We start from the raw sequence: 1,153,433 nt of genomic DNA, 5'->3' as shown, positions 1-1,153,433 counted from the left end.
TATATAATGAGGGCATCTCTCTAATAATAGAACTTGAAAAGAGTCCTGGGCTCTTGCTTCTAGCCATTTTATTGGTTATTCCCTTTTGAACAAGCTGCTGAAAAATGATGATTCCATTCCATTTAATTTGATGTCCAAAGTCCTGTGTTAAGCACAGGCTGAAACACACTGATGTAGGAGCAAGTCTGGCACAATAAATTCAAAAGCCTTGTGTGTGTTCTGTGCTTTTAATGTTTCACCAATGCACTTGGATTAGTCATAGCCCTACAAATGAAGCTCCCTCTCTGTTTCTGTCACGCTCCTGACCCTGGTTTGGAGAGCTGGTACAGTCAACTTGAGCCTGCACTCTCTCTCTTCAAAATCCATAACAAAACCATGCAAGGACTCACATTTTATTTACTCTACCTAGCACTTAAGTAGCTACTCTCAGTGACTGAGTACGATCTGGCTTGACCTGCACATTTTCTTCCAAGCCCTGGACTGGGGTGCTTTCTTCCTCTTCCATGGCATCCATGGAAGAAGATTCTGGAACAGGCATTCTGGGCCCCACTACACCAAGGACCCTCAATGGCAGGCAGGATGATGAGGTGTCCCAATGAAGGCATTTGCAGAGCAGCCCTGTTTGGTGTGGTGCTGTGACTGATGTTCCTTTGCCTAATGGGGCTATCAGAACAGCAACGATGTTTAATTAACCTGGATTACCCTGTCTGGCAATTGAGCTCTGCACAGCCACTCTCACTCCTGCCTCCCCTGCATGGTTACAACAGGGCAGCTGTAAAGGGCTTTTTATTATCATTGTTTTTACTAAGTGCTCTTCTGTCAGTACTTTGTAAACAGGAAACTGCAAATACAACTGACAAACAAATATGCAGATTAAAAGAACGTGAAGCAATTTCTCTTCCCAAGAGAAAAGGCAGGTGATCTTGTGTCAATGTTTCTTGTTTTCTACATAATATGAAGTGCTGAGATGGGAGGAAGTATTTTTATGAACATTCAAATAAAACAGCTTTGGCTAAATTGCTGTGGTCTGGTGCTTCATGCTGGTGGATTTTGCTGGCTGAGAGAATGTGATAGAAGTTAGTTCCTTTTTTCCAAAGCAGAGTGTGTTGGCAGGGCTTGGCAATAAATTTTACAGCCAAAGCTGCCCTTCCTAACTTTCTTTCAGGAAGTATTCAACTCCACAGAGGTGGAGGAGTATAAAAAGGGTAAGGCAGACAGGCAACAAGTGCAGCATCTGTGTTAGGTATTATTAACGGACTTAGGACAGCCAGAGATCAGAGGTATAACTAAACAACTTAAGGGTTTGAAATCATAACAAGGAGCTGATGTACATTTGCTCTGAAATGTTGTCTTTTCTGTTATCTGCTGGTGTCCTTGTCTTGTCCTTGAATGCTCAGCTCCACAAGCCAGGAATGCTACATCTGTAAGTTGCCAGGCCTAACACAATTGCAGTCCATGGTTAGGGCTTCTGATACTGCTGTGGAAATAAATCATGATAGCAAGTAATAGGTGTTGCTCCCTCCTTTTCTTTATTGTTTTTCATTCTGGAGAGAGGAAAAAAGCCATAAGCTTCTCTAACAAAGAGAGCAGAAAATGGTCACGTAGGTAGGGTGAAAGACACTCCAAAAATACCTTTTTTTTTTCTCAGATAGAACTCTGATTTTTTCAGTTTAGCAGCTGTACAATATCAAAAAAATGTCATTTCAAGTTTCTTTTTAAATACAGACTATGCTTAATCTAAACTGTAGATTGAATCTCAAAGAGGACCAGCTATCAAGCAAGAAAGAAAATGGAAAGAGTAGTTACCATTTAATTCAAACTGATTGCCTCTGGGTAGGAAGAGTTGCAACTGCTTTCTCACCTCCCCTTCAGATGTGCAGTGTGTTAGCAGAGTTATGTGAGTGGTGTGTCTGGGTGCTGAGCACAAGGACATCACAGGTTGTTCCCAAGACACCATAACCAGTGTCCTGGCACAGAAATGTCTGCCCTAGTTAAGACATACCAGGTAGGACATCTAGATAGGTATGAGCACATTCAAAGGATACATTTTGGCCAAGATAATGGAGCTCCTGTCTTTGTATTTGTGACCACATTTCCTCAACACAGTCAAGCATCCTCTCTTTTAGGTGAAACTCTATTCTTGGTAGGATTCCCCTCTCCAAAGCAAGGATTCTCCCACTACTGTGCAGATCGTTTTTTATTTTCCTATTTGTTGAAAGCCTTCTCTTTTTCTGATAAGTGAAGTCTGAATTTGAATGATCTGTTACAAAAGCAGGCTCTATTTCCCACCCCTGCTTCCAGTATTTCTGAGCCCAGCGTTTCCTGCCCAGTTAGCAGTGACAGAAAAAGCCCCACTCTGTGATTGCTTTCAGGAAACTGAAACCAGCCCGCTCTGTAAAATGTGTGTGCCTGGGGAACTTCCACCCCATCAATTTGCCTTGTAAATCTTCCCGGTGGCATCTATGGATATCACCTCACTTTACACACAGTTCTGGGATAGTAGGTCAGTGCTACCCATATCCTCAGTGTGCATATAAATTAATATTTCAAAATTTTAAAAAAGTTTTTTTTAAAAAGAGGAATGCATAGGCATTTCTTTGATGTGTTTCCTGCATGGACACTCAGCTTTAAATAACTTTCTATTAGAGATTCCTTCCTCTCAGAAAAATTTTTTTGTACAATGAAGGAAAAAGTGTATTGCTTAATTCATGCTTAAGCATGACAGCTTAACAGAGCCAAAATATTCCTCCCTGCCTACAGAAGTCTCTTGAGAACTTTATTGGAAGTGGCTTATTCATTTTTGCATGTTGTACCTCTCTATATCAAATAGGAACTTCCTCTAAAAGCTTTACTCAATTGCTTTAAGTATTACAAAATAACCATCCTCCCTCATAGCTCTTTCTGACACTTTCTGATTTTTCTTTTTCTTTTCCATTTTCTTTCCCTCTTTGCTTTTCTTCTCCTTTCTCTTTTCTTCTTTTCCCCCTATTTTTTCTGACCATGTCATAGATCAACTTTTTACTATGCTCACCACAGCTCAGCAGGGTTTGCTGGTAGCCGAGTGGAATTTTACATAAGTGTTAAAGTAGAGCAAATGACACTTGGGCTGCTAGTGTGAGACTGGCTGAGGAATCATGGATTTAGAAACTACAGTACTTGTAGACAATATTCGGTTACCTTAGGATGTGACCTCTTTTGCTGTCATTACAACCAAAAATAAAAAGTATTCTTGCAAGCCTTAATATCAAGAACCTTAAAACTGAAGTATAAAAGAACCCTGCAAAGAATGGCATCCAGGAAATTATTCAAACAAGGAGTGAAAACTAGACAGAAGTATTTACCCAGCAAATATTAATTTATTGGCTGTAAATATATTCACTGATTTTACAGTCTAATGTGGGTATGTCTCGTGCACTAACAAATATGTTTGATTAGAGTCAATATGCAGTGCTGAAAGTGTGTTTCCCATGGCACAGTTTTGCCAGATGACAGTGTTATTACTCCAGCTCTCAACTCAGGAAATCACACAGCCAGTTAGCTCACCTTGATCTTGCCCATTTTACCTGCCTTTAAACTTCACTGAAATGGTATGTGAGCTTATTAATTGCATTTTTAAAATACATTTTAAGGATATTCTGAGAAGTAAATTATAATAAAGCAATGAAAACCAGTCTGTCTATAATTAACAGAACTGCACACTGTGCTTGTACGAACTCCTTTTCTGCCTATGCCCCACCAGTGCCTGTTTAGTCTGATCTTTTTTTTGCAAAGCAATGTAGTAATTCCATCCTTTGCTCACTAGACATAAAAAATTCACTGTGTATTGCAAAAATGAAATGACCTTTAAAAACTGTTAGCCAGAAAATTTTGAGAAACAGTGCAAAGTAAATGAAGTGTTCATACTTGAAATTCAACAGACTATCCAGGACACTGAAAAATTCGAGTTTGATAATTTTATCTCAATATGGAGAATGAAATGTTTGTTTATTGCTCAGATGTTACTCTCTCGCTAAGAGAAAAATAAATTTCTTTTCACACTGCTGCCAAGAAACAAGAAAAATAACAAGTTCATAATTTCAGGTTATGTTTTTTTTCCTCCTGTGCTTCTTCCACACAGATATGTAACAGATTTGTGGAAATTCTCAAAATGTCCTTCCCATGTAGCTTCCTTGTATTCCTTTAGGAATAAGAGAAGCTGTAAGGGATGAAAAGCTCTAGTAGAAGTTTACCATTTCAGCCATCCCATTTCAACTATTCATCTGGCTGTGACACAAATGGACCTTTACAGTAGAACTGATAAATCTATTTCTTCAGACTTTTCAGAGCAGACACTGCTGCAAAGAGTATGGAATAAAATTTATTCTCTAAGAGAATATCAGCACAGAGTCATACAAATCTCATGTAAGTCTGAATGGCCAAATGCCATAAAATTGGGGTACACCTGAATGGGTTTTGAAAATTGTGCGTGTGACAGTCCACATTTGTATCACATATAACTTAAACTTTTGGTCCAAGTTAGGGACAGCAAGACCTTATTCTGTATAAACATTCAGTAAATGCTCATCCAAACTGTTGCCTATACCGTTCTTCAAGGAAAGAAACCTGAAAGAAGCAAGTAATGAGTATTATTTACATTATAATTATGATACAAAATTAAACAAGCACACAGAAATGGCTTGTCTCACTGGGGAGCTGGACAGATGGGTTGGCATCAAAACACTGCCAGCTGTCCTAGGTGGGCCTTCTATTTGTACTCTGTTTTGGTTTTGCAAACAACTGTAACAGTCCGTGCTGTGTGCACAAAGCTGCTATTTTAAATGATAAACAAATCATAAGAAAATATTTAAACAGTACATAAAGTGTGAATTGAAAACTCTGAGCAGTGCTGATGTGTGTGCAGATGCATGAATACAAATAAAATACACATCGAAAATAAAGAAACCCAGCCAGGCAGCACTACCATGGTGACCTTTCTGTTACTAGAAATTCAAGCTCTGTGGTTTATTCTGCATTTTAGCACTTTTGCAGCCATATAATCAAAAACTGTGAGTCACCTGTGTTTGCAGAGGAAAATGTGTAAGAACACCTTTTCTGCCACATTAGGTGGCGGAGTTGTGGACATACTGACACATCCTGTTGACTGAAGCTGATCTGCCTTTCTGCCCTTTTGGGAATACTTTTTTCCTTCTGTATAGCTAACACTGATCTTCATGACTCAAAGTCATAAAAATGCATGAGATAAACATTTCAATTTTTATTTTTTTTTACTTTAGAGGGAGGAATAGATTTTTCTTTACTGGCCATGTTTAACATTCATGTTAAAGATACACATCAGAAAAGGACAAAGAAAAGTTCCTGGCATTTGACACACCAGTGACTGCCACTGTGTGTGTGTGCAAAGACCAGATCATGTTCATAGCTGACAAGGGCCAGTTGTTTGCTCTGTTCTTGTTTCTTCTTCTGAAGAAACCCCACAGGTTTCAACACCCACTTTAACATAAAAATTTTAATGTAAAACTTTACTGAAAACCTTTATCCCTGTAATGCAAATCAGTGGCAGCTATGTCATAAGGTTGAAGTCAAGAACAAATAATTCTCATGAACTCTTTGAATAAAGTATACAGCCTGAGCTGCTGCTGTGATTTTTTGGGAAATGCAAAATCACTTGTTGAAAAATGTAAGACGGAAAACCTTAGGGGTTTTGTTTCAGAACAGTTCTATGTTTCTACATACATGGGATGAGTAGTCTTGCTCTGAGATATTGTAGGTGTTAGAGGACAGATTTTACCTGGGGAATAGGTGGCTATAAGCCTTTGAGAGAAAGGAGTTTGTTTTTTAAAGTTTTGCTTAATTAAAAACCAATTCTTGTTAATTCATCTATGGCATATTATGAGTGGAAAGTTATCAGCAAGCATCTTCAGGGATGTCCAAAGACATCGAAATACAGGTTAAATTTTGGGAATCCATAGTCAGTGTCTTCTACAGAGAACACTGCACCCTGGGGTCCATCAGCATTATTCATGCATGATGCCCTAGTTTTGATTGGTTCCCCTAAACAATTTGCTCAGAGTGTGTCCATTTTGTACACTCTAGATATCACTCACCCCAAGTGAACTCCTCCAGGTCTGCTGAAGGCACCTGGAGTTGACAGAGACCAAATTACCCTGTGCTTGGCCAGAAATGAGAACTTGTTCAAAACTCATCATGGGTGTAGCTGATGGGCTTCCAGCAGCTGGGCTCCCACTGTCCAGGTGCCACCCAGCTCCCAGCACAGACCCTCAAACAGCTCTGCTCTGTGCAGGTGTGAGTCCAGCCAGTTTGGTGTCTAATGATGGGGGACCTCAGTTCACAAGCAAACCACAAAATTCATCAAAGGCCAGAGAGGGACACAGGACTTGAAAGTGACCTTTTGTTTTCAGCACAAGTCATTTTATTGCAAAATTTGTACTGCATAAAGTAAATAGCAAGTTATTTTACTGCAGATGAAGATGGATTTTGATACTGGCCGTTTGCTCAAGTATCAGAGATGTTGCTTCAGATAACTCTACCTGAGCAAGTTCTTTGTGGAGCAGCTCTGCAACGCTGCCTTTGCTGCCCCTGGACAGATGTAGGGCTCTCTTTGCTGGCCATGGAGAGATGCTGGTTTATAAGACCTGTTTGAGACATCTGCTATGGACTGAGCACAAGCCCAGGACTGTGTAAGCTTGTCTCCATGGCAGATGTCTACTTTTGATCCAGAGAACCTCACCCCAAGTATGTGCTAGTGATTTATATGGTTTGTAACAAGGTCCTCAGTGTGGAGAGAAGACAGTCCAAGTCTGCAGCCCCTCACAATCCCTAACTATGGTGGTGAGGGAGAGGTGAGATGCTCATCTTCCTCCAGAGCAGGCTGATACTGCACCAAAACTGGGTTGCCAACCCTTTGCTCCTACAGGGATATCTGAAAGAACAGATCTTGAGCAAACAGCCAATAACAAAATCTGATTTTCGTTTGTTAGTCACACTGTGTACCTTGAAGGAGAGGCTGGTTTCTACTGGTGAGCAACTGGTTGTACCAGTCACACCAAGACAATAAACGTTTAGTTTTGAAAAGGTGTTGGCACAGAGGTGTGTACTCCAGATAGAGGTGTTTGCTAATGGATAACTGTCCCCTGGGTATGCAGCCACTGATTGGAGGGGGCAGATGCATAAAGAACTCCAAAAGCAGAGCAGGCTCCATCCTTCGAGAGAGCCCTGAGGCTGTGCCTGTCCAGGAGAAAGCCAAGCTCCAGAGGCAACATGTCTCAGCTGGAAACTGCCATGGGAATGACCATTGCTGTCTTTGACCAGTATGCAAAGACTGATGGCAACAGGCAAACCCTCAGCAAAGCAGAACTAAAGACTCTGCTGGAAAAGGAGCTCCCAAATTTCCTAGCGGTAAGAGAACAGCGCGGCACTGTTTCTGTGTAGCAGGTGCAAGAGCAGCCTGCAGAAACAATTTTTAGTACATTTTCAGGGAAAAAACATCCAAAAATATGCAATAGTTTGTAGAAAATATGAAATTAAAAAAAGGCTTTGCACAAACTGTGTAAAACTGGTTTTAATATGCAGGGCCATTCCTGGTTGGCTAAATTCGTCACTCGAGTTATCAGGACAATTGGTTTGAAAAAGATTGGGTTTCAACTTCAGAATTCTTTCACTTCCGTTTATCCCTGGATTTATCATCTCACTTCATGTCACAACTTCTGTGAAGGTAGTTGTGTTGTCAGCAATTGAGGATCTTGACTGCAGATGGGGAATCTCTCTAAATATTTATACGTTCACCTTCTCTAGGTATTTATACTACCTACTCAGTATGTTCATCAAAATGATGCATAAACCAGAACAACAGATGAACTCAGAGCAAACTGTTTGGCATTTATCTTTAACGGCAAAAAAAAGACCTGGATATATATTGTACAACATAGATTTGGATTGATCATAAAGTGCATTTCAGTAGGTATTCAAAGTACTTAATATGTTCTAGTAAAAGCTTTAGCTGCCAGGGACACAATTTCAAATTGGTTTTTTGTTGTTCATTTGTTTCCCTTCACTAAAAATCCAGAAAACACTTTAAAATACATTGTTCCTTCCACACTGAAGCAATGTTTCCCAATTTACTGTTTTGTTAGTGTTCTTAATGGCAAAAGTCTAGAATCAAATGCTCCTTATGTGGCTCTCACTTTTTGTATCCATCATAGTTCAGTTTTATAACAACTATTTCAGGGCACTGCAGGAAGGGCACTTGATACAATTCAGTATCTTTCCATGGGAGCTATAGGAATTCACCATATGAAATCCATGCCTGCTGGAGTTATGTCTCACAAGTTGAAGAGATGCAATATTCAGAATAAGGATCTGGGTTGCTCAGGGGGAATATATTCCGAAGTTTCAGAGAAATCTGTGTAAGACAGATAAGTGCCCGTGACCCAACAGCACCACAGAAGGGTCCTGCTCCTGAGCATGGAGCTGTGTGGGACACACAGCCCTTTCATGTAAAGAGAAACTAAACCAAAACAAAACCACAATTCTATGACAGCGTGGGGATCCCCCAGACACTCAACATTTGGTCTAAATAAGGCTGGGGAGCCACTGCAGTAGGCAGCTGCCAAATGGGATGATGCTCAGAGGTCTGTCCTGACTGTGTTTGGTGGCCTGACACCACTTCTTCCAGTTCCCCACAGCTGCTCTTACTGGCTCTACATATTTCGTGCAACTGATGGGAAAACTGGAATTTTCCAGGAAGATAATTAACTAATCGTCCTCTTATATTCCAGTCTCCATCTCCTTTTCCTGCTTTACCTCTTCTAGCAAAAAGCAAACAAAAAAAAACCCAACATATTTTTATGCCAGTATTTGAAATAAATTTAAAGCAAAAAGGTTCCTTCTTCCTGTCTTGCCAGACTGATAACAGCAAGAAAAAAACTGAGAACACAAGTCTGACTTCAGAAAGAAGTTCTACCTGTATTTTCCTGCCATTTATATCTGTGTATTTTCATTTTCAAGAAATTCTAGGGAACAGTGTTTTCTAAATTCTCATGTATATTTTTGGCCATAGAATTGGTTACAGCTGACACAGATCACAACTGCCTGGAAAAGTCTTGAATCAATCAGGCATAAATACCACAGGACTGAAAAAGTGCACTCAGTTATAGAGTGCCAAAAAACAATTCCCATTTTTGCATCTCAGAAGTAATTCAGATGTTGATCATATAGCTCACTAAATAATTTGAAATATGCACTTAAAAAATTAAAACAATGTAATTTACAAAATGAAAATTAATTAAACTTTCCAGACACGTTAATCAGTCAAATCAAAGGAAACTGTTCAATTTTTAGTATTTTACATGCTCTGCATTTAAAGCAAAACATTAAATTTCAGAATGAGAAATTTTGTTAATTAGAACATTATCAAAAATTGCCTCCAGATTTAAATTTAGGTACTAATCGTTTTAAATTGGTGGATATTTCCCAAAAGTTTATATAATTTCTTTCTAGTATTATATCAGATTTTTTTATCTTCTACAAAATCCACACGCTTGTTTCCTAGATTTAACAAGTCTGTACTGCCATCTCCTGTTTAGTGTTAAAATTGCAGCTTCGGAGATCTCTGTAGATTATCAGAGCCAAAAGAAAGCCCTCCTGTGAACTCCTTTTCTTTTTAACACATTTTGGCAAAATGAAACAAAAAAACCCCAAAAAACAAAAAACAAAACAAAAAAAAACCACAAACAAACAAACAAACAAAAAAAAAACAAACAAAAAACCACACTTTTTAATTTGATGCTGCATTGATTAACATCAGCCTTGAGATGTAGTGGTTCACAGAGTCACAGAATGCACTGACATGGAAGGGACTCACAAAGACATTGAGCAAACCCTCAGTCACACTCTGTGCCCGAGAGCGTTGTCCGAATGCTTCTTGAGCTCTGTCAGGTTCGGTGCTGTGATCCCTTCCCTGGGAGCTGTTCCAATGCCCAGACACCCGCTAGGTGAAGAACCTTTTCCTGATATCCAACCTAAACCTCCCCGGTGACAACTCCAGGCCATTCCCTGGGGTCCTATCACTGTAATGAGATCAGTGTCTGCCCTGCTCTTCCCCTCATGGGGAAGTTACAGGCTGCACTGGGGTCTCCCCTCAGTCTCCTCCAGGCTGAACAGGCCGAGTGCCCTCAGCACTCCTCACACGGCTTCCCCTCAAGGCCCTTCACCATCCTCACTCCCCTTCTTGGACACTCTCTAACAGTTAACTATGTTTCTTACATTGCAGTGCCCCAAACTGCCCCCAGCACTGGAGGTGAGGCCTCCCCAGAGCAGAGCAGAGGGGACAATCCTCTCCCTGGCCTGGCCTGGCCATGCTGTGCCTGATGCCCCCAGGACAGGGCTGGCCCTCCTGGCTGCCAGGGCACTGCTGACTCAACTTGCCACTGATGAGGACCCCCAGGTCCCTTTCCCAAGGGACTGCTCTCTCTCCAGCATCGCATTCCCCATTATGTCTGTACATCCAAGATTGCCCCATCCCAGGCGCAGAATTCACAGCTTTCCCATGTTCCCTTCACATGGTTGGTGATTTCTCAGCCCTCCCGTGTGTTGAGGTGTCTCCACAGGGCCTCCCTGCCTTCAACAGAGTCAGCAGCTTTTCCTAGTTTTGTATCATCTGCAAACTTGCTCAGTCTCCCTTCCAGTCCTGTATCCACATGATTTATGAAGATGTTAAAGGGCACAGGGCCGTGGATGGAGCCCTGTGGAACTCCACTAGTGACAGGTCCCCAGTCTGATGTCCCCCCATCATGCCCCATGTGTGAGCCGGTTGCTCACCCATCCCATGATGTGTTTATCCAGCTGTGTGCTGGAGGTTTTGTCCAGAAGGATCCTGTGAGAGACAGTATTGAAAGCCTTACTGAAATCCAAAAGGAAGACATCAACTGCTTTCCCTTGGTCAGCTAGGTGGGTTACTTTGTCATAAAAGGAAATCAGGTTTGCTCAGCAGGACTTTCCTCTCATGAAGCCATGCTGGCTGTGACTGATGATGGTGTTCAGTCATTCTATCAGAATAATGGTGACTTAGAAGAATAATGACAACTTAGAAAAAGATTTGCTGTGCTAACCTAAGCTCAGCATCCCATAGGCTTCAAGAAGCACCTTCCCAGCCACCAGCTACTATGAGCAGCTTCTGCTGGGCCACGAGGCCACTGGCAGCACTCAAAGCACTTTTGAGGCTGTTTGCTTATTTTCTGGGGTGGAAGTATCCAATGAAGCTTAAATTTGACATTTGCCCCAGGAAAGCATCTTTTTGCAGAACTGCAAACTGCCTGAGCTGCAGCTGAGCCTTTCCAGGGGAATAGATGGGGAACTCATGGCATTTCATTTATCTGGGTAGTGTCCTCAGGGCTTTGTGCTACACAGCTTTAATGGTGATAAATGCTGTTTAAATGTAGCAAACATGCCTCTCTGTGACAGGGTACAACTGCAGCTCTCAGGTGTATTAAACCCAGGAGCACATGCTTTTGGTACTCATTGCTGCTGTGCAGACAGTGGGAACACACAGGATCTTTCCAAGTGCCCAGAGCCCAACCAAGGACCTTGTTTGGAGAAGTTGCTGCATTGGAGTTGTGCATCCTCTCACCTCAATCTGCTCTTTTTCTTTTGCAGTCAGGGAAGGACAAGAATGCTATTGATAAAGTCTTCAAGAACCTGGATGAAAATGGAGACTCCCAAGTGGACTTCAAAGAATTTGTCATCTTTGTGGCAGCTCTGACTTGCTGCTGTCACAAATATTTTGAGCAGAATGCAGCCAAATAGTTGTCAAATTACTCACATAAGCTGTCTTTGCATGTGCTCCATATGTTAGTGATATGGATCCCTTCACTCCTTCCATGTACTGCTGTGAAGTTTGCAAGCATGCTGGACTGTAAAAATAAACCCTACTGAGCTTATTCCCTATCCTGAATGCTAATTTCTTCTCATTTGTAGAACAGCCTGGGTTTAATGACTCCCACTAACTCACACTGAGTAGTTTCTCCCTTTCTCTGGTTTTAAAATTCTTTTCTTAGGCAAAAGATTCAATATTCATCCCAGTGCAGAAGCTGCACAAGAATAAGGGCTGCCAGAGCCATGAATCAGCTGGAGGCTGGTTTTATACATCAGCATCTCTGGGATGCATCCCAAATCCACACATGTGCCACCACAGCTGCACAGGACAGGCCTCATTGGCACTACCTTTAAGCCTGTTTGGTACCCTCAGCTGTGTGGTTTGTGTAGGGCTGCCTTTTAGATTCTTTCTTGGTTAAAACAACAAAGCAACCCCAAACATCTTTTCTGGATTTTTTCAGCATGGAGGATTCTGTGCAGTTTTGTGGGCTAGTGAGCCATCTCATCCAGATCACGTAGATTTATTTTCTATGACACCATAAGAGTTTTGTATCAATATATTGATATTACATTAATATAAATTTAAATACCCTCCCAAATAGTGTACCATCATATTTTTGCCTAAAGCAAAAATGGCAGCAATTGTTGCTTCCTTACCTGAAAAATGTCTGTGTGGGGAAATAGAAGAATTTACTTTCAGAAGAGCAGGCAACAGACATCATCTGCAACTGAAGCAAGACTGTATACAGAATCAAATCTATATTTTGAAGCACTTTGCCGGTGAGCATCCCAATACAATTGGCAAAAACATTAAATTTAGTTCCTTTATCTACAGAAGAGTACTGTTCAGTGCTATTCTTATGCCAGAAGCCAAATATTTCCCTGTCCTCCTGCATGTGCAAATGTGCTTGGTAGGTAGAGGTGCCACAAGTCCCTCTGGAGCCCCTGAAAGATCATGCAGCACAGCAAAAGCAGGAGCAGGGGCTCAGTTTCACTGTGTTTTGTGAGTCTGAAATTACACCACAGGTTTGACCCATTTATAACCCTATACAAACACACATTGTTTAGGTATATTCATGTTTTAGAGAGTTCAATGGGAAAATTTGGTCTTAATAGTTTATTTCAGCATGTTTTAACCATTACAGGTTTTGTTTCATCCAGCTTGCTCTGGTGCTGATGACTGGAGATGAATTGCAACACATCCATTACACTTGCAGAAGTACCATTACCTATCTTACTGACAACAGTAATATTTTTCTGCATTACCTGAGCAAGAAAACTACTCATCACCAAAATGTGGAAAAGTCTTCCAAATCCAGGGATTCCAAATTAGCCTTTTTTTCAGAGACTGCTCCATATTATTGCCATTTTTTGAGGTACCTTTACAGCTCTAATCCAGCATGGCTCTGCTCTGTGGCTGCTGTGCCACTTGCAAGGGCTGACTCCACTATCACATCCCTCACTATTTTGTCAAGGCTATAAATGAGTGAAATGCTCTGCTTGTTGCAAAGCAAGCTAATTCTAAATACAGAGTCAAAATTTTCCTATATTGCACATTTATCTAGCTAGTGGTATAAACCATCCTCAGACAATGAAATATTGGTAATACATAACAGAAATTGATTGGTATATCCTAATTTTTTGAAATGTATTTTTACTTTTATAAGTTTAGCATTAGCACCTAATGTTCTGCACTGCTTCAGAATACCCAGCCTCACTGAACATTTTGGTTTTTTACCACTACGTGGCACTAAATGCACCCCTTTTGTTGCTCAATGAGCCAACAAATCATGTCGTTCAAAAGTCCATGTGTCATTATTGAGACAGAATGGGAAGAATCTGTGTTAAGATTTGGGGGGGGGGTGTGCGGGAATCAGAAGTGCTCATAACACCATTTTATGTCAACGAAATGGCAATTTTATGTCTGGACAAATACCATGTGTCCCATCGAGAGCATTTTACCGATTGCAGTGGAAGCAGCAGGAGCTGAGGGGCAGGCAGAGGCTCCATCTCTTGAGCTTTTGGAAGGGGTTAGCTGTACCAGCCCAATCTCACCCTTGTGAAAGGGTTTCCCCTTAACTGTAAATTGCAACCCCCCTGGGCAATTTCTTGCTGTGTTGTTCTTCACAGCACTGAAATTGCTTTTAAAACATAGCTTTTAAAGAGAATGTTGGTGAAAAGCTCTACCTGTCCTGTGAGCCAAGGGATTCACCTTGTTACTCCATCTTATCTATCAGATTTTTAAAAGCACAAAATTGAGCAGTGACGGCTGTGACATAGCCCACATTTCACTCTTTTTTCATAAACTTCCTTCCCCCAGTCCAATACCCACATCATTTCACTCACTCATTAATGCCATTTTGTCCATTTTCCTGGAAATCTGTAGGTTTTTTCAGTGCTGGAGGACTGCTCACAGCAGTCCTGGTCACAGCAGTCCAAAGCTGCTTTGTAACTGTTCAACCTCCCAAAAGCTATTTGGACTGACCATCATGAGCTCAAGTACCTTCATCTCCTTGAGGGGAGCACCAGGGCTGCCCCTCACTGTTCTCATTGTTCCTGCAGCCCTCAACTCCCAAAACTCTTACATTTGTAGTGACCCCTCACTCCCACATGAGGGGACACCTGGCGAGCTCAAGGCCCATGCCCAGAAGCACATGGATGCTGTGTGATGCTTTGGTAACTCAAGGGAGCTGTGCATGTTTCAGAGCTGCATGAAGAGGGGGAAGAAAAGGGGTTCAGGGCTTTTTGTCTTTTTCCCTACAGGTTTTCCAAAAGCTGTAACTCTGTGATGAATATTCATTTCAATGTAGTACTGAAAACTCAACTTGATGACATCTCAGAGAGAAAATGATCCAGGAATAAAAGAAATTAACATATAGCTCCCACCTTACATAGAACAAAAATGACTTTTCAGAATATATTATTTAACCTAAAAGCATCTGAACAAAATCACTTTAGTATCTTTCAATCCACTAATTTTCTTTCCCAGTATTATTAATTTTCACCATGAACCTTCAGTTTACCCAGAATATACTGTGTATTTCCTTCCCTCAGTAAACTTTTGTAACTCAAAGTTCAAGCTACAGAAGTGGTAGACCTGATTTCATACCTGTCATTTAATTTCAACTTTTAGGCCTTAACGTCTTATGTACAATGAAATCATTTAAGAAACAGTATAGGTAGCTGTAGGAGAAAGGAAAAGAACATAAAAGGCAGCTTGGAATATATAAGCCAACAGTTGTGGCTTGTGCACATTTGACTTAGCTATCTGAAAGGAAAAAAAATATATAAGAGAAAATACATTACCAGCAAATGACAATATGGGAAATCATCATTTGTGGTGAGTTACAAAACAAGCAAGTCTTGAAGGCAGAGTTGAGATAGCCAGCTAAGCACCAAATCAGCCAATAGGTATTTTTATAATACAGAAAAAAAATATAAATTTATATTAACATCAGATCAATTCTATAGATCAAAATATTCTACTATCTATAGTTACCATTTTGAAATCTAGTGGGCTACTGTTAACACTCTTCAATTTTTAAAATGACATACTGAAATCTGATTTCTGAGTGTGTATACAGGAGAAAACAGGCATAATATTACTTAACCCTTAAGTCACTCATGGCCACTTATGCTGCAGTTTTGGCTGGAATATTCCTCATTATTTTACCTTTAAGTTTAATGAGGCTCATAAAAAAATAATTCATGCAGTCCAGTACACTGGTTATCTCCCTGGTAATCCCAGCTTGGGGCTGAAAACAAGATTTCTTTCCCCAAACCCTCTGAGCATCCTACACTAGCAATGTGCACTTTCAACACTTGACCTGGAGTGTCAAGATCAAGCTTTTCATATAATGCATTTTAGCTGCTGGTTTCCTTACAGAAGGCAGGCAGGGGAGGAGGAGGAGTTGTTACCTGTCTTTTATGTAACAGGTTCACTGTGAAACGCTCCTGTAAGAGCTGGAAAACCGTGTTCAAACCTTTCCTGGAGTGAAACCCACCCACGCCAGCTGCGTGCACCAAATAGCAGGAGGCCCAGGGCACCTGACACTGACTCCCTCCATCGTGGCAGAAGCTCGTGGGGCTGAGGAGGCCTGAAAAGGGGGGCATGAGAAGCAGCACATCTCTCTAGCCTGGTAGATGGAGGGCATGGCCAGTCCTGAAGGTGTCTGTGTCCCAGAGACACAGTAAGGGCACATTCTGTATTTTAGTCATTTAATACAGACTATTTAATACAAAACAAACAGCTGACATAATTGAAAAGATGTTTCTTGCCAGGTGAGTTCCCAAACCACTGAACAGTAGAAGTATGGTCACTGCTCTGGTCCTCTCTCTTGGACAATGTTCTCTGCACCAGGCTGAAAAGCAGAGGACAAGAGGGAGCATCTCCTCCATCATTTTCTTCTCCTCCTTTTCCTTCTCCTCCTCCTTCTTACCCTCATCTTCTTCCCTGAGGGAGTGTCTCCTCCCCCTGCCCTGTGAAACAGGAGGTGATGCTTAGCCCACCACCAGCAGAGTGAAAATCCTGCAGGCATATCTCCCCTGCCTTAACCACTCAGCAGTTCTCAGAGAAGCTTTTAAATAAAAACTTTTAAAAGCTGACTCCTGCTCAAGTACCTGGAGGGAAGGATTATGGTCTCTATTTTGCTGAAAAAAGGTCATGAGTGCAGCCCAGGAGAGGCTCAGAGTGTGCCTGGCCTCCTCTGGGCCATGCCCTATTGACTGTGTCACAAAGCTCCCCAGCAGATGTGCTCGTGCTTTGGGGCCCTTGCTGAGGTGCCTCTCCCACGTGCTGGGAGCAGAGCCTCGGGGCTTAACACAGGTTTTTGCAGCTGCTCAGATCCACCCACCTAGAAATTAGTCATTCCAGCAGCTAATTGACTATGCTTTTGTAGAGCTTTTACAGACCATTTTCTTCTCCAGATAAATTCTTTTCTTTTTCCTGCGTAGTCAATAACTTTTTCTTAATCCTATACCAGCCTCTAAACCTCTGGGTCACAGCTCCATTCTGGAAGCTGTTCATTATCTGAAAGGAGAGAAAATTCCATTTTTTTAAAGATACAGCTCTGCTACTCCCCAGCAGGCGATCAATAGATGTATACACTATATTATACTGCAGGACTAGGCACCAGAATATTTTATAAATGGGTTTGAGTTTGTCTTGTAAACCTTTCCATTGTATCCAAATAAATGTACTGATTTTCTTTTTCCCTTGATTTTATAATTTTTTTATTTAGATGCAGTTGCCAATAGTATTTTCTTTTGTTTCATGACAAGAAGAAGTAGGCCTCTGTAGTATTAAGTAACTATTGACTGTTGCCTTCAGAAAGAACAAAAGGATCCTGGAAAGAAATGGGTAAGAAAGCTGACAAAGATCTTCTGTGAGAGCCAGAAACCTCTTTTCCAGGAGGAAAGTACCTGAACACAGAGCAGCAACCTGCAGGCCCCTGCCACAGTTTTAGCCATGCTACCTGAAAGGGTTTAAACCTCATGAAGGCTTAAAAACCCAGGATTATGGGTTTGTTTTGGAAGCATTTTAATGTTCATGTATCTATTTCCCTTAGCCTACAAAATCCTTGTTGTAGTGATTATAACTCCTTTCCTTCTCCTCATTGCCAAACCCTACTCTGTAATTTATATCTGTGCTCCTTTGACCAAACAGTTTCAGATGGAGATGTTCTGGAAACTACCAATAAATCACAAAAGTAAATTTTGTGTTCCTGAATTAACATCCTCACCTGTGCTGACCTCAGTCTCCCCATACTCTCTGTGAGATTTCCTATCTGTCAGTGCCAAGTTAATATGTTTACAACACACTAAAATCTGCAGAACAAGCAGAAGGTCTAAGACCCAGTGCCCTCTGTGGCTCTTCCTGCAGGTGCTAAGAGGGCTGTCTGAAATTAATATTTAATTTTACATGAGAACATGAGAACAACTTCCAACTTCTTCCTTCCTACCACTGACTTCCCAAATTAAATGGATTAGAGAACGAGAAAACCCAGAGTTGAAGCTGTAGGGGAACTGGAAAGGATCTAAAGTAAATAAAAATCCCAAGTAAGGCATGTAATAAATAAATGGGCGGAGATAATATTAATCTCCTTAAAATGCCTTTATTAATCAGCTCTTACAATGGTTGTTCAAGGGGTGTGGCAGCCTGATGCGCCGTGGAGGAGGAGGGTCCTTGTCAGCTCTGCTGCAGGAAGTTCAACAGAGCTGGAGAACTCTTCCCTCGTCGAGAGTAATCCCAAAGTTCTGAATTTCCTTTGTTTTCCTCGGGGTCTCACTTCTGGCTTGGTACTTTCAAGTCACAGCGAGTCACAAAAACTGGAAAAATCAGTTCCCCTGATACTCTAGGGTTTACACGGCCTAGTATTGGTTTTTGTGTGTTTTAATTTTACTTAGTTTTATTTTTATAAGGGGTTTTTGGTGTTAAAAGACTCCCGAGATGCACCTGGGGTCTCTAATTTGCGTGTACAGGGTTGCCCTCGGGAAGCAGGGGCTGCGGGCTCTCATGGCAGTTTCGCAACAACCATGGCGTCTTGGAAGTTTTGATGGTGGGCAGCACCGGGGCTGTGAGTTGGGGATGGAACGTGGCGGGCGTGGGTTCCCTTTTTTTTGGAGCGGGGCGGCGGTCTGGGCGCGGGGACGTGGCACGGGAGCTCGTGGATGCGCCATCCAGCAGCGGTGGCTGGCCGCCCGGCGGCCGCGCCACGTGGTGGTTTTGCGGGCTTTGGGGTTTTCCACGCCGGGGCTCGGGCCGGGCGGCCAGCTGCTCGGTGGCGCCTGGCTGCCCTGCGGTCGCTCGAGGACAGGAGCTGCACCGGGGCGGGCGGCTCGGCAGCCTCGTCGGTTTGTGGTGGCTGCTGGCTGCCCGGCGGCCGCTCAGGAGCAGTTTGGGAGCCAGGAGCCCGCGGCGGTGGGCTTCTTTGAATGGAGCTCTCAAGGTCTGTTTTTAAGGTGGTCTGGGGGGGGTGCCACGGAGGTGGCTTTTTACTGTTACATTACAAGATAAACATTCCAAATTTCATTTTTATCAAGGCAGGGATGATGCTGGGCTTGTCTTGGAGGGCTCTGTAGTTGGAGGTAAACATGAGTGCCTTGCCTAAGGCTCAGCCTGGGAGTCAGCCTGGGCCTAGGGCTAGGAGAAAGGGAAAGCCCAGGCTGCAGTTTTATGGTGCTGGAAAGCACCTTCCAGACCTGACTTGGGGCTGCCCCTTGAATATTGAATACGTAGTCTGAACACGTAGCTGGGTGTCCAGTCATGTGCCATCTTACCTTCCAAATTCACAGGGGTGCTGAAAGACACACACTCCTCGGGCTGGTAGTGTTGCCAGCCATCACCTGGGGGGTATAGATTCTCTTTAGTCTAGTTTTGACAGGGGTAAGTGCAATTCCTGCAAACCCAGGTACTGGATCTTTCGCTCGGGAGGTTCTGTGGGCTCTCCCTTTTGCTGAGGCAGCGGCAGATCCCGGCTGACACCTGCCCCTGCACAGCAGAGGGCAGCATAAAGCCAGGGCAGGGGAGTGGGGTGAGGCAGACCTGCAGGACAGGATACTTCCCCTATGTTATAGGGAATGTACTGCATTTGATAACTCGTGCTGAAATAAAATACAAATAAAAATCATGAACAAACACCATCAGTCTCAAGAAAACTAGGCTTGCATTCCAGGATGGGTGTCTCCAGCAAGAGAATAATGGAAATCAATCAATGGAAAGAAAGTTCCTGGCCCTGGAGGTGGGCCATTGACGGTGATTAATCAAGGAGAGGAACCAGATAAGACTCAACAACTCGACCCACCCAATGCAGCCTTCCCAGAAAAATAATCAATTCACCAGGCTCTGCCTATTCAGAAAGGAGACTGCCTCAAAAGAAAACTCAAGAATACATCATCCCTGAATAGTGGACAAAGGATCTAGCCTTGGGGAAAACAAACTGTATAAAAACTGGACTCTTGGTGATTGGATTTGTGAATTGGGGAAGGATAGAGGCCTGTCCCTACGTTCACCCCGTCCCGATCCTGGGGTCGAGGCTGTCTTTTTATTGTGGCTTTCCAAAGTTATTGTTAAGCGAAAATAAACTTTGTGTTTTTATTTTATTTTTCAAATCTGGCTGTTTCATTTATAGCATTTTCCTTCCTATTTTCTTCCAGCTCTAATATGAAGGAGCCTTTCAGCAGAAAGCCACAAAGCCACTCTGTGGTTTCTTCCGCAAATTACAAACCCAAAGCATTTCTGTCCTGCAAAGTCCCCCAAAGACAAGCAAATGAGCTGTCCTCTTCTCCACAGAGGCGGCTGCTATTTTGGCTCACAGTCCAGCCTGCACAACGTAGTCCTTTCTGGTGAGTCCCACCCTGCTGCATAGGGTAGCTCAGTCTTTCAGCCCTCAGAGAATGAGCACATTACAAGCTGAATATAAGCAATGTGTGATTCCAATCTGCTCAGGCTATGCCCAATTACTTTATTAATGGACTGGTTTGCAGCAGGGTTCAGATAAAACAAAGCCGTGCTTTAGGCTGGGTTTTGCAGCCCTCTCAGTTTTAGAGCAATAAAAGTGAAGCAATGTTAACCTCTTTTCTGGGGGATATTGTCTACAGAAGCCTGAGCTAAAGATCTCTCTATGGGCAGCCTGTCCTCTGCAGAGCTCAGTGCTAATGACAGCAGAAGGACAAATAATTTTATTTTCCTGATACCTTTAATTAGGAGAGGATGGCGCTTCAAGAGACACTTCAACAGTACTAAATAACTGTTTAATCTTTATTTTGGGAAGTGCGGTGCCAAGCAAGTCCAGGGTCCATTTGGCTCCGTCTCCTCCTGCAATTATGCTTTTGGTTTAAGTTCTCCACAGGAATGTTTTAGGTAATCAGGAAAGCTGGGGAAAGGCATTTTAGAGAGTTCCAGGGAAGCTCTGGACCAGTTCTCTGAGGATTAGGAAGAGAGTTGCTGACAACGACATGCAGGTAGTGATAACCACGTGCTTCAGAAAAAGCTGAGCAAGGCTGGTCTGAGTTCAGACAGGATGACCGTTATAAATGAAACAGCCAGATTTGAAAAATAAAATAAAAAACAAGGTTTATTTTCACGTAACAATAAATTTGGAAAGCCACAATAAAAGGACAGCCTCGACCCCAGGATCGGGACGGGGTGAATGTAGGGACAGGCCTCTATCCTTCCCCATTCACAAATCCCACCATCAAGAGTCCAGTTTTTATACAGTTTATTTCCCCAAGGCTAGATCCTTTGTCCACTATTCTGGGATGATGTATTCTTGAGTTTTCCTTTTGAGGTAGTCTCCCTTCTGAATAGGTTTCCGGGCAGAGCCTGGTGAATTGATTATTTTTCTGGGAAGGCTGCATTGGGTGGGTCGAGTTGTTGAGTCTTATCTGGTTCCTCTCCTCCTTGCTTAATCACCATCAATGACCCATCTCCAGGGCCAGGAACTTCTTTTCAGGTGTTTATTTCCATTATTCTCTTGCTGGAGACACCCATCCTGGAATGCAAGCCTAGTTTTCCTGGGACTGGTGCTTGTTCATGATTTTTATTTGTATTTTATTTCAGCACGAGTTATCAAATGCAGTATATCCCCTATAACAATGACAATAAGAGGAGGTAGGTTTACATAGTTTTCTACTATTGCAAAGCATAATTTTGGCCACATTAATACTTTGCCTCTCAGACATGAGAGCACCTTTGGGCTTTCACATGAACTGGGCTTGGAAATGTTTCCTGTAGAATCAGTGCAGACAGAGCCATCTCATAGGGAGCAGTAGAAGACACAGAACTGTAGAATCACAGACACTCTGGAAGGCTACTGACCTCTCAGATCAGATGATGTCCAGAGCCTGCTGTAAACTGGCCCCATACCTGGACTGAGTTACAGGTGCTGCCCCACCTGTAACTCCAGGAGCTCATCAATAATCCAAAGGTTTTAATGGTGGTCAGTAGCTGCTGCACTCTGTAGATGCTGTATGACCTCACTCTTCCTTCTAAATCTACTTGTTCTTGGAAAGAATAATCTTCAAATGAAAATAACCCAATTATTAGTATATTTTACCATCCTGTGGAGTCTATTATTGTATTTTGGGTTTTTAAAAGTTTTTTTAGACTTCCAAAGTTTAAAATTTTTTTAAAAAAATCTGATTTTTTAAAATACTTGGGCTTCATATAGTGTTGTAAAATAAGTTAAAAAAATTTTTTTGAACTTTTTTTTTAATCTCTGAAAATGTACATAGTACTGAAGCACATCTAGAAAAGAACATGAAAAGGAAAACAGACATACAGGTCTGGTAAATGTGTCACAATTTATAGCCACATGATCTTTCCAAACAGCATCAAAAGTCAGCTGTACTTGGACCAGAAGTGGTGACCCTCCTCCTGCCTGGCTACAGGAATGCTGATATCTGGTCATCAAACTTTGGACCTTGGCATAAAGATGTGGGGATTAAGATTTTTGGTTGGAAAAGCCCTTAATGTGATTTGAAAAAAAAAAAAAAAAAGTGCTGGATCCCCAAATCCAGTGGATAGCAGAGAGTACTAAGTTTCACAGTTAGTCAACAATATGGGATGATAGAAGACAATTCATGATAACGCACAAAAGAGCCTTAAATACTTTGCTACAGGACATGGTTTGTTCTCTGTTTGCATAGTGCCTTTGTTTCAAAGTACAAGTGAAGGATACCAGTAGTGAAAGAGAAAGCAATACTTGACAATGAAAGCAAACAACTCATCAGCTCTGGACCTCAAGTGAGAACAATAGATTGGGTTTACAGAGGAAAAGAAGAGATAAAGACAGTGGGAGAAGCAGCATAAAATGAAGGAAATAGATTCCTATGACTGTCTTTAGAACTGAAATTGTGAATGACAAGGAAATACGCTTTTGCTGCATCTCCTTGAGGGAAGAAGCTGAGACTGTGTCTACCTTCCTTTTAGACCTCTTCTAGTGTTCTGCTTTGCTCACAATGGCGCCTAAGTCTGCAATACCCCATTGAAATGGACGCCACAAGTTTTGGATTATCTAGAGTCTGCCTACCTTGCACTGATTTATCTGACCTTCTGAGAAGCATTGCAATACTTAGAAAAATCATTTTAGCTTTGTTTTTGTCCCTCAAACAAATTGCCCATGCCCTTTGCCCTCCTTTTCCACAAAGAGATTCCACCTCACCCTTGTCATTATCCACCCTCCACCATGAGAGCTGGAACCCCTACTCTCCCCTCCATGCCCTCCCATGTGCCATTTAGTGCTTATCTGCCTCTGCTGGGCTGGGATAGCCTCAGCTGGGCTGGGAATCAGAGCAGCCCCAGGAAGACAGCAGAAGATGGTGTGGGAAAACCAAAAAGTGCTCTTCTAGAGAGTGTGGGGGAAAGGATGGAGATGGCAGAGAGCAAGGAAGGGGGTGTGGAGAAATCTCCTCTTAGGGCATTAAAGCAAGCCTGAAATTACTCTTTCAGTACAGGAAGGGTCCAAACCCCTCACTGTTATCCAAATAAAACCAGATGTATTAATTTCCATAGGCCATGGATAAAGAAATGCTATGAACAACCAACAGCTGAAGGACTAACAGTGGTGGCTGTGTTGTCCTGCAATCATTTCTAACCTGATGCACAGGACAGGAGCAGACTCTGTCTTCCCAGTCCAGCCTGGGAAATCTGGAAAGCAAGCAGACTTCTTGGGACATATGGAGAAATTTGAGGCCTGGAGATAAGTGAAGATTCTGCAAAAGACAGGCAATGTTAGCAGACACATCACAAGAAGGCTTTGACCTTCTAAAACCCAAGGAATTAAAATTATAATTAACAGCTGTGCCAACAGGTTTTGGCTCCACTTTATATGATCCCTCCAACCAAGGCTTGAGCCTTCATTTTCTTCCCAGACTGGCTTTTGCAAGAGCAAGAACTATTTGATCCAACAGGCTGGCCACTGACCTACATAGAGCAGCAAAGCTCAACAAAATAAAAGGAAAAGTCAAACTTCCTTTTTAAAAATAATCTAAGTTTAGAAACAATTTAGATGCTGATGTAGCTGTGTGACTCCAGAGGATGCAGAGCCTAAAGCTGGTGGTTTAATCTGTACCTGGCTCTTGGCAGATCCTGTTCTGCTGTTGATTTTCCAGCTAAAAATCCCTATTTAAGGAGTACTAGTTCTGAGTGCACAGACATAGATGGAGGCACAAAGAAACCATATTTCTTAATATGCAACAGTTTCTAAACATAGTATTTTATATTATTTTAAAGAGATTTGCTCTAATTTATGCATGATGCCCAGCTCAAAGGAGGTTCAAATTTCTGATCTAGGTCCAGAGGCAGTATAGCAATATAAGTAAAACGTGTTAATAATATCTCTTATTATGTGTCTAGTTGCTTAGAAGTCTTCTAACAATTTTCAGAGCTGCGATTTTCCAAACTCCTCAGTGTTGGTCTAACTCCAACATTGTTGCTTCCAGTGATTGAAGCATTCATTCAAAATAGATCCCAATATGAATATATAATTTGGGATGTGGAAGTAAATTTATTTCTATTCTTATGGAGTAATATTTTGATGCTTAAATCACATTAAGTCAATCTTCTGTCATCCTTCATATAATTTATCCTAGTAGATCCTATGTTCATCTTGCTCTTGTTGAAAGTGGTTCATGTTTGATGATCCAGGCACATAGTCAATTGTATAATTTCTTAATTTGTATCAGGAGATTTTAGAAGTGCAACTCATATCTCAGCAAAAAAGCCCTTATATGTGACATATTACTGGCCACCCATTTTGTGATCAAACACATACAGCAAGATTAGTTATCATCTGCAGCTCAGCTGTTATTTTTACTGGGTTTTCAAAGCCCTGGGGAGGATTTTGTAAAGCTATTTAGCCTGAAGGAAGGGATTAAGAGGTTTCTCCCCATGAAACATCTGTTGCAAATGTACTTTCTAATATTTGGAACGGAATGTTAAAATTAATCAGAAAGGGCAGGAGTCTCTTCCCTGACCAGTAGCTGTGCTCTCTGCTCAGCCATCCCACTGCTTCTTTCCCAACCCAAACCAGAAGCTGTTCCCGGCACTATGGACCACAGGACTCCTTTGAATGCTCTGGCTCCCAATGCCTTGATGGGATACTTCAACTTTTTCCTCAAGTTTTCTTCCCTTTTGTCAATGAGAAAAGAGGACTTGAAGTGACTGTTACAGCCAGAAAGTTCAACCATCCATGAGCTCCTTCTCTTCCTGCCGTAATTCCCAGACTCTACACTCATGTGATTTTGGTATATGCACTTGCATATGTTGTTTCTGTTGTTTGTTTGTTTGTTTCCAAACAGGTACCTCCTGGAACAGTGTGCAGTCATGCCTCCTTTGAGCAATAGCTGATGATTTTCCCAAGTAGAACCCATCATCTAGAATCCCCCTGTGTGATCTGTGTGATTTTAAAACCAAAAGAAAAGACGAGAGAACTAAACAAACTTGGGTACTAGCAGTTCTGATACTGATATGGCCCAAAAGCTGTCATCTGTACTTTTTTTCTCCTCACACAGTGCTCTCTCAAGCCCACTTATCTCAGCCCCAGAATAAAGTCTGTACTCCAGGGGCAAGGATAACTTTTTTCTCTAGTAGCAGACAGGACTAGACTGTGCTGTGCTTTTACTGCTCATAGAAAGCAATGGAGGGGGAAAGGCAATATCTGGTAACAAGCAGGCATATTCACTACAGAGCAATATATACTGAGTGAACTCTAGTGCTAAAAGAACTTGGATAAAAACAAATTCTCAGTTATTCTCCTGCTTCATGCAGAGGAGATTTCCAGAGAAATTGAGGAGACCCAACTCAGTCTTAGTGTTTTCATTCATTATTGAGTTTAAGAAAGAAGTCTGGGAATTTTTTTCAATATAAGTGGGGAAAGAATTACAAACCCATGCTTATAAATGCTGGGCTTAGTAAACTGAAGCCCTCAGGATGGTGAGGGAATGACTTACTGGTAGCATCACAGCAGTATTCTAGTCAGAGCCATAAGTTACAGTGATCACCCCACATTTCTGTCCTCAGTTCAGCCAGACAAGCTTTGGACCCCTTAAAAACACAATATCCTGCTGCTGCTGGTGCCTCATCAAACACAAGAACAGGTGTAGCACAGCTATGGAGGCTGCAAAAATGCTTAGCTAGACTTAACTGTCCTTGTCACTCCATGCCCCCAGCTCAGAGGAAAGGCACTGAAGTGTCTCCTTCCCTGGGCCAAGCTCACCTGCTGCAGGTGTGCTGCTGCCAAGAGATGGGAGTGCAGCAACAGTGCTGGAGCAGTGGGGGTGCACCTATAACACCTGTGCTAAGAAATAACAAAGCAAGGATACTAAGGCAACAAATCCTAAACCTGGATGCTTGGGTACCTCCCAGGAGGGCCCTGGACCTACACTCTGTAGTCATCTGGGAATGGAAGAGGTTTATTCTTCCATTCCCAGAGCCAGACTGTGCTAACAGAAAGCAGAACAGACATTTTTAAAGGACTTGTTTCAGGCTGATGTATGAAAGAGCCAGAGAGAGAATTTCCAGTGCTGAGCATGAGGACGAGTCATAAATAAGAAGGCAAACAGTAAAGCTCCAGTAAATGCCTCTACCTACTGATACAAATTTCAACTCAAAGATTAATTGGTATAGGTAGATCAGCCAAGCTTTTCTGTTATGGCTGTAAAAAGTCCTTAGGCACATCACCTGTTTGAAGTTGTACCAGAAATCCTGGTGAAGACATCCTGAAATCTGAGAGGATACAATAACCAAATGACCAGGATTTCTTTCCAAGACAATGAGGAAGGGACAACCAGTCTTTTCCCATCACTTATAGGCACAGGCCATGCTGTGGTGTTCTGGGAGTCCACCTTCAGTGCCTTTTCAGGCCTTGTGGTTGACAATAAAAAATAGTGAAACATGTGAGTTCTAGCCTACTAAAAACTGGAGAAAATCCAGAGCAATGTCACAACAGGTCATAAACTAGCCTGTAAATAACCACTGAAAACCTGGGCTCTATTAAAACTGGTGATATGTGACTAAAAAAGCTCTCATTCCCCTCAGACTATGTGCCCACAACCAGGTGACATGCTGCCCCCTCCCTGGGGATGGCTGGGACACAGCAATTGACTTGGCAACTGCTGCTGTAATAAAATACTTTCCCTCTTGATCAGAAAGTGATAAAAACATAGTGCCAAAATGCACATTGCATTTTTCTTCTCATGTAATAAATCTGCTTTTATATTTAAGGAATGTGCTTTTTCTCTTGGGAGGACACAACTATATAATATTTCTCTCCTCAGAATATGCTGTAGCAGCCTAACTTCTGTGTAAAGGGGTGATGCAGAAATGCAAAAGAGGGGAATTTTGCAGGTTGTTGCTGATGGAGGCACAGGATACATTCAAGGGACAGCCATGGGCTTTGCTGAGGATTCTGCAAGGAGCAAGCCATCATACAGCTTGCAGACTCAGATGGCTAATGCAGGACAGAGGTCTGCCCAAGCCTTCCTGACCCTCGGAGGACTGTCAAAGTCTCCCACTCTAACACATTTCTGAGCATAGCCCAAGGCAGGTGAGAGCACTTACTAGGGCTGTAAGAACCCTACAGAATATGTACAGCAGTTGTGACCTGCTCTTAAAGCCTTTTGACTCAAGATATTCAGATAATAGCTTCTGTTGAGGGGTGGGTGTATGAGAAAGGAGCTAAAGCAATTTCCAGGAACATCCTGCCTTAGGGGGGCCCTGCCTGGCTTTGGGAAACATGGAGATATTCCCTGAAAGGCATAACTAGAAATAACTGCAATCTTACATGGCATCTGCAGCCAAGTCTCAAACAGAGATGACAAATACTTTGCCCCCAATATATTCTTGGCTTTTCTATGTAATAGAGGTATTTATTAACTAATAATCAGCCAGGATTATACAGCCTTCCCAAGTACAGAAGAATCAGGATTTGCTGTGTGCGTGGTAGCTGCCTCCATTTCCTACATTTTTTTTGCAAAATAAAGGCATGCTGTGAGGCAAGCCTCTGAAACACATTTAATTAGATAAGCTGAATCTGCAATGTAGAATTTGGAAACTGTCCTGGTTCAGGATGGATAATTCAGTAATCTGGCTGGGTGATAGTGGACTCTGCTGATTTGTGTGTGAATCAGCTTAGTGCTCTTCCGGCTTTCCCCTCCATCCCAGTAACTCATTTGACCACCCCTTCTCCCCTCTACAGATTGTGGGGTTTTTCATATTGCCATGCCTCTGCCCTGAAACACAAACACACACACACACACAGAGGAGTAGAGAAGTGAAGGTGAGCAGATGAACTTGCACAATATTATAATCTGGAATTCAAGGTGCTTGTGGTCCTTGCCCAGGTAACTGCACTCAAACTATGGACTGTTCAGAGGTTGAAGTTAATTCACAATGATCCCAGCCACCATTATTTAACATTGTCTGAGAAGTGTTGGAAGTGAGTCACGTCCTCTTCATGGCCATTTTGGGGGCCAGAGACAAAACCCCATGGGGCAGAGGGCAGTGGGGAAAGGCAAAGCTCCCAGGGAGTACAGTGGTGGCTTTGGCTGATGAAGAAAAGAGGGAGACTGGGACCTGGGGAGGAACATCTTCAGTGGAGGACAGAAAGCTTCAATTCTTGAGGCTGCACAGCAAATTAAAAAGAGGAGTCATTGCCTGGCATTTTCTTTCTCAACAGCAAACTGCTGGCCAGCTGCTGTGAAAGGAAATTCATCAAATTGCTTCCAGTGTCACCTGGAGATCTAAAATAATTCTTAGGTAGCTAGAAAATATTTGGACTTAACTGACTGCGGTAGTGCTGGAACCCCATGGAAAAATATGGTGAAGAAGGGGAAGACAGGGCTGAAAATGCAAGAGATGTGCTGTGTTTGCACAGCAGGCTGCTGGTCCCTGGGCAGCCTGTCATCACTCCCTGCTGCTCTCAGAGCAGGTACTCGATGTGTGCCTGCAGGATACAGCAGAACAACACATCTGTGCTCCAGAGGATACTTCAACTTCACTGCTCTATGAGCAGGGATGGAGGTATGTCTGACAAATGAAGATTTTTTAAATGATAGATCATGTGAAGGTTGATTTCAGAGGGCTTTCTGTGCTTAGCTGGATTATTATGTGTGTAATAAGGGGCAGGCAGTGATTGAAACATTTCCTGCAGCTCTCTTCTCCCTCATGTGAGTTCTCTGGTACTCACAAACACATTTGCTTTCACAGTATAATCAGCCTTACTGTGTGGAGTGCTTATTTTCATCTGCCTCCCTGATGAAGTTTTCTAAGGCTGTGAAAGCAGACTATCTTTGAAACATCTAAATCTCAATTCCTTTAGGTTGAAAATTTTGGGGTTCCATTTTGGGAAAACAGTTGTGGTATAGCTCCATTGCAGGAGATCTTTTTAAAACCTTGATTCCTGAAAGTCTCTTTCAATCAATCATACTTTCCAAGGAAGATTATTTAATGTGTCAGCATTAAACAAAAGCGCACACATATCACACAGATGTAAATAAATTACCTGTTCAACTCCAACAGCATTCAAACCTCATGAAATTCCTTTGCTGGTAGCTGGATGAATTAGCTGAGAACATTCTGCATAAGTATAGCTCCTCAAATTAGAGCTAAACCCATTGTTTTTGATGACAGGCAGCAAGGAAGCCTGTGCTTTACCACTTTTAATAAAAGAACAAGAAGTAACAGCGTTTTCTTTTTCCAAGATTCCCAGTGAGTATTTTTCACAACCAATATATTTTCTTCCTTCAAGGTAAATATATTGCTCTTTTGCTGGTTGAAAAATTATGCCAAAGAATCTATATTAATCTCATCATTTTAAGATGGAAAAAGCCACCTGTGCTCTAAGAAGCTATCAAGAATAAATGGCTGACCAGCATCAAGGTTTCCACTCTGATTTGACTCTTGTTGTGTCTCCTGTCCAGACAATTCCTGAACTACAAAGGCCAGAGTCAAAGTGCTGCCTTTATACTGCACAAGAGCACTTCAGCTCAAAGCAGGTTTAGCTGTGGGCACATACCAACTCCATTTCTTCTAACAAAGATCTCCCCATTTGTCTCCCCAGCACACACCAGCATCTTTTCTGCAGAACAGTCACTATTGCTGCTGGTCCTGCATTCAATGTTCACATCTGTGCAACACAAAGAAAGAAACTGAGGAAGTCTCAAGCCAAATTAAATGGCATAGACTCCAGGTACTGTAGGGATATGGTGAGACTGGAATAATCTAATTTACAGTTAACAAACCAAATTCTGGTGAATTTCAAGCAAATCTTTTACACAGCTCCAGAAGTCAATAAGAACTGAGAGAGAGATGAGCAAGCTTGCTTTGACCTCTTAGGCCTCAGCTTAGAAAACATATACCACTCATATGAAAATTCCCAAAAGGGCAGGAAAGGCTTCTTTATCAGGTGGAAAGTCTTGCAGACATGCTGCCCTATGTGCATGTCTTATTGCACGCACAATTCTTTTCCAAAACACACTTTCCAGCTGTGTTCCTGTTTCTTTGTGGGACAGATGCTTGGCCAAAGCAGTATCTTTTGCATGAAAGTCCTATTCTCACCCCCCTGAATTTACCAAGGATTAGAGTTCCAAAGTGTGTAGGGGCAAAGGCAGCCCAAGACTTGATGTGGTAATTTTTCTCCTTTGGAAACAGCCAACTGTACAGGCAGAGTGGTCTTGCAATGTTCTACACACACAAAGTGTGACTTATAAAACAAAAATTTAGGATTTTTACAGGTTATAAAAGGCAGGTACTAAAAACAAATGAAATATTATTGAACAGGTATTTGTATTTCTTAAATCCTTCCCATAGTCTCTTCTGCACCAAGACCAATCTAAATGTTTAAGGCCACAAATATATTTCCCTTAAAGTGGAAAGGAAAATCCTTCTAACACATCTGATGTAAACATGAAATGAAGGGCAACATGTTGTCCTACACATTTTCAGGCACAAGCATCTCATTTACATTAAGATTCTGCTCAGTATCTCAAGGTTGCACCTCTAGCAGTGGCAGTGGCATATTCACTGGGTTTGAATAGTTCAGCATGACTTTTGAGAAATCACAGAGCTTTTAAGGAATATCAGCAAACCCTTATAATGGTAAAGGTAGTGTGGCATGAAGAGGCAACTGTGGAATTCAGCCTCAGAGGATCATTCTGGCCATGGATGTAATCCAGATTTAAAGGACAATCTATAAGATACCTAAGACCCATCAGAGTGAAATTAAAACTGACATGTACTTCAAAGGAATGAAGAGCTTAGTTAATTTAAAGAAATGCAAATTCTAGCCTGATACCATGAAAAAAAGAATATTAAGGTGTTCAAAAGTTCTCTGTTAAGAAGTACAAAGACACCTTAGTCGGAGGAAGCCCTGATGCCCTGGGAAGGCTGACCTGGAACAGAGCCTAAACGGAGCTAGAGAATAAAATAGATATTTAATGAAGGGCCTTTAAGGGTACACCTTGGGCAGGACAAGAGCCTGACCAGGGCTACACCCAAGGTGGACTTACAGTGGTCACAAAATGGGCGACTGGTCACAAGGTCTTACGGTTTCATAAGTTTTGAGCCATTTGCATATTGGGATTTAACTGTCCAATTACAGCTTCAGGTTGTGAGGTCTCATCCTTCTTGTTTCTCTTTTCAGTCCACCGTTGTTTATGCTGCTGGGCCTGAAAATTGTGCTCATTGTCCTTGGTCTTCAGCAGGAAAAGGATTTGTTTTGTCTACCTACTCTGTGAAGAGAGCTTGCTAGCATTTAATATGAAGCTCAGAACTACACCCCTAGGCAGCATAGAATCTGAAAAACATGAAAACTACAACTTAAGGCATCAGCCCAAGCTAATGTGTTATTAGTAGTCGGATGGTTACTATGTACTTCCACAGTAGGACAAAATTATGTTGAAAAGTTTCCAACAGTGTTTCCCAATATATTAGAACGGGGTTTAGAAGGAATTATTTATTTTTAAAAGCATCTAATGAGAAACAGAGCTGCTAGCCAAGGTGACGACCAGCCCCGGCTGTGTGACACCTTGTTTGGGTACTGTGCCAAGATAATTTTAAGATTACAGCCTTTCCTCCCAGGTTAAATCCACTGTCCACACAGACTGTCAGATTAACCCCATTCCTGAGCAGATTTGCCTTTCCCTTTTATCTCTCAGGTTTCACTACCTTCTGCCTTTCTTTATCTGATCAGATGAATTATCAAAGCATATTTTTGCTGAGCAGAAAACCCCATCCCAGTGCAGCATGGACAGATCTTTGAAAGAACCCAGTGTTGGTTTTGATGAACAAAGATGAAGCCTGATAGTCCATGCAGAGTCCACCAGGTACTCCTGGAGATCACCAATAGGTTTAATTTCTCTGAAAAGCATCTAAGATTTTAGTTTTTAAACACAGGCTCCATCACTGTCACCTCTGTCTCCACACTCTCCTCTGCACCTTCCTGCTGTGTTCTTGCCCTGAGCCACTTGCTGACATCTGCCACATTGCCTTGTCCCTCACCTCTCCTGCCCCCACCTGGATCTCCTGCAGTCAGGGCTGGAGCCAAGCCAGGCAGCCTTGGTGGAGTTTATCAGCTCAGGATGTGCCGGCAGCAGGTCTTGAATCCCTCTGGAGCTGGTGTTCCCTGCCACCAAGGCGTGCCTCTGCTGACTGAAGCAGTGCAGGCACTGAGGCAGGGCCAGCACTGAGGAGCCCCAGTGTCACCTAGAGCCAGCAGGGATCCGCAGCACTGTCCCCTCCAGCCACGCCATGCTGCACCAGGAGCCTGTGTGCAAATTACTGTGTCTGTGCACTGGGGAGATTTGCCTGCCCAAAACAGTCCCTTTGGTTTGCAGTGGGTACGAGGCTGCTGCTGCTCCCGGGCTAATGAGCACCACTCACTCTCAGCAGGGCCAATTAGTCTAAGGAGGATGGGGGGTTAATTTGGTTGCAGCACTGGCTTGTTTTCTAGTTGTGACTTTGTTTGCCTCTAATTTGGGTACCTTTACATGATGTCACACTACATCCTCAGACCTGGCAGCATCCATACTACTTCAGAAATGCCACTCAGTCCTCTAGTTCATGTGAGCTTTGTCATGCTCAGCAGAGCTATACATAAATACATTTTAAACATCAGGCACCAGCACACTGCTCAGGTGTTTCAGGAATCCAGCCCACACAGCCATTTAATGCCAACCTGGGAATGGCTAATTGCTGCTTCATGCAGAACCTGGACTGACACATTTTTTGCTGTATCTATCACAAAAGGAACCAAAATGCAACATAAAATACAATAATCAAATTAAAATTCTAGTGATCACCACACTACTAATTCACATGAGGAGGGGACAGCTAGAATGGGCATCTAGAAGGCTAAAAATCCACAGGAAAGTCTAAGTTTAGTAACAAGTCCTGAAAATGGATTATATTTATTTGAAGATTGAAATCCTGTTCTGTCTCCCTCACTTGCTCATGAGGGAGGAAACTAACACTTAAAAGTTGTTTATAAAGCCTTCAAGAAAACATTTTAAATGAGGTGACTCTCTCCAGTTTGACTTTCAAAATAAATTCCCTTACACAGGGCTCAAAGTTACAAGGCTCAAGCAAGTGGTAGAAAAAGATTTTAGTAGGCCTTTACCATAAAGACATAACTTAAACCAAGAAAGAGTTAAAATCTCAAGAAATCATATGAAAATTTCTCTTTAAACTTGCAATAACCTGAATTATTGTACCATACCCATATTTTAATTTTACCTACTCATAAGGTTGAAATATCATGTTATTGCCATAATTCTCCAAGTAGCAACTGTTTTGCTAAAGATATTAAAAAAAAAAACAAAAACACAAAAAACCACCAAAAAACCACCAAAAAGATTTTTCCTGATTAGTAGAAGCAGTGTAGCAGGACAAAAAAAAAAAAAAAAAAAAAAAAAAAAAAAAAAAAAAAAAAAAAAAATTATTCAGTATCTTTGAGGCATAGACAGAACCAAATTTCTGTAAAATTGTCTCTTTCATCTGTCAGAAAATTGAGCCTGTAATTACATTTTAGATCTTGGTAGAGACTTGGTATTTATATAATTGTTATCCAGTTCTTTAGATGTATGTTGATGTGCCATTTTTTGAGTTTTCATAATTTTCATGTACAGATGATTCATTTTCAGCAGCAGTAAAGGAATCTTGAAAATGTTCATCTCTTTTTTCCACACATTTTTGCAAATCCGGTCATAGCTCTGCACGGATGGGAGTTTGTAACCGAGTATTTTCAGGCTGCATATTTACAGAAACAGCCCTGCGCTAATGCAAAGTAACCACGAAAAGCTGTGACAGGCTTCATACCCCAGCAGCACTGTAAGGAGATATTGGAAACAGGCTGCTGTTGAGAATAACTCTGTTAAATAGCAAATACAGATGTCGTGGTTGCGGCAGCGTGGGGAGGCGTGATTAGCCAGGGCCCCCAGCAGGGACGGGGTTATCACTGGTGGGGACTCCTGCCAGGTCACGGGGCAATATTTCCCTGAAGTGCACAAGCTGCAGGAGTTTAGCCATAATAAAACAGGATAAAGCGTGTTTTTGTAAACACGGAAAGGACGCGGGCTAGCACTGCAAAAACAGCTGTGAAAACTGTCGGTGTTTTGTAGCCTGACTCTATCAGCTTCAACACTTTAGATATTTAAATCTTCATAGAACATTTGAAGAGGAATCAGAGGCCATGAGTAGAAATTAAAGATCTGATTGAGGGGGAAATATTTTCAAGGGAATATGGTGTTTGGGATTTTGTTTATGCAAAATCTGGTACAAGCAGAAGGAATTGAGGGGGGGAAAGGAAGTAAACTTTTTTATCAGGCACATTTTCCCACAGAATGATCAGGGAAGCACAGACGCTTGTTTCAATTTGTGCAATATCCAGTTTAGGGAAGCACATGATTATCACAGGGGGAGTTTCAGAATTAAGTGTCAGGATCTCTCAGACCTGGATTCTGCACAGAGAAACCAAAAGGAAAACCTCAGGCACTGCTGGCACTTCCAAGATTGCATCAATAAGTGTGTTGCTTCACTCATCGCATGCTTGCTGCAGGGTGGTATTTTTGTCTACAGTTACAATGCTGGAGCACACTGATAACTCACTGGTAAAGTGCGTGGGGCTTCACTGTGTAGTTTCCTCTCTGCTTGGGCTGATCTTCCAGCTTGAGCCCTACCAGGTGCCTTGGCAGGACTCTAGGTAGCTCTGTTTCAGACTGTGTCAATGCTATTTTTTTTTTCCTTGGGGGGGGCGGGGGGGGCTTGGTTTTTTTTGTTGTTGTTGTTATTGTTGGTTTTTGTTATAAAAGGGTTTCTCCATTTAATCCTTAATTCCTGCTCAAATTTTAGAGATTTGTCAACAAATAAAAAAGTTGCATGTGGAGGCACCTAAACGTTTAATCCAGCTCTGTGTCTACTGCTACATGACTTGGGCATTACTCATATACTCTTGTACAGCTCAGAAAGCTTGTGCTGGCAGTCCTTGCAGGACTAGGGCCATACTTCATGAGTTAAGAACAGCTCTCCATGCTCAGCCATGTTTGGCCTTGGCATGTTGCATTTGACAAGGCCAGCTGTACTCGTCAGGGTCTGGCTGTCTAATCAAGCAGAAAGAGCAAGCAGCTATCTCTGGCGGCCTCCCCCGTTCCCCAGCAGAACACATTTTTCCAGAGCCACTGATACCCTTGCAGCAAGTCTTACAGACTTTACAGCCTTACAGACTGATGACTAGTGCCCCCAGGAGCTACTGCAATCTTCCTACTTGATTTGGTAGTAATAGTTACAGTAGCACAAACTGATAACATTTACAGAGGAACTTTCTGTAAATTACTTGTATTTACAGAAAAAAAATCTATTAATATTTCATTTTTTCCCAACATTCCATTCTGCCAATACATGTGCTCCTGCATTTGTATAAAAATATCCTCAAGAAACTCACGCCCAAACATTATTAAAAAATGCACAAATATCTATATAGATGTACAAGAGAGTTACACTCAATATACTCTGTCAGAGAAATGCACTAAGTAAATACCTGTCTTAAATTGCCCATTCAGCCCACACACAGTCCAATAACTATGTTGTGCAGTGGGAAGGTCCCCTCCACTACTTTCAGCTGAAGTACACAAAGCTCAATTTAGCAATTAGATAAAAAGGTTCAGCTAGTTTCTAATTTCCACATGTTCAAGCACATGACTCAATTAGCAGAAACATTTTGTGGATTAGCTTTTGCAAGCCCTGCTAGAGGGGCCTCATGTTCTGAGCCTTGCTGGAACTGCCCACAGATGAGCTCATGCACAGGTGAAACCTGCACAGCCCCGTGCAGCTCACTGGAAACATTCTGCACGTGGGGGTAGGGTCTCTTCTATTAACTCCAAATGTTTTCAACATCTCAAAATTATTTGTTTGATAGAGGGCAGTAAAAAAAAGGTGAGAAGGGCTGTCCCTTTGACTCACAGTGTAGTGCTCTGCAGCAGCAGGCAGTAGCCTCGGGTGGTTTTTATGCCCAGGATTAACAGGGATTGGGAACGATGCCGAAGCAGCATGCTGAATGAAGGGTAGGAAATCGCTTTGCAGGGCAATTTTTCTGGTAAGATAAAAAACAACAACGATTTCCAAATGCAAACAAACACCCTAATGCCCTATTTTCAGAATTTGTTTATTTAATCTCAATTTTTGTGCAGTAAATGGTGCACCTAAGACTTTGTTTGGATGATCTGACAATGCTGTATTTCAAGGCAAAGAGGTTTGTCTGCAAGTGACAAAATTATCAGAAATTTTGGGAGAAGTGAATGCAAATAAGTTTGTTAGATTTTGACAGCAAAGGAGGAGAAAAGAGGACATATTTTCAATCACGGACATCATATTATGCCCCTTTTTTCCTTATCAGGGAAAGCAGTGAAGCATTTCTGTTTATGTTGAACTTGTTTCTGTGGATAACTGAATTTAACTGGATTAAAGTAACTGTGGATACAGTTACTTTAAAATATGCATTATTTTTAAAAATCTGGATCTTCCAACTATGTATTGAACTTCAACAACAACAACAATGAAGAAGAATCTCTTGGACCCATTCTCACTCAGATGGATTTCTACCTCTGGCTTTATTTTCCCCCTTACGTTGATTTGGGCATATGAAACATTTGGTATTAGGGAAGGTGAAACATTTCTTTTGCTGTCAAGTCCTTCCCTCATAAAAGCATCATGCCTTTTTTTTCCTCATGCATTTTTTTTTCCTCATTGATTCTCTGTGCCCTTTGTCCATTTCCTCTCCATGGTGTCCAAGCATCATAAAAGTCAAAATTCTTTTTCCCCTGGGTTTCTAAAAATTATCTCTTACTTGTTTCTACGAATTTTCTTCTAGTCCCCCTTAAGAAAATTGCTAATGCTCTACAAAATGCATATTGAATAACAAAGAACTATTATTGCAGGCATAGCTGTAAGCATACTCATGAATTATTATTTAAGTTTGATTATGAATGAAGATTTACAGATATACATATGTATTGAGAATATCAGTAGTATCTATTACAGATAGAAATGTCTCCAAGTTTTCTGGGACAAGAGAAAAAAAATACTGTCTTGATTTGCACTATAGCAGTCTCAAGAATATGACCGTGCAATAAAAATGCTTTTTTCTTTTCCCCTAACTGAAGGACAAATTCACATAGTTCATTATGCTGAGCTAATATATTTATGGTCCAAAGAGTTCTCCTCACTCCCAGACTTCAGGCTTACAGTGGAATCCAAGGTATGTGAGGATGATATGAACATGATATACTTTACTGTAACCTGTGCTTCAGGCAGCTGTTAATGCCAGTCCAGCTCTCTGTAGTCTTCAGCCAAAGGAAAGTTGTCTGCAGCATATGCACAGCTCCAGTCCCCAGCAGACGTCCTGTGAAGTCAATGGCATGCTGAAGTAGACGCCACAGAAGCAAGCAGGCATTTGTTGAAACTCAAATCTCAGATGTTAACATATATTTGGAATTATTTCCCTGCTTAAGAAAGAAATTGATTTCCTTCCTGCCAAATTATTATTGCTGCAGTGTCTAAAGTCTTGCACAAAGACCCAGAGACACATTCTACTAAACTTTCTGGAAACACTGGGAAAGATGGTCCCACTCCAAAGAGATAAAAGTCAAAGGTGACAAAAGGTGAAAACACAGAAAGAGAAACCAAGAACTTCAGTGGGAAGGGAAACAGAGATCTGTCTCTGAACACTGACCTCTTCACTCTGCTGAGCAGATCAAGAACAGAAGCTTTTGAACTCGGGCTGTTGGCTCCTAGTCTAGTCTTCTATTGTATGCTGCTGTTTGTCAGTCTTGGTCAGGAGGGACATGCCTTACTGTTTCAATATTGCCCCAAATAATCTCTTTTTAAGTTGTTTTTGCTATGCAGACCCTTATATATCCCTAATAAACTAAGTTTGCAGATGACACCAAATTGGGAAGAGCTGTTGATTACCACAAAGGCAGAGAGACTTCAAAAAATGACTGAGCAATCCCCAATCATATGAACAGAATAAGAAAATGTTCTGGATTCTGAACCTGGGATGGGGCAGCTCTGATTATACAGACAGCCTGGGGAATGAGATGCTGGAAAGCAGCACCATGGAAAGGGACCTTGGGGTTCTGGTCGACAGAAAGTTGAACAAGAGTAAGTAGTGCCTTGGTAGCCAGGAAGGACTCCCTGTCCTGGGGGGCATCAGGCACAGCATCACCAGCCAGGCCAGGGAGGGAATTCTCCAGCTCTGCTCTGCACTGGGGCAGTCTCACCTCAAATGGGGGAAGTTTTGGATGCCACAATAAAAGGAAGACATTAAACTATTAGAGAATGTCCAAAGGAGGGAAATGAAGATGGTGAAGGGCCTTGAGAGGAAACCATGTGAGGAGTTGCTAAGTTCACTTGGTCTGTTCAGCCTGGAGAAGAGGAGTCTGAGGGGAAACCTCATTGCAGTTACAGCTTTCTAGTGAGGGGAAGAGAAGGGGCAGACACTGATCTCTTCTCTGTGGTGACAGTGACAGGACTCCAGAGAATGGCCTGAAGTTGTGTCAGGGGAAGTTTAGGTTGGATATTAGAAAAAGTTCATCATTCAGAAGGTGGCTGGGCTCTGGAACAGTCTCCCAGGGAAGTGGTCACAGCACCAAGCCTGACAGAGTTCAAGAAGCTTCTGGACAGACAACGCTCTCAAGCACACAGCGTGACTCTTGGGGACAGTGCTGTGGAGAGCCAAAAGTTGGACTGGATGATCCTCGTGTGGGACCTTTCAATTCAGGATATTCTAGCATTTTATGATCCTAAATTTGCAGCCCCAGTTTATGCAAGTCATGTGTTGCTTTATTAAAAGGGAGATCATTATATATTTTGTGAGTGAAAATGCTTTCAGTAGCATTCAGGTCAAAAACATCCAACTCCCTTAGTTTATGAACATGCTGCACTTAGGTACATGATGTGGATCAAAAATGTGCACGGCGAGTTTCTCTGCAGTGTCTCTTAGTGGTTCTGGTCCTGAACTATCAAGGAAGAGAATCAATCAATCTTGTTGCTTGTCCTTGGACTCCTGCTCTCATTGAGCTGCAAAAAAACAACATGATCAATTTTTAAGTTTAAACATTCAGAAGGCTAGGTAGTGTGGAAGGATTACTTGGTTTTATTTACATACAACATTTCTCTTATGACATCCTCATAGGATGTTTATTTTTGTGCAGCAGTATGACATTGTTTACCTATATGTGCTCTTTTTCCCTTCTTGAAATATTTTTATACTGAACTATTGTTGGTAAGCAGTTTTAATGTTCAGATTATTAATTTTAATTTAATTACATTAAATTGTGTTTATCAGTACCTAAATGTAACACAGCTATGAAAATACCAGGTGAAGTATTATCAAAGGCTTCATTAAACTCATCACATGTATTACAGCTTCTTCCTATACTCTTATTTATGTGCATACATTAGTGAAAATAATGGCAACTTGTATTGATTCTACTGTGGAATAGATTTTAATTATTACAGTTCATAGAATAAAGACATAATTAAGTTCATGCAATGCACAACTGCTGTAGCAAAACTTTACCTTCTTTGCAAATTCTACAAATCCAGTTCCCTGGAAATGTGACTGGTTTTAATCACACTGCCAAAATATAGAACTGTGTTGATAATTCAGGTGCTGAGCATCAAGTACATCTTCAGTGTGGGGGTCTCAACAACTATTTGGAGTGGAGGGGCATCAACTATGCTTGCAAAGGGGTGAAGCTGAGGTATGGTTGCAGCTATCACTACATCCAAATTTCTCAATTACAGAGCCAGTTACTGAGGCTGCATTTGCATGTGCAGAGTAACAGGCAGGCTTTGTGGACAAGTGAAGATAAGAAGTAAGTGCAAAGTTTGCAGCTGATCAATGTGGACAGCATAGACATGCTATTTATCTTCCCAAAGCTCCTTGCAAAGGGCTCAAGGCACCTTCAAGGGCATTTCCTCTTACAAGAGAGAAAGTGAGCTCCTCTGTTGCTAAACTCCTTAGTGATCTATGAAGGATCAATTGTAGGGTAAAACAAGAAGAGCCAAAGTTGAGGAATTGATTTTTGGTTGAAAGGAGCATCCAAAAACACTACAGATTTTGTAGTAGCAGGCAAAACTGATTTCTTGGATCCAGTGATGCACTGAGTTATGGAAAGGGTGTAGACAGGAAAAGATGACAGCAAGACCACAGAGTAAAAACAGAGAGTAGGCGCCAGCTGCATGTTAAGAGGAGATGGAAAAGAAGGCAGAAAATATATTAATGTAAATTTTCTTTCCATAAAATTCACATATTCTACATTTTTTTTTCAATTAACCTACAATTTCCATGAAGGGTATCTGTTCATTCCAGTAATAAATCTAACCCACAGTTTCTAGATCCCATTATTTAATGGGATTTTGTAACATTGTGATTTGATTACTTCCACATCTGATTATTTGCATGTTTCTACTGAAGTATTTGTCTGTGTGACATTCTGACCACTATATTCATTACAAAACACACTTTGGAGTAAATGTAACAGTGGGGGTCTGCTTGCCAAAGCTTTTTAAAAATTGAAATGCAATTCCAAACCAGGACCCAACCTGCATGTGTGCATCATAAGACTATTTTAGCATCCTTCAGACACATCTGGAAAGAGAAAAATTAACCATTTGAGCATGCTGATTAAGGCATTGATTCTGCAAATACTACCAGGCTTAATCCCTTTGAAAGCACGGGGACTATTCACGGTCAGAAAAGCTGTGCCTGTGAGTAAACATTTGCCTCTCTCAGCCCTTGAAAGCAATTGCAGGCAATATTTTTGTTCTGGATGGACAGTGCTCTCTTGTTGGCAGCCCACAAGTATGAAATGACATATACTATAATTGTGAAAATTATACAGGACTGCCCCTAATAATAGTGTGCAGCCAGCAATTGGCTCGGCGGTGAGAGAGAAGCGCTTAGTCATTCTGTGAGAGGCAGGCAGGAAATGTCGAGATGAACTGTCGTAATTAGACACGTGTTATTAGTATTTATTAAAACACAACTAGTTACACTGGTTGGGCACATTCTGTAGGCAGACCTTGTGCAAACCCGAGTAATCTGGCCTTAGCTGTGCAATATAGACCTTGTTTACAATAGAGAGTTGTGCTGACCTAACTACATTAGTAGAGTTAAAGCTGTACATCTCCAGTTTAGGAGCTGTATAAGAATAGCTTATTTTTCCTCAGCAGAAGGAAAACCAGTGGCTGGCAGTGTAAAACACCTTCATACCAGTATATGTATACATCATTTTAAACAGTGTAATTAAATGGGATGTAAAATTAATGCAGCTGAGATAACATATTTAATTTGGTATATGATGTATGAAGAGACAAGGCTTTCTATTTCACAAATAAATGTCAGTGGATGAATCTCACTCCTCTTGCATGTGAGAAGGAGGAGAAGTGAAAATAGCCAGTGTTTACGATAGAACATTTTTGTCTGAGCAACTTGTGACCTAACCAGCATTTGCAAACTCAGTGAAATGCAATGTATTCATTTGGTGGCTGCCTGTAAAAGTACTTGAATCAGTCTAAACTGATTCTTTGCATAGGAATGAAGAGGGAATCACTATGGCTGGAAGCTGCTCATTTAAGAAAACACTAAAAGTTCACAGAGGGATGAATGTTTCTGGCAGCATAAATTTTACTATAATGTTCCAGTTTCTTATCTTGAAAATGGAAGGGATTTTCCTTCTATTTTTTCTTTGATTTTCATTTTTTCCAGTCAGATAAAGTAATGCCTATATATGAAAAAGAAAAAGTCTGTGCTATGGCTGGTTAATACTCTCTGAAGAAGATTTCTGTTTCCCAGAAATCACCAGATCACTGATGAGCACCATGGTGCTGGTGGACAGATGGCAGAACCAGGCAGCAGAGAATGGGCTTCTGCTTGGGCCCCTGCCTTTGGCCTGCTGTAAAACCTCTGGTAAACCACCTTCTCTCTCTGTGTCTCAGTTTTCTCCTTTACAAAATGAGAAAAAGTCAATTTGCAAAGCAATTTGAGAAACAGCAATGGCAAACAACTGCTCTATATTAGTTGGGTGAAATTTTAGCTTCTCTACCTTCTTTTCTTGTGCAAGAGCCACCATTATAGACAGAAACTTCTGTTTTGCTTATTAAATAATTTACTAATTTTGGATCTAAATCTGAATTCAGATTTCAAGAGAAACTCAAACTTTCAAATTATTGAATGTTTTTTCAGCTTCATGTTAAATAAAATGCAATTTTTCATACAGAATATTTCAATAAAACACATTTTGTTCCTACTTCTGATTATGAATATCAAAATGGAGACAATAAATCTGCTCAGCAATGCTACCTCTTTTTGAAAATTCCCCTCACTATGTATTTATAGAGAAATTGATCCAAACACTACCATTAGGTTGAATCACTGAGTAACCTTGTTTCTGACACTATAACCAGATATATCACGTGAAAGTAGTGAACTGAATGCATCATGTAGTGGGTGACTGCTGAGAAAGATGTACTGAAAGTTAGGAAAGAGCAAATAGCACACAAATACGGGATCTAACAAACTAAGCAAGGATTTGGAGCCCATTGTTCCTGCTGTATCTTACTAGTAAACTTACTACAATTACATTGACAACAGCAAAACAGTTTTGATTTGCATAACTACCTGTAATGTGGCACATCTGTTTTAATAAACTCTAGAATATGGAAATAAAACTATTCACAAGTCAAAATATTTTCAGGATGAGAAATTATATACAGTCATGGACTAGTTTGGGTTGGAAGAGACCCTTAAAGCTTGTCTAGTCCAACCGTCCTGCAGTGAGCAGGGACATCTTACATTAGACCAGGTTGCCCAGAGCCCCACCCAGCCTGACCTCGAATGTTTCCAGGGATGGGGCATCCACTGCCTTGCTGAGCAACCTGTCCCAGTGTTTCGCCCCCCTAATAATAAAAAATTCCTCCCTTACAACTAGTCTGAATCCCCCCTCCTTTAATTTCAAACCAACATGTCCATGGCTTTCTTCTGCTGAGGATCCCAAGCGGGATGCAGTACTCAAGGTGGAGTCTCACCAGAGTGGAGAGTACAGGGGCAGAATCAGCTCCCTTGACCTGCTGCCCACACTGCTCTGGATGCAGCCCAGGATACTTTCTAAGCTCCAAGCACACACTGCCAGCTCATGTCCAAATTTTCATCCCAGCAAGTTCACTCCCAAGTTCTTCTCCACGGGGCTTCTCTCAATCCATTCATCCCCCAGCCCATAATGATACCAGGGGCTGCCCCAAAGCAGGTGCAGGACCTTGCACTTGACCATGTTGAACTTCATGAAATCGCCATGTACCCACTTATTGTGATTGTCAGGGTCCCTCTTGCATAATTGAAATTGTCTCTATTTTGTTTTTACTGTTGTTCCTCTTTTGTGTATACTAGCTAAATTTATGCATATTGATCACACATTTTATGTTTGAAATATTTGTTTGTTGTTGTTTTTTTATTTTTAATATAGCACAGAAAATAATCTAAAGCATACATTTTAATACATTCTTTGTCAAATTATTGAATCTATTTCATAATGGGCCACTCCCTCACTTTTTTCATTTTCCGCGTTCTTGGTAAGCACAAGAAATTCTCTTTATGTGTCATCAAATCTATGCATTATAATAATATATTATTTTCTGTAATATAGAAACTTGGTTGGTATGGAAATGGTTCATTACACAATTCCTGGTAAATCTCTCCAATATTTAAAGGTATGATTCTGGACTCTGGTGACCCAGACCCCACTGGCTTTATCAGTATGAATTTTTGTTGAGCTGTTTGCCAGGATGCACATTGTGAAATATGTTAATAGCTTTTGTTTTACTAATAGTCTTTTGGCTATCATCCCAGCATCTTCTGCTCATTCCAAAACGTTTGCAAGAGATGGGTTTGAAGCAATTCTCCAATTCTCAGTTCAATTAAGTTCAGAGGCAGGCTCTGATATACTCCCTCCCAAGCCCTAATTCTGTCCAGATTTATATGAAAAATGGATTTGTAAACATGCATGTATGTATGACAAGAGCAGTATAGGAGCTAAACAGGTTGTATTCTTCCTGTCCTTTAGCTGGAAACTGTCTCTTTCTGGCTCTAACTCAGGAAACCACTTTAACCTGTGATTAAATCCCAGTGAAATCAAGACTTCAGCACACAGTTAAGGCTCAGCCTACACTTCAGTGCTTAAAAGGGCAGTTTAATGGCATGCATTTCTGAAAGAATATTTATCATGGTAAACCATTATTTCCCTGTGACTGGAAAACACAGGCAAACCACCAAAACAACTCTATGACATCATGAGACACTTGAAAATATATTAAATAACACTGAGACAACTTAAATATTCAATTTTTGTGAGGTCTGACGTAGTAAGTTTGGTGCTCCACCCTTTACATACCCTGCCGGTGACTCCTGGTGTTATCTCAGTCCTCCACAACCCCCACTCCCTTATCATGCACCTTCAAGAATTCAGTTGATCTCTTGAAACATGCATGGAAATGATGTACACTTATACTGAGAAATGCAGAGATGTACCATTCACCACTCCTTGCTGAAAAACCTGTATAATTTATAGACATGAATATAAAGTAGCATGTATATGTATGGTTTCTGCTTTCACTTTTATGCACCTCTGCAACAAATTTTGCAACACCTTCAGTATTTTCTTCTTTCTAGGGAAATAAGGACTTTGTATACATTAACCAAATAAACATAGATTAATCTCTGTGTAGCACCTTATCTGACATCTTTCTGAACTGCAATTTGGCTGCATCAATGTTATTCTGTGCTTTCTAGAAGTTCTCAGCTAGGCTGTCAGCATGCTGAAGGTGGGAGACTATTAGAACGTATATATGCTATACCCTGTTGAAATGTGGCAGAGCTCGCATGGTCCTTCCACAATGACCTTCCAGGTACAGGGATTTACAGGGTGCATTCTGATCTGACACAACCAAATGTTCACCACATTTTTTAATGCAACCTAAGTATTTTAACAAATGCTTAATCTTCAGAGGCAGGTTTTCCAATATCATATAAATGGAAATATTCTGTGGTGGGGCTTCTTGTGAAGTCCCTTATATTGTAGGTGTACAAATGGTTCTTCTGACTATCTTATGACTTAGAAAAGGGACTGAAAGTGAAAGAAACAACCCTGGTGCAAGATGAAAGTAGCATTCGCAGTTGTGTGTAATAAAACCTTCCCAAAGAGATAAATTCTGAAACTTATTCTTTTCATTGGCATTACATTAACTTCTTACCAAGACATTCAGCCACTACAAACAGCAACTGATACTGTCTGCAACTATTATACACTACCATGGGTGTTGTTCCAGCCAAATACAGCCCACAAGACAATTCCTGTCACCACCATTTCCACCTTGTACAATCTTGGACTGGAGATGAAAGGAAATTACTAACTCAGGAGGTGCATGAATCTCAGCAGAAGTGCTGCTCCCACATTACGGAATGATTTGCCATTGCTTGGCAAGGAGACACTGGCATATTTGTCCAGCAGCTCAAGGGTTAAAAAGGTGGAGCATGCAGGAGCATGAACCTCCACAAATCTTTTCACCTTCTAGGAACGGGTTGCTGCTGCAGTAATATTATCACAAGACCTTGTCTGTAGAGAGTTCTGCCACCGTTCCAGTGAGTGCAGAAACGTTTTGGTATAACCTCCCTGTTCAGCCCTGGGTAGTCTGAGAGCCTGGTAAGATCAGTGGAAAGACAGAGCTTTTACCAGCAGAGCAGCACCATACTGTCCACTGTGCCACGGATGACATACTCTTGACAAGTGATAAATCATGTCAATCTCTATAGCTGCCATAATGTTTCCATTGTGACTATATCTATGCATCTATTTATGGTGATGCTTTATCTTGCAGATTTTAAATATGATGTATTAAAACATGGTGCAGAGTAATCCAAATGCAATTAAGCAAGTAACCGTAAAAGCCAAAATTAGGATACAGCAAACAATGTATTTCAAGTTAAGTGGGAACAAGATTACTTGTTAGCTGAAAATAATGGGCACCTTCAGTGCCTTATATGTATACAAATGATAGGTGTGCCAAAGGAATATAATCTCAGTTGACATTACAAAATCTACCCCCCTGAAAAATAAGACCAGTGCACTGGGGAATCTAATAATTATGGAATTAAAAGAAAATCCTCCCCCTAAATCCACATCACAAGCAAAGAAGAATGTTAATTTAACATACAATTTCATAAAGTCAAAAGCTGCCTGCCCTCAGTGAGACATGACTCAGGTGAACTCCTGAAATGGGATGGTAAGCAATTAAAATGTTCTCTGTATCTACAGTTAAAAAAAAAAAAAAAAAAAAAAAAAAAAATCATGGGAGCTTGTTATCATCTGTATATCTGTATCATAACTGTATCTTATTCTGTACAAAGCAGAATGGCTAATGCAAACAATCACACACTCCAAATTCAAGACCAATCACAGAAAAAATGTGAGCACTTACCATTGACTTTGGATGAGGCCAGCAGCAGCAGTGAAACCAGGCAGTTATGAAATTTCAGCTGAGCTATTGCTAGGATTGTCTCTGTAAAACAAATGAGGCAGTACTTCTAATGTACATTTCTACTACTAGCTCATGTAGCAGCTTCCAAAACTCCCTTGTCACAAATAATGACAAGCAGTGACTGCCTAGAAAAGTCAGTTAACAAGTTTGCTCAAAAGAAATTGCAGCTGAATACCTCACTTTCACTGCATGATACATTACCAGGCAGTTGGTGGTGAATCTATGAAACAAGGAACATGGACTATAGTATCATATATATGGATAATTTAATTCACAGAAGGAAAACTGCACAAACACCCAGAAAATTAATCAAATACCTCAAGGAGTTGAATCCAACCTACAGGAATTCACTCCCTTATTTAAAATTGGGTGATTGTAAGCAGGGAAACTGCCTTCTTTACTTTTCCAAATGTGCATGTCTTAAAGATGAGAGGGCAGAAACCATGTTTCAGTTATAAGGGCCTATTTCTGCTCATTGGTCTTCCTGTCAGTTTTGTAATAGCTACAGTCTGCACGGTGTCTAAAATCCAAGAAAACCATTCTGGTCACTTAATATCCATGGAAGAGCTTAAATTTTACTAGAATCTCCATACTGGGTTTCAAAATTCTCTATATAGACCCCACCCCCTCAGATGCTTAAAAGTATCCCAAACTGAACTCTTAAAGCTGTAACTGAGAAAGAAATGCCTAAGTTCATCCCCAGAGAGGCCATTCCCACACCTAGCATCCATGAGTAGCTCTGAATTTAGCTCAAATTCCATTTAGTACTCCCAGCTGACATTAGCACTCTTATCCTGCATATGGAGTGAGCTCTTCCAGAAGACAGCTCTAAGCAGCACTGTAGAGAATAGCTTGGGGTGAGGTTCACATCTCCCTCCTTTCAACTCTCAGTAACTTGCTCATGAGATAGAGACAGTATTCACAGTTTGCACTGCAAAACCGGGTAAACTGCATACATATAAATGGAAACAGAGTTTGAATCCCAAAACTTTAAGACTTGTCATTTCAAAGGATCTTCAGCAACAAGATAAAGGGAGTTTGGGTCTGGCTTTATATTCTTTTTGGTTCTGTCTTTCCTTTCTGAACAATAACCTAGCTGCAACAAGAGGGATGCAGAGTAGCCTGTATCCTTAGGCATTCTACCATTTGCTCATTCCTTGGGAAAATCAGAATCCATGGGTTCAGCTCACTCAAGACTGAGAATGTCCTAGACCTAGAAAAAACACTTCTGTTTTCCAGGACAAACACCCAAATCAACAGGTACCTTTGCACAGGACCACATAGTACTTAACTGGTAGCACAACTGGCCAACAGCTGCCCAGCATCATCAGGAGGTAGTACAAGCCAAGAACCATCCCTGATAGGAAACCTGGATGGAGCCACACTGCTTCAAGGTGTGGGAAGAGAGAACAGTCATGTGGATGTGAAGTGGGAGCCTCTCACGGCTCCAACTTACTTGTAAAAACATCTTGGTGTCAAGAGTTCGTTCTGGCAAAATCAAACCTGCTGACTCTTCAGAGGGTTTTCAAAAATGTTTTGCACTGATGAGCTCTAAGCAGCACTCCATTTCAGCATGTGGGAGTGCTGGATCAGCTGGCAGACGTAGGCAGTTAGAGCAGAGAAGCTGGTGCCTCACACAGGTGCCCTGAATTCCTTTTTACAGGGCCTTAGAGTTTTTCATTGACTATGGAAGAAATGTTGTCCTAATATTTTTTGCCACAACAATACTTCAATTCCAAATACAGAAATCACTTATATGTGCAACAGTGAAGCATGGAATTTTCATCCTGTTTTTCAAGGATATGATTTCCTACCTGGAAAAGTTCAAAGTCAAATACTGTTCACTGTACAGAAGCACATGCATCTGTGAAAATATGCTCCTAGGAATAAAAATCTATAAAATCAAAACATTGCAATAAGCCAGAAAGCAATGCCTTTGGCTATCAATTCTTATTCCATGCCATGAATATTGACCTTTACATTTAGGAGGAAAATATTTATTCTGAGAAATAAACTATTCTCTTATTTAATGTTAGTGCATTCATTTTACCCCTTTAACAAATAATGTTCAAGCAATCCATCTTGTAGGATTATACTCCCATCTGTGATCTGTACTGGTGGCCCAATCCTGCCCTCTAATATTCTCCTCTGATATACCACTCTGCATGGCTTAATTAGCTCAGTCTTTAGTGCCTCCTCCCTATGTAATGTGAACACAGCATGGCCTGCATTCAGCCTCAGAGAGAGAAAAAAAAAATTCTTAGGGGAAATGACCCCTACAAATGAATGCTCTACACCTGGAAAAGCTGGCTGGGTTTAGGCATTTAAATGTTCCTTTATTTCGTGACCTCTTCTACTGCCAAAATGTGTGGGGGTGTTTTAACACCAAGACAGCAATTTTTGTTCAGCCGGTTAAAGCTATGCCTGCTTTTTTGTTTCTTCATTGTTGATATTGCAATAGTATCACACTCAAAAAACAACCCTATTTTAACAAAAAAAACCCAAACCAAAAGCAAACAAAAAACTAATGAAGCCAGAAAACAAGTAGTTTTCATCTCAACAGTGTTACCACTCTCTTGAGAGAAAACACTTTTTAGCATAAACAGATAAACTGGCCTTAGAAAGTGAGGTAGTTTTCTTCCCATTAATAAGTTCCAATGAGTAACTCTTTAAATGAGCATCTAATCTAATTCAGTTAGAATTCCAAGCCAAAATATCATGAAATATACTTTCGAGAGCATATCAGTCTAGTTGCAAAATATTGAAATATTAGCTTCTTCTTGACAGAAAAATACCCTCTCCTTCTCTCGTGCTGCTCAAATGGTTTCTATTTCAGGCTGACAGCCCTGTAGTCAATCACACCAGCTAGAAATCTCTTCCTAGAGCAGCTACAGCTTTGGAAATGCAGATACTAGAGCTCTGCATGTACTGCCAAAAAATTTTTTTCCCTCTAATATCAAAATAGTAGTACATTTGGTTGGGAATCAATACCTGTTTTTAAACGCTGCTTTTGTCAAACTTGAGTTTTTCTCCTATTGTGTATGAACTCTTTGTAATGGCTACTGCTATTAATCAATCACTCTTAACAGTCCTTTGATATCTATTCATTATTTCCAATGGCAGCACTACCCAGCCCATCAGTTCTATCAGAAAGCAACAATGGTCCTTTTGTCTTTTGCTCCCACACAGATAAAACAGTTATCTGTTTTAACAGTTTACACACATAAAAATATCAACATTTTTATTATTAAGAGCAACAATAATAATCTTATTACAGTCTGTAAGTCATGTATACAGATTCCTTCACTTTCAAGTCTCAGCTTTCAAACCAAGTTTGAGGGTATTTTTTTGGTATTTTAGGCATCTTAAACATGCAACCTTTTTGCTTTACTACAGAGTCAGGTAAGAAAACTTTCTGATCAGTCAAAACATGATGGTAAAGTTCCAGGACAATAAGCCATTAATACACAAAGGAATACTTTCCCATTACCAGGGTCTGCAACAGAGTATCTTGTTAAGAAAATGCTAAGGAAAAGAATAATACCTTTAGTGCAATTGCTTTAAGAACTCAATAAAATTTCAAATGTTTCTTTCACCTTTGATTTTATATAGATCATTAATAAAGATGGTAGTACATTCATTCCAAAACCTGTGGCCAGATTGTCAGCTATGAGAATACATTCAGCTCTGTTTTCAGCAGTTTCACTGACTGAGAATACGACCAATATCTGGGAAAAAAAAAGTTTTTTTTTTAAAAAAAAGGTGGAATTAGTGTAGGACGATATTGTGTATCTCTGATGAGCAAGGCAAGGATCGGATGCTGATGCTGCAGGCTACTCAAGGATGCTTAATTGCATTCATGAACTATTTGTAAGACAGTGAGCTGCCAAAACCTCAGACATTTCCAACAGAGTAATTCTGGAATGGCTGTAGTATATAGGAAAAAACAGATGTCATAATGTGTTTCATCTAGTTTAAAACTTAACATGTAATTAACTTAATAGCTTGACAATAGCTGATGTAGCAACAAATATAATTCAATTAAATTCATACCTCATTATGACATCAAATTCTTCCACATATGCATTACAAAAAATGATCAGATTTTGAGACACTGGTATATTTTATGGTGACTAACAGTCCTTAAAATGCAATTGCATGTAATACTTGCTTTGTATTTCATCACTTGTGAAAATGATTTCATTTTTGTAACACTGTACTTCCTGTGGTCCTTTCATTATGCCACAAGTGAAAGCTATTCCTTGGTCTATGGTTTCAAATGCTGTATCTAGGACTTGGACCTTTACATTCATCATGTAGTGTAACATTTTCATTTTTACAATCTTTTTGTAATGCTTGGCTGTTTGTCCAAATTGCTGCAGACAATTATCATGGTTCTTTATAATTTTCTCTGAGTACTTTTTACAATAGACCTCAGGTGGTCTGTTTTGTGCACACAGCACCAGGTTGAGACAGTGTCCTGTTCATGTATTACTTCGGGCTGCTCAAAGGTTTCTCAAGGTATTATTAGGGTTTCTCAATCGTTAGTGCTGCAGGACGAAAAGGTGTAAGAGTAACACTGAAGCAGAATAATTAAAAAAAAAAGTAGAGTCCTAAAGAAATACCAACACTGAGCCCAGACACTTGTTACAGAACAGCATTGCCTGACCTGCAGTTTCTGTGACAGTTTCCTCCATGCAGTTTGCGTTCAAAGAAAATAAAAATACATTTTGAGGTTATAGTGATCAAGTTGCATTAAAGAGAAAATAAATTTACTTTGAATTATGTAATTGATTTTTCAAGTGACTCAGATCTTCCAAGCTCACCACACTAGTGGGTTCCTGTTAAAGATATTGAAAATTCTTTGAGAGAAGTCTGAAAAGAAAAGGGCTGAACTGTGGCCTTATGAAAGCCCCACTAAAATTTAATGTCACATTCCATTCACTGCAGTAGATGAGGTCCTTGATGCTGACAACAGAGTGGTCCTCTGATCCTGTGGGTATGTACAGCTTGGTTTTTCACTGCACAGGGATATTATTAGGAAAGAGGGATCAGTAAAAAGGAATCTGAAACCTGATCTAGTGCTGAGGAATGCCTTTTGAATGTGTCATTTGAACCGAGTTATTACTTCTGGGAGGTGTGAACGTCTTCGCCCAAATCCTGAAATGGACCCTGAAAAGAAGTAAAAAAGTTAGGCAATCCTTCATGGAATTAAGAAAAGTAGTTTCAAAGAGATAATTATAAATTTGAATCTATGCATCAAGATTTCAAATAAAACTCGTCATGAGTCTGTTGGATATTCCCTGTCTCAGTTTACATTAATACATCCATTTTCTAGAATTTAAGAATACATTATGAATTTATGTGTATATTTAGATCCTGCATGCTTAGATGGTCTTTTAAGTTCCTAAACTCTATCTTCCCTCACGAATTGTACTATATCTCCATTTCTAAAATGCTGAATGGGCAGATTGTTTTTATCAAGCATTTCATATGAACAGTTTATGAACTGTGAACAAGTGGATTGTCTAATGATTGCTTATCACAACTTTCAAAGTAAAGGGATACATAATCCCTGCTCAGGGAAAATTAGGGGATTTTTATTGCACCTACAAGGAAATTTTAGGGAATATTATAAACTGACTGATTTTAAGGAAGAGGAATGGCTGACAATAAAATGATTACAAGCTGTGTCTATGTAATACTTAACTGTTGTGCAATTTCTCGTTCAGGAGGTTACTTAAAGGAAAAAGTACTATAGGATGAAATGGATACATTTTTAGAAAGTTATTGGAGACCCTTTCAGCGGGGATCACAATAAAAAAAGGGAAATGGTGCTACTTGCTGAGGCTGACAGCTAAAGGCACAAATTCATCAGTCACTCAGTTGTGGTTTAGCATTCTTTTCAACACAGATCATTTAGCCTTCATTTTCCAAACAAGTGCTGTCACCTAGAATGCACACCCACATAGTTGTTCTCACAGGGTGCAGGTTGTCACACAGAGGCAATAAACAGGGTCCCCATAGAAAACTTCCATCTCTGATAGCACTTTAGAAAGGAGAAACCACTGATTGCAGCTCATGTGCTCTGTCCCTACGGCTTTTTGTAGGAAAAGTTCATTAGCTGCTTTGCATGCCAAGGGACCAGCTGTCCTTCAGCACATGGAGCAACTCTGATTGACCAGGAGGACAAGTGGGAAATAAGCTCACAGCAGTGCCAGCACGGCATATGGTCATGTACCAGCTGTTTCTAAAATGCTTGCCAAATGGAGATCAGAACTGGGTTGGTTGTTAGGAAAATAAAAGCAAGCAAAAACCAACCAACAAACAAAAAAGTTCCGCTGTCAGGATTCCTGAGATCTGACCACAAAACCAGAACTGTCAATTTGAAATGTCACACAGCAACTACGTGAATATTTAGAATAATCTGTCATTGGCCTCCATGCTCTGACTTGCTCCATTAGGAGAACACCAGTGTTCTGAGCATCTGTTCCTTCTACAGAGCTTCCAGAGAAAAAAATGTTTAGAAAGGGTGAAATAGAGTAAGTGGATTCATATTGATGATATACATTAATAATACATTGAGGATATGTGCAGAAGACTGTATGGAGATTGAATTAAATAGGTGTCAATTGTTACTATAGACAAATCCCAGGTGCCCCATATTTTAGTATATTTTATTCTACCTTGAAAAGAGGAATTCAAATTCTGAGCTGCTGAACAAAAGGAGATTGGATTGTGATTGGCGCGAGTTGTGTTACAGTGGTGGTGAAATGCTTCTGATAAACCCGGGGAATGACTCAGCAGAAAACAGTCAGCAGGATTTTCCCCCCAAAGCTTTTCGGTTTCAGTTTTTCGTAACAAGAAAATAAATTGAACAGTAATTAAATGGTTCAGAGAACAAGCCTGTCCTTTTATCATACAGTTTAAAGCACTACTTTTTCTTAGATTTTTCCCAAAATACTCCTGCAAGGTTGGGAGAAAGTAACTGATTAACTGTATGTTCATACGACATCAATTACTGCCTCAGCAGCATTTAAGAGAATGCTGGTAGTTCATGTAGCTACACAATCCTGCATACTTAGCTTTTGGCTAGCCTAAATCAGATTTATGACCAAATTAGGCGCTAAGGATGGTCAAAATTGGCCTACCCTAGCTAAAACCAAAATAAGAATAATGTTGCTCTGTATCAGGAGATGAGCATACAGCCTGGGAGGCAGCGTTTGCATTCAGGTTTCCTATGAGATGTATTTTTTACATACAGACTTAACTTGCTGAAAGGCCTAAATGGGACGACATGCGGTACTGGGGGATCACGTTTTCAAGCACTCTTGGTCCCAGTGACTGAAGATGTTGTGCACAGAAGCAGCAGTGAGCCAGCATGGATGACATACTGCATTTTGGAACGCCAGGAGCCACACGTTGAGCAGTGAACAAAAGGAAGAAAAGCTCAGGATTACACAGACAGAAGACTTACTTTGACATCTTACATAATATTGACTTTCCTTAGGCCCATATGTGTTCACGTATTTGAGAAATGTGGGGTGGTAGTGTATACCTGAAAAGGGCATCATTATTTTCCCAGTTAAGAAGCTTAATGAGTACTTTGGTGTGTCTTGTCATATTTTCAGCCTTACAGTGACCCATTTTCACCCATCTACTATGCTAAAAATGTTGCCCTTTCATTACTCCACGGTTGTGGAAACAGTTGTGATTAAACTGGCATTTAATCAATTGGAACCCAATCTCTGCGGCTCCCGAGGAGCTCACCTAACTAAACCCGGCTTTCAACGGTAACAATCTCCCAACAGACGACTTCCCTTCCAGACGGGCTTCCATTGCGCAGTAAAATAAACTTTTATTTGTTAACCTTGCCCTCCGAGTCGCTCAGCATTTCAAAAGGAGCTCACATGACAAACCCCGCTACGCTCCATCATTATCCCCCGCTCCCGCCCTCGCATTCCTGCCGGCCCTGCCCGGCCCGGCCGTTCCCTGCGCGGCCCGAGGCCCTCCCGAGGCCCGGGGGAGGCTCCGGCCCCGGCCCTGGCCCTCCGTCAGCGCCGCTCCCGCCGCCCGCCCGGGGCCTGCCCAGCGCCTGGCCCGCCGCTCCGTCCTCAGCGGGAGCGGCTCCGGGAGCGGGCGGGAGGCTGAACAACCAGGGCAAAGGACACTTCCCCTCCTCCCCCCGCCCTTCCTGCGCCGCGGCCTGACATGAAGGCGGCTCGGCGGCGCGCGGGCCCTACGGCCAACGGCAGACACAGGGAAGAGGGATGGGTACGCGACGGACCGGTGCCGCCGCCCCTCGCACCCCGCCCACCGGCGCGATGCCGCCAGGCCCCTTCCCGCCCGCCCGGCGCGGCCCCGCGGCTCCGGGAGCGGCTCCGGGCCGCCCCCTGGGCGGAGGGATACGGGGCGGGGCCGGCGGCGCGCTCCGCCGGGCGCTGGGTGCCGTTGCCGGGTGACGGAGCGGCCGGGCCGGCCCGGCCCCCTCCCTCCCCCCTCCCCTCCCCTCCCCGTGGCGCTGGAACCGCCGCCGCCGCCGGTTTACGTAACGCCTCCCGGGGCAGGTCCCGGCTCCGTCCCGCCCGCCTCACTCGGGGACGGCAGCACCGGGACGGAGTCCGCCGCCTCCTCCGGCTGCCAGAGGCCCCAGGGCCCCGCTCTGCGCCGCCACGGCAGGTAAATGCCCGCCGCGGGCCCGGGGAGCGGAGGGAGGGGCAGGGCTGAAGGGAGGGAGGGAGACCGGCAGCCGCCCTGCCCGCGGAACGGGAGGACGGAGCCGGGAGGCGGCGGCGGGCGCCCTTCCCCCCCCCACCCGCTGCCTTCCCGCCGCTGCGCTGGGACGGGCGGGCCGGAGCCTCGGCAGCGCCGGCCGGCGGCTCTGGGCCCGGCCGGGAAGGCCCGCGCATCCCTGTCCTCTCCGCTAAGAGCCCGGGAAGAGGAGGAGTTGCGGGGCCGGGCCTGGTCCCTCCGGGAGGACGGTTTCCCGGTTTCCCGGGACGGCGCGTCCCGCTCCTGGGCTGCGCCGGGCGCAAGGCGGCGGGAGCGTGCCGGGGCCGCGGGAGGAAGGGGCCCGGAGGGGGTGACAGAGCGCCGGGGGCCGGGCGGGGGGCGGCTGCCGGCCGGCGGCGGGCAGGGCTCGGGGGCGGGGCCGGGGGCCCGGTCACAGCGCTGCCCGGGAGGGGAGCCGAGCCCTCCCCGCCTGCCGCCGCCGGCTCCGCGCTCTCCCATCCCGGCGGGACCCGGCGCCAGGTGAGCGGCTTTGCGCCGCGGCCGGGAGGGAGGGAGGGAGGCGCCAGCCTGGGGCGGGAGCCGCGGCTCGGTGCCCTCGGGCCGGGTCACGCCCGGGAGCAGAGCAGGAGAAGGAGGGAGGGGAAGGCGGCACCCGGTGCCGGCCCGCGCCGGTGTCACCCGGCGCCGGCAGATGGGAGAGCGGGGGATGCGGCGGTTCGGGTCGGAGTGGGGACATCCCGATCCGGGCAGCGCCTCGCCTGACCCCGAGGCTGAGGTGACGGGATTGTGCCGCTGCCGGGCCCGGCCGGTGCTCGCCCCGTGACCTTTCATCCTGTGCGAACGTTCGGAGCGCAGCAGCGGCCGCGCAGCGGGGAGGGGGAGCAGGGGGAGCTGGCTCCGGGCTGGGGCCGATGGAAACTGGAAACACCCCGGCTGAGCCGCGGCGGTACCGCTGCTGCTGCCCCGGGGGCCGACCGAGCTGCCGGGGCTCGCGCTTTTTTTTTTTTTTTTTTTTTTTTTTTTTTTTTTTTTTTTTTTTTTTCTCCTCCCCTTCCAGCAGCATTGTCCTTTAGGGCCTATTGAAGGCAAAAGGCGGATAGGGAGGCTGGGGCTGCCGCTGTTGCAGGAGGCGGAGCTGGGCCGATGGCAGACTGGCGGCAGCCGCAGCCTATGGGCGCCCGGCGCCGCTGGGGCGGGACCGCGGCCGCGGCCTCTGGCGGGCGATGGGCGGGGTGGGGACAAGGTTTGGCGAAGGTTACAGCTGAATGCAGAAGTGACACGAGCTGACACTTCGCTCCGGCAAACTCCTTTCCATCTTCTCCCTGTGTCGTTTCGATTAAAAGTATACACGTATTCAGTCGTCTTATGAAACTTTGAGAAAAGCGAAAGTGCGGTGCTTTTTTTTTCTGTCTTGCCTTTGTTTTAATTACTCATTGCAGTACCTGATACTGATCTGAAGGGTGAAAATAGTGTGATTTGATTGTCCTTTCATTTCAAATAAAACACATTCCTGTATTCTGATGTTTTCTGTATGTAAGTGATTTGGGCTGTAATTTATCAGCGTGGGATCAGAGGCCTCTGTGCAATGTGTAGTTGCTTTTCCTCATTCAAACCCTTTTAAATGTTTATGGTTTCTGTCGTACAACGTATATTTCTTCTGTGTTCCTGGAATGAAGTGGGAATTGCTGATTGGCTTTGGTTTCTCAGCTGTCAGAAGTGAACTCGTGATGATTCAGTAGACAATTGTGTAAAACAGAGAACTTCACTGCAGTGCTTAAGCCCTTGGTATTGCAACCTCCTCACAATCCATGGGAGTCCGTAATTGACATTTTTCTGTATTTATGACAAAACTACGCCTTATAAAAGTAAATAACACAGAACTTGATTGTTACTTGACATGTAACTGTACAGATTTTATTTTGTACTAATCCTCCATCTGCTGTTTCTTGTTAGTATGGATATGCTAAAGTGATAGTGTTACAATCATTCTCTTCCAGTCAATAAAGCATGTCATATAGGTATCAAAATCTTCTCTTTTCATCGTTGAGATATAAGAGGGGATGAATAAATGACTTAAATAAAATAGGTGACTTGAATAAAATTAGTAGTATGTTATATGTTCATAATGTTATTTATTTTCAAAGACTTGACAATTATAGGGGAAATCCTGAGACAGGCCATTAAAAGCCTCAGCAGTGTATATCCCCACCATGTTCTGCTTGACAGATATTAACACATGTACAGTAACAGAACTTTATCTGTCTGTTTGGGGCACCATTGGGATTAAGATTCTTTTAGTCCACAGACTCTGCAAATTTGGAGTGTGTATGTGACCCTCCAGCTTTTCTGCTCATGAGCAGTGGAATTGGAAGGAAAGTAAGGGTCAAAGAGATCTTAATGCGACCCAAGAAGAAAAAATGGAGGCCTTGAACTTCTCTTACCTTACTGTGCCTGTTTCGTGGGCATATTCCAGCATTCCCCACTGCTTTTGTTGTTGTTACTGTTTGTTATTCTTTGAAGTAAGAGAAATTCCATAGGGGTAAAATGATGTCAGCATTTTCCTTTGCTCCTTTGCTGTGCATTCCAGCAGGAATAGGGACAGAGGAAGATCTAGATACTGCTCAAAACTTCATTATTTGTCCATCTTGAGCATCTTGTTTCTAGCTAATAGGGGGAATGAAGCAACCAAGAGCTTGCACAGGTGAATTTTCTTGAGGGATTTTACTGGGTTTTAGGTATAGTGTTGTAGAGTCAGAATAGATACTTTATATACTTAGCTAGAATCCTAGCAAAATCATGTCTCTTTGCTGCTTCTTTAAACAATAGTTAATAACTAGAAGTAACAATTCAGTGATATAATAGGATAGGCAGCAATGTCTGGTAAAGCAGAAAGTGGTGAAGGTGGTAAGACTTAGAATTCCCATAGAGTTGGAGAGGCTGCAGAAAATATTCCCATTATCTGCATTGCTAATGGAGATTGGAATACAAATTATCTTGTAGAAGCTATTTAATATGTCCTGTTTGTTGGGATAGTCTGTTTTTAAGATATTCTTCTGTCTTGTGGAACAGAGATCGGAATCCATTTTTGTCCAAGAAAAGTGACAGGCTGATTGGACGATTTGTAAATGTGATTGCAGAAATGAGTTGTGTTGTTGATCCCCATAGTCCTGCCCTAAGATTTTTTTCCAACTAAGGTCAATCGCATGATGCAAAATAAAAATGTTCAAATGAGTATTGATGTGCTTAGTTACATTTCAATACACAGACAAAAAGAAAATTTTCTGATTGGAAGGGAAATTACGGTTTTTTATTAATTTTGGAAGTAATTTACCAGATTTTTCTAGTCAGAAGTACCATGTAACTGTGGGACTGTCAGAATGTTTTAGTAGAAAAAGACCTAGATGAGCTAGTTATAATATTTTAACAAAAAAAAATCTTGCCCTACTTTCCTGAAAGTTGGTTGGGTACATTTTTAATGGATGTTAAGAGATTGAATGTGTATTTTATTGGCCCCACAGAGGTGGGTGGGGGGAAGGGTTGAGTAGCTTAAACATTCAGTACAAAGATTATTCTTTCACAGACATCTTACTAGCAGCTATTTCTGTAGCTGTATTAGAAGCTACTGAGTATTTTAAATTTTTAATCATCTACTTCCTTTATAATATCATGTGCAGGATGTTTGGCTCTACCTGCATAATACTATATATTGTCTTGTTTCTGCATCTAAATTCTGTTCATACTTTGATACCAAAGAGGATATATGGAACCTGTCTTTCCAAGAGATTTATTTCTGAGGCAGTAGTGTGGAAATTTAAATAATGAAGTATTTAAATTAAATTTTGACTCTTGTGATATTACATGTAATAGTTTAATTATAATAGTGTGGAAATTTAACTTATGATGTATTTAAATTCATTTTTTCAATTCTGATATTACATGTAATAGTTTAATTATATCCTGCTAAGTCTGTGCTCAGACTTGCTGTAGTGATTTTCATTTTTAATATAATTTGGGGAATGTTTAAATTTCTGAGTTTTGCTGTATTGAGGAAGAAATATGCAGTCCATGCTAATGTTACTTGTGTCTGTAGCTTTCTAGGCCCTAATCTAGAAAGGATTGCATGTGAAAATATATACTCTGTGCAAAAAAGTTTGTTAATAAATAAAAATAAATTGTAACAGGGATGAAATCTGAATAATTTTGTGAGGTGTTTCTATCTTTTAAAGAATTTCCTCTAGTTGCTATTAAGTTACCAAAGGAACAAGGTCTGCTGGATAGAGTGCTGGGCTAGGATTGAGAAAAGAGACCTGCATGCAGTTTTCTATCCGCTGTACCACTGAGTGAATTCAAGTGAAATTTCATTTTCATGTGCTTGTGCTTAAGGTGCTGTATGGAAGGGAGTAGCTGTTATCCCTTTTTTAGGTTGTTAAATTGTGTGAGTTTGTTTTTACGATGTGGTTAAATGGAGTGGCTTGGTTGTAGAAGAATTCTGAAGGGAAATATGGTTGCAGTGCTGATGAGATTTTGCATATATAGACTGTGGAGGGAAGTAGAGAGAGACAGATAAGGGAGTAAGAGACTGGGAGTAGCTGAAGGCCAGAAAAAATAAAGCAACCTGTCATAAGATGGTACAGCTTTTACATCAGAGCAGCAGAGCGGAGTTGCGAGATCCATATCCTCTGCAGGGTTATTCCAGGTAGTGTAGTGTAGTCAGGACTTAGATTGAGATCATAATCATCAACAGTAAAATTGGAAAACATGCTAAAACGTACACAGATTGATTCAAGAAGTTATTTTGCTCATTTAGCATATGCCGTATGCACTTTTCAAGAAAACAAAGTGTTTTATTAGCCTAAAGGAAAAGGTCTGCTTGAGGAATCACTAATGAAGAAATCAGTAATGCACATTGCTGTCACTGGATGAGTAATTAATTCTCACTAGATCCCTGTGACACTATAATGTGTTATTATGAACTTGAAACAAATTTGAAGACTGTGGCTGAGTGGATGTGCAACTTTAAAACATTGTGTTGTGTTTAGGACACTGGAATATCCTGAAAGACATGGGGCCAGCTTCCAGTTATTTGTTGGGTTCATATCTTTACTTTTAAAAGTACTGGAAAAACTTTTACTGTTTCATTATATTTGATTCTGCTCTCTGAAGATTTTGAGCTAATTACTGTTACTAATTAGCTAAAGACTGCTGTTCAGTGAATTCTTCTTCTGGTTCTCCTTTCTGGGGTAGAAGTTCATTCCTGTGCATATTCAACTCTTGCATTTGACAGTGAAACTGAATTACCTTTAGTAATATTGTTTTATTGCTATTTTTATAGCAGTTTTGATGGAAGTCACATTGAATTGTGTGAGGTGACACAAAAGTTCTAAAATGTCTCTGTAAGTTGAGATATAGTTTATCATATGTAGATGATTTTTTCATCATCCCCTCTGAACTGAATATCTTAGTGACTTCAGAGAAACCTCACAGTTCCAGTTTTTAGTAACTTTGTTCTGGATTTATGAAAGAAATGCCTTGCTTAACAGTACAGTAACTTCCTTGAAGAGAATTAATGTAATGCTGACTTGCTGTTTTTGGAAGAGGTTTTCTGGTTGCATTTTAGTAAAAGGACCTTTTCAGCTGTCATTTGAAGTATCAAGCAGCAAATGTATTATTTTAAGAGCAATATTGAACTGTCCTACCTATTTGGTTAGTAATTTTTTTAAAATAAGTAGAGTTTTTAAACAACATACCTAATCATAAAAGTGGAGCTATGGTGACAAATATCATCACTGTTTTTATGGAAAGACAGCCTGGCAGCCTTACAACATAGACTGAACAATAAATGCCTATGCAAATACATTCTAATGCTAAAATATAAATTATTTTATGTTGACTTGCTGTTCTCTTCAAAATTGCAGAGTATCCTACTTCTGATCTCAATTTCATAAGTAGATAGAAGTTCATTTACTAATATTTTGGAATAAAAATTAGAGATAGTAGAGGGGCAGGGGATGAGTATTTGCAACTATTTCCTTTGTAGGTCTACCATATTTTATATGCTGTGAAGTCAGTATCTTTGCTGGTTAAGTTGTAGAGCCTTTAAATTCAACTTGTCAGAACTCTTTGCCTTTACTGAGCCTCCTGTGGCTGACACATCTCTTTAAGTTTTTACACCTATTAATGAAAACATTGTCTATATATGACTTCCGACTTAACTTATAGTAGCTTTTTAAAATTAAAATAACTGTTTAAAAGGCTGTATGGTTAGGTGAAGTTATATTTGTTTTCATACTCTTTATGAGGCTATTTAAAGCTTTTCAGCAAGATAGTAATTAACTCCCTGAGCTGCAGGCCAAGTATAGAAAACATCAGTAGTAAGTATTCAGAAAAGACCTTCATGCAAATTAAAGAAATTAATAAACCAGAGTAAAATATATAGCGTGGTCTTTAACTAGTTAGATGTTTATATACAGCTGGGTGATTAACCTTGGAAGTGTAAATAGCAGGACAAATATCATAGCCTTTAAATGAACACTGGTGGTTGGATCTTTGGCATTCATAATTCATTCTCTTCCTTGCTCGACTGAAAGATGCAGTGTGTGCCTAAGAGTAAATTGTATATTAATTGAAATTAATCTTATATGGTTGCACTACAAGAGTGCCCTCTGGATTCTGGCTGATATGAAGAGCACTGAATACTTTATCAGGGTGGTCCCACTGGTGGCCTGGGGGATGATTCCACCTGGTGGCTGCCTGTGCCTTGGAGGAGCCTGTAACACGTGTTGGGTACACGGGTGGGGGCTGTGTCTGCTCACTGGGTGTTCAGAGCTGGGGGCACGTCTGTTCTAATGCACACACGTGTCACTTGGGGCACATCAGCATCCCACTTGGGAATGGGGTTCAAACACAGGCAAGTACCTGTTGGTAGCAGATAGTTTGAACTGCTCTAAAAGTTGAGTAAATAAAGGACATCAGGAGGGCAGGAAGGAAAATGATCAAATAGTCAAGAGCATATATCTTGTCTTTACATTGCTTGATTGCATCTTGTATTGTGTTTTTAAGTCCTCTATAGATTCTAGGTGATACTAAGGCCAGTAAATATAGTGAGACACAAGAAGTAGAAAGATTACAGAGTTTACCTGCCAGAAATCCTGAAGATAAGTGTTTTGGTGAACTCAAAATATGTGCATCTGTGTGATCACAGTTGTATTTGGTTTTGTTTGTTAACTCCATTTATGTTTTCCTAAATCTGAGGAAGTGTTATTGAAGTATGATGATGGTAATCAATGATGTGTGATCTGTTGCTTGTTTATATAATAAAAGATACTGCTTTTGATAAATAGTTTCCATGTGAAGATTCTCATAGGACTGAACAGAAAAGACTGTAGCCATCTCCTTCTTGAAGTTCCATCTAGGCAAGCATTTCTCCCCAGGATCTCTCAGGCCCAGTAGCAGCCCATCCAGGCAATCTCTGTGTGATAGACTCGAGGTAAACAAGGGAGAGCACAATGTGTGTCTCTGGCACTGCTCTGGTATGCTGATAAGATCTACAAGTTTAAACTGAAAGACTTAAATCATACCACTGTCTTCAGTGTAAAAGAAACGTAGCAGAAAGGTCTGACAGCTGATGTTAGCGGTACTGGAATGACACTGGTGGTTGGAGGGTAAAGTATGAGATGAGGCAAAGCCTCAGTGTTTCTGAGCTCTACACATGCTGCCTTCTGCACTACCACACATTCTCCTGCATTCTCCACACTTGGGTGATCCATCCTGTTCTGGGTTAGTTGCAGGGCAACACCTGCCTCTCTCTCAGCAGATCTGAAGGAATCAATAATTTCTTTGTCATCACCAGGCTACTGTTTGAGACGGAATCTGCTGAATGTTACAAGTGCAGGGTATGGTTGCACGGGTGCCTAGTGAACTTCTGTAAAAATATTGGAAGTAAATATCATACCTGTTGAAGTACCTGGATTGGCTTCCACACTTCATGTTCCTAAGAATAATCGCTGTCTGAAAGACTTGGATTTGAATTAGCTAAAATGTAGCTTCTGCATTCTAATTTTTAATGTTTTCTTGTTATTCTTAAGTGGATCTAATACTGAGTTGCTGCTGAAAGGGGCAATACCACTTCTCTTATGCCACATGTAGAAATTTCGTGGCAAGAGAGCGAGTTGATCACTGATTTGTATTTTTTGAAGACTGTGTTACCAGAAATGAAATCTTTCTATTTGGAACAAAAAATCGATACAATTCATTTCTGCAACCACAGAGTGGATGTGTTGGGTACAAGGACAAGAGGGTGGGAACATGCAGGGGAGGATGAGAAGCAATGGAATGTCTTGTCCTCTTTTGGTGGTGCAGTTCCTGTTACACTAACTCACCTTCAAGTCATCCACACAGGTTTCTCTGTCAAAATGCTGCTGCTGTTGTTCTCCTGAAAGTTAGTCACTACTGCTATAGAAATGTTTGCTTCTGGTTTTTGCAAACTGGTACTTGTGCTGGCAGCAGTAGTAATTATTTTAAGTTTTAATGTGACATTGTTTTAATTAATTTTTAATGTGAAAAATATTTACCTCAATTCTTTGTCATTGGATGCTGATTTGTATTTTTAAACTTCTAAACAGTTACCATACATCTAAGTTATGCTACATGTGTACATTTTTACTTTTTTAGTTAAGTTAAAAAAAAATAAAAAAGTAGTCATGTTTAAACAAAGTAAAATTTAGTTCCAACACCAGTATAGACAGTAAACTAAATTGGAAAAATGTTTTTCATGTCAGTTTAAGTTTGTTGTTTTTTAAGGATCAGATGGACTTATTAGTACTCTGTTGGCAGCTGGGTAACCCTTTGGACAAATTTTTAAATAATGTAATAGTTGCTGTCATTAATGGCAGCTGAGCATTTGATAATAGTGAGGCAGCATTTCACTTGCCTAGATTCAGGCAATTTACAGATATCTTCCCATTTCTTAAATCTGATCAATCAGTATTTTTAACACTTTTAAATCCTTCTTAAATAGCAACATATTTGGAGATATAATTCTTTGGTTTGAGGTGGTTGCAGGTTACAGACGTGCTGCACTTAAACTTCTCTGATGCAATTGCATAATCTGTGGTACCAGAGATTGTTTCGTCATATTGGGGTTTTTTTGTCAGAAATGCTCTGAGCTTCATTCTGTTTATTGAAATACAAGTGGTATCTATGTGCTGCATTATGAAGTGCTTGCTTTTTGGTTTTTTTTAATGCCGCTTTAATACTGAGTTGACCTCCTGAAATAGTTTTTTGAGCGATGCTATGAAATAAAAACATTTCCATCTTGAAGATAAAATTTGCTTCCCAAATTATCAAGACTCCCACTGACCCATGATCTGCAAAACTTGCCAGCTATTAGGCTTATTAATGAATTTTTTAAGGCATATTAGATATACTGAAGGACCACTTCATAAGTTTCCACTCTGCAGAGATCATTCTTTACAAGCCTGTTGTACGTAATGAGAACTTTTCCAAAAGAGTCTTGTTTATGAAGGCACATTCAAACCTTGCAATTCTCTGAAATGATAAAGTTTTGGGGTGTACACAGTGTTTGCAGGTTTTATTGTTAGGTCATGCTTTTCCCCTTTCTGTCTTGCCTTTTTTTCTTAGCTTAAAAGTTTTACATTTTCCAGCTTACATACATATTTATTTTTCAGAAGTGAAGAATACAGATGCCAAGAATTTGGGGTCTTTCATATGCAACCAACCCCCTAGTGCAAGTGTCTCTCTCACCTGCTAATTCTGCCGTCCATTAACAGTTGCTTCCCATAGCTCAGGTTTTTCTCCTGACAGGACTGATGTTTTGACATCTTCTAACAAAGTTCGTGTGTGTTAATAATGTGCAACCTTGTGAGTGGATCAGCTTGTTGCACTCCTCCAGCAACTGTTTTTGAAGTGTTGCTCTTGTATGATGGTAAACATAAATGTTTTATGAGAACAGCTGTACTGGTTCAGACAAAGGCTTTGACAAACCCTGTACTTGTCTGCAATATCATCTCTAAAGGAGCACTTACGGACAAAAAAAGAACAGGGAGAGTGATACCTTTCCTAAATACTCCCTCAGCCATACTCTATTTTCAGCCTAGGGGATTTCCTGACCCTGATATGGTTTGTCTAGTTGAAAATTCTCAAGACATCTCTCTTACTCAATTCCATTGAAGGCCATCTAGTTTGGTTTTGTTTTGTTGTTTTTTTTTTTTTAATCTTTGATATCTTTCACAAGGAATTCTACTAGATTGTAGAATCTATTAGATTGTAGAATTCCTTGTTTTGTATGTAGATCTTACTAACTCATTAATACTTTCTAGTAACAGAAACCAAATGTTGAACAGTCAGAATCTATCCATGAAGAGACATGGATTAGTAGCTCACAACTCAATGATTTATGCATGAATAGCATCAGGTGGTTATTGTCCCTATGCCTCATTTCAAGTTTGCCTGTGCTGAATTTTGATTACCTTTTTATGGCCCAGTCCAGTTTCATAATGTCCTTCTGTATTTTTTCATTTGCTCTCTAGTCACTATCCTTGATCACTTGCTGTCCTTTGGTAGCTTCTAAACTGTGTCACCCATCTCATCTTCCAGGCCACTTAGGAATTTATCAGGTAATGAAGGTCCCAGAACAGAATCCTTCAGAACTGTGCTGGTGACTTCCCCTGGTGTCATCTTGATTATATCTGTTCTTTTTCCTTGCTAACCTAACTAACTGAGGCTTACATGGTAGCTCTTGAATCCTTTGAGTAATTCCATTAAGCTTTTATACAGGATTAGCAGCTTCAGATTTTCATTTGGATAAGTGTTATGATAATAAGATTGCAGATTTGCAAGGAAAAAGAATCCTGCAGTAACACCCACACACTGGTTTCTGTTTCCTCTATGGGTTCTTTGACTTGAACTACCCTAGAACCATAAACCCAGCCTCGTTAGACATCAGTGCCCTATAAAACATAAACCCATTAGAAATAAGACTGTATCACTTTTGCACTTCTTGGTAATGCTTCTTTTAAAAAGATGGTTCTGTGTATATCTAAAGTTGATTCACAGAGCTGTTTTTATGCTTCTGACCACTTTTAGTGCTGTGATTCCAGCAAGGTGTTTGATCTCCGTTTCTCGTGGCAGGACAATATTTCTGTAGTGTTTCAGTGCCTTGGTCATGAATCAAGCTGCTGCTCTTGCTGTTAGTTGTGCAATAACATCAAACATCACCATAAAAAAAGCTGTCCCTGCTCTGAAGACTACACAGCCAAATTTCTTAGATTATCAAGGAATGTGGTTAAAAAATAACAACTTCTCTTACTTCTGAATTCCCATGTCTTTTAAATACAATGTGAAATTTATTAAGCACACAGATTCCATTGTTTGCTAGACTTTAAATAGGCTTTGGTTTTGGGCTTTGACAGTGCCTTTCCCAGTGTGTAGCTGCTTGGCTTGCCTGTTAAGGATTTGTTCAGCGTTTTCGTGGAAAGAAACAACAAAAAAAATATCAGAGTAAATAAGAACAATTTGGAATTCTGTTGCCATCATACAATGTGGTCATACTTTTGACTATCAGTTTTCTAAAGGGAACTAAAATTAACTGCACTGTGTATGTGATTTTAGTATGTTGTTGACCAAAATTTTTACTTTTTTTAATACTGAGTAGGATTTCCACATTTTTTTCCTTCCTGTAGTTGCCAGAGAGATAACATATTGGTTGCTTTTAATAAAACTTTCTGGGAAACAAAACATTAGTTTGAAAAACATTATGGTGATTAAAAAATGTGGACACTTCTATTAACATTTTTTTAAAACGTATATACATATAATCTTTTTTTTTTTTTCTCTGTTCATTGGATAAATGTCATACACTGTCAAAGCAGAGAAAAAAATGAAATGAGAGCTGTTAATTTAAACTGTGTAATGCACTGCTGTATTTCAAAGAATAATAAAGGAAACTTTGTTAAAACAGCAGTTTTGACTTAACCATTGTGTGAGAATGTGTTTGGCCTAATTGTTAACATGCAGCAGTAGGCAGCACAAAACACTGGAAACACAGATGTTTTCTCTTTTGGGAACTGAAGGAGGGAAAAGTAGCATCTATAGATTATCCAAGAGATTGGCTTCTCTGTAGTAATGTGTCAAAATGTGTAAAGAGTAAATTTGAGTTTTTAGAGACTCACTTGCAGATTATGCAAATAAACATCATATTGGTTATCAACTTCTTTCAATATGTAATCCAGTAACTTTTTTTTTTTTTTTTTCCTAGTGATGGTATATAGCCCAGTGTAGTGAATTTAAGCCTGCAGACATTTTGCTTCCTTTTCAAGTTTTACGATCTCCAAGAGATTGTCTGTGGACCTTTTGTTTACCTGTTAGGAGAATTGTAAGGGGTATAGTTTTTACTCTCTTATTCCAATATCTTCTACTGTTTTTAAAGTTGATATTTAAGAAAACTTGAAAGATTGTTAAATTATTGTATTGTTTTGGGGTTTTTTAATTTACAAAAAATGTTGTTTTAGGACCTTGCTGCATGGATACACCATTTTCACAGGCCTCTTGATGCTCATTAATAGACATTAGGTTACCTTAGATTAATTCACTAGGTTTTGTGGTTTAGCTTGCCATGAATTTTAGTTAATATTTCTGTTGATAAGCTGTACATTAGCACTTTCTTGGTGTGCTTGTTTGTGTTATTTTCATTACTGTAGTACCAGGACACTTAAAAAAAAAATGTTCTGTGTATTTGTTGTATGACAGTACCCATATTACAGTTATTTTACAGGGAAGACTAGATTACTTAGTCTTCAAATGAGGTTATTTACCATGGAAAAGCAACTATGTTGTAGAGGACAAATCTGGAGAGCTCCAGCATCACTTTCTGTATTATTGATCCTCCTTTCTGTTGCTTGCTATAGGTTATTTAAAATTGTTGCTTTGCCATATCTGGATCTCAAGAGACTAAGGCTTAGTTATTTTCTTCTGGTGTGTATTGTAGATCAGAAAAGTATTTAGTGTCTATCACACTGAATAGAATTTTGAGAAATACACGTATTCTGAGACAGCCTAAGTTGAAAAATTGGAGTGTTTATACGGTATTGTGTTCTCACTCCTTTAGAAGACGCTTCCTAAATTGGCTCTTGTGCCTCTAGTGGTTAAGCTGCTGACAGTTCATCTGGTGTGACCTTGTTAAGGTCATTGATTAGTATTGCAAAAACTGAAGGTTACTTAAAAGGAAAAAATATACTAAGAAGTGGAGTAAGAAGAAATTATTTTGAAATAGTTTCAACACACTTTTTTATTTTGTAAATAAAAAGTAGTTTTCACAAAGTATTGATACAGATGTTTAAATTTTCATTTGGTAATCTTTGTTACAAGGCATGTCCATCTGTCATATTTTATAGCTGGAAATGGAGAATTCTTTCAGACTTAGTTAAAACAACTAGCCTTCCACTAATTATTTAGGCTGTAATGTGCTCCCTCTGTTCATATTAGCCCTGGCCTTGTGAGGATGGAAAAATTATTTTTAGTGAGACAGTGTGAAATAGATTTAAGAGGGATAATAACTTACTTGTCAGAAAGTGTTATCTCTAAAATCAAGCTTCACATCTATCAGCAGAAATGTTTGCTCTTTGAGTGACTTATTAATTTGATGTGGAAAGTCTCTCTAGTACTGGGATGGAAAAATACTCTGTATGAAATTTTGTTAATTCTAAAACATAATGGAAATGTTTAAGACCACCTGTGCAACAAAGTGCTTGAGAGTCAATTGAGAACTCTTAAATAATATTCAATAAATTGGTTTAGATTTCCAGGTTTTATATAATGTAACTGAATGTTAAAAGAGGTAATAGAATATTATGTTCAAAAAAGCTGGAGTGCAAAACATTAAAAAAAATTGTCTGATGTCATAATTCCTCTTATAATCTGTCTCTCTTGCTATCTTTTCCCTCTCCTCCCCATCTAATGAAAGCAAGACACATTTAACTGGTCAGCTGAAGTCAATCAGATTTTGTCAGCCTAGGTCTCTCAAGAACTGAATTTCTCAAATAAATGTTAAGATAGAAAAGAGAGACCCCATTTTCATCTCACTCAGGGAAAAGCTAAATCATAACCTCAGTCCTTGCTAGGTTTAGCTAAGAAGCAGAGCAATGTGTCAAAGTTTTGATTGAAGTGACTCAGTATCCAGAAGCTTTGTTGTATAGAATCAGAATGGTTTGAGTTGAAAGGAATCTTTCTGGATCATCAACGCGAACTTCTCTGGGCAGGGACATCCTTCATTAGATAAGGTTGCTCAAAGCCCTTCCCATCCTGACTTTGGATACTTGGAATAGATCATGCACAACTTCTCTGGACATGTTGTTCAGTGTCTCACCCCTTCAATGTAAAAAATATCTTCCTAATGTCCAATCTAAATGTACCAGTTTATAGTTTAAAACCCTGTCACTACAGACCCTCATAAAAGTCTGTCCCCATTTTTGTTCCAAGCACCTTTTAAGTTCCCTCAGTACCTGGGGATGCATTTCATCAGGTTCCATGGACTCATGTACCTTCAGATTCCTTAGATGGTGACAAATCTGACCTTGTGCTGCAGTGGGCAGTTCTTCATTATCCCAGTCCCCACATTTGCCTCCAATGAGTGGGGCAGTGTGTCTGGAGCACTTGCTGGTGAAGCCCAGGATGAAGAAGTCATTAAAAAAGTACAGTGGTTCAGCCTTGTCTGTGTCCTGGGTCTCCTTTGGGAGAAGGGCCCTTTTATCATTGATGTACCTATAGAAGCTTTTTCTTGTATAGAAGCTTCATCAATCTTGATGGGCTTGGCCAGATTTAATGCTATCACAGCTTTAGCTTTCCTAACATGATTCCTGTCTGCTTGGACAATTTCTCTGTATTCCTTCCAAGCTACCTGTCCTTGCTTCCACCCTCTGTAGGCTTCATTTTTCTCCTTGTGTTTGTCCAGGAGTTCCTTGTTCAACCATGCAGATGGGTGGTGTTTTGCCTGCCTTCCTTTGGTAGGCATACATCACTCCTGAGCCTGGAGGAGGTGATCCTTGAATATTCACCAGTTTTCTTGGGCCCCTCTACCAAGCAGATCCCTGAGAAGGCCAAACTGTGCTCTCCTGAAGTCCAGCACAGTGAGCTTGCTGTGCACCCTTGCTGCCCTGAGGATCTTGAACTCCACCATTTCATGGTCACTGCAGCCTAGGCTGCCCTTGAGCTTCACATTCCCCAGCAGCCCCAACATTTTTTGTGAGAGGGAGACCCAGGATAGCACCTCTCCTTGTTGGCTTCTCTAACTTGGGGAAGGAGGGTTATCACCATCATCACATTCCAGGCACCTCCTGGTCCTGGATTTCTTACGCTCTGCTGTGTTGTCTCTCTAACAGATGTGGGGATGATTGAAATCCCCCATGAGGACCAGGGCTTGTGGATGTGAGGCTGCTTCTATCTGTCTGAAGACTTCGTAGCTCGGCCTGCCTGAGCGGGGAGCCTGTATAACATGACCTGTCCCTGCCCTCCCTTTTGTCCTGACCCATAACCCTTCACTTGGCTCCTTTTCATTCTGAGGTAGAGCTCCATGCACTCCAGGCAATCACTGACATAGAGGGTGACATCCCCTCCTTGTCTCCCATGCCTGTCCTTCCTAAACACTGTGTATCCTTCCATTCCAACACTCCAGTCATAGGAATCATCCCACCATGTCTTAGTGATGCCAGTAAGATGATAGCCATGCAGGCACATGCATGTCTTTAACTACATTTTTTTTTTTTACTGTCTTTGCTATGTGTAGCTCCATAGGAGCATTTAGCTGGGCTCCCAGTAGAACCCACTGACTGGCTGGAGTGGCAGAAGTTCCTTTATGGTGCTCCTCAGGTGCTCTCCTGCTGACCTTCCAGGCTCTGAGCATCTTTTGCTAGCTCTGGCATCAAACTGGTAGCAGTGAGATGGATTGAGGCTCCCATTTCCTTGAACTTTGAGGTAGTTCTGCATCATGTCTCGCAAAAGATCAATTAAGAGTGTCAGCTTCCCTGTATCTATGAAATACAGGATTTGGGGGGCTGACAAGGACTGTGGCATTGACCTGGGGAGAGCATTCATCACATGCTGTGCTGTGGCAAGCCAACAGGACTAAACAGATTTTCTGGAATGTTGTTCTTCAACAGTTAAGATAGTAGGGACTTAATAAGAGAAGAGTTTGAACCTGTGGCTCTTGGATTTGGACTACCTTGGGTCACAATACTAGACTTTCCTTATACTTTCTATTCTCTAATTATGTGATGAAGCAGTAACCTCCAGTGCCTTGCAGCATGTTTCTACCTGCTGTTATTTGTGCTTTCTTAAAAGATTCTGATTAATTGAAACATGTTGCTGAGCAAGATTGAGTAATGTTGTGTTATCCCCTTTCTCAAAATTAACACTGCAACCAGAGCAGTAAGGTCACTTTAGGAGAGGGAAGGGGTTTCATGAACTCAGTAGCAACTGATCATAATGGGTTTCTTTTTGGTAATGTTACAATTGACTCAGAAAAATCTGGAATATACAGTTGTACCTGAGTGGTGGCGTAAATAAGGCTCCTAGAAACGATCATCTTTTGTTGTGTTGACATGTATCAACTTTCAGTTTTGTTTGGCCACAAAACACATGCTGCCCACATGAAATGCTGCCCCCAATATCTAGTTCAGATAGTTGTATTAGGTGATGTCTGTTGTGTGCTCGTTATCTTGCACTGGGGTTGAAACGAAACAGTAGATTTTGCTTAGTCACTTGAGTCTATTTTGTTTCCTTTCAGTGAAGGGATATTTCCTGCTTGGATTTGAGCTTTGTTTTCTCATGCTAAGAAGCTGGAGAGGAGAAAGAAGGCGTGTGGTTGATAAGTAGACCAATCCAAAAATGCCTTTTTTGGGCTGACATTTTCTGCATTTGAGAGCAGAATGCTGACATGTGTGGTGCTTGCACCTTCTGCCCCTTGCTTATCAAGATTGATTTGTGATTGTGAGTCGTATAAGTCTTAGGATAGTTTGGCTATTTTAGGACATGGTTTAGAGTTTAAGCTCTCAGGTAGGACAGGTGTATGCTTTGTGTAAAGAGGGTTAAATGTTAATTTTTGGCACAGCTAAATTACGTTGTGCTCAGATTTTTTGAAGTTATTCCAGGGATTTACGTTTTCATAAGGACACATTTTGAATGATAAAATGCTTTACTGTCCTGGAACAAGGCAAATAATCGAAACTAAGAAAAAACAAACCAAAACCCACCACCACCAAAAAACCTGAACCTGAAGGTAGTAGGAACTATTTAGTAGTAGGATTTATGAAACTCCTGATCTGATGAATTTCATTAATTCAGTGTTTTATAAACAAAACACTTCTATTCCAGAAATGGGTATCTCTGCAAAGCAGTAGGATTATATTGTCTTCTAGTGATGCAAAATATGCAGTCTTTATTCAAACTAACAGATTTTTTTTTTAATGGAAGTGGGGTTTTTTCAGCTGATAGTGAAAGTAATAAAATCTCAACTTTGCCATAAAGCTAGGTCAGATATATATTTCAATCGACAGATGAATTGTGAAGTCTTTGATGAAAGAGTCTCTCTTCCTACAGTAAAAAGTACCTTTTCTAAAAGTCACCTTTAAACTTGTAATAATTCCTGTCACTCTTCAAAATGACACTGAATAGATGTACAATATGTTTGGAGTAAGCAGTATGTAAATGACTGCTTTCTACTTTGGGTGCTTTTTTTTCACTGTTTAATATTATTCATGTATGGATACATATTGTCACAACTTATCATTTTTTCCTCTTTATAGGTCCTGCTGGGGACTTGCATCTGGCCTCAATGTGAAATTAAGGTAGAAAAACACATCTACATATGTGTTTGCTATTAGGATTTAGTTTATTCACTGGTCATGCCTGAAGAGTGATGTTCGTCTCTAGTCGGCTAACAGCCAGGAAATATAAATGATTGTCCTAGAAGTCAAGCCTCTCTCCTATTTACTGGAGTGAAAATCACCTCCAGATATCGACGGAAAATCAACTACAGAAAATGCTTCACGTTATAAGGATGCCAACCACCTAGATTCATGCGCCCTATCTGTACAGTTGTTGTGGATGGTTTGCCATCTGAAAGCTCCTCAAGCTCTTATCCAGGCCCTGTAGCTGTTTCTGAAATGTCTCTGCTACATGCTTTGGGTCCAGTGCAGACCTGGCTGGGACAAGAGCTAGAGAAGTGTGGCATTGATGCCATGATTTATACTCGGTATGTCCTCAGTCTTCTGCTGCATGATAGCTATGACTACGACCTGCAGGAACAGGTATTTACATATTTTAGATGTTGTCCAGTGAAAGTGAGTTTTTGTACCAGTTATGTTTTGTGTATTATACCTGGGTATGCCTCAGCTGGGGGATGGTTGTCTTTAAGTGTGTGGGTGGAAGGAGGGTATAAACCACACAGGAGTCAGATTTGATGGGTGAACTGAGATTACAGTAGTTAGGTTGCTGTATGGGCAACTACATTAAACAACCTTTTCACATGGCTAAAATTGATATCAGAATTGTTAACATTGGAATATCTGTGTCCTAAATGGAGACCATCACTCCTTGTGATTATAAGCTTCATTTAGTAGTAGTACACAAATGTAATTCTTGTAAACTTGTCCAATTGCCCAGCTCCACAGTAGTTTGTAGACCTCCCCTCCCCCACCCCCTCCATCACTTCTCATGGATTTCATATTGTGCTATTGTCAGTAAAGAATAAACACCCCCCAAAATTATTTTAGTGTTCAAGTATTTGAAATACATTATTTTACATACATTATTCATCTCTTCTAAAATAATATTAATGCTGATAAAAAGCATGCAAGAGAGTTGTGACCCTAAAACATATTGTTCAGTCTTGATAGCTTTTTTTTTTTTTTTTTTTTTTTTTTTTTTTCTCTGCATCATGAATCTATATGGAAATACTTTTAATAGTGGAGTTTTACGAATTCAGGACTCCGGGAAATCACAGTGCTTTCAGAAAAGGCTGATGATGCTGTTAAACATAGACGTCTTTGGAGGTGGCTGTGGTGACAGTGGGAAGGAAGGAAAGCAAATAATCTGTTATTTGATAGGTTAATTATTAGTCCTTTTTCATTACTTTTGTTTTGGTTATACTTCAAACATTGCTATCTAACTGCTTCAGAACTTCCATTGTCACCTACTTTATCTTTTTAAAAATCCAGCAAGAGTAGAGCAGGCCACTATGAGATAGATGTAAGTGTAACTGAGGCACAAAAAATTCATGTCAGATGCTGCCAGTTTTTGAGCTCTTAGCAGCCATTACTGTGCATAAAAGCCTTCATGCTTCCCTTGTGCAAACCAGAAAACTTGTATCTGTGTAAGTTTTTTTGTTCAAAAGTGTATCTGGCAGCAGTAGGTGACATCAGCAACAACCCCATGATTAATAATAATAATAATTTAAAAAACCTTGTGTAAGCACTTTCTGGAATGTACCTTAACGTGTAGGTCTTGGTCAGACATGAATAGCTGTATATTAGAGGGGAGCAGAAAAAGGTTCCAAAACCTGTGTGAAAGGAGCGTGTGGGATGAGGACATTAAAAACAAAACCAATTGAAACCACATGAGAACTTGAGGAGCTTTAGAGATAGGCCAGTGGCCTTGGGGGAAATGAAGACATGTTTCTTTTCAGACCACAGTCATAACTTTGAAGTTGCTACTGTGATATTTCAAATTACTGAAGTGCCAAAATTAGTTTTCTTTTTATCAGGCTTTGCAAGAAGCAGGGTAACTATATTATGAAAATCTCATTCAGTTTATTTCTCATTTTGATACCTTAACTGGATCCTTTGTGAGTTTGATAACAGAGCTTTAAGGAATGTGTCTGTTCTTTTTCCAAGTTGATTATCTGAACCTAATGAGCCAAAGGAGAAGAATACCACATGCTGAGAGAGTAGCCAAAACCTGTGTTGCTGAGCGGGTGCTGTGCTACCGATGTACAGGATGTGTTCTGAACAGCATTGGGCTTTGAAGCTGCAAGATTCTTTTTCCTACCTCCTCCAACTTGGTCCTGTTTATAATATACTTTTACTGCAGTTCACCCTACTTCAAATAACCGTTTCCTAAGTTTTGGGACCTAATATCAATTTCATTTTGAGATTGTATTCTGTAGTAATTACAGGTGATTAGATGCACCTGTTACAAAACACACTGCTCCCTAATTCCTTCTTCAAATAGCTTAGTCTGTAAAGCCTGCAAGTACAAATTTCTTTCATAGAAAGTTAAGGAAATCTTTAAACGCATCTGTTTTGTTATTTATTATTAATTTAAAATTTATTTTTAGTTTAGTTATTTCTTACTGGTTCTTCTTATTGCCTGACATTTTAAATTAGTTTCAGTTTAGTGAAGTTACTCAGAACAAGAAAATCTTTACTCTAAAACATGTATTTACATACAAGCAATTCCAGTCCAGTTTTGGTGATGGGTACAATGTTAAGACAAAGGGGAAAAACATATACTAGTGTTGTTTACAAATAGGAGTCAAAGAAGTGAACAGGAATTAAATACCTACATGAGAAGTAATTTAGGAGTAAAATACATAGAGTTACATAGTGTCTTTAACCCAGATTAATTCCCATTGAAGATTTGGCCCTTTGCATCTCAGGAATTTTTTCTCCCAGTTCCTTTAATTCCTTTCTTAATAAGATAAGAGAATTTCCACAGAAAGAACTATTCTCAGTAGTGGGCTTATTGCAATGATTTCTCTCCAACTTAGAGGACAGCTACAAAAAGGACTGAAGGACTCTATTCACACGGAGAAGACTGGGACAGTGGGTACATGTTGCACTGGGAGCAGTTTCATCTTGTTATGAGAATTTTTTTCTTTTTCTTTTTTCTTGTAGTGAGAACAGTCATTCACTGGAACAACCTCCTCAGGAATGTGATAGAATCCCTGTTGCTGGAGGTTTTTGAGATGCAGTAGGGTGCTAGATAGTCTTGTCTAGTCTCCTCTTCCCTTGGAAGCGTAGACCACGTCCCTTCCAGCCTGAGCTCTATCGTGATTCTGTGATTATTTGCTTTTAGAACTATTGTTTCTGGTGATAGTGAGTAGCCATCCCTTTTTCCTCAAAATACAGCAGTGACTTCTGTTTAGAGCAGGTTACAAGGAATGTGTGGTCTTACAGTGGGGTTATGCATAGGAACAATCCATTGCCGTTTGCTTTTTTGGGGGGTGGGAGTGAGGAAGACTAATTTAGGAAGTCCTAATCTTATGGATAGTGTCATCTTCATTAGAAATGTTACAGACTGAAGCTAAGATGATCATTAAAATCTTTCCACCTCAGAATGTTGATGGTATCATTAGCATTGTTTTAGTTGCTTCAGGGAGCCTCCTTCAGTGCTTTCTTTTTAGTGTTCTGGTGTCATCAAGTGTAGCAGGGAAATGGAACTCTGAAGTCTGCACTGAGGTTCTGTCAGGTAAGTACAAAAAGATTTAGTGTCAAAAATAAGTAAAAAAACCCCATTCCCAACCTTACTGGGCATACATAGCTATTTAAGATATCACTGTTGTCACATTATCAGTTATTTCTGCTTACAGTTAAAATAAGAATTTTGAAAGAATATGAGAGTCTTGATTAGATTTTCAGGCTTATTTTTGAGAAGAAGCAGTATGTTCCCTTCTGCTCTGTTAGTAATATTTAATATATGGGTTTTGATCTTGATTCTGATGCAGTCTTCTGTGGGTTTCTCCAGTGTTCCTCTGATTTGTGTGGCAGATTTGTGTGGCTTTCTCCAATGTTATCTGTTTTTGTACAGTGAGCTAGTTGGATGTCTGGATAGAAGATAAGACTGAGGATGTGTGTGTGTGGTGGGGGGTGTGTGCTGGTTTTCATTCCCCCTTTTTTAATGTATGTGAGGGTGGGGTTTTTGTGTTTTGTTTGGGTTTGTTACTTCTATGCCTTGCCCAATTAGAATGGTCTGTGTTGGGTATCATTATATGGATTCAGGCTCAGTATCACAAAATGTTAGATTGGTAAGTCATGAGTTTCCAGAGAATTCGTAGCAGATTTTTGCAAGCACAGAAAACAGGTGAAAGTAAAACCCTAACACACTGCAACCAAAATTTACTGGAATGTTTGCAGTTCCTATTTTGGCTTATTGGCTTAAACTGAAATAGCTATTAAAATATTGGGAAAATTTATAAGCCAGTATGTTTTGCCCAGCTGTATTTCAAAGGAAGAGAGAACTTCCAAGAAAGGAATCTTGTTTATGATGAATTGTGCTGTGGTACCAGGCAGGGTCTTCAGGACTGCTGTGGTTATACATGTGTTATACATACCTATCACAAATTGCTGATAATTCTCTAAATATACACATTTTAAATGCATGGTTGGTTGGTTTTTAAATATCCAAGTACTGAAGGTAACTTAGTTATTGTTGGCAGCTAGAGCACAATTCTTATCCAAGCATACTTGCTACTTTTGGAAGTGAGTCTAAGAGCTCAAGATGTAAAAGTTCATAGGAAGTCCTTCATTCTTACTGTATACTCTTTTTTCTTTTTTTAATTTCCCTCTCCCCTCAAGTTTTTTTGGCAGCAATGATATTGCTGGTGGGAAGGTTTAAGTGGGTGGAAGTAGGAAACTCTTAGGGATTTTTTTTTTCCCCAGTATTGAGTGATGGAATAGAAAATACAAAGATGGTATGAATTGGGTTTGCTCGTTTTCCTTGATTCCTGTGATACAGTTCATAGAAATAGTTTTAGGGGTTTTGTGGCTAGTTGAGGTTTGTCATATCAGAAGGCAAGTAAGGATTTCAGTGGTATATGTGCCCCTTTTTTTTCTATGCAGTCTTTCTAGAGAACAATTCTCAAATTGGGTTACACATATATTAGATGTCTACATGGCCTAAAAGATTACTAAAGAAGTTTCTTGAACCATGCTGTATAAGATATTCATTATTTAGTTGTGTTAGGGGGCTTATTTGGTTCAATTTGGTTTGGGTTTTTTTTAAGATTTGAGACCTGTCAATGGTCTCTTCAAAATGCTTGGAAATCACTGGTATCTTGTGCTGAGATAAATGGCATTTTAGTCACTTTCGGTCCACTAAGGAAACCTCATAAAATTTGGGTGGATTTACAGACCATTTAATATAAGTAAAGGGCAGAATGTTTCTACCAAGTATACATGCTTTTGTAATTTGCATTTTATTACTGAATTTACTTACTTTGGAATAAATTAAGCAGAAAATAATGAAATTGCTGTCAAGTTTTTAACTTGTGGGTACCCACAGAATTGCTGTTGATGGAGATCTGAACATTGTGAGCCTGCCTTTTGACTTCACACTAGACTGATTTTTAATCAGAATACCTTGTTCTTAGTTTCCTAGTGGCAAACTAACTTGGTACTTTTAAGATTTGATTGTTGTTTAAATTCTAATTAAAAATATATTTATAGATGCACGTGTTCTCAAACCAATTTGTGATACAGTAAATACTGCATTAAGATAGTATAATCTGTGTGAAGCAGAAGGCATTGCCTTAAAATATACTTTGTATGAAACACTATTTCATTGATCTTCCTTTATACAGTATTAAAATCAGTGTTCTATGTTGTATCTTTCACATTCTATTTGTAAGCCTAGCTGATTTTGAATGTAACAGATTTATGGTTTAGAGCTGTAGGCTTGTTCCTCTAGACTGTTCTCCCTTTTGAAGGGATAGAGCCTTTGTTTAAAAAACCCCAAAACCTAACCCCAACAGCTAGACACTCTGCGAGATAAAGGCTTTGTTTGTAAGCCTTTGGTCCTGCAGTAGGAAGATTGAAATGCATTTGTTATGCATACTTTCCGTAAAGTGTCTTCTGTTGCTTTTGATCTGCTTCTTTCAACTCATTTTTGGAAGTTAACAGTTTTTTTCTGAACCTCAAAAGTAAAAATCCTTTTTATTTTTTTAAAAAGATTTTATTTTTCAAACTCTCAGAATTAATTGGCTATTGCACTGCAAACTATGTACTTCCCTGACCAGGTTGAGATTTTTGCTTTTGGTTTTTCAATTTTTAACAGGGAGGCTTTTTTTGCTGGAAGACTAATTATTTGTAGATTGATTTGAAGTAGTTCCATTCAGGTAACTTTTATATGGAGGCTTAAAAAGTCTTCAGAATGGTAGTTACACTTCTCCTGACTCTGATCATAGTTTTTATTCTTGCTTTTTCATGATTTTCACTTACATATTTAAAGTCAAAAATGTATTTGTATTAAGAGAAGAGAGCAGCGGAAGAGACACCTCAGCCCACATGTGATATATTTTAGGGCTTTACCTTGTGGTTTTAAGTCCATAAATGATTTTGGCCTATCCCTCTGCCCTGGGATGGGGATATCATTGCCAGCTTTAGTCTATGTTTGGCTTGCATGTGCTAATGACAAGTCATTTGGTGACCGAACTTGGGATGCACTTCCTACGTTCCCAGATCCAGTGGCATGTGGGCTGTTTGTTCTCCTGCCATCCCATATTAACCCAGTAGAGGGACCTGATGTCTGGATTTATATTCTAGTAGTAGATACTAGTTTTTTGTATACATATTTTTGGGGGGAAGAGGATGTGGGGTTTTGTATGTGTCTTGTGTTTTTGTATGTCTCATCCATAACCTGAAGAGAGGAGGAGAAATGAGGATTTGGTCCTCTGCACTCCACTAAGCTTGTGTTAAATGTTAATCTGGCTGGTATGTCTGTTTGACAGAAATAACAGTGCTGCTTCTAGTATAATTACATCTATTCTTTTATCATCCCTAAGAAATACGTTTGGGTCACTCAAACACGTTTTTTCATAATGCATTATGAGGACATCCTACAATATGAGGACAGGGTTCAGCTACAGTAAGACAACACTGTGTGACTGCTATACACAAGTGTCAGTAAATTTCAACGTTTACCAGCAACATGTAGAAATAAATTCTTGAATGCAAGCATTTTCCATTTAGTTTGTATTTGTTACTGCTTATTAATTTGTATAACAGTCCTGTAGGAACAATTTTTAAAATTTTCTGGCCATAGTGTTTTAGTTGGTACCCCAAATAAGTACGTAAATTTCAAGTTGTGGGAATTAATGTATGAGGAAGAGAATAAGTAGGAGGAGGAACTGTGAGACCCAGACTTTTAGCTATACTTTTTTACATGACTAATTTGAAATCCTTAGATTACTCAAATGTGTATGTTTACAGCAATGGGAATAACCCCCTTCTTCTTCCCATACATAAATATGTAAACGGAAGAAAGGACCAATTAATCATATTTAGAAAATTATACCATATCTTGAAGCTAATATGCCCATAAAGCTTATTCATACAAAGGTTAAACCACTTTCAGAAAGCTCAGATAACTAAGTTTAAAAGTTCATAGAGGAAAACTTAACTGTGGTCCTGCCCTCCATTCCTTTCTAGGAGGGGGGACTATAGCTGAGGGCTATATAATTAAAATTTTGGGAAGTATTTTTTTTGTGTGTACAATGTTAGTTTTTTGAGAAAAATTAGGTGGATATGGATTCCTCTTCAATTAAGTAATGAAAGATGGCTGAAATGTTTTTACTGTAAAAGCATGTTGCTCAGGAAACTTATTTATTGATTTTTAGTTGACATTTAACTTGTTAATTGTGCAGTAACTGAGCTGTTCTGTATTTCTCTGTCCAGTGACTGTTAGATATGGGGCAGGTTTGGAGTATCATGGACTATGAGTTCGTATTCTGTATTCCATTTTAGGGGTGGGAATTGTGGTGGCAGGGATTAGAGCTCAGCAGTCGGCTCACAGGGGTTTTGTATTTGTGCAAACTGTATGAGTTCTAGGGCAGTCAGCTTCAGCTCGTGTGTTAGTGCAGAGGAAAAGCATTCATTCTCAAGGACTGGGCTTATCTGAGGAACTTTATTTCCACACTCTCCGCTGCATTTGTATTGGTGTGAGTGATCATGTTGAGCTGCTCGTTCCTTTTTTATTTGGTTGTGACTATAAATGTATTCTCACAAAGCCTTACATAATACAAAGCAGAGATGGAAGCTCCAGTGCCCAGTTGGTGGGTCCTCCTAACAGCCAGGATTTCTTTGCAGCCATCACTGTGCTGATACAATTGTACTGTTTGCATTTCTGTGGATAGCTGAGATACTTCCTTCGTGTTCTTCGGGTATAGACCATTGCATGACAGTACACCTGTCACATTTCTCCAAGCATGGATGTGTGCTGCCTGAAATTCTCTGAAATCAGATTGCAGTGATCTGTGGTACTTGCCACTCAACTTTATCTCTAAATCCAAGAAAGCAACCATAAATGCTATGAAATAACTTCTCCAGTAATGACATGCCCCTTTCAGACACCTTGACTCTGTAGTGACAGTTCCTGTTGAGTTCCTGGCTTTCTTTTCTGTAGTTTAAGTCAGACATGTAAGTAAAATGATGTCTTTATAGCTCTAGCTATAGCCTCGCTAAATTTTCTTCTTTTCTGCTTTTACTTTAATGGGAAAAGTCTAAAAGCAGTCTGCTCAACAAACATAAGATTTTAACAGATGCGGCATTTGCATGTTCTCTCATCCTTTGGAGTGGGTGTGACAAATTTCTTCTCCTTAGTTTTAGCCTAGAAGTAACTTCTAATTAGTGAACATTACATAGACTGCCCTTTCAAAGTGCTAGGATTATAAAAAAAAGTTTATAATAGACAAAAACTCAGATTACAGGATTTTATACTTGGATTGATTAATTTTGATAAGTAGAATTTCCCTGCCTGCCATCAGTCCCAAATACCCTGAGGTCATAGCAGTGCATGTTGTGATCTGCTACATTATCAGCTGTTCCCTTACAGTCAGGTTCCACAGGGATATAATGTTCTGGTTTTGACATCTGCAAAAGCAGTGGCTGTAGTGGCTAGATGGTTCCCTGGTTTTTCACAAGCCTAAGATGAATTCTTTTCCTGATAAACACCTGGCTTTGGACTTACTATCTAACGTTAAAGAACATTTCCCTGTCCTCTCTATTCTGTGTTTACCAATGTTTTTTTTTTTGCCATAGAGAAAACTTACGCTGCTTTCTGAAATGTACTCTTCATCTGCATTTCCTTTGGGGCATATTAGCTGAGTTTGAGCCGATGTTCTTGTGTTTTTCTTCTGAACAGTCTCACCTATGTATTATCTCTTTATCTTTGTCTCAGTCTGAGACAGCTTGTAAGGAATGCCTAAGCTGATCAGGCCCATCAGACCTTTCTCATTATTTATAATAAATTTAATTATGAAAAGGTATCCATCACTGTGGCCTTAAGCAATCTATGAGAATTTTTCCTGAATTTCTGTTTAGTGGAAGCATTTTTTCAGATCACTGAAGGTCTTTATACGTTGCTGAATAATAAGTAAAGGTTAAGTACACTTGGATCTGTTGCAATTTTCCCCAAATTCTCAATTGTGAAATCCTCCAAGAGGCAGTGATACTCAGTTTTGGATATAATTTGTAATGGAATCGTTGAATGGTTTGGTTTGGAAGGGATCTTTAAGACCACCTAGTTCCCAGTCCCCTGCCATGGGCAGGGATTGCTCAGAGCCCCATGACCTTGGCCCCAGCTTGGGCTTGAATCCCTCTGGGAAGGGGCAGCCACAATTTCTCTGGGTAACCTTTTGTGTGTCTTATAACCCTCAGAGTAAAGAATTTCTTTCTAATATCTGATCTAAACCTTTCCTCTTTCAGTTTAAAGACATCCTCCCTTGTGCTGTTACTCCATGCTCTTGTCAGAAGTCCCTCCTGAGCTCTCCTGTGAGGCCTTTCCTGTACTGGAGGGTGCTGTAAGGTCTCCCTGGAGCCTTCTCCTCTCTAGGCTGAACAACCTAGAGAACTCTGTCAGCCTGTGTTCATAGCAGAAGTGTTCCAGCCCTCTTGTGGCCCTTCTGTGGGCTCACTTCTACAGGTCCATATCCCTCTCGTGTTGGGAACAGACCTGGGGTGCAGTCTCATGAGAGTCTCATGGGTGGGGTCTCATGAGAGGGCCAGGATCACCTTCCTTTGCCTGCTGGCCACACTGCTTTGGATGCAGCCCAGGATACAATTGTCCTTCTGGGCTGTGACTGCACATTGCCAGCTCATGTTCAACTTCTTGTCAGCCAACAGCCCTAAGTCCTTTTCTCTGGGCTCCTCATGATCCTTTCTCTGCCCAGCCTGGATTTGTGTTTGGAGTTGCCTCAACTTGGGGGGAGTACCTTGCGCTTGGCCTTGTTGAACTTCATGAAGTTCACAGAGGCCCACCTCTCAAGCCTGTCCAGGTCCCTCTAGATGGCATCCCTTCCCTCCAGTGTGCCAACCACCCCACACAGTTTGGTGTCATTGATCCCACTGTCCATGTCGCTGAGAAAGGTGTTAAACAACATCAGTACCAAAACAGACCCAGAGGAACAATTGTCCCTGGCCTTCACTTGGACATCAAGCCATTGACTACAGCTCTTTGAGTGTGACCATCCAACCAGTTCCTTATCCACTGAGTGCTGAATAATAAATAAAGGTCGTGAGTGGTCCATCTGTCAAATCCATGTCTTTCCAGAGGCAAGGACGATGTGACAAGCTTTGCACAGGGCCAGATAGTAGACATCATTTACTCTTCCCTTACTCACCAAAGCTATTATCCTGTCACAGAAGGCCACCAAATTTGTCAGGCATGATCTGCTCCCAGTGAAGCCATGTTGGCTGTCACCAGTCACCTCCTTATTTTCCATGTGCTTTAGTACAGTTTCCAGGAGGATCTGGGCCATGACCTTGCCAGGTGCAGAGGTGACATTGACTGGCCTTGTAGTTCCCCTAGTCTCCCTTTATTTTCCTTTTTAAAAAGAGGTTATGTTTCCATTTCTAATGTTGCCATTTATGGGAACCATGAGCTTTGTAATGTTTTTATTTCAGTTGTATCTCAAGGTATCACATTTGGTTTTTTATGGATAGTAAATATTTCTTTACAGCAAATAAAGGAGAATCCCTATCAAACTTCTTTTTTTTTTTTTTTGCTTTTCCAGTTTCTTGGTAGTTCAGAGGGAAGTGGTGGAATTGCTGCTTTTGCATAGTTGAAGAGAATAAACCATTTCAAAATCTTTATAAAATTTGTGCCCATATCTTAATTTAAAATTGAATTAAGCACTCAAAATACTGGATTTCTTGAGGCACCATTGGTGTGAAGAATACAGACACTTCATCAATTTTTTTTAGCCATATTTATAGTTATTTAGTTATTCTTGTCAGGAAACTTTGTACTTTCAATGTCATCATGATTGAAAATCTCTAATGAAGTTATCCAGTTACATAGTAGGTAGGGGATAGTAGGACTCTGAAGAGTAGATGTTTAAATAGCAGTTTAGATATACAAACTTTGGGTTTTTTTCAGTATCCAGAGGGCATTGTCTTTCTGTTGATACCTCTTTAATATTGGATGATCGTCTCTTGAAAATTTAGGTAATGATAGTCTCATTTAAATATTTGAACTCTGTAAGCAAAATTTCGGTTTTTCTTCTATGTGTATGCACACTTTTAAAATCTGTAAGTTCAGAGTGGCATTGCTTTTGTGGAAAGTTCAGTGAGCAGTGTAAAGCTCTTGCGTTAAAATGAGCATTGTCTTATGATCTCTAGTTCTGTTAGGAAACAAGGTAAATGAAGGCATCTAGTAGGTGAAGAGATCAGAAGTCCTTGGTTATTCTTTCCTCTTGGAGTAGTTTACCTGTCTTCATGCATAAAGAATGTTTTGCTGAGCTGCTTTCTTTCCTGTTTGTTATGGACTTGATACTTTTCAGTCTAAGGACTAAACCTACTGATGGGCTCCTGACTGCTGAAGACAGAGAGAAAAAGAGAGGGGCAAAAATTTAAGAGACTAATTTCACTAATTTAAACCATTGGGAGCTACTGGCTTGTTTGTCTTTTTTTTTTTTTTTTTTTTTTTTTTTTTTTTTTTTTTTTTTTGAGATTTAATCATCATAAAATCATCCTGTGTCTCACTGTTTGACAAACTCACTCTCTAGAGTGTATTACATTTTCTTGTTTCTCAGGCATTTTACTGTAATGTTGGGCTTTGTAAAAAGTTTTGTCTTTGATCCAGAATGGTTCTGATACACAAGAATTATGCCTAAGGATTTTTTATTTTCTTCACTGTTTTGTGGGGTTTTATGAGTGTGGTGTTTGATTTGTGTACAGAAAGTGCAAGATCTGCTGTAATGTAGGCTATATCAAGTACATATACAGTGCTGATAAATACTGGAGTTTAGATGAGGATTTTAAACTGCAAAATTTTGCATGGGACAGCTGTAATCCATGATCTTTCCTAGTCTTGTAAAATCTGAGGCTATAAAACTTAAGAATTTGTCCAGAAAAAAAAAGTCCAAACCCAGGTTTTAAACTTGGCAGCCAGGTGTGACTGGAAACCATGTGTCTAAAAAAAATTTTAGTGTATATTGTAGAAAGAGGTAGAAAGAAAACAAGAATTCTGTCGGAGCTATGTCCTCAATTGCTGCATCCTTAAAGACAAGCAACAAAAATGTTGTTCCCAAAGTGCACTAACAACACTCACTCTGGAAGGAGGGATGAGACCATGATACCACAGCTCTGGGGTGGGCGCCTGAGAGAGAATTCTGTTTAGTTTCACTTCCCCCATTAAAAGTTGCATATCTCTTAAAAGAGATTTTTCAGTTTTTAGAAGTTGAAAACTGTCAAAATTTGTAGAAAAGTGTCAGATATTTTTCAAATTACATGTGTGAAGAACTGAATTAAATGCTTTATGAATTTCTGTGAGCATGAAGGTTCTTGCTGCTCTGCTGACAGTTGGTAAAGCTGTGATGTATCAGTACAAAGCAAACCTTTGTTAGCATAGAAAAAAACAGTAATACATAGCATTTTGGGAATGTCTTCCTACTGCAGATGTTGTCTTTGTGAACATGCCACAGAATAAATGAAGTTAACATGGTGCAAATTTGCTGGTGTACCTGGATTTTCACCCACACAAATGAGTCTGTATTTACTTATTTGCAGCTGTGCCCATGTAAATGAGCTGGAGGGGTTTTGTTGTTTGTTAGCTGGTGGAGGGTAGGTGGTTTTCATCAGTTTGTTTTCTTTCACATTAATATTGGGAAGAGTTAGAGTGCTCTACAGCCTTGTTGTATAAAGAAATATATAAACTGCAATTTAGGAAAAGATTTTAAAATTATTTTTTTAGAATAAATTGTAGATAAGCACAGTCTTTTAAACCTATTTGCTGGGTTTTTTTTCTTTTTTTTTTTTTCTATTATTTATTTTGGTAGTCCTTCTAATAACAGTACAGTAGCCTGTTGAAATTTTTTGTTATAAGTGAATCACTGGCACCTTGCACAAATGCTAGGAAAAACAGAGTGAGTGGTAGCTCTTTGTTCTTTTGGCACTAGATGTAATTCTCCAGTTTTGGTGCTCAAATAAGACTTTAAGCAGTAAATCCAGCAAGTTGCTGTGCTCCTTCATTGAAGTCACAAATGGCTGGTTCTGAAGATGACTGGTCTCTCTTGGCCTCCATTTTTTTCCCGTCTTGTTCTTTGATTGCACAGGGACAATTATTTGCACTGACAACTTGTTTTTACTTTGTTTTGAAACCATGGGGAATTAGGAATTCTTTTAAATGAGGGTAGGCCTTAGGCTGGTTTTCTTTGGAAACAGTAACAGATACATTGAAAGGGTTGAAACAGGTAGGCTGAAAAGCATCAGATGTTTGTGGATCTCTCTGAAGAAGATGATTTTAGACAAGCATACGTTTTAAGATGTTAAAGACTATTTTACTGATAGCCAAAATATTTCTTTCATGAGATGGATATGGGAAGTCATGTATATATATGTGAGCAGACAGTGCAGAACAAACAAGTCTGGTAATAAATTTTGTAAATTCTGCAAAGCCATATAAAAGGGATGCTACATATCTTCAGATAATTGCATATAATACGATAGCATTCTACTTTGGTTTTATTGTTCATCATTGTTCTTCCATCTCTTAGAAGCCAACCCCATCTACTCACCCTCACTTCTCAGTTATTTGAGTTTTCTTCTGAAATAGTTCAGGTTTATTTTATGATAGGTACTGCTATCTCTAGCTGTAATGGTGTTCATTTTAACACTGAGTTGAAGGCTTCAGGATCTAACACTGCATTTTCTTCTTCTGGCTTGTTTAACTTTCTCTTAAGTTTGATCTTAACTCAGAACTACTTACTTTTCATTCTTATTATTTCAGAGATCAGTGAAACTAACGTTGTTTGTGTAAATTACAGTAATACATTCAACCATAAGTTGGCCATAAAATTGCCTTTGTGGATATACTTTGCAATTGGAAAATATTACAGTGAAGTGTGAGTTGCCTCCATGTCCTGTGAAAGATGCATGTGCTTTTCTGAATAGTAAGTGCAAGTTTTATGTAATCAAACTAATCTTTAATTTGGCAAAAAGTAGTTTTTAGCAGATAGAAAGGGGTTGGTTTCATTTTGCACAGTATTTTATTTGTAGTCCTGTTCTGCTATAGTACCGAGATATTAAATGTATTTAAATAATGTAATTTCTTTATTTGATTTTAGGAGAATGACATCTTCCTGGGCTGGGAAAAGGGAGCTTACAAGAAATGGGGAAAGAGTAAGAAAAAGTGCTCTGATCTAACACTAGAGGAAATGAAAAAACAGGCTGCTGTCCAGTGTCTTCGCTCTGCTTCTGATGAAGTAAGTTTGGATTGTTTAATAAATTCTTAAGGCTTTATGTCCTTCATTTTGCTAGATATATTTGGCTTGTGATGCTTATATTTTAATTTATAGCATCTTAAAGTGCTAGTTCACCAAGAGTGCTCCAAGAATTCTTTATTTTTATTTATGAAATTATGAAAACCATGTATGTTAGACTAATTTCACAAGAGATTCTGTACTATGTGCTGTCATGCTTTCCTTTCATAAACCCTTGCCTGTTCTTGTCAGGGGCAGTTGCAATGCACCAGTTTGAGTTGAAATGACCACAAAGCATTGCATAAAGGTAATTCTAAAAATCCTAGGTTGACTTTGTGTTGTGTGTGAATAGAAAGGACTGGAATATGTGGGCAGAAAGCCATCTTGCTCTGTGTGTGCAGATTACATGTGTACATGTGTAATCCAGAATTCCTAAATGAAAAGCCATGTATAGCAGGAAATGTTCACTTTCTAGATTATATGACTGAGTGGAAGTGAAGTGCAGTGAGTAGAGCAGGTGAGGAGAGGTGAAGGCAGCAGGTTGAAGGAAGATAGCAGAGGTAGCAGATACTGTGTAGTTGAGCAGAAAAGTGGACTAAGGGAGACACAGTTGAAGGCAGTGTTTAAAAAAGAAAGAATGATCTGTAGCACAAGTCAAATGAAACTCTCCTGGAAGATTTTTCAAACAGCAAAATTGATAAACTGTTTTTAACTATAAATACTCTGATCTCGCACTGCTGTAAGAAGAAACTACCCCACCTATGCAGCCTGGTTGTGTTATTGCTCTACACGCCTTCCTAGTCATAGCTTGTGCTTGCACAAGCATTTGGGTGGTTATGTGGAGAACTGGTTTGGGAAAGTGAATCAGTTTCCTGAGATTAACCTGGCTGGTGCAGAGGAAATGTTAACCCAGCGAAGTCTCCTGGTCAGATTCGTGCCAACAAGGCTGTGGAAGAGTAACCAAGGAAGTGGGGATGATTTGGTGGGTATTCCCACCACCTTCAGCAGCATCACATTCTGGCTCACTGTGAAGCTACTTGAGTATTTGTTCAGTTACTAAATTGCTTATTGACTAGCTGGGGGATTTTTGAACTCCCATTTTCCCATTACTTATTATCCTAACAAAGTGATGCAAAGTACAGTTTTGTTGGTAATTTGCTCTGCTCTCATAGTTGCAGAATATTGAGGTCAGCACTGTAACTACCATAATAGTTAATTTGAATATGAAACAAAATACAGAGAAACAAATGCAAGAAGTAATGTCTTTCTTGAGGATATGTTTGTCTTGTATACTCATTTTATGAACAGTAAAATGTAGGACTAGTACACAGGCTACAGGAATACTGATGATTGCACTCTTGATGCATCTCCACATAGCTGAAAATCAAGAATCATCACTTAGAAATAAATTTATGTTTTATAGAGAAATTTAGTTGCAGAGCAGAAGGAAGGAGGTGAATTTATTTATAACCTATAACAGAGAAGGGAAGAAACTATTCAACTATGGTTTTGAAAGAATAAAAATACTTGGCATCTGAACAGTTGAAAAATAACTTCACCTTTGACCCTGTCAGCTTGTCAAATTTTAGTGTTCAACATTAACCTATAATCTGCAACCTGTAGACTTGAGTTATTTTGACTTCTGTTGCCTGCTCAGACAGTTAAGCTTCCACATTTGTTGTCATTAATGAAATTGCAGGTCATAATTTTTATAATGTATATTCAAACACGAATTGAACCTTTAAATCTTTTTTAAAAACTTAAATCTGCTTTGTAGGTAGTTTAACACATGCATTGCATGAAAGAATTAAGGGGAAGGGTGATCCTGCTTAAATGCTATAATACTTTAAAGTGACCTGTAAGATATCTTTTATTTCTGATTTTTTAAAACATGTTTCTTATGTTGTTAGGTTTTTCTATTTATGTGCTGATCTGATGGGAATAACGAATAGATTTTGGACTGTGAAAGATAATGTTAAAATACTATTTCTGCTGAAGCATTTAAGCTGCTCCATACAATGTTCATGGTTTTGTCTCTACAAAAAGATAAAAATACTTTGTGTACTGTAGTTGAAATTGTAGATCAATTGTATGTAAGGAGTATTTATAAAAATCATTGAGATATAAATAAATACTTTTTTTCCAGTGCCACTTGAATTTTTAAAAATAGTTTTCTGAATCATCTGAAAAATGTTTCCCTATGATTTTTTTGTTGTTGTTGTAGACAAAAAGTGATGAAGTAAATGTATTCATTATGATGTTCCCTTTTTGCAAGTGCCCTCATACATAGTCCATATGGGCAGTTATGGAGCTTGTTTATAGTTTTGCTCACCTTCTGTGATCCCTTTTTCAAAGTCAGTGGATGCAGAAATGCCAATCTGCTCACGCAGATGTGGAGCACTTACTCTTCCAGCCCAACCTCTTCTTTCAACCTTAGTATTGGAGCAAAATAGGCAAGTTTGGGCCCTTATTTGTGAGTAATTGGAAAAAAGTCTTAGTGGATTTCAACTTGAATATATTTAAATAAAATTATATTTAAGTGAAGTGATTGTAGTGTTTACTCTGTGTGTGTCTGTAGAGAGTATTTATACACGTGTGTATAGGCACACACATACAAACACACACAAAAGAGCCAAAACAGGGTGACAGTTCAATGAAGACTTTAGGATTTTTCAAGTTGACTGTTTTTGAGAGAAAAGTGTGCAGAGGATGAAAGGTAATGAGGGTCAGTAATCTGACCCTTTTCTAACTCTCATAGGAAATTACAAAGATACGGTTAATGTAATTTTGTTTTTTGCATTTAATTATTTAAACCAATAACATGTTAAGAAATGGCAGTCAGTCTGCCTCCTCCCTCTACCAATAACCAAAGGCCTTAAAATTGGGTGATCACTTCAGAAAGGTGCTTGATGGAGAGAGGAAATCATAAAATAGATGATATGAAAAATGGCTTGGTAGCAGTAAGTACTTCTTTGTCAAAGTTTCATTTAGTGGTTGAAACAAATATTTTGAAATCACGTTTTGTGGATTTTCATTTCCACAGTATTCATTCTTAGAGTGTGCTTCATTTGGTAGCTTAGTTTTGCTTGAATTCATTTCTTTCTCTCATATTAAAAAGAATAATACTGTAAAACACTAATTTGAGACAGAAATCCAAGGTTCTAGTTTTAATTTCACAGTGCTGAAAACAAACATCTGACTTGAAGAGGCCTAAATTTGGTGTTGTTTTCTAAAACATTTCCTACATTTTGGAGAACAATGGGTCAGAGAAGCTGCTCGGCCCCTCTGTGTCTTGGCCATGGCAGAGTCTGTTTTCGTCTAAGTGTGTTTGTGAGGGGAGGCCTGATTTTGACAGACACCTTCTGGTATATGTAAGAATGCAAATTGTTAATGTATGTATGTTCTAAGGACAGTATTTTTTGTGTGACAAGCATTTTGATGTCTCAAAGTGTCTATATTCGTATGAATGAGTCTTTGGCTGCAGATGCTCTTAATGCAGTCAGTAGCAGAGGAAGTTGTACATTGCAACTTGCCAGAAAATGGAGACTGAACGGTGGTGAGAAAGACTTTTAAGACAAGTACTTTAATGTAGCAATCAATTGCTATTCTTACTGTAGTTCTAAAGTGTTTTTTTCTGAAACACTTGAATAAATACCAGTTTAAAGACATCCTGAAGAATTGCTCAGATTTTTAAAAGCTTGTTAATATTGATCTTGAGTAGAGATTTTGTCTTAATTTTTATCCTGCCAAAGTATGGAAGAAATTTTAAAATGTTGGTTTGCAATTAACTGGTCAAGTAGGGATATCCATTCTAATGAAACATTGGGTAAAAACCCCTAGTGTTTAGGACTGGGGAATATTTATATGAAAATAAGAAATTATTATGAAATTACTGCCTCAAATTTTAAGTAAAAGCAGCTGAAATGTCAATGTTAAATAACTTGATGGTTAGTTTTGTTGTTGTTTGTATTTCCTATCTGAAAGTATCAGTTTGTTCACGTGCAAGTGGAGATTCTTTTTTTTCTTTTTTTTGAAAACCTCCTAATTCTGAAGGGACATTATTTTGTATTTGAATAATGAAACTTGTCTTTACTTTTCTTGTTTCTCTGTAAAAAGACAGAAAGCAGTATCTTTGAGACTCAGAAATTTATTAAATAAATAAGAGTGTGTTACTTTTTACAAAGTGGATATTGTGAACAAGGTTGGAATTAGAGGTTACTTACGGAGACCGAAACATGTAAGAATTTTCAATAGGTATATTTCCCAGTAATAATATTGAAATTACTTATGTGCCTGTCCATTGATCATGAATCTCAGCTTTTTTAGCTTATACCTGACTACTTTTCTGCCAAAATTTCCATTGCTCAATAGAGTGAGCAGGTCTCCAGCTGTGCTGCTGTGGTTCCTGTGGAGTGCAGTTCATTCACTGAACACTTGCAATGTGACACTTGAAGCTGCACCCCAAGATGGTGCCAGAGCTTCAGTTAAAGCAGTTGCTGTGTCCTGCTGAAATGTGTGAGGAATTCTTAAGAACGAGCACAGGAGACAGCTTTCTGTGGACCTTCCTTTCTGCACTGAAGAAACCAGTCCTCCAAGACCTTTCCTTCTCTCAGTGTAGGGGGCCACTTTACCTAAGCTGTTCCACAGCACATCCTGAGACATTCATAGTGTCCAGTGCTGCTGATTTCCCAAGGCCTGTCACAATGGGGTTCAGGCAATGTGGTCCATTCTGAACTAACCAAGCTCTCAAAATCTGCTGCCACGTGAAACTGCGTGCAACGTGTTAAAGCGGGAGCTAGTCTTGGCTGATAGATTCCATGATGAATTTTGAAAGACAACTGCTCTAATATATTTGACAAGAACACAGAGTGCCTTGCATCCCACTGTTCTAAGAAATTACTGCTTGGGGGTAACATGGAAACATAATTGGTGAAGCTTCATAACAGTAGTTTCTTTTAAATGTAGTCAGGTGTGGGCATGCTAACAGCGTAGAGCTTTGGCTTTGCTTACTTTGAGTCATGAGGGGGGAATATAACTCTTCTGATACTTGTGTTATCATATGGGACCACATAGAATAACAAGTGTGGCTCTAGTGAACAGTTTTGTTAAAAATTTAAAATTATAATTTTATTCTCAAATATGCCTTGCTTTCAGCACAAACTCGAGATGTGTCTAAAATAAGATTTTGTTGAAATTTTCTTAGTATTTGTCATCTTTCTTACTTGAAGTGCAGAACTGTCGAACTTTGATACAATCAGAGAATCTTAGAATGGTTTGAGTTGGAAGGAACCTTCAAGATCGTCTGGTTCCAACCTCCCAGTAGACCAATTTGCTTGGAGCCCCATCCAACCTGGCCTTCAACATTTGCAGGAGTGGGGCATCCACGCAGTTACTACAGTTCTGCACATAAACCTTCTTTGAAAAAATAATCTGCTAATCAGGCCAAATGAATAAATTGGTTATGATTGCACATCTGAGTATGTGTTTATTGATGGGTTACTCTGGCCAGCTATTGCTGCCTCCAGAGATTATGATATCTGTGTGCCTTTTAGACCAAGGCACTGTTGCATAATCTGCCTTGCACTTTGCAATAGGGATAGCCAAGAACTGAGGAAAAAGGACTCCTGGAGTTTGTAGCAAGGGAACAGTCCTTCTGTAGAATGGCACCTTAACTAGATGAAATCACTGATTTTTTTAATCACTGATTTATTCCTGCTGTTTCCTGCTTTTCTAATAGAAGCTAATATTAATTAACTAATACACACAGACCACTACACTGTGGTACCAAGGAATCAGGTTGTAAACATCAGGTGATTTCCTGAGTGATTTAAGTTATATATTTTTGTATAACTAGAAGTGACATGAATGAGAGTGTTAATGTAAAGGTATGGGACAGCACAAGGATGAATCAAGTTGTGTAAAAGCCATCTTAACAAATCAGAAGGGTAAAGTGCGAGTTGAAAATTTGAATTTATTAAAGCAAAAAAATTAAATTAAGATTTCAAAAGAGCCTTAATGGTTCTTGAAGAATATGTCCTGACTAGCTCAGTAGTAAGCATTTCTGTGTATCTGAGGGTGATTGTTCAGAGTCTTTTACTGGAAAATGCTAAAACACTTAACAAAGTCAATGAATACTATCTTTCTTTCAAGTTATATCCAATTACCCTTACTGAAAGGGATATGCTAACAGTTTCCAGAACATGCAGCATTATTTAAGAAAGAATTTTAAAAATAACTTCAGATACCATATAGAAAATGAAAGTCATTTGTCTTGCCAAGGTAACCATCACAGAATAAATTAATTACAATAAATCAATTTCTTTTTCTTTATGACTGTGGCATTAAACAGATATTCATAGTACTACATATCTGATTCATCATGTTACTGAAGCTGCTTTGCTCTCTGTAATAGTAACGTTAATTGAAGTTGACAAAAGTTTTAATTATTCCAATTTTTGTACATGTTTTCTCAATATAGAAAAGATACATACTGGAGTGAAAAAATTCCATGTGAGAGCTTAATCTACACAAAAGTCACTTCATAGCATTAAGTATTTCCAATAGTATGTATAGACTGTCTTGGAGGCTGAAAGTAGGTGTTCACTGTGATTGGAAGTTACTTCACCTTGTATGTGCTTCCAATGAAAACGGGAGCAAACTGGGGCAGGGCAGATCTTTCCCCCAGCAGCTTCTCTGATATGCCTGGGCCAGAAGCAAAGTTGGCCTGGCAATTCTTGCCTGGAGGAGCAGCACAAAGGAGTGGCCAGGAAAATGCCAGAGGAGTTGGTTACAGAGCTCTCCTCAATAATGCCTTGTGTTCCATCACAAAGCAGTGTTATTAAATTAAAATTTTCCTTAATGCAGAACAAAAATTTTCAAATTTTCACCAAAAATTTGAGTTGGGGCTCCATTATGAATTCTTATCATACACACAAGCAAACTTGAATGAATCTGGCAGAGCACCTGCTGAGGAAAATTCAAATGTCCTTTCTACATTTCACGTGATGCAGAAAAAAGCTTTTGCATAATTGGTAGGAGCATCCTTTAAAACTCTCCCACTTCACTGATAATACAGATACATTTTAGCATGAGCAAGCTGAAGGACTGTGATTAAGTGGAATCTCACAGCAGCACTGCTTACAAGGATAGCAAGTCTGTTGTGGCTTTGAAGTCAGCATGTTTGTTTATAAGTGATGAATAATGATCAGGAAGAATAGTTTCTAGTGAGGAATTATCCTTTCTTGGGGGGAAAACTTCTATTTCAGTGTAGCCTGCTATGGGAGGGATCTAAAAGAATTAAGTTTTAAATAACAGAAGTCAGATTAGCTGCTCTAGTAACCTACATTGAGGGATAGCGTGTTCATTTGAAGTTAATTTGAGCTGGCAGATGATCTCTTTTATCTAGAATTAGTAAATAACATGTGCTATTTATTATCTCTCTCTCTCCCTCTCTCTTAGAAGGTGTTGTAAGTGGTGAATCATAGTTCTGAAATTGGATCCTGATCCTAGCTATGTGCTAGATATGTAATTTACCTCTCCTAATGTTGTTTTAATACCAAAGACAGAATTAAGGGAGTTGCAAGGAAGTATTATTTCCTTGTTGGAGAGCTATTGCTCTCATATTTCTTAAAATGGCTTGGATTTTTGTGATAGTCAGTTTGCTTGGAAATTGGTATTCTGAGGTCACACATTGATTGAAAATTACTTTGGATCAGGTATTCATGAGCCCCAAAAAGAGAAATTAATAAATAGAATCTATTTTTCTGACTGGTCCAATATCTTTGATGTAAATAATTACGTATTCAAGTAAACAGATCAAGATTTAATTGTGTTCCTACTTCTAAAGGGTCAAAAAGGTTCACAAGTACATAGTCTTAAATGTTTCTTAGTGTCATCCACCCTATTATGAAGGAGGAAAATTCCGTAATGCAAGCTGGAACCTTATTTTATTCCTTTGAAGTCCACCTGGGTTGAACACCCCAGGGAAGCTGCTGTTTTAATGGATTGATTTGTTTATTCATTTATTCACATAGTGCTGATCTTGGGCCAAGATTTTTTTTCAGTCTGTCTTGAGCACCTCTTTAGAGAGTACTTGTAATCAGATGAATTATACTGTGTCAGAATGTTAAAAAATGAAAACCTAGTCTTCTAACTTTCTCTCATCATCCTACAAAATATAGAAATAGATGTGTGGTTGCAGTGAATCACATTTTGTGCCTTACTCGGTTCACGTGGCTTAACAGCTGATTCATGTAGAAAAGCTATCTAAATCCTGCACTTGGTGACAGGAGACATGCCAAGAAAATAGTCCTGGTACAGTCAGAATACCATCTTCTCTGGAGAGCCCTATGGCCTGTTATATCAATGACTTGAAACTGAATATATTGGTTTACTTTAATTTCTAGATTGTTTGAATTTGTGTTTCTTGAAAGGAGTGTCAATGTTCTCTAGTTTATCCTGTTTAAGCAGGGGTTTGGACTAGATGATCTCCAGAGGTACTTTCCAACCTAAACAAATTCTGTATGTTTGGGAAAGGAAAATGAGGATTTGTTTTGAAAGTGTAAGCTAGAAAGCTCTCAAAACCCTAATAGCAAATGAGTGATTATTTTAAATGTTCAAGTAAAAGGAAGTGTAGTGCTTTTGCTTTTCAAAAAGATTGAAGAGGGGCAAGGACCTTTCCCCATACCTTACAGGCCTGAAGTAACAAACCATATTTAGCAAATATTTACACTGAACAGTTCAAAGCGTCTGGAGGAAGCTTTTAACTCATGTTAGACAAGAAGCAAAAAACTTGAACCTGCCAAAAACCTAAAGCCAAACAACATCTCCCTAAAAGAACACTTCCCTTTGAGTTGTACAGTCTGACAGAATTTTTCAGTTTCTGTGTATATATTCATGGTCTGTCAGATGTGGAAAATCTCCTTCTAAGTACTGGCTATCAGAATTTTGTTTTCCTTTGTTTTGTCCAGAAGGCTTGGCTATTGCAGATGTGCAGACCTGTAAGACAGAGTATATGTTTGCATGGCATTTTTTTCTTGGAAAACTGAGACCCATCACCAGATATCATTACTGGGTGATGGAAAGAGATGAAACCTCAGTGAAAACGAAAAATTTTGTTGAACAATCCCCTTGTCAGTTCCATAGTATAACTATATGAAATAATAGTGGTGCTGTTTGTGATCAAATTCAGGAAAAACTTCTTAAATTTTCTGGATGGTGACTGTGCTATGCTTGTTTGCAACATTCAGAAGTAACCTGCTAGCAGAGGTAAATATCAGTTTAGAATCAGTTAAGAATTCAAGCAATTTGTCCAGCATATGAGAGGAGCTAATGTTTCACCACTTCTTACTCAAAACTGTGAAAACATAGAAGCCAGTGCCCACTGTTAACATAGGCAACAGGTTTTAATGAATTTCAGTTTGGTGCACATAATACAGGGTGGTTTCTCCATGGTTCACAATTTAACTGAATATTTTAAATTTATAAAAACATTTACATTTCAGAAGTAACTACACTTAGAGATTTAATATCTTCTTGGGAACATTTTCTGCAAGTATTCAGAGGTGTGAATGTACATATGAAAGCAAAAATTGGGCTGCTTTAGGCTAATGGGTTACCACTTGTCGTCTTTGACTGCTCTACTTGCAGAGTAGAGTGTGTTCAAAAGGTCTTTGATTTAATATTTGACATTATATATATGTATGTGCTTGTGTGTTTAGGAAAAAAAATCCAACCTCAAAAAGAAGTGAAAACTACCAAACATATTTACAAATATATAAAAATGTATGTGAGCTTTGCTGTTTGTTTGGGTTTTTTTTTTAATTGCTCTTATTCTTCATTATGCAGAACTGCATTAATTAGGTTCTGAACAGGGTCATGGTGGTCAGTAGGGAAGACAGTGGTTATCAGAGTCCTGTAACTCCAGCAGTCATTGACTGTTCTTGTTCATGCTGGGTGAGTTCAGAAGCTTAATTTATCTGTTAGCACCATCACTGCTATGCCAGTAACATGACACCTATCCTTTATGTAATCCTTTCCTTGCTGCAGCCAGCTGATAAAAAGCCAAAAAGAACAAGTTTTGGTGAAACTGGATATACTTTAAAAAAGGGGAAGGAAAGAGAAATATGTTAAAAATAGTAGAACAGAATAAAATGTGTTTGGTGTGCAGGAAATACAAATGAAATGAAAATGCAAAATGTAAAATATTAATTTAAAAATTATGCACTGTCCTTTGTAATTTGAATGAGAGAAATAGATTGGTAGAAATCTGGGCCAGACAATTTTGAGATTTCAGCCTTTCATGATGGAATTACAAAGGCAATAATTTGGCACTAAAACTTCCATAATTCAAAACTTCTATAAGGTATCCAGTATTTTGTAAGGCTCCAGCATTTGCACTGTATAGGGGCTGTCTTCAAATTTGAATGTAAGCAAAGTGCTTCAAACAGATCACCTGGTTTTGTTAGCTGTGTCCTATTGAACCAAGCCAGTGCCTGGAACATGTTACTTTCAAGCCACGGGGTTGTTAGAGCTACAAGGCGTTAAGGTAAACAATAAAGTAACTAAATCTCATATTCTGAGAACACCAGTGTCATGTATGAAAGAACTGCCATGACATTACATTGAGTCTGCAGCAGGTTTTCATGTGCTGCAGTAGGAAGCTGAGCAGGGGGTCTCCAGAGTCCTGGTGTTCTGCACGGTGGGTCCCACCCCCTTTTTTAAAGCGAGCGCTGTCTCCTTCAGCGCCGGGCAGGACAGCGGGCAGGACGCCGTCAGCTGACTCAAGTATTAGTTTCATGGTACAGGAGGAAATGAAGTGTTGATTCCAAAAGTTTTCGCTTCTTCGCTGTAATGGTAAGCATATTCTTGCTGGTTTGGGGCATTTTTTTAGCATGATGTTATAGTGAGTTAAGGAAGTGAATCTGTGTTCCTTGGAGTGTTTGCTACAGGTGTCTGTTCGATTAGACAGTTCGGAGAGCTAAGGAAAACCAAAGCCAGCTCCTCCTCTGTTGACCTTTTTGAGGGAGGAGGGGGGGAGTCAAGAGTGGTATAGGCATAAAGTGACAAATTATTACAACTACATAGCTTTGTCCATATTACTGTCCTGCTTGGTTCTTACTAAGTGATTTAATTTGTACTGGTAAATTTACTGATACAGAAGATGCCTTCTGAAATTTGATATTGCTAAGTCATCCTCAGTTAAGTATGTGGCATAAAGGTTTATATTTAGCACTTCAGTGCAGCAATACAATTAGGAATAGAACATTGCTTTCTTTCTCACTTGGCTGCAAATGATTAGAGTTAGCATATAAATCAAAGCTTCACCGTATGATTTTTCAAGTGTGTTTTTCTGACAGTGAATTAAACAAACTAGTCTGACTGTATAAATTAGTATTCTCTTTTTCATAATATTTGCTTGTGCTTTAGCAACATACATTCACATTTCTCAGAAATTTCTGGACAGCAATCAGGAGAGACGAAAAACTCTTAGATCTTGGAAAAATGAAATCTTTATACCACCAGGGTGACACAGCAAGTCAAACTCTCTTCTGTGCATTTCTGTAACTTGATATTTGATCAGCATTACCTTTGAAGAGAAAACATGTCCCATAACTATATGCACAACAAAATCACGTTAAATTCAGAAGATGAGATAATTTTCCTGGGGGGTTGTGTAAGTTTCTCCAAGTAGAATTTGAACTAGACTTCCAACAGTGATGGAGTTGATACTGAGGAAACTGTGCACAGGATACAATAAGCTGCATGGTCCTCCCTCATTACCACTCCCAGCTGTATGGTGATGTGCAGGGAACCTCTTGTATCCCCCTCACTAGTTCCAGATTGCTGTGTTTAGCTGTGATTCCAGCTCTGTCTGCTGTTATGGAAAGTGTGGAGTGCAATTCCCGAGCATTGAATAATGACAATACAAATATCCACACAGTACCCAGCTCACCTAGATTTCCTTCCAACAGGAAGTCATTTCAGGCTCTGAGTTGGTGTTTAGCATTTTATTGACTAGAATTCAAATTTTATTCCATTGGAATGGCATGGGGTTTTCCTCTGTGGGTAATATATTGGACTGTTTTGTGTGTATGTTTATTTTTAGTATTTCAATATTTATGTAGAGGAATAAAGGAGGAAAATAGAGGCTTATGGGAATATGAATAAAGTGATTATTTTTCTCTCTGCTGTCCCATGTTTTTAATAACGCAATGTTTAAAAAGAAAAAAATACCTGGTCATTTTAAATTGGCAAGACTGTGGGATGGGTTTTGCATACAGATGCTGTGGAAGCATTTCCTCTCCCTCTCTGCCATATATGTTCTTCCTACTGTTCTCCTTTCCATCTTCATACCTGATTTTCTGTATCCTTTTAACAGTCCCTTTCCCCCAGGTATAAATTGTGCAGCCAGAAGGGTCAGGCTTAGCTTTTTGAAATGCATCTTAGTGATCAGTGGGTCGTTGAACTTCTATCCTGAGACTCCTGGCTAAATCTGCAGCAATACCATGCAGTGAATGTGACATGCTGTGTTTGCAAAGCCTTGGGTATCCAATGGTGCAACAATGTGACCTGTAGTTTGAAACCTCTGTGTGAATGTATCTTCGTGTTCCAGTGAATCATTCTGACCTCTAACTAATGTATTTATAGGATTGAATTTATACTAGTAATAATCTTGGTTGATTTTTCATATGTAGTTACTGTGCAAAAAGAACAGTATGTCTGCTGAGATATGTTTACTGTGTTGGCATATTTTTATGACATTAAAATTCTTTTTAGTAAGTTATGTTTTCTTTTTTTTTTTTTCTTTTTTTTTCCCCCATGTGGTTTTGTTGTTGTGCAGAGCTCTGGGATTGAAACATTAGTGGAGGAGCTTTGCTCCAAACTGAAAGACCTTCAGAGTAAGCAAGGTGAGGAAAAAACATTTTCAACTTCTGAGGCCATGTATTGTATTTATCAACTCTGCAACATTCTGAGATGGGGGTGTGTGTGAGGGAGTAGGCTGTTATTTCAGTAGTGTTTTGTACAGGCCATGCAATTTTAAAATACATTTGAATAATTTCATTCAAATAATTGAAGCAATTTTGTATTGGTATGCTTTATTTACCTAAGAAATAGCCAGTCACAAATGGAGTTTTCTTCATGAGAAGCTATAACTATTCATATCCAGCTGTGCCTGCTTTTTTAGTAAATATTCCAAATTCAGGATCCCCTTCCCTACCAAAAGTAATGAAAATAAAGTAGGCTTGATTTTATTTCATTTGTGTAATGATGCTTGAAAAGAGCAGATTGGCCTCAAAATAATTATTTGCAAACTATTTGTGGGAAAAGCATCCAAATAACCATCACTACTTAAAATTTCTGGGCTATAGGGGAATGATAATGGGCACTTTATGATGTCAAGCTTAGAGGAGGGAACATAATGTAAAGTTGTGTCATCCCCAGTGAAAATTCATTGCGCATAAATGTTTGTTCAGGCACACAGCAGCACCTTTGGACACTTAGGGTAAAATTAGTATGCTTATTATGTAGTATAAGTAGCTGTAAATAAGAGATAAACATTTACCTGCTTAAAGCAGCTTTAGCTGTTTACATTCCCTTTTTTTTTCTTTAAACAATAATCATTAGTTAGCTCTTAGTATTTCATAATGCTGTGAATTTCTTCCTGAGCCAAGGTGATGTTGAGCATTTATTTTGAAAAACAATGCATTAAAAAAAAAGTATGTCTCACTTTTTTTTAATTTTAAAGGTTTTAATATAAAGATTTAGAAAATCTTCAGAGTCCCCTCTCACACAGGAAATATGCCTTTACATCCACTCAAAGCTCAGCAATTACTGCAAGGATATTTCCTTTAAGTGAAACACATGAGAAGTTAGACGTGGCCAACAATAAAAACATTTTGTTAAATAGTTGATTTTTTAAGAAATATGTTTTGTGTCTGTCGCAATGCAAGAATGAGATAAGGATTTGGACATGAGACAATTAAACATTCAGCAGGATTTCTCCCAGTGGGGCATTGCTAGCCATGAGGTTGCATGGAGATGCTGGCTGGTTGTGTTTGGTCAGATTTGCAGGACTGGACAGCTGTGAAAAACTTGAATCTTGGGTGGTAATTCATAATTTCTTAATGTTATTTCCACTGTTGTATGTAATTTTTACTACTATTACAGTTATACATCCTGGTGCTTTTTGTTAAATACTGTTATAAAGTACACTGGCTGTTTGAATTTTTCTGTTAAGAATTTGGAATTTTCTTCCAAAACAGAGGAGAAGATTCACAAAAAGTTAGAAGGCTCTTTGACTCCTGAGACTGATTTATCTCCCACAGCAAAGGATCAAGTAGAAATGTATGCATTTTTTTCTTATTATTATCTGAAATGCTTTTCTCTTTTTATTTCCATATTTTAACACAGTGAAGTTAACTTAGTGGGAAATCTGGAGTTTTCTAGATATTGAGAAATAAATTTTTTTTCATGCCATCTTCTTTTGTTAATCTTATATATTCAAATACTTGGTACCATGGGCTAGTTTAATTTCTGTCAATGCCCAGACTGCTTTCATTTGACTGTATACAGAACTCAAACCATACTTTATTTCAGTTTGCTGAAGACTAAGTCAACCAGACAAAAACTTTCAAACAATATTAATTGACATGTAGATTTGCAAGGAGGGAATTATCCATTTCCTGGATTCAGATCTCACAGTCTTCTATTGCAGAAATGGCAAACAAAGTCTTTTATAACCTTTAAACTCTTGATAACCAAAGTGATCTTTCAGTTAACAAGTACCTGAGTCCAGTGTTACTGAACTAACCAGGAGTTTTGTCATTGACCTCTCTTGGAGATACAACTGCTTCTGTATCTCTTAATAGCAGCAACAGCCTAGTAGAAATGTTACTAAATGGGTGATCCATCTGTCTTCAGGGACCTGATTGTGCTAATGTGTGTGCATTTCATTTAACTGATTCCTAAAATTTTTTAATAAGTTTTCATTGAAGTATATGTGATTCAGTATAAATCTCTCTGCCACCAAACACATACTACCATAACTGTTGCAAAAACCCATATTTTAATCGCATACCTCTTGCATAAAGCTGTTAAACATCTTAAATTATTTAAAAACTAATCTTTTTAAATAGCTTTTTCTTAATAACTGGATGATCAAACTACTATCAATCAATGAGATAGTGTCTCATTTTGTAAACTAGAATTTTAAAAACTGAAATGCAGGAATTCCTCATTTATAATCTAAATCATACATTTAAGAAGATTGTAGTGAATTGCCATATTATCTAATAAACCTAGAGCCACTGTTGTAAGCATTCACAATTTCTCTCATGATGTTTAGTAGTCTCTGAAAAGGAACTTGTTTGACTTGTGTGCAGTATATTTCTAAACATATATTAATAATTAAAGCACTTTTACAGCTCATGTTGATTTTCCTTTTGATATCATTCAAAGAGGGCAATGAGTGGCATGTGCATATGTGGTGCAAACTAGATTTTTAGCAATTAGACTGGTCGTGTTTTGCTGTGGTTTTAGTAATGCTTCTAATCTTAATGCTTATCTGAAGCTCTACAATCCAAATGTCCCTTTTGTTTTGCTTTCAGGTACTATGAAGCATTTCCTCCTCTTTCTGAAAAGCCAGTTTGCCTGCAGGAAATTATGACTGTATGGAATAAATCCAAAGTATGCTCTTACTCTAGCTCCTCATCTTCATCCACCGTTCCACCAACTAGCACGGATACATCTTCTCCAAAGGACTGCAATAGTGAAAGTGAAGTAACTAAAGATAGAAGTAATAAAGTATCTGGCACTGTACAGGAAAGAACCCAGCAGAAGAAGAGTAAAAACGAGAAAGAAAACAAGTTTAGTAACAACACTGTTGAAGAGAAGCCTGTTTTGTACAAAAAGCAAGTCCGGCATAAGTCTGAAGGAAAGATGCGTCCCCGCTCCTGGTCATCCGGATCCAGTGAGGCTGGCTCGAGTTCTAGTGGTAATCAAGGTGAATACAAGGCATCAATGAAATGTATTAAAGTAAGACACAAAACAAGAGAGGTTCGGAGTAAAAAAGGGCGTAATGGGCAGAGCAGGCTGTCAGTGAAATCTGCTGAAAAGGTTGATAGAAAAGTCCACAGCGGAAGCAGCAGCAGCAGCAGCAGCAGCGGGTCCATCAAACAACTGTGCAAAAGAGGTAAAAGGCCATTAAAAGAAATTGGAAGAAAAGAAGCTGGTGGTAGTGATGGAAAAGATTTGTATTTAGACAGTAGAAATGAAAAGGAATATAAAGAAGAGCCCTTGTGGTATACTGAGCCGATTACGGAGTACTTTGTTCCTCTTAGCAGAAAAAGCAAGCTGGAGACTACGTACCGCAACAGAGAAGATATATGTGGAGTAACATCAGAGGCTGTAGAAGAGTTGTCTGAATCAGTGCATGGTCTTTGTATTAGCAACAATAATACTCATAAAACATACCTCGCAGCAGGTACTTTCATCGATGGTCACTTTGTAGAAATGCCTGCAGTTCTAAATGAGGATATTGACCTCGCTGGGACCTCAATATGTTCTCAACCAGAGGACGACAAATATTTAGATGATGTTCATCTGTCAGAACTAACACACTTCTATGAAGTGGATATTGATCAATCCATGTTGGATCCTGGTGCCTCAGATACGATGCAAGGGGAGAGTCGGATTTTAAATATGATTCGACAGAAGAGTAAAGAAAAAACTGATTTTGAGGCAGAATGTTGCATAGTGTTAGATGGAATGGAGTTGCAAGGGGAAAGTGCAATATGGACTGATTCGACCAGCTCTGTTGGTGCTGAAGGGTGGTTCTTGCAAGATCTTAGTAATTTAGCTCAATTTTGGGAGTGCTGTTCATCTTCTAGTTCTGGTGATGCAGATGGGGAAAGTTTTGGAGGAGATTCTCCGATCAGATTCTCCCCCATCCTAGACAGCACAATGCTTAATTCACACATGCTTGCTGGCAATCAAGAGCTCTTTTCAGATATTAATGAAGGGTCTGGTATAAACTCTTGTTTTTCAGTGTTTGAAGTGCAATGCAGTAACTCTGTTTTACCATTTTCTTTTGAAACACTCAACTTGGGAAATGAAAATGCAGATTCTAGTAGCACTGCTAATATTCTTGGGAAAACACAGTCTAGATTGCTAATATGGACCAAAAATAGTGCCTTTGATGAAAATGAACACTGTTCTAATCTTTCAACAAGAACCTGTAGTCCATGGTCACACTCGGAAGAAACACGTTCAGACAATGAGACTATAAATATTCCATATGAAGAATCCACGCAATTTAATGCAGAAGATATTAATTATGTAGTTCCTAGAGTGTCTTCGAATTATGTAGATGAAGAAATTCTAGATTTTTTGCCAGAAGAAACCTGCCAGCAACAAGCTAGAAGTTTAGGAGAAATGCCCACTTTGATTTTCAAAAAGAAATCTAAGCTAGAATCTGTCTGTGGTATTCAGCTAGAACAAAAAACAGAAAGTAAAGACTATGAAACTACACAAGGGTGTAGGGAAAGCAGTCCACATGGAGATGGCTACAGCTCAGGGGTTATTAAAGATATTTGGACAAATATGACAGACAGAAATTCTGCAGCGATGGTAGAAATAGAAGGAATAGAAGATGAATTGTTTTCAACTGATGTAAATAACTATTGCTGCTGTTTGGATACAGAAGCAAAAGTTGAAACCCTTCAGGAACCCAATAAAGCAGTGCAAAGATCAGAGTATCACCTTTGGGAAGGTCAAAAGGAGAATGTAGAGAAGAGAGCCTTTGTCTCAAATGATTTATCAAAAGTAGATGGTGGTGACTATACCACACCATCAAAACCCTGGGATGTTAACCAGGATAAAGAAAACTCATTTATACTTGGTGGTGTATATGGGGAGCTCAAAACATTTAACAGTGATGGAGAATGGGCAGTGGTGCCACCTGGTCACTCAAAGGGGAGCTTACTGCAATGTGCAGCTTCCGATGTGGTGACAATAGCTGGTACAGATGTTTTTATGACTCCAGGTAATAGCTTTGCCCCTGGCCACAGGCAATTATGGAGGCCATTTGTATCATTTGAACAGAACGAGCAATCAAAGAGTGGAGATAACGGATTGAATAAGGGTTTTTCTTTTATCTTCCATGAAGACTTACTGGGGGCTTGTGGTAATTTTCAAGTCGAAGAACCAGGGCTTGAATACTCATTCTCTTCCTTTGACCTGAACAATCCATTTTCACAAGTTCTTCATGTAGAGTGTTCGTTTGAGCCAGAAGGAATTGCATCTTTCAGCCCTAGTTTTAAACCGAAGTCGATTCTGTGCTCTGATTCAGACAGTGAGGTTTTACACCCCAGGATATGTGGTGTTGATCGAACGCAGTACAGGGCTATACGGATTTCTCCAAGGACTCACTTTCGCCCAATTTCTGCATCTGAACTTTCTCCAGGTGGTGGAAGCGAGTCAGAATTTGAGTCAGAAAAAGATGAGGGAGGTATTACTGTCCCTCCTCAAGTAGATGTATTTGAGGATCCACAAGCAGATCTCAAACCTCTGGAAGAAGATGCAGAAAAAGAAGGGCATTATTACGGAAAATCGGAGCTTGAATCTGGAAAATTCCTTCCCAGATTAAAAAAGTCTGGAATGGAGAAGAGTGCACAGACATCATTGGATTCCCAAGAAGAGTCGGCCGGGATGTTGCCAGCGGGAAACCAAGATCCCTGTTTAGAATGCAGCATGAAAGAATCTCTAGAAGGGAGAGTGGTGGAGAGCTCTAAAATAAACTGCAGAATAGTGGAGCCACGTGAGGAGACTGGCAGGTTTTGCAGTTGTAAAGCAGGGTGTCATTTCCCCACGTACGAGGATAATCCTGTTTCTTCAGGAGAGCATGAAGAGGTATGTGGATATATAAAATTACAGAATTTGCAGCTAGCAGCTGATAACCAGCAGTTTGTCATGTGACAGTTCAGTTTAAATGTTTGTGATTGTATAGATCTCTAGAAAATACAGTTTTGTAGAGAAACTGGAGGTTCCATCTGAACATAAGAATAAACTTGCTTATTGTAAGGATGACCGAGTGCTGGCACTGGTTGCCCAGGAAGGCTGTAGAGTCTCCATCCTTGGAGATTTCAAAAGACATCTGGACAAGGTCCTGGGCAGCCTGCTCTGCTGGGCCCAGCTTCAGCAGGGGGAGTTGGATGTGGCGACCTCCAGAGTTCCTTTTGAACCTCAGTCGTTCTGTGATTCTGTGAAAAATTAACCATCTTCAGGTATTTTGGTGTCATCTTGCATACCTTTAGAAATATATGCATGTGTACACTCATGTGACTTTAAAAATCTGTTTACCTTAGGATTTTAGGTTATCTGATTTACATATAAAATGTTAAAATGTGCATAAATTTTGAGTAATGAAATATTACTGATTTTGATTCAAACATATTTTAAAATTCTGAAGAAAAAGATCTGAAGCCAGTCTTTTCAATATGGTTTCTTCCAAGTAGAAGAATTTGGAGTTGAACTACTGGATGTAAACTTCAGCAGAGAAAGACTTGTAAAAAGGCTTAATTATCTGGAAATGAATGCATCCTCTTGTCAGCATAGAGCCAAAAAGAAACAAAACATGGATGCAAAATATCTGTCACTACCTAAGTATCATAAGAAAGCCTCAGCATAACTGTGGGTTAAGCTCAGAGTTTTTTTTTCCAGTAATTGTAGCCATAAGTTAAGTAATAATCAAGATAAAAAGTCCTTTCTAGCCAAAAATACCCTGAGTTTTTCTTGCTGTGAGCTCCGTCTGTTCTTGAGTAGAAACATTTAACTATCAAAATGAATTAGATGTGCGGCCAGCCTAGAGATACTGTCTGGATAGGTATAAGTTACATCTTACATTTTCTTTTCCTTACATCTTATATTTTCTTTTCTTCTTCAGCTTCCTCCTCTTGCACATTCTCAGCACTTGTAGTATTTACATTTGGAGGAAGTTTTTCCATTTTCAACTGAAAAGTTGCACCCAGCTTGAGTTGTTCAATTGCTCATTTCTCTATTATAAGTTTGAAACACTAACTCATACATAGGCAAGCTAACCTTGCTCTTGCTAAAACTAAAGCTCACCTTTTTGTTGAACAAAATCAAACTTCCTTATTTTCCTTCTTCCTTATTTGTTTCTTCTCTCATCCTCCTTTAAATTAATTGTTTCTTTTCTCAGCATCAGTACGTTGATATCTGCTGCTTGCACAAGAGAATCAAGTTTGTGACTTTTCCAGACCCTTTCTAGACATCTTGGTTCCTGCTGCTCTGTTAACAGAGAAGAATTGGCTTCAAAAATCTTTACTGGAGTCTGGGAAGTTTCTATGTTTGTGCCAGGCCTTGCAGAAAGAGTAATCAAAAAAATTGATAAACTTAGACCGTAAGTCAGAACAGATTCTGGAATTGCCTTTTACCAGGAGTAAGTGAAATCTAACTTCATCATGCAGTAGGGCATAATGAGTGAACAAATGATTATACAGTTATTTGTGACAGCAAGAGCCTGAAGTTCCTTCCAGCCCTTGTTGGATCTTCTTTCTGGATGTGTAATGCTCTGTGAGGCTGCTTATTCTCATCTTCACTTCAACCACTTATCCATTCAAGAAAGTAGTAAGTGGCTGGTATATACAGTGGTACCATAGTTTGTGGTAGCTCTGAGGCTTGTAAAACGTCTTTTGGTAGTGAACAGTGCTCAGAAAGCTCTGGTATTTCCTTTTAAGTTCCTTAGTGCAAGAGGAGAACTTACTGCTTCCCTTGCTCAGGTAATGTGATTTTGTAGGCATTTTCATAGCTTCAAAGTGATAAAGCACTGAGAAGTACAAAGGGCCAAGAGCCCTCTCAGCAGTCTAGGCTCCACTTTGGTTTGCAGTTAAGCTCTTGTGGGGTGGGCTTGGGGAGCTTGTTTCCCCCCTAAGCACAGACAGCCTGGGTTAAGTATCCCCCTCTGTCTACCATGTCTCAAGAAGGTGTGTGCGCACTCCAGGCTTTTCTAAGCACCAGTACTTGGAGTCTGAAGGTAATTGGCTTTTTGGCTCAAGAGCATTTATTTAAATTTCTTACTGTGCTTAAATGTCTGTTAAAGATGTGTGTGAACTTCTTTTTTCTTTTTAAGAGTGATGTTATTTATTTTCATGAGCATTAAGCAAAATCAATATAAAATACCTAGAATTAGGACAGTCTAGGAGAAACTTTTTTCATGGACACCCCACACATACATGCATGGGGGGAAAGCAGGCACTATGGTCTGGACTGATTGTTAAGATTTTTTTTTTTAATGAAACTTTCTGGTTTTCTATGCTTGACTTTGGACAGAAATTAAAGTAATTGTTTAGCTCAGTCATCTAATGTAAAGTTTGAGTTGTGTTCTGAGGTACCTCCAGTATTTTTGCATAAATAATGCATGTGAAAATACTAATATAAACCATAGTGTAATAGTAACACATTCTGTTATGCATCACTTAAACTTGAGTTATATATGTGCTGTGGAAACACACATCTCTGAATACCTCCTATTTATAAACAAGATTGTAGGAGAATCTGTTTTAGTTTCCTCCCTCTTACCTTCTATACTAAAACACTTTTTTTAGAATTAGTGTATTTTGCAGCAGGAATTTGCAAATAGCTCCTGCAGAATTTTTTTCAAACGTGAATGATATTTATACATCAAGCCATAAGATTAAAAAAAATGTAAAATTAAGCCAACAACAAAATGAAACCAACAAAAACAATTTTTAAAAAGTCCAGACCAAACAACCCCTACAAAAAACCACCAGCACATGCCACCCAAACAACTACATAAAACCCCACAAACACAGCTTCCTTGCCCACCAAAGAACAGTCTTTTTTCTTGTGAGTAAATGCTCCTACCGTTTAGCTATGGAGTCATGGGTAAGTACACATCTGGACCAGTTAATGGCCTGTGAATGTACCAACACTGCATCTCCTGTCAGCAAATTTTACATGGGCTCCAGTCCAGCAGGTGTGTTAACACTGTTGGGTCCTTGAGATAGATAAAGGGACCTGTGGGGTTTTAAGGTCTGAACATGCCTAAGACGCTGGTTTTGGGGATGAGGAAATTTTACTGACAAAAACAGTGTTTGTGTATCTCATGACTGAATTGGCCTTGAGATTTGGTGAGGTTCTGTGCTGGACTGGAGTGATGCAGTGATAGTGCATAAACCTTTTAGAAAGGGCTGTCAAGAGAAGAAGGGAAGAGGGGGACTTTATTAACATTGGTTCTGAGGTCAGCAGTGTAGAAGGTAAGCTGTCATAAATCCAGGTAGTGATAGGAGGGAGACAAAATTTCGAGGTGTCTGCTGTGTGCCTTAAAATCAGAGAAATCAAGTGGAAAAGGAGCATGTAGAGTCATCCACATACAAAGCAAAGGACTGACTGTAAATAGTGAGTAATTTGGGGGGCTACCTAAGACAGGACTGGTGCCGATAGTCCTTGGTAAGTGCTGATCATGGCATGTGATGAAAACACCTACAAAGAAAACTCTAACCTTCTAATTAAGAAAACATTATTTTGCAGAGATATTGAAGGGCTTATGAAAGGACTTTAAAAAGTTAAGAGTTCACAGTAACAGTTTAAAAATCATGAGGGAAAACCCCCAAAGTTTAAACAAAGCAAATACAAAAGATTTGGGATACCTGAAAGTTCTAGAAGTAAATCAGAAACAGAAAGATGACAGAAAGATATTTTATAAACAGAAGTAACAAGCTTGTAAAGCTATGAAAATGTAATACCCAAGGCATTGATTAGTGCATGTATTGTCATTGTTAATGAAAATACAGATATTACACTGTTTAAGGTAGTCCCAGCAGTATTCACCTGAGTATCATGAAGAGCAGCAGCTAATCTGAGAAAAGCCTACTAGGATACTTGTTTGAGAACACATGGAGGATAGAAAAGATATAAAAAGCAAATCTAGTTTTTAAAGAGGAAAATGGAACTCAGGGAAAATGGAACCAATGACCCTCCTAAATTGCCTAAACTGTACTTTAAACTGTAAATGGCCCAAATGGGTGAGTAACAGGAAGTTTCCAAGTATTAGTTTAGTAGAAAAATTGCACTCTCAAAATAACAGTCAGTGGCTTACTGGAAGACAACAGAGATGATTATTTTTTTCTACTGTGTGGCATGTTTATGAAAATCTCTGATAATAACAAACTGGGAAGGTCTGTAGTTACACTGGAAGGCAAGATTAGAGTAAAATAGTTTTTAAATCTTGGCAGCATCTGAAACATAAAATGCAATCCTACAGGGACAACTAAATTTTCTACAGAAAATAGTAATCCTCTTTACAAACACTGTGGGAGGAATGACAGGTGAGGAAGTGATGTGAAACAAAAAAGCATCTTCAAATAGATCGTATTGGAGTGTAAATCGGGAATGATGCACTGCGAAAGACAGCAACATTGAGATCCATGAACAGGAATACCCTCCTGTAAGAGTGGAGTTGCTGTGCTGCAGTACCAGGCTCCTTGAATCAGAAAAGATGTCTTGAGCAGAAAATACGAAGGTCACTACTTAGAAAAACAGAGTGAAGGATCTGGGGGTGTTTTTTCCCAAATAAGAGAGACTTGGAGCAGAGCAGAAGTTTTGCAGAAGCCATGTTCATAGAGAGAAGGGAAAAGCTGTGTTCTCTGTAGGCTCTGGCAAACACAAAGGAAATGGACGTGATGACCTTAAATCACTTTAAGGGAAATTGAATAATAAAAATTCTAACCAGACAAGGACCATACTGTAAGGCTCAATTATTTTTTAGGGAAGCAGTGGAAATTCTGCCTTGATGAGACTGAATGTAAGAATAGTGCATTGTAGTTGATTCCAGCTTTGTGCTAGAGTAGAGGCTGGATTGTCTCATAGAGTCTCATATTTTCAGTGAATTTCAACAATGAGGTTACTGCCAAATAGGTTTTAAGAATATAAAGTCTAGACTCAGCTCCCTTTTTTCATTTGTGACTGCTTTTTGAGCTAAGTGTATTTTCACTGGATGGCTGATGAACTAAAATTAGGACCTGATCTTTTGGAATGGGACTCAGTGGATTCATTGCTGCTTTGACTTCTGAATTATTCAGGTGTTGTATTCTTCCTGATAGTAAAGGGTTGCAGAGCAGATTCAAAGAAATATGTGCTTACAGATTAATACGATTTTTTCTGTCAGTTGTAGCACTCCTGATAATACTCACTCAGACCATACTGAGGCTTCACTGCTTATTCTGTTCACATTCTGCAAGCCTCTTATTACCCTTGTCAGCTGTAATTCCTGTCAGCAAGTGTTCTGAAGCAGTACAACTGCAAGTGCTGGTGTTTCCAAATTAGTATCTAATAGTCTGGGAGAAGCCTCGGTGACCCTATGCCTGGCTGTAACGCCAGAAAGGAAACCCATCAGTGTTCTCTCTGACCTGCAGCAAAACTATGAGTGAAACAGCATTGCAGCTGATTTTGCCCTGCTGGCTATGAGTTCAATTTAAGAATAAAGTAAAATAAATATGAATAGTTTCAGAGAGGAGAGACTTCCAGTTACAATATTTAGTATCAGAACCATTCTAAATAATAGCTATTTAGATGGTTAGCTGGAAAATTTAATAAAACTTTTCATAAAACACAAAGTATTATATGTAAGTATGTGTGATAAAGGAGGAGAAGGAGACATAAATTGAAAATCCTGTTTTAAAAGGGAAAGATTGCCAACAAAGGAAGATAGACTCATGGTGCTATTCTGGAGTTGATATTTTGTATTTACTGATTGGGAGTGTCTCTTTAATTCACAAAAAAATTCACAGTGTGAGACTGTGCATTTCTAGGAAACACTTAAGCAACCGTAGGGGAAAAAAAGCCTTTTCTTCTGCAGATGTATAAAATGGACATTAGAAGTGTCCTCTATCCCCTCCCAAACAAAAATACAGCACTGAGCTGGGATCTGTCTGTGACCTGCTCCAGCTCTCAGGTGTTGGGGCTGAGGCAGCCAGTGGCAGTTCAGTCATGGAGCGGTCCCAGAGCAGGTGCTGAGCTCTGCCGGTGCCTCAGCACGGGAAGCAAGGCTGCTGCAGCTTGTTGTGCCCTGCCAGACTCAAGCTGGCTTTGCCTGTTCCTGCTGGGGTTCATCCAGCTTATCCCAAGTGCAGGTGTGACAGCAGCAGTGGGAGACTTTGAAGTTAATAACGCATTGTGCCTGTGGAGTTCAGATGCCTCAATCTCTAATCAGCACAGAGTGAGGCTTTCATGATTGAATGTATTTGTAAATGCACATATTTCTTACTATGTCCTGCTTATACCCTTGATCTGCTCCTTCTGTTTTTTTTCTTTTTATTTTTTTTTAATGTTAAAAAAGACACCAACTGATGGTTTAAGTTCCTAAGAACTCCTCTTTCTGGAATTGTTTGAATTTTTGGAGGGTGGTTCCAAAAAAACTGTTCCTGGATCTTATAACAGGAAATGAACATGGATAAGTTCAAATAAGTTGACTCTAGGACATGTTTCTAAATACAGCACTCTTGAGTTACTCCTTTGGTTTGGGAGGGGCTTCTCTTTATGGAATAAGTGTTTGTAAGTCTAAGTTCTATGGGTGTTTAGTTCTACAGCAGGTTAAGGAGGAACAAAAGGATGCTCATTGATCTTCCTTGTTTAAGCATTCTCAAGTTTACTAAGGAGAAAGCTGACTAGAAAGTCAGTGTTGAAGCTTATTTGGTAATGTTTGTTGTAGGCAGTTGCACTGTCGTTTGTTTTTTGAATCATTCTAATATCTATAGAGGATGTTACAAGGTGGAATAATTTTTTGAAGGCTAATGGGGTTACCTCAGGTGCAACCATGAAACTAGGGACATGTCTGTTGTGACAAGCCCTTGCTATTTTAGCCGTGTCCATCAATGTCATAGGGAAAGGCCTCTGGTAAAATTTAACTAGCATTAAAATATGGGGAAAGGGAGAGTATTTTGGCAGTCTTAGTGAGTGGATTACTTCTAGCATAAAGACAAGCCATTGATCACCCTCATAACCTCTTTTTCCTCATGTTGACACATAATTCTCTAACTTTGTCTTTTTCCATTGGGTAATGGTACTGCTAATTCATCCTCCCAAACTTTAAACATGAAATCTTGCCATTTTTTGTTTGCTGTCTTCTCTGTTTTTACACTGAACTGTTTGTCATGTTGGCTAACATTTCACTGTACTTTCATCTCTAGGGTAGCTCTCTCTAGATTATATAAAGTGTAGGGCTGGAATTAATTTTTTTTCTGGATTTATATAACTCCATATGGGCAAAGTCTGAACCCCACCATGGAGTTCGTATTGGCTGTAAGAGTTCAGAGAATGGATATTCCACTGTAGTTTGACAGTCATTTCCCATTAATGTTACAAATTGAGCAGTGTGACCTGTAAGACTTAGGAAAATTCACTGTAATACCAGAATTTCCTCCTTTACGTGTAAGTATATTATTTTTGGCAAAATGAAGTGTGATTATTGTCTAAACACTTTCCTATATTGAATACTAATCTGCAGAGAATGAGTGGCAGCCAGGAAAAGCAATGCTGGTGGGAAAAGGCGCTCTATTCTCCCCTTTTTCCTGCATCACAGTGTGAAGGTAAGCACCTCTGCCTGTCAGAGCTAACTTGCTATTGCAGCCATGTTAGAATGAAATGCTCCTTCTTACGGATTGGAATTGCTGCAGGGGAATTGGATTTTCTGTCTGTATTTTAAAAACCCACACCAGTAAGCTTCCATAAAAATCTGTAATCTGAGAGAGAACTGGGATGCTTCAGTTGCACTTAGAGTAGACCTCTAGCATGATTCTAAACTGGTTTTAAATGAAAGTGGGTTTAAAATAATCTTAACATTTACACAAATTTATTTAATGCCAAAGCTGCTATTAAAAAAACAAAATCTCTGATTATGAAAACACTTTATTACATTTTTTAATGTTTCATCCTGAAAAATACTTATTAGGTAGGTAAGTGTATAAGAATGTGAAAGCATGATGATTACCTTTTATGGGTGTGCATAAATAACATGCCAGTTATTCAGTGAATGTGTGGAATCTCTTTGAGACTGGGAAGGAGAGGGATTTGCCACTTGGCCACTTCTTTTATATTGACAGTCTGGGAATTTTTCTGTCCTGTCCAGAGAGCAAGTCCAGTCTTAGTAGGCAGGCTGCTTGTGATCAGAACAGGTGTGCTTCCAGCACTCCCAGGAATCTGTACCATCTGACAACTGACCAAAGCTCAGGTTTTCAGTGGACCGGCGAGAATCCAGGCAGCTTTTTTTGTCCGCATACCAATTCACCTTTTCTAGGGAGAAGGCAAGAAGCTAAACAAGACCATTGTGTATCCTGAATTCACAGGATGTCTGGTGCTTTCTGTTGGTACAAGCCCAGGGTGAGAAAGCTTTGATCAGAGACCTGGTTCCTTGCTAGTCTCAAAGTAGGTCAGCGAGTTACTATTTTTGAAGCACACCTTTAAGTGCAACCAACTAAATTGTGTTCTTGGTTGTGAAACAGCTTTACTTGGGTCACCATCAAGAACAGCTTAACTTTTACTTCACTCACACCTATAGAACTGTGCACGGTGCAAGAGCAGATTGGCGCTCGGAGCCTGCCACGTTAGCGAGAGCCATCAGTCTTCCCAAAGCGGGGGATTTGGGGTCCCCCTGCAGAGCCGCGGGGCCGGGGCCGTTTCCATTCCCATTGCCGGGGCCGTGCCCGTGCCGGGGCCGGTGCTGGCCCCTGGCGGCGAGGACGCGTCACTGCGGCAGCGCTTCCCCGGCGCGGGGGGAAGGCGGCCGGGCTCAGGAGCTGCTGGTGCAGAGCCGGGGTGTCTGTCAGGGACAACAGAGCCGGGGTTTGCTCTGTACCACTCCGTTTTTAAACAAAACCGGGACTTTATCCTCACAGCTGATGTTACTCTTCCAAAAACTTTTTTCTGTATCCAGTTTTCAGTATGGGTACTTTTTATATGTGGATGTTGATGCATGTGATCCATATGTACCTGTCTTCATGGTAGTTGTTGATATTATATACATACAAGTTTACTCTGGTAAGTAGAAATCACCGCCATTCACATCAACTGGGGTTTTGAGTTTCAGTGAGGATCAGGCTACTGTTTCAGTCTATACTGTATGGGTATAGAAATAGGAGTGAAGTGGAACACAATGCAATATCAGAATTGAAAAATGTACTGAACCATTTATCATTTAAAAAGTACTTCTTATTCTTTGGTGTTTTACGTGTTTTCATTAACTGAGTAGCTTCTTCTTTTACTATTAGTTATCCAGGTAGGATTTGATGAAGCTTCTTTGAGGTATTATGCTGATTTCTTTATGGGTGTCAGACCATAAAAACCCCCACAGGCACAGAGTTTACATGGCATAGAGTGTGAATTCCAACAATACTTCTCTGGATGCTTTAATTTATGGTAAATGTAAATAACAGTGTTCCTCAATTCTGTTTTTTCTTCCTTTGCATCTGAAACACCCCCACAAAAACAATATAAGAGTGCTATACAAATGCCAAGGGAGAGAATGGTGTAGGAGAACTTGCAGATATAAAGGAAGTATCCAATGATGATGAACATCTTTTAGATTTTAATATGGTAAGTTTGTCAATGGTTTTGGGGAGGAAGTTTTTTACTTATTTTATAAGGGTGGGCTACTGTATCTTTCCTTTCATCACAGTTCTCAGTCTACCCTCAAATGAAATTCCTGCAAAAACCTTCAAAAGCTTCTCTTCTCTTTCTTTGTTTTTAACCTCCATCTTGAGCATCCTTCTGAAAGTTCCTCAGGGTGTTGTACTTTGGGGAGTACAACCCTTTGTACAAACAGCTGTACTTCTAGTAGATAAGCAAAGCCAGTTTCCTTTGGGAATGCTTGCCATTTGCTTGTCATGAGTGTTAAACATGAGTCTTCTTTTCCTTCAACTTCTAATTTCAGTAAGTGTAGAATGAGCTGAAGTGCACTATGAGGGCAGAAAGGACCAGTAACTAAAAAGGCATAGAGATAATATATGCTGAATACTGTCCTCATTATAAGCAAAAAAACCCAGAATTTTTTTCTCTAGGGAAAAAATTTCATGTACACATGTATTTACTGATATCCTTTAAACTTCATAGTGATGAGAGTGCTTAGTTTAACATTGTGACATGCTTGCTATAGCTTTACTCGTTCAGATGAAATATATTTAAAATACATTTGCTTGAAGTTTAGTCACGTCTGTGCTGTGTTTTCTTACTATTTAATACTTATTACCAAGTTTTGGAGATAACTTTTACAGTAATTTTTCTGACATGAACTCTGATAAAGATACATCCTGAGTTCACTTTTAATTCTCTTGTTGTTTTGTGAAAATCCTAAAATTAAGCAACAGGAAAAAATAATAAAAGCCCCATCTTTTTTCCCTGCTGTTCTGCAGTCCTTTCTACATAGTGGACTAAGTCAGGAAAGAGGAGGACTTGCCCTGTAATCGTGGCATCTCTCTTGGACTACAAAACCATATAGCCTCCCATCCCAGAGAAAAGCATGTTCTTTATTGTTCCCCATCAACACTGTCAGTTTAAATCCTTAGGTTTCTTCTGTTTATGAAGCAAGATGTGCAGATGATATAAATGCTGAGGCAAAACCAAATGGCTTCAGGAAGAAGATCTACTCCAGTGATAGCTCCAGCTCTGAAGACACAGCTTCAGAAGGTGGAAGCGAATGGGCTGATCCGTGTGAGGAGGAGCTTTTTTCTCGAACTCAACTGTAAAAACTGCAGAGTAGAACAGATGTTTGAAAAGTAACATGAGATGGAAAACTATCTTTCTTGAGGGTCTGTAGCTCTAAAACAACAACTTGAGTTTCCTCTTCAGTTAATGGATTCAGATGTGTATTTATCTTTCTCTTCTTGCTTATTTTATAGATGAGGACACAGCTGTCCTGTTGAAGATTTTTTTCCCAAAAAATACTGTTAAATTCTTGGCTATTTGAACTAGACTAGATTGTGTTGTCAAATCAAGAATGGATGTGCATGTGCTTGTCTTAGTAGTACCACTGCTTTTTTGCATCTTAATTGCAGTTATTTTCTTTCGTAACTGTAGCCCTACCACTATTACGATCTTCTTAGCATCGCAGTGTCTACAACTACTTCTGCTATTCAGAGACTTCAGCTTTCTGCACATTAGGCTTTGTTCTTTAAGAACTGGGAGATAAATACTTAACACTGTAATCTATCAGTGCCTTTCTGAATGCAGGAGAAAAGCATGAATGACTTGTCCAGTCTTCATTCAATAAATCTCATAACTTTGAAGTAGGAACAACAGGGTTGTGCTTTAGAGACTTACAGAAACTGTGTTTTCTATCCTATGATTCCCCCCTCCCACAAACCAACACTGAGGATACCATGGTTTGTATTTTTGCTAACTGGAGAAGCCAAGGATTTTTTGTAGGTATGGAGGCAAGGTGGGTTTTTTTTCCTTTTTTTCTTTTTTTTTTTTTGTCCTTTTTAGCAATTTGCCAATGTGGGGCAGAAGTTCAAAAAGTAACACCAAAAATAATAAACCACTGGGGTGATGTGTGGATTGTTGTGAATTTTGTTAATGAGTAATGAGAATGTTGTCTTGTTGCAGATGAAGGCATTCATGTAACCTGCAAAAGCATCCTGTAACTGAACTTGAGCCTGAATGACTGAAACTCTCTTAAATGCTCAGAGTGTTCAATGTTTTAAATGCAAAGGGTCAGTGCTTCACTTGAAAGAAATCCTGTGGCTGCTGCAGTTAGCTGCTGTTGTGGCTGTAATTTAGTAAATCTCGTAGTTCATTTTGTGTTTCTGAGAGAATGTGTGGGGCAAGTTATGTGTGTGGTGGGTGGGGGTAGGGAAGGTGATGACTTAAAACATACATGTGTGATTGCAGTAGTGATTGTTGCTTTATGTGACTTGCTTTTAAATTTTCTTTTGTTAACTTAGAAAGTCAATACATCGTCAAGTTGCATCTGTACAAGACTATCAGCTCCTTCTGCTTTTAACACATTATGCAAAATGTATAAGCCAGGAGGAGCAATATTTGCAAAACTAAACATTCTAAGTTTTTACCAGCTCCTAGTTTAAAAAATGACAACTAACTAGTCTACATGATCGCAGCATGTCTATAACACCAGGAAGTGCAGAAAGTCCAATACGGACTTGAAAAGCTTCACCGTTATTTTTGACAGGCAATAAACCTCACAAGAAACATAAGCTGTTTGAAATGTGAGCTGAACTGCCTTTGAAATATGTTCTGCGCTAGAAATGCTTTCTGAGTAACTGGGTTTTGTTGCCTTTATTCAGTTGACAGTGTAAGAATTTAAATACGTGGTTGGGAAACCATGCCGGTCTTCATGCAACACACTTGGTGAGATCCTTACTGAAACTGGCTTGGTTGCCCTTATCCAAGGACTTTCTTTTGGTCCTCCTCTTAGACTATGTTTTAGGGTTTGTATTCATACAGCAAATCTTTCGACACTTTACAGTTTCTTTTCTTAATTTATTTGCAGACTTTGAATAGATTTTTATATATTTTACTTTCTTCTGGAGCTTCCTTGAGAGGTTGTTTAGCACCTGCACTGAAACTAGTTAACTGTAACATGAAAGGAAAAAAGAACTTTACACACAAACTCTTCAAATCACTACAGTGAAGAATGGAATAGAACTTCATTTGAGAACAGGAAATTACCAAGGGGACATATTTCAAACACAAACTTCAGCTCAGTTAATTCTGGCTAGAGCTTCTTTGTTGGTAAGAAAGGGCTCAAATGTAACAAAGGTGTTGCTCATAGTTACACTGTGGCACGTAATGATTCCAGCACCTTTGGGGAAAATAAAATCCTATATTGAGCTTGGGCAATAACAAATTGTCTTTACTTGTTTTCATAGTTTATTGGCTAAAGCTCTAAGGCTTTCAGTGAGAGTTGAAGTGTGGTTTTTAGTTTTTCTATATGGATAGAAACACACACCAACAACAATAACAACAACAACAGCATTAAAGTTGGCATACGCTGAACCGCACTGTGGGATGAAGCGCATTGCATATCCATAGCATTGAAGTATCAGTTTTCCATTCCTGGGCTGAAATTTGTTTCTACTTTTTGCTTCAAGTGGTTGTATTGTTCTGATTTCACGTACACCAGAGTAACTGATTTTGTTTTCTTGTGGAGTTACTTAACACCGAATAAAAATATAAAAGGACAATTGGATGGTGTGTGTGTGTGTCTTCTTTTTCTTCAGCTAACGTGTATGAGTTAGATACAACATGCAGTTAGGCATTAAATATTCTGGAGAAATAGCATGACATACCTAATTTGGGAGTCCTTTTCATTGCTGTAATTTTTAAACAATTTTTAGGATGTAGAAAAATTAAACACATTGCATATGTTCTTAAAAGAAAAAAAGTCAAAATGAGCTTTGTCCACACCTTATTTTGTAGAAATTAATTTATAGTGACAAATTCATGTTTAGAAAACATGAGACCTTTAAAAAAAAATCAAACCCAAGCAAACCCAGACCCACTCTCACATAAGTTACAGAACTTGCATGTAGTATGGGATTGGAGAATCTGCTTTCAACTTGTGTTCAGCCATCAAGAAACCAGTATCTCACTTCTACCTACAGAAAAACTGCATCTATAACAACAAAGTGCACTTTCCTAATTCCATGGCTGCATCTCCTTTCAGAGAAAAAAGCTCCAACATCTCACATTCTGCTTGGTGGAGCCTTGTGCATTGTTGTGCTTTAAGTGCAGCCAAAGTGACCTGGGATTCTGTGCAGAATGATTCCAACCTGTGCTGAATTAGAAGTTCAGTGAAAACAATATGGAAACACACACTTGGAAATAATGGAAGAGTCCCTCTGTAAGGTCCTTGGGTGAATACCTTTTTAAAAGTTAAAACTTTTAAAGCCATGCATTATTTTAATTTTTTTTCTTAAATACACCAGAAGTAGTATATTTTCATTGCATTTATAGAAGATACTTAATAAAAGAACTACATTTCATCAGCCAGGTTTTTCAGTTTCTGTATCTGAATTAATATTAAATACACATACTGTAAAGAATTAGCTTCCAGTGTAAGCAATGCTTCTGTTATGCAAAAACTACCACTGTATAGTTCTGGGCAGCAAGGGCATCTGTCAGTGGTAAGACAAGCTGGCTGTAAATCCATGTCACACTGTGCCTTCATGGGAGTGTCTGATGTGAAAATTCATGGGAAGGCAGTGAACCTTCTGGAAAGTCAGGATTCCTTCACAGTAACTCATTCTTTCCCTGCCAGGACCAGCAGAGTTAAGTATTATCCTCAATGGATTAGTCATTATCTTGCATGTACAGCATCTCACATAATTTTCTTTTATTACCTGTGAAACTAATAGCAAAAAGACTCCAGGGTTTTGGGACAAAGGACTCTTTACTGATACATTTTAGCTTCCTACTGTAAGACTTCTGTTCCATTGTTCAAGTTCCTCTCGAAATGTAGTATTACATGCAAATGCTTAAAAATTTTATGGTCTCTGCTCAAATGGGGTGATAATAGGATGAGCAGGAAAAATCAGCTGACAGAGCTAGCAGTGGGCCACCATACTGCTGAGAAAAAGCCACTGAGTGGCAAAACACGTGTCCTGCCCTGCTTCATCCGTGTGTAACAACTTCACCTATAAACAGTGAGGACAGAGGCTGAGGTGTGAGGCTGCCTTCTGCCTGGCAGCCTTCCTGTAGGGCAAATGATTCTGAAGGAGTCTGTTGTTACTGTATTTGCAGCTAATCCAAGAGTGAGGGGCTGTAAAAGCGGTACTAAGTCTCTGTGTCCCTCAGTAATGATACAGGGTCTCTTCTGTTAACAGCAGTACCAGCCATTGAATAGTGCTACAACTGGTTGTCACATAAAGATTCCAGGATTTGCTAATGAACTGCCAATCATTTCTGCACAGGCCTTATTTTACTCACTACAAGCAAACAGAGGCATAGGAGAAGCAGCAACTTTCCTTGTCTCAAAACTGAGAACTCTCATATTCTTGAATTCTAAAACCATTCTAAGCAATCACACCTGTTAAAAATACTGTTAAATGTATAGGTGAGCACATTTTCACATTCATCTCTGCTTTCCTGTTTGTAGCATGGAAATGCTCAAGCAAAGAACAGTACAGTAGCAGTACTGAAGGCAAATACATAATACACTGCCTAAAAAATGGGATGCCATTTCCACCACTGGAGATTTTTAGGAACGTATTAGACAAATGTGTCAGAAATTATGTAATGGCTCGTACAAAACTGTGTAGATTTTTTCCTTTACTGATCCCATGTTTGGAAAAAAGTACAACTTGTGTGTTGTTTAGGCCTATTGTCCAAAGAATAATTTGCCTCATGAATCTCTCCCTGCCCTTATGGGCCAGCCTGATCCCTTACATATATGGTACAGAAACTGGTGTTGAATTTTTCATTTTTGCAGTTACTTTATGTGTACAATAGTGAATATTAAGAGCACCCCTTATGTTTAATATCCTTTTAGTAGGATTTTGCCTTTTTCCTTTTTTAATTACATTTCATAACTTAATTTTTTTGATTGATATTTGGCTTCTAATTGTCCTCACTTTGCAGTGGAGTTCTATCATTTGACTCTGGAGCCCTCATCTATTTGACAACAAAGTCTTCTTCAGGAAGTCTAAGTTGTCATTCATTAAATATTTTTTCACCATCTTCCTGTAATTGTATTCAGTACAAAAATAATTAATTTCTTTGAAGCACTGCAAATCCATAGAAATATAATAATGGGATGTTACCAGCCCAAACTGAGTATTATTTAGTTTCATTCATCCTTACTAGGTCTGGACGACAATTGATTTTTAGTCCAGTACTTTTTTTCTTCATAGTGAGTTCCAACAGATGATGCCATGTTGGCAACTGCTACAGAATAGATCTGGGGTTTTTTGGAAATGTAATTTAAATTGTGCTTACTTAAGAGAATAAATCTGTTATAGAACTCCAGCTTTTCATTATGCAGCTGTGCATAATAACCATGTTTCCTTCTCTGGCATGATTTAATGATGAGTGAAGATCTGCAACAGAGGTACCATGGAGGCTTTGTTAGCAATTATTTATGAGCACTCAGGATTCTGCAATTCTGAGATATTATACAAAGAGCAATATTTTTAGTTGATATAGTTTTACTCCTTCACACCTTATTACTCATGTTGTCTTTCCTAAACAGCTTGTAGACAGCGATAGAAACAATCCTGTCACGCATCATGTTCCAGTAATATCAGTTCAAACATGCTGGAAAGTCTCACACACTCTTCCCCTGCCTTTCCTGCTCTTCATTTTCTTCCCATCTCTTGGAGGGGAACCATCTCAGTTTATTCTTACCCAGTGGTAACAGAAGGGTTAACAGTGATGATAGCTATAGACCAAGCTTCCTCATCCTTTATCAGGTCTCAGTTCCTATAGGAAGAGGCAGCCTTTTGGGATAATCAAATGGCACGTTCTCCAGTTGTTCTGATTCATCCCAATCCTATTAAAATGGCGTGGTGTACACATAGTCCACCTCTAGTAGGAATGCCCATGCAGGTGGTGGCCATGCTGAAAACGAACTGCTATCAAATAAAGGCAAAAATACTTTTGTGTGAACAAAATTAATTCCTGATGAATCTGAAGTAGAAGAGCATAATATTAATTTCTCAAAAGCATCACAATTTGCTTCTGAGGTATTAAATTTTTCACAGAATTATTACCTTTCTCATTGCTACAAGTCAGTAGAAACCTGAATTTATTCATTGTTCCCTTTCCTTGTGCCATGTAACATGCATGAGTTATTTCACTGTGCCTACAGGTAATTCTGTAAAGCAAGGAGGAAAAGGAGCAATGTCTTCTGTCTGTGTTAACATTTGCTTTCAAGAGAGAGCTTCTCTGTCTCAAGGTATGACGGATAATAACTCAGAGTCCAGCACTGCCACACTTGGTACCGTTGCTTGGATGAGCCAGAACTGCCTTAAATCACCGTGATGGCAAATGGAGGCAGGAGCTGTTGGTCAGCTCACATTCAGTAATGCACAACTGTTGTACCTTCTCAACATGCTGATCTTCGAAAAACTAAAGAAAAAATTTAAATTGTCCTAGCCTATGACAGAGAAATACTGACTTTCAAGAGCTGCCCAGCAGATTCAAATGAAGCTCAGTTTGGCTGGCTCTGAAAGCTGCTTGCATCACACTTGGCTTGTGATGAATGAAAATTCAATTTAGATGTTCTCATCTAGCTCATAAAAAAGTAAATTTGAAGTTGTATCAATTACAAAATTGCTGAAGCTTCAAAACAGCACTGAAAGCCTAAGCAGAGAATACTTTCCCACATCTACAGGCATAAGTATGACAGAAACTTGCATTTCTGTTCCTTGGCTCTAATGAAACAGAGGAAGGTCTGGTATTTGGTGTACTTTTATCATATGTACTGTATTTTGGAGAAATTACTGAGAACAGAGCACAGACTCTTCATGCTTTCTTGCAGAATAACCATAAAACTGGGATATCGAACTGCTGGCATGAATATGAGTCTGTATGACAGAGCTTTTGAACAGAATGTTTTTAAAATTAAATTCTCTAGCACCAGTCTATTATTAGACATGTAGAAATTTTTTTGCCCACTAGGTGAACACCGATTGCCAGTTTGAGGCTGCTCTATGTAACATTTCATTTCTACACAACACTCTTAAGCAAAACGTGATTTCATCCCAAGAATTTTATGAAATTAAGTGTTCTACAGGTTTACTTGACCCTGAATCAGTGGCAGAAAACTGATAATAACCATGCTGATTGAGTGCCACAATTAACTTATCACACTGCTGAGGATTTACTTACAACCCTCATGTTTAAACGGGAAGACTTGATTTCTGTGTGCCCTTCTGTGTGGACTTTAAATTTTGCACAGCTACTGCAAAAGGTGCTAAAGGTCCCCTTTGCACTGAGTTATGCTTTTATACTTCCTGTACCTGGCAGTACCTGTTCTGCTTCCTTTTAGTAATTAGCACATGCCACATTTCAGCAGAGCTAGTGGTGTGACACTGTACTTAGTCACAATGGGAACCCTTCAGCTTTTCCCCATACAGAGGAGAAATAATACACATTTGCAGACAGAAATTTACCTTATCTGGATGGAGGGGGCATGAATGGATTGATACTACTAATGCAAAACAAATCTGCATAGCTCAGGACAACCAGAAATGCTACTTCCCCTTTCCTGTGAGTTATACAGCCATTCACATGCAATAGAGGGGTGGTTTTTTAATAGTGACTAGGCTGCAATTTTCTGAGACTTTCCATATGCTCTGCTACTGCTCAAAGATTTTCTGCAGCAGGTTTTTCTAATCATTTCTTCAGCCTAAATTATATTAAGCTGGAAGAATCACTATTTCCTGAGCAGGCACTCTGCAAAATTAGAGAATTCCTGACTGTTTCCATTCTGTTATTTACCCTGGGAACCAAACAACTGACCTAAGTACAATGACACATCATGATGACAATACTCTCTTCTGGTTGCTCCAATAGAATCGATTCCCACTCTCAAAAATAGAAGAAAAAAAAATAATGCAGAAAAAGGAATTAGTGACAGTATATGCTCCAACAGTCTTTTGCATATAAACAAGTTCATAGTGCCTCAAAATTGGTTTGCTTTTATTTACATTTATTTACAATTAATATTGAAGCTGTCTTACAGATGGTAGTCATTTTCAAATGGATATGAGAAATTAGTGCCAATCTTAAATCATTTTATGTTGATACCCATCTTAGAAACACAGCAGACTAAGGACTGATCCAGTCACAGAAACAAACTATCTGCAAAGGTAAAATTTTTGACTGATGGTAGATTTTTTCAGAGCAGTTTCATGATGATCTAATTTTTATCTTTATGGTATGGAACTGGTGTCAACATGGTCACGATGACAGGTACTTTTGTACAGATTTACCTCTCACAATTCATTCAGGTGTAACTTGGCCATATCAAAGCTCGAATAATCATGGGTTTGCACTGCTCAATAGCGAACCAGGGACACCAACACAAGTTCAGGTATTTCTGTGTTTGCTGCCCTCACTCTTCCAGTTTCAGTGTAGACATGAGAGGTGATAAGAGTTCTTATATCCTCGGTTCAGATGGGGGACAGCTTTATCTTACCACCGTAGAGACATGATCACCGACTCTAGGTGTGAAACATATGACCTTTGCAGAAAAAAAAAAAAAAAAAAAAGCCGCGCGGAGTTTCACAGATTATGAGGAAACAGGCCATCTCTGCTCGGAATGTCAGTGTAGGGGCAGAGCAGGGTGTGCACACCTCCACCATGTGAACGGCAAAAGGGCGCACTTTGAGACGGAAAGTGAAGAGAATGAAAAGATAAATAAACAAAAATCCCAACTACCACCCTAGAGCCTCCACTCCTGGCATTACAGAACGTAATGCTAAAGCTCTACAGAGCTAAGGACACACCTGCACATGATGTCTCCACACGTTACAAGCCCACACTTGTAAACCACTGAATTTTGTTTTCCTCCTAAACGCAGGCGGCACCCCGAGCGCAGCCCGCCCGCCCATCTGCTCCCCCGGGATGGCCAGGGCCGCCCGCCGGGAACGCGGGACGGGCTGCCAAGAGCGCGGGGCCCCCGGAACCAGCGACCGAGCCACGGCCCCGCTCCCCTCCGCTCCAGGGGCTCCTCAGAGCCAGCTCCCCCAGCACAGCCCCGCTTCCCTCCGCTCCAGGGGCTCCTCAGAGCCAGCTCCCCCAGCACAGCCCCGCTTCCCTCCGCTCCAGGGGCTCCTCAGAGCCAGCTCCCCCAGCACAGCCCCGCTCCCCTCCGCTCCAGGGGTTCCCCGGAACCAGCGCCCCCAGCACAGCCCCGCTTCGCTCCGTTCCGGGGGCTCCTCGGAAACAGCTCCCCAGCACACCCCCGCTTCCTCCGTCCCGGGGACTCCTCGGAACCAGCTCCCCAGCGCAGCCCCGCTCCCGGCCGCCTCCCTTGCCGGGCCAAGGCGCACCCCCGCCCGCCCCGCGGCCCCTCGGCGGGCGCTGAGGCGATCCAAGATGGCGCCCGGCGGCCGCCCCCGGCCCCTCCGCGCAGGCGTTCCCTGTTCCCTGTTCCCTGCCCCGGCGGGCGGCGCTTCCCCCGGTGCCGGGCACGGGGAGCGGGGGCGGGCCGGGAGGAGTCCGAGCCGCGGGGGCCGGAGCATCGCCGGAGGAGCCCGGCACCTGTCCCGCAGCCAGGTGCGCGCCGCCGGCGCCATGGGAGGCCCCGCGCCACGCCGAGGGGGCGCCCGGCCAGGGGCAGCCGCTCCGCCTCAGCCGCGCTGAACCCGGCGCTGCCCCGCGGGGAGCGGAGAGCAGCGACATGGAGCAGCCGCCGGCCGCCTCCTAGTCCCGCAGCGGCGGCCGCGGGGCGGGTCGGGTATGGCCCAGCGTGACGGGAGCGGCGGAGAGCGGCGCTACCCCGGTGAGGTGTCCGGGCTCCTCGCGGCTTTTCCTGCTCGGGCGGCGGCGCAGCCCCGCGGGGCCGGGGTGGTACCTGTTGGTGTGAGGGGCAGAGCCCGGGGCAGGGGCAGAGCCCGGGGCGGGCGGGAGCGGCCGCGGTGCTGAGGGGCCGCGCCGGCCGCGAGTACCGACTGCCATGGCCACGTTAAAAAGTTGAGTAGCAGGTGGGCTGAGCCTTCGGAGTGTTCACCGAGTGGGTTAAAGACCGCAGAGAAGAGTGAGTGCTGCTTCCTCAAGGTTGTGGTTGTAGCTTTTTTTTTTTTTTTTTTTTTTTTTTTTTTTTTTTTTTTCCGGTTGTTTCAGTTTCTTTGGGTTATTTTGTAAGCGAAGGCCGCCAGCTCGGAAACCTTCGCAGAGCGAGGCGGGTTCATCGAAGCCTCCCAGGCAGTTCCCAAAGACCAAACAAAACTACATCTCACAGTAGCTGTAGTTCTCCTGACGTTGCTGCCAGTTTAATGTAGTTCACAGAGTTTTCAGCAATAGTGGTGTGGGGACGGTAAAAGCCCTGTAAAGCGGTTCTGGACAGAGGCTTTGGCAGAGCGCTGTGACTTGTTTGTGTTGCCTGCCCGGCGGAGCAAAAACAGTGGAAAAGCGGTGAAAGGCTCACTGATGATTACTCTCCGAGCACTGCCCTCAGAGCCAGATTTGTAAAGCTCACCATTCTAAAAGGTCACCAGCTGAGCGTTAGATAACAGTCGTCTTAATTAAAAAGAAACCACAACAAACCCCACTTGTTTATTTTGTTTTTGCCGGTGAAGTTTCGGCAGCACTTACACAGGTAGCCTTAATTGCTGTATCTCATGTTTAGTGTAAAGACAGGCTTCTTGTCGCTTCAGGAGTTCTTCGCTGTTGGCGATGCTGTGGTTGTTAGAGCGTGCACTTAAACAAATGGAAACAAGAAATCTTTAATAAACAAAACTGAGTTTGATGCTCTTGTGCACCAAGGTCACCCAAAGCTGCCCTTGATAACAGCAATGCCTTTCTTGGTACATGCAACAAAAATATTGTTAAACGCACAGAGAATATAAAGAGTTAATTAAAAAAAAATTCCTTTAAGAAGAAAAAAAAGTTGCAACTCTGTAATTGAAGAAATTCCTTGTTCTTAAAAACTTGAGAAAAACTGCTGGCGGAAGTGGGTGTTGAAGAGATAATATGTGATTATAACTCTTTGAGAACTGAGCTGTATATGCAATCATTCCTCTTCTAATTCCTGCAAGACAAAAAGTTAGAAAGCCTGTTCTGCAAATTGTTGTTTTACTCTCGTTGTTTGCCTAAGTTGCATCATAATTCCCAGCAAACTTGGAATAATGGGCCTTGAGTTGGCATCTTTCTGGTTGTGTTTTACTCTAATGGTTTCGCATTGCTGTTATCTTTAGTTTTTATATCAAACTGGGTTAAAAAGGCATTTTATTGTCGATCTTAGAAATTATAATCAAATATTACTTGTTCCCTCTGTATGGTTGAGTGATACGCAAAACCAGAATCTGTTTTAAAGCCTCTGGTTATTGTCAGAACATGCCTCCTTGCATGCTGTGATCAGAATTTGGGGAATGTGAGGCCACATGGACAGCCCTACTGAGACAGATCAAAACTCCACCTGTCAGAAAAGTATTTACCCAGGAGAGGTTCTGAAAGCAGAACTAATGTATGTTGATATTTTCATGAAGTTCTGATACTTGCGGTTTAGAGCCTTTCTGAGTTTCTTTTTGTTTAGGAATCACCAGTGATTTTTTATTCCCAAGTTTCATGTAAATTTCTGGCATCCACAGTGTTCTGTGACAGAGTCGTGCAGGTTGGCTGCCCTTCGTGTGAATAGTTGTGTCCTGATGTTAATTTTGAACCTGGTACAAAACTATCTTTATCAGGTGCTCCTTAGCACTTAAGTTGGAAGTGTTAATCAGTAAATAACATCTACCTGCTCTCTAATCACCACTTGTGACCCTGGCTGTATTTTCCTCTCTCTCTTTTCCTTGTTATTTCTTGTGGGATGTTCCCTCTTATGAGATCATGTTCTCTATAAGACATAGGATGTTAAGATTTTACAAATATTGATTTTATTTAGATCGTAATATATTTAAATAAACAATGGGATTATGACTCTTGTGCAAAATTGCATACTATTTCTCAATAGTTTATTGTACAGAGATGATGATGTTTCAATATAGTTATGTTAATAAATGCTTTATGGAAAGAAGTTAGCATTGGAGTACATGACAAAATATTTGACATCAATTGACAGATTTGGCACTTATCAGTGAGGCAGCTAAACCAGATTATAAATATCACTCCATCCTTAAAAACAACCCTACAACAACTTAACTCAAAATGAATCAAGGGGTTCCCATGTGTGTTCTTGACAGCTGATTGCATCTCAAGTTTTCATTTAAAGCCCTCGATGGGTACACTTCAAAGCCTCCCACAGTTTCGCTGAACTGTGTAAAACCTTTGTATCTTGCTGTTGCATAATTTGCTCCAGCAAGCTGTAGTGTTGTATATTTCTGCATTTCCTTGTTGCCTGTTCAAAGGATCTCTTCCTGTTAAATTTATTGCTTGAAAAAATACCAAGTCAAGTTAAAATAGCTTCAGTACCCGGTGTGGAATTTTATTTTCACTTTTCCTTTTAATTCTTTTTTTAATTCTTTTGTTTACAGTATTTGGCCTCTTGAGCTGCTGTAGTTACTGCCTCTGCCAAGGTCACTTGAATGCTTACCATTTGTAAGCTTGGTTGAGAAGAGCAACGCAATTAAGCTAAGGACTGGCTGCTACTTGGGAAAATCATTGAGCAGAAGTAAAGGCAGTCATGGGAGGAATTCATTATGGGAACATGCTTGTACTGTTTACCCAAACATCATCAAAGCTGTTCCTGACAGATTGCATTTCTGTGTTTTGTTTTCTGGACTGCAGTTTCTAGACGCATTTATAAGTTTGAATTCTTGTGAGTCAAACTTCGTTACACTGCTCTGAAGTGTGTATGTGTATATATACTTTATATATATATAATAAGTATATATATATATATAAATGCTTTAGAGTAACATTGGGGCTGGGTGGGCTGTGGATTTGAAGAGCAGTGTCATGTCTATGAAGGAATAGAGGTGAACACAGGGAGAAGAAAACTTGTTAGAAAAACAAGTGAATTCAAGAAGGTCTGAGAACAGGAGATTCCAGTATATACAACAGTAATTATATCTAATGCTCCATGTTATGTCTTATTTGTGCACTTGAACTATCACTGTTGACTTCTTGAGTATAGTTTGTTGCCTGCATTCAAGGATTGTTGTTTAGGCTTGTTTGGTTTTTTGCTGGCCCTTGCAATTTTAATTCAGTGAATTGAGAATTCATAATGTACACAGTTGGTGTGCCAGCTATTTCAAGACATCATTTTAATTGCAGGGGATGTAAACTTCTCAAACCATGGTAATATAAAAAAAAAGTTGCTATAGCAACTCTCTAAGGAAAGGGTTCACATATCTTCACAAGCTTTTGAGTCAAAACAATACACTTGAAACCTTGCTTAGGCAGAGGATCAGGCAATTGGTGCATTGGTTGATTTGGATGGGAAGTGTATAGTTGGCTGTTAACAAGTTCTGAAGAAGTCTAAATGCTGAGATATCCAGGGTTGTTTCTCCTTGACTTTTGTCTGTGCTTAAGAGTGGATTGAACTGCAGTTTCATATCTGCTAGCAAATACCATTTGGGTAGTAAGTTAAAGATTAGTGTAGCATACAAAGTACAGCTAGATTCCTGAAATTTCTACGTGACTGGAAAGTTGTCGGGGGAAAAAAAATTCTGTTTAGACCAGTGAAATATGTTTGAAATTAATTTTCTCTCATTCACTGCCTGTTGGTATCACGATGCCAAACTGTATTGATGTCCTCAGATCTAAGAATTAACTGTGTGTCAAACCCTGGTTTTTGGCAGGGCTCAGGTGACATTAACCAGGGGTTTAGAACTGCTGTGAGATAGCAGTTTTCACTGACATTTGAGATTGAGAAGTTTGGCTTTTCTTTTGGGGTGTGTGTGTGTGTGTGTTTCTTTTTAAAAATAAAATGTGGGGAGGACCTTGTAGAGAACAACTGGCACCTTTAATAAGTGCTCTACTTGAGAGAGGAGTTCAGAAGCAGGAGACCAGGCTTCAGGAACAGAAGAAAAATCTGTCTAGAAGGCAGTCTGTTTGCAAGATGGAAGGAGTGTTCACTCATTCACATTTATCCTAGAGTGTTTCAGAGAGAAGAAATTGAAGCAATATGTGCATATTTGTTCTGCCAACTGCTGCAGAGTAATTGCATTGCAAACTTCAGAAGAGCTGTAGACAATTTAACTACTTCTGTGGAAATAAAAGATCTGTGTAATGTCAGATTAATGATTGCATGGTGTTCAGAGGGTCAGTAGCAGTTCTGGAAGCCAGGGCAGTATTCCTGCTGGTGTTCCAAGTGTATGAAAGCTGCCATCGAGTTTGGTGCATCCAACCTGTAGCTCCTATTTGACAGCCCTTGCTTTGCAGGTCATTTTCAGACTGGAAGTGGGGCACTGACTGGATTAACTGACCTGCCGGCAGCCCTGGGGAGACAGAGCAGGGATGGATATTGCAAAGATGAAGGATCACAGTCCCTGAGTGCAGGAAATACAATGTATTTGCAAATGTCATTGTTACTGGATGTGCACTGATGAAGTGCGTAGTGTGTATTGTCAAAACATTGACTATATGACTAGCTTTATATCTCTTCAGATTTTGCATTTCTTCCTTAATGCAACAATGATTCATTATGCATTCTCTTCTGTGACAAATTTATTATCAGTTTTATGGTTTCCAGAAGAATGCTGAGAAATTCTGTTTAAGTGAACACTTCTGAATCTGGTCTAAGTGTATGGAAACAAGTTTTGTAGCCCTCTGATATCAGTAAATATGAACTTATGACTGTATAAAAATAAATTTCATGTATTTGCCTCAACATTGACAGGGAACATTAAAATACTGCAGGTTTTATAGTATGTAATTTCACTCTCAGGTGTAAGATGTGTAAGAAGCAAACATGGGTACACAAACTGCTTTTCATGCTTGACATTTTCTAGAAGCCTAAATTAAGTTGCAATTGTCCTGGTTGTTCATGCTGGGGGGGAAGGTACAGTAATCATGTGCAAGAGATGACAAATAATTTTTAATTAAAATCCTAAATTAGGACAGGACTGAGCGCATTAAAAAAACAAATAAGGAAACGATCATGAAAAAAACCCGAACAGTAAAGAACAGACCACAGCCTTCCTGCAAACTCGTAATATTTTCTTTCTTTTTAACCAGTTACCAGCTGGACCAAGACAACTGATGCAAATTTATCCAACTCTTTAAATGGTTTGACCTTCGTGGGAATTCTGGATGCCAGAGTGGGCAGCACTATCCAGGGCCTTCCAAACTTGAACTCTGGGACCCCGAGAGATATCTCATTGCCTGAGTATGGGCCTGGCCTGCTCTCCAGTGCTTTAGAAGATTGTCACAGCCTTAAATCAGTGGATTCTGGTATTCCGACTCTAGAAATAGGAAATCCAGAGCCCGTTCACTGCAGCGTGTTGAATGTGAAGAGGAAGCAGTCGGAGCCCGAGCTGGTGGCTGACAGGGCTTTCCCGAGCACGTGCACGCTGCCGCCATATGTGCCTCCGCACCCGCCGGCCGCCGAGCGCGACCGCGCCGTGCGCAAATCCTCCACCTTCCCCAGGACGGGCTACGACACCGTCAAGCTTTACAGTCCCACCTCAAAAACTCTAAACCGGAGCGATGATATCTCTGTTTGTAGTGTGTCTAGTCTTAGCACAGAACTGTCTACGACTTTATCAGTCAGCAACGAAGACATTTTGGACTTTGTGGTCACAAGCAGTTCAAGTGCCATTGTGAACCTGGAGACTGACGAGGCTCAATTCTCGGATGTGACCCTGAATTCCTCTCGAGACAGCAACGACCAGAGCCAGCAGCAGTGTTGTCACGAGACAGACGTGGACAGTAAACGGAAAATACTGGAACCTTTTACAAACTTCTTTGCCAGGTAACGTTTCCATAAAGTATGTTTTAAAGGATTGTGTAAGATCTTAGGAGAAAGGCAAAGGTGTAATAGCTTGGTGTTTTAATTTAGATCGGCATTAACTTATTTTTTTTCTGTTATGAGTAAATAGGCAAATATTGCTGGGGACTAAGGCTGTGCATCCTACTCTATATTATGTTTATGGTGTATGGAAGCATCTTAAATCTTGGAAGATCCCTTTTGTATCACCGTAAAAGGATTTCTGAACAGGGTCTTTTTTCTTCTGAGCAGTGGCTTCTCCAGTGGTATCTTTTGTCACATAAATAGGTAAATGTAGGCAGGATCCATAGCTGTATTAAAGAACTTTGACATCTGAGGATTCATAAGTAGTTTAGTAGTGATGAAATATTTTCATCATTCTGAGGTATAAAGCTTAAAATACAAATACTCCACAAACACTTGGTGTGACTACTCTGATCTTTCCAAATCTCAGTTACTTTTTTTTTTTAATATCCTTTTCCTTAATTTTTATATGGAATGAAAGCATCTGACATTGTGTCACCCACTTGTTGAAATGATAGCATTAGCTACCCAAAGCAGTTTCTAATTGTGGCCTTTGTAGGAACGATAAGGTTCTAAATGTAGATACCCCAGGGAAGTGGCGAATGAGGAAGAGGACTAATCTACTTTTGGGGGTTGAGCTGTTTGCTGATGGGTTCTTTTTTTTAAGTTATGTAAGGCCTTCATAATGTCTCTTACTTTTAAGTTATATCATCTGAAATTTGATATATTTTAGATAAATTGTTCTAGAAAGAAATTTTAGGCATCAAGCGGAGTTGGCTGTAAATAACCTGTTTTGCACAGAGCTTCAGCTAATATCTTTTTTCTCATGCAATTTTTTTTTTACATGAGACAAATAGGCTAATAAAATACATCAAGAGTTTGCAAAAATCATTCTTTGAAAGGCTGCCTTATTTGCAAAGCTTAGGAAAATCAATTTGTTTAGACCTACTGAGCTGGCTGAAGCCTTTGTTGATTTTTATTCTTAGGTTAAAGTGCTGTGCAGCAGAACTTCAGTCATCAGTCATGTTTGAGGTGCTGATGCTTTTATGGACCCTTGTCTCTTTGTTGCCATGGGACCAGACTTAATTCTGAAGCAGGAGGCTTCTCAGCGCTCCAAAGCATAAACTTTGTTACCCATTCTGGTAGCACAGCTGCTGACTCAAACAAGTGCTGTCCTCCAGCCTGGAGGGAGCACAGTGGAACGGGCACATTTAGACCCCATCAGAGTAGGATGTTTAACCACTTCTCAACTTTCCTTATCCAACACAGCAAAGCCATCTGTCCAAATTCTGTTCTAGTGTAGTCTGTGGTGGTTTTACCAGTGTTGCAGAAAGTGTAGTACTCACTAGACTGAGCTTTTTAACCTGAATCTTCGCAGGTATAATGAATGCCAGGAAACAAAGGTAGTCGTTACTGCCTTTTAAATGGGGAACAGATAATCTTGGTCACTGGGTGATGTCATTGTAAGAACATGAGGATTAAGTTCAAACTAGGTGATCAGCTTTGAAGTTCCAGGTGCTCAGTCTGTAACCTGACCTTGAATATCCTTCTCTTTGGCATCCACTTTCTGCTCTGTTTTGGAAACAAGAGTTGCCTACTTTCTGTCTGTACTCGCACACCACACCCCCATATTTTATGCATCTGCCTCATGTCATGAGACCTGGTGGTGAGTTTCACAGGTATTGAACGAGCAGGGAGCCTCATAGGTTGTTCTGTGCCACAGGGAGTACTATTTATATTTATGCTGTCACATTGTTAAGGTTCAAAACATGTTGTTGCTAGTTTTTGTTGGTATTTGTAATCTGCCATCCATGGGTTTGAAAACTCGCTGTTCCCTGGAGTTCCTGTGAGCTCCTTGAATTCCCAGAACTTAAACCAGTAGTGAAGTAAATGAATCTAGGCTTTGGAGTATTTTGTTTGAAAGTTACTGCTTTCTTGAGGCCTTTCTACCCAGCTCACCCTGTGCTCTGCACTGAGGTTTGTGTGCAGTGTGAGATGAGGAGGAGGTATTTTGAGTAGTATTGTTAAAGACCAGCTTGCTGAGAGGGAGCTTCCTAAAGCAGTTTGTTCCAAGTGCTGCAGTGGTGGGTACAAAGTCCCAGAGGGGAGTGTGTTCTTAGCACTTCACTCTGTGCTGAAAGCTGTGATTCAATCTTGCAGGTTGAGTGCATAAACTTCACTTTAGAGAACCAAGGGTGAGCCATGGCAGGAGAAAGTCAAATTGCCTTGGCTTTGATCAGTGGCTGGCACAGGTGTATACAACATGGAATAATGAGACCTGAGCGCTTTGTACACAGCCTTCCAGCAGTCTGATGGTCGTGGGCTAAGGCTGCAGTGCAGACACTCAGCCTTAATCTGCAGGTTTAGCTCTTTGAGGGCTTCTCTGGGTAATAGGATACAGGTTTGAACCACTGAGACCAAACATGAGTCAGCTTAATTTTTTGCACAGGTTGTTGATATTTGGTAAAAGGGAGAAACCTTGTTTCTTGAAATGGTATCTGTGCTTATATTGAACCCCATCTGGCCTTTGAAGATATGTTAGTTTCTCTGATCTTATCAGGGTAAACTTAGCCTTGACATGTCAGTTAAGATTTGTGGCTGCCTGTAGAGATAATACTGACAATAATCAGATGCCTCCAGTGCTTGGTCACATGTGCTTAAGCTACTTACATATCAGGGGTAAGTCTTGCAGTATCAAGAAAATGCTTAGAGAAGTAGTTGCTTTAGGATACAAGGTTATTTTTTTGGCACTCTGTACATTTATTTTTCCTTTTGAGACTATATGCGTGTGTGCACTGTGCATAAGGTTGCATGTTCCATTGCAGTTCTGTGGTGTGTTATGAAGTTTTGGTTTGAGACTGCATTTACAAAACGAGTTGTAGAAGAGATCAAAGAAAAAGGGAGCCCTGTTGACTCATTGCCTTCAGTCCTGGCACTTCAAGATCACTTGGGTATGGAGTGCTCCTGCCCGGCCTCTTGAGCACTGTGGTGAAGCAAGTTTCCGGGACTGCTTCTCTGGCTCAGTTTGTGTTTTCAGCAGTTTGAGTATCCATAAGGTCTGGTTGTTTCCTCAGGCTGCTGGAGGCATCTTTGGGTGTGGGCAGGAAGATCCAAGGTGAGAAAAAGGCCACTTACCTGCTTACTCACAGCTTTTCTATTGAAAGTGCTTAAGGTACAGTGCTCTCATTAGGGTCCAGGTTGGCATATGAAAATGAATTACTGCTTCTGAAAGCAGCTGTGATGCTGACTGTTGACAAAAATAACCCTGACATGTTGGTTGTTTTCAAGTGTCATTTGTATCAGCTTTAAAAGCCCAAAGGTCTTTCATGTAAGCATGAGTTGGAATTTCCTTCATTTGAATATATGCAGGAACTTGGTTTGAAATCTAGTGTGAGCAAATAACTGGGTGGGAGACTAAAGAGTCCATGGCTTGTCTGCTCCTTTGCCTTATTGACCCAGAGTAGTGTGGGTTAATGAGTTTTGCCTTTGGACTTTTGTAATGTACTGCTGAAACTTTTTAAATGTGTGGATCTTAAGCAGCTTTGCTGCATCAGGACTGTAGTGATCTTCCTGGAAAAGCTGCCCTTTTCATTTATAATTTTCAAATTTCATTTTGGAAAGTGATAATGAGGATTTTTGTGCTTACATGGAGAGTGACCATAAAGGGATTAGGACTGTGTACAGCTAAATAATATGCAGTTTGTTTCATTTTAATGGATTACAAGCAGCATAAGTCTTTACTTAGTCTACTGCCATGGATATTGTCTGTTTTCCCAAGAATCTGGATCTTCTTTCTTTTCAGGGTACTCCTAGAAGTTTTTGATCTGAGTGTTCTAAATATTGGGATCTCAGGAAACTCTAAGAAGCATAGGGACTGCACGTGAAATAAAAGGCTTTAAGAACATTGCATTTTACTATTTGCATAGAATCTCTGCATTCCTAGAAGAAAGCTTCTGGAGCAGGATTGATATCCTATACCATACACAGAAACACATACCTGTGAATTTACTTGTAATCTGATAAGAATAAGGTCTTTAATTTCAAAATAGTAGCTACTGCTTTCAGTGTTAAGTCTGAAATTGTAAATGTAATATGTTTATATCACATATGTACCACATCATATAAACCCATGTTTTGAGATTACTGGTTGCACGTAATTTGGAGTTCTGAATTTAGGAATTAGGTCCATTGATGGCAAAATTCAGTCATCTATATTAATGGATAGGACCCTTTCATAAGGCTTTTTTTTTCTTTTAATGACAGGACAGCTTATAATGCTTCTTTAATTTTGGTGTTAAAATGAAGGTAAAATTGTAGTGTTGTTTTCCCACTTTCATGTCTCCAAAAATGGGAATTCACTGACCACAGGAGGGAAGAAAAGTTATGAAAATAATTGCAATTACTAATCTGGGATATTAGGTATGATGTTGTCTCCTCTTCCATGCAAGTTTCTGTTCAGTGAAGCCTCTTGGAGTATTGGCTGTTCAGGAGATAGGTGAGACCAGGACTGAAGTGTGTGGGAGGAGGAACAGAAAGAGCTGGATGTGCTGTGGGGGCAGATATAAGTTCGCTGCCTCTGACCACAAACGAGCAAACCCAAGCTGAGCTGCAGGTGGAGTTGTCCAGAAGCTGATGGGATGGACTGCAGACACCCAGCCTCTGATGGAGGGAGCCTGCACGGCCCCCCAGCACAGGCTGCTGCCCTGCCCTGGGCTGGGCTGGGCTCCCAAGTGCTGTCGTTGCCTGGCCCCACAGGATTCACTGCCCTGTGGGAGGGAAGAGAATAATCTAGTGGCAGTTTTGTCTTTTTTTTTCCCTGCTACTTTATCTGGGTGCATTTCTAGCAAATGGTTGTCAATAACAGGCAGCTAAAAGGGCTGGGAAGAGAGGAGGGCAAAGAAGCTCATGTTTCAGTGATGTGGGAGGCAGCACAGGCACTGAGGATGTGTTTAGCACAGGGTGCTTTCAGCAGCGTTTCAGCAGCCTGTGAGGAGTCAGGTGTGCTCATCTGAAAGGTGCTGCAGTCTTCACAAGGTGGTTTGGGATAGTTCTTACTTGAAAGCTGTTCTGTCTACAGGAACTGGCAGACTAGAAGTCCACTCCCCACCTGTATTTACTACCATGGCTCTGTGTGGAACAGAGGAAATCAGCAGAGTTTTCTGAAATAAACATTCTCTCTCAAAGCAAGTCTTCCACAGGTGGAAAGTTGGAATTCTACAAAGGTAACTGCCTTTGCTTTTGATCAAGGTTGAAAATTGTACAATAGTTTTCAGGATTCCTGTCTTACTCAGAGAATGAAGTTTTAAACTTTGTCATGTGGCCCGTTCTCCACTAGGTGTTGAACTGAAACTGTCTAATTGCAATCCTTATTTTCCCTTTTTGTGTAGGATAATGTAACTCTACAATTACAGTTGGACCCGAGTGTTGGTTTTGTATGACAGTCCTTACTTGCCGAAACTCCAGTTTCTGAGAATTCTTCAGTATTTGCATGGTAGACCAGCACTGAGCATTATCCATGCACAAAATAGTTCTTGGCTCACTGCAGCCAGTCCTAAAGCCAAATTCACAGGGCTACTGCCCAATTTATCTTTGCATGTCTTGGATACTTCAGTGCAGTCAGCACTGCTTTGTTACCCTGTAAAATGAGGGGAACCTGTAAGAAGAAAGATAAATGCAAAATACTGTAGTTTTGATAAATAGTTTATTAAACTCTGGTGTTTTTCCCAGAAATCTAGAGAAATTTCAAAGTTACCCTGTTGTAAGCTATCAGGTATCCTATACTGCTAACTGACTGTATTACTGTTTCTCTCAACCGTGGAAGTCTTTTTTTTCCAGACCTGCAGATATCTGTTACACTGTAGAGTGTTATTGTTTTTGATTTTTACTGAACATAATGGAATGTTAGTGGCTGGAAAACTTTGTTTATAAAATGTGGTAGGAGTTTATAAAACATAGTTCTGTGATTAGTTACCTCTTTCATAGTTAAGTCAACTTGTAGGCTGTTTGGCTCTATTTCTGTTGATTTATTTATCCATAAACCAAGCATTGTTCTTCCTTTAGTCTGACCTTTGGCAATCTCCCAGAGACAAAATTCTGCAAACCCTGCTTTTGTATGTAATTTTGGAATCTTATTCAAAGCATAACTTCTGACTTGTTTATGGAGGTTCTTCACCATAGCCAATGTACTTGAACTCTTTTGATGATTTTCTGTCTGTTGGTTGTTTTGATGTATAGGTTGACTGAGAGGTGATCTTGGTTTGAGAGGAGGGAATGTAAGAACTGCTTCTAGTGAATTATTTCTAGAAACCAGTGTTACTGGGTCATGGCTACCAATTGTTGGCTGTTCCTTTTGGGGAATGTAGATTTAGGACATTTCAGGAGACTTTGGTGGGTCTCGTGACAGCTGTGCCTTCCCAGGTCCATCAGTTCTCCAGTGAACATGATTTATATGTCAGTCTTGTTCCTCCACTAATGAGGTAACAAAAATTCCTTTGATAGAATATGTTGCTGGTTTTTCAGGATTTATTTTCTCACTCTCTAGAAATTGTTTAAGTGAGCAAATTAGGAACATCCAGAGGTGAGAATCTTTCTTCTGTTTATTGGTAAGTTGCAAAAGTTATGATTAGTACAGAATGGAAAAGGTCATTGGAGGATGAGAAGAAAACAATGTTGTTGTTGGGAGCATTTCCTAGATAGTGTTAATTGCATTAATACCACATTGGATAAGGTGACTGGACATTTTTGCTGACAATCCAGCAAATACTTAATAAAATTTATCTTAATATATTTTTTGCTTAGTAGGTGCTGTAATAATTTAAAATGTCTTGTTTCAATGTAGTTTTCTGGATGGCTTGTGGAATGTCTGTGGAGACATCTGTTACAGTGCCTATGTCCTCAGTGTGAGTTTACTTGGTTCTTATGATTAATATCTGCTTATTTATCTAAAGTCTATGCATGGACTTAGCCTTGGATAGTCCGAGGGGCTCAAGACCTTGCTGCTCTCTCCTTGTGTTGTTTAGAGTTAGTTACAGAGGAGTTTGAGGGTCTTCCTTCAGAAGCAGCTGAAATGGACTTTGACTTGCCTCTGTTTCTTTCTTGCTTCTTAAGAACACATGCGAGTCTGATACTCATTTGAAAAATTGTCTTTCAAGATAAAATTGTTCTACAAAACTGAACCTTTTGAACTTTCTCCACTGTCATTATTTTGCATCTGTTCTGCTCATGAGACTGGTAAGTCCTTCCAGTAGTTAATTTGCATGACTATTCCACTTGTTTGGTCTTCTGAAAAATAACCTTAATTGAAAGACTAATTGAAATTTGGAGCATGCATCTTGAGAGTAGGAGATGATGTGTGTATTTTTAAAACTTGTAACAAAAATTTACTTGCATTTGCAAATTAGTGTTGGTTAAATGTAGATAAGAAATTGCATCAGTTTGCATGAGCTGGGTCAGTTTCTAGGCAATTTTCATACGTGTTTCTGTACACTAACTGTCTTTTATTTAAGAGTAAGGAACCCATTACTTGCAAATGTAATCTCTATGCTAGGTCAGTGTAAGTCTGCAGAGCAACCTATATCATCTCAGTTTTCTATTGCTAGCAGTTGTGATTCTGTGCTGCATGCCAGTAGTTCAAGTACTGCAGAACTTCATCTGGAGAAGGAGCCCTGGCAAAATAGTCACATCAGTAAAGTTGAAATTCAGCTTTTCTGAATAACCCAGATGCTCTAGTTGTAAAAACTCCTAAATCCTAAGCTCCTCTACCCTTTTGTTTCAGTAAACTGATATATCTTGGGCATTCTCGTAAAAAAATACTGCATGTTGCCAGTATTGTAATGTATTGTAATGTAGGAAATAGTTGGCTTCTGATTGTGATGGTGTGAATTGTGACATCTATATTGCCTCACGCTTCACATGAGACTGAAAATGGAATAAAAGTTTTTAAAACGCCTCTCAGTTGCCCCATCTCTGGGTCAAAAAAAGGGTATAATCCAACACCTGGAAGTCCAGAGGGGGGTGTGTGCCCCAACAGGTGTCAGTGGGTGTGTGTGTGCCCCAACAGGTGTCAGTGGGTGTGTGCGTGCCTGCCTTGCTCAGCTCCACCCCCTGACAGCCCCTGTGGAGCCCATCCTTTCTTCTGTCGTTTCAGTGACATGTGCCAGAGAAACACTTCCTTGATTCTGGTGGTACCAAACCACAGAGATATCTGAATGGGCTCAATGTTGAGCCTGCTTGGCTTGAGATGACTTTGAGACTTTTCAGGAGGGAGCTTTGCTGACTTCAAGACTTGGAGTAAATTGGCAGGAGAATCTGTGGCAGTGCTGTCTCTGCTGCTTTACTGGACAGGTTTGCATACTGAACAGGGTGGTGGAAAGGAATGACCTCTTAAGAGGTGACTTCACATAAGTGACTAACCTTGCTTGGGACAAAGCACAGCTGAAATGTGGAAACAAAGAGTAGCTGAATGTTTATGGAGCTGCTGCTCTCAACTCCTCACCGGGCAATAATTGCTGGCAGTTGTGTTGCAGACCTCCTGAATTTTTGTAAAGAGAGTTGGACAGAACCAGATTAACTCTCTGCTTCAGTGGTGATGCTGGATTTTTTTAAAAAGCAAAAGCTTGGATATGCTCTAACATATGCAATATGGATAGGTTTGACTTGATTACTTGTTATTGATGTGGTTCTAATATCTTTAGAACCACATTTTTTCAATTTGATGGAGGCTTCAGCCTGATCCTGAGTGTACACAAGGCTACATAAATAGCAGTAACATACACATGTGCAGTACACGTATATTAGCAGCTATTTTGTAAGTTTATTTTAGCAGTGCTTAAAGAACCAAAATGGAATTGTTTTTTAAGTTTTATTAAAAAACAAGGTTTTCCTGACACTGCTAAACTTGCCTCTTGGTATTAACTTCCTCTTTTCCCCACAGAAAAGGCAGCTGAGCAGATCAGTATAGAGTGGTGATGCAATATCTGTATGTTCAAGGAAAAAAATGTTCCATCTCTGTCCTCTACCACAGGATGTTTTTTGTATGTAAAAAGTAACTGGAATTAGAGTTCTCTTCAGGGAGGTAATCCTTCTCCACAGCTCAATTAAAATAATAGGGTTAAGCAGCTGTTTGGTGCCAAATACTGTTTTTAGGGGACTGTGCAAAAGCAGTTTTCTAATTGAAATTTCATCTCAATTGAACTTCTGTGCTTGGCTTTTGTAAAATAAGCAGCTGCAGATACTTAGTGTAAATAGTGAGCAGGTACAACAGGAGTGCAGCTGTAACCCATGACACTTTAATGACTCCACACTAATGAGAGTGCAGACATCATGCATCATGTCAGATGTTCTTGTCCCTATTGTATCCCGATAATATCCTTATTGTAAATCATCATGATGTGTTCTGATAGTTGTGAAGAGGACAGTGAGACTGAGCTAATGATTAGCATGTAATATTTTCTTTCAAGGCATGTCAGCCCTTTTTTTACATTCAAGATCTCAAATTCATTTTTGTTATCTTAAAACCCTTGTAATGAAGCTTTGACATTTTTTACCCTAGAATTTCTGGGCTCATCTTTGGAGTAAAGATCTGTTTGTTCAGGGGATTGTTTTTTCAAATAGAGAAGTTTTGCTTCTTGTTAACATGAATTTTCTGTTAGTAAGATCTCCTTAAGTTACCTTTAGTGTGGAATTTTTCTTAGTAAATTTGCTCAGAAGTGAAACGGCTTAGTGCTTTTCTTGAAAATCCAAGAGACCTGTATAAGAATAGGAGGAAAGTAATTCCTTTTTGTGCTGTAGCAGCAAGAAAATGAAAGGTTTTGCTGTGAGTTATTTGCTCTGACATATATGGCAGAAATTTCTCCTAAGGCAGTTGCATATTTTAAGGGTTTACTTTCAGTTCAGGAATCTCAAGTACTGGCTTTATCAGAACCCTGTGGTGTTGCCTTGATTTATTATAAAATTGTAGAAATTGAACCAAAGTACATTCCACAGTTCTTGTTGGTTGCTTGGTTTGTTTTGTTTTGTTGTTGTTTTTCTTTTTTTCCCCTTAAGTTTTCTCAAAATGGGTGCAAATTAGGTGGCATCTCTTCTGCTCCTTCCATTCCATCCTGTCATGTATTACCTTTGGTGTGTTTCAGTCTGGGGCAGATCAGGGTTTCATGCTGTGTGTCCTCAGTCCAAGCAAGAACAGATTGTAGTTGGCTGTTCTACTTCTGATTGTGCTGATTTGTGGCTGCTGATAATGTTAAGCTTTTGGGGGATTTTGAGACTTTTTGGAGTTTGTAGAGAGTGTGAACATCAACCACACACTGGGACTTGAGCCCAGAAAACAGGTTGAGGAAAAAGACAGTACAGGATGAAATTTGTATATTGACCATGCCTGCTGCCTTCAGTTCAATATGTATATACATTAAAAGTGAACTGGAAATCCCTGACAGAGCACAAAGGGAGGACGAGATGCCTGTGCCCTAGAATGTAGGGATAGAGAAGAATGAGCTGAACAAGTGCCGTGCCATCTGCTAGATAAGCTGCAGAACAGATTATTTATTGTGACGCTGCCTCTAAAGGGAAAGTAGAGAGTTGGGATTGTGGTATTGAATTGAGAGGAAGTGTGGGAGATTGGCTTTTCAGATTTAGTTCATCTTAGGCAGGCACTGGCAGCAGAGAGCTGTTACAATTTATCATTCCAATTCATCTTTATTTTGCTCTGAGGGTAAAGACCTACTGCTGTTCTTGAAATCCCTCAGAGGAGACTGTAGGAGTCGTTGCTTGTAAATACACTTGTGCTAGCAACCTCTAATGTGGATAGAGACAGATAAAATTGCCTTTAATTTTTGTGTTATTGCAGTGCTAATGAAGTGTGGTGAAAAGCTTTTACTTGCAGAAGGCTTTGAATGTGCACAGAGCTATCACAGAGATGTGCCTCCTTAGGAGGCTCTTCCAGTCACCCTGATGCTAGAAGTCCTTGTTTTCTTTGAAGATGATTTGGAGTCTGGAATTTGCTTGCTTCTGAAGTAGTAACAACCTGGAAAAAAAACCCTTTTGCAAGAACAGCCAGTCTGTCTTGCGTTGTGTATCCCTATTACATGCAGTAGATTTTATTATGTTATTTCTGTCATGCTTTCCTTTTTATTCTTAGATGTATTTTAGAACTTGCTTGGTATTTCTCCATTTTAAATGGAATATATATATATATATATATATATATATATAAATTAATCTCTTGTCTGTCTGTTTTTATGTTTTATTTCCCAGGTAGTACAGATGGTACAGATCCATCCTCTCAGGCTTTAGTTACCTTACCATCTCTGCATAGCTAAAGGGGCTTGGAGAAGTACAGTTACTGCTTAGCTTTGGCATCAGTTGTAATTGACTTGCATGGTTTCTGTACATAAACACTTTGTTCTTATCTTTTAATATGATAATCTGTTCTTGGTTTGAATTTCAAGGTAACTGTACCCTTGTGATACAGAAGCATGTGATAATTTGTATAAATATATGCATATTTAAGGATGGCAGTGCATACTGTTAACCTTATAATATATTTCAGCACACTTTGATGTTATAACCTCAGTTGTTTTTCACATATGAAATGTATCTCTTGTATTCCAGCAATGTTATCTCTGTTGGTATTACTGTGGTATTGTTCATGGCATCTGATACAAAGTGACCAGAAAAAAGCAACTTTTTAGTGCCTGAGTTGTTCCTGTTGCAGATGCGTTCAGATCTTCTAGAATGTAAAAGTCAATATAGTTTTATTTCCCAAACTATCACACTTTTTATGTAACAGACAGTCTGTACCTGATGGGCCAACACACAGGGCATTGAGGTGGTCACTGTAAGGAAAAGCAGTAATGTCAGAATGGAAGCTTCTGTGTCTTGAGGGTGCTGGAGCTGCCTGCTGATTGCAGTAGCAAAAATGCTTTTGTCTCAGTGGATTTTTTTTTTTTCTTTTAAATGAGGGGGAGCAAAAAAAATGATAGTCAGTTTCCAGAAAAACCTGCGTTGAGGTGGGTAAATAATGGAACCAACCTGGACATATTTGAATGTGTGAGAAACTTGATAGTGGGACAAAAGAAAATTTGTTACTTTAATAATGCAGGCATGCCATGGGGGTAGAATATCTGTGCTCTTGGAGGAGCCGAGTGCTATCAAGAGCATGAAGACTGGCCTGAACTGTGTGTCCAGTTTTGGAAAAAAGTAGATGTGGTGTGAAGATGCAAGTTTGGCAAATCGCTTTATGATTAAAAACTAACAATGTCAATAAAAGGAATCCAATTTTCAGTGGCTTTACATCTAGCTTTATAACTGTTCCTACAGTGTTTAAGCTACTAAATATTAGACATTTCAGAGAGACTTCAGAATTAATGTGTTTTGATAGTTGCTTCTAAGCTTATTTAGAAGAATGATCTTTTATGAAAGCAGATCAAATACAGTAAAAGGGTACTATGTCTCCAAAATTTTTGTGATTTTGGTCGTAATGTATTGTAACAGGTGGGTAAAGAATGTGCAGCAAGACCTTTAGTGTCTTAGTCTTTTTTTAAAAGAGTGAGGCTGAATGATCTCCAGGAACACTAACAAAAGGTGTCCACATTTAGAAAGTTGGAAGATGAACTTTTTTTTTTTAATCTACTAAAAGTTATAATGCAACAAAGTCGATTGCCTGGTATGGTGATAATACTGCATGATGTACCTTTTGAATGTGGGAAACTCAGTACAACCACAAGAGGAGTTGGAATATATGATTAGGATACATAAGGTTAGCGAATGTTCATCCTTTTTATTATAATTAATCAACTTTTTCTTAATAACACTTTTTTTTTTTTTTTTCTTTTTAGGAATTTGTTTACCAGAAAGCAGAGTGCAAGACTTGAAAAACAAAATGATGTGCGATGGAAGTTGTTTGGAAAAGTACCTCCTGGAGAAAACTTACAGAAAGACCCAAAGAAAATACAAAAGGTATTTTTTAAATTCTGTGTTAGGATTAATGGTGAATGAAGAAGCCAGTTAAGTTTATGATCTGTATATAGGACTGTGCAGCCTGTTTGTTTGAGTTCACACAATTTCAGTACCAGAAAAGGCTCTTCATTGAAATTTTACTTTTGTTACCACAGTGCTGTTCAGAAGAATGTGTTCTACTTTCTCATTACTCTGAGTACGTGAGGTATGAATTCCTTAATGTGTCCTAAGAGAATAAAAATCTAAATGAAACTTGCTTTTTTCCAACATTGTTGAAAGCAACATTTCAGAGAACTGGTTCTGCTACAGATGAACCCAAGCTCTTGGCTACTGAATCAAATAATTTGCCTTTCCAATGGGGAAAATCTTGTGAAATCCAGCTATGTGGTCAGTAGTTCATGAGCTGCTCTTTCAGTGACAAGAAAACAGCCTCTTTCAATCTGTCTGACTTGATCTGGGATTTCTGGATTGACTGTAGCCTTTTAATGTGTTTGGAGGGTTTTCTGTATTTCAGTTGTCACTTCCTTATTCAAACGACTGTGGAAATAGCTACGCTTGCATGGAAAGAGACCATGTAGTAAAACTTCAAAACCAGCTGCTGTGTGTGAAATGCAAATGTTGATTTGAAGGATTGTGCTGCTTAATTCAGGGTAGAATATTCTGGAAATGCATGTGTCATGTGGCTGTTCTTAGCTGTAGTTAGGCTGTTAAGGTGAAATTGAGACAGCTTTTTGAACTCATCACTGTACTCAACCATTCAGATTTTATCTACAGCTTGTCTTGACACAATTAATGTTTCTGAAGTGTTCACCAAAGATTTTTGATGACAAAATTGAAGAGGCATAATAAATACAGTACTCTGACATTTAGCAGTGTATTTTATTGTAGTGCCTGTTCCTTAATAAGTGGGTAAGTAATTTATTAACGTTTTGTGGTTGTTGCTGGTACTGTGAGTATTTTTCCTTTACATCCAAACTATCTTATTACATGTGCTTTGAATGGTTGTATGACATTTGTTACAAAACACTCACTATTAAATTATTATGTGGATGGCATCCAACCATTAGTGAGTTTCTGGAAAAATTGTAGTCTAAAACAATTGTCTCCAGTGCCTCTTGGGTAACAATAGCTAATCCTTCCTAAATGAATTGTTGCTTTTGTGAAATTATTTTTGACATGTAGGCGTTGAGTCATGAGTAGTGCTGTAAGTGACTAATTGAGCCTCACCATCTAAAGGCACAGGCTGATTTAGGTGACCCCTCACCAAAACAATGGTCAGACAGGCTTTTTGAGCTCATGAGCCTTTTCTCAAGCCCTGTAAAAACTCTTCTGACAGCACTCACTTGTTCAACAAGGGTATATACAACATAGCATCATACTCTATTTTGACAATGTAGGAATTAAAATCACTCCAGCTAAGATGTTGCTTGTCCTGTTTTTAGTGCTGAGAATATGTGGGAGTATTAGTCTTCTGATGAAGAAGCAATATTGGTACATGCCCAGGCTGGGTGGCTTTACTTGGTCACTGAGAGTTTTGTATAGTTTTTGTCCAGTTAAATGTTTTAAAACTTAGAAGCTGTCAGAATGAGTAATCTTGGGGAAGCTGGAAGTGCATTTGCAATGGAGGTTTGCATGATTAATCTTTTATATCAGTTCTCTTCAGGAATTCTGCTTGAGCAGAACTGGTTATGTGAGTTGCTTTTGCAATTGATGTTTGAAAATGCACTAAGTCAGATGACAGCACCTCACCAAGAATAACCACTGAAGTTAAATTCTCATCTCTCCCAGCAGACTGTAGAACTGAGCTAGGTTTTGCAGCCACTGTTTCTTTTAGAAACCCTTTTCAAGCATGGCAAGCAGAGAAGTGTATGTAAATACCATTTATTTGCAACAACTTCTCTCCCCCTGGTTTTGTTAGTGAATGCTCTTCAAAAGAAATTCCTTTAAAGATTCAAGAAGAGGTAACCAGTGTATCATTTGGTTGTCCCTCGTGATCTCTCTTCACAGAACTTGTTTGCATGTGGACTGTCAAGATTTTGTGTGTTAAAAGAATAAGGCATATAGAGAAAAGCCAGATTTTGGCTGTATCCTAGAGACATGTTACGGCTTTCTTCAGCAGTGAAATTAAATTACTTTTTAAAATAGTGTATTTATTTTCATTTTCTTTTCTATAATAGTTAAATTCATTTTTAATCAGCAAGTTTTGGGGTTTTTTCCCCTTCCAAGTGTGCTTTGACCCTAGGAGGGTTGTACAATTTAGCTTTCACTATATGAATTCAAATCAGAGCTGCATGGAATATCTTCATTTTTTAAAGTTTCAGTATTGGTAAAATTCAGCACATCTAACACTTGAGACCTTTTGATTACAATCTTTACTCAAAAATTCAGGTCTAAATATTTTATGATCTCATTTGCTGACATTCCATGTTGGAGTATTTAAAAATTTTAATGGCAGTTCCTTAATAATTAAAAATAACTATGATTTTAAACTTGGGGACTGTAATTTTCCCAAACATTTTTCTGTAATAAATCGAATATGGCTATATATGGGGGGGTCAACATTGCAGTCCATTAAAATCAGTTTTACTGAAGAGGCTCAGTCTGCAGCACATGATAAAGTGAAAATGAGCTCTTGAAGCAGGAAAATAAATTGCTTGCCTCACAGGTTATGGGATTAACAGTAAAGCTTTTAACATTACTGGGGGAAAAACTTTGTAAGTTGAATTGAGTTCATTATAATTTAATTTTTATTTGATTTAAGTTATAATCCTAGTTGATGAAGTAAAGTGATTTTATCGAAATGTGTTTTCTGGCTTGGATCTGTTAGATGGAAAAGAGTTTCAAAACAACAGCACCCAGCAAGAACTATGGAAAGAATTTACTACAGCCCCTGCTTTAGGCAGTGATAAAATCTCTGGTTATAAGCAGTGTTAAAAAAAGCCCAGAGCAGAGCCAAGTGCCCAGACTGCTGATGTGTGGCCGTCCCCGTGCAGCTCCATGTGCCCGAGCAGCGCGGGGAGCCGCCGCCTCGTGTTCCGCATCCACACATCTGCAGCCTCTGCTGATGGCCGGTGGTGGCTAAAAATACACAGCTTTTCTGAGCATCTGCCTGAGCTGTGCTTTCCTGCATTCACACGGCCCATCCGGGGCCTTTGCAAGGAACTGGTTGGTTCGAGCTGGCTGCTGGTTCTGGCAGGAGCTGGAGCTGCAGCTTTGGATAGAGCACTGTCTTCTGCTGGTATGGAGGTTGTCTTTGGGTAGCCTGGGTAAGTCATTGTGGCTGATGGCTACTGCTGCCAATAGGGTGATGTTGGCACATTGACTTCACTGCCACTTGGAAGCTAGAAACTGTGTAGTGCGTTTTTTGTGTTGTCTATGAGAAGTCCAAGGGTGTAAATGAGTCACTTCCGGTGTTCTTCACTGTTGGGTTCATTTCTATTTGTCAGCCTTCAGAAAGGCAGGATTTAGATCTATGTGGCAGAGTTCCTTTTTTTTTTTTTAACAGGAAGCAAGTGCAGTGTAAGAAGGTATAGTTACTGTGGTAGTCTAACCTATGCCTATTATTGTTACATTCTCTGGAAATAGAAGTGTAACTAACTTCCTCACTTAACTATAACCCAAAATTGTAATTTGCCTTAAGCACTGCTCTTTTATGTCTTTCATTCTGATTCAGTTACAAATACCTTTATTGTAATTATATGTAAAGGACATCTAACTTTTGTGAAGGTAAATAAAAATCAGTAAACAAAAGAAACATATCAGTGATGATGCCCTAAAAGGTCTTTTCTTTCCCCCCCAACAAGAGCAGTGCTAAATAGATCATTCAGCAATTTCAGTAGGCTGTATTAATCCACAAAGAGTGTGTTGCCCTTGTCCTGTCTTGAAAATCACCTGCCTCAAGCAGAAATGCTATTACATTTAAACAGATAAAGCAAGAGTAGTAGCTTCCATTCACAGTAAATGAAAGGGTGATTTAATACTCTGTCAGGATGATTGTTTCTGAGTATTTTAATAATAAAAGCATTTACTATGACCCAGTCAGGTATCATAATCTAGTGGAGTGTACCTGAAAACGTGCTGCTTTTGATGCTGTTGGTACTTCTTCCCATATGTAACAACGTGTGAAAGTACAGAATATCTTACAACCATCAGACTAATAGAAAACAGTAAGTTTTGAGTATTGGTTTGAGTAGCTATGATGGGCTGCAAAGTGTTTTTGAAAGGAAATGAAAGATTTTTTTCCTCCTTTTCCAGATTTAAAGCTTTTATTTTAGCTTTCTCATTCTCTAGAATGCCTAATAAATTGTGGGGATCAAAAGCCCTGGAAGCTGGAGGGATCCTAAAGAGGTGTAGCAGGCAGTGCTGGAGTATAAGTATCTGCTTTCAGGAGTAAAGATACGAAATAGAAGTGTAAGCTTGGTTAGTTGGTACTGCAGTTACGATGTCAGCTGCTGGTCTCTGCTGCAGGGTCTGTTTCAATGTTGGTGGTATATTTTGGGGGAAGTACAGTAGTTTTGAAATAGTTCTCTTTGTCTCAACAAGAACAGTTACTTTGTAGCCCAGGTTGATATTTAGCATTAACTGGAATTTGAATGCAGATAGCACAAGATTATTTTTAAATGCAGGAAACCACAAATTAATGGAAAAATAATTGACTTTTGCATATCAAGTACACAACTCTTTCTATCTCCAAAATGTCAAGGCCAGAGATTATAACTTTTCAGGACAGCTGATACATCAGTGGAAGCTTATTCTCGTTTGTGTTAAGTAAGAATTCATCATGCAACCGGTATTTGTGTGTCTTTCAGTGCTAATAGAAAAATACTTAAACACCTATTTCTTTGTGTAGTCAGTAAGCTTTTTTCCTTGTAGTAACCTATTGGCAACACACAGGAGGCTTTCAGATTCCCCCCTCCCTTCATGGGTTTTTGAATGAAAATAGATGTCTGTAGGGAGCAAGCCTGGAAATAACACCACGCGCCTTTGGCTGTTGCATTGCACAAACACTTGGCAAAGCACTGCTGTGAAGCAAAGTTGGCAATGAATTTTTGAAAGCAGATGTGTAGCCCCTTAATATTGTGGAACTGCCCATTCTAACTGGAGGCTGGAACATTTCCATTGCTGACATGTAAAATTGAGAAAGCTTTGCTAGACATCATTGTGGTAATTGTGTGTTAAGCAGAACGAAGCTCTCAAGAAACTCAAATCTTTGTCTGTCTTCAAGTTTATACATCTCAAACTTCATCTAAAATTAAAGAATGGGGGTAGATAGGGGTTTTGAAAGGCTAACTCTTAGCATGCTCACTTAGCAACAACAAACAAAGCTGATGTTCTTTAGCTCTGTAAAATGAATGGAGGTACTGTGGGTTACTGGAAACCCTGAAGATATGGATGTAAGGATTTTGAAAAGCCAGACTCGTGCTTTTTCCTGGAGGAAGACTAGCTAATTTTATGTTCTCATTCTCCTTCTCTCTCTGAGGACTCTTGATCCTATTTTTTGCCTTGATTTTATTACAAATTTTTCATGCCTGTTAGTATTTCCACATCATTTTCTTGTGCTCTATTGAGAAGTTGTCACTTGAGCATGACAAAGTTCCATGGAAACAGCTTCATGAATATTACAGCCTGAAAACAGTCATCACTTTAAGCCACGCTATGAAGGTATGTTGCCCTCCTTCATATATTATATATATATTCTTTTGTTTGTAGCTTTAAAAAACGACAATTTCTTCTTGTCAACTCTGAACCTTAAGTTGTGGAGATGATTGTATTCAGGAATATTTACATTTTGAAATAGTTCTTTTTTTGTAAAATTAAACAAAGAATGTACAAGGATCTGGACAAGTGATGAGAGAGAATATGGCACATACTATCAGTATGAGGACAAAAGAAGATTTTGTTAGCCATGTAAGAAATTGGCACCAGCTTCAAAGGTAATTTCAGGGACCAGAGAAGCAAACGTGGGTGGAAAAAACACTCAGAGGTTTTAATGCAGTGGATTTATTTCCTTATTTTTCTGTAATTTCCAGGGGTAGACAAGCATCAAACTTTAAGAGGCCGGAGACCCTTAAAGATACCCGAGTCTTGATGAGGAAGCAGAGAGGCAATTAGTAGAGAGATCTGAAAACAGGGGAGAAGTAGAATATGGTTAAAAGTATCAAGTGAAGTATCTTTCCCTACTCTAGTTTGGTGTGCATGCCGGAGTCATGGAGCTCGATACAAGTATGCACGTACTTCCCTACAAAAACAACTGTTTGCAAACAGTAACAGTGACTGTGTGCCATGGAGGGTGCAAAGCAGGTGGCATTCCTGGGTGACTTTTACACTATGTTGGAGATTACAAGTGTTGGTATTTGCAACTGATTTGAGAATTTGCAAGGTAAAATGTGATAGTCCTGTAACTCCTTTCCTCTATATCCTGGAGTTAACCTGGATTTTTGGCCATTTCAGAGTGGTGTCAGCATCAGGTTGATGTGGCATGGAGAGTCCTTTTATTTTAGTATCATGTTCTGGCATGACCTTCAGTTGCAGTAAAAAAGTGTTATTTGAGACTAGGTAAGAAAGGTGAGTTTTCTTCTGCAACATCAGCACTAATGTGAAATGTCAGAAGAAAAAGTTGCTGAGAGATTATTTGGAAGGATATGATGCTGAGACTATACAGATAATTAAGGTTAAGAGATCAGTGAGCAGGCATACAGATTTAGTAAAGTTATATTTTCACATGAAGTCCATATCCAATGGAATTCCAGTCCCTGGAAGTGATGTTTATGGGATATGCTGAAAGCAGGTGTTTATAGCATTTTATTCTGGCAGATGCTCACAAGAAAATAGCAGTAAAATAAAACAACCATTTAGCTTGTATTCTCTTGCTCAGACATTTCCCAGATGCTTGTCCTGCTGGAGGCCTTTCTTGCAGATGTTTCCATTTGATTAACACTGCAGTGTACCAGATAGTGTCAGTACCTAGGGAAACTGTGTACACTTCTGTATGTGCAGGTTGAATTGTGTCCTTTGCAGTGTTCTAAGCAGGAGGGTGTTGTTTTTTTGCTGTTACTGTGACTCATGTTGGAGTCACTCGTAACAGTACACTGCACAATCTGATTGAAGATCCTGCTTTTGACAGTAAAAAGCTGTTCTTAAGCAGCATGGTTCATGGTATGCTTTGTCTCTCAGTACTACAAACATTTTCCTTCCTTTTTTTTTTTTTTTTTTTTTTTTTTTTAACGAAGGATGTCACTCTATATAACCAAAACCCACTTAAATTATTTACATATAGTGCAAACGAAATGTGAACCCTAGGAGTGAGAACCATCTGATACATAGCACGCGGAATGATTAGAAGCAACAGACTTTGAAACAACAAACTGTTATTCTTTCTTGGAAGAACTAACCAGGCCTTGTCTATGCTTAGGTTTTAAATGTTCTTTAATCTAATGCCTCCATTGCTCAAAATATGGCATTATAAAAATATGTATATGGGAAAATTGTTAAAATAGTCCAGTGGCTGGAGCGCAGGACTGCAAAACAGAGTATGTGGCTTCTCACTCTTTTGCTTTAGTCATAACTTTCTGTAAGATGTATGAATTATTTTATTCATTTAACTTTAGTGTGATTGTGTGGGAGCACATCAGTTGCCAGCCCAGGTTCTGTATCCCCTGTAATCTGAAAGGAAAAGTAGATGCTTCCCAGAGGAAGAGAAGCAAATTTCAGAGCACTTGAAATGATACCTACAAATGGTGTGAGGTTTTCCTCACAGCCTGGCCATAGTATCTTATCTTTTACATTGCTTAGGCATTCCTAGTTTGTAAAGTATGGAACAGGAGAATACTGTGGTGCTAAAGATGAGAAAGATGTCCTGGTGGAAGATAAAACTTCACTTCTATAATGTTATTACAATCGAGTTCTGTCATGTCACTGCTATCTTCTGCTCAGGTATGCTTTCTTTAATGTAAGAGGATTAAACATATATACATACACATACAGAGACAGCTGTGTAAAGCAAGTAGGGCTGATGGTTCTTGAACCATTAATTATTTGTACAGCTTGGCAGATCACTAAAGTTTACAGGTTGAGCATGCAATTCTGATTTCTCGGGTTGTTAGATCAGTAACTATTAAATTAATTGCATTTCAGAATAGTTCTGTACTGGTTTTAAAGTTGTATAAAAAGCTTCTTAAGAAGTTGTTGGAAAGTATAATATCTGAACTCAGAAGCATGTATTATCTGTTAAGTTTTGAAGGATAGTATCATAATCTAATCTTTGCCTGAGGTTTCAGTCTCCTTAATTTCTCTTTGGTTACTGTATGTATAAGGCTCTTCATTATAACTATTACTTTATGGCCCGGTGCTATGTGAAGAGTCAGATCTTGGTTTCCCAACCCAAAGATCATCACAAATTTCATGATCTGGTAGTCCTGATGCATATTCCTTTCTTTTCCTTTTCCTTTCACGTTTACATTGCCCCACAGCAGGCACTGCAGAGTAACCAAACTAATGGAACAGAACAAAAGGTGTGATTTTGGTGGTATCATTTCTCCATTCCAGCATATAGAAAGTCTCATGGCTGTGTAATGGTGACAAATTACACACAAATGGTGTGAGGGGCCAGAAGGGGGGCTGGGGGCAGTGAAGTGCTGGGTGTGCACCACCTGAAATTTGTCTGGTAAACTATTTCATGTAGAAAAGGTAAGAGATTTCAGATGGACATGCATTAGACAGTCATGAAACAATGGAAGGGAACATTGAAACGTTGTTGAGGTAGTGGTAAGACTTAAAAATCAGGAAAAAAGTAGTTTTCTTTTTGCTTGTGCAATTCTGGTACAGTTCTTACTCCATATGCTGAGTGAGGCTAGTGGAAAAAATAAAATGTAATTAAATCTTGCACATAACCTGTTTAAGTAGTCTTAGGTATTGTTGTAAATGCAGCAACCTAAAAATAGTGACTGCTACCGACTGTAACATGTGGCCAGCTGTGGTCTGAGTTACAGGGAGTACTTTGACTCCACAGTATCTTCCTGTGTCACCAGGCATCCCTCTGTCCCAGGCAGTGCTTTGCAGAAGAGCTGCAATATCATTCTATTTTCAGTGTGAAAGGACAGGCATCTACTGCAGGAGTACTACTGCCCACCCAAGGGTGCTCTTCCTCAGGAGCTGCTTTTTGCCTTCTATGTTATAGCTATAATTTTACAGGAACAGGTTTTTGATATGTGTGATGGCTTAGTTTCAGCTAGTTCATGAGATAAAGCATTAGCACTGGAGCCTGTAGTGTTTTGTGTGAACTGTGTTGACTTGTGCTCTAACATGAGCTGTTTGGATGGCAGGTGTCTGTAACTAATTGGCTGTGGTGGGAATGAAGCCGAGATACTTTTAAACAGTGAACTGTTCTGTATTTGGCATTGTATCACTGCATCTGTGAAATAGAAATAGTCACAGGTTGAAAACAATAGCTGATATATAATATCTAGCAATTCTGAGAAAGTAAGTTAACTTCTGCAAAGCCACCCTTGGAAAGCAGAATATTTAAGTGACCAGTTGTTTTCATGTCAGTCCTTGCTGCTCCTTTTGGGATTGAGGATCAGACTTTGATAAAGATAATGAACAATTCACCCTGGCAGCTGCAAACCACAGTCAGTGATATTTAAGAATATGAAATCCTTAGTGCAGAGCTGAGAAAATGGCAACAGATGCAGGTCGATAGATAATATTTTAAAATGCAAGGCTACCAAAGATGGAGCCACAACAACTTGGGTGTCTCCACTGAGTTAAATAGCAGAGCTTTTGGACAAAGAAAAATTAAGGCTGATACTCTATCAGGATTGAGGCAAAATATTTAGCAAAAGGTAACATGAAAGTTTTCCGAACTGTAAAAGAGATTTATGTATCTATCTCTTAGAGCTGTCAGAGGTGGACAAAGCATGAGTGGTACTGAAAAGATGCTAATGCTGTAGGAAGCACAACACTGCTGCCGTTCCTCGGGCACTGATGTAGGGGTTGGTGAGTTTTAGCTGCTCTTGCACTTGGGGCGGTACCGAGGCTGCCTCAGCAAGGCACAGCAGCGGGACTCGGGGAGGGGAAGCGTCACCGTGGGAAACCAGTGGAGAGAGATGAGACTTTGAGGAATGCAGCCGCGTCCTAATCCCGCACCCGTAATGCTGAGCTGACAAGGACTGCGGCTAATGCAGAGGAGCTTGTGCGAGGTCTGGGTTGCCCGTCAGGGACGCGGATGCGCCCCGGGCCGGGCCGGGCCGGGCAGGGCTGCCGGGGCGGCGCGGGAGGCGGGCAGCGTGTGCCGGGCGGGGCCGTGCGTGCCCAGGCAGCGCTGGGCGAGGCGGAGAGAAGCGATGGTGTCGGCGGCTCCGCGGGTGATTAGCGCGGCTGGCGGGGCGGGGCGGGGCGGGCAGGCCGGACACACCCGCGGGAGGCGGCCCGGGCGGGGCGGGCGGGCGGCCCGCGAGGCCGTGCGGGCCCGGGCGGCGGGAGCCAGGCCCGCGGTGCGGGGCGGGCTATGGGGCTCCGGCACCGCCGCCCGTGAGGGACCGCAGCGTTCATGGTGAGCAGGGGGCTCGGGGCACTGCGGGGCTCCAGGCGGGCCGGGGCTGGAAGGCGTGCCGGTGAACCCGGCCTCGGCCGCCGCTCGGTCGCCTCGCCGAGTCCGGGGGAGAAGCGGCTGACAGCGAAAGGGGATTCTCTTTGTGCGAGGAGAGGCTCCCCGGGGTGGGAGGCGGCGGCACAGCCCTGGCGGTGTCGGGGTGCCGGGGCTGGGGCTGCGGGCTGTACCCCGGCGGTGCCGGCCGTCCCTCCCGCCCGCAGAGCCCCCGCGGGTCCCGCTCCCGCAGCCCCGGCACAGCGTGAGCCGTTCGTATTCGGCCTCGTCGGAAAGTGGCCGCCTTTAAACACGCAGGGCCAGAACTAGATGACCTTGATAGAGCAGTTTGTGTTATTGTACGTTCAGTTCTGCCGTGCTGCTGGTGCTTGGGAGGCTCGGGGCGTGTGGGAAGTCACACAGCGCTCTCCTGGGTGGAGCGGTTGTCTTTCAGCGCTCGCTGTGCTCTGGAGGGTTATTTGCGTCTCTCGGTAGAGATTGTTGAGGATCCCTTTGTAGGTTGGCTTGTCTTTCTTGAAGAATCGCAGAGGATCAGCACAGTTAGAGCTTCTTGCATCTTAACTGCAAAGCTGGCAGGTTCCACCCAGAATTAAACTTGGTTTTGGGAGGCGTGTTTCTGTGGGCTTTCTTTGTTTGGTTTGGATTATTTAAATCAGTGCTTTCATCTACAGTACGCTCTTGTAGCACATCTTCAAACCCTAGTTCAGCTCTTGTGAACAGCTAAAGGCGAAACCTGGAAGAAAGCCTAAGTGATCCCAGTGATAAGACTGTATTTTAAATCGTAAACGGTCAGCTCATCATAAGTTGATCCTAAAATTAACTGGCAACCGTGTCAGGTTAGTAACCCTTCATTGCAGCATAGCACTTAAACAGATCGTGAATTATTTTTACCTGCAAGAGATCTGAGTCTGGCTTTAAAGAAGAAAGCTTAAAATGAGCTATTGTGTAGCTCAGCCTATTGCAGTATTCCTGTATGTGCAAATACTTGTACTTGCTCAGTCAGCAGATACTCTTAATATGAGTTTGTGGAGGCTTCAGTGAGCTTCATTGCTGTATAATACATTGTGCTCTGTAATGGCTTTCTCTTCTCGTTGGAGTAAAAGATAATTTTCATGAGCTTTGTTTTCTGTAAATTTTGGGGTGTTTGGGGTTTGTGTTTTTTTTGGTGGGGGGAAACTGGAATGGGAGGTTTTGTTTGGTTAGGGTTTTTTAATTTTCCCTAAATAAAAATCAGTCTTGTAGATAATATCACCAAAGGACATTTTTGTTCTTTTTTGACTACCATTGAAAAGGATGAAATGCTACAAAGGAATCATATTTGTAATCTGATCAAATGTGCCACTCCCATTTTTGTGCTGGTCTGGCTTTTTTACTGTAGGGTAGTGCTGAGTAGAACACCAGTGAATACTTGCTGAAATGCAGGGTGGGCTTTGGCTCTTTTGAGAGGTTTGCGTAATTGTACTGATGTGCTGATACTGTAACTAGCCGTCCATGTTTAGAAATAAAACATTTTCTTAACAAAGAAATTTTTGTAAGGATGTGCACAGTAGTGGTCTGGAGAACTTTGTGCTTAGCTGAAAGGGATTTCCAAATCAGTTTGGGTGTAGAGAATAAAATTCTCATTGCAGCCCAGTGTGGATATTATTTTCTTGCTTTCCAAAAGCAATTTTGCTCTCCACTTGGCTTTCAGTGAAAGAAGACCCTGAATATAATGTTCATAAGTCAAAATTAAGCAGCTTTTCTGGAACTTCTACTATAATAAACATTGGGTGCATATGCTTTAATGTCAAATTCTGAGATGCTTTAGGGAGTAAGAGAGGTTAATATTTGACTATGTTAATTTGTGAAAAAGGACTCATTAAAAATCAGTCTGCTAATAGAAACTGTGGGAAAGAAAAGCCTTTTGCTTCATTCCTATCAGCACAGCAGATTTACTCTGCAGCTGGTGCAGCTGAAGCCCATTATGATGGTGCACTTACACACTGGTCACTCTCAGTTGTTTGTGAAAGTGACCAGTGTAAGATTACTGCCTGTGCTTTCTGAATATGCTCTTTATCTCAATACCTTTTTTAGAGTATTTTTTTTGCTTATTTTCTTTCTGGATTTTTTTTTTTTAGTGAATGGCTTTGTCAGCATAAGCACTGTCCCTTTACTTGACACAGCTAAGCACTAGTCTGTAGTTTAAATGCATTTTCCTTGGTTCTTTTCCTTGTTTTCAAACTGATGTCATGCATAGCAGTATTAGCTGGTATTAATGAGCCAGACATTCCAAATTCGTGACCATGTTTCCCATTACAGCAATGTAGTCATCATAGGATTGATTGTTGATGCAGTGCCCAGTTAATAGACAGGGAAAAATAGGGATTTTCTGTGTCCTGAGGGCTGCACAGACCTGTACCCATGAGTCCCACGGAAGTAGTTTGAACTGGAATTGAACTGTACAGCACAAAGTAGAGGACCAAGGCTGTGTTGGTCCACGTTCATTGCATCGTGTCTTGTTTTCATCTCTCCCCCTTTTTAAGGTGTTATTGAAGCTGTCATTTCTGGAAGGGATGGATCCCGTTTTAGTTGCTGAATGAACCTCATTGTGTTGGAAATGTTGTGTCTATTGCCCAAGGAAGTTTTAATGAAAAGCAGAGGTTAGATTGAGAGAAAGAAAGCAGTACCATTTGTGGAACTCTCTGTGCTAGCAGGAAAAGGTCTATGGCTGGAACACTCTTCATAGAGCTCATTGATAGGGTACATTTGTATTTTTCTAAATTTTATTTTAATAGAAACAGTATAAAAAAAGCTGTGCACGAAAGGAAAGCCTTTGAGTTTTGGAAGTGGCAAGAATCATTATAAAGTTGATTGCAGAAGTAACCATAATGTGGATGTGATTTTTCCATAGGATTGTTTGACCATGTTTATTGTGTATCACTGATACTTAATGTTTGCTGTAATACTTCAAGCACCTAAGTAGATGGAAGTTGTGTAAAGGTTGATTTATCCCATTAGGTCACAGTTTCAGTGTACTTCTTTTTAAACCAGTGTTTTTTGGGAAAGTAACAATAAAATGCTACCTGAATGCCAAGTCCTCTACTATAGATCAACGTGATGGAGTAATTAAGAGCAGAAGGACCTCTGAGGAGTTAACTCTCCTCTCAGGACAGAGTCTACTTAAGCCAGGTTCTCAGGGTTCATCCACCTGAGCTTTGAATGCTTTCAAGGTCGGGAGTTCTGTCACATCTCGGGCAACTTATCCCAGTGCTCCCTACAAAGCCTTTTCCTCTGGAGGCTGAGCAAGCCTGGTTCTCTTGGCCTCTCTTCATATGGCACTTGCTGTACACCCTGACATCTCAATCCTTCTTTGCTAGTCTTGCTCCAGTGTGTCAGTGTCTGATTATAGATACAGGTTAACATGTTATGCTCTATTGTAATCTAAGGTTGTGCAAGGCGTTGTAACAAGTGTGAACTTTCTGTTTAACACTGATTTTAACCTTTTTTTTCTCTCCCCATTGTTGAGCTGTTGAGTATGAAAACAGGTTGCATAGGAGAAATCTCATATTGAGATTTTAAGACATGGAGCTTGTAATTTTTGATTTTAATTTCAAAACCATGTAAATGAAAAAATGTAAATAAGTCCTATTTTTGTACCTCAAATAGTATCTGCTGTTTGTAAAGTCCTTCTTACTAATACTTTGTAAAAGCAGGCTGTCAGCCAGAGGAACTTAAGATGTTTGAAGACTTTGGTAGATCCCTTTTTAGATTCTCAAGTGCATAATCTTGTAAGTTTCTCTGTCTCTTTTTTCTCTAGGAATATGAAGAAAAAACTGGACGAGCTCAGAGACCACTCTCTCCTAAACAGAATGTGAGGAAGAATCTTGATTTTGAACCACTCTCCACTACAGCACTTATTTTAGAGGACCGACCAGCGTAAGTTTTGGAAATGTCACAATGAGGGTCTCTTTAAAATTAACCTGGCAAAGATTTTCTAACTCAGTATATTTGCTTACTCTAACTTCAACAGATTATTTAAAATCTAAGGTAGATTTTTTTCAGACTAGTGAATATGAAATTGAGTTGATTATGAGAAAAATTATTCAAACAGAAGGAACTTTATAAGGAGCAATGCCTTTTGTAAAGGGAGTTAATTAGAATAGTAGAGCTTTAGTTTTGAGTAATTTTACCTACTGAACACGATTAAAGGATTTTTATTTTCCATGAGAGAACCTAAGCATAGAAACAAAGCTGGTATATGCTAAAGAAATTGAGAAGCAAGAATACTGTGTCCTGTTTACACAGAGAAAGACCACACCTCCATAAATAATGAAACAGTATGATGATTGCTCTGCAGTGAGTTCAGCATCACATTTTAAGGGTTGCCAAGCACCTGATGAGCTGTTTCATACCTTTTGCTGCAAGGAGGTTTTTGCATATGCAGACTGACTCCAAAGTGACTTACCGGCAGCTGCTTTACCGTGTTTTTCTCCTGAATTACACAAATTCAGTTATGCTTAGTCAATTTATGATCATAAATGTGATCTGGCTTTATGGGCATGACATCTGCATTTTTAGTACAGCTGCACATTGGTGTGAGGAACTGGCATAACATTGTGTTTTTATCAACAAATCTTTATGAAAAATGCTCATATCAAAGTAGTCTAATTGTAGGATTACTTAAGTAACTTTCTGGCTTGGCTGATGGACTGTGTGTCAAGGCATTGGGAGATGCAGAGGTATATAGGAGTGTTTGTTTGTTATAGCAGGCTTTATTATGTACAACTGGAAAAAACACATACTAGCTTATCTATTTAGAACCTATTTAAAATCTGTCTGTTAAAAATCTCTTTTTTGTGGGATAAGCTGAGTAGTACAGTGTTCAGACAGATTGAATTAGTGTTGCAAGACAGGAGAATGTTAAGATTTTACTTTCTTTCCTGCTGTTGATAGAGTGAGGAACTCCTAGCAGAAAGGTATTTTTAAAATTGAAGACAATTGAATCATCACTTCTTTTGTCTAGTGGGAAAACGGCTCTGGACAGCAGTGCTGTCATCTGACTCTCACTAAGGGACCTTTTTTAATTGTTTACATACAGTTTGCATACTATTTTTTTATGTTTACCTATTAGGCTTCGAGTAGTTTATTTTTTTAAGACTTCAGACAGAAAAGTGGAGTGAGATTATTTTTTTTCAAAATACCTGCTCTTGATTTCACACTCATTTGTAGAGCTTAGATAAAACTTTGTAGTAAAAAATCAATAAATATGCCATAGTGCCTCTAGCTTCAACTGGACAAAGTATTAGTTGAATTTTAATAGACTAGGCATCATCTCACACGTGTGTTGGCAATGTTAAGACAGGGCAAATAGTTTGAGTGGTAGAGTTTAAGTTAGCAAAACTTGACTTGTTTCATCTGGCTTTCCTTTCTGAACTTCCCCTAATTTAAATAATTTCTAAAGACCTGGATTTAAAAAAAGGTGCAGATCAAAGTGAATCTGGAAAAAGAGTAGATTGGTCTCTGTGGTTAACAAACCAACATTTCACCAATGTGAAAATTTACTTTTGTTTTTCTAGTATTAATCTTGATATGGAAAAATACTCATAGGCCGGTATCACATGGGTATGTGTGCATTACAGGCACTGTGATGACATAAATAGTGATGCATGCTAACTGTTAATGGTGTTGGGGGCTGTCAGCTGCCTGATGTGTGACACCTGACAGGAACATGAAAGTGAATTTTTGGATAGATTTTCTATTAACTGAAGATATAAACTGTTCTAGGAATAAAATACAATGTTCTACAGTACAGAAGAACAAAATAGTTAGTCATTTCCTGTTTATATGTTTTGCTGATCCTGTACTTGTAAGAGATATGTATGGTTATGTTAATTGCAAATATGATTAGCTGAAAGGTCATATGTTCCAACACATGCATTTGTATGGCAGAGCCTTAATCACAAATCAAAATGTTTTGTTAGTATTAATAAGTGGAAAATATTGAGGATGACTCAAGTGCCACTCATTGCTCTAGAAGAGAGGGGAAGGAGTTAAGTCTTTAAAATAGAAATGGGATTTCAGAGAGCAGAGGGGAAAAGGCTGGGTTAGGGAGTCGTCATGTGTGGGTAGAAAAAGTTATGGATGTAACTCTTAGAAGATGAACAGTAAGAAAGAATACAGTCCTGTATCATACCAGTTCAAGTCAAAACCAGCCAGCTTTGTATATACCAGTACATTCTCTTTATGAAGATCAGCCTGTGGGTTCAGTTGGTTTAAGAATAAAAATGCTGAAATTTCCAAATGTAAGGAAATTACTCAGCGTGTTTTTTGTATAAACGTAGTCATAGCTGGTCAGTGTTCTTCCCTTCTGCTGACTCTGGCAAAAAAAGAAGATTATTTCCAGGGGTATGTTGTTCTGTTCTTTGACTGGATATTTTGACAAGAAGCAGAGTGTGCTTTTCATTTAGAAGTGTCTAGAATTTTATTTAGACAGTTATGCCAACTGTAAATATTGGTTTTTTTTAGGAACCTTCCTGCAAAACCAGCAGAAGAAGCTCAGAAACACAGGCAACAGTACGAAGAAATGGTGGTTCAAGCAAAAAAAAGAGGTGATGGAATTTTTGTCTTCAGAGGAGAAAGTATAGGGGTATTTGACCTGGAATGCACTTGTGTCAGTCTGTTGCTCTGTAGTGTGAGGGATCCATGCTTCCTCTCAAAGAAGGATCCACTCCCAAGAGAGAGGAGCAAGGGTGGTTGTGTTGAAAAGCCCAGCCCAAGCAAAAAAGAAAATGGTTCTAGAATCCAGCAGGAAATCATTTTTTAAACCATAACTCTTAATTGAGTGGCATCTATTTGTGTGTTTAAAAACTTGATAATACATTGAAGTAGATTGTTGGTAATATTAGTGAAGACTACACTTAAAACTGTAGGATATTTGTCAGTTTTATGCTGGAAACAGCCTGTTCAGGCTGTAGTTCATAAACACATAATTTTCCACATAGGGAAGTGTATGCAGTTATGTTCATTTGATAATCTCTCGCTTAAAATTTACAGCTTTCTCAAGGATTTGCTCATAATTTCTTGCCTGATATTTTTCACGAGGTGTCTTAGTAACACTGTACCATGAACATGAGGCAGAGATGATGGTAGTGGTTTCTTTTGGCTGATATTTTTGACCATCTGGGTTTTCTAATTAAAAACAAGCATTACAATAATAGGAGATTCGGACTGGGGTTTTGCATCCAGTGGGAGCTACTGGAAATACTTTTTCTAGCTGGCCAGACCCTTGAACCATATGAAACAGTGAAAAAAGTGGATGAACACAGGACTGAATTGCATTCTGCCGTTGACACACTAATAGAAGTATCCTCTTGTGATTTTGGACGTGATGAAGTTCTAACTTCATGTGATTCCTGTTCAATATATCTACTACTGTATGTGTAGTCTAAAGGAGTTTCCTTGTTCCTTCTTTGCATGTGGGGTGGGTGAGTTGGGAAAAATGGGATGGTTGTTAGGCAGTGGCCCAGGTTGATGTGACCAGGTCATTGAACTGGAGTATGTCACTCTGTCCAGATAAATACCACGACAAACCCATTTTCCCTAAAGCCACTCCAGATGAACAGCTTTGCAGAGCCATACATTGTCTAGAGGTCAGGAGATCAAAGATTGTAAACACCCTCTTGGTGGTTAGTGAAAAATTGAAAGCCTGCATTTCAGCAGGCTTATGAACTTGTATTGTATCAAGGCTGAAAACATCACAAGACAGTTGCTATGGTTCTGCTCAAACACAGCTTCTGTGGGGCTTTAAAATGGATCCATCAGATAGAATGTGTCCATTCCAAAGACCTTGTTCTTGGTACTGCTGTTCTTCAATGAGTTCTGCTTGCCAGGGGAGCACCTCCTCTTACTGTAGGCAGCATGTGAATACACACCCATGTCCTGCTGTAGAGACTGCCTGCATTTGTCTAACAAACTTGCCAGTGGAAAAAGAAGTAGTTGATAATGCAGGAGGAAATCCTGAATGATAATTCAGAACTGCAAAATACGTCTAAACTAGACATTAAATATGTTTTCTTGTTAATGAACTGAAGGTTTCCATTTGGGATGTGTAACATTTAGATTATCTATATGCAAAGCAGCATCAAAAATGTGACTCTTGTGATTTCTTGGCAGTAACAGAAGAAAGAGAACAAAATGAAAATTTGTATTCATTTGGCCTGTAGTTTTCAGTCTGCCATAAGAGGGGTGGGGCTTTATTAGGAAATACTCTGACTTGTTCTACTAGGTGAGGCTGTTGGCTGGCTGAGGTACTAATTCAAAGTTAATAGAGTGGTTAGATTTGAAGAGTCAAAGAAATCATACATTATCTAATTCCCTTTGTCCCTTCTGTTGAAAATGGAACTTACAGTTCCTGTTTATTCTTTACTCACATTTGCAGTCACTGCTCAGCTTGCCGTGTGCTTGGGAAATTTTCAGAATTTGAGCAGTCCACTGTACTTTAGGGTGAACAAAGTGTGCTTTACATGGTTGTGCTGCCATGACTAACTGAATATTTAGTTTCTGGTTTTAGTAACTTAAAAAGGAAATTCCTTTTTTGCAGAGCTTAAAGAAGCCCAGAAGAGAAAGAAACAACTGGAAGAACGCTGTAAACTGGAAGACAGCATTGGCAATGCTGTTTTAACTTGGAACAATGAAATCCTACCCAACTGGGAAACTATGTAAGACAGTATGTTATATTGAGTTTTAATTAAAAATTGCAGTCTATATCCCAAAGAGAAGTTGCAAAGTTGGGAAGCATAATTTTTCAGTGGTCTTGGAAGCTTTTGTTAGCAAATCATTCTTGGACAGCTAAAAAAGAAATAAGCAGCATCCTTATTTCTACAAGGTGGTTGGAAGTGAAGCAGTGCTAAGTCTTATTATGCATCTTTAATGAAGGCTCAAGATACTCAGAAACTGTGAAGTACTGAGGAGTGATCTGTGGTAGAAAATGTAAATAGTACTTGAACATCATTCATTTATCAGAAATGAGCTTTCTTTGACTGTTTGAGCTGTTAATGTAATATGTAGATTGAAGTATGTGAATGGTTTATGAAGCCTCTTTAATTCCAGAAAGTATATGTGCTGGGATAGTCAAATGATGGAAAAGAGAAATAGGGGAAAAGTTATTTATATTAAGTGTTAAAAGATTTCCTCCAAAGACATGGCACAGGCAGTTAATAAAGTACTTTGGTGGTCTTTGCTAGTCATCTTAAAAAAACCAACCCCCAGCGCTCCAAATACAACCACTACAACAACATAAACTATAAACCAACTGCACTCAGAATTGCAATTTACTCAACAATGAAATTCAGTTATCCTGAGGATATATATTAAAAACACAGACAGAATTTCTTGGAAAATATGTTTCTGGAGAATCAAAGTATAATAAAATAAGTCTAAACAAATTGTAGATTTACATGTTTGTCTTTAGTATTTGAAGATGCATCTGTTATGATTGCTATAAAAATTAGGATAATTTTTCCTTTATTGATTTATGAATTCAGAAGTTCCCCAATGTATTCACTGTTTTACATTTTAGTTTTCAGAATCTACTGAAAGATAAACAGATTGTTTTGGTTTTACCACTTTTCATTGGTGCTCAGTTGCTCTTTTGTTCCTTCTGCTGGGCTCTCAGATTGCTGAACATCAGCTGCATCCATTTCAAAGCCTGTTTTCTGTCAAAATGTCTTTCAAGCTCCCACCTAAAAAAGTTAGTCCTTGTCACATCTTCATGCATTTTTCCAGAGGCACAGAACTGCAAACATAGGTGGGAAGCTGTATGTCTGTTTGCATAGCAGGGTGATGACAGAGGGCAGACTTCCATAACTTGTCCCTGTATTTAGTCTTGTACGGAGCTGTCCAGTCTTTAGCACGTGAAGTGGCATAGGTGTGGACTTCCTTTCCATTTGCTTACTTTTTCCCTATGATTTTTACTAAGCAAGTGTGGCTGCAGATTATGTGTATTGTGATTGATGTGCTTGTGTCAATATAAAGCCATTGCATTGGAAGAAAGATTTCCTTTGCAGTTCAAAGCAAAATAGAACTAAAGAATGGGTATATGCAAATTGTATTTGATTTCTTGGGCTGTTGATGTTCATTTTGGTTTGAATCCCATCAGCAGTGGAAGAGGGATATATTTGCAATTCAGCTGGCAATGAAATATTTCTTAGAGCAATCTGTTTTACTTTAAACAGGTGTTGTTCCCGTAAAGTCCGAGAGCTGTGGTGGCAGGGCATCCCACCGAGTGTGAGAGGCAAAGTCTGGAGCTTGGCCATTGGAAATGAGTTAAACATCACCCATGGTGAGGCTGCTGTTTTGTCAACAGTTTTTATAAAGTGAAATGGCAAGGGCACATTCTGGTATCTGTTGTGGTGTGGGTGTGAGGAAATGTTATCTAGTTATGCTTTTTTGATGCTGCTTTGATGTGTTTTGTTCAAAAATACAGCATCTTTTAATCTTGGAGCTGTTCTAGGACTGCTGCTGTAAATTGTTTCTGAGTATTGCTGTCGTGTCTTGCTTTGATGTTGGATGGAGATGGTCAGAATTAATGACTCAAGTTTTTTGTTTTTCTTTATGAAAGATAAAATTGTTGTTAATTTTGAAATGCATATGAGTATGTGTATAGTGTCCTTCCTTTGGTTTGAAGCAAGACAACAGGTTTGTAAGAGATTAAAAGACTTCTGGCAAGATTGGTACTTCAATTTGTGAAAATAAAAATAATCTATTACTTCTGAGTACAGAAAAATTCAGCTCTGAAAGACTAACATATGTAATTAATTCCAGCATGGGAATGTGGTAGACTGCCTGTAGTCCTGCTGTATTGTGCTGCTTTTCTGTGCTTTGCTTAGTTACCTTGGCTGTAGTTCTTACATATAATTTGTCAAACTTTCCTAATTATCCATTTGGACTGTAATTTTGAACATCAGTGCTCTGCAAGAAAAAGCAAATATTTGAATGTAAAACGCAACTCGAATTGCCTTTCCTTTTCACTTAATATGAAGTTACAGGTGAGTGGAACACGTCCTTCAAAACTGTAATCCAATTAGAAGGTCTGCTACTGTTAATGCCTAGGGCAGCATTGCCTGTGTGGTGGGTGGTTAGTGGACCTGAGCATGTACAAATAGTGGACTTGGTTTTGTGATTTTCTTTTCCCAGAGCTGTATGATATTTGCCTGGCTCGTGCCAAAGAGAAGTGGCGATCGCTTAGTACAGGAGGGGCTGAAGTAGAATGTGAAGGTATGCTTTTTGTAAATGATTCATGCTGTGTCACAGAGTAAGACATTTTGTAAACTAGTTCCTTAAAATGAAATCACATATTTTAAACAACAACAACAACAAAAAAAATCAGCTATGAAGTTGTGTTTTGGTAAAAAGAAAATGTCTTTTTGTGAAAGCAAGGAATAGCTGTATTTTTCCCAGTGAAATTCTGGTGTCGTACAAAACACACTTGTTTGAGTTTTTTTTTAATAAACAGTCTCTTGGTACACTTCTTATTTTGATGCAAATTTGTAGGAAAACTACAAATACTAATTTGGGGATTATCATTTGAATTGCAACTAAAATACTTGTCTGTATCTATAATTTTGGGATTGCAGCTCAGGTTAGAGCAGAAAATTGCATTCTAGTCCTTTATTGCAGCTTTGAGCTCAAGTCATTGGTGTGTTCCAGAGAGCAGCGGTTTTTGTTGTTGCAAAGTGTTTAAGATTTACTAATTAACTGGAAGAGTTGACTGGTTTTGAGAGATTATGAAACTATATGCAAATTATTGAAATTGCCTTCAGTAAGTAATTATGCTGAGCAGAGGAGAAAAAAAAAGGAGAACACACATACTGGCATTTATAAGCAGAAAAATATTTTTGATTGGAAATTCCCACTTTGTTCCCTTAAGATTATCTTAAATAAGATAACATCTTAATAGTATGTTTAGTAGTATGTTAGTATGTTCAGTATGTTTCCAGCTTCCTCTTGCACTTTATTTTCTAGAGTGTTGGTGCTCGTGATTGATACAAGCATCGTCTAGGACAGCTTGCTCAGTAAACAGCAGTGGGTAATTCCCAACTATACAGAACAATCAGAATAAGACATCTTGATACCAGAAAGAAGACTAATGCTATAGAAATATACTTGGTATAAGATCTGTTTCAATTATGGAGAGTGTATTATAGTGTCAGTAACAAGATCTACAAAGACTAAACAAATGTGAATCTGAAAGGAGAACTTTCACAGTAGTAGAGATAGGTGGCATCCATGACAGGCTGCCACTTTAGGACTTCCCTCTCCACCACAGCTTTTCCACAGAGGCAGCTACTTCAGAATCCCCTGGGAAGCCTTGTTGGAATTGCAGGGGTCACAAGTTAACAGGCTTATATCTGTTCAATGATTTGTCAGCAGATACAGGAAAAGTGCCTGACCTGCCTTGCCCTGCATCTTTCCCCACTTTGCTTCAAAACATACTGAGGGTCACTGGGCACTGTAGGGTTGCTCTAGGTCAGGACTTACTTTCTGCTTAGCCTTTCTGCTGAATGTGGGGAATTGTTCTGTCTGTAGCCTTATTCCCTAGCATTCACATCAAAATAGATGAACTGTGCAAAAGGTAAACCTTACTGGAAAATAAAAACAAGAGTGAGTGTACACTGACCTTTGTAATAAATGTAGTAACTTTGCCTTTTGCAGATGCTGGGTTTTCTGCAGCTGACAGAGAAGCAAGCTTGGAGTTAATAAAACTGGATATCTCAAGAACTTTTCCTAGTCTCTGTATATTCCAACAAGTAAGCAGTGTTAACTTTTGTCTTGACGCCTCAGGGAAATTAAGTTTACATAATCTGGGCTGTCCCTTGGTTGGAGCAGGCCGTTGAGTTCTCAAGGAGCACACAGTTTGAGAGGATAAAGTTCCTAGAGATTTTGGAAAACTAGAAATAATCTCGAGGAGAGTAACATCAAGGTGCATATAAAACCCCAAACTGTTTGGTAATCATCATGATTTATCTAACCTAGTTCATCCTGGTCTCTGCCTGATGAAGTGATGCAGGGGAGTGTTCCAAAGTCAGTGAATCAACACTGCTGGTTATAAATACTCAGTGAGAGAGAACATCTCAAACAAATTGACCTTTTTTTGGTTTGATGCAAAACTGATTTAACTTGGATGGTTTTGGTGTGCTTTAGTGACTCAGTTTAATCAGATTTTGTCCTTTTACGTACAGATTTCAACAGCCCTGTAAAAGGTTTAGATTGTGATAAATCGACATTTTTAGGCAAAGAACTTTTCCCTCTGGAAATTCTCAGTTATTTACAGTACTCAGTGCAAGATATGGCAGCTGTTAATAGTCAGCAATGTGAAATTCCTTTTAGCTGTACGTGTCCTTCTCAATATGTTCTTTCTGTGTTATGGCATATTGTTGTTTTGACTGTTGTCTTCATGGTTGACTTTTGCCTCTAGTCTCAGAGACAATTGCATGGTTTGCATTATTGTTCTACTTCCTTGACACTATGGCAAAGTGCTGCTGAGCTGTAAGGAATCTCTGAGGCTTGCATTCCTATTATAAGTACTTAATATGTAATCAATGTATTGATGAACTGTATGTATTTATAATAAATGGGGTTTGGAGAGTTGTTTCATTCTGTTAAAGCTAAAATAATTTGGAATAGTTCAGTTGTTTTAAGCTACATTGGGAAAGAGTGTGTCCTTTAGAAGCAGTAATAGAGACCTTCTGTAGCACTGAAGTTTTTTAACATGCTTGTTGTATAATCAGATGTATTGTGCTCTTTTTGTTTAATTATAGGGTGGTCCCTACCATGACACGTTGCACAGTATTTTAGGAGCCTATACTTGTTACAGACCTGATGTAGGCTATGTAAGTGAAGAATTTATTTTTTCAGGGGTGGGGAGGGAGGTATTTTTAGGGAGAGGACAGATTTTGTTAATCTGTCATTTTTAGACCAGTATTAAATGGTTTGGGGGGGAGGGGGGAGGTTATGTGTGCCTTTTTTCTATTCCAGTGCATGCTTGAGAAGTGTGTATAACGTTAATTTTGCTAGATTTTAGCTTTTTATAGGTTAAGTAATTGAAAAACTCATATTTGTACTGCAGAGTACATAATTTCAGAATTGGAATCAAAGACAAGGTGTAGTTATGTCCTTATTGTTAGTATCAGTCTTACTGAGACTGCTGTTGAATTGAAATGATTGGCATTTCCGTGCCTTAGCACTGTGAGTTTCTGGACCAGTCTCCAAAGCAATTGAAGCTACATGAGCTCAGTCACAGTGTTTGAAGTAGTGATTATGAGAGACTGAGTAGATTTTATTTAGTCTCTGTATGCAGAGCAGGGTTATGCAGAGAGGCTTATTCTTTATTCAGGAGCAGTTTTAGACAAGGCAGTTGTAGAGAGGGATATTCCTAGTTCATAGGTAGCACAAAATGCTTGGCAAGAGCTGCCGAACATGACTGCTGGGAAATGAGACAAAGGGCAGATCAGCTGCTGTGCTTTATGTAGCACAGCAACAACCTGTTGTGTTGGGAAGGAGCTTGTTCCTCAGGTTTGCAGGAATGGCAGTCACACCTTGCCCCACATGACTCCAGTGGCAGCACTGCACCCTCGGGGTGAGAGAGGTTTGCCTGGATTCCACAACAGGTGTTGTAGAGAAAGGGAAACAATATCATGAGCTTATGGTAAATGAAATGAGAGTGTAATCTTAAAATGGTTTTGTTTATCAAATGAATCAGTGCAGTTATCTTTAACTGCTGGTAATTTATTGAAAAACAAAAGTACAGGCTTTGTCTATAGGATTCAAAGTCCAACTTTCTACAAATAAGGATCTAGATGACCCATCCCTGGGAGAAAAGGGATTACTTCAAAACACCTTATTCTTCAAAAAAATCTTTATTCTGTATATTTGAAAGTGTTGTCAACCTAGCCTGTCTTAGGAGTTCAACTTGGAGTCTTTGAAAGAAGGCAACATGGGAATTGTTAGCTTCCATGCACTGAGCATGTGATATCAAGGGGCACATGGGTTAAAAAATCCTACTTTTCTGAACATTTCTCAAGATGCAGCAGCTCAGTGTGTGCATCAAACATTAGTGAACACAAAGTGAGGCAATATAATACAGTTATTGCTAAAGGGTAACACTTCTCCTTTCTTCAGGTGCAGGGCATGTCATTCATTGCAGCTGTATTGATCTTGAACTTGGATACTGCAGATGCCTTCATTGCTTTTTCTAACCTTTTAAATAAGCCCTGTCAGATGGCATTTTTCCGTGTGGACCATGGCCTTGTAAGTATGCAAAAAACCTGTAATCAACGTGCTGTGGATAATGTGTAGCAAAAGTTTAAAAAAGTAAAAATCGATTATTTCAGCAGCTTGGAAAAGAAATTGGAATTTATTTTAAACCAACACACTTCATAAACAACAACAACAAAAAAACCCCAATACGCATATGCAGAACCCTCAAAAAAGTCAAACCCAACCAAAGATCACCCCATCAACCTTTTGGAAAAAGACATGTGAATGAAATAATTGAGTAGCTATTGTGTGATGCTCATAGAATAGTTATGAGGATATTACTGTGGGTGGTTTTCAACAGCGCTGCAGTTGAAAGCTGAAAACACCTTAAAATATAAGTGTCTTGAAAGTACTTTTTATCATAGGCTAATAGGTTGCTAAAAACAGACTGTTGCAGGGAGAACCAGCTTTTCCACATCTTCCTGTAGCAGCTGTGTTTGAGTCCCACAGGCTTCTTTTCAGAGAAAGAAACCTCTGACCCCTCAAGTTTTTACTGGGAGCTGATTGTCTGATTTTCCCTAGAGTCTCTAAAATTCACGTCAGTAGGTGTACTAGCAAATAAGACACATCTCTTCAAATGTGGTTTTAATTTACTTCAAAGGTATTCTTGTGTAAAATATATGGCATTCTGTATTTCTTTCTCACTTACCTCTTAGCACTATGAAAATAGGATCTGCCTCTTAAGAGTTCAGATGCAAGAAATAAAGCAAGGGAATGGATGATGACAACAGTCACTGTTGTCACTTAAAAAGTAGCCTCTAGAAACACGATTAGTATTCCTGCTGGAAAAGCATTCCCTGTTCAGTCCCTGAATTTCATCAGTTGTAAATACCATGGGAAAATGTGTCACAGGGCAGACAGCATTGTTAGGAGCAGTATCAGCTATCTCCATAGCAGTACTTGGAAAAAGAGGACATGCTCTTGCATTCAGTGTGTAAATACGTTTTTTGTGAAGATGGTTTTGGAATTGAATTGGATAGAATAAGATAAATATTTTTTTAGCTGAGCTGGTGGGGTTTGCAATTCTTTCAGATAGTGCTGTTCAGTTTTGTTAGTCTGGCCAAATAAGGACTATGGGATAAATGTGTGCTTACAGAGGGCAGAGATGGTGATACATGAAATATTAATGTCGTGAAAGCAAACCCATGATTTAACATTACAAGGAAAATGTCATCTAATATTTCAAAGGGACTAATGACACTTGAGTGAGACAGTTTTTGCTTTCTGTGGTGAACATACTAATCTGCAGTCTACCCTTATCTTTTTGTGTCACCTTAATAAGCAAATGCTGATTTCCTGTATAGTAAATGAATAAAAAAATACCACCATAAGTTAGTTGTGTGAATAATAGTAATTTATACATGTTTATCTTGACTTCTTTTGTTGGTTAATTTCATTAAACAATACTGGTTTTTTCATTACCACTAAGGAAATGTCTTATTGAATGTGGATTTGATCAAAATAGCTACTTGTACTGCTGCCCACATTGCTGTCAATATAAATGACTGTAGCAGTTATGTGTAAGGTCTTGCCTCTGCAGTGCTTTTGCAAGTAGGAACTTCAGTAGAACTGTCTTACAGTGGTGCCAGCAGATTATTCTGAAATTAGGACTGTCTCTGCATTATCTGCTTCCTTCTTTATACTCACAGGTCTCATAGTTGCTTGGATCTCATGCATTTAAAAACCCACACTGGGAGGCTGTTTCAGGGGTACAGTTCTCTCAAGTGGGTTCCTGGATTTCTGGTGTCATGTTTGACATGAACCTGTTTCTCAGGTTCAGAGATTTCGATGACTTGAGTTATTTTTCTAGCATACACCCATCTCTGATTGACTTAAAGCTTATATTCATACTGACTACCAGACTCAGGTGCTTGTCACTGTTAATGAAGGTTGTCCACCATCTGTCACTGCATTCAGAGGAAGTGGGAAATAGTTCTGTAAGGACATGAAAAAAACCTGGGAATTAAATTTTTCATCCTTTAAAAGGATTTCACACAGAGGTCTCCAAAAGGATCCCTTTCCTCTTTACTGTCCTGATGTTTTGGAGAGAAGTATCCTATTGCTTTGAAGAAATCACAGCCTTTTTTTATTGCTTTTATTGGGATTTGTATTACTGAATCATTAAAGGACTTTGCTTAACTTTTCTCCCTGTAGTATTAGGGAGGGTGATTAAATAACCCTTTGTTCTTAACTCTTATTTGAATTGGAAGATTTATTTTTAACATGCTCTCTGTTATGAAATTTGACTAAATATTCGAAGTCTAAAATAACATAAAAGTCTTTATGTTAAAAACAATGAAGTTCAGTGGTTATGATGTCAGAGAGTTACAAACTTTCTCTTGCATAGATGTTTTGTCCCAGTCTTTGAATTTTTTGTGTGAAACTTGGGTCTTCCTTTTTGCAAAAGAAATACCTATTATCCAAATGTGGAATATATGGTATTATGTTGGTATTAGACTTTTAGAATAGCTTTGGTATTAGAATGTGACTTATGACTGGAATATACTGGACTCTTCACTGTTGCTGTGGAGTATTAACATTATTTTAGTTTTGTATTTCATTATGTTCCATTGGGTCTTGGATTTTAGTCAGTGTAATATTAAATTACTGCCACAAGCATAAAACACCATTCTGTTATAATTATTTTGAGAAATCAGCAAAAAACTTCTCTCCTGCTGGTATTTTTCTTTCCAAAGGAAGCTGGCCAAGACCCAAAGGAAATGTTACATTTTTTAGTAGGAGAATTCTGTATAGAGTGGATCTTAAACTCTTAGTGCTTGCAGATGATGCTTTTATGTAAATGCTTAGCTTTTTATAGTATCATGTAATTCACTGATCCTATTTTTCAAGAGTGTTAATCCTACAACAGATAATACATTTAAGCTTGTTAATTACACAACTAACTGCTTGTTTTCTCCCTGTTACATTTTCCCAGATGTTGACTTACTTTGCTGCATTTGAGGTATTCTTTGAAGAAAATCTGCCAAAGTTATTTGCCCACTTCAAAAAAAATAACTTAACTCCAGACATCTATCTAATTGATTGGTAAGACATTGAAAGTGTAATTACTAATTTGTGTGACATACAGCTCCATGTCAGTATTCATCAGTATTCATGACAGAAACTGGAATGTTCTTACCTGGTTTAATATCCTTCTAAGATAAAGACTTTATTTTTTGTTCAGTACTTGAGTTGTCAATCCAAATCATTCCCATATACTTCTGTGATGTTTAACATTTGCCTAACCTTTATTACTGTACTTGTGTTAAGTTGGAAGTTTATTTTGAAATATTACTGGATAGCACTGTTCATCTGTATTTAGTGCCTGTTTGGATTGATTTTCTGACAAAATTTGTCTGTTGCATGTGCAGGTGTGTACCAGGGCTGTCTATACAGAAAGTATTCCCAGTCTTGCATTTGAAATGTGTACCTTGTCCTGCACTGATCAGGAAAAGCATATAATTAAAACATTTGTGCAACATAAAACTCAAAAGCTACAGAAAAGCTATTCCACTCAGCAGATGAGTAATTAGAGTATTTTTATTAGATGAAACTGTCTTCCCTTTAAGTTCTAGTATAATCAGAACATTTTCCTTAGAGAGGAAAAAAGACAATGATCTTATTTGCATTTCTGCCAAATTTCAGTGAGGTATTACGCATTACAAATTGAGTGTTTGCATTTCTGCCTATCAGACCTTGGTTTGGGGCAGTTAAGAAGTCTCTTTTCAGCAAGACTTCGTTGTCAGTTTTGGGATGACATGAAAGGTTTTTTGTGAAAAATTGGTTTGTCCTTACATTATTGACAATTTCTTTCTTCTCAGGTATCTGACGAATACCTTAGGTAAAAGAATAAATGCCTGGTGGTAACAGCAGGGTTTTTTCCTGAGATTAATAAACTGCTCTTTTGGAATGTTAATGCTATTTTACCTGAACATCTCTGGCAGTCCCCTGATCTGTTCAGTCTAATTGGTAGCACTCAACGTGTTCCCGAACTCTTAGACAAAAACACATTTAAAGTAAATTAGTCCAATGCAAGCTCGAAGTTTGAACACATTAATTTATATAGGATCATTGAATTTCTGAGGTATTGGAACAGTCCTCTGAGATCATCTAATCTAAACCCACTGCTCAAAGCACAATTAAAGCAGCTTGCTCAGGAACTTGTCCAGTTGAGTTTTGAATATCTTCAAGGAACAACACTTCAGAGTGTCTTCATGCAACTCTGTTCCAGTGTTCAACCACCCTTCTGGTTAACAAGATTTTTATTTTCTTATGTTTAAAATGGAATTTCCTGTATTTCATTTTGTGCTTGTTGGCTCTTGTCCTTTCACTGGATACAACCAGGGAAAGTGTGGTTCTGTCTTGTTTTCATCCTCCTATCAAGTGTTTTTAGATATTTAGGTCCAAGCTATCTCTTCTCCCAGCTAAACAGTACCAGCCTGCTCAGCCACTCCCTCTGTGTCACATGTCCAAGCCTTTCATCACATTCATGGTGAGCTGGACTTGCTCCAGTATAACCATGTCCCTCTTGCACTGGGAAGCCCAGAGCTGGCTTGTCACTGCTGAGCAGATGGCTGACCTGCCTTGGCATGCTGGCAGTGGTGGTTCTTCTGCAGCCCAGAAGTTCGTGAACAATCTTTGCTACACAGGCACCATTGCTGGCTTACATCCAGCTTGGTGTCCACCAGAACCTCCCTGTCTTTTTCTACAAAGCTGCTTTGCAGCCAGTTGGCTTCCCAGCTTGTACCTGGGCTTACTTCCTACCCAACTGCAGGACTTGGCATTTCCCTTTTGCTGAACTTCATGGGACTCCTGTTGGCTCATTTTTCCAAAGTCTCAAGGTCACTGTGGAGTGGCATCAGCTGCCTCTCCAAGTTTTATATCACCTGCAAACATGCTGTGGCCATGGTCTAACCCATCATCTGGGTCCCTGATGAAGACATTTAAAAGTGTTGGATGTGTATCAAACCCCAGAGTACACTACCAGTGGATTGGCTCGAAGCTATAGTTCATGCTATTTAAATGACAACCTTCTGAGCTTGACAGTTCCAGCCAGTTTTCAGTCCACCTCACTGTCTATCTAATCCATACTTTATCAGTTCATCAACAAGGATTTTATCAGATACAGTGCTGAAAGCCTTGCTAACATCAAGATACACAACGTCCATTCCTCTCCCCTCTTCCACCATGCCATCTTCTCATTAATAAGTTATCAAGTCTGGTTGGGCATGATTTTGCTTCCATAAATCCATCCTGACTTCTTACAATCACCTTTTTCCCCATAATATGCTGTTAAATAATCTCCAGGACTTTTTCTTACATTACTTTCTTGGGGATGGAGATGAAGCTGACCAGCCTGTAGTTCCCTGGATCCTGTCTCTTGAAGATAGGAGTGGCATTTGTTTCCTGCAGGTCCTCAGGAACTTCCCCTCATCACTGGGGATGATTCAAAGATAATTGAGAGTGGCCTCACAACAGCACTAAACAGTTTCCCCCCACACACTTGTGTATGCCCAATTTATTTAAATGTTCCCTAATGTGCTCCTCCTTCAGCTAGGGTAGGGTTTTCTTATATTGGGCTTTTCCACTGGTCTGGAGGACCTGAGATTCCTTAAGGCAAGCCTCAGTAAAGGCTGAGATAAAAGTGGCAGTCAGTACCCCAGCTGTCTGTATGTTCTTTGTCACCATGTTCCTTGCCCTGTTCAGCAGTGGACTAATGTTTTCCTGAGTCTTTTTTTTTTTTCCCTGCTGATGCAGGAAGGCCCTTCATGTTGCCCTTGACATCCGTTGGTTGATTCAGCTCCAAATGGACTTCTCGTGCTGCCTTTGCTTGATTTGCATGGTTTGTATATGCCTGTTGCACAGAGGGTGGTGTGACATAGCGTTGTGTGACTTGGCTGTTACACTGGGATTAAATTTTAATGCGTCATGTGTAGGGGAATTGTTTGGGGTTGTAATGAATAGGCTCATTTCTCCCAATGAGAAGAATTTTAGGACTGAAGGCTGAGAATATTAAACTGAAGTAGATCTGTGCACAGAGAATGGAAATAGTACTAGGAAGGGAAAAAAGACCAGAGGCTGGTGTGTTTAGTGATAAGAGAAAAGGTGTTGAAATTGTATTGCCTCAGTGTTGTGAAAGCCCGTGTGTAGAGAAAGCAATTGAATAAAAGGGACATCAGAATAAGATGACTGTGAACATGTGAGAGAGTAACTGGATAGACAACACTAAAATCACCAGGTTATTGTATTTTTAATGGACAATAATGTCAATAGCAGTCCAGAAATTACATCAGCCTGTCAGATGATTAGGATGGTCACCTTAGCAGCAGGGACACAGACAAGGCAGAGATATTTAATGCTGTCATCACTTTGGTTTTTAACCGTGATGATGTGCTTTGTGGGCCCAGAGCCTTTGGCTGGAAGACCAGCTGTGAGGATGATAAACTTCCATCGACGCTGAACTTGTGTGGGATTTGCTGCTCCAGCCTGATGGTCTATAGACCTCATGGGATTCATCCAAGGGCTGGCTGATTTCATCATCAGACCTCTCTCAATGATTTTTGAGCACTCTTGGGAATCTGGAGAGATTCCATTTGTCTGGAAGCTGGCAAACATTGTCCTGATTTTCAAGAAGGCTGTCTCTGGAAACTAAAGGCTTGTCAGAGTCACTAGAGTGACTGGTAAAATTATGGAGAAAGTTATTCTGGGACATATTGAAAGACACCTGGAGGATAGCACAGCCAACACAGGTTCATGAGGTGAAAGTCCTGCTTCACAAACTTAATTTCCTTTCATGACAAAGTTACCCACCTAGGTGGGTAGATGTGATATTTTTAAACTTCCGTAAAGATTTTGATACAATCTCTCACAGTAACCTATCCAGATTCTGCAGGTGGGATGGGGAAATCCTAGATGTACCAATAGACTGGGGAATAAGATGCTGGAAGGCAACACCACAGAAAGAAACCTGGGGGTCCTGGTCAGTGGCAAGTTGAGTCAGCCCTGCCCTGGCAGCCAGGAGGGCCAGCCCTGTCCTGGGGGCATCAGGCACAGCATGGCCAGGCCAGGGAGGGCATTGTCCTGCTCTGCTCTGGGGAGGCCTCACCTCCAGTGATGAGGGCAGTTTTGGGCACCACAATATAACAAGCATAGTTAACTGTTAGAGAATGTCCAAAGGAGAGCAATAAAGATGGCGAAGGGCCTTAAAAGGAAGCTGTGTGAGCAGTAGCTGTGGTCCCTTGGTCTGTTCAGCCTGGAGGAGACTGAGGGGAAACCTCATTGCAGTTACAGCTTCCCTGTGAGGGGAGGAGGAGGGGCAGGCACTAATATCTTCTCTGTGGTAACAGTGCCTGAAGCTGTGTCAGAGGAGATTCAAGTTAAATATTAGGAAAAGATTCTTCTTCCCAAAGGGTGGCTGGGCACTGGAACAGGCTCCCCAGGGCAGTGGTCAGAGCACCAAGGCTGGCAGAGTTCAAGAAGCTTTCAGACAATGCTCTCAGGCACTTGATGTGATTCTCGGGGTGGTTCCTGTGCAGGACCAGGAACTGGACTCAATAGTCTTTGTGGCTTCTTTCCAGGTCAGGGTATTCTGTAATACTCTGGATTACTAGTTGGATATAATGCTGTCATGAATAAGGTGATTGGTATGTAGGAGAAACTAAAATTGAGCATCCTTGTGGTACAGGCGTGTTAATATTATGCTGTTGCCTAACTTTACATTGTAAAGAAGAAATTCTGAGAAACAATACTAGAAATTAGATATTTAGAAAAAACCTGTTTTGACGGAAAGTTGAAGGTTTACACTCCCTTCATCAATTTTGCTTTGATAAAATACTCTTTATTGTATTTTCTTGAGTAAATATGATCAGTTGTTCTCTCTTAGTACATATATAGGGAAAAAAACCCCAATACAATACCAAACCAAAACAAAAATAAAAAATGATGGAGTGAAGTGAGTGAAGAACTGAAGTGATGAAGTCTGTGTTGAAGTATTACTGAAGTCTTCATGCTTACCAGATCCTACTTTTGTTACCTCTGTGGGTGTTGTTAAGAGCACTTGAAAGAGACTTCAGTGAGGAGTGACTGTGTATTGTGCTTCTCAAAGTCTTTGTATCAGTGAACTGACTAACATTTCTTGCTGACTACCTGCTTCCATATTCAAGCTGTTTATTTTAATTCCAAGGACAATTTGCTGTGTTCCTTCCCATCCCTAGAGAGTGAGAACACTGGTCCTGCACAGGAATGTAGGCTACTTGAGACAGACCAATACCGTATTAAACTTTTTTACACTTGAACTACACAGCTCATACCACTCTCTCCTCAATTTTCTTAGACAGTGCAGGTTGTATTTATGTAAAACATACGTATTTTACATACATATATATGTGAATGTATTTGTGTGTGTGTGTGCATACATACACGTGCTTTCTACTTCAAAATACTTAGATCCTGTAGGAAGCAGATTTAGATTTTTTTTTTTCTTTAAATTGCCATTAAGAGTGTGGCTGCAGTGTATTTAAAGTCAGGGAAGAACATGGTACAGCATTACTTTGAGTAGACAGACATGCTGGTTGTAGGTAAAAATCTCTGTGAAACAGCTTTGCTCTAACATTACTTTTATTTAAATTAGCATTTGTTCTGAGCTCCAAAGGGATGCCTGCTGCTATTCCAGTGGCTGGTATGGTTACTGTGCAGGCATGTCTGCAGTCAATCTCAGCTGGTGCCAGCCTCTGGGAGGCTCCAGTAGCCAGTGCTGCACAGACGAGTTGCTGGGAAACCTTCCTGCTCCTGCCACAATTAGAGTGGAGACAACTAGTCTGCTTTGTGCTTCTTCCTGTAACCCATGCTGCAGGGAACAGCAGTAAAATTGGTGTGCTTAAATCGTTTTTGAAGGGATGTGTTCCAAGAAAAAGAAATGCTGTAGGTGGGCCCAGCTGTGCAGGTTTTCTTGGAGCTGGTAGAGGACTTAGGGAGGAGACACCCCCCTGCCAGTTTAGTTCCACTGCTGCCTTCTATGATGAGAAAACTCCAAGGACTGAACAGTTTAATTAAAGGTACTCTGACATGATTATTGGAGGATACCTGCCACAAGTAAGGCATCTCATTTAAAAAGGACCCATGTGCTTTAAGCCTAAAATCCAACTGATAACTCTTGTCGAAAGAATTCAAAAACTATACAGGGTTTTACTTTTTTTGGTGCGCATAAACGGGATCAAGTGCGGAAAAAACACAAAGAGCAGTGTGCAGTCAGGTTCACTAAGAACAGAGGGGAAATAGTGTGTCTGAATAGCCCAGTTTTGGCCTCTCACTCTGTCAGCTGATGTTCTGCAGGCTCTTGTGAGCAGAGTAGAATGGTGATTTGCCAAGGACACATGCTATCTATTTATGGCCTGCTGCTGCTATACAAACACCTCTTTATCCCTACTCAGGAAAATGATTTTGACAATAATTATAGCTGAGGGCTGTGTTTGTACTGATGGATTGATCAGTGGTTCCTTAGTATTACATGGACTGTGATAGTGCTCTGTGAACACGAACTTTCTATTGACACCATGTGCTTGTTAGGATAAAAGTCCAAGCCACTTAGTGGGCACTTCCACTAACATATGTGTAAGTTTGCTTTCTGTTACTTTGAGAAAAGCATAGTCCATGCTCCCAAAAAATGCTCTCTTGCAGTCAGCATTTTATATTAAATAGTATTTACTTTTTTTCAAATAAGAAACTAAGTAAACACTTCTACTTTTTTTTTCGACTGTAATGATTTTAAAATTTAGACATGGGAAAGGAATGTGTAGTGCAAGAATACATAAGATCTGAGTTGCATCAGTGTTGTGTGTGAGTTGCCAGTCCAAAATCTGACCTACCTGTCTGCACTGCTCTTGCTAATATCTTATAAAGACTTTTTAATTAGAAAGAAAAGAGAAAAAAAGGAGAGGGGGAAAGAAAAAGCAAAGAAAAGAAGCATGGAGCTTATGATTATCATGGTAGCAGTGCTTTGCTTTCTTGATGACTTTATGGTCATATGCTTTTGCTGTGAGCAGCAAGTCAGCCAGGATTTCATGGTTCTACCTCAAAGTATACTTTCATCAGAAACAGGGCTAGGGAGGAGCAGGAGCATCTGGTGGTGCTTTTCTTCCTCTTCCAAACAGAAAGAGGCCAGGAGCCTGCACCTGCATTGCTCTGACACTGGACATCTCAATGTGCTGTGTTGTCTCATCTCCGACAGAGTGGATTGGAAGAGAGCTGCAGACAGAAATCACCCCGCAGTACAGCAACAGCAGGTCGTGCAAGGAGTGTGCCAGTGCTGCTGAAAGACACTGCTGGAACTGCCTCAGTCTGGCAGCTGCTTTATTACTCCAATAAATTCCAGCTGAGCTTCAGACCAGTAGCTCAGATGTCTAATAAAAAATGTTTTTCAGTAGGAAATGTTTGAAGGGATGAAATGCTATATTTGTTCTAAGCAGTGATTCCTACTGGCCTTTCATTGCTTATTCTAGGGGGCCCAGTCTCTGCTGTTAGGGGTTGATGCATCAATTCCATGCAGATATTAATGAAAGTTAATTGCCTTGTTAAGTTCCTGCAAATGGAACTTAACTTCCTTCCAAACTATGAAGAGCTCAATGACAAATACCTGACTTGATGTGACAGTTTTTTGGATGCGCGTAAATCCTTTCATACAAAAGAAGTGTTCTGATAAATTGTTCTTTCTTTTGACAGGTAATTTTCTGCATAGTTGGAGATTTAATACAAATGGGTTATTCGGGGGAGGTCTGAATCGTGGCAGAATAATGGCTTCTGTGAATAAAAACAGGTCCATAAAGTTGGCATTGTTACTTATCTTTAACCAGGACTTGTTTCTGGCTGGCCGTTTGCCTGCTACTTGGTGACCAGGAAAGGACTTAGTTGAATTGCTTCCTATTGCACTGTTCCTTTTAAATTGAAAACCTCTTGCTGTTTCCTCCCTCTCTCTCTCTCTGTGTGTGTGTATACAGACAAAAGTCCTAATTCTGCCATGTAGGTATTCTGTGGCAGTACAGTTTTATATGGTGTGTGACTGTACAAAAAGACTGAAAGAAAGAGTGTATAAAGTAAATGAAGTCTGCAGTGCCGGATTGGCCAGTAACCCAAAGAAAGAGTTTGTATCGTGCTCTTTTTACACATTCATGTATATGTGCTGAACAAGTGTGTGGTTTTTCCAAACCACACCTATACTTTTTATTAATTTATTTTTATAATTCTAACTTAGCTTTTTGGAAAACAGGATTGAAAGTTTTTCCATTTGTTTTAAGAAGATTGCAACGAGATGTAAAAGTAGGAAAACCAGTAAAATCCTAAGGATCATAAACCTGCAATTCACTTGTCACCTGAATTTGTGCAAACGTTAGTTTCATCAGGATGTTGATAAAATGAATATCTTTTCCCTTTTTTCTAAAGTGTGGTGATTCGCACAGAAGCCATATACTTAATGACACATCATTCAAATAAATTTTTATATAGTAAAAAGCAGATAATGCAGAAAACCTTTGATTATCAGACTTTGCTGTGAAAATACATTGGTTCATATTCTATACCTATATATGTGTGTGTATATATCTGTTCCATTTTATCATTTTTATGTGAATCCAGATTTCCCCAATAAAAAATTGGAGGAGACAGAGGGTAGTTTTAAATACATGAGAACTACTGTTCAATTCAGCATACTTGAAAAGGAGGTTTTGTTAAAAGCTGTGGGAAGGCTTGATTGAAATTTGATCCTTTGCTGACCTCTGCTGGGGAGAGAATTCTTTGCAGTTTTACAGCGATTTTTGTGCAGGGCATCTGTGGAAAAGTTATTTCTGAATTCTGAAGGAAAAGGCCACTGTAACTCTTTCCCCTTACATACTGTAAAATGATTCCAGGACACTTAATTCTTATTGCTTGCTGTTAGGTCATTGTTGGTAGCAATGCTCCTGCTCTGCTGTGCAGCGAGATGTTGGATAAAGGAGAGAGGAGGGAGCAACATTTGTTTCTGGCTGCAAGGCTGTCAGCATTTTGGTGAAGGAAATTTGCTCATGGTATTTTATGAGAATAGAGTTTTAGCAGCTCGGAGGAGGCTGTTGCTTCTGGTATTACCCCAAGAGAGAAAGCTCTTCGGGGATAACATCTGTACAGGCACACTGAGCCACTTATCACCACTATCTACACCTGCATACACCTGGACATCCTGCCTGGCCTGCTTCTCTCAACTCAAGGGACTTCAAGCTGATCCTTCCTCCAAAACTCATGCTATTATTCCTTATTATTATTGCCAGTCAATCAAGCCTGGAACACAAGAGTTAATTTTTCTCATCTCCTTTATCTGAACCACAAAATTCCCATTGCAGTTCGTCTTAAGGTTCCATCTTTTCAGTTTTTGCAGCTAAAACTAAAATTTTGCATCAATTCTCAGCTCTGAAGTGATGATTAAATAGGCCTTTGATTATAGCTGTGGTCATCACATGCCCGTTGTAAAACCATGCATATTGTTTCTTCTGTTATGATCCAAGAAAATCAAACTTAGAGGCCATGCCTTAATGGTTGTACAATTTTATATTGTTTCATGGATTGGTGTGCTGCAACTAACAGAAGAACTTCTGAAATATAAAAAGGAATATTCAATTACAAATATTTGAGATGTCTCAAACTTACTGATGTGTGTGTATTTCTGTGAGTATCCAAGACTTTTTGTCAAGAAAATTTTGTTCTGTCTTTCAGGATATTCACATTGTACAGCAAATCTTTGCCACTAGACTTGGCTTGTCGTGTCTGGGACGTGTTCTGCCGTGATGGAGAAGAGTTCTTATTCCGTACAGCACTGGGAATACTAAAACTTTTTGAGGATATTTTGACCAAAATGGACTTCATTCATATAGCTCAGTTTTTAACAAAGCTACCAGAGGACTTGCCTTCGGAAGAATTCTTCACATCCATTGCTGCCATTCAGATGCAAAGTAGAAACAAAAAATGGGCTCAGGTAAAGAGGGCGTCAGTCTTTGATAACTGATGATTTTACTGTACTCATGAAAATGGGGTTTGGCAACATCTGGAAGCGTGTTTTATCAGAGCTAGTGTTTGATTTTATGGGTAGCTAGGACTGTGTAGCTCACTCCATGCTTTTAGCATACATTGAGATGAGTGGATTCCCTCAGATTAATCTCTGGAAAGGGCGACCTTAGCCAACATTCAAAATTGAAATATTGAGTGAAATTTATGAAGTAAAAAGTCACACAACTTTGAAAATGTATTAATTACAAAGGCTGCTGACAATATTACAACTTGATACTTAAAAGCAGAAGTCCGCTCTTCGGGAGAAGATGACAGTTTGTCAGGACACACATCATACAGTCATTTTGATCTTCTTGAAGATCTCTACTCTGCCTGATTTTGGGCTCTGCAGAAGTGATTGTATCTCTGAATTTTTTATTAGGATATAGCATATGATTTCAGAAACTGTTTCATCGCTGAATTTCAACTAAATTCCAGCTTAAAGAAAAAAGATGTGTCATCTGAATGTGGAAATCATTAAGTGGCTGTAGCAGCCATTCATGTTGGAGAGCAGAAACTCCCTCTTTTTTTTTTCTTTGTTCAAAGCAATACAGCCTACTTTGTGAGTAATTCCATAGTAGAGGTCTGTCCATTTTATCCAATTGCTTTTTTGCAGAGAAAGTGAAAGGTGATTTTAGATGTGATGCTGTTAAACGTAGTGGTTGGGGCAATTCAGCTGCAGCTGGTGTTTCTGGTTCTTTCCTGGGGTAGCAGTGCCTGTAGTGCTAGGGATTGCCAGCTTCCTCTTGGAGATGAGGTTTTCTAACCTTCACAGCAGGAGTGGCTCCACAGGTTGTTCAGTTGTCTCACCTTCTTTGAAAATGTCATGTGTGCATGAGGATTGCATTCCAAATAAATTCCCAGCCTGCTGCTGCTTCCCTCGTGGGGAAGGAGAGATAGGGGTCCTCTTCTGCCAAGTACCCCAAATTACAAAATTCAAATTTAAATTAAAAAGTGTGTATTGGAGGGGAGATGGAGTTTAAACTTTGTAAAATCTGTTTCGATCCACCATGTCACAAGGACTTATGGGAGAGGTCTCTTGTCAATGGAGAGAGTCTCTAAATTTAATTACATTTGATAGTTAAAATAGTATTGCTCAGACATAATTGGAAGCTCTTTGGAATGAATTATTGAGTAATTTTTTTAAATCTAATGCTTTTCTTCTCTCTCATTTGTTGAAATGTCTAGATACTGGCTGCTCTGCAGAAAGATAACCGGGAAATGGAAAAAGGAAGTCCTTCACTCAAACGTTAATGTTGGGTTTGCCTCCAGTGACTCCCAGGAAAAGAGCTAAAGTGGCAAAAGTATTGATTACTGTTTGACATGTATGAGCCTGCAAATCAAAGTGTTAGTTCAGTTATATTTAGTAGTAGAATAGCCTTAAGGGGAAGAAAAATGAGGAGGAGGAGGAGTGGAAGAAAAAAGAAAGAAGAAAGGAAATTAGGGTATAAACCCCTTATAAATTAAACCTAGGCTTAGCCTTAAACTTTTAGTGGTATGAGCATATGCTGTGGAGAGCATTACACATTCTGTACTTCAGATGAGGGCAGTGAAACAAAACAGTATCAAGGGTTTGTGATTTTCTAAATTTTCTTCTTAGATGTTTTAAAAGACTGGACATTCAGCAATGGTTGGTTGCTTTGACAGCTATTCCCGTTTCATTCTTAGGCAGCATATATTTCCAATACCTGTGACAGTAGCTGGATCTGGATTTTAGATAACTGGTGCTGGAATTTTAAATGATCTAAGGACCATTTATTTAGAAATGCTTCTGATTTTATAGGCTGTGGGTCCCATTTAACCAAAGAAATCATGTAGACATAGAACTACATTCCTTTCTTTAATAAGAAAAAGTTAAGTAGAAAGTAAGCTTGGAAAAGAAGTCAGACTAGCAGTGCAAAACTAATTATTCTTCAAGATGCCTTGAGAATTTATTTTTCCAATCTAGATGCATATGGAGGAAATTCCATCTATCAGACTGGATTCCAAACTCACCAAGAGGGTTCTAGCACTAAGGTGGCATCATTTCCCAATTGTACTCTCTTTCCTCTCTTTAAAGCCAAGGTCACATACTACTAAATGCGTTTCCATGTGTCCCTCTCCTGGGGCACTGCTGTTTCAGGATGACCTTGCCTACCAGCTACTTACTCATGTGCCATGTGTCCAGTCATGGAGATAAAACTGGACTTAGCAGCTTAACTGAGAAATGGTGAAAAGCAATTTTGGTAACTCCTTTAAACCCTCTTTGCTCACTGGCAGAACTAAGGAGGAAAGGTGGTAGGGGAGCAGTTAATGTGTGCCAGGGTTGCTGCTGAAAAGGTTTTGTGGAATCTTCTGAAGCTGCTGCTGCTGCCACAGTGGGAAAGTTGTGTGGAGCTGATCCATAGAGTGACAAGTGAAAGAAGTTTATTGGGAATTGTGCCAGACACCATCAGGATAAGTACAAGCTGTCATTTCTGAGCATTCTATCAGACCTCTAATACATGAGAGTGAGTTACAGCGGCAACAAACTGCTGTTACATAAATCCCTCATATGTCTGAGATCATCCCTGCATTCAGGTGAATGTTGAAGGGCAAATCATGAGTGCCTCTGATTTACAAGAATGTTTATTGCATAGTGTACAGTGTAAAAGCCATTTTATACTAATGATGACCATTGAAAAGGGAAATGTAACTGAAGCAATATTTGTGTTAACTGTGAACAGGCGTTACTAAATCCTCCAGTTGTATGGTCAGCAGTTTCCCAGTGTTCTTCAGCTGGTTTATGCTGATTACTCTGGCATTGCCTGAATAAAAACAAGAAGAATAGTTGCACACTGCTCAACTCAACATAAAGACTGTGGGACATAATCAAAACACTGTCCTTTGGTACAGACGTTATTTCTATGAGGGATAATTTGATTGTAATATTAAGAAGAGTTAGAACAAGATTTCCTGGTGAAACTTTGAAAGATGTGTAATGCAAATGCAGCCTGCAAGTCTGATACCTCATTGACCTCTTCTCCTGTCCACTTTGTGTAGCTGAAGTAATGGATGTGTTTTTTTGTTGGTCATCTTAATTCCTCCACAAGGCATCACCTAGGTCATCACTTGAAAATAGACTTTTAAGATGTGATAGGAAACATGTTCATTCACTGAGAATTTGTACAGAATTTGTCCTCCTATGACTGGTACTTGTAGACTCCATTGCTTTGAAGTGCAATAGAAAGCAGGAAGGTCAGTAAGTGTTTTTTAATATTACTTTTTTCTATTACCACAACAAATCTGCCTTTCCATGAAGAATACGAGAGGCCTACCATCCAAAACATTTGCACTATGCTCTTAAACGGTTTATTGAACACAGATCACTTTTTCCTCAATACACATATTTAGGTGGTACTGTAACTGGCTTTGTGATTTAAGTCTTCATTGCAACTACATTTGTATTTTTTTTTAAAGCAAGTCTACAAGTGTGGCTCATTTGTCTGGTTAAAAATGCATTTTTTAGCTACTAGGTATCTTAGCAGCCATCACAGCCTGTTCTTTTTCTCTTCTCAATAAGATGTTGAATGTAACAGTGACAGTGGGCATAGTTGTGGGGAAAAGGCCTGCTGCAACACTTGTGCACTGTTTGTTACTTGCAAATGTAACTACTTTGTTTTGTGATTTGATCTGTTCTTAGAAGTTGTATATATTTTCTAAATGATTTCTTTGTGTATATAAGGTATGTTCTTTAATGAAGAAACAGCAATGCAATAAGGAGCTTTGCACAGTTTGTTTTCAAACAAAATACATGTGAAAAAAATTCACCTGCCTAAACATGCAATTATTTCAACTTCTCAATAACTTGATTTGAAGGTAATGCTTGAATTTTGATAAAAACACAGCTGAGTAGTAATGGCATAGAATTTCTTGCCACTGAGCTTTTCAAGTTTCTTGCAGTATACCAAATCTCTTAATTAGCTAGAACAGAAATCTTTAAGAAATTCAGGGAATTGCATAAAAAAATTTGACAATTTTATTGTTCAGGTACTTCAAGGTATCTGTAACAAGATGCATGAGATTTTCTTTCTTGAAGCAAATGTCCCCATTGAGCAAACTTTCTTTACTTCATGGGTTTAAAGAAACTGCTGCAATACATGAAAAGTACCACTGTACATGCAGCAGATCAGAGAAACAGAAAACTCCAACCAGCTTTGGGATTCTTTACAATCTGCACTTTATAATAAAGCAGTTTTGCAACTTCAGTCTGCAGTCAATCATTATTGTTATTTCATTTAGTAAACAATTTCATTTGGGGAAAAAAGGTACCTTGTAACAGCCTATTTTTGAATGTTTTAAACCAAGAATGATATATAGAGAAGTGTTGGTACATCTCTCGTACATCATGTTTAAATTGGGTTATGTAGTTACCACGTTTGTTTTGTTTAGATATGTGTACCAAACTGGAACTTTTTTCAACTGTAAATAGATGGTTTTGTTAAATAAAGTCATGTAAAGTTATCCTAATTGACTGTTGTCAGTGTAATTCAGATACTAAAATTCCAGTACTAGTTTTTATTCTTCACAGGGGCCTGTAGGAGATTTTGTCTGTTCAAAAAGAGGACTTTGGGCCATTTGTGAATTGAAGGTAGAGGACTTTTTGCTGATGTTTTCCAAGTTCTCATGTTAAAATACCTGTTAAATTCCCTGAGACATTTAGGTCTGATACTTGCTGTGCCTGTGGTTTTATCCCTTTTTCATATGTCATTCTCTGGACTAGGCCTGAGGTCTGATAATTGTATTATGAAAAACAGTTGTAAATGTATTTTTGTGACATGCACAGAACTCAGGAATTCTTAAATACTTTATCGTGGCTTTGTTTGAAAAGAAGAAATCTTCGTATATTGCAAGTTTCATAATCACAAAGCATTTTTGTGCTCAAGGCAGTATTGTTTTTCTTCTGACATGGGCATAACTTCAGGCCTTAAAGTGGAGAAGCTTCCTGTTGCTAAAGTGAAGAGAGGTTGAAGGACCAAATAAAAGAGGGGAGAGAAGGCAGGACCTGGGCAAAGCCATGGTTCTGGTTTATCCAGAACCTACTCTTCCTTGTGCTGAAGTGTCTCCTGATGTGCAGAATTAGAATGTGAAATCAGATTTGTTCTCTCTAACACTGATTTGATACTGAAAGAGATTTATATTGTATCTCTACAGGAGTTGCACACATTTGTTCAAAACTAGATTTTACTCCTCTTTACTTGTTTTCCCAAATAATAATGCCAAGTTCCTTCAGCCACGCTCAGCAAGGAAGGAGGAATTTGTTTTCTGGCCTTCTATAATCTGAATTCCCCGACAAGCAGGGGTCAGCCCAGCACAGTGACATTTCTGCATTTCCAGCTGCCGCCTCAGCAGCTCTGCAGTATCCACCTTTCCTCAGAGTCCTGCGGTGCTATCTCAGTTCCGAGCGCCCCACGTTTCTGCTGCAGTTCCCGGTTCTGTTGCAGTTCCCTCTGGCCGGCTGCGTGTTGTCAGGATCTCACTCTCCTCTGACTCCGTTCGCCGCCCGTCAGTTCAGCCTTAGTGCCTTGGTTTTTCCATAAAGTGGCTGAGAATATGGGCTGCTTTCAGTACCTTCTTTTTGACCTTCAGGATCTCATCACAGATGGTCGAGCTCTTTTTTCTCGTGCCCACAGTCCATAGAGTTATCCCTTATCCATAGAGTTATCCCTTATCCATAGCGTTAGCCGTAGAGTTGACCAGTTCTCTCTACAGAGAACAGTCAAGCTGGTTGCAAGCGTTTGGATTTCACGCCTCAGCCTGGATGTTTTCTGCGTGGCCGGGAGGAGCAGAGCACAAAGCAGAATCGCTCTATTTCTTTACTCCCCCCTGCCCGGGCAGAGGTGTTTCCGTTCGGAGTGTCAGGGCCCTCAGTGCCGAGGCTCCTCCCCGGCCCCGCCCCGCTTCCCCCGTTGCCAGGCACCCGCCCGGCCCCGCCCCCTGCCCGTGGGAGGCCCCGCCCCTTGGGGGCGGCTCTTGCGCGGCGGCTCCGCTCGGAGCGGCCCTTCCCATTGGCCGCGGGAAGGGCAGACGGGTCCGGCTCTGCCAATCGGAGCCGTCCCCTCGCGCCGGCACCCCCCGCGCCCGCCGGCCCCAGTCCCATTGGCCGGTGCTCGCCGAGGCCCCGCCCCCCGAGCGCGCTGCCATTGGCGGGGCGGGCGGCGGGGGCGCGGCCGCGCGCGCGCGCGGGCGGGGTAAGATGGCGGAACTGGGGAAGAAGTACTGCGTGTACTGCCTGGCCGAGGTGAGCCCGCTGCGCTTCCGCTGCACCGAGTGCGCCGACATCGAGCTCTGCCCCGAGTGCTTCTCGGCGGGCGCCGAGATCGGCCCGCACCGCCGATGGCACGGCTACCAGCTGGTGGACGGCGGCCGCTTCACCCTCTGGGGCGCCGAGGCCGAGGGCGGCTGGAGCAGCCGCGAGGAGCAGCTGCTGCTGGACGCCATCGAGCAGTTCGGCTTCGGCAACTGGGTAAGGGCGGAGGGGCGAGGGGCGGGAGCGATCCTCCTCCTGGGACAGCGGCCCGACGGCAGCCCCGGGGGCGCGCCCCGCGCTGCCCACCCCGCGCTGCCCCGTCCCTCCGGGCGGGTCCCGGGGCTGCACCGGCACCTCGGGCCTGCCGCTGCTCCAGGTCCTGGGTTTGCCTCCCGACAGCCCGTCGGGTCACGGATCTCAGAGCTGCCTCTTACCCGTGCTCGGCCTTTCCTTCAGCATGTCCCGGCTGCGGGCTGGCTGCTCCCTTCGGTGTCACTGCACAGCCAGACTCGGCTTTAAAAACCAGCAGTGTCATTTCACAGTCACAGAATGGGTCAGGTTGGAAAGGACTGCAGTGGGTCATCCCAGAGCACATGGCACAGCATTGAATCCAGACGGTTCTTGACCGTTTCCAGGGAGGGAGACTCCACAGCCTGTCCCAGGGCTCAGTCACCTGCACAGTGAAATCCTTCCTCATGTACATGTGGGACTTCCTGTGCATCAGTTTCTGCGTGTTGCCTCTTGTCCTATTGCTTGGCACACAGAGCAGAGCCTGGCCCCATCCTCTGACACCTCCCGTCAGATACTGATGGGCAGTGGTGATGTCCCCTCTCAGCTGTCCCTTCTTGAGGCTGAACAGCCTGTCCTTGTAAGAGACACAGTTCATTCCCTCAGTCATTCTCATTGCCCTCCACTGGATCTTTGATTAATTTTTGATTGATTTGATTTCTTGTTACTTATGTTTTGCTTCATTAAATATAAAGATTTTTTTCAAAATCCTAAAGTATACAATCATTGCAGCTTGCTTAGTTCTTAAATAACTAGAAAAGAATAAATACAGTGAACACTTTTTGTTTATTTCCATGTTTCTCCTCAGTTAATGTGATATAAAGAAGCAAAACCCAAGCTGTACAGTGCTAATGGTGTTGGCTTGGGACTTGGAAAGCTTCCTGGTCATGGTGATCTGGCCTTGTGGGAGTGCCATGGGAGCTCAGGAGTCACCATGTGGTGCTGTTTTCGTGGCTGACCTGCTTCTGTGCACTGTAAAAACACAGAGCCGAAATCACAGATCTGACAGACATACGGCCACTATTGCTAGGGAAGTTCAGGTACTGGGAGTTGGCTTTTGAGGGGCAAGGAGAAAGTCGTGCTCTTTCCTGAGTGCTCATTATGGCCGAGACGTAATGGGAATCATCCCTCCTCCTTTTTTCCCATTTAGGAGGACATGGCTGCTCACGTGGGAGCATCCCGAACACCTCAGGAGGTGATGGAACACTACGTGAGCATGTATATCCACGGCAACCTGGGCAAGGCCTGCATCCCTGACACCATTCCCAACAGGGTAACGGACCACACGTGTCCCAGCGGGGGCCCGCTGTCCCCCAGCCTGACGACGCCGCTGCCACCGCTGGACATCTCAGTGGCCGAGCAGCAGCAGCTGGGGTACATGCCCCTCCGCGACGACTACGAGATCGAGTACGACCAGGACGCCGAGACGCTCATCAGCGGCCTCTCGGTCAACTACGACGACGACGATGTGGAGATTGAGCTGAAAAGGGCTCACGTGGACATGTACGTGAGGAAACTCAAGGAGAGGCAGCGGCGCAAGAACATTGCGCGGGACTATAACTTGGTGCCCGCCTTCCTTGGGAAGGATAAAAAAGACAAGGAGAAGGCTCCCAAACGAAAGATCACAAAAGAAGAGAAGGAGCTGAGGCTGAAACTGAGGCCTTTGTACCAGTTCATGTCTTGTAAGGAGTTTGAAGACTTCTTTGAGAACATGCACAAGGAGAGGATACTTCGAGCGAAGATCCGGGAGCTGCAGCGGTATCGGCGAAACGGGATCACCAAAATGGAGGAGTCGGCAGAGTATGAGGCAGCCAGGCACAAACGGGAAAAGAGGAAGGAGAACAAGAACATAGCTAGTTCAAAGAGAGGGAAGGAAGAGGGTAAAGAAGGTGAATTTGCTGCCATTGAAAACCTGCCTGGCTTTGAACTCTTATCGGACAGGGAAAAGGTGCTCTGCAGCTCTCTGAACTTGAGTCCTGCACGTTACGTGACTGTAAAAACTATCATCATTAAAGACCATCTCCAAAAAAGACAAGGGATTCCTTCAAAGAGTCGCCTTCCCAGTTACTTAGATAAGGTACTGAAGAAAAGGATTTTAAACTTTCTGACAGAAAGTGGTTGGATATCCAGGGATGCTTCATGAAATTCAGCTGATCTGAAAAAACACAGCAGAGGCCCATACAGCCTCAAGGACTCCGTTATTTTTTCCTTCCCTCCCCAAAGATACAGAAACCATGTTGCTTAAAAACACAAAAGAGCAAATACATAAACCCCCACAGTCATCATGATCCATGGTGGTTCAAATAGACTTTTGCTTTGGATCATGGAAAATACTTGTGAAACTTCTACATTGGATTTCACTGCTTTTGGTACATGATTAGAACAGATTTTTTCATGTGAACTTACTCAAGTCCGGTAGTCCCAGAGTAGTTGCTTTAGTCCGTACTATTGGATAAACAAATACCAGTGTAATCCTTGCGTTTCTTTGAAGGTAGGAGATAGTTTCATTTGCTGGAAACTTTCTTCACCCTTTGTTTTGTTTTTCTTTTTTGGCATAATGCTGGCAGCAAAGTGAGGCTTACAAAAGTCCTGTGCTCAGGAGCAGGTGAGCAGGGACTTTAGTGACCATTGCTGAGCTTTCGGAACATTGTCCTTAGTAACTACAGCCGAGGCGTGGGAACACCGGGATGAGAGTTCCTGTCGAGAGTACAGCAGGAGGGAGCCGTGGCAGGGAGTGGAAGGAAGGAAGGAAGGAAATGTGGTAGGTGAGATGCCTCCAGGGACTTGTGCTGTGGAGGGGGGTTCTTGAAGAGCTCCCATCTGATCCAGGCATTGCTTTGACCTGAGTTTCCTGAAACAGACCCCTCTGAAGCTTTGACGTTTCCTGCTTGGTACTGGAGTGTCAGGAATCCCCAGCAGCTGTGGTGCTTTGCTCCAGAGGAGGGGTCAGCTACAGAGAGGTACCTGATTTGGGCCAGAAATGAGGTTTGGGAGAATAGGCAGTGAGGTGTTCGGCAGAAGTTGAGAGCCTCAGGCAGCAAAATCACTGTTTTTCCTTGTTGGGGGAGCCTGCTCCTCCTTCTTTGGGATCTTAACTGCTGAACTCATACAGGCTGAGGAGGTGTAGCTGCCTCCTGAATTTTACTGGGAAGTCAGGGAAAGGGAGTAAGATTCTCAAATGGGGCGTGATCGCTGAGATTGGTCTTTTAAAACAAAAATAACAATTGATGCAGATTTGGTCAGAATGCACAAAGTGTTCCTAAATTTGGAATGCTTAATCCAGGCACTGTAGGGTTCTAATTGCACATACCTTGAAATGTACCGGTCCAGGCACAGTGAATCTGAATTTACTGACAGGCAGAGAGACAGTGCACCTTGGGAGGGATCTCCTGCACTTCTGACAGCTGCAGCCTGGAGTGCTGCTGGAGCCGGCCACCAGCAGGAAACACAAATGCCAGACCCACAGTACCATCCTAGTAAAATCTATTGATTAAAGGAAAGATGCCAAAGGAGGATTAGAAAACTATTTTTATGCCCACTTCATCCTTCAGTTCCCATGCTGGTATTTAATGAAATGATTAAAAAATGGTGGTTGCCATGTGGAAGATGACAGAGTTACCTGTGCCTAAGCCTCTCTGCTGGTGTGGTCTGGAGCAGGAAGCTGTGACTGGAGGCAGGCTGGGCAGGTCTTTTAGAGTGCAAGTGTACCAAAATTTGGAACTTGACTGGCTTTACTATGAGTGCAAGATCTGGAAATGTCATCTTGCTTTGATGCTTTGGGCTGTAGTCAGTGAGGATACCACAAAATCTTAAAACAGTATTAATTCTGCAGTTTGGCAGAGGTATTCTGATCAGAGCTGGGTTTCATTTAATATATCCAGCATTACCAAACTAGTGTTACCAGTGAGTTTAGAATGAAAGGGGTACAATTACAAAGCCAGCATTTCTAAGGAAAAAAACCCAAAACTCTAGTGCCTTTTTCTTTTGAGCTTATGATGTTATGTCCTTTCAAAAAGGTAAGGGCTATGTTCTCTGGGATGTAATACTTTGTTTGGCTTATCTGTAAGTGGTTTGTTGTGGCATACTCGAGACAAAACTGTCTCTTCTTGGCAGCAGTAGAGCTAACTGCAATGTGCTGAGTAGCTTTAATAACCACTTCTACCCTATATGCATGTACAAGCAGCACACAAGTTCATAAGGTATAAACCCTTGGTTATTTTCTCTGTCCTATCCCTGTGGGAAGGAAGCTCAGTCTTTCTTTTCAGCATTCTAGTTTTGCAATTTGGTTCTTCATGTAACTTGTTACCTAACTGCCATAACATGCTGTTATGAAGCCTCAATTCTGCATGTGGTTGGGAGTTTAAAAGAATTGTTTTGGTTTGGTTTCTTTTGGGTTTTTTTTCCCTCAGATCTGATTTTCATATTTCTACACTGTTTTGGCATATCTACGTTAAACTGAAGCAATAGCGTAAAGCCCATCTGAACAATAACAGGAAAAAATCTAGGCACCAATGAGTCATTTAAATGTTGAAGTGAATTCTGCATTTACACTTTGTAGCTTCTTAATTCCTCAACCCCTCCAAAATGTTTCTTTGGTGCTAGATGTAACTTATTGAACATCAAAATGAATGTAAAATAAAGTATTTTTAATGTATGCAATATGGATATCAATATTTATTTTGTACTTGCAAGTTAACTCAAGGTGGTGAATGTTTGCTTTAGCAAATACTAGTCCCTTGGAAAGGGCTTCCCTAGAAGCAATGTCTCATTGTCAGCTATGCTTTTAATTTTAAAGGTGACTTGCACTAGAGGATGCTGCTGTTCCATATTTCACATGGAACTGATTTAGTCTAAGCATTCCTTTGTTATGAGCTGCTGGTTTTCTGTTTGATTGCTTATAAGTTGAGATGCAGTTAATCCAGCAATTTACTACAGCTATGCTGCTTCTCTTCTGTGGTGAAGGGGCTGAGATGGCAAAGAGCTCTTTCAGCTTGTATTTTGTGTTGATCTGGAAGTACTGTACAAATAACCCAGCCTTCATGTTGCTAATGCAAGGTGTTTTATATGCTTAATGCTCTTGACTTTTCAAATTAAAGTTATTACTAATGATAGTATCTGTCTTAACAGCATTGATGTAAGCCTATGAAAAAGCAACACTCTCTGAACTGTTCCAAACCCTGATCCTGTGCTCTGGGTGGGGCTGTGCTGTGTGTCCCATCCCAGTGCTGTTGGAGGGAGCCTCCACCTCAGTCCGTGTGCACTGCCCAGTGCTGGGCTGGGATGCTGCTGAGTGTTCTGGCTACAGCCCCTCCTGCCCCGTTCATGGCAGGCCCAGCACACAGTGAGAACAGTGTTTGTGGGTTTGCACCAGTCTGTGACCATGACCTGCCCTGGAAATCACCCCAGCTGAGCACTCTGCCATTATTCTCTCATGCAGCCTCTGCATTCGATCCCTTTGCAGCTGGAACTGGCTTCATGAGCCTTCTGGTTTACTCTTCTCACAAAATGTTTTTGTGTGTGCTCCAGTCACTCCTAAGTGATGACACATTAAAGACTGTGAAGCAAGATACCCCATGAGCATGTTCAGCTCATCAGCTTCTTTCTTCCTTAAAGGGAATGTTGCATTCATCTGAAGTTTACATTTGTAGCTGTGCCAGACACACGAACGCCTCTGCTGAAATCACACAAAGCCTAACTGATGTTGTGCACACAGCTTTTTACTAGATTTTTTCATTGTGTATTGGTAAATAAACTTACATGAAAGTTTCTTTCCATGATTGCTTTAACAGTAACATTGTTTGGGCAATGAGGAAAATGGCTTAAGTCTTTGCAATAACAAGTAGAGATGGAGTGTAGCTAAATGTGATGGGTGGAAATGTAGTTTTGGAGATAGCTCGTACTGGTGGTAGCTTTGTTGGGTGCTTAAATTACAGAATTACTTTCCTCTGTGTTCTTTGATTTCTTCAGTGCTCCTTCCTGGGGTGTGGCAGAGTGCACAGTGGTTGGAGCTCTTCAGAGACTGACCCACTCCATGCCAAAGGCTCTCTGAGGGCAGGCCAGGGAAGGGGAACCACTTAAATGAGACACTCAGTTACCAGCTTTAAAGATAAACCTTGTGCTGAAGATTTAATAGGACCTTGTGTTTAAGAACACCCCAAATGAATTAATGTAGTCCAAAAATGACAGTTTGTGGGAAGGACTGGGAAGACCATTAACAAAATCTGCTCTGCTAGGGAACAAGGTGTCCCTTTGTGTTAACGCCCTACTGGAAAAACTTCTGTATAGGGATGTTATTACTACATTTAGTTTAGATCCAGAGGGATGGGGAGGGGATAAAACAATACATGACAGGTCTTAAAGGTATATAAAATGGAACCTGATCCCTTTTTGACATCAGTTGTGAGAACAGGTCCCAATCAAAGTGCAACAAAACCATTTCTTCAATCCTTCTTCACACAACCCAGATGGAGGAAAGGTACTTTCAAATTCAACTTCAGTATATGGAATCCCTTTTTTTTCCCCTTGTATTTTAAACTCTATCTTTGCCTTTTTCTCCCTGTACTTGATTAGTTTTAAAAACCTAACAGTGTAGTTGTCTTGACACATCAAAAAATTGCTCTCCTTCCTCTGCCCAGTCAAGGCGTTCTTTCTCAGAGTTGAGAAAGAATGATTCCTTACATATGACTAACATGACTAACCTCCAAACAGTTTTATGCACTTAGGCTGTTCCTGGTTAACTGTTTAATTCCCGTGAGGGAAACCAGCACTGGGAAAATGTCTTAAGGAATGAGTTACCACTTCTCACCATGAGTAGGTCCAGTGTTCAGTAAGCTCTTGGCAACTCTGCATCTGAACCACAAAAAATGTAATCAATACCTTTCTTTAAGGTAAGAAGCTCCTTTTAATCCACAATAACCCGAACCATGGTAAAAATTTTAGAAGTACTTACTTTTTACAGGGCTTAATAACTTCCCTAAGTTTGAGGACTCTGTTATGTGTGTTAATAGTGTGAGCTTTCAGGATACAATAGGATGGATCCTTTGTCAGTTGTGTAATTTGCCAGATTCCACCCACTCCTATACAGGTGACCAGACAAGTGTCCTTCAGGTAGTCATTTGTTGTATGTTAGCCTGATTCTACAGGATTGGGAGCAGCAGGTGGAGTTAGAGATGGCAAGAGCTGCACGGGGTAAAGTTCTGGTGCAACATAAGAGCCAAGCTGAGTAAATGTAAGAAATAATGAAAATGAAACTAGGTTCACACTTTTGTTTGAGCCACTTCCATGCAATTATTTATGTAAGTCTAAAAGAAATCACATACCAAACTCTCAGCAACTCACTTCTTTGGGTGTTCTGGCTCTCAGCAGGACTGTAACTACAGTTTGCATAACAAACTGAGTGCAAAGCTGGAACTTACAAGACTATAAAAATTGTTTAAACCAATTTATACAACATTAAATTAAAAATCCAGACATAGGATAAATTCTATTGATTCTTCAATGCCATACAAGTATTGGATGGTTTTCTTGATTCTATGTTAGTACAGGACAAAAAGGTTGAACAATTACAAAATATATCTAATCTCCATTGCCATTTATTTACAGTTCAGAATTCACACAGGTTTCAGTTTCAGTTATTGAGAGATTATTTTTGAATAGACAAAACAGGGCATTTGTCACATCAGTGTGTAAAAGCTAATGGGTGCTTGCAGAAAGCAGGTTATTTGTACTACATCACCCACTTCTGCAATGTGGGATTCTGCAAAACCAAAGGAAGTGTTTGAACCACTATCTGTATTTTCAATCTACACACAGTGATAAATTTGATATTGCAACATTCTTGTGAGCATTTCATTCTTTCCAATTTAATTCACCTTTTCAGGAGCAATAGTTGTAAAAAACATTATCTAATCTAAAGCATTAGAGGGCTTAGTGGCTCTTGTAGCTCACACCAGAGAAGAGCTTATGGAACAGTGATGTTGAAGGCCACTAAGCAGGAGAATTTCATCAGTTACTTCATTTTCACGGGGAGACCTCAACCAACTCATTTAAACCTCTCAGGGAGCATAGGAACGAGGGAAGCATGGTGTGAGAGAAAAACCATCCGGCTGTTTAATAGTTGTATGGCATTTGGAGCTCTCAGCTGGAGCAGCTAAGCGTCCTTGACAACACCCACCAGGGCGGGCCGCAGCGTGCGCCCGTGCAGCTTGTAGCCGATCTTGGATACCAGCGCGATGGTGCCGGGCTCCTGCCCCTCCACGGGCGTGTGGAACAGCGCCTCGTGTTCGTACGGATCGAACTTGGCTCCCACAGGGTTCAGTCTCAGCAGCCCATGCTTTTTAAACACTTTCTGAATCTGCATTTCTGTCATGACAAGGCCTTCGTACAAGCTCTTCAAGTGAGGATTTTCATCTTTAATTTCTTCTTTTGGAACGCTTTCCGTTGCTTTCTCCAAAATGTCTGCGACTTCTAGTAAGTCCTTACAGAAGCTCTGGATCCCTGAAAATGTATAAAGGAGGGTAAAACAGGATTAGTCCACTGAGGGAAACAAGTGTTTAAAACCCCCAACCTCACAACCCCAAAAGCTACAGCAAAAATCTGCACTCTTAAGACTTTTAAGAAGGTGTGTGATACTGTAATCATTTGGGGGAAAGTATCCTTTCCAGTTTTGGAGGACAATAAAGAACTACTACACATACCTTGAAATCCACACCATCTCCTCTACTTCTACAGAAAAAAATATGTGATTTCAACTCAAAAGAGTTAAGTTATGCTAATGGCCTAACAATAATAGTTAAAATTCTTACCAAAGTTACCACAACCTTCAGATGACTTCATGTAATTTCCTCATGTCTCTCCCATCACCGAATGCTCAAAGCATTATGTTGCCCTATTCCTACTCTTTAAGCTGATGTCATAAAAACATTTGCAGAAGACAAACCATGATCAAATCAGACTGATGATGATTTCAAGAGATGAAAAAAGATTCAACTCTTCCTTGAATGAAAAGAACTTGCACCTCTCCCTTGCACTACAAACCTCTTTTACAGGGTCAGCAGCTGTGCCTTGCAAATAGTGAGCAATTTCCAAGTTAATCATAGTCCTTTTCCTGAAGCTGTTATCTGGCTCACAGTAAAGAGAACCTGGACTAATGTCACTTAAGGCATTAGCAATCAAGAAAAAAAATCAAAGCAGTTTAATAAAATAATACATTTCTACATAGAGGTAAGCAAAGTGCAACCAGCACTGGGTTTTGGTTTGGCATTTGGTTTGTCTTTTTTTAAGCCAGAGTCAGCCTTTTTAATCCTAGCTCACATTTTGGATTTTTTTTTCCTTACCAAGAAGTGATATGACCATTACCAGAGGCCAAGTCTGGTTTAAACAAAAAGCCCCCACAATTATGGAAACACAAGATCTGTGGGGATCAGCCAGTTCTCAGGAAAGTGTCTAACAACTGCACAGCTCTGTAGAGACTCAGGCTCTTTACACAACAGTAACTAACAACGTCCAAGTAGTTCCAAAAATCTGAGAAAAACATGTCATGGTTTTAAACTGAAAAATGGAGCTGTGGTTGGGGCTGAACTGTACCAAATATAGATAAATCAGCTGTCTAGTTATCTGGATCAAACCAAATAACCAAACTCTTCAGAAGGTGGTTTGGTTCTTTATTGCAGTTGTATTTGCAAATACCTTTGACTGCAACTCAGAATTTATGCAAGAAATGAGTTTCTCTTTTTTCAACAGAACAAGCAGTAATGTACAAGCAATAAAACTTACAGATTATATGTAATCTAGTTTTCCAGATAAATTCATTTCTATTGTAGCACCTCTGAGCTCAGACATGACTCCAAGTCCTTTGCAGTAAGTAGAACATTATTGGAACAATGCTTACTGCAAATCAACCTCAGGATGAAGCACTCAAACATCCATGAGAAAGAATGCAAGAGCACTATGTACTTTTTCTTACAGTACACATTAACTGAAGACCTGTATTCAGGAATTAGAAGTTAAATGCTGAGAATTAAACTATACACTTGTGTATGGTGCATGGTAAAGAAGAGCAACTCATTTTTTGAGGCAGAGTGGCAGTCAAACACCAGGATAAAACAGCACTCTGCTGCTGCAGCATGTGCACACAATTTCTGTTTCATAGATTTGTGTTGGAAATATCAAAAAGCTAAGTCAGGTGTTACTAGCCTGGCTCTTGAAGGAAGACGTGCTTCTACACTCCTCACAGCCAGTGAGTGTGCATTCCTAGCACTGAAAAGAATCCATTCATTTAGAGGTATTACTTCTATTTGGAAGCTATTGCCTTCAACGGAACAGTTATTCAAGTATAAAAGGCCAAAAAACCAAAAAAAACAAAAAACTCCTCAAAAACCCCCAACCAACAAAAAAAACCCCCAAACCCAAAAGCCTTAACCAACCCCAAAAAACCCCCAAGAAACCAACTTACCAACCAAAAAACCCCAAATTAACCCAGAAAAAACACCACCAATCAACCACACCCCCCCTCCAAAAAAAAAACCCAAAAAACAGCAACCAAAAAACAAACCAAAAACACAAACTAGAAGGCAAAACATTATTCCATGGCCTTGGTCAGATCTGAGACCAAAATATGTGAAAAAGGCAAACTTCAGGCTGCAAAACTTACTAAAAAATCTACTAATGGTGTACACATTGTAGGAAACCAGATACCAAATTTTAAGAAAATGACAGTTGTTGTCTTCAGCAGTTTAAGTCTTGCCCTTGGCTGAGGAGATGGTCACAATTCTGATGCAAGTTGAGAACTGTTCACACCTCTCTGCTTCAAATGCATTTTTAAGCAAGTAGTCAGAATCACTGGGAAGTACAACTTGTTAGTACTGCAAGGCCAGTCAGCTTAATTTTTCCAGGCTTTGCATTTCCTGGCTCTTACTGAGCAAACACCAGAGGAGCCTCCACTGACCGTATAACTTTGCCTCTTCTACCAGTTTCTGGCTTCTTTGCCTCACGTTTTCTGCATCTGCCAAGGCACGCTTGTACTTCTCCTAAAGAAGAAAAACCAGTAACAGAAGTTATTCCTCCTAGTCAGGCAGCCGACAATAATTCACTTCAGCATATTCAGTATCAAACAGCATTTTAAACAGTTTCATAGCCTAAATCCACCATTTAGGGTAACCTGAAATAACATGCCAATTACCACACCATCTCTCCTACCAAGACGGAAGTTTGCTTCACTTCACAAGGATAGGAATGAGGGAAAGGAAATCAGATGTTTTCCAAACTCCTAGTACTTGTCAACAGATTAGCTGAAAAAAAAATCACTCTACAGATATATAAAGTTCTATGAACCCAGTATTTCTGCTGTGTGCTCCCAGAAATCATCAGTCATGAGGTACATTGACACTACAGCAAATGAGATTCAACCCAGCCATGACTTTCAAACCATCTCTTCCCTCTCCATAAATACCAGAGAGTGCCTTCCAGTTTCCTCAGCCTTTACAAACTATGAAGCCTAACTCCCCTATTGTTTATAACAAGTTTTGGTCTGTTCCTAGATATATGGCCATTAACCAGCAGATGTACTAAGATGTGAAATACAACAAAATTAATAAAATAAAAATTCATGCTGACTGCTTCACCAACTAACCCTGAATGGCTTCCACCCTGAATATGCTTGAGCCTTGTATACCAGTGAAGAATCTAAAAACAGAATAAAAATAGTCAACAAGCTGCCTGAAGAGCTGCTTTAGGCAGCCAACAGCAAACAAAGACTTTAAATGACATCTTAAATTTTTCTTGTAGAGCTTTGGGAAGAACAACAGAAAGCACCTCAATCCATGTATGATCCACAGGTGCTGGTTCTATAGTAGGTTCTGGGCTACCTCTTGAAGTCTCAAATGCTCCAGAAAGCCATTTTATATAAAGCACTCATTAATGTCTTTGTTTAATGCCCACCTCCCATCCCTCAGGACATCCTTCAGCTGCTGGAACTGTGCACAGGAGAGAATGCAAGGTCCATGAGGCCACACAGAGGGATGTGACATTTCAGCCTCGAGTCTGAAGGGCTCCAAACAGACAAGGTTTGAAACTTCCTAACTACGGCCTAAGTACACTCCTGTATAAAAGCTAAGCATCATTAACTCTGACCTTTGGAAAGTCAGCAGCTGTTTCCATGAAGTCTACTCCTAACAACACCAATGCACCCACCAGAGACACACTCACACCCTTCCGTGGCTCCCAGAAATTACTTCTCCACTGAGCAAAACCCACACGAAAATCAGTAACAAAATTTCAGGCTGGAAGAGGAAAATTTCATCCAGAAATTGGAAAGAAATTTTCCAAGATTTTAATTTTGGACCAGGGATGCATCCCAGCTCTTGTAGTACGTGTACTCTAAAGTTTAAAGAAATTATCAAATTGTGGATTTTATACAACTAAACAGGAATCACATAACTGTATTCAGACTGTGCACTGAGAACCTACAGTGCAGGCTCTTAGGCACACAATTTGTAATGTGTGCATCCTAATAACCCAGAGACACTTACAGTAACTTCTTTTAGTTGTTCTTCCAGTTTGGCCTTTTCCTCAGCTAGCAGTTTTTCAGCAGAGCTGGGTTCCACCTTCTGCTCATTTTGGCTCTGACTCTGGTCCTCTTCCAAGTTCTGGCCAGGATTTTTCTGCTGTGTTGCTGCACAAAGCAGTCGTGGAGATGTTCTAAGGCAAAAAGATAGAAGTTATTATTCTGTTGCTTATATTGTAAGATATCAGCATTTTCTAGACGTACCAGACACTTTAACACATAATGTCCACAGAATTCTCACATCAAAGCACGAATTCATACAGTTCTAGGCCTGTGAATACTACGTGGAGAACCTTCCGTCAGAAGCAGCAAATCCCCGGCCATTTAAACTGTAGCAGAAAATAACTGCTGCCAGATATCAGCTTGTAAGCGTCCACTACATTCCGTTTACAGTCACAGAACTTTTAAGTGGAGTATGCGTTCTCAGCCCTGTGCTCTATCAGGAAACAAAATCCGTGATGCAATCGCCGGCAACAGCCTCCTGAAAACACGGGCACCGCAGGGCTCGGCACCCCCCGTGCCGCCGTCCCCGCTGCACGGGGAGCCCCGCGGGCCTGCCCGCACAAACAATGGCTCATATCCCTTCCTGCCGTCCCCAAGGCCGGGCGAGCTGAGCCGCCCAAGGACGAGGCTGCGCTCACACAGCGGCTCCTATCCCCGCCCGCCGCACGGACCCAGCGGGCCCGGAGCCCCGCAGGCTGCCCGCAGTGCCGGGCCGGGCCGGGCCGGGCCGCTCTCCCGGAGAAGGACAGGGGAGAGCGGCCAAGAGCGGCGGGGGATGGGGGCGGCCCCGGCCCGGCCCGGCTGTCGGACGGGGCTCCCCAGGGCTTGGGACCCCAGCGCGGCGGGACCGAGCCTCGCTCTCCTCCCGGCCCGGCGGTGAGCGCGGCCCGACCCGAGTGTCCGGGGTGGGGCGAGCGGCGCGGCGCGGCCCCCTCACCTCAGTGCCACGCTCAGCAGCGGGAGGCGCGGGCGCAGCGCTCCCCGCACGCACTGGGCCACGGCCGCCATAGCGCTTTCCTGCCCGCCGGCCGCCTCGGCCCGCCCCCCGGGCTCCGCCAATCAGCGGGCGGGCGGGCCCGGAGTGACGCGGCCGAGAGCCAATCAGCAGGGCGGACGCGGCGCTCCGGGCGGAACAGGCGGCGATTCCGGGGCGCGGCGGAGCGCCCAGAGCGGCGCGCGTGCCTGGCCCGAGTGTGACGCGCGGCGGGCGGGGCCGGGGGGCGGCCATTTTGGCCGTGACGGGAGGGGGCGGTGCCGCTCCCGCGATCCGCGTCCTGCCCGGCCCCGACGTGACGGGAAAAGTTTGAAGATTTTAGCTCATTTTAAGCGCTGGATAACCCCGTTACCAGCAACACCTTGTAGCACCCGTCAGCAGTTTGCAAACCTCCACGCAGAGGTTTCCGTCCGCACACGCTCGCTGTAACTGCTGTGTACGCTCTTGTTGGGCAATCATTTCATTTAATGAAATCCTGAGGTTTCATTAAATGGGATAATGTCGTTAATCCACTTGTTCCAGGTTTGGCCACCTGCTTGCTCAAGCTGTTTGTGCAAGTGTCCTGGGTAACTGGAGGCTGTGGGAACACTGCTCCGTGAACTCGGACAGTTTGTCAGCTGCCTTGTCAATATCTTGTTAAACGGGAGGGAGGAAAAAAACCAGGGTCGTGTATTTATTGTACAGCCGTGAAGTTGAGTGCTGGATTATGCACAGATGCCTGAACACCAGCTGTTGGCCTGATTCCTGCATGCGTTTGTGCGCTCTCCAAATGAAATCTGAAGGAAAAAGATGCAAATTCCATAATGCAAATTTAGTAGATTTTATATTCAAGTGAATAATTATACTGTACACTGAAAAAGAAAGTGTAGAAGACGTTTTTGGCTTGCTGTGTGAGAGCCCTGTGGGACCTTGCTCAGTACGGTGGAACTTTGCCAGGGCACACCGAGGCTCCGGCGTGGCCTTCATTTGGTTTTCCTGGGATGGGCTGTGCAGAAAGCGGGATAAATGGTGTGTGAGGTCAGTGGCCTCATACCATGGCAAGTTTAGAGACCATTTGTAGAGGTGTCTTTCTCTGCCTCGGCCAGCCCTGACACCTTGACAGTGAAGGGCACGGCTCGGTAGCAGGATGAACCTCACCGACCCTGTGAGTTCTTGTCTTGCTTGAAGGAGTGAAGCAACGACAGCAGGAAAAAAGAGGAGGCTGTTCTGGGTTAACTGCTGGCTTTATTCATCAGGGTATCTGCCCCAGCAGACACCCCTCAGCAGAAGCAGCGGGGGAAAAGTGAGGGGAAAAAAGCGGGAAACTCCCGAATGCAACATCTTTTATTGGGGGGAGGAACTCAGGGATGGGTTTAACTGGGGACAAATCAGGGGCCAAGGGGGCATGGCTCTCTAAGTAAACGACATACATTGTAACAAATTAATAGCTCAGGTGGGGAGACAGCTGAAGTCTTGTCCAATCACTTGGGGTCCTTACTGAAACTTTCCAGACTTTTGGGAGAGACCCCAAAGTGACAGACAAGACCCAGGGGCTGGATAACTTCTGATTGACATAGAACTGGGGTTGGGATGAAACCAATGAGGGTGGAACATGGGTGACATGGGGCAAACAATTATAACTTATAAAAATGAACTTAATACAAGGAACAAATACATACATAAAATTGATGAAACCAAAACCACACCACTACACCCATTGAGTCTGACTTTGCCCATGGCTGTTCTGTGATGTGACAATGCTTCAGTCCCATGGCTTGCCTGTGCGGAGCACAGCAAAGAGGAAGGTTGTATGCCGTGTCCTGTCCACATGGAGTGGTGGTCAGTATCTGCTTCCCAGAAAGTTGGTGAGCCACAGATTTCAAGTGTCATCCTCAGAAATACTGAAAAAAAAAAAAAAAAAAAAAAAAAAAAAAAAAAAAAAAAGAGAGAAAATTTGTTAAGATAATGCTGAGAAAGAATCAGAGTGAACGAGGAGGACAAAGTAACAGCCATAAAGAAACAGCCAAAAACGATGATACCCACAGAAGGCCATGAAGAAATGAGACAGAAAAAGCAATTGGATCTTTAGGTCTGATGCTTTTAAAATGTTTCCTGAAAAAATTATTCCTTACAAAACCTAGACAAGCAGTCTGTCTGCCTTATCTTTCTTGTCTGTTGTTTTTCCCCACATCTTTGGATGCAGATTCCTATTTCAGCTTGTCTCCGTTTCTTTGCTGCCCGCCACCTTTGGAAGTTGTGCTTGATTAATGATTGATCACAAAATCACAGAATTGATGACAAAAGGTTGAGAAGAACCCACTGCCAACATGTCTCAATAACACTGAGGATATATTAGACTTAATATGTCTGGAACAATATCCTTCTTGTATTAGAAGCCGTTTACCCCAAATGACACATCACTGGCCTTCTGCAGGTAACCTTTCAAGATAACACACAGTGAAAATGCATTTTATTGTGAGTCATGCAAGTTGAACAGCTGACATGAAAAACCTGCAGCTGGCTTAGATGCTGATGGGTCAAGACTAAACATCTGCAGCTTCAGAAGAAGAATATGCAAGTTTACTGGAGCTTGTTTGCATCATGGCTGATGTTGGCTGTAAGTACTGTCCCACTCAGGACTTTTTCATGTCTTGTTTTGACTCAGGCTATTGCAGGCTGTTCTGGTTTTATTGCAGTGTCAGCTCATGGGTTGGGTATTTTTAAACTCAGCTACTGAGCATTCAGCATCTGCTGCTGGACCTGGTAGCTGTCATAGTATTCAGGAACAGGCGTGGTTTTCCTCATCCAGTTTTCTCCATATCAAGCGGTCTTTAGTTCTGCACATAAATGCTGGGTTTTGAATTGAGGGTAAGTAATGCTTATGCTGAATTCTAAACAGTCAAGCATCATCCCTGTATAGGCCATTCACTTAAGAGTTGGACTCAATGCTTCTTGTGAGTTCCTTCCAACTCAGAACATTCTGTGTTTCTATGAACCAGCTGCTACTTTTCAACTTGTGGTTTGAAAGTGACTCTAACCTCTAATTTCTGTGAGCCAGTGATAGAATCAAATAGTCAGGATAGCATTCCCACTTTCTCTAGTGATTAACTTTGTGGTCTTGGGCAGTTACTCAACCTCTTTTCTGCATTTCTACAACCACAATTAAGGGCAGTAATCTTTCACTACCTTACAAGAAAGTTGTGTAGTGAGCACAAAGGAATTTCAATGATAACTTGAAAATTCAAAATATCAACTGAATGAGTCTCTCTTTCATTATTAATATTGTACTTGCAGTTAAAAAACCCCCATAATCCTTCAAGATTAACAATGCCACAAATGTAAGATTTGTGCTTGAAAACTTAAATGAAAAATAAAGTAATTTCTATTTCTCTTAAAAAAACACCCCAAACCTTGTTCTGTCTCCTAATGCTAAGATATAGTTTATTGTTATTCAAGCAGCAAACAGAATGTCATTATATTTGCGTTTCAGATATGAACTTTATTATTAATGTTTTGAGGGTAAAGGAAAAGATTATCTTATCTTCTCCAATCAAATGTTATATCCCAGCCAGAACCAAATATTGAGCTCTGGTGGGAGCAAGCTTGGGGTGAGGAGCAACCACCAAAAATATCTCTGTAAATATTCTAGCAGTGACCTTTCAGGCCAGTAACCAGGACACACCTAAATCAAATTAAAAAATATTAATGTAGCTGTAAGACTGATACTGAACTATATAGCAGTGAAGACAAACATTAGCACCTCTGCCCTTTAGAAAAGATCACGGATCAGACCACATAGCCACAGTATTCCATAGTCTGCCCTGAGAAGATGCCTGGTGGCAAATTAAGGGACTGATTCTTGTGTATAAAATAATAGCAATTTTTCTTCTGTAAGAGTTATCAAAACTGAGAATCAGATACTCCATGGATCCATTTCAGACGGAGGACAATAAAGATTAAATCAGTACTTGAATTCAGAAACTTTTAATCCTGAGATGCAGGTTGGGATTTGTGCGTGTAGGGAGACAACCTTATTTGCTTTTAATTAGAGCAGTACTAAAATAGTTAATCTGTACATTCAGGCTTTATCATTTTTAATGTAAACATTGTAAGAAAACTCTCCCAAGAGTGAATGGGTAATACTTACATTCTGCCTGGTTTCTCCTTAGGCTGAAAATACAGAACCATACATCTCGCTCTGATTATAACGAGCACTTTTGAGTTCCCGTAGCCTTTTGCTAACTAGTTTGAAGAGTGTATTTTGTAACCATCTTGTTGCCTGGAGAATGTTGTCGCTGTGTTGGAAAGCTAATAGCTCTAGCCACAGGGCTCTGAAGAGTGCTAATTAGAGCAATTTAGAATAACAAAAGTTCTGTTCCTGGGAGGACAATGAGGTGTTCCTTCCCCAAAGCAGCATGCCACAATTTCAGAGGCAATTTATTGTAGTATAATGCAAAAGTCATCTGGTATCCCAAGGATTTACAAATCTGGGCTATCTATTACAGTTCTCTTAGCCCTCATGTTAATGGGGACACTCGTGTATGCCTTGTAGCATTTCTGGAGATGTAAAAATGGAAAAACTCTATCGATCAGGCATTGTCTATATTTATTTATTTACCAGTCAGAACCAAGCTGTTCAAATGCACAGAAACAATATTGTCATGCTGATGTGGCTTTCCACCTTGAGACAAAATTTTTAAGCACTGAGAGTTGTCAAATACGTTGTGATTCTCCGAATGTGGTGTCTTGGATTTTCCTAAGATTTTTTTTTTCATAAAAATCAATTGTTGCCTCTTTCCCAGAACAGTTGGACAGAAGGGGAGAGCAGCTCTCTGGCCACATTCAAATTTGCCAAGAAGACAGCAGTTGTTGGTCTCTATTTCTGCACATAGACTAACAACGGAATGGTACCTTGACATTCAGATCTACGTTTTCCTCTCTTAATTTTTCTTTAAGGTTTGATGAATTAGTTGCTCTGGGCTTGTTCTGCTGCCCTTGTGTACAAGTGATTTGTATTAGTCAGAGGGAGCGCTGTACAGTGAAGGTTTGCCAGGCCAGATGCTGGCAAATAGGCTATGGGTAGCACCATAAAAGCCTGAGGTGGCTATTTATTGCTCAGGTGTGACTTTCTCTTTTGCTTGTGACAGATTTTTTGTGATGCCTGACAGGATGTTGAACGGCAGGGTTGGTTGGGCCGGTGCTCGGAGCTCTGTTTTGTTACAATGTTTTAGGGCTCAGAATCCCAGTGCAGTCCCATAGGCTGTTCTCTGAGCTCCCAGCTGGCTGACAAAGTTCATTCTGCTGACATTGTGCAGTGGTTTTGAAAAGCTATGAATGAAAGAAGTGTAAAGCAAATTTTAAAAAATACTGTCTTCTGCTTTTATTCAACTCTAGAAAGCAGCAAGTGCTTTTAATTGTATTTCTCTGCCTAATTAATGAGGGGTGAACACTCCTGTGGGACCACTGCTGTGCTCCATTTAATCCTAATCTGGCTAGAAGAGTCTGACCAGAATGGGGACAAGGAGTTCAGATAAAAATAGCTGTAGTTCAAGGGAATAAAAAGCTTTCAAAAATTTGCTATATAAAAAAATCTGCCTAACACATTTTTGATGCTTTGTGTGAAGATCAAAGTCTCTGAAGCTGGACTTGAACCTGTCCCTAAAATGAATCCTTCCCACTTTGTTTGCTTTCCACAAGCATCTCTGAAGGTGCAACTTCAATCATGTTATAGGAGCTCATATCATCATTAAAGCTAGGCCAATGGCATTTAAGGCAAATGTGTGTTTTTGTCAGATTTCCCTCAAAATCATTTGGGTTCTATTACTATGGTATAACTCCATGTTTTGGATATAAAATTTAAATGTAAATCTTATGCCAGGCAGGTACAGACAGAACTGAAGGAAAGCACTTAATTACATCCACAGCATTTGCACCTTGTTCAGAAAGCAAGAACATGGCTGTTTAAAGTTTTTTAACAGTTGTCACCCAAAGTACTTCCACTGCTGTTTTAAAGGTCACCTCAGACTCACGAATCACCTCAGGTTAATGTGTTATTAATCATCAGAAACTGGATGAAAATTACTGGTTCAGCATTGTGAATGCTTTTGTGATAGATGTTTAAAATAAAATAAAACAAAATAAAATAAAATAAAATACCAAGAAGGGAATCTGTAATTTAATTATTGATGTTAAGTAGGAATTCTTCTGCTGTACCTGAAGCCATGTAGTCTTCCCTTCTGACTCCATTACCAGCTCCTGATCTCTGCACTGTTCTCTAGTCTGATTGGATGAGCTGTTTGTCATCACCTCTGCAGCACATCACTGGTCCTTGGCTTTTGTCCTTATGTTGTTCTTTCTCCTTCCTCCTCTTTTAACTCCTGTTTTTCACTTTCCATCGCCACATCCTCTTTGTTTAGAGTGGAAGAATCTCTTTAACAGCTGTTTCCATCTCTGCTTACTCATCCCCAGGTTTGCTGAAGCTATCCTCCCTCCCTTTAGATCCCACTGTGATCAAGAGCAACTTCACCTTTTTGATACTGACCACTGCTTCAAGAGCCCTGTGCTCCTCCCTAGAGATGGTCCCCAGAGCAGCATCTCCTGCTCTGCTCCATGATATTGGTGTTGGGTGGTCATTATCCCTGTGCTGTGGGAAAGCAGGTGGAGAATCCCTGCCCCACTCTGGCTTCTCTTTCACTTCATCATAATCGCCAAACAAAGCAGGCTCTTCCATTTCAAAGAAATAACTTTTCTTACGACTAGTGTTGTCTGTATTTTTATTAGACCACCTTTCTTTGCTTGTTTAATTTGTATTTTGACACTTTAGGAAAAAAAAATTCTATTGTGTCTTTTTTCATTTGTGTTTAACTTTTTTTATGATTCCCCAAGTGCTTTGGCTGGCAAAGTCTTAATGAATAAAATTACTGTCATGTTACAGCTATAAAAATCTGCTCCCTCCTTGGAATGAGACGTACAAATTTGAAGATGCTGAGGAAAATAAGAATCATATAATCATAGAATGCTTCAAGAAAAATAGGAATACGTAGGGAAAATATTTGTAATATAATCTTGCAGTTTTGAACTGTTGAAGCATTGGTCTTCCTCATTCTGCATTAATCCCATATACTGAATATTTGTGCTATTTTTACACTGTTGTTGGCTCTGCAGGACAGATCCACCCAGACTAACTTGGTATAAATTGCAAGCTGACAGTAGTCAAGAAGTACGAAGTATTCTGTGCCAGCTAAATGTCCTGGTACATTGTCATGTTAATTAACTCAGAGCTGGTTGTGCTTTTGGAAAGCTGGAGTACCCGAGGCAACTTCTATCTCATGCAGCTCTACACTGCTCTGCAGATAAATTAGTATCTGTCTACACATTGATCTGACAGTTTTTCTGTTATTTAGGACAGAAGGAGCTGTTTGGGACTGTTGGTTGTTTTTCAATAACTATTATTAATGCTTTGGTACAAACCCAAGTGAATAAAATATGGATAAACAAGAAGTTGAGGATTCAGAGATAATTCTGAGAGCTGTAAAGTAGATGCTGTACTTTTCTGCCAGAAGACAGCATGACAAACTCAGAGGATCTGTTCTCGTGGTCTTCTGCATTGCAAATAACTGTATTTCAGAGCCAAGTTCTCCATAAACTCCAGCTAAACTATGTAGATCGTGTTAGCAGTTGGCCAGCACAGCTACAAGCAAAGTCAAGCAAGAGCATAGCACAGGAAACATTTATGCATTAATGGCAATTTCGTTGTTACAGCTTATGGTTTGTAAGGAATAATTTCCCAGCTGGGGGCAGTTCCAAGGCAGAATTACCCAGCTTTTTACTTTTCAGATATTACTTGCCTTTGTAAGGGCTCTGCAGATCATGAAGTGTGTGCAAAATGCTGATAAAAGTCAAGTGATGACTTAAAGTCAGTCTCAGCTTCTCAGCAGAGGCAGTGAATGGGAGGGACAGGATACATTTGTCTTCTTCTGGTGACTCAATGTGAGGGGTTGATCCCAGCCAGCAGCAAAGCACCCACCTCTTACACCCTCCCACAGCAGGGACAGGGGAGACAATTGGAAGGGCAAAAGCAAGAAAAACTTGTAGCTCAAGAAAAAGACATTTAGTGAATGAAGAAAAAAATGAAAAAGGCAATCACCACTGCTCACCTACAGGGTCATGCCCAGGCAGTGTCTGAGCCATGAGTGCCTTGGAAAGATTCCCTCCCAGTTTTGTTGCTGAGCAAGGCATATGGCATGGAAAAACCTTCTGGATAACCTGGGTCAGCTGTCCCAGCCATGTCTCCTCCCTCCTCCTGTCTGACCCCAGCCAGTTTGTTGCGAGATAGAGGGAAAACCAGAAGTGGGCTTTGCACACTGTAAGCACTGGTCAGCCTTAGCTAAAAACCAGTGTGTTATTAACACTGTTTTAACCATGAATCTAAGATACAGCATCTTACCAGTTGCTGTGAAGAAAATTAACTCCATCCCAGCCAGAGCCAGTACATAAAATAATAGCTAAGCCTGACCTTGAATGATATTAACACCCTACTAACTCTAAATATGACCTAATTCTATTTTTGTCTTCTTTTTAAAATTTTTTTTAGTCCATGTTAATGACATGTTTCCAGTTATCATAAAGAAATACCAGTATTTAAACTTCTAATACATTTTATGATGGCTATAAGCAAAATTTTCAAATGAAATAGCTGAATTTTTGCATCTGATCTCTATTTAAGCATGTAAATATTTTAGTCTTCAGATACGTTCTTCACTTATAGTTCCAGAAAATTTGTATTAGGCTTCATTTTACAGTGGTTGTGTATTCATTGGTTTTTGTTTAATGACATATTTTCATTGTATATTTATGTGAATTTCTAGTTAAGTAAATCTGTAACCTAGATAAATATAAACCTCTGGTTTAGAGAAGCTTGTTCCTGTAACTGTCTTGGTTTTCTTCTAGAAAAGCCTGTGCTGCCCTTTGGTGAAATATTGCCTTGTTTAGGGACTTTCTGGAATGTAATTTATAGCAATCCTCCATTTGACCTGTAAGCGCTCCTACTTCACTTGAACTCATGTTTTTATGTGAAATTTGTTACATTTATTTCTGGAACAAATGGAAGACTACTTGAAGCACAGAAGCTGTGATGACATACAATGTGAGATAGAGGTGGTATTAGGCTGGAAACAGTAATATTTTCAAAACCAAGCTGTGTTTTGACATACAAATGCTGAAAGGATAAGGGGAGCATCAGGTTTCATTTTGTTGGTCCGGTGAGACCACTGAGGAACTTCTGTATCTTTCCTTTGGGCTGACTGAGTTTTGTATCTTTTCTACCAGGTCAGTTACAAAGTAAGTGTTGCAGGTGCTAAGCCTGTGCCGTCCTGTTGTAGACAGTTCACACCCACCTGGCCTCCAGCCACTGTTCCAGAAGTGCACAAGTCTTACTTAGTAAGTCCTGTTCTATTTCCACCAATCCCATACTAATATCTTTACATATCTGTTTTTAGGCACCCAAATCACTTTTAAAACTTCAAAGATGTTTAAGATATCTAAGACCCAGCAAGTTGCTCTCTGTCTTGCACTCACCTTGCAGCTTTGCTTCATTTGGGTTTGTCTGCCTGTGCATCCCCTGTGTTTGTGTGTCTGCTTGGCTTTTGGCAGAATTATTTATGCCCTTTCCGGTCTGCCTTTCAGAATCATCCTGAGGTCTTTGGCTCAGTCTTCTGGTCTTCAGTCTGTTTTTCCTGGCTCTGCTCTCATTTGCTTCACAGCATTCTTGTGACTTTGACTCTTGTCAGTGTTTTACCCAGCTATTTCAGGAGGTGTTTTGAGTTTTGACTCTTTCATTTTATCTTGTGAGTTGGCCAGAAATGTGAGGGTCACAATAACCTGGATTTGAGTCATCTGAGTGCATCCTTATGTTGAATTCCTAAATACTTACCAGCACATTCTTCTTGCCTTGAACTCCAAGACACCATCAGAACATGGACTTTTAAACCAAACCGTTGGCTTAAGAAGGCTTTGGATGCTCCTTAAGATCTTCCTGTAGCTTTGGAAAACTCACTCCTTCACTTAACACTTGGTGCTTGGACCATATTGAAAATAAACCCCATTGCATTTCACAAGAAATGCTGCCCCAAGTGCCACAGAGAAGTGGCAGCCAGCTTACAGCAGATCAGAAAGATATTCTATTATTTTTCTGAAGTTCTGAAATGAAAAGAAAATGCCTGTGAATATATTTAAGCAATATATTCTTTTTATACTGCACGTTGTGTTCTGTAAATGACCCTGAAAATCAATAAAAACAAATTGTACCTAATGTATTCTGTGTTTTGCAAAGAGACCAAGCCTTTCCTCCTGATTTATTAATGTTTGGAAAAAAGTCATTGCACATAAAAATCTTGTATTAAAAATAGTAATTCATAATGTTTTAATATCTTTTTCCCATAGTTAAAGAAGACTAGGAAGTATAGGAGTATTTTTTTGGTTTTGCTCTGAAAATATTTCTATTTTTTGACAGTAACTGGCATCAAGAGCAACAACAAAAATAATAAACCATACTGAGTATTTTTCCCCTGATATTTTATGTCTACTCAGAAAAGATAGGATACAGACAATTGTTCAGCTGCAGTAAAGTTCTCATTTTTATTGTGCAGAGCTAAATTTATCCTTGCTGTAATTCTTCTGAAATCAGCAGAGTTATTTCAGCTAGGCAGGAGAGTGACCTGCTCTGATTGTGTTGCTGTTCTAGAAGGGGCCACACTCCAGCAGAGTTTCTTCTCGGTTGAATACACATATACAGGTAAATTGTGCTTTGCTGTACAACTGCCTGTATGATTGTAGCCAGCACAGCCAGGAGAGCACAGGGGCTTGAATCTGGGCCTTTCAGGTGCAGGAGGTGAGCTCCGTGTGTTTCAAGGGAAGGATGCTGCTCCTTATCACATGCTTCATCTGAAAAGCTTTACCACAGACATGGTTAGGCAGAAGCCTTCTTCAGAAAAAAACTGGGGTTAGTACTTATGAAATGTCCAGGTTTGATATTTTCTGGAGAGTTTCCTGAAATCAAGCGGGGGAAGCTTTGGTTTTTAAAATAAGCTTCTTGTGTTGTCACAAAATATTTTATTTATTTAATATTTTTTATTAAAAAACCCCAAAACAACAAAACCAAACCAACAGGAGGGACACAAAGAAAACAAACAAACAAAAAAACAAACAAACAAAACACAACCCCCCCCCCCCCCCCAAATAAATTAAAAAATAAAAATAAAATTTAAAGAATAGGACTTTTTCCAACGCTTCTATTTTAATAAAATAAATATGTCAGAAAATAACAGAGGAATATAAAGTTTAGACAGAAGAAGGATCAAACTATGATTTTAACATCCGAATTCTATTTTGATATTATTCATTTTCTCCCTGTTAAAACTGTACAGACCCAAGTTGGGGAAGTTCCTCACAAACTGAAGATTCAGAATTCACTCCTAACATTTCATTATCTTTGAGGTGGTCTTTGAGGTGGTTCCAGTCTCCCTTGCATTGATTTGAAAATCTGAATTTTTAGTAGAGCTGGTTAATTTTTTTCACCTTCTTTAGAGGTATCATGTTTCCAGAAATGTGTATGGTTCATTTCTGTGCTTATTTTTATTTATTTTTAATGGGTTCTTTCACTCTCATCAGGAGCATATGTATGATACAGGTTGCCATGGTAAACAATGAATTTTTTATTAACGTTGTAAATATTAATTTAAAACATGAGTAGCTGGTAACTGAGATGTTAACAGTGCTTTGGAGATTTTCCTGCTCCTGAGGTGACAGAAATTATGTATGGAGTTAAAAATGTGAAAAGCAACATATCTTGGGAAGGAGGTTCTTTGGTGATAGTACAGCAGCCTAAGGGCACAGAAATGTAGGATATTTGGACTGTGAAGCAAAGACAATAGAAGATCAGACATAAGCTGCTGAATGTTATTACTAGAGATGACATAGAACCAAGGTTCAAGTTTTAAATTCCTTCCTTACATTTCTGGACCTTTTGCTGTCAGTTCTTTGCATCAGAGTGTGAGCAAGTGGCTGAGCTGAATCCAGTATGAAAAAAAGAGGAGCGTGAGGTGATGTGATCAGCCTCAATGCAGAGATGGGCACAGGGCTGGCTCCCTGCAGTTTCATTTATGATGTTACATCTAACTTGCTGCTCTAATGAACTAATTTTAGGCACATTTTTGAACATTCCTTGTTACTCAAATTTCATTTTGCTCAATGGGAGCTATCTGCTAGGACATTCTTGAAAATTCACTTTCCTAGACACAGAATATCTCTTAAACTCATGCCCTTCATCCATTGTGAAATGGGTACAATGCTGCTTTCTTTCTTGGAAGATAAGGAAATGGAAGTATTTTTGAATAGGAGGTAGTTTTGTCCAATGACTTTTTTTGCATAACCTGTGGTTCCTGATGAGTTTCTGTTAATCCATTAAGTCCTTGGTGACAGTGTTAATTTTTCACTATACATTTGCTTTTGGAGCAGAAAGTTACAAGGTGGTTGTTGTATTGTCTTGGGACTTTGACTTGTATTTGATGCTGTCACTGAAGAGTGATTTTAGAAGGAGCTACATGATAAGAGGTACTATCTTTCAGCTGATATGTTAAATTGAGGTCGCTTCTGTCAATGGCCCTCTTAAAAATCACCTCTGTCTTGTCAGACATTCCATTTCCCAGTGAAATTAATTCTAAAAATCAAGGACTGTGTCTGAGATATTACAAAGCCCATAATAGTGGCTCTGTTTGCCCCCGTCTTTGGCACTACTGGTATTTCACTTACTATTTTTGTCAGGACTTATATTAGAAAACTCAATTTTACTCCGTTCTGTATCACAAAGCAGCATATGTCACCCTAACTCCACTGAGCAGAGTAAGATTACATGAAATCTTATATCATCCTGTGATATATATGTACACACAAGATTACTCAGAAAATAACTTGTCACTACTGTAGACACTTCATGGTTGCTGGAAAAAGCACTCCATACTGAAGGTCACATGTGTATATACACGGATTTAACAGCTCTATTCACCCTTTGTAGAGCAGTGCTGCTACCAGAATGACAAGAGACCAGTAAAGCTTCATCCTTCCAAGGAAAACTTCCTGATCCTTTCTGTTTGGAGAAATTAAGTTCATTATATTGGAAGGAAATAGAACTTAGTCACTACATTGTTTTGTGAAAGTAAAAGCACTTTCAAATCCATTTCACCTTGGACTTTATTGTAAGGACTCTGAATGTGTGACAGATGTTGCCATACAGAATACCTTATTGATTTCAGCATTAGATTTGACTTTCAGAGTGCTAATTAATTGATTTGAATCATGTTGGGGATTTTTTTTAAGTACTGATAAGCAGTTTAGGTAGTTCAGTGTCTCTTTTACCTGAGATGTTATAAAGCATAATTCCTTTCAGATTCCTTGTAGACTGTAATCTTATAACCCATTCACAAGAACAGGACTGGAAAGCTGGTTTTGGTGTATCTCTCTCCTCCATCCTTTCTTTGTTCACTGTCCTGTTTCTCTCCTTCCCACTCTTCAGTAGTGATTTCTAAGGCAAAAAGTCTTTTTTTCTGCTGGTCTCAAGAAAAGCCACTTAGATTTTGCCATATTGTAACCTACTGAAATGTAACATTTACCATTAGTGTCCTGCACCTTTGAGGTAGCTCCCGAAAGTCCAGTCTTTCTCTTGGTGTTCTCTTGGTGTTCTGACTTACTGTGTGTCTAGAACTAAAGTTCATTTTGCCTTTGTGATGTTTTGGTTGTCCTAAAACATTTCACAAAACCACTAAGTTTCTTTTATTTCTGTGGAATGTATTGGATAAGAATCAAAAACACTCAACATTTTGTTCTGTCCACAAAAATTATGTTCTGAGTGGTTTATTTAGCTTTCAACAGACCCACACTCAGTTTTTCACAAGGTTCTGATCTGGCTTTGTGTTAATTGATTTCATTAATGGTTCCAGTGTTATCTTGCAACAGAAGAATGTTACAAGTGACCCAGTAGTGTTGTGTTCTTTGCAGTCCATGGAAGACACCTGAAAAACTAAGCTCTAAATTAATTAGTTATAGATATAGGCAAAGGTCAAGGTCACTCACTGTCAGATTTCTCTCCCTGTCCTATTTCTTAAATAAATAAATTATAAAGCAGCATAACATTTATGATGTCTAGTGACAATGCTTATTTTTATATATAAATTAGACAGTACTTGTTCCATTTCGGAATTGTAATGGAAAAATTTCAGTGAGCAAAGTTTTCAACTTGTTTAATAAACATGGAGGTCTCTTTCTGTATTATGGAACAGCAACAACAAATCCAGAAACATGGTTGTGCTCACTGTCAGTATGTATGTGGAATTACTTCCTGATTGTTAAATGGCAGCAGAGTTTCTCAGCACTTTTACAGCAAGCAAGTTGGAACCTAAATTAATATTCTAGCTCTTTCATATAAATTTTAGCAATTATATAAAATAAATAGATAGACACCTTTTGATATTTATTCAAGTCCTGAATATTGAATTAAAATGCAGAACTTCCTAGTTATGTCAAATGCTGTCATGAAGAGTTCACTTGAAAGCAATTCAGCCATTACAGAAGAGTGTATGGCTTAGTCAGCTTTTTCTTTCACTTAACTTGAATTCTAATGTGAAATTGCTTTAAAAGTTTTGTTTCTTTTTAAAATGTTTTGTGGGCTTTCTTTCTCCACACAATTTTATTTTCTTATTTAATTTAGGAATCTTTCCTTAATGAAATTTGTATTTATAAAAGTTGGCAACCTTGAAGCCAAAATGGTGTGTTTATTCTCAGGTCAGATGTAGCATAGACAAGAATGCAGTGCTGTGGCTATCTGGGCATGGTGGGCATGGTAATTTGGGTTAAGCTGCAATTTTGGGCACCACCATATTAAAAAAGGCATTGAGCCATTAGATAGTGAGCAACAGAGGGACATGAGGATGGTGAAGGGCCTTGAGGGGAAGCCGTGTGAGGAGTGACTGAGGGCACTCGGCCTGTTCAGCCTGGAGGAGTCTGAGTCTCACTCTAGTCTCACTCCAGTCTGCAATTTCCTCATGAGGGGAAGAGAAGGGGTAGGTACCAGTCTCTTCACTTTTGTGAGCAGTGACAGGACTTGGGGAAATGGCCTGAAGTTGTGTCAGGGAAGTTTAGGTTGGATATCAGGAAAATGTTTTTCCCCCAGAGAGTGGCTGGGCACTGGCACAGGCTCCCCAGGGAAGGGATCACACCACAAGCCTGACAGAGCTCAAGAAGCATTTGGACAATGCTCTCAGGAACATGGTGTGATGGGCTGTGTGGGGCCAGGAGCTGGACTCAATGGTCCCTGTCAATCCCTTCCAACTCAGCATATTCTATGTTCCTGTTAATTAAAGTCATCCCTACAGCCCTTGGTAATGGCAGCACTGTGTCCAATGCTCTGCATTGTGCAGGTGCTCTCAAAGCATCTCCTGGAAAAGTCAGCTGAAACATCCAGCTTTGCATTGAAGGAAAGGAGGAACATTTGCTTGTTTGTTCTACTTGCAAAGATTTGGGGCAGCAGCGTGTGGCAAGGAATAGGAACAAGCCTCTGTAAATAATTGATAACTGAGACATTCTTCCTGCAACCATGAATGTGAACCTGAACTTCATTTCACTTGTTCAGTGATACTTTAGGTCTTATTTTGAAGTAGAAGAACAACTTCCAGTATTACAGATGTGCTCATTTTGTTCTGCAACTTTGCAGCATGGCTTGTGATGCAAGTTGCCTATGCCAGTGTAATGGAAATGAAAAGCACTTTTGCTTTGAGTTAATAACACTGAACACTTCTGCCTTATTTTAAACAGCTGAAAATTATGCAGAGCTATGATCTATAGTGCTTTAGGATCTTTCCACAGTAGGGAAAGGGACTTGTGCTAACGATATGATAACTAACGTAAAAATTGTAATGGTACGTGTTACCTGCTTTTCTATAGCCAATATAATTTTGTTTGTTTTTAAGGAAGTATTTACAAGTAATTATCATTCTACTTTTTGAAATGTTTACTTCTGCATAAGAACTGCTCTACCTGCTTATTTTTTTTAATTTTAGCATAAAGTTTTCTACCAAAACCTGCAATTTTGTTTTGAGCTAAAAGGGCACAGTTGAACTCCTGTTTGAATCTGCGCTGAGCCTTGTGTAGATGCTGATGAAGGGTGGGTAGACCTGCTGTCCAGAAGGTGGGGAAAGGGACAGACACTCTTCAGCTGGGTCTTCAGCATGGCTCATGCAGAGCATCAGATAGCTAACTGTGCAGTGTGGTGCAAAATCAGCCACTGGAGCCCCAGCCAAGACAGGTGTGGTTTAAGGTAAGTTTTGACCTTGTCCTGAGGAAATGAGGACTCACATATTCTCACTGCTTGGCTCTAATGCAAAGGGAGTAATTCCAGCCAAGCAATGGCAAGATGCAGCTCTAGGGCAGTGACACTGCCTAAGGCAATGCTGGGGCAGTAACTGCTCCAGACAGCTGCTAAAAATCTAGTTTTCATTTGTTAGTTTTGTACCATAAAAATATAAACTCTCAGAAACTCAGAGAAGCAGATGTAAACTACATAGGTGTTAACCAGATTAGATGTAGCACAAGAATGCCATAATATACATGCATAATACTTCAAAATAACATTCATTAATGCCATTCAAGACACAAAAGAGATTTGTCGGGAAGAAAGGGTACTACATTACAAAGATTAGGCCCCACTGTGTAAATCAACTTGGGCATTGAAAAGAATAAATGTCATGGAAAGTCAATAGTATTTGGCTCCTGGGTGACCCATATTATTTTAAATGTCATGCTCTGTACTAAATTGTGACTCCTTTTGTACATGTTACTGATTCTTTTTTTTTTTTTTTTTTTTAAAGTTATCTAGATTAGACTAATGTGAATTAGCCTGTGAAAGGAACAGTCACTCCCTGGCCATCCATTTCTGATTTTTTGATTCTTTAGTACAGATAGCCCTGCAGACGGTCTAAGAGAAAAAGTGGTTCATAAACTAAAGGTGACTGAAATGCAAGGAAAAGCTGAGAGCACTGTGGTTGTTTATGCTGGACAAATTATGGCTAAGGGAGGATCTAACTGCAGTCTGCCACAACCTCTAGGAGAGATAGAGAGAGAATGGAATTAGAAATGCACAGAAGAAAGGCCAGATGTAATGGATACAAGTATTTGCATAGGAATTCAAAGGCATTAGTGAAATTTCTTAGATATGATGTTTTATTTTACACGGAGGGGAGGGTATTTAAGTACTGGAATTGATTATCTGGAGAGGTTGTGGAGTCTCCATCCTTGCAGATACTGTAATTTGTTAAGTCCTTGGGCAACCCAGTTTCACTTTGGAATTCACCATGTTTTGAGGAAGAGGTTGATCTTAAGAGGTCCTTTTCAAACTGACTATTCTATAATTATCCCATTCTATAACAAGTCTTTACCTCTGGACATTACATCCTTCTGAAATGTAGGAGAGGTGTAAAATGGAGATGGGAAAGAAATGTGAGGCTTGGAAGTTATTCTGTGCACATTCACAGAAGATGTTTTAGATCTTGGGTTTGTCCTTGAGTCGTCTCTCCTCCTGATTTCCATGGGTGTGTCTATCCTTAGAAGTGTCACAGAGCTCAAGTAGTGCCTGAATAGCAGCATGGTCCCATGTGGAAGTCTGAGCTGGCTTCTGGACTTTACCATACTGCTGCCTTGATAATGTGTAAAAGTCACTGGTTTGTTTTCCTCTGCCATTCTTTCCCTATTTAGACTGCAAATCTTTTGGCTCAGGAAGTGAATTTTAACTAGCTGTTTAGCATACAGCACACCAGGGCCTCATATTGGGTAAGCCTCTAAGTAAAACAGCATCCGAAAGTGAACAATACTGTAAAAATGCAAAATGTTATAGCTGGAATTTCTGTCTGACTACATTGGTTGTTTAACACTGAGAGAAAATAAAAGTTCTCAGTGTTGTACTGCTCCCAGAGAGAGACTTAAATTAAGTTGTATTATAAATGGAAGTGCTAGCAATGGTGACTGGAAACTGGGATTGAATTAGAGTAATGTGGAGGAGAGAGTCTGAAGAGCCTTGTTACAGTTAATGGGGCAAGACAGGGGAGAAGAATCTGTATTTGCTTGTAAGACTCTGCTTGTATCTTGGCTCCCTTCCCTTCCCTCCTCCCAAAATAAAAATAAAACCACAGGGCTTTATTTGAGACTGAAATCCTTATGTTACTTGTGGAAGACTTTCTGTAGCTTCTGTAGTGTTAATTCCTGGAGGGGACTGTGAACCCTTGACTTCCAATTAATGTTGATGTAAAGTGCTCACAGGATTCATGAGCCATAATTAAGAAAAATAACTGATGTGGACTGCTGCCATAGTCTGTTGAGATACTTTTGTAGCCAACTTTGCTGCCACTGGAAGTGTTTCTGGCAAAGTACTGCAGCTTCCTTTGTTTCCTTTACCAAAACAAGGAAATGGCTGGTCATGCCTTTTCCCTGCAGCTTCTTACAAAGGCAGCTGGAACAACTGTTGAAATGAAGAGTTCAGAAGCCAGTGAATAGTTCTAAGTTGTGTTGCCACCCACGAGGCCACAGCAGAGCAACCATAATGCCCACTTCATGGGCAGGGGCAGATGAGCTCACTCATAGAAGAGCACTGTTACTACTTTCTCCTGGTCTGTGCCACTGTGGACACGCATCAGGACATGATGTGGTGCTCAGCAGCATTAAATGCCTGAAGAGCCTCTCTTTGGTCCTACACACAATATCTGCCACAGCAATTTCTGACCATTGAGTAAGGGAAGTGTGAACTGTCTGCTGATTTCTTCACCTTTCCCAAACTGAAAGCCTACATCTGAGACAGCTCAGGATGGGCTGAAATTTTTAAAAATATTAGTTCCCAGCAGTTATTTTTCATAATCCATCCCTCTCATTAAAACAACAACAACAACAAGGATTCTTATCTACTGAGAGTATAACAGTGTGATTTAAATTACTCTGGAGATAATATTTCTTTAAAAAAAAGCTATTTTCAGGTTTATATTAATGTAGCCTTTGCTCAGTTTTGCTCTGATAGAACTCCTATGAACATACAACAGGTATGTCGAAACTCAGAAAGCTTTAAATTTTGTTTTGTTACTGTCCCCAATTGTCTCATTATTCCTTGTGAAGTTCCAGGATGTGATCTATAAGTGATTTGTTATTATATGCAACTAGAAAGGTAATGTTGGTCTTGCAGAAAATCACAGGATTTGATGACAGGAGATATGGGTTTTTTCAGTTTTGTTATCTTTGTGGCCTCCAGCAAGTCCTTGGATTTTGGGTCTCACTGTACCCATCTGTGTAAGTCGGCCCTGTCAAGTGCAACAGAGACTCAGTATTTAGGGTGAACTTTTAATGGGCTGTCCTGTGAAAGTTAATTAAATGATTTTGTAAGTCTCAACCCAAAATTTAGAGCTCACTGGGCAGCACATGTTTGGTACAAACATTGCTGTTCTCAGCTCTGTTGTTTGGAAACTGGATTAAAGTGTGTGCAAGGGAAGAGAGCCAGCAACAATGTCTGAAGTCTATGAGGAGAGACTGCACAATGCAGCTTCTGCTTTTATGTGCAGCCACGTTGCTGTCTGTATTAACACTGTTTGTATGATAGTCAGTATCAGAGTGAGCTTCAGAAGAGGAACTTAAATCTTTCTGAAATTAATAGGCTAGATTTTGGGTATCTTCACTAAATACATAGGTGAAGAAAGATCTCTTCCAATAGCAAACTTTCTGACAGAAAATTCTTGATCTGTGATAATCCTGGGAAAACTGATTTATGGTGTTATCCTGCACACAAAATAGATTAATAGATGGCCAGCAGTAAACTGATGTCTATATCAAATACAACAGATTAGATTAAGGCTTTTTTTGATGGTTTATTTTGTTGTAGATTATGATAACTGTTGTGCTTGGTGACACCTGACAAAGAGCTAAGTAAAGAGAGACCATTCTATAATGTAATCTATCATCTTTAATTTTTTGTTGAAACACATTTGTGATAATAGCCTTTATTAGTTTTTTTGCTGAAAAGGAAATATCTATGCACATAATTCTGTAAAATTCAGTTTGGCTTCTATTACTATTTTCATGTGATAAAGAGAGGGAGATAAAGTTATAAAAGAGCCAGAAAAACCAGTCAAACCGTATTGATCTCAAACTATGTGCTGGAGTCATGAGTCTTTTTAACTGCAGCATGAAGAATTCTGATTCCTGAATACATTCTCTTTGGTCTGGTGATTTTTAGATAAGTCTTTAAAGTTTCTATATTTTTAAGGATTTAGTAGTTTTCTTTAGATTATATAGGGCTAATGGATTGACTTACAGCATAGAGAAGGCTGAGTAAAATTTTTCCTTAAGCTTATGATTCTGGTACCTAGAAACCTGTCCTTCCAGCTGGTTGAAATTTGCGTGGATAAAAATTTGATTTGAGAACAGATACTAGCCTTAGTGTCCTTGACATACTCACACTCTACAAGGACAACCCCCTACTCCTGTTTTTTGCAAGTGATCTAATTAATGTCAGTGGAACTTGACACAAGAATGAAGAATTCTTATGGGTTTGGGGACTTTTAAATTGATTCCAAATTAGACAGTTAGACACGAGTACTGTTCTACACTTTGACATCAAAAAACAAAGCTATGTGCTGCTAACCAGCTGCTGTGTTCCACTCCATTGTTTGTGATTCCTCTGTCTCCCTGTAACTGTTTGATTAACTGGGAGGTATTTTTGCTGTCTGTCAAGGGCTTTGAAATTCACATAATTGTGGTGTAAAAGTGAACAGCCATTCTTTGTAAATACCATAAAAAAAGGCATTGCTTTGAATGTGGCCCATGGAGTTATCCTCAGTCACTCCCTTATCATTACTTGGCTTTATGAAAAAATAAATAAAACAATGGGGTATGACTGTGCTCGTTAAAAACGTATTTTATTATTAGGGATCCTATAAAGAATATACTGTAATATCAATTTTTGGCTTCAGCAGTTTGGGAAAAGGGAGCATCAAAGTGCATGAAAACCAATATGCACCAATGGTATAGTCATTGATTTTCGTAGGATTACGGGAGTCAAAAATGGAAATTGATATTGCAGTGATGACCTGGGTAATTGACCATTTAAGTGAAGCAGGAGTAGTCCTGCAGGTAAGGGGAGAGATGTCCTTCTCTGGTGCCTGTTCCATATTAATGAGTTTCCTACTTAGTCTTTTATGCTTGTTTCATTCAGAGTAGAGCTCTAAGTACCTTATCTTGACTTGAGAGTACTTGGCATCTTGCAGGATCAGGAACTGTGCTTGCTGGAGCTTGCTGCATTTAATTTAATTGTATCATTTTATTCACTGTTACTCACTCCATCTGTCCCAAAGGGAACATAGAGAAAGGAAAAGAGAAAGGAAAGAGTGCCAGTAAACTATAATAGCAGAAAGAAGGAACTAATTTTAAATTGCTTTGAAACATTTTTTCTGTAAGCAATGTTGTCCTCCCAAGTGACAAAGTGCTTAATATAGAGGAGAACTGCAATAAACTTTGGTTTTCTTCCAACAGCATAACATAGTGTATTGATAACACCTGCTTATAAGCACTGTCTAAAATGTTTTTTTTTAGCCTAGGGAAATTGTCAAGTGGATAGGATGCAAAAACCCACAGAAATCCATGTTGTGATCATAAGTTATAGTCAGGATCATACAGAGGGTTAATAAAAGACTTCATAGATAGTCGGGTAAAAGGAAAATCAGCAATTACAATCGAGTAGGTTGTTTATGATCATTGTCTTTAACTAGAGATTAAATCTTGATATTGTCAGCCTTAGTATGTAAATCTTATATATAGAAATCTATACATCTTTATAACATTATGCTCATTTAACCTTTAAAAAATATTTGTAAGTGGAACCTTATTGTAAATGCAGCCCATATTTTGTGTTGTTGGTTTCCACCCTGCAGCATGCTGCTTATGTGGAGATCAATATTGTCTTACTGCTTCTGTGTATTCTCTCATCTACCTATGTGTAAGAAAAGAGGATTTTTATTTTTTTTAGATTAGTATCCCCTTGCTCCTGTGGAACTGTCTTTAATTATACACAGAAATATTATGAATGGCTTTCAACGGATCAGTTCAGGAAATGCCAGAATGAAAGTTACCTGTTCCAAAACAGGAACATACAGCCTTGATGTGAAGGGCTCCCATCTCACAGCAGTTGAAATGAGGAATTAAGGCTCTGTGTGGTGTTGTACATGAAGCAGTGTTCCTTCCCTTCTTCCTGTGCCATGACATCCTACCATGGCAGGACCAGCCTGACAGTCTGGGTGGAAGGAAGATCCAGGCTCCAGGTGTGTCAGTGGTGGATTCACTGTCAGCCCAGTTTGAAGCAGAAGAGTATTTTTGAAGCAGATCTCCGAGTTGTCAACACTTACTGTGCATTTCTTTGCATCATAAAGCAGTTGCAGTTTGAATGACCTAAATTGCTTTCAGAGGAAACTAAACCAGAAGATTTGCTGTGGGTATGTACCAAATATGTCTCAATCCTTAATGATGATGACTGAAACCATCAATTGTCCTCAGCACCTTGAAGGTCTCCAGTATGAACTGAATGCACACCATGAAAAAGCTCCTGGACATTTGGCACTTTGTGCAGCACCCAGAAAGCACATCCCACATGCTACACATACTGCACTGATTTTAGCTCAGTTGGTTAGAGCACGGTGCTGGGAATGCCAAGGTTGAGGGGTCAGTCCCTGTGTGGGTCATTCACTTAAGAGATGGACTAGATGATCCTTGTGGGTCCTTTCCAACTCAGAGAATTCTGTGATAAAGGCCCATGTGATGGGTGTGCCTTGATGTTTGACTGCTGTTGACCACCTTGAAATTTGCTCAATTTTTTTTTTTCTTTTCTGGAACTACTCCTTCAATATTGCTTGTGTTCTCCTTAATTAGCATTTTCTTGTATTGCAGTCTGTTTTTGCTGAACCTTGGTCCTTGCACCAATCTCTTTTTTTTCCCAGCTCGTTATTTTGGCCCACTCATGTCTTGCTGCTTCGGACTCCCAGAAGGTCCAACAAGGTACATGCTGAGGCCCCAGGAATAGAGTCATGTTTATTAAGTTATACTGTGTGAAAATGTTTTCTTCCTCTTTCTTGGCCTGTGTGATAATGAAAAATCAATTTTTATAAGTTATTTATCAAGCTAGCTTGTAATGATAAAGTAGAATAAACCCCAATTAATTTAAAATTATTTAAAAAATAAGTTAAAAGTATTTTCTTTTGAAAATACATCTTAACCCCCCCTACACTTAAAACATGAGTATATAAGTTATGATGTTAGTAAAAAATACTTTTAATTACTTTTTATTTATTTTTATTCCATAGAGGTTTATTATATTGTTAATAATTTTATTATTTCAATAATTTCAATAATTTCAGTAATTTCAATTTCAATATTTCAATACTTTCACTGTAGTCACTGAGTAAGTGTTTTAAACCATTGGTTACTGAGGCTAGAATACAGGTGTTGTTTTTTTTTTTTGTTCTGAGGATACAAAAAAATTCTGCCTTATTTTTGACTTTTCAAATAGTTCAGTTCAATAATTATTTAATGCCAAGCTGAGAAATTGACCTGGGCTGAAAGAGCTAAAGAGCTGAAAAAGTTGGTTTTCTCTCAAACTGTTGATAGAATGATCAGATCTTCCAATTAAACACTTGGTGACAACAGGAATAAGAGACAATCAGATTAGTTTGCTAATTTCAGATTAGGAAAGCCTTCCTTATCAATTAGGAAGTTTTGCAGAGAAAATATGAGTTGACATTTTTCTCCAGGTATACTGCAGACTGAAGATTTTTACTTTTCATAAAATAGCTTCAAATGCTGTGTTATGCATTTGGGATGAATCAGAATTTATAATCCTGATTCATTTTGACAGAAGTTACAAAGAAGCAGACATTTAACAAACAAGACAGATGCTGCTCACAGGAGTCTAAGACCCTGAAGAGTCCAAACAATTGTGTATTACTCAAATAAGTTCTTAATTGATTTTTGTCAGTTAGGAGAAAATTACAATGCATGCTAACAATGAAAATTAACTAAGTAAAGAATACCATTGCAAAACAAAAGTAATGATTCTTTAAGGTTTTCTACATGGTAACTCAAATTATCATTAAAATCTGGCAATCAGCATAGCTGCAAATTGTCAGTAGTTCAAAGACAACAGCATAGCTTTCTTTACTTTTTAGACAGTCTCGTTGTTCAAAGATAGAAATTTTGTGACAAGCTGGGAAATAGAAGAAAGATCCAGTGGCAGGAGCCTGACATTATGTTTTCAGTAATTCCTTAGTGGCACAAGGTTTACTCAGCAGTTAAAGCTCAATTGAAATGCTCTTCCCTATATTGAAATGGTAGGTTACTCTGCAGGAAATCCCATCCACTGCAGGCCGTGTTCAGTTACATGGTGGGTAACCATCTGTGAGTGTGGATGATCTCTTGCTTTTTTTGGTGTTTCTTTCTTCTTACTCCTGGTAACACCTTCTCTGTATTTTAAACTATAAGTGCATAAAAATAAACTGACCACCATGAGGAAATTGAGCCAACGAAAGCAGCTCACCTTCGGATATGAACAACAATGAAGAAATAACAACAAAAGCCCTCAGAAAACCATTAATTTGGACTGAAAATGCTGACCTCTGTTTTTAATTGTAACACTTTTAAATTCTGTGCTGTTACTTCAGGTTGTTTCACAATGGATTTAAATGGTTTGTGATGAATAAAATACTGATTGGTGGTTTTGGATGACAGATGCTTCTAAATCTGAACAAACATAACTAATATGAAATTCAAATTCGGATCAAACAAAAAATTAATATGAATTTATTATTTTCTTGCTTTTAATAAGCACAGATGTCTTGCCAGTGGCTCAGGCGCTTTCAAGCATCACTGCATCACTTTTTGTGGGCTCAGACACGAAGGTGTAGAGCTCTTTCTGTGTATGTGCCTTGCATGCAGAATCAAATTGATAGATATTCAAGCATAACTGATGTTGCCTTTCTTGAATGGAGAATGTGGCCCTTATGGAAAAATCCCAGAACACTTTGCTTTTCAGGTACAATACGTATTTAGTAATTTAAGACCACCAGGGTCCTGCCTCATCAGTGAATCCTGTCCTGGCCTTGCAGGCAGTTTGAACATAATCCCCTTAACAGGCTGATGCAGCTCTGGGCCTCTTACTGATTGACAATGGTTAAAAAAAGATTAAATTGCTGATATTTGTTTTATCTTCTGCCAGGTTGCTGAAGATAACTAATGCCCTAGTCTAAATGAACTATCATTTTAGTGAACAATGAAGTATATGAACACAAGAATTGCCATGTATGTCTAAATATTGTGTCTCTAGTCTGGTATCCCAGGTGTGACATTGACCTGTTCCACAGTCAGATTTGAGAAACCCTTTTCTAACATCACACAGTGACCTTCCTCTGAGAGAGGCATTTTTGTAATGGCTGTCAGTGAGAAATCCACCCAAACATCAAGTGATTTTTTTTTTACTCCTGTTTTAAAAATTGTGTGTTCATCCTGTTTATATAAACATTTAAGATTTGCTTTGAATGCCTAATGGTGATGAATTTCAGAGACTAACTGACAATTTTGTTATTTAAAATACTTCTGCCTTTTACCTTCACTACTTCTCTGAGTGAAGGTATACCAAGCCTTGACTGACTGTGCCTATACCATTGATTATATATGTCCATCATATGTCTCTTCTTGTTGACACCTTGCTGAAGCACTGATTTTCAAAGATAATAGAGGAAAGTAAGATTCTCAGAACCAAATGCACCATTTCAGCTGAAGACTTACTAATGACTAGAACAAGATGGCATGCTAAAATATTTTTATATCAATCCATTACAAAACATAAGTCTGAGAATCTCAAGAAATCATGTTTTCCCCTCCTTCTCCCAGAATCCTACACATTGTTTGCCTTTTTATTTGCAGTTGTGTGTTGATCAGAAGCTTTTGTATTCTGATACAAATCTGTTTACAGTAGTGCTCTTCTTTCCCAAAAGCTTCTAATTAATTTAGAATTTATCTGTGTCTAATTAATTCAGACAGGATTAATGTATAGTGAACTGTGTCTGGATTAAAACCCTCACGTGTTGGATTGCTGAGTGGACTGGTGAAAGCATGCAATGCCTTTCAGTTCTAGGGCATTTAGATACAGTAATGAACAAAAATTTTCACCAATGGGAACAGAATTTGTGGTGTTATCATCTTGGCATTTTTTTTCATAATTGATATGTTGTTAGGAAATCTTCACCAAGAGGCCAAGGCTGGCATGAAGCAGAGCCTGTGCAGATGTCTTTGAGTGGTGGGCTGGGAGTGAGAAAGCTGATACCGATGCTCACTCTGCATTATTGATTCTAAGAAGGCCCAGGGAAGGGCAGAGGAGTATTTTATTTTTTTGTCAGCCAGGGACTTGAAGATATTTCTGTTCTTCCCAAGCAGACGTCCTGACTGTGCTTTCATAGGAATTGTAGAATCCTAGAATGATTTGTGTTGGAAGGAATGGTAAAGACCATCTTGTTCCAAGCCCCCTGCCATGGGCAGGGACTCCTTCCACTAGACTGGGTTGCTCAGAGCCCCATCCACCCTGGTTGCCTTGAACACTTTTCAGGGATGGGGCATTCTCTGGGCAACCTGTGCCAGTGTCTCACCACCCTCACAGTAAAGACTTTTTTCCTAATACACAATCTAAACTTTGTCTCTTTCTACTTAAGGCCATTTCCCCTTGTGCTGTCATTTCATGCCCTTGTCAAAAGTGCCTCTTCCAGCTCTGTTAAAGGGCCCCCTTTAGGTACTGGAAGGTGCTGTAAGGTCTCCTCAGAACTGTCTTCTCCAGCCTGAACAACCCCAACTTTCTTAGCCTGTCTTCATAGCAGAGGTGCTCCAGCCCTCTGAGCATCTTCATTGTCGTTCTCTGGACAGGCTCCAATAAGTCGATGTTCCTTGGGTCAATGAGTCAGACAAATACGTTACATCATTCCCTTCACACCCTGAGCAAACTCGGCTAAAGATGGGCTGGTGACCACAGCCATGGCCAAAGGATCCAGCAGGGATAATACATCCTGATTAGGAAGTAACAGTGCCTGAGAATTGTAGCTTCATTAGCTGCAATTAGCATGAATAAGCAACATGCTGAGATATGTTCAAGAGTGCAGGATGAGAAAAATCTGAAGAAAATTACATCCCTTTTCCTCAAAACACTTGAAATGGACAAAAAATGTATGTCTGTGCAGGAGCAATACAGTGTCTAGCCTATTACCTGGTTGAGTCCTGATGTGCATATAGATATGAAAATCTCATTTCATGGCAAGAAGGTACACAGATGTTCAAAGAGTGAAAGAACACAATACACTGGGTACACAAATTAATAATATATGAGTAGTTACGTATCATTTTAGATTGATACAGAGAGTAGATATGTAGTAGATTGATATTTCTAGTATATGCACATATATATTAGATACAGGAATAAAATTTAAATTTTTTTTGCCTACTAGTATACATCTGTCATCTTATTAATTGCACACATTTTATCAAAACAGCTGGCTGATGGGATGGAAAAAAATGAAAGTTACTGTTTCCAGAACTTTCAAGTGAACAGCAATTAAAAAATCTGAGGGTTTATTATATGCTTTCTGTGATTATAAAAAAATCTTTACCTAATGAGTCAACCTGTCATGATAGGTCTTACCACAGATCATCAATTATTACAAATTCAGCATTCATGCCTGGTGTTCCCTTCTTGTGGCAGTCAGTCCATGCAGGACTCATCTGAGATATCCAGCACATGACTCTGTCTTGGTACTGACTTGTTCATGACCCTCGCCCTGATCACCACTATCAATAATGTCTGTTTTACTCAGAGAAGCTGGAGAGGGCCAGGGCTTTTCTCTGTTTAATGCTGCATGAGGCTGATAGCGAAGTGTCTGGCTTCTACAGTCTAAGGAGGCTGAAGTGGAGAAACAAAAACATCCAAAAGAAGTGACCATTCCATGTGTAAAGTACACATATGCACGTATCTGGGCACACATTATCTACACACATAGAGTAAGTAGAGAAACCAACCATTTAACTTAATTACATGTTAGCTCATTTCATCTAGGAATCATGGCAGAGGAGGATAATGATAAAAATCTCAGTTCAGGTAAATAAATTCTAAAGTGCAAAACCACTGATATTGAAAGAGATCTGCTGAGGTTAGGAGTGTCATTCTCTTGTCCCAGTCTTCTCTGGGTTAGAGTCCACAAAGGGACCTGGCTACAGTGATAGTCTTCATACAACACCAACCGGGATTTGTTCTTTCAGTGCTCATAACTTCAGGTATCCTGTTCACCTTCTATACTCTGTTCGTAATTAATTATTTGCATATTAATTATGCAAAGCACAGGTGCCCAAACTGGTAATTTTTCATGACACTGAAAGATTGATTTACTATACTGAATAAGCAAAATTCAGCTATCTTTCTGCATTTCTGCTCCTTACATTGTTTCTGTAGCTGGTGCATTATCTGCCCGCTAATACAGTTTTGTTTGTCATGTTTTTTGCCAGTTTGTCTTCAGATTGGCTCACTGCAGAGCAAATACTGTAGCTACAGTTTCTAGTGAGATATTTTAAAATTCTAATTCAGTCTTGCTGCTGCTCAATATGTCTGCAAACTGTCAGATTGATCATAGCATTCACATCACTCAGTGGTCCTCTGCGTAAGGACATGTTGCAGCACCTGAGCAGCTTTTATGATTTCAGACTACTTGTTTCTGCTTATATACATTCTACATGGAACTCAGATTTCACCAGCATTTTTAAAAGAAGGAAATAAAAATATTGAGAGAAATTTATTTTTGTTGTTTATTACCTCCTATTTTGTGATCATAAATTACAGAAGCTACTATTCCTTATATCGAGGACTGGAGATTTTAGGAAGTGTTTATCTGCAGTTTATAGAAAAACTTTTATTTTAAATGCATTTTCAGGTGGGTTTTTTTGTTTGCTTAGGTTTATTTATTTGTTTTTGTAGAATATGAGTTATTTATTACTTTTGTCTTTTCCTTATAGTGGAGTGTGAGGATCTCAAGGTCTTATGAGCTGTATTTCCACGGGGCACCTCCAACAAAGCTGCTTTTGATTTCAGTAAGTGTCATTGCAGCAAGAATTTTCCCTCTGATTTCAACACTACTGAAAATAATTAGCTTTTATTCAAAGATTTGAAAGTTAAGAGAATGTTACAAATGGACACAAAAAGAATTCCAGTACCAGATGAGCCATAATGTGAAAGAAGGGATTCTGCTGGATACATCTGACCAGTATTATGTGCTCCTCCTGGTCCACTGCTTTCCTTGCACCCACAGTACCTTTATGAAGTGTAGGGACAGAGAATGGAGTGAAGCACCGTGCCCTGTCCTTCTTCCACAACTGCTCTCACAACAGCAGGAGGCTCCTTCCTTTAGGGTCATATTCTGACGTATTAGAAATAATCCTTCCACCCCTGTTCCTTTTTTAAAATTATTATTTCTTGCAGCTATATTCTACTGTATTTTCCTAGACAATGGTGTGTTCTTGCAGATGGATGTTCCATTGTGGTTTTAGCTTCCTTTGTCCTTTGAGCAGCATCAATAAGTTTTTTCGAGTCACTTAGTGGCTATTAATAACAGCCTCTTTTCTAGAGAAAGACTCAGCCAGGACTGGTTTTACCAATAGTTATGCTTAAATCACCAGAATTTGAAAGGGAGTAGAAATATAATAGTCCTACATGTTTTCTGAGAACAGGTTGGCTGGTGAAGAAGGTGTAACCCGTTTGTGTTGGAATAGCTTTGATTCAAATGTGTTCAGTCATCGCTGTCAATCCATCTTGAGTTTTCTTAATGCTAGTAGTTGTTGAAGTACATACTTTAAATCAGGGAAGCTCATCAAAACATGGTTTATTATGATTGTAGTTTATAACTGGAAGGCTTTGTCTGGGAAAACCAGGACTTTCTGACACTTCTTCTGCATTGTTTAAACTAGACAACCTTTTGAATATGCAAGAAATAGTTGTTGAAATTGTAAAAGTTCTCAATGTCCTTAAAAAACGATTGAAAAAATATTTTCTAATTTATTTATTTGTAAAGGACAGTTTCTACTGCAAGAAGCTGAAGGCAGATATCTCAGCTTCCATAAGAATCCTGTGCTTATCACCTCCCACATATTTTAAGAGCATATTTTTAGATATAACACTCAGGTCCTTATGTTAGATCCATTTTTCAAACTCACAGAAATCAGGTACATCATGATGCTTTCAGAATGTAAATTTTTAGTACTTAGACTTTTTGCAGGAGATGGAACCATGTTCCTAATCTTTACAACTTTGTCATTTGTCTGACTGAAATTCGAAAGCTGTCCTTTCTGGGGTTTGGTGTTCTCTTTCCATTTGTGCTGAGCAACCTGACAATACCCCAAACTATTAGGACTTTAATTGTGTAATTCAGTTTCTCAGCTTTATTGGAACAGTGTGTTTAGGTTCATTATTGAAATAGACTGCATTACATAACCAAACTATGAGCTGAGTGTCCAAGTGTGAATGAAAAATTCCCAACTTCATACTCAGAAGGTGTAATTTTAACAACAAAGGAGATATTTTTCAGAAGTAGTCATTAAATAGAGTAAAATCAAAGCTTCCAACATTTTTTCTATGCTGAGATTGTAAGTTAGGATAATAAAAGTTTTACTAAAAAGAATTAATTAAATGAAGTTATATGCAGACCATAAGTAACAGAACATTCACAATGACTGTGGTGAGAGGGTACTTGATTTTAGTAGAAGCTGCTCTCTTTTTGTGAAATTAATTATATATGTTTTTCATGGCTTAGAGCTAGAATTTTAATAAATAACAATTACACCTTACTTCTATCCAGATTGATATTAATTTTATGATAGAAACCATAATTTCTGGTATTATCTGTTGGTGATAAGACTTTGCCCAATCAACATGGAATATGCTTTGCACCTTATTATAATGTAAAGGAGCAGGTAGGTGCCATGTAATGTTTTACAACAGCAGGCAATATAGAGGAGCTTGGTGTGAGTAAAAACTCTAAAACTGAAGTTGTCATCCTGCACGAGGCTAAAACTGAATGTTTAGAAATCTAATAATTTGCAGCTCCTTTTTCCTGGTGAGCATTACTAAAATTTTACCGTCACTGAGCATTTAGGAAGAGTTCAATAAATTTTAACCAAAATTGTTGCTGAAAATGTCTAGTAACTAATATTAATCTATCCAGCAGATACAGATTTCTTTCTGCAGTTCTGTTTTTGCCATTATGTCTTTAATCCTGTTTGTCCAGAATACATACTCCAGTCTACCCTCATAATTTCTGAGACACTAAATCATTTCATTTTCCTAAATCCCTCTGTGACTAGATGACGATTTCATACAATTCAGTAATCTTCCACCACTTCCTTCACTGAAATAACACATCACTTAAGAGGGAGACTTCAAGCTTGGTGCTTTTGCACCAAGTTTCTTGGGCCCCAGCTGTTCATATGGCTGACTTGCTTAATGTCTTGCAAAAGTCAATTAAAGGTCATGAAATTAATAGCATTTGGACAACATTCTGGTAGTTGTCTGGCTGGTTTGATAATGCCACCATGTCATTCATTGAATTTCACATGCCTTTGCTGTTATTTAGTTATTTAGTTATTATTGCTTCATATCTGAGTGCAGTTCATGGGAATAGAAAGGTGTTTGCTACTGTGCTCTCCTTTTATAATTTAGCTACTTTGCATTTAAAAAGTTAAAATGATAATACAAACAAAGCAGAAAGAGATAAATAGAACACTTTCTCTCAATATCCTGTAACAGATGTTTGGAGAAAAATAAAGGAAACAGGGCAAATACTGAATAATCTTTCCCAGGTGCCATCCAGCCTTTCTGTAAATGGCACTGGACTTTCAGACCTGGCTGGATGTTCCATCTGTATCATGATGCTCAAATGTTTTAATGAGCCATTACCTGTCTCTACTGTCTCTTTATACCTCTGGCTTCTACAACATCTCATGTGGAGTTTAATTGTACTAGGAAGTTTTCCTTGAAAAATGTTTCAGCTCTTCTGCGTGCCAAATTCATGAGCTACTTTCTCCCTAACAATTATTTCGTACAACTATATTGTGCTCCTCTTTAGTCATCCTTCAGCTAAGCTCAAGAGTCTGAGTAGCCTCTTCTCATACAGGTGTTGCTCATACTTTCAATCATCCTTGCTTGTTCCCTTCTTCAGGTTCTGTTACATCCTCTGTGAAATGTCAAGATCAGCACTGCACACAAAATTTCATAGAATCATAGAATGGTTTGGGTTGGAAAGGACCTTATCCACCCCTCCTGCCACAATCAGGGACATCTTTCACTAGAACAGATTGATCACAGCCCCATCCAACCCTGCCTTGAACACTTCCCAGAATGAGGAATCCACAACTTCTCTGGGTAAAGTATAAACACAACAGTGACAGCTGTGTTTGCATCTATTCCCAACTTCTTTTTAAAAAAACGTTACCATACTAGGGGAAAATAATGTTTGAGTACCTTGTCATGACATTTACAAGGTCTTTACAGGGCATTTACCTGACAATCAGCTGTGCAGTTCTTCCAGGAAGATGAGAATATGCCCCTTTAATCTCATCTAATGCACCATTTCCTACTTTTAAGGATTTTCAGAGCACCCAAGTGGCGAAATTCTCTTCACTGTATATGACAGGTTCTGTAGCAGACATTTCTTTGACCTATACTTCCTTTAGCCCTTTCACTTCTGAGCTCCACAGCTGCCTCTGGTTGCTACTTTGGTGTAACTGCTCCTCCCTAGGTTATGTATGCAAAAGTCCTCCCCAGATTATACATGCCAGTACCTGCCATGTATATGCCATATATGGTCTATGCAGTATATATATATATACATACATGTACTGTAAGTATAGAAATATACTGTATATGCTCCCTCATCATAACTTTGTTTATCAAGTGATAACACAATCCAAATGATATTTTCTTGTGCCTTAGACGCATCTTCAGGTGAAGGTGTCAAAATCCCCCAGGTCTCTGCAGCTACAATAATAAGCATATTAAATAAAAATGTTAAATACACAGTAAGGTTAATAACAAGCACTTCCCATCATAGTATTGTAGTCATGGTTTTATGTACAGGAAGTCTTTTGTACTCATGACATGATAAAAAGTTATTTTTGATAGTTGAAACATCTGCTTAAAAAAGCCACAAAATATTCCACTACTAAAAACTTCTACCTAAGATATATTTTTCTCCTCATAATCTTGGACCTGTATGTACAACATGTAAGGAGTTTTGAGAATAATAAATGAAAGTTGCTGTAGAAATAATACAAGAGTGGTTAAGAATGACTTTTAAATGGTTCGGTGAAGTAGATACTGGAAAAGCAATCTAAATTCTATCAGACAAGGTAATGGAGGGTAAAGAAGCTGGCAAGCAGAGTGACTGGAAAACTAAATGATAATATAAGCCTAAAGAATAGAAGAGCTTTGAAAATCTGTATGCAAATGGGCCAGGAGACCAAGGAATACAAGGACTGTAGCTTGAAAGGAGTAAAAGGAATATCTGGTTGAAAAGGGGTAGAGGACAGGCTGAGCTGAACGTATTGCTGAGTACTTGTGCTCTTTTGAGGGCTAAATTCTCATTTGTGGTGTTCTGGTTTAAAATAAAGCCTATGCACATTAAAATATAGCTGGTAATGGCCATCTGGTGAACCTACCTCAGCCCTTCTCCAGAATGCCTTGTTCTCCTGGTGCTCAAAAATGTCCACAGGGATCTGCAGTCACCAGAGGCATTCTCTTCCAAGTGTTGGCAATTCACCTTGTGGAATGCTTCCTGATGCCTCACCTGAACATTTCTTTCTGCATTTCAGACCCTTAACTTCTAGCCACCTCCTCAGCTGGTGAGAATGAGATCTTGCTGCCATATTAGCTTGAATCTCAAACTTCAGTTCTCTGCTCCTCGAATCATCCCTAATGCCTGTGTGTTATCATTGGGCTCTAGTCTGGAGTGATCTGATCACTTCTGGAGACAGGGAACGTGTCATCAACAAAATAGGAGAGATGCTGTATTTCTGTCTAGTGTATTTTACACAGAAATATTTCCATATTGGCATGGTAGCTACTTGTAGCTACTTTTTTGGCTGGATATCTAGCACCCAATTACAAATGTATGAATGCACCATATTAAGCCTGGAAGAAATGCCTGGCTTTAAAAGGAGAATGCTTCTTAGAGAAATCCATGGGAATACAGCCTGGAGGGGAAACATTCATAGCTGGTGAATTCTAATTTGAATATGTTTCATCAAAAATGTTGTGGCAATAGAGTGATTACTGATATTTTTTTGAGAAATACATAATAAAAATAGCAGAGAGACATTCATTTCTCATATGAAACAATTGCTGAGAAAGGTGTTCCCAGTGCTTTTCTAGAACTAGACAAGTATTCACAGGTTTCTTTAGCAATAAAAAGTGCTCTGGAAAGAAAGCTGAGCACTACAGTCCAGCCATATGACAAGGTATCCTGAGCGAGTGAATCAGTGTATCACATGCCTATCACAGGATGATCCTGTGGGAGTTTCAGAGATTTGATGGCCTTGCTGCTGTTGAATATGGTAAAATAACAGATGTTATGTTGAAATTTTGTGTGAGGAGAGGACTGTTTTTAACTGTCTTATCCAACATGGTTCTTTGAGGATTTGGAAAGAAGGATGTTCAGACAACATGCCAGATGCCCTTTCTGTATTGGTCAGTGCTACAGCTGCACTCAGTCTATAACCAAGCCTAAACTCAACACATATGCTGTTTGGAACAATTAAATTTTAACTTCAAACGGGGTAAGAATTTGATGTAATTTGCTCTATTTTCAGCCAGTTGGATAGTGTCACATATTATTTAGTTTTGATTAGTTTTGTCAATGCACAGAGCTAGTACTTATTAAACACTAAAATTAATCATACAGCAATGTCAGTTACCCACTCTCAGCATTCTGATGAGAAGAGCAGCCAAAGTGCAGATGTGCAGATGAGGAATGTTGTGGCATTAAGAACCAAACCTTTCTGCCTCTTATACCTGCACGTTTGGAAAATAAATAGAGCCAACAAAAGCTCTTCTAAAATATTATTGTCCAAGGATTCCCTACCCAAACCCTTGCGACACACATTTATCAAAGAAGCAGATGCTATTCTGAGAAGTGTAAAGGATGATATTGCACAGACGGTGATGTGATCTACTTATGCTCATCAGAACAGCAGGAGATATTTGATTACCTGCAGTGTCTGGCCCTGACTCAGTAGACTGCTGTATGGTTATCTAAAAAGCTTCCTCTTGCTCCCTGTTAAACCAACGACAGTGTTCTCATCTTGTTGTCATTAGTGGGTCAACACTTGGCAATATTTCATGAGATTGTATTCACATTCATGGGCTTTCAACTCAAATCTTTGCAAATATCTTCTATCTTGTTAATTTGTTTTAAGGGAGACACAAACTTTCCACCTGTCATCTATAATTTTTTTTTGGTTATCCTATTGTAGGTTCATTTATTTTAACACTCAGAATTGCAGGGTCAAGTGAATTACAGAAGTAAGTGGTGCATTTATTGATTCAGTGATAAATGCCTCATTCACAATCTGCAAAATCTGTTTTTCTGTAAGAAAACCTACTCTGACAACTCTTGCTCTACTTTTTTGAAGACATTGATGCAGAATGTTTTCAAAATTTGGTCAAATGAATTTGTGGAGACAATAAATCCCATAGGATAATATTCTCTGAAAGTTGCACAGACCCTCACAAAAGTTCTGCTGCTGAAAAATAAGGTCCCCTTTTAATATAGGATGCACAGATGCCTAATATGTACCTTCTGGAGGTCTGGAGGAGATAAGATAAAGAATGGTACAGAATATTCATAATCAGTAAATCTTTTATGAAGAAAAGTCAGATCCTGACTTGCCACTCCAGGAAGCTCCCTAAGAAAAAAGCAAACATGGGTGTGAATCTCTGCCTGGTTTCCAGTGAGATGTGTCTCAGGGAGGAGTCAGTGCAGTCTCTGCTGGAATCTCAGCTGGGTAAGTCAGCATGAGCCCAGCAGCCTTGGTAGCATGGCTGGGGCTGGCACAACTGAGCTTAAGCAGAGCTAGGTGGGTTATCTCTTCCAACCCTTATATGTGAATTACATTTAATGTGAAAAAATCAGGGAAACCACAATTACAAGATGACGGTGATGGGAAATACTGGCAGAACTCCTTAAAGTTAGTAACCTCCATAAAGAGAAACAGTTAAACTTTTTGGAGAGATTGGAAGGATGTCTAACTAACTGGAAATAATGGAACCTAGTGAAAAAAAAAAGGTTAGGAAACATATCTTACTTGCATTATGGCTCTAATGGAATCTTTCTTGGAACATTTGCTTACACTTGAGCTTATTTAAGGCTTACATCCACCTTAAAAAGATCCCTGTAGGCTTGGTTAGCATGTCAGTAAGACTATCTGTGGTTCAACCCCAACATTTATAGTAGGAGAAGCAGTAAGTGAATGGCTATAGCTGTTAAGACATTACTAAATTTGATGTTTATGTCAGAGGTGGTAAACTTCTCAGTGTCCAGAGGCTGCTTGTATTCTCTGGTAGGTGTTTGGTGGCCAAACCAAGAAGAAGTAGCAGCAGTGTTTCTGTTGCATTGCATGACCTGTCCTAGATCAGCATCCTCTGTACAACTCATACACTGAAATATCCTTTAACTTGGCTGGTCTGTTGACCTGATGGCATCCCTGAGATCCAGGTATCTCTATGGTGTCATCCCTCTAGGACCTAAAAACCTTAATTACTATGTGGCCTCTCCCTTTAACTGTTGGACATGGGTTTCCAACCTGGTTTAGGGGTCACAGCATGATTAAGGCTGTAGAGTAAGTTGGAAATAAAAGGTCCAGATGAGCGATATGACAGCCTTACACTGAGGTGTCATTAGTATGGGAAATACAACTATGAACCTTCTCTGAAATGCTAATGCTTAGTAGATGCAATGGACATGAAGTCAGCAGTTGCACCATTTTAACCCTTTAAAAAATAATTTAAAATGTTTTATTTCAAGGGATGCAAAGGAAGATTCCTAGTGAAATCAGTGGATCTATTTGCATGATTTAAGTTAAATGAGTTATGTATATGCTCAAGGTCTCTGCTGATTTGTGAGCCTTGATAAGGAGCTTCCTTTACCTTTTTTTAAATTGCAAAATCAGTGATGTATTCAATATATTTTCCATAATTTATAATCCAACAGTGAGAAGCCCTGTATCAAATGCTGCTGTGGTGACTGATTAAACTAATTAAGTCAAGGAGCCATATGCAATACTCCACAGTTGGACAAAGAAAAGTTAGACTGGTTTTGGAGATGGAAGGATACTTGGGCAATAATAAAAAAAAGATCAAGTATGCACCTGATTCACAGTAATACTCTTATCCCTAGGGATAACTACTAATACAGCTGGGGTGGAAAACCTAGAAAATTAAGGTGCTTTGAATATAAAGTGGTAGAAATAAACTGGGGATGAAAAAACTTCTGTATCAAGATAGCTAAAACTGAATCTCTTCACTAATATTTTCTGCTGACAACAGAGACCCCATGAGAAGTCTTTTTTTTTTTTCTTTCTTTCTTTTTTTTTTCTTTTTAAAAATTTTTTCTTCCCAAACCGGAAGATTTGTATCCTTTCATGCAGTTCTATCCAGGCTGAAACTACAAGAGCTGGAACTACTGCTGGAAAATTGCAGGAACAATGATTTATTCCTGTATCAAAAACTGAACAAGGGAAAACATATAAACACTGCACTATAGGCACAAAGGATGATTATTTTTGCCACATAAAACAGTTTTAAAATTCACAGGGAAAAGTAATTTTTGACAGTATGGTGTAGGTGGTTTCAGTCATAAAAATAGCTATGGATGGTTTATTTGCTTTTCAGACTGCTATTTTTGCTCTACCATTCAGGTATTTTTAATGGCTTTTCTTGAATAAGACTTAGTTATGTTTATTGATGGATGAATTTATATGATTATTGCAGACTAGAACTGCAGAATCTTTATAATAGCAGAAACAAATCTGTGGGCTTACTGTGTTTTACTTGAGCAAGGTGTCATGGAAGAAAAGATATGCTCATTCTCTTTGATTTTTTTAAAAATCATTGTATTTATTTTAAGTATTTTGGTGGATAAATGTGCTACTTCTCTGGCTACACTCTGAATCATATATGAAATTAGAAGGGAGGTGTGGGAATTTAGCGGTAGTGTTGTCACTAAAATATATATAGAAGTTATTCTCTGTTTCTTTGCCAATTTTTACAGTTTGGGTGATGCAAATTCAGATTTCAAACACTCTTTTATGAGCCCTAGGCAGATTTGTTTTGTCAGGTGTTTCAAATATCATTTTCCCCAGATTTCATGTTCTGCCTTCTGTAGTTCAGGGATACAGAATTATCAACCAAAGATTGAAAAAAAGGAATTCTAATAAAGTTCCTTTTTCATAAAAATGGTGGATGGTGCTTTGAGCAATCTGATCTAGTGGAAGGTTCTCTACCCATGGCATCTAGTCAGAACTAGATCATCTTTAAGATCCCTTCCAACCCAAGCCATTCTATGATTCTGTGATTTGAAGCATCATTTCAAAAGCAGAAGCAATCATCTCAAGTCCAGTTATGTGATAACCACCAAATGCTTTTGCAAGTTTAGTCAGGCAGGAAAAGATGATGAGAACATCATGCTAGACCCTTCTGCCACAGCATTGTGAAAGAAAAGCTAAAATGTTAGTGATGAGAATGTCTTAAATAATGTGAAATTAAAATGTTTTCCAACATCCTGAGTGTAGAGGATATTTTTATTCTGTGTTTTCAGTCTTTCTTTGAAGGCATGAGGACTGTCACACTTGCTAAGGCAGCACTGAGGCTTTTATGTAGTCTTCTGATCTTACAGCTGGAGCTCTATGGAAAATATTGTGACTCTATAAGCTGCTGTATAAGCTTTATGTATTAGAATCACAGAATGGTTTGGGTTGGAAGGGACCTTAAAGATCATTCAGTTCCACCCCCTGTCCTGGGCAGGGAACCTTCCACCAGGTTACTCAGAGCCCCGTTTAGCCTGTTCTTGAACACTTCCAGAGATGGAGAGTCCACAACCTCTCTGGGCAAGTGAATTGTTTCCTATGGATACACATTTGCTCTTACTTACCTCTCACATGTTACTTTTTGCAACATTCAAAGCAAACGATGTACCAGGCATATGGAAAAACATGGATGTTTGCCAGAAATTCCAAATGTAATAATTCCAAATGTAATAATTCCAAAGAAAACTGAAACAGCTACTAATGCCAGATTTATAAATGCATATGGGCTCATAGCTCCCATTGATCTTCCTAGAAATTAGGAACCAAGAGCATCATTTTTAGACATTTAGACCCTTTCAAGATTCTGGGGGAAAGGAAACTTCACAGTAGGTCACAAATGTTTGGGAGAGAAAATATCACATAGAAAACAAAGAAACAAAAAATAGATAAATACTTTATCTTTTCATCCTTTGTGTTTATATGAGGTACCAATGATGGGATTTATAGAGGGCTATTCAAAAGAGTATGATATTTATGCACCAGTTTGGTTTTTCTCAGGGTAGCTGGGTCATCTTGTGTTCATAGGACAATGATAAAAGGTACCTTTTCTTTGGGAAAAGCAGTATAGTGTCTTGATATAAGTAACCTGGCTTGGTGCATAAACCAAGTTTTTTAAGATGTTAAAAATATGGCAGATTTTTTTGTTGTTTTGCTGGCTCAAAAACAGAGCGGGAGCAGGAGTGGCTTAGAGGAAATAAATGCTTATGTGGAGAAATGGAATTGATAAGGGGTGTCTTGGAAAGTGTGAAGTGCTTTGTATTTCTCCAGCTCGTGATTCCAAAGCCCTCCAGCCTTTTACTTACATAAAACATCTGCCTCCAGCTGGTTTGCTTTTCAAAAACAATAGTTTGTAGGAGAGGAATTGGCACCAAATGTCTATTATGGTTCTATTACTTTAATTTTCACTATTACTCATACAGCTTTTTTTTTTTTTTTTTGAAAATGATCTTCTCCAAAATGTGTGGCAGTCAGGTTCCCTGGCATCTGATAGTACACATTTTTCAGAGTGCTACGTTATTTCAGTAACTTCCTTTTTTGGGGAAAGATTTATCTCTATCTATTCACTGAGACCACGCAAATTTTTATAGCAAGCAAACAAGGAGAAAAAAAAAGGACATGAAAAAGAATAAGGCAGCTCAGAAAAAAAAGGCACTATCTAAACATAATTCATGTACATTTCTGTTAATTATTAAAAGAAGACACTCCTAAAGGTTGTTATGTTAAGTAAATCTATTTCACAGCCTAAAAATAGTGTGGTTTTCTAAGATGTTTTAGTTGAATATGTCTTCTGCAGAAAACCCTCTCATTTTTCTTGGTTTGGCTTTGAACCAGCCAGCACTGTATCTGCAGACCTCAGCCATGAGACAAAATTTAGCACACTCCCTGGAAAACTCCGAGCAAAAGCCTTCCCTTGAAACAGGCACACAAGACCACACAGTTAGGTCCCAGTCCTACACCCACTTAAGCTTGCAGACTTGCAATAGAAAGGATTTGCTCAATGTTCAAAACCTATTAACCATAAATTGGAGCCTACTCACATCTGCATTCCTTGCTGAGCTCTTTCCATGAAGAGTTCAAGGGGATTGAGGTAGCTGTAAACATGTCACACTGACTTCCCACTGAACATCTACCAGATGGGAACATCTCCTCCTAGAAAAATGGTGCCTTTATGGAGTCTCCAGATCTTACAGCTGGAGCTCTGGCTACTTTGCAAAAGACTAAGACTAATTTAGAATGGTTTGGTTTTAGGTGAGCTTAATATTTATTTTTCTCACACCATTTTCTCAGAAATGTAACTGTATTAGCAAACTGTTTAGTAAAATGACACCGATAAAAGTACTGTTAAGATTAGATCAGAATTTAAGTGGTTTGTAGGACATTAACATTGTATTTGAAATAAAAGGAACTTAATAGGTAAATATTGAGCTGAATCCAAACCTGAGGATTGCAGTCTTCACATCACATTGCAATTATCTAAATAGCCAAATACTTCTCAACTTTCCATACTTTGCCAAATAAGTTCCATGAAATTTTAGGCAGAAAACGCATGAGTGCAAAGCTATTCTGGGAAAAATAAATTCCCACAGTCTATCTGGTCACATAAACAAAAAATGTTTTGTTCTCTTGTGAGCTCTTAAGGTGTAGACAATGAATCCAAATCTCATGTTTTCGGAACTCTGCTCATTAATTGATGATGAGAAATTATGCAGGTTGAAGACAGATAATCTAGCAATAACCACCACAACATTACACTTCATCTTTTATTTTCTATTTCAGACTAAGCAACTGTTCCAGGCTTTGTGGCATAGCAAATGTGTACAGGTTAGTTTTTTTTTTCTTTTGATTGATGAAAGAGAACACCTAAGAAGATCACGACAGCTTGTATTAATTGCCAGCCTGTTTTCTCAGTGACAGTGATTTTACAACTTGTTTCCTCTTTTATTTTATGAGCTAGAACTAAACAAAATTGTAATGTATATTTACCTGCTCACTAGTAAAAGTGCTGAGCTGTTCAATTACTTTCATTGAATCAGTGACAGCCTGTTTACAGGCTACTGGCCAAGGGGTGGTTGTGTCAGTTTTTTTTTTTTTTTTTTTTGTGTACATGCTGTTTGCTAACTTGCTACTGGTAAAATTGGAAACCATTTAGTTTTTCCTTAAGTCACTTACAGCTCTTCCAAATTTTTTCTCATAAGTGCATGTCAGCTAGTATACCCATACCTGGTGAGAGCTCTCTGTAACAATCAGAGATAATAAACTATGCTGAAATCCACTTTTATATTGTTCAAATTTGAACAGGATAATTGAACATGTACTTTGTAGCTTAGTCAGTTCTACATAGAACAAAGCCAGTTACTCACTTTTTTTGACTTCAGAACTTCCCACAGAGGTAGAGGTTTTTTTCTTTGTGACAAAGAATGCTACCTATTAATTAGGCTTTCTTCTGTGGGCATCTGGGCTGGCTGCTGACAGCAATCTATCAATGAATTAATGAGAATAAAACAACCTGACACCTGCTTCGTTTTTTATTCTATCAAATGGAGGAAGTACAGAGAAAAGTGTAAAGACACCTAGATTTGTTGATTATAGAAAGGTTTTTTTGAGGTTTTTTGGTAGTTGCAGTATACAAGTAAAAATTATTTTGGAAGCTCAGAGGCATAGCTAAATAAAAGCTCTGCTGTTTGGTCTAAGGGTATGGCATTCTGTATAATAATTTTCCTTTAACAGAAAATAAAGCATTTGGATTTTGTTAACTGAGTAGCAAGGAAGTAAAGCTTTGCTGTTTATTAATTTGTTATCTAATGATATTGTTGGAGTGAGTCATAAGGTGTTTTGGAGTTGGGCATTTGATAAACATGTGAGATTAAGTTGCTTTCATGCATTTTTTTTTTCAAAAAACCTGCAGGTCCCTGTGCTCTTAGTGATGTGGTCAACATGAACACAATGTAACTGGCAATTGTTTTGTATCTAATGAATAGAGTAAGGTATCCTAAATGCACCTTGATACGTTAAATCAACCTGTAAAAGAGGTGATCAATACACAAGGAGCATGCTTAAATGGGTAATTCTTCTGTGATTTTGCACCTTATTGTGCATCTGCAGTCATCTTGATTTATCAACCTAAGGCAGCTATGAGGGTGAAATATGTAAAAAATTGTTATCAATATTTTTATTGGCAAGCTAAGGACTATTAGCATGGCATTGTGGTTTCTGCCTGAGCAGAATTTAAAGCTTTTTGTAATATTTCTAGTATTTGATAAGAAATTAATGTGGCAAAAATAAAGTGGGTTAATTGAAGCCTTTTAATCTAATCTGACAGTCAGTAAAAATGTGAGTAAATGTTATTAGTATAGCACTAATAATTCTGCCATTAACAGGAAGAAATTTGCCTTGGATTTTGAGCCTTTTCTATTTCTATTCTGGAAATAGAAGAGCTTAGAGGTTTGTGATACTCAGTTATTTATCTTTTTGTCTGCCCCAGTGTATTTGCTGAGCCAGAGTTTATAAGAGACATAAAATATTACAGACATTTGGGAAAGTCTCTTTGTTTTAGGAATCCTTAAACTAAATCTAAACCTCCCTTTTGGCAATTCTTAAGAAGTTCCAGTTAAACAAGATTTGAAACTGGGAGAGCTCCTCACTTATCAGAGTTGATCTCTTAGCTTGCTTGAGCTTTCTAGACAAAAATATATTTTCTAGTCTGTCAATTATCTTTCTTCCTTTATTAGCAACCTTGATGCTAACAAACCTATAAAAATCAGTTGCACTTCTATTCTCTTGTGTTTGCATTTCACCTAGAATAATCACAACAGAATAAGAAGTAATTAAATATTCTGATCATGCTTTGGACTAGAAGTACATTGTTTTGATTGTCCTTTGCATAACCAAACATCGTGGATGGAAGCTGGATCAGCCTTTGTTTCTCTTTTTGTACAGTACCTGCCCAAGACAATTGAGCTCTGACCTGTGATGCAGTCACCTGACTTTGGACAAAATAAAGACATCATTTTATCTCTTGGGTGACTTAGCTACAGGACCCTGAATGCATTAATGAGGGTTATATAATGAAGTTTGTTTTCCAGTTTTGCAAACCTTAGCATTCTCATCCAATCTGCTCGATACTCATATTTTGAAACTCTAGTGTCATTAAGTGTGCACCACAGTGAAACAATGCCATATAGGTATTGTTTCTACAGCATCTCTTGTCTAGAGGTGCATTTTATTATTGTGAATTACTGATACATTAAATATGCATTATTTATTAGATTGCAGTATTCAGTAAGTATGTATTTATCTGCTTGATGTAAAACCAGCTTCAACTGCCATTGAAGAAGGCAAAAGCCTTTCACTAAGTGGTAGAGACAAGAGATGGTGCAAAGATTTTCATAGTGTTGCCCACACATTTGTCTTGGTTATGATAATCTCTAAAGAAAGGAAAATGGAGAAGTTACTTTGGGTTCCATTAAATCCTTGACCTCTTAAAAGCCTGATACTAAGGGATTCAATTAGTGACAAGTGCAGTTGTAGGTTGAGTGATTCATCCCCATGTACTCAAGTCTCACAATTCATACATAAGAATTACATTCATTTCTCTCAGCTTTAGCATTCTTTAGATGAAATATTTAATTAACTTGCCTAAGAATAAAAGGCTTGATTAGTCCTTGTCAGTGAGTGATTCACTGGGCAATGGATCTGTCCATCCACCTTGGTCAGAGTCTTCTGAACCCTTAAGACAATTTCAACTAAACAGGCAAACTGGGGGTGATCACAAAAAAATAAATGGCAAGTTTTGTGATTAGGCAGACAAGGAGAACTTTATTAGTGGGTTTGCTCGGTTCCTGTGAAAATCATGGAAAGGAGATTTTGACAATGGGGAAAGACTCGAGCAGACCTTGCAGTTGACCATAAGGTGCAAGGCTGGAGGAAACCAGGCTTCATTAGTTCTGCAACAACCGCTTGGTTTTCTTTTCCTTTTTAAGTCTCATTATGGGAAGTGTCAGTAACTGACAGATACAGAGAGCTTGACTCTTAGGAATGTGGATGTTACCATCTCTTTGTTGCTGCTCATGGGAGCCCAACCTGTCAAACACAGTGGTGAATGCAAAATGGATGAGCATGTCAGAGTCCAGCCACACTTATTCAGATGAAGTATTAGGTTTTGCATGCCAGTTCCCTAACATGTAGGGACTTGGGCCCTCCCATCTCTTCTGAATACTTTTAGGTTATTCTACAAACTGTGGGTAGTTGCCACAGTTACACAAGAGATAGACCATGATGTAAGAATCAAAATGATTGTATTCCTAATAATGAGCAAATGACCCCTTCATGTTGGTTGGTGCAGTTGTGTCTGGTCGATGTTTTTTTAACAATTTGGCATTGTGTTTTTTCTTTTGTTCCTCTTTGTGCAGAGGTGCAAAAGATGGAAGGTGACTTAGTATAGAACTGTTACTCCAACAGGAGTAATTTCTGCTTGTGTGTCTTCTGTGAACTGTTGAATCACTGCCCAACTTCTGTGTCCCTAAAGAACATGCCCAAACAGCAGTGATTCAAACAAGGTTTGACCACAGCTGCCACTGAGACCAGATTTTACAGGAGTCAAGAGGGTTTTGTCTGGAAAATTAACTTTCTGCTCACTTAAACCCAGGTGGTTTTTGCTTGACAAGGGTAGTGTTTCAGAGGGATAAGACACTATGAGAAAACTAAATGGATGCAAAATCAGTCTTGTCTCATGCTCCTGTTTCACCTTCCTTAGACAGCTCCCTATAGCTTCTCCTAGACTTCTGAGCTTTTCATATTGTCTCCAGAATCAACATCTGAGACCAAAAATTAACAAGATGTACTTCAGAAATGAATTTACTACGTGTCCCCTCCAAGAGTCCCAAAGGCAGCTACTGGTGACCTGGGTCTGTGGTGCTGCCTGCCTGAGTGTCTGTCACTGCCTGGGCTCCTGTTGGCAGGGGGTTTGGGACAGAATCTCCATAGCTGGCATCTGGAGACTCCTAGACAGGGGGCAATATCTTCTTTTGGTTCAGACACTGTGCTGGAGGAACAAGGGAGAAGGCTGCACAGAGGTTGTTTTGAGATTGTGGGGCTGTGCTTGGAACTCTGAAAGAGGATTGTATTGGGACCTGCAGAAAAAGCACACGTGATTTTTAAAAAATACTATTTTAATTTTTATTCTGCATTTCTTTTGAAATGGAGAGTCATCCTGAATTGGAAACTGCCTTCTAGTTCGAGCTATTACAGTAATAACAGGGCAGGTTACCATAGGTCTCCTAGAACTGAAGGTGTACAGCTAATACATAGTAATATAGCTTGCTGAAAGTAATTTTTACATGAATTTGGTATAACCAGGTCACTTAAGGTCACTGTGGTAGTCATCACAGGCCTGTAAATGGTACAGTTAAACCAGTGGATACTATTTTTTCTATTAATCTTCCTAGAAAAAGCCTTTGTAATCCTAATTTTCTAGGCTATTAGGGTAAAGGCAGATTACAACTAAAGCTGGTTTATTAACTTTACTCACCTTGGGTTCATCCAGCCCAGATCTTGTCTGTTGGGTGCCTATACCTGGAGTCAGTACTTTCCTCAATGGTCTTTCAAACTTGTTTTCTTACATTTAGGCCTGAGTATCCTTATTTTACCTTATCTAATCTGAAGTTAGATTCAGCTTCAGAGCTGGCCCTGGACTGAGCAGCAGGTTGAACCAGGACTTCTCCAAAGGTCCCTGCCAAACTCAGTTATTCTGGGTTTCTAACTTGTGTCCTCTTCACAGCATGTGAGGCAAACTGCTTCACAAGTTCCAATTTATTCACAGTTACACAGCACACTGCAGTGAAGCAGGAAGAGCACCCAAAGTGTGGTGGCTGAATCTTCTTCCACCACTTCATCTGTCAGTTGAGTGATGCCACCCTGCACAGGTCCAGTCAGCATCCCTGCTGCCTGTGACCACACCAGGTTAGCATTTCTTGGGGCTGCCATGGATCAATCCCAAATTACAAGGCACATGTCCCCAGAGTGGGCAACAACGGGTTAGCAGTTGGCTCTGAGCAATGCAGGTGAGGAGCCTGGTGCCTCCTAGGCTCTGAGGGGCAGAAGGTTCTTTTCCCCATGGAAAGACAGAGTCCTTTTCCCCATGGAAGCTCTTGTCTTAATGACAGGAATTGTATTTTTGCACCGGATTCATTTGCTCCTCGGCTCTCAGCTTCTGCCCACGAACCACTTCTGACCGTTTCCCTGCACCTCCTGGGACGGGCGGCCAGAGCAAGGCCGGGTATCCCTCGTGTCCAAAGCGGCAGCGGTGGGTGCTCCCCCCGGCGCCCCTCGGGATGCGGCCCCGAGAGGCTGCGTGAGTCTTGCTCGGGCGCTCTCGGAGAGCCTCTCCCTGGAGCCCTGCGGGAAAGTTCACAAGCCGGGGGGCTCCGCGGCTGCCGGGAGCGCCGTCCCCGCCGCGGCTCCCGCGGGGCGCGAGTGCCGTGTCGGTGAGCGCGGAGCCCGCCCGGCGTTTCGGCGCGGACCAGCAGATGGCGGCGCCGCCCCGGCTGGGCGCGCAGCCCCGCGCACGGCGCTGCCGCCGAGCCCCGCTCCGGTTACAGCCCTCCCCCGCCCCCGCCCTCCGCCGCGGTGTCTCCCTCCCTCCCCGCCACCTCCCCGCCTGTCACTACCACGCCGGAGAGCCACCATGGCGCACGGCGGGCCACGCGTGTCCGCCGCTGCCGCTCCGCGCGGGGCCGCCCGGCTGCCGCCGCCGCCGCTGCTGCTGCTGCTGCTGCTGCTGCTGCCGCCGCTGCTGGGCGCCGCTGCCGCGCCGCGCTGCGCGGAGCCCTGCGGCCGCCCGCACCCCGTAGCCCTGACCCGCGGGGCGCGCAGCCCTCCGGAGCCGCGGAGAGGCGGCGGGGCGGCGGCGGGGAGCGGCCGCTCCAGGAGAGCATCCTTGGCGGCCGGCCGGGAGCAGGTCTCCCTCATCAGTACCTCCTTCGTGCTGAAAGGGGACGCGTCTCACAACCAGGCGATGGTGCACTGGACGGGCGAGAACAGCAGCGTGAGTGAGAGGGGCGGTGCGGGCGGGGTTTGGGGTCCCTGCCCTTGCCGTCGCTTTTTGCTCTTCCAACTTGCGGGGAGCAACCTGCGCTCCGCCGGCCTCGCTGCGGCCGGAGCGCTGCTCCCGCTTCCCCCGGGCGGCCCGGGGCGCGGGAATCCCCGCGGGCAGCGCTCGGGGGGCTGCGGACGGGGAGGTGCCGCCGGGACATGAAGCGCCGCCGCGGTCCGGCCGACCCCGCGTACCCCTCGCCACTTCCCCAGAAGTTTGGAAAGTTTGCGAGCGCGCATCTCGCAGAGGCGCCGGGTGCGCGGTGCGCGCCGCGCCGCGAGGAGCGGGAGGAGGAGGAGGAGCGGGGCGGCTCAGCTCCCGACCGGCGGTGTCCGTGCCCGGCGGCGTGCCCCCGGGGCTGGGCCACGGTATCCCAGTAAAGGAGAGGCTCGGACCAACTGCGGTGCGGGGATTATCTCCTCCAGCCCCGCATGAAGTCTCAGATTAAATTGTCGAGGTTTAATCGATTCACCGCGATTCAGTCATCCCCGTGTAATCTCCCCCGCGCCGCGCTCTGCCTCCTAAAGCGCCGGGGAAAGAAAAACCCGAAACAAACCGAAAATGAAATAAAACGTAGCTCCGGGCTTGAGGTGATGTGAGCAGCAGGAGCCAGAGAGCGGGACGGCCCCGCCGGGCGCCGCAGGAGCGCAGGGACAAAGTCCCGCAAAGGTCCGGAGCAGCAGCAGCTCCCCGAGGGGGCTTTTACAGCCACATCCGTGGATAAAGATCGTGCACTGGGACCAGTGATACTGCATTAGAGCATCAGTGTTCACAACTTTTCACAGTTAAAGCAATGTGTCTTGCCTTTATTGTTTATCTATTTTAGACAGCAACTCTCATGGTGGGTGCCACTAGTATTTTTTTAAACTAATTTTCAATTTCGGCTAGTCTTCACTTCTTTATGTATTGATCCGTTGATGGTTGTGTATTTGCACGGGTGGTTTCAGGGATTTGCTGCTTCTAATTTATTCTTCACTGAAACATTATATCATAACAGTGGCCGTCGTGGGTAAATATTACATAGCACCTTGCACTGTCTGGGTAACTTCATAGTCAGGAAAATATCATTAGGAAAGCTTAAGATTAACTTTCTCCTGGAGGATTTTAGTGTTTCTGGAAAACTGAGTGTTTTTACTACAGTTCAGCTAAGCTCTGACTCTGCTTGAACTTTGTGAATTTAGTATAAAGTTTACTTAAACTTGGCTCAGTTCAGTGTGTGTGTGTTATACTTCTCATAAGCATGTGAATTGTCATCCTTTCTCTAGGACCTGAAGTCCTGGGTCTTTTGCCAGGGAGTCAGCCAGGATGTGGAGCTGCTAAGACTCCACTGATGAGGATGCAGTGATTCCCTGGAGCATGCTGAGTGCTTGTGTTAACAGTCTTGTATAATCAGGTGTCAGAGTTGAAGTCAGCATCATAAAGCTTGACAGTTTCAAAGACCGTTTTGATTTGCTCAGGAAGGAAGTGTAAGATGACGGTCATTTTCTATGAAAAGAAAGTGTTGCAAATCAGCAGCATCAGCTATTCTGATTCTATTCTACCTCCATTTCTCTGCTATTAGACTGCTGCTGTTGTTTGTGGACAGTGCTTGCGGGCTGTTAGGACAGCTTCCTTGATGAATTCAGTATTAAAAAGTTGGCATAAGTTCATTTTTTGACATAGAAGGCAAGTAACAGCTTTCATGCAAAGCATTCTGCACTCTAAAATGAATATAGTAGAACCTTGCTAATCCACAGTTATGACTAGCGGTCTCGCCTCGCCTCTCTGCAAAGATTTAATAACAGATGCTGCACTGAGGGCTTGTATTGCTAAAATGTTATTATTTCTTCACAGTATGCTACAGCTCACTTACTAGAATACTGCCACATAGTCTCTTCAAAAGCAAAGATAAATGGCAACTGTCAGAAGAAATGAAAGTGGTTACAGTCTTTGCTGCAACTTAGCTCTTTTTTTGTTTGCTTAGTTGCCATCTACTAATTCAGTATTGCAGAATGACGCACTCGTCATGAATGCCTGCAGACATTCTGTACATTATGTGTACATTCAACAAAATATACTTTTGCAGAGTTCCTTACAAAGTATGATCCTTACTCTGCCTGCCATCAGGTGATTACTGTCAAACAAGACTGTATTTGAATGAGTGACCTGTTAATGAAAGACTTTGCTGCCCTAACCCAAATGAAAGCAGCCAGTCTTTGCACCGGATGTTTTACAGTATGACTGTCAGCATTTTTTTCTGCTTCTTTTCTTGTTAGTTAGCTTTGTTTTATTGCATGCTTCCAGAAGAAGAGCTGATGTTAAACAAAGGCTTCCAGAGAAAAGTAATTTGTAAAGAGACTTCATAGAGGTGTTTTTTTTTTTTTTTTTTTTAAGGAGTGGAAGAAATGGATTAAGCTCAAAGGAAACAGGATGGACTCAAGGGGGTTGGAGAGAATTTTGCTGCATGTTTGTATGTTATATTCAGACAATTGAAAATGAGCACTTGATCCCAAACGTATTTAAAGTACTTGAATGTCTATTTATTTAAGTAGATATGTATGTATTTATTTATATTACTCTGATTTGTTTGGAGGCAGGAACACTAAGATCCACTGCTGCTCAAGCCTGCCAGCTTGTTCTGTGTTCTTAAATCTGTGGCAAGTTTTTCCTTGTCTTGGCAGCACAGGCTTGAGTCTTGAAGCTCTGTTCTGTCCCAGGCGCATTGCAGCCAAGGGGAGGGCTGTCATTCCTACAGTGGAGTTTTGGATCAGGCCCTGTGAACCTCAGGAGGCACTCAGCAATCTGAAAGTGTCACCACACACATTTGGCACCTCATTGGAGGTACTCAGCACTTTGTAAACCAAGGAGCTAAACTAGTTTCTTTACCCCTTACAGCTGTGGGGCTGAAAATTTGACAGTGATGAGCTCCAGACGACCACATATCCTCTTAAACACCTCACCTAGTAAAATAAATGAAGAAGAAATATGCAACAGGATTATTCCTTTGAGCTCCATGATGAAGAGACAACTATAAAAGCAGAGGGGGCAGCTGCATCTCTCAGGGATGTTCACCTGCATGAATAGTTCATTGAAAGTGCTGCCATGGGCTACTCATGTGTGGATTGAGGGCAAAAACATAAATGCTCATGAGAGGGGCAGAGGTTAGGTTGATGTGCACATGGAGTTTTAAAAAAATAATTTGCACCGTGTAAATCATCCTGTGCTGCAGTAGTAGGAGCATGAGGTTTTCAGTTGCATGAGATGTTTTGAAACAAACTAGAGAGTCTATAAATTAAATTGATCCTCTCTCTTCCCTCTTTTCTATACTGTAGAAGTCTGATGTTTAGTTATTATCCTCTTGTAATGCTGTTAGTTTGATGAGTTAGAGAAATGATGGCTTTGATGGCAAAGCAGAGGATGTGATTGCAAAGATTGTAAAGTGGGCTTGAATCACTGGGAAGATCAGGGTACAATTTCTTGCTTTGTCAAGAGAGAGCTATGCCAGGAGATAGGCAAATTGCTTCCTGCTTTGTGTCCTCATTACTTCATTTTGTAGTCTAATAATTATTTACAAATCCTATGAACAAGAAGCATGTCCCCAACCTTTCTTTGCTGTGTGATGTGTAGTCAAACCATCACTGGTGAGGCAGGACTTGCAAAGCCGGTACTTGTCACAGCAAGAATGTATCTGGTTAGTGAATTCCCGCCATTAGTATTTCTGCTCTCTGTCCCCTCTGCCCACAGAAAGCTGTTGTGTGGTCTTACTTTCAAACAAAGGCTCATGCAAGTGGAACTAATTTTCCTGCCAGTTTTAAAATATCATAAACCGAAGACATGGCAGGTGGGTGGTGCAACACACCATTTACTGAGGGAAGGATGAGTAGCTGCCACCTGTGTAACTGATTAATAACACTGACAATTGGAATATTTACAGGTAGCATGCTAAAAGAATAGCCCTTAGTGTGTTGAGCTACATATACATGTGTCAAGATTTACTAAAAATATGCAAGCCTTTCTGATTTGGGGGAAAAATAGTCAATTCATGACAGCTTTTAAAAATCCTACTTTTGGAGAGTCCTTAGTCATTCCAGAAAGGTTTTTTTTTTGGTGCTAGATAAATAACTTTGTTTGCAAAACTATATTCTTTTTGACTGTCCTGAAGAATTCCCATTCTGCATTCATACTAGCCAATTAAAAACAAACAAACAAACAAAAAATCAAAACCAAAAGCAGAAGTAGGGGGAGAATGAGACTCGTATTCACAATTGATTTTGATTCAGGGGCTGCTTTTCATGCTGTGTGCAGACTGCTCAAGTCGTGTGAACAGGACTTCGGCCAGCTGCTTCCAAGTCTGCAGTTTCATGGTGCCAGTATTTCCTTTTTTTGTTTGTTGTCAAAATATTAAGTCCTTGCAGGTGCTTATTTGTCCAGTAACTTGATGTCATGATCCTCCATAAACATATTTGTCATGGAAAGTAAATATAAATATACACATAATTTTTTCTGAGTCCTAAAAAGCAGTGACTTACCAGAAAGGTTTATTGCACATCTACAGATATTGCTACACACAAAAACTTTAGCTGGTCCAGACTTGTCTATATTTGATATACAGATCCTTTGTTTAATTTAGAAACTTTCTCTTTTTGATACAGTTTCACCATATATGATTTGTAGAGGCTATTGATCACTACATGTATTCCTCTGGCAGATATTTTATTTAATTGGTTTTCTGTTTTGTTCAGTTTGCAATCAATTGTGAGGAAAACTATAAAAAGCATTGACTTCATCATTACTGTAACACTACCTATAATGGTAAATGTAGTTATCTATGCAAACATGGGCTAAAGTCCATTTGTGGTAAGGTTCGGGTGGTGTTTTTGCAGAGTAGTCAGACTACATTTTATAAAAGTAAAGGGAGCATGAGGTCAAAAATACTGACAGCTCAGACCTTTGATAAATGGCAGATATATTGCAAAGTGAAAAGTAGATTTCCCATAGGGAGGGTTTTTCTTAAAATTCCTTGAGATGATAGTGTGATTATAAAAACAAACAGAAACCAAACCCAATAATCACATTTGAATGGAACAGCAGAATCCCACATGGAAAGCAGAATGATTTTAATCTGATTGAAGTAACTCAGGAGTTCAAAATTTCTTTTTCCTTTTTTTTTTTTTTTTTTTTTTTAATGGTATAAAGTTTCTGGCTTACTTCATCTATTTGCTTCTACCAGTCACTGTTTTCTGTGTCTTACCAGCCCTACATCTGGCTGTAAGTCATATTGCTGCCTGCTGAGTTCTATCCACATTTAAGCAAATTCCAACTGCTAAAGGAAAGAGAGACAATAGACACTTAAAATTGATACATACTTTAATTAGTAAATGTGTATTTCAAACATGCTTCAAAGTCCTCCTCCATGAACCCTCCACACCTGCAGCCATACCTGATTTGACCTGGTTTGCTGGTTTGACTGGCATTACCTGGCTTGCTTAGGAGTGAGCTGTTATAGTAATACTACTGTGCTGATGTTGGGACAAGCTCAGTTTAAATCTAAGAGGGAAATTTAGCACTGTACGCTCTAGAGAGACACCAGATTGAATTCCTCCCTCCCTCTGATGGTGTATTACATGATAAACAAAGCAATCATAAGGGCTGTGTTTAGGCTGGGGGTAGCAGTTCACGTATCACAGTGGGAACAAATGCATTCTTCCCAAGTTTGATGGTCTTAGAAATCTACTGATACAGATCTTTGGAGAAAGAATTGAAGACATCCCTTTTGACTTAATTAAAGCTCAATAGAATAGCAGATCTTTTTTTAAAGAACGGAAGGGGAAAATGGTGAGCTTTTTAAGAAAACAGTAATTGTTCTGCTAAACTGGGAAGCTCTGTAAGGTACGGACCACCTTATGTGAAACTGCCCAGATTACAGAAGCTTTTACACCAAGTCCTTTGCTTGTTCGAATATAATATTTTATGGTTGTGTCAGTTAAAACCAAAGGTTGTTCACATAAAGGAGAGAGAATCTGCAGTACAATCGAGTGGGATCCTTCTATGTTCTGAAAACTCCACTTCATGTATGCAAAAGCAGAAAGCATAGGTTGAAAGTATTCTGCAGTATGACTTCTTGCTGTCGCTTGGAATGAAACTCAATAACCTGCAACATCTTCAGAATTTTTTTTCTCAAAGTCTCACATTCCTTACCAAACATTCCCATCCTCAAACCCCTGTCCCAGTAATAATAATTTTAAACTCTAGCAAATCACCAGTAACAAAACTGCTCTAGAAGAAATAATGGGTGGGATCCTTTGCTGTGCTTTACTTCTTTAGGAAAGAGAAAATTCTCCACTGCAAGGGTGGTGACACGCTGGGAAAAGTTGCCTGGAGAAGCTGTGGGTGCCCCATCCCTGAAGCTGTCCAAGGCTTTGAGGTACCTGCTCTAGTGGAAGGTTTTCTACCTATGGCAGGGGGGTTGGAACTAGATGAACTTTATGGTCCCTTCCAAACCAAACCATTCTGTGATTCTATGATTCAGCCATTAGGTCTAAGCTTGGACTTCTGCAGTAGGAAGGAGATGGGTCTGGTCTCTGGATTGTTCCTTAACAATCTTAACAGAAATGCTTGAGAAAGCTGAGTACATCTGCTGGACTTGCTCACTTCAGTGCGATGAGTAGAGGAGTGCTGGGCTTACAAATCCTATTGAGTGGCATCAGCCCTGGGTGAGGCTGTTGTGGAAAGAGGAGAGATGCTGAGGTGCTGCTGTCTTGCAGGACTGAGAGCTCTTGGCAGAGCTGATGATGCTCTGTGCAGCCTCATCACCTTCTCTAAGCAAGACTTGAGGTGCAGTTGATGCCTGGGGGAAATGCAAGGCTTAGCCAGAGACAGAGCAAGAGGTTCCAAATGATCAGCTTTTGGATTAAATTGAAGCTGAATAGTAGTGCCAAAGAACTTTTGCCAGTTACCTCACCAGTATCTTCTGAAATGGCTTTGCAGTTTCCTACCTGCAAGGTGAGAATAACAGTACTTCTCTATCTCTTAGGATGACTTTTGCCTAAGACTTAGCTTTGCACTTTGATATTAAAGTAATGGTTATCACCATAACACCTAAAAGAGGCAGGACTATGGAAAATCACATCTATGATTTCTTTGTTCCCTTGACAGTACAGCCCTGGAATTAGAGAAGAAAAGACTCTCATAGGTCATGCAAACTTATCTGTTTGTTCTGATGTTTGCTTTGTTCAGGGCTCCTTTTAATGTGTAGTCCAGCTTAATTTAAATGCCTATAGACTCTGGCACTTCAAGATCATTGAACAGTCTTAAGATTATGTGACTTAAAACAGTATCAGTGAAACTTAACCTGTATTTAATACAATTTTCTGCCTTTGTTTAGCTGTTAAAAGAAACAACCATGTTTCTTTCTCAGTGTTTGTACTTTTTCTGCTCTTGTAGACTAATAATTATTTCTCTGAATAACATTTATCTTGACCTTCTAAGTTTTATTTTGTAGCTCACTTTTGCTAGCTCTTTAATTGTACCATCTGGATAGGGCAGTACCCAGATATAATAGTGCCTGTCTATTGTGTATCTGACAGGCACATTTTTAGAAATGTACTTGCACACAGAGATTATTGTTAATTTCTGGCATACTTGTAATTGCTCTCATAATTATCTGTTTTACTAAAAAGAAAATCACAGAACAGTAAATAGGTTTGGGTTTTTTTTAAGAGAAGTCATAAAAACACTTAAAATATTTGGTCTTTAGCAAAAAAAAGCTGTTTTTTGTGGTTTCTGTGCAGCAAGATTGTTAAAAGTTTGCTATAGTAGATGAAGTAGATGTATTGAATATTTTTTTCGATATTTACTTTATGAACTTGGTTTCTTTGTCACTGGAGGCACAGTAAAGCTGCATGAGTGTTGCAGCAGTGTATTTGGGAACACCAACCTGTGATGTGTCCCTACTCCTGTGGAGCAGTAGGCCCATGTTTAGTGGCCAGTGTGGTAAGTTTTAGCAGATGGCAAGCTACACTCTGTGAAAACACTTTTTTAAAATCAGTGACAGTAACTGTCTTTGCTCTGGCCCCTGGACTGAAAGTGCCCAGGGAAAGAGCAATCTTTCTTCCCCCTGCATGTGTATAAACAAGATGTGTACTGGGGTTCTGCTCTGAGTTGGTAGCATTTAGGTGCTGTGTAATACCAATAAATAATGATGATGATAATGATTGAGAATCGAGCTGTTCCACCTGTAATTTTTACCAGTGTGCAGCTTGGCCTCCCTAACTGAGCTGTGTTGGAGAAATGTTGCTTTTCTCAGGTGGTGAAGAAGAGCCTGTTCACGATTAATGCATTCACATGCTTCCTTCCCTCCACCAGCAATTGTCACTGCAAGACAGATGCCCAAGGGGATGGAGCTGGAGGGTTGAAGAGGAGTATGTTGGAATCACTCTTTGAGCTTTCAGCACTGTTTCACAGTGGAAAATGTGGCTGACTCTGAAGAAATAGTTGTTTCTTCATTGAAAACACAATTGTATTGGGATACTAGGTTGCCATAAAATCCTCAAGGGGTACAATAAGATATTCTTCCTGTGTTTGCTAGCAGAAAGATACTTGTAACTTGGTCTTTTCAGAGGATTGGAACTGTTTGTGATGTCTAACACATCTAAATCTGCAGCAGCGCTCGTTAAATCTCGCCATTTACAGAGAGTAGAATACACTTTTCTCAGCTCTTGTTTTATGTTCCCAGCAATTGTTTTGGTGTTCAGCCTAAGGAGGCACCAGTGTTAACATAGGTAGAGGTAAGAGTATAACCTCGAGGGAACTCGTGAGCCCCTTTAGTGTGAACAGCTCTATTTTATGCATGGTTTTTGAAGGGCTCCATGGATGAGATATGAAAACAGAAATAAACCAAACAAAAGCAGCATGTGGCAGGAACAGGTGGATCAGTGGATTACTTTCTTAGTGCAGAGATCTTAACTTCAATTAGCACCACAGTCACTGGGTATCCAAACAGATGTCATGCACATATGCAGTGCTCCAACAATCAGCCCAGTACAGAGCTCATGAGGTGAATTCTTGGGAGATTTGTGGCAGCAAATGCCTGGAGATTCCCACAGACCTGGCTGGTAGTGCTGGAGTGCATTGGACTGCTGGTGATGCTGGAGCAGTTGGATGTCATTGAATGACTAATGCTCTTGTGTGCACCTCACCTCAACCTGCAGTGATTTTCCCAGTGGAAAAGGAAGTCAAAATCAGATTATTAGGATCTACTATCTATTTGTGTGTTTGTACTTATAGGCTCTGATGATTATTAACTAAAGAAACCCCAGTATCCTACTCCATGGCAGGTTGGTATCAGTAAACTTCTGTCTCTAAGTTCCCAGCTGCTTTTGGGAGGGATCCCCACTTCGTGGGGCCCTGTTGAGAGTATTAAGGGTTCATGTTAGATGTGGCTGCCATACACTGCTCTGCACATGTGCTAAGTGAACTTCATTCCTTCTGACCTCTCTCATTTTAGTCTTGTAATCTGCACTAGTTTAATTGCTGTGCATACTGCTACAGTATTGTTGCATTTCATGAGTTTACAGCATAGAAAAAGCTTTCTTCTCCCAAGCACAGATGCCTCCTCATAGGCAGTAGGACTTCATCAAAGTTGCAGCTTTTGATGTAAAAGGCCATTTCTTATTTTGCTATTTGTTTAGCTTTTAATCAGTGGTTTCCTGTGTTTCCCTGCCTGTTACCCAACCACAAAATGGCAAGTATGTGGAAAGGTCTCAGCTGCCTTGAGAGCAGTCTTGAAACATGTTCTTTGCCCTGAGTGAGAAGTACCAGCTGAACAGAAACTATGCAAAACATTTTTGCTGGGAGTAGGGTGGCTTCAGAGTGAGAGCTGTGTCCTGAGCACCAGTGACAGATTACAGAGAACTGACAGTGAACTCTCTGGTTGGTGCTTGGGGTAGAAAATTGGGAAGCTGTTACTATTAGTGGCTCTGAGCTTTTCTCTCTCCCTGGATGAGGGAGCCAATACTGGCGGTGTCAGCTGAGATCTGATCCTCTTTGTAGTTTCCCAGCCTGATAGGAAAAACAAATATGAAAGAATCCAGAGCTTCTTCTTTCCTCTCTTGTATGTGACATCCACCAAGGTGCTGCTGAGCACATGCAGGAGGGAAGAGGATGTGTGGATAGAGCAAAAGTGTCCATATTTTTGGAGCAAGCATTCCACTATCAATGTAGTAAATTTCTCTCAGGTCAAGATACTATTATTTAACACTGTCTAAAACCACTGTAAAGAAAAGAAGCAAAAAGATGTTTTGCATGCCAGCTGAACAGCATTTTGATAACTCTGTGAAACCCACTTTCTGATTCACTGATTAATTTGTTGGTTCTGTCAGCTTCTGTGAAGTAAGATGCAGAAGGAACACATTCCCTGCATATAGGCTGAATCAGGCACCTTTGCTTAAAATTGTAGGATGTAGTCAATGGACACGTTTTCAGTTCATAATGAAATACATATGTTCATCTTCCTGCAGCATCTCTCATGGGCTGCTGGGCAGAGCACTGAGGGCCACTAGCAAGATCTTCTTTTCCTTCCTTCCTTCCTTCCTTCCTTCCTTCCTTCCTTCCTTCCTTCCTTCCTTCCTTCCTTCCTTCCTTCCTTCCTTCCTTCCTTCCTTCCTTCCTTCCTTCCTTCCTTCCTTCCTTCCTTCTCTTTCAACTGCTTTAAACCAGATGTTTTTTTCATAAAGTGGGCTTCATTTAGAAGGCTTTGAACCTTTTAATAATCTCATTGCTCCTGGAAACCCCTACAAGAATTTAAAAATAATATTATATAAGCACCTTGTGCCCTGGGTTCCATTTCTTGATTTAAAAACCCTTGGGAAGGAGATGACTGATAGCAGACTACCATATATAATCCATGTGAGAACTGGGTTGTTAGCTGGTAAATTATCAATATAAAATATTTTTGTGGTTTAAGTAACTGTAGAAAGGCTCTTCTTAAACTGACAGGAACTGCTACAACATAGGAATTGTATGAAAGACAAGTTTCTTCATCAGTGGGTGGACTTGGTTTAGTTTGATCAGACTGCAAGCATGCAGGAATGTTCAGGGTGCTTTTGATGTTTCTGAGGCAAGAGATGCTTTATGAACATTGGAGCTGCATGAAAAAAAGTTTCTCCACTTCCTGTTTGAATCAATGTCCATCTATTGTGAGGGATTACATCTTGGCTCTAATGTTTGTGACTGTGAAGAGGCTGTTCCTGAAGGTGGGAATGTAAAGCTACAGAAGAATGTAATTTTTATTTTGTTTGCAGAAACTGCCAGAAAGTCTGGTTATTGCATTGCTGTACTTTGTGAAGTACATCAAGGCTTCCCTGAGGGAGCAGAACTCAGCCCAGTGTGATGTTTCACAGGGGTCGGTAGCTCAGAAGTTGAGCCCATTGAGATGAGAGGACTGAAATTCACATTTAGGTGTAGACTTTGTGCCAGGGAATAATATAAAGAGTTCACAGTCTTTGATCCACAGTCTGTTGTATGTGAATGGTTTGAACAAAATAGACAAGCTTTTTTTTTTGTAGCCACTAAATAGACTTGTATTTATAAAGTAAACCTGATTGTCCCAGTCACTATCAGCCAGTCAGAAACTTTGCTCCCCTTTAGGCAAGTTCTGCAGTGATCCTTTGTTTCTGTTACTTTCCTGTCTGCTTTTTTTGTATGTCTCATTCCTCCTTCCTCCTTCCTTTGTCTCTGTATGTCTCCTTTGTTATTCTCCCTTCATTTCCTTCTCAGTATTAAATCACCTTTCTCACCCCCGAGGGCTTGAATAGCATCACCTTCTCCATTCCATCCGAAAAAAAGGATCTGGAAAGAATGGTTAGTTAGGACACTGACATGTCATCAGTTTGGGAGTCGCCATTCCAGTGAAAATAGATGTTCACACTTAGTCACAGGTTGTGTGTAGGATTGGACAGACTGCATGGCATTGCTTAAAAAAATCTTGTGTTCATGGCAGGATCTGTAGCTCCAGAGCATAGCATTAGCAGATGTTTAAAAAACAATCGTCCCCAAAATACATCATCTTAGTTGAAACTGGCTCAGGAGCAGCATATTTCACCTAACACCTCAGATTAAAAGCTGTGAAGAGATCCCTTAAACTTACCTAGGGGTACTTTTGGACTGGGGACATACTATGAAATACATTGCTTCTGTGTTAAGCTTCCAGGTGAGTTTAAATAATGATAATTAGAAATTAAATACTCAAAATTCCATTTCCAGTTCTGTGATCTGCACATGCCATCTAATAAGAATTTGAAATGACTTGGTCGCTCATCCAGGTGTAATTGAAAAATAATCATAATCTATTCAGTATTAGATTTAATATATAAAAGAGGTACTGTGAGCAAAACACACCTTCTGAAATGTCTATTACCATGGATTTTATTGTCTGGATTAAGTTCAGATATTAGTGTAGGTCATTCTCATACTTGGGTGATGTCATTCTGAGGTGGGACTTTGCCAAGTATGCCTCATTATTACTTTTTGCAGCTGATAGGCAATGAATTCTTTTTCCTTTAAATGAAATTAAATATTTACAAGCTGTTACTTATTGCAGGAATTTAAATGAATGAAGCTTCTTTTGAAAACAAACACAATCTGAGGAAACCAGAGACAGCAAATGAGTTTGAAGCTGTCACGGGAGGCAACTTTGAATCTCAAATATCCAAGCTGTCACTTTATCAGAGACCTGAAAACATGGGAGTCAAAAGCAGAAACATGTAAGGTCTTGGTTTCTGGCACAGCTTATTTCTCTGATGCAAGTGCACTTGCTGTGTAGTCACAGAGGTTCATGGATTGAAAGAAGATGAACAGATTTAGAGTGCTTTTATCTAACATGAAATTGATACTGTCTTATGGGAATGACTTCTAAGAAGAACATGAGAAAGTCTGTACCTAGGCTAGACCTGTGGATATTTAGGGAAGAGCATCAGACTCAGATGAAAATTTTGTGATCCTTCACCAGACAGCTTTTCTGGCCAACAGCAATTTGTGGCTCAGGGGTAACTTTAAAGTTTCTCAGGTGTAAGAATCACCTTGTTTGTAAACATGAAATGAGTGGGAAGATGAGCTTATGTACTTGCTAGTACTGGATTTCCATTATCCTTTCCATAAAGCTAAACAAGTTCAAATTTTGGGGGTATGTTCTCTAAGTGATTTGGATTTTGTGTATTTGTCTCTATATTTTAGAATTTAAAAAACATTTATTGATTCTATATTAATTTAAATAGTATTTAAATTCAGAAAAATATATAAAGAAACAAGTAGATCTAGCAAGACAATTTTAAAATTATGGGTTTTTTTCTATTTTACGTTTCTCACCAGTTTAGATACTTTAAAGAGTGTTATTTCTCTCTAGTGAATGTTGTTTCTGGAAAGAAAGATGCATGGCAAAAGCGATTTTAGATGTCTTTTTGTTTCTATGGAATTTATTAAAGCATCTTTTAAGATTTGTGGATGATGGTGCTGTCATGTGCAAAAAGTACAAAGTATCTCAAATGTTTTCCTTGGTTATTTGAAGTTGAATTAATGTTCATTAAATGGAAAACCTCATCTAAGCAGGATTAATTTTAAATTCAAGCCATTATTCTTTTGGTACATAACCAATACTGTGTATGTTCTTATCAACAAGTGAGTCTCATTTTTAATTTATGGAAGTTTATCTGAGAGTATTCGAGTGTCTCACCCTTTCCATGTATGAAAATATGCCTTTGATGTCTCAGCATTTGACTTTAAAACAGCTGATCTTCTGGTGTGCTGTATAATAAAGTTGTTTTGATACATACAAGAAATTCTGCTTGTTTGTTCCAAGTTTGCATGCCATAGTTAAGCTAGGTTTTTGTTCAGTAAAAATAGGTGATTCTTTTGAAATGGAAATCAATCCTTTTCTCTTAAGTTGCTTAAAAGGTTTATTAAACAGGCATGATCAAGTTTCTTGGATTTTAAGAAGCGCTGAAGGTGAATTTTGAAAATTTTGCTCATTCTAATTTACAAATAGTTCATGATTTTTAAATAGAGATTTCCAGTGCTCTCTTTCCATTTAAAATATTGTTTTGCAGGACATCAGTAAAAACATTCAATTATAGTGTTCTGTCTATAGACTCCCTGGGAACCCAGGCTGAGATTTCAACTAGAATGAAGCAGCACCATTTCATTGACTTGAATTTCATCCACTATGGAAGGAGCCTTGGCTTTTATTTGTCTCACAGGTAATGGAACGTTAACAGTAATGGAAAGAAAGAGGTGCAAGAGCCTACAAAATGGAGAAAAGTAAACAGAAACAAGTAATAACCCAAGAATTATATTTTAATTGTTGAATTAAACTGTTCTTTATTACTGTTCTTCTAAATTTTATTTTCTCTAAAATTCTATATTATTGAATTTATCTAGAAGAAACAAATCTCTTAGCATGAGCTGAAGGTTGTTTTTTGCTTTTCTTTATCTTCTTACTCTCTCATAGTCTTCTACCTTCCTTTCTGTGGATTGGTTAATTTAATCTTTCTAGCTGCTCTGTGTTCAGCATCACTAGGGTCAGCATGTTACATATGGAAGACACATCAGCTGAAGGAAACTAATATCCCAATCAACTTACTACCAGTGCAGATAGAGGGAAACCAGCTGGCATGAGTGAATTGATTTCTGCATCAATCTCCTTGCACAGGCAATCAATTCAGCAGAGAGAAACGAGACCTGAGTCCTCATCACTTCCCTGTAGGGGAGTTTCATAGTCCTGAGCTCACTGCTGCACTCACTGAACTGTGAGAGCAGGGCTTCTCCATAGGGTGTCACTGAGCCCAAAGCCTGTGGAAGGCCACAGCAGCTTCAGTGTGTTCTGGGTCAGATCTCTGGGCTAATGCTGCAGCCATACTAGTCACTGTGTTAGTTCACAGGTATTTAAGCTACCAAAGCATTGGGTGGCTCTCATCTCTCTTTGCTAACACCATGAGGCTCATCCTGACAACAAAAGCAGCACCAACTGTATTTGTAATTTTTTGTAGTTTCTGAATCACATGCTAATAATTCTGAGGAATGACATACAAGTAGGCATCGTTATTATATCTCCATGGGGAAAAAACATGGTTTTCTTTTTCACTTTTTTTCAGTGAAGGAGCAGCGGTGCAGCAAACCAAGTTTGTTCAGTACTAAAAATTTTCAGGGCGTTATACTGTGTAACTTAGGTAATTGCTTAAATAGTCAAGTTAAAGAGAAAATAATTAGAAGGCTAATTTGGATTCATCCTTCCCTATTACCACTTAAAGATGTTGACTGTAGAGTTCTGTTACTGCTTCATTTAGCTTGACTATTGCAATGAACTAACTCCTTGCATGTCAGACTGTCCTTATTCAGAGGTGAGGCAGGGGGTTTGTGTTGCAGGATCAGAACATGTAGCACTTGTGGCATTCCTGGTACCACAGAATTAGGAGCAAATGGGCTGACATTGGCTTACACAAGGGAACAGACTTGCTCTGCTTTGGTCCCAAAGGTGTCATTGATTCTATTTGCAGAACATGGTCAAATATTTGTCCATGGTGTCAGAGAGGTTAACAAAAGGTTGTCATAGGGCTGTGTTTGTCACAAATAGTGACAATAAGATAGTATAATGTCAGCATGTCATGGTGCAAATGTCATCATTTTGTGATGTGACAAATTGTCCCCAAGGACAGGATGTTGGAAAAATGAGTAAGTTTAGATTGATTTTATTTGTGTCATATTTAGGAACAATCTGAAGCTTAGAAAGCAAAGCTTGCAGCAATTTGTATCACTTTTCATTCTTGAAGGGTCTTTGCTAATGTCACAAACTTTAGTCATTATATATGTGATGCTTCCTTAGCAGGCAAAATTACTGATGTATCATGCTTCAAGACAGCTCCAGAGATGACAATTTTCCAGTAATAAATGTGTTTAATTGGACTGTTCTCCATTTGAAGCAGATTGGATATTCCTATTTTAACCACAAAATAGTAGGAGAATTTGGACAGTTTCCAGTCTGTTAAAATTTAAGTGCAATGGGAGGTAAGATAATTTTATTTGTGTTTGTTCTGCCCTTCATTCAAGCCTTGTTAGAGGCAACTATGAAGCATATTAAGCAGTGCTGCTTATACTTTATCTACAAGGCAAATTCAGCTGGGATGGCTGTGCAGTGTTAACACAACAAAACCCAACCACACTTACATTTAATATTGCAATGTATTCCTGGGCCACTCCCGTGTATGCCTGACACATATTGTGAGAAACTGGAGGAGCGGATGTTCAGTAGTTTCCAGAAGACATCTTAAATAAAATTAACACATGCAACTTGCACTGAAATCAGCACCTTTGAGAATGCTGATTGTGTTTCTTAAATATGAAGGAGATATTCTGGTGAGAATGGAAGGCTGCAGCTTTTTCTGTGGAAATAGTAGATTTCCTGTTCTGTAGAAATAGACTAGGTGGAAATTTTTTTTGTCCAAGCACAAAATAATTGAATCATACATTTGCTCTTTAGGTGAGTTGTTTCTGGATTTATTTATGAAATGTAGTTTTAGACAGGCCTAGTCATTCTTCAGGGTGGTGGCAGCATACAAGGCTGATTCCCTCAAAGGCGAATCAGAAAAGCAACATGTAACAGCACTAGCAGACTGTATCCTGGCCTCTCTTCCTGAAGAGTTTGTGCTCATTCTAAACTGGACTTCAGATGAGTGATCTTGTATGAAACTCCCTTCCCGTGTGTCCTGGTTCCAGCCAGGGCAGGGTTAGTTTGTTTTGCAGTATCCAGGAGGGGGCATGGCTAGGACACAGCAGTTATTCTATGCATAGACCTCTCGTCATTGCTGGGGTGGGGGGAAAGGGAATCCTTTCTGGGGAGAATGGATTCCTTCTGGTCAAGAAAACATGGTGGAGGGATCCATCTGATATTGTCTGTTCTTGAGAGTTTTTCTTTGTGAATAATTTCTTTTGTTATGAATATTTTTACTGTTATTGTTAATTTCTTATTTTTTTTTCTCATTGCTATTTCCAGGAAATTGTTCTTACCTCAACAGGTGCCAACTGGAGGGAGGAGGGGAGCAGCATGTGGTTTTAGAGGGAGTACTAAATTGGAGAATACCATTCCTAAACCACAACAGCCTTACTTGGCAACAAAAAGGACTGTCATGGTTTCACCCCAGCTGGCAACCAACCCCCACGCAGCCCTCACTCACTCACCCACCAGTGGGATTAGAGAGAGAATTGGAAGGGTGAAAGCAAGAAAACTCGTGGGTTGAGATAAAGACAGCTTGATAGGGAAAGGAAGAGCCACACACACAAACAAAGAAAAACAAAAAATTAATGCCCTGCTTCTCATATGCAGGCAGGTGTTAAGCCACCTCCAGGACAACAGGACCTATCATGGTAACAGTGATTTGAAATGCCCCCACTCCAAATATTCCCACCCCTTCCTCCTTCTTCACCTCACTTTATACACTGAGCGTGATGTCACACGGTCTGGAATGTCCCATTTGTCAGTTTGGGTCACCTATCCTGGCTGTGTCTCCTCCCAGCCTCCCATTCAGCTCCAACTTCCCTGCCAGAGTGGAGTGTGAAAAGCAGAAAAGGCCTTGTCTCTGTGTAAGCTCTGCTCAGCAATAACAAAAACATCTCTGTGTTATCAACCTTGTGTTAAGCACAAATCCAAAACACAGCTCCATACCAGCCACTGTGAAGAAATTACCCTGGCCAAAACCAGCACAGACTAGATATGAAAGATCTGTTGAAATTTGTGCTCTCCAAATCTGTATGTTCTCAATTTTCACACAGAAACACGTTTTATGTTAAACACTTACTTTGCCTATATAGTTTTCAAATTTAAAGTTTGAGCTGCTATTCATTGAAAACACAGATTGATGTAAGTAAAATATAGTATATTCTCTAAGTGAGGCTGGCATGGGCAGTCCTTGGACAGCTCCTCCCCAGGAGCTGGGGAAGCCTATCCACTCGTGTTGGTTTTAACTGTGACTCTTCTGTCAAGAGAACTGTGCTCCTATGAACTTTCCTTCCTGTACTTGTACTGTACTGAGCTAATTCTCTGTGATTACACCTGGCTGTAACTTCCTGTTGAGGAAGAGAAATTGAATAAAGAGAAAACATAGTGTTTGATGGATATGAACAGTGTTGAACAAACTTTTAATAGCTTTCTAATCAAGATATTTGGAAATTGGGCTCTTTTTTCAAACTATTTGGTCCAGAGCTGATGCGCAGCCTGTCTTTCTCCCCAGTAAGTTCCTAAAGTAGGAAATTTTTGCTCAGACTGCCAACATTGTAAGCCTCTGTTTCCATAGTTTCTGTCTCAAAAACAGACTTGAGGTGAGTTGTGATTTCTCTGCAGAGGACTGCCTGCCTGCACCTTGATGTGTTCCTGCAAAAATGGCAAATGAGGTGGGTCCAGTTGTTTTTGAATCTCTTGGGCTTCAGGAGAACCAATTTTGGTTTGCAGAGCTGCCAGAGGCTTTCTGTTCAACCTTGAGCAAGTAACTTGAATCTTTCTATATCTAAATGTCAAATATGGAAATCTCGTTCCGCCTCTTTGGTTATAAGGGCAACATCAAAGATCATTAAGTTGTTGGATACTTTTGAAATTTATGTGATCATGTTACCATAGGTAAACAGAAGGGAAAGAGTGGCAATCTACACAGGGAAGTTGTTTTTCTGATGTTAGTCTGATATAAGGGAATCTCATTTTACAGTCCTTTATCCTGAGCTTTTATGTGGCTTTACATACTCCATGGTATTGCTTTTTAAATGCTGTAGTGTACAAACAGTAGGGCATTGTGAATGGTTTTTCATTTTCATATATTTTTAATGTCTTATACTTAATGAAAAATCTTTCTTATTAAGCCACTTTTAAATTCAATATATAATATTTTCTCTCTTAATAACATCTATTTTAAAAATCCTTGGGAAATTTTAACTTCCTTAAGGAATGTTTGCTATTTTTTAAATTATTAAAATTGTTTTTCTCAGCTATATTTTAAAAAAAAAATTAGTTTGGTAAGAGTTATAAATTTCTTAGAGTAATTGCATACATAATAATTTGAAATGTGTCTGGCATTAGTTCTGTAAAAACAATCTGGATGTTCTCTGATCTGGATCTACAGAGTCATAAAATATATATGGCAAAGTATTAAGTTTTATAATGCTCATTACTTCACTGTTGTACCTGTTGGGTAGAAAATCACTGAAGCGAATGAAGAGTATTGCTCTTTGGACAGCAGAAATATTGGAAGTGGTTTTACATGGCCCCTTCTAGAGATGAGTTTCACTGCAGGGTTCAGCAAAGAAATAATTAGTATTTAAACTGTTTGTGAAAGAATATGACTTCTTCTCCCGAAGAGGAATTACAAATTAGTGAAGTGCTGCAGAAGTTTTATTTGGGCTAAAGATAATTGTCACATGAGGTCTTCGAGTTATAATGAGGGATATCTGTGATCTAGGAGAGTGAGCTTATAACTCATTATTGTAGGACCTCATTTTGATTCCTGAATCTTTCACACGACTGTCATTGCTATTTGGGGCAATGCTTTTTGTTCCTGTTCCACTTCTTAGAGCTGTATTAGCAATGTGATCTGTGTGTCTTTAATATTAACTGGGCCTTCATATTTAGTTACTTTCAGGGTCAATTGCTAAGCTACTTAAGCAACAAATTTAACCTACCTGCTTTGTAATCACTGTAACTCAATTCTGGAAGACCTGAGGGGACTACATGTGTTGTACAACACTGACCATTGCACTCTAGCAATGAACTCCAAAAGGTTAAATATTTAGATAATGCTAGCCAACCTTCTGCTTAGAGCTATAGCCCTAATAAACCTCAATATTGGTCTTGATAGCTTTCTATTTTTGAAATGGATTTTAACTTACGTTCTGTAGTAGATGTCCTTATTTGATATAATGAGGATTGCGTTAGCATTGCTAATGGTCATAATACATTTAATTCCAGAAGATACTTGCTTTGAAATTTACTGCAAAATATTTTAAGTGCAATTGTTTACTTGGGAGTGTCTAGAAGAAAGTCATGTTGATATTTTAATTTTAGAATATGTCATTGAAGCATTCCACTTTCATTACTGAAGAGCCAGTTATTTGTTCTCAGGGCATGAAACAGCCCTGTAAGCATGGTGGAGCAAAGCCATCAGAGGAGATGTAAGTTTGTGGTGGGTGTAAAATCCCAGTGCAGTTTTGTGTGATGGGAGCTTGCAGTCTAGATCTTGGATATAAGAAGTTCCTGACTGTCAAGCATGGCATGCAAGCCCCATTTATGTGAGTGGCTGAGGTTCACTTGTCTTTTGGTGGGTTTAGATGCTTTGCAATATGTTGAGTTTGCATTCTCCCAGGTTCTAGCCCTCTCAACCTCCAAACCCGAGATTGTTTTTCAGTGTACTGCTGCTTGGTGCAGCTCTGCAGCTGCTGTGCTGACACAACTGAGATAGATCTGACACAGGCAAGGGGCTGAGAAAATGTGGCCAAAGCAGTATGGAAACATGGATGCTGGGGGAGTAGCTTCACTGCTGAATCAGTGTGTTTTGAAACAGATTCCTTAATGTACAGTTTGCTTGCTACCTGTGTGTCTGGGTAGCAGTGCTGCCTTAAGCAGCTGCAGTGTATTTCCAGACTTACACAAACACTCCCAGCTGGTTTCACTGTAGTTGTTTGTGGAGAACTGGAGAGAATTTATTGTGATAACAAGAACCTGGACTGCTGAGTTTGACTGTTTTCTTTAATGTCTGATTTAAATCTGCTTTGCTTCAGTTTACTTCTTTCCCTATCTGCTCCATATGGAGAAAAGTTTATTTCCTGTCTGTTTTCATCAAGCTTTAATATCTCTGAAAGCCTTTATTAGACTTCTCCTATGTATTGTGTTCTTCAGATTTAATAACCTCAACTTTGTTATCCTTTCCTTGTTGCTCACTTGGTGCTGCTTTTCTAGACTGCTCATCATTTTTATGGTGCTCTTCCAGGCTCTTTCCAATTAATCATCATTAGTCCTGTGATGCTTTTGCAGGAACACACTCTTCTGACTGTGGTCCTCTAGGTAGCTTTGTTTATTTTATTGGTAAACTCCATGAATTTAATTCTTTTTCTTGCTGACTAAAATAACATGTAAGGAAATGAATCTTTTAGAAAAATAGGAACTTTTTGTATCTCTGTGGCTTTTACTTCTCATGGCAAACTCTGCTTTGAACTGGTGCATCTACTTTAAGTTTTGCATAGTGTCACTGGGTTTTGCATGCCATTGCCTGGATGTTCTTCCTTTCTGGAATATGAGCACACAGCGTATGTCCTCCCACATCTACTTTCACTTCTACCTCACTTCACTTTTTACTGCTGGGCAGTCTCCTGATCTCCTGTAATCTGGTTTTTTTTTTTTTTTTTTTTTTTTTTTTTTTTTTTCTTCATTTCTTCAATTTAGTCTCCTGCCGCTGCTGGAATTTTCTTTCTATCTCCCCCTGCATCCTTAATTTTTCAACCTACATGAACTTCATAATACATTTCTGAATTATAGACATTTATAGGTAAATTTTGTAGGAGCAAACTACACAAGTAAAAACAAATTCTGTTAAAATGAGAAGCTCTGTGTGCACGTATATATACTTATTTATGTCTCACTTGAAATATTTTGTAGGTTAACCTCTGATTTGTTTTCTCCACAGAAAATCATTGAAATGTTTACAAATAATGGCCTCTGTTACCTTGGTTGAATGTTCCCTTTTCTCTGACACTTTCCCCATGTGGCCAATGTGAAATCTGTGCTTCTGAAACACAGATTTGTGTGTCCCTTAGATTTAGGTTTTGGAGTAGGGCATATAGATGCTACGGTAAAGCAGGTAATAATATTCAGCAGATGTTAATGCATTAAACATGGGAGTTCAGAGGCAGGATTCTCACTTTTATTATTATTACTGCACAGCTTTTAAGAGTCCCTGCATCTTCCTAGGCAGATATCTGGAATTTATTGAGTGAAGTAAATTCCTTCAGGGTGTTTACAAGAAAAAGTGACAAATGTGATTTGATAACACTGATGATTGCACAATTCCCTTTCTGCTGATGAATTCAAAACATCTTATGAGAGCAATATAAAATTAAGTGTTACCAAGACCAGACATGGAATTAAAGTAAGACCATTGGTTAAACCCTCAGAATGGCAGAACTTCTTGCAGAGACCTTCGGAGAACGGAAGAAAAAAATAACAGAATACTAACAAGCTTTATCTATGAGAATTAAACTGATTTTTCAGATAAATAGAAGTGTATAGCTTGCTGAACAGAACAAAGAAGAAGTGTTGCTCGTGCTTCTACCAAGCCATGGCTACTGATAGGGTGAAGAAATCGTTGAGGAAAATCTATTGAAGAATAACCAGTGGAACACGGGACAGCAATGAGCAGAGTGTGTGTGCTCTGCACACAGGAGGGCTGTGATAACTAAACACAACATTAACTGAAGTTTCTGGTGCAGTTCATGTGTAGCAAAATGCCTCCCTGTCTTGCATGTTCTACACTGGGAGCTGAGTAGGTTTCACAGACTGTTACTGGCATCGGTTTAGGTAACAAGAGGGGTTGCCATTAATTGTGAGGAAACTGAAGGCTAAAGGCATGGAACTGTGTGTTTCCCAAGTATTTTTTCAGAGGTCAGTGAAGCTTTATCAGCAGTTATGTATGCTGTCCTGGGGGACTTGTGTTGTAAAGAAGCACTCTGAGTTGTAATATGAGAAATACCTCTGGTAGGGTCCAAGGCTTCTTTAGCTAAGAAGTCAGTACAAAGCCAGAGTGCTAAAGGAAGGCTTAGCATTCCAGAAGCAAGAGATCTTGGATCTTCAAAAGGTATTGTAAAAGATTTGGCATTTAGGTAGTTTCACTGAATATTAAAGATTGCTCTGGATTTGACATTTTTACTGCTTGGACTGTTTTTTAATGCAGACAGGAGGTTTTTGGAGCTCATGGTGCTCTTGTTGAAGGAAGAAACAAAGGTGAAATTTATAAATATGTAACAGAGGCTCTGAAAATATTTTGGGACCTGGAAACAGAGAGCGAAGGAGATTGGGCCAGTGGGAGTTGGTATTGCAGTTTGAAGTCTGCCACCTCTCTTGGGAGTCAGGAAGTTTAGCTCTGAGATAGCGTGGGCTCATGTTGAATGTGTGGGTATATTTAGAGATGTGGGAGTTTTGTGATGGGGAGTAGTTATGCTGTTGTCATCAGGCTCAGTTTCCCACTTTTGCTTTAATATGGCCAGGTTGGATTTTTGAACCCTGAAATCAGTCTCTTTCTTGACTTGGATAATATATATTTTATTTTGATTTTTTCTGCTTTTAATCTCTCAGATAAAACTTCAGGGAAAAAGCAGTTTCTTATCATGAATTTCTGTGGCACAACGTGCAGAGGAATCCCAAATTTGAACAGAGTTTTGAAGTTCTGCAATGTGGAAAGCAGAGTTCATCGAAAGCAGAGCTGATGCTCATTATTTTGCCTGCAGAGCTGTAGCAGATCTTTAGAAATAGTTTACAGAGTGAGCATTGGCTCCACTAGTCTAATAATCTATGCTTCAGTAGTTTGTGATCCCACATACGTTCTGCTTCAGGCTAGATAATTAGTGTTGCCAGTGGTTATCTCTTTCTGTGTAATAACTCATATCTGTCCTGGACTGCAGGATGATAAGCTTTTGTTGCATCCAAGAGTTGCTGTGCATCCTCATGCCACTGTATATACAGTACTTAATCAGTAATAGTCTCTCTGGGTTTCCTTGCTCTTGCTTTTCTGTGCCACTGAGCATCTTTCAGGGTTTGAGAGAGAGAGTGGGTGATATGTTTCACTGGGGAATGAGGACTGTTAAGAGCAGGTCATGCTGTATCATGCTATGGCATTTTGTTAACTTGGGCAGACAAAACTTCCTTTCACCAGGGACCATATTTTAAACCTCCAGGGTGAGAAAAAATGCCTGTGACTTTGCTTCCTGAGTGAGAGACATGTCATACAGGGCGGTGCAGCATGTAGAGCTTAACAGGAATATTTAGCCATTGGTCTGTATTAGCACACATGAGATCAGCCTTTAGAGTTTCTGGTTGTGATGGCAGCTTGCAGAGACCTTGTGTGAAGATGGTGCTCTCTGTCTCTGGAGAGCATCAGTGGCTTGGAGTGGGCACAAATTTGACTTTATGCTCCCAGTTTCCTTGGGAGAAATGTTACAGCGTCCAGTTATGACTAAGGAGTAGAGGAAAGAAGTGGGGAGCAGGAGACCATTGCCACAATTTCTGAATGTAAATACTCCTTCAGTTAGTCTTTACTCTGTACTGAATCTAAGTCAATAAGGAATAAGCAATGAGGAATAGACAGAAGTTACGAGTGAGATGTACAGTGTAACTGAGTCCCAAAATGTTTACAAGATTACACTTTGATTTTTAAACAATTGCTTAAACAGATAGTTTATTGATAGAAAGACGTTTCTTGAGTTTGAAAATGATTTACGGTTTATAAAGTAATTGAAGTGGCAGTCACTTCATCACACTTAAGTTTATTGATTCCATTAGTACATTGACCTTCTTTCTGCTGAATCACCAGCTTGAATGTCTGTGCTGTGTGGGATAAATTAAAAGGAAAAGATGTCATTTTTCCTAACTATGCAGGATGCAGTTTTCTGCAATAAATAAGGAAATGAAAACAAGGAAACTAGTGGAAAAATAAAACATTGCAGGAGAAACAATGTTTTGAATCTCTCTAATATTTGATGGATTTTTTGAAGTAACTTTGTGTCGATCACAGGATATCTGTTCTGCAGGTCAGTCATGGGTGTGCTGAGTTAGCTTGCTCTGGTGCAGAGGCCAGCATCTGTATTCTGGCAGCTTGAATACACAGAATTCCAGAAGAATATGAAAACTATCATATGAATGGGAGAACAAGGCCAGCTGGAAAATTATTTCTGTGTGATTCCACTTTGTATATTCTACATGTTAAATAACAGTTTCCACGCTTTTATTTTTCCCCAGAAAGATTGCTCATAGTTGGGTGACGCTCAAAGCTGCAAAAGTAAAATTGGAGAGCATTGGTGCATGTGAGCTGAAAGACAGAAATCACAAAAAGAAATTGCAGAAACACAGAAATCCCTCTTCTCTTATGTTCTGCTGGGGCAATAACTCCCTCCTCCTCTGGCCTTTTTAAGAGCAGGCTGCCTTCTGCAGTCTTGCTCAATCTTATCTTTCCTTTGGGAAGATAGTGGTTTTCTGCACCAAACTGCCTGTAAGAGCAGGAGTTACTACCTTGCCAGAAGCAAGGGATTCTTTGTGTCTGTCTGTCCTCCCTGAGTTCCTGGCATAGTTCAGCTTGTGGCAGGTCCCCAGGACAGAGTGAAAGGTGCTGCTCTGCCATGACACTGAGTGCTCTTCCAGCCTGAGCATAGCACTAAGGAGGGAACGTTTTGGCTTGTGCTGTGTGTCCCTTAAGTTTGATAGATTTTCTCTTTCTCCCCTTAATCACTGATGAAAGTCAGCCAGACTGGAAGGACATGTTTTGCTCTTTGTAGCTGGGAAACAGAACAAAACAAGGTAAAGATTTGGCCCTTGGGATAACTGAAATGAGAATAACCCATCATTCTGTGTCTGTTGGAAGGATAGGTAATATTTTTACCATTGATAGTATATGTTGGGCTAATGGATTTAAAGCTTCAAAAGCTCCTGTAGGATATTATGGCTATTTAATAGTGCAATTCTGAAAAATAAAAGACTTTGATTACAATCAAGGCTCCATATAACACTATCAAGCCAACGTTCAAGGTCTCTTAATGGTATTTAGTTAGTGGTAGAAGAGGTATTTAGCAAAGTCATCTTAGGAGCACAATATTTTTAACAGCATGATTTATGCCTGGGTTACCACAAAGTGGGTTTTGACATGATTCCAGGAGCACCTTTTCATTGGATTTGGCCCAGGTATGCTGTGCTTTCACTGGAATAAGCCTGGAAAAGCTAAAGGGGAGAAATAGAAATTGGGAGCTGTCATGCTCTTTCCAAAAGTATTTTTCAAGCAGATTTGTTTTCATCCTACTGTATCCTATTGCAAGAGGGAAACTTTTGGATGCAGAGTCTGATTCAAAAGGATCATATAATCTTGCCTTTATTAAATTGTGCTGTGAGTTGGGCCATATGGCACAGAAGTGTAACAGGGAGACTGTGAAGGGTTTTCTCCAGGCATCCAGGTCTCTTTCTGTGACTACAGTAGTAGAGTTATTGCCATTTTATGGTGCAGGCATGCTCAGGTGCTGTGCTGAGAAGAGCAGTGCAGGAGTCTGAACTGGACTGAATTAATTTCTCCTATATGACAAAAGTCTCTGGCCATATTTTGAGGCTGGTTATATTAGTGTTGTTGCTCAGAAGTTTACAAGCTTTCTAACAGCCAAGTGGAAAGGGCATTTCTCATTATTGTACTCATGCATGAGACATTAAATGCTTCATGTTGTGTTCACAAATGAGTGTACAGATTTTTGGCAAAACCTAAGAGTCAGATTCAGTTGTGCAGATTAAGGTCATATTACAGTATCTCCAAGGGGGTTATATACACCCAGGTTTAACCACTGTGTCTTTCATGTGAAATAAGGAGTTAATTTTTGCTAAATGATAAAATTGACATACTATTTTTTCAGGCCTTTCTTTCTTCCCTCCCCCCCCCCCCCCCCATTTGATTAAAGAAGAAAACAGGATTTAATTTCTCTTCCTGCTCCCTGTAAAAATCTGCTTTCCTGCAAATTAGAAAATCTGAAAATTTTATCGAGGAAATACTTTCCATCTGACAAGGCTGAAACTACAAAATGGCCAGGAAACCAAAGATCTAGTGAGATGTTAATTAGAGAAGATGGTCTTGCTTTTGCTTTTGCCATCTAACTCCATTTTTCTATATTTGCATGGTTTCACAAAGTTCAGTAACTATTTTAGGTTCAGTAGCCAGCTGATTGTCTTTTCTTTAATACTGCATAGCATGATTTAAAAAATAATTTATTTGCAGAAGTATCATGAAATAATTGTCTGTGCTACCTATGAAAATACAATACATTGTTCAGATTTTATGTGGCCTGTGCTTAAATGAGAAAAGGTGGAATAGTAACTAAAAGAGTAGGTAAGCACCTATAAACTGCAAGAAAAGCCTCCCACAAGCTCATTGTTTTCATTTTATTAGAATGATGATTAGGAACCAATATGAATACTTTGAATACAGAAAGGTTGTGCTTCCCACCTCCTGATTTAAGGAGATGCATAAGAATGAAATGAAAGCAAATATGCCAGTAATTTGCTGTGTTGCTGCATTCAGCATACTTACTCTTTGACAAGTATCCAGCTCTGTTCAGTGCCAGCTACTTCCTCACCAAGTAATAGATGAGGCTGGAAGGGGCTGCTCAGCATATTCTGGTTGAGTTTTGCTGCTGGGTAAAGAGGTTTGAGGGGGCCAGATGCAGAATAAGCAAGATGAGGCTGGATGCTATAGGAGCATGGATGCTGCTTCAGCTGCTTGTTGTAGATTTTAGTTACACTTTTTTTTTTTTTTTTTTTTTTTTTTTTTTTTTTTTTTATTGTCTACAGTTGTTTTGTGTATACTTGTGGCAAATGAAGTGATCCACTCTCTCCCTGGCTAAGGATTGCAGGACTTTCTAGTAGAGGTGATTTTGGATAGACCTATCTTGTCTTTGTTGCTAGCCTGAATATTAGTTACCTTTTTTGACATTTAGCTTTCACTGTAGTGGCCTCTCACTTTGTGAAATTTATAAATACCTGCTGTCAAAAATCCCAAACAACACATTAAGAAGTAAATATGAATTTAAACTGAAGCTTCTTTAGTCCTGGTATTAGGACAGGGACTGACCACAATAATCGATCGACAGTGTTGGATGTATTTGGACTGTATATTTTTCAGGAAGAATCAAACCAGATATTAGGGATGAGTTTTTACTATCTTGTGGAAATAGTACAGGATAATGTGAGTTTAGACTGTGCCATAAAGTATATCCATTTTTCCTGAAAGTATCTATATGTAATTTTTTGAGAATTTTGATTAGAAGCTTGACTTAAAGGGAATCCTTTAAGAAGTCACAGTAATAGAGATTCCTTTGCATTTGATGATGGATGTCATATTCTCAGATCCACAGAAGCCAAATCAAAGTGGCTGGTCCCTGGGATCTTGGGCATCTGCTTTGACTCTGTAAAGTGAGAACAGTGAAAACAGTGATGGTTCCTTACGTACATATAGTTACCCTGAAAATTAATTTATTAGCCTCCAGCTGCTGGTGGTGGTAGTGTTGGTATTGAGTATCATTACATGCACGCTATATCCATGGAATACACAGTAATATTTTTGAGGTTTTCTAAAGTTTGGTATGTTGTAGTACACTGGGACAAGGTCAGAAGTGGAATTGGAAGTTCTTATTTTTCTTGAATGCTACTCAGTTCATGTAACTGTTCTGAGATTCTGTTCTTTCCAATCAGGGAAGAGTTTAACTTTCCAAGTTAAAACAAAGGCAGAATAATGTTTTGTGTTGTCTTCCAGTAGGCATTGGACATGCACTGGATATGTGCATGCACCTCGAGTATGTTATAAAATCAAGAAATAGCAATAGCTCTGGTTTGTGTTAGAGAACTGAGTCCTGCAGTGTGCTGGACACTCCTACCAGTTCTCACTGCCCTTGCCTTGGAGTGTTCAGTGTGCCTCTCAGGACTGTGTAACCAAGCAGAAACACATTACATCCACAGTATTTATGTTTTCATTCTACTGTTTTTCTTTCTCTCTTAACTGTTCTCTTTGTCAGGCTTTGGGCTCTGAATATTCTCAGTTCCATGGATTGTTAACAAAATTTTCCACTACCTGTCTACTTCATATTCCCTAATGGGAACACTTCTATGTAATAGTAGAAACCTTCAATCTGTGAAGATCTGGTGAGTTAAGAAGACTTTTTGCAGCCAAATAAATTTTTAACAGTGTATTGATTCAGTGTCTAGCAGCTTACATGTCAGAGTGTATGAAAGTCACCCTTTGTCCCATCAGTGCATTTCCTTTGAGCAGTCGCTCTTTGTGCATCATTTTGGTTTTCATTTTTTAAATTCAGGACCTTGAAATGCCCTGGTGCTGCTTTGTTACCTTTTCTTTGGTAGGAGTGGACTGTGTGGGTGATCAGAGAAGCTGCTGAGTGCTGACGGTTCAGCGAAGCTCCGCACGCGCCTGGTGTGCTGTGCTGGGCACGATGCTGCTCCTGCTCTCCCTGCTGACGTGCCAACGTGCCAGACCCAACTGAACTTTCACTTTTAGTGTGGCATAACATAAAGCAGTCTATCATGGAGCAGGAGCTGACACTCCTGGGTTTGGCAGATTGGTGAGAAGCTGAGAGTGCAGACTTTGGGATGCTGGTGCTGGTTGTCCTGCTGATTTGTCATTGCTGTTCCTTACCAGAGTGTCTAAGCATCCCAGCCAGGGAGCTGAACATCTTTGTTTTGTGTGTTCAGTACACATAGCACAAAATGGGCTTTGGAGAGCACTTTACAAATTTGTATGAAGAAAATTAAATCTCTAAAATTTATGCTCCAAGTATTTAGATGAACTTGGCTGTTGGTTTGTTTCCAGAAGGGATATTCTACTTTTTCACTCTTATAAAGATGAGCTCTTCCAGTAACAAAAATAAGATAGCAAAACCAAGTGTTTTAGAAGTGGTTAATTATAATTATATATTTACAGCTATTTAATTATTTCACATATTTAAGATGTGAAATGTATACCCATTTTGAGTTTTTTTTTTTAAGATCATTTGAAAGGACTGAGAACACAATACTTTCTAAAAATCAGATCTAGTTAAGTTTGCTTAAAGTGGAGATGAGTGTGAGTCAGTTCACCCGTCATTACTGAAAATCTACATCTATCTAATGCTGAGGAGTCTAATTTAAGGTTCCTGTTTGGAAACAATGATGCCTTTTTTTCTTAGCTTCATTTAATCCCTCTGTGCAAGGGACTAAAGAGATGCACTTCATCATATTGCTGTCAGAGTTAATACTTTTGAAAGACTCTGAATGCTTCACAAATTGCAGCTCTTGAGTATTACTTTATATATTGGTGTGGCCCCTGGTGGACACATACTTTGCCTGTCTGTATCTCCCTAAAATGAGCACAGTGGGAGTATTTGGTATTAATTTTTTTTTTTTTCCTGTGGAGAATGGAAACCACTTGATGGAGATAGAGAATTTTCATGAGGACCCCCTTTGCATGTTTTGAAGCTTGAGAGTTCCCTGTGCCACACTGCCTGGCCCTTAAGCTGGAATTTTAAGCTCTTTCCATCTCTTGTTTTGATGCCTACTTTGAAAAATATTCCTATTAAAATCACATTTGTATCCTGCATTGTAGCTGGTGCTGCTTTGTAGCTGAGAGATGCAGGCATTTCAACCCAGAGTGAGTTTGTGGCTTGTATTCATATTCAAATTTGGGTATCATCTATCTATGAAATTATTCATCAGATTCCTGTGTGAATGCTTTTAATGGTTTAATATGTTCAGCTGATAACAAACTGCATGCTCAAACCTAATGTTGCTCTTTTTAGACTTGATTAGACTCTATCCTTGATTGTGATTTAATGGCTGTTCACAAGCTTGTTCACTCTTGCTGTTGCATATTAAGTACCAAAGTATCCAGCCAGGTCTGCCAAAGTCTTTCAAGAGACCATGGTTTCTCAAGGAGATGAAAAGCCCTAAGTAGGCTAACGTTTTGATTCAGGATTTGAATTGTTCTTGATCACCAAAGATTTTGTCCATAAATCCCTCTGGAAATGTTTGAAGTGTTCAAAGACCTGTCTCAGTGCTTAATTTTGCTCTCCTAAAATGCTACCTAAACAATCAAACAAAATCTTTTAAAAAGCAATTAGTAAATGCAGTAGCAGTCAAAACAATTCCAAATACAAGTTTTATTTACCTCCTTTTCCCAAATGCCTATCTGAGCTATTGTGCCAGAAAAAGCAGTGTATGATTAGAAGTCAGCTCCTTTTCATATGCTTTAGGGATCTTCTCTTAACATCTCATAATTGTGTATCATGGGTACTGGCCCTGGTTACCAGAATCTTTACTTTTTAGCAACTCAGGTATTTAATATACTGACCTGGTGCCACTCTGGCTGTCTACAAGCACTACATTCTATATTAATAGGATATTAATGCATGGAATTGGCCTAATGCTGGACCTGGGAAAAATACATGTCTTTTTCGATCAGCCAGTTGGGGTACACTAAGGCATCTGAAATTGCACTAAATACTTATTTTAATTCCAGTTTAAATGCCTGGAACTCTTCTGGTTCCATCTATGCACAGTTAGCTCACAGCTGGCTGCACACCTGTGCCTGGAAAAGATAGCAAGCCACCAGCCTTTCATTAGGCAGAGGCATACACTTAGAAATTAAATGCGAAATGTTGTACATAGAGGAATGATTTTGCAGTAATAAGTAATGTGGTAAATACCAGTTATAAGGGAAAAGCCATAGGAAAGATGGAATTTCAAGCCCTGGTGAGGTGCTATTGACTTTTGAGATTAATTTTACAAGGAGGCAAGTTCTTGTATCCTTTAAAACACTTCCAAAGAGTAAAACCTTCAACATGCCTGTTCCCATCCAAGGAGATCTTTTCTGCTTGTATTCAATCCCATGCCTTCATCACTGCCTACTAAAAGTCCTTCATTTTTCTATGGGGAAATAATCACCAGCTGAAGTGGATCAAGAATTACTTTTATATGGATCATACTGAGCAACAAGTTTAATTACAGTTGAAGTGGCAGATATTCCCCTTGTGACACATCCTCCCTTTATTGGCACCAGAAGAAACAGTCAGCAGTGGAGAAACTTTTGACTTCCAGGAGAATATTGTGCATTTCTGCTGCTCAGACCAAGTGGCTCTTACCTTATCCCAGCTGCCCATCTCAACTTCCTTTAAGGAGAGAAGCAATGTATATCTTGTGTTTTAATGTGTAGCCAGCACAAGGATAGGATATGGAATTTTAAAATCAGCAAAATATTCTTCATATTTTAATTGCATGCTAGTATTTTATTAATGCAGCAACTCTGAATTTTGTTATGATGTAGTGTAGACATTTTAATTTCTTATTAATCAAATCCCAGATATGTCAGGAACATGGTTTAGTTCCTACTTAATAATCCACTAAATGCAAATATTGGAACTCTTTAAACAAGCTAAATATTTTTTTCACTTGAGCTTGATGAAGCTGATTAAGAAATATCTGCAATAAGTTGTTTTATTTCCAGTGTAAACTATTGGTTTAATAAAATAAATTACCACCTCATGGGAGTGTAAAGAGAAACAGTGAAACATGCTAGGGCAAGGTTTTCAGAAGGCACTTTGTAGTGGCTTAACTCTGCTCTGTGAATTTTATCCGTCGCTTCAAACAGAGGAAGGTGAGGGATGTACCCAGTGTCCATCTTGCACAGAGTATGCATAAACATTTTTCCTCTGTGTTCTTTCTAAAATGTTTGTTCAGCATTGCTATGAAATCCTAGTTGTCTTGCTAAAATCAAAAGTCTTCTGCCAAAGGCAAGGACAGGTTAAACTAAGTGAGCTGAAAAACATCTGTTAAACTCACTGGCAGTACTTTATTGTCTGTGTCTTGTTAGCTTTTTGTTGGACTTGGCTCAGTTCCTTGAGAAACAATCCCATCTCTTGAAGAAATAAACCTCATGTTACCACCTTAAAATAATATGAAAAGTACTTGATTCTTCTTGCTAAATTCCTCCCATCTTCTCTTTTTAAAGCTGTGTTGTTTGACCTTTTTAATGTCAGACCCTTTCTGTACTGAACCTGATACCTGTAATATTTTACATTGCTATGTCCTAAAACCTTAAGCATATCACAGAGTTTGCCAAAAGCCATTCAAGCAAAACATTACCAGATTATGAAATATTTTTAATTAACATGCACATACTTATGAGAAATAGGCAGTATTAAAGACTGTTCAGCCAAACTAAGCAATGTGCGGATGTTTTTATCTACAGATCTTCCCTCCTTTCCCTGAATCTCTGTTGAATGATAGCATTAAACTGCAGGTCCTTCAGAGGGTGATGGATTTGGGTAGTTTGCCACGAGGCTGGGCCCCACCCTACCTTCTGGAGCCTGGGAAATGTTAGACTGTGCTAGGGAAACAATGTGGATCCAATTTGAAGTCTGAGAAGCAAAGATGTTCTGTGGCATATCAGAAATGTACAGCTTTTAACTCACTTTCTCAGGGCTGCTCTTGCCAACGTCCTTGAGAGCACAGCGATCCAACGTGACCCACAACACGCACCACCTCAGCTAAGCACACTGGAGTAGGGGTGGGCAGAGCTATGCTCTTAACGTTGAATTTCCCATGGTTTGGCAATAGATGGAGCATAGCTCGGTGTGGGTGCTGATTCACACATGCCTATTGTGCATTCTGAAAGGGAAGGCACCGGGGCTTCCCTGATGCTCCAGGTGGCTCTGGCCTCCTGGGCAGCAAGACAGGGTTGTCAGGCAGCAGCACTTTGCAAGCCTATGAACCAGCAGCTGTTCACAGCCACCTCCTCTGCAGAACACCCAGATTGCAGGTTTATTAGTTGTTGTTAATTGTCCTTCTGGATGGTGATGAAATACAGAGTGAAAAATATACTAAATGGTAACTGCAGTTTCTTTTGTGTGCTGGCATTGGATGCACCTTGTAATGTAAGTTGGACACTGTAGGAGTGTGTGGTGAGTAAAGTGTCCACTGAAAGTTCATTGCTGGAGAAACTGGATGTAATTGGCTTTGGGAAGTGGATGTATTTGTTTCAGGACTCTGCTTATTAAGCTTCCATAGAGAATAAAAGAGCTTTCTGTGCATGATTGTTTCCACACAGATTGTGAACACCTCTCTACAGCTCTGTCTTTCCTTTTAAATCTGTGCTATCTCACAGGTAATGCGTTTGCACACTGAGAAGGCTTTGGTTAGACAGAGGCCTAAGTGAGGTCCTCTGGTTCCATGTTCACTCCTTAACCCTGATTGTCTTTGCTGCCTTAAATAAGTCAGTTAGGCCAACAGTTTTTGAATGTTGATATCTGAAGTTAGACATTCAAATTTGTAGTTAGGCATGTAAGTAGGACTGCTCTCATTTTTATAGACGCTGACTCCCACTGTGTCTTTAAGTGTTATATTGTGTGGGGGTTTGCAGCATTACTGAAAAACTAAATGAGGATTCAGGAGTATAACATAAGTCAGCCAAGTTTGAGAATGTCAACCTTGACGTACACAATGTGATTTTTTGCTCCTCTGTTCAGCTAACCCAATGAAGCTTACCTTGCTAAAGAGGAATGCAGAAGGACTAATGGGCAGTGTGTTTTGATCAATGAGTAACTGATATTTTATAGTTTATAAATAAAGACAGTAATTATTACAACATAAGGAGGGAGATTTCTTCAGACTCATTGCCCAAATATAATGCAGTTGTCATGTGCAAATGTAGCAATCTAATATATTTCTGAATATCAAGACTGTGCTGTTAAACACAGCCTGGCTTGATCCACCCTCTACAAAAGCAGATGAACTGCAGTTTCTTAATGAGTAGTTAGACAGCTTCTTTGAGACCTGTGCAATATCATACTGATGAGATAAAAGCTCCTTTGTGGTACTCTGGATTCATAAGCATGCTGGCTTGATGGGCTGCAGCAGAATGTTGGCACATTTGATTGAAAAACCCCATAATTTCCACTGTTTTGGTAAAGGTTTGGGGCCACATTCCAATCTCATTTTCATGACATAACTCTGGCATAGAGAACAGAAGAGCTTACAGCTACACTGGGATCTAGCTTCCTTTTCATCACGTGGGGACCAAAGTGTAGAACTCTCCTTTTAAATTCCTCTGGTCAGGGTTTACAGTGGCGATGCCATGTTAATTTTGCTATTTTACTGTAAATATAAAGGGAGTGAGTTCTGTGGCACACTTCAAAGGGCTAGATTTGATGGTAGCATGTAAAGTTGTAGCTTTCAGCTTGTTACAGTTATGCTCCAGAGGGTGCATGTTAAAACAGAAGTTCCCAGTGAATATAATCTTGTTTTCAGGCAGAAGTGTCTCCAATTCCAGTATCCCTCTCCCTTCCATTTTCTGAGGGCTGTCACAACTCTGCCCCTTTTAGGGACAGACCAAAGTCTGATGCCAGTTTGTGTGGAACGTGTATCAAAGCCTACTTTTGTCTTGCTGAATTCAATGGGAATTTTGTCTTTAGATGTAGTGGCAGCCTTGCTGGATTTCTTCTGTTATAATTTATTCTTTAGGGAGTTTATGTCCAAAAGTACTGACTGCCTCTTGCTTCCAGTGACTTAAACATGAGCTGACTGCTCACTACTCTTGGAAGGTGCAGTTCTTCACTGCAGAAGATTCCAGTTTAAAAAAACAGATATAATTGCTCAGAAACAAATTTTCCCTGGACTCCTGAGAAGACTGTATTAAATCAGGCTTGGTTTGGTTTCCTTTGATGCAGAGGTGTGACAGTGCTTTTCCTGTAGTTGGGTTAACCCTGAAAGTTTTGTCTATTTTGGTTATCACAGTACAGTTTTTCTTTTAATGGGTGGAGAACAAATACAGAGAGTATAATTTTGATTGCCAGAAAAACATTCTTCAAGTAAATGGTTTTATCACATACTTGTTCAATCTTTAAAAATCCAGCTGTTGAGCAGAATCAGCACAGACAATTGTGTTTTTTATGGTTTTAAATAATGTACCAGAAAGGACCTTGACTGTTGAGAAATGTACCACCTATGTTGTTTTTTCATTCTGAAGCGATGAAGCTGCTTTGCTCCAATTTGGATTCAAGTGTCTTGTGCATCACAGGACTGTGCAGTACACAACTGCTGGAATTGTTTCTTTTTTTAACTAAGTGATTGGCAGCCACTTGGATGAGTCACAATTATGAGCCTAATTTTAGCTGGTATGTATATATTGGGAGAGTCTACCAGAGACAGTTGCATCTGAAGGGTTGAGAGAGGTGAAGTCAATTTAGTTTTGGGGCTTCTTAGAAATCAGCTTTTGTGTCTGAATTCTGTTTCTTCTCTCTTGGTTTTGTACAGTCATATTATATGACCTTTCTGTTGGAATACACCTAATTTGTTCACCTTCAAAGAGTTTATCAGAAGGAGACAATTTGGAGTGACAACATCAATACTTTGACTGATGCTTGTTTGGTATATGTTTGACTTGTGTTTGTGTTTTGAACATAATGAAGTGCAGGGTTTAAGCTGCCTGTATGTCACATTTGTTAATTTGTCTGTATGCAGCCTCTGCTAGTTTCCTCTAGGAAATAGCATCCAGGCAGGTGTATTAGTGTGGAGTTTGAGAAGAGTTTAGTATGTGCAGTCAGAGCCCTCCAGTCATGCAGGCTGCATAATCCGGCTGCCAGCACTTACACCACAGTTTAACAGCTGCTGCTGTTAGTTTAAGGCAGTTCTGTTGAATTCTGCATTTTGCTCTTTTAGTCCACCTGCATCAGAGTAATGCAACTTCTGGCAGGAACTGGTTCCTATTGTGGCAGCCTGTCAGGAAAGCAATGTACACAGTGGTGTCTTGCCTTTGAATGCTGTGTATATGAGAAAGAAAAGGTGTGTGTTTTTCATGTCACCTTGCTGTTTCCTAATGCATTATTCCTGTTTACTCTGAGGCAAAGGTGTCAGACTGGATTGTGCAAGGAGATGGAAGCCAAGTTGTCATTTACTGCCTGTGTTCTGAAAACAGCCATTAGTAGTACCCAGGTCCCTCCTCTGCTTTTTGTTCTGCTCAGCCTCTATGTGTGCCTAGGCAGTAAACTACCATATGTTGTTTATAGAGAATGCAGAGGCAGTGTATCGTTTTCCACTTAATCAGGGTGTTCCTAATCGGGAAATTGCCCAGAGAACTAATAAAGCCAAATGCACTCAATAACTACTGTTTAAGAGACACAGTAATTCTGCTTAGCAGGAACATCCTCAGGTGATTTACAGATACCTGGCTATGTCCCATTTTTAACTTGAACGTGGCCTGATTTCTCCTAGGAGAGCTTTTAACGTTTGTCTGAGTTATGATGTAGGGAGTGTCTGTACAAACAACTTCGCTCACTGTCTGATTGGTGTTGAAACTCTTATCTTTTCTAGACCAGGTAAGCAGGGTGCCCTCACAGTCAGTGCTGTGGCTGGGTAGCAAGCTGGGCTCTTGCTCATGGCAGAGACACTTCTTTCATTGCTCTGAGGACTCTCAGGCTGTGGGCTGGTGGTAGTGATGTGTTGGTCCTGCTTGAGCTTTGCTTATGCTGAGCATAAACATGTCCTGGCCCTGGACACGTGTTCCTGATTTGTGCTGCTTCTTGTGGAGTCGTGGCAAACTATTTGTTCAGCTGTGCAGCGCAGCTAAATCTGCAGCACAGCTAAATCTGCATACTGATCTGGCAGAAAAATAACTTGCAGAAAAGGGGAAGGAAAGAAGAGAGGTGTCTCATCCAAATGGTTTTCTAGCCTGGTTCACAACGTGGTTACACAGCTAAACAGCTGTACAAGCACAAAGAAAGGAGTGGTGGGAATAAATGGGTGAGGTCAGGGAGAAAGGAGGCTATTTAAGCCAGTACTGCTGCCAAAACATTACTTGCCAAATTACTTTTCAGCTCCTCTGTTTTCTTGAACATTTCCTCACATCTGTTCTGTCACAGTAAACTCTTATGGATGTTACTGCTTCTGCATAATAACAGCTGTACTGGTTCAGACGAAGACTTCATCTAACCCAATATCCTGTCTCCAACAGAGGCCACAGTAAGTAGACCCAGAGGGTAAGAAGGGGACAAGCCTGTCTGATGTTTCCATGAACGTTCTGTCAGCCTCAGACAATATTTAGCTCAGGGGATTTCTTGAACCTGATATGGCTCATTTACACAGTAACTGTCAATGGATCTCTTATGTACCTGCCCAATTCATGTTGAACACCATGTAAAATCATGTTTTCATGACATCTTTTGGCAAGGTGTCCCATGGGTTTCCTACTTGGAAGTGTGATCATGAGGTTCATAGGCAGGACAGACCTATCATTTTCAGTAATATGTCTTATAAATAATGTTGATACACCCTACAAGAGGTAAAAATATTGGAGAAAAGACTTCCCTGAAAATTTGGAAGAATCATGGGGTTGGTAACACCTGCTTACTCTTGCTCAGTGATGGTGAAATGTTTTGCTTGTCTTAGTCCAGTATGGGAAAGATGTGAAAGGATGGCTCCACAAGCCAGTGAAGGGCAATTAAGTTCTTGGTGTGCTAAGCCAAAATGACTGGAAAGGAGTATCAGGATGTGCATTACTGCTCTCTTCTGCTCTGAGATGAATGAGTTGCATTTGTATCTAAAATAAACGTGGAAATAAAATGTCAGTGGAAAAACTTGCAGCCTGCATCAGTCCTGTGGGCAAATGAATTTTTTTAACATCCCGATGCTTGTCTAATTCCATTTAGATTCATAATAGATTATAAACTAGATAACTCTGAATACCATCCTTCTCTGTGCGCATCTGTGCTTTGTGACCAAGTCAGTGAATTGCAGTGCTGCTTGGGAAGGGTGGGAACCACCGAGAGAAGGCTGTGCTGACAAACTTGGTTAAATTTTAAATATTTGTTTGGGGATATGTTTGCTGGAGATTATAATTCTTCCTAGAACATGCATACCCATTTACCAGGATGAGAGGGAAAATTATCCGTCTCTTTCCCCCGATGTTCATCGTGTTTCTCACAGTGACTGGGCCAGGGATGCAGTCCTGGTTGCTGCAGTGCTGAGCCACCTGAGTTGCTTTGTCAATGGTGACCACAGGGACAGGGAATGAAATTAGCTGGTATCGATTGACACAGTGAAATCTTTTTATGAATGGCATGTACATTCCTTTCTCCTGCCCCCTTGGGATGTGATTCCCGCTCTGTAAGGTGTTCACCATTTATGTAAATGATTGTGATTGCCAAACTAATCAAAGCAAGGACAAAAGCTATCACAGGCCCTCATCTAGCATCCAGCCCCCACATTAGTTTCTACTTCATTAAAATATATATGACCCAATTCAAGAGCTAATTTGGACGAAACCATTAGGCTTCTGTCCTCATCACTGGTAGAAGTCTGAGGTTCATTTTTACACATGAGTGAGCATTGCAGCTTTAAGATGCATGAAGGTTATTGCTGTGTATGTGATGCACATGAAAGGGTGTGGTGGTGCTTAAATTCAATTCCAATTGGGTTTTTCCTGCTCCAGTTTGGTTTTATAATTTGTGTTTTATAATTTTGTAATTATTACTGTTGTTTAAGATGGCCTCTCCTTCCCTCTCCTTCTCTCCTTCCCTCAGACTTTCCTTCCCCCCCCTCAAACCTTCCCGCCAAAACCTTGGTTGTCCTGGTAACCCTATCCCATAATAGTTGTTTACCACTTTTCGGTTACCTGTCAATCTTTAAGTTATATAACTTCCCCACCCCCTCATCATGTATTCCTCCTCCCCAAGTTACCTGTTACTGGTTCAAAAGTTGTGCATCCCCTCATTATACGTTGGCAAAAGGTTGTGATTGGTCCCACGCAATCCCACCCCTGTAACCCACTCAATAAAGAGCCGTGGCATTCCGAGGTCAGCGTCTCTCTTCGGAGCGCTGCCTCGGGGACACGCATCCCCTTGTTGCACCTTCTGAGAGTCCCGCCTTTCTATTCTGCGCACCATCCGCACCGTTGTCGAGTTTGCCCACGCCTCTGGCAAAGTGGCCCCTGGATGTAGTGGCGGCAGGGCTGGCCGGAGCTGCACCAATTGGAAAAAGCCGATCCACTGCAAGCTGGCTCCCAACGCGGGGCTGTCACGCGTGGGCGAACATCTGACAGCTCGACGGCGACGGCTCTGACGCTGTGCCCTCAATCTGAGAGCCACGTGCTCGAATCCAGTCCGTCAGGACCTTTTACGGATTTTTCATTGTCGTCGCGCCTCCTAGTGGAAGCAGCCTTCAGGTGCGCTCCCGGGAGGGAGAGGAGGGTAGCTTCGCAGCACCCAGCGAAGTCCTCTTCAGTGCGGATTTACCCCAGACCAAACCGCTGTACCCACGCAGGAACCAGGAAGGGTAAGCGTGTGAGCCCCATCGCCCTCACCCTACCCAAAAAAGGGGGATCCAGCCCAGGAGAGACTGTCCTGGGGGGATCGGCCGCGCGGCGCTCGGGGGGGGTTCGTTTTCCTCTCTCGGGTTTTTGTTTCGCGGTTCCTGTTTTTATTTCGTTTTGTTCGTTTGTATTTTGAGTTTTCGCGGCTCTGAGCTGGTGCCTGAGCCCAGCTATCGGGAAGCAGCTCGCTCGGGTATCGGGGGAAGCGACAGGGGCGCGCCGCGGCAGGTATCGGGAAGCCGCGAGATCGGGAGCAACACAGCAGAGCCTGTGGTGTAGTGGTTAGAGCTCTGCGCTTTCGCCGCGGCGACCCGAGTTCGAATCCCGGTCGGGGGACCGGGTTCGCGGGATCGCGGGAGCGGCGCCGTGCTCGTTTTTTTGCCGGCCCGGGCGCGGGAGACGTAGGTTCGAATCCCGGTCGGGACCGGGACCGCGGGAGGCGCGGAACCCCCGCTTTTTGTCTGCGCACGGGCACAGACGGGGTTTAAAGCGGGTTTTTTTTGTTTTACGAAGCACCTTCGGGGCGGAGGCAGTGGGGGGGGCTGCCTGACCGGAGTTTTTCGTGCTGGGTTTTGATTTTCAGTTTATTTTTTTTTGCGGAACGGTTTGGAAGGAAAAATGGGTGCCAGGCTCTCGGCAGAACAGAAAGACGTTTTTCGTTGTTTTGTTGGAGTTCTCAGTTTTAATAATGTTAAGTTTTCTAAAGGAGAACTGAAGCAGTTTGTGCGCACGCTCTATTTGCATTTCCCCGTAACGAACCCGGAAGTTGTGACGGAGCTCCGATATTGGGAGCCCGTGGTTTTAAAACTTACCAAATTGGCTGCGTCCGAGGACAAAAATGCGGCGAAATACCTGTTCTGGTCGCGGCAGATTCAAACTGCCGTGAAAAATATGAAAGGAGTGCAGAAAGAGCAGTTTCCTGGAGAAAGCTCTGTTTCCCCCTGTTTTTCCCGTTCTGTGTCCCCCTCCCCTTCTCCCCGCCGTGGCATTCTCAAGGGTGCAGCGGGCGCGCAGCCCGCCAGCCCTGGCCCCTTCAGGACGCCACCCCCCCGCCTGGGACAGACAGGGCAGTCTGCCCGGGATGTCCAACGGAGCACTGGCCACGTTCCCGAGGAATCTTCCCTTCCCCAAACCTCCCTAAAAAAACCCCGAGTTCAGTTCAGTGTTAGTGAAAACGCCGGCGCGGAGCCGCTCGGCGCCCGCGCGGGGGGCGCGGGGGAAAAGCCGCTCGGCGCCCGCGCGGCAGGCGCGGAGCCGCGCGGCGACCGCGTGGCAGGCGTCCATGCGGAAGAACCGCATGGCGACCGCGTGACACGGGCATGCGGCTTCCATGCGGCAAACGCACGCGGTGTCCATGAGGCAGGGGCACGCGCCGCCCATGCGACAAACGCACGCGGCTTCCATGCGGAAGGAGACCCCGCCGCCCATGCGACAGGCGCATGCGGCTTCCATGCCGCAGGCGCATGCGGCGTCCACGCGGAAGGCGCGCGCGGCGCGCGCGTGGAATACGCACGCGGTGCCCACGCGGAAGGAGCGCGTGGCAGCCATGCGGCAGAGGCGCAGGCACGCAGTGCCCGCGCGGCAGAGGCGCGGAATGGCGGCGGCCGCCTGACGCGGTCGTTCTCTTTGTCCGCCCTGCCCGCCAGCCCGCTGCCGGGGGCGCCGCTCGCCGCCGCCGCCGCCATGGCCCCGCTCCCGTTCCCTTCCCCTTCCCAGTCCCCCAAGTTTTCCCCCCCCGACCCTTTTCCGTCCCCTTCCACCCTTCCCCGAGGCTGTCACTGTTCTGAAACCCCTTCCTATGACCCCCCCACCTGCCGCTCCTCCCGAGTCTCCTCCCAAAACCACTCCTCCGAAGGCGTGCCTTTCCCAGACCCTGGCACGCCCCCCTCCCGTCTTCGGCCACTCCCCTCGGTGACGCCCAAGTCCCGCCCACTGCCTCCCGGTTCCCACGCCCCTTCTTTCGGTTCCCATGCTTGGGGCAAGGAGGGGGAGGGGTGGGATCCAGGAAGTGATGGTCCCCATGTCCCTTCTATCGCTCCAGTTACCTACAGGAGGGGTAGGGGAGGGCGTGAGGAGGCAAAGTGGCAGCAGTTGTCCCAGAATGTTGTCAGGGAACTCATGAAGGCCCTCAAGGAGTACGGCCGCATGAGTCCGTACTTCCTTGGTTTGTTAGATGGCCAGGTTACCGGGAGTGAGGTTGTCCCACATGACATCAAGTACCTATTCAAGTGCTTGCATTCCAGAACTGAGTATCAGCTCTGGTTTGCAACCTGGAAAAGGCACTTGCAGGACGCGCTCCCAGGGTGGTCAAATGACCCTGACACAGCTGTGGACAATGAAGGGAACATGATCACGCTGTCACATGTGATGGGTGAGGGAGAATGGGAGATGCCCCAGAAACAAGCTGAAAGCCTCCCAAAGCCGTTGTTAAGACAAGTTGCTAAGGTTGCTGTGAAAGCGTTTTCCACCATGCGGCCTTCCGGCCCCATGGAATCGTATTCAGATGTTTTTCAGGGACCTCAGGAAAACTTCCTGCTGTTTGTGGAAAGGCTAACGGTAGCCATAGAGCAGCAGGAAGAGGACGAAGTGGCAAGGGAGAGGCTGGTCACGTCGCTGGCGTTCAGGCACGCCAACGAAGTCTGCAAACAGGCCATGCTGACCCTTCCACGGATTCCCAAGCCGACATTACAGGACTATGTCGAGGTGGTAACTGAGGTGGTCCCGCTGATGACATCAGCAAAGCCAGAAAGGCCGGAACAGCGACGGAAAACCGTGAATGCAGCAACCGCAGAGAGCCCAACCTGCCATCAGGACAACGCGGCCGTGGTATCAAAAGGGAGGCGCCCATCTGGAAATTCAGCTGACAGGCCTTGCGCCTTATGTGGCAAGCAAGGACACTGGTGGCAGGCTTGTCCCCTGAGACGGGAGTTTCAGGAATTTAAACAAGCCAAAGAGGGAGGAGGAGGAAATGGGAGGGGAGGACGCTCCCAACAAAAAAACGAATAAGGGAGCGCGGAGCCACCCAGTGCGATGACCCCAATCGGGTGGCCCAAGCCGGGGGAGGAGGAATGGGGAATGTTGATTTGAGTTGTACCGGACATGACATTTTAACGGACTTGACTTTTTCTTCCCAGAGGCAGCAGAGGAGCCCTCTGAGAGGGAATTTGCCGGACGAGACAAGAGACTCCCCTTTGAGGAGTCCTTCACCTGATGATCCTGACCCGAATGTGCCTGTTCCTTTCACAGGAAAGTCCTTGACAACAACAAGCGAGGGAGTGCCCTTTCATCTTCAGTTGTCTGATGCCCTGTGGATCCGTGATGATGAATGGCACCGCGTGGCGGTATCTAAAAATAGAGGTACCTGGCACAAAATTGGCACAACATATGTAGTCGTGGGGGATTGTAAACATACCCCGCCAGAGATTGAGATTGTTCCACAAACCACTCCTGCGGATCCCAAGTGGTTTGAACTCTGGCTTCGCTGCACGACTCCACCCATTTATCTGTCAAAGGGACAGATAGTCGCCCAGGCAATACCATCACTCCCTGAAAGAGTGTGTCCTGAGGGCGACTGCAGGACCTGCCACCCCCAGATAAGCACGGTCGTGTACATTACACATGACAGACCTGAGGAGGTGTGCAAATTAAGGGTGGGCGGGGAGACCACCATCATTAAAGGTCTCCTTGACTCGGGGGCGGACGTAACGGTAATCCCGGAACACCTATGGCCGTCACGTTGGCCGTTGCAGACAGTGGTGGAGCAAGTTGAGGGTGTTGGAGGCCTTCAATTGGCAAAAAAATCAAAGCACATGGTGCAAATTAAGGGGTCCAATGGGCAATTGGCAAACATCCAGCCCTTTGTTTTGAATTACAAAGCACCCCTGTGGGGGAGAGATGTCCTGGCCCAGTGGGGGGCAACAATTGAATTCCCTGACCCTCCACAAAATTTTCAGGCTGCGGTCACTGAACTGCGCCCCACCCAAAAACTGAATTGGAAAACGGATTCTCCAGTTTGGGTGGAGCAGTGGCCGCTTTCTAAGGAAAAGTTAAAGGCGCTGAATGAGCTCGTGGAAGAGCAACTCCGGAAGGGTCACATAGAGGAGACCACCTCTCCTTGGAACACCCCGGTGTTCGTAATACAAAAATCGGATAAGACCCGATGGAGGCTTCTCCAGGACCTCAGACAAATTAATGAGGTCATCGAGGACATGGGATCTCTCCAACCAGGGATGCCTTCCCCAGCCATGTTGCCCCAAAATTACAATTTGGCCGTGATTGACATCAAAGATTGTTTCTTCCAAATTCCTCTCCACCCCGACGATGCTCCGCGGTTTGCGTTCTCGGTTCCTAACATCAACCGAGAGGCCCCAAGGAAGAGGTATCACTGGAGGGTTCTTCCCCAAGGAGTCAAAAATTCTCCTGCCATTTGCCAGTGGTACGTGTCTTCCTTGCTGACCCCCGTGCGTGCAGCTGCACACCAGGCCATCATCTTGCATTATAAGGATGATGTGCTCGTGTGCGCCCCCAGCGACGACCTGTTGACGCATGCGCTTGACCTGACAGTGGCTGCACTGGTTGCTGCAGGGTTTGAGTTGCAGGAAGCGAAAATTCAAAAGATGCCACCTTGGAAATATCTTGGCCTCGAAATTAATAAGCGGACCATTGTTCCGCAAAAATTGGCGATCCAAACCAAAATTAAGACCTTAGCGGATGTGCACCAGCTGTGTGGGGCTTTGAACTGGGTGAGGCCTTGGCTGGGTCTCACTACCGAGGACCTAGCACCTCTTTTCAATTTATTGAAAGGGGGAGAGGGGCTGAGTTCCCCCAGGTCACTCACCCCGGAGGCACAGAAAGCACTGGAAAAGGTTCAAGAGTTGATGTCCACCAGACAGGCAAATCGATGCCATGCTGATTTGCCTTTCCGATTTGTCATTCTAGGGAATCTGCCGCACCTCCATGGAATGATATTCCAATGGGACAACGGGGTGACCAGCATACCCCGGAAAGACCGAGGCGGGAGAGATCCTCTTCTTATTATAGAATGGGTCTTTCTCAGCCACCACAGGTCCAAGAGGATGACACGCCCACAGGAGTTGATGGCTGATCTAATTCGGAAAGCCAGAGTCCGTATTAGAGAACTGGCTGGTTGCGACTTTGAGGTGATCCACGTACCAATTCGGTTGAGTACGGGCCAAATTTCAAAGGCAATGTTAGAGCACTTGCTTCAAGAGAACGAAGCACTTCAGTTTGCCCTGGACAGTTACACTGGTCAAATTTCAATCCATCGGCCTGCCCACAAAATTTTTAATTCGGATGCTCAATTTAAATTAAATTTAAGGAGTGTTCAGAGCAAAAGACCGCTCGAAGCCTTGACAGTTTTCACAGACGCGTCCGGAGGGTCCCACAAGTCAGTGGTGACTTGGAAAGATCCTCAGACTCAGCAGTGGGAGTCTGATGTTGCTGAGGTGGAAGGATCCCCTCAGATTGCTGAGTTGGCCGCAGTCGTCAGGGCCTTCGAAAGGTTCTCTGAACCATTTAATTTGGTAACCGATTCGAGCTATGTAGCAGGTGTAGTGTCCAGAGCGGAGAACTCAGTTCTCCAAGAAGTGACTAACATTGCTCTGTTTAAGTTGCTCTCGAAGCTAATAAGGCTGATCTCCCACCGAGAGCAACCGTTTTACGTGATGCACACCAGGTCGCACACGGATTTGCCAGGGTTCATAGCGGAGGGAAACAGGAGGGCTGATGCTCTTGCTGCCCCTGTCGCGAAGGCCCCGCTGCCTGACGTTTTCCAGCAGGCAAAGCTCAGCCACCAACTGTTCCATCAGAATGTGCCAGGTTTGGTCCGAGGGTTCAAACTAACCCGAGATCAGGCCAAGGCCATTGTGGCGACGTGTCCCAGCTGCCAGCGACATGCAGTCCCAACCCTGCATGCCGGGGTAAACCCCCGAGGGCTGAGCAGCAACGAGGTATGGCAGATGGACGTTACTCATGTCCCTCAGTTTGGGAGGCTGAAGTATGTCCATGTGTCTGTGGACACCTTTTCTGGAGCAGTCTATGCATCCGCCCACACAGGGGAGAAAGCAGGGGATGTTATTAAACATCTTCTCCAAGCCTTCTCTTTCCTAGGCATCCCTAAGGTCATCAAATCGGATAACGGGCCAAGCTATATTTCCAAGGAGTTCCGCAACTTCCTGCAGCAATGGGGAGTAGAACACAAGACTGGCATCCCCTATTCCCCGACAGGCCAAGCAATTGTGGAGAGGACACACCAAAACATCAAAAGAGTCCTCAATCAACAGGGACAAATTCTAAAATTGGAGTCACCCCAAATTCGATTAGCCAGGGCCTTGTACACAATTAATTTTCTAAATTGTTCATTTGAATTGATGAATCCCCCAATAATTAGGCACTTTGGAGGGAACCCAAATTTGAAATTAGAATCCAAGCCGCCAGTTCTCGTCAAGGACCCGGAGACCATGAGAATGGAAGGTCCACACGGTTTAATCACTTGGGGTCGCGGGTACGCCTGCGTATCGACACCCACCGGACTTAAATGGGTGCCGGCCAAGTGGGTGAAACCTTACATTCCCAGGGCCTCCAAAGGATCGGATCATCAGGTGAAAAATGTCACTTGGCGAAGAAAAAGGAAGCCCGTTGGTCCGGAGGAAGAGAGGTCCGCTCCTTCCTTCCCCATTCCTCACTGGCTTTTTGTTGATTAATTTATTTTGTTATATTTTAAGTTACAGGAGAGACCAGTCAGATACCAACTGAGAGCCCCAGGAGGACTGGTTTGACCAATTGTTTGGGAACTGGGGACTCTCAGGCTGGGTCAATTCTGCTGTAAACACAGGACTCCTAATTTTGTTTTTGTTACTTATAATTGGAATTGCATTTGGCATCATCCGACGAGTCACTCAGCGTGAACAACGTCTGGGCCAGTGTTCCTCCCGTCGAGAAGATCGAGATGCAGCAGCTCCCGTCATGGGAAGATGAGGAATACCCTGACCCAGAGGACTTCTTCACCGGAGACTGATGACGAGAGGTGGCTCGCGGAACAGAACATCTATCCCCCAAGCAGACACTACCAAAAGCCATCACAAAAAAATAAAAAAGGGGGAGATGTGGTGGTGCTTAAATTCAATTCCAATTGGGTTTTTCCTGCTCCAGTTTGGTTTTATAATTTGTGTTTTATAATTTTGTAATTATTACTGTTGTTTAAGATGGCCTCTCCTTCCCTCTCCTTCTCTCCTTCCCTCAGACTTTCCTTCCCCCCCCTCAAACCTTCCCGCCAAAACCTTGGTTGTCCTGGTAACCCTATCCCATAATAGTTGTTTACCACTTTTCGGTTACCTGTCAATCTTTAAGTTATATAACTTCCCCACCCCCTCATCATGTATTCCTCCTCCCCAAGTTACCTGTTACTGGTTCAAAAGTTGTGCATCCCCTCATTATACGTTGGCAAAAGGTTGTGATTGGTCCCACGCAATCCCACCCCTGTAACCCACTCAATAAAGAGCCGTGGCATTCCGAGGTCAGCGTCTCTCTTCGGAGCGCTGCCTCGGGGACACGCATCCCCTTGTTGCACCTTCTGAGAGTCCCGCCTTTCTATTCTGCGCACCATCCGCACCGTTGTCGAGTTTGCCCACGCCTCTGGCAAAGTGGCCCCTGGATGTAGTGGCGGCAGGGCTGGCCGGAGCTGCACCAATTGGAAAAAGCCGATCCACTGCAAAAGGGAGAGGGAAAGCAGCAGACAGTGGACGTGCTCTTTACTTCTATGACTGTATAATTTTATAAGGTCTTATTTGTGCTCCACCTGTGGAATGCTAGACAATATAAAAAAATATATGGCCAAGTTAAATACAGGAAAGGAAAATGGAGCCTCTGAGAAGGGAGAGTGACAAGATGATCATATTGCAATGTAACTGTTGTGTACCTGATACAAAAATTGGTTGTGATCTCAATGGAGTCCCTGGTCGAAGATGTGTGGTTGGGTCTCCAGAGATGTTTAAACCAGATACAGAGAATCTTTACACACTCTGCAAAGTTGTTTGGTTTGGTTTGGATTTTTGGTTGGGTTTGTTTTTCTTTTTGGATATTATGTACCTGTTTTAACTGCCTTCACTTAAAAGAAGCCCTTAGCAGAGAGAGTTTGTGAAAATACTTTGGAAGTCCACAGATTCAGAATCTCATGATATTTTTTAATCCAGCAAACCCAAATAATTTATCCCCATAATATCCTAATCTTGGGAAGGATGCCATGACTAGATTGCGTCACTAATATCTGCCAGCGTGTGTGGCTGGCAGGGGTTGCTTTCCTGGAGCCACTATCTGGGGTATCAAGTCGCTCTCCAGACTGATGGATGAGTCACCAGAATCTCTGTTTTGTTTGTGGGTTTTATCAGAGCTCATCAGGTAGCCGTCAGTATGATTGACTAACTCTGCACCAAGTGTCAGGCAAAAGGAGCTGAAGTGAAGTAACACAAGTGACAGCTGAAGAATAAGCAACAATCTGTCTTTTCAAATGAGTTGTTCTGTTGGCAATTTGACAAATTGTACGGTGTAACTGAAAGTTCTAGTTAATGTTTTGCATTACTTTATTTCAAAATATTCTGTTATGAATTGCTTACATTTAAATTCTGGCAGATAGAATGCTTAATGAAATCAGTACAAATACAGTAAAATTGACATAAAAATACTGAGACAGTGCAAGTCTTCTGAGATTTATTCCTAAATATATTTGCAAAGTCCTGCTTCAGCATTTTTAAAAATAATTTGACATTTTTGTCTTCTACCAAATAAAATGTAATGGGATAGTTCTCAATATAAATGGACAAGAGGGAGAAAGGGTGGGATTGGAAATGATTTGTTTCCCTGCAGAAAACCTCCTGCAAACTTTAGCTCAGCTGATTTATTCGGGTGCCACACAACTGTTTGATCTAGTTTATCTGCCTTGCATGAGTAATTCATGTTTTTCTCATTCTAAAAAACATCTGACTTCTTTTTTTTTTTTTTTTCCTTCATCAAAATTACTCTGATTCCATGATATTAGGATGGAATTTTAATGGGACATGTAAATAAGGATATCTTCATGAAATCAAATTTTGTTGTACAAATATGCTAGGAATGTTAAAAGAATTTTCTCCCAAACCTTTGTTTTCCCTGTCTGGTAATGCCTTGGGAAAGCTCACAGCTCTTGTGAATGTCAGTGATTACCCATAGTTTTTTTTTAAATTACTCTCATTGTATAAGAAAGTGTGAATCATGGTGGATTGAGCACTGGCTGCATTATGACTGTGTTTTAAAGTCTTATAATTTATTTCTCACAGGCTGTCCAGTCAGTGTTGTTTTTACATGGCCAACTTGTAAAAAGCTTTACTGGAAAAATTTAAGTGTGATTTTAAACAATTCCAGATTTACTGGTATATGTCTCTGTGGGGATATCTGTATTCTACAGTGATCTTTTTTTTATTCCTTTTTTTTCCTAGACTGACAAACCAAATTTGTGACTAAATTGAAATATTTACTTCTGATTCCAGAGGAAGCATCCCCACATGAAGAGCTTCTTTCAAGCAATCAAGTGGTCATATATTAAAAACTTGCTGTGAAAGGACTTTATATGTCTTTGTTTTATTTTCTATTGCTCAGGACTGGGTGTGTACATTGTCAGCTACCATGCTTGACTGAGACTGCTGAGTCAATCACTTGATCGTTGAAAATATCCATTAAATTGCTGATACTCTGTTTTGGGTTAAGGTTGTTTGGTGGTTTGCAGCAGTTTGCAGTATCTAGGTGCTTTAGGTTTCCTATCATGCTTGTTATTCTGATACAGTGTGAAAACACACTGCTTCTGGTGGCAGGTTGCGGCTGAAGCACCATTTATATGGTAGCACATTTCTGGTTTGTCTTCCTCACAGCTACCTGCTCATGCTGTGGTGAAGATTTACCAGGAATCTATGAGAGCACAAGAGCAGACAGCAGGAACAGGTTTTCATGACTATCACTTCTTATATGAGACCTTGCAAACAGCAGGGTTTTTTTTTTTTTTTTTGCACATGGCATTGCCCAAGTGTTAATCTCATCCCTCCTGATGACTGCATGGTTGCAGGGAAGAAGCACAGAGTGCAGTTATCATCATGTTGAGGCTTGGGGTTAATGCAGAAGAGAAAGGAAAGCTACTTCCTAGTTCCCCTGGTGAAAGTAAGGCAGCATCTCCTCAGTGTCACTCTGCTGGGGCTGGTACTCTCCCTGCTGATGCAAAGGCTCTTGCTGATGTTTAGGTATGGTTTAAGCATCATTGGTATCAAAATGTATGACCCTCTTCTGACATAGCTGAGGTGACAAGTTTCTTCCTCAAAATATGTGATACTGGAGTTCTGGCTAGGGGGTCATGGCCTAAGCATGGATGAGAAGGAGCAGAGACCTTTTAAATAGAAGATTACCAGCAAGTTATTGCAGAGAATACAGCCACTACTTGCCCTGAAGATATTTATCTCTTCTCTAATAGCTGAATTTGCAGTGACATTTTAATGCCTGTGTAAACTAGAGCCACAAGAACCTTTTCTTTCATATACCAGCTTTGTATCTCAGCCTTTCAAAGGCAGAAGCTGGTGCAGTGTGTGCTGGAAGCAGCCAGGCTGAGCTAACTTTGGCAGCCCATGCTGCAGCTGCAGCCAGGACCATGGTGCCTCTGTGACCCATGGGCCCTCACTGGAGGGGTGGGGAGGGAAGAGAAGACAAAGGCTCTAAAACGTCCCTCTCCCCTACACTCCAGTCAGCTCATTTCTGTGCAGGGCTCTTCTCTGATAAGAGGATGGGATTTTTTGGAGGACATGTACCTGCTGGCATCACTCCAGAAAGTGTAAGACATGACAATGCTTTTGAGATCCATCATGGAGAGCTGTAGGTGGAATCTTTTGGCAAGAGTTTAAAAAAGTAAAAAAGACAGTTGTACTAACCTTGCTTCTGTATGCCAGTTTAAAAGAACTTGGATGTTGGCATTTTCTCTTCCATTTTCTTAAGGATAAACACTAACCCAGAGGTGATAATGGTAATGGTTGATGGGTTTACCTTTGTTATGTAGTGAGTGGTATTATCCTTTTGTTCCATGACTTATGATTAAAAGTAAAACTGCTGACTGTTCTGAGAATGCAGAGGAGGTTTGGCTAACACACATATCAAAATTTAAAAAAATTAGTCTGAAATAAAATCACATTCTTTATTAGTGAGAATATTTCTTTCAGCCTAGTTTTTCTAAGGCTGATAATAAATTATGTTATCTAGGTTCAAACAACTATATTTAAAATATTTTATTACTTTTTGTTGGCTGCCTTTTTTATTATATATCCCCAGACGTTTGAGGTCACAGAGGTCATCTTCTTAAAGAATCCCACCATTGCCTTAGTTTGAAAATTAGCTTCTTGAAAGATCAGCTGTACATACCTTGCATTTAATAAATTAATATATTAAAGAAGCTAGAAATTGATTATTCAATTACTGTGAATCAGGCACTAAACATCCTAGTATGTTAGATAAAGCATCAGTAGAAATCTATTTCATCAGCATTTCTTAGCGGTGAACTAGCTGTTTGGGAACAAAGGAGAGCACACACATGCAAACCTCTCTCTCTAAGTGTTTTCAGATGATATGACTGAAACACAAATGTCCTGTGCAGTAAATCTGTGTACAATCATGGAATTTGTTGTGTGTGAAATGCAATCTGCATTTCACTCCTGGAAGAAGGTTATATACATTTGTTTGTATTACGTGTGTCTGAGCAAGAGATACGGATCCCGCTAGCGAGAAACACATTGCAAAATCTACATACAGAGAAAAAAAATGTGTGTCTAAACAATAAAACTCTGCTGAGCACTGGCAACATTCCAGAATCAAAACTGTCAGGGTTTGTATGTGTCTGTCTGTTTCCTTCTTAAAGATTTTTAAATCTTTGCTTGAGAGCAGGCACTTCCAGATAGTTCATAGAGAGTGCTGCCAAACACTTCTCATATAGAAGCCACACAAAGCAAAACAAGTCTTGTCACTGGGAATTTATGTGTGGAGTGATTACTGAATACTTTGCAACCTTTTCTAGGGGGTGAGTATGTCAAAAATATTCCTGTTGAAGTTGATCATCATGTCTTACTATGTACTGTATGAGAATGACAATATATGTTTATTTTGAGATGTGGAAAATAGAATATAATGAGCTTGTCACCTTTAGCTTCCTGTTGCTCCATTTGTATTTTAAGCATGCAAGCACCAGGCCATTACTTGCCGTTTTAAATGTCTACAAAATAATGATTGGGCTGGGCAGTAGTGTAGTAATTGCACTTTTGTTGGCATATTTGTTTAATAATCTGCAATTTGGATTCTCCAGGCCAGGTTTTGTGTTCTAGGTAAGTTTCAGACCTCTGATCTTTGGCAAATGTTGACTGTGGTTTGTGTAGTGTGCTGAGATTAAGGTCATGACAGTGCTCTTTTTCTAGTGGCTTCAGTAGAGTTCCTTCCCATTTACACCTGAGTGACTAAGAGTCAAGTAATTGGTGTTTGGAGCCTTATTTTTACTTCGTTCTGTACTAAAATAAATCTAATGGTATTAATCTGCTTGACAAATTTTGGGAAACCAAAGTAAATATTGCGTTGTGGTATGAAAGTCTTTCCTATATTTGATAAGTTTTATTTTGAAAATAAAATGATGCAAACTTATTTTAATGCATTTTGCAAAACTCTGTTTGTTATCTATGGTTTGTGTTACTTGTATATTCTCTTCTAGCCCAAGATCTCTCAGATAGTCCTGGGAGATGTTATAAAAGTAGAAGAATCTTTATTCCTCCTTCTCTGAATCTGTAAAAACTATTACCACCGCCACAAATCTACGCAGATGAAGGAAGCAAAGCAAGTTAAACTTAAGGCAGATTTATGTCCCTCTTCAGCCGAATATTTCAGCACGCATTTGACTACAGACATGGCTTTAATTCATTTTTAGTCAACAAGTCACTTTAGCACATGACTAAGTCCCACTGCATTAGCATGAGAGGTGAGTGTGGGTGTGAGTTCTTTGCTGGAATCTATTTCAGTGTAACTGCAGGAGTCCGAAGGTGCCGAGTGTGTGACGTTTGTGCCATGGTTGTTCGGTATAAGGCCACAGACTAAGCGTGAATCATCAACATCACCACAGCAACAAATTTCTTAATACTCAAAACCTTTCTCTCTTGTGAGGCACAATCTCTTGCTACCCGACCTTGGGAGAATGGTAAGGAAATTTTTATTGGAGCAAGCTGAGCAGGAGGCTTGCATGTGATGAAGTTCAACCACCAACCCTGCTTTGCACAGGACGTCTCAGTAACTTCAAGTCCTGTAGTTGCCTTCTGGACACTGCCCCAGCCTCATCAAGCACTTGTGTACAGCTGGGGTGGTCCCCATGCTGATGGATGTGCAAGGAGGGGAGCACTGGAGACCCTGCTGCTCCCTGAACTGCTTCTGCCTCTAATCCAGAAAGGATCAGACTTGGTTAAACTCAGAAACAATTTTGTATCAGTGGAAAGTACATCCAACTGCACCATGTAGGGCCATCCATGAAATTGAATTATTTGATATACCAGATTGTCAACTGGTGAGATGCAGTGCCTGAATTAATTAGAGTGATGTAAACATGCCAAGGGGAGGACCCATCCTTCTTCCATTTAGAGAGTTTGCTCACTGAAGCAGACATCTGAAATGCTGTTTTGTTGGGGTTTTTTTTCTTAATAGAAGCATAAATTGATTATTTTGAGAGAATGCAAATGTTCAGAATGAACCATGTTTTACCTGTTTTGGGATTTGAATGATTATACTAGAAACTGAGGCTGGTATCTCTTCTAGTCTCCAGCAGGATGAGGAGTTTTGTAGGATGAATCTGGTGTTGTCCTCCTCTCACAAGCTAGGGTACAAATGTTTCTGTGAGGACTTAAAGAGAAAAGATACTGTTTCAACCTTTGCATCTGTTTTTCAACTTGATGCTTTAAAATGATTTAAAAACCATGATGAGTCAAATGTTTTATAAGGCTTTTTGGCTTCAGTATGTTTTTCTTCATATGGATGAAGGCACTTGAAGCTGAACTTAGAGCAAGAGTCAGAAGAGTGGCTACGATGAGGTGACTATCCTGGGAGTCCTTTTTACCCTCATAGTATTTATTTTGATAATAAAGCTCTTGATGGTGGCAGAGAAGAGATTCAGGTCTGCAGATGTCACAATGTTGGGTACCCATTTGAAGTTGGGTACCCATTTGAAGAGTTGGCAAATATTTCATTTGTTGTGATAGTTTGAGTTTTTTTTCCTCTTCCTGAAAAACAGCAGGAGGCAGAGAATCTTAAAAACTATACTGAAAAGACAGAATTATAGAGCTGTAGGATGGTTTGGGTTGGAAGTCTTTATCAAATAAAGACTATCTCTTGTTACAACCCTCCTCCTATAGACAGGTGCACCTTCCACTAGACCAGATTGCCCAAAACACCATCCAGCCTGGCCTTCCAGGGAAGAGCACTTCCAGGGATCAGACATCCACATCTTCTCTGGACAACCTGTGCCAGAGCCTCAACCACCCTCACAGTAAAGAATTTATTTTTCAATTTGAAATTAATTCCCCCTTGTCCTATCCCTCCATGCCCTTGTCAAAAGTCCCTCTCCAGCCCTTCTGCAAATCCCCTTAAAGCACCACAGTAAGTACTCCCCAGTTTCTGGCTCTTGCATCTGTATGCCTTATGTTGTTCACCACCTCAAGAAGTTTATTTGGAGATAGTAGTGACACTCTTAAATTAAAGAACACAACAAAACAAAATCACTAGAGCAATTTGTTGCTGAATGTGGAAGAGAGAACATAAATGTTTGGCCAGCTCATATCTGTCTCTTTTTTAATGACAGTCCTTGTCCTAGAAGTTGTCTTGTGGGTCTGACTATGCTCATTTCCCAAAATTTATATCCATCCTTAATCAGAAGTTAATGTGGTAGAGTAATTCTAGCCCTGCTTCTGTGCTCTGTCTCTGAATTAAATTATTTGAGACAATTTGAGGTGAATAGGGGAAGTGCTATCTGGAAGTTGAAACCTTCTATCCATCTTTGAAGAATTGAGCTATTTTTTTGGTATTCCCATCAAGAATAAGAAGCTTCCTTCCCAAATGAATATAGTTCAGTTTAATGATTTGCATAATTGTAATGATTTTTGATTTATGTTTACATCAGCATCTGTTAAACTAAGGTTTTGTGCCAGAAGTGTGCCAGCTAGGGCTGAAAAGCCTTTTCAAATGCTCTGCCCATCTCTTCCAAATGTGCATTGTTTTTAATATAATACTGTCTGTGGAGTTCACTGACTTAAAAGTGTCATCTGACTTTGGCCTGGTGGTACTGGTATAGTGTGTTAAGCACATATCAGCTCTGAGCTTTAGTTCTGGAAATTCTTAGGGTTTGCTTACTGACTATATTTACAGTTGATATTTTGAATTTTTAAGTGCTGCACTGGATGTGTTACACTCTGTGGTTGCTCACTATGACAAAATATTTTTAAAATTTGCTATCATACTTAGTATTTATCAGTTAAAGAAAAAGAGAGCACTTTCATTCCTGAGAACACTTTGTTCTATATTAATGCATGAGATAAAAAGGATAGAAAAGGCTGTATGGTATGAAGCTGTTAATACACAAATGCACAGGAGATTTAGAAAACCTGTAAGAAGGCATTTTCCCCAGGTAATATGTATCCTGTATCTTGTTGCACTGCAAAGCAGGTGATGTATTAAGTGTACAGCTCAAGAGACACATTTCCAGTGTAGTTTTTGATCATTTGAACTAGTCAAGACTCTTATGACTTCTCAGTTTTGAAACAGGTTACTTTTTTTTGTCTTGAATAAACCATTACATTTGCAATATTTAAATACTACATAAACTTTCAGAGCTTTCATTTCTCTTTTGGTATACAGATTATAGTAATTTTTGGAGACAGAGTAGTCCTTTCTAGTCACAATATAAGAGTTGCTGATTAGTTCACATTATTTCCTGAAATGTTTACATTTCTAGGTATATTCCTGGAGAGGAAGCAAATGTAACATAACATGATGGTTTTCTTTTCAGTCCACATGATTAATTTTTTTCTCATATTATGGATACAACCTAAGATTTATCAGTTTCAATTTATCAGGTCATAATGGCCTTCTCCCCAGATGTAATATATTGAGCTCAACAGACAGCAGCCTTTTAACATTTCAGTCTTTTAAATTGCTATTTATGTGGAGAAGACAAGTCAGTGGAATCAGCTGGATTCACATTTTCCCAAGTCCTCAGAATGGAAGACATGGTGGGGGGGAAATAAACTTCTGAGTGCCTTCTGGGTCTAACTGGCAGACATGGGTTATTCTCTGCCTACACTAATATATTGTAAGTTATTATTTGTGGTCCACAAACTAATAAATTGTGCTGTGTTCTAGCAGGGAGTGTAAAATATGACTTCAAGAATTTCATATCCTTTTATATTGAGGGCTAGATAAGACATGGATTCTTTATTTACCATGAAGATTCAGAAATAGTTTCATATTTAATGGCAGCTATTGATTTACTAGGGTTTGGAAAGAGGAGTTCTTTTGCTCATGTGTGAAGTCACAGCAAACAAATTATTCAAATCCTGGACACAACTAAAGATATATCCCTAAATCAGCATAAACTGTTAATCTTTGGATTTCTTGTATTGCTCTGTCTTTCCTTGAGAGGAAACAGAGGAGATGGGGATTAGCTCCCCCTGTCCATGGAAAGGCATTTAAATATGTCACTCCTGCATCAGCCTGGCCCATGAAAAGCCTCCTGACCCCAAATCTGGGATGTGTAGCCTATCTCATAGATGAGATTTCATCACTCCCTCTTAAATAACCAAGTGACCTGATCTGTGTCACTACTAAGCTCTCGTACCTTCTAATAACTTTAGTTAAAGTTTCATGGTGTTCATAATTTGGAAACAAATTACTTTGATAATTTTTTTCCAGCTTTAGGATGAAATTTTCAGTATTTTAGCATTTATTTTAAGGATTTGATCGTAGGTTTCAGTGCTGTTTTCTGGAATAGTCTTTTAGACGCATCATCTCTTTGGCTGCTCTTATCTTCCCTCCTGCCTTCTCCCGTCCCTCTCATCTGTGCTCCCCTGAGCAGTTACAGCTGCTGCTCCTGCACTGCTCTGGGTCAGCTGTCGTGAGTCCTGCCGAGTGAACACATAACCATCATTCCTTCCCACCACGGTATTATCCATTCTCTCATCCACAGCTGCCTCAAAGAGCAGGGATGATCTGAGCAGCCGTGTGTAGGTGCAGCTCAAGTGTCTAGCAGTGTTTGCCAGAGTTCTGGCAGATCCAGGCTGTCGTGGCTCTGTGTTCAGAGGCTGAAGAATTGCAGTCATGCTCGTTTTGCAGCTTCACAATGCAGCAATGTCTTTGCTGGATGCTTCTGCTCATGGACGCGTTGATCGCTTGTGTGACAACAGCACTTTGGATACTCTGGAGATTTCTGCTTGCAAGGACACCTTTCCATAGACAACCTCACTCATTCAGTCTTTCAAGGCAGAGAGCACAGGCTTTTTATATGTAAATTTGTTAATGAGGAATTTATATTGTACAAGTAATAGTGCAGGGATTCACGAAAGCAGATTTTATGTGGTTTTTGTGTGTACTAATGTTATTTATTGTCTTCTTGTCTTTTTATACATTTATATGCAAGCTGACAAAGTAAGTTGAAAAAATGAATTTATATAAAGTAATAATTGTTTGAACCAGTAATTTAGAGGACTAACTCATTGCCAAAAAAGGAATATTTCAAATACGGTAAACAAATTCTATGCAAACTTTGCAAAACAAACAGTTGAATATCTTTCGCTGAGTGTTGATGTTTTCTCTAGCTTTGCTTAAGTCATTGAAAGGATCTGCTTTGTGATGTACCTGAACTCTATAAACCTCTCTGGGAATTTAATCCACTCATGAAAGACATTTGTATTTATTAGGTAGCCTGGGGTATTCTTAGAAAGAAAACTTCAAGATGGTTGAGAAGGATTTGGTATGTATTGAATGAGTACATGATTTGTATACTGCAGAAGGGGAAGAACTGATTTATCTTGTGATCTCTTTCCTCTACAAAAGCTTGCAATATGTTAACAAATTTGGGTATTGTTGCTAGCACATACTGGAGGAAATTCAAGCTATTCACATTTGGCTTCAATTATAGTAAGTAATTTTTGATGATTTCAATTAAAATATTCAGTTCACAGAGGCCTGTGCTGCATACCTGCAATGTCAACTTCACATAATAGTTACTATTTGGGAGGAACATAATAGAAAGTAGTAGAATAAAAAAAAATATAAACTTACTAATTTTGCCTCTTGGTTACACTAGGAATTTTACAGCATTTTTGTTCTCTAATACATGTCTCATGTATTCTGCCAACACCCTCAAATAAACATAACATTTTTGAAGAATAAATGCTCAATTTCTACTTAAATAGCTCTTTGGGACATTTATTGTCTGATTCCATATTGGGGTGCTGGCCAAACTTAATGCAAAGCTGCAGCTGTTACCCCCAGAACTTCAGGACCGTGGTTTGTGGCATTTGGGATGTGGTACCATCCAAATGCAAAGGCACATGGCTAAGGATGAAACAATATTTGTAATACTAGTTTCAGAGCATAAGCATGAGTTGTCTTTTTTCTTTCTGTTTGGAAACATTGAGGTCTCTCAGTGGTGCCTGTTCATTCAAAATAACCCTATTCTTCAATGGACAGAGTTCTGTAATTACCATAATGCCCCTGCTGGGTCTGCTGACAGGGCTGGTGTATCTGTAAGGGCTGTGGCTGGAATTGCAGCTGCTTCTGTCTTGGGCAGAGAAGAAAGGAATTGTACTTCGTAGTGGAAATAGTGCATAGCTGTTCTTTAAAGGGAGATTTTTTTTTTTAGTGAGTCATAGATATTAATGTAGATACTGGTTTCTGGTAGGGTGCTACCCAACCAGACAGGCAGGCTGTTGCTTTCTAAGCTTAAGATACTTGCATTATTGGACTGTAAATATAAAGCTGTAATCAATAGGCTGATCAGTTTTCTGCAAGCAAAGAGAGCAATAGTGTATGCAATAATCACTTTGTGTATATGTACCTTGTTGAAGTGATTAGAAAAATGATGGCATCAGCCTTTTTATTACAGCAGTTGGATTACTTAGGGCTTTAGTTTGCGGTATTATCTCAGAGATAGCAAGCAGATAAAGCAGCTGTTAGGGAAGCTTTGCTTGTTCCCATTTACAAGGAGCTTGCACCTGTACTTGTTTGTTTTCCAGTGTGTGGGAAAAAACACTGAGAGCATAAAGCCACTAAGTGGCCAGAAATGATACCAGTCCATTACAATTTTCATGGTTCGTATTTTTTACTGTGCTATACGTAATTAATCCAAGCCACCCATGGAAACACACATAAACCGTGTGTGTCCCTTATAACAGAATATGGAAATATGATTGTTTGCCTTATTCTCTCGTGGGTGATGTATTCATCCTGATTGTGTAGCTTTCTTCCATGTTTAACATTCCTTTCTCAAAAATAATCCTGGTTCAGCAGGACCCTCCATAGAAGTACAGCTTTGTGTGTGGGAGAAGCTGCTGAGTCAGGCTGTGATTTCTGTTTTAATTCCCAGGTGCATGGATTTCTACTGCTTATTGATCAAAGGCAGTAGAAATAAACATAATCATGCCAGGATTAAGACATACAGATATCATGCAACCCTTCCTTTCTTTGGTCATATATGATTTGAAAGGTAGGTTTTCAAGTTTGTTTGGTTTTGGGGTGGGTGGGGTTTTTTCAAAATTTCTGCTTAAACCCTCTCTGGGCTTTGAAGTCCACAGTGTGATTTTCACCTGACATCAGACAATAAATACTTTCAAAGATCTATAGATGAAGATTTAGAAATCCAATTTAGTTTCCAATTTAGTTTCCAATTTAGGTATGAATCTCAATATGTTTATTAAGCTTTATTTAAAAATAAAAAAAAACCTATCAGTATGCATTCCAATGAAGACTGTTATTTCTCTGCATTCACAAGGACATGAATGAAACATGCTTTTTTCTCCTTGTGGGGATGATTTTTATCAATGTTTCATCTAGAGTAAGGTTTCCCCAAAATGTAGTTGCTATGTTTGGAGTAAAATATCAGTCTTCGGCAAATTTCTTTTGACAAGGACTTTAATATTTGGCATCCAGCCATTAAAAATACGTGGTCCTTGCTGCTTCACTCAAAGCTGCATTGTTTCTTGAGAGCAGAGCTATCCTGCAAGACCATGGAAAATGAGGGGATTGTAGAGGCAGCTTGGTTAAAGGATTTGAAAATTTAAGACAAGGCTTTAAAATATTTTTGAAATTAAAAAGAAGCATTCATGTACTGCAGAGTCTGTTTGTGCAGGCTCCTGTTTGCCTTGTGTGTCATCTTAGTCATCTGCCTTATCCTAAGCATAGACAAGGCATTAGATCTGTACAGAAACAATAGGCCACTGTTAAATTTGCCTCAATAAAAATGTCCTGATGATATTATTAATTAAAACTAGGAGGCTTCCTTTAACTATTAGAACATTCTGAGGAAGAAAGGTGATCTTAAAAATAGCTTAGACCTAACTTTTCATGGCTCGGCATCAAGATCCTGAGCTGTATTAGGGTTAACAGGGCAGATACACAGTCTGAAAAATTGTTGTGTTCCTTGATAGCTGCTTTCTCCATTGCTTGCAACTTTTAAGTGATCCACAACTGCCCCATGTAAAAATCAATACGGTAATCCAGTCTGGAGGTCCCAAGGTATAACAGCAGTGGCAATTATGCTTTGACAAATAGACTCCTTGCATGTGTGGTATGGCTTCATTACAGTGAATAGCTTTAAACACACTGCCAGGTTTCTCAGGCTACTCTGATCAGAGTTGAGCTGAAGGGGAGATCTTAAATCAAGACAGCTGCTCTGTCTAAGCAGTCCAAGCAAAGGGGTATTAATGGTGGCAGCTAGCATGGTATTGAAAATCTGTTTGCTTGGTGTAGCACCTATTGCTTGGTGCAGCAGGGCTTTGGATGCCCCAAAAGTTTATCTTCAGATGAGAGGAGGCATTATGATTTGTTTAGGGCAGCCAGGACAGATGGTTAAAGAAAATTACCCACCCTATATTTCAGGGGAATAGGAAGATTCACATTACTTTGTGCTGCCTTTGTTGCTCTTTTTTAATTGTAGACATTTGCAAAGATTACTTTGAATGTGTACATAGCTATAAAGAAACTTGTAGTTTATGCAAACAAGGAGTCTAACTAGCACATTTATCTGAGATACAGAAGATATTTAAAGCCATTGAGGAAATGAAAACATAATGATAAAAAAAGCCCATATGGATATGAAATTATTTTACTTGGTCTTCTGTCATTTACAGCCTTTAGAGTTGTAGTGTTTTGCTGTCTTTAATGTAGAGATGTGGCCACTGACTCAGGTGGTCAGAGCTGGAAGTTACTTAAATCAGAATTCAGTATTGCCTGTTGAGACTTGCAGTTGTAGGGGACTGTACTTGCATCGATCAGATCAAGATGGATGGCTGCAAAATTGGATCTCCAGCCTCGCTGAGCCACACTGGAGTGTGAAGGATGCAGGCAGAGGAATTAAGTTCTGGCTTGGCCGTACATCTCCAGCTGTAGCCCCAGGGCTGCTGCTGCCGTTCCAGCAGTGTCTCTTTTGGCCAAAGCCTAACTGCCCCACCCCTGAGGAATTCAAGATAAAGGAATGTGTGTTTTAGTATTAAGAAAAAGAAAGTGTTTCTAGCTGTCAGTACAGCATGTAGCAGGCCTCTTCTGCTCTAACTTCAGGTTCATATGGGAATTAAAAAGGTCAATCTCTTGCAAAGTAACTGACAAGACGAAGTTAAGTTGCTCAAACAGATACCCCTCTGTTTCTCTGAAGCATAATCTATCAATCATTTCTCAGCCTCTTTCTTTGCTGTCATGAGATGACGGAAAATTAATTGTGTGTCTGAACATCAAACTTCTAAGTGCATCTATGCACTCCTCTGCAAAAATATGTTGCAAATGGCCTGGCAATTATAATTCTAGTGAACACTGTCCTTCACCTTTCACCCATAACATTTGGAATCTTTAGACAATCATGAAGAAGAATTTAACCTGGTTTTAAAAGCCAGTTTTTAAAAACTAGTGATTATTAATAGAAAAGGATGACTCCTAAGTGGTCTTATCTGCAGGAAATGCAGCTATCTCTCCTAAGAACTGAAATCTCTTTGTTGCCCAGATTTCTCTAGCAAGCTGTCCTTATCAATGGGGAGGAAATTTCTATGGAATTGATTCCCTTGACAGTGTAGCAGGGGTGCTTAAAATAAGTCAAAATACAGTATTTCTCACCATTTTTGAAAGGGCAGTGAGTTCGTATGCCTCGCTGCAGCAAATGGGGGTCTTGGCTGCCTGTACATGTACTGTAGGATTGACCTATAGAGCCACATGAAAGGGTACGGCTGTAGTTTCATGAGAAAGTGAGCCTTAAAAACCCCATTCTTTATTGCTTAAACTGATTAGAAAGACCAGCAACTTTTGCAGGGCTTTTTGTAAATCCCAGTTCTGTTAAGATAAATATCTAGGTCAGAAGCTAGAGGTGCTGTCACCTGTTTTTTCAAAGGTATGGTATGTTTGAAAACTCTTTAATAAAGTTGGATTGCTATAAGGAATACAGTGGGTTTCTAAAGCCCTCATTGAATTTAACCTGTAAAACTCGACTTCCAGCAGGTTAGCTGAGGATTGTCAGCTGGTGCTTTCATCTTGGCTTAGCCTGACATGAAAATTTTGAGAAAAAGCAAAGGATAAATTCAGTGTTCTCTTTATCCTATTCACATGCTTTTGGAGCTCTTCTCATTTGCTTCACTTCCTTCATTATGTTGCAAAATTGAGCTTACCTGTCTGTCAGTGAGCGGCGCAGGGCACTTGGCCATGTGGCCCCATTCTGCTGCTAATGAGGGTATGGAGTGAGCCCCGTGCTGATGAGGCTGTGGCTGCTGGGGCGTTGCTGGCACTGGGGACATCCAGCAGAGCAGGAGCTGCCAGCAGCACGGCCAGTTGTGTTCACTCCATGGAGCTGAGCCTGGCTTTGCCTGGGTTGTGCAGAAACAGGACACCCAGTGGGTGCTCGCTAGAGCAGAGAACCTGTCATTCTGAAATGAGCACCTTTGTCCTCCAGGACTTTTTGGGACTGTAGGTACTTCACTGGTGACAGTGGCTTTTTTTATTATTATTTTTCATTTTTATATATTTTTTTTAATTTGGTTTTTTCTTTTGTTTTGTTTTGTTTTGTTATGAAGTGATACTTGTTACTTTGGAAGCCAATTTAGAGAATCAGCTGACTGTGACCTCTTCAGAAGATGTATCCTGCTGATATCAAAACACATGAATTCTTGTTTAGATTTTTTTTCTCTGACTTCAAGAAAAGAAGGTTTTTAAGAGCATCTAGTTGCTTAAATATTCAGACAGAGGCCTTATGAATTTTTTATAAACAAACCTGTTCTTAGCCTGCAGTTACTACAGGTGCTTAAATGCCTCTAAAATCTGCCTCATGACTTCTCTATCTAGACATTGCTTCAGTAAAATGAAGATATAACCAGGACTAATTCACTAATAGAAAGTGTGTGTGGCAGCTGGGCAGAGTGCTAAGGACAAAAACTAACTTCAAAGAATCCAAGATATCCAAGTGTGAAATTCTCACTGTGTCTTTATAAGACCAAAATCGAATAACAGGTCTGACATGGTGGAGGTAGTAGAAGAGGTTTTTTCACATATAGTCTTAAGAAACAACCCCCTTAATGGCAGAACTCTGGGGTCCTTCTTTTCAGAAAGCAGACTGACAGTGTTTGTAGATTAAATTAAATGAATTAGCGAACAAGTAATTATATTTGCATGTAACTTTGTTAAGATAATATCCTGTCCATCTTAGACCTGTCATATTAGACATATTTAATCTTTGTGACACATGGAGTGTTATATTGTGTTTGACACCTTCCAAAGGAAGAAGGACGAGAGCCTGTAATTGGAATGCTGCCATTGGATAATAATGATGAGCACTTCTCATCTTCAAAGGGCTTTCAGCCTTCCTACCTAATCCACATCTCCGCTGAGTTAGGAAGCCAAGTTTGATCCCTGTTTTACAGATGGGGAAGCTGAGATGGAAGGAGTCACTACATTAGAACTTGAAGTGCCTAGGTGCTAGTCCTCCTGTGTGAAATAAAAATTAATTTTATTTGTGAACTCAAATGAAGTAAATGCATTGTTTAAATTTGGATTACATGGCTGACATTGATCATCCTGACATTTGACCCTTCAAATATAAAATTGGTCTTGTGCTATACAAATTTTACAAGTGTTCTCTAGTAAGCATATTACTGTTGAGTTCAATAATCTTTACAAGTAAAATGTGTAGAGTTTCTGAATGTTTGCACTTGAAAGTGAAGATCCTGATCCTGAAAGCCTTCTGGATATAAAATCTGTAATTCTGGAACTTCAGACTCTGAAAATTGTGAGAATATCACCCATTGCACTGGCAAAGCTCTCACTAGAGTGGGGAGCTTCCTGAGCAATTTAGGTGTTGCATTGACACATTAACACAATTGGAGTTTGTTGGTTATTCAAATGGTAAAACTAACTCAGTTGCTGAAGTGGAATCATCTTCTCCCAAAAATGATTACTTTTGGTGTTAAACCACTAGTGGTTTAAAAGCAATATTTTCTTTTCAAGTCTTTAACTTACATGTAGAGTTACTTATGGTACCTTAAACTGGAAAATGTTTTAAATTAATTTTGCCTATTACTGTTCATGCTTTGTATTAGAATTTTTTTTAATATAAAAGGAGGAGGGTCAGTTATCGCACATATTATTTGCCTGTGGCACATTCTGTTGTCTGTCCAAATCACTAGTGAGTATGAAATAAACATTAGAAATATTTACAGAAAATCTTTCATGAAAAAATAAATACTAAACTATTTTCTCCCCATTTTCAATTTAGTAAAACTTTCCTAATTTTATTGCAGAGATGAGCCATAAACAAACATACTATTGTCCCTTATTGGAGCCCAGTGGATGAACTTTATGCAGCTGGTGAACAGAAATGGAAATATTTTGACTGATGACATTAGTAATTATTATCTACCTGGAGAATGCTTCATATATACAAAAACCACAAGCAAAATTTGCAACATTTAAAAAAACTCATTAATAAAACCTGAAATACTTGCTTTTCCTTTTTCTTATCACCTTCCCTCTTCGTGCAACCATCCCTTTTATTTTCTTTACCTTATTTCTGCAGAAATTCCTATGTGCATTTGTTAGTTCCCAAATAAAAGAAACCATTTTAGTCTTTACCTGAGTTCTATTGGCTGAAATGACAACACTGTTAAAAATCAATGTGTAGAAAGCTGGATCATTACTGAGGTTTCCCCCTGAACACTTCATAGACACAGAAAACTCAGGAAAACAGCCTGAGTACACTGCATCGTGATTGATTTCAAGTACATCTGATGGAGTATAATTGTCTACCCATTCATTTCTCTTCATTCTCCTCTCTACATGCTTCCTCTTTTGGCAACAGATGATCAGTAGCAATAATAAAAAGCAGTAAGAATAATTAAAAAAAAAAAAAAAAAAAACCCCACCACACAAAACTAAAAAAACACCAACCCCAAAAAACTCCACAAAAAGCAACAACAACAAAAAAACCCCACCCCCAAAATCCCCATAGAAATGATTGCCCATAAGGTGTGGCTGCAAAACTAAATAGCAGTAACTTCTTATTTAATTTATTCAATTATTTAATTTATTAATTCCTATATTCCACTATAATATAATCAGAATCATTGGGAAAGCCCTGACTCCACTTTAGGTTAATAAAAATGCACACTTAGGTTTATATTAATGGTTTACTGTTAGTGGCATTGAGACTAAATTTTCAAGCCTGTTAAAATCACCATCAACACTTTCTCCCTCTTAATTTCTTTTATAATATGGCAAGAGAATCAGTACTTTGAGGAGTTAGGATCCTAACATTTCTGGGGGTGTGTTTTTTTGTTTAGTTTTGTTTGCCGATAGGTTTTTTCTTAATTTTTTCATTTATGAAAACATTTTTGGCACTCAAAATGGAATCTCCAGATCCAGTTCAGAATGAATGACTCTTAACTGGCCTATTTGAACAGAACATTAATTGTGGGATATGATAAGTGGTACCTACTCAATATAAAACCAGATTATTGAATTTATATTAATAGTCTTCCTTCAATAGGAGTCCAAATTAAAAGAAATTGAGATTTTTCTTGTATTCTTAACCTTGTAAATTTACATAATCACAAATTCTACTAGAAACCTTTAATATGAGAATAAATTGTTCTTTTATGATTACCTACTATGCACCATAAATCTATTTAAAAAATCACACCCCGCTTAAAATATTATTCTAGAAATTATTTACAGATTGGTATTCTTGCTTTCAGGTACAAGCAAATATCATAAGGCAAAGTTTTGGTTTTCTAAAAAATATAAAATAACACTGTCATCTTACTTATGTACAGGTACAACATACGTGAAAATTGCTGTTACTGCACTTAAACATATAGTTAAAGTATATGGTTTCTCATATACTCCTTGCTGTAACTGCTTTCATGCCACTGAGGATATTGTCTGAGCACTGTGATTTCTTGATCTTTGCTCTGATGTTGTATGTTACTTTTGAGTTCTGTTTAGTTCTAAATTCTCTCTCAAATAATGCCTTTGTTGGTACATCCTGGGGTTCTATAGTTGGAACTTGTCAATATTTTAAGTATTAAGTTTGCCAGTGGAAAACTATGCTTTTTTTTTTTTTTCCTGCCAGACCCATAAACTCAATTTTGAATGGTGAGAATTAAGTTATGTCCTCTCTTTTTCTGTGTGTGTGCTTAAATCTATTTCCAGTAAGAGATAAGCTGCTTCTGGCAGAAGGTTCATTGACTGTCATCAGAAAAGAAAAACCTACTTTTTTCAGATTTATGCCTTCAGTGACCCCACTCACTGAAGGTGATGGAAGTGTGCAGTGAGAACAAGGTTATGAGGAATGAAAGTAGTAATATTTTGTTTGGTTCAGGTTCTGCAAGGAACAGATGCTATGGAAAAGAAGGTGTCAGAACAATACTTTCAAGTATCTGAAGAGTCATATCTGCTGTCATTTTTATAGGGTGATCATTATACACGCTCTGGGATTCAAATGGTTTCTCCATTTTGCTCTAAATTTTCAGTGTACCTAAATCCTTCCCTGTCTTCCCTTTTTACTTTTCACCCAGTTAGTTGTGAGCTACATTGATGTTTCCTTCTCTTCTTTGCATTTCATAGGTTTTGCTTCCTTTGCAGTTTCATTGTAAATGAGCTCCTCCATCACTGAGGACGTTTTGTTACTCTCTGTGGGAGCTCTCCAGTTTAAAACATCTTTCAAATAATACAATGCATAGAAGTGCTGGTTGGTCAAGGAGAAGTGTGTAATACAGCCTCTTAAGAAATGGTTTAAATGTTTACAGGTGTGTTAATATGCTGATACAGGTAAATTTGATCAGTAAAATATTGGCAAATATTTTCTAGTTCTATATTACACAAACTTTTCTACATTCTCTTCCTATTTTGTTTGTGGCTTTGGGAAGTGCTATTTGCTTTTGCCATTTTGGATGTATTCTTACATCTATTTACAAAAAGCATGAGAAGACTTTATGGTAGAGAAGGTCCTATCCCCACTGAGACCTTCACACTGAAGTTTTAAAGAAAACAGCAATGAAATGTTTTCTGATCAAAATTATAATTGCATTAATGAAATACTTAATTGTGTCAATTTTAGAATACAAGCTGACATTGTGCATTTTTTCATTGTCTCAAGATGTGTTTTCATTAATTAAGCAAAATAGCATAAGGCATAACTCCTCTCCAGTTTAAAATACAGGAAAACATTTGAGTCTACTCAAAAATGTGTAGATTGTGTGAGTTTGAGATCTACTTTCTTCTTGTATTCTCTTGTTTCTTGTATTTCAGGGAAGTTCAGATGTATTGGTATAGTCCATGAAAAGTGTTCAGCAAGGAAAATCTGTGGATTTTGACTGAGTTCAAGATAAAATTCCACATACAAATCTATTCCTATATTTGATGAGATTCCAGCTTCGCTTCTATTCTATTCTATTCTATTCTATTCTATTCTATTCTATTCTATTCTATTCTATTCATTATTACTAAAGTATAGATGATTAAATCACCTTGCTTTAGCTTATTCAAAACAAACAAACAAACAAAACCAAAAAACCCCACTGTGTGTCAGAAATAAACCTGCATTGGAGAAGAGACTTTAAGGTATGCTTCACAAAGTCAAAATTTTGGGCCATGATAAATCCCTTTAGTTAAAGATCCATAATCAAACAGCCAGTTGAATTCTTGGGAGAAAGATTCCTATAATGAATATAACAGCTCATGCTGCATTGTGTGACTAATTCACAGGTTTTTTCCAATTGCATATTAAGGCACAGGAACACACACTTCTGATTTCATCTGTTTCCCAGCACAAAATTACACACTGTTCCTCATTAATGATATTATTTTAAAAATAGTACAAGGATGAAGACAAAGCCTGGATTGTGACTAATAATGATATCCTGGAGCATTAGGGGTTCTACAAACTTCTGATCTTGATGTGAAAATAGTGAGCAAATAAAAAGTGTCTGTGTACCAGGAAGACAGTGGAGTCTTCCTGAATACTCTCCTGTACTTTTTTTTGTTTCAGTGAATTTGGATCTGTACCACTGTGGTTTAAATCTTGTCCAACATAATATATTAGTTTCTAATTACACTGCTCTTCAAACCAATATAGTTTTTCTGGCTGTTTTTACAGGCAATGGTTTGAGATATTAACACAGGTTATGAATTACAATAGTTATTTTTTACTGAAAATACAAAAGCTGTCCTGTTCATAGAGAGGGAAGACTACATTGTGCCTATGAAACTTGAGAGACTTATTTCATTATCTTCCACAGATTCCCTGTTATGGGAAAGGTTTCTTATTATGGGCAATTCTTTTAGCCTCCTGAAAGGACTTGGGTCCTAGTATTTACTTCTTGTGCTGCTTATTTTCCCTCTCATCTTTAATTTTTTTTCTTTTTGAGTTGTAAATACCTGAATACTTACTGCCCCTTATATGGGAGTAGAAGTGTTAGAAAGTATCCCTGTTCCAATCTCTTTAAGGATCATGTCAGTAGAAGATCTTCTATCAAACCAAGAGATGGATGTTTCACTGTAGGACCAGAATCTACTGGATGTTTCCTCCTTTGTATTAATAAATAGAATTGTGAGTAACTGGGAGTTGTGAATGACAGTAAAAACCTGAAATAATGAATGCAAGTACATGCATAACTGAATTCAGAATTAACTCCTTTGCCAGGAAGCTTTGCATTTTCCTTGTTGCTTTCAGTTATTTGAATTTCCCAAATAAAACTGTGTTGTTGTTCTGTGCAACTTCTAGTGAAGAGAGGAAGAGGAATTGGTTTGAACAAAAGTCTGTGCCATTGGGATGAAGTGCTCTCCTCAGAGTCCTTGAAAAAATGGCTTTGGGAAATCTACCTTTTGATAGAGCCAAAAAGAAACCATAGAGGGGCCATAGCAACAATGATAATATCAGTAGCAAACAGAAAGATATTTTTGGAAAGTAATGCAGGAGGACTGAAGAGGAGGATACTGGGGCAGCCTGTCAGAAGAATGATTCTCTTGCTGCCATTGTGATTGCATGCACTAGACAGAGAGGTGAAAGACTAAAACTGAGTCACCTGTAAGGAAGACAAAAAGGTGCAAATCTCTCTGGCAGGGACATCATAGCTGATATTTCTAAATTGATGCTTTCAGCTCTGAATACTGCAGAGCTGTCAGGGCAAGTGGCTAGGCTGGGACTAGCAAGACAGATCTTTGTAGGAGAAATATGTGTGTTTCTTACACTTGGGAAACTGCTACTAAGAAAAATGCCTTCAAAAAAGAAGCATCCCTGTTACAAAGCTGCTGTGCTTGTCACCAGTTTTAAAGACTGATCAAAACTCCTGGATTTCCTCTTCAGTTCCTTTTTCAGTTTTCTCCCTCTCTGTACCAAGGTTGTTTACGTTTCATTGCTGTGTCTGGCTTGTAGGCTATTTAGTCTCTATAAAGTCCCTGTAGCACAAAAAAGGTCTAATAATGTGAGGTGCTCAGTTCTTGTTAGTGCAGCTGCCAGTGGTGCTAAGGGAATTCTGCATGGGTGGCTATAGGTGCGAATTGAAAAAAATGGGGAGGTGTTGAAGAAATCGAAGGTGTTGTGAATGTGAATGGAAAAATTGGATTGTTGAACATTTCTTGTCCTGCAGCAAAAAACAATTATTGATGAAAGTTTTACTCTGCAAAAAATCTGTTTTGAGCTTTGTGCACACGAGTGTTTCCATTTGGCGTGCAGATTTAAATGATGCAGTCTTCTTAGAAAGTATCCACTGATGATAATGGCACTAACCTGGAATTTGTTTCTATTTCTTGTGAGTTTGGCGGAACTGGCTAGAAAAGCACTGAGCATCCTTTGCTATTCTCACAATGAAGAGGGCTGATCCTTCACACTGTGCTTTGGGTTCTTCTGACTCTGCCAAATAGATTATCTGTTGCTTTTTCAGGAAGAAGTTACAATAATTGTATTGATTGTCTTTCATTTGACTCTTGACTGAGAGGAATAAAAAGCTTCACGATTATTGATTTAGTTTGCACTCAAGTATGTTACTTTTGTTTTCACTTCCCATAGGACCTAATCCCAAGGCCATTTATGCAGTTGTGTAAGGCTTTAATGCAGTAGAGGTAATGCAGCCTGGCTGTGCAGAAGCCTGAATCAGCAGACATCCCGTGTGCCTATCTCCTTGCTCAGGCATTTATAAGAAAATCATCTCAAAAGATACCTAAAATAGATTAAGAGAAATTGAAACAAATAGATTTGTTTTGTGTTTTGTTTCTTTTTGTGAACTAGTCTTTTGTCATATGCACCCAAATGGCTTCTAGGTAGATCTTTGTTGTATCTACCCCTGTCAGTATCAGAGGGGCAGGAACTCAGGGCTAGAGGTTTTCAAGTGCCAAGCCTACCCTGATCTTATTGCTCCTAAAATACTGTATCTGTCAGTAGAAGTGGTCAGTGCATTGTGCTTTAGAACATGCACTAGCAGAACTTGGGCGATGTTATCACAGTCAGCACTTAAATTTTAGTGTTTAAATATTATTTTCTTCTCCTTACATCCTATTCTGCATCCTCAAACAAAGCAGATCTTAGATAATACTGATCCCAGTAATTCTGTATGAAAGGCTCTTGAACTCATGTGAGCTAGAAAGGTGATGCCCAGCTCAGAGGATGGAATTAAGAATAATTTTTTCAGTCTCTCAGTGCTTCAGTGCTTGTGCAAAATTGTCTCATGTAAATGACTTGAATTTTATGCTTAACACTGATTTCTCAGATTCTTTTACTTGAAAAAATAATTAAATAAACCTATAAATATAAGCAAATTTTGGTTGGGCATAAGTAGGCACAAACCACTGTAAAGCAAACAAGTAGCACAAGATAAACACAGAAATATGCCATTAAATATAAGTGAAACTTACCTCATGGATTAGGTTCTGTTGAACTTAAAGGCTTTGTGAATAAATGACCTCAGGTAGAATCAACACAAGTTCTTTATCTGGCAGCTTATGCACTGTGCCTATATATGTAGTGCCAGTAGGTGCATTACTAAAATCACACAATCCTGTAATGACGCAAGTTTGTCTTAGACCTCTTGGACACCTTTCTTCCATCACTTTCAAACATTTTCACAGCAGTTACATTGGTGCTATATCCCTCTGCCACCTCATTTCTTGATGTTGCAAGTAAGGTATCTTAAACAGTAGGAAATCCTTTGAGGTGAAAGGTGTGTGTGTTTTTAAACAGTTTTAGAATATTAATTCAGCTTCCACTCCAGTCTGAAATACTGCATTATGCACATCAGAATTTTAGGAAGGCAGTTAAATATATTTAAGTCTAAGTCAGGTATGGTCACATGAACAAAGTTCTTTCTTGTAGGATGGTTGGTACCTAATAACAGAATCAGGTTTTCTAGTCTTAGTTTTCATTTAGTGGATGGCCTTCACAAATCTTTTGTCTTGTCCTCATTTAAGGATAAGGAGGCAGAGATCCATTGCACAATGTTTTGTCATCTTCTGATGAAAAATGCCATTTAATTTCCATTTTTTTGTTGGTTTTGTTGTCATACAAGTGGAGTTGTTAGTATTGTGTTTCCTTGAGAACATTAAGCCCCTCCCCAGCCTGTGCTTTTTTCCAACAAAAAATTTGTGTATATCTACATAATGTCCAGGAACCTCCTGGTATTTTGGAAAGATTGGAGGATAGCATGTTCTCTGTTTTGCAGATATAACCATGAGGAATCTGTAAGGAACAAGATTCTCCTTGGATAATACACATCTTGCTCAGTGGTCCAGGTTCCTGTCTCCCAGCAGCTTTAATCACTAGACAACTTTGCTGCCCTTTGTAAGAAAGAGAGGGAGAGGAAAAAGCCCATCTGCTGCTTGTGGTTGCTAGGGAGTGACATGCTGCCCTCAGGTTAGACTGAGCCACTTTCTCTCACATTTGTATGGGTTTGGGCCACTGCTCTGTACTGAGCTGAAGTTAATTTAGCTCTTGTCTTTTAATTCCCCTGCCCCAGTAGCATGGCAGCTGGACAATTCAAGATGGGCTGCATGAATTTAAACGTATAAACTCTTAATACACACATGCAGAAAGGGAGGCAAAAGTAGATTATGTAAAGTGTTGCTCTTCTACTTGCTTGTTGTCTGAGGTATGCAGCATGGATGAGGAAGAAAAGTGGTTTTACTGAAGAATACTCTCACCCCAGACACTGGCAGAATACTGAGGTTTATAGAAATCTGTTCATTATGGCTCTGTGGGGAATTTCCAAACGTATTAGCATTTTTAGGTCCTCTTATCAGCACTTCAAAGATAAAGTGGCGTGAGGTGAACGCTTCTCCCTTTGTGTGCCGGGTTTTACATACACTGTGCACCCAAAATAGGTAGAAAAATCTAAAAGGGATTTATAAGCAGATGTTAAAAAATGCAATGAATGATTTTTCGGATGGTTTTTAATTATGGTTTGTCAGATGGCTTCTCATAGGAGCATAATCACAAGGCACATATTCACTGATGATTTATTTAAAGAAAAAAGAAGAGAAGGAAAGGCAGGCTGGGTTGTGTTTTTGTGAGGTACTGCTGTTGGGGGCTCTGTGTGTCTCCATAATGTTTATCTCTCTGCTCACTGTCGTCATGGAAGCTCAGAGCCAACTGGAAGATCCTGCTCTGCACGGGACTGGATTACTGACCCTAACACATGGAAAATTGAATGTATTAAGAAGCAGCCGCATTTTCAACCCTAAGGACTTCACAAGGAATTTGAAACAAAAGGCCAGAGACCTCTGAGGAGATTTTCATCCCAGGGGGGAGTCTCATTTTAAAAAAACAAATTAGCATCACCATAGAGAAGCAGCTTCCAATGACCAAAAATTAGAATACAAAATGAAAGATTTTTTTCATTCTCCTGGGTGTTGCTTTCTATCTTTTTTTGTCAGCTGAAGGAGCTCTCTTGTCTTAAATGTAGCTGAGGTGAGCTAAGCTCTGACCTCAATGCAGTCAGTTGCACTCGTATTGGAAGTGGGAAAACTAGTAACATCAAAATGTCTTGCCAATCCATGGGTGAAAGATAAAAGAGACTCATTCTTTTATAGAGGGTTAACAACAGCGCTCTCTTTATTTATATGTATATAAACTCACTAAGATCCATGAAAGAAGAAAACTACAGGAATTAATCTAGCAGGGGCAGATAGGTGGGTATTTTCCCTCCTTTTCCTCCTTGTGGCAAATACCACAGATGTCTAATAAAAGACAGAATTCTGAAAAGATCTGTGACAGAGAGCTCATGAGCTGTAAAATCTTGCTTTGCCTGCACTAGCAAATGGAAAATGTGGGTATCCTTCAGAACTGGGATAGCCAGGAGCTTTGGGAAAAGGCTTAAGGGTTTGTGTTTGGAAGTGCAAAGGGTGGAATTGCCAGATGTAAGGCATAGGCAATGACCACGCGTCCCCTTAACTGCAGTTTGCTGCTCTGCTGCACAGATTTGTGTTGCAACAACTGCTGCTGAGGTGCATGGAGAGGTCAATGGCAGATATGTGTCTGTGCGTGTGAAATGGAGGGCACAGGACAAGCCTGAGAGGCTTGTTTTGCCATTTTGCCCCCTGGGGCAGTGGCAGGATAGCGTCTGCCAAGGAATTCTGTGGGGACTGTGTGCTGAATTAATGCCAAATGTGTTTCACCTACCTTTTCCTATGACAGATGCTGTCCCCTGAGTTGATGGTATATGTTTTGAACTCCTCTAAGGAGCTGTTTTAGCCTTGTCATAACTGGTAGCAGATTTATAAGCTAACAAGATTATACTGATGAGTATTTTCACCTTAGGCCTGGCTATCCAAATGTAATAATACTCTGCAGATTTTCCCCTGAAGGGTGCCTGTGTAGCCTGTCACTTTGGAGGATGTGCATTAAGCCTGAAACAACACAAAGAATAAGCAGATTTTAATGATAGCTGTTGTCATATGAGATTTTGCAAGTGAAGCATGAATTTTTGGTGCAACCAAACCAAGACCAGACCCAGCAGTACTCACTGTTTTTTGATTCTTTGCCACAGAAAAATACTAAAAATATCTACAGCTATTGGTTTTTATATGCAAAACACTTTATAACTATTAAAGAGCTAATTCTCACGAAGTATACACTGAAAGCCAAATTTGTCAGAAGGTCTCCTCAACTCTCAGATTGTTTCTTAGTTTCTGTCACCCCACAGTTATTCATGCAGTACTCTGTGTTGATTTGGTTTTAATGGGATAGTACTGTAGTATAGTAATGAAATAGGCAACTACATAATTTATTTTAAAATATCAAATGCTACAGCATCCTTCAGTATACTTGTGTGTAAGTTTATGTGTGGGCATGTGTCTCTGTACAATTAACCATACTGACATAGCAGTTTTAACCATCAAAAGCCGTGCATTTGGACATTCTGTAGGAAATAGTAGAAATCATTTTTTGTAAAAGTGGCAGCAAAATATCCTTTTTTGGCTCTGTACCCTGAGGTCACACCTGTCACGAACAGCAACTTTATTTTTGCATCGTAAGTGAAGTGTTTTGTCCTGGTTTATGCATTGAACTTGGAGTGAGTTGTGGTGTTTGTAACGTGACTTTGCACTGTTCAAATTCAGTGAGTGTTGGGTGACACACTACACCCAATGGGGGCTCAGGCAGAGAGGCACCATTCACTCTGGTGTGATTCTGATAAAGAAAGATGCTGAAGCATTGTCTACTCTTAAGAAATCTCCTCCAGCAACACAGTTAAGATAAAAGGACAGTAACTTCTCAACTGTATTTATTAGTATGAACATGTAGTAATTAGTATGAACATGTAGGAAATGGGATAACCAAAACATTGCAGGGTAACAGAGTAAAGGTAAATCTTGATAGGGGAGAAAATTAAATAGAGATGTTTTCTCCAGTGCCAAAGGTATATAGGAACATGGCAGGGGGAGGGAGTGAGAAGGGACACCACACCCCGCCCCCGCAAAAAAAAAAAAAAGCAACCAAAAAAACCCAAACCCAAAACCACCAAACCCACACTATGATTAACATGGCAAAAAAGCAGAGATTCTGGCTTGCCTGTGTGTGCATGAGAAGACAGTAGTGACAAATGGACACACGACAGCCCCCCAGACATTTGCAGCTGATTAGAAGCACAAAAGATGAGCAGCTGTCATGCCAAGGAAATATTACAGAATAGAAATGAACTTACAGCTGGTTGGGGTGACACCCCTGGTACTTCACTTTTATCACTACAGCTCCAGGCTCCTACTCTTTACCCAGTCTCTATCTTCCTGCATGCATCCCATTTAATTAGGTTCACTTCAAATCAAAGTGGGGCTCAGTTCCAGCAAATATGTGTTTTATAAGGTGGTGTGGAGTAGACTTGAGCTGTTCTCCTCAAGCACAGCTGAGATTGGGTAGGTTATCACTGGTACAAGAATGATGCTGATCAGCTAATAGCTGTGAAGGTTTGGAGACCACTAGCTTTCAAAAAATTCTGGTATCACTCTGCTTTCTGCTCTTCATTTATCTTGTCCTTCTTTTCCATGCTCTTTTTCCTCCAGCACTGGACAGAAGGCTTGTTAATATTTTGTTCAGCTACCAGTTAACAGAATGAGGTTGCAAATAAGGGAAATACTTCTGAAGGAGCTGTGTCCTTAAAAATATATGCCTATATACTTAAAATGCTGAGCTTTGGTATAACATATGTAAAATATATTTGCGGATCATTTAGTTCAAGCCATGGTGTGAAAGGTAAGTCTAGTTGACCGCTGGGAAATAGGAAGTGTAGCCTCTAATTTTCTGCTTTCAGTGCTGAGCTATTCATGGAATCTGCAACTTTTTTTAAAAAAAAAGATAATTTTTTCTGTCTCTATTATTTTCCATTATTCTATAGATTTAGCAGCTTCTAAATCCAAAGGAATACTCTGGATTTAAAATATTGCCTCCAGGAACAGAAAGTCTGTTTTCCTGTAGGATGGATGTTTTGCTCTTGAGTCTATTAATTATGGCCTTTTCTTTCAACAGGAATAATTGTGTTATTAATAGTCTTTTCATGAATAGAAGAAAGGCCTCTTTGGAAGGGGAATGCTTTTACTTCACAAAAGGTTTCTGATTGCCTTAAGGTGGATTTATCTGGTGGAGCCTTGGCTAACCTTCATATTAAACAGACAGAAACAGTTTAGGGAATTTGGGGATGTGAAGCAAATTAGAAAATAAATTAAAAGCATTATAGCTCAATAGTATAAATTAATGCAGCTGCTGTAAGCTTCATCCTGAGAGAGTTGTCAATATCTGCAAAGCTCCTGCTATGGGGAAGAAAATTAATGTGTATTTTAACATTTGTGTTTTGCCCCACAAGAAGCAATTTGAAAGAGTCCCCTGTAGCTTTGATGGCTTTCCTTATCTTAACTCTTTCCACACCAGTGCTCTGGCTATCCCAGGGGACTGCAGAAGGAAGGGACTAATAGCCCATCCCTGGCAAAGCACTTTGTGAATAAAACTGTGCAAAACAGCTGCTGATGGCAACGCTGATGCCCAGGCTTCCCTCTGCAGATGCTTCTCTGGGCTCCTGGCTGTGCAGGTTGTGGCAGGCTTGGTCCAGCAATTTCTGTTTTGCAAATGAATATTTGTTGAGTCTCATGATTCTGCAGAGTAAAAATCTCTTCTGTTCTGCTAAGGTTTTCTCAGTGTTGGTGGGAGAAGAGCAGCAGCCTCCCTCCCCCTCCTGTATCCCAGCCCTCTGCGGTGCCTTCCCTCTGCAGCAACTCTTCGTGTCTGCTCTTCCCAACAGAGATTTTACTGTTGTGTTTTTCCTCCCTGATTCCTGGGACACCTGAATGGAGGCTCTGCCAAGAGATAAGAGAGGACAGTGGTGTGCGTTTTTTTACTTATAGAACAGAGTGAGGAGTGCTGGTCATCCTAAGCCTGCACGAGGCAAACCTTCCAAAGCAGAAAAAGTAAGATAGTGGGAATTCTGTCTGCAGCATGGGCAGAGTCATTCAGAGTGGTTACATGAGAATTGAGGAGAATAGAAAATACCTGCTTAATTGCTGATTATAAAGAAGACTTGTATGATGTTTATTTTGTCTGGTACTCTTAATATGAACAGCTAACAGAATGAGGTTGCAGATAAGGGAAATACTTCTGAAGTAGTTGTGTTCGGAAGGAACTGAAAACTGGTGATATTTATACTCCAGTTGTACTGGGCACTCTTAGTCAGATCTGGTCTGTGGTACTCAAAGAACTGTGCAAATACATAGTGGTAAATGAGAAATTATGTTTCAGGGAGCTTTTGATCTTGATCGAAATAAGATACTTCAAAACTTGTGAAGGGATGGAAAGTTGTGATGACAACCATGATGTGGCCCATTGTTGACTAGGCAAAAATCAGTCCCTAAGGGTAAGCAGAAGGAGATAGTGTCTGGCCACAGTTAACTGCTAACCTCTAAGAGAAATAGATTTGACAGAGGAACCTTTTGAGCTGTTCCTGAGACAGCATTTCTAGGGCTGGATGTATCAGAGTTGTAGGTGACAGGACAAAAAGCTATTTGAGGTTGCTGTTACTGGTGTGTTTGAGCATACTGGAGTGAGACAAGCAGTGGAAATGCAGGCTGTGCAAAGGCTTACTGCAGAGGCCAAGGAAGGTGTCCTTGAATGCAAGCCAGTTCAGGGAGTTCAAAGATAAGAATGATGTGTCAGAGCTTTATTATGGTCTCCGTGGAGATGAGTGTGGTGCTATGAAAATGTTGAGTTTGCATGCTCCTCCTCTGTGATGAGAAGGAGAAGGTGATCAGTGGCAGAATATGTCAGCAGCAAATCTGGAGAAAATTTGATAGATTTACCTAATTTGCTGATATCTATGAGGAGAGATCCTAGAGATCACATTCCATGGTTGTAGATAACACAGAACACATTTTTCTGAATTTCAGCTTGCAGAGTCTTTTTAGGGGTTCTTGTGTCCCTTAATTTTTAATAAAAAAATTACTTACTGTCTTTAATACATGCTGCTACTCTTTAAATTCTAATCCTAGCACTGTGAAATAGATTATATAGATTAAATAGATTATATAATAGTCATGTGGAACATGCTTCCAGAGCAAATGAGGAAACTCATAATCTTGAAAATCTGATGTTTGCTTAATTTCTTCATACTTCTTCTCTCTTGTTTCTCCTGTAATTTTATCTTTTTTTTTAAAACCATGAGAAAGTGTGAATATTGGCTTTGTCCTTCTGCCTTCTTTAAGGCATTCAGTGAACTTTAGATGACTTGTAATTTTCTGTGTAAGAAGAAGGATGTGCAGGGAAGACAAGGAATTGCACATATGTGGAGAAAGATAAAATAGAGTATTTGGAACAATGTTGGACTGAAAAATTCATGTTAAATGAAAGCTCAGCTAGGCATAACTTTGCATCTGGTATGAAGCCTAAACTTCTCACAGCCTCTGCTGTAAAACTAGAGAAATGCTGCCTGGGCAATTTGTGTGAGCTCCAAACAGTATGAATGGAGTAAGGAATCCCCACATGTGACAGCAGGTGCTAATATCTTTATTCTGCTGCACCTGAGACCCTGACGTTCCCCCTCTAATGCTTCTGAAAATGCAGGTCAATTATTAGAAGCAGAGTTCTCATTTTTGATCCTGTATTTAATTCCCTGAAGCTGTTACTGCCTTAAGGGAGTGGGGGAAAAGTGGAGAAGATAATTATACTTGACCTTGTGCTATGACTTGTGCAAACTCTTGGATTAGCAATGAACACTGTCAAAGCTTGGTTAGGAAGCAGTGGGGGACATGACACTTTGTAGAGCATGTTGCTGAATATGCAAGTGACCAAAATTGAAATGGAGAGGACAAGAGAGAAGCAGAAAACAAATATTGAAGCCAACTCTGAAAATGCAGTGCTGACAGGAGTCAATGTCTTTTTCTTTCTTCTTGTCAGAACATCAGTGATAATCAGAAAAAATGGTACTTTTTGTAGAGAAACAATTAAGTTGGGCTTTCACAACCTAAGTGATTAAAAAGAATTAGGAATTACACCACAGGAATATGTTAGAACTGAAGCTGTGATGGCTAAGCAGCAGCCATACATCAAGTAGATGGAGCAAAGAACTGATTCGTATCACCTTTGCTTTTCTTTACCATTTCCCACTGCACTTTCTCTCACATTATCCTCCTATTAGCATTGCCAGCTTCCATTTCGGTAAGGATTGCAATGTCTTGAATAAGCCCTTTTTGGGAACCATCTGGCCTCAGATGTCAAAGAACAGCTGTAGATAGAGCTGGCTTCTAATGTAGCTAAAGTTCACATCTCTCTGTAAAATAAAACAGAGCAGTGCCCACATTGATGCTGACATAGCAACACTGAGCCTTGGGGAGTTCTGTTTCTCCTTTTGGTTTTCTTTGCCTTCAGCCTCTTCCTCCACTAGGGATTCCCAGCCAAATCTTGTTCACCTTGCTTGTGTGAAAATAGTTTTTGTTATCAGTAGAATTATTCACTTGCATTTTTAGACCATACAGTCTGTGTCCTAAATGTAGACATTGTCTATCAAATAAGGATGAAAGGAAAAGAAGGTGATATGAAACCACACATAGATACAGAAATTTTGCTATGATTTAAATTCGGCTAAATAGTTTTTTTTTGGTTTGTCTGTGTCTTTGTGGCACTTGCAATCCAAAATCAAAAGCAGTTAGGCAAATTGAAACACACCAGAAAACACTTAAAAGAGTGAAATTATAGGGCTGGATTCTGCTCTCATTTCTTGTGGGTGTAAATCTGGTGCAATGTGGACATCTTACAGATTTATGTAGCTGTCACAAACTGTACCCAGCCTAGGAAGTGAAAGTGATTGTTGTTTTCAAGACTGGACTGTGTGCAGGAGGGAGAATTTGAGAACTTGACATGATTTATGAAAATGTAGTAATTTTCTGAATTCCTAGGACTTAGCAGTAGCATTACAGCTCAGCTGGAGCTTTGCGAGAAGTTAGAAAATTTCAAAGGCAGCATTAACAGCCAGACTGTGTCCAAGAATGGGCACGTGGTTGTTGCATTCCCTGTGTGTGGGTCCACAGAAAGGAGAGCCATGCCATGACCTTTCCTTTCTTTCCTGCCCCTGGGGCTTGGCACAGTGAGCGATGCTGATGTGACCCAGCCCACTGTGCAGGGGTGCAGAGAGTACATAAAAAGATATGTTGTCTTCATACCCTCCTCTGGCTTGTGAGAATCAAATAGAATCTGGAAATGACCTGGCTTGCTGATCATCCCTTTCTACTTCCATTGCAGTAAGTAAAAGTACCTGTGACTGCTGTGTACTGTGGAGCAAGCAGAATTGTATTTGTGTTATTGCTTTAATAATGGGCTGTGCTGTCAAAACAGAGCAAATGGGGAATGAGCAATGAGAGAGGAAAGTAATCCCCTGTTTATACCAAATCATTTTCCATAGCCCTCTCTGAAAGGAACAAAGAGTGAGTAAAGTCAAAGGAAGAGGGTACTGCAAAAACATGTTTTGATTGCTTTATGAAGAAGTATCTGTTAACATTTGTCTTTCAAATTCACTAAGCTTCATTGATTAACACTGCACTTAACGTGGGCATTTTCCTCCAGTGCAGCTAGATTACCCTACCTGACCTCTTTCCTTTGTTTGTTCTTTTTTTTTTTTTTTAGTGAATTTTTGATAATGAATTGCAAAACAAAAAATGATTCACTGCTATAAGTGCTCTCTTTACTTTTCTGTATTCTTTGGCCATTGAAGTAATTGCTTGTAGGAGACAAATATGTTCATGTTATGAAAGCCACTCCCTATGAGTATAGTATATATCCAAATTCATGTCCTTATCCTGATCGGATTTATTTTTTTAGATAAAGTGCCCTTAGACAAAGTGCCTTGACCAATAAATGTTCCAGTGAACATTAAAAGAAATAGAAATTAGGCTGGATGAGTTTCAATATTTTGTACTTCCTCCGTGGTGTCCCTGAAAGTTAATCCAAACCCTGCTTCTCTTGGGCTGCCAAGTAATGAGGAGCAGAAAAAAATGGGGGAAAAAAAGAAGAAAAAAAATCTCTAGCAAACTGCAGGGTAAAAGGCTGTTATAGGATGAACATAATACTAAAAGGAGAGGTTAAAAACACTGCCCAGCCATACCATAGGTTTATACCAGGATTATCTAATGAAAGCAGAATGAGAGGAGCATGTATGATGTATGTAAGTGTGATATAAATGTGAATTATATGATTATCACCCTACATCTAAGGACATAACAGTGCTTTAAATAAAGTTTATATACAAGATATATTTTGATTAAGGACTGCATAGGTGAATTATCTGAATTGCAGGGGCTTGGGTGATGTGCTGGAGCTACTGGGCCAATTGCAGAGCTGAGATTAACTTTGAGTAACCTCAGAGCAAAGGGACTGTGGTGTCTGGTGGATCTGAGAGCAGAGCTGGGATTGGAGCTTCCCTACATTAAACGAACATCAGGATAAAATTGCAGATCACGCACAATGTTCTTGTCAATTAAGGTTGAAAATAATCATCAACTGTTGAGGATTTTTTCACTCTTTTCTGTTTCAGTTGTTCTGGCATCTATGTGAGGACTTTCTCTTGCTGTGAGATCTCTCTGCATGTCTGTGCCCTGTGGTTAGACAGCAGTCAGTATTCAAGATGTATGCATGAGCTAACTTGATGCTGAGAAGCCAAGTTTCACACTTGTTCACTTCTTTCAAAAAGGAACAGGTTGTGATTCTGAATTACCTTTTGTAGGCTTTTATCTCCTGGAGACCTTGTCATCCATGAATTTATTTAAAATTGACTTTTTTCTCCAGGCCATAATTTGCTTTGTGAATGTCTGTCCAGGAGTCCTGCATCAGGACAAGGGAAGGATAGGTATTGCCTTAGCCATTTCATGTTCTTTTGCTGGTATCTAACCAATGACTTCCTGGATTTGGGCTTTCTGGGAATTGAGTCTCATTTTTCTTTGCACAGTAGTTCTTCAGAGGACTCAAACTCACCACAGGTGTTGTTGCTTAATCAGTAAATCAGCTGAGCCATGGTGACTTCCTGTGAGTGTGTGTTCATGAGGCTCATCCCTTAACTGTGCCCTGATTGTTCACAGAGATCTCCAGTGAGATGTCAGTGCTTTGACTGCCTGTAGTACCTTGCTATCTGCTCTCCTTGTTTCTCAATGGTGTATTAGTAATCCTAAATCAGAAAAATAATTGAAGTTTTAGTTCAGTTGCTAGTCTTTAAGAAAACTCATTTTTTATTCATCTTAAAATTCAGTTTACTGTCTTTTTCCCCCTCTTCTTTTAAATCAGGATGTGTATTACTTGATAATTTGATCAATTCTGCAGCAACAAAGGCCAGCCAGTGCCTCACTGCATGTTGTGCCCTCTGGTTTGAATAGTAACAGCACATTTTCATGCTGAGTTTAGATGAATTGGCTCCTGCCTGTGTGTGCTGGGTAATGTCCTTTCATATTCTTGGCATTGGTAATGAATAGGATTCTGAACACCACTTGTACATGTTAAGGCTTACTGTAGGAAAAATGCTCACAAAAATTCTAAGCTTCTAATAAGTGCCTAAAAGCCAAAAAAGTATTAGAATTATGGTACTAGTTCAGTTGCTATTGTTGGTTACTGGATTTCTAATTGCCTGTACAAGCACTTAAACTCGTTCACTCATAGAAGACTTCGCTTTACAGTTCTCAGTGTTTCTTTCCCTGTCCTTTTGCCCATACATAAGAGAACTGTCAATCTATTTGCTAATAGGTCTGCATTCATTTTAAAATCCCAAATATCTTCTTGAATTTTAATAGTATTCTGACATCTTAATTAAAAAGAAGTTTGACCTGGATTTTTTGGCCTGAAACAAACAAAAAAACCCCCAACAAACAACAACAACAACAACAACAACAACAACAACAACAACAAACCAAACCAAAACAAAAAAAACCCCCACACAAACAAACAAACAAAAAACCAAACCTCAAACCAAAAAACCAACCAACCAAACAAATAAAAAAACCAAACAAACAAACAAAAAAAAAAAAAATAAAGGAAGAGCTCTGTTACTGATACCGTGGTTTGCGATAGGGTAAAAACCCCTTTAAGAACCTTAATCAGAAACCTGATAAACCACCAAAACCCCAAGACTCTACTAAAATGTCTGTTGCCTGAAGATGGCCAGAGTCTTTGCCACCATGTGATTTATTGTTTGCAAAACCAGAAACTGTCAAAACTGTCCACTTCTTATTTAACAGAGTGAGTGTATTTCTGAACAGTAACATGAATTATAAGCAACTAACAAATAACAAATCACCATTTTTGAGGAATTACTGTGATTTGGAGATCCTATTTGATTTTACAGCAGAGTAATGCTATTGAAAAGCTGGATTTCACACAGACAGTAAAGAAAGACTCTGTATGTTGAGGGGGTTTTTTTTTGATTGTGTGTGGTTTTTTTTTTTTTTTTTTTTTTTTTTTTTCCCCAAGAGAGATGTTTATTTCAGCTGTGGATTTAATCCTTCCTTCGAAGAGAACTGGAGGATGAAGTGAGTGCCAGAGCAGCACTGTGGGTTCCTACAGTACTTTTGTTCTATGCTACCGCAGTGTTAAACCAGTTTCTGTTAATGTGGTAGTGCAGGTGAAAATGCTGGAACTTCATTAACAGTCCTGCTGACGAAGTGTGAGCCAGAACAAAATCCAGCTCCTCCTCTGTTCACTGAGTTAGATTTGTAGGACAAGCAGAGGCAGAAAGCAGCTTGCCCTGCTCGTGTTGTTCCACTGAACAGATTTCACTGAGACTCTACAGGGGCAGTAGGGTAAAAGAAAAATAGCAATAAAAAAGTGAAATCTTTATGCAGTCACATTTTGAGTAAAACCAAACATCTGAGACCTTCTGAGTGAGACTTTGCAGGCAAAGTACAATGGGTCACCTGAGCTGTAGCCAAAATATACTGAGAAAAATAACTGGAGAATGACACATTAACAAGGAAAAGGTAAGGAAATGAACACATCATTTTACCTTGCAGTCTGTGTAATTTAGCATAGTGTCAGAGAAGGGGCTCAGGCTCTGACACAGGCATCTGTGGTTCTACTGGTGCCTGATTTGCTACCTCCTTAACTCTAGCATGCATAAAATGGATGGTCTTGTGGCCAACAATCTCTCTAGGTCTTAGGAGTAAATCTGAATGAATAATAATGATTCTTCCAATTTCCTAGTCAGAACAAATTAAAAAAATTGGAAAAATTTTAAACCAGTTTAAAGCCATTGATTTTTTTTTTCTCCCAATTGTTCCCCAACTCTTATGTGAGAGTAAATTCAGTGCTGTATATGTACTGTTGCAATGGATAGTTTTTATAGACAGGCAGTGACAAAGCAAGTCCTGTCCAATTAAAAAAGTAGCCAGCTCACTGATGAATTACAGTAGATGCTAAAGGAAAACTTCATTCTGTTCTGTTTTTCATAATCTCTCTGGTAGGCTTATTTTCTAAACAATATTTTCCATAAACCAATTTAACTCATGTTAAAGGGTAGCTCAACATGTTTGTTAAGAGACATGAAAAAATAAAACCTTTTTCAACAATGGGAGTCCATCTAACAATTCACTGTTCCCAAGTATCACAATAGAGAAGAAAATGAAAAATAGAAAATCACAGTCAGGTGAAGATGGTAACAACAGAAATTCTTTAAAAAACAGTGCTTCTGGTCTCTTGGTAATGCAATCAATATATTCTCTAAAAGATTTAAGGCAGTAAGAGTTTCTTTAAATAGTAGAGTAGCTTTGAGATTCCCTTTTATACCTGGGTAGAGCAACATTAAATCAAGAGGCAGCATCATCAAAACTTGCTTTGACTGATGAAAGAAAAGGGGTCGTTTGGTTTTTTTTCCTCCAAGAGATCTTGCTAGCTGAAAGTAATATGTGACAAAAATCAGATTTTGTATCCCTATTACCTTCCTAGGGAGATCTTTGCAGTTCTAACCACTGTTTTGCCTTTCTCCCTACAAATCACCAGAATCTTTACTGGTTTTCACTCAGTCATATATACTGGAGGCTTTGCTTATTTCCCAGGGCACACTTCAGATGATGCATAAAACTTAGGTCATGAACACTGGTGGTAATTAAAGATCCGTGGTATGTATGTTCTAGGTTGTTAACTCGGGTATCTGGGCAAAATTCCAGCTTGGGTAATTATGTGCTGTCTCACTGACTTCTGTCATCAGCTGCCACTGGCTAAGGTATTGCATTCAGCTCCTGTCCTACATCAGTGTATAATATTATTGTGTGTTGGTTTATGAGATCCTCAACATGAGCCAGCCATGGGCACTCACAGCCCAGAAAGCCAAAGCTGTCCTGGGCTCATCCAGATCAGTGGGAGCAGCAGGTGAGGGAGGGGATTCTGTCCCTGTGCTCTGCTCTCCTGAGACCCCACCTGCATCAGCTCTGGGACCCCAGCACAGGAAGGACAGGGACCTGCTGGGGCCAGCCTAGAGGAGACCACAAGAAGGTTGGAGCTTCTCTGCTGTGAATGAAGGCTGAGAGTGTTGGGGTTGTTCAGCCTAGAGAAGAGAAGGCACCAGAAAGACTTTCCAGTATCTAAAGAGGACTACAAGAGAGGTATAGAAGGACTTTTGACATGGGCATGTAGTGACAGGACAAGGGGAAATGGCTTTGAACTGAAAGAGGGGCAGGTTTAGATTAGATATTAGGAGGAAACTCTTTACAGTGAGGGTGATGAGACACTGGAGCAAAGTGCTCAGAGAAATTGTTGCTGCCCCATCCGTGACAGTATTCAGGGCCAGGTTGGATGTGCCTTTGTGCAACATGCTGTGCACTGGAAGGTGCCTCTGGCCATGACAGGGCAGTTGGAACTAGATGATCTTGAAGGTCCCTTCCAGCCCAAACTATTCTATGATTTTGTGATTCTCTTGGTTGCTCAGTCTCTTGGGCATGTGTTCTAGGAACAAATTTACACTTTGAAAAATCACTAAGGATTTTATGTGTGTCTTGTCTCCTCATAAAAACATCCAATTCTGACAGAGCACATCCTCAACACTTACTGGAAGTCAAATTCCTTCAGTATTCCTTGTGATATTAAGCATGTGAAATCACCAGTTATTTTGGAAAAAATAAACTTTCATCAGAAATCCAGCAATTTCTGAGCAGGCTTTCTTCACTCCTTTTTTCCCCCTATTCCCTCCTCTCTCCCCAGTAACACTGAATTTGCCTGAGAATACATGTATCTTAGTGTCAGAGAAGAGTCAAGGAGAACTGCAGTTCATGCTGTCTTTATGGGAAAGAAGTCAATTAGTAGAAGAGATTTCTTGTTGCTATTGCCTTAATGTATTTGTATATTTATAAATATTGACATTATGTTCCACTGTGTTATCTGAATGTTAGTCGAAAGCTTTTGAATATCTAAATCATTAATACTGTAACAGATTCTAGTTCGAGGAAAATAATGCCACTTTTTATTCCATCAGATGCTTAGTGAGAATTGCATTTTGTCTTGTTCATGCTCTGCTGGCAATTACTGCTAAGCAGAGAATTCCTGAAGATATTGGAGGCGTAGTTCTAACAGCATCTTATGCTGCTTAGAACAGAAGGCTAAATATAGCTCTGGTCATTTTTATTTTTAAATTTGAGTTTTATCATAAGAATAAACTTCAGTAAAGTATCCCAAGGGACTACTGTGATGAAGTTAATGTAGCAGAGGTTTCATGTTTGATAACATCACCTGCAGCAAACTGTGCTGTCACCAAAAACATTCTGCCATTATGGAAATAACCTCCTCAGGCATAATTTCTGTGGCTTTTTTGAATAACAGGAATGGAACTCCAGAATGAAAATTTCAAAAAAAAAAATCAGAGACTAGATATTAGTGGGATTATATATATATATATGTAATGCCTCAGAGAATAGGATACTCACAGACAGCCTCACCATCTGTAAGCCTGATGAAGGGACTCTTGACTGCTTACACAGACTTTCCTTTCTGGTATTGGAGACAATCATAACAGTTGGTGTCATGGATTCTGAGATGTCAAAAAAAGCAGATTTTTTCCTTTTCCCCCTGCTTTTTTCTGCTGCATTTTTCCTGTTACAGAGGAGGAAAAAAATGGAGAGGATACAATATGTCATCAGATGTGATCAGAAACTAGCAGCAGTTCAGGAAAATTCTTGATCCTTTGCTGGTATAAAGAACATAAAAATATCATTAGATATTAGTAAAAACTTTTTCACTGTGAAAGCCATTGGTAGTTAAGCACTGGAACACTTGTCCAGACATGTGGGATCTTCACTGTTTCCTTTGGTACAACCCACTACAGCCTGCTCTGACTTGGAAATTGACCCTGCTTCCATCAGGACATTGGATCTTATGACCTTCAGAAATCCTTTCCCTTATATTTTATGCTTCTAAATATGCATCTGGATATTTGGAAGTGAATTTATAATTTGTTTTTCCACTACCTTCACTAAATTTTAACTAAAAGAACTGTCCATGTGCCATTACAGCAGGTGGAGATGTTAATTTTGACTTCAGTTGGAATTAGTACATGTTCCAAGTCTCGGTAGTCCTGTTCTAGTGCCCATTAAATCAGACCTTATGACTCTTACTCATTTCTCTAATTTCTCTAATCCATTTATATATGTGACATCTATAATAGTGTGTGGGAGGCAGTTCCACAGTATTACTGTATGAAAGAAACTATTTTGTAGCCTAAAAGTTTAGCTTCTGTTTTATTTGCATTCTTTCCCTTTACCTTCCCTCTGATGCTTGATAGGAGTTTGTCAGGCCATTTATATGAAGCAGAAACAGTAAAAAAACATCTTGAATAAAAGAGCTTAGTACATAACACTGGATTGGGAACTGTCAGCCATGACAGAAGATGAAAGTGTTGAAATTTAAATAAGCATCCTGGGCAGTGTATTTCTACCTCATCCTCAACACTAATGTGCTGTGGCTGTGATGGTAAGACATTCTGCATGCAGAAGTTACAGCCCCATCTCAGAGCAGGACTGGTGTGCCATTTCTCAAAGCTGACTGGCAGCAAGGGCTCGGCTGGTTGAGGAGCATCCTTCCACCCAGCTGAGGAGCAGCCTGCTAGTCTTGTTGCTTCTGAGAGGAGCCAGATTTGAGCTTGTGACCTGGAGGTGAAAAGCGCTGTATCCCATTAGCTTTCCTCTGAGGGATGTTCAGTCTTTCCATTTTTAAGTGTTTAAGGTTTGCTTGATTTTCTCTGATGGCTGCATTTGGCAGCAGTGAACCGTTGATAAAAAATGAGATCAGACCCGTTCCCCTGAGGTTTCCTCCCTCACCCTCTCCACTTGTAGCTCAACAGTTTGGATAGTGAAGAAATCAGTTATTTACCAACAATGTATAGTAGTTGAGTAGAAAAATGTCCTCACATCTCTCTGAGAGTCTTTAGCTCCAAATCATACAAGAACTGCTTGAAATGGCTGGAAATATTCATGACTGCAGCAAGAGAAAAATGGTAATGGCTTCGTAATCAAGTCAAGCTGGGTATTGGAGCCCTCTCAAATTTGCCTGTAAGAAAATTTGCTGGTAGGAATGGGATCCATCATGTTTGTACCTACTTCCCAGACTGCTCTTTAAAGCATCTAGCCAATGGCAGGACCTCCCTGGGAGGCATCTCTGTGTCTATGCAAGAGACAATTGAAACAGATAAAAATGTTGGCTGTAATAAGCAAATATGGACTTTCCCATGAGCTTAATTGTTTATTCCTGTAGGGTTTATATTATTTCAAGCATTCTCTCTTGAAAGATTGGTGAAAATGAGTGGTCCTACTGGAAAGAACATAAGATAAAAAATGAACAGTGATATTGATACTTTGTAACAAACCAACTGGGTTAAATTTTTCTCAGGCGCTTCTCAGTACAGCCATATTCAGCAGCCTGTTATAAAGAAGTCAAGGAAGATGTCTCATGCGGTGTATGGAGAATCGATTTGAGCAGATAAGCTGGAATATGGGAATCTGCCACTACAGCCATTATGCCACCAGTGAAGCTGGGTGACATTCCTTGTGGAGCCTGACAGGACGCCTCAGTGCAGTGCAGCCCTGCCAGCTGTCTCTCTTCCATGCAGTGTAGCACAGTCCATTTAGATTCAATTTTGTTTTTATTCTTTGATGAGTGTTTAATAACCATTTCCAAATCTCTGCACAGTTGGGAAGTGACGTTGTCAAGAACAGGTGCAGTCAGCTGCAGTCAGAAATTATGTGGTAATACCTATTGTAACAGCCCTGGGAAGATGTAAAGCAGCAAAGTTTTATTTCTATCAGGGCAGAGTTAGCTAGATGGAATTGAGTTATCCCAGGATAAAATAATTACCCGCTTGCTTTGTCTCACTTTTCATCATGAGAAGAATGGGATGGGATTTTTGGTTAGGGATAAAAATTCATATATTCTCATTCCAGCTTTGAGATCAGTTTGCTGGATGACATTTAAAAAATCACACGGACAAAATTTTGAGTTTATTTCTTCTACAACCAGGTGCTTATATAAGCCACCTAGTTTCCTAATATAAATCCACAACTTTGCTTCTCATTCTGGACACCCAACATTCCAAGCACTTGCTATTTCTGTAATTAACTGTGTATTTATACAGACGTTCGTGACTGAATGTTTCAGCTTTATGTTTGCTGCAGGAGCTCTCTGGGTTCCCAGGAAAATTAGTGGAACTTAGTGGAATGTAAAAGCATGCAGCATCTTCTGAAATAATTCTTTTATTTCTTTTAGAATATTCCTTTATTAGAATAAAGAATTATTCTAATAAATTTTTTTTCTGGTTAAATGGGAGGCAATAACATTGCATTGTTTTGAGGCTTTTAATCAATTAGAGTTGGGTTCTGCAAGATCCTGAACATCATTGGCTCTGGTGGATATTAACAGCTGATCATGAAGAAGTGCAAGAAGGAACCTTAATACTTACAACTGCTCTGAGATCTTTGCTTTGAGATGCTTTCCAAGTTCTCAGGCTTATTAAGCTCTATCTTAATTGTAGGAACACGCTCCTCTGTGGAGATGAACTGGTTGTGGCAATGTTCTTTTATTCTCTATATGTTTTACTGCTTTTTCTCTGATCTTTTCCACTGATTGCTTAGTATAAATGTTTTGGTGAACTCTGAGCACTCAAAAACCTTCCTTCTTGCAACACTCCCCTCTCCTTTTCTGTTTTCTTTTTCTGATACTCCACCTTTTTGCTTTGCTACTTCAGTGCACCAGAACAGCAGGCACAGAAATCTCTGTCCTTCAGAGGAAAAAGATTACAGGGGTTAGATGTTGCAAAAGTATACATTGAATGAATATTTCCCATTAGAAAATCAGTTTATTGACTAAGGGAAAGTAGCTGGGAAGGAAGGGTAGAGAAGAAAAATATTTACTTGAAATTATTGTTTCCTGTTAAAAGTCTTCGTTAGTGTGAACAGCTGATGTCTGTGGGAATTCTCTAAACTTCTTGCCTTAACCATGAATTCCCTCTTCAATGCATTAACTCCCTGTTTGCCAGTGGATGTGTTGCCTCAGTAGATGGCAGTCTCTTTCCTCAGTCGGGGCACAGGCCTGAGCCGGAGCTGCGGCCGGTCCTGCCCTCTTTGGTAGAAGACAAAGCCCACGGCTCAGTGCACTGGGCTCACTCAGGATTGTGTGCAGATCCCATGGAAATATGTGTGTTCCACCCCGGCGGCCTATAGCTCTCATTAATTACATCTCATCTTTCCAAGTTAACAGCTGCTCTTTTTTATCACCCCATAAAGTTTGGAAGCAACAGGGACACGGCATCCAAGCTCTGTCTCACTAACAGGAGCTTTGCTTGGCTGTTGAGCCTTGGAGCTGCTATTCATTCACACAGTGGAAGTGGAAGGTGTGTCAATCCCAAAATATTGTCTTTAGCAATGCATTTGTCCAAAAATATGAGAAAAAGGCAAGGAGGTAAGTAATATGGGTAAAACCCTAAGGCAAGTGACATATGAGGAGGTGTACTGCTCCCAAGCAAAGCTTCTCATAGAGACACATTTCCTAATGGAAGAGAAGGTATTTTTCATTTAATTCACATTATGATAGTTGCAGCAAAAACTGCACTGTTTTTAGAATAACAAAAATAATTTACTTTGTATTTTGTTAGTAATACTTATTAAATTAACATTTTATTAAAATATTTTAGGAAGAAATGAAATCTGCTATCCATTCACAGTTAAAATATTAAAAATCTTCAGTCCTAAATTAATGAATTATTTTTAAAAAGTCATTAATGAGACTTAAAAAGAATATAAAATGTAATTTGAAGTTGAGTTTTTTTGGCTACTGAGAGACGTTCAGCATGATTTAACTTAAATCCAAGAGAAACTGGTGTGATTTTAAACAGTGCTTTTGGTTTTGTTCTTGTTAGCTTTACAAGGCAAGTCAGCTTCCAGTCCCAGATATCATCATACAATGGCAGAAACTCAATCCTGGAGTTTCCAGTTGACAGTCAAATAGTAGGACAGATTTGAAGATAAAAACTCTGGTAGCTGTTTGGTGGTTTATGTGGTTTTTTAAAACTTTACTCTCATCAGCAAGTACAGTGTCCAGAGCACCAACATGTCTGTGAGACAGCAAACCCATTACTAATTGGGCAGCTGCCTGTTACACCAGCTGGAGTCTGTTAGACCTCTCCAGCTTTCAGTCAGGCTTGGAGGGCACAAATACATGAATGATCCTTGTCTTTCTTCCATTAGTACAGAAGGACATACAGGCCTGAATAGATCACTTACAGAGCTCACTCCAAAATGTCCTAGCTTATTATAACTTTTGCCCTTTGAGCTTGAAAAATAATTTTAAAACTTTAGCTACTAAATAATACTTCTAATTCTGGAGCCTCTGAATACATTTTAGTTAAGCATTTTGCACCCTGCATTTTGACATACTGTATGCTGTCGTAGTGTTACTACAACACCTGCCTTGAATTCTTCCGTCTCCTACCTGTCAGTGCATCATTTCATGCTCCACTAAGTGGTGCAAATAGCAAACCCATCTGTTCATTACTCATGTAGCCATTGTGTGAAATATGAATGAAACATCTCATGTCTGAAAAGAGTCATTGTCAGCTGAGTCCAGCTGGTTTGGCTGTATTCTGCCCAGAATCCAGAGTCCAGTTGCTTCCTGCAGTTGTGCTTAGTCTCAGCTCAGTACTATTCAAGCAAATGTCTAATATGTTACTCAAAATCCTCAGTTTATTCACCTTCTGCCCCTTGACGTGTACTTTGGGGTTGAGATCCTGGCTAGGACATTAACTGTGGCATGAGGTCATTCTTTGATTTACCTATCTTGGTAGGCACAGATCAGTGAATAATACATGTGTGTATGCTTACAGATGAGGGAAAGAGATGAACTTGTTATGTACTACAGGAAGTTAATGAATGTTTTAAAGATACTGTTTTTCCTCCCACACTATCTTTACTAAAATAACTTCCATTTCCATCAAAAGTTTCCTCGACCAGCTCTAAAATTCCATTTCCATCAATGCTATTTGTACTGTTCAATGGTTTGGCAGAAGGAATTGTTCCTTAGGAAGCCATCATTGTCAGTACTACAGATCAGATGGCAATGGCTTCTAAAATAGCAGGTTAATATCCCTGTCTGACAGGATTAAATGCCTAACAGTGATTCTTGCTTTTACAGCTATCAGGGTAAGTGATGCCATATGCAATGATAAAGATGTGACATTGTTCAGCTTGTCTTTTGGAGAATGATTAAATGACATGCTTAAATCCTTTGTGGCCTCACAGTCAACAGTGGAACAGAACAGCTAAACTGTAAGTGAGGAACAACGGCTAAGTTACCTACCTAAAACTTATTTTTTACTTACAAGTTGCAGGCAGAAGGAACAGCATGTACTATTTTCATTTGTTAACAAACTGATCTATTGTAAAATCTGTCTCTGGTTCTCAAAGTTCCCCACATTGCTCATGAAGCCACCCCTCTCTTTGGGGTGGAAAAATTTGCATGACAATAGATTCAGTAAAACCAGAGCCTGCATCATCCCTCTAGACTGTAGGGTAAGATTCTGTTTTTGAATTTAAATATCTGAATAGCGTTGTCTACACGTGAAGGAAACAGGAAGCAAAAATTCTTTTACTACATCACCAAAGGTCTCATTGTAGCAGTCTAAAAATTATCTAGCCTGTGAAGTAGCATAGTCTAGGGCTGTTAAGCATTGTGTGTGCTGGTTGCTGACATCAGATTTAAAAGTAGTGTTTGGAGTGGTAGTTTGATCTGCTTCCATATTTTTTTGTTTCTAGTATAGAATTGATCATTCATAATAGGATATTGAAGAAGACAGTGTTGGGAAAGAGAGATCTCAAGTGCTTAAATGGTCATCAAAACTCCAAAGTCAGGATTAGCTGTGCCAGTATATTTAGAGAAAGCCTTGGAAGGGTAGACCACTGCTGGTAGGTGCTTGGGAGCCTCACCCACCACTGACATGCTGATAGTTCTATTGATCTGGATTTGGTTACAGGTGTTTGAGGAGCTTCTCTTCATGCTTAAGTATGGAGGTAGGAAGAAAATACTTTAACTTTGGTGTCTTTTGGCTGTTAGTCTATAGTTCCTTAGTGTTCTTCTTTTGAGAATCATGTATTATTTCACATATAGAAATTACATCATTAATCAAAAATATTAGGAATTTGAGAATTGTTTGATTAAATTTTAATATAAGACTATGTGTTTCTTTTAAAATGAGAAGTAACTGTCTGGCATAAACCTTTACAAGAGCAAAACCTGTGATTCTTCAGTCTCTGTTGTCTAGCTTGAAGACATCCCCCGATGGTAAATTAACCCTTATATAATCAGGCAGCTAACAATTTACAGTAGGATAAAATACAACCAGGAGGGTTGCATTATGTACAGTTTCCAGGCTTGTAGGACATGAGCACGTTTGGGTCAGCCCTAATGGTAAAAAATGACTCAAAGTTCAGAAAGCTGGAAAGCTGACGGTGTTTGCTTTGCTTAATAAAGCAAACTGTAAGTCAAACATTTAATCACAGCACTCTGGTAACAGGGGCCCTGTTTTAATACAGCTCTTTTATTGGCCTCTTTGTACTTCAGAAATAATATAGGCGATCCTGATGGATAAGGTGTTTTCAATGCAAGTCTCATGTGGAACTTTTATTTTCAGGCACAGGCCTTCTATAACAATATGAATCACCAGTGTGAGAGCTGTTCTGATCTATGGTGGTTTTTCCAGTAGGGAAATAACCTGCTGAGTTTATTAATGTTTGTCTAATTTACATCATTAGAGTCATTTTTAAAATAGCTCTGACTGTTTGCTTTATTGCTGACACGTGTGTAGGGAGGAGGGATGCCAGAGTGTGAGGCTGCTCATTTCTGAGTGGGGTGGGAAGCTGAGACTCACATCCTCCTGGGTTCTCCCTGAGCGGGGGAAATTTTTGAGGCTTCAAGCTGTAAAGGCTTGCACACCCCTGCAGGTGTTCATGTTTCAGTGTGGTTTTCCTGGTTCAACAGACCCTTGTGGCATCGAGAGAAGAGCAGGGACAGGGGAGGCAGGAGAATGGGGCTTGTGTGCTCAGCAGGGAGACAACACAACACCCATTTGAGTTTCAAGATTTTAAAGGGTAGTTGGTGACATTCCTGTAACAGGTGTTGCCCATATCAGCTGGCAAAGGGGGATTTTTGCAGCTCTTTGTGTGCGGGTCATTTGGCAGTGCCTGCAGACCTCAGCAGGATTGTTCCTGTACTGCTGTGGTGGTGAGGGTGCTCAGCAGTGGCCCTGGGGAATGCTGTGGTGCTTCTGAAAGGCTTGCCTGGCTCCCACCTATTCTCTCAGGGGTGGATTGCAGAATACAGCACCATGTCTGTTACTAACACTGTTAGCAGTAATACAGGTGAGACTCTTTAGCTGGAAAGTCCTGATTTGCATCTCAGACTGAAATTCTGTTGGTTTTTTCCCCTCCTTGCTCATTCTCAAAGGGAAATAAAGGAAAGGAAAAGGTATAGTACAGTTGGACTCCAGCAGACCAAGTTGCCATCTTGGTTATTCTTTGTTAGTGAAAATCTGGAATCTCTCTTTGGTTTGCTAGTTACTCCAGATTTACTACAACGAGATAAGAGTTTGATGAAGCTCCTATAAATTTTGTGAACTGTTTGTAATTGGTATCTGCCTCTCTAGCTACACATATGTAGGCAATATGTGGACCCTTGTCTGCACTTCACTAAAATTGTACTTCATTGTTGTAGTGGCAGAGCTAATTGAATTCGTAGTTTCTGTGACTAAATTCTCTTTGCTTGAGTGGGAAAACTTCAATGAATTCTCCAGTCTGAGCTGTAATGCCTGTTGAGTTTGCCCCCAAGAAGCAGTGAGGTGCTCTGCCCCATAGCATCTAGCCAGGCAGGTAAAGCAGAGGCTGAGAGTTGGAAAAACTCTGATCATTTCTGGTTTTGAGTTCATATTAAGTTTCTGAGTTAAATTTAAATCTCTCACTCATACAGTGTTATAAAGATTGCTTGAAGAATTGTGTTTGAATGACTGATTCTCTTTGTGTAAATACATTGCAGAATTTAAGGTTTTGAGGTTATTTAGATTATGGATAAAAAGGAACTCTGAAGGAGCTGTTTAATCAGGTACACTGGCTGTACATAGTTCTGTATTTGTAGACTGTAAGGAAGAAGTTACAGGCAATGTATTTTCTTCTTTTTCCTGGGTAGGAAATTTTTTTCTTCACTTTGTGTGGACAGCTGCTCAGCTGCAGGTAAAAAATGTTATAGTTTATGGGACTGCCAGCTGGAGCCAATTAAAATCTAATGGACCAGAGTTGGCACTAAAATATCTTATTCTGCCCTAGCAATGTAGAGGTTTGTTCTGCTGCTTACACATGATTTAAAAGGTTTACAGTGTTGTAAAGGAACAAATTTGCTTACCATTTTGCAAACCAAATCATGTTTGAATTTAAAATCTAACACAGAAATATTATCATTTGGGTCCTTTCATGAGGTCATGGTTCTACCGAACATGAAGAGTTGTGATGGAGAGAACTGTCCTTGTCTGTCCTTGCCTGTCCTCTCCTAAATAGATGAGATAGAAACAGAGAGCTGAAAGACTTGCCTTGGTCACACCAAGGATCTGCTACATACCTAGGAAAAAAATATTGGTCTTAAAATAATTCTGACTGCCTCAAGCAAAAGAAACCTAGGGAAAGATGGAGGAGGAAAGAGGAGCTTGAGTTACAATATTGGGGAGTGAAAATCATCATTATTGAGAGGAACATGGGCAAAGGGAGACATGGACCAGGTGTGCCAGAGGGACAGAACAAGAGCTCAGCAAAAAGAATCGAATTTTTGACAAAGAGTTCCATTCATTTGAACTGGAAGGAGAGGTTCTTGAGAGGTATGATTCAAAATAGGTTCTTTGTGCAGATCTAAATGCTTAAAAGGCATTTTTTTGCCTTTTCAAAATTAAGTATTTTCAATTGAATTGAAACTTTTTCACTTATTTTTGAAGGTGGGAGAATTTGTTTTTCAAAACATACAGAATTCACCCACACTGTGAAAAATGGCTCATGTTTCTATCTCAGAAACCTTTCCATTTCTTTACTTAGTGGTAGTTTACATTAATTTAATTTCATGTTTTCAGTGAGAACATTTCATCCAAGGTTTGTGTGATAAGCAGGAACTCAATTGCACGGGATTGTTTCTCCATGTTCTAAAAGATTGCTCAGGGCACAAAACATACCCTGATAACAAGAACATTGGTAATCCTGTAGATGCATGAAAAAGGAAAGAGATTATTCTTGAGGCCTAATCCTGGAGTATATTGTCCCATGGTTTCTACAAACAAACTGGCGGTGCATTTGGAAGAATGAGAAATGTGAATAGTGGGCATTTGAAAGTGTCCAATTTCTCTGTTTTGCTATTCATGGGACAGATCTAAGCTGCTTTTTTAAGCATTTTGTCACTTATTTAAAGATTCATGTTTTCAAAGATTGGTCAACTGTTGCCATATTTAATCTTGAACTAATAATTTTTAACCCAGAAATGTGTTATTCCATGCCTGTGTTCTTATGTGCTGCAGGTGGACAAGCTGCTCTAGAGGGCAAAGAGAAAAGAGGATTGGGAGAAAAATAAAAGAGCATGAGAAAAAACTGAGTTTAGAGATAATTGTGTGGAACAGATTATAAAATGCCTGAAAAAAACTTGTCTTTAGATGAAGTGCTTCAAAATGTCCAAGGAGAGTCACAAAACCTAGAGTGCATCTAGTGTAATGGTATCTACAGTGTTGTTTGCCTTGCTTTAACTTGTCACAGTGTTTCACTTCTTCCTGGGTGGCCAGTCTGATTTCGAATTAAATACTTTCCACTCCTGTTGGGATACAGGCAGTTATTTAGTGTCTTGGTGGAATTCCAGCCTTGGATGGGTTTGTGTTGAGGAGCATTTATTGTTAGACCACTCTGATGTGAAGATGGGGAGCTCAGAGAAAACTGTCCTCAGACAAACGAGACTGGGGCCAGGCCTAATTCAATCTTAATTTTCATTTTTTCCAGTCTCCCTTTATTTCTTTGGGAACCATTTCTATGTATTTTTGAGACAGTAAGCTAATTAAAATACAGGTAATTTCTTAGGGCTTTACACAGTTAAAACTAGGTAGTTTTTCTCCTTATGATACATTCAGTTCTCCTCAATACTGAAACCAAGGATTCCGAGAGAAGTGGAGATCACAGAGCTACATTTTGGTTCTCAGGCACAGGATTGAGACACTCTCATGAAACCATTGAAAACACTCCATAGATGGTGTGTCATTATTGAGCCTCTGTCAAAGCCAGAACACTTCCTTCTCTGAACTTGTCAATGTGTCACTTAAAATAGACATTAGTATTTGAAGAGACGCAAAACTTCATAACATTAGTAACAGCTTCATAATGTTAAAGAGAAATATATAACCTAATTGGGGAATGAATGTAGAGTTTTTTGGCTGCTCTTCAGACAGGAGATTTATTAGAAACACTGTAGTGTTCTAATTTTCCCCTCAGTTTACAGTAAGGTTTTCCATTTGCCTCTCTCTCTTGAAATTGAATCTTTTTAGGTACCATTTTTTTAGTGAACATTGTGGAGGAAAAGGAAAAAGAAACCAATCCAAACCAGAATATGGATGATTCATAGTAAGAACTACTGAGGCTGTAAAAAACCCTGGTAGGGATTCTGACGAGTTGGCATATCTCCTTCCACATCGATAAATTTGTCACTGGTGAAGCTGTTTATTCCTTTGCAGTTGTATGATTTATGCTGGACCTTTTGTACTGCTTATGTGGACCTATAGCTCATCCTCAAACAGTAGAAGATGAACTCTGACTAATAGATCCCAGTGTCTGTCCTACAATTTATGCAGGATCAGTGTTTAAAAGGGTAGTGTGCATGATTTAAGTAGGATTTGAGTATATAGCCATGGTTTGTCCTTTGCTGTCAGCAAAACCATCCTAAGTTCATTTCTTTAAAGAAGCTCCAGGCCAAATGTCAGGAAAAATTAAATCAAGCAGTGATGTAGTCCCATAGGGAAAATGTATTTCAATTGTGAGGTATTCATGGGTATAATATGTCATCCTGTAGTCTGTGACTGTTGGGTGCACTTACAGGCAATGTGGCTTGGTAATTGCTACTTGTTAAGAAATTTGGGTATGATAAAAAATGACCTGCCAGGGAGAGAGACACTTTTGTTAATTTTATTTATGAGACTTTCATCAAAATTGGAATGATGTGTGTATGTACCAGAAAATCCTTTGAAACAGCATCTTTTATTAAAGAACATAGTTTTTGTCTTCAGCAAGGAGATACCATAATCTTTTAGAGCTTTGGTTTCTGCAGTCTGAGAAACAATTTGGACACAAGCTCCTTATTTTGCTCAACCAACATTCTGATAGGCAATTTGCCCTTCCTGAGGGCAAGTGTAAGCAAATTTTCCATCTTCACACAGATGTGGGACAAAACTAGGGTTGCTGGATCAGCCTGAATCCAAGCCTGGAAAGAATTAATTCTATCTTCTGTAGTTCTGTTTTTGTAGAAAGTTTCTTCTTTTTCCTGGCGTACTCTAAACAAACCAATCCAGAACCTACAGTTCATATTATTCTTTATGTGGATACCTGACCTGGGAGCAGGATTGAGGAGATCATAGTTGGAGGCTTGGTGAGCTGAGATGGAGCCACAAGCTGCCTGTCCATGAGACATTTCCCTGCCCATGCTTATTATTATTATAAATATTAGCTTATTCCCAGCTTTTCTGGGGGCATAGGGGAGGGCAGTGGTTTTCTAGATCATCTTTAATTGCAGATAGATAACTCTGTGGTATCAGTAACCATAAGCACTTATGTGTAGCACTGAAGCATCCATGTCATTCTTAGCCCTGTTATTTGATTATTGTGAAGCATTGTGTGTGGAGCACACATATAATTTAGTATCTTTTCAGATGCAAATGGATGTTTAAATCAGAGGAAGCTGGTGCACATTTGATAGCAGCATCCTTCCAGAATGGAAAGTTTTATCAGCTTCTAGATCCTTACAGAACAATAGACTTGATCTCTCAGCTGGGCAAAATCATGTATTGCTTTGGGCTTTAGCAACTCTCTGACATTAATGATCCAACCAGTATTGTTCCTGTATCTGGGGAAAAGGGTGATGAAGCCATATTTCACAGATTTATTTTAAGGATGTGAGAAGTGGAAGAGGACAGATTCTGCTTCAGCTTGTGTCAGCCTAAGTCCAGAAGAGGTGAATTAAAAACCCGAAGTAATTTTAATCAGAGCACTTGTGTTATTTCACAGTAACACTTTCCTAGCCAGCAGCCTAAAACCAGTGACAGAAAACGAATGAATCACAAGAATTTCTGAATACTTTCATTGTGCTCTAACACAATGCATGAGATGTTCCGGGTAAGGAAATAGGTTGCACAGAATTTTGAATAGGAAAAAACCCTCATGTACTTAACCCTTTAGAGTCTGCTGCAGGCAGGAAAATTAAGGATGGGCTGTTATCAGTTTCATCTGGCCCTTGCATGTCTGGCAAGCCAGTCCTTTTGGGGAACATTTTATAATTCATGGCCTATTTGAAAAATTAGGTCTTTTCACATCAGATTCAGCTTTATCGATTTTTTTGGTGTGGATTTGTTGAATTAAAAAACCCATCCAAAGGAAGACAAAGTTTTTGTTGCATTCTTTAGTATTCATTCTTTTGTGTCTTTTGAGAATCATGAACTACTTGAGTTCTCTTAGAACTAAAGTAGTTCAGGATACAGTTAACCAATGCCTCTTCACTGGAAAGGAACTTAGTTCACAGATCAAAGTCCGTCTTTTCAAAAATAGCGAGCAAAAGATTTTAATCAAGCTGCCCATATGACCATAAAGAGATGATGTCTTTTCCTGAGGAGTCAAGGATGATTGTGAATTCACTGACTCTTTCCAAAGTGCATTTCATTACAGCGGCTTTCCTTTGTTGTATTGCTGGAATTTGTTGTATTGCTTGGATTTAGGACTTTTTCCCAGATCATTTCAGTGTCCAGCTTCAGTGATGCTGTGCCACCCACAGACATTTGTTTTAACTGCTCAGATTTATAATAAAGATGTTACATAAACCATAGATTACTAACAAGATGGAAGCATGTTTGTTGATTCATTTGTTATAGAAATACTTTTCTAAACATTGCTGCTGTCTGTTTAGTCCAATACCCAATGTTCACAGCTCTTGGGTTGAGTGAGCATTCATTCCCATCCTTTCTTCCTCGGGGTCTCCTTTGTTTGTTTCATAGCAGTTTTCCTGTGTGCAGTATTTTTCTCCTTTGTTCTGTCTCCTTTCCAGTTACTTACCCATTCCTTCACTGGAACCATTATTACTAATTTTTTTCTAGATAATTGATCTTCTCAACTTTTTTCCTAGTTCTCTCTTTTAAATTCTTTTAGTGTATTCTCTCTGGTTTTGTTTATGGAGAAGTTCTTTCTTCCATCTTAATTATATTTTAGGCAGGTAGTTTAAATATATTTCCCCCTTCTACCTTCATTATATTGGACATGTGCTCTCATATTGGAGATTGTGCTCACAGTAGCTGTTACCTCTTGTGCAGTTGATCAGCAGCACCTGCAGCTATTTCCTTCCTTTTTAGAGACTCATTCATTGCCTACTGACCCTGACTGAGGCTTCTGAGAGGTGGAAGCGCCCACTGAAGTTATGAGAAAAGGTCTGTTAAGAGGCAAAGAAAGAGAATTCTCTAATTGGTAAATGAAGCAATCTCTGCTGAAGAAGATGGAAGACAGTACAGTTGTTAGAAATTGTGATTCCTAAGTCTTCTCCTTTGGCAAAGCAATTTGTGTAGATGTTAGGAATGATGTTCTAGTGAGGAGAGCACAGAGCCCAGAGCCCGCCTGTGCTGCAGATGGCAGTGATGGGACTGAACCAACTGCTCTGGGATCAGGGAGCCTGAGCTGCCCAGGCCTGCAGCTTTCTATTTCTTTGCATTTAACCTTCGAAAAGTGTGGTTAAATTTTTCAGACTCATTTATGTAGTTTGCTGCATAATGATAGATGTGCTTTTTTACAGAAGCCATTTGTAGCACAATGGTTATGTTACACTGTTATTTCTAAAGACTTCGGGGATTCTTTTCGGGCCATATGACTCACAACTTTGAAGTCACTGAGCAAAGGGTCAAACCCTTCCTCACTCAATAGATGCTTTCAGCTCCAAGTGCTACTAGTACATTCAGGGCTAAAACTCTTGTTATTGAAACAGCTGTAGCTTCAAAATGTCGTGAAGCTACACTAACGCTTCATTTCCTGCAGTGAATCATTTTACTTATGAAAGTATAACAGCCAGGGACATTTAGGGGAAAAAAAAAAAAGACAGAAACAGAAAGAAATAAACCTTCTGTGCTCTGCAATGGATCTTTTTTTTCCCCCATTGGATAAGTTTGTCCTATCACAGCAGTAAAATGCAATGATATGGAATAATTATATGCTCCTAAGCTTTTCCAATTGATCTACTGTTGTGAAAATGTATTCAGTAAATTCACCTAACTGACTTTGGACAGCAAAACACAAGGACATTATGAATAAAAGAAACACTAATTTGGCTGATACAATGGAGTATTGTGACCACAGGAACATCATTGTCAACCTCTATTCTGGATTAGAGTCGGTTTGTTGTCAGAAAAATCGGTGTGTAGTTCAGAAGGTGACCTCAGTGATTACAGTGGACTTTCATATTCATCCCCTCCTTATACTTTCTCTTCTTAAAATTTTGTTTTGATTGGAAAACCAAACTTACTTATTCCTGTTACTGATAACAGGAAAGTAATTTAATTAATTAATTCATTAATTAATTTAATCAATCATTTATTTATGCTTTTGGCAATTTTTCTGGGTGAAGAAACAGGAAAAATAAAGCCTAGATTTCTTCTTCTCATTGGCTTTCTAAAATTGTTCATATTCAAAGTAAAATTTAGTTTTAAAAATACTTAGATTTAAGAGAGGAGATGAAAAGAATGTGCCATTATTAGTGATTTGCATCTATCACTAACTGCATTGTGAAGCAGCACTGTATTATCACTGTGAACAATGAAAACAGAAAAATGCAATGTCATAGATACAAAATACACTCATTACTATTCCCCTGTTTTCCTGGAAGTATTCATCTTCTGCATTTGTCAGCCGTACTTTAAAATATGAGGTAAAAATTGTTTAAATGTTTGTCAGATGGGGATGTAGGAGTTAGGAAATGCTGTAATGAGAAGTTATTTCAACACATGAGATAATATATATCCTTTGTAATATACACAGTTTGATATTATTAAGACATTACTGCAGAATTAACAGATTTCAAAGGACACTGTGTAACAGCCAATGAATATGATATATTGCAAATAGGGTCATCTTGTTATACAGCTAGAAGTAATAAATTTATAGTGCTCATGGTTGTTTTTCTGTACACATTTATCCTTCAGTGGCATTTGAATGTTTTTCTTTGTGTCTTAAAACAGCAGAAGAACTTACAGTCAAACATCGAAGCAATGAAAATAGAAGGAAAATTAGGAAAAGAAAGGAGGCAAAGTGCATTTCAGAGGCTGGGTGGTAGAGGAGAATATACCAAAATCAAAAATACATGTTTATATATTTTTATTTCAAGAGCATAATTTTAACAAGAGATTGTAACTTGCCTGGATACAGAGCTGCTTTAACAAAGAGAAAAGCAATCTTTTCATGCTTTGAGTTTTTGTACTATTAAAAGTTTGAAAATTTCAAGAGAAAGTTTTAAATTTTGTGGGTTTATAATTAAGTGTTTGAATTTTAAATGCCATTTTCATCTATCTGCCTCCTACTTTTTGATTTGACTACAAGAAATGACAGCATCTGGGAAAAGAAGGAAAAAACCGAACTACAGAAAAAGGAAAAAAAGGAGACCATAAATTTTGTCAAAGTAACAAAATCTCCCAACTTCTCTTCCAAAATGTTGGGATTTCTTCCCCCTGTTTTTAATATGGAGAAGTCAAATTTTGTCTACAAACACCTACTTTGAAAAAGAAAAACCTGACTAGTTTTATTTGTTAAATTATTATGGTAGAAGTGAGCGCTTAGAAGGTTTTTGAATGGTGTGACAACTTTAATTACCCACACAGGGAATAATTTTTGAGAGTAGAGGGATCTTCAATCCTGTTGTCAAAGACATGGCAAGAACATTTGGCTGGAAACCAAAGCATGACAAATTCAAACAGAAGGTAAAAGCACAGGTTTTAATGTGTGTGTGTGTGGTTATCTATATGAACTTCTGCAGAGCTAATATTCTGAGTAGCTGAAGTGGGGTGATGGGAGAAGAACTTTACTTTTTCTTGGCTCTGTATCACTTTGAATGGAGTGACAAGAACTAGGGTATTGTTACAGATTGGTGGACTAGGATATATAGTTCCCATTCATTAAATAACACAGATCATGGCTATCCAGAGGATGAATCAAAGTAATTTTAGGTTTGCAGTGTAAAGCAGGGAGATTGAGATAATATTTGACCAAGACAGGGGCCTGTTTTATGCTGTGGTCAGCTGCAGTTGGCTCCAGCTCCTGGTTTGCCCAGACTTGTGCCTGGGTGATGGAACAGGCAGGGCAACATGCTGTCTGCTGGGTTCCAAGTCATTCCAAGGACAGGAGAAGGGCTGTTGGGTAGAGCTGGGGCTATGATTCTGTGCCTGCTCCAAACTTGCTCTTGGGAGGAGACAGGAGACAGTTTAGTGAATTTTTTGCAGTCTCAGTGGATGAGTGGAAAAGTAGCATCAGGTTCACATGTGTGCTCCAAAAGAATTCCTGAGTTGAATCATGATAGATCAGAGGGTCTGAGCAGGATTAGTCAGCATAGTACTGGGCCATTAGGAGTTAAATTGTTTTCCCAGAGTCTCAGAAAGGAGTGGAATTGGAGCCAGGACTTGAAGCCAGGATTTGAAGCCAGGTCCTGTGGATGGACAATGAAGCTTGGCTCTTTTTTTGTAGGGTACAGAGCAGCTGGGTAGAAACATATCTAATATATGAATTCAGAATATCTGCGCAATTAAATTGTAGCATTGATACTTAAGCAGTTGCATTTGAGACCTCTGTGGACTAAGGAAGTCAGATTTTAGTAGATTTTATATTTTCTAAATTGATATTGTAAGCATGTTTTCACTATTTAAAATTTTCCCCCTGAAATACCAACATTTGATATACTTCCTCCATCTGTCTCTGTCCAGATTTGAATGGTTTGTGAGGTAAATTTAATCTCTCTGTTGCATCATTAGATTCAACAGCTTCTCAAAATTTCCATTCTGAGCTGTGTTACAGAGGTCTTTGTAGCTCATCTGTGTACTAGTGAAATTTGGACTTAAATGGCTGAGATGTGAGTGGTTTTCCCCCCTGTTGCTTATGGGTAATTAAAATAAACTGGTATAGAGTGTATCTTTAAGTTTGAGGAAGACCTAATGTTAGACAGGGAATTGCTTAGGAGGTTGGTTTTTTTGCTGCTTACACTTAGGTAACACCCGCCTCATTAGTGCAGATTGCAATTATTGTTAATTAGTCCATGCAAAACAAACCAAGGAGATTGCCTAATTCTTTTCTAAATCTCACCTTTTTTTAAACTGGTGTTAATCCAGCTTCTGTTATAGAATTACTGTAGGTTTACACTAAATGAGTACTCTGACATCCTGAATAATGCTCTCCAAGTCAAATGTGTTTCTTGTTTGGTAAAACCTGAACTCTGTTTTTCATTTGCACCGAGTAGTACCTCAGGTCAAACAAAGGTATAGCTCATTCCTCCTGCATACTTCGGGCACTTCTGTTTTACTCCAGGTATTTAGTGCTGTAAGCACTCCATGCCCAGAGGGTGCAGATTTACACAGCTGTGTGCCCTCCTAGGTGCAATTCATTTAAACTCTTTGCTGCACTGACACACAGAGAGGTAAAGTGTTGACCCTGGGCTTGTGGCAGCATGATGTCTGAACTCCGGCTGGCACCTTACTCAAGGTATCCTCACTTGGAATAATTTCCAACTTTTGCTATGATTGACCTTATTTGTTCACCTCATTAGTCTTTTGAAATCCAGGTATGCACAGTGTGTACCTTAAGGACATTAAATCAGCTTTTGAAGTCACAGCTTAGCAATCCTGCCTTGTGTGTTCCATGTGTTCCCCATGCTCTAACCAACTCAGCTAGTTCACCAGGAATGAGTAGAACAGAGGTAAAAGATATGGAGACAAACAAACAAGTATGGTAATTTTAAATGTTTTGAAATAAATTGCTGCCTGCATTAGGTATAGCTGGGAGAGATCTGTGGTGTGCTGAGATGGGCAGAACCTGGACACATTGATACAGACTGCACAGTGTCTTGTACTATGCCTGGCATCCAAAAGGCAATGAAGGACCATTAGAAATTAAAATCAGAAATTAAAAGTATAATTAATACTCCTTATATGCTTCTGTTCACAATATAGAAGGAAGAGACCTAAAGGGAAATCTACTCTTTTTTTACCAGAAGGATTTTAAATGAGAGTAGCAGTAATAAGGAATAACCCCCAAACATTTGTTGTGTTGAAGCAGGAGCCAGCCTGTGGCATTTGTGCCATTCAGTTGCAGGGAGTGTCTCTGTTTCACCACTCTGGAGAGTCCTGCAGGCTCAGGAGGTCAGTTGTTAGCAATCATATTCTGAAACTGCAACTTCTTCAGTGGCTTTGTGCTGTGTGATGTTTGCTTACAAAAGAAATCTCCCATATTGGATGTTGGGTGAAATGTTGACTCATCTGAAATCACCAGAGCCAGCATTTGACTCCAGGTCTTTCCAGTGCTCATGTTTTCTTCTGCTCTGGGAAGGATTAGGGATACTTCCAAGCCTCTGTACAAGAACTGAAGATGAGCCCCCTCCCTTTCCACTCCAATTCCATGGGATGGTTATTCAGGAATAGTCCTGATATTGTCAGAAATATTTACTGTATATGCTTTTGATCTTATGCAAGCATAACTAATATTTTATTGTTTTTTCACTTGTCAGTCAGTTGTGTGCACATACTGTAATCCAGTACTCAGAGAAGTAGGAAGTCTCCAAAGTGATTTTGGCTTTTCAAGAATTTTAAGCTTTGCAAATAAAGTAACTTTTGGCATATGTCTAGTATGAAGGGCATGAGTAGAAAATAACAATCATTATGTATCTCCTGTCGTTGTTTCTGTGTTTGTTCAGAGCTTGGCAGTCAGTTATGTTCTGGTTTGCATTTTCGAGTGTATGCTTTGGTTAGGTTTGCTCTTAGGCAAGAGTTGCAAAAGCACATTGTTTGTTTCAAGTTTCAGAGGAGAGGTAGGAAAGGATTCTTGTTGAAAAATGAGATTGAAAAGGTGTATAGGCTGGGACCACAAACACAGTCCACTTGCTTAGACTGGTCCAGCCATTGCCCTGTGTGACTTGTAGGCACATGCACATCTATTGGATCCATGACATTGCACTTGTGTACAAAACTGGAAAAGGAAAAGGGCTGCTGCCTTTGGTGGTGGTCTTCCAGATGTGCTGAAGTATTGATAACTTTGCTTGCCAGAGTCCTTTTATTGAACTAACTGAATTAACAATGGGCTACACATAGTTGCTTTGTGCTTGACTTGGTCTGTTTTATGAGGGAATAAAAACTAGGGGCTGAATTAAATCAACCAATCCTCTGAAGAGGTATTCAGTATCTTCGATTAAAATCAGTGGTTTTGTAGTGCAGGCCTGCCTTATGCTGCATATCTTTTCAGTCAAATGAGTGGCATCTTTGTACAATAATTAAAAGGTAGAGCTGTGTGAAAGCTGTCTACCTGTTTAAGGAAGCTCTGCTTCCTTAAAGCATAAAGCAGAGAAGCAGAAAACTGTATTGGTGGTGATGTATCAGTTCATCTGCATTCTCTCCCTACAGGCTGAGAAATTATATTACATGACCTCCTGATGAGAGCAGTTATCATTAAAATAGTTAAATTCAATATGGCTCAAATCAAGATGGAGATTTTATGCAGTAGTCACAGAGAGTCTTTGCTGCTGCTGCTGCTGCTGCCGCTAGGTGTTTGTGACTAAATAGCTTTATATTTTAGATGACAACAAATCCAACAGTTCGGGCCCCCAAAATGCATGAAATAGAAATACAAAAACTATGGATATGATGTATTAAAAGTGACCAACATCTTATATTTAGGTAACTCAAATCCAGCTTGTATGTGTGTCAACAGACTGGTGCCAAAAAACCCAAAGCTGCACAAGCTTATCTTAGTTTCTTACTTGAATTGTTTTCCCTGTTTATCTTGAAAGCTGGCATATTTTTGTCATTGATATCTCTGTATTACCAAAATATTTTAGATAACAAGTTTAGATAAACACTCAATTTGTGGAACTTGACTGTATTTATTGGTTTTGCCACTTTGTGTGAAGCTTAAACTGCAGATAGATCAAAAATGAATGAAAAGGTATTCACTGTCCCTTAATATTAACCCTGCATATGGATGTTACTGGGGAATCCAGTGACAACTGTGGCTCTGGGGACTTTGGGTGGACTAGGAAATTGAAACCAAGAGATTCTGTAATTTGGCTTAGCCTAAGGCAGTAAGCTGTAATATTTCTGAAGTCTGCTGGAATGCTGCAGGAAATTGAAAGTGGGCTCAGTGCAGCAACGAAGGTGATGGGTGTCATTGTCTAAAACTTTCTAGCACTTTTAGGAGAGGTTTGAAAGAACTCAGACTCTGTAAAGGGCATGCCAATGGGGCAGTGATGGGAAAATGCTGCTTTCTTTCTATGCACTTTTAATTTGTCCTATGCCATTTGTTGGTATCACTATTTTGATATGGTGGAGCAAGTCTTTCAGCTTTATTCAGCCTTTCCCAGGCATCTTATTTCTAAATGTGTGCTTTCTGTCTGTGACAAATGCCACAAGTTAGCAGCCTAAAGGAAGAGGTAGCAGGAGGTAGAGGAGTTAGGTAAAGAAAATACAAGAACTTTACTTTCGTATGGAAAGAAGAACCAATAATATCTTGATAATTGCATTTTTGTAACTGGTTTAACACAGGTCATTGGCGACTGGAGCCTAATAAGGCAATGTGGTCACTTCACAGACATGATCAATATATAAATGCAAGACAGATAAGAGAGGCTTGGTTTTCTTGACTACTTTGCTGTTTCTTGACAAGTGCAATATGTAGTGGTCTGCAAGTGCCCTCCTTGCCATTTTTTCAGTGTGTGTATATGGGTGAGTGATACTGAGAGGTGAAAACAAACTGTTTCATTCTTTTCCTTACACATTTCTTTCTCTCTTTCTTTCTCATCTATTTTTCTTTTATTAATTCTCCTGTCACTGTTATATGACATCAGGGAATGGCATTCACATTGGAGGTTTTTGGGAGTATGGTTAAAAAACTGGGGAATATGCAGACAGAAGATGTGTCTGTGGCAGATGTTTCTTCTTCTGCCGGTGAGCTTGGCTCCGGAGGTTTGTATATATCAGAAATAAAAACCTGGATCTGAATTGGCAAAGAGCTCCTAGCTCTTGAGCAGCTGACTTAAAACCTCAGGACAGAAATCTTCTTGGTTTCCTATCAGCTACAGCTTTGAAATGTAAATTAGTTTTTATTGATTTTGTGTATTTGTGTGAATATGTTCATACCTACATACTTCCTTCCACCTCCCTGCCCTCCCCCAAGCACTTTAGAATTCTCTTTTCTGTAATTTTCCTTTCCTTCTGTTTTGTCCAAGGCCTTACTGCCACTTCAATACATACAGGATGCTGTGGAATAAAAATCTGTGTAGAGGTGACACCTTAAACTGGCAGTCAGCCCTTTGCCAGCTGTGTGGGCAGACACAGAGACCATTTGAAGGAATTCTAGTTTGAAGAGAAAGCCAGTTTCAGAGGAAAGATAATGTTCAAGAACTAAAACCCAACTTCCAAGGACTGGGCACAGGTTGGATGCCATTTGGATTTTTCTTCATCTTATCCTTTCTAAAATTTTCCAGTTTTAGGTCAAAACCATGCTTCTTGCAGAAATCCAGCAACTTCAAAGTCATTCTGCTGACAAAAGTTTCACAGCTTGGGCTGCAGTTGCTGATATGATGGAAACTGCTGTGGGCTCTGAGACCTCATGGGGTATTCTAGCCAAAATTCTCTTGTTCATTAAAAATTGAAGTTAAGAGCTAAAAGCAAATCATAGGAAAGAATACATAATGTTTTTAGAAGACTACAGTTTTAAAATGACTGTATTTTATTCTGTTTTCTCAATGTTAAAAGATGTCATGCAGCATTCAGAACAACCCATTTTACTGTTTCTGTAATTAGATCTTTTATACTGGTGGCATCTATCTGTTCCACCATCAGTTAGTACCTTGTCTGTTACAGAAATGAACTAAGAAACCATTGTGATGGAAAGGATTTGCATTCTAAATGTACAAGTGTTAGCAGTAGACAAAGGAAACATTAGTATCTTCTTTTGTAAATGGGGTATATGCATGGGGAAATTCAGTATTCTGAGTTTACATAATCTGCATTGCTCAAAACCTGGATCCCTAGGAACAGAGCCCACATTTTGCAAAATCTTTGAAGATATTAATCTGTTTTGTATGATTGGGTGTGCCATTGAACAGACCAGAATTATTTAGGAATCGCATAGAAAGTGGCCTCCCCAGTGGAAGTCTCCCCACAATGTAGTTTAATTGTTGTTTTCTAAGCCCCATTTCACTGAAAGAGAACTGATAGAGGAGTGAAGGATTTTCTATGGCATCCCCAAGCCAGATATCCCACAGAGGGGTTATAAGGCTGATGTAGGCTTTCACAGCAGTTCACCTGCTCAACTTTCACCAGTGAAGTATGAGCAGAATCACAGTCTCCATTACTAAATGCCACTGATTAGTTAAAAGGCAGGTATATGAAAGAGTGCTACTATGTGCTTATATATGATCAAAGCAATGATAAAATTCCACCACTATGCTGTATTAAAAAAAATAATTAAAAAAGAAGTTGTATCTTAGAACTGAGTTTGTTCACGTTCAGACTTTAATAGATTTAAAGTTTGGGTCCTATCTAGCCTTTAGTCCTATGTAGAGCTAAACCATATAATATTGTAATATGACAAATAAAGCATTATTTTACCTTGTGATTTTATTTAATCTTATCTGCTTGCAAAAATCGATTTTTTTCTGCTGTGAGCTCTGTTAATTGATCTCAGATTTTTATAAGTAGCTTCTGCTTCCTAATATTTCACTGAGTTGGTTTTGAGGCAAATTAAATTTACCTCTTTGAGAGCAGTTTTCCTTTTTAGTTAATAATCTTTGACAATATAGCAGGAATTGTCTGAATGCTGCTTTTTGCACTAAATGTTTAGTTCATTTAGTTTCTTATTAGAAAAGTACTTTTTGTAACAGGATTGGCATTTATTTCAACGGTACAAAAAGGTTCTGTATCATTATCAAAGTAACCACCTGGAGTGCTGTAAGAAATGCACATACATGGAACAAAACTGCACTTTGTTACAGATTTTCAAATGCAAAGTAGCTGCATGTCAATTTAAAATAACTTTTAACTTCAGTAGAGTTTCTCAAGATTTATACATGTGTAATTGAGAACAACATGCAGCTTCATGTATAGATCTAATAATGCAGCAGTATTGCAGGAGAAGTAAATCTAAACTTTATTGCTGTCTAATAAATTATCTGGTAAGCACTATAATTAAACTACAAACCAGTTCATTAGTTGCAGCGACATCACTAAATTGGGTCTAATAGAAGCTGTGTAGTTTCAGAATGTGAATGTCTGATTGTGAATATTATTGCTGCGACAGCAACAGTTAATTCAAATAATGATGGAACTTTAATGAATGAGGTTGTGTGACAGAATTAGCAAGAGCAGATTTGCTGAATAATTGGTTCTTTCTTGGTATAGTAAGTCATTGATTTCTATTCTCTTCCTTTTCCTCCTTCCTCTTACAGTTGTTATCATCAATCTGGTCATATGTGCACAATGTCCTGAGACCTCAGCTAGAGCTGCAGCAGCAGTCTGGCGCCTAGCACAACAGAGCAGGCCTGGCAGAAGAAATGCCAGAGCAAATCCAGCACCAAGCCCACAGGCGTGTTGTCCCAGGGGCACAGGTTGTGAAAGAAAGGGAGGGAGAGCTCTCAGTGTGAGGAACAAACTCACTGCTCTGCTGCAGCCAGAGCTGGGACAAGAGTACGCTTTCTGCTGCAAAGCTCTTCTACCTGTTCCTCATTGTTTTAAGAAATGAAGTTGCAGCCTAATGTAGTGGTTTCTGAGTGTAAAGTGATGTGTCTGCACTGCAGATCTGATGTATTTGTTTTCTTTGTTCACTTTTCCTTGATTTGATCTGTTGCTATTTCAGTTACAGATCAAAGCCATTGTCCTTTTCTCTTACTGTGTGGATACTCATCCATTTATATGTACATGAGCCATGGCAGTGTGTGTGCTTGCATAGGAGTATACATCTATACATAGCACATGCTACAGTGTTTGCAAAGCTATAATGTCACAGTTTCCCAGCAGATGCTCTCTGGGTGTGTAGCATCATCTGGTATATGATTCTGTTTAACATTTTTTTTCATAGCACCAGACTATGGCTTGTACTGCCACATTTAAATTGAAAGTAGTTACTGTAATAGTCATATTAAGGAGAAATGGAAAATATGAACTAAACCACTGGAGGCAGTTGGTTAAGATGTGGCTTGATAGGCAGGTGTACAAAGATCAGATGTAGCTCTAGACTCTGTATTAGAATAAGTCAATTTTCTTGTACATTTCATTTTTTCTTAACATTTCTCAGAAAGTTAAGATTTGGAGCTATATTTAGTCGCTCAAGGGGCCTGCTTTGATTTTGTTTTCACATGCTGAAAGCTTTGATTGGACCTGCGTGTTAACTTGCCATCACTTCAAGGAAGTGTTACATAGATTCATCAGTGCTCCTTTTCCCGTGCCCTGACTCCCTGACGTGTTCTGCAGCGGGCGTGTGGAATGACAGCTCCCTGCTGCTGATGCCACTGCAGCCTGTGCACTCCTCTCACTCACAGATTCTGGGTTTTAATGCCATGTAACTGCATTTAAGTGTTCAGAGATTTGGAACATCCACTTTGCAAACTTTGACAGTGCCGGAAAAAAGCTCCTAAATAATTTGTAAAAGTAACATGTTCCATAGGTCTTCACACACTGGAGTGACAGGTACAGGCTGTGCAGGCACAGAGAACTGTTCCTTTTCTATGTGCTCTGTGTCATATCCTCACCAATATTATACATTCTGAAATCAGAGATGATTCCACATGGATTCTAGAATTCCTCTAATTTTGGCTTAGCCTTTTGGGTTCTAATTTCATAGAATAATGAAATATTGACCCAAATGAGGGAAGTAAGTGTCCACGGAGCTGGAGGAGAGACAGAAATTATTTAAGTAATACACATATTTTGGTTCTTTTAGCATGCAAAATTTTTGTTGGATTCTGGAGAGTTGAGAAAGTTAGGCTTTTTGATCTGCTGTCTGTAGGATTCTTGCAGATGCTTTGCAAATACTTCTGTACTCCAAGAACTCTGGACTGATCTTCTGCCAAAATCCGGAAGGTGTTCTCCTGCTTTTTCTGATACAGCAGGCAGACTTTGGTATCCTGTCAACCTAGAGTAGCATAATGAAATATGTGCTGCTGTATTATAATCTTTAGTGATTACATAACATTTAAAAATATTTTTTCAAATGGTGAACTCAGTTCAGTTCATCATTATGGCCCCTAAAGATATAGGATTAGGTACAACAGGGTAAAAGCTCAAAACTTTGTTTAAATATTATAAAATCTGAAGACTTTCTAAATCTGTAACTTTAGGCCTTGATTCTGCAAATAATTGGGTGTGTAGTATTTATATTGTGTGCAGACATCTGAGATCTTTCCAGCTGAGTAAGATTTTTAAATGACGTGATTTTTGTTTTGTAATAATTTGTAATATACCAAACACAATCTGACATTTACCCTTTGGCAGCATTTGGATGCTACTAGAGAGCTTCAGCTTTGACCCTTGCTGTTTAAACAGGTGCTCAGTAAAAAAACAGTTTTCATCTACTTCCTTATGGACCTTTTCTTACCAGTGCTCACTGCAGCATCCTGTTGAGGAGTGCTGCCAGGAACCACTGACACTGTATTTTGATAGTTTATATACAAGCATTAGACAGTTCTTCATACCAAATTCTCTTCATCTTTCTACTTTTGCAGCTGTTTAAAGGAATGAGCAGATGTTCCCATTTCTTTTGAAGGTCATGGATTTGCCTATATTTTCTCTAAATTTAGTCTTTTCCTTCTGGAACAGTATCAGATGTAAATTCATTAACAAAAAGGTACCTGAAGGAGGTTGTGGCCAGGTGGGGATTGGTCCCGTCTCTCAGCCAGCAAGTGAGAGGACGAGAGGAAATGGCCTCAAATTCCACAAGGGAGGTTTAGGTTAGATACCAGGAAAAGCATTTTTATGAAAAGGTTGTCAAGCATCGGGACAGGGAGTCCAAAGAAGTGGTGAAATCACTATCCCCGGAGGGATTTAAAAAACGTGCACAATTGGTGCTTTGGGACATAGTTTAGTGGTGCTTTGGCACCTGGATTAATTGTTAGACTTGATAATATTAAAGGTCTTTTCCAACTTAAATGATTCAGTGATTCTATGAAATCATGGGATGGCATGTTATATACAAACTCTACAGCAATTCACTAATAGGAAGTTCCTGAAGGATATTTAAATTTTATTCAACATTTCCTTGCTAGATTAGCTTTCATCTCCTATATTAGTATAATGAAGGTTTACCTATAAAGTTGTATAGAAAATAATATCATATAAAGAATAATGTGTATGGTTGCTGTTTGACTCTTCAATAATTATTATCATTGGTAATCCTTAAAGATCCAAAAAGCTATGTGAAACAGGTATTTTAGAGCTCTACTATCCAACATACTCTAAATATAGTCTAAAATATACTTTATTTAAGAATGAGTAAAAAGACATAGATGTGCTTAAATGGATTCATAGTCTTTCATGCACAACTGTTTATTTCTTAAAAACAGTTACATCGGTTTAATTTGCATTTGAATGTTTACTTATGGAAATTAAATCTATCTGAGTTAGATTTTTTTAAGGGCAACTGCATGGTGTTCAATGATGCAGTTCGAAATTACATTGTATATGGTACAGACACAACTGAGTGTGGAATGACTAATTGGAAGTTAAATTGACTTAAACCACCTCTAGGGATGCTTCATGTAAGTACCCACACAGAATGGTTGGTAAGTGGTAACTTCTTAAGTGATTGTAACTCCATGACTCTCAGCAACTGCTGGTATCTTCAGGAACAGCTTAGGGCTCAGACTTGTAATCAGTTTATTAAAGCTTAATAAATGACCTTGCATCAGCTGAGGTACAACAGTGAAAGCCGAGCAACATAATCTACCTTAAATCTCAGTGTAAGAGGTTTGAGCTCCATGGGATTCCGGCTGTGGGCTGAGAGAGTGCATAAGGATATCAGAGTTATGGTAATGTGAATTTGAGTTGAGGATGAAGTGTGTTGGGATAAGTGTTTGTGTTTTTCCTGGTGCATTAAAATACCTCAATGGATTACAGCCACGAGTATGTAAATGAAGAATCTGTAGTAAGATTCTTCCAGTGGTACTGCCCAAGGTCTGTAAATTAATTGCATAGGTATTTATTAGAATTTTCTTTGCAAATTCCATCCTTGTGTTTAGATGTTTAAATTGTATACCTTCCAGTTTTTCAAAAATCTTGAGCTTTGAAATCCCTGCAAGTTGCTAAGGGTTCACTTTTAAAAACAAGCCATGTGTTTAGGCTCTTAACGAAATAGGTGGGACTGGTTTGAGCACTCTCAGGGTATGATCCACAGTCTATTACTTTAATAAGAAGCCTTCAATTTATCTTAAAAAATATTAACTTGATTTATAATCAATTCTGAGCTATTACTGCATATAAAAAAAATATTTTAAAGACTATCTCATTCTGCAATGGATGGACTTCTGGAGAGGTATTCATATACAGTGATCACATCTGTGTAGCTGTGCAAAACAGACCAGTGACTTGGCTTAGAAGGAATTGTTCAGGGACTGAAGTTTGCACAATTCAGGACAGCAGGTGAAAATGCAGACTCTATGTAATTGGTAGTGTTTTTGTTATTCACAGGTGTAATGTATCCTCTGAATTGTTCTAAAAGATAAAAGATGTTGAAAGCCAATATTTTGTCTTGGGTTCCTCTCTGCAAGGTGAAACAATGCTTCAACCTCACCTGCTTCCCAGGAATGTCAAAAAGGAGTCTGAAGTATGTTCCTTCACTAGTGCTTGATTTAAAAGAGGAAAAGAAATCAGGATGTCAGGACTGTGGGCATTGTCCCATTGACTTGAATCCAGTCATTCCAGTAAATACAACCCAAACTGCTGCAGCATACTAGTGTTTTCCCCATTGGATGGGTGGCAGGAGGTAGGCTTTAAGACCTGAGTACAATTCTTGTTGCACAAGCTTTTATCTCGCCTTACAGAGATGTGGCAATGGTACTGCACCAGCTGCAGGAGCCAAACCCAACCCTCTTCTGTTGAACACACTTCAAGTGGGTTCAGAGGGTGGTGGCTGGGCATGCTGGGCCTGCTAGCCCAAGGATGGCAGGCTGTTACTGTCATCTCTGTCCATCTGGATCTCTGGTGTCCTGACTGTCTGATTGGGGAAGCAAGTAAGTAAAAATCTAAAGCATTCTTTTGAGGCTTCATTAATTTAGGACAACACTCAGGTTTTCTGTTTCGTTTATTAAAATTCTTTCTACATTTAAATTCTATGGGTTTTTAAAATTAAGATGTATAAAATCAAGATGAAGTAATAAGCTGGAAGGATATTTTTTAGAAAATTAACCAAGTTAGAATCTTACTGTCATCTACTACAATATTTTTTATTAATGCATTTAATTTTGCAAATTGGATATGATCAATTAATGAGATTGCATTTGATGCAAATTTCAATTCATCATTACTGTCATCACATTCATGTATGTTGTAATAACATCTGTGTACTGAGCTAACTCTGCCATGGAATGCATTAATGAGCATGCAAAGTTGGGAAGAATCTTGCAATGAGTCAGAATTGTGTATTTAATACTGAAAGATTTCTGTGGTACGGCAGCGATCTGTAAACACTGAGCTTGAAACAGTAGCTCATTAATGCAAACCATGCTGTCTTATGAACAACAGTTTAGATAACAACCCCAGACTGGATAAAGAATAGGTTTTGATTTCATTCTTTATTTCCTTCCAGATTTCACTTTCTTCCATTAATTATTGAGCAGAAATATTAGACTGAGAAAACGTCATTGTTTACTTCACCTTTTCCAGAGCTGAAAATAATCTCAGGAAAAGAAATCCACATAAACAATATTACTCACTTCTTATTTTGAGGTTAAAAAATAAGAAAGAGATGGCAGAATATTAAAGAACTAGTAGTTTCTTAGCAATTCCTTACTCAGTTTTTGTTCTCTTTTCAGTTATACAAATAATTTTTACTTGAGGAGCCTCCATACGTATTTCACTTCTAACTCACATCTTCTCTGGCCTTTCTTGGGAAGACAAAAATGTGCTTGCATTTTTTTTTCTGTTGTAATCATTTTTTTTCCTCTTTCAAGGTATATGTTTTATATTAGCATTACAATCTGTAGGAGAAAGCATCCAAGGCACTACCTGAAAGCATAGGCTTAAGAATATGTGCTGCAAAAGTCATTATGTGACTTTGTTTGTTGATAGACAGTCTCTTTGTCATCCTTCCAAAAGGCTGATAGGCTTATTTGGATATTATTTGAAATGAAATTGAGTTAGGAGGAAACCCCATGTAAGTGTTAGTACTGGAAGTGTAAAGGAACCCTTTCAGGACCCCACCTTGAATAACAGTGTCAGCAATGGAAAGAGAAATAGGACTGCTCCTGATGTGTTTCCTTTCACCATTTATTGTCCTAGTTTTTCAGCAGCTAGAGGCTGGAGGCTGGTCAGTGACACTGTACAGTGCTGTGGCTCTCCTGACACGCCTTTCCCAATGTTATCCAGGTGTGAAAAAGCCTTTGAACATTTTCATAGATGTGACTGAGTGTGACCTTTTCTGGTAATTATTTTCCATGTTTTCTTACTCAGAAAGAGGGGCAACTGCCTCTTTTCTAGAAGGCAAGATCTGAGAGTGGGTAGCTTTAGTAGCTGTTTTTCATCATTCTGCTTGGAGGAAGAGGTCAGGCCACTTCACAATGATGAAGACTGATGTATCATGGACAGGGTCAGAAGCAGAATTTGCTTTATTCTCTTAGAATTACATTAACTCTTAAAGAGCTGGATTTTGCTCCAATTTATGTTCTGGAGGCAATATCTTCAGTGACTTTTGTGTACAGATAAAACATCTACTGTCAAGTTGAACAGATCATCTTAATCGCTGCTTATACAAATCTGATTTTACCCACCTATCATCACTTTGTGAACAACTGTCTTGCATTTTCCTGCTCCAGAGTTTTAGTTTTCTCTTCAGTCTGCTTTAGTTGCATAAAATGTTCTTCTTGTAGCCAAGGTAGGAATTATCATAAAATTCCAGTGCATAAAGTTTCCAACATTGCATAATGAGTCCATTTATATTGGCAAATTCAGTTGTGTGAAATACATGGTGTGGAGTCTGTTCTAAATTTGTCACTGATGGGAGGTTTGTCAACTGGCCCTTTCTGAATCCTTTGTAGACAGAAGCTGGCAAGGTCAGGATCACATAATGAGCATGGTGGACTGAATGCTTGGCTGAACGTGGATTTTGCTCGGAATTGTCAAGGTTTCAGAACTGCCATATGAGAGCTAAGCAGTGACCTATCTTACTGCTTAGTCTTTTCAAGTCCTTTTGAAGCCAGTGCCTTGAAGAGATGTGTCCTATAATGCCCACGTGCAAGACCAGGTTGAAACATTTTGCTGCTCTAAATACAGAAAGGTTGATGTTCCTACAGCTTTCTGTACCAGTGCCATGGCTGTTGAGACATTGTTGGTCTTTAATGTTGTTAATGTGTCATGTTTAATAAAAGTAGCTACTTCTGCTCTGATTTAATATCTTGACCCAGATCTGGCAATCTCAGAATCATCTGTCACACAGGCGTTTCCCTGTTCCTCCTCTTGACAGGTTGTGCTTTTGTTTCAGACTTGATCTCTCCTCTGATGCAAATACACAGCCACTTTCCAGACAGTGTATCTTGTGAAAAAGATTTAATTCCAAAAGTCCCTTTCCTTAATGACCCTCAACCAATTTGTACTAGCCCCATCTTTCTTATCCATTTCCTTCTGGAAAGGGTCATAAACTATCAGTGTAGTTAACGGTGAATTGACAATGAATGCATAGAAAGGTGAGTCCATGCAGGTCCAGAAGGTCCTAATAGTGGCACAGTGTTCTTGTTGCAAACATTTTGTTGTTTGTTGAAATCCAGTAAATAAAACTGGAGCTTTCAAACTGAATGTGACTCCTACTTACAACAGTTTCATCTTTTGTTTTCTCTAATAGGATAGCAAAAGAGTATTGAAAGCTTGCTTGTCATGCTCATACTCAGTTCATAATGAACCACAATGCAGCAAATTTTTGGGGTCCATCTGAGGTGGTAATTTTCATGACTTCTGATCATGTTTTTATTGGAGATCCTTTCCCAAGGATTCAGAAATTGTTCTTAATCCCTGTATATGTAGGATTATATTTTCAAAACTGTCAATATAGTCTGCTCCCATTGGATGCAGTCAAGGGCAGTTTTACTTCTGACTTCAGTGACAGAATTATGTGTCTATTCTACATGCTTTTAACAGTCAAGTTCCCTAGTTGTTTTAAATTTGGATGTACTTATCCCTGACAATTGTACTTTGCTTAATAAAATTCCTTCTGGACTTGGTTCTTGGCCATATCCCATGACCAGTATAATCTTGCTAATAAGCAATTATAAACTTGTAGGTGGTTTAATCTGACCCAACTTTCCTTGGCAATGCCTTTATACTCTCACTATTACTACTTGATAACCATTTGGTCTTCCTTGAGCAATGATTCTTTGAAACATTTCAAAGGAAATAGAAATGGAAATACAGGAATTTATAGGAAATTCAGTGGCAAGGGATTTGAAAAAGGTTTCTTGAACATCCCATTATCCAAAGAATATGTGAAGGGAATAGTTATGGTACCATGAGGCTTCATATAAGAGTAATTGATTGGAAGGTAGTATTTTAATGTTGAGATTAGTGCTCTATAAGAGACTTAATTGAGTATCGCCTTGCATTGAATACACCAGTAGGTGAGATCATCGTTTAGGTGGTCACCAAAATGACAGGGAATATCTGTCTGTTTCCTTGTTATTCTTCTCTCCTTCATTCTCTGCCATTCTTTTCCTCTAGGTCTTCCCATTCAAGTTCACCATGCAGAACATCTGCCCCGGGCCAGCTCCTGCTGAGCCAGGCTGATGGGAGAGCACAGATTTTTGTTGTTTTTCTGTGCTAAGTTGTGGGTGGGTGTTGCACATAATAAACCCAGACAAAAATCAAAAACCAAACAACAAAAAAAAACCCAAACCAAGCAAAAAACAAAACAAAAGAAAAAAAGAAAGTACTAAAACTGAAACAGAGCCTGAGCCCTTTTGGGGAGGGTGGGATGGTGTTCTGGGAGAATGCAGTTGCTGTGTATTCCATCTGTGCCGGCATCTGAGAGGAACGGTTATTAGAGCAGGACCCAGAGCATCACACCTGCAGTCCAGTCTCTGTGGGATCAGTAATTACACGTTAATTAACAAGTCTGGAATGAGTGAGAGTTTGCATGTCAGCAGATAATCTGTATAGTGACTAATAAACTGCAGAATGTTTTCAATTAGCAGGCTTGAAAAGGAAATCCCAGTGAGTGTTTTGCTTGGTTGGGAAAGGACGGAATGAATGCACTCTGTTGTTAGTTGCCCTCCAAATAGGAAAGTGGCAGATTTAAAAACTACATCGTAAAGATTAAGATCTGAGAACACAAATGCTTAAGTTACTTGCTACTACTGTGCACTGATGAAATCATAAAGAGTAAACTTCAGTGAAATGAAAATTTTCACTTGATTAAATAAGAACAAACATGGAAAAAGTCTATTCTTGCATAGATTATTTCAAGCTTTAAGGCATAAAATGTATTTTTTATTGCAAGTTTTTTAATGGACTGAAGCAGGGAGAACTCTAGAACCTGTTCACCAGGGAAACAAATGTTGCATTCTTTCTTTGGCCTGAATTCTGGGAATCATTGACTATATTCCACCTCTCTTAGGCTTTTCACTGTGATCTCCAGGTGTTAGATTCCCTTCATTATATGTTTACATAGTAATGTAAGGAGAACTTATTTCTTGGTGACCTGGCTTGTCTGTTTTACCTTGACTTTATTTCTGTTCTGTCCATGTTTGTGCTCAGGGTCAGCATTTGAAAAGGTAATTTCCAGAAGTGTTGGAGCAATTTTATAATTTTTAAATTGTTTTCCCCCTAGAATGATATTACAAGAGCAGGCAATTTGGGACCCTGCTTTTTAATTAGCTACAAGTAAGGAGAGGTTATACAAGGGAAGAATGATGAAAGAGTTGTTTGGGATTTACAATTTATAGAAATGAAACTTTATAAACTTTTGCATAAAGTGCTATAAACTTTTGCATTAAGTGCTTCAAGATATGTGGTACAGAAATTTGAACAACTTTCCAGCACTGCAGATGGATCAGAACCATTCAAATCAACCTGAAGTCATTCTTTTTAAGTTAATTCTTAATAAGTGAGTTGTATTCAAAATTAAAGTGAGTCATAAGATGTATATTGTGATTGCCATGATATATTTAGAATTACTGTTATGAAGATATACTCAAAATATGGATGATTTTCAGCCTTGTGAATATCCAGAACTACCTGTCTCTGACTCTATGTTGTGCAGGTGCTTTTACTGCTTTGTCTCAGAGAGGATGCTTTTGGGAAAGAAAAGCTGATTCGGATCTGCTTTGTACACTCTTCAACTGCATGGCTCATCTTCAGCTCCTCCCAAAGCAGGATTGGAGCTGTGTGGAGCCCTGGCAGGGCTGAGTTACAGAAGCAGGATTATAAACTCCACTCCTGTGCCATTGCCACATCATATATCTCTGATAATGGATATTTTGCAGCAAGAAATTTTTTTTTAAATCTTGGAACAAGTGCAGCTTGGATATAAATAATGTCAACAGTTGTAGCTTTTCTTCTTAATAATCATCAGTCTTCAGGTTGGCAGTGAACTGTTGGCCTGTCTGAAGTACAGAGTGTGGAATCCCCCTTTACATCCTGGGTGGTACATCTTACTCCATTTAACCACTGAACTAGTTGTGTTCAAGACATGAGTTACCCTTTTTGGACCTTCTGTCAACATCAATTTCCCTCCCTCGCCCCCATCCCTCAGATTGTGGCTGCCACTTGTAGGGAAGCAAGGCAAAGGCACTTGGGAAGGTGCTAGATCATTTCCACATGGTGAGATGTAGCAGAGTTGGGCCAGTCACTTGAAAAGTTCAGATGCTGTGAGAAGTTTTCCCCAGTTTCTCTTCTATGTTTTCCTGCAGATCCCTTCCTGGCTGCTACACTGAACTGATATTGGATACAAGGGATCTCGGTACAATCTAAGGCATCATTTCCTTCATTACCTTTAATTTAATTTGTATGGTTCTCTGTAGCATCTGTTAGGAAATCAAACTGGATTTGGCCAAGCCCCTTCTAGGGCAGGCAGGCAGGTTTTCTGCCATTCTAGATAAACTGTGATCCCTGACTTCAGGACTTTTTAGTTCTTACAGGGGCTTATCAGTGCTCACCTCCATCAAGTGCATGGTGGTAGGTTATCCTTAATTAAATTAATCTAGTTCAAGATCTTCCCCTCCACCCTTCCTCTTTCCCTCTCCTTTCCTCCCTGTATTTCTGAAGGATACCCAACTTTGTATCTCACTCACATCAGCTTGCAGATATTTTAGTTTTCTTGTCATGTTAAATCCAGGATTGGTTGGAGCACAAGAAATGAGTTGTGTTTTTCACTCTGAAAACAGTGTGCATCTAGAATTATGTCCTCACAGGTAATAGAAGTTGCAGCTGTTGTACCAGCCACCTCTTTTCACACTGTCAGGGAAAAGAAGTACTGTAGAAGATTACTAGAACTTCAAATCAGCAGTTGGTGTTTCTAACACATTCAGACCTTCATATGTATTAAATGTGACGATTTGTATTTACAAATGTTCAGGTTGAAATTAGAGGTTTCTTTGAATACAAAATGTTATTGTGGTCACCTTGTGTTGATCCTTTGGGTTTTCCACCAGTCTGACGGCAGTCCATAACTTACTGCTCAGAATGTTTGTAAAGGGATAGCGAGTTATTTTTCCTCCCTTACATGACTTGTTCCAGATTGAATTAATCTAATTTCATTATTTTTAAAGTAATTTCTCTCATAACTTTGGGTACATGTAGAAATTATCAAATTACTTGTGACTCCTCTTAGAAGTTTGTATTTTGACAGGTTATACTATACAAAAGGCTAAAATAAAAATATCAGTGAAACAATAACCGTGGGACAGGACTTTTCAATTGCTGTGAAATAAAACCACATGGAAGTGGAGTGTAAGGGACTTGACTTACGTTTTCAGGTGTTCAGCCAATCTCATGGAAGTAATTTAACCCTCTGTATCTGTTTGTCTCTTGTTTGCCATCACCCATGTGATTTACAGTTCCTAGAAATTCCTCTCAAAAGTGCCTCTAAAATGCTCTGAGACACCTGGAGGCCAAAGAACTATAAATATTACCAAGTAGTCTTCTGTTCGTATTGCTGTCTGAACTGGGGTCACCACCATAGCTTTAAAAACAGACTCTCAAACCATGCAGTCTCAAATTAGAAGTAGTTTTAAAAAGCTGACACTTTTCCCAAATAAAATCAGCTAATTCCAAAAAAAAAGCTGATGTCCTTAATTCATTTTGCTTTAATTTCTGCAATGTTAATGCCTCTTGTCCAGGCTGTCAGCGCGTCTCCACCATGAATCCCTCTGTATCCTGTTTGCAGGGGCTGCTGGAAATGCTGTGGGATTCCTGAGCTGAGTTGCCTGGCCAAAATCCTGTCCTGCTGTCTGCTGTGTGAGAGTGCATTACCCCACCAGGCAAGGGGCCATGCTGAACCTGCTGGGTTTTTAACTAGGCATCATGAGTCAGACACTTTACTGTTAAAAGTGCAGGGTTTGGGCTATTTAATTATTTGTTAGCCGTAAGAATCTGAGGACTCACGAACCGTCTCTTTTGAGGAATGCAGTGATTTCATCAGATAAATGTTTAAAGCAGGGCTAAGATAGCAGCCAACCACAGCAGAAAAATATTTTTTCCTTTGAGATAATCTCTTAAATATATACATATTTAAAACCATTTTATCTTTTCTGTCTGATTCTAAGCACCCCTTCTGTCAGCAGCAGACAGAATTAAAAAGAGAAAACCCTCAGTGGATCCCTTTCTTTTTTTTTTTTTTTTGTGAAATGTGTCAGATGATAAGCAAAATGTAACTGGGTATTTATTCTACTTTTCATGTGCCCTGCAAACTGTGGAAGGCAGCAAGAGATAGAGCAGCAACAGCCTGATAAGCCTGGCTTTTCTCTTTTTGCCGGCTTTCTATTTACTTTACTTCCTTTGAGGGAACACTGGGCTAGAGACCAAATGTCTTTACTCATCTGGGAGATTTTAGAGCTGCTGGGAATAGACTGGTGCGAAAAGCAACTCCTTGATTACAAGATTTGTAGGTAAATGTTACCCTTGCAATAATCACCATTTCCCCTTCACAGCACATTCTGTTCTAGCAGTCCTTAACAAACAATAATAGCAAAAATAAGCTGTATTTTTTTTTTACACTGGTTATTTTCTCTCTCCTTACTGAAAAGGACACATAATGGTATGAATCTGGCTTCCCATCTGTTGCTAGGTGCAATTCAAAGTGGCAGTTTTGACCTATAAAGATTTGGCTGTTTTGCGTCATGCGTACCCTAGAGACAGCCTCTCCCCTTTAATTTCTGTGTGTCTCCATTTTCCATCTGTGAAAAATCAGGATAACGCTACTTTTCTACTTCACAGGGATTTTACAAGGACACAGTTATTAACAGGCACAAAGCATAGGCTCTGTATTAGACATCATGCAAATATCTATGTCTAAAACTTGCTGCCATCCTCAGTCCCACAGAACCCGAGTGATTGACCTTCATTATGTGACAGAAGGTGATTTGTTGTCCTAGGCTGCATTATGGACGTCCATCTCTGAATCTTCCCATTTTTAAACACATTCATAATAGGATACTTGGAACTCATTCAGCTGAATTTGGTCTTTCCCATTAAATAGTTTGGGACATCCCAGAGGTAGGAAATTAACCTATCATTAGCCTATCATTAATTGTGTTTACGTGTTGCACTTGTGAGTCCCAAATAAAGTAAGGGCCAGTGGGAACCACCAACTATTGGAGTGGAGGACGTGTGTGTGAGATACTTACCTGTTTGGGAATGGTTTCCTCAGCATGTGTCTCCAGAGCTGTAGTTGCCTGTTGTATTAGAAGGGAAGTAGTTTTTCAGTCAGCTCCATAAATCAGTAGTTCTCAGGTGCATTTTTGCAGTCACATGCAGGTCAGGTTTAAGCAGTTCAACATGCCTGTTTGAGAGAAGACATCTCCAGGGCATGTTGGTTGATCAAAGAGATATTTTAGACTTGTATTAAATTATGGACTTAGTCCTGCATGAGTTTAGGGGTGTTTTGAGGAGCCGTGGCTTTACAGCAGCAATCCTTTAGTGCAGACTCAGGGTATGTCATACCTCTCCTATTTCTGATGAGACTGTTGGCATGACAAAATTCAAGCTCAGCAGTGAGCAGTGAGTGCAGACAGGGCAACAGCATTCCTTGTGGATGATTGCAAGGCATGGTCCATCAGCTAGATGGACTGACTTGCTCATTGATGTGGGCTCTGTGCCTACCAGCTCTTTATAACCCTTAGTAGAATCTTTGGAGTCTTATTTCCAGGCAGTGCTAAGCATGGCCGGCACATATGATGTTATCCCCCAGTGGAGATACTGGTAGCTATTCCCAGTCTCACAGCGACAGAAAAGATGCAGGCTGTGCCAAAGTAGCACATGGGAAACTGTTATAGGGCCTGTTAAAGATCATTGCAGTGTTTTAAGTTTTTCACCATATTACATCCAAATATTCTATTTTTTCATAATATGATCTTCATACGGTAATGAAAATTGACCTTGTTTAGTAAGAAACTGTTCTATTAAAACTCCATTGCCTTATGTGTGTAGGCAATAGGCTTTGCAGAAGATGTAAAAAATAAGAAAATTAAGCTTAAAAATAAGAAAATTGGAGCTGCCACTTTACCTCTCTAACTGCCCTTACTTTTATTCTTTGTGGTTATAATAAATGTAGAATTTTTTTCCTTTTTAGGTTTAGCTACCTTTTAAGAATCTGGTTGAAAAATTTAGAATAAATAGATAAAAGGAAACTGCAGCAGAGCTTTCTCCAACCTGTGTTTAGGAATATGTTACCATAAGTGCAAATAAGTGGTTAATTAAAATTTAGCTTAAAATGTATTCACTTTAGTTCACTAAACAAGACAGAAGCCCCTTCATGTGAACATCAATGACGTGGAGTTTTGAGGTTTGGCAGTGACACAGCTTTTGAGAACTGGAAAAGAGTATCACGGAAAGATAGAGACAGGGCCTCATCCTGCAAGGCTTTACTGATTTGATAGCTCTTCTTATTTCCTTAGGGCATGTTTGCCTGTAGCTCTGCATTCCAGTGGAAAGGCTCTTAATTTTGCTCAAAGGATGGGGTCAGGAGGAGGTGACATCTCCCTGAGTATGAGGGAGCAGGCAGGTCGAGCCTCCTCCCGCTCCTCCTGCAGAGGCAGGAGCAGCGCCTGGGCAGGACCGTGTGAGCTATCTCACAGCACCTCGTTAGCATGGGATGATGGCTTTATTGGAGGAGCAAGTCATAAAAAAGTTTCCTTTGGTTAAAAATGAGCAGTTTTATTTTAGTGTGATGACAGCCTGATACTGAGGATTGAATTTTTGAGTTGCAGCTAGTTCTGTGTGTGTGCAGGCAAGGGAAGGGAGATGTAGACATACATCTAAAAAGAAGCTGCTGCAGGAGGTGAAATCCAAAGAAGAAAAACCTGCAGTGATTTTTTTATTTTTATTTTTTAAACTTCTGAGGTTTTCATAGTCCTGTCAGCTGAATCTTTTCGAGTAACAAACTGCTTACATGGAAGTCCTGGCTCTGAATCTCACTTAAAGTTGATCATTTGCAACTGTAGGTGAGATAACTACCAAGGATGAAGGTTTCAGATGTATTTTTTTTTACTGCTAGTTGTAAAGCAAACATTTAATTGAGGTTTTGCACAGTCCTGTATCTTGTCATCATGGAAACACGGTCTACAAAAAGATTCAGTGTTACCTGTTCTAAGGAAAAAAGCTCTGTAAGACAATGTGTCAAAAAACCTCCCACATAATGTAATACTAGTGTTTAAAAATCCATGCTCACCTTCCATGTGAACATCCCGAGGTGCTTTTCAGATGGAGAAACTGGAACCCAAATTAATGACATTGTACTTCTGGTGCCCTATCACAAATTATTTATTTAATTTTCCTTCTGCATCTTGTTACCTTGGAAGGCCGAGCCTGGGTTTGTTAACAGTTCACATGAGAGAAGTGCCCCTGCTCTGCCCTGCCCTGCTCAGAGGGCTCCAGGTGCTCCTGCCATGTAAATAATGCATGTCAGTCACCTGCTGGGGCAGGAGCACTGCCAACACAGTCCCAGCTCCAGGGCAAGTTACCTGCACACTGACGAGACCGCCTCCCTAGTGTTGGTTTTCATCACTGATAGCATACTGAAGTCCTTGGAAAAATCCAGAGAAGGAGCCAAGTAGTTGCTGAAAACAGAGTCTGCACGATTGTTTGTGAATTTAGGACAGTACCTGCATAGCTCACCCCAAAATACACGTGAATATCTGCTGTCTGTCACAAGCTATTGATGGCTGTCACTGGATACCCTCAGACATGCACCATAAAGACTGTCGGAATTCTCCGGCAGGACGAGGACAGGCCCCTCCACCCGCCGGGCGGCGCGGGCCGGGGGAGCCGGGAGGGGGGGGACCGGCCCGACCCCCGAGCGGCGGCTGCGTGTCTGCCCGCCCGCCGCCAGCAGAGGGCGCCGGGGGACGCCGCTCGGCCCCGCCGCTCGCCCCGAGCCCGGGGGACCCGCGCCCGTCCCAAAGGAACCGCTCACATCCCAAAGGAACCTGCCCCATGCCCAAAGGAACCGCTCCCATCCCAAAGGAACCGTTCCCATCCCAAAGGAACCCGTGCCTGTCCCAAAGGAACCCGCCCCGACCCCAAAGGAGCCCGCGCCGATTGTGGGACCCGACAGCAACAATGTGTTGCTTTTGCTGCCGCGGTGCTTCACCCCCAGGCGCTCAGGGCTGCCCGAGCTGCCAGCGGGCAGATTGAGTTCTTCAGCGCGCACTGTAGACCTCGTGCCTCAGTCAGGAGGTCCTCACCTAACTCCACTGGCAAGCAGAGCGATAGTGATGGAGGGCTTTCTGCTGAAATAGCAAGTGATATATGCAGATAATGAGTTGGGATATGCATACACCTGTAATTCGGGTATCCCCATGTAATATCCATATTTAGAGAGTAGGAGGTGGGGAAGGGGAAAAAATGCTACAGATCTTGTATAGTTCAACCACCTTGAGTGGAGATGGACCTAACTGGAAATGCTCTATTTCTGTCCTCACTGATTAAGGTTTTAGGTGAAGCTGTTCTCTGTGATGTCCCTGCTTGCCTGGATGGTGTGATGTACAACTGACATACAGATATACTACCTGCAAGGGAGGAACTTATTTAAAAAGGAATTAATTTAAGAGTTCTTTAGTAATGTGGGCAGATGAACAAATAAATTGATCAGTTGTATGGACTCATCTCATGTGAGATGCTGTGACCCTGGTGCTCTGGCCCATTCTCTGTCAATATCTACCTATATATTTAATATTTTTTTTCATGTAATGGCTCCATTTACCTCTCATTCTTTGTAAAATAACTAACACAGTAGTGCTGGCATTATTATCATGTCATATCATACCCAGAGGCCCTGGGTATTATCCTGTCATGAATAACAGTAATGCCATTTCCACCTTTAAAACCTGTCCTGACCTCATCATGTTCTTTTATAAATATTGATCTTTTAAATGTTGTTCATTGTTACTCTTCAAAAAAAAAAAAAAAAAAAAAACAAAACACTGAAAGAGGACCATCAGCTTGCCACAGACAATACTGAATCTTAGAGCAAACAGATCAGTTATGACCATTTTGGGGTGTTTTGGTGCCTTTGAATTCTTCAGGGTAAAGTGCTGTATATTCTTAGTGCTGCTGACCTGATTTTAATCCTAGCTAATGTCTTGCAGCCACTGAATGGAATATATTGCATAGAATAATGAATTCAGTCTTACAGAATGATGCTATAAGAGCAGTTTAAAAAAGGTCAAAGATGGAATTTATTTTCTCTGTGTTGTTGGAACTCCTGTGTTTGAGTGTTTAGAAACTTGATATGCCTTTCTAGCAAGTGAATAAATCAGAGAGAGGCTAGAGCCTTATATTGGCAATTCCTGAGTAGCTTCTCTTTGGAGGTAAATCAGTGAAAGGTAAAAGGTGTTGAATGTCTTCAGCTATTTGTGGGTTTAGAAGAGATCAGAGCAGGATAAAATAGAATCCATCCATGAATTAAGCCACCACAAATGATTTTCAGTCAACACACAGTCTCTGCACATACTATAATAATAAAGAACAGGGGTGGCCCTATCAGAGGTCATAAGGAAAAGCTGAAGTGTGTTAAATGTTCACAACTGTCAATCCTGTTCTTTTTTAGGAGGGATGGAAAATAGCTGAAAAATCATGATGCCTGTCCCAAATTACTGTATGCATGCTATGGGAAGTCTCTAGGGATGGTATTTGATTTTAAACACTATCTTTTCTCCTCAGTCATCAAATTGGCGTTGCATGCTGTTATCAACCCATTACCCAGTTTTTTGTGAAACACACAGAATCTTCTCAACAAGATAAAGCTCTGGGCACAAATCTCCGTGGCACAAATACTTCCTGAACAAAGCAAAATTCATACTATAGTTTTCTTCTGATGATGTTCTGAGCCCTGCACATTTAGTACACAAACACAGCAGCAGTTGTTATCAAAATGATAGTAACAGAGAGCCCAGAGACATGAAAATATTTCATGAAGCCTACTCATGAAAGTGAGGATTTTGTAGATTGCTCCCTGGAACAGTAAGATGCACTTACATGTGAGCACTTACATATGATTCCAGTAACTTGACAGGATACGTGAAGCTGCTCTTACAGGAGAAGGAAAAAGGCTTCCTAGTGCAGTTTCTTAAAAGGATAATTGGTGATTATAATTATTTTTGACAAATGTTTTTGACTGTACAAAAGTACTTAATAATTTGTGGATTTAAACAAAACAGTGATAGGTATTGACTGAAGATAGGTATTTTTATTATCTTGGAGACTAGAAAGATTATAGGCTTAATACTAACTCAGATTTCCATTGACTGTGGTGGTATAGGACAAGAAAATATTTCTCTGTTTAAGAGGGAAACCGCTTTGGCTTTTTCTCTAGTGCTTATGGTGTTTAACTTACTAGACATACATTTGCTTTTTGGTTTGTAGATGTATATTGTTTATCTTGAATAGTTTTTTGATCAAACTGAATAGACCTTTAGCTTTATCTGCTGTTCTCTCAAAGTGAAAGAAGAAGCTTATTTTAAATATAGTATTTTTAATGGCATCTTTTAAAAAGTATCAGAAATACACAAATTTTTAGAAAATATTTGTTCTTTATTTTTTAAATATTATGTCTGCATTCTAAAATTATGGCACACATGCCTTTTAAATATAGACATAGACAAAATAGACACAGGGAAACACAGACAAGGAAGACAGAAATGATTCCATGTTTTCATTAAGTTTTTACACTGAAAGATATGATTCCTCTGGTGTTCAGTTTTCTACAGATGGTTTAGAGCATATATTAATGTACAGTGAAGGCACATGTATGTAAACCCTCAACATTTGGAAACAAAATAAATTTTCTTATAATCTGTACAGAGTTTTTGAAAAAGGATCAAATTCTCTTCCTTGCTGTTCAGTAGAAGGGGCTGTTTGCAACAGAACAACAGCATTTCTAGAACTTTGCCAGATGTGTAGTAATGCTTTTGTTTCAGTTTGAGAAGGCTTTTAAAATGGCTTTTCTAATTCAGGATATTTTGATATTCAATAAATAATTTAAAAGATTCTGGATTAGGATGAATGCCTTTAATAAATGTATTTTAAATTAAATAGGATTAAAGTATTATTTTTTTTCTGCCTAGCTCCAAGTTGCCAATCAAGGCATATTTTTTGGTTAGCTCCAGATTCTTCCCCATGTAAAGTCACAGGGGTCAGCAGAGTTAATATATGCAAGCGTTTTTGCCCAATGTCATTTTTGGTAACTAATTTATGCTTAATTGCTCTGCATAATTACAAAGAGTACTTTAATGGTAGTTTATGAGAAATAATCTCAATGAACCATTGCTAACACCATGGCTCCACAAATGAAACATTGCATCACAGTCTGCTAGTCCTGGTACCAATTTCTGTGTTAAATAAATGAAAGGTGACATGAGTAGCTCAGCTTGTAAAAAAGAGTAATTTCCCCCATACCACATGAAGATTTCTTGCTCCTTGTATAATTTCCCCGGCCTGAGTGTAATGGGATTCTGTATAAGCCATCTCTGCAGTCGAAGAGTACCTAGTCAGTTAGGCTGGTGTATTCCTGCTTGGTATCCCTGGGCTATGGAGGGGTTATAATAATGACACAGTGCTGAGCACTGGTGTTATGATTGTACTGGAGAGGCTGCTGCTTACAGTCTGCATTTCTCCAGTGCCTGTGTTGCAGGGGGCTGTGTGTTTTAACTTGGGAAACAGCATCTATTACAAAAGATTAGGCTGGCCTGAATTGATACTGCAACTCAGAACACTAAGCAGAATGACACCACCAGCAGCTGTGGAGTAACTCAGACCTACTTTGTAGGTTATTTAGAAATACATCTGTCTATTAGTACATAAACTTGCAGTAGATTCGTATTCTCTTTCTTCAGCTAATCACAATATCTTCCTTTATTTTTATGTATTGAATGGAGATTTCTTAGGTTTCTTTCAAGCTATTTCCTTAAATATTTCATTTATTAGTGTTAACTAGTGTTACCTTCCTAAAATAGTAGGAATCTGGGGCAAGATTCTGGTCTACTTTCATTTGCCCAGGTGTGGAGGAACTGCTCAGCTGAACTGTTCTAGACTTGTGTAGCAAGGGAGGTCACGGTCCGGTCCCTACCAGAAAATGTGAGTTGTAGTCTCCCACTTGATTCATGTGCATTGTTCTCATTATCCTTAATGGATGTTGCAGATATATATTAGGGGAATAGGCCCTATTAGGAACTGTCTAAGGAGTGAAATGAAAATGATAATCACTTTGTCTTGGATGAGGTAGTGTATTTATTCTATGGGATTTTAAAGGCTATTTTAGTGTTTAAATTATCTAGTGCATTAGAGAATGGTTTTAGATAGGCTTTGGTTAATTGACAGTGGTAGGTATGTTTTAGAAAATTATTATACACGTTGGGACTTTTTGCTGTGAATTATATTATTTTTGGAGATGTAAATTGCAGTCTCTCCCAGGAGACAGAAATAATGTGCTGCTTATTTGATTTTTAGCAATAATTAAAATGATGTGTTAAATTAGGCACAGGTATTGTCATGAAACAGGACAATACTACTTGTGTGTGGGATTTCAGAATCCTTGACAAAGTCGTGACTTTTTTGTAGTAAAATAAACTGTGTACCTTGTGGTTTGTATCCTAAAAATCATCCTTGTCCATGTATACCGTCACGTAAGAAGGCCAAGTGGTCTGGCAGAGAGACAAGGCAACAGAGCTGTTCACTGAGATGGAGGGTGGATGCACTCCAAATGGGAATTAAACTAATTGAAGTGGACTGGAGCTATTGCCTTGCCTGACACTTAGCTGACACACAAGACTGTAATTTTGAATGCTGTTGATCCTTTAATTTTCATCCCTTGCCATTCCGATCAGATGAGGCTGTGACTGAAGCAGTAAGTACCTACGAAAGGGCTTCAAGGGAGGATTCACTGCCAGCTGCACAGTGCAGAGATCTGCAGGTTACATCTCACTTCTCAGGTCACCAGGCTTTGTGGCAGGGCTGTAGGAAGGAACAAGGTTAAAAGAAAAATCATTTTGTCTCCGTGTTATTTGGACTTCATGGCTTCCTACCAGCAGCCCCAATTTAGTTAAGGTTGTTTTTCTCTCCCCTAGAGTAGAGAAATAAGTAAGGTTTGTTACAGCTGATGGGAAGCAAATTGAGTGCAGTGGAGTGGCTGATCTTTATTGAGAACTGGGGGGCAATGTCACATATCACCCTGTGTGCAGAACCTGGAAGCATAAAGCTCCTCTTTCCTTCCTAACCAGAGCAGGGAGCGTCGTGCTGGATGGATGGAGTGCATGTGTGAGGACTTGGAGAGTTCTTTTATGTTGTAATTGAGAAGAATCTTAGATAAACTGGTAATCTCCAAGGGACAGCAAAGAAAGTTTTATCAGCTAGTTGACAGCTTTGTTAAGAGAAAGAAAAAGACTTAAGGGTGAGTACTATCAGTGCAGAGTAAGTTGTTTCTGAATAGGGCTGTGTGTGTGTGTGTGTGTGTCTGCACATCCTGAAATCCTTCTAAGCATAAGGTGTTTGTCTGAAGCACAGGTGTGGGATTTGGAATAGCATTCACATAATTTCCTGAATTCCAGCAAAGACAAACCTACCGTATCAGGGATCTACAGAATTAAGACTTAATTTAGTTTCTGTTGTACAGCATTGTCTGCAGATGCTCTATTTATAGTGAAATGCTTTGCAATTTAACCATGCCACTTCTTAATGAGGTCATCCAGTGCTTTGAGACCACTTATTATTCAGATACTGGAAAGAGCACCAAGAATGATTCTGATTTTTTTCCCCATTTTTGTCCAGGCCCTTAGCACAGAAGGCTTTTATTTAACTTTAATTACAAATCACTTATGTATTCTTTAAACCTGTGAATGACAATGTGTACTCACACCTTAGGATGTTAAAATTCAGCTGTGCTAGGAACTTACAGTCTCTACATGGGGTTTCATGTTATATTTCTCAGTATTTGTGAAGTATTAGCAATGTTGTATTAAAATGTTGTGGAATTAAGGGCCATCAACTTGGGCATCTCTCTAGGCAAACTTTGAATGCAACTGTCAACAAAATACAGGGAGAATGCAAAACTTGCAGTGTTGCATCAAAAGGACTGTGTGACTCCTGCAGTCTCTGCTGCTAGGAAGTACTTGATTTTTCCAAAGACAGGGATAGAAAGTGGCCAGTAACATCTAACTGCCAAATAAATATAAATTTCTGGATTACTGAGGCTTATCATATGTGAACTGAAAAAAGTAAGTAGTATTATGTCCAAAACATTATTTATAACATTAGTGTATTGATTGGATATTCTCTCAACCATTGTTTTTATTGACTTTATGTTCATAGCTGTTCATCATAGCACTTATTCCTTTCCTCATTCCTTTTCTTTTTCATACTTAAAGGCAGAAGTGTCATTTCATCTCAATAACAATAGGACTTGATGATTTTCACATTCAAAAAAAAACAAACAAACAAAAAAAAAACTGGAGAGGTTCCCCAAATCTTCCACATTCTCAATTCATATTTTTCTCTCTCACTTTTCCCAGCTTCCTGTGCTTTCATCTTGATGACCACTTCCTTGGCAAATCAAAAAGTCTTCTTGCTGTCAGAGAAACTCCTTATTTCTTCTATCCTTTGGAACAATTTTTTTCACATCTCTCCAGCTCATCAATTCACATTATTGACAGTCCTCTGTGCTTCACATCTTGTCTATGAGTGTATCTTTCTTCCTTTTCTCTGTACCTTCATTTCTGTGTCATTCTGTTCTGTCTTGGTATTGCAGTCATTAAGTATATATTTTCAAAGTAAAAAAAAGAAAAAAAAAAGGGTAAATTTTGTTTGAAAAACTCAAAGTAAGATGAAATTTTATAATATTTCCTCTGCTCTGTCAATTCCCAAGGCTGCTCTCTGCAAAAATGTTCTGTAAATGTTCCCTATCAGTTCCCAGCTCTATCATGCCAAGTTGCATCTTGACATTGGTTTATCTGTGTTGTTTATGGCTGTGTAGAAAAGGAGGGTGAGCAGCATTATTTTCCTACTGTTTCTGCTAGACCAATTGAGAATCATTCCTTCTCAAAATCACAGGCAAATATTATGCAGCCATTTGCTGTGTAGCACATGTAAGGAAAAGCCATCAAACGGAAATATCTTGACCTTGAAATATTGATACCATTTTTCTGGAGCTGAAACTGTAAGACAGAATCACAGAATCATTTAGTTTGGAAAGAGATCATATCTGAGATCAGAGAGTCCAACCTTTGACTGATCTTGCCAACCTTGCCAACTAAACCATGGCACTGCATGCCACATCCAGTTGTTTCTTGGACACTCCCAGGGACAGTGACTCCACCACCTCCCTGGACAGTCCATTCCAATGTTTAGCAACTCTTGCCATGAAGAAATTCCTCTTGATGTCCAGTCTGACCTCTCCTGGCACAGCTTGAGGCTATACTTCTTGTCCTGTCAATAGTTGCCTGGGAGAAGAGACCAATTCTCATCTGGCTACAGCCTCCTTTCAGGTAGTTGTGAAGAGCAATAAGGTCTCCTCTGAGCCTCTTTTTCTGCAGACTAAACACCCCCAGCTCTCTCAGCCAACTCCTTGTAGAACTTGTGCTCCAGACCCTTCACCAGCTCCATTGCCCTTCTCTGGACTCGCTCCAGCACTTCAGTGTCTTTCTTGCAGTGAGGGGCCCAGAGCTGGACACACAAGTTGAGGTGTGGCCTCATCACTGCTGAGTACAAGGGTAAAATAACTTCCCTGGTCCTGCTGTACATGCTGTGCTGGATCCAAGACAGAAGGTCATTGGCCTTCTTGGCCTCCTGGGCACACTCTGGCTCATGTTCATCACTGTCAACCAGCACCCCCAGGTCCTTTTCCAGCCACTCTTCCCCAGCCTGTGTCACAGCCTGGTTGTTGTGATCCGAGCACAGGACCCAGCACTTGGCCTTGTTGAGCCTCTGGCCATTGGCCTCAGCCCATCGGTCCAGCCTGCCCAGATCCCTCTGCAGAGCCTTCCTGCCCTCCAGCCTGGCTTGGTGTAGTCCACAAATTTGCTGAGGGTGCACTCAATGCCCTCATCCAGTTCATCACAGCAGGACTAGGCCTAACACTGATCCCTGGGGAGCATGACTGATGATAGGATGCTTATTGGATGTTTTGCCGAAAGAGCAAATTAAGAACTAAAGGGAAATTAGAGCAGGAATAGACCCTGTTGATGAAAACATGTTTTTACCATGGTGAGAAATGTTTTGTACAGTATAACAATAAATGGCCAAAGTGATCAAAGAGACCAGGGTTTGCTCCAGCCACACCTGAGCTTGCTTTGTCTGTTAGCACCCTCATCTGTCCTAACTGCTCTGTAAACAGGAGCATTACTTGTCTGTCACCTCAAATGGCTTTGTGTTAAGGAGCTGTGCTGTCCTATAGGCAGGCTGCCTTTCAGACAGTCTTGGCACAGAGGAGCTGTCTGGTCTTGGGGAGTGATGTTTTCCTCTGCTTTTGAGTGTATCATATGTTTTTCACAACTGAATTTCTCAGTCTGAATGTGATGCCATGGCACGTGGATCAATAGTGTTCCTCTGTGGCAAGGTGTACTGAATGCCAAATGTCTTTGGCTGTCTGTTATTCTAAGACAACTTAGCAGAGCCAAGAAGCCTGCACCACCACTTTCATTAGGGGTAATTATCCTTGAGCAGCTGGAATAGGAGCCGGAGCCTGAATGGTAATTAGCTGCCATTGCTAGGAGATGCATTTGCAGGTTTCTGTACCATTTGACTCTCTGTTTAAAGAACAGACAGGGAATTGTGATAAATCTTCAGTCCTTGCTGTTGGAGAAGAGCTGCCTGCCTACAGATCAGCCTAAATTAGGATGTTCTTTGCATGCCCATCCATGTGGTCTTGCTGCAGTGAGAAATCATCCTGCACTTGGATGCTTTGGGTCTTTGCAGCAGCATGAACATTTTCTTGTATGTTTTCTCAACAGATGTGCTGCTTTATAATTTTTTTTAATGTTGTAGTAAAGTGACAACTAATGCAAATCTGTTTCAGTTTTGTTACAGAGGCAGAGATATGTATGCATGTCACCTGTGAACAGAATCAACAGACTGGTAGAACCAAACACAAACCTCAGTCCAATACAAGATTGATGTGTCTTTATCCAGTATTTTCGAAATGTGCATTTTCAGTAGATGTTTTGTGCTCAACTTAAATAGAAGAATAGCTTTTAAAAACATTTTCTTCCCCACAACCGTATTTGGTATTATGTTTGATATCTGCCAAATGGCACTGGAAGAGCTTGACGAGTAGTATGTCCTTCATGATATGGGAGAATTTTTAGAGAGATGGGAAAGAATTTGTTAAGCTTTTTTTATGCAGAACAAATCTGCTTGACATTTGACGATGTCTGCTTTGTTCTTTGATAATAACAACAGTCATCCCTATGTACTCATGTTCATCTTGAAAACTTTTTACAAGTATTAGTTAATTAACTTTTGGAGCACTATTTAACAAATAAAAAGAGGAGGTGCATAATGGAAAACTGAAGTAAAGATGTTAGGCAATACACACTTGTCCTGTATTGTATTTCTGTGTAGGCAACACTTCTTGTTAGATTGGAAGGAAAGAAAGGATTCAAAGCAAAGCTTCGTGTTTTGCTAAGAACCCCTGAAGAATCATGTCAGTGAAATCAAGGGCATTCAGCATGACACTGCTAGATACTGGGTCTGGTAGGATTTGTCCTAAATGTACAGTTGCAAAATTTTCTGGTTGCAAAATTAAATTCTCCATGACTGGCATTTTAGTGTACTATGTAATTATTGATTTCTGCTCACATTGCATATGAGAATAAACAATAACAATCTCTTTCTATTACAGATTTTTCTGTATACCCTAAGAAATACATTTTATGCTGCAACTTTGAACATTTGAGTTAAGGTTTTTCTGCTTTCTGTGGGAAATCTAAGGCCAAGTTCATTTCCTCCTTCAGTTATAGCAGAATTTCAATACACAGTACTTATGGCAGTATTGAGAATCAGTGATGCATTGCATTGGTGGGTGTGGAGAGGACTTCAGCAGAGACTGAAGTGTTTGAGAGGATAGACACAGGTTTGATTTTTGCTGTATGCCTTGAAGTGTGTTTTTCAACTTTCTGAAAGCCTTTGTGGAAATCTGCTGATCTCTGGAGGGGAGGCTGTGCTTGTCCATCTGTTAATCAGTAGCAGCAGTATTCATTGCCAGGTACATTTCTTCCTTTGATATTTTTGCTCTGGAAACCACAAAGTCCAGCAATTCACATTATGCTGTAAATGTGTTTTGTTAGTGCTGGTATTTGGCTGCTGCCTTTTTGTATAGAAAAGAATGTGGTACAAAGGCTTGATTATAGTGAAACTTAAAAGAGAAGAGTTCAGAGGATGGAGTAGAGACGTCCTGACTTTAAAATAATGATCCATTTATGAATAACAAAATCTTGTCACATACCTTCCCTTGCAGAAAATCTTCTTCCTGCCTTCTTGCCTTTTTTTTGGCTGGTCTTGGTGTCCAGAACCTTATTACTTGTAGATTCTGTGAAGTTACAATTTAATAATTGAAATGTCCTTATCGTCGGCCACGTACAGGCCCCCTGGTGCCTTGTTAAGTGCTGTGTTACCAGTGAATGTTCTTAATTATGTTAGGGAAGATGTTGTTCGAGTCACAAGTCATTTGCTCAAGCTTCGGGCCCAGCAGGTTAAACATTTTCAAATTAATTTCAGTTGCTAAACAGAAACAACGTAGATCTCCAGAATGCTGATAACTTGCACTTTCTACTGAATTCTGTGGGAGATTATTTTCTGTTTTTTAAAATCAGGGTAATTGGTGGTTAAATGACGGGATAGGCTGGCTCTAATCTCCCACTTTAGAATATGTTGAGTATGATTTTGCTAGAGAGAGGTGTCTATAAAGTCTCTGATTTGCATATTTGGATGGGACATTAATTATGTGCTAATGAAAACAGTCACCTATAAAGTTTTAGGAACAACTTCTAATCATAGATGACTAAACACGAAGATCTGGTGTTCTCTCTTACCAGTTTTACATGAAGTAAAACAGTAAAGCTGTCTAAGAATTTTGATCATTCCTTTGTGCATGCAGATATGTACTAAGCAAATGCTCTAAGCATTGTAGATACTAAAGGTATTTGTGTGTGAATGGCTTTTTTTTTAGATAATTTTATCTAAGGACATACTTGTTTTTATGAATCTTCACTTATATGTATTTTTTTCCTTTCGTTGGAAGCCATAGAATCTTTCTAATTTCTTTGATGTCATTATCATCAGCAGCTTTGTCCTCTGCCCTTTTTAATTAATGAATGACAGCCACTAGAAACCCAGACTCATAAGAATTGATGCAAGATTTTGTGTAGCATGTAGGACAGGGCTGCACTGCTGATAGACATGGAGCTCTGCAACAGCAGACTTACATCTGGCCAAAACTAGATGCTGAAAAATAATAGGGGAAACTGTTCCTCTGCCTCCCATATCCCGTTGTAAATAAATCAATAAATAAGGCCAGCAAACAAGTAAACTGAAAGTCTCTGAACAGATATAGATCTTCAGCCAAGCTTAAATAATGTCATTAATTTTTAGTAGAGAAGAGCATTACCATGTTCTGCTGACCAAGAAAGGAACATAGGGTTGGGAGTTGGTCATGAACATGGCTTCAGTTTATGATGGAAACATGCAACAGTTATGATTATACCTGAATTTCCATAACCATTGTTTCAACACATTTTGTTAGCAGAAGCATAGCTTGTATTAAGTGTTGTCATGGGTTTATGTAGCAAACTTTGGCCTGGGCATGTTATTACTTTTGTTGCTGGAATTGGGGATTCCTGTTGCTCTATCTTGAAGTAGATGCAGCTTTGTTTTTTATTCACTCTTACTGTTGATAACCTGTCCACCTTTGGGAGAACAAACCTGTTCACCTTTGGGAAAGCATGTTAGCTGTTTTAATCTGAACTACTAGTGGTGAATATCAATCACTTCTTAGAGCTATACTTCAGTTTCCATCTGTGACTTTGTTAGTATAGAACTTCTGACTTCCTATGACTAAGATCATGAAAGCATTGAATTCACAGAAAAACTGTCAGCCGTAGAATTTAATTTTATAAATAGCTTTAATGCTATACTCATTAAGATTACTTTGGGAAAATACCACTTTAACACACATCCACATCCACCCACAGTAAAAAAAGATTTTTTTTTTTTTTTTTAGCTAGGTAAAGCCAAAAAATTACTGTCAGATACTATTCAGGTTGTTTTGTCTGGGTTTATGAAGTAATATCTCTCTATATGTAAGTGGATTTATAATAAAAATCTGCATTTTTCATCAGTAAATCTTGCTTAAAATATTGTACATGTAGAGCAGGGATGGGAGACATCAGACCCTGTGAAGTGTACAAGAAATACAGCCCCTGACTGACCTCTCCTGCAAACAAGTGGGAGAGCTGAGAGGCATCTGACGGGAAAGCTATATGTGGATGGAGTTCTTAGTCATTGGGAGGTGGGTGGCTCTAAAAATGGGTTTGTGAGACTGGTTGTGTGTATTGAGTTCATACAGGTTGTGTGGGTGTTTGACAGTTGGGTGTTGGTGGAAATTCAGGAGCTCCTATTAGAAGAACCCATAAATAATGGGGATTTGGGCTACTTTGGACAGAAAAGCAAGTGCTTAGAAAAAAGGAGTACTGGGTGCTTGAGGAGTGTAAGGTACAGCTGGATTTGGATTTGAGACTGCTGAGTCGGCAATGGGGCCTTGAGGTGATGGTGGTGCTGCCAAACCCCTGTGGTCTCTGCTAGTGAGTACAAGGCAGCTGGAGGGGGGTCTTTGTCTGCCCTTTCTCCAGAGATGCCTGTGGCTTGAAGCTCTGACTTTGCACTTGCTGTGTTCAGCAGGACTTGAGCTGTGGGTCAGAAGTGGTCTGAGGTGTGGTGAGGACTTACTTCTCTTCTGGTCAGTGGGCAGTACACCAGATTTCCTCAAGAAAATGGGCCAGAAGGACAGGAGTTCTGCTTCAGTACCTACAGGCACTTGGATCCATGGTTAAAATGAAAAAAAATTACCTCAGTAGAGCTGGCAGGAAAAGGCAAAAACTACAGACATTGTTTTGGATAAAACAGTTACCAAAGTGGAAACTGATTGCTTGATCCTTGTAATAGGGACTTCAGCATCTTAGTTTTTAACATATAGGACACTCTCCTTAGTTCCCTTTCCTCTGAGAATAGAGAGATAATGTGTCTCAGTCAGGCTCTTCTGCCCTGCCTTCCTCCCAGGTCAATGTAGATAAGAACTTCTTTCTTCCTTCCCAGCCACTGCTGAAATCTGTTTTATAAATAGTTCCCAAAATTGTTGCTTCCATCTGAAGTTCTGTTTTCTTCTGAGCAGCCTGTCATAATGGAGTTATTCCTGTGTGCCAGATGCCTTCCTCTGTTGTTTTGTACCCAAAGAATTCCCACTCTTCCCTTTTGCTGCGGATGTGCCTCTGCCTTTCCTAAGTGACCCAGATCAAAAGGGACAGAGCTGACAAGAGTTATGGTAGCTCTTTCTCTGCACCATATTTCTCCTACTTGCCTGCTGATCTACACATTTTCTTCTTTTGCCAGCTTTTTTAGTCACTTCAGTGGAACAATGTCTCCTATAATATTCATACACTAGTATCAAAGGGTTTATTGGAATTCAAGAAGCAGCAGTTGCTGGTATGTATCAGCAGTAATTAACATTCTTTAACTCCTCATCCGTAACAATACAACATCAAAGACCTTGAAGATAAGCAGTAGCATCTAATGGTGCAGAGACCCTTTTCACCAGTTCATATATCTGCATTTTAAAGTAAGCATTTGAAAGCAAAAATAGAAGTTCTATTGCTTTTATTACTTATTACTTAAAGTATTATCCAACTACTTTAGCCCATCACACATGCAGGAGGTGTGTATATCTGCCCACTTGTATGAGGAAGAGCAAAGAGAGGTCTGGGTTTATTCTGCCAGTTCTTCATATCTGGTACCCCACTGCTGTGAATGAAATGTGCTGGGGAGTTACTGTACTTTCCTTCCTGTGTTCCTGTGCCCATGGTTCATCTCCTTCCTTTCAGAGAAACCTGAGATCACTTTTTGTTGTAGGAACTTCTCCATGTTTTTAATCACTAAGAATAATCTAATTACCTTCCACAGAACAACAACACACACCTGGTAACCATTCCCTGGATAACTGGAGATATGAGATCTGCACTATATCTGCATGGTGCTCTCCCCCAAAAAACCCTCTACTGTGTTATGGAAACTCCCCTGGACTGGGGTGACCTAACTGAGAACACAGTCCTGCAAAACCTGCAAACAGAAGCAAAAATTTTAACTAGATCAGTAGACTGAACTGCTATTGAACTATTCCAGGCTCAGCAGCATTGCTTTCCTTTGGTAGATATATTGATGAGCCAACACTAATTCCTCAGGCTCTTTGTACTTCATGTCGTCAGAAGATACCTAATGCTTTTTCACTCTCTTCTAGAGGCTGAGAGAACACTAAACTGCACTTTTCTTTCCAAGGTAGTATTACACTAAAAGACATGTATTCAGCTAGTTTCAGCTGCTCTCCTCGTATTTTAATCTCCCCAGCTGTCCTTACTGATCACTTGCACTGGTTTCCCTTGCTCAGCCTTTATCTTTGTCCACCTGGCATCAAAAATTGGTGGAAACAGCAGTGCCAGCTGGAGCTTTTTAGCTTAAAAATGTGCTTCCAGGTTTACTGCAACAATATCCTGGGGGATATGACATGATTAGGCTACATGGAGCCTATGTAAACCACCAAAGAAAGCAGTCGATCACTTAGTAAGCAACCTAAAAAGTCTGAGAATGAAAGGTGAGGCTTTGGAGGGACATCAGGTGGGATCACCTTCAACATCACTCAAAAGTAAGTTTGCTCTGTCAATATGCAATGAAGTCTTATGATGTGGTCATCAAGGGGTGAGCTTTACTTTTAGTACAGCAGCAATAGAAATACTGTTTTCAAAGTATGTGTGTATATACTATGACAGAGACTTCTTATTCCATTGCAAGTCAATTTTTCCTTGTTGCAAAGACTGGTGATGAATTATGGCTGTTCTTTAATTTTTGTGTAAGTAAAGGAAAAAAATCTCCATTCATAGTTCAGGAGTTTAATCTCATCTATAGAATTGCTTCAGGGCCTTGTGTCAGACCACATTGTGGTTCTGCAGCATCTCAGAGTGCTCAGCATCTCCATGTGTCTTTATACCAGATACCAACAGATATCAGGGCAACATCTTGTGTAGGCTGCTGTACTAACTGCTGCTGGTTACCCTTCTGCATCAGCCACTTCTCAGTTCCCTGGCACGACTGGACTCTGCAGTTCAATCCCTGGAGTTTGTTGACTTCATATTATTGTTCTATGTCATCTGGTTGGGAACTTGCCTTGTAAATGATCTTTCTCATCTGATCCTCCTGATGCCAGTAACTAACTTGCATATGGACCTTTTCAAATTTTTTTTAATCCACTTCCCTAGCAGTTGTTCCTTGAATTGTTACATCTGGTGTGAAGTAGTTGCCCCGTGGCTAAGAATTAGAGTTGATGTCTTTAGGAAAAACCCAGATTTGGCATCTACTTTATAGGCCTGCACACACCACGTTCTGTAGGTTTATGCAGTGTTTGCATTGCTCATCAGTGCGTTAGGAAGCTCCCTTAGGAATTGTTTGCAAACTGACTTTCCACAGACTATGTCTTATGTTTTACATCTGGGCACAGAACTCTGGCTGGGATGCCCTTGCCAGGCCTGGCACAGATGGCTTCACTTCACTTGAGCTGTCTCTTAAGACAACTGGCACGAGGAAAACTGCATGAATGTATCTGCAGTGCATACAAATAGGCATTCTGAATTACTCCTCCTGTCTGCCTTCTGGCTTGCCATCCCTTTCAGTGTTTCAGAAAGCCAGTCTTAAATTGCCTCTCCCCTCCCTGTAAGAGCTGCAAGCTTGCACAGCCATCTCTAAGACTCACTGAGAAAACACAAGCAACAGGTTTTGGTATTGCTGTTGAAAATTCTGGTAGATGCAATGCAGCTTTTTCTTCAGCATTTTCATATGCAGAAACAACAGCTTCAGAATTCAGGTACAGAGATGCTTGCTTTGATCAATATGATCAGTAAGTTTACTCTCCTGAAAATGCTTTTACCATCTGAATCTGTTGGCGGCACTTAGGATTATTTTGAAAGATCAGAAATTTTAAACACAAAAATCTACAATTTCAGACATAGATAGGATGCAACTATTTGTTATCTATGTAATAGAGAACCACTGTCTTGTTATCCAGCTTTAAGATGCAGATCTGGAAGGTTTTTTGGCTGGGTAGATATAGTATAGTTTTAGTTGGCAAATGTAGCTGGCTCGCTGTTCTAGTTCACCCAGAAGTGACACAGCAGATGATACTGGTTATCACAGCCAATGTGGCAGGGAAAAGGTAAAGAATTACAGAATGTAAAAGAAATAAGAGGGTAGAAGAGTAATTTTTATAAAATATTGCTGTTTACTTTAAAATGTGAACTGTCTGTATTGCAGAGGTGAAAAGGCAAAGAAGGGCCAAATCATCCTGGTGCTCATTCTGGCAGTACAATTCTGTCGCAGAATAAGTGTTTCCTCATTATATGAAGAGGTCACAGCCCAGTTGCATCCTTATTATACTATGTATAACCATATAGAATTAGAAATGCTGCACTTTAGGTTCAGGAATGAGCAAAAGAAATAAGCCAGGAAAGGCAAGGACAGAAATACATGTATTGGTGGTAACTGCATCATTAGCAGTAATCCCAGTTGCCCAGGCCATGTCTCATGTCAGGCAGATGAGATGCATAAAGCAGTTTTGTAACAAACGACACATCACCTTTTACACTCCTAAAAACAAACTAGCCATGGATGGAGTGTTATAGGGTAAAACTGCACCATATTCTCAAGGTTTGTACTGAACCCCAGTGCAGAAAATAAGAAAATCAGAAGGGTTTCTGCACCTCAGCAAAAGCAAAGTAGGCGTTTGGAGAGAAGGCTGATGGAGGTAACAAAATCACTGCAATATTCTGCCAGGTGCCATCATAATGTGGCATCGTGCCAAGCCTGAATGAGCTTCCTGGCCCCATGTCCCCACACATAACTGTGGCTCCTGCTGCTTAAGGACCCAGCTTGTCTGCACAGCCTGCCAGCGTCTCACTGCAGCAGTGGGCAGAGGCTGGCAGACAGAGGCTTTGCACAAAACAATTTAGCTTTGAAAAGCTTCATCCTGCCTACAGTAGCTCAGCTTTGGAGAGCAGAAGGTCTCACTGGTTCAGGATGCATTGCCAGTAGTGCACATGGCCTTGCACTTAGCTTAACTTCCTGTTTGTGAGAAAAGCATCCTGCAAACCTCATATGTTCAGAGAAAATAAAAACTCAAATGTGAGTGTGGTTTCAGTAGTGCACATCTTGATGCAATCTCTCTTCTCCTAAGCTCAGAAGCTGGTCCCACTTTGTGGGGTTAGCACTTGGGGAAATGTGGGCAATAGGAATTAGCAGAGGTCCAAACCACACCACTTGCATAGAAATTCCATCTTGACGTAGTTTGCCAACATCTTCTAAAAGGGGACCTGGCTCATGCGCTGAGAAAAACACATTGTTGTCCATATCCAGTGATTTACAGTCTCTTGAAATACTCTCTTTAAACAGTTCTTTCAAGCAAGCAGAGGCCAGTGACTTGAAGCTGTCACAAGCTATGGGAGCATGGGACAGGGGTCCAAAGAGCCTGCTTGTTTACAGACAAAAAGGAGCTGTGAAGGATTTTTTCCTTTTGTTGGGTGTGTTTTTATTTTTTTTTAACTCATCACATGCTGTAGGTCCTAAATATATTTTTATTCCTTAAACAATAGACTTAAACACATTTCTTTGTATTGCATGGCTACAGAGTAATTAGGTTGTTAAGGCACTTTTAAAGCATGTGTAGGAATTGAAAATAATTTTGGTTTTTCTTTTTACTTGTAAGGTTTTCTATATATATACACACACATGTGTATATATATGTGTATACACACAGAGAGGAAGAATCACTTAAGATTTCTGATTGCATTTTATTGACTGAAACTGTAATATTTGCAAGAACTTAGGTGGAATGAGAAGCTTTGAGAGGTTTTTTTGAAGTCTAAAGAGAACTGCTATTATTTTTCACTGGTTGGCTGAACAGTGTTTCCTGCACATGCAATGAGACCTCCTCCTCCTGTTGGTTTTATTTTAAACACTAAGAGCACTCAGCCTCTACACAGGGGATGGAGATCTTGACTCCTTTGAATGAGAAGTTTTGAAATCATACAAACAGCTCGTGCACACTGACTCCTATCAACCCAACTGGCCATGATCAAATCCTTTTCCCAGGAGAGACACCTTCTCCTGCTGGCCTTCAGTGCTTCTCATTTCAGCTGTGAAGTAAGATGCTCTGATGGGAGTGTCTTTAATGCAAGTTCCTTTCAAGATCATATCAACAGGAATCAAGGTTATTGGCATCCACTGCATTTGAGATAGAAACCAAATCTCATGATCTGGAATCAAAGAAAATGTTTCTTGGTTTTCACTTGAGAGCACTAATCCCTTGTTTTAATTGGGAGGCAAAACTTTAACAGGAAGATTTTTTTATGCTTCATGTTCCATGAACTAAAAGAGCAATTTGTACAGCAGCAGCTTTGCTTCCATTGGTAGTGAAAGAAATATTTGAAATGGACATAAATGTTGAATAGAGATTCAGTTTCAGTTCAAGTGTGTTAAACATCTTTTATGAAAGTGTTGCTGACATGCTGCGTTGTGGGGTGGTTTTTTTTTTTTTTTTTTTTTTTTTTTTTTTTTTTTTTTTTGTGAGTGTGTGTGTTGTTGTGTTTCTGTTATTGTTGTTTTTGGTTTGATTTTTAATGTACCTTTTCTGGAGGAAAAAAAAGAAATATACCTGATATGGTATAAGGATTATTTATTCCCTCTTGCTGGCTTCTTCATCGTTTTACTTAAAGCCATAGAGCTTCCATATTCAGAATGTATCTGGATAAATTGCCATGCAGATTTTTTTCTTATACAGAGAACCTACACTTCTTGAGGATTTTGATGGGCAAAGAAGTTCAGTTGCTGGAAATGAAAGATAGTCATTACAAGTGCAAACCAGAGTAACTTTGTCATCTTACTGCAGAGGAGAACAGTCTATTTTGGTTTTTAGTCTTGATCTGCAGGTTGGAAGGGTTGACATGAGCTTCTCATAGTCCATGCTGTCAATAAGTATCCTGCTAAGGCTGGCCTTGTTTACCCCAGTTTCCTTTCTAAATGCAGTTGTAGTGGGCTCTTAACTTTAGAGCTTGCAATCATTCTACCAAGCTTGTTGCAAAAGTGGAGAACTTTCAGCTGTGAAATTCTGAATGAAGGGTACTGCAGAGACACAAAACCCTGAGCTAATTTCCCCTCATTTTTCTTCCCAACCCCCTCCCCCCTCCAAAAAAAAAAAAAAAAAAAAAAAAAAAAAAAAAAAAAAAAAAAGGATGAAAGGCTTATCTCATATTTCTAATGACTTGTCCAGATTCTGGAGCTCCCACTACACCTTGCAATACAGAGTAAGCAGCTGGGACTGATTTTACTGTAATAGGACATATCTGTGTTTCCTGGGGAAAGGAGAATCTTGAATTTACTTAAATTCCTTAGTAGCTCTATTTGAGTAATTCAAGACCTAGCACATCCCCTGTAGATCTGATAGCTGAACCATGTGTCAGAGAAATGCAATTAAACGTAATAAAATGTAGATTTGAATCACAGTTTGGCCTGAATATAACCCTGAAGTATGTGCCTTATAGTAATATTTACAATAGATATAAATCATTCCAATTAGTAATAAAACTAATGAGACAGAAGCAAAATAGTAACCTTACTAAAATTCTCATTTCAGTAATGGAATGTGACTCAGACATTTGAAGTGAAAATGGATGCACGCTGATTAAATTTGAAAAATATTCTTCGAGTCTTTTTCTTAAAAAAATTCTTATTGCTTGATTGGTCACTAAGGTTTGCACTTACCTGTAGTTAAAATGCAGAGTTCTGTTAAAGTGAATGGAAGTCATCCCTGGGAATGTTCAAGGTCAGTCTGGATGGGGCTGTTGGCAACCTGTTGTAGTGGAAGGGGAATTAGAATGGGATGATCTTTAAGGCCCTCCCCAGCCCAAACTAGTGTGTGGTTCTGTGATCAGGAGAAATAATAGCTGGAAGGTCTAGTCTTGTAGCAGGGTCCTGCTGACTTTGATTATCATTTATCTCAGGGGTTATGTGTCTTGCATGTTAAACACCATTTGCATAACCTAAAGTTCTTAGGGATTAGGAATATTTATGGGAACCATAAAACATGTGATTGTGTTATCAGATGTATTCATAGCATCAAGTGTGGTAAAATATGTAGTGATCAAAATACTGGGTTTTCCTTTATTTAGCCTATTTTTATAATCAAAACAGCACTATAAAATTGAAGCCCTTAATTTCTTATTGCTTTTATGAATTTTTTGCTAACTCAGACAGTAAAAGGACAAATCCTTGTTACCACATCTTAGCCAAGAAATGCATATTTTAAAATGGATTTTAAAATATGAGTACTTTCTGCAGCTTTCTGTGTTCTCCTGCCAGGAATCCTGGGTTCTGATACTGATTATTATCAAGTTGCAGTTATGTTAGTCGTAATTATAATAAAAGATACTTGGTGCACTAAGAAAATATCATAAGCAAGAGAGTAGAAAATCATTTCAGTGCTGTCTTGGGTTTTGCAAGCTTAACAATGTGATGTGTCTCATGGCTGCAATTTTTTTGCAAAAACATTTTTTCTCACAGATTCTTTCCCAGCTTTTGATCTTAGAGAGTCTCTCTGTCTTCTTTTTTTCCTCTTCATTCCAGACTTTCTTAATTGCTACAAAACCTAGCTCACAAAAGTCTCATCTGAATGCATCATGCAAAATCTTCTTGGCAGTAGCTGAAATGTCCCTCCTGGTTTTGAGAGTTTTGTTTGTTAGTTTATTTTTAAAGCTTTATTATAGAAATTAGAGGCTCCCTTCTGTTAATATTGTAATGATTGCATACAAAGAAATTAATCAGCTTCTGTCTGTCAGTTGTAAGCCTGTCTTTTCTCTTATTAAAAACATTTTGTGTAGCAGGAAATGCTGCTGTTGCCTGATCCTGTCAGCTTTCCACATTTGCTAAGCATGGAGAATACAATTGGCAAAATTCTAGGTAAACTGGGATTTTTGAACCACTTCTTTTTGCTCTTTCCTGTGAAGAATCTCCATTATTCCATTATTCCTTGATTTTGGTGGGATTCTCCCTCTAACTCCCCATTCTGGTGTTTAGAGTCTTAGAGATTTTTTTAATTTTTTTGTTCAGTTTTGCACTTTCTTTGGCCAGTCAAAATTCCGAGAAGGGCTGGTAAATGCTGCTTTTTCATGTCACATCTGGGCTCAATATTTGATTTTGAGATTAGTCTTCTAGAAGGGTACTTTGTTTTGTTCAGACCATTAGCATGCTGGAATAATTGCTTATGGAATGAGGAAGAAGCCTGTCATCAGTCTTTGGGTGTTCCTGTCTCACTTTGCCAATTGGATCCATAGATATTTCTTATTCTCCATGTGGATATACAGGTGGTGGTTTCCCTGGGCCTGTGAATGCAGTGAACAAGAGCTGCTGTGCCTTTGGTGCCTTTTTCATAGCCAGTATAGAAAGGTTGCCTTGGCATTTCAGCAGAAGTTCCTGTGTCTGAAAAAGGGCATTTTTTTGACTTAGCAAAGACTGAATGATTCAAAGTTATTTCTGCATATGTGAAATGAATTTCTTTTCCATGCTGCCTCAGTTCATGGGTTAGGCACTCTGGCTCTAGGGTCCTCTAGTATAATTAAGTCTGCTGTATATACACTTTATATGGGCTTATTTAGACTCCTAAGTCCTTTGTGGTGGGGATCTTTTGGGTTTGGTGTTTGTGCAGCATCTAGCACCATGAGTTTAATGAGAGACTTATTGTGCAGTATCGTCATGAAGGCTAATGGTCTGGTAAAGCTCAGGAGACAGCTTAAACCAAGCTTGTACCAAACTTTAGTAGGTTCACCATCTTCTCAGGAAATCTTTGCCTTTAAATAATTTCTCTTAAATCAAGAGCAGAATGTACAGAGCAACTACAGAGGAGACAAAAGTCTCCATACTGCTCACCAGACTATCTACTCTGGTTCTCTTGCCTGCCGTTCCTATTTATTTTCACGTGCTTTCAGAATGCTTTCATCCTTTCTCACAATTTGAAAATCACTTATTTCCTTTTTGTTTTTTTTCTTGTCAAAACACTTCTGAGCTCTGAGCATGTTGTTACAGCCTTGTCATTGTTTTCTGGGGTTCAGGGCTATTTTCCTTACCCTTGATAGGACTTCCATTGCTAACTGGGAATTTGACTGACAGAAGAAATTGTATCATTTTCTTGCCTCTCTTGCTGGTGGTTTGGAAGAGTAATTTCTGACACATTGCACACAGGACAGATGTGTATATACCTCTGTCACATGAAAAGGAGCCTTTTCCTTGATCCTTAGGGAGGGATTTCTTCAGTCCTTAGTGTTTGGTTTGTCAGTGCCCCAGGAAAGCCGAGTCCCTTGTGCCCCAACCATTCTGCTGGTGTCCCATTTATAAAGTCCTTTCACTGAGCAGTGCTCCTGCATCAAAGGGGGGTTTGGCCAACTGAAGGACACTCCAACAGCATAAGGAGACCCCCCAGTGTGTTCTCCACCTTATTTCACTGTTAACCACTGCTGGTGACTATGAGTCCATGAAGGACTCACACCAACAGTCTGAGGAATAACACTTTATACATACAAAATTGTGACAGGTTAAGTTTTGAGGATTGCTGGTCATAGTATCTGAATTAAAAAACATATTCAAAGTCATACACAGACAAACTCTAATCCCCATTAAGAGTATTCAGCATCCACAGAGTAGGGTTCTTACCCAACGATGTCCCTATAAGGGAGAAGAGATTCAGTCCGTCGACCGATCCCAGCAGTTACGATGGAGTCTTCCCTGACTTTCCCCATTCTCGACTTACTTTTTTACTATTTCTTTGTTTAGGTGGAGCTCCAGTGACTCTAGTCCTGCACACCTTTGTTACTGCTTGGTCTAAAGTTCTCTCACGGCTCCTGAAGTCAATAAATTCATAGTGCATGCTCAGTGAGAGGTGGTTTGTACCTTGGAGGTGGGTAACTTTGGGATGGACATGTGTGTTAGTATTACAATTAGGTTTTAATGAACCAAGTTCATCTGAGGAGAGTAATTTCAGCCCTGAGTTGCTGGCTCAGCAGCAGGACATCTTCCCCCATCTCCCCTGGCTGACAGGCATGTGATTATCAGCTGCAAAGTACCATCGAGTTCCTCCCTGCAAAGATTTCGAAAGAGCCTGGCAGTGGTGCTTCACCCTCCATTCATCCCCCTAAGCAGGTGCCATGGTTGCAGGTCTGTGTATGGGGAAGCATCTGGCAGAGGTTTTGAGCTGCCAAATACATTCCATCCAGGGAGCAGCAGCTGCATTTTATCCTATAATTTCCTTAGTGTTGTAACTTCTGTTAGAATGTGAGTAACTTCTCAGTTTCCTCTAATTTTACCCCAAGCCATCTTTCCACACTCTCCCACTGGAGTTCCATATAAATTTGGTCTTATTACTGCAAGCTTTTGTTTCTTGATAGCTCCTGCAAGTCATTTCCTCATGGGAAATATTTTGGTACTTTAAATTTTATTTACATCTGGATATTGTGCCTGCAGACTTACCAAAGTGAGATGCTGACTGATTAGATGTAGTCTTTTTGTATTCCTGTTAAAGAATTTGCCATCTGTGATCTGTAATCAGACTTCTTACTAATTAGATGTAACAGAACTGCATAATACTAAGTTTGAGGAAAAATTTATTAGAAGTACAATGTACCATATGACTGATTTGTTTCTTTAAGTGCTTAACTGTAAATAAATATTCCTCTAATGTAACAAACATCTAGTTTCCCACCCCTGTAGGTTTAAAAGATTCCTTTCAACCATTCATGATACTATGTTGGTTGCTATAGTGATACCAATTTCCTGTCTCAAATTATTGTACTTCAGAGGTACATGAGGCCTTTTAATCTTCTTTACCCATTCCTCCCATTTCACTCTTTGATTTTACAGATGCTCTTACTCAAGGACTGGAATTCCTATACTGTTGGTATATTTTTTCCACTATGTGATGGAAACCAGAATAAATATATGCCTTTCCCCCACAGGACTAATGAAGATTCCTGCTGCTTTATTGGTACCCTCACTGAACATTGCTCTATATCAAAGCCTTACAAAATGTATATTTATTTTTGCTATGGATCACTAAGCTAGAGAAGCACAGGCTGTTCACCTTGACCAAATCAAGAACAGCTGCACCCAACCAAGTGAAATCTAAACACCTGGGGAAAAAAGCTTATCAGCCATGATGCTACTGAAAACCAGTATGAGAAATCCAGTTGGGCCAAGCCTCCATAAGGTGACTTAATGGGGACTGAACCCTGACTGAGACAGTTTGCTTTTCCTGTAATACATGTAATAGAAAGAAACTAACACAGTGTTAGCTGATCAATATTTCCTTTATCTACATATGACAAAGTTCATGTCATGGTTGAATTTTATGTAAGGTTTAGGGTCTTTCTGGGAGGTTGTCACTGTGTTGCTCTATATTGCTTCCCCTTCTCAGTGTACACCCCTGTGAGGGCTGCTTTGATCAGAGATGGATGTGCATTTGGCCTATTAGTCTTTTGATGCAATATTCTTGTTGATTATTTCATCTCAGTCCCTCTGAATTTTTGTTCTTACCACAGTATGTCATGGCCACTGTAACCTTGACCATCAGCATGTGCAGAATTTGGTGTGTTCTGTGAGATGTGTAGCCCCAAGTAGCCTCAGTTCAAAGGTCTGTATTGCTAAATGCCTTGCTGTTCAGGAATCACTCAAACAGATGGATGGTGCTGTTTCTGATGTAGATCACATCCTGAAAAATCTGTGGGATCAAATGCTAGAGTTTCTAAGCAGCAGAAAAAACACCAACTGAATAGATTCCAGATGAGATTACTGAATTTCCAAATGGGCAAAACCTGTGTGGGGACGGTGTGTGTAGAAAATATTTAGGAAAGTCATGAAGAGATCCATGTAGCTGGGAAGCAAGTGATGTATTTGTATTTTAGGAGGCAATACATGCTGAAACTGAAGGAGAAATAGGAAATGAAGATGATGGATATGTGTGGATCCTAGGATGAATTACAATCCCACAGAATTAAGCAGGTTGGCAATAGTGGTTGTATAACTGAGAGGGAATGTATAATATGCTCTTTATGAATGTCTTTCTCTTTAATATATATGCTATTCTACCCAATTTTCTTTCCAATTTAGGCTCTCTTCTGATTTTTGTCCCTTGAGTGGCTCTCTAGTATGGTGGATTTATGCTGTTTGTTCAGCAACATTCCTACTCTTCTGAATTCTGTCCCGTGTGCATTTAACATAATCTTCGTTTGCATTTCCACTTGCCTGCTTGTTTAGCTTTTTCTCCCAGGCCATTAGTTCAGTTCTGTTTTCTTGTGAGGAAAAAAACTTTCTTTATGTGGTAGAAGTAATTAAGTCTCCTATGCTAAAACCATCTTCTCCAGGATACTACAGATTTATTCTATTATCATTCCCTTGAAATCCATATATAGTGTTTTGAATTGATGATAGAAAAAACTTGGCTTCTCCTGCTGCTTTTCCTTATGATGGAAGTTCCTGTGGCTGAGCTGGTTGGCAGCAGGTGGGTCTCAAAGCAGTATCTGCACCACACCATTAACAGCTATTTGCTGTGGCTCCAGAAGCTTAGCCTGTGGTGTTGTCATCTTTTTATTTCTGCTACAGTTCTCGGTTAGCAGCTGCTCACATCACTATCTGTTTTCAGCTGCCTGTGTGTGGGCATAAAACCCATACAAGGATCACTGTCCTGTGCTTGTAATAGCAGAAAATAGATATATTTTTATCTCTCAAAAGATCTTTAGATCTTTTCAAACAGAAGTGAACTGTGATTGTGCAGGGTGAAAAGGGTCTTGTGCTTTTTAACTTCTATTTGATGACACAAGGGACAACTGCATTTCTTTCTTCTTTTTCTGCTCTTTTTATTGATGCTGGGAATTCAAGGCTTGTTTGGCTCAGGGGAATCCACAGGATTTATCTTTTCTCTCTCTTTTGTACTTATTTGACTTTTTGCCAGTGATTGGTTTAAAGGTATTTCTATTAGCTTTTTAACATTAATTGAATGATGGTGCCATTTCTCCATCTCAGCTGCCAGTGTGTGCTGTAACCACCTCTCTGAAAATGGAAGAATATTGTAAAACAAAGTAGAAAGAGCATCTCAACCAGGGTCTGAAAATTTGTAAACTTCTAATTTTTTCTTGCTTTTTAAGTTTGATCTGGATTAAAAATTACGTGGAAGGAGTATTTCCTTAGTTGCAGGAAAGGTATCAAGTCAGGTCCAAAGTCAAGCCGGATGATCTAAATATGGTTCAGGAGCCTCAGGGATTGGGATGGGGAAAGGCACACCCATGACACAGCTCAGGCCAGGACTCTGTGGCAGAGCTGAAATAAAAATGTCAGGCTTTGCACAAGGAAGTGCATGGGTTGGGGTCCAAGGGGAGACTGACCATGGCAAATAAAGCCCGTTGGTGCTCTCAGGACTCTGACAAATATAACTTGCTGGGAGATTCTTATGGCCAAAGTCACTGTGACAAATTAAGTGCCCAGGAGAGCTGAAAGGTGGATGATGGTGAGTGCATTGAGAATGAGTATGAGAATCTTGTGAGGAGTGAATGCTGGCTTTCAAATGGAACAATTATAAGGGAACATGGAGAGAAGACAAGATCATTGCAACATCAGGCTGGATGAAGCCCCCATGGACCTGTGATTCCAGTCCGTGCTCTTTTGTCACAAGACTTCTTGTACAGTAGAGGAAGAGGGAAGAGGACAATTGCATTTCTTAGAACAGATGAAAAAGATGATAATTGTAACTGATTTACTTTGAAAATAATCAATGTTCTTAGATGTCACTTATTACAAAAGCATATCTTTCAAAAATCTTTTTGTGCTTTTGTTCTGTGAAAGGATCTGCAGGGGATACTCAGGTCATGTTCATATCAAAATACCTGGTTTCAGAAAAAAATCCAGTACTTTAGAAATAATTCAGACTGTGGTAGTATAATTTCTGTAAAAGATATGGATGTAAAAAGCGAGACAGTGGGGAACCAAGGCCAAAAATCAGACTCTTAATATTATCTGACTAATATTTGGTTTCCCAAGGCACTTGTCTTTTAAGTAGAAGACTCTTATGGTAGGGGTATCTTCTATAGAATGCACTTGGCCTTCTGCCAACAAATGAGTGCTCCAGATGGATACTAATGAAAGAAATATTAATGCACCATAGCATGTCAATTATCCTGAAAAGGTCTCCAGCAACCATTTATCACCTAAATTTCACATCTTATAGCTTGGGACCAAATTGTGTTACATGTTAGAATACTTCTGCCAAATTTGATCCATCATTAACTTTCATTTGTTGATAATTTGAACATGAATTTTTATTTAAGTTATGCATCTTTGTCAACTTGATGGAAACATCCGGAGTTATCATGCTGTCATAGATGAGTGATGCTGTGTCTCAGCATCAGAGAATGGGACTGAGATTTGACTGTATTCTGAAAGGAATTTAAGGATATAACCCCCTAGCAAAAATCCCGAGGCCAGGGACTTTTTGTTCTATTTGAGAGAGATGGTGTAGGGAGGAAAGGAAAAAGAAAAACAGGAGAAAAGGAGAAAAATAGTTTTATGACTTCAATTTTATTCTCAGTTGCTGAATCATGCCCTGAAACTTACGGTTTTGGGTTGTTTTTTTTTTACGTTATCAGAATGGTGGCTTTCATTGGTAGGGTTACCAGGCTACCCCAGCAAGGCAGAATAGTTATAAAGCAGAAAGGTAACAGCAGAATACACATTATTTTTCTAGGTGGGTTTCCTGGATTGGATGATGTATCTCAGGTGCAAGAAAGCAAATGAAGCCATTGCAGAGGATGTGATGCAGTTACAAGCTTAAGCAATAAGGAATTTTAAGATCCGTAGTCTCTGACTTAAGATGAGGGCAACAACCCAGAGGGCCAACACAGAAGCATCTCTCCCCATGACATTGGAGGAAATCCTTTGGCTGAAGGAACGTGTTGGACCTTTGCAGTATGAGATGGCTATCCCTACCTTCTGCTATGGGATAGCATGTGGTAGGCTGTGGACATTTGTATCTTTCTGTAATATTTCTGTGCAATATAGACCACTGCAAAGCTCATCAACTTATTTTGCTTGTACCAGGCATGGTTCATCTGCTTGCCTTTTAAGACGCAAACATTGAGCAGGTTATATTTGTGCTATTTTATTAAAGCTCTTAAATTTTTTGGTGGCATGCAGAATTCTGGCCAAATGAAATCTTGGAGAAGGTTACATAGTAGTTTTTAATTGCTGCCTAGTATACTTCTGCAATGTGCAGATACTGTTCTCAGGAGTGTGACCTCTGTTGAATAAACAGAATAGAAATCAAAGAAAAAGTGCTTAAGTAGCCAGTAAATCATTTAACAAGCTCAGGTGACACCATCAGATTATATAAATTAAAATCAGCAAGAAAGGGATGACAGAGGGTTAAACAGAGTGTAGCTGTAAGCAGCACCTTGGAAATGGAAGTAAAGTCTTGGCATTGGGAATACACATGCTTTTTTTTTTTTTTGCAATTGCTGTGTCTGATCAGTATTGTTGCTTGTGTCTAAATGGATAATTGAAGTGAATTCTTCATGCAAAGCTCAGGATTCCTGCATGTGTTGTATTTGTGCCTGTGTTTGGTCTAATTTTCTCTTCCGAGAAACTGTAGCACTGTAAAGGCCTCAGGTGGCCTTTCTCTTCACTTGCTATAGTGATTAGATCCTTGCGTTGTAAGTCAAGAGATCATGGTTGTAGTCATTTCTCTATTATCCGGGGTATTGGGAGGTTGGTGTAGACTTTGGATAATATGTGTCATGCAGAATATGCTTGGAGTGCAGTTTAAAGACCCTTGAATCATTGTTCTAAGCCCCCCAGGATTTTTGGAAAGTCTAATTAGCTCAAGTTGTGAACATGAAATACCTCTGCTCTGCTTCTAGACAAAACCTAGGCGAGAAGGTAAAAACGAGTTGTTGCTGCCCCTGAGCTAATAAACCTTAGTTTGGTATGCTCTGTGTGGAGCTGCATCCATAACCCAGGGCAGTTAATTGGCAGCTTTGGTTTGACCACGGCTGGGCACAAGTGACGGAGTTGCCAGCATTTTGCACCTTTGTCACTGCATTTTGTGCCAGAATTTTTCACCTTTGTCACGTTGACCTGACTTTACTGTGACCAGCAGTTGGTTGTCACTGTATGAATTATTCTGACCCCTCTGCAGCAGCCCTTGTGTGTAGGGTTGGGTTTTGCTTCATTGTGTAAAGTCCTGGTGTCTGTCAAAAACCATTGTGCAGGTCAGAGAGTGTAGAAGTTACATTTGTCAGGCACCAGAATGAAAACTTGACTTTTTGTGGGGATTATGGTGATGTCTCTTTAGGGAATTGTGGTACTTCATGGGGGAGTTTTTTTGTGCTTCCTGTAGCCTCTAAAGTAGAGGGCAGCATTGTTAGGGCAGGCTGGGTTCAGAGGGAGCACTGCTGAGACATAGGGTCAGTTATGGGGCTGTCACAAATGCACAAATGTCAAGTCCCTTACATTGCCTCGTGTTAAGATCCACTGAACGCTTAATATAGCCAGTTTTAATTTTATATTGCTTTAAAAGCACCGTGATTCCTCAGTGGTGAAGAAAATCACTCAAATTTTCTTGTTTTGCAGCAAGTTGAGTAGTGCTCTGATGGTGAGAACACTTCTTTATCTAACAGCAAGTCAAAGACATCTGATACATTTCTTTCTTAGCATAAGAAAAGCTTTCACATTTTCTTAAGAGTTTGTTATATTCTGGTTTGTCTACATTATTCTAGAGCTTGTCTTACAAATTTTTAATGCATTACATATATATTTGGTACATCTTTTTTGGTCTCTTGATATTTACAGTTTATTACATCTTGGTGTTAGTATCTCATCTAAATCACTTTATCTCATCTACATAATAGCATTTAAAGCTGTGCTTCTTGTTTAGGTTTGTTGGGGAAAAAAACAAATGTGGGCTGTCAGAAGAATAATAACACACCAATCCTGGTAAAAATGTTTCTCCTCCCTCACTGAAGAAATTAAAAGAAAAAAATTAAGAATCAGATTGTATATTAAAAGTCTCTGCAATAGTGTATCTTGTATAAAGAATGGAGATGCTCCTTTAGTTCCTGTATGTCTTGGAAACAGGGAGGATTCAGTCTGGCAGTCACAAGAATGATCGTGAGGATTTTTTTCCTAGTGATGATGCATATATTTCATTTAAAGTAAGTGGAGAAGATTTTGGTGAAGCTTGTTTACTTGCTAGCAAAAAACTGTAGTCCTAATGTGAAAAACTTCATAGGAAGTAGGAATAATCTTTATAGGAGTAGTCTTTATATTAACAAGTGACTTAGCTCATCACTGCATTAAGTGATGTTGCTTGGTCACCCTCTTTCTTACTGTACCACGGAAAGCAAGTGGATGCAGAAACTTCTTGGAGGACAAATCATGGGCAGTCACCTTAGCAGCGAGATGTAGGGGAATTGTTGTGGAATTGATTTTACACAAAATACTCCGTAAGAAGGAATAACTTAAATTTCAGTTGTAATAAACTTTCTGCTTGTTGCTAATGTCAATAGATTTTGAGATGAAATTGGTCCCTAGGGAAAGCAAGAGTGACAACATTCACAACAAACTTTTGCTTCCCATATCCCCCATGGAGGTTCTGCTCTCTCCCATTACACACATTCATGGTTTGTAAGTTTGTTATTGATTCAGTGTTGCTTTTCCTGCCTAGGAGGCTTTTAGAAAAAAGAAATTAAAATGTTGGGGATCTTTGTTATCAGCATATAATACCACTAAATGGGATTCAGGGATGAGGTGCCAGGCTCACAATGTCTCAGTACTTTCCACTGAATGGCAAATAACCTGGGTGGCTTCTGAAATACACCTGCATTTTGCAGCCCTGTGTGACCCAGACTGGTCTGGTCAGAATTACACCTGCACACCTCTGCTCAGCTGAGGATGGCTGGGGAGCAATTCACCCACATCTGGGGCTGTGCAGTGTGGATCAGTTGCTGTGAGGCTGTTTCTTTGTCCCCATGTCCACTTTAGGTAAGAGAAATCTGACTGCTGGAGTTGCAAAGCAGTGAATGAGCTCTGACAACCTTCAGATCCTTGTGACCGAGGTTGTGCATGGCTGTGGGAGAAGGTTTTCCTGCGGGCCCTGGGCACGGCCGTGGGTGTTCTGTTCCCTTTGGTCCTGGGCTGTGCCATCCCACAGGCAGGAGGGGGCTGGTTCTCATGCTGTTCTGTCCTCCCCAGGAGAGACTGTTGCTTCTCCCAGGCTGGTGTGAATCAGAAATAAGAATCCAGCTCCATGGTAGTTTATCCCGGCCCGGGTGCTCCTTTATCATCCAGAAGTCCAAGTGTGATCTGGAGCACTGCTGTCAAATTAGCCAGGCAGCGCAGCGTGAAATTCGTGCTGGCTCTGTGCCTGATGCTGGAAGACAGATGTTACCTGATCCATAGGGGTGATTGGAGTGGTGCAGGCGGATAATACCTGAGCCAACATAAAGCTTGACAATAGCAAATTAACTTTTCAGCATTTGCCTGTCAGATTTGAACTGTCAATCCGAGTTAATACTGAAGCAGTGCTTTGGTGTTTTTTTTAGGAGCCTGAGGGGTAGCTCTGCAGTAGTGTCAAACAACAGCCTAACTCTGATTCAACAGCTATTTATGTAAAGCTGCTGGTGAAATGTTGAAAGAAAATGAGTGGTTGTGTTTCCTCAGCCGCTTTGGAAACCTTACTGTGAGAGAGGTTTGAACACAGTGAGCGCCACAGCTCTTCCTAAGCAGCAATCAGGTTCTGCTCATCTTAGTTTTAAATGTACAATAAGCAGTCTGAGCCTGGCTACCCATGTGCTGCTGGCGTGCAATGGCACTAAATGAAACCAACTGCAGATGAAGCACAATCAGGCATAGTGCTGAATACTTTTTATTTCTTAGCTCTAAGTTTTTAAGGACATTTTACTACTACTTTGGAGTCTTCCTATTTCTTTTCTTTTTTTCCACAGCAGGAGAAGGGGATTACAGTAAAATGAGTTTTTCCTTCTTGATTTGCTGTTTTAACAGAGATATTTGTAGTCTAGCAGTGTGTTAGATATATTATATGGGTTTCTATGTTTCTGTGAAAGAAAGGAATGCTTTGAAGTAAGTATTTTCACCAAAATAAAAAAAAAAATATCAGGAGTGCATAATATACTGATTTATGAGGAGAATTTGATTGTAAATTCATGCAACTTATTTGTGCAATTTTAAGAGCTGTTTAATAGTTTACAGCTAGTTAATACTCTCACTTTGAATTCCTGATCAGCTGCCATGAAGCATTGTTTCAACAGATGATAATTTTGCCATCTGAAGAAGAAGTTACTGAAAAGTCTTCTCTGTGAGATTGATGTTAGCAGGATCTTACTGGTGCAGATAATTTGTGTAAATTTGAAGACTTACTCTTTGCAAAATTAGTTCATTTTTCCATAATGAAACTACACCAACTATCAGAACATTGTCTTAAGGAAATAAATTGGTCTTAAAGGATGAATAGAGGAAGGCTTCCGTTTCCTGGTGCGGTGCACTATTGCAGAGTTATCCTAAGGGGAGAATTCCTGCTTTAACATATCTGGCATTATCCTGTTGGAAACAGGCTATTGTTCACTTTTTTCTAGTGTGATCTACAGTGCCTTGTAGTTACCAGATGTTACAACAGTAAAATAAACCATAATATTTAAGTTTATTTTAAAATATAATCTATAGGTTTCCTGAATGACTTTTTAAAGGTTTTATTTTCAAGCCATCAACATTTGCTTTTTAAAGTGAAATTATTTGGTTCAGAAAAAGAAATGCATCAGATATAGGGATTTTTATATATTCATGCAGGATCTAAGGGAACTTACTTTGATGTATCACAGTGGACTGTATTAAGTGATCACATTCATGTAACAGGAGATATCCATATAACACTGACTGAATCTGTAGAGAATGAAAAGAATTAGAATGGAACCAGACAATTCTGATTTTGTGGGAAGAATTTCATCCTACTGCAAGTCTTATTTTTCACACTGACACATTTTTGAGAGCAGAATTTCATTGGTCATGAACAGACAGTCATCCCTGTGGCATGAGAATTAGATGCTGAAATGAAATGTTTGGTTTTGTTGTTGGTTTTTCAATTTAAATTTTTAAAAATAAAGCCCATGACCACTGGTACTTACAGAAACAATATCACAGCTTATCCAGTTACATGTTAGTACTATAAATAGATTTGAAATATTGGGGGCTTCCAAGGTGCTACAGGTATGTAGGAAATCATCATAAAAGTTCTTGTGTTGTAGAAAAAAATAAATCTTACTCCAGCATCAATAGAATGGCACTATTCTTTATTACAGTAAAGTTCAGTCACATTCAAGGAATTGGTTCTTACAGGAAAAATATCAGAATTTAAAAATAAACTAATAAAACCTCCACTTTTTGCAGTGCAATTTTTTTCTTTAGTTCTAAATTGCAGTTGATCAATGACAGTCTCTATCCCATTGTATGAATGGAATGAAAGTTGGTCTGGAACAAATTGCTGCTTTCTAGGTCAGCAACACAGTTGTCCTTTAGAAAATGAGTGTTAGAAAGTTGAGGCCTAATTTGATGAATACTTGGTATGTGCCTGGGTGCATTGCTGAATCATGGTTTCTGTGCTGGAAGTACAGGCTTGACTCCTCCTAATTGAGTCCCCTTTGGGCTGCTCCCAGTGTTGGCTGGCGGGGATTTAGATCCTGGGAATCCTGCACACTTAGAGCTTTTTGAGTTGAGGGAACATCTTGTGCAGTAGGGAGCTATGTGAACTTGTCCCTTCTGTGGGACAACTAATACATTAAACTCCTCTTGTTAAATAGAAGTCTTGTGTTTCCATGCTTCCTAAGGTCATGATTTCTGTCCCTTTTGAGCACCCTGCACAGGGTAGTGGGGAAGGGTCATTTTAAGTTTATGATGAGTATTTGAGAAAGTCACCATTCAGGCTTGGAAATTGTTGCTCACACAACTGAACAAGTCCACGCTTGTTGCATTGAGCTGTGGCCACTTGCTGCAGCTGCACTGCTCTTATTTTTTTTCCTTAAGCTATGGGTCTTTTTTGCTCTGAAAGGTCCTGAGTTCTTTTCTGTGTGTTTGTGTGCACTTTAATGATAAAAAGTACTTTTGCAGTGGCTTTTTATTTTTTATTTTATTTTATTTTTTTAAATTTATTAGCAGCATTGATTAAGACAGCAATTCATGACAGTTTGGCCATTGGCCTCCATTGTGGTTTTCACAATACACCATTATTTTCTTTCTTCTTCATAGTGGGCTACTAGCCCAGAATCCTTCCACTTCTGCTGCAGTAACAGGATGGGCTTACGAGAAATCTGTGGGCTCAAAAAGGAAAAAAAAAAAAGTGACTCATCTCCCCTTGCTCATCTGCTCAAGTACATCTTATTAGAAAAGAAGTTTGTGTGATCCTTTTGTTATGAATGTCAGGTAGAGATTCAGTCTTCTCTTTGCAGTCTGTTAAATTTTTCACTGAAACAAATGTGTTCAAAGGAGTTAATGTTATCTCGGAGGGAAGGGAAGGGAGCGCTGGGGGCAGCCCCGCTCGCTGTCAGCCCCGCTGCCCGTTCCGGCTGCTGCCCCTCATTGCAGGAGCTGTGAGAGACGTGCTTTGCAGCTCCAGCCATGGTCGCTCTGGGAAACCAGGCACCCTCGCTAAAAATAGGCTCCTCTAAGTTAGCGGCTTTGCTTGTGAATGCACAGCCATGGGAAGCTGATTTGGGTAATAAGCGATTTCCATGGACAGGGAACCAGGGCTAGCTGGGAACAGACAGGCAGGAGAAAGAGTCGACAAAATGTAGTAGTTTTAATCCTAGCTTTGGCTATTTACAGAATGCTTGATGTTTCATCCTTTAATTTTGCTAACCACTGTGTATTTCCCTAAGAGCTCCTCAGAGTTTGAGCCCACTGAGTTCTTTACTGACATGAGAAAAAGTGTTTGTCTTGGAGACTGCAAAGTTTTAGCAAATCAAGAACTGTGTGAGGAAAACAAAGAATTATTGTATCAGTTCTCTGGTCATAGTTAAGTGAAGGAGACTTCCTTGAGGCTGAAAATTCACCATCAGAGGAGCTTGATCTGAATTGTCTGTGTTCAGGATGTGCACTTCCAGACTAGTTTCCCTGTTCTCCTTATTCCTGTTGGGCTTGGCTTCACCCCTCCCTCTGCAAAGCTCTCTGTAACCCCAGTTCTTTGCCCTGCTGCCAGGGATGATTCCTCTGCTGCAGGGTGAAGCTGCACACACCAGTGTTTCGTTTAGTAGTGTAAATGACTCATTTTATCAGCTGTGGAAGATTTTCAGCTAGCTAGTTTGTGGTACAAGGAGGAAAATAAAAATAGAGGTTGGGTAATGCAATAGATAAAGTCTTAAGTGGTCACAATTTAAATCTTAAATTGCCAATTGCATGACTGGCTAGAAAAAAGAAATGTGAGCAAAAAAAGAAGGCAGTAAACATGATGATTAAGTGGATCTTACTCAGAGTAAATTATAGCATTCCCAAATGTAAGTCTTCTCCTTTACAGAGAAATCATTAAATGTTAAACTCACACTATTATTTGCGTTTCATTGGGTAGGCTTGCATGTGCAATGCACATTGGAAATATCCATTTTAATTAGTCTTGAAAAGAAGTCTCGTGTACAGAGAACTGCCTGGTAGGTATTTTTATACTCTCTCTCCGTGAACTCATTTTAGATGATGATGATTTCTTCTAATTTTTAATTAACATGTCTAAGTTAGAGTTGGGGAAAATGATCAGTGTTTCATTAACTGCCTCACACTTGGAGATCTATGCAAAACTAATTGATGTGGTTGCTACAGGGTACTTTGTCGAAGTGAGCCATCCTGCCACTACTTTTCTCCCCTTGCTTTTCATGTCTGTGAATTTGAGTGAAAGGCATACTGCAATAACATATTGGAAAAAAACCTTGAGATGTGTGAAGGCTGCGTGGTCTAGTGGTGAAGGAGGTGTCCTTGGCTCTGGTCCCAGCTCTACCATCAACCTGTCCAATGACTGGCACCAAATCAGAGAATCTCAGAAGGGCTAAGGTTGGAAGGAACCCCAGTGGGATCATCTGATCCAACCTCAACTGAGGACAACTATTGGCATACTAGAGAAAATAATTTTTGTGGAGGAAGAGGCTCTTATAAACCGTACTTTTAGTGAGTGAGTATATTCGTATTTAGTATTATTATTGAACAGATTTAGGTTATTACAGCTGTAGTGTTACTGTTGCCATATTGTGATAATGAAAAAAGATAGGAAAACAGCAAAGGCAGAGAAGAGCTGAAACCCAGTGATGTACTCTGACCACAAATTACGCCTTGAAACTGAGTTAGATATTGTAAAATCTGAGTAGTGCTCCTATGTCTGAACTTTCTTTATCTAAGAAAACCAATACTTTTTACTGTATATATACTGTGATAACAGCTCGCTGCAACAGCAGAGAGAAAGTTGGTAAGTTATAAATTATTCAAATATTTTTATATGAAGCCATTATTAAAAGGATAGAAAAAATTGTTTTCCTCACAAAGTGGTGAAAGTGGTTGTGATATTAAAATATATTTTGCTTCCTATAAAGTTTTGGACTTAGGAATTTGATCAACAGATCTTTTAAAATATGATATTCACATAAGATATTAAGGCACATGAGATTAATTTAAGCCATCCGTATGACATGGAATTGCAGAGTAATTGAGGTTGGGAGGAACATCTGGAGGTCATCTGGCCCACCTCCCTGCTCAAAACTTATATCAGAAGTGAGACAAAACTCTTAAGGGTCTGTCTGGTTCAGGCATAATTTGAGAACACCAAGGTTAGAGATTCCTCAGCCTCACTGGGTGCCCTAGTACCTAACTACTCTCAGGGTGAAATTATTTTTCTTTTTATGTCCCCCTGGAGTTTACCCTCCAGCTTGTGGTTTTGTTTCTCTTGTTCTCAGGCCCTGGAAAGAGTCTGTCTCTTCTCTTTAGGTAGTGGAAGGTGCTGCCTTAGTCTTCTCTTCAGTGGACAAATGGAGCCACCTTACTTTTCCTTTTCTGACGCGTGCTTCAACTCTCTAATCGTGGTCCTCTACTGGAGTCGCTCCAGGCTGTCAGTCTTTGTTGCAGCAGGACCCAAAGATGGATACAGTATTCTAAATCTTGTATGTTGCTGTTGTAGGGAATTACTGAATGATAAATATCAATGACAGAATCCTCACACCTACCTGGATGTGAGGGGACATAGTTTATATGGCAGACTTGTCATGAGAAGCTGAATGCAACCGAGAAGGATGAGTTACACAGATCTTTGTCTTTGCACATTGTATTCCATTTCTGAGGAGGAAAAACCACCCAAAACAGGTAGGGAAGAAACCCAGTTTGAAAGAAAATAGTACTTGGTTATAGTGATATGCAATACAAATTCTAAAGCTTCCTTTTCCTGGAGAGGTGACAAAGAAGCAAGTTGCAGAAAGATGAGTGAGAGTGTCTTTTGGCACATTGCTCATTGAAACACTGGAGCCACTTTAGTGCTGAGCATGATGTAATGCAGTGAACAGTTTCCGTTTTTAACTGTTTCCAGTTCTGCAATTAGGAATGTAACCCATTGCGTTATGAGAATAAAATTTATTTCTCCTGGTAGGCTTTTTAGTGTTGGGTAAATATGACAGTTGAAACACATGGTGTTTCCTTAAAAGCTGTGAATTCAAATGATGGCTTAGTGCTGAAAAAAGGATATTGGGTGTTTACGATCCAAGGCAGGTCTGTCAGCTACAGAAGTCAGAGCATGTTTTCCACAAGCTGGAATAGTCCATTTGGGGCAAGTGCCAGGAAAAAGGTAAAATCTCCCTTGGGAAAGCAGTGGGGAATTCATGATTTTGTGAAAACTCATTAACTTAGTTTCTAAGCATTAGTTCTGAATCCAGTGCCAGTCAGTATTTCCATATTTTCAATCACCAATATGGATAGTGACATGAATTTGCTGATAAGTTTGTAGATAGCACAAAAATTGCTAAAATAATGAAGGCTGTTGCAAGCATAATCTGAAATGGTTGATTAGATGAAAATTCAAAAATTCGCTTTCATACAGACAGATGGAGAGCTGTACATGCAAAGATATGTCTTTCAGGATGGAAGGTTGCTTTGGGAATTAGCAACCCTGAAGTCAATGTAAGGTTTTTGCAGGTAGCTTCCTCAACGAGTACATCAACTGAATTGAAAGAGGAAGTCTTTCAAAGAGAGCTCAAGAGGTTTGTTCTTGGTGCTGATATTCTCCTGTATATGTATTTGTGGACTGAACCTGGAAGATGCTTTTGCTTTCATTTTTTTTTCTCCTTGTCTCCAGCTGCAGATATTTTCTTGAAAAACTTGCTTGCTCTTCTACAGAAAATCAGTTGAATTCTGCTGGCAATTAGCCCAGGGAAGCAGAAACTAGTTAGAGTAATTATTGCTGGAGGTATAGGTGTAGATCTACAAAGCCTAAGGCTAAACAAGAGGAGACAGATTAAAAACAGCTCTTTGGAGTCTGAGAGATTAATAATGTCTGGCCTTAGAAAGTTCTGAAATTCTTGGGGAGAACCTGGTAGAGTGGTTGAAAAAACGCTGACTATTTTTGTATATATATGCATTTATTTAGTCCCTCCTCTGCATGGCCTGATTTTATTAGGCATACTTGCCAAGTGATCTTTCACTGTTAGGGAAAGAAGAACAAAATGTTTTAACTTAGTTTTCCAATAGCAGCACGATGCTGGCTTATCCCAGAATCGCTATTCCTGGAAACCTGTGGTGAGGTTCCTGTAAGCTGTTTGTGGGCTGCCCATAAAGGGTATATCAGGAACAAGTGAGAAAATTGACTTGGCTTTGCCTTTGGTAGCTGCTGCTGCTCAGATCTGGTATCCTCACCTCAGAAATGTCTTCAATTCGGGAGAATATATTCTGAAGATAAGGGATGAGGGGTAGGGAGAGGACCCAAAAAAAGTAATTGAGAAAATCAGCTTTATGAGGTGAATTGCAGGGAAGGTCAGTCATTAATCTTATCAAAGAGAAAAGGCAAAAAGCAATGTGATTACTGTGTGTAAGTACTTATTTATGGAGAATGTATTTGTCAGCAGAGATCTTTTAATCTTTTATAAAAGGACATGACAAGATCCCATAGATAAACATCGAAGGTAGATAACTTTCCTTAAGAAATAAGTCATTATTACTTGCTTGGCTGCATAAATAAATGTAGAACTCATTGCTAGAAGAAGAGGTAGGAGCAGTATATTTTTTGAAGTGTAGATGGCTGCATTTTGTGCTATGTGCTTTAAGTATGTTTCAAGTTATGTGGATTTGGGTCTGGAAGTGTAGGAGGAGAGGAAAATGGACAGAGAAGACCAGGAGATCCTTTCTAGCTTTGGATTTAGCATCTGAGATTCCTTCAGTTTACTTCTTTCCCTGGAAGGTTATTTAGGTTTGTAATGGCTGCAAATCTAAAGCAACATGATAATTAATTGACACCACAGAATACCAGTCTGCAGGAGATCCCATTTTCTCCTGAATGTTGTTGGCTCCAGTTGCAGTCAGACCTGCCCACAAACGCCCCTCAACAAATTAATGTTCTTTCAGGGAGCTGAGGACAGCCCCAGCCTAGGAGGAGGCAGTGCCTGAGGTAATGCACACAAAGATCTGGATCTCTGGATTACCACCTCTTTATAAATGGAGCCTTTTTAGGAAATGCAATTGTGTTTTGTGCTTTTTGAGGGCCATTTGCTCTGTTCAGAATTGTTCCTACCTCACTGATTTATTGAGAAATAATCTTCTCCTTATGCCTGTGTCATGGCAATCTTGACTATGGGAATTTTGTCCCTGTCTTCCCATCCCAATGGAAGAGCAAAATATCAAATTGATCAGAATAAATCAGAATGTTTCTGACACAAAAACCTTAAGGAACAATCACCAGATCTTACACAAAATACCAGCAGTATTAGGGTAAGTTAGACTAAAGCTATATCTTAGGAGCTAGAACCTACAGTTTAGAGAATCTAAAAGCTGGACTACAAAATGCCTTACAAGCTCTCTAAGGTGCCAAAGTACAGAAATCCTTCACTTTATAGTAAAAAGGAACTGCTGCCAGGAAGCAAAAATACTTTTTTAGTTCAGGAAAGAATTCCATTCTCTGCCACCCTAGTATACACTTACTTTGTAGCCTTTATCCCCTTGGACTCATTATGAATTTAGCCATAAGACATTTGCCTTTGTGATCATTATCTGCCATGACCTGCTATGTGGACTGTTGCATTTCACTGTATCGAACACTATTGGAATTAAGGTTATAGTTGCAGAAATATCTATTTCCACACTTTGCAGCTCAATTCTAAGCGTTCTAAGTAGGAAACATTTAGCTCCAGGCTGTTATTTAATTTTTTATTTCTGTCTCTTTCCTTTGGTGTTGAAAATAAAATTTTCATAATCTTTGAAACTACAATAAACAAACTGTCGTGGAAGCTTGCCAATTCCCACCCTCGCTCTCCCTTTTGCTTTTGTCCATCCTCCTACCCCTCATCTAGCTGCAGTGGGGTGGACCCTTTTCTCTGGTCTGTCAGTGTGAAATAACCATAAGAGTCACAGCAGAGCTGAAATGTGATTAATAATTAAAGACGGATCCAGAGAAATGTATCTATAATGCATTGATTTATGGGGAGAGGAGTAAGTTGCCTTTTTTTTTTTTTTTAAGTAAAAGAATTAGCAACTAGTCTTTGTTTTGGACACAAATCCATTTTGCAAAATTCAGATTACACTTCTTATTATCCATAGTGCTGTTTCTGGGCCTGTGGAGTTGGGAATTAAGTTTGCAGGTCTCTGAGTGTCTTTGTATCAGCCAGTCATGCACAGCCACAGACTGTTAGTATTCTAATAAAAAGAATAAAAAGAAGGGGAGGGGAGGGGGGACACCTCTAGGTACCAGGATATTAAAACCAAAACAAAAACTTGCCTGAGCTGTGATCAGAGACCCTGCATGTTTCTCTAAGCTATTTTTCTTAAGGCACTGAGGAGTAAAAATTTCTTAGGGACTGACAGATCTCCAAATAGCTTAAGTCACTGATAAAATAGGCACTGCTCAAGTTAAGATAAAAACCAAGAAACTGAACTGAGTATCCATTTCCCCCTTCCTGGCTGATGTATTTCTCTGATAGTACATTTAAACTGTCTGTTTATTTTATTCATGGAGAACTTGCAATATTTCCAGATACTGGATAATTTTTACTTCTTCTTTAGTTCCCTGACCTTTACGTCCATACACTGTATCTCTTCTTTAATTTGTTAAAAATTTTTTGGATCATCATCTATTGGTACCTTAGTTAATAAGCACAACCGATTAAGAGCTGTATTAGGTCTCCTTTCTGAGAGATGTACTTCAGGCTGCTTGTGTTGTGATTTGGGGAAGGGACAGATAAGCTGTAGAGAATACCATTTGAGGTAAATTGTTGTCAATTAGTTGTCACAGAGATTAAAGAATGTTTTCACCTTCTCTGGACCAGGGAGTATGGAGAGGACTTGATTTCTTTCCCTGCTGATCTGGAATCAATCCCCCTGAAGTTGCTTAGGTGTCTGTGGGTAGTGCTCTGAGCTGGGCAGTTTGTGAACATAGAGAGAAAATCCCTGGACTGAACTAAAATCTCCAGCACTGAACTTTAACATTTGTAATTTCTCTCTTCACATAACAGTAATAAGGATGGTGTATTAACTAACTAATGTGATGTGTAATCCTGACTCATTTTGAGTCTCAGAAAGAAAATATAAAGCCACTTTGCTCTATATTTTTCCTGTATCATGCACAAACATTTTCCATTGGGTTACCATTCATACAACTGACTATTAAAAGTCAAATTTTAGCTTAAATAAACTTTAGTTTCCTTATTTTTAACACACTGTTTCCTGAAGCAATGTCATTGATCTTCTGTTTGGAAAAAGACAATTCATTGATGAATTGTCGGGAAGACAGAAATTTTTTTTTGGAATTTTTGATTTTCCTAAAACTTGGTCAGTTCTGACTTGCTTCTGTCTTCAGGAGGTGGCTGAGTAGTCCTGAACAGATATTTTATTCATTTTACTGTGCCTACAAAATAGTCTTCTACAGCTATTTCTTGGGCTGCATTGAAAGCTTCTTTTTTCTTCTCTTTGCTTTTGAAAAATACAGGCCTACTGCCTTGTCTAAGATGATGATGGGCTTGGGAGGCATTGGAAAATCATTTCTGCTGATGAAAAGATATTTCTTGTTCCAAAGTGGGGAAATTGAAGGAATTGAGTGTTGTTTTAGACATGTGGGTGATGCATTTTTCCTGTGGCCTCTAATCTTGTAAAATTTTTGCAAAATACGGTATTTAAAAAAATAACAACAAATGTATGTAGTTGATGAGTGATCAACATAATAGGTCTGAGGTAATTTCCAAGAGTTACTTCTGCTTCCTTTCTCTTGTACATTGTGAGTTTACTTCAAGAAATGTCTGTTTATAAAAAGCTTTGGCAGTGTAAGTTCACACTGTATGGTGAAAAAGCTTGCATCATTAAGTTTAGCTCTAGCTGTTCTCTTTCTGTAGTCTCACGTCCATTATAACTTGATATTTATAGTCATAAATTTGTACAATTACATGCATTTCATGGAAAATAGAGTATGATTGTTTTTCCTGTGCCCAGAATGTGTGAGACTTGCAAATACTGGTTTCATCAAAACTGAATCCTTCTCTTCACGTAAGAAATTTCAAGATCTGATTTAATTTTCCTGTGTTTAGAATGGGCTTCATCCAGATTCTAACTGGCTTAGACTTTGGATCAGACTGACTAAGTGCATGGGTATGGAAGGGGGAGGAGGGAGCAACAAAAACATCCATTTGCTAGACAACCTTGAGCTGAAAAGCTGCCATTGGTTTTGGCCTGTAGCTTCTGAGCTCTAGTTACTATTGTCTTTCTGTCATTAAACCCCTAACCTGAGAAAAAATAATTTGTAAGAATTTAAAGGTTCAGATTTTTTCTGTGTTTAGGGGTAAGTTAATTTCCATAAGAAAAAGACTGTTGACTGGGAAACAGAGAATATTGTACTCTAAGTTTCAGAAATAAAATATAAATAGAGACAGGCATTTACAATTCAAATATATAAAAAAACTCATTAGGAAAAATGTTTGGAAAATAAATAGCAGTTCCAGAGAGATGCTCAATATAATGGAGGACAACAGTAAATGTCATGTACACTGTATGGAAGTTTTAACTGTCTGATGAGTAATAGTTCTGATTAAAGAACCTTGGAATGAAGAATATCATGGTCATACCTGCCATTTAGAAGAAATGAAATATGAGGTTTTTTAATTGTTAAAAAATTTAGTCTGCTTCACCTTCTGAGATGATATATATAATTTTACAAATTTCTTCAACTCTCTCCTTAGTTTTTCTTTTATTCCTTGTGGAAAGGGAGGTAAGGGAAAAAGAAGAATTTTTCCCATAATGAAGATGTTGCCTCTTTGGCACAGTTTGTGTTACATGTCAGGACATTGGTGGTGCAGAAACACACAACTACTGCAGAGCTCCTGGCTCCACTGTGTGGGTGTGTTTCTGTCTGCTGTGGGTAGCTGGAGTGGGGAAAGGGTCTTGGGACTCTGAAAGCTTTTGGGAGATGTGGGAATTGGGACTGGGAACATCATGGATCAGAAAACAAGATCCGTGGGGTTAGTTATATGAAATTTAGATGTGTCTATTGATCCTGCTTCTCAGTTTGTTCTCATTTTATATGATGTTTTCTGCTCTGCTTGGGCTTCTCATGCAGCTTATTTAGCTTGGGATTCATCCAGTCTTTCTGAGGGGGTCAAGCTGGAAGTGTAAGTCTCAGTATGATAAATCACTAAGAAACAAAGTACTTCAAAGAACTGTTCACATCTAGATTGGCAAAACTGATCTCTAGAGGTATCTCTCTCTTTCCTATCCTAAAATTGGGATAAACCAGGGTGATCCATCTGTCTCCATTTCTCAGCTGTAAAATAGACATTATGTTTAAGGGGGTGCAAGAAGAGTGAAGTTACCACATTTCTACAGAAGAGAGCCATGAGGAGTGTAAGTGTCGAGATAACTGTTCAGAAGAGTTGTAGGCATGAATTAAAAATATTTTCCTTCCACTTCTTGTGTTGCTTAACTGTGGTACTTATCCTTAAATCCACAAAGACAGAAGAGAGTAGTGCTCATAACATGAAGAAAGAAGTACTTAGCGTATTTCTAAAACAATCTGTGATCACGGGGAGAGAGCAACCATAAAAAACATCCATCTTTGAGGGGGAGAATTTCACCTTAAGAGTTTGTTACTGAAACTGCTTTACAGCTCTAACTACAGCCAATTAAATGCTGACATGCAAAAACTGTCTCTAAAGAATCTGTTGAATACCCAAGTCTTTACTGGAGTAAAATAAAGAAATATAGGTCTCATTTTATCAGGGCCTACAATCTTTTCCTGCTTGTATCTATTTGCTCTGAGGGTCATTTTAAAATGTATTAGAGGTTTAAGATTGGAATGTGAGGCTAATTTGAAACCTGGCTCTAAGATGACTGATTATGTTATTATACTTCATACTGGTTAAACTAAAGCATAGTGTCTGTATGACAAGAGGGGTCCAAAATGATGTGGCATTGCCTGGTGAAAGAACTGTTCTTTTCACAGATAATGCTATATAATTCCACTTAGCTTTTTTATGTCCCCATGGCTCCTAAAGTAATGGACACCTAGGGCAGAGGCTGGGTGAGAAACGCAAAAGCTGGCAAAAACTCAGTGCTCACAGATTGGAAATCTCCTGGTTTGGCTTCAGACTGAATGTGGAGAACTTTCCAGCACTACCTCAGTTGCTTCCAATGTTTTCTTTGACGTATTTGGCCCTGACCAATTTTCCCAACTGCTCCCAAGCCCTTTCTAATAGTCTCCTAACCCACTTGGATGTTCCCTCAGCTCCTTTACGCCCTTTCCATTGGCACGGATATGAAGTTCTGCTGCTTCAGGAATAATGCTGAAGATAAATGTGCTTTCATCCTTCTTCTCAAAGGGGTTCATTCCCAGTGTTTTACAGTAGCTGAATTCTATTAATGTCATTTGAGGTGTTCCAAATTTATTGTGAATGGGGCCACAGGGAGCAGGCAGGCTTGGCATTTGGGTGGGAATGGTTCTCACATTACTCTAGGGCCAGTGTGTTGGTACTTCTGAAATGAATTACTTTAGCAAGGTAAGTAGAGTTGAAACAGTTAAAATGAAAGACAGTCCTAGAGAGACCAACTTCCACACAGGGTAAGTGGGTGGTGTTGGGCCATGTCTGTCCCTGTGTGAAACTGCAGAGAGTATGGTCCTTGTTTGGAGAGACACCCAGGCACTCCTCACTGAGAAGGTGATTGAGCTGGGGGACTAGATAACTTCTGTTAGACAGCAGCCTGGAGTATCAGCCCCAGATCTGTTCTGGGTTATTCCTGTTGTAGACAACCTGATTTTTTTTTTTTTTTTTTTTTTTTTTTTTTTTTTTTTTTTTTTTTTTTTGTCATTTTCCAGGCCTGATTTTTGACTTTGGACTAAGCAGAGTTAAAGTATTTCTGACCATGTAAATGCTGATTAGCGCAACCATACACTCTCCACATCACAAAAGGTGTGGAATAACTTTTGCATCTGCCTCTGGTTTGTCTCTGGTTTGTCTCTGGTCTTCTGGCTGAAATATTAATCAGCACCACTCTGTCACTGTAATGGGACTGCCTTGGTCTTTAGCATGTTTGTTCTGGCAGAATTCCTTTCAGGTGGGAGTGTGCCCATGTTCCACTCTGTAGACCATGTTTCCATGTTTAACTTTCTCATTCATACAGAACAAACTCAGGCACCTACAATATTCAGTTAATATAAATTTCAGTCCGTATTCATGATAAAGGAAGATATTAAGCAGTGTGGTTCTTTGACTGATCTTCATGAAGCAAAAAGGTGCTTGCTTCCATGTACAGTGTTTGTAAAGCCTTTTTTATGATAGACAATTAGGTCCCATTTGAACACCATTAGCCATTTCAGAGATAATTAAATGTTGTTTTGAGGTTGATAAAACCTCTGGTAAATATAATGTTATTTGGTACAATGATATTTAATCCTGTGGTTCTGGTGAAGACAGAGCAGCTGTGAGGAAGAGTAACCAATGTGAACATGTCTGCCAACAGCCCTGTGTCAAAGAATGCTTTGCCCAGCTTGTGGTATCCTCCTTTACAGCTATTTCCATATGTCTTGCATAGTAATTTCATTTTTGAAATAAAAAGCATAGTTATTTTTATATGTATTTTTTTCTTTTTTTAGAAAAAGCTGTGGCCTTGAGAAAGGATTCAGTGATGCAGATTAGAAGCTCATTTTCAATTTTAATATTTTACTATTGGGCAGTAGCACTACATGAGGACCGTGAATGTTTTACAAAATACACTTAAAATCTGATTTTTCTTTTCTGGTAGTGAATAGCTATATAATAGTGATGATTGAGGTAAACAGTTTATCCATAATTTTAGATTCCTGAAATAATTGGAAGAGACTAAAGATGTTTTACATATGCCATCTTTCGATGTTAGCTCTGCTTCCTCTTGAATTTTCATGGGAATGAAAAAGAATATTCACATAATAAGTTTGGTTCTGCAGGAAGGATTGTTAATTCAATTTAGAATACATTAGTAGGGAAGATAAGTAAAGCTGGGCTGTATTTAAAAAAGAATCACAATTAGGAGCCTAGAGAGACAGAAAAAAAATATTCTTGCTTCATGGTTTAGAAATTTGTTCTCTTGGCATGTTTGCAAATGTGGTTTTAAGAAGTTATCAAATGCTATGTTAAATATTTAAACCTAAAAATTTCTCTGGTTGTGTAGTAAAAGACAATGACAGAAAATTGGAGATTTTTGTGTCAGAGGTGACATTGTTTGGGGCTGTTTGAAAAGGATCAGGAAGTTTAATTGAACAAGTATTTAAAATGTTAGACAGTTTCCAAAGCTGCAAATTTGAGTCTAATAATTCTGTGGCCTTCAGAATGAGTTCCCTCCCATTTGCTTGAGCAAGCTCTGCATCTGCAGCATGCCCAGAAATCTTGGACCTGCATCTAATGGTTCTAGAAAGGAGCAGCAGTTGTGAGTATGTTGAAGTAGCAGCAGTCCAGATTGGCTGAGCAGTTGTACATTTGCTGTGATTTTTGGGGACTGACCATTAACAGTTACATAACAATAGACTCTGTTCCTGTGTGGGTGGGTCAGGCATAGAAACCTGTGCTTATCCAAGCAGCCAGCTGCTAACAACTGCAGTAGAGCCCAGCTGCCTGAGTTGCAAATTGCTGAAGATAGGAAAATATATTTGGGAAGCATCTTTATTTATATGCCTTCCCCATTCTTACATTTTTATACTTTTTTGTTTATTGCTGTTCTAGATGGATCTGTGCTATGGACTTGTGTTATAAACTGATTTGGCTACTTCAGCCATATGGCTCTCTACTTCTCTGTTAAATATAATGGAAATCAGCCAGTGGATTTAGAATTAAAAGCTACAGATGAGGAGCCAAACCCATACATACACAATGTCATAAATATGGAGTGGCATCATGTAAACTTAATTTTCTTAGGAGCTCGCATTGCAAATGTGGCATGAGTTGGTAATTGTTGATGGTGATGGCATTGAAGACTTCTTGTGTTCTGTACTTGAACTGTAGGCTCCTGGAAGCAGTAGGTTCTCTTTTTGTTCTGTGTTTGTACAAAACTAACAGTGTAAAATCCTGTTCTGTGCTAGATAGTAGAGTAAATATATTTGGTATCTTAAAGTTACTTTTCTGTATGAATGTTTTCAGAGTCAATGTGTGAACTACTATGTTTAAAATGATTTTGAATCTGGAAGCAATCACAACCACTGCTTTCAAGACTAGGCACTTATTCAGCTCTTGTGGATGGAAATACCTCTTAGAGAACAGGAATTGAGCCATTATTGTGTCTTACTTTGAATTATGAATTAATTCACTGTATGGAATTATTACTAATGTTTAAGACAAGTGCACTGGTACAGTCAGTGACTTAATACACAGTAAGTCCTCTTGTCTCCCAATACAATTTAGTTGGAAGAAATAGAAATCTAATTCTGTATGTATTTCATATTAAATCATGTATTGCTTTTATGAACTTTATTACCAGAGAGGAGTAGAAGCTTATACAGTGAATTCTTAGTAGCTTAAGTAATGGTTTAAATGTTTGCTTTTTTACCTTTTGTCATAGCGCTACAACAGAGTAAACCTAAATGCTCTTTTTCTGTTTAGTTTTCCCAGCATAATCAAATTATGATGTAGTTATTAATAGTAGTATAGTAGTTTGTCTGTATAATGGCCTTGTAGTAATGTACCTTCATATTAATAATTTCCTGAGTTTTATTTTTCTCATAAGAATCTTTGTTTTAAATAAGAAACGTGAAAATTAACATTGCTCTTAGCGTGGTGATTGAAGAGCCTGCTGCTGCAAAAGTGGAAATGGCTTAAGGGATTGGAGCAGTAGGTGGTTGCCTATAATTTGCTAGGGAGCTTTTTGATTATTAGTTGTCAAAAAATTTTTGGAATTGCAGGGGTTTGTAGTGAAAAATTAATAGGATGTGCTTAGAACCTCTTGATCTCCCCAAAATAGTTGTGGTGTACAGTGGAATAGTTAAATAGCTGAGAAGGTGAGTGAGGCTGTGTTCTTGAGCAAAACAGCAGCTTTGTTCCAGTAATACAGGGTATTAAGTGCCGGTTCAAGTGACTCTCATAAACACTTCTTTGGATTTCAGTGGGTTCATTCACATGAATTAAATTAGGCAGATGCTAAAAAGTTTGCAGAAACTTGAATCTGTCTGAGGAGTTTATTTTCCTGGTAGCTCTGGCTGCCCAGAAGTACTTACAGCATGCTCTCACTTTCTAAAAACTTGAGAAAAGACAAATACTTGTAATTGTGCATTTCAAAGTATGAGACTTTTGCTATGAAGCTTCTGAATAGATGCCGAAAACCCCTCCAAAACCTAAAATCACAAATTTCAGGGGTAAAATAAAACTTTACCTGTAAGAATATGCATGTAGATAGAAAAAGAGAGATCTTTGTTAAGAATGGTCCATGAAAGAAAACATCATGGAGGGAGCATGGGGAAAAAATAAAATAGCTTTCCAAAACTCAATGTTTATCAAAAAGAGAAGGATCTTAGCATATCCTCCACAGAAAGATAAAATATAAACACCAGGAAAAGTGATTGATCAAGAATTCATTCCCTTTTCCTTTCTCAGCCCTCTTAGTTGACATGGTGATGAAAAGAGAGGATTAAAACAGGCTTCTTAAAGCCAAAATTTTATTAGGAAATGATTAAAAGCACATTGTGTCTCATAAAGTGAAGTTGTGCTCTTTTCAACCCAGCCTTGCTGCAAAGCATTTTTGGAGAAGAGCAACAGAAGAGGGGATAAACATAGATCATTCTAACATTCATTATTCACGGGTAATAGTATCTGTGGAATTTTCCATTTGTTTTCCTGGTCTGTCATTCACTGAAAACCCAGTGCACCCTTGAAGACAGGTCTATCTCCAGAAATGATTTTGGATCAAAACTGCTTCAATTCCTTTGCTTGGAGAACAGTTTTGAGCTGTGACTACAGCAGTGAGAATTCACACAGTAATGGAAGCAGGAAAATGATGTGGAAGAATCAAAATTCCATCTGTGCACCCCACTGCCTCTCTCCCTGCCAAAAAGAAGGGGAAGGATGAGCTAGAGAAATTTCTGAAGGCTCAACATAGAGAAACTGACTGGAGCTAGTTATTTCTTTAATGGAAAACCAACTTCAAAAGCACATTGCATTTAATTCTTAGAATCCTAAGGGATTTATCTTCCATACCGTGGCACACAGAGAGAAATACTGGCTTTATGGCAAAGGCTTTGGTAAAAAAGCAGATAATAGAGTACCAATTCTGTAATAAAAGCTGAAAGTTTTCACTTTCTTTTTCCCTTTCAGTATTTTTGATGGTCCAGAAGCACCATCAGGAGTTCATAGGTCCCTAGTACACAACAGTAATCACTGTTGTCACCTCCGTAACTCTGGGAAAGAACTCAAAGAATTGTGGGTGAATTTAAGATGAAATGGTTTAAAATGGTTTCACAAGTGTCTGGAAGTCTGGATGGAGTGGAGATTTCTAGATAATCCCATAAATCCTCTTTAAAGTAAAAAATCTGATAAGTCTAATTTGCCTTCATTACCTAAATTTATTTTAGCTTTAAAATAATAACAGAAAAAAGTTAAATTTATTTTAGCTGACCATGACTGACTGATGGTAGTATGAGCTGGTTAAGAATCATATCCTTGATCATTGCTCAGTTGCTGCTGTGCCTCTCCCCAGCCACAGGCCACCCAAGCACTTTCACTAGGAGAACCGTGTGTATGAACCACTGGCTTCAGTCCAGCCTGTAAAATGCTCGTAATTGTGGAGTCTCATTAAAATGAAATCAGTGAAACAGGCTTCTGCTCTTAAAAATGATGGGTAGAATCCAGAGATCCTGAAGACCTTTACGCTTTCATTGTGAAAGAATTCCTTCTGTTCTTTGGATCTACCTATTAATTTAGAAAAAATACCGTTATGGTTAGCAGGATTGCCTGAAAAGAGGCTCACAGTCTAAAGGACTGTGCTGTAAAATCTGTTAAATAGCTGGCCTCCATTACTCAGACACTGGGATTTGGCATAGTTGGAATGATGGTCAGCCCCTCAGCAGCTTCATACTTGAGTCATGACAGGAATTGGCTAATGGTGTTTGAGAGCTCAAAGATGGCTTCTTATGGCTTTGTTTTTTCTTCTCAGTCATTCTCTCTACTTCCGAAGTGCAAAATAATTTTAATAAAAAATAATTATAATTTTAATTTTTACATTAATTTACCAGTCAGATTGGAAAGTACTGACGTCTATTTTTCAGAACTCTGACTCAGTTTAAAGCATCAATCCTGCAGCATCAAGATGATGTTTTACTGCTTATGGCTGCTCCCCACTGCAGTTTGCAGTTATCTGGAAGTCATTCAGCTGACGTGTGTGGAACCAGCAGTGGCTCTCTGGTTCAATGTGTGCATGCCCAGATGAGCTGCAGCCAGCCAGCAGTACCAGGAGTCTGACAGTCTTTAACATTTCTGACAGGTGCTGAGTTACAGAAATAGCTTATCTGGAAGGTTCTTTGTCGGTGCATTCATACAGGTTATGCTCAAAGCAGGTGGGCTGAGGGTGACCCAGTAGGACTTTCTGTGTATTTTAATCTGTTTATTTCAGGAATGGAATGTTGGGCTTAGCCTGTGGCAGGATGGCTCTGACACATGTTGCTGAAAATTATCTGACTTTTAGGATGTACAGGGAGGAAGAAAGTTGGATCGCCAAGTTCAGGATTCAGCCTCCATTTCTGCATAAATGGAAGGAAACAAAAGTATAATCTCTTGTATTTTTAGCTATTTCTTTTTTATTTTCATGTACCACATTTCCATTCTTGTATTTCTTAAAAAAAAATAAATTCCAGATCAGTTTTTGTGACTTAAGAGGAATTATACTTGTTTGGAAAAGCAGAGTCTGAAACTTTTTCCTTAACAGTTGGAGCCAATACATGCTCCGAGTAGTGAAGTTTTTTCTTTTTCTTCTTAATTGCAAGCAGCAGAAAAAGCTGTAGTTAAGACACTGACAATACAATAAATAGCTGACCTGGTGGAACGTGCTTGGGCTGTAGCCAGGAATCTCATCCATAGATTCACTCTCCTTTGGGAAATGATTCTTTCTCTTTGCTTTGTAAGTCTTGTAGTAACCTATCAATTTTTTTTTCTTTTCTTAAGCCAAACCTTTATTTTTATAAATAATCAAATTCCAAAAAAGTGATCTGGTAGATTGTGACTCTTTTGAGAATAGGAGTGAATAATACTACTTGTGAATTATGGATTGTTTCCACTTTTGCTTATATCAATATACATCCAGGAATATGTGTTGTGAATTTATTAGGTTTGGCTAAACTTAGTGAGACTGGTATTCAAACTCAGTTCTGTAAAACACTGCATTATTTCCATGTAATAACATCTTTGGTCTGGAATTCTGTTTTCTCACAAGCTCCAGCATAAAAGGAGTGCAGCATAAATGTATCATCAGCATATTAATTACCTGAATAATCAAATGGAATGCCTACAGTTGCTGTTTGCTGGAGATTTCATCTGGTGGTCAGGAGCAGAGCAGTGCCAGTTAAATAACAGCTTGCTCCAAACAGTTGGAGACTGGTGTTGACTTCACATTAAAGAAAGGCTCCAGCTGTGCAGGGAACCAGCCTGTTCTACCTCTGTGGGGTTGCTGTGGCCATGTGGCTCTAAGAGCCACTAATATGGACTGGCAGCAAGTGAAAGAAACCTGTAAAAAATCCAAACAAACCATAGTATTGAGCTTGATGCGCTGGTTGTGGATTAGTGATTTACATTTTTTGACCAGTGAATTTGTCACACGTTGAGCAGATGGGAAGTATTTCTTGCTGATTTTTTTTATAGGGGGAAGATGTTTTGTGGATGAAATTTGCTTGTGTATTTTGTTGGCTGTTGCTGATGTAGATAAGTAATTTACTGAGCACAGAGCTGGTTCATGAAGGGGAAAAAGTGATTCTTCAAAAAATGAAAAGTGATAGCTAAGAAAGTTGCATTGCTGATCTTGTAAGGAAGGCCAGAGCTCATTTTTTTCCTGATTTTTTTTTTCTGGATTATCAAAATTAATTACCATTGTTTAACACTTTGGATTAAAAAAATAATTGTGTCTGTAGAGTTGCCTCCTAAATTTAAACTAGAAACCAGATTGGTTTTTCCTAATCAGAAAGTCATGAAGATTGCTTGGGCAATGTCACGTGGTGATAGCATTTGTGACAGTTCCAACTCCACTGCTTATGTGGAATGGGCAAAGTTTCACCGTCACCAGGTTTGCAGAAAACTTCAAGTGCTGAAATAACTCTTCCCACCCAGAAAGAGAAATGAAAAAGCCAAGCTAAAAAGCAAAACTCTTAAGAATTAAAAGTGAGGCAAAATACTGTTCAGATTTTCAGAAGCCTCATTTTTGTATTTCCCCAAAGCATGCTGCCCACATCCGTTTCTGTTTCTTACATCAGTTTACAAATTTAAATCTTTTTATTCTCATTTTCTTTTAGGTGATCCTGATCCTTACCAAGTATTATCATACTGACATGGGGAAAGTTCTGGAGAGTTCTCTGTGGAGGTAAGTTCTCTGCTTTTTCTATAACCTTCTCTCCTGCCGTTCTTGGAATAGATCTATTGCTTCCTTTTCCAAACTGCTGCTGAGTTGAGTTGGTAGCTGACTGATGCTATTGTAGTAGGATTATCTGACTGTCATCAGCTCCTACTCCTTCTCTTCCTTGAATGCATTTCCTGTAGATGAATTAGAGTGTGTAATGAGTTTTAATGGTAGAAACAAAGAATGATGAAGAATATAAGGTACCTTCTTGATGCCACTTAGCAAGTTGCCATGTTTTTCCTTTTCCTAGAAATTCTGTATCAAATTTACTTAAAAGTTTTGAAATGCTTACTGTGTTTGGATGTGTCTTTTGGGAATTCTTGCTGCTTGAGTAGTGTACTGAGGTTAGTAAATAATCCTGCTTTGGAAGTAGTTAGGATTTTCTGGATGAAGTATACCAGCAGTGTAGGTTTTATTTTTATTTTATTTTATTTTATTTTTTTTTTTTTTTTTTTTTTTTGACAACTGGGAATAAATAGCAATAAAAAAATTTCTAAACTGATTCTCATTCCCATAATACTTGTGAATTAAGATACCAATATGCTTGTTGCCTGTGTGTGCACAGATTGTACGTTCAGGTGTACATCAGCACAAAAGCAGGGCTAAGGTAAGTCTATATTATACTAGTCACACTTGTTATCTTCTTGGGTCTTAGTTGTCCTTTGCTAAGGAGGCTATTTTGTGCTCTAATGTTTTTGTGTGTGTTTGTGTGGGTCTGTATAAATTTTCCACAGCAAATTTTTTGCTAGACACATCATGTACATTTGAAAAATAAAAGTTTTTCACTGTTATCAATAACTGTGATACTGCACCAGCATTTGCTCTGATAGTTTGTTGGTTATCTCTAGCAGTAGAAATAAATGACATGGAACTTAAGTAGTCATATATGAAATTCAAATGTAGCTCATCAGCTTTGGGTCTAGAAACAAATAGTTTATCTAAAACCTTGTGGGTTAGGTACTTGTAACCTTCATGCTGTCCCAAGAGCTTGTAGGGGACTCGACCCTCAGCTATGAGTGTAAGGACCTTTATTGAGACAATCCAAGGAAATGACCGGGTAAGGGAGCAGGGAGTGGGAAAAGTCTGTTTCCAGGACATGCTGTAAAACAGCCTTATTTATTTTGAAAGAGGTGGCATTGTTTTAACCATGTGGGGTTCCTCAGTGACAGTGCTTCTGCAATAACTCGTCCTACCAGTGTCTGACTAGTGCTCAGTCGGGCCAGGGCCAGTGTTCCATGCAGAGTAAGGATATTTCTAGAAATTTCTAGTTGTAAGAAGGAGGTATTCAGGAAAGAGAGTAAGATAAAATGGAGACTGCTTAGCATTGGCTCAAGATTGTCCTTTAGGGCGGCTATTACAGTTCATTTGTAACTATCCTTTAAACTTACAAGATCTAAAATTTATTGCACATTTGTTTCTGTTTTATTTTTTGTCTAACATCTTGTGCAAATGAGACAACCAAATGACAGTTTGGATAATCCCAACTGCGTAAGCACACACTGCTTTTCTATTATTTTGTCAGTGGCCCATACAACATGTGCAATATATTTCAAGTTTTCCAATCCATTCCTCAGGGTATCTATCATAGTCTTTTAAGCATTTTCAGTTGGATTCTTCAAAATAAACTCTTTGGTCTTTTAAAATAAACATAAACCAGAGTTCAAATAATGTTTCTTTCTTCGGAGAACACAAACACTTAAAACAAGGTCATCCAGACCTTGCTGACAGCTGGTGTAAAGAATTGGTGTGAAATGCATTCAAATAAAATCGATACTAGCGTGCATCATCTGGAAATCGTGCCTTTTTCCTTACAAGTAACAGATGTACCAGATCCTTTGGTACTGGCACAGGTCATGGTCCCGCCCCAAGGGCTGGACGCAGATGTCCTCAGGGCTCTCAGTGGTGCCAGGCTTTGGGAATGTGCTGTGTGCCCATGGCTCCACTTTGGTGTGGCAGGGATGGGGCCTTGGGTGTGCCTTGCAACTTCACAGGGCACAGCCCAGCCAGGGTCTGGACATCAGGGTGCCTTGGGCTGTCTACTTTGTCAAGAGCCCCTGGGAACTCACTCCTTGATGTGATGATGCCCACGACCTGCTGAGCCAGGGATAGGGATGAAGGCTGGCGCTTGTTGACCAGACATGCTTGGATGGGTTCTGAGTCACCTGGTCTAGTGGAAGGTTCTCTGCCCATGGTAGAGAGGTTGGAACTAGATGGTCTTTAAAGTCCCTTTCAACCCAAACGAAACCATTCCATGATTCTGTGGGTTCTAAAACCAGGATGGTAAAGCTGAAAGGAAGCGAGTGCTTATGATGACTGCTTGGGCCAGGGGTTTACTACCTGGATGATCCATGCCTGGATATGTTCTGGGCTCACCTCCTTCCTCCACCTCTGCCCACTGTGAAGTAGAAGATACACCACAGCTGTCAAACTGGTAGAGTAAAAAGTGCTTTGATCTGGAAAAGTGCAAATCAGACCAACTATTGCAAAGTATCAAATAGTGCCCCTCTCTGTTGAGATGTAGCTCACTATTTGTACTAAATAACTGAACAAAACTGAAGTCACTTTACAGTCAAGGGACTTCTGTGCTTCTCCCTGTGTTTAATGGTTGGAGTTTTACCAGTTTTCACCCATGTCTGATGGAACTGGGGTGTTGTATTCACATTGGCAGCCTGCCCAGAATACATAGTGTATATATTTTTCAACTTTTTTTTAAAAAATTCTTTTTTGCATTCTTTTTATTTGTATCAAACAACTATGCTGTAAAACAGGTGTGAAAAAATGATACAGGGTTTTTTTTTGTTAGCAGAGAAATGACATTAATCTGTTTCTGTTCCTAGTTCTATTCCTTTGGGAATAGATCCTCTCCAGTTATTTCCTGAATTGGCCCAATGTTTTTTGTTTCTATCTTGCCTGGCTAGATAATACCAGAAATCATATTGTCTAAGACACTAAGTGAAAATAAACTAGTTTTACTAACTGATCAATTCTGACTAGGGTAATTTTTTTAATGTTAATATCCCAATTTCTCTTTTTGGCTAGTAAATATTAACCTACATTAGTGTTTATCAGTTATTTTGTTCCTCGAAACTGTATCTTTTATCTTCTAAAACGTATTTCCACTTCATCGCTTTACTTTTCTCCCATCACTCAAAAGAATTTTTTTTCTTCTTGTTTAGCAGAACAAAGAATGAGAAAGGGTGTTCTAGTGGTACTTGTTTGTTCTTAGTGACCTTGGTGCTGCAGTCAGACTTTTAAGAGTGATGCAAATGGTGGTGAAAAACACCAGTCAGAGGTACCTGCCTCGGTGGGAGGACTGCATGTGAAGATGATTCGTGGGTGGATCTTGGTGACGCATTTTTGTACCTCTGCAGATCATTATCAGTTTGTGTAGGTAACTTATGCCTGCCCACATAAGTCAGGTTACAGGCTTGGGAGACCTAAATTTTAATTACTTTAGAATTTTTCATTGTTGAATAAATAGGGAAAATAGTGCTGTGTAGTGAAGTTCTTAACAAGGTTTTTACTCATAACAGCCATATCTGGTTACACCAAAGAGGTGAAGACAAAATCTTGATGGAATTAGGCAGTTAAAAAATACCAGACTGTGCTTCTTTAGTCTGCTATTTCTGATGCTTTTCTAATGTGCTTATTAAGTAATTGTCAAAGGGTAAATTGTATAATTATTTTACTCAAAATTAGGTAGGGAAATAAATAGAACATTGGTTGCCTCTTGAATATAAACTAAAATAATTTTTGAGAAGGAACGGAGGATTGTTTTCAGGTCTACTTTTAGAGTTTTTAAACTGTGGTACATATTGGGAATACAGGTTGGTTATTGTGTTAGAGCTCATTAGCACAATGAAAAAACTGAGAATTCAAATACTAAAATTATTGTCACGAGTTGTGCATACAAAGAAGATATTTTTCATACTTGAGGTTTTCATGTCAGAGTTCACACACATATTTATCCAACATATTTACTGTATGAAGGAGTTGAAACCAACTGACCATTTAGGTTGAGTGCGTGTTTTCGTATGCTTTAGGGATCCATTCGTGCACAAATATATAAGTGCACATATTTTACAACCTCTGGTACCTCCTTGCATCTGTTGAATGCCTACAACTTTAGATGTAAGTATTAAATTTTACAATCAAATAGTTTAACTTTGAATTAGTAACCACTATGAAATTAATGATAGTACTTATCTTAGTTAATTATTCCTAATAATATTTGAAATATAGATGATTATTATTATAATTCAATTTTATACATGGAACAACTGGGATGGCAATATTGCTGAAGGTTATGCTGTGGTGACTCAGCTGTATATGATCATGGAATTATCTTCCAACCCTGTGCTTGGACTGGCTCAGAGTCCTGTTACTGGTAGGCATGCAGCTTTCCTTTTCTTAGCCTGATCTAAGCAATGAATAATAGATGCTGCTGACGATTGCTAATAAAGTTTTGATTGCATATTATCAAGCTGTAATGATACAGTATTGCTAAAGTGGCTTGCTGTGTAATTGCCATTGTTCCCAATGGCATCACCATGTTGTTACTGCTTCAGCACAGCAAAACAAACGACATTACTTGATGTTAACTGCATTGTTGGATCCTCTTATCATTGCCTGCTGGAACAGGTAGCCCTATTTGCAGAGATGTTGGGTTGTTTGGCCCCATGTTATCAGTAAAGAAACACTAAATGAAGAAACAGACTTCCCCACCTCCTTAAATATTTTTTGGATATCCCAGCTGAGCTTTCTGGGACTCTTTACTCCAAAGGCAGGCTGAGGGGGAAGAAAAGTCAAAGTGCTGTGGGAGGTTCAAAGTCCAGATCACTGGCTGGGCAGGTGGAGGTGAGAATAGTTAGGAGACCCTCACAGACATCATTGTGCTTGCCAAATCCCAAGGAGTCAGGAATACCCTGTCTGTGGTGGCACAGCTCTTTCTATCTGTACCTATAACAAGCCACCTATTCAAGGACAGGACTGACTTGTGCAAGCGCGCTGGCTGTCAGGAGCCATCGGGGCACAGTGACTGCAGGGGGCTTTGGACATTTGCAGAGTGCAGGCCTACACTACAGCCAAAATCCAGACTGCAAAGAGCTGCAGATTCTTTTAAGGTGGGTACAGTGAACAACATACAGCTCAGGAAAGTAAAATTTCCAGGTGGCTCACAAAATGTGTGAAAATGAATATGTTCATTTGTTTCAAAAATCTTTGGACTCGTGGATGAAACTCATTTCAGCTGTTTCCTGAAATTAATTCAAAAAGGAAACCAAACCCCCCAAATATACAGTTTGGTGCCCCAGTGAAATTTTTGGTATTAAGTACTGCTTAATAAATGAGCAACAGTATTCTGAAACAACTTGCACTTCCAGATGGCCTTACATTGTGACTCTGCTTTGAAAAGTGACTTTGTAGAAATGGCCCCAAGGGATGGAGTTATTGAGTCTGTGATTTTCATATCAAATTTTGTCTTTCCAAGTTAAAAAAGAAAAATAAATGGCTTTCTAATTATTAGCCCAATGAACTCAGCTTGGGATCTAATGTCTAGCTGTGCTTTCTCTAGCTAATGCATCATCATGAGTAATGCAAGTTCTGTAATCAAAATAGAGTGTCCTCAATTATACCTGTGCAGCTCTTTTGTGCTCCTATTATATCCTTATTTACACCTGTTCCACTGTGCAAAGGTTTTGGGCAGTAGTGTTGAAAAGGCAGTCTTACAATTAGAGTTTTATTTCTCTTACTGAACAACAGATTTTTTTATGCTCTCTTTGATCATATTTCTATATTCATCTAATAGTATTACAAAAACTTTCATTGTCTTTGCTGCAACTTGCACTGTCTCACTAATACTCAGCAGCATGCCATTATGAGTTGAATTGTGCAGAAAAGTCTTTATTTTAAATTTCTTTTTGACATTTAAAATGTGCTGTAAAACCCTAGTTAAAAAGTGGATGTAGTGAGTTTCAGCATATCAGCAATGTTTTATTGTGGGTGTCAGGAGGAAAAATATGTAGAAGATAAAGGAAATGAAATAAACATATCTTAACAAACCTTGGAATGTGCAAGGTATTGAAGAGGTGATTATTGATGTTTTTGATGGGTAGTGGAATTGATTCTGGAGCACAGAGGTGCTGATGTTGCAGCGTATGCTCTGATGGACACATGACCCACCATCGACTCCCTGAGACCAAGGCCCAGCACGATGGGCTGGCAGTGACCTTGCTGTTGTTACCTTGGTGTTGCACTCATCCCACCACATGCTTTGGCTGCAGCTTTTGGCCATGCTATAGAGGAATGAAATTTGGCTGTGGATATTTGGGACTGTTCTCCAAGTCGTGACCTGTGGACTCTTCTGAAGGAGATGTCTTTTAAGAGGCTTTCCAGTGTATGGGATTAAGCTTAAGCAGGTACTTTTACGTCTGTGTTGCCATAATAGAATTTAAAGATTACTTTGATGTCTCAGTACATATGGAGGTCCAAATTGAAAAAATAAATATCTGACAAGCAAGTAAAAGCTACCAAATAAGTCTATCCACGTTTCTTTACTGAATATCTGTTAGTCACAGATGAGAGTGCTGTGTCATAACTACTTTTCCGTGTCTTCAACAACTTGGAATAGTGGAATTGATGATTTTGAATGTTTTTCTGCACTAGCTTGTGATCACATGGAGAACATATGACATACGACTTATGATACAGTTAGAAAGCTGTGATTTATGGAGTTAGGAAAGGGCTCTTGCAGTACACTTGTGCTTATTGAAGCTGATTGCAGCATGGCTGCTGAACATGTTAAATACATCTTGGAGAATGAGGATTTTGCTACTTTACAGGTTGATTTTTTTTTTCCCCCCACTTAATCCTCCTTCTGGAAAATGAATTAAGCCATTGCAAGATATAACTCATAATGAGTGAGTCAATTTATTGAGAAAGAATAACCATTTATTTTAAATGGCTTAAGAATCCTTTTCTCTTGTTTGAGAAACTTGAGCTTAAGTAATAGAATTTCTGATTGCTTTAACTAGTGCTGCAGACTTTGTGGGAATTGTTCTTGTTTTAAGTAGACTCTGTTTGGCCAGGACTGATGGCAACAGAATTGTTCTTTCCTTCCCAAATCCCATGCAGGTTGGTAGCAGTAGGATGTTTAGGAAAGTTGCTTCACTGGTGTTTCATCAGTTTTGTCATAATATTTTATTTAATAAGTCTCCCTATGAGAAATTATGCTCATCCCTGCCAGCCTCAGCAGACAAGTTTAAGGTGGGAAGCAGGAAATGCTGTCTTTCTATGCATTAGTCATCCATGGGGCTTGTGGTTTCCTTTTGCTCTCCCTCCCTGTGTAAAAGAGGGAAGTTTTGCCCATGATCCACACTTCTATATGAGCAAACTGAGACCAGCAATCTTGGAGCTTTTATTGCCGCATGAGTCCTCTGTACTAAGTTCCTATGAAAACAGACTGGCTAGCAGGAAGCTGCAGGGCCCATAACCTGGGGCAGATGACCCTATCTCTCTTTCTCTCTCTCTGTATCAGTGTTTCCTTTGCCACTCTTCAAAATTAAATAAATAAGAAACCACAATCAAAGCAGATAGTTTCATTGCTCATTGCATTTTCATGATGATGAATGAGGTATAAGATTGGGATAGGATATTTTTTAAAGTCTGAAAAGGGTGAAATAATGGTGTCAGGAAACTTGTGATAAATTACATGGGACGTTCCAGTCAGCAACTGGTGATGCTGCTGGTTCTACCTTCAGCCTATTATGTGACCTTTTTTGAGAACCTGCCATTACTCTGCTTTCCTCAGCTGGTTTTCGTTTCTTGGGAATATAGGTAATTTAGAGAACTGATTGTGAGATTCCCATCAGTGCTGGGGGCTGTAATGCTGCATTAATACAAATAATAGGAAGGAGCTGTAATGTTTATGGATGTGTAAGTTTGCGTCCTTAAAGTTTTTTGCTTGAGCCTGAGAAGGACAGGAATCCATCAGAGAGAATGGACACACCATGAGACTCACCTGAAAATACCCATATTTTCCCTATGGCACAGTGCCTCTTCATAGCTGATCTTTGATTTTGCCACCCCTGTTGCATCTCTTAGAGCTGAGCACCTTATGCACTGATGTGGTGTGTGAAATGTGAGCAGCTTCACTTCTGCAGTACATGCAGTCTGCTCCAGAGCATCCACTGTGAACTGATTGCAAATTAATTTGGTTGTTGGGACTGAATGAATGAACAGCTGCATGGTTAATTATGCAGAATGGTATAGAAAAATGTAGTGTTAATGTTTTATACCCTCATTATCTCTGCAGTGTGGAATATATTTTTCAGTGTGAAAATAACAGAGGCAGTATTTCCCACATAACTTATTTATTAAGACAATCGTATTGTTAGGCAGCTTTCTCTGCTTTAATTTGGTAAGAATCAGGACAATTAGAAACTCAATACAGGCCAGTTTCTAAAATGTAGGTATAATCTTAGATGCTGAAGAATTTGAGGGTGCAGGTAGTTGCCAAAAATGAAACACATTTTACAGTAAGATTTAAATGTCTTGATTTTTTTTCTTTTTGGCTTTGTGAAATACAAAATGTTAGTTGAGGGCTTTTCCTCCCTCTCCCTGCAGCTTCTCATTGAAAAGATGACTGATAATTTGTCAATTAGTCAATTGAATCTCTGTTCCAGCTAACTTTTTAAAAATTATTTGGGGGGGATTTATGTTTAAGTTGAGTTTGTCCTCTCCTACTTCTGCTCATTCTATTTCTACCTTGGTGTATTTAACTTCTATTGCAAATAGAATAGGGATAACAAGTTACTTTATTTTAACAAATGCCTATTCTCAAGCAAACCTTCAAAAAGGATATTTCACTTTCTCACTGATTTTCTCTCCTAGTGGCCTTTGTTCGCTGTTATCCTGCCTCTTTCATAGAACTGGTTTGTCTCTTCTGGGGCTGATTGCTTCAGTCCAGGCTGGAGAAGCTGCTGTTTAGATGAGGTGTTAAGTAAGTTTTGGTATTTTGGCCAAACATATCAGCTCCAAACGTGTTTTTTTGAAGCTGTTCCAAAGCTGATATCCTTCTGATGGTTGGGCTTTCTCCTCATAGTTGCTTTGACAGACTGTAGATATTTCAATGACTTGTGAATACATTTTATCCCAACTTTCTAGCATAGGATCTGTAATTGTCTTTTTGAGCAGGAGTGGGGCAATTCTTGTTATTACCTATTTGTTGAAAAGCATCTGTATGAGTTAAAAATTCTTTTTTTTCAAATCTGGTATGTACTTCCTTTACCAAATAGATATAATTTTTCTTGAAGAGTGTGCATGCATTTCAAATTACGCCCTTTGATAAAAAGACATCACAATATCAGTGAAATACAACCACCCCTGGGCAAAAGCCAGAGAAACAATTAAAAGGACATGTGGTAAAACGTGCTTTCTTAATACAAAAAAACCCCAAAACTTAAGAGTTGGGTTCAAAAGCATCTATGTCATTCAACCTTTTGGTAGCCTGACTTCCAAGCTTTCCCTTCTGGCAGGAAAAGGACGTATGGTTCTGCTTTCTCTATGATTTAGAATAGTTTTCTACAATGCTGATCTTTCCTCAGGATTCTTGGCTCTTCTGAAGACTTCAGTGTAAAATTATTTTAAATTTTACTCTCCTCCAAGAATTTGGAAACTTATCATTGTTTTATCTTAATTCTTACCATATGCTGTTCAGTCCCTAATTTTGGGATAGAATGTAAATATCAAGTTGTGCTGTTCTGAAGTGACTACAATTTGAGATTTCTTTCCCTCTACCCTACTGCTATGAAGTTTGTATGCTAAATACTGGTCTCTCAGATTTTATTAATTTTTGATTTTCTTCAGCCTGACATGTAAAATTAGAAAAATAATAGTATTTTACTTTTCATCCCCATTAAAAAATATTTGGAAGCAAAATATACATGTGATGGAGTTTTGCATATATGATGATTTCAAGTGCATAATACTTAAGCTCTTGATGCTATTTTAGTGCTGCTTTCAGTACAATTCAGACTGCTCAGTGCTAGTGAGGAGAATGTAACAGTAAAAGATTAAACCTCTGCACTGTGTAAGTGCAGCACGTTTGGGCACAGTGTGGAAGGCTAGAGTGAAAACTCCCATGCCTCAGCTTTCCATGTGCCCTCAGGTGAATATATTAATCTATTGGTATTCCAGAGTGAAAAGCATCCAAGAATCATCTTTAAATAAAATTGAAAAAGGAAGTAAAGAACAGAAAAGTATGTTACAAATATGCTTCATGGCCCATCATAGCGTTACCTTAACAGGTCCAGTTAGAGGAGATCTCTTAATGTGCCCTGATATGTCAAACGCAGGTTGGAGTTCTGAGATCTTCAATGTGATAATAGGACTTGGCTTCTCAAAAGGCTTGTAAACATTTGTAAGGTACATCAATAAATAAATATTAAATATCAAATTATATTTGATTTCCATGCTAACTGGTAGTCTTGGTACATCCAAATGCTTGAGTTCTTGAGATTTTTTTCTTTTTAATTTCATGTTTAGAATAGATACACAGCGTTGTTATAATAATAAAAAATAATTATAATATAATAAAAAATAATAAAAAAATATTGTTTATTTTTTCTTAAGCATATTTTTAGGGCTGGAAATAGGACATAAATTTTCTGATACCCAGTAGGTCACTTATATCACTGCAATATTTACTGGCACGTTTCTACTGTATTGCATCCATGCAGAGAAAAGATTTTGGTTGCAAGGGAGCACAATGGACATCAAGTAAAACCCCTGCTCAAAGCAGGAGTTGCTGCAGAAGTTTATCAGGTCACTCATGGCCTCATCCTGCCTAGTTCTGAAAAATGTCCAGGTCAGAAATCTCACAGCTTTGCTGGGCAATGCTTTGCTGCTGTCATTGTGGGGGTTATGTCAGCTGGCATTTCCCATCTTGCAGCCTGTGCTTGCCATCTATTACCTTTTCACTGCCTACCCTGACCCTGTCTTATTTAAAACTTCTCTTTAGATGCTGAAAGAGTGAAATGAGATTCCCATTAGCCTCATTTCCTAGAATGACCTAACCCAGCTCCCTCAGCCATTCATTGTACATTGTGTGCTCCAGTTCCCAGCATCTTAATGGCCCTCCACTGGACTGGCTTCACATTGCTGATCTCTTTCCTCCACGAAGCGACACAGGTTGGTTTTTTTTTTTTTTTTTTTTTTTTTTTTTTTTTTTTTTTCCCAATTCCATTTGCAGAACTGGGATTATCTATTTTCTGGAAGTTCCTTTTCTGGAAGTTCCTTTCTGCTGTTCTCCCAATATAAAATAGGTTGTTCTATGGTGAATTCTTTAGAATAGTTACCTTATTTATCTGAATGCAAAAATAAGTGTGAAATGCTGAAATCATTAGCAGGGGAAATTCAATTCTTTAGAAATTGCTTAGATACCCAAGTCACTTCATTACCTGTACAGAAAGATAACATTGGTCTTGTTTGCACTGAACTGCTCAGTGTAAAAACAGTGGGGAATGCCAGCATTAACTTTTTGTCCTCACTTTTGTTATGCACTATGAATTCTTGATAGGTTTTGATTTAGTTGCTGGTACATTATTTATGACATCTCTTGGCTGCAGCTGCTGTAATCCACAAACCAAAGCCAAGCCTATTATTTCTAGTAATAGAATTGTATTTTGTTGTAGAGCAACTCCCAGGTAATTAGGCAGGATGTGCTGTAATTGGTTGTAACATAGGCTCTTCTAAATAAAGCATTAGTCAGACTGAATGGCAGATTAAAGTATTTCTTTTCTTTTGAAGATTTGTCTACCGCAGGTAAACATCAGTGTGACCACAAACATTAGGTTTTGCTGGGAAAGGAAGGAGAACTTTTGTTTTAATGATCTTTAGAAGAATGTTCTTTTAATTGAGAATATTGAAAAGTGCAAAGCAGAATTTTCTGGAGCCTTTTGGGATGTAGGTAAATCTAAAGTCTTATTCAAAGAGTGGGTTTTGTACAGCAATTTTTATTGCTATTGGATTTGGGTTTTGGACAATTTTGAATCATCTTTAGCTTGACATATACTTTTGTATATGTATATTTTTAATTGACAGTGCTTCAAGGGTCAGTGTAGACACCTGAAATCTCTGGAGTAAAATCTGCTGATTTCTTTAAAATGTGGTTATAAGCCGAGAAGTAATTGTAAGAGGTGCAGTTTGGTGGATTTCTTGTCTCTTGGCATCTTCCCATCAAACCTGGATTTTTTTGTGGACTATGTGATGAATTCAGGTTAACTGGAAATAATTCAAAGGAAATGAAGTGAAATTCAGCATTAACTTTGAAAATCCAAATATACAGTAGCTACCCCAGAACCTCTGAGAAGCTTCAGAAGAGGATGGATTTGCTTCAATTCATGTAGCAAAATAGTGAAACAGTCTTTGTCACGAGAATATTCGGAACAGGGGATGGGAGACAAAAGGGAGTCAGGTTGCAATTGTTCTGCTGGAAGTTGTTCCCTTGAACGTGTAGTTTTGCCATAGTGTTTTGTTAGGAGAGAAATGAAAGAACAAAGGATCAAAACTTTTATGTGTTATGATTCTGTCCTTTTTTGAATCTATGTGTTCCATTTGGTTGGCTAATGGGGAATGGTGTTTATGAAAAGGCTCTAGTCTGTTCTCTTGTGGGTAGTGAAGCAAAGTGAATGATTGTGTTACACATTACAAAGAAAATGTTGGGATGACACTAAAGCAGAGCCTAGATCACACAGGGTTTGTTCCAGTTTTTGTTTTGGAACTCCACATTGTGCTATAAACTCACTGTTTAATTTTCCTTTGTACTCTGTAAAATTCCCTGGAGAAGTAGCTGCTGTTGGTGCTACTGTGCTCACAGTGAGTAGGATTTCCCCTTCAGCAAGTCACGGGTTGATTACCAGAGAACAGCCACTCCAGAAGAAGTGAACTGTGTGATCTTACCCTTGAGGCCAAGCTAACCTGCGTGACCCTCCATCTTCTCTCCTGCAAAACAAACTGTGTTTCAGGGTACAAATGCATGGGAGACATGAGAATAAAATGGCTGAATTGGCATAAAGCACTCCAGCACCTTTGGAACCACTGGGGCTCTATTGATTTGTATGGGTTACAAGTCAGGTCCTAAAATTGTACCAATTTTGGATTCTTTAGACTGAACATCTGCATGGTGAATTTCTTATGTTATTTCTTCTGGAAGTAGCAATCATCTGTTCCCATTCCATTTTCCCTCTTCTTGGCGGCTGCTGAGGAGGCATTTGTTTGATTGCTGGAATATGTGTTCCACAGATGAAGTCCTGCAGCAGAAAAAGGGTTAAACTTCGGCTCAACAGTAGGAATTTTCTCATCTTGTCTGTTTGCTCAGCAATTTTGGTTTTTTGCATCATAAAGAATTTTCAACTAGAGAGAAACTGTGTGATTTTCCTCAGGGTGGGAGAAAGGCAATATTGAATATATATAGGTTAGATTAATCTTAGTAAAAACTGTAGACTTGAAAGGCCTTGGGCTTCCTCTATGCATCTGACAATGATTGTGTCTGTTTGGACATCAAAATGAAGAGAATTGGTGTGTTAGAACTAATCCACTTTTTCTCATATCCCTGATCTGTTCTTTGCTCTGTCACAAGCAAGGATCTTTGTTGAGCCTCATACCTTATTACTCATTTTGTCATAGTGTGATAATGGGGCAGAAGGAGGCACACTGGAGGCCAAGTGGCTTGAGTAGATTCTTGGCTCCTAGTTTCCTTCTGCATTTGACAGCAAATGGCAAGAGTCCCAGTGTTGAACGGAGCCCCTCTCCCCCATTAAGCTAACCAGGCTTAACTCAGTCCTACCTGGACAGCTGAATGGCAGCAAGACAGCCAGCTGCAGAAAGGCAAGAGTGTCTTTCACAGTTTGCTCACAACACCTTGGCTTAGCTCCATATTTAAAATAAGCAAATGGATCAGTCTCACCTCTGCTGAGAGATGTGAATATCCAAATATGAGTGTAAGAAAACTGATTGCCTCCTGTTGAGGGGGGCCACTGTTCAGAATTTGGTCAGTGTTAGGGTGTACATGAGGTGTGGCTTCTGGTGGTCTCATTTTATTTTCAAATCAGCATGTGACTCACCAAGAGTATTGTAAGACTCACCGAAGCTGTTAGCATGTGTAAATGACAAGTACATTGGGGCATGTAGGAAAAGGGGGATAAAGTCATGGGAGAGTGTGGAAGCTGGAGAAAATGCAGAACCATCTTACCTGGTTTGACCAAAAATACCTTTCTGACTTCTTGCTCCTTAGCCAGATTTCTCTGTAAATTATTTTTTGGTGAGTTTCTTAAAAAAAAGAAAAGGAGGTAGTAACTGCTCAGTTGGATGGGCACTTTCATTGTCCAGTTGTTTTCCCACAGGTTGGGTGAAGGGAAGGTTGGTCAGAGAGTAGTAAGGGAAGTAAGAAAATAAGTACACGGAAGACGTTATCATGGTTTGTTACAAAAAGCTTTGTAACATTCTGACTTGTTATTGATGCTTTTAAAAAACATTAATGTAGTTTATAAATTTCATCCCATTTATAAATTAATGGTACATAGCATCAACTGTGCATTGGAAGGGTTGGTAATCTTCATCTGATTGCTCACAGCCAAGTTCCTAAAGTGGTCAGAAGCCCCAGTAGAGTCAATGATGATTTATGTTCCAGTAGGGTGCAGAAGGAACAGAAACTGATACAAATGCAACTGTGAAATTTGCTTGGGATTTGGATGATTCACACAGGAGCTTTGGCCATCAGCACAACATTCAGTTTTACTTCTTAAATGTTTAGTGTCTTGAATATTAAGTTTTGAAACTGTGAAATGTTGTTAGTCAGTTCTTTTAAAGCCTGTGTGACGTCAGAAGGCATCCTTACCTTTGTGCAATAGGGAGGGCAGAAGGCATCCAGACTCGTGCCTGGGTGTTCACTGAGAGCCTGATTTACTTGAATGTCTTAGCAAAGTGTGGTGTGTACAGACCAGGGCTGTGTGCCTTTGGATACCTGTGTGCTTTCAGGCTTTGGTATTTCCTTCTGAGAGCAGAGCAATGATATTATTCTGGTTTTCTGTGTTTCTCATCCACGTATTCTGTCACTTTGAATGGGAATGTTTTCCCCGGTGAGCATTAATTAAAAGGAAACAAGGTAGTTCAGATTGAAAGGTTATCAGGAAAAGCTGCATGAATCAAAACGTTAAATGAGCGAATCTTTAATGTGTCTTCTGTGTCAGTTCTGCTTAGAGGAACAATTCTGAAAAAGAGACAAAATACCCAATGCCTTAGATTGGTAGCATTTAACAATTTGAAATACTCAAATTACCCATGTACTCATTAGGAAAAGGGGTCGGTACTCAGAGGGAAAATGGATGACTTGCTAATTTATAGTGTTACTGAATCATGTAAATGAGGGTTTTCTTTAGCTTTAAATGGAGATGTTATGCAATGGTGTTAGACAGCTTGGATGTGGGGCATTTCTCTCACTGAAGATTGTATGTTTTTGGTAGATTTTAATGGTCAATTTGCATGGCATCCGTGCTGGGTAAGCAGTCTTGTATAATTTGAAAAATTATTCAAGTTTTGTTCTGAATTGCTCTATTAAATTTAGATGGATTGAATATTATTATAATTTAAAATAAATGGGTAGGAAAAGGAAAAATAAATCTAGGTGAAATCTCAGTTGGAGAATATGGTTTTGCAAATCTCTCCTATAAGTACCTTATACATGCAGAGGAAGCTGTTTAGGAGGTTATTGTTTTTGGAACTTCTTCTTTTATGTATTCCCTTCCTTGCCATTAATTTTTTTTTCCTCCTGTTTTTTTTCTATCAGATGAGGAGTGAGGGAAAGTGACATTAATCTCATTGAGTATGGTAGGAATCAGGATGATGTAGTGCAAAGCAATATTAAAGTTGTTCTCAGCTACACATTCAATCATTTTCTGCCCCATATTCTTTGGTTTGGGATAAGAAGGTTCTTACAAGTCAGTTCCAAGCACCTTTAGAAGGAAGATTAGGAGTAAAAATAGATTCTTCAAATAACATAACCTCCATTTATATCCTGGGGAAGTTATATGAAAAGGAGACTCTCTCCCTGGAAAGCTTTTGCAATGTGAGAATTGAATTTAATAGGCTAAGCTTTCTGTGATAATAATTGCACAGCTGAGGATGATGCAAATTTAATGGCTCTAATCAGTTGAGGTGAAAGAAAGCAAATATTAGGTTTATGCTTTAATTTGTAATTTGCTCTACTGTTGATTCTTCCATGCAAGAAGAAAGCTGAGTTGTATGCTCTTTTTTCTTTCCTTTTTTTTTTTTTAACCTTTGGAAAATATTAGTCGTATTGAGTAGTTTTCCTGAGCATAAATTGATTCCATCCTAAAATGATACACTTTACATATTTTAAATAAAAATATTTTCCTGAAAATTATTCAGAAAATCAGTATGACCATAGGTCACAACAGAGTATTGATATTGAGCTGGGCAGTCCTTTGTCTTTTCCATTTGCTTGTAGGAAATTCAACTGCCAGAAAAAAACAGAAGTTTGTAGTACAGTTTCACAGAATCCCATAATAATTGAGGCTGGAAGGAATCTCTCAAGATCATCCAGTCCAAGGCCCTCTCAAAGCACTGTCAACCCAGGACTGTGCTCAGCTAGTTTTTGAACAGTTTCAAGGATGGAGACTCTAAACCTGTCTGGGCCAGCAACCTGTGCCAGTGTTTGACCCTCCTCACATTCAAAGGTCTTTAGGTATTTACATGGAATTTCCTGTGTCCCATCATTGGACACCACAGAAAAAAGTCTGTCTCAGCTTCCTTAAAACTCCCCATCATATATTTATGAATATAAATAAAGGGCCCCTGAGTATTTTCTTCATCAGGATGAACACTCCCAGCTCTCTGTCTCTCAGTCAGGGATGAAGGTGATGTAGACGTGCTCATAGTTCCCTGGTTCCTGCTTTTAGCATTTCTTGAAGATAATGGGGGACATTCATTCTTGCACAAACACTCTCCTTGGCATTTTGAAAAATGTTGGTCTTAGGTGTATTTCTTATGCTTTCCTTATGTCCTTGTGGGAGTTTAGTACAGCAATGTTGAGCATGTTAAAGGTGAGGGCACAGTGAAGGGGCTAATACATTGCTATACTGGTGATTTCTAAACCTTTAGAAAAACCTGTTACTTCTCTAAATATTTCTGAGGTTGTGTTTTTTGAATCACTGCTGAATGGCACATTGGTGTTTTCATGGTACCCTGGATCATGTAACTCAAGCACCTTTAGGGTTTCTTCAAAAGGCTTCATTTTGTATGTAATGCTACAACTTCCCTTTTGATTTATGTGAATGTATTTTGCCATTTTAATGACTAGTCACTCAGCATCATGAGGTTCTTCTACAAATTTTCATATTTACTGTCTTACTTGATATTTACTTGCCTTTGTTTTACTTCTTTGAATAATACAGTGTTATCAGCATGTTTGTTATCATCTGCTTCATTTCTATAATTATGAAATGTTAAATACGGCTGATAAAGAACCTTGTGGGACTCCTTTGAGGACTTTTCTCAATAGCAAAAATTAATCACACCTAATCTTTCCTGATTTTAGAATAATTATTCTTCCAAATGAAGACCTGTCCTCCTATCCACTAGCAATGCAGCTTCTTGAGTGCATTTTGTGGGGGATCTTTCTGCAGGATTTAGAGAAGACAATTTGGTCGAGTTTTAGTTTTTATGTACTCATCGATTCTGTCAAAAAAAATGAGGACATTAATGAGCCATGCATTCCCTTCTCAAAGTCATGTGGACTTTCACTCAGTATCTTATATTTCTCTGTGTGTCAAATTACAGAGATGGAATAAGTTTTACTATTTTCAGACTTTAGCGCCTCTCTGAATTGCTCTTGGAGACCTTTAAAAAATTGGAACCCATATTTGCAATGTTTGTTTCTCTAATACAAACATTATTTTAAATGAGAAGACACTGCAATTAATGGCTTAGTGATTTCATCCTTGAGTTCCTTTAGAACATTTGGATGAATACCATCTGGTCTGGGCAGATGAGTAGTGTTGATTTGTGTAAAATTTCTTTCACTGACGCTTTAATGTGAGATATTTCTTAATACAATGACAGCGAAGAAGAGCTCTGACATGGGAACCTTCCAAAGCAGCTTTGGGATGAACAGAGATACAAATCATTAGATTGCTTTCTCTGCTGTAGCTTTGTCTCTGGATGCTCTTCTCTCACCTTGTTCACCTACTGGTTCCACGGATTGCTGTGGCAGACTTCTCATCTTTTGAGAGGTTGACAGAAGATTTATTGTTACAGTGTATACTTTTGCAAGTTGTGTTTCAAAGATTTTTATTTTGGCCTATTACATTATAGGGTTATCCTTCCAAGGATGTTTTCCCCCATTATACTGAGCAGGTCAAATTCAGCTCAATTAAGTTGTGTGTCTTTCTTTGAGTCATGTTTCTTTTCAATCCTGCCTTTTGTTTTCTGTGGTCCACTTTAGGTATCATGCACTTGCACTGAAATTCAATCTCATGCCTTTAAAAAGGTGTTTCTGAAATTTTACCTTTTGCATTCATTTTTAAAAATTTTTGGGGTTTTCTCTTTTTTTAAACCAAGCTTCCTCTCTTTTGTGCAAGAACCCTCTCCTTGTGGATATTTTGGCTTCCTCACTTATGCACAGATGTTGGATCTACGTCCGTGCTGCTCACGGGTGCAGTGACTCACTGACAGCCCTGCTGAGACCCAGTGAAGAGTTGCTTCCCCTCAGAGTTTCCTGGATAGCTGCTCACAAAGCAGGCTCTGAAAATTTGCTCTTGGCACTGTGCCCCAATATAACATTTAAGCAATCTACATGGGGTCGTTGAAATCTCCCATTACTGCTGTGTTTCCTCATCTGGCGTTGTTGAGTTTGTGGAGCAAATCCCACAGCTCCCATCCAGGCCAGCCCAGTGGTGATATGCTAAATGCTGCATGCTGTGCTCCCAGCCCTCTGTGGATGAACTGCCAGTCCATGGGGATTCCATGTTACTTCCTACACTTAACTCATTTATTAGATTTAGCTCTCAGATTTTTCTAATGGATAGTACCCTTGCTAGTTATTCTGGGGTTTTTTTCTGTATTCCCCCTTTGTTTCTGTAATAGCTAACATTTCTACATAGAAGGACATTGACTTTATTTGTCCTTTGGTATGTCCTTTTCTACTTTTTTCATGCTTGTTTAAATGGGAGTTTTTTTATCTGACTGCTTACTGTGATTTGCAGTTTCAGTTTTACCAATCTCTCCCCTATTCTTTGCTTAACATTAGTGTTTGCCTTCTTTTTTCAAATGTTGCACGTCCCAAGATGTGAGTTCTTCCATGCCTTTAAACATTCTTTTTCTGTATGTCTTTTCTTAATTTGCTTTCTCATCACATAGCTATCAATGTTAATGACTTCAAATGTAAGTAAGAAAGTAAGTAGAATTACTTTTCAGCATTATTATTTCCATTAAAAATATAGAAAACAAGTGATGCTAAAGACTATCACATCTATCCAATTTCTTTACTATCAATATATTTTTGAGGAGTTTCTTTATTTTCTTCTTTTCCTATGACTGTGAGTTTACACACTGGAGATGCAAAAAATGAGGCAGAACTGTTTCTTTTTAAGGAAGAGGGTCATTAACTCAAAAGAATTTCTTTCTTTCACCCTTACTCCAGCAGCTTCCCTGGGAAAATTCTCACTAAAGATTGAGGGTGCCTTTGTAAAATCCTTGGCCATGTGTTTTTTGTACATTTGTCATCTGGCTTTTTTTTTTTTTTTTTTTTTTTTTTTTTTTTTTTTTTTTTTTTTTAATACGTATTTGTTATAAAACTAAATTGAAACTAACCAGCATGCAGAGGCTTCGACTTTTCTGGTGAATCAAAACAGAGATAGTACACATGAATAAAACAGACTTTGCATGTCTGCAGCAGCTTCCCACACTACATCCACCAGGCAGCCAACACTTCCTGCTGGCTTTACAATTAAAGCTCTATACATTGGCCATCATTTGTGTCATTTAAAATAAAACTGCTGTTTAATGCTTCATGGACATTACCTCCAGAACATCATTATTTGTTAATTTTAGTGGCTATGAACAGTTTAGTCATCTGGATTGTAGTTTCTCTCACTACTACTTGTGCCTGCTGTAGATCCTGCCTGTCAGTGACATGAGCAGTGATGTTTTGGAGTCCCTTCTTCCCTGTCTGTGCCTCTTGCTTATGCCTTCTCCTTTACAGGGAGACATCTGTCATCTGCCACCTGAGAAAAGATCTCTCTTCATCCTCTGCCACCCATTTTTTCAGGGTGTTTTAAAATATAAACAGAAATGTTAATAACAGGAGATCAGTATTTCTAAGAAAAATGATCAAGAATTGTATTTATTAGGAAGATAATTGTGGATCACATTTCCTAGAAATTTCATTAGGTTTCCAAACCCTGCCAAATATGATTTCATATATTTTTATGATAAGAGCATTTGTTTTCTTTTGCAGTAGTAAAACTCTGCCTATGACCTTCCTGTACAACACAGGGTCCTTTCCTTGCTAAGGAGCCTATTACAAGAACAAGTCTTTATATCAGAGCTGTCAAGAAAAGAAAAGGAGGAAGCCTTGTGCTCTTGTCCTTGTATTTCTTTCATCTGGTCTATTCTGAGGAAGAGGAGAGTATACTAGGAAGGGAAAACTTGTAAAAAAGAAAAAGAGATGTGGGAGAAACTCCTAGGAGAGTATTTCATACTTTCTGTCTTTGCAGAAAAAAATAATGTACAAATAAATCCTGCATGCCATCTAAAACTATTAATGCTTCTGTCCTCATTACTTTGTCAGCCTGTGTGTGTGTCAGCTTGACTGTGTGTAGTTAGGGATATATCATTGCAGTGGAGCCTTAATCCTGGCAAGTTCAAACCTGGAGACGTGTGCTAAATGTGGTAAGGAAAAGGAAGTGGGCATCGAGTAGTTCCTAGTACTCAAATGATGCCTTTATGTCAGTGCTGTTTCTTTGATAACGTGCTAAATAAAATCATTATCTTTTGTTATTAGCAAAGCAGTCTTTATAAAAAGAGATGATTTAACCCTGTTATCCTGGACACATGTCAACTGCTACATGCACATTTTTGGACTCTGTTGCTCTCTGGTAATGGGGATGTGATAACTCTGTATTTGTAGCTTCTGTAGGAAGGCAGGTAGCCTGTTGAGAAATCCACTGTCCTCTCCAGCAGAGGAAACAGTGCTGGAGAGCTCTGAACTCTGACAAGAAAAAGGCATGAATAAAAGCAATGGCTGGGAATTGAAGCAAGACGATTTCAGATCAAAATTCAGACACACATTTTTAATTAGAAGCATAATTGTTTACTGAAACAAACCAGTCAGAGAAAGTGATAGATTCTTCTAAGACTGGGTGGCTTTTAGAAAGATGTGCATTGGTCTGATGAGTTGCTGTCCTCTCACGTAGCTGTACTTGAGCAAAATGTTCTGGCCAGTTCTATGCAGCACGTCAGGTTAGAGACTCTAATGCTTGTTTCAGATTAAAACCAAGGGAATTTAAATAATTACAGTATTGCTGTGAGGCTTGTGTGTTTAAAATTGGAAAACAGGAAACTCAGTAAAATGTAAAGGGGAAAGTGTTTAAGGAGGGCACATGATAAATTCCTAGTTTAAATTTCTAATTTCTAGCTCCATATTATGATTTTTTTTTCCCTTCTCATGGACGTGTTTTACATGTATTGACAAAAATTGAATGTAGAAAAGCTTTAAAATTTAGGATTTAACTGGATTTTATAATGAACTTCTGTCATTGGTTTGATTGGGGGATACTGAGATGCTTTCATTTTCCAATGGAGAGGAAAGAGCAGCAGTTTAAAGTAGAATTTATTTTCCTTCCTGTTTTTGGCACATTTGACCCTTTTAATGTGTAGACATAGGAATAATTTTCTCAGTGCTTTTTCTATTGTGCTGTGGGGACTGTATTCTTCTATTTATTATTCATTTGTGATTACTATGTCAATCAGAAGTGGAGTGAAAAATCTGACTTTCTATCAAAGTCTGACTCTGTATGTTTGAGGGTTATGACGGGAAGTAGGGTTTGAACAGGCATTTTAAACTTCTTTTCAGCTCCTTCTTGTACCACTCACTATTGTGCCCTGGCAGCCAGGGAATATTGGCATTCCCTGGAGGGGGAGGAGAAATCCTGCCTCGATGTTACGGGGATAAGATCAACTGTCAGCAGTTGCAGGATCTCAGCCACCCAAAGCTGCTATTGTCATCCACCTTCTTAGTTTCAAAGATTTGCTTTTGAGTGCATTTTCTTACAGCTATAGAAAGACATTATATAGCTCTTACAATAGTATGCAATAATCTATCTCTGCAATAATATGCAGTATTTTATATATGTGGTATTCTAGGAGACTAAGAAATGTACGAGATCTCTTGGAGAGCAGCTGTCTGTTTCTGTTTCTTTTTTCATTTTATTTTTTTCCCTGTAGTGTGAAAATTAAACAGGAATACCCATTCAGCTGCTTTCCCAAATTTTAAAAAGGTTTATATATTCCTATGAAGTCATCAGTCACCTAGTTACTACACATAAATGTGTTCTTAAATGTAACAGGCTTCAGATTTCTGGCTGAATTCCTCTTTGCCTGTGTCAGAAAAGCCCCACAAACTACAGACAGCTGAAGCTAAACAGAAATAATCATTCCCTGGAAGTGCCTTTACTGTGTTTGGCAAGTGGACTACAGTTACTTAAATGCTTTTTAGGTTTGTCTGTGCATTTTTGTCAAGACTGTACACAATATTAAGGAGGTTATAAATTTTAAATTGCCCTTTTTGCTACTTTTCTTACAGTCACGAGTAATTTGGAGTTGAGGAACTTATTAGTAAGGGCTTAAATCCATTTGTTCTGCCAAGCAGAAACTATCTAAAATATTTAGCACTGCTACTAGAAACAAAGAGGAAAACAAGGAAAATACAGATACTTAAGTTTTAATGAACAGAATTGTAACTAACTCCATTTCCCTCTTTTCCTTGTAGGTTTTATTTTTTAAAGGAATATCTCTTCTAAATTCATCAAGTGACTGTGAGCCCCAGATATTCCTATTAACTTAAATGGCTAAATTAGGTAGGTAGTTGCCTGAGGACCTATGTGTTGCTAATGGAGATGAATATAGGTCTCCAGAGGATGATTGGGAAGATAGGGGTGGTGACCTGACCATGGCAGAAATCATTGCAGTGGTTTCTGTAAGGTGAATGTTAAGTGGGATGAATCTGGATCATAAGAGTCCCATTGGGGAAACTAGGAGAAGTCAGTCGGTACCAGCTCTCTCCAATTCTCTTGTTTTGAATCTAAGATACATTTAGGGAAAAGAAGGGAACAAAAATACACCATGTACAGTTCTGGGTAAGTGGGATTGGTGAAGTTCAGCTTGATGCCTTGTTGATCAAGAGCCAGTAATGAAGGTGGGAGGAATACAACAGGAGAATGACTGAGTCTTAGGGTGAGGAAAACAGGAGCAGATGAAATTGATCTTTTCCAAACACTGTTGAGATGATGCTTGCGTCTGGTTCACTCCCATCCCTCAGTCCATTCAGGACAGCTCTGGAGTAGGGAAAGATTGCTGCTTGTATACTGTATACTCAGAGGCCTTCCTAGGTAGGTGAAGATAATCATAGTTTTAGGTTTTTTTATGGAATAGGAGTGTTGCTGCCATCACTTCCTGTCTTCTTCAGTGAGTTGTTAGACTTTTCCTTCTGAGAAGAATTATCCAAAAGAAATGGACACTATAGTCCTCCTCAACTACTTCCTGGCTGGCTTGGTTAGGAGATGGGCAGGGAGATTCTCTTTTCTTATGTAAGGAAACAGCTTAGTGGGGTACCTTCATTTGCTGGTTGAACAGATTGGCAGCAGGGGTATCTGAATGGATTTTAAAAAAAAAAAATAATTAACACATTGGAAAATATAAGTAGGAAGGTAGTGTAACATACACTTTAACCCTTATTGAAAAATGGGACTTAATCAGCAAGGGCTGAAAAATTACATCTGTCCCTTGGATGATTTAAATAATCTTTTATATTTTCATGGCAGGGATATAATTACATTGATTAATTGCATAAGATATTACTGTGGAATATAACTTGACTGATACAGGCATATCAGTATATTTATACTACTGAGAATATGATTAAATACACATCTTTACTTGGAGAAAGCATCATGATGTGTTCTAAAATGCAACCTTGTGTAAATCAATTAATTATATAAACTGTACATTTTACAGACTTCATGTTTAGTTTCTGACAATGTGTTTGATAATTTCCTTGTTATCCTTAGAGTGTAAAATGACTTAATTGTTAATTAAAATGTTAATTCCACCTGAAGAAATCTATTACCTAAGTAGTTCTAGTAAATCTATTCTGTTCTGTACAGAGCAGAGGGAAGTTTTCATTTCTAAACCGTTGGTCCTTTAAGTACTTTTACTGTTGCTACACTTCATCAGTTGGATTGTGCTTGGAGGAGGAACTTAAGAAATGTATTTTTCTTTTGAGAGCATACTACATAAAATACTCTGAGTAGCACACTGAGAACCTTCAGGGCAAAGGGATTTCTTTTGTGTCCCAATAATGGCGGTGCACATTCAAGGCTTTCCTGAAGCAAACAAGAAACCTTAGAAAGGGTAGAGGTGAGCCCTGTCAGCTGGCAAGTTTTCTTAGCAGAGTGACTAAAATAGTATCTTTATGGAGTCCTGATCTGTAACTTTGAAGTTTGATCATTAAAAGGTGCATATTTACATGTTTTTAATTTGTGTGTATATATTGCAAGTATGTTCCTAAAGTTTAACATTTGGATCTTCAGGATAATGTTATATTCTTGATGTTTCACTGCTGTTTCCTTGTAGAGGGAAAGAAAAAAAAAAAAGGAAAAAAAACCTCAACCAAAAAACCCACTCAACCCAGAAATACTCCTACTATCTTTCTTTATTTCCTGGGAATATGATTACCTTTATATACCTTGATACTGATCCATCTGTTTATTTAAATGTGATTTTTGCATGTGTGTGTGTGTGCATGTGATTCATAGAGACCAAGAGAGGCATGAATTTCTGAGCTGTACATTTCAATGGAAAGAAAACCAAAGTGATACAAGAGCAATTACTGTCAACATCTTCTCATGTCTGTATTTAGAGTCACAGTTTTGCATCTGGATATCATAGTGACTTTTTGATGGGAAAAACAGTGTGACTTAATCCTTTCTGAATTCATTGATTTGAAAGCACTGAGACTCCCGTGGGTTTCAAATGCAAACAAAATATATTAACCACCCAGCTGGGGACAGAATGTAATTATTATTATTATTATTTTTACTAGAGAGATAAATTAAAAAATAAGTCAAAACAGTGCGAGTGTTTTAGCATTTTGGAAAACACTTGAGGTAGAAGCCAAGCTTCCTAAGTAATAAACAAATTAGAAGATTATTCTTGTAGGTATAAATTCAAAATAAACCTTGTGCTTTGCTTTATGCACCTACTCTTGTAGAATGGCAGACAATATAACTAGCATTAAGTAATTGCAACATTAATAGTTCAGTATTACTATCAAACATTTCCTTATTACATGAAACTTTTGTAAAGTGTTTGGACTTGAAATCACTGATGCTTAGTTTTCAATGTATTGCCTATGAGAAGATCTTCCAAAGCAGCAGGGTATGGGAAGGAATTGGTGTAAGCCTAATCAGCTGTTCATTTCTTAAGAGCTGTTTATCATTGGAGTTCCTTTGTCTAATCTTTGGTAGTTTGTAAAGTGTGGCTGGCAAGAATATGAATCTAGTATCAGAAGGAATTGCATTTTTCATGGTCTCCCACATATGGTGTCTGATATGCATCCTATTACCCTACTTGAGTTTCTTTCCTTTGAGAGGAGACAGTTTTGCCTTCATGACAATTTTTTTCTCTCACAAACACACCTTCAATTAAGAGGACATTTCTATCTTAAAAAAAACCAGCCCAAATAGTGTTTGAATAACCATTAGCAGCTGTGCAACATTTCCATTTTTTCCTATTAGAATATGCAGTACATACTCTGGCACTGTAGGCAGGAGAGTATAATACACAAACGAACTTTGAAAAGTAATAGCAGTCAACCTTTTCAGAGAGAAGGTGATTATATATTCCCTGATAATGTACCATGACTAAGAACATCAAAACCTGTTATTTGTTGCTGCCTGGACTGGTGGAAAATATTTTAGGAATGGTAAAGTCTGTGAATGTTAGGTTAATGGGACTATTAGTGGCGTTTTGTGCTAGCTCCCACTTCAGAGACTGACTGATATTCCTTCTTCAGCCTTGCCAACAGGAAGCCCAATTAAAAAATGAGAGCTTGTTGTATTGCTTCAAGATTTCAAATCCAAAAAGCGGAAAATATACTCAAAGGGATCTGAAAGTATATGCTGGTATGTCTGCCACAGAAATGCCTGGGCTTGATGTCTTCCCTGAAATAGAATTCATTCTTGCAGTACCCCTCAGGCTTTTGAACTCTTAAGTCATTCTTCAAGATGAGATTATTTGAACAAATGACCCATATCTCTCTAGGTCCTTCCTACAGGGGTGATAACACTGGAGATTTTTTTCCTTTATCTTGGATTTGTTTTAAGTTAAGATATAGAGCTTTGATAGTCAAAAAGAGGTTCACTGTATTTCATGTACAATATAGCAGGTGCTTTTTGTAGACTCTTCTGAAGGGGAAGATCTAGCCCATATCAGGATTGCAACTGGAATTGCCCACTTGAATGGAATCTGATGTCACCTTGGCTGAGCAGGCCAGAGGTAGGATTCTCACCTTTGGAAATCATGATTAGAATGAAGCCTGAGCTCCAAAAATGAGAAGTCACCAGAGGATAATTGTGTTACCTGGCTGAGTTGCAGAGCTGATATATATAGAGGAGTGAAATTTCTGAATTTCTTTGTTCAATACCAGAACTGCTTGTACAATTCTCAAATTTCTCTTCTTATTGCTGCCTTTCTTTGGAAAGAATTGTGTCCTTGAAGAAGCATGTTTGAAACTGTCAGTGTTCCATTTTTAGCCTGTGAATCTTGGGGACCTGGACCTCCTACCAGATGAGAAAGAGACTTCTCTGTCCATACAAGGAGCACAGTGGAGGCAGCAGGGGCCAGGATAAAGTTGAGGTAAAGGTGCCTTCTGGTCCAATGTAGGTGGTTTAAGGGGAGATGGCATGGCACACAAGTTTTACACCAGATGAATCTGAATTCCCTTTGTAGGCAGTAGAAGCAGATTTGTTTGTTTGTTGTCTAGTCTCTGAGGTTTCATTGCTCACAGTTTAAAGCTCACAGGGAGGGGTGAGCTGTAGAAGCAGGATGGTGGGATCACAGGTGTGTTGGCTGGAAGTGACTATTGGAGATTGCGGTGCAGCCTCCTGTGATCTTTGCATTGGGCAATTTCACCATCAGCAGCTGTGCAAACTGAGGTGAGGGATTATTGCTGACACATCTTTGGGGCTGGGTATTTACCTTACACATATGCCTGTGTTTTTACAATTACTTCTTTTGGCACTGTTTCTTCTCTTTGTAATAAAGGTAACCCTTATAAATTTTGTATGAGAGGGATCAAACCATTGAGGTGCACTCATATAAATCAGAACCACTGGATGTTTGCATCCTTCCACCTTAGTAACAATGGTGCCTTAAACAAGAATTTCAGAACTTGGCTCCAAACATTTGACTTCAAACGAAACTGGATTTTGGGAGAATTTTTTTTTTTTTTTTTTGGACAATGGCAAAATTTCATCCACACATTAGACGAAGACAGGCTGTCTTTTAGTTTGGCCATTTAAGTGCATATATGACGTGATGAGGAAAATAATATGTAAGTGCAAGTCAGGCTTGCATTTTCATGGGTCGCTCCAGAGTGTATTAATTTCATACACATATTATTTCATACATATCTTATTATTATTTTGAAGATTGATTATAGCTGGAAACTTTGTCTTACCGTGTTTTAGAAATATCTTATGGTATCTAAAGGATAAATATTTAAGAAACACCTTGTGCTTTTGAAATTATGAATCATAGTATTGGGAAGTAAGGGTCACCTTTTATCTTCTGACCAAGTTTGATGAAGGTGTTGATAGGAGCCGTTTCTCAACTCCAAGCTCTGGGAAGGTCCATCTTTAGCAGAGGGACTGTGCAGCCTCCGTGGCTGTTGCCTGTTGAACCATTACCACCTAGTGTGTGATTGACAATTAGTGCTAATTGTGTCTGCAGCTTTTGTAAGTCTAACTAACTTTTTCAAGCCATTCATATTGCTTTCCTGGATCTTGCTGGAGTATTTAATGTTACCTACAGTCTGTAAGAAGGCATATGTTGTCCTGATGCCAAATTAGATGGTTTAATAGCTCTACCTTGTTGAAAAGTGATGGGTATGATTTAGGAATACCTGGGTGAAAATAAAACACTGACAGCATCTAGGAATAATAAATTGGTTTTCTCATTTTTAGTTGCGGGTTTTTGCACACAGATGAGATACACAGGTATTAATAAGCCCATCTGCTCTTCCAGCATTTGCCCACCAACTAAAATCTTATGAGCCAATTGAGTCCATGCCTTTGAAGATGTGTCTGCCTCCATCAGCTCTGATGTGTTTTACTTTAGTTTCTGTTTTCTAAGGGTTCATCTGGGCATGGTGTAAAGGGGGGGTGTTGATGTTTTTTGTACTTAGTGCACTTAGAGCTGAGAAGTTAAAGGACACAAAACCGAGATTCCAGAGAGGAGGATGCAAGTTATTCCTCTTCGGATTCTTATAGTTCAAGATTTTTCCTGAGTATTGGAGGGTTCCCCTCGCTGACAGGAGCATTTAGCTGAGTGCTCTGGCATATTGCCATTTACAAACTTTCATGTGAGTCTAATCTGCAGAGTAATACTGATTTCTCAAGTAAATGTTTTAAAGCAGCAGAATGTTCTCACACTGAAAGAAACCCCAGGGAATCATCCGTTTCCTCTTTCCTGCCACAACAGAGGAGATTATTTCTGCCTCTTTCTTTCCATAGTATTTTTTCCAAGAGTATCTCTTGTCCCAAGCCATGCAGTAACTTAGGTATCTGGCACTGCCAGTCAGAAGTGACCCAGGAACTCGGGGTGCAAGTTGTAAGCAGAATGAAATATTTCCTACCCTTGGCAATACAGGACTGGGCGGAAAGAAAAATGCTTTGCTATAGGAAGTTGAACTTTTATGCTCCATAGATTAATTTGCTGTGTATTCAGAACTTGATATATTCTGGCTTTATGTCCTTTATAGAATGAGGTGTAAAATTCTTATTCCATAAAAAGTTGTTACAGCAAGAAGTGACTAGCCAGTTAATCATTGAGAGAAGTTGTCATAAAAATATAAATACCCATTGGTGTTTATGTATGTACAATTTAAAAATTAATTAAGAAACTATAAAGCCGATGAAGTTTTTTGTTTGAATATGTTTTTAATAGAAGTTCCTGTAGCGCTTGTTCTTTCTGAGTAGTGATCTATTCAAGATGAAGAATTAACCTGGGGTCCAAATGCAATTTGTGAGCATCTTTTCTTATTCCTAAAAGTCAGCAACATGATACTGTGGCATTAAAAATGTGGTGTTTAAGAACTGTGGCATGTTCAGAACATGGGCTTGAACCCAGAAAAGTACTCCACTAATGTCAGATTTCTGACAACTTCTGAAAATTCTGGGGTTTTGCCTTGGTTAAGTTTTCTGTTTCTTAGACTTGAACACTGCTTTTGTGTCAGGGAAAAAGAGGGTTGAAAGAAATTTATTACTGAAATAAGGGAAGAAAATGAAATTCTGCTGGCTGCCACTAAAGAGTTATGGACAAAGAACACACAGACAATAATTACTTTTAAAGCCTCCCTGGAAAATATAAAATCTCTTGCTATTAGCTAAACTGCCTTTAAAACTGAAGAAGTCATGTGCAGGGCCTGCACAATTTCTTTGTGTGTGTCCATGTGTGATTCTTTGAAGGCTTTTCATTTCAAGTCTGCATTTGCAATATTCTCCATTTTCCTTTCATTCCATTAAAGAACTTCTAATGCCTGTTTTGACACACAAAATCCAGAATTCCACTATCTGGTTTGTTCAATTTTCACTTGACTATTATTTTTTATTATAAAATTGCATGGATATCTTGGTTAGCTAAATATATGTGTTAATTGATAAATTTACAGTGGGAGCATGTGAATTAATACAGGCAGTTCTTCCTTTGCAGAGACTTTTCTGATCACTTGCAGTCTATTTGTAGTTTCCTCAGTAGTATTTCCCAGAGTTGGGATTCAAGGAAGGAAATGGAGCAAATCTAGATTTGGACTTTACTTTTGGATCTCCTCTCTCTAGACGATCAGAACAAATCAGTGAATTTAATCAGGCACTCAAATGTGATGAAAATTTTGATATTAATCATCAGTGGGAACCAGTGTTCCATGCTCATTAAATAGCAAATTTTGGTGAGTGCTTCCCATTCCCTTATGAGTTACCAGAATTGCATGTAGACAACAAGCAATGTCAGGTCATAATGCAAATTTTCTTTGAAGCAGAGCACTGCATATTGTATTACTTATCAATGAAATCTCAGATTCCACTTTTACTCATGTAACTTTAACATCATAAATATGTAAAATTGCTTTGTCATATGCAACATAGCATTCTCATAACTTTTGTTAATGGAAGTCTGGACTATTTAGAAAGACAAGTTGTTAGAGTCAACATGAGAATTAGATTGAGAATCACATTTCAAGAGTGGGGAATAATAATTCAATTGGCATTAGAAACAAGTGAAATCTTCTGACTTACTGGTGACGCATATATATTTTTAATTAATTATATTTGCAGAAAAGAATAGAACATGACCTAAATACTTGGGGTCATAGAGGACTTTAGGCAATGTGAATCCTGTACATTCAGAATTCAGAAATAGGCTTGAGTTAATAAACTTTGAATTATTTTTGCTTGTCTTCTGGCATTTTTTTGTCTTTGGGGCTGGTATTTTTAAGAGTTTTTAGCAATGAACAGAAATTTTCTTTTGCATTACTTTAAGTAAGGGGAAAAAACGAAAGCCGGGATTTTTTTGTGATTATCTGTCTGAAAAGAAAGGCCACTTAAAGAAAAAAAAAAGATATCTGAAGTCTCAGGATGATACTGAGATTTGTCATAAGATTTCATAGTATGAAGGAAAGGATAATTCCCATGGCTAGACCTGTATCTTGCCTGTTCTAGAACAGGGTTCGTCTCTCTCTGTAATGCCCCACAGCTGGGGCCATCAAGGTATGTTGAGTTCTGGTGTAGGTATTTCCTATTCCCATGGGCTGTTTTGCAGCAGGGCTGTAGGAGGACACCTGCAATCCAGTACAGCTCGTGCTCCAGGTTGCTTTACCTGCTGCCATCCTCCTTCCTGACCCCAGACAGGCCTTGCACCATGAGCTGGTATGGGGCTGTCAAACAGACAGAGGCAGCACTTGCAGGGTTTAAACCACGGGGGCTCCCATGGATCTCATCCCATGGATGAGTGCTTCTGTGGAATGCAGTGTCCATGTGAGGGCTCTGCCACCAGGCAGGATGTCAGAGCTTTTCTTAGTCAGAGTGTGCATGTGGAGTTCCCCTCCAGTCATTTTTGGTTCACGCTATGGGAAGCTGATTGAAAAATGATTCAAGATCCCTGTGTAGCCTCAGAAGGAAATAAACCAAACAACAAAACAAGAACTTGAGGGATTTCAGGGCAATCAATTGACAGCACTTAGGAGCAAAGCAAATCCTACAGTGAGTTTGAATTGTGTTTTCTCAAACCAGTTTAAATATGGAAAAGCAGCGTCTATACTAACTCAAAGAATGTAACTGAAGCTGTGCAACATCTGAAATTATCAAGTGCTTCATTTTTAGAAAACAAGTATGAATTCACAAATACATATGTTTTAAAACATGCAAAAAGTCCCTAGATTGAGAAGGAGCAGTTGAATCCATGCTGTTGAATTCCCTGAAAACTGTAAAGATCACATGGGTAGGGTCTTTTCTCAAGCAGATCTGGGGCAGAATCTTGTTTTCCTTCATTCACCTGGCAAGTCAGATGTTCTAGGTTGGGAACAGAGCACTTTCCTGTGACAGCTGGTGAGTTGCATGCAAACACCACCTGCAGTCCCAAATTCAGAACGTATTTTTAGCTGTATTCTCATAAACAGAATAAGTCCATGCTTATATTTATAAGGTGAATTGCTCCAAATGTTAAAAAAGAAGTCAAGTTAAAACAGCATATTCCAGTTTTAATACATATCCTTTACCAGCTAATATTACTTCACAATAGATTTTATATGCATATATTATATGTAAGTTCTTTTTCTATTTATAGAACACAAAAATTAAGTTTAAACTTAATTATTTATTTAAGGACAAAGTACCATGTTTGTACTTAATTGTGTATTAGAACATCATGTATTTATACAATATATGTTATTAATTAAATGTGTATTAATACAATGTATGTTATTAAAAATGGTGCCTCAGAGGAGACTTTAACTTCTCATTGTTTGTTACTGATTTTATGCAGTTCTTATGCAGTTGAATATTCTTACTTCCCAATGCTGAATGGGAAGAGGTGAGATGGAATTAATTCACTAGTTGCATTTTCTAATAGTTTGCATCTTTTGACTCTTTTGATGTAAAAAAGCAATGCTTGTGGTGGAAATATTAGCTTTTTTTTTTTTTGTTTGCTGTGGGTGTTGAGCAGCTCTCCTTCTGAGACTGGTCCAAGCTTGGAGAACTGTCTAAACATTCTTATACTAATATAATAAATATAATAAATTTAATATTAGATTTTATACAGTCTGCTTAACAAAATCCAAATGGGAGCAGGCTATTTGAGATATCCTTCTAAATCCTATTCTCTTGTGCAGTTTCCTACTGATCTATGTAATTATTAAATGCAATTACTTGCTCAGTTTGCATTCTTTCCTAAATGCCATCTTTCTGTTTACTTGGTTTGTAGGCCAGGGAGGGCTTGGGCAGGCTGTGGCCTTATTTATTCTAACCTTATAATAACGCATTTTAGTTTACTTGTGTACATCAGCAAATGCATGCTCCACACATTAAAGGAAAATATGAAACCTCTTTTTCTAGTGGAGTTGTTTTAGTTGGGTCTAGCTTTAAAAACTGAGATCATCTGCCCTGTAAACCCATTTGTCTGTAATTTACTCAGTACAAAAGGCTGTTATTTTCTTGTTCTTCCTGTCCTGACTGGCTTGAATTTCAAGAGTAAATGAATTTGTGAGCAATAGTTTGTTCCATTCTGGCTTTAAGGCTTAATGAGACTGTAATGCATCCAGGCTGAGGTTTCTGTTTGATCTCATAATAGTAGGAAATGGACAAGTAGATTGCACTAATCATTAGAGATTGCCCATGCATTTGTTTCTCCCTGCTCTGACAGAATGGCCATTGAAGGCGTGGGTTGGAGTTGGGCACATGGTAAAACTGGAAGGGTTCTATTGTCTATCTTATGTAATGTCTCTGGCAAAAAATACACGGCTGGTTATGGAGAAGGCTGGGCATCTTTCATGTCTCCTTCTGCAGGAGCTGAAGATGGAAATGTCAGTGCTGTTTGAAAGAGCAGGATGGTTTTATTGGGAACTTCCTCCTCCTGTGACCTGCTCTGCAGGTGTGACAGCTGATCCTAATGCCAGTCATGGGGTTGGACACCTGCAGTCATGCCCCATGGGGGTTAATAGTCCAGAGCATTGTGATGGAACTGGTGGCAAAATTGTTGTTGCAAAAGAGTTCACTTCTAGTGTAGTGACTCTGGTGCTCTCTGAATTCACTCCCGAGACTCAGTCCTTTTGTTCTCTCACAGGTGTTGGAGTGAATTACCTGTCCTGCAAGAAAAGTCTGAAATTAACGTCCTTTAGGAAAATTGCAAAATTAAATTAAACTTTAAAGAAACCACAGAATGCCTTTTGAATATTTAACTTAAATCTTGACTTTTTTTTTTTTTTCTCTCACTTGGCCTGCCTTTGGATGGAATCAGAAATGAGGGCTGGAAATGCACAATGGGAGAGTAGCCCTAAGGTAGAAGCTGGGTTTTTGGATGGTGGCCCATTTTTGGAGAAAGCCAAACTGGAAAAATTGCAGAGGTGCTAAAGGCCCTGAGCCCATTATTTGAAAAACTGCTGACCTGAAAAGGTAATATGAAATGTGTTGTAAAACACATGGATGATGGAATAACATATGCAGTGAAATGAGAAACAATGTTGGCCTATACAGCAACATCTGGATATTCTGAGGGTTTTTTTTTGGTTTGTTGTCTTTTTTCCCTTCATGTTAAGTAGGACTTAAAGAATCTGCAATGTATGGGAGCTGCAAATTCTCACCATGTGTTGCTTCTAAGTATAAGGATATATGGTGTGTGCGACTAGTTCTGTTTACTTATTTATTTAGCAAAGTGTGTGAATTGGCTGTTTGCTTTGCTTTCCCTTCTACCTCAGTCAGTGAAGGCTGTCAGCTTGTGGCAGGAGAGATATTAAAGCCATTTCAGACAATGGCACAGTGATCTGGAGATGGACACAGAACCTGCCAGGAACAAACCCCAGGAGCCTGAAGTTTCCAGCCTAACTTGCTGCCCAGTTTGCTTTCCACAGCCCCTGTCAGCAAGACTTCACTGTGGTGCTGATAAGTACTGCAAAATGTCAGGGATATTGCCTAGACCCAAATCCAGATGGTGTTGCATTAGATTTGATCTTGGGAATATACATTCTCTTAGAAATAGTTGTGATACTAAAAATAATCTTTCTTGCACCAACAATTGTTTGGCAGCTCTATAGACACTTTACAGTAATTACAGAGATGACTTTATTTGCTTTTGGAAAGCTTTGCTGCCCAAGTCCACACTCCTTCTCTGCCTTTCCCCACCTGATTTTTTTTTTCCTATGACAGGACTAGATCAAGGCCCAGTGAGTTTTGCAAAAAACCTTATGTTTTTTGGTAACTAAACAGATAAGGAAGTCAAGTGTCTTTTTCTGCCATACAAATATTTATTGACTGAAAGAAACTGTGTGTGATGCATATTCAAACACTTGGAGAGAGAAGAATGGCCATAGCAGCTGGACTGTGTTTTCTAACTGTGATAAAGATAAAAACATTCTGGTGCTTTTTTGAACCTAAGAAACTTATTTACTTGAGGAAAAGAAAGACATATTCTGGTGTAAATGAAGGAAGCCATATGCACAGTACACTTAAATTCTAGTGCAATGATTCCAGGAAGTGGAGGAGCTGGGAGTGTTTTGCCTGCTGCACAATGTTCCCCAGGGACACGTGGAGCAGGACCTCGCAGCCCAGGGAGGCTGTACCAGGCTCTTGGGGATCCTTATGCCTTGTGATGTCTTTTTTTAAAGGGCTTGGGTGATCTGCTTTTCGGGAGTAAGTACTTAGCAATAGGCTACCTTCTTTCTCTGAAACTTTTTGGTGTTTGAAACACTGGGATTACTTCATAGCTCAGACTGTGTTATGCACACCTTAGGGGCATGGTGAAAGTATTGGAAGATGCCAGATGGGTGACATGATGCTGTGGACAGATGAGGGACTAAAACTAAGACTTGTGGACATCCAGTAATAACAGAGACCATCAATAACAAATGTTGTATAATTTTTTCGTGCAAATGTAATGAAGAATATCTCCCTGTAATTCAGAGCATTGTCATCTTGTTGAGTAAGCAGAGAGTTTTGGAAGCCACCAAATAACAGCATTGCCTACCTGTTGTATGTGTGACTCTTGCTCATAATGATGGTTTATTAGTCTTAGAAACAAGGCACAAATTTTGTTAGTTGTTTCTTTTGGAAGATTTCTTTACATCTGATAACTAAGGTGTTTTTTTTTTTTTTTTTTTTTTTTTGTGTGTGTGTATGACATTGTGTCTAGGCCTGACTAGTGAAGACTTATCAGGCAAGAACAAAATGCAGTCTTTGTGCCATATATTCTGGAACACAGAATAGATGGACAATCTAATTGAGGCATAAATCATAAATCTCGGATTTAGCTCTGTTATAAGGGTCATATGTGGTGCTCTCAGAGATTTTTCTAGGAGCTTTTTCTAGGCATCTACAAAGAATCTTGGTGACAGGTTTTGTGCATTTAGGAAACATGAGGCTTCAGGGTCAATTGTGGCTCTGGGAATGTGACTCCCTGGGCTGGGTACTCAGCTTGTTTCACTGACAAACACGTATACTGTGTTTCTCGAATCCCATGCAAAGTGCTCACAGCAATCCTATCTTTCTGGATGTTTATTCTCTATTTGTAATTGTCATAATCTCAGTGCAATTACCATCTCCACCAGGGCTACTCATTGCCTGTTTTCACCTTGTATCTTGGCATGCTGACAATCACTGTGAAAACTGTGGAAAATGCAAGCTTTACTTCACAGGGTTTCAGGCCCAAAGGAACCACTAGAGAATTTAGTTCTTATTTGGTTTAGAAAAAATAATAGTTTTGTTTTGTTTTGTTTTTTAACTCAAATACCCCTTTATTCAGATTAAAGCTCTCTTTTCTTCTGGAGACTATTCCACAGAACAGGAGAGATGACAAAACCTCTCAATACGTGATACTCTTGGAGTGACGGGGAATTTTTTAGGTATGATTACATGAGTTCATCAGAAAAGAAAGTTCATAGCACTATTTTCATAGTTCTAAGTTTTGATTGTGTTTAATCTCTAATGAAGTAGAATAAGCTAAATAGAGTCCTTTCTCTTCTGCCTTTGGAGTAAGTCTAGTTAGCTGATGAAAGGGAGAAGGTACTGTTTCTGACCTCAGTGGGTGATTTTGGAAGCCCTAGAATATCTTATTTCAGTAAAATCATCTTCTTAATAGAGAAGAGAATTCAACCTGACTCTTTGCAGAGAAAGGAAACTGTGAATGAAGACAAGAACTGTGAATGAAGAGAAATGAGTAGGCAAAGGGTTTGGAGTCTAACTTTTATAGTCTTTCTGCCCCTGAAATTCAAAGCATGATTTTTTCTGTTCAGTCCAAAGTGTGCTTACTACAGAGAATTTTTGCAGGGAAAAAAAAAAAAAAAAAAGAAAAAAAAAAAAGAAAAAAAAAAAAAAAAGAAAAAAAAATATATTCTAGAAGGATGGCATAATTTTCTTTTAAAGACTTCAAGCAATGCAGAATCCCTTGGTAAAATATTTCAATTTGATTTTCCCGGCTGTGAAAGTAATCAAAAGCTTCTTTCAAGGTTTAACTTGCTAATGAGATCCAGTGACTGGAAGTTAGCTATGCCATTGTCTGCATGATTAACTATTTCCATCCTGTTGTCAGATAGCTTTTATGTGTGAAAATACCTGTGTGGTGATGAAGCCAGCTTATAACCTTCTCTTTGATGATCCAAATATGTTGCACTTCTTAAGTCTCAGATCATAAATCATGTTTTCTAGACTGGAGTAATTTTTGTGGCCCTCCTTTTAATGTTTTCCAGTATATCCACATGTTTCTTAAATTGTGGATGTTATGCTGGTATTCTGCCAGAGGGCTCACAAATAATATAAAATGGGGATGATTTCTGTTTGTCTAAGCTTTATATAGTTATTTTTTCCCCAAAAAATGTAATAGATGCTTTTCACTAAGAAAGTATTTCAAGAGGTTTTCCTGAAGTTCTCATTTTTCTTTTTCCTTTGGCTTTTTTATTTTTTTTCATCTCACTTCCACTGAAGCTGTGCTCCAAGTTCCCGAAGTGGGTGGTTCTCATGGCAGTGACTGAAAACCTTCAGCCATACAATTCTGGAAGTGTCTATTTCTCTTCTGTAATTCTATAGGAATCATAGGCTCTTATTTAAAAAACCTTGACAAACATCTAAACGGAATTCCTTCAGTGGGCAAGTCAAGTCCAATTCTGGAGTTCCCATTTGGCACATAAAAACTCTATTCTGAATTGCCTTTGCATTGTCTTGCATTTGGTTCTATTAAAATGAATTTTGTTGAGTTCTCCATGTAGGCAGGAACTCAGTTTATTTCTCAGGCACCCCGTTTTCTTCCCTAACCCTGAGAAGCTGTCTCACCTACCACTGTGAACACAGGACAGTTCATATTTTTTTATAAAAATAACCTCAAATGAAAAATAAATTCCTTGTCGTTCCACTAGATGAGGAGTTGTTGTTATCAAGAACATTTTGAGACCTGTGAGTATAGTACAATTGAATCCAACTGAAGTACACTCTGTTAATTCCACATCATCATTTTTTAATTGAGTTGTCATGTTGTACTAAGTCAAATGCCATGGAGAAATCAAGTGCACTATAGCATACAATTGCCTTTGTCAAGCAGACCTGTTATCTCTTCACAAAAAGACAATAGGTTTGTTTTACAAGACCAGCCTTCCATTAAACTAACTGATTGACATTAATTAGATTTTTAGTCTCTAATTCTTTGTTGATGAAATTTCAAATTAATCACTCCTTTTACTGAATGCTAAATAACTGTTCTAGAGGTCTGTGGCCCATGTCTTTTATCCTTGTTTAAATATTAGGTCTCCTTTGGCAGTTCTTTTTCTTTGGAATTTCCCCATTTTTCAAAGGTTTGTTTAAAAATAATATTAGCAATTCAGGGAAGCTCCTCAACATGCCCTTTTAGCACTCAGGGGTATGTGTTATCCAGGCTTCTGATTTGAACATTGTTTCATTTTAGCAGATATTGCTTAACATCCTTTTTTATCACATATGGCAGACTTCCTATTCTATCCACATCTTTGCATGAGGTGAATGCATCCTCCTGCTTCATTCTGAATACAGAACAGGAAAAATTAGAGCATTTCTGTGTACTTTATGTACTTTACATCATATCTTTTGCAGTTTTGCCACTCACCTCTTGCAGATCTGCTGTATCTTTCCTGCCACCATTCCTTTTATGCTCTTTCACTGAACTTTCTTCAGCCTTATACATTCACATACTCACTTTTATTCTCATATGTATTTTATATGTTCTAGTTTCTCTTCTGTTTTCATTGTTAACTCCATGTCTCAATTTAAGCATGATACTTTCATGGCCTGTTTTTTGTCCATCTGAGTAATGATGTCTTCTTGGGAATTTAGAAGCTTGTAAAGACACCCTTGTATTTTGTTAAAACTTACAGCTTAATATTTTTTGTTTGCTTGTTTTCAGTTTTAATGTCAACTATTGTTTTAAATTTTGGAGAATTAATTCTTCAGACTTTTCAAATTTCCTGTGAAATACATGCTTGATTTTTAAAATAGAATTTTATTTTATGAAGTTGATTTGTTCAAGGTAAGCATAATGAAGTCATCATCACAAATATTACAGTTTGATGTTGAGCATATTTTTTTGAAGTGCTTCTCATTCAGATATATGAAACAGATTGTGGGTGAAGGTTTTGAGGATCTCATGTGTTGATTTTGTGAATGTATGAAGTCAAATATTTGTCTTTGCTAGGACTTCCTTTACTTTTCTCAGCGGAGCTGAACAAATCAGCTGGTGCAGAGCCCTTGGAAAGCTGTGCCAGCGCAGAGACTCAGTGCCATCGGCAAATTCCAGCAGCCAGTCTCTGCAAATATGACACACTTTTAACAATACTCAATGGTATTTGCACAGTCGTACAGTGAAAACCTTTCATTCCAGGCCTGTGGTGTGTGAGATGTTATGCCACATGCTGCATCTCCTGCTTGCTGTCCTTTCTTTCTGTGTTACAACTGCAGTAGTATTGCTATGTCTCCCTACTACCCCAGTGTTTGAGATGTGGTTTTGGGTTTTATTGAACTGTACTGGATACCTATGGCATCTTCCACGTGCTGTTCTGGCACCCACTCCTGCTCTCAACAGTGTTTGGTGTTTCGGCAGCAACGGGCTTTGTAGCCTCACAGATTTAGATTTACATGTAGGAAATTCTGCAGAGGGAAAACAGCCACCCAGAAGTGGTTGATGCCTGGTGTGAACCCAGGACAGGTGGTGTGGCCATTCTGGAACAGGCTATGTTCATGATGGGGTTCTGATTGCTCTTCTTGCCATCTCCTCTGTTGTTGAGTGAGCTCAGGTAGGCTCAGGGCGCTGCTGTGGTGACAAAGGGTTGTGGGCAGGAGGTTTTGTGAGGCTGACGAGGAAATCTCCTCAGACAAAGGACATCTGTTGACATTTTTTTAGGAAGCAGAGATGAGCTTAAGAACAGGGATGATAGCTGAAAGTAGAGGGCACAGGGTAGCTCACGTGCACATGAAAGCTCATCTTGCAAGTATTCCTGTAGCTTCCCAACAGGGTTGTTTCCACTATCTGAGTACATATCTTTAATATCTATTTCAGTTAGAAGTGTCTCACATATCTGTATGTCGCTGTTAGCCCCAAGAGAGGGGTTGGGGATAAAATCTGGGATTTGAAATGCAGAGACTTAAGACACTGCAGACTTGATGTCCTGAGTATAATTGTGTCCTTCAGAATTGGATGTGTTTACCACAGTATTTTCTATACATCTCATGCACCTCATCAGATTTTGACTCTGAGTCCTGTGCTTTGTTCCCTTGCTCATTAGTGCTCGGCAGATCTCGGAGCATCCTTAGCTGATCTGACTGCTGTGGTAAAGATAACTTTATTATGAATACAATTAAGGATGTTCTTTATGGTTTGTTTGACCCTTTTTAATCACTTTAATCACTTTGCTGGCTGCTTTGTCTTGCAGCTGCCACTGAATGTGTGAAGACTAAATAACCTTGTACTTCAATCATATCTTCAATGTTTGTGTCTCTAATAGAAAAGTGGTTGATCAACTAATTGATAAAACCCAGCTTGGAATTCCCTAAACTCCCTGTTGGCACCAAAGAGGTGAGGAAAAAATGGAAAACCTATTTATTCTAATTAACTCAGTAAAAAGCAAGTTTACAAAACAATGCCTGCCTCAGTGATGTAGAAAACTACAAATACAGGCAAAACAGCTCTATATAGTGTTTCTCATTTTATTAAGAGTATGTTTCTGATTTGCCAGACAGGGTCATTTTTGCTATAGAAGTAAGGCAGAAGAAAAAAAAAATTAAAACTAGATTCTTGGAAGCTTGAATGTGAAATGTACTCACCAGTTGTTTTTGTTCTTGCAGCCCCAAGCACAGAGTATCTCCTGTGCAGTTTCATTTCTTGCATATATTTGAAGTAAGCCTGAGACTCAAAGTCAGTGGAAAAATTCAGCATGTGAGACATGGGAGTAAAATGGAAAGGAGCTGCAAGACACCAGTGCATGATTCTAAATCTGATTGATTTTTATCTCCTTCCTGGTCTGTTAGAGTTCAGGAAAAGCTTTTGCCCCTGCCTCCTGTGTTCTCCATGAAAATGACTAAAGAGTTGTGTTGGCCTCTAAGTGCTTTGGTGTTGGAGTGCATGTGCATGGATGGATAACTGAGTCACTTTCTGCAGCTCTTTGTGCAAATCTTAATATGTTGCATTTTATTCTTTGGGTTAAATCTGGTCTTGTGGTTAAGCTTTTCTAAAGAAAAGCCCCAAACAAATCATCACCACTATCACCAAGGAGCATAAGACCCCCTAAATCTAACAACACCAACGAAGAAACCCAAAACAAATCAAGCTCCTCTTCCTTCAGTAACCTCTTTTGGTTGTTAGAAGTGCAAACCAGCAACTCTTTGCTTGTCTGTTTTTTACAGCCTGCCTGTAAGAAAAGTCATTAAGGGGTGCAAATATTTATTTCACTGAGATGCTAAAATTAAAGAAAAAAAAAAAGAAAAAAAAATCAAATTATACAGGTGTGGGTGCCAGCTCTTTGAAGTTTAGTTAATTGTTTCATTGCCTAGATTAGGATGTGGAATAATTAACTAAATAATGTGCTTGATTTTCACACCCAGACGGCTTCCTCATGTACCTAAACCTTGCAGTATTTCCTTTCCATCTGCCACATTTTCTGCTTTCCTTATAGCCTTTCCTGACAGGATTTATAATGTCCTTCTCCATTTTCAGAGCAAAACTTTATCCATTTTTGCTATTTAAATCTTCAGAACCATCCAAGTTAATCAAATATATTATAAAATAAAATACGGAAGTAAATGCAGACCAAACCATTTTAGTTCACTATAAAATTTTATTTTTCATTGTGCTACAAGGCTTTCCTATAAATTGCAGTAAATCCCTGACTCTTATCTTTGAATTGAGGCCTTTTTCCCACAGCAGGTGGTACTTGCGTGCAGGAAGGTTATTCTCCATGTGCAGGGCTGGAGTGGGCAGCACTGGACACTGGCAAACTTGAGCTGCCATTCACTTCTACCCCAAACAAGATTGTTGTTTTCTGCCTTTGGCATCTTTAGCAGATGTACTTTATAGATCAGATAGAAAAGATATAACCAAGGGGAGTGTAGGACATTTTTTTTCCTAAAAATCTCTGATTTCTCCTCTCCTTTATGAATAGTAGAGGGCTACTGCTGTTACTGCCAGTGCTGCATTTAGTGGCAAAGAAGGTACAATACACCTGCTGCCGATCTGAAAATGCTTTAATGGCTCTCTGGCCTGCTTTGGAAAGGCCTGGCTATTGCAAAAATGGGAGAGATGTATTGCTTTGACTAATATTTATTTAAGAAATGAGGGATTTCTAAATGAAATTAAAAACATATAATTTTTCACCAAATTATTTTGAATTTTCTACAAGAAGCATTACTATATTTTATAGCTATATTACAAGTATGAAACAGGAGTAGGTTTAATACAGAGAGACTGTGATATCTTTGAAGAGTTTGCCTCATTATGCTTCTATACCATGAGTTATATATTGTCAAGTGAGTCTATTGTGTTGTGGAAGTTACAAGTTTAGTTCAGGATGCCTTAGTTCAAATTGGTACAAACTAAATAGTTCTGGTTCAAGGGTCTAATAAGCTCCTCAAGCCTGAATGTTGTGGCTCAAGAGATTTATATCCCCTGTCTGTGTGAAGGCCTGCATAGTTTGCTTGTTCTGCAAAAAGAACAACTTGAGAGTTTCTCTCCTTTTCTACTTACTCCATATTGTGCTAGTGGTTTTGGTTTTTTTGAATTACAATTGTTTCTCTAGGTTTTTCTTACTTTGTGCACTCAAAATACTGTTAAATAAGCAAGTCACACAATCATGACTTCAGTTCAGTAGGAGTGGAAAAAACCATACACAAATATCAAGAAGCTGAAACTAATTTGATATCCAAATCTAATTTGACCCAAGTTGTCTCTGCAGTAAGATAATGGTTAACTTTGTACCATTGACTGCTTAGCAAACAATTAAATCCGTAGTAATTCTAAATTAATTCTAAATCGATAGCTCTAAAAAGTTAAATTATCAGATACATCATACTTTTGTCACAGGCTTTTACAGTAATATAAATACTAGTCAGTTTGTAAAATGTTTATATTCTTTAAAGTTACATACTGCAGACTTAGGGCCTTTAAAATAGCATTCATTTCTTACAACTGAAAACCTATCTGGTATGAATATTTAATGTAGGAAATTATATTTGATGTTTGGAATACATTATGAATACCTGATTATTTTAAGAAGAAAATTTCAAGTCGTGCTCAGGCTAACCTTGGAGAGTTGCTGTGAGATGTGGAGAGTCAGGTGAAAGCCAATCCTCTGGGGAAAGTGAGATAGGAGCCCTGAGGTCAGAGTGTTTGCAGCTCACAGAAGACCTTTAACTCCTGGCGCAGAAACCATTGTCCAAATACAGCACTGCCCCTTGTAAGGCAGCAGTAGTGGTGAAAGAAGGAATTGCTCTTCTGCATGAAATCTTTTGCCTCAAGGAAATCCTCGTCAAAAGTATGTCTTCTACAGCTCAGCATTTTCTGCCTTATTTGGGCATTTTGTGTAGCATTATTTACATGTGTCCATGTAATTAATTTTCCTGAATAAAGCTGACACATTTTCTTTCTTATTAGCTTTCTGATGCTGCTTTCCCTTCTTCCTCCCTATTCCATTAATAAAAAGAAATTAATGTTCTTGGGATTCAGACCCTAAAGGATGAAGTCAGTGTCATATCCTTGCACATTATCATTATGTATGCCCATATATAGATATAGATTTTTATTATGACTCAAGCTTTCTGATGTTCTAGCATTGTCACTGAGAGCTTTGGCTTAAAAAGGAAATAAAAGTAAGGGTGAAAATAGAAAGACAAAAGTTGGGCTTTGTCCTTTGATGTCTTACAAATAGGAAGAATGTATCTGGAAAATAACTGCCTTCTGAGGCCTCCCTCTGATACAACTAATCTTTTAAAATTGATGCTGATACTCACTTTTGTTCAAATCTGAGAATAAAACCTGTTCTCACAATGACCTGTGATCTGCTTCTGGTTTTCTCTGCTCTTTTCTCTGCCTCCTTCCCTTCACATAAAGCCTGCTTGTAGTGAAAAAATTGTCAGTATGCTATACACAGCTAGTTTTGAAAAAAATGTAGCCATGTAAAAATGAGTTTGCTGTGAGCAAACTTGCTCAAAGTTGCTCTATTTCTCCATTAATGCCATGCCAGCAACTTAGTTGCAAGTTCCTATGTTGCTGAGGGTCATACGTTATTTTTTATCTTAGGTTTATAGGTTGGAAACATATGAATGATCTAGTGAATGCACACATATTATCTGTGACAAAATATGAATTGGACACAGATTAAATGGAAATTTGTATATGTGAATTCTAGGCAGAATTCTGAGGTGCACACAAATGTGTGCAAAAATGAGCTGCAAGTGGTGGTTGCTATTTATTTTGATTTCTTTGCGGTTTGGCTACATGGTTTTACAGAATTTCAGGTGAAAAAGTTAGTTGGTGTTTAATGTAGTTGATGAAGGGTTTCTTCATTGTTCCTTCAGTACGTGACCTCATCATGGCAAACAGACCAAGGAGTAAACAATACAAGGCGATATGGCAACCATGCAAGGACTAAAAATACCCTCCAGTGCAGTCCACAACCTGAATGTGTGTGCTGGTGAATAATTCCCTTTTATTGGATTAAGTTTAAACAATCTTCTATAAGTAAGCCAAACATTTAATGGAAAGTTTTGCATTTTAATGTACAGATAAGGTAGCAGTGATGTTTTGTATTTAACAGAATTTAACACCACCTATTCCCCAAAAATTCTGCTAATTTAACTCTCAGGATGTTGTCCCTGTTTCTATTAGAGCGGGGAGTCCTGAAGGAGGCCCATGAGTAGTGTGAGCAGGGTGGCCTTGCAAAGCAAATGTCCTGAAGCTTGTGGAGCTGTTTTCCTTTTCCCCCACTTACAGTTGCGAATGCAGTGGCTACTTGAACAACCCAGACAGACTGTGCAATTCCTAAATGGATCAGTCTGGGAGACAATACTTAGAGAACTCACGGTCTGTGAAATTGCTCACTGTGAAGCCAGAGTACAAACGTTGAAGTGGTTGGATGTTGGCTGGATGCGTTCCTGGGAGGAGGGGAAGATGAAATGCTGTAGAGCAGTATGCACCTTGAGGTAAGCTCCCACTCACAGGCTTCCACAAAAACAAAAAACCCCAAAAAACCGTGCAAACAAAACCAAACAAACAGAAACAAAAAATGTGTGCTTTGCATAGTTCAGAAATAGCTGCCTTTGATAGCAGCTATTGAAGCAAGCAGAGTGTGAGGGAGATGGGAAAGTGGTGGCGCTGAATTCCAGGAGAATATTGCCTATGAGTGGAGCTGGGCAAGTGAGAGCAGAGAATCATCTGTTTGGGAATAGGTGCTTTTATGTTCTATAGCTTTGTATAGATAGTTTTGTTTCAGAAGTACCTATGCACGCTGTCAGCTCTGCAGGGAGGCAGAGTTCCATTAGAAAATTCAGCCAGATGTTAAGTTGAACACAGTCAGGTGGTGACCTTGAACACTTGTTTTCAGATGGATGTTTTGGCTTGTTATTTAGTGTGTTTGTACAAACACATAGCATTTAGCATAGTAGAGTCTTCATTTCCCAACATTTAAGACTTATATGCCACAGTCCTGATGCAGGTAATGACGACCATGGAAAAAGTACTTTCTGTGCTGCAAAAATTCCTCTTATGTCTAAAGGTAACTTTTTCCCAGGGGAAAAAAAAAATCAAAATCAGAAGATGTGTCTTTCTCAGAGTCATTTGCCATACAGCTAGTGGTACTCTTGCAGGAGGTAACACTGAATAACTGCAGATATGATCACAACCCTATCAATTTTGATCTGAAAAGGTGTCTTAAATTATTCTCAGCATATTTTCTGGATCATAGCCTCATTCCTTTTAACAGAATTTTTGTCCTCATGATACTGTCTCTAACTGGTCATAATATCTAAATGGTATTATATGGCAGAAATTGAGGTGGGTGCAGTTTGTGCCAGCAGTGTACAAGAGTTACAGTCTTAGTTTGAATTGTGCCCATTTTCGTAGGAAGTTTATTTTTACCAAACTAAGATACAAGAATTGTAAGTGATTGAAGAAACCTAAATCCTTGTCAAAACTGGAAAACGTTTAGCACATGGGCTTTTGAAGCTTGATGTCTTCTCACTGGCAAGGACTGACATAGGATGCTTAGGACAGAGTTTGAAAACATACACAGATTAGAGATTCAGAGACATCTCCTGCCTCTGTCAGCATTCAGAGTTTCAGATTCATGGAACCACAGGTTGCATCAGAATTACTGCAGCTATTCATGAGTTCTTCTTTGCTGATGAAATACTGAGGAAGATGACCTGCAAAGAACCAGTAAGGTTGGAGTCTGTTCTATGCACATCCAGGATTACTCACTGGCATAGGAATCTGCTGCCCCTGCTATGAGCATATCCTTTGGAAAACTGTCCACCTTTTTTTTTATAACCTACTTAGTTATCATCTTCTTGTCTGCATGTGAATTTTGCTGTACTACCTCAGTGGAAGCTCATCTTCCAAATCACATTTTTTAAGAGGATTTATCTTTTTTAAAAAGACAAAGGCTTGGCTCATACAGTTGTATCCCAAGTACTTCATTCCCAACTCTGCCTATTATTTCCTTTGATTTAAGACAAGACTCCTTATCCATTTTATGGAAGCAGAGGTAATATTTTTCTCTAGAGAGGAGTTTAAAGTTTTTAATATTTAAAGATACTGCACTAGTAGGTTCACACTATATCATAATATTTTATTCATCAACTGGACAAGTGAATGTAGCTTATAGGATAGTGAGATCATGAGGCATTGCTTGGGAGACAGCTTAAATTTACCTAGTGGTGAAAATTTGTGCACAACTAAATATCTCTAGCATTTCAGAAATATATACCTGAAATATACTGATTTTCTTCCTTAAACAACACTTTGTTATAATTTTTAAAAATTATTTTTAGTAGAGTAAGGACAATTTCTTTACCTCCTATTGGTACATGCAAAGAACTTGACTCCTATGCAATTGTGTTAATATTAATATATGTGGTTAAATATTCTCTGAATTTTCCTATGAGTTGTCAACGCCCCTTTTTTTCAGGGTTTTCTGACCATTCTTAAAATGTAAAAAGCCCTTTGGTTCCACCAGCCTTTACTGTCCACATTTGGCAAGCCAAAGTCAGTTTGCTGATTTTAGCTCTTCTAGAGATTGGTGAAAGAGCCAAGCTGTACTTTTGCCTCAGAACATGTAAGGAAAACAGTGATTTATTGCATTTTTTTCCAAGTTGAAGTACAGTGCAACAGGCTTATTTTTATCATGTTTTCTTCTGGTCTAAAGCACACACTAAAATGTGTGTGTGCTTGTGACGCAGAGAGAAAATTATTCCTTTTAAATGGTGTGACTGGCTACTTGCATGTGGGTAATGCTGAGCAAATGCTTCTGAAATTAACTACTGAAATGTAACAAGGAAAACCACTGTCATGCCATACGGTTCCTGTAGAAATCTATTCTCCCTGATCTGAAACGTGGAAAGAATGTTATCACTCTATAACTGCCTCTGCTTCTGCCTCACAGAGTGTTTCTCTTTTTTGATAAAAGCATTTTTTTGATGATTGTGAAAATATAGAATCAGAAAAGAAGGTCACTTGTTTGTCTGGATGTTTTTAAAGGGATATTTATCCTCTGTTGTGGTGTAAATTAACTGAGAAACAGCTGTGCTATAAGTAAATGGATTGCTGTGGTAAATTAGTCAAGAAGTACATTGTTCTCTATGTACTATTCTAAATTATGTGTTCTATCCAATCATTTCCTGTCCTACTCTAGCTTGTTCTTTAAAAAAAAATAATTATATTGCATTCCTTAAAGGATAATAGTGAGTTTAAATGTAGCAATCAAAAACAATGTGGTCAGGAATAGTGCAAAGCTGCTGCTAGGCCAGTTTCTCTATGCCAGATCAAGGCTGAACTACTCTGAACTGAACAGCCTCTGTTCTCAAGTTCTCCATGAACAAAACTGAGAAATGTTTTAATTGTTGACCCTCAGAGTGAAAAAGCTTGTCCATTAACTTATAATTTCTCTTACTATACTGTGTTTATTGATTCGCAAGGCCAGAAGTGCAGATAATAACGAACTGATGTGCTTTAACAGCAAATTACTATAATAATCATGATTGTTTGATGGCACCCATGCCCCTTTCCATTCTCTTCTGCAGCACTATCTCATTGTCTATATTATTGCTGCATTGTTGATCATCTGTCCTCCTTTTTAGTGTCAAATGCCAAGTTTTAATTCCTCATTAGACAATCAAAGAATTTTGTGTGTACCAGTGGTGTGTTTGCAGTTCTTCTCTGCATCAAGTTCAATAGCAAAACAGAATACATCCGGGATAGCTCGTTTTAGGAGTTGTTTTGTATCTTCAAAGTAGAGCAAATACTGTTCATCTAAGAAATGAAGAACTGATGTGGACTGACTTGTATGTATGTTAAACTGCCTCTCTTTTATTTGCATCTTTGCTCCTGATTTTGGTCTTGTCAAGTTCAGAGCTCTGCAGGGAAAACTTCATGAATGCTCTACAAATCTTCAGTAAATTAGGCTGTAAGGAACATCAAAGTAGCGTTCAATCTCATTATCTAGAAAAGGCATGGCTTTCTGCAGAATTTAATGGTGATTGTTGAATTAAGTAATGGGTTTTATGCAGGTTACTATAATCTCTGGTGATATAGATGGATAAGCTGTTATTCAACATGCAGCTTATAGACATAGTAGATAGCTTAAACTTGGATGGGAAAGTGCTGAAGATATTTGAGGGGGAGAGGGGAAAGAAGCTATTGATCAGTGAATACTTATGTTTGATGCATTTAATCTTTCTTATAATGTACATGGTATTAAATATATCTGGAAGGTTTTACTTTGCAGGTAAAATGTTTAAAGAGGAGAATGCTTAATTCATTAAAATATGAGGAGTGTAAACTCCCACTTAACAGGATGTACAAATGCTTGTGAACTAAAACCTTGAACAGGCACACATTGCGACAGGGAGTGACTGCAGCTGTAGGTGACTAAGCCACATTAGAAAACGGCTATAATTGTTGGGGTTTTTTTTGTAATTTCTTTTAGTTTTCCCCTCCTTACAACTGCTGATCAATTCAAGTTTTAAAGGTAGTTTTTTCCTGGTGTGGACAAATGCTTCTTTGTCTGGATTTGAAGCCAAGGCAAAGGAATGTCCTCCTTATCAATAATATGAAAAAACCCCACAAATTATTCTCTTCATTCCTTGAAGATAAGGAAAAAAGTATCTATAGATATGATAGATTAGAGTAGACCTGTAAAGTAATCAAGTGATTAAAAAGGTGATTTACTCACACTTTCAAAGAAAACATGACTTTCTGTATGTACAGCTTTTAGGCAAAGTTTGATGTGTGATTTTGGGAACTGAACATCAGTGTCATGATAGGCTAATGAAGAATTTAATTCAGATAGTAAAGAATGAATTTGAATTATCAGATTTCTGGCTGATTATTCCAACATTATGCAATAGGTTTCTCTGAAGCTCTGCAGTGAAGAGAATGAAATCAGCATGTCTTGTTCAAATATTACCGTTCATTACTTCTGGTACATGTGGTTGAGGGCAGGCTCTGGAACCTGTAGATGGTCATTGTGTGCCCATAGAGATGGATATTAAAGCTCTGCAGAGGTGAAATATGTTCCATCACCTGCTGGGCTCTAGTGAAATCTCACTAGCACAATATGGATTATGTTTCTAGTGCTGTGTGTAGCATGATTATGAATTGATTTATCACACGCCTGTGTCACTTCTTGGCTTCAATATATCACTCCAGATATAAAAATGGTCTGATGTGGCTTCTGGATCTTTTTTTATTTTTTTGCAGTTCTTTTATTGGCTTTTGAGTTATGCAGTGTACTAGAGATGATCTTCATTTTCCATGCATTACTGCAAAAGGAGATAATATTTTAGGACAGCTAAACTACCTGTTAAATTCCTTGATTGAAGATGTAAAGTAGTTTTGCAGACAGCAGAGAAGAAACTTCTGCTAATGGAAGTATTTGCATTCTGATTCCTTCTTTTAAAGACATATTCTACTAAGGCTGTAATTGTCTGTGCTTGGTCTGTGCCCAAAAGAATGAGGGTTTTGTTGGTGTGAGGGGGATTTTTATCTACTTTTCTTTTTAACCACAAGCCAAAATGCTTTAGTCATTATATGGAAACATGAGAAAATGTAACAATTTAATTGTCCCTGATGTCATCATGAAGAATTAGAAAAAAATAAAAGGCTAAATAAAAAAAGGGTGAAATCTAGAATTTGGGGTTGAAAAATCCTTCCCTTGGAAGAAAAATGATATATTTATTATGTTCAGCAGTGGGAAAATGTTATTTTTATGTTGACTCATACAGTTGGTTTTAACCTCACCTGTCAGTGTTCCTCATGAAATCTGACATGTCAACATGCTTGAATATTATTCTCTGTGAGATGTTGTGGATGTTTTGTGATGTATTTACTCCTGGTCATATATTTCTTTAATGCATATAGTGGGAGTTTCTCTTAGTCCAGGGGGAAGAAAAATTAAAATGAAAACTTTTGCTTGGCTGTTTGCCTGAATACAGGGCAATCACCTACTTTGTGTCTAGTTTTCCACGTGTTCTGTTCGGGATTGTGCTCAGGTGCACTTAGAAATGTTCTTGTTTGTGGTCCTGTGGCAGCAGGGTTTCATTGCAATAAGGGTGTTATTGGAAGATCAGGGTAGAAGGTCTGAAACATCTCTGCTCCTGAAGAGTCTAAAGAAAAGGACTGTCCAGGGAGATTTGAATAAACTCTTTAGAATTAGAAAACATTAAGTCTGAAGATTGCCTCTAGTATGACAGGCTTCTGGAGCTTTTCAAAATGTCAAAAATGTAGCAGGTTATTACAGTTAGTTCACTAAAGGCAACTACCTTCTGATTGCCTCAGTAATTTGCCTAATGGACAAAAATGAGACTGAAAAATATCCAAAAGAAGATCAAAACCAAAACATGCTTTGCATTAGCCCAGTATGTGTTTTCCTAACACAAAGCTTTGATTTTTGTGGAGGTCTGGGATGTTGTTTGCTTTGAGCTCAGTTTGAGAACAGTCAATTATTGACTAAATGTTTGAGAGAATTTAGACTTACAGCAACTTAGGAAGCCAAGGGATCATAAATGATAGCTTTCTAGTTTCTTCAAGCTATTCACAAAACTTTTTTAAAGATCTAATTGAAATCACAATATTATCCTTGTTCTCAAAATAATAATAATAATTTATAGTGCTAGCATGCAATTGTTACACTGTAACACTATGCTCTGGGTAGCATTTATCAATTGTTTTTAGTTGGAAGAACTTGAAGCATTTCCCAAAGAATTAATAATCCCTGTAACTGCCCTCCTAAAGGAAGTATTCATAGCCCCATTTTTCATATAAAAGGTGATAAAGACATTGAGTCATTTGCCTTTGGTTACAGACCAGTCAGTGTCAGAGTGAAAGTGATCCTGATCTCTGAGAACTGAAATCAGTCAGACACAGGCAAATGTTTTTCGCTGCGTGGAAATTCCTTTGTATGAGCAAGGGGAATAAGGATAGATGGGCACTTTTTATGAGTGAGGGCTTATGGAATTATGCACTAATTTTCTTTGACTCTTTCTCATAGCTTTTTCTTGAGTTTCTTTTTGGAAGAGTAGAAGTCATATTTGCAACAGTGCTAAATAAGAATGCTTGTCTTCAGTATGGTATTTTCACTATGGTATTACAATAAATAGAAGTGCATGCAGTGCTTTTGTGAGCATTTGAATTGTGGATTATTTTTTAGCTGCTCAGCTGCAATGGTATCAAGCACTACCTAACAGGGCTCACACAAGTGATATGGAAATATAGGACAAAGAAATTTTTGCATCTGTGAGGGGATTCAAATCATTAGACTGTGTAGAATAAAGAATATTTGAACAGGGATCAGCCATATGAGAATAGACACTTTTAATTGAATCAAGCTTATTCCTTGAATACAAAAATTCTTTATTTACATAACCAAAATTATGCTACTATAGCGTGTTTTTCTATGAGAAAATATCAATGTTTAGAGATATAAAAATATAAAAGTTTAAATTACTGTTATGCTTTTAGTAATTAACATTCTGTTGTAAATCAAGTGTTTAGCTTAGTTTGATGTCTTTATATCAGTTTCTTAAATAACAGCTTATAAATTAAGCTTCACATCAGAAGAAAAGAAATTCTATATTAAAAAGGAAATCGCTATAAATGAAGAGATTATGTGTCTGAAGTTTCTTTTTCCATTTCGTACAAGCCATCCTATTCTCAATTTTTATTCAAGTAAAAAGATGATTGCAATCCTTCCCATGGTCTGTGGTATATTAAAATAGTATTAATGGCTTTTTGTATTTTGGGAGATAACCCCACTGATTGTAGATCTTCTGCCTTCGCTGTTGAAGGAAGGGAGTCTGATGCTGTATTGGTTTCTAGCATAAATCGTTCACAAGTTCATTGCATTACATTTTATAGTGATACAGCAGGAAACACAGACTATCTTATAGCCCCTGTGGAGAAAATAGCCTACTCTGCTCTTCAGGTCCTCAGACCTGTGCTAGAACTAATCTTTTTTCTGCTGTTAGTGATTTTGGAAAAATTCTATTACTTTGTACTACTGTGATGCTTTGTAAAAGAAAAAATACTGAATTAAAAAAAAAAAAGTAATAATAAAAAATATACTTAGGGATGACTTTGGTCTTTTTATGTGGGGATGGGCACCTTACTGAAATGAATCTAACATACCTTGAGTGGTTCTGAGCTGACTTGGGCTGATGAGAAATGAGTTGTTGGTATTAGGATTTTCAAAATCAATATTGAGTCTGCATTGCTGTATAAAATTTTATAGATTGAATGTATTCTGAGTAAAGCTGTCAGATCTACTTCAGGAAAAATAATTATTACTAGTTGCAAGTCCCGCTGTTGTCACAACAAAATCCAAACATTCAGCTGAACACACCTGTCCTCCTGACCACTGATCTTCGTATATCACTTGGAAACTGTGGTACATCTGTGGCCCATGTCTGAATGGCAGCTGTTCTTTAATGGACAAAAGAACCAAACGTTAAAAAAAAATAAAAATCACTTAGAGATATGCCTGGGAAGAAAATTCAACTATTTAAAAGCAACAGATAAAGACAGTGGATAAGCAGAAGAAGAGAATGTAAAAGGGCAAATTTTTCAACAGTGCAGTTATACTGTCAGGTAACCAAATGACTTTGTCTTGCTGATGTAAGAGAATCTGTATGTTGATCTTCATGTAGCACATGGTTACTAGGGGACCAATGATGAAGTTAGTCCAGGGTGTAACATCTGAGTACCAAATGCTTAAAGGAAAGTGCAGAATGGATTGAGAGGTTTCTTTGGTATCTGAACTGCTTGAGACACTGAAGAATTGGGTTCAATAAGGTTTTCAAAATGTGATGGAAAACTTGCCAGTAACTCTAGAAATTCCTATTTCTCTAAATATCATTCCATGAGCTAAAAATCATTCTTCTCTACTTGATTTCTTTATGATGTGACAGAGAAATCCATGCATCAGTTGTTCAAGAAAGATTGTTTTGGTTGGTCAGGTTCTATTTGATACATTCTTTGTTTCATTCAGAATACCTTTGTCATGGAACTGCATTAAATAAAAAAGTCTTACATCAGCCCTCTGTAGAATGTGCTTTTGTTATACAGCATACTTATCAAGTTTCCTCAATTTTTATCTTTGTAAAATAATCTTTCAGCCTTTTAAGTCGCTCTTTTTGAGGGAATACTGGTATCACTTTATATATTTCCATCCCCAAACCCCTTTTAGCTCCTTTATAAATGGATTTAGCCCTTTGGATTAAGCATAAAGCAGACTTATTCAGCTAGAAATGGATTTAAACTTGTACTTTTATGTTTTGCTGAACCTTGGCCTAAAAGAATACATTGGTTAATTCAGAAGTCTTTCTTATTAGGATGCACACACTGCTGAATGAATATTAATTCCTTATTAGCTACTTTTGGATTAGGTTAATAAAATTACTGAGCATTTAATGAAGGACTGTTTTTAATATTTTTACTCTTGTGCACTGCTATATAAGTATGTGAAGATTTTTTCAGATCCTTAGTTTTCTTTTACTCTATAATAGGTTTACACCATATTTCAAAAACGCACTTGCATTTACTGTAGAACCCAAATAATACAGTGCTAAATTTTGGCATGTAAAGGGTTCAGCAGAATAAATCCTCTACTTATGAAAGGCTAGAAAATAAACCTTGACTGACCTCTAACTTTAATGTCATAATCATGACTATATAGCATAGAACACCATATAGGATTTCAGGTGAAATCACTGAATTTATTTTAAAACAGTTACAGGACATTGGAACAAATCTGTTCCCTTTGATTCCAACAAGCCACATGCTGTAGCAGCTTTGTTAATCTTCCAATATATGTAAGGCACACCACAGTTTAAATCTTTGTGAGGGATAGGTACACATACACAAACAATAAAATGATTGTATGAATTAGGTGAAAAAATTTTACAACATGGATTTGTTAGGATTAACTTCTTTCAAGGCCTGAGCTGTGGGAGTGCAGTGGGAAATGTAATATGGTTTGGCTGATGAGTCTCCTTCTCTCCCCCTCCCCCTGCCCTTTTTCTTCAGTTTCCAGCCCGAAACCTGAAGCTTTCCCAAATCCACGTCCAATCCACAGGGATAAGTTGCTGGAAGTCAGTTTAGCCTTCCAGTGAAATGTGGCTGGTCTGGGGCACTGACATCTGTGGCCGTGACCTTCCTGTGACCCCTCCAGCAAGTCTATCGCTGTTTTTCTGCATTTCACTCAATGTACAGGGCAAAGATTCACTAATTGCATTTATTGGGGTGATGCTACCTTTAAAACATTGCTTTTACAATGTCCTTTTCCCTTGGTCACTGGGGTTTTTTGACTTTTCTGCAGTATCTGGAGAGGATCAAACTGATAGTTGCAAACAGAAGATGAGATTTGCAGTCCAAATATTTGGAATATTGTTCAGTTTTAATGTTGAGAATAAGTATATTATTGAGCAATATTAAAGACAACTGGAGTGCTAATGATGTCATGCCTGAAAAAATGAATATTCTATCAGAACATTTAATTTCCAAAAATTAAATTATGCACTATTTCCAGATTTGTAATAAAATAATTAGTGCCTGCACTTTCTCATTATTGACTGATTTGCTCCAATCTCTTTGTATGAAAGGGGCTTTGTCATTGAGTGAGGAGTCATAATATAGTCAAGTTTTACACATTTTATTGTCTCGACTTCAGCTCCAAGAATTACATGTGTACTTGGGAAATGAATTCACAGTACCACAGAGGTTGGCTGGCTTCCAGATTTTAATTGCTTACCAGAGAGGCTCAGGGCAGATTGTTCTTCCTAGGATGGGAAAATGAAAAAAAGCAAACCTCAGTTGTGCTAAAGAAAATGGAAATTATCTTCTTGAGAAGAGTACTCACTGATATGTGAAAAAAAGAACTGCATTGAAGCTATCATTGCATATTGAGCTTGTTGGCTGAATTAACAAAACTGGAAAAAACTGAGGAAAGCTGGAGCTGTCATGGTATTTAGCCAAGTCCTACTTTTTTTGCAGCTCATTTGTAGCAAACCAGAGAAGTACCCTGAGCACGTCTGCTGCTACAAAAAGGTATTGCATGAGGAGGTCAAGTGATGAGATCCTGCTACTGAAAGCCAATAAATCTGGATTCCCATCTCTGCCTCCACAAGAGGCTCCACTCAAGAATTTGTTTCTGGTGTGTTCCCTCTGGAACAGGGAAAGCTTTTCACTTTTCGCCTAAAGATCTTTCTTTTTCAAAGAAACATTTTCCATTGTATAACTTCATGTCATTGCTTTCATATCTCTATCTTGTAAGTGTGCAACCATCATGATGCCAGAAAAGTAGTGAGAATAATGGAGTAAAAGAGTGAATGAAGGGTAAATATCTGAAGTGAAATAGTAACTATAAGTGTAAAATGATCTTTGCAATTTATAGCTATCAAGCTGTCTAGATATTATCACTAGATATTATCTATTTAATACTGCTTCAAAAGGTACTTTGAGAGGGAGAATGATGTTTTTCATTTGCTAACACTAGTGCAGCACCTATATAGGACTGCAAAGGGGGAAAAAGAAAGAAAGAAGAGACTGTTGGATAGGCTCAAGCCTGAGCACTGGTAGGCAGGCTGATCCTGATGTGAACTGAGTTTTGTATTGGCTACAAAATGGGTAGAGCAGCTTTACTGGGAAGAATCTTTATTGCACTGTGCATAATTAGATGAAAAATAACATACTTGAATTTGGGTATAAGCAGCTTGAAATACTGTGGAGGAGGTGAGATGGGGTAACCAACAGTTGTGGGCAAGCTTGATGGCTGGATTGCTGTGGCTGTGTCTTTGTTCCAGTATTGTTTACTTGGGGCATGGACAGCCTGGCATCTGATTGTCTTCTAGTGGGACTTTGAGTCTCAACTTCATTGCTTCTCCTGAGCTTTCCTTTCATAATTATTAATTGGCTTATACTAAAATTTGAGCAACCCTTGTATTTTCTCATTGTTCTTTTCATTGCCAGCCTGGTAAATTATAGGAATGTCAGTTCACTACAGCTGCAGGAAAGACATTTCCATGCAGTACAACATGGACTCTAAAACACACTCACCAAGCAAGAGGAAACTGCTTACATGACTTAAGATCTCTTTATCTGTCAACAATTACATGCTCCAGTAGATCTTGTTTAATCTCAGGATACTAATAATATGCATGCTAGAAAGAGTTCTAGTTCTATTTGTCAGAGCTGAAACTTTTTAAGCCTTGCTATTCATTCACTAATGTTCACACTCACCAATGTTCATGCTCATTAAATGTAACACTCATTAAAAATATATAATCCATATTCATCATTTTAGTTATCCATCACTAGATCAGATTAATAGATCACCATGCAATTTTACATTCTTTTTACAACTGAATGGAAATGATCCATTATTCAAATATTGAGCATTGCCCATCTGCACTCTTTATATTTTTTTCCTCCAGTTGAGTCACCCATTAATGAGTGATAAAATGAGAAAGGTTGACAAATGAGTTTGGATATCTGCAAGTTGTTGTTGCCAAGACCCCTTGAAGGGTTTGGTCAGCCTTCTGAGTTATTACTCTCTGCTTCTGGCTTCTTGTGCATCCTCCTGTACAGGGGTACTCCTGTTTTGGCTATGCCTCTGAAAGATGGCATCTCTGATTGGATTAATAGATTCCCTTATTATGTTTGATGACTTTTCATATTTCTCCTTTTAATCCATTTTTAAAAAATGGACTCATGCCTTGGTAGCTTCTTTCCCATGACAGGAGGTCTGTTTTAATCAGAACACTTATATTAAAGGGATTTTTTTGGCAAATACTGTATTTGTTTTGCCAGTACTGCCATCTAAATATGTGTATCATTGTGCATTTTAAAATTCTGTGTATCTGGGGTAGGCAGGATATTTTGTGCCTTTCTATTCCAGTCTGTGGTTTCTAAGTACATTAAGGAGGTAAAAGATAATGACATCATACTTAACTTCAATATTAATCATGACAATAAGTAACTACAAGCACATCTCTGATTTGTTTCATCTGGATTTAGCTCAAGCAAATTCTTCACTTTAAGGGATGTCTCCCTCAGGATTTCCCTACCTGTATCTGTTATTAATTCTAATTGGTTTTGTCTTGAGCATCACTTCCAGAGGAAGTGGTTGCTGAAAGCCAGTATGTAGCAGTTGGTCCTGAGACTGCAGCCTCTGTCTCTCAGACCTGTCACCATGAGGGTTGTGAATAGGGTCTGAGAGCTTCTGAAAGTGTTAGCAGCTTCTCAGCCACTGTCAGGGCTAAAAGATGCAATTGCAGGAGAGACTCTTGGCAATATGTTCTCCTCTTCGAAGCCAGCAGTCAACTAGCAGATACACAGTGGGCCTCAGGTTCTGGACAGTTCATGTCACTCAGTACACAGAGATGAGTGATAACCAGGCTTAAGAGTTGCATGAGAATTGCTGAGGGAAAGGGGTGAAAAAGGAGTGGAGGAGAGGTAAAGCTGGTTTTGGTCATTGCAGAAAAGAATTACTTTCCAGCACCTGTGAAAGCCTGTACAACTCATGATGAGTTTTCTCTCTATAATGTTTTTTATGTGTGTATGTAATTCCTTTGGATGGAGACTATTAGGTAGAACACATGATATATTCTTTTAAAAAACACAGTTTAGTAAATCCAGCACATTACCTTTTGTCTTCCTTTATCCCTAATTTTGCCTCTGTAGTTCATTCTATTTGAACTTACCAAAGAGCTGCTTGTTGAGGTTGCACTTGTTAGGAATGGCGGGCAGGTGATGTACTGGGGGAACAGTGGGAAACACCTTTTGTTTCTGGCCTTCCCTGACTCAGCCAGTGCCCAGGAGTGCTCCCAGAAGCAGCGTGGTGCCCTCTTGAACCTGTTTCCCACTGGGCTGGTGGCCTTGAAAGGCTGTGCACTAAGCCAGGTCTTTTCTGAACTTGCTCTGTTCCTCACAGCTTTCCTTTTTCTTTCTTACCTTGTTTTCCATGTCTGTTCTCTGCCTTTTCTCCCAAGCTGCCTCCTGAGGTCTGCTGTTAAAGGGAGTGGGTGCAAGCTGGGCTTGCTCTCTGTGAAGTGTTTTCAGAGAGGAACTTGTAAGAGGCTGAAAGGTGAGAATTGTTTTCTTTTTCCTTAGTAAACACTTGAAAAAAAAAAAAAAAAAAAAAAAAAAAAAAAAAAAAAAAAAAAAAAGCTTTGGCATTGAAATAAACCTTCAGAAGTGATACCAGAAGTAAAAGTGAAATTTTTTCACTGTGTAGAAAACATACTGTTCAATGTGTGTTTTAATTACAGGAGAACAATCAAAGAAACCTGTGAAGGCTGCAGTTTTTGTGATTTGATGATAGCAGCTCTGTGAATTGCTGAGAGAGAAATGTTGCCATGCTGTGAAATCATCAGATTCCACCATGCCTGCCCTATATCTGTAAGGCAAAGCAAACTCCACTGTATGTGCTTATCTAAGCCTTGCTTGCTGCTGCTGTAAGCTTCTTCACAAGCCAAGACTGGATCCAAGTTACTGATCGCTCCAGAGAGATGTTCTTTAATAAGATAAAGAAAACAATGGTAGATCCTACATCAATACTTTAAACATTAAGCAAATGTGTTGCATACACATCCTTTTCTAATCATGCATTTTACAGCAGATTTTTTTTTTAATTTTTTTGCATATAAGTCTACTGATGCAGTTTATTCACATCTTGTACAACAACATTGGATTTCACCTGTGTTTTTCCAGCTCAGGAAAAATGACCACATAGCCCTTACAGACAGGATGTGAGCTCTGTCCCACAACTAAAGCATGATGCACAGAGCTTTACTGACCTTTCTAATTATTTGGATAGGCTTTTAGCTTATGAACATTTTCTTCTAATGTTCAGTGATTTGCTAAGATTAGTATTTGCATTTCCTGTTCTCATCTGTCTGCCTGCTCTGCCTTTGTATTTTCTTCCCAGATATACTTTTTCTGTATGTCCTAGTGTCTTTTTCTTTTTCCCCTGTCCTTTCTAACTTGAATTCCTTTGATATTTTTCAGCATCAAATAGCTTCACCTGTATCCTTATCATGACTCTATAAAGCATTTCAGGGCACTCCTCCACTGAGATGCCCTAATGTCAGAAATTGAACAAAGAAACAGAAAAAAGAGCTCAGCTTAATGCATCTTTCTACATTTCAATATTTAGCCCATGTGTTTTGCTGGGGCTGTGGGCTTTGTTCATACAGTAGAAAAATTCCTTGGAGAGCATAAAGGCTGAAAAGAACCAGTGGAGAAAGCAGCTGGTTAAAGGGGTTGCTATCACATGCAAGCACAATGTGTTGGTTCAAAAAAACCTTACTAGAATTTTGTTTTGTTGTTGTTTGTTTGTGGTTTTTTTTGTTTTTGTTTTTGTTTTTTTCCTGTGTGTGTGTGTGTTTTGGTTTTGTGTGTTTGTTTGGTTTTTTGGGGGGTTTATTTTGGTTGGATTTTTTCTTTTAGTATAGTGTAAATGGCAGTAGGGGGTCTTCAGGACGGATTTGAGCAGTGAGAAATCTGAAGATGAATAATTTGCTTAACAGAGCTTCTCATGTGTAAAGGGGGCATTGGAAGGAGGGGTGGGAAGTCATGCTGTCTGTGGAGGAAAGAAGCAGAGAGGCAGGGGAGCGGCTTCATGAGAGATCAGGACAGTTTTGTGGACTTTGTGTTTCAAATTCAGTGGAGCTTCAAACTGGAACAAAGCATTTTGGATGACAATCTGGCCTTTTCAAAAGATGAAGGGGTTGTATCCTCCTTAAATATTTAAAGAACACAGGGAGCACTTTGAAAAGACTAAAGCATCAAACTAGGCAATTAAAAGAGTGAAGATTCTGCTGAGACCTTGTTTCTGAAGATGTACTGAAGAGGTAAAAAAGCAGTCCAAATGGTTAGTACACAGAAGACAGCAGACAGTAATTGCTTAAGTAAATGTGTGCTGTAAAAAAAAAAGAAGTGTGCAATGCAAAAAAGGCCAGTTTTCCCTGTCTGCTGTCGAGAACCTGAGCACAACTGTGCATGTTTGCAGTAGAAATCCATGCACTTACATGGAGTGTGTAATACCCCTCTGTACTGCTGGAATTAGGAGTCTTCCAGCATCATCCATCCCCAGAAGATTAGAAGGCTAGATTAGATGGGGCTTTGAGCAGCCTGGTGGAGTGGAAGATGTCCCTTCCCAGGGCAGGAGGTTTGGAACTGGATGTTCTTTAAAGACCCTTCTAACCAATACCATTCTATGAATCTATGATCCTTCTACCTGGGTAAAGTTCTTTCATTTGGCCTCTGCCCATTGAGAACTGATGGGATATCCCAGCATACAGATAGTTTCATAGGCATTTAAAAAATTATGGATTTTTTCATGGCTGAAAATCTCTTCAAAGGAGATAATGGTAAGATTTATCAATTAGCAAGAACCCCAACACCTCCAATCCCTGCTGCCACAAGGAATTCAATCCTGAATTAGAGAAATCTTGGATATGGCTAGTAGTACCTGTAATATGCTTTAGAGAAGCATAAATGAGGAAGGCATAGGTCATTCCACAGTGGATATTCACAATTGAAAGAATCCTAGGAAAATAATTGGCTTCAGAAGACTTTTGATTTCTGATTAATTATTCACAGCACAATTTCTCTAGCCTGTCTTGATCTTACACTTTAATCTCTTCAATTTGTCTGGCTTTCATTGGTTTTATTTGTAAGTTCATTAAAATTAATCTTTCTGAAAAAGAAGTCTGACTTTGAATATAATGTTGCTTGTGCAATGAATTTGGGCATTTTGCTTTGTTACATGCATATGTATTTTATGGAGCTGCATATGAAAGGGTGGTCATGTGGGTTAGATGAATGTGCAATCAGTTGTCTCTGAGCATAATATGTTACCCAGCTTCTGTTCTAGAGGATAGAGCATCTGCATGGACATGTGCCACAGAGCAGCACTGCCTTCACACTGCTGTACGTTTTTTGAAAAACATAAAAAACACTTCTGTGAATGACTTCAAATCATTTGTGAGTGGACAGCAAGTGCAAGGCTTGGGGTATTGTGGTTGTGTGCTGGGTTGGGTTTCTAAGTCCTCATTATGTCCAATGCATATATTAAGGTTGGAGTTGCACAGACAATTTAATGATCAGAAATTCCTCTGATACAGAAAGGGGCAGCTCCTTTCCCTGTCCTCCCCCAGGCAGAGGCCACCCATCCCCGTGTCAGGGGCTGGTGTTGGTGTGGCTGCAGGGAGAGTGGGCAGGGCGTGGGCTCTTGGGCACAGGAGGTGAGGACAAACAGGTGTTTTAGCAGCACTTTGTGTCTCTGACTCACTCCTCTTGCCCAGGGTTTTGGTAGGAATGTGGGAGCCATGGCCTGGGGCAGGGGAGCAGGGCTGGGGACAGCCTGTGCACCTACTGAAGGCATCAGCAAGCTCTGTTAGAGAGAAGTAGGGCAGCAGAGCAGTTTGTCAACTGCTCTGGAAGGGCAGAGAACAACAGTGTGTTTGGGACAGCATTAATGCTATCAAAGTTAGGCACTCATTAAGATTGGTGTGTCATTTGCTACAGTGGTATTTTAATGTATTGGTTGACAGAAAAAAAAAAGGTGAAATAATGCTTTAGCAAATTTGATAATCTCATTCCTACATCATCTTTGTTGTATTTGGCTGTGAAGTGGCTCAGGATCCCCTCTGATTTGGGTCTCTGTTTTATAACTGTTTGCTTGAATTTCATGTGCTTTCTTTTGATCTCTTCAGAAGTATTTCTGTACCCCTCAGCAGATACCTTCTTGATCAGGTAATAGTGTTTCATCTGAGCTTTTTTTCAAAATTATAATGATGGTCTGCTAGTTCCTATTCCAGAAGGAGTAAGTATCACGTTGCTTTAGTCTTTATGAAATTATTACTTGGATTTTGTCCTCTGTATAGATTTTAAACAGGCTTCACAACTCAGCTGAATACAGTTGAATTTGCTTAGCCCTCTTTTGTGAAAAAATAATAAGCCCGAATGAATATTTCTTAATTAGCTGTGCTTAGTCTTTGCTGATAAAAGTCACTTTGAAATGAATCCAGTCAAGGTTGCTACAGTGCTAGAGATACTCATTAGGTATCTCTGCCCATAAGACGGTTCCAGAGGCTCCCCTGGGTTTTACTGCTGCTGTTTGGAAGGGTTGGTAGCAGATGGGAGGAGACTGGGGAGTAAGTCCGCAAAATAGCAGATCTCCAGCTTTGCAGTTGGCCAGTTTGGACCAGAAGCCAGTGAAAACAGAATTTAAGTGACATTTAAATTTGAGCTGGGGTTTGAGACCTTTTCCCAGAAGAACTGTTCATCAATTTTTGCTGATAAATAGCACTTGGAGCTTTACATGTAGAATGTAGCACATAATTTCCTCCTCTTCCTGAAGTCAATGTCAAAGTTTGTAGCACCGAGAGGCTGAGGAGGAAACCCAAACCTGAAATCTTCTAGAATTAGACCAATATCTAACTCAGTATTAATTCTTGGTAAATGCAAATACCACCACAGTCATGTGGGACCACAGATTAATCTTAACATCTATTTAAATTTTTATTTTGATTTGGTTGTTTAGATACTGACTGTGTCTGGAATGCTGGCAGATTGTTCCTGGTATTTTGCTCTAGCAAGAGTAAAATTATTCACTTTTTCAGAGGTTTGGCTTAACTCTTAACATTTTAACTTCCAAAATCTTAGCTGAGCTTAAGGTTCAGAAAAGAGACATGCAACTATCAGGAAATTAATTACTTCGTTAAAAAAAACAGTTATCAATTCAGTCATTAGCATATTTCAAATGTAGTGTTTAGTAAATATTTAACTTCAGTCATACTTGCTCTGCCATCTGCCTTCATGGACAAACTTTTAAGCTTGTACATTCACAAATTTGTGGGGTTTTAATTTTTTTGGTTTTGTGTGAATATATGTCAGACTAAAGATTGCTTTAGAAGACCTCAGGAACCTCTGTCTGGAAAGCTAAACCTGCTTTGTGTGTGACTATGCAGCATTTCCTTCTAATAGCATGTTTGAAAAAAGATAGATACTGGAAATTCTTGACTATCCATACATTAATTTTCCTGACACTTTGGCCTTTAGGTAATGGGTGGTAGAAGAAGGGTGGCTGTTACTTTTCTGGTTGATGACATTGTCTCCACAAACACGTTGCATGTGAATTGCCTCTCACCATGTGTCCCAACCAATCCAGCCAAAATAATCTACTTCCAAATGGGCTGAAATTGGGCAGTCTAATGGAAAACTCCTATTCACAGTTTGTGATGAAAAAAAATAAATGAAATGCTCCATTAATCATTTACTTTGCCCTTCATTCCCAGTGCAATGAAGACCGAGAGGCAGCATTAGTCCATCTGAAAGGCTTAATCATTTAAGATTGATCTTGAATAGGATAAGACCATCAGTGCTATGATACAGGAGGATACTAAAGGCTTAAATAAATAACTCATGTCTTATAGTTGTGTTAACATAACAATCAGTCATAGACAGTACTTCTAGGTATTGTATTTAAATTTTGTTATTGAAATGCCTCACTGCTGGGAGTTTTGTGTGCTTGCTGAGAAGCTTGGTAAAGGCTGCTTATTTTGGCTATTCAAGATTTTATTTCACTACTTATTATGCTGTGAATGTTAATGGTCCTAAGTGAAGCAGGAATTACTTTTTAATACCTGTGAAATAAAAATACTGCTGCTTTGTGTAGAGTTTCCTCAGTCAGTGTTAGTAGTAGTCTTCTCTTTATGCCAGATGATCCCAGATTGAAATCCCACTTAGACGCACAGAGATCAATTGTCTCAACATCTTTACATGGGGTCTAGTGTTTTGTGTGAGATGTTGAGCCATATCCATGCCTGAAGTGCAAATTCTGAAATTACAGGCATGCAGTATGGAAACTGTAGGGGAATTTAGAGTACAGTGTAATTTATTTCTTTTTCCTCTTTTGTTATACTCCTTTTACAACCCTTAAAATTAGGAGAGAGCACCTATGGAAACAAGCATTGGTATTCAAAGGACTTTGCATTATAAGTGTCTCCATTAAGTAAATAAATGTAGGAGTCATAGCAAAGCAATTTGTTGTTTAGCTGTATAAAACACCAGTGATTTGTGCTTATTGAATTTTAAAGCAGTGCAAAAAAGTTAGAGGAAAATTTAGGAAATAGCTATGCAGTTCTTGTTCACTGTTACAAAAAGTTGAGTGATGCATACAAATAGCACTAATTAATTTTTCAGTAGGGAACCAACACTTTGTGCATACTGATTTTTCCAAGGCTGGCATGAAATTGGTTACACTATTGCTGTACTGGGAACAAGCAGCACTGCTGCAGGGGACTGTGTGTGTAGAAAGGTGCTGTGGAATCAGCACTGCTTGGATCCAGGGTCTCATTGACTGAAAGCATTACAAGTGGGAAAATGTATCATTCTGGTTTTACCAGTTACTTACTTTGAAAAGGTATGAAATTGAAATGCAATTTTCTGATTTTTTTACTTTAGGTAAATTAGGCTATGATCAGTCTGTAACAAATGGGAGGATTACCGTGGTGCTTGAGTCAGGGCTGATGGCAAGCTCTAAGCAACACTAGTCTTTAAATGAGCTGAACTTGTTCCTTGTCAAGCAGTATTTGTCAGTAGAGTAGGTTTAATGTGAGATTTTTCATAACAATAAGATTTTGTGGATTTGTAGAACATTGTTTAAAGATCTGTGGAGTCTCTTTTGTTTTATTAATGAAAAGGCCAATTTTTTTTCTTTTACCAGGTTGCAATATTCCAGATAATAAGCTTTTTAAAAATCTGAAAAGCTGCAGATGTTTGTTATTTCTTTACATTCAACTTTTCACATGCAGTGAACAGAAACATTTGTGAAATTTCTGTACAGGAGGAAGCTGAATGGAGAGAGTAAGAATAGGGAAAGTAAATTTTCTGGAATGTTTTTACAACAGAAAAATGTGTTAGAATAATAAGTGAGTCATGATAGCTAAAACTTCAGTCCATTGAGGTGATGCCTCTGCATATCCATATGGTCTTAGCCCATTTTCAGCTTTGGATGAAGAAGCAAAGAAGGTGGAAAAGCACTGTTAGTGTCATAGCATAGAGCACAAACTGTTGGTGCAGGGCTTCTCATGGTCACAGTCACTTTGCACTTCCCTTTGAAACGGCTCTACATACCTTTCCTAGGGAAAAAGTACAATCTACAGAATCAACAGATGAAGTTCTTGCTTCGTACCGAAGGAAATATTTCAGCAGCTCTTGTATTGAAGAAAAACTGAACTAATTTAGAGTGGGTATGTTTGTGGCTTTATGAATTGACCATATCATGCTTAAGTCTTTGCAAAATGTCTAAATTACAGTCCATGGCTTGGCTGCAGTGTCTGGGATGACTAGTCCAGACCTCAAACAACTAGAAGGTTGTTTGTTCTCCCCTGCCTATGTCAGTCCTTTACTCTTCAAACTGTAACTCATGTTTCCTAGAAAGGGGTGACTTGCTGTTGTATATACCACAGCAGACATTTGGCACAAAGACTTGAGGATATTGAAGAGTTCAACCGCAGAATGCATCAACAGCACTGTAAAATTTTGGGTACAAGATAATTTTTATAAATTTCACTGAACATTAGAAATTTAGAGCACAATACAAATATCAATGTTAACATTTGTACCTGTCTCTGGAAAACCAGTGATTTCTAGCTCCCAGCCTTTCTCTACGTCTTCTTTAGAAAGTTCCCTTAATCAGCTGATACAGAATGGTTTGGAATCTTTTGAAAGTTTCTTCTGTAATTGTCTCTGGCAATAGCACTTCATCCTGCCAGGCAAAGGGCTTGAACATTGTCACCAAGCTGATATATTTGGAACATTTGTAAGTACAGTGCTTCTGTGAAGCTCTGGAAGCCTCAGGGTATTTCATTTCACAGCTCCAGTGCTCTAATGCAGATCTGGTGCCATTTTAATAGGGAAAGACCTTTCTCCAACTGGAAAATTTGAGTCAATCTGAGGATTATCTAAGTGTTTCTAATGATTTTTCAGCCCTACTTTGTAACAAGACACCCAACTTACAGGCTTACTGGATAATATTACATTTCTTGTTCTGCTCTAGCAAATTTTGGGTGTGTTACATGATTAAATGACTCATTCAGTCTTCACACTACTCAGCGTGCAAAGTGCAAACTGCTCGGTGTTGGTGGGGCACTTTCTCCTGAGGTAAATAAAGTTTGGGGGAAGGGCAAGATTCAAGTCCCACCTTGAAGAGACAACAAAACATTATTGTTGCTTTTTAATTGGACTGTTTTAATATTAGAATGATACTAACTCAGTGTAGCACAATTTTTCTCTGAAAGAGGAAAAGGAAAGCACTCTGGAAAACCCAAACAAAAATTCATTGTCAGATGATAAGGATGGGCTAAGGTAACACTATTGAAAGTGGTATTTTATGGTTAATACTGGAGCCTTAATATGTATTGAACTTAAAGTAATCTCAAGAATTCACATCTGTTTTATAAATATAATTTTATTTTCTCCTAAACTTTTGGTGAAAATAATTATTACAATCAGGTAAAGGGGGGTACCATTTGTGAGCGATAGGCAGGTTTTGTCATTTCTCACTATACCAGGCATGAAAGTATGCAGAACAAAAGATTTATTTATTACAAAAGAAGTGAATGTGGCCTGATGGTTGCCCAGCTTCCCACCCCTCCCTGATTGAGCCGTATTGGTATTTTTATGCCCCAGTACATTTTCTGATACGTTTTACACCTCCCCCACCCATGAAATCCTGCTGCTACCTGACAGTGTGTTCTATATGCTGCACAGTCGAGTCTTTGTGTAGAATGAATCCCTCTAATGCCTTTTGTGGCCAGTTTTTCCCCTCCTTTCACAACATGTCTCCTTTTATTGAGGATGGCACTGATTCAGACTGTCTGATCTGTTCATTTCAGACTTTTGTCACTTAGATTCTTCTCCCCAGTGTCCTGTGGCAGATGATTACTAAGGTTATTCTTCCTTCTTTTTTATTCTTTTCTTTTATTTTTCTTTCTTTTTTTTTTTTTTTTTTTTTTTTAATTGTAACCTAGACTTTGTAGCTTGAATTTTTCTGTGTAGTGTAGTAGAATATCTGAAATACCTGTCTCACCATGTCTCTATTTCTAAGTAATTAACAATTTTGTTACTGATTCTCTTAATTTTAGGTTTATATTATAAGTAATTTTTTAAAAAAACTTTTTATCTTTTTCTGAGGCTTTAATGTTGACCGTTTTTAGATTCAAGCTATAACTCCTTTTAGATGTCTCTTCCTCATTATAAATAATCCCTTGTCAGAAGGAATTATTCTTGAAAAGTGTACTCTCACCTTTCCTGCCAGGTATAAACAAAGCATTTTCACACCTTCGCCTCTGAGCTTTATCTTTACAACCGTTCATTGTTTTGCTTGCCTACTTCAGATTTTCTCTAATTTATTAATGCCCTTTTTGTAATAAGTGCCCAAACTGGCATGCAGTACTTTAAAGCAGTGGTACTAAATAATTTATTTTCTATGAATAATTCAGTCTGTACTCTGGTAATGAACAATCCTGCCTCCACAGAAGCATCCATTGTTCATAAGCATGTGCCAAATTGTTTGTGCAAACAAATGTCAGGTGGTGTGATCTTGAGTAGTTCAGCTATTTGATTTTGGTGATATAAAACTATTAACATAAGGTCTTGTCTTAGCACAGTCTTCCTTAATGAAACAGGGGCAAAGGGCTTATGTCTTAAGAGGTCTTTAACCTGCTCGGAATGTTGGTAGTGTTACAGGTTCAGCTCACCAGCTCATTTTCATCAATGGAATTTATGCTCTTAGTCCATCACTAATGTGAGATGAGATTTGTCTCCCTTTTAGATAGGTTTATTCCAAGGTCCTGAGTACAGCTGTTACTGCTCACCAGTTTTCAGCGCATATTATTGCTTGCGTGTCTAAACTTCGTTTACCTTCAATGAGTTCCTTTGCAGCTTCAGCTAAATTGAAATAAATACTTGGCTAAAGCTGAAATGAGAGCAGATAAAAACACCTTGAAGAAGTGCAATGCAATGCTGCAATCCAGTCTTGTCCATGTGTCTGGATTCCAAGGGTGAAATTCGTCAGTGTAGGAAAATGTAATTATGGAGTGCCATTCAGTTCAAAGAAACCAAGTTAGGCCTGCTAAAACAGGCAAATACAGGTTGATGCCAGAATCCTTCATCTCTTCCAATACTCATAATAGTAATCATGTTCAAAGAACTAAACCAGAAGCAACATGTAATAACATAAGCACAATCTTTTGCAGATTATTAAGATTAAAATTTGGAGTGTTTTCATCCATGATTATATCATTTTTTAAGTCCAAGATTTAAAAATGTTATGTATGTGGGATCTCATCATTTGTCAGTGAAGGATAACAATGAAGGATAACAGTGCATTACGCTTTCAGTTATTAATCTGCTTGCCACAGTGTAGGACTGGAGACATGGAATTTTGACAGGAGCATTGAATCTTGTTACAAGAATATGCTAGGAAAGTATCACTTAAAATTATTAAATGAGCAATTTGTTATTTTGACTTCACATTCAATAGCATAATTGCCTACACTGTAAGGTGTTGTGTCAAGACCATCATCCTGTTCTCTGCTCTGCTGTCTGCCTCAGGTTGGAGGATACAGAAAATGCAGTGACACAGCTGCACAGTCATACTGACATTCCATATTAGTTTAGTTCTATGTTCGTTTGTGGGTTTTTTTTTAGTTCAGCCACTCTTTATAGATTTAAATATTCAACTATACATTTTAAACAATCTCACAGCATGTAATATATCTGACTTCAGAGATAAAGTACGTCTAATACTGTATGCTGAGAGGAAAAGGCAGCAGGCTTTGGTCCTGAATGTTACATTTCAACCAGGCAAACCAATTTTAATTCCTCTATCTGCAAATTGAAGCATCACTCCAATCTTGGTTGCTACGTCTGATTTTGGGATTTCCTAGCTAAGGAGCCTATCTTATCATGGACTTCAAAAGTAGTAAAAAATTCTATTCCATCCCTCACAAACTGTTATAGGAAATGGTATTTCTTTGACTGATGGGCTGATTTTGACTTATAATAAAAAAATGGATTGCAGCCATAACTATGAACTCTCTATTTCCAATTCCCATAAGTGCTCTTCATTGTATATTAAGGACATGAGATCTGAAAGAAGATTTAGGAAGGAGGGCTATCATTCAGAATTAATGGAGTATCTGGAGTTATATCAAAGTATTTGATTGGCTAGTGTACAGCATTACTTCTTAAGAGTTCATTTAAAACACATTGCTTCAAAATAACCATATGTCCATCTCATTTAATTTATTTTATGACAGCAATAAAGTGAGTACAAATAATTTTTGTGGAATCGATTGTCAGCAAAGGTTAAACATCCCAAGAAGTACCTTGTGTCTCAATTATTGTGCCTGAAAGAGGTGTGGATAGCTTAAAACTTTTTAGAAGTGTTGACAAGTACACAAAAGTCTGCTCTCAGCTGTAAAGATGAAAAACCATATCAACAAGAAGTGGGATGGAGCATAAAGAGCTATTCACATTGGAACAAGTAATAACTGAGAGCTGTTCTACAAATAATTCCTGGGAAACTTTAGGTCAGTGAATGAAGAGCAAGCACATCAACACTGAATTTTAGCACAAAAGTATGTCTTGGCTTTATCATGATTTGGCAACTAGAGAAAAGCACAGGAGGCTGCACAAGAAAAAAGGTGAAGCTTTTAAAGGACTTAGAGTAGTCAGAAATAAAACAGAGAGCAACATAAAAAACCCAAAAGAACATTTCAGAGATTTGCTTTAGCGTATATGTGGTGGCATGCAGCTCTCAGCACACTAAAATTTAGCTTTTATAAAAATTTGTGTTTGATGATGCTAAAAATACTTGCTGTTAATGCATAGATTTGTGAGGAGGATTATTTGGCAAACTGGTATAAGTAGGTGACAGCAAACTGGCTAATAGACTTGTGGCAAAGTTATTTTCTATTTTTTTGCCATCAGGCCCAATTCTGTAGTCTTTGTGGAGTGTAACTGATTCAGTGTCATTTGGAGAATCTTTCAAGGGCAGTTGAACATGGACTTTCAAATGTGAAATGGCATTAATGAAAGATTTTTCCTCCGATTAGAGCGAATATTTACCTAATACCCCATGATTATCTTTTAAAGGCCTATGGACATAAGGGTTATTTTCAGAGCAAAGTCTTGGAAATTTTGTACCAGTTATGTTAATAATGAATTGGCAATAACAAATAGTAGCATATTTTGTAGGAAAACACATATACCCTTTTTTCCCCTGAAAAATAATATATTCTAAAAGCTAAGCAAATGGAATCCTCCAGATTAGATGGGTGTTAAGAATTCAGCTAAGGAAAGCATTCAGAAGAGCTTAGGCATGATCCTCATTAGTTTTCAGTGGTTTTAAATTCAAAATCCAATTGACAACAAAACCCTTTCAATCCTCCTGGAAATGTGTGCCCTGAAGGCATCAATGGGCTTTGGTGGCCATGACCAAGCTCTTTGGCCTGAGCCACACCATGGGTGCAGCTGTCTCCAGCTCTGCTACCACGCCAGGTACGTCTGTCTGGCTATGTGGTCTGCACTCCAACATGAGCCTGATGTGTCTGGAGCTCAGACCTGGCTCATAACCAGGGCATTGCCTCATCCTCTGGACTCACAGCTGAACCAGGCCACCATCTCCAGCCTGCCCAGCTCACTTCACTTGATGTGCTGCAGTGGAGCACTGGTCAATGAGACTCTTGCCCTAGTGACCTTGGTCTCTGGGGACCAGTCACCCCTTGTTGCACCTTGACAAATTAAGGAGAATTCCATCTGTTTTACAACAGGAAAAATTACTTCTGCATGAATTCAAACACCACAGCCCACTGCGGTGAAACTACTGTTTCAGTAGTTGCTTTAGGTTCATTCCATTATAAATCCTGGTGAGGGAGGAAAGGAGAAAAAATATACAAACCTTATGCTCTGTTGCCTGCTTCAGAGAAACAGTTTAAAGGGAATGTCCTGTGTGAAAAGCTACTTTTCCTTATACTGGTAAAAAACTTCATCCTGGGAGAAGTGATGTATGTCCTGTTGATTTTTGGAACACAAATATGAGACCAAGGAGAGGTCAACCCATTCGGTGAGGGAGAATACACTGGGCTGAAGTCTTTCAGACCATCATAGTCAGACTTACTTTCCAAAACTGAAACTGCACTAAGTACAAAATTGTATCTGTTATGTATACATACTACCAGGGAGAATTGAGATTTTCTTTTTATTTTGGAAGGTATTATGCCTTTTAAAACTACCTGGATGGATGAAGGGTGAGCAGTGGATTATGTCTTGACTTCAGCAAGGCTTTTAAACACTACCTCTCATGAAGAGGCAAACTCAAGAGGTGTGGGTTGGGTGACTAGAGAGTGGGATGGATTGGGATGGCTGAGTGGCAGATCCCAAAGGGTTGTGATCAGTGGCACAAGGTCTAGATGTCCCCCAGGGTTCTATACTGGGCCCAGTATTTTTAACTTGTTTGTCAGTTACTTAGCTGAAGGGCCAGCTGTTTCCTCAGTAAGTTTGCTGATGACACAAGGCTGGGAAGAGTGGCCAGTACCCCAGAGGGCTGTGCAGCCCTTCAGAGGGACCTTCAGAGGCTGGAGAGATGGGCAGTGAGGAACCTTATGAAATTCAACCAGGACAAATGCAGGGTCCTGCACCCAGGGAGGAACAACCCCATGGACCAGCACAGGCTGGGGATGACCTGCTGGAAGGCAGCTCTGCAGAGAAGGACCTTGTCCCTGTGGCTAAGAAGGCAAATGGAATCCTTGGTTTTACTCTTTATTCTTGTATTGCTTTTTTAAAAAAAGGGGAAATTGGGCACTCGGGACACTGGCACAAGATGTGGTTGAGCTTTTCAGGGAGATGTGGCAGCTCTTCCTGGATGGATGTAGCTGCTGAACAACTTTGTGCTACCAGCATAACTTAATCAGTGTCACCCCTCAGCTGTTGCACTGATTCTCAGTGTGTGCTGCCACAACTCTAGTAATAACAAACACTGCTATTTTTCTGATGGAATTGTTTTACACTTTGGGCACTTTTCCTTTTCTGGTCATGAGATGGGCACACAAACACCTTCTCGTGCACAGTGCTGCCTGCCATGCATGGGCAGGGATAAGTGGCTGGGACTGTGGAAGATTAGGTAAGCTGGTGCAGTCAGTACTGCTAGTGAGTGTGTAATTGCAGCCTAGCTTCCATTGACTTTCAGCCCCTGTCACTTGTGCACATAGAAATCTGAATCATTGTGTACAGCACAGCAATATTTCCAATTGTAGACTTCCAGAGTATTTGATCTAAATACTTGGCATTTTTAAACTGAAAATCCTGACCTCTTTTTGGTTTATCTATTTTTAAGTGAGCCCCTGAGTTGACAACAACTTATTTCCTCTACTATGTGAAGACTGGGTTGCATCTGTAATAACTGGCTCACACAAACATTTTTGGAGGATCTGAGCTGTTGTAAACAATTGCATTAGATGAGCACTTTCCCAGCACGTGAAACCATATGCAGTCACTTATCACAGCCTGCTCTCATTTGTCTACCTTGGAAGAACTCAGTTCTTGCAGATTACTGCTGCCTAAAAATTCTGAATCTCCTTTTAGCTTCTTTGTCCCTGCTCCAGAGGGGCCATGATCCATAGTGTAAGATTACATTTGCATTCATGAACTGAATGGATGAAATGTGTAACTCCAAGTGAAATTGAAAAGAGGAATATGAATTTCGGAAAATGGGAAAAAAACCTTTCACAGTCATTTAATCTCTTTTGAACTTCATCATTATAGGAGAATACTTAGAAGAATATGTTTCTTTTATTAACCTGAAAACTATATTACTTGAACCTCATACTAAAAGTCATCCTCTTGCTTTCTCTGGGACTGTTTAAGAGAGTAATAAGAGTCAGTATAATGTTGTTTAAATATTGCTGTATGTAATACTTTAAATTGTATTTCCAAGGTGTTTTCCTTTGCATCTGACTTGGGGTGCTTTCTTTTGCATCTGATTTGGGCTGCTTTAAGAACATTTTTTAAAATTATAAATAAGCATTTAATGTGGTTTTCCGAAGCTGCTATGGAAGCTTGTCTTGTGTCTGTGACTGACCCATAAGCAGGCTTGAGACCACAGTCTGAAAGCCTATGAGAGTATGGAAATAACTTCCCATGTTTTGTTCAGAAACTCAAGGTGGGATTGCTTATCGTAACTATTTGAGTATTGCTGTTCTATGATTTACTTTATAATCTAAGATAGTTAAGAAGCAATATCTCAGATATCTGCACCAAATTAAAAAATGCATTTATAGTCTTAAATGAGTTCAGAACTTGTTTGTTAATATAGAGACAGCTTTTCCATCACTTGCTCACTGCCCATTGTGGGCAGAGGCTCTATGAGCCAGTAACAATTAGCTCTTGACTTTGCAAATTCAGTGTATTTGTACTTTGAGCTGGATAATGCTTTGGTTCTCCTTTCTTCAATTTCTTTTAATTGTAGAAACTGGATGGAATAAACATAAATTTATATAAACAAATATTATTCTAGAGATGTCTGGGCTTTAAGGGATCCAGCCAGTTCTTCATTATCACTTGCTCTTACATTACACTTAATGCCAATTAAATATGTCTATCAAGGCTTATCTTTCATGCTTTTAAATATACAGTTACACTTCGAAACATAGCACAGGGAGTTTCTCATGATCTGATCAGAGTGTGATGGCTCCCTGTTGACTCATGCAGGAGATGGGGATGGAAATCTTCACACTTTTGTCTTGAGCTTGGGCCAGGGCCTTCAGCCATAGCAGCCATGGACTGAGGCAGTGCATTCTGCCCAGTAGGTTAAACAAGCTCTCTAAAACTAAATAAGACTCTTTCCAAGACTTAATAAAGTCTGGACTCCATCCTAAATAAATATTAAAAGTTTTGAAACGTACGTAGTCCCAAGATGTACTTTATGTTTATGAGCCACAGATTTTCATATGGGCCAGAAGTAGATTTTGATTGAAGAAATGGCAGTAGTTCAGCTGGTGGTGCTAAGAAATACATTGGTAGCATGTAAGCAAATAAATATGAATAATATGTGGTTTAGTTGCTACATAGTGTCCTTCAAGGCTTTACATCAGTTACTGACAGAAATGTTTCATTCCTCTTGTATATTTTATCCTTCAGTTGGAAATGTATTTATTTGTGATCTAGTAATTAAGTATGCCGAAGTTGTCACATATATTTTGTCATTTTGAGGGGACATAAATATATGTGTGAAGGAAACAACTTGTTATGTTGTAGTAGAGAGGTAGATGAGTTCTTTAACTCTTATTTCTATAAAAATATTTTATGGGGTTTACAGCTGAAAGCCAGTCTCCACTGCTACTATGGAGTGATAGTTGCTCTGTAATAAACTTATGATGCTGTCACAGGGCGAAATAGATGTGGGCACAATTGTGATGTTGATATTTGATTCTGTGTTTTTCCAAAGACTCACAGCTTGAATTGCAGGCTTTGTTGAATTTCTTTGCAGATTGTATGAGATTAAGTCGATTCCACATTGTACAAAAAAAAAACAAACAAAAAAAAAAAAACCAACAACCCAAACAACCTTTGGAGGAGAAAAGAGAGTGACTGAATATCAAGCACAGAATGGTTTATAGCAAACAGTAAAAGGAAGACAAGCAAGAAAAGAAAAAAATTAAGATAGGGAGCTTGTGATAGTCACCTCATCAAACACTAAACCAGACTTGTTGTCCTCCAGCATGCCTGCTCAGTTAATGCTGTTGCAGGCTGCTGAATCCTGTACTCTGTCAAACTCCCAAGGTCTTTGGTTTTTTTCTTACCATTCACAGTAAAGAAATCTTCTCCAGAGCACCATTGTGATAAATGAATAAAAACAGGGACATCCATCTTAGTTATAATTATGACCTTGCAACTTTTAAGGAGTATTGGAAGGATTTTGTGCCCTAAAATTGCCTAGGTACTGCTTTTTCATAGTAACAGTATTACAAACAAAACTGGCAATGAACTGTTCATAACACAAGCTCAGAGAATCATCTAATGCTATTTAAGTGTGGAAAAAATTATTCTGTGATGTAGATGATGTTAGCATTTTATTAGTTTATATTTGTAAACAAGTCATTGAATGCCCAATATCCTCTGTGGATTATCATTTAACCTAAATGTAAGGGGGAGAAAAAGTCTTCCCTCACATTTGTCTTTGTATTAGTCATGGTCAATAGTGTCACTCAGCATTGGGAGGCTGACTAGGGCTGTGCAATATTGAAAAGCTGCATCACTTTATAGTGCCCGGTCCTTCAGAAAACTTTGTTTAGAATTGTGTGATACCTTATCTACAGCAGGAAGTATTTGTACAGGGAAGTTACATCCTCCTTGCTGTGCAGGAGTAGCCTCAAGGCCAGCCTAAGGTCCAGCTTCCTCACCAGTACACTTCAGTGTCTGCAGTGCCCTCAGGGTGCCTCCGAGCCCTGTTTCTGGGAGCTCCTGTTCCAGCCCACACTCGAGCCTGCATTGATTTGTGTGCAGCCTGGCAGTCCCCTGTGGCTCTGGAACATGTGCAACAGACATTCCTGGGGTACTTCTTAAATGGCCACCAAGTTTATTTGCCAAAAATGTAGATGGACTTCAACGGTAGCAGAGGTTCAAGATGTCCATATAGAAAATGTGGAAGGATGATGCAAGCCTGAGAATAGGAATAGCCAGAGCACCTCCGGAGGGGCCAGAGGCTTTGATGAGATAGGAACAACAGTAATAAAGAAGGAATTGGTCCAGGCCTTGGAGTATAGAGGAACTACAAAAAGGTTCAAGCTAGGCTATTGCTTCTCCTTCTTCTTCTTTTTCTTTTTTTGTTTTTAATTTTCAATATGACGTCTCCTGTGGATTTCCACATCCACTATCTCTCTGCCTTTGTAGAGTCTCCCCAGGTATATTGTCTCCAATAGTTTTTCTCTGTATTCTTCAGTGGAGCTTTCCTTGCTTCTTCTATTATTTGAACTACTTCTGGTCAAATATATTGGTCCAGATAAGGGAATTACTTCATGCCTCAAACACTAAAGTAATAACAAAAAAGGAGTACTGGAGAGGAAAATCAATCTTTTCCCTTACTCATCGTATCTGCTAACTCTTCTCCAAGCCATCTTTTCTTCGTAGGCATAGCCCTATATTGGAGTAACTGCCAGCAAGAAAAAAGAAAGCAAGCAAGAAAAATCCCCTAAAATAAAAAATCCAAACAGAACAACCTACAAAACCTTCTTGTTACTGATAAAAGTATCTCCAAATATATGGCATGTGTCTACCCCAACAATGCAAATATGGGTAATAGCACAAGAGTGAGAAAGCGAAATGTGGCAGCAGTTGTCTCTTGCACTGAAGCAACCAGGGGTCACATCACCTACCTTCCCTAAAATCATTCCAATAGCAGTAGGGCTGGCTTGGCTAATATGGCAGCAGTCCTTACATGTGCAAGGGTACAAGGACAGAGAGGAGAAACTTGTTAAGAAAATACATCTCTTAATTGAGCTGGGACTGAAAGTAAAGGAGTTTTTATGAAAAAACCCTGTGATTATATCTGCATCAGGTACAAAAAGTGACCTGGAGCACTTTGTGTTAGAAATATTTTCCACTGTTAGCATAAGCAAAGCAAACAACAGCACAGAACTCAGGCTGCAGATGTGCATTGGCAGTTTATGCAAATGCTCTAAAAAGAGGTTTCCCCTTATTTATATACACTGCCATCAGTATGGTAGGAATTGAAGCTAATAACATCTCAATTGTTTAGCTGTTTTCTGGATAAATGAAAAGCATCAAATGTCGGAATTTGATAATATATTTATATTAGTGTTTTAGATGGGGTAATTTTAAATTGGGCTTAGGTCTTGTATTCTAGAAGGTGCTTTGCCACTGAAGGCACTTGTTCTGTCTTCTGAAGAACTGCCATGCTAAATGAGGCTCTGTTTATTGAGATGTTATAATTTCTGTAATAGAATATGGGGTGTTCCTTTTATAGGTACTTGAAAGCTTTTTCTCTAAGGAAGGGTATCCATTACTCAGGTTAGCTGTCCCATTTCCAGCATCGTTTTCTTAATCTGAGAACAAGTCTTGAATTTTCAGGACAGAAAAAAAAAAGGATTGATGCAGCTCAAGCAAGACAAGAAGGAATTAAAGCTTGGCTGCTTTGAAAGATGGATGCCTCCCAGCAGGAGCTCAGAGAAGAATTGCCTGTAAGAATAGAAAGTGGGGATAGGTTGCTGGGAAACGGATTAATGAGCTGGAAGATAAATTGAGAGGAGAAATTAAACAGCAGATAGACCCTGCTTTTGGTGTCACAAAGACTGATGTCCAGTTCCATGTAAGAGAAGAAGCTGTGGGTAAAACTGCCACGTCAAACCCTCATGCTCTGGTTTCCAGACCAAAATGTTTCTGTAATCACCTCTGTTGGTGAGGCAAGCTGGGCTCTGCTGCCCTGCACGTGAATACTGTTGCCTGCTCACAGGGCCTTCAAGAGCTGCTCTATTGCTTGAGCAGTGGCTCTGATTAGCATTACATGGGAGAAAGGCCAAAAATTAAAAGAGTTGCCAAGGATGCTCTTTAAATCACATTTGTGTGCATGTACCTTACTTCTCTTGAGCAGAGGAGAAACCGTAATGTTTTCTGACATGTTTTTGAGGAGGGAAAAATGCTTTCTTACTTGATTTAATAGTGTGTCTCTAAAAATGAACAGAATACCTAAGTGATTGCCTTTGAAAACAGATTATTTAGGTGCCTGATGTGCATTCATTGGTACAGAATCAATTTATCATCATTTTACAATCCACACATTTGCATCTAAGGCTGAGTTGGCCTTAGATCACTAGGGACACCTTTTACAGTCACAAAAGTCCTTTGTATTTGGTAGAGTAATGGTGCTTGTATGTCACTATGAGTGAGCTAGTGGTGGAGCTTGTAAGTGAGAAGGAACATTTTGGATATGCATGGGAGACCTGCTGCAGATTCTCAGAGAAAAGAAGAACAGTTCCCATTTGGAGAGGCAACAGTGGAAAGGGCAGATTATGGAAATGGGTCACGCTCTGCAAGAAAATGTAGTGCCTGAGGGAGTATCCAAGAAGCATCTGAGAGCTGGAAATGTAGTGACACGGTTATGGATGAGGCAGCTCTGCTCATCCATTGGAGCAGAAAGCAAATACATCACTTTTCCAGAGCAAGTGAAGGCAGGTGCAACGAGAACTGAAGGCAATCACAAGTTACACACTGAGTAAGGCTCTCTCTCCTGTGCTAAGACCTTAATGTTGAGTCCATTTCCCAAAATATAAATCAAATAGATCTTTTGGGTAAAATCTTAAAGGTCTAGATTATGCCTTCAGTTAACCTGATGCAAATTTAGCATCATCCTGTTTAGTTTGGTAGAGTAACTTGGAATTTTTAATAAGGCAACTGAAGTCTGGTCTCAGTAGATTTTCCATTTGAATTCAGGAGAGAGCAGTGATGTGAAATGATGCTCTTGTTAGAGCCTGAGAACAAGAATGTTAACAGGAAGGAGGGTGTCCTTCAAAGTTTATAAAATTGCATTAGACTGTGTTTTCTAAAATTTTGGCCTTTAAACCAAGCAAAGACTAGCACAGGACTGAATTTTATAAGCAACCCATCTAAAAATAGGCTGAGATGACTGTGTACAGAATAATCTTACTGGGTTTTGACATAAATTAGATCACATTGATGTCACTGTTTCAGTGTCTAGCCTAGAGGAGGCTAGAGATGGAAATATTATGAAAAGTCTGGACAACAGCTAAGTTGCCAAATATTTAGGCCATATGGATCTGTAGCCAAAGAAAAACAAAAAGAGAGGGAAGCAAAACCTGAAGTATAGCATTTTGAGACAACATGAAATATTTTACTGTTCTATTTGCAAATCTAGGCAAGAGAAGGAGGGAAAATATGGGGAGTTAATTTTATTTATTGATCCTACATATATAAAAAGTAATTTTAGGTTTTTGTGATGCTTTGCCACTTGTCAAAATCTGTAGATGAGCCCTGCTTGTTCTCCTTGTCCTGATGATGGATTTACTACAGCAACTGCAGCCAAAGGTGGGTGATACAAGAAAGGTTGGCTTTGAAAATACAAAGGCAAAAACATCTTTGGTGTTTTGGCTCCCCCAGCCTCCTTCTGCAGTCCAGCAAAAGACTGGAGATAGCATCAACTTTTACAGGGTGCTCTCAGATTTCTACATTCTCATAATGTCTGCTAAGTTATGACAGTCATATGCCTGGTGAAGCATCTGCTTAATCTTTAATTCTGTAGTGAATAAATTCTCCTGCCTTTAGCACTGATGTGAAATAATGGATCTGACCTTTAATTTCAGACCCTGGTCTTGTGGGATAAAGTGAAGCATAAAGCTTTTTTCACAGCTCCAGGAGGTTCCCAGTTTAATATTGGCAGATGTACAGTAGGATCTCATGTCTCCTTTTCACTGGCCAGTTTTATGGATTTTAGTAGAATTATTTAGAACAGAAACTCTCCTGCTCTTCAACTGTTTCTGCTTGATTTGTTCTATTTTTTTTTTTTTTTTTTTTTTAATTATTATTTTTTGGAGGTGGAGTGGGGGATGTGTGGTGGTTTTATTTTTTGTTGTTTCTTATTTCTTTCCACTTTTTTTTTTTTTTTTTTTTTTTTTTTTTTTTTTTTGTTTGGTTTGTTTTGTTGTGGTTTTTCTTTTTTTTAACCAATAGTCCAATGTCAGTCACCATAGTCCAATGATTAATAAGTTTTTCTGATTCACCTTGAATCAGAGGTAAAAGAGAACCTAAGATTAATGTAAATTTACAGACAGAATTTAGAGTTCTAAGTTGTCAGATCTCCTATTATGAAGATGAAATTCCCCCAGTGCAGACTTAGGAAGTATTGTATTAGGAATAACTTCATTTGAAGAATATGAAAGAAATGCTCAAAGGAAGTATCACTGTGCTAGGATAGTAATAGGATAAGAAACATGGCCTATGACCTTGCTTTTGAACCTGTAATTATCCTAACAAGCTTCAAAAATGTGAGCCATTAAGAAATTTATTTTGAAAATTTCAAACTGCAGAGAATTTAAATATAAACTTGCCGTGTCTCTGTTGTACTGTTAGGCAAGAAAGTTTTGAGTTCTACTGATCTGTACAGATCGATTTTTTTTTTTAATTTTCTCTTCACACTAATTCACATTTTCAGATTTCCAGTTTCACATTTTTACTGTTGTGTAGCTTGTTACCTGTTAAAAATGCAGTCATTTTCAGTAATGCTGATACTGGTAATGTGAATCTCAAGTGTAACCTAATGTACTGATAAAATATCTTCATCTCTGCATCTCTGCTGTTGAGAAGTCACATTGCAATTATGTCTGTACCTGTAGTGTTTGTGAAGGTTTCTTTTGTTTTCTGAAATACACTATCAGGCATCAAATGAAAGAAGTACTCACAGTGCCCAACTCTGATGGCTGTGTCCTCACAGTGGTTATGGGAAAAAAGGCCACTTTCTTTCATTTGTGTTTTGTAGAAACAGCTTATTTCATGTCACAAAATACAGCCTTCAATTTTAATTAATTTTACTTAGGTTGTTGTTTTTTTTTTTTTTTTTTTTTTTTTTTTTTGCTTGCGAGATATATAAAAATAGAACTACCTTATATATATATATAAATATAGATATATATTTTTTCTATTCTATTGGAACTTGCTGTAGAAGGTCATCATAATTGCAGAAGTCCCATTGCTTTGAAAGATGCTGAAATGTCATGTTTATGGAAGCATTTGGGAGCAAACAGAGAAAGTTGTCTCAAAATATTTTGTTTCCTTTACTTCTGTTTTAAATGGCTTTTAAATAGAATTTTCAGTTTCAAATTTAAGAAAAGTTGGGAGAAGTGAAAATTAGTGAGGAAAATAAAACTCTACAGGATTTCTTCCTTGAAAATCAGTTTTAGTATGTGTAATCCATGAGCATGGATACAGGTGTATGGTCCTCTTTCATAATCCCCCAAGTGTCCATTATGAATAGAAGTTTAAAGACCATAGCTATAATAATTTAGTAAGAAACATTGATATTTCTCATTAATTTGAATGTAATTTCAAAAGAGTTTCTATCAGTGGGTATATTGCTAAGGCTTTGATAATTGATTAATTTGTTTTCAGTTACACTTATTCTCATTTATGGACGTTCCCATTTGTTTCACTGCCAAAACTGTGGGAGATGCAGTTTTTAAAATGCCTTGAAGTCTAAAATATATCTGTCCTTTTTAGAAGCTTAAATGAGATTCCTCATTAGTTTCAATAGGAATCAGGTTGATGCAAAAAATAGTTGGTTTAAGGCTAATTTCTACTCTCTTTTAGGTAGCACATATCATGAGTTATATATATTTTTTTTTCACACTTCTCTCATTAAAAACCTCACATTGTTGGGAGAGAGAAGCTCTAATCATTGTGTGGTTGGAAGACAGGAATTCTGCTTTTCAGCTCTTAGTAAGAAAAAAATTCTCTCTATTTGTCACCTGTGATGACATTTCAACTTTGTCACATTCAACAGTTTCAGTTAATATTGTTCATTCTATTGAATTTGTATTTCTTTTCAAGAAAGGAAGGATAACTATGGGATGTATAAAATTACAAGCTAGAAAGCAAAGAACTGAGAAAACAGCTGTAGAGTATTGGAGGAGGACTGCAGTGGACATTTAGAATTTTGGGTTCTTTTAAAAACATAAACAGGTAACTGATTTCTGACTTTATTGTTTCTGAAAAATGATTGTTCTCTACAGGAGTCTGCTTGCTTTAATCTAATTTGCACATGGGTTTAGATTCACAACACTCAAGTTTCAAATGAATACATAAATTGAACTAAAATCATATCTTGTCTTTTAAACAATGAAAATATAAATCACATTCACTCTGCCTTGGAGAGAAGGGAAAACTCCATGAAATGTGGGTGGTCAAAAGTCTGTGCAACAGATAAGAGCTCTAATTTATACAGGGGTCATGATTTTAAGGAATAAATGTTTATAATCCCAGATGGGAAAAGGTTTTAGAAAATAATTTCACAGTCATGGGACTGCCACTCAGAGAAGAATTACTTTCTTATGGACATATCTTCAGTTATAATTCAGTTAAATATGTGTATGTACACTAGTAATAATTTAACAAGTTCCTTCTGCTGTGTCTCACTATGATGAAGAAAGGCTTTAATTCATCAGTGAACTCTCTGTCTGTTTTCCCACCTCCACTGGTTCTTCCAGATGTCTGCTATAGATGCCATAAAATGATAAAAGGATTAAGGTTTTAAGCCATCTGTTGATGTAGGTCTTGCTAGAATTAGAAGTTCTAATTACACATCTCAGTGTAGCACACATTTTCAAGGCTCCCTTTATTCCATTATCAATGTCCTCCTTGTAGGATATTTTAAGACATAGTTTTACTCTTTTATCCATTTGAGAGATGAAGCAAGAATTCAGTACCTTGGTTATTTGGCAGCCAAATATATAATATTTTCACTGACATGTCCTTACAAATAATGGAATATTTCTCCTATACTTTTAATTTTAGTTGTGAAGCGTATTAATTTATTTCATATTTTAGATCTATTAACAGCATTTTAGGTTATCTGCCTTTTTACTAAAACATTCAAGGTTCTGAATTTTTAACTGCACTCCTTTGAGGGTCTCAGCACAATTCTCTGCAAGGTCCATAGAGCTTGTGCAATACAGTGTGATGGAAATGAAATGAGACTTAAGCTTCTTACACTGCACTTAGTACAGTTGCTTTAATAAGCCAAATTCTCTCAGTGTAACTGAATCATGCAGCTCACAAGTGGCTGAGAATTGTAATTGTAAAATTATCCAGTCCTTCAATGCAGATCTTCATTGCAACAGCTTCTGAGAGAAAAAGTGCCTGTGGCTGGACCCTGGAGAATTTGTGAACATGTACCAGGTTCCAATGGCTCTCTGTCAACACCTAGGCACAGCTTGCACCTGACTTTCAGATTGGTAAAATATCTCCTGGGTTGGGATGGTGCAGAAAGACATTGCAGGCACAGGAAGTTTCTAAGCATGAAATGCTCCAAGTTATTCAAGGCCTTTTTTTTTTTTTCTTTCTTTTTTTTTTTTTTTTCCCTCCAGCTAATTAATTAATTAATTTAAACAAGTAGGGGCAAGTTGGCAATATTGGCCAAAACCTGCTTTTTTTGGCAGAGGACTATTGCCCTAAGATACCAATTCATAATAGAAATGGGATTGACCTGCATGAAATTCAACTGCAGCTGGAATTTCTAAAGTTGAGAACAATGTTATGGGAAAAGCCAGATACAAAGGAGTTTTTGGAGGACCTTTACAAAAGAAATGAATGATTTTCCTTGCTTTACTAGAGCCAGTGTGCCATATAATGTCAGCTGCTATGTTCTGCACCTTGGCTCCATCTGACTTTTTCTGAAAACTGATAAAGTCCTAACCTGCAGCACCTGAAGTCAATTAACAGTGAATTTTCATCCCTTCTTTTAAAATTCAAGTGGAACTATTATCCTCTTAGACACATGAAATTCTTCCCACCTTTGTTAAAGGACTTCAACCAAGTTTTTGTTTTTGGAAGGCTGTCTTTTTCTTACCTAAGTTGTTCTTGTCTGTTCAGTATCTTTTTTACCCTTAGGATTTTAATCAGGAGCCTCTACTTTCGTTTTCAGCTTTAGAATATCATTCATTCTAAAAGACACAGGATATCTCATTGCTGTAATTAGAAAAACAAGGTCTGGGGCTGGGATTTACATGCAGCCCCAGGTGACTGTCAAAAACAGTCCATACCTTTTGGAATCTCTTTCCTTTTGGAAGGAGAAAAAAGTTTACAGCACCCCTGCTCAACTCCTCAAGAACAAGTCACTTCAGGAGTTTCTCCAGACGTAACACCCAAAAAGGAAAGCATAGACCTGCATAGGGTCTGTTTATTATAACACTGAAATAGTGGAAAACATGTTTTAGAAAACCATATTGGAAATGTGAATGACTTTTTAATTTTGCAGTTTCTAGCTCAGCTGACTCTGTGCCCTACACTGTTAGTTTCTTGAGCTCCCTTTTATGGCTAGAGAATTTGTATGCATTCATCAGGAGTAAACTGGGATCGGGCTTGGTGTCTGTTGTCTTGGCCTCAAATTTGCTTTTCTTTTGAATAACTGCTTTCTATGCATTTGCATGATCTATCTCTGTGCCTGATACATTTCAGTAAATTGCAAGATCACTAGCAAGGGCATTGGCCACATCCTCTGTCTCCTAATAAACCTGGAGGTTAACAAACTCTAAGCAGCCTTTGTCTTCAAAATGTGTCTTCTTTTTCCTTTGCACAGGATGTCCTGATTTTGCCCAAGAAAGAACAGAACAACTGCTGCTGTGATCAGGGCAAGGGTCCTGCCAGCCCAGTTTCCTTTTTTCAGGAAAGATCAGTACCTTATAGAGAAATAGAAAATATGTGACATTGAAAAGAATCTTTAGAATAGATTAATTTGTTGAATTTATTCTGGCCACTGATCCAACCAATATAATTCTCCCTTAGCAAATAGTACTCTCATATATGAAATAGACCTTTTCATGGTTTTAGCAGCCTTACACAGTCAATAGCTGTTTTATGTTCAAGTGTAATAGGTACTTATTAATTTTCTTGCTAGACTTATTTGCATTTCTGTATGAAATAGAAATTTTTGATAAAAATGCAAATATAGCACCTACACACTCCTCTGTTCATGGTTTTTAATTTATTAGCTCTGTGTACAATAAATCTTAATCTATTATGTGTACTACATACAGAAAATATTCTCTAGCTGTTGAAAACAAGTGTAAATAATGTCAGAGAAAGCAGAAACTGACATGGATTAAATGACCTTTCTAATAAAAGAAGCAATAATTGTAAATTAAAGTTTCAATTACTCAACATACCTATGGATCAATATTTACAGATGTGTCTTATGTTGAGGCAATAAATAGTGAGAGAAGGGACCTGTATAGAAAAAGAGTTTCTTTTTAAATCTCTTCCTTCAGCCTCTGGGCTGTGGTGGGTTTTTTTCGTTGTTTGTTGTTGGAGGTTTGGGGTTTTTTTAAAACTGTAGTTTCTTTTATAAAATTGTCTTTTTGTCCCCCAAACTAGCACTTCTTTTCCTTATTTTCATTTCCATGGATGTGCCCTTGGCCTCTTTGTTTTTTATCCCTCCTACTGCCTTCCCCACTGCTCACTTTTTTTTTCCCTGGATCTCTTCTCTGGCAAAACTAATGCCATCCATTTATATGCTGCTCTCTGATGCTGTTTACATTTCTGATTTTCTCACCTTCTATTTCCTTAGCATACTCTTCATATTCAATAATTTATTTTTGCTTTTGTTTTTTGTTTTTTATTCCAGTCTGAACTTTGATCTCTTATTTACACCTGGAAGATTTTCCCCATTCAGTGGGGAAATAAGCTCTCTTCGTGCATACCCTTTCCTGAGGATTCATCTCCTATGTGTGATTGATACTGATAGGTCATACAAATGATTTTAGGTCTTCTTAAAATGATTTACAGTTTAAGATAAAGTTGTCTTCAGCTCTGCAATGTCTTATGTGTCTATCTTGTGTGTGATTATAGCTGCCCTGGGGCAGGATTCCTGTCTTCTTTCTTTTGCATGCAGCTCTGAGCATGTTCCTGTCACTAAACGAGTCATGTTATTATTGACTAATAGATGGGGTGTTTCACTTCTCTGTTCTTTTAATTTGAACCTTCGTGAAACATGATTTCCCTTTTTGACCATTTAAAACCTACCTTACAGCTACTTTTATTCTCAGCCCAATGGAAACAAACAGGGTATTTTCTCAGCAGAAGCATCTTACTAAAATGTACTGTTGGCACAACTCCTAAATCTTGATTTAGAAGATTTAAGAACAGACATTTTGAATGATTTATAAGGGATTTGCAGGGACTGATGTGTTGTGTTTGCTTCAGAGATTGACTGACATGTAATCTAAAATTTCTTCACAGTTGTGTAGTTACTACTTTTGACTTTAATGGGAAATTCAAGTCTCCACTACCAATTTGATTAATGTGGTAATACAACTTGTGACATTAAAAAAAGTTAAACGTTGATAAAGATAGGAGTTTCCTAGGAAGTTGAAAATATATTCCAGTTGTTGCTGAAGAGTTATGAAGTTTGGTCACTTAAAAATGTGAGTATGATTTTTAAAGTTAGAACTTTAAATAATACTGGTCATCTGAATATTTGTGCCATTCTCCACTCCATAAGAATTTATGCTGAAATCTTAATGTCTGCAGAGATGAAAAACTTTGTTCCATAAACTACTTGGTTTTGAAGAAAGGAAAAGAGCATAAACTGACGTATGAATAAGCAGAAATGCCACTCTTTGAGATCCACTAAGTAGAAAAATTCTCGGAAAATTACATCTGCAATAAAAACATGCAAAAAAAGTGTGTTGGCCTTTTTAACATTTAATTTTTTTGTGTAATATTTCAATATGTAACATTCTGATTATTTTGATTATTAATCAGAATGTTACATACATCAAAATAATACCACACAAAATAATGTCCATTTATAGTCAGACACTCCATTTGCTGTGCAGGTAAAGTAAGAAAATGCAATTACAGAGGGAGAGAGTAGTGGCCATATGTAAATTAATTAATTTTATATTCTTTTGGTTGTGTAGTAGAGTAGAACTATATTCTGAGAAAAACCAGTTTTGTTAGCTGTGAAAACAGTGTTGATTCCCACGTGCCAAGTCAGTGCCTGTTAGTTAATATTTCTTGGTATACATTGACATGAAGCTCTTGTCTGTGGAGACAGAGTCCTCTCTGCCAGAGTGTGCAGGTGTGTGCAAGTATGATGTGTGTGTTTGTGTCTGTGTGCAACTGCAACTCTGATTTTGTATTCTCATTATGTCAAAAGGAGTTTTGTTGGGGCAAAAGCAAAATTTTACCCCCATTTACAGCTGTAAAGCTGGAGAATGGAGAAATTAAGCAATTTGGAGCTACAGAACTATGGTCAAGTGACAGAACTAGGACCTGCTGAATCCAGAACTTTTCTCCATAACAGGAGTGTTATTGCTGTTGTTCTTCCAGCTCTCCACTTGTAGAAGACTAGTCTTGTCCATGAGCCACAATACAGGGTTATTAAGATTCATATTGCAAAATACTTCAGCTTTTAGGAAACACCACTGTTGTCAGTTCTGCCATCTTGCCTCCCATCTCTTCAAGGACTTGATTAATCTAAGCCTGTCTTTAAGATTGGTATTCCTTACAGATTTTGTGTTTTTAATTACTCTTGGTTTAAGGAAGATTGGCTTGTTGTTTCAGCAATCATGTAAATTCTTAATGGAAAATAAGGATCCTCAAATGGCATAGAGTGTGTTTTATCATCCGTTTTTGTCAAGTAAATTGACAGTTTCAGACACTTAAATACTTACAGCTCTATTCTCAGTTAAGACTGTGAGCAGGCCCAAAGGGATTGATGACTATTTTTGAATAATAAGATATTGCACACAATGAATGAAAACAGCAAATGTAAGCCCTATGCTGTTATTAAAATGTTGATGCACCAGAGACATACAAAGTTATGGCTAAAAAGGAGATTTGAGAGAAAAGAAGGACAGGAACAGCTGTGAATGAAGCTTTAAAAGAAGAAAAAACATTACCTGAGAAGAGAGTACATTTAACATACATCTTGGAGAATTAAAATTTCATCCCTCCCCTTCTCTTCCCATTGGTATTTTGCTCACATGTTTTTGGAAATAAGCAGTGACAAGTTACCACTTTACACTAATTAACATTTTCTCTATAGAAGACTTTAAAGTTTCTGCATTCTTGAAGAAATCTAAATTGCATGATAAAATATTAAAATGATGTTTTTAAAATTCCGTCATCGTCTTCTGGTTGTGACAAATGAGAACCCATTTGCTTCTGTATTTTCACTCATTGGCTGTCAGTTCCCAGGCCTGGTGAACCTAGAGGGCTTTCATGTGGTATTTTGAATTTGGACTAGTCATATCAGGCCCTAAATCCAAAGTATTTTCCAAGGTTGAAGCAAAGATGTTGCATTAATTTGATGTATTTTTCTTCTGTCTGTACAACCACAATTCAATATCACATAAGGTGGATTTCCATCTTCTTGGTCCTGTATAAGAATTTCTCTGAGACCACTGAGTCTAGCATCTGTCCCCAGACGAAATCCATTCTTCAGAGAAGCTGTCAGTGAACTGACTGATGCCATGTGTATGTTCATGTCCACATGCTCCACATACTTATGCCCTGAAATACAAAAGTTTTCTTCATTATATAGATAAAATCAGGAGCAGAGATATGTGGAAATATATTGTTTTCTTTGTGTATATTATTCTAGTATAATGAATCTTTATTTTTGAGTTCACTAGCAGCTAGTGATAAAAAAAGCAAAAAATAAAGTTGAGCACAAGGATGTTTTAACATATCAGTGAATCAGGTTTTGCTACTGTATCTGTATCTAAACGATTTCTTCTTCCTATTTCTATTCTTGATGTTCTGCATTTTAATGTCCAGATGAACCAGTTTTATGGTTGAGAGGTTATTTTCTAAAGCAAATGATGAATGTAGCTTTACACAAGAATTTTAATGCAACAGATGCATTCACTTATAGAATAACATCAAAGCCTCTTTGACAGCAAATGAAAATATATTAGTTTGTCATTAAAGGAATTTTGAATTTCTTACTAACTTAGATAAATGCAACAAAATATATTTTTGACATCTCATTAGTTAAGTTGATTCCAATGGAGTCATACGTTGTTAAAGATGATAAAACAAACCATTAAGACCGTTGACTGGAAAATACCATACGGAACAAACTAGAATTGATTTGGGTTGTGAGTTTTTTTCTGCACCTTCATTTTAGATATGGTCCCCAAGACCCAGGGAATTTGAGTGTTGATTTTAAAGAGGTGGTCTGTTAACAAGAATGGTAGTACCAAATCTTTTTCTGACAGAAAAGAAACAATAAGATAAGCAGATAAGAGCACTTTTAGCAGGAAAAAAAGAGCAGTGGGAATGACCTGCCTGTCCCAGAACCCCATTTATTCACATACTGTGTTTTTGAACTTAGGAATTTGACTGACTTTATTTTACCTTCACCTATTCTTGTGTTCTTGAAACAATTTTACATCTATGCAGATGATTTCGACTTGCACCCTTCCAGAACTGTCTCCAGTCAGTCCTCTGTCTACCCAGTAGTTCCATCAGAAGGATCAAAGTAAAGTTAGGGCTTCTTGGGGTCTCCTTGCAAAAGATGTGCAGGGTTTAATCAGATACAGGGTTTAATCTGGTACATTCAAATATTTCATGCCAATTTCTGTTTGTAAATATAGAGTGTTACAGTTTGAACTGTTCTTTGTGAATATATGAACACATTGACCATATGTGGCTATTAATATTTTATGTTTTAGACTTTTGTCAAAGGTAAACCGAGAATAGGTCCAGCTCCAGACAACACTGCTTGAACACTTAAAAATATTCTGTTTTTCATCTGATGATTAGATATTCCTAGGTTCTTTTTGTTTTAAATCACAAGACATCCAATATCTGTTCCTTAATAATTACTGATAATGTTGTCCCCGAACATCTTTTCCCTCATTCATAAAAACTGGTTAGGGAAGAGGTTCGCACGTTCTCTCTTTCCAAGGTTGCCCATCCCACTGGGGATGAGCATCCATATTGCTTGAATATAGAGTTTCCTGAAGAGCTCGAGACTGGTGGGTGATGGATGTTATCTCCTGGAAGCTGGTTTTCTTCAGGGACAGCTCAGGGCAAAGTTTAGGACTTTAGAAACATATTGCACAAATGCACTAATAATTCTTGTTTTAGGAGAGGGGGATCACTGCAGGACGTGATGGATGCACATGATACCTAACTTCAAACTGGTTAAAGATAGATTGGAAACTCCACCTCAGTCCTGATCATACTGCTCAGAAGAATCCCTTGTGTGTGCCTCACATCCCTGACCTGGGGCCTTTGACAGGGCCTTTCATGAGCCTTTGCTTCTTGTCTTTTATGAGCTCTCCCTTTATGATGCATGAGCCAAATATCATGAAGCTGATACTTATCCAGGTCCTTTGTGATTGTTCCTGCATGCATTCCCCTGCTTCCGTTTCTAGGAGGATTTTCATTCATGATACTGTGCCTATGGTAATGTAATGCAAACACCTGAGCCAACTGGCTTCCTACAGACAGGTGCATTTATTACAGGAACAAGTCAAACATCCCACAGTGTCTGATTATTTGGGGCCTTGACCTTCTGGGGGGTGTCCCAGTCCTCTTCTTTGCCTTAGATGATAACAAACTCATTGAACAGATCTATTATCATGATAGACTAGGGACTCTTTCAGAGGTGATAAAAGCAATTTAAAAAAACTGATGCTGGAATTGATTTTTTTCCCATATTTTCCATTGAAACCTTGAGAGATGTGGAATGTGGCTAAGGAGGAATTTTGTGTGTGTATACTTTTATTTAGTGAAGAATATATGGGGACAAATTATAAAAGATGGTGTTGAAATGTTGTTTGATAGGATTTAGTCTTTCCACAATGCAGACAAGACTGAATGCTGCACCAAGTAAATTGTCGAATCTTCCCAAGATGATATAATATTCAACTAATCTTACTCATATGTCAAATCAGAAAATGTGCAGAATTACTGAAATGTCCATTGCTGAAACAAAGATTGTAATTCTGAGGCATGAGTAAAATGCAGATCAGTCCAAACTTTGTAGAAGTACTAAATTTATTTTTATTCCTATACAGTTTGCACTCAGTATAGCTAACGATGTGTGCAGGAGCATGGATCCAGTTCCCTATAATACAGTTCAGTGATCGTATAGTTGATGTTATCCATATCTATATATATATGTATATAGATATATATGTGAATGTTTCTAGAGGCAAGAAAAATGAAGAAATATAAAATAGCTCAGTCAACAAATTGGCCAAAAGAAAGAAATCAAACAAAGTAGAGATACATATGGATGCAGAAAGACAGCCACTGTATGGACACCACTATAGCAGTGACAGTGTTATGGCAAGAGAAATAATGATTAGGAAGAAATGAGGCAGCTAAATGATAAGGTGGGAAAAGTAAATGCGAAAAGATTTATGCAAAAAAAGTATGCTGTTTGGCAAGAAAGGAATTGCATGATGGTCTATGAAATTAGAGAGTAAAGAAAGATAAGATGAAGTGAAATTGGATTTAATGAGGTAGAAGAAAGGTGATTAGGGACAGAAAAAAAAATAGAAATTAGTGATGAGAAAATCCTGTTAAATTATCCAATATATCTTCTTTCCACTCAAGCATTTCCCTTTCTCCTCCTTCTCTCCAGGATAATTTCCAGGTTGATTGTATCAGTGTCTAACCATAGAGTAAATGCCCTTTTCATCATCTTTCCAGAGAACCAGAAAAATGATATATGTGTGCTCGTGGCACATAGTCATAGTCTCCAGGTTTGTAGTTTACATAGTGTGTTAGCTCTTTTCCAAGACCATGGTTAAAAAACTGCTATCACTTTTTCAACGGCTCCTTTGTTTAGGGTGGTTTTTGATGTGCATTAAATCCATTCATTATATGGGATGCTACATATGATACAACCTTCTTTCCCTTTATTTCATAATCTCTAGTGCATCAGTTAAATCTCTGGAATTTGTGCCATTTGCTTCTCTTTAATATTGTTTAGTTTCCTATTACAGTTTATTTAAATCCAAGTATAGCAGATAGAAGAAGCAATACTTGGTGCTCATGTGTCATCACCCGGGCAGCAGCCAAGTGCCACACTGCTGATTCCTCATACCTTCTACCTTCCTCTCCCATGGAAGGATGGGGAGGAGAATCTGGTGAAAAACCAAACAAATAAAACCTGTGGTTTGAGATAAGAATAGCTTTATAATTGAAATAAAGTCTAATAATGGTAATTATAATGAAAAGGGAGACAACAAAAAGAGAGAGAGAAATAAATCCCACGAAGAACGAGTACTGCACACTGCAGACGCTCACCATCTGCTGCTGACTGCCCAGTGAGTCCCTCAGCAGTGACTGGCACCTCCCAGCCAGCTCCCTGTTTATTTCCTGAGCATGTGTGGAATATCCCTTTGGGCTGAACAGGTTGGGTGTCTGGCTATGCTCCCTGCTAGCTTCTGGTGCAGCTCCTCACTGGCAGACACGAGGCACTGAAGAGTCCTTGACGTAGGGTGAGCACTACTGAGCAGCAGCCAAAACATCAGAGTATTATTAACATTATTCCCATCCTAAATCCAAAACACAGCGCTGTGCCAGCTTCTAAGGAGAAAATTAACACCACCCCAGCCAAAACCAGGACAGTACAGCAGATACCTTTCCATTAATTTAACTGAATTATATTCAGAAGGTAAAGTTCACAGATTTTGTGCAGTTTCCTTGTTTTCTTTCTTTCTTTTTTTTTTTTTTTTTTTTTTTTTAATTGATAAAGAGGAAAATTTAACACTTCATGCCTCATACATGCCTCATACTTCATACAACAGTCCATCAACACAAAAAATTCCACTATTACATTCTTAATGCATCACCTTTCTGCCTTGATGTCATGGCACTGGAACCTTGTTTGGTAAGAATTTGTCTGTAGGTTAAAATTCGATCTGTTTGGACAGTAGGATGGAAGTGACTACAAAATTACTTATTTCCCACAAAAAGTGGTTTAACAAAACAGCCCCGGACACCACACAGTTTGCTGTTCTGAAAAAGGGCTCTTTTCAAGTCAGTGAGCTAGTGGAGATGGAGGACTGTTCTGAAAATCTTAAACTACAAAGTTTCATTGCAAAAAGTACTTTAACTTGCATATAGAGAGTGTTCCTGTGCAGTTACAGTAGATCTGATGCACCAACTAAGCTTCAGTATTTAAATGGTGTGTTACAGAGTGGAAGGCAACTTCCACTGCAGGAGTTTTGGAGATCTGATATTTTAGTGATGACTAGTCACTTGTTCTTAAGTTTTTTGCTTTTTCCTTTCTTCGAAGACTATTTTAAGAAAAAAGAAGAAATCCACTAAACTAAAGCAAATGCAGTTGTCATAAAAAAAGCCCCAAATCGGTTTAGTCAAATCACAAAGCTATGAGAAGTGTACTGTTATGCTTTTCCTACAAACTGGGAATGCTGAGTGGAAATAAGTGTGTACTAATCAAGTCTTCCACCTCTATGTCCTTCATGGGAAAACATTCTGAGTGCTGCAGTTTCACAAGTCTATTTGTTCAGCTTGAGGTACATTTCAAAACTGTTCTGGTCAATTAGATAAGCCTGATAGTTGCTCAGCAAAGTTCTTAATTTTTAGTGCTGTAAAGTTGCAAGGAAGTTCCCTTAAGTGGTAGTCCCCTTGACATGGAAGGTGCTGAAATCCAATCTGTGCAAGCTGCTTTCCTTTCCTGTAGTCTCTGGCTGATCACCCTGTCTCCATGAATTTGTGTTACTTACCCATTGTCAACTGAAGCTGCAATTGGCAGTATTTTAGTGAAACAGAATTGTTAACCTCTTTTAAGAAGAGAAGCAATATCCAAACAAAGCCTGTGTACTGAGATTTTGGAAATCTCTGTGAATATAAAAGAGCATTCATAATGGCTATGAAAAAGAGAAAAATGCTGAAGTAATCACAACATTTAATGAGCGAAATAAGTATATACTTTTATCTTTGTGCTTTATCTATTTCTTAAACACTTGTTATTAACAGTTAGGACTCTGCATATTAATCCTAAAACCACTCTTTCTGGGGTGGATGGTGCACACAGCTGTTTTTCCAGCCGCATGAGTACAGTCTGTGTTCTAGTGATGGACCAAACAGCCATTCTTTTACTGGTGATTCTTGCGTCAGGCTCTGAGCAGGTTCCTGCTGTGTGCACCAGAGTCAAATTGTTTCTGAAGTGAAATTTGAAAGGAAGACGGCATGAAAGAATTTCATAAGGAATATAAAATAAAACAAGATAGTTGTTGAAAGCTACAGGAAGCTTGAACTGGCAAGAAGAGAGGAAGTATTCTAAATTTATAATGAAAATTAATTATGCATTCATTGCATTTGAAGAGGTCAGACATGATGAATTTAAATAGTACATGAGAATGAAGGCCATCTTTTATATTAAAGGCAGTACAACAGGGTGATGTGAGGAGAGGCAAAGAAATATAGGAAGCAAATGGGGAAATTTGCAAGACTGAGGCAGTAAGGAACAAGAACATTTAATGAAACAGATCTGCTTTGTGACTAGATTGATTCATGATTCTCAGACAATTCAAAACAATGATAATTTATTAGCCATAAAACTATACGGAAAAATGCTTAAAGCTGTTGAGAAAGTTAATAAAATAAGAAATTTCAAAGTGGATTCTCTCCAGCTTGCAACAACCTTTAAAAATTAAACAGAGTGGTGTAATTTTTTCTTAAAATTTTATTCCTTTCTTACATATAGTTGCTATGTATGCTTCTTGTTCTTATGGGGGGGAATGCTAATTTTTTTTCTGCTTTTTGCTATCTCCTGTCACATATATTGTGTTTCCACTACTCCATTAATTTGTGAATGTAGTTTCTAAGCAAAGGGATTCAGCACAAGCCTCAGTAAATGCCGTATGGGAGGACTGGCTGTAGGGCTAAAGCAGAGTATGTTGCTCCACTTTCTGGGTTACTGGAGCAGAGAGTTATTCTTAGCAGGGATAGAGTCTACTGAATAACAGGCAGAAATTCAGCAGACCCTTTCTGCTTAACACTGTTTAATTCATTTAATGTAGTCAGGGATCTATGAAGACACCACACTGCTCGGCCACCTTTCTGTTAGCAAGTCAGATACTTTGGAGCTGGGGACCATAAAATTTTCATATGAACTTGGACAATGTTTATATTGATAGCTAAACGCTGCTGTCAGACCCAATGGTTTTGTTTGAGCAAGGTATTGCTCTGGAGCTTGACCATACATAAATACTTTGTAGTGTGGAATGTGACTGGGAAGTCAGAAACTTGCTCTGATTTTCCTGGCCAAGGCATACCTTTAATCATTAAAATTCCATGTGAAATGAGTCCTTCAAGAGTTTAATTTCTATGGCCCTGAGCTAAGCACCATTAATGGCAAATGAAATCAGACAGGCTTGGTGGCTAAGAAGGGTGGAAAAAAGTTGGAACAGAAAACAGTAAATTGCCATCTAAGTCTTTTATATAACAACACATTAGAGAAGTAAAAACTTTTTCCCAGAGGGTGGTTTCATGTGCCTTATTGTCCATGGGGTGCCAGGTTACCAGAGCAGGAAAGTGTGCTGGATATTTCCATTATGGCAGTTGTTATGATTCACTGGTTTTAATAGTATCCCCAACTTTACTTGAGAGAATTCTCCAGGTAAGCTCCTAAAGTATTGCATGGAGCCTAGTAGCTTTATTGTTTTTATTTTTTTTTAATCACAGGCATATTCTTCATTTACTTATCGTCTGTGCTGAAAATGGCACCATAATTCCTCTGGCCACAATTAGATAACCACGGTTGGGTTTAATCAATACTTATTCTTCTGAAGAATATTATACTGACATTGAGGAGTAAATCTCTCTCTGTCCTGACAAATACAATTACCACTGGAACAACAGCCTAAAGTCCCCTTAATTAATGTAATTGGTTATTTCCAATTAAATATTTAACACATTTGTGCTGTCCTCATAATTTAGAATCCTAGAAGTTCAGTGTGATTATCTATTAATGACTAGTTATTGCACTGTGTTTGGTGATAATCCTAATAATGCTGGTGGTGGGCTTTTAGTGCGTAGGATTTTTGACGCTTTTTAAGGTGTGTTGGGTTTTCATGTTGTATTTCCTTTCTCCTTGTGTCTTCCTTATTCTTCACCCTAGAAATGAGTGTAGTTCTATGATAGTTTTATGATACTTCTTACCCTCACCAGGGTGCCTGGGGTTACTGTGCATTTGCCCAATGCACAAAGTTTGGGGCACTGAGTCACCAAATGGAGATAATTCTCTCTCTTCTCCATGAACCTCACAAGTATTAGATAGTTCTGGGAAAAGCTTGTAGATGTCCATGAGAAAGACACACTAACAAAAGTATGGTGGGTTGTCAGCACACCAGATCAAGCAAAAGTTTGTTTCTTAGAGAAGCAATAGTTAAAATAGGACAATCATCTCCTGTTTTCAAAACACCATTTTAATGATCTCCAAGGGCTTAATTCAATTTCAGTAATGACTTAAACTTTGCTTTAAATTTAAAATTAAAATTTTATGCTTTTAAAACTTCTTTGGAGTATTAAAGATTTTAACATATTTTCTCTCATTTTAATACCTCTGTCCTGAACCAAAAGTAGATTTTTAAATTTTTTTTATTTTTTTTTTAAGGCACAGCAGGGGAAAATCCTTCCCTGCTAGGATCCAGTCAAATTTTCCTCATCAGTTAGGCTGACAGCAGATTTAGTGCATTTATTAATTATGGTTGCAATTTGTTAGAACAAACAAGATTCCAACCCTTTAGGAGGCCTACCTAGATTATAAATAAATAAAAACCTTTGAAAAATTCTTCAGGGCAAAAGCTAAGCAAAGAAAAAGAAGGGATTCTACTTTGACACAATTCCAGTTAAGTGGAGAGTACCTTCTTTTGAAAAAATATTCTGGATAAGTTAGCAATATGTTAATAGCCTACAAGTGTGTGTGTATATATATATATATATATATATATATAAATTATTATTTTCTTTTTTAATTTCTTTTCTTGCTAGAGGTTAATCAAAACAAAATGTATCATGAGCTTGTATATGAATCTCCTTGTGAAAATCTGTCTTCAGGACTGGCAGTTGTTATCTCCTCTTTCTTGTGTATCTGATTGTATTTCCAGCTTTGGGGCACCTTGTTTTTATCTACTACTCAGCAGATAAAATTCTGCAACAGCAGTGATTACTGTGCATTGTGGGTTGGCACATGCTCCTCTTCTTTTTCAAGAGAATGGATGCTTGCCAGGTCCTTAAAGGGATCTCTGGTGGTCATCAGTCTAGTCAAACTCCCCTCAAGAAATGCAACCACCTTCTTCAAAATTGCCATCTAACAAAATTAACCAAAAGGGAAGGTTAATTTTCAGACATCATTTTCCATGTGGCATTTGTTACCTAGCAGACTTCTTTTTGAGCAGAACCCAAATACTAATCCTGGGGGTATAGCTGTTGTAAATTACTACAAGAGCTGCTCTTTGTGTGCCAACAGACACAAGAGATTTAGATGATTATCAGCTGTCATGGTCAACTACTGTATTTAGAAAGTCTAAGCTGATTTTGTGTTAGAGGCAGGCAGTTTGGCAATTTAGTTGGGTAGCACTAAGATTATTGATTTCAGATTTTGAGAGGCTTGTTAAATATATTGTGAAGGCCAGTATTCATTAATTATTTTTTTATGAATGGCTATCAACGCTGAAACCTTGAAAGTTGAGTGTACAGTAGTTATGTGAATAAACCTCATGTTAATGTCCTCAAAAGAAGCAAATAACTGTTCACAATGAGCAAAGTCGTATTTCCTGTGCTGACCTCACTTGTGTCTCCCTATTTATCAACACTTATGATTTTCACAATTTCCAGTTTTCTATACCTCATCCTGTGAACAGGGCTGAAGCCACTCCATTCCTTGATACAAAACCTGTATGAGCAGTTGTGTCTTGTCTCACTGCCTTGGGATCAGTATTTCAGATTTGTCTTCAATGGCAGGCATTTGCATCCAATAGTTAACATGCCTCTATCCTTTGTTGTACATTTGTCCATGAGAAGCAGAAAATAATATAATGCAAGCAAATAATCTGCTCATCGCTGGCACTAGAACTTCAGAAATGAAAATGTTTTCCATAACTAACCTGGATGACACTTTTTCAAGGAAGTGTAAGAGCTCTTGTGCTGTGAACTGGACTCACCTCTTTGTTACATTGATGATAAAAAGGGTTCTTCGGTTGCATTTCTGGGGCAGTTCCAATGAAAATCAGGGATCTATTCCAGCTACACATACTGTAAAACAGAGCTGAATTTGAGTCATTAATGTGTTTTTCTTCAGATGTAAGATTTGGTTTCACCAATGTGCTGCTATAGTGAGTGGGTTTTGTAACTACATTCATCTTTTGAAGTTGCAAATATGACAGAGATGTGCTGTCAAGGTAGGTCAGACCCACAGAAGTGTATGAGATAGTCAAGAGAAGGATATTGTGGTCTGTGAGAGTGTCTGTGACCCAGAAAGTGGCACAGAAGTACATTTACTCTGTGTGCTGATGACATATTCACTTTGTTTTTTCAAGAACTCAGTTACTCATTTTCCCACTCTATTATGTTTATTGGAAAAGTGCCACATAGTTCATGACCAGCAGAAAACTGAGGTCACACCATTAACATTTTTTGGAATTCATAGCTAGACATTTTTCCCCTTTTAGCAGAACACAACTTTGAAATAAATAAATTTAAAAACCTGAAAACTAATTGTAGTACTTTGTAGGTCAATGAGTTGGTTTTCCAAAAAAATGGCACTGCCTGACAATACCTGTTTGCAACTTTTCAGTCATTCTGAAAATCAAAGCATTTGCTTAGGTACATCAATGTAAATGCCACTGCCTGACTTAAGTGTTCTGTGTTATTTGGCTGGATTTTTTTCTGCAGTTTTTAAGTGGCTTATAGTGTCTTTTTCTTGACAAAAGTAGTTAACAGCCAAAGAAAACAGAATTGAAAGAGGCTCAGATTGTGGACATTCAATATCTGAACTGTTCATCTTTGTACATCTGGGAAGTGGCTGCTTTGATCCGAAGGTCTGTGGGATCAGTTGAAAGGCTGATCCTTAGGTCACTGTTTTACAGCCCTAAATGCTTTGTGCAGCCACTCCTGATTTTTCGGTAAGATATATTTTCTTTCTAAATGTTCCTGTCAAAATTCTTGAATGATCAGATGGCATTGGATTCACTTCATGGTTGACTTTTAGGTTGAGCCTGGATTTTATAATTTGGAATTTCAGTTCTGGTTTAGCTGTGAGCATCTATGGCTTTATCCCACCCCCAATTTCTCCCTCTCTGGCCTCTTCTTGCTTTCCAGTGACTTGTACTGACTTGACATGGGAAGGAGACTGTTCCACAGTTGGGTGATTGCAGCTTTTATTTTGGGTGTGCAGGCCAGGTGTGACCCTTTCCAGCTACAAATGATTGCTCCCCTCTGTCACCGACCCCACACAAGGGCTGTGCTTCAGGATGTGCCTCAGTCTGTACCAGGAGCTGCTCGTTTTCATTACCTTTTCTCTCATTGTGCCTCAAAGCAGAAAAGCATCATTTCAGCTTCTGTCTGCCCCTGGGTTTCAGGCAGTACAGCACTTAGGAAGGTTTCACCAGATTTGTCTGTGGACAGCTGTATTTAATGAAGATCTCCTGAGGATTTTTGAACACCATGGTATTTAAAATTACCAAAATTTAGTCTTTACAAATGCTTTTGTGAACATTTCATAGCCATGCCCAAACTGTTCTCCATGTTTTGTGCAGACAAGGAGAAATTATTTCAAAGGAAATGTATGCCATGCTGGATGACATCCTGCTGCTTCCAACCATTTTTTTGTTTGCCTTTTTTTTTTTTTTCCTTTCTGCTCCATCATGTATTAATTCCGTCTCTTCCTCCTTCAGAGACAGATGGTGAGCTGGTGGTACTAATGAGCTCCCTGCTGCCCAGGGAAGGCGGATTGAAATGCTTTGTGTTCTGAGAACTAACAGGCTGAGCACCCTCACTGAGGATGTAACACATGTGATGAAAGGTTTGATGCACAAATACTGTAGCAGACTTTTTTTTCACTGGCACCTATGAACCGTGTTTCCCCAAGAGAGCAACTTCCCAAAACAGCCTTCCTAATAGTCCAATCCTTACTGTGTTTATTGGACTATTGCTCTGAATGGTACAATAATCTCTCTCTTTTATGGAGATGGAGAGAGCATTAGGTTGTGGACACATGGCAATTGAATGCCCTGCTTCTCTGGCATGAGCACACTGAGAAATAAAAACAAAGAGCACCTGCTGTTCCTTGGAATGAGTCTTTGAACATTTTAAAAACTTTCTTGGCAGAAAGCCATTCTCTTCTAGGCTGACTTTAAAAGGAATGCAATTAATTATAGGAGCCACAGACCTCTAAGGTAACAAAATGTAATTATCCAGGGAGTCCTGATAGATTCTGTTATGTCTTGTTTAAAATGTAACAGGATTGTCAAAAGTGACTTGTACTGAGGATGCAATTAAAGACAGATTCAGTTGGCTGGGAAGTCTAATGGCTGTAGTCGTGTTACCAGTTCAAGGCTGCCTACAAATTTTGGAATGGTAGTTAAGTGGATTCAGCATGATCAGGAAGAATATTTCAAAACCTAATGAATTAAGATTCTGCAAACTTTTGAAATAGAATCATTAAATATGCTCTCTCCAGCAGAGACCACAAAGATGGATCCCTTTCCCCATGCTCATCAGAAAAACTTCAGTGAGACAAGATTTCTAATTCAGTAAATGCAACACATTTGGGTTTTTGTGTTAAAAACCAAATAGATACTAATATCAGAGTATCTGTCTTTTTATATGAGATGTCTCCTTAAGAGAGACCATTTTGCAACTAAAATGGAGAACATTAAAAAATCAAGGCTTTCTTTTAAATTACTACATAGAGATAGATCACATACTAGGAGATGGATAGTAAATCTAGCTCTAACCTGAACAACTATTATAGCTGATAAAGAAGTGTGTGACTCTTATCAAAGCAGGTGCTTTGATATCTTTTGATTCAGGATAGTTCCCAGTCCACATTTAAGTTAATTACTGTATAGTAGCAAGTAACAGATGTGTTACAGATGGCTAGGGTGATTAAAATAAAAAAGCTCATAAATAAAGATTTTACAGGTTTGGAAGCTAACAATAAATAAACAAGTTAAAAAGACTATATTAAAACTCAAATATTTTAGTAATTGAACTAAAACTGTATTTATTTATTTCTTATCTATCAGTTGCTGTGAATAGGATTAAAACAGAATATTGAGTTACACACTCATTCTTATATTTCTTCTACTCTGCCAGCAGTCACTCTGGAATAGAGTGTGTGTACTCTATTCCTGGGTCTGTGCTTTCACCAGCTTTCAGTAAGAGCATGAGGGTCAGTCTGGAAGTAGATGGTGGTCTTTGCATTTACAGAAATAAAGCTTTTTACAGACCTGTGCTGGTATCAGCAAGAATCCTTTTACCAAAATTTCTAGTTTGTGGCTGGAAATCCTATAGCAAAGGGAGAGGAAGCCCCACATAGACATATAAACACCTATCTCAGAAAAAGCAATGTGGTCATGTATGCAGTGCAGGGTCAAGAAGTTGAACCAAGGGTTCCCACAGGACCAGTGGATATATTGACAAAAGGCTTTTGTTGTTCTTTTAGCCTTTTTTTCATCCTAAGTCAAACCAATAGCAATATGGAGTCTCAAAAATTTTATATGACAAGAAAATGGTTTCCTGCCCAGCTGTGAAGGGCATCATTGTAAGGTGAGAAAGGTTATGAAATGTTAGTAGAGGAAATGATACAATTTCAGTAATATTAGTGTGTATGAATAGGCTTACCTAAATTCCAAATTAATTATAAAAATGTATAGCTCCACATACATATTTATGTGTGTGTAGATACACATATATGATATTTTATTTGCCAAAAGGTGTTGATCTGAGCACTGTTGTGTCATGTGAGAAGATTAGCACAAGATGCACTGCAGAAATATTTCCTTCTCTTATGTATTGCATTTGCCTCATATTAATGCTTTCTATTAGTTTGGATTTTTGAATATGGTAGAATATTGTCAAATATAATGCAATACTGTTCAGACGTATTTTACGTTTGCTTTGTCACAGACACACCCTTGGAAGGATTAGACAGGAAGAAATAATGTTGCTTTTACTTGGATTTGCATTATGAAGCACCTTCTTAGAAATCACTTTTCAATTTCTGTCATATCATATGAAAAAGTCTTTCCATTTAATTGTGAAGCAAATACCTCACCCCTCACTCAGATGTACAGGAGATGTAAGCCAAAAAAGTACTGAGAATTGATTAAACTTTCTCATTTCAGCATATGCTGCTGGCACTGGGGAAACCTGGGAAATTCTCTCCTAGTAAAGATAAATTGAGAGGAAATGCCTTTTCAGTGCTAAATAAACCATCTGTGCTTTAAGTATGGAAAAGCTTGGTTATTTTGCATCCAATGAAACCTAAACATGTTGATATTGGAGGCTGTTTCCTTTTGTTAAAAGTTGTCACACTATACTGGCTGTCATTGTTAAATTTGCTCTGCCCAAATCCTCTGCAACTGATCGTTTCCCAAACTATATGGATTCAGCTCTTCAGGTCTGTCTTCATATTGGGTTATTCTGTTCAGTTTTAGGATAAACTACATCTGCTCTCTTTTATTTTTTTCAGCATGTTTTGCTATTTCTTCTTTTACCCATCCTACATTGATATAGACAAATTATTGTGAGTAATTCTTTTGAATATAGTCAGCACAAGAAAAGTGATGTATTTGGATTGTGATCAGTGAGCAGTGGAAGTAGCACAAGTAGATACTCTACTGCATCCAGATCATGTTCAAAAATGGCTTCTGAATGTCCAACAGTACAATTCTTTCGACCAGGGACGCAAGGCTGTCATGCATATGGATCTGGATTTCTCTGCAGTCCCAAATCTGAAATCTTCTGACTTTGCACTATAAGGGATTATACTTGTTAAAAAAGACAACTCCATAATCCACTACCATTTTTCTCCTCAATAGTTCTAGTCACAAAGCCTACTCAAGTCAGTGTCTAAAATCAGTATTTTATCCCCTGTTGCTATAGTTTTTAGTTTTTCTTTTAGTGAGTAGCATGCAAAGGACTACAATAAATTATCTCCTTTGCTGTTGTATACCACATCTCACTTGTAAGTACAGTGCCAGAATTATGATGTGAGTTGTTAATATTCCAATACTGAGCACTGAAGCTGATGGAAATCTGGCATATAGGATGATGGGATTATCAGTATGAGTTCAATAAAAGGCCTGCACATTTTATTGCTTTAATTGGTCGCTTTCCATAAAGCAATTTTTGAGTATCCAGTTCTTTATTTATGGTCCAAAGATTTTGATGGTCTCATGAAAAACAAACCAGTATCTAGGGGTGAATAATTGAATGAAGTTGCTATGAGAGGGTGGAGAGCTGGTCTAAAGACTTCCTCGCAGTCAGCTTCACTGGAAAAACAGACAAGTGAGATGAAGGGAATTCTCTAGACAACTCTGTGTTTGGAGTCAATCAATTTTTATTACTGGTCTGGTTGATGGACTAGACAGTGCATATATTAAATTTGTATATCTTGGAATCTGAAAGTTTTCTAAGTGTTGTTGGAAGACAAAACTGGAGTTCAATATAATGTTGGCAAACTGAGGAAATTATGGGAAAACCAGAGGAGATTAATTGAGGCAAACTTTTGCACTTCAGCAGGAATTGACAGCTTCACAGCTACTGATTAAATGGAAATTTTACAGAAATAAAGCTTGAGTTTTAAAATTAACCATAAACTGAACTTTAGTACTGTTTTTGTGATGCAGAAAAGTCAAACTTCACACTGGAATGTATGTGTATCTTAATTTATGTGTAAAAGACACAGATTAGACCTTCTGGTCAATTTGACTTTGTAGGGCATCGGATGGGAGTGAGCCTAAAGGGCATCAGGGGTGAAGGAGGGTCTAACAATTGAACTGTGACAAAGATCAGAAGAATGTGGGGAGTTTATTTTGGAGAATAGCAGTCAGTGGGCAACGTGTTAATCAAATATAATAATAAAAATTACCAGCAAAGAGGATGCAGACTCTAAATGCATAATCCTAGATGGTGAATAGCAAGTTTACATGTTAGCAAAGAAAACACAAGTTAGAAAATAGGGAAAACTTTATAGTGATATACTATTTAGATTATTTGCCTGAGAAAGTGTTAAAATCTTCATTACTGGTGGTTAATAACTATACAAACAAACATGTGTTAGGGATAAAGTATAATTTACTTGCCTTGGCAGGGATGGAAATGAAGTAGGCATCTTTTGAAGAAACTTGCAGCCCTGATGTCTGGATTTCTCTGTGGGTTTGTTTGTTTGTTTGCTTTGATTCTAATGGAAAATTGATATTATCAAAAAAGAAATTTTGTGCTTTAGGACTACTTACTGCTTTGTGTACTTAATGCCTGAAAAATTTCCCACCTACAGGTAATGTTGCTTAAATGTAGGTGGTACGAGTTTCTTAAATTAGGCAGATCAATACTGTTATGTTGATTGATAATTATTTAATGTACCTGTGGTAGGGTAAAACCAAATTTTTTTTATCCTTTCACTATGTGGTAAATTGTGTCTTCCTTCTGAAAATCTTCTTTTATGACCATGCCTAAAATAAACACTTTTATCTGCTCTGATGTCTTGGTGGTAAATGAAACATGTTGTTAATATTTTGCCTTTTTAAAAAAGTGTCAGAGTTACTCTGATAACTCTTGGGACCTTTCTGAAAGTAATTTGGAAAGCAAAGTTATTAAGAAAGTTAATAGACTCCACTGGTACATTGCCCTGTGTGGCATTAGTGGTTTGTTACCAACTTCCATAGCAATGGTGCAATAAACCAAAATTTCCCTCCATGCCTGTGGTCTCATTGCTACTCTTTGCTCTTCTGCATGGCCTGATACTGTTGTGTAAAGTGGCATAAAGTCAGGTTGAAAGGCACTGTGAGATCTTTATCACCGAGAGGAATAACCTTCAGCAGGAGCTGATGAGATTTGAAAGGGGCAAAGGATTCAGTTTCTTGTATCCCTGTAAGTGCCTTTGCCAGGGTGGAGATGGGCGTGGCAGAGCAGGCAGGGTGCCCTGGGCTGCTCGAGGTGGGTTGGACACCTGAAGGAATCCTCTCTAGAGGTGAGTGGTTCACCAGTAATCCAAGACTCAGCAGCTGCTCTGCCTGCCCCCAGGATGTTTCATTTTTCATAGAGAAAACTTGTTTTTAATCCCGAGAGGTGCTTCTGTCAGTGTGGATTACAGGTGTGCTGGAAATTCATGTTTAGATCCAGTGTTCAATAATGGAAGGATTGAGGACTGAAACACTTTTGCTGAGTAGAAAGTTGTTTTTACAGTACTTGTATACAAAAAACCAAAAACAAAACAAAAAAAAACCCAAACAAAAAACAACAACAACAACAAAAATGTATACAAAATTTTAATATTTTTAGGCACTGTGACAAGAAATTGGCATTTGCTAATTATGAATTGTGCTCAAATCAAAAAGGTTCCTTTAGATTTTTTATGCTTTGCATATGTTCCTGCCCTAATGCATTTTCAATTCTCTTTGTTATCTGAAATATCTTCCAGATCTAGAAGAAGGAACAATTTCTACCAGGCTTGTTTGTTCTGAGTTGCAGCATTACCTCATGCTCTCAAATGCAGAGAGCAATTAACTCTGTTAGCTCTCCTGGATTCTCATGAAAAGTTCATAGAATCAGAATGGCTTGGGTTGGAAGGGACCTTAAAAATCATCTAGTTCCCAATCCTGTGCCATGGGCCAAGTTGTAAAGGAATTTGATATTGTACATAGATGTCAGCTCCATAGTAAAGGCAGAGCGCTGGAATCAGATCCATTTATTGCTGGATTCAACATCCATTTTTTTAAAAAAAGAAAATCCATTGATGTCTTTGCTATTAATAGTAGCCCACTGTCATTACTGGAGGATGTGAGCAGTGTCCATGGTAATGCCTTCAGGGCCTTAGCTGGAGGTTGGTTTATTTGTTACATGGCACAGCATTTTCCACCTGCCTACATTTTCAGACAAATATGAACACTCACCAAATGTAGAAATGTAGGTGAAGAAGAGGAGCTAAGAAATGTTTGTGGTACTGACTGATGGCATTTCTAATTTTCCATAGCAAAATCAAATCTTTATGAAAGCTGAAGTGTTCCAAAACATATTAACCAAGTAATTCAATGTTAATATTGAAAGAGGGATATTTTCTAGTGGCAAAACACTGCCAAAGAGGCAGAAGTGCAGACCAGCTAAAGAAGCACTTGTTCTGTGAATAGATTTGTTGGGACAGGTGTGGTGATGGCTCTGTATCTCCAGAACACAAAACACTTTTGTTTTACAGTTCTATTCAGTCAAATTACCTTTTATATTTCTGTTCAGCCACTATTTGTTTCAAAAAGAGGAGTGCTTAGGCAAGAGAGCATTATTGAAGGCATATGCAGTACACAAAGAATAATTGAGAGACTGGTTCAAGAGTACAAAATTCTGTTACAAGTGGTTCATGAAGTGAGCTAAAAAACCTCTTGAACTGCTCTCCCTGAAAATTCTGTTGAGATGGACTAAAGTTGGGGAGGAGAAACGGGAATTTTTGATTATGAAAATAACTTTTCTTTGGATGGGAACATGTTCTTAATTGAAATTATTTTTAACCACTTGGAATAAGCAGATTTCAAGATGAAATCATGTATTTATAAATGTTTTTCTGTAGTGAATGGCAGTAGGAAATTAACATTTACATTATGAAGGACTCTTTAGAGAAAGAATTGTTCAGCTAGAAAGTGGTGTTGTTTTTCATCAGTAGGGATAGTGGTAGAGAAATAGAAGGATAATGCTGGAATATTTACTTCTCTCTGGATGAGCAAGAGATTTTCCTCTTGAGCACAAGGTGACCAGGAGCTCTGGCTCCTGTGAAAACCCTCCATGATTGAGAAGGGCAGCTCTCATTAGATCTGGTCTTCTGCAAGTTCTGCCAAGCTCCTGTATGTATTTGGGAATCTCAGTGTAGCATATAAATGGGAATAATTTAATAATTGAGAATAATTGAGAATCAGCCCTGATAGTAATTGTTACCATGTGCTTCATGGCATATACACCCAATTCTATTTTTCATATCACTCTTTTTCTAAACCAGCTATTGTTCTCTAGGACCAGACTGGACCCAGTGTAGGTCCTCTGCTTCTGTCTGCAGGTGTTTATTCAGAGGGTAGGAGCTGGCATTGTTTTGTTCTGTGGATGCAATTTGATGGTCAGTATGGTGACATTACTCCCACAGTGAGGATTAACTGACAAGCCAATACCATCATGGAATCAGTGAAGGTGCAACCCAGGGGATGATTATGGCAGTTAATTTTCCCTCAGAAATCTTCTCTGTATTTGAGTGTGTTTGAGATTGCAGTTGAGTTTGGTTTAAAACAGGAAGCATAAGGCAGTAGGCTGGGGAGCCAAGTCTTGTTGGTGTCCTGTTGGGACACAGGACATCAAAGAAGCCACATGCCTAATTGAATCTCTTGTTCTGTTTAAATCAAGCACCAGAATATTGTTTTCTGTGAATATTAGCTCATATTTGAGAATTAATTTATTTCAGTCCTGTCTAGACAAGTCTTTCGTTCATCTTCCACAAATAGACTTCAGCAAATGGCAAAAGGATTTTCCAAATCAATAGATTTTTAACTATGCATTGTGGAAATTTGAGGATGGCAATCGGAATGTATAATCACAAATGCTAAGGGCAGAACTCTGATTCTCCAAGTCACAAGTTGATCAGGCAAAACTAAACTGACCCGAGCTCTGATGGGGCATAAGGAAACAATTCATTTTATACCAAACAAGATACAGGTCAAGAATTGCTTTGCAAATAATTTGAAGCAACTATCATTGATACCTTGCAGGCAGTAATTTGTCTGAATAACATAATACGGTGTTCTGTGATATAGTGGTGTATTGAGATGATTTTAGTGTTCATATATATAGAAATCACAGAGCTTGATTCTAGGTGATTTACTTAGGTAGGTGCCTTTTTAAAGGGGGTCTTAAAAGATGAACTGTTTTCTGTCTCTTAGCATCTCTTCCCTTCCTGTATACATCTTTGCAGAGTATTTACCCTTTTCAGGAAATGCTAATTGTCTCACCATTCTATTTCCCTTTTTCTCAGTTATAATGGAAACTAGGATGGTGGGAGTGGCAACTGAGGTCTGCAAGATCGTGGGCCAGTGTTTCACAGCTGAGCTGTGGAGCTGCATTGCAGGTGTGTTGTTTTCAATTTGGCAGTGTGTAGTGATATTTGAAATATTCTGACAGAGATCCCCTTATTTAACATTTTTGGAACCAGTTGCCTGCAGACGGCACACCTGATATTTAAGGAATTTGTCTTCTCCTTTCTGAGACAGGACAGTAAATTGACACCAAGTGTTCTAAAAGAAAAGATAATAGAAAATTCTAAAGCAAATGCAAATAGGCCTTCTCGACTGTGTCCATGCCTGACATTGCTATCAGTACTGTTAGTGATGCTGTACTGACAATTTAGATTAAATCTGTACCTAGCATGTCCAGTTTTCAAAGTAAGGACTAATGCATTTCTCTCTCCTTGCTGTGCTACACACTGGGTCTTGTGTAATCACTACCAAAAGATAAGAATGAAATGGGAAGAAAAAGTAGCAAAAAACAATGCTATTGTCATGGGGAAGGCAAAGAAGAGATAGGTAGAAAAGATTATATGTGCAATTAGTGCTATGATAATAATTGGAAATGCAGTTACTAAAGGTCAGCCATCTCCAAAGGCAGGTTTTGCTTTCCTGCTCATAGACTTGGAAGTGGTGGGGGAGAAGCTTGAGGGAATAACAAGCAGGGGTAGGGTGGGCAGCAGAGGATAACAGATCATGTTTCCCTCCCCAGGACCTAAGATATTCTAGTTATTCTGTCACATACATCTCTAGTGATTGTATGCTTTGCTGTATTGCTTGTTCACTACAAGGCATGGGAGATGCCTCTCTCTGCCTAGTTCAATTATACGCTGTGTTTGTGTATCTGCTGCTCAAGGGATTGAGGAACAGCAGAACTAATTTCCTCCCACATTCTTCTCTGCCTTTTGACACATTTACTAAAAAAGACAATGTATTTCTCCCCCCCCCCCCCTTAAAATCTGTACCTAAAGATTTGAAGAGAAAACCGCAAAGCATAAAACTAATAAAACTAAACCCTGGAAAATCTACCTACTATATGCATCACCCAAGCTGTATTTTCTTTAAGGCATTTCATTGAAAATATAACATAAATGTTCTTATTTTCTTTCCTTTTATACTTGACAGTATGTGTGTAAAGATCTGAGAGCCTGAATGTGGTGTTACTTATTGTTGTTATTTAGTAAAGCCACAGAGCTGAAATGATAAGTAATCCAAACCTCATAATAATAATAAGTAGGCATGACTCATGGATTACTCCTGAGGTATTTGTTCCATTAATCCAACTCTACTGTGTGGTTTGAAAGTAATTACATTTTAAATATCAGTGTGAATAACTTAAAGGTTTGGGATCACTTGAAGTTTCTTATCAATCATCAGCTAATACCCTTTACTTATAATTTGCATTCTTAACAGAATAAGTGACTCAAAGCTACTTCTTATTTTACTTCTTTTTATAATTATTTACAACTTCCTTTGATTGTATCGTAATATCCTTTACATTTACATCCTTTAGTGTTTTAGAGGTTACAAGTATCAAGTTTGTTCGATTTTAATGCTTTATTGAGACAAATCCAGAAGTTTTTCTGACCTTTTGTAATACTTGAGGGAATGCAAAGCATCTGAAGCACAGTTGTGTTGAATGCATATTTATTTATCTATGCAAAATATGCAAAATATTAGGACAATCTGACACAGATCCAAAAGCTATAACAACAACAACAAAAAATTATCAACTTTAAGTGCTAATCAAAATGCTATCCACACATAGCTGCTGAATAGCCCATATGTGGCCAATGCAAATAGGGATGTGATGTGACTGTTCCTTGTTATGCTAGATTAGTCTGTTCCTGAAGGCACAGTACTGATGTGGAGGACAATTTCTGTGGGATTTGATGGGTCATCTGATTATCATATTTTGTATTATTAATCTCAGAAGAGATGGATTTCTGAGTAGGTAAATAAAGAGACTGTAACTGTATTTACACCCAGAATATTCTGATTTGGAAGAGGGCCAAAAGGATCATCAAGTTCAACTCTTAAGTGAATGGCCCATACAGGGGTCAAAGCCACAACCTGGGCATCATTAGCACTCTGCTCTAATTGGAACAAAAGATCACTTTTCTTTCTGAGACAGTTATGCAGCTATGCAAATATTTAGGAAACACAAAAGAATAATACTGCCATATGTAATTTTTTAATGTAATAATGCTAATGAAGGAAGGAAAGTATTACCACTGGAAAATATTTCCATCTTCCATCACACTCCTTAAGTCTAGTCTCATTTTTGTGACTCTGAAGTGCAGGAATGCTGGCTCCATGTTAGTGGCAGACGGAAACATTCGATTCTGTACATTGTACATCATGATGAAAGAGCAAACCAGCTTTGAGGCTTCTTCTCAAACTTGCCCAGAGCTTGCTCAGTTAGAAGCAAGAAAAAAGCTTTTTTAGATTCTGTAAGTGTTTCTGGGAAGTGTTTTGCATCTGTCTTTGTGTCTTCATCTCATGTAATGTGGCCTATCTTGGTCTCAAAATATAATCTTCCTCAGTCCAAAAAAAACCCCAAAACAAAAAACAACTAAACAACACCACACACACACAAACACAAAGAAAAAAAAACCCAAAACCACAGCATAGTTTAAGAATGGTTTTACTTGTCTTTAACTATAAAGTGGAAGAATGGAAGAATGAAATTTGTCTCTCTTTCTTAAAGTACATCACAGATGACCTACTGTCCAAACTCATTTACTATTATTAGATCTTTCCAAACCTGAGATGTGCTGACATCCTGTCTTTAATGCTCTTGTAAATTCTGAAGTAAACAGATTTTAAAGACACTTGACTGTTAGTGTGAAGACAAGGTCAAAGAGTTGAATGACACATCCTCCTCGTACAATAAGACTACCTATCAATCAGTTTTACTAGCAAATTCTTAATAAAGAAAAGAGATCAGAATGTGACAAAAGTGTATCTTGGAGAATATATGTGCATGATGTCTATGTTGGTATCCTTGGAATAGTAGCTAATGATGAACAGCCATGACATATAACCTGGAAATATGGTTGTCTCCTGTAGGAGAATCTCCTCTGCAGTTTATTACTTCTGAAAATTAGAAAGAGAAAAAACCTATTATGTTGAAATGGTCTAAAAATTTTAAGTACCTAAATTTAAATGTGTACTGAGCACATTTAAGTAACTAAAATACGCAAGATGGTTAAATTTAATTTAAGAATTGTCACGTTTTAGTGTTGATAATTCAAGGATGGTAATGTACAGACATTAGAAAAGAAATTTCAGTTATTGCATTCACTGATGATGCATTTGGCAAATACACACTCAGAAGTTAGATCATTTTTGGTTTTCAATATGCTGAAAGACTTTGGCATTTTTTAGCATGTCCTGTGGTGCCACTATCTTTCATTTCCCTAAATTTTCTACAGGGTTAGATGTTAGAGATGGGTTAATAAATTATAATGTTAAATACAGTCAGTCTCCTGCTTTAATAGTAGGACACAGTCTAAAGTTAGACAGATGGCTCTGGAAGAAGGGATTCCCTTTACCTGCTAAGTAAATATATAGAAACAAGAAAATTGTTATTTGAATATCCTATTGTTACTAGCAAGGTTATTAAAAATCAGAGAAAATATAAAATGCTATGTGATAAAGCACTTCAGGTGCATTCAGCAATCAAGGAATTATATGTCTTTAAGATATATAGTGAAAGCATTTAGTCATTATCTCATGATTATAATGAGAGTTTGTCTCAGTAAAAACAATTCATACCTGGAGATCCAGTCTGATCCAGTCTACACACAAGATACATTTACATATAAATTTATACATATTTATATTACATTTAAATTTATACATATTTATGTATGTAAATTTATCGAGTGTGGTGAATTTGGCAGTGATGGGTTAATGGTTCATTGGTTGATAATCTTAGAGATCTTTTCCAACCTAAATGATTGTATGATTTTATGAGAAGGAGAGCAGATGGCACTCTGTGGTTTTCCATGGGATTTTCCACAAATGTAGGGCAGTAGGCACCGAATGACTCCTTCCGACCACCATACTGTTGTTTTCCCCAGTGACAGCTGGAATCTGGATTTCTTCAAAAAAACTGCCCTGGAGTGGATATAATTTGAAAATAAGAACAGCAAATGTATATTGATCTCTTCCCAAATGCTAACATGTTGGGTTTTAATTTACTGGAGTAAGATCAAGCTGGTTTCCAAGACATGTATAAAAGATATTTAATAAAACATGTGTGGTGGCACTAGTGGCTAGAATTTGGTACCTGTGTGTTCATTTGTAGAGTAGTTGTATCATACTGAACTTTCCCTGTGAACTGGAGGTTTGACCACATATACCAAAAGGTTTCCAAAAGCTTTTGTAGGTTAAATTCCCCAAAGTGGGGGTTTGGAGTGGAATCAACAGCAGAAAAGGAAAAAAAGAAAACTTTCCTTGGGAAAATCCTCTTTTTTTTTTTTTCCTTTTCATTTAAGCTTGGCTACTTTGGACAGTTGAATAAGACTGAGCTATATAACTGCAAAATGACATTTAGATAAAATACTTTTGTACCACTTTTCTGACTTCAAATGTAGAGTTTGGGATACAACTATAATTTCAGACTTCACATCCAAAGATTGTGCAGGCTCTGTGTTGTAAGCACTTTTCTTATCAGTAAATGTGAAGGTTTCTTTTATTGGCTTAACCAACAGTGCTGCCAGTTAGGAACTGCTTTGGAACAAGCACACCCTAAGCAGAGTTCAGTTCTGCTGAAATTAAAGCAAAATAACAAAGGTTTTGGTTTTAGTTTGTGAATTGTGGATTCCCTGGCAAATATGAAGTGAAATTCCTTCTATGTGATGCTATAACTGTGTTGGTCGTCTACAGTCATTGTCTACAATTACTTTTGATGCACAGTATCTTCAACAAAGTCAAATTATGTAACTTTCAGTAACTGCAGAATCACAAGTTGAAGGATGTTGGAAGGGACCTCTTTGGCATCATTGAATCCAGTCCGCTTGACTAAAGTATGATGATCTAGATCTTGTCCAGTTGACTTTCTCCAGTCCTGTCTCCAGGGATGGAGATGCCAGAAATTCACTGTTCAGCCACCCTCATGTTAAATATATATATATATATATATAAAAATATATTATTGTGTTTAAATGAAATTTAATGTATTTCAGTTTTTGTCCATTGCCTCTTGGCTTGTCATGAGCACTGCCAAGAAGAGTCTGGCTCCACCTTTACACACATCAATTATTTATATATATTGATAAGGTCTCCCCTGAGCCTTCTCCAGACTGACCAGCCCCAGGTCTCAGCCTTGCCCTTTGTGTTAGGTGCTCCAGTCTCTATTCATCCTTGTGGCCCTTTGCTGGGTGCACTCCAGTATGTCCATGCCTCTTTATTCTGAAAGGCCACATTACTGCAGCTGTATCTCAGCAGTGCTGAGTGGGAAGGGTTCACCTCCCTCAGCCTACTGGAAATGCTCTTCCTGATTCAGCTAGAGACTCTGTCAGCTGCCTTTGCTGCAATGGCACTTTGTTGGCTTAGGTTTGATTTGATGCCCACCAGGACCTCCAGGGTTTTTTCTGCCAAGCTGCCTTCCAGCCTGTTGGCCTCCAGTATGTCCTGGTGCATGTGGTTATTTCTTCCTGGGTGTAGTACTTTCTACCTCACCTTGTTGAGCTTTATGAGATTCCTATTTGCCTGTATCTCCACAAGATATATGACTGATATATCAGCCACTCCTCACAGTTTTGTATCGTCTATAAACTTGCCACCATCATCCCATGGATCTCCTTCCCATCTTCTTGGACATTGTGAATTTTGCTGGCCTCTATCTGCAGCTGTTCTCTTCTCACCACAAGTCTCATGCAAGGAAGGAGTCCATCTCCTGCTGTCCCAGCCTTAGTGAGGGAGCCCAGGGCCAAGGGCACCCCAAGGGCCTCAGAGCTGTATCTGCCACTGGCGCCTCCATCTGAGCTCGAGTAGTAGATGATAGGGGAAGAAGGAGAACAGGTAATAACCTTCATTCCTACAAGAGAGCTCCTTTTTATACACTGGATCACTTTTTTCTCTTCCTAGTTAGTCTCCTTTAATGTCAGACAAGAACGTGATTGAAGTTCTCAGTTCCTTCAGTGCTCTGGGTTATTTTGAATGCTGAGAACTATTCTTATCCTGTGAGGCTTGTTTTAGCTTGCATTTGAAATTACATGCCAATATTTTATAGTGGACCAGGCTTCTGTTAGGGGCAGTTAGTCATCACCAAATGAATGGATGTATTAGCATGTCACCCTGGTATATATCAACCTCCTCTCCCATAAAACACAGCGGCAGCTGTGAATACACTCTTAATGCAGCTTTTTAAAAAGAAAATAGATCCAGCAAGGCATGTATTCAGAAGATCCGTTCTACCAAGGATCATTGCCTTACTTTTTTATTTTTGGAATGTTCATTAACGTGGCATGGAAACACCACAGATCCATGTGGAGGTGTTAACAGCCATAAAATTGGCTGCTTCCTGTACTTGTTGCTATGAAGTGTGATCTTAGTTTGGAAACTCCTGTGTAAATGCATGTATTTGTCTTAGGATTCTGTTTCCTAGCAAACCGTGACATAGTGCAAAATGTGCTGCCTTTGCTGTGGCTGGCCCTCTTAACCTGTCAGCATAATTTATGGGAACGCTTCCCAACACCTTCTGCTGCTAATGGTCTCTCTAAGTCCTGCAGAAAAGGCTAGTTCTGCCTCCTCATTTTGAGCCATGATGGTGGCACTATTTGTCTCTTTTCTGGATCTATTTTGGATTTATGTCTGGCCAAGGGTTTAAAAGAGCTGCTATTAAAGCAGAAACATCTGCTGGGGCTTTATGTGCTGCTGGCTTGCCAAGTTCAGCAGCAGGCCAAACTACAGCTGATGGGCTCAGCCCTCCACAGGTGTCACTGCAGTTACAGGAGAATGACTGTAAGGGAAATTGGACTGCTGAAAGCTCTAAACAAAATAAATAAATAATTAACTAAACCCCCTTCAGCAACTGTAGAAGGCTGTTAGGAGATTATGGTAGGGACCATTAGCAAATAACAGAACAAATCCTGCTGAAGTGGTTGCGAGTATCTGAATTCCCCGGTGTCCCTGGTTGCTGCAGCACCCTGAGATGTGCCTCCTCCCATTCCTACCTGCAGGCTTCCCATCATGTTCTGCATGCTGCCAGCTCAGGCAGCAAGACACACAGTGATTTTAAATGCTGTTAGGAAAACCTGATTTTGTTGAACCATCTGAATATTTTCATGATTCAGACACATCAGGGCAATCTCTTTGTGTGCAGATATGGGTGAGGCAGATGATTGTTTTGACATGGACTGTTTTTGAAGGAGAGGAATTCAAAACAATGTTTTAAAATTCCTTGTAAAGGTTTTGTTCTGATGCAATTGTAATAATTTGAAATAATCACTCCTTTGACACTGGAGACATGGGAACTGACATCTTGGATGAACTTAAGCTCCATCTGAGCACTGCCCAGCCTCCATCCCGGATGTGTACTTGCAGTTTCAGAGAAGCATACCAGAAAACTCACAACAGGAAACAGTGGGTCTCTGATACATTTCCAGAGTCTATTTGTCTGTATTTACTTACTGTTTGGGATTTTTATTCTTTTTTAAAATGCCCGGTTGCTCCCTTTAGTTTTGCCAAACATTTGGCTTCAGGTGCAGAATACCACAGTCAAATTACTGACAAAACATTGACTTTGTTTACCTTTTAATAAAGGGCTACACCTGGCCCTATAGTTCATTTTCCCTCTCACCTCCCCCACAGCAATCATAAAATGGAGGTCAGCACTTCAGCAGCAAAAGCTAAAACTGCTGCAACTGGAGTTAAAGAAGAGGTCTGCTTACTGAAGAGTGAGTAGAAGACTGTTATAGTTGGCAGAGCCCATTGCTAGAGGAATAGATAATTGCATGTGAATGTGCATATGCAATTTGTTAAATTATTATCAGTTCTTTTCTTTAATTTTGTAAATGTTCTTATTCCAACCAGTTCTATCCAGTGATTACAAGAAAATTTGCTGTTCTGGTCAGAAAGCACAAGGCCAAATTCTCTCATACATCCCAACATGTTTCTTGCCTTCCAAGAAGCTGCCTGACTGAGAATGAAGTTGTTCAGAAATTTTTCAGCTGTATTTAGTGGTTTAAATAAAAAGCTTGGGCTGTGGGAAATGCCTAGCATTTTTTCCACGGTAGAAAATTTTAATGTTCCTTGCAAACCTCAAGAAAATATTCTTGAACCGTCTCCTTTCCCCAAAGAACACAAGTATGTGAGATAAGAAATAATTCCATTGTAATTACTCATTTCCCCTCACAACACTTGGAAAAGAGAAATCATACTGCAAGTGACATATATGTTTCCATTTCTGGCAATATAGTTAGTAAGCATAATTTTGGAAAATTGCATTTTAGCAACAAAGACTTCTTTTTCCTAAACTAAAAGAATAATAAGAACAAAAACAAAAAAACAACCAAACAAAAAATATCCCACCAAAATTAAACCCAGCTTTTTTTCCCAAAGATTTTTGTCTAAATAGGTGAAAGGAAGTTAGTATTACATAGGAAGTATTAATTTGTTTTGTAGGTAGTAATTGAGTAGTCTATTGAATAGTTAATTAAATAGTTAAGTCTCTCGATAGCAAACCTCCCAAATGCTCCATGATTCACTCTATTCCTTGTTGAGACCTACTAATGCAGTGCTGGACTTGCAGCTGCTGAAACTGAATCTACACAGGGCTGTTTCTTGGGATAAATGCTTGTATACGAACTGTTAGTTACACAATACATTGAATTCAGTGAAGGAAGTGTGGTAAGAAATTCATCTTTCCCTATTTCCCACAATTTCATTCTTGTTTTCTACTCCCTCACGTAGGTCACTGGAACGGTTTGTGGGAAGGGATTGTAAACAGCATTACTGAAATGATCAAAAAGCAAGGCTTCAAAACTGTAAATTTGACTGTGAATTATTTCAATGAGTTTGTTTTTAACAGGAACAAATGACTGGGGTTGAATGATTGTGGGTGAATTTTTGATTTGCCCCCAAGCACCTTAAGGTACCCCTGTGCCTCTTGAGGGCAGCGTGGTCCAGTGCATACCCCAGCTCTTCCATGGCTGCAAAGCTGAGGGAGAAATATCCCAGAGCTTTTACTTAATGCAAAAGTAAGACATAACCCTGTCTTGCTGGTGGTGTCTTGTCTGCTTTGTCAGTGTGACACTGCTTGTTTCATGGTTGAGCGGATTCATCACAAGTATCTGTGTACAGCAAGCCTGGCTACAGGCTGTACCTTCCAAGATGTACTGTCAGCAAGTGCTGTGTGTTGCTGATGGAATTAATGCACCAAGGCAGTAGTTTCGGAATAGGTGTCTAACCTAAATTAACACTTTCTGAGAGGGAAGGAGATGGCTGCAGCTAATAGAAGCTAATGTGATGTTTTGTCAGCCTGTAGAATATAAAAGCTCATTGTTGGAGCTATGCAGCAAAGTAATGAGGAGCTTGAAAATGTAACTGATAAGCAGAGTGATTATAGACTAATGAGCAGCATGTTTGTGGTATATTGAAGGACTAAGGAAGGGCTGCAAAAGATAACTGTGATGGTATACAGTGAGATATGCAGAGTAGGAATGTTTAAATACAGCACAGAAAGATTATGTAGTAGATACTAAAGACACAGTGCTGCTAACAATTGGAGTTTGAACATGTGTGTGTGTGCATTGTGCAGATGAAGCAATTAACCAAAACTGGTACTTGATAAATGCATGACAGAAGATACTAGCAAGGGAAAAAATGATACAGTAGGTAAATACATATTTATAATTCATGTATCTTCATCAAGTAACACCCCCATCTGTACAAAGAGCTCTGTCTATCACTGTCCATATTCTCTTGTAAGAAAATGTGAATGGTTGCTGTACTTGCACAAAGAATTGGGTCCAGACATCTCTGAGACAGGATGGTTCTTGGAAAACATGGACTTCAAAACACTTTCTTCAAGGGTAATTGCAACATCAGGGTAGAAGGTTGTAGCCTGACATGCCAGTCTGGGGCCCAGCCAGGCTTGGAACTGTGTGGTGTCAAGAGGACCCGGCTGTGTGTGTTGCAAAATAAGGTCATGTCTTGTTCATCACTGTGACATTAGCAGCCAGGGACCCTGAGGAAAGATCTGACTCCCTCAAGTCACCTGCCACAGTAATCCTGGCTTTTACTGTTGGCTACAGAGGACTGGTTTTCCCTCCACTGTGGCCAGTTGAATTTGAATGTTTAATGCTTTGAACAAAAGTCTAGACCTAGATCCTCCTTGATGTCAACCTCCTTGAGTCTTCACTTGATGCAAATGCAGTCTTTTGTTTTGGTTTGGTTTTTTTTCCCCCCTGTGGAAAATTTTAAGTAAGCAATTTACAATCAAATATATATGGGCATTAATACCTATAATTATTGAAAGGAGTCTCTATAACTGTATAAATGCAAAGTTGCACCATGTCCTGTACACAGCAGAGCATTATGGAACAGGTCACTTCAACTAAAAAGGCAGCTGGGATTACCAACTCTTAAAAATATCTTTTATCAGATATGTGATCAATATATGATATCAATAATTGATAAGTGAAAACAGGACATATTCATCGCTAGTAGTTTTGAGAAAAGAAGATAAACCCTCTACTGCTAAAAAAGAAGTTGCTAATATATGTATGTGTTACCCCTTGTCTACACCATTGATTCTTTAGTGTGAAACTGTATTAAGGAAGAAGCATTTCCATGTTTTTGGTTATGGGAGGAAAAACGTGTGATTTCCAAAAGGCTCAATTTTCTGGAAAGTAGTGAGAGAGGTATTTCCAAAAAGTACTCCAGCAAAGCTGATAGTTGATTAATAACCTGTTAATTGGATTGCTGGGTGTTAGTTGGATTGCTACGAGTCCTACTCTTTTACAGCCTTTGAAGAAACTTTCATCTGCATGAATTCCTCAATGTATGAGTTGGGTGTTGGATTCCAATGTTCAATGTGTTCGTACTCTGAAGAAGGGCTTTGGGGTTTTAGAGGTTTTTTGGTTTGAAAGGATTTTATTAAGCTAAACAAAGCCTCTGCAATTCTCATATTGAACATGTAAAAGCCCTTGAAGGCTTCTGTGCTGTTTAAGTGAAGATGATAAGTTAGTTTTCCACTTGGTTAATGTTTCTCTGGTTTCTTCTCTTTCAGTAGGTATTTGTTCTTGGAACCTCTCATATATCTGTTTTAGATACTCCATCAGCCAGTTCTTCATTACTCTCCTGTAGTTATCTACTTTCCTTGCAGACATTTGAGGTATAGTTGTGTTGTCTCTATTCTTCAAGTGAGGGACCAGAGCACAAAAGAAATCCTACTGTTAGATGTAAGTCTGTCGGAGAGCAAGAACCTAAAATAATTTCTCCTGCATTTTAAAGTTTATGCTGTAAATCTTGGACTGTTCTGCTGACTGAAAGGAGGGGAAGGTGGGAAGACAACATGTGCAATAGAGTCTGGAAAAAATTAAGTGGGAAGCAGAGTGAGTTTTATCTACAGATCCACTCTTCCTTGATTCTCTAATGTGCATCTCAATTGAATCTTTTTTGTTCCAACAATTTACCAATTATCTAAACCAGCAGATCTTTTGTATTCTTTTCTTTCAAAGACTTTTTTTTTTTTTTGTTTCATCAATTAAGTAATCAATGAGTCATTCGAAACCTCTTCATTGTTCTCTTCCAGGATTTAAGTTAATGGTGCTTGAAAAATATGACTCATTTGACTAGAATGGATCTTGAGTTAGTCTTTAAAAAGAAAAAGTAGAGGAAATCTGATGAACATGTGTGTTAAATGTTCCGAGCATTCTCTTTCTAGTGTGTCTCTTCAATTAAAAAAAAAAAGGAGGAAAGCATTTTTTTGCAGTTGATGTGTTCTTTGAGTATTAAATTTGATTTGGGAATGCAATATTAATATCTACAAATCTTCATTAACTTCTTATTATATTAATTTTAATTTTTCTTACATATTTTTAAATATCTATTTGTTAATATAACCTGGAAAAACAACTAACAATGAGCAATGTTGAATCATACGTGTGAGTCACCAGGGAGAGGTGTATAATGATAGTGAAGTTCAGAAAAGCAAAAATTTGTTTCATGTCTCTTTTGGTATCTGCTAAATTTCTTCTTTTCTCAATATTTCTGTTGGAAGAGTTCCAGATCCAATGTTTAGGTACATTTCCAAATTATGTTAGACATTTATTTTAGCTCAAATCTAAAAAAGTTACATTTTTGAGGATGAGACCCAAATTTACACAGAGCTCAGGGGTTTTGGGAGTTTTATTTCATCAAGGTGCATTTCTCTACCCCTTGGAAGTTTTCCCAACTATTTTTTTGTGATGGCAATATTAAGCTAAAAAGACCTAATTATGTCTGTAGTGTAATATCATTGTATGATTTTGGGGACTCTTATCTGAACGTGCTGTTCTTACAGTGAGAACTGATTTTTTTTTTTTTCTGTAAAGAAAAAAAAGAAAAAAAAAGAAAAAAAAAGAAAACTAGCTCAGTTTTCAGCAGAAATATGTATATTACTTCCAAAGGAGCTCCTACCCAGCCACAAGCTGTCAGGCTCAGGTTGTGTGATGTCTCCAGCAGTATGTGAGTAGTCATGTTGTCCCACCATCCAATGGTTCTATCACCTGACTACTGGAAGATGTGTTTCCTGTGAATCCTCCACTGAGTTTTGCTCAATGAAGAAACATCCTTGTAATCTGTAGCCTGTAGTGCACAGGTGGATACACAGCAGCAGGAAGCAGCCTCTGTATAGATTTCTGTTTCCCCTGCAATGTCTCACATTTAGCCAAAATTCTAGTTAACTGTGTCCAGATCACTTAGAATTGCAGGTCAGACCCTTCTTTACAAAGGTAGTCTGTACACTTCTTGCTCTGGTCTATGGAGTTCTGCTGTTGTGCTGCCACTTCAAATAAACCATGGTATAGGAGGAAGTTTTACTCATCAGGTTCATGTGTATCTTCTTTCCATTATAACTTGAAATAGCTTTTCATGATTTTTAGGGAAGAAAGAGATTATGTTTATCCTGATAAAAACAGATGACTCATGTGGGATTTTTCCATCTCCTTAACACTCTTGACACACTATGAGTTTGGATCCTAACAGAAAAAAAAAATCTCACGAAGACTGGAAAACGGTAAAGGGCTCCTCCTCTTCTTAATTTTGTACAATTTAAATTTTGAAACATATATTGAAATAGGCGTGCACTGGGATCATAGAATTCATCCTCCCCAAACATGTCTGTAGCTCAGTAGTGCAATTAAAGGATATTCTGTTCTAGCTACATGCTACAAAGTGTTGGTTCTTTATATATGCAGAGTCAGGAACTTGGATGTCATATCTTAAGTGAAAAAGTCGAGGTGACCTGTTTTCTCTGGACTGTAGTGGATTTGGAAAACCAATTATTTTGCACAGTGCCTCCCTTGAATGATGTCCTTGAACTATGTCCTCTTGTGCACGAATGTCTCAAAGAATTGTTGACATTCCTGAGCTCTCTCATATCTGGGCTATAGTAAAAAGGATTTGGAAGTCAGAATACATTTCTGCATAGATCCACAGATCTTCTTTCAATCATGGTCTTCCTGCTTAGGCAAGGGGTACTTTTCAGGAGATATAGTTGCCTATTTTCTCAGGCTGGAATTGGATTTTTTTTTTCCCCTTGAGGTTGCTTATTTTTACCTGAAAAAAAAATATATATACATATATTTTTTGACTGTATAGGTTTTTTTTTTTATATTTGTCTTAAAATACCATAGTTATATTAGTGCTGTCTTCTTGTTAAAACCTTGTTCTTTTTTTGCAGTACTTTTTGTAAGTCATGAGAATTAGAAGAGAAAGTTTTGAAGTGGAACTTTTTATCTTGGAACTTACTTATCTTTTTGGGCTTCCTGCCTGTACTCTTTTCACACATTGACACAGTTGCTGCGGTGTCCCTTGCACGGTGTCACTCTCCAATGGTCCCATTGTACTAATCCTAGAACTGCCTCTTCAAATAAATTGAATCATCTTTAAGGTTCAGAGAATTATTTCAGGATGTTATTACTGGGCTAGACACCAACCTGATATTCTTCCCTCAAAGAGAATAGTCTAGGTTATATTTCCATCATACATACTTGTTCTGCATGGTTTCATTACATCTGTCTGAAGTTGGTATTTTAAGTCTTTGCTTTAATTTCTTTCTGTCAAATGCCACTGGCAAATTAGGTTTAGCACTGTCCATCCTATTTCCCTTAGAATTTTAATTAGTTCTGTGCTGAACACCCACATGTATACTGCAATTGTATGCGTTTGATATCTACATATTTATTTGTCAAAATTGAATTGCTATGATTCAGTTAATTCTCTAATACATTGCTGTATATCTGCAAATAAAGCAACCTTATGAGGGAAAAAAAAACCCAGATCAAATCTATTCAGATAATATAAAATGGTTAAACTCTCAGCTTTAGGCTGTGAGGATGGCCTCAGTGTCAGAATCTTATGACCAGTTGGGTTTTTTAACTGGTGGAGAAAGAAGAGAAACAAGGTAAACGTGAACTTTTCTTGGTATTCCTTAGGACCCGTTCCAGGCATATCACTGTCTGCCCACTGTGCTTGGTGATGCCAAAGACATAGAAAGCTGCTCCATGACAGCAGCTGAAAGTTCCTGTGTCTTGTGGAAAGCTGGATTGGTGAAAGTACAGGAGGCGCCTCTGGCATCATACAACATGCCCTCTGACTTCAGTGACATTCTGGGTGACACTGGGAAATAGGTGGGATGCTCATGGCAGCCTTCTGTGGGCACCAGCCCTTCAGGGAATAACTTGCCTCACGGAGCTTGGAGGAGACTTCAGGCAGTGGGCTACTTCTCAACCTGTACACACCCAGGCAGGGATTTGATTTTTCACTGTTCTCTCTTGTTGTACTCAGTCATGCTCCTGCAAACTTCAGCAGTGACTGCCCTGGGTGAGGAGCATGAGGCAGCAGAGCCTCCTGGAGAACAATGAACATGGTAGAAAGGGGCTGTAGGGCAGAAACATTGCCCAGGCAGTGTAGTGTCACACTGTGGGAGGGACAGTGTTGTCTTGGTTCTCTTGGACATGAGAGCTTTTGAATGCTCCCAATTGTTTGAATGATGAAGAGTTCCTGGGCAGAGTGTCTTCAGCCCTGTCTGTTGTTCCAGGGAGAGAAAAGGGTGTATAGAGTGGAAGTCCTCACACCAACTTTCTGTCCTAGGGAGTGCTTCTTGGTGAAGAAGGGACAAGTGCCTTAAATGTGTCTGAGTCCCTTTCCAAATGCAAAATGAGTAACTGTAAATATAGAGAGGACATATGGTACAATTTGATCCTAAACAGAACAAGCAAGGTTTCATCCAAAGTGATTTAAATTTGGATGTGACTTGCTTTAAATTTCACTAACTTTGCCTTATACTAACATTTTACTTCTCTGATCTTTTTATAATTGACATTGGCAATACAATTGCAGAGCACAGATGCCATTTTTCACTGCTGGCTTTTCAGAAACATGGAACAAATTCTGCAGAGTGCCCACATTTGAAATACTCATGGAGACGTGTGTGTGACATACTGAGGGTGAAATACTGGATTTCATTTTTTTAATTCAAAATTTAGTGATCTTCTGGAGAGGAAGAGCTGGAGGAGTGTATGGGATGCCTTTATCCAGTACTAATTCCGATAGAGGTCTAATGTGAGTTTTCCAGATCTTGGGCCAAATTCTTCTCTTATGCAACAGCAAGCTCTGAAGTCAACTCTTCTTTTTCTGCATAGCTGAGGAGGTGCTGTTAGTACTTGCCAATGAGCCTCTGCTCTTTAAAACTCTTTTTTTCCACCTGGTGGGTGGTGATGGAAGGTGTACATGTCAGGCTTCTGTCACTGCACAGAAAAAAATAAAGTAACACTGCAGAGAACTTCAAAGTATAGACAGAACTAGCCAGTTTTTTTCAAACCTAGAACCGAGTTTTCTTAATAGTAGCAGGTTTCTTTTGGTAGCTAATGAGCACTGAAAAGAGCAAAAGGATGGCAGAGAAGCATTTGAAATGGACAGTTGGTGCACAGAGGGTTTTTCTTTGCAGAGATTCAATGCTGAAGGCTTTAGAAGAGAGCACTTATGGATGTTTGATTTCTTTCAGGTCTTCAGATTTTGGGACATTATACACAAAGTTGAATCTACAGCCTGGGATTGCCACTGTTATTGACAATTTCTACATTTGTTCCACCAACAAGAAGAAGGTATGTGGCAAAAAACCATTTTTGTAGTGCAGTGAGATTCTGCAACTATGTGAAGTGTATTTTACAGGTTTTCAAAATATAGGAAACTGATTTTTGTGATGGTGAAGATCACCTTTGATGCATTTGGAACATACAGAAGTGAGATATTTATTGTTCCCTAGTACAGACAGAAAAGAAATACCTTGATGGACACGGAAATGACCTTATGAGGTCATTGACTCACGTGACTCCTGGAAATCAAGCTTTCTTAGTGTTTTCCATGCAAATGAAAAAGGAAATTCTGTAGATTTTTACACATCCCAATGGATTCTGGGATGAACATTCAAACTCTTCATCCTTTATGCACAAGGTTCTTTGCATGTTCTTTAATATAAAGTATAGGAATTGGGCAGGCTGTCATTTATAATGATGTTTATCTTGTGTCAAACCTTAATTAAATACATTTTAAAAAGCCCTCTCCTTGAAGCTTTCTTAAGAAATGTTCCTGCATCATTACTAGAAAAAAAATGCTTTTCTTGGAACCTGGGAAGTTTAAGTGGACTTTATAAGTGCAAGTGAAATTCACCAGTGTATTTACAGTGGATGTTATATTCGAAGCAACAGGAAGCATGATTAGGAGAGAAAAAAAACACATTATCAGCCCTTCTTTGTCTTCAAAGTGCCTGTGATTTAAATGGCAAGAATTTTGAAGTACAATGTGAAACACAAACACAGTAGGTCTTTCATGAAATAAGAATTTTCTCTTGATAAGGGGCTTTTAAATCCAGTGTAATACAGAAACACTGATTTCAGGTAGAGGCCACTGATTGGAAGAACCAATGTTTGTTGTGTTTGTTTGTCTGTTTTGCTTAGTCAAATTCAGTGAAGTCAGGGAGGCTGCCTTGATGATTAAGTACATACTATATTTCGCTTGAAATTGTCACTGTAATTTTGTGCCCAAACTGTGCTATGTCTGAGCTTGGTAATGCATTTTTAATCTGCTGCAAGGCCAGAAATTATTTTTTTGTTTCTTGAAGTGGAACCACTAACAAGCGTGAAGTTTCTTCAGATTGTGTATCTCAGATACACAATCTACTGATGGTTTCAAGTTCAGAAGAATAAAACCAAAAATCTTTACCCATCTCAGTTTCTGGAATAATAGCTAGAAGGATGAGATGGATACAGCCCCATGGAGGATCTTTCCCAGCTGAGTCAGCTACAACATCAAAGACTGTCCAAGCACAAGGGTTCAGTGAAATACGGTTGTACCACTTGTGTGAAAAAATAAAAAGCAGTAAGATCACTGCTAAGTTTCAAACCTGAATGACATACCAGTGTTCTCAAGAGCCCTCATGTTAATCCTGTCTATATTCTACTAAATTTTGCAAGTTGAAGTTCTTAGTGATACAAACCCTGCTTAATAAATTATGATATTGAAATCTACCTGATGCAGAAAGTCCCTTTGAGTCAATATAAATATGCTATTTTATGTGGATATTTGCTTCTATGAAGATGCTGTTTATTATCAAATAAGAAAAACAGCAGAGCAGAAAGGATTTCTAGCACCTTTAAATGATACCATAGGGAGATATATTAATACATGCAAATATACATACATGCACATGTGGTACAAAATGATGAAAGCAGGGGTTACATGCTTTAGCCAACAGCTTCAGACTGTTCTTGGAGGTTTCGCAGTCGCATGTGGAAGGTAAGAGGGAAGTCTTTGCATTTTAAGATCTTTGTCTGTTGTAATGGGAAATTTTAGATGCTGGACTTTTGATAAGGGCACTAAGACTAAGTTGATCTCATACAAGTTATTTGGGATGATGGAAGAACATGTCTCCATGTCTATTTCAGCACAGTTGCACTGTGCTGGAATAGAATATTTAGAACTCTGACTCCCTTTTCTAAGCTGAGCAGTAGTCTCAGAGTTTCACTTGTTGTTGATGTTACTTCAGATCATTACAGTGTGGGTTTTCTTCAACCAGTTCACATCTTTTTATAAGTGCTGAAAATAGAAACTGGAGTGCTGACTGTGTATACTGAAACTGAATATGCACTTTAAATTTAAAGCATAAGTAGTCCCATGCTACCACTTAGCATTTAGTGACTGGGAAAATACATGAAAGCAAAGATAAAAGACATTTATAGGGATTTTTAATACTTAGCATATTAAAAAGTGTTCTATGATTTAATTTAATTTAGCCATTTTTGTCCTCATCTGTGGAAGAGCAGATACTGCCCATTTAAAGCTCATCATTCCCACCTCAGTGTCATCAGAGCATTAACCACACCTGATTTAAGTTTCATAGAATTAGGTATCTGGTCAAGCTCTCTCTGTCTACAATTAAAAAAAAAAAATCAAGGGAGAAATATTTGTATCTCCAGGCAGTTCATACTGTTAAAATCATAGCTCTTCATGAGAATTCTATGGCAGTAAAGTTGAATTATCTTGTGGAGGTCTCTGTAACTGACTTTGTGACTATTGTGGGTCTGAACAGAATCAAACTGTGGCTTCCTACAAAGACATACAAAGAGATGGGTTATGGTTTAACCCCAGCTGGCAATTAAGTTCCACACTGCCATTGGCTCACTTCATCCACCAGTTGCCCCAGGGCCTGTGGATTGCTCTCAAGTCCCGTGGACTTGTGCACCTTCAGGTTTCTTAGATGGTCTCCAACCTGTTCTCCTCCTGCTGTGGCAAGTTCTTCATTCTCCCAGTCCCAGCCTTTGCCTTCTACGGTTTGGGTGGTGTGACTAGAGCTCTTGTGGGTCAAGAAACAAACACAAAGTGGGTGATTGTTTGTTTTTTTCAGATGCAATTAAATGAAATATCTGCTAGAAGGCTCCAGTCTAGTTCTTTGGCTGCTGTCCTTTTTACAGTTCATAGCTTCCAGAATCCCAGCTCCTGGAGTTGCTTAGACTTTCACTCAACTTGCCTCCACTCTGTGAGCTGCGATTACATCAGACACATCAATGGACTTCTAAATGAGCTTTATACAGTAAATATGAAACTGTACTAGAATTTTTCTGTGAATTACTCTAATTTTCATTTTCTTAAGATGTATTGAAAATAATGCAGTTGATGAAGAAGTGCATTAGCAAACAGTACAACATCATCCATTTCACATAGCACCATAATGAAAAGGGATTGTATAAAAACCCCCACAAGGCTATAAGGTAAAATACAAGGTAAAATATATGTAGGGGATATATTATATATATATATAGGTAAAATATATATGTTGGGGACTGAATAAGCTGGAGGAAGTATGGAAATCATCATAGGCCTAAGTTAAGAATCAGGAAGGAGTTGTATCAAGGTCACGTCTACACAATCTTTTGATGGTTGAGGTAAATTCATTGGCTCTGTGTCTTTTTCTGGCTGAAGGCAGCAGAACTCTAATGCAGAAATTGTGTTGCTGCAGTTACCAGCGGACTCAAGCTATGAAACCCAGTTTTGACAAGAAATTATGCAAATCTCTGAGGGTAGAGCTTTAGAGGGCTGCTGCTCTGAATGGACCTTTCTGATGAAATCATGGGATGGAGGTGTAAACTGTGGCTGTGATGTTTGTGAGTCAGAGTCGAGTTGTGGTCAGCCACTTACACAAGTAGAAAACATTTTCACCTACCTGCAAATGACCAAGTAGGATCATAGATCATTACCCTAAGTGCTATGAAACAGCAGAGTAGTAGGCAAGGTCATACTCTAATTAAGAGCTCATGCTTCCTAAGGATGCATTAATATTTGCTTTGCACTCTATCTGGTTTTAGTGTAGTATAAACCAGCAGCCAAAGACACTGATATGGTTTTGCAAAGCTGTAGAGTAGTGAAGTAGCTGCTATGTAAGCTCTCTGATGCTAACTTTTCGATTTGAAGCACTTTTCATTGATCTATGTAATAAAATAGCCTTTCCCTGTGCAGCCTTGAGGTGTAGTGCAGTGATAAAGAGATGTCCCTGCACTTTAAACAACAGAATTTATGTAATTATCTCCTTTCCAGTAATTAGAACCTGCTAATAATGTCAAATGGTGCAGGAAACCCATCATGTACCCTGTGCAGGAAATAATTTGCTTTGTGTTCTTTGTTTTCCAAACCAACATTTTAATTGTGACTTGGAAGTGTGATGTACCTGGTTTATAGAGTATGAGATGAAGGCTTCCATAGTGCCAATCTGGAATTGGGTGAACAAAAGTAAAGTCTTTCTACAGAAGAAAAAAGTTAGCAGAATTTAGTTTCACTGAGCTAAATTATCAATAAAATATTTAACATTTTTGGGGGCATATATGCTGTTGGATGTAGAAATTACATATTTGATTTTATGGAGTGTTGCTGGGGAGGAATTGAATGAACACACTGATTTTTTTCCCTCACATTCAGTGCATATTTTAATTTTAATTCATGCTAATGCAATTGGTGCATCCATCCTTCCGTTTATATGCTTTTGGAAAACAGACAGCTAAGCAGTTTATATTCAGGCTTTTGATATTAAGAGAAAATAAATGTTGATTGTGCATACACTAACTTATTAGTTAAATGGGTTGAACACTTATATTTCCCAGCTGTCACAATAACCAATAGCTGCATGTTTTTCCAAACTGAAAGTCAAGGTGGCAAACATGTATTCTTGCTTTCCAAACAAGGCAGAACACTTAGGACAGTAATAAGGATATAGGCTATATACACTATTTTAGCTCCTGATAATTTAAATAGTATGCATTACACTTTGCAAAAGAATATTTGCCAGAGCTATAAAAGCATTTTGCAAGGTGCAGTTGTCTTGAGCAGTGTTTGTAAGCACTTACAGGTAAATGCAGTCCTACATCATTTTGACATTTGTCTTTCAGAGCAGAACAATTGGTTGTGGAATTTGTCAAAATGCAGTATGACAACATTTATTTGTAAGGAATTATTCTACTCAAGTATCAGTTTCCTTAGAGACCATGGCAGAACATGTGCAAATAGAGAGAGCAGAATTATCTTACACTTTTACTAGTAGTCAGCTAAGGAATATTCCTTTCAGTACGGTGAGTAATTACTTCAGGAACATTTCCCTGTGAAATTACAGGATATGAGTCTGTATGTGGAGATCTCTACCATGATGTGTTCTTGCCTTATAAGCAGTGTCACCATTCAGTTTTATTCCAGTGATGCACCATCAGAGCATTAATGTGACCTGACTGCATCATTTTGCTTAAGGCTTAAATCCATAACTGTTCAGTTTGTCTTCAGATATTCCAGATACTACCAGAAATATGACCAATAATTGACTCTTTTTTTTTTTTCCCACCCATATTTTGCTAGTTGGTAAATTGCTATGAGAGGCAGTCCTGGGCAGAAATCCCAGATTTTATTCACACACAACGGATGAGCAGTTGCTTCGTTGACAACCAGGAAGCTGCTAAATGCAACTGGAATTCAAAGAGTCAGAGCTTTCATTGGGCTGTTAGCTGGAGTCACAGTCCACAGCAGAGGTTCATCCAGCCACCACCAAACCCATGACATACATGGGGAGGATTTGATGGATGCTGTTTGATGGGGTGTGACTATGTATATGTGGAAAAAATCAGATAAAGCTTTGAGAAACAGAGTGGAACTGTTGAAAATTAAAGCTGTGGATGAAACAATGGCTTGGGATCTGGCTATTAAAGAAGTATTTGAGTTATTTACTGGCTAAATGGAGGGTAGGAGCCATAGCTTTCCAGCTGGACTGATTTCTGCTGTGGTGAGAAACCGGGGCTTTTTCATACTTTATATGTAACAGGGCTGCATAAAAAATGTGTAACTCCTATGTCATTGTCATAATCTAACTCCTTGTAACCCTTTCAACAAGTGGAAGGTAGGAACAGTGTTACTTTTCTATTTGAGAATATCCTCTCTCCTAACCTGTAGATCATGAATGCCTTTTCCTACAGAGGAGGGTTTTATTTAGTTTTGTTTCCATCAAAACTCTTTCTGTGCAGTTCTCCATTCTGTTCTTGTATGTGCAGAGCTAGAAGGAATCCCCAGCTCCTGTTGATCATGACAGATTTCTCTTCAAATACCTTTTTGAATGCATGTCTACTAAAACATTGAACCATGCAAACTGAAGCTGCCTGTGAAATTCTACTCTCTTGGAACCAATAAATTTTCTACAGTCCAGCACCTGAAGTACACTGTCATTAAAGGCTGCACTTGATATTAAAAAAAAAAAAAAAATTAAAAAAAATAAAAATAAAAAAAAAAAAAAAAAAACAACCCACAGAAACCAGCCAGGCCAACAAACCTGACAAAGAATACAAATGAACAGTAGAATGCCATGACCAGCATGTAGGTTTCCCACAGTATGTAGGATAATTGTTCATCAAGGTAGAAGGTGTGTGAGCTAAATGGCTGCATGCTTGAACAGACATTCTGTGTTATTATTCTATCCTAGAATTCATTGATGCTTAGAGATCTCAATTGAAGTTTTTGAGACTCACCTTCCACTGTGATTTTGTAGCCTAATGTGCAACTTTTGCATTCTTTTCTGCTCAGGCATACAATTATTCTGAGGAAAAATAAGCTTGTCTTTACTATATGCTCATTATAGATGCTTTTGTTCTGTTTTTATGAATGTCCTGTCTAAAACTCATTAGTCATAAAAGCAGACCAACAACTACCAAAAAGATGTAATGTTAAATTAAGTTTACTGTAGTGAAGCCAAAAATAAAATGACTAGTCGGTGGGAGTACAACATAAAAAAGATTTATGTGAAAATGGAAAAGACCTCCAAGCAACTGTTAAGAGACCATTGTGCATATGATTCTGCACTTGAGAGACATCTATTTTCCTCCCAGTAATTCTGGAAAGAGAAGGATTCCAAGCATCGTATTTTCAGCAAGGTTTTATTTGCTATTATGACGAGCAGGGGTCATTGCTCAGAGAAATAGGAATAGTCAATCAAGAGCATGCAGCAGAAAGCAGGTCTGGAGCTGCCCTCAGCACCTGGGGGAGGGTGTGCTGCTGAGGGGGTGGCTGGTCAGGGGGAATGGGAATGCACAGTGTTCCATGCTGGCGGGGTTTAAGATCTGGGATTTGGATTTGCTATGTCTAAAAATAAGGGTAATTTTGCAAAATTTAGACCAGGTTGTTATTTCAAAGCTCATTATTTTAAAATGTAGAATCTTAGGCCCAATTCTAAATTTAAGCCATATGCCAGTGAAAAATATAGAGGGAGTGGGTGTGTGTGGATTTGCTGTGCAGGACACCAGACAAGTTGTGTGTTTCCCTTGTCCAGCTTTCCCATGTGCTCATTGACCTGAAAGTACTTCTGAAATCTTTCTCTGCTTGAAATAACAGCTAAGGGAGAAAAGAAACTCAAATAATCAACCATAAATGTCTGCACTAGATCTCTAGAACTGAGAAAGATCTGAATGAGGCTTTTCTCCAGCGTGGAAGAGAATTTCTTGTGTCCTAGCAAAAGCTACAACAGTCTTCTAATCAATAGTTACGAGGATCATGCACATCTTTTTTTTTTAAGGCTATACATTTCCAGGCGAATATCATCCTGGAAGATTTTCTGATGCAATATGGAACTTGGAGAATTAAATATAACAAGGAGGAAAATCATAATATATGGGATAGTGTCCAAAGGAGAAGATGTCCATATGAAGAGTGAATAGAGACTTACTCAATCTGCATAAATTCTGTCACAGGTAAAACAAGAAAGAAAGATGTGCTGCGTTAGTGGTGCTGAATCTTAGCAAGAGGAAACAAGAGAAAAGAAAGAAAAAAATAACTGAAAAGAGGAAATGGTAAAGGATTAGTAACTAACAAACCTCTTACTGTACTCAATAAGTATTTAGTTGGTCGCCAAATCTGCTTGGATGAAATGGGTACTGGTAAGTCTATAGAACAGTCAGGTTTCTGTTGAATAGGTGAGATGAGGGTTTTCTGTGACTGATTTAGATTATTTGTATCAATTGCAATTATCCTGTATGCTGAGATTACTTTTGTCTAATTATTTACTGAACATCACAACATGCCAATAGGCTGTATCGTGTTGCAGAAGGGAGGAAATTTGGAACTCTTTCATCTTAACTCAGAGTCTAATGGCAGGAACCAGTAGGTCCATGCTAAGGAGATTATATGAACACTTCTAAACAGCATTTGACAAGAGATTAGTACCATCCAGGAGGTTTGCAAGGACAGTGTACAGTAGGTGTATTCCCCAGACAGCCCCAAGAAAATAATGGTGTAGTGTGCTTGAAACATATTCATCAAGTTTGCTGATGGATCATCTGCTTCTCCTGGAGACCTGTGTGTTTCCTTCTCATTTCCCCAGTGATGGAGCAGCGATGAGTCCCAGCTTCCATGCTTCACACTGTGCTAGCTTAGTCCTATCTTCTGATGTGTCAAATCCTGCTCCTCTTCACCACCACTGTTCAGCTTCCTGTGCTGACCACACAGGCTTCTCTGGTTCTCTCAGTGGCAGAGATGCTGCAGGATGTTTTTCCCCAGAGCTGGCATGGAAGCGCAGTGGAAATGAGCAGGGTTTAAATGGTGGCCATGGCCATTTTGCAGGGCTGGCAGTGTGCCACCCCTGTGAGAATCCCTGGGGCTGCTGCCCCCTGATCTGCCAAGAGTAAACCTGATGTTAAACCAGTCACCTTCTGCAATCTGCCTGTCATGGCACAAGCAGGACTTCTAGACTGTTGTGGAAATTAATTATTCCAGTGACTTTGTTTATTCTACTCTCTTTGTGGCATTTATTAGAAGGGATGAATGTAACTGTTTGTTTACCTGTTTCTAATTCTGAAATGGGCCCTGACTCCCAGTAGCCCCAGCAGCCTGCAGCAGCAACAGCAGCAAACATCTACTGAAAAAGCAGGACCTGTGTGGCAAATATGTTCTAAAGCAGCCTGTACCCATGTGTTTGAGCACAGTCAGCAAAAATTCATGTGAAGATAAAACAAAATTTTAATTTTTTTTTTTTTTTTTTTTTTTTTTTTTTTTACATGATATGTTTCTATCAGAGAAAGATTATTCCTCCTAGAAACTGGAATCTCACATTCAACTAAGCCACCTCTAAAGCCTTCTTGATGTGGTCTCTTGGGGGGAGAGTGCTAGAGACAGATTTTTTCCATCTGTGGGAGTAATGTGGTAGGTTACTGCCATTCCTTTGTAGCAGAAGATTGCTATGAAATTAATAGTGGATTCTCCTTAATATTGCCTGTTTGGTTTTGAGGAGGGATCTTCTGCAAGCTTGTTTAAGTTTGTGACTTGCAGGTATTTCTCTCTTTGTCGTTTATTTGGTGGTTTTTTTTTGGTAACCTTTCATTACCTCTTTCTGCTTTTCCATTTCCCAATCTCTTTCCAAAACTCTTTCTATTTGTCTTTCTCCCACTTCTGAGCATTACTTCTTCCTACACCTCACATATAGATTGTGGACCAAATTAAAACTTTTCTTTCATGGTTACAATTACTAAAGAAAAATATTATTTAGAAGAATGTAGCTAATGGTTTTGATTTCTATTCAAAAATCACAATATTCTTGGGATAATAATAAATCTGCTGACACATCCTTAACTATCATTCATAAAATGAATCTCTCCAACAGTGGTGGTAGGATGATTCAGTCAGGGAGCTGTTAGCCAGGAGACCTGACATAAGTTTCTGTGACCTTGAGCAAGCCTGAGCCTCCCTGAAACCTGACTTCCTATTGCCTCATACCTTGTAATGGCATTTCTCTGGTGCAAAACCACTGTGACATGCCATGATTTGGTAGCCTACCTTGAGATCAGGTTGCAAGGTAAGGTTTTGCAAAAAGTACAGAATTACTCTGGCTTAGTTTTCTTGTTTATAAACTTTAGACTATAATAATGAAGTCTCTAGATCACCTATGATCCCTAAATAAGTGCCAAGTATTTTTATGAACCCATTTCAAGACAAATGCACATTTATCAGGTATTTTTTGTGTCAGACCCCTGCAGTATTCAACAGCATTTTAAGATTTGCAGCATAGTGAAAATATTTGCTATAAATATGTTCCTATATTTTTTAAAGTTGTTTAGCATTTATCAGTTATGGCTGGTTCAGTACATAGATAATAATTTGAATATGATGGTAAAACTCTTCTTCTCACTAAAATGAGGAATGTCAGCTTTTTGCCCCAAACAGAACAGGATTAATTTTTGCTGCAGTTTCTGGATGTAAAATTTACAGATATATTATTTTATTCTCAGTCTTCTAAACAAAATTAGCAGTCTGGATCTTGAAATGGCTTTCAGATTTGACTAAGATGCTCTCATTCATTTCTAGAAGGCGCAGGTCTGTGCAGGGAGGCTCTGAGATGGAAGTGTGTCAGGTAGCACGGAGGGATTGCGGGTGTTTATCTTGTAAAACTCGGTGCCAAAAACGGACGACTGCAAGTTGCATAAAAGCTGTGCTTTCAGTGTAACTATGACTACAGGAATCAGCCTGGGATCTGTGGGAATAATCTAACATATCAATTTAAGATATTAAATGTACTAGAGTAGTTTTTAGTGCTAATATATGTCCTATTTTTTTTTCATTCAGCCATACCCATGAACTAATTTTTTTACAGATTGCATCACTCTGTGTTTAAATGCTTTTATAGTTTGTTTGGGATGCAGTGCTGGCAGGCATAAATTAGTGGGGTTTGGCTAAAGGTTCCAGTCTCTCCATGAGAATAATAGTGCCTCACACTTTGTTCTTTCTGTGGGCTCCAAAAAAGGCAATTGTTCTCTTACCTGCTGCAATGAGGATTTCAGAAATGCTTCTCTGCTCTGCAAAGTGCTGTAGCACAGGAGCAGGAGGTCTGGGTCTGGGTCTGTATTATTCCTTTTGCATACTTGCTGTGTAACTCTCAGGGATGGAAGGTTTTTTGCTGGGCTTTGGGATTGCAAAGCAAATGCTCCTCAGAAACTCTCACATGCTGTATGTTATTGTGAGGTCCAGCTGTAACTTTTCACTTGTCTTAGGTTGACAAAGTCTATAAAAGTGTCTGTTCTGGACTAAAATTCCATTCAGGAAGTACTAATGTGTTGCTTAGTACATTGCAAGACCATATTAAAACCACTTGTGCACTGTACTCTGCCATAGGATCTCAGAATTTAATGTGCATGTGGATGACTTGGCATCTCCTGTTAATAACTTTGGGAATTCTGGAGAAGTTATAAGATTTCCCTTTTACAGATGAGGAAATGGAAAGATGTAAATTACTTGCATGGGAAAGAAATTAGAGAAACTTCATAATATACCACACATCTAAGTCAGTCTCTCAGCTTGAAGACTAGTTTTGGAAACTAGTCTTTGCCATCATACCAGGATATTAGATTAATTAAGTAATACACATTATTACCAGTTTACAGGGGAGTTTGAGCTTGTGCTCTATCTAAACCATAAATATCAATAGACAAATATATGAAAGTCAATTTTGATGACCAAAAAAAAAAATTCAGAAAGGTTATTATTTCCACAATCAAAGACTGAAATTTAGGAATTATTTTCAGTGGCAAGATCATAATTGGCTTTAAAAGGGATCAAGTAGATTTTTACACTTTGTGGGTTTTTTTTAAAGATTAAATAGATGAATACACATAATTTGATAAAATATTCATCTATCTGTTATCTAAGGTAAAATATCTTTAAGACTAAAGATGTGACTTCTGAGCCAAATTTCTTAACTTTGTGCAAAGCTATTATGAGAAGATAATGAAAATTTTAAAGCTTTTCTAAAGTGCTTGAAGAAATTTGAACTATATCTTTAAAAAGTTATACTCAGAAATGGAGCAGAGAATTGAATCCACACCCAGGACCTTAATTCTAGATACTTGGTTGGAAAACATTGCCCCTGTGTTTCTGCACAGTTCACAGAATTCAAATTTTGTTAACACTTACCTTCTATAAACCATTTACCATGTAAAGTACCATTACCACATGGCTGTATTAGGATCAGAAATTTTTACCAAAACTCTGAAAAGTTCTGAAAAAAAAACCTACCTTGACTTCCAAATTAAAGTAAAATGCTTGGAAAAGTGTTGATGGATCTAAGATAAGGAAAACCAATGAGATAAAGTGGAATATTTTGTTTAAGTTGTCACCTTTTTAAATGTAGGGCTTTAAAATTGTGTCAAGGTTTACTTATAAAACTAATAAATTCTCCTAATTAAAATTAGCATTTGGCTTCGGAGATTAGTCAGAATTAAAGCATGCCTTGTAAACATTGCCTTTGCCACTTCAGCATTTTCTGGCTAAAATTTATTTTTTTCTGAAAGTGCCCTGACATTTTAATAGCCTGATAAGTGCCAGAACTTTACTTTTTTTTTTTTACTCTGATATCTGGTAAATTTTTGACATACATAATATTTATAACTCTGAGTTTACCTCCAAGCCATAGGGGATAATGCTTTATATATTTTTCAATTTTTTTTTTATTCATTAGTAAGGGCATTATCCTCTTCCCCCCACTTTTTTTTTTTTAACTTAGATCTTAAGAGTTAAATTCATTAGGCTGATACTCGCAGTCTACAGTTGATACTGCTCTGGTTTTCTATCTTGTGTTCAGTCCTTGATTTAGGTAGTTGCCAGTTATTTATCTCTTTTGAACATTTTGATAGCACAGTGTGTTTGGTTTGTGGCAGTTTTTTAGCATCTCTCTTGCCTGCTCACTGACTAAAGAAACTAGTGCAGCTTGTCAGTGTTTGAGGTTGGACACTTTGCTGTTCCTTAACACTACTGTCACCTGTCACAGTATTTAAGCCATGTTCAGAAATGTAAGGTGAGTATCACCCAGGAAAAGAAGTCCAACACTTGAAGTGTTCATAGTAGTAGCAAATGTTTATTTAAAAATCAGCAAATGATGTAGTGACAGAATGCCAGAGTCCCCTTTACTGCCTTCCTGCAGCTTCAGCTAACAAAATTACCCCAGAGAACATTATAGCTGTAAACTGGCAGTAGCATTTACTGTGACTTTTACCAGAAATCTCAAAAAAGAGTCTGTTCTCAAGGCTGTAGGTATTTTTAGTAGATCTTAGGAAAATTAAGAACAACGTAAGAATGCATGGTAGATTTTCAGTTTACTTTTTAATCTAGTAAATATATGTTGATTGTCGCACACTAAGATGCTATTTTACCTCTCCCTTGAAGTTTCCAGCTTATTTTCATTTCTTAAGGAATTGTAAACACCAGGAGGAAACCTTCAATTTAGGCTTGCCCAGCTCTGTTGTAGTATATTATATGGTAATCAGAGGTACTCCAGTTTGATGACCTTTCATCTAGGGTTGTTGTTTAGCAGTGCACAGTGCTTCAGTCTGGCCTTTCATGTGTTTTGAGTATTGATTTTTCACATAGCAAGAACTGGAATAATAACCTGAGGAGGTCTGGCATCACTGTGACCTGATTTGCTTTTTTCCCTTGTGACTCTAGTCAGCTTCTGGGAGTGGTGAGCTGATGGAAATGGCACGTCTCTCCCCACTTTTCTTTTGTGAAAACTCCAAAAATGTGTTTCCCTAATGTCTCTTCCTCTATCTTTCCATTCCAATTTATTTCCATTCCAATTCTCTTTTTGTCCTCCAATCCTTCCTGTTGCAGGTCCACCTGGAGGGGGCTTTTCCTGTCATCTTTACCCCAGGAGCAGGAGCAGCAGCAGCATTCAGCTCAGACTGTATGGCTGGGCAGCCTTGCATGGACACTGCTAACGACTGTAGCACTGGAAGCTGAGGGAGTTGTACCTCAGATGAAAAAGTGCATGTCAGATGCAGTTTTGGTCAAGAATCACCTTCAACTTAGAAACTCCAAGTTGCTGACACAATGCCAGCAGACCTCTTTGTAGACTTAGATATATTTCCTCAATCTAAAAATCTCTTCCTAAATGGAATTCTCTCATGGGAAGGAGGTTACTTACTGACCTCCAACTGGTGCTCTGCTTTCAGAGTGTCTTATCTCTGATATACCCTGGCATTATTTTGTTCAAACCTCTGTGTAAACCTCTTCCCTTTCTAAAGCTCCAGGGTACGAATCCCCAGTTCACACTGGTGTACCATGAAATCACAGAAATTATTTGGATTATTTATATTGGAAAAGACCTTTAAGATTATCAAGACCAACTGTAAGTCTAATGCTGCCAGTGCCACCACTAACCCAAGTCCCTAAGTCCAGGGACATGTCTCCCATGAAGGGGTCATGAGGGCAGGACCTGGCACTGTTGCCTTGTTGAACCTTATAGATTTGACCTTGGCCCATCAATCCAGACTGTCCGGATCCCTCTGCAGAGACTTCTTGCCCTCCAACAGATCAACATTCCTGCCCAAATTGGTGTTACCTGTGAATTTACTGCAAGTGCACTCTTCTGCCAAGACTGATTGGACCAGATGATTCTAGAGGTCCCTTCCCACCTGGTATTCTGTGATCCCCCCATCCAGATCACTGATAAAGATGTTAATGATCTGGATGAGGGGATTGAGTGCACCATGGAGATGAGTGGCTTCCTAATAAATAGTGGTGATGGTTGCTGTGAGACTAGTTCTGTGTGAGGAGCCCATAATCTGGATAAAAGGCTCTTCATGCCTAGGGAATGAGAGTATGGGCAGTAGTGTCACAAGGGGTTGAGCTGATGACTGATGTCAGTACTCCAAGTTTCTAAAACAGTGTCAGCAGACCTCTTTGTAATCTTGGATATATTTCCTCAATCTAAAAATCTCTTCCTAAATGGAGTTCTCTCATGGGAATGAGGTTACTTACTGACCATTTCAGAATACAGTAGATTGTCAATGTTTGTTCATCAGATGTAATGGTGGACATGAAATATTTATAGTCTTTCCATAAGGATTGCTGTTGGGAATAGCAGAATCACAACTGATTACCTCAGCTGCTGCTTACAAAAGCCAGCTGAATTATCATACCTTGGTTGGAATAATCTAGCCCCATGTAGAAGTATATTACCCAGTAAACACAATGCAGTTGATGTCTGTTTGCAGAGACCTCACTCATTTCAAAAGTCTCAGGAGACAAAATAATTTATTTCCGTGGCTGAATCACTGAACGAGAGAGAAGCTGTTTGTTATCTGAAGTAACAGGACAGCATATGTTTCACTGCAGTGCGGCTGGCAGCCTAGGGCCTTGAAAAATATGCTCTTGTCTTCTAGGGATCATAGACATCAACTTTGTGCATCTCAAGAGGTGTTAAAACAACATCTGATGAGTCAAGTTGCAATCAAATGAGCCTTGCTAGGGAAGAGCAAGCAACATAGTCAAGGTTTTGGCAACTTCCATTTTACCTTTGCCTTTTATAATCAGAGGAAATCTAGTGTGATTTATTAAAAATTTTCTTGAGCTTTACAGTAAAGAAGGATGTCCTGAGATACTGTCTCTGTCACAAACTATCTTGAAATTTTGAGCTCAGAAGTGAAAACAAAAAGTTAAAGTACAGTTTTTATTTTAGCTTCTATTCCTTTACCTATTAAAAATTACTGAATCTGTCATCTAAGACTTCCTGAGTTAGTCACCTGTGGAAACTGTCTTTATTCTGGAAGAATAAATTGCAAATTTTCATTTTTGTCATTTTTGAAAACACTTTGACTGCCAAACAATTTTCTTGAAATGTCAATTATACAGATTTACGTAGTCCTACATTTGTTTTGTTTGTGTTCAGCTATGCCATTCCATCTGTCTTCATGATTATAAGATAGGTGGCCATTTGGGTACTTTAAAGTTTGTATTTTCTAGTAGAAGACATCAATGATGCCCACATTTTTAGCACCCTCACACTAGTAAACAAGGAAAAGATGGTAGTCATTAAAGGCTTTTTTGTTCCCAACAGCTTGCAAAGCCTTTGAAAAACAGTCTTTGTAAAATATAAAGATGAAAGGTTTTCAAGGTCCTTGTGTTTCTAGAAGGTCAGGTAATTTCATCACCAGTCCTAGGCAAAGAGGAGGGACTTCATTTGCTGCTGATGAAAACAGCCCCATCAAGAGGGGTAACAGTCAAGCCTGTGGAGGAGTTATGTGCTTTGGTTGGATCTGTAATTCCATTAAGCTGAGTAAAAGGAGTTCCATAGAAGAGCCTGAAGTACTGATTCTTCTCTGAAAGAACAGGGAAAGAGAAACCATGTTCCATCCAGATTTGTCTGGCTGAAGTTGAAAGTGCAGGGTGGTTCCACAACATCTAACTGTGGATGATTCACTCAAAGAGCCTCAGCTGAGACCATGATACATAAATTAAAGAGAAGTCCATGGCCATATCAAAGGCTCAGACTGTTGATCTTCTGGAGTAATTAACAGCTTCTGGAGTAATTAACAGCTTCTGGAGTAATTAACCTTGTCCACTTTGTACAATTGTACACCAACACTAGCCTTATCATGGTACCTCTTGCACATCCACCTAGGAGCAATTGCAGCAAAAGGGGAGATGACTTGGAAACCTGATCTTTACATTTTGCTTGTTCTCAATCATAACTGTTGAGCTTAATTTCCTGCCCTATCCTTTGCATTAATTTAGAATTACTGGTTCTATTTGCTGAACAGGCTGTAGGCAAATGGGGAGACATGCCTTGGGTGTAAGGTCTCTCATTTCTGTTTATTTTTTACCTCAGAATTCCTCTTTCCTCACACAAGTCGTATTTATAATGGAAATTTATGTTGGAAATATTTATAATGGAAATTAGAAAGGATCTAAGGAAATCCTTTTATCTTCTCTGCTTGCCATGTTGAGGAATTATCACCCAAAGTAGAAACACTGACCTTCTCCTTATTCAGAGATAATAGAGAAAGTAATTCAACCAGTAGAGATTATTTCAGTACATGTAGGACAAAACTGCTTGGTTGTGCTATACCTATTATGTCCTAGGGAAATTGTCACATTAGGATGGCTAATAATTGCCTTGCTGAATGATCTTCTATTTTGTTGACAAACCTCATGCTGTTGCAGCTTTATTGCATGTTTATTGTGACATTGAATTCTTTTGCCATCTTTATATTAATACCTGATCATGTTCTCAGGAGCAGTGGTTTGACTGGTTCATGGGTGGCAGTGATTAGTAGGTAAAACAAATATAAACAAATATTTAAGCATAAACAAATAAACAGTTTTTTAAAATATTTTACTTCTTTATTTTTTTGGTTTCTCCATGGCTGTAAGCAACATGGAAAAGCATCACAGGCAGTGTGTTGCTCCCATTGCTGCTACGGGATCTAACCTAAATTTGATAAGATGTAAATTAGCTGAGTTTACTCTTGAGGGTATAAGTGAAGGGGCATTTATCAAAATATTGTACGAGACTTCTGCTATGTTTGCTTATGCCACTTCATTTGTCAACAACTTTCTTGAAGCATCAACCTTTAGTCTGGTATTAGAACTGGAGTGTTGAAAATAGTTTCTTGATTGTTCTATCCACTATGAGTTTCTTTATTACCAGATTATATTCTTACAACACAGATTATAGTTAGAGGTACATGATATACAATATAAATATGATAAGAAGTGTCACTACAGCTCATCCTTGATTAAGATTTTATTTTACTCTCCTCTTAACTAGGATTGACTGGATCACAGGCCATTTCATTTAAGAGGCTGTATGTGAGAGCTTTGTTGATTTTTAATTTTCTTCCATTGATTTTCAGCATCCAGAGAGTACTTGTTCTCTAATGGCTCTCTGTGTTGGTGTTTGCTTGCAAATTGAAGTAAAAGATAAATGGCTTTCAGGGTAATACCTCTCCAAGGGCTTCCACTTGAGGGCTGGTGGCTGTTAGCAGAGCTGCATTATGTTTAGAAAAGTTCCGTGCTTAAACAAAAGCATTCTTGAGCCTTTTAAGTGTGGTAAAATTGTTTTTAGGTCTGGTGTGACAACAGTCTCTAGCTGATCTATAAATCTTTGCAAGGAATAGCCCATTTGTCCACATTTTTCTATGACAGTAAAATTCTCTGCACTGGTGTGTGGGTTTTTTTTTTTTTTTTTCTTTTTTTTTTTTTTTTTTCCCTTAGGAATTTAAATGTGTTCCTTGCTTGTGTTTTTTCCACAGCAAACAATTGATTTTTCAATTAAAAAACGAAATAAGAGTTGCTGGTATTCAGTTAGTTTTAACAGGTATTTGTGCTAAAATGCAAGGCTAAGTTGAAAGTTTTGGTCTACATATTGGAAAACTATTTTTGAAATGGCTAAAAGTTAAATTTCTAATTTAATTAAATTTTAAAAATCTTTGCTTGCTTAGGAATGTTAACCTCATTATAGCATAAGTTCTTTTATATTTGTACATTTCAAGCCTTTTTGTGCAGTGTTGCTGTGACACATCATTGCGTTGAGTAATAATGTTCTGTCTCACAACCACTGCTAGTGAAAGGCTCCTACTTTACCCCTTGCCCATTGCCTCCTAGGACCAGGCTTTATTATTTAGAAAAGACAAATCCTTATTCTAGGCTTGAGTTAGAAAGTCATGGAGAAGGAAGTGTGAGGCTCTAGGAGCTCCAGGAAGATGATCCAATGGCAGCATTTCTTCCCATCATCTTCACTAGAAATGGTTGCTGTTCATTGCCTCAGAAAGTCCTATTTTGGTGTCAGGTAGCTTTGTACACAGAGACTGCAGTATGTGTTGTCACGCAAACCTTAATTCAAGCACCTTCAGCAAAGATCTAAAGTAAGATTGGCATTCAAATGTCTTGATCAGGACTGAAACAGCTTAACAAATTACCCTACATGGGGCTGAGAAATTAAAGGCTCAGTCTGAAACAGAGGAGCTAAAAATCCTGGGCTCCTTTCCCTGCTCTGCTGCTGTGTCATTTTGTGTCTCCAAAATGAGCATTAGGACAACCTCAACAATCCCCTTGCCCTGCAGAACGTTGGTCACAGTTTCATCAAATCTGAAGAATTAAACCCTGGATTTTAGATTGGTTTCTGTGTTCTGCTGCAGCTGGAATTTAAATTGGTCATTTTTGGCACTAAGCAAGTTGGTGATGCAATGGACTTCAGTGCAGTGCTTAAGGTTAAGCATTTGCACAGTTGCATTTGGGAACTGGGGAATAAGATGGAATGTACAAAAATTAGTCTTTAGCAGAGGAGTGGGACAGGGACCTCTCCATATCTTAATTTATAAATGAGAAGAGTAGCTTTTTTTCCCCAGCAAATCAAGTCTCTCTTTTATGGAAAAATGCAGTTTATCTGAAGCCTTCTCTTAGCTCTTTTTTAAAAGTTATAGATTGCTGATGGCTGTGTGTGTCACAGGGCACACAGAAATCTTTTGCTGGAGGCTTTGTTTCAAGCTTGTGGGGCTTTTCCTTCTCAGCAGTCAGGCACATTGCATCAGATGTGCTTTTGTTTTGTTTCTTCAATGCAGCTTTCAGGGTGACCGCTGCTGAGATAAGAGGACTAAAACCACCGTGGTTTTTCCTGAAGAAACATCTTTAGCAGAAATGGGCAGTTCATTGCCCTGACAACAATTGCACATTTCCAAAAAAGAAACCAAACAAAAACCCAAAAGAAACAAAGAGCAGGTCTGGCAGAACCACTGCCTTTTTGTTCCCTCCTTTATTGCTTGTGAATCAGAGCAATGTTAAGTCTTGAAATACAGTAGTATATGTAATGACCATAATAATGATAGAGAAAAAGCACTGTCTTCTTTTTTTTTCTTGAGGGATTAAAGGAGTATCGTAATGTTGCTACATTCCTGATTGGCTGTTCATTGGAAGCTCTTCTGGAAGAGCTTGAAATTTGGGTTATATCTTCAATACAAGGTTCATTGCTGTTTATACTCAGGCAAATGTAGTGTGAAGGGGTTTGAAATTCTGCCAATAGTAAGAGTTGGATTTAAGCTACTGTTATGGAAAGCACCACCAGAAGAGGGAAGATGTGCGGGTTTAGACCACACAGAGGTGACACAGCAGCTGGTCTGTATTGGAGGGATATGTATGTACTGGGGATCTGTCCCAGAGCCTCGTTTCCCAGTGAGAGAGTTTTAATGTGATTTTAGGCCAGCGTGGATCTCCAGAGAAGGATCTTCTCCCTCTCCCTCCCTCCTAAAAAGGGAGTGCAGCAGATTGGCCTTGAAGGAGCTCTTCTTGCAAAGACAAAGATATAAGCCCCAAATGATTGAAGGGGAAAGACAACCAAGGGATTTAAGTGAAACGAATCCTGATGCTTTTTCTGTTTGTCTTTCAAATAGAGTCTGATGCAGCGGCCTTCCTGCAGGAGAGGCTTGTCACCCAGGGGGCTGTGGAGGAGGCTGGCTGCTCTGCTCACACTCCAAGAGCTCCTGCTCTGTAGGGATGCAGCAGTTTTTGGTGAGAGTGTAGGGTTGGGTATGTTTACCTTTGTGGAGCTGTGAATGGCTAATTCGAAAGTCAGGGAGTAGAGAAATGAAACCTCCATCTCTTTTGGAAGTGGCAAATAATAATCTCTGTTGTGAAGGTGACTTGGTTTGCTCTCATTGCAATAGAAAGCAGGAGATTTTGTAAGTGATATTAGACCATATCACAATCCATAAATCAATCCATATTCTTTGAAATGGAGTGTGGGATGTGAGGTGTGTGTATGTGTGTGTGTATCAGCAATGGACCCCTAGAGCATTTCATGGGAAAGAGCTAAGAGTGATAGCAGAGAATAGTCCTGGAAAAAGACTCAAATGAATAAAATTATGAATATTTTTCATGATACTTTTTTTAATCAGATGCCTAGCAAGGGAGTTGAAGGAGGGCACTGGAGTGGTTTGAAGCTGAAAATCTAGCATTTTTATGGAAATAGACTCATTAAAACTGCCTGTTATAGAAGGCAACTGTTTTTTTCTGAACATGATATTTGTTCAATAATTGAAATATGTTTCTAAAAAACCCTATACTTTTCAGTTTTCTTTTTTTCCTTTTTTTGGTTATGTGATTCATGAATGCCATTTATAAGTAGATGAGATACCTTGCCCCAGAGTACCTTGAAGTACCTGCTTTTTACTGATCTGGTAATGTAACCAACCCAACCTGCAAAATAAAGGTTTATTTCATTACCTATAGATAAATTACTAATTTGGATCAGTAAGTAGAGTTATGGTTCTACATCATAGCATCCATTGTCTTGATGGAGTTGACAAACTCAAACAGCTTGAAATTATTTCCATTATTTAAATACTTTATATGATCTAGTACTTTTTTACAGTATCTTTAAAAAATATTTTTAAAGCAGTTCACTCACTTTGAACCTTGTCTTATACCTGAAACAATAGACCTTGTTACTGCATTTGCATACACGTTTGGGGAAGCTGTTTGATTATTTATCATAGATATACTCTCATCTTTTTAACCTTCCTATTAATTCTACAACTCTAGAATGCTATTTAGTTTTTATTTTTACCACACAGAGTGACAGCCTTGGCTTAAAGAAGTCTATTCAATTTATTCTGGCTTCAATATTTGATGTCAGAGGGTGCAAGGTGGGGCAGCTGCTCCCTGTGGGATGGGGAGCTCAGAGCCAAGGGGAATCCTGTGGCCAGTGAGGCAGAGATTGCCAGGCACATGATGGTCATGAGGCTGCAGCTGGGGAGGGGGAGTCAGCCTTGACTGTGGGTTATATATTATATATACATATATATATATATATATATAATACTGACCACAGGGTATCTGTGAGCCTCTTCTTCCTTCCCACTCCAAAATTTTTGCACAAGTATTTTCAAACCAAGTTAGCTGTTGTACTAACCTCATAATTTGGCCCCCAGTCTGGTCAGCTTGAGCAGGGGTCTGGTGTGGATACTTCCTGAGACCTACTGGGTTTCTGGGGTGACTGAGTGGCCCACACATTCAGAATTCAGTTTCGTGGGTCTCCCAGTCAGAGAGTATGATTTACTTAATGTGGTTTTATTTTTAAGTTGTTTAACTTCAATTCAAAACTACATAAGACTCTTTTTTTCATATAACATGAGTGGTGTGAGTCAGCCTATTTATGTATATAATCTGGGGTTTTTTATTGCAAAGACACCATGAGAAAGGAAAACGCTGTGCAACTTGCAGTATAAATCCTTAAAATAGATCATCTGAGTCTTGAAGTCACCAGCTTCACACAGCTCACTGTAAAAAATGTGTTGGTTTGATCCTTCAGTTGGCCAGGATACCCATTTTAAACATTTATTTATAATTTCCTTGACATCCTTTCTCTTTTTTAAGTATCTGAACTAGATCTTTCAAGGTTGTAGCATTTCCTCCTCCCTCCTTCTCTGATGGGACAAAAAGGTTGCTCCTGTCTTGCCTCTGCAGCCCAAGTAAGCCAAGAATCAGTGCCTTGTTAGGCTGAGAGCATCCCAATTTCTCCAGGGATGGAATGCCATGCTGTTCTAAGCAAGATGACCCAAGTTCACTTGGTTTGGTTGCATTATATATATTGGTACTGGTTCTTTTGTCACTTGGCTGACTTTTTACTTAACAACCCTCCTGTTTTGAAGTCTAGCAGCACGCTGGAGACCAGCTGAACCTGAGAGGCACTGGTGATCTATTGTGTGGGAGTTAAGAGTGTCTGAAGTTGTGGTTTGCAATTCATTAAATGCTCATCAGTTCTTGTGGCAGATGCCATTAGTTATGGTTTTCCTTTAGGCAAGAGGTTTTCCAGCTCCTTTTGTAGCAAGTTCTCTGGTAAAAGAGAAAGACATAGTGTGCACATGGAGTGTTCACCCCCTCCAGAGCCACCCACTCTTCTGCAGATTTTTTTCTTTTTCTATACATTGCATTATTTGCTTTTTATTGATGAGGTTTTTTTCACCTTTTCAATCTAATTTTGTTTACAATATGTCTGTGTAGGTAAACTGGTTTATACCTTTCACTTTAGGTGAAGTTAGACAAATTTGTGTAATTCAAAGTTTGTGTAACTCAAAATGGCAAAATTCCATGTGAGGTGCTGAAATGCAATTTTTCATGAAAAAAGATACAGAAATAGGTAGACACCATTGAGGTGGGTCACACTTTGTGTGTGACAGCATCAGGGATTGCTTGCAGAGTGCTGCTTGCAAACCAATTAACTGACAGTGTTCTCAATTTCTCAAATTCCTACTTTCCTAGGAATATAGCCTCACTGTTAGTGCATGAGCTGCTGGCTGTGCACACAGGGTATTGATGGTAGAATTTTATAGGACTTTTTTTTGTGAAATCTTTTTAAAGCAGACAAGCTGTGAGAATCTGCACCATGCCTATAGACAGAGTATGTTCTGTGCAGAATATCTGGTGACCCCTTTCAGCTCTCTCCATAAACTGCAGAGCACCTACTGGTGGCCTTTGTGTTGGCATTTTCATCAGGTTTCTGAAGAGGCAACAATTGCTGGCTTGATCAGTACAACTCAGTGAGATCTACTGATTGCACAATTCTCTTTTCCCAAGACAAACAGCAAGTTTTTAATTGCTCAGTGTATTTTATTTTCTAGCAGCTATATCCAACCACACCTGTTAGTTTGCATGTGTCACAGGAAAGGATTCACATCACTTCAGGTCTCTTTTGTCTCCCCCATTGTTGTGAACTGGTGGACTTTCTCCAGCAGAAAAGGAGAAACGTGGTTTTTAGGATCTGAGCCTGTCACTGCAGACTTCAGAGCAGTGACCATAATGTGAAACAAATTTTTTGAGATTTTCAGGGTGCACATTCTTAAAGCTGAGTGTACTACCTTAAAAAAAGAAAGGGACTGTCTCATCACAGCATACTAAACCTACAAATCAATAACAAACAAAATTACTATAGTGTGTCTAACTGACCTACTAACACTTATTTTAGTTTTTTTCCTGAATACAAGCATATTTTTTTGTTGTTTCCAAGACTATGCTTGGAACTGTGAGTTCCATTATGTGTTATTACCTCTATAACTGTGTACCTGCTCTTTTCTTAGACATTGACAGATGTGTCAGTCTCAAGTTTCGGGAGTTTTAAGTCTCCAGTGCACGTTAAAACTCTAGGCTCAGTGTGAGTGTTGGGCCTCTTGAGCAAACTATATGCCAGTCAAGAAAAAGCAGTAGTTAATCAAGCCTGTCTGAATATCTGCAAAGCTCTGTGCTCCATGTTAATGGACAAGCCTCTCAAAATGCCTTTTTCTCCCTGGGTTTGGTAAAACAGTTATTTTTCTCTTTGAAAATGCAGGTCTTCTGCTACTTGGAAAATATGTGCTAAATAACACAAAATAGTTAGATGAAACCTACCATTCCTATATTCACATTTTCCCCAGAATTGCTCTTGCTTTTTAGTAATCAATTTACTGCTGTAAGAATGCTGCAATTATGGGACCCAGGCATACTTACTGAAGGACTTTCTAAGTAGCTCTGTTAGAGATATGTTATTCTTCAATTTGGCTTCCTGCTAAGGAATTACAGCCATTCTCTCAATGTATTTTTTCTTCTGGTACACAGATTCTCTACTGACATGAACAGATAAAGTTTCATTGATAACAACACTTGATTTTGGCCCTTTTTTCGCTATACCCTCTCCCATACTTTAAGTGATACTGCTTCAAGAAACTCTTCTCATTGGCTTGCAGTATTTGTTTTGGTAAATAAAATGGCTTGACAATTCCTCTTGCTGGGGCTGCAAGCCTGATATCGATGGAAAATCCATGCAAAAAGGAGGGAAGGATTCAGTGAGGCTGAACAGATGGAATTGACTTCTCTTATGTCTTTTTTTTTCTAAAGAATTTTGATACTCAAGGTCTTGAGTGTCTATTGTCCTGAAACCCATTTGCTGTCTTCTAAAACTGTGAGGAGAAGCTACAAGCGCACTACTGTGCAATGCAAAATGGAGGCAGCAGGAAAAACAGGGCTGGTTTTACACAGCAAACAGAAAGGATTTGAGGAACCTAATACAAGAGTTAGTAAATGCTTTTGAGGGTAGGAGCAGCCTGAGATTCCTAATGAGTATGTTATTGTATTTCAGGCAAGTGTTTCACCAAAATTATCATCTTTGTTTTTTGTAAAACTAGACTGACCTGCAGCTGAACTGTGCTGAGAGTTTTAACAGAATTATACCAGCTGTTAATTGTTAAAAAAAGCCTTTACTAGACTCACAGCTGGTATAAACTGATGCAATTACATTGTGTTCAGGGGACCTCTGCTTGTCACATCAACCTGAGGGTCTGGTGTTCAGGGTTTTTCTGAGGCTGATGAGCAGCTTGTGACTTCTGTTTTCCCTCCATGCTGTGCTTACTGTGTGTGCTTACTGCTTTCCTTACTTGTTTTGCTTACTGTGAGGTGGGGAAAATGTCTAAATTTAGTCTTAGACATTCTTTGCTCAGACTTTGAAGAGACATTTTACCGCCTCTAATGCTTCCCAGCTCTCAAAGGGTGCATCGTACCAAGTTTTTCCTAGCTGGAATCAGCCATCACTGTTATGGAACCTCCCTAATGTAGGCAAAAATATGTGTGAGACTTTATTTCACAGCATAGTGCTAAAGTGGTTAAAGGAGGTCCAATTTTCAAGGAGAAACTGTATTGTTGGAGGTATTCCCGTGTGAGCAGTATCTGCATTGCAGTCTTAGCCACTGGTTTGCAAAGAGGTGGAAGAAAGAGGATGAAATTGGTGGGCTCATCTTTTCCTGGCTTTCTGCTCCTTAGGAAAATTGTAACTAAGGACAACTATAACTAAGCCTTTGTCCTTTATACAGATTCATCTCCTCTAGAAGTTGGTTGGTTGGTTTTCAATATCAGATAAAAGTTTTAATTAATAGCTTAATCTCTTAATCTCTTTCAGTAGTTCTCTTTTGGTGTTCTTAAATTACAAAATTCCTAGGAGATGGGTGCTATTTAAGGAACCCAAAAGAATGCTAAGCTGGTTTTGTCCAGAGCTGCATAATCTGGTAATTGTCTACAGTAATGCAATGTCTGTGATAAGATGAGGTTTTTCCCTTGTAATTTTGACACCGTGATGTAATAGCTGTATGATATAGGTGCTATTTAGTAGCTCTTGTTTACTCCTATGTCTTCAAAACAAGTAAAGGTAAATATATATATGGTGAAGACATTTTAAACATTTACTTTTTTTTGATATTTAAACAGAGACTTTTTTTCAGATGATTACTGCTTGCCATTTTCCAAAGGAAGGGATTGTCTCCAAGTGAATGTGCTGGAATGAGATATCAAATCCTCTGTGTCTCTCCTCCCTAGGTAGCCTGTTACAGCTAGAGGGAAGGGCAGCCAAATGTTAAATTATATATCTCAGGCCATAGATACTAATTTCAGAGACAGCATTAAAATAATGAAAACAATTAGCACCGTTCCTTGGGCTGATAACTTTCAATGGGGTAAAATAACCACCCCTCAAGAATCCCCCCTAATTCTCCCCCACTCTAATGCTTCTATTTTTTTTTTTTTCTTGTATCTCCTTTAAATTCACAGTGGCCAAAGTTAATTCTCTCTCCTTCTATAAAAAAAATTCTTATGACCACAGGGAGCTATTCCTTATGTGTAAGACGTGGGTATGAATTTCTAGTCTATTTTAATATGGTTTAGCAGGTGGAAGAGGGAGAAGAATTTCTTTCAGGTGGCCAGGTACTCCTTGGTGTAGCAGCAGCAGGTGAACTGCTGGCCCCTAGTGGTAAATGAGGAGTAATTGGAGAGTCAGAGAATCCCTTGCTAATAAAAGATGATGTTTTCTGATGCTATGTCATGTAAGTTGCACCAAGATTTGATATATAACTGAGACCATGGCTGTGATTTAGTTTCAGTGACATGAATTATTTAGTATGATTCAGATAATCTTGAAATTAAATACTCTTCATTTTAACTAAATGAAAGCTCAAGCTGTGTGCGAGCACTGGAACAATAAGATTTGTGTATTAAGGGCCAAGGGTAGAGTAATTTTAAAGGAACAAGAAATCAGTATTTTATAATTTCTGTAAGGAGGAAAAGCTTCTGTCGGGCTTGTTGTGGCAGACAAATAGATGTCATTGTAAAACATAATCATCTGAAGGTACTTATTTTATTTCTTTTCCAAGTGAGTCCATAAAGAGATACAGCTCTCCCTGGGATACATGAGCAGTTAATGGGGAAAATTATATAAAGGCCAGTTTGGTGGCCTACAGGTAAGTGATGTTTTACAGGGCTGATCTCTGCTCACCTGGGACAGCAGAAGCAACAGAGAAAAGTTGCAACAATCTCATTTTTAATACATCACTGAACTGTGCTCCAGTCCAGCAAGTGTTGCAGTGGTGCTCGTGTGATGAAATTTAGTAGTTGCCACATGAAAATTGTAGCAAATACACACTGAATCTATCCAGAAGTGTCCAGGAGAAATGTTCATTATAGCAGTACCTTAGAGGGATTCAAAGAAGGGAGGAAAATGCAAAGCTTTCAGGACAGTTGAGAGGAGAAAAGCCTCCTTTATCAACCCAAGAAACAATTACTGTGAGAAGTGAGACATTTAGTCTTACTAATTTGTGTGTTGCCAGATGCTTTTACATTGCTTTATTTTCTTTGATTAATGTGTCTGAATTAAAACTTACCCATTGCTCAACTTGTATTTATACTAGACATAGTTACTCTCAGCTTAGTGCAGTCTTTTTTTTTTTTTAAGACCATAAATAATGGTCCTGAGTCCTAATCACAGAAACTGGTGTAATTCAGAGGTTGAAAGCAAAAGATCTGTGCCAAGATAAAACGAGAATGGAATTTGATTGCCTTGCTCTGAATGGTGAGAGACTTTGGCATCGAGGTTGAGCTACTGTTTTCTGGTTAGCCCAGACTGACTGCCATTCCTGCACAGATATTCCCTTCTGTAAGACCTCCTTCATACTCACCCCTTTTTCCTCTGAAGTGACAGAAAGGATCTGCTTACGCTTATGTGCACCTCAATAACAGTATTTCCCAAACGTTCCCTGGCAGGACATTTTGTAGTGACTAATAGTTTCCCTTTGTGTATCTATTTGCTCCCTTTCCCCCCACCCTGTTTCCCCTTTCCTCCCCAAGACCAAGGCTGTAGAGCACAGCTTCTTGCCTGCCTGACTGAAGGCTGGTGGCATTGAGTTCTTAGGGCCTGAATGAAGAAAGTGGCAAAAGGAAATTTAAAAATCCTTAAGTTGCAAGAAGCAGCACAGCCAGGTGTTGTTTACTCAGTGTAGCCTCCATGAAGTTTTTAGTACTGTAGAGATTTTCATACTTAATATTTGTCTCTGAAAGTGTCAATATTTCAGCAGTTCCAGAGTCTTTTGGAGCTTTTCCCTGGGTGTCCCCACCTTGGAAGAATGTATTGCTTTACTGTAACTGCTGGAAATCAGGCTTTGTGTTTGGTTTTTAGTGCTGTTCCCCTCATTCACAGGGAGCAGTGGCTTGGAAGAAAAGACTGATGCCCCTTCTGGCATTCATAATAGGATTTCCTTCCATTTACAGGGCCTTAACATTACTTACTCAGCTGTGCAGGGGTTGATGTCAGTGAATAGCTGCCTGAGTAATTTTTGAGTTATTTAACATGTTGAAAATAAGCCTGAAGCTGTTGAACAAGTAACATCTGCATAGGCTTTTTCTCTAGCTGCAGCCATTCTCAATTTCTGTGCTATATTAGAGCTAAGCTAATAATAGTACTTTGGGTGATTCTTTGATGGGAGGCTTTGTTAATGCTCTTGTGATGACTAAAGAGACCAGTTAAGTGCTAGAAGTGTGAGAGAGCCAATGAAGCTAAACTGGAGATTGAAGGAATAGATGGAGCAGCTAGTTGTTTTGCTAAAGCAGACAAAATATGTATGTAGATCTTTGCAGCACATTAACTAGAGAGTAGGTACAATAGCTACATTGTCATGGAGCTTCTTTTCTTCTTCAAGAAGAAATTGTTTGTTAAAACTGAGGCTAACTTTATAAATATGAGTACAGGAATTGAGTTTCTTGTTACATGTTAGTAGTCGTTCCCACACTGAATTTTTTTTCTGCACTAGCCTATATTAACCCAAGTTAATTAGGAAGAAGGGGAGTGGTACATCTTTTTTGAGCTGTCAGCAGATGACGTAGAGAAGGAACCCATGTCTGCAGCAAAGTGGGGCCATCTGCAAGATCATTTGGTGACTTGAAGGTCAAGAGTGGTGGCAGTGAGAGCTGCATCTGAGGACAGCAGGGGACGATGGTGAGGATGCTGTTGTGGAACAGTTTTGTGACAAATATGTCTGGTGGGCCAGACCCCTGTTTGGTAGCATTGATGGAGTCAGTGGAACATGTTGACTTGCTGCCTTTGAGATTTTTGTCTCTATGGGTTTAGAGGTGTGGATTTCCTGACATCCACCACTGTCTAATCTAAGATATCCTTGTTAGGAAAGTAAGATTAGGATAATAATAATAAACACAATAGTCATTGCAAGACTGTAAACTTGTAGAAATCATAGATTTTTTTTCTATTTAAATTAAGTTCAGAAAAACTTATGCTTTCTTAAAATTAATGGATTTATAATTGTATCAATAAGGTGGTAAAAATATTGTATAATATATGTTTACTTTAGTGATTTTGTGTTTCCTTCTGTGTAGGAGGAGTTGTAGGATGAGATCTAAGGATATCCTGCCAGAATTATTTTGTTTACTTTCTTGGTTTGCCTTACCCTTTTCTCTTGCCCTGTGGAATAACTTTAATGTATTAGCTAAATTCTCTTCATTCTATGAAATTGTATAAATAAGCTTGAAAACTGTACTAAAAATATTAAATTCTTTGGATTGGGTTTTATTTCCTTTATTCATATTGAATAAGGCTCTAGAGGAAGAATTATATATGGTATATGGTATTGTTTGGTGTTAGTAATAGTGGCCGAATATAGTGGCTTTATAATTTGAGTACAATTTCCTTAACTAAGGAAAGTGAAAGCATCAAGGGCAGCACAAAGGAACAGGGGAGGGTAAGAGTAGGAAACATGCTGAAAAAGGTGGTGACACATGAAAATACATAATATAATATACATAAATAAATTAAATGAAAATACAGAAATGCTTGCCTTTAAGGGGTAAGCCAGCACGTGAAGTCCTGTGGCAGGAAAACCACTGCACATGTACTTGGTGCTGATTGCCACTGCCAGCTTGTCTTTGTTACTTCCCAGCAGAGAATTTTGGTACAATTTTTTAAATATTATGTGGAGAACCTGCCAGCCAGGTTAGCAGGCTCGTCTGGGCTGTCCAGGGATGCAGGGCAGTTGCAGAACACAGCCCGTGGGAGGCTTTGTTCTGTCTTCCCCTGCACAGCTCAGCGTGGCAGCTTTGTGGTGGGGACCACAGCACGTTTGACTTTCAGTTGCATGTGTTCTTTTGATTGCAGATTAGTCAGTGTAGGGTCACAAAAATTCCTGTAAATTACCTCCATGGAGAGTTGTGGAGGCCACCAGTGCACGTTACACTGTGGGAGATATTGTCTGTAATCTATATATAATGTGCAAAGGGAGCAGAGCTGGATCTTTCCGCCTAGGAGTGGCAGTTTTCTGTCCAGATTGAACCCTGTTTTGGATGTGAGGAAGATGACAGGGTCAATGCTTCATATTTCAGGTGTCCCCCTTTTCTCTAAGTGCGCAGTTTGCTCACAGCATATGTAAGCAGACACACTCCTCTCTTGTATTCCCTTTGTGATTTCTTGGCATGCTTTGCCTTTTGCCCTCCTCTTCTTATATGGACCAAGTGGTAAAGCTTGAAAGCAAATGTGCAAGAATAAACAGATTGTCCACACTCTGTATCCCTTACAGACAATGCAGACTTTGAAATGCTTTTTGTTTCAGCTAGAAATGTCAAAATAATCAGATGCTGGAAAGCTACTGCTTTGCATAAAGGAAAAATGTTGACACCATTTTCACTTGCATCAAGGCCCTTAATGAGCAACTGTTGAGCAAGAGAGGACTAACACAAGTAATTGTATTTCTCTTTGGGATAACCCTGTCAGCTACAGTTCTTCTTTTCAGAAAAGCAGAATAGTATTTTTATGCTAATTAGAAATGTAATATATATTGAGGACTGAGACTCTTCTTTTACTCCTGAAATATGAAGCTTCCAATCATCCTGCAAAATTGAATAACCATTTCTACCACTGTGTGTTGAGAGCACCCTTGCAGATGTGACGTGGGGAGTTAAATGAGGTAGATCATTGTCCTAGCCTTATCTTGGCTTCTGAGTCGTTTATAGATAAAATGTGAATATCTTTGGATGGTGTAGTTGAATAGGATACCTCTTCTTGAGATTTCTAAAACTCACTTGGTCTCTTGCCTGGTAGAGATACGCTTGCAGGGACAATGGAACAGGGACATTTTTAGCAGTTAAAGCATTGAGGAATGGAAACTAAGGGAAGCAGGCCCGCTTTGTGGGATTTATGCATGCAAAGGCTATTAATACCAATGCAGCTAATGCTTTTAAATTCTGCTGGTATTCAAATGTAAAAAAATATGCAATTTCATGTAAAATGTGCATCTTTTTTAGCCAGGATTGTCTGAAAACTGACATATTGCTGTTCTAGATTTTCCTCAAATTGCTTTTGCTTTTATGAAGAAATAGAGCAATCACAATCTTTATTAAATGGATGTCATCACTCACTGGTTTCTGTACTGTGTAGCTGTGATGCTTTGTGCTTTCTCTGGTGATTCCACTGTCACCATTCCAGGTATAAAGGCTGTCTTGTGGGATCTGTACACAAAGTGAAGTATTTTTTAATACACAGACCTTTATAAGATAGTTCTGTGAAAGAATTGGTTTAATATTGGGCCAAAGTCAAAAGAGAATGTCAAAGTCCAGATTCAGGTTCCAAAAGACTCTGATATTTATCAGAACTAGCTTAAAGATCTCCTTCTTTCCCTGACACACACACACACACACACAAAAAAAAAAAAAAACACCAAAAAACCAATAAATCAAACAAACAAACAAACAAACAAACAAAAAAAAAAAAAAAAAAAAAAACAAAACCAAAAAAAAACCACACACACACACAAAAAAAAAGTGTCTTAGAAGTGTCTTAGGTATTTAGAAGCAATATTTTTGTTATGATGGGGTTTTTTTTTTCATTGTTAGTATAGAAGCAGATTTCTGTGTTCAAGCAGTGCTAATATAAATACACAAATCAACACAATAAGATATCAAGGGACTGGATTAAAAAAACCTCAAATATTACTTTCTCTGTATTCTCTCATTATTCTTCATCTACTTCCTAAGTGGTACTTCCTACTAACACAATGATTTAAAGAACTTTCAACTTGTCAAAATGTGAAAAATTGATTTGCTTATACACATCTGTAATATTTACTTTTATTTATGTTAAAGATTTTGAATTTATTTTGCTTTGCGATTATAATATTGCTGAGGGCCTAATTTTAACAGTTATCATTTTAACTGGATTTATATTTTCATTGGAGCCTCACCTCTAAAAATTAGATTTAAACCTCAGGTTTCAACCTCATATCAGTAATAAGGATTGGCTTGTTTGCTCCTGAATGCTTTGATTTCGTGTCCTCATCTCTAGAAGGTCATGAGTTCTGGCTGTCCCTCAGTTTTCAAACAAAATGAGATCCTTTAGATGCGTTTTGTGTTGCAGCCTAACAAATAATATTTGGTTATGTGCTTAATGAAAAAGATTGCTGGTGGATGCTCTTCTGCTACTTTTAGTTGTTATCTGTGCCCATTGATCCATGACAGCAGTTTAATTACACGAAAAATGAATGTCGATGGATGTAGAAAGAAATAAATCTTTTAAATCTGTGTGGCATAGTTCACTGAAACTGCTGAGCATACTGCACTTCCTCCGACTCCCTTTAGAAAGGTTGAATTGGAGCTATAATGTACTCTGTGTGTGCATCCTTCAGCATCGTGTTTAACCTGTCTCTCACTGCTTTTAACATGAAGGCCTGGAACAATAAGCTGATTTATAGAGGAGAGCTTTGTAGACTTCAGATGATCTGTATTTATGTGATATTTCATGTTTATATTGGGTTGACTTGCTTTAGATTTATTTTAGCCACACTTAGAATGGCAAGAATTAACTATGAAATAGTAGGAAGCAGGCTTAACTCTTACCCTGATAGTATATCAAAAAGAGTTATTGGCTGAGCTTAGCTTTGTCTCTTAGCTGTCAAAGTGACAACATTTTGGTTGACTGGAAAATACAGATTTCATTCGGTTTTCTGCAAGGAAGTGTGTTCTGGAGAATTTTTTTGAATATAACATATTTTTCAGCCATTACGAGCTGTGTTTTCCATATTGTGGGATTCAAGACGTTCATATGTCTGTGAGGCAGAAGAGTGATTGGTCTTTAGGTCAGTATCTTTTAATGCTCTCTGAAAATAACAGAAGTTGTGTGAAATGGTTGTTGCTAATCTCTGTTCCCAGTCTGTTAAAGATTTTTGGCTGCATTTTCTGGCAGTCTACTGAATTGCTGGTTGAAAATACTGTAATTCAGAGCAATTCACATTTCTTTAACTCTGTTTTGTAAGTAAATTTCCCAAACAGTTTGATAAAGCCTTTAATTACAGAGTAGCCATGGAATAAATATCCATAGGACAATGCAGGTACCATTCAAAGCTCAGCTACATCCCCTTTATGGCAATCATGCTTAAAGTCAACTAATGTGCGTGGAGCTCACGAGAGAGGAGATATTGGCAAGATAATACACACCTTGCTGCAACTACAAAAGGTCATTGGATTTTTAAGCTTTCAGTTAGCAAACAGCCACTTAAATGGGCAGAATCTAGGACTGATATTTCAGCCATGGTCACAGTAAAGTCACTTAAATACATAAGTAAAAGCAGGAAAAATCTGACAGCTTCCACCTCCAGGGCAGTAGGGAGACAGCAGACCTGACCTTGGTGGCTCTTAACTACTTTCCCTGCATCAAGTACAAGGCAAGCCCTACTCCAAGTGGGTCATGTTTGTCCCCCACCTATGCACTCATCAGCTTCAGAGAGTAAATCACAGATTCAACTGTCCCTTCATTTTAAACAAAACCCCAAATCTTTCTGTTAAGTAGTCATCAAACCATTTTAGGAACTTTTTTTCCTGGCTCTCTCCTAGTGTTATGGCGCACACTTTTGAAACTGAGACTGGCTGAAGTGATTTCCCTGAAATCACACAGAGACTAGGATGTGGAAAAAGAAATTGTTATTTGGATCTCCTGGCACTGGTTTGATCTTTTGTCCCTTGGGATATGCATTTTGTATGAGTGGTGTGTGGCCAGTGTTTCCAGCTTGCTCCTGTATTTGATTTTATAGTCACAGTAATGATTATTGCTCATCTTGGTTCCTGCTAGACCATTTATTGTATTAAAATATCTGTGCCGTGTTATCCTCGAGCTGAACTCAAGGGTTGGTTTATAACAATCCACTGTTTATGACTCATTTAATATTGCAGATTTAAACTCTTTTTCATACTTCTTTTCCTTTATTCAGAATTGCTGCAAGAACTGAGTGGTCCTAACTGAGCAAGTGTATTGCACAAAGAAGTAGCTTGCAAAACATCAAAGAAAAGGTGTATGCAGAAAAAGGAAAAGATGTTTCTTAAACTGTACCTCTAGTTCCTCGTGATTTAGGAAAAGGAGAAATTCTTCAACTGTATAAAATTTCTTTTTTAAAAAGTGGTATTTTCCCTCTTGGAATTTTTCAGTCCTATGACTTGTAAAAAGAAAAGATAAAAGTACTGCTGCTGTAGTTCTATAGTCTTGTACAATGTTGGCCAGATCCAGAAATGATGCAAATGTTGGTAACAATTACTAGTAATCTAGTAGGTGGAAGGGTCTTGCTTCCTTTCCTAAAGGAAGCAATCTAAAATCTACTGTAGCAATCTAAAAACATAGGCATTTAATACATTTTTGTTGTCAAATTAATAAAAAGCCAATGACATCTCACCATGAGAAGTCATGGAATTGGAGTGAGAGATGAAATATATCATTGATATGGCTATGACCAGATTTGTTTAGAGACTGAGGCAGATTTTTAGAAATAGTCAGTGAAGATTATTTTGAATTTGGCTTTTCATTGTCATTATTGACTTGCTCTTTGTTTGTGTTTGCTGTTAAAATTTTAAGCATCTAATCCTGTGTTAAGTTTGCATTTCTAAATCAATACTAGAAAAGGAAACTTTTGTTTGCAGAGTTTTTTCTATCTCTGACACAACAAATGAAAACTATTAATGTGGAAGTCCTAATTTCTGTCTGTATTTCTACCATGCATTATAAAATGACTTGAAACTATAGATAGATTTTATTGATTGTTCAGTTGTTCATGTCTTCTGGTATGAATTGCTGGTATTATTACTTTTAAGAATATGTTAGGGAAGTGACTGGGGTCTATTGTTGTTCATATGTCTCTTTGCACCAAGGGGATTGTTGAGCACCTCCTAAAGCAATAAAATGTGATTTCTGAACGTGTAGAACTGGGATGCAGAGTGTGAGTTGGTATAATGACAGTGCAGCAGTACATAAAAAGTAGGTGAACTAGAGGGGTCCTTTCTGCAAGATCACAGGATGCCTGGAGATGAACATAGTGACCCAGGGATATCTTTACTAACTGAGTTTGTTAATAGCTGATCTCTTTGCAACCCAGGTATTTTGTCTTCATGTTCTTTATCAATTGTGTGTGCACTGCTAACCTTCAGGAAGAAATTAAATTCAGGATAATATACACACATGACAGATTTGAGCTTCATCTCTGTTGAAGTGTCTTTTCACTCTTACTAATAGTAACTTCGTTGGGATTATTTTGGAAAACAGAATAGAAAATACACAATTAGGTATGTGATACCATTTTAAATAGTCTTCAGTGTCTGTGGCCATTTCCTGTTGGTTACTTAGGCATAAAAGTGTTGGTTGTGTGTTGCCTCAGATGGACTCTACTGAAGTAGAATAGGTGTCTTTTTCAAGACAACTGCTGTACTAATATTAGTCAGGTTTTCCTGTAGACATGGGAAATAGGGGACAATCCAGTTTTGTGTCTAATGTTACTCAAATAGGGATGCTAAAAATGAATAGGCAGGGGGTTTCCTGATAAAGGTAACTGTATCTGTAGATCAAAACCACTTGCAGGTCATTTTAAGCTATGAAACAATCTGTGGTGGGGATTGCTTTAGTAGGGTATAATGAGGAAGGTGGTAGTTCTGACAGGAAACTAGGATCAATAAGGTATGATTGAAGTAACTAAATTCCTTTAGAATTAGCCCTGAATGAGTCTCAGTGATTAATAAAGAAAGGAAGTATTTATAAAGTTATGTGTTAATATTATTAATGCATAGGATGTACTGAAAATTACTGATGTATTTGCAGAACTTGAGTATCTTTCTCAGTTGCATGCCAATACATGCTTTCTGAAAGATATAATCAGTGAACTATTTCAGTGTGGTACCAGTCAGATTTGGCTGCAGGTGTGAATATCATCTCCCTTCTGAAGCAAGTTGTCATTTGTTCATTTTAACACAGGTATTTTCTGCTGAAGGGGAAATATCAGTGTGCTACCTGCTTGATGAGGATATTTAGATTCCATGGCTCTTTTAGCAAAGGTGGATTTTTTTAGCATTCATTGAGAATGTGACCTGCTGAAATCTGTAATTGTTAGACATATTCTTAACTCTCAGCTGTCACTCTTTTGTAGAAGCTTCATTGGCCCTATATGTGGCATAGAAGCCTTCTGGGGTGAGCAGAACTGCTGTGTTAAAGTATTGCTAATAAGAATGTAAAGAGCAAAAGACACATTATCCAGGGAAATTCAGATCTGCAGAATGTGCAGATGTACATGGTGAACCTTTGTGAGGAGCAGCAGCAATAGAAATTTGGGTATTGAGACAAGCAACGTAGGCTTTTCACTCTTCAAAGTGTCACAGATGGCACTTTAATTAAATTAACAATTCTTTGAGAAAACATTTGAGTGTGTTACCAGGCTTCTGACAGATGGGTTTCTGCAGTAAGGCCTGCAAGCTGGAGTTTCCACTGCTGCTGTTGACTTACGAATTCTGGGGAGTTAGTGTTGGATCAATAGGGATTTTTGAAGCCTTCAAGGCTTGTACTGGGGGGAGAGTGAGTGGTATCCTTGGAGGTTCAAGAGGTAACTTGGTAAAAAGTCAGGCAAAGACATGAATTTCTGCAACAGTGATATGAAAGAATTAATTTTTTAACTAGAAAGGTATTAATTTTTCTCACTTCAAGAAGTGTACACATGACTGAAATTGAAGTTGGTTAAGTTTGGTAATTGGATCAGCAGTTTCTGTGGTAGAGCCTGTCCACTGGACATGCTGATTATAAAAGTATAGTTCTGTTATTCCTCCTGAGAACCTCAAACAAAATCCTTTTGTTGCAGTTTGGTGGTTGAGCCTATCAGTGACGTCCCTCTGGATCTGTGGGAGCAGCATCTCAGGGATCTGCCCTGTATCCACTCTGGGACACAAATTTTGAACCACCTGAGCTCCTGGAGTGGGGAAGGAGTAAAGGCCTTAAGAAGAAGACACAAATGGCCACTGACTGGTTACAAAAGTAATCAGAAGGGATTTAAATCTAAATATTTGATAAAAAGTAGAGAGTCAGACCAGGGCAGGGTTGTTGCTGTATGCATGGATGCAAACCCACTCATCTTACAGGAAAAGAAGATAGGTGTATACTGATACTGTAATGTCTTAAACTTCTTTTCTCAGATGTTTTCAAGTATCTTCTAAAAGAAAATAAAGGACTGGATTAAACTGACCTCAGATCTGCTACACAAAGTAATATTTAAAGGAAGAAAAAAGGTCTTAAAGAGAATTAAGAGTGTTTATCTGGGTGGTTGTAGAAATTCTTGTCTTGGCATGAGCCAACATGGAGAAATGAAGAATTAGGAAGCAAGGAAAAGGCCTAGTGTAAATAGGCTTCACCCAGAGGGTGGCTGGGCCCTGGAACTGGCTCCTCAGAACAGTGGTCACAGCACCAAGGCTGACAGAGTTCAAGAAGTGTTTGGACCATACTTTTGGGCACACTGGGTGACTCTGTGGAATGGTGCTCTGCAGGGCCAGGAGCTGGACTCAATGATCCTTGTGGATCTCTTCCAACTCAGGATATTCTATAAGAAAAAAGCACTAGGGTTTATTGGTGTCAGAGATTTCAGTAAAAAGCATGTGTGTCTTCAGGAGGCGTGGAGAGGATTCCATGGTGGAGTATTTCCTCTAGGATTAGAAGTAGTAGAGCAAATACAAGCCACCTGATAGGAGTTTCAATGTGAAGAAAAGAAATTCTAAAAATCCTTTTAGAGGCAACAAGAGTAAATGGGAGGCACAGCAAAGTGGTCAGTGTATCACCCTAGCTGTCCATGGTCTGTGGCAGGTACCACTGGATCCCTTTTCTAGATCACCTGTAAGTGGCCGGAATCTCTCACTCCTCAAATAAGTAACCCAACATTTCCCTTTGAAAAATCTTCCTCAAAGTCTCAGTAGCACAAGACGGGAAGGCGGATCTATTGGAAAGCAGTGATTTGGCACATTAGTGCATGACTGTGTTGGACTTGGGAGTCCCCAGTGTCAAATTTTAACTGAACCTGCATCTGGACCATTATATAAATCTGCTCCAAAATACAAATGCATTAATTCTAATCTTAATAAAAGCAGCAGTTGCATATGGCATTAAGATCTTTAGGAAGGAAAAAAAAAAGCAAAAAAAAAAAAGCTTAAAGAATCACTGTAGGTGAATTTTCATATTTTTAAAAATTTGTATTTTTAAGTAAGTTTCCAAAGATTTGTAATTCTTCTTATTGCACTGGATCATTCAGCAGAACACTTCATGGCAGAGAAGGAATGCTTCACACTGGCAGGAAAAAGAAGAGAGGAGAGAGGAAAAACGTAAAATTCCTTCAATCTAAGAAGAAAGACGATTGCTGATAGGACTTTAGGAATTGTTAGGAAGAGCCTATCAGGTGCATGGGTGAGAGCATCTTCTGGGCATACTGATAGACAAGGCTAATAAAGTCAGGGCTCAAGAATATGAAAAAAAGAGTGTTTGGCAGGAAGTCATAAGCAAAAAATTCTTCCCTGTATTTAAAAATGAGTAGAACTGCAATTGAAAGGATGTGGAAAAATGCAAGGCTGGATGTGTGAAGAGCAGAACCAGAGTGCTGATGCTGTTAGCACAGGAAACCTCACAGGAGGTTGGTGAGCTGGGGTAAGATTCTGTCCCAGTCCCTAAATCTTATGTGAACAAAACATGAACTTAAAAATTGGTTTATTTCATTGCCACAACATCAGGTATACTTATTTCAGTTTTCAGCTGTCATATCTTAACATACATACAGCTTGGAAATTCAGAATTTCTCTTTCATTGCGTCTTTTCCTTGTTTAAATAAGAACAGTTTGCTCTTGCTGAACAGATCGAGCTTGGAGACCTTACATGGTAAAGCTGTCTTTCCAGCTCTTAGAGCATTTCTATGGCTTTCTTTTCTCCTTACAGATTCATGGCATTATAAAATTTTACATTTGAGAAAATTTATTTGCTCACTGTAGTCTGCCCTACCTACCTAATAGTCTGTATTGGTTTATGTCTCCTAAAATCTGTATGATCATTGATGGTGACAAGTTTCTGAGAGATAAGGAGCCTCAAATGCATCTTCACTTATATAAGCTCTAATTGGAGCAGCTGGCTATTTCTTGAGTTGCTTACAAAATAGGTAGTTGTAATTTTGGGTGAGGTTGGCTATTTGAAGGTGTTTTTCGGGCTTCCTGCTGGAGATCATAGTGTACTTCACTTCTTAGCCTGTGGGAGCAAAGCTAGGCAATGAGAGCTTTAAAAAATCCCACCCTTCAATTACAACCAAAAATAATTTTCTAGCAAGTGCTTGTTACTGCTTCCTTTTTTTTTAAAGCTGAGCCACCCACTGGGAGTTTGATTCCCTAGGACTCTGAAAATGATTTGAAGGCGGGGGAATTGAATCTAAAAATTATTTAGAGGAGTTCTTCAATGCCTCAACAAAAACACAATTGCAGGCCTGTCACTCCTGGATCTCCAGGACTAAGAAATAAGTGTTGGATGCTTTGGAAAGGGAATATTTGTGTCTAAACATGTGCCTGTGTGCTCTGCACGTGTTCATAGAAACTTTGTCAATTTTTGCCCTCCTTGGGTTGATTTAGAAATGTATATTGAAGAATTTGGATTACTCTCTTTTCAGCAACTTTATTGCCTTATTTTTAAAGATGTAGTACCCAAAGGACTACAATTCCTTAAGACTATTGTTAGCTAAATTGTTGAAAATCCATCAGTTACACCTGATAAAATAGCGAGACTGTTGGTATTAGCAAATGAATCGCTTTCAGCAGAACTGCAGAAAGGCTGGATTTTGAGAAGGAATCTGAGGTGCTGCTTTGTAAATGAGCAGTAGACATGGGACCATGTTGTGTTCAGCACTTGCACTGGAGTCAGTCCCAATCAACTCCTCTAAAGGTTCCAAATCCTTGCTCACTTCATGGTGAGACCAGAATATAAACTGTGCTGTCCCCTGGCTTGTTTTACTCCTGGGTGGATCACCAAGGTTCAGCACTCAGGTTGTTGCTGACTTGTGGCTCCCAGCAGTGCATCTCCCCCTTGCAGCACCCTGGCTGCAGCATTGCAGGAGGCTGATGAAAATGTCGCTTGGGAACAAGGTGCCCAAGTTCCTGTGTGTAAAAGACAACTGATTTTTTATTTCTTAGGAGGCTGTGTCATTTGCTAGTTGCTTTCACTTTTCAGAGTCTGTCTGAAAGTGTGCAGAAAAGGTTGTTTTCTATATTTGATATAAACGATTTGGGAATACAGTCTTTTGGCTTTTTAGTGTGGGTATTTTTTGTCCTGCAGTGCAAATGAATGGGGATGTCTGCAGTGCTCTGCTGCTGCTCTGCTGGGAAAGTAAATTGAAAACCAGAAACATTGCTGATCCTTTCTAAGTTCTTCCACAATGACTTAGTACTCCCTCATTTGTTCTGAAGTGTGATTTTTGCATTTATTTTACTTTGAGCCTCCAGTGACACCCATCAAGCCTGATTATACAAAGGGTTTGCAGTCAGACACTACTCAAGAAGAAGGAAGGATATAAACATTACTGCTTGCTTCATAAAGAAACATATTAATCTCTCTCTGCCAGGCCTTTGTGAACTTTTGCAGTGGATAAATGATACTGTAATTCTTCAAGCATGTAGGGAAGGGAAAGCTGGTTCCTTGACTTGTGCTGTCAGCTATCATTGGAAACATAAAGTCTGTGTTTCTACAACTGCTGACAGTTTGTAGAAGTAGTGAATAAAAATATGCATTCTTAGTCAAATTGTGCTGCCTAACCAGAATGTGCTGTTAGCCTGACATCCTATTTTTGGGTGAAATGTAATATATTTGATTGAATAATTCTATTGTGAGTTTAGTATTTCATCTTTCTGTTTATATTTTAAAGGCTATAAATAAATTCATGAGATAATTTTGATATTATCTTACTGTAAATATCTATGGTAATTCCTGGATGAGAGATAAGAATTAATTTGTCATTTTGATCAATCTATAGGTACATTTATTCATTGTTATAATATTTTAGTCACCTTATAAAAAACATTAAAATTGTATTCTTAAGACGATAATTTCATGAAATATCCTTTCTGGTAGTCAGTGTTAACTGGTGCTTTCAAAGGTAGATTTAAGAAAGGATTCTATTATTGTTTTCTTGAGGTCATAAATAAATAATAAATAAACCACAATAATACAAACTCTAATTCATATTTCTGTGTAATTATAGAAATCACAAGTGGTTATCTGTCCTCTGTAATTTTCTGGCTGTATTTCCTGTAAATGCCAGCTCCACCATTTTTCTATATATTTTCATTTTGGTAGCTGAAGGAAAATGTCATTTCCCAGTAGACAGAATCAGAATCCTCTGTAAATAAAGTAAAATCAGAAATGTAAAATGTCAGCAACTGTTTTCATTTAAAGAAGGCCATTTTCTTTGTGTGTTTGTATGCAGTGAGTAGAGAAAAGAAGCTTTTTTTTTCAGCACTATTGCCAATAAAGATGATATTTCAAGCAGCATTTTTAATTTGTTCTTCTCCAGGGGCTGACAATGAATTATTAACAGTTTTTAGCAGCAATGCTGCCAGTTCACAGTGTGTCTGTAATCCGAGGTTGAGTCCTAGCCTCCTTGAAGGAACAATACTTTGTTCTGTGTATTCAGTGCAATTTCAGCTGGAGTCAGATGACCTCTAAGAAATACCTGTAGTGGGCTGAGATTATATCATCCCTGAATTGTTTGACTCTTGCATCCAAAACCCTTCCAGTTTTGCTGGAAGACAGCTGAGGTAGCAGAACATATCATCCAAGTGCTTTTCAGCATCTTTGATACAAATCAACTATCTTTGTTTAATCAAGGCTCACTAGCTATCCAAGTCAAGCCATCCAAGTCTGTGCTGAAGAAGAGGGATCCTTATACAATCAATTCCTCAGTCAACAGTAGGAGAGGTGGACTTCAGCCAAAGAATTAGCTAACAGCTTATATAAGGAAAAGGGTTATGCCTTGTAGAACCATGGAGACATTGGAGCTGCCAGCTTTTAGATTTTTCTTGTTTTATTTTAATCATGGAGAAAAAACTTGTGGAGAGTAAGATTAGCACACAGGGCTCCGGCTTAATTCCAAAACCCACATAGCTATGTTTGATTTACCTTCCTATCCTCCATCTTAGTCTTGCCTTGTGGAGGGAACCTTCCATCTGGGATGTGATTAGCCCAGTGCAAGTCTTTCCACTCGCTGCAGAAGTACCACAAACCATAGGTTAAGTATTTCCCTTGGATGTCCCCAGCTGGGAGGGATGAATTTGGTGTTAACGCCTCAAACGCACAATCATGTATTGCATCTGACAAAGTCATGTAAGTTATCTTTAACAGCCCCTCATTGTGAATTAACGTGTAGTGCATTCATTTGTGTTTATTGTGGTCTAAAACTGCATACACTGATGGTTGCCATGGGCCAGGTAATATTTGTTAGCTGAATAAACTATAATAACTGGATTTGGAATCTAATCCCTGGTCGAATGTGTGCATGGACTATTGTTGTTATTGATCTTCTTTATTAGAGTTATTTGTGTGCTAAGAAAACAACATTAATAAGGAATCTAAGGTAGATAGATGTGATCTGCTTGGTTTAATATCCTGTCTCAGAGAGAAATTTGTTTAGGATAACATATCTCATAACAAGGACTGAAGAGGAAAGAGTTAATGTTCCCTTTTTTTAAGTATTCTTCTAGCCACTTTTGTGGAAGGACTCTTCTGTCATGAGACAGAGAGCTAAAGTTCCCTCTCAATACAACTCATTATTTTTGATACATTAATTATGAATCCTCTTGTTTATTTCCCTTCTGGGATAAACACTATCAATGTTTTCAAATCCAGCTTCAAAGGAAGAAGCTCTGTTTACAAAGAATTCTTAAAAATATGGCTAATCTTAAAAGTATATTCCAAATACAATCTCTTTGTTATCATAATAATATTTATTAAAGCAGCATAGAAAATGATGGAGTCAGAAAATAATGCCCTCTCTGTCCACTGACCTGACCCTTTGACCTTTACACTGAAGGTAGCTGGGGTTAGTATGAGAAAATCTGTCTTGTTATGTTTTGGAGGATAGAGACAGTAAAACATATTTCTCATAAAATCTGCAAGTTGTGTATTTTAGCTTTTGAATGAAAGTGCTGGCCATTTCCACAATAATGCCTAAACAAAGGGAAGTATAAACCAGGCAGTGCAGTCACTGGAGGAGCAAAGATAATCTACATATTTATGTGAATAAATAAGAACAACTACTTTTTTTTGCTGTCTCAGTTGCTTCTTCCAATTATAGCATCCCTTTTTCTGTCTTAATGTTTTCCTTAATTAATATTGGTGAAGTCATTCTCATCTTTGTTGTCTAGACATATTTTATATGTAAACATATAAATTATTAAAGGATTATGTTCCTTATGACCCCAGCGTACTCTGACATGGCCCAAATACCCTTAGTATTGTTTGCCTGAGGCTGTATTTTGTGTACTGAAGACCTGTAAGGTAGATGTGGGCATTTAGGCATTGGAAGGAACTGTCCAGGGGGATGGTTGTGCTTAGGAAACTTCCCTGTGCAACCATCCAGGAGCCAGGGGGATGGTTGTGCTTAGGAAACTTCCCTGTGCAACCATCCAGGAGCCACTCTGGCAGTCACACCCACACCCTCTGAGCTGGGACTGAGGCCACTCCACAGCTACAGCCCCCACTCTCACCCAGCCAAGACCAGCATTCCCATAGCATGGTCTCATGTCTTGATTGTTTAAATAATTTAATCTTGGTGCAATAACAAAATTATAGCTTGAGCTGGTGCCTCCAAGGAGGGACATCAAACAGAGATCTCTCACAGTCTAAGCACAAAATGCCTGTGAGTCCTTGGCTCCTGTCCTAAGTGTCCAGCCCCTGGCTGGTGCCACAGGTCCCTGGGCCCTTTGTTTTGCCAAGGGTGGCATTTCATGGCCTCTTGCCTGGGGCTCAACCTGCAGCTCACATTGCAGCTGCTCACTGACCTACCTGCCCTGAATATGTTCCTCAGCTGTGGAATCACCCTCCCTGGAGCTGTTCAAGAAAGGACTGGATGTGACAGTGCCATGGTCTAGTTGACGTGGTGCTGATCAGTCAGAGGTTGTAGGCACTGCTCTTGGAGGTCTTTTCCCACCTTAATGGTTCTGTGATACTGTGAATTGGAGGACTGGAATTAGAACCCAAGTTTGGTTTGTAATGAGCAGTGAGAGCTACGTGACCTTGACTGTAGATGAAATGGTATGTGTATACACACACACACACATATACATATATATATATATATATATAAAAACTAGAACACAAAAGTGTTTTCCCTGTAAAAACCTCAGACTTTTTCACATCTCAAAGCTTTAACATTTCCATTAGAAGTATCTTATGCCAATGGCAGCCTTTCAGATGAGTTTTTTATTTCCTTGAACACTGGCTCTCAATTTATTATTGCAGATGACAAAGAATATTCGGGAGGATTAAAATGCATGTCAGGATGTTCTTCAAACCAAAAGATTAGTTTAGTTTGCTGTTGCACAGGCACAATGATATTCTGAAAGAACCAAGACATTAGAGTAATTTAAAAATAGGTATTAGATATAGTAATCATATATTTCTTGCATAGCAATAGATGACTTGTTTTACAATACAAATAAGTTATTTGAAATTAGTTGAGAGGTATAAAGTTAAATATAAACTTGCTGATTCCTTGCAGAATTGTAGTCTAACAATTATTACATCCTGGAAAATTCTTAGATGTAAGTGCATCTCAAAACTAGTTTTCCAGTTTGCGAGATGGATCTGAGCTGTCTTGAGTACTTGATGAAGCATATTGTATATGAAAATTGAAAAAGCAGGTTTGATGGGATCAGGATTTTTTTCCATGTATCAACATTAAAAAAAAAAAAAGCCCATTTATTGTCAATTTCTGTGTAATGAAGTCTTTGTCAAAATGTGGTAGCTATCATGAAAAGACAGGTCAGAAAGAGGCAACTCATTCCTAGCCCAGGGGCAAGTCAAAAGCTGTTAGTACCTCTGCCTATATATTGCTTAATTGTTGTTTTTCAAGGAGTCGGAAGATGCTGTTAGGGGGATGTTAATAGCTGATGTTTCTGCTGCCATACCATGACTGCATGCAGCAGAGACTGCACACGACTTGTCTGAGTAGTCCTTACATATTAAAGAGAGCAAAGGACTCAGTTTTTACTGTGTTTTACTTTCAAACTCTCACCTTAATGAGCAATGGGTTGCTTTTGCTACTGTAGAATAACAATAAAGGTTGCTTGAATTTTTTATTAGGTCAGGGAAATTCAGGTTAAATGGGTGCAAATTAGACCATGTTCAAACTTATGTTCTGTAAATACAATTCAACTTCTAATATGCCTTTTGTAGACTTTTCATCATGGTTATATTTATTAATATTATCTTGCTGCAAGAAAATAATTCTTGAAGGATTACTAGAGAGCTTTCTCTTCTGTCAGGGAAAATAAAAACATATTCAAAATAAGTTTGATGTGAAAGTAAAAAGTATGTGTCCTTCATTTAATATATAAAGGCTGAATAATTGCCAATTTTGCATGTTCCCTAATTAATTCCAGTTAAATAAATATTCATTTACTAAATCATGTGCTTCCTTACTTATGGATATTGTGAATGGGTGTGTGAAGTATGTATTTTATTCACTGCACACAATTGTACAAATAATTTAATCTACAGTTGTTACGGCGTTGTCCATTATTTGGGAAAGAAACCATGGCAGTCTGCATCCATATTTATTCACATGTTGGGGCCCAGGATTTGAGATGACATAGGTGATGTCTGGTTGCCATTTAAATTGAAGGATCAGTATTCCATTTTGCCATTTAAATATGAGCAATAATTGCTATAAAGATCCCAAGGACAACAAAAGAGCTTTTCAATGGTACCATCTTATTAGTGTTGGAGAAATCATTTCAGCTCCAAATGTTTCCTTTGATTGTCCGAGATTTTGTAACAGTTCTCTCAACTGCTCATTTACTTAAGGTTTTTAAAGGTACTAAAGATGTATGAAAATGCTTATTAAATTAAATAACACTGACAGTAGGAGAATTCTGTTTTAAGTTTTTTAATAAAGAAGAATGTGTTTGACATACACATGTGTTTGATAGTAGTTAAGATATGTAAGGATGTAATTCTCAATTACATATTTTTTTTTCTCCTAAGACTTCTCCACTGTTAACCAGCAGCTACAGGAATTGAAACTTTGGTAATAATTTTTGTAATTTTCATACAGGGAGAAAACAGAGGGGGTTTGTTTGTTTGTTTGTTTGTTTGTTTTTTAAAAAAGAAGAAAGGTAACAGCAATTAGTTCAGCTTAAAGCACTTTCCTCCACAGCTAGACAAATTCAAAGTGGCTGAATCAGTTTATTTTAGTAAAGGCCAAATGAAGAGAGACCAGATCAACAGTGTAATCTGAATATGAAAAGCCTAAACCTGGTTTAAGCAGACAGTACTTGGTAACTCCACAACAGGTTGCTGTTTTCTGTTACTCTACTCACATATCTCCTGTGCATATGAAGTATTGATTCCTTCATCAAAATTCTCTGTAAGAAGAGCAAATACCCTTAAATTTTGATAATATTTGGCTACTTTTGTTTCCCCTTTCTGTTTTTTTTACATTTCCATTTTGGTTGCATTAGCTATACTAATAGATGTACTGGTAGATGATGCATTTGAAGGCCTTCTTTCTGCTGAACTTGGTCAAGAAGATACATGAGATTGCAGTAGATGTATGTTGTATTTGAGTGCATTTGGCTGCCCATATTTTGCTATTTATTCTACTGTAGAAGTAAAGGCAGGTGTGGTTCCCTGAAATCACTATTTGGCAGCAAGGGCTAATGACTAGAATGACCTCCCAACCAAGTCTTCTGAGCATCTCCTTGCTGATGACTGATGCAGACCAGTGAGTCAGGAAAGAGCTGTGTCTGTGTGAGAAGTGTTTGACTGAAGGGTGGCTTTTAGAGCTGGGAAATCAAATGGGCAGTGTGCTGCCTGCTGCTTTCACATATCCAGAGGTGTTATATCACAGACTGTAAATGTGACCATTGACTGTACATCATGATTATGTCATATAAGAGCAGCTGGAAGAACATTTGTCTGGCATTAAACCAAACAGCTCAAGTCTTTCAGACAGCAGCACACACATAACAGTTTCAGATCGTTCATCCGTCTAGTTTTTGATATACTGTGAAAAGAAATGCTGGAATTTATGCATGTGGCCGCGCTGCTGACAGATTCCTCAGGATACTTTGAAGAAATCTGACAGCTCCAATTTAAGTTTACTAATGTGATAAAGTGTTTTTTAAAGGGTATAAACATTTTATATGGGAAGCTGCAGTCTTGCCAGTAAAAGTGTTTGGCTTTACAAAAGCATAGAGAAAACAAACGCCCCTCCCTAAAATAACATGGCTTTATAGTAATATCATTAGAGAAATTTTTATAGGTAAATCTGCAGAAGGAAGTAAAGGATTACATAGACCAGTTGATTTCTGGGGCAAAATCTGGAGAGATCATAAATGTTCTAACAGAAGTAAGGTTAAGTTGTGAGATTAAAAAAAACCCAAAAAATAACTTCTGGTTTTGTTTCTATTTTATTTTATTTTTTATTTATTTTTATTTTTAATTTGATCCTCCAAATTAGCCTTAATTTTTTTTAGTAGAAATACCTTTACAAAAGTCAAATCTAGCTGTTTAATATTTTAAAATAATACTCCTCAGTTGATATGAAAGTTTGGATCAATTTCCTTAATGCTTTTAACCTAGCATGGATGAAATAGATTTTCAACTTGAGCTTGTGAAAAACTTAATTGCTGTTCAGGATAACTACTTGTTTTCTGCTGTACTGTACTGCATTCTTTTTGCAGTAAAATCACAGCTTAGAACGAGAACACTTAAATAACAATTACTCTGACTTTATAACCATCAAAGGAAGGTAAACACCTTGTTTTGTACTTCAGAGTTGCACAGTGAAGATAATCAATTTGATTTGAGTGTGTCAGGTGTAAATTTGAAACAATAAAGACAGTGGAATAAACTTCTACTGTCTGCATTGAGTCAAGGGGTGCTCCTACCATCACTCTTGTTCACAGGGAACATCTGAAGTGACAGTAGAGAAGATATTAAAATGTATTGCCAGAGACTGATGGTGATTACCCAGGAGGGGAAAGAAATTTAGGGATGAAATAGCTCTAGTTGCTGAAATCTGATGTGCCACCAGAGCACGAGAAGTGTGCACTATACCTCAAAATTGGAGGGGAATGAGAGGGAAGATATGTGATCTCTGAAACTACCCTGTAAGCCCAAGGTTCATGACTTTCTACTAATCAGTAGAAACAATTTTGAACAATAAAAATAATAAATGACATGCATATTGAGGGGATTCTGATTTTTGGAAATATGTCAGAGGTTTTTTTGAGGAACCAACTAATATTTGAAAGAGAAGGATTTGTTTGATGGTCTGTCTGGGTTTTCTGCTGTTCCTACTTTTCTTCTTCTGCAGCTGGTTTGTGTGTTTCACTGTTGACATAGGATGGCAAACATTTGCAATGGTTTAGAAATGGATTAAGAAACTCAGGGAAGAAAAGTACACTTTTGCTCTGAAACATAAAGGTGCCACTCCTGTTTTGAAAACCACTGAACTGTGCATTGGTGGATGATAGCAGTGTGGAATAACTGTAGGGCAAAAAGTTCAGAGCACAGATTTACTTTTCTATTGTATTTTTTCTCAGGATCTGTTCCTCTCCTGTCATGGAGAAAGGACATTGATGTGAACCCTCTGCCATCACTAGTGTGGTTAATCATATGAATATCTGATGAGCATCTTCCTCTGGCCAGCGCTTTCTGTGGCTATTTTATTTTTAAAAAATATTAAACGATAAATTCACCCAGTATATTTTAAAGTTTAATATTGCTCTATGAATAGATTACTTTTGAATATTTGCTCTTCTGTAACAGACTGTTCTTAATTAAAAACTGCTTCAGTAGTATGATACGTGTATCGCACAGTAAATGATCCCATTCAGAAGGAGATGTACAAGAATACATCTGGATGCTTCTGGAATGATTCAACCTTCAAATGGAATTCCCTTATAGCTTTTTCATGTGATATTTGCTGTATATTGTCTTTGTTAACTGATGGATTCAATGGATGAACATGATATTGGGTGTTAAACTTTCTCATCATTTTCTAAATCTTCTCATTTCTTTCAGCAGATAGGTGTGGATACACTCTTCTCTCTGAATGTGACACCCATTTCTCCCCAGTTACTCGTTCCTTTGTTGCCTCTTACAGCACAGTCATCATTTTCGCTTAAGCCTAGCTCAAAGTTTAGCATCTAAATACAATTTTGATGGAATCAAAATGCAGGAGAATAGTCCTGAGAATGTCACTGAGTGAGCTGCAAACCCTGGAAGTCCAGCTCTTGTCAGTAGTGGAGTTCAGGTGCCTTGTGTTTACTGCCATGGGAGCCCAGAGGTGGCTCAGGCTCAGCTGAGCTGAATGTCCCAGCTCGTGCCTGGTGCCAGAGGCCGTGTGGGTCACACAGGGGCACTCACTGCTCAGCCTCCCCAGCAGATACTGTACCAGGTGTATTTTGCAGGTGTCTGATGTGTACTGAAAGTGCTGCACAGCTGTGACTGCTACAGCTGGTGCAAATGGGGGTTATCTCTGTATACCTGTGGGTAAGTGATAAGAGCATCTGTCCAGGCAATATAAAACCAGGATCATAGGATGGCTTTAAATAAAGGAAATCCAAGCCAGAGCTCGTGATTTTCAGAGAAATCTCTATTCCCCTAGGAGGGTTTCTACTTTCTACTCAGTGATCAGTAGATATAAAGGTACTTTGTGAAAGGCAGGAACAAATTTAGGACTTTGCCTTCCCAGATGATTCATGGAAGAGGGGACCTAGAGACAGGTCCTGCCACTGCTCCTGCTTGCCTCTCAAAATCTCTTCTTGCTGACCCCATGAACCAGTATTAGTGTATGTTCTTATCCAGTTTGGCTTTAAGCTGATAGGTTCATGCTCTTCAACCTAGTGTGTAGCTGATCATATAGTGCAGTAAGTAACAATTCCTACACTCCTTCCTCCAACTTAAAAAAACCCCTAACACTACCTATGTTACTTATGGCCACACAAAGTGAAACACTTAATTTGAGGGGAAGCCAAAAATTCCACTCTTCTTTCAGTATGAAGCTGGAGGCTTTTGTACAGTCTCTAGGAGGTGGTAGTATTTTTCACCATTTTATGTCATTTACATTAAGTGCACTCTTGCACATCTACCATTTGCAGTGTACCAACAGGAGTTGAATTCCACTCTATATGCCTCAGTCTTTACATTCAGAATAAGGAGTGGATTAAGAAAAGAAATAATTAAAAAGTACCAAAAAATTAACACAGACCCAGGGAACACAAACAAGTTTACCTTTCTTTACCCCTGCAATCAATATGTCTGTGCTGACATGATAGGTAAGAGTGTCTTTTCATCATGCTTCTGCTTACAGGCTCAGAGAGCCCTGTCAGGGCAGTTGGTTAGACAGAAACTTTTATGCATCTAAAAGAGCAGGGTTGTTTACTCTGCTTTGGCAAGTAGGTGTCTTGACTTCCATTGTGGATGTGACCAGATGAGCATGTTGATAATTATGCTGAAGTTCAAGACAGGCTTTCATCCCCTCCTGCATTTCTAGCCTTTTCCCTTCTGCATTCCCAAACCTTTTCAATAAGGAAACTAAATTCAGCTGTGGAAGTTTTAGAAGTAATTACATTGCAAATGCCATATAGTGGGAAGAAGATTTGAAAACATGGTTCAATATTTTGTTTTAAATGGATTTGTAATTACATATGGGAATTCTTTGCTTCCACAGTCCTCAGTGGGACAGGAGGAGAAGAATGACAGCATGAGTGGGAGTATTGATTTTAAATAACTAGACTATTAAATGATAGCAAAAAATGTATCACTCAGTAGGTACCTCTAAGGATGAAATCACTTTCATCTGTCACTGTGGAAGTTAAGTTTTAGACTTTAGCTTTTGATATAGATTTTATGGACTTTTTTTTTGCCTGTATAATTGGATTAGAATTGCTGCACTTGTAACCTTTTTAGTGACTACTCATTCAAGTATTGACACATGTATGTATTTTATCAGTATCACTCTTGTGGCTTACAGGCTAGGTCTACAAACAAATGAGTATCTGCCTCTGAAGATATGTCTCTCAATTACTGCAAACTTCTAGAAAACATATAATTTATAATAATATTGATTTTCTTTTTTTCCCCCCTAACTTGAATTGAGCAACATCTCTTCAAGCTGACAGTGCTGGCCATAAAACCCCTTTGTTTGAGTTCAGATGGAACCGTAGTTCAGAGTCTCCCTGGATGATATTTAAATCATATTAGTCTCTCTGCAAAGTCTTTTATGACTGTTAGTAGAATTGAGAGGCATTAAGTTGCTTGTAATAGCTGTATCCAGTGAAAAATGCAGAAATTTGCTTAACAAAACTACTTTCAAATTTATGTTGAATTAATATCATTAATGCACAAAAGGTTGAAAAAAGTGGTTATGATATTGTTAGGTATTGGCTTTTTAAATTTCATTTTATTTTTAATGAGAAAGGGGGAAAATGCACTGCAGAAGTGATTCTATTAAGGACAGTTTTCTAATCCTTTTTTTTTTTCTTTCAATATTTGAAAATAAATGAAATTTTTCTTAGAACCTTTTTGTTCATCAACTTCTAAATCTCTCTAATTTAGAGATTCAGTTATTCATTATTAGTAATAGCATCACATAGATACAAAGCCCATTGGAGCTGGAGAGTGGACATATTTCATCTGAAAATATGACGACAGATAGTATGAATTTTCATGTGGATACAGAATGTATTTGAGTTGGTAAACAGGCAGTTACCAAAACCAAATGCAAACCTTTTACCCAAAATGCTTAACTGATATGAGAATAATGTTTATCCAAAGGTGGCCTTCACATCTCAGAGTAATTTCTTTAATCTCTATGCACAGTATGCAATCTGATTACTTTTTTTTTTTTTTCTTGGTGTGCAGAAAACCATAGCTGTCCTGTATTATAAGCACCTGGACTTAGATAACATGCAGTGCCAATATTATGGAAGTGTTAACCTAAAGAACAATTTTTATTCTAATTTTTAGTCTAATTTTATTAGAATTTTATTCTAATTTTAAATAAAACCTGCATCTTAACTATAGGGATTTTTTTATGTTTTGCTGAAAATACCTGAGCTCAGCTGGGGAAATCATATCCATATGATCAGTCCTGTTAACATCAACGTTTGGGGCTAATTGTGCTACAGGATAATTGAACAGTGGTACAGACTTGTTCTCAGGGGTTTTTTTGGGGGTGGGAAGCACTCTTTGATTTTCCTCTCTTCACTCCATTCTCTGCTGTTTCCAGTGGCTTTTTACAGTTGATTGGGTTGGTTTGGTTTGGAGTGGGAGAGGGATGGTTTTCAGCCTTCCTTTGAGCTCTAAATAAGTTTCCTTTTTGTATAGATGGAACTTTACACACATGAATCATCTTTTTAAATTAATTTAATTCATTTTAATTTAATTTAAATTCTGTGATTTTAAAGTGGAAGATCACCCTCATTCTCTGAGGCAGGGATTACTTCTCATGAAGTGCAGAGCATCTTGTCAGCACTCAAAACAAGTAACCTATAGATAAAATATGAGGGTTAGATGAGTGTGCAGAAAAGTACAGAACTTTCTTTTTAATGAAAGGCACCACTGCTTTCTCCCTTATGCTTGAATACTCAAAACAGTCTAAGTAAACTTGTCTTAAACTTTCCAAAGCATTTTCTTTTGGAAGAAAGACCAGGCACGATAAAGATCTCACCAGATGTATGCTTTGAGGAGGTTAGAAGTAGAAAGTAGAAGTTCAAGGTAAAAGATGCTATTTCAACTTGGCCTTTAATATCCACATGATGCTCTGTGAACAACTCTAGTGGTTTTCACTTTAAAAATCTTGGTTTCCCCTAGTACCTGGCATGCTGAGGCTCCCTGCAGTCCACATTCTGCTTCCAGCTGATACGTTTCTGATGGAACAGGCTTTGGATAGAAATACACTGGCGGAAATTCTGGTGGCAGTGCTGGTGGCCTGTGTTTGCAATGGGGAGAGTCAGGTTGTGCCTTTTTAGTGGAGAGCAGAGGTCATTCACCTGGGAAATGTGGATGAAGTGTGACTGCATTTGTCCTTTTTGTCTGTTTATCAGCATTTCTGAGGTGTGCATCACTCTCACAGGAATCCATCCATGCTCTGCACAAACCAGAAATGACCTCTCACTGAATCAATAATCACAATCTTTACACCCTAAAAATGCTTTTTTGAAACAAGTCAGGTAGGCAATAAACAGATGTTTTCTGGATCCTGATGTATTGTTGTTCAGATGGAGCTTTAGTACCATGAACTTTCAGCTGCTGCTTTGGGACCCTGTGGATACAAACTTAGATTTCTTACAGCGTGTGGTGATGGAACAAGCCCCACTGACCTCTCTTTTCCCCTCTTTCCTGGTAGCATTCCTAGATTATATACAACTGCAAACTTGGCAGTATTGGCCGAAGAAACTCAGGCCAATCATTTAGGTAATTCATGGGATTTTTTTTAATCTTTCTTCTAAATTTGTTTTCAGGTTACAGAAGGTTGCAGCAAGAGGCAGATTGGGAGTTCAGCAGCAGATGATGCTTGCTGCAAAGGGGACTGAGGACATTAAAAGGGGGTAAAGAGAAAAATAAGATGAAAGTCCCCTTTGAAAGCTTTTGAAGCCATAACCCATCTGTACTGTAGGTTTTTGTGGTGTTTAGAAACCCATGTCAAAGCAGCACTTTCAGCTTCAGATACTGGCGATGGCAGAAGGCTAAATTAAAAAAAAGTGTGAAGTTGTAGGAAGTCTAGTAGCAGAAAAAGTTGAAGCCACAGGGATGAACAACAGCTAACATATCAAAGTGTAAAGTATGTTTTATCTCAGTTCTCGGTCCTTTTGTAAGATATTAATGATTTATTTGAAATGCAAATGACAAAGGATGAAATTTTATTGCAAAACCATATTCCACATCAAACTTTGATGTCTCATTATACAGAAAGAGCTTCTAATTTTTTTTTCATAGTTTTTAAAATCAGCTCAACATATTCTTAAAGGGCCTGCATTTAAGATAAAAGATTTGGTAAGCAAACAGCAGTTGCTGTTTAAAGTGCACATTCATATTCTCCAAAGCATCAAGCAGGGGAATCATTAACTCTCCTTTGTTTAAATCGAGTTGAAGGAGAGGGCGGAAGGTGAGTAGAGACATTGTGGTAATTTTCTCAGAGACTATCTTATACAGCCCTTTTGTACCACCTGACTGGGAATCAATAGTACTTTATTGGAAAACAAGCAAGCAAAATAAAAACCCGGGACAGCTCTTGAACACAGCTGCTGTCATTGCCATTAGGAAACAAAATCTTCCTCTAGTTTTCAACATTTGCACAAAAGGACAATGATGCTGTTGGAATTTTACTTTAAGTTTGACTTCTTTTCAGGACCTTTCCAAAATGTTATTATGGTTGTTTTTGGTTTTTTGAGTTTGTTTTTTTTTACAGAAAGCTTTGCCTGCTATTTTTTGTGGAATATGAATCCCATATTCTTGTATGTGCTGTACCAACAAAGTAACTTCTACTAGGAAAGATTTAATTTTTTTTCTTTCTTTTTTTAAGTTCATTCCATGTTCTCTCTTTCTTCCTTCTTTTCTTCCTCTGCTTCCATCCCCAGCTACACTTCTCTACAGTGATAAATAAGAATGAAATTTCAAAGAAGAGGAGAAGGGAATTCTTAACTGACATTGTCTCAGGGAAACTCTTGATTGATTTGGTTTTGCACGTTCAGTGTCTTGTGTGCCCTCCTGAAATCTGACCATGGAACCAACTCAACAAAGTGGCAGAGAATCAGCCTGTAATTCAAGCTGAAAGTTGTCAGATGAATTGGAAGTTTTTTTCCTAAGAAAAGAAAGGAAAACTTGTTTGACAATTCTTTGGAAAAATGAAGTGACAAAGCTGTGAGAATTATGAATGGAACACCATTGATTTTGAAATATTGTCATCAAGATAAACACTGCTGACCCATTCTGGTAGTCCTCTATTTCTTTGGTTCAGAAATGATCATTTTACAAAACTGGCTTCAGACCTGGGAGGAAAATCTCCTAAAATTCTAAAATTAATATTGTTATTTTTTTCTTTCTTAAGCTTTTTTGTTACAACTTTTTTTCTTACATATTCAAAAATGGAGGGAATTGGAAAAATAAAGATGGTTAATTGGGTAGGATTCTTCAGGCCTAAGGCGTAGATATCCATAGCTCAGTTAATTGTGGAAGAAACTGCATTTTTAGGATGCAGTTCAATTCATAGTATGCACGTCTGAATTTGGGTCTAAAAGTGCCTATTTCTCTTCATTAAGTAGACCAGCTTGGGTAACTATTTCAGGTCTAGATATTCATGCAGATGTTTAAATTTAGCAATTTCTTTAATGCTCTAACTTGACAGCATCCAGTCAAAAATAGATCTTGGCATCAGTGTAGACAGCTACATTCAGGCTTCTATGTGCAACAGCTGACACGGAATAAAAAAATGTTCAAAAGTTGTGACAATGAGGGAGGGGGAAATGCTGAGAACATGATGACTATGGTTTTATTAAAAACTCAAGAAAAATTAGTACTTTGCCCTCACCTGAGATTCTGTGATTGGTTCCAATTGCTGCATCAGAAAGACATTGGAGAGGGAGAGAGGTTTAGAGGTAAGATGAGGATGAGGTGTTTATGGAGAAAATATATGAAGAGCCTGAAATGCCTTGGACTATTTAAGGAGAGATGAATAAGAGGGAAACAGTAAACTTAGCCAAAGTAGTGATTACAGTAAAGAAAAGCAGGATGTGAATTTGTATTTTATTTTTAAATCTTGAATAGAAGAACAAGGAAACACTGATTGGAACTGGAAGGGGGAAATAAAAAACTGATGGAAGAAAATACTTTATTCACATATTGTATAATTAAGCCATGCTGTCATTTCCCTAAGATGGTATTGAGGCTAGTGTTTTACCAGCCTTGGAAAAAAGGACTGGGAATATAAATATGGAAACAAGTGAAGCATCTTCAGCTATGATAATGTGCAACATCCCCCCTCAAAAATGAGAGTAGATTTGAGTGTTTTCAAAGTAATTTCAGAACTCTTGGACCAGCGTGGCTTTGGGATGACTTCACATTTCACCACTTTTGAACCGAGTATGAAGTAAATGGTTTTGAGGTTTTTTTTTTTTTTTCAAAAGTTAATTTGTTTATGCAAAATAGATGTACTGTTTGAAACCATGAGATTTGATCTTGCTTGGTTATCATCTGCTCTCATTTATTCAACTTTATGCAAAACCCATTGTGGCCCTCTGTCAGAATGAAGGCATATTTTTGTTTGTGATATATTAAGAGCAAAATAGCAGTGATATTTCAAAAAGAGTGGGCTAAATCAGTTTCAGTATATTGTCTGGCTGGGAGATGAGCTCAAAGGAATCTCAAAGCAATTCAAGCAGGTTGCAGCCTTTAAATGCTAATTGGGTTTGTCTGCAATGTTATTGATAGAGCCTCTAAGGAAGAGAATGAGAATTCATTATTCTTATACGAATAACCATAGGAAGAGGAAGTGAATTAAAGGGAGATGGACTTTTTCTTCCTAAATTCTAGATCTATCAAACCTATTTCACTTCCTTCAATCTTGTGTCTAGTGGCCAATGTAATGTTTTAGATTTAGTTCCCTTCATAGGTCATGAAATATCTGTTGCAAATATCAGTGAGGTTTTTTTATTTAGGCAGTTAGCAAATATGTGAGCTCCTGTTATTGCTCCAGCTGTGGGATGAAATGTAGCAATGCAGTATGCTTCTGTGTCAACTTTGGTCTGCTACACCAGGTTTAGAACAGATATTAGGGGGAAAACATCATGGGAAGTGTTATAAAGCATTGGAACAGATGGCCCAGGGGAAGTGTTAGTCACCATTCCTGAAAATGCTAATGAAGCATGTGGATAAACCACTTTATAATCTGTATAATGGTGAATCGTGGTGGTGCTATGTTGATGCCTGGACTCGATGATCTGAAAGGTCTTTTCCAACCTCAGCAATTCTGTGATTCTATGATTGTATGAAGTCCTGCTTCTTCTTGGAGTTAAAAACGAAGTTTTCTGAAAGCCCAGGGATTGTTTTAAGTAGGAAATGCAATTGAGGGGCTCCTTGAACCCTTTCGAGTGCCTACATGCTTTTTTTTGGCCAAGGAGATCTGGAATTCCTGATCTTGCCTCATTGCCCCCTCCTATTGGTGGCATTGCATTCTGCTCTGTGATTCCCTGATTCTCACAGCTGGGATGGGGTTTGGGCTGTAGAGGATTTGTGTGAAGAGGTAACTGGGCAGCTTTCTGCATTCATTTTGTGGTTCAAGGGAAGGAAGAATGCTGAGACCATTTCCAGATGGGTATGACAAACATGTATGAGGTAGAACTCTGATTAGAAGTGGTGGGAAGCAGCAAGAAAGGAACTGCCTGGAACTAACCCATGGGGCGGGGTTTGCTTCCTAATCAGGAATGACATTCTGGCTGTGTGCATTTCTCTCTTCTTTCTCAGTACAGTTTACCGTGGTCCAACCCTTAACATTATTACCAACCAAAAATTTCCAAGAAGCTGCTGCTGCTGTGAGTGTCAAATTGGGTTAGAATGGAACTTAAAATGAGCAAGACAGAGTTTAAAGCTGGGAGCCATGGGCCGTATTCATTAGTGCATACCAGCTGCTCTGTTCTGATGTGAAGGGTATAAAAACATCATCAAATCAGGAGATTAAACTGTTTATGGCTGCTTTCTCTAACTTTCAAAGAGATTGCCATACTGGTGAATCCCTGTAATTTTGAGTCTGGTTTGAAAAAAGGCCATTCATCTTTTAGATTTATTTTGTTAAACTCCAAGAAAATGAATGTCTTTGAGAGGACTATTATTTTTCACAGACTTGCAGTAAAATCTGGAGAGCACCTGTAAAGTCTGTGTTGGATACTGTATATGTGTACCATGGGTAACTGTGCCCCCAAGCATCTTAGGATTTGTTGAAATGAATTTTGTCCCCCCTCCCCCTAATTTCAATAATGATCTTTCTATTCACTTATTTTTTTCATAAACCAGATTTAAAACAGAGACTGCAAATTTTCAGATACTCACTGATGAAGTGTGTTAATTTTTTTTTAGCATTCTTTTCTTTATTGTGGCATTGGAATAAGCAATATAATTATGTTCTCCTAAACCAACCCAAAGAGGATTTTCTTGTGGCTGGGCAAAAATTAGTGACCAGAGCCCATATGTATTTCTTGGTACACTCTCTTAGTCCTAAATTTAAAACAGAAGAAGTAGAACAAAAGTTGTAGTAATATAGATTTTTTTGTTGTTGTTGCCTGAGTGATTCTGGTTTCCTCCTTGTCACAGCCCCTCCCAGCTGCTTTCCTGGGGTCTCTCCAGCAATTCTGGCCATATTTCTTTCTTGTATGTTTTCATACTGTTGAAAAAGGTATAATGGTGCCTTCCATTGAAAATCCATCCAGCACAATAGCTCTTTATCTCTATGCATTACAAACCTGTCATTTGGGGCCTTGCATTAAATTCTTTAAATTCTTTTGTGGGGTGGATGCACAGCAAATAAAGCCTGGATTTGCAAGGGTCCTGAAGAGGTCTCGTTTCTTAGGATTTCCATGGGATGTAATGCTGGTTATCTCCCCTGAAAATCAGTCCTTGTCTTTCCAGGCCATAATGTATATGTGTAGGAATTTCTACTTGAAAGTCTATTACACTCCATTGTTAAGTACGAAACCTATGTCATTACTAAGTGAAGAATGATAATTTAAGTCAACAAAATGTAAAAAAAAAATATTTCTGCATTTTCATCTCAAGTGATGGATATTTAAATGTAATTTCTATGTAAGTTGTATTTATTTTGTAGCTGACAAATGAGAGAAGAGTGGATACGTATTTAAACTGAGCTTGGTTTGTGCAAGCATTGAGCACAAACAGCCAGGTTCATTGCAGCTCTTGGCACTCCAGTTTCTGAGGAGAAAGTGTGCTTAGATGAAGGAGGAGAGAAAGAGGGTTATAGGGTTACAACTCTGTATGAAACCCAACTCTCTAACTAATGAGGATACTTGACCAGGTTTTTCCTGTACTAAAGTACAGGCACATATTAGTAGTGGATCAATTCTGTCTAACAGGCAATCAGAAGTAACCTGTAATCAGTGTGTGAGTGTGTATGTATATAAATCTATAAAATATTTAAAATTTACATCTATAGCAGAAGAAATATTCCAGGATGAAGATTTAGGACAGATATTTATAAATGAAAGTTGAGTTGAAACGAAATAAAAGAATGGCCCCGTGTAATAACCTGTGCTTTGCCGTAGGTGTGCTAAGAGGGAAATATGCTGTGGCAAATGTTAAGAATTAGGAGATGATGAGTAGCCTGGTTATCTTAAATTATTAGTGCTCCTCTTTGTATCACAGTGACTGGCAGGCCCCGGGGCACGGCTGCTCCCTCTGTACAGCCAGCAGAGCATCTGCCTCTCTTTTTTCAGATGCTTGTTACTAATTGCTGTTGAACTGAACCCTGCACAGAGGTTTTCACAGCTTAATATTGAAGCTTTTGGATACTGTCTATGTGCCTGCTTCGAGGATATGTGTTGATGTCCCTATGGTCCAGTTCATCAGCCACTGGACTTACAGAGCACACATTTCTTTTTTTTTTTTTTTTCTTCCTCCGTCTTTTAATGCTATTTTAAAATGTAAATTAGATTAATGAAAATTCAATGAGAAAGCAGAATATTACTGTATCTTCTTAATCCCCAGTGTGCCAAGAGATGCAAACTGAAGGCAAGTCTCTTTTAAAGTGAACTTAAGGTAAAAGGAAATACATTTCTGTTGTCACCAGTGGAGTACCAGTGATTATAGCTCTAAACTTGTATTAATTTCCTTTAAAAAATAACATCAACAATAATATATTTTTTAAAAAATAATTCATCTTGGGAATGAAAATATCATTAAAATATCTTTGCTTTCTTTAATAGATAATCTCAAAAATCAGCAGAAATTATTATAGATATGTTCACGGTGGCATTAATGAAAATTTCAAAATTATTGTTTACTCTCTTTGAAATGGATGACTGAAGCTTTCCTTTACCACCTTTGGATTTATCTGCAAGCTAGAAAAATTTTTTTCATTGCTTTCCAAAGGGAGACATCACAACCTGGCAACATTAGGAGAGAGGTTCATTAAATGAGAATATGATGGTGTTTCAAGGCATTCAGAATTAGCTGTGCACACATAAAGTGACTATCTGCTCTGTGTTATGAACCATATACTGCAATTAATTGTGTGGCCTTTGAGAATATTTTCAGCCATCTGGATGTCTACAAAATGGTGGAAGAACTTTATATCTTCAGGTTAAAAAAAAAAGGTAAACTTGATCTTAATATCAATTAGGGCTTTAACATCTGTTTCTAGAACTAATAGTCCATAAACATTGGAATTCTCAATATCAGATGTTAAAGGTTGGAACATTTTTGGGTTGTTATTGGCACTATAAATATTATGCATCCTGTCCTAAAATAAAAGTCTGAACTGACTGGTAAAAGTTGCTTTTTCAAAGTGTGTACCTCTGTTCCACAACATTAGAGAGAAATGAGGGGTTTTTTCTTTCTAGATTGCTGGGGTGAAATCAGATTAGATCCAACGTAACAAACAAATTGCAGTTTATTAAAAAAAAAAAAAAAAAAAGAAATAAAAGAAATTAAAGATAGTGTGATGTGGCAATGGATATCTCATAGCAGATATAAGTCAAGTGGAAATCTTTTAAATAACTCTGGCTTTGGAATTAGTGCTGCACAGTGAAGGGGCAGAGGAAAAGGTGTTTGGAAGTAGTTAAATTAGACAAACAGTTATAACTAAATTCTTAGGTTTGTTTGGTTTCTTTCGTGTGTTCCATTTAGGTCTGGACCCCAGTGAGCCATGCAGTAGGGACTGTCTTGGCTGTTTAAGTTGAACCAGTTTTTAGGCTGATTTTTTTACAGCTTCTCAAGCGTAGATGCTGATGATTCTGTGCTGCAGGGGTAATTACCATTTTCTCACCTTAAGAGAACTTTCTCTAAATAAATTAGAACCCTATATATCCATGCTTCTTTCTCAGTGACTTACCATATCCCCGGTGTATTTGAGTTGTTTTTTAACCAGATGCTACCTAGATTAGAAAGGAAAAGGTAATCTACCATAGCACATGACCCAATACTGGCTTAAAAATGAACTAAATTTGTTCCAAAACATGGCAAACAACATAGGCTTATCCCTTGGGCTTCACATGAAAAATTTCACTCAGAGCTTATAAATGTCTTCTCTGTGTCCCTATGCAGTTTGTACTCATGCTGGCTTGTATAGTGAGGTGTCTTGTCAATCTTGGACAAAGTTGAGATAATGTTGTAGGGACGAACTGCAGCAATTTCCTTCCCCCCCCCCCCCCCCCCCCCCCCTTTTTTTTTTTCTTTGTCGTGGCTTTCATGGGGAATCAAATAAATAGTTCAATAGAAATTCTGGAATAAGATCTGGCTTCCTTTCTGCGTAGATCTCTTATGTGTTTAAGATTTCATGAAGCTTTAAGGTCCTGTGAATAAAACTGCAGATCCTGACTAAGGTTTATAAAGAAATTAAGGGACCAGAGGAAGCAGGCAGACTTCTTGTAGAATTTGCATAAATGTTTAAACAACTTGGTGATTAAAACCAAAGTGTAGCTAAACCATTGTGGGCACTCCTGGAGCTCATTTTAAGCACATATTTGTATTTGAGTGCTTTCAGTATCTTCATAAATCTGACTACAAGAGCTAAAACATGCAATAAGTGTATAATTTTGGGGATTTTTATATTAAATTATTTTCATATATAGTCCATAGGTGTGTGTAAACCACTGGAAGTGCTTAGGACAGAATGGGTGCTAGGTCAGGAGCCAAGATTCACATGTTCACTTGTGTTAGAATTTTAGATTCCTATGGTACCATACAAAGTATTTCAGCTTTATGCCACAGAAGCTACAGGAAAAGACCCAGTCCCCACTTGAGTAATGTGCAACATATTAAAAAAAATGCAAATGAAATATAACAACTGTAGGTTTTGTGTGATGACAGTACTAATATTAACATAGTAGTAACATAATACAGACCCCAGACACCCTCTTGGCATTTATGTGTCATTTAAAAATATGTTTGTAGCCTCTGTGCCTGTGATGTAGCTACAAGCATTGAACTTAATTTTTGTTCTTATTGCCCAGTGTTACTCCTAATGTTTCAGATATTTCCTTTGATCTTTCCTCCTCTCTCTTACAAAGCATGTAAAGTGTTGCTATGTTCAGGATCACACCAACACAATGAAGAGGGTTCAAATTTGGTGAAAAGCATTCACTTGTTTTCAACAAAGATAGAAGATCTGAGGACACTTACTATTTTGGAAGCTGCTCTATGTATATATCAGAAAGGCTGAGCTATTCTATTAAGTATTATAAAGCAAAGCTTTTCTTCCTGGTGAAGTTCTTGTCAACATGCTTTTGTGATGTTATAAGCTCGTGTTTTTTTCTGTGGAAAACCTAACAGATGGGTTTATTTTCATTTTTTTTATTCACAAAGGTGTTCAATTATTTATATGCTACTTTGCTTCCCATCATAAAACTGCTCAATGAACACTTTATGAGGGCTTTTGAGTTTGTGGAACAGAATTCTGTTCAGTTTTTCTGTTCTTTTATCTCAAGCCTCTCGCCTCTCATCTGTCCCTATTAGTCCTGCTTCTCCTGTGGGGTGCTCATACTTTTCTGACCATCAAATTCTGTCCTCTGCTATTTCTCCTCTTTTCTGTTTACAAAATTTATTCTAACCTTTCACAGCCTAATCATAGTTTTCAAATTTTATTTCAATTCATGAATTTACAGAAAAAATGGCAAATTTTCACCACAAAATAGAGAGAGATAGAAGTAAAATTCTTGTTCTCTCCATTTAACGTAATTCCACATATTCATTCCCTTTTGACCCCTCTGCTGAGTAGCTGGACATTCAGTTATGTTCTCTCTTTAGAACTGGTGTTTCTGTGCTGCTGGTAGTTTTAAGAAAAGTTTCTTTATCCTGTTGGCAGAAATGTGCAGCATAAAATACTTCAATTCATATATTTCTGTATTATTTATTTTCTTTCTGCTGTTTTGACAAACTAACTTTTAAGAATTTCCATTGAAGAAATTAAATGTCTTGCAAGGCTCTGCTGATCTCAAAATTACTGAAGTAAACCCATTGATTTTCCTGGAGATAGTACCATGCCAATTAACAAACAAATTGTTTTGTTATATAGCAAATCTGAGGATGGTGAGAAGATCTGAAAGAAAAACACAAGCTGTTAATCTCTTTCTCAAATCAGGATGTATAGCAGTAGCTGCTAATCAGCACATGAAATTTTTCTCCTACTGCAGTACATTGATGCAGACACTGTGTTGAAATATTTATAAACGTGACTTATTTTTTGTTAAAATATGAGCATCAGGAAAGTTCTATTTGTGGCTATCTAGAATCTATGTGATATTGATATTTAGAATCTATTTGATTCTAAAATGTATACACTCACAAGGAGAACTCCCTTTTAAACACACATAAGGCCCTCTACTATATCTGAGAATGTGAGAGATAATTTCAATAAGGTGCCATTGATATTCTGTTGGCTTTTATTAGTAATCCATAGAAAAGGTTTGCAGCAACATCACATATTAGCATATGGGTTTGCTTTGGTTTTACTTGTATTGAGAAATTTCATTGTTTGATCTAAATCCCATAAATTGTTGACAAGTTTTCACTCTTCTTATAGAGTAAATTAATCAAGACTAACTTTGTCAGACCAGTGTTACTGGTTAGAATGTTTTCTGAGTGTGATGGTTTGTTGGTCTTTTTCCTCCAAGACATTTGCAAAACAAGATTGGCTATTTAGAATTGAGAGCAGATTCCTCAGCAGTCATAGAATGGTGAAAGGTGAGCTAAAGGTAGGAAAAGAGAATGTACAGTAATGGTTTGACAATGTCATATATTGAACAGAATTGAATAATATGAGGGGAGAGTCATGACACACAGTGCCTACAAAATGCAGGGGCAGGATAGAAAGGTTCCTTAGAGGAAAGCTGAGTGTGAACCAGGAGAAAGCAGTGCCATCTCCTTATCCAGAAGCTCTAAAATTGGTGACTTGGACTTTTATTTAATAAAATACATATTTTACTAAATAAGCCTGTTACTTAAGTAGAGTTTAGTTGGGTTAAGCATGTATACAGTTGAGATTTATAACAAATTAATGAGATCAATTCGAAATTGATTCAAGTTAAACCAGTTCAATTTCTCATGAAAATTGAATTTCAGATGAGTCAACTGTTGGAACAAGGGATTAGGACAAGGTTTTTACACAAAGAGAATTTTCAGATAGTTGGCAGTTGGGAAAATCAAGCTTCATTTTGGTGGTTACATCAAAGGTACAAACTTTGTTCTCTTTTTCTCTCTTTATCCTAGTGACTTGCCCAGGGTCATTCTGTGAGTCAATGTCTGAGCTGGAAATAAAACTGAAGAATTATTACTCCCAGTCACAGGCACTAACCACAAGACAATCTTTCTCCTCATTTCCCTTTTAATGGACTACACTTGCATTGAGCATTCCACACCAGTCAACAGGGGAAAATTATTGGCTATAGTTAGACAAGCGTACTAAAGAGTACCTTGGAGTTTATGGATGAAAACAGCTATAAAAATGCTCAGTTTTATTATTATTATTTATTGTTTGCAAACATGGAGATTCAATAAAAGTTTACAGATAAAGGAGGCCCAGTGCAGGGCTTAAGTTTCCCATTATTTCTCTTTTGTTTTGAAAGAAATATGCACTAAATATTTAGTTGAAAGAGGTTGTTGCCAATTTTTTTTTTACAATGATTTTTGAAAAAAGATGTTAAAATATGGAAAAAATCATTATGAAAAATGACCTCAAACTATCCTGTTTCCATTCTTAAGCTTCTCTTCTTCACCTAGTAATTGTTACATGGTTCTCTGCTAAGAATATAAAACAGGACCTATTATTGAAATTAAGAGTACCTGTAGTCTTGAATGATCTGTGAAGGGTTTTCTTTCGTTGCCAGATCATTTTCTTTTGTCTGAATGCCAGCTCAGTTCTCCACACTGAGGTTAGTTCCCCAGATTTTGAGTTGATTTGCCTTCCTGTTGTTGCCAATCAATAGGAGTGAGTGGTGCAAATGAGCTGTATTATCAAGTACCACTCAACATGGGCAACTCATGAAAAGTAATGACCATGATTTTTCTTTTGGGCATTCCATTAATTTAAATGTGAATCATATTTGACAGCAAACATTTACATGGTGAGTTAAAATTATTGGGAATGGAGATGAAAAGCTAAGGTTATTAGATTATGAAACTTCAGAATCTTACTGCACAAGTTCAGCAACAATATCAGAGCATGGCCAGCACACTGGGCACACACACAATGGCTAAGACAGAAGAGAAGAACTGTCTACTTGAAGACACAGTCACAAAATAAAAGAAATGGATCTGCATGCTTGGTGGAACCTGGTACAGGTTGTAGGGCTGCAGCAAAAGCAGCTGAACATCAGGCAGCAAAGCAGTGCTTGGTTTGCATGTCAACTGCCAGTCCTGTAAAGGAGCTGCAGGGATGTACCATGAGGGGAGGGGAGGAGAGGAGAGGAGAGAAGAGGAGAAGAGAAACCTTCAGGAGGTGTTTGATAATGCAGCTTGAGAGCACCCCTTCATCATTCTCAGGAATTGCAAATGAGTTCTGTGAGGAGTGGACCTACCCCCATGCATTCAGGGTGGTAGAAGAGCACAGAAGTTATTAGAGAAGTGACAGAGGACATCTATTAAGTTGCAAAACAAGGTGACAGAGGTAGAAAATTCTTACTTGATGCTTCCAAGGGCCACATGTCCCTGCAGAAGCCAGTGTGTACCTTTTAATTCAGAATCTCAGTACCTTTGTGGAAAAATCTATGAGTGAGCCCAGGGTGGTGAAAAAGGGCATGAGTGCTGACACTAATAAGATGCTGGTGCTGCTAAGAAAAGGTAAATAAATTAACATGAGCAAGCAGTCCAGCAGTACCACTGCAGAAATGAGACAGGTACTGTTAAATGCTCCACCATGCTATTCCTGCAAAATGGGGCCAAAATTGCAAAATTTTGTGAGGAACTGTACAAGTGTGTTTCTTGCCTGGAACTATGTGAAACTTCTTGTCATCCATCATGTCCACCCTCTGTTTTTTCAACTTAAAGGACTGTCTTCTCTTTTTGTTTGTACATTTATTTATTACAAAAGGATTAAGAGTATAATTGACCTCAGTTGGCCAAGAAACAGCAATTTTAAAGCCTTCTACTCCTGGGTCATTAATGTGACACATATATTAAGTTTTGTTTATTCTTAAATGCTAAATCTCAGTAGAATGAGGAAAAAAACCCAAGCAAGCCTCAGAACCTAACACAAACTACAGACAACAAGTAGCAGAATCCAATAGCAAATTTCAAGCTTCACTTGACTTGACTACAAATTAATTCTGCATTCTAACTGTGCTCTCTGGTTCATTAACATTCCAGTTTCTTTTGTGTTTTCTGAGCATTGTATTTATCTCTAACACATCCCTGTTTCTTTCTGCATAACCTCATTCCACCACAACATTCCAGTAGCAGGCACCAGACTTGGAGAAATGCAGCTTTTTTTTCTCCCTTCTATTGCCTCCCTTCCAATATATTTCTCATCAAAGGAGCAGGGGAGTTTTGCCATCAGCTTCCATAAGGTAGTATTTCACCAATCATGCATTAAAAATAAGGATAAAGAGTAAGTAAATCAGTAAAAATTAGCTTTCCCCCCCCCTCCACTCAATTAAATAAAATTAATTTTCAAGCTGTTTGATTCTTTTTTCTAAAAAGTCATTAATACTGTTATGGTATTCTCTAGTCTCAGTAAAGAGACTTAACCTATTAAATAAACACAAGGGATGGGGGGAATCCTTCAGGATAGCAGAAAAACCAAGCTTGTTTTGCAAGATTCACCCTTTCCACCCCTTAGAAAAGCTTAATTTATAAGAAGTAATCTGAAAACAATATGAAGAATATTTTTAATGTGAAAATGAGTACAGTAAAATTTACTGAATATGAAACCACCATGCACACTTTAAAGTACAAATTATGTAAAATGTTAAGCTTTGGTTTTGCAAGCTGATCAACTGGAGTTATAGAAATCTCCTAATCTCCAGGTGCATGAGGTTTTATGCATTCCTCTAAAGCATTGGATCACAGCTGGAAACAGATGAGGATGATCTGTGGCACTTTGTGTAACAATTTACTGAAAAAAATGCATTTAACATTTGCAGCTATGAGTTCATTTATTTAATAGATTTCTGTTTTTTCCTTGGACACATGGTGTTCCACAAATGAGATGTTTGTCAGATTGCAATACAACGTGTGATCCAGGTTTTGTGTATGGAGAGGGTGTTTTGGTTATCCTTTAATAAAAGTTAAAGGCTGCAGTGTAATTCTTCCACTCTGTTCTCCTTCATGCACCTGAGCCATGAATGTGTAATAGGAATGTGCTGTGACTTGTGTCTCCTTTGCAATCTGCTCCATAGCCAAATGTCAGGGGACTCAGACCTGACTTCAGAGCCCTGCTCTGGGCATTTTCTGGTTTCATTAGGTGGCTGTGTAATGTGCAATACATAAACCAAGCAGGGTGCATAACCCAGTTTCTCCCACTTCCCACTGAGTACTCTGAGTATGAGGCCATAGAAGCAGCTCACTGCCTGCAAATACTCTTGCCCTGTAATGTGCAGCCATGAAATGCATCTTCACCAGACTCTCCTGTAGGCTGTGGACAGGCACTCTGACTTGTACCCCTCCCAGTAAATTCTAGTTGCTTAATTGAAATGCCCTGAGGTGTTTAGGATCTTACCTCAATAATGAATGGAAAGAGAGCAGCAGTTGTTCATCAAACATATTTACAGATAATTTGCCTGTGGGATGTAAACACACATCTATTCTCTCTTAACCTGGAGAGATGTGCAGCAAATTCTCTCCAAGTTTAGGAAAGCACTTGGAATTAGATGGAAGAAGACTTGCCGCTCTGAGGTGCCTTACAGGTTGAGTTTTCCTCTACCCAAAGAAAGATTCTGACCCCACCTCTTCCATTCCTGGCTATATATGTTATCTTACAGGTCACAGTGTAAGTGGCTCTTGTTCATCCGTCACAATTGGATGTGGCATTTAGGTACAAATCCTGCCTCTGGCACCTGGATCTCAAGTGGAGGGAGCCACAAAGCCCTTACTCAGATGCCTTAGCTTTGGAATATGGCAAGAATTTATAGACAACCCTCTTCTCCAGCTGTAGGTTTCTCCTTGTTAACTTTGGAGCTTCCTAGGTATTTCCTTGGTTCATCTTTTGATGCTGATATTTTTAATTATTTATTTTGATGTGGGAATAGAGAGTTCTTAGTTATCAGAAAAACAAGTTTATGTCACTGCCTCTCTCTCTGAACTGCCTTATTGTCACAGCCTTTGCTGGATTAGGCAGGTTTCTGACACATCCCAGACTCCTTCAGGTCCCTGGCTCCATTAAAGCTGTTCTCTCTCTGCAGGAGAATGGGTAATACCCTTTTCACTCCTCCTTCCTGTTTTGGGTGAAGGGAGTGTGAGCCGAGCTGATTGCACCCACAGGAGATTACTAAGCACTTCTGGCAGCTTGATATTAATATACCCATCACAGCATCAAATCCTCATGCTGTGAAAAGGAAATGCATCTTCTTAAAGCGCTTAGCCTGGGAAACACAATTTAGTTGCGAATAGGGATATTTCTGCTAACAATATAATCTCCTTTGCCTGGTTTTACATTGAAGACAGTCACCTATCAGCTTTTATTTGCAGTTGTAAGTCTGTAGTAAAGCATGTGACTTAAAAATGTTATGTATCAATTCAATACATAAGTCATGGTCAACATAAAATAAGCCAGTTCTTTGCATGTATAAAAATGGTACTCAAGTGAATCTTGATCTTGATCCTGATCTTTTTTTCTCACAGTGTAGACAATGAAGACTAAGGGAAACACCAGCTGTGGATAAGCAGTTATGCCATTTGATAGTGTTAAAATTTTCAGGGTCTGTCTAACTGAGCAGGTTCTCCAGAACTGTTTTTTTTCTCCACCTGAAGATGTGATGGGATTGTAACAGGAAAAGAAGTTGCAGCAGGATTTTGGTCAATGTAGTATGAGGTACCTTGCAGTAAATTGCAGTAGATTGTGTTAAACATTCTCTGTCAAGCAGGCAGTCATGGCTTGCTGAGCAAGGAGATCATAGGGTAGAAATTGAAAACTGTCTGTTCCTTCTTGTGATGTCCCTAGTTTTGTTTCTTAAACGTGTAAGAACTTGGTGATTTGTCTTGCTTTGTTTCCAAGTAATGTGGAAGAAGTGACCTGCCTCACCATGTCTTATAGTAACAAAAATCTGCTGACATCTGTTTTGTACAGCCCATTTGGAAATCTTTTAAATAAAGCAAGGTGAGCATTGTGTGTCTCTTAAGGGGTTACAGCTGATGAAAACATCACCTGAGCTGTTCAAAGCCGTGGTGTGATAACAGCCGTTGGTTCTGCTGTAGGGCGGAAAATACACGTGACCCCCCTTGTCTTTTGTACTACTGCTTGAAAGACTGTCCTGAGTTCTGTAAAAACTCAGTAAAGTCAGTCCATTAATGAATTCAAAAATTATTGGCTACAGCATGCTGAAACCTGTATTACTGAACATTGGGTAGGTTTTTAGGTGTTATGTTTTTATTATGCTTAAATAAGTGAAATATTTGAATAAGGTCATTTTCTCTCAACTCTTGAAATGTCACAACTGTATTTCTAAGAAGAAAATATTCTGGTATTAAGAAGCCTAGCTATTTTAGGCTGCATGAAATTTGAATCAACTAAGCTTTTTAAAGTGCTATTTATTTTAAATTAATAGCTGATACATCCGTTCTACTCAGAACTTCAGCTATTCAGTGAGGTTTTTTACATACTTTACTTCAACTACTGGAAAAATACTGGAAGAAGTCACTCAAGGTACCTGTAAGCACCTAGAAAAATAAAGGAGATAAAGGATGGTAAACATACATTTGCCAAGAACAAAATGTGTCAAACCAATTTAATGTTCATCTCATCTAGAATAACAGGCCTTGTGGGTAAAGGACAGGCAGTAGGTGTCGTATTTTGACTTCAACAGAAAAAATTATTGTAGTTGGATAAAAAACTGTTGAAAAAGCTATAATAGGGGAATGTTATTAATATTTCGCTGTCAAAAAAAAGCCTTTGTGTCAAGAATGTGCTTATTAAATCTGTAGATGACACCAACCTGAGGAGTACTGTAAACACTTGGAAAATACTGAAGCAGAAGATCACAAAAAAAAAAAAGCTGATAATGTGATTAAACAGGGAGAGGTACCTGGAAATTGTAATGATGTTGCAATGAGTGGGGAATGCCTCAGTTTTGCTAAAGTTTAAAATAAATTGTGCCTGAGTACAAAGCATGGCATTTGCTATTTTTCCTGATGATTGCAATTGAAAAAGATTTTATTTTCTGTATCCCTGAGGTGTGATATTTCCATCTAATATATTGGGTGAAAGAGGCCATGCAAATGAAAAGGGACATAATATTTGTTTCAGAAAATTGCAGATTTTTACCTGAAACTTTAAAGCTATTTCATATCACAACTGCCTAAAACTTGTATTTCAGCATTGTAATTGTTCTACCTAACCATAAGATTTTTCTTGTACTAACTGATGTTTTATCATTTAAGTGGGAATACTAGAATTTATTTGATCATTTGAATATATCAGAATAAAAATTCTATGAGGCAGTTTTTATCTCTGTGTAACAATGAGAAAACAAATATTCTTGATAATATTAGTTTAGCATCATATTTGTATATCGTTGTTAAAAGGATGTTCTCCCTTTTTGTTACTTTGTTTTTATACCCTGTATTGTTTCTGATAGAAGTATATTAACACCCATATATATGTCCTAATGCACTACCTTGATATACGTCCCTATATGCATATTGATTTTACTTGAGAGCCTTAAATTTTACAAAGCCTTTTCCTTAAACCCTCTTTTAGGAAGCTACTATTAGTTTAAGAAGAGCATTTACTTACATTCACAAAAGAAATACAGGACTGGGACTCAAATCTCTGTTCCCTTAAAAACATCGTTTTAACTTAATTAAAGAAATTGTATTTAGTGTAGGAGCACTGTGGGGTTAAGCAAAAGCTTGCCAAAAATTTATTTATATCACATCAAAATTGTTGGTCCTAAGTGATCAAGTGTCAGAAAAATAAATGCTTTCAAAATTTGTTTAACTTAAAAATAGCTGTGGAGAATATTTTTAATAGTTTAGTTATCATGTTAGCATTTCATTTGTGGTGTTTCTAGACAATACGTTTTTAAGATTAATCCCATTAGTATGTTTTAACATCTATTTCTTATTTTATCTTCACTGAAACCATTATATTTTCTTTAATAAGATGAACATTTAATCTGCTATTGGCATGAATTAATTTTTAATAAACCATTAATAAGTCAGATCTGTATGGATTTCTTTACCCTGAAAATCAAGCCTCTTCTAGAAAGGCATTTTTAATAGATTCTGACATTTGAATTTACTGTGGTGTTTTCAACATTATTCATAATAAGAAGAAAGGAAAAATTCTGGTTAGTCAGACTGTAGATGATACTTTTTTTTTTCCTTTTGATGCACTTATGAGACTGTAAAAATTCTGTTGCTAGAGAAGCTGGGATATTATACCATGTGTTCTAATTATCTTGCAGGAATTTGTAAAATTGGACATTTAATCTATTCATCTACCTTGTCAAAATGTTTGTGTCCTACTCAATTCAGTCTTTAACTGGTTGATGGGTTCTGGTGATGTTCATTGATGCTTCAAAAATCTGAGTTGCAGAACTGACATGGTCCAAGTATGGAAACAGGAATTCTAATTACAACTTGAAAACCTGGCATGGTAATCTACAGCCTTAGGCTTCTCTGTGCTTTCCAAGACTTACTAAGGAGGCAAATATATTGGCAGTTGATCAAGGTTTTCCTGCACTGGCCATAAAGCTACGAAAAGTTGGGCAAGCTTTTAGACTGTTTGCTTCCAAACACAACTGGTAAACTTGAAAGAAAATGGTTTGCCAATATTTAGTTATATTGATACCAGTTATACCATCTGGGAGAAGATAGTCTGGTACTTGTGGATGGAATGGAAAAGGCTCAGATGTTCTCTCCAAAGAAAAGGAGGTCAAGACTGTAGGAATGTGAACTACCCTTTCAATAGAAAGGTACTTCTGTGCTAAATTCAGGAAATGTCAGTGAGTTTTATCTGCTCACAAGTACTTGACACTTGTACCAGAGGTATTTAGTTGTTCTCCAGTTGGTTACTGCTCCTAACTGAAGTCAGTGACTTTCTCCATTCAGTGGAAGTTGGAGTTGTAGCTCTGTAACCTCTTGCACTTTGTTGTTTCTCCTTTCTGAGAGGAGAATAAACTCCTTGAGTGGAAGGCTTCTCTTGGATCTTTTTGTGCAGCTTGAGTTCTGTTTTGATATGAAGTTGATGCAAATCTTGTCGATGTTTGCTTAAAACTTACAGAAAAATCAGTTTGTTTTGAATTTTAGACTCTGACGAGTTTTAGACTCGAGACGAGTTTAGACGAGTTAGACTTTAGACGAGTTAGGAGACAAGTGGGTATAAAACCAGTTGGTCGAGATCTACCCTAGGGGAAGAGCTGCCATTGGTTCTGCTTGTACACAAATAATTTGAATGTTATTTGTGGGGCACTGAGGCTTCTCTGGCACAGCATCATCATCAGCTCGACTCCAGCTGTGCTCCCAGTTCCAATGAGTTGGCTGGGGCCACTGCCAGCCTTCCACCTGGAGCACTGATTATGCCCCACAGCATCAGGCTATCCATAAACAAGGATTTATCTACTTTTCTATTGCCAAGATCTCTTATTTTCCCCCACAAATAACTGTGTATTATTAATGAAAGGGTGGTGAACTTGACGTAACTCCAGCATTTTAAACAAACTTCAGCATTTTAGGGGAACTACAGTGTAGGCATTTCTGTTTTCTGCAAAACAGATGTGGTCATTTCTTCTTCCATTGAGCTATGGAGACAACGTTTTTCTTAGTTTTAGGCCCTTTTCTGTGATCAGAGGTGTTGCTCTGTGCCTGAGTGTTAGAACAAGATATGTTCCTATGCTATTGTTCGTTTTGGTTGTTTGGAGCTGTTCTCAGCTTAATTCATTGATTTAAGAGGAAACTTAATTTTTGTTGAATTAGAGCTAAAAATTTTTAGAGTAGACTTCCATGAAGAATAGATGAAGCCTGAAGACCATATAATTGTCCTGGGTTTATAAACTGTGTAGCTGTTTATATGTTGTGATTACTTCCAGTAAACTTGTCAGCTTTTTTGCTTCAAGGGTTTACAGTTTAAATAAGCCTGCAAACATGCAAATGTTAGCAAGATATAAGCTTTTGCTAACACTAAAAACCAATTGATCAGCTGGAATGACAAGGCCATGCAGGGCTAAACCAAAGTCTGGAGAGAATTCTTATTGCTTTATTTGTATTCATTTTCTTTGCTGCTAAATCCTACATGTGTAAGAGGAACACCCACAGGCATTCCCATGTTAATATGGTTCTGTAATAACAGTGATCATGTCTTTTGCAAACAGCTTTTCTAAGCACTTGCTGATGCTTTGTACCTTATAATAAAGTAGTTTCTATTATTTTCTAACTTAGCTACAGCAAATTTCTGTGTTTATGTTACCTATTTTCCTTGCTTTACTTATGTATGTCCATCCTAAGGTAAGGAATAATTAATAGATTCCATATACTTTTGATTTTATAAGTGTAACCTTCTAGTTTTGGTTGTGGTGTTTTTTGTTTGGTAGGTTGGTTTTTTGGTTTCTTTGTTTTTTCCTTTTAACATTTAAAGCAATTCAGCATAGAGAATGATTATGGTGGCCAGAAATCTGTGATATGCTAAGTGTAGTGGGGTTTTTGTCACTGTTAGGAAGCAAATTAGAAGTATGTTTGAAAGATACCATTGAAAGATATTTTTATTGGGGGAGGGATTATGTGGTTTTTTTGACATATAACTACTTCTCAGGCTATGCTTTCTGAATGCGACTACTGCTTTGTACATATGGGTGCATTGAGATAGGTGTTTTTATGTATTAGGAAATTAATATAACATTTTTCTTTCAGTCAATATAAGGAGTGAGTAAGTATTCTTGCTGTGGTATTTTCAGGCACACAGACTATACCAGTACTTCCAACTGCGTGGCCTCAATCAGTGTTTATCTATCAAGATGATTTCAGTTTTGCTGATGTAAATGAATTCAATACACTGGGGTGAAACAGAAAATACTGTTCTAAAGGGGTTTGCTAAATATTAGGATTGGCTTTTAGAATATCTATGAATAATGATTGATATTTTTAAATATTGTCAATTATAGTAATTTGGACAGACACATAATGTGTAGAACTTTATTAGATACTCACACTCTAGGAAGATGGCAGTAGTCTATCTACTGTAGTTTGGAGGAGACTTCTGAAGATAATAATGTCCTATGTTAGTGGAATATTTGCTTAGGAGATGAGACTGGTTCAGTGCTGTCATCAGCATGATGGGCTCTGACTCTCCTGTCCTGCTGAAACTGTCCCTTTGTGCCCTGTAAGGCACAAGTGAGAGAGGAAGAATACAGAGGGGTGATTTGGATCCTTGTGACTCAGCTTCTATACTAAGCAAAGACTGTTTGCTATAAAATACAGGAGTGGTGGTGTAAGAAGGGCTGCAAGGCATCTTAATCCCTGCTGTGCCCTCCTGAGAGGTAAGTTCACATCTAGAGCTGCTGAGATAGGAGACATAGATTTGAGTCCTTCCAGGCAGAGGAAAATGTTGGACTTTGAACTTCTACTCTGCCACTGCTGCATTTTATGCAGGTCTTCATCTGGTGGTAAATGTTACTCATATTTTGAGAACCCTTTGAGGCTCTGTAGGCATATAGGCAAGAAATACTCCAGATTTGTTTTTTAAAGTGGCTAGCCTTCATTGGTGTGATAGTTTTTAAGCAAAACCTGATTGAAAAGGGCAAACATAATACCATCTGTAAGAGAAGGAAGGAGGAAGAATCTTGGCATTACACGGTTGTCAATTTAACTAATTTTTAGAAAAGCAGTGGGAGAAATAAATAATTTTATTGTAAGCAACTGGAAGATTATAATTATGCATAATAACTGTAATCAAGAAACCAAGGTTAATCAAGAAAAGAAGAAAGTGTCATAAATTCACTTCTCTATTCTGACAGCTTAACAGTTCTGATAGATAGCAAAGAAGCTGTAGATGTCTATATACTCATGCATTAGAAAAGCTGTCAGAATGGACAGATATATGAAATGAGACTTTTCAGGAGTCCAATTGCTATTCTATATTTTTATTAAATACTTTGAATGAAGGACAGACACTGCTTATTCATTTTCCAGGTCATGACAAAAACATTATAAAACACACAAGGATGTTTAGAAGACAAAGTCTGAATCATGTGGATATAAAATCATTTTAGCCATTCTGTTACTGAAACACTATGGGAAAAATAAAATAAGCTTGACTGTGTAGAAAGGACAGATTTAATCTTCTATATTTAGATCGGATTAATTAACTGTAGAAGCAGAGGGTGGGTAATGATTCCTTAGGAATCAGCTATACAAGAAAAAGTGTGCACTAATAGTCAATTTTAACTTGAACTTAGGTAAACAATCTCTTGTCAGTGGTGTCAAATACCACCTGGAGTGTGTGACAGGAACACAAGAATATTGTGTTAAACATCAGAAGGAATTCTTTAGTCCTCCTTGATAGTCCTCCTTGATTCTCCTAAGGTCAAAAAGGATATGGACCAATTTAGGAGAGCTCAGCAAAAATCCAAGAGTCATAAGAAGTCTGTTAAGAAAAACAAAACCCTAATAAGAAAAGGTTGAAGGAATTGGAGATATATATATAAAAAATATAATCTCTGATTTTTTATATATATATATATAAAATTGGAGATACATATATATATAGAGAGAGAGAGATGTGTATATATATATATATACAGAGAAGGTAGGACTGGGGTGTCATAATAGAGCTTTCAAATATATAAAAGGCTGCTGCAAAGAGGTAGAGACTTCATTCATGGTCTTTTACAGGGAGATCAGTGAGAAACTGGCTCAAATTGCAGCAGGGAAGATTTAGGTTATACATCAGAAAAAGACTTCTAACAATAAGGAGGGTGAAACCTTGAAACAGATAGCCTAGAGATAATGTGAGGCTTCCACTGTTTGAGGTTTTAAGAACAAGCATCTGTACTTGATATTGGGGTGATACAGAGGGAGCAGGGAGAGCTCTTTGACCCAATGTAATAGATGCATATGATGCATTTAGTAACATCTATTATCTTTATGTTGGATTCTTGGAAACAACATGTTTGTATTTGAACAGGTGTCATATGTTATTGGTACATGAAACTAATGTAGTTAAATATGTGTTGAACTTGGAAGAGGAGCAAACTTAGTTCCTGGATCTCATTCTTATGTGCAAAAGCATTTCTACATTCTAATCTTTCAAAGGTGAAATAGAGAACAAAATTTCTTCCAGATTATTATCCTCCTAAAACGCTGTTTCAGCACTCAGCAGCTCAGAGCACAACGCTTCCACTGGAGAGTTGTAGTTCAGTTCTAACCCAGTCCTAATGGCCCCACTGGGCTCCTGCTTTTCAGCCAGGGCTTGTTACTGACTGATTTTGCAGATCCAGACAGCAAAGGTCCTTCAAATTTCACCCTTGTTATTGTCTTGTTTCTATGTCTCATAATTTTTCAGGCATTTTTCTTGAACTTCCTTTTTTAAATCTTATTATTTTCTTTACCCCCTATTGCTAATGTAACCCTGGTTGGGATGGTATCAGATGCTGGTCTTAAATATCAGGTCTGAAGCCATCTCTGCTTTGTCCTGCTTTTGTTGGGAAAACAGATCTTTTCTGGTTTTGTTTTTAAACAGCAAAAGGCTTTACTTCAGGTCAGACTGTTTATCTGAAAGGCACTTCACAGATAAAAAGAAGAATTGCTGTATTTATCTAACAGTAACAGCCACATCCAGCAAATAATGCTGCCATCTCCCTTGGCTCTGGTGCCTGGGACACAAACAAACCCTCTATAGAAAGCAGCCCATGTTGCTATAGACTCTCAATTTAAGCACTGTCTATTAAAGAACATCTACATGGCCAAATTTTTCTGGTTTTCCTCCCTAAGGAGGAAAAAAGGCCTAGCTGTTTTTCAGTGACAAAGGTTCTCAGTCCCAACAGATGGAAGAGCTGTCATCTCTCTTCGCCTGAAGTGGAAAAAGGACATTCATCAGCTCTTGGAACTGGGTGCAAAAATCAATAGCTCCTATGTTGTTAAAGCCATTCAAAGCTGTAGTTTCAGCATATTTGTAAAACAGCTTAAAGCAGTGAATTAAAAAAGAAAAAGGCATCGCAGTAGGAAACCCTCACTAATTTCAGTATTAGCCAGAATATTTGCTATTAGCCTACTTAAATATTAGTATAGAACCAAACTCTCAGGTTTTTTCTTCTAATCCAAAACAGACTTAATTTTAAAACCCAGAAAGAACTTCTCACATTTCTTATCTTCTAAATACATACTTACTTCAAAATTCAATTTGTCACTAGCTTAGCTAGTGCCGTGTGTATCATAAGCTGTGAAGGAATTGCTGGTACAACCCAGGTTGTTCAGAAGTGACTACAAGGCAAGAAAGAGCTGAATGCTGAAAGAGTTGCTTCACTGACTTCCTGATTTTGAATGGATCTCCTGCAGTATCCTCCAGTGGTGACATTTCAAGGTACTGGAATTATTCTAGTATAAATACACCGAGACTTTGGTAAATACAAACTTTCATTGCTCAGGCAAGGTGAGAGAACTTGGTCACACTCAGCAAGGAGATTTTTCCTGATGTTCAGAGGAAACCTCCCATGTCTCAGTATGCTCATTGCCTCTGGTTATGGCACCACTGTAAATATCCTAGCTCCAGCTTCTTTGCAGCCTCCACTGATAAGATCTCCCTGAGCCTTTTCTCCTCCAGGTTAGACTGTTCCATTTATAGCATCACTGTAGCACAGTAGCACACTAAATTTTACTATATTCATGAAAACTCATTAGTGTTTCTGTTTATATGTCAGTCAGATTATTTATTGACCTGAAAGAAGTTGCACTTCTAAAAATCCATTAAAAGCAGGTGTTTTGGCACATCTTCATAAAGTCAGGGTTGAGTACTATGTATTTGAATAAATATAAAATGATTTAATACCTGACAGTGTATTTCTGGTTTTGACAAACTTCTGAGCAATTCAGCTTGACTTTGATCTCCCATATTGAGTTTGGAGTGAAGGACCAGTAAATAGATATGGAAAATCTCTGAAGGAGAATGTCATCTACTATGATATTTTGCAGTCGTATTTATAATGTAAATTTCGCTAAATTTGTGTACTTCAGGATAAGCAGGGATGATCTTTCTTTGTTCAGACAGATTTATCCTATGCTACAGGGAAATCCCTTTATCTTATCACAGGCTTTCTTCTGTGGTAACAAGGAATTACAGTGACATCAGATTTTGTTTTCTACTGGAGAACAAATGCAGTTGCAGCAGCAGATCTCATTTAGTTCATTGTTTAAGGCAAAGCCTTGAGATATCCTCCTTGTAATGAGAAACCTGGAAACCTTAGATCTCATTATTGCTTAGGTTTAGGGGAAGTTGTATTAAAATTCAGTTGTATTAATAAAAATGGTCAATTGGTTAAAGAATTCACTCTTGTAGCTGTTACATCTCTAGAATTGCACCTTTTTCTTACGACTTTAAATATTAAAGGTGACTTGTTAGAGGTCAATTTCACAGAAAGCTTTGAAGAAAATCCTGGTCCACTATTCAAAGAAAACACAAAGCTGTGATTCTTGCTTTGATGGAGTCTGCCACTGTGAGATTTGACACTCAAATCCCCACTGTATTTAGTACATGCATGATGGATTTCTGATAGCATGTGTGGCTTTCTCATCATCTGGCTCTCTGTGTGTTTCCATGTATTTTAGAGGATATAACATCTCTATCCATTCTTGTTGTCAGTGTTCTCAGGATAAATGAGAGAAGGTCTTCTAAAAATTTTATTTCATAAATTAAATTCTAGAGAAAAGATGACTTTGATGGCTTTTTACTTGAGATTTTTTTTTTTTTAATTGGCAATAGTATTTAGAAATATGCATCCATAGTCTTCTCAGAATTTTATAAAATTTTCCTTAATGTACATTTTCCTCTCTGCTTTAATACTTTTTACTTAACATGCAGAATTCAGTCTTGAGTACTTGATAAGTGGCAGTTAAACATAAAAATTAACTAAATGTAGCTTAGTTAAATTTCTCTTAAGATCATTAAGAATCTTTTTCTGCAGAATGGACAAAATCTGATAATGCTTATCATGACTTTGCCTTACATGAGCAATGTTACTGGTGGGAATCATCTCTTCAACTGAAGAATTTTTAACTGTGACTTCTGCATTTGTTAATTTTTAAAAATGAAAAGGTGAGTTTTAAAAAGCACTTCTCTGAGACCATGTTAAATGATCCTTTTCTGGCACGTAGTTAAAAATGCCAGAATGCGGTCTTGTGCTTATGGCTTATATTAATGTTTTCTTCTTTCAGACATTTTGACAGGTATTTTATTTCCTCTCCTCTCTTAACAACTCTTTCCTACTGGCAGAAGGTACAGCTTCAATTAAAAGGAGTGTGTTGGAGAGAAGTCAAAGGAGTTACAATTCCTTATGGGCATGAGAATAACACAGCTTGTATGACATCACATCTGCACAAGATATGCAGGAATTTGCATGCTATGTGATTTCATTTCTTGGAGTGTGGATCCATGATGATAGGTTAATATATCAGGTTAATATCCTGATATTAACACTCATATCTTTAGCTGGGTTCAAGACATATACCATAGACAAGGTTCAAGACATCGTCGACCATTTTTACAGATGGATTTAACGAATGGAAAAATGTACCACAATGCTGGAGGGATATTTTTACACTTGGCTGTTGATGGATTTTATGTTGGGCATTTGATAAGGGAAGAAGGGTGAGAGAAGACAGATGGGAACAGCAGGAAGAATCAGAACCTGAGCCTAGCCAAATCATTTATCAGGAAAATAAGAACTGATTAGGCAACTGGGCCGTGGGTGTGTGACAGCAGCAGCTCTGAGGCTGTGGGGGCTGCAGAGGGGAGGAAAGGTGCTAGAGATGTGCCATGTGTGTGCTTGCAATGTCCAGCACCAGTTAAGAAGGCGGTTCAGGATGAAGAGTTTCGGTCCTGCCAGGTTAACACACTCCTGTGTATTTTCAAGTGGATTCTGTGAGTTGTTATTGGGATTTCTAAGCATACACCCTCATTCACAGACACAGTTATCCATCCTGGTGATGGCTTCTGAGCAAATAGGAGCTCTAAGACCTTATCAGCATTTAATGCCAGCAATTAAAGGTTGTACCCAATATGCCCTTCTCCTAAAACCAAATCAATTTTTTTTTTTTTTTTTTTTTTCCCCCCCAACATCCAGGAGAGATTTTCATATCTTTGTTTCATTTGTTTAAAACAGTCAGATAAGAGACGCACCTAGACTGAATGCCAGCATTTTTTTTTAATTGTAGAGGTAGTTCTCTCAAATGAGTAAAAATCACTAGTAATCTCCAGTAGTTTTTAATGGATTTGTCATTCAGACGACAGTTTTCAGTTACCTGTGGTTCATCTTGCAGCTCATGAGTTCATGCAGGGCTGAATCCTTTTGCAGCATACTTAAGAAATCCAAATTGTGACAAATTAGGTGACTCTTTTGCTGAAAGCTGCATATTTGGGGAATTTCACATAGATATATTTTAAAGAATTTTAGGTTGTGCAGTCTCTTTTGACTTTCAAAAGAAATAGTAAGATATCGTGTGACTGTGGTGTGACTTATGGATATAGGAAGAGAAGGTATTTTTCCAGAAATGCTGAGCCAGGAAATTTAAACTTCATACTGCATGCAAATTTTAATGGGCTGTGACTTTTACCTCTTGAGGTACTTGGTTTGAAAATATTGATTTATTCTATAATGTAAAAAATACTGTAGACAAATACTAGCTGAACTTGTGAATAGTAAGTTGTATCATCTAGTCCTTACTGTGCTGATTCCAGGCTAGGAGTTGTGATGATCCTTTCCATTAGAAATCTGTGAATCAGTGATTCCCCAAGTAATGAAAAAAGCTCTGGGAATAAGAAGTTAATATTGATGTCTCAAATTCTTATTAAAATTAAATCGGCAAAGTTAGACCAAAAAATGACAGTAAACTTTGTTAGCAGAATGAAAACCTTCTTCAGTAGATGTGAAAAAATAGAGAACTTGAAAATCATAAACTTTTCTTGATATATTGGCAGTTACGTCTGGCTTGTCCTATGTTTGCATCTGAAACTGACTAAACAGTTGGAATGTGATCTTTCTTACAGTCATTTGAAGTCTGTGTCGTAATTACTGGACATTTTCCCAAATTTTCGGTTCAGTTCTTTAGAACTGACTGAACATTGTGTTTGCAGTTTCAGTTTTCTAGTTCTAATGGTGAATTCTCTCTTGCTCTTCCTTTCTTTTCTCTCAGATTTTACCAACTCTGGCTTAAATAAATGGCTGAAAATTTGGCTGAATTACGACTTTTAGAAAGTATCTTATTCTGGGTCTTTTCTGAGGGAACAATAATGCTAAGACTCGATTGTGTAATAGCATGGCTTTCACTCTCACCCCTAGATGTTGGACCTGATCTCTTCCTCTGGGCTCAACTTTCCTTTTTCTTTCCTTATTCTGAACTAGGCCTGTCAATCCATCAAGTTTTGGTCATTTTCTGCTATTCATTTTTGTTTCTTCATATTGATCACCCAAAGCAGGGATAGTTCTGCGTACTATTGCAATGCTGTTGTCATTTATTACTTGCCTGCTAATTTGTGAATGGTATTGAACAATAATCTTTACTGTCATCCCAATTTAATGCTTTTCACACCATTGGGAGGATTTTTTTTTAATTTGTAAAGGTTAAGAAAAGTGATATTAAGTGAATTGTAAGAGCAGAATATCCCAGGAGATGACAGATATAAAGGAAATTTCATAAGAAAGTGCTTATGTTTAAGAGAAAAAGCTATGCAAGGAATGAAACTAAATGAGATCCACTCAATAAAGACATCAAGAGAAGGGGAGAGGGATTCCCTACCGTGTTGTGTATTAAAAAAATGAATACCCTTATGAAGTGTGACAAAGCTGTCTCCTTTTTTTTTGAGGAAGACAGCTTTTGACCACTAGAATTCATCAAGTTATCAAGTCAAACCATTTTGGGGTAGAGCGAGTTACTTATGATTAGTGAAGAGTATGAGACCTATAATCATAGAATTATAGAATTGTTATGATTGGAAAAGACCTCCAAAATCATCCATAAACCATCTATGAACCATCCATAAACCTACCTTTATCCAGCCATAAACCTACCACTGCCAGGTTCATCACTAAACCATGTCGCTGAGCACCACAGCTGCATGTTCAAACACTTCCAGGGACAGTGATTCCCCCACTTTCCTGGGCAACCTGTTCCAATGCTTGATAACCCTTTCAGTGAAGAGACTTTTCCTAATATCCAACCTAAACCTTGGTGCATTTTGAGGCCATGTCCCCTTGTCCTGTCCCTTGTTACCTGGGGAAAGAGACTGATGATCACTGCCCTGGTCCTGCTGGCTACACTATTGCTGATCCAGCCAGGTGCCATTGGCCCTCTCAACCACCTGGGCACACCTGGCTCTTGTTCAGCTGCTGTCAACCAGCACCTCCAGGTCCTTTTCTGCTGGGCCCTTTCCAGCCACTCTGCCCCAGCCTGTGGGGCTGCCTGGGGTTGTTGTGATCCAAGGGCTGGAGCCAACACTTGGCCTTCTTGAGCCTCCTAAAACTGGCCTTGGCTCATCAGTCCACATCCCTCAAACTTGAAACAGTTTGGAGCAAGCTGTAACTGCTATTGTGCTGCTTTGTATGGGAAGTGCATAAATTAATAAATCTTAGGCCTGAAGGGCCATTGAACTTCTCTGTGGAATACAGATCACAGACTGTCACCAGTGTGATGGGCTGAGGAGAGCTTGTCTGGGGTCTTTAGGCAAAACAGACTGCTTGCATTTATTCAATGCTTTGAATATTATTAATATTAGATTACTGAATCAGAAAATTTTACTAAAATGTTCTGATTTATGAGACATATAATATCTAAAATGTAGGAGTACAGTGGAGAGTACATATAAGGATTATAAGACATCTGCTATAGCATGAAACAATAATAATAGCAATTTTTCTTCAGTAAGGGACATTTCCTGCTCATTGCAGGCATTTTGATTAGGTTTTAAAATTACTTATTTTAATATTTAAATATAATTTTATTATAGAGATTTCTGTAACTCAGTATATCTATAATTTTAATGAAAAAAAATAAGTCAGTGATAACCAAACAAAAAAGTACCTATTAAAGTGATTTCCTGGTAGTGCTAGGCTGTTTTTTGGGATAAAATCAAGTTCTAAGCTATACATCTGTACCAAGATATTTTGTGTTTTGTTTGCTTGCTTTTTGAATTCATACCAAATCAGTGCTGCTCCCTCTTCATGCCTGACAACTTCTTATTTTTTATTTTTCCCCTTCATCATTGCAGTGTGCAGCATTGACACTCCTTTAGAGAAAAAGGATGCAGCCTGTAACTTTATCCAAAACTACTGCTTGTCACTCTTGACAAGGCCGAGGAGTCTATTTCTACCTAATTGTGGTTGGTTCTAGAAATAGTCTCCATCATTTTTACACAACAGTGGAATCCAAAATACCTTCATGTTGTGCATTATCTTAGTAAATGAAGACAAACAGGTGAATTGTGAAGGTGTATTTGTCAGTAAGATATTCTAAAATACAACTTAGAAACTGTCCCTTTGCAACTCTGTTGTGCTTCAGTGGGAAATGCTTCTATGGGAAACATTGTCAATATGTTTGCTGAAGTATATAATTCCTGATTCCTAAGTTCTTGTTTTCAGCTGAGCTCAGGGTTTTATTCATTGTGACTCACTTGGGAGGTTTAAATAATAATGGGCTCATCTCCCTTTCCTCCCCACCTGTCCTGTCTGGCCCTTTCCTCCAACTAATCAGTGACTGAGATGTTTTTATTTCCTTGAATTTTGTCATCATGGTGACTCCTCTGGAGACAGTGCTGAGTTCAGATAATCCATTCCAATTCTGAACTCCAGACAAGTGCAGAGGAAGACAGCAGGGAGTGATAGAAAATGGCATTTGGAGAAATAGAAAACAAGCAATAAATTTTTAAAACCCAAGTGATGAAGAAATGGGGAGGGAACATGCAGGAAAAGAAATAGCAGCAAAAATATTTCCAGAAGTAGGACACTTTTTCAAGTCCTGGACTGAGAAATAGTGGGTCATATTATGATGTCCTAAATTCTCTCTGCATCACTTGAAGAGACATTGCACAAATGGCTTAAAAAAAGGCACTGCAGTTTTAGGTGGGTAAATTCTTAATTAGGTCGATTTCTTTTGATAAGCAAACATCCATTGCTACCACATTAGTGATGTTTCACTGGCAAGCTCATGAATTCCGTACAATGAAAGCTGCAAACTAGGATGTTTTCCTGTATTCAGCTTATTAGTACACCATAGTTTGCACTAATTGAAATCTTCACAGTGATTTCTAAGTTCAGAATGTAAGTTTAAAGAAATATAGTGATTTATCCAGTTGATACTTCTGACTTCTCAGGATTGCACTTGTATCTTCTAGCAGTGTACAGTATATATAATTTATAAAATCCAAATTTCAGGAATGTGCTCAGCCCTGTGCTCAGATGGTGTTGCAAGGTGAGCTCAGATAACATGTCACCTCCAATTTTCTTCAAGATAAAAGAGATAGCTTTACATAGTTGTGGGTGAGTTTTTTGGGGTTTGTTTAGTTATTTTTGTTAGTCTTGGGGTTTTTTTTTAATTTTTTTTTTATTTTCTCCAGATTAATTGGATGAATCACAAGGAAATGTTGTCTAAGGTCACCCAGAAAATTTCATAGTTCAGTGTCTAATTTTCCCTAGGCTTTAAGTATCTGTTGCATGGTGGCAAGAACACATAGAAATCCCATAAGAAAAAAACTGCTGGATTTGGAAAGCTGAAGTGGCCAAATGGTAACTTTTAACATTAAACAGAGATGCAGGGGCTTTCCAATTCTTTTATTTCAGGAGAATGCAACTGGTAATCAGAAAAAGATTGCTCAGTGGTAAAAGCAGTTGTAAGATGTAGCTGAGTGCCTTTCAAGCAGTTGCATAGTGGAGGATCTCTGAAATACAGACTCTGCCTCCCCTCTTGGAGGGGAGTGCTTTGAAGAAAGCAAAAATTGATTATGATGTTTTGATTTTAAACTGAGAAAGTTACTTAGTGGTATAGTACATTAACAGTGCTTAATACATAAACACAGTGGCCATATAAAATGCTTCCAACCATGAAAAACTCAGCTATGACTTGAGGCTTTGTACTCAAGCCTTCTGAGGCATGAAAACTATTAAAAGTAAAGGACATATTTTGGTAATGAAGGTGGTGGCATTCATCCTGTTTTTGGGTGTTTCATGTATTTGTGAACATGGAAATAGCATATATTTCCTTGCAGTTTCATTTTTGGCGCAGAGGCCCAACTCTTTCTTGCAGCTGTTTTTTTCTATACTGAGAGGGGCAAAAACTTATGTGTGTGTTTGTTTGAGAGAGGCCTGATCCATCACTGTTGAGGTCAATATCAAATAGTCTGCTCAAAGACACTGTTTTCATTACAGTTATGCCTATGAGTGCTGTAAATTTTGGACCAGCACAGTGAAAATGGGAGCAGGTCCCTAGCAGAAGGAAAGCAAAAAGAGCAGAAAAACAATTTTCATTTAAACTTAAACAAGTCTCGAATGCTCTAAAAGGGCGGTGAGACATCCTCACCTTCATTCCCTCAAAGCCTTTGGTAAGGAGATCTGCAGATCTGAAGGTGACCTGGGAGAGGATTTGCAACACTACTGAACATCATCACAATTGTTCTTTGAATATCCAGCTCCAGGAATGGAGCCCGCAATCCCACCTTCCAGCACGTGCTCTTTATAAAACAGATGAGGACTGTCAGATGTGTGAGATGTGAACTGTGCTGGACTGTCTGGCCAGCCCAAAGCAGGAGCCCATTGCCTGGGGCTGCAGGAGCTAATGCAAAGGTGCAGCAGCAGCTGCAGACTGTCAGCAATATCATGAGGAAGCAAGCAGAGAGAGCGAGATCCCTGAAGGAGCATGGTTTGGGGGAAGAGAAAGAATGATCTTCAACCAAATGCAGCTTAAATAGCTTTTATCCCTGGTCCCTCAGAGCCAGCTTCTCCAAATCAGGCAGATCCCAGTACCTCCATCCTGCTGTTAGCCTTTCACACACAGCCCCTCCAGCTGCTGCTGCCCTTGAAATGCTGATAACCTGCTCCTGCCCCTTCTGCAGTTCCCAACCATTGGTGTTGCCACTACAGAACTGAATTGTACTTAATGCTATTGAAGCCTGGAATTGCCTGAGAGCCATTTGGCAGGAAAAACAAAGTGTGCAAAAATGTGTCTGTGGCCTGACTGGAGTGTTCCTGGGATAGGCATTTATTTGTCTGTCAGGAGAGAGCACAGCTCAGAAATCACACTGCAGCTTCTGTCTCACTCTGCTTTATTCTTTTTATATTCCTATTCTTCCACAATAGTAAATAAGTAGTTTTCAGGTGAACATGTAGTATCAGGTCTTGCACTTCCCAGGCAGAGTGCTCAGCCATCTCATGCTCTTAGGAAAATGTGAGCAGTGCTGCTGTCTTCTGCTCTTAGCTTTCTGCCTTTTTGGGCTTCTGACTGCCCATGGGCATGGGCTAAGTACATCTCACAGATCAGTAGACACAGATTTTACACCCATAGATGCCTGACTTGGTGAGTCCTAGCTGGAGCTGGTGCACATTTACAGACAGAGCTGAGGAAAGTCAGCATATGTACAACAGCAAACTCAAAACGTCCCAGGATTTTTTTTTTTCCAGGAGAAAACAGAATTTCTCAGGGACCATTGGATATGGGAGGTGTTATAGTCAAAATTATTTTGTAGCTCTTATGTTTGAACTCTGTTTAGATTTTGCCTGATTTGAATTTTGGATACCTGAGTGCTTTTTTAACCTCCCTAAATATGGACAGATGAAATATGTCTATGGAAAATTGAGGAACATATCATTAATATTTTTACATTGCAATAGAATGTTTTATGTTAGAAATTCCTTCTCATATCTAAAAATGGGTTGGGTTTTTACTTTTGATTTTATTAATAGTGTGTTAGGATCCAAAGGAGTTAAGGATCTAAAGATGTAATGGACACTGAATTTCAAAAATTAGTGAATATAAAAATTCAATTTTTTAAGAAAGAAAAGATATTGCAACTCAAAAGGCATTTTAGTTCTTAATTTGACAAATGTAGATTGATATTGAATTAAAGGCTTCCTAGACTACTAATAAATATTATTTGATACATTTAAATAATGCTGGAGATTTGTACGGTAATGTACAATTATGAATACAATAAATTGTAAATCTCATTATGTAGGTCTTTAGAAATCCTTCTGAGAAGAAAGTAGGTGATGATTATAATGCAAATTGTGGTGTGCAAACTAACTATTATCTAGTAAGGTGCTATTCTGTTTCGATTTTATGATTCTTGTTTTCTGAGATAGATAAGTCTACTGCATTCATTTTAAAAAGAAATAATGTTATTGAGTTTCTGTGCCTATTGTAGATTAGGTTAAAGTGCTAATTCCTTTGTTTGTTTGTTTTTAATTTGTTGGTTAGTATGATATCATTTATATGTGGAAATGCAGGAGAGTTTTCTCCTGCACTCTTTCCTCCTGCTTTGAAATTTTTGTTTTCTGCAGTGATTGCTTACTCTGGGGAAGTGGGAGGAGAGGTGATTTGAACTGGTGTGATGTGGCCTTTTGGGTTCCCTGGCACCTCTTGTGCTCTTAATTTCATTCAATCAGTGACAACCTTCCTCTTGAGCTGTTGTCCCATCTCTTGCCACGATACAGATGCTCACAGGTGCTCTGACACCCCTTTGTGACAGTGCAGTCGTCAGAAGTGTTTCCTTGGCATATGCAACGCTGAATGGAGCTGTCTTCATGTCCAGGGTGGAGTCCCATGGCTACAGCAATGTGTTTGTGGGAAGGGTAATTACAGTCATGCTGGTAAATGAAGAGCTCCAGGAGCTGTGTGGTAACTAATGCCATCTACCTGTGCCAGTCAATGAGGAGATGCTGGGTTTGGGAGAGAACATAATGCCCTAAGGTTTTGAATTATGCCGCCCATGAAGCAACATTTTTTGCAACACTCGGGCAGAGGAAATTTTATCAGTGTTATTTCAATTAGATTCAGACTAAGGCCACAGTTCAGGATGCTGCCCCACTGACCTGTGGTCCTACAGGTCTGGGGGCAGTGGTGCCCTTGGAGCACTTCAGGGGATATTTTCTTTGGCCAGCTTGGGAACCTGACAGCAAAGGTTTTTCTCACTCAATATTTATTGTGAAGGTTTCCTCTGATTTCATTAGTGTGGTAATGTAATGTTAAAATTCATAACTATTCTCAAAAATAGATAAACAGGGAGGTAACAGCCTGAGGTTTATGAAGAGCCAATGTGTTATCCCTTCCTCCCTGACTCCATCACGAGGAGACTGTAAGAGCTGTAACTGGGACACAGAGTGAAAAGTTTCAGACTAAATCCTTACAGACTTACTAGAATCCATGTTATTGGTATCTGACAACAGATATGAGAAAGTGTAATCTTCATATCAGCCCTGCAAAGGTATCAATGCATGATGAATATATTGAGAGAAGACTCTGAAACCCCTTGGAGGGCAATCTACAGCTGTCATCTTCAAGCTGTAACTAAACTTTTCAAGGACGAAAGGGATTGAACTGTCAGGTGAAGTTTAATAAATGCTTCTTTCAGTTAGTTACTTTTTCCATTTTCACTTGTTGAGTCTCAGAGAATGTCTCGAGTTGAAATGGACCCATAAAGATTGTCAAGTTCAACTCCTTGCTCTTTGCAGGACTGCCTGTATCCAAAGACTTTGCTTCACTGCTCACCATAGTGAATTTCTACAATTCTTTTTTGGAAGCAAAAACTAATTCAGTGATTTTTTTTATTTTGTTTTATAGTGTAAAGTATAGGTAAAATCCTTAGTCATGTAAGAAAAAACAGATGGGTTTTGAGGCAGGAGGCAGCCTGGGAATATATTTAGATAAGGGTGTGGGATCCTGTTCCTCCATTTAGTCTCAGCATGGATGATCCCAGATAAAAGTGTATATTGCAGGGTTTGTAAACATTCCTGCCCACGTTTTATCAGGCCATGAATTTATTTACAAAGAAATGTGGAAGGAAAAGCAAATATAGTTGAGACAACAAAATGTGTACTCAGCTTAGGAATGCTTTTATCCATTCTCTTTTTATTTCTTTACCTACTTTGATTTTATGCCTTTCAGAATAGCATCCATCTGTCTATAGGAAGTGCATTACTGTTTTTTCTGACACTGTGCAAATGATAAATACTAACAATATTTCCCCTGACCTGCAGTGAGAGTCAGGAACATTTAAAGAAATGTACTTAGCGAAGCAGAAAAGGCCTCATATGATGATTGGAATTTTAGCCTTTGGAAGACTGTAATCACAACTTGCAAGTGCATTTGCAAATTTCCTTGTAAAATAGTTGAGAAGATGCAGAATGTTAAATTGGATGTACAGAAATGTTTGATTTTCTTTTTTTGCTTTCTGTTTTATTTTTTTTTTTTACAAGAAAATCTGTTTTATAAAGATCATCTTTTAAATATATCTACTATTAAATGAGGTGTCATGGTGGTTATTTCTTAGTCCAAGCTTAGATCATTCCAGTGATGGATGCAGAATAATTAGATATCCTATTTCTTCTGTGATGGAGCCTTGTGAGATGTGATAGCTGTTCATCAGCAGGAATAGCCTGCAAAATGTTTGAAGGACATGACAGAGGTCACTTTCTAAAAAATCTGTCTACATTCTGTCAATATTTTTGCGCATCCATTTGGTTTATACTGCAGCATTTGAATTTTCTTAGTTTAAAAAAAATTAAAAATAAAGAAAAAAAGAAAAAAAGGTAATATAATTAATAAGAGGTAGATATAGGTATTTTTTCTTAATTTTATTTTATTTTCCCAATACCATCTTCCCTTGCACAGCACAGAACAACTTCAGACAGAAAAGATCCAAATAGAAGACCACAAAAATATCCAGGAGCTGAGTGGGCAGTCACTATTATCAGTAATGATTACTGCAATAAACTACATTAGTCTCATTGCAGACAAGCATCATGGCAGGGTTCTTTCATCCCTTGTGAATGGAGTCAGTCTGATCTTTGAGGGGATGAGGAGGTGAACAGAAATAAATACAACATCTGCATGTGAATGAAACGTGTGAATGAAATAATACTGTTCCCCAGCTCCAGTTTGGTATCTGGAGAACAAATGTAAACTCTGTGTTGAAACAACCTGGGCAGGGCACGCCACGGGTTACTGCTTTGTGTGGATAATGTAGACGCAGTGGTGAAGTAATGCTTTTGGACAGCTAAACCAGTATATAAAAAAATTTTTGTATGGTCTGTCTAACAGTAATTTTACTTCCAAAAGCCTTGAAAGTTTCCTTGGGGGGACAGGAAATGTCCAGTGGGGAAAAAAGCACTATAGCTGTATGCTGTTATGATAATGGGGAGTGACTTCAAAGGCAGGGACCCTTGTCAGTAGGTTTTGACCCAAAGGTCCACTTGCCCTTAGTGCGATTTCATCTCCAGACTTACATATAAAGGCTAGAAAAGCACATATGTTTATGCAAAAGACATGAACATTGGCTGCTAAGTAAGTGTCTGGCCTGCTGCCATCTTTGGGAAATCTAGTACAATAGCGTATGTTGGCGAGAAAACATGTTTATGTAAATGACCAATTTGTCGACAAGGAATGCTGAGTGGGATTTGTTTCTCTGAGCATGCCTGAGGTTAGAAAACTGGAAGATTAGCCTCGTCAATAGTAATTACCCTGTCTTCTTCCAGCCCTTGCAGGGAAAGAATGATACCCCGAGCTCTTCACTGCTCACTACCTGCTGCCATGTGATAATTGCTTTGGCTCAATCAAACCTTAATTAAAATGTTATTGATAATTTGTCTGGAAAAGCAACACTTGCACACATTTCTTAATGGGAGGTCAAGTCATGTCATAGTTTACCTTAATCAGCTAAAACTTCAACAGAAATGAATTAAAATTTACAGTGGTCTTCTTGCTTTCCTGTGGAGGTGTTGGTCGGTAACAAAGGGTTCAGGATGATCTGCAAGGACATGCAGGGATGGCATGGAGAAAAGATGTGTATATATACAGATAACACTTCACAAGTAGGATAACAGAACAATTGCCTAGCAACAATAGCTGAACTGAGCTAGCTCAGTGATTTTACAGTTCTTCTACATCCCTTTCACGAATTTCTCTTAGCTTTTCTTCTGAAGTGTAACAATAAACAACTTTCACGTAGTGTTCCGGTAGGAAAAGAAACCCCATAGATCTTTATAGTAAAACTCAAAACTGCTCAACTTATCTGAGTTTGCACGAAATACATATTTCAATGGATTTTAAAGAAAAATCACTGAGCTTGACTTCATTCAGGTTGCTTCATGAACGAAGGTTTTCTAAATCATAGCATGTTTCTAATGTATCATCCTCTGTTTGTACCTTACAATATGTAGAGCTAATTAAATAACGTGTTTCGGGTTCATTTGATTTGCTGAAAATTGTAGATCAATTTTGTGTTGGCAAAGTAGGTAAATTTGATATGATTTCAAATTTGGTTGCCATGTTAGATCCTAACAACCATTTGCATGTTTTTAAATCAGTAGTAAATGCATGTAGATGCTATAGATGCAAATAGTAGTAGAAATCCTGCTGCTTTCCTCCCTGGCAGCTCTGAGTCCCATGTTAGAGAACATCACCAGTTGGGTCAGGTCTATACCTGAAGGGAATATGCCTTGGCAAAAAGATCAGTGTGTGCAATGGTACCAGTGTAAAACAAGGTTTTTGTAGTAGCTATTATTATTGTATATACTTTTCTTGATTTCTGGTTGAAAAAAACCTTTGGAGAAAATCTGTCATTGGTAGTGCCCAGTCTATCTTTTGTGCAGTCTTTCAACAAATGTGTCATCACTTGTCTTTGCTGGGTAGATTTTGGTAGACTGTGCCTGGTTTTTGTCCAGCATGTACAGGTCTTTGAATAAGCATCCTGCAAGTGTATAGGACGTTGTCTATCTTTTCTGTGGATTTTCACATTACAGGGTAGATAATTAGTGGATTTCTGTATTGTGGTATTTATGTTCTGAGGCTAAAAAAAACCTTATGTTTTTAAACAGCCAAGAAATAGCAGTAGCTTTGTTACGAGCTTGATGGAACTGGTGGATTTGGTTCTGTAAAAAGTGGTGAAGTAGTATCTGACTAGCAAAGATATTGATGCTGCAAAAAAATATTCTAAGCACACTTTTAAATTTCTTCTAATACTTGCACATGAAGGACTGATTCAGTGAGTCACAGTTGTCCACAAGTTCATCTTTATGTGTGTAATTTTTTGGGGGGACAAAAGGGCAAAGTAGCATGTTAATTTCTAATTAAGTTTATTCAGAGTATATAAGCACTTTCAAAAGCTTAATGATCATGCCCAGGAAGAGCATTGGCTAGGTTCTGGTCTGAGGCACCATTATCAATCATTCATTCTGTATTGATTTTAGAAATTTTCCAGCTGTTATTTTAGAAGGCACAGTTTTTAATTTGTAGAGTGATTTTCGTCTTAAGCCTCCGTCTTCACATCAAAGTCTTAACATTCTGCTTCCTTTCATGATTGAGGCAAATCTCTCTGGAAAATTTATCCCAGTATATATCTATCAGATAGGGTAGGGATTTTCTTTGCTCTCATAAGTAGATTATGTAAAAGGCCTAAATTGAGTCTCATTAGTGATGGGTATTGGAAGGCCAGTTTCCTCATTCTCTCTCCACCAATAATTAGCAAAAAATGTTAGTGCAAGCTCCAATATGCTTTTGTGGTCTAATTGTTGTAGCTGACATAACTGAAATACACTTTACACTTAAATGTTGTTCTCCATTATATCAGCATGTTGTATAAATCATTAACAGCCCTTGTCATTCCCCTTTATTTTTGTGATTAGAAAGGTATTATCACCATCGTCATCATCTCTACAGAAAAGTGTAATAGACAGGGAAGTGAAGAGGTTTCTTCAATTGTGATTCCCTGGCAGAGAGCAGCCTCAGACAATGACAGCTCCCGGAGCAGGATGGGTGGTCACTGGGGTGCAGTTTGCACTGCTGAAATGTGCTGCCTTGCTGGGAAGAGAGGGAAGAAAGGGTTTAATAAGAATTGCTCAGTGGGCAGAGGCAGCTGCTTTAGGAAATGGGGCAGTATTTATTGCGAGGTGCATGTAGCTGTTGCATTTTCTTGCCAAGGAAGTGAAAGCATAAACATTCAGCCAGATTTCTATTTATTTGTATGCAGCTAAGGGAACTGTGCAATCTGTTGGGGCTAAATCTCTGTGAACAAAATGGCCATTTTTAGTTGCAAGTCTACCTCCTTCTCCATCATATTTCTGTAATTCCTCATTGCACTAGGCATACTTTTCTGCTTTGAATCCACCTAGTAGGTGTCCAATTTCCAGACAGATTTTTTTTCAACATTTGTTTTTATCCCTTCCTGTAATCTTCATTTTGGATATAGTGTATTTTGGTTTTTAATGAGTAGCTTTTATAGTCTCAATAATATAAAACAATTACTCATCTTTGAAAGCAGCTATAGAAGACTATTCCATCCTCTCCTTAGCTCTTCTGAGGACTGTAGCCTTAGTAGCTTATGTTCATTTGCTCTTGTCTGTTGTCTTGTCTGTTTTCACTCTTAAGCCCACTTAAGCCCACCTAACCAGTTTGCAAAAGTTTTTTCTCATTAGTTGTATGATCTAAATTATTTAACATTTGAAATGTGAAGCACATGTAGTGTGCCTTGGGCTCATCTGGTGTAATTTGTATTTCTCTGTGATTTTCTTTTTCCAGCTAAAACCAGATGAGGAAAAAACCTCAATGTCGTGTGTGTCATTGAACAGAAAAGTGAAAATAGAATCCAGAACTGACATCCTCTTTTTAGCTTGAGCACAAATCAAGCCCAGGCTAAGATAAAAATGACCAACCCTAAAGGCCTGGGGGTTTTGCCATTAATATAGTACCCTATTTTGTATCAACTACACTAGTTATAAAGAAAAATATATTATGTAAATAATAGCTTAGCATAAATGCTTTCCATTTAGCCTGTTACTTTGAGATTCTGTATTATTATTCTGACACTTTTGTGTCTCATCCTAGTTTGACCAATGTGACGTAAAAGTATTAGCAAATTTCTTGAACTTGCATAATGTGTTTTTCTGTAAAAGATAAGCCTCTCAAGTGTGTACCATATTAATAGAGAAGATCTGAAGGAGAATGTAAAGCTGTGCATGGTGTTTTGGATTCTAGTAGATGAAATGTCCTAAGTACTTTGTATAGTGAAATTTTATTATCAAAACAATTATCCAGCTGAAATTCTTTGCAATGTCCATATACCATGTAGCTGTCAGATAATACAGCAACCATCTAGAGCTCACTCCTTGACAAGCTCGGATGCATGAGAAAAGTCAAAATAAAGTAAATGAAATCAAGTGGAACGTCCTGCCCTGGGAGGTTCTATAATTCTGTTGTTTAAAGTCAAAACTGTTGGTTAAAATTGCAGTCCTGTGTTTGTGCCAGGACAACATCTCACACTGTGAGTCAAGGTCATCCAATATGCTGAAATTCTGATATAGTCAAATGAATAATTTTCTTCATGACAATTTGTCAGAGAATAAAATCTTAAACCAGGATTTGCAGGGAGGACATGAATCTATTTTTTCAAGTGCTAAACATATTTGTTTTTACCAGCTGCTGAGGGCTGGAAGTTGCCTTTATTGATATTTTTGATACATGGTTTGGCTTTCAGATGATGTATATAAGTTTTTCAATAAGTCCTAATATACTTTATAGTCAGCTTTTTGTGCTCCTTCCAATAGGCACATTCTTTCCAGTGAGTTAGAAATGCAGATCTTTCAATAGAAGAATTTTTACAGCAGTGTTCTCCTGCCTAAGCCCCTTACCTGTTGTGCAACTGTCTACTGAGGAAATTTCAAAATTTCCCAAAACAGTCATCACTGAATGAGAAGGGAATGAAAAATCGATGAAATAAAAGAGAATAATAGAAAGAACGTGCAGAAACTGACAAGCTTTTGTTTTGCTCTTCTTGCAGAGGTGTTTTATGTTCCTCCAAATATTTGTTTCTTTTTCAAACCTGGCCTCTAGTTATAAGTTTGTTTTACTAAATTTTTTTTTGGAGGGGAAACCCTAGATAACATGGCTTATGTTTACTGCAGGATTCTGTTTGATAGTAAGTTCTGCTAGAACATTTTAAAGCATTTCAGCTACCAGGTGGCTGGAAGAGTTTTCAAGAGAACCTTTTTTTTGAACCTGGACTCAGGTTCTCTCAGTCCTATTGTTATGGTTCATGAATTCCAAAAAAAGCTTTGGGAAACTACACAAAAACAAGACTACTTAGTTTAATGCACCTACAACTGAAGTTTTCCTTTTTCTATATTCTAATATTTAAAGGAAAGAGTCACAGTGGTCCATTTCAGGGTTGGATCCTTCCTGATTTTCGAAGTTTGTGGCAGTTGCTTGGTCATTTGGGAAATAAATGCTCAATTTTCAAACTGAACCTGAAGAATTTAACTATGTTTGGCATGAAGTGATATGCCTTAGCAAGCACAATCAGTGTTATGTCTTTGTGCCCTTTCAGAAAAGGCTGTGGTTTAACTGGGTTTTTAATTTAAGGGTCCTCTTTCTATGTTGAGGATTTCTGCCGTTGGTTATTTGCAAAAAACACCAAATGCAACCCCAAAATCTCAGCAATGTAAGTTTTCTGAAAGTTTGATCATAGAATTATAGAATGGATGTGTTTAGAAGGGACCTTTCAGATAATGTAATTTCATCCCCTCTGCCATAGGCAGGGACACCTTCCAGTAGACCAGGTGGCTCAAAGACCTGTTCAAACTTGCCTTGAACACTTCCAGTTATGTTATTCCTTTTATAAGTAATTACCTTACCATAGCTTTAAAGAAAAAAGCCTTTATATTAGAACTTAATTAATTTAAATATTAGGTTCATGTTGAGTTTTAAAACTTCATTAAGTAACCACAGTAGAAATAGCAGAGTCACACTGTTTGATTTTTCTATTGCTCATCTTAATTAACCACAACTAGAATAATTTTAAAGGCGACTAAATGACTTAAAAGAATATGTATCAATGGAACAGGTATGCTTAGATACCTTAGAAAAACATTATATTCTGTGCTTACTGTACTCTGTGACAATAATAAACTTTAGAAATGCATAGGCTAAAACATGCTGCAATCAAACCAAGCACCCTGGTCCATTCAGTAATGATTTAGATAAGTCTTCATTTCTCAGAGCATAAGCGTTGCTTTAAAAATATTAAAAGTAGTTAGATGGAACCACAAGGAGCCTTGAACATTTTGTCCTCTCTGTGAGATTTGCTGTAACACTCTGGCTGGTGTAAGCAGAACCAGAAGTAACAGGAATGTTTAAAACAGCCAGAGGAGTTGGAACATCCGTAAATAATCAAGGGGATGGAACTGACCTTAACTGAAGTTTGGGTTGTTATGTAGTCTTAAGTTAAACAGAATCTTATGTTTTGCTCTACTTATATGCTGGCCTGATTCAAAGCTGAATCTTCCCATATCCTCCACTGGGATTTGAATAGGTTTCAGATGAATCTCCCATGTCTGTTGTGAAGGTTAATAAGTTAATGTTTGTGCACTGCATAGAAAATGTGAGGTAATCCCTACCCGGTGAATTTGTTGAATATAGACGCAGCTGTAGGCCAAGTGAGGATGGACAGAAGGGAGGGTGAAAGGTTGAGGCAAGTTACATATCTACACAATGATGACCGTGTCGTATGAAGCACAAATATATACTGCTGTGTCTAGTGGTAATTGAGAAGCAATTGCCTCTTTAATCTTCCTTATCCAATAAATCTATTTTGTCTGAAATAAGCCTTCCAAAAAAATTAAATCAGCAGTAGCCTCTAAGTAGACAATTGTTTCACTGTCCTTGTACCACATGAGTATGGTTTTCTGTTCTTTAATAAGAATGAACTGCATCTTTCGAAAAGAAGTAACTCTCTTTGAAAAAATATATAGGTAAAGTATTGTTGTATTATGCTAAATATTAGGGATTCAAGGTGAATGCTTCCATTTTGGGGCACTTTTTTTACCTGTGTTTAGGCTGATGATGCTAGCATGTGGATTTTGTCTTATCTAAGCTATTCTAGACTTGCAAAAATTTGATTATTTGTCAAAAGACCAGCTGTACAAGTAAGGTCATATCAGGGAGTGAGATACTTTTGGGTAAGTTCTTTGAAAAGGCAATTTATTTCCTAAGTCAAATAAATGCAACCCCACTGCATTTGGGTTCCCAGTCACAATATGCCACCTTTGAATCTGAAGGATACCCTTTAGGGGAGGAAGCCAAGCAGGAAGGGTGATGAAGATGGGAGAAGTCTGGGCTTAGAGAATATTCAAAGGAAACTTGTTCTTTCACATGGTGATTTTGTGTTTAGAATAGCAAGACCTGTTAGTATTCTTGGCTGATAGAATAGTCCCTTTGGGTATGTTAAAAGAGGAAAAAAGCATCACATTAATTTTTACTTAGTGAGTACCTTTAAAGATGTTTGGCTTCTTGCTTTCTCTGACCCTTCCATGTAGATAGTACTTTAAAAGTCTGTAGCATCAGAAACATTCATTGTTTCAACAAATTATTAATATGCTTTTGCCTGGAAGCAGACATACTGTTAAATTTTGCACTAAGCCATGAAGTCCTTCCTTTTTTTTGTGGATTTTTCTTAAAAGAGAATTTCGTTTCCAAAAGATCATTGCCTTGTTTTATTACCTGACATTTCCTTGCCTCAGTTTTTCAGCAAAATTACAGTTGAGATCAAGGAGGGCAGTGAACTTTAGAAGTAAAAATCAGGGACAGCTGCGAGGTATGCTTTACAGCCAAAGAGGATCACTCATCATCTCTGCTTCTAAAAGCCATGGGGTAGCTTCTGTCCTGTACATGTCTTTGAAGAAAAATTTAAAGATAGCCAAAGATGCTGAGAAGCATTCTTTTAATCCTGCCTCTTCCACCAGCTGTTGAGCAGAAGAGCTTAGGGAATGTACTGAAGTGCTGTAATAAATAAACACATTTGGCAGTGGATAAAGTAGACTGGACACATCTCCCTCCAGAGATGAATAATACAGGCCTGTGTGGCAGCCAAGGGGGCCAGTTAAGAGTGATCTGAGCTTTTTAGAGCCCCTGGAAGGTATTAGCAATTGCTTTTAATGCTTACGTAGCACTTTCCCAATATTTAACTGGATTACTGGAGGTTTATAACTTAAAGGCTTCTGGTGACTTAAAACACAAGACTAGCTGAAATCCATTAAAATAAAAAATGGACACAAAGTAGCACAGTGTTCCCTGCCTAAGCTTCCAGCTCTGCGTCAGGAACATGATAAAGAACAAATATAACCAGAGGGCAGAAAACTCCTCCTCCCTTTGGATACATCTTAGGTAGGGCAAGAGCACTCAAACAGGAGCAAAAGAAGAAATAGGTCTTTTTAAACTTCTGCTTCACCAAATGTGAAGCTTGTTACGTATAGAGTGTCCAACAGGTCATGTACTAAGCAATCAAAAAAAGTCCAGAGATGACATAATATTGATAGCAATGATAGATGAAGAACTTTTTAAACATGATAATAAATTAAACTCGAGTTCTTTTTATTGAAAATGTAATATGACCCTAACATGTTTGTAAAAAGGGCCAATAGGGAAGACATGAAATAAGGCTGAAATAAAGCCAGTCAATGTGAAAGGAGAAATATGTCATAGTCTGTAAAGCTGGGAAGAGCAGCCAAAAATTTACTTTTCTGTTAAGTGGAAGTGAAGAAGTTGGTGAAGGATTTTGATGGTACAAAGTAAGAATCCTGTCCCTGGGTTCCCTGCAAGCTAATGGGGCTAAGAACTGTATAGTACAAAACACTGAGCAACAGATCCTAAATAAACCTCCTGCTAATGTGAGGTACAGACAAGAGAGCAGGGCTTTGAAGCAAATCATATCAGACATCTTTTGTAACACATTGATAGCAATGCAATATTGCCAGCAGATACTGTGGCAATAGAAAATAAAATGCACAGATAGCAAAACTATGGGATCGTGCTGCATGTGTTGTCAAAGGGATGATCCAAGTATTTGTGATTGTCATTAAAGTTCCCTAGTATTTCCTAATGTGGGACTTTGCTTATAGTTCTGGCTGGCTTTAGGTAAAATTTAAACTGAATTTTTGTTTTCCATATCAGCTACTTGGTTGTTTTAATATTAGGTGGTAAATGGTCTTTGAAGGTTAGGTATCCCAGGGAATGAAGAAGGTGTATGGGACTATATACAAGAAGGAAGAGAACACATGCTCAAAGACTAATTTGTGGTGAATACCTGAGATGCTGAGCCAAGAATGGACAAGCAACTTCAGTGTAAGTTCTGTTAATTTCAGCTCCAGCATTTCTGGTCCATATCTCTGGGACAGGAGTGCTGGAATATTAGAAGCTGAATTAACACATCAGTGAAAACAAGTGGAGTTTTATTGTAAACTAACAACATATTGGAACCCAGTTTCAGTGACTTGTCTTGTACATTAACATCTAGCTGCAGGAGTAAACCTACTGGATTCATTGGATCTGCTCATACAGCAAGAGGTCTCCCTCTGTGAGTGAATGTAGAGAAGGGATTCTCTAGCACTAGACCAGACAGAAGATCTGGCAATAAGAAAAAATAATGTTTTCATGATTTCTTTCTGATTTTCAGTTCCAGCAAGTTCTGCTAAAGGTAGTAGGAAATCATAGAAATATGGAGGGAATAAATACTGAGACAGCACATCCAGATTTGGTTTCTTTTGCTAGTGTAAAAAGGATGTATTATGATGCTAAGAGCACACTGCAAATACAGCCACACACAAACCATGTGAGCAGGTGCATGGCTGACCAAACAAATAGAATTGTGCTCGGTCAACCTGCTTAAATGGTGATACATTATGTGTTTCTTTCCAGCAAGACATGATGTGTGGTTTTATCATACCACAGTACATGGACTGGGAGTCAACATAGAAGTGCTTTTGGTAGAGGAAATCAAGAGGTTCTGTTGTAAACACTAAGGAAAATATATTGTGTCTAGATTTCTTCTTTATATTTGTACATCTTTTTTTCTGTCAGATGATGAAATCTATTATGTTTTATAAACATCAAATCAGTATACAATCAAGTGTGCATGGAAATTTTATCTTAATCTTAGCCTTTTCTATTCTATGTAACTTGATTTCTTAGCTTTTCTTCCAAACACAAACCCAGGAGACTATACTTCATTTCCAGCAACAGTCTTGAATGGCTTTATTCATATGTTTGGAACATGTATGTATAAAAGTGTATAGATCTCTGCAAGCACAGAACTCTAACCTATGTCCATAGTGATGATGAAAATTCAGTTGTTCATCTCATGTTCAGTTAACACTTACATGAGATGCAGTCCCATATCTGCATTTACTTGCATGTGTAATTATGTGTGCAAGTTTTTAAAAATTAAGTCATTAATTATGGTTACTCTGTCATTGACAAAATGGTCATTCATCTTCATGTTTCAAGAGCATGCTTGACAGTATAGAGTTAGTAAGTTTATTATTACAAAAATTCTTCAATTACAGGTAGTTGAGAGAGCTGATAACTTGTAGATAGTGCAGGCAACACTGGAAACATGAGTACCTGAGCCTTTCTGGCCTGAATTCAACTGCTGGAAGCTTGTCTGTCCTTTCAAGAACTGTCATTTGCTTAGTTTTGGGGTTTGGAAATTTTTTTTACATGAAAAAAGTGCAGAAAAATAACATTTTCATGCCACAGTCCATAATCAAAGTGGAAAAAAGGCTAGAATACTCTTAGGTTTTTTATTCTAATCAGAGGAATTTTATGAAAAGGCTTAGGATGACCAACATTTTGGAGAAGTCTTTTTTTTTTTTTTTTTTTTTTTTTTTTTTTTTTTTTTTTTTTTTTTTTCTGAAAAACTTTCCTATACTATAAATCAGGAATCTCCAGAACTTGTATTTGCTTAATTTTCTAAGCAAAGTAATTTGGCTCAAACACCACACAGAGATATTTTCACACTGCTAAGAAACTTGTAATTTTTGAGATTTGAATCATACTGTACATTCAAGATGCAAATATTCTTCTTTTTTGATGTATAGGGTACTGAATTCAATGTTGAAGCTCCTCATATTGAAAATATTCATAATAGTGTTATGATTGAGTCCTTACAATCAGGTATCTTAGTTACTTCTCTGTATTGCTGCTGTATATCAGGTTAATAGACTGCAGATTTATTTTTTCAATGGTTTTCAGTCTGTTTATGAATATGCTGAAGCATTTTGTGTACTATGCAGTCCAATTGCTTTCTTCTGAACTAGTTATTATACAAATCCAATGTGAAGTTCACTATCTGCAAGATTTTTGATTTGGTACTATTTCTCGGCTTGTTTGTGTCAGATACTTTACTGAATGTGGTCTTTGCAGAAAACTACTTTACAACATAATTGGAAATTCAAAAGAGAAACAAAAATGTACAAATGCCGAGTGACTTGGTAGAGGGTGTGCCAAAGTTACACTTTTCATGACTTTTTCCTGTAAAGGTTTCTAATCAATGGTGGAACCTCATAGCAGAACTCACTGGGAAGAGGTTGGTGTCTTAATTTTCATCTTCCACACAAGTCCTTCATATTGTACTGCAGTGGTTCGGCTACCAAGGGTGCAGCTCCGGCCAGCCCTGCCGCCACCACAACCCGGGGGCCACTTTGCCAGAGGAGTGAGCAAACCTGACCACGGTGCGGATAGTGCGCAGAATAGAGAGGCGGGACTCTCAGGATTTGCAACCAAGGGGGTGCGTGGTCCCCAAGGCAGCGCTCCGAGAGAGACGCTGACCTTGGGATGACACGGCTCTTTATTGAGTAGGTTACAGGGGTGGGATTGAGTGGGACCAATCATAACTTTTTGCCAACTTGTAACAAGGGAATGAACAAATTTTGAACCAATAATAAGTAACTTGGGGAGGAGGAATGCATGATGAGGGGGTGGGGAAGTTATATAACTTAAAGATTGACATATAACAGAAAACTGGTAAATAACTATTATGGGATGGGGTAACCGGGACAACCAAGGTTTGGCGGGAAAGTCTGAGGGAAGGAGAGGCCATCTTAAACAATAGTAATAATTACAATTTTCCAAAACAATTATAAAACACAACTTATAAAACCAAACTGGAGCAGTGAAAACCCAACTGGAATTGAATTCAAGCACCACCACATCGTACCATGAGCCTGAGGGAATATCTTGTCCACTGCCAATTCCTTTTTCCCTTGCTACTATAGAATGTTGTTGAGGATGTTCTCACTGGATTGCAGGTTCATCTCAAGCCCTACGTGGAGCTTATCAAATTAGGAATTTTTCTCTGGAATTTTGGAGGAAAAAATTTGGTTTAAAAGTTTTAAACCTATTTTGGAAACAGGTTTTAGGCAAAATCCATGCTTTTCTTCCCTCCTCTTAATACCTGCTGAGATGGAACCTTATTTTTATTTTTTCTGTGGGTTTTTTTCTGCCACCTTGATTAAAATTGTGAAATAGCAATGAATTCTCACAGAATGAATCTGCACAATGTTTGGTAGTAATCATGTAATCTGTATGATTCCACAGGCTGATTACAAAAGCAGGTGTTCAGACTGATTACATGAAACAGCTTCCCTTCTGCAAATAACTGTCATTAAGGAGCAAATTGTGCAAATTGTGCTCCATGCTAGTTTAATTCCAAAGTCATTCCATTAAAATTAATGGAACGTTTCTGGATTTCAACCAAGATAAGTTGTTTAGTGAGTGGTTCAGATGGAAAACTGACGGCGTCATAATTGTGATCTTAATGTTTTTTGTTTTTTTTTTTTTCCCCAGCTGTTGTCCTAAAGCCAGAGAGAATGTTTTGGTTGAGCAGAGTTAATTTTCTGGGACACAGACTAAAGACAGGAGCTATGTAAAGTGGAATTTTTGTTTGTTTATTTTGAAGAGTGGATATTTCAAGTCTGGTACAAACAAGGTATTTCACTTTGTTGATGTAATAGATGCCACTGAAAAATTGCTTGAAAATGGGCTTCGGGCAAAAAACACAGCATACTTCATGAGCCAAATTTATTTGCCACGGCTGCCTCTGCAATTCCTAATGTGGTTGATGCACCTCCATGACACCTTTCTTCAGCTGAAAGAAGACATTACATTCCATAAATGTAGAGATAAATGGAAGCTACTTGGATACGAATGGTTCCAATATCTTCTGATAAAACCTGAAGTATTCATACACCCCACCATAGTGGATTTGTTTGATAGGATGTTGAGTAGGATGGTATTGGTATAACTCCCACTAGCCCCTCTTGATCTTTGGATTGTTCTGCTTTTTGAGATTAACTACATTTTACAGCAAAAGGGGACATGTGCAGTGAACCTTGTCTAGGAAATAAAGTTGCCCCATTTTGAAGGTTTTGATCATAGTGGTTTTTATATGGCAAGTATAAGCAGCATAATATTCAAGAAGTAATTAGCAGAGATCTGGGGAAAATCCAGCAACCCAGCAAAATTATACCAGTGTGAAAATTATGCTAGAAATTTACAGTACTATCACATGTAGTTTCAGCAGCGTTGCTCCCATGAGAGACTGTTGTAGTGGCCTTTTCTAGACTTAAAAGGTATGAAACTGTGATGCTTTTATAGTTAGGAAAAAAATACAGCAATTGCTCTGCCTTTTTATGGTAAATGAGTGCTTAAAATTGTTTGGTGTCAATAGTTTAATGCATAACTGACTCAGCTGTTTACATATGTGTTGCAAGCAGCCTTTTAGATCAATTCCTCCAACAAATGAAAGCCTCAAAATAGATGTATTTGAGCACTATCAGGTGCTCAGGGTTAATATTAAGACATGCAGCAAAACTTTTCCTAATTTTTATAGGGTTTTATTGTCTTTTTTTTTTGTACCAGAGAGATAAAAGGTTTTTCAGTTACCTGGCCTTCTGAAGCATGCCCTGTGTTTGAACAGGAGCACAGCTCAATACTATCACATTGCAACTCCTGCTCAGTGCACTGAGACCAACACTGTCATGCTTTGAGCACAGCTGAGCACGTTCTGTTGTCTAATCTCTGAGTTCACAACCTGCTGTACAAGTGATGGCTTATCAAAACTTGATTAAGAGGTAGAAGCTGGGGAGGCAGGATGGGAATCTCAAATGTTACAGCTTTTGAACTCTCTTGAAACCCCTGGTGGCAAATGTCTGATAGCAGAGGGTTGTTATCGCACAGGCTTGGACGGGTCGTGTAAAGGGCAGTGGTGCACATCTGTGTCAGCTGTGTATCAGTAGTGATACCTGCCTCTCAATTAAAATTATCTCTGAAGTTCCATAGGAGCACACAACCTTCATAAAGCTCACTAAGCTAGAATATGCCATGCACAGAGCTCAGTAAAAAGTTGACTGTCTTGCATGATGCTGTGTTGGAAAGTTACTGATGGAGGATCTGTGAAGTTGGGGGAGGGAAGAAGGGAAGAGAAAAACACTTTAATAAATCTGCTTGACTCTAATGATTGTTGATTGACTGTGTAACTTTTAGGTAGCTTTGAGTTGGAGTAAATGTCAAATATAATTCAGTTCACACAGCAGTGTGAAAAGAACTGTTACTTTCCTTGGAGAAAACCTGACAGCCCAACTTTCTTAAAGGGCTCCTCTGTCTTGCTCATTTGTTCTCTCTTTTTAATGAAGCCTTTCACAGCTGACACTTCCCTAACAAAAGGTAACACAGGTCGTTCTATTAAACAGAATCAGCGACATCACGGCTGTAATCTGAGATCAGAAGCTCTTACATCTTTTTTATCTGATGGAAAGGAGGAGTTGTTACTCATAAGAACAGTATGGTGTTCTGAAGTAATGTCTCTATACTATGGGTGCTTGGTATTAATGACACATGTTGACAACAGGCATTGAGCTGCCATAAAATATATATGTATATGAAACTAAGAAATGTGTGGTATTAAGTTGTTGAGTGAAACAGAAAATGCACTGCATTAATACCCAGCTCTGCAACAGACTTCACAGTTAAGGAATCCTTTTGAGAACAGATTTGGGGGATGGTAGGCAAGGACAGAAAAGATCAAAATTGCTTAGTGCCTAAGATTAACACCAGATTTTCAAGGGCTTAGAGTAACAAGTTTTGACATAATTGGAAAATTCACAGTGTCACAAAAGGAATTGCTTTTTTTCCAGTGTCTTTGTTTACATGCTGTAGTAAAAGGTAAAAGATTTTTTAAAGCTGATCTTTGTTTTTCTCCATCAGTTCACAAAATGAAGAGCAATGGTAATATTTTTCCTTTGTCCTTCAGTCTATTTGATTTTTTACAATAGAAATGATAGAATTTCTTTCCTTCTTTGTGTTCACATTTCTGAGCTGCCGTGGTTTGTAAAGAGTTATAGAAATATTCAGAAATCCTTCAGATACATCTGTTGTATTTTAGCCTTCTTGAACAAGATCACCAAATCACAGTGTGGGTGAGGTTGGAAGGGGCCACAGTGGGTCATCTGGTCCAACCTCTCGGCTCAAGCAGGGCCTTCCCAGAGCACATGGCACAGGTTTGTGTCCAGACAGTTCTTAAATATCTCCAGTGAGGGAGACTCCACGTGCTCTGTGGACAATCTGTTCCAGTGTTTGGTCACCCATACAGTAAAGAAGTTCTTCCTGTTATTCAGGTGGAGTTTCTTGTGCATCAGTTTCTCCCCACTGCCTCTTAACCTAGTGGTTGGCACCACTGAGCACAGCCTGCTCCATCCTCTGGACACCTTCCCTTCAAATACAGGATCACACTGCTTTTAATTCTGGAGATTTCTGAGAAGAGACCCAATACATTTGACAATCAAAATTTGAAGGAGCAGGAGTGTCAGGTTTGTACCTAACAAGGAAGGAACAAGCCAAGTGGGATTGAAAAAAGATGAGTATCCCTCCAGGGGAAATCAAGACTGGTACAAGAGCAGGGAGAGAAAGGAAGAACAGCAGCAGAAAGTTGTAGGAGCTGGAGATTGCTTTTGACAAGGTAGGCTTTTTGATTCAGGAAGCAATGTCATGTCAATAATTCGGTCGTGTTGGATCAAGGTACTTAAAGTGCTGCTCCTTGTCGAATGTTGGGATATGTGTTAATTCAGCACTGTAATGAGAATAAAGAAATAAATGTGTCTGGATAGCAGGGATCTGGGTTGAATTACTAAGAGCCACTATTTAAATGTAAAATGGTTTGTCCCTGTAAAATGTAGCAAGTTCTGCAGTAGATGTAATTTAATAAGCAAGACTGAGAGTAAAGAGATGATGAACAAGGAAAAATGTATTGTTCTCATATAAGACTGACTGTATCTATAATTAGTACTGAAAGCAAGACAAACAGAAGTCCAGTTTGGTGAGAATGGGAGTTGTGTATGTATAGAGTATGAATTGAGAAGAAAAATTTTGTCTGTTACTGACATGGTCTTTTTTATGCATCTATTGAGGTGAAAAAAAATAACTTTGGTAGCCCAGTACAAAGATACAATTTCACATTTTCCAATCATTGCTTAATTACAGCTGTTTGTGACTGAGGAGTAGCTAGTGATGTGGTGTAATGCTGGTATTCTCAGTGATTATTCAGAAGACAGCATGGCTTTTAAGATTTCCTGCAGTTCTTGTCTACATGAATTGTACAAATGCCACATTTTAATGGATGTTTAATATTTTTCAGGCAGCCAAACACTGTTCTTCAAAGGTTTTTAAAATTACTCTAGTAAATAAGTTTGCTCTGTAAATAGAAAGAAAATAATTTAAATCTTAGGATTATTTGACATTTCTCTGCAATGGTATATATTCACTTCTATTGGAACACACTAGAACTGCTTTGGTTTAAGACTCATACTTGATTTTCATTCATTTTATCCATTTGTCCTTTTACAAGATTAAAATTTCAGGTGGAAATCTATGTTACATATTTATTGTTTTTCAAACTGCTATTTAGAATTTAAAGGATATTGGAAAGAAAAATAATCTGATAATTCAGCAATAATTGTAAATTCTGTGTTTATTTATTTCCAGTGGGGCTCCATGAGTAATGTAGTTCTGCTTTCCTTTTACTCCCTAACTCAATGAGGAAGGCTGTCTTTGTAGAATACAAATCTTTCTTGGGGTTTGGTCTAAAAGAATGTTAACAACTGCCAGCAACCTCCAAGTCCTCTCTTCCATCTGCAAGGGATACTCATAGTTTTGTATTCTGCAGACTACAGAACTGTATATTTTAATAAAACATCAGATGAAGACTGTGCACAAATATTTCTTTGAAAAATATTTTTAAGAATCTTTCTGTGATCAGACTGTATCCAGTCTGTGTTCCATTAATTCCAATAAACTGACACAGAACTCAGCACCCAGAAGCACAGGTAGCTCTCAGTGCTGACAGGGTGACCTTTTCCCTAGTCAAAGAAAGGTTTATATCAACTTATAGTCAGCATGATTTGATGGAACTTTTGATTCCTTTTTAGTGAGTATTCCAAGTACAGTCCATTCATATTTTTTTAATATAATGGTGAGTGCTGTGATTCAGGTCTTTCTTCAGAGTGGTGAGAATCTGAAGAGTGGTAATTACTAGAACTAAAAATAGGTATATTGGCTAACTTATAGGTGAGAACAGGTAGGGTGGGGGAAATGGACTGCTAGTACAAGTGTGAACTTCTCACACTGAATTGTATACATCTTGATAATATGAAAGTCACGGAGTGCTGGTGTGCTACAGAGAATAAGCCAGCCAAAGGCTTGAATTCTTACACCTCTGAAAAACAAGTCACTCTCATCACAAGTTGTTTTAGTTCAACAGATGGTCACTGCAGACCTGATTCTGCAGCTTGCCTTTCGTAAGGAATGATTAGTTATTTCCCTGAAACACCTTCGATATTAAAGTAAAAATGGACTGATTGTATAGACTTCCAGCCTGTTTTTTTCAAAGGTCAAAATACATCTGGACTTCATTGTTTTAACCACAATTTTTACACTGGCAAATGTGATTAAAACAGATATTATAGCAAGAGATTTTATTTGGGTAAAGATTTGCATCTGTTAGACTGAACTTCAGCAGATTTAATGGTCTTCATAGGCTCTGCCATTTTTACAGGGAGCTATGAAGTTGAATGAGTAGAAGATTCGCTTACTTTATGGAAAATCTGCTTTTGAGACTCCTTTGAACAGTACAGATACTTATTTTTCTTAATGATAATTTTTGTTTTCTTGTTCAGTGGTTGCTATTTTGGTCTACACTATGCCGATTGCAACCAAAGTTTCACATTAAATGGTCAAAATGCCAGCAGGGAAAATGAGAAGAAATGTGCAGAGGATGAAACCTGTGTAGTTATTTTTTTTGGAGAAATGTAAGTAGAGATATTCTGGAGTATTTACAGCAAAGGACAGTTTAATATTAAGGCATATTTTTATTCCAAAACATTAATCCTGCAATGCACATAAGCATTTACCTACATTATATTGATGGGTATTATAAAGCACAGAGAGATGAGGTAACACTCCCTCAAGTCTTACACTGAATTGCTGAGAGAATATCAAATACAGCCTGGGATCTCTAATGCCTTGTTTTGCTGCCTGTCCATCACAGCACATCTTTGTTGGGCTCCAAGAATCGTATCCTGGTGAATCTGGTTTAAACTACCAATAAAGCATTTTATCATAATATTCTGATCTACGACCAGGGTAGGGCTTTTTAGTGCTCCTTTTCTAGAGCGTAGCCTTCAGCAGTGGGGCTGCAGAGCCTCATTTCAACATACAGTAGAGTTGGCATAGCTTTAGGGTCTTGTGTTGAGAGGGAAGGCTTTGTGAGCATGTAATTTTATTAGAGATCTTCTGTTGAGGAAAAGCTGTGTGGTTTTTGCTGCTGTGATCTGTGTTTGAAGAGTGCAGTGTGCTTTGGGAAACAGTTATTGTACCTTGTCACCTTCCATTATGTTACACCATCCACAACAAATTGGTTTTTTACCATAACTACAAAATGTACCCTGAAACTGTTGAAGATTTTTTTTTCCTCGTATATTTAGCATAGTGAGTATGGATTAACAAAGGTCACAGTTGACTGTTTTGATTAAAAATAGCAGAGGATTTAGGAATAGATTTAAAAAATCTTAAGTAATTCCTACATTCTGAAGACAAGTGTAGACAGAATATTGACATAAAGCCAAACCATTTTTTCATGAGAAGTTATAGAATCACAGGATCACCCATTGCTATTGAGCTACATAATGGGAACTACAGACAATCAAATACTTCCCTGGGAGGCCCAGATATGCTAAAGATATTGGGCAGCAAGAAATCACTTGAACTGCAACTTTTGATGGAGATGCATATTTAAATTACCTATAACCTACACTGCTCCTCCTTCTCCTTCTCCTTCTCCTTCTCCTTCTCCTTCTCCTTCTCCTTCTCCTTCTCCTTCTCATCTTCTCCTTCTCCTTTAGGAATAGTTTGTCAACTTGCAGTTTCACTTAGACACGAATAATGGAGAGAAATCAAAAGATGTACCTGGGGGTTGGAGAACAAAATATATAAATTCCCAGCCTGAGCATGGTAAATCTTGGACCCTAGTGACAATAAAAACTTGAAATGCATATTGTAACATGTTCTGTGTCTCATTAATGTTTCCAAAGCTGTGCAGACATGTGAAGACTGCTCATGTTCATTTTACTGGTAGAAACCAGAGATAACCAACCTCTGGTTAATAAGATATAGTGTGAAGATGGGAGTAGAATTTTAGAATTCAGAATTTAGCTTTTGCCTGTTTCTCAAAAGTGTCTTAATATAAGACAGACATTTTCTCTTTTTTTTTCAGTGGGAAATTGCTTTACTCTAGAACAAGTTTTATTTGGAAACCAAATCTGCACTACATTAAACCTTATGGTCCTAGTTCCCTACAGTGTCTATCTGCAGTAGATGTAGGTTGCATGCTCTGTAAGAATCTGTGGCTAAATCTGAATTCACAAATTGAATTCTCAAAACTGAAAGACTAAATATACTCGCTCACTGTAAATTTGAATGTGGATAAGGAAGAAATAAACATAATAATATTAAACATAATTAATAATAATACATTTGTTTATTATTGTTTTGTCCTAGAAAAATAAATAAATTGTTTGTACTAGAAAAATATTGGTATTGTGCTGTAGCTGCCCTACCTGGTTGGATTTCGCAGGTAGAATCCTGTTCTCTGTTCAGCATAGAGACCTGACAGTCAGTCCCTCAATGTCACTGAGAGAAAGATGGGAATCAGATGAACACATCTTGTCTGAGGTTTGGCATGTTGCGTATGTTTTTGTTGAGATTTTGCAAAAAATTTACATTCCTCAGAAATTATATAGCCCACTCCAAAAACATCAACTTGTTTCATCCTGTTTCAACTAGCTGTTGGCAATCTGACATTTCTCAGTCACAGCCTGTTTTCCAGGGGAACAGTTCAGCTTCTCAATTGCTTGCAGTGATTATTGTCTGTTAGCATGGTGCCACTTCAGGTTCTTGGGGCATGAACCTGTGTTGTTCTCTTTTGCTCTCTTTCTCCTTCTCTGCAGCTACTCTAACAGCCTCAATCACAGTGAGCCTTTCATTAATACCCACAGCCATAGTTGTTTGTAAAGTCACATTCGTAGCTCTGGGATACTGAAAACTCTTCCTAGTAATAAACCTTGGAAAAGATGCTCAGAATAAGAGGCTAAGCTGACCCAGGCTTCTCTGTAGGCATAGATTTAAATTCTCTAAAAATTGTGGAAAACATAAAAGATGCTGCAGTTGGGAATTTCTGATGCTGAGCAGTTTGCAAATCACACCACTAATGTATCAGCAGCAGTACAGTGAATGAAATTAGTGGAGCTGCTTTCTGAATATGACAGCAGAAATGAGGACAGTGTGTAGCTCATTTGAATTAATTTGCCATAAATAATTATTGTGCCTTTAAAATTCACCAAGTCCTCAATTGGGGTTAAGAAAAATTACTTTAAAAAACACTCAGCTGCTCTTAGCATTGGGTGTGACCAGTCTGGTTTTTGCAGCTGTATTTATTTACTTTTATCATTATTGCACCTACAGGCAAAGGTATGATGAGCTCGGCACTGTCCAGATGGGAAGCAGGGAGAGAATCTTGCCCTGGGCAACTTGTAATCAGGCTGACAGAGAAATGCATGTGCTGAAGCCCTTTGAAATCCCAGCTAGGACTACAGGCATGCTGAGCAAATTTTAGATGGTGGGGTCTTCTTGTGGTTTTGTTTATGAATTCTGACCCTGGTATTATTTCTGTGTGCCAAATCACCACCTAGATTTATACAGTTAAAACTCAGAGAAATTTTGGTTATTCTTCCTGAACCATTTTTAATAGGATCCTTTGTATAAACATACAGTATATTGTTTAGTTATCAAAGGCAAAATATTTCACAGATCAAGAAGGTCTGTTTGGATGCAATTTGGGAAAACTAGCCATCTACCTAGGCAATCTTTCTTCTTGAATGAGGCTTATCCTTTCTCTTGGTTTTTGGGGGAGGTTGGTTGGGTGGGATATTTTTGTTTCATTTTTTTGTTGTTTCATATATCATCTTTGATACCTTTTGAATTCTATAAGCCCTTTTGTTTTCAGTAACAATAAATAATTTATGGTCTATTTCTCTACAAACTTTTTCTTGTCCACTTATTAATTCTCTCAAAGAAATGCCTAGGAGCAAACTGATGAAGCAAGGTAGATTTGAGTGTGAGACACTGTCAGGCAAGAGAATAAATAAGGTTTTTTTACCCCCTTTTTTTTTCCCCTGCCTGTCACTGAACTGTTTAACTTGCAATAAATTATCAAGAACTGTTAGTAAATTAGTATGCCACCTGGGACAGGCTGTTGATTATTTTGTGATTTCTATTTACTTTTCTGGAATGGGCTGCAGTCTCAGATGAGTGCTTCTTTCAGGAAACTCACTTGAAGAAATGACAAAAGGCCATTTTTTTCTGGATATAGATTATACTGGGAGTTTTAAATTAACTTTTAATTATGTGAAAGAGGCTCTTTATATATCCAAGTGTTTCATTTTTTATGTCTCATCCTTTATGGCTTGCTCACATTGGCCTCTACCCAGTTAGTTGTGTTCTATTATGGTGATTTGATGGTGCTTACAAGTTTTTAGGAGCATTATCTTAAATACCATCAATAAAAAGTCTGCAAGTATATTTACATTTTTTATCAGTGTCTAGCTGTGGTCCCAGGCTGCAGTGGCTTACAGCATAAGAGGTGAAGAACAAGATGTGCTGGACAGTTATACTGGAAAGGATTTTATAAACATAAGTACAGTGTCATTTACAGGGCTAATGCCAACAGGAAAAAACCCCAACAACCACAACAAAAAAGCCCCAAACAAAACAACAAAAAAGCCCAACTCAAGACAAAACACACAAGAAAAGCCACCTAACCTTTTTTTTGTGTGCGTGTATGTGTCTTTTATGACATTAGGTGTTGGGAAAGATGAATCAGGGAAACCTTATAAATATGATTGCTTAGCAAAAGATTCTGAAAATATAAAACCTGTAATCGAAATGAAAGCGTACTTTGAGTTGTAGGATACCAAGTCTTAGTTCCTGTATAACCTAAAGACAATAGCCTGGCCAGCTGAAAGAGAATCCCTTTTGATTGAACAATACCTTTCTGCTGGCTAAGGAATCCAAAGGTCAGTGTAGCAAAACAGAAAAGTCTAAAGAGTAATTTTTAGAGTTTAAAATATAACACATGGTAATGTAGTAGTTCTTATAGGCTGTATGTAGATTCTATAGGGTTGTGTGTCTTGTATTGGTTGGTCACTGTAAATTAGAATATTCATCACAAAAGAAGATATAATGTATTGTAACCTGGACCTCGCTCTCTCTTGTCCCCTCTTCTCCTCTCTCTTGGCTTCTCCTCTCTCTTGGCCCACTTCTCTTCCCTGCTCTTCTCCTCTCTCTTGGTTTGCCCCCTCTCTGCTCTTCTCTTCTTTCTCCCCCCTGCACCCTGACCCCTGCCACGTTGCTTTAACTCTCTCCCTTCTTCTTGCCAGCTTACCCTCTTGCTCTATCTCTCGTGCTCTCTCTGGGACTTCCCTCCAGCCCAGGCTGGTGGCTGAAGGGAAGGCCCTTTCTACCCACGACCCTTGCAATAAAACCACGTATTCTAGAATATCTCAGGTTTGCAGAATACCTTGTCCCTGTAAGTCACGGATGCTTCTACAATTAGGCAGATTAAGTTCTAGCTGGGCTTTAGTTCTTCTAGTTTTCTCCCTGCATAGCCTCATGACGTCATTGTTGTCCTCCCAAGTTGCATGCCCCTTCTTCCAAGGGACAACCTGCTTCCAAATGTCATAAATGCTTCTCCAAGAGCAGCAAACTTACTATTTTGTGATCAGAGCAGTGTCTCTGTTCCTAAACAGGAGGTCCAACAGGGCATGTTCCTTGGCTGTCTCCATCATCAGCTGTGTTGGGAAGTTATCTCCCACACACTGCAGGAACCCATCTTTTACCACCACTTGAAGGACACGTATTTTTATTCCCATCTTGTTGGTATTGATGGGAACTGTAGAGAAACTGTGATAAATGTGAGGTCTCATAAGACATTCATGTTACAGCCTCAAGAACTACTGCAAAATCTTGTAAGTGCCAAAGCAGTGATAAGGCTGATGTTTTGTTTGGATTCTGCTTTAGATGGCATCAGTCCCAGAATCTGCAAAATGGTCAGTTTGCCGAGTTCCATCTGACTGCGATCAGAATTGGAACTCCAAGACTAACCTTGGTCTCATGTTTTTAGAGCTCTATGTAGCTGCTTGTCTTAGAATGGAAAATAACAATATTGCCTGGATTTTCTTTTTCTGTATTGGCTATAATTTGTAGCTGAATCTCTAGCAATGTTCTTGGCATGAGTGAAAGCTCCTGAAGTCTTCCTAGCTGCTTTCTCTCTAAACACACTGCTAAGAGCCAAGCTCCTCAACTTTCCAGTGAATTATTATGTTAAAACCAAACATAATAACAAATAAATAGATGCCTGGTTTAATTACAAGCTTTTAAGGAGGATTAAATGTTAGTAAAAGGGAGAAAAAGGTATTAGTAGAAATGTTTGTGCATTCATTTATTAATGTTTGTATTCACTTTTAAACTACTCATTAAAATGTACTGGAAAAGAGTCAAAATAACATTCTCAGGAACAAAGATAGAAACAATAACACTTTCCCCTAAATTTTCCCAATGTAGCAAATGAGCAAGAGCGTGTTATTTCTATTTCTGAGCTGGTTTGGGTGATGCACAGCCTTTTCTTTTTCATATGTATGAGAATATACACAGAATTGCCTAAGGTTTAGTAATAACAGCATTCAACTGGGATGAGGCCAGGACTTGTTCCTGCAATGACACATATGAGTGCTCTAACAACTAATGAACAAAGACAGTATCTCTTCCCCAACAACTATTTTCTAACTATATGCAGAAGGTGGAGGATCCCCAGAGGGAGCTATTCTCTCTCCCTAAGTCCCTCATGGACCCTAGGAATCATGCTCGTAAATCTGATATAAGTTTTCAGCAATACATTTCAGTTATGGAAAAATATTATGCTTTTCAATAGAAAAAATAATTTAAACATACTCTTCCAAAAGCACCAATCAACACCACTCCCAAGTACACCCAGACAAAACTAGGACAGTGGCTGCCAGGTATGTATATTTACTGAAACCCTACCTCAATATCAAATGGGCATTTTACAACTGCAAAAATCTAAGCCCCGGTGGAGAAAGGTTTATTGTCTGCCGTGCTACTAAAATCAGGCACAGCAGTACTGTATGCTTCTGAATATAAAAGCTCTATTCTTCAGTGAAGTCCTTTTCTATTAATGAGATTCACCCTAATGGGACCAAAAATTACTTTAAAAGACATTTTCTTTCTGCTTTTCAAGGGTTTTTTTCCAGTCCATTTGGGCTGGATATCAAAGATAAGGGGAAATATTTCAATAGCAAAAGCTTTTATAATTAAGCTTTGTAGTCTACATAATGGAGATATGGCCAAATTCAAGTGAAAAATAATTACTGTTTTTCCAGCACTTGCCTCTGCTGCTCTCCCTTTTTTCTCTGTCTCCCATTTCCTCCTTCAAACCCACATAATCTGTTGTGACTTAAGTATGAAAGACTTGATCAGAGCAGCTCTTTCCCCCAGGTCTGTGTTTTCCCTCATGGTCTAGGGGAGAAGACCTGTTCAATCTTTAACAATACCCAAATCTCCTTTCGGGTGAGTGCCTACACTTTTCAAAAGGAATCAGGTATTTCCTGAAGGATAAGGACTTTACCAGCTCATTTCCTACTGCCAGCTATGCCTTTAGATATGGAAATGGGCAAAAGCAAAGTACATATGAGATATGTGAGACACATCTGAAGCACTTTGTAGATGATGCTAAGACAGGCGTGATGTTTATTGTTTTCCAGTCTTGAGGAACTTCCCCCAGTCACTGAGCCTTTCAAAGCTCTCAGTGATTAGAGTCGGCAGCTTCAGCAGCTTTGGAGGTGACCCATCTGGTTGCTTGACCTTGTTTGTGTTAGCAAATGTGTATATTCACATGCAGACACACATTTCTCACTTACAAGTTTGGAAAATGCTACCTATTTTCTTATAACTTGTGACAGAGTCATTAAATACTTTGATCTCCATAAGAAGTGCTCTGTAAAATGGGGAGAGAGAGGAATAGCTGTGCTTGAAGTTGATGCCTCAGCTGGTATTGGGGATGTCTTGGGTGCCTTATGGGAAGACCTTTGCCCGTGAAAATACCTGATGAATATTTGCTATTGAAGGGGACAAACTGTGCAAAGTGAGATTCCCCAGAGTAATGTTTGAGAGATCCCTTTTGTAGTCTTCCCAGAAAATTCTTGTACAGCCTTATAACAGAGCTGAGATTTATATCTAAGAACCAAAAGGCATACCTTTAGTATTTTTAAGACAGAAAAGTATTTATCTATTACAGAAGATAATGAAGTCCTGATCAATGCTATATGAGTGATAATTTTAGCTACCATAACTGCCTTTCTTTCCTTCATGTTTTCTCCCTGTCACTAATTACCATCCAGGAATTTCTCTTTGAGCCTAGTGCAGATTTTGCTATTGACAAATTAATGGCTGGTGGCTAGGAACTGTTTGAGGTGTTTCTTCATTAATTTAGATCAAATCACATATGCAGTCATTTGTTGTGCATCTATTATAATGTTTGGGAAACATTGTTTTATATTTTTGCTCTGTGATGTGTTCAGGCAGAAAATATTTGCAGTTTAGTTGGAGGTCTACAAAATAACTTGAATTAGATTAATCTGTGAATGCCTAAGCTAAAAAGATTAGTGTGTACCTGTTTTGTCCGGTAAATACTAATGTTTGTGGAAATATTGGTGGGAAAGAGTGAAACTTGCCCATTTCTGCTTTTCATACAACACCCTTTTTTTTTTTTTCTTTTTTTTCTTTTTTTTTTTTCTCTGATACACAGAAAATTTTCTTATTTCATGGGCAATATAAAACCAGGTTAGAGAACATTCCCCTGCTGTGACTGGAATTGGCACTATGCCTTCCTGAGTGCTATTCCCCACTCAAACCACTGATTTAGAGCATACTGGAAAAGACCAGACTTAGAACATACTGGAAAAGATTTAGTTCTTGGTATACTGAATTGGATCAATTTCAACCAAAACTTTTGAATATGTGAACAAAGCAATATGGGGACCACCCCTCAAAGTATCTCAACATTAAATTTTGCTCACTTTGGATGTAGGAGTGTACAAGGGGTACATCAAATGATCACTTCTGCTGAAGAGTTACCAATAGCCAGGCTAACACTGGGCTTTGCAGGAAGATCAAAGGACTCTTCTGTTTTGACTGTGACCTTTGGCAAAGTCATGCTTTTTCTCAGTATATTGCAGGAATTCCCAATTTACTTAATATGTGCCAGCTTTTTTGAATTCTCAGGCTGGCAGCATGAGGTACTGCCCTGAAATGTTTTTGAAGAGAGCATTTCTCATGAATATTTCCACTGTCATGGTAGTCAAGTGACAATGATGTTTTGGTTCTAGCAGGTTATAGATGCATCAGGTTTGTTCTGTGGAGCAATTGGTAAATGATCAGCTTGTGTACCCTACCCTTCTCTAAGTAAGGAGACTGATGAATTGAGATGCAATTGGTATACCCTAGAGACTTGGCATCATCAGCCCATTAGAGGTGTTCAGTTCAAAAGATCTGACTGATTTAGGTAAATACAGTTTGCCAACAGGGCAGAATTTTCAGTCTGTTTATCAACACCAGTCAGAACATCCATAGCTGTTTCTCTGTGGGCACTCATTATTATGGTATGTAAGCGTCCTTAAACTTGATTTCACTACGCTGAATGCCCTAAAGGAAAGCCAACTATTTCAAAACTAGTTTCTTTTCTTATCTGGTTATATTATTTCAGGCTTGCCTAGGTGCAGTGTAAGCCAACTGTCCTCTGTCCAGTTACTCTGAACATATTTTTCTGTTAAGGTGCTGCCTCTGATGTTCACTGACTCTTCAGTATGTCTCATCTGTTACCAACTGCTCCAGTTGCTAACCAGCTTATTTTAAGATCCTGACTTCTAAATATTCATTCCACATCCTAAAGTGCCTAATATGTTGCTGATACCAGATAAAAAATATTGCACCTTCCGTTGTGATATTCCAAGTGATTAATGAGCTGACCACAACCCAGGGGAGAAGAAACCGTGATACATGTTTTCCATTAGCTCCACCAGAATTGCTTCACATGGCCTTTGATTGTGTCCTGAGATTATGTGATTGGTGTAGCAAATAATTCTCAGGAATCACCTTAATATTCCCATTTTCCTTCCCATTATGGTGGTTCTCCTGGAGAGTAGTTGCTGTTTTGAAATGCTTCTGTGTGACAGCTTAAAAGGGATTCTTCAAGAGAAAGTAAGAATTCTAGGGGAAGCTGTGAATGCTTAACATAAGAAGTAAAATACTGTTCTGGGTGTATGTAAATTCCTTTCTATATGTATTCCACCCAATTCAGTTGGACATGGAAGCAAACTTATTAGATCCACTTATAACTTCACATTTGTGAGGAGTGATTTTGTGATGCAACTTCCAGGGAAAATCTACAAGATTAAACTGCTATCTGGGAGACATTTTATTTTACTCTCTACCTGGAATTACCTTGGGTTGATTTTTTAGGTATTGTTTTTCACCACTCTGAGAGTAAAGGGACTATAATTCATTCTCACTTAGCCACTCTTGAGTTATCAGGTCTCTCATATCATCCAAAATAAAAATCATAACCCTTTGCAGTCCACTTTGTGTGTTTTATGAGTGCTGCCTGAGAAGCAACATCTCATTTACAAGTGGGACCAGCAGCTTTAGTAATCTCTCTCTCAGCCAGGCGTATCTAATGGCATATGAATAACATAAATTGTAAACCTAAGAAAAATAGATGAGTTACTCAGCCTTAAAAATGTTGAGGGCGTGACTGCAATGGTGTGAAGCTCTGTGAATACTGCCCTGAGACTGGCACTACTGGCACAACGACCATTTCCCTTCAGAGCTGTGTAGGCACTGAGCTTCTGTGACGGTGTCACCAGGTGATGCCCCAAGCTCAGCAGCCTTGTCTGCAGTTTAGCCAAGCACCTTCATCCAGGCATTAGCACTGCATGTTCTTAATGGCTTGAAGATGAAGGAGGGTAGACTTAGGTTGGATATTAGGAAAAAAGTTCTTTGCTGTGAGGGTGATGACAGGCTGGAAAGATTGTTGTTCAGAGTAGTTGTTGATGAGCCCTCCCTGGAAGAGTTCTATGAAATTACTTGACCTCAGTGGGGATGGCTTATAAGATCAGATCATTAACATTTTTTTTCCTTGAGTAAGTCCAGTATTCTTTAGGATTGTATCCCTAGAGATGAATCCTCTCTGTCCAGTGGGAGTTCAGCCTACTGTGGGTGTCTGTGGAAGCGTAGGTTCTTCCTGGCCATGCTTGGCTTCTCAGTGCGTGTCTGCTGAGTGCTTAAATGAAGAGTCTCTCTATTTTTCTCATTTCTTACTTGCCCAAATGAGGTTTTTTCCTTCAGGGTAAGTATAGAGTGCTGAGGAGTGTCTTGATTTCTTGACCTTGTGGAGGATTATAGAATTAAAAAATAGTGTGTCTCGTCTCTCTCTCTACATTTACTGCAGAAATCTCCTTTAGCAAGTCAGATGCTGTGAGTGTAAAAATTTATTCATCATGGACATTATTACTTTTTATTTTTTTCCTTTGTAATGCTAGGGAAATAGAAAGGAAAATAAAAGCTACAATTAAAATTAAGATCAGCTTGCTGAAGCTGAAAGAGACAGCACAATTGTAATATGTTAGAAAATTGCCTATTTTTAGAGAAAGTGCTGATTAAGATCAAATTTGTCTTGAGTTTAAATTTCGATTGGACCTAAACTGAGGGGAGGGGGGTTATATTTCAGACACAGTGCAAATGATGCATGTTAATATCCTCTGTTTATTGCCACTTGAAATTGCAGCATAACTTTGAATTGCTGCCAACTCTACAGTTAAGACTCCCAAGTAATCACTATGATTATTCCAAATCTTCATGGTAACAGTGAAAGAAAAAGTCTGATATGCAAAGAACTGTAGCCTAAGCCATCAGAATCTTTTCATCCTTTGGGGCTCAGATTGTGATTCCACTCATAGCAGGAACGGTTAGACATGCATATTGGCCAATCAGTCCTGAAAGAGAGATTAAACAAATGGATTTAATTATGTTATTTTCAGATTTATTTGATACTTCTGTTAACTCCTGCCTCACTGACTTTTTCTGAAATGAGGAAAAGCATGCCATTTTTTAGTTTTAGAATGGTTTAATTCCTATATTGGCATGATGCATGTAGTATTTTTCTTATTTATTAGGGTTTTTTTTCTTTTCCCTTTTCTTTTCCCTTTGTTCATCTATAAGAGTTACTATTTTTACTCTTTTTCATTACAATCCAGTGTTTACCTCCTTGATTTTTTTTTTTTTTACTTCTGTGTAGCTATTGGAAGTTGTAGACTTACATCTGATCTGAATGTATACACGTGTTATTGTGGTTTATTTAGCTAGATGGAGATTAAGTACTGAGGTCTGAGATAAACAGCATAATATAAAGTAACAATTTACTAAAAAAAAAAAAATTGAAGAATCTCACAGGAGTGAGAAATGATATGTAAGACATTTAAAATGAGCTCAAAATTATCTGTGCCTAAAGTCTGTTCTGGTTTTTAAATACACAGTTATTCAAGGAAGTAGTTTATTTTGAGTTGAAACCCTCAGCCATCACTGCTAGTTGGCTCTCCAGATAGTTTGTCCCAGTTGCATCCCTTCCTCAGTTGCTTGCAGGAGGGTTTTGCTACTTGTTCCACTTACAAAGTAAATAAAACTTGTTATGGAAAGCATCTAATGTGGATACAATATTTAGTCTGGAGCATTTTCCTAAATAACTAGTGTTTGCCAGCAGGCAAGTCTGAGCACCTGGTGTGTTAGCTGTGGGAAGAAAATCTGTATGTCTGGCACATAATGACCAGTTTAAACTATTGAAATATAAATCACAACACTGAGTGGAATTCAAAACTATTTATTTAAATGAATTATAATGTGTGTGTGAATAAAAAAATAGTTAGCAACCCGCCATATATGCTACAATCTTCAGGCTGTTTTTTAAAAACAGATTTAGCTCCAAAAGATACATAATATTTTTGAAGGACAGCATTAGCAAATATCTCAGTGTGTTTGCATTACATTATAACAAGCATTTCTCTCATGATTTCAGTGCTGTTGAGTCCACATTATGGAACTTAGACATGCCTATATTTAAGCCTCATTAACAGTGAAAACCACTCCCTATTTTATAAATCTCATTCCTTTAGTATTTTGAAGCCATAATTTTTTATATTTTTGGAAGTATAAGATTTATAGAAGAAAAGCCAGACAGTATTTCTGTAGTTCAGAGATTACTGTTCTGTACAAGTGCAGTTCATGCCTTTTCTGGAGACCAGGTCCTTCTCTCTGTGTTCTGGTCACGAAGCAACAGGAATGAGCACTATATACCTCTCTTAGCAGGAAAATAGTTTGAATTTATTTATTTCCAAGAGAAAATAGATATTTTAAGCCTAAGTCACAAATGGAAGTCTGGCAAAAAGGTACAAATCTCTGTGCTGTGCATAAACACTTCTTCACTCCCCCTTGAGATGCAGGCACAGGGACAGGGCAGCACATGGCAGCCACATTCAATTTTAGGTTCATGCCATGCCTGCTGCAGAAACCCTAATAAATGAGTGGGTTGCAAGAATCTTTGAATGCTGTGTCTAGGCTACCAGCAGCTACTGATAGAGTGTAGATAGTAATGAATTAATAGACACTTCCCAAGAGACAGAAAGCCATTGGATACAGTAGAAATAAGAGAAGGCATTTGTGAAGATGTCATTTACAGAAGCTTTCCAATAAAAATGTCAGTTTCCTACTCTTGGGCAAATTATATCATTAAAAAATACAAGATTATAACAACGTAATGGGTTATTATTTTGCTCTTCTTACTGACCTAGTCACACAGCTAATGGAGTAGATTTCCCTTAATTTATGCTTTAGTGTGGAATTTCAGCACAGGACCATGAACCCTGAAGTATCTGCAGTTGTTTCTCTTGCTCAACAATGTCCTTCAATAAGTGCCCCATTTGTGGTATATGAAAGCCCTTGTAATTATGTAATTGTGTATGTGCTTCAAGGACAAGTGCACATGCTTAAGTTACTTGTCGAATTGGAACATCTATAAATGTTGAGTTTATAGTTTTCCCCCCAAAACCAATTGCAGTAAAAGCTCAGCCCAGCTGTCATGGCTGTATAATTCATTAAATTCATTAGAAGTTTCAAAAACTTTTGCTTCAGCTCTGCTCTAAAAAAGTGACTACATAAAAATTATACTGTTTTTGTTAATCTCTTTCCTTCTCTATGTTCACATTATTGTAATTCTGTTTGCATAGCTCATTGCCATTTATCTCTGTAAGCAATTTACAGTCACTGTATCACAGTGATCAGTATTCTGTGGTGTTTTCTGCACCATTTACTGAATATTCTAAATACATTTTGAATTAAGGATTTCTTTTTTAATTGGTTTTGAACTGTGAGCGAGAGAGAGCCCAGCTGGACTTTGAAAATCCAGTTTGTTTGCAGGCTATCAGTTGATAAAGGCATATTTTTTAATGCCAACTGGACCCTTTTGATCTGGAAAAACAATCAAAATGGATATTCACATTGGCAGTTTTAGAACCATGATGTTATAGCAAAAGGTGAAGAAGTTGAAATGAATGAAATTCTGACTAAATTATGTGGGGAGAATTTGCTTGTTGCTTAAAGCTTGACATAAAGGTCACACAAGGAGACAGCTCAAGATATTATCTTGAGTCAAGGCATTGTTTGGACCTGAAAAGGAAATGCAAATAATTTATTGGCATATTCTTCTGCATCAAAGTGAATTGCCTTTTTATTCAAAATATGTCAGGAAGAGGAGAATGGTGAAACAATGGAGAAATATTATAAAGAAGTTCTTTCTCCTTGGTCATTCTTCTGCTATGGCAATGATTATTTTTACAATTAGTAGCCTCACTACATAAGAGATGTGTTCATATGGATGTGTTCATATGGATGTGTTAAAATAAGTCATTACTAGTTTGTTTTGGGGTTTTTTTTGCTAGTCTGGAGATTTTATATTGTGGCCTCATGAACCTTGTACAAGCACCAAAACCCAAGACAGTCATTCTGAGGAAAGATGAGGACCATAATCAGTTTGGTGTGGATTGCAAGAGAAGTTATAGAATGTAACATTCACTGATTTGGTCAGGGAAGATTAATAAAATTTTTCAATTCATATCTCTTAGGTGATTTGAGTTTCTTGTCTTCAGAATTTTGATACTGCAGTAAGGTTAGGTGTGAACAAAATCTGACATTTACACAAAAGAAATAAGGCTGTGTTGTCTGTTATAGAGAAATCAGGCTTCTGAAAGTATGTTGTTGTTTTTGTCTTTTAGATAATTCTTGTAAGTTCTTCCCATAACGACCATGACCAAAGCCTTTTCATAAGCACAGATGAAGGAGCCACTTTCCAGAAACAACCCATCTCTTTCTTTGTGGAAACTCTCCTTTTTCACCCAAAAGAAGAAGATAAAGTACTTGCTTATACCAAGGAAGGCAAGGTAAGTCTTGAAGATACTGCATTTCTTTGAAATTTAGGAATTACTCAATTAAGATTATATATAGCAGTTCTGACATGCTGATTAGTGTTTGGCTTTATGAAACAACAATTGCCCAGAAGGAAATCTTATAGTGGTTTTGAGATTTATTTAAATACTTATTTTAATAATGTCCAAGTCTTTGTGGTTATGGTAGTTTCAATCCTAGCATTTTCAGTTGATATGAATACCGGGAATATTTATTTATCCTTCTGCATAATGCAGTTAAATAATAGTGAAACATGCTCCTCCCTAGAAAGTGACCATAACGGATTTATAGTAAAGTAGAAAGTTAATGGAGTTAAAATATTGCCTCCAAAGGCTATTCACAGGATATAAAATAAACTCATACAAAACAAACTGCAACCTCATATAGCAGAATAGGATTTGTGGAATCAGTGACTCTATAGAAATGTAGAATAATTATCTCCCTTATGATGGCTTTATACCACTTGCAGATTCAGGAGCTGCTCATGTTTGTAAATTTCTTTGCCTCTTTCAGATTTTTTTTCTGGGTAAACTGTGAAGTCAATTTTCTGGGTGGGTTGGGCTAAGCACTGATGAGTGTGCACACCATCTGGAAGTGTGTAGCTCATCTCTTCTTCACAGTGCCAAAGCTGCAGCTGCAAACTCACTGTCATTCTGGTCCTGGTAGCAGCCTTGACTCACTTCCACCACTACTCCTGTTTTAAACTGAAATTGGTTAACTCCAGTCTGTTTTACCCTCATCATACCTCACAGAAAGTGGATATTTAGGTGGTGAGATAAGTCAGAGAAGTTGCACATACTGCAGCCAAATACTGCACTGATTCCAGTGATGTTCTATCAAGTCATCCTTTTGGACATGTTTTTGAATATACAAGTTAACAGCTGATCCCAAAGCAATTCATGTTTACAGGTATTTGCAAATAAGGATAGAACTAGAATAAAAAACATAGCAAACCAAACAAAGTCACAAATTACACTAAATATTTTACTTAGCTTTGATTTAAAATCCTAACACAATAAAAATAATTTTAATGCATGTTATGTAAATAAAATACTTCAGGGAAGCCTGAAGTAAAGAAAAGCCTTTGATGTGAAAATATCTTTTTTCAGTTTGACTTTTGTTCCTGAGTAGATATGATTACTGAATTTTTTATAGTTACAGAATGGCAGAATCATGAAGTATAAAAGTCCAGAGTGTATTGAACAAGTTGTCCAGCCCACAACAATTGGGTAGACGAATTTGTCAGAAGAGAGCAGGAGATAGAAGCACAAAGTGAAGCAGTTGGTGTGTGTTTTGATGAATTAAGCAAGTTAGGAAGATTGTCAGGAGTTTCATACTTGGACAATCTCTGAAAAGGAGTGGTGCTACTATTTACCGTGCTTAAAATGTGACTGGACCAAAGAAACAAAGGAAAAAAAAATCAGTAAGGAATAGTTCTGCAGGAGTAGCTGGGAGAGTCAGGTAATCTGATGGACTTTTCTCAGGTTTTCAATGACACTAAAAAGAGTCAACCATAAAGACTTCCTTGACAAGTCTTACATCTTTACCTTGGATGTGTAGGAATGAAGGATGCTTTTGACTATAACTGGGTCAGTAACCTGCTTATGTTTTCTATGGAATCTGATATATTTGGCCTAGAAGAGAGAGGAAGATAAAGTGATGTCAGCAGAGAAGGAGTTGAAAATCAAAATTGCAGCTTGACACAAGAAAAGGTCACTGTACTAAAATCAATGATCTTGCAAGATAACGTTGGTCTGAAATTGCCCTGAAGAGTCAGTATACTCTAGGTTTTTGAGTTTAGTAACGTTACCTTCCCCAAAAGAATGTAACACAATCTAAAACTAAGGAGAAACCATTAGCTCCTGTTACTGAAATGATTTCTCACAAAGGCACTTTGGATACTGCAAGGCATGCCAGGAATCAGGTCCTTCATAAATAGCAGTCAGCAAGGCTTCTTTGTTACTGGAGCATCATGGACTTTCTCACAGCTTTTGATTTGATTTAGGGCTTATTTCATATTGCAAGATATGCATTGTTCTTTCATTCAGAACCCTAGATGCTGTTTAAATAAATCTCTAGCCTCTAGCTGACACCATAAATGAATGCAAATCCAGTCAATGTGGTTGGATTAATCCATTTACTGCCTCAAATCTATATGCTGTTTTTCTGGCTACCTCTCAGTTATAATGAATAACAATCATCTATTTGCTGAGCCTACATAAATGCTTCTATATTTTTTAAAAAAATGTCAAGGATGCAATAGATTTTAATTGTTCATTTGGAAGCAGAAGGGATGAAATAATGGCAAAGCAGAACAATATTTTCAATATTTTTAAAAAAGCTTTTCCATACATTTATTGCACAAGTGAGAATAAGCAGAATTATAAGACCTATTAGATCTGTTTGCTTCAGCCAAAGATTTTAACTGTCCACTAAAAAAACTGTTTTAACATCCCATCTAATCTCATTTAATAGTTTTCTGTTGGAAAACAGAATACATATGGGTCACTTGAGTTTTTTTATTACAAAAAGTTCAATGTGTATGTAAGTTAGTTATGTGTTATTTTTTATCTATTTCAAATACTGTGCCAGTTAAAAATTCATTTCAGTTTGAATATGCCCTATTAGTCCTACTTCACTGTCCCTTACAATAAGATTGCAGGGCTTCTTCCCCCTGCAGAAAGCCAAAGTGTTCACTCGTAAGCTCCTAGACTTCAATCTGAAATGTGTGTATGAGCAGGTTGTTTGGGTTTGGGGGAGAGGGGGTGGATTTGGTTTGGCCTTTGACTTCTCTTGTACAGGCCTCACTGTTCAAAGTGCAAAAATCTTTCATTTTCTTCTGAAATTCCTTGATGACACAAATATATCCTTTTGTTCATGTGCCGGTGTTGTCCCTTGTCCTAAATAGTTCTCTTCCCTCTTGCCAGGAACTTCTGAATTCTTGGCTTTCTTTGCAGCTTAGACAGCAGGGTTAGCATAGTGCATTAAATGGTCATCTGTCCCAGATCTAAGCAGTGTACTGAGGGTGGTTACCTGGTGAGCAGGGACTCTTTAGAAAAAAGGTGACTCCAGTGGTTATCTTTTCTGCAATGCCTGTGGTGACAAGTGTTTGAAGAAGTAAGCAACTTAGGTTCTTTACCCTGCACAGTCCAGTCATTCACAGCCACATCCATCCCTGCAAGGAGGTTGCTCAGAGCAGGATGTTATAAAATACCCTGGTTGCAGCGAATCCTAAACCACATTAAATTCATACCAGAAATTTAGCAGGCAAATCAGCAACCTGGCTCTGCAGCCCTGTCATTTAGCTCTGAGGATGAAGAATTTTTGATCCCTGATCATTTCTGTCTGTCCTGGATTTGTGAGATAAGAATGTATTCTATTTGCCATCTGTTGGAGGTGGGGGGCAGTTATCTTATCTCTTCCAAGAACAATGTCTCCCTCCGGGGAGATGCCTCCTGCTAATGGGCCATTAAGTGACTCACTGCATGACTGATAAGGTACATCATCCCATTGTGAGATGCTCCACCCAGAAGGAGGAACCAAGCATTCCTACCTGCATAAAATAAGCTTGGTCTAAGCCATCGGCCCAGTTTTTCTTCACTGGATTCCCAGAGGAGCAGCCATCTTCGCTGGATTCCCAGAGAAGCAGCTTCTTCCCTGCTGGATTCTCAGAGGAGGACCGGGCCCATCTACTCTATCACCAGACCTTCACAGAGAACTATACCCTTCTACAGGATCTCTGCTTCAGCAGCATTTCATCTGCCACTGCAGGAGGCACAGCCACCATCCAACTGGACTTTTACCAACACCCTGACTCCTCAGGGTGTCAGGTTTTCTGACTGTATCAGTAGTTTTGTTTGTACTAATTACATTTGTTGTTTTTTTTTCTATTTTAGTTTTTTCTAGTAAATAACTATTATTCCCATTCCCATACCTTTGCCTGAGAGCTGTTTTTTTTTTTTATTTTGAAATTGTGGTAATTCGGAGGGAGGGAGGGGGTTTACCTTTCCCACTTCACAGGAGGCTTTTGCCTTCCTTTACAGACTCCTGTCTTTTCAAACTAAGACAGATCTTGGCGCCCAACGTGGGGCTCGAGGGCATTGAAAGGAAAAAGGGAATAATAGTTCTTAAGTAATCTAATTGTGTGTACTGATATAGAAACATCTTTGAGTGTCACCATGTGGTCTAGCTTACCTTGGTTTGGGTGGCACGTGATCGTGGCTGTATTTCTCCCATTTGCAGGCCCTTATCTAGATATGGGTCCTATAACTAAGGCTACTGTGGCTGTTATCCAGTTTGGCTTATGGGTTAATAAGGTGAGGAATTCATGGATCTTTAAGTTCCTCTGGAAGGCAGGTACATGGATTCAGAGCTATCATACACTAACTGTGTGTTTTTGGGGTTACCTTAATAATGGTACCTATTGTGAAGAAATGACACCAGGGGAGATTTTCTCCCAACCTTTTAACCATCTTTTTGGGTCTGCTCCACCAGTTTTTGAAGGGTTAAGATCCACTCTGAATGCTAATGATGTCATACAATGGGTGGTGTTGTTGATATGCCTGTTATATTTAGCACTCAGAGATAAGGGAAGATTAACATGGAGAACTACCCTGACACCTGCCCCAGAGACTAGAGATGCTGCTGTTCCAGAGCCTGACCCTGCCCCACAGTCTGTCTCAGAAATGAACCACCCAGATTGGGTGGGGGTTCTGGTTAAGGAGATGAGTCAGATGCTGAAGGAGTGCATTTCCCCAGCTATTGAGAAACCCTCACTTTGCCTTCAAGAGGGACAGCCAAATAGTACAGCAGTGGAACCCACAGGTGTTACAACTGTCCAGGGTCCAGCCGAACCACAAAGGCAGTCACAGCCAGCAGCAGTTGCCCCGGTAGAAACAAGGAGGTCTAAGATGAAAGCTGAGCACCCAGATAAGGATAGGAATGGAGGAACCTCACAACCCACAGGGGAGCCAGAGGTTGCAATCATCACCGAGTCCCTGAGGTACGAAAGTCTCCGTAACCTGCACAAAGATATTGTGCGACGGGGACGTGAGGCTTATACTACCTGGTTACTCCGGGTCTGGGATCTTATGGGTACAGGCGTGCAGCTGGATGGTGGTGAGGCAAGGAACTTGGGACCCTTGACCCAGGACTCAGGTATGAATCAGATTTTTGTAAGGGAGCCAGGGTCTCTTTCTCTCTGGGAGCGGCTTTTAATGAGTGTCAGAGAGAGGTTTGTCCACAGGGAAAGAATGCAGGAGCACCACCATAGGATGCGCTGGAAGACCCTTGAGGAAGGGATCCAACAGCTGAGGGAAGTAGCAATATTGGAGGTACTCTTCGGGAGGGATGGACAGCATGACAATGACCCCGACAAAGTCAGGTGCACAGGGCAAATGCTGTGGAGCCTAGCAAACCTTGGGCCATCTCAATACACCACTTTTATTGCAACAATTGATGCAGATACTAACCGAAAGACCGTGGGTTCTGTTGCCAACAAGCTGAGGAATTATGAGAGCATGATCAATGGCCCAATGCAGGCTCATATCTCAGCTGTGATTAAGGAGTTCAAAGAGGAGATGAGGGAGGAGATGAAGAAAGTTTATGCAGCCCCTGTGCGAGTTACAGGCCCCAAATTCAGTGCCCAACATTCCCCAGCTAGAGACAGAGGGTACACCCCAAGGGCCAATTTGTGGTTCTTCCTGCGTGACCATGGGGAAGACATGGGTAGGTGGGATGGGAAACCCACCTCTGTCCTGGCAGCACGGGTGCGTCAGCTCAAAGAGGGAAACTCTAACCGAGGAACTTCCACCAAGGTGAAGGTAGCCTCGACCTCCCATGACCGAGCTGCCGGGTATGATGTGTCAGATCCCCTTGAAGGAACCTCTAGTATGTATGCCCAGGAAGGGAATAATAACCAGTGTTAGAGGTGCCCTGTCTCTAGCCAGGGAGAGGCACGGGAAAACCGGATCTTCTGGACAGTGTGGATCCGATGGCCTGGCACATCAGAGCCACAAAAATATGATGCTTTAGTTGATACTGGTGCGCAGTGTACTTTAATACCATCGGGACAGGTGGGGGCAGAGGCTGTTTCCATTGCTGGTGTGACAGGGGGATCTCAGCAACTGACCCTGGTGGAAGCCGAGGTGAGCCTGACCGGGAAGGAGTGGAAGAAACATTCTATTGTGACCGGCCCAGACGCTCCATGTATTCTAGGCATAGACTTTCTCCGGAACGGCTATTACAAAGACCCAAAGGGACTCAGGTGGGCTTTTGGAATAGCTGCTGTAGAGGCAGAGAACATTAAGCAGTTGAACACCTTGCCTGGATTATCAGAGAACCCGTCTGCAGTAGGACTCCTGAGGGTGGAAGAGCAACGTGTGCCAATTGCGACCTCAACAGTGCACCGCCGGCAATATCGGACAGATCGAGATGCTGTGATCCCCATCCACCGGATGATTCGTGAGCTGGAGAGCCAAGGGGTGGTCAGCAAAACTCACTCACCCTTCAACAGCCCCATCTGGCCTGTGCGCAAATCCGACAGAGAATGGAGATTGACTGTGGACTACCGTGGCTTGAATGAAGTGACTCCACCGCTGAGCGCTGCCGTGCCGGACATGCTGGAACTCCAGTACGAGCTGGAGTCCAAAGCAGCAAAGTGGTATGCCACTATTGACATTGCTAACGCGTTTTTCTCCATTCCTCTGGCAGCAGAATGCAGGCCTCAGTTTGCTTTCACGTGGAGAGGTGTGCAGTACACCTGGAACCGACTGCCCCAGGGGTGGAAACACAGCCCCACCATCTGCCATGGACTGATCCAGACTGCACTGGAGAAGGGTGAGGCTCCAGAACACCTGCAATACATCGATGACATCATTGTGTGGGGGAGCACAGTGGCAGAGGTGTTTGAGAAAGGAGAAAAAATCATCCAGATTCTCCTGAAAGCCGGTTTCGCCATTAAGAAGAGCAAAGTCAAAGGACCTGCCCGAGAGATCCAGTTCCTTGGAGTGAAATGGCAAGATGGACGCCGCCAGATTCCCACTGAGGTCATCAACAAGATCACGGCGATGTCTCCACCGACCAGCAAAAAGGAAACACAAGCTTTCCTGGGTGCCATAGGATTTTGGAGAATGCACATTCCCGAGTATAGCCAGATTGTGAGCCCTCTCTACCTGGTTACCCGCAAGAAGAACGATTTCCACTGGGGCCCTGAACAGCAGCAAGCCTTCACCCAGATCAAGCAGGAGATTGCTCATGCGGTAGCCCTTGGCCCAGTCAGGACGGGACCAGAGGTGAAGAACGTGCTCTACTCTGCAGCCGGGAACAATGGCTTGTCCTGGAGCCTTTGGCAGAAGGTGCCTGGTGAGACTCGAGGCCGACCCTTGGGATTCTGGAGCCGAGGTTACAGAGGGTCCGAAGCCAACTACACCCCAACAGAGAAAGAAATCTTGGCTGCCTATGAAGGAGTTCAAGCCGCCTCGGAGGTGATTGGCACGGAAGCACAACTCCTCCTGGCACCCCGACTCCCGGTGCTGGGCTGGATGTTCAAAGGAAAGGTTCCCACTACCCACCATGCCACTGATGCTACATGGAGCAAATGGATTGCCCTTATCACCCAGCGTGCCCGTATTGGAAATCCGAATCGCCCTGGGATTTTAGAGATAATTACGAACTGGCCGGAAGGTGAAAACTTCGGTCTCACTGATGATGAGGAACAGGAACAAGTGACAAGGGCTGAAGAAGCGCCACCATATAACCAACTACCAGCAGAGGAAACATGCTACGCTCTTTTCACTGACGGTTCTTGTCGCATCGTAGGGATAAACCGAAAGTGGAAAGCAGCTGTATGGAGCCCCACACGACAGGTTGCACAGGCTACCGAAGGAGAAGGTGGATCGAGCCAACTCGCTGAGCTCAAGGCTGTTCAGCTGGCCCTGGACATTGCTGAAAGGGAGAAGTGGCCAAGGCTCTACCTTTACACCGATTCGTGGATGGTAGCCAATGCTCTGTGGGGGTGGCTGGGAAGGTGGAGAAAGGCCAACTGGCAGCGCAGAGGAAAACCCATCTGGGCTGCTGATATATGGAAAGACATTGCCTCTCGGGTGGAGAAACTAACAGTGAAAGTCCGTCATGTAGATGCCCATGTCCCCAAAAGTCGGGCTAATGAGGAGCACCGAAACAACGAGCAAGTAGATCAGGCAGCAAGAATAGAGGTGTCAAAGATAGACCTAGATTGGCACCATAAGGGGGAGTTGTTCCTGGCTCGATGGGCCCATGATGCGTCAGGTCATCAGGGCAGAGATGCCACCTACAAGTGGGCACGAGACCGAGGGGTAGACCTAACCATGGACAGCATTTCTCAGGTTATCCATGACTGTGAGACGTGTGCTGCCATCAAACAGGCCAAGCGGGTGAAGCCCCTATGGTATGGTGGACGGTGGTCCAAGTACAAGTATGGGGAGGCCTGGCAGATAGACTACATCACACTGCCCCAGACACGCCAAGGCAAGCGCTACGTGCTGACCATGGTGGAAGCCACCACTGGATGGCTAGAGACCTACCCTGTGCCTCATGCCACCGCCCGGAACACCATCTTAGGCCTAGAAAAGCAAGTCCTGTGGAGACATGGCACCCCTGAGAGAATAGAGTCGGACAACGGAACCCATTTCAAGAACAGCCTTATCAACACCTGGGCCAGAGAACATGGTATCGAATGGATATATCATATTCCCTATCATGCTCCAGCTGCCGGCAAAGTTGAACGGTGCAACAGACTCCTTAAGACCACCCTGAAGGCACTTGGTGGTGGAACTTTTAGAAACTGGGAAATGAACCTGGCAAAAGCAACCTGGATGGTCAACACCCGAGGGTCCATCAATCGAGCTGGTCCTGCCCAGTCTGAACCCGTGCACACAGTAGATGGAGATAAAGTCCCTGTGGTACATATGAAAGGTATTTTAGGAAAAACTGTTTGGATTAATCCCACCTCAGGCAGAGACAAACCCATCCGTGGGATTGTTTTTGCTCAAGGACCTGGTTATACTTGGTGGGTAATGCAGAAAGATGGAGAAACCCGTTGTGTACCACAAGGAAACCTAGTCTTAAGTGAGAAATGGGTGTAAGATTTCATTGTGATGCAGATGGAAATAGAATAAGGGGTGGATAATGTCCTGGATTTGTGAGATAAGAATGTATTCTATTTGCCATCTGTTGGAGGTGGGGGGCAGTTATCTTATCTCTTCCAAGAACAATGTCTCCCTCCGGGGAGATGCCTCCTGCTAATGGGCCATTAAGTGACTCACTGCATGACTGATAAGGTACATCATCCCATTGTGAGATGCTCCACCCAGAAGGAGGAACCAAGCATTCCTACCTGCATAAAATAAGCTTGGTCTAAGCCATCGGCCCAGTTTTTCTTCACTGGATTCCCAGAGGAGCAGCCATCTTCGCTGGATTCCCAGAGAAGCAGCTTCTTCCCTGCTGGATTCTCAGAGGAGGACCGGGCCCATCTACTCTATCACCAGACCTTCACAGAGAACTATACCCTTCTACAGGATCTCTGCTTCAGCAGCATTTCATCTGCCACTGCAGGAGGCACAGCCACCATCCAACTGGACTTTTACCAACACCCTGACTCCTCAGGGTGTCAGGTTTTCTGACTGTATCAGTAGTTTTGTTTGTACTAATTACATTTGTTGTTTTTTTTTCTATTTTAGTTTTTTCTAGTAAATAACTATTATTCCCATTCCCATACCTTTGCCTGAGAGCTGTTTTTTTTTTTTATTTTGAAATTGTGGTAATTCGGAGGGAGGGAGGGGGTTTACCTTTCCCACTTCACAGGAGGCTTTTGCCTTCCTTTACAGACTCCTGTCTTTTCAAACTAAGACACTGTCTGTGCATTGACTGGGTCAATACTGCAGTAAGTAGTCTGAGTCCTCATTGTAGTTTCCTACCCTGTGGTCTATCTACTTTAATCAAGTGTGCAATGGGAGAAAGCCCAGTCATTGTGGAATGCAGAGTAACTGGGAAATTCTCTTCTATCTCTAATTCAAACTTCATCAAATTTACCCATGTAGTTTACGCTACATTACCTCAACCTTTATCTTTGCATATTAATATTGCCATTTTTCTGTGGTAGAAGATAGTACATAACTGCTGGGTTTTTTTATCTTTTGTCATTAAACCTGTCATTTTAAAACATAAACATTCCTTAATACTCCTTATAAGATACTTTCCCCCAGAACGCTCAGTTACTGAATTGGTGACTTCTACATCAGAGAAGAACAGTTTTACTTGCCAATTTTTCCCCCTTATTAGAGATATCAAGAGAAAACCCATCTTATGTAAATTGGATCAAATAAGAAATGCATGCAGACAGCGGGGGGCTTTAAATCTGTCTTTTAGAAGTCTGATAGAAACTTCCTATTTTAACAACAGGAAACATATTTTGAAGGCAAATGCTAAAGGAAGGAGATTTTTTAAGAGCTATTTTAGATCCCACGTTATTCTGGGAGAAAACATCTTTCATCTGCACTCTTGATATCCATCCATTTCATTAGCATTTTATTTTTTTTACCAGAGGGGAACTGTTCATAGAGAAGGTGGAGCTGGAATCCTTCTCCTCCAGGGCATCTTCTGCCTCAGTGCTGAAGGACCACTTCTCATGGGTTACAAATTAGTGTCTGTGGAGCAACCCCACAACTGCATCTGTAATCAAATCTCTTAAGCATTTCTGTACTATATTTTGGTCCTCTTTTAGCAGAGTTTTAAATCCACTGACTTCCTGGCTTAAGTATTTTTGATGGCATTAAGGCTTGAAGCATAAAGGAAACATGTGTGCTTCTTTGGTCAATGAATGGGAAGAAGAAGTGCCCTTTTACCATCCCTCTTGTGTAACCATGCTGAGGGTAAAATAGAATCTGACTCCAAATGAATTGTGTTTTCACAGTAAACAAAAAGTCATTGTTGCAAAATTTTCTTTATTACAGATGTTATTTTAAAATAATTTCTCTATGAAAGGCTGTTACTCTGAAAAACAAGGTACTGAGCTCCTGGTAATGTGTTTTTGGGTTTATTTGGCATTTTTTTCCCCTTTTAATTTGTATACAATCTATCTTTCTAATAGTGATATAGGGCCTGTCTTTGAAGATGTACAGTATTATCAGTTTCCTATCATCTAATTTTTCACCTTTTTTTCTCTTTTTCTAGATTTATGTATCTATTGACTTGGGGAAAAAATGGAATCTTCTGCAGGAACGAGTTTCTAAAGATCATTTTTTTTGGTAAGAAGCCTGTTATTTTTGAAATAATAAAATAAACAGCAAAAGTATTTCATTCTCATCCAAGAAGATGTTTACAGAGGTGTGGATGGGGACTGTGTGAGCTTTGGCATCCTTTGCAGATGATGGTAATGTTTCTGTATCCTCTATGGTAAAATCGTACTCCTGCCAGGGATCATACTCAGTATCAGCACATGGAAGGGTTATAGGTCTGGATCTATGGAGCCCAAGACTAAAGAAAGCTGCAATGTAGAATGAAGTTGCTCTCCATTTTACTGGTGAAATTGATCTTTTGAAAGGAGAGGAGTCTTTTTGCAAAAAAGACCTATAATTTTTTTTTAAGAGGCTGGATCATACCTGCTAACTGGAGTCATATATCCACTTGCACTACTAAGGAAGCTGGTGAAAAATATGACTTTATTATGAGGACATATATATCTAATTATTTCATTTTCAGTTCAAGTATTGTGCAGATATCTCACATTGTGTATGTGTCTCCCAAAGTATTTAAGAAGTGATTTAAACAGGTTGACAAAATGTTTGAAAAGTAAGTTAGTGTCTTTATTTTACAATTAAAATTATTTTGAAAATGGTATAGCTTCTTTAAAACCAAAATTAAAAATTTGATACTGTTTTAATTAATTTTATTTTTTTATATTGGTCGATTTCACGCTCACTTCCACCTTTCACATTTAATTTCAATGTTAAATATGTATTTTTTAATTACAGGTTTAAGTCATACTATGCTAGACTTGTGTTCCCTAAATGGCTTTTAACTTCTAAATGGACTCTGATCCTTGTCAGTTGTGCAAAGTATATATAATTTTCCATATGTCTATGGAAGCATATCTGGCTTTCTGTGGCATTTTGTGGTTTTCTGGGGGTGGTGCCAGTATTGGAATAGATACCTGATTTTCCTCTCATCTGTGACCCTCCCAGGTTTTCACATAGTTGTTTCACTCTTGTCTTGAAATAAATACTCATCCTGGCCACACCTGGGGTAAAACAAAGCAACAAAACAAAACCTACCTAAACTTCTGGTTACGAGGCACACAGAGGTGTTGTGGTATCTACAGATACATTGGCCACTGCCCAAAGTGTAATTTGGTGAGTCCAAGGTTGTGCTGGCACCTGTGCTGCTGCTGATGCTGCTGCTGCTGAAGCTGGGCAGGGGGAAGGTTAGGACTGGGCAGACGCGTGGACATTTCAAACCCTGTCTGAAAGAGCTGGGGGCACAAGACCTAACCTGCCCTGCTGGTCTCATTAGCCCTGAGCACAATACACCAGCTTTTTCACGCTTCTAAGTGCCTCATTTTCAATCTGCAACCAACTTACTGCCCATCATTTTAGAAAAGTAGCCTATGATTGGGTTATAGAACATTTGTCTGATTTATTTCAGTTTGCCCCAACTTTATCTGCTGAAACAGTTGAACAGACACTTGAGCAGACACTTCCTGCTTACTTCTCCTGCAAAGTATAGCTTTGAACAGCTCTTGAACAGCTTATTTGTTGCACAGCAGGTGGAGTTTCATAGGCCATACACTTTGCAGGTCTTTTAAGTACCCTGTGGAAAGATTTAGTTGTTTTTAAGTAGCATTGTGTGTCAGAAATGTCATGTCTGACTTATAACCAAGTCTTCCCTAGCAAGATTATATGGGATGTAAATCATGAGGGCATATGGTTATCTGTCTTTAATAAAAATATTTTTAAATGCATGGAGTCTAAAATCCATCCAAGTCAGTAACAGGTAAGAAATAAGAATGACAGCCTCTCTCACAGACTTTTTTTATTGGAGTTTTTTTCTCATCTGACACTTAGCACAGTTGAATTATGAAAAATACAGAAAACCAATGAAATATGTGTCAGTTTTGCTCCAACCCAGATAATCTGTCACTGTTTTCTCTATGTAAGGATTAAAGCCAACAAGGACATGTTTAATATTTAAGGCTGTATTTTGCTGTTTCAGAATCCTTATGTTTCCTTATATCATTTGATCGGAATAACTCCAGTGTAGTACTTCAAAGTCATGGTTGTTCATAAATGTCACATTCCTCACAAATAAAAATTATAAATTTGAAGAGTCTGTACATATATAACTGGTAGAAATATTTTCGAGGGGGTTCTTTTCTGCTTTTCTACGTGTAGACTGGAGTGATTTCTCTGAAAAACTGTATAGCCAGCAACAGCAAGGGTTTGGAAGCAGATGTTAGTGCATCACTACCAAATTATCCTTCTCATAAACTTACATAGCATAAAGATATGTGTTTTACTTCTATCTCATATGGAAATTTGCAATATATAAAGAGTCAGCTGTGAGTGGAGAGTTGGACATGATGGCTTTCCAGTGGGAGTTTGTCTGTCATGTGAGGCTTTCCTCAGTATTTATGCCCTTTGTCACCCAAATTACCTGAGTGCCAGAGAGAAACAAGTGTTTGTGTCATTTTCAACAGATTGGGCTTTGTAACAGTTTGACTGTAAGGACACCAAGTCTAGTGTTGTTTTCCTGTCAGCGTACATCTGATGTGTTAAAAATATTGTGTCAAACTAATTGTACATCTCTTGATGAATTGAGGGCATGTCTCTTGCTGATTGTGGCTGGTTGTGCCAAGAACATTTCACTGGGCAGATCTTTAGCAGATGTTTCCTCTTTGATTTCAATTTGAGCTTTGCCACTGAGGTTAATAATATAGCCTAAGATTTTTATTTTAGTCTGGTAGCTACAAATATTATCAGTCATAATATTTTCCTGTGCTTTGTAAAAAACCATTTTTTTCTCTGCCTCCAGAAGTAGCCAGATCTTCTTGCATTTCCTGAAAAAGCTTTTTTTTGTTTGTTTTGCTCAATGAAAATCTAAATACAGTTAATTTAATGGAATGTGTTACGTATTTATATTAAGGCAAGGTCAGTAGAGACTGAGTATTTTAAATATTTATGTTCAGATACTTACTATAGATTTATAAGCAATATATTAATATCATCTTTTAGGTTTTATTTGCTTTCCAAGTATTCTTGATCCTTCCTTGAATATCTTTTTAGATTTAATGTGTGGAATTTGATCTTTCATGATAGTGGAACTAATGAAAATATTATTGGCATCAGTGGAAAGTGTATACAACCATCTCTAACTTAGGAGCACAGAATATTTTCTTTCTTCTGTGATACAGTGTGATCTTTTCTTACACTGTCCTAGCTGATTTTCCTATTTGTTTATTTATTCTTTTGGAAAAGAAAGCTGACTAAGCCTTCATAAGAGTTTGTCTTCTCCTAGCATTTTAGGAGACAAAGGAGGCTTCCCAGAGAACTGGTTGATGCCCCAGGCCTGTCAATGTTTAAGAGACATTTGGGCAATGCCATCAACCACTTGCTTTAAATTTTGGTCAGTGATAAATAGGTCAGACAGGAGGATTGGAGGGTTGTTAGTGCCTTCCAACTGGAATAGTTTATTGTATTCTATTCTAAAACCAGAAGAATATAAAGCAAAAGCACGAAAGGTAGATTTGAAACTAACAATAAAATAAAATACGAAGTCACACTGTAATTAAAAAATTGTATCAGCATATAGAAAAAAGTTTTATTTCTGTATAAATACTAATTAGCCTTATTTTTTAAAAATTTATTTTGAGCAACTTCATTTTCTGTAAAATTAAGAAACTTCTCATGCTGTGATCAGTTTTACTTCTGCCTATTTGCCCCAGTGTGATGATTGCTGTTTAAGAGATGTTATAGCACCAATAAGTGCTTTTTTTCCGTTCTTAGTGTATTTGTAGCATGGAATGAATATTGCAGCCAAACATCAAACACCCACCCATTACATGGTATATAACTGATTTTGTGTATGAAGCCCATTTTAAAAAGTGCCATATTATGTGGTAATCCTTGAGAAGAAGAAAGAGTAGTGGAGTTTGGGATTCCTTTAGGTCTGCTGCTATTCTTCTCAGTCCCCAAGGCTTATGTAGCATTGAGAAATCCTTTTGATTTCTCAAAATAGGTCTTACTAATACATTAGCAAAGAATAGATTGTGAATCAGCTGTCTACACCAGCAAAAATATACCCTGGGACAGTAAGAAATGAATTGGTAATTACCAGAGAATTAAGCCCAACACATTTCTTTTATGATTATCTGGAGCCTTAGGAATTCTTTATCCTTGACTCACTCAGATATTTGGATCCTATGCTATGGGTATTTTGCTCTTATTTTTAGCTAGAGGTTCTCAATTTTCTTGAGAGGTAAGAACATAAAAATAAAGAATGATGAGTTTATTTTGATGAAGCACTTGTTCTCAGGGGATAAAGTTCTGTTCTCATAATGAAATTCCACACAGATACTCAGTCACAGCTGTACCCATTTATGTCAAATGTAGCGGGTGCCTGGCTGTTCAAGTGTCAGGTGAAAGGGAGAATTTCAGCCATGTTATGTCCTGAGAGAAATGCAAAGATGATTTCATTGAGCCTTTGTCATTGAATTTTTCACTTGTGTGTAAAGCCAAGAATCTGTATGGGCAGATATTCTTATGTTTGACTTAATCACTTAGAAAAAAATTTGTTTCTGGTTCTCTGTGATGATGTGTGTGACTGGTTCATGTGGCAAGGTTTGGTAGCAGGAGCATTCTGTGGATGCGACCAGGAGCTGCCCTCGTGTCAGACAGAGCCAGTCCCGGCAGCCCCAAGGAAAACCCTCCCCTGGCCAAACTGAGCCTGTGAGTGATGCTGGTGGTGCCTCTGTGATAACAGATTAAAGAAAGAGTAAAAAGTGCCCAACAGGTGTAAGGGAAAGGGGTGAGAATATGTGAGCCACCAAGGTCAGTGCAGGAGAGGGAAGAGATGCTCCAGGTGCCAGAGCAGAGACAAAGACACCCCTGCAGCCTGTGGTGAAGGCCATGGCGAGGCATTATCCTACTCTGTTATTCATTAGCAATATACAAATCAGTCATAAGCAGATGTATTTTTGGGTTATATGAATCAAATAAAAGTTTTGTCTTCCTGAGTAACCAGCTTACCAAGAAACAATGCAATTTTAAACTACTCAATGAAAACATTTATATGCTTTTGACCTGCTTTCTAAGCATGGCAGCGCCCTTTAGCCAATTGCTAGAAATCAGTCAGTATAAATGGGGAAAATGTTACTTTTTGGAAAAACTTTGTATTCCAAGATTATGAGAGGGGCAAATTGAGGAACCCAGAAAGTTTTCAGATGGCCTTTGATTGAAGGCTCCTGCATGTTTGTCTTGATTTGTTTTTGTTTTCAGACGTCCTGGTTGAAGTTGTCTCTTCAGTTATATTCACCCAAATAAACTGCATCAAATGTTAGCAATGAAGGGATCCACTGGAGATAGGGAAGACCTATGTCTAGAGCAGACTGTACTTGATTAGTGTTTGCAGACAATGTCTACCCTACAAAATAAGCCTGGACTACTGGAAACAAAGGGTTTCCTGCTTGAAGTAAAATTGAATCATAGTCCCTTCATAGAAAGGATTGATGCTTATGATTCACATTTTGAGATGTGTACTGTTACATGTCAGTGATAATTAATTTAATACTGCTATTCATGATAATAAAAACGAATAGTGTGTAACTGAAATTTCAGGTGAGTATTGGTGTTATCCTAATGCTGCACTGAACTAGAGGAAGAAAATATTGCGGCATTTAGGGGAAAAGGGAGGTAGCTGTATAGAAAAAAAAAAATTAAATAATACCAAAGGTCTCCCATTAAACTTTTAACAGAAAATTCTAATTCTTAGAATTTCAGTATGGTTATTTAAAACTACAAAATATCTAATGGTTGTATCATGAAATATACATTTATACACCTACAAAGACAAATGCAAAGGGCTTTTCAGTTGCCTCCATTGCACCATTTTCAAGCTGATATAATGCTGTTAAGGTCAGTGAAATTACCTGGTGAAGCACTAAGGCAAAAATTATGAAGAATTAGATCATACAACAGCTAATCTTTCAGGAGAACTTCTGTAAAGTGTAAAAAACTCATATGCATAAGAAAACTAATCTCTCAAAAAAATTTCTAAAATTACATTCTGCAGAGCTATTTTCTCCAAGAGGCTCAACATGATGTCAGACAAGCACAGGGGAGATAATGGGAGCTTGTGTTCACAGGGAAGGGAGGAAGCATATTGAGGCTGCTTGTATTTACACCACCCTGCAGCCAAATTGGGCTATTTTAATTCTGAAGTGTTGTAACCACTCTGTTATGTGATCTGAGGTGTTGGGGTGTTGCACTTGCTTTATCCCACACTGTACACTTGGTCAAGAAATATTTCTTTCCCTAGAGGAAGACATGTCTGATCTGAAAGTCTGAATTTCATTGGAAAACTCAGCAGTTGAAGGTAAAACATAAAAAAGTCAACCAGAAAGCCCTGAATTTACCTAAGTAAAACTACTAAACAAACAAATGGTCCCAGACTGCTGAGGTGTGAACATTTTAATTGCAAAGTACTCTGAGAAGAGTGGGGGAATTTTAGTCAAACCAAAAAACAACCACTACTGAAATTGAGAAAAAGAGATAGTTCCTAAGAAAGTGCTTTTTCTGTCTGGAGGGAAAATAATTAAAATTTATTCTGAAATGTCAACCAAGAAGGAAGAAGCTGTCAGATTATCAGGCTCCATTGCATCTGTGCTTTATAAGACGGAAAAGGTCCTTCCTATCCCAAAGCCAGCTGGGGAGCAGTAAACTGTCCTTGTGAATGGATGTGTGGACACAATGCTCACACTGGTGCAATGCACTTATGTAGTAGTAGTAGTAAGTTTGTAAATGAAAATGGAAAAAACCCCCCAGCTTTGTCTTACATTTCTCCCTCAATATGAAAAATTATACAGCTGAGCTTTCCTTTTCAGAGGACCACATAGGTTTTGTGTTCCTGTATGCACCTTGTTTGCCTGTTATTTTCAGAAGCTGGGCAGAGGGCCCTGGTCTGTGTTTTGCCTGCAGAATATCACAGACTTTTCCTCTGGTTCATGATTTAAGCACAAGTGAAATAACAGTATTATCTTTTAAGTACTGTTGGCAGAGGAGTCCACTGGAATGAGATTAGTTTATTCTTCAGGGATATAGCTTCAAATTCTCTATATTAGTTATACTCTCTTCTGGAGATTTTCTTAGCAGCTGTAAGAGATTTGGTCTTTTTTTCAATAAAAGAAGAAAGAAGAAGAATTCCTGTGTGTTCGTAAAGCTGGGTAAAGGAACTTTGGAGTTCAGAAACTCTGCTCTGTAGCTGACATTCAAAATAGACTTTGAGGGTATAACATCTTCATTGAGTAAATGGTGTCTGCTGCTAGAATTCATCACTACAATTGAAGTAATGAAAAACACAATATTCTGCTTAATTTATAATTAATTAAATAATTATAATTTATAAAACTCTAAAGGAGAAAAGTAGTCTGGGTAGGAAATTTTCATTCTGCAGTTTTTATTAAAACGGATCAGTTGCATCTTCTTTCACTGAAAAAATTACATTGGAAACCATCTACATGTGTCAGCTACCTTGGTTAGGAGGAGCATGATAGAAGTGAGATCATTGTAATTCTGAGCTGCTGAAATAAAGATGAGAAGGTAAAGATATTGACAAATACCTCAAACTGTGCTTATGAAATAATTTGTGATAAATTATAGATATACAAGAATTTCAGAGGTACCCAAAAACTTTCTTTGCATTATTGATGCTTATTAGCATATCAGGCCCAGGCTCAGAAAACTCAACCCAAAGGTTTCTTTGGTTTAGCTGCCTGAGGTCCAACAGTAAAAGTAAAATATTCAGCAAACATTTTCTTCCCTTAAATTGCTGAGTTCAGAGTTATAACAGGTTTGATTTTGAATTGTGGCTATCTAGAAACACAGATAACAGCACACACAGCACAAAAGTTCACAGATCCCTTTCCTCTGCTCATATATGTATTCTCATCAGACCTCAGTGGATCTAAAACCTTCTCTAACCTAATGTACTGCCTCCAAAAGGCTAAAATAGTTTGTGTTTGAGACATTGAATTCTTAATAAAAACAAGATTTTTCTATGCATTTACTAAAAAAATAAATCCCACTCTGAGTTTCTCTGACATCTTATGACTTGGAGAGGGCTCATCCCTCCCCCTCCTTTTCCTTCTTTGGACTGATCATTTATCTTATTAGGGAAAAACAGCATATATGATTATTTCTGGTTGTTGTGCAGCAGTGGAAATCATCCAGTTTCTTCCCCCTGGCCTGTGTTCCCGAGGAGCCACCAATTACTGAGTCTGAGTTTTAACCACTCCTCATAAATCACTGCTACTAAAATCATTAAACAATGATGTAATTTCAGTCCAAAGTATAGCATTATTGCATTTGATTGTTAATAATTTTATCAAAATGATCATTTTCTCTTAAGTATCTTAATGGACCATTTTAATATCTGCATCCAGCTGCACTTTATCACTCAATGTATCTCCTTTGTGTCTCTTCAGCTTGCATTTTCTGACTCGATGGACTCTTGCCCTGCCAGTGAGAGGTCTTGAGAAAAGTGATGTGGGAGTGGGGCTGGATTCTGCTTCACGTTGTGACAGCACAACTGCCAGCTCAAAGCTTGCTCTGCAGAATCTGCCTGACTAATCACAGTAGAAGGGCCAGAAAAAAAGCACAGCTGGGGCTGCCATTCCCAGGCTGGGATGGAAGCCCTGAGGGTAGAAAACTCATCTTTTGGCTGAGGATATTTGACGTGAGAGATATTGGGAGAAAATCATCCTGTATTCCCATTACACCTTTACAAAGTTAAACTGTACCTTGATCAACTCTGACTGAATTTCCTTCTCAGGATATTTTTCTCAAAATTATTTTTCATTTTCTTTGTTAAAGCAGAATGTACTCTTCTCTTGAATATGCTAACCAGAGATGCATCAATTTGTTATGGAAATCATGTGTCAAGTTTAAGATATTTCTAATAAGAAAGGAATCTAACTCTTTTTTAGCAATAAATCTGCCTTGTAGTCTCAAATGTTAAACATAATTGTAAAAAGATGCTAGAGTGCTTGCAAGTGCATGTGAGTGTCTCCATATCTGTGTATGCATATATCAATTTATGATTATAAAGTTTTTTCCTAATTTCATGCATATTTCTATTCTTTTTTTTCAATTGATTTTATATGTATGCATTTTTTAGTAGAAGTGATTCTAAAGAAATTTGAGGAAAGCATAATGTAAAGAGGAGAAAAAATAATTTCCTTATTGATGTTAGTAATAGGACATTATAAATGAGGTTTATTTTATTCCCAGCTAGAATTCTAAAGCTGGTTAGTATGAATTCCTCTCTTTTCTTCCATCCCCATAATTACTATTCTGTAGCTGGCTCTACATAACTCGATTATATTATGTTCTCAGGGCTGTTGCTGGAGTTGACGGGGACCTTGATTTAGTTCATATGGAAATCCAGGACCCCACTGGAGGTATGCAAATGAAAATGTTATCAATTGATACACAAGTATATAATCATTTCTCTTTGCTTTAGAGGTACTTTTTGGATTGTTTTTAAAACTAGTCAGAAGAGAAAGTATACAAGTCAGATTCTTTCTCTGTTTATTTGCAGTCAGCAAAACTGTCCACTTATATAAAAATATAGTGTAATTTAAAATCTACTTGTTTTTCACTTTAAGAGGAATTGATGTCAAGATGCTATGTTCAGTTGATAATGTCCATTAATAGTGCAATTTATCCTGGCATTTAAACATTGAACAGTTTCTCCTGATTTGCAAATAAAACTGGCAAAGCAGTGTTAGTGCTGGGTAAGTGTCTGTTAATGTGAATCATTGCATGTGTCAGGTCTAGTGGACCAACTACCATCTCTCAGAATTTCCTCATGTTATAGTATCCAGTATACTTTAAAACTTCAAAAGGAAAATAAATGGAAAAGCAGATTAGTAGTCAGGATGTGCTTAAAGAGTCACCATGATTTCAAAAGCTTGTATAGTTTCTTGTTACCACTCATACTCTTGAAAGATAATTTAATTCCTTGAATCAGATTATCTAAGTTCCTGTGCAATCTTAAAAGTGAGTCATAAAGAATGCACAGTTTGAGTTGCCCTGTTCCCATAGCTTCTCTTCATTTTCAGCCCTATTAAAAAATCAAAGTTACCATGTTAAAAGCTGGATGAAAAAAACGTCTAAATCTTTTAGGAGTGAGATTTATGAGGCATGGTGACAGCTCTGTCAGCTGCTTTCTTTAGACACAATGTAAGATGATTCTTCAGGATCTGAATGCAAAGGGGTATTTTAATTGGTGGTGGATTTGGGGTGGGTTTCGTTTTTGTTTGGTTGGTTTTGGTTTAGGATGGCCTTTTTGGAGGGGAGTGTGGTTGGTTGGTTGTTTTGGGTTTTTTGTTTTGTTTTGTTTTTTGGTGGTACTTTTTGATGGTGTGGGATTTTATTATTTTATTTTATTTTATTTTATTTTATTTTATTTTATTTTATTTAACAGAAACAGCAGAGAAAGAAAAACACTCATGAAATATCTCCTGGCTAGATTCTCAGCAAACTGACTTTATGCAATTATGGTCAATACAAGCATAACCATTTGATTTTAGTGGAAACAGCATCTTTGCAGTACCCATATGACAAAGAACTGTAACTTTTTTGTTGTGAACCATGAATAGCTGCAAAACTTTAGATGGTCCATTGCACCAAATGTCCTTGTGGTGATGATTTGGATATAAGCAGGAGAACTTAGATTGCTCTAACACTGACTCTAACTGCCTCTTAGACAGATCCAGATTTTAAAACAAATAATTGCATCCAGTATACTGGTTTGTCCTTCTCTAATAAAAAGTCATTAAATGTGGGATGCATTTCTCCTCACATTGCAAAAGTAGAGGAGGACATAGGGATACATTATTTGCTCTCTCACCCTGTACCTGGAGCATGGGTAGCATTACTGATCTGGGCATGAGATTGTGTAAATAACATTTTCCTCACTGTGCCTGGGCAAGTCACTCATCTACTTTGTGCTCAGAAGCTTGTGACAAAGGGCAAGCTGTATGAGAGCTTAGGGAAGGTCTTTAAGAGTCTCAGGGAAGGTCTTTAAATCACAGCTGGTGTAAGATAGTGATTGTTGGTTCTGCCCTCTCTGATAAGAGCAGATTGTATCAAAGATGCAGTGGCGCTGTTCTAAGAGCCCAGGGAGAGAAGATAGTCCTTGCCAACTGGAGAGGAAGAGAAAGGCCATAGCCTCCTCTGATTATAAATCAGTCTGGGCTTTTTCAGCAAGGTATTAACTCTGAATATAGAAATCCTGCCCCAACAGACCAGTTCCAGTAGTGTGCTAATACTGTGTCTGAACATTCTGACAGAGCTTTGAAAATAGGCTTTAAAATTCTGCACGCTGTCTATTAAATGGAGCCTGATTCTTTTCTCATTCATCACAATTTTATACTGGGGTTGATCTATTGATTTCAGTTATGTTGTGTCAGGCTGCCATTTCTCCAGGTGAATAATTCAGCTCTGTGCATAGGTAAAGTGAGGAAAGAGGCTCCTTCTATTATCCCCACCCATGAATGGTTCATTCATCTAGCCCCTAATCTCTCTGGACCAGCAAAATTTGGATAATAACAGGCTGCCTCCAGGGAGCTACCTGAACTGTAAGCAGTTAATATATTCTCAGTACATTGGAGATTGAAAAAGTCTTATATGAGAATTTGATATAATAATTCTACAACTAACTCACCTGGCAAAGGCAGCCTTTTTCCTACATGAATAGCATTTAATACTGCTTGCTTCTTTTTCCCTTGATAGCCCTGTCATATGTTTCTGTCTCTCTTCCCTCAGGTTATCGCTACATCACTTGCCAGATTCAAAATTGTTCTGATAAGACAGTGACAGTCCCATTTGCTGGCAGCACTGATCGGGATTCCCTGACTGTGCAGGATGACTACATATTTCTCCAGGTACTGCCATTTTTGGGAGAGGTAGCTCATTTTCGAATTCAAAAATAAAATTCTAAACAGTGCAGCAACACTGCAAGGAGCAGGAAGGAATTAATGAATTATGCTTTATGATTTTTTTACATGGAAAAAACCTCATCCCTTTATCAGTCCAAACAAAAAGGAAATTTAAAAGAAAAAAAGGCATCTGTAGTTTGTGCAACCAGTTGCCCTTTTAGATATTCAAGTGGATTGTGTTACTTTTTATAAATACTCTTGTGTATTAGGGGAAATGCAAACCTTGTGCTCCTGTGATTACAAACTCTTCTGGGTCCTTTCCAGGACAAAATACAAGAATATTCCAGGAGAAAAGCATCCAAGGACAACCACTGACAGAGTAGTTGCAAAACTTCTTCATGTAGATTCTCCTCTGAAGAGGTTTTGCCAGGAAAGAACTCCTAACATGGCTGTGCTTAGGAAGCAAAAGGGTCAAATGGCCATAGCTGGGGAGCTTGGAGCAAATTAGCATGGAATCATAGAATGATTTAGTTTGGAAAGGACCCTTAAAATCAGGTCCAGACATAAACCCAACACTGCCAAGTCATCACTAAACCATGTCCATGAGCACCACATCTACAACTCATGGTGGTCCAAATTACACTGGGGTTATTTCATTCCCAAACTACAAGACCTGCCTGCAGAAATATGGGCTGGAACTTTGTCAGCCATATGGCACCAGTACAGCTCAGGCACACTTGTAAATATTGTTTTATGTGCTTGGCACTGGTTGTGGTTTGAATCTATCAGAGCTGCAGACTTCTCAAGGAGGAGTTATATCCTCTTTGCTTTCTTAGATTTTACTAGGGAAGTTGCTTGTGCTTTCCTTAGCGCTCAGCTATCATTTTCCCCTTACTTTGATGAGATTTGTTTGCTGCAAAACTTATCAACTTATTGACTTTTGCAGGAAAGCTATTTTGTGGCAATGGTTACGTCTCCCCACTAGGGCCTGAGTGTGCATCAGATTGGCTCCTTTCCAACATTCCCCCCTTGAGCATGTTTCTTCCACAAGGGCCTGTAAATTAGTAGGGTCACAAAGGATCTGTTCTCCTGTTGTTTGATGTAGTGATTTCGAGGACCTGCATGACTTAGAAGAATTAACACTAAAAAGCAAACAAAAAACTTAACCAAACAAGAAAACCACCTGAAAACCTACACACCAAGAAAAAGAAAAAGAAAAACCACACCCAAAACTAAACCTCAAACAATGGAATCGGGGAGGAACTTTTCGACTAAAGTAGGCATTTTTCAAATCAGAGCACTCATGGCACTCATTTTGCTCAAAGCTGTTATTACCTGTGGCTCCCCCTAGGCACAGTCTAAAATCCATTTCATGGTATAGAGATGCTGAGAACTGCTTCTCACCATGAGAACTTCCAGACTGCTGTGCTCAGCAAAACAGTGGCTGCTTGCTCATCAAGCATTTTGCTTTGCTGGATGTCATGTACAACTGTAGCCTGAGCTGTTATTCCCTTTCATGACAGACATGAGCAGACACAAAATGGAAGTGCAAGGTAGAAATGTACACATAAGTAATAGACAGTTGCTACTCGATGCCTTTGGTAACTTGGTCTCCGTAGATCTGAGACATGTCAGAGCCAGTAGATGAGATGTTCCTGTGTTCTGCATAAAGGGGAAACATCTCTAGTCTTTTTCTTTTGGACTTTTCTGCAGTAAACCACAGTATGTAATGTATGTCTTACAGCTAAATTGCTTTGGGGTTATTCACATCTGTATTACTGGAGAATAGAAGGTGACTCTGGGATCCTATAGTCACATCTGAAGCACAGCCACCCCAGAGGTGTGAGGCAGGACAGCATTTATCTGTTCCAGTGAAACCACACAGCAGCTGCACATCTGAGAAACAGCATACTTTTGAAACCATGTGGAAATGCTTCTATCACTACACTATAGTTATAGAAGTTATAATCAGACCAGGGACTCCTCATGATATCACAGTAATGCCTGTCAGAAAGAGGATTTGCACAGAATCCTCTGTGCCAAAAAAGAGTTTGAAACTGTCTCCCTGCCTCCAGCATTGTTCATATTCCCTGAGCTGTGCAGATGTGAATCAGAGTATTGCAGGTCTGCACTGCTACTCCTGGCCCACATCTATTTTGGAGATTTTTACCATCTTAGAGGAAGATCTCAGACACATTTCTTTAGTATGTCTATATCCATGAAGACCAGGAACTTTCTAATACTCATTTTTTTTTCCCAGTTTGCCCTGACAGTCAGACAGTTTCAGAGGTGGTTTTAAGTAGGAAGATTAAAGTTTCAATGCTGTTCTTAAGCACAGACCAGCCTTTAATACCAGTGAGGCTTGACATGACTAGGTGCTTCAACTCCAAATTTCTTCTGCCTTGCATCACCTCCAGTCATTTAAAATGAATGATGTTAAAACATGCATTTGAAAAAAGCCTGTGAACAGATGGGTAAGACTGCCATTTAGCACTAGTTAAAGGAATGATGAGGTTTTTGGTTTGATCCATCATCATTTAACAAATCACATTCCTAAAGGCATCACATTCTTTATACCACAAAAAATGTGTACAATATTAAATACTTTGTTACCTTTAAAATATTCAGGCAGGTGGACCTGCTGTCATACATCAAGTTTATTTTTACCAAGCCAAATCAGATTTTTATGTTTCAGGGTAGGCTCTCTTTCAAATCAAGTTCCCTTTTTAAACACAAAAATTTAGGAGAGAAATAGCTGGATTAGGGTAGGTTTCTAAATGGATTTCCTAAGTCAAAGAAAGAAATGAGTCTCAATGTGAAAAAAAAAGTGAAATATTACCAAAGGCTAACTTTTATTTACTGATATCATCTGATGGTGCTCAAAGGCTCAGTTGGAATTATGCCAATTTATATACCAGCATGTTGGTGTTACATTTCTGATTAGAAAATCCAGGACAGGTTGCAAGTTGACTATTTTCACTGATATTTATTTGGAATATTCCTTTTGGTACTTTGGAATGTTACATTAAAAGTCATGACTACGTATTTCTGTTACAGGTTAAAAGCAAAAGAGTTTCCATCTCAGGTTCTTTAGATTTTAACATAAGCTGTCACAGAGTTCTGTTTCTCCTTTGTGCAGACAACATCAGCAAATCGGACCAAGTATTACGTGTCTTACCGTCGAAATGGCTTTGTACAGATGAAGTTGCCAAAATATGCGTTGCCGAAAGTAAGTGTGCATGCTTTTCTTTCCCTTTTTGCATTTGTCATCTTCTCTTTCTACCTAAAATAGTTTTTTTCTGCTCTTTTTCAAACCTCATTATCCTGAGTTCACAATTTCTCCCTGTAAGGATTTTTGAATCCTTATTTTTATTTTGAATACTACTGTTATTTTTATTCCATTAATGTAGTACTCATAAACCATAGAGGGGTATAATGTACAACAGCTTATTTGTCATCAGTTACTGCAACAGTTTTTGAGCTTTGCTTCCATAAGGCAGTGCTATACATCCTCAATGGCGATGGAATGATATAGAGATGTGAGTGTTCTTTCGTGAATCAATTGCATTTTAATTCCACATGATGTTTTCTGGTAAAATCATGAATACTAATATAGGAGAATTTTGCTACTTGGTGGTTCTTTATTTCTCTAATTAAAGAATTCCAGTATGGACTTTGCTTAATGAAATTGCAAGACTGACGTTCCTTCAGTCTTTTGTATCTTCCTAGTGATAGGGTTTCTATATTTCCATAGTGAGTCAACAATTACACACAGAAGTGTAAGTGTGGTCTAACTGAAGCAGCTGAATTTTTTGTGCTGCACACAGTGTATTTCCTAATTTTACAGTTAGAAGAAAAATAACTTGGAAGTTTGAAAGACCCAGCTGGATAAGACCACCAGTAACCAGCTCTGGCTTTACAGTTCACCCTGCTCCCAGCAGGAAGCTGATGTGGAGGTCTCATGAGGTTTCTGGTTTTTCATGTGATTCTCTGTGATTCTGTCTCTTACTTAGCAGAGAACTTGTTTTCTTTCCATGCCTTGAATTGAGCTAGTTTAATTCATTGCTCATCTAATGGAGGACATTAAAGTACAATTTATTTCCTTTTGCTGTTATTGTTATGAAGCAAACATGCTAATCTCAGGTTTTTTCAGCTTAGATTTTTTTTTAATGTCATTACAAATAGTGGTCTGAAGACTTTAATTTTAAATGTACCAGAATCTCAAATCAAATCCTCAGGTATTAGTTGAACAAGAATCTGAAACTTGGATATGCTTCTAGTAGCACTACAGAAATATCTATCTCTCTATCTCTATATCTTGCCAAGAAATGTATAGTCAAAGACAGGTATATAGACCAACCCTTCCATAAAATTATTTCCATGTTTTTCAGGCTTTCAAGGCAGCCTTTATTCTTTCTTGGGGGAAATCGTAGTCAGGAAAACAGCAGGAGAATATCCAGCTTTTGAATGTCAAAATATGCCAAACATGGACACCTCAAGGGAATGCAGCCTGTTGAACCCTGCCCTGGGACACAAATAAGCAATTAAGGAGCAAGGCAGGGAAGCAGAGTGTAAACAAGGAGCTTCTGATACATTCATAAAGTGTCAGTCACAATTCCCTGGTATTTCTGTCATATGTAGTCTGGATTGTTTGAAATAGTGTTGCATGCTCAATTCTTTGCCTTGGAAAATATGGGTTTTGTTTATTTTTCCTTTTTTTCTTTTTTTCTTACTGAGTGGATTACCTCAGGCCTGACTGAATAAATAAATTAAAAGTTAATTGTTTCATTTTTGGTAGAGTCTATAGCTACCTAGGAACAGGTTGACTATGCCATTTTGAAAGGGTTATTTTGGGCTCTTCCTAGTTCAGGCAATACCCAACAAGAGGAATAAAGTAAATATTATCTCTTTAGCATTTTGACAATACTTCCAGGAGAAGTTCCTTTGGTATTTGCACAAAACAGAGTTGAAAATTTCAGTAAGAGGGTCTAGAAGCCAGACATAGCTTTAGAACATTAGAATAGCGGTGAATATGAAAGATTTTAACCTTTTCTGAGAAAGATACTTCTCTTTTTTTTAGAGTGATTTGGTACCTTCACATTACAACAGAAATGTTACATACTGAACTAAATAAGAACACAGCTCTGAAATCTTTTACAATGCTATATTTCAGTGAGAATCATCCAAGTGCAGTAGAATTGGATCATGAAACTTTGTGAAGACACAGGATATCAGCAAAGACACGGACACATTAAAAGTACATCTAGAACATGTGACTGTGGAGTTGCTTCTTTTATGGTGGTAGGAGATAAACAAATTTACAAAGGATTTTTTTAAAGATTGATTAAAGCCAATGGCTTTTGAAAGATCTGAGAGTTGTAAAAGATTTCAGAGAGTTTAAATATTAGATTTTGCCTAACCAGGAAATGAAGTATGACTATAAAAGGCTAAATTTCATTTTTCTCAAAAGCATGAAATGAGGTCTTAAAAAAATCTCTTTCCAAGTGGTGTCTGGACAGAATTTTTGAGCAGTGATTGTATACAGGGAAGGAAAACTGTAGCCAAGTCTGAAGATGCTTTAGACTGGTCACGGATGTGTCTAACAATGTCAGGAGAGCTGTGCCAAAATGCAGCCTCTTGCCTTAAGGAACAGGGCTGGGTCCTTCAGATGTTAGTCTTTTGCTGCATAGAATCCTTTCATGATGATTTTGCATATAGAGATAGAATGAGCAGTTTCAGACCGAACAGTTAGAAAATATTTTTGATGTCTCATTTTCCTTTCGATATGAAAAGGCTGGAAATCTGCAGAGAAGTTATTCTCATCTTTTTAATATTGTTTGCATCTGCATTTGTGTTTGTATTTGTTCAAATGCATCCCCAAAGAAAAACCTAAAAAAGAATAGTGTGTCTTTGGACATGTCTACAGTCCTCCTTACATGTGAATGAAAGGCTGCTAAAAGCAGCTTCCAGCCAAGCTCTGCCTCTGTTAAGTTTCTGGGCTCCAGCTCCACAGTGCCTCTGAGATCACCTTTTTGTAACACATCATAGCTCTGTGTGTACAGACAGCAGAGCCTTTGGGGGCCACCAGGATTCAGATAATTTTTTTAACCTTTTTTCCGTGCTGTTGAGATTTTTTTTTTTTTTCTTTTTCTTTTTTAAACATTGTGTTTGATACTGACATTGCATGGAGTCCCACAGCTGCCTCCTGTATTTGACAAGTGCTGGCTGCTGCCAGGAAGGATAGGTAGTAGCAAAGGCTGGTGAGACCATATCAAAGGTTGCTTATATGCTCCCCAAAACAGAAGAGGAATTTTCAAACTGTTGTTTTCAAAATTGAACTGGTTCTTATACTATATTCCATTTTACTGAGATTGCTTGTTCTGTGCTGCTAAAACTAGATCAGAAGTTGGGAGCTCCTAGGAAGCAAATACCGAAATCAAGCCAGGAGAAGGAGCCAAGAGCTGCATTTGTGTGTCAACTTGGCTGGTTAGGGATCCAGGAGTATCCTAGGGGATCCAGCAATCCCCCTTGGGCTGTTTTCAGCCTGGAGCAGAGGTTCAGATGCCACTGCAAGGAGGGCCAGTCTTTCCAGGGCACAGGCTGGAGCCCCATCCAGACTGTCAGCACACTTGTCTTGCTGACAATAAACAAATGTTCCTGCAGCTCTGATTGCCCTTGCCTTGAGAAGTGCAATTCGGGGAGGGAGACAGGGAGGAGTACATTGGGTCTGGTCCTTTTTCAGGTATTTGAGTCATGCTCTGATGTGGGTAACAATAAAAATGGGAACCAGTTCATTCTGAGAGTTCAAGCAAAAGAAAATTGTTAACAAAATTTTTGACCAAGCCAAGGAAACTGCTACAAATTATGGCAATTTTACTATTGCAATTTAAAATAATTTATTTATTCTGAATCCTCTTCCCATCTCTCTTAAATAAATTCCATTGATAATGATCTCCTTTTAAAGAACTGATACAAGGCATTGATTGATTCTGCATTCATTCATGCCTCCTACAAAATCTTAATGATGCAAGAGCTCTATTGTCTGTTGTATCCTGCTGCAATTCGGAAAGTTTAGTTCTGAAAAGATATGGTGTGGAAAAAGCTTTTTTCGTCTTTTTCAATCTCTGTACGTGTTTTCAATCTTGTGAAATAGGCAATAATGTAAAATTTTTCAGGTAACCAAGATAAATGGAAATATAGGGGAAGAGCAAACATAAACAAAAGGAGAAAATAATCCTATTGCCTTAGAAATAGGTTGAAGTCTGTACTTTATTCATGGCAGTAGGAATCTCCTATAGATGCCTTTTATCAGATCCTTGTATTCTTTTTGTTTGATTATCACCCAGTCACCTCAAAGCATGACCACCTCTTCCCTGCCTCAGTCTGAATACACATCACTGTTTTAACCATAGACTTCTGAAATTTTCTGTATCATTCAATAATAGGTATAAGATGATCCTTAAATGGGCCTATCCATTAACAGACAAATGGTAGAAGATTCCTGCAGCCCTTTTGTGTGATGTTCTCCAAGGATTTGGCTGCTTGATGGTTGGCTTGCAAATTACTGAGTCTATGTCAGCTCATTTAGCAAAGCTCTTAGTCTCCCAATAATTTTTGTTCTACTTGGGAAGCCCCTTCACCACCTCTCTCACTCGCCAGCCTGGGAGGCTTTGGTTGAGGTTGTTCCCCTTTACCAGGCAGAAGAGCAGTTTTCAGCTGCAGCTCCATTCTTGTGAAAGTCCACTGGAATGGCTGTTGAACAAAGGAAAAAAAAAGGAAACAAAGTAGAAATGCAGGTGGCAGTGGCATTTGATGCAGGAGAAATATTCCTTTCCCAGGCAGTGTCACCAGGGCAGGCAGTGAACCTGAGCTATAGCAGCTGTCTGACTTGCTGGTTGTACAAATCTATCTGAGGAGGATTCAAGGAACTGTTCTTTTCTTCACTGTGCAACTTATTGATTTCTCTCTGTGAACTTTTTTACTCGGCCAGGCAAGGAAGATTAGGAGGATTATCTTTGGGATATGTGCCATCCAGTTACCTTGATTGTGCTTGAGAGATTACAGGGGTATAAATGTGGTACATCTGGAGGTCAAGACTGAGACTACGGAGCCTTGAGTGCTTACATCTGTTCCTCTACTGATACATTTACTTCTCACCATTCTTGTTTAATACATTGCTTATTTCATGTTAACATTTTGCTCAACCACAGCATTAAAAGATTGCAAAGGGGCAGAATTCTGACATCTGACAAAAACTGAACATTTGAGGTTCTGTTTTATTTGCCTTATTGACTGAAGCATCACAGTCCTGCCTGTGTATCGTTATACTGGCCTACAGTGTTTTCACTGAATGATACTTTCTATGTCATCAGCATGTTGTAGACAAAGGAGCACTGGTGGGCATTACAATCTTTGTCATCTTTTACAGCCTTCTGTCTTCAAGCTGTAATTGTGCTTATTTGTGTCATAGAGTTCCTTATCACAGTTAGTAATATGGTAAACCATACTGAGCATTTGTTGAATATAAAATTCTGTAAAGTATTTGCAGTCTTACAGGCTGGTTAGTTACTGAATGCAGATGGTATGTGACTGTATACAATGAGAACAACTCATTTATCTTCCCTTCCTCCTTCAACCTCTTTCCTTCTTTCCTGCTATCCACAACACCCCCATATCCCAACTCTGTTTAATGTTTTTTTGGACCAAATTTTGATTGGGTGTTCATTCAGCTTTGTGTGATAACAGACCTGACTACATTAAAAGCAGGTAATTATGGAAAGACTGATCATATTGGTATTTCTGTGTTAGAAGTAAAGAAATAATTCTTAAGCAGTGTTTTCAAGAATAAATATTTGATTGTGTCTGTGTACTTGCTGGAACAGTTCTTGGATGCCTGTGCTCCAGGTCATGGCTGAACATGCACAGTTCTTTCAATGCCTTGTGTACACCCTCAGAATCCTTTATTTAACAGACTGTGTCTGTCCATGTGATATGGAGTTTCTTTGAAGTGGTGCTCATCTTTTGGCACAAGTTGGCCTTCTGTAAATGCCTAATTATTTTGAGTATACTTTGAAACTGTCTTTGTGTTATGTGTTTGTTAATTAAGTTTTCTGCTATTGATGTAGTACAAACATAGCAGCTTACAAGTCCCTGAGAGAGCAGGAGTGACATGATCTCTCACTGGATGCTTAACTTAATCATCCCAAATTTTATTATGAAGCCTTTGATCAGGATTTGTTTAGCATTTTTTTGTTAAAAAGTAATTCTGATTCAACAGATATCCAGCTGTCCTTAATTCTAATTCCACAGACTGGTTCACTGTCTTGGACCTATGAATAGTTGCACAGATTTTTAGTGATAAATATACAGATTTCTGTGCTTTGTGTGGTGTAACATGTCCTAGTGAAGACAGAAGGATGAAGGAAAAATTGTGACAAAGGAATTTGCAAAATTCAGTGCACAAGAAGCACATTAATAAACAAAACAGAAAAATCTCATGGGGGCTTAGAGGTTAAAAAAAAAAAAGAATTTTTGGACAATGGATCTCGTAGAACCTCAGAACTGTGTGAAACCTTACAACCTAAGAAGAGGAAGATAAAGGAGAGGAGATAAAGGGAGAATACTGGTATTTGGGAACCACAGTCTGTGGCTGATACCAGCTGACACTGGTGGGCTTTGCAAAAACAAAGAGGAAAGTGAAAATGGCAAGAGCATAGGTACTGCGTCAGCAAGAGATAGAGCAGAGCAGGAATGGCAAACTTGAGAGGGCAAAAGTAAAGTAGTAGAGATAAGAGAAGGGATGCCCATGGAGAATTGAGCATACCACAAAGGAAACAGCATGGTTGCTATGGCAAACTGGGGAGAAGGTTCTGCCTTGGGGCGTCTGGAAGGGCATGGACTCTCATTTCAGCATGGAAGTGAAAGAAAACCACAAGATCTTAAATATTGGATGTGTATGAAAAGGCAGCCTGGAGATACCAAAAATCTGAATAGAGACAATAAGAAATGTTCCAAACCCTGAAGATCTATAGCAACAGTAAAGAAGGTCTTTATAAATGAATTTGAATAAATTGTGTGTGAATAGCATAATTACAGAAAAATGAAATGACCAGTGGCACTTTGAGTAGCTTGCAGAATGGAGAGAGAGAAAACAGGAGATCCAGCAAGAAAGCAATTGCTGTAGTCCAAGCATGAAATCATAAAAAAATAAATGCTTTCCTTGTAGGATCTGCTGAGGCTACAGCCTAAGGTTGTATCTGTGTCCATGAATTAGATAAAGCAGTAAAAACGTGCATTCCCTCCACCAAGATTTCTTTTTCTCAGACATCCTTTCTAGTTAACTCTTAGGTTACAGTAGGTTCTGTCTTGCAATATTTGCTGATGTCCCCTCTCCATGTGCTTCTCACCTCTTAGCAGTGGATGGCTGGATGAAGAAATGGACTTGGCACAGTGACAACCCATCCCCTCTATATGCCAATCAATTTCTTCTTTTTAAATTCACTTTTCAGTATAGGAATAGTACAAGAGTGACATGGCAATTTACCTTTGTTTTAAGTAGATTTTCAGCATTTTGTGTCATCCAGGATTTTGAAAGATAAGTGGAAGAATTGGCCATGAAACTTTCAGTTTTCCTCATGTTGTCAATTACTTTTCCCAGAGGATTGTATCAGAAAGCACTGGGTAGGAAATGCTGCACAGGACTGTTGCAAGGTAGTATAACTGAAGGACTGCTTTGTTTCTTGAGGGAAAAGAAATCACTGTGAAAGGAAAATAGCTGTGAGACTGAACTGGAAATCTGAAAGCGTAAATTCTGAAAAGAAGGAACAAAGTTCAAGGCAGTGCAAGGGTAATTTCACTTGCTAAGACCAGAATCTGTTAAGCTCTTGCCTCAGCAAAGTTGCCAACCAGCAGCCTGAGTGGACAAACATCTTTATTAGTAACAGCTGCTGCCAAGAGAAAAGTGAACTGGTATTTGCTGAGCAAACTTTTGCATCCAACCCCTCTATCCCTCACCTGACCCCTACAGTCTGCCCAAAATTAATCTCCCTGTCCTTGTGTGCTGCTCGTTTTGGCTCTTTGCATGTTGCTTCTGATGGCTCAGCTTCTCCTACCCCACCCTGGGATGGGAGAGCCAGAGCTGAGCCTGCCCCCAGCTCTTACCTCTGCCACCAAGGGCCACCACTGCCACCTCACCAGGAAAGCATGGAGTGGGAAAGCATTGGGGCATGGAAAGTGCCTTGCCTACCTTCCCTGGAGTTTTGCATTTGTCTGTGACACTGTATAAATGTTTTATTGTAATAATGTAGATGATAATTTTGCAGAAAGCTCCTGGCTTCATGGAAGATTAAGGGGTTTCTAGAGGTTTTCACATTAAAAAGAATTGGTTTTTTATTCCTTTTGACTCTGCTTTGCTTCCATCCTTATTATCAGAAAGTCATGGGAACTTTCCATGTGGTATAATGTGGGCTACCAAGCCTCATGTTGCCCTGGTTTAAGGCAGGAGATGAAACATTCTATACATTAAAGAGGCTTTTAAAGGAAGCTAAAGGAGCTATTGTGATCAGTTGCTGTGTTTTGCAGGCATTTCTGCCAGACTGTCTGCTTTGGAGTAAGTTTTCAGTAAAAAAAAAAAAAAAAAATTCCTGGGATGCTCAACAAAAATCTGCTTTACTACAAAGTTCAGATGGAAGTTTGGAAGTTTTTTTGGAAACAGCATTGAGCTGTCATTGATAGGAAACTTCACTTACATTCTTTTGTGTTGAGATGTGTCACACATGCAAAAATACTTGAAATTTAACTAAACTATTAGTATTTAATAACCCTCCTCTGTTCATATTAAAAATATTTCCACTGCATTATTTTACTTCTATACATGTATTTTTTTAACCTGAGTGCCTCAGTCACTGTGCATATTGCCTACAGTGTGACTGCCATGCTTTTCTGAGTACTCAGTGTTGCTCTGTTACTCACACTTTCTTCAGTCTTAACTTGGATTATTATGAATTTGATTTATTTGTCTCCTTGATTTTTGCAAAGTTCTTTTCTTAATATCCTTTTTTTTTTTTTTTTTTTTTTTTTTTTTTTTTTTTTTTTTTAAGCCAATTCATCCTAAATTTATATTCTCTTGACATTCTGGTAGCTTTATTTAATATTCACTCCATTGCCTTAGTACTTCTCCAGTAATAAGGGGACCAGAACTGAATACAGTATCCCAGTTAAGTACGAAGGTCATGAAGAGTTTACAAGCTTTCAGTCTCTGTGACTTGATGCCATTTCTTACATAGCCCCAACATCTGCCTTTGTGCTGCCACATCGTGTTGCAAACTCATGTCCCTTTATTCTCTTTCCTAAGCTTAGTTCTGTGTTGCTATTTCCTGATTTATTTCTCCTGTTTAATATTAGTGTTAAATTATTTTTCCCAGCTGTGCATATTTTTTTATTTTGTCTGAGACATTTGGAGTGAAGAAGCTGGGAAAACTGAAAGCAAGCTGTAGCAATATCCATGCCTGAAATTCTTGGGAAATGAATGCAGAATGTTGACTCTCCTGTTATTACTGTTGAATATTTAAGTGGTTCTGTAGACAGAGATAGACAAATTAATCTAATCTACTGTAATACACATGAGCTGTGTGCATGATAAGTACTAATTCCTATGTGAACTGCTGTACATTATATATCTGATCCTCTTTGTCCTATGCTATTTTTAACCTAATTTTCAATTCTCTATTACTTGAAGATTATTTTTTAGATTGGCTTTGTTAATGTTGTTTCAGTCTTCCATTGACTCTTATCCCGATCTTGGAAAGTCTGTCTCTTGTTTTTTTTCTTCCTTTCCCTATTTTTCCTTTCAAGAAGTCATTTCCTGCTGAATTCAAAGCAGATTCCAGCTATTGCACATTCATGATTTTTTTCTTCACTAAGGTAGTTTGCACTGCAGTCAGAAGGCAGTGAGGAACTACCTTGGAGCAGTGGGATACAGCGTGCTGATTTGTATTTTGTTAGAGATTTTTGTTCTTAAACATTCAGATGTTTCCCCTCCACCCAGTATTAAACTCTCCTGACCAACTTACTGTTTTAAAAATAGAAATTATGTAAAAAAATTATTCATTATGTACCTTATTTTCCTACAGGATTTACAGATAATCAGTACAGATGAAAACCAGGTGTTTGTGGCTGTACAGGAGTGGTACCAGACAGACACATACAACCTGTACCAGTCTGACCCACAAGGTGTTTACTACTCCATCTTGCTGGAGAATGTCCGGAGCACAAAGCAGCCAGAAGAGAATGTCCTGATAGATATTCTGGAGGTAGATCTTTATATTTTCCATTATATGTAGTCTGTGTGGAGGGGGGTTTTCCATTATGAATATAATTAATTTTAAATTAATGTATTTTCACAGTTATATTTAAATAAAGTAAAAAGTCTAAGATTTCTGTCTTACTTGTAGCACATTGTTACTACTTACATGTTTCCCTGTTGCCCTACTGATATGTTGTCTACTCTAACTAGATTCTTGGGATGGGGTTCTGGAGATGTGCAAATCCAAAACTTGCTATTTTTTTAAAAGCTATTGAAAAGTGAATCTGGAAGCAGAATTTATTTTTGAACTAAGAAGTTATGGAACTGTCTATGCACAGCTTTTTTCTTCTTGGTGATTCAGTGGTGCATTTCCTGACTTGAGAGCAGGACATCTTTTAGCCAGTAGGGTTTTAAGTAGTAATCCTGCAAGCCTTGTGCTAGGTTGTGTCAGCTCTGAAAGGCTAGGAGCCAACAAAATTAGATATTGGACAGCAAATCCACTTGCTTTCAGTATGTGTTTTGTGCCAACAGCATTTTCTATGAGACGAACTCGGCTGTAAACAAATTGGTCTTGTATTTTAACATCAGTGCACTTGGCAAAATAAAAGACTGTATAGCGTTTTGGAAGAGTATCACAGACTGTTATCAATTCCATTCCTGTTTAGGGAATGGAATTTCAGTGTAACAAATTTCAGTGTAATAAGGTGTACATTTGCTCTGGTTCTGTTCTTTCTGGCCATTATCAGAACATTAAACTGGCGGAGCTTTGGTCTGACTCAGTTTGTAATTTGCCTGGTGTTAATTTAAAAAAAACACCCAAAACTTTAAAGGTGCACCAGACTTCTTTGGCAAAGGTTTATAGTAATTCTGGATACAAGGCGCACACTGACAGAATTGTTAAACTGCTGTAATTAGACTCTTCTCGGTGGGGGAAAATGATAGTGTTTTCTTCCTCCTTATCTCCTGCATCTTTCTTTAACTTTTTCTTTCTAAATGGCTCAAGCAAAACAAAAAGGTCTCTCATTACCAGTGATTATTTTCTAGACTCTACCTTTTTAGAAATGAGGCTTCCTAATGAGTGAAGCTACACATTGTGTGTAGTCACGTTCCCACAGGGTGATTTATTGACAGCATTAGTTTGCAGTATTTTACTCCTGGTCACCCTTGTGACCAAGCAAAGCTAAAAGGCAGTCAGGTGCAATCTCTACTCCTTGCATCACCTGTAGCCTGTAATTTCAGATAAGTTGTACAGAGATGTTACCCCTGGCTATCCTTTCGTCTACAAGAATTATTAACTTAATTCAGTTACACTGATTGTTTCATAATTTCCCAATGTTACCAAGGGCATATTAGATAATGCAATCGTAGTTTATTGTGTGCTGGATCAATTGTAGGGTTACATTTAGAAGGAAATGTACACACGATAAGGACAATACACATGGAGCCATACAATTCAATTTTTAAGGTTATTTTTGAAACTGAGTTGCTTTATAGGAGAGCACTGATGGCTTCTAGATAGCTTGCCTGATAAATAATTAGTGCTTATCTTGTTTACTAGAATGGGATCAAGTGCTCATAATGTGTGGGTTGTTTACTCAGTATAAAATTGTTAATAAATAAAACACATATTGCAGCCCTTGAGGATGGGATTATTTTTCTCTAATCTGGGTTTTCTTTTTTTGGGCATTTTGCTGCAAGTTTCCCACCTTGGGAAGGGGAACCTTCAGGACAGAACAGAGACAGTCCTCAGTGATGGAAAATTTCTCTTTCTGCCAGTGTATAATTTTCCCTTCAAAATTTGTACTGTTCATCTTTGTTATCTTATGCTGACTCCACTTCATCTTTTACTTGTACATCTGCTATAAAATTTTAATAGGTGTCTGCCTGTCTGTATTCATTTTCTTTTATATGATTTATGGTTTTTTGCACCATATTTCTTCTCACGTTGCACATGTAGTTGTTTAAAGAAGAGAAGAAAAAAAAAAAGGTTAAGAACTAAATGACTGTCCAAAAGAAGCATGCCCTTGAATTATGTGACTGTACACAAGGAACACGTCCTTGAAATTATATCAAGTGCTGCCACTGTGAAAGAGTCACAAATTTGACACAGGCGTATTTGCAGAATGTGGATACTAATGAAATACCTCTACCTTGGTTCCTGCTGTGACTCCTTATGTAGATAAGAGCTACATAAATTGCAGTACACTTTTTCATGCATTTCTTCTCGAAACAACAAATTGTATATATTTAAATTTTAGTCACAGACATATACTATATAGCAGTAATTTCTACATTTCAATAACTGTTGCTAGTAAACACCGTGGGGGCATCTGAACTGGCCTTCCTGCTACCAACTAAACAGAATATTTTTGGGATGGAATATCAGAAATATAACAAGGAGCAATTAATGAATCACAGCAGAAAATCACAGAAAATAGTTTTATAAGGTACAAAGTGCTTTTTTAAGAGTACCGGGGAACAACTATGCCCTGAACTGTTAAGCAAAATAGGTACTCTGAGAACTAAGCTTGAAGTTCAAAAAAATCAGTGTAAAGGTGCTTTGAATTTCATCATGTTCAGCTTTCTTGAGTGGCTCCTGGACAGTTCATCAGAGTAACTGAGCACTGTACAATGTTGAAATGTCTTCTTTTCCATAGCAACTTATTATTAATGTTTATCTTTTCCTTTCTTGATGGAAAGATACTAATCTTGCAACTTTAGATTAGGGAACTAAGTCAAGGAGTAGAATGTACAGAAGAATTTGGATGCCTTGGCATCACAGTCTCATCCAGGAGGTAGATTTGACACGCTTCGTTTCCAGTATTTACAGAGTCAGGTGTGTATTTTTATAGGCTACAGGACAAATTAAATGGAAAATGCTACAGCAGGGGTGGCATGTTTTAAAGATGCCATTTTTTACACACCATGATTTTATGTTAGTTATTGGGTTTTAGGCTAATGCACTACTCTGAACATGATATTTCTGAACTTGCTCTGAAGATACATACCTGAAACCTGTTTATTATTTCAAGCAGGGTTTATGCCTTTCATTCAAAATAAAACTGCTGTGAAATGCTGGTCAGCTTTTATCTTTCCAAGCAGCAGTGAGGGAAGTTAACTGACATACTGGAAAAAATGTTTTCATAACCTTTCAGTGTTTGATAGATTCAAACACTTATGTCCCATATTCTAGAGAGGAGAAGTTACCCTAGAGCTTGGTTACATTAGAGATGGGGGTGGGAATGGAGAAAAAATTTAGCCTGGCTCCCATTTGATGATTAAATGGAATTATTAAATATTCATTAAGTGAGGGGGTGGGGAGGGAGAAGAGAGGAGAAGCAAAAATAATCATGATGCAGCACTGGTTTTGCCATCCAAAAATGAAGAGGGAAACCTCAGTTGCAGTCCCTGATCTAATTATTGTTTTAATATTTAATACTGTGTTCACTAGAAAAAAGACATGCACAGAAATTTTACCCCAAGTCTGCCTTCCCACGTAAATATTTGAACTGCCAGGCTTTTCATGGCTGAGCTGTCTCTCAGAGGTAAACTATGTAAAAAATCCCCAGCAAGATTAAATGCTTTGAAAATAAAGAAAGCAGGTTCATCACTTCTTCCCTTCCTTTCTTTTTGTCACCTGCCCTGCAAAGTAGTTGACTTTTATGGTGTGTTTAACCTGGAGATGGTTCTGAGCTTTCAGCATCCTGGATAAGTAACCCAACCACAAATGCATAGGATTTAAGAAAGAAGGAGCTTGTGAGAGAGTAGAGTATTTAAATGTTTTTTACACTTTTTTTTTAATATAGACTTATTTATATTTCCAAGTTCTAGGCTATTTCCATAACCAGCAGAACATTCTTATTTTCTGTAGGTAAGGATCAGTTCCTTCCCATATTTAGAAACAGTGAGTATCAATTCTGTAGCCTGCTGGTAGGGGTGCCTTCTTCTCACCTTCAGTGCAGACTTCTGCTACATCAATGTTAAATGGAGTTAATAACTGTCAGTTGGAAAAAGAAGGGAACAGTAAATATTTCAAATGGAAAATAAAAGCTCAGAAGTGCATCATGTTACCAGGGGCCAAATATTCCTGATCATTCAAAGAGGTGGCTGTCTGGTGCATTTATCTGTAATGAATAGTTCAGTTTTGTTGAGTCAGCATCCAAGGAGATGAGCAAGCTGTACTGTGCTGGAAATGTATATCAGGTTATATATGTTGTCCAGAATTTTCCAAAAAATTCAGGAAGCTTCATAAATAATGGCAAGGGAAATAAGAGCACTCTTAAAGAAACCTTCACTTTTAATAGAAGATCTAATCTCATGCCCTTGGGTGGAATGCACATTAATATGTTAATAACATAAATGTTAGGGCTAGAACTAAACACATTAAAGTATAATTAGTGTCAAGTTGCTTCTAAAATTGTACCAATTAACTTTAACACTTTGAGTCGTAATAATTTTCTAATACAGGTTGTTTTGAAATAAAATAACAGCCCAAGAGAAGAGGGTCATTTTTTTTGTTATTTTTTTTTTTCTCTAGAGGTTAAACAGGTGAAGAAGGGTGGCTAACTGGAATGTGGAAGCATTTCAGGGGCTTGAAAGGGTGATTCAGCCCTCAATGTTTCTTTCTCAGATGATCTGCCTTTATTTATTTCCTGCAAAGGACAAGAGTGCTTCCCAATTCAGTGTTATTTTAAAGGATATGATACTGTGTTGTATTATTGTAACCTATTTGTGTGATATTTATATAATATGGGCACAGCAATGCAGTGTAAAAGATAGTTGTTAAAAATTGTTTACATCATTTGCAGAATAGCACTTTAAAGTTGTCCATATTTAAAGAAAATGCAGAGGTGAAATTTTAATGGTGAGGCCATGGTGTCATAATTTTTATATTTTGATATATAAGCTATTGTGTTTTGCTATATTAAACATGCAATTTGATTAGCCTTCTGACATGGAGGGAACTGCCTATCCCTTTAAAATACATTTAGAAATAAAATTCAGTTTGTAATTGTCCTTGCCTTCCCCCTTTCTCCCTTTCCTCTTATCTTTTTGCCTTCCTCATTTTTTTTAAGGTATCATCCACTTTCAGTTTCCAGGAGAAACTGCCTGAGATACACTGTTCAGAGCCACAAAAGAGCAGCTAATCAGGGATAATCCTTGTTGAAAAAAATGTGTATGTGCTGGATATTAACTCTTCTTCTCTGTGCTTCAGGTCAGAGGTGTAAAAGGAGTCTTTTTGGCCAACCAGAAAATTGATGGGAAAGTTACAACTCTGATAACCTACAACAAAGGCCGTGACTGGGATTTTCTAAACCCTCCAGACATTGATATGAACGGCAAACCGACCAACTGCAAACCTGTAAGTGGCTCTTTTTGGTGTATCCTCCGTCTAAAGTGTGCAGGAATTATCTGCATGGCAGGATGTGCCATGTAATTCCAGCAGCTCGAGAGCTCTGTGCTGAGTTTACCAGCCAAACTAGCAGACAAATGTACTTGCATTGCATGAGGCTCTTAGTCCAGCCATCACGTAGGGTGAGTAGTCAGGGCTTTCTGTTGCATTGCATTTCGTATTGGAGATCACTTTGATGCAGAGGATACATTTCTTGTGTGCCAACCACAGAACACAGTTCAGAATAATCATGACAGTCATTTGTGTCTGGATATATGGGGCACATCACGAGTCAAACAGAGATAACCATGAATATTTCTCTTTCCGTCTCTTCATATTTTTGTTTTATAATAAAACAAGGTAACCCTTGGTTCCCTGTTAAAGGGAACCCCTGACAGTTGCTTGAAAATAAATACCACAGTAATTTGCATAAAATATTCCTTTCTTTTCGTAGGAGGATATTCTTTTTGTTTGTTTAGATGTCCCAAATGCCCATAGTATTTTGTTATTTGCAAGGCTGTACTGAAAACCTTGTATTTTTGTCACTGATTCTCTGCTCCTAGGGACTCAAAGCTCTGAATTGGTGGAAAAAATAAATACTTGTAGTCCTGCCACTGCCAGAACTTCACTCCATCTCCATGTGGCAGAAGTGGAGGGCTGGAGCTGCTAGTTCCCTTTTAAAGAGTCCAGGGCTGTGCTGCAAGATTCCAGCCTGCAGGGTCTGGTGCAGATCAGTCTGAGATGAGGGGGACAGTGGCAGTGGCAGCAGCTCCCAGGCAGTGCTGGCAGCTGGCTCCTGGTAAAGCCCCTGGTCACATTGCTGGGAACAATTTGACCTTTGAGTGCACTGCATAAAGGGCAAGAAGCAGTAAGTTGCTTAGCAAGGAGACATGATGTGTCCTGAAGTCATTATGCTGTTTTTCATGCCACTTTTTTACTAAAAAAGGCATTTCGGCCCAAACAGTTGTTTTAACCATTTACCTGGGACCAACAGACATGCAATACTTAACATTTTTAAGCAATTATTCTGTCAGAAGGGGATTCTTATAATAATGCTGACTTCTTTGAGTTTGGAAATCTTTTTGTTGAGACAGTGGCATAGTCTGCAGTCATCACCAGAGATTCTTGTTATAAAGTGAAGACTGATACTTCAGACTGGAGTTTGGCTCCATGGGAAGCAGCCATTCCTTTTCTTTATGAAGACATATATTGCTGAAGCTGCTCCCTCTATGGGCTTTCATTTATTGCAGAAACATAACTGGTAGCAGTGATTTTTAAAACCTGTTCTCTCCTTGTTCCCCCACAAGCCTGATTGTTACCTTCACCTCCATCTCCGGTGGGCAGACAATCCCTACGTGTCGGGCACAGTGCACACCAAGGACACGGCACCAGGGCTCATCATGGGGGCAGGTAAGTGCATGACATTCATTTTTAAGACCTGAAATGGGGCAGGGGTTGTTTGTAGATCTAGTCTTTAGATTTGTAAGAATGCCATGCTACAAACAATGCCAAAACAAGGCTTTCCTGCAGAATAATCATTTATGGAATCTTTTTATCAAACAATTCATTATAAGTTAATGGAAGGCCCAGAGTTGTGTCTTCTCAGACAGATCTGTATCAGTCACCTGGGTACATCACGCTTTGCTGTGCAGTACCTCCTTCCCCATTAGTGTGCTCTGGAGGTGTGATGGTGGCTGAAGGACATGTCCTGCACTGTTTTTCTCAGGAAGTGATGTGTAGGCCCTCCAGCATTATGAATAATCCCCAAAAAATGATGGAAACAGTGGTCAAGCCTTTGTTCTTTAAGCTTGGATACAGATAATTTGTCTTGTAATTTTTATTAATTCCTTTCTGTCTAAAGAGAGATGAATTGAAAGAGGAAAATGTGTCATTGTGTTGGGAGCAATCCTGGTTGTGGCTGCTCCATTATAACTTACATATGGAGTCATGTCACTATGAAGTGGAATTTAATAAAGGAAATTCCATTGCAGTGTTGAGCACTCATCAAGAAAAATATTTACATAACTGAGTTTTGCTTTGTATCTTTGTAATCCGTCTATTCATGTTATTTAATCTTCTGTTTCTTTGTTTCAAAATTGTCTAAATGTTAAGGATACTAACAGCTTTTTAAAATTGTATTATTTTATTCTTATGTTATGAATAATATTTAGGTGAAATGCACACATGTAGGCTTCTCTATTCATAAAAGTGTATCTGTTTTTAATGAATAATGACTTCTACTTTATCTTACACTAGTCTCTGACAGCTTAGTAAGTTGAAAGTTTCCTGAAAATGTCAAGGTGAGAATATTTGGTGTTCAAAGAGAATGACAACTGCCACTGGTAATCTTCAATATAACTGAAGACTTCAGGTTTTTCTGTAATGTAAAGGGAGTTTAAAGTATTTTATTTGAAACAGACCTACCTGGGGAAATGCTACTATTTTTTTATTGGTACAGTAGAGACTAAGAGTTTATGCAGTGCCCTTGTGGACAGATTCCTAATATGTGTTCAGGTCAAACTTTATGAATTCATAAGTTTCAAAAAATATCTTCCATTTCAAATGTCTTCTTTTTTCATGAAAGCACTCAACACATAGTTTCTTAATTTTAGCATCATCATATGCCTTCCTGTAGCAAATTAAGCCATGAGATTTAATTAGTCCATTATTTTTATTTTATTTTTCTTTCTCTTTGCACTATAATCTGACGTGTTGAAGAGATATTTGAGATGTCAGGTTGTTTTCTTTTGTTTGGGGTTTGTAGATGTTTTTTAAGTGCACTGTTCTCTGCAACAACATTAGGGAGGGCAGGTTGTAGAAGAGTATTTTGCCCTTAATTCCTTTCTAGAATGGGTTGACACTTTATCACTGTGACATTCTTTTACCCTGCCAGGTAGAGAACTTGTCAACAGCTTTCCTCAACGGGATCAGGAGGGAGTTTTGATTGCACCCTGTTATCATGAAGAACCAAACTAATATGTGAACTAATATGACTTGCTTGTGGAGCAACCAGTAATGTAATGGGAATTGTGGAGCAACCAGTAATGTAATGGGAATTGTAGAAGGCACCCTTGCTCAGTTGCAAGCCCCCTTGCTTTTAGCTACCTAAAAAGCTGGGAGGGATGGTGTGAAAGTGGGAAAAATGTGTCCAAGAGAGTGCAGTGTGTCCTTCTTCTAGCAGAAGAAAAGCTTCTGTAGCTATAATCAGACCAAAGGGATCTATTTTGGAGCCTTAAAAATACCGTAGAGCTACTGCACCCCTTGCCAGAAGATGACCTGAATCAACTTTGATTTTGACTTGCATTTACATTATTTGGATGCCCAGGTCATCTGGATTCAGGGCATGTGTTCAGTCTTATCTGGCCAACCTGATACCCTTGTAAACTTACACTTCTTATCAGAAATACTTTACATAGAGTGAGCTTGAATTTCCTTTGGCCTGATCCTTGAAACTGATAATCCTATACAAATCAACATAATTATTAGGTTCTTAGTACATCCAGGAATCAGATTATTTGGGCCACATCACACACTATTGGAATTTTACTGTTAGAGTTAGGGAGAGCACATCTTCTGGAAATGACTGAAGATGATAAAGATCCGTGAATGTCAGGTGATCACAGCATGTCTAGGAATCATCAGTGCCTTGTGCTGTAAAAAGCAAAATTATTCTCAGGGTGAAAAAAGTAAATAATTGCCAACAGAGAGGGGGAAATATCAATATTCTGACAAAATACTGTACAGTGACATTACTAATACAACTGTGTACATTTCTGATAATCAATTTTCAGGACCAGTGAGCAGGTGCTAAGAAGGCCTCTTTGGCAGTTGATGGAAATAGAGAATATTTACAAGAAAACTCTCATTAGCTGAAAAACTAAAAGACAATAAAGAATTTATTTTTTTTTCCTAGAAGTGTAACCATGGGGTAGAAACAAGTGATGCAAGCAAGTGGAAAAGAACTAAGAACTAGAATTATGGTTTCTAAGCATAAGAACCCTATTGATCAAAAAGAAAAAAAAATCCCTTTAAAAAGTGGATTTTGGCTTCTTTCTAGGAAGTTTAGACAACACAGTGGCTTGTGGTAATAGAAAAGCTATTCTGTGATTCAAGTACAGTTTTGGTATGGAAAATGCTGGAAAAATCAAGAGATCAGAGACTACTGAATATTGTTTTAATTTTAGAAAAGGACTATTAGATGGTGAACTGCTTTAACACCTAGGAAATTGATAAAATTTAACATCTTTAATAAGATATTAAAATTGCATCTTTTTAAACTCATATTTACAAATAAAAAATCGCACTCTGTTGAACTTGCATAAACAGTTCTCAGGAATGCATATTTTTAGCTTATGTCTATATATAAATTGTTCAGACAGAATATTAAATTTTATAGCTGCATACAGAAGTGGTATTTTAAATAACTGTTTTGCTCTCTTTAAGAAATGCAATAGGATTTTGCATTTGCATTTGATTTTTTGTGCATTTTAATCTTGGCAACAACTTCTATTTCTCACAGCATCAGCTATGAAATGTGTGTCAATTGATGTGTAAATTTTTACTATAAACTTGCTAAGGACTTTTCTATGAAAAATGTTTAGAGAAGTGTAGCTTTTTCAGGTGCTAGTTTACAATAATTGCCTACATAACTTCCATTCCAGATGGCAAATCAAGCAAGCAGTAAATTCTGCACATTCACACAAATTGAGGAAGTGCTGGAAAAGTTCTGTTTACTTTTTGTCATATCAGGGCCAAATATAATTGCATACATTGTGATGAATTTCTGTCATTTTTCACAGAAGTAGCATACTAGGATGCCTCTATAAAAAGTGGATAAGGGAACAGGGAGATGATTGAGCATTTCCCAGTACATTTTGGAGTGAACATCCTGAAATTCCTTCAAATCTTTGTAACATGCCTCAATTCTGATTCCCCACTCCCTCATTTGAACATATCTTCAGCTTGCCAGGCAAAACTGTGTGTCTGGGAGATTTAAATACAAATTGGTTTTATGTTTGTTCTATACTGCGACTACTAGATTGCAAACCATGAAATTTTAACTTATTGTGCATGGCCTGAAGGCATCTTACAACTGTATTAATTACCAGTAATCCAGGCAAGGCACATCTCTCTTTTTGGAGTAGGTTTCTGCCTCCATGCTAAATTTAAGTGACTGGAAAAGATTTTCCATATTAGAAGGATTATCTAAGCATGGCATATGGGGATTATTTCTTCTTACTGTAAACATGTCCAAAGTCACACATGAAAATACGGGTAAACACAGCGATAACTAGCACTTAAAGCATGTAAATTGATGGTAAATTTTAAATGAAGTAATCTTCCATATTTTTTGTGACCCAGTAAGAACCTGCCAAAATGCCTGACTCTCTTGAGATCTGTATTGAGAGCTGTGTTTCTCACAGCTGTACCACCTTTCCAGAGAGCTTTGCTGGCCAGACATCACTGAAAAACATTGCTTTCTTTCACATCCCTGTGCTACCATCTCCTAAAGTGTCATTGCAGAGTTACAGAAAACTTGGAAAACTATGTTGAACAGTAGTTAGTGCCTCTGTATTCTAGATTTTGGTACTGCTGTCCCTGCAGGGGTGGAACACATGATTTTATGCAGTTGCTTAAAATCAGCCTTTACTCAGGACAAGTGAAAAAGCAAAAGAAGACTTCATGTATCCCAAAACACAGTTTGAAAAAGTTTCTTAGAATGCAACAGAAATGAAAAATGATTGGTTTTAATCAAAAACTGAAAAATGCAGGCCAAAATGTTTCCTTTTGCTTCCTGAATAGAAGCAGTGTCAGAACATAACAACAGAGCAAAACTGACTCAGGCCCAGTCCATCTAGCACGGTATCTTGGTTGTGTTGGTGGCAAAAGTCTTTGGGAGAGTGTTTCAAGACAATTCAGGTGTATGTCATCCCCAGGCATTGGAGAAGACACACAGATGAGAGTCATTTAGTTACAAAAAAATTACAAAATATTTTAAGATGAACTTTAGAAATTTCTGTATTACAAACAAAACTTTGTGAAACTGGATGGCAAACACTCTGTGTCATGTGTCAGAGGAGTTTCAGGGCACTCAGATCAGAAGTCATGTTAGAATGGTACCATTTGTACCTGTGGCTAATATAGCCTTGGCATGGTTTAAGTCAGCAACTAAGCATCACACAGCTCCTGCCTCACTTCCCCTCCATGAGGATGGGGGGAAGAGAACTGGGAGGGTAAAAGTGAGGATACTCATGGATTGAGATAAGAGCAGCTTAATAACAGAAATAAAATAATAATAATAAATTGTAGTGGAATGAAAAAGGGCAGAGAGAAATGAAACCCAAGAAAGAGAAGTGATGTAAATGAAAACAGTTGCCCACCTCCCATCATCTGGTGCCCAGCCCTGAGCTCTTGTGTTTTGAGTCCAAGATTGCCCTAATTAGGGTTTTTTTCATTTTCAAAGTCCCGTGCCAGGGTTAGAAAGAAGAGTGGATCTCACAGCTTGGTCTTGAAAGGTGTTTATTAAGTTTTTTGTCTGAAGGTCACCGCACCGCCTAACACCACGCTGAGCACACTGAGAAGCACCACTGCCAAGAGCACGAGACCTGGTGCCCAAGGTCTCTTAAAGGTTTCTAACCCAATTAATTCTTGAAACGTATTTTATTTATAATTTTGTACCAATAATTACTACTAAATCTAAACACATAATTCTCTACATCCACCTACATTCTACCAACATCTTTGTGGCACCGTCACATCAGATGATGGAGTAGAAGAAGAAGAAGAACTTAGGACACCGCCCAAAATTCTCCATCTCTCCTCTATCTACTTCCATTCTAAAATCCCAAAACTACAAATTTTCACCCTGTGACAAACTAAACTACTATCTAATTTAAAATTTAGTTGTTCTCTTTTCCTCCATAAGTGTTGGCAATTTTTCCCATGGGCTAAGGTCAAAGACAATGATTTCCTGGGTTCCCGGCAGGGGTCTGGACAGTTTGAGGGGTTTTCCCCATGCCCTGGACTCCAACACTGAGCAATGCCCCTGCACCAACCTCTCCCACAGTTTATTGCAGGACATGATGATTTATGGTCTGGAATATCCCCAGGTCAGCTGGGTCAGTTGTCCTGGCTGTGCCCATTTCCAATTCCTTGTGCACCCCCCACCTCCTCACTAGTGGAGTGGGGTGAGGAGAAGAAAAGGCCTTGACTCTGTGTAAGCACTGCCCAGCAGTACTGAAAACATCTTTGTATTGTCATCAACACCCTTTTCAGTACAAGTCCAAAACACAGCCCTGTACCAAGTGCTGTGAAGCAAATTAACTCTACCACAGCCCAGAGCAGCACATGGCTGCAATTGATTACCCATTCCAGTTGCAGTAACTTTTTCAGTATGAACCTGAATTGCCTACAATTTATTAGATTACATTTACTTGTTCCCCCAGATGGATTTTGAGATCTAACACAGACCCGTGAAAAATGATAGAAAAGTTTCTGTGCTCTAATGGCACACCTGAGGAGTTACTGCAAATATTTACAGCTGTAATAAGAAGCACAGATTTTGGTGTGGCCCACCAGGAAAAGTAGCACACTGATATTTGAGGGCTGTGGTACAGTCCAAACACTTCAGGACATGGTGGGAATGGTATTTAAATATTGCTGGTTTCCAGTCTTGGGCTGGGCGTAATTGTTGTTTTCTCACCTTCATGTGTCACTTGATCACAATGTCAGTTGTGCTCACATGTTATTGGCTGCCACATTTTCCACAAATATGTTTTATAATTCTCCTCAAAAATGTCATGGAAAGGTTCAGAATTTCTCAGTTCTGCTTTGAGTGCTGCTGTGGCTTTGCAGTTGTTTGTTTGCAGTGTTATTAATGTCAGGATTTTTACATTTAATTTGTTGCGGATTGGAGCTGTTGTAAAGGGGTTTATGGGGTGCCATTACACACTGTGTTAAGTTAGCTGGCTTATCCAGTAATACAACACCCTGCAAGGTAGCTAGAGCCTAAAATTATGCACTTTATTTTAAATCTCAAAAAATAACAAAATGCTCCAAATCTTTGAAGTTATTTTTTATTAGTATATTGAAAAATAAAGTTAAAACAATGTAGCTTTTTAACTAGAGAAAACTCACAACTCTTGCATCACATGTTAAATAGAAAGGTTTGCTAATAAAAGTGGGGGGGAGTTCACTTAGATCTTTAAAGGACTTGGTTTTATTCCAGTTCTACTTTTTCAGGCTAACAGCTTTCAGAGTGACTTTTCTGTGGTTTATGAAACTTATGCACCACTATATTTTCCAATGGAAATTTCCTTCTGTCTGTCATGTCTCAGATTTGGCTTCATGGGTGCTTCCCACTGCAGTTTGCAGGAGCCTACCAGTTCCCCCTGGTGCTGCAGCTTTCCTTCTTTTGGCCTCACCTGCTTTTTCTTTCTGAATCCACTGACGCTCTTTTTTAGCAAGCCATGATCTGCAGTACCCACAGAGCAAACTCCAACTGCACTGGGAAGTTTGATCCCTCCTTACAGAATAGTGGGTTTTTGTTTGGTTTTTTTGTCTGCTTGAAGACTTCATTTTACAAAGTTTGCAAAATTATGTCATATAATTGTGTACCGCAAAAAATATGGAAGTAATGAAAATTACAGCCTTCATTTATGACACAATTAAACATTGTGTCAGCATGCACCACTTCTGGGCTTCCACCTGTGTCTCATGGATGGACTGTTGTCAAAGGTCAAGCGCCACTGAAGTCATTTTACCCAAAGCAATGTCCCAGATTCTATTCCTGTTGGCATCAGTTGTTGTTTAGACAAAATGAAAAGTCTCTGGAATTATAACTAGAGCTCACTAACTCCTTTTGCTCTTTTACCAAGAGAAGACAGTAAAGGTAAAATCAGAGCTAGAAGTCATATTTGTCTTTTAACAGAGCTGCAATTACGACGCTGTTGCTAATATCATTACTAAATCAGCTGGATAGAAAAGGCTTTTTAATGAAGCACAAGTAGGTGGTGTTTAGTTTACAGACTAATTTTCCATTAGCAAGGCAATTTACCACTGAATTCTTTGAAGTGCAGATCCCTAGCAATGCTCAAAATAAAGACCTGCTCATGCAAGTAGAATTCAGTAAGTGGTGAAAAGAGGTAGAATAAACAGCATTTATCCAGGAGCAAAGCTAACACTGCATTCATTAAAGTTATCTGTGTAAAGAAGAGTATAGACTGACAGCAGTATGTTAGATTCTAGCAAGTAAATATTTCTGGTTTTAGCTGCCCTATAGAAAACATACTGTGATTAACTGCAGAAGCACAAGAATATACCCATTTGCAGGTGATAGAGCAGTGAAAAGTATAACAGAGGAAAGTAAGAATAGCAAAAGAAATGTATTTTTTTAAATGCAGTTAATCAAATCTTCCTTCCCTTCCTTCAGCCTTGAGAAGGTGATTTCTCATTCATATCTCCTTCTAGTGATCAGATTAATCTTAAAGCTGTATTTGGAGAGAAAATATAACTGAATCAATGTGTGAAGCTTTCCTTTTGGAACTCTTTCATTTGGTTATATTCATGGGAGGTGTAGGGTAGATATCAGGAAAATGTTTTCACCCAGAGGGTGATTGAGCTTTGGAACTGGCTTCCCAGGGAAAGGGCCACAGCATCAAACCTGCCTGAGTTCAAGAAGCATTTGGACAATGCTCTCAGGAACTTGGTGTGATTCTTGGGGTGTCCTGTGCAGGGCCAGGAGTTGGATTCAATGATCTTGATGGGTCCCTTCCAACTCAACACATTCTGTGATTCTATGATCAACTAAATCTGTGCTGAATTATCTGATAAATGAGTGTGCAGTGTGTTGGAAAGATGAAAACCCAAAAAAACCCCTAGAATGGAAAGTGGCATCTTCTGAACTGTTAGATGCAATTTAAAGGAGTTAACTGACTCCAATAAATTCCCTGATGCAATATAGATATTCCAATCCTGTCCAGGATATATTTAGTGTTAAATGATGTAGAGTTATCCTATTTAAGACTAGAGCACATGCAATCTTGATGGTCTGAATAGAGTGTGTGTTTCAGGCAGTGGGTGCTGCTGTTCCTCTTGGGAATCTTTCAGCACCTGTAAGCACACTCTGCATAAACAGATCTGGTTTAGTGGTTAAAAATCAGCTATTTATATAACACACAAGTGAAATTTCATAGAGCTATTCTAATCTCAAGTGTTTTCTTTCATTGTCTCTTTTGCTTAAGAGGATCTGATAATTTTCATCTTATTTCTAGTGTGAAAACATGCAAACCATACATTTCAGTCAAAATTCCCAGGAGGATATAATTTACAAAGAATATTGTGGCATAAATGATTCTCCCCTAAAACACTAAACTGACTGGTGGTTTAATAATATGCTATTTGAAATACTGCATCTTAAAAGATGGAGATCTCTGTATTTGGGACTGCATCTGCTATTATCTTCCCCAGGTTTAACACTTCTGTTAACTTTGCAGGAATCTGAATTCTCCTCAGTGCTATTTGTCAAAATATTCAGTTACTTCCTGGTTAATATTTAGGTAAATCAAATATTTCTGCTTTTAATTCTTTTGTATTTACTCTTTTTAAAAAGCCCTGTCCCCTCTTTTCATGTTGCATATTTTAACAGATTCTAGTCTAGCTACCGCTTCATCAACCCTTAAAGATAAATGTTTCATTTTAGCAATTTGAGTTCAATGTGAATAACTTTACAGAATATGATTAAGGTTAAAGCTTTTGAGTTTATGGATGTTTCATATTACATCTTAAATACGTGTTGTTTCATAATAATTTTCAGCATGCAGCAAGAAAACTAAAATACTGGTCTGACTTCTGCATTTTGGTATTAGAATCAAACCTCATTGCTTCCACCTATGGACAGCCTAGCAATGGAAAGGAAGACTGAAATTTTACATAGGTGTTTTTAAAGGATTTTGCTGGTTGTACCAGAAATGAAGTAAGCCTGATCAACTGTCTTTAGTTCTTACTCTGACCTGGAAACTTCTTACTCAGACTGGCATCAGCACTAGATCCAATCTCTCTTGCTTATGTGGATGCAACCTTATTATTCTCCTCTTTTGTGACAGGTAACCTGGGGTCTCAGCTGGTTGAGTATAAAGAAGAGATGTACATAACATCTGACTGTGGGAACACGTGGCGCCAGGTAGGAAGCATAAATCATCAAAGGAACCTGGAAATAATTTTAATGTACCAAATGTGATGAATTATGTAATGCTTAACTAATCTTTAGATACTCATTCTTTTGAAGGAGGTGGTATTATTATCTCCAGTTTGCTTGGAAACTAAGAGATTAAGAAGGTGATTTTCTAAGACTCAAACTGATCAGGCTGTCAGGTTCTGCTGAAGTTCAAATATTTTTGGTCTCTTTAAAGATCTTATAAGTATCTTATGCAAAAAACAGTGTCTGTTTTAGGTTTTTAGTAATTTAAGTAATCTTCCTACGTTAATGATGAAGTGGACTTGGACTAGATCTTCCAATACAAACATTCTGAGCTAAAAGACATGGCTTAGGTACAAGGGCAAAAATTCTTCTGCTTCTGAAAGCTGTTAGTTAAGCATAAAATTTTTCTTCATTGAAACTGAGACAGTGAAAAGAGACTTTCAAAAACTAATATGTATTTTTAAGTCTTTTGGCATGATTTAATACATTCAGGGACTACAAATACCAGAGTATTAAAAAAAGAAAAGTCTAATACTATTTGAATTCTGGATGGCTTTTTCTTCCACTGACTAGTGTCAGCTAAAGCATTTCACCTTTCTCATGTATTGTTTCCTAAAGTGCTCTGTCTCTGTGGTGGGTTTGCCCTGGCTTGATGCCAGGTACCCACCAATCTCTCTCTCTCTGCTCTTCTCAGCTGGCCAGGGGAGGGAGAATATAACAAAAAGCTCATGGGTTGAGGTAAGGACAGGGAGAAATTGGTCACCAATTACCATCATGGGTAAAACAGACCCTACTTGGGGGATAACAGTGTGAGAAATAGACGCAATGACGGAGTGAGAAATAGACCCAAATCTTACAACACCTTCACCCTACCTCTCCCTTCATCATGGGCTCAGCTTCACTCACTAATTCTCTAATTCCTCACCCTGAGCCACCCAGGGGGATGTGGAATGGGGGCTGTTCAACACACATATCTCTGCTGCTCTTTCCTCCTCACAGGGAGGACTCCTCACACTCTTCCCCTCCTGCAGGGGTCCCTCCTGCAGGAGACAGCTTTCAATGAACTCCTCCAAAATGAGTCCTTTCCATGGGCTGCAGTTCCACATGAATTCTCCAGAATGGGTGCTTGCCATGGGCTGCAGCCCATCAGGAACAGGCTGCTCCAGCATGGGTCCCTTGTGGGATCATAAGTCCTACCAGCAAACCTGTTCCAACATCAGCTTCCTTTGGAGTCACAGCCTCCTTCAGGCATCCACCTGCTCCCGTATGGGGTCCTCCAGGGGCTGCAGGTGAATCTCTGCTCCATCCTGGACCTCCACGGGCTGCAGGGGCACACCTACCTTACCATGGGCTGCACTGGAGGCCGCAGGGTAATCACTGCACTTCCACCTGGAGCACCTCCTGCCCGTCCTTCTGCACTGATCTTGGTGTCTGCAGGGCTGTTCCTCTCTCATATTGGGCTCTTCCCTCCTGCTGTAGTTCCTGTTGTGTACTTAAATACATAATCCTAAAGGTGCTACTGCTGTTGCTGATTGGCTCAACCTTGATTAGTGGTGTGTCCATCTTGAGACTGGCTGCTGTTGGCTGTAGGATGTGAGAAAACTTCTCTGAAGTGTCTCAAAGAAGCCACCCTGGTAGACTAACCTGCTACTAAAACCTTGCTTTGCAAAACTAATACACTCAGCATAGGAACATTTTCTTTCTCTATATATGTATATTGCAACAATACACAATATCGTATAGATTCTACTTATAATGTATATCCAGGATTTAAAAAAAGCACCCTCAAAGGACCAAAGTGTTTTCAAAAAATAATTTAATTTCAGTTAAAATAGTCTTGTAGTGTTCAGCTGAAATCAGATTTTGTTATTTTCTTAGAACCATTAAGTGTGAAAATGTTTTCAGTAGCGCTACTGAGCTTGGGGAATTTGAGGTTAAAAGAGAAAAATACAGACAGTTTCTTATATTGTTATGGTAGGGTGCCATTAGTACTCCCCAGAGTACTTTAAAAAAAGAAATGGATTATTTTTGTAATGATAATGTCTTTTGATGTTTAAAAGATAAAATTTTATACCTGATTCCTTCTTGAAATCTAGCATAAGATAAATAGGTGTTTAAATGCAAAAGCCTTCCAGGATTTACAGTGGGTACTGTATTGTTTAATACTTCTTAGAGGATTCTCATAATTTCCAGTCAGCATTTGCCAAAGTTTTCTAGTTTTTCTGGAGTGAAGAATAATAAGAAAAGAGGAATGAGATCAAATTTATGTTTTCACACACACAGGTAAATGATATGTATAGCAATTTTATCCTAAGGTGCCTAATTATGCTATAAAATCAACCACAAACTGATCCCTCATTGTTGCAGTCAAAATGGCAAACAACATTGCTGGCTTTGATTAAAACTCCTATGAAGCACTTGAAAGAGCTTACTCAAATCTAATATTTGTGATCAGAATGAAACTGTAGATTATTTTATGGCCTCACTATTCATGATTAAATAATTCTTCCAGTGGACAGCAGCACATTATTTTTCTCTGCTGGAGTTCTTAGAGCAAAAGAGAAGGCTTCAGTCAGGTGATACAGGAATTTAGATAATTCAGTAAATTGCAGGTCTTGTGAGCTCTTGAAATCCTGTATTTTGGCACAATACTTTGTCTGAGTTTAATCTCTGCCTTGGAGACTTTTTGGTTGTCATTAGTGAGGGCCTGGCGCCTTTCTCACAAGCTCACATGGTGTTGCTGAGCTGTTTACAGAGAAGAGGAGCAGTCTGTGCTTCCATATAGAGACAGAGAATGAAGAAAAGCAAACGTAAGAGACTTAGGGGGAAATGTAGTCCAAGGAATTAATGAAAGCTTTCTTGAAATAATAGTAGTATTGGTTCATAGCACTGTGGATTATAGAACTATGGGGAAGGTCAAAGATCCTGTAATTTAACTGTGCTCTAAGACAGCATGAAACCTTCCATAGCTTGCATTTGATGTGTTCATATAAGTGTTCAGAAAGACTTACCTATAAACACAGCCAGAATTCATAGATGGAAATGAATGCCTAAATAAGAGGTTTTGAAATTAAGTAAATTCTGGTGACAAAGGAAGGTTGGTGAGGAGAACTGTAAACACAATCAAGTGCTGTGCAGTTCAGGTGTCAAACCCCACATACATACCAGTGATTTTTTGGCCTTCTGTGTTGAACAAGTTGAATATTTGTGTTTAGATAACACAGAGACTCAGTATCAAACATGCTTGAGATCCCTGCCCTGCTGCTGCAAGGACCAAAGCAGAGTGGTAAATTAAGCCTGTGCAAACCCCTGCAATACAGTAGGCTGGGTGATCCTCTGGCATGGGCTGAGCTCTGCAGTGTCCACATCCCCAGCTGTGTCCCCTCCCCCTGCCCAGGTGCTGCTTCAGGGCTCCCCTGGTTGGACAGGTAATGAGAATAAATTTATTATAGCATTTCATCTGTGGTTTTGTGGTTGTTCCTGCATCTTGCCTGTGCCAGCTCACACAAAAAGCAAAACCAATAATTGCTATTATAAATAACCACAATACGACTTGTGCTAGTTCCAGTTGTTTTTTCTATTTTTCAGTTGCATGGCTGGGCTGCTTGCTGGTCTATCTTGAAACCATCATTCTTTTTTTTTTTTTTTTTTTTGAGGAAAACTGAAAACTTTGCCTACGCACTGTAAATAGCAGTACTTTAGGAGCTGACTGGCAAGCAGCTTAAACATCCATGCTGTGAACTGGGTGTAGAAGAAGGGAATATAACCTTGACATTAGCATGAAATATGTGGGCTTAGAACCATAGAATCATTAAAATTAGAAAAAACACTTAAGATCACTTAAGTGATCTTAGCCATTAACTTAAGTGCCAAGTGGACCATGAAGATGCAGCCTAAGGTTAACTCATGTTTATTGGAAAGATTTCTCTGTCTTTTATACCAGGAAAACAATATAATAAAATGTGTTAATGAACATTAAATATTGGGATACTCTGGTAAGTGCTAAGGATTAGCTTATGTATACATATGAGTGTTTTTATTTTTCTTTAATACTGATTTCTGTTCACAAATCTGGCTGCCATTGTTATTTCAACAGCATTTGTTACAACACTGTACTTAAAATACAGCAAAGTGTTTATACAGCAAAGAGCAAGAGAAAGGTCTGACTTTAAAAAAAAAAATACTATAAATAAAAGGAAAGTCAGCAACAATAAAGCTTTCACATTTGATCTGCTACCAGAGTAGGTCTTGCAGCAACAAAATGTTCACTTAAGCTAATGAGGTTACACAGAAAGCCTTTTGGATGCTTAGGAACTAAATCTAGATCTCTGGAGCTTTAGACTGGTAGGTTTTTTTGTTGGAATATTATTTATCTGTGTCAAATCCTTGTGTATCAAAGCAACTTGAAAAACCTTCAGTTAAGTGAGAATACGTGTTTTTCTGCAGGCATTTCAGGAGGTAGATGTTAACACTTCTAAGCACAACAAAAAAGGATGTAATTCCAGCCTCTCAACCCTGAGAAAGTCCAGCTGGCTCATTCTGTGCAGAAAAGCTTCTGTTTCCAGATTTGAATGTATTAATGGAAATCACTTGATGAAAGAAAAAAGTAATCTCAGGAATTTTTGTTCATTTTTGCAACTTCTGTATTGCAAAGTAAATTTGTATGGCATATATTTCTCCAGGACCACTTAAATATGCTGTCACTGATTTCATGGAGCTGTCCCAATTTCTTTCAACAGATATTCTGACCTGAAATAGCTGCTGATGATGTTGGGACAGACGTAGGAAGAGGATAGGATAGAATAGAAGATGACATTGTGTTTATAAAGCACAAAACGTGTGCACAAAGTTACAGAAATAGGTTATAAAAAGCTTATTCTCTAGTGGCTGGCTACTAGTAAGGATCAGAAAAGACTTACTGCTTGGGGAGATGTACATCAGAATTGGTGGCTTGCTCACATATCTCATCTTCCTATGTCTGAACTTCATCTCTCACACTGGGACCACCTTGGCCTCGATCCTTTGCAAATTGTCTTGGTTTTGTTTGCAGAAAGTAGAGATAAATATTTACTTTTGTGATAAACAGGCATGAAACTGTTCATTCTTTTCAATGTATTGAAGGTGAAGAATTGTTTTCATAAGGCTTTCATACATTTTGTTCATAAAAAGTTTGAAGTGTGTGGAAGAAGAGCATGATATAACAACAGCATTAACATGCCTGAAATGTGTCCTCTGTGCTTTATAGTGTGCTAAAGCAGGATTATCAAAATAGTTTTTTGATGACCTACCATGGTGCTTTTCTGGAAAAGGCTGATTTGCGCTAAGTGGTGCAGATATCAGCTTCCTTTATCTTCAGTGGTGAAGCTCTGGGAGGCTTGGTGTCCCAGCACATACTGTTGCATTTTGGTTTGAGGGGAAGTTCAAACAAAGTTTAGAGGAGGATCAAAACTCTGCTTGCTTATCTGACTCCAGCTGATCTCATCCTTTTGAAGTGCATCTAAAATTAATGTCTGTCCTTTACTGAATTCCCTTCTGAAATATGCAGCTGGGTGAATGAATAGATCAGACTATAAATGCCTCATATCAGGGTTTTGCCTGTAAATTGGCAACACTGAAGAACTGATCAGACACTTGAAGCCCTAGGATTCCCATAAAATATGTTCTTACTAGATGAGAGGAAGACTGAGATCTCAACCCAAATTAAATGCTTGCTGTCGTTGAAGTAATCGTGAGTGTGCTGTAAGATACTTTCATCCCAGGTCTGGTTCAGTCTTGCTGAGAATTCCTCTAAATGTAGCATTTAGTTTTTCTAAAGAAATAAAATTTAGTATTATGAGTATGCTTTTTATTTACAAGGCAAATTAAAGCTAACCTTTATAGTTTTCACCTTTGCTTTATCAAAGCATACAGGAGACTGCGTGTTTGCCTATAAATGCTAAGCATGTATAATTCTCATGTATCACTTGGTCATGTGTTAAATGAACTTTCACAGGTTAATAACAAAAATAAATTCTCTCTTAAAACAGATTTTAGATGTAAAACAGGAAAGATATCTACCTGTGCTTTTATTTTAGCATGGCTGATAATGTCTAGAATAGGAATTAAAATAATTTATGCAGTTTTTAATCCTTTATACCATTTAATCAATATTACATGTGTCTTGGTTCCAAACTCACAGTGGCCTCCATGGGACACTCCATAATATTTGAACTTAAACTCATTGACACTGGAAAAGCGGAAAACATGCTTTCACCAATTATTTCACATTCTTGTAGGTTCTGGGGAATATGTGAGAAAGTCACAGATAGCAGTCCTTTTCCTTTTTTTCTTAGAATGAGACTACAAAGCATTTTATTCTGCAGGGTGCACAGAATATGGCAAACACCAAAGTAAGATGATGGGTCGCTTGGTGATATATAACAGGAAGGAATGCAGAATGCATACTATAAGAAAGATGAGCTTGGGCTAAAATCACTTCAGGCAGTTAATTCTGACTGTGATTTGAACCTGAACATTTTCTGATTCAGCTGCTTAACTTTCTTTTCTTTTACAGCTGGGAGAAATATAAGAGTTAACCTGATTTTATGTCCTTTTGCGTTTGAAGTATGAACGCTGTAAAACATAAGTCTCTTAATTCTTGTTTGCTTGTTCTTTTTATTTCAGCTGCTTTGTACATTTGCTTAGCTGGCCTTTCTTTGTCTGACTTGTAGGTCTTTGAAGAAGAGCACCACATCTTGTATTTGGACCATGGTGGAGTTATTGTGGCTATCAAAGACACCTCTATCCCTCTGAAAATACTCAAGTAATTCTACAGTCACTTACAGTAGAGCTGTTATGTATGCAAGACCTCCAAGTTCAGAGTTTAAGATAAGCATTTCAATGTGATCATGTATGAAACACAGGTGGAGTCAGCTTAATTTAGCATTCATTGAGTCAACAAAATGCAGTTGGATGTTTACTATAAGATTACTTCATGGTTCTGAAGGTACCATGGCATCATGCATTAATCATAATAACATTTTCTTGTGTCAGTGTAGGCATTTTTCCCTTAAAAGACTGTTCTGGAACTCCACAGTAGAAGCCGTGTTCAGCATAATGGTTTATCTACTACTGGCTGACACCAGCAGTACGTGTCGATGCTCAGCCTGTGCTGCATATGTGGATTAGATGTGCAGTCAGGAGAGTTCATTGATACTGTGAAGTCTCTGTCCTCTCCAAGGGCCATAGGGAAATTGGAGAATAGCCCTGAGTTTTTCTGGCAAGAACAATTTAATGTAGAGATTGGGAGCCAGCAGGCAAAGGACTTATTTGCACTTACGTGCTGTGTAATTTGGTGTGCCAGAATCACAGCTCATCTGAGATATTCATGCACAAATTAACTGCAGTGTGCATAGATCCTCTCATATGGTGACAATGCAGCAAATGGCCTTCTCAGCCTGTTTAGCAGGAAAGGTTTGTTGCAAAGCATTTTGTTATAAAATATTAAGTTTTAGACTGCATGATGGTGCAGCCAAACATGGTAATGTTGTGTAATAGCACACAGAACTATAATCTTCAGCATAAAAAACTGTAAGACATCTTTATCACTTGTGAATTGGCTCATTTTTGCGGAATTGTGTTATACACATGAGTAGAAGCTAGGCTCTGTAGCTGGTGATCTGGACTGAAAGCCATCATTAACCTACTGTCCAAAAGACCTGGAGGAAATGTACAGAAAAAAAGAAACTTGGACTTCTAAGTTTTGAATGCATATTTGAAATCTGTTTTGAAGCACGAATTGCTGATTCATCAGTACTTTTTGCAGATGTTTAAGTGGGTGTTAGCAGCCAAGAAGGGCCATCCTCATACTGGTGCCTGGGGTTAGTACACCTCCCACGTTTTAGCAGTTGGCCTCTCACATTTCACTGGCCTCTGCTTAACAGGTCTATAGCTCAGAGACTACTAGAAAAAATGAACTGTGAATTAACTTGCTTTTGAATCTTCAAGGTAGAAAGATAGTTTGTTGACAGAGCTCAGTTTTTAATCATCCTGAGGAATTTTGTTGTTGTGGAAAATTTACTACGCCTTCTCATAAAGATGGGAATCCCTGGATAAGTTGCTGAGAAGAAGATTATGTTAATATTATGCATTATCTAGGCAAATTTTATTTTGTGATCAAAAATCCTAAGCTTTAGTAGTGAGGGGATTTTTTTGAAGTGCATTCTGCTGTGTATACCAATAGTTGTAAATGAAAGCCTTTTCTGCTGTTTTACAGGTTCAGCATAGATGAAGGCCAGACCTGGAGCACACATAATTTTACCAGCACTTCTGTCTTTGTAGATGGACTACTCAGTGAACCTGGAGATGAGACACTGGTCATGACGTAAGGTTTTGGTTTCACCTCTGTTTTCCGTGCTCTCTCTGTTTATGCATTTGCATAGCTTTTCAGCTGTGCATGTTTGAGATGGTCCCTGAGTCAGTGGCTTTTGCTTCTCTCAGTCACACTTACATTAGTGTCTAAATCTCCCTGGTATGTAATCTGTCTTTCAAATCATCTGACTGCAGTATTTCAGATTTTAAAGAACTATTAGGTTCAAATGAAATCTTGTAGTTACCACAGGGGAGAGTGGAATAATAGGACTGCTTTACAACTGAGAGGTGCAGGGGAAAAAAACCCTATTTCCTCTTGTTTGTTTTTTGTTTGTTTTCTACAGATTTTTAGTCAGACATCAAAAATGTTAAACATCTATTGTCTTCACAGTGGAAATAAATATAGTGTTGTCTTAGTAAACAGCACTGCAGTACTAGGTGTAACCAAGCACTGTGCTATCAAGTATTTGTTTTTATTCTGTGCAGTGACAGAGGCAGATGCTGTGAATAGAGTTAAAAATAACTAAATTCTGCAACTCAGGATTGTTTATCCTGTTTATCTGTCTTTTTCCAAAGGATCAGGGACATCTGTATCTGAGCTGCCTATTTTGCTCCATCTCTAGGATATATGCCAGTATTTTAGAGGTGTCTGAGAGTAAAAAACACCTGTCCAGTCAGGGAGAAAGGCGCATGCTGCTGCAGCCAGAAAGGGGAATGCACTCAGGGCAATGCACACAGGTTATTGTGTGTGCTCCTATTGCAACAGTTTGTGATTTTTACATCGGAGCTCAGTGTGCTCATGACAAGCTTTTTCTCCCACGAGTTGCAAATAAAGCTGTCTTTGACATGTACCAGTAGCATTTTCCCCAGAGAAAAATAAATTAATAGCTCAATGTATAAAGGACCCTCAGCAAAACAGAAATCCTACCCAATGCACTTCAAAGTGTTGTGCCAAGTCCATAGTGCTGTGCTACACAGAGGGAAATTTGGTCTGTTGGTTATTTCTCTCTTTCTCCACTGTCCCATTTATCCTCCATTATATTCCATCTGTGACCTGAGAAGAACAGTATTATCCCATCATCTTCCCCTTCTCTCAAATACAGGTTTATTTATGCTATAATATATGCCACATGGAGACGCTTATGCTTCTGAATGAGGGATTTCCATTGATTTCAGTAAAAGTAGACAGATCAAAAGCTTATCCCAAACTGTACTTACTGGCAGATAAAATTATGTGTGGTGACTGGATATTCTGGGCTTGGGTATTTTTTTTTCTTATTAAGTATCATTAAAAACAGTGATTCTGTGAAGATGTGCTTAATTATCTGGCTGAATGGGCTAAAGTGCTCTTGTAAAGCATAATGCCTTTCTAAAATCATCTATCTAAAATACATAGAGCTGCAGCTAGGTTTGGTACCTGAGCCCAAATTGACATAAAAAGCATCATGTGACATATTTCTAAAGGCACAGCAAGAGTCTGACTCCAGTGTGTAAAGCCAGGCTTGCAGGATCTTACATTTTAGCTAGTTTCACTGAGCATGGAGGGCATCAAACATTTAATAGAACAGATTGGCCTTGAAGACACATGCAAATTTCCTACCAGATTCTAAAGACAATGAGAAAAATAAACCTGCAGTGTGTGTTTCATGGTTGCCATTGTATCAACTTCCTTGTCTCTCCTGCTGCTTTTGACTGTGTTTTACCTTCAGGGTGATGTTGTCAGCCCAGTGGTGCTCTGTCTAACTTTATGTCAAGACCTTTTGTCGTTCTGTCTGGCTTAGTTCATTTCTTCTTGAAAACTTATTTTTGTACTAAGTTATTGTGCTTGACTTAATCTACAGTGATTTGTTGCTTTTGAGAAATATACATTCACTGTAAAAAAAAACAAACAACAACAACAAAAACAGAAATCAACTATGCCATCTTTTCATTTTGTTAGATAGAATGTTCTTCCAAGTAGAAAATGGTAAGGTGAACTTATAAATGGTAATGAAAATAAATTAGTAGTATCTTTCACCTTGAGGAATCCCCAAATCCATTGCCAAGGACCTGGTCTGACATTTTTTACTAGTACAGGAATTTGATTTTCTTCTTTTGGTGTGGAATGTGCTTGAATAAAGACTTTGAATAAAAAGTGTGATGTCAAAATCCACATAAATTAGGAGAGATGGCTTAATTCTGAAGGGGAAAGATAATAACTGAAATAATGTGGAGCAGAATTAAGGAACAGACAGTATTTCATTTAAAGCTAGAATAGACTCACAAAATAGTCGAAGAATATTTTACATGTACTGAAAGTGACTGTTATGGTAAAATCCTGGTTCCACTGAAGTCAGTCTGTGTAAGAGACTTCTCATTCTCCAGCACAGTGTCTGGAATATTGACCAGACTTGTAATTGTATTTGAATTGGTTTGTATTTGAATTCCAGTTCTGTCCTAATTTATCCAAAATCACAGAATCATAAAATCCCACAATGGTTTGGGTTGGAAGGGGCCTTTGAGACCATTTAGTTCCACGCCTCCACTCACGGGCATGGACACCTACTAGAACATGTTGCCCAAAGCCCCATTCTGCCTGGCCTTGAACACTTCCAGGGATGGAGTATCCACAGCTTCTCTGGGCATGGTCCAACACCTCCATATCCTTCCTGTGTTGGGGACCCCAGAACTGGATGCAGCAGTATGGGTGGGGTCTCGTGAGAGTGGACAGAATGGCAGAGTGCCCTCCCTTGCCCTTCTAGCCACAGTGCTTTGGATGCAGCCCAGGACAAATTTGGCTTTCTAGGCTCTGAGCACATGCTGCTGGCTCATGTTGAACTTCTTGTCAACCAACACCCCCTACTCCTTCTCATCTGATCTGTTTTTAACACTTTCTTCCACTCAGCCTGTATTTGTGCTTGGGATTGACCCAAACCAGATGTAGGACCCTGCACCTGGCCTTGTTGAACTTCATGGGGTTCACACCTCTCAAGCCTTCAAGGTCCCTCTGGGTCACATCCCTTTCCTCCAGTGTGCTGACTGCACCACACAGTTTGGTGTCATTGGCAGATTTTCTGAGGAAGCACTTGATGCCACTGTCCATGTTCTGGCAAGGCTGTTAGACAGCACTAGTCCCAATACTGACCCCTAAGGAATACCAGTCTTGACTGTTTTCCATTCCGAAATGAAGTGGTCTAGTAAGCTTTGCTGAAGAAATAGGAAAATGTGAACCTAGTTGCCTCAAGTCTTCATTTCAAAGTTTTGTGTTTTCTCCAAAATAGAAAGGAAAGCCGAATGTTGACTTGTCAAAAGTTTTGGTAAAACTCAGTTGTCATCTGTCAGTCAATATTAATCTAAATCATTCATCGAAATCCCCTGCAGTATTCAAGATGTGTACATACAAATGCCAAGGAAAAAATATTTTATTCCATTGTGCTCTGCAAAAGACCTAGTTAAAATTTTTAGGACTTTTAGTGGTAAAGTATTCAAAAACTTTATAAAACTCATTCTGTTTTCAATCTGTCTAGATTTCCATTTCTAAAGAGACCTAGTTAGAAGCTTAGGAAAGATAAGCAATAAAGTATTCATAAGTTTTAGGAAACTTGATCTGTGTAAAAATCAACTTCTAAATGAGAAGCTAAAATGCAGTATTTATTGCTAAATGAATAAGTAAGGTTTGCTAAGAAATTTTCTCAACTAATATATTTTCATCTAAATAATGCATGGACTAGTAGGTTTTATTTTGTTCTAAATTCATAACAACAAAAGTTGCTGCAAGCCAGTGTTATACTGAACAGTATTTCACTTGGGAAAAATTACTTGCTAATACTGGATTGGGCAATTGCCTAACTCAATGCAAAAGGAAGAAATTTTGTGTGTCTGAAATACTGATGTTCCTCTCCAGAGGAAATAGTTAATGTAATGAAAGTTTCAAACTTGTTGAAAGTTGCTTCTAAATCACATCTCAGCTTCAGAGAGTGTTTCCCAAACCAGGTTATTTAGATTGAGGTGTAAATCCAGGAGGCACAATAACCATGGTACCACAGACAGTAGCCCCTTTGAAAAAGAACAATAAGGGGTTACATAAAAGAACTTCTTTTCCCTATGTCAAGTAGAAGCAGAATCTTCCTTTTGGGTAATTATATTTTTTTTCCAGAGGGTTATTGTTTTGTAATGTCTCATAGAATTACAACTTTGGATTCTGCTTGGAACTTTATGACATCTCTGAACTGCAGTATTCCTGCATGTACATGTTTTGCTGTCTTGAATGCCCAGGTTTTTGTTCCTTTTGGGTTCCTGGGTGATCATGGAAACAGGAAGATAGTCTAATTTAAACTTACTCAAAACCAGGTGAATATTAACAAGTGTTAGATATTAGGTAGAGATGTCTGGATTTTTGCAACTGTTGATTCTGCTAGGAATGTCAACCTCACCTTTAACAACATCAGTAACAGTCAGCATTATATGTATTTTGTGGAGCTTATTGTCACACGTGGCAGTACACTCCTTTTCCTGTTCTTTTTGAGTATCTCATTAGGTGGAGGTACTTCTCTGTGTTTGGAATTCTTCTCTGTTGACTTTCTCATACTGCAACACTAACAAAAGGTAGATAAAGCCTCATTATGTAGGAGAATAGCTGATTTCTGAAGACAAATTCTAGGTTTTCTTTTCAGCTAGTTAATGTATTGTATGAGAAGCATTGCTCAGTTATGAAATGGTTGTTCTGCTCTCTGCATGAGAAGAAAAAACGTATCTGAGAGAAGAGAGAGGAAATGTGGTGAAAAAAGCATTTGAAAAGCAAACTGCTTCTTCTATTCCAATCTAATCTAGATATCAGCTAATGCAGATTACAGGTCTCTGTTTAGTAGCAAGTCTAATGATTTTGCTGTTGTCTCTGTGGACACAGATGTTAGCAGAGCAAGTCAAAGCATTGCAGTGTCTCCACCAACTTGTGACCTTGGAGTCATGAGCTGGTACTGCCCCGGTCTCTCCCTCTGCTCAAAAGAAGTTTAGTGGGTAAAATTTGTTTTTTAAATTTCTTTCCTTAGAGTTCCATATTGTAGTCAGAAGCACAGGAATAGGATTTTTCAGTGTCACATTATAGCTCTTATTTAATACAGTTTTAGGACAGATCTGTTAATATATTTGAATAAGAGGAACTGAAAGGTTAGGAATTCATGTTCTGTAAGAATCTGTTATCATCTTGTCCCTATTCCAGGAGCAGAGGACAGAAAAATGGTGATGTGACTTTTTCTATTACAGAATAGAGTCTGTAATTTTGAGTTCTCGTCACAGAGTGAGTGCATGAAGCTTTAGTCCTCTAACTATGCTTCCATTTTAGTTTCTATTTCAAATAAATAACCATTACAGACTTAGCCAACAACTAAATTTTTTAAACACTTTATTTACTTTTGGTTGGGACCTTGAACTATATTTTGCTCTTAGAATGAAGGAACCACAATTTAGATGACTGTAGACTATTACCTCTAGCTCTGCTAGGTGAAGTCTGAATGAAGAATTTCTAATTGTGATGAGACTTGCTTTTTAAATATATGTGTAGGAAAGAGATTATTAACTAAAGAATTATAAAATTTTGCAAGTATCCCAGATTATTTTGATCTTTAAATAAGATGAACACAGAGAGTTGAATCATGTAAAAGCTGTCCTCTACAGTGTCATATGTTTCTCTTTTAAACAATTTTGTTCTCTGTCCACCTTGTATATACTTCTGCATAAGACATTAGGCTAGGCAGTAAATCTGCAATGTTTTCCAAACAGCATATGTGTTAAAAGGTTGTTCTTGGACAGGAATTTATCAAATAGATGGGAAAAAATGTTAGATGTAATTCACAACTATAATGGAGCCACTGAACTCCTGGATGAAGTGGAAACATCCTCATTCTACTCTTTCCTAGCACTTCTCAGAACCTAAGCATTCATTTCTGTTCTTTTTCCCCAGAAGAGCTAAAACCGAGACGTTTTGGCATTAATGAATGAAGGGCAATTATTAGCTTATGGGAGCAGGAAACAATGAAAAAACATATTTTGGTTCAATTTCAACTAAATTGTTTCCTCCCTTCATTTTTCACTTTGGCAGCCAAAAAAAAAACAACAACCAACTCAAACCCAAAAAAACCCAGCCTAACCAAGAAACCCTACTCTTCTCTTGAGTGCATTAAGTATATGCATGTGTTTGTAGTTTAAGGCATTTAAATCATAAATGTCTCAGCATATTTGCACATAATCTCCTGTATACACAAGCATTTTTTATGTGCAGTTGCTTTATATAGGCAGGTGTCTACTTTTGCACATGGAAGCATTCATCATTTCTGTAGTTGCAATTTAGGAAGGCCACTGAAATGTGACCTCTGTTATGTTCTTTTGGAGAATTAGAAAAATATGCTGAATTATAATCTTGATGTGTAACAGACTGCAGCTTGAATCTCACATTACTTTCATCCATTTTACCAGAAGGAACCCTCTGACTTATCTAGGTTTTTTGTTAATTTTACAATGGTGTAATGGAAGCAAAAACAAATGTTGGAAGGAGAGCTCATCTCATAAAGGTCCACTTGTCATTTTCTCTTTTGAATATAGTAGGCTTTAAATATCATTGTAGTACATAGTCATGGCTATCTGTCTCTGCCTACCCACATCCCCTTGGGAATTCTTTCATTATTAACATTATTCCTGTGAGTTTAGGAGAGCACTACCTGTTGGCAGTGGCTACACTAAAGTACATCCTTCCATGCCACCATCTCATCACTTTACTCCTCAGCTGTGATAATTTCTGCACAGATTTTAGCATGTCTTGCTGTGTGTTCAAAGACACTGTAATAATATGAACTACAACAGGGAGAACAAAAAGAAGATTGTCACATTGATTTGCTTTTTCAAGGGATATTGTCATCATTTGTAGTAAAGGTCTATGTGAAGCAGGATTCAGCTCTTTGAACTCACCATAAATTGACAAGAAACTCCTAACTAATCCTTTTATGTAGAAGACAACTGAGAAAGATGCTGTTTTTTTAATGTAAATGGCCTTTGATATCTAGTGAACTGTAAGGTACATTGAATATTTAATCTGAAATTGCAATTGTGTTATAAAAATTAGCAGAAGTCTGAGAGTTAAAAAATGTTTTGACAATGCAACAAGTTCACTGTTCATTCTATTTCCTTCTAATATGATTTACTACTGGAAAGGAGACCTCATAAGTGGAACAAGGTATAAATATAATTTTTTGACAAAGCTCTGTGACTGCTTCCATTTAAAAGGAGAGAGAAAGAATTGTTAAAATAACTAACTAGCATCTCTGGTAGTGTGGCTTCCTTTATCAGCTTGATCATATGCTCACTGTTAGTTACTGAGGTTTAGATCTGTAAAGAATTTCTGGTACATGCTTGGACAGCTTTGCTTAGGTGCTGTCCAGAGGAATTTCAACATATTATCCAAGAGAGAGCCCTTGAGATTGCCCAAATCACCTGGATGTGGGGCCCTCAACTGACCTGGATTCAAATCCTAGGTTTTGCTGTTAGTAGCTCTACACTTTTGAAGTCTCTTTCAAAATACTAGAGGCCCCGCTCCATCCCCAAGCTGCATATGAAATTAGCAGAGTGTGCCAACAGGGAAGTTCAGCACTGTGCAGACAGTTCTACAGTGGCCTGTTTTGAACATCACAGTTGATGGCAAACTCATATAGAGGAGAGCAAAAGCCAGTGCAGCACTTGGAAGATTAAGGCAGTGAGTCTAGAATGAAAGAGGCTTCTGATTTCAAACAAAAGTAACTGCATCACACAGTTGTCATCACCAGTCCTCAGTACAACTGCAAAACTTGCACAGTTTTAGTTGCTACATTAAACACCTGAATAAATTCCCCATGTGACCTTTGTGACCTTGGTGGGAAAATACTGCAGGATCACTCCCACCACTCTGAGGTCTTTGAGTGTTCTCAGGTATTCATGAATAAAACAAAATACACAGACAGGAGATGACACTGCTACTACAGCTCATCTGAACAAGGAGTCTGTATTGAATAGGTCTTGTCTATTGAACAGAATTTACTGGAAAAGATTATCATTGCATATAATTTCTGTTAAATTAACTCTGCCTGATTATGAGCTTTACCTGGAACAGAAATAACCAGCAATCCCCCAGCAAATAGTTTAAATGAGTTAGCTTTAAAACTACATTAAACTGTCTTATCTATCAAATGATGCAATCAAATTAAAAAATTATGTGCCCATAAATGAACTAGGAACAAATGTACAAAGTTGTTATGGCAACTGAAACACTGAAGTTAAAATTGTGGATCCTAAATTCTTGCAAATAAAATAAATTAATTTCCAAGGTAATTGGAATTTCTTCTAAAAATTATTTATCACAGCATCATCTTTTATAGTTTCAACAGAATTGATTTGATGGCTTTCTAATGAAATATAGTTAATCAAGAGGAAGGTTTTAGTAGCTTATGAATTGCTTTCATCTTGATATATAACTTGTAGTCATCACTTACACTTGAGGCATCATCCCAGTTTTTTTCATTCATATGATTTTATTCATCATATATATTATATATTATGCACCTGAGCAATTATATTGTGATTACTGTTATGCATTGCTTTATTGTAGCTCATATTTTTGTCTAATCCATTGAATCCTACCCAATTCAAATTCAAAAGTAACAAATGCCTTTGTTACTTTGAAAAAATATTTTTATGCTAGTGATCTTTAGCTGTACATTTAAATGTGCTCATGTGAGGTGTCTGCAAAGTGTGCTAATGCAGAAACAGCATTAATAATCATTAAGACTTTTTTCAAACAGTATACTAAAATGCTACTTTCCTTGGAAAATTTACCCTAGGAATTACAAAGCTGTATTTCTGCATTTTTAATGGAGTTTGTGACTGTACTGGAACACATTCTTAAAACTTTAGGATTTTATTTAAACTAGAGAATGTTGGGAACACTGGTGTCTTTACTGTGCTCTGTGAGAACATGATCTTCAGTCTGCAGAATCAGAGCAGCCATAATGGAAATGAGTTTTGGGGGGTTTTGTTGGTTTCTTTATTATTATTATTATTATTTCCAAGAGGCTGGACCAACATGCAGAAATGTTATTTCAGTCTTCTGCAAAAAATCACAGAGGAGAATGTTACAGTTCACCACCTGAAGCAGTGACGTTGTTGTGACTTGCTGACGGATAGTTTGTACATAGCTGCCATATTATCCTAGTAGATTTTTCATAATTTCCAGAGTAATTTCTACAGTTTTTTATATCATTATAGGCTGTGGAACTGGGCAATATCTATAATCCTGGTATTTTCTAATTTCTCACTCTAGTGGGGCAGAATAAACAACTTCACCATCTTGAATCATTGCTTCTACAGAATTCTAGAATCATAAAATTGTTGAGGTCGGAAGTGACTTCTGGACATGACCTGGTCAAACCCCTTTGCTTACGCAGAGCTATTCCCAGATGGCTTTTGAATATCTCCAAGGGTGGAGACTCAAAACCCCTCTGGCCACCTGCATACCCTCACAGCAGAAATGTTGATTCCATATGTTCAGAGAAAACTTCCTGTGTTTCATTGGGAGTCTGTTGCCTTTGGTCCTGTCACTGGGCACCTGTGGAGACCTTGCAAAGAATCTTTGTGCCTTCCCTCTAGGTATTTATAGACTTTGAGGGTTTCCTCTGAGCCTTCTCTTCTTTGGGCTGAACAGTCCCACTTCTCTCAACCTCTCCTTTTATGAGAGCTGCTCCAGCCCATTCATCCCCTTCACAGCCTTTTATGACTCCAGTCATTCCGTCTCTCTTGTACTTGGGAGCCCGGAACTGGACCCAGTACTTCACATGTGAACTCACCAGTACTGAGGAGAAGGAATTAGAGAATATTGTGGCTGTATCTTTTAAGTTCATCCTTGTCCTTCATCTTTCTTGCCCTTCCTCCAGGTCTCTTTGAAGACAGCTCTCTACTCTATAACAAGATTCTAGAAATATTTTGTTGTACTTCTCAGCTTTATCTATTCCAGTGAAAAACCCAATTCTTTCAATCATTCTTCATTGGTTACATTTTCTAAGCCGCTTATGAGTCATTTTGCCCCTCTTCAAATTCATTTTTAGTGGATCTGTTAATATGCATATAAAATCCAAAATTAGACACAATATTCTTCCAGAGGTTTCACCAGTGCCAAGTTTATCAAAATAATTACCTCCATGTCTTCTGTTTTCAAGTTCTGAATACAACCTAGAATTAGCCTTTCTTATTTGCAGCAACACTGCATTCTTGTTTTAATTCCACAGAATTACCCAAGTTTTTTATTTAATATTTGAAAATTATTTTCCATTTTGTTTTCCACCTTTGATGTGAGTTTGGGTTTCTTTTTTCCCAAGGAGTACTTACTGCACTTGCTTTTGGAGTACTTCATCATATTGATTTCTGAACATTGCTTCCATCAGTCAGTGTCCACTCCTTTCCTTTTGTGTTACCTGAGAAACTTTCCGTTTTTCTTATTTGACCACAAGTGTTAATGAATATATTGACAGCGGACCCATCATATCTTTGTGATACATATCTCAAAATATTCTTTATTTGATAACTACCTTTTGAAAATGGATTTTTCTAAATCAGTATTTATTTCCATTCCTCTTCACAGTGATTTTATCAGCGCTGATGTATTCTTTTTTTACATTGAGACAATGTCAGCTAGAAATGTGTAACGGTTTTAACAAAGGTCAAAATATGCTACATTTTTGCCTTTCCTTTATCCACTAAACCAGTTGCCTTGTAAAAGAAGAAAATTACATTAGTTTGACATGATTTGGTTTTGATAAATCTGTAGTAGCTGTTTGTTATCATTTTAATTATCTCCAAGGTGCTTAGAAGTGGATAGCTCCATAATTTGTTTGGTATCTCTGTGGATATCAAAATTAATTCTCTAACTCTCTGAGTTCTGTTTTGCTGTTTTATATCTCTGGTTATATATACAGACTTAAATGTGTATGTGTGGTTGTGTGTGTATATTTATATATATAAACAACATGTTTCCCCTGCCATAGTTATTTGGAATCACCCTCATGAGGTTTCAAAGATCATTAATAATAGTTCAGAGAGAATGTTTTCAGGAGAATGTCATTATTCTGCTCTGCCTTGAACTCAAAACACCATCTCCTTTCTTCCCTTTTCCTTGACTAATCTGCCTGAGACAGCTAACACGAATGGAGAAAATTTCTTTTTTTCTGTAGAAAATATTTTTCTTGAGGCAGGAGTGAAGCTTTAAGAAGATTTGGCTACTTGCACTTGAATTTTTTTTTTTAAATAAATTAATTAATAAAAGAAATGCAGTAAATTTGTGAAGTTTTGTGATGTCTGGAGTAGCGATCACTGAGGTAGGTAGTTTCATAAGCACATGGTGAAGTCTGCCTTATGTTAGTACCTTGTATGGAGAAACAGAGATTTTAGAGAAGAGGTACAAGTATTTTGCATGCAAAAGACACTTCACGTCTGTCAGCAAACCCAGTCATATTGAAACAGGCATTGTGGAAAAAGCAAGAGACCACCTAAGTAGACACTTTATTGCGTATGTAACTACCAGTGAATAAGATTATATGGTGACAGCAGCCCTCAGGATCCAGCTGAACCAGAAAAAGGAACCAAACCCTTAGGCTCAATGAGAGAAATGGGACCACACACCTATGTGCACATGCAGCCAGTGGGCTGAGCCACATTTTTTGTTTTGTGTGTGTTGCTTCTACTTCTGAGCCATGGGTACATTTAGAAGTAAAGGAATTAGATGATCCAAGTCCTTTAATCTCAGAGCCTTACAAGAAAAGAGTAAGACATACAAACTAAATGCATATGTTTGTGTTTAATTAACTGCACTGCTGGTGGTGTGGTTTCCTGTGAGCATGGGTCATCCAGTCACTATAATGTGAGCAGTGTGGGCAATAACCTATTGATATCTACATCTCTCTGCTGTGGAGGAGAAGCAAAGACACCAGAAAGGAAAGGGGAAAATCACTGTACATCTTTAGTCTCTGTGAACTATTTTTTAGCCTTTTTGATAGATTTCAGAGCTGTAAGCCACTTACCAGGGAACATGCTCCGTGTTGTAGAGAATCAACCACTTGTGGTCTACCTCAGTTCCAATCTGAACCTGGTATTCAGGACAAGAGAAATGACTGGCCACTGCAGAATGCTTTTAGTAAAACTGTACCATTCCTGCTGTGTCTGGATTTGGACAAAACAAAAGGAATGAATTACTTTGGAGAATGATACTAAAGCTTGGAATATGAACTCTGTGTTGTATGAACTGCACAGAAATTGTTGGCTTCAGAATTAACCTTAAATTTTTTGGCAAGTAAATCACATAAGCCTGATACAAACCACAAATACATTTTACTTTTGCCCAAATAGAGTCTTTATCCTTTCTAATTTGTTGCTGGATGTCATACTTAGCCATTTTGTTTTGGAAATAAAGATTCTGACTTAGAAAATGTTGGCTGGTTTGAAAATGCAGCTTGGTTTTTAAAGCAATAAGATTTCCCTCTTTTTTTTCCCCCCACAAAAATTGTACATTTTGTGACTGGTTTTTGTTACACATTGAACTATCTGAAATGAAGAAGAGACTCTTGAGTTCTCCAAGACAATGTGAAAACGTAGTGTATTACTTAGAAGTTAATATAGTATCATGATAATTCAGTGAGTTTAAAAATAGCACATTGCCATGTGAAGAAATTAACACAAAATCCTGTAACAACAAAAAAAAAAAAAAAAAAAATAAAGAAGAAATTGCATATCATAAGGAATGAGTGACAGAGCTGGAAACTGACTTTTGTGATCCAGGATTCTGCTCCCTGGTCTGAGCTCCCTGTCAATATCTGAGAGCTTTGTCTGTTTCATGTAGTAAGATAATAGACAAAAATTTATGATTCCAAATTAGAGAATATTATTTCCTATTCAATTTCTGGATAGTTCGCGAGGGGAAGAAAAACACTTTAATGTACAAGTTATATTTCTTCATTGTAATGTTTCATACAATTGACAAATGTTTCCTAACTGGACTCCTTGTACATAGAAGAGGAATAAAAGTGGAAGAAAAATTAGCCTGGGACCTTTTAGCAGAGAACTATGACTGTGGACAGAAACAGATAGGACTGAAATTTTGAATCTCAGCTGTATGGTATTTTTTTGCAGTAAAAGTTTACCTTTGGTCTTTTTGTTCAGAGTCTTTGGACATATCAGCTACCGTTCAGACTGGGAACTGGTGAAGGTGGACTTCAGACCATCCTTTCCCAGGGAGTGCACGGATGAAGACTACGAGTCTTGGGAGCTCACAAATCTACAGGTATTCATGGTTTTATGTTAACTGACAAAACTTTTCCATAGCTTCCAGATTGGTATAGAGTTGTGTTCTGAGAAAATGTTTCCAATTTGAATTTGGATGCTACATTCCCAGCTTAGTCTCCTTAGGCTGATTTCACAAGAGTTTCAAGTGGGAGAGGATTTTGTGTTCCCTTTGGTTGTGTGATCTGTGTCCCAGAAGTATATCTGGGGGGCTGCCATAATAATAGGTGGTCCTGCTGGATTGGGAAGCATGTTCCATAAACTGAAGTGTGTAATATTGATTGAAACAATTTCAACATGCAGTCGTGTTCTGCCAACTTCCTGACCACATACTGTACTTGTATTTAAATTGCTATAAGTAAAGTCCATTGCAGAACTAATTTAAGATCTCAGTGGACCAATCACATAATGGAGTCCAGTTGTTTTGGGCAATAACCTTTCTGCAGTAATGCATTAAGGCTGTGTTAATCCTGATGCTCTGGCCAAATCCACTTTTTGGAAACTAAATTCTCTGTACAGTGTACTGATTAAAGAGACCAATATGAGGTGCATTTTTTTAATTAAATTGAATACATCATATTTATTAATAATCATTCTGATTATTATGTTCTGCTTCTTCCACCAGGGTTGGTTTATTTTTTGCATACTACTCAGTGTTGCTCCAGCTTTCATTTGCTAGTTCTCATGCCTAATTTTACACCTCTTGTTTGGGACTTCTATGTGTATACCAAGAAGTTGTTATGCAGATCTGAGCCTAAAGAGTAACAGTATCTTGGGATATTGGCAATGAAATGTCTTTCAGAAATTAGAAACTACTAAAGTGATTTTGACAGAGTACTTGCAGCTGCCCAGTTATCAGTGGAGTGTATATCGAGAGAGTTCATTCTGTTTCCTCATGGTTGGTGCTTCAGGTGGACAGCCAACATGAGATATGATGATTTAGAGAAATTCAGCTATCTGGATCCAGATGAAATTTTTAAATTACCATTCAGGGCTTTCTACACAGATTGGGCACTCATGAAACATAAATTGCACTTGCATTTTCATGTGCATCTTCAGATTTGTGTTCTGGAAATATAGCCTATGTTACAACTCTGTAATGACCTGTTAGTGGACAGCAGGATATGAGGGCTTTCTATACCTATATACCTGAGGATCAGAGGGTTGATAAAGTTTATAGTCTTGGCAGCAGGACTAGCCTTTCTCAGGACAGCACAAGGTCTGTGTGGTGGAGGTTCCATTGCAGTAAGTCCAGTGCTTTGATATTTAGGGTGATCGTTGCATCATGGGCCAGCAGAGAAGCTTTCGAAAGAGGAAGATTTCATCATGGTGCATTAAAGGAAAAAGTTTCACATCGGCTCTCACATCCAAAGTTTGTGAATGCGTGAACACTGATTTCTTATGGTAAGTCTGTCTGTTGGCCTTGGGACTTATGCTAAGAAATATTTACTTAGGGTTTGAGATGTTTATTTTCCTCCTTTTGCCCCTGTTCCTACATAGCCATGTATAAGCAAATAGGCAACCTGTTATTAAATAACATTTGCATTCGTTTAAAAATGATGTCATGTTTAAGTATTTGTTTCACCTGACAACAAAATCCTGATGTTTTTCTCTATTGATCAAGACTTGAAAAATGACCATTGACTTTAAAGACGAACAAACCCTTTCTATTCAAAAAAAAAAAAAAAAAAAAAAAAAAAGTTGGTCTGAGTGTCAAAGGAAACCTTCAAAAAATCTTTTTTTTACCAAGGGAGGTAATTTTGCAGAACTGAGAAAGTAATTGCAACCAGTTTTTCCCCCAAGTGTACACAACTTCCACTGAAATTAGAACAGAATTGGCTTCATCAACTTGTATGTTCATCTAGTAGAATAACACTGAAAAAATATATTGACCTTGAAAAATGTAGTTTCATTCACCCCAAGTGAGTGAAGAAGGGATAGTAACACTTTTGGTGTTGATGTTTTTCAGTGATTATGGGTTTGAGCGCTCTGCACCTCTGAAGTCAGAGTCGAGCAAATGCTTTGCTGACTTTTGGTTTAACCCAGAAGCACCTCCTGAAGACTGTGTGTTGGGGCAGGCCTACACCAGCAGCACTGGGTAAGCTGATTTTCCATTTCACAGGCTTAATGAGGCTTCCAGAGAGGGACAGAATATTTCAACCAACAGCCTCAAATGTGGTTTGAAAGAAATTCGTATTTAAATACTTAAATGAAGTTTATAAGGGAGATGGAGAGGGACGTTACACAAAGACATGTAAGGATAGGACAAGGGGGAATGGCTTTAAACTGTAAGAGGGAAGGTTTAGATTAGATATTAGCAAAAAATTCTTCACTGTGAGAGTGGTGAGACACTGGCACAGGTTGCCCAGAGAAGCTGGGGGTTCCTCATCTCTGAAATTGTTGAGGGTCAGGTTGGATGGGGCTTTGAGAAACCCCACCCCATCAACCCACTTGAGTGGAAGGTGTCCCTGTCCATGACGGGGGGATTGGAATGAGATGATCTTTAAGGCCTCTTCCAACCCAAATCAGTCTATGATTCAATGAAATGTAAATAAGGCAAACTGCAAAAACTGAGAAATGGAAAAGTTCCGATTCTGACTTACAGCATGAGCAGAAGCTTCCTACAGGAATAATGAAAGAAAAATATTGCTTTGCATGTTCACAGTGGCTCAAAAATGAATCCATTTGAGAAGAGGGGGAGCTGTCTTTCAGAATTATTTTTTTTTTGTAATATTTATATCTATTATGACATTTCTGATAGGAATGTTCATTCAGAGCCTTTTCTTTTAGCTCATTTCTTGGGTTCAGAGTAATTTTCAGTTTGGATCCAATGAATTACTCTTAAGGAACTGGCAACATCTCACAGAATTTCCAAGTTTCTCACTTCCGTAAGGGTAAGGAGTTCTGTGGAGAATGAATTCTTTTCCTGACCATATGGAACACTCAGAATCAAAGGAAAGCTTTAGTAACTATAAACAATAGTGCATGGAAGATACACTACAATGTAGTCTGACGTCTGTGCTGAGAATAACTTGCAGCTGGCATCTATTCTGGCTTATCATAACACCATCACAGTCGGTTGTGGAGATGAGAACCAAATGCTGAAATGTCCAATCTGGCAATAGAATCCCATCTCCGTGTATATTTACCTTACTGAGGAAAATGCTGCCTTTTGGGTTGCGGCTGACAGCTGTGATATACAGAATGAGAATTCAAAAGAATGAAATACGACTCTGATTTAAAAGGATGTTTAAAAATAACATACCTGTGTGAAGGTGATCTGTAAATAATTACTGTACACATCAGACTATTTAATTATTAGCACTTTTAAAGTGTGAGTCCTTTCACTCTTTTATACCGTTATATTAAACAAATGCTTTAAGTGTTTTAAGAAATGGATAGATTTGAAAGCAGCAGTTAAGCAATTAGTTCTGGGTTAATGCAGAAGCTGTTTGGTCTAATTTCTTTGTGATCTTTGGGATTTGAACCAGCACCTCTAGAGCATTGAAGACTTGGATGCTGGAAAAGGGGATGGCAGAGAGAACAGCAGACTGTCTAGGCCCCCAAGGGCTGGTCTGGCATGTTTCTAAGTTGGGAAACAGACTCTTCCAATGCACGCAAGTGAAATTCTCATCATGCTCCACACCCTCTTTCTTCAGCAGATTTCCCCTAGTAAAGGCAGTGTCCCTAATGAAAGTACTTGCATTGTGAGTTGGCTTTGATCATTTGCAATCTTGTCTGTTTGTGAACCGAAGGAAAATGCAGTAACTATAATTACACATGCATTTGGTGCCTTTGCTGGCATACTTTTGCTCCAATTCACTGTGTCCACTGTTTACTGTTTTTGCAGGTACAGGAAAGTTGTTTCTAATGTGTGTGAAGGTGGAGTGGACCTGCAGCAGAACTTAGCACACCATATGTGTCCATTGATTGCTCCCAAGGGACTTCAGATCAACATCAGAGAAGAAAGTCTGGCTGTTAGGCCTGGGGAAGACATCACCTTCATTGTCCAACAAGAGCAGGTAGTAATGAACATTGGCTACATGGAAGTTGAATCACTGATTTTAGGGTTAGTTTCATTCCTACCTGTTTTGCTGCTGAATGAAGATTAATCTGTGCTGAGACAAAGATTAACAACTTTCTAAACATCAAAACTTGATTTCAAGTGAATAAGACAAGCCAGTAAACTCTGAACCTCCAAATTCTACCTGCAGAACAGGATTTGTCTCTTCAGCAGAAAAGGCACTGGTTTCTTGGAAAGCCAGAATAACTGGATTACCAAAGTCTTCTTGGACTGAAAATTTCAACTGCTGTATCGGAGAAGAGCAGAAATACCAAGAACATTTAATACTTGGGTTTAGGTGTTTTTGAGAATCAGCCTTTCAGAAAGGAATGAGGCAAAGCTATACAGAAACCAGCAAATAGCTCAGCATAGGAATATTTTTATATATTAATTGTGTTGCCAAAAATATGAGGTTTTTTCCTGCTTATTGAGAGATAATGACCTAAGGCTCTGACCAACAGCAGCGAGTAACTTTTGGATGAATTATTTGGCATGTCTTTGTTTTCTCATGCTTGTTTTTTAGCATTAGGCTATAACTGCCCTGCTCAGGTTACTGGAGTATTGTAATCCTGGCTAACCCCGCTGGTTTGCAAGAACTTGAAGGAAGTTCACACATTTTGGCAAACCTGTGTTACATAAATCGAGCACTTGGGATTTATTTCTGTAATAGAATCAAGAAGGTTACGTGCAGAACATTGGGCTGCTTAATACTTCGCAGGCCCTGTGCATGCAGTGCCCCAACAGTTTGTGTGGCAAGTTCTGCTGCCTTCTCCTTTTAGAGTTTGTTTGAAAATGTTTATTGTTAAGCCTAGAGCATTTGGTTGCAATTTGGACTCTAATGATTTTGATTGGCAGTTTGACTTTTTTCCTACTAAAGCTTTCATGAATCTCTGTGGCAATATGAAAAACGTTTAAAATTATTCACAAATCTTCAGATGTAAGGGATCTTGAAGAGAATCCCTTGCTGTGTTTTTTGGTGAAGTCTTTGCTCCATACATCAGAGGAAGACAGATTTAGAAGAAATGTAGCAGTTTGGTGCCCTCTATGGCTAAGAATAATATTTAAACTCAAATGTCCTGAACATTGCTTAGGACTTAATCTGTATGACAAAGTCTAATGAGAATTCATAACAATTACTGAATTTAAGACAGCTCTACTACAACAAACCAAAACATGTTGAACAAAATTATTCTGCTAGTGAATGCATGTTTTTAGGTGCAGGAATACCAGACATCAGAGAGTAACAGAAGAAGGTTTCTGGTACATTTGAGCAGTTTACAACTGTCCTTAGAAATAATAACGAATACATAATCATGATCATAATTTTTCCCAAATTTTTTTGCTGAATACATGGATTCATACAATAAATAATGTCATGATAATCTCCTATTTTTAATGGAAGTGAAAGCCCCATTTCCTTATAGATTTAGCTGCCTCCTCCCTTTGTCACTGTTTTGCTTTCTCTCCATTCTCTCTGTCTTTACTGGTCAGGAAATAGGAATACCTGAAGACAGCACCCTCATCTTTACACTAGGGAAGCTATTAGAATAAAATATTAAGAGAACCTTCCTGTATTGTCTTTCAATGCTGGTTTCTGCCTCACCTGAAAAAATATGCATGTATACTTGTTAGCATAAGAAAGAGTGAACAAGAACTGTATGCAAGCTAATGTCATCTAAAGAGATTCTACTTACTAACACATTGCTGGCAAAGAGATATCTCTTTGCTTTAAACTTGAATAGCATATTATCTCCTCTGTAAAATTCTACTCTTCTGTTGTTAAAAGAAAGATGCTATTTGGGAAAAAAACTGTTCACTCTGAAGAGGCTTTCACAGTCCTTTATGTATCTTGAAATATGGTGCTTAGGTGTTTGATAATCCTACAGGTTTCTTATTATGGGCATTTTTTACGTTATACACAACATTGTTTCGTGTGATAAAACATGGAAGAAAATCATCCACACTGCAAAATAATGAAAGGAGGAAATAACAGTATGTTTTTCTTCCTTTTGTAATGGCAGGGTATGTAGGTTCTAGGCAGAATACCTCCTTTGATTTTTCAAAGAATCATAGAAATATAGACTGACAGATTGAAAGGGACCTCAAGGATCATCTGGTCCAGCCTCTCTTGGAAAAAGCACAGGGCTGGATAAGATGCCCAGCACTTGTCCTTCTAAATCTTAGAAGTGTCCAACTCTGAGTAATTCACCAGTTTCCTGGAGAGATTATTGCAATTGCCGTCATTGTCATCATGAAAGGAATTACATTAGTGCTGCCTTTTAGGATTAAATTTTGAAATAAAGCAATTTCAGAGAGTGGCTTTTGGAGAAATTAAGTGATTTTTGAATACTTTAATGTCAGTCCTTTTCTGCTTTGATGGCCTTTCATGTCACTTGACCAGCATATAGGTGTATACATTTCTTTCCTAGAGGCAAGGAAGTTTCTGAAATCAATACTTGTGTTTTCACAACAAAGAGGCTTTTCTACAAAGCCTGGTTCTGCAGCCTGTGTGAATTGCATGATTCTGATAGCTATGATCCCTAGCAAGCAAGCAGGAACATCCACAGTGCTGGAGATGAAGGAAGCAGGGCCTCTCACTCAGGCAGTGCTACCAGTAGTATTGAGAAAGTGTTGCTGCTCACACCTAGAATGAATTTTCCTTTGAGTGCATCCAGATCACCAGTCCATGTGGCACAGGCCTGATTTCTCTCTTTAGCAGCCGTGCCATGACAACATGAGTGATGGGCATGTTTGTCCTCTGACAGTGGTATCAGTCTTGTGGTACTTTAGGCCTAAATTTAGGAACACAGTGTCACTTAAAGGGGCACTTAGCAGAAGTATGATGAATTATAAATTCCATGACATGTTTCACATGACAGAATTATTTGACTGGGCTTTTAAACTGTTTCCCAACTCAGCTCAGTGATGTGCTTCATTAAGCATGCATCTAATTTTGCATGAGAGCATGTTAGCTCTTGGCATGCTGGTAGCACAGTGTGATGCTATAAAACTCTGTGTGAAGATCCCAGCTTGGGTCTTGAAGGCCATGTGGTTGACACTAAGAAGCTTTGGCTGGAAGGTGCTGTAAAGAACATCTAAACCAATTAATTTTACTTTTTTAATTGCAAAGGCTAGAAACTTGTGGGTTGAGTAGTAGATTGCTAGAATAACAGTCTTCAGTCACTTACAATCACACTAGCATCGCTTTTGAACCTGGGGTGGTCTGCACTATTATGTTACATAATGTCCAGCTGCATTAAGAGAAGAGTGATGGTTTCTGTGCCATACAACTTGGTTAGTGGTCTGGGGTATATAATTTTAAGGTAGCACCTTGCTCTGAAAACATGGTATTATCTCTATTAGTGCACACAGCATCTGTTGCACTAATGCAATTGCCATGGCAGTCGTGGTTTTACTGCAGCTGTTGCAATTGGGTCAAGGTGTCTGGCTGGGGCTGAAAATGCTGTTGTGATTCCCTAAAAGGTTATGAACATTTATCCTGTCTATTTTTGGTCGTGGCCATTTGAGATATTTTTGATGTATTTTCCTTTTAGGGTGATGTATTGAGTACCAAGTACCAGGTAGATCTTGGAGACGGGTTTAAGGCGATCTACGTGAACCTGACGATGACTGGGGAGCCCATCCGTCACCGCTACGAGAATCCTGGGATCTACCGGGTGTCCGTGAAGGCTGAGAATGTGGCTGGGCACGACGAGGCTGTGGTGTTCGTCCAAGTTAACTGTAAATCAGCTCTTTGGTCTTCTTACTTTTGCCACTCTGGAAAAACCTCATGTCAGCTTTGAAGTAGGAAAGAAAATTACTAGTCACAATTTAGGGAAAACTTTTTTTTTAATATCCTCATGTAGCCTTGTAGTGTTGTGTGTTGTTAATGCAGAGGCGTGTAAACCTAATCCAGTAGGAGGTCAGAATTAGCTTTGTTTGGATTTGGCAGAAGGATGGTTTATTAATCTTTTAAATAACAAGCGCATCTCAGTATGAATTTCAGGTTTGATCCATCTTCCTGATTCAACACTCCTTTGTCAGCCTTAGTAGCTAAAATTTAATACTTCAAGCAATGTCTTTGTAAAGCTTCCAGGTGCAGTGTAAAGCAAATTAACAGACATGTTGGGAAACATATGAGCTCTTGTATGATTTTGAAAAATAGTCGAAATCTCAGTGAGTCTAAATCTAAATTTTAGGTAGTTAATTCTCACAGAGTTTTCAATGGTGCTTGGATATAACTTCATGTTTGCAGGCAGTATTGCTTGACTTATACTTCTCTTCCTCTCCTTAATTAAGACTGAAAAAAACCAATCAAACAGATATAAAATAAAGAACAGCATGGCCCAGGGAATATCATGCACCATTGCAAGCTTAATGTACCTAAGACATCTCATAACTGAAATGAAGAAGAGTACTCAAAAGTGGAACTGATTTTTCCTCTTCCTTTGAGATTCAGGACAGCTATTGCCTGTTTTCAGATGCGTCAAAAATTCAGAAATGAGTACCATCAAAGGAAGAGATATTCATCTTGCATTCTCCAGGTGTCTGTTTCCCTCTGTTGTGAGTGGTGTGTCTTCCATCCTAATCCCAAAGCAATGGAAATCACTGGAGCCATATACCGGCTTGTACACAGAGCCATCTGCTTTATGTCAACTTGTCTAGTGACTGCTGATATTTATGTATTTTGCTAGTCAGTGCTCTTCAATTCAGAGTTTCCAGTTCTTCTTTGGTTAGCAGATTAAGCCAAACACATTCATGTAAAGACCAATCTCCTGTTAATATCAAGCAGAAAGAATCAATCAAATTTTACACCTCCAGTGTCATTATCAGTTTCTTTGTTATATTTGTTTTTTTAATCATTTGACAACTCCAGAGAGCTCAGATAAATTACTTAGAGCTTCACTGTTACTTTTTAGAAGCTTCTAGGTGCTGAGAAGTGGAGTAGGCACAGAAATAGTAGATCTATACAAGCAGTGAGCAGGAAAAAACTCTGTGTGACATCCTTCTCTCCAAGAATAACTTCTAACCCTTCAGAGAATGACAAGCAGTAGCAAGCCCTGATGGAAAGCAGAAGACTTTCTCAAAGTGTGCTTTTAATATGGCCTATGTTAAGATAAACAGTAAAACTAAAAGATGATGATTTTCTTTTATGCAGCAGATTGTAAAATTGCAGAAAAGAGAGTTATTTCAGACAAGTAAATGATTAGTGCATTAGGAGGACTTTGGTGCTGAAGTGCAGAGGCAGCAGAGCACTGAGATGTGATCCCTTCCTGAGCCTGCCTTTGGATGCTGCACAGGGGCTAGCAGACTCATGGAAGTGTGTTACACAGCCTGCTTGAGTAAATGCTTTCCATGTGATTTGCTCTGTTTAATTTTTTTGGGTAAATTGCAAGATTTGAGGAAATTAGTTGGGACTAATTAAACTGCAATTTCTAGTGAAACACTAATAGCCATTAAGGGACCTTTTTCACAGTGGAATACCATAAAAACAGGAATCTCTATAGAATCCTGCTTTCAGGAGTCAGCAGTCTCCAACTGATGTATTATTCCCAGGGAATTTTTTTCAGAGGCAAATTGTAGAGGAAATATTTTTCACTTCTGCCAGGTTGCTATGGGATGCTCTGTAATGCGGGACAATTATAAGAATTTTGGCCAGTCATCCAAGTCATACTCTCTGATCCAGATTAAACAATCTACAACTTTCTAATGAACTGCAAGAGAAATTAGAATTAGCACAAATGTGAGTAGGCAACTGTATAGGCCCAAGAACTCAAAATAAAATAAATTAAGAACTACCTACATAAATTATTACATACTACATACATGTATTAATACATATGCTGCATGCATTTTATTTTTAATGGAATCATGACCATTATAGTGTGGAAATTTTGAAACTACTGAAATGTTACCTTAGTTAAATAGAAATCATGTAACTTCAGTCTTTATTGTACACTGTTAAGGGTGCTATGAAGCTCGTTCAAATGCATTATGGAATTGTGTGACAGAGATAAGCAGAAGGATTTGCAGTAATTATTCTCAGCTCTTTAATATATAGAAACAGCAAACTTGAAATTACAGTCATCATTCAAGTACCAAACAACTTGGCCTTTAAAAATTGTGGAAAAGAAAGAAATCTTCTTTGGGAACAATATTATATCTCAAAGTGATCAGTTTTCTCTGTGAAAATACAAATTTATGGCAAAAGCAAAAAAAATTTCTCTGATCCTTCCAAAAGGAAAATGTATTTCTAGGAGGAACGAATTTAATGAAATTCGTAACATTTCTGAATTTTCTTCAAGACTGTCACCAGAGAAGCATTTTTACTCCTCTGGAAGCTACTGAGAAAATAAATTGTTAAAGCCCCCGGCATTTCTTGAATTCATGTAGGTGGTTAAAGAGTTATTGGAGAAAATGCAGAGTGAAAGCAGAGCCTTACATTCAGATGAAGCACCACATGGACCAGGTGAAGTGAGGTGGAAAAGGAGTTTGGACAACTTGCTCTCAGAAGTTCAGTCAGTTTAGTCAAAGTGAATTAGAAGTGAACGAGCAATGATTCAGTTCCTGATACAAAATAAAAGAAACACTTTAGACCAGTGTTAATTACCTTTAAGTTTGCACTGAGATGAAAAACCACTGAATAAGTTAAAAGATATTTAGAATGGAACAGAAATGGATGGGTCAGTATTTATTCTGTATAATGAATGAACGTTGAGCTGTACAGTGGTTTTGTATCCCAGGTCATTAGGGTAGGTGAAGAACTTAAGAAATTCTAGTTACTACATTGTACCTTTAAAAAGCTTTTACCTTCAGACATTCTGATAAAGATATACTGGGAAACCTCTGAGGGAGAGATTTTCTTTCAGCACAGTTATTGTACTGCGAAGCAGCACAACACTAATAAACACAACACTTACAAGCAGATAAAACCATTGTAATGATGCATTTCTTTTAAACAAATAATAATGTTTATGGTTTTGGTAGTTTAGAAAGGAATAAACTTACTCTAAGGCACATTTTGGAGACCAGAGGTTATCTAATTTGATTTGCAAATAAATGCTCCCCTGATGTACACATCTATTTTAAAGCATGCATTAATGAGATTTTTTTTGTGTGGTGTGAGCCTAACAGCTGATATTTTATAATGAAAATGAGTAGTCAGCAGCATTCTTTTTCAGTTCTCTGCTTTTCTCTTAGCAATTTGAGATTTGTTAGATTTCTATTCATTTGATCTTTTGTTATGAAGTTAAAAAAAAAAAAAAAAAAGCTGAGATTGCCTTTTTCACTTTTTAACTGGAATATTTGCTTATGTGTTCTAGAATTGGACATGAATGAAAAGAATGGGCATGAGAAAAGTGCATTTTGTTGATCTGTCTTATTGCTTTAAGAATTTGTTTGAGGGGTTTTGGGGTGATCTGAGGGATGTTTTTTGGTTGAAATGAGGTCTTTCCAATTATGTCAATAGATTTCAACATGGATGTAAAAGAGGGAGGAAAGAAGGGAGGGAAAAATAAATTCAGGCCCTTAGGATGAGCAGGTGGGAGGATTTTGGGGAAGGAGGTGTTAATAAATTGATGGATTCTTGTTCAATGATATTTTTGGAACTTTGTTCAGCTCCACTCCAGGCTTTAAATTTAGAAGTAGTTCCAGTTATTGGGAGAAACCAGGAGGTGAACCTGACAGCCATCATACTGCCTAAGAACCCGAATTTGACAGTTTTCTACTGGTGGATAGGAAACAATCTTCAGGTACACAAGTGGTTTTGACTGAGATTATTTCAATCTTTTTCCAATAAAGGTTGTCCCTTTCTTTCAATTTCTAAACTGTTTTCTTTGTGGGGGGAAACAACAATTTATTCTACTTCATTACCTGTGAAAAAACTACAACTTGTAGAGGGGGATGGATTTGGGATTATAACTGGTGAATGATGAAACTTGAATTTATGCACTTCGAAGCTAATAATGCGAGTGATGTAAATTAAAGTGCTGAACAAATATATATATATATATGTATGTATGTATATATATATATAAAAAATAGGTTGGGGTTTTTTTTTTCATTCTATGGATAAATATTTTCTGGGAGTCTAAAATAACTGTCATATCAAAAATAAATGTGTTATCTTAAAGGATATCAGAACATTGAGAGCATTCAAACAATCTAGTATTATTCATTTGGGGATCAAAGTCTATATAAACATGTCCTGGAGCGGGTATTTCTATCAGGAATATTTATTGTATAGCTGGGTGAATTTCTTTTAAGGTAATTTTTTCAATAACAGATAAGTAAAATATTTTCTTTATGAGGCAGACTAAGTGTGACAGAGGAATGCTTCAAAGCATTGCAGTGAACTTTCTTCTTGTGAATGTGCTGTCTACCATAATCCCAGCCTCTATCTGTTCATCATTATTGACTTTGCCATTGCAAGAGCAGGCACTGCAGGTCTCGTGAAGGGTTTTGTAATTCTTAAGGATGTGGTAAGGGAACAGAGTATCTCAGCTCCACCTTAGAGGTTACTCTGGGCTGGTGCTCTAACTTGACAGCATTAATCCTTTTGACCCTGACATACCCTACATTTTTGAGGCAAATGACTTGCTTCATATAATCTTGTAGAGATTGTTGCGTCTCCCTCAGACTCTATTAATTTTAGTGGGATCTGACTGAAAACCTAATACTCAACAAATTACTCTAAAAGAAATATTTTCCTAGTCTGGCTGCTATTCTGATTATATATAGAATCCTTGTAGGGAAAGAAAAATTCTATATTGAAAATTGTAATTGATCAATTTGATAAAATATTGAAAAAAAATAAATTTGATGTGAAATTTCTTTGGTGATATTTTTAACAACAGTCTCTTCCAGCACTGTTTTCATGGTTCTTGCTGAAATTCTGTTTTCAACCATTCTTTGTTTTTCTAAAGCCACTGCTTACATTGGAGAGTTTTCTGGTGACAAAATTTGCTGAGACAGGCGATGTCAGAGTTACAGTGCAAGTTTCCTGTGGAAGCTCTATGCTTCAGGACTCAAAAGTTGTCCACGTTTTTGGTGAGACGTTAGTCTTTTTCCTTTATTTTTGTTTCATATGTATTTTTATTGGACATCTAAAGCCAGCCCTACCACAAGTGAACCTGTTGTAAAATCATATCTAATGCCAGATTTAATTGTTTTAATTAGAGGCATGAACGGTTTCTAAATAACTCCACAAAGCTGAACAGTGGGATTGTATGGGAGGTTTAATCTCAGACATTTTGTTTCCTTTGCTTATTTTAAATATTACTGGGGTTCCCAGATGTGTTCCCAGATGTGGTTCCTATATGTATTTAAGTGTTATTTTGGCCTGTGACTAGAAAGTTTTCCAGAATTTGTAAGTAAAATAATCTAAATACCTCTGAAAAAAAGAAAAATGTAGTTGTGTATATGCTCTCAGCATTGAAAGCCATGTCAAATAATTGCCTTTTATCACAATATGTCACTGCTACCATGATGTTTATCTGAGATTTTGGATCAAATATAGCTCTGCTGTAATTATTAAATAACCCTTCAGCTCTTGTTCCACACTGTGCCCTGGTGTGGATTTTTTTGTGTTTTATAATGTGGTGACAAGGCATAATAAACTGTGGAAAATGTAGTGCTGGGAAATTATTTACATTTGTATTTGTGCTGTCACATGTGGGAATTGTGATAAGTATAAAAGCTTTTATTTTAATGCAGAGCTAAAAGCCTTCAGATACCATGCAATACAAGATGTGATACATCTCTATTGTCTGAAGAAGGTTCTGTTATTTTTGCTTTTAGTATACTTACTAATTTGAAATAATGGCAAAACCCCCACTTATGCTAAATGGTGCTTTTATGAACCTTCTCTCTTTCTAAGACAAATGGATATAACATTTATGCTACCACTTATAAATGCATCAGCTTTTTTAGAAATCTTTAGAAGTATAACCCTCTTAGTGTGACTACATCAATGGCTGCCAGTGCTTCTTTTGTCAATCGTGATATCAAGAGCATGAAAGTACTGGCCATCAGGAAAATAAAGAAATTTTTGAAAAAGAAAGCCATGTTTAAATAAAATCCTGTTGGAAATACTGGGGAGAATCAGGTTTGACTTCTGTATTCCAGAGGTTCTCTAGCCCTGCTTTGCATTAGGTTCCCTAGGTTTTCATCCAAGGATACTGTAGGGAAAAAGGGAAGACTTTAGAGTCTGCTTTTGGAGGATCAACCCATTTCTAATATTTCAGATATTTTTGTCAATATTCAGAGAAATATTGTGGATGTTCCTTTATTGTTTTTTTTCTTGGAAGGGAGAAGATGTCATATCATTTCTGTTCTTCTTTTCATATCTGATTTATGAAGTAAAATATTCATTTTATATGGAAAACAGAAACGTGTAGTGGAAAAACCCCCACATGATTATGATTCAGTGAGAATAAAGGCCATTGGTACATTATCATTTCAAATAAAAGAAACCAATGGCTTCTTTTTAATACTCCCTTGCTGACCTAGAGGAAAAATTTTGGGAACATGATGACCCCCAGAGCATGTATGTAAATCTGTTTAGTTTCTTTTTCTTCCTCCTTTTTTCAGTCTTTGGGCGCAATTTTCATGATGTTGATTAAAATACAGAAAGAAATTGAACACCTGATAACAGAGAGCAGCAAGGGTCCTAGATACTGCTGTGCTGCACAGCAGAAAGTGCTAAATAGAGACTTTCACCTTTTCATTCTATCAAACCCGTTTTGCTATCTAGTTTATTTCTTGCTGTTTCTTTTTGGTTTTTTTCCAGATAATTTTCATGTTCTTCCTCTGAAGTTTACTAAGCACCTGGACATGTACAACCCCGACATACCAGAGTGGAGGGAAGACATTGGGCGGGTAGTGACACGGCTTCTTGCAAAGGTATTCTTTCAGATTGGTCCTAAAATGTTCCCTCACCAGTCATAAAGCTTGAAGGTTAAGTTAATACCTTCTTATTTAGAAGGTATTTTGTAGTGGAGGCAGAGCAAAATAATAAAGTGAACCTCATAAGCCACATTTCAAGCAAGGTTGAGCCTGGTGTCACTTCTAAGTGCAAGCTGTTGATGATGATATTGTAACACAGACAGTTTAGGTCTAACACAGCCTAATTGGCAATTAATACTAAATATTGCTCTCTGGGATTAGGCATATTAGCAAACACTGCTGACTCCAAAGCAGGAAGAGTTAAGTAGCTTAAATGTGATAGATTTAGAAGCTAAGCAATGTGTAATATAAAAAACATCATCTTTGTGTAAAAACAAAGCAGAAATAAAGAATTTACTATGCCTGCTCTGTAACTTTGAAAATTATGTGTAATATTTAGGCACACAATTTGTACAGCTGGTTTTTAGAGCATGTTCACAAAAGAAATGTGGATTTGGAACAGCTGAATCCTGTAGATTAAACCGAAAACAAACTATGCAGTAGTGCTGTGGCATTAGATCACCTCATGGAAACTTTGAGCTCAAGAGCTCTTCAAGCACACACTCTGCCAAGCATCTGAGGGAGCACACACTGGGCTTTCATGAGGGCAGTAGCACTGAGGTATCACTGCTTGATATTGTTTACAAAATATTTGAATTTTGAAATTATTTACTTTTCCTGGATTTGCAATCGTGCAAATCAGGTTAGGAACCTTTTGACTTTATAGAGTTTCCTGCCTTTTTTTTTTTTTTTTTTTTTTTCGAGATTCTTGTCAAATGTCAAATTAATTTCTTGCTTTTATCAACTTAAACTCATTCCATAATGACTTCCACCAGTGTCAGTCAAAAAATATTTCAGTCCCCTATAAAATAGCTCTTGCATCTTAATAGTTACTAAAACCTTTGCCAAGGTATATGAACAATTTAATGGAATTTCAGAATCTGTTTGAGGAAGGCTAAGGAAAGTGCCCATGGTCATTAGAATTGTGTGGCTGCATTGTACAAAATATGGAGAAATTTGGTACTAAAATCTGAATTTGTACAGACTATTTTACAAAGAGATGCACTTCACTTTCATCAGAAGAATGAAGGTATTCATTACAATTTCAGGAACTGAACCTGAGTGTTCTTAGTCTCATATTGGAAGGCTTCTCCGTGTCCATTAAGCACCTTCCTAAGTAACCTTCAAAAGCTAAAGTTAGCTGTAATGAATACACACTACTAAGTCTACACTGTGTCTGACTGGCCACAAAGGACCCTAACTCACTTAAGATTTTTTTTTTAATGTTACCTTAGAAATGCTCAGCCATTGCAGAGTTTTGATAGCACTTTAAAACCTCTTCATTTTGCTTCTTTTCACAATGCCACTGAATTACTTTAATGTGATAACAACACTTAGGTCTTTCAATATTCAAAGGGCAACTCACATTTCAGTACATTTATGTTTGGCTTTGTTCATGTTTCAGCTTCTAGTGTAATTCCTTTTAAATATTAAGGATCTGAGCACCAAAGTCTAAAGGCCATATGTGGAGTTACTTATGTGTTTTATATAAAATACAAAGTGTGCCTTTGCTGTCTTCACAGGAGACCAGTATACCTGAAGAAACACTCATGACAGTTGTGAAACCTGGTCTGCCCACAGCTGCTGACTTGCATGTGCTACTACCAGCAAATCAACCAAAAAAAAAGAGAAGCATAACTAGTGATAAGGTAACCAGAGCAATGCACATCTGCCTAGGACAGTCTTCATCCTGTTTTGCAATAAGTGACTGTACTCTCATTGTCTTTGTATGAAATTAAAAGATGACCCCTGCCTATGTAAAGATCTCACTCCCACCTGACAAGATCATGTGAATGCTGTAGCAGCTATGTCTGCTGTGCTTGACCGTGAACAGAGCAGCATAATCTACTTCTTTCTGGTATTAGTGTATTTCTCAAGAATATTTAATACTGGTCTGTCTTTTAAACAGAAACAGCAGTGATGCATGTCATTCTGTGAAGGTCCAGTAGAGCAAAAGAGTCTCTGCACTGTCTTCAGAAGGAAATTAGATTTCAGGTCCAAACAAACCCAGAACGTCAGTTGTTGACCCATAATGTAAAGAGCATCAAGCAAGTATTTTCTGCCCTTATAAGAAAATGTCCTTTTCAGTTGGTAAGAAACAAATTTAGTGAACACAGGTTGGAAAATCAGACATTAGTTTCTCCCTAGTTGTTTCCAAACCATGTTTCTTCCATATTAAAAAACTTCATGCCAGTTGAAAACCAGAGGACTCTTTGGCAATCTTTCTCCTTTTGCTGTGATAGAGAAGAAATAGATCCAGCTCTGTGCCTATACCTTGCAGTTCATGTCCTGCCAGTCACAAAGAATCAGTGTAAGGTGTCCCTCATTTTAAAGAGCATTTTACAGCTTTTTAAGACAAGGTCACGGTCTCCGAAGAGCTGGAGAGGTAGGTAAGACAAAGCTTTCAATGTTAACATAAACCTAATAGCTTGTGTTTGGAGTTAATGAGATATACTTTGGAAGGTCCAAAGGAGTATGTTGAAGTTGTCCAAGTACTTGAACAGGTGTCTATCATTAAAATGCACAGGCTATGGTGAGAGCGCACTAAGTTTTCTACTTTTTTGGCAGAAACCCTTACTGTTCTCCCATGTAATAACAGTGAAAATTCCTGGGGTCTGAATTCCTGATTATGCTGCAGAAAATAGTTAATTCTAGCAGATTGTTTCTTTTGTAGAGACCCATTCATGAACTAAGGCTTTCAGTCTTAGTCAGGGGACTATTCAGTGGTAATATACAGGGGAATATTACCACTTCAAAATTATTTGAAGATTTCCATTTCTTCAAGAAGCGAGGTGAAGCTTCTAAAGGAAATTCCTTATTCTGAACCTATGGGGGATGGATGAGTTCAATAATTTAAGGAAACTAGTGGTGATAGATTTGTTTGGTTGTAGAAACATTTTACTCCCGTAAGTGTTATGCATTTTGCGTTGAAGTGTGAAGTTCCCTTTAAATCTCATATTCTATATTAGTGCCATGTTTCAAAGCAGTATCAGTTAAAATCAATCTTGTCTCAAGGTTTTTCTCGTGTTTGTGTATGAAACATCATGTGAGTTACTTTAAATCATAAAGAGGAGCAATTACATACTGCAAATGATCTGGAAAAGCTTCCATTCAGTGGGGCTTTAGGGATGCCACAGTAGTGGAGCAGGACATGATTTTGTAATTAGTTTTCCAGTAAGACCTTGCAAAGGTTTTCTGGAACTAGAGGAGCAGGGGAAAGGGAAAATGATTGTATCGTCTGCAGAATAGGTGTACATTTCTGACATTGTTAGGATGAACTAGGTCAGGACACCCCCCTGGTGTCTGGGAGTGGAGGTGGAACAAGAGAAACAAGAGCAGTAACAGCAGCCTGTGCTATGCAGTGATGATAAGTCAGGTACACCAGCCTCACATCTCAACAGTGATTGTTTTATAGACTACAACACTGTAGAGATGTACAGCCAGTCTTCTTGTGACAGCTGCCTGCATTTCTGTTTCATTATTGCTAATCGACATTGTTTTAGCTATTGATATGTGCATATAAATTCGTTGATTCAGACTTGAATGGCAAAAATTTTGATAAAATGTGTTACATTAGAATCAATTGTGACTTGAGAAATACCCTGAAAATATACCCTATATAAATAAACTTAGAGGCAATAACTTCTGGTAAGTCAACAGGAAAATAGTCATGTTGTCATATGTTTAAAGATTCGTTACATTCACTTCTGTTACTAGAAGACAATCGTGAAGGTTTGTATCATGAATCAGTGGATGTGCTTTGTCACACTGCTCGTTCCAGCTCTCAAAGTCAGTGTTATGACACTTTTGTGAGGACTCAGCAATGCAGACTGTTTTCTGCGTATTTGGAGGAGGTGTCCCTGATACCCTTAACTTAGAAATAGTTATAAAATGTCCTTCCTTAAAGAGAACCTCTTTGTTCTCAGCTGAAAACCTTTTAGATTTGGGAATATTACATTAGTTCAGAAAGATTACAGGCAATAATTTCTTGCTTAGGCAGAGAACACCTGCTTGCTGTGATTTTTATTGGCGCTTTACATGGAGTTTTGGGATGTGATACTATTTATTAGGTTAGTCATGTAGAATATGATTCATTACTGATAAAAGTAGCCATCAATAACAAAGATGGTAAGTAAGCTGTACTAGGGAGAGCCCTTTGGAAAATTCTGAAATTTTATTCCACTCTGACAAGAGCCCTTTTTCTTTCAAATATATGCAGGGAGAAATAAAAGCTGACTGTGATTTAACTTGCTTTCAAGAACAGAGAAATTTCAAAAGTATTCCATTCTAATTATTGACGCCGGAGAAGACTTGGTTGCTTAATTTATGCACATCTATTGCATGTCTAATGTCAGGTGGGATGAGTCCGATCGAAAGAGTCAATTAAAGTGCAATTAAACTATAATCTGGAAGGGAGAAATCTTCTGAGGAAGATTTCTATCCTGACAAACTACTTCATGAAAATTCCCAGTGAGTTGCTTTGGCAAAAAGGGAAAGTCAGAACCCAAGATGTATAAGTGGGTAAGAGTTTGAATGGTGCCATTATTTTTCATTCTTTTTCATTCTTATAATGCAGGAGCCATGTTCACATGTTCAAATATTGTCATTGTAAACAATGTAGGAAAAGAAGATGGAACATTTAAATGCTGGTATATGAACTTAAGAAGTCTAGAGAGGATCTCCAAAAATTGCATTTGTTTTGTAAAAAGCTAGAGAGGTGGCAGCACCATGCTCAATAAATACCTTGGGGTTGGGGAAAAAAAAAAAAAAAAAAAAAAAAAAAAAAAAAAAAAAAAAAAAAAACACACACACTGAAAAAAAAAACAGTTTTTCAGTGAAATAAATAAGCCAGAACCTTTAGCTGGATTCATACGAGATTCCAATTTTTGACCGGAAGACACGTTGTTCATACTGATTTGGATATGAATCCAGTAGTGGGAAGTTAAATAAGAGACAAGTTTTAATCACTTAAGCAAAAAACCACACCAAATGTTGGGTTCCTTATGAACCTGCTAGGAAAATATGAGGAATCAAAAGTTATGGAGCTCAGAAATTTCATTTACTGGCTGCTGTAAGTCAGATTAACCTAAAGCAGTTGTCTCTCTTGCACTGTACACCATAAGCACATGAATGAACCTGGAATGATATGAAGAAACTATTTCATTGATAGCAGCATCACTTTAAAGCCTCCTAATCAGTGGAGTTGTCATATCCATTTTCTTTTCAGGCTTTGGGCAACAAGATAAACACTTAGGAGCTGTCTCTGTAATTGTCTTGCAAAATAACTAAAGCCATGCTCACTTCACCCTTATGTTGAGTCATTCCCACATAAAAAAAAAATTAATAAAGTCAGTGGAATGTCTTCAGAAGTTAGATATTTCTCAAAAAGAATGATGATATTTGAACTTTCATATAGTCTCTGTCCATAATATGAGAAGGACTACAGGGATTTTTATCCATTACACTTCAAAAGTTTGTCAAAGATGAGCACCATAATTGATAATATCATAAAAGGAGTTACTTGTGAAGGTCTCATGGATATAAAGCAAATTTCAAATTTGGCATCCTCTGGGAAGTCATGTCCCAAATTATAAGGCATAGAGTATAAAACTAGCTCTGATCTTTTAGAAAATTGAGCATGTTGAAGATACAAGCAAGTAGAAAGTGTAATTCAGACCATTTGTCATCTGGGGTTAGGATATGAGGGTATATTTAATGGTTCTGCTATTTAAAAATATGAGAGACCATATTTCCCTGTGCTCTATCCACTGGAGGGAAATGGGAGGAATACTGATTTTTTTTTTTTTTCCACATGGATAAATGTATATATTTCTATGGAGTATTGTTAAAAATTAACTATAAATGGAATTCATTCCATTACACGTAAGGAGGTAAGGTAAATTATGACATGCAGTTCATTATTAAATAGTAGTTACTTTTCATGGCAAGAAATTCAAAGTGACATCACAGGTTTTCTTCTGATAGATTAGGAGAATGGGAGGTTTTTAATATGGATTATGCAATGTGTGAGTTATGACCCAGGTAAACCCAACAGCGCGGTGCAAATTACTTGCTGTCTGTCACATACTGGATAAACGTAAAGACTTGGGTAATCAAAAAGAAAGATTTGGCTATAAAATGGTGACATTTTCAGCTTTTATGTCTTCTGGAGTTTTGCTTGATTTTTAAATATTGAATTTCTTTTAGATTTCAGCTCATCGTTGACAAGTGTTTTCACTATTTAAAGCAGAGTTTTTCCTTTTTAAAACATTGAGTGTCTCAAAGTGGAACAGAGCACAAGACATCTGACATTCTCTCTGTTGTATTTTCAGAGAATAGCAGCTATAAAGCAGGCCCTGAATGCACACAACATCAGTTTCTTTCTGAGGGGAGGATACTGGGTCTTAGTGACTTTAGCTGACTCCGGTTCAGGTAAATATATTTAAAATATCTATCAATAGAACAAATTTTGGATACCCATTCCAGTTCTAATAATTTAAGGAGAAAATCTTTATATCAATATGTATGTGTACATATAACACATATGTATGTACTTGTTGCATATAAGTAGACACATATGTGTATATTGGTTTTATGTATATGTTTATATATATGTACATACACATATGTATGTATACATTTTCATTTGGTCATTATTAACAATCACAACCAAATAAATATTTTTTTGATGTTTCCATTTTGTCATATGTCACGATTTGTATCACAAGCTTCTTGCTTTTTCTGTGTAACCACAACATAAATACCTCCATTGTACCAAATAGTGCCCTGAAGAGATAACTGTGCTTAAAAAAACCCATCTGGTGATCTAAGGGCACTTTAGGCTGCACCAGCTGCTAAGAAAGCAAAACTTCTTTGCCTTTATAGCAGCCATTAACTCTGCTGCTGTAACTAACTGAGTCTAACACAAGACTTGCTGCATCTCTGCCATGTATCTCTGATCTTCTGATCAACTAATGGGAAGGATTCTGTAAGGTCTCCACATTGCTAATTCTGTCCTGAGATAAATTATGTTTTTTTTCTCTGTTTACAACAAATGGCAACAGGGCAGAGGCAGGGGCAGTTGTGTGCGTTTCCTCCCTTCCTGGATTCACTGGTGATGGACACTGGTTAAATAGAGTATGTGTGCATACATGTGTATATTTTGAACAGAGAGATGTTAAAATGCTGTTTTAAACAGAAAGTCCAACTTAGATTTGAATTTTTTATGAGAATGTCCTGTATTTTTGTTTGTGTATTATCTCCCATAAATATCCTTCTTTATTAATTTCAGCGTATTGTGGGAGAACAGCTTTAGCCAGCCACTATCAATTTATGTAAATGCTGGTGTGATATTTTACTGTCAGCTCTCTGTAGAAGACAAAGCTCTTTTATCTAGTTGCTAATGTAGAACTGTGCTACAGTCTCACTATGGTACCTTGTCTGGTGTAAAGGGCTGACATTAGTTTGCCAGCACAAAAGGGATTGAAAGAAGCCCATGTTCATTCCAACCTTTACCAATGCATTCCAGCCTTTACCGATGCATGACCTTGATGAGTTCATTTGTTGTGCAGAGCCTTAGTTTTTCCATCTGTGAAATTACTGCAGCCCTGTTTTTGCAAAGCACGTACTTACGGTTTGTGATTGTTTACTGTGATAACTTTAGATTCCCTGGAAAAACCACAAAAAACCACTGAGTATGCAAATAATTAAATCTTCAGGATCTCGTGTTTTACTGTTTGTTGCTTACTTTTTTTTAAATGGGTCCTCCGTCCTTCAGTTACAAGTCACCAATTATTTATGTGCTTCTCCCTTTCTGAAGAAGCCACAGGGGTAAAGAGGTTGCAAAAGTAACAACCAATGTTTTTGACCTGACAATTAAATGGAAAAGAACACTTAAGAATGAGAATAATGTGGAAGGGGCCATGCAAAACTGTTCTTTTATTTTGTGTTTCAGACTCTCAGAGGATTGGAGGAGGCAGTGGCTACTGGGCTATTGTGGTTCTCTTTGTTATTTGTCTAGTTGCAGTTGGGGCTTTCATCCTCTACAAGTTCAAAAGGCAAGTAAACCTTAATCAATATATGCATTTTAATAATTAGATTTATCCATAGATTAGCAAGACAGAGTTTGTTATTTGTAAAGAAGATTTCTTGAGGAATTGCAAGAAGTACACCGCTTTGAAAGTCATATTTTTTCTGAACTTTTCAGACATCATGGTACTGCACTGATGTTTGTTTCACTTGCTGTGTTCCAAGATAAATATCAACAATATGGGAACTATGGAGAGTTTGTTCAGTTTGTCTAAATAACACCATCAAGAATCAGAGCTGAACTAAAATACTATTCCTGATTAATTCCCTTCTCATTACTCCTAACAGTTATGAATAAGCTAAAACTGTCGGGACAGGGAGTGCATCTGCAATTCTGATTTGCTTTAAAAGTAATTTTATCAAAGCATGTAATGCTCTGGGGCTTCTCTTTGCACACATTACATTTTAATTGCTGAGGCAATGCCATGGAGGATGACTGACAGAAAGAGATTAGCGTTAATTTGGCACTAGAGTGTGTAGAGGGAAGGAATATTTCCAGAAGCGGCCCTTATGTTGAGCATATTCTCAAAACTGAGCAAAGCTGGCCTTGGACAGTCCAAGAAATCTTTAGTCTGCAATTGATTTTAATCCCAGCTGCTGTGCAATTTAAATAATTTGTTCTTGTTCATGGGACAGTGTAATCATTGTCTGTCCTACTGGCATTGCAGTATCTCTGGAGCATTCAAAAGGGTTTGAGCATACTGGAAACTAACCTTCATCATCAGCAGCATCATCATCATCAACAACAACTTCTGTTGTCCTTTGTCCGTGAGGATTCATACTGATTTTTCCTCATTTTTTCAAGGGTGATTTTTATTTAAAATAAGTTTATAGAACTAGGAGCAGCATTTAGTTTGTGACAGCAGTAAATGTAGCTAGCATTGAGATTTTGTTTAAAGTATTTTTATGTCAATAGAGAAAAAACCCTTTTCCTTCAAGAACCTAAGCATTTAGAGTTCACAGTGACTGATTGCTTTCAAGGACAAAGCATAGAATTCTGTATCAGACTGTCTACAATGGAATAAAAATCCATTTTGCTCTTTTAGGTGCCTGAAGTGAGGAGAAACATAAAAATGGTTGATGTGATGTAATTATATTATTTCAAAAGCAATACAATGGGGGATTTTCTGTTTGTGGTTTTGATCATAAAACTTCCTTGTGATATCTTTTAAAAGCTATCTGATTTATATCTTTTATTAGGTCTTAAATGAAAGCAATTAAGTAATAGTCACAATTACTGCATGATAGAGGAAGTATAAAATATTCAAGAAAGGAATAACAACATATTCTTTGAGTTCTTTCTAAAATGCCCAATGAACCATTGCTTTATAAGTAGAGTTTTTACTAAGGATAAAAACATAGTACAATTTCCAAATTGTGAGCTTTAATGTCTCTCAGACTTCTGTATATGATTTGTGAAAATAATTTGCATTTACATTTGGGGGCAGGGGGTAATTTAGATGCAAGTGAGGACTATTGTGAGATATATTCAAAAGTTTGTCAGTAGCCTAAAAACTGCTGTTGGCATTGATGAATGGCCATGCAGTAATATTCAATTTTAGTCTGTATCTTATCTGTTTCTGAGATATTTGAAAGAATCCTTTTTAAATATTCCTGCTAAGCTTTTCAAATTTGACAGCTTTTTTTGTTGCATCCTTCACCTGCAATTTCTTCTTCAAAGAATATTGAGCACCCAATCAGTGTTATGTTTTGCTTTTTCCTCATGGGCTCCCTGTGAACTCTTGTCCCACCAAAATCTTTAATCCCTTTTAAAACGTCTTTCCTGTGTTTATGGAGATGGTTGCTGCATTGCTGGATCCCCATCGAGTACTTGTTGGGAGTACAGTCCCTTTAAAGTCAGTACAGTGAGTACATAAGTTTACAAACTGGTCCACAGGGACTGAGGCTATGAAATGAGTGTCCTTTATAAAACTAAAAGTTGCAAGTTATAATGCATAAAGGCACATTTTCAATATTATATGCCTGGGTATTAAATATTAATTTCCTGAAAGAATGCCATAGGCAATAAAAAATGTTCCATTTTAGGTGATAATTTCAGAATTACTATGGCCTATGGTAACTCAGATAACTTGGGGAAATAAAAATATGATTTAATTCCACAGATAAATTACAGATGTGTAAAGTGTTGAAGTGATAATACCGTCCATAATCATGATGTATGATTTACAAACCTGAGGAGGAGATAGAAGACATTTGGTGGTGCTTTCCCTTCATTCATGTAGATTAATAGAAGTGTTAGAACCCTTTTTTCCCAACATCAGTGAAATTTTTTTTTGGATCCTGGTTTTATCACTGCACTGACTGGGTCTACAGGACCTGCAGTTGGCCTTGGAGCACATGCAAAGCAGGTGGTTTGCAAGAGGTTGTATGAACGTCTTGGGCTGCTCACTCTCTCTCTCTCTTTTTCTTTCTCTCTCTCTTTCTCTCTCTCTCTTTTTGCTGGCTCAAAGTTAAGTTTAATATCTGCAAAAACGCAAGATGGAAAAACTGGCTTTCGAAATAAGATGTTAATTGGATTGGCAGGGAGGTTACAGCTCCATACATGAGACCATGTCATCTATTTGCAATGACAGAGTTCAGGACTTGTGACGAAAAAACCCAAAGAAAATAGCAGGCTTTTTGTGTAGACCCACAGCTTTGACAGAGAATGGTGAAACATGCTCAAACTGACCCAAGGTTTCTGAGTGCTGAGGCTTCCTGTTCCCAAGCATGGTCACCTGCCCAAATTATTCCTGAAGTACATATCATAAGAACATGGGTGCTAATTTACACTAATTTTTGTCAGACTGAGCTGAGAAATGAAAGATAGTGTTGACAAGACATTAGAGACAAATCCAATACCTCTTTTTTTAAGGAATCTTTTGTAAGTATTGAAACTTGCTGCTCCTATTTAATTTCTCATTTTTTGAAAACTGCAATATTCAGTACTAAAAATTGGTGTCCTTGACAAGAAGTAAATCTAACAAAATTAGTTCGGGAGAGAGCAGTGATCTAAAAATAACAGTCTTGCATAAAATTCTTTGTCCAATTCCTCATATGCAGAAAAAGAAAAGAGTATTTTATGTAATTAGATGGGGGGGGTAAGGGAAAAACAATGGCAGATTCATATAGAGGTCTGGGATTTTGGCTGATTAGTTACAAGCATAGTACAAACCAACGCCATCTCATCACTCCTCAAGGAATGCCCATCAAATAGAAAAGATGTAAATGGTACACTTGCTCACTGCTCTAATAAAGTCTAAAACTTGACAACCAAAGGTGTCATGGCTGTGTAGCTAATGATTAGGTGACTGTAGGTCACATCTGTTCTTATATGCCCTAATCCCAAATACTTAAGCATTGACTGGGAAGACTGCTGCCCTCTGTTTTTACATGCTGTAAAATTGGAAGCATTTATAGTTTCATGTCCCCATTCCTCAACTTCACACACTCCACACTTAATCTGATGTTTTCTTTGTGCATCCAGCTACTTCTTGAAAACCTGGTGCTGGAGTCCCCAGAGCTCATGATTGCTCCTGACAATCCCAAGCATGGTTCATTGCTTTCAGCAAAAGGAAAACAAACAAAAAAAGAAACACGGGGATTTGAGCCTTTGTGATCAGAGTAGATAAGATTAGGACTGTTTTTACTCTGTATATGGCAAGTAAATTTTAAATGTTAAATGCGATGGGTTTTTAAAAACTAATTGTAATGGTGTTCCACAAATGAGCTGTTTGGTTTATCTGAGCTATTGGTTTAGATAGTTTCAAGGAGGAATTTTGAGCATGGGAACAAGGAGCAAGGGATCATTCCTTGCGGGTGAACCAACCATGACTGTGCAGGAGGAGATGTGGGTGGTGGACAAGCCACGAGTGAAGTACCTTTGCTCTGCTCTGCTCTCACTTCAGGGTATGGAAATCACTGAGCTGGTGCCTCAAGCAAACAACATGTTGCAATACTCACTAGTATGCTCCAATTCTTTAAGCATCCAGGTAAAATGAGTCCATTTTACCTGCAGCTACTTCTTTTGCCCACAATATGAAACAGCTGGAAAATATTTTTAAAAATCCTGGGCTAATTCTTAATGTGCACCTGGGATCTGCATATTTTTTTTCTATACCATACCATCTTTACTAGATTTGATTCAGTAAAAACAGACTTCTTCCATTCCCTTTGAAACAATGTTTGTATTTTTTTTGTGGTTTTCAAGCTGCCATCCAGAAAAGATTTCTTTTTCCTCTCAGAAGAAGCTTTATGGTGTGGGATCCTGGGCAACAGTATAGAGAAGGGAAATAGCATTGTCTGCACCAGATGAAGTGGAAGAAAGGAAAGCTCTATTTTAGCCACATCAAAGCTGCCATGTAATCATCATACTACTAGCAGAAGATCTGAAATCATAATTTTCTTATTTTTCATGTCTTTGTAATAGCAGGATATTAGAGTAGTCAAACCAGAGCAAATGGCTGGCTTTTGTGCTTATGTATTTTACCTGGTTAATTGCAACAAATTTGATTCTCTGAAAGATGAAAATCTTCATCTTTTAATTTGTATGTAAACTACTGCTGGTGTACTTAAAGTTGCATTCATTGTTTTCACAAATCACTATGAATCCTCTTCACCCAGATTTATACCATCTTGTGTGTATTCCTTTTTTGCCTGCTACTATCAAGTACCAATTTTGGTAAATGAACCCCCTCCTGAGTCATTTCTACAATCTGGAGCAGAACTGTTATCTTTCTGCCTCATTGACTTACTATCTCATTTTCAGTCTCTGAAGAAAAGCTATCTTTTTTCCCCACCTTGCTTCTACTACTTTTATGTTCCATGAGAGCAAGCTTAGTCCCAACCCATGCCTTTTAGTGATAAAAAAACCCAGGCACTAATTTAATGTTCCATAATATTTTGTAAAAACATCCTCAGAAATCAAAGTAATAGCATGCAGAAAAGATTTTGGAAATGAAAGAAGCAAATATATCAGGAGTGCCTTAAAGCACAAAGAAGTCAGTCATCTGAACATTAATCCAAACATAATAAAGTCAACACCACAATAAAATATTCTATTTAATGGATTATTTTTGTTGTTATTTTTATTTAAGTTTCAAGAGAATACTACATTATTCCATATTCTTTGCCATGTGAATATGTTCGTATTTTTTATACTAAATGGAATTTTAATCAAGCCTCTGGAAAATAAATGAAGCTTCATAAAGGCAAGTGAATATTTTTTTCCACAAAGAAGGAATTGAAAGCCAAATAAACTAGAGCTTAAATGAGTAGGAATCAATATCACATCCCCCTCCTGCTGTTCCTTCCTGCTGAACAATTTTAAGTGCTAACAGTTTGGGGTATGAATTGATTAGAATTTGTGACTAAAGGAAGGAAAAAAAAGTACTTCCTGAAATGTCTTCTAAGAGGTGTGGAACCTGGAGAGCTTGGTGAAAATCATGTGCTGTGATGTTCTTTAGTAGTGCTGTGCAGAATTAGATGTCTGGCTCATATTTTTTTGGTCCTCAAAGCAGGCATAATGTTTCTTCTTTTTCATGATTGAAATAAAATGCACAAAAACCAAAAGGAACTAAAAATATAAACCATGGAGTGCTGCTCAGCAGAGGTAATTGTCTCCAGTGATGGATGTGAAGCACATGCATTTTGCAGATGAGCAAAGCCCCCAAAGAAACTATTGCATAATCTTCTTGTCTGTTCTTCTAAATGTGCTTTCAATTTTCTTACTTCTGATACAAATCTCTTGGGTCAAATTTCGTGTCTTGTCATGTTTTCACAGTAGTCTTTTATGTAGACCCAAGAATTGTAGCTCTGCCTGCTTCAAAGTTACATTGGACTCAACATTAAGTGCTTGTTGAAGAAGAGGAAAGCACATCAGGGTACACTAGAGTTTTACTCTGTGTAAGTAGGGGTAGCAGCCTCCTTCCTGCATGTTAGAGCAGTGAGAAGCAAAATTGCCAGATCAGGCCCATCTTTAGCAAGACCCCAGTATCTACATCCTATTTCATCCCACAGTGTGGTTGTCTCTTGTAAACAGAATATCCGGCACATGTGTTAAAAATGCTCCTTGAAAATACTTGGACTATCATTTTTTTCAGGGTGGTTGAGCGTGTTCCTTGTAAAACTGAACCAGTATGAATCACAGAGAGCTCTCTGTAGTGTATAAAAGGTCTAATGCCTCCAGGACATGTCTTCTCAAGGCCTGTGGTATTCTTCTTCATCCAATCCATTCAATGTTAGTCTCCTATGTGAGTGTGAGGAGCAAAGGAAAGTATGGAAGTACTGGGTGCCTCAGCTTTATACCTTCCCCAAAGGATCTGTACTTAGCAGAACTGGGCAGGATAAGGCGAGTGAGAAATAACAGCTCACATAATTTTTTTCTCCTTTTATTCTTAAACTAGAAGGAAATGCTCTTAGCAACAATACATTTAATGGTTATTTGTGAATTTGAGAGGTTTCTTCACTCTTCCTGAATATGTTTACTAGTATGTGTTCTGCTCATGGTTATCTCTAACTAGCAAGTCATGCAGGAGCCGTGAGTTGAAGCCTCAGGATTTAGGACACACTTTGTTGACCTGGTTCCATACAGGTCCCAGGCAGCAGTCACACTAGCAGCTCTTCTCCCTTTACTTAACTGTAAAGGTCTGACGTGCCATATGGGTTTGAGATGTTTAACATTTTTATTATGTCAAAATTGTTTTGATAATGCCATTGATGCTTCGCCAATCTGTCAGAAGTAGTTCTGAGAAGGTTATTATAATTATTGTAGAAACATATGTGCTAATTCTGCAGATGTATCACAGAGACATTTCTTCTGGGTTTTGTCTCCCTTAGGCATTTGATGGTGGACAGAAAGTGAGCAGTTTGACAGGTTTGATGCAGGTCTGATTGAGAGAATGGTTTTCCACATGACCAGTTTCATTACCAGACACATTAAAAACAGTCTGGAGTTACTGGCCCTAGAGAAAAAAAATCAAAATTAATTACCTAATGTATTTGTTTTGTTAATGAGGACTGTCCTTCTCTCTTGCAAAATGGCTTTTTTTTAATCCATATAATGAAAGGAGAGTGATGCAGGGCTTGGCTTTATGTGAATGTTTTTGTTGGAGGAGCCCTCAGACCTGTTGAAGTGATCATAATTGCACAGCATTGTATTATCAGACCTTCTTTCCATCCTTGTCCTTTTCCTTTTGGTTTTGTACTGCTTATGAATAATGGGATAAAATACTAATTTTTATTTAGAAATATAATTGTGTGTATGTATGCGTATAAACATACCTGTACAGATACGTGTATTTGTGAAGATATATAGAATTCAATTTATCTTTTCAATTGTTCAGATTAAAGGGAGGATATTATCTTTAGTCACCTTTAATTTCTTAGTAATTTCCATTTATTTTCATTACTTTGATGCAATGGAAGTTGTTTTTCAGAATAATTTGTTGCAGTAACTTTTTTTATCCCAAACTGAAATGGTGCCCCTTGCTAAAGACACCTTCTTGTGAAATGGCATTTAAAACAGATCTTCTTCAAAAGCATAGAGAAAATAGAGTAAGCTGTGTGTTTATACAGCTTTTAAACTGCTGCCGTAATAAGGAGCAGGAGATGGTTGCTTTTTGAGAGATGCCTAAACATTAGTGTCACTTTTTCTATTTTCTCACTGTCTAAAGGAGTGCAACAGAAACCACAGCTGTTCTACCCTGTTTTTTCTTTTCTTCTCGTTGTCTGCCCATTGTAATAATCTGGCTTTAAGCACAGACTTTGACAGCCATGATCTGCTGTCATGCTGCTCAAGCTGTCAAGCAGCTTCTGGCACTGTAGGAAATGGAGCTTAGAGCCTGCAGCTCCCTAATCTGAAATACCTGCTTGGTGCTTGGGAAAGGATGTCCTCAAGTGCCTAGGCACACTGCAGGTGAACACAGCTATAGCACAAAGGGTATGGCTCTTGAGGAATATTTAAGCCATAAAATCTGTTGGAAAGCTGGCAGTCCCTGATTTTTTCCCTTTGAGTTTACAAAGTCTAATTTAAATTAATCTGGTTAAGAACACTTTATCAATATTAAGTTGTAAGCCTCCCAGTCTCAGCCACAGTGCTAATTGTCCATTAGAGACATTTAATAAGATGCTTTTTGTTTCTCTAGATTCCAGTCAGACTGAGTGAAATATTTTCTCTTGTAGAGTTTGTGTAATTAGTTCCCAATCCAAACTTTATACCGTCTCCTTCAGTGCTGTCTGCTTAACTTAACCAACCTCCCCTGTCTTGTGCTCTTACTAATGCCTGTTTACCTTCCTACTCCTTGCCCTTTGGTCTTGGCCTCCTGGCTCTTCACTCTCTGCTCCTTTCTCACTCCCTGTCTCCTGGACTTCTCCTGACTTTTTCTCCCTGAGCCTGATTGACTATGAGTGCCATCTGATGTTATCACACTTTAATATCAGCCCACATGCTCAAGGAGATGTGATGATGATTGTAGCCCAGCTTAACGTATGTGAAGATACCTAGGTTCAAGAATAAACATCTATTGGGCCCTTTTATTGCTTGAAATCTTAAAACTGGTTTTCTGTGAGTTTAGTAATTTTTCTTTTCAACATTGCTCATTGTCTGTCAGTCTTAGAATTGGAGGCTTAAATATTATGCTAGTATGAAGAGCCTGATAAGGCGGTTGCATAAAACTGTGGAAGAGAACAAAGAGTTGGTGAATTTAGGTTGTGATCATGAAATTAAGGAAGGATGGGATTGGTGATGAATTTTTGTTCTGGAACAACTTTGCCCTGCAGGAGCTCTGCTCTGATGCCAGTGTGTGTGTGACACAAAAAAATTCTTTTTCTTCTTGTCCCACTTAGGAAACTGCCAGGCAGAAATGTCTACGCCCAGATGCACAATGAAAAAGAGCAGGAGATGACAAGCCCTGTTAATCACAGTGAGGACACCCAGAACATCATCCAGGGTGAGGAGTTTATTGATGATGATCTGGACTCTCAAACACTAGGTAACGCAAGAGGTAACTTAATTTTTAGCTTATAAATTCTCATAAGTAGTTGGTTTTAAATTGATGTTTGTTTTCCTTTCAGTTCTTTTTCATTTTCTGTTCAGTCTCAAAAAGATGCAGATGGTAACACCACTAACAAGGGATTATCTCAATCACCTTCTTTTGGCTTGCTTAAGATGCAGGCTAGTTTATGGATGATGTGTTATATAAAGCATGAGTACAGAGATAGTAGTTTAATGTCAGGAGACTGACTTGGACAATTTTAGAGATAAATTATATTTGGTAGAATGGGATATAATCTGCAGCAGTTGAATTCACTCAATAATCCCCTGAATTAGTGGAAAATTGAGTGCAGGCCAGAAGGATTTGTAGAGTCAATGCTTCCGTGATTTCAGATGGATTGTATGGAGATCCATTGCTTTATTTGCCTTCATATTCCAATGGCATTTAAAGTTTTTGTGATCAGAAACATGAAATTTATTAATATATAAAAAGTATCATAAGTCTTCCTTAATTTAGCAGTTGATTTTCTAGTATTCAGGAGGTGGTTATCAAGAACCCATGAGGGAAACTTTCTGTATCTCCCACTGCAAATGATTTCAGGTGGAAGTGTATATCCTGGCACCCTGTGGTTAGTTTTAATGCAGCATGGAGTTCTGATCTATAATACATTGTCTTCAGACTGCTTTCAGGTCACAGTCTGAAAATTATAGGACAATGTAAAAAAAAACAAAAACAGTTCCATTTCTGGAAATTTGAGAAAATAAATCAGATGCTCCAAAGCTTTTGGGATTTGTGGCAGTAGATTGATGGTGTGAAAGGCAATTGTAATGTGCTCATGAACGCCAAGGAAGAAGATGTGTTTTGCATCCAAGGTAGCCTGGGCAAGACAAAACCTGATCTGAGGAGAGATTTCTTTATCTTGGGTTTCACCTTTTTTGTTTTTGTCGATGTCTTTATTTTCATTTGCTGAACTTTGTGCTGCTTCTAGGTTCTTGGAGGTGTTAGCTTTGAAGACAAGGGAAGAATCCAGCCTCTTGCTTTGCTTTGTGTATTTCTGTCTCTTCTGTGTATGAGTATCACTGCTTTCATTCTGATTTTGAAAGATGACCTTTGTTGCTCTCCTGACTTTACCGGAGTTAGTTCCAAAAACAAACCTAGAAAAACCAAGTCTATGTTAAATTTGTTTGGTCATGTCATCTACAGGGTCTTTAGAGGAGAAGCTGAATGATAACAAAGTCCTTGCAGACATATCTATTAAAGGGGAGCATTCAAACACATTTAGTAAGGTACAAAAGCATGACTTCTTTTAATGGTAGAAAAACACTCATGGTTTGTTTAAAAGAAGGCAGCTTGGGATGCTCTAATAAAGAAATGCTACCCTGATTTGTAACACATTTAGAATTAATCTCTGCTTGCTCTTCACTTATTACTCAGAGAAAACAAAAATCTTCCATCTAAGCAGAGCATTATTTTGGGGTTAAAGAGTACAAGATCATGATGTTTTGATTACATAAGAATTTAAATGAGATTTTGAGGTGATTTGTGCTTCAGCTGGGTTGTCTGCAGCAGCAGACTTTCCAGGAGAGTGTAAAAAGCTCATTTTTGTGGATCATAATCATCCATATTTGTCAGCTACTGTACAGCTTTTAGACAGAAGATGTTATTTAATACATAAAACTACACTTCTGCTCGCTCTACTGTTTTGTTATTTGCAATACTTTCCACTAGCTCCAGTATTGCTTAGTACTGCCAAGAAAATATTCCTGTTAATGATACTCTATTTTATCTGGCTTAGAGTATGAAACATGTTATAATCCCTGCTTTATATAAAATTCTGGTTTACGACATTATTTACAGAAAGTTTCTATGCTATGGAGATCCCTTCTAGTTCTGGTGAGCTTTCTCCCTCCCTCTTGGGAGATGTCAGTAGCCGCCTCCACTCCATGTGCAGGGAGTTACAGGCCTGGGTTTCTGTTTGTTCTCTCTCTTCTCATAACTTTTGAATTTCCACAGTACAGTATTTCCAGACTCACCCATCCACTTTTTTTGTTTTCTATATATTTTATGTTGCCTACTTTATCGCAACCCCCACCTTGGGACTCCTCAACACCATTACCTTGCAGTGACTCCTTCTGGGAGAAGTGGCAACTTGAACAGCTACAGAGTTCCCTTATTGCTGATGCCGGTCAGTGTCCAGTCCCAGGTCAGTGGCATGTCGAATGGACGCCTCAGGTTCCATTCTCCTCCCTCACCTGCACCCCTCGAGACAACTACACCTTTATAAGCCACAAAGAGAACCAACTTATGCTGTCACTAGGATAGAAACCCTAGGAATTCACCACAAATCCACCATCATGAGCAAAAGCTTTGTGCAAAAGTGTGCTGTAGGTACATGGAGCTGTTGCACCAACCTTCACCTGACCTGTTGTTTGATAAAGACACTTTCTTATGCAATTTACTTGTCTCTGCAATAAAAGGGGGATTTATTGTGGAGTACCTGAAATACACTAATGTTGGCCTTTTGTTTCTGTATTTTTCTAGGCAATCACTCAGGCGTGGTTTTGAGCATCAACTCCAGAGAGATGCACAGTTACCTGGTTAGCTGATATTTGCAGCTGAACACAAAAACCGAAAGACTCTTCTCTGTACCATTTTATTTTTCCCTGGTGATGTCCCAAAATTGCAAATATGGCTGTAAATGCTGATGGAGAGGAGATTTCTAATCAGTCCTGTGGAAAAAAGCATCTATCATCAGTTACCAAGGGCGAAGGAAAATGTGTCTTGTGTTCACTCCATGGCCTGGGAACTCATTGGGATTGAATCTCAAACTATGGTAGCAAATTTGTAGCCCTAGGCACCTTCAATGCCACCTTGTTTTTTTTCTGTATGTGCTCTATTTCTTTATGTTTATTTTTAGAATGATTGACTGTAACTTTTTAATTATATTTTTAATTGAGGTATTCAGTGGAAGGCTGGGAGTCTTCAGCCCGAAAAGTTGATTTTTACACAAGTGACTAGACCAGAACAGATGGTTGGTTGATCACAATGACAATTTTTTTAGGAGGGCAAGTGTTTCTGTTCTGGGAAAGGACTGAGTGAGAAACAAATGCACTCCTAGTTGAGACAAGCTCTTAACTTAAACATGTGTGAGACAATCTAACAAATTTAGGCTTAGGCCCTTCTGAGGATTAAAGGAAGTAAAATGTTATTTAGGATATCTCGTAATATACAATAATGCTCTTGTAAGTGTAGCAAGCCCTGACAAGCTATCAGCACCAGTATCTCCCCGAATCCCACCACATGTGAAGAAATAAAAACACCAGCTTGATGCTATTTCCAGACCAGGTGCCTTCACTTGCAGACAGTCATTTTAGTTGCTCTTTTCTCCTGAGCGAGCCCCTCTAGGATGATGGCAGCTGCCAGATGAGTTATCCTGTTAAACCCTAGGCTGGTGGCCTGTCTCTTTTTAAACTTTCAGAGAGTGTAAATACCTCTTATACGCAGCTTTCTTTGTATGGTTATTTTTTTAAAACTTGCTATAAGGGTGGCTGTGCCAAGTGGGTCAGAGTTCCCTCCAGGAAGGTTTGGGAAGCGCTGCCATCTCCTTCCCACAGCATCCCTGTTTGGGATTTCCTCAGGCATTTGCCCTTTCGGGCAGGAGTGGGAAAACCCCAACCTGACCTTTTCTGCTTGGGTTGGTTTGACAATCCAAAGGGTCACAGGGATGAAGGAAGGGATTTAGGGCTTCCTGTTTCCTTCCCATCACCACAGGGTGTCTCTCAGTCCCTACCACCACTGGCCTCTTTTTCTGCAGGGAGGTCAGGGGAAGGGCTTCTGGAGGAGCTGCCTGCAGAAAGGCTTGTGAGTCAGGTCCTTGTTTCCTAATCCCAGTTTTGTCCGCTGGGTCGGAGTTCCCTAGTCTCAACGTCTGCATGCCTAGGGAATGTCAATGCAGTGAATCCACACTCCTCTTGTCTTTTCTCTGTGGTTTCTTTTAGCCACGTAGGAAAACAAGTGTGGTGTGGTGAGTTTAAATGTCTGGCATCCTGCGTGTCACAGCTGCCTGGGATTAGGATGCTTCTCTCAGTAACCTATAATCTCTTCACTTTTTGCCTTTGATATAGAATAAATAACTCTGTACTCACTGAATGTCATACTGAGGCTAGCAACAAGCTCGCACATCATCTTGTTTAAGAAGGATACAGATAGCACCTTGTCCAGAATATGCAAACAGAAAATAATAAAAGCTAGTCAAATAGAAAAGAACTGTCTTAAAATCAGTGTGTGCATTGGAATCATTCTTCCATGTAGCTGTGAATATAAAGCATATTATCATCAAATGCAGCGGATTGGGAAGTAGTAATTCAGTGTAGTACTGTAGGCCCTCACAAACCCCATAGGATGTATGTGTAAAGCACAAGAAAATCTAGATTATAAACTTAGTGTAAGGAACTAGATAGAAAAGTTAGAGTGAAGATTCTGAAAAGCACTTGCAAAGCACTCAGGAAAATAATTACAAAAATTGTTCTAAAATTTCTGCCTATTTAGTTGTATAGTGCCATGTAAACTCATTAACAGAGAAGCAATGCCCTGGCTGACTGTTGTATGCCAGACTGTGAAAATCCAAGGTCTTAAATGTATCTGAGTCTGGGTTTCTTGAAGAGAAATGCATATACAAAATACGCTGTGAATTGGAAACTCTTGGGATCATTGCACCAGGGGCTTTTCCTCCTCACCAGCTCTTCTTGCTTTTTCTCATAGAAATGAGCTGGAGCAGGGAATAAAATAACATTGCAAACATTTTACTTGTTCCTGTGAAATAAATCTGAAATAGGTTGTTTGAATAGGGCAGGTGAGTGGCAAACCAGCTTCATGGACAAGGAATGGATGGAAGCTCCAGCTTGGGGTTGTTCTCACATGGTTAGTCTGATTGGCAAAGGACTCTGCTGGAACTAGGTCACATATTAATTTATGCTTTAACAGCTACTTTTATACATTTATTTCAGGGTGATTTGTGTCTCTGATCACAGGAGTCTTTTGGAACACGGTAGAATATTTAACTGCTTGGTACTCTAATTAACACTTAGCACAATGTAGTGCCTGTAATAATTTTTTCCGATGCTTATTAATTTGATTGATGCAGCACTCCTGTGAGGTTGGTTTGTCATGTCTTAAAAACACTGTTTTCTAAAGACATGTTATTACCATAACTGTATTAATACCCAGCAGATAATAAAGGAAGCCTTTGATTTCCTCACAAGAATAACTTTAAAATTAATTATTTTAAAACTGAGAAGATATTATTACCACTTTCTCATTCATGATGTCTTTGTTTATCCATAAATGAAAAGACTAACTAATACTGGTTCTCAAATCTCTTGAACTACATCCATGATATCTTAACTTTTTATCCTTTATATGTATCTAAAATCCTAACACGTGTATTCAGAAACAGAGTTGCTTCTATGCACAAGTGCTAGTCACACGTGTGTGCATGCACACATGAAGTATTTGTACATATTTTAGTTAATTTTTTTAGTGGTGGTGTGGTGGCTAAAAAACAGAAGATGACTGTCAGATACCAGACTGAGTGAGTTACTTCCTTTGTATCGCTCCAGTTTCCCCACCTATATAAAATGGGGCTGATAGTAATTACCTATCTCACAGGGGTATTGTGAGGCTAAATTAATTACTGTTTGTTCAGGATCATCAGAGGAAAAGAGTTTTGTGTGCATAAATTATTAATGGTTTCATTTTCTTTGTTTTACTTGTAATTATCACTGTTCTTAAAAGTTCTCTACCGAAACCAGCTGCAATTATGTATAAATGTAAAAAATGCATAATCAAAAAAATGTGCATCACTGGTAAAAAAGAAAAAAAAGAAGGTAATTTTATTTAAACACTGCTATTGAAACATACTGTTATGTGGTAGCACTGCAACATTGGCTGTGATTTTGCTGTTAGACACTAGTATTGTCAATCCTCTGCATTGTTATTTGATCAAAAACCTTATAAAAATGGGTACAGTGCTGGTTATGAGCACTGATATTGAACTATACTGAATCAAAAAAAAAAAAAAAAACAACCAAACAACTGGCAGTGTATTGGCCTCATTGGCCTCTTTTGGCCTTCTTAAAATCTGATGTATTTTCAATTTCAAAAACACTCTGTACTTTTCAGAGTGCTCCAAGCAGTATGATCTGAAGCATTCTAACAGAGCCATCAAGATTTACAGCTGTTATCTTTGCTTTCTCTTTTGACATTGAATGTTTTATATGGCTTTGGAACAGCCCATCCATATAAAGTATCCAGAAATGCTCAGAGGACATTTAGGAAAAATGTACACAGTGTTAATTAATTTTTCAACAATATAAGCAATATAAACCAGTGTATATTTTTATACTCTGTTGAAGAGGGTGGTGGAAATGGCTGTAAAGAAATAGAAGGTACCAGCCTGAGGCGAGATGTTGTTGTTATCCACAATTCACATCCAATTTCTTGAAACTCTTTTATGATATTCTCATTGAATTGTAGCCTTCTTGATGAGTTTTCTTCTTTCAATGACTGGTGTAATGAAGAGTAAGCTGTTTTTTCATATAAAGTAGGTGGTTTGTTAACTAACTGTCCTGTGGACAAAGACAAATCACTGCTTTGCAATTAGTAGTTCCTAGGTGCAAATCAGGTTTCATCTGACGTAATTATCATGGTTAGCTGTGTTTTCAGTCCAATGAGACCTTCTTTTAGTGGGAAGACTCTACTACTGTATGATGTATCTTTAATATAGGTCAATAGAATGGAACTGCAGTAATTTCCATCCTCCTTACACAAATACATCCTCAAAGAAATGTGTGAAAAAAAGAAAATCTTTGTAAGAAATTAAATACATGCATTTGGTTGCAGTAGCTTTTTGATGATGAACCAGAGGTTCTGATAAGTTTTGAATTTCTAGTGTTATTTCAAGTCAATGTTTCTAAGTAGATAGAATCAATGACAATTTCAGTCATAGATTTTTCCTATGTTTCCTATTAAAAAATTTCGTAATTTTCATTAATGAGACTTCAGGGGAAAAGAGAGACTAAACATTTTATTTCATTGCACAGTCCTTGCCAGCTGGAGTTATTATAGTTGTTTTACTGTATATTGATTGATACCACTGTATTGTTTCCATATTCATTTTTATTTCAGTATTTTAGATGAAAGTAAGTGCCCGTTTCTCTCAAAATATTGGATTTCCACCAGGACGAAATTTATAAGCATTTACCTTTATAAATCTTGATTTTTGAGTTGCAAAATTTTGTTTTGTCTTTTAAATCCATCCAAAAAGCTGCTTCCTGGTTTATTTTCCTTCTTTTAGTCCCAGTTGTGCATTGCTTCTACAACTTTCTTCAAAAGACTGGCACATAGCCAGTACTAGTCTAAGAAAACCTAAAACTTTCATTAGAATGGCATTTAATTGATTATAAGTAAGGTCTGCTCAGAGAATTTTCTTAATGTTAAATTTGTGTTTTCATGTTTTGTATTTCCTTTCAGTATTTTTTAGCATTTGCCCTCTCAGTGCCATTTAAATGCATTTTTATCCCTGCAAGTTTTTGACTTATTTTTAGACTATAATCATCAAATAACTCAGACCCCTGGTCAGCTTTTGCAATTAATAGCCTAACCCTGCAGTCTTTGGGAAATGTCAAGCTGTGTCCTCTCAAATTTTTAATCTTCTGTTCCAAGCCAGCCCTTCTACCCAGCTGATCACCTCAGCAGCATTGCCTCCAGCTGTGTGTGCACGCTCAGGCTGGAGGGCGTGCAGAAGGGTTGCTCCATGTTGAGACAGCCTAGAACAGCCCATTTCCCAAATCTGGATGGGAACCTCATGCAGACAAAGCTCTTATTTGTTCCTTCTTTTCAAGTGTGTTGCATAAGTAGAGAGGGTGCATATTACTGGGGAAAGAAGAAACTGTAATGGTACTTCAGGCTGTCCTGGAGGCTAAAGAATGCATCCTCTTGGAATATTTTTCCATTGAAATTGATACGTACAGGAAGTGAGTTTCATGATTTTTAATATGAGATCTCATTTCTGTAAGTCTTCAGTCACAGCTTTTTCCTCCTGTTAAATGGGGTAGCAAATTACTTAAACTCTGAATTGTGGAGCCATGTATGACTTCCATTCTTTTCATCCCTCCTTTTTCCTTATGTGAAGCTTGTCAGCATTATTGTTTCCAGCTAGTTTATATGCTGGTAGCTGAGATGATCTGTAAGACAGCATCTAACATAAATACTGGAAGGCTTAGAAATATGTACTCTGAAATACAACAACATAGCTGTGTGAAAAAATCCTTATCAAAGAGCTGTTATGGTTTGCATTAAATGCTTTTTAATAGTATCTCTAAAAATACATACTCCTAATTGAAAACTCTGCCTCTTTCTCCTTCCAGATTTTTTTTTCTTTAAGAAGCAACCTTTACTAGCCCTGAAAGGAAGTGCATTCTTTCCTTTACACAAGTAATTTTGCTTAATATTTTTCCTCGCAACACTCGCATTTCACACAAACTTCATCTGTCTTGATTAGCCTTGATTTCTGAGTTTCTGTAGAATTTGCATCTTTATACTGATTACTTGCAATACAGTGGACATGAATCCCTGTTGAGCAGCAATAATACAAGCAGCAGTACCTGGCACTGCTTAAATAATTTGCCTTTTTTTTTGCATGTATTTTTAATAGTATAATGAGTATATTAATCGCCAGGAAGGCCAGGCATTCCAAATAACTTTCTTAGCATGTCTTATATTTCTATGTTATTTGTTGCTAATTTTAGACAGCTTTTGATACTTATATTTAGTTCTTACTGACAGTGTCTGCTCTTGCAGATCAAAGCAAATGAATTGGCTTATTCACTTTCTAGAAAACGTATTAATTCACACTGCTTATTGATTAAAAGAGTTTAAAAAGGAAATCTTTCTGAAATGGTGAAAGAGATACTTTTTAATGAGGACAGTTCATACAGGAAAACAGCAGGCTTATATCCATGTGGCTTTTGAGATATTCCTGTTATGGATTTTGAATAGAAAGGAATGTGCAGAAGTGTAACCCCAAACATCATAACATGCACATAGGCAGTTTGCAAATTGTAAAACTAGTCCAAAGGAGAGTATTGTAATACGCCACCTCTATGTTTCAGGTTCACATTAGAGCCTTTAAAAGGTTAAAATTACAGAATATCTCCACAAACAAGATGCCCAGGGAACTGCCAAACTCACTGTCTCCATTTACTTGTGAATACACTCCTCTTTGGGGTTAATCTTTTGAGATGCTGAAGTAGCAAAATAGCTGTTCATGAAGTCACCTAAATTGTTTAATGCTTCCAAATCTTTGCCAAGTAGTTTGTAAACTACAGGGAAAAAAAAAAAAAGGCCAGATTTCCGCTCTTCTCTGTTTCTCCTCCTTTCCCTCCACGCCTTCTTTTGTAGTCCTTTTGTTCTCTCATTATTGCTGCTGGTTTTGGCTCTGCCTTGCCTGGCTTCTCCAGATGACAGCTCTCTACAGTCCCCTATTTCTTCCTTGCTTTTTGTTCTGCTTTATGTTACTGTGTTTTATTTGGATATACACCCTACTGTGTCCCAAGTGATAGCAAGAAGAATCACAATCTCTTCCCCATTCCTGCCTCTTCTCTAAGTTCTGCTGTATTATCTGAGTCAATGAGGCTCCTCGTGCTTTGTGTCACTGCAGTCCATCCTTCCTGTTTCTTTCCCACTTTAGTAACTTTTAATCCTTTCAGCTTTAATTTTGGCTCTCATTTTCTCTAAATCTTTCTGGAACTCTTATCTTTTGCCTTTCAAGAACTTCTCTCAGATGTTTTTCCCAGAGAGCACATTCTTCTAGTTTGAGATGTGGATGAGTATTATACTCCCTGAAAGAATTAAAAAGCAGCATTTCCTCTCTCACTAGTGTATATATTGATTTTGCTGTTCATCTGTAGTGAAATTATGTATTTGATTGTCAGGGATGGTTATCTGTTATCTCCCAAATACCATCCTCTGCCTCTTCGTGGGTTACAGGCTGAGCCATGGTGTTCCTATGAGTTTCCCGGAGCACAGCAAGGGCTGGCTTGCTTTGCCAGCCTTGCATTCTGGCAGGTACAGAATTGCAGAGGGTTGGGTACAGACACCTTGCCAGACCCCTGGGCTGCATTTGTATTTCAGTATGGAAAATGCTGAGACCCAAGCTCAGACACGGCCTTTTATAAAATGGTTACAACCCAAAGCTGAAGAATATGTGGAGTAAAGAGAATTCTTTGTTAATAGAGGGTCAGGAGCAATTTGACTTGACAGGTTTATGGAATGGGTCTGTATGAACCTTTCCTAGAGGCTGGGGAAAATGGCTTGGATTCAAGTTCCATAAAATACAAATTTAAGCGAAGTCACCAGATAGATTTGGCAGAATTATCATGCTGGAGGAGCTTGGAGAATTTAATGGGAGTAAGATCATTGAAAAGCTCAGCGGTGTCTTGGAAGGGAGTGCAAGTGAGAGAGATGTGGGAGGAAAGGGAGCACAGGACTAAACAGGACAAGGAAAAGCAGGGAGAAATTCAGTGTTACCAGTGTGTATGGTTTTACCACATGTTGTTGATTTTGTTTTGCTTAAGTCTTGAAGCTTACTTTAATTTGTAATGGCAACTATTTAATTTTGTTGGAACATACAGAATTATCACCATCTCTGCCTATAATTTAAGATCTGACTTACAGAAACATCCCACCTGAGGGTGCATGGAAAAGATGTTGCTTTCAGAGCTGAGATGATTGTGGGTGATTTGCTAATAGTGTTTCTCCCTAGCACAACATTGAGCTAAGAGACAAGGGAAAGGAGTTATTTTATAAATTTTTTTATAAAGTCTGTGTCTTGCATTTATACTGTTTAAACGTAATTTGCTAGAATGTCTCTATGAGCTGTAATTTTATAATGTTTAAAGAAGATGAATGGAGCTCGTGTAATATTCCTGAGGGTAAACACCAGTGACTGGAGTTTACTGAACATGTGACTAGAAATCTTAATTTTAGGAACAGAGAGTTCTTCCATTTCATATACACACCAGGCCTTTGAGTACAGATCCTTTTTTTCATTTGTCACTGACAGGCTGTGATTTATTTCCTCATGGGTGTAAAGTCATGGGTTGCGCTTGCTGCAATGCAAAAGGCTCTGGAGGGAAAACATAATCAAATGGAGAAATATGCTTGAATTCTCCTCTCTTGATCCCAGTCTTCTGTGAGTTGCTTTTCTCTGATCATCATTCTGCCAATAAACTGGGTTGATGTTAAAAGGTGATTAACTAATTTTCATCCTCTTCTGTGTGGCTGAGGAAAAAATAAATACAAGAAGTTTACAGAGGAATAGCAGATTGGAAGAGGATGGGGAACTTGATTTTCTGGCAGAGTGCTTTGGGAAGCTTCCACTTTTTATGTTTTACTTAGCATATATTTTTACAAATATGTACAGTGCCTGTGATTTACCTTTCTATTAAACCTTTGATAGGTTTCTTTGCAGAAGGTGGTTTTAAAGAATACCAACCTAGTGTACTGCAAGTGTGGGTTTAGGAGGCATGAGGTGTTGCCCTTCCTCACCTAAATAAAATTAACTTGGTGTAATTGCTCTGTATTTATGCAGCAACGCTAGGAATATTGCTTCATCCTAGATTGGAGGAATATTTGGAGAGATGAGAGTTGGAATGGGAAAATTTTCCTTTTTAAAAGTAAAGGATGGAAGGCAGCTTATTTACAGTGCATCTGTGGCTGTTCCAGCACAGGTGGGTGCAAAATCTCTTAATCCAGGTACAGACAGATAAATATAGATTTTAATGGCATTACCCCTGAAAACAAAAGGAAAAAAAATAGTAATTAAATTGAGCCTAAATAAGATTTTGTGGCTAATTAGAGCTGAAGCTCTTGGTAAGTATATGAAAAACCTATCAAATAGAAACTAGACTTGAACATGTCTTGTAAAGATTCACAAATAATGTCTCGCTACCCTATTAATGTGGAACATTGTTTATTTGGCATTGCAGGGCCCAATTCTACCCTAATTTATGGCCATGCTGTTCCACAGACATTGTCAGTTCAACTTTGTGTTACAGAAAAATTTCATCCCCAGTGAATTTGAAAAGCAATTGCAGGTTAAAATCAGTCGTCTTCTCAATGCACCTGTGCTTACACAGGTTACTGACTGATATCCACCATAATTTTTATTCCAATTGCTCTCATTGCATGAGAGTTCTTTGGATAGATGTAAGCTAATTCAATCCAAGGTAGAACTTAATTTTTTAACTGCTTTTGATTCCTTGGTCAGCCAATGCCTAACACTGTATCCAAGCGGATTTTTGACCAAGGGGTTATTCCACTCCATGTGAAGGTTCTTAGCAGTCATCAGTATGCCATAACCCTTACCTTTAACATGCACGACTACACAGTCCTCTCCTTCTGCCTTTGCACATTCTAGTATTTGTGAAAACAGAACATGCCTTCTCCTAATTTTGTTTCAGGTGACCTTGACTTTAAGCAGGTTTCTTTTTATACAGTAACAGGGCTCAAGTGAAGAATGAAATAAATCCATAACTGGTGCATTGTCATAAATGGGGAAAAGTGTTATTTGTATATTTTTGTAAATATGTAACATTTAATGGCAGTTTTGTAGTGACGTGCTGTTTTTGAGAAAAAGAAACAAATATATGTTTGAATATGCTTGACGTAACACTTAACTGTGATCCAATTGCACAAGTAATAGCTTAATGATAAAGGCTTGTGCAATATGTAGTGCACACACATAACCAAGTATCTGTTAGCGATCCACAAGCAAGTTTTTGGCAATTTTTAACAATGGTGATGAACTGTGCAGTACAGATTATCACAGTCTCTTTCAGCTTCCAAACATGTAGCAGGCAAACTACTGTATACGTACCTGTGTACTCCACTGCATCCAAAGGTATGCATTTGTCCTGAGAACCTGCACTCCAGGTTTTTCTTTAATAAAATTTGGTTCTAAACTATTGGCTGCTTTGTTTTTCTTTTAAAGCTTTTCATGGGGTTTGTGGAGGGGAAACGGCCTAACCAGTCTCCAGAGTTTGTGTGTCCGTATTTAGCAGCAAACTACTCGACTGCTACTGCAGCTCGACTTCATTCCTAGGGAGAAAGGGGTAAGTCCTTTTTCCTTTTCCCTGGGAGTTGAGGTGCTGCAGTGTAACTGGTGGAGGGTGACATCCTGTGGTGAGACGGAACCTGTGCAGCTGCTGTTTGAGAAGTCACTGAATCAGAGGCTCAGGATTTCTGTCTAGCTAAAGAATTCCGTAGGTCTCAGTCTTGATCTCCCTAGGACAGAGCACCATCAACAGAACAAAGATATGTGTGTTCTGCCCTTGCCGTGCCTTTATTCCAGTCTCTTTTTTCTTTTTTATTAATTGCCCTTCCTTTACCCCACTCTTTTCCTAAGGAGTTGCCTGTGCTGTAGAAGCTGCATTTTTTCTTGGCAAAATTTAGGGGTCTGTGAGTCAAAATTAGTCCTTAAGCTGGATGTAGCTGAGTGCAAGGATCAGACCCTGACTCAAAATAAAACTGAGCTACAAACTATATTCAATCATACACAAAGCCAGCAAAACCAAAATCCTCAGAATTATGCCCATGGACATGCCCAGCTACTGTATGATATTTATTTCACTCTGCCTACAGTCTTTGGAAATGAAATGCAAAATTATATAGTGTACTTCTATAAAGTCTTAGCCTTAATATCCTAAAGATTTTCTCCTGCTGGTCCTTGCAAGTGCTTTCTGTCTTTGCGAAGGTCACTGAATTGCTAAAGTCAGAATATGCCTTGCATCCCTACAGACTAGACATTCCTTCCTGCTTCAAAGTTTAGAGATGAGCTGCTCTTGGTGTAGCTCATATTTCAGGCTGGAATAGAGTTTATGGTTTGCTGAGAGGTGATTGCTGCTGTGTAGCTTGGTGCCTTCACATGGAAAGTCTGACACTGGTAGAACAAAAACTTGATGGTTCTTTTCACTGTCTGTGGCCTACAATAGGGAAGAACAGAGGTGTTGCTAATTGTTGTGGTTGTGCAGTGTGAAGTCTTCCTAAACCTCATACTGGGATAAAGCAGAAACATGAATTATTATCTACTGATTTTTTAATTAGCTATACAAATTTTATAGACTACAATGAAGTTTTAATAGGACCACAAATGGATTATTTATTCATGGAGTGGCTATATTTTGAGGATGTGAAGATGGATAATTAAAAGGAAAAATAATTGAGACAAGATTAAACTGAATTTTCTCGGTCTGCTCTAGTTCAGCACTTCCTCATAGTGCCTGCTGAAGGAGCTGGCAGCTGGAGGAACGCTGTGGTGTGACCCTTCCCTGTGGCACACCATGCTGAATGTGAGGTGGGGTACAGGAACGAAGCTTGAGGCTTCCCCTACTTGACTAGCTCAGCTAGGGAACATTGCAATTTGTCATTTTACATTCTCTAATCCTATATTGTGGCTAGCTGAGACTTTAAACTGCAGTTCAGCTCTCCAAAAGCAGACTGTTGCATCTCAAATGACATCTCATTTTCCAAATTTAGTGCTCTGATATAAATTAAAGCAAAACTCAAAGAAATTCTAAAGTCTCTTATTTTTAATAATGTTCCAATAGACCTTTCCAAGGAAAAGCTCCTGATTTGGAAGGTCAAGAGTGAGAACAGACACAGACAAGCTGTTCCAATAAATGAGACACCAAATAAAATTTGCTAATACTTAACCTGAAGGGCTACTTTACTTCAGAAACTGATTTCCATGGAAATAAAAGAATAATTGCTTCAGTTCTGCTTCCTTTGCTGTCATCATCAAAGTCATATTAATTGCTATACTATTTTGAAGCTTAACTGGTTTCAACATCATCATAAGTCATGCCTCTATAATAAAACTTCTGAGGCATAAACAACAGCCAATATTTTTTCCTGTTTTCCATTAAGACACTGATTTCTTTTCACTATTTTTTTGTTTTGTTTTTGTGATTTATGCCTTGAAGTATATTTTGCTTTCTTATGGATCCAGCTGCTGTGGAGAAAATGTTACTATACTCTGATCCTCACGGTTTTCAAAAGCTGAAGTAAAATACTACAAATGCTGTATAGTGTATTTTGAAAACGATAAAAGGATGCAGTCTTGCCATTACATCATCAGAGCAAAAGCTGATCTCAAAAAAAAGTTTCAAAATCAGCAGTACGTGCCAAAAAACAGGCTAAAAAAGTAAAAATTCTAAGTAATAATTCAGTGAAAGCAATCAACTGTCTACTTATAAATTAGTAATTAAACCAGGAATTGAGCTTTTTTTTTTCAGCTCAGGACCATGTAGCTGTAACTCTACGGGTTCTAAAAAGTCTAAAAGGAAAATTATTTCCTCGTAAGTAGACTACTGATGAGGCATGCCCTTGATAAGATTTAAATTTTTGTTATCTAATAAATTGTGAGGAATAATTTTGTATTGCCTTGATCTTAAAAGAGAGATGCTTGCTTTAGAAGTCAAATTGAAAAGAATATGATACACTGCTGTATAGAAGGGAATGTTTTTGTAATGGCTGGTGTGAAAAAATCCCAATTTTTCTGTGAAAGAAAACAGCTTAATTTATCAGTAGCAATGCTAGAGGAGCAGGGGAAAGCACACAAGGACACTTACACAGAACACACTTCCAGCCTACAGCCTCCCAGGAGCCGGACTTTTCTGCTTTGAAGCAGGGAGCTTGGTGTTTGATAGCTTTAAGTAATTACTTCCTGCCACAAATTTGGTTTATTGTTTATGGACCCATATCAGGTTTTAGCATCAATAAAATTCTGTGACAAGTTCTAGTAGCTGAATTGGGCAGTGTTTTGAACCTGATCATTAATTTTGGTACCGTCAGTGCTTCTACTGTTAGTGGCAGGGACTGTTTTATTTTCCCATTTTTAAAACCAGTTAACACAGTCCCCTCCTCAAGATTATCTCTTTTTTTTCACATTGGAATGACCTTAACTTTGTTTTCCCCTTGAACTTCATTGTAATATGAACAGGATTTTTCTTTGTGTGGAGGGATTGCTGTGTCCCTTGTACCATCATCCATAGTTTACTTATGGCAGTCAGTGCCCAGACTTTGGATGGCATTGTATAGGTCCAAAAGCAGATGACTGAGACACCAGCAATGCAGGTGGTTTTCTTATTTTTTTCTGTTGTGTTTTTAGGTTGATTTTTGTTTGTTTTCATTTATTTGTTGTCTTAAATTGCTATTATGCAGTCCATGAACCTACCTACTACAACTCCATTATGATCTTGGAGGCTGTAACAGAAAAGAAATCAATTAACTACTTTAGAATATTGCTTCCCTCAGTTTGGGAAAATGAAATGTATAGTCTACTTAAGCTTTCTACTTTATAAATTTGGTAATAATTGTGGTGTAACAGGAGCAAGAGCAAAATCTAAGAAAGGCAGCAAGGAGTAATTACAGCTCAACACTTCGCAATCTCATCTGTCAGTCATCTACAAGAAATTGCTACATTCATCTTTAAGTAGCCTGATAATCAGCTCAGTTTAATTTTAATCCACTTTCATTTCTTAGGGGTAATTTTTAATGTTCTACACATTGCATAATTTATTAATGGAGTTGATATCTAAGCAAACTGGAGCAGATGCAACAGGCAAAGTGGGAAGTGCAGCTGTGAGCTCTACATACATCAAATTCCACATTCCCATTGCCAAGAGGGTCCTTAGGCTGCATTCAAGTTGTAGGAGGTCATCACTCAGTTAAGTGGGGATACAACTGATACCAAAAAATACTCATGATAATGTCCAAACATTTTTCAGCTAACTGGCATGGGAGAACGGTTCTCAGCTGAGGCAGGTGCCATCTCAGCACCTCAAGATGCTTCTTGAACTTACAAACACCAAGAAACCACAATGCAAATCCTTTTTTTAACAGGTAACTTTATTAATAATAGTCTCGGATCTGTCGCACCTACCAGGTGCCTGTCTTTCTTCACACTTTGCAAGACTTTCTGAAGAATAAACTAGAAAGGCATAAAGTTAGTTGAAGCTACCAAGACACACATTTGAAGGTGAGTCTATTTTGGACTTTTGTTTTTGTTTTTAACAGAAGTGTCCATGAATGTGTGTCAAAAAAACTTAAATACACAGAAATACAGTAGAAAGGCTATATTTACAGTCAATTATAATGGGCACTGCCAACATATCCAATAACAAAAATAAAACAAAACCTTTTTTTTCATGTTTCTATCATGCTTTTTTTTCACTGAGATTTTTTTTAAATATGATTTTGTTTTTTAAAAAATACAATAAGGAAATAATTACATTCTTAATATGAGAACATTATCATACAACATACACCCTGGGCCAATTAATTTGAAAGTGTCTAACAAAACTTGATACTAAAGTAATATTCCCCATTTGAAAAATCAAATTGCCACAATCATCTCATTAAAAAAACGCCCCTGATCCCCCAAAGTTACGAGCTGGGTTTTTTATAAAACAAAGCATCACCCATTAAAAAACCAACCAAACAAAAAAGCAATTTTAAAAAAGCACCTGGTACAGTAACAGGCATTTGGTGAGGAAGCATAAGTGTAACATTTTCATAGAAGACATAGAAATGGTTCAAAATACAGGTGTTTTCCTTTAAAACAAAAGTCTTGCTGCTCTGTGGCTGAGTTTGCCTGGTGATCCTGAAATCTAAAAACGCTGAAAATACAAGCTCTGTCGCTCTTTATAAAAAATTGTGCAGCATAGTGCTATACAAGGCAACAGAGTACATTTCACAGCACTGAGAGTGGTCTATAGAGAGGTTATTTCCCAAGCTTTTTGGTTTTACTCCTTTCAAAACCTTGGCTGTTCTATAGAATAGACTAAAGTGGTGGTGGCTTTGTGGAGTCTTTGCTGGAGGAAGAGTGAAAGATGTTTAGTTTAGGTGGCAGCCCCTGTGCAGCAGGCACTATAGGTGCTCAGGGAGACCTGCAGCTACAGCAGAGCTGAAGGAAGGCTGCACCACACAATTTCTGTTTGCCTGGGCAGAGATTTACACACATCTATCTCAGGCAACCTGTCCTTGCCAAGGAATTTTTTCTTATTTTTTACCATGGGTGGAAAGAAACAATGCCAATATTGGGTAAACAAAACAAGTGATCTGGCTTTTGACTACTCTGCATTACTTGATGCGGGACCACTTCTTAATGGCAACTGTTACATCATTGCTAACACTGACTAGAAGCCTAATTTGCATTATAAATATGTACAGATATAAATTAAATATTTATTGAAATATACAAATAAATAACTTAATTTGAAATAAAAAGCCTAAATGAACTTACTTTCGCTTCAAATTTGTTTCTGCTATTATTTCTGGGAATTTGATGGTGTTTAGGCCGTAGTAATACAGTACAGAATGTGCCCTCTAGTTAGAGAGTTAATAAGTGACCTAAACTAATATTTTAAAAAAAATCGTGTTTTCAATGAAAACCACACTGACACTTGCTTTCCTACTGTATCTGCACTCCTGTGGCACTTTGTACCAAGTACAGTCACAAGAAGCAAAGAGCCTTTTCTCATGCTGGGTCCCATTTCTACACTGCGAAGGTCAGTGAGATCCCTGGCCCTAAATGCATTTGGGAACAGGACACAGCCCTGTCTCCTGTCAGCTGCCAGGCCTCTGATAGCTCTGTGCCTTCAAATCCCAAAAACTCCTGCAGGAAGTCCTCTGGCATCCAGCTCAGCTGAGAATCCCAGTGTATCTTCCAAGAGTTGCACACACCCATTGCTAAAGGTAAGAGATAATCTGCAGGCTTGGCCATAAAGGGATGTGATCCTCGATAACTGCTGTCTTGCCAACTTCTTTGATTTTAATTGCAGTCTTAATTAATTATCAAGACTCCTGCCCTTACATCTGTGATTAAAATACTATTCATATTTTGAGGTAATTTTTAAATTTTCTATTCCTCACAGTCGAGGAGGAAAAAAATCTTGAGGGAATGATTGAAAGCTCTCCAAAGGCTTAAAAAAAACAAGAGAAAAACTTCTAAAAAACCATCTTATTATACATTCACCCCCCAACCCCCTTCTGATTTTTAAAAGCTAATCTTGAGATTTTGAAGGGCTCCAGTGGCAATTTACTGCATATAATTTATCAGGAATGACATGGATGGAGACAAAGAAAAACAGATTTTTATAATTTTACAGACTGAAATGCAAGATGCTGTTTCCTAGTAAACAGAAATGGACTCCTGTTTGAGAAAATCCCCAATTGTTTGTTCAACTGTTTATAAAAGAGTCAAAAATTATCACCTTTTCAGTCCATCTTCCTCAAAAATAATAGCTGAGGTCTGAAAAGACAAAGGAAACTAAGTACAGCAGTGTTCTATACCTCAAGTTTAACAATACTATTTTATAAAAAACAAAACAAGACTGACTGCATAAATTATTCTGAGTTGCCATTATCTGTCGAGGACTAATTTCAACTGTTTTCTTTTTCTTCAAAATGTATAGAAAAGAAGCAGTATCTAAAAATACCTGTTTGCCTTTTAAAAAAATCAGGAACAAGTCATAGCTCAAGAACATGACCTTTGAAAATGACTGGTGCTTCAGAACAGCAATAAAAGAGAACGTACAAAAATGCATCTGTCTTGAAGTTTGGCAGCTTTTTATCTACCAATGACAAAAGCATCTGTCTAAAAAGTATCCAAAAAATGCTTCACTAATGAGTTGTTGTTGAGCCGCGGAGGGCGGCGGCCCTGCAGAGCTCCTGGGCTGAGCAGGCACTGCTGCTTCTGTGAGCACATTTCTTCAGTTTAGTTTTGCCATGTGAGCAGCTACCAGCACAGTCTGTGCTGAGGAGTGAGACCTGCTCTGTGGCAGAGTTCAGAAGGCAGTTTTAACCTCTAAGAGTCAAGATTTCACACCAGTCTTCAGCAGTGTTCCCACCATCTGATGCACTATAATTAACACTGCTGGTTCTTTGCTGGTTCAGCAAACTTTCAACTGTGACTTTATGCTCCTTTTTAATTCCTATGGTGGTTTTGGTTTTCATTTTCTTTACCAGTGAAGTTGGAAACAAGGACTTACAGCTAATAAAACAGGGCACACGTTACACAGCAATACAGTAGAGGGAATACAGGCAAATTAGCGCCAAGCTACCATTAACTTAACAGAGTTATAAAACTTCTTATGTTTTATCACTTGATGTGATCTTTCAGGTGAGTCCTTTGCAGCCTATGTCTTGGTCTGTAGTAGGTAAGGCCTTTACGGAGAGTGAGTGGCTTTGCTATGTTTATGTTCCATTTTTCATCTCCCATTCCTGGAAAGGGGGGAATAAAAAGATACAGAAACTGTTAAAAGAAATCAGGATATTTCACTGATGTCATCGTATCTGCTAAGCCACAACTGGGGTCAATAACAGTTTTTCCATTAACTTTGCTGGATTCATCCCACAAATTAGTTAGAGAAGTATGTTCTGATAGAGTCTGTGCACAGCATCCACCCTTCCACAACTATATACAGCAACCTATTTTTTAGTGCAGTGCAAATAAGCCATATTTGTATTCTGCAGAGGGGATTTCTGGAGCAATTCACACTCCACAGCTGGTGTAAAGCACTCAGCTCTCCCTGAGTAAGGGAGAGGCTGATTTAAGCACACAGAGCTCTCTAAACGACTTGTGTGAGACAGCAGGAAGCCCTCAATATCTCTCAGAGCTGACACCAAGTGATTGCTTTACTGCTCTTCATTTTTTTTTTTTATTATTAGACTCATGGCAAACACATAATTCTATGGCTAAAAAGAGCAACTTAGCAGAGAGACTAACAGGCAGGGTTAAGAAAAACAAGTAATTTTGCATTGTATTCGTTTCCCTTACAGATAATCCAAATTGAGCTATTGCCTGGCAAGTTAAAGAATTGCTTTGACTTTCTGTGCCTCAGTTTTCCCACCTGTTAGCTGAGGACAAGGACACCATCCACAGCAAAACATGGAATCTATAATGCTTTTGGTCAAAGGTCTCAGAGCAGGGTATTGCTGTTTCTTCTGCCACAAAAGTGAAAATCATGAGATTGTTACAGCTGAACACCGAGCTCAGTAAAACTTGTGGCTATCGAATGATACCTACAGCATTTTCTAACAGTACATAGAATCAGACGGGCTGAAGCAGGATGGGCTCACCTTAGGACACCCCCAGTGTACCACTCCTTGAATCACACCCCTACAGCCACCAGGAACTGCTGAAGATCCACAGAAGGTGGCCTCTGCCTCCAGCAATCCCCTTGGAGCAACCGCCCAGCTGCTCCTTGCCAGGCACTGGGGGCTGGATTCCTCCCTGACCCATCCACTCTGCAGAGACACTCTGCAGGCAGCCTGCTGACTTGGCTTCCAACCTGAATTCCTGAATTTAACACTCATTCCACAACATTTAAGAGCTCTGACTGAAATCCATTACTTATGCACGTAAATAGCTGTTCCTGCTGCTGAAAGCAGTAAGAGCATTAGTTTGGCTGAACAGCTGTATGACCATGACACCTCTTCAGCTGCTGTAAAATAACAGTAAAGGTCACAGTTGATTCCTGCTTTAGCAATGTAAGAAGAAAACAACCCTTGGGTTTAAAGGTCGACAATAATTTACTTTGTTTCTAAACTTGTGTTTGAGGTTTTTTTTAATTTAAATGGTGCTTTTACTAAAATTCGTGTATGTTAAATATTCAGTTTTACTCTTCAAATTATGGTAAGTCTAAAGTTAAAACACAGTACTGGTAAAAATTAGATTACTTTTAAAATTCTATTCAATGTATATTCTTTATGGATATGCTACCAAAGCTATAAAGGAAGTCCTTGGCTAAGCAACTGGGAGGAGAATTTTTTTGAAGTGTTAAATCAGCCTTGAAAACAGAAGCTTCTTTTGCAGGTGCAAAAGGAACTTTTTCTTTCTTTCCACTGCTCCTGCAGGTTCACACCAAGGAAAGAATGTCTAAGTCAACACTGACAGCCTAACTGGGAGCTGGGAAACTGAGACAACTCCTTTTCTTCTCCAGTCCTTGAACACAAGCAAGATGTAAGATGCTGACATTCACCAGCCCACTAGTTTCAAAAACAAATCAGAAATACTAATTTCAGTTTTCTTGCTGCACATAACAATTCAGTTTTAGAAACTAATTTTATATTTAAATGAATATGTGAAATGTTTAAATAATTGCTGTACAGCAAGGATATTTGAATCTTTTTACTTGCCCAGGACTACTGATGCAGAATATGGTTTTCCATATTTTAATTAGAGTCTCCATTTCTAGCCAAGTACAGATTAGACAAAATTGCAATTAAAATGCCTTCTGGCTTCTTAAAAATATGCATAATTACTTTCTAAAAAAAAAATGTAAAGATACTGGCAAAAAGAAAAGTTAAAAAATTCAAATGCATTTATGCATATATATGTGTATGTACATATGTCCTGATTAGCCAATCCCTAAATTGCTGTTCTTTCTTATACTTAACTCTACATCTGTCTTACTGCTTCTCTCTGTATTTCCTTCTAACATCAGCGCATGTGAGAGAAGAAAGCTTTTGGTGGCTGTGCAGGCACAGAGGCACAGCAGCAGCAGCAGCAGCAGCAGCAGCAGCTGCCCCAGCACAGGCACAGCGCTGCTGCCTGGTGAGTGACCATGGCCATGGCCGTGACACGAGGCTGGCTGTGAACACAAGGCTTGCAGGTGACAGGCTCAGCATCCTCTGTGCAAGGAAAAGGGCAAGGAGGGAGGCATTCAGTGCATTCGAATACACACCAGGGGAAAAACTCATGTTCTGACATTTTGAACGTTTATACAAGTCCCTCATAGCATTGGGAGATGTGCCAGCTGCCAGAGATGCAAGTGCAAGCACAGCCGTGGGATCTGTTCCACTCCCACCAACTGCACTGACATCCAGGCATGCAGAGCCAAGTTCTGCTCTAGGATACTCACGTGTGACGCCCTTTCCTGAGCCACATCTACAAGGCCTGGGCTTACTCGCAACTGCAAAAGGCCAAAAGAGTTGAGAGCCAAATTCCACCCCCGCACATGTACAGCGACCCCTGAGCGTGGGGCGTGCTGCAGATGTGCACCTGATGGCAGCTGGGGCTGCCAATGGGCTGAGAACAGATTGGGTTGCACTATCTAATTCAGCAAAATTTCACTCTTAATATTTAGTGCATGAGGTTTTAGGGAAAAAGCTGTTAAAGCTGAATTGGATACTTTGTTTTTTCCCAGCATGGGAAAAATATGCTTAGTTGTTCCATATCCTTTTTGATTAGCCTAATCCTATATCCAAGATTCCTCTGCCAAAAATCCAAGATTCGTCTTGACCAACTTATTGTGCCATGCAAAGCACACCAACACCAAACAATGCAGCAGGGTTTTTCCTGTATGGTATATGCTGACCATAAAAATTTACTGCAGCTGGAAGGTATTCTTTACACCAAAAATGTTTAGGCTTTTATAATGTCCTGCTTTCTCCAGCTGTAACAATTAGATGGCTGGATTTAATGTGCCTGCCCAGCACAAATCCATGCTCCCATCTGCAAGGACTGTGCTCTGCTGGACCACATTCCTTAAGTATTGCTGAGCTAACATCCATATCTAAGACAAAATGTGCAGCTAGAGATGATATCATTATGGGACAAATCAGGGTATAATTGGAATATACAGATAAGCTTTAGAGCACATAAATCCTTTTTCAGGTTTGAAACACAAGCTGCAAACTTCAAAGTTGATTAGAACGGAAACCTGAGTGTAATTATGCTGAATGTAATTAGTTGGATTTAATTGAATCAGGCAAACTGGAAGGACAAAGCAGTTGATGTCCATGGAAAGGGGGTAGAAGAAGGGTGAGAAAGCTCTCACTAATGGTATAGAGGGAGAAATAATTCTATTATGATAATTTAATAATAAAACAAGCTTTTGAGATGCTGATTTTTTAGTATCTACTACATTTAACCTCTAGGCTTATGCTCAGACACTGGAAATGTATATAATCAATGAATACATGTAACAAAAGTTACTTGAAGAAATCCCAGAACAGAAGACATCAATGAAAAAAGGAAATAGCCTTCATGAACAACAAGTGTTTATGATTATTGCTTTTATAATTACAACTAGCAGTGAACTACTAAATAAACAAAAGATTGGATCCAATGCTATTACTGTCACCCTTGGTTATGTGTTGCCCACATGCTTATGTTGCCAGCAAAATTAGCCCAGAAGAATGGTCATACAAATCCCATTTAAACTAAACCACAAAAATTAGAAAACTGCAACAATACAAGAGGACGGCAAATTTCAGCCTGGTGCTTGCAAGACATAATTAAAGCAATTCAACTTTTACTTTAAATGTACATTGAGTAGATACTTACACAACATATTGTCATTAATTATAATGTACATCTACTCTCTTATTGCAGTGGCTGGAAAAGATCAGACCCAATCTTGTGCCATTTCTAATCTCTTACTGTAACAGTGCTCTTTTAACCACTTCTCTGCTACACAGAGTAGTGGACACATGGACTGTCTACACCACAGACCACTTTGCCAATTAAATCTATAATGCAACAGAGAAAAACATGGAATCAGAGTCAAATCTGTCTCCCAAACTACTTACCAATTCTTCTGCAAAAGGTTCCCCAAACTAGTAGTATTTATGTAGTAATATGAATAATTTAGATATTCTCTTCTTAAGGCCAAATAAGACTTTGTAAGAAAGTATGAAAAAGCACAAAAAAAGAAGATTAAGACATCCGTTCTCTCACCTTTGCTTTTCGAAGGACATGGCCTCGACATGGAGAATTGTTTGATGAGGGAGGTCGCTTCAGAGCTGCTGCACTGTTCACTGGGATGGAGCATTCAGTATCACTGGTGTCACAGCTGGAGATGGGAGAGTTTTCCAAAGTTCGGTGCTTGAAAATTGGAGACTAATAAAGAGTGAAAAGCCTATATTGAGTTTACTCCAAGTAGTCACATATGCAATATTTTCTACTTTTGATTCAGAACAGCAGAACTCTTTTTTAAAGAAACTATATTTATAATAATGATGAATAAATGGAAAAGAGATTAGCACAAAAGAAAAAAAACAATGTGCATGTGTGTTCTGTGATGAAAATTGAAGTTAGACAATGGGTCTGATTAAACAACTATGGATAATCCAGAAGAATTGATGTATCCCTCTCTGATCTTTCTCTGATGGCTACTTCAGACACAGATCTATAGCACAAGCCAGGACTGCCAAGCTCCACCCTGAAGGAGAGAGATGCAGCCCTTGCAAAGTGTGACACAACTGATAGGGACCAGCACAAGCAGATCTCCATCAGTGCATGATGACTTGGTGCATTTACATGTCCCTGGGCTGGAGCAATATCTTGGCTCCTGCACTTCTACAACCACTGAGGACACGGTGTCAGCTGTTTGCACCTTATCCTAACACATCCTGCCTGTGATTCCCATGTCTACCTGCTCCCTGCTGCTGTAGGAAATGTAAATAACACAGAAAGGCATTTACTTCTTCTCTTATTTCTAGGGCTTAATAAACCATTATAAAACTCTCTGTTCCTACTCATTTTTGCTGGAGCTGGGAAGGCTGAGCACTCCCAGCCCATGGTACTGGGATTTGCATGTTCAATGGCTTTGCATACCTGTGGACTTGATGTTCCTGATTTGGGTTCAATAGCCAAGCCCAGTGTGATGCCACCAGCCAAGGCTTTCTTAAGGCTCTCCTTCACCTCAGTCAGTTCTAGCTCCAGGTTTACACGCTCAGCCTCCTTCTGCTTACACTCCTCTTCCAGCTTCTTTAACTTGTCTTCAAGAATCCCTTGGGTCTTCCTGCCTGTCATTCACAGCAATTTTATTATTTCAATAACCTTAAATTGACATCTAGAGAATTTATTTTCTTTCTAACAGTAAGGAAACAAGGTCTCTACGTATCAGTGACATGAAAAAACCTTAGGTACTTTACATAAAACACATTTTTCATGTAAAAAGTTTAGTAGCATAAATCAAATGCTTTCCATCCAGTCTGGTTTCAAATCAGTATTGCTGTTTTTGGGTTTTTTTATTTTTCCATATCATGAAAATGTAATTAGCTAGTGACAAAAAAATTATTCCTATTTTCTGCTTATCTGAAGTTCTCACCAGTGTAGTTCCTTAGGTATGTGTATATGTACACATGCATATATAAAATACACTTACACATATGTACTTTTATCTTATATATTTTGTATCTATAGAGAAAGCAAATAGATGCATTACAGAGTACTGCTCAGCATCGAAACCAAACCTTGCTTAGGGTGACATGTCTTCACCACAGAACCCAAAGCTGTTTGGGTAATTAATTCTCAGATGAGAATTCAGCACAAAAAAGCATCTCCTACCAGCATTGACTTCAATGGCAGCACGCAGATCTTTTCTTTCTTTCCGGAGCTGGGCCAGCCTATTCCGGAGGGCTTCTTTTTTCTTTAGCAGCTCCTCCTCTTTACTTTGTAATCTCTTTGCATCTGCCTCCACACGATTCTTGCCGTATTTGTACTGCTCTGCATCTGCATATATCACATTGTAGTTAATTAGGGTTTAAACTAACAGTACAACTCTGAACTATTCCCTGAGACTAAACATGACATGAAGCATGTCATGGCTCCCCACAGCAGGGGTGTTGCAACTAGATGATCTTCAAGGCTCCCTTCCAACTCAAACCATTCTATAATTCTATGGTTTGAGAAAAAGGTTTGGCATACTCCTTCCACTGGCTGTTTCTCAAGGTCCACGATTTCTGCCAAGTTCTGCAGCACAGCTACAAAAGTGATATGGGAGAGAGTTTGTTCTTTATATTTACATGAGGAAAATGAGAAATACCAGTAACCTTATAGCACACTGGTTTTGAGAAATGGCCTTGCCTTTCTCTGTAGTTCAGAAGATGGAAGGGAGAGCTCCTCTCCAGCTATGAACCCTTCATTCCTAATTGGAAAGGTCAGAGGAAAAACCACCTGCTTCGCCTTTTGCCTGGCTTTCATTCCTACTTCAAGTGCACATCCTTTCTCACCTTACATAAGAGAATACAAAGATATTCACACTTCTTTGATTCTTGACAGCTTTCTTTTTCTTTTTTTGTTTCCCATACATATGCTTTCATTTCACGGCTCACATATATTTGTGGTTTAATTCATATCACAGCCCCCTCTATACCTCTGCTCTAGTTGCAGACTCAAAGATGATAGGTCAGCTGAGAGATCACTTTGCCTGTCACATGGCACATCTATGATATGAAATCATTCCTGACAAAGAGTTGTTAAGCCAGTTTTAGCCAGTTAGAAGCTACTGACTTTTGTCCTAAAGTCTAATGCAAATTTCTCTTGTTGCCATTAAATCCACAATTCCTTAAATAAGACTTCACTAGTAAGTCCACTTTTGAACAACACAGTGTTCTTACATCCATACCAGCTCCTCATCCTCCTTTTCCAACAGGAAGATAGAATTCCTCTCTCCTCCAAATGAGGAATCATTATCCTTCTTTTTTTCCCTGCTATCCTCATGACTTGGCAGCAGCCACGGGTCCACATTTCACATTTATCATTCTCCCATATGACACCCTTTCCTTGTGTGGTGTGGCTGGAGTTACCAATACATCTCCTATTCAAAGCCTTGGCCTCTCCTCCTCAGCCTCTCAGCCACACAAAAATCACACTAGTTCTTTACTTTGTGTGCTGAGACAAGAGCTCTTTTGGGGCACCCTCCTGACTCCACTCCAAGGAAGGCAGCAGTGAGGACAGATACTTACTGGATGCAGTGCGCTTCACACAGGAAACTGTTTCAGATTTCTTCGGCTGGCTATTTAAAGTTCTTGCTTTTCCGGTGATCCCATTAGTAGTCACAGGAGGCTTCTTGCCTTTAAACTGTTTGAAAACAAAAGTACAAATGGGCTCCAGCTAGTCCCGTGCCACAGGCATTACTTTCACCCTTTCATCAAGGGCAGAGCTTGACAGAAAGCTGCTTGCTACATCAGAGAGCCCTAATAGAGCACATTGATTGGGCTGGAGACAGCGCTTCCTCCAGAGACGCCTCTGGGAGCTGCCTGCTCAGCAGGAGCTGTGACAGCAATCACAGGATAACAAGGGGATGAACTGCCTGTTCCTGGTGGCATCATGGTTTCCAATGAGTTTAGAACCCTGGCATTTGCAGTATTAAGAAAGCCATTGCAAGGCAGAAAAAATGTACCTTTGAAAAATTTTTTACAGTAAAGTCTCTTGAAACACAAGGTTTTCAGAGTTAATTTCACACAGTAAAACCTACCAGGGTTTTCCATGCAAAACAATCAATACTGTTTCTTATTTACTATATGACCTTGCTGTCCTTGTGGTGGCAGGTTTTTTTAACAATATGATTATTACATGTTTTTAAGTGCTAGGAGTTAACATATTGTTTTCCCCTTACACAACTTCTAGCTACCACTTAAAAGCTTTTCTTACTTAAAAAACCCTCCCATAATGCCCAGACAGGCCCAAAAGATTACCAGGAACAGAATATCTCATGTTCCAGGGGTTTCCATTTAGAGGGCTCATAACAATATACTGAACCCTGGGAAGATAATCCTGTCCTGACTACTCAAAGTGTTCCCATGGAGGATGCTCTAGCCAAGCACAGGACATATGTGTGCCATGCTCTGTTCTCCTGCTTCCAAAAGTTTGTGAGGACTGAATTGGGAGTGCACTAAGAAGCTTGCTGCTGCAGTAATTTATTGCTCATGTCTACCTCCAATTCTGCAATGGCACTGAATTCTAATATTCCACTATATGAGGGTTTTGTATAGTTTAAGTGAGTTAACACACAGTATGACAGGTACCTTATACAAAGGAAACATTTATCTTAACTGTTCCATGTCAGGTTAGATTGAAAACCACCCATCACTATGATATATTCACGCTGTGATATATTGCTTTAAGCCAATGACCACCTTTCAGAGACCAGCTAAGGGCTCTGAGAGGGTTCCTGGCATGGCTGTGAGCAAGGCTTGCTCTGCTCCCCTGCTGGGTAGTGCCCATCTGCTACAACACTGAGCTCACAGGACTTCATCTGCTCTGTAGGTTCATGTTTGAGGTACAAAAGCCTCAAGCCACCCTCAGAAAGCAGCCTAGACTTTTTTTTTTTTTTTTTAATAGGGAAGAAAGTAACAGGCAAAAATATAAAGATGGTATATATGAATATATTCAACATAATTTACTAAATATATAACATCAAGTTATGAGATATATGCATATTCACATTCACAAAATATATAATCACAGTATTCATGATATATAGATTAGTACAGTTCTAAAGAGTGAAATTTACTGTCACTCATATGACATATGACTGTCAGGTCATATGTCCTATCTTTTTTGTTGTTTTTTTTTCAAAGACATCTCTGCCTGAGGAGCCAGAAGGTAGCTAGACATGCATTCAGGTTAAATGTGGAAGGTCACATTTATTTTTTTCTTATTATTCACAATCTTTAAATCATCAAGAATATGTAGGCAAAAGTACCACTACTTCCACATGGGAATTTATAATTTTGCAAACCTGCTTCATTTGCAGTGGGCTCATAAACTTCAGGCACTTCAGTGTTAACACTAAGGGACTCTAATAACCCCTTCAGATAACAACCAGACAAACAGAACAGCCAATAAATAAAAAGCTTTGTTAAGTATTAAATAGTACAGTACCTGCGAGCCAGATCCCCTCCCCACAGCAGAGGTATTAGTGACAGACTGAGCAGAAGACAGATTGGATGAGACAGGGTATTTGTAATGGTTAGAGGAGAGTTTGTCAGTAGATAACCTATTGGGTTTCCTGTCAGCTGGCGGATAGCGCGCAAAGATTTTTGGAGATGGCAAGTTATCGTACAGGCCTGCGTTATCATAAAGCATTTCTTCTCCAATGTTCCTGCTACGAGAAGAAGGAAAGCCATCTTCTGGTTCCCACTGCAACACACACACCTCAGCAGTTAGTGAACAATGCACCATGCAGAACCTTCTAAGTGAAATTAAAACATTAGTGATGCTTTGGACTCCAGCAAGCCCTCAGTGAGGCTGTTAGCGAGCATACACTTAAACTATTTAAAAGTGGGGGAAGGACACCATGTGGAAAGCAAGCATTGCATTCCATGGCTCACAGCCTCAGCCCTGAGCATATTCTATAGTATAAGCAAACCTCTCACCCTTGCTGTTTCATGGACTGCACCTTCGGCTGGTAGCTCAATCACCAAGGGAGCACAGGCAGACTGTGTTAACAGGGGGCTACTTGCAGTTTACTCAGATGAATCCATGGGATTACATCTGGTACATGAGTTGTTAAAAGTAATATAGGCTAGCAGTTACCAGAAGCCAAGTTTTTTTCCAGTTTGTTTTTTTAATTTCTTCAGGCTACATGTCTTTCCCATGAATATCAACTGTTGGTATGCTAGCAGATTTTATTTGATAGAGATTTATTATTCTGAGATTTGACAGAGATTTATTATTCTGAGCTACAAGAACTAAAATAGTTGGTTTTTTGTGTTTTTGGTTTTCTTTTTTTAATTTTTAGAAAAATGGCAAGCTCAACATTTGTACTCCAGTGATTCATCTGATTAACCTTAAAAGAAACCAACCTGACTGTTAAATATCCTTCCTTAACCCATGGCAGTACACTACTCAAAGGCATGAGCACATCTGAGAACTATGCAGGGACTGCTCTCCACACAAGTGATCATGCCCTGTTCCCAAGAGGGGATTTCTAACATCTTCTGGACATTGCTCACATATTGGAGGGCTGAGTGTCCAGTCTATTTCACACTTTGAAACTCTTAATTTCTCTTGAGTTTGCCCTTAGTGGAGTCTTTATACAATAGCTCAAATTAAGAGCTGACGGGCTGTAGCTCCCCTGTAAATCCTCCTGAGGATCCCATTTTGCTATTGGTTAGCATCCACTAGATGTTAAATCCTATTATGCATCTGCCTACGATCAGCTCTGCAGTTTATGAAGATGGAAATGACTACTGTGGTTCTCCTTTGGGATGAGCAGCACCCGCAGTCCTCAGGAATGCAGCCGCAGGGACTGAGAAGTGTTTGGGTTTTGGTGGTTTTTTGAGACATCAAAAAGTGCCTGGTGTAATTAAGTCCTTAATTTTGCTCTTTCCAGTGCAATCTAAAAGAACATCTCCTCAAGTGAGTATTATATTCAAGGACCTGGCAACAAATCATCAACAGGCAACTGCTTTCTAAATGCACATTGGCTCACATGCAGGTTAATGTAAACAATATGTCCCATGCCCTTACATTCTATGGGTGTGAGAGGAGTTTGCAACCCCCAATCAAAAAAATCTGAGTTCATCTGGAAACTGCTCAGTGAGGATCTTTAGATAATCTTCAATCTAAAAGAACATCTCCTCAAGTGAGTATTATATTCAAGGACCTGGCAACAAATCATCAACAGGCAACTGCTTTCTAAATGCACATTGGCTCACATGCAGGTTAATGTAAACAATATGTCCCATGCCCTTACATTCTATGGGTGTGAGAGGAGTTTGCAACCCCCAATCAAAAAAATCTGAGTTCATCTGGAAACTGCTCAGTGAGGATCTTTAGATAATCTAATTTTCAGATGTCCACGCATTGAACACATGCAAACCATTTGTTCTGTGCAAATCCCACTCTTACCGATCCATTTATGCAGGGAACATCATCGTAATGAAGTGCCATTCCACTTGGACAGGCGTAGCCGTTGGCAGTGCTTCCCCGGTATGGACTGGTAGATATAACCCGCCTGTTCATGAAACTGAATAATGCAAAGCAAAAACAATAAAAACCAGCACTTAAACCTAAGCCTAAATGATGATTCAGTGGTATATTCCCCATGCCTGATTATGTAGCCTGGAAGCACAGGGCTTCTCATTTTCTGCAGGGCAGTCTTTCTTTCTTTGCTGCTCACACATTTCTGCTACAGCCAATAACACAACATATGTTCCTGTTCTCCATTCTTACAGTGGGGATATGAATCTGTGAAGGCTGGGGGGGCAACAGCTGTAATTGCTCAGTGGCATGTTTACACGGGAACCTGCTGATTTCTGTTATACACCAGCCTGACAAGGTCCCAGAAACATTCCCTTGTTGTCTGCACTGGGGAGAAGCAGGTGTTTCTGTGTGCATGCATGCTCAGGGGGATGCAAACTTAGGCAATGAGAGAACCAAGAATAAAATCCAGCAAAAATTTGAAAAACCCTACATAATTTCACTGAAATCCAGGTTAACATATCTATTAAAATTTCCTGAATAATTATTTCCTCAAAACCTGAGAACTCTTCTTTTCTGTATCAGGACTTTTGGCTGGCTATGGCACTATGCTTCCCAAATCTCTCTGGGTGATGGTACATGCAAATACTCTATATGCTCATTCTCACTGTTACACATGGGGGACCTGAGTCCTCTGGAAAATTTAAAAAGGATATACATTTATTTAATGTATTTTAATTTCTTCTCCCTTATCCTGTCCAAATCAACCCTGTTGCTTGTTTTACTGGAATTCTGCAGAACATATGTGAGATATCAAGAACTACACCAGGTTTGCAAAGCTCTAACAATGCAGAATAGGGCAGAGTCATGCCTGACAGCAATAATGACCCCAAGGGTGTTTTCCTTTGTAGCAATGGCTGGAATCGAGTAAGGTATAGAGTGAGATCCAAAATAATTCCATTCCTACAGTTTCAGGTGTACATGAATGGGAAAACAATGTTTTCCATCCCAAACAATGGAACTATTCAGAGTCTGTGCTGACATTCATAAAATATGATAAAGCACTGCTAAAGCAGAGAGGGTCTTCTGTAGCGCTGGCAGGAGCTCAGGAATGCTTGTGGTTTCAACAGTTGCTTTCTTTTGGCTTTGGAATAACATGTAGTCCATTGAATTTCTCATTCTGAGGGAGAACTGTGGCTCACCTGAGGCACAGGAAACCTGGGCTCACAGGAGGGACAAACCTGCCTAGCTCGGTGTGAACCTTTCAGGGCAGTGTGGGGATGGAAAAAACATTAGACAGAAGCTTTTCCTACTTCAAACAAACTAATAGCAAAAAGCCCAAGGAAAATTCCATGATAAAAATTTTTTTAACTTTATCGTAACTCATACCTTGTTAGACATTATTAGAGGGCTGCATTTGTTTACTGTTCTTAAAGAAGAGCATTATACAAGTGTTTCTGGTTGGTCTGAAGAACTGAGTTTGGAGTTTTTGCTCTATTTCTTTCTAGTTAAGAGCCTCCAATTACAGGAATATACAATAACCATGCCTGAAAACTGGGATACTCATTAGTGGCATCTGATGCACCTGTAGTAACTATTTCCACCACCAAAGGAAGGCAAGATTTATCTCAATAGTTGCACAATTCATAATCATTATTTCAATAATCCTCATTAATCATGTTTTCAGGTGCATCCATGCAAGTTAATTGTGTTCAGAAACTGCTAAAAGGAAATCAGAGAAACTTGCTTGGAAGCACTTTTTCTTCAGCTTTTCCTCCATAGCTAATGATTTACATGAAGGAAATTGACAGGGCTATTAATGAGGAGCCGATAGTTTTGCAAAGCATCAGTCTTAGTAAGTGAATAACCAATAATCTAAAGTGACTGAGCGATAAACTAAGCTTTAATGATAACTGCATTTAATTTGGAATACTGATATTCATTTTATTAAGGGCAAATGTAGTAGTTCATTAACATTTAAGTATCATCGTAATTTTTCCTCATTTTCTAGCAGTAGCTAAAAATCAGCAGACAGCTACTCTGTTGCTTATCAGCAAGCCCTCACAGGCTCTTAAAGACACCCAATGAATTTTAATTAGTTCTTAACAGGGAAATTCTGCTACTTTGCAAGTTGCTTAACACTCCTTTCTAACATGTGGTCTAGTTGTATATATTTTTAACTTGGCTCCAATTAGTACCACATTTGTGTAGAGAAGGAAACTCATATAGAATTCATGGGGAAAAGGTTACCATTCTATTTCTCTTAACTGTGGTTATTGCTAGATGCTGACTGAAGCAAAAATACATGTCAACACAGGATAAACCTTTTGAGCCCTATTGACTTCTAAACAAATACTAATGTAAGTCTGCATGCTAAGTGCATTCTAAGTCTATCAAAATTATTTGGCTTTCACAAAACTGGGCTTGTGTTAACACTCAGTCACTTTGATTTCTATCAGAAGTCATTCAAACTGGACTCTGAACCTGGGCATTTTCTCTTGTTAACTTCTCTTGGCAGCTTGCTTATGGGAATAGGATCTTCTGGAAAACTCCAAAACTGTCTTCCTTTTTTTTTCCCCCTTCATTTTCTATCTGCTTAAAGTCATGATGGGCAGATGGGGTGTGATTCCCTAATGCATTAAGTCACACAAATTCCAAATTAGTCTAGGGAGTGTCATCTTGCAGAGGGATGAGGGATGATGCCTTTGCCAGCTGTCTTCTCAGGCCACCCACTTTCTGACCATGGGGAGCAACTGCAGCAGTGCATCCCCCTGTCCCCACTGTTTCTTCACTTCCATTTCTAAAAACCTCATCTAGCCAAGGAAAAATTATGATCTTTCCCCACCAAAGACTGCTTTAATGCCTCAAATGATTTGAACATGTAAATCACTGTATATGCTAAGTATGCATTTCTCCTTTTAGCACAGGATCAGTAATGTGGAATTCGTTGTACTGATTTGCAATTTCAACAGTTTCCATGCTGCACCCTCTAGACACTCTCCCAACTTCCACCTCTTATATTAAACCCCAGGAAATAATTGAACTGGGGTGAGTTTGATGAAGTTTTTAATTAATCAGAAAGAACTTGAGAAGGAAACACTGATTATGTGACTATCCAAGATTTAAATTTGCTATAGACTTGTGAGTGTGCAGCATATATTGATCAATTATACGCTGTGTATTTCCCTATGTGTAAAGCAAATACAGCCAATAAATGTGAATTATGTAGCTGCATATTTCAGAATATTTGTTCTCTTCCAGGGATATCTCTAAGACTTTAGGCAAAATAGGAGATTAAAATATAGCATTTAATAAGGGGTCTTATTGAAAAAAAATTAGTAAAGATTTGAATTAAGTTGCATAGTGCCTTGCATCTTTTCCAGAACTTAGCAGGATTCCAACACAATAATCATAAACACATCTAACATGCTAACAATGCTGAAACTCTCCAGGAGTTCAGTGTCTGGCAAAGAGGGAGGTGGATTTTGATAAGCTGTGCTGGCAGTGGAGTTAATACATGGATATAAATTCTCAGAGCACTGGGAACAGCCGGGTAGGCAAACAGCTCTCACCAGAAGGTTTGTTTTGCAGTCTGGATGACGCTTGCCGTCATTTCCACATCGATGTAGTCGTAGTGCAGAGCTCCAGGGTCTGTTGAGGACCCTGTTTCTGCCAGAAGAATTCCTATCCATCTGCCCATGTCTTCAGAGGAGGAGGCCTGCGAGGAGAGGGCAAGAACATAGGTCAGGTCTTTGCTCTGCCACTGGGCCAGGCACTATTGCAAAATGTGCATTCTTCTTGGTTGACAAATTGCTACCACATTGTATGAGAGGCTCTGGTTTCACTCTGCTGAACTCCTAAAAACCTCAGGATTTCATATTAAATCTGCTTTGCTAGAAGGAGGGCACTTTAAGTAAGCTATGTGCTCATCAGTTATGATGTAATACAAAGTGGGAAATCCACTAAAAAGAAGAAAAAATAATTGTTTAAGGCCAGTGGATTTAGATTCAAGTAATGCTTATTTTAGACTTCAGAATACTGAATGCTTTAACATAATTATTTTCCTATGTTAGGCTGGCGGATTTTTAGATAACATGACTCTGGAGAAGAAAGTGTTGCAGTTAAGCAGAAGCAAGAGGAAAGAGGGAACAAAATAGTGAAGAGATTTTAACATTATTTTTTGAAAAATACTTGCCTAGATAATGGCATTCATCTTCCTGATAACACAAGTAAAAGCATTAATACTATTAAAATAACCAGTTTTTTCATATTTTGCTTCAAGTCACCAATTCAAAAGTTAAATAGTAGCAAAACAAATATTGGATAGAAGTAGCAGGGGAAAGGCAACAACTTGCCATTAACAAATTTAGTGTTTCTAAATTTCTTAATTTTATGTATTTCATTGCTTTTCATTGTTCCTTGAGCTGTTTTCTAGATTTTCAAGTTCTCTGAAGTGCTCTCTGATAACAGGTCTGGTTGAAATGACAGGAGACACGACCTGTAGTCGAAAATCCAGAGCAAAGTGCCTGTCCTGCCACTGAAAGTAAAGTTCACCTCCTACTCATTATACTTGGCTTCAAGTATTTTCATTTCAGGTTTAGAAGATGATGAATAAAGCCCCTATAGGAAGCCTGACCCACCTAACACAGACAAAGGTGTGTGCACGTGAGGAGAGTCAAGAGAAACACCAGGCTGCTGGCACACTGCATTTTCTTAAAAGCATAATTGTATTAATACAGATACAGACTGAGCAAAAGGAGTTCCTATAAATAGCAGACAAATGAAAGTTAGGAGGTTTAGAGCTCCCGTCAACAGTGATGCATTATTTAGTTATTGCTAAGTTATTTACCCAAAATAATTATATCCCTGATACAAAAGTGTGCCTAGAGAAGGAGCAGGGATATTTTAGTGCCACTAGGTCAAGGGAGATCAGTACAGAGAAAAGTATTTTACTGAGAAGATTTCTGAACTACATTACATCTCAGTTCTTTCTTTGTCTACAACACTTACTATTTCTTTTCTCCTTCCAATATTTATTATTCACCTCTGCAATAATATCATTCCAAAGATTTTTTTTTTCTGATTGGACAGACATAGGCTGTATAGAAGTGCTTTTCTAATTCACCTTGTGGGAGTTCCCAAAAGTCACAGCGATTGTACCTCAAGCACAGCAACCTCCTGCCCGTTCCGGAGCAAGCGGAAGGTCAGGGGATGCTTCGAGTCCAGCCCCAGAATGACTTCGCAGCCACGGAGTGGGATAGAAACTATGTGTGTCTTCAGATCTGTCCTGTCCTTGTGGAAAATGAGTTTATTGTCCTTCACTCTGCACCAGCGCTCGCGCCAACGGTTGTTAGAGAGCACGTTGAGATATCCTGCAATAAAATGCAATATGAGATGTTTTACTCCTCACTTTTTCTGAAAAGGAAGGAAAAAAACCCTTCTCAATGTAATGCTAGCCTTTAAATAACTTGTTCCTCTTCTAATAGAAAATCCAGATGGATTTTAGGAAGACAAGTAAATGACCCTGCTCCACTTCTTTTAATGAAAACTTTGACTGTGCCAATAACCTAGATAAAGCATATAAATATGTGATCCAGCTCATGTGCAAACAGCTGTTCTGTGTCAGTCCCTGCAGCAGCTGGATGTGTAGGAGCACACAGGTCCCCAGGACTTCAGTAAGAATGGGAGAGGGACACTGATAAGAGAAGTTACATAGACAGCCAATGTGTTCACTCTCCCTCTCCATGGGTAATCACTTTGATAACTGTGGCTGACCAAATTTTTCTGGGAAAATCACCGCTCATATTATATAATTATGTATTGAGTTACCTTGTGACATCCAAAAGTACTGTTTAAAAGACCTACTAAGTGTTGATGCTCTATGGTCTAATTACATTTAGAAAGAAGAATTGACATCTGGTTTGCAGCACTTGCAAACATGAACTTAAAAGATTGTTACCTACGCAGATAGAAATTAAATTTGTATTGGTTTAAAATTCAGGAAGTAATTATGATACTGTACCCTTACATATTAAAATATCATCAAAAATTTCTTTTAAAACCACCCACTTTTCTTACCATGCTCTAGATCAATACAGTGTCTAGGCATATAATATCATAAATTGGCAGATTTTTGTGGTTTTCCTTCTCTGTGCCACAGCAACAATCATTCCAGACTCAAACATTACAATCAAAGCAATGCCCACTTTTCCTGCCTTAGTATAGTTTGAAAATATATTAAAAAAAATACCATTAAATCAAAACCTTTTAATTTTGCTTCCACATTACAAATGGCACATGAATTCAGCATGTTGCTGCTTCCAACAGCCTATGAGGAGGGAAATAAATGATATCTTGCAAAAGCCAGAAGTGAAGTTAAAAAGTTGTCTTCTATCTCAGACATGATTTTTATTTAATCCTGTTGGAGAGCTCTCTCTTTGGTTTTCATTAAAACTATGACTTATTATTCATTTTTCTGGGTTTTCCTTCCAACATTATGGTTCCAAGGTCAAACTGTGATCCAACAGGATATAGCAGATCAGAATTGTGAACATCTTGGAAGGTGCTATAAAAAATGAGGATGTGCTTAATCCTCTGGTTTTGGCTCCTTGTGATAATCACACTCTTCAGCTCTCCTCCCTCCTCCTGTATCTCTGTACATTGCATTACAATCCCTAGAAATGAGAAAAACCTTCCCATGCAAGCCAGATACAGCTTGTTTTGGAGTGAGAGTCCCTTTTTTCAGACAGTTCTTCCCGTCTGCTCCCAGTGCACCTCTCAGAAAAGCTCTTGCAAAACTTCCTGCTGTAGAGTAGAACTACACAGGATCCCACTTTTACCTCCACATATCTCTGCTTAAACCTTCACAAGCTTCAATGACCAAAATACCTCAAATGTGTCCCCCTTTGGGGCATTAACACTCAGCTCAGTGCAGGCAGTCTAGGAGCAGTGATGTTGTGGGCAAGAGCTTTGCCATGACTCCAAGTGCAGATTGGTTTTAGTTTCTACTCTATCTGAGTGACACCTGCAGCCCTGCTGGGATTTTCCCTTTGTTCATGGGAGGTAGAGCCTTCTAAAGTGTGAAAACCTTCAACTATGGAGCAGCCTCCCAGAGGGCACTGAACTGAGCCAAACTGTTGGTGGTGAGAAACTCCTTCTAGCAAAGACTTCCTGCAATGACCAAAGTCTAGACATTTATATATTTTCCTTTAAAATCTGCAAGTGGTGTTGAGTAGAGCCAAATGCAGGCAAATAGTAATGGCTGAACCTGTATTTATGTTCATATCCAAACTAATGATAGAAATATGAGGAATTAGATTGTACAGCTGTGGTTAACTTCTCACATAATGCAGAACAATCAACGGAGTATGAGAGCCCGGAAGTTTGAGCCCTTATGGAGGCCAGATGCTTTGGACAATGCATCTGGCTGGACACAGCTTTTCCCAGCTGTTCTTTTGGTCAATAAATCACATCTGTACTTAGCTGATGTATAGACACATATACATACACTTACTTAATCAAAGTTTGCTTATGTGAATGATTCCCAAAGAGTGGCTTGAAAGCCACCTGTAATCTATGAAGTTCTCTCTGGTGGTCCATGGACCTGCTTCCATCACCCTGGGCAGGAATCTATCACACTTCATGCTCCAACTGCTCCCTAATCACAGATTTCTGGGTTTCCTTAAGTTTTTCTAGTCAATTAAAGGGTAAAATCAAAACTTAGAAGCTGGTGCAACTGCTTCAAAGCTTTCTAAGAAAATTTGTTTTTTGAAGGGATTGGGTGAAGGGTGAGTTCAATTTTATTCATGTATGGAAATATTACCTAATACTGGAGCATCGAAAGATAAACTGGAGAAGGTAAGTACATTGCATTGTTTTAAAATAGCAGAGCTGTGAGGACATCAGCTAAGTGCATTGTACAAAGTCTTAAATTGTGAGCAAATCATAACAGCTACAAAAAACAAGTATTTTCTGCATGCCTTTTATACACTTCCTTGCGCTCCACAGCTGTCATATGGAATGGTCAAAATTAGGAGTTAAAATTGCTTACTAGAAATTTGTTACTTCATTTTGTCCAATATGTACCACTTTAGGAACCCGTAATTAAACTCAAATCACTGGTTGAGGCCAGCTGACTGTTGTCTGCTGTGCCATAAAACCTTAACCACAATCTACTATAAAAGACCTGATCACTTTCCAAGAACCTTCTACTTTGTAGCTTCAATTTATTTCATAGTTCAGCCTAAATTCATTTGTTTGAAAACAGCACTTGTTTCTTTATGTTTCGTGTTCCCGTTTCTCTTCTTCCTCACTTCTGCAAAGAGCAGTGATACCTGAGCCTGTGTGACCATTTTATTTAAAGAGACAAATTATTTTAGTCTCTTTGCAAATGACAAACTTGTGAAACTCCTCTTGCAGCCTGGATGCATCCTTCCAATGTTGGGAGAAGAATTATTGCAGTAAAAACAATTTTAGAGAAATTCCTAGGCTAGTATCCTATAAAGTTTTAATAGCAATGTGCATTTAAGACTCAAGGAGAAAAGTCACTTACCACATGTTGGAACATCTTCTTCAGCTGATGAAGTCTGTTCATCTGTTGATGGCTTTTTCTTTCCTAAACCAATGATCTTTGTTATTTTTTTCCCTGTTACTTTAGTCACAGTGCCCTTGGCTTCCGTTTTCGAACTTTTTTTCCTCTTCACTATTAAGAAAGCAGAAATGTGTATTTAGTAGTGTGTGTACACCAACCAATAGAGAGAACCTGAATAAAAACAAAAGTTCAGACAAAAATACCCTATGCACGAAAAACATTTGTACAAAAGTTGCAGGTTTCAATGAGACAAATATTACATGCCCTAATAACCTCTGTGTTATAAAAATCATGGCATTCTGAAGGATAATAAGACCAAAAATCAATCTTGCAACATTATTTAATCTAATCAAGCTTCAAGTCTCTTTCCACAGCAGTCATCATCTAATTTACGAGTATGACTGAGAACATGCATTTAAATTTAGCTCATATATGCAGAAAAAAAAATCCAGTCAGACATTTCTTCACTGTTTTCTTCAAAGTTCCTAGACATTTTTCTCAAAATATTTCAGTAATTAATTACACAAAAAAGACAGAATGTGCTTGCTTAGCAAAATTACTTCTTCTATGTACAACTAGGTTAAGAGATCTTATTATAATGGACATTTTAGAAAGACAAGACTTATGAATTAACTATTAAGAAATTAGTGGGATCAGTATGAATATTCAATAGCTATAAGTTGGCCTTTTTTGTGACCACTGGAAAGAAAAAGCTCTGCTGAAAAGAGGTGTTTTGTAACATACAGTCTATGCTTCCACTAACTTCATTTGATACTAGGAATATTACCACTCTGAGAACTGAAGCATGCTCGGCTGCTGAATGCAGTTTGGCAAGGACTATAGATGTAGTTTTTAAAAGTGCCCACCTGATTAAAATCCTAATACTGCTTTTTTTAAAGAAGAGTTTCTAAAATTAAACAGATTCAGAAAAAAAACCAAGCCTTTTGTTTGCAAAACAGAACAAACAAAATAAACTTCAGAAACTGCATTCTGTGGCCTAAACTGGATTCCAGCAACAGAGGAAAAGTCTCTGCTAACTGAAAGGGCAGCAAAAATTCCATCAACTTGCCCTGATATGTGATTTTGATGAACAATTCATTTAAGACAGTTACTAATTGAGCTGCTCTATCTTTATCCCCAACATATCAATTCCATTTGCAACAGGGAACACTTAGTGGTTATGGGCTTGCACAAACTGAGGGAAAACATGGACAAAATGTTCACATGAGAAATGACTGTATGAGCAGATGAGCTGGGAAGAAAATGCATGGAAAATAGAGAAGCAGTTTGGGACTCACCATGGGATAATTTATCATATTTAGTTTAATTGTTAGCAATCATGGAACATTATTTAGAAATTGTATCTGTAGCCAAGACTGTACAAATCTGCCAGTGCGAAGGGGGAAAAGCAGCTCTGCAAGTGCCAAAAGCTGCCCCCCAGCCAACTCCAACACATCCAGGTCTAATTATCTTCTTCAAGGGAAGGGTGTTCACAGCTTACACTGTGCTCTCCAAACACACAACAGGCTCCCTTTTTGGAGAGAGGAAGACACCCATCCCATCATCTCCTGAACCCCTGCCTAGGGTACACAGCACCTGCCCTCAGACAGGTTTCCATCCCACACAGCAGCAGCCAAAGGCCGACTGCAGCCATTTAGGGGCAGATGAAAAGCATTGAAAAAAGCCAGAGACAGAAATACTCATTTCTGTGAGACAGAAGCCCAAAGAAATCATTCCCACAAGCATGAACAGACAGTGAAATAAGCCCATTCTAGTATCTGCTTTTCTGTCCTGTCTTCCCTTTACATTGCTGGGTTTTTTTTCCTGCAGAACTGAGAGGCAGCAGAAAGAAGGCCTTCATGACTAAATCTTTTTGAGTCCAAAGAATATACTAATTGCCTAACTGCCAGTGATTTTTTTTCACAAAAGCCTTTTATTCTCATTTCCTTCCCCACAGCAAAGCAGCTGGCTGAGAGCACAGCACAGGCTGGTGGTTGGTGCCAGCTGGAGATGATCACACTCTGAAGCCTCCCTTCCCACGTACTCCCTTAAACACTTCCTATTCATTTTAAAAACACAGAGCATAACTTCATCAAGGACACTTCAGTCTTCTTGCCAATTATTTTTTCTACTATTCATTGAAAGTTAATTTTCAAAAGCCACTAGTATTTTAAATGACCCTCCTTGAGGCACCTAAGCTGGGCTGCTTTTCCAGCTGCATCATCACACCTTCTGCAGGGTAACTGAGCCACCAGGTACTTCTGGACATTGTGGTCAATACAGGTTTTGGGTCACAGATTATTCTCCACAGGTTTCAGAGTTTCATGAAAGCTTAATAGAAGATTTTAAAATGTGAAGAAAAAAAAAAAGTAAAAATGTACCATGACTATCAGAAAACCACAAGCCATGACATTGTCCCATACTGTTCAGAGATCTGTAGAGCCAGGAAATGCTGGAAAATGACCCAGGGAGGAGATAAGGGAAATGAGTCAAAAGGTGAGACAGTGCTGGCACCAAGGCCAGTATTGACATAGTGCTCACTGCAGCTCATGTTACCCTTCACTTACAGCAGCAGAAAAATGCCTTATCTAAGCTACACCACTGCTATATGGTAAGTTAAGGAAGTCACAGAATTTCTTCTGCTTTGTGGAGGAGGGAAGGGCATGGGGAAGAGAGCATAAGGGTTGAGTGTATTATATAGAACTTGGCCAGAACTCCCTCTGGATTTTGGATTTACCTTTGTTAGATTATAAGGACTACAGAACATGCACAGTCCCAAAGTAGCATATGTAAAATTATATACATATGTATTCAAAAACTCAGTGATATTGCATTACTATATATATTTTTAATATAAATAATCATATTTAATATGATAGTTTATATATGAAGGTATCTGTGCACACACATATATAATATATATATAAAAAATATGCATGATTCTTTCTTTCTAGTATTTAATGATAACCTTTTTGCTTAGAAGCTCTACACCACTATTTATAGTGCCACTATACAGTTATTAAAAATCCTGTTACTTGCCTATAGTGGTCGCCCAAGCTCTGAAAAACTGTACTTTAGAATAGAGAAAAGGCCAAATCAAAATTCCTGTATTCTGTTTCCTTATATTAATTGTATTGATTTTACCTGCACAATAACATTAAATGCCTTCAGTTACTGCCAACATTTAAGGAATCCTTCTTGACATAGTTCAGCTTCCAAGTTAAATTGAATCCTAATAAAACCATTCAAAAACTTTACTTTTTTGGAAAGATGAAAGTGAGGTATTTCCCTTTCTCTAAGCACACATTACTTACACCAGACATACCTTGTTCTTTACCATTGCACACAGTGGTGATGCCATTTTCCACAGCACCTTCCCCATCTGAGCTTGGCCTCTCAAACGACAACTTCTGCAGGGATAAACAGACTAGCTGACACACCATGTTTGCACCTTCATAAAATCAAGTGTCATGAGTCCCTTTAAAAGTATACTTACTATGAAATAAAACACACTTTCAAGCTCTCATGCACTTGGAAGAGAATTAGGAAAAAGTAAAAACTTCAGTTTTAGAGGCTTTAGAAAATCACAGAAACAATAAAATATTATATATTTGAAAGTGTATTAAACTGTGAAAAATTCATAATTCACCATATATTTCAATGTATTTCTAGACTCTAAATGTTGCAATAAAGAATTACATGGATCAGATATGAGTAGGGTAAAAGCTGTATCTTTAAAGAATGCTTCATACATGCATTTGCAATTATAACTTATCAGAAAATAGTGTATTCCTACAAGGTGCTTCAGTACTTTCAATATGTGCAAGAAAGGCTTTTGAAATAAATTTTTAGCACTGATTATTCTGTAATGGTTATGCATGAGGTCTGGGTTGAAGTAGACAGAGCTTATGACAGCACAGTTTTGATGACCTCATTACCCAGAAGTGATGAAGCCATGAAGAAGATATGCAGATTATCACAAAAAAATGAATGAAAGACAAGACAAATTACACCTTTTCATGGCATGCATTTTTAGAAAAAAAACCTCTTTTTCAACACTTTAGGTTACTTTTTCAATACTGTGCAGGTGTGTGCAAACATGCAAAGACAACAGCTTTTGCCTGTGAAACCAGGAAGTCTGGGCTGTCCTGGAACAGTTCCCAGGACCAAAGCAACATAATGCCACAGGCAGTGGTGCACTAACACCACAGGGGTGGCACTTGCCATTAGCAATTGGGTGATGAAACCTCTGTTAGTGGTATTTTCAAGCAGGGGCTACAGAGGATTTGCTCACATGGATGCCTTAATGGAGCAGGGCCTTAAACTGGTGCTGGTAATGCACCAATCATTCACTGCAAAGCTGCTCACTTCCCTCATTTGTGCTCTCACATCCTGCTGAGTCAAAGCAGTGGAGTAGCCAAGTACCACATGTGAGTAGCCAAGTTTCTCTATTGGGACACAAATGCTTGGAAGCACTGCCAAAACAGTGACCTCACCATGCCCAGGGAGCTCTTCAAGGACTGAATTCCCCAAAATAAGAGACTTTCACTTAAAGCCCTGGTATAATCTTCATCTATTCTTCCTCAAGAGTGACACCCCTGCTTGCTCTTTGCAATCATTGGAGACTATCTCTGCATCTCAGCACACACTATTCTGCAGCCTTCTGCGGCTGAAGAGAAGCTGGACCCAAGCCAGCCTGCTGGTTGTTCATGGCCAACCAAACTGACATGGCAGAAACCTCAACTCTGCAGGATGTGTGCACATAACCAAACAAACCAACACAACACAGCCACTGTGTGCCTGAAACAGCAACACAAGACAGCAAGGATTTATGTCCAGTGCCTACCAGTGTCTCTTTGAGTAATCATAAGGAATTTTGATTCATCATTTTGATAACTTTACCTTTTCCAGCTCTATTTTGTGTACTGGAGAACTAGACAATGGCCCATCAGAGTCTACAGCTCCTGTACAGTTGCTGCACACATCTTTTATAACCTTAGGAGACAAAGAAAAACTTATTAATTATTCATAAAATACAAATCAGAGAGATTAGAAATTATATATGGATGTGAAGGGAGATGGGAAGGAGAATCACACAGACATTTACTAGGTTGGCAGGTGTCAGGCAGGCTGACACTAAAACAACCTCTCCATGCTCCCTCCTTAAGTCATTTAATAGATGACCCGAAGGAGACATAAAGTCTAGAGGTAGACAGACTAAGCTCCAAGGGTCTCCTAAGTGAAGAAACCAAAAGCACTGCTGATTTTTATGAGCTAAATTTGCAACATGAACTGACACAACCAACCCGATTTCATGACAATGATAAGAAAATGGGACCCCAGGTACCTCGAGTCAGTGGACATGAGTTTTGTATGATACACTACACAGATGCTCTTTTTTTGCTATCAGAAAACTAATGAATTGCTGATCAGCTTAGAGTTAATACTGCACAGTGGTATTTCATGGCATTTTTGTATTATAATTGCACATTAACTTAACAGTTAAAGGTCTAAGTAACAGTAAATCTGTTTGTAGCAAATTCTGTTCCTAAAAAATTAAAGAAAAATCTTGAATCTGGAATTTGCTGATATTTTGATGGAATTTGAAGAACTTAAAAAGCTGAAATTACATAAATGTAAAAATACGCAAGGTGTAAAAATGCTTGATGATTCCCCATGGCTAAGGTTTTTCTCTCTTATGAGGTTACCACCAGCCCTTTATCAGCCTGAAATAGCTTGGGCTGATGAGAACAGACTCTTGACCTGAATTCATGCTGACTTTCAAACGGAATAATTTTGATGTGGAAACTACTAAAATGCAAAGGATGGCACCAAACAGTCCTTTCCCAGCACTTAAGCTTCCTTTAAGGGTGAAGCTAATAAAAATCAAATGTTTATGGGCTTACAAAGACCCTTATGCTACTCAGGAGCACATCATAAATTACAGAAATTATACACCATAAAGAAAGGAAGAGAACCAGCACCATTTTACAGAGGGAGAAGCCAGGAACAAAAGTGTTCACTCAATGACATATAAAAAAAATTAAGTAAAGCTGGGAGATGAACCTACACTTTTGTTTCTGAGCTAGAATCTCAAAACACATCAGCATTCTTTCCCAACTGTTTGACCTATTCTGGTTTTTTTTTTTTTTTTTTCCAGAAACATGACCAGAATCTCATGGCACTCAGTGTCCTTTGTAACAGAAAATGTAGATTTATCTGTGGCAGAGCATTTGCATTTCAGAGTTGACAAAGCCCTGAATTCACCAAAATCATAAGATTTTTTAATGTCTGTTTTTTGGGGTTTTTTTGCAATTGCTGGTCCTCAGTATGGTGTAAATGCACTGCTGTTTTCTCCCTAGAGAAATGTGACTGTACAGTTTCTGGGAATATTCATTTCTGTCTCCTGCATGACCCTGATTCAATGGCTTATGTTTTCAGCATCTGCTCACACCACACAGTTAGTTAATTTTGGCAAAGGCAGATTGTAATGGGAGTTACAGACAGAACAGAGGGAAATGATTTGGCAGCACTAACTCAATAGTATGTGCTAAGTCATGCACTCAAGTAAATCCGGTTCTTATCATACCCCACATATTTAAGGAGAAGCTGAAGTGTTTAATTAGGTTCTAATTAAATTTTGATTTAAAAAATGACACATTGTCAAAAGGGAGTTGGTGGTAGGATCTAAAGTAAATCCATATTCAAGGGTCCAACACTTCATTTGGGTTCAAAAGGTTCACTGGCAAAGACTTGCTCGTCACCTTCTATGTGCAATATAATTGTATTCAGTGCACAGCACAAAACTCAGTCTTCTCCACCAGACCAGGATGAAATGTCTTCAATATACAATCGTTGCCTGGATGCACTCTCTATAATTACGTTTGCAGACAGCTGCCATTAAAAATCTGGTTTTCACATGCATATAGCTTTAGCTCAAAATTTTAAGGATAAAACATTCCACCAGTATTGCCAACTTGCATAATTTCAATCACAAGACTCTAAAGTTCTTGTCAGTTTTTTCTATGTTCCATCTTTTGCAGCCATATGAAAATAAAAGATCACTATTTTCATTAAAAAGTAATTGAGAGTGAGAGTGAGGAATGGAGTTCAGCAAATTTTATCCATTGCAATGAAATGTGTAAAAATATGAATAAATATATTACAATAGCTCTAAAACCAGAAAGGAGAAAAAAAAAGAATCCCCAAAAGGAGAAAAAAAAAGAATCCTCAAAAGTGTTATTTTTAATAAAATGCCATTATGTGGAAGGCTGCACTGAGAGTATCTTGTAATGGCAAATATTCCATTAATAGCTTAGGTTTTCTCACACAACAGAGAAAGCAAATAATTCTCTTTTTCTCACCATAAATGCCTCTGAACATTACATACACACACACACAGTGTGATCTGCCAGGAAAATCAAACTGAGATCATAAACAGACTATTCAAATATTTAAAATATATGAGCAAATGTAATCAGAAAACTGAAGATCCCGTATTTCTTTGGATAGTCTCAAAACTAAATACATTTAAATTTTTTTTTTTTTTGTTATTTCATTGCAAGAATCTTAAGTACCACAATTACCATTAAAATGTTACAATTAGCAGACTTAAGAACAGCCACTTCCAAATGCAAGCCTGGAAAAAGCTTCTGCAATCTGAACTGTATTATTATTCCTTATTTATAGAATTATAGAATTGTTTAGTTGGAAGAGACCCCTAAGATCAAGTCCAACTGTTAACCCAGCACTGCCAAATCCACCACTAAACCATGTCCCTAAGTGCCACATCTACACAGTACTTTAAATATCTCCAGGGACTGACTCCACCACTTTCCTTGGCAGCATGTTCCTTTCACTGAAGAAATTTTTCCTAATATCCAATCTAAATCTCCCCTGGAGAAACTTGAGATGGTTTTCTCTTTTCCTGTCACATGTTACCTGGGAGAAGAGACAGATCCCACCTGGCTGCTGCCTCTTTTCAGGGAGCTCCAATGTCCCCCCTGAACCTCCTTTTCTCCAGGTTGAACAGCCCCAGCTCCCTCAGCTGCTCCTAATCAGACTTGGGCTTTAGACCTTGAATCCCCAGGTGGATCAGGACATATTTCAGAGTACAGCATTGAATGCACTGACAAGGCACAGAGGGGAAATATTTGCAGGTAAGAAGCTGGAAAGATTCCCTGCCTCGAGCCATGGGTGAAGTCAGTGGAATTTCTGCCACATAGTGTGTCTGGAATATTTCTCTCTTTAAGACTATCTTACTACAGAAGCACTAACATTTACTATAAAAAACTTCATATCTACATTCACCTACAAACTTCTATAATTCTTGTATATTATTTTAAAAGACACACCAGGACTGGAGGCAAAATACTTGCCCAACATATTCTTTCTACATGCCCAGTCAGAGAAAGTAAATTAGAGTCTTCTGGCTACTTTAAAGTTCCAAGCTCCAGATAAAAAGCACTGGCTCTGTAGTAAAAGCAGAAAAGCCAGCTGCTTGCCAGTCAGTCCCAGCAACACAGAAGCCAAACTAATTCTGAGTAAAAGTACATTTGTAGATAGTTCCTTATGGCTGATCTCTTTGGCACTTGATAAGGAATAAGACTAAAAGTTGTCCTGTGCTTGAGGAGCTTGCAGATCTCTCTCCTGGTGGATACAGCATTTCGTATCATCTTGTGTTCTCATGGAACTCACATGAGAAGCTTGCACTTTTAATATGATCAAGACAGAAATCTCAGAGCCTGACTGCACATTTGCTTTACTTTATATAATCATGCCAGAAATCCAGCCAGCCACCCACCCACTTGTCCCCCTCTGCCCACACGTTTCGCAAATACTGGAATTGCTAGAAATGGGATGGGCTGTATCCCTTGGCTCTGCCACTTAACTCTGGAAATAGGAATATGGCAAAGCTGAAATCTGTTTAAGTACAACACAGCAGAGGGAAAAAGGTTTGGCTCCAGATGTAAGTCAGTATTTCCCATTCCTGAAACACTCCTTCCTCACTGCTGGAAGAGCGCTGACTTTCTGTGAGTCTCTGTCATTTTGGCATGACTAAATCCTCATTTTCTCTCTTTTGTGGACTGTTTCATTTGACATATGTTAGTGTCAATACCCTCCTCCTTAGGAGAGCAGCACAACTCCTCTTAGTGTTTTGCAAAGAAGAAATGCCCCAAGGAGTTTACCTAGAGGAAAATCTTAGTCAGGAAAGGGAGAAATTATTCCCATCATAGCCTACACTTTAAGTCTCAAAAAGAAACCCCCTTTACTTTCTGACCTGGAAAGCATTATTCTCAGGTATCCCTCAGCCCGGAAAGATTAATCTTTCTGCCATCTGTCTGAGGAAAGTGAGGGTGAGATTCTGGCAGACTAGCAGTCAGTAAGCCTGTCCGTAGTGCCTGTGCATCCCTTAGGAATACTTTTCTGACTTACTCACCTAAGACAAGCCCTGTACCATTTCTCCTGTGGTATTTCCATGAAGTCCACTGCCATATATGGGCACTGAACCAGGCAGAGCCCAGGGAGGAGGCACTCCCCAGAGGCTGGGGAGGGTGGCACGAGGCACTGCTGCTCCGAGGGCAGAGGTGGCCTGTGCCAGGGGAACTGCATCCCCAGCCGGGGTGGTGCAGAGATGGAGATCTCACTTTAGGCTGGGAGTCTGAGCTAGGTGTGATTAAAATAATTTTCCATCCAAACCTGTGAGGAGGAGAGAGGAGGAATAGTATCTAGTAGTGAAAGTCCCAGCCCTCCTGGGTTCTGCTCTGATGGAGACAGCTTGCATTTGTGATTTTAGCCAGGAAACCCAAAGAAAAATTATCACTGAGAAAACAAGTAAATAGGATGTTTGTGGTTCTGTTTCATGGGTGGTTTGGTTGGGTTTTTTAAATTTACATATACATCTGGTTCTTTTAAATAATTATTGTTTTCCATGGTGCTGGTCACACACACACACACAGACTCTGGCTCAGAGCCCAGCTGGGATCCTCTGGCTCTGCCCACTGGCAGAGTCCTGCAGACTGGTCAAAACTTCCACATGCAGCTTGGTCTGTCACCTCTGCAGATGAGGCCCTAAATAGCTCTTATGCAAAGAGTCACTGACCTTGCTGTGACTTGAATGTATTTTAAACCATCTGTTTGAGACAACAGGGGTGTAATTCCTGGGAAGTTTAATTTAGTTTGCACAGCCTTTGCTGATGGTGATGGTGGGCAGTGGAGAAAGAACCTGGCCTGACTGTCTTGGGTCATAGTACATTCTTTAAGTTTCTTACAAATTAACAAACACACATGGAAATCACTAGTACCAGGTATGCATCCCCAAAACCACTTTTTGTAGTCAGTTTTAAGCCTTAACCATTCAGCACTTGACTCTAGTCAGCTACAAAATGGAGATAATAACCTCTTTGGGGAGCATTACATAAGCCAAGAAAGCAGTGCTTGAAGTGTTGAAGATCTCTCTAGCTGGAAATTCCCATAGAAAGAAAAAGCAGACACACAATGTTTACAGTTACAAGCACAATTTTATGCTGATATAAACTGGCTAAAGAACAGCTTTGTCAGTAGTTTATTCTTCAGTAAAACTGTCCACATAAGAGACTGGAGGCAAGAAGTTACTTGACTCCCTTCACTAAACTCAGGGCAGTGAAACAAAGAGATGTTTTCAAAGGCTTTCATGAGAGATAACATGAAGTTAATCAGAGAGAAAAACTCGGTAGGTGAACCAACTAAACAGCCCTACAAGGAATGTTGCAGGGCCTTTGGATGACTGGATACAGTCCCAACCATGATTTTATTCTCTCTTCAGGGCAAAACGTCCCCCTTATTATGACAAGTTCAGAACTGACTGTGCATAGTCAAAATGATAGATGAAGAAATATCTCCTTGTGGCTGGAAGATTCACTGCTCAATTACAGACCCCCAGCTGAAGGGATTGCTGCACAGTCGGCAGAACACCATAAAATGAGGAGAAGCTAACAAAGGGTGCCTAATGTTAGAGAAAAATGAAAATCAAGGCCAGTACTCCAGAATGATAGATTACATCTCATGCATGATAAACCAGAAATACATTTTTGTAGGAGGAATGTTAGGAGGAAGAGAAGGAAGGAGGACCAGTCACTGTGACCATTTACTTCTTTTACCAGTCTTCTACAGCAAGTTACCAACTTAATTTCTGTGGCATCCATGTATTTTTAATATTGAGTGCAGTTTTCTGTGGCCTAGTCTGAGGGTTCTGCACACAGAGCACATTCATCTGTACAAACAAAGCCACTGAACAAGCATCTGCTTGTAAGGTCATGGTCTTACCAGTCCTTTTATTTGTAATGCAGCATTTCCCAGGGATGCTGACAATTAAGTGTAGTTTTACCAGTCTGTTGGATATGCTGAGGAAAACAAGAAAATTTCAGACTTTACTTGACCACAAAAGGATGCACAGATGCATGTATACTCAAGCGTGCATGGAAAAAGATAATTTTTGGGTCAGAGTTGTAACTGCACACATTTTTTTCCATGTACATTTTTGTGGGAATATTTTAGGACTCAAGTCTGGAAAATTCCACCACTTTTTCTTGCCCACCATATTACTGAGATGATCTCAGCTCTAGCCTGAATTTATACTAGCTTTGCTCCTTCCTCTGAAATCTTGACAGGCTCTTTGGTGACATCAGCTATCTGTTTTCATCAAGCATTTGTTAGCTGGTAAATCTGAAACTCCCTTTGTGGTTTCCAGTCTAGACTTCAATTTGTACTATGTTTATCAGCTGGGGCTTTTTTGGTGTCATCTGTACAAAAATTATTCTGCATCAATTTAGAATTTGTCTTCCAATTGATATTGTAAAACTATTAACTTAATAAACCTATTCTGTACTGATTACATACATGAATTGGAAAAAAATAAATTAGTTTAGCTTTCAAAGGACAATGTGGCCTCCAAAGACATTTTGAGATTTTTAGGATCAAGTGTAAAGCTTCAATGTGTCACTTAACATTTAAATTCATGAAAACCCATTGCTCCTGGATGATAACCTGCCTCTAATGGTGCAGTATCTTTGACCAAGAAGGCATCTTATGCTCTAGAAATGTGGTTGCAGAGTCCTTTTTCATTGGCAGTCTCTAGATCTGCCCATTTTATTAACTACGGAAATCACATGTAAGGGACAGAGCACTGGGAAGAACTCTGACCCTCTGACTGACAGGGTGGGAAAACTCAAATCTCCCAAGATGAAGCAGTGACCTCTTTCATAGTGTAAGAATGTCCTACACAAAGCCACACATGATTTTCAGAAGTTATTTTTGAGTAAGGCTTGAATGATCAAAACATAATTGCTTACATAATTTTAAAAAAATCCTTAAATTTTGGTGCATTTTTTTTTAAAGCAATGCTTGTTTTATTTCTCCAAAGACCATACTTCTTTTGAAAAATACTGTTGCAAAAGCTGCACAGATCATTTCTGGTTAGCTGTGGGACAGGAAATTTGTACTGCAAAGGCAGTACAAAGGGCTGAAGCAGCACTGAGGACTTGGAAGTTGAGTACAGTAACACTGGCATGTACTTGAAAGATTTCATTAATAGAGAGCTCTGCAGCATGAAGGAGCTAAATAAAGTGCTGTCAGACTGTCTCCAAATGCTTTGCAGACCCACAGAATACACAACTGTGTGAACATGCAACTGCACAAAATCCCTCTTTTTTTCATTTTGAAGCAGCAGGAATGCATCTGGGACATGGAAAAATCTAGTACTGCTCTGTCTGCCTGTGTGGGGATGCTTTATATACAATTTAAAAAAATCTAACAATTTTTATGAAAGAACGTCTGATAGATGCCAGTGAATCCAGTATTACTAAACCCGAATTTAGAACAACACAGGAAATAAGGATGCAGTTACTATGATCTAATTACAGTGGAATTCCCTTGGAAGGGAATATGACTTATGAACTTCTTTTCATTCCAATCAGTGGTTTTGAAATGCTAGATGAACTAGTGGGACACTTGCATGACTTTAAAACTTAGAACAAGACACTGATGTTAGAAGAAGCCTAATAAATACATGCCTGGGATTAGATGTTATTAAAACGACAATAGGGAGAGCATTTCCTAAGCTAGGATACAAAGTCACAGTCAAAACCAAACACACACAAACCGCAAACTCCCAAAAGGTAAAATCAAATATTGCAAAATAGGAAATTACAGATTAATTTTCCATTTAGTACATTAGCCCACAGCAGAATTTATACCGCTTAAGCTGCATTTTATGTCTCCCTCTTCTGCAGAAAAAGTATCTGCCATCAGGAAATTCCTACGTGTTTAATTCAATTGTATTTGGAAAAATACAATTTATTCTTAGAAAAATAAGTACCATATAAGGTTAGATCAGAGCACAGCATAGAGAATGCCTGAAGAGTCTGATGCATTCAGACTTACACATGTTTTTAAAAGACTGGATTTCAAGGTCTTAAAACAGTTGCTACTGCAACTGCAGTGATCGTTTCCCACACTACTTCATTGACCTCCACCTTTGAGACTGGCAAAGTCCAACATAAATACTAGTAATCTGGTTAGGATCTGTAACTGCAGCCCTTGCCCTGGGATTTTCCATGTTTGCAGACGTTGAACAGAGAGGAATGGAAGATGACAAAATCCCGTTTTCTCAGAAGTCTGCATTCCCAAGACAAACCATAACAGATGATACGTTGCTAAACCAGAATTAGGAAACTTGAATGGCCTTCAGGAAGCTGAAGGATTGTTTTCCATCCAGAGCAATTCAAACAGGTATCTCCTCAGAGAATCTTCTTCTTAAAAAGGTGACATCATGCCAAAAATAATACGGGTTCCAGCTGCCTCCACTTGAGGGAATTTGAACCTTCCACTTACCACCAGTTGTGCCCTAACCACCAAGTCTTTCTGGAAAATGAACTGGAGAAGAAGGTGGAAGGGAATTTGCCACCTCTCCTCTCTGTGCCAGATTATTGTGCTATTAGTAGTGAAAACCATCACAGCAGCAGCACTGGGTTAACCCTGAGGGATTGTTTCGAGGCTTGAACCTAAAGTCTGTATTTCTGCAGTCCCAAATCAGATAGGATTTATGTGGTCTGGATTTGTGCGGAAGTTGCTGTTTGTGTCTCAGTTTGTAATAGGAACTGAGCAATGTGAGCACTCTGTGGGTACAAAAACTCCTGGTCAGAACCCCCCCCTTACCTTTAGCCACTGTTCTGCCTGCTCCTTGCTCTGCACTGCCAGAACCAGGGCATCTGCTCCTTGGTGAGAGATTTTCAGCTCATGCTTCTTCTTTTTGCTGTCTTTGGGAATATAGGTGATACTGCAGTCATTCAGGAGCAGCTCCATCTGGGGCTGCTGGTCCTTGGAGCTTTTGTAACACTAAATAAACATAAGGAAAGTTTCAGAATTAGATATGACCTTTCTGAACCTTGGGGGAAAGCTCTTATTATGTAGAAATGATAGATTTTTAATTCATAAAATTAAAAATATTTTACGCATCCCTTTACCACATATCACAGAGCTCAGCCAGAGCAAACTCATCCACTCTGTAAAGCAAAATTACTTCCAGACTGACAATAATGGATATCTTTTATTGCAGGACAGGTAAAACATATGGAGAGCATTAAGAGTCTCTGCGTTATCCTTATGACTCAACCTTGACCGTGATCAGGTAGGAAGAGGGTGATTTAGGATATCTGTTCACATGTAGCAGCAGAATAAACTTGTAACTTAATAACTTTAAAGCCCAGATGTTTACCTTGCCCTCCAGTGACAGACCAGCGTATGAAGGCAATCTACATCAGTGCCTACAATTGACAATTGCAAAATGCAACTTTGCAATTTGAAGAAAGAGAGTTCCTCTTTACATCACTTGTCCTAAAGACCCAGTCTCCATTCCCACCTTCCAACACATCAGTACAGCTGAGGCTCCCAAAGCTGTTCTGCCAGACTGCAGAACAATGTTTTAACTCTCTGTACGAATGTGCAGCTATTCTTATACTTGTGTAAATTGGGCTTTCGTTCATAAGCACTAAGGCTAAAAAGACATTTGATATTAAAGGGATCTCTGACAATCAATAAGACTAATATCTGCATACAAAGAACAGCTGAGCATTTATGTGAATAGAGAAAAGCACATGAACTTCTGCATGTCTGCAGCACTATTCACGGCAGGTTGCAATTGTCAGGAAGACAGCAGCTGATAAAAGTATGTTATAAACACTACAAGTTAGGCTAAGCAAATACAGCCAACTTTAAACCAGCCTCTGCAGATCACTGACCACTGTTCCCTCTTCAAAGCCCATTAATACCAAAGTTTCTCCAATTTGGACACAGATTTTCAATTTGAAACATTTAAAAAATACTAAGTTCTCACGCTATGAAATCTTGAAGATATACAACATTATTCAATTTAAGAACCAATAAACAGCTTGTAATTCCTTTTATATTAATCTAAATATTTTATTTATAATTATACATTGCTAAAACTGAAGTATGTATATATTAAAAGACTCTAAGTGAAAAATGGGTCCCTAATGGGCTTTAAATGAAAAGCAATTCCCCAGTAGAAGTTATTTCTAATGTCTAATTCTAATTAAAATATTTTTGTTTTATGATGACAGCTGCATTTATGACACAAGCAATTACTAATCCCTAAGAACACGTATTTGTTTTACTTGTATATCTTATAAGTTAACTGTCCAAGTTCACCTTCAAACAATAAACCAATCTTGTGTAACTTGGTTGTTAGGCTCCTATTGTGATTTTATTTTCTTAATCCCCATTACAGAATTACTGAAAGATGATCCCTATAAGGAAAAAAGCTTTTCAGACCACACATGTGGGTAAAGAAAATGAAAATATAAAAAAATAAAATTTATATATGGAACGATAAATGTAATTGTAGAACAAATGCTGTATGACTTCAGGGAAAAATCTGTTTCTCTGTCTCTTTCCTTCCTTTCTTCAAGTTGTTATCAGATGGTCCTGAAATCTGATATGATACTGATATATGGTGATAAAAATGTGCATTAAGGACAATGGCATTACAAGAATATAACAAAAGCTGAATTAGAATGGATTTTGTTTTCAACATTTAAATACAGGAGGATACAAAAATTAAAGCTACTGCAGACTAGCAAATTCATTCCAACTGTATTTTCAGCAATCTCTTACCTCCATTTCATATCCTGCTATTTTCTACACTGCCATAAGCACAAATGTACTTAGAAAGTGAACACACCTAATCTGTATTGTACCACTGTAGAATAGAGAGGTTCTTCAGAAAGTGTTCTATGATCTGTTAATCAGCTCTTAACATTTAGGATATTGCAGTAATTGTTAGTTATGTAATTAGGTACAATGGCTGGAAGCATCATATCGGAAGGCAGGAGCACCAACGACCCCAACTTATTGATTAATACAAGCATTAGTTTGCTCATAATGACACATAGTAAGTGTTTCCCTCAATTAAGGTCTCTTTCCAGAAAACAAAAATACATCTATGAGTGGATAATTCATGGAATCTTTCACTGGTGCCTCCAGTCAGAAAGCAGCGTAACAGATTTGCTTAAGGAATAAATACATCCACTTGTTTCAATCCCTTTTATAATGCAGCTGCGCATCATGTGAATACTGCATCGTAATTACTGCAGAACAGATGGCAAAGGTTTAGTTTAAAGTGTATACATTACCACAGCATATGCTGCCAAGTGAATTCTCAGTCCAACAAGGGACTTTTCTCTCCAGCAGTCTGATCCAACAGTTCACACACAGAGCTCCCTATGAGATTTTTTTGTCCGCAGGGAATGAAAGATTGGACTTACAGTTTCAGCAACATTTTTTTCCAAATTAAATATTTTAGAAGATAATGGGCCAGACATTCTTTCCAATATCAGAGAACTGCTGGGGTTCAAGTTTTTAGTGAAATAAAAATCAAAGTTCTAAGTGGCTAAATGATACACTTATAATTTCAGTACTTTTCTGCTTCTTGGGTAAATCATTACTGAACTCTCCGGTAAGGTTACTGCAGACTTGGCCACTGTTAGCAGAACATATTCCAAAAATCAGATTCTTGTAAAAATAAATACATCATTTAAAAGGTACAAAGAAAATATAGCTAGCTAAAAAAAGGAATTACCAGTAGTTTGTTTTCTTTGATAACACACAGTAGTTTGGTCCATTGTCCAAAACGTTTTTTTCTAAGAAGGAAGGCACAGATTTTGGCATCCTTCACCAGATCCATAGAGGCTTCCTCAGAAGGCCACTGATGTCTCATTTTCTTCCCCTTTCCATCCTCCTCCTCTTCATCATAGGATTCGTAAGAGCTGCTCATAGCATCTGAGTCATAATCTTTAATGAAAGTGTAAAAGTGTCAGGTTAAAACACTTAGCCATGAAGCACGCTGAAATAACTGAAAACCTCAAGACATTTTATTTTAAGTGAAAGCTTTTGAAAGTCAGCCATGAACAAGTAACTGTTTCAGTGCTTAGTAATATCAATGCATAAAGTTAATTAAATGAAAGATACTTTGCCAATATGAAACTTTATAGAAGATCCATAAAGACACCTTGTGAATTTTAATGAAACAATAAACTGGGAATACATAGCTAGAATTTCAGGTAGTGTTTCATTATCTTCAAAATATTATTTGACAGCTTAATTTTTTGCTATTCTTTCACAGAGAAACATCTTCATCTTGCTTTAGTACATAAACACCCCATATAGCAAAGGTCATATGAATACATTATGGGGCAGTGTCCACCCACCATAACATTTCATATAATACCCAAATACAGCCCCTGTGCTGTGACAATCAGCATTCAACAAACAATGCAGCCCCTTGAACCACAGATTCTGGTGGAGGTGAAAACATTGTGCAAAAATCTTTTGTTCTGTGCTTAGCCTCTGCTGCTTAATCCTGCTCCAAGTTTGGTGATGGAATGGCAAGCTTCCATTTTGATTAAACTATTTTTCTTCAGGCCTTTCATTTTCAACAATGCAGTTGAAACCTAGCAGTACCCCCAGCTAGCAAACTATTTTGCTATTATCACAGAACCCTCTCTTCCTTCATCCTTACTTATTCATTTATGTGGGTAAATGTGTGTAAAGCTCTTCAGATAATAACACCAGAAAGCCTGTTATCCACTGGAGCATGTTCACACGGAGGAAAACCGACTGAAATATTTTTAAAAGCTGAAATTTCACCGAAAAATTTCATGCAAACTTTGATATATTTTTAGGCCAGAAGGTGGAAGAAAATCTCTTGTTTGCTTTAGCTAGGTAATTAGGAAACAAGTGGGATGTAGGAAGGAGAATTGGAAAGACTGGGAAGTGGACAATACAGCGGATTGCTGGAAAGCTCATTCTGCATCAGTTCCTCCCTACGTGCATAAGTTAGAAGGGAACATACATCTCTGAATCAAAATTAGATATTCTGATCCAGTTTGTGTTTCCATAAAAGTGGATGAAACTATATCTTCAGCTGAAAGTGAAATGAAAGTAAAACTTAAAACCCTGGAAGTTTACTTTTAACATTGAATTGCCGTTTTCTGGTCAATTGCGCTACAGGGTGTTTGGTTTGGGGCAGGTCCATATGGGCAAGTGGTAAAAGCCTCAGATGATTATCAGTGGGAAAACACTCCAGTTTTTCACTTGCGTTACAAAAATCAAGAGGAGGACGGAAAAAACTTAGAGACAATATTTGAACTGACAGATTTGGAAACATTTATTCCAGAGTATTTATTTTTGCCTATTTATTTAAAAGAATACACAAGATCTAGTAGAACTTGCTGCGTCATCCTTCCTACCCCTGAAGAAGGAAAAAAGCCTAAGCAAAACCCCCCCAAATCCAGAACCAAACCAAAACATTCTCCCTGCTCCAGTTTCTTTTAGAGCAGCTTTCCACAAACTTTCACACAGAAACATCAGGAAATGCTTGAGAGATCACTGACCAGTCACAAGCATGCATCAGCATGCCAATGCCAGCCTGCTGGGCACAGAGACTGAACAATTCACGTGGAGCTGCCAAATACAAAATGTAAATCATTAAATCAGCTTCTTCGAAAAGATCTCCCAAAGGCATAGGTTGTGGGACAAGCTGCCATAAACTAAAGTTGTCATCTCTCTGGGAACTTCTTCAGCTCCTGGCTTTCCCTTTTGAGAAAAGTAATTAGTGCCCATAACCTCCTCGTCCTTCATATTCAGTTGTGATCTTTGTTGCAGCTACACCAATGTCACAATGTCACGTTGATGTTTGGTCCCTTTCTACAATATTCTTTTACCTCATTTGTGATTTTACCTTGGTTTTGGCAAAAATCTAATTCTGAAACAATTTTCTTTTTTTTTTTTTTTTTTTTAGGTAAAAAGTAGAAGTAAGAACTCACTGCCTGTATGTTGAGATATGGATACACTATTATGGTGGAATTTTTCTGTATCATTACTAATGAGATTTTTCCATTAAGAAATTACCTTTTGAATGCAAGAGTGTCTGAGGGTTAAATTTTATCAGATGAATTTGAAACTTAACTGTACAGAGGGGACAATCTTCAAGCATATTCTTCCCAAGACAGTGGAGCTGGGTCATTTTTCTGCACTCTGAAGATGGGAAGTTTGCATGACAGAGCCTTTCCATCAGAGGACAACGTTTTTAATTGCTTCAATCAAAAGGATGAAAAAATTGAATCTATTTCAACACCTTGTTTTTCTTTCCTGTTTAGAACAATTAGATTTAACTTTTTCATATTGCAGTAAAGAATGTTTCAGCCTGGATAAAATTACAGGTCATCCCTTTGTCCTATACAGAAAAGTTGGTTTTCTTCTGACTATAAGCCCCATGCAACAATCTTGCCTTATTACTATAAAATTTACTTGGTTAAATCATTGCTTTTTCCTCACAACATTGAAGCCTCTTATTTTCTTACAGCAAGTTCTACCAGTTTCCAGAAAAAAAAAAAAAAAAAACAATTGTAGAAAGTGCTGATTGGGACTTCATAGTAGAAACTGAAATTCTGCATGTTTAATACCCTACAGCTATTTCCTATGTGGCTCACAAGCATTCCAAGTGCAGATTTCCTGTTAGCCATAAGCTGTATGCTCAGCACAGGGACTCTGCTGGCTCTGCAGCTGCAGTTTTATCCAAATCTCTGTTTCTAGGAGAATGAAAGCCAACAGGAGCTTCCAAGACTCCCATCCTGACCCAGGCTAGTGGGATCTTTGGGGAGCTGTTGCCATATCCTGCCCATTAAAAACTCCTCATGTCTCCCTTGCTGGTTTGTGGGACTCTTGCCCAGATGAAGAGCTTCTTGTGTGACTCACACCAGGAAGGATGCCCACCCTGAAGTGCTCATATCATCTCTGATGAAACATGGCTCCTCTTTACCACACCCTGTTTCTACTGCTTTTCTCCAAACTGCTCTATCACATCCAAAACAAGGCTCTGAGACACAAACTAGCACATGGAGAAGAAAATGTCTCTCTCTCGAAAACAAAGTGCATTTATTGAGTCTATCAAAGTCTCAGAGGATAAGGATGCACTGATACAACATGTTCCAGTGCTGCTAATTTACCAGTTTTGGCATATTTGGCACTTTCTGATTAATCTGACTTCTTCTGACATTGGCTTTTCACCTTGATGTTCACAAAAATTTCTCACTGTTAGGGGGTGAAAATCACAGTGGACTTTCATATTATTGTTTGCAATTGTGTATTCCTAAGACTAGTCTGTATTAATTTAGGTATATTGTACAGATCAGTAGCTTTTAATATAGAGTGAGTTATCAGACAAGTCATACACAGTCTGGTTTTCATCTACATGCAAGCACTAATTTGCAAACCCATTAGAAGGACTTGAGAAAGTTACAGATATTTCATTTTCATGACCATTTTCTTCAATTTTCTTCAGTGCTTGTTTACTTTTACAAAAAAGACACATGGTATGTAAGTCTAATTGCTATTAATGACACTAAGAAAATATTCCATAGGAATATTTACTTAATTATATCTATCCAAATACATGCATTCTTCCACTTCTTCTACTTCAAGTACTTTTTTCTATTGTCTTCTCCATCTCAAATACTCCAAACAGCTAAGGATCTATCTTAGTGTATTTAGTGTATTTAATACACTTTGGTAGCTGATTTTAATTACCACACAACTGGATTTATGGACATTTTGCATGAGCAAAGATGTATTACGAATTGCACATTGAATTTAAAAGGAACTTCATTACCAGTGAAGAGAGGAATTCTTTGAACACAATTTTTAAGTTATGATAAAGTCCAGAATATAAGAAAATATAACTACATCTCAGCAAGTGAAATGCTATGTCACACTAACAGAGCTTTAAATGTCTAGATACTTAAATTATGAAATTATTAATGAACTTTTAAGGCTGATATCCTAAATATTTTTACGCATTTAAATGGATAAGTAGAATAAGAAATCAGCTTCATACTTTGTCTTGCTTTTCCCTAGGTGATTTTTAGCAGTGCTATTAATATTTGCACTATTAATATTTTTCTGCCTTTGCATGGCTCTTGTTTAACAACAAAACCCAAGTCAGAAGCTCACTGGTATACAGGTTGTAGCAGTATTTCAAGGGAGGAAATTAAGAGAAGAATGATTCTGCTGCTCTTCTAAGTTCATATGTTATTTCATTTGCTTTCCAGCACATGAAAATCTTTCTTACCTTGAATTTCTCAGGTTAATTAAAAGCTACTAGATAACATCAGTTTGTGCAGTGTAGAGATGAATAATATTTTAGTTTTAAGGCGACTCCTTTGCATGTTTTAAGAACAGAGAGACAATTTAAAATAATTTAAATGGCTTTAAAATAGGCGAAGATATGCCTTTAATCTTTAGACCATAGAAAATAATGGTTAGTGATAAATCAGCCCTACATAAGTAATAAATCACCCCAGCCAATAAAAATCAGGAAAAAGATGGTACATAATGTGCTGTTGACTGACCCTGTTGACCCTGTTGACCTGTGTAAAGGTCACAGCAGTCATTTCACTATTTCACCAGGGTGCTCTCAGCATAGCTCCACTGAAGTGCAAAGGTCATTGGGAAAGTATTTGGGTGTGAAAAATAACATTTGGGTGTTGCAGAAGGACATTCTAGTAGACAGCCCTTTGCCCGCTGCCTGAACAAGTGATCACAAAAGTACTGTCTTGGGCATCACACAGGGCTTGTGGGAGCTGCTGTGACCAGTTCATCCCTTTCCACAATGTGTCATCAGAAATGCTGCAAATCACATCTTTCCAACAATTCCTTCTTTTCTTTTTATTTGTCTATTTTAGCAAGCAATTAATTGTAATGAAGGCACAGAAGGCAGATGTGCAGGTCAATACCAGTTTCTGAGACCTCTATATTCACAGTGCGATCAATTTAGAGGGGTTTACTCTGAGCGTAATTTAACTCTGGACTCCTGGTCCAACGCACCCATCATCTGTGGTTGAAAGCAGTCTAAAAGGTTAATGGCTAATTTGGACCCTCTGTCTCCAATAGCTGCTGGAACCCATTTATGTGCTCCTCACTTGAGCACCAAGTTTAGTTTCCTGTAAAAGAAGCCTGGTTTGAGCACACCAAAACAGTTCTGCAAACCCATCCAATGCATGGCCAGTGAGGATAACCAGAACTGGCCCAAACTGTCAAAGTAATGCTTACACATCACCACAGCACCAACAGAGATGGAGTTCTCAAGTAATAAAAAAGCTGAAGGACACTGGAATTACCAATTGCTCAGAACTGCCTGGAAATATCTTACTCACTGGAAGTGATGTACTCAGGAGCCTTCCCAGGACTAAGTGGCACTGCTTCTTCATAATAGCCTTCAGGAAGGGAAGATGTTGGCAGTGGTGGAGGCCCATTATCTGGTGGCTAAATGAACAAAAAAAGGAAAAGTGATTACAGACCAACAAGGTGTTAAATTAAACATGGACAGAACATCTGCTCATGATCAGTGCCAATGCAAACAGCTTCATAAACCCTGCTCTTGTGACTATTTCCTATATTAACTATCTCTAAAGGCAAGGCTCAGGAGGGCTCAATTAGATGTTCTGCAAGGTAGCATCTTTTAGATGAGAAGCAAGCCCAAATCTCAAGTTCCTCATATATTGTTATAATTAAACAATAATAAGTAAAGGTTGAGACTTGAAGCAGCAAAGCAACTTAATTATGCTTCATAACATGTTGATACATTTTTACATATATCATTATTGTCCAGACCTTCAACTCTAATCATGATAGGAAACAAAACTTTCTTGCATGTCCTTCAACTGAGTCCTTTGGAGATGATAAAATGGTGTAGAATCCTACTTGTCATTGCTAAGGATGGCAAAATAATGTAACAGCTACATTAAAAGAATTTTTCTCTACAACAGCATTAAGTGGCAAAAATGCTGAAAAGATGTGGTTTTCCATTTAAGAACTGGAAATCTAAGTGGTATGTAGGAAAGAGATTTCTGTGCATAGACTGCTTTACAGTGTTAAGGTTTACTCATTAGTATTTTACACCTAAAATAATTCACATTACAGCAGAAAACAGCAGTTTGGTTGGGCATTTTAAAAAAGTTAAATAGCCTGGGCTGGCAGAGAGTAAGGACAGAAAATTTAACCATATTTTCATGATAGGTGTTTTTTCAATGGCAAATTAATTGTTAATATACACATTAATGTTTATAATGGTATTTCTACATAGTGAAAAGTGAGTTACAAACAAGGAAAAGTTTGAAACATCAAGAAATTATTACATAATAAAATAAATATGTCAAATACTAGGTCAAATTCTAAAACACTTCTTGTAAATATAAACCTGGTTTAAATTTAAAACTGACCAACTGTTGGTATGTTGATAGAATAACAAAGTAAATTTAGTACTCTGTGACTTCTTCCATATAACTTTACTGTTCTATTTCCTTAACAAGTACCAAAACAATTGTATTTTATGGAACCTATATTTGCCACAGGTTTTTATTTTCATATTTATGTGTAAGAGAAAACACTGAAGCTGGTTTTCAGCACCAAAGGTTTATTGCACAATTACAAAAATTTAACTTGCAAGCAAAGTTGCATTTCTGCAGTAACATGTTTTCAATACATATTTCTTTTTTTCAAACCTTTTTTTCATGTAATGACAGAGATGCAGCAGTGTTTGTCTGCACTGGACCAATCCAGTGTAAACTAAGGGAATGAACAGCGATACTGAAGTGATAAACTGGTCAGATACAGATATTTTTGGACTGTAGCTCAGGTGGGCTGACCAGCCTAGCAGAGCCATCGTCCACATCACACAGATGAGGCCACAGGGACGGCGCTCCTCTTTTGCTACAGACCTGAAGTTACCTGGGAGGAGCCTGAGCTTTAATAATATGTGCCATTAACTGTAGTGAAATTACTTCTGTGGGCACTCTCAGGGCTGGATTCATCTTCGACTGTTTCAAAGCTAGACATCTCCAAATCTCATGGCTGACTACACACCTACATCAGTCACCTAATTCTTAACACCATCACTAAGATGAGCCTCACTCTCAGAGCACTCTGTAGTTAAATTCATATCAAGTAGATTATTTCACCTTGCAGGTAAGTGCTTGTGCATTCCCAGTGTGCAGGAAGGCAAGAAGCTAGTGACTAACCCTGCCCTTCAGCTCATCCAGCACGGATTTACCTTTGCACACCAAGTAAAATGAGAAACTTTTTCAAGAACAATGAACTGATCCATGACTGAGCACAGAAATTCCTGATCAGACTGAAATTTACACTAATATTATTTCCATTATCAAATGATACAGCCAACTTCTTAAATTACAAATTACAGTTGGCAATTACTGTTACCTACAATGTGAACCAAATGAGATTTCCTCACAGACCAGCTTTGCTAGAGAAATTATCTGTCAAAGCAAAATAAAGAAAAAAATATGACTTTTAGTGTAGTAACCCTGTAATTTTGCTGAAAAAAATCAAATTGACAACCTGCACATCATGACAAATAAATGAGTCTGTCAAGCTTAGCTGCTGCTTCACAACAGGCATAAGGGACATAAAAAATTATTACAAGTTCGTTAATGTTGGAAAATTGACAGCAATTATGAATTGCTCTATCCATACCACTCCTGCGTGGCCTGAGGTGCCAGACACAGGAGCCAGAACTGACTCCAAAGGACTTCATTTTTTCCCCTTCACACAAGTGGGTAGAACCTTGTCCTCATTAGTTGTGGTCCCAGTTTGCTCCTGGGGCAGTATAGATTCATACCACCCTTTTCATTAGACAAATTAATTTCTTGGTCTGGCCTTAAACTATTTTTTCCATCAGTCGTATACAACATATGAAATTCCCATCATTATTGAACCTCATTCACCCAGGAAATACATGTCCTGAGTCATTCCAATTTTGACTTGACACAGCACCAAGGTTTCAAAGCTGTATTTTATCCAGGGACAAATGTAGACTCCAATAAAAATCAGGAAAAAAAATCCTTGTTTTTAGACAAAATGTTATTCAGAAAGAAAGAAAAAAGGAAATGAAACACAAATGGTGCTTGTCTGATTTCAACCCTGCTGGAGCACCAGTTACTTCATACAGCTGGGGCGGCCTGGGCTGTGCAGCCAACGTCAACACAGATGGAACCCATTGCTGAGTTAACTGGGCCCTCCTCTCTGAAATGCATTTTGCAGTGCTTGCCATAACAAAGTTGAAAACAATTATAAAAAATATTTTATTAAAGGAAGAAACAGAAACATCCAACATTAAATACTTGATAAAAGCAGGGCTGTTTTAATATTTAAGAAATCCCACAATTGATTAAATACAAAATAAAAATATCTCTCTCAAATTTGTACCACAAACAACTACATCTTTTGGCAGTTATGGAGTATATAAGTTTGACCACCAAGATACATAAGAATATATATGTTCGCATTCTGGTGTTAGCTAATAATATTTATAGTTCTTTAATGTTTTTACTGTTGCTAGTTGTATTGTTTCATTCTTTCCACTCAGCAATTTTTAGTGGAAGAATTTTGATGAAGTTATGAATTATGAATTAGGTCTTTATTCAATAACTTTTTAATAGTTTACCTGAAGAAATGAAAAGGCCATAAACCCCACAAAACTATTTACATATTCTGTAAAAAGATTAAATCTAAAAAAACACTAGAACATGTGTAGTTTGACTGGTACCAGGAGGAAAGACCTGGCAACCTGCAAGGAAGGCATTAGCATGAATTTCTCCCTCTTTTTAAAAAATTTTGGTTTTTTTAATTGTCATTTGGTTTTGTTTGTTTGGCTTTGTTTTGTTTTGTTTTAATGACAGGAAACAGAGAAAAAATATAGAGGATACTTCCTCTCAAGATAAACCACCTCTCTCAGTGTTAGGAATAAGAATTGGGAAAAAAAATTGACATTATTTTTATCCCCTTGGAGGAAAAGGGACAAAGATGCAATATGTTGTTGTCCAGAATAATAACAGCAATAATGAAACAGTACTGATGAAGACATTTGTCAGGTCCTGGGTTTGAGACCAACTGAGAGATTCTTTAATTGAAACCAAGTAGATGAGGTGATCATTACACTACAGAGTTCAGATCTCTGATGAGGTTAGATACTGGATTAGAGACAGGATGCCCAATTCCAGTTTACAGGATTGATTGTTAAGAGAAAGAAACAAAATGGTAAAATTTGTTATCCTACTGGACTCTGAAACAGACTTACATGGATATTTTAATTTAATGGCATATTAAGATCTTCCCCTCCACCTGTCCACCTGTATTCCACAGAACACAAATGAACTCTTTCTTCTTTTATCCTAAGGGATACATTACTTTATTTCCCCCTTTTGTCTAAGGGTACTGAGCAAGATAGACAGTAACTTTTATTTTATGGATGGTCTATCTGATAATCTGGTGACAATATGGAAAGCAGACTGAAAGTCAAAGGAAAATAAATGTCAATGTATAGAGGCATGAGGATATAAAGTTACTTGATACCCCAATGAAGACTTACACTCTGTAGAAAATAGAAAGAAATACCTTCCTCTATGCAATGATTTAGGATGTGCAAAGCAGAGAGTTTAGCAGAGCCTGTCAGTAACCCGTGCTGCAGGCAATCACTGCCAGCAACTCAAGTGCCACACTGAATGTGTGTTATTACATCAATCACCAGTTTGGATCCAGCTGGACTTGGAGCCAGCTGATACATAACCCCTCAAAGCTGAAGGCAGCAACATGAGAACAGAAAAGGAGTCAAACCCTGGGGATGTCTAAGGAAGCAGTTCAGGAGCCAGCAGGCAAATTTGGGCTGTCAAGAAGAAACTTTGACATGGGCACATGTCATTTGCTCTGGAGCAAGCTTAGATCTCACCTCTGCACAACACCACTGCATCCTCTAGCCTGGAGGAGGAGGAGGAGGAGGAGTACACACACATCTATGGTCCCTAACTCCACATGTGAAAAAATGGATGTCCAGAAAGCAAGATGAACCAGCAAACTGAGTAAAATACAATTCACAAAATTACTGAGCATACATTGCAATCAGGCTTTTTTGTAACACTGTAAGGGGTGGAAACTGGGCATTAGTACTTGCCCTACAGTTGGTATGACAGCCCTTCAATAAATTCAAAATTGTGCTGAAGAGATATTACTATTTATTGCCAGCAGCCGAGGACCTGGAAGGACCTTGGATTTATTCAGGACAAAAGTGCTGACTTTGTGGGACATTAGGATTATGTTGAACCATGCAATATTAGTCTGAGTGTGCACAAGGAAAAGCTGAGAAATATTCTTCATTTGACCTCTGCTTCATATTCTAAGGTTATTATTTCTGGGCTTGTCAGCTGCAGCCCACAAAACCAGGAGCCAAATAATGTGAAGGAAGTCTAACAACTTATCTTCCCAACTTCTGAGCATGAAAGACAGCAAAAGCAGCCAGACAGCTACAAAACTCAACTTTTTTGGAATGGAGTAGCCCTGCCAGTTCCACTAGAAGGGGGGTAACAGGGCCACATGATGGGCTGCTGGTGTAGTCCCACCTGGCCATCTCTGACTGCACACACCTCAACAATGTCAGTGCTACCAGGAAGAAAAAGAAGGAATTCTGGGTTTTTTCTGATTGTTGAACAATCAACAATCAGAGTTTGACATGATGGGAGGCCCAGCAATAGCAGAACTGACCACCCACCAGCTCCTGCAGTGCTGAACAGAGGAGGGCAAGGGGGAAAGCAGTGGAAGTGATCACCAAGCAGAAGATGAGTATAAGTCAAGTGGAGCTTCTCCTTAGGGGGTGATCCTGAACAGGGACATGAGCAGGTTTAAGGTAAAGAACAGAAGGCACACACAGAAGGCACACACTTGGCACACTGTCCTCCAGGGAGTGGAGGAACATCTGACACAGCCTGAGAGCGTGTCTGCTGACTCGGGGGTGAGTGCCTAATTAAAGGTATCACTGGGAAAGTGCTTAGTATGTACAGTGACTACAAACAGATCACAGCCTCAGAAAGCACAGCCTGATGATGGGAAACAGATCTGAACAGACTTGTTCACATTAAAGAATGAATCAGGGCGTCCCATGGCTCCACGGTTTGATCTGAAGATTGTCTGGAGAGCATTTACACATGTACCTCACCAGGAGCTGAGTTACTATTTCACAAGGTACAACACATCTGCTCAGATACCTGAATAACCCCTTCACCTAACAAACAGGAAGGTAAAGATGGCAATGAAGAGGAGCAAGTGGAAACAGTAGCAGAACAACGTGGTTTATTGACCAAGCAGAAATCTGAGAGCACTGTCAGTCTGTGTCCAGACACAAATTGTCTCAGTTCTTGTTGCTGTATGTAATCACATTTGAGATAGTAAATAAAACCAAAAAGACTGGAGCATGGGATGCACCACTGAAAGGACAGGTAGCTGGAAAGAGTTACACCCAAACTCTGTGGAAGGCTGGAGTGAAAATAATCTCCAAACTCAGTGGAAGGAAAAGAAGATCTAACAAAATAATTAATTAAAGGTGAAAGCGAATGAGGCAGTAACAAAACCAAGGTATTTCTGTATCATTCATAATTAATAATGAAAGATCATTACGCAGACAGTCAGAAGCATCCCTCAGACAAAACAATAGACTTGACTCACATCAAGCAAAGGGTCTGTGTATACTAAGAAATGAAATGGGCTTTAATTAATGCTAGGGAACACTTTCATACATATTAATGAGAAAGATTAATCTGAATTTTAAACACCATGAGGCTTCTCAGTCAGAGTTGTTTATTGTGACTGTGCTCAAAGAAGTGTCTGTATTTCCCAGGAAAGACAAAATCACCTTTTTCTTCCAGGAGTTAATAAACTCATCCAAGTGTGTGACATGGAGTGAGGACAAGGCAGTACAGTGATGAAAGTGTAGGCAATGCCATTTCCACTGGAACAATATTGTCTAGGGGCCTGAGGACTGCATCAAATTAAAACAAGAGGAGACTTGGTACTTACTGATCTAATTCCTTCCCCATGTATTTGTGGACAAAACATTAATGAGCATGATCAGGAAAGCAAAAAATCTCATCCCTAACTATCAATACAAGGAGCATAGAAACAAGAAATTAAAAACCTGAGGTCAGAAGTGTGAGCATGCTACAATAAATGGTAGGACAATACCCTATGACACCTGTGGCATTAGTAATTTAATAATTTTCTTATAAGAAGCTGAATTCTACTCTAACTCATCCAGTTTAAACGTAAATTCCAATTTAAGGCAGCTGAGAACAGCTCATTCTGGCAGCTTAGACATGAGGAAAGTGTTGAAATATGGCAATGTGTATTGCTATAAAGGTATACTATAAATTAACTGAGAAGGTAATTGCTTTAACTAAAACTTTTCTCTGGTACACCTGCAAATGTGAAATAAATCATCAACAACAATTCATTAACAATAATTCATCAATGCCAGCCATGGAAAATCAGAATGGCAACTAGAGAGTCCTGCAAGACACGGATAACACAAGAGAGAGGTGGTATACGTTCCTTCATCCTTTTTCCTTATGCAATCACATATTATATTCCACAATCCCAGTGTGCCCAGGTGGCCAAGAAGGCCAGTGGCACCTGGCCTGGATCAGCAATAGCTTGGCCAGCAGGACCAGGGCAGTGATTGTCCCCCTGTACTCAGCACTGGTGAGGTCACACTTCAAATCCTTCTGGGCCCCTCATGACAAGAAAGACACAGAGGTGCTGGAGTGAGTCCAGAGAAGGGCAATAGAGCTGGGAAAGGATCTGGAACACAAGTCTTAGAGGCTGAGGGAGCTGAGGGTGTTTAGCCTGAAAAAGGAGGCTCAGGAGGGACCCCATCCCTCACCTGAAAGGAGGTTGTAGCCAGGTGGGGTCGGTCTCTTTTCCCAAGTAAAAAGCAACAGGACAAATATAACAGTCTCAAGTCATGTCAAGCAAGGTTCAGATATTAGGAGAAATGTATTCACCAGAAGAGTGGTCAAACACTGAAAAAGGCTGCCCACGGAAGCAGTGAAGTCACCACCACTGGAGCTATTTAAAGTCATGTAAATGTGGCATGTGGAGTCATGGTTTAGTGGTAGCTTTAGGCCAACTCAATGATCTTTCACAACCTAAATGTTTCTATGTCCAGAAGACTACTGTCCTGGTCACTTATGATCAAAGTACATAATGCTAACAGCAGGTGCTTGGGAGAAATACTCATATATTCACTAGCATCAAACCATAGCTCAGAATGAAACTGATAGAGCCTTTCCCATATACAGTGGAATGAAATGAAATCTGAGAGGAATATGACTGGGATTACAAAGGATATCTGAAGCACATGTACCACAGTGCTTGTGTGCTTTTCCACAGGAAAAAAGGACGTATTTTAACACACAAAGACTGGCAATAAACACTGGGATGGTGGAACAACTTTAAAATTGAAATAGTGGGTTAAAGAAACCTAAATGCTAGTAAATAGATTTTGGTAGATTTCTCAATGGGTTAATATTTTTTCATTGCCTGCAGTAAAAGCAACTGCACTGATAATTTTTAAAAAGCCTCTTGACTTGTTCCTTCATTATGGAAGAACTTGCTCAGACCTGTTCAAGCTGAAGTATAGCATAGCCAGTTCTGAACGAAACAAGTGAATATTTGGTAAATTTATTTCTGCGGCTTTTGACTCTTCTTTAAGGAAAGAACCTGAAAATTAATACTGTCTTAAAATAATCTTTAAAGAGGAACAGAGAATAACAACCATTTTTCAGTGTTAGAAGAAAAAAGTAGATGAAATAGAGATTCCCAAGTACCCACCTGACACGTGGACCCCTTGCTTCTGTTATGGCACTTGTCTCAAGCCACACTTTAGAAAAAGCTCAAGTAACTGGCACTTTTTTGGTTGCTGTGCAAAGAATCATTAATATAACTGGTGATAAATCATCTCAAGAATCCTTTCAATTTCTAGGTGATTTTTCTTCTTCTCCAAGGACATTGTCTCTTTTCTGCATTTTCTAAAAAATATCTGAGAGTTTACCTGACAGGCAGCCAGATAAAGGGAGGCTGTCAAATAATTCCTCCACAATAGGAAACTCATTTATATGAAGCACTCCTACAGAGTGACTGTGGATTGTGCAGGAATGGGTTGGAGGAAGATGACCCATTCTTTTGATTCATATCTGCAGGGTTCTGGAATTTTGCTGAACATTTGTTGCGGTTAAATAACTGTTAAATTGTCAATAATCCAAGAAAAACAAAATATACACTGGATTTCATGGTGAAAATCATGCAAAATAGCTAAGTGTGCTGTTTGTGTTTGATTTTGTTGGACAGCACAGTGCAATGAAATCACCAACTGTCAGATGTAATATGACAACCAAATGCTTGGAGGCTGGAAGTATTCTGTCACTGTCATGCTGTGGATAATTTATGCCAGCAATCCTCAGGCACATCTGAGCAGCGGGACACACCGGATATTATCCTACTGCCTCAGTGGAAAATGTACTTCAAGGCAACTTGGTGATAGTGCAGTGATGGGATGCCAGGTATTAAACCACCAGCAGCACTTTGAAGCATGCAGAGCCTTGGCTCTGTCACTCCTCCAAACTCATCATGGAGCACGGCTTTGCGCCTGTCCAGAGCAGGGGAAAGCCATAAAGGAGCTGCTGATGTAGAGGTGGATGAGGCAGGCTGAAGACAAGCCCTGGTAGTGAGCAGGTTCAGGAAGAGAGAACAAAGAGGACTCCATTTCAAACACAGTGACCTTCTGCTCTGCAGCTGACCCAAATAAAATATTAATGCACCCAAACAATGGTGTCTCAGTCTGCAGAGAGACTCAGCACTGCCTGTAAGCTTCACATCCTTTATCTGCAGCATTTACCTTGCCAGCCACCTAAAAGAGCTGCACACACAGACTAAAGCAAGAGGAGATTTGGGCTTCCTATGCCTGACAGAAAGTCTGCTCAACCTGATGTAGCCAAGAAAATGCATACAAAAGAGAATTACTAAGAGACTGCATGTTAGTTATTTCTTTAATTTAAGTATACCTAAAGCCCAACTTCGTCCCTCAACTTTGTCCCTTCAAAGTCCACTGAGTCCAGGAAAACTCTCCAGGCTCTAATGTGTTTTAATAACTCGAGATTTTGTTTAAACTATTAACAGTACATCTCTTAATCAAATGAATTTTAAACTCTTTGTTCATGGGCTTATGAATAACAAAACTGATAGAAAATTTGGCCTGACTGAGCAAATATGCAGGTCTATTTACAGATTTACAAAGGAAACCTTGCACAGCACCTGCCCACACATAATTCTGGCTCCTGGCACTACTTTAAGGAGTATTGAATTCCTTCCCACCCACACATCTTTACATAACTAGAAATTTAAACACCATTTCAGACTAAACATTTTTGAATGCAGAAATCCTTGAGTGACATAAAGAGAAACAGTGGTGTAAATGAACGTTTAATTTTCATCACATTCAATAACTGATGGGCTAAACCCAGGGATTTTAAAACAGTGTATAGTTTATTTGAAGTTATTGATTCCCACTTCCAGTAAATCCCTATGTTCCATCAGCACAATGTGTTTTCACTGGAGGCTGAGACCATCACGAGATGTTACTTAGCAAGCAGAAAAAAATTTTCTGTCCAATAGCTGTCAAAAAGTGCCACATAGAATGACTTCCAACTTGCCCTGTGAAGAAGGGCAACCAGCAGCAGGATGTTCCAGCCTCTGGTGGGCCCAGGGAATTTTTTCCACTCAGCTATGAAAACATGGTCTATGAAAAGTGGCTAGAAAAGGTAGCTCAGTATTTTTATCACTGCAATAATGTACAGTTTTCATAGAGATTGGCATCAGCTCCAAATTTTAAGGACTCCATTGATTCAGGGTGGATTAAAAATCACCATGCAAAAGCAGTAAGGCATGGGACAATTAGATCTTGGCCACTGTCACTAATGTACTAATGTGTATAAGAAAAGAAAGATAATATGACAGACTCTGAACATACCAGTAATAATAAGGGTTTAACAAAGAGACATCTAATAGTGAAAGGTTTCCAAGAAACAGCTAATGACCAATTCCATTATATCAATGTGACTTCAGTAGAAGAAATTCAAAGTCAGACTGGGGTCTGGGCTTACCATAGTGTTCAAAGGACGAAAAGCTGATGGTGTGTTTTTCCCTTCCAATCTCTCTTTGTCTTTTGCAGGACAGCAGCAGCCTATCATCTTTTTCACAAATTACAACATGTCACCATAGTAAAGTATCACAACTCATAACCTCTGTTTGGATATTGCAAGACATTGAGAGGCTTGGGACATCTCCTGGCTTGTCTCAAAGTGGCACTGACACTGGAAGGGGAGGTGAAATCCACCACTGCCTGAGAACAGCAACAGAATTGCAGAAACACTGGCAAAAGTCCGTTTCTAACACTATGGAAAAACTTGATGAATTCACTGACGTGAAAACATCCTCAGTGTTACAGGCAGATCACAAGGGAGGGCCATGTTCAAACTTCACTTTGCCAGACTCAACATGGGAAGACCACACTACAGACCAGCCAGCTCTAACAGTGTCAACTTCCATGGTAATTCCCACAGTATTTCAGAGAAATATTTTTGTTATTAAAAAATCCAAAATGAACTACTGCGAAAACCACGGCTGACCTCCTGGACCTAATTCATACTTCACACCATTTCACTTGCTGCAGCTGTACCAACTTTAGGGGAATTTACACATTAGTGTATGAGAAAGGAAAAGGAGATGGGTCGTCTTAAGAAAAACAACTTGAATCTTCAGAGCCAAACTAAAACCACACAAATATAAAAGAATGAGGATCGCAGTTGGTTTCAGTTTATGAAGGTGGTACCTGAAGTCTGCATTTCAAAGGCATGTGCATTTTGCATAATTTTCCTGCCTCTTCTGAACCTTTTCCCTTGTAATTTATGCTGTATGTATTTTGAATTAAATAAAAATAATCAGTTTCTGGCACTGTTAACCATGAAATGGATTCTTGAGTTTCACTGCATATTAATACGAGTTCTTTTGCATCTATTAAATACATGCATAATTAATTTTCAGTCACAAACCTAAAGCTGGCATTGCTTAGAGAGAAAGTAAGATTAAGGTGTTCCATACAATGTTAGTTGTGTTTTTTTTACTTTTTTCTGCAGTCCATAGCATTTTACAAAAGGCTGGCCAGGAGTTCAATTTGATAAATTAGTTTTCTGTTTATAAGATGTTACTGGCTTATATATCCCTCAGGACCAGGCAAAAATATGATAACCAAACAATGCACTACAATGAGACAGAACATCAGCCATGCAGTTACTCTGTCCCTCTAAGCTGCATCTGTGCTTCCTGATTCAGTGAATGTGGGTCTCCATGGATGGTTGTTATCATTGTGCACAAAAGTTTCCACACAAGAATAAAGAGATGGATACTTTATCAGTATCAGTTCAACCTTCAACAAGCTAAACCCCAATATGCTTACGATTCTCTAAAAAAATGCTGAAAATGTTTTCTTCATCTACTGTAATGCCAGAATGAGAGAAGCATTGAAATTTGTTTACAGGTTTTTTTCTATAACAAGACAGCTGCTCCCAACCGGAGGATTGAATTACAGATCTCAATCTTTGCCATAAACACCTCTAAGAGTAAGTGCATCTGCTTTATCTGAAGGGAATTTCCTATCCAGAGACTGGGCAGGAAAGACACTAAAGACTTTATTCAAAACAAAGGAAGTATTCTTCTTCCATTTTAAAACTCTGCACCTTCATTTTTCAGCTGCTGAGTCTTCTTGTTAGGCTTGCTCCAGGAAACATTACCAATAAAAGTGTAAAAATCTGCCTGGGACCTGTGGGCTTGACCAGACCAACCTCCAACATAGCACAGGTCAACCTTTGAAATTAAGGCTATGTTGCTCAGACTTTTGTCTGAATTTTGAAAATCTCCAAGGACTGCCATTCCACAGCCTTTGCAGGTGACCTATTCCCAGGCTTATTGCACCGCAGGGAATTTTTTGACAACTCTTCTGTAGGCTGAACCGAATTTCCTCAACCAAAGCAGAGGTGAGAAGAACAATTATTTCCCTGGACCTGCAGGCTCTTTTCCCTTGTAATGATTTCTCAGAATTTACCATAAATACATTCTCTCTTGTATATATTTATATAATTAAATATAACACTCACCAGCCACTGCTGAGGTATTTCTGGCAGAGGCATTTGAGGAGGCGCCGGCAAACTGTTGGCAACTTCTTGCTTCTGGACATGTTCTTTTATTTCTAAACCTGTGGAAGAGCAACAAACATCACCTAATACCTTGGTAGATGCAAATGGGGTATTTTTTCCACATGTGGATCCCATGTCTGGCTGTCACACACTGAAATCTGGCATGCAGTTCTGATCACAGCCCACCTCCCAAGGGCAGTTACTGAGGCAGGACTGGAAGAATGCTGGGAATTCAGGAATTTAATCAACCAGAACAAACACATACTTGCTCTATATGATAATGACATATATGCTGTTTGGATCAACAAATACCAGACATTGAAAAAAATTACAGGAAATCATTCTGAACTGCCCATCCATCTCAAACTTAAAGACTTAAACAACATTCAAACATGCTGTCAGGTGCCTGCCAGATAAAAACATTTCTTGGGGGAATATACCACATTTGAAAACATCCCAGTGGCACCATACAGTGAATAAAACATAGCCTGTGGCCAGTACGTGACTGGCTGCCTTTTTTCATTGGAGAGGAACAGTTGTTCCCATGGCACATTTTGGATGGGCAAAGCCATCATGCAGAGCCCCAAACCATCTTTCATGCCAAAAGAATGAAGAAGAGTGTGGAAGTAGAGCCCTCACCTGCCTGCTTCTCCTGGAAATGATGGTAACAGCACTTTGGCCAAGCCCACAGTGCCCATGTTCCCTGGGCTCCCTGCTGTCACCACCACCTCTGATCATGGAGCTATGGTGTGAGTGCAAGTCCCAGGGGATGCAGGATGCTGAGGGACACTCCCCTAACCAATTCAACATTAACAGAAACACACACTGAGCATATTTTCCCACCATTTCCTTCTTACTAATTTTTTATTTAAATAACTTCGTGGTTTTCCAGGTGAATTTGAAATGGAAAAGCTTTGAGGATCCTTTGCATCACTGCTGCATCTCCCTCACAGGAGAAAAGAGGAATGAATGACCAACTCACTCTGTGTTTTTGGCACAATAATTTAAAGCACAGTTGAATTCCCTTTGTTGAAACAGGATATTGTTTATTCTTCTACATATCAAAAGAAGATTAGGGTACATCTCCTCAATGTTCTGGCAAGAATTCAGTCCATGGATTGTACCCTACCTAACCCTAGACCGAATTCAGTTCCTAGTGTCAGTTGCGTTTTTAAAATATATATTTACATACTCAAATGGATGACTTTTGGTCAAGATCATATAATTCTCAAAAATGTAATCAATGATGAAACGTTTCTTGTCATAATATCCCAGTCCCACTGGCTGTGAAGTCATGGGTTGAAAAACAACAGCGATATATTAAACTGTCTCTAAAGACTACAGTTTCTTCTTTCTTCCTACTAATCAAGAGAGTGATTAGTCTTGGGAAACATTTCTTTTTCTTTTTTTTCCCGGTATAACTTTCACACATTGCTCTTTATACAGGATGAGTGATGAGTCCATATTATGACTGCCATTCATATCCAAGTGTCCCATGCCTTCCATAAAAACCAGAAGTCATATATGAAGTGATTTTTACTGAAAAAACCCCCCAAACTATTCCAAGTGAATACTATTGACTCTGTAAAACTATTTTTCCCCAGTTCTCATCTATACATGTTTAAATAAGAAACTGCTCCAACATTTTATTTCTTCTACCAACCTACAGCGCAAAAGGAGTAGTACAGGTTCAGGGCATCAGGTCCCATTAAGGAAAACAGGCTATGTTGACAGTCACATTAAATGACTAAATCCAGCAACAGTTCTTACTCCAAAATAAACTCTTTGTGCCTTTGTTTTTTAGAAGAAAGTCTGCGTTTCAGCATGAAATGCCATGTGTTTTCTTCAGACCTGCAATCCACTGGGCATGCCAAGGTGCAAGAAGAAAAATAATGTTTATAGTTCTGCCAGCTATTCAGAGTAACCACTGGTTTGGATGCAGAGCAGGTTGAAGCCAAGCAGCTGCGATGTGAAGAACACATCTGTCTGTCCTATTACTCCCTGCTTGATCACTATTAGATGAAGAAAAGAGTGGGCATTTGAGGGAGATGGAACAAAACAAGACAAAAGATTTCTAAAGAATTCCCCAAGTAAGAACCTACTCAGCTTGAAATGTTTTACTGAAACCCAACCAGCTCATCACAATTAATTTCCACACCTTTACAAAGAAAAACATAATTGTTCATTTCAGGGCATTCTAAAAAAGCCAGCCAGTTCCCAGTTCCCCAGATCCATCATTACCACGCCCCATTACTCTCACATGGTTTTCCCCGGCAATCAAAAAAATCCTGTTGGATTGACCCTGCCGATTTTTGCAAATGCAACTACAGAGCTTGAACTCAGCATAGTCCTCAAGCCTCTTAAACTCTGCCAGCAACCCAAGAGCTCTCCTGGAGTTGTGTGGGTGGAGTAAAACAACAATTTGAAAAACAGACTCCAAATGATAGTTCATCTTTGTTACAGAGTACTGTGGGTTCATGCATCTTTTATTGCTTTTAATTTTAATGAAGAGATGAATAGTTTCAAAGGGATGGGAGTACTGAATGTTTTAACTGATAAAAAAAGCAGCAGGGTCGGCTCCAGTAAAGTACATGACTCCCTGGGTAGTTTCACACACGCTTAAGGCCAGGATGTGATGGCAGAGCTCCCAAGGAGGCAGCTCCTCTCCTTCCCTGCCTTGTTCCTGTCCCTGCACCAACCTCTCCTTTGAGCCAGCATAAGCATGTGTGTGGCCCTAGGTTGAACCAGACCAGGGAAGTGACACTGGTTAGGACTAAACCACCAAAAAAAATCAAATAATGTTTGTGTTAGCAGAAGGGAAGAGGCAATACATGAGTAGCCTGGGGAGAGAAACTGGATGCTTTTTTAGAGGCCATGCTGGCTTAAATTCTATTCAATTACATAAACTAGAGTTTATAGACATATAAAGCATAGTCCTATGATCTCTTTACTTAACTGAACTATGGGGGTTTCCTTAATTCCAGTTTGAACTAGAGCATATCTTTGTAGCAAAATATTCCATCTTGATAAGATGCCAGCAATGGCATGCAGAACTTGCTAAGTTCTTCCATTAGTTCATAGCTCCAATGCTCAAAACATGTGCTTTATTTCCACTTTGAAACAAACATTCAGCCATTGCACTTACTGTTGCATAAGTCTAGAAGCTTGATCTCAGTCATTCCCTTTCTACATAAAGATTAATTATGTCACCTCATTTTGGATAATTTGAAGGCATATTTCTGCATCCTTTAATCACTTTTACAACTTTTCTTTGAAATGTCTACATTTGATCTCCTTGAATGAAGGCACTAGATGTGAGTAAAATGTTCCAGCAACAACTGCACTGAGCAAAGCCCCTACCACTTAATGCATGATATCCTTGGGATCTTAGTGATGGATGGATCCTGTAATTGGATGAAATGGATCTTGTTACAGAGCCTGCAAGAGGCTTTAAAACCTAAATGGTAGGTCCTGAATAGCAGAAAGCTGTGGTTGTGGGGTCTTCTTATCTGTCACCACATGTAGAGACATAGACTGATCACACCCGGGAAGGTGCCCTGGCACACAGAAATTGATATTCACACAGTTAAGACCTCTCACCCTCAAAGTGATTTTGAACAGTCTATAGGGAGCAGATCTTTGCCCGAGCTAACTCTCACATCCTGCCTAGGAACTGATGGAGGAGACAAGTCAGCTGAAGTCAACCCAATGCAAGGATCACTCCATAATTTAACAGCATAAATAATTGAGCTCTAGAGTCCAGAGACATACTCAGCAATGTGAAATGGAGAGTTTTTCATCCTGGAACACCATCCACAATTCCAAAAGAAAGAATGTGACAACCTTTCCCCATGTTTTCAAAGTTGGCAACAGAATGACACCTGACTTCTAAAAAAGTCAGATGTTTTTCTTAATCAATCTAGCTGTAAAGATTGCAAGAAGAACATGCAGTGTCAGCTTAGCACTGCTAAAGTTATTTTGAACCCTAGTAAAATACAGCTGTTTCTAAACATATCAAATTCCAGGCTCACACCTACAGATTTTTGGTGAGTTTGATATATTTTGATGAGCTTTTGGATTTCATGAGCTCTTGGAAGACTCCTTCCACATTATGAGAAATTGGTTTCTGCCTTGTTCTCTTAGGATGAAGTAGAAATTGTGGTGGGTCTTTAAGAATGTCAAAACGGAAAAGAGGACAATCATTACTTTAAAGATCTCCTTGGACTTAAATCCCATGGCAAAAACTATTTCTTCAATAAATGGAGGCAACAAACAAGACCATACTTTTTTGTACCAGAGAAGAAACAAATCATGAGAAATACAGCTGCGCACAATGTGGCATTTTTCTTCAACAAATTCTGGTAAGTTTCAAAAATCTAAACTGAGGGTTTACACTGGCAGTAGTTCAGTCAAATTAAGTGGAGGGAGTGGTCTTAGAGCCCAGATATCACTGCATACAGGAATATGTGGTAAAAAATATAAGGGTACTGTTAGAAAAAATAGTGAGGAATGTTCTTCACTAAAGCTCTGAGGAAAGGTTCCTGTACACAGTAAATCACTTATGTTGCACTCAGTTCCATAATCTTTATGGAGAAAAGCAATTGTGCAATAGAAATGGTTTTAGATAGGAAGAAAACAAGAAAGCAATCCAAAGCAATCCAAATATTCTGACAACCATTTCCTATCTCTGGCTTGGCACTCCTGTATTAGTTATGCACCAGACTCCACCTCAGTATCAAGTCTTTTGATGGATTTGGGTCATTTGACACAGATGAAACAGTGCTGTGGCCAGCACTGACATCAAAACTCACAAACAGCATTACTGGCACAAATAAAATGAAGTAGCTACTCCATTAGCAGAAGTGGAAACATTCTGCCTAGGAAATAACTCTGTGGCTGGGTTCACCCATGTGCACCCAACATACTTCTAAGTTTGCCTTTTGCTGTATTTTACTGCTGGACACAAAGGAAAGCATTCAGGAAAGTTACACTTTGGCTTCACCCTGTCTTTCTGTCTTGCTTCAATTTAGGGCTTGTCTTCAGCTCTTAAAGTTATTTCACTGAGCACAGACTTATTCTGTACATGCTGCAAGCAAGAAAACACACCCCAGCACTGACCTTTTGATGACTGTATCCTCAGGAGAATGTTAGTTATTACTGCCTTCTTCTCCCTGACAGTGGAAGTTAGATATTCATGGTCCAGAAGTTCAAGAAACAGGCGCAGCTCAACTATTAACTCTTCCATGGCTGAAAGACAAAAAAAAAAATAGAATTACTTTTCTGAAAAGTCCCATTGGAAAAGAAAAGGTTAGAGTTAATTCCCTTATAGTTATTTTCATTCATAGTTATTTTCTAGTATTTCTTAAAAATGCATGGTCCTCCCTGATGAAAAGATTAAACATTAACAGAACCAACAGTGCTCACCAACCAACCATTAGTGAGCACTGCTGGTATTTGTAACATTTATTTCCAAACTGAAAGATCCATCTTTTCACATGCCACATGATGAAGCCAGCACCAGAGAAGTTATGTGCAGGAATGGTGGCCCCCACCACTCTGGTTCCCCTCTTTTCTACCACTGCCACTCTGGTTCCCCTGCCATTAACAAATTGCAAAATTTCTAACTGCAGAACAAATTTAAGGCTTGGTAAAGCTTCTAGATACCACTGGTATTTTAATGAATCTTTCCTTCATGTTTTTTTCTTTGTTTGTTTGTTTGTTTTTGCAGTTATTTTTCTTTTTTATGATCTCCAAAGACAAGCTCCCAATCTCTCAAAATTTTCTTACTTCATGTGATGCATTTCACATTTCATCCTATTCTATTAGTCCAGATCTCAAAGCTTTCTGACTTGCTCTGGAAAAACTTACATTCCTTCTCTCTATTCCCAGTGCTTTTCAATTTTTTTATCAATGAACTTCATAAGCACAGTTCTCCTTTTCTCCTTTCAAGTGATCCCTTAAGTCTTGCATCTTCCTAAGAACCGCAGTAGCTCAGACCACACATACAAACACCTTTGTTACAGCCTGATCATGTGACATCTCTTCTGCAGGTTTATGAGGAAACCCATGGCATTGAACATTTTCATACTTCAGTTGTCTCATAATTCTGAGATTGTCTGGTCTCTTTGCTTAAGGGGATGTACTATTTATAGTTTTGTATCCTCATTCCAAAATGCCTCCACTTAAATTTTTGTCTACTTAATCACATTTGTTTTTAGTCTTTTCAAGGCCTAGCTGGGCAACTGCTGCTAAACCCCTTCAGACCTCTAAAAGGTACATTCATTGCTGCTTACTCCCTTACCAGCTCTTCCCTACTCCTAAAACCTTTCCATTGTTTACCCAAGTAAACCTGGAATCCTTTCTTCCATTTCTGAGGATGTGAATGGATGTTTAAACAATCCTTGTTTGAGATGCATTTGCTTTATCCTACATTTGACAACAGCAGAGTGCAGGGAAGCCTGCAGATGTTAACTACACTCCTGCAAGGCACTCTTGGCCTATTCTTGTCTCCAAGAAAATCACATTTTCCCATGCATTTGGAGACTGTGCCTACACTCTGACTGCCCTGGCAAAGCCAACAAACTATTAGTAGCAAGCACAGATGTGCCAGTCAGCAATCCCAGGGCATGAAAACATCTTAACAAAGAAATCCCTGAAGACGTATGCTTGGGCAAGTATTTTCATAGAAAAATTTAGTCTGCAAAAGACTTTTAAGATCAAGTCCAACCACAGCACTGTCAAGTGCACCACTAAACCATGTCCCTAAGCACCACATCCATGTATTTATCAAGGACAGTGACTTCACCACTTTCCTGGGCACCCTGTTCCAATGTTTGACGATCTTTTCACAGAAAAAATTTTTCATAATATCCTATCTAAACCTACCCTGGTGCAAATTGAGAAAAATTCCTCTCGTCCTGTTGCTGCTTCTTAGGTGAAAACACTGACACCCAGCTCCCTACAACTTCCTTTCAGGTAGTTATAGACAATGTCCACCCTGAATCCCATTTTCTCCAGTCTAAAGTCTCAGCTCCCTTAGATACTGCTCCTTAAGGCTTGTGCTCAAGACCCTTAATTTTCTCAAAGACACTATTCATTTGTACATATAATTCCATCATGCCCAATCTTTTCTTGGTGATGGTATTTTTTTTATTCAACTGAGCAGTAGCACTCCCATTACGTAAACTGTCCACATTTTCAGGAACTATGTTTCCCAAGGATTTTCACAATATATTGGCAGAAAGAGGGTATTTAAAATGACAGAAAAACTGCCTGCATCACTTCACAATGTAGCTCATGGAAAACACCTCATGGCTACAATGGTAATTTTTTTTGCCATCACATTTGTAGCTGTCTAAGCTCTCTAGAAGTCTGTCAGAAATCCAAAGTATTTCACAATAACTCTTTTACTTCCAGAGTTGTTCAAATTATGAAACAACACATATACAGCATGCATCTTTCTGAAGCACAAAGGCATAGGTTCAGATTTGCAAAGTAGCAAGTGATCATGAGACTCCATAGGAAATAAAAAGGCCATATAATTAAAAAAAACCCTCAAACACACAATTAATCAGCTTGCAATTTTTTCCCCCTCAAATTATACAGTTTAGAGATAAGATGTATATTCTATTCTCTGTATAGTGGCCTCCATCTTTTAAGTATGCCTTGAATATAAAATGCATTTATATTGTTCATTTTAGTTACAGAATATATGAATATTTTAATAGTTACTTGATGTGATATATGCTTTTAAAAGCTATCATTACCATACAATCTAGGCAATCATTGTGAAACCTAATCAGTATGCAGTACAAGAAATGTGTATTTTTCATGTAATTCTACAGCCATATTTATTATTAGTAATTGCAATTACTGTTAGTAATTGCATATATTACTGGACTAATATTTCTTTGCAATGCCATGTTTCCTGATTTCCTTAAGGCAAGGGACTGTAAATAAGCTAAAAAGGAGCTCTCCCTTCACCTCTTCACCAAAGAATACTCTATGCCACGGTCACCTCCTTTCTTTACTGAGAACCTTCACTTCTAGGAAGGGAAAAAAGGATGAAAGCATCAGATACGTTTGATATGCAAAGTGTACACAACTGTGTTAAGTTATTAAAAATTATCAGATCCTTGTTCTCGAGATCTTATAATCTAATATAAACAGATGGATTGCACAATGAGAAATGAAAACAGAGCAAGAGGGAGTTACCAGGGAAGGAGACAGGGAGCAAGAGGACAAGAGATATGAAACCACTACAGTAGAGACTTCTGGGAGCTGGCCCCAGCCCAGATCTCTCCTGACTGTACTATGAAGATGAGGCTTTTCTCCCATGTCTTTGGAGGAAATCTGCATTGCAGTCCCTCGTGACCCCTTCCCATTGACCTACAACGACCAGCCCACCAAAGGTACTGGAAGCAATTTAATTGCTCCAGCAGAGGACTTAAAAAACAAAGCTTTGGTTAGGACAGATAAGAGGATGGGAAGATGAACCTGATACCAGTGAGGCAGTACTTGAAAACATGCCAGAACACTGCCTTAGCAACACATTCACATTCAGTGCCCTGGCCCTGGAGTCCAGCACTGTGGACACAAAGGTCGAGCAGTGCATCACCAAGGAACACAGAGCATGGCCAGACTTGCTCCTCCTGCCTGGGAAAGCTCACAGGTGTGTGACACTTCATGCAAACAGCCATAAATGCTAATTCACAATTGTAGTGTGACAACAGAATGAAATTTTTAGCAGCTGTTAAAAAATGCTAGATATGAACACTTAGATGTTGTTTCTAGCAGGACTAAATTACGGACATATTTTCTTTTGTGGGACTTTATAGCATCATAAATATCAAAGTGTGAAGGAAGAAATTTTTGAATTTCACTTCATATATGATGTTTGACATCATTTGCATTGATATCAAACATCCAAAAGGCAAGAAGGGAAACACTGTTCCCAGATACCAAGAATCACTCTTTCCCCATATCTTAAAAGCATTCTTTCTTCTGTTAGTACTTTTGCTGCTTAAGGAAAGAGCAGAAATACTGCCATGGAGTGTATTGAAATAAAGTACTGAATTTTTTTTTTTCAAGATGGCAACAAATAAACGTGAGTGTTCAGGGGAAGAAACAAGTTTCCCTGTTGTCAATCCTTGGTTGATTTTCTGGATTAATATATCTTATTTTCTCCTTCCTAGAAATGTGATGATGGGCTCACAAAAAGAAAAAGAAAAAACAAAAAAACAAAACCACACAACTGAATAACAGAAAATCTACATATTTTCAGTAAGCAATCACTATTTCTTAAATGGAGGTTCAAAAGGAGTGGATGATGCAAGTCCCAAAGAAAAACATACTCCTCCAGTGAGAGATTACCCTTGGAAATCTGACATCACCACAAAGAAAGAATAATAATCAGAAAAAGGCTCTCAAAAAGGGGCCAATTTATTTGACAGTTTTGGCTGTATTATCATTGCCAAAGGAATTACTGGTAAGTGGCAGGTGGTGAAAGGCAGGGTGGAGCCCAGGGATGATAATCACAACAGTAAACTGATTTTAGCTTGACTGAGGAGCAAAATCACATTCCATATTAAATGATGAGAAGTCCATTCTATGCTCAATAGGAATTATAGGCCCCTAATGGGCTGCTGTAATTGCCATGCACAAATAAAAAAACAATGATAAATCCAGAAGGGTTTCCAAGACCAGCTCTCAGGATTTCAAATGGCAGCACATAAAAACTATATAGACAAGCCAGCAACAGAATACACCAAGGTAAAAATAATCAGAATAAGGCAATTACATCACACTGCAGATTTTGTTCCAAACCAGAACTAAAACCAAATGGGACTAAAAATGCATGACGATGCAATTATTCCAAATCTATGTTTATGGGTACTACCTATAACCATTTTTTAAAAGAATATAGTTTGCACTTCCAGTTGATTAGAAAAAAATCATATGGGCAGTTCAATACCACACACATGATTTCAAGGTTGCTTAAAGCAGAAGAACTGACAAGAATGAGCTCATCAGAAAAATGGTCAGATTGGTTTTGGTCAGTCCTAGCAATTATAGTATTTCTTAACCTTGCCACAGCACAAATGACCTGAAAGTGTTTTTCAGTTGACTAATATACACTAGTCAACTTTTAAAGAAAAAGAAATACAAGTCCAGGAAGGAGGACCGGAAGTGTGTTTATTTATTGTCTTGTCCATACAGCACAAACCTCCCACACAGAGTAACTTCACTCCCATGCTTGTGTGTCTGTTATAAATACATTTATGAAAATACATAAGTATACAAGTATATAATCGAAATACGAATTGAGCTTCAATTTTTTAGAAGATCCTATTGATCAGTTCCTTGAATACTGCTGAATCAAATTTCTCAGTGCTTACATTTTCTGTTCTCTGGTCATCTGGAGAAGTTGAAGGCTAGAACAGAGACCCACTACAAGAAATCACCTAATGTGACTTTGTATACAATACGGGCCAGAGACTTTCACCTTGCTACCCCTCTGTCCGTCGAGAGATGTGTATTTATGTGAAATATAATTTCCAGGAAAGCAAAAATTCTGCGTCAGCATTTTGAGTCCTAGCATTTTGAGCATGGAGGTGGATCCTACTTGACTTCCCCAAACAAATTCGATTGGATTAATGGGTGATATTGAGGCCAATCTTCAATCTATATATAAAAACATCTTGAAACACTCTCCCAATCTTTCAAAACAGCCTCATTGGTATTTGGATACACAAGCAACACTGTAGAAACCAGACATTTAAAATAAAAAAGCAGAATGTGAACTTCATGTTTATATCCATTTCTCTTGAAATGGTGTCACTATCATTAGTTTTGGGTGCTGTAATTTGAATATTTTATTTAAAAGCTCATACTACTACTACGTACTACTACTCAGACTACTGCTGAGGAAACCATGGCTGTTTTTTATAAAGCTGTAAATATCAGGGACACTACAATGAATGCAGAGCCACAAGGAGAAAAAAATCTTTATGAAGAAAAATACAAAATCACTTTGACTTACTTCCAGTCAATCCTATAATTCAGTTACAAATATCCCGTATCCAGCAATTAATAAAAAAGCTCCTTTCATGACTATTTTATCATTATCCAGAGAAGATTTTCACACAGAAGCACACAAAATCTGAAAGCAGGCAGTGAGAGCATATTTAGCAGTAGGAAAAGTTTTTAACTTTTTCAATATGCTACCAGAAACTAGTTGAGATATTTGAAAATGGTATTGAAATCCCCTCCCCCAATAAATGAAAAGTGTTGCTGCTTGAGAAACACCCTGTGATGAGACAAGACTTCTCACTTGATGAGTTTTCTCTTGGTTGCACTCATCCTTCTCTGCTGCCCTGAGAATTTTCAAGGTGTGATGGATTGTACCTGATAAATACGCTAGATCCTGCTTCAGAAAGTGAAGATGATCAGCTTGGGGATACATGGCATTAGAGTAAAGAGTGGTAGTGTGTTAAAAAGCAGTGAACCCTAAATAGTAAATGAAGGGTAAAGATGAATAACTAGTATGAAGCAATTAAAACATATATAAGGATTTCCATTAGAGTGTTTTAGCATAAAAATAATTACACCTCTCTAAAAACTGGCAAAACCCATATTTTGTTTAAAATTTGGCACTTTCCAGCCTGTCACAAAGATTCTTTCCAGATAGCTTGGGGCAAGAGAGGGAAAATGCATCCAATAAAAACCCATCCTGCCTCATGCATATTTATGATCAACCTCAATGAATGTCAAGGGATCACTTCAGCCACAACCCACATGTATTCCTCTTTATCTTCCTTCTCTCTGCTTCAGTTCTCAAGGAATTAGTTTTTACAAAACCAGCTTTGCAAAAAAGCTATCAGAGCTCCAAATGCTACTGTTAAAATACCTGGGTGATAAAACAAGCGGTGGGAAGACATTAAGGAATGTTTGGACAAGAAACAAGCTGCCAAAAATCCTGCTCCACCAGTGAATCCTACAGCCATGCCAAAAATCCTACAGCCAGGCAATGAGTGACAGCAATGCTGGGGTGTAATCCATTAGCAGAGGGTGGATGGATAAGGGGTTTATTTTTTAAAGTGCAGACCAGTGTTTAAGCAAAGCCACAGACTTTGGAGTGGAACGTCTGCTTTCAAGCAAGTTCACAGACTCACAGAAAAAAAACCCCAAAAAACTAACAATAAACCAGAGAAGGAAAAATGAAAAAAAAAAAAAAAAAAAAAAAAAAAGGAGAAATAAAAAGGAGACAAAAGAAAGAAGAAACATAAGAAGAACCAAAAACAGAAGGAAAAAAAATTACCGTTAAAGGTATTTATTTTTATTTAAGTACCAATTATCTACATGGAACTCATAATATGCTAGCCAAAAGGAAAAAAAAATGCTGATAACTAACTAAATTGGACTTTATAAAGTTGTTCAAGACTTTATCTAAAAGTATGTTTTCCATATGAGATTTCTTTTGTTCCCAAAATAAAAGTAACATACTTTGCAAAGCACATAAACATGGATTTCACCCTCACTGGACGCCCAGCAGGCTGAGAAAGCCTCACCCTCCTGCCTCTGTGCTCTCTGTGGGCACTGGTACTGAAGATGAGTTTTCTTTTTGGACTTCCATTACCCTTCTGCAGCAGGAAATTGAAATTTCTTGCATTTGAGCATCTCCGAAAGTATCAGCTGACATTGTCCCATCAGGACAAGACATTCCAGGTCCTGTCTGCTGGCTCCTGCATTATCTCACCTCCTCCCTCTCTCCAAACCACAAAAGATACGCAGCCACTACAGAATTAATGAACAGGCTCTGATTCCACAAAAGAAAAACAGTTCCCTCTGATGACGAAGACAGAAAATCTGTGGTAGGAGGTGAAAGTCTGCGCCTGTCTCCAAATCCCAGGGGAAATGGGGCTCAGATAAGGCTGAGACTTAGAAACAAGTGACCTATGGCAGTAAAAACAAAGGGAAGCACTGCAGCGCCCCTTGGGAGCTCTTCACTCAGGCCCTCAGCTGAACACAGATCCCTTTTAAGGGTAGAATTTCTTTCAAAGTTATGAATAATTACATATCCAGAAGAAATGTGAGACAGTAAATTAAGGATGTCAATGGAATGGAGAAACGGAATAGCAAAACAATGACAAAGAAATACAAATATGGCAATGGTAGGAACTACACATTATAATTTGGTATTTCTGTATTGAGCAATATAATTATATTATCCATGTCAAACAGCAAACTTAAAAATTGTTCAAATCCAGAGTCTGATCATGTCATCCATATGAGCAGTACAACTGAAGAACAGTTTTTGCTTTGTGAATCTGGAGCTCCAAACTTCCAGTATGATAAATTACAGCCAGAAATGAGATAATACTGCATTTTATAAGAATAGATAAAGAAGACCTCACATTTGTATGTGAAGATGGAAAAGACCCCCTTTTTTTTGTGTCCTACAACACTTTTTTGTATGACAGTTCTCACTGCTGGGCTCTTTATGCAATGAGTAACTTCTGCCATACATTGATTATTGTCTGATGCTTTTCCCAAGGAGAGAAAAAATCATGTTCTGCTTTCTCTGTCAGGCTTTTGAAAATTTCTATTAATAGTGTACACATTGATATAGATGACACACATGATCCATAAAGGCATGAAATATATTCTCTATTGAAAAGAGCAATACATGCCTTTCAACAGTGGATTCAGCTAGCTGTGATAAAGTAGGAAAGCTGAACTGTAATTCTAAAATGGGGAATTTCAATTCCCTTTACCCCTCAGGTTAATTCTCTGAAATACACCAACGTCTCTCTGATTTTTCCTCCTTCCGCTTCTCCTTCATGATTACTATGAAGATAGGAAAATTAAACAAACTTTTAATTTTATAGCTTCTGAAAATAAATAAAAAATATTTTTTAAAAATAAAATTTGAGCTTAGCTAGCCTGAGGCAAATTATTCCTTTCAGTTCCTTCACTCAGCACTCCTCTGCAGCTTGCCAAAGGAGACAGACCAAGGTTCCCAATGCAACCCTCCCATGCCAAGCACAGAGAGTGCTGGAAGCCTGGATTTGATTCAGGTGCCTCTGGGCTTGAACAGGGGCTGCTACAAAGGAGGGCAACATCAAACACCCTGACCACAGGGAAGAGATCAGACAGGAGTGGGATCCACACTTGCTAATGGAGCTCCACAGAGCAACCTTCAAGGCTCCTTCTTTGTCTCTGTTTGTTAATATGTGACCAAAAGTTAAACTTTCTCTCTAAAAGAAGATAAAGTCAGAAAATGCATTTCAGAAAACTGTAAAAACCTAGGTCCCTGAAAGCAAGTTATATTTTCTTAGAATAGGAGAATCAGAATTGAAAGTGCATTTTCATATATTTGTTAGAAGAGGTGCTAAAGAATATACCAATAATAAGTTGGTCCAATAAGTCAACTGAAATTTTGCCACTTGAGCTATGGACTGTACTGGAATTCAAAATGCTATTTTGTCACAAAATCTCATTTTCCCACCATTAAAAATATATAGAAACCTCATCATTTAAATATTCTAGCATGGAATGCTGGAAGTGACAGTGAGAGTTTTAAATAATGGCAGCAGTACACATGAGAGGCTCATTGCCCTGGTAGGACATGGGCAACACTACTGTGATAGGACTTGAAACTAACTGAGCATGCTGAAAAGAGGAGAACAAATGCTCTGGCATAATTTTCATGTCTGGATTTAGATCCCCAAATCTCATATAAGAAGTTGTCACCATGTCACCAATGTACCATTTGAAATACACTAATTGGAAAGCTGAATTATTTTCAATATCCATAGTATTCATAGATGGTGATTTTCATCTGCAGTACTGATTAGCCAGAAAGCAAGACATATTCAGAAGACATAAAAAAAAAAAAAAAAAAAAAAAAAAACAAACAAAAAAACCACCCTTACTCAAAACTTCGGGTCTTTATCTGGTGTACTTCACACAGTTTCACTAAAGCCCAACTAATTCACTGCAACCTTGGACATGCAGCAAATACTTGTATTTTACAGAGATTTCATTTTAATTATGGCTCTGCTCTGAATTTGTCATGAAACCAGAAAACATATGTTTAAAAAACAGTAATAAACTGCTGTCAACACCTTTCTCTCAGGCTGTTCCAGCCACCTTTCTTCCTCTATCCAATCAGCCTCGCACCTCTTTGGAATACAGACTGTGCTAGACAGACTTACCTACAAGATCCCAGGGAAAATTTACCTCCATGGCTTGCACTCCCTTTGCATCATTTTCTGTTTTCTGGACATTATCTAGTTTTTTTACATCTGGTCACGATGCCCCATATGTTTGGAAGAGCCTCCCTTTTCCCTGCCAAGTAGCCTCCCTCTCTCCCATGAAATCCCTCTTTCTTTCAGCATTCCCTTCAGCAATAATCCTCACATTCCCGCTTGACCAACAGTTGCACCACGTCTCGTCATGCAGCTGGTTTCTTTATCTACCTTTGGGTCAGACCCTGCAAACGTTTTCCCATGGTAAAAAAACCCTCCCAATCCTTCTGATCAGTTTCACTAACCAAAGCAGCACGATGAGCTCAGAGAGACAGAAAAAAAGAAGTGTTTTAGTTATCAACATCTAAAAGGCACTAACTTCATTCCTATGCAAAAGGAGCAAAGCAGACAAACAGTCAGATGTCTGTTCCTCCTGCCAGCAGTGGGAGAGTGCAGCTCTGAGGATGGGAGACCAGGGCAGCTGCCAGAACACATCCTGGCACCAGCATGGGCACTGCCTGGCTAGCTGTGCCAGCTCTGTCCTCCCCCTCACACCTGGCCCTTTCCAACAGAGAGGTGGTATTTATAAAAAATAAAATTACTATTCCATATTCCAAGAATATTTCTAAGCTCTGAGGACATACGTCCAAAATGTTACCATTACCATTGGCTGTCACTCACTCTGAGTATGGCTCCGTTTCTTCAGGTCAAGGAAATAATTTACTGTTTGTAAAAAGCCCTGTCATGGGACAAAACAGCACAAGCAACACCAGGTCCTCCTTCTTACAGCATCTAACAGCTTCCTATCAGGCCACAGGAGAGAAGAAGAAAAGCACTTTACCTACATCTTCAGCATATTCTCTCAGGGACTGCCCACTTGTGTCAGTTCATGGACACCATAAAGATAAAAATGGACCATTTGGTTCAGAACAAAATCCAATATTCAAACGACAGAGCAAGCACAAATTACCTCTGAGCACACTTCAGCAGTATCACTTGGGCAGGGAAGCCACATTTTATGACTAAGGGGCTCACTGTATGTCCATTTGTCCTCACCAAACTTCTGTCACAGCTGAGGGAACGCCCCAATCAACACCAGCTTCACCAAGGGTCGGGTGTGCCATCAGTGCCATGTCTTGTTTGTCTGGATGAGATCCTGCATGGGTTGTTCAATCACATTTGCCAAAAGGTGTCCCCCAGTTTTTCCCATATTCCTGAGTAACAGAGAAGATGCACTGCCAAATGTCCTCCCACCGAAACCTCAAAGGCAAAATCCCAGCACACTCCCTCAAGAAAAAAATCAAAACAGCACCGATTAGAGTTTATAGCAAGTTTGCACATTTTCCTGAGTTTACGTGCTTTGTTTTCCACAGACTCATAACCTAACTAGGAAACCACAGACTGATGCATCTGTTGGTCTCGGTTATTATCAAAAATGTGCTGACTCTCCATAAAAGTTACCCCATTGCATCATAGCACAAACAACCGGTGTCAGGCCCGTGTCTGGCAGCTGAGCCCTGCCAGGATCCCTCCCAGCCAAGACTGAGCAGCTGGGGCAGCCCTGCCCGCCCCGCCCGGCACCGCCACAGCCCCTGTGCCGAGATAATGCATTTGCATCCCTGCCTCATCTCACCATCTGCTGCTGGTGCTGCTCACTTGAAAATTAATACAGTGGCTGCTTGAACCAGAAGCTAATGCTACATCTGTCCTCCTTAGATCATTACTAGACTACACATGCAGCCCTCTTAGCAACTCAGACGGGGGGACAGTGGCCTCTAATCTGACAGCATCTGGCCTCCATCAAGACCAAATTGAAGATCCTGAAACAAATTGGACTGAATCTTCCTCCTAGTCTGTACTCCTTTACTTTCCCCTTCTTCTTCTCCCATACACTTTCATCATAAATTAATAAAGTGTACATCTCTTTCAAAGAACATAAGGTCTTTCCCAAGCAAAAGTACAGAAAACTCAGGACTGGTCTTGCCTGTATAAATTCTCCCACACCAATTTCTAGGGGCTGTTCATGGCTGTTAAAGAAACAAGTGAAATTGCATTTTGTCATCTTGATCATTTATTCCTAATAATTCCCCATCTGCATCTGATTTACACTGCATGAAGAAAAGCAAAATGTGAGAAGAATCAAGCATATATATTGAAATTACAATTCCCTTACAAATCTGTGGCCTTTAATCCAGAGAAGGTCTCAGAGAGACATGCCCTATATAAATTGCATACTGATTTTAGAGAAGGAGTAATTTCACAGGCTTCAGGGGCAATAATCTGAGACAGGAATCTGTTCTCTTCTTTTCCATGGAAGACACATTAGAAACTTCTTACAGGAATATCATCAAATTGAACAATTTTGAAAGCCTCCTAGTAAAATGTATTTTACCCTACATGTATTTTTCATCATTCAATTTAGAAATTATTCACAATAAGAAAGTGAGCAGTCAAATCCACTTAAGCAGGTTCTAGGGGAATTCTAGCAAAATGTATGTATCTACAAAGAACCAAAGCCCAAAACATTTCCCTCCTGTTCAAAGCACTTTGAAAATGAAATGAAGAAACTGCTAAGATGAGTGCTTGCAACCATTTTTTTTTTCTTAAGCTACAGTTTGAGAACCATGGCTATAGCTAATAAACTAAATCTAAAAAGCAAAAATCCCAAACCCAAACAACATTAGAAAGGATAAAATGTTCCATCATGTCCTAGTCCTTTCTAGATCTGTCCTCATATTTGCAGGGGCTCAGGACAGATACATACATTAGCAATTAAATAATGCTAGGCAACCTTGTTCATCTAGAAGCAAGACTGACAACTGGCAAAAGGCAGAAAAGAACCAGGAGAAAAATAGAAACTAATTAAATAAACCATTGTTTTGGAGCATTTGAGAATGTCAAAAAGGTGTTTCAAAAAGGCCAGGCAGTCCTGATGAAATGGAAAGAACATGAGAAGAAAACATGAGAAAGATGGGTCATTCCCAGTCCGTGAACCTTTACAGCATTCCTTGAAGAAAAACAGAAAGGTTTATCTCACTTAAATAGCTTGTTTATAGGAAAGATGCAAATGTGTGCTTAGGATAAGGCTTTTTGTCTTCTTTGCTTCTTTAATCTGTTTTCTCATGATTACACTTTTTTTTAACCACTATTTTCCTTAAAGAGAAATATGAAAAAAGGCAGAATCAGCTTATACTTTCTTTTCAGTCCAGATGGCAAAGTGATGAAAACTGACTAACAGCTAAATCAAGAAACTATTATGATAAAGGCATGGATTCTAAAAAAAGCCTTTGCTATTTTTCAAGTCAGAGAAACAGGAGAGCAAATATCTCCAAACTTTTAGAAAGCAATGTTCATTCTCAAGGCACTGGAGACTACTCCATTTTCCTACCATCCTTCTGGGTTACAAAGCTGCACTCTCTGTGGTTTACAGATGGAAGACAGAGGCAGGCTTAGTACCACAAAGACTGTCACAGAGCATAACTGGTGCTGCCACCAAAAGAGGCAGCCATGGGTGCCTTTCCCAAACCACAGCTTTTCCCAAGCCCAGGCTGTCATTTCTGCCTCTTCTCTGGGCTGGCATGTGTGCTTGTGCAGCCACAGGATGGACTGATGCAGGACTGTCTGGTCACAGTCAGTCTGATCAGACTCCTGTCTGATACAGTTTTTAAGAGCAATAACAAGTCATGCTGGAGTAACTTTATCGTGCAACAGAACCATAGACATACTTATACCTAAATTAATGCTCCATGAAGCTCCTAGGGATGTAGTCACAAACTCAGGCTGTTTTGAAATTCCTCTTATCCTAGGATACAGTACTGGGATAATGGAAGAATCATGTTGTTCTCTGTGTCCTGTTTCCTGACACATCACGACATATCAAGGAGTGACAGGATACATTGAGGGCTGGTGTCCCAACCACACTGCATGCTGGGGAGTTCTGTGTACACCATGGTATTTTCCTCATGAGGACACCAGTGAAAAATGGGAAAAATTCGTGTTCTGCAGTTCTCCAAATCCACAAATTTGGTGTCAATCTAACTGCTGTGCTATAACACCAAATTAGCCCTACAGACCAAATATATACATGCTGAATGTGTAACACTGAATGTTTGAGATGGAATCTCAGATCCAAAAAGCCTCTAATTATTCCCAATAATGGTAAAGTTCTCCTAGTGTCAACAGCTGCTGAGATAATCTAACTCTTAGAACATCTGAAAATCCCAGTCAAGCTGTGGCCCTCTCAAGATACTGTGACTGATTTTATCCTTTTTTGACAGGGTTGTCTATTTTTGTCTTTGGCTTTGTAATGAAAATGTGGATGTAAAGCATGTGACCTGAATGCAGTGGAAAGTTCTTTTCACCTATTGGAGAACAGAAATGTTTTGTTAATCTTAAAAAAGCCCAATCTTCTATATAGTAAATCATTAGATATTTGCACTAGAAATGTATTAAATAAATTGTTAAAACCATATGGAATTTACTATTACACTATTAATAACTTCAATAGATTTAATTTTATTATGAAGTTTCTACACAACTGTGCAGGTTTCCTGACTTTGCAGGACTGTTCCAGCCCTGTGAATGAAGGCAGATCCCACTGGCAGGAGCTGCCTCCGCACAAGCCACAGCATGGCCTGACCAGATGTGCAGATGTTAATAAATAATAATAACGATGATGATGATGGCAGAACCGTGTAAGCATTCATGACTTTCTAGTTTCCAACCTCTCCTCGATCTACAATGCCAAACTTGCTCAGATGGCTGGCGAGAAGTCAGGGGCTGACAGCCATCCTGGCAGCGCTCTCGGCCCCCAGGGCCCCTCACCTAATTATCCTGACATGGAGCAGAAGGATGCTGAGCCACTGCCAAGCAGGAGGTGTGGGCTCAGAGGGACACCCAATCTCCCTGACCCAAGGAGTCTGGCCTGGAAGGACAATCACAGGTCACCTTGGGCCCCAGACTACATTCCTGGCTTGCACTAGCCTGCAGGCAAATGGATCACCTAGGTCCAGGAGTAGGGAGGAAGAAAACTGGAGTGTAAGCCAAACCAGAGATTATTTGCAGCATGGATTAATTAAAACTACTTGGATTTCATTTTTAACCTTTCATACTGAGAAAGAATAAATGCTTCAGAATAAAAATACTCAACCATGCTAACACATCACTCCAGTGGTGGCTGCAGATTCCAGGGCACAGCCTGGTCATATGTGGCTAGTGTCACCCTCTGACACAATGACACTAGCAAAAAATTTTATCACAGGCTACAGTGAAACTGTAACCCACTATAACAGCTCATCATAAAAGCCTGAAACAAGAAGAACATGGAGAAATAAAACAATAGGTGAAAATTATCGTCATATTCAAGCAAATCACATGCACAACTCTGAAATGTTCATTAAAAAATTCCAGTGGTCTCAGTTCCACAGCCCTGAGAGACTATATGTTGAAATAATGAAAGAGCAAGGGTGGAAAGGGGCTTGGAATAAAAGTCAGCAGGTGTAATTATTATTTGGAAAATTCTAAGGCACTTACTCTTCAGAGCACTGCATGAATATGCATTAAGCCTCCCAGCTTAGGAGGCTTCCTGTTTGAGTGTTGGTATCTTCCCTTTATGGATAAAAAAATAAGGCATAAAAGCCCAGTTTCAAATATCTAAGTGGAACTTGAGGATTGCTCTTTCTCCATAGTCTCATCAAGTCTTTTACCAATTATCTAAGGTAAAAAGAGCAATAACTAAGTGACTGTGGAGAAAAGCAATTGCCCAAGACCACTACAAAAATAAATGGCAAAAACAGAGGTGAATTCAGAACTCTGAAAACTCAGTGCAGTACTCTGCTCCTTTGGGAGCACTACTTAAGTGTAGCAAATCGTGAGCTAATAATATCACTCTTTGGAGCTCTGGTAACAGTTTCCCAGAGTTTGCTCTGTAGGGCCACAGTTCAGTGATCCATGTAGCAGATCAATGGAGCAGTGCTGTCAGCAGAGCTTCAAATTAAAAGCTAAAAGAAAAGGGTTCATTGAGCTCTTGACATAAATTTTAGGTTCAGCAACGGTGCCTTAAAAACACTGCTCTTTGGCAATCATCACAGTCAGATGGCATTTTTCAGAATATATATCAGCTTTGGAAAACAACATTTTGTCAGGGAGTGTCCTGCAAGCCCCATTAGTTCTGATTTGGAGAATTTGCAGCTGAGGACCACCACAGCATTAGAGACAGGCACCTATGCAATGTAAGGTGGAGAAGTCTCAGCCATATACCAGGGCAACAGTTTTGCCTCAAGAATCTTCAATAGCATCTCAGAAACCTGTCTGGAGAATAAACAATCCTGGCTACAAAGCCTGTATGGAAAGCCTAGAAAGCAGACAGATAATACACTGTGCCCTAACACCTCTACTCCTCCAAAATTAGAGGACTAGAAGAAAGGTACTAGAGGACTAAGCAGACATGCTTGTGGTTCTTCATGGACCCATGAGATGCACTGAAGTGAATAATATCTCCTCTGGGGCTTTCTATCTCCTTGTCATTGGAGATAAAAATGACATTGTTTATGCCTTTTAGAACACATATATGAAAGCAACATAAGAATTCTTGTATATGCCATCCAACTGTAAAGTGATTTTTCAGCTATAGAAATCTGGAAGCATGACAAGCAGTAAAATGTAGCAGAGTATGATCCCAAAGGTCTGCCAGCAAGCAATCCAACATTTCTGTCTAATTTGTTCAGTCATTTCTAACTTTCCCTGCATAAGACAATTAGGAATTGTTATTTATCCTACTTATCCTAATTTAAGTCTATTCCTTTGAGTGAAGGACACAGGACATGTCATGGGTACCTTGACAGGGTTTAATATTATATGTGGTCTAAGTGACGGTGAAGTTTTTCCAAATGAACAAATAAATATGTATCTTATACTCTTTCACACTTAAACAATATGAAGCTAAACAACATAAGAACTTTAAAGAGAGTAAACACAATTCAAAAAGAACTTATAAAAGATGAATGGTAGAAACTTGAATAATGCAACTGAAATTATAAACACAAAATATTATCAAGGATGCAAAGAATGCATCTTTTGCTAATAATTCTGTCCACAGGGTAGGACACAGACCAGACAGGGTTATCTGTTTCTCAGGGCTTAATAAGAAACTTTCCAGAAGTATGGTTATACCAAGGTGACCAAAATGATGGGATGCTCTTCTTGTGCATTTGTTAGAAAGCTGGATCTCTGGCAACAGTGCATTCAGACATGGACAGACAGGATTGCATCTACTTTGGCAGGATCTTAGCAATATTTGATTCCATCATCACAAATTGTCCCTGTTTCTGCCCCTACACTGGAGCATGAATTGGTGCCAGTGACCCGGCAGAAAAGTCAAGGGCAAAGCCGAGTTCAAGGAATAGTCTAGGTCATAGTTTATTTGCTTATTATTTTTGGGTTTCACTTAATTCTATGAAATTCTTTTCTAATTTACATGTGTCTTCCAAGAGCATTGAATCTTCATGTTTTCTTATAGGTTCAGCACCTCATAATTAGCCTCTCTGCTGCCTTTTGGCTTTGGACAGGCAGCAACCTTATCTGTCTTCTCAAAAATTTATTTATTCTCTTTGTAAAATCTTATTTATTGTTGGACACTGGTGTTGAGATCAGCCTCCTTAGAATACAAGTGTGTATACACAGCCCAAACCCCTGTAGAGTTTACAGTCTAAACATTCACTCAGCAGAAAATCCTCATTAGCTGTGCTTCATCCCTGTCTCCTGCCCCTATTTATTTTGGCATTGTACAAGAATATGCTGTATTCCTGAAAACAGAAGTCTCCTTTGTAGTAGGATTTAGGTACATTAAAGCAGGTAAAGCATCATTTTGACGAACATTAATGTAATGGTCTGCTGGGAGTAGACCTGACCAGCTGTGCTTTTCACAAAAAGATCCTGAACTGTGTGCCAGAGCCATCAGCTTCACCATGGCAGCAAAAGAGGTAGAAGTAAAGGAGCTCCCAGAACTATGAAGTTCCCCTGTTTGTAACATCACATTCCTGTTAACTGAGCAGTTGGGAGAGCCTCCAGTGAAAGGCAGTTTATAGGAACACAAAGATCACTGCCAAGGATCAGCTCTGATAAGAGTTATGTCTTGGCATGCTCTAACTAGAAGGAGGAGATTGTGAAGGGTTAAATGGTCATTGCCTCAGCAAGAATCAAATACTATGATGAAGACCCAGTGCTCTTCTGCACCTCCCCAACCATTCTCCTCTCTTGTCCTCAAGACAATGAGAAACTGCCACACCAAGAGGCAGTATGTGCAATATGCCAAGCACAAACAGCATGTGGGGTGCTAAGATATCCCCTCTGAGAACCAAAACTTGTTCAGAAGTCTTCTATCAAGAAGAAATGTAGGTGTCCCATCAACCTGAGGTACTGAGATTAGAGTCAGAAGTTCCTCTCGTTTATAGCCAGTGCTTCAGAGCCATTTTAGAAAAAGACGCACTGGAAACTTACCGTGAAAATTACCGGCAAATATCCACTTCCTGGCAGCCTTGTGTATATGGAGAGGTCTTTTATTTAGTTTTAAAAAAATAAATTACTAAATAAACATACACATTATTACTCACATCCAGAAGGAAGTGTGACTTTTCAGGAAAAATGAACTTTCTGCTCAGGCAGTTTCCAATAAGAGCTCAGAGGAATGAGTATAATACAACTCAGATTTATCAGAAGTAAATTAAAATCATCTGTCATAGGAAACTTCTTTTTTCTCCTACAAACTTTTTGTTCTGAGGCAAAAATAAATACAATTGTATTCAAAATGAAGTAATAAATAAAAAAGCTTTTGTAATTTGTGCTATCTTCTCATCTGCAGTATTTATGATGAACACAAGATATTTATTTTTGGAGAAAAATATGAATACTCTACTATTATTTTAGTCTATTTTGCGCCTTTTAAACAGCCATGCATTTCATTCTTTTCAAATGCCTATTAATTTTTGGCATTAGAATTCTTTAAAGTAATTTTGTAAATAGAAAGGCACTTAAGTCTGTGTCTTTACATCATTATTTTACATACTTTTCTAAACACGAATTTTGTTGATTCATTTTTAAAATCCCCAAAAGTTCAAAGTTTTCAGCACTTTTGAGAACCGGCCCCTATTATCAGTTAAAATATCATTATATATTAACCTGCTTGGAAACCAGAGCCTCCTCACTTAATCATAAACACTACAGCTAAAATCTGACCTAAGTGATCTGCCAAATGCTGTGCAGGAGCTGGTGCCAGTTAGGATGACAATCTAATTCTCTCTGTTTCCAGAGCTGGATTTTTTCCAGGGGATGATTTTTTTTGAGTTATATTTTTTCTAAGCTAATTTGGGGCATTTTGCCTTTGGCTTGGAATATTTTCTAAATAATACGAAACCATCAATTTGGACACAGTGTCGATGCCATAATGTAGTACTTTTATATGGTTTCATATGAAAAAAAAATCCCTCTTACATCAGAGATAATTGTAATAAAAGAAACAGTCCTAAAACACCTTCTTGCTTTCAGGCACGTGGGAAACACTCCTCTGAACAGACCTGCAGAACCCATAGCAAACACAAAAGTTAACTTAGATCCTTTTTCTCTGCACATCTGGCTAGAAAATGCAATTCCTTGCTCCTACCCCAGTGTGACTGTAGGTTGTTGGGAAAGGGTGGAGCTGCTCTGCTCCCACTTTCTGCTGTGGGTTTCTGGCTTTTCCCTCCACCAAGGACTAAACTCAGCACTGCAGTGCACCTCAACTGAGTGCAAAAGGAAGAATTCTTTTTCCTTGAGTAAGAGCCATCTCATCCTGTAGCTGCACAACTGTTATATCTGGTGTATTCATCATGAATCCAACCAAGTGCCTGGTAAAACAATCCAGTCAGGTGCTGTAATCTTCAGTGCTCCTGACTTTAATTTTAAAAATTACTCTGGAGCAACTCAATTTCCAACTGCTTTTTGTTCTTCTTGTTAATGCCTTACTCTGAGATTGCAAATGGAATCTTTCGATAGTAAGGTTTATTAACGAAATCCATTTATACATTCAACAAGTCACTCATTTCAAGAGACTGCTTGCTAACATTAAGATATAGAAAATTCAGAGCTGTCTCCATGGAAGTGACTTCTAAATTTTCATTAAATACTTCCTGCTAGTGCTTTTATATTAGGCCACTATCTCCTGGAACTACAGACCTGATGATGGCACAGGTTGTATTTCCTCAGGCACAAAACAACTGCTGGAAGCTGAGCCTGTCTCCTACAGACCCTTCTGAGCACTTCAGGCACAAAGACACAGCCATGCCTGGGATCCACCCTTTGTGCTTGCTCTTTTTGGTCAGTGATGAAGTTGCTAAGGAAAACAAAAGGAAAAAAAAGATCTTTCAAAGTGAAAAGCATAGTTTCAAAACAGTAAATAGAATTAGATCTGAGAGGTTTTGGGGGAGACTTGCTGCTGGGTAGATGATGCCTGGGGAACCTTCATCCTTACCAGCTCTTAAGATTTGCTCCTACAAGATATTAAGCAAAATACACCAGTCACAGCCATAATAATCTGTCACTTCTTTCAGAATTTGCTCCTTCTGGACTCAGCTACTCAGAGATTCAGACCTCAGACCCCTTCAGGGGCCTCAGAAGGCTGGTACATGTTCTGGCAGGAAGGTATTCTTTCATCCAAATGCAGCAGGACACATACTGACAGACTCATTCCCACTGTTTTCTGTAATCACCCTGTCTGCTCCCTTCTCACTCAAGGAGCCAGAGCTTGATGTTCTGCATGAAGGTTTTCCCCATCTCCTTTAGCCTTAGTGGCTGAAATGTGATGTGAGAATCACAGAATGGTTGGGGTTGGAAGAGAGATCATCTAGTCCAACCCTCCTGCCCAAGCATCTTCACCTAGAGCAGGTTGCACAGGGTTGCATCCAGGCTGTTTGTCCATATCTACAGAGAAGGAGACCAAAACCTGCTTCAGTCCTCTTTCAACCTCAACATAAAGGAGATTTTCTGCATATTCAGATGGAACTTTCTGTGTTTCAGTCTTTTGAAGGAACAGGAACTTTCAGTGTCTGTTGCCCCTGCCCTGTCTCTGGGCACCACTGAAAAGAGCCCGATCCCATCATCATGACACCTGCCCTTAAGACATTTGTATGTACCTTTAAGATTCCCCTCAGTATCCTCAAGGCTAAACAGGCCCAGCTCCTTCAGCCTTTCCTCAAAAGGGAAATACTCCATGCTCCAGGGAGATGCTCCATGGCTGTCAAATATCCCACCCTATTAAGTGGATTAATTGTCTAAAAACATTCAATTCTACTTTGTTTTTGGTTTTTGGTGGGTTTTTTTGCATCTACAATGGCAAATGTTTGAGGTGTTTTTAAGTTTAATACATTTAAGTTCATTTAACTGAATTGTAAACAGAGAACTTTCTGCAGAAGGCCCTTTCTGCAGAATAAGTCTTTCAATGACAGTTACAACATATTGACGATACTTCTACTATTTTCATTATACTAATACCCAGAAGATCGCAAAAGTGTGAGATTACTTGAGGTTTTACTACAGCTCCAAAGACAGTACCACCACTTGGAGGACTAGATGCTCAGGTTAGTTCTTCTATATATAATCTCATTTGCCTCTAGTATTTATCTTAATGTTAGGAGAGACACAGTTCTTACATCCCTTCCATTCTGGATCAAAGCTACATTCATCTCAAGGTTTCATCCACGCACAGACATTGTAATTATACTGAAGGTTATTCTACCGTGTCTGAAATGGTCATGAAAACTGGTGTCTTATTTCTAAAAGCCCAGCAGACAGCACTTTAATGTACAGGAACACTCCAAAAAATACTCTCCACTAGAAGACCTCAAACACGATACAGACAAAAAAAATTCTAGGTAAAGAAGCTTTTTTACATCCTAGGAAGTTACATTATTTGTTATTTATATACTTAATTATGCCCACTACAGATATATTTTCTGCATCAGTTGCAGCAAAAGCATTTTACTATAGATGCTGTCAATAATTAGATAAGACTTCCAGGTCATTTCACAGTAGCTAGAAACAGCCTCAGTCATGTTAATGACTTTGAGGTTGGCTGAATTTCAACTAATAACCTAAAGATGAATAGATGTAGGTATCCAATTACTGTGTCCCTTCAAATGAACACTAACAGAATACTTATCTTTGTATTCAGAGAGAAAAAGGGAAAAAAAAATTAGCCAGCTTGGCAGAAGCCATTTACTTGGCATCTGTCTGAACTAAATCGTAGACTAATTACTTTAAAGAATAGTCTGAAAATCTGAATTGCCATGAAGTCAAACGCACATAAAATTGTAATCTAATTCCAAATTTCTACTATAATCTTTGAAATTACGTGCTTGACTTAACTGTCAAATTTTAAAAGTCCAGGAAAGGCTTGGTGGTCAATCAAAAAGATATTCAGGAAAAGCAAGCTGTTATACAGGATAATAATCCTAACAGATGCCAGTGGTGACTCTGAGGTCCAACTTTCCTTCCTTTTTCTTCAGCATCTAGTGAAAAAGTACACAGACTATTTCACATTCTGTTTTGAAACAGAAATATTTTACGAGTATATGGCTTTTAAGAGGAAAAAAAGTATTTGGTAAATATGAACTGCAACAATGAAAAAGCCGCAAAGATTGTTAATGATGTGACTGCTCAAATTAATGCCAATTCTATGGAACCAAAAGTGGAGAAATCAAACCTAAAAATACAACAAAAATGAAGAGATTATGATCTTTCTACTAATATGCATTTTAAATGACAAATTTTGAAGTAAATATAGCCTTTTTAAAATATCAATAGATAGTCTAAGATTGTTTGCTCTTGTTTTCTCTAACTTAATTTGTTTAAAAATTATGAAAGTCTTGCTATTACCAGATGTATTCCCTTTCTGAATGCTCCAGTGAGAAACAAGGTACCTATCCCATGTGAAGATATAGAAGAGTACAAAATGGTGAAGAATTAATAATTTATCATCATAATTTGCATCAACAATTTATGACAAAATATGAATATACTGAGCAAACATTGCTTTTCCCTAGAGTACTGTTAATTTAAAAAAAAACACAAATGAGAAACCCCTTCTCTTTATTGTATAATTGTGCCCATATGCATTTGCTGCTCATGAAACCCAGGTCCCTGCTGCCTCTGCTGTCCCTGGCAGATGAACACCTGCTCTGCAGACCAGTGTTACAAGGTTATTTTAATCACAGGAGCACATGGGAAGCTTTATTAACCTCAAAGATATCCTATATATCCTACGTGGATAACCTCAAAGATACCCACACATATCAGACAGACACCACTTAACAAGAAAATCAAAATCTCAAGGCTTTTGTTCAGTCTCAAGGTCTAAGACAGCCAAAGAAGGATCATTTCTCTGCTGGTAGCCAAGGAGTGACCCTTAGTGACAAGAACGCAGTGTAACTCCAGCTCTGAAAGGTGATCCAAAATGGGATAACCCTACTGAGTTCCTGGTGGTTTTCAAGCTTCATTCCTCTGTGATCAGGAACCAGTGGCTTCCATGATCAGATAGGAGAGGCTGGAAATTTAGATTGCAACATTTTAGTCTCAGGTTCTTCATGTTCTTCCAGTACAGCCTATGTTGACCTTATTTAAGGTCTCTGACAACTGTGACACATTGACACCTTTTCACAAGTGTTGCAATACGCTGAAATCCTCTGATTACTGATGGAAGGGGTCAGACTGCCAAGGCGCCTCCTCGAACCATCTCATCTAACACTTAACACAGCCTGCTTCTCAGCAAGGACACCAGAGCCAAACCACTGACAAAGTAACTTCTGCACAAACAAAATGATCCAACAGCTGCTGTACAAATAGGCCCTCGTGTGCCATGTTAGCTGACAAAATGGAATAAATACACCAACACTTTGAAGACACTGATTTTAACCATGTAGTATTCTGCTAACTTTCATACTTTTACTCCTTACTTTGATTTACAAGAAGATCCACCTATATTCCTAAAATACTTCACACAATACTGTGGTAGCAAGAAACCAGTTCCTTAACCCTTTGCACTTGTGTGTTCTTTCATTCCTCATTTTGGTCCTTCTGGAAAAGTGCAGCATCGGTGACAAGATTCTGTTTGTTAAGAATTGTTAATGCTTACTGCCAAAAACCACACACATATTTTGCTAGGCAGCAAACTTAATAGAAGAAACATCGTGTTATTTATGCCAGAATCACGTAGGCCACATTAAACATTCTGACATGGTGGTTCACATTGACATTTAAATATTTAAGAAAGAGGAGTGAGATATTTTGATGTTATTACACTCTCATAATTTCCAGGGAGCACTAGGTACCCTTTTGGCCCCTATGTTAAACATAAAAACTCTATCCTACATCGTCTTTCTGTGACTTCCTTGAAAAACAATCAGAAAACCAATATGTATTTATAACTGTTTTTTGTAATTTTATAAGGAAAGAGACAACAATTTTTTTCAACTATTTCTAAACAAGTTTATCTAAACAAAGCTATTACCAGAACAGGGCAGTCTATTCTTTCATATCAATCAAACCATCCATCTCCATGCAAGTACAGAAAAAAGTCAGAAGGTTCCCCATGGATGACTCCTTCCCTAGAGAATCTATAATTTGAAAAGCAAAAACTACAAGACTCTCCTAGAGAGTGAATATCCTCTATCTATTCAAATAAAAATTAGAATCCTACTTTTTGCAAAAAAGAAAAATTTATTACTCTTACCTCATTATTACTAAGACATTAGTATGGCTTTTTCAAAACATTCCAGTGGCCTTCCAAACTGCAAAACCTGCCAAATTCTTTGACTCAGTTGCCATAAAACATTTCTAAATTGCTGGAACCAGATCCAAATTTTGTTTTATAAAAGTATAAAAAGGATATGAGTAAAACTGTGAGTTGATTCATTGTGAATGTAACATATGTTAAAGGGTTTCCGGGCCCTGTTACTCATTATGAGAAAATAGCGATCCAGATACGCAGATATATTATGGTGGCTCCACAGATTTAGTCTCATCCTATTGTTTTTGGTGGTTTTCCCTTTCATCTAATCATCTGCATCTGGAGTTTCCCTAAGTAAACCCATGTATTCCAAAACCAAGTAAATGAAAGCAGTTCCATCAACAAAAGTGTGTACTTTCTCTAGTAATATTAACCACACACTTTTCTCTTTGTCAACAGAGCAAATTGGACCACAGAGAAAACAAACTTTTGGAATTCTCAACAATTCAGCTATGTTACTATGAAATTTGGAGTACTTTTATCATTTGAGAACAATAATGTAACTTACAATTGAATTTATACCCAGATTGTACAAAGAGCTAGAAAAGATTCTCAAGGTTTGGTGGTTTTTTTCATTTTATTCAGAATATTTCAGTTTTCTGTGAGTTTTACAAGTAAGCAAATATTTACAGGCCGTTAACTCCTTCCATATAATCAACCAAGCAACCACCATGATACTCATACCTAAATATCTGATAAGACATGTCTCTTGCTGCAGGAACATCTGCAGCACTGCTCAGAGGACTAACCGGATTCAGGGGTGGGATTTCTATCATGTACACATAGGATAACTCCTGCATTTCCAAATGGGCTTTGCAAGAGCTTCTGGGAACAAATCTCCATAGGTTCACTGTCTGCCTTCAGGCACATGCAGGAAATTCTAGGAATGCACAGGTAGAGTAACAACTCTGCAGCTCAGCCCCATCCTCGTTGGGAAGCAGCAAGAACAGCAGCCCACATCAGTGACCCCACACACCTCTTCCCTCCTCTGCTCAGGCTGAGCTCCTTGCCTACCCTGAAAGCAGCTCCAAGCTCTGTTCAGAGGGTTTTAGGAAGTGTGTTTGGTAAGTGAACTAGACAAAACCTGGACAGGTATAGGAGTGAAGCCTGCAAAAGGATCAGCAAATTCATGCTCATCTGCCCTTTCTGGAGCCTCAGCAGTCCCAGAGCTGCAGCTCAATGGAAGGTAATATAAGGCTTAATATTTTTGGCACAAATTTTTTGTTTGGTTGGTTTTGTTTTTTTGTTTTGTTTTGTTCCTTGTTTTAAACTAAAGACTGGAACTACAGACAAGTATAAAACAAGTTGAATTCTTACTACAGATTGTGATGTTCATGCAAAGTGCAACTGCATTTTCTGAATTTCAGGAAGAGTCTTTTGTCTTTGAGTGCTGGGGGAGTGAGGGCTGTTTTGACCTCATTTGTACAATTGTACATGTCCATACTTTCAGTGTCAGTTTTCAAAAAAGAAGAGAGTGGCACTTTTTTTTTGTTGTTTGTTTGGTTGGTTGGTTGATTGGCTTTTTTGGGTTTTGTTTGTTTGTTTGGGGTTTTTTTGTTGCTTTTTTGTTAGTATTTTTAACTTTCAAACAAAGCCAAAAGTGATCCAGTGCTTTGAAGCACTTTGTGGGAGGGAGGTGCTGCTAAAAAATATCTCAAGATCCTCTTCAAAATAAACCCTGCAATCTCCTCTGCCCCACCACTTGTGGGTTTGTTTTTGCCAGCACACTGGGGTTTTTTAAATTATTTTTTAGTTTCTTTTTTCCTATTTGACTGTAATGTAGAACAAATATTTACTCTCAAACAGAAACATAAAGCCAATGCATTCTTTGAATTGTTTTGCTGACTCTGTTCCTTCCACAACATAGTTTGGTTTTTAATGCTCACCACCCAGATCAAGCTGCTTTTAGGCAGCAGCACAAGAAACTTCAGGATTTCACTTAATATTCAGTATTCCTCTCCCTAAGGAATGGTGGTGTCATATTTCAGCTTTTGCCTTGTATTTCCCATTGTCATGTGTCTCCATGTGTTTTTTAAGACACAATTTAGGCAGAATATATTTCTGTTGGGCTCAGAGCAGCAAAAATGTACTTTTAGCGAATAGAGAGACGATGACAATAGGGAAAAATGAAAGGAAGAACCAAAAAGGGAAAAATACTAGCAAGCAGGGTGTGATTGTCACTCCAAATTCTCATTTTCAGTCTAAAGTGTTTATAAAAAGTGGAATCTTAGCAATTATATCTGGGAGTTTTTGTTTTTGTAGCTAAGTGATTATATTTGACACAGCTTGAAGCCAGTTATGTTTACACAAGTGCGTGGGTTTAAGATGGAGAACTGAAGTTTGCCAAAAGCCATTGAACCATAAAAGTCACTGAACGTTTTCATCTTACACCAGAAGAGGAGAAACACAGATACTGGTGCTGTGCTCTAACCAGAGAGCTGAAAAAGAAAGCTGGGATTTTGCTGGTCATATTTCCTTAGAAAGGGTATTTCCACAATACTTCAAAGAAAAGCCTTTTTGTACTAAAGCCACTTCTAAAGCAGCAGCCATCAGAGGAAGCAGGATGAGACAACAGAAGCAGGAGGGAGGAAGGACAGACCGCAATGCCAGAAGGAGATGTCTGCTCAGTCAGAGCCTCTCCAACATTCCCTCCTTTAAACACTCAGCTGCGTATTTTCCTCCTGTACTTAGGCTTTAATAAGCACAGACTTCTACATCACTCTGAGCAGACTGACTTTTGCAAGCCATGTTCCTCACAGGCTGGGTCTCAGGAGTGTGGAGCTGACTCAGGACAACCATGGGCTCTCATCAGGGAGTGAAAAGTGCCAGCAACTGAAAACTGAAAGAAAACAGTAAGCACGTCCCAGCCCGAGGGCAGATGGTTTTCAAATTCTGGCCACTTGAGAGGCAAAGGGGAGGGGGAGAAAGGGAAAGTACTGCTGTTGAGAAGGGATGACAAAGTAACCAATCCTCCAGCTGCTTTCAAGGGTGAATAGGTGAAGTACATGTCAATTTTGCTACAACTGTAGAATTGAATTTCAGCACAATAAAAGAAGAAGGAAAAGAACAGAATAATACTAAATACAAATTTTTATGGAAGAGCAGCTTTGGTTAAACATGAAACTGTGGTTTGAGAAGAACTATGAATATGATAAGTGAAGCAATGGTATTTTAGCATTTAAAGCTTCCAAGAGGACAAAACTATTTTTCATTAGTTACTTACTGTATGACCATCATACAGTATTTAAGATTGAGAAACAGAAGCTGTCAGGTCACTGAAGAGAGCAGCCAGGAAATCCAAGCTGCCCTCATGAAAAACGTCCTTTGCTATTGTTTAAGTTTATTTCGTTCAGACATCATTAAGCATTAACATGAGGAAAGACCAATCTTTTGTGTGGGAAAGGGTCAAAAAAATATGAGAATGCATACAAAATAAACAGTTTGTGTTCAGTCAAAGAATATGGCTAAAAGTAACATTGAGGAAGTGATGCTGTTCATCATTCTCATCCTAGGTGAGACCAGGTATCTCATTCCTCATAGAAATCAGTCCAACTTTTCACCTGGCAATCAAACCCAAACTTCAAACTGTTAACCTAAGAGAGAGTGCTTCTAACAGGCATTATCAATCCTCTTTTTTGAGTCTTAAGCCCATTTCTCTGCTTCTGCCTGGAGAGTATACAAGGAACACACTGCTTTTCTCCTTATTGTAGCCTTAACATACCTGAAGACTATTATGATGCCTCTCTTCAGTTTCTTTCTGCTAAACAATTGAAATCCTTTCCCCAACCTCTCACAGGCTGCATACTCAGAACTTCTGAATATTCCTCTTTTTTTGTACTGAAATCTCTTTTTATGGTCCAAATTATCCCTCAAGTATAGCACCCCACATGAGACACTGCTCTAGATGAGGCCCTCTCAAGGTTGTTTGGGCCCTGAGGATTATTTGACATCACTTCCAGACAACACTCCCAGTAAAGTGTTTGCCTGTTATCCTGGGAAAGACTTGCCATCAGTCCTTCAGCCTCGGCCAAGATGTGCCTGCCACACCTCACACCTTGAAGTGTATGCAGTTATTTGGTTCTTGCTGTAGGTAATGCATGAAAGGTAATGCTTTTACCTTAAACTATTTAAATTACTTAAACATGGGTAAGGGAGGGCAGGGGTGACATTTTATAATGTTACTGGTCTTCAGCCTCTGCATAAGAAAAAAAACCCCACCATCAAAAAACTCTTCAAGGTTTCATCACCAAATTTATCATACCAAGATGAAGAACAAGTTGGGAACATTCACCCTAATTGCCTATAATAATAAGCCTTTTTGTCATCTGGGCATGAGACAAGATGACAAAAAAGCTGCAAATATCCCAGCTGGTGGCTATCAGAAGAAACTGCTTTGCTCCAGGTTGAGACCCCTTCCCACATGCCAAGTTTCTGCAGAAGGCTTGCCAACTCCTCCCCCATGTTCTAAAAGTCAGTTTTATGAGAAGCAGAATAATAGAAAGGGAAGGATTTGCAAGCGGATGATACAAATGATGTGCTTAGGAGTCCAGGAACAACCTTCAGCCTGGACTTGCTACACTTCTGCTCAAGCACTGTTTGAGTAACAGTGTCAGCACAGGAGGAAAAAACATGACACAATCCAACACCTCCTGATATTACTGCAAATCACTTTAATCAGAGAAATAGCTCTGTGTCTGCCTGAAGCATTAGCAGTGACAATATATATGTAGTTCAGCTGACCTTCTCCTTTCATGATAAAAAAAGTTGTAATGAGAAAACACAGCTCTGCTAATATGACAAATTAGGAGGTTATAAAGAAGTGGACACACTACAAAGCCTAAATCATGGAGCAGAAACCCATTATTATGGCTTATTGGCTCCTGAATTGTCCTGAATTGTTACAGATGTTCTGGCAGAAAAAAAAAAGACAGAAGGAAGAGACACTATACAGGCCCTTCACAATCAGCTCATCTCAACGGAATGACATGGATCTCTTAGGGCTTGGACATACCCTGGCACAGTTGCCAAGGATATCCCTCTCCCTTTCCCCCATGAATGGAAGCTGAACTAGTCTTATTTCATCTGCTGAGCCATTGTGGCTGGAAGAGTCATGTTAATGCAAAAGATCCCTGTTTCTTGTTAGTATTCAAATGCCAAGCAGTACAGCAGCTGAATCATAAGTAGTTCAGCCATGCATGGGCGGAATTAACTTCAGCTGGCCAAGAAGGGTACAACCAGAGCTCTTAACCAAGGGTTTGACAGGCTTAGCAGAAAAGAAGCCTGTGCAGAGCATGTCCTAAGACCCTCCTTTTCTTTCTTCTTAGTTTATCATGGTAGTTTTTCACAGGAAATAAGTGATCCTTATTAAAGATTTAGACCTAATCATGTTGAGTTCTATGTAAGTGGAAAAAAATCAAATTCTTAAGGAATTTTTTAATGCATATCAAGCAGTAGCAATTTAATTTAGAGAGTAGCTGTAACATACTCAAATAATAAAAAACTGAGAAAAGCCAGGAGAAAAGGTAATTCTGACATTTTTAAGAGTTTAAATTCCAAAGGTATTCCTCTACTTTTCTTTTTAGACTGTCATGAGATAAATCATGTAGTCTGTGAGAGGACAAGATGTACAATTGAATATAAATAAAAAATTCCTGTTCTCTCTATTTCTCCCCTTCCCTTCTCCAAGATGCTTGCAGGGTGCTTTCATCTTAACTATTTCCTGATTAGAGAACTTGGGATCCCTTAGGCCAGGCTGGATGTTCTCCTTGAAATGCGTCACCAACACCAACAATAACTGAAGAGTCACTCTCTGAGATACTGAGACGACTTTCAGTGCAGTTTGGACAAGTGAAAGAAGCACAGACAAGTGTGCAAGTAGGTATTTCAAATCAGATGGTTATTTCTGGTTTTCTTTTTCATCTCTGCCTTTCCTGAAACCTGTAGTTTTACAAAAAGTTCAAGTTAACCCAGGCTGCTGCTGAGAGGAACTGATGTCATCCCTGATCCCTCATTTTCATGACTTCCTTTGGGTCAAAATTAGCATTTCTGGGCCATGGGTGAGCCAGAGGAGGGCATGGAGCCAGCTCACCATGTGCCAGTGAGAGCTTCTGTTCGTGTCTCTGCAGGGCAAGAGCAAAGAAGGGAGAACGAGCTGGATCTTATCTTGGAGTAGCAGCCTACATTTAGATTTAAAGTCACTGTGAAACACACAGCATAGATGTCACACAATAGTAACACTGCACATGGTCTAGTCCTATACATGTGTACATATATATATATACATACATATGTATATATATATATTTATCTCCACACAGCTATACATGTACATACGTGACTATCCTCATGTTGCTGTGGTTGGATGCATGACAGCTACCAGAGGACAAGTGGTGGGAGAAAACATCTCTGTCTCCTGGGTCAGGCACTCAGGGTATGGCAGGAAGGCTGCAGCTCACTCCCAGCTCCTCAGAGAACAGCCCCTATTCCTGTGGGGCTTCCCTTGTTTATCTGAAAGACTCAGTAGCTATGTGGGAGCAAAAACAAGGCTGTTTTTATTATTCAGTATGCTCAGCTTCTTGGAGCATGCATGATTTGGACAGAGAAATTTGGGGCTGCATAGAACATATTGTAATAAAACACCTGAAGGAAAACATGGTAATTATTAAAAACATATGCAAAACACTTCTGTGCATTATATGTGAAACAGATTCAGATGCTCTAACCTGCTGGAATTACCAGAGGCAATGTCACCAATAGCCTAAATGTTATAATTATTTTCAAATGAAAGCAAAAGGTTCAAGTAGGCTCACCTTTAGCTTTCTCCTCCCTGGGGCAATGCATTCCCAGCAGGGGTGTTATCCTGCATCTCTGTGGAAAGCATTATCTTCTCTGATAATAATGCAGCACTGTGTATTTAAAGGCTATGAGGCAACCCTGCAAAGTTAATTCTGAATAATTCTGTGAGAATTAAACTGTCCTGCAGTCTTTCATGTTTTACATTAGGGACATTGTTTATTTTGCCTTCTGGAATTTGTTTTAAGGTCAATAAATACAACATTAGTAGAGACTATATTTTCTTACATAAATAATGAACCAATGGGCTATGTATCATAACTACACTTTCCTTTTTGTATTTTTTGATTTGTGCTCCTAGCTGATAATTAAATAGAAGAGAGTGCAACTGGATAAGCAAAAGTTGTTTGTAATAGAGGAGTGTATAGTGTTATCCACATCTCACATTCCTAAAGGAATTTTTTTAATTTTTTGATGTAGTTTAACCCTCAGGACATTGTTCTCCAGGTGAAATTGAATACATTACAGTTCCTACGACAGTCTCTTCTCCTAGAAGTAAGATTCAAGCATATTATTCAACCCTTACAGAAGCAGATTACATACATACCCTTACACTGTAAGAGGAATTTAATAAAGCCATTTATTGGAAAGAAATAGTTGACAAGTATTTTGATTTGTGCTGACATGTGACAACAAAGAGGAGTGACCAATTTTAAAAATACCTTCTGGCAAGGTTTCGAAATTCTCAAGCAGCATGGCAAATGAAAGCATTAAAAAACCACAAAAAAACCAAAAAACAAAGCAAAAACAAACCACCACCATCACCACAAAAAAAAGAAATCCCAAAACAATAAACCCCAACACTCAAACAAACAGAAAGAACCTATACTCTTTAAGGATGGAGCATGGAAAGGTAGAAAGTTTTGGTGTTTCCAGTTCATGAGAAAAATGGAAATGCATCTGAAGTGATAGGAAGAAAACTCTCCTGGAGACGTTTAGAATTCCCCTGCAATGTATTGTATTTCCATGCATTGTATATATAATACATGTTGCTTGAATTAAGAAATTTAGAAGTTTCCACCATTTTGCAACTGAGGGCCTCTCTCGATGTAGGCTTGTTGAACGGTATGTGGTTTTACTCCAGAACTACACTTGCACTAAATTTCACTAGATTAGTTCAGACCTCACTACATTGCAGGGGAGAAGACTAGTTACAAATTAGTTTTAAGCCAAGAAATCCTATCCAATGTTGTATTTATAAATATCCTTGTGAGGTGAAGATGTATAAGCACCTATGTGCAATATGGTTGTTAGTGCAAACAATTTCTTCTGACAAACCAAGGTCAATAGTGAAAGGGAGGCATCTCCAGAGGGTTGCTCCTTGCACTCAAAATCCACAATCCCTGCCCAGTTCTTTACATTTTGTTGCATTTAAGGCCTTTAACTGTCAAAGAAATCAGCAGTTCTCTGGACAGAAAGGTAAGGAGAGCTGTGTAAATATATTTACAAGTGATCTCTTCCTACCAACACCTGCAGTACCTTGTGGTATTTTGTGAGGGATCTTGGATCCAGTTTTGAAGAAAGCATAGAAGTATTTACCAAGGCTTGATGCTCTCTTTTAGTTCTACCTTGCCTTTCTGGTTAATATAGAAAGCTAGCATAAACTCCAGCTGCTCAGTGTATCACAAGCCCTTGTAAAGAACACATAAATGGACACTTGCCTAAATTAAACAGCAACCACGTGGTGGTCTGCACTGAGTGAACGTGATGTGTTTATGAACAGCACTTTCTAAAATACACTCTACCTCTCCAACTTTTAATAATATTTAACTTATCTCTTTCTTTCAACAAAAACTATTTAGGTAAAACAATACAGGAATAATCATCATGTTCTAAACACTAATGAATCTTTCTGGGAGGTCACCTACCATACAAGCAGCATGTAGCCACACAGCAATTATTCAACCTGCAGCAGTGATGAAGAACTACATTCCTTACAAAAATAGCCTAAGCTTATTAAGTCTTTGAACTATTTTTAAGACTTAAACAGCAACAAGAAGTCAGACAAAGGCTGATACCAGTAAACAATTTCAACAAAGGTTGAGAGAACACGGGTTGTGTGCACTGTCTGCCTTAGGGGAAAATGAAGAAGCTTCACAAGGTGCTCTGCATCTTCAGAGGTTTGCAGTTCCACTGGGGCTTTTGGCATGGTAATAGACATATTTAAGTCTCTGAACTTTTCCACTGGATTCAATGGAAGCACACATGTGTAACAAGCTCTGCCTGATTGCATCTCATGGGCAAACCCATTTTTATAGGTGTTCATTTCCTACTGGAGTCATTTGAGTGCTGTTGCAGGTTTATAGTTTCCAGCCATCTCTATTTAAATCTCTTCTACAGTCTATGGAAATTATTGCTCTATTACACTACCTCAGAATGATAAATATATAAAATGTATTCAATATGTAATATGATACAATAAAAAAAATCAAAACAACTGAGTTTGAGTAAAAAGCAGCCTTTAAGGAGATCACCTTGCAATACAATATTTCATATACAGACTTCTGCTGAAGAAAGGCATATTTCTCAATTATCTATATCTATACTTCCTGGTCTAACCTCAAATATACTTATAAAAGAACCAGGTTTTGGAAATAAATCCAAGCCATTTGTCCTCCCTGGGCTTTCTGTCAAAATCCCAAATCCCTGATATTGTTTAAATATAAGATTCATCTTTAAATGGATTAGTAAATTATTGGTTAAACACAGACACTTCAACTTCCCAGAAATTACAATCTTTAATGTGCATGTTTTTCAAAGAGACAAGGAAAAAAAATCTTCTCAGATTCTATCCATAGTTTCCCATGTGATGGCTTCCAAGCCACTACACAATCAGTTTCTTTTCCTGTCTTGAGAACATGTTTTATTTTGATGGCACTTTTATTTGTTGTTTTAAAATTTTAAACAGTGGCAATAAAACTAATTATTTTTAGTTTACTGAAGATTAAGAACCTCAGTTATCCAAATGCATGACATCTTAATTAGTTAGGCACGGAGAGCAGCAGCCTAAATAAAAATCTCACAGCTGAATGAACTCACATTTGGTATGCAAATAATTTTATATGTGACCAACATGGCAAACTACTCGTAAATCAGAAAACTAAAATTATACAGCAATGCCCAGAAGAATGCCACTAAGAATTTTATATCATAAACCTCATCTACTGAGAATCTGTCTCTGTCATCCTTCCTGCATTTCCAGTCTCTTTCCAATGATGTTTTCCCTGAATACCATAAGCCATCAAAGCCCTGAAATGGCCATGCAAAGATGTTGTGACAGACCTTTTTGTAAGCACTAACTAAACCCAAAGTAGGAGTACACTTATGTATGCAAATGCAAAGAATGATTATCTTGTTTCAAGCCTCCTGAATAAATTCCTTTAATTCAGAAGAATTACTCATTTTATAGGATTGAAAGCTGAGGCAGGCCATTTGAGCTTTAGCAGTGACATTGCCCTGACTAAATGCCAGTGATTACAAAGCAGTCATCTGTATCTCAGCTAGTTGCCCTAGGCTCAATTCATAGTCAATGGAGAAATTTAGGCTTCCTAAAATAGATGTCTAGAATAGATCAGATTAATCACATCCTAGAGAAGGCAATTTGTATCCCCTGATTGTACTGAAAGTCTGCTGGGAAGGAGCTCAGCTGTAGACCTGCTCTGCCGTGCATGGCTCAAACCAGAATGCATCCCACTCTAAGTGCCTATCAGCTTTCACATGCCTTTCATTTAGAAATCTGATCCCATGTTTACTAAAATGAAAGTGAAAAAGAGCTTTCTCATTAAATTAACCTATTTAAATATAGTTAGAAAGTTGTTTAGTGATATGCTGTACTCATATATATTTACTTGTGCTATGATTATTTATCATTTTCATATCATCTTTTAGCCACGTTTAACCAGTTTTGCTGAGAACAGAAGTGAGAGAAATATCTAGACTTGCATTTTCTGAACTATTAACTGGCACCCCAGAAAGCCACTGTGGAGATCCCATAGAGCCTCCTCAGTTTCAGACTCACTCAGCATTCACATGAGGCTGCTGTTAAAAGCACCAGGGACAGGCAGGACTTGGGAACATACAATGACACTTAGTTTCATATTTCCATTTTTTCGACAGATGGTTTGAGTGAGCACTTTTCTCAGTGCCTCGCAAGCACCAATAGTTGAGTCCTAATTTAGATGCGAATAGATTAAAAGAAACTGTTTATCTTCAGTAAAGAAGCACATTTCCAAATGCTAATCTTCAAAATTGGTAAATGTAACATAATTTCATAAAAATACATTCTCATTTGACTTTAACTTTGGCTTCCTCCTGTCACAGACTCACCACAGTCTTTTTCTCCATGCCTCAAACTGATGTGAAAAACACAACAGATGTGATGGATAAACGAAAGATTTCATCCCACTGTCCTAAGAAATGGGGGGACAGAAATAAGGCACTTTTGGCTCATAGCTGACACTCATCTACCAAGAACACCAAATGTGACAGGCCACCACAAACATAATGAAAACGGTTTTAACAAACAGCACGCCCATTCCCTCAAGTCCCACAGATAAGCAGGGCTTGCACTGCACTCAGTACCTTTGCTTTTCCTAACCTACCAACACCAGTTCAGCCATAGCAATTTAGTTCCAGCCCCAGAGTACACTGAATAATGCAGTTAAATATTCCTTTACTACCCCTCTGGATCCCACTACTGCTCTTCTACAACTGATTTAGATAAGCATCTTATCTCATGAATTTTATTAATGCTTGCAATCAACCATATCTTTAATCATGACCAAGTTGGTTGCCTTCCGTTTCACTTTGCCTTTGGTTGCACATGTCAAGTTGCATTCTGTTTTTGAAGGACAGTGATTGAAAGTCATCTGAAATGAAATCCCCTACATAATTTCTACTCACAGTCTTCTGATAAGAAAGCAGACCCAAACAAACTCTCATCAGCAAGGTTCTGTACTGAGGGACTGAAAATCTCCATGATGGAGCACCTTGGTCTCATACCTTACAATGCGGACACTTGCCCACCATTTGTCTTCTAAAGCAATTTGTCAGGATACTGATCCTATCCAAAACTCATCATACATGAAAATTAACAACAGACACAGGTACTCAATCAAAGAGTAAGGTAAGGATAAAATAAAAGGATGGCAAAAGTCTGATATAGAGGTTAGGGTACCATTCAGACGTGGATCCAAAATATCTCCAATGTGGGGCAGACTGATGCTTAAGAACAAGCATAAGCATAAACAATAACTAATATGGTTGGTTTGGGGTAGGATATTTTCAAGTGAAGTGTGAAGACAAACCAGTTTAATGTTTTTCAAGTCCAGCAGATATATTGTCATCTTTGGACTTGCAGCTAGATTAAGGTCATTCTATGTTGCTAAGTGCCCTGTATGAGTAGATGCTGATAGATGATCATTTGGAAAAGCAGCTATCAGTCACAACCAATACATCATTCTAAATCTTCCCTTCAGAAGTTACTATTTTTAATCTGGAAAACGACACAAATCTGACCTAACAAGTAAAAATCCTGTAACAACTATATAGCAAAAGAGCAGTGGCACATTATTTAGCCAGAATACACAATTCTTGCTTTGACAGACTCTGAAAATGGTTCCACATATGAAGAAGGTAGGAAAAAACCCTGTGAGAAGACAAAGAAGCTAGGGTAATAGGAAACCACCCAAATTAATCCACTTGCTAGTCTTAATACACATTTTACAGTTTTTTTGCCAGCTTAATAATGCTATTTCTTAGCCCTCACACTGAGCAGATGGGATGTAGCCCTTTGATTCTTAAATTAGAAACCATGCAACAACTTTATGCTGACAAAATATTTAATTATCCAGGACACAAAGTCTACTACTGTCAGAATTTGAATTCAGTAACATAATTCCATGGTGTGATCAGATAAAGAAACTAAAATAATGGGATTTTCAAAAGCCCAGATTCTGGTAATCTTTGTTACTAGTAACAAGCTGGCAGACAAGCAGAATGAAAACAAGATAATGGCAGCAGACAATGAAAATTCTCAATTCTCTCCACTCAAAGGACTCTCTGCTGGTGTTCGGTGTTTCCCAGTAGTCCTACTATTAGGGTCCCAAGTCCCTGATCTTTCTGGTATTAGTTAGTCACAAAAATTCACTTGCCTACAGGCAGACAAAGAGTTACTGTTGATAAGAATGTCAGTTCTTAAGGAGAGGAAGGAGAAGGCATCACCTGGTTATAATGCCAAATTAAAAACTGAATAAAATTATTAAATTCTGTACTGGGTTTACTACAGTACAAATATTAATTCCGTAAGAAAATGCACTTTACATCCGAAATCAGCAACCAATGAACATTTATTTTTCCAGGTGGCCTTTATTAATTCTGTACTTAACAGTTTGAAATGGCATTTTCCCGTTCTGCTTTGGACAACTTCCACTGGTGTATGTGAAGTTTCCTCCTCACAAAAATCTCACCAGGAAGAAATTTTCACTTTAATAAAGAAACAGTGGCAAAAATAATTAAATATTTTCCTAGGCAGGCTTACTTCATATGGTCCAACAACTACAATTTTGGAGAATTATGCCTCTAATAACAATTTCTCCAATCCTAGCAAAAACCTTCTTGCCATGCCCTTTGTCTGCTTTTATGCAGTTACACCCTGGCAACTCTCATCACAAGGTGCAGTTGCTCAGTATTACTTTTATATTACTGAACTATACAAAAATGCTCTTTATTACTGATTGTAACAAAACAACCCTCTGAAGTGTTATGATACACACAGAGCCATGCCTCATTCCACCCCTCCTAGAGCTGGTAAGAGCCCTCTGGAATTATACACACACTTTTGTTGCTTCATTGCACTGTGCGCAGCTGAACAGAATAGGGGAAGGATTATTTTGAACTGAACTGATCCAGGATGGTCAGCTCTTACACCTGACCCTGGTGAAGGCAATCAAAGAGAAGTGCACGTTTGTGTGGAGGGTCTCAGCATGTCCCATGTCAGTGAGAAAACCTGCACAGCTTTTCTCTGCCAGCTCACTGGGAGAAGGGCACAGTCTGTAATTTCAATAGCAAATAGCAGAGCATTGAGTGGCACCACTCATGTAAGGAGCGTAAAAGAGCAGGTGAGATGTTTGCTGCAGACTTGCTTTGCACAAGAGGCAGGTGAGGTAACCCCTTCAAAACTGCAGTTCAAAGGTGCTGCAGCAAAAGGTCTTAGGGATGTAACACGTGGCATTATGTCAGAGGGGTTTCCAGGTAAAGTAGATAAAAGCTTGTGTATCCCAGAACTTAGGAGTGTTCCTAAACTCACTAACACTGCAAGAGCTAAAGAGAAAGCTTTAAAAGCATGGCTGGCAACACAAATAAATGGAAAAGATGCTGGAGGATTCTTAGATGCTTCTCTCCCTTCCTTGCATTTCATTAGAGAAGATTGTGGGTTTGTACTGAAATCTCATGAGTGCTGAGGCACTAGCAGGGCTGATAAGAGAGTGTACCAGTGTACCAAAATCCTTACAACTTTGTTATGCATTTCTTTCAAGCATTCAGGCAGCCTGTTGGTTCCCTCCTTCCCTTTGCACCCTGAGCATCTGCCATTTCCATTTCCTACTGCTTGTCCGATTTCGTGAAGTCATTAGATTTTAATGAGTTATTGACATATAAAGAGCTGTCGTAAGGTATCAAGTGCTTTACAAGCCACTGATGACAACTTGCTAGAAGGGCTATGCTTCTTCTGCTCTCTATACATAGCTCAAACTATAGCTTGAGCAAGGGCAAATTCCTTCACCTTTGGTCCTGGCTGAGGATGGGCCATCCAAGTGATGCCTCCTGGGCAAGAACTACTCCACAATCACACCTTGGAATGCAGCATCATTTCATAGATCTTTATTTTCACATTATTTACATGTAGGTCTTGCTCTGGGTTGTTCAGATCCTGTCTCACAGAGGGAAACACTAGACCTCAGTAGGAAACAGCCCTTTCATACAGCAATGTGCAGGGAAAGGGCTGGACTCACTCACAAATACTGCTTTCAATGCAGGGAAAGGGCTGGACTCACTCACAAATACTGCTTTCAAGTTACCTCCCTGAAGCAAAAGAAAAACTTAACTAGTGTCAATGCAAAGACTGAGACTACTTAAACACTGAAACCAAGCTAAGGTTTGATCCCTATTTGCCAGAGTACTTTTTCTTTATTTGGTTGTTTCTCTTTAATGCTGGCAGAAAACTCCAGAACATCTCGGTTTTTCGGAAGAACTGGTATGTCAGGAAACCTAGCCCTAATGACCCCAAGTCTTGAAGATGGATTTCACCCTTTGCTTCCACAGAATACAATAAACTTCAGGGCAATCTGAGTTTGCACTTAGCACTTACACGCTGGAGCCTGTAGGTGTGGTGACCGTAAACCAGACAGGAATCTCAAGTGCAAGAACAGCAGAGCAAGTTCCATAACGCTTTAAAAGATGTTATTGTAGTAGGAAGAAAAAAAAGTTTTGAAGGATTTAGAAAGGGTTGAGAAAGTCTAGAAATCCCCAAACATCAAACCTCTTCAAGACAACTTTTGCTTTCCTTTGAATCTAATCAGTATTTTAATTGTTTCTTTGGGACAGTCAGTCATTTGGGCCTTCTGCACACTTGGGTTTAGAGAGAGATACTGTTTACAGAAGAGCCTTCACTACAACTTATTTTTTACACTCAGACCACCTTTAAAAGTTACATAGTTGGACTATAAGAAGAGGACAGAAAAATGAAAGATCTTTAAAAAGTGAGGTCACAGTGGGGACAGCTCTCAGCAAGATTTTCCACATATGCAAAATCTAGACTCAGTGTTTTGCAAACAACAATAAAGAGGAAGATCCAAAGGGATGTGAAGGAAATTGCAGTGTTGAAAGGCTGGGAGGCTCAGTCATTGCAGACAGACAGGAACAGTAGTCAATTGGAGACTAATGGAAACTTGAGTCAGACTAAAATCAACTCTTGCACTGTTGAGTGTTGTTGAATATAGTTTGCTCCAGATTAGCTCTGGAATAATGCTCAGGATGTGGCTGTCACAAGGGGGAAGGTGTCGTGATGGCCACAAGCTGCAGGAGTAGAGGCTGGTGGGTGCTGAGTTGCACCCAACCCCACTGCCCATGTCACTGAAAAAAATGTTAAACAAGACTGGTCTCAAAACCAACCCCTGGGGAACAGCACTCGTCATTCATTTACTTAAAGTCTAGTGCTCACATAAACACTTTCCTAGACTCCAGGGAAAGAAGACCAAGAAGCTGAAAAAGCAAACCAAGGACAGCAGAAAGTCCCACAGAAGATGAAAAGTTCACAAGCCACAGGAACCTACAAATTTTCCCAGAGAGAGAACAACTCTTCCTTTCCCCAGAGGACACTTGTTTTGTTTATCTGAGGTTTTTGGTGTGTGCTTTCAGCTGTCTGCATGTTTAGGGGCTTGTTTTCATTAATTTCTGAAGTGAGAGACTTTAAGATTGTTTGATTTGGGTTTGTTTATTTAAGGTCTCCAACTGTGGGTTTTTTTTACTTTTAAATGAAACCTTACTTGTTAAATATCTCCTTTTTCAGCAGAAATAGCTAACCTTGGAAATAGGATTGTTTTTGTAACCAGGTGGGGTCCCACCCATCTGCACTCAGCATTATTCATACTGGCTCTCATCCAGAATTTTCCCCAAGACTCTTCAGGGTGGATTTCATTCCTGTTAAGCTCAAAACAAAATGCTGTAGCCTGACCTGGCCCCTTGTCTCCTCTCCTGGTTCTTCCTGAAGGACCCACCATGCACCCATCATTCCCCTCTATGGAGACTTGCAGCTTTTCATGGTCCTAATGACAAACACATGGTGCAGACGGAGGGATCAGGCAAGGAGAAGAGTTCTGTGTATTCTCAGAAGCTCTTCAGTCTGAATACTTTCTGCCTTTCCAAGAATCAGATCTTTTAATTTTCCAAAGGGTAATCTTTTGATAATGCTATGTATTAAGAGAGCTGAGAATCACTGAGCCTCCTAACATTTTCAGATATTTATTTCTTCAGCCTGATCTCTCACAGCCAGTGATAAATCCAGTATTTCACTCTATTCCCTAGCATGGACTACACTACATGAATAAATCCCCCTCTCCAAGGGGCAATTTCTTTCTGTTTGATCTATGCTAAGATGCAGCATCAGAACAGCGTCAGAGCGGCCTCTCTGCAGATCAGTTCCCAACCACCCCTGCCCTGGTGACACTCGGCAGCCCTGCTCCTTAACTCATCCTTCTGCCTTTTGCATTATCTCTCCTATTTTCAACTCCTGCCATTTTATTACTTCCTCATTGCAGCCCACCTTGTTTTCAGGGTTGAAACCATGTCTTTTTGTTTGCTCTGACCTGCAGCAGGCAGCCAGCTGGTTTGCTGCACCCTTATGAAGCAGGAGCCCCCAAACAATGACACAGGACTCAGCATCTCAGACCAATTTCTGCTGGCTGCTTTCCCTCTCCTCCTCATCCTGCTGGTGAAATGGGACTGCTTATGGCTTTGGACTCTCAAAACCTCTCTACCAAGTGTTTGTGCAGCTGTGGTGCCTGGCTGCTGGAACCAGAAGATGGACAACAGGCAGTACAGTTCTGGGCAGGCTCCTTGTCCCCCGGTTTGCTGGACTGTGGGGCAGAGACTGAGCACTGCAGCCACTGCCCTGCCTGGTGTCACTGCAGCAGCTGAGGCCATAAAGCCTGTCAAACTGACACAGCACACCCTGAGGAAAAGAGCAAAAGTAATTATTTCCATAACCAGCAAGCCAGTTCATGTGATTTCCTTTTTTCCTGACAGAGTAGATAACCTTTTGCTAAATGTATTTCACATTTTATGTGCATTTTCCTCGCACTTGCTATTGCCCATTTCATAAGGCATTTCAAACTTCCTGGCCCAGATCGGGTACCAAGATGGTACCAGATGGCTTCTGCCAAGAACTGGCTGGTTAAAAACCACAGAAATCACAGATCACACCCTGCTGTTGGCCATCAACATTAACAGTTTATTTATTAGCAATTAGCCACTTTTCTCAGAAAACCTGTGTGACCAAGGGCAGCTCTAACATATCACCTACACATATACACACTCTTTATCTATCTACATATTCATTTGTACACATCACATATACACACAAATATGTCACTAGGAAAGCAGCTAGAATTACACATACAGTAGCAATTCTGCCTGTCCCCATTGCTTCTTGCTCTCCCATCTACCTGTCAGCAAGGACTGTGCCTGCAAGCAAGTCAGGCACAAAGTGACAACCTGTCAAACTGTCACTGTACTGAGCCCAGGAAAGGAACGCCAAGAAGTTTTATCTATTGCAGGTGGCAAGAAAAAAGAGAGCAAAGAAATTTGAACACTGCAGTGAACTTGGTGTAACAATGAAAAAATGTAAGAACATAAAACATTTAAAATTTTTGGAAAACTCCATGACCAGACCAAGGTCAATAGTGAAAACCAACCAACCAACCAGAAAACAAACCAGCCATGTACAGGGTTTTAATAATGTTTCGTATGTTGAAAAGGGAGATGTTGCAGCTGATCAGCTGACTTTGGCTGCTACATGATGAACTTGCCTCTGGAAGAGACCTAGAGTAGCCTAAAAAGGCACACATAATCTCATTAAAAAAAAAAAAATAAAATAATAATAATAATAATAAAAAAAAGAGTGCAAACCACTTAATCTGAGAAAGCTATAGGTGTGGTGACCATAAACCAGACAGGAATCTCAAGTGCAAGAACAGCAGAGCAAGTTCCATAATGCTTTAAAACATGTTATTGTGGTAGAAAAAAAAAAGTTTTGAAGGATTTAGAGAGGGTTGAGGAAGCCTAGAAATACCCATATGTTACTTCATATAAGAATCAGAGAAGTCATAAAAGACTTATTTATTCTATAACATTTACCTGTGAGAAAACACCCGAATTAACTAACTGCATAAATTCTTTTGTAAAAATAATGCTGAGGATTAGAATGGGACTGAAGAGCATCACCTGAGAAAGGCTGAAGCTGCTATTGCTTGTGAATGAGTTGCCAGTGCCATTGAAATGTTGTGAAAGTCTCTTCCACTGCTTTACAATCATCATCTTTTATTAATCAGCCCAACAGCACACGGCAAAAATAGAAATCTGCCTACAAAGCTGGCACATATGGGAAAAGCTCACTCCTGGTTGTTTTATTTTAAACAAACCCTACAGTAGCTCCCATTGTTTGTTTGTTTTTCCCCCCAGACTAGACAGCATGTGGCTTATGAGCCACACTGATAGATGTGATAAAGCTCCTGCCAGAACTGATTGATGACGGCACTAGGAAGTGCTGTGAAGGTCACAGTGTAATTCTCTCTTTGCAGCTGCTCCTGGCAAAAATGGTACAGAAAATAAAATCTAGATCAGCTAATTGCTAATAACAGGGAAATTCTGTCCTTACCTTGCCTTCTCCTCTCTTCCAATTTTTAAAAGGAATGCCATAAGCATGTGTAACCGATGAGACACCAGATAAGTTTCAAAGACATCCTTTAATGGAAAAAAAAAAGAAGAAAAAAAAAAAAAAAAAAAAAAAAGAAAAAAAAAATCTATCCACAGCAACTGGCCAAATATTGGGCCTTTATACTTAGAAGACAGTGCAGAGTAGTTTACCATGAAAGCTGCATATGAAAGAGCTTTTACTATTTGCTCTTCTGCAAAACAGAGATAACATACCAGTACATATTCCCTGTGAAGGAGTGCTATCTCTGATAATGTGAATAAATGAACTAAGCTTCTTTCCCAAAGTCTATTCATTTTAAATGAACAAGGCAAGCATGCTCACTAGAAGTGGCTACTAGCAAGCCAGAGCATCAGTCAGTCAAGGAGGACACCAAAATCCTCTTTTCCATAAATTTTGAGATGTGATGAGGACACTGATAAGAGACTTTGGGGAATTCATAAGCACGATATAATGACAGTCCCCTAATGAATAATATATATATTCAGCATAACTCAGAGCAATTACCTCACATACAGTGTTGTATTTCTTGGGGGTAAGATGTTCTTATCTTTGAGACATCAGCTACATTACAGATTAAATTTGAAACCACTTGTGTACTCTGTTCTGGCACTATTAAAGGATGGAAATATTTTTATTCAGCATTTTGTACTAAGAAACATTTTGGCAGAATATGGCCATTACCAACATCTGTCTTAGAGAAAGACAATCTTTATCACTCAGCTCAAAACTACATAATGGCAGAGAGATCTTGGCAGCAGAAATCCCCCAGATAGTCAAAAAATCCCACCACTATGTCATCATAAAAGGAATAATATATTGGTAGGGATTTTTTCCCTTTTTCAGTTTAGGAAAGAGATTTACAAAAGACAGGCCTATCAATTTGCTCCTTTTACTGCCAAACATACACCATCAATTTTTAAAATACCAATACATGTAAAGGGCAGTATCTATAAATGATCCAACTGATTAAAAAATCCTCTTAGGAGTTTCTTTCTTAGATTTCTTGATGAACACTGGTAAAATACACAATAGATATTGATTTATCCATTTCACAGCCTCCTGTATTCTCCAAGGCATACTCTAAGATAGGTAACCACCAGCAGCTCATTTGGACATTGCTGTGTTAAAGGTTCTCAGCACCTTTGCAGTCAAACCTTACTACCCACACTAAGTCATGACTGACTTTTTGCTAGGATAGCAAAGGGGAAACTGATGGCAGTTCTGCCATTCAGGTTTTAATTTCCAGTCATATTTCTGGAAAATAGAGATTATGTCCCAAAAGACTGTTACCTGCTATGAGATATCCCCCACTGCACAAACCCAAGTTATGTCCCTGCAGTACTATTCATTACCATTATTCACAGCAGCCTTTCTTTTATGATCTGGAGAGTTAAGAGTTAATTTGTGATCACAAAGGATCACAGAACAGTTGGGGTTTGGAGGAACCTTAAAAATCATCTAGTAGAGTAAGAGCAATTTAATCTACACATAGTGTCTCAGAGCACTGATGCACTACAAATGGCAGAGTTTCATGTGTGCATAGACAGGTTGGTGCAGTGAGACAGTGGTGCTGGTGTAACCTCTGCACTCTGAGCTCAGGGTCTACCCCGTGCCACTGCAGCCATGTGTCTTCCTACCTGCTCTATACTCTGTGGACAGACTGTTCTCAGTTTTGCTTCAAGCAGACACTCCCCAGAAAGACATCTGGTATGGTCTTGAAAATTTAAATTGCTCCAAGGTCAGCTTAGGGTGCTTCATAGTAGGAAAAATAATTCCTAAAACTAATTTCTCCTAGACAACCCTTATAGATGGAGATAGATCTGGCTTTTTCAGTCCTTCACTAAAAGCTCAGAAGTCACAGTACCTGCAGTCCTCTGGCTGACTTCCACATTTCTATTACTCATTTGGGTTTGACTATTAAGAGTTCAACTGTAAACATAAGAACACTTTACATTAGAAGTATAGAGTAATCTGGAATAATACCTACTGAGTGTGTAACACAGTCACCTGCCCAGCCCTGACAGATAGTTTCTATCCCAGATGAAACACTATTTGTCAATGAAGTGACGAGTCAGGGGAGTCAGAACCATACCAGTAGCTAGGTGTCATTCACATCTAAAACCAGTTGAACTGCATAGCTGGAAGGGATGCATAATTTTTTTGAAAATTTGCCACAGTACGCTTTATTGTGACTAACCCATAATAGCATAGAGTGGACTAAACTGTACAGGAGTTTGGAGACACAAGTCCCACCCTCCCACCTCAGCAGGAGATCTCCTGCAAATGAATATAAAGTACATCCCTTCCTCCTCCTCCTCGACCCCTCCTCCCCAAACAAAGAGCACAGCTTTGAACAAAGCAGTTAACCAGGCAGGCTCCTGGATACCACACTCCCACTGACTGACCTATCAGACACAAAACTTTTGAAAATGGATGGAAATTAAATCGGTCGACTCCAGATAGCATCAACCAGCCCTGAACCGCTGGCTCTTTGTCCTGAGGCAATGTCACAAGGGAGACAGCAGCAGCAGCAGCAGGGCAAGACAATTCCTGGTCTTACAGCAAGTTGTCTTTGCACCATTGAAATCAATGTCACAATTAGTCATACGTGTACCAAATGCAGCCTGTCCTGCTAAGACTTTGATATTTGATTATGGGTTTAATGTGTCAGACAGCATCACTTAAACTCTGAGAGCTTTAGGCGAGGAAAAGGAAAATCATCCTTAACTAAGATTGTAAAATTTTAAAACTGTGTGAGTGGTTGATCCATTAAAGTCTTGCATTTTACCCTGTTCCTTGTTGGCACTGCTTCAATACAAAATTTCAACCCCACAAACCTTCAAAATCCCTTCACATAAAAATCTACCCAAGACACAGGAACACAACACTGTCTTTTGATGATAAATTTCCTATGAAACACCAAACAGTGCCACACATCACCTAAGGCAGTGAGTATCTGCTCATTGTTCTGTTTGCCGGCTTGTCCCTGCCATCACTGGCTGACACACAAAGAAAACTGTAGATCCTTCTTTTTCAAACCCATTTCAAATTTCTCTTAAACCCATGTGGTGCCCGGTAGCCCCAGAAACACAGGATGCTCTCCCTCTGGCTCTAATGTAGCATTTGCTCTTCTTTTACATCAGTTCTAAAAGGAAAAATGGTTTGTTCGAAACAAGAAAGTAATTGTGCAGTTCTTCCCATGGAAACCACCAGGAGGCACAAGGGATGACGGAAGGGCACCAAGTGCCCACACAGGAGGGAGAGCATTGATGGATAGATCCATCTGGCTGCCAAGCTGTTCTCTTGTGCCCCTGCACCGACCATCCTCAGAAAGGCACACAAAAAAGGTTCATAATGGTATTATTTTCATGAACGAAAAGAGTGGCCCTGTAACACTTGGAGCGAACAGTAGCAGAACACCCGCAAGGGTGAGACTCTAGTTATGGAATAACCATTAATTGTTATGGATACCTCTGAGAATTGAACCAAGCCATACCATGACATTTTTTTCCCCATGGAACAAAAACAAAGAGCTGCACAAAGAACAGCAGAATCTGTGGTCTTAAGAAGCCCTGGACTGAAGCACATTATTTAATTGGATTTCTCTGGCTTTGAGATTTATCAATTCATAGTTGGATCTCAGCTGCAAACTTCAGTAATACGATAAACAGAACAGGCACACCAAGTGTTTGCATCAAACTCATCATAAAGGATCCAGAGGGGACATGAGCTAAATGCTTCTCTGTTTCTCACATGTGCCTTGTCTTGCCTTTCAGAGCGTGCATTTACCCAGCTGCACTGTCCTTTAGGGCAGGTGAATGCCAGGGTTGCCGAGGGATGCCTGCCTGAATCCACTCACTTCCTTCCACTCCAGAGCTTTCAGGTTATGGAGCGACTCCTGCTTTTGGCCGATTATCTGGCTCTTTTGCCGCCCATTATTTTCCTACCGCCTAAATCTTTGGCAAGGTTCCTCTAACCCGTCAACACAAGACACATACCGCGCGTAGAACCGACAAACTTGAGTTTCCAAAAAACCTCTCAGTGGAAGAAATCGAACCACGTCGCAGTGACCTGTCCCCCCCAGCCTCCAATGGCAGGCTGCTCCTCAGCTCGAACCTCCGTTCAACAGGAAATCAAGGAGGAGGCCGGCCCGGGAAGGCAGCGGGATGGGTCTGGAAAGATGGTTCTGTTCGCCTTTGCCCCGACTGACTCCGGGACTGTAACATGATGCAATCTCTCGGCTAGGATGAAACAGGATCAAATGGCCAAGCCTGCAGGGAGACCACCTCTGCCCACCCCAAGAGGCAGAAAATAAGGAAGCTCGCAATGGTACAAAGCAGCAGCGCGGCTGCCCGGCCGGTGCTTTCCCGGGAAGGGATGCGAGTTTCGGGATGGCGGACAGAGGGCTGCGCTCCGGAGGATCTCGCCCGGGTTCCTGCCCTTCCAAAGCCCGGGCAGGGGCCGCCGCCGCCCGATAACCGGGTTCCCTCCCAGCTCTTTCCATGTGCTGCTCCCGGGCAAGAAAACGAGTGAGACTTTTTTTTCTATTTTTTTTTTTCTATTTTTTTTTTCCCCCAGTAAGCCCACAGCTTTCCAAGCACGGGGCTGCCTGGAGCAGCACCGAAGCAGCGGCTGAAAAAGCCCATTTCTGAATCCAGTCCTTCCCCTCCCTCTTCTTCCCTCCTGCGCTCCCTCTCGGCCCACGGAGCTCAGGGATGCTGCCCGGGGCGGGCGGGGGGCGAGCGCGGCCGGAGCCCTCCTACCTTTGCGGCCGTCCTGCGGCGGCTGCCGGCACAAAGCGGCCGAGCGCGGCTCCTCCCGCGGCTCCTCCCGCAGCCCCGCTCTGCCGCCGAGAGCAGCCAGCGCCGCACGGGAGGGGACGGCGGGGAGGGGACGCGGGGCGGGAGCTGCCGCCCGCTCCCACCGCCCCCGGCCCGGCCCGCCCCGCGGGGAGGGGACAGCGCCGAGGCGGAGCCAGCGGAACAAAGGCGGGGAGAGCCCGCAGCAGCCCCGGGCAGGGACGGGATGGGGCAGGTGTGCGCCGCAGCCCCCGGGCAGGGGCAGGATGGGGCCGAAATGCTCCTTGCCAGGCAGATGTTGGCAGATCAAACCCGGGTTTCTTGCCCCAGAGTAAAGCCTTTTTGGAGTCGGATGCTCGTTCCCCGGGTAACTGCTGGAATACTGCGGGATCACAGCGGGAGCCTCAATGCAGCCCATGCCCTCCCCATTCCTGCCCAGGAGATGCTGTGAGCTGGGCACTGAGCATTGGAGGAATAACATGGATTTGGAGCATAATGACCATGTCTGCATTTATCTAAATATAAGCTCTTGTGTTGAAATGATGTAAAATCACGCAGAAAGCCAACACGAATTTAACACCTCGTTCCATCATCTTAGTTTAGCAGAAACTGGAAATCGGAGGTCACAGAAGAATGTCACTAAAGGAAGAACACTAGTTAAGGCAACTTTGTCTTTAGTCCAGCTGGGTGTCAGAAATCCTACTCTTTAACTTCAGCTCTAACCATCGGATGCACAAGAGTGCTCTTGTGAGAAATACTCGGGGAGCTTTGGACATGCAAGTGCATAATTCTGTACAAGCTTGTAGCCTACTTTGTACCATAGAGTGTGCAACTTGTTAAGCACCTTAAAATTTGATTAATAGAACTTGGTTTTTTCTGGCCAGGTTTGATGTGCTCTTCTGCCCTGTTTAACCATCCTTAGTCATTCCAAGAAGGTGATACCAAATGTAACAGGTTTGACCAGGGAAAATTCTAGTTAGTCAGCATGTACAGTGTGTGGCCACTTAGGATATGCATGAGATCTCTGCAGCCTAAAACAGGAGAGCTGAATTCACAGCCAAACCTTTTCAACAAATATTACTTAGCCTAAAATCTCACTTTCAGCTGTTCTCTTTCTTGTATGCCTTTGGGTATGGGCAGGGAAGGACTTGCCTACTGGATGAGCTATTCCAGCAGCAGCCTGCTCCTACCTGCCTTTTTATATTCTGCTTGTTGGGAGTTGGCAAGGGGAGCTTTGGAGTACTTAGAAGTACTGATTTTCAGGCAATAGTGAAGTGCTTAGCTGGTCTGAAGAAATTAAACCATAGCTCCTCTTCTCCACGGTTCAATTGCTTGCAGCTATTGCTCTCTTTGAGCTACTTAATTTGTATCATGACCTGTAAAATATGATCTCTAGGGAGAACAATCCAGTACTTTGCTGTAAAAGCACAGCCCTTGGCTGCTGTGAGGCATGCAGTGTAATCTGCACAGTATCACTGATTTGTATGCTTGCAGTGAGCACTTCCAGTATTTGCTGGCTTTACTGCCTCTTTTTTTTTTTTTTTTTTTTTTTTTTTTTTTTTTTTTTTTTTTTAATGCACACATCACTTTAAGCAACACTTCAGCCTCTGCTTGCCCTAAGATATGCTGCGGTCTGTAAACCGGGTGCTTGGTTCTAGCAACACTTCAGAGTATTTCTTCCACAGAAACTTCCTGAAGAAGTTAGGATGCTGAACAGCAGACAAACACAGATGAGAGTGATCACAAGACCAGCAAGAAAATAAGCACTTTATGCCCTCTGTCAGATATGAAAGTGAGATAATTTAAGGATTTGTCCTTAGGCCATTTGAGAGATTGATAAAGACTTCATGTCTTGTGGTGGTAACTCCATAGGGACTAAATAATGGACCGTCTATCATGAAGACAATCATCAGACACCACAAGCTGTTCCTCATGGACTAACTCTCTCTTAGGTTGAAGGGCTCAAAAGGACTTTTTTCTTATTTGAATTCTTAGTTTTCACAGTGCTACACTTCAAAATGGCATTTCTTCTCTACTTTTTAGTTTGTACATATGCATTCCATAAGCTACTTCAGCTGTGAAATACAATTGGTGATTCATTGAATTTCTTCTCCATGAATCTTTAATGACATTACTTAAATACAAATTCGATTTTATAGAATTAAAAAGAGCAGCATATAATTCACCTAGAACACAGTATCATCAAAATAAATCAAGTGATTCCTAAGGAATTGCTTGCATGGAAACTGAAGTCACATCATTAATAGGAAATCTGTGGTCCACAGTAACTGTACATCATACTTTGCACCCAATAAACTTCTTAGACTAATCATCCTTTAACACAAAGTAACAGAAAGCAAATCTGTGTAAATGTTCCTGTTTGAAACACATGTCCTCCAGCTTGAAAAAGCACTTTTTAGCTTTAAGACCAAATATTCATGCAGTGTTCCAAATTGTCTTTATTCTCAATAATTCACTATACAGTTCTACTCTATCAAGAGTAAATTCATTACTGTAGAAATGGTCTTCACAAAGTTTAGGCAGGAGTTGGTGAAGCTTAGTCATGGGGATCCCTTATCTTCCTGTAATCTTCTTAGCACTGGTCACCATGAAAGAAAAGAAAATAATCAGAACAAAGAAAAATAAAATAATCAAGTAGTCCCAGCAGTAAGGTATCCAATATAGTTGTTTACAAGACTGGGACTTTAACCATCAGATAATCTGTGGTGTGTTGAAACAGAAAAGTCATGACAATGACAGACCATATTTATTATCTTAAGGATATGCTTAAAAGAGTTACATATGCATATTTTAAGATATTTTTTCCCCTTGGAAAATCAACATTGGATGAAATCTGAGAAACACAGGCATGAGAAAAAAAATCTCCAACCATTTTTGTGATTTATGTCTTGTAAGGAACTCCAAGCAATTTGGATTTGGCTCACTTAAGTATAAAAAGGCAGGAAAACAGTACTTTAGCCATTTAGAACCATGGGTCAGTTTTTAAAGATGCAATCAATTCCACTTCAGATCTGCCTTGGGCTGAGTCCATGACCTGACAACTCACTACTTTAAGAGGCCCCAAAAACTCAGCAACATCCTATTGAGAAAGCAAGTGTAAGAAAACCTATTGGATGCTGTACATGATGACTGGTATTCCCTGAAACTCTGCTCAACACTTTTCAGTAAGACCTTTCAATGTGCCCGTACAAGATTATGTTCTTTTTTTTTTTCAGTACCTTAAAGTGAAATCATAGCTGTAAGGAAAAGCCTGTAAGTTCTTGATATTTGGTATCAGAAAGACTGTGAAATAATTTTCCTCTTTGGATTGTGGTGGTTTTTTTTTTTTTTTTTTTTTTTTTTTTTTTTTTTTTTTTTTTTTTTTTTTGTGTGTGTGTGTTTTTTTTTTTTTTTTTCCTCTTCTTTGGAAGAGGGGTTGAACAGACAAAAAAGTCTAGAATTGGCAAAATGTGAGATCCCACACTGCCCTGTGACACCAGTGTGTCAGGCAGGGCAGGTGGGGCTCCCTGGAGCAAACCTTGCTGCAGCTGCCTCCTGATGTGTCCCACCTCCTGCCCTCACATCATGTTGCCAGGGGGGAATGGATGGTCTTGGGGAAGAGTGAAAAGCAGGCAAAAATATTCTACAATCTGGGCTGTCAGGAGATGGATTGACATTACAGCAACTGCCACTCTTCAGTAAAACATACTGATGGCAGGATTTCAAAACCAGGAGGCAAGTTGTGGCTTTTTAGAACAGAAATCTTCTTCTATTACTTTAGAACCATTATTTCTCAGTAAGGAAAACAGCACTGTTTCTGCAGTTGTCTCAGACACTCAAGACATTTACAGACTAGGAATAAATGTATTTTACAAATAGAAAAAAGCTCTTGATAAAGAGAGGGTCTTTTTCCCTTTCTTATCATATACTGTGATCCTGTTACAGCAGAATCTATTGTAATTAGGAACCTAATACTCAATATATATATATATATATATATATATATTTTTTTTTTTTTTTAATAGTATCATGAGTTATTTCTTCTTGGGTCCAACAGAATTTTCAGGTCCACTGGGGAAAAAAGTAATTATATTTCAGATAAACTTGAAAAACTGGTTTCAGGAATCTTACAGTGCTGAGTACATATATATCCCAGAAGGACTTACACAGCAGAAATGCCATTCACCTTTGTGCAAAAAGCAAATTTGGAGAAGTGTGCATTATAGAAACTTCAAGAGGAGGGATTATGCTGCTTTTCTATAATGCACAGGCCTCTCCTTACTCTCCACACAGATAGGCCATCTGCGTAACACATCTGCAAATAAATTCACAGAGATGTAAGTACCTTAAATTAGGTGCCTGATTTTGAATCATGGCAAAGGAGGGAATATATAAAAAAGAATAATATACATTTTACAGAATCCTAATGTGCAGGTAAAAATTCTTACTTTGCACTTAGATTCTTCTGTTTGAACTAAACATAGGCAAACAATCCCTCCTTCTGATTTCAGTTTTGGGAGAAATTCTGTATAACCTGACCTTTGCGCTCTGGTGCAGATACAAATGCCAGTGACTTCAGTGGGATTAGCATTTAGTGACTGACATTTTCAAAATACTATGCTAACATCCTTTTATTAAATGCATATTAAACCCTCATAATCACTGAAAAGTAGCTCTGCCTTTAGGTATTGCTACTTGAAAAAAAATTCTATTATTGTAATTTTATTTCTAACAGATTTAAATTTTATATTAAAGTTGAATACAGTAGGGGAAGATTTCCTCTAAGTCTTGTCTCCTTCCTCCTGCTTTCTTTGAATTCAAGCAACATTGGGCCAAAAATGGAATCCTATTGAAAGATAAATTTTAGTTTCTATTCTGTATTTTCATTGTCTCCTGTGGCATTAACAATGGAGTAAATAATTTCAGTAGTCTTTCATTATTATTTTTGTGGCACTATAATAAGTTATCATACTCAAAAAAGGAATTAAGACAAAAAAAATTAAATTTGAAGGATTTGATCATTATTCAGCAGCTCATACAGTCCTCCTGCCACTTCTATCTGTCAAAAACTAATTGTCAGAGGAAAAATGTCTGATATAAAATAGGGGAAAAAATGGGGATATCAAAGTGTTTATGCTCCACATCCATAACTTGAGAGATTTTTAAAGTCCAACTAGTAAAATTGTCAAGTGACATGAAGAGTTTTAACCCTGTTCCTCAAATGAATTACTCCAGGTCAGAGAACTGAAAGGAAGTTCAGACAGACCATTAACAACCTCAGTTGTTTAACTTGCTATCAATCATGGTGCCTTCTTAATTATCAGTTAATAGAAAAAAAATTATAGTTGTAGTGTGAGAAATAATGACGACTCATGTCAGAGTTCAGAACTGTGCCCATTTGGATGGAAAAAACCCCAGCAATCTGCAAGAGTGAGGTTAGGTCAAGCATAAGCATAATCTACCTTTGTAATAAAAAAGTCAAAGACATTCTTAGTTTTTCTTCTTCCTCAACCCACCCTCCCCCCCACCAAAAAAAAAAAAAAAAAAAAAAAAAAAAAACCACCAAAAAGTTATAGTGCTTGACATAGCATGGCAAATAGGAAAAATAGGAAGCCTTTATTCTGTCAGGTCATTCCTGAACACAAGGTACAATGGGCTAAGACAAATTTGCAGAACTATCAAGGGCAAAAAAAAAGGTTTTAATTTTGAAAGAAATAAAAAACATTACAATTTTTAGTAGAGAGAGGAGGCAGAGGATGTAATAAATGAATGTATCATAGCAAATAGACAAAACAGGTCAAAAGCAAACCATCCATGATACAACTGTAACCAGATTCAAACCAGAAATTAACTGTATCCAGACTTGTAACCAAAGGCAAATACATAATAGCTGGGACACTAATGCCCAAATTATGATACATTTACCTGTGTGAGACACGTTGCTTTTGCCTGGTTTTTGATTCCTCCTGATCACTTCGGAGCTGCTGCTTGTCTCAGACCAGCAGGGAAGGACTGGCTGGTCCCAAGTGCTTGGGTGCTGTAGATGTCTGTCCAAGCATTGCAAACATATGGAACCTACCCACATTCACCAGTGTGCCTGTGCTCACAGATGTCAAACACCAACGGCAAGGAAGAATATGTCCTAAATTATGAAAAGTGGCAGCATTTAGAACTAACTTCTCTAACTAACAAGTGAGCTGTAACTCACTTGAGATGGTGGTTGTGAGGAGGGAGTAACAACCTGCTGCAAGAACACAACAAACTGCAATTTGCAGTGGGTGCTTCATTACCTGGGAGTTGAACTACTGAGATGTTGTTTTTCATGGCCATGCACTAGTAGTGAGTGCCACCTTTTCTAACAGGGCTTTTCACAGATTAGAAAGAGTGAGAAGGTATACAAAGACTCAAAAAGCCTGAGCCAGCACCTCCTATGAGCCTTTAAGGATTTAGCCATACCTCAGAGGCCATACCTTCTTGGATACCAAGAAGGGATGCAAGTCTCCATTATAAATTTACATGTACAAGACAGTCATATCTGTCACTGTGATATTAATAAGTCATATTTTAGTGGGTTTTTTTTCAGATACTCAAGATATATGAAAAATGGTAGCCACAACTGTGACTTATCAAGTTATCACATTGGTCAAAGGTCAGTTGATGTCTTAGGAAGCTTATAAAATGACCATGTCCTTTTCCTCATTCACAAATCAAAAGGACAAGAGAATATGAATATAAGGACACTCTGAAGCTCATGCACCAGAGTTGAGTGCCAGACAGAAGTGCCTGGGATCTCGTCTAGCTTATCTGCAAATAGAAGAACAGCATTTTTCCTGCAGATATGAGAAAAGGTTAGTAAAATAATAGGTCTGTCTTGGTCACACTTGGGAAATATCAAATATAAGGCTCCTTAAAATCAAAATGCGGAATGTAAGACCAGGCATCTCTCTTGGTCTGAAATGTATCTTTTTTGCTTATGTAAAATTACCTTTGTCTCAGAGACAAGGTATTATTAGATTCCTTGTATTATTAGATTCCTATTAGATTCCACGTACTTGCTCACAAACTATGTATTTTCTTGTTTCTGGAATTACAGGTTTCAGAGTTCTGCCCTGAACCATGAGGAAAAGAAATAGCAGAAGGTCAGACAAAAATGTCCTGCCTTCTCAGACAGCTATAATGGTAACCTAGCATGCCTGGTTTCCTATCTGGAATTGTTGGTCAGATATTCCTTCATCAACCACAAGCCCCCACATATTCCTTTGCCTCAAAGACTATGATGATGAAATGCTGGTTCTTTCATTGCTGAGTTTGAGACATGTCTTCTTTAAAATACATGAGGTGAGAATTAGGTCATACATAGGGTTGACATGAGCAGCTGAGACATACAGCTCAGATCCAAGAACGAAAATAAAATCTCTGACAGAATTCCCCTGCTTCTTGTATACATATCAAAATAAGTTTTTCCAAGAGCTATATTGATCCTTTTGAGCTGCATAGCCACATCCATACTTACAAAAATGCTGAAAGGCAGCATGTCCTTGAAAACAAGACTACAGACCAGTAACTTAATAACTCTAAAGAGCATTATCTGAAAAACAGCTTATGATTTGTCGAGACTCAGTTTTTTACTGCCAACACCAGACCACACTATCAGATGGAACATTCTGGCAAAGTCTTATCTCATTACTCTGAATGCCTTTTCCATTTCATAATACTGTGTAAGATTAGCATATGGAACCCTATTAAAATAAACCTGAATATTTACTATGCACATGTCTCTCCACATTTAATTAGATACTCAAAGTTCCTGAAAGAAAACTACATAACTGAAATTTCAATTTGCAATTTTTAGATGGGGAAAACATGATAGATTTTAGAAACAGAAATCTTGTATTCTCTGGTATACCATGGTCTGGTTTATGGAGTTTAGGTGATGTACAGACAACTTAGCAGTGAAGTAAATTACAATGCTACTCATTTTATGGCCCTTTTACACTGCTATATTTGGCTGGTGCCAAATCCAGCACACAATATCATACTGTAAATGTGAATTTAGGCTAGAGAGTATAACTGAATAGGTCACTGCACCATATGACAGTAGATGCTTTAAATATAGGGTGATACACTGGCACGCATCATGTGAAAAAACGAACAGCTTACTGAGCTGTGTGCCACCTTTGCACAGAACAGACATCTACAGACCATTTCAAACTTTCATGGAAATGAAGTAAGGACACACAAGAGTACTTGTTCATCTAAAGTCAGCAAAGGTTTTGTGTGTGGAAGCCAAAATTCCTTTTTGGTTTTGGCTGGTAGTAGGAATGTAAGTTGATAAACTGACTGTCTTCTAAAACATTTTTGCGTGTTTGGCACCGAATGCATGCCTGTTTAGTGAATAGTATAATGAGCACAAAAAAATTACTGTGTTAGGAAGTTTTGTGAGATCTGTGCAACTCAAAGTACTGTCCTGATTGCTTGAAAGTGATTTGGTAACATGGTCTAGGAACTGCAAGTGGTAGTTCAGACTGGTATTCCACTGACTTGGCAAAAACTGGCTTATTTGCCAACAGACTGTAGGCATAATTTGATCCAAGATTGGATAGCCTGCAATGTGTACTTCTGTAGAAGGATTGCCTTTCTTTATATACAGTGGACAGGAATATGATAGGGACAATTCATCTCACATTCTGGACATCAGGATGTGAATGAAGAGAGTTTTTCTTTTCACTGACCATAAAGGGAAGGACAGAATAACAAAGGAATTTGTCAGCAAATATAGAAGAGGACGAGGTGCAACTCCTAATAGAGTTGGGCATTGTGATAAGTGATGCTTGTGAGCTACAAAGTCTAGATTGGGGTACGTAAAACAAGAGTTGTACTTGATTTAGGCCAGATAGGACACAGACCTTTATGAGCCACTTTTAAGGCTTGACATTATACCAGATGAACTGTCTCAAAACAGTGTAGATGGGTCAAATAGCTCACATGAGCTCACCATCCTCAGTTGTTATCAGTCACACATCTGCTGGTGCATAAAACAGTGGAGCACCACAGAGCTGTTGACTGCCTGTGGTGCTCAGTAATGCACATTTTCCTTTCAGCATAGGTTGAATCCTACACCAGTACAAAAGCTGCTGTGGTTAAGAAATTTTCAAATTATTTATGAAAATCCACACTGAACCTGATCTACACTGATACATGGATTTCTTTGATCAACCTGCAATTTTCTTAATTACTGAGAAGATGCCTGTAATCAATATGATGTCCCAGGAATGTGTGGATGAGATGAGTGGTCATCACTGATGTCAAACTTCCTTACAATAGTTCTCCAACCAATTGTTCTCCTGGATTTAATTTCTCATAGTTGCAATGGACCCCACTGGTCACATTTAGGATTGGCCCATTTCAATGGGCTGCCAGTTTTCACAAAATAATGCAACAACCTATTCTGAGGTTGAAGAGCATTATGGATGTGGTTTACATGTGATCAGGAGCAGTCATTTAAACTGGTTAATGGTTCTCTACACAGGCTGATGGTTCTGTACATCACCAGTGAAGCAACTTTTGCTTGGTGAGATGTGACAGTTGCTTGTTGCATTGTTTAAACCAAGACCAACTTAACAGTAACTTGACATTCAGAGGTACACTCAGCACTCTCCTGAGTGAGCAAATTTAATGCAAATTAGATATTATTTACCTGAATATCATAGGAAGACCCTATCCAGAGCAGCAATATGATCTAAAAAATTATACACACATTAGCAAAGTCATTCAGTTATGTCTTTGTTTTAATGAATTTTTTAAAACATTTGTATCATCAGACAAAACATTTATGTCATGAGAAAATATTTATTTCCAACAGCATGGACTTTGAAAGTTAGTTGGAAGAAGGCATGTTCAATGCTATGATTTTTCCAATGCTGGGTCAATTGAAATAGTGTTTTGTAGTGCATATATTAACCAGTTACCTTAAGGAAATGCGAAAAGACATAGTGAAGTAGGAGGTGAGTACAAACATCCAAGGCAGTAAAAATGCAGAATACTGACACATGGCTGAAAAATGTACTTTTTGTAATGCTCATTTAGTATCACACAAAACTAGCAACTCACTTTAAAACATTCTTTGTCAGCAACCATACCTCTGACCAAATGAAACTATTAAAATTTAATACAGTCTTTCAGCTGGAAGAGATATTAAGGTCTAACACTTATATCAAATGCTTAGATTTTGTTAGCTTTGCTTGTTATTTAAGATAGTTTCAAGGTACCGCACCAGTATCACATAGTTTGTTTTTTTTTCAAATTGACCTGTACAGAAACATGCAAATAGTAATGCATGAGGGTTTAATGTATTTGATTCTAATTGTCTGTATTACTGATAGAGCACATCAAGCTTTTTTGTTACATTTTATGCTGAACTGTTCCACTTCCACATCTACCAAATGCCATCACAGTTCTCATGGCTTACTCTGTAAAGGTGGAAATTTGAGAACATAAGAATGCCTTCACCTAGGATATATATTAATGAAAATAATTCTTCTATAGATAGATATATCTATCTACATAGTAATTAAGATTATATGGTATTTTATCAGCATGAAATGTAAAAAAAACATTCTTCAAACACCCCAAACTAGTAGGAAAACACAGTCAACTGGCACAATACACTCTTAAACCAGTTTTTTTATAAGGCTTCAGTTTTCCTGATGAATGGGACTAAACCTTAGTAGGTCTGTATACATTTTAGTAACTATAACCATTTTATGTCACAATATATTCTTAATAAAATAAAAACTCTGGTGTTGTAATTAAAGATAGCTAGTTACCTTCTAGACAAATATGATCTTTTAAAGAGTATGCTGTGTTTAAATATAAGAAGTAGAATTAAGGTGCTTCCATATTTCTGCTTTCATTCTTAAAAAGTACCACAGATAAACAATTGCAATAATTGCTTGCAGATATGCTTTTCTTTGGCTTTTACCATATTTTCTTTTATTACCATATATCATAGCATCTGATCCCCCACTGGAAAATTTCTATAATAATTACTTAATTGATTCTGTAAAGATTGCATTATAAAACTGAATGGAACAAAATGTTGGATGCATTTCCTGTGTACAGCCACACTTTTTTTTTTCTTTCTTTCAGAATTTCCATTTGCATCAAGCAACAAATGCAAGCAACAATAAATTTAAAGCTAGATTTTTTGCACGTTGTAAACTGGGTAGGACCAGGAGTTACTGACAAAACCAGCTGGAAATGCAAGATTAGCAAATTCTCTGTATCCCAACACATTACCATCTCTGTCTTGTTTCCCCGACACATACTAACACAATGAAGCTGGACAATGGTTCAACAGCAAGTGCATGTGATAGTTCTGGCAAGACTATTTTTGTTTTGATTAAGCACATATTTTATCCGGGAGGGTTTAGAAAAGCAGGGCCTTTTTCTTCAGGTCATTCCGCTTCCAAAGTGCCAGACGATCAAATTCCTCAATACTCATTTTGAAGACTTCCTGGAACTCTTCAGGGGACAAATGCCTCTTGAAAATGAAAATACAAATGATATCATTAAGCTTGTCTGTGCACAGGAATATTTCTGCCCTAAGTTTTATAACACACCACAAAATAATGCATTAGGGTTTGCATTTAAATTCCAAAATTGTTTCTGGAAAAGACAGCATCAACACCAAATGAGCTCAGAGTAGCTGGGAAATAAAATTATTGATGGCAGTAGTGACTTCTGAAAAAAAGTGATCTTTTCAATATAGTTCTTACTGAGCAGAAACTATGTTTTTTGGAAAAAAGTATGTTTATCCAGGGTGTCTGATGACAGAGTTATTCCAGGACTTTAAAGAGATTTATAATAATGTAATTTTCTAGTTGGATTTGTTTTGCCTTGATCTTTAATGAGAGCAGTGGACACCACACTGGTCCACTAATAGCAACTTTGAATCAAAGGAGAGAGCATACTGCTAAATTCTGAAATCCAAAATGTGCTTATCCATGGGGAGAGAATCTACTCAGAAGTTTGGCTGGATAAAGTAGCGGGGTTTTAAAGGTTGAGAAATACACTTCTATTTGATGTTTTCATGCTTTAATATTTAAAAAAAAAAAAAAAAAAAAAAAAAAAAAAGGAGATCAAGAAAAAGCGAAAAAATCCAACATAAAGAATTGGAAGGAGGTAGGATAACAATTCCTTAGCAATTATTAGCATCCACACAGAAAAGGTAGAAACGGTAAATATGTGAATAAATTTGTAAGTCAAATTTCACTTTCAATTTATTCACAAAGACTTAATCTTTGTAACATAATATACTCAAGAAAACTAAAGAAATTGTTTGTAACAAGTCATTATATATAATTACTTTGAATGGTTATTATAGGTCCTTGTTTCTTAAGAAAGGACAGCCTTGGTTTTTTTTCTCTTGAGATTCCACATATTCAGAACAACAGTGACTAAGGTCTTGGAACTGAGCCTTCACTTTTCATCTGACAAATGACAGCAATCCACCATAAGTGCTGCTCATAGCATGGAACAAACACACCATGCATATTTAGCAAAGGAGATCATTTTCCACATGAAAATAAGCAACATCTGACAATGTATTTTAGAAACAATCTCTCACTGACAGAATTTATTTCAATTGGGCTCAGACAGAAAAAGTTACTTTTCTCTGCATTGTTTTTTAAAGAAGATATTCCTGGTAATCCCATGGACAAATGCAAGTAACTTTAACTTTAGCAACTTTTCACAGCAAGGAACATGTCTGTAGGCTGTAGGATTGAAAAAGAAGTCTGGATGAGCAAAGAGTGTAATATTTTATTTTACTTTCTAGATTATGGATAAGACTTGAGACATCTCCTCACTCAAGAGAAAGCAGTGGCAAATTGTAGTTCTTACTCAAAGAGAAAATGAGAAAGTCTATATACCCTTGCAGGTAAAGTGACCTTGCCAACCTTCCAAAACCATAGAAAATTACATATAACTTCTAAAGGACTATGTTTTCACCATTTTTCTTTTCCTGAGGTAATTTACACCACATATTATGAGAAACTTGCTGTAGTGTCATCAGATCTGTTCCAGTACTGAAGGTCAATGGAGAAAACCTCAACCAGCCCTAAATCACCCTTTCCTCCAGGGTGCCAGACATTTGCTACATCTTCTCCTCATAATGAAGCTTGCCACCCATCTCAGTACAAGCTGTGCAATTCCCTTTTCCCTCTCCAACGATGTACTTTGCCATTTATCCTTTTGTTTTGCCCTCAGGCTCAGTGAGCTTTCGATCCACATGCAGCTATCCATGCCAGAATTAATTAGTTGTGCACTATGCTCCTCTGCCTGTGCCCAGATGACACCACCTTCATCCTTTGCATACACTCATTTTCTATTTCTTATAACTAAGTTTTGTTTTATAACAGCACCATTTTTTTCCTCCTCACAGAAGGTGTCATTTGGTGCTGCCTTGTCTAAAAGCAGTTGGCAATTTCCAGCCCAGGCACAAAGTGACTGAGATGGGGAAAGCATAAGCTCACTCACTTCCACAGCCATTCAATTAGAGAGTTTCTTTGCTTTTCATTTTCTTCCACGTATGCTCTAATCTCAAGGACTAACAAACTGACTTCCATACTAGCAGTTTCTTACTCCATCAATGCTTATCCACATCCAAAAATAATTCTGGTAGAAGGGGACATTTTCTCTTTGGTCTGAATTCTCTCTGAGAATGCCAGTCTGTCCCCAGTGTAACATATTTCCTGCTGTTGTCCTTGCATCTTAGAAGATTTCTTCTAAGCACCTTCTTAAGCACCATGGGCTATAGACTTGGGACTGATCTAGAAGCAGCAATGACTTAAGTTCTGTCTTCAAATGTGGAATAAAACCTTGGTCCCAGAAAGATGTCATTGAACTGGTAAAGCTTCAGATAAAAGCAACATAAGTAATCATGGGTGGCAGTTTGATTTATGAGAAAAGACTAAAATGCCTAAGTATGTCTAAGCTCAGCCAAATGATGACTAAGGTAAAATATAGTAATATCTACAAGTATTTGAAGGGTCTAAACACCAGTGCAATACACCAGTGCGAGAAGTTTATGGTCCCTGTTTATACTTTTCTATGTATATGTGATGCTAAATTTTGCCTGCACTATTGTTTGGACTTTCCTAACAGCTTTGCTGAGAGCTTTAAAGCCTAGAGCTGTTCCCAAACCTAAAGGCAGGAAAAATGCACCAGTAAGATATCCTGGACTGATTAATCTTTCTCCTCAGCTGTTGGAATATTAATTTGTCTTGACTGAAGCGTTACCTTTTCTCATTAGTCAAACAAAAGAAGGGAAATTGAAAACTATGAGCAGGGAATATGAAAGATATTCATCTTGAAGTATGAGAGAATATGTGTGAAAGCTGTGCTTTACAAGGCCAAGAACATGATTTCCTTTTTCTTTTTTTTCAGTAATGGATCAGCTTAAAATATCCAGCTATGTTAATAATGTATCACTGGGCCATTTAAGGAAGGAATGGCCAAACTTAATAGTAAAAGCAACCTTCATTCTTTTTTTTTTTTACTAGAGTTGGCCTTGTTTACATAGGAAGTCTGGGTGTTTTACAGTGTGCTAGTAAGTGATTCCTAATTCCCTTTGTGACAGTTTGCCCATAGTCAGGCAGCTTAACTCAATCTCTTTCTCTGCTCTGCATCAACAGCAAGGTTGGGAATGTCACAGACACTGAGGAGAGTAGAGAGGATCTCCCAAGGTCCTGTTCTGCTCACATTCTGAACTCACTGTATGTATGAGGTCATTTTGGAAGCCACATAATGATCTTAACATGATGCCATCTGAAAAGCTTGCTAAAAGATAAGGTAAGCAGTTTAAAGATGATTCTTCACTACAATGACTGCTATACTGGACCTCACAGCATCAGAATATCAGCATTTGTTATACAGTTAAGTGTGATATTCCTACAATAGAAAGGACTACAGCATCATGTTATTTTGATAAAATTGTATTAATCTAAAGCTTTTATTAGGATATACAGAACTAAGCAAGGGCTGAGCTAAACCTCTCCACTGCATTGCAACCACTAGAACAGAAAATCCTCATCCTCTATGAAACATGAACATGAAAATCAGCAGTACAGACATGACCTCATTTTTTACTCTCTCAGAACAAAAGTAATTAACTGCACATTCAAATACTTGCTCCACAGTGTTATCTCAGAAAGAAGTGGTGCTTTTCACTACAAATTAATGAGGCTTGTCTCTATTTTTATGGTCTGCTAAAAAGCCAGTAATAATTCTAAATAGAGTTATAATCTTTATTTAATTCAATGAGATTTCTTTTCCCCAAGAATAATTTAGTTTTTATTGAAATTCAGAGATGCTCGAAACTAATACCTACTGTCATGGTTTCACCCCAGCTCGCAACCCACACAGTCATTCACTCACTCCCCCACTAGTGGGATCAGGGGAAGAACTGGAAGGGTGAAAGGGAAAACTCATGTGTTGAAATAAAGACAGCTTAATAGGGAAAGAAAAAGCCACACACACAAGCAAAGCAAAACAAGGACTTAATTCACTGCTTCCCATGGGCAGCCAGGTGCTCAGCCATCTCCAGGAGAGCAGGACCCATCATGCACAGCAGTTACTTAGGAAGACAAAAACTCCAAACCCTCCCTCTTCCTTCTACCCCCCACTTTATACACTGAGCATGATGTCACATGGTCTGGAATATCCCATTTGTCAGTTTGGGTCACCTGTCCTGGTTCTGTCTCCTCCCAGCCTCCCGTTCACCTCCAACTTCCCTGCCAGAGTGGAGTGTGAAAAGCAGAAAAGGCCTTGGCTCTGTGTAAGCTCTGCTCAGCAATAACAGAAACATCTCTAAACATAACCCTGTGCTCAGCACAAATCCAAAAGACAGCCCTATACCAGCCACTGTGAAGAAAATTACTCCAGCCACACAAAACCAACACTTAGGAACATGGCATGACTATGAATAAGTTACAGGAAGATAAAATTGCAGTTCACCTGCAGCCATCCTGCAGAACATGGTGACCAGGGGGTGCTTCACAATTGGATGAGAGTCCTCATGTGAAAACCTGCTGATGTAGGAAGCTCAGAGGATATTGTACTTCCTCATGAACCAATGGAAGAACTCAGTGGATGGCAGCAAGTAGAAGACCAGAAAAATCAAGGTCCTAATTCCTAGAGTAATTTAAAACCTTGGGTTTGTTTCTCTTTTGCTCTTTGTTTTGCTATATTCATGGGAAATGACAGCTGAGTACTACACTGGCTTTGATTGAATCTGCAGTGATTTTTCAGCCAGTCTCTCTGAGGCACTACTCTGCACTCTGTTTTATAGAGCGCAAGTTTAAGTAGCTGTATACTTCAATTCATTTCTATTCCAAGTCCTTGCAACACTTCCAACTTCTGATTCACAAAATCGAGAAATAAAAGCTGCAGGAACTTCAGAAATTTCAGTATGAGAAATAGTCAAAATAAACAGAGATTTATTGAGGAAGGTTTATTCTCAGGTAAGTGAGGGTTCATGTAAATAACCAAGCCTTAGCTCTTCAAGTTGCTGCACAAGCTTTGCTGCTGAGATGCAATATTTTCCTATAGTAAGATTCAGGATTGTGGAAATATCTCAACACTTAGAAAGTAATAGCTTCTTCCCCTCTCCAGTTTTTCTCTTCTTCACTGCCCTTCCACTCTGTTCTCTCATGCCTCTCAAGATTAGCCCAAATAAAACTTTCAGATGGCAAATCAAAATTTGATGGAATTTTTTTTTCTATTGAACTTTGGAATCCTCACTTTGCTTTCACAAGGTTTGCACTCTTCACCCCTCTTTCTGTTGCACTGCAGGGGCTCAGCAGGCTTTTCAGAGGTTTCTTCTAATCCTGCTGCATGGCTAATTACAAAGCTGTAATTAGCCATGTGCCATATTCCCAAGGGAGTATTGAATGTTATGCTCATCTACGGCCTAATTAAGCTTCATGCTCAATAAATATTTGAAACTATTAAGTAATTATGTTATTGGGGAGGGAAAGTTAAGAAATGGTATGAATTGCCACCTAATGAACTTTAAAAGGTATCAAAAGATGACTAGGGCAGCTGTGCTGATCAGAGGATAAGGCAGCAGGCACCTGCAGTTACCCCAGAGAAGGATAATTAGTGGCAACACAAATAGAACCCTTGTGCAGCCAAGCCTGGCAGGAGTTATAGATCCCCCTCCACACAGCAATGTGGGTCTCCAGAAAGATTCCCAAGGAAAGCTGTGTAATAGAAGCAGTGAGGGAAGGAGTCTGAGACCCTCCCTCATGCCCATAACACCCCAAGCACCTCTACGAGCCTCCTAGATCTGTGGCTGTATCTCATTCAGTATTTCAGGGTACCATGAAGTCTCACAGAGAAGCTGCATTCCACTCAACACTACCACTGCAGGGTACTTCCAATCTAACCTCCTAGCAAACATCACAAGGCACATAGAAAATCTTCCATAAGAGCATTGTATAGTTAGTATTTTTCCCACCTGAGTCATCCATAAAGGTACAAAAAGCTGGGCCAAAGTAAGTATTTCTCTCAGGTATATGGATATATTATCTAAACAGCATACACACAGAACATCTCTGATGGTAATCTATGCCACCATCCTGTCATTCAAACAAGGTTTTTCATTACTGACAGTGACATAAGTTATTGCCTCCAGCTGATGACTGATAAAAAATGCTGTATAATTAAGAAAATAATTCACAGATAAAAACAAAACTTGGAACCCATAATAAATTAGGAAAATACAAGGAAGATAATGAGTTTCAAAAATTTCATTTGTCTTAGGCCCAAAATACCTTATTCTTAAAGCAGATTTTCCAGTTTCCCTTAGTTTGGACTATAGTGCACCTGTAATATAAATATTCCATATCTAATCTCTGTTCACTCCTACAGTGCTTCCACTCACACAGAAATTACTTTTCACATCACATCAATTCTAATGTGAATTTTCATTTTATAATGGCTGCTTTTGTAAAAGGCTTTGAAATCTGATATAAACATGCATCACTGATCACAACACAACCACATACCTAGAATGAGAAACACCACACATACATTTTTCAAGTTAAACAGTGTGAAGTAGTTCTACTGAAGTCAGTGACCCACACTTTTTCACCCCAAGTTATGAGCTTTATTGTGAAGTGAGCCTGTAACCTCATACTCAGCTACAAACTAGAAACTGCAAAACACACAATATTCCAGTTTTGCTCTCATTTCCCCCATCTGAGCTCCAGAGGAGGTGGGACACACAATGCCACTTGTATGAATGACATCCAGGAGCTTGGGCTCTTAAAAATTCAGGATCAGTTACTGGAAACAAGTCCTAAAATGGTTGAAGCCCAAATGGCTGGAACCCAGGGTGATTGTTGAATGAAAACTAGTGGAAAAAATGTTATCCCTAAAGCAAATCCAGACAAGCAGTTCCAGGAGGAAAAGCATGTTTGACTTAAAGTGAGTGCTCTGTTCAAATAAGACCGCACCCATGTTTAAATCTCTCATTTCTGTTTACAAGAGAACAAGGTGGCAAATTAAAGTTTGCTACTTGACATTCCAGAGTCCTTTTTCCTTAGCAATTGTTTCAGTTAAACAAAGAATGAGCAGGCTCAAACAAAAATAGGAATAATTTACTTTCTGCTGCATTTGATAGGCAGGAATGGATAATGCTTTTAAGCTTTGACATTCAAAAGAAACAGCTAAAAAACTAAAGATACATTAAGATAAGGAAGTCAAATGAAAACACTAAAACATGGTTTCCAAATGGAAAATCCTAACTACATTGGCTTTCAAAACTACCAGTGTGTGACCACAACAGAAATCTTATACACTGTGATAAAAGCAACTGCAGAAGGAAAAAAAAAAAAAATAAATCTATGCGGTTGGGCATGAACTATCAATTTGAATGTGCAAGCACTGAACCACACTGTTGTGACTGAAGAACAGGCAAACAATATCCAAGCTAAGATAAAAGTATCAGGTGCAAGCTTTTAGGAGCCCAAGGCTCAAATGATAAAGGTATTAAAGTACTTAAAGTCGTTTCAAGATATCTGGACGTGTCTGTAAACCCAACTTCCTTTGAGAAGCAGCAGGTAAGGAATGTACCAATGTGTACCATCCAAAGGTGATATGTCAGTCCTGAAAACTCAGGACTTAAGTTGGCCAAAATGGGGAAGTTTGGTCTAGGCGTATTAGAGACTTACAGAGTTCTTCAAAGCAGACCCAACTTTAAAGACCATGAAGACTCTAAAGACAAAACAGACCATGTTCCTCAAGGCCCTGTCCAGCTGTCTTTTGCATGCCTTCAGAGGTAGAGAGTCCACAGCCTCTTGGGAAACCTGTTCACTGCACTACTCTTCCAGTGAGGAACATTCCTCTTATATCCAATTGTCATTTCCTTTCCTGCAACCATTGCCTCTTGGTTTTCCAGTTCCACCTTCCGGGAAGGGTTTGTTCTGCCCTATAACCTCTCTACTATGAAGGTCAGCTGCTGACTCATTTTCAGCTTCTTTTCCATCAGCATCATCAGGAACTTTTCCCCAGAGCTGCTCTCCCATCTTGTTCTGATGAATAGCATTACTTGGTCATGAGTGCAAGAATGTGGATTTATCTTCTCTGAATTTCATGAAGTGTCTGTCAACCATTCCTGCAGCCTGGCCAGGTCCCCCTGAACAGAGGCTCTGCTCACTGAAGCATCAATTGCAGTTCCATCAAGTTCATGTCATCTGCAGACACAGTGAGGGTGCAATTCCTCTTCTCCACCCAGGTTGTATAATTCACCCCTGTGTTATGTTACTGCTTTGTTGTTCTGCAGTGTTATGTGTATGAACTTGTTCTTCACCATTTCCTGTTAGAATAGCTGATGGGAATGCTGCTCCATTCATCTAATGTTACAATAAACAGCACTGTGGTAGAGAGAAACTCCTAAAAAAATTCCTTGGCCAAATCCTTATCTACTGTAAATTCCTTGCATTTCTAATCAGCTTATACAAAAGTGAGATCCAGGCTATTAATTCAAAAACCAATGTGCCAATAACGTATTTAAAAATCAGCAGGCTGCTTATTATAACTAGTTCTTGGTGCTGCATGTATTAGTTCACTGTTGGCATAAACATCTCCTTGGAAGAGCACAAGGAACTGGGTACTTCTGTCTCACTGCTAAGTTAAGACAAGCAAACAAGAACATGCTGAGTGCTTTTACGCTTAGTTACATGTACTTTTGAGGAAAGAATGACTATTGCTTGAATGCATTTATTACCAGTTGAGCCTTCCTAATCTCTAGATACCTCTTGGGCTTAGAAAAATACGCATTTTTACAGGAAAATATTTTTTTATAATCCTTGAAATAAAGTTCTTGCACAACAGTGTAATCTAAAAAATACTCACAATGGGAGTGAAGTTAGGAAAACACTACCACCCATTAAACCCCCACCCTCCTGTGGTCCTTGAACATTTGCCAAGGTTTCATTGTAGCCTCCCTTAATTTGACCCCAGGAGCTAATACCATTGACTTGAGTTCACTTTTCATGATAGGAATACTCAATATAGGAGATTTTCCTTGGAAAACTGAATCATAGACAAACAATAGTGCCCCTTCCATGACATCTATGATGGATCATTCAAAGTTCACAACAAACTGTTTCACAAAGAGGACGCTGCCTCAAGTCAAATTGTGAGATGGCTGTTAAACAAATCGACCTCATGCAAATTTCGTCAACCTTATTGCTCCTTAGTGGACCATTAAATCAGAAACATCATGTGTGAGAGAGATATTCTGTTGATACCAGACACAGTAAGACTGTTTTCTGGGGTGACAGCTGGTATGAAGCACAGAAGCTCTAGGTCTCCTTTCACTGAAACCCCCTGTACCCTGGCCACAGCCATCATGCTCAGGAGGTGCTCTGATTTGCAGCAGCAACAGCAAGGTGAGGCTTCAGCCCACACAAATAATCAGAATAAAACTGGTGTATTAGAACACAGATTTTTTTCTTAGATGATTTTCCTAGATATATCACTTTACAGTTTGGATATGTGGACTTAGCACTACAACTGTTTCTGTAGGCAAAATCCAGTCCTTTCACAAGTGACATTGGATTGCAGGATGAAAAGAGAACATCAGCTGGAAACCAATTAAGACTGGAAAGAGCACTTGCCTCTTAGAGATCCCAAGCATTGAATCACACCCTCTAGCAAGAGTGAAATGGACCTCAAGAAAGGTTGAAATATAATCTTAGTACCTGCTTTCAGTATTCCCAGTGCTGTCCTCAAAAGCTTGAAATACCAAGACATGTTTAGTGGGCCCTCTGCTAACAGACAGTTGCCTCTATCCACATTTCTAAGCCTGGTTTGCTTCTGTGCAAACTTATAAACACACACAGTCCTGGGCTCCTTGAGTCCTGGGTCCTGCCCGAGCCTGAAATCTGCTGAGTGCACAGGTCAATAATTAAGTTACTATCTTCTACTTCTGCCACAAAAGGGAAATAATGATAAGCTGCTTTTCTATGCAAAGCTACTTAATTCCAGCAATTCTGTAATACAGAGGAAAGGGTCAGGAAAGAGGGGAAGAGGCTAAGGAAAAGGCAATGGTTTGTGCCTGTCACTCAACTCTGCATATGGTTTGAATGTGTAGATGAGCAACTTCTTACAGTAGTTGCAGTGCTATTAAAACTCTGCTAATTTAATTGTTTAAAAAACTACCAATCCCTAGTAAATGTAAGACAGTCTACAAAGGAGACCTTCCTGCAGACACATGTGTTTAGCATAGTGCAGCAATCAGCATGATTGGCCTGGTCTCCTCACTGCTTTTCTGGTGCGGGTTTGAAGCAGATCTTGTTTATTGTTCTTTTTTGCAAACCTCTGTGAGATCTTTGAAGTGGTTGGGCTCCTTGAGCCAACAGGCCCTGTGCTGCACCTGGTGTGAGGCAGACTGAACAGCTCCAAAGTTAAACAAACAGCAATCCCAGCTGAGGATGGTGTATGAGTTACAGATAATGGCAGCCAGGGCAGGCATGATCCATCCAAAGCAAACTATATGTTGTCTTAAAAAAGCAATTTAGAGCTGCATTTACTATTCAGACCAGTCTGCTGTGTTTAAACAAAGAATCTATTCTTTAACATGCACATACACATGTGTGTACATATATATATGAAAGAATCATTTACAGTTATGTCCAGAGGAGCATCCCTCCAATTCCCTGTTTCTTGTTCCAGATTCATCATGCTTTTTAGTATTGCTATCATGCCTTGCTATAAACCATGCTTAAAACAGCACATAACTGAGGGTATCTTTTCCTTACAATCAAATCAACAATACTTGTTGGGAAATCAAGTGACAAGTACATTCAAGTACTCAAGACCATAACACAAATTTCAAAATATATTACATGTATGCAAATTTGGTAAATTGTTTTTAAAAACTGATATTTAATGAGGAACTTTCTGCTCCTTCAAAGCTTTTCTTTTCTAGTTTTAAAAGAAATTTTTCTTTCTTCTTTTCTTGTCATATTATCAAGTTCAAAATATAGTAAATTTATTAAAATATAAGTCTCACTAAAAGTCCATATTGCTACCACTTTTTTTTTTATTTTATCTCTTCTTCTTAAGAGTAGTTCACAGAAAGGTTACTTAAGGTGAGTCTTTTACTCAGTCCTGTCATTGATCAGTCAAAAAAATCAACCTTGGGAATTTTGTTTGAACATCAACTTCAGGATCTGATCTTTGGAAATACAGCTTCTGTTATGATGAATTATATCTGTATTTCTCTATCTTAAGTGAGATGTGGATGGCACAGCAAAGCTGTAGTAAAGTGACCACAGATCACACAGCCAAAGGAGAGGCTGAAAAGACAACGGACCAAACATAGGTCCATGTATTTTCAGTATAAATGGAGCCTTTTTGTAATATTTAGGTTATTATATGAAGATGTTTTTTATACAAAAACAAACTCTGTGTCTTCCCACTCCCCACCTGAACTTCCAATACCTTGTAAAATCATCCAAAACCAATGGGCTTCATCCATATCTTTGTAAAATACCATTTGGTCAGATATTTGCCAGTTTTGTTGGCAATTTTTTTAAGTTAAATTGCCTACATACTGACTTTTTGGAAAAAAAAAAAAAAGTAATACATAATGTTATTCCTCTCCTCTCTTCTTTGTTGCTATTACTGAGGCACAGGGATGTCCAGGATAGTAAGCAAACAGAAGAAATGCCTGCAAAACTGTCGAGCAAATATCATTCCTACCTCCAGCCTGGTCCTGTCCACATCCTTAGGCAATTTCACACGAACTCGGTTTGTTACAATAAGTGTTTCATAAGGATAAATCTGTTAAAGAGAAAAGAGCATATGAACTCCAGCTGAATCCAATTCTGAGGCATGGAAATGGTGGTATGGGGAACTTACTAAAAAACGGTACATACTTGCATCCTGATTTGACAAATATTTCACTGGGATAAAAATTAACAAAATAAAATAAAGGAAAGGAACCCATGTAACCTTGCTAGGAAGTGCTGAATCTGATTGTTCTTCCAGTGTTGGAAAAGCCCTTCTTACCTTGTATTCTGCAAAAGAATGAGAACAGGTTCACAGTTTAGAATTTATAGCTGTCTTTTTGTGCCACCACAATGAACATTTAGACACAACACAAATGTGCTATGCTACTACATTTCTCTCTTCTCAGTAGCTGTTGGATAACTGCATGCATAGTAAGAATTTGACCCCCATGCCCTGAATGCCTATAACACTGTCTATTACCAAAGCAATTGTCCTGGAAATCAAAGGCTTAATACAGAAAATCCATCTCCCGATGCCATTGGGTTACACGGTGAGTATTTCTGGCAAAATTGGATATCTCTTTTTACAGGAAGCTTATGTGTAGAGTTAAGTCAGTCTGTCATCCAAAACTCCTGCCCTTATTGTTCTTTACTGAAAATAGTTAAAATATATGGATTATTAAAGGCATGTCAGTTTGGAAACATATACGAAAACGACTGAGATAATACGATATTACAAGATGCTGACACCCTGCACTTGGGCTGACTGCACTGGGAATAACAATAGGGAAGAAAAGATGATTTGGGGATGTGGTAACAATGACTCCTGGATCTACACTAGCACATGGGAATTCTAGCTAGGTCAGTGTATATGATATGACTACCACAATGTTATCTATTCAAATGGTCATTAAATGCTACCAGGATAGCCAAAATGTTTTCACAGACCACTTTATGGTCTGAAATTAAATCAGAGATTGAGTATACTTTTCAAAACGTGTACTTTAACCTATTCAAACAGAGACAAAGATTTTTATGAACACAGAGTAATGAAGTGAAGCATTAGAGTGAGATTTTTAAAGTGAGTTAAAGTATCTTGGATATAAAATTTTTCAGCTCTTTTGAAAATTCCAACCCAAGTTCCCAATTAAGTGCACAGTCCACTTAAAACTGTGATAAAACAAAATACTGCAACTAAATTCTGCTTTTTGAACTCTGCACATTTTAACCACACCATAGCACAACCAAGAAGCACAATGGACTTTTTCCAACTAGACTTGAAGGAATGATTATCTTAAATTTCCTCCTGTCTTTGATATGAGACAAACACCACAAGACAGTTGTCACATATCAAGGATCCTGTATTGACTCAGCCTGGTTGCACCACCCTATGATGCAATACTTCTGTCAGGCGTTTAGGTTGGGCCAAGTTAAAAGAAGATTCTCTGTGATAAACATGATACTGAGCTGTGTCTCTGGCTAGTCTATGTGAATAACAGGAAGAGCTCAGAATAGTAACTTTTATGGTAATATGTCAGTTAAAATCCTCAAAGGGTGAAAACACAAGGGGAGTAGAAATAATATTGTAAAAAAATGTACCTTTCATCCCCCAGCTTGTCTCCTGGTCTGTTTCATATTGGCCCATTGTTTCAGGCTGACAAAAAAAAAAAAAAAAAAAAAAAAAAAAAGCAAGGTTACAGCAAAATACACAAAACCCCCACTCTGAACATTGTTGAGAGAAAAAAGAAAGACACAGAACCAAAATACAGATCCTTGCGTGAGAGAAAACGTCTCATTCAATTTGACCTAATTGCTCAAGTAAGCAAGGTAACACTGAAACTGTCACTTTTCTGTGATGCTGATGTGTTACTGCCATCATCACAAATGACTTCTGCTGCACTGCAACTTTTCTTCTTCTGCCTTTTGCTTCACACTGGTGCCACTGAGCAGGGAGAACTTTACATGTGCCAGGTATGTGCTTTGTTTGAACCACTGTCTTCTTCCTTTGCTGACAAATGCTATGATGAGAAACAGTACAGGAAATCAGAAAAGCACTATTATATGATTTTTTTTTCCAAGTCTCATTTTTGCCTGCTAGGGCATCAATGGTTTGCACAGCTATGCCCACAATAACTTGCAAGGTTCCTTGTTTGCTTTTGGGGTTTTATTTATGCAGCACTAGGATGGCTGATTAAAAATAACAAACCACAAAAGCTGGTATGAGCCTACAATCCAAACAGAGGACATCCATTCTGAAAGGAATTTTGGCCTCAAGGATTTGACCATGAGCAACCTTTTCAACTCTTATACAGGTTTGGGATTCTTTATATGGGACAGATGCTGCCCTCTGCTGCTTTCCCATCACATTGCAAGGCATTCTGAGCGCTTTGGCCTCGTTTCTAGGAAGCCTTGGGATGATTTTGGTGTCTCACCAGTGCAGTAGCTGGGCACAAGTCAGTGTCTTGCTTGCTCCAGATTACTGGCAACCCCTATTCTGAAACGTCAGGAAAACCTTTCTTGACTCATAGGTGGGGTTAGTTTTATATGGACTGTTTTAAATTCCCAAATATTATTTAATAAAATTTCAGTGTCATTCTTTTCTTCAGAGAAGAATTCAAGAAACCAGGTATTGAAGCAACAGAAGCATACTAATCCTGTAATATTAACTCAAAGAGATGGACATTTCAGCAGCTACCAACAAATCCATTTAGCTATTCCTTGATAATTTCTTTCTAGTAGCTCCTTCCAAATGAGTCTCAGTTTGACTCCTATCACTGGGGAAGTTTAATCCTCCTCATGTGCTTTTGCAGGTTTCACATCTTCCTTTGGAAAAAGAAGGGAAATTGAACGAGGTCCTCTCCACGCAATTTGGACACAAATCAATTCTTCAAAAGATGGACATGCATCTATGTATTGATAGCTCGTTACTATAAACCATAGTGTTTTAGATGCCAGAGAGGGGCCACATTGTCAAACCCTCCTTTTTATTAAAAAACGAATAAAAGTTGCAAAGAAGTATTAAAAAAGAATTCCTAGTCTCTTCTGATCATAATTTTGTTAGACTATTTTCCTTCTACATTGCTGCTTGTCATTCAATCTTCACTGATCCCTCCCAGCCTTAAAAGTACAACGGCTGTGTGTGAATACACACACCACACACAGACACACATTCACACTAGAAAAAACAGAACAGATGGTTCAAGGAATGCAATGGATATGGGCTGTTCCACCTTTGCTCTAAGATCATTACTTGCCTAATTATAGGCCTGTCTCTATCATTAATTCAAGCTATCCTATGATTAATATGTGCAGCCTGTACATCTTAGATCTTCGTTTAGTCTGGGAGGAGAATCAAGATTCCCAATGCTCATGATGCACACAATTAAAAGCAGAAGCCTCAGTCAGTCTTACTCTTTCAGAGAGACAAACTGTAACCCACATAGGGAATGAATCTGTCAGACAGGGCTGGCAGCCAAAACACCTTTGAAGTGTTATTACTGTGGAAGTGTTATTACTGGGTAGATTTTCAACTAGTTACTGAGTTGTCTATTTATGAGACCTGATTTCCTGGAGAATGTATTTATATGTGTACCTACCTGATGTAAGCCATTCTTTCCATAGCCAGGTAGAGAAGCAGACTTAGAATATGGAAATCCTGTAAAAGACATGCAAATGCAAATATTCTATCAATGAGATGCAATATAACTGATGTGTGCTCATCTTTTCTCCACATTTCATGCACATGAACATGTGTAACAATATCTAGAAACAATATCACCATGACAGTGGCACAACATGGAGGGAGTTGTGGGGCTGACGTTATGGAACCTACATGATGTGATTTGAGACAGGGTGAAATCTCTGCCTTCCAACTTGGTGTTAAACCATGACTTGAAACTGAGATTAAAGGGATTTAGATCATCACTTCTGAGCATGCTATATGAGTCCTGGGTTATGGTTTTGTTTCTTAAAAAATGGGTTGCTACCCTACCACTTAAAAAAATAAAAACTTTTTTTTTTTCTGTAAAACTTCTCTTGGAAAAGAGCGAAAATGAAGATATAGCAGTGGATAAAGTAAATCAGCCACAGGATATACACCCAAGTGAAAGAAAATTTTAAGATGGAGAAAACTGGCAAACTGGTGGTACCATGAAAAAATGATGTAACACAATGATGAAACTGTGTGTGGTCATTATGAGACAACTGAAACACCTTGATTTTAGTATTAAGACTCTAATAAGAAAGTTTAAGAGTTAAACAGTAGAAGAACAAATACACACGTAATAAACATTCCTGATTCCAGTAGAGAAAATGATGTAAAACTCATGCAAAATGTTATAGAAGTCAGATGGCTCAAAGAACTGAATGTACAATACTTCTTTCTGTCAAAATTGTTAGCAGTCTGTGTCCAAAGAGGAATGCAGGAAGGGAATCCAGACCCCACTGGATTAATAAATACCCTAAGGAGATTATTAGGAATAAGCATACAGAAAGAAAAAACAAAAGATGGATCAGCAGAGAGCCCAGAATGTGCTGAGATAAACTGAAAACTGCCAGAAGTCAAGCTGAGTTAAACACTGAAAATGATATTAAAACAAATAGCAAAAGTTTCTCCAGCTATCCAAATAAAAAGAGAACAAGGAAAGAAGAAATGGGATCACTGGGAGTTGCACTGTGTTAGTACTCAGCACTCGGCAAAGGTGAAACCCAGGTAGGGCTCGAGCACTGAAGGAGTATTTCATCCATGGAACAGAAAGTGGAGTACTGAGCAAGGATGAAGAGCCAATGGAATAAGGGTAGGCCAGTGAATCACTGGGGCAGGAATCAGGGTAGGCTATGATGGAAAAAAAATTCAAAGCACTTAATGTACTTTAACAGGGAGCAATAAGCTCATACTGAATTGTACACCAAATACCTCCCACCATTAGAGAAGGGCAACTACAGTTTTTATATTTTTGAGAGGAGAAAATAACGAAAAAAACCTTATAATTGCCTGTTGTGTGAATGGTAGGGCCACCAGAGAGCAAAGAGTAAAATACCGGTGTGACAGAACGCCTGTATCTGCAACAAAGCTGTCACCTCTGCTCCTGCCTGGAAAAAGCTGCTGTGTTGGACATTAGTGTGGAGATCAACCTCTTGGCCCTTTGGCGACAGAGAATATGGGCGAGTGAGTTCTGCTCTGCCGCTAAATAGTCCCGAGTCACGGAGGAACAACGTCCCGAGGTACAGACACGGCTGCAGCACAGCCCGGCCGGGCGGAGCCGCACACGGGCTCCGGCGACACCGCGCGGCCACCGGGGAGAAGCGGAGCGCAGGAGCGAGCCCGAACGGCCCCGAACCCGGCACCGGGACCCGCTGACCCCTGCAACCCTCCCTGTAAGCAGACACTATTGAACAGCAGCCACCCGCTGCAGGGATGTGGCTCCTGCTTTGTCCAGAACGACATTCAGTCCAGTCTGAAGTCGCCTCTCACATCATGGACACATGAACAGCAAGGGTTACCTGCCTTCCCAGACAACTGCTTTCCTAAATACACAGCATTAAAATCATGAATTATGGTAGATGATTAATTATATACAGATACAGAAACAAGACCCATTTTCACAGGGGGCTGTAAGGAGATACAAGCTCTACTCCTGCCTGTTTATTGCACAAGCCTCACACTGATGTGCTTTGTTGTTAGTTGTGCTCTTCTGGGAATTTAAGTAATGTAATGTGGCAAAATGTCTTCTAGAGCAAAACAATCCTCCTCTGGTTTGCTCAGAGGCTGGACAGAAAAATTCAGGGCTTTTTGCTCAGTACATCTGGAAACATCACTACCAATTCACAGCCTGCTAACTCCCTCCACTCTGCATGTAACCACTTGGCATCAAACCTGTACCCAACAAGTTTATTTTCTCTGATAGTCACTGACTGTGCCACAGAGATGGGGCTGAAAGCCAGAGTTCTTAAGCATAAGTGTAAGAGGTAGAGATGCTACTCCTCTGTGGCCAATGGGGGGCATATGACAGATTATAAATATTCAGAACTAATTAGGGAAACATTGACTAGAGAAGGAATTACTTAGGATGTCCACAGGTATTAAAACAGCCAGGTAAGTTAATAAAAGGATAAAGAAAAGAAAAGTGTAAATTTCAGGACGAGAAATCTTCCTCAATGTCATTTCTGTGTGGCTTCTAATTGGGTAATGGGGCCAACTTTCATGAGGGACAGAGAAATGCTGATTAAAAGCAGTGGAAAATGTACTATAGAAACTATACTGGCACAAATGTGATATTGATCCTGACACAGAGGTGTGAATTATCTATCACAGAGGAATAGAATTATCTATTTATAATGTGAATCCATATTCCCAAGGTAATCAAAATACGAAAGAAATGCTAGTATAGCAGAGTGACAGGTATAGCAACATTCTCAGGGGAAAAAAATGAGCACCATATGTTGTTTCTGTGTAACACTCCTTGGTGTGCTGTGTTCTTCTCCCTGCTTAAAATCTGCACTTAAGGACTGTCTCTCAAAACACGTGTAGAAGAGCATCAGATCTACTCCATAAAGTTCCCAGACATACCCGTGTGTGTACAACAATGAAAGGTTTAGGTGTTCATTCCTGGGCAACAACTGACAGACGTTAAGCGTGTGAGGTGGTCAGATGTAGTTTCCCCTGCACATGGAATCCTGCAATACACCTTGTGCACATTTGTGATTTCTAGTGAGGATTAAGTTATCAAATCCCTTTAAGCTAGACCAGTGAGACTGATGATCTGAAGTAACTTTTCTTCTTTATCTTGTTACAGCCTTGTGACAGACTCTGTAGCATCTGTTTTCCCTCTTCCTTGCATAGCTAAGCCATAATTTCCTTAATATAAGTTGATGGAGCCAACATTACCAGAATGTCCACAAGACTGACATCCTAACCCTGCTGCCAGACATGCCTTGCATTGGGTGCATTCTTTTGGAAAACTGCTTCCCCAGCTTGTTTACCCTGAATGACCTGCTACTGCTGCATGGTGTAAAGTAGAGGAGGCAGGGAGAGGAATGTCCCAGTTATCTCTTAAAATTCATTAAACTTATTTTTTGTCATGTATGTAACTTAAAAGTAAAATTCAGGCCCCAATACTGATGCTCTAACTTGCTGAGGTATGTAGTAAGAAATGTGTAGAACATGCTTTTGGTACTGACAGATAGCACCAGTATATGGTCTCCAGGCCAGTATTCAGTTACAAAATTATTCCCTTTCCCACCTGGAGTATTTCTGTGACCCTGTAAGTGTGAGTGGTAACAAAAAAATAAATGGCTAAGTGCATCTCTGGAGCAATAAAACCTTTATGTATATCAGGACAGAGAAGAAATGGGTCTATCAATATTCAAAATACATAGTTTGTGTCTAGGACTAATTAGCACAAATTAAAAATCTGCTTGATACTGCCATCCTGTCTACTGAAAATAGGTATCATACAATACATATGTATTTTTATGAGGAGTGGATTTTTGTGGTAAGGAATCTCTGCTCTCCAAAGAGACAACAGTTCATTTACACAGGCAATACTGCTTCTTTCACTAATATGAAGCTATAAATAGTTTCATCATCAAAGTCTGGAGGTACTGAACGCTCCCAAGACATGGCAGAGCAAACTGGGTGTAATTATGGCAGAGGTGAAGCACAAAGGCAGCCAGGGAGCTGTGTGTCCTTGGCCAGGGTGGGCGCAGCACTCACGGGAGTAGCCGGCGGTCGTGCCCTCCTGCGCCCGGTCACTGCCGGCAGTGAGGGACAGCGACCGCGTGTCCGAATCCGGGGAGTTGGTCCTGGTGTCCATGTCCCCTTTCAGAATCAGCCAACTGGTCTTTAGCTGCACAGAGGAAAAGGCTGTTATAAGATACAGGATTTAACACCTGAAGGCAGTTCTCCTGCCTGAGCTGTCTCAGATGCCCTGTGAACTGCTTGTCTATTTATGCTCACTGCAGTTTGTACCATCCATTATCAAATAATAAAAGCTGACCATATGATAACTTAGATATCACAGCTACCAGAAACTTTCAATTGTTAGCTGGGCTGAGGATAGTTTCTCTATTCATGAAGCTGCCCACTGTGCCCCACTTCAGAAGATATCCTATATCATTTTCTTATAACTGATCTGCTATTGACATTTTTCTTCTAGGTTAATACACACCCTAAGTCTGCAGGATGAGCTGAATCATCAATGTAGATACTGAGACTGAGTGAAAATCCATGAGTTTATTGCTCTTAATCTCAATATCCCTACTTCTCCTTACTGTAGAATGTACATTCTAAACCCTTCGGGTGAGAAATTAAGCTTTTCAATGTCTCTTTGGAAAGACCTAAAAGTAGTAATGATTATTTCAATTATTTAAAAGAATACCTTTACATATGTATGTGTTTTAAAAACAAGTTACTTCAAGAATGATCAATACTTCCTTTTGTTCTTTCTGATCCTTACCTTCTTACTGTCCTGATCCAAGCTTCCATCCTCCCCTTCTGTTCTTCTTGCTGCTGAAGATTAAATTAATTTTAAAAATTTGAACAGAATGCATCTTATTTTTTGTCTTCTGCTTTGACTATAGTTATGCTCCAAATATTTTTAAGAAGGGGAGAAAATCAATTAACAAAAAAAAAGTTTGGCAGAAAATTTGATGTGTAGAGCTATGGTTTCACAGAACCAATAAAATAATTTTGAAATTATTACAGTAATACTCATCTGTCATGTATACAGTGAATTTAGAGAATGTATTCCTGATGGATTTTGAACCTGCATTTTCAGGAAGAAATTACTTTTGGGAATGACTGGTGGGAAAAAGAATTGTACGTCATAACTTAAAGACAGATTTCTACAGCCACCACTCACAGGGAAGTAATTTTCCCCTTCTGTGTTACAATGACCATCGAAGTACAAGAGGTCATACAGATATTTTGTAGTTAGCACACCAGGATCTCCTGGGTTCCCAAAGAGAGCAGACAATCATGGTAAAGAAAAGTACAAACAAATCTGGCATTATCTCTTTATAAAATCTATAAGAGAGATTGTGTCAGACTCTAAAATTCAAAATTCTTGACCAACCAATTTTTATGACTCTATTTTCCCTGTCTGCCCATACTGCCTCTTACAGAGTGTTTCCCAAAAGAAGTTGCTGATGTTTTACCATTCAGTTATTTCCTTGTAACTTTCCAACTTGCTGAGAAGAAAACTGAAAACCTAAAAGCTCTTCATTAGATAGTTCCTAACCCTCAAATGTGTTTTTTCCTCATTATTTATTTCCCAGAGTATTGTTCCAGACACCAAGTTACACTCGAGAATCTTACAGAAAGTTTTGTGGCAGATTTCACACAAATCAGGTAAGTTCTTAAAATCTGAGCCCTACTTGCCTTTGTATCCCTCTGGGTAGTTTGGGGAAAGTTTTAATGGTGAAAAACTGGAATAATGGAAGGACATAGCGTAACTTTAAGCCCAAGAGAAATGAATGTAACAAGGGGGTTGTCTGCAATACTTGAGAAAAAAATGGCCCTGTGCAATGCAATGTAGATAGAAAATGTAATTATTATTAAGAGAAAGGGTATGATAATACAAAAGATAAGGCTCAGATGAGATTCTCAGAGACAGAGATGGAAAGGAGATTAAATTGCACCATTAGAAGTGCTGCAAAACTCCCAGCAAGTTGGGAAAAACTCTGCCCTCTCCAGTTCTCTCAGCCATCATGTCTGCAGAGGATCTGCTCAGCATCTAAACAACAAAGGTGAAAGGCCACCTCCAAAAGCATTTCTGTGTTATTCTGATGAAATTTCTGGTGCCATCACACAGCTCATATCCAGACCTTAACTCTTTTTGCTGAGGAGGTGGTAGTTAAAAAATGACAAATTGCCATAAGGAAAATATCTGTAGGTTAGAGGTGAAAATCTGGAACCGTAGAGGGTTTGGCTGCTTCCCCCACCTTCAATTTAGTGAGGGAAAAAAAAGCAAAAAAAAGCTGTGTTAGAAAATATGAACAGCATTATGAAAAAACACAAGGTTTTCACAGTTATCTCATGGCATCCTGACAAGGGTATTTTCCCAAGATGGCAAGCTGCTTCTCTGAGGAGTAAATAGGGAGAAGTATTCAAATATGACAAATGATGAATAAAGCCCCTACATTGCAAGAAGGACCTAACCCTGGTTCACAGATACCTTGGGGGCACATTCTACGCTGTGAGTCAACAAGTTATTCCAGGTTATGTGTATGGATCTTGCTCTCATTAAATCAGAAATCTCTACAGAGGATCTGAGGCATATTTGGAAATTTTATTTTTGTTTCAAAACAACTGATGTTTTCAAAGGAAAAAAACCCATGCCTGATTCAAGATTTCTATTCGGAAATTTCAAAAGTTCCACAAGATCTTGAGAGCATCTGTCTCCAAAGAGATGCAAAGGATTTACAACCAAATCAGTGAGGGCCATGAAGGTCAGCCCCTCCCAAGTTCCTGAGAAGGCTTCAGGTAACACACTGCTGGCAGATAAATCCAAGTGCCCTGAATTTCATCAGTACTGAGCATTAGCTTCACCACTACAAGGGATACTCGGTTCTGCCATTAATCCCAATGTAATTTTAAAACTTTTTGAGTAATTCTGAATGATATTCAAATATTTCTAAAACATAAACACACACACACAACCATTCAGGCTTCTATACTCTTCACTCTCTAACCCCAGCTCTGAGCCTGATCTCTTGCATGTCCCATTTTTCCCACCACCTTTTCTTTTCATTCTGAAGTTGGTTGTTTATAATAGAAACACAGAAGCTGTAGCTACAGCAAATCTATTGGGTGCTGATGTAACTAAAGCCTTTTAAAGCCAAATGTTTTGGAAGAGCTTCTTGAACTTCTTGTTTTAAAGAACATTTTTGTGCCTGTTTGTTCAAACTTGGTCTCTTCAACAAAGGAATGTTCTCTGGCTCCTTTTCAGCATGAATTAGTTCTGTGTCCCATTAGCTTGAGGAGCTGAATCATCAGCTGCTCATGTGTTCATGCTTTAGCTGGGAGTACTTCCAGAACAAAAGAGAAATCTTTAAAATTTGATTTTCATTTATATTATTTTTATTGGAAGGGAAGTTTACTGATTTTTGTTGTTGTTGTTTCTGGATTTTATGTTTTTTGAGGGTCTTTTTAGTTAGAGTAAATTACGTTTTACCCTCTGGTAGGAAAAAAAAGTATGTCCAACACAATCTTTCAGAACACCTATAATCTAGAAAATAAAGTTTAAAACATATATTCTTGTTAACATATTGAGATTGCTGACTTGCTGGTTTAATTCTCTGCTCACTTCAGTGATTACGAGGACAACTCCACACAGCAGTGCAAAACTGACATAATCCAGACATTGGCAGACAGCAAACTGATATAAAAATGTCCACTCTGCAAATATAAAGCTGTTGCTTAGAATCCTCTTTGCAAACCAAAAGTATCTATAAAATTAAATTACACAGCCAGGATACAGGATATGAGAGTCCTATCATCAGCTTCTGTAAATGAGTGAAACTAGGCTGACCTACACTAGATGACTGTTACTTTGCATTTGTTAATGATTTTTCCAAACACCATTACAATAATCAACTTTTTTGTTGTCTGTCTTCTTTTTTTTTGCTCAGCCTAAGAAGTTGCATCTCATTATTTATATTGAGGAGCAGGCACAGAAAGGGCAGGAGAGGGCAAACAGGGTGTGGAAGAGCAGTCGGGGCGTAGCACAGCAATTTATGTAGCACTTATTATCAGCTCTGAATCATCATGACATATCAGAACACCAGTATCCCAGTTTGGGAGAACTTAATGTATCCTTGGACATCATGTTATGCAAAAAGCTATTTAATTTTCATGTTACTTTTTCTCCTTTTCTATTTGAGGTTATAGAGACACAATGAAATGCAAAGACCACAGCAACAAATTTGGGAGTCAATACACATTTTTTTGCAAAGACATAGATAAAACTGCAACAGAGAAAATCAGACTGTACCATGCTGTTTGTAGATAGGAGGTTTCCTATAGATGTTATCTTTTACGCCAGTGTCTGAGGAAGAGGAAAGAGAAAGGAAAGAATGAAAGAGTAAACAAGCAGTTCAGACCACACCACTTTTGTCTCCTCTCAGCAATAATAACAATGCTAAAACTTCAGTAAAGATTACACATTCATTCAGTGGTTTGCCATTCACTGGTTATTGAAAGAGAATGGAACTTTATTCAGCATATGCTGAAAATCTTTATACCTACCTATGCAACATAATCTCCCCATAGTCTTTCAAAATGCTCTAAGACAACTTAAATGGCATCCATTTGGTGATATGTAGGTGGTTTCATCTGGACTACCAGTAGATACTTCATAGACAGCAAAAAGAAACTGGCACTCTTGCCACTATTTAAGATTCATATATGAGTACAACAGACTACTACAACTATCACACTTAGAAAAGGATTTTCTCCATTGTTTACAAATAAAGTGTATATGTTCAAGTATGAATGCTTATACTGGAAATACAAACTATTCTTTTAGGAAATCCTATAATTTGTATTTACTTTGAATTGTATAGCTAACTTGGCCTTCCATGAATTTTCTGGAAGCCCTCAGAGCCACAGTTTAGGGTTCCCATATCACATTGTAATGGCATCAGATTTACTCAGTACTATGGACCTGAACAGATACAATTCCTAATTGTGGTCTGTTTGCAGAAACATTAACCACAGAAGCTGAATGTGAATAAACAAACTATTACAGTGAAGAGGTAGATGCATTTAGCAGTCAAAAAGCTAAAAAGTGTGGACGTAAGTTTAATGTGATTGTTGACCAAACCTGAAAGCAGCAGAGTACATATACAAAGCTAGCCACAACAAGCCTCCTGCAGTTCACAAGTCTTCCAGCTTCTTTTAAAGTTTATGCTAATATTACTTAAAATCAGAGAATAGACTGGTAAGAAAAAATAAGCAACAAAAACCCTTCAGTCATTCCTCCTGCACACAAATTACATAACATCTGCATAACATCTATGCAGTTATGGCACTATAAATCATAGGATCTTAGAATCATTAAGGCTGAAAAAGACTTCTAAGATCATCTAGTTCAGCCACTAACCCAGCGCTGCTGTAACTTTGTACTCTCGGTAACATTTTTCATTCTGTGCCCACAGCTCTCTTTTATTTTTGAGATGAAGTTTAACAACAGATATTCACTCAGTAGACATTTTCTCTTTCTGCACTTTGAAATTCATAAATCGATGACAAAAAAAAAAAAAAAAAAAATTACATTCAGAAGAGAATAAACAGGTGCCAGAAATTGAAGATCAAAAGCTAAGCAGTTAATGCCTACCTGGAATATGGAAATGCCTAGGAGCCTGCTGATAGACAGAAGGTGAAGATTTGCTGTCAGAGTACATGGATAAGCTTGGAGTGCTCCGACCACTTTCACTGCCTCCAAGGGGAAGAGCAAAGAAAGCAGATAAAAGAAAAATGGAAAGCAAAGTAGAGTATTTCAAGCATAAAAGCTTGTTCAGAATGACTTGTTAATCCAACAGTTTTAAATATATGTTTTTGTAAAACCCATTGTTTTTCAGCATAGTATACTGTCTCAGACTCCAAACACCTCATCAAAAATTACTATCTGATAGATATCAGATTAAGATACCCTACTTTGAAGTGAAAACTTCTCTTTTAATGATGCTTTAAAAAAGAAAATCAAAGGATAAAAACATCCAGAATCTTGCAATGTGTTTTTCATAGCCTTAACTGAATAATCTACTGATCAAGCATTTTAAAAGTTTAATGCTATGGCTCGTAGCCTGCCCCTGAAACTAGTAATACATAATTCAGTAGTGTTTAAATTATCTCAAAGCAGGACTAGACCAAAATATAAACATTATGGTTAAGTAAAAAAATCCTGCATATATCAGTGACAAAAAGAGATGTTGAAATTCGGCTTTCAATTGCAAACTTTTCCCACAGGTAACATGCCACAGCATTTTTATGCAAACAAGGTTGGATTATCAAGTCATGGATCTATAATGCCATAGCCACTTCATCAAATTTCAAGATATACTTAGGATTTTTCTATATTAATTTTCCACTCATTTTGTCAAATGCTTATTAGGTGCCATTCATCTCCTCTTGGCTTATTTCCCTGAAGCACACTCTATGGCATTATAGTGCTGCTTAGCAAACAAAAAAGTAAAGCTCTACTTTTTTGGGACTTGGAAAATCCTTTTAGTTTACAGCATTGTTAAGCAACTGGAAGCAAACATGACATTTATTCGTACATCAAATGACTGTTAATTTGCTGTTACTGTTTTAGTGTGGATGAAGCACAAATTTAATGGCTAGTAATGATGAAGTTGTAGCAAGTTTCTCTGGGGTAAAGAAAGTGCAGCAGCTCAGGGCGTTACACCTGCAACTGAGTTCTGCTTTCATGAAGAGGATGTTCCATAACCACAGAGGTACAGGGTAACCAGAGCTGTTGAGGCCATGCCCGTGGAGGTGGCCTCTGGTGACAAGCAGAGGGTGCATGGCCATCCCACTGTCACCAAAGCCAGCCTTGCCGTGCACCACTGAGGTCAAGGGGACAGTGCCACCAGGCTCAGCAGGAGCAGACAGGACAGACAAGGTCAGGAGAGCGTGCTGTGTTATCTCATGGTAATACACTAACGAATCCATCTTAAAATTTGTGTCTGTAGAGTTCACAGTAGACAAAAAAATTAAAACTCAAAAGCTGTTGAGCTGCATTCAGTAACAGTGATTTCTTGTTGAAAAAGTCTAATCTGGGACATTGAGAGATTGACATCCCCACTACAGGTGCTGATAGCCTGTGGTCCTTCCAAAATGTTAAGAAAAAATTATGGAGTTACTAAGCATCTGGTGTGTCACCATGAGCTTGCAGACATGCAGTCCTCAGACAAGAAACCAGACAGTTATTCAGATTCTTGATTCCCACTTTGCTGTTGGAAGGACGGGGTTTTTCACTCTACATTTATGAATTCCCTCTTTCTTTGCTGCTTGCTGCCCAGATTCCTGCCCATCCCTATTAAATAGAAAAACCTCAATGTCACTGGTAGATACTTCCTAAAATAAGGTCCCTTACACCTCCAAAATTCTTAAAACATTTGTAACGTCCTTCACTCAAATAAGATACTGGTATTGGACTTTTCTAATTTAAACAGAAAATGAAAACTTCTCAAGCAATTTCCACAGTGTATTAATTCCTCATTTACTTTAAATTTAGCATATTATTAAAATGTATATTAATATATGATCTGCATGAATAATCACTTCATTGAGCAGTGACCCAAGGGGCCGGTATCGCACACACACAGAAAGTCATTCTTCAGTGATAGGGTAGAGTGTAAGCAAGGAATCAGGAGGAAACATTAATTAAGAGGAATAAACTTTTAGGAACACAAGATATAAGTGCAAGTACCAGGGGACAGGGAATCTAAAAATTGCTCAGTGCAAGGATCATCTGTGTGGAGCAGTTTGCAAAGCCATCATCTCTAACTTGTTCAAAATGGAAGAATTAAGGATAAAATGATGGAAAAGGTTCTTCTTGGACCCCACTCATACAAACTGATGGATATTTGAACTTTAATTCTGCCACTGATTCGCACAAACATGTGAATAGCTGTATTTCACATTTTGCATACAAAAATAAGTGTTTAATAATAAAGCAAACTAAAGACCCATGTAGGAAGTTAACAAGTAGGAACTACAGACAGCTGCTTAAGCTAGGCTATAATTTAAATCTCTAAAATGAGACTTTGCCAATAAACTATCTCTTTCAAGGTTTGCCTAGTATAGACTAAAGAAGAACTTCAAATAAATTCTCAGAGAAAAGACAACTACCAGAGAGAGCATTTTTTCCAACTTTTGGATTTGCCTTCTGCCATAAGCAGCCACAGGCTGTGATCTTCTCTACTGATCAGTGAAGAGCAAAAAACCAGAATCCTGAACTCTTCCCTGGATGCTGTTTAATTTGGAAAGAATCTGGAAAGGCTTACTTTGAACTTGAGTGTAAACCACAAAAACTTCCTTGTGTCTTCTGGTTGCTGACAAGGCAGGCTGTACTTTTAACCCTGTGTATGTAGAGCCAACTGACCAGGGCTCAGACCATGCTCCATTTTCAAGGGACTGTCAGGAAAAGTATAATATTGTTTATATCTCCTACTTAGTCAGCTTTTATCTTACCTGTGAGGATGGGAAATTTTGTAATAAGTTATAGTAAGAGCTGTCTAAGTTCAGTACTGGAAAACAAACAGATGGCACTGGCTTAATGACAGAGCTGTCCTAGGCTACTCACAAAACTGGACCCTTTTAATATCTCTGCCCATGGTGTATTAAATTAAGAAAAGTTTTTTGAAGTTTGATGACTAACTATTTTTAAGTTTTTCAAAGCCAAAAAAAAGGACTTTGGAAGCTGTGCTCCTGCATTTGAAAGGCAAGATTATTTTCATCATGTTTTGAACAAACATTTTTTCAGCAGGGCTCAGCACACTCAAAGACTCCATCACCTCAAGAGGAACTGCTATACCAAGCATAAGTGCTTGGAATATCACACCTATGACTTGCAAGGGCATGAACTGTGAAGCTTTCTTGAAGTGAGGTTGTCACAGCACTTATTTTGAAGACAAAAATCCTTAAAAGAGCACAACCAAATCATTTGCCTTCATGATAAATAGCAGCTCATCCCATTATACTTCATGGGAGCTAGACTGCAGAACAGTGACGGAAGAACAGGAACTTGGTAATCATATTTGTCACTGGAAAAAATTATGAACCCTGTCATTCTCAGGAAGAATGTGAGGTGATCTCAGTGAAATCAAAAGGAAGATTATGCTTGTCTTAATTTCCCTAGGGTAGTAATGTATCTGTCTACTGGAAGCATAAAAAATCTCTTTTACGACATATGCGGAGTGCTGGTTTTAAAAAGATTACTTCTAGTATAGTAGTGTATTATTTTTGGACCTTTTTTTTTTTTTTTTTTAATAAGCAGTATTTCACTTTCTTAAAACTGAAGTGGCAACATTAAGGTTGGTCTGAACACAAACCAACTATTGCTACAATCCCACTCTTCCCACACTAACCACTTGAGTAAAAAAAAAAAAAGAGCACACCCACACCATCAAAAGGCTCTTTAAGATTAGGAAAAAAACCACATTCTGTAACTCTGAATTTAGAGACCTTGAAGAGGATGAAGCAAATCTTCTGACTCATTTTGGACAGAGACATTAACTCAGCGTAAACCTGTGAATAATCTATTCAGCCTTGGCAGGGCTCAGGATTCCGTGCTTAGGAAAACTATAAAAAGGTTTACCTGCCTCACAGGAACACTTTGAGACTCTGTAAGGTACTGTCTGCAAAATATGTTAGCTCCTTAATAAAAAAAGTGCCGTAGAATTGTAAAATATTATAATTTTGATCACATTACTAATAACTATTCGCGCACAAGGAAGTACCACTTCACGATTCCTTCATCCAAACAGCAGAACTTAATAATTGCTGCTGATCTGAGAAACAGCAGGTAACACTGAGAAAAACTCATTTGCACAGGAGTGCTGCCAAGCAGCTGCCAATGGGACTTTGAGAAAGAGCTTTCCGTACACTGAAATCGTGTGCTGCAGCACACCAAAGAAGTTTCTTTTACTCAGTACATCAGGTTGGATAATACCATCCAAAATGAGAAGACAGATAAACCAGTTCAAGCTGTGCCTCACAGAATACTAGGGATTGTGTCAGCCTTTCATGAAATGTATGGGAGGCTGACTGCTTCTGGTTTGCAGGTAGCCTCTAAAACAAGAAAGAGTTTAACCTCATCAGCTCTTTCCTCCAAAATTTTCTCTCAAGGATCATATTTGGATGTCTCAAGCTTGAATCTGTTTCCTGTTCATCCCAGTGAAATTCAGCTGACTTTGGGCAGCATCAGGGCCCAATGAAGATGCATTAGTTATATTCCATAGGCAGTGAGTACCTGATATGTGCTTAAATGTGCGAGTCTGGCTCCCGAAGAGGGTCATTCCCTTTTCTTTACTGGTTACAGCCTCAAGAAAAACAGTCATACTTTATATCAAAGAGCATATGAGAGTCAAGGAACAGGCATTGAAAGTGTTTGCCATTCATGAGGCCTCTCAGTTCATATTGTCACTAGAGAAGACTCAGGGGAAGACAAATGTGGTAGGTGAATGCCTTTTCTCTCAGACATGTAACCAATGACTAAAAAAAAGCCTTTGCCTCAAAGGTTCTTGGCATTCCTCAGCTCTGCCTCATCCACAACATGGAATTTGCTATAAGTAATACCCACTGCAAAAAAACTAATGCCAAGAACAGATTCAGTTACTGTTATATAAGATATGGCACAGATTAATTGATAGTCAGTGCAGCTGCATAATTTTTGGCAATGCTACAAATAATGCGAAGAATACCTAAATGTAGGTTGGAAGGTTAGATAACTGATCATCCTATGTTGTATCAGATACTATACTATTTAGCATCACCAAAAAGGGTAAAGGTATTTTAGGACTAACAGACTTTTAAATATTTCCCTTCCTCAGTTTCATTATAAAATCTAATTTTTTCTCTCTTCTTCTTTGAAATACACTAAACACTCACTGAAAAAGCAAAAATAAAACACCCCATACCCACTCAGTTTGTAAAACTTACACAGTACATCAAGGAAGCATTTGCACAAAATTAAGACAAATTTTATCCAAGTGGAAGCCATGCTTGCACAGACATAAAAGTGAAACACAGCTGATAATCTACAATATCACAGCACGGTTTTGCATTCTTGGACCTTACCTTTGAAGTAAGGGATGTAATGATGTCTGAATGTAGATGTAAGGCTTGGGTGTTGGGGCAGGGAGATGCAGCTACTGGTACCAAGACTGTGAGTACCAGCTGGGGGCAACAGAGAGTAAGTGAAAATAAACTATTTAGTTCACTTACTGAAAGCCACAAATTACAATGCCATCCTTTTTTTTCAGGAACATTTTCCTCCTGATGCTTAGAAAACATACAGTTTACATTTAAGTCTTCATCCTTCTCTGGTTACTGCTAAAAACATGCCAGTGGCCAGGCTATGGGGTCGGCCAAGGGACAGGGGCTTTCCGCAGACAGAAACGGCATCACCCAAAATGCTGGAATGCATCAGAAAATATTCCAGAAAAGGCACCACAAAAGGCATGGCTGCACTCAGGGGAAAACCTGCATATTAAAAAGCTGCAAGAGGGAATGAGAAATGCTCATAATGGATCTAATGAAATGAAATGGGAAGAGCCTTGTCTCTGCAGAGAACCGTGCCACAAGTGGGTCCAGTTCTCACTGTCGGTGCTGCACACTGGTAGGATTTACAATACACCAGGACACTCCAGTGCATAGTTAATTTAAGTATTTGAAAAAACATCCTGAAGTTATTTGAGGTCTCAAAGTTAGACACGTGATTAAGGACCTTTAAAAATATTCCCAAGTCATCTCTGCTTCGCTGCAATAATGTTCTGATAACACAGTTTGGAGGACTAGTGGCAATTATTAAAAATGGTGATTATTCTTCAAAATTTTAAAGCATTAGAATTTATTTGGAATTCCTTTTGTCTTTCTTCCTTGCTTTAAAATGGGGTTACTAAGATTAGGTATGACAGCCACAAGACCTTCAGCAGAGATTAATGTCACGCAAATAGATTTTTTAATACTCCACCTCATTTCCATTTTGTCAGACTTTGTGTAGTACAAATATTCATTTCCTGTAAAAATTGTTTCTGTTACCTCTAAAATCTTCATTTCTCCATGAAAGTTTAAGAATTTGAAAATTTACAAACTAGTTTAGAATTATAATGTATCCCCAATGAAATTAAAAGACAACAACAACAAAAAAAACTATAAATGCTCTGTGTTCTTCACCTGAATGATGGAGTAGAGAAAAAATACAATTAATTTTGAGCAATTTCACTGATTATTTCTGAGGATAAAACCCTGTACAGAGCCCAAATATGAAAGGGGTTTCTTAAAGCATTCTCATGCAAAGGTCAAAAGGAGACGAGTCCTCCTGTCTGTGTGACAAGAGCACCAACATAGCTGCTACTACAGCCCAAAGCTGCAAAAAAAACTCAGTAAACTTCTCAACTAAAGCAACTTGGCCTTCAAAATCAAGCCATGAGAATCAGTCATTCCTCCAGCTCTTGCACTGTGGAGAGGGCACATGAACCCTGCGGTACAAGAATGTAACACAAAGCCACTCAATCGCCCTCTTGGCTTTGTGTGCATTCACTGCTACTGTGCCACACCTTGGAAGAGCTGTGGATTGAGTGTGTATCTTCAGGCAGGATGAGACAAGGATTAAGTCCCTTAAACCCTCCTATCTTGTGTCTACATAAAATCAATTTTTTTTAAAGGCCTAGTTTTGTTTTCTTGGCACGTTCTGGAAGCACTTGTTTCCTTTCTCCCCATGAACTCGCTTTTCACCATAAATAAATTACTGCAATAAACTGCTATTCCACCTTAAACCCCTGTCTGCTGGAGTCAAGTCTACTTACAACATAACAAAAAAGTAATGGAAAAATCTAGAGAATAATTAAGGCAGCTTTTCGATTACCTGGTCTGCTGTAATGCTGAGGAGAATGGGAGGTGGGGGTGTACCGACCATAGCCCAGGGAGCCAGCAGAGCTAGGACTTGATGTCCTGTACTGCTTGAAAGATCTGTCATCTTGGTCACCCTTAGAAGAAGAGAGGAAATACATGTTATTAGAGAAGAGAAGTGACTTCTCAAACAGGCAGAGTATGCCATCTCACATGTTTCTGTGCTGTGCACATGGGAGTCAATGCTGTCCTAAGATTCCATGCAATCCTAATGAAATGAAGTGGCTTTTCAGCACCTGCACCCACAGTGGGACTGAAAGAGCCCTAGCAAGTACCAGAGATAGGTCATGGTGCCAGGAAGGTCAGCACAGACATAAATTAAATTACAATTTAATTTGAAAAGAACTGTAGAAGTGTTGTTTCAGGACAGTGTAATTTCCTGAACAAATGAAAGTGGGTGGAAGATGAGCTCAGGTCAGCCGGACAGTATTATGGTCACTTTGTATCCACTATCCACATGAAAAGATGCATAATGGTTACAGACAACACAAAAATCAGCATTTGCTGGTTTCACTACATCATGAAACTGGCTGTGTATAAATTGCCCAGTGTGCCACATTGTAACATGGTTATTACCCCAAGACACACGTGTAGCATTAGCATTAATACTGCACCATTGTGCAAAGCCAGTGATACAATCCAATTCCCACTAAACCCTTGGCTTCAACCACTTAAAACCATGTACACACGCTCCAAGCCTCAGATTTTCAATAGCTAGTTAAACTACAACTGCAATTTGCAAGTAGGGTCTCCTTAACAGTAAAAACAGTACTGAGTGAAAGAGATGGGGAAGTGACTTTGTGTAAACTAGCTATAAAAGCAAATTCAAATTTCCCCCTTTTTAAGACATGTGAGAATTGGCTTGAGGTAACTTCATATTAAAACAAATCAGTGTAACCTGCAGATGGTCTTCTATGGAAAGTCATACTCAAAAAAATACTTCTCCTCTCCTATTCCAGTAGCAAAGCATGAAGATATGTCAAGTGTCAGTCACTTATCATGAGTATGGTGATGCCTTTAGGGATGTGTGTGATTCCCACTGGATCATTCATCATTTAAACAAATACTTAAACATCTACTTAGTCCTATCATCATCTCTCAAATTCCTATCAGAAAAACTTAATTATGCCCATACAGACATCTTCAGATGAATTTGGCTTCTCTGGGACTATCCTTGACTCTGCAGAGATGTATAATATTCCACATCCTCAGGTTTTTCCTGTGGACAAGATATGCTCTGTCCCTTTAACATCACTCCAGGCCTACCAGCTGCATTTTCAAAAGTGCAAAATCAGTTTAGTAGAGTGGCCAGCAGCATTAAAATAATTATACAAACAATGCCTCCCCAAGTGTGCAGTGTTCTGTAGGCATTCTGCCACCAACTCCTCTATGTCCAGCTCGAGATGTTTCCTTCCCAACATACCTACACTATGTAATTGTGTAATACATTGTGTAATACCCACTCTAACCTTTGTGAAGAGAATTACAAGCAGTATGGCAATGGCTCTACAAAGTCTTGTAATGATATTTAAATATCATATGAGTATCAGCTAATGGTCTGTGATGTGTCCAGTTGTATGACACAGTGGAGCTCTCCTCTAACAAAAATCCCTGCAACAAAACTGGTGACAAGTTTGCAGATGATGATGCCCAAGCACCTGATCATAAAAAGAGACAGCAAGCACAGAGAAGCTGGATAACATGGGAGTATACACAAATCATGGCAGTCCCAACCTCCCCACCAGTATTTTGGAACTTAATATTGGCCATTTGGTAACTGAATTTAAAGGATATTATTATAATCTCCCAAAACATCAAGTTTTCATATTGTTTCAGACCTTACCTTTGTGTACCTTGTGTCTCTGCAAGGAACAGTCAACCTAGTTCATGTAACCAAATATTACGTAAGACATGCTTATATTTTTAAATTGCCAAGTAAATTACATCCTTGCTGGTTAACCTCTCTGTTAACCAGTTCTTAAAGTGATTTACAGTCCTTAATTCTCCATGATTACCAAAACTTTGCAGTACATAAAATTGGTATACGGGAGAAATTAGCCAGACCCATGGTATGTAATTGAGTTACTGTCTGGGAAAATACATGAAATGCTTTCACTGCTTCCAAAGTGATGTTTCTTGAACCAATGACTAGCTTAATTAATGCTCATCAAAATACATGGACCTAGAAGTTCAGGTATGTGAAAATGATTTAAAAGTAGGTGAACACAAATAGTATTAGTTTAACTATTTGTGGTATAAAAAATGAGAAGAAAAAATGAAATTTAAGCCGAGCATTAATTAAAATCAGCTCACATGCCCAGAAATGGGCAGCTTTAAATGTGAACATAGATTATATTTCCCAATATAATTTATTTAGTGGAGCTTGAAGAAGTGACCACCATACAACCTTTATTTTGGAAAGCAGAAACATGGATGACAGTGGAGACTGATGCATACAGATGACAATCCAGAAGCAAAGCACATATTGAACACAAGTAACACTCTGAATCTCTGAAATAAATTATAAACCCCATGCACTGTAGAGGCAAGGGGCAAACCCCACATTTCAGACACTGCTAATTATCAATATGACCAGTTTATGCATCACAAAATGGGTCAGAATAGGAGAACAAAGGCATTGGGGATTACCTCAGTAGGTGTTGGAGAGAGCAACTGAGGTGACTGCAAACAGCAACACACAACAAATTAGTGATACAAATTCATGCATGATGTTACTCATGAGAAGAATTACTCTTAAAATATCACTAACCATGTATAACACATGATACAGTTAGGAAAAACACCTGTCAATTAAGTTAGGGCAATTTTTCTTATTATCTATTTTCAATGAAGTACTTAAGGACTAATATATAAATAATTTCATATTAGTCTTTTAGAGATTTTTCTACTAAAAAGTCCTGGGGTCTGGTGAGGCCAGTCCTGTACCACAGAGAAGGGCAACAGGGAACTCCCAGTTAAAGCAACTGCCTGAAACTGCACACAAGCCCTAACTAAATCTGCATTGAAGGACCTCCAAAATCAGGACTAGAATTGACCATTTTAAGGGAAAGAAAAACATCTGCGCTATTTATTTTCAATTAAACATCATGTAATTTGACAATTTGCTGCTCATTTTCCTTTCCAAATCAAACACTATGCTTGGTAAGTTGAGCAAATCGACTGAAAGTATTGAAGCTGCAGGTAAGAGGCCAGGATGCTGAAATTTGGGAGACAGGATTTCTTTTTTCCCCCTGGTAATATCAAGGATAATAAATACTTGGAGCATTGGGAAATATCTATGTTGGATTGCAAACACATTGTCTGGCCTGTGCACAGTTTGGTCTGTGCACCTCTGCCAAGCCTGGATGTCACCAGGCACTTGAGGAGGGCCACAGCTATCATCAGCACCAACAGATTTTGACATAGAAAGGAAGTGATTATGCTCCACAGGTTCAGGGTGAGGCAGCAGCTTTCCATGTTGTGAAATTAGAAACCTGAATACCATTTAAACCCTTTACCAAATACAATTAAATTATTTTTGAATACCTTACAATGGAGCTACCATGGCTCAGCAATGTGCAGAGAAGGCTTGGAAGAAAGTCTGCAAAACCCAACATATGCACTGCGCTTCACTTGACAGCGGTACTGAGACCTTAGTGGTACTGATTAAATGCAAAAGGTGCAAGTGATAACATGACTAGGGCTATTATAAATATCATGACTATTAATTATAGCATTTATTTCTGCCCATTCACTTACAACTGGAGAGAAAAAAGAAGACTTCCATGCTAGGCTGTATGTATCTTGCTCATATCTAGCATATTGTAAAGGTTTAATTTGTAAAAATGTAGCTAAAATTATAAAAGGAATCAGAAAATCAAATGAAATGTAGGTATGTTCAGAGAAGAAAAGCTAACTTGCATGACAGGAGTTATATACAAGTATGTTTCACAAAGCCCAGGATTAGGATTAGTTATTAGTATGTTAGTATTATGTTGAATTAGATTTCATTAGCACAAACTGTATCATATCAGCTCTGCATATGAAAAGGCTGAAGTCCATGCATGACGTGAGGATGAAGTTAAGTAAGGGACAGTTGAAAGAAGTTTGTACACAGGAAAGTGATACCACTGTTGTGTTACCAAAATAACATGGTACACTTTGAGTAAAAAAAAAAAATCATGAAAGACATTTGGCTTTGCTTCTCATTTTTGCATTATAATTAGCAATGGCTCCTGTTTCCTACCACATGCAGAACTACTCCCATGGAAAAACATTTTAATTACATGTCATCTCTTTAAAAGATGATCACAGAAAGCAATGTTTTAATTTCTGCAAACTAAAAAATGAAATGAGCAGAAATGAACATCTTGGGTTTGGTTGGTTTTTTTTTTGGTTTTTTTTTTTTTTTTTTTGGAAGGCGTTGTGAATGAATGGATGACATGACTCAATTACTAGAGCTATTAAAGTTACATTTTAAAAAAAAGCTATGCACATGTTAATAGTTTTCGGCAAGATGTTCAATGATGCACATAAAACCTGAAACTTGTAGCAAAAATAATACCCATGTTTCAGTACCTCCCCGTAACTATGCCTGTCATCTGAAGAATAACTGATATATGGAGAATAGGAGATCATATCTGGACGATCAATGTTATAGATGGCTTTATTTTTAGGAAGAGCAGCCAAGTCCCTGTAGTCAAGAATTTCATCTCCAAGCTTTGCCTAAGGAAAGGAGGAAAGAAAGCAGTGAGAATAAGAAAGAATATGAGCAGGATGCAATCAGACAAGAAAAGATAAATGTAGGTAGAAAAGTCATAATCATAATAAACCACTTTTTGTGTTTGTGAACATTTAAATCTCTTGTATTTACTACACAATGCTAAATATTACTGCTGTTTTCTTTTATATATTGTTGCTTTCTACCTTGTCACTGGCATTTGGCTAACAGGAACAGTATGGCATCATTCCAATCCCCTGGTTATATTCCACTTACTCCTGGATGCACAAACAGATATAGGGGACAGATATTGTAGTTTTTTTCAGGCAAAACACACTGAAATTTGAAGTGGTTTCAGTGTGCAGAATTCCCCTGCTGTAAGCAGTAGTGAATAATCAAATATGTATTTCCATCACATACTCTCCAGATGCTGAAAAGCATTACTCAGCTCTTTGATCTTTCCCATTCAGTTTTGTCCCACAGCTTCACCTCCCTTTCCTGACTATGCCTAAACAGCCCTTAATTATGGGTCACAAACCAGCAGATGATGAATTTGCACCACAGTGGAAGATCACAGATGCCACTCAAGTAAAGTTCAAATCCTCTCATGAGACTCACACAAACAGCAGAGGGAAAGGACTGTGCTGGTCCCTGCTCTCCTCCTACTACACATATTCCAAAAGTATAACTTATTATCAAGCTGCCACACTTGCACAGATTATCCTTAGGATAATTGCACCAAAACCGCATCCAGCACATACTATGTTGCAGATATGATGACAAGTTGGCCACACTGAAGGTGGAGAAATAGACAGCATAATTGTCTCATTCCCACTTCAAGTTTTGCAGAACGATAAGCTCTTTGTTGGCAACAAAATGATGAGTGAATCTTGCTGTGCGCTGACAATCTCAGTATGATCAGCTATAAAACTATAATAATGTCTTCCACATGCAAAAGTACAAAACTATCCAGGATTTATGTGTGTAGTAATTCTGTTTTTTCTTAGTATGAGCTAAGAAAAGTTCAATAGATTTTCCAGGGGAGTTTTCTATTAAATTAAGAATCCAGGAAAAATTTACAACTTTCAGTTACGCCTTTTTCTAAAACAATGCATGAATTTGTGCAAACATAAACTACATAATAAGAAGGAAGATTGTTCTTAAATAAGAAAGTAGAATCAAGCTGCCATAACCATCACATACTCCCATTCTCAAAACTAATGAAAAAAATGTGTTTTAAGCAAGTATATGATTCTTCAGCAATATACAGATCTCACTTTCTCTTAATTTCTTTAAGAAGCTAAAGAGCTATGAAAAAGATCCTTAACAAAAGTAAGTCCCTCCCTACTGAGAAGCCAGTGGAGAGCTCGAATGCAGAGACAGGTAATGCAAAGGTAAAGATTCTGTCTGTCTCATCTGTCCCAGAAATACTTTGGGCAGTATCATACCTACAAGGAAGGCCAAAGAAGCTGTGATTTCACTTAAGGTATCCAGGCTTTTGGCTATTATTCTAGTGAATCCAAAGGAGTTCAGAATTGGGAATATTTAAATATGAATTACAGTCACTTTGGCTCTCCATCTAGATGTGCAACTTCCTGTTAAACTTTAGATCTGTCAGGGGAGTAAAGCTTATCTTATAACAATGTGGGCAAATTTGGATGAAGAAACACCTTAGGGATACGGTTGCTTTCTAAGCACTCAATTCTCCAAACATTGAGTCTACACTGTATTTTTATTCTGTTTCACCTACATTCAATTATGTGAATGGAGTTTAAATCTGCTCAGGAAAGCTGAAATTACAGCTGAGAGGTTTCAAGCCATTTCTTCAGTAATTTGGTATTTTGGACTCTGGTAAAACCATGCTCTAAGTATAGAGTATCTATTTCATTTGGAATATGTAATTTTACAATCGTGTAATTGTGGACATGGTCTGTAAAAAAATACAGTGTGATTTCTATTCCTTGTATGAGAGCACATATAACACAGCTATGTAAACTAATGTAAGCCTTCCAGTTGGATACATTAGGTTGGAACACTTAATTCTGTCTCAATAAAATTAAACAAAGTACAAAGTAAGGCTTAAACCTTATTTAATGGCATTTAGAAATTTAGAAATTAGGAAATCAAAAGGTTTTTAATTAGGGACTCTGAGGTATTACCAGCACTAGGGCAAATTTCAGTCTGGATATAATGAAGTCACGCCTATGGGTCATGAAGAGATACCCATTACCTTCAAAAGGCACTTGCCTGTGCCCTCTCTCAGTGCAAGAAGACACCAAAGTTTGTTATCAGCAGATGAAGAAGTTGTTTTATGGCTTTAGTAAACCATCTGTATGAAGCACATTTATGTTTATGTCAAAAAATCCCTTTCTTTACCTTTCCCTATGTGCCCACACCCACGCCTGCCCTGACGCCCTGTGGTGTCCACAATCATCTTCAGCATCGCTCTGACTCAATGTCTTTGGAAGTGTAAGCACCAGGAACTCACAGTCCTTAATACTGAACTGTTTTCTCTAAACTTTTGTCCAAGAAATACTTCACAGAGCTCACCAGCTGGTAAGGTACAGTTTTACTACGGGTTTTGATAATCTGAATCTCTGCACTGCTGAAAGCTGCTGCCCTGCATGCACCATCCCACCCTGTTCTGCCTTCTACAGTAGCATTACAAGTCATGCATTGGCTTTGATACTTCTTTTGCCTCTTTGGTTGTCTGGAGGTTTTTCCTGGGTTATTGTTTAGCTCAGTCTGGCCTCAAATTTGACTGCATATCTCTGTGTACACACTGGTATTAGCAGCAAAGAGGAGATGGGAAGACATGGCCAGGGAGGGACAGGGCCACGTGTGGGTGGGACCTTCCTTTCAGTGGCAGCAAGAATTTAGGTTTGGCAAAACCTGCCACCAAAGCACACAAGACAAACGTTGAGCACGTCTGCATGTCATAACACTCCTGTAACAGAAAACACATGCTAAAACAGCCAAGGGATCATTGTGATAATATAGACGTCAGTAACGTGTTTTTAATTCTTTTTACTTTTGTGTTTGTGAAAGCCAAAACAGGATTTAGTCAATCAATCAAAATCAAGTTTTGACAATTAAGTAGTGAGAGATGGGACAGATAGAACAAGAATTTGTACTTCTTTGGGGAATTGTTTTTTCTGACTCATATTTGCTAGGCAACTTTATTCTTTCCCAGTCCCAGCTTTATATTACAGTAACAAACATCAGAGTTGTGTGCTAATTTAATGATAGCCTTTAAAAACAAACAAACAGAAACAGAAAAGGAGAATGGAGGTTTATCCTTGACTTTTAACAGCCAGGGAAGCATATTTAAAATTGTGACCACAAACATCAATCAAAACAGTACCATCCTGAAGTTATATAAATATCTCTAAAAACATATAAATCTTAGGAGAATTCTTGTGCTTAAAAACACAATGAGATGGTGCATGCCTGAAAAAAAAGAGCTCATCTGGCCAAGGAAAGTAATAATAGGCTCCTAGCACAATGAACTGTCTTCACAATGACATTTCTTGGCTGGTAATATACTACTGGAATTCACCAGCACTCAGAATCACTGAAAAGCATTTAATGAAGGGGCACTTGTTCCACTGCAAGTTCAATCTTCCTCAGATAAAGCACATATTGTATTCAAAATAACTTTTATCTGAGGAAAAAGCACAAGTCTGGATCCAAAACACTCTTTTTCTTGTCTCAGTGTAGGAGATAAAAGCCCTTAATATTTGCAAAATAACCTCTCCGGAAGTCAATTGTATCTCCAGCAATTTTCTCACCATATGGTCCTAACTGATGAGGATGACCTGCACACCTGAGGGATACTTGGCCAGGAGAAAGAAAAGCTCTGGAAATACTGAAGCTCTGCAAGAGGTATCTGTATGGATCATACCACACTTGAATTTTTTATCTATTGCTGGTAGTCTTGAGAATTTGGCATGAACACTATACTACAGCAATTTTGATCTTGTATTTAAAAAGAAAATCCTAAGATTTTATTATACTCGTTATTGTAAATATTCTCAATGATCTTTCCAGAGCACCTCATAAACCATAAACACTTCAAAAGTCCTCTGAGCGAGGGAGTGGCATTTGGCAAGGCCAGAGCCCTGCAATCACACACGAGTGTTTTCACAGGCAATCAGATCCAGGCTCAGGAGCTCAATTTAAACAAGTTGTGTTCAAATCTAAGCTTGTAATCTACCTCTGGGCTGTACAGTTTACTTAAACTCTTCAGAAAGAACTGTGGCATTCTGCATGCTTTTGTGTAAGCCAGCTCTAGCTGTAGTGTGCTACAAATACTCCACAAAAAATAGGAGGAAAATGCCAGAATTCTGTTACATCAAATGCAGTATTCAAATACTCTAAACTTGAGAAAACAATTCTATTTTAGAGGAATCACCAACTGCAGTGGTTTGGAGACACTAACTTTCCATATAATGTGCTGAACTGTAGGAGGAAGCAGGTGGTTTTCCCCATCCCACAGAACTAATTTCACTGGGAAATACTCACATAGATCACACGGCTTGGGGAACCTGATGTACTTGAAGCAGGTACAGAAATAATACTCTCAGAGGAAGTCCTAGTTTCCTATGGCAGGAGAATTTAAATAGATAGGAAATACAGGAAAGTCAAAGATAATATAACTGTTACTTTAAAAATAAACATACAAGACATTTAATTCAGGCGTTACCACTCAAACATGACATATAGAGAGCTCAAAACATGGAGTTAAAAACAAAAGAACACTTGCAGACAATCAATGTAATCTTATCAAAATTCAAGATTTGTTTTACACATGGCTTTCTTATCCCTGCTCTTCAGCAAAAAATGGCCCAGAGCATTTCTGGAGTGCCTTTGGGCACTATCAGAGACAGGTCAAGTTACGAGAGGATACAGTGGCAACATTTTTACTCCAAAGTTATGCCATCAAACCATTCTAAATTTTGTCTGAAACATGTCACACTGCCTCTGCATTCACTCACAGTGAACACAACATGAAAAAGGACCTGGGGAATAATTTCAGACAGACAGTCTAATTAAACACCTCTTCTGAATAATTAAAGCACTTTTCCGTTTTCCAGAACTTGTGTAAGTGACATGAAAGTGTCAGTAGTACACTGATGTCATGTACAAACCGTATTTCTCTTTCATGAGGTCCTACAGGACACTCAATGCAAAAGAGAAAAATACCTTTAGAAAATTGCACTATTCCAATGTTTTGAACCCTGTTAAGTCAAATGACAGTTCTGGATTAAGCTCAGGATTCCAAGATAAAGCTTCAGAACTTCCTTCTGTGTCCTGAGCATGGTCATGGGCACCTGGCCCAAGGCAGCCAGAGGGGTTGGACAAGATGACCTCCAGAGGGTTCCCTTCAAGCTCAGGGCAGACAAGTGCTGAGTCCTTTTTCCGGACACCCCTTGGAAGAGCCCAATCAGGGCATTCCCTTGGCACCAAGAGGCACTGGAGTTCCCAGTATGAGCCTTGCACACTTCCAGTAACTTTTTTGAACTGCCCAAGAGGAAATCAGTAACAAATGGTGTTCTTCACTGAGAGCAGTAATGCTTAATATCTCCATCCATGACACAGGCAGTGGGATTGAGCACATCCCATCTATAGGCAAACCTACAGATAACACCTAGTCATGTGGTGGGGACAACACCATGGAGGGAAGGGATGCCATTCAGAGGGATTCTGATAGGCTTAGGAAGTGGGACCATGCAAAACTCATGAAATTCAACAAGGCCAAGTGCAAAGTCCTGCACCTGGGTCAGGGCAATCTCCAATACCACCTTCACAAACTGGGTGGTGAAGAGAGAAGGAGGACTTGGAGGATACTGGTGGCTAAAGAATGAGATACGAGACATCCACATCTCACATATGTCCTTTACTCTCTTCATAATCCATTACCTTTCTAGCATCCCCACCCATGCCTGCTCCGCACCATCTCCCAGCTTCTACAATAAAACCTGACACCTTTGTTGACTCCATTGCCTCTGTTAGTTCATTTTCCATACTACACATTTTTCTTCTTCTTCCACCTACCTCTTTTCCCTATTTGCCTTTTTATAAACCTTACTTTCCCTTACTGCTTTGATTTCTCCTGTCTTCCAACTTCTCCCCTTCTGCTTAAAATCTCACTCTCCCATCATCTTTCTTTATGCTGTCATTCTCTTTCACAACTTCTTTTTCCTCTCCACACCATCTCCAAAGTTTTGGAGCATGCTGCCACTTTCTCCTTTTGCCTTTGTCACCTACTTTAATTACATGCTGTTCATATATCTATATATAGGAAGATAACTTAAAAACAACAAATTGCAAGGTCAAACAGTAAATTTCTCAAGAAGTAGATCCCATTCCAGACTTTACAAGTTATGTTGAAAAGTTCATTGTTACTCTCTCTGAAATGGCATCCTTCCTTCTGGCTTTATTTTTTCAATAATGGACATAAAGATCAGAAAATAGGAAAAACTCCAGTAAAAAGAAAAACTGCTAGGCTCAGGAAAATTATTTGATATTTAGAGCTTGTCATAAAGAACACCAGAGCAATCACTTCCCAAACACATGGGTACAAAAACTACAGCCAAGATCCTTCAGGGTAAAGCCCAAACAGATTTTTTTTCTCAAACTGTAATTTAATCTAAGTTGGACTTTCTAACACACCAGATTTAACAATCTTTTTATGGATGCTGCCTGCTGTTCTGGCTTGTCCCATGTGCCTTCCTCCAAGCCTTGAACCAAAGCAGAGTTTTTTGAACAAGAATACCAAGGGTACCACTTGGAGCATCAGAGAACATCAGAAGTGAAAAACCTACACTTGGCCTCTACATTAAATAAGATAGTTGTAACTCATTCCCACCACTTCAGATGGATCATTAATTATTCATGTCCTAGGGACAGCTTATTTATCTGCTAATCTTGTCATTATTCAAGTTGCCAGAATTCCACCCTTTTTCCCTTGCACAGAGTGAGGTGCACAATCATCCAACTTAAGAAGGTACTTAAAGCCAGAGATTAAAATAAATTGTGGCTGGCTTGGCAACAATTCAGAAACAAATAATAAAACAGAAACTCCAAGGAGACTTCTTTTTTTAAAAAAACAAATAAAGTGGAAGTCCTTTGATCTTTTACGTTCAGAGCCATATGAAAAGAGGTCATGAACTGATAACATCATAATCAGACAGAAGTTAAAAATTCACTTTTTTCTTATTCATATTTTCACATTTTTCCTTATTCAGTGTATATATATATAACTCTTAGGTCAACATTCTCATTAATGTGTAGCTTTAATCACTGATTAAAAGCAGAATATTTATATTACATGATTACATTCCATTATCCAACTAGATTACCATAATTTAAAATTTAAAATTACAGTAGTGAAAAATTTCCATACCCTTCAATCCATGCCTGCTGCTGCTGAAAAAAAAAAAATAAAAAAAGAAAAAGAAAAGAAAAAGAAAAGAAAAAAAAAAAAATAAAGAATAATATGTCAACTGAATAACACTGGGTAAAAATACCGGGTTTTACCTTGTTTTTTTCTTCAGCCTTTGCAGCCTGTCTACAAACTGGATGCCAAATGGATGTTCCTGTAAAGCAAATATAAAGTTCTGCTTAATTCAGTTCCATTATAAGAACTTTAAAAAGTTCAAAATAAGAACCTTATTAAACCCTTCTAGAAGGTTTTACAAGACACAGGTTACTGACTACTTCCCCGGTCATGCATGATACTTTCAGAGGTCAAGATGACAACCTCTCAATTCCAGTGAGCCTGATCACAGACCTTTAAAAGACTTCAGAAAGCTGTACTTCAATATGGCAGATCAACATCAAACATAAGAAGTGTGATATGGGATCTCTGGAGCTCCACCAGTCCAACCTCCCACTCAGGGCAGGTCCCATTACAGCAGGCAGGACTGTGTCCAGATGGGCTTTGCCTATCTCCAAGGATGGAGATTTCACTGTATCTCTGGGCAACCTGTTTCATGGTAATATTTTTTTATATATATAGATAACTATACACATATATAGTTAGAATTTCCTGCACTCCTCTAATACATATTCTTGTAATATCAGGCTTGGGTCATACACAACAGCATGCTGTGTTGGGATGGAATGGCATTGTGCCATGTAACCCTAGCTGAAAATCCAGTCTATCATTTATTCACTGTTTCAATCTTGCACTTCCCATATGTTTGTCTCTTGTGAGTCAGCTACTAAGGAACTGCATAAATCCAGGGGAATATCCACCCTGGAGGAAACAGGAGATACCAAATGAACCAATTTCTTATTGCATACAGGTACTGAAACAATGATCTTGAGATGTAAGTAAACAATGAGTATGAGATAGAAACTTGAATAGTTTTGCACTAGACACAAAGGAAAAAAATATTTCAAAAACTTAAGTATAATGTTCAAAATAGTGTTCAGTAGAAGCGGAATGTGTATAATGGTATAAAATAAAATAATCATTTGCACGTTTTAATAAGAAAGAACCTTTATGTTTGTGCCAGTCTGAGCTCAGACACACCACAGATTAAAGCTCCAGAGTTAAACAATATGAGTGCACTGCAAATTCTGCCTGACTAAACTGGAATTTGAGAACCTTTGCATAATAAATATTTAATGTTTATACTGGGTGGAGAGTATCAAGAAGAGTTATAGGAAATGCTTTGTTTTCACAGCAGTTTGATAGTTTTCTAACAAGTGGATTTTGGAAACAAGATAGAAACAGAAAGTCTATTTCCCAGAAGACAGATGGAGATCATTAGAATTTATTTCACAAAATAACCCAGATGAACCCAGACTCTTGCAGTAAAAGAATACCTGTACATATATATCAGATAATTTATGTTTACTGAGTTACTGATTTTTTTAGTTACTGAATGACTAAGAAATATTATCTTCCACTTACAAGTGGATCTGAGCTCGCCCCATTTGTCCCATGAACTGCTTCAAATTATCCCAATGGATTTAGAAGTATTCAGATCACTTTTTTTTTTTTTTTCTTTTTTTTTTTTTTTAAACTACTTTTGTCTATAGCCAAGCAACACTGTGGGGGAAACTTTATCACACTGAAGAAAAAAAGTCCTTTAACCAAAAGCTGTCTCTTGGATGACCACTGAAGATTTCTGCTAAGGAACATGCAACACCTAAAGCAATTTTATAGTTATTAGGAGGATGAAGAACACATTATAAAACCCTGGGCTCCAACATCTTTTATTATTAAAAATAGTTAGGTAGTCCAAATAACTAATCATAGATCTTTCATGGCGTTAACATCAGTTTCTAATGGAAACTGCTCTTCAAGGGAAGATAAAAAGGGTAAACAGTAAGCTGGTGTAAATACTCCATGCATCAGAAAATGCAGTAAGATGGATCCAAATTAATAGAACCTGAGCATACCTTGCTATTATTTGAACTAATAATCAGAACAAAACCTAACAAATATCCACCCTTACAAGTGAAACTTAAAAAGAAGATTGACTTGCAAACAAGTTTCAGAAGGTTCGAAATCTAGAAACAAATTTGTAGTTGCATTTTTTTAAAGCATTGATTTCATATGAGATTTTAGAACTGCTAAGATCCTTTTCAACTGGAAAAATTGAAGCATTTTCTGGCTCCTGAGGAAAAATTCATGAGCACAGACAAGTATCACTATGTCCTTTAATGAGCTAGTTCTTGTTGCAAACCAAAGTGACAATAAAATTATAATTTAAAATAAAGTATTAAACTATAATCAGATCTTACTGAGACCACTGCTGTGTTTTAAATAAAGTCTTACTTTTCCAGCTTAAGGAAAAATTTCCAAGTATGTTTCTAGAAAACCATGGACAATGGCAAGGTTGTAAACACAGATCTGGGCAGGCATGTGATTTTAGGACAATACACCAGCCTTGCTGTTCCCACATCCTACTGAGTTTCTCTTTTCTGTTTTCCTTTGAAAAGATACTGCCAGTCAAAGACATATGCAGAAGCCTTTATTTTCTCTGGTGTTTCCCCCCGTATTTAACTGTAAAAGCAGTTTTCTTTGATCGGTTTAGTAGAGCTAGAAGTTGCTACATAGGAAGGATTTCAGCTCATATTTATGTTAAATGACCTTTTTTTCCATTGCATACTTTATTACACAAGTCCTTCTGTGACACTGAATTTCTATTGTGCAAGCCTATTGTGTGGACAAGCAGGTGTGGGCAAGAGAGCCAAGTGTAACTCTTGTATTTTTTGTTTGTTTGATTTACCTTGAAGATACATTTCTTCTCCTTCTGCAAACATCTGATTGCACCTGACACATCGTGCACAGGTTGGGTGATAATGCTTTTCTCCTGCCTGTTTAGACAGAAGGTACAGATGATTAAACAATTGATCAATTTAGCAGTTTTTCTTTCATTCTCTTGAATATGAATAATTTAATTAGCTAATGACAATTAGTTCAACAGTCTCCTACAACCACAATGCTAATTTTTCATTCTAGACAATTCATGCTTTAAAATGTAATTATGGTCTTGCCTACACAAAGTAAAAAAAAAAGTTTATGTGCAATAGTTAAGCCTCTGAATTTACAGGATAGAAACAAATTTATGCAATGAACACGTTTTCCTTGTAAATTAAGTGCAGGGTAGCTTAGGACTTACCTCCACGAGGAATTTGGGAGGTCATAACCTTGAGCAAGGATTTGCAACTGAACCATATGGTCATCATGAATCAACTGAATACATAATCTTAATGCTCAGCAAAAACCATTCTGTGCAAGGAATGTTTGTAGCTCCTATGAAAGTGTCTTGAAGGTAACTTGTACTAAAGAGTTTCCATGAGGAATTTGTGTAGCCTGCCATAGGACTGCAAGTCCAGAGCAGGCAGTTTTGGCTACTGTGCACTGACACCCTCACATGGACAAGACCAAGAGTTTTGCCATCTGTTCAGAGATTAATTTACATGATTTAATACCACTTCCAGTCTTCATTGACTGGAATGAGAACAGGACTGAGCCCTCAATTTGCTCAGAACTGCTTAGTAACTTACCAACTTTCATATATTCAAATTCTCAATTACCTGCAACATTGGCTTGAGCCAGTGACAAAAAAAACATGGAGTTGTGCTCTGCTGAGTGAACAACATGGGCCAGTCCCTCCAAACTGTACTCCCACCTCATTTTTCAGATGGCACTCACAAAACAGAGTTCAACATCCCAAAGACATCTCTTGTACATCCTCCCAGCACTCCTCACTCTTCAAGATCCCTACAGAACTGAAAGCCAGATCTTGGCATCTCCTTTCTCTTCTTTGAACCCAAACTCTTCCATGCTAGACAGAATTGTCCATGGTTTAAATGGCTTAATGTCAATGCCATTTCCACCAGGAACAAAAGCCAGGAGACCAAGTAACTCTACAACTTAGAACTAATGTAAAATATGTTTAATTTAAGATTAAGCTAAGCCTGACTTCAGCAGAAATTCTTCTGAAGTAAAAAAATATGCAAATTTTGGTCCATATAGAATGTCTCATAACCTGCTTACCTGAAAAAAATTGAAAGTGCTACTAGGATTGTGAGTGTCTTTATGAAACTATCAACTATTGCCCCATTGCTTTCAGCATGTAAATATGCTCTCACAGCACTGTATTGTAAATCTCCTTCTAACAATCTAGAAGTTTAGCCCTGTTACTACAAAGGTGACTTTTCTAACTCTTTCTTATTCACTAAATTTCAAAGCTTTCAGAGGCATTTATATCAAAGAATGTAATCTCTGTAGGGGGGCTATGTTGCCATTCACAATATCAATCACAGGAATGCAGTAGTAAATCTAGGTTAAAGGATTTCTGGTTTTATTGCATCAGTGTTAACTTGATTGACTCCTAAAAACCTGCTGCAGCATTTCAGATTGGCAATTAAGAGCAACACATCACATTGTCATTGAATTGCCATTTTGAAAACAGCTCTGCTCCAGTTCACTCTTTTTATGTTATCGTTTGTGCAGATTTCAGAGTGATTTTTGCAATTTTAGACATGGAAGATGGTTGCTATTATCTGTGATGACACCTTTAAAGTGCCAGACCACGAAGTATCAGCATTGAGCTTAAACTTCAGGTTTAAAATTGCTTGCTTTAGTGCAGGTGTTTAAGCACAGAAGAGTATTTAATTAGCACCAGATAAACTTATGTTTGGCATATCAAATTGAAAAGACATAAAATTTCCCTTGGAAATGCACACGCATTGCTAATGGAATGCATAGTCTCAATAATTCAACTGACGTCGCACAGATGATACAATTCCCAGGCTACCATTCTCAAAGGAAATTCAATTACTTCTTTGCTAAAATAAACTGCCAGGACAGATTCTCAGATAACCTGGATGCATCACAGAAAAAGTCTATTTCCCTAAATTTAACAGTACAACCAACTATGTAATTTTAATTCACTTAGTGAATTCACTTGCATAGTCAGTAATATCAACTCTGTATAGAATGGCACAGAAAGACCCCACAGACACAAATGTAACAGAAAAATTAAGGGAGGAAAGTACAGTGATCCTTTTGCTGATGAGCACACCAGGACAACTTCAATGGGTTTTGCACAACTATTTCTAAATTAAAATGGCACAAACTCAAAGTTTTTCATCTAAGTGCTGACAGTGGCTTTTTGTCACCCCTTTTGATTTATTTTTATTTTGTCCTCCTTCTAATCAAAGCACAGAAGACAAGACATAGCAGACACTTCATCACTTGAAAGTATTTAAAAAAAGACCATACCATATTTCTAAATGAGAGGTGCTAGCTGAATCTCAGGCTAGGCAGCTCATGCAGGAATGAGCTAATACTATTTATTGATATGTATATGCAGCTGCCCTAATTAGATATTATAAATTATATTCAAACCCAGGGCCTGAGTCATAGAGTCCTTCGGGTAAATACTAAGAAGGCTTTCATCAGTGCCCCTTTCTCCTGTCCCTTCAGTTTCAGGGGCCTGGTCTCATAGATGAACAATTGGTTCCAGCAGAACCCAGCTATTTTATAAACTTAGGGCAGCAAATATTGCATAGGTTTGGTTCAGTTGTAATAAAGGTCTCATCATTTTTTCTCTTCTTGCTTATATTGATGTGAGGTAGTTCAATGCAGCAAGCAAATTCCTAACCATATGGTTACTTCTTCTTTGCACAGTTTGAAAGCTTAGTTTGACAGATTGTTGTCTCAGTGTTTAATAAAATACCAACACACACACAGCACAAAAGAAGCAACATTCATCTCTGAGAGATTTCTTATGGTTGAAGGGATAGGTTCTAAAAAACCTCCTCAATATCCTACATTTACTTCAAGACTGCACCAGGTCTTTGTGCCCAGGAATCCAGATGTGAAGACAGTATTATTGTGAAGATCAATTTGGAGACTAGTTTTCAGGTGAGATTACCTCAAACCTTAACAGCAAAGCATGTGTGTCCTTAGTAATACAGTACATTACTAACAATTTAATTTTTCTTCAACTGACCATGAACCAGCTTTCCACAATCACTGAGTTGCACTCTTAGTGTGCAATATAAATGGAGTCAAAACAGTCCTCAACACTCTGAGACAAAGTATTATGAGCTACATTTTTCCCTTTAGGTATTAGAGACTCGTTTGAGTGTGAAGTCTCTGCTGCAAAGAAGGAAGAGCCTTCTGGGCTGACCAACATGAGGAATGTTTTACCAGGGGAGCCATAGACCTCCTGCAGTCCTTGCCCTGAGCACAGGGAACAGCACAGTGTTGTAATGATGTCCCACAGCATATGGACAGACAAACCCATGCTTCACTTAAAGCAGGACCAGAGAGCTCTGCAACAAGGTACATACAACCACCTTTTCTCATTTCTCATAACTTGAGGGCTTGAACTAAGTAAAAGAAGAGTAAAGGTGATGTGACAAATGTGAATCGCATCATTCAAAGCACCATTTGAAGACAGTAAGGGTGTTACTTTAAAGTCTGCAGAGCAGTATGATCACCAGGCCTGAAAAATATACAGTGCTAGCAAGACTAGAGTAATTCATATCAAAAGGAATAACCTAACTAGTCAAGTTTAAGTTTTAAATTAGTTGTCATCACCCAAGAAAAATATATCACGTTACTGCAGACAGCCCAGCAAAAAAACTCTGCTCATTTTCTGGCTACAGCTGCCATAACTGATGAAGTGGTAGAATATATAAAAGATGATATGCACAATAACTGTAACTCTACCACAATGACATTGCTTGTCTGGTCTCTGATGCTGTTTCTAGAAGTGTGATTGATACAATTTTTTACTGCAGTTGATGAGCAACAACTGCTTATGGATTGACACACAAGAAATTGAGCAGCCTAAAGCTCAGAGTGTGAGCTGAGTCCTGGAAGGAAGACTCAAGATTTCTGATGTCTGATTCATCACTGAAGTCTAAGTACATCTTATCCCACTGCATTACTCAATGAAGTAGTTAGTAAAGGGAGGATAGAAAGTACAGAAAGTTGTTTAATATACTAGATAAACTTGCAATTATCTGATTCTTTTCCTCTGAATTAAAAGCTATCAGTAAACTTTTTTCCTGTAAAAATGAAAAATAGTAACAATAAAAAAAATCTATCTTGTCATCAAAATGCATAGGGGTAATTGACATATTTTATTGCTGGGAGTAAAAAGTTTGTGGAAATGACAAAAGGTTAGATTGCTGCAATCATTCAATCATATCAAAGCATATTTTCCATTTTCAGTGTATAATAAAATATAGTTGCTATAATAGTTCCTCATTACCACTAAGTGCTGTCTATTGAAGTAGATCCAAATCCTGTCAACCTCATACTCTAAAATCCCCAAATCAAGTCCTCACTGCACCCTGTGCTGAATAGAAATAATGAAAAACAGCAAACATTGCAAAACACTGAGCTGGTGGTTATGCCAAGGCATGGTACAGCTGCCTGACCCACAAACAAAGCCCACAGAAGACTGGTATAAAGCATTCTTAGTCAAAAGCTTTTCAAATGGAACAAATTTGTTGGAGAGTTGTGTCATCACTAGACAACCACCTGTCCAAGCAAAGGGAAACAGAATAAAGCACAAAACCACTGACAGTGAGTTTCTCACCCCATCAGAGAGTTTCTCAACCTGAAATGAAGTATTAAAGACCTTTTAGAAGACATATGACTGGACTATTGTTGATTTTAAGTGGAGGGAAGTTACTATTTGGATGGGATGGGAAGGAGAGAAATACTTAGGTAATGGAGGGATGGGTGAAAGTGTGAAACTTTGATTAGACAGTAAATTATTCTGTTTTGTATATTTTGTCTCCATTTCCTCCATAATGTCCATTCACATGGACATTCTCATTTGTTCATTAAAGGGCACTGATATTCCTTCAGGTAAACTTCATAGTACAGGCAACAGGAATATAATTCAGTTTAAAGCCAGGAAGTGTGCAAGTGACCACAGAATGATAGAAAAATTCATCTAATAAAACCTCCTTCTCAAAGCAGGGTTGATACTCAATTCAGGTCAGTCTGCCCAGGAATTTTTTCAGTTGAATACTGAAAACTTTCAAGGATGGAGACTGCACAACCTCTGAGAATATTGCTCCAATGGATAGTAGTTATTTTTAGTGATTTTTTTTTTTCCTTTTTCACCAGTTACAACCTCCCTTCTTTAAATTGATGACTGTTGTCTCCTGTCCTCCCACCATGTGCCTCAGTAAGGTGCCTGTCGTCACATCCTCAAGGGCCTCCTCACAGGTATGGGAACACTACAATTAGGTCCCATTAAAGCCATTTGTTTCTTAGGATGAACAAGTTCAACTCCATGAGCATCTCCTCAGCATTTGTGCTCCAGCCCCTCAACTATCATGATTGTCCTCACACTGCTAGTTTTTGCACTCTGTGGAATACTTCCTTAAAATCTGTAGGCTCTGTTCTGGTCCCATTATCTATCATTTTAAACTCAACATTGAGGAGCATTTACTTCCACTTTTTTTTTTTTTTTCAGAGTATATAAATAAAAAAAGATGGAAAATCACAGAACTCCTTTAGGGGAAATTTAATTCATCCTGTTTATAATTCTTCATTCATTCCCCAAATGATTTTTACTAGATATTAAGCCATTATGTGAATGAACTGTTTTTTTTCTTAGATGCCAGGAATGTACGGGTAACTGATAATGAAGCACAGGTATAAAAAGGGACTCCACATATTTATCTATATGAAATTTAATAAAGTTTTTTTAATGAGATACAGCATATCGTTGTTAAATAGCCCAATCAGTCACTGCATTGATTTATAAAGGCAACCTCACAATTTCTGTAAGTAAATGCAATTCCCTGACATTGGCTGAGATAAGGTTTTAATTCCTGCTCTCAGAACTGCATTAGATATTATCTAATAACTCTGACCTAACAGCACAGAACTGGCTTAGAAAATTTCCCTATCAAGTTATTCCACCAATTAGGCAAACCCAATCAGGGGTTGTTCTTGCTTATTCCCATGTGTTAATACAACCCTCCTGCTCTTGGCCAGCTCTTCAACCCACATTGCACAATGTGCATTTAATCAAAAAAGCTGTGTAAAATCTAAGGCTAAGATGTTTGTCCTGCCTTTCTCTCAGGAGTACCATGAAGAAGGTGCACAGCACTGCACCATCAAATGGTATCGATGGATGCACACACACCTCTGCTACTGCATCCACATTGCATGGCTTCCATAAAATGGATTCTAAGGGGTATATTCAAATTACAGTGATGCAATTCAGAAAATAACCTTTGTGCTTGGGATAGAACACTCTGCTCAGTTACCAGTTTTAAGGGAACTCACATAAAATCTCCACTCACATAGCCAGAGTTTTGCATATGCAACAGAAGGACTTGAAGAAATACTCAGTAATAGTTGTATACAGTAATGGTTAAGTTAGTGAACAGCTGTCATATCATCTACTGGGTTTGAAGGGACAGGCAACATTGTCAGGGCAGAGGTATTTGGCAAAATATCTATTGTTTCTGTCAGACAACAGTGCTGAGGAGAAAAAAAGTGTGAGAGCCAGAAATTAAAGACAGAACTCTGTGGAGAAAAACTCTCTAATTCTCTTAGTCACAGTGGACCTGACTCACCACTGACTCACTTCAACAGCGTGCCAGGGCAAATGAACCATTTTCATCAGGATTTACACCACTGTAAATGCAGTGTAATGCTTTGCATCAATCATTCTCCTCATCTTCTCCTTACTGGATTAATTTATCATCCTACTGGATGGGAAGAAATAGTCACATGAAATGTTCACTATGCACACCTGCAGCATTACCTACAGCTTTAGCAATCTCACATGCACAGTTATTTCACACTGTCTTGGTTCTGGCTCATCCTGTGTGCTTTGCAGAGCCTTGAGAATTCCCACCCCCATGTGAGTCATTTTAATTGCTTCCCACACATTCATTCTTCCAGGTATAAGGTGCAGATCAAGTGTACTAACAGGAACATTTATTTCAGAATGATAAAAACTTACTATAATGCTGGACTCTCAGAAGAAGAAGTTTCTAATGGTTGTGGGAAAGAATAAAATAAAAGTAATTAAAAGACCATAAGAGGGATAATTGAGAAAAAACAATTAATAGAAGGAAAAATAGTACTATTACAATAGTAATCTCATTCTGTGACATCAGCAAACAAGTTCTGGCTCAGGAGCAAATTCAGCCCTGCCACAATCAGGTAAAATCTGGAAAAGGACAACAGTGCATTTTTTTCCTACAGAATTTGGTGAATGTTCTTGTAAATCAAAATGGTCTGTCATGCCTAAACCCACTGATTTTGCAACCATTTGTTTTGGTTATGGAGTGACTTATCTGCCTCTTTTGTCTTTTTCTTCTCAGCTTTGCAATTTTTCTTACCACCCACTGAGACTGGAAGAGGCTTCTGTTTTCCATCTGCTGAACAAATCTCCTTTATTTCTTTTCCACTTTCCTTTCCCACTCCTTAAAACCCACCTAGGGGCCAAGACAAGCTGCAGCTGGCTCTCATTTATGCCAACTCTTGATAGGAGAGAGGGAGTGAAGAAGGAGAAAGATGACTTGCAGACATACTCCCCTAATCTTCGACTTTGCAGCTGTGTATTTCACACACCCATTTCAGATGGGAAGAATGAAACTCAACCAACACTGAACAGCCCCGGAGAAACAGCCTGATTTATCAGAGGAAGCCAGCACAACTCTTTTCAAGCTGAATGTGGTGATCTGGGCTGTAAACATCTAAGAACAGAAGCTGTCTCTCATTCTGTGCCTGGATAAGGACTGCTATTCCAGATCATCAGATTTACCTGGGAGTGGAAATGCTGCTGTCACATGCAGAACTGACATTAACAGACCTTCCTGAAAGTAGAAAGCTTCTACTTTCAGACCTAATCCACAGATTTCCAGTACAATGTACCATTGAGAAGTTCTTACGTCGGGGGGGGGGCAAAAGGAAATTCAAAAAGGCACAAAAAATGCAGGTTAGTAGGATGAAGAAATCTTAAAGCTACAAGGAACAAGTCACAGGCTGCTCTCCTGCTATTAGCAGACACACTGAACTGTTTTCACGTGGACCAGAACATCCTGGAGACACTTTATCAACAAAGGCAACTGTCACTGAGTGCACTTACAGCTGCACCAGTGCCATGGTTACAGGATAGAGCTGCAGGCAGGGGCTTCTGCTGCTGGCTGGGTCAAGGGAGGTCCAGGGCTTTGCAGAGCTGTGCAACAGCAGCATTCCCCTGGGATCAGAGGGTCAGAGGACCACCAGGAATGAAAGAATAAATGGATGAGGGACTGAAAATATCCATGAGGTGCAACATTACATATTGTTAGAACACCCAAATGCTAGCAAATAGCACTGGATATTAATGCATCACCACAGCAACACATGGCTTAGAGAGGCAGTGTAGCTGGCAGTCTGTGTGCTGCTGGGGTCTGAGGCTCAGGAGGTATCAGGGTGACTATTGGAATCACTTTGATCCTTTATTTCAGATAATTTAAGACAGTTAACTGGTACTACATTTTTGTGTGAGGAAAGGCAATGGACACCATAAGTCTGCCAGGCTCAAAAATCAAACTATGCACTAAAACTAACATATACAAACCTACACAAGCACAAATGCACAGCAGCACTACTGAGGACTTTCCTTACACATGTGGGAGGAATTCTCAACAGAAAAGCAAGTAAGCAGCTGAAAAAAGAAATAAAAACCCTTCACAATGACTGCAACAGTCATTCTTTCTTCTCTATCTACCAGTTCCCTCAAATCCTAAACTTTCCTACGTTATTCAGAAATAGTTTGCAGAACCCCTTACTTTGGTAAAAATGTAAGTCACAAGCTATCATCAAATGGTACTTAGTGCTCTTCAATAAACCTAACAAATTATTTACAGGTTTAAAGCTATGCAAAGAGTTTGGTTTAATGTATAGTTTTCTCCTGACACATTAACAATTTGTGAGTTTTTAGCAGTTCAAATAATAAATACAGATAGGCATAGCTCTGTATTTCTGGAGAGAAGAGGTGGCTAAAAAGAGAAAGGCTGAAAGTGGGAGGAAGATGAGGTGAATTTATCTAGACCAATATAACTGAGCTACAGAAAAGGCTAAAAGATAAGGGAAAAAAGCATTTGCACTTTTATTTATTTGCTTGCTGATAGTCTTTTTAATGACGCCTGTTTTAAAGCAGAAAGTCTAGGTCAGCTGTCAACACTCACCCAGCCAAATTCAGATGCAATACACTGATGATCAACCTGCCTTTGCAAGCCAGCAGCCCCAGATAAATTCAAGTGGCATCAAACCAGAGAGCATTCCCAAGCTGCAAAATGCCTTGCATCTCAGCAAACATTATGCATCGAAAGGGCTAGTTAACGTTTCCTACCTTAGATGGTCTCCTTTTGCAAAAACTAGTGCTGGTTTATTTAGATGTGTCTTTCCAACAGTTTTCTTTCTTCTGTTGAAGGGAGAAAACTGGCGTAGAGAGCAGTTTCTACCGAAGGTAGCACTGACACTTGGATCCTCTTGCTGCTCTGTCAGCCTTCCCGAGGCTGCCCATGCATAGGGAACCCTTCACTTGTACAGACAGAGCTGCCCACCTTTACTGCATGTTTCACTATTAATGCCTATATAATAAGCTGCTCAAACACCTTTCACACATCAGTAGGTCCTGTTATTAATGAAACAGCAGGGTAACAGACATTGCAGAATGAACCATTCTTCCACGCTGCAGGCAGAAATTTGTACTCCCTGCTGTAAAGAATTAGTATTGTCTCTCTGCTATACTGAGACTCTTGCAAAGGGAAAGGCAATTGATTTACAAAGTAGATATGGCTGCAAACAAAATCAGCTCAACCCTAGGGCAAAGCAAAAAAACAAACTAGGAAAAATAAGATTCACGTTTTTTATTAATAAGTCACTGAGGTATAAGTGACATTTAATTGACATATAAATTGCTGACATTTCTAGTCTCATTCCTGCCTAGTGCCTACTGCATTTGTTCCCTTATTTCAAAATAACATATGGTTGTGATTAATAGATTTTAAAAACATACATTTATTATGCTTTTCTAGACATTTACACACATACACGTAAACTAGTAAAATGTTAAGCCTCTCTTCCCCTACGTAAACTGAGTGCCGTGCTGCCGTGTTAGGATGTCAGATACTAAACATAAAAATGGTTCCAACTGCTGAAAGTGTTTTTTAACAGCACTTTTAAGACACATTTACACCACAGTCATGTAGTGTAAATACACTGTGAATCATGGGACAATTGAAGATAAAATGGAGTGCTGAAAATACCTCTGAGGGGTATTTTGGCCACTGATGAGATGCAGTTGCATATCCAAGTAGACATGACCCCCTGTGTTGGGTTGCAATGTAAGATGTAACCAGAGGTATGTATTTTATTACCATCTGTTAGAATCACATAGGGCAGTGTTATTTGTCTCTTCCATGAGCCATCCCTCATAACTCTGGGGGGTGTCTTCGGTTAATGGGGTAGCTGTTAAAACCAGGTGGGGTAGTGTTCTTTATCTCTTCCATGACCCATCCTCCCTCCAGGGGGATATCTGCTGTTAATGGGCCGTCCAGGCTCACTGCATGACTGATATAATTACATCATCCCACTGGGAGATGTTCCACCCAGCGGGAGGAGCCAAGCATTTCTACCTGGATAAAACCTGAGATTCAGAACAGCAGGACAAGCTATTTCCACTGGACCCATCTAAACCACCACTGGACCTTCAGAAGAAAACTACACCCTTCTACAGGATCACTGCTTCAACAGAACCACATCTGTCACTCCAGGAGGACTGCAGTCACCATTTTATTGGACTGCTACCAACACCCTGACCAACAGGATGTCAGGCTGTATTCTGACTCTGTCAGTGGTTTTTTTGTACTACTGCATTTGAAGTTTAATTTTTCTAGTAAAGAACTGTTATTCCTATTCCCTTATCTTTCCATGAGAGCTGGTTAATTTCAAAATTACAATTCGGAGGGAGGGGGTTTATATTTTCATTTCAAGGGAGGCTCCTGCCTTCCTTAGTAGACACCTGTCTTTCTAAACCAAGACATCCCCTTACAGCCTATATTGTGTTTGCCCTTAAAAAAATCCCCAGGTTATCTTTGGATATGGAGGCTTCCTCTAACAATCTAGGAAACCACCAGCTTAAACAGCACACAAAGAGAACACCTCCCCTCAAAGTAAGATCTTATTACGGGCTGTCAATGTTAAAGAACTCACAGAAAAAAATCGCACCACGTGGGATATACCAGGAAAGTACTTTCTTTACAGATGGTGGAAGGGGTTATACTATCACTGCACAAGATAGTCGTGAGGGGTTGTCTGGAGTACAGTGTTCATCCACGCTGAGAGAAGGTGGTTCCAGCTAGCAACCCACAGTAAGAAGATCCACCAGCATCACCAGAAAAGCTTGGAGCTGACTTTCTGAGCAGAGGAGAACTGGGTTCACTCAGTTTTGCAAAATAAAGGTTGAGAAAAAATTAAGACTAGTCTCTATAAATTCTCCTAAGAGTTCATCAATTAAAGGGGACAACACTTAAAAAAAGCTAAAAATCAATCTTATTTAAAGCATTTTAAACTATTTTAATGTGGACCACTTTAAAATACAGAGATGCTGGAATTGAGATGATGTTTCTAAGTATCAAATGTTAAGGAAACCCAGATATGCCTCCCAGGAGAGGACAAGGAGGAGTGATTGGCTGTCACACAGCTTTGTCATGCACCTCAACAGCTTTCCAAACCTTTTAGACAACCTGCTGTGTGGGAAGGACAGGGAGACAGACAACACATCTCTGCCTCCCCCAGAAAAACATAGCTAAAAGACTGATTAAAAAAGGAGGAAAGAAATGGAAAGCATTTTCTTGAATGAAAGAGGTTTAAAGCAGGCTCTGAATTATCATAAGAAATACTGTATATTTTTTTAAAAAAGACAATTACTTTTTTTTTAGGATATGCTCATTAGCACAAGTTGAAATTTAACTAATAAATTACTGCTTGTAGTAGAAAAAAGGAGAAAAATATTTTTAGTGCTAAGTACAGAGAAATAGATTGCAACACAACAAAAAGGAAATGGCTGGTCATAAAAATCAATAGCTTGTTATTTTAAAATGTGTGTTATTGCATGATTATAACTATTGCAAGATTGGCAGCAGAGATACAGCATAAGCAAGCACTGAAGTAAACCCTTTCTCTCCCTAGAGCTTTTCAGGCAGAGTGCATTTTAAGTCAAATTACAAAAGTAAACTCCAGCAACCTCTTACTCCTCACTTAAGCTGACAGGTTTATCAATATATATGATCAGGGATAAAACAATGCGATTTCTGCAAGAGGACTGATCTGCATTTAAGCATGTCCTGTATGTATCACAAACAAAGCAAATCTTGCACATAAATGCACTGGTGGGTAGGGTTTTAAGAAAAAACAAAACAGCAAAATCATTGCTTTTAAAAGTAATAAAATATATCCTCTCCATAAATGAATGGCTCAGCCTCTTTTATAGCTTTTCCAGTACAAGTTCCCTGGGAGAGTGGGTGCAAGCCAAGGTGGACTGGAGGGAGAGGAAGAAAGAAACTAAAAGGAATTATAAACAAAGCTATCCTGTGTTTAAGTCCATTTACTACATGGAATGAATCTGGCCCTCAGAAAACAGGCTGAGAGAAGAATTTAGGTAATTAAATCATCACTGTATTTGGCTGACAACCTACAAAAACAGCCATATATTTGTAACTTATCAGCAACTCACACTAGCTGACTCTCCCTTCCTTTCTGCTGAATAAACACTTAAAATGAACAAGTGTTGGAAAGGGAGACAAAATTATAAAATCTGGGCACAGAACAATTGTGGAAGCAGCTGTCCTCCTGACATTATCATAGAAATCAGAGATGGAAAAAATCCTATTAGGTCATATAGTCCCTCCCTTTGTCCCTAACATAGGCACATTTTCCAGTGCCTTGTCCAATCTTGTTATAAGACTTTCTAAGTGATAGTTTCCAGCAGCTCCCTTGGGAGAGTATTCCTCTGCTTAATAAGTATTGCTGTCATGATTTCCCTCCACTTAAGGAGCAATTTGCTCTATTATTTCTGTGTTTCTCCAGATAATATTCAAGATGGTAAAAAGAAATACTGATGTTTTGAAAAATGTGTCAGTATTCCAGACAATTCCACAAATAACATGCCCTACAACAAAAAAACAGGCATGACTACCCGGTATTTTTTCTGTCCTCCTGACCAGGAAACAGACAAACATATCAATTAGCCTGCTGATGACAAATAGACATCGAGTTCAATACCAAGACCAGAGAGAGAGAGAGAAAAGATCAGCCTCAGTCTCAAGCCTTTTGAACAAGTCCATCTGCTGCACACAAACAAAAAATGCTTTAACCATGTTAGCTACAGACACGGTCCCTGCATCCTTCCAAATCTGTTTGCTCAGGCCATGACTTTTTGTTTGGCTTCCTATTGAAATGAGGTGTGTGCAATACCTCCTCAGCCAGCTGCTCTCCATGGTCCACACCAAAACTCAATGGCTGTTTAAGGGATCACGGAAATCTGGGCTGATCATCATGGAGGAAGGCTCACAGTGTGAGTCACTGCTTGGAAACAGGCAGAGGGAATGTAAAGAAACCTCTTGAGATATGTCATGGAAAAACAGAGGGGATGGGAGCAGATATCTTGGGAGATGTCATGAGGAACAGGACCTACTGTGACAGCAGAATGGTGGGACATGTGACATGCACCCATGTTCAAGCTTCATTAGCTTTGTTGCATACAAACCAACAAACTGTTTAGTACAATTCTATAGAAAAAAGGTTCACAGATCCATTAATGTCCAGGTTGTTCCAACAAGTGCCCAGACATTAAACGTCTTTGTAACCATTCAAAGCCATTTCCTGCTCCATCCTAACTTCAACCTATGACTCCTGTTTCACAATGATACTATCTGTGCTTTTACAGATGGTGAAAAATCTTTCTCCTCATCTATTTTTTTTAAGGTTTCAGAATCTTGCATCAGTATTTTTTCCACAGTTAAAAGCCAAAGACCAATGAAAGTAGCTCCCAGTTTGAACCAGAAGATGATCAGTGCTACTAAGAGCTGTCCTTAGAGCAACACTGGGGAAAGGAGAGGACAGGGACACACACACACTGACCAAAACCATCATATGTAATCTGTCATGGTAGAATTCCTACATTAGCTTTCAAATATTAGCTTTTCCCAAAGTTCGTTACTGGTCCATCTACAACAAAACCAAGGAACTGTCTTCCAATTCAGTACACTCTCAGCAAGCAGTCAGAAGAATCAACTACAGTCACATGTGCTCCCAGGTCCCACAAATCACATTTGTTACTGTTACTCTGCAGATCTTTAAAACTTTTTTTTTCTTTTTATTACCCATAGAGACAGTAAGGACCCAGTTCTTAATCACATCACACCACATGCTGTTGTATAAACCACACTGCAGGTAAAATATTACCACATAAAGAGCATTCTTGCACATATTTCAAGACAAGAACCAGGACAGAAAAACACAATATTGTGAAGCCAAGAGTCAGTACAGAAACTGGAGCTTCTGTTCTCCTATCTCAGTATTAATCACTCCTTGTAAACTGCTCTGAGTAAGTGCACTCCAAATTTGCCACAGCTTTAACTCTCCTCTCTGCATTCACCTCTCTAAATTACCTTCACTTTCAAATCTCACCTCCTTTTATTCCCTTTCATTCGGTGTCAATGGTTGACACCTCTGAAAACCTGTAACAGCTTCCACTGGTCACCTTTTACATTTTTGAAGGTTCTAAGATGTTTTGTTTTGTTTTGCCTCTTCCCGTTGAGACAACTGCGTGTAAAAGAGTCAGAAAGCTGTATTATTACTCTTTCAAATTCCCTTTTAAAAATCTCTTTTGGAGAGATCTGTAAAAACATTTCTTAATGGAAAAGTCTCTCATGCATACGTTAACACCATATCATCCCATCCAATACAGATTCCCATCTAGTATAGATACTTGCTCATCAGTTCCTAATGAGTTCTAATTGTCCGTCACTTGGATAGTGAATCCAAGGAGATCTTTCTCTGGTGGAAGCCCTTTGGGACTTCTCCAGGCTTTTTTAGCTGATGAAGAGAAAAGAGTGAACTGAGCAACTCTTCCTACCTCCAGTACTGCTTGAACTTCACAGAATAAAGCAGAAAGAAAAAGTAGAGAATCAGTGACACTGACAGGGTAATAATACACTTAGAATCAAGGATAAATTTTATTCAGATCACAGGAATATATTCATTTTGTGACACTGGGTCAGTTATATGGAAATTTTTGCATAATGCGTAAACATACACCTACACTAAACAACCTCCTGCTTCTTAGAACAACTGCAAAAAAACCTCTGCCACACAGTTCATTTCTGGGTGCAAAAACACAGTTCAAACCATTAATTTTACTTTTTAACAGCTTCATCCTATCTTTGGGGAACATAAAAGAGAATCAAAAAGCAGAAATTACAAATTAGTTTAGTGCAAGTTTTAAAATGTGCCTGATAACACATTCATTTATTACTTCTGCTGCCTGAACATTCTCCAGTACCATAAACATCCATTTAGGGAGTTTGTGCATTACCAAATCATTAAGAAAAGAAACAAAAGACCCAATTACAGAAAAAGTCCTGGTATTTAATAAAAAACAACATTAAGCTGTTGCATTAACACTCATTTGTGAGCATAGGACTAAACCCAAAAGAGCTACTCTTTTTGTAAACTTTGAGATGTGCTTGAATGACAGGCTCTCCTTACCTCGAGCACTCTTCCTGTGATATACTTTTCACAGTTGTCACACCTGATACCAAACTTGGCGTGATAGTCTGTTTCGCAGTATGGAACCCCATCCCTAGGGAAGAACAACAGGCACATCTGTATGGATGTTGCTTTATGTAAGTTTACAATTTACTGGGAAATTTTGCGTCTAAAATTTGTCAAGGTTGCAACACTTCCTAGGGTACTTACGGGCCTTCCTGCCTCCCAAGGATCTTGTATTTATTAATATTGTAAAACGCTGAATAGTAATGAACAACTATTTTGGACCACTTTTCTCTTCTGTTGCTAAACTCAGCCATCAGCCTTGTAACAACACTCAGTCTCTGAGACCCTCACACCACCTGTTTAATCATGTTACCTATTAACTTCCTTCACACGTCTCCCCCTCTGTGGAAAAGATAGTTATTGCTACATATTACTCCTCCCCTCTTACCATCTAATTCATCCAACTGATGTATCATCTGATAAATGTATTACCTAACCCTTTAGCTGAGACTGCAGAGAGTAATTTCTCAAAATTCTTGTCTCTAAACCAAGTTTTGATAAACACTTTAATCTACTGGCACTCTTGACTGGATTTGCTTAAAGACTGTCATGGATCAAACATCTTGGGAATGTGCGCCACAGAAGCCAGCAATGACTACAAGAATTCAGCCTGAGCAGCAGTGTATTCATGCATGATGTGACCACCTATTTCACCACCACCAGTGAGTTAAGATACAATTTAGAGATTTGAAGAAAAAAATCTGGAGTCTCAGCTTTTATTTTAAAGCATCAAGACCAGAACATTTGGACTACTGTCCTGACAAGAACCTGTTAATTTTACATTTTACAATTTTACTGAGTTGTACATGTAGACCATTAAACTGATGAATGAAAACAAATTGCCCGAAGAAGAAACTGGAGGGTCTTCTTTTGTTTCGAAGTTCAAGTTAAACATATTTAAATATGTTTTGTTTGTTATACTAAAATAGCCCATGATCAGACTGATTTATTAGCAGAGGCATAATTTTATCAGACATTTCCCTGGATAAACATATAAATTAATTTTATAGCATGGAAGTTTAATTTCTTAAAGACTAACCTACAAGTTATCACAATAAATAATTGAATTAATTAGAGACAGGATGTTTCTTCTCTTGAGTTGTTTGGCTTTTAGCCTTTTTAAAAAGAAGATTTTGCAGTAATTATATCTTTACAAATTTTTTTTTTGGGGGGGGATATATTAAATAAAAAGGAAAAAACCCACTGCACTAAAAAACAGCAGACCAGCACAACACACAACACTGAGGCAATGCAAAACCTTATTTAAGAACACTCTTTTAATAAATGTTGTTCTCCACTGCAAGCTGTGAAATTAAATGTTGGCCAGTGAAAGGCCTGCATGTCCCTGGCCTGACGAAAGTGTTGACAAAGGACACGGTCTGTGTGCATACTTTGTGCTGTTTCTCAGTGCTGTCATCACATTCAGTCCAAATCTCACAGCATGAGGGTCTGGAGCAGCACAAAAGCACGGTATGTACATCCTTAATTAACCTCTGGCTAACATTTCTTCTTATGTAATACATATAGAAAGAACAGTACCTGCTTGTTTATATTACATCAGAGAGAGCAAAATCACAGGTAACTAAGGGCACACATTTGGGTCTTGGAAACATATTCCACCTGCTGTCTCTCTTTGTCAAGGCCCATTCCAGGTAAATGAAAAAACATGACTTCTACTCTTCTCCATTTCATTTTTAAAAATACAATTTAGATAATTATTTAGACAATAATCTCTAATATCTTATATATCTCTAAACATATATATACATAAATAAAGGGTATGCAATGATAAATTAATTGTTTGGCATTAAAAGAATGCTGAAAAGAGGTGAAAATACTCCTCTACTTACTTGCTGATATACTCTGCATTCAGTAGTTTGCCACATGTATTGCACTTAAAACAGCCCAAATGCCAGTGTTTGTCCAAGGCGACCAAGGACTGACCATTCTTTATTTCTGAACCACAACCCCCACAATCTGCAAGAGAAAAACCAAATGAGTGAATCATATTCTTAGGTGGCCATGCAGCAGTTGGTTATGGAAGTACCGGGATCCATCAGTGTCCCAGTAACAGCTCACGAGGGCTCCATAGCTCACTCCACTGCTCACTGATGGATGGCAAGTGTTGCTGCCCTTAGAAAGCTCTGACATTGCTATCACTCAAAGAAAAAAGCTGATGACTTCAGTTGCCTAGTGACATAGGCTTTTTAAAAATTAATTTATACTGTGTTTAAAAAATGCAAAGTTTTGCTCATTAAATTTTCCAAGCATTGCAAATCAGCCTGATAAAAGAAATTTAAAAAAAAAGAGTAAAACAACTGATTCTTCATGTTAGCCTTTGCCTCTGGATCTGCAAGCTCTACCTATTTAAAAATTCTTTTTGCAACCATGAAAAAAATCCAAATTCTGGTATGAAATTTCCTATAACCAGTAAAACCACACCAATACTTAAGAGGCATTAGTGACATTTCAATATGTGTAAGTGATGGACATCTATATATTTATTCTCTATAAAAATCCACTTATATAAAGCTCCAAGAGGAGCTAACAAAAAAAAACCCACGTAAAACATGCAATAACTGGGTAACAGAGGTTAGTCTATGTTGGTTAAACAGGCTGTAGGTGAACTAGCTGTACTCCCCAGAAAGAGTAACTGGGAACAAGACTGTCTGGGGGTTTGGTTGCCTACTTTTTAACAATGGAAGATTTTGACTAAGCTAGTAAAAGCCAAATCTACACTTGGTAGATTTGTCCACCAGTGAGTGCCCTCTTCAGAGATGTAACATAGACATGAGATTTGGATCTGGTTCTCTATATCCCAAATTAAACCTCTGATACCCCACAAGGTCATCTCTCATTCACTCTTCACTCTACAGATTTCCTGCCTATGTATGATTTTCTTACTAAAGGTTAAAATAGTCAGAATATGAGAGGAAAAGGGATAAATGCCAGTGATGAATTGATTATTGTACCAATATCTCAGTAATCCTTCTAATCCTCCATAAAATATCTTCCGTCTCATGTGGAAAAATACATAGCATTTTCAGGAATTCTTCAGGTATACCAATAATATTCTAGAGAAAAGACAAAACCTGAAAAACACTTAATCATTCAGAAATGCCAGGAGAGAAAAAAACCCACAACAATGACTTACATGGAAGAGAAAGCTATGGAAAAGCATTAGAAAGATTTATCTAGTTATTAAGAAAGAACTCTCAACCTATGATCTCATTAAAAAATTCAAATAGTCTTCTTAAAAACTTTCTGATTTAAGACTGTATTTAGTTGGTTACATGACCCTAATGAGACAGTGTAAGTGAAATTGTAAATGTTTCACTTCTGAGCACACAATGATAAAGCACTTTGTATTTTTCTTTGGTGGATTTGGAATGTATTGAGGGAGCAATAATGTCTCTTTAAAGTTACCCTCTAGAACACTAGTACATGGAAACAACCCTAGCACAAAAGCATGTGCACTACAGATCAGAACATTTGAGTTTTGCTAATAAAAAAGAACATTTGGGTCCGTGCCTGGTTCTAGTCCCTGCAGTATTCTACAGTATCTATTGTTTAACTGCAATCAGAAATTTGTTTGTGATCTCCCCTGTACTGGGGATTCATCTGGAAATCTAATTTAATCTCACTGCTTGAGGGCTTATTTCAAAAATTGAATACAACATCATGTGCTCAGATGTCATTCACCTTTCATCTGGTTTAAGCTTGGGTGGGCAGAAGTGCAGCATTTTGTGGGCTACTTTTTTTTTTTTTTTTATTCCCAACTGCAGTTTTCTCTGTAAAGTGCCAGATAATTACAAACAAATATTGCAGTTGCTATGCCAACAGTGCCTACTGATGCAGTGTCCTTGTCTTCCCATCTTGGATGCAGCATCCTTTGGTGACTCAACTAATTTCAAGCAATAATTCTGCAGAACACATCAATTTGCTGCTACATGTTGATATTTTTCCTTGAGTACTCTCTCAAGTCAACACTGTCACAGGAGGTTTTCAGAGCTACTGTTTTATAAAACAAAACAAAACAGAGAGGCAGGTACTTATATACTAAAAAATTCAAGGACTCGGGCAGAAAGCAAGTATTTTACATCCTTCATTTCTTCCAAATGGAAGGTATGAAGGAGGTTAGAAGCAAAAGGGGAGGATGAAAACAGGATTTGTCAGAGGGGGCAGTGATGTTATGAGCTCAGCGAGTCCCCAAGAGATGTTCTGAAAGCACTGCTGAGATAAATAGGCTGCTGAACAGCACACATGGTACACATCAGACAGCTCTGAGACAGGAACAAACCCAATGTAGCAGTGGGTCAATGTACTACTCGTTCCTTGGAGGAGTCTGCTTGAAGTCATGTTTTTGTGCACTGCTAACAAGAGCTGTTTGTTTAAAGCATTAAGGTCTTTTCCAAGAAAGCTGTTGTCAGGAGATACACCATTCACTGCTCTATGTAATTTGGGGAAAAGTTAAACTTTTATTTTCTAAGGTCAGGTTTTGCCACAAAGATGTGCTCCCAATGCTGTTTCCCTCTGAGGCAAGTGGTTTGCTGAGGTTTTCAGGTACCTGTGCTCTGGGAAGACTCAGTGCAGTGACCCAAGAGAGTTGGGGAAGTGCAATGACAAAAAAACTCTCCACAGTGTGTGTGTGCACAGAGAAAAGGAATGTAAATACATAAAAAGATTATGTACCACAGATAATCAAATGAACTTGTTCTGTCAGTACTCAACCAGGCAAATAATGTCCATTATAGTCAGAGGCACTTTTCATATATGACAAGGAGACAGCAAAGATGGCCAAGGAGGATCCATTTCTTGAATGAGTGACAAGAGAAAGCACCTAAGAGAGGGCCAAGCTATCTCCAAAAGAGAATGGCATTAGCTAGAGGAATCAGTAGAGCATCTCACAGAGCATTCACACAGCATCTTTTGCTGATGAACTGTAGAAAGCAGATGGTGAAAACTGCTGTGAAGAAATGTGGAGGGACAAGAAAACAGAATAAAAAGAGAGATTTCTCCCAGAAGTGGGCTAGATTCCTTACAGAGGAATCTGAGCAATCCATGAAGCCCTTCCTCAGTCATGCTGAATCCTTCTTGATGTAACAGTCATTAAATTTTTTTCTGTCTTTGCTGTTTAATTGAATTACTGCTGCTGTTTAATTAAATATAGTTTAATAAAAATAGTGGTGGACTCTTAAAGCATGGCAGCACCTCATGAGCAAAACAGCAGAGGAACAGAGTTCAGAGCAACACCAGCTCTCTATGATCTACTGCAAAAACGTTGGTGTGAAAATACCACATTTCTTTCCCATAGTGTTTTTATCTTCTGATAGTGCACAATCGTCTGAGGTCAAGGTGAATGTCCCCCACTAATATTTCATACATTAAACCTCTTGCTGTGTAGGATTTAGGCCTGCAGTCCTGCCACTGATATTTTCTGAAGCAATACTGGAACACTTACAAATCGTTAAATCTCACATGGGCTTTTATTTCAGATGAGCTTGGACTAAATCCTCTAAATATTAGCATCTACATTATATTTTTCTCAAAATAATTTGATTTAGTTCATTTTAATCAAATCTTTGAGAGTTCAATGTATGGTTAATCCTATAATGGCACCATCTGTGTTTCTTTTTAATATCAGACTTTCTTGAAAAACCACCTCTAGTTTTTCACATGGCTATCTCATATTTCATAACACCTCTTATGCAGCAGAGTGGTAGAAGTTCCAGTCATACATACTGGTGTAAAATTATGTTCTTTTAACCTGTGAAGTTCTTTAAACTGAGAAGTACTGACTGAAAAGAGCAAAAATCCATACTTACTTCGCAGGTTCTGTACAGGGAAAGAGCCAGTGCTGCTGGAAGGGGGCAGGGAACATTTCTGGCAGATGCATTCTTTCCCATTAAAAGTTACCCGGTCACCCGCAGGGAAAGGCAACCTACAATAGCAGAAAGAAAAGCAAACTGGTTACAGTCTCATGCCTTTATCAAAATTAAATATCTTTCCATAAAAGAACTGATTATACTCTGGCTTCTTTTTCTCTGTTTGCCCAGTTCTCATTCAGTTTTCCAGCCACTTAGAGGCTTAAGTATCAAAGGGACATATCAAACAGGCAACTTCAAATACAGAAGGTTACAACTTCTTGGGGGAAAAAATAATATCTAAAGATACAAAAACACAGTGAGCACTCAAGTCTGAATTGTTGTGTATTTAAGAAATGTAATATCAGCCAGGGTTCATCACTAACAGGATCAGTTACAGAATGAAAATAAAATTGGCATTACAGGGAGTAAAACAGATGCAAATGCAGCTGCTTTTATGTTAAATAGCTGCACAAGAGTGATGAGTTTTATATATTAAAAACCAGCACTTGTCCTCACAACTTTCACCACATCAAAGTCCTTCTTATGCTCAGAAAGCAAATGTTAGTGGACTCTCAAAGGGAAAAACCTATCCCAGTTATAAAACCCACAGTGTCTACATTTCTTGTTTTCCCTACTCAACAACAGCTCTCCTTACACTTAATTAAATCATTCCTTTTTATCAATGTCCTTAAAACAAAAAGCTCTCTGCTGTGCACTTCCTTGTCTGGGCAGAGAAACCACTGAGGCTTTTTCTCTAAGGGAACCAGATGGACAAATCACTTCATATGCAGCAAAGGATGGTGAGGATTTAGAAACACATTTCACCCCACCCAAAGCTCATGTCCAACTAAATCCCTATCCAAGCTATCAAAATATGGCTTAAGTGGGGCAAAAACATAACACACAACTTCTGCCTCATGGTGAACTCCATCTGATCAGACTATTTCATTAACATTTCATTAAAACTCTGCATGACATTCCCTCACAAATGCTATCAAATTCATAACAATTGCAAGGTTGTCTTCACTAAAAAACTACACAGATACTTTATGGTAAAGTTAAACATTGTTTTGCTCCCTAAACTACCTAAGAGAAGCTTATTCTACATTTGAATTACATCTAAAAGAAATTTTTTATTACTTAGAAAAATAACAAAAGCAATGCTGTCCTTTGTTTCCATGTAATGTTACTAAAATATATTTGAAACTAGCTAAGTAAGTGTTCAACACTGCCATCCATTGTGGACTATTGGTGGTAATTTAAAAAAAGTCATGGGGCTATCTGCTAATGAATTCTGCTTTTCACTTTTTTTTTCCTCTTTCTCAAGTTTTTATACTCCAAAGCTTCCTACCTTGTCACTCACCTAAAATTACAGTAAGGAAAAATACTTTATGGAAATAGCCTTTAATATTGCCTTACTCTTTCACCCAACTAAATGATCTGTGTGTGACTCTGGTACAATAAGGTCCAACATCATGTTAATATAGATCCAGGAGGCCCCTATACTTCTACCTCTTTCAAAAAGGATTTTGTACCATGAGTTTTAGTCAGTAAATTAACTAGGAGATGCACTCCAGTGAGCAAACCTGTCCTGTTTTGCAGCAACGCAGCAGCAGCAACCTTCTGTGTCATATATTCAAAAAACCTCCCAACACTATCTTCTTAGGTCATAACTGTTGCATGCAACAGATTTTGATATTTTTCAAAGTCAGAGATACTTCTAATACATGGAATAATAAATGAGTTTTATGAACTCACAGAAGAGCTGAGGTTGGAAAGGACCTCTGAAGGTCATCTGGACCAACCCAAAGTTTATTCAAATGAACATACACACATTTGAATAAGAATTAGTAAATGTGATACACTTCTATATAGATAATACAAATTCATGACTAACCACAAACTATCTCAAAAATAAAGTGACACAATTCAAGTGCTGTTCTAGTTTTCTGCTGCAAATGTGAAAGAAACCATTAAACCATGGTTTAATTTAACAAGATATTACAAAATCAAGCCTAAAACTTAGCACTACTAATTGACCTGGAAAGACACAAGCCAAGGGATTTCAACCATTCCAGAATTGAGACAAGAACTTGTAATTGATCTCCTGCATGTTTTCAGGAAGACATCTCATCTTGACTTACAGATACACACAGACTTATTATAACCACTGGTAATCTGCTCCAAATTAAACTCTCATAAAACCAGCACCCTGTTCCACTGATACCATCAAGCAACCATCCTCACTGCCATGCACCTACCCTGGCATCTTCCCCTCCCATGCACAGCTGCATGCCCTGGGCAGGACAGTGCCTCCAACTGTGTTTTGCCGCAGTCTCTATGGGAACCAAGGCTGGGTTCAGCTCATGACCCAGCTGGGGTCTCATGAGATGCCTCAGTAAAACAGCAGGTTTTCCAACATTAATAACCCTGGAGATGGTGACGTGCTGGAGCTGTGAGCAATTCACTGCTCTAAAGAATGACTGACTACTGAACAATCTTGAAGAATCAGGAGATACATTATCCCTGAGTCAGGAAGATATATTTACCTCACCTCTCCTACTGTTCCTTATACTATGAGGAGGAGTAGGGAGAGGTAAGACAAATATATCTACCTGGCTAAGGGATATACCTAATAAAGATCCAGCTGAGCACAGAAGCCCATCTCAAACAGATGCACCAAGCAGCAGCTAAAGTAGAAGCAGGGACCGTCCACTTAGAATTGGCTCATCTCATCACTGTCTAAGCAATCAGACAATCTAAAAGGAAGTTAAAACTAGAAGACAAGAACAGGATTATTCATCTCCTATGGCCCAAAGACAGAACCAGGCAGATGACACCGCCAAACAGGCCAAAGCTCATAGGTACCATGGTAAGCCACAGATGGGAGGGCACGTAGGGGGTTTCCTAGCCCATAAAAATACTGTGCTTGGTTTGTCTTCTAAGAGTTCAGTAGCTAATCACCATGCCTTTCCATTCCAGTGGGAGAGGGCAACAATTTTAATCCTTTATTGTTCTCCAAATATGCAAGACATCTTGCTCTAAAAACACTCCAGTGAAATATTCTTTGGAGCTGTCCACCCCAAGGTACAGACAGACATTTCCTCCATTCACAGGTCTTCTAAACCCATAAATAAGTCTCAAAGTTTGTTTGTCTTTTTCACTGAGAATTCATACCCAACACATTTGACAGTTTTCCTGTACCAGCTGACCTCTCCCTTTCACAAGCAGCTCTGCTCAAGCATTTCAGTGCCAGTATGAGTGAAGGCACAACAGAAGGTGGTAACAGTCAATTATCAAGGTTTCAGTTTCTGAGCTCTGTAAGTTGTGAGCAGGACTGTATATAGAATTTTAGGCTAAGAGCAGCATATCTGCCTTCAAATACAATGATATCTCACCATCAGTCACCCACTAAACACTGCTAGGTATTGCAAAAACCAGGACAGAGTTTTAATTAGCTACTTATCCTTTAATAAATATTCAGTGAGATTTTCACAGTTGGATTATCTATTCTAAAAATGAGATTTAAGAGCATTTTAAAAGCAGCTCTCTCGAATGACTTATAGAATTTTAATACATCTATGATTCATTTCCCAACAAATTTTGTTTTATCCACCTGCCTACAATATTTGCAAACCCAGAAAAAAATCCAGAGGTGACCAACAAAACTATATCGTAAAGCATCAAATCTCCATCAGCCTAATCCAGGATAACAGTGTGCTGATATCAAAAGGTCAGGTCCTGGTCTTGTCTTTCTCTGCACCACACCTCAATCTATGCAGCTGTGGGCGAGTCATTCAGACTTTCTGGTAGAGACAAAAGAAAATATTTTCTTTTTTTTTCAGAGCAGATGGATGGTCATCTATTCTTTAAATTGCTGATCTGACTCTGTGGCTGAACAGTCAACAAAATTTGATATATGAAAATTAATGAAGCCTGTGGTCAGGCTGTGGAGAGAGCAAAGCTATTAATTTCAGTAGCTGGCTGCAGTTACACAAGGTCAAGTGTAATGTCAGACTGCAACCTAAGGACCAGCAGCATCAAATTCTGCTCTGACTTGTACCTGGTACAATCACATCCCTCAAGGTGCTCCATAGGAATGAATCCCTGTGGATTAAAATGATGATACAAAGTGGACTACTATCCACTAGATAGTGAGTGCTATCTACCATCTACACAAATTTCAACGAGTGAAAACGCTAAATTCTGCTAGCAGTGGGGAACACTCCCATAGACCTGTGCACCACAGAGGTTAATCAGTTGGGAAGCATAAGAAGATGTGGGGGTCCCAGTGGACACCATGTTGGACATGAGTCAGCAGCGTGTCCCCATGGCAACTGACCAGCCACATCCTGGGAGGTATTAGTGCAGCCAGCAGATCCAGGGATGTGATCTTCCCTGCTGCTCTTCATTTAAGAGACTGCAGAAGGCACCACCTTGGGCTCCCCGGGACAAGATTTACTGGAGGGAGATGAGGGAAGGTGTCCAGGTTCAGAGTTGCAGCACAGGACACACAGGCAGGTAGGGGCTGCAGGATGTATCTGCTCAGGGGAGACTGTGTTGCTGTCTAAAACTACCTGATGACATGTAACAAAATTGGAGCCATGCTCTTCTCGTAAGAGTAAAAGGACAAGAGGCAGCAGACATAAGCAGGAACATGGGAAATGTCAACTCAATATAAGGGAAAAAAATTACCACGGGCTTGTTGAATACTGGAACACACTGTTCAGAGAGTCTGTTGGATCTCCATGCTTAGAAATATGTTAAAGGAATGCCATCAGATGTCTACTCAAACTGGACTTGCTTTCAGTCAGGGGCTGGACCACAGGACTACCACAGATCCCTTCCATCCTACATTATTCTAGGGCTATAGGGATGCTCCATATAGAACCAAAGAATCCTAGAATCACTAAGGTTGTAGAAGACCTCCACAAGCATCGAGTCCAATTTTTGACCAAGCACCACCATGCTCATGTCATCACATAGTGCCACATCTACTGATTTTGTGAACACTGCCAGGGATGGTGACCCCATCACTTCCCTGGGCACCCTGTTCCAATGCTTAATCCCCTTTTCAGTGAAGAAACTTTTCCTGATATCCAATCTGAACCTTCTTTGGCACAACATAAAGACATTTCCCCTTGTCCTATCGCTGGTTGCCTGGAAGAAGAAACTGACCCCCACCACACTAAAACCTCCTTTCTGGCAGTTGAAGAGAGCAATAAGTACCCCCTGATCCTCCTTTTCTCCAGGGTAACAACTCCAATACCCTCAGCTGCTCCTCACAGGACTTGTGCTCCAGACCCTTCCTCTAAAGAACAGCAGACCTAAACCTGAAGAACAGCACACCATTAGCCCTTTGTTCAGGAACAATCACATATTGGTAAATATATTTGGTTGAGAGTCAAAATGCAAAGAACACTCCGGCTGATTTCAAAATCTTAAGTCTCAACACCCTATGTTTCTACAATACCTAGCTGTGTTCACTGGGTGACTGGTGCTGAGATGAAGAAGACCACTTCATGAGATGCCTTAAGAAGCACCCAGTGGTGCTTAAATGAGGACCAAACCCTTTCCAGATTCAGCAGCACTAAAAAAGTGATCAAATAAAAAGGTTTAGCACATACAAAATGTCGGTCATGATTGCTATGTTTAAGAAGAAACTGAATTTGAACTTCTGATTTTCAGTATTATCCTAATTTCTTAAGACCTACATACACAAAAGATCACAGTTCTTTCTAGAAGTAACAGTCTTATATATGTAGGACTACACAATCTTCCACTGAAAAAAAGAAAAGGATTTCAGTTTTCTGAAATCCTTTTCTTTTTTTTCTTTCTTTTTATATTCAACTGCCTGGCCAAAGTGAATCATCCTCCTGAAGATCATAAATACATAAATGGATTGAAAGAGGTTTTATAGCTGGGTTTGGCAGGCAATCCCTTGAAGAATATGTATCTGCCTCTTTCCCCTCCACATACTATTCAACTCTACATGGCACATATTCAGCTTCTGTCAAGATGCTGTTTTTAAAGAAAACTTGAGCTCAGAAAAACTTAAATATAAAACTTCTGCAAAAACCCCACAAACCTACTTCCCTATTAATCTGGGATGTATGTGCTAATCTATCCTTCACCTAGGGGTAAAATTGTCCTCTCTTGATCATTTATATGTCACAATTTTTTTCCCAACTTTTTAACCACAAGAATACTGAAACTTAAAGGGTAACTATTACATACACTCCTCCAACAGGGTACATAAACACCAACCTCCTCCCCAACTTTACTAATTACAATAATACCCATGAAATCAAATCCCGGTTTTCTGATATCCAGTGAACACCCAGCCCACAAGTAACAGAAATAACTGTCTAGGTACCACATTAGATGGACCATACATCTTATACATGCTTACAAACCTATATAACTTACTAACACACTAAGATGCCTCCTGAAAATTCCATTTTCACAGTATTACCATAGGTAGGACAACCCATTTCTTTCTGAAAGACTCAATGTCCTGCCCATTCCCATCCTACATAAGACCCACACTGTCCTGATTTTGACAGCCACATAGAGAGGTATGTGCACAATTTTAATAAAACTAAGCTTCTATTGTTACAGCCGGCCTCAATTTTCTCCCTCTTTCTATTTCACTTTTACAAACACATGAAGCTTTTGAAGAAAATGTTTTTGGCAGCCCTCTGGAGAACAAAGCTCCTTCCAATTAATGAAGCTGTTAAGAAGATTGCTCAGCCACTTCCTGGGAATTCAGAATAAGCATTTAATCTGCAACAGTTTTCAATCTATGTTCTTATTCTTCCACTCATTCCTAGTTTTAGGCATTATCATCAAAAAACACAACAGCAGAAAAAAAGGTTTCACTAGACTACAACAGCACTGGAAGAAGAAGGGATTAAGCCCTCAATCTTTACTCCAGCAGAGCAAACATGCAATTGAAACCTAATCTGTTTTTAAGAGTCACTTGGTTAAAACAAGATAGAGAGAGAGAGAGAATTAAATAGGATGGCAAAATATATTTATATATTGTATCTTTACCAGGTTTTCTCTGAATACCAATTCTTTTTTTTTTTTTTTTTTTTTTTTTTTTTTTTTTTTTTTTTTTTTTTTTTTTTTTTTCCCTCCCTCCAAACCTTAGCTTGTGGTAGCCCTGGGCAATAGTATTTGACTTCCAAGAGATGCCCAGGGATGAGCTGGATTTCTGACACTCCAGCTTTTTCACAGAGAAGGGTAGCAGGCTACAAATGCAGTGCAGAGGGTACAAGCAATACAGCTCCCTGTGACACTGGGCCATGTGGTACCCAACAGTAGTAATATCAGGAGACAACTGGGCTTGGATTGCTGACTTTTTCCCTATCCTCCTGCTAGCTAGGTTTTCTCATTAATGCTACCATACACTTCCCACATGTTTCTATTCAAACCTTCTAAGGGGAAAAAAAGGAGTTGCTACTAACACTGGTTTACTATGCAATGTAGAAACAGTTTAGAAGTGTTACTTCAGCAGCTACAGAAATAGGAGTTGCAGAAGTGCTCTTTTAAAAGAATTTAAGAATCCTGCAGCATTCTGGAGGAATGTGTCATGAGTGCAAAATGCCTTCTGCTGCCACTGTTTTCATGCTGAAGATGGTAAGAGCTTGGCTTGGTTTCCATAATAGCAGGATCAGCCCCACTGGCAGGCAGTCACTACCTCTCAAATTCACACCATTCTGGAGGTTAGATTTCTAACACAGCACCCACATTAAAGTCTGGCTGTAAAAGGTAATGCCAAATGCAGTTGGCATCATCCACCAACTACTACTGACTGTGTGCTTTAACACAGTATTTAAGGTTTCTGCCCATCTGTAAGAAATGAGGGCACAAATGGTTCTCCTGACTCTTCCCACTGAGGAAAATGCCAAGGTAGAGAGCTTTATATAATTTCCCCCCATTTTATTATTATTGTTTTTAAAACAAACAAACAAGTTCCTTCTTTTGGCTTAAAGGGCATGTCTTTATAGTCTACCAACCTTATTTTCACTGAAGATATTGGTCAATAAAATAAATGCTGATGATGTTTAGATAGGACACTCTTCCCCATAAAAAACACAGGTTATGTCTGGCTTGCAACGACAGGGGTAATTGAAGCTGATTTAAAGCATATAAACACATGACAGGATTCTTCTGCTGCTCTGCACCACAAATCAGTGTTACAACCCCCCTGGGAGACACTAATTGAATCCTGCTAGTCAGCAGGGCATTAGCTGGCTCTGATGAAGACAATATGAATTTGTGTGTCCTTCCAAGAAAAGCAACAGAAGCAAATCTGGGTCTCCCACTGAACAACTACAAGCAGCGAAGCAGCATTTAATACAACTAATAAGTTATACAGAAGGTTAGGGAACATCTCTGATTTTATTTTTTATATGATATATTACTGCATCAGGAACTTCATTTTTAAAACTTTTATCACATCACCAATACACATGGTATTTGCAGCAGGAATAATATCACAGTGCTGCAATGTAACTCACCTGAAGTTAAATTGTTCGGTACTTAATATAAATATTTTATTCACAAGGAAAATCATTCAAAATTTCCAGGGAGACAAAATAAACTGTACCATCAAGCTCTGAACTATCAGCTGAAGGACTGACTAAATACAGCAAGAGTTGGTATATCCAATGGCCCGAAACCCAAAGCAGGTAGTTTCTAAGTACAGTAACACACAGTTAAATAAATTTCCTCTAAGCTTTAGTGGTGTGACTGAGAAAAATAGAACTAATCAGGGTTTTTTTGATTTCTCTTAAATGAAGAAGTACCTCACTTTACAGAAGGTACTAGTGCTGAGAATAAAGATACCAAAAATTAACTGTGCTAATCTGTAGAGTTGTAATACTGCCAGGCTGCAGGCCAAGAGTGCATAAAGCCAGCAGTTAACTCACAAGATCCATTTAAAGTAATTTTTCCCACTATTAAAAGAAAAAATAAAATAAGAAAAAGAATTTAGGATTTTTTCTTATCTTTACTCTTCATGTTTGTTTAAAGTATCCAAAAGGAAAAAGGTCCTATTAAACACAGCAAAGCTTAGACAGGATTTAATATAATAATAGCTTGTCAATCTTAAGTCTTCATGATAACTCTTCCCCTTATCGTGACTATTATTATTCATGCAATGGCTTTACTTAATTGAGATTCTGTCACAAGCCACAGCAGCTCTGGAATTTGAAGTCCTGCTCCTGCATCAGCACAGGAGGATTTCTGAGCTTGGCAGCTCCATGGCCAGGGCAGACTGGGCTGGCAGACAGTCACAGTGACATGGACATCCTGGTTTGGAACTGCACAGTCACCTACATGAGGCAGCAGCACACAGAGCATCTAAACTGTGCTGCACCAGTGCCTCGTTGGGCTTTGAAACCCTTTGAAACTGGGTTGCTTCTCTAGTACTCTTAAAAGCTCAAGTCTAGCCAGAGAAACTACAGCAGCATTTGCATTTACTCCAAACTGCTAAAATGGTGTGTTTTCTGAAGGTTTAGTGCACTTCAAGCTTCTTCATGAAGTCTTCAACAGATATGTTTGTCTATTTCTACACAGGAGGATTAAGATGCAGATCAAAACGACATCAGTCCCTTGTACTGCTGAGTTTGGGACCCATGTGGGAAATGATCCCACTGAACTACATTGGGATTTAGTTGTGGCCTGCTGAGGACTCAGCCACTGGCATTGGAATCCTTTATAGCTTCAGGCCAACAAATGACAAAACAGCAGACACCAGAGAAATAAAGCAACACTTGGAGCAAAATGTCTTAAAATGAAGACAGTAGCAGTTTCTAAAGTACTTTGAAAACCTCACACATAAGATAATACAGAAAAAAAGAAAAATGCATTTGCAAAAAAGAGAGGCATTCAAAATTACAGGGTTTTTTTTTTGTTTTGTTTTGTTTTGGGGGTTTTTTTGGGGTTTTTTTACACCTGCAATTCTTTAAGGAGTGAGTAACAGAAAAACCTATCTCTATGCTATAGTTTGAATGCTTGGCATTCAGAGCATTCTGGCATCAGAAACACAACTTCATGTAGAAAACCTACCTGCAGACAGCACACACAAAACAGTCTGGGTGATAGGTTTTCCCCAGTGCTGAGACCACTTCTCCTTCAATGAATTCATCACAACTGAAGCACCGTGTGCCGTAGAGTCTCTGGTAGTCCAAAGTACAGATGTAGTCTCCCTGTCTCACAAAAAATCCTCCTTGAGCCAGGTCACATCCACATGCTGCAGAAAGAGAGGACAGACTCAGAAGGCAAGAAAACAAATGCTCTAAGATTAGGCTGGTTTTTCACCTGTCATCTCAATGGATCAATGTGGAGTATTTAAGTACTTCAGTGTATGGGGCTTATGATCACAGAACAGATGCGCATCCAAAAGACACTGCTCTTATAGTAAATTACATCAGTCCTGTATTTTGGACACTAACAGCCTGGACTTGTTTAATGTAAAAATGTCAACCTCAGTGCAACCTTTATGGGTACAAAGTTAAAGTCTGTAGGAGTTGAGTTCAGGGCTACCATATACAACACTTAACATATTAAACAGGTTAGAAGAAATGCATAAAGAACATAAACCTTTAAAATCTAAAGCACCATTGTTACAAAGAAACATCTCTGACAGATTACAGGTGTTTGACATTCCTCCTGGATACAAAAGGGGTTTAAGTACTGCTGTCTCTAAACACAGGGGCTGATGCTCATGGCAACTGCTGCAAGTTTTCACAAGTTAAGCCAGTTTATATCAGCTCCCATGTTTACTTGATGAACATCATTCACCACGAATGAACTGGAGGCATCTCCAGATTCATCTGCTCCTGGCAAAAGTAAGGGTTTAGTCCTAAACATCAATTTCTATTTTTTAAACTAAACTTGTAGGAAAGGGTTAAAGTTGATTAGCCAAAGGCCTGTGAGGCTGTTCAGGGGTTTTCTTCATTGCACCAGGGATGAAGCTAGGCTGGAATTTTGAGAACATATAAGATGGGAAAGGAGGGGTACAATGGTCTGGTGAAGTCATACAGAAATAGCAGATGTGTAGAACATGACTATCATCCACATTAACCAGAATCTTTGAAAACAGACTTGACTTGATTTAAAAGAGAACTGGACTTCAAAGTGGAGTTCTGCTGCTGTGTTGACTACTCCTTTACTGCAAGTCACAGCACCACACTTGTTACTATGTACTTCTGCTCCTGTTCACATAGGAATGAATTCCCATCAGCAAATGGTGTTTACAGTCAAATGATGCTGAACCACAGCAGTGTCACTACTCACATACAGCCCACAGAAAAGGAGTGGGAATGTTGCTTATTAAATCTGAGTTGCATGTACAAAACATTGCAGAGTTGCTCAGTCCCTTGGTCCCAAAATAGCAGAAGCATCCACGCTTCTAAAATTCAAGAATGAGATTTACAGTTAGGTACCTGAGAGTCCACAGGCACTTTGGTTTCTGAACATAAGCCTGGTAACTCCCACCCAAGCCTGTTTGCAGTGTCAGAATCAGTCATCTTGCACCTAAACTACAAGAACAAAGTCCAACAGTGGTGCTCAAGGCACAAAATAACACATAGAGTGCAGAAACCCCAAGAAAGCAGAGGATCTAGATCATTCATTCAAAATTACATCCAATCACCCTCTCTTTTTTGTAGTCTTTATTAACTGTAGCACAGGAGGCCTGGGCTCAAGACCCTCTGAACCTTCTGTAGGCTCATCCCTGTGTGGGATTTCAGTGCTCAACATTCTCCCTGGAGAGGGCCCTGATTGCTAAGAGTCAGAAAACAGCAATCAAGCTAGAACTGTATTAGTGCAGGGTCAAGATCTGAGTAATTATGAGTTCTAATCTTTCCTATAACTCAAAACAATTCCAATTATATTGCATGTGTCATGGACAACAGGGATTAGATAGTTTATATTTCAATACATTGTTCATGTTCTCTCTCTCTCAGGCTTAACACATTTGCTGTAACATTTCTCTTTTTTACCCATGCTCTCATTTTTATGAAGAACAGGCTTTTTAAACAGAATTTTCAAAATTCTGGCACAACTTGCTGGGTATCATGAGTTTCTTTCAGCCTATATATTTCAGCTACCTACTGGTGTCACAGAAGCAGAGCTCAAGTGTGGATTTAAGATGATGCTGAGCAGCATGCTGAGCTGATACTGATGCCCTAGAGCAGTTCTAAATTGCATCATACAGTGTTTGAACTTGCAAAGTGGATCACAAGAGAAAAAATTAAAAGGACATAACTGCATTTCTGAAAAGAGGAGGGAGGGGTTATGTCCCTACATGCATTTCTTACATTTTGCACAAGCAAATCTGTATTTATTGTATAAATAGAAGCCCAGAAGGCTCTATCTCACTGCAGCTGAGAGCTCTGATGCAAGGTTTGGGGCACATGGGAACAGCAACAGTTCTGCCACTGGCATTTGGTGGCACTCTGTCTCACCTCAGGGTATTGGCCTCTCTCTGTCCTGTCACTAATGTTACAAGTATCCTGAAGTTGTGTACAACTCCAAAGCAGTTTGCATAAATGTACTCAATCCTGGCTTCTCAGGAAACCCTGCAGTGAAACCGCTCACCCAAAGAGAGAGAAAAGCAAGTTATTGGGACTTCAAAATAAAAGTGAGTTTGGCATCCTCTCACCAGGCCCCTTTCAGCATCATCATCACTTCATCCTCCCCGTTTGCAAAGAGTGGCTGAATGAACATCACTGCACCACCAGCTCTGCTCCACAGGCCATAACTTGAGTCACAAACCTTTCCCTGCTCCTACACTCTCTGAACCATCCGATCCAACTTAACTTGACACCCAGCTGACCAGAGAACAGAGGGATTCCAGTTAAATGCTGTCCTGGATATTAAAACAGTCATAGTTTAAAGCTGAGAAGAGCAGCTCTGAAAGGAGACCCACTGGTCTCCTCTCAGGTGAGATGCTGTGCACCTTGCCTGCAACTTATATGGACAGAGACTGCCCATCTAATATGATCCTGCAAAGACAAGAAACCAGGAAAAGAAAGCTGGAGGAAGTCTAGAGAGAATGTCTGAAGGCAGCAACCAGATCTTACTCTCCTAGGACAGGAAATGAGCATTATGTCACATCCACTCCTACCTAGCATTTGTCTTCCAAAAGGAGTATCTGGAGGAAGGGTTATTTGTAACTTAGAAACAGTTTGCAACAGTTTCTGGAGTTCATCTTGGTGACAAACGAAAAGCACTGCAAATGCAGCAATTATATTAATGAAGAGACTAAAAAAGAGCAACTCATCTTCTTGTCTTGGTATTACTCTACATGCAAGGCAATGTCTTTTCCTGAGCAGTTATGAGCTTTAGGAAGAATTTTTAAGTAGTGAATAAATAAGCGTCTCTTGTTTTTATGATATTTAGTAGCAAGCCAGTACCTGGATGTGCTAAGGGATTTGAGAAGGACAATATCCACACCGTTTTTAGGGAGGGTATCTCAGCGTGGCTTCTCTTGCAGCTGGTTTGCAGTTACCCGACACCAAAATACTTCATGTATAGATGTGAGGGGTTTCTCTACTGGTTTAGAAACAGACTACTTCTTTCCCTAGCACGGTGTCTGTAACAGCTCCTGAAGCACTGAAATTTATGCAGTGTGTAATGGTAATGTTTTTTTAACTAAAAGAGGTGCAATTTAGACAGGATATATGGAAGAATATTTTTTTTTTTTTAAAGTGAGGCTGGTGAGACACTGGAACAGCCATCCAGAGAAGTGGTAGATGGCCCATCTCTGGAAACATTTAAAGTCAGGTTGGACAGTGTCCTGAGCAAACTGATTTAGTTGAAGATATCGCTGCTGATTCCAGGGAGTTTGGACTAGATGACCTTTAAATGTCCCTTCCATTATACTATGATTTTATAAAAATAAATAGTATTAAATCAATTAATCAATGCACTTTAAGCAGGTTGCTATCCCACTACTGTATACCATCAGCATTCCATTTGCAGTCTACAAATAAAAAATGCATCTATTTTCTGTGCTGGCAAATGAGCCTACTGAAAGTAGATTAATTTTTAACTGCATGCTGGGCCTAAAAACCAGCTGAGTCCTCAGCTTCTTGGGGGATGCTACGCCCACTGTGCTGCTGCACATTACAGCAGGCTGCAGCGGCAGCATGAACTGCAGGTCTTGCCATCCCAACAGTGCTGTTCTGCAGTCAACGTGCCAGACCATCAAGTGGTTTGCTTATGTGCAACTGCACATATCAAGTCTGTATTTTTCCCTCCCATTTTCTGCCTCATGTAAGTTAAATAAAATTTTTTCTTCCTCTGCACTGTGGCTTTATGTCCATTTCTGGTGCCTTCCATGAGATGGATGCTGTTGGTGACTGCAATCCCAAGAATGACACGTACTACACTGCTGATATAACTCTCTTTTGGCAGCTAAATTGTATGTCTTCATACACCATTGATGAAGTCTGGGATCCCATTCTCCAAAAGCCCATAATTATAAGTGGAACATTTCTCCTGGCCACTATGCCTATGAGAAGGAATCACAACCACCTGGCAAACTTCCACCGCTACAGCTTCAACTTAAGTTCAAACTGAACTGCAATTAATCTGAAGTAATCCAAGCTCATTTCCAGCAGATGGCTGTGACTGTGATACTACTCCTTGCATGGTCTGGTGTGGTTAGTCCAGATAAGCTTTTCGCAAAGCTTTTGGGGAAGTCTTTCCCACCTCCAAGTTTGCTGGGCATACAAATATTGCCATGGGAATATCATCTCTTAGTTACTTCACAGCTGAACCTTCAGTCTACTGGTAAGTAGCAGTAAGACAGAAGGAAACTTGCAATGGGGTATATAAATCATACAATTCAATCACTCTTCTATGCATGAGTTATCATATCAACTGTCTTTCCAAACCCATCTGTGAAATCAAGAATACTCAAGCCTGTCAGTCATTGGCAGTGTATTAGCAATAATATACCATCTATATTGGTATTTATTAGCAATAAAATACCATCTATAATCTCAAGGACTTGAATGACACCTCATTTGTTAGTATTCAGGGCAAAAAAAAGGAGCATGTATCCCCAGAAAAGTCTTGGACAGACTTGCTGGCCTCTTCTCCAGCTTCCAAGCAGGAAAAACAGGAAGGCAGACAGGTGTGATAGAAGAAAACAAGCAACTTTCAGGAGCAGAAAAGATAGAGAACTGTGGGGATATATCATATCCCACAACACTTCACCATGCACAGGTAGCACTGATAAAGCTATAAAGGATACAGAGTACAGTGCACCTCCCCAAGCTCCCAGGCTACACTGGCCATGATGTCCATAAGTAAATCTGTGGAGTAAACACTTCAGGGGAGGAAAACCCTTTAAGAATGTTCTTATGAGACTGACAAAACATTAGAGTGTATCAATTAAAATGAAGGAGTTTGGGAAGTTTTCTGTGCATTATGTGCCTTGATTCCTATAGTAAATGGGAACTACACATGGAGTAATTTTTCATTAGAAAGTATCTCCATTTTCCTTCTGGAGAGCAGAGCTTCCCAATAGCTTAGAGACAGTGTTACTGCCCTGTAAAAGCTCTCCCATAGTCTTAGAGGTGAGCAAGGTCCCCACAGCATTAAGTATGTGGCTTTTTTAACTACCAAATTAATCTCCAGGAAAACTGGAAAAAATGTCTCATTTATACTGATTTCTTGCTTTAAGAACTCAATTTGGTTATTTAAAATTCACAAGTATGCTAAAAAAAATTTAAGAAACAAGAGTAATGTGCTTTAACCCATTTTCAACCTAATAGCATCTTAAGTGTTTATGATAAAATACTGCTGTCATTTGCCAGACTAATTAAAACAGGTTTTTAAAAACAATAAAAAAAGATAAAACCCACAACCCAAAAAACCCCCAACATGCAAAGTAACAACACCAAATATTTTCAGATTTTTTTAACAGTGCTTTGGGTGTCAGTTCAAGGTTTGCAAATTAAGTCCCTGCTCTATTCACAGATATGGCAGATGGTCTTGTGTTAATGAGTTGCAGAAAGTGGGAGGTGGAATAACACCACTGTGGCAGTGATGAATTTTGTGCAACAACTCTCTCTGGGCCTCAATGCAGGCAGCACATCACCTTAGTGCACTGAAATGCCCAGCAGCTACTCTAGAGTGCTGCTGAATCCCTGCTGTGTCCTCAAGGGAAAGAGCATCACATAGTCTGGAAGTCCCCTCCACAAAGGCATCCTTACACTGACTTATTTTTTGCACAGGGGAAACTTTATCCAAAAAGAGAACTTAAGTAATTAAAAATACTTACAGACTTTAAAAATAATAATAATAATTCTGTGACATTATCTAATGTGGGCTGAAACTTCTTTATATGAATAGTATCTTTACTGCCTGCAAAGCTTACATAAATTTGAAAATCCTATCCTCTAATGAGCACTTAGCTTTCTACTGTAACTCCTCATTCTATAGACTAGAAGGATGCAAATAAGGAGTAAATAAATTGAAAAACAGAAGCAACAGAGGTTTGGCTTCCTTTGGTGGGTATTTAGCTACCTTTTATTGAATGTTATTAAAATATTCCTTTAGCAGTAGTCATAGCCATGACTCTCCCTTTTCATTTCAGCATGCTTTACTAATATTATGTATTTATTAAATTTGTGAAAGATGCTCTTAAAAAAAAAGATTCATCATACTCTGGTTGAAATATATATGCCATGCTGCTGCTAGAGTGCTGATGTGATGGGTATATGGTCAGCACATGAGGGGCTGCAGAAAGTTCTTAAAGAATGCAAAGAAAGGTTGCAACAGGAACATGATTATAAAAAAAAGGAAAATTTTCCATTACTTTGTGATCGTGCAAGTTAACTGACTGACCAAAACGTATTCACGCTTTAATTATTGAGTTGTTTTCAGAAAATTAGTGATTAAAAATTTTAAAGTTCAGGTTTTAAAACTACAGCCTAGAACCATTTGCTGCTACATTAAATTACTTTTGCACCTGCAAAAGTGATCATTATCATCATCATAATTTCAGTGAAATAAAAATTACAAGCAATCATGACATTGAAAAAGCAGCCCTAAACCTACCACACTCTGCAACCTTGGTGAGCATTACATTGGAAGCAGTTTTTCCTGCTATACTGAGTTAATATGATCTGGGATTGCAAACTCAGGAAGTGTTGGACATGCTGCTGAGAGTGCCTGATGAATAAGAGTCCCTACACTAATCCCCAGTGCCCATGACACCACAAATACCAGAAGTCCCTACTGCCTGGCAAAAATCTGGGACTCGGAAATCTTACAAATGAGCTTCCCGTAAATGATTCCCACTTGGAAACGTGAAACCCCGTAGCTATGTTCAGATGTGAGTCCCTCAGATTACTCTGTGTAGCTTTGAACATATTTATATCCTAGCAGATACATTTGATCTAACCAACAAATAACTCCTATTGCCAAGTTACTCTGGGCTTTTAATATTTTCACTGAATATGCTGTTTTAGCCCTTCCCATTAATAGGACTTCCTGATAAATGATATAACTCAGAGATCTGTTGCATGTTCTACTGAGAAAATAGTATGGAAGTGATATATCCAGACCTGGGCTTTTTCATAATTCCCAGGACACTGCAGGATCACAGAAACATTAATCCCCAGAACTACACACCCTATTCTAAGTTGAAGGTGTAATAAATTCTAGCAGATTTGTGGGAAAAGGATTTGTACAGAATTCTCAAAACCTGACAGAAGGCTCACATAATATGCATCTGTATGCAAACTTTGAAACAAGAAATGATGATGTAGAAATGCCATAAAATAGGACAGACATCGCTGAGAGAGAAATGGAACTGGAAACAAGTTTCAAAGACTAGATACTTTGCAAATAAGACTAGATACTTTGGATAAATAGAGCTATAAAAGGTGCACTGTAGTAGGACCCACAAGAGATAATTTTAGATGATTGGCTTTAAGGCATCAACAGCATTGTGTGGCAAAAGCTGATAAGCCATGAAACGCTTATAGTGTATTGTAATTAAAATATAGTTGGCTTCTGATTTTGATGAGGTGAATTATAACATCTGTATTGTCTCACTCTTCACATGAGGCTAAAAATGGAATAAAGTTTTTAAAATGCCTCTCAGTTGCCCCACCTCTGGGCCAAAAAAAAGTATAATCCAACAAACAGATTAATCTAAAAAAACATGAAAATTAATGGGGGAAAAAATATACTTGCTAGCTGTGCCAGCAGGGAAGACTGCATGTGCAGCACTCATAGCAAGACAGCAATCAGGAGAATTTTGATTAGGGGTAAAACAAGACATATCCATGATACAATGAAGCAGGCATAGAATATAGGTCATGTTTTTACCTCTATGGCTCAGACTGGAAGTTTATTTCCCTTCATCAAGATAAACCAGGAAAGGACAGCTGCAAGTTATAGTTTTTCTCACATATGTACAAAGAACACTCTTAAGCAAGATGGTATAGATTCTTCCATTTAAATTGGTCACTGACACTTTGGAAATGTCAGGACACCATCAAAATACAGAAAATTAAACACTTACTAAATACTAATAAAACAAGGTAATTTCTATCCTTATCAAAGATCTAAGAGGCTACCCAAGATAGTATAATTACAGCACCTACATCTCTCCTCTCTATGATTCTATGTTAACCTGTCTCTACTCTGCTAAATCACACTGTTGCAAACAAGCTCCAAGTTAATATTTGTCTAATACCCTCCACTCCATTAAATGCAGTCCTGACCTGACAGACATCCTCAGAATAGTTTATATTCAACACATTTTTTTTAATTTTACAGTCTAAGTAATTAATATTTTATTGCTTTAGTAATTTTCCTTGGTGCTTTTATTACAGTGGTAACAAATAAAAAGAGAATTAGCAAACATGGGAACCAAAGCCCTTGAAGTCTAATGAAACTTTGCCACACAATATCAAAGACATCTGCTTCATTATAATAGTACTTTTATAAAACCTGATTAAAATGAGATATATTTTAAACTAAAAATTAAGTTAAAAATGAAGTGAGGTTAGATGACATATGTTCCCTATAGCATTTTATTAGCAGATTAGATGTGCAGCTAAATAAGAAATAACTCATACAAATAGATATGAGCATAAACCTTATTTATAATGCCTATTTACCTCCCTAGGTCCTATTAAACTTTGATACTGAGCAAAACTAGCAGATACTCCCTATACCGCTGTTAAATTTTTTTATCTGGATGTGTCTCTTAGCCTTGAATAATAAAAGAATTCTTCGCCTTTTAAAAACTTTGAATTGTTTAGAATCATTTTCTGGGGAATTTAAGAAGAACAGCATGGAAATTAGTGACTTTATACTAACCTTCCTTGGTTATTTAATTAAATTTTAATACAAAAAGCATCTATATAATTGCTGTTACCACTCTGAAACTCACAGACCCCATAAGAAAGGCTGCCCAGGGAAGTCGTGGCTGTCCCACCCCTTGATATCTCTAAGGCTGGATGGGGCTTTGAGCAACCTGGTCTAGTTGAAGGTGTCCTTCATGGTGGGGTTGTCAGAATGAGATGATCTTTAAGGTCCTCTTCAACGCAAACCATTCTATGAATAATCAGACAGCAGTATGGCAATACACAAAACTACCTTTCTACACTAAGAAAAAAGGGAAACAATTCATTCAATCAATGTAATTGATCCTCTGAAATCTCATAATTTATCCAAAACAATCAAATAAATGTTTTCAAATTTCACACATATTCAAAAAGGTGTGACTTCTTCTAGTATAAGGTCATCTGTCACTGATGAGGTCATTCAAACAGACCTCAAACACCTCTAGACACCGCACCATGGTCATTTCCCATTCTTATCCATGGTCTCTTTTTCAGTTTGCATTTTCCATCACTGTACAGCCCTAAATTCTGTGAAAGGGACCAAAATTTCCAGCAGCTTTATAAATATTAAATGTTTTCTGATGCAGTCTGCAAGATGATTTAATACAGAGGCAGTCAGCCAAGCAGGCAGGCATCTCAGCAGGGCAATGCAGACAGCCCACACATGGGATTATCTGTCCTGGACAGTGCTGCAGCTGCATTGGATGCTGGACACGCAGCCTCTTTCCACATGCCATCTGTGGTGGATGAGGTGAGACAGGACAAACTGCATTGCTGAGTAGCATCAAAATAAACACACCACAGGGAGGAATCAACAATAAGATAAATACATTCCCAGAATCATCACCCTGCCCGTGCACAGCAGGGGTCATGGCACAAAAGTCTCCTCCAAGGCTGAAAGCAGACAGGCTGATCAGAACCAAATACCGTTGTTTTTTTTTTTTTTTTTTGTATTGTTTTCATCCATTAATTTAAAAATCTAAGTGACATTTGCCTAACCTTATTTTTCTCCTTTCATGTAGCTAATGAAATGTGTATTCAGTGCTCTGTTCTGTTCCAAAGCTCTTCTCATGTAACAACATGGCAAATCCATATTACAAAGCAACTTATGCTTCTTAAGTACCAAATAAAGCCCACAAACAAAACAAAAACAGATACCAGAAGAATTCCATAAAATTGACGGAAACCCTGGAAAGGTGATAAAAGAAATTATGGCATTTAAATAATGAGAGAAAACCCTCAAACCAACCAACCATGTGTGCAAACTTAGCAAAACGATTAGTATGGAGGAGTCCATGAGTCCCAACACCAAGCAGCAGTTTAATCACACCTCTCTGACAGTCTCCTGTGCCAGCTGAGAGACTGACAGGTGGCTGACAGACGCTACCCTGCTACCTCCTTAACACTGTGATTTTTCCCTCATTTCATCCAAGATCTGCCGGAAGCGAACAAATTCCTTCTTATTTCTTACAGACAGATAGAGGCAATGCAGCTTGTACAGTGCACTCATCATCTCCCCCTGCATAGGGGTGGAAAAACCCTCTGCACTGCCTAAATTTGGGATCAGTGAACTGGTTCAGTGACCCCATGCTGCATTTGCTGGTGACCTGGCATCATTTAAATGGAGATGGGCCTATAAAACCAAAAATTTTATGTATGATTCTGTCTTACTCCCTCTGTAGGATCTGTCTTTTCTCATAGCAGATCTGTTAAAAATAAAAGGAGCTCGGATTTCATCAAGATAATAATATGGAGCAAATACCAGAATGTTACTGAGGCTTCACATAGGAGACAAGACTCTTGAATAACAGATCAGCTGCTCTTTTCCTGAGTTGGCTTAACAAGAACTTAAAAGATGCATATATGGGCTGTGATGCCTTAAGGCTTCAGCTTTCATATTTTCCAGATTCTGTACTGCACTGGTATATAATTCTGAACTCATATAATGTATTAACAAGTTCTCTTCACAGTGTAGTTAGACAAAACAATCCTTTTCCAGCCAAGAATCAAGGACACCATTGCAGCTTCAGGCCCCAAAATTATAAACAACAGTGAATTGAGGATAGCAATCAGGGAGGATGGGACTTCATAACTTGAAGCTGTAATTGGACAATTACCCCAATATATAAATGGACCAAAACTGATAAAAGTGTAAAAATTCATAGCCTGTTGTGCATTTTGGGTGTAGCCTTGCCCAGGCCCTGCCCAAGGTGTATCCTTTGAAGGCCTTTTTAATAAATACCTACTTTATTCCTTTAACACTGTCTAGCCTCTATTCTAGGTATCCTCTCAAGGCATCAGCTGTGTTTTGCTTTAAATATCAATCTTTTCTGAATAGATGGCCAAAATATTCTTGCTGTTTAGGAAAGTGCAGTATGCTTATTTTGCTTGCTGTGCAATTTTGAAAAGAACACAACTCAGAATTATTGAGCTGAACATTTAGTCCTGTCTGCCTAACTCATTAAAGATTGCCTCAGTTATTAATAGTATATACTTAATCCCACAGGATTTTTTAAAATATCAGTATAGCTACAGATAGTGACAATTTCCTTTCTAGTATTCCCTCTAAAGAGGAGTAGAAATAGTTACAGTAACACATCTGGAATGAAAGAAATGCTCATGTTTCTAGACCGAGCTACAAGGATTAATAAATATCATTTGAAGCACTGGATAATAATGGAGTAAGCAGGTTGTTCAGTGAACATCAGTTAACATTTATGCACTTGCACATTTAAAACAAATTAGATCTTTGCAGCTTCCAGATAAGTTTTCAAATGTAATGATACTTTCAAGCAAGTATCTACAGAAGGGGTGTTGTATCAGATATTTCCCTTTTCCTGTGACATCTTCTGCTATTCATGTGACAATATTAGACCATTAGGCACCAACCTGGAGCAAACCAAATCATCAACCCCAAAAAATGGAAAAGCACAGAGAGTTACACTGGAATTTAATGATCACAGTCCAACACAAGAGAACCTGAACAGATGTGGCCATGGCCCACCCTACAGCATGCACTAGAGAGCTGGAAGACAGAGCCTCTGAGTTTCTTTGCAGATGTTAATTCCCTCCTAGCCCTGCATTGTTCTCCCAAACTGCTCTTCCTCCTGACCCCCAATTCTATAGTAAACTCCAATATGGATATAAGCAGCTTTACATCCATTGAAAACATACTGCAGTTTGGGGACTTAGGATGTTTATAATCTTACAGTAAGGAGCCAGAGATTTCACAGTAAATCCTTTCAGGCACGGATTGGATTGTAAAATGCGCTTGTGAAGTTTGCAGGATCATTAAGTCACACACCATTGCTAATGCTCTACTCATAGAAGCAGCAGTCACACTTACCTTTGCAAACAAAGCATTTAATATGGAAATATTTGTTCTGAACTCTCAAAACTTCTCCTTTGCATGGTTTTCCACAGGTATTGCAGAGAATTGCAGTACTTGATGGCTTCTCCAGCTGGCTATGTACAGCCTGTGGTTGTGAAACTGCAGGGGGAAACAAAAAGTAGAGCATTTTAAAGGCCATATAGATGCATCTTCTGTAAGATCTACAAGAAATGACAATTAACACCTAGGACAAATCAGGTCAAGCAGATTAAAATTTTAACTTCTGAGATCGGCCAGCACAGGAGAAAAGATCTGCCAAAAGGAGTTAAGCCAAGCCAACCTAGTTATTTCATAACTTTGAAAGCTTTTGACTGAACACACTTCAAACATATATCAGAATTCCTTATAGACGAAAGAATCCACATGATCAAGTCCTGAGAGCCTGAATTTCAAAAAATGCTTTGTCATATTTTCTCTTCAAGAAATCAAAACTATAGATAAATGCGCTAGTTTTTATGCAAAATACCTTTAATGGAACTTGGTAACTCTTACACTGTGAGCTACTGATCCTTAAAGTTCATAGTAAATGCCTTTTCTGAATGATTATAAGGCAGAAATAAAGTTCTGTAGATGTTTTAAGTACTTTTGAAACACTGACATCCCTGTAAATAGCACACATATCTGATAATTAAACAAAGTTTTCTGTCATTTTGTAAGGAAACCATGATTTCAAGAGGTTAGGTTAATCTAGGTTAGTGAAAATTAAGTGAATTAAAAATTTGCTGCCATCTTGTGATGTAAATTAGAAATTGCATTTTTCGTGGTGTTGATAACACGAGATAAGTTGGCATCTCAATGTGTTATGTGGAACAGGTGAGATATGACCTTATTCTTGCAATCCTGCTGCAGCACTTGCATCAATTTTTTATCACAGCGTACTTAGGTGTCAAGAGAGGAAACATCAAGGTATTTAATTATAAAGGAGCTGTAATGTAACTCAACAGATCTGTATTTTTTCCCTCTTTGAAGAATTAATAACAGGAAAGCATATAAAGCATCTTAAATAAATGACCTATTTAATGACATTTTCTTCTCAACATGACATGCTTACTCAAAGGCTGGATTGCTTATTTCAAAGTTTTTGTTTAAATTTTAGCTACAAAATAAACTTGCCAACCAACCAGTCAGCCAGCCAACCAATCAGTCAAGATGGAGCAACCTCTCATATGCCAATAGGCTTAAGCAAAAAAGGCATTTCCACATCCACTGAGTTGAAGGAGTCAGTATTTCAGTAAGATGCTAAGCTTCCCCTCCCACATACTCTTCCAGGGGACTTGCTGCAAGTTTTACCCAAAACATAACTTTTTACTGCAACTAAAGTGGTTTGGGGTTGTTTTTTTTTATTTTTTTTACCCTAAAGATACAAGGGGTTGAGCTTCTCATGGCATTATTCACCACCCACTAGCATTTTGCCTTGTCTGCTAAAATTACACATTCTGAGATGGTCAAAAAAGTCCTGCTCAAGGCATTGTGAACTTTGGAGCAATTACTGAAGGCCTGGTTATAATTAAGGACATCTCCAATAAAAACAACATCAGCACAACAGGCAACTGGAAGTTTATAGAAAGGCGGATGCCCAAACTTACACAGAGCAAGCAGTACAGATTGTTCAGGCTGCTATGAGGGTCTGATTTATTCCTCAAATAAAAACAGAGAAAACTCTGAACTTTGCAATACTTTACTTTTGAGACAAGAATTCCTCTGTACTGTAACCTGCCCAAAATAAACGACCCACCCTGAAAAAGAATCAACCCTGTAAGAAACCAAAACAAAGAATTTTCCCAAGTTAGTTACTAGAGTAGCTGCTAAAAGTTTGAAACTATCAGTAAAGGTTTGCTGTCTCCAGATTTGCTAACAAGCATCAAATTCGTAGCATATAACTCATGAATGTCTTAACTTAAGAAGAGCTGACCATAGCCAGAACATTTGGGCCTACACTGTTGCAATTGAAATATAAAATTCTGATTGGAACAATTAAACAATTGACTTTTCTTCACATTCAGCTATTCCCATGTTTCAGCCTCTCAGAACAGCATCTCTCCAGAGGCATCCGTGCCTGGCCAGCACAGAAAGCTGCCAGCTCATGCTGTGGTGTGTCCCAGAGGCCAGAGGAACCCGGCTCAGGAATTCCAGCTGCAGTGCAGACCAGGGTCAGGAGGAACCCAGGAGTGCTGCCATGGAGCCCGAGGGCAGCCCACCCCACCAAACATAAACCCCTTCCCTCAACAGCCTCACATTTCCAGAGAAAACACTGCTTTTCTATTTGCTTTCTTGCCCACGGGGGTCCAAAGCTGCACTTTATGCAAAGCAGCAGAACACTGAAAATTGTTGCAAAGTTCAGTATTTTTGGGTTTCTGGTAATGGTTGCAAACTGAAAATACAGCAGAAAACAGAAAAAAAAATGTTTTCCACAATGTATTTAGTGCTCAGTGTCCAGAGCTACACGGCAGGACTTCACACATTTCCTTCTCTTTGAGTCTCTAAATCAAGGTTCAGAACTAAAAAACAGCAACTCAACTATAAAAGAAACTAAAAAGGAAAATATTTAGGTGGAGGTTTTTTTGGTTTGTCTTTTTTTAATTCTTTGAAATTTCTTTTGGAATTTTTCTATTAATCTTGAAGTAATACAAAGCATATTTAAAATATACACTACAAACAAAGAGGTAATTATTTTTATTTTCTCTCAGTTCAGAACTAAGCTACTAAGTATTTCACACAAAACCCCAGAGGGAATACAGTGCCTCTGAGATCATCACAAAGAGGTCCTTCTGAAGAAAGTTTAAAACACTTACTCTTCTATATACAAAATCATATAATTAATCACATATTACTTTATGTTTTAAAACATTGACACTTAATATGGTTTGGGTTGAAATTTCAACTGCCGAGAATTCTGAGAAACTAATTCTATTAGGGAACTTCACATTTTAACTTATATTTCAAACCATATTTAAGGAGATAAGTTTACACAGCAATTTTCAGCATTCTACCTTTACGCCTTTATGCATCAAAACCAGTTTTCAAAGCATCAGAAGAAACAATCAACATATTTAACAAGTGAAATAAGGAATTGCTGATGTAATGTAATGATCTGAGACTACTGATCAGATCATAACTAAAGAATTCATTAAAAATTAAATGCTACCATTATATTCTAATTTGTAGAAATTTTCTTCTTAACTTTAAGTTACTTTTTCTAAACCAAAATACAACGGAATACCCAATTCTCTAAATTTGCCTTTCTCCCAGACTACATTCTGCTCCAGCAGAGGTATCCTCATGAATCCTTAAACCCTAAAAAGATCTGACTGCACTCACTTTTTGACAAGGACAAAAACTGGCAAGGAATGAGCGAGCAGTTTCTACAGGACTTCTTTGTGCAAGCCTTGTCTGCTGAGGACATTGCTGCCAATATTCTTGCCAACTGTCCAGTGCTCACACATCTCTGATGTCAAGACTCAGCCTGTCTCCAACAGGCTACACAGTAGATAATTCTGCTTAGTTCTGGACCAAGTAGGGCACATTAACCAGCAATAGTTTGCTGAAGAATGCTCAAATACAATAAACTCCTCAGAGTCACTTCTACACTGCTTACTCTAGACGTGCACTTGCTGCATGTACCACAGGGAAGGAGGGACAGTGGCATTGCTTATTATTAAAGCTTCATTACACATCTTATGGCTGTTGTCAAGTGATGTTTTCAGTGTGCTTTTGCAGATTCACAGAGTATCCTGAGATGGAAGGGACTGACAGGGATCATCAAGTCCAACTCTTGGCCCTACACAGGACCATCCCAAAGAATCACAATATTTGCCTGAGAGCTTTGCCAAACTACAGCCATTTACACGAACATTACTCACATTTGATGATCTCAAACTCATTTCTTCAGGGAAAATTTCAGACAAAATGTTTAAGCTTCTTATAAAGGTGGGAAAAAGATTAGTATACAATATATTGGTTTTCAACATTATAAAGAAAGCAGAGCACCTTGCTTGTGGAAGCATTTGTATCAAAGGCTGCAGCCTTACCCCGATGAACACTGTGACAGGTGCACTGGATCCATGAAAATCCACAGCTTGTGGTAAAAACCCCATCCCTTTGACTAAGCCCAGCTCCTTCAGCATTGCTAGACTAAGGATTTAACAGCCATGAGGACAGGGATAAGGTGTCAGAGATAAGTCAAAGATTTGAGTGAGACAGGAATGCTTTGAAAACAGAACAAGACAAGCTGATGGCAGTGACAGAAGGGAGAGGATTCACAAGTCCCTGGTCAGCTCTGCTCAGGAGCCTGGGATAGAAAATGTCACTCCCTCTGCTGTGAGCAAACTGCTGTGGGAAACCAAACTGTTGGCAAAAGATCCAGTTGAGGATTGGTCTATGCAGAAGATGACAAACCCCTTTGCTATCGGGCTCTCCAACAGCTAAATGAAAAATCTTCATGGTAGATTACAGACCTGATGAAAAACATGCCCAGAAACTGCAGAATTTGACACGGCCCTAATGCTTTTCCCAGTTTAATTGTGTTTTGTTTCAACTCTGCACAGGAACCTACAGAAGCCATTTCTGAGCTTGGAAATCAAGTACTGAAAATTAAGAAGTGTCATGCTTATGAATGCACATTCAATCTGGAATCAAATCTCAACTATAAAGTTTAATGGTAAAGACTTCCACCTCCTTTGTTTACTATACAGACATAATTAAGGCCACATAACTCATTTGTGCCACATTATTTAACTCTCTTCTAAAACACCAGTTTAATAGATTTACTGCTCTTGGTGATTAATGAAGTCCAAAATGATAAAGGGGCAAATGACACAGTTTGATACTATAATCTCAGAATCCTTGACTGATTTGGGTTGGAAGGGACTTTAAAGGTCACCTAGTTCCACCTTCCTGCATTGACAGGAATACATTGCTCAAAGCCACATCCAACCTGTCCTTCTGTGATATACACATTTTAAAGAGTACTGTGACCTAAAGAAAGGTGCAATTTGAGTGGAAAGACAAGAGTCGTATGAAAAGAAATTTTATTCCTAATATTTGCAATCTCCCCAGTTATCCCTCAATGCAGGGAAAGCAGTAATTCCTCACCAAGGATCATGGAAGGATAGTGCAGAGCCAGAGCCTAAAGGCAACAATGAAAGGAAGAACAAAGGGCCTGGAGGGTGAGAGGCACCTTCCCTGTCCTTTTTGTGGGTTGTTCTGGGGCTTTTTTTATTGTGTTCTGGATGTCGGGTTAAAAAAGTGCAGGCCTTTCATTTCAGGCTCATACAAATATTGTATCATTGCCTGCACCCTCCATCAGCAGAAAAGATACAACAATTTTCTTTAGCAACTATCAGCACTACAGGCTCCTCTATAAATCCACAACCTTTTGCTTCATGAGATGAAAACATATTTTTGAGGGGAAAAATATTAGACATTAATATTTTAAACTATAATTATCAGCTGTTTAGTTCATAATAATGTTCAGCTTTTTCAACAAAGGCAAAGGCCACATTCCAACTCTGAACCAAAACCACACAGCACTGGTAAGGGATATTATTCTGCATGAAGGGATTACAGCAAATTGTCTTTGTGTTGACACTGAAACCTCTCATCTTTATAGCTAGAGGTGGTTACTGAAAATCAAAATGAACAAATATGAGACCCAAATGCCATTTACTCACTAAGTATTTGAGAAACAGGACAGAATTATTGATTGCTGACATGTTGTATCAAGTGATTTGGGGAGGGTGAGGTACACAGAAGCCCAGAGGGGAATTAAATTTGCAATCTTCCTGGAGCAGGATTAAAGGAGACGCACACAAGTACTTCTGGAATTAGAGATTGGAGTTTAATCGTTGTTTTAACAAACCCTTCTTGTGTCAACTGAGTCAAAACACTCAGGGCTGAATTTAAAAACATCCAGATGAAAATAAGGAACGAAGCATTTAAGTGCCTCTGAATATCCCAGTGAAGCATTATTCCCACCGTAGAGCTGGACCCTGCTGTCTCCCTGTCTTTTGTGTCTGTGTTTAAAATACAGTTATGAGGAGCTGTGCTGATGTGAGGATAACACAGAAACACATAATACAGTAACATATGCAGTAATCAGAGAACTACATGGGTGTCAGCTGTACATTTAATTTCAATAAGGGCGTAGGTTTTTTTTTTTTTTTTTTTTAGTGTGTTTTTTTTTTTTTTTCCCTAAGAACCAGTGATTCATTATTGAGTCTTGTGGGGGCCTGAGACCCCATTGGTCCTTTGCACAGAAAAGAAGAGAAAAAGAGTAACTGTGCAATGGAACTCTACAAGCTCTTCCCATCCATCCTGTCAAGCCCACTCGGCTGGGGAAGAGCAATTCCCTGGCCCCAGCCCTGCCTAAGGAATGGATGAGTTAGATGTTCTGGAACAGAATATTAAATAGCTGGTGGTAACCTGGTTTACCCTATTTCTCAATTACCCCCTTGTGTTAAATGACTTTACAAATGTGTTTTCCTGCTTTATGGTGCCTTCTCACTACAATGCCCTGTTCTTCTGTCTCATGAGAAACCAGAAGATCAGGAGGATAAAGGGAAAGAAATTTTGCTCTCAATGTCCATATTTCATGGTCCCTCGAGCCCTCCAGCTGGCTACGTAGAGGGCTGAAGTGTCCTTCAGGCCAGCACACAAACTCACTGACTTTCCCAATAGTGCTTTTCTGCACCAAGAGGGTCTGGGGACGCCCCCAGAAGTGCTCACTGCTCTTTCCAAGACCTCTGTGGTGGCTCTGAGAGCAAAGTGCTGTTACTTCTCTCTTTAGTTTCTGTATTATAAGAGAAAATACTCACCAAATTTGATAAATCTAGAAATTTATTTATGTCAAGAGGTCTCAATTTAATTCTTTCACATTGTCCAAAAATACAAAGTAAAATGCCTCAAGAACTGTGTTCCCTTTTGAAATGTACACCTGCTTCTGCTAAACATAAGCAACCCCTCCAAGGCATGCCTTTTCCAGCACTTCCTACTCATCATCATCAAAACAGAAACCCACAGCTGATACAAGGCACAGGGGCACACAGCACAACAGAGGTGACCTCTGCTTTTACTGCCAATTACTGAGTTTATAGCACCAGAGGCAAAAGAGCAGAGTTATCCAGCAGGATGTGAATACACCATGCACATGAGGTGCAACACAGCTCGAGTATTCACACAAGAGTTTCAAATCTCACCATATGCTCTGTGCTAAACTCGCATCACATAAACAAACCTAGCACAAGCTAACCTCCTGCTCTCATTATTATAATAAAATATTTACCAAATTCAAATACAGCTCATAAAAATCTCTGCTCAGTTTGAGTAACAGCTACTGCAGCATGGTAAAGGCTATTTTTGTACAGGTTTAGCTAGATTGCAATGAGACAGGATATAGAAACAACATTCCAGGATATCTGCATAAAGAAATAGGGGCTTTTTTCCCATTATAGACTAATACAAACTCTGAAGTCAATTTCAATTTAAAAAAATGAGGAAAGTTTTCAAATTAAGCTGCCAGCTAACTACCAGAATCATTATCATTTCCAAATCATCATTCATATAATTAAAAGAAAAAAAAGCATAATTTACAATAAATGTTCAACCATCTTTCCCCACTTGGCTGTGCTTCCACATAAACACAGAGTTGTTATTCTCAGGACAGCATCAGTGATTTAGTTACCACAGCCCCAGATATAAAATAAGTCATTTCAGGTCTAGGCAGACCAAAATGTGGAGTCATCACACCGTACCTGTATCTTCAGGCATTCCTGCATTAATTCCCTTCCAGAGGGGAAACTCCTCGAGGAGCACTGCTGTCAGCAGCCACTGCTGTAGGGAGAGGGATCTGCAGCGTGCACTCCACAGGCACCGCTGCCACCCCAACACACCCCGGCTCAGATGACTCTGCAGCACCCACGCACAGGCGGGAGCACAGCCAAGCCCGCCGTCACCACCGGGTAAAAATAGCGCCCTACAGAAGCCCAAATATTGTCACGTCCATGGGGGGTGGCACCACTGGCAGGGCCCCGGAGGGACCGGATGCAGGACGTGCCAGCAAGGGGTGTCTTTGCATCAGGTGATAGCAGAGCTGCTTCAGGGCGGTGCTGGGCACCTGGGGAGAAAGGCTAAAAGAACTAAAACCTGCAAACTCCTTGTCATAAATTAGAAATACAGGCTGAGGTAGCAGGGAAACCCCTTTAGATATCCCCAAAACACAGTGGTCCTTTTCCCCTGGCGCAGGAGGGCACAGCACTGATGGCAGAAGGAGATGATGTAAGCAGTGAGATGCTCTCCCTGTGCGATCCATACCTGGCAGCCAAAAATCTCTCACGATTGCTCATATGGAGTTGGAATGTGTATCACTGGAATAAAAGTGATGTGTTGGGTTATTTAAAGCACTACATGGGAACAGAACGAACATTTCTATAAGGACTCTGACTTCAGAAAGCTATATGGTGAGTACACCACTGCCCTGGGCCATGCCAGACATGGTCTATACCTTTAAATAGCCCTCAGCTGACATGGCCTGAGACTCAGAGCACAGATCTGAAGATCCCAGGTTCTACACAGAATCAAAACTATGAACTACTCAATTTTTAAAAAATCTTGTATATGCATTATCTTGCAGCAACTACCTTCTGACATGAAAATCATATGTCAGCTTTTTGTTTTGTTCAATATTGTTGTGCTGCCTGTGTGAAGCCAAATCAATCCTCATACTCTTTTGGATCACCATCAGCCACCCTGGCTGAGCTCTCCAGATATTTGCAGGATTTGGCCTACTTAGTTTTACACCAGTAGATCCAATAGGGAACCATGGGTGCAAATTCCTCTTCCTCAGAGGCTCAAGCAGCTGCAAGCCCCACCATGGTATTTGCACAGATAGATCTGCTCAGGTTTGCAAAGGAGACAGAGACACTGAAAATCATATTTAGGATTTGGACTGCAAATCCCAAATGAAAAGCCCTGAAGAAGAAAACTGCCCCAAAAGGGGATGGGGATTTCAGACACATCCTCTTCTGCAGCACTCTGTGTCCTGCACACACACGCGCAACTCCCAGCACTTTAATCCTTGCCTTCAGCCCACAGTGACCATGCCAGAAAACATTTTTCTGTCTGCTTTCCAAATCCCATTCTCTGTGAAGGGATGTAGCTGCAAAGCAGCAGGTCAGATCCAAATCCTACTTAAATACATTCATTTTGGTCAATAATCACTGAGGAATTTGTCAACAACAGGGAGTGCTGTTTTGAAAGTAAAAAAGAAGTCATCATTGGAAATGTGATGCTGTTACACTTAACCCTGCTCCCAGTAAAGTCCACCAGTAAAATCATTATTGATCTGGGTCAAAGACTTTCATCAGCATTCATTTCTGAATTCTGTCAAGTTTTGATCTTAGCAGTTGGCTCATCACAACCAGAAACTTCAGCCTTTCCCCTGCTTGCCTGAGGTTACAATTTCCCATCAGTAACATCTGAAATCTAATTATGTCTCTGAGCTCACTTTAATTCCAAGAAACAAAGCAGATTTTTTTTTCTTGGAGTGTGCCTAAATTATTGGATATTCTTTATTGCTCAGTTCCATCATAAGCAGCTCCAAAATCTTAAGAATCAACTTTAAAAAAATCACTAGACTGTATATCTATTACTCTTCTGCACCTCCCTGGCTGCCTGATGATAACTTCTAGCAGCTCCACCAGTTACCCAAACCATATTCCTGCCAGTCCTCTCATCTTTAGGGCATTCCTTTTTTGAGAGCAGTGACCCAGTACCAGAAACTGTCCTTATGGTGCTATTTCCTGCCTCCAGGTCTGTAGCACCTACTGGGTGCACCCCTGCTCTGCATCACTTTTCACACTGGCATCTGCTCCATCTGTATCCTCAAATGGGGGAGGGGGACAAGCACATTTCCTGGCTTGGAAATGAGCAAATGTTTGCAACTGGGGAAAAACAGTGTAGAAGGAATTTCCATGGCTCATTTGTCTTTCCATTCCCTGGTACAAACAGAGTAATAATAACAACGATGCCTGTTTGTTACAACACCACCAAAAAGCAAAAACAAGATAAAATAATACAGAAAGGAACGGTTCATTTTGCTAGCCAAATCACAATGTATCACTCCCAATCATTAATTAATATAATTTACTAACTTTCTACTAATGCTATATGAAATATGTTTCTAAAGGATTACAAATAATAATTTAAGGACCTTTGCAAAGGCTCTTTTGTTTTTATGTTGTAGTCTACTACAGCATAAAAATGTCTAAAATAATTACTCTGAAATATAAAACTGAACTCCCACTTTTATTTGCTCTGCTTAATTTGGCATTAGAAAGGGATTAGATCTCGTTTTATTGCAATCATAGAGTTAATTCAAATATACATAGATATTGATGCTACTGAAGTTCGGGTGCTAAAGTCACACTACCTCACGCAGTGCAAATTAGTTATCTTTGGTGAATTTGTCACGGCGTAAGAATTTCTTCTTAGATTCAGTTACACCCATACAAATCTAATTCTGCTTCATCCTCATCAGACAAACTAGCACACTGCCTCCCTTTTCACATTCAGGCTACATAATTTCTGCAATCAATTATCTCTTGACACAGCAATCATAGCAGAAATGTGTTATATTCACACAAACACGACCCCAGAGCCTTCAGCTACAGTGCTACTTTTTGCACAGTTCTGCAACTAACTGTTCTATTAACAACAGGAACATTTTTGAGGTATCTCTAACATGTTTTTAGACGAAGTTTTGAGTTGCTTAATTTGCAAACTACCACCTCATTCAGAATGCAAATGAGTTTTAGTTAAAAATAAATATTTTTTTCTGAAGATTTATATTCGCCTTTTACAGACTGAAGGGGAAGCAGCAAATCATATTTATAAAAAGAAAGACATTGTACAGCATTTTTCCCAGGTAATATACAGAAATGCATTTCAGTGAAGGACAGATGAAAATCCAATGCCAAAATCCACATTAACCTTTCTCCCCTGATTTCAACAGGGTTCAAACATGAAGTATCTTTATTGAGTCAAGTGAACAGTAGTGTGGTCAGGAGATCCTGAAGCACACTATTCCCCATCCAGCCTCTGAACGTGGGTAATTCCTCACATTCTACACAAAACGTACAATTAATCTAAAATTGTAGCTAAGGTCTGGTGAGCACCAAGAACCTTTATTTCCCTCTGTCGCAAGAAAAGCCTTTATGTCTGTGCCTAACAGAGAGAAGCCGAGCAAGTCACTGCAATGTGGAGCTTGACAGCCCCCTGGGCAGATGTAGGTCGCTCCTCCTCCTCACAAGGGCAAGGAAACCAGGAGTTTCATCTGGCTGCAAGCTGCTCCAATTGCCAATAATCCTACCAATTCAAGCCTTTAATAACAACCTACTAAGACGGCAGTGACGCAGGACACTGTCCCTTGTCCTACATGCCACCGAAGGGAGACTTGGGCCGTTGGGCCATCAGGGACACAGCTGTTCAAGGACCCAGCTCATGCCACAACACAAACAACACATCCCCTTCTTGCTGACGGGCTGGCTCTGAGGCTGTTTGCACTCACAGTCTTCCCACCTTAAGCACTTCAGGCTCCCTTCCACTACCCCACATGGGATGGTCACTTACATATTGGGTTTGGTCTTCGCACCAATGGCTGCTCTTCAGGCAGCTGGCTTCATGTAGAAGCAGGACAAATGATGCAGAGCCAAATCTGGGGCAAAATGGGGTGCAGGGATGTGTCCACACACAGCTGACAAGAACCCAACAAGCACATGCAGCCCCACCAAACCCACACATAGTTTGAGAACAGAGGACAAGCTATGGCCATGGGGTGCTGGGCTCATCCAGAGCAGGTCAGTACTCAATAGCCAATCAATAGGTCAATCTACTTGCAACCAGGTCCATTTACTTCTAATTTAGTTCTATTTTTCCACAAATGCTCCTCCCTGACTGCCCTTAACATCTCCTTTTCCCAACTTCAATCCTCCTCCTGGACATCTCCCTTCTCCTGGGCACACAGTTTCTTCAAACATTCCTTCCATCGCATTGCTGGAGAAAGTGAGTCTCCCTTACTGTTTCCCAGGGCTGCAACACCTGGGAACTCTGTTCACCCTTCCCCACTGCTGACCATGTACCAAAGGAGCATCAGAGCACAGCCTGGCACTGCTCTACTCCCAGAGCATCACAGAAAAATGACAGTTTAATTAAAAGAGAAACCCAACTTTAGTTTAATGCAACACTAAAGAGAAAGAACAAGTGATCCATGCTACTGCAGCACTTTTCCAGCGTTTATTTCCAAAACAGAAGATAAACAAAGATAAATCTCCTCCCAGTTCAAATACTCCTAAAGTACATGATGACTCACATGGTAAATACCCTTTCTATCACATCCTACTTCTCTCTGTCATTTGGAGTGGCAGCCCTGCTCTCACTGAATTAAAGAAGGACAATTCTGCTTTGTAATGAATGAAATCAACATTCTCTCCTGTGTGACTTGTTTTTCTGCACTGCTAAGCACTATCATTATCTGGACTTTAAATCTTCTTCATTTTAACAGTATTTCTGTAGAAACAGCAAAAATTATTTAGCTTTTCAAGGTGCTCCCTTAAAATACAGATGTGATTGTAGTACTGAGTGAGGTACCTAAGAAAAACATAGTCTAATAAAGTTACACTGATCAAGCTAGAAGCAGTATTAATTTCATATTCAAAGCACGATATGCAACTCCATACAAAGACTGATGGGTTCCTCAGGGTATGAAAAAATTATATGATGCAACTGAATTATCTCAGCAATACAGTTTCTTACATAAGAGCAAGGAAAAGGACATAATAAGGGCTAATGTGTTAAATAAGCAGAGAACTAGGGACAATTCCTTAATGCAATCCAAGCCTTACCTATGTAATAATTTTAGCTACAGCTGTCACTGGGGCTGTGGAAAATGTGACAACTTGTGGAAATGCTTCTCTCTACTGACCACCAACCAGCCCACCCAGCCAATGAGACCTTAGGTGCCGGAAGCAGAAAACTCCGAATTAACCACCATGACTTGCAGAAACCCTTAATTTGACCTAGCTTCCAGACTCAGTCACTCTGACAGCATTTTTCATACTGTCAATCACAAATGAGTCCCAGCTCCTTAAGTCAATCTATTAGTAACATCTGCTGTATCACTAAGCATTAGAAATTCTGCTATCTCAGTTTAACTCTCTCTTCCAACGCTGAGCCGAAACAGAGATGAAAACTCTGGTCTGAATTTCAGTCTGGCACAGAAGAACGACTTCCACTTATCCTCCAAGCTATACAAGCTTGATGACCCCCATGATGTCACAGGTTCCCTGTCTGACACCCTGCTAGAGCCCAGGGCAGACAGGTTCTAATGCCTTGCATTGCACCACTGAGTTGATAACAACAATGCTTTTAGGCACCTTCATATTTCCACACCACTATGAGTAAGACTAACATGGAATCTTTTCCAATGACAGCTGTAATATTCAAAGGAACAAGTTTTCAGTTCTTCCCTCTATGTAAACATGATCTTTATACAAATAGAGAGATCAGGTAACAACTTCAGCCTTCCATTGTTTGCTGGAGTTTCCTGAAATGCTACTGCCAATAGCAATGCAAATTTTATCAGCAGAGTTAGTAACTCCCAAACAAAATCACTCAGTGAGAACACTGTATATGATACAATGTGCAAATATATTTTATTCAAAGCAAAGATTTAATATTTAATGGTTTAAGCATTTCTCTTGGGCAAAAATTAACAATGTGTGGTATTGCATAATAAAAACGAAACATCTTTAATCTCTAGCTTTAAAATTAGGAACTGGAAGAAGAAATTTTCTGCTTATTATCAAAATGTTACAAACTCTTACTTCCAGATGCTGATTATGCAAGTTCAGGATATAACCAAATATTAAATACATGTGCAAAATGTATCTTTAATGCAGACTCATATCAAAACTTTACAGACTAAGAACAAAGGAAGAAGAAAAACAAAGAAAAAAGAACAAAGCTGCCTCTTTTAGGGGAAGGTTTGTAAAACAATGGAAAACCCCTGCATACAAATACCTGGACACTGCTGGCCAACACAGATTGGTACTGAGAAAAAAAAAGGACCAGGGGAAATGCAAACCCCACCAACTACTATTTCCAATAGTAGGAGAACAAGAGGTTCTCTAGAGTTGAGAATAGCAGGAGATCTCTGCCTGATCTTGGGCCCTGCTATTCATACAAAATAGGCCTTTCATCATATTATTTTCTTGAGAAAATGTAATTTTGCAAGGAATACCTTCTATTAATTCTTTCTCTAAACCAAAATAATAAAAAGTCCAAAGACTAGCTAACCATGTGAAAAAAAAAATGAGCAATACTATGTCATTCTACAACTATCATCTAAAAAGATGGATAGGATTTTTTTGATAAATATTCTTTTGTTTAGATAGTGTCATGGAGGTCTTCTATACACATATTAATAATATTATCTTGATTTAGAAATACACCATTAACACAAGGCCATTCAGTACAGCTCTTGAGAAAGCTGCAGAACCCCTGCACCTCTAGTTCAAGCATATTTTCTGCTGCACTTCACAGTTTGCTTCTTTTAAACCTCTATTTAACTTCCTTTCCAATTGCAGGTCAAATCTGCCACCTAATTCCTGCCTTCAGCACCATTACTGACAGCCTGCTAGAGTGGTTATATCCATACAGGTGTAATCAACGCTTATTTACAAATTGATTAGGCTAATTTCAGCTGTGAGTTCCACTTAGCATCAGGTAAGGGTAAAGGGAAAGTGCTGGAAGTCATCTCTTTGTCCTCCAGACAGGCAGCCTAAGTGTCCAACTCCACAGCATTGTAGCAGCAGGCCCCAAAGATGCTCCAGCAGACTGACAGGTTTCCCACTTCCATATCTGCTCTGCTAATAATTACCAGAAACTGGAAAAAGACAGACAATAAACTCATCATTATCACTCTGAAACCAACTAAGATGGAATTTTCTATTAATTTTGAATGTTTTCTTTTCAGCCAGTGAGATTACATTTGTACAAAGGTAGAATTATAACAATCCCTTTAAAGTTTATTTTTCTACTCATACAGTAAGATTTAATTAATTTTATTTAAAGCACTAATCCAAAACCTTTTAAACACACTCAGACCTACTCAAAAGCCTTAATACTTATATGCTAAACCTCAACTTTGGCACATATCAATCCATTTATTGGTTGCACAATTATGTATGGATATAATTAGAAAATGTAATAAAAATGAAGTTTGCTTTTTTAAACTTGAAATTGCTCTATCTTTAAATAAAAGCTCCTTTTTCTCTGTATGTTTTGCTATCATTTTACAGACAGTTTTATACTACTGAGATTATACCTCTCCTGTCTAGCAATTTCTTGTATATTTTACATTCACTCAAAAAGAAAATAATGGTCCTAAGATTCAACTTTAAATTAAGACACTATCTCAAAATTGGTCTAGCTGTACTAACAACATATTAATTTATAATGAGAAGCTGTATACTCTGCTGTGCAGCAAATCCACAGACCATTAGAAATTTATTCTCAGGTCAGCTGTACAAGAGATTAGATCTTTTAATTATCTGTCACAGAATGGGAGTTAGGAGCCTTGAATCCATTCAGCTGTTCAGTTTGTGACCTGTAGAAATAAATCTGACCTCTTACAAAGCACATGTAAGCACCACAGACACTCTGAAGCATAGCAATGGTTTTAAAATCACCATGTAACTCTGGTATAACCCTGTGCTTCAGAATAACTGAGCTTCCACTGGAAATGTATGTGAGCCTGTGTTTTTTTGGAAGTGCTGCACAGGAGTCCCAGAAGCATTGTCTTGCTGCCCTGCTTTAGCTTTAAATGTAATTTTAATCATGCCAAAGTCAAGTTTAGCACTCCCGCACGTTATATTTAGAACCAGAATAATTTAGGTTGGAAGGCACCTCTGGAGGTCATTTAGTCCAGCCTCCTCCCCAGCACAGATCCCATTAGATCAGGTTGCCCAGGGCCTCGTCCCATCCAAATCTCAAACCTCCAAGCATGTAAGGCTGCCACTTTTCCTGCTCCAATGCTTTACAGTCTTCTTGGGAATTTTGTTTCCCCTTGCACCTAATCAGAACTTGCCATGCTGCAAGCTGCCATGGGGTTGACTCCTGTCCTTTTGCCATACATCTCTGAGCAGAGGCTGGGTGCTCCCTCTCTCCAGCCCAGCAGTGGGACATGAAGACATTGATGCTCTCCCTCAGCCCCCCAAAAGAGCCTGTTCCTGCAGACCCTTCTTGTACATCCTCTGCTCACCCAGGCAGCCTGTCCACAGCCCTGCTCCACTTCTTCCCAGTGCCAGGACCTTGCATGACAGCAAAGCAGATCTCTCTAAAACCCCTCTCCAACATGAACACCACCACAGGTGAGTGAGGACACAAATTTAGGGCAGGGGGATTAAAATTAGCATTTCAAACTCATATTTTACATAATTTGAAAGCTAACCCAGTGTTCAGTGCTGCTGAACACCTTTAACTCACAGCATCTTGCCCATCCAGTTTCTTTTACACAGCCATCTTCCATCATAGTATCATGTATCATAAGTAACAAACCAAAACTCTTCTGTCTGGATCTGCCATAAGGGAACTTGGAATGCCCCGAGGGGGGTGTCAACATTTCTCATCTGAACATGAAGCTTTAGACCTTTTTAGCTTTTGGATTCTAAAATAATAGAAACTAATATTATACTCATGTTTAAATGGCTAAATAAATGCCTTTCTTTTAGATATAAACATCATAATTAATTTTTTATCCCACAGTGTTATCAGCCACAACAAATATGTAGATTTGCAGCAGCCTAACCTGAGAACTGACCCTACAACCAAATATTAGATACACAGTGACATTGGTGATCCCACCAGAAACACAACAGCCAAACAGTTTTTAAATCTATGCACGGACCAAACATACAAAGAAACCAAGGCAGCCTAGAAAGTTACACATTTGACACTGCAATTTGCCTTAGAAGTAGAGATTTTGCTGAGACAATAAATACCAATCCCGCCTAACAATATATTCTCAGGATCACAGGCATTACTACACAGGCATTCAGTTTCCAGCTCCTACACCGTGCCCAGGTTCCTTGCAATGTAAAGAACAGGCAATGTGATTAACACTGCTAATCTGGCTGCACTGTGAATTTTGGCTGACTCTTCCATATGGGAGCTCTGGGAGTTTTGACTGCAATATAAGAAGTATTGTTAAGCCTCGAAGTTCTATCACAGCCTTGAAATACTTGTTGTTTTAAATTAAGTACCATCCCTCAGAGATATGTGACTGTGCAGCAATCTGTTCTTCAGTTTTTTATTAGATTAATTTGGTTCTAGTTGTCATAGTTGCAGAAAAAGGTTAAAAGTTTTTAACATTCGAGAAAGTCTTCTAATCCCTTTCCAGTATGAACAACATAAACAAAATGCAAATGGTAAAAAAGAGGCTCCAATTTCCATTCCAACTTATGATTATGGATGCCACTGCTTGTGATTTTTCCCTTAATGTTCTTGTGCATGTATATGGCCTAATTTATAGATCTCAGAGATATGCATAAGGTTTTGGTTTCTGCTTGTATACTCTCTAGTAAATTGATGATACTATAGTATTTTTTAAAAATACAAAATACACATATTTACTTATTTTAAGTCCTAGAGATACACTGTAATACCTTGCTTTGGAGAGGGAACACCAATCACATGAGTTTTGGTTTGAAGTAATCTTCCCAGGGTGTTGGGAAGAGCTGGCAGGGCAGTTCCCACTCACCAGTCAAGGAAAGGAAAAAATATTCAGGAAAAAAGAAGAGAAAAATACCCCCCGAGCAAGTGATATTCCTCTTGCAAATGGCAAAAATGGGCACTTTGTTCCACTCACCAATTTTTTGGCTGTACTGGGGGAAACAGGACAGTGGTGACAATGCCCACAGCTGAGCATCTTGTACCAAATGAAGGCAGGGCCAAAAGCATCTCACCAACATGGCTGGTACCAAGGGATCCAGAACTGGCCCCAAGCCCTTCATCACTTGGAGCAAATCCTGAGCTGCTGGATCCATCTGTGACTCTTTTGCTGTAATACCTCATTTTCCAGCCTGTAGGCAACTGACAGAGCAGATGTCACTGAAATGACTTAACACATTAAGCTGCTATTTGTTTAATTCTGATGTGGAAAATGTGTCACACTCTAAATAGTTTAGTATGTTAATGTACCACTGCAGTAACCTACAGCAATCTTTAATTATTTTATTTTAGACTTGTTTGCTTATTTAAATAATAATTAAAATCTGTTTTCTTGCTTTCTTTTAAGTGTACTTACTCTTAACTTCACCTCCAGTTTCCTCAAGCTGAATAAACATCACTATTATCACAAATAAACATTTAATGTCCTGGGATATTTTATCTACAATTTATTTGCATTAAATTACAAAGGACAGATGCAGATAAAACTTTCAGTATAATATATTCTGTTAACAATATGCAGCACAATAATTCATAAATGAAGCAGCTCTGGGGGTTTAACTTTAAGGAATAACAGCTTAATTTCTGTGTCTGCATAAGAAAGCGGACCAAAGCTATATTTGCAATGGGTCTCTGAGTAATAGTATTAAAATCTGATATCTAAATATTCTAATTTGAATCAAACTTTTTCAAAAAATATTCTTCAAAATTTTAATTCTAAGGTAAGAGCAGATTTTAATAACTACAGAATGAAGTTTTATTTCCTATATAAATACATAGTTCCTTATGCTTCAATAGGATTATACATGACAGTATGACTATTGATGAGCCTGAAGATTATTAATCTCAAAAACTTTTAAGGAATCAATTTTAGAATAATTTTTAAAACATTATGATGAGCAGTACAAATGAGGAATTCCAAGCTGTAAAGATGAATGCTGCACATTTCAAACTGAAGAAGCAATATGAAGTCTACTGAACTTTTCTGTGCATTCACAAGAGATGTTGCAGAGCCTTATTAGCCTGACAAACCCTAAGCATGTATTAGCAAAAATAATCCTCTTGCATGTAGCTGCAGCCCTTTGATAAGTCAGCATCCCTTGCATTAGCACTTCTGGTTTCTGGAGACTCTGGGCACAAGTAAGACACATTTAGTTTGCCAGTGCCTCACCCTGTTGACCTGGGTTAGGCATTGCACTATGACAGGCCCTTCCTACAGGCACTGCAGGGCTGGCTGCTGCTTCAACAGCAGGGTCATGTCAACAGCTCTGCAAATAACCCTCATGAACCTCTTAAACTGTGATGTAAAATCAAAATTGTGGAGTGCACTTCTAAAAATACAGCTTCTGAAATGTGCTTCTGGACTTGTAAACCCAGTTAAAGCATAATGTTGTATGACATTGAGGAATTCCTGCAAAGAAACACCTGTCTGCATTTTTCTGTACAGCAGACTCATCTAACTTGATGGTGGGCAAACAGCCACTCCCCACTGAGATTGCAATGGCCCATTGCACAACGGGTGCAGGCACAACCCACTGTGAGACACCTCTGGAACAAAAGCCAAATGTCATCAAAAGGCTTCTAAAAACAAAAAAAGCTGGAAGGTGTGTGTTCAGCAGCAGTTCTTCATAACCACCCTGTGCTGGTCCCCAGCAGGCATCCCTAACGTGGTCTGTTCCACCTCTCCTTGGAACAGTTCTCATTATGTATATGCTTTTCCCCCAACAATTAAATTATACCAGAAGTGACACTCTTCTGCAAGGATGAAATCATCAAAACCTGCTGACAAACAAATGAACAAACAAATCTGATGCTTCCAAAAAGAGACCAATAGGACACAATCAGCACGGTGCACTTTGGTCAGATTTTTTTAAGATGAACTTGGCTGTCTCAGTGTCTGTTGAAGAGGAGCGCCATGTGTGGCTTGGAGCAGGTTCCCTTTATCTACACAAACATACTCAGTAAAGAAGCTTGATACAGTAACAGCCCTCAGAACTGAAATAATCTTCATCCCAACAACTTAGCTTTCAGGTCACTGGTCACAAAAGCTGACATGTGCTATCAGTTTGACCTGGAATGGATCACAAATATTTTCTAAATTACCTATTGAATCCATGTGATTGTAACTGATGAAAGCTGCAGAAACCGAAAAACTGGAAAGTTGCCTCAAACCCCAGCTTCCCTACCCAGCTGGGAAAGGGAGATGGGTGAGCAGAGAGAAATCCAGAGCTTTTCCACTTTCCTGCACTTATCCATAACAATGGCCTTTGGGGAAATATTAACTTAAGCCTGTCTCTAGAGGAAAAAGCTGCACGTTATCTCTTTGCCACATTATGCCACCTTTAAAGAGCTTTAAAGAACTGGCAAGTGACAGTGACAGCTGCTGGCAGGGGTCTGCTGGGACAGGCGTCACTGTGGGCTGCAGAGATTCCTTGGTGGGGCTGCACGCTCACAGCCTGGGTGCCAGCACATGCTGCCTTTTCCTACCATGAAAAAAAAAAAACAAGAAAACTCACAAAGCTCCAGGGTTAGGTTCTAGGTTTTGGGGTTTTTTAAAGTATTTTACATGTGCAGTTTTATCTGATGGGTGACATCCATTGCAATCTTGGTTTCTTTTTGAAATGAAATCTCCTCATGGATACGATCCAGAGAGGAACAAAAATCAAGGGCAGGAATATTTAGGCTGCCAGGGGCACGGAGTTAGCAGCAGGGAACTGGCTTTGTTGCAGTTGGTTTTCTCAAGCCCTACTCTTCCCTCCTTCCTTGAGCCACTGGACAAGCTAAGGACCAGATATTATTTTCAAAACTTAGGGGAAAATGGCAAACAAATTAACCTTTTATTTTCCTTTCTTACATCTACAGACAAATGTCAGCCACTCATTCCAATGCCAAAAATAATCCGAAATGTATTAAGTCAGACATGTAAAGTCAGAATGACCTAACAGAAGGAACATTTAATTCAGACTTTTGTATTTCAGACTTTTCTTCTCTTGACTAATCCTATCCAACACAAGTCAAAAATCTCTTCTCAGTTCTGCATGCACAAGCAAATCTCCTTCTCTTGTGAGAGTTTTGCAGTCAATTGACAAAAAATACTATTAGAAAGCTAAATATATTTACAAAAATATGAGCACCAACATACCATAATGAAATTCTACCAAAAAGAAACCCTGACATCAGAGACTATAAATGTGATACATCCTACCAAAAAAGGAAGGGGCTCCTGCAAAATATGGCAAAATTTTCCTAAAAATAAGATGTTACCTTTTAGTTTGGGATTAAAAACAGTACAATTGTTTGCCTATGACAAAGCCAGAGACATCTCCTCCCAAGAGTTTACACACTATATAAACTGTAGTCAGAAAAAAAATACAGGGAATATTAATATAATAGCAATTACCATAATAATGTCATTATTTGTATTTAAAAGTTTTCCAATAATTTATTGCATTATTGCTTTCTTGAAGCCATACCATTTCAGGATGCTTACAAAGAAACATATGCAATAAAAAGTCGAAATAAATTGATAAAAAGAGATTTTAACACTGACAGTGAGAGTCAAGAGCCATGTTGGAAGCTAGAGACACGAAGGAGAGGAACATGTAGGGTGATTTGTTTATGGGTCAGTGCAATGGTTTTGTGGACATGCAGCTCCTACTGCCCACCCAAAGTGTTCCCTCCCCACTGCTCCAGCACTACAAAGAGCTGCCAAGGTGAAATGCCAGGTAGCCTGTGACCAATCTGGCTCTTTAGTAAGTGTTAATTCTTCATGGTACCATAGTATCAATGCAATGGAAATAATGTCCATGTAAGATTTTTTTTCCCCACAGCAAAGTTACAATGATTTCCCTAGAAAATTCACAGGGGCTATCTAAATTACAGTCTTTTGCCTTCCAGCACAAGAGACATGATCTGCCTTCCAGATCCACAGCACCGAGCCACAAGGCAAGCTAAGGGTTGGAATCTTCCTTTAAAATGACAAGGTTTGTTGTTTACCCACTGCTAAGCTCTCTCTAACTAACAATGGATGTGCAACTCCTTAAAATAGATTCACAGGTTCACTTAGGGAAAAAGGAAAATTATTTTTTTATTTTTATTATATTTTTATTACAAAAACAATAAACCAGTACAGCATCTTCTAAGCACACAGTGTAACTAGCATAGAAATAATGGACTATCAGGAGAAGTGATAGGTTCAATCTCTTTTACTGTCTTGAAAGCACACATTTCTGCTTTTGCAAGCAACTCAGTATTGAGATACATGAGTGAAAACAACCACTTATACAGGAAGTAAGAGAGGATTAGATGGTTTAGCAACTGAATTTGACCCATAACTTAGGCAGTGTCTAAAAAATAGTTCATGTAAGTAAATAGAATTAAAGATGGAATTCAGAACTGAAAAAATTGTGCTTTTTGATGCCCACAGTGCAAACAGCTATACTGAAAGAACCTATCACTCTAATAAATACATAATCACTGACCATACAAAACACATATATGATAGCAAAATTACTAGGATGGAAGCTGGGACTGCCTCCAATATACAGGATTTCTATATGTTTCCAAAAATATTATTTAGCCTTGTATTTAGAAAGGCTCTGTGAAGCTTTGTCTTTTTAATTCTTAGCAGGACAGGTAAATCAAGCATCCAACCAATGCTGTGACAGTTTCTGACAGCTTTAGCTTAACAGCCAGGCTTCTTCTGCCAACGTAAATTTGCAGCTCGTGCTGTTTGCTGCTTTCTAAAATAGGCACGACTATGGCACGCTTCTAGATCTATGTAGACCTTATGTGCTTCAGAGACAAGACACAAAACGCTCAGCCGAGCATTTCCTCAGAGCTGGCAGCACTCCCCTAACATCAATCTCATAAACTTCACAGGACACAGTCTGAGTGGTTCCCATCAAAAGCCAGCTTTGACCTTGGGAAAAAAAATCAAGCGTATCACAAGTTAAAATTATAGATCTATGGAAAGAAATGCAAAACGTGCCTATTGCTTCAGCAGTTTTTCTGAAAATGTATCATATGCTTTCAGACCAGAAAGATGACTTAACCCCAAAGTTTAGCAGTAATGGAAGTTAAGGGTTCTCAGCACAACCTAGGCTTTAGTCTTAGGTCAAATCCTATTAATAATATAGACAACCAAATCTACAGCAGTGTCAGTGGGTAATTCTATTAAAATATAAATAGAACTTCGTTAAGTTGGCTTTCTCCATTCAATGAGATTTAGGCCACACTACCAAAAAGCAGCTAAAATTCATCATCTGCAGTGATGATCCCTTAGTATCATCTTGAAAAACATATAAGACCAAGATGGACACAGCCATGTCATCATTAGTTCCCAGGTCAGGACAATGGGCACAGCTGGAAACAAGCTATTGGACCACACAAACATTCAATCTGAGCTGGTACAGTCTAATGATCTGAAATAATGACAACAAATGTCAGCAAATTGAAACACAATCTATTGTGTTTTATTACTAAAGGTCTCATGGCTCATACAGACAGAAGCTGCAAAGAAGATGCTAGAAAAGCTTTGGTTATGCTCTCACTGGCAACACATTAAGGCAATCTGTGAGATGCTTGTTACCTTAGTTTGGTACCATGCAAATCTGTGGCTATTAGAACAAAGATGCTGGAATGATTGCACCTAATTCTGTACAAAAGCACATAAATAAATGCCCTGGTTTCAAAGAGACAAAACACTGCAGTTCACAGTTATCTCACCCATGGATGAGGATACTTAGACCTTCTCAAGGTCTCAGCAGTTGAAAAGCCAGATCTTCACACCAAACTCCATGTGCCAGTTGAGGACAGGCTCTGCAGCTGCACATACATAACCCCAGGACAGGTCTGCATCTTTAGGCAATTATTGAACAGATTTGTGATACTTAACCCTGTTTCTCCATGGGGCCTGTTTCAGGAAAGCTTACCAATGTCCGTACATGCAGTTGACACTAGTTTTCCTCCAATTTTCCAAGGCAGGAATGAGCCATCAAAACATGTCCAGGAAGATTGGTTGGTAAATGGCCACACAAAACATTCAAGATTAATCTGCCTTTGGATCTCTGTAGCAGCACAACAGATGCTTTATAGTCACAGTTAAGGGCAGTTTCAGACACGCACCAAAAACTTTGGACCAGATGCCCAGAGATCCAGCTGACTGCAGGTCAATCTTCAGTTTGGCAAGTGCTAGAGCAACCTGGCCTATTAAATTTTGAAAATCTCAGAGGCTGGAGATTTCATAGCCCCACTACTACCCTCCTTGGTTCCCTCCTGGGTTCAAGCACTTTCACTGGGATTTTACTTTTCCTTACAACCAGCTCAAACTTCTGCTACTCTTTCTGACTGTTGCTTCTTGACCTTTTTCTATGCCTTTGTGAGAGGAGCTTGGCTTCATTTCTCCTTCACCCACCCATCAGGGGGATTCAATACCCCTCTGTCTTGTCTTGCCTTCTCTTCTCCAGGTGGATCAAGAGCAAACCTCTCCATCCCCTCTCCCTGCTTGCCACACTCTCAAGAGAAATGCACAGCAGCATCCCCCATCATCCTCACAGCACCAACCTTGGTAGGTCCACTTTGTTGGAGTGGATGGGAACACAAGTGGGTGGGAACATCACAGCTGAGTTACACTATTAGTCACGGAAAGGCCAGTGTCAAGCAACTCCCCTCCCTTATCACCACTATTTACCCACCACCTGCGTCCAGGAATGTTTCTGTCAATGCCTGAAGCCAGTGGCAGAGCACAGGGTTGAGTTTAGTCTGACCAGGGCAGGAGCTGCCAAGCAAACCAAGGCTCAGAGCACAGGCAGAAACCCTGCAATTGGCAAGGCTGACTTGCAGCCAGGTTAACAGACAGCAGAACAGAGAGCATATGTGCGAGTCGCAGGGGTGAGGTGCTGGAGCCAGTGCCAGACGCGCGGTACAGGCATACGCAGCCCCAGCTGTTCCCAACTGCCTTGTGTCCCAGCTAAGGCATTTGGCTGCAAACCCTTTTCCATTCCCATCTTCCTCTCATCAAGGGTAATAGTGGCAACACAGCCATTTCTATGGCTTCCTTTGGTATCAGTACACAGCTTTATATGTGACCTTTAAGATTAGATCCTCTGTATCTGAGTTGCATCTAAAACTGTGACCGAACGATTGCCTTCATGCTGCAAAGCCAAAGGAAAGACCACAGAAAACCCTGCAAGGCTCCATAAAGCCAAACTTTGCAGCTGAACTCAATCAAATATCCTCAGTGGGCTCTTGCAAGGTAAAGAACAGAAAAGCCTGTTTGACTTGCAGCTGAGTTTGCAATACTGAGAACACCATCAGGAAAAGAGAGGGCAAGAACTTGTAAATAGAGCAAAGCAAGGGATGGTAACGGAACAAAAGCAAAAAGGAAACCATAAAACTATTTTTTCATGACTTCTAGAGCATTCACATTATTTTAAACTGCAAAATTTACAGCAATCTAGGATTTGCAAATGTACCTCAGTAAACTCTCCTGACAGAGGTAAAAATAAGTCAAGAAAAAACCAAAGTGGTCTCTGTTCAAAAACTCTCCAAATGAATCCTTGAATACAAGGCTGCCCATTCATCCAGTCCCACTCAGAGTTGCTCAGCAGAGAAGATCCCAGTATATATTTAGACATCAGCTAGTAAACTGTCTCATGAATCACTTCTGAAATTCCCTTTATCCTAAGCCACATACTCTATGTCATATAATCTCTAAGTCATATACTTAGGAGGAGAAGGAAGTATATGACCTATTTTTTAAAGTGACAAGAGCTCTTGCATGACACTTAAGCAGAACAGGTTCTGTGGCTTGTTCTTCATATGATATGCATCGAACTTTAACTCTTTCTTTACTATGAATTTCACCAAGTGCAGGTGAGCGATTTTTTTCCCACCGAAGCCCAAATGAACTTGGCAAAACCAAAGAGGAAGAACCATATTTCATCCTCTTCTGAAATATCATAGTGCCTCATGCTAGAAATGAACTGACAGAAGAGGTACTTGAAAACTTCCCAAGGAACTGGATGCTGTATCTGTGAGCAGCTACTACACAGTAACAACCAAGATTACACACTTGTTCTTCATATCCACCATGAGGAGAAACTGCAATCTGTTACTGTTTTACAATGACAGCATTACTTAAACCTAAAAATAACAGTTTCTAAGTAGAAAAAAACAGAAAAAAACCTAATTAAGAACATTGAAGTATTTTCAAAACATCACTAGTGATCTCTTGCAATTCAGGAATGTGTATTTTTCATGGCCAACTGCATTTAGACTTTGTTTTCTTTCATCTACAGATCAAGAATTTTGCCCTATAAGATCAGGAGATTCTTCAAAATATAGTTAATTATCAATTTGACTAATGCCAGTAGAAGGACTTGATTTTACAGAGAAAGGGAAAAAATGTCTCCTAAAGCTACAGAAATATTCACTGAACAAAGTTTTTACTGATCTCACGTTTCTTGTCTGAAATGAAGAAAAAAATAACCACATTTCATAGAAAAAAAAAAAAATACTCCATCTAGATTTCAGAGCACGAACATCAACTAATAAGCTGTGAAAAAAAACATTCCATCGTTTCAGACAGTAACAGCTATGGACCTTGACACGCTGCTAATGGATCTTGACACAAGGAATAATCTAAATTCAGAAATGTTTGCCTTAAGGTTATATTTAAGGATGCAGAAAGTAAGTCAGCAAATTGTACCATAATCTCCAAGGCCCATGCACTGCCCTCTATCTGATGCTGGGCTTGTGCAGAGACCCAGCTCTGCTGCCTGGGCCCTTTTTCATCCTGGCACTTCCAGAGCTCTATTTATAACAGCCCCATACAGCACAAGGCCTTTTAGAACAAATATGTTTAATTCATTATTGTGAGTGCTGGGTGCTTGGATGGAGAACCCAAGGTCCAAAGGTGAGTTAATGGCATCAGCAAACCCCTGCAGGACTGGAGAATGTTGTAGTGAGCTTACAATTTACAGGAGAGAGGAGTTTCCAATACTAAAGGCTAAATTTGTGTAGTTAGAGGGAAATTGTTTGTGAAATTGAGCAAAACTAAAATCAGGATTTCTTTATTTCTTCTTGAATGTTGGCCATCCCACTGCACAGAGAAAGAGAGATAAAAGTTACCTCAAGTAGTCACGCTTGTATTTCTCAATTTTCTCTACATTTCTCAGCCCTCTATGTTTTTATGTCAAAGATAGTTATTGGTGATTAAGTACATAAGGAATAACATCCTGAGGAGCAAAACTGAGAGCATACTACTTGTACATGGTACTGCAGGGGCAGTGAGATGAGAACAGACACCAGCCCAGAAGGGTGCTCAGCACTGGACATTTCCTGCACTGAAAACAGGCAACTGGGCAAGGAGACCTCATACAGAAAGCCTGAAATATCTGAATTTTGTTAAGCAGAGCTAGCCACCTTTCCAGAGACAGGCTGCAGCTTTCAGGCAGCATGTGAAGGCCACTGGGAGACAGGATGTCCTGCAGTCAGGACTTACCAGCTGATGTGACTGTGACATCACCTGAGAATCTCTTCTGAACTACTTCACCCTCTCCTAACTGTGCTGAGTGTTTCCACTATCCAAGAACATGCTGCCATTTAAAAGACACATACACTGAGCTGAAACCATTTTTAAGAGCTGTAAAGAATCCCCCAAACCTTAACAAATCCCAAGATACAGCTTTCTGGTTTTTTACAGTCTAAGAAATTAAATAGAGTCTTTGCAATTCAACTTCAGAGGAAGAAAATACCATCAGGAAATATATGTAGTTGTTTATTTTCTCAGAGAAACTTGGGTAAAATGGTAATGAAATGAAGTAGTTCTACTTTTGTTTAATTATGATTTAAGTAGGATTGCATCTTATAAGGTGAACATGTTCATTAGCTGGCAAACTCCAAAGCAAGCTGACCTCCTGGTGCTCCTCTGGTAATTCAATGCTCTTTTACTAGTGCTCAGAATGAAGGGCTGAAAGAAAAATGCTGTATCTAAGTATAAAATATGGCACAGTCTGGAACAATCATAACTATTGTCTCTAGGGAGGAGTCTTATCAGCACAGTTGCATGTGAACTTTGAAAAGGAATTAATCATCTCCCAGCTGAGCTGGACCCTGTGTGACCAACCTGAGTAACCTCTTTTGTAACCAGAGCCACTACATTCCTGCTCCATTTGGGCTGTGACACTCGATTAGCTGTCCTCTGATCCATGCAACCAAATTGTCCCTTTAATATAATAGTTTAAAGACTAAATAGCCGTGTGAATTTGTGTCATGACATTTAATTTAATCTAATCTAAGATAACTCACCTAGTATGTAATTAGCTCTGTGATTCCCTTTTTGCACTTATATAGTAGACATCATGTTACCCTATTTCTGGGAATTGAAGAGAACCTCATTTTCCCAATCTCAAATATTTAACCTATTCTGTTCTTCTTGCTATGATTTCAAGATGGCAAAGAACTGAATTATTACACTGAAAACCATATTATAAACTCTTAAAAGTACCTTTAGTATTCTAAAAGCACAAATATTTCATGTAAACGTCCCAGGCACAAAAAGCAGTGAATAGGCTCCTCCTTAGAAATAGTTTCAGCCAAGACCAATGGTAAGTATATAAAAGACAGCTGAGGAAAAAAATGTGTGGAAAAACCTAATTACAACATATGTAATAATGCATCTAAGCTGTGTCTTACCATACCAGATGATCATAGGCTTTCTAGATTTAAAATTATAGCATGAGTCTGCAGTCCATTCATCAGGACAATAGCTCAGTGCATGTACTATTGAACCACTTTAAATTGTATTACCTATATCAATATATTACAAACTACATCAGATTTACCAAACATAAGCATTTCTATATCTAATGCCAAATCTTATGGCTAAAGTGGCAAAGCAGTGCCACAGCACTGCCTAAACCCTCTTGATACAGACAGCGAATGATGTGTTGCCCTGGCACAAGAGGGGACACAGACTGAGCAAAAGTTTCTGGACTAATAAGACAGACCCACAATGGTTTGTTCCATCTCAAGGGTAAAAGAAATATTGGGGATTTCTCCTAGGTTACCAAACTATGCAGCAATTTGTTGGATCTTGTGTGGGGTTGATTTTAACACCCCACTGCACCCTTGTTTTCTTTGCAGAACCAGAAATATCTTCCTGTTACAGTAAACAGCAAACTTTGAATTAAAGCCTTTGCATAGTAATTTTGGTGGAAATCTTTTGGGAACAGCAATTTTAAAGAAACCATGGCACGGAATTTGTTGTACACTACTTGCCCCGTCAATGTTAATGGAAAATTTCCATTGATTTTACTGAGTAGATATGGGCTCCTCACATTTAATTTATCATGAAAATTGATTGCACGTTGTTTACATAGCCCACACAAAATCAAAATCTGGAAAGATCAAAGCTAACCCTATACTTAAAACCAAAACTCCTAAAACTGCCAGTTATTCTTTCAAATGAGACCTAAGAACTCTCGGGGTTTTTTTCCACTCTCTTTTTTCCCAGGATGTTATTTTTATCTTGGCACTGTTCATTTTTGCTATTTAATTTACGCTGTGTTTGAAGCAATTACTGAGATAGAATTGTGTCAAGTCTTCTCTGCACTAACTTTTCTACTGGGTTTATAACTTAAGAATGTATTTAATTGACATTTAAAATATTATATAGAGACAAATTTGGACTCTAATATTTTCTCTACCAGGCTCAGTTCTACCCCAATAGAATTTAAACATTTCTCAGTATTTCATATTCTTCAGCTCAAAATTACAGCCAGACGACCAAGGAAAAGATTCTGTATTGGCATTTCACCAGTGCCAAAGGAGATGTCACCATCCCTGTTAACTATGTCGATGCTGTTTAAAGATGGGAAACAGACATGGGATTTCTATCGTAGTTCAAACATGCTGCAACACATGCTTTGCTCTCACCTGCCTTGGCCTGGGCACTTTCACAGAGAGGACCTGCCTGCTGGTAGTACGTGTTTCACCCACAGACCATATGAGACCGTGAACAATCAGCACACATGAGAGCACTTACACCATCAACAAACATGAGGAAATGCCAGAGCAGGTTTTCAGCTGAAATCTGCAGCAGGTGCCTGACCCCAGGTCACTCACTGCCCTAACCGGGAGCTCTCTGTTCTGTTTGCAGCAGGCTCCCCCTTGGCTCGCTGTGAGGATGTGGTATGATTAAGCATGTTGACATACACAGTCACCACATAATTGTAGCTATTCAGCCTCTCCCTGTTGTTGTGGCAGAGCTTATATTTAGCACTACAGTTACCCTCAGAAACGAAATACACAACCAAGTCCGACAGTCCCCCTCTCCCCTGTGCACAGCCCTGCATCTGCCTTAAGGACTGTAATATTGTGCGATCAGCTGTGCTCTGAAGTGACCACCTCCCGCCGACACACAACGCAGATGAAACGCTAAAAAAATCCAGTTGCAAGTCAGTTCTCAAATCCTGCACGTATCACAGGATAAATTACTTTCGTATTGCCCTGGTAAGTGTATTCCTCCAGGCGGCAATCCTAGCTTGGGCTCCGTGGCACATCCCTAATATCCACCTTCTCTATCACCACAGTATCTCGGCCAGCTGAAAAGGCCGGGCTTTTAACCCAAACATCCCCGTCCGCCAAGCCGTGTGCTCCCCCCGGGATGCCGGGCGGGCCGGGGCACCGGCCGATGCCGCCCTGACCGCGCCTCGGCTGCGGGGCCGGGGCGAGCCCCCCGAGCCGCTGGGTATCAGCGCGGGGATGGGCACGGCAGGTCCATCCCATCCTGCGGGGCTCCGGCCGGGGCTGCGGGGCTCGCCCGGGGCGGGGCGGTTCTGCCGGAGCCCCCGCGCAGGTCCCGCCGCCCGCACCGCGGCGGATCCGCAGCCCCTCCCGCCCGGCAGCGCCCGCGGCTCCGGCAGCGCCCGAGGCTGCGGCAGCTCCCCCCGCGATGTGCGCACACGCCGATTCTCGTATGTTCGGGTGGTTTTAGGTGAGCAATTTTTACCCGGCTGCCCGCACCCCGCGCGGCAACGAGCCGGACCCGAGCCGGGCAGCGGCAAAGGTCGCCCCCAAACATCGGGGGTCGCGGCCGTCCCCCCGCGCCCGCCTACCTGTGCCGGTGCTCATGGCGCGCAGGAGGGAGCGCTGCCGCCGCCGCCGCCCGTCACCGCCACCCGCGGGCGGCACCGGCACCGTCCCCGCCCGCCGCGCAGCGGGGCCGCGCTCCGCCCCCGCGCCAGGTGCCGCCACCCGCAGCCCCGCCGCGGCGCGGCTCGGCTCGGCTCGGTATGGCTCGGCTCGGCTCGGTATGGCTCGGCTCGGCTTGATACGGCACGGCTCGGCTCGGCACGGCTCGGCACGGCTCGGAACGGCACCTTGGGAAGTGTAGGCAGCCCCGCGCCGCCGCCCGCGGACTACATCCCCCTCCGTGCCTTGCTGCGGCCGGGGGCGGCTCCGGCCCCGCCGCTTCTGCGGGCACAGCTGCTGCAGCCCCCCCACCCCACCCCGCCCCGCAGAAAGTTCTCCCCAGGTCTCGGCTGGAGCCGCAGCCCGCCCGCACCTGCCGGCCGCCACCGCTCCCTCCGGCCTCCTTCGCCCCGCGGCTGAGATCTTCCTCTGCATTCTCCTGTCCCGCCTGTCCTCGGCCCGCCTGATGCCCGAGCAGAGCAATGAGGTGCACAGGTGCTCGGGCATGGCCCCGGAGCGCCCGGGCAGTGAGGATGAGGATGCTCGCGCTGTTCCTCAGCGCAGCCCCGACTCCCCGGCAGCGCAGCCCCGCACGGAAGGTGTTGGCAGCAAGTCTGAGAGTTCAGCGTTCAGTGGTTTCTGGATCAGGTGAACTTTCATTGATCCTTTGGATTTGAAAGTACAAAGGCACACAATTACAATTAAAGCCATTTGTTTATTAAATGCCCATTTACTCAGTATTTCATCAGTCTGGAAATCTATTTTATTTCCGTGAGAATTAATGGAATTTTTTAAAAAAACCCTAAACATCTGTTTTAACAAATCCAAAAACAGCCAGCCTGGTTGCATAAGCGTGCTGTACTGCACAGCTGCTCTGATGCTGGGTTCAGACTGGGCTCAGGGCAGCTTGGGGTTACAGTAACAGTGTGAGGAAATAGGGGTGTGAAGACTCACTTTGCATTAATATCAGTTTGATGATTACTCTCTGTTCCACTGACAGTTGCCTAAAACTTAATTAACAGTTGTAAGCGTAAAACCTACACAGCCTTCCCAACCTACACCTGAAACTGAGGAGAGATGAGCTCTGTAGCAGTGCTTACATGTCACACTTTGGTAGAGAATCATGGTCCTTGGCCCTGTGTAAGAATAGCAGTACCTTATGCCTCTTATGTCATTTGTTTGATGTGCATGGGGAGCTCCTGGACATAATCACTGACATCAGGAAGAATGTGGACCTGCAATCCAAGCAGCCAAAAGATCAGGCAATTCAAACAAGTAACATCCCATTCCTGACAGCCACCATCAGTGGGTATCTGCTATGGGGATTTCCTGAGCCAGATGTGTGTTCTTTGTTTAGAAGAACCTTCTGTGGATTTTCTTCTGTTGTCTTGTCCAGTTGTAGCTTGAACCCATGCACACTTCAAACAACTACAGCATCCTGTGCAGGGAATATCACAGCCAGACTGTCTGGTGTGAAGAACTATCTGCTGCTGTTTTGGACCTGCTGTTTGCTGGTTTTACTTGATACCTGCTCATTCTTGTAGTAGAAGAGAAAGCAAACATATAATTGCCTGTTCACTTTCTCTGTGTCACTTATGAATTTGCTCTATCAGATTCCACCCTTCACTCCTACTCTAGTTAGTCATTCCTTAAAATGGGTGACTAGTAACTTCAGTACCATGCTGCTATCTGACACTTTCTGTCATTTGTTCTGGACTTTTATTGTTTGATTATCAACTTTGGTTTTAATCATGCAGTGTCTTTGCATATAATAATCATCAGGAGTTCAAGGCAATCTCTGAGTGATGTTAGTGACACTAGCCCTGTGGCTATGCATAAATGTTGCTTTTAAAGCTAAATTAGACAGAATTCTTATCTTGAATGTGGTGGGTGTACAATCTGTATTGGAGGTAATAAAGAGGAAACTGCCTTGGGCTTGAAGGCTGTTAAAAGACAGTTTCATCCTTCTGCTGGGTGGCAGTGCAAAAGGAGAATGCATGTGAAGGATGCATTTCATAATTCATTGCATTGAGAAACCCAGGGCCACAAGAGGTTTTTGGAAGTTTTTCCTACAAGTCATAGAGACAACTTAAAGACCACGGTTGCTACACAAATGCTCAAAGTGCCCACACAGTGCCAGATCTCAGGAAACACTGTGAGAAACAGGGTGTGGACTTCAAATTTCCCCTTGTTTAGGGTAATGCCACCTGCCACAAGCTTGATTAAAAGCTCCTGTGAACCACTGGAAAAATCACAATCTGCTTCTGGTAAGATGCCATTATTCCAACCAATGAACAAGGGAGTAATCAGCACTTAAAAGGTCTACTGTCTAAAAATTATCTTCTCCAAGCTTATCCAGGAAAAGCCCTGCTTCAATGACTTTTGGAGATAGTTCAGTATCATGGATGACACAGATGACGCAAGAATTACTTGGGAAGAGGTCACAGTTCAGTGCATGAGTGGTCTATGGCAAAAATAGTTGCCAGAGTTTATTTTTAATTCTGTTGGATTTGATGCTATCTTTGCTCTCCAGAAAGACATTTTCTCTTTCTCTGAGAGGCTGACCTTTTGCTAGTTGATAGCAAAAGTGTGGTGAAATTGTTGGCTTCACAGTCAAAGTGAAACCATCCAGAAAGAGTTGCCAAGAAGGCTTATACTAAACAATTTAAACTGAGCACTCAGTCTTACAGAGGAAATAGCTCAAATCTTTCAGGACAATGATCCATCCTGAGAATGGGCAGATACAGTCTTTGGGGCCCTGTAATATTCAGCCCCTTGTTACCAGTCTCAGGCTAGTGGGCAGTCATCTCTTGATTTTCATTTTTGAAAGCAATCAGCTTGTTCAGCTACTATGAAAAAGGCTGAAAAGTCAGCCTTTGGCCTGTCAGCACTTTGCACCACTTCTGTCATTACTGGGAATTCAATTGGCACCTGGCAAACCTGATGATCCTTCACGTCCTCAGTGTCATCCTAAATTCTTCTAAGACCATCAATTTCAGGGTTTTTTGGAGGAGCTTGAAAAATGCTATGCAAGACAAATGTACTATTTAGCACAGAAGTGTTTTCTAAAATTTTTCCACTAATATTATTTGGACAATGTTTTGGAAGAACTTTGCATTTTAGTATCCATGTGCATTTAAACTGTATGTCTTTCTTAAGTTCATCTTTGTGTATTGCTCTATTATATTAGCTGTATCAGGAAAAAACCCCTTCACTATCAACTGAATTTGTAACCATCCAAGTAATCAGAAATGCATCCTGCTCACATAAGGGAATTTTTATGTATCTTCCCTCAAGTAAGGGAATATGTTTTCATGTAAAGAAAAAACAAGTGAGCACTGTAAATGTACAGGAAAAATTTATATTGTATGTCTTCAATTAACAACAGTCCAGCTGAAGCAAGTAAAAAAGATTGTTTTTAATATTTTCAAAGTTTACAACTTCAGGGTGGTCATAGTCTTCCAGGGCAATAAAATTATTACTTTTATTTGATTATTTGTCTGCAAAGTTTTTTAGGCCATTGCCATATGAGAGGGGTCATATTTTAAAAGAACCTTAATGATGGAGGGTCCAGCAAAAGAGAGGGAAGAACTAGGACTTCTGCACTGAGAATGAAGCAGAACTTTTATCTCTTCCAAAAAAATCCCAACAAAACAAGCCAACCCAAATAAACAAACAAACAAACCAAAACAAAAATAACAAACAAATTAAGAAAAAAAAGAGAAAAAAAAAAAAAAAGTGAAAAAAGCCATTATCCATCCAGTTGCCAGAAGTGATTTACATGCTAATCCAGACTATAGAAAACTACAAATCCAAGCAGCTGTAACGTGGTGAAGTTTTCCCTTGGCCTCATGTTCAAAGCTGATAAAATATCATAAGATTTTCAGGTCAAATACCAAACCTGGAGTGAAACTTAAAAGAACAACTAGTTTGCACCAGCTATTCTATATAGTTGTTACAACCCTTCTGAAGTTGTCCTAAATGGATATTTCATGGAAAAAAAATCAGAAAAATGTGATAAATTAGACCTGCTTTTGCAAATCTTACTGTGCAGCTCTGTATTTCATGCTATTAAGTTCTATTGTATAGTCCTGAAAACTGAATTTAAGCTCCTAAGACTCTATAGTAATTTTTACTTTTTAACCTGAAATAAGCCTACTTTAAAGGCCGATTTTCATTGTCTTTTGACAGCTGTTAAATCTTCTGGAAGACAAAAAAAATCTTGCAATTTACACTAATGTATTTTGAAGTGCTTATGTTTTAAATGAGAAATTATCCTTCAATCGCTTTCTATAAATTTACAGAAATATGTCATTTTCCTATTAATTCAAAAATAGAAATTCTTTTGTATCACAGAAGATTAAGAACCTGACATGACATGCTGTCATGACCCCTCCTTTGCTTTTTACTGATTCTTTTTTGTGTGAAGAAAGCTTCGCAGACATTTCTGTGTTAAAAGCATTTCTGCTTTTAATTTTCTGGTGTCATATACCTCTTAGGAATTCTGGGCTAGGCTCCTTTGCCTGAGTTACAGTCCTGTAACTAGACTTGAACTTCTCTAATTTTGTGACTAATTCCATATTGAGTTACAAGCTTTTTGACATTAAAATTACCATATCACAGAATTACTGGTACTGGAGCAGATGCCAAAATAAGCCACCCTTGAGTTTGCAACCAGTGACAGCAGTTACCTCTCCACCACCTTACTCTGTCTGTCATATTGGATGACATTGATAGTAAATAAAATATAAGGCAAGCCCGAAGTCCCAGAAGAGTAACAAACTGGGATCTTAAAATGAGATTCTGGGTATGGGAATAAATTGCCAGCTACTCACTGAGCCAGAAGCACACGTGTTTATAAATAATGAATTAGTGTGAAGCAGCCTAATGAAATAACAACATGGCACTATATTAAGATGTCTGAGTTGCAATATCAGGATGTCAGTAATAACTTTTATACAATGCTCCTCTCACACCATGGGAAGAATATAAACACTGCATCAGCAGCTATAACTTAGACATCCACTACCCATTACAAACCTAAATGCATTATGATCAAATATGGTCAAATAAAACTCCCAGGCAAACTTTGAAAACAGAAAGCGTGAAATAACATCAAAGGGCAATGGCTGAGGATGAAAGAAATCTTTGTTACAGTAGGACAATCAAGGACTGTTCTCTCATGTCAGCAGCCAGCATTTGAAAAGTTGGTTGGAACGAATAAATTTTAGTATCGGAGGCTGCTGCACATGGCAGGAAGTCCAGCAGGTGATGATGAACATCCATATAGAATTCCTACGCAAGGATGACAAACTAGGTTACAGCAATGAAATAGGCAGAAATACAAATGCAGAGAAGGGTTTGGGGAAGAGCCAAAACAAACCATTAATAATATAAAAGTCACTACACTTGCAAAAAACATTGGCAAAAATTTAATTTTAATTTGGGAATGGCAGCTGAAGCTTGCAAGGATTTCAATGCAATATCACACAGTCTGTTTAACCACTGATATCAATACTTACGACAGTAAACATGTAAATAATGTTATGCTTTCTGTAGTAAACAAGAATGAAGGATAATGTGGTCCCTTTTGTTGCAGAGAGGTTAGCACTAATTAAGCATATTGTGATCCCTTGCAAATGTGACTCCTTGGAAAATCACTCTTTATGTAAAGCTACAGCTTCCCCCTTAGAGTAGATGGTATTATAATCCATTGGCCCTGAGTCAGTTTAACTCTGTTTTGCAGGCCAGGCTGATATGAGCTGATTTTCCTTATTCTACACTGCATATCTAACACTGTTCTTATGTAAAAAACTCCATATAATACAGCCTCATGCCAACAGAATGTAAACTCTTCTGAGGTGATAAAATTCTCATGTAGCACTGTCTGTAAGTGAGGCTTTGCCTGGGAAGATGTGTGACAGTTTGCAGGAACCTTCAGCCCACTCTGGCAGTAAACATTCCTGAGACATCAGGCCCTAGAAAAATGCAGCTGTGGCTGATACTTCTCTCTGTCTCTTCAGCTGCAGCAAAACTGTCCTGTACTATCAGTATTGCTCTCCAGGCTTCACTAGGGGAATGTCTCAGCCATATGAAATGTCCTGGACCAAGCCCACCTGAAAGAGAATGTAAAGTTTACATGGGGATTGTGGATAGCGTATGCACAGATGTCAGCTAGAAAAAAAAAGAAGGAATGGAGACTTTTTTTTTTTTTTTCAAACATGGGAAAAAGTGGAAGAAATATCACTGAATAAAATTAATGGACATGAAACACGCTGTGCATTTAATGGAGTGAGTCCAAAATGTGTTAACGCGTATTAAAATTTTTGTGTTTAGCTGCATGGCCTTAAACTTAGTAGAAATTTTTTATAGCATACTCCCCCACATTCACACCTTAACACCATTATTGTCTATGGTGGCCAGTGCAAGTACAGTTAATTTAATCAAAAAGTCCATAATAAAATTGTAAGATGGTTCCAAGGCCATATTTCAGAGGGGAAGCATCTAGAGTTTCCATGGTTTTCAGATCCATATTGACAAAAGTTCCGCTGTCTCAGATTTTCCCTGATAAATAGGAAATCTTTCCTTATATTTCTCAAGACTGAGGGTTGCACTGTCCCTTTTAAATATTTTCTTTTTTTTTATAAGAAGTACTACCTCAAGCATTCAAGGCTGGATACTTAAGCAGAAAATATTGTGCTTGTTATGTTTATGAATGCCTTTTAATATACTTTCAGTACCTGTGCCCAAATGCTCCAAATAGATAAATGTGGGAAGAAAGTTGTTACTAGATATTATAACTTAGCTCTACAGATAAAGCTGCAAAAAATGAACATGTAAGCCCTTCTTTGGATCTCAACTAGAGGGCAGCAGTAATTGGAAAAAAAATCCAATTATTTTGCTGGTTTTATATGAAGACAGACTTTTGTAATTATCAATTGAAGTCAAAAGTATCACTATAGAATTTTCTCTACTGTAGATATTTTGGTGGTTGGAAATGCTAATCTCAAACTATAGGAAGACAGAATTTTGGGCTACCTTGATCAAAGGGAAAACTACTGACACTAAACCAAGTTGCACTTAGTGAATGGAACAGAGCTTATAAGATAATAAATTGAAATTCTGTGATTGTTTCTATCCTAATGGCTACCTATTGGTTTTGGTTTTCCAGATATTCCTTCAGGCATATTCTTCCACAGAGCATTAGGAAAGTCAAAATCAAGCCTTCATTCCTACTGAATTTATATTGAAATATCTTTTCTCCACTTTTTGAATGCCTAAGGAAGTCAAAATCTACTTTCTCAATGCCAAAACTTGCTCAGGAAATATCTGTATTCCACATATATTCAAGCTCCTATAAATAAATTTCCATGGCCCTGCACTTTTTAGCACTAAGCAGAATCACCAAACAGATGGGTAAAATTTCAGTTCTGCAAATTAAGTGTTTCAGTGTATGCTAAGGATTGTAAGTGCTTCTTTCTTGAAAGTCTTTTTATCCATCCCAGAAGTGCTCTGGCATGCTAGTAAAGAAAAGAGTTGAATATTTATATAGAAATATAAAAATACATTTCAAATAGTACACATTTATGCAAATCCTCAGAAGGGAGAAGGAATTGAAGCAGAACTAAATATTCATTGCTGCTGCTCCTCCCTCTTCTTTTTTAAGATCAAGGAGCTGTGGCTTTCTACTCCACTCATCAGAATAAACAGTTTTGGATATACTGACATAGTTTTCTCTGCTTTAAAGGACAGCAGAAAAGCTGTGACAACCTCAGTGAGAAATCTTATTCCAGGAAAAAGCCTTGAGTGGTGCCCTTTTCTAAATGCTTAATGTGGGACTTGATGGTCTTGAACTCTCTTCCAACCTTGATGGACATGTGACCATGTGAAAAGAGTCCTCTGAAGGAAAAGAGATATCAAATCCACTTGAAAAGCATAACAAATAATCTCTACTCAATATATGGTTATAATATATAAGTATTCTGTAGCTACCTATAAAAAGCTTTCCTTAAGAATAGGTTCTTATTTCCACCTGTCAGCTTCAAGAAGCTGAAAACAGTTAACCTTTAATTAAAAATCACTTCACCTAATTATAAAAGGAAGTACCTGTTTTCCCTTTAATTCCCCTGTAATGCTGCAAAAGGTGGGGATTTAGCCTGTCAAGGGGAATTTTTTTTTTTTTTTTTAAGAAAAGGATGTTTTGTGGGAGTTTAAGTGTAGAGTGCTTAGAATGCAGGGGGGTTTTTTTTCCCCCTTAATAGTTGGAGGTTTGTAGATGAACAGAATTATTGTTTCCATGTCAACATATATTCCTGAATTTCTTGATACTTGGATATTTTAGAGGCTCTATTTGCCAAGTGACTTGTTAATTCCAGTACATAAGAGAAATTTAATTCCACTTGCAAGATGAAAGAAAAATAGGGAAAGATCCTTTCCTATGCTGAAGCTTGTGAATACAAGCTCTCTCAGTGTATTTGGTTTGAGGTGATTGAGAAGTAATGTGCTTTCTGTACTGCATGGAACTCCAAAGTTTTTGCTTGATTTGAGGAGGCTGTTATTCCTATGGGGCAGAAAATAAATCCTGCTCAGCCATAACATATAGAAATTAAGTGATTTATCTATCTATTAGTGATTCTAAGTGATAATTGCAATTTTTATTCTGAGCTGATGAGACTTTTAGAAGCTTCTCCTTCTCTTTAGAAGTTTCTCTCTCTTTCCTTCAACTGGCCTACGATCCGTGGCTGAGATGGAATTGTAAATCCAATCGTGACTGGATCCCTTTTTGCCTGCTGAGATTTGATCATGGGCTTCCTTGGTTAAGAGCATGTTGGCTTTTTGGTCTGCAGATAAAAGTGTTTTCAGAGGAATAGCAGTGGCACTTGGGAGATGCTAAACCTGGGAGGAAGGTCTGTCTGGTGTGTGCCATGGTCCTTCTTGTCCTCAGGAATAACAAGCTCAGTGACATCTATTATTAGCATTTGGTAGTTATAAGCAAACTTAGCCATTATGTAGTGGGCTGAGTAAATAGCTCAGGAACTGTGTAAGTGGTGTAACAGCTGGATGTTTTGACTCAGCATTTTCCTGCAGACTATAAGGCGACGGCATTTCCGTACAGATGGGTGGCAGTATATTTTTCTTTTCATGTTTTCTGTTTTTCCTTTCTGAACCTGCCTATGGAGCTGAGATGGTGTTTTTTCAAGACCTGGGGGGAAGTAAAGCTATCTGGGTTTCGAGCAGGCAGATGCAAAGGTGACAGGAGACCAGAAGGAAGCACTTTAGCTAGTTCTATATGCAGTTGCTGTGAAGAGATAACATGCTAATCAAAAGGAAACATATGGCTAAATCTATTTCTGTGGAAGTTTTCTGCAATCATAGCATGAACATAACAAATATCCATGCATGCTGATAATCTGGCTAGCATTAATATAATTGGGTAAATTTGCTAAAATGTTACCACTGTGAGTTAGTACTTTAAGCTGAATGTTTCCCAGATCCAGGGGCTCAACTGATATTTCTTTTTGAACTTTGTGATACAGATTGTATTTCTTTTTAAGTAGGTGTACCTCAATTACTAGATGAAAGAGGAACCAACAGAGACTAATTTAGGCAAGGCAGCAATCAGTATCTTGTGTTACTTCAAATTTGCCATGCTAGATGTAAATAATGGAGAACACCAGTTTCAGCAAAACATGAAACAAACAGGATCATTTTCTGATTGGTAACAGCAAAGGGCAATAAGTTTGTTAACATATATTGGAGTTGGGATGAAAGAAATCAGACAGGAATTTAGTAAAATGTGTAGAAAGATCCCTTCTCCCATAAAACTGATATTTCTGTCACTTACCAGTGAATAAGCAAATGAGTTATGCCTCAATCTTTTTGTAAGTTAGAGTTAGTCCCTTTGGCAGTGGACTGTTCCTTCATAGGTATTTCCCCAGCTGTGATGGAATAGTAGTTATACTGGAAGGTATAAGTCAGCCTTAATATTAAAATGTATTGTTTTCCCTAAAACCAGCTGCTGAAGTGTAAAATGGTCAGACAAACATGCAGTTGCAGAAGGACAGACAAACAGGATGATGAAAAGCAATGCCTGAGAGAGACAATTAGAGGAAGTGTCTTTATCAACACCCAATGTCCTCCCTAGCCTTCTGTCAGCTTCTTTTAATAATTCTGAAGAGATCAGGGACAACCCAACATAAACAGCACCATCAAATCTTCATGTAATTTTACCAGTTAAAGAATTGACTAAAAGAAACAACTTTGAAGACTATTTTTAGCAAAAGGGAACCTGAAACAGGTAGCACAATTCATAATAATTAGAATGTAGTATAAGGGATGTGATTACTAATATGGAAACTAATCTGTGCTACCTGTTTTTTCCTGTTTGCTGCAATATACTGGTCTCTGGAGTTATTTCAGGAGAGCAGCTGTCCAATTAGGTTATTCACCTAGATTTTTGTAATGCAAATTACTACTGTTCCAATAAAAGAACAGGAAGTCCTGGGCCAACTTTTGATGTCATTACCTTAAAGCTGAAAACTTTGTTTTTCTTGTTTCTGCCTAAACTACATGTCCATGTACACCACCAAGGCTGTGGTGTGATGAAATACCATGGAGCATGACTTCTGAGTAAAATCATAAAGGAAGCAGAAAATTTCTGATCTCGTTGAAGATTACGAGGAGGAATTGGATAAGACAACTTTTAAAGGTCCCTTCCAACACAAACTATTCTGTGATAATGTGGAAAAGGGAGCTAAGGAGCCTGGAGTTCAGTTGGTGCTAATTTTTTATGCGTTTCCCGAGGTGAGTTGCATCTCTTCTAATTTCAGTAGTCTAAAATAAAAACTAGTTGTATTTTTAAGATTTTAGGGGTATACTAATCAGTGATAGATTCTACAATGATTGGGACTCAAAGACTAAAAGATTATGATCCATTGGGAAAAATATAGGCTTAGATGACTCTTTGAGGTTTTTTCCCAAAACTACTTTGAATCCTGTAAAAGAAAGAGGAATACCAATGAAGAACTGATGTAATAAAATGTAATCAAATATTCTCTTTAAATATACATATAAAATAAATGTGATGAAAAGACTTAGACGTTTATGAAACTTGTGGAAAATTAGTCAGTAAAGTGGTAACAGAAGTGTATTTCATGCTGTTGGCATAGTTACTACATAAATTAATTACTCCTGAAGTGGTATGCTTTGTGTACTGCATTATAGTCCAATATCAAATTAATTCCCTCTGGGATGATTGGTTGGTTGTGATTTACACAATCACTTGAGTATCTTCTAACTTCATAATTTCTGGTAAGATGGAGAGTTCCCAAGCACTGCAGGAACAGACTGCCTGATCAGTGTGAAGTAGCATTTATAATTCATGTTTACGTGGTGTGAGGGGATGAACTAAGGTAAATGAGAACATGATTTATAATTAATACCTAATTTCTAATGTTTAAAAGCAATTCTGAAGTGCATGTTCCTTGAGATGGACTGGCAGGAGTCATAACTAATGTCTCAAAGGCATTTGAAGAGTCTGGTTTTGGTATTCCTGCTGGCAAGAGCTGTAGGAGGGCAGCAGTGCAGTGGGGGCAGCCCATCACCTCAAACCCCACTGCTTTTGTGGTCATTTAGGATATGGCACATGGATCAGTCTTGTTACATGGAAGATAAACTGTGTGCATTTCACAACAGCCTTGCTCAACTCCCAAATATATTTAATATATATATTATATAAAATATATATACTCCAAACTGATATTTAATGTTGCATAGGCATGAGAGGTCTGCTGAATAATACCTTTCTGCAATTTAAATATGAGCATATTGGTGTAAATTTTTTTGTCAAACAAGTTTTCATCAGTGTTTTTTGCAGCTGTAATGATAGCAAGAAATCCAATTTTTCAATCAAAAACAAAGGGGTGACAAAGCCCTGTACTATATATGAAGGACACTTTTTTCTGAACAATGCTGTTTTAACACAATGGCCTGGATGTGTCCCTTAGAGTCTTTTAGCCACCAATGCAAAATGCTACAATGAATTATTACTTTGAAAAGCTGGAGTGTGTGAATGAACCTTCCAGCACACTTGATACATTTCTGCTTTGCATAATGAACTTTAGTAGCACAACTCCATTCTCAGGAATGTTTCTTTCTTTAAAAAATAAAAAAAAGTTTTGAAATTAACAGTTTTGGTTAATAGACAACTTTTTGTACTGGCCACATGCAAGCCAGGCTGTGCAATCAACAGGAAAGATAAGAAGGTCAAACAGGAAGAGCTGTGCTGGAGTCAGTTGTGAGCAGAGCTGAGGAAGGCAGAGATCTGCCTGCTCTTTACCAGCATGTTACAGTGGATCAGACCTGGAAAAGGTAGGGGAAGTCCTCTGTTTTATGTCTAAATCGCTCTCTTTTAGGTCCTTGTGGTCTGGTATTTGTGGGTTTATTGTCAATGTGTTGGAATTGCAGCCAGTTAAAAGGGTAATTTTGGTAGCGTTCTGTTCTTTGGTCTGCCCATAAAGAAATCACTGGAAAATATGTGTAAATGTGATCTGTCACAGTTATGAGGACCTGCTGGGATTTTGTGTGCTGCTCTGTTTCCTTCTTCTAGGTAGTGTGGTGTCAGCTGAGCTGAGATTCAGTAGCAACAGCTCCTACTTTATTCCTCTGCATTATCTGCCACAGGCCAAATTCTGTCACATCTAGCACTCAGAATGAAGTACAGAGACTCACAGATGCCTTTTATATTTTTCTAAAAGTGATCTGATTTTTGTTTTAAAGATCCCTAGAGTTTATGCTTATTCTTAAGCAGTTATGAGATTGTGGATTTTAGTTTCCAATTTTCCATATCTAAACTTGGAAATTTTGGATGTATGGTGCTTTTAGAGCTGTGTTGAGGATGGAAAATATATTTTGGTGGCAGTGAGATACAGAGAAAATTAATCACAGGGAGGGCTAAAGGTTTTAAAGGCATCCATTGCAGCTCTGAAGCTTGCTGGGGCTTTTTTGTTTGTAGAACAGCTGGGAACAATGATACCACTTGCAACATTGTTTACTGAGAATTGCTAACTAAACTAAAGCTACTTCTGTGATAAAGAGGTCAATCTTCCAATTTTGGAAAGCACTCACATTCCTAAGTTTGTTTACCTCGAATATAGATTTGATTACCCTTATGTGGAATACATAAAAATTGTTGCCTATACAGAACCTAATATGGATTTTTTTTCTTACATTCATGCCTGTGACTGAATTTCATAGAGATCAAGTCTGCAATTCACTCTCTAAGGAGAAAGTTTGTAATAATCTTGGCTTTAAGATGTTTATAGCCTAATACAGAAAATGTGAAATGTTAATTGAAACTGGAAGGAAGGAATAAAATAACTACTCAGTGTCAGTTTGGGAAAATGACCTTGATTAATTTAGGGCAGTATAGTTGCAAGACAGGTCTTTAGTAAGTCATTAGTACATTAGTCCTGAGGCTCCTAGAGGGAAGATGATAAATGAAAAAAAAAACTGTATTGCATGCAGGTTTTAGGCAACTATTATTGCCATTTTAGTATACCAGGTTCTAGTCTCAGAAATATACCTTTAGAGGGAGAGAGAGAATCTGGTTCAGTGAATATTATTGCTTTTCTCCTACAACACCCTTTAAATGGGAATGAATTGGTGTTCCTGTCATCCACAATACCTCTTAAAATCAGGAAAAAAGGCAGGGGAGAAAAACAGCCCTCAACCTACATGGAAAATCTCAAGCTATATGTTTGTTTGTTTGTTTTCCTGCTTAGCTGGGCTTTGAAAACACTTAATAAAAAGGAAGAAGCAACACACAGAAAAGCATGATAAAGGAATTATTCTATTTAACTTCCAAAAGGAAAAATAGTGTCTCATTTCCACCTGACATTCAACAGCTGTTGGATACTGTCCTTTCCTGCCTGCTGTGCAGGAAAAGGGACAGGGAAGGGATGGGGAAGGTGGAGTGACCTTCTGAGCCTCATGAGCCTGGACAGGAGTATGGGAGACGCACACAGAGCCATTGGACACACTCCCAGTGTCCAGGGAGCACAGGGAGGGAGAACACCAGTATTCAGGAGCACTCAAGGTGCTGAGCTGTCCTATGTCTGCCACTCCTCCCTCTGCTGCCTTGGAAGCTGAGGGTCCCCTGAACTGTGGGGACTGCCACATCTTGACCATATGCATGGCTTTTATTTTGAGTAGAAGTTGGCCCTGGGTTCAGAAAAACAGGAAGATCATTAAGTTTTATGGCCAACATCCTGCACCAAATAGGAATTTTTTGGTCAAGCCTCTAAGAGCATGACAAAAATAGCTTAATCTAAATTATAAATAAAATGCTTACTCAGTACACATAATCTACACATAAATGTAGATTGTAAGAACTAGAGATGACAAACTTTATATGGTGAGTGCTAGATCTTTAATCTTGAATATCTTAGTCTTGTATTTGTTGCTATCAACAAATGGTTAGTTGCTAACTTACCATTATACTTACCAGCATTACAGGTTTATGAAAAAATCTCTAAAAATGAGAGCAACCCAAGCACTGCAGTTTAATCTTCTCTAAAGCTGCTTTATATTGGATGAATGTTTTTCTCTGGTTCTGTGCCATTTAATCTGCTTCCATTTGTGGTGGAACAGTTTAATAATTGGGAAAGCATCAGCATAATAAATAGGATAATTATTCTGTAGCTTTGCTTGTGTGTCTTGGGGTACTTACATGATAGTTAAAGGTAAATAATAAAAGTACAGAGATGTAATGTAAATTTCTATGAAATCTTTGTTACTTGGGACCAAATTTGTGACAGTTAGGATACATTTAGATGCCAGATAGACATCCAAGAGGCCTAGGTAGAGAAGGGGCCTAGCTACAGGAAAGTTTAATGTTTTGTTCTCAGTATTTAGACAAACCCACATGGGTTGACATTTGGTGGTTAAGACAAACATTAAAAATGGCAAAGGAATCTGTAGAGGAGAGCTGCTAAAAATCTTTGAGGTTTGAGTTTTTCTTCTGTGCATCTTGGAGGAATCCAGAAAAAACATACAAAAGGATTTACCTGGTTGGTTTTTTTTTTTTTCTTTCACTCATTCGGATTTATTTTCCCTTGCCTTAGGCTCTATGACTGAACCTTCTTAAACAGGTTATATCCATTTTGATTTTTCAAAAGATTTTTTGCTTTTACAGCACCAAGCTTTCTAAGTTCATTCAAGGACCTGCATATATGTTACCCTTACCAACGGAAGAGGATGTAGAACACATGAAAAATTTTATCAGTATCTCTTCTCCAATTCAAGTGAATTCTAATAATTCCAGTCAGAGTATGTTTGTTTTCCTAAATTTAGTCTGGGATGATATTTTTGCTTGTCAATAGGAGCTTATGGAAAAAAATGAATAATCTCAACATTGAATTTCATTTCTGGGATTAAGGGTAATCCATCTAAAAATAACAACTGGTTTTGGATTCATAGATCAATGTAATTTAAACAACATCCTTTAGAACTAAATTGTCATTAATACCAAAATATTTATGTCTCCATCAACAGGAGATACTGTTATTTACAAAATATATGCAGAAAAGTATTTAATTTCTGAGTATGAAAATTGGAATTCATTATATATAAGTCTGGTACAGTAATGAAAAGAATGGTGTTAGCTGCTGTCATTACTTCAAGGAAAGGATCAGCTATATAAATGGAAAAACAGATCACTGGCAAAGTGAGTTTCGCCTTTGGCAGGCCTGTATTTTTAATCATTTATAACTAGGTCATCAAGTCTGATAGGCAATTTTTCAGTGTCAACCAAATATGTCGACAAAAATGTTCTTTTGTGAGAGAAGGGATAAAAATTACTTGTGTTTGAGTTACCACCTGTGTTTTGTATGTGTATATATGAATTTTTATACATAGTTTTAAATAGAGAACTGTGATGCAGCACCAAAAACATCTTTTGAAAGTCAGGCTCAGCACTCTGATAGACACTTTTGAATAAATGGCAAAATGGGACAATGAAAACATTAAAGCAAAATCCAGCCTAGATTTCTTCATACTTCATTAACTTGTGGTAGATATGGTTATGATTTAATTCTCTGAGCTGGTCATACAACCTGTAACTATACCTCATTAATTTTCTATAATTGCATAACTTGCCTCTGTCTAAATATAGTTCACTGTTTTTTTTCAAGTGGTCATTTGGGGTAAAGGTTTCAATGACTATAAAAGTGCAGGAAAGTTGTGCAGACAGATCCTGCCTTGTCCCGTGTACCTGCCTACCCTGGCAGGCTGCAGGCAGTTGTTGTGCTGTTCACGTTGATACTTGGTTTGCTCAGGTTTAGGGATCTATGATGTGAAGCTTGGAGGGCAAGAAGTGTTGGAAGACAGGGTTGTGAAGAAAAAAGCCAGAACCACATGCTTAGGGACGCCCCATTACATGGTAAATGGAGAAGTGAGATGTTTCTTGATCAGACTGAAGGCAGATCATAAGTGGATAATAGGTGAACAGGCACTAGTCTGAGCCTTTAGGAGAGCAGAAGTGCATCTCTCATGGTTTCATCTACAGCTTCAGATTTAACCAATTTCTGCTGGAAAACAAATGAGATGAAATTTCCCAAAGATCACAACCTTGGACACTCATCATGACTATAGCTCGTTAGTGAATATGGCTGGAGTAAACACAGAAGTATTCAGATTAAATCCAAATGACAGAACTAAAGTAAAATCTATCCTGTGGCTTTATGAAATCATTTAGAGACGTGTGCAAACCCTCTGAGGAAAAGGGTGTAATATCAGTGGGTCTGTTCTGGCTACATGAGTCACGTCCTTTCCAGATGCTTTGGCTGCATCTTCCTGACCCTGAGATAGCTTGTGCCCAAGAAATGGGATTGCAAGATGCCTCACCTCAGTGACTGGAGGGACCAGTGAAGCTTGCAGCTGCTTGTGCTCTACTTCCACCTTTATTCCTTCTTCCTGACCGTGCCAAATGGAGTCTTACTGCCAGACTCAGCTTCTAGCTTCAGTAGGGCTTCATTTTTCTTCTTTGCTGCCAAGTAATACTTGGATCCTTGGATAGCTGTCTTCCTGCACAGTGGGTTCCTGTGGAGGATTCATTCTTTAGCTGAATTTATATAAACCTTCTTTGTTGTTTGAATTCAGCATGCAGTACTTGTTCCATTCTTGTCACCTTTAGAAAATGATGTTTTTCCCCTGCAATTCCTCTGTAAATGTGAATGATGTTATCCCTGGGAGGCCCTGCTTTATAGCTGGCCAAGAATGAATAATTAGCAGTGGGCACAAGTACATTTCACTTCAGGCCTTGGATTGTTGCTGTTAGGCAAGCCTATTGCTTTGTTCCTAAAGCACTGATGCCACCTCATTGCAGCAGCTTTTTCTGGGATAAATCTGGGTGTTACACAACAGTTCCTCTGAAAGAAGCCTATAGGAATTCTTTAATCCATATTACAATTAAAAATAACTCCTGCAGGATAGGGACAGCTCTTGAATATGTTCATCTTTTCAAACTCTTTAAAAAAAAATACTGATTTTTTTTTTTCCTTTTCAGGTTGTTGATAATGTTAATTGTGTCACTGTGAAGAGCTTCAAATTATGGAGAGTTTGGGGGTGGCAGAGGGCACATCTGTGCTCAACACTAACACCATTGTCCCTGCTCTGGAGGGAGAGCAAGACGGGCACTTGGAGATGGAAGAAACAGATCAGGGAATGTGCAGGTGTGACTGCAAACATTCAGGGAGCAATGCTGCCATCAGCACTCTCAGGGATGGAGTTGGGATGGACACAATGAAAGAACAAACAGGTAAGACCTCAAACAATACATCCTGGTGCCTCTGCTCCAAACTTCTCATTGTGCTTGAATTACTGTGTTTTTTAAATGGTGCACAAGCTGTCGTGTGTTTTTCACAGAATCACAGAACCCAGATGGGCTTTTTTTTTAAATACAACAAGTAGCTACATTTCCTCCATAGAAACACCGCATAGATTGGACTATTGAAAAGTATACACTGAAATTCACTTGGGGCAGGCGAATGGATTATCTTTTGGTAAAACAAGATTACATGAAAATTATCAGAACCCTAGAGCCAGGGTAGTGAAATATAAGGTTTTTTTTCTAGCACTTTTTGCTATATCTGTAAGATTCAGAAGCCAGGTTTCTATTTTAATTATTTTTTACGTTCCTTTTTCATTGGAGGTGTAGAACTGCTTTGTGCAAAAGAAAACCTATGTTGTGGGGTAAAATCATTCAAGTCAGAACGACCTTTTGGGTAGAGGAGTGGAGTGACATAGGTAGGTGGCAATGGCCAGGCTCTTAGTTTACAGTAGGCTCAAGAGGTTTCTTAATGTGAAAATACTTCAAACAATCACAGAAAAAACCTGTTTCATTTAAAAGTACATGTCCTGTGACTCGCCCAGCGTCTCTGTTCACAGCTGCAATGCTTCTGACACCAAAGACCAGGTACAAGCATCGCAGGGCAGTATAAAGTTGCTCTTTAGCTTTCCAAGGAGCATGCAAGACATTCCACCAAGTAGGAGTTCATATTGTGTTTTTGAACCTAATTATACTACTTTAAACTGTTTAAACATATTGAAACTCTATTTATAATATCTCTTACCCTTTTACTCAAATTTAACAGCAAACTATTAAACTGATGAGTAATTCAAATGCTTTCTGATAGCCTTTGCCTTCTCCTAAAAGTCACAGAAATGGATGTTAATGTCTTGATAACTATCTTTCAAGGAAAGTTAGTGTTTAATATCAAAATAATAGTGATAATAGTTCACATATCACAAACATTTATTACCCTTGTCAATTATCACATGATTTTCAAAATGATAGCATGTTGTCAAATTTTTGATGACTTCTGTGTTTGTAATTGTGACTAAAACCAGAAAAAGTAGAATTACAGGTAACTCTTGTCCCAGAAGCTCTGAGACTTAAATTTAGAAAGTTTCCTAAACACAGTCAGCCTGCACTGCAGTGAGCTTACTATCAAATTTCTATTTAAAAACTAACATCATATAGTCTATATTAAGAAAATAAATAAAACCTCAACCCCAATGCTACTGTCAAACACCCAACCAAAACCCTACAAAACTAAAGTGTTGAGGGTTTCAATTTCTAATTTGAGTATGTGCTAGTAATAGGCCTTAAAGGCAATGTTTTCAGTGCTTCCTTCCTTTCTTTGTGAGGTGGGAAAACTGTTTTATGTATGCTTATGTATTTGCATGGCTTTGTTCATGTAACATTCATAGATGCACTTGAGGGAAGATGCAAAAGACTTGGAAATTACCATGCCCTGCTATATTACAGGGTTGTTTTTAAAAGCAGAGCTTCATAGAATAATGTCTTGGGATACATGAGAATTACATCAGAAATTTTCTGCTAAAAATTAAAGATCTATTTCTTTTACTTTTGTTCTTGGAAATATGGAGCTTTGTCTTCACTGATATTTGCCCAGGGAGCATTGAGAAAATGGAAGTGGTTGCAGTGGGTGTTTTATCAGCATGAAAATAGATCATTCCCTGATGGACAGGAAGAAATATGAGCTAAAGGAAAAAAGCAGATTACTATTAATACAAAATATACTTTTTGGTGATATTTCTCTGAAACTTCAAATCTTTTGATTTTATAGCGTCTCCTCACAAGTATTCCATACATGTGCAACAGATAAAGAGAAGGGGTTTTTTTCTCCATGTGTTCATTGGTACAAGGCACAGCAATATATACCACTGAAGCATCACTGAAAGCCATTTTTAGTATAGGTGAAAGAGAAGAGAAAATTAGGTCTGACCCTTGCTCCCTCCCAAACATGAATTCTGTTTCCTGAGGACCTGTCTTTCCACCAATTTTCCATCTTGAAACTTCACATCAAAATAATGCGATAAATATTTAATTTCCCCCTCCAGCCCAGGAGGAAAGAAATATTCTGCAGATACATTCTGTGGGGTTTGGGAATTATACAGCAGGAAGGGGAGAAAATAGTTATTATGTCTTAGAAGTTATCTGATGCATCAAGTGCTTTGAAAGCATGGAATATTTTGTTGGGTTCTTTAAAGTGTGATTTATATGACTTATAAAAGGCACATAACCATTTCTTTAATTTATCATAATAGAGTGTTCTCCAAGTGAAAAATGCATGAATGTCAGTTCAAGGACCCTTCCCAGTCAGGCAGAGAATTTTCCAACTGGTAAGAAATTTTTCCCCCATCCTATCTTTATATTATAATGCTTTTCTCATTGCTTACTTTTTATTTTTGAGACAACTCAACTATGTCAACATTTGCAACCAACACTCCTGTAAGGTTTATGATGTATTTCATGGCACCTGTGAAGTGACCAACTTGCACATAAGATTTATTGAGAATTTCTCACAAAAAGAGGGAGCAACTGCTATAAAAACCAGAAATAATTTATGTACTGTACTGTACTGGTTACAAATACCGTATTGCATTTGGTTACAAAAAAGAAAAACAAGAGAAGTAAATAAAAATTCATCACTTTTTTTACATATGCCTTTCAATCCTTCAAATATCTTATCTTATAAAGTTTGTGGCCCTTCCAGGTATCTATTTATATTGTTTTAAATGCTGTATTTTCAGTGAAGTCAATTGAGTGCCGTTCTTCAGTAAGTGGGTTCAGTAGGCTTCACCTCTGGAGGGCTCATGACAGGCAGTGTGACCTGAGGGTCTTGGCACATTTCCCTTTTTGTGCCACCAAAACACAAAACAGGCTGTTCCCTGCTCTCTGGCTTGACCTGACAAAGCACATCAGTGGCAGAGTCCTCCTCAGACATATGGTTATTTCTAGTCAAATTATTTGTGCTTTATGTACCTGCTGTGTACAGAATTTGAGTTCTTTGTAACTGGAGGTATGGGTCGGGGCTCACAGAAGCAGACAGGAGATTATAATGGGGTTTTAGACCATATTTCATCTCTATAAGGCATTATTATAGAGTTTTTTGATAAAATTGGCTGTATTTCTGTTGTTTGAATTCAGTGTAAAAATCATTTCATTAACATTAACTTTCTGTAAAAGTTAGTGTGTCTACTGTTATATATTTACTTCAGAACCAATTTGATTATGTAAAATGAACATATACATTTTTAAATTAGTCTTCTCTTGTGCCAGTATATTTTATATTTTCAGGTAAAATAAAAAGGTCAATAATTCTGCTCTAGTGGTGATCTGAACGACATTCAGAGACTCTTGTTTGTGTTCTTTCTACTAACAATCAACTATATGATCACAGCTTAAAGGGAGAGGCCTTGTAATTCAGTAACACAGGTTTATATTTCTGAGCCACCCTTCTTGACCTTAAAGTAATGAGTAATTTAGGTGCAAGTCATGGTAAAACTCCTGGAGACATGCATAGGAAGCCCTCTGAAAACAGATCAAGATACAGAATATTAGACTAGAATGTGAAAAGCCTCTATTTCACCAGATTAAAATGTGAAACTCAAAGGAGGTGGAATATTTTAATATGCACAACAGTCCCATATTGCTGGAAGTGTGACCTATTTACATACTTTGCAATTGGAATTCTCCCTGACTGGGTATTATTGGCTTATATGTGCCCATCTGGGTGTCTGAAAACTTATGATTTACTGTTATTGAGCTAAATTAATGAATTAATGCAGAATGAAAGCAGCTTTATCAAAGATCCTCTTTATGTGAGAGAAGGTGGCTGGAGCTGTACCATTAGCTGTAGTAAAAGCCACTCATAAACAGACGCCAAGAGCTTGGCAGTAGGTATGTAGCTGCTTTCAGATGTGCTCGGAAAATCATCTAAGTGAGCTCTTAGTTGGGCCATTTAACTTGGTTAGTACTGTTCAACCAGCTTAGTTGAGAAATAGCTTTTACAATATTCGAGTTATAAAAGCCTTCCTGAAATAGTGGGGGGTGGCATGTCAGATAGCTGTGAATTTAAGATTAGTATGAAGGGTTGTAACATGCTGAACTATCTTGTTTTTCAGGGTTTCTTTTGGTGATGCCAGTATCTGTTTGCTTTGATTTTTGATGTGCATGGAATATTTGGAAATCTGGACACGTTTGCAATGGCTAGAGCTCTAAATTGGCAATTTACCAATCTAGTTGCTTTCTTCTTCCCTTTTTTCCCTTCTCCATCTTTAAATATGAGTTTTCTCTCAAAATTGCTTTGTGCTAGGCCCCTATGTCTACAGGATAATAAAAATGTAAAAGAGACATGCAGTAGATCAGTGTTCTGTGTGCCTGTCTCTGAAGCTGAAAAAATATATAAAAATGTGTATTCTATGATTTTTGAGGCGTTTTCTGGTTTTCCAAAGTTGATTCACAAAGCTTGTAGTACTGAAAATAGGTATCTTCCTCCAGATATCTCCTTGAAGTTAACAATGGTAAAAAGAAAGAGTGGAAGTCCTGATCCCAGGCTCCAAAGCCAGCTAAGAGGGCAGCTCCGTCTTCTGGAAAATGACAGTAAGGAAGTGATGACTGTCTTCAGTGTAAGTCAGTTTCCTGGAAATTGTTTTATTTATTCAGATAATACCCCGTGCTACTGAAATAGTCTGCAAGATATTTGGGTCCTATGTCCATCTACATGCTGGGTGCTTGAATCTGAGTTGCCAGTTTCCTGTGGCCTGAAAACATTTAGGGGCTTTAGAAATATTGAATTATTGAAAAAGACTGGAACATCAAATTGATGTAAAATAAAGAAACCCACCTTAATAAGTAATTGAATGAGTTTATTTAAAAAAAAAATCTGTTTTCATTTACATCAAGGGAAATAATAGGGCTTTGATTTATTTTAATTTGCCTTTGTATTGACTCATCACTTGAGTCCCTAGACACTTGGAGCTACTTGGAAGGCTAATTTCCTGGAAAGCTCACTGCTAAGCCAAAGAGGAAGTCTGAAGGAGAATAGCCTAAGCATTGGACTTCCTGGGGCTAAATGGCCATAACTATGAATAGCATACAATTGTTGGACAAATTTTATTACTGTCTAATTTTTTTTTTGTAAATGGAAAGCCTGTCCTCTACAACCAATGAGGTTTGTTTTGAATAAAGGTTAGTCTTCTCCTTCCTCTTGAAAAAATAATCAGAATGATACCACTTGACCTCTGGTTTGTCTTTTTTGTGTGTGTGCCTTGGGTTCCAGCCTCCTTCACTAGCAAACCAATCCCCTGAAACCTTAATTAATCATGGTTTTGACTGATACAGACACAGGTTTCCACACCATTTTCCTGTCATGGGTTGTGACCACCCCACCACCAGGCTGCTGATTTTGTGGCTGTGCAATCTGTACTTCTGCTTCTCTGCTCTGGATTGTGTTTAGAGGGAGATGGAGGAGGGAAGATGGGATTGGAAGGCAAAAGAAAAGAGCAAACAAAGGGACTAGATTTGTGGCCTTATTAGAAACAGACTGGAAAAGGCTTTAAAGGAAACGAGATTGATAATGTTAAGCTTCCTTAGAATGTTATTTTGATATTCAGCAGTGCATGAAGCCCCTGAGGCTGACATAATTTAGCATGTGCTGGCAATTTATTAATAGATTTTAGGCTCTCATTAATATGTAATCTAGTGTGAAAAGGTGCATGCAGAAGATCAAAGCAGCGATGAGACATGCCTGCTGAAGAAGCCTAGGTTGGACTTTTATATTTTAATGTGTTCAGATTGTGTGAATTGAAAATATGGATGTTAAAAAGAATTAATTCAGAGATATTTTTAATTTGTGCTGTAGCAGTCATAAAATCAATGGATCAGCTCCATCTTACTCAGATTATAGAAAAAGTTTGAGGGAACAATTTCCTACCTGCTGCCTTGAGTTAGAATCAATTTCTTGATCAGTCTGTCAATTGGCTCAAGCTGCATTTCAATTTTCATGTGATGGGAGCAAGGGTACAGTAGCATCATACCTGTTAGCTTTACATTTGATTTATTCTCTGAGATATTGATTCAGATACTAGTCTCATAAATTACACAGTTCTCTGTATTTCCCTGAAAGGCAATAGCCAGCATCACTGGGAGTCCTGTTTTAAGCTACAAAATGGAGTGCAACCAGACTCTATATTACACCTCTCTGTCTAGAAGCCATCAAAATGTGTTTTTCTTACACTTGAAGGTTTATGTAGTTGTTCCTTTTAGCATTTCTGGAATAACTTAAAATCCATCATCACCACTTACAATGATCATTACTTATCTTTGTTAGAAGTTTAATTTAATGCAATTCTAGCAATGTGACATAGTACAGATGAAGATAAAAGATTTTACTGCATCTTTAAAAAAAGAAAAATAATACCTCAGTTTATTTGTTTTACTCTAAAAAGAATGAACTTGCAAATAATTATTCAATATCTCTTCTGGATAAAGACTGACAATACCATGAAGCAGGTTCAAAGTTGTATCAAAGGAGCTGCATTTTTGTCTGTACAGAGCTCTGAGGGTAATCTAAATCAGGAAGTTGTAGAACCTAAAATTTTACAGTGATGAAGAGAGAAATTTCAAGTTAAAAAAGCCCCATACTAGCTCCTTTCCTCTATCTAATATTAATGCCCATATGTCTGGCAAAGGCAATTCCCAAACAGTAAATGTGCAGAGGATATTCTTGGAAAGAACTACTATGTGCTTGCCTGTATATACACATTTGACTATATGGTTATACATATGACTATACATAGACATTTCTGAACTAGACAAACCTTCAGTCTCACTCAGTGTGGTCTTTATTTCCTCTGTAAATCACTGAAACTCTCAATACAATTTCTAAGCAAGAGTCAGATTAAAATTTGGCTCCCTGTATGATGTAGGTGTATGCTAAAGAACAGATGTCTCATACAGATAAAATCCTAGATTTTTTAATCCTTAATTCATAGTATTTTAGCCGCAGTGTTACCTAGTGAAAAATTGTGCTTAAATCTGATATAATTGTAGTATTGCTTTTGATTTTTAGGAGCTTTCTGCCAGACTCCTGTCAATTCACAGTGATCAAGATTTAATAGTGGTGACATTTAAAACTTTTGAAGAAATCTGGAAGTTTCTAACCTACTACTCCCTGGGTAAAGTTGTTTCACTAGACAATAGTTCAGTATTGTAATTTGCAGTCAATTTGTAATTTGTACTCAATTGCACACAATTTCTGGGAACTTATTGATCACAATTTTGTGATTTATACACTGTGCATTAAATAATAATGGAGTTGTCTCTGAAAGTTTGTGGGGTTTTTTTTTTTTTTTTTTTTTTTTTTGTAATACTGTAAAATGGCCAAGAAAATAAATTGGATATTCTTTTCCCTAGGTTTTATAAATCATTGCATGGAGAATTTATTCCTAGACCAGTCTTTCTGGCTATATTCCCAAGAGGAGGAAGATACAGGCATTGAAGTCTGTATAAATGAAAAATCATTAAATTTGATGTACAGAAGCCTGCTACTACAGGAAGGTAAGTAAGACTGTACATGCTAAGGCTAGGTTCAGGGAAGCATCTTCTATAAAATCCCTAAATCAGACATTAAGACCTATTCAAATATTTAACAAAGTTGAAGCTTAAATTTACTCACTCCAAATGTACATTGTAAAGAGTAAAGAAAGGAACAAACACAGATTAGGTTCAGTGAGATGATGAAGGGATTGAGGAAATTCATGTGCAGCTGGTGCATAAATGGATACCAAAAGGATTAGGGAGCGATGTTCATTCCAGCTTGCTTTATTCCTGCAGGTTCTGGAGATGTGCAGGAGAAGGATTATAAACAGTTTCCAGGCTCATGTACTTCTCCTAAACAGCATCACCTGCTGGTACTGCCAGACAAAGGATGACAGGATAGGTGAATGATTTGTTTCTGCAATAGGAATATGCAGAATTGCAGCAGAGGGCTCTGTGCTTCATTAAGAGCATTCATCATCTCTGCTATTTATTTATTTATTTTTTTAACTGAAAGACACACTAGACAGAAATGTATGAATAACAGACAATCAGCAAGCAAATTCTTTACAAAGTTCAGATTTTCAATTTCTAAATGAATATTACTGATGCTCCTGAAGACAGTTTTAGGGTTTATATTACGTTAAAGCATAACATAAAATGACATCTGCTCAACTGCTTTTGTTTTAGGATCTTTTTTTGTTTTATATCCTGATAATACAATACAAAAGATGATGGTTACAGACAATGAAACAAGTTATTTTGAGACTGGGGCTTTTACTGAAGATGTAACAGGTGGATCTTTGGATAGTGACATGCCCATGTGGTCTAATGCTTCTCTGGAGCCATTGGAGCCTTTCCATCAGTAGGTACCTGACTCTACCTACCTATTTCATATACATCTGATTCCTATATGCAGGTCTGCTTAGAGATGTCTCTCCCTGGGGCAGGGAAAAGTAGCATGACTTTCTCAGTTTGGTTGGTTTTCCTGAAGTAGCAGTACATTTACTACTAATACTAATCAAAATGTAAGTGTGTCTGAATTGTATGGGCAATGCTGAAATTGAAAGGTAATTGTGGGAGGGAGACATCAGTTTTCATATCTGTTTCAAATATGACTGTTACTGTCACAACATTTAGTGAAATGTTCTATCCACTAACTTTACTTTCTTTTTTTGCTTGCAGATGGTTTCTTAAGGGGTATTCTAATCCTGTCGATTTTTCATATAAAAATGAATCTCAATCTGTCAGAGAAGTTGGTAAGAAACTTCAATTGAACATCAATGTTAGAATAACCCCAAATTTACTCTATGCTTTTGCTAGAACAGACTCTAAAATGTTCAATAACTTTTCGTCCATTGTATTAGAGTGGGGAAACAGCTTTTAAAAATTAGTTTGCACTAAAATTAGTGAGAGTATAAATTTGTCTAAGATTAAACTCTAAAGTCTTTCCCCTTTTTCCTCCTAAATGTACACAAGGTAGTACAGAGTATCTGAGTTGAGGATGCCTCAGAAAATGCACCAATGCAACTGTGGATCTTTCACATGTATACTGCTTTATCTCATACTGCCAGAGAAATAAAACTTACACAGATGGTTTGAGATTAGAGAGCAAATATGACTTATTTTCTCCCATGATGTCAATTTTAATACTGTACTGAGTAGTATATACCCATATTTATCCCATAGGAATTATTTTAATTGGTTCAAGTTCAGAGTCCTTTTTAAGAGGGTAAGTAAGGACTTCAAACATTTCTTTTTGCTGCTCCATGATGAAATCTGATAGAATTGTGAGAACATTTTAGGCTTTGCACTCTAACAGCTTTTAAATGAGGATTTTATGCTATTTACAGATCTAATCATCAAACCAAACCGATGAGGTTTTGATGCTTTAAATCTTGTCACAGCAGATCTTCAACTCACAGGTCCCAGAATGTCTTTTGCTAAATACATTCTTCTGAGTTGCTATTCTATTAAGTGTATTTCTATTGTTAAATGGCTTTATCTGCAAATATTATTTATCTCCTTATTACACAGCAGTGGGATCCTGTCTAGCTGTGATGAATTATGAAAGTAATGTGTTAGAAGAACTGAGTTTCCAGGAAGGGGACCAAATTGAGATCCTTGGCTACTTCATTGAATGCATGGAATGGTTTCTTGGAAGACATGTGTTTACTGGCCAGATAGGTTTTGTAAAGACAGGTCATGTTAAACTGGACTTATCTCGAAATAAGTGAGTGATGCATATTTACATTTCATAAGCAAAAAGGACCTAGTCTCCTAGTCTCAGCTTTAAAATGCTGAACATTAAATTCAGGGTGTGGAGGGGAGTTGGTTGGGTTTTTTTTTTTTTGGGGGGGGTGTGGGGTTTTTTGTGTTTTGGGATTTTTTGTATTTTGGGGTTTTTTTCAGGTTTTTTTGTTTGTTTTGTTTGGTTTTGGTGGTTTTATTTTTTTGTTGCTTTCATGTGAATTGTCATAGTCATATCAGTCAAAACTGCAAGGGAATTGGAATATGAAGTCTGCTTAAATGTTGAAAAATATTATTAGTCTGTAGCTGAGTTTCTTCCTGGGAAATCTTATTGGTTCAGTTTCTATTCTTTGGCTCACAAAATGCAAGCAGCTTTACCCTTGTAGAAAGGTCTCTTGCTGGTCTCTCAAGAGCTGTGTTAAAGCATCCAGGTTCTATTTTTTTTTTCCTAGTACCCTCAGTTATATGCCTTAACTTGGTTTTAGTGGGACCTTTGCAAATAGTTGCTAATAATGCAGACTGAAACCTCTAAAAAGGGAGTATCATCATGCATTGGCACCATGCAAATAGGCTGCTCTTCTTAATATGCCTGAACTGTTTGCATGCTGAAACAGGGAGTTCCTAAATGCTGCTTGCAGGTGCATTTCATAAGTAACTTAAAGCTTATATTATAAAATCAATACCATAAAGTCCTTCAAGACTCGTACTTCTAATAAATACTCTCATAGCGTGCTATACGATGACACTGACATAAAGCATACTCTGATATGGCAGAAACTGTTAGCTGTAAGCATAGTTATTATCAATTTATGTGCATATTTTATAAATTGACTGAAACTAATTTTGAATGCAGCATAACCTATAACGTAAAAATTGTATTAGTTGCTCTAATAAGTTCATATTTAACTGATGCAGTGAGCTCCTGAAGCCAAATCTGCTTTCAGATACCTTTAAATTTACTCCTTTCCTTGCTAGACCACAAGATCTGGATTTTCTTGAATCAGAAGAACTATCTTTTTTTTCAAAAGAAAAAAATTTGGAAGAAGTAGTACATATGTTGAAACAAATCTCCATCACAGATGTTTGCTCTGTGTACAGAATAGGTAAGTATGAGTTTTACCCCTTTTACTGCACAAGATACATGTGTAGTTCCTATAGTCCCGTTATAAAATTATTTTTTCAATGACATCCCAGAATTTACACCTATTTTGAAATATCTTGGTATTCAATTGGATCTTTGATATGGCACATAAAAATCCTTTATATTATGTTTTTTCTTCTTACTGCTGTTTCAAGACTTTTCCCAGCAGAGGATTTGTAAGTCTTTTGTCTTTTTTCTTTTTCCTGAGTGGATTTAAACAACAGGCTTTTAAACACTCTCTTATTGAGCTGCACAGATCTCCAAGCTTTTACATGACTGAAATATAAATTATAATTTCACATGGCTGCATTATAAAAAGCAGCATGTTCACCCAAACACTGCTGGCTTTTTGTCTTGGGAAAGGTAGCACAGCATAATAATTATTGACAGCTAATGCAAACACACACCTCTTCATGCTTGATTTAATTTTCAAAGGTATAGAAAAGTAGCAAAATCTAGTCATAGAAACATCATCTCTGATACAGCTGTTATTTCTCTGTGCTGTGCATAAGCAGTTGGGGTAACTGGGGTTTTGCCTTTATAGGCTTACTGGAAGGCAGGGTGATGTAATAGTCTTGCTGAACTGAAGAGAGGCAGTGATTTCTTATTCACCCCAGGCTGTTGGTGATGAATATGCTTGTCCAATATCTAACAAAGTTTTATTTCCATTATTGCCACCCTGAGAGACAGGCCTGCAGGCTCCAGGCTGAAAGGAGCTGCTCTGTAGGTTGGAGTTGGGCAAGTTGGTTTAATTCTGCAATTCAGAGTGTGTGTGTGTGAACAGTAACTAGGGCATGTCACACCTGCTGTGGCAAAATGTGCAAAATGCCTTCACATCTCACCTCCTGTGCTGTGATGAAACACCTGGGAACAAAACCTTAAACCTCTAAGGTACTAAAGCATGTCATGGACATATATGGACATACTGCTATTTTTGCTGTTGCTCATTTTTCACTGTATCTCCTCCCTACTCTTTTAAGTACCACCTTCTTTTGCATCTTTCCCAGCTCACAGTACCATTTTTACCTGCTTTTTCTTAAACAGCTGAATTGATTCGCATAACTCAACTTATCCAGAGCAGACATTTTCAATATTCACTTGATACTTTGTTGTATCATCTGACGAAATGGATTTTCAATTCCTCCATCTACATCAAACTACTGAGAAGTATTCACTTACGAGCACTTCCCTGATTAGATATTTAGAGCATTAAGTTACAACTACTGTAAACATCTGGGGCTTTCATCCACTAAGGTCAGGAAAGCATTTATAAAAAGGAGATCCAGAAGTAACCAGTCAGTGAGAAGTCATTCTCAAAGACTAGCAAAGTAGCTTACCACCAGCTTAAATAGAGCTTTAATAGGTCTGTGAGCCTCTGTATATTTTGTATACATCCTTTATACCTCAGAACCGCTTTATTGCTTCAAGCGTACGAAAAACAGTGAAAATATTCCTGAAATGCAGCATGACAACTGAAACACCTTGAGAAATATCTGCTACAAAAAGTAGTAATTAAATTAAATTTAATGCTCTAGATTTACTATGTTTAAATGTAAAGCTAGATCTACTGCTAGATCTATAGTTATAGTATCTATAGAAGTAAGATAAATCTTTTAAAATAAGACTGATTGTTTTCACCCACCTGCTATTGGAATGGCTACAGAAGTCTGACACTTATCTACACAAATGACCCTAAATAACTTCCTTTCCCTCTCTCCCCATTACTCTGGGAGTGACACTAAAAGTATTAAAGGATCTTGCTCTCTCATTTTCCAAGTGGGTTGTGGAGAACGGTCATACCTTTGCTGCCCACTTGTCTTTAAATGCAGCAGAAATGCCTCCCTCCTGCAACACAAGTTGGCTTTAATACTGACTGTGAGATGCTCCCCACCTCACTGAGCAGAGGTAGCTGCATGATGATAGCCATGTAGAAGCAGTGAATTGTGTCAGCAGGAAGGTAAGTCCCTGTTAGCTTTGGGTCAGACTTAAAATATTTATTTTCTTCTAAATTTCCTGGTTGTATCAAATTCTTCTGTCATAAAGAATTATCAACTAAATATAGCCTTATTTTAGAAGATTTAAAACTGAAAAAGAACCAAGATACTATAGCTAATAAGATTTTTTTCTTTCTTACAGATGAATTGGAAGAACCTGAATTTCAGAGAACTCATGAATGTGGTAATAATACTTCCTACACATACAATTTTTGCATAAAATTAATGAGACTTCTGATATTTTTGTGTCTTTGCCAGCTATTCTCCTTCTAATGTCTCTTCACATGCTAATTTTCTTCTCTCATTGTTTGCTTTCTGAGATTTTGCTTTAACCCCTTCTTACTAGGTTTTCTGTAAGATATAATGTGTTTTCACTGATATCAAATGTCTTTCTTGGGACTTGCTATCCAGCTGCAAATTGTGTGACTTACTTTCACTGATGTGACACACAGGCACCACCTCCTTGCCCCTCCACATTGTTTATCAAGGCAAAATAGTGCATATGGGGCACCTGGCAACTGCTGAGTTTGAATTCCAGCAGATTTTTCTGTCTACTAGAAAACTTTGTCCCAGAAATAGATTTCCCAAACGAGATATTTTGTTGAGGATGCAAAATTATTTCCTTTTAGCATTTCATTGCTAAGCTGTCACTATCATTACTCATTTTGTACTACATTTTCCTAAACAACAATTTTTATATTTATGATTTTGCTGCAGTTTCAGAAATGAGATTCTAAGGGAGATGAGCTCTAAATCTGTGACTTCAACAAGCTCCTGTTGACCTGCAGCTGTAAACTTAAGAACTGACTATGACTGTATGCTCCATCCCTAATCCCTGCCCCATTAACTGGGCTGGAAAACAGTGGGAGGAATAAGAATTAATGGTATAGCTGTCTTTATTATATTTGTAAGGTATCCAATGATGTTGTTACTTTGAGAATTTGGATAAATGGCCACATCAGTTGCCAGAAATTGGTAATTTTGTGAAAGATAATCTGTGCCAGCAGAGAATCAGGGCTGATGTTTGATTGATAGAAGAAATTCTATTACGCAATACACATTCTGGCAGAACAGAACAGGAGAACAGAACATTTGTAGGCACTCCAAAAACCCATGTGAGGCTTCACCAGCTCGAATAGCACAGCCTTCTCCCTGCCCTGGCTGACCTGCCTTAGTATGCTATCAGGACATAGGGATACCCTCACTCTACTTGAATGGTTGAATTCCCATTTCCCTCACACCTTAAGTCCAACCAGCATCCCAGCCCTGACCCTGGGCCCTTTCTCCAGCCTCCACTTCAGAGCTTGGATCTTCCTAGATTTCCTTCTGCTTACCAGCTAGTTTGAATTGTATTTCTTTGGCAGGTCTCTTGTTCATATACATGGAGAAAACAGAGAATAAAAACTGACTGTACTTTTTGAGTGTACACATACAAAAGACAGTTTGAAATAATGCTGGACTTCAGTTGGATTAGGATTGGATCAGGCTCAGAGCCTGGCTAGACCAGTGTACTGATCACTAACCAGCTTACATGTGCAAGTTCTGTTTATTCCCACTCCTCCAGTCTCCCACGCTTCTTCATCCTCCTTGCTATCTTTTTACTTCTTTGGCTTGTCTCTTAGATGTACTGTTAAGAAATCACAGTATGTTTACATAATGTTTTCGTAACAGCATCTTCAGTGACAAATGCTTTAGTTGGTCTATCAAAGGTCATTGTGTGCATGCATACAGGAAGTTGTGGTCTCTAATTTATTTTTAAATTTCAGAAATTCCATGCCCACCTTCTAGCCCAGGATCCACTAGCAAGAATGGAAAGATAGAAGAATTGCTGAAGAATTGTTTCAAGAATTTGGAGGCCACTCAAGATGAAGAGCCAACTGCTGAAGGGAAGGAATCTGCTGGCTCTTCAAAGACTGAAATATTTCCTCAACCTGAAGGGCCTTGTTTCCACATATGTCAAGAAGATAGTCAAGCATCTGACATCTTTGAGCCATTGCTACTCTTCTTAAATAGGAAAGAGTATGAGAGCAACTTCAAAAGCCTGTATGATTTCTCTTATTCATTTACTAATGGCATGTTTTATGGATTTTCAGAAGAAGAACAACTGGTTAGTTTTTTAAGATTAGCAAGGGAAGCAGCAAAGAAAGCAGGTCTGTCCTGGGCACTAGCAAGACTGTGCTTTCTCTTAGGCAGACTCAGTGTCAAAAAGCTGAAATTTTCCCAAGCTCGGGTGTATTTTGAGGAAGCATCAAGAGCAGTAGCTGGAGGGTTTAGTGATTTGTACTTTGTGATTGCTCTTTATACAAATCTAACAGTCATCTACTTGACTCAGAAGAACAGAGAGAAGTGTACTCATATTTTTGACAAGACTGCATCTCTTCTCATGGGAATTCCAAACTACATTTGCAGTGCTGACCTGGAGTCAGACATACTGAAGTATGCTCTGAAGAGGACAATTTTGAGCCAGAACAAACATGCAGAGGCAAGGGCGTGCTTTCTGCTGGCAAAACATTACAGTGCACGCAAGCAACACCAAGAGGCACTGCCATTCTTGGAAAGGTTTCAGCTGTTGCTCAGTGATCTGGGTTTACAAAACAGTTTATCCAACAACTGCTACTTCAAACTGGCAGAGTCCTACCACGAAAAGTGTTTGCCACACATTGTATTAAGTTGCATTAAGGTTACCTCTCCCCAGAGCTCCAGTACCTTAATGGATTCCCTGAACAGGATAGATTTAGTCATCAAAAATTCTCCCAAACTATGTGGCCTGAGAAGACTCAGACAAATATTCCCATCCCAAATTGCACCTTACCTCATACAAGCCCTTTCTTCTGTGTTTACTACTGAGGAGGAAGGACTGTGCAGCACTATCTATCTCAGCTTGGCAAAGCTGTGCAGCCACCACAAACAGTATGGAAAAGCCATTGCTTACATGATGAAAGCACTGGACTCTGCTTCTGCTAAGCCAGAGGAAACTATCAACTATTTGGTTTCACTTGCTTGGCTGTACATTCTTTACAAGCAGTATGATGTGGCTTTAGCCATTTTAAATGCTGTTGTAGGTTCTGCATGGAGCAGTCCTCAGCAGCTTGGGATTGCTCATAATATGCTTGCCATTGCTTTGAAAAGGACAAACAACACAAAAGAAGCTGCTGAGAGCTACTACAAAGCACTGTGCCTTTCAGAAGAGACTGGGATGAGCCATAACCAAGCCATTGCCCTGGCTAATTTTGGGGCACTCTGCCTACATGCAGCAGCCAGCAAGCTGGCAGAACATTATTTTATCAGGGCAGTTAAACTATTCTCCAAACTTCCATCTATGGACTGTGGTCAAGACTTTATTCAAGTCCTTCTTCAGCTGGGTTGTTATTACATTGGTGGAACTGAAAGAGAGAAAGGAAGGTTTTACTATGAATGGGCTTTTTTAGTTGCAATGGAGACAGGTCATCTGGAAAGTAAGTAAATATTATATAAGTTACAAAATGTACTTCATTTGGGAATGTTATTTATGTATGATAGATCTGTATTTAGGAGATGCATATCTTACTTTGATATTCTTCCCACCATGCTTGAGGCAGCTTATGCACATAAGATGACTCCATTACTATTTTATTTTGGAAATGAAGTTTGAAGTAACCTCTAGTCTTTGTTAACTTTGGGGGTGAATGAAATGGCAGTGGGATATTCTTGTTGTGATTTCTATATTTTTCATTATCTGTGCTGTAGTTTGTGAAACAGTGAAAATGAATAATTTTTAAATTAATTAACTTTCATTTTAAAACAGATTCATATTCATATTTCCAATCTATTCTCTTAGGTCAACTACAAGCAGTTAAACTGCTGTGTCAGTTCTACAGTACAGTTGCTCCCAATGAGACTCAGTGTGTCATCTACAATGAATATCAACTATCTTTAGCCAGAAAGATGTCCAACAAAGTTCTGGAGGGACAAATTTTAGAAACCATTAGTCAGCTCTATTTGTCTTTAGGAACAGAAAGGTAAGACATGCTGAATGGCTTTTCTTTCATTCTGATTTTAGTTTTTCCATCCTGCAGAGGATCTCAATTTGTGCAAAGCCGAATGTGACTGATTTTTTTTTCTCTCTCTGCTTTGGTAATACACTTTATCAGAATTGAAAAGTCCAATGCTAATGGAGAATTTTCTTGTTTCTTTTTAAGTAACTATAATCTCTCAAGGGAGACAAGATGTTCTGCAGGGATTATCACCACTTCAAAAACCAATTTATTTTTAAAATCTAAGTAAAACATTTTAAACTTATTATATATTATGCAGCTCTTGATGACTGCTATATCAGCTGATTTGTTTTCAATGATATTTGCAAGACTTTTTTTTTTAAGACACCAAAGAACATATTCCAAACAGGTCAGGCATTAAATTGCTTCTATGTAAGTGTCTCTCTTTGAGGAAGGGCTTTTATCAAAACTTACATAAGTACAAAGCCAATGTGCAAACCTGCATAGTTTTACTCTTCTGCAATTTCTACATTGCTTTTATTTTTCAAATACCAATTTTTTGCTCTTATCCAATTGAAATAACAAATTGCACAAGTTAAATTATATTAGCAAGTGCTGAGGAAACAGTTTTCTCTAAGAATATTTAAAATGTGTTTTTTAAGGCTGCTTTGTGTGGTTTTTTTCTTGGTGTATTTCAAGGAGTTACTTTAGATTCAGATATTTTCAAGCTTGCCTCCATAAGGATGCAAAAGATATTCTCAGTCATGAAAAGAGAACCGATGCCTATTTTAGCTTTAAGTGGCTGTAGTCTAAGCAGCTAATGTGCTTAGTAGGTCACCCAATTTATTTTGCTTTGGTAGGGCTTGTAAATTATAGAGTTGGTGACCATCCTTTGGAGAGACTGAAGACAAAGGAGTTGGTTTTCAAGCTGCCTGGAGAAGCTGCTGCTTTGTGTGCTTGTAGTACATGGAATCTGTGTATCCCAGGAGCCTGGCTCCCAGATGTTGACTGTGTAACCTTAGTATGCTACCAGAAAATAGCACAAACTCAATATGGTGTTGGACCACCATATCCCAGTATTGTTTGTTGTCTGCCCTGGTTATCTGCCCTGACTAACAAGGAAACTCAGCTCTTCCAACACCATAACTGTGCAGGTCATGTTCTATTTTCATGTTTGTGTCTTGTGCTCAGAAGAAAATGCATTGGGTCAAGATGATGAGAGCCTAGCACAAGATGGAGAAAGATTTAAGACATCTGGGGTTTCTATGTCTGGTATAAGGCACCATAACATCAATAAATGTGGTAATTTAGGTGCTGCTGGAACTGATCATGACATGTTCCATTCTCCTCTGCCCTACCACTCTCCTCCCTGTCTCCTGTTTTTTCAACAATTTCTGATTAGTCTGAATTGCACTTAAGTCAGATGTATAGATGATAAAAAAAAAGTAATTTCTTTGATATTTTTAGGAAAAATCCAGAAATTATAGAAGAGTTAAAGATGAGAGACTTTTCTACTTCTCGCAAGTTTGAGGCAGAGGAGGGACGCATATAAACCATCTTGAAATAATATTGAATATAACAGGAAAAATGTATGACTAGCATAATATAGTAATATATATATAATTATATAGATAACATATTTATGTAATATGTAACAATATAATAGGTAAAAATCTAACAGGAAACATAGATGGAACAAAAAAAGAGGAAAAAAAAAGAGAGTTCTTTAGTTACTAGTGTAAGATAGCTGAGAAATTATAATTGTGCCCTAAATAGAGGAAACAGAATGTCTTTTATAGTAGCATTTCTTTTTATGAAGAAAATCATTTGCAATTCTGAAAAACCCTTCTGTTAGTAGCACTATTCCCTGTTTCAGGGCCTACAGGTCAGCTCTGGAATACACCAAAAGAAGCCTTGGAATATTTATAGATCTCCAGAAAAAAGAGAAGGAGGCATATGCTTGGCTACAGGCAGGAAAGATATACTATGTCCTGAGGCAGAATGAGCTTGTGGATCTTTATATTCAGGTATGTTGTCAACACTTACAGGCATGCACATGGTATCAGTGTTGTTCAGCTGGCATGGCAAGGGTAACTAATTAGATATAAAAATTCCATACATTTTTCCAGTTGATGTTCTGATGATTCAGTGACACCATTCATATAATGCTCAGCACGTGAAGGGGAAGACTCAGCATTTTCCACTGGTCATCCATTTTAATCTGTTGCTTGATTCTGGAAGGATTTTGGGCAGTGACCTTTCTTAGTTTATGTTAATTCTATGTGTTTTTTCAACACCATTTACCAGCTCTACAGGACCAGAGCAATTATATGACACCTGCATGCTACATGCTGGTGGGTAACAGAGAAAAATCCCCTTAGCATGCTGGCCTGTGGGTCAGATTCCCAGGAAAACAGAGTAGCTTCTTTAGGAAGCATCTGAATCTTTCATTCTGTGGCCATGCCTAGTACGACATGGAGCCAGCTGGAGCTGCAGTTGTCTTTTCATGTGTGACAGCAGAGGCACGTGTCTGCACACCTCTGTGCTCAAGTAGAAAGAGGGACTGAATGCAAATCAAAAACTAAAGGAGACAAAGCCAGAGCTTTGAAGATTCACAGAAAAGATTCTTAACCTTGTCTTATGTAAAAGGCACATTTTCATTAATATTTTCTCTATTAATAACTTAGGAGCCTGGTATTCTTGCTTTGCATGCTGTCTTTCATTAGGCCTTTTTTGCTAACAAGACATGTATTTATCCATGAGATTAAAATAGCACACCTGCATTTTTTTACAGAAATTAGTTCACAGGCTTTTAAATCTGCAGCTAGCAATATCTAACTTACAATTTGAATTTATTTCTGTGATATGTTTGATCTAATTCAAATTTACTATATGGCAGCTATCACATACACTGTTGTTTTTAGAATACCATGTGCTGACAAAGATAGCACAATGCTATCACCAGGAAAAGGAAACCAGGTTTTTGTTTCTTCTTCAGCATCTGGCTTTTTCAAAGACAGGGTACCAAAAAAAGAGCATGTTCACAGCAAATGTAGCCTTTCTCATCATTATAATAGGAGAGATAATAAAAAGATTTTTTTTAAATTGCTAATACTTAAGATTTTTTTACTCTATGGTTAAACAAGAATTAATTTCTTTCTTTCCTTCCCTATTCCTTGTTTTCTTTTCAGGTTGCTCAGGATGCTGCTCTTTGCACAGGAGACCCAAATTTAGGAATGGAATTGTTTGAAGCTGCTGGAGACATATTTTTCAATGGTACTTGGGAAAAGAAGAAAGCAGTCACTTTCTACAGGGTTTGTGCAGTTTTTCTGCTGCATTGATAGTTATGTACCTCCCACCATAGCAAGTATTCTACAAATGCTGAATCTAAAGCTGAACCTCTCAGCAAACTCTTTATAACCTATTGCAGCTGCATACTTGTTGTAGTGTTAGTATATTTCACCTGTTTCAAGTCCACTTCTGGTTGCAAGAACTGCTCTAAGCAAAGAGCAAAATCAAACCAGAAATTACCTCATTTGATATAAATGAGAGCCCATCAGTGAACATCTTGGGATCCAGCCATACCTAAGCTGAAGTTGTGTATTTCAGGACAGGGCTCTCCCACTTGCTGTTCAGACTGGCAACAAAACCACTGAACTCAGATTATGCAATAAATTGGTGGAACTGCTGATGAATCTGAAGGCTTATGAAGAGAGTCTGGAATATGCAAGAGTAGCTCTCATCCTCAGTGTAAATTTAGGTAAGAATAATTTCCATTATATATGAGTGATACCTCTAAAAATATAACAGTATTCTAAATTTAAAGTTTTCTTCCCTTGCATTCAATCATTTCTTGCCAGGATTTAATAACATTACTATAATTGCTATTTTTTGCTTCTATTCAAGAACAAGCAATTTATTGCTTCCTCCTCTAACTTAGGATCAAATGGAAAACCTTTGGTAGAGAACAGAAGCAAACCTGGAATTTTATGTCCAAACTGAGTGTGCTTCTAAGAGCTAAGATACAATACTCATGAATAATATATTCCTAAGAGGCTTTTGAGTGCCATATGCTTTCAGATTTGCCCATTGCTCTGATGAACCAACACGAGAGGGAAAAATCAAAAATGATAGGCTTGTTTCTAAATTACTATTCTTCAAGTTTGGGAGCTGTTCAACTGAGGGTTAAAAACCTTCTTAACAAGAAGGTTCAACAAGAACAGACAGGTCATTTTGATCAGTGTGAAAGTAATTTTTTTGTCATAAATTTTCATGTAAAATATATATTGGGATGGGCAAAGCAGTCTTTATTCCCATTAATTTTCTTTCACAATAATCTATTTGTATTCTTTGTAAGTATGCACAATGTGTGTGTGTATATATATTATAATATATACATAAGAGATTAATGTAGTTATTTCTTAAAATCCCGGATGCTGTCAAATCCTATGGGAGGAAATTCAGGAATTCCATAGGATTTTTCTTGAAGGGCAGGTTTTGACCATGTGTCTCTTAAGCAAATGTGGTTTTATTCAACAAAAGCTCAGCAAATTCAATGCAGAATTTTTTTAAAGTAACATAGATTTGAGTACTTTGTCTTTGTTTTTATCCTGACTTGTATGTTATCTCTTAGGAAATCAGCTAAATGAAAGAATAGCTTACCATCGCCTGGCAGCCATCCATCACCATTTGGGTCACTGTGAACTAGCTGAACACTTCTATTTAAAGGCCTTGTCCCTCTGTTCCTCTCCTCTGGAGTTTGAGGAGGAAACACTCTACTATGTCAAAGTGTACTCGGTCTTAGGAGATATTATATTCTATGACCTTAAGGTAAGAGATTTTTATAACTTGTGTAGCCAATTTTTATACTGAGTAATATTTCATAGAATCAGATTCTGCCATTTTCTGGTTTTGTGTGTTTGGAATGGAAATACTAAAGTGGGAAAACCACAAAAACTTAGAATCTATATTATTCTTGTTAAATACTCACAAACCTGAGCTGTGCAGTCTTTGTGCACCGGTTGTACTATCTTTGAGCCTCTTATTTCAGGACCCATTTGATGCAGCTGGCTATTACCACTTGGCACTTGCTGCTGCCATGGACTTGGGTAACAAAAAAGCTCAACTGAAGATTTACACCAGACTTGCTGTGATCTACCATAACTTCCTCGTGGATCGGGAAATGTCTCTCTTCTTCTACCAAAAGGCAAGAACCTTTGCAACAGAGCTGAATGTAAGAAGAATTAATTTAGCCCCTGATCGATGTTACAAGAGTTCATAAGCATTTTGGAAAATACAGCCTAACTACTGCAGAAGAACCTAAGGAAATACTACAATGGCTTTGTAGGAGGATGCAGCCTGCATACAATGACTCATTATCTGTGTGCTGTAAGGTGGAGCTCCTCATCCCAGACTAAATTACTAGTTTATATGACAGTGAACTACATTTCATTGTCTTTAAGATAAAGTCTTGTACTTGTTGTTTAAGGATCGATCAGTGAACTAAAACTAAAAACAACAGTCTCTTCCCTTTTAACTAAAATTTTCTTTCCTATATAATTCTCCCTTGATGGACACTTGGAAATGATTAATGTATAGATGCAATGAAAAATATTTAATAAAGTGCTACAGAATAAAAACCACTCAGTATAATTTCTGACTTCCTTTGCCTGACGTAGATTTATTATTTTATTAGACATGAATAAAATATATATAAACAAGCATGGCAGAGAGGTTTGAGAATTGGTGTGCCCGAACTGCCCAGATATCACTCCTCATTTTGTATAAATATACACTACTGTGGTAGTTAAGGGGACAAGTCATGATTTATTTGCCAATTTCAGAAAATATACATACATAATGTAATAAAAACTAATTAGTTTACAGAAAAGAAGGCTCTAATAATATGTGACTAGCAGTTCTCAAGACTTCATTGGTAATGTAAAGTCAGAATCTTTCCTCTTGCGAAAGAGAACGAAATCTTGAAATCAGAGAACCAAGTGGAATGGACGCTCTGGAAAGGAGATATGATGGGAAAAGGAGATATGATTGAAAAAAAATGAGAAAGTTTGCAAGCAGAGCTCTTGCAAGCAAACGGTGGGAGATGAAATTACTCCAATTCAAATGCTGAAATCCGGGAAGAAATGTAAGGTAAGAGAGAGAAGAAACTACCAAAAAAAAAAAAAAAAAAAAAAAAAAAAAAAAAAAAAAAAAAAAAACTTAAAAGAAAAGAAGGAAAAATTTCGAAAGCAAGTGAGAACAGAGAAAGTGAATGCGATGACAAGAAGTGCAGGGAGAGGGCCCAGAGTTTCCCCAATTTATCTGTATGGAAATTCCAGGATTTTTATTTTTTTTTCCCCGTAAATCAAATAATTTCTGGTTTTACAAAAACAATCTAATCTCTGCATATTCTGTGTTTGTCTGTGTACATGTTGACAATCCTGTACTCTCTGTTGGATTAGCAGTTCACTTTCGAGTTAAAATTTCCGGGTTACGATTCTGCACTTTTTCAACTTAGGTGCGCTCGGAGAAGTTTAGCTCCTTTCCCCCTGGCTTTTCCAGGACTCTGAGCCTCTGATTTTGTTTCAATACTACTCCCCAATTTTCGGGCCTTGCCGCAGCCTCGGCCACGGGGTGGCAATGTCTAGCCTTGCATCAGTGCCTTCTGGCCTCCCAGCTTAACAAAGGAATCCACAAACTTGGAAAAGTATCGCACTTTCTCCATTACCCTTCCCGTCCAGCTAAAATTTCTTAAAACAAAGCTAAAAACAACCCTAACGACCTCATGACTCACTGAAATAAACCCTCTCGAAACAGATAAGCTAAAACACTTTGAGACCGTTTACCAGGGAAGCAAAACAGAGCTTTCTCAAGTCTGCATTTATTGCAAAGAAAATACCTGCTAAGAAAGCAAAAGAGCATTTGCAGAGAGTAAAAAGAGTTGAAGATAATCATTCTAAGCTACTTTGAAATGCCTTTAATTGACTTATCCACAAACAAAGTTGGCTGCTCTGAGGTTCTATGCAGATTTTTTTCATATTAGGAGAACTGCTGTGCAAGTGCGGAGTACTGTGGTAGAGAAGAAACCTACTGAATGAGGTTGGATGCAGGCACATGCTCAAAACTGCTGGTATTAATTTTTGAAGTGGTCAACTTTCGATGTTTTCTTGTTTTGCCAAGAGAAATGCCCCATGAATTCTTTGTACAAACCTGGTGCTACAGTACTATAGGCAGTGACATTCAAAATACTTAACCTAAGGAACCAAGAACTTTTTCTGAAGCTGTACCAAAGACATTAGCAGTTAGCAGCTGTTTTCTCAGTTAATACAAATTGCCTGGGTGGTGTTATTCTCTGCTGAATGCCCAGGAAAAGTCCCTCTAAATATTTTGCTCCTAATGCTTTGCTGCCTTCATTTGGCCATTTCAGATAGTAAAGGTATGAAAAATGTTTAATTTCATGAATATCTATCTTGTGCTGACATTTTAATAACTGGGTGATTGGTTAAGTTGCCTTTGCACTGACATACTAAATGGATTGTGTCTTTTCATGGAAAGGCAAAAAAACCACAATTACATACAATATTGTGAAACTTGTATGCCATTTAGATGCTGAATTACTCTAGAGAGTTATGTGCTGGGAAATTCTCAAAAATTGTCAGCAGGTGTTTTTCCTGATGTAGCAGATGTACAAAATCTGTTCAAAGTAGCCTTTCTTTGCCAAGTCAACAGAAGGGAATTTCACCATTGCACGGAAAATATCTAATTTTTTGGAAGTTGGAATGAGCATAATAAGTGGACCATTTTTGCTTTTCTAAAAATAACACTGGTTCTTTCTGAATTTTTCCTGGAGTATATTTAATGCTGTGGGCTGGTATTAGATACCTGTGTTCTATCCGTAAGGTTATACAATGAGGGAGAGAGAACCTTCTCAGGGTCCAATCCATTCCCAATGTGGGGAAAGACTTTACAAAGAATCATGGACTATTATCCTCCTGTTTGTTATTTTGCTTAAGATGAAGACACATTTTTGTGTGCCTGCCTTTGCTAATATATGCCATGGGTGCATGTTTGAGATGAAACAGAGCTGTTTCTTTTTCTCCCTCAAGATTTAACCCAGTAGTAGTATAACTGTGCTTTTTGTAATATCAAAAAGCAAGAGAGCATATGTGTACTAGGAGCTCCAAGTGAACGCCTAAGAAGTGACTGAAACTGAATGTGAACCCTAATGTTTGCTCCTTTTCTAGAGTTCTTGTACACTTTGACCTTTGGCCATGAATGGGTGGGGATGGATGTTTTTAGGAGAATTGGGGATTTAGGTCTAGTGATACACCAACCCCCAAGTTATTTTCTACATTTTTCTATAATTTCTCTTTAGCAATTCTTATCCATATAATACCATATCAAACCTTCCAAATCTAGATACACTGTTCTTCAGTGGCAATGCAGCAAAGCATCTATATTTCCTTGAAATTCAAATGTAAATGAATCACTTTTAGTCTACATTTCTTTTAAAAATATCTTCAGCATTGAATAACCTCTTGTTTATTGAGGCAATTTCACTCTCAATTCACAGGATCACAGAATTGGTAGGGTAGGAAGGGAGCTCTGGACATCATCCAGACCAACCTCCTGCCAAGACAGGGTGACCTAAAGTGGGTTACACAGAACCATGTCTAGGTTTGGGACATCTCCAGAGACGGAGACTCCATGACCTCCCTGAGCAGCTGTTCCAGTGCTCTGCCATCCTCATTGTAAAGTTCTTCCTTGTGTTGAGGAGGAACTTTTAGCGTTGTATTTTATGTTCATTGTTCCTTGTCCTGTCACTGGGCACCACTGAACAGAGTCTATCACCATCCCCTTGGCACCTGCCTTTGAGATATTTGCAGGCATTGATCAGATCCCTTCTCAGTCTCCCCTTCTTAATTAAGCCTTAAATTTCTGAGCATAAATGTGAAATGTGATCAGGATTTGTCTTAGATTTCAGAGTTGATATTCACATAATCACATAATGGGTGAGGTTTGGACATAGGGCATCTGGCCCAACCTCCCTGCACAAGCAGAGTCAACCAAGAGTACCTTGCACAGGATTGTATCCAGACAGTTCCTGAATATCTCCTGTAAGGGAGACTCCACATCCTCTCTGAGCAATCTATTCCAGTGCTCTGCCACCTGCACAGTAAAGGAGTTTTCCTCACATTTAGGTGGAACTTCCTGTAAAATTAGTAATAACCATACAGAAATACCCAAATTGTAGAGACATGGGATACCGAAATAAATACATCTACACTATCCATGATGCTATTCACTAGAAACTATTTCTTCTTGTCTTTTTAATTCTTGGCATAAATCTGCAGATATTTCCTTGGTAGATTAAAGTGATATGCACTGCAAATTCCTTTAAATCTTGAATCTGTCTCATATTGGTCAAGACTTATGTTGTATAAAGGCATGATTAAAATCATGCATTCTGGTACTGCTGAATTGAACTCAAGAGAAAAAAACACTTGTAAATTGCTTACTAAGTAATGTGAAAACTGTTTTTCTTTCATGCTCTGCTGTAGGTCTGTCAATTATACACTGTATAAAAGTTCTTTTTTCTGTTCTTCCTGCATACCAGAGATAACAGCAGTCTTACATGCAAACATACAGCTGAGTAAATAAGTTGTTCAGCATGAAATAATGATAATTAGATGGTTATTATTCTTTCTTTATTACCCAAGATATCAAATTTATTTTAAGTTATTGATAACTACAGGTTTCTTAAAAGCTTGAAATATTTGCAACTACAGGAAATTTCAAGAAAACTGATGTATGTGTCAAAAAGTATCTTAGCCTAAAAATGTTTTCCTCTTTGCAGTGGAATTTTTGTGTAGAATTACTTTGCTGTTACATATTTCCTTTTTCTGCCTACCAGTTGATCAATGTGTATTAAGTTGCATCTGTGACTTTCTGGGTCATTAAAAAGATGACACACTTTCTTACTAAATCAGAGAACAGTTGTCCTCATTGCATCTTTTGCCAATTATGTTTGCTCTATTGCTTTCCTTTTTTAGACATTGTTTTTACTTTTATGTCTGCCAGGCTTTTCAACACTCATGCTGGTTCCTGGGTGTCTGCCACATACCAGTTAATGTTGGAAAAAAATCAATCCTATTTCTAAGAATGAGTCTAGAGAAAAGTGTACTAATTGGTCAATGTTTATTTTAGATGGAGCAAAGTCTGGTTACCTGTTCACTATTAAGCTTTAGTCACCAGGCACATTGATTTGTCAGGAAAGCAGAGGTGGTTTTTTTTAACAGTGTGCTTTCTCCTGTCAAAAATTATTCTTGTCATAAGCTTTTAAAAAAAATTAACTTGTGTAGGAAAGATGTTTTGAAGCATGCTACCAAAATTCTGTGCCTACTGAGCAAGTTTCATCTACTTGCATCTTGCTGGGGTAAGCAGGGTCTGCCATGTGCACACTCTGTGCCCTGAGAAGGGTCAAGCAAAGAAACCCACAAGACTTCCAAGAGAAAGTAAAATAAAAGGTGTGAGAAGTATGAACAAGGCTTATTCTCTGCTCAAAATGAGGAAAAATGCCACGAGAACTACTTTTGGAGATACTGCTACATAATGTCCAGTCTGCTATACTCACTGCAATTATATGGGTTCATATATGGGCTGCTTTTTGTTAGACACATCCTTTCTACTTGGCAAGGGGTAAAATTTAAAATCAGTGCACTGAGCACGTTTCTCTATTTTTTTTTTGTTTTATTCTTTGTTAATGTGCAAATATCTGCAGTTACAAGCTGCTTTTTTAGTGTTCATCAATTTCACTTTAAAATCTATACCTGGATTACCTAAATGTATTTGTTGATCTTTTCTAAACTGTGTTCTATTTTCAATTTTTTTAAATAAACTAATCCCGTATTAAATATGATGGATATGGTTTATAGCAAGTTAAATCTAATATAAACTGTAAGCATTTAAAAATATTTATATTGCTGCCTTTGGACCTCTGTGTTCATAAGTTAAGATTTTATTTTACTCAGTCCTTGAAACGTGGAATTCTGATTTGGACAATAAGCCACATTCTCAGTTCACATAAATCAGCCAAGCTTCATTAAAATAAAGCCCTAGATCTGGGTCAAATTAAGAATTTGAGATTGGCTAAAGGTCTACATCTAGCACAACATTCCCTTGCCATGGGAGTTAAAAGCTGAATGCTGAGGTCCTGCAGAAGGGCTCAGGTTGAATGGAATCATGGAAATAGTGAATGTGGGCTGAGAGACTGAATCTTCTTCCCATCTGGGAGCAGCTCTGGTGTGTGTTTTCCCATGTGAGAGTCTGGAGAAGTGGGTAACGTGGGCAGGGATGAACGGGAGAGATTTCCTCATCGTTATGTTTGCACTAAACCATGAGGACCACTTCTCCACAGGATATAAAAGTTTTGGAATTTTCTTACACATCCTTCTTGTTTGTCCTTTCAGTGACCTTCCCCTCTCCTTTATTGCTCTACAAAATATTAAAGGTTCTACTGGAAAGTGGGCTGCAGAGTGGGACATATTTTACAGGATTTGGTTTATAAGATCCGTTGGAGAGGTCTGATTTTGGAAGAAGATCACAAGTGCATGCTGTAAAACTAGTCTCTTACTTTTCCTATAGTTGAAGACTCACATTTTTTTTTTTTCTCTTCTGAAAAAAATCCATTCTCCTTTATTGGCTTATTTATATTTCTCTAATTGAGTCTTCTCCCATTCCACAGTTCCTAAGCCAACTTAATGTCTGCTTTGTTTACACTTCCATTAAGCTAATATTTGGATGATTTTACTGGACTATGAGTTTGACAATTTCTGCTTGGATTCTTCCTTAATCTGTCATCTTGTGCAAGAACCTTCCACAGTTAGTCTATCAGTTAGATTGCATGAAAGCTATCAATGACAGGATAATTTTATTCTTCATTTAATTTTTAGTACTGGAGAGTCAAGAAATTTTAAAAATGAGCCTTCAGTTTTCCTGAAATAAAGGAAAATATAAGGCAAACTGGGAATGATTTTTATTTCTTAAAAGTTTTATCAAGCCATATTTTCTGTCATTCTTTTGTAATTTCAGAAATTGTAACTTAAAGCTGAAACACCTTAATATAAAGGTTTTGATTAGGCAAGCACATGTATTTTCAATATCACCCAGCTAATTTAAAATACTCTGGAAAGATCTTACTAAATATGCATCTAGGCATTAATTAAAGTATCATTGCATATGGGATACTCTCCACTATGGTCAAAGTAGTTTGGAGAATTCCAACATAGCAGAACTAGTCTCACGACACTTGTAGACCCTCTTTTTTAGCATTATTTTTTTAATCTAATACAGTGTTACATCACTGCTTTTAATGACTTTATTTCTACTTTTCAAAAAAGCCAACCATAATCTCTAGAATAAATTATGCAACCAGTCCTTTCAGATTAAAATAAATAAATCTGTGCACTGGACAAGCACAGAACTGCAATGAATTTTTAATATCTTCATGGCATTTTCAAAAGTGGTATTTTTTTGTCATTGTATTGATCAGTTATGCCATAGCAATTGAAGATAAACTCATCAAACTCACTCCTGAGCTACCAGTAACACAGCTTATGCACAGACTCAAATTGGTGACAGAAGATGTGCGTGCCAATAAGACTCAAGAATTCATTAGCTATACTCCCAAAGGAAGTCCTCAAAAAAAAATACATGTATGAAGAAAGTAACAAATGTACATGAAAAAGTACCAGAAGAATTACAAAAAGATGGAAGACTCCAGAATTAAAATTTTATATAATATGCCTATTTTCCATTTCTTATGTACCTTTATTACTTTACTGCAGATCAGAAATTCTTCAAGTTTGTTGGGTTTTTTTGCAAACATACAATTCATGTTAAGATTTTAGCCCTATTTTTATTTTGCTAAAGTTGACTGAGGAATTTATTTTCATACAGTACAAAAAGGATTGGAACCCTATGGAAGATACATAAGACAAAGATAATTACTTGTTAGACGTCATGGAGTGAAGAACCAAAGTTGCAACTTTCCCAGATCCATAGATCAGTGAGCCAAGTATAAATGTCTCAGATATGTTCACAATCTTAGCAAATATCTGAATTCAGGCATAAGAAAGAAGAATCTGGTAATTTTTACTATCGTGTTTAGTTTCTGTGTGCTGTATCACAGGGTATGGTGGAATATCAAAATTTGAAATAATCCATATCTTAAGGCAATACTTCTGAATAAATGGTGGAAAACAAAATGAGTTAAATTCATCCAACTTTAGAAAACATCAGAAACCAACCTGAAACTATTTTCTTCCTGTCAAATTCTCAGTCTACTAAGTTGTAGCTCTTTACTGGGTGGAATAAAGTATAATTTTTCATTTGGTCCATACTCCTCTGCACATTAAAATCATGTTCATTCTTTAAATTCATCTTTCATGAATGAAAACAAACTAACAAAATCTCTGGAATAAAGTACCATGCAAATAAATTTTCATTATCGTAGAGGCTTAAATCATGACTTACAAGTAGGTTCATGTATTTATAATTGAACTTGAAAAGATCTTGTAACAAATTTATTTCACACATCCTTTTCCAAAGAACATATACATTTGGTTCAATCCCAAGAGCCTAGTCTTGGATGGAATTAATTTATTCTTTATTATTATAGAGAGTGTAGCAGAAAAACACAAAGTCTCTGCAGTTCAGGTTTGACAACAACTTTGCAATTCTTGGATTGCCATTGTCATTATACTTTGAGAAACCGGTAGCAGTCAAGGATCTCAGAAGTGGATTAAAAAAAAAAAAGGCATAATATGTGCCACTGGTGTAAAATTGGCAGTGGTAAGCACCAAGATGATGGTAAAGTGTCTTTGAGCTCACATGTCGGAGTTTCCCAGCATGTGCTTTAATGGGACAGTGGATGAAGGTGAAGTCATAAATGACAAATTTTGTAAAACACTGTCACTTCATACATCCTCTTGTGCAGGAATACTTGATGCAAATATGTGATTTGTAAAGAATTTGAAAACAAGCAGCTGGAACTTCACACTATCAAAATGGAAAGGATTTCAAACATCAATCTTCTTTTGAAAAAATCTGGATGCATATAATTTGCCTTTACTGGCAAATTGGAAGGAGGTAAATGCAGTACTGAGGGCATGATCAGAATTCAAATCTCTCTGAGAAAGGAAACTTGTGTTAAAGGCCTGTGTTACGGAAAATAGATGTGGAATGGGGAATAGCTGACTGGGTAACAGAGGTGGAGGGGGGATTGTGATGGGTGACAAGTCAGACATTAATAAGCATTTTGGCTGTAGTACAAAAATGGCAAGCTTCAAATCAGTAGAAGTGTCATGGACAACAGACATAAATTTATCCTCTGTCCAGTGAGATCTTGGGACTGTATCCAGTTTAGGCACAACTCAACACAAGAAACATGTTGACAAATTAGAGTACAAAGAGGAACAATAAAACTGATACGAAGTTTAGGAAATATGAACTTTGTGGAAGGAGCAATGTTTGTTTAGTCTAGAACAGACTGAGGGCAGATATAACAGACTTGACAATGTAAAAGCCTTTTACAAAGAGGATGGCTCCTCTCATCTGCAAGGGAAAAGAAAACAATTTATCCTGTATATTTTCATAATAGAAAGAGTACTTCATTAAAATACCAAGATCTATCACATATGGAGGGTCTTGTTCATTGCACTTTTTAAAAACCAAATAATATAATTTTGGTTTTTATTTTAAATTTTTGGTGTCCTGGTTGTAGCTATTTCTGCCTCAGGGCACCAGGGTTGCACTAGATCCCTAGGGATCCTTCTGATCCTTTGCATTTGCATGCTTTCAGGATTTAATTTGACAAAAAAGAACAGCTTTAGCTGGAGGGATCAAAAGCCTTCCATCTGTAAATGTCCCAGACTATAGTGGATAGAAGCCAAAGGAGATGGTGATTCAGACTCTTTCATGTCTAGTTATCCAACCACTAACTAAAAAGGCAATATTGCACTTGGTTGTGCTCTGTAGGAATAAACCGTGCTTACATCACTAGAGCAAGAGATAGGAGAAACCTGTTTTCTTTCAGATTTTTTAGGCTATAGCCATATCTTTGGCACTGTCAGTGCTAATGTGCTTGTGATCAGTGACAAAGCTGTAAGTGTTATCGATTTAATCAGGTTGAAGAGTTCAGGAGAGATTTTGAATGGTGGTTTTACCAAAACACTGGATAGATGCTTAGTAAGGAATGACGTATCCTACAGTGACTGAATGGGCTTTGGTAAACCCAAGCTAAACAATAAAAAATCTTTTTGGAAGATTTAAATTTTTCATTGTATTATTCTTGTCCTCAGACAAGCTTAGTGCTTGTGAATGAAAGTAGATATGACAGCAAAAGAGACAGAGATAATTTCTTTCTCTGTACAGGCACGGCATGAAACACATGATGCTAAAAGGCTTTCTCAGTTTATGGTAGGATAGCTCAGTCTCCAGGGTGATGCAGAAACAATCACTTACCAAAACTGATGATTCTGCCATGGATGCCTGTCCACTGGGAAATGAGATTGAGAGAGGAGTGTAGGATAATGAACAGCTGTCACTAATATCTTAGACTATAAACCAATAATTTAGAACAGAAATGTTACATCAGTTGCACGTTACTGGTCTGTTCAGAAATTAATTTCCACTACTAAAACATTTTTATAGGCAGAATTGTTTCATATGCACATTTTTATTTCAGCTGAATGTAAGACTCAGTAACTGAAAAATTAAGCTACTTTCAACATTTTACAATATTTATCAGGAAGAATGAGATGTAATAGTGGGTGAAGCATGACACAATCTTTTCCAGTAATTTTTCTTGTTATTTGTTTCTTCTGGCTTACATTGCTTTTCTGTCTGTCCACTGCCCTCAATGAAAATACTTTGAAGTACTATTGTGTGAGCTAGACAGATGAATGGTCAGATATTCAGCACCTGTCACCAAAGCTCCAGAACTCCAAATTCATTCTCAAAACAATCTGAAACCCATTGACACCTATAATTTTGGCCATTGGATTCTCTCGACTGATATTCTTCCTGTAGTATAACTTTAGTTTCTATATCATGAATAGCTCAAACCTCAAATACAAATCCTATCAGAATCTGCTAATGAGATATTCCTTTGCTTGATATTTTGATTGACAGCTCAATCCAGAAAGCAGTTTCAAACTTCCTTAATAAATCAGTCTTTTAAAAAGAGTAACAGCAACAGGTTGCCCTGCCTAATCATCAGGTGCTGTTAATTTTGAGGAAGAGGTAATAGAAAATGGAGGAAGTTGTAACAGAATGTTCCAAACAGGTCAATAAGACTGTGAAATCACACAGGTCATTTCTGGCTTTGTGGTTTCCCACAAACTGATGGGTACCATTACTGAATATTTTAGTATTTATCCAAACGTCCTAGATAATCATATGTGGCTTTGCAGCTACAAAAGCAGGTCCCTATTGGAATAATTTTTTTTTTGGAAGAAGTCCCACCTGTAAAACAGTGGGGCAATTTGCATATACCTACTTTTGCCGGGTCTCAGTTGTGTGTAAAGTACAATGATCCCAGTGTTGGAAACTTCCATTACACATCCAATTGACTTTGTTGATTGTCCTATATTGGCCTTTCAGCTTTGGGCACTGTGGTTTGAAGTTGATGAAAACTCAGGCAAGCACCCTGAAGACTAAAAGACAGCTGCTTTTTCAGTGAGTACAGTAAACATTTCTCCAGCAAACATTACAAAGGTGCACACAGCCATTCCATGGTATCAAATCAGTAATGTGTGTAATAAATTATTTGTATTGCTCCAAAACTCCAAAAATCTAGATTAATGAGAGCCTTCTCATGGTTAATTGGCAGAGTTCATGCTACTGTGCTAATTTTGTCACCTGAAAGATTTGTTGTAATTGAGTTTGGTGTCCTATTTCAGGTATAAACCAAAAAATGTACCCTAGAAAGTAACCATTTTTAGCCACTCGGTTTATCACTTTCATTGCCAAGGATAATATTTTCAAAATTGAAAAACATGCAGGCTTTCTTCTCATACTTGCTGAAAAAAAAAAAAATTCCACTGCTAAACAAACACAAACATGCCAGTGGGCACAAATCCTCAGTGAGGTAATGGCAAAGCTCAGAAGCAAGACTGCAAGGACTGAGTCTTGCTTATGTGAATAAAATATGTTAAATTTATAGGCTGGGTGCTGACTGCTGTCTTCCACAGGTGCTAGACATAATTCAGCAACAGATTTTTTTTAATGACAGCATACATTTCTTCATTTCTGTTTGCTGTTATTTACAGAATATGCCTGTCACAAGACCTTGATCCTAATTACTATCTTCTGATTACTCTTGCTGAACTACTTTAATTTTAGTGGATAGTCACATTTATGCTTACGACTAGTAGACTGAAAACACAATGCCAAGGCTGTGGTTTCCAACCCTCCTGTTTGCCCTTACATGCCATAAGGCAGAATGTGGTCCTGGTTCTGCTATTAAGAATAACCAGCCCATTACTATAAGAAGTATGGATTGGAAATTGTTTTAATTTTTTAAAAAATTTAAAATTACTTTCCTTCTGATGAAAAAGTAAAGTATATAAAATACTGGGAAAAGGATAGATTTAACATAATTTTTAATTTTATAAATGTGCAGATTTTTTCCTCCTTCAATAGGACCAGTGACTTACTAAGGAAGGAAGAGTGAGATCAATAAGTTATGTTTTTATCAAATTTTAAATTGAAAATTCAATAATTCCAAATGTACTTTAAGGCCAAATGGCTATTACCATGCATATGAAAGGAGATGACTTCAAGAATATTTTGTCTGTGGGTTTCATAAAAACAGATTTCTGAGGTAAATTTATCTCTCACTAATGGAAAATTTCTGTGGATTTATGAGCCATTTTGAGTCATGAAATGATACCAGGGCTGATTTTATTTGCCCATGGAAAATATTAACCTATGTCAAGAGGCTTAAGGGAAAGCAAAACAAATTCCATTTTTCTATAGGACAGAACTATGAATCTGGTTGTGAGAATAACAGCTTGTATAAATGAGTTTCTAACCTCTCATGTAAACAGCTTCTGGGATCTCTACCAGTATCACATGGACTTTAACAGGGCAGACACCACAGAGAACACATCCTCAAAGCCTGTAAAGAGAACCAAAAAATTATCCCCAGGAGGTCTGAAAAGAAATTCCTTCACACATATGTCTATATACTCTCATGCATGTAGGCAAAATTATCTCTGTAGAATGAAGACCATAATCCTCTTCCCTAAAATTTCATAGTCTAATAGAAAAGGTGACAGAACTACAAAGAATTATAAACAACAGCTAATCATAGATGTAGGCCACAGAAAAAGTCACACCATACTGAAACTTCTAAATGAGTAAAACCCACAAAATTTAAAAAAACCCCAAACCCCCAAACTCAAACAAACCCAGAAACATAAATTCCTCCCTTCCCCCTGCACAAAACCAAACCAAAATAAAAACCCAAAAAACAACCATCATAAATACCATAGCATGGAACATAGCACTATTTCACAGAAATTTTCTGGCCACAGAAATTCAGAGTTTTGTTCTGTCTTTCCATTCTGGACATCTTTGACCCAAGTTATGCACAAATATTGTTTTCAGGAGCTCTTTGGGAAGGAAGCCAAAGACTTTTCCTGTGACCTTAGACAGTGATGTCCTAAAAATGTTTCCTGTGAACAAAGGTGTTAATCTGTAGTTCTTAGGGAAATGAAATATCCTACATTGTAAGAGTCTAGGGTGTATTGCTATGTAAAAATGCCTGATCGGTTTTCTATCTGCAGGAAAACAAGGTATATATTGACTTAAATATAGGTGTTGAATTAAAGGTAACACCCTCCCAAGCTCAGGTGAATGCTGCTTTATCAGACTCTGAGAAATGAAGAACATGTTGCCAGTGAGTTAAGGATAATGTAGTTCAATTTTTTTTTAAGATAATCTCTGCCTTCCTGTGAAATCTCTAGTGATACTGCTGAAGTAAGGGATAATGAGACTAATATGAAAAGAAAATAGAAAGCATACTGAAAACCAGCTGCTTGAACTTTTTTCAAACTATGTATACAATCAAAAAATGGTAACAATTTGTCTGTCTATACCATGTCAGATAATTTCTAGGTCGAAACCAAAATGAAAGACAAGAATCCCTACTACAGCAAAATTTTCCGCTATCCCCACTGTAGCATGGTAATTTCTTTGAATTATTATTGCATAGACCATTCTATCTATGAGGGTTTCAAACACATCATTGAAGAGGCCTGACCCAATGCGAAACAGAAACAGTGTAAAAACTACAACAAACTTGAGTGAGTTCTTGGAAAAGCAAGCCTGTTGTAAACAAAGTTGCTTCCTTATGGAATAGAGCATATTTTGAATAGAGCACATTTCCACAATTTCATTAACTGCTACAGACCTTAACGTAGCAGACAAGCTGAAGGCCCTGTATCACCTTCTTTGCTTCTTTGGCAAAAGCATGGTTGTTAAATCTCACATAAACGGCTGATAACTACTTCCTGAAGGACTTTTTGTAACATTGTTGAAAGAAACAGTGAGAAAAGAAACAACGAATATTTAGAATTAAAATGTGTATCAATGGATATCACACTGGGGGTGTTTAAGAGAAAGTTGGCAAAAATAATGCAAATCTTGCTTATGTTTTCTACAGGAGAGAGATCAGAACAGTTCAAGGTCCTTAATTTCATACACATACACTGAAATAATTTTAGGTTCTTCCTTTCTGAAATTATACTTTCTTCCATCCCACAATCCAATTGGTATCATCAGTTTGGTGCTGGTGCAGTGGAATGGAATTGATGACACAGAAGGATCCTTGCCCAACCCAAGTGAGTCTATGTAATCAATTTTTAGCTAACACATATTTTTCTGCCTCTCTGCTAATCCTTGCTATGCAGGATATGTTCCTTTCTTAAGGGAAGGGATATTCCTTTCATTTTAAAAAACACAACCCTTTGAATGCAAATAAAATGACTAATGCTTCTTAAGCTCACAGTGGTTCCATGCAGTAACTTAAATGAGAGGCTGTTAGTTCATCTGTGTCTGAAAACCAAAACCAGGCGGATTAGCTTGTTAGAGTTCTCACAACACATAGCTATGAGTTATGATCATGGTGGGGAATATATTTCTTCTTCAGTTGCCTTTTTTTAAGCTTCTCTTTCAGCTGTTTCATTATATTGGGATTTTAGAAAATGGTTGCATCTAATCTCTTTTTAAAAAAAGTCTTACTGAGAAAGAGGGAGGGAGCAGATGTTATTTTCAAATGTGAAAATCTAGCTAAAAAGATGAAACACAAGTTTGCTAGCAACAATTCATAAACCCCACATGTTCTTCTACTCTCTCTGCTGTCTAAGGGAAGCCAAATTTGAAAAACAGTTACAACAGGAAAAGGAGATACTGGTCTCCTTCTAAAAGCATATTCTTCAAGTCTTTGCATGAATTTAGGATAAATGAATTAATGTAAGATGCCTACTGGTCACTATTCTCTGTGTGTACATGAAAAGCCTAGAGAAACAAAAGAATTTGGCATAAAGATACCAACAGTGTGGATGGTCATGGGCTTTATTAGAGAACAGGCAGCTCAATATCCACCTTGGTCAGGACAGGACAACAGTATGCAAGCCAAGAAGCAAAGCTTTATATGTGTAAGGAAGTTTTAACAGGAAAATTACATGTATTGCATTTCAATAAATGCACTGTTTTTTCTTGCAAAGAGCTTCTGCTCTGACAGTTCTGGCAGCAGAAGTGTGCTTTGGGTCCCTTTCTTGTTGGTGCCAGAGTCAGCAAGAATACCTCCACTGATGCAAGAGAATGGATATGCTGGATTGTTCAGCATGCTTTAGGAATGCTCTAGAACCCCCTCCAATTCCTTTGAATTTGATAAGCAATGTGGATGCTCAGTGCCTGACAGAAATTCCTGAAAATATTCATCAGGACCCATCACAGCAACATCTTTCACTGTACAACATTTCTCCACTGTAACTGCTGTGGTGACTGCCCTGCCTCAACCCCCAGCTGTTGGGCGACCTCCAGACTTGCTTTGCCTTTACTGAGAGTACTGAGACTACAAAGTAAATTCCCACTACAGAGCTCTGGAGTTTGCTAACTGAATCAAACTTCATTGGAAGTATTATAAAATCTAGATACATATCTAGTATCAACTTCACCAGTTTTATCAGGGATGCAGATATCTATCTACAGGACTGAGATAGAAACCAGCCATTAGATGAGCATAAGTTTTGATTCTGACCAGCTTAGCTTTTATTTGAAATGAAAGAATGGAGTCTGGATAGTGTCAGTTTGGAGGGCTATTTAGTCTCCCAAGCTGTTACCTTTACTTTACACAGCTTATCTGATTCCCATCTAAACCAAGGGAAAGATTGATGGTGTCTTGTATGAAAAATGAACTAAATCCTTTTCAAGCTCTCAAATAAAATGAGACACAATTAATGTGATTCCTCTTCCCTAATTTAAAGGTCTGAATTCAATTGTCTAAATATCAATGCAGACTGTGATTTTTAGCACTTTAATATATTCAAGACATTTGCCAGACTGCCAGGAAAAATGGGGTATATGGGAGAGCTATGCTCTTCTACAGTGCCAGTGCCCTTTTGCTGGCCAGATAGAATGCAGCTTAGATGGCAATAGATCCATATGTGTGCAACTGGATTGAGCCATAAGTAGTTGCAAATACATGTCTACATGTAATTCAAGTATCCAGGCTAATCTTAATATTAATGGAATTAATATATCAGTACAATACATGGAATTATTTCTCTAATCTGAAAGTAGAAACCCACATTTAATGAAATTAATTGCATCTTAAATTCAATGGATGATATTCATGAAATGTACTAAATTTTCTGCTTGTCTTGATCTAAACATTCTGCCCTTCTATAACTCAAAGTCCATAACAATAAAAAAGTTAAGGAGCCTCTGTCTTGTGTTTGATAACCAACACCGAGTTGAAGTTTTTATTTTTCTACCTCCAGGTTAATCCATAAGGATTTTCTCTCCTCAGAGAACTGTAATGGCTTTCCAGACCAGACAATTTTCTATATCTCCTGCAAATTGTATAAAACTGTTTCATTGTAACCATAGGCTTAGGTATCTAAGCTTTCAGACTGAACAGACAGACTTTCTAATATGACATCTAATTTCCCTGTACATTTTTACCTTTTCACTAGCTAACTCAGTTTGATCTTTCTAGTTGTGTCTTGAAAGCTGTATTTGTGTTCTGGAAGGTGTGTGTATTGTGGAACTTTTAGCCTGCCTGCATAGTAAAGAACCTTCTGATCAGCCATTGATTTAAAGGCTTTTGAAATTGGAAGGCGTTTTCAACCCAGGCACAACACAAACTTAGGTTTTCATCTCTCCCGATTTTTTAGAGCAATGCAGGCTCAGAGTGGCTAAAATCTGGATGGCAGCTGTGACCTCAAAAGATGCTGGATGCTGCTGTGAAAGGGTGGCAGTGATTCAGAAGACAGCAGTCTTCCTCCCAAGTGCCCAATGTGCTTCAAAGAGGCCCTGTACTGCTGAGAAAGATAAGCTGACTCTTGGTCGCCTGTGGTCAATCGAAGATCTTGTTGAACATTCCACTGACTTCAGTGTCCTGGAAAGGTTATATAACACTAGTAAAACCAAGTCCAGAACATTTTGGGTCTAGTTTTGCATTCCTCACTCAGAGATAGGTGCCAGGATTTCTCCTGGTGTGCTCTGAATTCAAATGTGCTCTACAAACCAAAAGCTGCATTGGACCTGGCCCCAAGTTAAGCTCCCTTCTAGATCCGCTGTCAGCTGTGCATTGGGAAATTCACCCACAGCAGATGGGCTTTTGCTCTGATTTGGTTTTAATGCTGTCAGGTGAGTGGGAGTTATTTGAACTCCAAAGACTGAAGTGGAAACCAAAAAGCAACCAAAATCCCAAGTGATCCTGTCCATGAGCAGATGTTTTTAGACCATGGCCATCAAAAAGCCTGTATAAGAAAACATTAACTAAAATAGAAAAACAGATTGTTGGCACTTCATGCACGTCAAGAAAGGAGAGTTACAAAAATGGGGAAAAAACATTTTGGTGTTGCTAAATCATGCTTATTTACTAAATATTGATACCAGATGACTTCCCATTTGTTGATAAAAATATTTCAACATGAAAAATGCTTTCATCTAAAAGGTTTTTTTGAAACATATTATAAGATAAGGAACACTTAACAGGAGAAAAACAATAGGAAGAACAGATCAGTTTATATAAGAAGAAGCAAAATATTGAGCACGATATGTAGGGACAACCATCGTCTCAATTCACTGGGTTAGTTATATACCCTGTGGATACGACAGACAGACTTGACTGCAGTCCCAATCCAAATACAGACTGGAAGGAGAATGGATTGAGAGCAGCTCTGGTGGAAAAGATTTGGGGGTGTTGGTGGATGAAAAGGGACCTCTATAACTTGATAAATTATATAATTTACATGAGTGAAGTTCATCACATCCAAATCAGGTATCTGGTATAAGAGTCACCTCTTTAAATATGGGGAATGAATGAGGCAGGGGATAAATGGAAGAAATGAGGAGAGAGATTCTTCAAGAAGCCAAATGAGAGACAAAGGCAACATGAAACAAAGTAGTTCTGATGAGACAATCTCTCAAGAACCCAGGGAAGTCACTATTGACAGGTTAGATGGAGAGCCAGGTGGAGCTCCTTTTACCCTCTGGGTGAGAACAGCACATAGTTCTTTTCCTTGCTTTCAGGATGAGTTCTCCAATTCTTATACTGCTATATAAAATATGACTAAACCTTCATCTCCTTCAGATCTTCTGAAGAGAAGATTTAGGCCAATGTGCCATCAGGGATTATACCCAGATATCTCAGTGCAGAAGCTGTTTCAGTCTTGGGTTTGTGACTCCCACCTGGCAATGTCACACTTGGCCTGTTTTGGGATTTTCAGCCACCTGGTTGTGATGAACTCCATTCTCTCTCAGCTGCTCTCTTTGCAGCACTGTAACACCAAACACCTCATCCACTGCCTTGGAAAACTGAAGTTCATCCTAATCCTACTATGGGTGCAGTGCCTTCTTCCTTCTTTAAGGAAAGAAGGAAGGGCTGGGGAGAGTGGGACTGCAACTCTGAGGCTGTTTGACCTGACTGAATGGCAGTCCAGTGGAGAAAACTGCATTCCACTTGGGACCTGAGTGGTTCACTGCTGCTGTTCTTGAATACCAAGAAACTGGCAGAACCATGAAAGAACTGTCCTTGCAACTCAACCTGCCAAAAATGTCCAATGCTAAAAGATTTATCTGTGGAAAAGCTTAATGAGTCTGTCCACCAATAGAGAGGGAATTTTTGAATCCCTGTTCTCCCTTGCAACAATGAACATCACATTACTTGTTCATTTTCAGATTTAATCTCAACTGCAAACACTGATATGTTCTCTTCCATATGTAGTCACTGCTCTTTCCTAACAACTCTGAAATGCAGCTGCTCCATGACAAGTAAAGGATGAGGAAACAGGCATGCATGACTCCTTGACTAGTAAAATTTTCCAAAGACTGGGCCAGAAGCACACAGAAGTCCTGGGGATAGCAGTAAATATACATTCCCTTGGGACTTTGGAGTGGAGAGAAGACAAGCATCTCCTTTTTTTCCTCCCTTATGTAAAAGAACCCCAAAACAAACCCTTAAAACATTCACGTTTCCAAACACATTTTATGCTCCAATTTCACTGTAACAATGTGATTCAGTAATTTCATTATGCAAATTCCTCTAATTTAAAGGGCCTATTATTTATTCTTCTGTTACCTAGTCATGACCAAAAAAAGCCATAATGATTTTAACTTATTTGGATAAAGCACATTGATAAAAGGATTTGGTAAGAATACTGATTAAGCCCATTATTTTTTTCAGCATGAAACACTGTGGTAGGTTTCCTACACAAGGCAGCTCTTGGCCCCAAATGGAAGAGGAGTGTGAAGCAGACGTGAAAGAGTTACAGCTCCCATCTGTCTTTCAGTGGGGTTTTGATAACGGTACACAGAATTTCAACAGGCCTCCATGTGGAGGGGGTGGCAAGCAGAAACCCCTGTCCTGAGCTCTGGTGAGTTTTCACAGATAGTCATCCATGGAGACAAACCAGAGAAAAGTGATTAATGAGCTGGAATAACATGATCTTGAGGAGTACTATAGTTTGTGCTACAATGTTTCTGTGCACTGCACACATCTGTCACAAACAGGCTCATGAAATCATTTGCTGTTTGCTTTATCTGCAGAAACATTCTTTGTGTGCTGACATCACACAAAATGTGCCAGGGTAAGCAAATGCAACCCTGTGGCAAACAGCTTGGACCAACAGTAACACCTGTCTTCTTAACTTGCTCTGGCCAATTATTTCACAAGTCTGAGCTAATAAAAATTCCCATAGCTTGGGTGAGAAGAGGTAATGACCAGTTCTGCCATCAGCCCTTTCTGAGTCACATGGTTGGGCTGAGAGCTCCAGTTTAAAACAGTAACGGTAGGATGTGAGAAAAGTGCTGCTTCCAAATAAAAGCACCATCTACCATGGGAAGTGTCACTTTATTTTTTCCAAGAATGTGTTTTAAGCACCATAAATGAGAGGAATTGGCCCTTTGGACTGACCTTATCTTCTCCACACTTGTTCCCATGTTCTCCTCTTTATGGTTTCTCTCATCCTATCAACCTCCCTATCCTGGCTTCTGAGCTCTGCTAGCTCCTCTCTTCTGCCATCATTCCACCTTCACAGGGAAAACTGAGGCTGCTTTATAATTTTCCTAATTGTGCTTATGCTGCTTTTTCTTTAATTCCTCAGAAATAGTTCTACTTACCTTTAAGTTCTAGGCCTCTGACTTAACCCAAAATTTCCAACTCTTATAATTTTACGGCAAATCTTGAAATTTGTGGTATTTTTCTTCAAACAGTAACTACTGTAATAATTTGAGACTTTCCATTCCATAATAAAACAATTTTCCAGTTCTCATTTCACAGAGGAAAGCTCAAAAACACAACTCCCAGGCTAATGAAAAGAAGACCATAAACACACATCCTCCAAATATAGGTTTAAATTCATAACTAGGAAAAGGCTCGGGAGTTTGAAAACTTGAGGTTGGAAAGACTCCTAGACCCATCTTTCTTCAGCAATCTTCCTTTGGACTCATCATTTAATTAGAAAAATTTGATGAGAAAAGCATCATGTACTCTAGGAAAGCACCATTTTTATGGTAAAATCCCCATACCATTTCCAAGTTAAATTGAACAATTTGTCCTGTCAGGAATTAAAGAGAAGAAAGGTTTCTTCATAAATTTAAACTTTTGATTTCTAGAATTAATTCTATATTTGTTTCTCTAGTTAATTCTAAAATTCTGTGCCAGTCTTCCAATCCCCATCTCTCTTGGCACCTACCCTGCAGACCCTCTCACAGAAAGATTGGCTGATATCCAATGACATCCACACCATCCTTCCACAAAGCCAAACCACCATAAAAAGATTCATAAAATCTGCAGGCCCCTGAACCTTGTTACTCTGCCAACAAGGAAAAAACCAGTCACATAAACCAGGATGGTATCAAGGAAAAAAAAATCAGGGAAGAGATGGAAAACAGAAGAAGGTTGATTTTGGGATGTTTTAGAAAATATGCAGAGTTATATACTGAACACATAGTGATACCAATAATAATAGTACAAGGGGAGCAAGTTGGGTTAATACATGGAATCTGCATTTCTAAGAGAGTAAGTAACTAATTTACAAGAAGTCTTTTCTTACTTGTTGAATAGAATACAGTTAGTATAGCTCTAATATAATACAGTTAGTATAGCTCTATTCACAGTACATCCTCCTCTTGGCAAGATTCTCTAATCTTGCCAATCCTTCCAGGAGATAATACATGACATCTGGAGGAAATGTTTCTCTTTTCCCCACCCTCCCATCTGTTATATATTTCTCTTTGATCCTCCACCCTCAGCACTTTATCCTCTGATCATCCCTAGACCTCAGACTCTAGCTGTACAACCATCTTCACTTTCAGCCTCACTGTATTTCTCTTTGGGTTTTGCCTCGTGGTTTTATCACACTACTGCAACTCCTAAGTCTGCAATAGTCTCAGTGGAATCCTCCTTCATCTCTAATTCCAATCTGTCTCTTTCTTTCTTTTATCTTGAAAATGTGAGTGGGCTTCTGAACTCATTTAAGGACTTCTGCTATCCTATCATATACCCTTTAATCAGGCTGATTGTCTGATTACAGTGACACAAACAGAAATAAAGTAGGAAGGGAGTTCAAGATCCTACCTATCCAAGACAGGATCTGTTCTTTCTAGAACAATTTCTGAACAAAATCTATACAAGCTTTCTTATAAGCAAAGTCTTTAAAAACAGAGATCCCACATATTGTCTACAATACTCATTTCCATTCTTTTGCTATCTTTATGTTAAAAAATACACTTTACACTTGAAGATGATCTTTTAGTCCTAAAATTCCCTGGCAGAATTTTGAGTCTTTTTCTTCTTGAGCTACCCCAGTGAACACAAATAACAGATTGTTATTACTCTCTTTCAGCAGCCTTTTACATATTTGAATACTTTTATCATGTTCCTATTCTGTCTTCTTTTGTCCTAGACTAAATAATTTCAGGTCTTTACATTTTAGCTTTAAGTCATATTTCTAAACCTCTAATGATTTTACACTCTTGTGGATTTTCTCCAACTGATTCATGTACTACTTTTTAACTGGCAAATGCAAATATAGGCACTGAATTCCAACTGAGACCTTACCAACAGTGAGGAAAGAGAAAGGAGGAGAGGTGAGGTGGTGGGGTCTCTTACAAGCTTGCAAACTTACATGGGCAACTGTATTGAGCCAGTCAGTCTCTGTTTCACTACTGGATTGCCCATTACTTGTGCCAAAGTGTAGCACTCCGCAGTTGCTCTTATTGAATTGCATCTTATTTACCAGAAGAAATAATTGTAAATTTCAATTTTTCTGTTCCTTTCTCTTGCCTTCAGCTGAAGGAATAAGAGTGCTGGGCTCAAGACGTGTTCCTACAGAAATATCCAACATAATTTGTGATGGACTTCGAAGGACTGAAGACTATTTGAACAGCAGAATTCCAAGTTCTGAATTGTGAAATTTTACCCAGATGTTAATTTCACTGTTTGCATAGAAAAATATTATCAAAGATATTAGTAATACCAGTACGTAATTATGTGACACATACAGCTTTTGCACAGTCTACAATACCTATCATTCTATTGTAGATGAAATTAGTCTTGTGAGACAAGGTATGTTCTTAATCTTAATATCTGTTTGTTACTTTATGGTCTTCTGGAAGTTTATAAGCTGATTTCATTTTCACTGTACTGTGAACTACTCTTCTAGGTTGATTCTGGCATTTCATTAAGAGCATCCTAAGGTGAAAAATATTGGCCCAGTCAAGTAGAAAAAGTCTAAAAATTACTCCTTTACCTCATTCCTTAGAAATTAAGCCCCCTTTAATGCACTGTATCCTTTTTGATGAGCAGGGTGTTGCGGGACATGTATATTCACAGGGATACATCAGCTGTACCAGCTTCAAGTTATTTGAAGTTCTAGGCAGTTGTTCAACAGCAAAGCAGCTCATAGAGCAGAAAGAAGCAAATTCCCATTTACTTTTGTGTTTTCCTTCAATTCACAATAACCATTTATGACAAGAATAAGGAGTTTCTAGGACTCACAACCATTTCCATGTGACTGCTGGTTCCACAAATTTGAATCACACAAAAATCCATGAGCTAGAGCAGATTCAGCATGGGCCTGGCAACATGTCTTGTTTGGAGAACCCACCGAAGTTTGACTTGAAGGAGATTCCTCTCTCTTTCAGAGAGCCCTTCACGTACTGAACTAACTGTAGCTGGTGTCACCACTCTCCCTTTGGAGGCCAGCAAGAGGTAATGATCAACAGATCAGTATTTTTATAGAACTACAAACTTTGGTATTCTGCTGAGCACTTCCTCTGCCTGCGGTCTACCGTGCACCTCATCCCCCTCAGCAGCCACCTGAGAGGGGACTGCAAAGCAGGAAACCCGCACTCCTAGGGGGGTTTGATCTTTCCTGTCTTTTTGCTTCTGCAAAACCCCAAAAGTTTATAAAACTATTTAAGAAAACTGAATTTTCCAGTGTAGATAGAATATTTACCTGCAACACCACAACACCAAAGCCAAGTCCCTGTTCTTGACCAGAAAGATCAGAGAATTGGAATTTTCTCCTACAGCTCAGGGAAAAAGCCTGCAATTTTGATACTTGGATTTCATGGAGGGGAAAAACAAAGGGGTCTTTTCTTGCCTTCTCCATTCTTCCCTCCTTAAACACATATTTTGTCCAATCTTTTTCTCTTTATAAACGCCATCACACATCAAACAGCTCTTCAAAACACAAGTTGTCTTGCTTTGTTCCTCTGGACACCTTTAATTTTCATGAATCAGTATTTTCCAATTAAAAAAAAAGATTCTTATTTTGTTCCCAAACACCTGTTCAAAAATACTTATTTTTTGACTGCAGAATAACTTAACAATAAAGTTTAAGATACAATTCCCCCTTTCACAGCTACAAAAAAGCCTATTAAGACTGTGGCAAAATTTATAGCTTATGATTTCTAGGCCAGCTCTGTTATTAACAGTCTCAATTTCCGCCCCTTAAACATACTAACACAAACTGTTCTTTTGGCTGGAGAGGGAGTGAAGAACAGAGCAGGCTGTGGCATTTCCTTCAGATCATCCTGTCTCTGTGCCAAAAACCTACCTTTTTTTTCTCCTGCACCAAATGCAATGAGTGCAGAATAGCTGAAAACCTATTAGAAGAGAAAAAGCTCTGGATTTTTTACTTTGCTTTCAGTATACTTTCAAAGTATTTCTTGAATAGACTTTTGGATTCATTAACATTTCCAAAGATTACTTATGGGCATCAGTTTCAGGCAGAACACAAAAGAGAAAATGACCTCTGCTTTTCAATTACTGTTAGGGGATGCAGGAAAGAGAAATAAATTTTCCTTAGAAGTATATGTCTAGGGCACAGCTTGCCTGGCTTATGTAGACAGCTGAGAAAGTTCTCACTTTGTTTGAACTGATGTGTTTGTGAAAGTCTTATTTCTCCTCCCACCTCTTCTTTTCTTCTTCAGTGTCCAGTCTTGAAAACAAACTGACAGATGTTCTCTTGGATCAGCTTGTGAGACTTGCAATTCAGGAGTGCAAACAGACTTTTGCTGTTTAGTTCAGGAAATGAGATGCAGACAATCTGATAAATAGTGTTTATTACTCCAGTTAAAAGTACGCTTTGGATTTCTTTTCAAAATACTCCTACTAGGAACTGAGGACGAATACCTAACATGTATGTGCTCCTAATTTAGAGATCTCAATGGCAAGGTCAGAGGGTCTTTAACTTAGACAATTTGTACAGTTAGGTTATAACAGCAGTGAGTGTTCCTGATCTTCAACCATACTAAAGAAACAACAAGAAAATTGAGTTACATAGAAATTCACTCCAAAGAAACTCATAAGACTTGTGAATACACCAAGATGAATTAGAATAATAGGATTTAGGACTGTGTGTGAATTGGAATGCTTTGTGTCTTTAACTAAAAGACACATAGAGATTTAAAGAGATGGCACATAATTACCCAGTATGGACTGGGACAAGACAGAGTGGAAAATATTCTTCTACTCCAGCAGTTAAGTATGCATTTTAATGGTTACAGGCTCATAAATTCAGATTTAGAGATAATTCAAATGGAACTTCCATTATCAGCAGCATCTAGATCCCCAGAACAGCACTAAAGTATCATTAAACCTTTAATTCTGTGTGATGTCATATGCCACCCTATTGCTCTGTCGTGGCTATGTGGCCTACACAGCACAGAAGAGCCCAGCATCCATGGCTCTGATGACACATATGCTGTCAGGCACAAGTAGGAACAGCCAAGGAGAGGTATGCCATGAGGGTATGCCAGGAGATCCAAACAAGCAGGCAGAAAAGGACAATTAACTTTATAAAAAGGAAAAGAAGAAATAAAAAGGAAAAGACAAGAATTTCTTTCCTGTTGTGAGAAATAAAGAGGAGAATTCAGAATGCAGTAGGTGAGTTTTGGAGCTAACTCTTGATGTTCTGTTAAGGACATGGTAACTACATACTCTGCTGTCCTTTGGGACTTGCAAAAACACAGTTTGGGCCTCAAGAGAGAAAACAGAGACCCACTGAGTCACCAGTAACATTTGCTGGATTGCTTTGGATTTGTCTTGAGGCACCTCCCTTCCCTTCCAGCTCTGCAGTAAAGCATCATTTCCACCAGACAGAGGTGATTCAGAACCCATGAAACGGACATTTTTCCAAGTAATGGAGAACTGTTACTGAATGAGTTATCATTTAAACAGCTATTAGTGCCACATTTGAATTCTGAATAAATTCAAATTCTAGTGAAAGGTGTTCAACAAGTTTCTGTGAGCCAAGAAACTTTACTCACTGTTCCTAAGAGGAACACGCCCAATACTTGTTGTGAGTTTCATTTTTATTCCTAAGCTTACTCTCGGGATTACTCTCTTTTTTTTTGGAACAATGAGTTTTGGGGGAAAAGAGTATCCCATACTACACCTATGCTTATCTGACAGAAATAACTGAATCTGTTATATTTGGCTACAAGACATCAGTTAGCAGAAAAGGCCTTTCAGATTTATTTATTTTTTAATCCTAAATTAATGAGATGGGGACTGATTAGCTAATTATGAAAGATTCTGTCAAACTCCTTACACTCATCCTATATGCAAAACTCTCTCCAGTTAAGGTGGCTGTATTTACCTGTTGATATTCACCCTGTTTTCTTATATTGTGTTTGAAGTCTCCAAGTGTGACTATAAAGATGATAATAGGAATCTAACAGAACTATTAAGTAGTCTGTAGTCCAACACTAGTAACAGCAGTACCTCACAGACTATTTTGTTTACTATTTGCTACTTTGTAATTTGAAACATTTTTCCCAATCTCTTCCTTGTAATTGTCATTGTAAATAATGAAAATATTCACCTTACCTACACACAGTGCTCTTGTTTCCTTTTCATCCATGTTTTAGGCCAAACACTTTTCACTTTTATTACTCTGTTTCCTTAAAGGTCAAGTTTATATCAAAACACTGACAATTTTAATATTTTAGATATTGCACTATAAAGTAATTTAGGTAAACCTTACTTTTTCAAAGTGTGGCAAAATGTGTGCTACAGCAAAACCTTACAGTTTTCTTATCACAAGACATGCCACATCATTAGCTATGATGTATACCTTTTTTTTTTTTGTCATAAGTGAGACTGCTGCTGCTGGAAAATCCAGGTTCGGACCAACTCTTCCCCTATAACAGAGTGAACAACAAATACTAACTCACTAACTGTAGTGGGGGATTCTGGCTGCTGCCTACTGCATTCAAGAGGTCCTTAATTGGAACACAGTATGGTGATTTCAACCCTACAGCCTGATGCAGCTCAGTAAATTGTGCCTACTTAAACCCAGTTCACAGGACCCCAACAGAAGGCCTGAGGCAGCACCTTGCAGGACTACATGAGTTTTATCCCTTGTGTGAAAAAGAGGGTAAGAGGGCAGAAATCAAGGTTGGATGTGTCATATGCAGCAAGTAAGACTTTTCAAAGTTTTGGTATAGTCTCTAGGTGAGCTATGCCAGAGATCCTTTTCTGAAGTCAGCTTAACTTTTTTGAAAGCCAGCTCAGCCCATTCCTGGAATAATTAATTTAAAGGTTATGTTTAGTAAACGTTGTGATTACCTCAGAGCAAAAGTGAGTATTTTCTTGATAAAGATGGCATGCATGGGGAGGATTTACTCTGCACGTTATGAAGACTGTGGAGGTGACTAGTTGAGCTCGACAGCTGCTCTCTTCCACCTGACAGTCTTACTGAATACATTGTGATTAATAACAGATTAAAAAAAAAACAAACCCTAAACTTCAAATATCAAGGCCTTGGCAAAACTTCCAACTACTATTATAGAGAAGCTGCCAAATCTTTGGTTGAAGCAAATGACGGTGGAGAGCCCAGTAGATCCATTTGCCAGCAGGAAAGTGTCCCGTACAATGTGCTGTGATGCCATGCAGAACAAGTGACTACAAAGACGATGTTCAGCTCCTTGTGTCTCTGCTCCAACACCTGCAAAGAGGGATTTGTGTCCAAGAGTGTATTTAACATCAAACTAAGAGAGGCCAAACTTCGATTACCCTTTGGTGGCAGTGGCGACAAATGCCCTTATAAACGCTGACATTACAGAGGGGCATGAGGGGAGGCAAAGCGGCTGTCCCTGCACTCACAGAGGTCACAGCCGCTCACATGTAATAGATTCACATGTTTCTGCCACGTCGGGCACCCCCAGCCGCCGGTGTCCCGCGGACGGCCGCAGCCGGGGCTGTCCCCTCTCGGGGCGGTGATTTACCAGCAGACAGGCGGCCCTGCCCCGCAGCGCCCCGAGGAGGGGAGCGGACCCTCCCCGCTCTGTCTGTCCGTCCGTCCCGCCCGGGGTGGAGCCTGCCCGCCCGGGGCTGCGGGTGCTGCTGGAGGCGGCGGGCCCGTCCCACATATAACCCTGCCGCGCTGCCGGCGCCTTCCCACTGCCTCCCGCCCCGCCCGCCCTCGGCGCTCCGTGCCATGGCTCGGCGCCTCAGCCCGGCCAGCTGAGCCCCGGGAGCCGCCGCGTCCTGCGGGGACCGACCGGCCGTGACTGCGCGGCCTGCTGCGGCCTGCTGCCGCCCTCCGCCCGCTGCGCCGCCCGGGGCAGAACGCCGTCCTGCCCGAGTGTGCATAAAGCCCGCCTTCCCCTTCCCTCGCCGCGATCGCACCTTCCCGCCTCCTGCCCCGGGGCCGGGCGGGCTCGCACCCCGCGCTCGGCCGCCGCCGTCCCCGCCGAGGATGCGGGTGTGGCTGCTGAGCCCGCTGCTCCTGCTGTCCCTCAGCGCCGGCCCGCACGCCGCGGAGCTCCCGCTCGTCCGCGCCAAGTGCCCGGCCCGCTGCGATGTCTCCAAGTGCCCCAGCCCCAGCTGCCCCAGCGGGTACGTCCCCGACCGCTGCGGCTGCTGCCTCATCTGCGCCGCGGGCGAGGGCGACTCGTGCGGCCGCAAGGAGGACCCGCCCTGCGGGGACAGCCTCGACTGCCGCTACCCCATGGGCAAGCGCTTCGCCAAGGGCGTCTGCCAGTGCAAGCTGAGCGCCCAGGTGTGCGGCAGCGACGGCCGCACCTACGACAACATCTGCCAGCTGAAGGCGGTGAGCCGCAAGGCGCTGCAGCACGGGCTGCCCGCCGTCGCCCAGGTCCAGAAGGGAGCCTGCGAATCGGGTAGGAGCATAGTGGGACCCGCCGCGGGGCGGGGGTGGGAGACCTGGCACCCAGGGTAAAGAAAGTCATGATTTTCAGTGGTCTGGGGAGGCTGGGTGGCTCTAGGGACTCAAAAAACCTCCAAGGACTCGGCTCCTCACCCAGCTGCTAATGACACCGGTGGTGTGTGGAATGGATGCTCAGGTGCTTTCTGAACAGCAAAACTTCTCCTCGATGCTCAGCGTGGGCTCGGGCTGGGATTTGGGAAGGTTTCCCCCGGTAGCATGGCTGTGGATGCCCCGGTGAGGTGCAGGTTGCTGTCTCAGTGCTCCTGGGACAAGAGGCAATTGCCAGATGGCAGGAGGTGAGTGGAGGTCGCTCGGCTGCCAGGGCAGGGCAGCGGCCGCGTCCTCAGCCGTGGCCTCCTCTGGAGGCAGGGCAGCGGTACAAGCCTGCTCCCGTCCTGCCAGTGCCCCCTTGGCTCCCCACACCGGCAGGGGCGGCCGCGGGGCTGGGCGGCATCACCCGCACAGCCCGGCACAGCCTGCACAGGTGGCACAGCCCGGCACAGCAGAGCGGCATCAGCCGTGCAGGTGGCACAGCCTGCAGAGAGCGGCACGGAGTGGCACGGCCCGCACAGGTGGCACAGCCCGGCACAGCAGAGCGGCATCAGCCGTGCAGGTGGCACAGCCCGGCACAGCCCGCACAGGTGGCACGGCCCCGCACGGAGCAGCACAGCCCGCACAGGTGGCACAGCCCGCAGAGAGCGGGCCCGGGAACAGCCGAGCGCCGGGACCGGCCCGGGGCGTGCTGGGGGTGTTAATCGGATTGGGACCGCAGGCGAATCAGGAAACGCCTCCAAAAGCCTGTCAGGGCAGAAAGAGCTCTGAGTAGTAGTAGATAAACTATCTAAAACTTTTGCCCGGTTTGCTTTCTTCACCGAAAGATTTTCTACTCTTGTAGAGCCCTAAGTAGGGGGAAAAAACATGAGAACCTCCTTTATAGTGTAAAATACTGATACTCAGGCTATCAAATGATCTTCTGGTTGTAGTAATGTGTTGAGGCCTTTGCTTTGTGATATGCTGTCACAACTTCAGGCTTGGTAATTTAACTTTGGAAAGTTTAATAATTTCTTAAGCTAGTAATTTCCTTTTGATATTAAAATGTGTCTCTTTGTGGAAGTGTTAATGCTGGCAATATCTTTCTACATACTTACTGATACATTATTTTAAGAGTTTGCTTCTGCTACCTTTCCCATAGAGTTCCTGGAAAGAGAAGTTCTATGCTTACTGGAGTTTTAATTCATTCATGCATTAGTGTTTCCATTATGTCAGATGAACCACTAACCACCCTGTTTGTTCATAGCAACCTGGCCAAAGTGATTGGGATGGTTCTGAAGGAAAAGGGCTACTGTTGTAGTCCTTCTGTGAATAGGGGATCTTTCATATATATCCTGATCTTTGGAAAGGGTAAACCCCTTCAGAGAGGGAGGATATTCAAATTGTATTCCTGGAGTTCCTTTCAGAGTATTTTGCCAGAGCCAAGAATTGTTCCACATGCCAGCCTGAAGCTGCAATGTTCAATCTTTCCAGTATTTTGTAGTTATAAATTGTTCTTTGCCTGTACCTTTTCACATCAGCATCTGTTAACTTTGGTACTCCTAAAACTTGGTTGAAACTGAGCCATGTGAAATAATCAAAATGTTTAACCAAAGTTAGTGAACTAGCCTGCATCTGAGAGCTTGCAGAGTGCTTGGCATTTGGTATATATGACATTTTCTTTAAGGAATCCTCCTGAATCTGATGTTAATAGGCTTAGGAATTTGGAGCTGTGAGGCAGAGGAACTTTTTTTTTTTTTTTTTTTTTCAAGCAACTATTTCAGCATTCACTTTATTTTGGCTTTTTTTTTTTTTTTTTTTTTTTTTTTTTTTTTTTTTGTCTCAGAAAACCTCAGCTTAGATGAAGCATCTGGTTCTCTGTTAAGATTTAATTTTTTATTCAGTTCTACAGCTGCACAAACTGAAGCTCAAAGAAACCAAGTGTCTTGCCCAAGGTCAGACTGAGTTGGTGGTTGAGCCAGGAATAGAACTCAATTATGGTATTTTTTTTGTTTGTTTTATTTTTTTTTTTTTTTTTGAAACAATAACATGCAATGGCTGTAATGACAGGCTTGGAAGAAAGTTGACAGTTTAAAATTACTGTCAAATTTCTCTTTCTCTTGTTCTTGCCTGGCCTCAGATGACTCAGATTTTGAAGGGATAAGCTAGTTATGAAGTAAATGTAGTTTTACTTAGCCTTCCATATATTAAAACAATCTCAGATAACAGAAGCCTCACATAGTATAACTTGGACCCTATTTAGCTCCTGAAACGTCTGCTGCTCTCCTTATTCAGTTGCTTATGTTGATGCTGAGTTGGATTCTGGCTGTGATAAACGCAGGCAGGTTGAGAAACTTAGCTGTGGTTTCCCGGTGACAGCAGCCTGGTGAATAGGGATGCATGAAGCATGGGTAGTAAAGGATGCAGGAAGGAAGGGAGAGGAATGGGCTGGCCAGGGTTACTGAGTGATAATTGAAAAATTAACAGAATTTAAAATGTTTTTTTACTTGTTGAAGTCCTGGATTAGGTTGAAGAGCACCACACCAAACTGCAATTGCAGTACACACAGTGTCCTAAATGGGGTGTGTACTGCATGGGGGTCCAGGAGCTCCATAACTGATGCTCTACAATATGCCAGTGCCCAGGGGCTTCTCAGAGATACTAATAGGAGCAGTCTGCAGAGATCCTAAGCAAAGTTATACTCCCTGCTACAAAAATGGGTTTTTTAAAAAAACTTTTTTTAACACTAGGTACCTTTATATATGGGAATATATTGTGAAATAGCTATAATCAAAGATATATTCTTACAGAGCTCTGTTTCTCAGGGCAGCAAGTGTAGGTTTTAACAATGCCACATACCAGTCTGCTAAGATGTCAAACATCTCACTCAAAGGATTCACTTTTTTACTTGCCATCTACAGTCAATCTACTTGTTTCTTGAACAAAGGACTGGCTTTGATCTCTCAGTACAACTTAATATGGTTAAATTCCCTGCAAGGTTATTCTGCAAATAGCTTCTGTGAAGAGAGTTTAAATGTTCAAAGATTTCTATTTTCTTACCTAAGATATGGAAGCAAAAAACCCCCTTTTTTTTATTTTTTATTTATTTTTTTTTAATACAGGTGCTCTTTTGTCAATGGAACAAGGAAAATTAAAAGCTTAATTAGAAAACCTTTGAGGCTGGACTTGACACTTACTGTTTACTGTCCTCTGCACTGTTCACCTGTAGTCACTCTCAGAAAGGGGTCATGATATTAAGACTCACCCAAGTCAGTCAGATCTTTGCAAGATATGAGCCTAAAGGTTCGCTTTCCTAAGAAGATGTTTGAAACACAGTTAATGCATGAGCAGGGTCATTGCACACAGTTCTGTGTGGGTGTTTGGAGTGTGCCTGTACATAACCTTGAAGATACAGAGGAACAACTGAGTGTATGATTGCTTGCATTTCTGAGAAGTTGGCCCAGTAAGGGATAGAAGTCTCCTGCTGGTGTTTTTGTCATCAAAGCCTTAAAGCTGCCTGCAGCTGTATTTAGGGAAATGTACTGCAAGGTATTAGCTGGAAACACAAGCTTTGGTCACATTGCTGTACTGCTTGTTTTCCTTATGCCTGAGTTTGAGTTTCTGCAGGTGGATAGTGTACAGTATGTGGTATACAATTCAGAGTAGAGCACTTCACTCTGTAAAGAACAGGTAACAGGAAAGGGATATTCTTGTTGCATCTCCTCATGAGGGTCACTTGGAAGGGAGGAAGACCGAGCATGTGAAGTCAGTGTGGTGTTTGTGCTAGAAGGCTTGTGCCATTCTGTCTCTGTCTGGCCCTTGTGACTGCTGCATTGCACAAGAAAGCCACTTTGGTGTTGGTTCACCAGACTGTTTTCATCTGTGCACGGTAGACATCCATTGTATAAACAAGTTGCCTGAACCATAATGTGGCATTAAACTCACCAGGGCTTTATGGTCAGTGCACAGCTATGCAACTTGATCTTAATGCTGAATTCATCAGAAAAGCTGCCCATGAACCTATGTTTCCAGCAGATGTTTCTGTTTTTTAAGCAGAGACATTATAATCTTTTATTTGTCTTTCATTTCTTGCCATGAAAGCACAGTAGGGACAGTGTTTATCCCTGGTGATCAGATCTGCCAGGTTGCAGTCCTCCCTTAGACATAATAATTTTGCTGAATGCACAGATCTTTTCTGAAGCTGGTTTTAAAAGGGGGATGGGGAAACAGCCTTAAAAGAATGAGCTTCCCAGGCTCACAAATTCTTAATAAATATAAAATTGTGGCTTTTAATACAAAGTATTGTCTTTAAGAAAGCAGTGAATGTGATTTGATTTAATTGTACAGGGACTAAGTTGGCAGATATTCAGAAATGTTCAGTCTTTTGCAGATGTAAATTGGTCAGGTTTTATTGTCTTCAGTGGGATTATAATGATTGTTTCTGCTGAATTCTTTTCCAGTTCTGTTCATACTAGGTTAACTCTACAGATTTGTTGGCATTGTTCCTGGTTTACAGCAGTGTTAATGAGATTGAAATGGGTCTATTGTCTCTGCAAGAAAGTAAATAAACCACTATTGAATGAACCCATAGCCTGTAGATAACATCACTATCCAGGAAAAATCTTAAACTGATAATAAGGCTACTCCTACCTGAAAAGCACTTAGCTTTAGGCATTTAAATTCAGTGTAGTCAGAGCCCATAAAATGGGGAACATAAGATCCCATTTTAGAAAAAAAGTTGAAAATCTTTAGCTCCGGTTTATTCACTTACATTGAAATCTGGATTTTGAGTGTTCTGAGAGAGGAGCTGGAGACCCGAATATCTAAATCACTTAGTTGAAATAATAGGCTCATAGTTCAAGGCTGCTGAAAATCTGGTTGATTTGTGGCTATGGAGCAGATTGAGGAAATCTAGTTTTTTTGACTACTAAATGCACAGACAGCTAAGGACTCATACAGCATAAATTTGGTTTTGTTTCAAATACAACCTTGTTGCGGCACCTTTGAAATATTGGTTATGCAACAGATGCCTAATCGGATTAAATTATGTCTTTTTGCCAAGATAAATAAGGTTTTGTTAGTGTGAGATGATTTTGAACACTCAGTAATAACATGGAAAATAATGCACATTATTGAGAGACCTTTGAAAAACTATGTGGCAAATCTCTGAGGGTCAATGGGTCAAAATCCACAAAGGTGCTGTGAGCTCAGGGCTGTTACATGCTCAGGGCAGCAGAGATCTGAGGGCTGTGTGGGGCTCCACAAGGCAGCAGGACTATGGAGAGGGGAGTTACATATTTAAGTTCCTCTTTTAGTAAGGACAGGAGCAGCAGATAGTGTCTACCAACTAATGCAAATTAAAGGATAGATTTTACCTCTACAGTCATAACACTTGTATTCAGGGTGACATTATACAATATAATCAGTGTTGGATTTTGCTTCCTTCTTCAGTTCCCAGACTTCACTTCCTCCCTTTGAAGTATATTGAGAACTTCTGATGAAAACCGTCAATTTAATAATTATGCACTAAAATGCTGTTAATAATAACAACCCACACTTCAATTCACTTGAATAGTGCTGTATGTGTGGGAGTAAATGTGAGTGTGCAGTTACATCTTCCACATCCATAGTTTCAGTTCCTGGCACATCATAGGAAATGTTTAAAAGTTCTCATTATTGCCACCTTGCAGAAAATGATTCAAGAAAGATCAAGGTCTATAAAGGCATCTCAGCTTTGTAAATCAAATTTCACCAATGTTTGGTCCCCACCAGACAGGAGGAAAACCAGCTCATCTCTGATCAGCCCAGACCTTCAGGCATGCCTTTCATCCAAAGCCTGATACATACAAAGTCTGTTATTCTTGATCCTCCTTTGTTTCAGATTTCCCTTTAATATAGGTGCAGATTTCATTTTTTCTTTCAGGTTTGAGCATTCTTGTCTTCTAACCTAGCAGGGAGGTTCCAGGCTTCATCTTAGACAGAGAAATGTTTTCACTGTGATAGGAAAAGAAGACAAGCATTCTTTCAGTTTTAGTCTCCTCTCTGTATTGCTGCATTTTATTTTCTTCACCTTTTTTCATGTTTCATCCACTACCTGTTTCAGATAATTTCTCTCTGCCTCCCTGAAATCCTGCCTGGAAAGCCACTGCCACCCATGATGTTTGCCTGGTGGAGTGGTCCAGACCTGAGGTTTTTGGCAGGCATCTTCCTGTGCCTTTGGCCACGTACTGTGTCCATTTGGCCTGGGCAGAACAGTTGAGCACTTAGAAGATGCAAATAGATTTAGTTGCCCTGACTCACGCAGAGTTATGCTGATTTACACCAACTGAAAGGCTGCATTCATCACAGTTCTATGCCAGTTTATCAGCTGCCTTTCACTGGTGCATGGTCATGTCTATTAAGATAAACATGATGGCAATGTTATATCCTGTCAGTGAACACTTGCTGTGTAGGCAAGTGTTCAAAGTCATGTCAGTAGACTTCAAAGGATATACTGCATAATCAGGCAAGCTGTTTGGGAACTGAAGGTAAGACAACTCTTCAGTGGCCTAGTAAGCAAAATAAATAACTGTATATTGTGTTTACATTTGACTGTCCTCTGTGATTCCTGTTTGCAGTGTCTCTTTTAAACTAAGCACTAAAACAAGCACGTTCAATTGGCTGGAGGGATTTTTCAGAGTGCGTGAGAATGTACATAGAAATAATAGACTGAATCTAGTCCTGCCAAGATGTTCCTTTTGTTTATTCAGTATCACATAAATCTAGCTTGCTAAATTTAAGCAAGGTTTCTTTTCATTCAGAAGTAAATCCCTTGTCCAGTAACAGGATAAAGAACTTGCAGACTTCTTTGAAGAAATTCCTAATCTTCTTGGTCTGGTTTCTTCAATTCATTTGCTCCCTTTGGTAGATCCCATAGTTAATTTTAAAGCTTCAGGCTGTGAACACAAAAGATTGCTATTTGAGTGTGGTGATACATCCCTCTTCATATGCCTCACATCTGTGGTGATAGGGCTCTGTGTATCAGGGACTGCAGAGAACATGACATTTAGCACAATCAGTGCTGTTCCTTTGGGATGTTGTGATGCTAGAATTCTGCATGCTCATATATTTGTATTAGAATCCAGGGTGCTGTGGGCTTTTTCCTTCCCTCTTTAAGATCTTCACACTATTTTATTCACTCTTAATGAATGCTGCATATAGTGCTGTTTAATGTAGGACCAGGCCCTGCTGTGTGTGACAACTTAAATGTGAATTTGCAAGAAGTCGTAGGTGCAAAGGTTGTAATTTAAAGCAGGTTTCTAATGTGTCTACTTAAACAAATAAAACTTAAATTCTAATTGTGGGTCTCAAATTCTGCAGCTGTGTTACTCAGCACCTGTTAGACCACATCTGGAATACCGGATCCAGTTTTGGATCCCTCAGTACAAGAAAGGCATTGACAAACTGGAGTGAGTTCAGAAGGTCATGAGGATGGTTGGGGGAAACTGGACATATCTCCTCCTGTGAGGAGAAACTGAGGGTACTGGGCTTGTTCAGCCTCGGGAAGAGAAAGCTTTGCGAGGACGTGAGAGCAGCTTCCCTGCATGCCAGATCCATACAGAGGTGCCTAGTGGGAGGATGAGAGGCAAGGGGCATGAGTTGGAACACGAGCTCAACAAGTTCAGACTTCATGCAAGAAAAACTTATACATCAAGGGAACAGTGGAACAAGTTTCCCAGGCAGCTTCTGGAGTGTCCATCCTTGGAGTTTTGCGAGTCCCAACTCTGTTTTCCTTTGTAGCTCATGCAGCTTTGAGCAGGAGGTAGAATTAGAGACCTTCTAAGGTCCTTTCTAGCCTGACCTATCTTATGACCTTATGTGTCTTGGATAATAATAAGTTCTCCTCAGAAAAATGCTCAATGCAGAGCTTGTAGGCTTTGAAAAACTTAGGGCTAAGTGATGCTGATGTTTAATTTTCTCAGGATGCTAGGTTTATCTTGCCTACTTGATAAAACAATATATTGTCTTATTAACATATCCAATTCTTTCTGCTAGTATAGGTCACCTACAGTCCAGCAGCCCAAGATACAAATTCAACTTCATAGCTGATGTGGTGGAAAAGATTGCACCTGCAGTTGTGCACATTGAACTTTTCCTCAGGTAACACTTTCAATTCTTTGTTTTAGTTACATTGTTTAACAAAGTGTAGTAACTATCCTTTTGAATTTGTGATGTTCACAAAATATTCTGAAACATTACAGCAGACCCAGTTCTCCAGAGAGCCACACATTTGTGTGTTTTGTGTTTTGTAATGGGCTTACAGTACTATACAATATATACTCTCTAGCCAAAAATAAGTCTCACTTTGGAGGTCTCTTCAGCTTTCACTAAAATGTTTTACTTGTTGGACTGTATTTGTTATCTTAGTTTAAATACAGACATAAATATACACAAATGTATATATCAAATATATATATATCATATATCTCAAATATTTATGTAAATATGTATATGAATATATATATGTGTATATATATATTTAGGTGGCAAGGTGGAAAAAAATGGCTTGTTGCTGCTGTTCCAACTTTGAATGACAGGTGATTTTATTTTGGCAGGAAGAGCATTAAGAAGTAGAATGCTGAGGAGATGTAGCCTGTCTAAACACAGAAATGACTTCTGATAGGAAAGAAATGTACTAAATTTCTTGACCAGAACATTACCAATATTTAGGATGCTGAAGCTAGAGCTGAGGTGGCAAGATCAACACTGAGTGCTCAAACCAACTTGAGAGGTTTAAATATGAGTCCTCAGAACAACCTGCTGTCAGAACAAATTACTGCAAATATTGCATGTGAATATCTTTCTTCCTGGAGTCCTCTCAATTTCCACAGATACAAGAAATTCTTGGAGAATTTGAAGGCTTTTTAATATGCACAATCAAGATAATCAAGTGTATCAGGTGACATAATTTTATGCACATGGTGATTGGTCCTTTGAGAGGATGTTACAGCTGAAGATGCTTAAGATCTTTGCATATGTAGTTAAGATTGATTGTTCTGTTCCTGTAAGTAAATGTTTGCCCAGCAGGTTGCTGGGTGCTAACTTAGATACTATTTTTTCCCGGGATTTGCTCCAATTGTTTATTGCTGAATAGCCCAGAACTGTCAAATAATATCCTAACCAGGACCATGTCTTGGAAGAAAGACTTTCTAGGCCTGTTCTCATCTTCTGCTATGCAGGTACTTTATGTTCCTAAGGTCATTGCAGCAGCTATTCACAGAGAAAATGCATGATGCCTTGAACAGTTTGTAAAGTCTTTTACCATTCTGTGTTGCAGCACATGTTGTTTCCCAGCAAGTTTTACCCATTGTTAGTGTTTTTCATTTTTTCTTTCACATTCCTAGTAGTTTTGGTTTCCAGAGATGCTTTTTCCACCCTGTCTGCACTTGGGCTTCATGATCCCCTTAGACCTTGTCTCTTCCTTTATGCCTCTGTCCAGCTGCAAGATTCCTTCTGCCCCTTTTCCCACTAGACAGCAGTTCATTTTTCAGCTTTATTATTTACTGTCATTGTTCTCTTCCAGTGTAGACTGGATAACAAATGGGATCAGATGGGCTCCTTCTCCTTCCTTTTTTTGTCACCTATCCTCTCTGCAAGGAATTCTATAAAGACAGAATTGGAAACCAAAGGAAAAGGACCCTGCTGATTGTTTGTAAACCTCAGTTCCTATCACCCTGACTGACTAAAATCAGTCACAATTTTCAGGACGGGATCCTTTCTTTGTAATTTCTTTTTAAATTTAATTATCAGGGTGAAAGGTGGTAAATGTCATCTAATGTAATCTTCTCTCAAGTTGGTTTCCTGTATGACAGAGATTTGCTTGCTTTTTGTACAGGCACCCTCTCTTTGGTCGAAATGTCCCCCTTTCCAGTGGATCTGGGTTTATTATGTCTGATTCTGGTTTAATTGTGACCAATGCCCACGTGGTGTCAAGCACAAATGCAATATCAGGGAGACAACAACTGAAGGTACAGCTCCAGAATGGAGATACCTATGAAGCAACCATCAAAGATATTGACAAGAAATCTGATATTGCAACAATAAAGATTCACCCTAAGGTGAGTGACATAAACAGAAGAATGATTTCATTTGGGAACTCTATTTTGGTTTTACTTAGTACAAAGTGATTGACTAGAATATATGTTTAAGGATTCCTTAGAAATATCTGTGGAAAACAATGTACTGAAATACAGGCCTGGAAATTTTTCATATCTTGGAATTAAATTACATTGTCTGCTGTGCTAGAAACTGTAAAAAATGAAGAAGAAAAAAACAGCCACTCAATATGTGACAAAATTCTGCTATCTTTACCTAAATACCAGGCTAATCTTCTTAAGCTTTGTGCCAGTTTGCATGGACTGCCAGGTGGGGCATAATTCAGAGAGAGTGCCAGTCCACAACTGGTCAGTGGTTGGTTTGTATGCTGTTTCTAGGAGGAGGGAACAATCTGCTGGAAAACAGGGAAATTCTGATGCCCTTTTTTCCTCTGTGAAATTGCAGGGAACTACAGAGAGCTGTTTGTTTTTGAAGACAGATTGAAACAGCAACCTTCCTAGCATAAGTTTTAGGTATAGGATAGTGAGTGGCTCTTTCATTAATGGGAAGTGTTAGTTCGTAATTTTTTGCTAGTTTTTGATCTTTGCAATCAGGTTATTTTCAAGTATGAAGTAATGCTTATTTCTTTCTCTCTGTGTTTACTTAAGAAAAAGCTACCAGTATTGTTACTGGGACACTCTGCAGATCTGAGGCCAGGAGAATTTGTGGTGGCAATTGGAAGTCCCTTTGCCTTACAGAACACTGTGACAACAGGCATTGTCAGCACTGCCCAGCGAGACGGCAAAGAGCTGGGCCTGCGGGACTCGGACATGGATTACATTCAGACAGATGCTATTATTAATGTAAGCATGAGGCCTGTGATGGGTTTCACTTCACAGTCTGTCCCCACCTTTGCCTCCCCTGAGAGATGAATCCATAAAAACAACCAACTTTGTTTAATGTCAGTGAAACTCTTCTTTTTAAAAGCCTATGCAGTGTCTGTAAGTTGCATTCAGGCAGTGTTGTGAAGGGCATGATAAATGAAAGTTCTCCCTTTGAGGTTGTCTGTGAGGATGCTGCATAGTTCAAACCCTTTTAATTCTGTAAATCTCATGCAGTAACATGGTTGTATTGATGCCTTGAGAGGCTACCTAGAACAGACGCTAGACAGAGTTAAAAGAATAAAGTAGGTAATAAAGGAATAAAGTAGGTAATAAAGGAATAAAGTAGGTCTTTTAATAAAAAGGCCTTCAAAGGATACACCTTGGGCAGTACAAGAGCCCAGTCATGGCTACACCCAAGATGGATGATGGGTCACACATTTTCATACTTTAATAAGTTTTGGTCCATTTGCATATTGGGATTAATTGTCCAATTACAGCTTCAGGTTATGAAGTCCCATCCTCCCAGATTGCCCTCCTCAATTTGTTGTTGTTTATACTTTTTGGGCCTAAAGCTGCAATGGTGTCCTTGGTCCTCAGGCTGTAAGAGGTTTGTTTTGTCTAACCACCCTGTGAAGAGAACTTGCTAACACTTTATATGAAGCTCAGAGTTATATACTAATGCAGTACAGAATCTGGAAAACATGAAAGCTAAAACTTAAGGCATCTATATCAACCAGCAGTAAATCAAAACATTCCTCTCTCTGCTTGCTGAGTTGTTCTGGTCAAGGAAGCTGTAGAATACAGCCAAAACTTCTTTCCTCTCCATCCATCAGAACCAGATGGAGTAGTCAAATTGAGAGTATGTGCTTTAGTTTAATGACAGGACACCCAGGTAAGAACATAAGGAGAGGACTGGAGGTTGTTTCTGTTCTTGTTTTCCCTTTGCACATCACATAATCAAAACAAGAATCAAAGTGTAAAATAACATAAACTTGTAGCTAAAGGCCCTAGCACTGCATGTTATATAGAAATACGTTAAAATAACGTATTTCTATATCACCTTGGGGTGATCCAAAGGGTTTAAGTGAAGTTCTTGGCTGTGTGTTTAGCTTGTACTGCTTCTAAAAAGAGCACTGCACACGTATCTGAGGTGGAAAATGGCCTGAAATTTTGTACCTTAAATCTGTTACACATTGAAAGGAAAATATTTTCAGGATTTATTTCGTGGACATTTATGTCAAATTTGACATAAAAAGAAATAACACTGTTTTACACACACAAAGTGCTTCACAAATGGTTATTGCCACAAACTTGTCGAGAGAAATTGTGTAGGGGGGAAAAGAGGGTAATTATTTTTGCTAATTATGCTAAAATATGAAACAAAAATGAGCTTTTTCAGCAAAATTTCAAAAAACTTTTGTATGACCCAGGAGCTGAACCTCTCCAGACATTTAATTTGAATTACTCTCTTCAGCTGTGGAAGAATAAGGAAAACTTAGGCAAGATGGGTTAGCTGGGAGCACACACTGAACTGGTGGCAGAGACAGAATTAGAACATGGGATTCTTGACTTCTTGCCTATACACATTTTTCAAGCACAGACTCCTTCCTTGTGTATGCACTTAGACATTTACTGTCCTCCAAAGCTGATGAGAAGGTTTAGACAAGGGTAGCAGAGTGTGTCAGATAATGCTGGACCAAAGGAAGAGTGATAACAGATGAGGTGAGGAAAATGATACTAAGTTTGAATTGCTTTGCTGCCTGAGACCACAAAATATGAAGATGGTCCCTGGCATAAGGATGCCTTGTGCTTAGCTAATGCACTGGTTTTCTCCTGAGAATGGGAGGAGTTTGAGAGTTGGTCTGTTCAGAGCATTCCTGTGGCTCATCCAAGACTTTGCTGCAGGAATGTGCATGCAGCTGACTTTTGAGAAGTGCTGGGAGAGCAGTAACATAGGGCAGGAGAAAACAGGGCCCTAAGGTTCTAAGTGGAGCTATATTGCACGTGCTGAAGGTCTTTCATATCCTCTAAGCAGAAGACAAGTGAATGAGATGTGCTGGGCAAGGCTGAAAAATCATTATCTTGGTTTCTTTGTGCCAGTCAGACATAAAGATCAAGTGTGCAGCCTCCCATCACTGGAGAGATACAATATAAGGAACTGATCTATTTGTTCAAATTTGAACTTTGAAACTGTTTTATAAACTTTAATGTCTATTTTATTCCCCTAAGAATCTCTAAGGTTTGCCCAGTGCTATCTAAGTGTAAACAGTTTGTGTCTCACTTTTCTGTCATACATCACTTAGCTTTTGTTTCTTTTGAATGGTAAGTTGCTGCTCTTGGCTGTTTTGCAAACCTACTCGAAAACTCTGGCCTCACTCAAAAACAAATTGTTGAGCCAGCATGAAGATGGACAAGTAACTTCCCAACTCTCATTTCCTGTGGTCCTGTTGCATGTTTCCTTTAAAGGCCATTAGTTATTAGGTAATTTTGGGCTGCTCAGATCTGCTCTGTGCCTTCCCTAGAGAGGCATATGTGTCTGTGGTTACTAAATCAATCCTTATGTAGTAGCTACCTCATAGAAATATGCTGTGATTAAATACATAAAACAGTGTATTCTGCTCCAGCGGAGAATGAGAGACTGACAGTATTACAAACCAAAGTGATGAATAGAACAAAAACTGTACAAGCACCTCACTGGAGTGTAACTTTAAATAGCAATTGATTATTTGAAAACCTTGTTCTGACGGGCTTTGGAAGAATCAAAATACTAGTTTTAGGTATTCGATGTCTTAAACTTAGGGTCTGTGGGATTTATGGAAAGAAAAAAACCTATACTTGTGAGAGGGGTGAAGGGGTGCGATAAAACCTACTTGTAATCTTCTGTGATTGATATAATGTCTGTCAGTGCTGCCTAAGAAATTACCTCCTCTCTTTCATTTACTTACAAAATAAATACTGTTTGCAATGAGAATTGCATTTCCAACAGTGAAGTATTAATTTATTGTTCCCTTATGTCATTTTTACAGTATGGCAACTCTGGAGGACCTCTAGTTAATCTGGTAAGTCCATCTGACTCGGTTTTGTTGGTTTTGTTTTAAGAGCTAGTTTCAAGTTAGTGGGAGAATGTTCTTTTTGAAAGATTCATAGGTCATTCCAACTTCCATTCATTTAGCTAATGGTAGACAGCCTGAAGCTAATGCAGAATATGCAAATTAGGTCTCAGTTCACACACCACAGGAAAACATTTCCCCTTTGAGCACAGAAAATTTTACATAGCAGTGAGGAATGTGGGATCTGAAGGGAGTGGTTATGCTCATTCATACTATGAAACCTGGGATGCACAACAGAGATAGGACCTGGTTAAACCACACAATTCTTTCAAAGCAGATTGCTTTAAATGAGCGCTGGTTTTGCAGGTCAGTGACTTGTGGCTGTAGTGGTAGTAGTGACTCCACTGCCCACTTGGCAGAGGGAATCTTTTACTGAGTGCTGGGATGGACCTTGGATGAACACACTGTACTGTAATCTCTCTGGCTGTCACAGTTAAATGTGAAATGGATCATGAATCAAAGCCCAGATGCTCCCTTATAAGTACTGTTTATTTCTTGAGTGATTACAGCACTCTAAAATTTCTTACACCAGCTTTTAACATGAAATGCTAGACAGGGAGCTGAATCTTGTGCTAAGAAAATTTAATTGGGTGTTGCCTCTCAACAGGATGGTGAAGTGATTGGGATTAACACCTTGAAGGTCACAGCTGGAATTTCTTTTGCTATTCCTTCAGACCGTATCACTCAGTTTCTCACAGAGTCACATGACAAACAAAGTAAAGGTAACGTCTGCAAGAAACAGTGACAACTTCCAGTTATCCTGATCCTGGTGAAGTGCCAAAAGACATGGGGCTGGGATGCTACTTCTGAAAGGAGCAGCATCATTTTCCATTACAGAGCATCACAGACTGGGAAATAGAAAACAATCTCTCAGGAGTGGGAGAGACGTTTTTATTACTCACACGCCCCCCCCCCCCCCCCCCCCCCCGCAAAGAGCAGACAGTATCTGTATATATATGGGAAATAGGGCCTCTGGGAATAGTGAGGACACAGATGAATCACTAGTGTCTCAAATGATCTTGAGAACAGATGATCACTTGTTTAAGGAGTTTTATTCTCCTCCTTTCATATACTGTCCAAGCAAAAAGATTAAAGTATATTGTAGAAAATAAGGCAAAAACTTTTTTAAGAACCTGTCCACAGGTGGGGTGTAGTCCCTAGATCCTGACCTGTATTTTATCATGGTCACGTATGTCAGTGCTATATAATCAGATATTGTTACAGGCACTGGTGGAAGAAGGGCTGTTACTAATTCATGAAGAAATACGTGGGAAGATGGGAGAGAGGCAAATAGAAAGAAGGGCCTCTGAGGCAGAGAGTATATAAATCTAAGTATATTGGCAATGACAAATGCAGTACTTTAGACATTTTTTATATGCCTGCACCATATCTGTCACCCTGTTTTAGATGTCATATTACAGGCTGCACAGCCAAAGCTGATCTAGTAATGCTGCATCCAGGCCAAACCTTCCTTACTCTTTCGCTTGCCAATTTATCTATCCACACCCTACTCCTCATCTTTTACCATGAGTGTTGGCTGCTGCAGCTTCTTCTCTTGGATCTTTTTTTAATTAATCTTGTCTTCTCCTGAGTTCATCCAGTTCCTGATGCCAGGATTATTTCCCTACACCATTGTCCTCTCAGATACTGTTATTTCAGAATCTTCCCTTAGTCAGCGGTTTTAAAGTGATGCATCTGCTTGTGTATATGAGAGCATCACAAACCTGATGGGTCTCCTCATCTGTGTTTTCCTGAATTCCACAAATTATATTGTTTTCACTGTTGATTTGGAGGGAGGGAGAGGACTAGATGAAAAAAAAAAAATTGTTAATTGTATGCTGAGAAGTGCATTTTAAAGTAGCTGACATAATTTTGTTTCAGTCAAAAAACTTTTCCATTCTCCCTGGTTACTAATTTACTGTTGGTTTCTGAAACTAGCAGGTGTCTCATTAGTCATGTTACTCTTTAGAACCAAACAATCCAGGGAGGAGCAATGGCTCAGCCTGCAGGCCTGGCCTGGAGGGATGAGCTCAAGCCTTGTGCAAAAACCATCTCCTGGTAAGGGACTGGAAAGTCAGTGAAGCTTTGAGATGTCACCACTGAAATCGGTCACCTTGCTCCTTCAGGCACGTTTACCTCCACAGAATGATGAGCTCAGTTGAGGGCCCAGAGACAGCTTTTCCCATGGAAGAGCCCTAAGAAAAAACTGTGAAAGATTCAAGTTTGTACCATGATTGTAACATACAGTTTTTTTTTTTAATAATGCCATATAATTCCCTAATCAAAAGGATTCACACATTCTCTTCGTGTCAGTGTGGCTGTCACTGCTTCAAATATTCTGGGGCACAGGCAATTTTATTATTTGTTTTTCAAATTTTTTTTTTTTGCTTTTGTGTCTCTGAAGTATGTGTTATAATTTTGCTATAGCAGAACAGTAATTTAAAGCCCTTGATGCATAGAGAAAATTTCTAGGAGATATTTTCACCACATTTTTGAGACCTAATTTGCATTTTTTATGCCTTTAGTAATAGTTCTCAAGTTTATTGTAAAGTTGCTATTTTTTAGCATAATGAATTTATGTAAGCAGAATTTTAGAGGTGTTTTTATCATGTTTTCTTTTCTTCCAGTTATGTTTCAGTAGTTTCAGTGGGCTCCTCCCTTATGGTGCAATTAGGTCATAGAAAGAAGTTTATGGGTATTATTATTTTACTCTTAATATTATATTGCCTGAAGATGATAATACTCCCTTAGGATACCACTCTTTCCAGATGTATTCTGGCATGGTAGATACTCAATTTTTTTAATAAGCTGGACCTTAGTCTTTTGAATCTCAGTTGATCAGATAACTGTTTTATATAGGAGAGATATTTTTTTTTAAAAAAATCTCATCCATTATATAAAACTGCAAATGTCTGATCTGTTAAAGAACAGGAGTGGAAAGCAGGAGGAAAGGAGAGGGTGTCATTTGAATGAAGAGTTTGCACTGATTGTTATCTATGCACTCTGTATTACCTAATACATTGGTACTATATAATAGAATGTAATGTATTTTTGACTAAAGATTTGCCACAGCCTTCATGGAGACGTTGTTGATTGAATAGTGTGAAAGCCTTTGCTAATTTTGGGGTTACCAGTAATAAGGTTAACGTCCTTTTATAGTAAGGAAGTCTTAAATTGCTGCATGAAGTTAAGTGTCTTCATCTGTATAATCAGCTGTGTATTCTGTGTTTATGTCTGGAAGTTAGCTGCATACTTAAGCATTGATTGATTTTATTTTTTAATTTTTTTTTGTTTGTTTGTTTAGGAATTTCTCCATTTTGGTCTTGGCCCTGTCTATTTCTAGTTTAGACTTGAGCAGAGGAGTAAAACTAGAAAGTCTTTTACACAGAGATGTTTTAAAGTGGAAGTCAGTAAGTCAGCAATTTGACAAAATATTAAAGAGAAAATCCATCCTAAAATGTCAGTGTGGCCTCTAATGTAGTGTGAACAGAAAATGAATAAACCTTGTTTCATATGGGCAAGGGAAAATGGGGGAGCTCTGCATTGGCCATATCCAATGACTCATTTACATGAATTCTCATTTTACATCCCCAGGACCTTGTATTAGTTGTGTGGAAACAATATTCTTACAATATTCTTACCTTTCTATTTGAATTTGAATTTGAAATTTGAATTTGATTATTACTCATAATAATTACCACAAATCATGAGGGTTGCTTAGGAGCCTTGCTGAGGATAGATTCAGACCAGTGATTAAATTCAGCTATGCAGTTTATGTGAAAGGATCTCTGCACACAGTCCAGAATTATAGGCTTGAGCTGTTTTCATGTTTTCTGTTTGGCAGTAGAATGTCTTTCTTAAGTGCTTTCAGGGCTGCTCATGTAATCTGCAAGATGAGCTAGGTGCAAAAGGAATTAGCAGAAAAGTAGAGGTTTTGCCTGGCACTTGACTAAGAAGTGCAGGATTCATTTCTTCACTTGGAAGACCTGGTGATATCCTGGCCCCACTGAAATCAGCTGCATTGGGTATAATTTTGTACCAGAGTTACTCAAGCCCATAGAAGTTTTAGTACATGACCCTTTAATTTGGATTTGCCAGTTCTTTTTGCTACAGTTAATAAGTGATAAACATTTCTGCCTTCAATTGGTGTTTATCTGTCTGGTTTGTATCTCTATTGTTGCAAGCATCAATAAATGAAGTTTAACAGGAAGGCATGTGCTTTCCTTACTGTGAAACACAAATTTCTGTGAACAGTGAACTGCTTCTAGATACTTGGGGTGAGCTGCTTTGTCTTAGCACTAAGCAGATTTAAGTTTAAACTTGTGGTTGAGGCTGGTTTGCTTGATTTTGTACCTCTGGAATCAATATTTAACCTGGCCTGGTGTTTACAAAAATGAGATGAGCTTTGAGTCTTTCTCTTCTATGCTGTGCTCCAGCTTTAAGCCACAATGGTTTCACATTTGCTAAACTTGATTCTTCTAACATATGAACCTTCTTTTAACTACTGCTGGGACTGCACCCTTGTGATGTGCTCCTTAGATTTATGACATCACTCTATTTCAGTTCTCCTAATTATTTTTTTCTTTTGCCTCGTGATTGCACAAATTGCTAGAATGACAGGTTTTGAGACTTTCTATTCACAGAGCAGATGTAATATGACAGTGGTAGTTCCAGGTGCCACATGCTATTCTGCCAGTGTGACTTAGCCCCAGCATCACTATGCTTGGGAAATGATAAAACACTACTACTGGTTGTCTGTGCCTGTTCAGACTCTGCTATACAGTAGTTTTATACAATAGCCTGTCACTCTTAGAGTATGAATTGTTATTTGCAGTATGGCAAACTTACTGCAGAGAGAGGGCAGAAGGCCTTTTTGAATCTCAGTGTGTGAACAAACGTGAAATAATACTTAGACCTGTTTGAAGTTGAAGGTAGAATTAGAATTTTGGTTAGGAATGAGTCTGTAATAGTGAATTTTTTTTTCCCCCTAAGGCTTTATGTTTACATATATCATTAGCCACTGGGGAAATAATTCCCTTTATCACTCATGCTATTTCTCCTGTGGTTTTTCATTCTTGGCTTTTCATTTCTTGGTTTTTCATTCTGTTTCTTCCTAGTCAATTTCTTTTGTTTCTTCTTTCATTTTCATTTTTCATTCATGTAAACATTCCTAACTCAGGCTCTGGAGTGTCTTTGTGTTTCTGCAAATTTCTGCCTCACAGGTGACCAGCATCAGATTGTTTAATGCAAAGAGAAAACTGTCACCAGAGATGCTGTCACTGATCTTATGGAGGGAATTCAATTATTTAACTGTCCACATTGTATGGACAAGGGGATTAAATTCAGGTGGGAGAATTACCATGTCTGAATATTTTTAAAAAGTGAAAAATTACGTTTCTGCCATGGGGACTGGAGGAGCACCATGACCTCATTCATGGTCATGCCCAAAACTCTTCAGACTGGAAATTTTAACAATTCATCTTCTTGACACTTACTATTGCTGATTTTGATCTTGCTAGTTTTACTTTAAAATAGAGGAGAGCCAAACATTTCAGGGCAAAGTAGGAATGACAGTTATGGATGCAAGTTTTTTTCACAGTGTAGTAAATCCAGTGTTTAGTAGTCAACATTTTCAGTGACCACAGTGGGAATATTTGTCATGTGTAATATTCAGAACTAAGTCCTTTACTTGAGAGTGTTTTTCTTGGAAAGAATAAGAGCTAGAGAAGACTGTGTACATCTCCTTTTTCCTCATATGAGAACCTGGAGAAACTCAAAGATCTTCTGAAGTCGTTGTGCTGGAATGAGTAAGGGGAAATATTGTTTCATGCCGGATGTAACTGAGTACTGCAGCACTCACTTCAGGAAGTCATCAAACTGCATTTTTTTTTTTCACAAGACAGCTGTGCAATATCATGGCTTACTAAAATCCAAGTTCAGAAATGTGATGTTCTTCCTAAAGGAGTGACTTCTCACCATTTAAATTCCACAGAATCCTGGTGAATCATAGAATTATAGAATAGTTTCTATTGGAAGAGACCTCTAAAGGTCATCTAGTCCAACCCCTCAGCACTGATCAGGAACACCTTTAATTACATCAGCTTGCTCATCCAACCTGACCTTGAGTGTTGATACCTGGGTTATCCACCACTTCTCTGGGCAGCATGTTTCCAATGTGTTACCACTCTTATCATAAAAAATTCTTCCTGATAACTACTTCCAATCTCCCCACTTTTAGTTTGAAGTCATCACCCTTTGTCCTGTTTATAAGCCCCCTTTAAATACTGAAAGACCTCATTGAGGTGTCTCTGTAGCCTTCTCTTCTCTAGGGTGAACAACCCCAATTCCCTCAGCCCATCTTCATAGCAGAGCTGCTCCCGCCCTCTGAGTATTTTTGTGATCATTTTGGCAAAGGTCTACATGCTTTGGGTTTTTTTAAAACTTGCTTTTTTTAATTTGGGGTAGAAATAACAATCCATTTGCATTGTAATCAGTGTGAGTCTTTTAAATGCCCTTTCTCTGAAATTTGTTTAGATTCCATTTCTACATTTTAATGAGAACATCATATGATTAAATTGTCTTGACCAGTTTAAGATTAAATGGTAGTTGGTAGTGAAATTTTCCATTTACTGAATTCATGTGATACTAGATCACAGCAATTTCCTGAATTTCCTGAAGGAAAAACTCCTATGGAGTGTAAATGAGCTTTCTCTCCCACCCTTAGCTGCAGGGAGAAGGATTGTCATTCTGTACACCAAGGCTAATTAAAAAAAAATAGCTTCAGTAGAGATGCGTGTGATTTTGTTTAGTTTTGTTAAAATCTGATACATTCTGTTTTAATTTCCAGGTATTTTGGGTCATCAGAGCAGGGTTTTTTGTCAGTGTTTGCCCCAATTTCTTAAATATCCTCTGTGTTCCTTTCAGATGGAAAGAAACGTTTCATCGGCATCAGAATGCTGACAATAACACCTGCGTAAGTATCTTAGAAAGGTAATTGTATGGTCATGCACACAAGATGTGGTCAGTTGTGGTTCAGAACTTCATTCATCTTTTGTTACAAATCTCCACAGATCCAGAAATGGGCATTGGCTTCTAGAAAACCTGCAGGCATTTAAATGATATAGGTGAAATCTATGTTCTGAGACCTGGAAGTTCTCTAAATACTGATAGTGGTGGATGTCCTGCTGATAGCTGAGGGAAAAGAGGAAGAGCCTGAAGACAGATTTTGGTTCTTGACAAGGACACCTGGAGTTACACCAGGTTTTAGGTGACATTTAAACAAAATGGTGTTTTCAGGTGACTCTTGAGTGCCAATGACAGATCAGCTGATGGAGGGTTTGGTGGTTTTATTAGTGCCAGTGGAGGCCATATGGTGTAAGGTTTGGTGCCTAATCATTAACTAGAAAGAGCTGCTAAAGTGTCAAACTAAAGCTTTGTGCTTCTGGTTAACTAAGCCAGAAATGGACACTCTCTTTTGACTCTTTACTTTATTTTCCTCTTACATTGCTTTGTGTCTTGCTGTTACCCAGATATATTCTTGGATAATAAATGAGGGCTCTTATGCTGATGTTCTTTCCCAGCAGTAGGCATATTTCCAACGTGGCAGTAGACTGCAAAATTAAACCAGACAATTTCCAGCTGGGGTTGTAGTAAAGCCATCTTTTTTTCCTGAGTTACACTCCTGTAGTCCTCCCTGAAGGGTCAGATCCTCAGCTGGAATGAATCAGTGTAATGGTGTTAACATCAGTGGTGGAGAGAAACTCAGAATGTTTCTCTGCATAATTGTGATGTGAGATTTTACTGCTTTTGGAGCATCTAAGAAAGCCATCTAAGATGTCCGCAGGCATGTTTTCAGAAAAAGACCTCTTCCCTTGTTGTGTTTAATTATTCAGTTTTTAGCTTCCTCAGTACTAAATCAAATTAAGAGAAGCTGTATAGCCATTTTGGATTGTTTTCCTTCTGTGGGACCCCAGTTTTTCATGGCAGACAGCCCAGTAATACATCCTTGGTTTTAAGCTCTTTCTTTCTAGAAATGGGTTTTAACCCACACTGCACAGACCTGCGATGATATCATCATCTCTGAAATGAGGGGATGTTTATAGAGGCTCTATTTTGCAGCAGATTTCTGTCGTCTTTCTTTAGAAAATGATGCACAAAAAATTGCTGATGACAACTTGAGGAAACTGAAGTTTCCAGCTCTGATCTGTCTTCTCTCTGGAGTTATCAAAAGTCTATTGTTCTTGATAAAGACAAATTAAGAATGACTTGCAAAATAAAATAAACAAAAAAGTTAGCGAATTTCTGCGCTGTCACCAGCAATAATTCTTTGGGCAGAAAAACCTTTTGTCCCTGAAAGTGCTCCTCTTGTTGTGCTCATGAACAAGGCCCTCTGTGCTACTTCTGCAAAGACCAAAGTCAGATTCTTGCAGGAGTTGTACAAGACCATTAAATTTAGCACACTTTGCACAAGTAAGGAGTTCTGCTTCTCTTAAAATTTATGTAATTTGTTTTAATCCACGATCAAATCCCTTACATTTTCTTCACAGAACAACAGGCAAACAATTAATTGTTAAGTCTCTTACTTTTTGTCACAAAAAGTTTAAATAAATAAGAATAATTATATGCTTTTGTAGTGCAATCAAATTCTGTACAACTTTCTTCTTTTTATAGCTTGGTGGAGGAACTGAAGCACAGTAATGCTGATTTTCCTGATGTCAGAAGTGGAATTTATGTACACGAAGTTGTTCCAAACTCACCTTCTCATAGGTAGGTAGAGCCCATTACTTTCTTCACCACAAGTAAACCTCCAAAGAGATACTAGAGGGTAGTATTTCTTTTTATATTCAAGTATTTTCTCAAACCAGGCTTGATCTGTATTTAAACAATTAAAAACTGTGCCTTTAGGTTTAAAATATTTGTTTATATTAAAATATTTGATTTTGCTCACCTCTGCAAAAATGAAACATTTCAGAGCTATTTTTTAATCAGGGAATTGTTTAGGTTGGAAATGACTTTTAAGAGCATCAAGTCCAACTATGAACTCAGAACTGCCAAGGCTACCAGTAAACCCTGTCCCTAAGTGCCACTACTACCCATCTTTTAAATACCTCCAGGAATGGTGGCACCACCACTTTGCTGGGCAACCTCTTACAGTGTTTGAAAACCCTTTCTGTGAAGAATTTTTTTCCTATTATCCAATCTAAACTTCCCCTCAGACAAGGCCATTTCTTCTTGTCCTGTAACTTGGTAAAAGAGACTGTCACCTACCTCACTACAAACTTTAATGATATTATGGAACAATAACAGTGTTCAAATAAAAATAATACCACAAATACAATGAACTAATATGAGGAGTTTTGTGAAGTATGTTGAATATTAATAAACAGAAACTTGGATTAAGTTTAAGCAGGAAACAGAATAGCATTCAGATAAGATACTGTCAGAGTGAGAGTGACAGTGCCTAATCTTAAAGGAAGAGACTGTTCTACAGAACAGTTGCAAAATAGATATTTCTAAAAATGATTTTAGGAAAATCAAAAGCAATAAAACCAGCTATTCAGGATTACATTTGAACAGAAAGAGAGAAATAATTTCTCAATACTTTAGCTGGTGCACTTGTCATAAAAATTTGAGGTTTTAATTTTCAATTCTTGAAATACATATTGGTGACATAAAGGCATGGTCTTGCAAATGGACTGAGTAAAGTGAATCAATAATAGATAAAAACCTTTTCTGTTTCTCACTTGGTGTAGTTTGTAGAAGACATGAAAACATTGCTTTTGTTGTTTAGGAAGAAAATCCTCAGAGAAATAGCCTGAGCCTTATTTTGCATTTAGCAAGTTATTTTTTCACAGTCAGAAGGCTGGAATGTCCCTTCAGTGGAGACTAAAACAAATAAAAATTCGTTGCATTTGCAAAAGAGGTGGTGAATAAATAGCCTTTGTACTTTCCCTCTGCATAGAATGCATCTTTACTGCCATTTTCTTATCTTTGCAGAGGAGGGATCCAAGATGGAGATATAATTGTGAAAGTCAATGGGCGTCCTTTGATGACTTCCAGTGACCTGCAGGAGGCTGTGATGAATGAATCACCTCTACTACTTGAAGTTCGAAGAGGAAATGATGACTTGCTATTTAACATTGAGCCTGAAATTGTCATGTAAATAGAATTGAGGAAGCTCTCACCATAATTAAACTCACTTATTCTGGAACACTAGATACCTCCTTTACAGCTACAGTAATTATACTTCCTGTTGACTAATGACAAGGTGGACTAACTTAATTGCCTGAGCCATTTCTGTACATAGTAGCTAGAATGACTTCAAAGATGCCATTTATAGGAGATTTAAATTTAAAAAAAATTAAGAACTTTGTTCTGGGGAGGAGGAGAAAAACAAATTTTAGGTAGCTGGTACTTCCTGTACCTACAGATGCAGAGCAGATTCAGTTCTGCATATTGAAAGATCCAAATACTACTGGAAGTGGGGAAGTATATAAAAGAGGGAATTATTCTTAAACTACAATCATGGCTGCAGCAGACCCAAGCAATTGCAATGCAGAATTGAGCTTTTTGGTTTTTTTCCTTTTTATATAACTTTTTCAATGTGAACCTATTATTGGCAAAGCTTGTATTTGTTATTAGTGCTTCTGTGCTCCATGTTGATGCAGGTAGATGAAATCTGTAAATATTGAAAGGAACAAAAATGGTATCAGGCTATAGAGTGTTACACCTAGGTCATGCAATTTTTGGAATATAGTAAATGATTCTTATAGAATTAATGTCCTATATATAAATAAAAACAATGTGCTGAACAAAGTTAAGTTTGAGAAAGTGCACAGTTTTTTAAGAATTTGATATAAACTTGTTTTGCATTTTTACTGGTAAGCTTTCCTGTAAAATTGTTACACTACTTTTGGCTTTGACTGTGTATGTTTCTACTGTAATGAGATTAAAGTTTACACAAATAGTCTTTTGATGTAAACCTCTTTGTAAACAAGTATGTCTTTCCTGCTTCTTCTGTCTGACTGGAATAGGCTCTCCCAAGAGAAAATTTTCTTACAGAAAATTGGGCCCTGATGTTATGAAAACCCTTTTCATCCCTATGGTATAATTATTCTGCCCTTATTTAGACTATGTTTAGAAGTGCTTTGCACACAAGTAATTTATTTACACTGTTTTTCCGCATTTATGAATTGTGCTTTGATGTCACTCAGAGAGTATCAAGTTGGGATCCTGTTGTCCTCAATTCTCCCTGTACGTGATGAGAAGCAGAGAGGAAGCACCAGCAACCCTGTTTTACAGCTAGAGCATGTGAGACTTCAGTGTAATAAACCCAGGAGAGAAATTGCTAAAAGCTAAATCCAGATCTCCTAGGTACCCCAAACCAAACAAGTGTCTTCTCCCTTAGTGAATATTGCTTCATTTCCCAAAGACTCAGAGGAACATTTCTATCTGGACCATTTTCCACATCAAGCTGTGCTTTCTAGACCTGTTTCTCTTGTCTTAGTTACACTGATGCAAAAAGGAATTAATCTTTGGAGCAGTTCCCTTAAAGTTGCCATCATGCCTAGACTTTCTGGTTATACCAACTCATGTGTGACAAGCTTTGCATCTTCAGCTTTGTACAGTGCCAGACATGCGGAAAAGCGCAATCTGTTCCCTCCTTGCTGCCTGACTGGGACTGCAGCTATAAAGTTCAGGGGTGGATGGGGTACCTTCCTCTTAAAAATGGACAGTGTTATTTTCCATCACAGAAGTGTGATGTGCCTGTAATGATGGCTTCAACCCCTGCTGTCACTACACAAAGAGCTGTTTTCACACTGTGAACAAAAGATGCTTAGTTGTACCTGTTGAATATTCCAATTCCTTTGTGCTAAGATACA

The 1,153,433-nt window shown here is 38.9% G+C and overlaps 10 protein-coding genes across 38 annotated transcripts; 7 read left to right on the top strand and 3 right to left on the bottom strand.

The window, feature by feature from the left end:
• The first annotated feature begins 7,137 nt into the window (after nt 1–7,137).
• On the top strand, nt 7,138–11,961 carry S100P (S100 calcium binding protein P). The gene is made up of 2 exons (XM_083862161.1): nt 7,138–7,416; nt 11,671–11,961. Exons 1-2 carry the CDS (start codon nt 7,279–7,281, stop codon nt 11,818–11,820), a joined length of 288 nt encoding a protein of 95 aa, XP_083718287.1. The 5' UTR covers nt 7,138–7,278; the 3' UTR covers nt 11,821–11,961.
• A 43,593-nt stretch (nt 11,962–55,554) lies between these two features.
• On the top strand, nt 55,555–120,844 carry KIAA0232. Of its 4 annotated transcripts, XM_083860832.1 has the most exons (9): nt 55,555–55,651; nt 73,519–74,022; nt 88,272–88,409; nt 101,248–101,314; nt 102,671–102,752; nt 104,015–107,315; nt 114,949–115,030; nt 116,935–117,032; nt 118,001–120,844. In XM_083860832.1, exons 2-9 carry the CDS (start codon nt 73,792–73,794, stop codon nt 118,178–118,180), a joined length of 4,179 nt encoding a protein of 1,392 aa, XP_083716958.1. In that variant the 5' UTR covers nt 55,555–55,651; nt 73,519–73,791; the 3' UTR covers nt 118,181–120,844. The 4 variants fall into 4 exon arrangements, with proteins under 4 accessions (XP_083716958.1, XP_083716957.1, XP_083716959.1 ...); XM_083860831.1 differs by lacking the exon at nt 118,001–120,844 and having other exon boundaries at nt 116,935–117,993; XM_083860833.1 differs by lacking the exons at nt 55,555–55,651; nt 73,519–74,022 and adding an exon at nt 76,798–77,182.
• Nucleotides 120,845–127,796: 6,952 nt separating this feature from the next.
• On the top strand, nt 127,797–190,411 carry TBC1D14 (TBC1 domain family member 14). 4 transcript variants are annotated; one of them, XM_083860742.1, is made up of 14 exons: nt 127,797–127,902; nt 133,239–133,974; nt 146,844–146,964; nt 161,364–161,482; nt 164,072–164,154; nt 166,146–166,263; nt 167,779–167,885; nt 168,740–168,820; nt 170,258–170,352; nt 171,364–171,435; nt 172,724–172,852; nt 175,797–175,906; nt 185,594–185,852; nt 187,112–190,411. In XM_083860742.1, exons 1-14 carry the CDS (start codon nt 127,860–127,862, stop codon nt 187,175–187,177), a joined length of 2,139 nt encoding a protein of 712 aa, XP_083716868.1. In that variant the 5' UTR covers nt 127,797–127,859; the 3' UTR covers nt 187,178–190,411. The 4 variants fall into 4 exon arrangements, with proteins under 4 accessions (XP_083716868.1, XP_083716869.1, XP_083716871.1 ...); XM_083860743.1 differs by lacking the exon at nt 127,797–127,902 and adding an exon at nt 128,062–128,092; XM_083860745.1 differs by lacking the exons at nt 127,797–127,902; nt 133,239–133,974; nt 146,844–146,964 and adding an exon at nt 150,125–150,230.
• A 1,717-nt stretch (nt 190,412–192,128) lies between these two features.
• Nucleotides 192,129–197,648, top strand: TADA2B (transcriptional adaptor 2B). 2 transcript variants are annotated; one of them, XM_083861221.1, is made up of 3 exons: nt 192,129–192,407; nt 193,630–195,644; nt 195,677–197,648. In XM_083861221.1, exons 1-2 carry the CDS (start codon nt 192,138–192,140, stop codon nt 194,620–194,622), a joined length of 1,263 nt encoding a protein of 420 aa, XP_083717347.1. In that variant the 5' UTR covers nt 192,129–192,137; the 3' UTR covers nt 194,623–195,644; nt 195,677–197,648. The 2 variants fall into 2 exon arrangements, with proteins under 2 accessions (XP_083717347.1, XP_083717346.1); XM_083861220.1 differs by having other exon boundaries at nt 192,136–192,182.
• A 2,405-nt stretch (nt 197,649–200,053) lies between these two features.
• On the bottom strand, nt 200,054–206,076 carry GRPEL1 (GrpE like 1, mitochondrial). Its single transcript, XM_083861222.1, has 4 exons — nt 205,982–206,076; nt 205,007–205,175; nt 203,425–203,506; nt 200,054–200,975 (listed from the first exon to the last, which is right to left on the bottom strand). The coding sequence occupies exons 1-4, from the start codon at nt 206,050–206,052 to the stop codon at nt 200,629–200,631; spliced, it is 669 nt and encodes a 222-aa protein (XP_083717348.1). The 5' UTR covers nt 206,053–206,076; the 3' UTR covers nt 200,054–200,628.
• Nucleotides 206,077–253,472: 47,396 nt separating this feature from the next.
• On the top strand, nt 253,473–798,443 carry SORCS2 (sortilin related VPS10 domain containing receptor 2; the record flags this gene model as incomplete). 2 transcript variants are annotated; one of them, XM_083862198.1, is made up of 28 exons in its annotated part: nt 253,473–253,832; nt 436,241–436,308; nt 561,682–561,781; nt 685,980–686,144; nt 697,378–697,451; nt 706,809–706,873; nt 709,245–709,363; nt 712,497–712,586; nt 722,488–722,667; nt 727,876–728,022; nt 729,360–729,462; nt 739,155–739,231; nt 745,960–746,051; nt 747,504–747,611; nt 760,802–760,922; nt 762,192–762,325; nt 762,891–763,019; nt 764,772–764,943; nt 768,539–768,725; nt 772,602–772,735; nt 773,909–774,032; nt 775,774–775,886; nt 777,512–777,637; nt 782,321–782,420; nt 783,943–784,045; nt 792,921–793,078; nt 795,193–795,272; nt 795,611–798,443. In XM_083862198.1, 28 exons carry the CDS (start codon nt 253,473–253,475, stop codon nt 795,632–795,634), a joined length of 3,453 nt encoding a protein of 1,150 aa, XP_083718324.1. In that variant the 3' UTR covers nt 795,635–798,443. The 2 variants fall into 2 exon arrangements, with proteins under 2 accessions (XP_083718324.1, XP_083718325.1); XM_083862199.1 differs by having other exon boundaries at nt 253,783–253,832; nt 792,921–793,066.
• An 11,594-nt stretch (nt 798,444–810,037) lies between these two features.
• On the bottom strand, nt 810,038–923,639 carry AFAP1 (actin filament associated protein 1). 6 transcript variants are annotated; one of them, XM_083862227.1, is made up of 18 exons: nt 923,307–923,639; nt 874,257–874,385; nt 869,100–869,197; nt 856,209–856,317; nt 850,577–850,788; nt 847,636–847,815; nt 838,345–838,437; nt 836,768–836,852; nt 833,404–833,553; nt 830,013–830,224; nt 828,425–828,570; nt 824,733–824,898; nt 822,810–823,067; nt 820,889–821,003; nt 819,489–819,653; nt 818,754–818,944; nt 817,875–818,036; nt 810,038–813,412 (listed from the first exon to the last, which is right to left on the bottom strand). In XM_083862227.1, the coding sequence occupies exons 2-18, from the start codon at nt 874,381–874,383 to the stop codon at nt 813,386–813,388; spliced, it is 2,496 nt and encodes an 831-aa protein (XP_083718353.1). In that variant the 5' UTR covers nt 874,384–874,385; nt 923,307–923,639; the 3' UTR covers nt 810,038–813,385. The 6 variants fall into 6 exon arrangements, with proteins under 6 accessions (XP_083718353.1, XP_083718348.1, XP_083718349.1 ...); XM_083862222.1 differs by lacking the exon at nt 822,810–823,067 and adding an exon at nt 816,055–816,105 and having other exon boundaries at nt 824,775–824,898; XM_083862223.1 differs by lacking the exon at nt 822,810–823,067 and adding an exon at nt 816,055–816,105 and having other exon boundaries at nt 824,781–824,898.
• Nucleotides 923,640–933,112: 9,473 nt separating this feature from the next.
• On the bottom strand, nt 933,113–1,058,200 carry ABLIM2 (actin binding LIM protein family member 2). 14 transcript variants are annotated; one of them, XM_083861882.1, is made up of 22 exons: nt 1,058,133–1,058,200; nt 1,026,970–1,027,113; nt 1,014,310–1,014,493; nt 1,004,188–1,004,303; nt 1,000,213–1,000,339; nt 998,297–998,390; nt 982,257–982,344; nt 979,549–979,607; nt 976,531–976,608; nt 971,865–972,011; nt 969,936–969,968; nt 967,243–967,363; nt 965,454–965,552; nt 959,986–960,087; nt 958,642–958,695; nt 955,105–955,157; nt 954,363–954,495; nt 950,245–950,303; nt 948,248–948,302; nt 946,872–946,936; nt 946,620–946,700; nt 933,113–934,884 (listed from the first exon to the last, which is right to left on the bottom strand). In XM_083861882.1, the coding sequence occupies exons 1-22, from the start codon at nt 1,058,146–1,058,148 to the stop codon at nt 934,771–934,773; spliced, it is 2,022 nt and encodes a 673-aa protein (XP_083718008.1). In that variant the 5' UTR covers nt 1,058,149–1,058,200; the 3' UTR covers nt 933,113–934,770. The 14 variants fall into 14 exon arrangements, with proteins under 14 accessions (XP_083718008.1, XP_083718015.1, XP_083718014.1 ...); XM_083861889.1 differs by having other exon boundaries at nt 955,105–955,154; XM_083861888.1 differs by lacking the exon at nt 1,058,133–1,058,200 and adding an exon at nt 1,034,763–1,034,880.
• A 12,118-nt stretch (nt 1,058,201–1,070,318) lies between these two features.
• On the top strand, nt 1,070,319–1,098,613 carry SH3TC1 (SH3 domain and tetratricopeptide repeats 1). 3 transcript variants are annotated; one of them, XM_083861879.1, is made up of 18 exons: nt 1,070,320–1,070,577; nt 1,075,772–1,076,023; nt 1,078,339–1,078,413; nt 1,080,575–1,080,702; nt 1,083,147–1,083,252; nt 1,083,491–1,083,634; nt 1,084,304–1,084,478; nt 1,084,799–1,084,872; nt 1,085,651–1,085,846; nt 1,086,839–1,086,966; nt 1,089,141–1,089,182; nt 1,090,765–1,092,453; nt 1,092,816–1,092,996; nt 1,094,849–1,094,999; nt 1,096,164–1,096,286; nt 1,096,582–1,096,732; nt 1,097,606–1,097,802; nt 1,098,023–1,098,613. In XM_083861879.1, exons 2-18 carry the CDS (start codon nt 1,075,816–1,075,818, stop codon nt 1,098,251–1,098,253), a joined length of 3,999 nt encoding a protein of 1,332 aa, XP_083718005.1. In that variant the 5' UTR covers nt 1,070,320–1,070,577; nt 1,075,772–1,075,815; the 3' UTR covers nt 1,098,254–1,098,613. The 3 variants fall into 3 exon arrangements, with proteins under 3 accessions (XP_083718006.1, XP_083718005.1, XP_083718007.1); XM_083861880.1 differs by lacking the exons at nt 1,097,606–1,097,802; nt 1,098,023–1,098,613 and having other exon boundaries at nt 1,070,319–1,070,577; nt 1,096,164–1,096,248; nt 1,096,582–1,096,730; XM_083861881.1 differs by lacking the exons at nt 1,070,320–1,070,577; nt 1,075,772–1,076,023; nt 1,078,339–1,078,413; ... (1 more) ...; nt 1,083,147–1,083,252; nt 1,083,491–1,083,634 and having other exon boundaries at nt 1,084,328–1,084,482.
• A 28,369-nt stretch (nt 1,098,614–1,126,982) lies between these two features.
• HTRA3 (HtrA serine peptidase 3) lies at nt 1,126,983–1,152,504 on the top strand (the record flags this gene model as incomplete). The annotated part of the gene is made up of 9 exons (XM_083860913.1): nt 1,126,983–1,127,406; nt 1,135,523–1,135,622; nt 1,137,358–1,137,580; nt 1,138,226–1,138,420; nt 1,141,468–1,141,500; nt 1,142,159–1,142,273; nt 1,148,476–1,148,524; nt 1,150,222–1,150,317; nt 1,151,548–1,152,504. 9 exons carry the CDS (start codon nt 1,126,983–1,126,985, stop codon nt 1,151,711–1,151,713), a joined length of 1,401 nt encoding a protein of 466 aa, XP_083717039.1. The 3' UTR covers nt 1,151,714–1,152,504.
• Between the last annotated feature and the right edge of the window lie 929 nt (nt 1,152,505–1,153,433).

Source organism: Zosterops lateralis (genome assembly GCF_965231275.1).
Source record: "Zosterops lateralis genome assembly, chromosome: 5".
NCBI lineage: Eukaryota > Metazoa > Chordata > Aves > Passeriformes > Zosteropidae > Zosterops > Zosterops lateralis.
The sequence above is the reverse complement of the archived record's forward strand: the minus strand, read 5'-3'. Positions and strand labels throughout refer to the sequence as shown.

Bases quoted from the DNA above. Each gene is read 5' to 3' on its own strand.
- TBC1D14 (XM_083860742.1), top strand. From the start codon at position 127,860: ATGGCCCAGCGTGACGGGAGCGGCGGAGAGCGGCGCTACCCCG. The intron at 172,853-175,796 runs GTAAGTATGCAA...ACATTTTCCCAG, and splicing joins TCCGTGTGGACCATGGCCTT to ATGTTGACTTACTTTGCTGC. The intron at 175,907-185,593 runs GTAAGACATTGA...TCTGTCTTTCAG, and splicing joins GACATCTATCTAATTGATTG to GATATTCACATTGTACAGCA.
- S100P (XM_083862161.1), top strand. From the start codon at position 7,279: ATGTCTCAGCTGGAAACTGCCATGGGAATGACCATTGCTGTCTTTGAC. The intron at 7,417-11,670 runs GTAAGAGAACAG...TTTCTTTTGCAG, and splicing joins AGCTCCCAAATTTCCTAGCG to TCAGGGAAGGACAAGAATGC.
- ABLIM2 (XM_083861882.1), bottom strand. The intron at 1,004,304-1,014,309 runs GTAGGTTTTCTA...CTGCTATTGTAG, and splicing joins TTTGTGTGTGCTGTCTGCAG to GTTGCCTTTCCCTGCGGGTG. The intron at 955,158-958,641 runs GTACAGTCTGAT...TTTAATCTTCAG, and splicing joins TCCTATCTACAAACAGCATG to CAGCAAGAAGAACAGAAGGG.
- TADA2B (XM_083861221.1), top strand. From the start codon at position 192,138: ATGGCGGAACTGGGGAAGAAGTACTGCGTGTACTGCCTGGCCGAGGTG. The intron at 192,408-193,629 runs GTAAGGGCGGAG...TTTCCCATTTAG, and splicing joins AGTTCGGCTTCGGCAACTGG to GAGGACATGGCTGCTCACGT.
- SH3TC1 (XM_083861879.1), top strand. From the start codon at position 1,075,816: ATGGAGAGTTTGGGGGTGGCAGAGGGCACATCTGTGCTCAACACTAAC. The intron at 1,086,967-1,089,140 runs GTAAGTATGAGT...TCTTTCTTACAG, and splicing joins TTGCTCTGTGTACAGAATAG to ATGAATTGGAAGAACCTGAA. The intron at 1,096,287-1,096,581 runs GTTTGTGCAGTT...TGTGTATTTCAG, and splicing joins AAGCAGTCACTTTCTACAGG to GACAGGGCTCTCCCACTTGC.
- AFAP1 (XM_083862227.1), bottom strand. From the start codon at position 874,383: ATGGAAGAGTTAATAGTTGAGCTGCGCCTGTTTCTTGAACTTCTGGAC. The intron at 823,068-824,732 runs GTGGACATCTGA...TGTGTGTTGCAG, and splicing joins GGTTTGCATGTGTTCAATGC to TGGGAACCAGAAGATGGCTT. The intron at 819,654-820,888 runs GTAAGTATCTGT...TGATATATGCAG, and splicing joins TGTGAAGCGCACTGCATCCA to ATGCAGAGCAGTACAAATAC.
- KIAA0232 (XM_083860831.1), top strand. From the start codon at position 73,792: ATGCGCCCTATCTGTACAGTTGTTGTGGATGGTTTGCCATCTGAAAGC. The intron at 74,023-88,271 runs GTATTTACATAT...ATTTGATTTTAG, and splicing joins ACTACGACCTGCAGGAACAG to GAGAATGACATCTTCCTGGG. The intron at 101,315-102,670 runs GTGAGGAAAAAA...CTTCCAAAACAG, and splicing joins AGACCTTCAGAGTAAGCAAG to AGGAGAAGATTCACAAAAAG.
- GRPEL1 (XM_083861222.1), bottom strand. From the start codon at position 206,052: ATGGCGGCCGTGGCCCAGTGCGTGCGGGGAGCGCTGCGCCCGCGCCTC. The intron at 205,176-205,981 runs GTGAGGGGGCCG...TTTTTGCCTTAG, and splicing joins CTGCTGAGCGTGGCACTGAG to AACATCTCCACGACTGCTTT. The intron at 203,507-205,006 runs GTAAGTGTCTCT...TTTCTTCTTTAG, and splicing joins AACAACTAAAAGAAGTTACT to GAGAAGTACAAGCGTGCCTT.